General features: G+C 49.0%; 324 protein-coding genes across 324 annotated transcripts; 174 read left to right on the top strand and 150 right to left on the bottom strand.

The window, feature by feature from the left end:
- Positions 1 to 749: 749 nt before the first annotated feature.
- N7533_006416 (uncharacterized protein) lies at positions 750 to 2,069 on the bottom strand (the record flags this gene model as incomplete). Its single annotated transcript, XM_057103066.1, has 1 exon — positions 750 to 2,069. One exon carries the CDS (start codon positions 2,067 to 2,069, stop codon positions 750 to 752), a length of 1,320 nt encoding a protein of 439 aa, XP_056962696.1.
- A 22-nt stretch (positions 2,070 to 2,091) lies between these two features.
- N7533_006415 (uncharacterized protein) lies at positions 2,092 to 3,876 on the bottom strand (the record flags this gene model as incomplete). Its single annotated transcript, XM_057103065.1, has 1 exon — positions 2,092 to 3,876. The coding sequence occupies one exon, from the start codon at positions 3,874 to 3,876 to the stop codon at positions 2,092 to 2,094; it is 1,785 nt and encodes a 594-aa protein (XP_056962695.1).
- Positions 3,877 to 4,126: 250 nt separating this feature from the next.
- On the bottom strand, positions 4,127 to 5,135 carry N7533_006414 (uncharacterized protein; the record flags this gene model as incomplete). Its single annotated transcript, XM_057103064.1, has 2 exons — positions 4,127 to 4,576; positions 4,680 to 5,135. 2 exons carry the CDS (start codon positions 5,133 to 5,135, stop codon positions 4,127 to 4,129), a joined length of 906 nt encoding a protein of 301 aa, XP_056962694.1.
- A 3,175-nt stretch (positions 5,136 to 8,310) lies between these two features.
- Positions 8,311 to 13,097, top strand: N7533_006413 (ankyrin repeat domain-containing protein; the record flags this gene model as incomplete). Its single annotated transcript, XM_057103063.1, has 4 exons — positions 8,311 to 8,963; positions 9,205 to 9,260; positions 9,317 to 9,916; positions 12,730 to 13,097. The coding sequence occupies 4 exons, from the start codon at positions 8,311 to 8,313 to the stop codon at positions 13,095 to 13,097; spliced, it is 1,677 nt and encodes a 558-aa protein (XP_056962693.1).
- Positions 13,098 to 13,650: 553 nt separating this feature from the next.
- On the bottom strand, positions 13,651 to 14,322 carry N7533_006412 (ankyrin repeat domain-containing protein; the record flags this gene model as incomplete). The annotated part of the gene is made up of 1 exon (XM_057103062.1): positions 13,651 to 14,322. One exon carries the CDS (start codon positions 14,320 to 14,322, stop codon positions 13,651 to 13,653), a length of 672 nt encoding a protein of 223 aa, XP_056962692.1.
- Positions 14,323 to 20,118: 5,796 nt separating this feature from the next.
- On the top strand, positions 20,119 to 20,451 carry N7533_006411 (uncharacterized protein; the record flags this gene model as incomplete). Its single annotated transcript, XM_057103061.1, has 1 exon — positions 20,119 to 20,451. The coding sequence occupies one exon, from the start codon at positions 20,119 to 20,121 to the stop codon at positions 20,449 to 20,451; it is 333 nt and encodes a 110-aa protein (XP_056962691.1).
- Positions 20,452 to 40,526: 20,075 nt separating this feature from the next.
- N7533_006410 (uncharacterized protein) lies at positions 40,527 to 41,187 on the top strand (the record flags this gene model as incomplete). Its single annotated transcript, XM_057103060.1, has 2 exons — positions 40,527 to 40,675; positions 40,731 to 41,187. The coding sequence occupies 2 exons, from the start codon at positions 40,527 to 40,529 to the stop codon at positions 41,185 to 41,187; spliced, it is 606 nt and encodes a 201-aa protein (XP_056962690.1).
- Positions 41,188 to 42,537: 1,350 nt separating this feature from the next.
- On the bottom strand, positions 42,538 to 44,329 carry N7533_006409 (uncharacterized protein; the record flags this gene model as incomplete). The annotated part of the gene is given in 5 exon segments (XM_057103059.1): positions 42,538 to 42,723; positions 43,022 to 43,132; positions 43,439 to 43,714; positions 43,729 to 44,019; positions 44,093 to 44,329. The coding sequence occupies 5 exon segments, from the start codon at positions 44,327 to 44,329 to the stop codon at positions 42,538 to 42,540; spliced, it is 1,101 nt and encodes a 366-aa protein (XP_056962689.1).
- An 817-nt stretch (positions 44,330 to 45,146) lies between these two features.
- On the bottom strand, positions 45,147 to 45,424 carry N7533_006408 (uncharacterized protein; the record flags this gene model as incomplete). Its single annotated transcript, XM_057103058.1, has 2 exons — positions 45,147 to 45,181; positions 45,259 to 45,424. The coding sequence occupies 2 exons, from the start codon at positions 45,422 to 45,424 to the stop codon at positions 45,147 to 45,149; spliced, it is 201 nt and encodes a 66-aa protein (XP_056962688.1).
- Positions 45,425 to 46,046: 622 nt separating this feature from the next.
- On the top strand, positions 46,047 to 47,364 carry N7533_006407 (alpha-ketoacid dehydrogenase subunit beta; the record flags this gene model as incomplete). Its single annotated transcript, XM_057103057.1, has 3 exons — positions 46,047 to 46,600; positions 46,680 to 47,245; positions 47,327 to 47,364. The coding sequence occupies 3 exons, from the start codon at positions 46,047 to 46,049 to the stop codon at positions 47,362 to 47,364; spliced, it is 1,158 nt and encodes a 385-aa protein (XP_056962687.1).
- A 687-nt stretch (positions 47,365 to 48,051) lies between these two features.
- N7533_006406 (thiamine pyrophosphate-dependent dehydrogenase E1 component subunit alpha) lies at positions 48,052 to 49,416 on the bottom strand (the record flags this gene model as incomplete). The annotated part of the gene is made up of 5 exons (XM_057103056.1): positions 48,052 to 48,486; positions 48,557 to 48,823; positions 48,884 to 49,096; positions 49,153 to 49,214; positions 49,272 to 49,416. The coding sequence occupies 5 exons, from the start codon at positions 49,414 to 49,416 to the stop codon at positions 48,052 to 48,054; spliced, it is 1,122 nt and encodes a 373-aa protein (XP_056962686.1).
- A 1,225-nt stretch (positions 49,417 to 50,641) lies between these two features.
- On the top strand, positions 50,642 to 51,836 carry N7533_006405 (uncharacterized protein; the record flags this gene model as incomplete). Its single annotated transcript, XM_057103055.1, has 2 exons — positions 50,642 to 50,659; positions 50,715 to 51,836. 2 exons carry the CDS (start codon positions 50,642 to 50,644, stop codon positions 51,834 to 51,836), a joined length of 1,140 nt encoding a protein of 379 aa, XP_056962685.1.
- An 804-nt stretch (positions 51,837 to 52,640) lies between these two features.
- Positions 52,641 to 53,207, top strand: N7533_006404 (Glyoxalase/Bleomycin resistance protein/Dihydroxybiphenyl dioxygenase; the record flags this gene model as incomplete). The annotated part of the gene is made up of 1 exon (XM_057103054.1): positions 52,641 to 53,207. The coding sequence occupies one exon, from the start codon at positions 52,641 to 52,643 to the stop codon at positions 53,205 to 53,207; it is 567 nt and encodes a 188-aa protein (XP_056962684.1).
- A 723-nt stretch (positions 53,208 to 53,930) lies between these two features.
- On the top strand, positions 53,931 to 55,790 carry N7533_006403 (FAD binding domain-containing protein; the record flags this gene model as incomplete). Its single annotated transcript, XM_057103053.1, has 2 exons — positions 53,931 to 54,277; positions 54,335 to 55,790. 2 exons carry the CDS (start codon positions 53,931 to 53,933, stop codon positions 55,788 to 55,790), a joined length of 1,803 nt encoding a protein of 600 aa, XP_056962683.1.
- A 766-nt stretch (positions 55,791 to 56,556) lies between these two features.
- On the top strand, positions 56,557 to 56,877 carry N7533_006402 (uncharacterized protein; the record flags this gene model as incomplete). Its single annotated transcript, XM_057103052.1, has 1 exon — positions 56,557 to 56,877. One exon carries the CDS (start codon positions 56,557 to 56,559, stop codon positions 56,875 to 56,877), a length of 321 nt encoding a protein of 106 aa, XP_056962682.1.
- A 1,244-nt stretch (positions 56,878 to 58,121) lies between these two features.
- N7533_006401 (fumarylacetoacetate hydrolase family protein) lies at positions 58,122 to 59,167 on the bottom strand (the record flags this gene model as incomplete). The annotated part of the gene is made up of 4 exons (XM_057103051.1): positions 58,122 to 58,420; positions 58,494 to 58,788; positions 58,849 to 58,941; positions 58,979 to 59,167. 4 exons carry the CDS (start codon positions 59,165 to 59,167, stop codon positions 58,122 to 58,124), a joined length of 876 nt encoding a protein of 291 aa, XP_056962681.1.
- Positions 59,168 to 60,225: 1,058 nt separating this feature from the next.
- N7533_006400 (fungal specific transcription factor domain-containing protein) lies at positions 60,226 to 61,872 on the bottom strand (the record flags this gene model as incomplete). The annotated part of the gene is made up of 6 exons (XM_057103050.1): positions 60,226 to 60,729; positions 60,804 to 61,010; positions 61,060 to 61,358; positions 61,425 to 61,619; positions 61,674 to 61,692; positions 61,771 to 61,872. 6 exons carry the CDS (start codon positions 61,870 to 61,872, stop codon positions 60,226 to 60,228), a joined length of 1,326 nt encoding a protein of 441 aa, XP_056962680.1.
- A 1,663-nt stretch (positions 61,873 to 63,535) lies between these two features.
- On the top strand, positions 63,536 to 64,599 carry N7533_006399 (amidohydrolase family protein; the record flags this gene model as incomplete). The annotated part of the gene is made up of 2 exons (XM_057103049.1): positions 63,536 to 63,868; positions 63,928 to 64,599. The coding sequence occupies 2 exons, from the start codon at positions 63,536 to 63,538 to the stop codon at positions 64,597 to 64,599; spliced, it is 1,005 nt and encodes a 334-aa protein (XP_056962679.1).
- A 923-nt stretch (positions 64,600 to 65,522) lies between these two features.
- N7533_006398 (uncharacterized protein) lies at positions 65,523 to 65,967 on the bottom strand (the record flags this gene model as incomplete). Its single annotated transcript, XM_057103048.1, has 2 exons — positions 65,523 to 65,552; positions 65,593 to 65,967. The coding sequence occupies 2 exons, from the start codon at positions 65,965 to 65,967 to the stop codon at positions 65,523 to 65,525; spliced, it is 405 nt and encodes a 134-aa protein (XP_056962678.1).
- A 743-nt stretch (positions 65,968 to 66,710) lies between these two features.
- N7533_006397 (hexose carrier protein) lies at positions 66,711 to 68,413 on the bottom strand (the record flags this gene model as incomplete). Its single annotated transcript, XM_057103047.1, has 6 exons — positions 66,711 to 66,887; positions 66,935 to 67,034; positions 67,082 to 67,413; positions 67,465 to 67,795; positions 67,850 to 68,031; positions 68,063 to 68,413. Coding segments are annotated over 6 exons (1,473 nt in total), but the record flags the coding sequence as incomplete, so codon positions are not given.
- A 1,029-nt stretch (positions 68,414 to 69,442) lies between these two features.
- On the top strand, positions 69,443 to 70,960 carry N7533_006396 (M81 family metallopeptidase; the record flags this gene model as incomplete). Its single annotated transcript, XM_057103046.1, has 1 exon — positions 69,443 to 70,960. One exon carries the CDS (start codon positions 69,443 to 69,445, stop codon positions 70,958 to 70,960), a length of 1,518 nt encoding a protein of 505 aa, XP_056962676.1.
- Positions 70,961 to 77,150: 6,190 nt separating this feature from the next.
- On the top strand, positions 77,151 to 77,897 carry N7533_006395 (uncharacterized protein; the record flags this gene model as incomplete). The annotated part of the gene is made up of 2 exons (XM_057103045.1): positions 77,151 to 77,355; positions 77,695 to 77,897. 2 exons carry the CDS (start codon positions 77,151 to 77,153, stop codon positions 77,895 to 77,897), a joined length of 408 nt encoding a protein of 135 aa, XP_056962675.1.
- A 1,223-nt stretch (positions 77,898 to 79,120) lies between these two features.
- Positions 79,121 to 81,100, top strand: N7533_006394 (Zn(II)2Cys6 transcription factor; the record flags this gene model as incomplete). The annotated part of the gene is made up of 1 exon (XM_057103044.1): positions 79,121 to 81,100. One exon carries the CDS (start codon positions 79,121 to 79,123, stop codon positions 81,098 to 81,100), a length of 1,980 nt encoding a protein of 659 aa, XP_056962674.1.
- Positions 81,101 to 81,370: 270 nt separating this feature from the next.
- N7533_006393 (uncharacterized protein) lies at positions 81,371 to 81,928 on the top strand (the record flags this gene model as incomplete). Its single annotated transcript, XM_057103043.1, has 1 exon — positions 81,371 to 81,928. The coding sequence occupies one exon, from the start codon at positions 81,371 to 81,373 to the stop codon at positions 81,926 to 81,928; it is 558 nt and encodes a 185-aa protein (XP_056962673.1).
- Positions 81,929 to 82,354: 426 nt separating this feature from the next.
- Positions 82,355 to 82,849, bottom strand: N7533_006392 (uncharacterized protein; the record flags this gene model as incomplete). Its single annotated transcript, XM_057103042.1, has 1 exon — positions 82,355 to 82,849. One exon carries the CDS (start codon positions 82,847 to 82,849, stop codon positions 82,355 to 82,357), a length of 495 nt encoding a protein of 164 aa, XP_056962672.1.
- Positions 82,850 to 84,295: 1,446 nt separating this feature from the next.
- Positions 84,296 to 85,452, top strand: N7533_006391 (uncharacterized protein; the record flags this gene model as incomplete). The annotated part of the gene is made up of 3 exons (XM_057103041.1): positions 84,296 to 84,524; positions 84,593 to 85,402; positions 85,433 to 85,452. The coding sequence occupies 3 exons, from the start codon at positions 84,296 to 84,298 to the stop codon at positions 85,450 to 85,452; spliced, it is 1,059 nt and encodes a 352-aa protein (XP_056962671.1).
- Positions 85,453 to 85,817: 365 nt separating this feature from the next.
- Positions 85,818 to 86,670, bottom strand: N7533_006390 (uncharacterized protein; the record flags this gene model as incomplete). Its single annotated transcript, XM_057103040.1, has 2 exons — positions 85,818 to 86,321; positions 86,389 to 86,670. 2 exons carry the CDS (start codon positions 86,668 to 86,670, stop codon positions 85,818 to 85,820), a joined length of 786 nt encoding a protein of 261 aa, XP_056962670.1.
- Positions 86,671 to 87,598: 928 nt separating this feature from the next.
- Positions 87,599 to 88,790, top strand: N7533_006389 (glycoside hydrolase family 28 protein; the record flags this gene model as incomplete). The annotated part of the gene is made up of 2 exons (XM_057103039.1): positions 87,599 to 88,255; positions 88,332 to 88,790. The coding sequence occupies 2 exons, from the start codon at positions 87,599 to 87,601 to the stop codon at positions 88,788 to 88,790; spliced, it is 1,116 nt and encodes a 371-aa protein (XP_056962669.1).
- Positions 88,791 to 89,643: 853 nt separating this feature from the next.
- Positions 89,644 to 91,270, top strand: N7533_006388 (uncharacterized protein; the record flags this gene model as incomplete). The annotated part of the gene is made up of 6 exons (XM_057103038.1): positions 89,644 to 89,667; positions 89,855 to 89,911; positions 89,993 to 90,132; positions 90,197 to 90,300; positions 90,462 to 91,134; positions 91,198 to 91,270. 6 exons carry the CDS (start codon positions 89,644 to 89,646, stop codon positions 91,268 to 91,270), a joined length of 1,071 nt encoding a protein of 356 aa, XP_056962668.1.
- Positions 91,271 to 93,778: 2,508 nt separating this feature from the next.
- On the top strand, positions 93,779 to 95,461 carry N7533_006387 (putative flavin-containing amine oxidasedehydrogenase; the record flags this gene model as incomplete). Its single annotated transcript, XM_057103037.1, has 3 exons — positions 93,779 to 93,832; positions 93,888 to 95,246; positions 95,303 to 95,461. 3 exons carry the CDS (start codon positions 93,779 to 93,781, stop codon positions 95,459 to 95,461), a joined length of 1,572 nt encoding a protein of 523 aa, XP_056962667.1.
- Positions 95,462 to 95,521: 60 nt separating this feature from the next.
- On the bottom strand, positions 95,522 to 97,223 carry N7533_006386 (uncharacterized protein; the record flags this gene model as incomplete). Its single annotated transcript, XM_057103036.1, has 4 exons — positions 95,522 to 95,722; positions 95,776 to 96,837; positions 96,918 to 97,011; positions 97,063 to 97,223. 4 exons carry the CDS (start codon positions 97,221 to 97,223, stop codon positions 95,522 to 95,524), a joined length of 1,518 nt encoding a protein of 505 aa, XP_056962666.1.
- Positions 97,224 to 98,383: 1,160 nt separating this feature from the next.
- N7533_006385 (M20 family metallopeptidase) lies at positions 98,384 to 99,954 on the top strand (the record flags this gene model as incomplete). The annotated part of the gene is made up of 5 exons (XM_057103035.1): positions 98,384 to 98,479; positions 98,588 to 98,970; positions 99,036 to 99,428; positions 99,493 to 99,620; positions 99,698 to 99,954. 5 exons carry the CDS (start codon positions 98,384 to 98,386, stop codon positions 99,952 to 99,954), a joined length of 1,257 nt encoding a protein of 418 aa, XP_056962665.1.
- A 409-nt stretch (positions 99,955 to 100,363) lies between these two features.
- N7533_006384 (Zn(II)2Cys6 transcription factor) lies at positions 100,364 to 102,346 on the top strand (the record flags this gene model as incomplete). The annotated part of the gene is made up of 4 exons (XM_057103034.1): positions 100,364 to 100,397; positions 100,509 to 101,478; positions 101,531 to 101,837; positions 101,906 to 102,346. 4 exons carry the CDS (start codon positions 100,364 to 100,366, stop codon positions 102,344 to 102,346), a joined length of 1,752 nt encoding a protein of 583 aa, XP_056962664.1.
- A 111-nt stretch (positions 102,347 to 102,457) lies between these two features.
- Positions 102,458 to 103,085, bottom strand: N7533_006383 (DUF3237 domain-containing protein; the record flags this gene model as incomplete). The annotated part of the gene is made up of 3 exons (XM_057103033.1): positions 102,458 to 102,674; positions 102,753 to 102,833; positions 102,904 to 103,085. The coding sequence occupies 3 exons, from the start codon at positions 103,083 to 103,085 to the stop codon at positions 102,458 to 102,460; spliced, it is 480 nt and encodes a 159-aa protein (XP_056962663.1).
- A 785-nt stretch (positions 103,086 to 103,870) lies between these two features.
- Positions 103,871 to 104,728, bottom strand: N7533_006382 (formyltetrahydrofolate deformylase; the record flags this gene model as incomplete). Its single annotated transcript, XM_057103032.1, has 1 exon — positions 103,871 to 104,728. The coding sequence occupies one exon, from the start codon at positions 104,726 to 104,728 to the stop codon at positions 103,871 to 103,873; it is 858 nt and encodes a 285-aa protein (XP_056962662.1).
- A 540-nt stretch (positions 104,729 to 105,268) lies between these two features.
- N7533_006381 (uncharacterized protein) lies at positions 105,269 to 105,886 on the bottom strand (the record flags this gene model as incomplete). The annotated part of the gene is made up of 1 exon (XM_057103031.1): positions 105,269 to 105,886. One exon carries the CDS (start codon positions 105,884 to 105,886, stop codon positions 105,269 to 105,271), a length of 618 nt encoding a protein of 205 aa, XP_056962661.1.
- Positions 105,887 to 107,663: 1,777 nt separating this feature from the next.
- cbhB (putative 1,4-beta-D-glucan-cellobiohydrolyase) lies at positions 107,664 to 109,295 on the top strand (the record flags this gene model as incomplete). The annotated part of the gene is made up of 1 exon (XM_057103030.1): positions 107,664 to 109,295. The coding sequence occupies one exon, from the start codon at positions 107,664 to 107,666 to the stop codon at positions 109,293 to 109,295; it is 1,632 nt and encodes a 543-aa protein (XP_056962660.1).
- Positions 109,296 to 110,619: 1,324 nt separating this feature from the next.
- N7533_006379 (carboxymuconolactone decarboxylase family protein) lies at positions 110,620 to 111,234 on the bottom strand (the record flags this gene model as incomplete). The annotated part of the gene is made up of 1 exon (XM_057103029.1): positions 110,620 to 111,234. One exon carries the CDS (start codon positions 111,232 to 111,234, stop codon positions 110,620 to 110,622), a length of 615 nt encoding a protein of 204 aa, XP_056962659.1.
- A 1,060-nt stretch (positions 111,235 to 112,294) lies between these two features.
- Positions 112,295 to 113,245, bottom strand: N7533_006378 (putative catechol dioxygenase; the record flags this gene model as incomplete). The annotated part of the gene is made up of 1 exon (XM_057103028.1): positions 112,295 to 113,245. One exon carries the CDS (start codon positions 113,243 to 113,245, stop codon positions 112,295 to 112,297), a length of 951 nt encoding a protein of 316 aa, XP_056962658.1.
- Positions 113,246 to 113,832: 587 nt separating this feature from the next.
- On the top strand, positions 113,833 to 115,132 carry N7533_006377 (lactonase family protein; the record flags this gene model as incomplete). Its single annotated transcript, XM_057103027.1, has 3 exons — positions 113,833 to 114,072; positions 114,177 to 114,651; positions 114,777 to 115,132. 3 exons carry the CDS (start codon positions 113,833 to 113,835, stop codon positions 115,130 to 115,132), a joined length of 1,071 nt encoding a protein of 356 aa, XP_056962657.1.
- Positions 115,133 to 115,481: 349 nt separating this feature from the next.
- On the top strand, positions 115,482 to 117,143 carry N7533_006376 (putative alpha/beta hydrolase; the record flags this gene model as incomplete). The annotated part of the gene is made up of 1 exon (XM_057103026.1): positions 115,482 to 117,143. One exon carries the CDS (start codon positions 115,482 to 115,484, stop codon positions 117,141 to 117,143), a length of 1,662 nt encoding a protein of 553 aa, XP_056962656.1.
- Positions 117,144 to 118,016: 873 nt separating this feature from the next.
- sitA (TOR signaling pathway phosphatase SitA) lies at positions 118,017 to 119,406 on the top strand (the record flags this gene model as incomplete). Its single annotated transcript, XM_057103025.1, has 4 exons — positions 118,017 to 118,170; positions 118,255 to 118,642; positions 118,703 to 119,034; positions 119,117 to 119,406. 4 exons carry the CDS (start codon positions 118,017 to 118,019, stop codon positions 119,404 to 119,406), a joined length of 1,164 nt encoding a protein of 387 aa, XP_056962655.1.
- A 511-nt stretch (positions 119,407 to 119,917) lies between these two features.
- N7533_006374 (putative phenol 2-monooxygenase) lies at positions 119,918 to 121,936 on the top strand (the record flags this gene model as incomplete). Its single annotated transcript, XM_057103024.1, has 5 exons — positions 119,918 to 120,436; positions 120,503 to 121,387; positions 121,442 to 121,616; positions 121,682 to 121,798; positions 121,857 to 121,936. The coding sequence occupies 5 exons, from the start codon at positions 119,918 to 119,920 to the stop codon at positions 121,934 to 121,936; spliced, it is 1,776 nt and encodes a 591-aa protein (XP_056962654.1).
- Positions 121,937 to 122,809: 873 nt separating this feature from the next.
- N7533_006373 (aromatic alcohol reductase) lies at positions 122,810 to 123,759 on the top strand (the record flags this gene model as incomplete). The annotated part of the gene is made up of 2 exons (XM_057103023.1): positions 122,810 to 122,839; positions 122,899 to 123,759. The coding sequence occupies 2 exons, from the start codon at positions 122,810 to 122,812 to the stop codon at positions 123,757 to 123,759; spliced, it is 891 nt and encodes a 296-aa protein (XP_056962653.1).
- Positions 123,760 to 125,094: 1,335 nt separating this feature from the next.
- N7533_006372 (flavodoxin and radical SAM domain protein) lies at positions 125,095 to 127,560 on the bottom strand (the record flags this gene model as incomplete). Its single annotated transcript, XM_057103022.1, has 2 exons — positions 125,095 to 127,454; positions 127,551 to 127,560. 2 exons carry the CDS (start codon positions 127,558 to 127,560, stop codon positions 125,095 to 125,097), a joined length of 2,370 nt encoding a protein of 789 aa, XP_056962652.1.
- A 704-nt stretch (positions 127,561 to 128,264) lies between these two features.
- N7533_006371 (putative dipeptidase) lies at positions 128,265 to 129,731 on the top strand (the record flags this gene model as incomplete). Its single annotated transcript, XM_057103021.1, has 3 exons — positions 128,265 to 128,502; positions 128,554 to 128,766; positions 128,824 to 129,731. The coding sequence occupies 3 exons, from the start codon at positions 128,265 to 128,267 to the stop codon at positions 129,729 to 129,731; spliced, it is 1,359 nt and encodes a 452-aa protein (XP_056962651.1).
- Positions 129,732 to 129,849: 118 nt separating this feature from the next.
- On the bottom strand, positions 129,850 to 130,494 carry N7533_006370 (NUDIX hydrolase; the record flags this gene model as incomplete). Its single annotated transcript, XM_057103020.1, has 1 exon — positions 129,850 to 130,494. The coding sequence occupies one exon, from the start codon at positions 130,492 to 130,494 to the stop codon at positions 129,850 to 129,852; it is 645 nt and encodes a 214-aa protein (XP_056962650.1).
- A 664-nt stretch (positions 130,495 to 131,158) lies between these two features.
- Positions 131,159 to 132,996, top strand: N7533_006369 (putative nonsense-mediated mRNA decay protein Upf3; the record flags this gene model as incomplete). Its single annotated transcript, XM_057103019.1, has 2 exons — positions 131,159 to 131,397; positions 131,469 to 132,996. 2 exons carry the CDS (start codon positions 131,159 to 131,161, stop codon positions 132,994 to 132,996), a joined length of 1,767 nt encoding a protein of 588 aa, XP_056962649.1.
- A 1,534-nt stretch (positions 132,997 to 134,530) lies between these two features.
- Positions 134,531 to 139,123, bottom strand: N7533_006368 (uncharacterized protein; the record flags this gene model as incomplete). Its single annotated transcript, XM_057103018.1, has 3 exons — positions 134,531 to 136,138; positions 136,195 to 138,567; positions 138,632 to 139,123. The coding sequence occupies 3 exons, from the start codon at positions 139,121 to 139,123 to the stop codon at positions 134,531 to 134,533; spliced, it is 4,473 nt and encodes a 1,490-aa protein (XP_056962648.1).
- Positions 139,124 to 144,229: 5,106 nt separating this feature from the next.
- Positions 144,230 to 144,559, bottom strand: N7533_006367 (uncharacterized protein; the record flags this gene model as incomplete). Its single annotated transcript, XM_057103017.1, has 1 exon — positions 144,230 to 144,559. One exon carries the CDS (start codon positions 144,557 to 144,559, stop codon positions 144,230 to 144,232), a length of 330 nt encoding a protein of 109 aa, XP_056962647.1.
- A 1,549-nt stretch (positions 144,560 to 146,108) lies between these two features.
- On the top strand, positions 146,109 to 147,265 carry N7533_006366 (alternative oxidase; the record flags this gene model as incomplete). The annotated part of the gene is made up of 3 exons (XM_057103016.1): positions 146,109 to 146,332; positions 146,405 to 146,695; positions 146,755 to 147,265. The coding sequence occupies 3 exons, from the start codon at positions 146,109 to 146,111 to the stop codon at positions 147,263 to 147,265; spliced, it is 1,026 nt and encodes a 341-aa protein (XP_056962646.1).
- Positions 147,266 to 148,783: 1,518 nt separating this feature from the next.
- On the top strand, positions 148,784 to 149,334 carry N7533_006365 (putative bZIP transcription factor; the record flags this gene model as incomplete). The annotated part of the gene is made up of 2 exons (XM_057103015.1): positions 148,784 to 148,918; positions 148,972 to 149,334. The coding sequence occupies 2 exons, from the start codon at positions 148,784 to 148,786 to the stop codon at positions 149,332 to 149,334; spliced, it is 498 nt and encodes a 165-aa protein (XP_056962645.1).
- Positions 149,335 to 150,799: 1,465 nt separating this feature from the next.
- N7533_006364 (uncharacterized protein) lies at positions 150,800 to 151,819 on the top strand (the record flags this gene model as incomplete). The annotated part of the gene is made up of 1 exon (XM_057103014.1): positions 150,800 to 151,819. One exon carries the CDS (start codon positions 150,800 to 150,802, stop codon positions 151,817 to 151,819), a length of 1,020 nt encoding a protein of 339 aa, XP_056962644.1.
- Positions 151,820 to 152,516: 697 nt separating this feature from the next.
- On the bottom strand, positions 152,517 to 154,202 carry N7533_006363 (cytochrome P450; the record flags this gene model as incomplete). The annotated part of the gene is made up of 9 exons (XM_057103013.1): positions 152,517 to 152,629; positions 152,683 to 152,872; positions 152,928 to 153,086; positions 153,157 to 153,252; positions 153,303 to 153,390; positions 153,454 to 153,566; positions 153,634 to 153,790; positions 153,855 to 153,961; positions 154,014 to 154,202. 9 exons carry the CDS (start codon positions 154,200 to 154,202, stop codon positions 152,517 to 152,519), a joined length of 1,212 nt encoding a protein of 403 aa, XP_056962643.1.
- A 683-nt stretch (positions 154,203 to 154,885) lies between these two features.
- N7533_006362 (UbiX family flavin prenyltransferase) lies at positions 154,886 to 155,524 on the top strand (the record flags this gene model as incomplete). Its single annotated transcript, XM_057103012.1, has 1 exon — positions 154,886 to 155,524. The coding sequence occupies one exon, from the start codon at positions 154,886 to 154,888 to the stop codon at positions 155,522 to 155,524; it is 639 nt and encodes a 212-aa protein (XP_056962642.1).
- A 1,020-nt stretch (positions 155,525 to 156,544) lies between these two features.
- N7533_006361 (UbiD family decarboxylase) lies at positions 156,545 to 158,054 on the top strand (the record flags this gene model as incomplete). Its single annotated transcript, XM_057103011.1, is given in 2 exon segments — positions 156,545 to 156,706; positions 156,723 to 158,054. The coding sequence occupies 2 exon segments, from the start codon at positions 156,545 to 156,547 to the stop codon at positions 158,052 to 158,054; spliced, it is 1,494 nt and encodes a 497-aa protein (XP_056962641.1).
- Positions 158,055 to 159,811: 1,757 nt separating this feature from the next.
- N7533_006360 (ankyrin repeat domain-containing protein) lies at positions 159,812 to 160,792 on the bottom strand (the record flags this gene model as incomplete). Its single annotated transcript, XM_057103010.1, has 1 exon — positions 159,812 to 160,792. The coding sequence occupies one exon, from the start codon at positions 160,790 to 160,792 to the stop codon at positions 159,812 to 159,814; it is 981 nt and encodes a 326-aa protein (XP_056962640.1).
- Positions 160,793 to 165,814: 5,022 nt separating this feature from the next.
- N7533_006359 (uncharacterized protein) lies at positions 165,815 to 167,765 on the top strand (the record flags this gene model as incomplete). Its single annotated transcript, XM_057103009.1, has 3 exons — positions 165,815 to 165,910; positions 165,974 to 166,138; positions 166,206 to 167,765. The coding sequence occupies 3 exons, from the start codon at positions 165,815 to 165,817 to the stop codon at positions 167,763 to 167,765; spliced, it is 1,821 nt and encodes a 606-aa protein (XP_056962639.1).
- A 628-nt stretch (positions 167,766 to 168,393) lies between these two features.
- On the top strand, positions 168,394 to 171,784 carry N7533_006358 (Zn(II)2Cys6 transcription factor; the record flags this gene model as incomplete). The annotated part of the gene is made up of 8 exons (XM_057103008.1): positions 168,394 to 168,493; positions 168,546 to 168,622; positions 168,778 to 168,933; positions 169,412 to 169,868; positions 169,964 to 170,169; positions 170,236 to 170,621; positions 170,675 to 171,262; positions 171,313 to 171,784. The coding sequence occupies 8 exons, from the start codon at positions 168,394 to 168,396 to the stop codon at positions 171,782 to 171,784; spliced, it is 2,442 nt and encodes an 813-aa protein (XP_056962638.1).
- A 452-nt stretch (positions 171,785 to 172,236) lies between these two features.
- N7533_006357 (FAD-dependent oxidoreductase) lies at positions 172,237 to 173,757 on the top strand (the record flags this gene model as incomplete). The annotated part of the gene is made up of 4 exons (XM_057103007.1): positions 172,237 to 172,647; positions 172,702 to 173,425; positions 173,493 to 173,571; positions 173,628 to 173,757. 4 exons carry the CDS (start codon positions 172,237 to 172,239, stop codon positions 173,755 to 173,757), a joined length of 1,344 nt encoding a protein of 447 aa, XP_056962637.1.
- Positions 173,758 to 176,343: 2,586 nt separating this feature from the next.
- Positions 176,344 to 177,996, bottom strand: N7533_006356 (Aldehyde dehydrogenase; the record flags this gene model as incomplete). The annotated part of the gene is made up of 3 exons (XM_057103006.1): positions 176,344 to 176,503; positions 176,561 to 177,832; positions 177,938 to 177,996. The coding sequence occupies 3 exons, from the start codon at positions 177,994 to 177,996 to the stop codon at positions 176,344 to 176,346; spliced, it is 1,491 nt and encodes a 496-aa protein (XP_056962636.1).
- Positions 177,997 to 179,006: 1,010 nt separating this feature from the next.
- On the bottom strand, positions 179,007 to 181,008 carry N7533_006355 (acyclic terpene utilization AtuA family protein; the record flags this gene model as incomplete). The annotated part of the gene is made up of 3 exons (XM_057103005.1): positions 179,007 to 180,533; positions 180,600 to 180,925; positions 180,975 to 181,008. 3 exons carry the CDS (start codon positions 181,006 to 181,008, stop codon positions 179,007 to 179,009), a joined length of 1,887 nt encoding a protein of 628 aa, XP_056962635.1.
- A 621-nt stretch (positions 181,009 to 181,629) lies between these two features.
- On the bottom strand, positions 181,630 to 184,021 carry N7533_006354 (MRX complex nuclease subunit; the record flags this gene model as incomplete). The annotated part of the gene is made up of 2 exons (XM_057103004.1): positions 181,630 to 183,947; positions 184,006 to 184,021. 2 exons carry the CDS (start codon positions 184,019 to 184,021, stop codon positions 181,630 to 181,632), a joined length of 2,334 nt encoding a protein of 777 aa, XP_056962634.1.
- A 1,552-nt stretch (positions 184,022 to 185,573) lies between these two features.
- N7533_006353 (F-box and WD domain protein) lies at positions 185,574 to 188,045 on the top strand (the record flags this gene model as incomplete). Its single annotated transcript, XM_057103003.1, has 1 exon — positions 185,574 to 188,045. The coding sequence occupies one exon, from the start codon at positions 185,574 to 185,576 to the stop codon at positions 188,043 to 188,045; it is 2,472 nt and encodes an 823-aa protein (XP_056962633.1).
- Positions 188,046 to 188,508: 463 nt separating this feature from the next.
- On the bottom strand, positions 188,509 to 190,323 carry gel2 (1,3-beta-glucanosyltransferase gel2; the record flags this gene model as incomplete). The annotated part of the gene is made up of 5 exons (XM_057103002.1): positions 188,509 to 189,444; positions 189,522 to 189,806; positions 189,889 to 189,988; positions 190,064 to 190,194; positions 190,315 to 190,323. The coding sequence occupies 5 exons, from the start codon at positions 190,321 to 190,323 to the stop codon at positions 188,509 to 188,511; spliced, it is 1,461 nt and encodes a 486-aa protein (XP_056962632.1).
- Positions 190,324 to 191,166: 843 nt separating this feature from the next.
- On the bottom strand, positions 191,167 to 191,866 carry N7533_006351 (TOM complex receptor protein TOM20; the record flags this gene model as incomplete). Its single annotated transcript, XM_057103001.1, has 3 exons — positions 191,167 to 191,384; positions 191,486 to 191,731; positions 191,809 to 191,866. The coding sequence occupies 3 exons, from the start codon at positions 191,864 to 191,866 to the stop codon at positions 191,167 to 191,169; spliced, it is 522 nt and encodes a 173-aa protein (XP_056962631.1).
- A 650-nt stretch (positions 191,867 to 192,516) lies between these two features.
- N7533_006350 (exocyst subunit EXO84) lies at positions 192,517 to 194,705 on the top strand (the record flags this gene model as incomplete). The annotated part of the gene is made up of 3 exons (XM_057103000.1): positions 192,517 to 192,910; positions 192,989 to 194,267; positions 194,327 to 194,705. 3 exons carry the CDS (start codon positions 192,517 to 192,519, stop codon positions 194,703 to 194,705), a joined length of 2,052 nt encoding a protein of 683 aa, XP_056962630.1.
- A 242-nt stretch (positions 194,706 to 194,947) lies between these two features.
- On the top strand, positions 194,948 to 195,733 carry N7533_006349 (uncharacterized protein; the record flags this gene model as incomplete). Its single annotated transcript, XM_057102999.1, has 2 exons — positions 194,948 to 195,392; positions 195,450 to 195,733. The coding sequence occupies 2 exons, from the start codon at positions 194,948 to 194,950 to the stop codon at positions 195,731 to 195,733; spliced, it is 729 nt and encodes a 242-aa protein (XP_056962629.1).
- A 1,018-nt stretch (positions 195,734 to 196,751) lies between these two features.
- Positions 196,752 to 197,036, top strand: N7533_006348 (uncharacterized protein; the record flags this gene model as incomplete). Its single annotated transcript, XM_057102998.1, has 1 exon — positions 196,752 to 197,036. One exon carries the CDS (start codon positions 196,752 to 196,754, stop codon positions 197,034 to 197,036), a length of 285 nt encoding a protein of 94 aa, XP_056962628.1.
- A 759-nt stretch (positions 197,037 to 197,795) lies between these two features.
- On the top strand, positions 197,796 to 199,413 carry N7533_006347 (acyl-CoA synthetase; the record flags this gene model as incomplete). Its single annotated transcript, XM_057102997.1, has 2 exons — positions 197,796 to 199,196; positions 199,249 to 199,413. The coding sequence occupies 2 exons, from the start codon at positions 197,796 to 197,798 to the stop codon at positions 199,411 to 199,413; spliced, it is 1,566 nt and encodes a 521-aa protein (XP_056962627.1).
- A 134-nt stretch (positions 199,414 to 199,547) lies between these two features.
- N7533_006346 (uncharacterized protein) lies at positions 199,548 to 201,281 on the bottom strand (the record flags this gene model as incomplete). The annotated part of the gene is made up of 5 exons (XM_057102996.1): positions 199,548 to 200,144; positions 200,201 to 200,515; positions 200,579 to 200,916; positions 200,980 to 201,024; positions 201,089 to 201,281. 5 exons carry the CDS (start codon positions 201,279 to 201,281, stop codon positions 199,548 to 199,550), a joined length of 1,488 nt encoding a protein of 495 aa, XP_056962626.1.
- A 1,323-nt stretch (positions 201,282 to 202,604) lies between these two features.
- Positions 202,605 to 209,406, bottom strand: N7533_006345 (bifunctional carbamoylphosphate synthetase/aspartate transcarbamylase; the record flags this gene model as incomplete). The annotated part of the gene is given in 4 exon segments (XM_057102995.1): positions 202,605 to 202,661; positions 202,720 to 205,399; positions 205,416 to 208,704; positions 208,797 to 209,406. 4 exon segments carry the CDS (start codon positions 209,404 to 209,406, stop codon positions 202,605 to 202,607), a joined length of 6,636 nt encoding a protein of 2,211 aa, XP_056962625.1.
- A 1,480-nt stretch (positions 209,407 to 210,886) lies between these two features.
- On the top strand, positions 210,887 to 214,288 carry N7533_006344 (ion transporter; the record flags this gene model as incomplete). The annotated part of the gene is made up of 2 exons (XM_057102994.1): positions 210,887 to 211,172; positions 211,251 to 214,288. 2 exons carry the CDS (start codon positions 210,887 to 210,889, stop codon positions 214,286 to 214,288), a joined length of 3,324 nt encoding a protein of 1,107 aa, XP_056962624.1.
- Positions 214,289 to 214,607: 319 nt separating this feature from the next.
- N7533_006343 (uncharacterized protein) lies at positions 214,608 to 214,921 on the bottom strand (the record flags this gene model as incomplete). Its single annotated transcript, XM_057102993.1, has 2 exons — positions 214,608 to 214,812; positions 214,875 to 214,921. 2 exons carry the CDS (start codon positions 214,919 to 214,921, stop codon positions 214,608 to 214,610), a joined length of 252 nt encoding a protein of 83 aa, XP_056962623.1.
- Positions 214,922 to 215,666: 745 nt separating this feature from the next.
- Positions 215,667 to 218,453, top strand: N7533_006342 (uncharacterized protein; the record flags this gene model as incomplete). The annotated part of the gene is made up of 1 exon (XM_057102992.1): positions 215,667 to 218,453. The coding sequence occupies one exon, from the start codon at positions 215,667 to 215,669 to the stop codon at positions 218,451 to 218,453; it is 2,787 nt and encodes a 928-aa protein (XP_056962622.1).
- Positions 218,454 to 219,034: 581 nt separating this feature from the next.
- Positions 219,035 to 219,879, top strand: N7533_006341 (synaptobrevin-domain-containing protein; the record flags this gene model as incomplete). Its single annotated transcript, XM_057102991.1, has 2 exons — positions 219,035 to 219,072; positions 219,150 to 219,879. The coding sequence occupies 2 exons, from the start codon at positions 219,035 to 219,037 to the stop codon at positions 219,877 to 219,879; spliced, it is 768 nt and encodes a 255-aa protein (XP_056962621.1).
- A 1,378-nt stretch (positions 219,880 to 221,257) lies between these two features.
- Positions 221,258 to 223,964, top strand: N7533_006340 (putative C2H2 finger domain protein; the record flags this gene model as incomplete). Its single annotated transcript, XM_057102990.1, has 3 exons — positions 221,258 to 222,772; positions 223,139 to 223,505; positions 223,768 to 223,964. The coding sequence occupies 3 exons, from the start codon at positions 221,258 to 221,260 to the stop codon at positions 223,962 to 223,964; spliced, it is 2,079 nt and encodes a 692-aa protein (XP_056962620.1).
- Positions 223,965 to 224,501: 537 nt separating this feature from the next.
- N7533_006339 (dolichyl-diphosphooligosaccharide--protein glycosyltransferase subunit 4) lies at positions 224,502 to 224,711 on the bottom strand (the record flags this gene model as incomplete). The annotated part of the gene is made up of 1 exon (XM_057102989.1): positions 224,502 to 224,711. One exon carries the CDS (start codon positions 224,709 to 224,711, stop codon positions 224,502 to 224,504), a length of 210 nt encoding a protein of 69 aa, XP_056962619.1.
- A 340-nt stretch (positions 224,712 to 225,051) lies between these two features.
- Positions 225,052 to 226,771, top strand: N7533_006338 (fungal specific transcription factor domain-containing protein; the record flags this gene model as incomplete). The annotated part of the gene is made up of 2 exons (XM_057102988.1): positions 225,052 to 225,107; positions 225,163 to 226,771. The coding sequence occupies 2 exons, from the start codon at positions 225,052 to 225,054 to the stop codon at positions 226,769 to 226,771; spliced, it is 1,665 nt and encodes a 554-aa protein (XP_056962618.1).
- An 882-nt stretch (positions 226,772 to 227,653) lies between these two features.
- Positions 227,654 to 228,121, bottom strand: N7533_006337 (uncharacterized protein; the record flags this gene model as incomplete). Its single annotated transcript, XM_057102987.1, has 1 exon — positions 227,654 to 228,121. One exon carries the CDS (start codon positions 228,119 to 228,121, stop codon positions 227,654 to 227,656), a length of 468 nt encoding a protein of 155 aa, XP_056962617.1.
- A 1,593-nt stretch (positions 228,122 to 229,714) lies between these two features.
- N7533_006336 (fungal specific transcription factor domain-containing protein) lies at positions 229,715 to 230,337 on the bottom strand (the record flags this gene model as incomplete). The annotated part of the gene is made up of 2 exons (XM_057102986.1): positions 229,715 to 230,194; positions 230,311 to 230,337. The coding sequence occupies 2 exons, from the start codon at positions 230,335 to 230,337 to the stop codon at positions 229,715 to 229,717; spliced, it is 507 nt and encodes a 168-aa protein (XP_056962616.1).
- A 1,937-nt stretch (positions 230,338 to 232,274) lies between these two features.
- Positions 232,275 to 237,221, top strand: N7533_006335 (CDR ABC transporter; the record flags this gene model as incomplete). The annotated part of the gene is made up of 9 exons (XM_057102985.1): positions 232,275 to 232,822; positions 232,888 to 232,970; positions 233,019 to 233,470; positions 233,533 to 233,876; positions 233,932 to 234,175; positions 234,231 to 234,826; positions 234,882 to 235,233; positions 235,295 to 236,227; positions 236,289 to 237,221. The coding sequence occupies 9 exons, from the start codon at positions 232,275 to 232,277 to the stop codon at positions 237,219 to 237,221; spliced, it is 4,485 nt and encodes a 1,494-aa protein (XP_056962615.1).
- A 693-nt stretch (positions 237,222 to 237,914) lies between these two features.
- Positions 237,915 to 239,463, top strand: N7533_006334 (uncharacterized protein; the record flags this gene model as incomplete). Its single annotated transcript, XM_057102984.1, has 2 exons — positions 237,915 to 238,233; positions 238,301 to 239,463. 2 exons carry the CDS (start codon positions 237,915 to 237,917, stop codon positions 239,461 to 239,463), a joined length of 1,482 nt encoding a protein of 493 aa, XP_056962614.1.
- Positions 239,464 to 239,983: 520 nt separating this feature from the next.
- On the bottom strand, positions 239,984 to 243,181 carry N7533_006333 (TBC domain-containing protein; the record flags this gene model as incomplete). The annotated part of the gene is made up of 1 exon (XM_057102983.1): positions 239,984 to 243,181. The coding sequence occupies one exon, from the start codon at positions 243,179 to 243,181 to the stop codon at positions 239,984 to 239,986; it is 3,198 nt and encodes a 1,065-aa protein (XP_056962613.1).
- A 653-nt stretch (positions 243,182 to 243,834) lies between these two features.
- Positions 243,835 to 245,056, top strand: N7533_006332 (SDR family NAD(P)-dependent oxidoreductase; the record flags this gene model as incomplete). Its single annotated transcript, XM_057102982.1, has 3 exons — positions 243,835 to 244,141; positions 244,209 to 244,539; positions 244,600 to 245,056. 3 exons carry the CDS (start codon positions 243,835 to 243,837, stop codon positions 245,054 to 245,056), a joined length of 1,095 nt encoding a protein of 364 aa, XP_056962612.1.
- Positions 245,057 to 245,840: 784 nt separating this feature from the next.
- N7533_006331 (DENN (AEX-3) domain protein) lies at positions 245,841 to 248,675 on the bottom strand (the record flags this gene model as incomplete). The annotated part of the gene is made up of 2 exons (XM_057102981.1): positions 245,841 to 248,219; positions 248,295 to 248,675. The coding sequence occupies 2 exons, from the start codon at positions 248,673 to 248,675 to the stop codon at positions 245,841 to 245,843; spliced, it is 2,760 nt and encodes a 919-aa protein (XP_056962611.1).
- Positions 248,676 to 251,836: 3,161 nt separating this feature from the next.
- On the bottom strand, positions 251,837 to 256,786 carry N7533_006330 (ubiquitin-binding serine/threonine protein kinase VPS15; the record flags this gene model as incomplete). Its single annotated transcript, XM_057102980.1, has 3 exons — positions 251,837 to 256,337; positions 256,395 to 256,515; positions 256,573 to 256,786. The coding sequence occupies 3 exons, from the start codon at positions 256,784 to 256,786 to the stop codon at positions 251,837 to 251,839; spliced, it is 4,836 nt and encodes a 1,611-aa protein (XP_056962610.1).
- A 485-nt stretch (positions 256,787 to 257,271) lies between these two features.
- On the top strand, positions 257,272 to 260,504 carry N7533_006329 (uncharacterized protein; the record flags this gene model as incomplete). Its single annotated transcript, XM_057102979.1, has 16 exons — positions 257,272 to 257,363; positions 257,416 to 257,553; positions 257,615 to 258,154; positions 258,231 to 258,511; positions 258,590 to 258,677; positions 258,734 to 258,776; positions 258,843 to 258,863; positions 258,933 to 258,964; positions 259,018 to 259,122; positions 259,182 to 259,200; positions 259,261 to 259,275; positions 259,384 to 259,412; positions 259,615 to 259,690; positions 259,759 to 259,793; positions 259,873 to 259,936; positions 260,019 to 260,504. The coding sequence occupies 16 exons, from the start codon at positions 257,272 to 257,274 to the stop codon at positions 260,502 to 260,504; spliced, it is 2,064 nt and encodes a 687-aa protein (XP_056962609.1).
- Positions 260,505 to 262,047: 1,543 nt separating this feature from the next.
- N7533_006328 (uncharacterized protein) lies at positions 262,048 to 263,016 on the top strand (the record flags this gene model as incomplete). The annotated part of the gene is made up of 1 exon (XM_057102978.1): positions 262,048 to 263,016. One exon carries the CDS (start codon positions 262,048 to 262,050, stop codon positions 263,014 to 263,016), a length of 969 nt encoding a protein of 322 aa, XP_056962608.1.
- Positions 263,017 to 265,899: 2,883 nt separating this feature from the next.
- Positions 265,900 to 266,232, bottom strand: N7533_006327 (uncharacterized protein; the record flags this gene model as incomplete). The annotated part of the gene is made up of 1 exon (XM_057102977.1): positions 265,900 to 266,232. One exon carries the CDS (start codon positions 266,230 to 266,232, stop codon positions 265,900 to 265,902), a length of 333 nt encoding a protein of 110 aa, XP_056962607.1.
- A 7-nt stretch (positions 266,233 to 266,239) lies between these two features.
- On the bottom strand, positions 266,240 to 266,686 carry N7533_006326 (uncharacterized protein; the record flags this gene model as incomplete). Its single annotated transcript, XM_057102976.1, has 2 exons — positions 266,240 to 266,501; positions 266,526 to 266,686. 2 exons carry the CDS (start codon positions 266,684 to 266,686, stop codon positions 266,240 to 266,242), a joined length of 423 nt encoding a protein of 140 aa, XP_056962606.1.
- Positions 266,687 to 267,528: 842 nt separating this feature from the next.
- On the bottom strand, positions 267,529 to 269,605 carry N7533_006325 (putative MFS transporter Liz1/Seo1; the record flags this gene model as incomplete). The annotated part of the gene is made up of 11 exons (XM_057102975.1): positions 267,529 to 267,628; positions 267,682 to 267,912; positions 267,977 to 268,092; positions 268,144 to 268,199; positions 268,251 to 268,354; positions 268,405 to 268,574; positions 268,648 to 268,753; positions 268,804 to 268,990; positions 269,052 to 269,130; positions 269,183 to 269,379; positions 269,434 to 269,605. 11 exons carry the CDS (start codon positions 269,603 to 269,605, stop codon positions 267,529 to 267,531), a joined length of 1,518 nt encoding a protein of 505 aa, XP_056962605.1.
- An 807-nt stretch (positions 269,606 to 270,412) lies between these two features.
- On the bottom strand, positions 270,413 to 272,107 carry N7533_006324 (putative FAD dependent oxidoreductase; the record flags this gene model as incomplete). Its single annotated transcript, XM_057102974.1, has 5 exons — positions 270,413 to 271,210; positions 271,262 to 271,408; positions 271,462 to 271,735; positions 271,793 to 271,918; positions 271,974 to 272,107. 5 exons carry the CDS (start codon positions 272,105 to 272,107, stop codon positions 270,413 to 270,415), a joined length of 1,479 nt encoding a protein of 492 aa, XP_056962604.1.
- Positions 272,108 to 272,710: 603 nt separating this feature from the next.
- On the top strand, positions 272,711 to 274,050 carry N7533_006323 (TauD/TfdA dioxygenase family protein; the record flags this gene model as incomplete). Its single annotated transcript, XM_057102973.1, has 4 exons — positions 272,711 to 273,154; positions 273,237 to 273,407; positions 273,544 to 273,779; positions 273,864 to 274,050. 4 exons carry the CDS (start codon positions 272,711 to 272,713, stop codon positions 274,048 to 274,050), a joined length of 1,038 nt encoding a protein of 345 aa, XP_056962603.1.
- Positions 274,051 to 274,463: 413 nt separating this feature from the next.
- Positions 274,464 to 275,456, top strand: idi1 (isopentenyl-diphosphate delta-isomerase IDI1; the record flags this gene model as incomplete). Its single annotated transcript, XM_057102972.1, has 3 exons — positions 274,464 to 274,704; positions 274,820 to 275,158; positions 275,221 to 275,456. The coding sequence occupies 3 exons, from the start codon at positions 274,464 to 274,466 to the stop codon at positions 275,454 to 275,456; spliced, it is 816 nt and encodes a 271-aa protein (XP_056962602.1).
- Positions 275,457 to 275,906: 450 nt separating this feature from the next.
- On the bottom strand, positions 275,907 to 276,520 carry N7533_006321 (DUF202 domain-containing protein; the record flags this gene model as incomplete). The annotated part of the gene is made up of 2 exons (XM_057102971.1): positions 275,907 to 276,317; positions 276,431 to 276,520. 2 exons carry the CDS (start codon positions 276,518 to 276,520, stop codon positions 275,907 to 275,909), a joined length of 501 nt encoding a protein of 166 aa, XP_056962601.1.
- Positions 276,521 to 277,251: 731 nt separating this feature from the next.
- N7533_006320 (MATE family efflux transporter) lies at positions 277,252 to 279,311 on the top strand (the record flags this gene model as incomplete). Its single annotated transcript, XM_057102970.1, has 2 exons — positions 277,252 to 278,442; positions 278,505 to 279,311. The coding sequence occupies 2 exons, from the start codon at positions 277,252 to 277,254 to the stop codon at positions 279,309 to 279,311; spliced, it is 1,998 nt and encodes a 665-aa protein (XP_056962600.1).
- Positions 279,312 to 279,569: 258 nt separating this feature from the next.
- Positions 279,570 to 280,522, bottom strand: N7533_006319 (uncharacterized protein; the record flags this gene model as incomplete). The annotated part of the gene is made up of 3 exons (XM_057102969.1): positions 279,570 to 280,307; positions 280,370 to 280,449; positions 280,519 to 280,522. 3 exons carry the CDS (start codon positions 280,520 to 280,522, stop codon positions 279,570 to 279,572), a joined length of 822 nt encoding a protein of 273 aa, XP_056962599.1.
- A 443-nt stretch (positions 280,523 to 280,965) lies between these two features.
- Positions 280,966 to 283,722, top strand: N7533_006318 (ATP-dependent RNA helicase DBP10; the record flags this gene model as incomplete). The annotated part of the gene is made up of 1 exon (XM_057102968.1): positions 280,966 to 283,722. The coding sequence occupies one exon, from the start codon at positions 280,966 to 280,968 to the stop codon at positions 283,720 to 283,722; it is 2,757 nt and encodes a 918-aa protein (XP_056962598.1).
- Positions 283,723 to 288,043: 4,321 nt separating this feature from the next.
- sclB (uncharacterized protein) lies at positions 288,044 to 289,845 on the top strand (the record flags this gene model as incomplete). Its single annotated transcript, XM_057102967.1, has 2 exons — positions 288,044 to 288,710; positions 288,785 to 289,845. 2 exons carry the CDS (start codon positions 288,044 to 288,046, stop codon positions 289,843 to 289,845), a joined length of 1,728 nt encoding a protein of 575 aa, XP_056962597.1.
- A 976-nt stretch (positions 289,846 to 290,821) lies between these two features.
- On the bottom strand, positions 290,822 to 292,784 carry N7533_006316 (amino acid permease; the record flags this gene model as incomplete). Its single annotated transcript, XM_057102966.1, has 6 exons — positions 290,822 to 291,260; positions 291,330 to 291,794; positions 291,854 to 292,002; positions 292,066 to 292,107; positions 292,177 to 292,378; positions 292,462 to 292,784. 6 exons carry the CDS (start codon positions 292,782 to 292,784, stop codon positions 290,822 to 290,824), a joined length of 1,620 nt encoding a protein of 539 aa, XP_056962596.1.
- Positions 292,785 to 293,592: 808 nt separating this feature from the next.
- On the bottom strand, positions 293,593 to 296,038 carry dbp4 (RNA-dependent ATPase HCA4; the record flags this gene model as incomplete). The annotated part of the gene is made up of 2 exons (XM_057102965.1): positions 293,593 to 294,551; positions 294,592 to 296,038. The coding sequence occupies 2 exons, from the start codon at positions 296,036 to 296,038 to the stop codon at positions 293,593 to 293,595; spliced, it is 2,406 nt and encodes an 801-aa protein (XP_056962595.1).
- Positions 296,039 to 296,249: 211 nt separating this feature from the next.
- On the top strand, positions 296,250 to 297,026 carry N7533_006314 (uncharacterized protein; the record flags this gene model as incomplete). The annotated part of the gene is made up of 3 exons (XM_057102964.1): positions 296,250 to 296,315; positions 296,371 to 296,414; positions 296,495 to 297,026. The coding sequence occupies 3 exons, from the start codon at positions 296,250 to 296,252 to the stop codon at positions 297,024 to 297,026; spliced, it is 642 nt and encodes a 213-aa protein (XP_056962594.1).
- A 609-nt stretch (positions 297,027 to 297,635) lies between these two features.
- On the top strand, positions 297,636 to 298,616 carry N7533_006313 (FAD synthase; the record flags this gene model as incomplete). Its single annotated transcript, XM_057102963.1, has 1 exon — positions 297,636 to 298,616. One exon carries the CDS (start codon positions 297,636 to 297,638, stop codon positions 298,614 to 298,616), a length of 981 nt encoding a protein of 326 aa, XP_056962593.1.
- A 953-nt stretch (positions 298,617 to 299,569) lies between these two features.
- Positions 299,570 to 301,641, bottom strand: N7533_006312 (uncharacterized protein; the record flags this gene model as incomplete). The annotated part of the gene is made up of 5 exons (XM_057102962.1): positions 299,570 to 299,852; positions 299,928 to 300,242; positions 300,299 to 300,393; positions 300,449 to 300,629; positions 300,686 to 301,641. The coding sequence occupies 5 exons, from the start codon at positions 301,639 to 301,641 to the stop codon at positions 299,570 to 299,572; spliced, it is 1,830 nt and encodes a 609-aa protein (XP_056962592.1).
- Positions 301,642 to 302,712: 1,071 nt separating this feature from the next.
- On the bottom strand, positions 302,713 to 303,948 carry N7533_006311 (NAD(P)-dependent oxidoreductase; the record flags this gene model as incomplete). Its single annotated transcript, XM_057102961.1, has 4 exons — positions 302,713 to 302,931; positions 302,954 to 303,415; positions 303,526 to 303,716; positions 303,801 to 303,948. 4 exons carry the CDS (start codon positions 303,946 to 303,948, stop codon positions 302,713 to 302,715), a joined length of 1,020 nt encoding a protein of 339 aa, XP_056962591.1.
- Positions 303,949 to 308,088: 4,140 nt separating this feature from the next.
- Positions 308,089 to 315,969, bottom strand: N7533_006310 (putative cell morphogenesis protein (PAG1); the record flags this gene model as incomplete). Its single annotated transcript, XM_057102960.1, has 4 exons — positions 308,089 to 314,874; positions 314,925 to 315,158; positions 315,243 to 315,601; positions 315,627 to 315,969. Coding segments are annotated over 4 exons (7,722 nt in total), but the record flags the coding sequence as incomplete, so codon positions are not given.
- Positions 315,970 to 317,446: 1,477 nt separating this feature from the next.
- Positions 317,447 to 317,779, bottom strand: N7533_006309 (uncharacterized protein; the record flags this gene model as incomplete). Its single annotated transcript, XM_057102959.1, has 1 exon — positions 317,447 to 317,779. The coding sequence occupies one exon, from the start codon at positions 317,777 to 317,779 to the stop codon at positions 317,447 to 317,449; it is 333 nt and encodes a 110-aa protein (XP_056962589.1).
- A 572-nt stretch (positions 317,780 to 318,351) lies between these two features.
- cprA (NADPH--hemoprotein reductase cprA) lies at positions 318,352 to 320,561 on the top strand (the record flags this gene model as incomplete). Its single annotated transcript, XM_057102958.1, has 2 exons — positions 318,352 to 320,202; positions 320,265 to 320,561. Coding segments are annotated over 2 exons (2,148 nt in total), but the record flags the coding sequence as incomplete, so codon positions are not given.
- A 727-nt stretch (positions 320,562 to 321,288) lies between these two features.
- Positions 321,289 to 324,983, top strand: N7533_006307 (DDB1/RSE1 family protein; the record flags this gene model as incomplete). Its single annotated transcript, XM_057102957.1, has 5 exons — positions 321,289 to 321,383; positions 321,495 to 322,180; positions 322,234 to 324,047; positions 324,171 to 324,620; positions 324,681 to 324,983. The coding sequence occupies 5 exons, from the start codon at positions 321,289 to 321,291 to the stop codon at positions 324,981 to 324,983; spliced, it is 3,348 nt and encodes a 1,115-aa protein (XP_056962587.1).
- Positions 324,984 to 325,286: 303 nt separating this feature from the next.
- Positions 325,287 to 325,871, bottom strand: N7533_006306 (uncharacterized protein; the record flags this gene model as incomplete). The annotated part of the gene is made up of 1 exon (XM_057102956.1): positions 325,287 to 325,871. One exon carries the CDS (start codon positions 325,869 to 325,871, stop codon positions 325,287 to 325,289), a length of 585 nt encoding a protein of 194 aa, XP_056962586.1.
- Positions 325,872 to 326,316: 445 nt separating this feature from the next.
- Positions 326,317 to 326,855, top strand: N7533_006305 (CENP-S family protein; the record flags this gene model as incomplete). Its single annotated transcript, XM_057102955.1, has 4 exons — positions 326,317 to 326,349; positions 326,404 to 326,527; positions 326,637 to 326,670; positions 326,738 to 326,855. The coding sequence occupies 4 exons, from the start codon at positions 326,317 to 326,319 to the stop codon at positions 326,853 to 326,855; spliced, it is 309 nt and encodes a 102-aa protein (XP_056962585.1).
- A 1,059-nt stretch (positions 326,856 to 327,914) lies between these two features.
- Positions 327,915 to 329,277, top strand: N7533_006304 (uncharacterized protein; the record flags this gene model as incomplete). Its single annotated transcript, XM_057102954.1, has 4 exons — positions 327,915 to 328,149; positions 328,210 to 328,367; positions 328,527 to 329,094; positions 329,150 to 329,277. The coding sequence occupies 4 exons, from the start codon at positions 327,915 to 327,917 to the stop codon at positions 329,275 to 329,277; spliced, it is 1,089 nt and encodes a 362-aa protein (XP_056962584.1).
- Positions 329,278 to 329,956: 679 nt separating this feature from the next.
- Positions 329,957 to 330,583, bottom strand: N7533_006303 (ankyrin repeat domain-containing protein; the record flags this gene model as incomplete). Its single annotated transcript, XM_057102953.1, has 1 exon — positions 329,957 to 330,583. One exon carries the CDS (start codon positions 330,581 to 330,583, stop codon positions 329,957 to 329,959), a length of 627 nt encoding a protein of 208 aa, XP_056962583.1.
- Positions 330,584 to 333,239: 2,656 nt separating this feature from the next.
- N7533_006302 (uncharacterized protein) lies at positions 333,240 to 334,035 on the top strand (the record flags this gene model as incomplete). Its single annotated transcript, XM_057102952.1, has 2 exons — positions 333,240 to 333,682; positions 333,756 to 334,035. The coding sequence occupies 2 exons, from the start codon at positions 333,240 to 333,242 to the stop codon at positions 334,033 to 334,035; spliced, it is 723 nt and encodes a 240-aa protein (XP_056962582.1).
- Positions 334,036 to 334,627: 592 nt separating this feature from the next.
- Positions 334,628 to 335,917, bottom strand: N7533_006301 (putative extracellular protein; the record flags this gene model as incomplete). Its single annotated transcript, XM_057102951.1, has 1 exon — positions 334,628 to 335,917. One exon carries the CDS (start codon positions 335,915 to 335,917, stop codon positions 334,628 to 334,630), a length of 1,290 nt encoding a protein of 429 aa, XP_056962581.1.
- Positions 335,918 to 337,184: 1,267 nt separating this feature from the next.
- N7533_006300 (UV-endonuclease UVE-1) lies at positions 337,185 to 339,369 on the top strand (the record flags this gene model as incomplete). Its single annotated transcript, XM_057102950.1, has 4 exons — positions 337,185 to 337,194; positions 337,260 to 337,804; positions 337,866 to 338,912; positions 338,935 to 339,369. The coding sequence occupies 4 exons, from the start codon at positions 337,185 to 337,187 to the stop codon at positions 339,367 to 339,369; spliced, it is 2,037 nt and encodes a 678-aa protein (XP_056962580.1).
- Positions 339,370 to 339,946: 577 nt separating this feature from the next.
- Positions 339,947 to 342,951, top strand: N7533_006299 (phosphatidate phosphatase App1 family protein; the record flags this gene model as incomplete). Its single annotated transcript, XM_057102949.1, has 3 exons — positions 339,947 to 339,975; positions 340,052 to 341,778; positions 341,837 to 342,951. 3 exons carry the CDS (start codon positions 339,947 to 339,949, stop codon positions 342,949 to 342,951), a joined length of 2,871 nt encoding a protein of 956 aa, XP_056962579.1.
- A 762-nt stretch (positions 342,952 to 343,713) lies between these two features.
- Positions 343,714 to 345,310, top strand: N7533_006298 (acyl-CoA dehydrogenase family protein; the record flags this gene model as incomplete). Its single annotated transcript, XM_057102948.1, has 2 exons — positions 343,714 to 344,546; positions 344,605 to 345,310. The coding sequence occupies 2 exons, from the start codon at positions 343,714 to 343,716 to the stop codon at positions 345,308 to 345,310; spliced, it is 1,539 nt and encodes a 512-aa protein (XP_056962578.1).
- Positions 345,311 to 345,753: 443 nt separating this feature from the next.
- Positions 345,754 to 346,952, top strand: N7533_006297 (proteasome inhibitor PI31 family protein; the record flags this gene model as incomplete). Its single annotated transcript, XM_057102947.1, has 2 exons — positions 345,754 to 345,928; positions 345,982 to 346,952. Coding segments are annotated over 2 exons (1,146 nt in total), but the record flags the coding sequence as incomplete, so codon positions are not given.
- A 96-nt stretch (positions 346,953 to 347,048) lies between these two features.
- On the bottom strand, positions 347,049 to 348,015 carry N7533_006296 (uncharacterized protein; the record flags this gene model as incomplete). The annotated part of the gene is made up of 2 exons (XM_057102946.1): positions 347,049 to 347,702; positions 347,764 to 348,015. The coding sequence occupies 2 exons, from the start codon at positions 348,013 to 348,015 to the stop codon at positions 347,049 to 347,051; spliced, it is 906 nt and encodes a 301-aa protein (XP_056962576.1).
- Positions 348,016 to 348,584: 569 nt separating this feature from the next.
- On the bottom strand, positions 348,585 to 349,713 carry N7533_006295 (uncharacterized protein; the record flags this gene model as incomplete). The annotated part of the gene is made up of 4 exons (XM_057102945.1): positions 348,585 to 349,057; positions 349,120 to 349,227; positions 349,292 to 349,604; positions 349,663 to 349,713. The coding sequence occupies 4 exons, from the start codon at positions 349,711 to 349,713 to the stop codon at positions 348,585 to 348,587; spliced, it is 945 nt and encodes a 314-aa protein (XP_056962575.1).
- A 1,018-nt stretch (positions 349,714 to 350,731) lies between these two features.
- Positions 350,732 to 352,132, top strand: N7533_006294 (serine/threonine-protein phosphatase; the record flags this gene model as incomplete). Its single annotated transcript, XM_057102944.1, has 6 exons — positions 350,732 to 350,893; positions 350,956 to 350,997; positions 351,097 to 351,202; positions 351,292 to 351,825; positions 351,893 to 351,965; positions 352,060 to 352,132. 6 exons carry the CDS (start codon positions 350,732 to 350,734, stop codon positions 352,130 to 352,132), a joined length of 990 nt encoding a protein of 329 aa, XP_056962574.1.
- Positions 352,133 to 352,917: 785 nt separating this feature from the next.
- On the bottom strand, positions 352,918 to 353,889 carry N7533_006293 (uncharacterized protein; the record flags this gene model as incomplete). Its single annotated transcript, XM_057102943.1, has 1 exon — positions 352,918 to 353,889. One exon carries the CDS (start codon positions 353,887 to 353,889, stop codon positions 352,918 to 352,920), a length of 972 nt encoding a protein of 323 aa, XP_056962573.1.
- A 2,161-nt stretch (positions 353,890 to 356,050) lies between these two features.
- Positions 356,051 to 358,278, top strand: N7533_006292 (uncharacterized protein; the record flags this gene model as incomplete). The annotated part of the gene is made up of 3 exons (XM_057102942.1): positions 356,051 to 357,185; positions 357,268 to 357,363; positions 357,416 to 358,278. 3 exons carry the CDS (start codon positions 356,051 to 356,053, stop codon positions 358,276 to 358,278), a joined length of 2,094 nt encoding a protein of 697 aa, XP_056962572.1.
- Positions 358,279 to 358,372: 94 nt separating this feature from the next.
- Positions 358,373 to 360,206, bottom strand: N7533_006291 (putative homogentisate 1,2-dioxygenase; the record flags this gene model as incomplete). Its single annotated transcript, XM_057102941.1, has 7 exons — positions 358,373 to 358,632; positions 358,689 to 358,811; positions 358,873 to 359,035; positions 359,094 to 359,696; positions 359,762 to 359,936; positions 360,002 to 360,024; positions 360,087 to 360,206. The coding sequence occupies 7 exons, from the start codon at positions 360,204 to 360,206 to the stop codon at positions 358,373 to 358,375; spliced, it is 1,467 nt and encodes a 488-aa protein (XP_056962571.1).
- An 896-nt stretch (positions 360,207 to 361,102) lies between these two features.
- Positions 361,103 to 362,880, bottom strand: N7533_006290 (uncharacterized protein; the record flags this gene model as incomplete). Its single annotated transcript, XM_057102940.1, has 6 exons — positions 361,103 to 361,681; positions 361,739 to 362,080; positions 362,134 to 362,315; positions 362,371 to 362,403; positions 362,471 to 362,640; positions 362,696 to 362,880. The coding sequence occupies 6 exons, from the start codon at positions 362,878 to 362,880 to the stop codon at positions 361,103 to 361,105; spliced, it is 1,491 nt and encodes a 496-aa protein (XP_056962570.1).
- Positions 362,881 to 363,454: 574 nt separating this feature from the next.
- N7533_006289 (MFS transporter) lies at positions 363,455 to 365,212 on the bottom strand (the record flags this gene model as incomplete). Its single annotated transcript, XM_057102939.1, has 5 exons — positions 363,455 to 364,677; positions 364,726 to 364,785; positions 364,847 to 364,904; positions 364,996 to 365,016; positions 365,093 to 365,212. The coding sequence occupies 5 exons, from the start codon at positions 365,210 to 365,212 to the stop codon at positions 363,455 to 363,457; spliced, it is 1,482 nt and encodes a 493-aa protein (XP_056962569.1).
- Positions 365,213 to 365,798: 586 nt separating this feature from the next.
- N7533_006288 (acyl--CoA ligase) lies at positions 365,799 to 367,502 on the bottom strand (the record flags this gene model as incomplete). The annotated part of the gene is made up of 1 exon (XM_057102938.1): positions 365,799 to 367,502. The coding sequence occupies one exon, from the start codon at positions 367,500 to 367,502 to the stop codon at positions 365,799 to 365,801; it is 1,704 nt and encodes a 567-aa protein (XP_056962568.1).
- Positions 367,503 to 368,155: 653 nt separating this feature from the next.
- On the bottom strand, positions 368,156 to 369,517 carry N7533_006287 (glycoside hydrolase family 28 protein; the record flags this gene model as incomplete). Its single annotated transcript, XM_057102937.1, has 5 exons — positions 368,156 to 368,405; positions 368,462 to 368,546; positions 368,601 to 368,730; positions 368,782 to 369,204; positions 369,260 to 369,517. The coding sequence occupies 5 exons, from the start codon at positions 369,515 to 369,517 to the stop codon at positions 368,156 to 368,158; spliced, it is 1,146 nt and encodes a 381-aa protein (XP_056962567.1).
- Positions 369,518 to 370,147: 630 nt separating this feature from the next.
- Positions 370,148 to 371,993, bottom strand: N7533_006286 (uncharacterized protein; the record flags this gene model as incomplete). The annotated part of the gene is made up of 5 exons (XM_057102936.1): positions 370,148 to 370,768; positions 370,826 to 371,187; positions 371,251 to 371,426; positions 371,487 to 371,765; positions 371,827 to 371,993. 5 exons carry the CDS (start codon positions 371,991 to 371,993, stop codon positions 370,148 to 370,150), a joined length of 1,605 nt encoding a protein of 534 aa, XP_056962566.1.
- Positions 371,994 to 372,511: 518 nt separating this feature from the next.
- On the bottom strand, positions 372,512 to 373,499 carry N7533_006285 (uncharacterized protein; the record flags this gene model as incomplete). The annotated part of the gene is made up of 3 exons (XM_057102935.1): positions 372,512 to 372,613; positions 372,681 to 373,310; positions 373,374 to 373,499. The coding sequence occupies 3 exons, from the start codon at positions 373,497 to 373,499 to the stop codon at positions 372,512 to 372,514; spliced, it is 858 nt and encodes a 285-aa protein (XP_056962565.1).
- A 188-nt stretch (positions 373,500 to 373,687) lies between these two features.
- N7533_006284 (haloacid dehalogenase superfamily protein) lies at positions 373,688 to 374,681 on the top strand (the record flags this gene model as incomplete). The annotated part of the gene is made up of 3 exons (XM_057102934.1): positions 373,688 to 373,704; positions 373,761 to 373,920; positions 373,983 to 374,681. The coding sequence occupies 3 exons, from the start codon at positions 373,688 to 373,690 to the stop codon at positions 374,679 to 374,681; spliced, it is 876 nt and encodes a 291-aa protein (XP_056962564.1).
- A 384-nt stretch (positions 374,682 to 375,065) lies between these two features.
- Positions 375,066 to 375,308, bottom strand: N7533_006283 (uncharacterized protein; the record flags this gene model as incomplete). The annotated part of the gene is made up of 1 exon (XM_057102933.1): positions 375,066 to 375,308. One exon carries the CDS (start codon positions 375,306 to 375,308, stop codon positions 375,066 to 375,068), a length of 243 nt encoding a protein of 80 aa, XP_056962563.1.
- A 37-nt stretch (positions 375,309 to 375,345) lies between these two features.
- N7533_006282 (uncharacterized protein) lies at positions 375,346 to 376,920 on the bottom strand (the record flags this gene model as incomplete). Its single annotated transcript, XM_057102932.1, has 1 exon — positions 375,346 to 376,920. One exon carries the CDS (start codon positions 376,918 to 376,920, stop codon positions 375,346 to 375,348), a length of 1,575 nt encoding a protein of 524 aa, XP_056962562.1.
- A 907-nt stretch (positions 376,921 to 377,827) lies between these two features.
- Positions 377,828 to 379,074, bottom strand: N7533_006281 (uncharacterized protein; the record flags this gene model as incomplete). Its single annotated transcript, XM_057102931.1, has 3 exons — positions 377,828 to 378,033; positions 378,098 to 379,007; positions 379,072 to 379,074. The coding sequence occupies 3 exons, from the start codon at positions 379,072 to 379,074 to the stop codon at positions 377,828 to 377,830; spliced, it is 1,119 nt and encodes a 372-aa protein (XP_056962561.1).
- A 579-nt stretch (positions 379,075 to 379,653) lies between these two features.
- N7533_006280 (nucleoporin FG repeat-containing protein) lies at positions 379,654 to 381,514 on the top strand (the record flags this gene model as incomplete). The annotated part of the gene is made up of 3 exons (XM_057102930.1): positions 379,654 to 379,727; positions 379,978 to 380,506; positions 380,543 to 381,514. 3 exons carry the CDS (start codon positions 379,654 to 379,656, stop codon positions 381,512 to 381,514), a joined length of 1,575 nt encoding a protein of 524 aa, XP_056962560.1.
- Positions 381,515 to 382,525: 1,011 nt separating this feature from the next.
- Positions 382,526 to 383,844, top strand: N7533_006279 (TauD/TfdA dioxygenase family protein; the record flags this gene model as incomplete). The annotated part of the gene is made up of 3 exons (XM_057102929.1): positions 382,526 to 382,987; positions 383,044 to 383,604; positions 383,665 to 383,844. The coding sequence occupies 3 exons, from the start codon at positions 382,526 to 382,528 to the stop codon at positions 383,842 to 383,844; spliced, it is 1,203 nt and encodes a 400-aa protein (XP_056962559.1).
- A 487-nt stretch (positions 383,845 to 384,331) lies between these two features.
- On the top strand, positions 384,332 to 384,754 carry N7533_006278 (uncharacterized protein; the record flags this gene model as incomplete). Its single annotated transcript, XM_057102928.1, has 2 exons — positions 384,332 to 384,661; positions 384,734 to 384,754. The coding sequence occupies 2 exons, from the start codon at positions 384,332 to 384,334 to the stop codon at positions 384,752 to 384,754; spliced, it is 351 nt and encodes a 116-aa protein (XP_056962558.1).
- A 576-nt stretch (positions 384,755 to 385,330) lies between these two features.
- Positions 385,331 to 386,006, bottom strand: N7533_006277 (GroES family chaperonin; the record flags this gene model as incomplete). The annotated part of the gene is made up of 4 exons (XM_057102927.1): positions 385,331 to 385,355; positions 385,412 to 385,470; positions 385,594 to 385,818; positions 386,004 to 386,006. 4 exons carry the CDS (start codon positions 386,004 to 386,006, stop codon positions 385,331 to 385,333), a joined length of 312 nt encoding a protein of 103 aa, XP_056962557.1.
- A 493-nt stretch (positions 386,007 to 386,499) lies between these two features.
- On the bottom strand, positions 386,500 to 387,634 carry fip1 (cleavage polyadenylation factor subunit FIP1; the record flags this gene model as incomplete). The annotated part of the gene is made up of 4 exons (XM_057102926.1): positions 386,500 to 386,722; positions 386,766 to 387,332; positions 387,386 to 387,438; positions 387,488 to 387,634. 4 exons carry the CDS (start codon positions 387,632 to 387,634, stop codon positions 386,500 to 386,502), a joined length of 990 nt encoding a protein of 329 aa, XP_056962556.1.
- A 595-nt stretch (positions 387,635 to 388,229) lies between these two features.
- N7533_006275 (FAM50/XAP5 family protein) lies at positions 388,230 to 390,830 on the top strand (the record flags this gene model as incomplete). Its single annotated transcript, XM_057102925.1, has 8 exons — positions 388,230 to 388,468; positions 388,539 to 388,732; positions 388,786 to 389,090; positions 389,141 to 389,396; positions 389,790 to 390,009; positions 390,062 to 390,183; positions 390,234 to 390,659; positions 390,715 to 390,830. The coding sequence occupies 8 exons, from the start codon at positions 388,230 to 388,232 to the stop codon at positions 390,828 to 390,830; spliced, it is 1,878 nt and encodes a 625-aa protein (XP_056962555.1).
- Positions 390,831 to 392,378: 1,548 nt separating this feature from the next.
- On the bottom strand, positions 392,379 to 393,924 carry aclA (putative ATP citrate lyase subunit (Acl); the record flags this gene model as incomplete). Its single annotated transcript, XM_057102924.1, has 2 exons — positions 392,379 to 393,395; positions 393,484 to 393,924. The coding sequence occupies 2 exons, from the start codon at positions 393,922 to 393,924 to the stop codon at positions 392,379 to 392,381; spliced, it is 1,458 nt and encodes a 485-aa protein (XP_056962554.1).
- Positions 393,925 to 394,862: 938 nt separating this feature from the next.
- On the top strand, positions 394,863 to 396,903 carry N7533_006273 (uncharacterized protein; the record flags this gene model as incomplete). Its single annotated transcript, XM_057102923.1, has 3 exons — positions 394,863 to 394,993; positions 395,072 to 395,297; positions 395,338 to 396,903. The coding sequence occupies 3 exons, from the start codon at positions 394,863 to 394,865 to the stop codon at positions 396,901 to 396,903; spliced, it is 1,923 nt and encodes a 640-aa protein (XP_056962553.1).
- Positions 396,904 to 397,618: 715 nt separating this feature from the next.
- Positions 397,619 to 398,346, top strand: N7533_006272 (Rpp14/Pop5 family protein; the record flags this gene model as incomplete). Its single annotated transcript, XM_057102922.1, has 2 exons — positions 397,619 to 397,862; positions 397,967 to 398,346. The coding sequence occupies 2 exons, from the start codon at positions 397,619 to 397,621 to the stop codon at positions 398,344 to 398,346; spliced, it is 624 nt and encodes a 207-aa protein (XP_056962552.1).
- Positions 398,347 to 398,488: 142 nt separating this feature from the next.
- N7533_006271 (GTPase GPN2) lies at positions 398,489 to 399,687 on the bottom strand (the record flags this gene model as incomplete). Its single annotated transcript, XM_057102921.1, has 3 exons — positions 398,489 to 399,169; positions 399,234 to 399,334; positions 399,399 to 399,687. 3 exons carry the CDS (start codon positions 399,685 to 399,687, stop codon positions 398,489 to 398,491), a joined length of 1,071 nt encoding a protein of 356 aa, XP_056962551.1.
- Positions 399,688 to 400,212: 525 nt separating this feature from the next.
- Positions 400,213 to 400,686, top strand: N7533_006270 (uncharacterized protein; the record flags this gene model as incomplete). The annotated part of the gene is made up of 1 exon (XM_057102920.1): positions 400,213 to 400,686. The coding sequence occupies one exon, from the start codon at positions 400,213 to 400,215 to the stop codon at positions 400,684 to 400,686; it is 474 nt and encodes a 157-aa protein (XP_056962550.1).
- Positions 400,687 to 401,787: 1,101 nt separating this feature from the next.
- N7533_006269 (RTA1 domain-containing protein) lies at positions 401,788 to 404,418 on the bottom strand (the record flags this gene model as incomplete). Its single annotated transcript, XM_057102919.1, has 4 exons — positions 401,788 to 402,452; positions 402,561 to 402,695; positions 403,561 to 404,187; positions 404,262 to 404,418. The coding sequence occupies 4 exons, from the start codon at positions 404,416 to 404,418 to the stop codon at positions 401,788 to 401,790; spliced, it is 1,584 nt and encodes a 527-aa protein (XP_056962549.1).
- An 840-nt stretch (positions 404,419 to 405,258) lies between these two features.
- Positions 405,259 to 406,833, bottom strand: N7533_006268 (tannase and feruloyl esterase; the record flags this gene model as incomplete). The annotated part of the gene is made up of 1 exon (XM_057102918.1): positions 405,259 to 406,833. The coding sequence occupies one exon, from the start codon at positions 406,831 to 406,833 to the stop codon at positions 405,259 to 405,261; it is 1,575 nt and encodes a 524-aa protein (XP_056962548.1).
- A 1,050-nt stretch (positions 406,834 to 407,883) lies between these two features.
- Positions 407,884 to 408,768, bottom strand: N7533_006267 (uncharacterized protein; the record flags this gene model as incomplete). Its single annotated transcript, XM_057102917.1, has 1 exon — positions 407,884 to 408,768. One exon carries the CDS (start codon positions 408,766 to 408,768, stop codon positions 407,884 to 407,886), a length of 885 nt encoding a protein of 294 aa, XP_056962547.1.
- Positions 408,769 to 410,610: 1,842 nt separating this feature from the next.
- N7533_006266 (uncharacterized protein) lies at positions 410,611 to 411,545 on the top strand (the record flags this gene model as incomplete). Its single annotated transcript, XM_057102916.1, has 2 exons — positions 410,611 to 410,979; positions 411,420 to 411,545. 2 exons carry the CDS (start codon positions 410,611 to 410,613, stop codon positions 411,543 to 411,545), a joined length of 495 nt encoding a protein of 164 aa, XP_056962546.1.
- Positions 411,546 to 411,818: 273 nt separating this feature from the next.
- Positions 411,819 to 413,029, top strand: N7533_006265 (WD40 repeat domain-containing protein; the record flags this gene model as incomplete). The annotated part of the gene is made up of 3 exons (XM_057102915.1): positions 411,819 to 411,828; positions 411,893 to 412,148; positions 412,231 to 413,029. The coding sequence occupies 3 exons, from the start codon at positions 411,819 to 411,821 to the stop codon at positions 413,027 to 413,029; spliced, it is 1,065 nt and encodes a 354-aa protein (XP_056962545.1).
- Positions 413,030 to 413,248: 219 nt separating this feature from the next.
- On the bottom strand, positions 413,249 to 414,386 carry N7533_006264 (ribose-5-phosphate isomerase RKI1; the record flags this gene model as incomplete). The annotated part of the gene is made up of 2 exons (XM_057102914.1): positions 413,249 to 413,691; positions 413,789 to 414,386. 2 exons carry the CDS (start codon positions 414,384 to 414,386, stop codon positions 413,249 to 413,251), a joined length of 1,041 nt encoding a protein of 346 aa, XP_056962544.1.
- Positions 414,387 to 415,873: 1,487 nt separating this feature from the next.
- Positions 415,874 to 417,621, top strand: N7533_006263 (NEDD8-activating enzyme E1 regulatory subunit; the record flags this gene model as incomplete). The annotated part of the gene is made up of 2 exons (XM_057102913.1): positions 415,874 to 416,248; positions 416,299 to 417,621. The coding sequence occupies 2 exons, from the start codon at positions 415,874 to 415,876 to the stop codon at positions 417,619 to 417,621; spliced, it is 1,698 nt and encodes a 565-aa protein (XP_056962543.1).
- Positions 417,622 to 418,086: 465 nt separating this feature from the next.
- Positions 418,087 to 419,536, bottom strand: N7533_006262 (tRNA-splicing endonuclease subunit SEN54 family protein; the record flags this gene model as incomplete). Its single annotated transcript, XM_057102912.1, has 2 exons — positions 418,087 to 418,538; positions 418,597 to 419,536. 2 exons carry the CDS (start codon positions 419,534 to 419,536, stop codon positions 418,087 to 418,089), a joined length of 1,392 nt encoding a protein of 463 aa, XP_056962542.1.
- A 1,193-nt stretch (positions 419,537 to 420,729) lies between these two features.
- On the bottom strand, positions 420,730 to 422,124 carry N7533_006261 (arrestin C-terminal domain-containing protein; the record flags this gene model as incomplete). The annotated part of the gene is given in 4 exon segments (XM_057102911.1): positions 420,730 to 420,972; positions 421,038 to 421,853; positions 421,870 to 421,923; positions 422,047 to 422,124. The coding sequence occupies 4 exon segments, from the start codon at positions 422,122 to 422,124 to the stop codon at positions 420,730 to 420,732; spliced, it is 1,191 nt and encodes a 396-aa protein (XP_056962541.1).
- An 832-nt stretch (positions 422,125 to 422,956) lies between these two features.
- N7533_006260 (putative DNA polymerase delta subunit 4) lies at positions 422,957 to 423,658 on the top strand (the record flags this gene model as incomplete). The annotated part of the gene is made up of 3 exons (XM_057102910.1): positions 422,957 to 423,278; positions 423,337 to 423,404; positions 423,518 to 423,658. 3 exons carry the CDS (start codon positions 422,957 to 422,959, stop codon positions 423,656 to 423,658), a joined length of 531 nt encoding a protein of 176 aa, XP_056962540.1.
- Positions 423,659 to 424,634: 976 nt separating this feature from the next.
- N7533_006259 (uncharacterized protein) lies at positions 424,635 to 425,030 on the top strand (the record flags this gene model as incomplete). Its single annotated transcript, XM_057102909.1, has 1 exon — positions 424,635 to 425,030. The coding sequence occupies one exon, from the start codon at positions 424,635 to 424,637 to the stop codon at positions 425,028 to 425,030; it is 396 nt and encodes a 131-aa protein (XP_056962539.1).
- A 1,426-nt stretch (positions 425,031 to 426,456) lies between these two features.
- Positions 426,457 to 427,229, top strand: N7533_006258 (CFEM domain-containing protein; the record flags this gene model as incomplete). Its single annotated transcript, XM_057102908.1, has 3 exons — positions 426,457 to 426,537; positions 426,600 to 426,738; positions 426,808 to 427,229. 3 exons carry the CDS (start codon positions 426,457 to 426,459, stop codon positions 427,227 to 427,229), a joined length of 642 nt encoding a protein of 213 aa, XP_056962538.1.
- An 851-nt stretch (positions 427,230 to 428,080) lies between these two features.
- N7533_006257 (uncharacterized protein) lies at positions 428,081 to 429,247 on the top strand (the record flags this gene model as incomplete). The annotated part of the gene is made up of 1 exon (XM_057102907.1): positions 428,081 to 429,247. One exon carries the CDS (start codon positions 428,081 to 428,083, stop codon positions 429,245 to 429,247), a length of 1,167 nt encoding a protein of 388 aa, XP_056962537.1.
- Positions 429,248 to 429,406: 159 nt separating this feature from the next.
- N7533_006256 (serine hydrolase domain-containing protein) lies at positions 429,407 to 431,281 on the bottom strand (the record flags this gene model as incomplete). The annotated part of the gene is made up of 4 exons (XM_057102906.1): positions 429,407 to 430,232; positions 430,296 to 430,551; positions 430,605 to 430,739; positions 430,801 to 431,281. 4 exons carry the CDS (start codon positions 431,279 to 431,281, stop codon positions 429,407 to 429,409), a joined length of 1,698 nt encoding a protein of 565 aa, XP_056962536.1.
- Positions 431,282 to 432,280: 999 nt separating this feature from the next.
- N7533_006255 (uncharacterized protein) lies at positions 432,281 to 434,170 on the top strand (the record flags this gene model as incomplete). The annotated part of the gene is made up of 3 exons (XM_057102905.1): positions 432,281 to 432,741; positions 432,803 to 433,175; positions 433,259 to 434,170. 3 exons carry the CDS (start codon positions 432,281 to 432,283, stop codon positions 434,168 to 434,170), a joined length of 1,746 nt encoding a protein of 581 aa, XP_056962535.1.
- Positions 434,171 to 434,920: 750 nt separating this feature from the next.
- Positions 434,921 to 437,049, top strand: N7533_006254 (NAD-dependent malic enzyme; the record flags this gene model as incomplete). Its single annotated transcript, XM_057102904.1, has 8 exons — positions 434,921 to 434,980; positions 435,044 to 435,265; positions 435,331 to 435,534; positions 435,587 to 435,715; positions 435,778 to 435,911; positions 435,963 to 436,229; positions 436,297 to 436,664; positions 436,721 to 437,049. The coding sequence occupies 8 exons, from the start codon at positions 434,921 to 434,923 to the stop codon at positions 437,047 to 437,049; spliced, it is 1,713 nt and encodes a 570-aa protein (XP_056962534.1).
- A 389-nt stretch (positions 437,050 to 437,438) lies between these two features.
- On the bottom strand, positions 437,439 to 440,371 carry N7533_006253 (putative ubiquitin-protein ligase (Asi3); the record flags this gene model as incomplete). Its single annotated transcript, XM_057102903.1, has 2 exons — positions 437,439 to 439,886; positions 439,946 to 440,371. 2 exons carry the CDS (start codon positions 440,369 to 440,371, stop codon positions 437,439 to 437,441), a joined length of 2,874 nt encoding a protein of 957 aa, XP_056962533.1.
- Positions 440,372 to 441,392: 1,021 nt separating this feature from the next.
- N7533_006252 (elongin C) lies at positions 441,393 to 441,952 on the bottom strand (the record flags this gene model as incomplete). The annotated part of the gene is made up of 3 exons (XM_057102902.1): positions 441,393 to 441,531; positions 441,625 to 441,673; positions 441,748 to 441,952. The coding sequence occupies 3 exons, from the start codon at positions 441,950 to 441,952 to the stop codon at positions 441,393 to 441,395; spliced, it is 393 nt and encodes a 130-aa protein (XP_056962532.1).
- Positions 441,953 to 442,094: 142 nt separating this feature from the next.
- N7533_006251 (SDR family NAD(P)-dependent oxidoreductase) lies at positions 442,095 to 443,248 on the top strand (the record flags this gene model as incomplete). Its single annotated transcript, XM_057102901.1, has 4 exons — positions 442,095 to 442,568; positions 442,639 to 442,794; positions 442,844 to 443,033; positions 443,091 to 443,248. The coding sequence occupies 4 exons, from the start codon at positions 442,095 to 442,097 to the stop codon at positions 443,246 to 443,248; spliced, it is 978 nt and encodes a 325-aa protein (XP_056962531.1).
- A 181-nt stretch (positions 443,249 to 443,429) lies between these two features.
- N7533_006250 (E1 ubiquitin-activating protein ubaB) lies at positions 443,430 to 446,160 on the bottom strand (the record flags this gene model as incomplete). Its single annotated transcript, XM_057102900.1, has 10 exons — positions 443,430 to 443,712; positions 443,771 to 444,114; positions 444,179 to 444,291; positions 444,357 to 444,532; positions 444,590 to 444,869; positions 444,926 to 444,993; positions 445,045 to 445,169; positions 445,236 to 445,472; positions 445,535 to 445,771; positions 445,861 to 446,160. Coding segments are annotated over 10 exons (2,163 nt in total), but the record flags the coding sequence as incomplete, so codon positions are not given.
- A 1,198-nt stretch (positions 446,161 to 447,358) lies between these two features.
- Positions 447,359 to 448,717, top strand: N7533_006249 (uncharacterized protein; the record flags this gene model as incomplete). Its single annotated transcript, XM_057102899.1, has 1 exon — positions 447,359 to 448,717. The coding sequence occupies one exon, from the start codon at positions 447,359 to 447,361 to the stop codon at positions 448,715 to 448,717; it is 1,359 nt and encodes a 452-aa protein (XP_056962529.1).
- Positions 448,718 to 449,717: 1,000 nt separating this feature from the next.
- N7533_006248 (queuosine 5'-phosphate N-glycosylase/hydrolase) lies at positions 449,718 to 451,112 on the top strand (the record flags this gene model as incomplete). The annotated part of the gene is made up of 3 exons (XM_057102898.1): positions 449,718 to 450,344; positions 450,405 to 450,636; positions 450,703 to 451,112. The coding sequence occupies 3 exons, from the start codon at positions 449,718 to 449,720 to the stop codon at positions 451,110 to 451,112; spliced, it is 1,269 nt and encodes a 422-aa protein (XP_056962528.1).
- Positions 451,113 to 451,428: 316 nt separating this feature from the next.
- Positions 451,429 to 452,849, bottom strand: N7533_006247 (uncharacterized protein; the record flags this gene model as incomplete). The annotated part of the gene is made up of 2 exons (XM_057102897.1): positions 451,429 to 452,602; positions 452,665 to 452,849. 2 exons carry the CDS (start codon positions 452,847 to 452,849, stop codon positions 451,429 to 451,431), a joined length of 1,359 nt encoding a protein of 452 aa, XP_056962527.1.
- A 307-nt stretch (positions 452,850 to 453,156) lies between these two features.
- On the top strand, positions 453,157 to 453,880 carry cyp5 (uncharacterized protein; the record flags this gene model as incomplete). The annotated part of the gene is made up of 2 exons (XM_057102896.1): positions 453,157 to 453,168; positions 453,263 to 453,880. The coding sequence occupies 2 exons, from the start codon at positions 453,157 to 453,159 to the stop codon at positions 453,878 to 453,880; spliced, it is 630 nt and encodes a 209-aa protein (XP_056962526.1).
- A 615-nt stretch (positions 453,881 to 454,495) lies between these two features.
- zpr1 (zinc finger-containing protein ZPR1) lies at positions 454,496 to 456,056 on the bottom strand (the record flags this gene model as incomplete). Its single annotated transcript, XM_057102895.1, has 4 exons — positions 454,496 to 455,524; positions 455,574 to 455,638; positions 455,702 to 455,816; positions 455,895 to 456,056. The coding sequence occupies 4 exons, from the start codon at positions 456,054 to 456,056 to the stop codon at positions 454,496 to 454,498; spliced, it is 1,371 nt and encodes a 456-aa protein (XP_056962525.1).
- Positions 456,057 to 458,819: 2,763 nt separating this feature from the next.
- On the top strand, positions 458,820 to 462,385 carry N7533_006244 (RTP1/Tango6 family protein; the record flags this gene model as incomplete). Its single annotated transcript, XM_057102894.1, has 3 exons — positions 458,820 to 458,892; positions 458,949 to 459,540; positions 459,595 to 462,385. The coding sequence occupies 3 exons, from the start codon at positions 458,820 to 458,822 to the stop codon at positions 462,383 to 462,385; spliced, it is 3,456 nt and encodes a 1,151-aa protein (XP_056962524.1).
- Positions 462,386 to 462,997: 612 nt separating this feature from the next.
- Positions 462,998 to 465,262, bottom strand: N7533_006243 (RNA lariat debranching enzyme; the record flags this gene model as incomplete). The annotated part of the gene is made up of 3 exons (XM_057102893.1): positions 462,998 to 464,941; positions 465,004 to 465,105; positions 465,197 to 465,262. The coding sequence occupies 3 exons, from the start codon at positions 465,260 to 465,262 to the stop codon at positions 462,998 to 463,000; spliced, it is 2,112 nt and encodes a 703-aa protein (XP_056962523.1).
- Positions 465,263 to 465,758: 496 nt separating this feature from the next.
- N7533_006242 (uncharacterized protein) lies at positions 465,759 to 466,334 on the top strand (the record flags this gene model as incomplete). The annotated part of the gene is made up of 1 exon (XM_057102892.1): positions 465,759 to 466,334. One exon carries the CDS (start codon positions 465,759 to 465,761, stop codon positions 466,332 to 466,334), a length of 576 nt encoding a protein of 191 aa, XP_056962522.1.
- Positions 466,335 to 466,520: 186 nt separating this feature from the next.
- On the top strand, positions 466,521 to 469,689 carry canA (putative cullin binding protein CanA; the record flags this gene model as incomplete). Its single annotated transcript, XM_057102891.1, has 2 exons — positions 466,521 to 468,872; positions 468,934 to 469,689. The coding sequence occupies 2 exons, from the start codon at positions 466,521 to 466,523 to the stop codon at positions 469,687 to 469,689; spliced, it is 3,108 nt and encodes a 1,035-aa protein (XP_056962521.1).
- Positions 469,690 to 470,737: 1,048 nt separating this feature from the next.
- N7533_006240 (sulfatase domain protein) lies at positions 470,738 to 473,555 on the top strand (the record flags this gene model as incomplete). Its single annotated transcript, XM_057102890.1, is given in 5 exon segments — positions 470,738 to 471,048; positions 471,174 to 471,741; positions 471,758 to 472,574; positions 472,629 to 473,222; positions 473,281 to 473,555. The coding sequence occupies 5 exon segments, from the start codon at positions 470,738 to 470,740 to the stop codon at positions 473,553 to 473,555; spliced, it is 2,565 nt and encodes an 854-aa protein (XP_056962520.1).
- A 407-nt stretch (positions 473,556 to 473,962) lies between these two features.
- N7533_006239 (class I SAM-dependent methyltransferase) lies at positions 473,963 to 474,803 on the bottom strand (the record flags this gene model as incomplete). Its single annotated transcript, XM_057102889.1, has 2 exons — positions 473,963 to 474,250; positions 474,306 to 474,803. The coding sequence occupies 2 exons, from the start codon at positions 474,801 to 474,803 to the stop codon at positions 473,963 to 473,965; spliced, it is 786 nt and encodes a 261-aa protein (XP_056962519.1).
- Positions 474,804 to 475,657: 854 nt separating this feature from the next.
- N7533_006238 (alpha/beta hydrolase) lies at positions 475,658 to 476,443 on the top strand (the record flags this gene model as incomplete). The annotated part of the gene is made up of 1 exon (XM_057102888.1): positions 475,658 to 476,443. The coding sequence occupies one exon, from the start codon at positions 475,658 to 475,660 to the stop codon at positions 476,441 to 476,443; it is 786 nt and encodes a 261-aa protein (XP_056962518.1).
- Positions 476,444 to 483,864: 7,421 nt separating this feature from the next.
- On the top strand, positions 483,865 to 485,572 carry N7533_006237 (sugar porter family MFS transporter; the record flags this gene model as incomplete). The annotated part of the gene is made up of 4 exons (XM_057102887.1): positions 483,865 to 484,166; positions 484,232 to 484,337; positions 484,372 to 485,157; positions 485,183 to 485,572. 4 exons carry the CDS (start codon positions 483,865 to 483,867, stop codon positions 485,570 to 485,572), a joined length of 1,584 nt encoding a protein of 527 aa, XP_056962517.1.
- A 482-nt stretch (positions 485,573 to 486,054) lies between these two features.
- On the top strand, positions 486,055 to 488,118 carry N7533_006236 (uncharacterized protein; the record flags this gene model as incomplete). The annotated part of the gene is made up of 1 exon (XM_057102886.1): positions 486,055 to 488,118. The coding sequence occupies one exon, from the start codon at positions 486,055 to 486,057 to the stop codon at positions 488,116 to 488,118; it is 2,064 nt and encodes a 687-aa protein (XP_056962516.1).
- Positions 488,119 to 488,465: 347 nt separating this feature from the next.
- N7533_006235 (tethering complex subunit PEP5) lies at positions 488,466 to 491,803 on the top strand (the record flags this gene model as incomplete). Its single annotated transcript, XM_057102885.1, is given in 9 exon segments — positions 488,466 to 488,480; positions 488,533 to 488,601; positions 488,655 to 488,948; positions 489,004 to 489,641; positions 489,654 to 489,933; positions 489,987 to 490,322; positions 490,371 to 490,877; positions 490,938 to 491,336; positions 491,420 to 491,803. 9 exon segments carry the CDS (start codon positions 488,466 to 488,468, stop codon positions 491,801 to 491,803), a joined length of 2,922 nt encoding a protein of 973 aa, XP_056962515.1.
- Positions 491,804 to 492,458: 655 nt separating this feature from the next.
- On the bottom strand, positions 492,459 to 495,716 carry N7533_006234 (Na+/H+ antiporter Nha1; the record flags this gene model as incomplete). The annotated part of the gene is made up of 1 exon (XM_057102884.1): positions 492,459 to 495,716. The coding sequence occupies one exon, from the start codon at positions 495,714 to 495,716 to the stop codon at positions 492,459 to 492,461; it is 3,258 nt and encodes a 1,085-aa protein (XP_056962514.1).
- A 1,652-nt stretch (positions 495,717 to 497,368) lies between these two features.
- On the bottom strand, positions 497,369 to 499,858 carry mvp1 (sorting nexin Mvp1; the record flags this gene model as incomplete). Its single annotated transcript, XM_057102883.1, is given in 5 exon segments — positions 497,369 to 497,578; positions 497,649 to 498,242; positions 498,306 to 498,448; positions 498,501 to 498,584; positions 498,595 to 499,858. 5 exon segments carry the CDS (start codon positions 499,856 to 499,858, stop codon positions 497,369 to 497,371), a joined length of 2,295 nt encoding a protein of 764 aa, XP_056962513.1.
- Positions 499,859 to 500,796: 938 nt separating this feature from the next.
- N7533_006232 (L-glutamate gamma-semialdehyde dehydrogenase) lies at positions 500,797 to 502,631 on the top strand (the record flags this gene model as incomplete). The annotated part of the gene is made up of 3 exons (XM_057102882.1): positions 500,797 to 500,919; positions 500,970 to 501,077; positions 501,147 to 502,631. The coding sequence occupies 3 exons, from the start codon at positions 500,797 to 500,799 to the stop codon at positions 502,629 to 502,631; spliced, it is 1,716 nt and encodes a 571-aa protein (XP_056962512.1).
- An 808-nt stretch (positions 502,632 to 503,439) lies between these two features.
- On the top strand, positions 503,440 to 504,901 carry N7533_006231 (proline dehydrogenase family protein; the record flags this gene model as incomplete). Its single annotated transcript, XM_057102881.1, has 2 exons — positions 503,440 to 504,035; positions 504,091 to 504,901. The coding sequence occupies 2 exons, from the start codon at positions 503,440 to 503,442 to the stop codon at positions 504,899 to 504,901; spliced, it is 1,407 nt and encodes a 468-aa protein (XP_056962511.1).
- A 760-nt stretch (positions 504,902 to 505,661) lies between these two features.
- On the top strand, positions 505,662 to 508,274 carry N7533_006230 (Zn(II)2Cys6 transcription factor; the record flags this gene model as incomplete). Its single annotated transcript, XM_057102880.1, has 9 exons — positions 505,662 to 505,708; positions 505,762 to 505,884; positions 505,939 to 506,132; positions 506,195 to 506,356; positions 506,429 to 506,970; positions 507,035 to 507,308; positions 507,363 to 507,538; positions 507,589 to 507,779; positions 507,833 to 508,274. The coding sequence occupies 9 exons, from the start codon at positions 505,662 to 505,664 to the stop codon at positions 508,272 to 508,274; spliced, it is 2,151 nt and encodes a 716-aa protein (XP_056962510.1).
- A 274-nt stretch (positions 508,275 to 508,548) lies between these two features.
- N7533_006229 (uncharacterized protein) lies at positions 508,549 to 510,086 on the bottom strand (the record flags this gene model as incomplete). The annotated part of the gene is made up of 4 exons (XM_057102879.1): positions 508,549 to 508,665; positions 508,725 to 508,907; positions 508,958 to 509,341; positions 509,415 to 510,086. 4 exons carry the CDS (start codon positions 510,084 to 510,086, stop codon positions 508,549 to 508,551), a joined length of 1,356 nt encoding a protein of 451 aa, XP_056962509.1.
- A 943-nt stretch (positions 510,087 to 511,029) lies between these two features.
- On the top strand, positions 511,030 to 512,095 carry N7533_006228 (flavin reductase family protein; the record flags this gene model as incomplete). The annotated part of the gene is made up of 2 exons (XM_057102878.1): positions 511,030 to 511,070; positions 511,123 to 512,095. The coding sequence occupies 2 exons, from the start codon at positions 511,030 to 511,032 to the stop codon at positions 512,093 to 512,095; spliced, it is 1,014 nt and encodes a 337-aa protein (XP_056962508.1).
- Positions 512,096 to 512,746: 651 nt separating this feature from the next.
- N7533_006227 (YciI family protein) lies at positions 512,747 to 513,237 on the top strand (the record flags this gene model as incomplete). Its single annotated transcript, XM_057102877.1, has 4 exons — positions 512,747 to 512,793; positions 512,849 to 512,904; positions 512,986 to 513,149; positions 513,205 to 513,237. 4 exons carry the CDS (start codon positions 512,747 to 512,749, stop codon positions 513,235 to 513,237), a joined length of 300 nt encoding a protein of 99 aa, XP_056962507.1.
- Positions 513,238 to 513,803: 566 nt separating this feature from the next.
- On the bottom strand, positions 513,804 to 517,468 carry N7533_006226 (uncharacterized protein; the record flags this gene model as incomplete). The annotated part of the gene is made up of 3 exons (XM_057102876.1): positions 513,804 to 514,508; positions 514,558 to 517,334; positions 517,387 to 517,468. The coding sequence occupies 3 exons, from the start codon at positions 517,466 to 517,468 to the stop codon at positions 513,804 to 513,806; spliced, it is 3,564 nt and encodes a 1,187-aa protein (XP_056962506.1).
- A 621-nt stretch (positions 517,469 to 518,089) lies between these two features.
- On the top strand, positions 518,090 to 520,934 carry N7533_006225 (uncharacterized protein; the record flags this gene model as incomplete). Its single annotated transcript, XM_057102875.1, has 2 exons — positions 518,090 to 518,254; positions 518,316 to 520,934. 2 exons carry the CDS (start codon positions 518,090 to 518,092, stop codon positions 520,932 to 520,934), a joined length of 2,784 nt encoding a protein of 927 aa, XP_056962505.1.
- An 875-nt stretch (positions 520,935 to 521,809) lies between these two features.
- Positions 521,810 to 527,511, top strand: N7533_006224 (uncharacterized protein; the record flags this gene model as incomplete). The annotated part of the gene is made up of 2 exons (XM_057102874.1): positions 521,810 to 526,302; positions 526,353 to 527,511. 2 exons carry the CDS (start codon positions 521,810 to 521,812, stop codon positions 527,509 to 527,511), a joined length of 5,652 nt encoding a protein of 1,883 aa, XP_056962504.1.
- Positions 527,512 to 529,106: 1,595 nt separating this feature from the next.
- On the top strand, positions 529,107 to 529,407 carry N7533_006223 (uncharacterized protein; the record flags this gene model as incomplete). Its single annotated transcript, XM_057102873.1, has 2 exons — positions 529,107 to 529,196; positions 529,273 to 529,407. 2 exons carry the CDS (start codon positions 529,107 to 529,109, stop codon positions 529,405 to 529,407), a joined length of 225 nt encoding a protein of 74 aa, XP_056962503.1.
- A 376-nt stretch (positions 529,408 to 529,783) lies between these two features.
- N7533_006222 (uncharacterized protein) lies at positions 529,784 to 531,782 on the bottom strand (the record flags this gene model as incomplete). Its single annotated transcript, XM_057102872.1, has 4 exons — positions 529,784 to 530,472; positions 530,545 to 531,327; positions 531,408 to 531,722; positions 531,779 to 531,782. 4 exons carry the CDS (start codon positions 531,780 to 531,782, stop codon positions 529,784 to 529,786), a joined length of 1,791 nt encoding a protein of 596 aa, XP_056962502.1.
- A 448-nt stretch (positions 531,783 to 532,230) lies between these two features.
- N7533_006221 (uncharacterized protein) lies at positions 532,231 to 533,334 on the bottom strand (the record flags this gene model as incomplete). The annotated part of the gene is made up of 3 exons (XM_057102871.1): positions 532,231 to 532,989; positions 533,046 to 533,192; positions 533,260 to 533,334. 3 exons carry the CDS (start codon positions 533,332 to 533,334, stop codon positions 532,231 to 532,233), a joined length of 981 nt encoding a protein of 326 aa, XP_056962501.1.
- A 1,561-nt stretch (positions 533,335 to 534,895) lies between these two features.
- On the top strand, positions 534,896 to 536,326 carry N7533_006220 (uncharacterized protein; the record flags this gene model as incomplete). The annotated part of the gene is made up of 1 exon (XM_057102870.1): positions 534,896 to 536,326. The coding sequence occupies one exon, from the start codon at positions 534,896 to 534,898 to the stop codon at positions 536,324 to 536,326; it is 1,431 nt and encodes a 476-aa protein (XP_056962500.1).
- Positions 536,327 to 536,682: 356 nt separating this feature from the next.
- On the bottom strand, positions 536,683 to 538,219 carry N7533_006219 (flavin monoamine oxidase family protein; the record flags this gene model as incomplete). Its single annotated transcript, XM_057102869.1, has 3 exons — positions 536,683 to 537,259; positions 537,313 to 537,918; positions 537,969 to 538,219. 3 exons carry the CDS (start codon positions 538,217 to 538,219, stop codon positions 536,683 to 536,685), a joined length of 1,434 nt encoding a protein of 477 aa, XP_056962499.1.
- Positions 538,220 to 539,201: 982 nt separating this feature from the next.
- N7533_006218 (uncharacterized protein) lies at positions 539,202 to 540,493 on the bottom strand (the record flags this gene model as incomplete). The annotated part of the gene is made up of 2 exons (XM_057102868.1): positions 539,202 to 540,236; positions 540,302 to 540,493. 2 exons carry the CDS (start codon positions 540,491 to 540,493, stop codon positions 539,202 to 539,204), a joined length of 1,227 nt encoding a protein of 408 aa, XP_056962498.1.
- Positions 540,494 to 542,474: 1,981 nt separating this feature from the next.
- N7533_006217 (uncharacterized protein) lies at positions 542,475 to 543,983 on the bottom strand (the record flags this gene model as incomplete). Its single annotated transcript, XM_057102867.1, has 6 exons — positions 542,475 to 542,692; positions 542,738 to 542,858; positions 542,917 to 543,259; positions 543,311 to 543,504; positions 543,561 to 543,796; positions 543,860 to 543,983. The coding sequence occupies 6 exons, from the start codon at positions 543,981 to 543,983 to the stop codon at positions 542,475 to 542,477; spliced, it is 1,236 nt and encodes a 411-aa protein (XP_056962497.1).
- Positions 543,984 to 545,292: 1,309 nt separating this feature from the next.
- N7533_006216 (uncharacterized protein) lies at positions 545,293 to 547,147 on the top strand (the record flags this gene model as incomplete). The annotated part of the gene is made up of 8 exons (XM_057102866.1): positions 545,293 to 545,358; positions 545,399 to 545,693; positions 545,748 to 545,776; positions 545,854 to 545,982; positions 546,039 to 546,298; positions 546,375 to 546,456; positions 546,517 to 546,701; positions 546,757 to 547,147. The coding sequence occupies 8 exons, from the start codon at positions 545,293 to 545,295 to the stop codon at positions 547,145 to 547,147; spliced, it is 1,437 nt and encodes a 478-aa protein (XP_056962496.1).
- Positions 547,148 to 547,406: 259 nt separating this feature from the next.
- Positions 547,407 to 549,114, bottom strand: N7533_006215 (allantoate permease; the record flags this gene model as incomplete). The annotated part of the gene is made up of 4 exons (XM_057102865.1): positions 547,407 to 548,506; positions 548,557 to 548,780; positions 548,839 to 548,929; positions 548,991 to 549,114. 4 exons carry the CDS (start codon positions 549,112 to 549,114, stop codon positions 547,407 to 547,409), a joined length of 1,539 nt encoding a protein of 512 aa, XP_056962495.1.
- A 773-nt stretch (positions 549,115 to 549,887) lies between these two features.
- On the top strand, positions 549,888 to 551,410 carry N7533_006214 (NAD(P)/FAD-dependent oxidoreductase; the record flags this gene model as incomplete). Its single annotated transcript, XM_057102864.1, has 3 exons — positions 549,888 to 550,179; positions 550,233 to 551,192; positions 551,256 to 551,410. 3 exons carry the CDS (start codon positions 549,888 to 549,890, stop codon positions 551,408 to 551,410), a joined length of 1,407 nt encoding a protein of 468 aa, XP_056962494.1.
- A 625-nt stretch (positions 551,411 to 552,035) lies between these two features.
- Positions 552,036 to 553,742, bottom strand: N7533_006213 (M20 family metallopeptidase; the record flags this gene model as incomplete). The annotated part of the gene is made up of 1 exon (XM_057102863.1): positions 552,036 to 553,742. One exon carries the CDS (start codon positions 553,740 to 553,742, stop codon positions 552,036 to 552,038), a length of 1,707 nt encoding a protein of 568 aa, XP_056962493.1.
- A 2,717-nt stretch (positions 553,743 to 556,459) lies between these two features.
- On the top strand, positions 556,460 to 558,164 carry N7533_006212 (IMPDH/GMPR family protein; the record flags this gene model as incomplete). Its single annotated transcript, XM_057102862.1, has 3 exons — positions 556,460 to 556,607; positions 556,659 to 556,967; positions 557,047 to 558,164. The coding sequence occupies 3 exons, from the start codon at positions 556,460 to 556,462 to the stop codon at positions 558,162 to 558,164; spliced, it is 1,575 nt and encodes a 524-aa protein (XP_056962492.1).
- Positions 558,165 to 559,071: 907 nt separating this feature from the next.
- Positions 559,072 to 559,872, top strand: N7533_006211 (sulfotransferase family protein; the record flags this gene model as incomplete). The annotated part of the gene is made up of 1 exon (XM_057102861.1): positions 559,072 to 559,872. One exon carries the CDS (start codon positions 559,072 to 559,074, stop codon positions 559,870 to 559,872), a length of 801 nt encoding a protein of 266 aa, XP_056962491.1.
- A 1,324-nt stretch (positions 559,873 to 561,196) lies between these two features.
- On the top strand, positions 561,197 to 562,943 carry N7533_006210 (putative alpha-1,3-mannosyltransferase; the record flags this gene model as incomplete). The annotated part of the gene is made up of 2 exons (XM_057102860.1): positions 561,197 to 561,323; positions 561,397 to 562,943. 2 exons carry the CDS (start codon positions 561,197 to 561,199, stop codon positions 562,941 to 562,943), a joined length of 1,674 nt encoding a protein of 557 aa, XP_056962490.1.
- A 350-nt stretch (positions 562,944 to 563,293) lies between these two features.
- Positions 563,294 to 563,575, top strand: N7533_006209 (uncharacterized protein; the record flags this gene model as incomplete). Its single annotated transcript, XM_057102859.1, has 1 exon — positions 563,294 to 563,575. The coding sequence occupies one exon, from the start codon at positions 563,294 to 563,296 to the stop codon at positions 563,573 to 563,575; it is 282 nt and encodes a 93-aa protein (XP_056962489.1).
- A 1,899-nt stretch (positions 563,576 to 565,474) lies between these two features.
- On the bottom strand, positions 565,475 to 565,921 carry N7533_006208 (uncharacterized protein; the record flags this gene model as incomplete). The annotated part of the gene is made up of 1 exon (XM_057102858.1): positions 565,475 to 565,921. One exon carries the CDS (start codon positions 565,919 to 565,921, stop codon positions 565,475 to 565,477), a length of 447 nt encoding a protein of 148 aa, XP_056962488.1.
- Positions 565,922 to 567,405: 1,484 nt separating this feature from the next.
- On the bottom strand, positions 567,406 to 567,945 carry N7533_006207 (uncharacterized protein; the record flags this gene model as incomplete). The annotated part of the gene is made up of 2 exons (XM_057102857.1): positions 567,406 to 567,767; positions 567,831 to 567,945. 2 exons carry the CDS (start codon positions 567,943 to 567,945, stop codon positions 567,406 to 567,408), a joined length of 477 nt encoding a protein of 158 aa, XP_056962487.1.
- Positions 567,946 to 569,114: 1,169 nt separating this feature from the next.
- N7533_006206 (uncharacterized protein) lies at positions 569,115 to 571,385 on the bottom strand (the record flags this gene model as incomplete). Its single annotated transcript, XM_057102856.1, has 1 exon — positions 569,115 to 571,385. The coding sequence occupies one exon, from the start codon at positions 571,383 to 571,385 to the stop codon at positions 569,115 to 569,117; it is 2,271 nt and encodes a 756-aa protein (XP_056962486.1).
- Positions 571,386 to 572,230: 845 nt separating this feature from the next.
- Positions 572,231 to 573,471, bottom strand: N7533_006205 (Spg1/Tem1 GTP-binding protein; the record flags this gene model as incomplete). The annotated part of the gene is made up of 3 exons (XM_057102855.1): positions 572,231 to 572,329; positions 572,392 to 572,759; positions 572,820 to 573,471. The coding sequence occupies 3 exons, from the start codon at positions 573,469 to 573,471 to the stop codon at positions 572,231 to 572,233; spliced, it is 1,119 nt and encodes a 372-aa protein (XP_056962485.1).
- A 652-nt stretch (positions 573,472 to 574,123) lies between these two features.
- On the top strand, positions 574,124 to 575,640 carry N7533_006204 (ribosome biosynthesis protein RRB1; the record flags this gene model as incomplete). Its single annotated transcript, XM_057102854.1, has 4 exons — positions 574,124 to 574,322; positions 574,380 to 574,891; positions 574,956 to 575,122; positions 575,160 to 575,640. 4 exons carry the CDS (start codon positions 574,124 to 574,126, stop codon positions 575,638 to 575,640), a joined length of 1,359 nt encoding a protein of 452 aa, XP_056962484.1.
- Positions 575,641 to 578,790: 3,150 nt separating this feature from the next.
- Positions 578,791 to 578,976, bottom strand: N7533_006203 (uncharacterized protein; the record flags this gene model as incomplete). Its single annotated transcript, XM_057102853.1, has 1 exon — positions 578,791 to 578,976. The coding sequence occupies one exon, from the start codon at positions 578,974 to 578,976 to the stop codon at positions 578,791 to 578,793; it is 186 nt and encodes a 61-aa protein (XP_056962483.1).
- A 1,057-nt stretch (positions 578,977 to 580,033) lies between these two features.
- N7533_006202 (uncharacterized protein) lies at positions 580,034 to 580,398 on the top strand (the record flags this gene model as incomplete). The annotated part of the gene is made up of 2 exons (XM_057102852.1): positions 580,034 to 580,136; positions 580,166 to 580,398. 2 exons carry the CDS (start codon positions 580,034 to 580,036, stop codon positions 580,396 to 580,398), a joined length of 336 nt encoding a protein of 111 aa, XP_056962482.1.
- A 1,804-nt stretch (positions 580,399 to 582,202) lies between these two features.
- N7533_006201 (uncharacterized protein) lies at positions 582,203 to 582,535 on the bottom strand (the record flags this gene model as incomplete). Its single annotated transcript, XM_057102851.1, has 2 exons — positions 582,203 to 582,330; positions 582,433 to 582,535. 2 exons carry the CDS (start codon positions 582,533 to 582,535, stop codon positions 582,203 to 582,205), a joined length of 231 nt encoding a protein of 76 aa, XP_056962481.1.
- A 328-nt stretch (positions 582,536 to 582,863) lies between these two features.
- On the top strand, positions 582,864 to 584,109 carry N7533_006200 (C2H2-type zinc finger protein; the record flags this gene model as incomplete). The annotated part of the gene is made up of 2 exons (XM_057102850.1): positions 582,864 to 582,942; positions 583,001 to 584,109. The coding sequence occupies 2 exons, from the start codon at positions 582,864 to 582,866 to the stop codon at positions 584,107 to 584,109; spliced, it is 1,188 nt and encodes a 395-aa protein (XP_056962480.1).
- N7533_006199 (uncharacterized protein) lies at positions 584,087 to 586,497 on the top strand (the record flags this gene model as incomplete). The annotated part of the gene is made up of 2 exons (XM_057102849.1): positions 584,087 to 586,346; positions 586,412 to 586,497. 2 exons carry the CDS (start codon positions 584,087 to 584,089, stop codon positions 586,495 to 586,497), a joined length of 2,346 nt encoding a protein of 781 aa, XP_056962479.1.
- A 1,048-nt stretch (positions 586,498 to 587,545) lies between these two features.
- N7533_006198 (GrpB family protein) lies at positions 587,546 to 588,160 on the top strand (the record flags this gene model as incomplete). Its single annotated transcript, XM_057102848.1, has 1 exon — positions 587,546 to 588,160. One exon carries the CDS (start codon positions 587,546 to 587,548, stop codon positions 588,158 to 588,160), a length of 615 nt encoding a protein of 204 aa, XP_056962478.1.
- Positions 588,161 to 588,961: 801 nt separating this feature from the next.
- N7533_006197 (uncharacterized protein) lies at positions 588,962 to 590,224 on the top strand (the record flags this gene model as incomplete). The annotated part of the gene is made up of 1 exon (XM_057102847.1): positions 588,962 to 590,224. One exon carries the CDS (start codon positions 588,962 to 588,964, stop codon positions 590,222 to 590,224), a length of 1,263 nt encoding a protein of 420 aa, XP_056962477.1.
- Positions 590,225 to 592,694: 2,470 nt separating this feature from the next.
- akr1 (putative aldehyde reductase (AKR1)) lies at positions 592,695 to 594,351 on the bottom strand (the record flags this gene model as incomplete). The annotated part of the gene is made up of 11 exons (XM_057102846.1): positions 592,695 to 592,765; positions 592,821 to 592,984; positions 593,064 to 593,179; positions 593,229 to 593,357; positions 593,416 to 593,480; positions 593,531 to 593,660; positions 593,708 to 593,780; positions 593,839 to 593,858; positions 593,916 to 594,107; positions 594,166 to 594,253; positions 594,308 to 594,351. 11 exons carry the CDS (start codon positions 594,349 to 594,351, stop codon positions 592,695 to 592,697), a joined length of 1,092 nt encoding a protein of 363 aa, XP_056962476.1.
- Positions 594,352 to 594,750: 399 nt separating this feature from the next.
- On the top strand, positions 594,751 to 595,383 carry N7533_006195 (metallo-beta-lactamase superfamily protein; the record flags this gene model as incomplete). Its single annotated transcript, XM_057102845.1, has 1 exon — positions 594,751 to 595,383. The coding sequence occupies one exon, from the start codon at positions 594,751 to 594,753 to the stop codon at positions 595,381 to 595,383; it is 633 nt and encodes a 210-aa protein (XP_056962475.1).
- A 646-nt stretch (positions 595,384 to 596,029) lies between these two features.
- On the bottom strand, positions 596,030 to 596,932 carry N7533_006194 (aromatic alcohol reductase; the record flags this gene model as incomplete). The annotated part of the gene is made up of 1 exon (XM_057102844.1): positions 596,030 to 596,932. One exon carries the CDS (start codon positions 596,930 to 596,932, stop codon positions 596,030 to 596,032), a length of 903 nt encoding a protein of 300 aa, XP_056962474.1.
- A 761-nt stretch (positions 596,933 to 597,693) lies between these two features.
- On the bottom strand, positions 597,694 to 599,244 carry N7533_006193 (uncharacterized protein; the record flags this gene model as incomplete). Its single annotated transcript, XM_057102843.1, has 3 exons — positions 597,694 to 598,533; positions 598,604 to 598,816; positions 598,876 to 599,244. 3 exons carry the CDS (start codon positions 599,242 to 599,244, stop codon positions 597,694 to 597,696), a joined length of 1,422 nt encoding a protein of 473 aa, XP_056962473.1.
- A 1,190-nt stretch (positions 599,245 to 600,434) lies between these two features.
- Positions 600,435 to 600,872, top strand: N7533_006192 (uncharacterized protein; the record flags this gene model as incomplete). The annotated part of the gene is made up of 1 exon (XM_057102842.1): positions 600,435 to 600,872. The coding sequence occupies one exon, from the start codon at positions 600,435 to 600,437 to the stop codon at positions 600,870 to 600,872; it is 438 nt and encodes a 145-aa protein (XP_056962472.1).
- A 602-nt stretch (positions 600,873 to 601,474) lies between these two features.
- N7533_006191 (MBL fold metallo-hydrolase) lies at positions 601,475 to 602,329 on the top strand (the record flags this gene model as incomplete). The annotated part of the gene is made up of 1 exon (XM_057102841.1): positions 601,475 to 602,329. One exon carries the CDS (start codon positions 601,475 to 601,477, stop codon positions 602,327 to 602,329), a length of 855 nt encoding a protein of 284 aa, XP_056962471.1.
- A 457-nt stretch (positions 602,330 to 602,786) lies between these two features.
- Positions 602,787 to 603,850, bottom strand: N7533_006190 (bZIP transcription factor; the record flags this gene model as incomplete). Its single annotated transcript, XM_057102840.1, has 2 exons — positions 602,787 to 603,773; positions 603,833 to 603,850. The coding sequence occupies 2 exons, from the start codon at positions 603,848 to 603,850 to the stop codon at positions 602,787 to 602,789; spliced, it is 1,005 nt and encodes a 334-aa protein (XP_056962470.1).
- A 997-nt stretch (positions 603,851 to 604,847) lies between these two features.
- On the top strand, positions 604,848 to 605,718 carry N7533_006189 (enoyl-CoA hydratase/isomerase family protein; the record flags this gene model as incomplete). Its single annotated transcript, XM_057102839.1, has 2 exons — positions 604,848 to 605,038; positions 605,097 to 605,718. 2 exons carry the CDS (start codon positions 604,848 to 604,850, stop codon positions 605,716 to 605,718), a joined length of 813 nt encoding a protein of 270 aa, XP_056962469.1.
- An 895-nt stretch (positions 605,719 to 606,613) lies between these two features.
- N7533_006188 (uncharacterized protein) lies at positions 606,614 to 606,964 on the top strand (the record flags this gene model as incomplete). Its single annotated transcript, XM_057102838.1, has 1 exon — positions 606,614 to 606,964. The coding sequence occupies one exon, from the start codon at positions 606,614 to 606,616 to the stop codon at positions 606,962 to 606,964; it is 351 nt and encodes a 116-aa protein (XP_056962468.1).
- A 55-nt stretch (positions 606,965 to 607,019) lies between these two features.
- Positions 607,020 to 608,021, top strand: N7533_006187 (DUF2985 domain-containing protein; the record flags this gene model as incomplete). The annotated part of the gene is made up of 1 exon (XM_057102837.1): positions 607,020 to 608,021. The coding sequence occupies one exon, from the start codon at positions 607,020 to 607,022 to the stop codon at positions 608,019 to 608,021; it is 1,002 nt and encodes a 333-aa protein (XP_056962467.1).
- A 2,263-nt stretch (positions 608,022 to 610,284) lies between these two features.
- On the bottom strand, positions 610,285 to 613,053 carry N7533_006186 (glycosyltransferase; the record flags this gene model as incomplete). The annotated part of the gene is made up of 6 exons (XM_057102836.1): positions 610,285 to 610,508; positions 610,565 to 611,163; positions 611,225 to 611,578; positions 611,636 to 612,166; positions 612,226 to 612,907; positions 612,963 to 613,053. The coding sequence occupies 6 exons, from the start codon at positions 613,051 to 613,053 to the stop codon at positions 610,285 to 610,287; spliced, it is 2,481 nt and encodes an 826-aa protein (XP_056962466.1).
- Positions 613,054 to 616,281: 3,228 nt separating this feature from the next.
- Positions 616,282 to 616,852, bottom strand: N7533_006185 (RTA1 domain-containing protein; the record flags this gene model as incomplete). The annotated part of the gene is made up of 2 exons (XM_057102835.1): positions 616,282 to 616,713; positions 616,739 to 616,852. The coding sequence occupies 2 exons, from the start codon at positions 616,850 to 616,852 to the stop codon at positions 616,282 to 616,284; spliced, it is 546 nt and encodes a 181-aa protein (XP_056962465.1).
- A 1,119-nt stretch (positions 616,853 to 617,971) lies between these two features.
- Positions 617,972 to 620,373, top strand: N7533_006184 (uncharacterized protein; the record flags this gene model as incomplete). The annotated part of the gene is made up of 4 exons (XM_057102834.1): positions 617,972 to 618,358; positions 618,413 to 619,344; positions 619,401 to 619,719; positions 619,774 to 620,373. The coding sequence occupies 4 exons, from the start codon at positions 617,972 to 617,974 to the stop codon at positions 620,371 to 620,373; spliced, it is 2,238 nt and encodes a 745-aa protein (XP_056962464.1).
- A 207-nt stretch (positions 620,374 to 620,580) lies between these two features.
- Positions 620,581 to 620,931, bottom strand: N7533_006183 (uncharacterized protein; the record flags this gene model as incomplete). The annotated part of the gene is made up of 2 exons (XM_057102833.1): positions 620,581 to 620,724; positions 620,797 to 620,931. The coding sequence occupies 2 exons, from the start codon at positions 620,929 to 620,931 to the stop codon at positions 620,581 to 620,583; spliced, it is 279 nt and encodes a 92-aa protein (XP_056962463.1).
- A 1,540-nt stretch (positions 620,932 to 622,471) lies between these two features.
- On the top strand, positions 622,472 to 622,802 carry N7533_006182 (uncharacterized protein; the record flags this gene model as incomplete). Its single annotated transcript, XM_057102832.1, has 2 exons — positions 622,472 to 622,739; positions 622,789 to 622,802. The coding sequence occupies 2 exons, from the start codon at positions 622,472 to 622,474 to the stop codon at positions 622,800 to 622,802; spliced, it is 282 nt and encodes a 93-aa protein (XP_056962462.1).
- A 1,091-nt stretch (positions 622,803 to 623,893) lies between these two features.
- N7533_006181 (TLC domain-containing protein) lies at positions 623,894 to 625,417 on the top strand (the record flags this gene model as incomplete). The annotated part of the gene is made up of 3 exons (XM_057102831.1): positions 623,894 to 624,016; positions 624,130 to 624,876; positions 624,947 to 625,417. The coding sequence occupies 3 exons, from the start codon at positions 623,894 to 623,896 to the stop codon at positions 625,415 to 625,417; spliced, it is 1,341 nt and encodes a 446-aa protein (XP_056962461.1).
- A 943-nt stretch (positions 625,418 to 626,360) lies between these two features.
- On the bottom strand, positions 626,361 to 627,011 carry N7533_006180 (uncharacterized protein; the record flags this gene model as incomplete). The annotated part of the gene is made up of 2 exons (XM_057102830.1): positions 626,361 to 626,754; positions 626,857 to 627,011. 2 exons carry the CDS (start codon positions 627,009 to 627,011, stop codon positions 626,361 to 626,363), a joined length of 549 nt encoding a protein of 182 aa, XP_056962460.1.
- Positions 627,012 to 628,089: 1,078 nt separating this feature from the next.
- On the top strand, positions 628,090 to 629,065 carry N7533_006179 (uncharacterized protein; the record flags this gene model as incomplete). The annotated part of the gene is made up of 2 exons (XM_057102829.1): positions 628,090 to 628,319; positions 628,387 to 629,065. The coding sequence occupies 2 exons, from the start codon at positions 628,090 to 628,092 to the stop codon at positions 629,063 to 629,065; spliced, it is 909 nt and encodes a 302-aa protein (XP_056962459.1).
- A 362-nt stretch (positions 629,066 to 629,427) lies between these two features.
- Positions 629,428 to 630,496, top strand: N7533_006178 (chitin deacetylase; the record flags this gene model as incomplete). The annotated part of the gene is made up of 2 exons (XM_057102828.1): positions 629,428 to 629,583; positions 629,606 to 630,496. 2 exons carry the CDS (start codon positions 629,428 to 629,430, stop codon positions 630,494 to 630,496), a joined length of 1,047 nt encoding a protein of 348 aa, XP_056962458.1.
- Positions 630,497 to 631,206: 710 nt separating this feature from the next.
- Positions 631,207 to 634,387, top strand: N7533_006177 (uncharacterized protein; the record flags this gene model as incomplete). Its single annotated transcript, XM_057102827.1, has 4 exons — positions 631,207 to 632,191; positions 632,271 to 632,897; positions 632,948 to 633,399; positions 633,521 to 634,387. The coding sequence occupies 4 exons, from the start codon at positions 631,207 to 631,209 to the stop codon at positions 634,385 to 634,387; spliced, it is 2,931 nt and encodes a 976-aa protein (XP_056962457.1).
- Positions 634,388 to 635,680: 1,293 nt separating this feature from the next.
- N7533_006176 (SDR family NAD(P)-dependent oxidoreductase) lies at positions 635,681 to 636,651 on the bottom strand (the record flags this gene model as incomplete). The annotated part of the gene is made up of 3 exons (XM_057102826.1): positions 635,681 to 635,914; positions 635,967 to 636,086; positions 636,148 to 636,651. The coding sequence occupies 3 exons, from the start codon at positions 636,649 to 636,651 to the stop codon at positions 635,681 to 635,683; spliced, it is 858 nt and encodes a 285-aa protein (XP_056962456.1).
- A 359-nt stretch (positions 636,652 to 637,010) lies between these two features.
- Positions 637,011 to 638,289, top strand: N7533_006175 (uncharacterized protein; the record flags this gene model as incomplete). The annotated part of the gene is made up of 4 exons (XM_057102825.1): positions 637,011 to 637,164; positions 637,299 to 637,657; positions 637,756 to 638,066; positions 638,124 to 638,289. 4 exons carry the CDS (start codon positions 637,011 to 637,013, stop codon positions 638,287 to 638,289), a joined length of 990 nt encoding a protein of 329 aa, XP_056962455.1.
- Positions 638,290 to 638,549: 260 nt separating this feature from the next.
- Positions 638,550 to 639,937, bottom strand: N7533_006174 (uncharacterized protein; the record flags this gene model as incomplete). Its single annotated transcript, XM_057102824.1, has 7 exons — positions 638,550 to 638,734; positions 638,792 to 638,919; positions 638,973 to 639,079; positions 639,141 to 639,313; positions 639,381 to 639,538; positions 639,598 to 639,663; positions 639,816 to 639,937. 7 exons carry the CDS (start codon positions 639,935 to 639,937, stop codon positions 638,550 to 638,552), a joined length of 939 nt encoding a protein of 312 aa, XP_056962454.1.
- Positions 639,938 to 640,573: 636 nt separating this feature from the next.
- N7533_006173 (putative plasma membrane ammonium transporter (Ato3)) lies at positions 640,574 to 641,629 on the bottom strand (the record flags this gene model as incomplete). The annotated part of the gene is made up of 4 exons (XM_057102823.1): positions 640,574 to 640,735; positions 640,807 to 641,102; positions 641,190 to 641,290; positions 641,358 to 641,629. The coding sequence occupies 4 exons, from the start codon at positions 641,627 to 641,629 to the stop codon at positions 640,574 to 640,576; spliced, it is 831 nt and encodes a 276-aa protein (XP_056962453.1).
- Positions 641,630 to 643,251: 1,622 nt separating this feature from the next.
- Positions 643,252 to 643,776, bottom strand: N7533_006172 (uncharacterized protein; the record flags this gene model as incomplete). The annotated part of the gene is made up of 2 exons (XM_057102822.1): positions 643,252 to 643,660; positions 643,712 to 643,776. The coding sequence occupies 2 exons, from the start codon at positions 643,774 to 643,776 to the stop codon at positions 643,252 to 643,254; spliced, it is 474 nt and encodes a 157-aa protein (XP_056962452.1).
- A 1,822-nt stretch (positions 643,777 to 645,598) lies between these two features.
- N7533_006171 (uncharacterized protein) lies at positions 645,599 to 646,108 on the top strand (the record flags this gene model as incomplete). Its single annotated transcript, XM_057102821.1, has 1 exon — positions 645,599 to 646,108. One exon carries the CDS (start codon positions 645,599 to 645,601, stop codon positions 646,106 to 646,108), a length of 510 nt encoding a protein of 169 aa, XP_056962451.1.
- A 2,103-nt stretch (positions 646,109 to 648,211) lies between these two features.
- On the top strand, positions 648,212 to 649,808 carry N7533_006170 (adaptor protein STE50; the record flags this gene model as incomplete). The annotated part of the gene is made up of 3 exons (XM_057102820.1): positions 648,212 to 648,479; positions 648,536 to 648,697; positions 648,751 to 649,808. The coding sequence occupies 3 exons, from the start codon at positions 648,212 to 648,214 to the stop codon at positions 649,806 to 649,808; spliced, it is 1,488 nt and encodes a 495-aa protein (XP_056962450.1).
- Positions 649,809 to 650,304: 496 nt separating this feature from the next.
- Positions 650,305 to 652,169, bottom strand: N7533_006169 (GMC family oxidoreductase; the record flags this gene model as incomplete). The annotated part of the gene is made up of 2 exons (XM_057102819.1): positions 650,305 to 651,906; positions 651,957 to 652,169. The coding sequence occupies 2 exons, from the start codon at positions 652,167 to 652,169 to the stop codon at positions 650,305 to 650,307; spliced, it is 1,815 nt and encodes a 604-aa protein (XP_056962449.1).
- A 662-nt stretch (positions 652,170 to 652,831) lies between these two features.
- Positions 652,832 to 653,763, top strand: N7533_006168 (uncharacterized protein; the record flags this gene model as incomplete). The annotated part of the gene is made up of 2 exons (XM_057102818.1): positions 652,832 to 653,274; positions 653,334 to 653,763. 2 exons carry the CDS (start codon positions 652,832 to 652,834, stop codon positions 653,761 to 653,763), a joined length of 873 nt encoding a protein of 290 aa, XP_056962448.1.
- A 152-nt stretch (positions 653,764 to 653,915) lies between these two features.
- On the top strand, positions 653,916 to 655,835 carry N7533_006167 (uncharacterized protein; the record flags this gene model as incomplete). The annotated part of the gene is made up of 2 exons (XM_057102817.1): positions 653,916 to 654,324; positions 654,418 to 655,835. The coding sequence occupies 2 exons, from the start codon at positions 653,916 to 653,918 to the stop codon at positions 655,833 to 655,835; spliced, it is 1,827 nt and encodes a 608-aa protein (XP_056962447.1).
- A 399-nt stretch (positions 655,836 to 656,234) lies between these two features.
- On the bottom strand, positions 656,235 to 657,674 carry N7533_006166 (zinc-binding dehydrogenase; the record flags this gene model as incomplete). Its single annotated transcript, XM_057102816.1, has 7 exons — positions 656,235 to 656,509; positions 656,592 to 656,945; positions 656,998 to 657,172; positions 657,243 to 657,308; positions 657,365 to 657,432; positions 657,502 to 657,571; positions 657,636 to 657,674. The coding sequence occupies 7 exons, from the start codon at positions 657,672 to 657,674 to the stop codon at positions 656,235 to 656,237; spliced, it is 1,047 nt and encodes a 348-aa protein (XP_056962446.1).
- Positions 657,675 to 658,139: 465 nt separating this feature from the next.
- Positions 658,140 to 660,133, bottom strand: N7533_006165 (flavin-containing monooxygenase; the record flags this gene model as incomplete). Its single annotated transcript, XM_057102815.1, has 4 exons — positions 658,140 to 658,717; positions 658,768 to 659,023; positions 659,078 to 659,438; positions 659,502 to 660,133. 4 exons carry the CDS (start codon positions 660,131 to 660,133, stop codon positions 658,140 to 658,142), a joined length of 1,827 nt encoding a protein of 608 aa, XP_056962445.1.
- Positions 660,134 to 660,876: 743 nt separating this feature from the next.
- On the top strand, positions 660,877 to 663,046 carry N7533_006164 (uncharacterized protein; the record flags this gene model as incomplete). Its single annotated transcript, XM_057102814.1, is given in 4 exon segments — positions 660,877 to 660,966; positions 661,013 to 661,092; positions 661,167 to 661,776; positions 661,790 to 663,046. The coding sequence occupies 4 exon segments, from the start codon at positions 660,877 to 660,879 to the stop codon at positions 663,044 to 663,046; spliced, it is 2,037 nt and encodes a 678-aa protein (XP_056962444.1).
- Positions 663,047 to 663,320: 274 nt separating this feature from the next.
- Positions 663,321 to 664,958, bottom strand: N7533_006163 (flavin-containing monooxygenase; the record flags this gene model as incomplete). The annotated part of the gene is made up of 1 exon (XM_057102813.1): positions 663,321 to 664,958. The coding sequence occupies one exon, from the start codon at positions 664,956 to 664,958 to the stop codon at positions 663,321 to 663,323; it is 1,638 nt and encodes a 545-aa protein (XP_056962443.1).
- A 462-nt stretch (positions 664,959 to 665,420) lies between these two features.
- Positions 665,421 to 666,619, bottom strand: N7533_006162 (MBL fold metallo-hydrolase; the record flags this gene model as incomplete). Its single annotated transcript, XM_057102812.1, is given in 5 exon segments — positions 665,421 to 665,786; positions 665,824 to 666,013; positions 666,067 to 666,136; positions 666,147 to 666,207; positions 666,281 to 666,619. The coding sequence occupies 5 exon segments, from the start codon at positions 666,617 to 666,619 to the stop codon at positions 665,421 to 665,423; spliced, it is 1,026 nt and encodes a 341-aa protein (XP_056962442.1).
- Positions 666,620 to 667,187: 568 nt separating this feature from the next.
- On the top strand, positions 667,188 to 668,938 carry N7533_006161 (uncharacterized protein; the record flags this gene model as incomplete). Its single annotated transcript, XM_057102811.1, has 5 exons — positions 667,188 to 667,457; positions 667,515 to 667,793; positions 667,850 to 667,890; positions 667,946 to 668,664; positions 668,730 to 668,938. Coding segments are annotated over 5 exons (1,518 nt in total), but the record flags the coding sequence as incomplete, so codon positions are not given.
- A 527-nt stretch (positions 668,939 to 669,465) lies between these two features.
- Positions 669,466 to 671,550, bottom strand: N7533_006160 (putative PHD and RING finger domain protein; the record flags this gene model as incomplete). The annotated part of the gene is made up of 3 exons (XM_057102810.1): positions 669,466 to 670,448; positions 670,526 to 671,062; positions 671,130 to 671,550. 3 exons carry the CDS (start codon positions 671,548 to 671,550, stop codon positions 669,466 to 669,468), a joined length of 1,941 nt encoding a protein of 646 aa, XP_056962440.1.
- An 860-nt stretch (positions 671,551 to 672,410) lies between these two features.
- On the bottom strand, positions 672,411 to 673,120 carry N7533_006159 (60S ribosomal protein eL43; the record flags this gene model as incomplete). Its single annotated transcript, XM_057102809.1, has 4 exons — positions 672,411 to 672,545; positions 672,670 to 672,834; positions 672,960 to 672,990; positions 673,102 to 673,120. 4 exons carry the CDS (start codon positions 673,118 to 673,120, stop codon positions 672,482 to 672,484), a joined length of 279 nt encoding a protein of 92 aa, XP_056962439.1. The 3' UTR covers positions 672,411 to 672,481.
- A 683-nt stretch (positions 673,121 to 673,803) lies between these two features.
- N7533_006158 (saccharopine dehydrogenase family protein) lies at positions 673,804 to 675,286 on the top strand (the record flags this gene model as incomplete). The annotated part of the gene is made up of 4 exons (XM_057102808.1): positions 673,804 to 674,213; positions 674,266 to 674,338; positions 674,390 to 674,514; positions 674,578 to 675,286. 4 exons carry the CDS (start codon positions 673,804 to 673,806, stop codon positions 675,284 to 675,286), a joined length of 1,317 nt encoding a protein of 438 aa, XP_056962438.1.
- Positions 675,287 to 675,512: 226 nt separating this feature from the next.
- N7533_006157 (alpha/beta fold hydrolase) lies at positions 675,513 to 676,970 on the bottom strand (the record flags this gene model as incomplete). Its single annotated transcript, XM_057102807.1, has 7 exons — positions 675,513 to 675,790; positions 675,850 to 675,901; positions 675,962 to 676,292; positions 676,350 to 676,459; positions 676,524 to 676,631; positions 676,709 to 676,761; positions 676,889 to 676,970. The coding sequence occupies 7 exons, from the start codon at positions 676,968 to 676,970 to the stop codon at positions 675,513 to 675,515; spliced, it is 1,014 nt and encodes a 337-aa protein (XP_056962437.1).
- Positions 676,971 to 677,436: 466 nt separating this feature from the next.
- N7533_006156 (pinin family protein) lies at positions 677,437 to 678,652 on the bottom strand (the record flags this gene model as incomplete). The annotated part of the gene is made up of 5 exons (XM_057102806.1): positions 677,437 to 677,745; positions 677,822 to 677,908; positions 677,969 to 678,037; positions 678,110 to 678,557; positions 678,642 to 678,652. The coding sequence occupies 5 exons, from the start codon at positions 678,650 to 678,652 to the stop codon at positions 677,437 to 677,439; spliced, it is 924 nt and encodes a 307-aa protein (XP_056962436.1).
- A 305-nt stretch (positions 678,653 to 678,957) lies between these two features.
- Positions 678,958 to 679,284, top strand: N7533_006155 (PHF5 family protein; the record flags this gene model as incomplete). The annotated part of the gene is made up of 1 exon (XM_057102805.1): positions 678,958 to 679,284. One exon carries the CDS (start codon positions 678,958 to 678,960, stop codon positions 679,282 to 679,284), a length of 327 nt encoding a protein of 108 aa, XP_056962435.1.
- A 262-nt stretch (positions 679,285 to 679,546) lies between these two features.
- N7533_006154 (twinfilin) lies at positions 679,547 to 680,862 on the bottom strand (the record flags this gene model as incomplete). The annotated part of the gene is made up of 4 exons (XM_057102804.1): positions 679,547 to 679,663; positions 679,727 to 679,978; positions 680,143 to 680,780; positions 680,844 to 680,862. 4 exons carry the CDS (start codon positions 680,860 to 680,862, stop codon positions 679,547 to 679,549), a joined length of 1,026 nt encoding a protein of 341 aa, XP_056962434.1.
- A 521-nt stretch (positions 680,863 to 681,383) lies between these two features.
- Positions 681,384 to 682,453, bottom strand: N7533_006153 (putative succinate:fumarate antiporter (Acr1); the record flags this gene model as incomplete). Its single annotated transcript, XM_057102803.1, has 4 exons — positions 681,384 to 681,997; positions 682,063 to 682,258; positions 682,319 to 682,368; positions 682,423 to 682,453. 4 exons carry the CDS (start codon positions 682,451 to 682,453, stop codon positions 681,384 to 681,386), a joined length of 891 nt encoding a protein of 296 aa, XP_056962433.1.
- Positions 682,454 to 684,369: 1,916 nt separating this feature from the next.
- On the top strand, positions 684,370 to 685,684 carry N7533_006152 (uncharacterized protein; the record flags this gene model as incomplete). Its single annotated transcript, XM_057102802.1, has 2 exons — positions 684,370 to 685,124; positions 685,183 to 685,684. 2 exons carry the CDS (start codon positions 684,370 to 684,372, stop codon positions 685,682 to 685,684), a joined length of 1,257 nt encoding a protein of 418 aa, XP_056962432.1.
- Positions 685,685 to 686,513: 829 nt separating this feature from the next.
- N7533_006151 (arylsulfotransferase family protein) lies at positions 686,514 to 688,059 on the top strand (the record flags this gene model as incomplete). Its single annotated transcript, XM_057102801.1, has 2 exons — positions 686,514 to 687,326; positions 687,394 to 688,059. Coding segments are annotated over 2 exons (1,479 nt in total), but the record flags the coding sequence as incomplete, so codon positions are not given.
- A 588-nt stretch (positions 688,060 to 688,647) lies between these two features.
- pex26 lies at positions 688,648 to 690,014 on the bottom strand (the record flags this gene model as incomplete). Its single annotated transcript, XM_057102800.1, has 2 exons — positions 688,648 to 689,521; positions 689,581 to 690,014. The coding sequence occupies 2 exons, from the start codon at positions 690,012 to 690,014 to the stop codon at positions 688,648 to 688,650; spliced, it is 1,308 nt and encodes a 435-aa protein (XP_056962430.1).
- Positions 690,015 to 691,273: 1,259 nt separating this feature from the next.
- N7533_006149 (mitochondrial 54S ribosomal protein mL46) lies at positions 691,274 to 692,420 on the top strand (the record flags this gene model as incomplete). Its single annotated transcript, XM_057102799.1, has 3 exons — positions 691,274 to 691,319; positions 691,379 to 692,049; positions 692,121 to 692,420. 3 exons carry the CDS (start codon positions 691,274 to 691,276, stop codon positions 692,418 to 692,420), a joined length of 1,017 nt encoding a protein of 338 aa, XP_056962429.1.
- Positions 692,421 to 692,709: 289 nt separating this feature from the next.
- Positions 692,710 to 693,250, bottom strand: N7533_006148 (cysteine-rich PDZ-binding protein; the record flags this gene model as incomplete). Its single annotated transcript, XM_057102798.1, has 3 exons — positions 692,710 to 692,795; positions 692,877 to 693,000; positions 693,095 to 693,250. The coding sequence occupies 3 exons, from the start codon at positions 693,248 to 693,250 to the stop codon at positions 692,710 to 692,712; spliced, it is 366 nt and encodes a 121-aa protein (XP_056962428.1).
- Positions 693,251 to 693,718: 468 nt separating this feature from the next.
- On the bottom strand, positions 693,719 to 695,651 carry N7533_006147 (uncharacterized protein; the record flags this gene model as incomplete). The annotated part of the gene is made up of 4 exons (XM_057102797.1): positions 693,719 to 694,365; positions 694,414 to 694,694; positions 694,744 to 695,427; positions 695,479 to 695,651. 4 exons carry the CDS (start codon positions 695,649 to 695,651, stop codon positions 693,719 to 693,721), a joined length of 1,785 nt encoding a protein of 594 aa, XP_056962427.1.
- A 257-nt stretch (positions 695,652 to 695,908) lies between these two features.
- N7533_006146 (SDR family oxidoreductase) lies at positions 695,909 to 696,767 on the top strand (the record flags this gene model as incomplete). Its single annotated transcript, XM_057102796.1, has 2 exons — positions 695,909 to 696,518; positions 696,574 to 696,767. 2 exons carry the CDS (start codon positions 695,909 to 695,911, stop codon positions 696,765 to 696,767), a joined length of 804 nt encoding a protein of 267 aa, XP_056962426.1.
- Positions 696,768 to 697,095: 328 nt separating this feature from the next.
- N7533_006145 (uncharacterized protein) lies at positions 697,096 to 698,306 on the bottom strand (the record flags this gene model as incomplete). The annotated part of the gene is made up of 3 exons (XM_057102795.1): positions 697,096 to 697,497; positions 697,567 to 698,005; positions 698,065 to 698,306. The coding sequence occupies 3 exons, from the start codon at positions 698,304 to 698,306 to the stop codon at positions 697,096 to 697,098; spliced, it is 1,083 nt and encodes a 360-aa protein (XP_056962425.1).
- Positions 698,307 to 700,683: 2,377 nt separating this feature from the next.
- On the top strand, positions 700,684 to 701,448 carry N7533_006144 (uncharacterized protein; the record flags this gene model as incomplete). Its single annotated transcript, XM_057102794.1, has 1 exon — positions 700,684 to 701,448. The coding sequence occupies one exon, from the start codon at positions 700,684 to 700,686 to the stop codon at positions 701,446 to 701,448; it is 765 nt and encodes a 254-aa protein (XP_056962424.1).
- Positions 701,449 to 703,041: 1,593 nt separating this feature from the next.
- N7533_006143 (ATP synthase subunit C family protein) lies at positions 703,042 to 703,509 on the bottom strand (the record flags this gene model as incomplete). The annotated part of the gene is made up of 1 exon (XM_057102793.1): positions 703,042 to 703,509. One exon carries the CDS (start codon positions 703,507 to 703,509, stop codon positions 703,042 to 703,044), a length of 468 nt encoding a protein of 155 aa, XP_056962423.1.
- Positions 703,510 to 706,461: 2,952 nt separating this feature from the next.
- On the bottom strand, positions 706,462 to 708,756 carry N7533_006142 (transcription factor domain-containing protein; the record flags this gene model as incomplete). Its single annotated transcript, XM_057102792.1, has 4 exons — positions 706,462 to 707,213; positions 707,263 to 708,185; positions 708,239 to 708,523; positions 708,620 to 708,756. The coding sequence occupies 4 exons, from the start codon at positions 708,754 to 708,756 to the stop codon at positions 706,462 to 706,464; spliced, it is 2,097 nt and encodes a 698-aa protein (XP_056962422.1).
- A 441-nt stretch (positions 708,757 to 709,197) lies between these two features.
- N7533_006141 (putative MFS transporter) lies at positions 709,198 to 710,890 on the bottom strand (the record flags this gene model as incomplete). Its single annotated transcript, XM_057102791.1, has 6 exons — positions 709,198 to 709,376; positions 709,400 to 710,035; positions 710,083 to 710,351; positions 710,422 to 710,593; positions 710,645 to 710,705; positions 710,768 to 710,890. 6 exons carry the CDS (start codon positions 710,888 to 710,890, stop codon positions 709,198 to 709,200), a joined length of 1,440 nt encoding a protein of 479 aa, XP_056962421.1.
- A 552-nt stretch (positions 710,891 to 711,442) lies between these two features.
- On the top strand, positions 711,443 to 712,562 carry N7533_006140 (isocitrate lyase/PEP mutase family protein; the record flags this gene model as incomplete). Its single annotated transcript, XM_057102790.1, has 3 exons — positions 711,443 to 711,926; positions 711,985 to 712,466; positions 712,530 to 712,562. The coding sequence occupies 3 exons, from the start codon at positions 711,443 to 711,445 to the stop codon at positions 712,560 to 712,562; spliced, it is 999 nt and encodes a 332-aa protein (XP_056962420.1).
- Positions 712,563 to 712,870: 308 nt separating this feature from the next.
- On the top strand, positions 712,871 to 714,214 carry N7533_006139 (LLM class flavin-dependent oxidoreductase; the record flags this gene model as incomplete). The annotated part of the gene is made up of 1 exon (XM_057102789.1): positions 712,871 to 714,214. One exon carries the CDS (start codon positions 712,871 to 712,873, stop codon positions 714,212 to 714,214), a length of 1,344 nt encoding a protein of 447 aa, XP_056962419.1.
- Positions 714,215 to 714,759: 545 nt separating this feature from the next.
- On the top strand, positions 714,760 to 715,272 carry N7533_006138 (GNAT family N-acetyltransferase; the record flags this gene model as incomplete). The annotated part of the gene is made up of 1 exon (XM_057102788.1): positions 714,760 to 715,272. One exon carries the CDS (start codon positions 714,760 to 714,762, stop codon positions 715,270 to 715,272), a length of 513 nt encoding a protein of 170 aa, XP_056962418.1.
- A 2,710-nt stretch (positions 715,273 to 717,982) lies between these two features.
- Positions 717,983 to 722,406, top strand: N7533_006137 (PT repeat family protein; the record flags this gene model as incomplete). Its single annotated transcript, XM_057102787.1, has 2 exons — positions 717,983 to 718,007; positions 718,082 to 722,406. 2 exons carry the CDS (start codon positions 717,983 to 717,985, stop codon positions 722,404 to 722,406), a joined length of 4,350 nt encoding a protein of 1,449 aa, XP_056962417.1.
- Positions 722,407 to 723,804: 1,398 nt separating this feature from the next.
- Positions 723,805 to 725,346, top strand: N7533_006136 (uncharacterized protein; the record flags this gene model as incomplete). The annotated part of the gene is made up of 1 exon (XM_057102786.1): positions 723,805 to 725,346. One exon carries the CDS (start codon positions 723,805 to 723,807, stop codon positions 725,344 to 725,346), a length of 1,542 nt encoding a protein of 513 aa, XP_056962416.1.
- A 150-nt stretch (positions 725,347 to 725,496) lies between these two features.
- On the top strand, positions 725,497 to 726,225 carry N7533_006135 (uncharacterized protein; the record flags this gene model as incomplete). The annotated part of the gene is made up of 1 exon (XM_057102785.1): positions 725,497 to 726,225. The coding sequence occupies one exon, from the start codon at positions 725,497 to 725,499 to the stop codon at positions 726,223 to 726,225; it is 729 nt and encodes a 242-aa protein (XP_056962415.1).
- A 444-nt stretch (positions 726,226 to 726,669) lies between these two features.
- N7533_006134 (nuclear export protein Noc3) lies at positions 726,670 to 728,751 on the bottom strand (the record flags this gene model as incomplete). The annotated part of the gene is made up of 1 exon (XM_057102784.1): positions 726,670 to 728,751. The coding sequence occupies one exon, from the start codon at positions 728,749 to 728,751 to the stop codon at positions 726,670 to 726,672; it is 2,082 nt and encodes a 693-aa protein (XP_056962414.1).
- A 225-nt stretch (positions 728,752 to 728,976) lies between these two features.
- On the top strand, positions 728,977 to 729,770 carry N7533_006133 (ribosome biosynthesis protein NIP7; the record flags this gene model as incomplete). The annotated part of the gene is made up of 5 exons (XM_057102783.1): positions 728,977 to 729,305; positions 729,365 to 729,476; positions 729,539 to 729,568; positions 729,621 to 729,665; positions 729,720 to 729,770. The coding sequence occupies 5 exons, from the start codon at positions 728,977 to 728,979 to the stop codon at positions 729,768 to 729,770; spliced, it is 567 nt and encodes a 188-aa protein (XP_056962413.1).
- A 555-nt stretch (positions 729,771 to 730,325) lies between these two features.
- On the top strand, positions 730,326 to 731,592 carry N7533_006132 (defective in cullin neddylation 1 family protein; the record flags this gene model as incomplete). Its single annotated transcript, XM_057102782.1, has 5 exons — positions 730,326 to 730,409; positions 730,521 to 730,564; positions 730,737 to 730,834; positions 730,893 to 731,067; positions 731,160 to 731,592. The coding sequence occupies 5 exons, from the start codon at positions 730,326 to 730,328 to the stop codon at positions 731,590 to 731,592; spliced, it is 834 nt and encodes a 277-aa protein (XP_056962412.1).
- Positions 731,593 to 732,211: 619 nt separating this feature from the next.
- N7533_006131 (Mpv17/PMP22 family protein) lies at positions 732,212 to 733,163 on the bottom strand (the record flags this gene model as incomplete). The annotated part of the gene is made up of 4 exons (XM_057102781.1): positions 732,212 to 732,265; positions 732,329 to 732,595; positions 732,691 to 732,966; positions 733,041 to 733,163. The coding sequence occupies 4 exons, from the start codon at positions 733,161 to 733,163 to the stop codon at positions 732,212 to 732,214; spliced, it is 720 nt and encodes a 239-aa protein (XP_056962411.1).
- A 2,579-nt stretch (positions 733,164 to 735,742) lies between these two features.
- Positions 735,743 to 736,747, top strand: N7533_006130 (uncharacterized protein; the record flags this gene model as incomplete). Its single annotated transcript, XM_057102780.1, has 1 exon — positions 735,743 to 736,747. One exon carries the CDS (start codon positions 735,743 to 735,745, stop codon positions 736,745 to 736,747), a length of 1,005 nt encoding a protein of 334 aa, XP_056962410.1.
- A 71-nt stretch (positions 736,748 to 736,818) lies between these two features.
- N7533_006129 (uncharacterized protein) lies at positions 736,819 to 737,322 on the top strand (the record flags this gene model as incomplete). The annotated part of the gene is made up of 1 exon (XM_057102779.1): positions 736,819 to 737,322. One exon carries the CDS (start codon positions 736,819 to 736,821, stop codon positions 737,320 to 737,322), a length of 504 nt encoding a protein of 167 aa, XP_056962409.1.
- Positions 737,323 to 737,747: 425 nt separating this feature from the next.
- N7533_006128 (uncharacterized protein) lies at positions 737,748 to 738,830 on the top strand (the record flags this gene model as incomplete). Its single annotated transcript, XM_057102778.1, has 2 exons — positions 737,748 to 737,905; positions 738,038 to 738,830. The coding sequence occupies 2 exons, from the start codon at positions 737,748 to 737,750 to the stop codon at positions 738,828 to 738,830; spliced, it is 951 nt and encodes a 316-aa protein (XP_056962408.1).
- Positions 738,831 to 741,748: 2,918 nt separating this feature from the next.
- cdc48 (AAA family ATPase CDC48) lies at positions 741,749 to 744,519 on the top strand (the record flags this gene model as incomplete). Its single annotated transcript, XM_057102777.1, has 6 exons — positions 741,749 to 741,798; positions 741,860 to 741,887; positions 741,945 to 742,000; positions 742,070 to 742,319; positions 742,388 to 743,879; positions 743,933 to 744,519. The coding sequence occupies 6 exons, from the start codon at positions 741,749 to 741,751 to the stop codon at positions 744,517 to 744,519; spliced, it is 2,463 nt and encodes an 820-aa protein (XP_056962407.1).
- A 758-nt stretch (positions 744,520 to 745,277) lies between these two features.
- N7533_006126 (MFS transporter) lies at positions 745,278 to 746,963 on the bottom strand (the record flags this gene model as incomplete). Its single annotated transcript, XM_057102776.1, has 2 exons — positions 745,278 to 746,175; positions 746,236 to 746,963. 2 exons carry the CDS (start codon positions 746,961 to 746,963, stop codon positions 745,278 to 745,280), a joined length of 1,626 nt encoding a protein of 541 aa, XP_056962406.1.
- A 1,653-nt stretch (positions 746,964 to 748,616) lies between these two features.
- N7533_006125 (sister chromatid cohesion factor PDS5) lies at positions 748,617 to 753,155 on the top strand (the record flags this gene model as incomplete). The annotated part of the gene is made up of 2 exons (XM_057102775.1): positions 748,617 to 748,955; positions 749,037 to 753,155. 2 exons carry the CDS (start codon positions 748,617 to 748,619, stop codon positions 753,153 to 753,155), a joined length of 4,458 nt encoding a protein of 1,485 aa, XP_056962405.1.
- A 1,498-nt stretch (positions 753,156 to 754,653) lies between these two features.
- Positions 754,654 to 755,804, top strand: N7533_006124 (Gfo/Idh/MocA family protein; the record flags this gene model as incomplete). Its single annotated transcript, XM_057102774.1, has 2 exons — positions 754,654 to 754,690; positions 754,747 to 755,804. The coding sequence occupies 2 exons, from the start codon at positions 754,654 to 754,656 to the stop codon at positions 755,802 to 755,804; spliced, it is 1,095 nt and encodes a 364-aa protein (XP_056962404.1).
- Positions 755,805 to 757,612: 1,808 nt separating this feature from the next.
- Positions 757,613 to 759,550, top strand: N7533_006123 (putative amino acid transporter; the record flags this gene model as incomplete). The annotated part of the gene is made up of 4 exons (XM_057102773.1): positions 757,613 to 757,967; positions 758,025 to 758,102; positions 758,162 to 759,421; positions 759,477 to 759,550. The coding sequence occupies 4 exons, from the start codon at positions 757,613 to 757,615 to the stop codon at positions 759,548 to 759,550; spliced, it is 1,767 nt and encodes a 588-aa protein (XP_056962403.1).
- Positions 759,551 to 760,056: 506 nt separating this feature from the next.
- On the bottom strand, positions 760,057 to 762,555 carry N7533_006122 (SWI/SNF chromatin-remodeling complex subunit SNF5; the record flags this gene model as incomplete). The annotated part of the gene is made up of 3 exons (XM_057102772.1): positions 760,057 to 760,497; positions 760,556 to 761,877; positions 761,907 to 762,555. 3 exons carry the CDS (start codon positions 762,553 to 762,555, stop codon positions 760,057 to 760,059), a joined length of 2,412 nt encoding a protein of 803 aa, XP_056962402.1.
- Positions 762,556 to 763,679: 1,124 nt separating this feature from the next.
- N7533_006121 (endonuclease/exonuclease/phosphatase family protein) lies at positions 763,680 to 764,558 on the bottom strand (the record flags this gene model as incomplete). The annotated part of the gene is made up of 1 exon (XM_057102771.1): positions 763,680 to 764,558. The coding sequence occupies one exon, from the start codon at positions 764,556 to 764,558 to the stop codon at positions 763,680 to 763,682; it is 879 nt and encodes a 292-aa protein (XP_056962401.1).
- A 482-nt stretch (positions 764,559 to 765,040) lies between these two features.
- Positions 765,041 to 766,580, top strand: N7533_006120 (curved DNA-binding protein (42 kDa protein); the record flags this gene model as incomplete). Its single annotated transcript, XM_057102770.1, has 5 exons — positions 765,041 to 765,077; positions 765,197 to 765,280; positions 765,345 to 765,449; positions 765,524 to 766,336; positions 766,396 to 766,580. The coding sequence occupies 5 exons, from the start codon at positions 765,041 to 765,043 to the stop codon at positions 766,578 to 766,580; spliced, it is 1,224 nt and encodes a 407-aa protein (XP_056962400.1).
- Positions 766,581 to 767,789: 1,209 nt separating this feature from the next.
- On the top strand, positions 767,790 to 771,214 carry N7533_006119 (putative PHD finger domain protein; the record flags this gene model as incomplete). Its single annotated transcript, XM_057102769.1, has 3 exons — positions 767,790 to 769,666; positions 769,758 to 770,236; positions 770,334 to 771,214. The coding sequence occupies 3 exons, from the start codon at positions 767,790 to 767,792 to the stop codon at positions 771,212 to 771,214; spliced, it is 3,237 nt and encodes a 1,078-aa protein (XP_056962399.1).
- Positions 771,215 to 772,479: 1,265 nt separating this feature from the next.
- On the bottom strand, positions 772,480 to 774,416 carry N7533_006118 (uncharacterized protein; the record flags this gene model as incomplete). Its single annotated transcript, XM_057102768.1, has 8 exons — positions 772,480 to 772,607; positions 772,668 to 773,202; positions 773,255 to 773,449; positions 773,502 to 773,682; positions 773,739 to 773,809; positions 773,861 to 773,927; positions 773,986 to 774,126; positions 774,283 to 774,416. The coding sequence occupies 8 exons, from the start codon at positions 774,414 to 774,416 to the stop codon at positions 772,480 to 772,482; spliced, it is 1,452 nt and encodes a 483-aa protein (XP_056962398.1).
- A 333-nt stretch (positions 774,417 to 774,749) lies between these two features.
- N7533_006117 (uncharacterized protein) lies at positions 774,750 to 775,513 on the top strand (the record flags this gene model as incomplete). The annotated part of the gene is made up of 3 exons (XM_057102767.1): positions 774,750 to 774,789; positions 774,865 to 774,952; positions 775,078 to 775,513. 3 exons carry the CDS (start codon positions 774,750 to 774,752, stop codon positions 775,511 to 775,513), a joined length of 564 nt encoding a protein of 187 aa, XP_056962397.1.
- A 2,521-nt stretch (positions 775,514 to 778,034) lies between these two features.
- Positions 778,035 to 779,014, bottom strand: N7533_006116 (uncharacterized protein; the record flags this gene model as incomplete). Its single annotated transcript, XM_057102766.1, has 4 exons — positions 778,035 to 778,142; positions 778,202 to 778,212; positions 778,408 to 778,579; positions 778,622 to 779,014. 4 exons carry the CDS (start codon positions 779,012 to 779,014, stop codon positions 778,035 to 778,037), a joined length of 684 nt encoding a protein of 227 aa, XP_056962396.1.
- Positions 779,013 to 779,913, top strand: N7533_006115 (mitochondrial 54S ribosomal protein mL57; the record flags this gene model as incomplete). Its single annotated transcript, XM_057102765.1, has 3 exons — positions 779,013 to 779,382; positions 779,449 to 779,678; positions 779,755 to 779,913. 3 exons carry the CDS (start codon positions 779,013 to 779,015, stop codon positions 779,911 to 779,913), a joined length of 759 nt encoding a protein of 252 aa, XP_056962395.1.
- Positions 779,914 to 780,794: 881 nt separating this feature from the next.
- N7533_006114 (AP-1 complex subunit mu) lies at positions 780,795 to 782,571 on the top strand (the record flags this gene model as incomplete). The annotated part of the gene is made up of 6 exons (XM_057102764.1): positions 780,795 to 780,833; positions 780,932 to 781,060; positions 781,202 to 781,431; positions 781,505 to 781,994; positions 782,057 to 782,428; positions 782,491 to 782,571. 6 exons carry the CDS (start codon positions 780,795 to 780,797, stop codon positions 782,569 to 782,571), a joined length of 1,341 nt encoding a protein of 446 aa, XP_056962394.1.
- A 2,230-nt stretch (positions 782,572 to 784,801) lies between these two features.
- Positions 784,802 to 786,424, top strand: N7533_006113 (glycoside hydrolase family 71 protein; the record flags this gene model as incomplete). Its single annotated transcript, XM_057102763.1, has 1 exon — positions 784,802 to 786,424. The coding sequence occupies one exon, from the start codon at positions 784,802 to 784,804 to the stop codon at positions 786,422 to 786,424; it is 1,623 nt and encodes a 540-aa protein (XP_056962393.1).
- A 739-nt stretch (positions 786,425 to 787,163) lies between these two features.
- Positions 787,164 to 788,247, bottom strand: N7533_006112 (Rag GTPase GTR1; the record flags this gene model as incomplete). The annotated part of the gene is made up of 2 exons (XM_057102762.1): positions 787,164 to 787,977; positions 788,054 to 788,247. 2 exons carry the CDS (start codon positions 788,245 to 788,247, stop codon positions 787,164 to 787,166), a joined length of 1,008 nt encoding a protein of 335 aa, XP_056962392.1.
- A 900-nt stretch (positions 788,248 to 789,147) lies between these two features.
- On the bottom strand, positions 789,148 to 790,871 carry N7533_006111 (URC4/urg3 family protein; the record flags this gene model as incomplete). The annotated part of the gene is made up of 4 exons (XM_057102761.1): positions 789,148 to 789,231; positions 789,286 to 789,881; positions 789,955 to 790,444; positions 790,536 to 790,871. The coding sequence occupies 4 exons, from the start codon at positions 790,869 to 790,871 to the stop codon at positions 789,148 to 789,150; spliced, it is 1,506 nt and encodes a 501-aa protein (XP_056962391.1).
- A 2,929-nt stretch (positions 790,872 to 793,800) lies between these two features.
- N7533_006110 (single-stranded DNA-binding protein) lies at positions 793,801 to 794,453 on the top strand (the record flags this gene model as incomplete). Its single annotated transcript, XM_057102760.1, has 3 exons — positions 793,801 to 794,093; positions 794,215 to 794,303; positions 794,401 to 794,453. The coding sequence occupies 3 exons, from the start codon at positions 793,801 to 793,803 to the stop codon at positions 794,451 to 794,453; spliced, it is 435 nt and encodes a 144-aa protein (XP_056962390.1).
- Positions 794,454 to 794,896: 443 nt separating this feature from the next.
- On the bottom strand, positions 794,897 to 796,441 carry N7533_006109 (pheromone receptor; the record flags this gene model as incomplete). The annotated part of the gene is made up of 3 exons (XM_057102759.1): positions 794,897 to 795,251; positions 795,315 to 795,828; positions 795,883 to 796,441. The coding sequence occupies 3 exons, from the start codon at positions 796,439 to 796,441 to the stop codon at positions 794,897 to 794,899; spliced, it is 1,428 nt and encodes a 475-aa protein (XP_056962389.1).
- Positions 796,442 to 797,286: 845 nt separating this feature from the next.
- On the top strand, positions 797,287 to 798,904 carry N7533_006108 (uncharacterized protein; the record flags this gene model as incomplete). Its single annotated transcript, XM_057102758.1, has 2 exons — positions 797,287 to 797,663; positions 797,782 to 798,904. The coding sequence occupies 2 exons, from the start codon at positions 797,287 to 797,289 to the stop codon at positions 798,902 to 798,904; spliced, it is 1,500 nt and encodes a 499-aa protein (XP_056962388.1).
- Positions 798,905 to 799,475: 571 nt separating this feature from the next.
- On the top strand, positions 799,476 to 800,576 carry N7533_006107 (Dcp1 family protein; the record flags this gene model as incomplete). Its single annotated transcript, XM_057102757.1, has 1 exon — positions 799,476 to 800,576. One exon carries the CDS (start codon positions 799,476 to 799,478, stop codon positions 800,574 to 800,576), a length of 1,101 nt encoding a protein of 366 aa, XP_056962387.1.
- A 292-nt stretch (positions 800,577 to 800,868) lies between these two features.
- N7533_006106 (bifunctional triacylglycerol lipase/ester hydrolase) lies at positions 800,869 to 802,179 on the bottom strand (the record flags this gene model as incomplete). The annotated part of the gene is made up of 4 exons (XM_057102756.1): positions 800,869 to 800,930; positions 800,997 to 801,238; positions 801,301 to 801,485; positions 801,547 to 802,179. 4 exons carry the CDS (start codon positions 802,177 to 802,179, stop codon positions 800,869 to 800,871), a joined length of 1,122 nt encoding a protein of 373 aa, XP_056962386.1.
- Positions 802,180 to 803,203: 1,024 nt separating this feature from the next.
- N7533_006105 (SMEK family protein) lies at positions 803,204 to 806,555 on the bottom strand (the record flags this gene model as incomplete). The annotated part of the gene is made up of 8 exons (XM_057102755.1): positions 803,204 to 804,219; positions 804,280 to 804,447; positions 804,507 to 804,780; positions 804,809 to 805,308; positions 805,373 to 805,720; positions 805,766 to 805,815; positions 805,877 to 806,163; positions 806,442 to 806,555. 8 exons carry the CDS (start codon positions 806,553 to 806,555, stop codon positions 803,204 to 803,206), a joined length of 2,757 nt encoding a protein of 918 aa, XP_056962385.1.
- An 897-nt stretch (positions 806,556 to 807,452) lies between these two features.
- N7533_006104 (DUF914 domain membrane protein) lies at positions 807,453 to 808,913 on the top strand (the record flags this gene model as incomplete). The annotated part of the gene is made up of 3 exons (XM_057102754.1): positions 807,453 to 807,682; positions 807,806 to 807,996; positions 808,078 to 808,913. 3 exons carry the CDS (start codon positions 807,453 to 807,455, stop codon positions 808,911 to 808,913), a joined length of 1,257 nt encoding a protein of 418 aa, XP_056962384.1.
- A 2,206-nt stretch (positions 808,914 to 811,119) lies between these two features.
- On the bottom strand, positions 811,120 to 813,000 carry N7533_006103 (uncharacterized protein; the record flags this gene model as incomplete). Its single annotated transcript, XM_057102753.1, has 5 exons — positions 811,120 to 811,865; positions 812,107 to 812,334; positions 812,399 to 812,503; positions 812,740 to 812,796; positions 812,907 to 813,000. 5 exons carry the CDS (start codon positions 812,998 to 813,000, stop codon positions 811,120 to 811,122), a joined length of 1,230 nt encoding a protein of 409 aa, XP_056962383.1.
- A 1,137-nt stretch (positions 813,001 to 814,137) lies between these two features.
- N7533_006102 (uncharacterized protein) lies at positions 814,138 to 815,280 on the top strand (the record flags this gene model as incomplete). Its single annotated transcript, XM_057102752.1, has 1 exon — positions 814,138 to 815,280. The coding sequence occupies one exon, from the start codon at positions 814,138 to 814,140 to the stop codon at positions 815,278 to 815,280; it is 1,143 nt and encodes a 380-aa protein (XP_056962382.1).
- Positions 815,281 to 818,617: 3,337 nt separating this feature from the next.
- On the top strand, positions 818,618 to 822,099 carry N7533_006101 (uncharacterized protein; the record flags this gene model as incomplete). The annotated part of the gene is made up of 4 exons (XM_057102751.1): positions 818,618 to 819,224; positions 819,320 to 819,391; positions 819,466 to 820,263; positions 820,295 to 822,099. 4 exons carry the CDS (start codon positions 818,618 to 818,620, stop codon positions 822,097 to 822,099), a joined length of 3,282 nt encoding a protein of 1,093 aa, XP_056962381.1.
- Positions 822,100 to 824,062: 1,963 nt separating this feature from the next.
- Positions 824,063 to 825,548, bottom strand: erg1 (squalene monooxygenase erg1; the record flags this gene model as incomplete). The annotated part of the gene is made up of 2 exons (XM_057102750.1): positions 824,063 to 824,331; positions 824,387 to 825,548. The coding sequence occupies 2 exons, from the start codon at positions 825,546 to 825,548 to the stop codon at positions 824,063 to 824,065; spliced, it is 1,431 nt and encodes a 476-aa protein (XP_056962380.1).
- A 447-nt stretch (positions 825,549 to 825,995) lies between these two features.
- N7533_006099 (TolB family protein) lies at positions 825,996 to 827,852 on the bottom strand (the record flags this gene model as incomplete). The annotated part of the gene is made up of 1 exon (XM_057102749.1): positions 825,996 to 827,852. One exon carries the CDS (start codon positions 827,850 to 827,852, stop codon positions 825,996 to 825,998), a length of 1,857 nt encoding a protein of 618 aa, XP_056962379.1.
- Positions 827,853 to 829,812: 1,960 nt separating this feature from the next.
- On the bottom strand, positions 829,813 to 832,560 carry N7533_006098 (pentatricopeptide repeat protein; the record flags this gene model as incomplete). The annotated part of the gene is made up of 1 exon (XM_057102748.1): positions 829,813 to 832,560. One exon carries the CDS (start codon positions 832,558 to 832,560, stop codon positions 829,813 to 829,815), a length of 2,748 nt encoding a protein of 915 aa, XP_056962378.1.
- Positions 832,561 to 832,965: 405 nt separating this feature from the next.
- On the bottom strand, positions 832,966 to 834,838 carry N7533_006097 (putative tetracycline-efflux transporter; the record flags this gene model as incomplete). The annotated part of the gene is made up of 3 exons (XM_057102747.1): positions 832,966 to 833,057; positions 833,111 to 834,563; positions 834,629 to 834,838. 3 exons carry the CDS (start codon positions 834,836 to 834,838, stop codon positions 832,966 to 832,968), a joined length of 1,755 nt encoding a protein of 584 aa, XP_056962377.1.
- A 484-nt stretch (positions 834,839 to 835,322) lies between these two features.
- Positions 835,323 to 836,759, bottom strand: N7533_006096 (ferrochelatase HEM15; the record flags this gene model as incomplete). The annotated part of the gene is made up of 3 exons (XM_057102746.1): positions 835,323 to 835,780; positions 835,840 to 836,422; positions 836,517 to 836,759. The coding sequence occupies 3 exons, from the start codon at positions 836,757 to 836,759 to the stop codon at positions 835,323 to 835,325; spliced, it is 1,284 nt and encodes a 427-aa protein (XP_056962376.1).
- A 444-nt stretch (positions 836,760 to 837,203) lies between these two features.
- N7533_006095 (ATP-dependent DNA helicase II subunit 1) lies at positions 837,204 to 837,832 on the top strand (the record flags this gene model as incomplete). Its single annotated transcript, XM_057102745.1, has 2 exons — positions 837,204 to 837,266; positions 837,344 to 837,832. The coding sequence occupies 2 exons, from the start codon at positions 837,204 to 837,206 to the stop codon at positions 837,830 to 837,832; spliced, it is 552 nt and encodes a 183-aa protein (XP_056962375.1).
- A 497-nt stretch (positions 837,833 to 838,329) lies between these two features.
- On the top strand, positions 838,330 to 839,491 carry N7533_006094 (uncharacterized protein; the record flags this gene model as incomplete). Its single annotated transcript, XM_057102744.1, has 4 exons — positions 838,330 to 838,870; positions 838,932 to 839,035; positions 839,092 to 839,316; positions 839,381 to 839,491. 4 exons carry the CDS (start codon positions 838,330 to 838,332, stop codon positions 839,489 to 839,491), a joined length of 981 nt encoding a protein of 326 aa, XP_056962374.1.
- Positions 839,492 to 840,394: 903 nt separating this feature from the next.
- Positions 840,395 to 841,399, top strand: N7533_006093 (uncharacterized protein; the record flags this gene model as incomplete). The annotated part of the gene is made up of 1 exon (XM_057102743.1): positions 840,395 to 841,399. One exon carries the CDS (start codon positions 840,395 to 840,397, stop codon positions 841,397 to 841,399), a length of 1,005 nt encoding a protein of 334 aa, XP_056962373.1.
- Positions 841,400 to 843,532: the final 2,133 nt, after the last annotated feature.

Raw genomic sequence — 843,532 nt, 5'->3', positions numbered from 1 at the left:
CTAAAATACTCTCGGGTTTCCACTAACCTACCACTCGGACAACGGGTTTCAACCCTAAAACTCACCACCCGGGCCCGGGCCCGGGTTAATATCAATGCCAAAACCCTAAAACCACCCTCTGACCGGGTTCTACCCCGAAAACCCTCATCTCATGGGCCCTGGGTCCCTTGCTATCTATATCAAAACCTTGTAACTGATTTACTGACTTTTGTTACTCTGATCTCTTCCTATGCACTCTCGGACGGGTTGGAACCACTAATCTAATAACAAACAACTTTGGAACACCAACATATATAACCCTAAACACCTATCTACAAACCCTCACCACCTATCTACAAACCCTCACCACCCATCCATAAACCCTCACCACCTATCTACAAACCCTCACCACCCATCCATAAACCCTCACCACCTATCTACAAACCCTCACCACCCATCCATAAACCCTCACCACTGGCATCTCTCGGAACATTCCCAACTTCTAAACCTCGATCTCCGTATAACACACGATCCCTATCACTAATGACCTTATCACTTACTATACAATCGTCCTGTATATCACCTTCCTAATACCCATCATATATCTATCCTCCTGACCCTATAATTCCCATATATTTCTACCGTAATCATCCCTCTCACCTGGAAATACACTGAATCAACCATGGAACCCGGCAACATGACAACATATATTTGGCCATCGTCTTTATTACTTGAATACGGAAAACACGAACGCCGCTCTCGATTTCCACCTACCCACCACGCTCAACTCCTTGATATGCTCTCCGTAACCAAATAAACTCTTCCGTAATCTGCGCTCGCTTTCGTCCACAATTCCGCGCCATCTGTCCCAAATACCGAATCAACTCTGTATCGTTCGCCCGGATATTATCCACCCCATGCTCACTCAATCGCTGGAACCACCGTTCTCGGATTACTGCATTGGCATGGGGCCCATGCACCATCATCGCAATCGTCGGAATCAATGCCGTACGATATCCATCACATGCCTGGACCGTCTGCGGACTATGCTCCGTTCGCCGATCGCTCCGCGGACATATATACTGCGGCATCCCACACCAAAAATGCGCCGTGAACCCATCGTACGAAATCTGCCGTCGAATCTTGACCATCCAATCCTTACTGGCCTGCGCAATCTTGCCGCTGCCCCCTTCACCATACCAACACTTCCACATCTCATGTCCATCGTCACGGCCTCCTTGGCTGCATGTCCAACAACGATCAACCCACTTCTCAATCTCACGGATCAAAAACTCTTCATCCTCATATTGCTGACCGGCCCTCCCATCCGCCTGCTGGCATAATTCGGCCCGTTGGATATCCTGTTGCCGAAATGTATGCTGGATGGCGATTGGTACGGCCCGGGCCATGGTGCTGGGAATATCCTCCGTCGGGCCGGCCATCACCGGCTCAACCGCCCCAACATCAACCATCGGGTCATCGGCGATAACGGGGGACGCGGATCCAATCCGGGACTCCTGGTCTTCCCAATTGGGCATACATCCATCACATGCGGACTCGACCACCCGATCACCACATCGCTGTCGTTGGTATTCCTCGATGGGTCCATCCAAATACCCATCCAATATCACTCGCCGGCAACCCGTCACCGCCGCCTCCATATACTCAACAACATGGGCATGGTCGTCCGGGGGCGCATCGTGCATCCAAAACGGACGGCATTCCCGCCCCATCGTCTGACCCTCGGCCTGGATGATAATCGCCTCGCTGGGCTGTCCATCACGCCCGGCCCGCCCACTTTCCTGCGCGTAATCTAACATGGTCCGGGGCTGACCAACGTGGATCACACTGCGGATATCGGGGATATCAATCCCCATCCCTAACGCACTGGTGGCCGTGATCACCGCCCCGGCCTGGTGGCGGAATGATGCCAAAATCCCTTCCTTGTCCACCTGCTTGCTATGGTATGCGGCACAACCTAATAACTCGGCCAATGCGGTGACATGGGCCCGGACGGTGGCATATATGATCACCCGGCCGGGGTACGCTCGGCGAACACGGTCCTGGATGAACTGGATCACACTCCGCATCTGCACCCACTGGAACGGATGGTCATATCCATCGTCTACGGGGATCGTATGGACACGATATGCGATATTGGGCCGGCTGGTGTGGCCCCGATATAATACCACTTGATCCCGGACCCAATGCATCCGATGGAATAATAATTCCTCGCTGCGGGGGGGGCAATGTCGCGGTCAACATCACGATCTGGGTGGCTGCGGTTCGTAACTTGCCCAACTGCTGGAATAATGGCCGGAATCGCTCCTGTTGACTTAATACCATATGGCACTCGTCCACCACAATCCGATCTAATCGCTGTAACATCCGCTGCCGGGTCACAAAATCGGCAAATGCATCGCTGTCGGTGCTCTCGGGCGTGATCAATACGATGGATACCCCATCGGGTGGCCGTCGGGGGTCCCATACCGCACATGAAATCCCCAATCGCTGGCATCGTGCTTCCATGTCACCGCGTAATGCAATCAATGGAACAACCACGATGGTTAACCCGGCACGGCCACTCACCCACGCGGGCAACATAAACAACACACTCTTACCTCCCCCGGTGGGCATGACCGCCACAATGGGGCTTACCCCATGCTTGATGGCTTGTAATACGGGACCCTGTTGCCCCCGCAATGCTACGGTGTTGCTCCCCATCATGTGCTGGAATGCCTCGTCTATGTTGGTCTGGTGTAAATCATATCGACGCTGCGTACGGGCCTCGGCCGTTTCGACTTCCCATGGGTTGGGCTTACGCTTGGTGCCGGGGGCCCGGCGGTCATGTTCGATACGGGTGGACTCGAATCCTAAAAAATAATGCCAATCCTGGCTCACCTGGCGGAATAACTCGCGGTGCCGGGCCGTGGTGTTGGGATTCTCCATCATCATCCGGCCATATTGCGTCCCGGCAATGCTGGCGGAATGCGCGGCCTGGATATCCGCAATGAATGCTCGGATCCCATCATCATCCATGGATGTCTCGTCGTCAATGTCGGGGGCCTCCTCCTCGGTGTTGGCCTGGAACTGACTGCTGGGGCGTAAATACCGCCGGCTGATGGCGATGGCGATGTCACGGTATGCCTGTAATCCCAACTTCTGCCCATCCAATCCAATCGCGGTCTCGCGCTTCAATACCTCCCGTAACCGGACGCTACTCCACTCGGTCTGCCGATCGGGATCCGGGGACCATACATACTCGGCCCGTCGACCGATGGTGGCGGCTTCGCCCCGTATATGCCGCTGATATGACTGCATCTGCTCCACAAATGGCAATACTAACCATAAATACCATATGACCAACTCACCAATCTCCCGGGGTAAATATCGGAAAATCACCTTGGTATCATTGGCCACATGGAACCCCTTATGGTATCGACTGACAAATGTGACCATGCCATCCTCAATGAATATATTGCGGCGCTCTCGCTCACTGTTACGATGCCGGATGCTCATTAACTCGGGACCCCGGCTGGGTTGACCGGCACAAACATGGACGGCCACGCTTAACCGCTCACGGAACTGGCTCACCACTCGAAAAAACCGATCGATGGCGGGCATCCGGAACCCGGCCCCGTGGGACTGTACAAACTGACGCTGTAATCGGGGCTCGTGGCGGATACGCTCCATGAACCACGTCGGACCCTGGACCGGCCACGATGTACGTAAATCCTGTAAAAAACTCCATCCGGTGGCACTCTGCGTGGCATCATCGTACAAATGATCCCACGGGATGGCTGGGGGCGGGTGATCGGTGCAAAACATCAACTCGTGGACCAACTGCTGCCGTAACCGGCCAACCAACCCATGCACAAATCCGCGGAAATGGCCCATGGTAAAATGGATCTGTTTGTACAACAATTCATCTCCGGACTTCCACCCGATATGACCCTCGCTGGGGGTATTCATAAATATCGTCCGTCCGTACGTACGTAAATCTAACCACCACTGGACGGGGCCATTGGTCCCACGAACCATGAATAAATCCACCAAATATGTGACCCATTCGGGGAACGTTCGGTCGGGATGCTGGCGCTGCTCCTGTGTCAATGCTCCTAATATGTCATCGCTGGTGGGGGGGGAACTACGCATGGCCACCGGGGATGGGGGGGGCACTGCCATATCCTTCATCATCGTGGGCATATGCCTCATCGATGCCGATCATATCACCTTCAAACCATGGCGGGTTCTGCTGCCCGGCGAACCCACGACGGATCTCCGATGACCGGGGGTCTAACCGCAATGCTTTGTGCAAAATAAAAAACCGCGCGATCTTGATCAAACTGGATATCCGGGGGGGGAAATTCTCGGGCGTGGCCCAACCAAACTGCCCGCATCCAATCACGGCGGTGGCACAAATCATGGCACATCCATATTCATCGTTGCGGATCTTCTGGCGTAATAAATCGATGCAAAACGTTAATAATGCATGCTCGATGGGACGAATCTCGAATGGCTCGGGCTCATCATCCTCGGGGTCGGGACAACTGGCCTGGGCCTGGGCATGGCGCCACACGGCATCCCATAACTGCTGCTGTCGGGGGGGTAAATGAATACTTGGGTGATTCCCAATCATGTTCAATCTGGGATGGTGAATCAACCTGGGTGTCTGATATCGGGTACGGACGTGATCATACCTGGGTTCGTGCAAAAAACATCATAATCTGCTGCCACGGTGCCACATGCTTTTGAATGGCGGTGGCATCTAAATATGCCAATAATGGCTTATGTGGACTCTCGTCCTTCATCGTACGGACCACATCAATGCGTACTAAATGCCCGCACGCCTTGGCGATCTCCTGGCTCACCGATGCCAATCGCTCCATGGCCTCCCAAATGACCAATGCGATACGCTCTGGTCCCTCGGCATCCTCCTCGGGGCGCTGGGTACTCTCGAATAATGGCTGCCGGGGGGTCCCTTGTAAATACCGAACCCACCCCGTCCGATTCAACCATGGCGTGGCTTCATCTAACTCCCCGGCCTGGATGATGGTTTCATGGGCCTGTTGATCTTGCTGCTGATACTCCTCAACCATTTGCACTAACTGGTGAATCCGGTCGGGGTCTTCCACGGGGTCTATGGGGGGGCTCATTGGGATTGGGCTGCACAATATGAATATAATGTGAACCGGGGCCTTGGCTGAATATACGCTGACACGCAACGGCTCGGCTATTGGCGTTAATGGCGGCCTGGATGGCTTTTTCCTGTCTGGGTGTGGGACGACCACGGCTTTGCTGTACACGATACTGATGGGCCTCTATCCAATGTGCCTTCATCGTACGGATCTGGCGGCATGTATATACCTCACATTGCTGGCACAATAATCCATCCTGATAAACGGGTAACTCGGGGATGGGTTGATCAATCTGGCGGGGCCAACTATCCACCTCTGGGTGATCATCAATATGATCCCACTGCTGGATCACTCTGTCGATATACTGTACCCACGAAATGGGTATCCGATGTACGGTACTACTTAAATGGGCCTTGATCTGTCCCCGGCGTACGGCACATTGACATTTCTGGCAAATCAACACGCGAAATTCGGCATTGACACAAAATAATTCGTGGGCCTGGTATTCGGTGTCCATGTCGGATATGGAAATCTATATATCGGCTGGTATTGTATATCTGGGAAATGGGATCAACTCAATGTTGTTCAAATGGACCCAAAATAAAATGGGATGATGATGGGGGATCTGGGAAAACCCCCCTGAAATTTGAAACAAAAAAAAACAAATCCTATGACTAAACTACATATGGTGGTTGTTGATGTTGGTGGGTTTGACTGGTCGCGACCGGCGGCTGGTGGTTACCCCATCAAAAAATCTTGCTACTTTGTGGGGGACAAAATCGATACTGGATATGCTCTGATTGTGCTTAAATTTGGCTATGGAATAAAACTAATACTAAATTAAAATATATCGAAATCTGGAAACTCTACGACATTATTTTGCTAAATTCAATGGGGGTTTGAAATCTAAATTCAATGGGCCCTGGACCCACTTTTTTCCCCCATACTTAACAAAACCCTAAAAAATTCAATGGGCCTCATTGAATTTACCCCCCATGGGATAGAATTTGTGGAGGATGGCAGGGGCCTAGCACGACACGCTGTGCAGAGCTCCATGGCACCACCATTTTATAGATACTGAGAGATTGCTTCTACCCTGAAGATTGTTATTGTGAGAAGATGCTACTCGATGCCAACAACAGACTCGGGTACTTGTAGGGTTGTGAGCCGTTTAAAGTCGAATCTTAGCCCGATACTCATGGTTATCACATGGGGTATCGTGACTAATATGGAGGAGCTGTAAGGATCGGCGGATGCTACATCCTTTTTCCGGAATGAATTTCTTCTGCGTTAGTGAAAAACGTACTCTTATGATAACATACCCCGACGTATTCCCGAAAAAGAAAATATGGAAAATATGGAACCAAAACTGCAGCTCGAAAATGTGTAAATTATAAGTGGGAGTCAAGTGAGGAGAAATTGTTTCGTCAAGCCCCTCCTGGCGCTGTAAATCATATTGAATTAAACCTTCTAAATCTAATTAAGGCTTACCGTCGAAATATGACTGTAAAAGTATTGGCAAAGCCTCATGGAGCCAGCAATTGGATGAATAAATGCGGTATAGATTGCTGTAATGAATTTGGGCTCTCATTCGGTTTCGGGAAGAGAACAAAGCAATCGACTTTCACAAGCAATCAGTAGCAGATGAGTTGTGTCACAAATACATATTTCGAAATGTAAATACTTGGAGCAACCCGACTCCGTTTCCCAAACTACATAAAGCTTTATAGATCTGTTCATCCCAGTCCACATTAATTAGCTGCAAGATGCATTTTCCCGAGATCATCGTTACTACGCTGTCTTTTGCTGCCGTAGTCAACGGCTTGCCATCCCCTCAACAAGGTCGATAGGGCGATGCTGTCGAAGACATCGCGAAACGCCAGCAAGGCCGTTACAGCGATGCTGTCGAAGAATAAACGGCAGGACTTCCTGTGACTGGCTACGGAGCTGAGTCTTTCATTTCGTGGCTATTATTCTGGAACTATGTGCCCCGCACATTCTTTAGGGGAATGAGCAAACTGATGGGAAAGATACAACATTGCATTGTCTATCTACCAGGTGTCCGTATAGCTAGTCTGACCATTCGTTCAACACTCATGAATTATGGATCCAAATACAAGCAGAAGACATCAATTACGACTATAATGACAATAGACAACGATAAGTGGGCTTAATACCATTCCATGTAATCAGCTCCCAGGCATTAGCGGGGACTCTACACCCAACAGCAAGACTATCAAGGATGTGGATGCTTGTGTCGTCTGTCAATGTGATTGAACTAGAATCCATTAAATTTCGATGTAACTTAACGTGCTGCTTCACCGGCCGGTTCCTCTGATGTGGCGTGGCGATCATGGCCCGATATGAAATGTGTCAGCGGCCTGTGCTCTCTTGGCAAGCCAAACCTTGCGCTTGAAGAGGGACGGGCCGCGTTGGCAATCTTGTCGAAGATAGAGGCAAAATACCGCTAGCCCAAATATGCCAAAGGCATTAATCTGGTACTATTCGCGTATCTTCCTTATTCCGACACAATCTGTTAGAACGACGGATGGGTTGACAGTTGTGGGCAACACCCAACGGACTGTATGGGTGCGCGTGTAAATGTGGAGAGGTAGACGAGCATATTGATTCGAAGAAGCCAGGCAAACAGTATCAACTTCTGATCGGTAAATGAACACAAGCTATTGAAGAAGTGCGTAATTCCTACCTGCTGTCACTAACTGCAGAAGGCTGAGATAGTTACATACAGCCTGAGTTATACGGTGGGTGCTCATAATCTTATGACCACCCCCATTATTATATAATATTCTGCCCGCAAAAATCTGCCATTCCGCAATACTTAATACTATGGTAGGGCACGAGGTTTAGACGGTGAGGACGGTCAGCCCACAGTGCCTCGGGCTCTTTTAACACAAGATAACCTAGTGCTGAGAGGCCATGGTACGTGCTACCATATGGAGAAAGATGGGATGCAGGAGAGATTGTGGTCGGATGAAGCTATCTAGTGGTGCTATCTACTACATGTGGCGGTGGTGCGAGATGACTAAGGCATGGGAGCCCTAGCATTGCAGCGGTTCCCAATTATCTATTTAAATTGTGCCATCTTCCCCAATTCTCCTCCTGCTCCACCTCTCCTTGAAAAAGCCTGGTCTTCAATTTTTACAAACATACTGTTCGACTGGATTAGTTCTCCATGGAAGATTTGGTTGAAAGTTGTCCAGCAGATGGACCCCCTATCTTCAGGATCTCCATTACCCCGCTCTTTGATCATCAAGGCGCATCTTCTTTATCCATCCAACAAACCCTAGCTCGACCACGTTGTATTGCCCACGAGGCTCTTCTCTTATTTGAAACGCGTTATGGAAATGTTCCTGCCTATCAATTCGCCGAAGAAAATGTGTTAGCTTTCGATAACGACGGCCCCCTCCCCATTTACTTCACCAAGACCAGATTTGACTCACCTGACCAAGAATGGCGCGTGAAGCGCAGTACTTCTGGCAAAGTCACATTGTATTTCAAAGTCTTTCCTCGATGTGTTGATATCAAGACACCGATGGGCCCACGTGTCCACATGCGTCGCGACCAGGGAGGCCTCATCAGTGGTGGAAGATGGTTCCTCCCCCGTCCCGCAGCAGATCGAGTATGGCGTCATGTCGTCGAGTGGGATTTGTCGGAAGCACCATTGGACACACGTGCCATGTGGTCTTATGGTGAAGGCCCTGGGCCCATTTCCAGAGACGGGTACCCCATGACAGTTGCAAATTCGGTCTTCATGGTTGGACCAATCAAAAGTTACCCGAAGCCAGCATCTACTAAGCAACCACTTTCCGGCGCGAACATTAACTGGTTTGGGGAACTACCTGATAATATTCATTGTCTTAATCAATATAACGTCTCTTTTTTTCTCAAGTTATCCGCCTTTTTTCCGAGAGAAAAAGCCTCATACAGCATCTTTATTAGGCGGGTGATTAGGGGGGTATGGAGGAAGCGCGTCTCTGGAAAGCTATGTGTTTGAATATGATGATACGATCTGCAAATAAACAGAGGAAGAGCTTGTCTCTCTCTTTTCTCATGAGATGATCCACAGTTTCTCATTGATGGACCCCGAGGATGATGGATATGATAATGGGTGGTACGTTGAAGGTAAGTAAGCCTGTTGCCCATCTTCTGGCTTGTATCATACTCAAACTGCTCAATAGGCCTCGCAGAATTTTATTCCATATTTCTGCCTTATCGCTTCGGCCTTCGCGGTTTTGACTACCTCGTGGGCAGACTAAATGGGACATTACAAGCTTATGGTAGGAGCCCGCGAATCCATATGGACATAGTCGATTCCCAACGCAGTTTCTATGACGACTGGTACGCAGAGCTGATACCTTATATGCGCGGTTGCGTGTACCTTCTCCAGATCGATAGTTGCCTGAGAAAAGCCAGCGGTATATTTGGTTTCGACCAGATGAGTCCCTTGGACGACATTATTGTCGATATGGGTAAACGGTGGCAAAGAGGAGAAAAGCTTCAGTCTTGTGACTGGCTGGCGTACTTATGGCCGTACCTGGGAGACATGTCCCAAGGATTCCGAGAGATGCTTCGGGGCACAGCAATGGACTTGAAAGATGTCCTAGTAGCTCATGAAGACTGGATTTTGGCCACCTCAATGCAGGAAATTCTGGAGTTTGGGCTCGACAAGTCCAGTATCAATCAACGCATCGTATCTGGTCTCGTGCAAGGATCAAGAGCCGCCATTGCGGGGCTCAAAAATGGAGATAAGATCCTGTTGACGTCACGGGCAAGCTTTTGTGCGATATCATTGAGTGCGACTTTTCAAGTTTCTATCGAGAGAGCCTGTCAAAAAGTGCAAATCTCATATTGGCCGCGCTCATTCTCAAAGGCTCGGGTTTTTTACTTGACATGCTGACTGAGTGAGGAGCATCGCAAATGATGCAGGTCCCCTCAATTTTGAATTTGGCGTGCCAGCAAAACAAAAATCATATAGTATGAGCAATAAACGTAATCAAAAAATATCAGCTATCTTCATTCTATCTATTATCTTATCTTGCTCTACCTATTACCCGACCCAACCCCATAAATCAAAAAATACCTATTTGGACCTAACTTTATATAAAACATAAGTCTTAGGGTTCATGATACTAGGGACCCACTAAAATAAAATACTATTCTCGATTACTATTCTAGATTACTACAGCTATCTGTAATCTATATATTTTTATAGAAGAGTAGAAAATATTTTAGATATAGCTTTAATTCATAATTTTTATTTACTATTACTAATACTTCTTATACTTAACTTGATAATTTAATATCAGATCAAATTTTATTCTTACTACTACTCCACTGACTAACCTACTTTTCTCTAAACTCTAGTAGTTCTTTATCCCTAACTAGCAAACTATTATTATTACTATTCTCCTACTTAATATCTAGTGAAAGATGGGGATGCTCGCTGGCTGTCTGTCAAGCAGACGGGTCGATCACAAGAGGACAAAACTACCACACACAGAGTGCAGGAGAGAAGCAGACGAAGTGTGACACTATAGAGGGATAATGGAACAAAGAATAAAACCTTTCATGGGTAGTATATCGATACCGCAACCTCAGCAACCTTAGTAGAACATTTCATAAGGGGGAACATGTATTCTTGTTATTGATACTATCGAATAAACGCTACTTATCCTCTCGAAACAAAACAATAGCCTCGTTGCTAAGGCCTCAATCACATAACTCCGGGATGCCGATGTTGAGAGCGGAAATCCCCAATACAATAATTGATATTTAAAAAGTAGAAGTAATGGAAAATACTAGAATAAAATACTTAAAGTAATAATATATGCTTAGGGATTATATAATAAAACATACCTTTTTACAGAGATTCTAAAATAGGTCCAAAATTACTATATAACCTTCCTAATCATACCATAACAAAAGATTTCGAAGGTTTAAGATAATTTAGGGTTAATTTATATAATTCCAAGAGGAGAGAGGAGACTATAAACTTAAAGAATTATAATCATTAGAGATTTTATACTAACTTAGAACTTACCAAAATTTAGGAATAATCATATCAGGAAAATACTTTAGTCTACCCTGGAAAAACAGACTGCAGTCTACTCTGTGGGGCGAGTTCTGCTCATACTTAAGAACTTCTGACCGCCATACAGTCAGAGGGACTGACTGTACCAGGTCCCTTGGGTTAGGGACGCCCCTGAGGCGATATTTTACTGGATATGGTTGATCATAAGTCTAAAAAGAAAATATATAAGTTCTGAAAATGAGTACTTTGGCACTCCAGCCTTGATGGTTGTGTAACAGGAAATCATTTAATGGGAAGATATTTCCGCGTGGGATACTAATGCTCGTATATGGCTGCGTATTGCTGGAGACTGCAGAAAGTATGACCCTGGAACTGTAAGACACCGCTAGCGAATCAACCGTGACTAAGTGATTTGACGGTGATGTCGGAAACATAACGTCATTGTACCAACACGCATATGAGATCTGCAGATCTTCAGCCCTGTCGAGGTGGTGTATTTGGGATTCAGCCGAAGGTAAACGTCATTTACGTAACACGAAGAGAAGAATAATGCTTCTTCATATTGCTAGTGTTCTTATAAATCTCACAATATAGATGATCCACAACCTTACATAATATAATCCTAGATGGTTATGGTACAGCATACTTGCTGTTAGATCTGGCGACCCTAAAGCTTCAGAACGCGCAGCATGTGGAATGAAACTGTGTTATATCGTAGGGTAGGAATCAAGTCACAGAATGAAGAGGTTTTTTAGTTTTTCGGTATTATAAGGTGTGACAGCAATATAAATAATGATAAAAATTCTGCAATATTTACAGCGACTGTTACTAGCCGTTCTGCGTAGCTTAAAAATGTTCTGCATCTTTTATTCCCCATTGGGTATCGATGTCTTTTCTGGGACCCTAGAGAGTAGAGTCACCTCGTTCAGTGTTATTTACAATGATCAAACCCTTTTTTGGATCTCTCACCATCACACAGGGTAAATATCTAATTTGAAACACCCACCAAGTCTACCAAGGTTAGTAGCAAGCTTTCACTGCTTAGCTTCAGATCAGAATAATAAAACAATAGATCAACTTCACGCCATAAAATAAGTTACCTTCCAACGGAGATTATGCTACTATTATTATAAAGTTCCGACATTCAAACGCAGATATCGCTTCTACATACATTGCCGGGACTTATTGGGGTGTTCACACCTCGACACATGAGTATTCAAAATGAGGAATTTGATACAAGTCTACATATACTTACAGCAAGAACCGAGGAAGAGTTAACAGCCACTTTGCTTGCAAAGAAAGGAATATCTTCAGACCTGAAAATAAAGAAGGGTCGAACACCGCTCTCGCAAGCAGCTTGGTACGGAAACATATGTATGGCAAATTCTCTAGCAGAGCGAATTGATATCATAACAGATTCAACAGATCACCACAATCGAACTCCGTTGTCATAGGCAGCTGTATGTAGGCATGAAGAAATTGTGAGGCTGTTAGTAAAGCGTGATAATGTCAAAGTAAACTCAAGAGACGTTTACGGACAGACGCCCTTGGCATATTCAGCCTTCCAAGGACAAGCAAGAGTGGCTCTACTCGTGAAACGGAAAGAAGTTGACGCTAACTCGATGGATAAAAACGGGCGCACACATTTCTCACGGGCTACTGCGCGTGGGCACGAAGAAGTCGTTGAACTGTTTCTGGAGCGAAATAACGTCAAGGCGGACATAAAAGATGACTACGGTCGAACCGCACTAGCGTACGCAGCTTTTCAAGGGGAGGCGGGAGTCGTGGCTCTACTTGTGAAACGGAATGATATCGATGTCGACTCGACAGATAATAACGGCCGTAAATGTCTGTCATGGGCCGCCGCTAATCGGCACGGAAAAATCGTGAGATTAATATCAGAAGAAAAGCCATCGTTTCGCAGGTAAATGACTTCCAATATCGCTGTAATTGATTTAAATTCCATATAGGGCTAATGAAAGTCTACTTATCAAATTGAGACTAAATTACCAACTACACTGCGCTCATAACAAATGATTTATCGACGTCCCTTCACCATAAGGGCGATGCTCCAAGGCTCTTGGTGCTTGCATCGTCTGATTTGTTGGCAACATAGAATTTTCTAAGTCTTTGGATCACTAGTACCGTGACGAGAAAAATAAGATATTGTGAGTATGGTAAACTATGTTACTGAATATTAGAATGGAAGGTTGATATCCCGATGCTATTCCTAATGTAGATGATTGCACCAATTTCGGAACGCCTGTGTAGCATCTTGTAACGGAGTCAATTCTTGAACTCACGGAGCTAACAGCTATGATTGGAAATCAATCACAGGTTCCATAAGAGGTATTAACTGTCCAGTTCCTTATCTGAACCATAACAAGCAAACTTCCCTTAAAATATAACACGATTAATAGCTCCCGACTTCACCAAAACCTTCTGTGATCTGTCTAATTTTTGATTATTCCACTGGGCTATCTAGAAGAATTCTTGCAGGCTGTCCTCGCCTCTTAAGCTAACCTCGAGATGATTTGGCCCCAGTAGTAGTTCGAACACCCCATTATGACCACGTGAAGTTGCGCACGACAGGGGGGTTCGACCATAATGATCTCTTGAGTCCGCATTTACGTCGTCTCGCCCCAGTAGTAGCTTGACCACCGTCTCGTGTCCACGCCAAGCAGCACATGATAATGGCGTTCGGCCATAATGATCTCTCGAGTCCGCATTTACGTCGTCTCGTTCTAGCAGTAGCTTCACCACCGTATCATGTCCACGCCAACTAGCACAGGATAATGGAGTTCGGCCATAATGGTCTCTCGAGTCCGCATTTACGTCATCTCGATCCAGTAGTAGTTTCACCACCTTCTCATGTCCATACCAAGCTGCACATGACAGTGGTGTCTGTCCTTTCTTATTCTCCGAGTCTGCTTTGGTACCCTTTCTCACCAATAGTAGTTGTAATAGACCATCGTCTCCCTGTTCTGCGAGTAATTGTATGATTGTGTTTCCTTGTTCATCCTGAATAGCAAGGTGTCGGAATGTCAATAGATGGATAAGGTCAGGAAACGCACGAACAAGCGACAACTGGTCTAGAGGGTTAAGACTCTCGGCTATGAGTAGAATGACCTCTCTTGGAAGATAAATGCGCATTGGGACATTCCAATAGTGACAAGAAAAGAAAATGTACCAACTTGCTATGTTTTCGTCTCGTAAGATGGCAGTATATTTAACAGTGTTTCCATAGCACAGTACATGGATAAACACTCCGGTATGGCTCTTCACATATTGGCTCCAAATTGGCTTGTAGGGCATGGATATCTGTTAGCGGAACAACTGTTGTACAGATACGACACTGAGCTGCTGGGTATAGAATTTCAAGTAGCAGCCAATTAGGTTGATTTCGAGTATCTAAGCAAAATCTTTCTCATCATGAGGGTGATTCGAACTCCAATTTCTTAGGACAGAATAGGTTAAGGGCTTTCGCTGTCAAAACCTTTGGATATGATTTGGCAGGAAGAGTTTGAATAAAATAGGGGGAAAATCAACTGGGTTCATCAGAATCTCGATTCGTTTATGAGGGAAGTCAGTTTTCAACCATGGAAGTAAAAGACTACTTGAATCGTCACTCTCAAAGTTGCAGTGACCGTATTTCACCATGAAGAAATTCTACAATACCGACCGCAGTAAATCTCACACTTCGGATGTGGGAGATCTATCAAAGTCTATAGAATCTCCGTACGGCTCATAGGTCTTGTGATACACTATTTTCACTTTGTATGAACAAGCTCCGAGGAGGTCATCTTCTCCGAAGCGCGTGAAATTGTGAAACTATAGCCTAGTTTACCTATTGCTGTGGCACCTATCTCTCATACCATTTTTCTATATATACGCAATAATCTATCAACAACGATCTAACAATCCCGGAAAGTTAATCGAAGTAGAAGCACCAATATAGACTCAAGTGTTCTTACAGGGGCGAATTTATGAGCGTTTGAATGATCCATTGGAAAGAGAAAGGGAGCAGATGCGAAAAGAATAAATAATATTGAACCTGTTTCTTTCTTTTTAAACTTGTTTATTGGCAGATTATGACGCAAGATATTACAAATGAGACTGTATATCCGGGACGGATTCTCACTGCAGTAAATCCAGTATGAGTCCGACTGCTTCAACAGATGCAATCGAACTCACCTTTTATTGCCGACTGACATAGATCACAGATTTCATCCGTGGGCCTCCAAGTCTTAGACTTGGTAGCAGTAACCTTGGATCAGAATGTGCAGCTTATGCATGAAGCACCCTCCCTTATTCTGTCGGACGTTCAAACTCCCTATAAATGTGCGCTGCCACTTGAGCGACAACAGAGAAAAAGGAATTTCGCAATATCTGGAATAACTGGATAATACAATGACGATATTTTGCAGTCGGTGGACAGGGACTGAGGGAATACGGAGCTTTGTTTCCAGGGATATGTCATTGTACAAAAGATCGCAGGCGCGAACCCTGTAGCTGCTGAGATGTACGAAGATCCGGATCAGTCGAGCAACCGGCTCGGTCCTATTATTCCTAGAACCAACATCAGGGCTATTTTCTGCTACACTTTTCAGCAATTCTTCAGTGCATAGAGACTTTCCCAAAGAGCGCCTTGATGTAATACATCATATGAAACGCCGGAGATTTCTAAAATTTTTAAAACACAGGGTGTTAGGACTGGCCCTCAATTATCTGTTGTGCCCAGTCAGAGACAGATATGAAACTAGTTCAAGGTGGCAATTTGGCAAAGGTCACACTGGCTCAAAGTTTATGACTCTCTATCGCCAAGGATCTCTTTCCTTTTATACTGGCTCAAATCCCGCCAGGGTTGGAAATTTGCTTCTTGAATGTCCATCATTAGTTGCCTATCTCCATAAATTTATTGTGCCTTTCTGATAGACCGATTTCGATACCTGTGATATTATTACCCTAATGAAATTGTCTGATTGCAGAATGAGGCTCTGTTCTGTTTTCAAACACAACGACAGTTAATCTTTCAATACGCGATATAATCAATGGCCAGATTACAGCCGGCCATCGGGAGCTGTCGAATGTCAATCGCGAAACCAGCTTTCCGTACCCCGGTCTGATCCTAGATCTAACTCTCACTATGGGTCGTCCAGCTCCGGAGCAATCACCTCCTAAAGTGCTTTTGGTCTGGCGCTCAACGACATCGTGAATCTATAGCTTTATTTCCCTGAGAGTGTAAAAGAATTGTCTAACGGTCGCCTCATGGTACCATTCAAAAAATCAACGCTCAATCTGTATGCATTCCTGAACGCGCAAATAACCCAGCGCCTGCTTACAGGCTTTGAAATTGAAATTGAATTGATCGCAACCAATTCCGATGAAGCTACACAAGAAGACAAGGAGCTACAAGCAGTGGCAAAACGAAACAGCTGAAAAGGCTTCCGTGCGGATGCGCCAAGAGCCACAGCTGCTCAGCGACACCCATAACATCCGGTCATACTTCCCTGTACATCAAAAAGCATAGAGGTGGGTTGCAGGCGACTTTCCCAGTATGTAATAAGAATAGCATGACAGAACACAAATGGACACACTCTTGAGGCACTTCAGCTATATCCACGCCTAGAGATGGACATTATTGTCAATCGGGCTTTCACCACTCGACTACTATCAGGCTTACAATATGATAGCGAATCGGGCCGATAAAACTTGAGGATGCAGTGGTATGGTTTCTTAAATGAATGATAGTTGTGTGTCATCTTCAATATCATAAAAGAAAGATCGAGCAAAGTCCCCTCTTTCTGTATTGCAGCACTTTGATTTCTATTCAGACTGATACATATGGGAAAAGAATCACCAACAAAAATTCTACTCATTGAGAAAAGACCTTTTATCCATGCAAAATATACTGAAATATCAACTGCACAAACTCCCGAGAATAGAAGTATAGCCATGAATTCGAAGGCAAGACTTCTTAGCATTTAAGTTTAGAGACGATATATCGCATCACAGTATCACTGTGCCATATTAGTGATCCCGGGGCGGCAGGACTAGTGGGGTTCAATATGCAACTGCTTGGGACTACAACTTGATTCGTTCAGAGGTTATAGTATCAGCAAGCACATGTAGATGTCGATCTCGGCAGATTATGTTGTGACTCTGGACCCTCTTTCAAGCTAGTATGAAGGACTCACAGCAGTTAGTCTCCCTACAATTCAAAAAGTCGTCGGTCCCCTGTGTATCATTTTGACTAGAATTTAGCACCTCTGACCTTGTCATGGACAGTGAAATTTCTGTCGTATATACCAACACGACGATTGTCCGTAAATTTAGAACAGGCATTAGCTTCCGGCCACAGGCCCACTTTTCAGAAATATTCCTAGACTTTACAAAATCTCCGTAGTGCGAGCCGTGTAAAGATGACGTTTATGATGCCCAATCCTGAGTTTGATTGGGAATAAACCGGTGAGCCATTACATCTGTATCCCACAGGAGCTGTATGTGAAAGCCATAAACTGGTTGTTGTCTCTTTCGACCAAGGGAATCATACTCATTCATGTAGCCCAAATGTACCCTACTCTAAAGCTAGTAGCAGAAAGCAGGGCCGTTCAATAATGGAACTACATTCAACCACTTATTTCTGCCGGGGTTGTGTAAATTTGTAGCTTCGGCGTATTAAAGAGACATAAAAAGTCATTAATATCCTCTCAAATTAACCCAGCAGAGCAATTACGGAAACATCTATTGCACTTGGCACTGCATATCAATTTTCCACTGATTGACAAAATCACCATTTCCATGTGGTTCACACAGGCAGAACTCTTGTCAACAACGTAGAGGAAATCAGCAGACGGAGCACGTATGAAGAGAAATTCACTTAGTGGGTAGATCCCTGTGTTTCTTTGCGACAATGCGGCCTATTCCATTCAAATCACCTTTGAAGATTTGGGGTTCTAGTATGGCATCTAGATAGGCAAGACAACGGTCAATACTAATCTGCAATTATCACAGAATTGTAGAGCCAAATATAACCATGCCCAGCTGGAGGAACTCAGAACAACAAGCTCTATTAAAGATTTAAATAGGAAAACTTTGGCTCTGGTAATATTGCTTGCGGTCTAAGAAGGCAAATCGAATTAGAAAATGCTTTTGTATACTATCATCAGCACGCGGGGAGCTTGCCCGTTTATTTGAAACTTACATCATTCGATAGTTCTAGCTGGCATTAGACCCGAGATCCATAAAATATCAACTATTTGGAGGGTCCGTGACATAGATAGCACTCTAGTAACGGGCAGAATCAAGATACAAAGGGGGTTTTCAAGGCAGATATACTCTACATGACCATATCTCACCTCCTTTAGCTTCTGCTTAGATCCAAGAAGGGATAAATAGCAAAAGAGAAGATGTTTAAAGTCGATCCGAGATATTTTGCAATACTCAACATTTTAGATCGGACCTAATTCCATTATAAGTAGAATGATGTTTGGTTTCTGATGTCTTCACCCCAAACACTCCCGCTTTTCCAGGAAGGCCATCGTAAATATGAAAGTGTCCCAGTAGCCATATTGTTTGATTAATCATATTGCGCAATGTCTAGGTGCGGCAGCATAAGAAACATAGAGAAATCCTAGTGACCGCTCGATATATACTCTTCAAAAGGATAAATGAAGATGATGGCAAGGGGAGGAAGACCTCCTTGAACGGAGATTTATCTTTTGCTGATATTAATTATAAATTTCAAGATCAAGCTTTCCTGGTAGAATTACCTCCCATCTTCCTAATTTCTTGCAGACGCGAATCTTGTTACGGTAAGGAGGGTCTAACCGCCGAGGCGTAATATCGTGGAAAAACGCGAGTCCCGCAGCGAGACACGTGATGTAACATCCTACCGTCCTGGTCCTTCGTATATTTCTTAATTAAACACTGGGAGGTATAGTTGAAGATGCTAGAGCCTGCAAGCTTTTGGTGTTCAGAACTGGGCATAATGTGGAATCGTTGAGATATTATAGGTAATTACGTGACCTCGTTTTGCCGATATAAACACTAACATCGAGCTTGTGGTAGTACATGACCGACCATCAAATCCAGCAGCGCTACCCCACGATGCTTTTTTGAACAATCCTAATCATATGCTAGACGTATGTGTAAGTGCCTTTGTAACCGAAGGTCGCTAATTCCTCTCCCAGTGGTTTTGCGCTTTTTCTTGGGATCTGGTACGCCAGTAGTTGGAAATAGATGCGATGCTCTTTTTGGCTTTAGCCACAATGCTAATATGTATTTGGATTGTTCTGAAATATTTTCTTGCCAACAGGCGTCCTAATGGTTGAAGTTAACGCTCCCCGGCGGCGGTGAGAGCTTGCTCGAATAACACCGAAGCGGATTTACATAGAGCAGTTGTTAATCACCCCCGGGACTTCTCAAATACTAAAATATGCTTCCAAACCGGGATTATTATATTACCATACATGCTGTGGCCTTTAGAACGACGCCCATGGCAGGCGTCATGGAAAGTATGTTTGACATTACCCTCAGTCGGATCCGGCTGCGTTACGTCAGTATTGCGCTTTCAGCTTTGGATACACCTTCCATATTTACAAAGAAGCTAGCTTTATCATTAAATAATGTTTTAGTTCCTATTATTGCTCTTTGAGTAGAGGAAAAGGTACTTTTGCGACAATCGACGTCATGATGAAGTTCACTCAAGTAGACACACTCAAACACGATGTGGAGGCAGTTTTGCTGAATTTATACCCAGCTGTCACCGGAGCGCAAATTTTTGGCGTCTTCAAATTGTCTTTCCCGATACCCTACCAAATATCATAAATCACGCCAAGGCTGATCAAACCCTTTGAGCCTTCAAGTTCGTCAGACTTCCGGAGTACCACGAGGTCCTAGTAAAGACTTTCTAAGCTTCCAAAGCTTTGTGCTAGTAGGCCGAGCACCATGGAAATCGCTACTCAATCCAACATACAAGAGCTTGAGACTGAGGGAATAGTATACGAGGAGTCCGAAATGGCTCTATTTCTTGCAAAACTCTCATATTATTCCACAAGAGATGGATCTACGGCAGCCGTGAACGGGAACGTGAAATCGATTTCAGTACAGCAGGCAGAGATATTGAAGTCCTGGGAAAGAATTCAGCTATCTATCCAAATGATAATTGCGAGAGGACAGCGTCCTTCGCAGCTCCAGAAAGTCCAACTTGCCCAGTATCAGTGGAGGTTTCGCATCCTGGAAGGCCTTCTGAAAAACCAAGGAAAATCCCCAAATATTTGATCGACTAGTGCAGCTCACTGATATTACTCCTTTATCCGTCAATCTTAGTCCTTCCTAAATCTATCATTCAGCTCAATTTGAACTCTTTTCTAATCCTAGACACCAATGTCACAAATTTGAGAATCATATTGAGGCTACAAGGGCACAATTTATGCGTTCCCTGTCATTTCTATAAGTATATCTGCTTATGGGGCCTTTAACAATCAAATCCGACACTGATTATTGCTTTGAAGATTCCAAAAGTGGTGGATCTGAGTATATCTACTCGTCCGTCATTGTGGTCTAAGTTTAATACTTACTAGATTCATGGATATTTAACTACAAGTAACGCTTTTCTGATGATAAATTTGAAAATTGATGGTTATAAATGTGAATATCAAGATGAATCAAAGTGTGGGTTATATTACGGCAGTCAAAGAAGCTATCGAGTGCTCTCTAGACATAATCCTCTCTATCGCTTCACGTCCGACGTTGTGGTCGAATAGTAATGAAGCCCTATCATGGGAATAAATCAAGGGCTCGGCAATTGACTAAATAAATGCGTCAATTTGCAACAGTAGGAATTACCAAAATTCCAAATTCTAGGATTCTAGAATTCTGCTCGGAAATATCTCATGTTATGAATTCTAAAACATATATTGCTATAGATACCATATCTGCGCAGATACTGCCAAATTCAATCCATCAGGGATTTTTATCATCCTAGAGATGTTACCAACTGCTTTTTAAAAACTTACTAGGTTGGCATTGTTGGGATTGAAAACAGCCTTTGTCTATCGTCTGCCTCATCGATCCTGCCACAGAAAAGCTCATTGGCTATCTATGGTGCCTGGAATGTAACATAAACGCACGTAGAAAGGGGTTGAACAGCATTTCAGCGAGGATATACTGGCTCTGGCAATCGAAATATCACATTAAAGTGCGCGATTATGTTCGGATCCATTGCCGGTCCGCCGCTGTGAAACAGTGAAAATACCATGCGCATAGAATTAGTGTACCTCTCAAAACAAGAAATACGAAACGTTTTTCCGCAGGTGGCACACTCCTTCAACTGGATACTACATTAGATGTGTCTATGAATAAGGAGCTTGGTATGCTGATTAGGACGGTAATCATGCATATAAACACTAGATTTGGAATGGCCGGGTAAAGTCTCGTAGAGATTTGTCGAAATTATCGTGGCTGTTGTAAGTGTAACATGCTGGAGGTTGTGTCTATGACTTGGAACGACATATAGGCTTTCAGATTCTCGAGTTTCCTGGTTGAAGTATATATTCAACACCAATATGTAGCTTGTTGGTAGAATTCATCTTTCGTTCATCTTGCCATGGGTCTGTCGTGGTATGTGATACACCTGACTTTCTATTAACAGTGTTTTAGCTGGACATGTATTTCCTCTTGTTGATTTACTTCGCTACCTTGCAAAAGATGGTAGTAATTTTAAGATAATGTAGTACATGTATTTTCCATGCCCCTTGAAGAGTTTACTAAAGACACTGAAACTAAAATGCAAGAGCTTGCCTTGCATAACTTGCCATCTACCACAGTCTAGCAGGCTATATCTTTCGATAAATAATTCCAAATCGATTTGGGGGCTTTTAGAGACGGAAAGAAAAATCTCAATGATCTCTCAATCCCAGCCATCATCACGCGCCTATCCTACAGCAGCATCCATCGACTCTTAGAGCCATGTTATTGCAAGATTCAAACACGCAGCGACTGAAGCTGGTCAGGCCATCATTACAGAAACTGTGAGAATTTCTGTCAATATTGTGAGCATAAACCAATTCATATTCTTGGTTCAGTTCAAAGCTTCGTTATAATGATCGTTTTGCGTGATGAATCTGCGAATCCTCTTGTCGTCCAGATCGGTGGTCAAAGCTTCCATGGGTTTATGAGCTTTGTTTCACAACAGCTATTAAAACGAAAACCCTTCCAGACATCCTAACGGGTGACCAGGCGGAATTTCTGTTGAATAATGTTTGTAACCTCATCGCGGATGATCTTGACGTACTGCCTTTGGCTATTTCAACGGCTATTTTGTGAGTTTCGTCGCTTCTGGTGCGCTTTCCACAAGCTGCAAGCCCAGAAGAGGATATTAATCACTGAGCTTGAGCTAGAGGACAAGGACGTTAAAGCACTGATTGATAGTGGAAAAACACTCCAATCACCCGAATTAGCAACCGTGGCAAGTCTCCCGTAGCAGAGAAAATTTCTGCTAGTACTGCCATGGTCGGCTAATGGCTCCTGATATCTCCTATCGTTTGGCGCTGCAATGATCAAGCGGCGGCACTGGATACTTTCAAGGCTTTGTTCTGATCCAGGTGCAGCTAGGCTCCATGAAAGAATGACCTTGGAATTTTACTGTACAAGATAAATAGTTTTCGACAACTCTATGATGGTCATCAACTCACATCACGGCCCCCTTGCATGACTTGATGCAGCCTCTTGGTGCACACTATGTCACTTTGTGACTAGGAGATGAAAGAAAGATTATGTGAAAATTTAAATTCACACAAAGTCTTTGCTGATACTAGATTTCTTTCCATGCAAAGAATGAGCTCCATTATTGCCCTCACGACGTCAGGAAGGATTTTAGTCAGTTACGGTACTCTCTTGGGCTAAAGATCATATCTGTGATAATAAATATGCTTTTAGCGACCGGCGCTAACTACTTCCTCGTTTTTTTCTCTAGGGGCCACGGGGCAGAGATCAAGTGGGGCGGTAATCTTTGCTCTATAAAGAAGCAAAGGGAGACAATGGGCTACTCAGGGCCCCGCAGCATCTTCACAGCACGACGAGAGGCAATACTAGGCCATTCTAGTGTCTGTTCGAGAGCTCATATGGAGACAGCGATCATTGTGCGTTTATTTGCAGAAGAGGTCTCAATGGAGTCTACGCCCAATGGGAAAACTCGCTTAACGTTGACCGAGTCGGATCAGACCATTGAATTTCTGGTGCATGTCATCAATATTCTTTTCATTTGATGAAAAACAACAGTGAACAGAACTTGATTTATTTCACGAGGGAGGGACTAGTTTCCGTCAGGGAATGAGCCGTCGGGAGTGTGATTAGTACTCACTAGTAGCTGTCTCATTCCAACGAGCGGAATGTTTCACCAATTGCCACAAGATTCATTTGTTGTCAGAGGATTTTAAAATTGTGGAATAGTCGACCACGGGTATTTTTGGGGCGATTAAGCAAGTATTGGCATTGCCAAGTTGGCTGGTCCAAGCTAATAAAGGTAATGTAATTGCGACAAGGGCATGCTCTAGGTAGATTGAGTCAACTTCCAATTGACTCGTCATCGACTTCCCGACCATCCAGAGTGAGATCTCACGAATCTGCAGTCTATGAAGACAGCTAGTATTGTCCTTATTTAATACAATACACTTCATTGAGCCACATAGCTCAATGACCATTACGGAATAGCTAAAATGAGGTAGCTACTTTTATCTACCTAGGTAGGGGATGGGTCTCCAGTGAGAGATCATTACATAGCAGAGAGACAAGTAACTCTAAAATGACTTGTTGCAGAATACAACTAGGAAATTTAGTATCTCTGATCGAGGCTATTAGGCCATCCATCCGAAGTACCGGCAGAACTAGTTAATCAATAAGCCATGCACCTCATACGCGCAAATTGATGATCAGACAAAGGGTTCACGTTGCAGATAGTGTAGATCAAGAATTCTCTACATACCGATCAACACAAGCTCTGCTCGGAAATTTCCCTCAACGTCACAATGTTGGCGTGAAACTTGAAAATATCTCGACAGGGGGCCTCTTGTTTGCCAGGGATTTGATGAGCCGCCCTTAAACAAGTAATTCCTCTGGCATATTTTATCTCTCGTTGAGAGTAACAACTCTACCGTCTCAAGTCTCCTACAGGCTGTGACTGATGAACAGTGGATTTACATATTTAGCTTTTTGTTTCGTACTTCTTATCCCTGTTACTGTGGTGGTCGGGGGTGGTACGCAATTCACCTGACTTTGTTAGTGCCTCAAGCTCTGGTAATATGTAACGCCAATTTCTCCGGACTTCCGTATCAAGGAGATGGTCACACCGTACCCTAGTATGTGGTTGCATCTGTCAGTGAGAATCACACTCTCTCCCTGGAGGCTTTCACTGGGGTTTTGAGCGATTTAGTTTATCAACAGTAACACAAACCCGGAGGGTTTTCAAATCGTACTCAATAGCACACCTTACGAATATTTCGCTCAATTCATGCTTTCCTCGGAGTAACCTTTTACATGGTAACCTCCTGACATCTCATATCGAGATATGTTTGAGTTAAATTCAAACCTTCCATCATACCTTCCTCCTAATCCTTGTTTGCTTGGCAATCAGGGATCGAAGCTTCAAAGGTGTTTTCGTTTCCAAGTATGAGAAATAACTGCTATATTGCCCGGGGAATTGGAATCGAATCAAAATCGAGTGTGAAGTATTTATTAGAGGTCCCAGGTTTAAGCGATCTACTCATTTATATGCCATGATATTGTCATCGCAATTGCTAGCGAGGGTGAAGTTGAAATTTATGACAGATCGGACTGAAACTCCCAGTTCAACCACACACTGCGCAACCAGGCTTCTAAATAAGAATACCAGAGAGATGAGGGCTCCACATAATAGACCTCGTAAGTCCCTTCAATACAGGTACATGATGTAGACGTAGGAAACACTGTTTAATGTTTGCGATCACAAGCACTATCCTTCTCTACTCTTGCTACTGACCTAGATCAGTGGTCCATCCTCTCATAGAAATCAGTGAATCTGAGCGTGTTTACTCCGTCACATACAACTTGTCAATTAGATCAATATACACATCAGGGCTTTCATATACGGAGGAGCCGAGGAAAATACCTTAATTGAATTGATAATTATAATTCATACACTTGGGACCAATTTGCTTTCATTATGACATATTTTTTTCATAAAAGATCTAGCCATTCAGCCGCGTAATCATCTTAGAAGATTCCGGGGTTCTTTCTCTATCGCTCGAAATCTAGGCCGTTTTATGGGAACTCCAATATGCAGGAACATGCGGCCCTTGCAAGTAATTATCTACGATCGAAATCTTACATTTAAGACGACTCTCGGCTCCTACATTGAATTATACATGGATTTTGGTTCAAAGGTTGAAAACCCGGTTATAATGACACGATTATGATCCTAGTATGAGTATCGTTTGCTGTATCTACAAGATATTAACATAAAGGATCCACCATCTATTCTCCTTGCCCTCTCTATCAAGGCTGGATATAATAGAGCTACTCGGCTTGCAATTAGTAACAGCTAAGCCGAAACTATCACACATAAATACATCTCAAGCTCTAAATGGGGTGAAAAAACCCCAAATGCCTCCTCCCATTGCTTTTAACCTGACGACGGTAGCGGACTCATGAGTCGTAACAGTAATTGAAATTCAGTTCGTTGGTGCTCTTTTAGGTTTCAGGAGGATTGCTCGGGCACTTGGAAAGTTTCAGTCTATGCTTGTCCAAAACTCTTCCTCCCAGCCAGAACTTCCCATATGCCATTTTCCAAATTCTGGATTTCCCAGTAAGGTAGAGTGAACAAGACTGGCTGTTATACTGTTTCAAGGCAACAATCTAAGCAAATTACTCATTGGAAAGAGTGACATAGCTCTATATCTCTATGAGATTGAAAATATGGCTGGTGAGCGTTCATCTCTGGGAGTCTTCTGGGGGGGTTCGGCATCCCACGTAATCATCGGCTAGTCTAGAAGGATTTGGGGTATCATTCTTGAAAGTTGGACCAAGGAAAGTTGTCAGATATCAATTTTACTGGTCTCGATGGTTATTTTTATCCGAATCATCCAAATATAGTCGCTCTTACAATTGTTATTCATCTTTCGTGGAGATGTGAGCCAAAGTTAAATCCCTCCTCCCAGTTTAGTCATATCTACCGTATTTACTCACCGAAATATCCAAGCCAGGATCAGTTGGCCAGCTCGTCAGAAAAGCCTCAGAAAGCCACGTTAGCGAGTCTTTGTCTGTTTGACGGAAAGTTGTCTACAGGGTTGGCACACTTGCCGCCCACCAAGCCATTATGACCGGACTTGTTCCAATTGACAAGTGATCAGTGTGTGTAAATTATTTGAATAGTTCCAAGCCACACTTAAACACGAGACGATATGTTCGATATCTAGAGCTGCAAAGGCCATGAACAAGATGTGGCATCATCAAGCCTTGTCCAGGGCCCGCATAATCCAAAGAGGGCATAGAGAAGAAACTAAACTATCAGTATGTCAATTTGAAATCCTGGAAGAAATTTTCAATAATCTTTTGTATTCTAGGTCGATTTGTGTTCTAGGGCGGGCTTAGGACAGCTGATCAGGAAGCAGCTGAGCTAAAACACGATGACAAAGCAGACGAACATTTCACCACTCGACCCCATACACTTCGAATACTTGCGTAAACAGCCAGTCTGGCGCAACGCGAAAAATACATATGAATCTGAGATATAATTAAAAATTAAAACTGCCGAAAGGGCTATGGAAATCTGAACTGTCCTCGGGGAGATTTCAGCGTCGTGGCGAATTTCTAACGCTCTTAATATCCGCAATCGCACCCGTCCTTGGATACTGTAATAAATCTGCATTTTCCTATTATAAAGGCCCGACCTCTATACCATTGCCTATACTTGTATGCTAGGAGGACATGCTGTGTGAATCCTCACCCCTAGAAGTGGGTCTCTGCTGAACATCTCATCTCGGGTTCTCTTGAGCAATCAGGCCATTTCCCAAGTTGTGTTATCTCAACCTTGAAAGAGATAATGGCTCAAAATGACAGCAGATCATTCTTTCTGTCTCAGATATGAGTTTATATGCTTGATCTAGAAAATTTATCTCAGATAGAGGCTCATCTTACCTTAGAATTGAGGCTTAGTCTATTTATACGGCCAATATCCCAATTGAAACAGGATACCTCAAAGTATGAAGCTTTTTTGTCTGCCATGCCTGCTAATAATCCCACGACCTCTCAAAGGAGTTTGAATGTGCTTTAACATATAGAATTACCGTGAGGGAAAAAGCTGAAATGGTAGTTTGAGCGATATTGTCAGTCGCTCTTGTTGTTTGGCTCCTTGGCTCGTGATCAAATAGACAGAAAGACTCGTATATATAAGGATATCCGGCATGTGGCTTGAACAATTTATTCAACACATTTAGGACGAAGTTGCGATCATAATCCATTGATATTGATAACAAGCCACAAGAATAAGCATTCAATCCTTTGAAAAGTCCAGTTATAATGTTGTTCTCCGATACTGTTGTGTTGTTTGTAATTGCAATATTTCATCCCTGAGGCCGATGACCAGATCTCTAGACTCGTCGATTAAGGTCTGACTGAAATTTCCATAATTTCCGATGCGTCGTTGAGCCACAACTGCAGCATCCAGCTGTCGTGACTTGGATTCGATTTTCGAACAAATAGCGCATTTCTTTACATCATATTCGGTCCCATGGATAAGTTTGATACCACATCTCTTTCCTATACGATATTCGAAAGAGCATTGGTCAACAAAGCTTGTCCAAATCCAGTGCCCACATATGAAGATCCTTTGATTGAAGAAGCACATTGCGGGGAATTTATAAAGGTATCTGATATTAAGATGCCAGCTGAGTCGTATTTCCAATTGGTTTGTTAAGACAGGCTGCCTTTGGGAGCTAAGTCTTTACCCAACGGTCCTATGGTTGAGGCCTGGTCCGATAGACTAGACAGAGTCGTATTATGCGTTTCGAAATTTATGGAGGAACCTCCTTTTTAAATCTGCTTCTCGTTGACTGTAAACTACCCACTGCAGACAAAGTGCAGTACGCAAGCAATTTTAATTTGCCATCAAGCGATCGTGATGAAATTCCGAAAACCAGATTGCGATTCTCTAGATCGACTAGTTTTGATTGGTTCATCAGTCGCAAAGAAATAAACCTAGACCACGCCACCAAAAGGTTCGGGACCCAGAAAGCGTTCTATTCATTGAAAAGCATCGTATACCCATTGGGGCTTTATTAAGCTCCTATACCACGTACAGCCATCCTTTGGAGAACAGAGGCGAATAAAAAAAACATTCGTCGCTCTCCATTTATCTTACACTCATGATCTCCAAGTTGAAAGCTATGATGCTGCAAGCAGCCGAAGCTATTAGCTACCTGAGACAATATCTGTGCCACCAACATCGTGCCGCCCCTATTCCATTATGTGATAAAGAAGTAATATCTTCTCGGTGGAAACTAATCTATGGGTTGCCTAGAGTCGAATTACAGGATGCCAGCCTCCGGATACAGCTAGTTTGATTGTCTTTGAAATCGGATCTCAAATTTCCACCTTACGATGGATTATGTAAACGAAACAGCCATTGAACTATTGATTTCTATGCTCCTGCAGGCAAAATTTCAGAGCAATTGAGAACGAAAAAAATGGCTACTCAGCCACATTTCACTTGCGCACCAGGCGACGATGATGTCGTTTTGGAAGTACTCAATATGTATCTGGAGTGACATTTGGCTGCTTGCATGCGAAGTTAAATATTCCAAGAAATGCCCTCCGGAATGAAACCTCCGATTCATCAAAGAAAGAAATCGTCATGCGAAATCAATAGCAGATAATGAGACAGTTTAGATAGCACGTAGTCGTCTTGTCTCGGTGAGTCTTGAGAGTATCTATTAGTCTCAAGTGATATTCTCAACACATGGGGATTGAATAATGAGTGGATGACTTTAATTTCAGGGTTTGGATTGATTTTACTGGAAGCTTTGTCAATGAAACCAGGATTTCTTACATGCAGTCAATCTTTATGTATCCCCAATAGTAATCTAATCCAAACTCGTAAGACCTGCCTTATAATAGCGAGCTTTCCCTCTCGGGTATTTTTCCACGGCCTAGTACATATTATATATACTGTCAACTTTTCACAAATACTACTCAACCTTAATGACTTTTTATCAGACTCTTTGTAATACGGTCACCTGCTTCTCAATCAGTATCACATCGGAGGAAAATCTGTATCACAGAATTACAGACCCCAATTGGTGTAGAAGTGATTGAGAACAAGAGTCAATGTGCGCAAGGGTATATTATAAAAAGGCTTGACCGACAGTTGAATATCATAATCATCTATCTATTGTCCTCGGTTAACTTATGAATCCGTATTGCAAGATTCAAATACCGATGCGAAAAGCAACAAATAGCATAAGAGGACTTTCAATTATAGGATATTGACATCCAAGGCCTTCAGAGGCGGCGCCCGATTTGCGCAGTTTTGACCATTAGATGACCGCCTTGATTGAATATATGTTGCTGGTTCTGCTGTTTTCGTTTTTTCAGTCACATGTAGAATTCACCGCAGACTGAAGTTTCAAGGTCACGATCTGTGACACCGCGAGGGACGACGGGTCAATTTTTACCTTATAATTAGCCCACTTAATAGTACTTACTAAGGCTACAGGTGAATCACATCCTTCCTCTTTATTTTCAGAAGTACATATATCGGCAAGGGGCTTACTTTATTGAACCTAGAGACCATGTTAAAACTCTTGGTATCATAGTGGATACGAGACTCAAATACAAGGAACACATCGCGAGAGCAGGGTCCAAGGGCCTGGAGGCAGTGATGGAGCTTCGAAGACTTCGAGGTCAAACCCCAGCAACAGTACAGCAGTTATTCACCTCAACGGTGGCCCCGGTGGTGGAATATGCCTCCAATATCTGGATGCACACTTTCAAGAAGGAAAATATCGGGCCGATTAACGGATTATAAAGAATAGGAGTGCAAACGAATATCGGGTTATTCCTTGTAGTTGCGACCAGCGTAGCGGAAGTGGAGGCTTACATTTTTATGGTGTAACAACGGCTCTAGAGACGAGCTGTGAAGATGTGGACAGATATTCACACCCTAGCAATAACCAATCCTCTCCGCAGGAGTATAGCTTATATTAAGAAATTCACAAGATACTACTGTTCTCTATTCTATCAGATTGCAAACACGCAAAAAAATATTAAGATAGAAAAACTAGAAACTATTGATCTATTTATATTGGGACTATAGGAGGAACGGTTGCATAGTATAGTAAGAGTTATACTTTACTAGAGATAGGTACTAAAGCAGGAGGAGTCATACAGATCAAAGTCAGCAGTTTAGCGTCGAATAATATGGTAGGATTTAACGTAATGATTGAGAAGCAGCTACTTTGGTATTGAAGACCGGGGCTGGAAACTTTCTCTGTCACACTAGGTACAAAAACAAGCAGACTCTATACTCTAATAAACTAATATAAGTAGTATATATACTAAGCACACTACGGTAACTAAAATAGTATAGGGTCACACTACTCACAAAAAATAAAGCAGTAACGCTCACACTAAAGAATCCTCGATAGCAGTTAGGCTAGGAACATATTTACCAGATATATAGGTTGATTAAAAGGCTACGGAGACACAGAAACTAGATAGATATCTACTAAACTCTGAATAGCAAGAATAATTAACTGTTAGGCCTTACAAGAGAGCAGGCCCGTGTTACAACATAAGACACTACCCCGCGAGCATATATCCCTTGAATCAAGTTGACCACCCTAAACATCGCACGATCCTGAGTAGCCACTAGAAAATTCCTACTCAAAAGATTAGACACGCTAAAAGGGTAGATGTAGTATCACCAGGGAAATACGCCCAGAAGCTATATGATCGATTATTGTGGAATGAAGTAACTGTACTAGCTTAACTCCTGGCTAAAATGGCTATACATAATAGACATCTTTATCAAATTAATATAGCACCGACGAATCAATATAATTAAATACAATTACAAGAGACTAAAGAATACTTTATCTTTCAATATTAGAAGGGGACTATATACTAGACAGAAATATTACAGGATAACCCACACCTACCAAGAAAGTATTTTCTTCTTGCTAAATAGGAGATTACCTTACATTAATTAGAACTAGAAACTGAACCTAGAAGTAGTACAAGCCTTAATATAGTTTGTAGTAGCCTCGGGCTGACTTGACCCCACTTCAATATCTCAACTAACACAAATTAATCCTACCCCGACCCTAATACAACCCTTACCAACTACCTTGTACCAGGGACGGTAGACGTACTTTAATTACGAAGGATGGGATGTTGAACACTCGGAGAATAGTCTCCAAGCAAGTCTACTAACTTAACACTAACCCGCAAGGACTCGCTAAGATATTGACATCTGAGATGAAAGATACTGAAAGAAATCTTGTATGGCCTTAGGGGTGGCACAGACTTAACTAAAGCATGAATATTTAATCATTAATAGTCCTTTCGGTTCAGCCGCCGGGGGTTAATGGATTTGTGCGTGGGTACAGTACCTTATCCTGCAAAACCAATTCGGTACTTTGACCTTGTCCCACGATACACAAGACAACGCAAACATTCAGCTCAATGCAGTTCTGGCCCAAAATAACCCATTTCACTTGGAATTGCTATTTACAAATGAGAGAACTTCTATGCCGGTAACATTTAGTTTAAACAGTCGAATCGCGTACGATGCTTATCGATATAGTCTGCCTCCCAGCCAAAAATCAACGAAGATCAATCTTCATTAGTAGAGCCTTTCTAGATGATCCTACAAGCCCAATCAAAGCTCGAGCGGGACAATCCAAACTTTCCTTCTAGGCATCCCAGATTTGGGGACTCTACGGACGATTGTGGGAGTCCTGCATGTCGAATCATGATAGCAGTGGGAAGCTAGGTGAAACCAACGAGGAGCTGAAAAGAGATAACGCACGGTAGGAGAACGAAAAATAGTTGCTGCTGGCTCGTCATAACTAGCAGTTATCTCAGTTTGACAATCCGAACCATGCATTTGAGGCGTCTCGAGAGCGACTGATCAGCATTTTCAATGATTGGGAGCAGTGCTCAGATGGCCACGTAGTTATTCCGTTCTTTTCTTTTCTTTTAAGCACTGACTAGCCGCTGACTTGATACAGCTTTTACAGTATTTCGATATAGCGCTAATCAGTCTGATGTGTCCCTAGGATGTGCGGAATTATTTCGGGCTTTTTGCGATCTGGGGCATGTGGGTGCAAAAGGTGGAGTGAGCACCCTGTTCTCCTTGACTGCTCGGAGAGCACTTCGCGAATAGTGGGGGGTGGGGTTGGATATAACCAAAACAGTATTTTGTAAGTAGCTACAATGTACGAAATGATCTATTCGATCTATGCATGAACCGATCATGGGTGATGAGCTCAGTGCTCAATATGACCACTAACGAAGGCACGGAGCATTCACATCGTTTGCCGTATCGTGCAGGGAAGGGTGTGTATTGCTATTAGAGTTGTCTATGTGTTTCTGAAGCTGGGGGCTACGAGCAGTCCGCATGGCCTGTAGAAAAAGCTTCGTACTCGTGGAGTGCAGCATTAGTAATTTTCGGTCTTCCTGCCAAAATTCAACTCCAGAACCTTATGGTTATTCCCCTGAACTATGTAGCAGTGAGGCTTTCGCAGTATCTCGGTACTACTGCATTAATAAGCTTGTTTAATTATTGTGAATGCTGTCGATATGATAAAGTTACTCCTTCTTTCATCTAATGGACTTTGATTATAAAGCTGAGCTGTACTCTCCAGAAAACACGGCGCAAATCCTGCCTATTATTTGTGATTCAAAATTCAATATACAGGTACTGGTATGTATATCGCCATCCCGTACAACACGATTTTTCAATATAATTCTATACTTGAAACATGCATCAGCAAAATGTAGATTATCTTATCTAGAAGGAGGGATATAGAAAGAGTCTCTGTGTGTCAAGGTGGAGAGACAGCTTTTGATCCAACCCGTAACGTGTATTGAGATTCCGAATGATGTGTATTGTTTTTGGCTTGGTATCTAGTGAGCTAATTTCTAGTCACGAAAGCCGACCGGGCTAGCAAATTCAACTCTTTTCGTGCGTAACGTGAATCGAGGTTGAAGTTCTTGATGAATGTAACTCCTGAATCAGTAAAATATAGTCTATATGCACTTCATCATCAATGAATTGAGTCAACAAAAATTTTATTACTATTGATAAGAGTGAAAAAAGAAACTCCTGTAGGGGAAGTTAAAACCAAGTTGGATTGAAAAAATAATTACGTCTTGTGGAGCCTTCACCGTTTACTCAACCGTTGAAATGGTGATGATCCCGTATCTCTGAAGGAATATTTTACCACAAATATTGTGGCGAATTGGATCACAATTATATCTCTATTTCAGATAGTACTTGTTAAGCGTCCATTCTTTGAAAATGACCTGAGAACATTCTCAATAATTATTAAGCCATATATATTCATTCACTATTTTTTAAGAACCCATAACAATGAAATTTCAAGATTGCTTACCGTCAGAAGCTCATATAGCTATTCTTTCATCATGTTGAACATCGGGAGAAGCTGGACAGGGGTGTGCAAACACCAGACATAGATTGAGAAAGTCCTTCCGGCGAGCCTCAGAGTACAAGCGACAATAGAGAAGTTTCTAATACTATGAGCATTCGAATAAGAAATGTTATAATTTATAACAACAGCTCCATTATTTTTTTTCCCTATAGATCAATGTCTGACACAAGCGGATAAGCAGCATCAGAATCCAAGCCTCGCTATCACCTCCGTTTAGATATTATATAGCAAGATTCTGATTCAGGCATATCATTTAGAGGTCACCCAAGATTGGGCGCTGTAGCACAATGAATGTCCCTGAAAATCCACATTGATATAATCCAAGAATTTTAGGAACACCTAGTAGGCAAATGTAAGTATACAGTAGCCAGTGCGATAAAATGCATAAGTTCAACACAGATAACAGAGGGTGCCATATCTCTCTATCTCGGCCTTAGGTGGAGTCAAATACGAGGTAACCTATTGCACGGGCCAAAAAGGTTTATATGTCAGGTTTACAGGTATGCATGTATTTTGCCGTAAAAAGAAAGGGTAACGTTATAAAAAATGTGCGACTAATCATCATGACCAATCAGCAATATATAATAAACTGCAATTAATCTATCGTTCGAAATATTTTAACATAAGACAAGGCCAATTATTACTGTCTATCCTCTAATCCTGGAAGAGTATTTACATGTATGAATATACTACATATTGGAATAGAGATTCTGCTCTCGACGTCGGAGTCATATAATTAGAGCTTTAGTAACAAGTTATCTACTTACAGGGAGATATTTAGTTTGTCTTATAGTATTCTAGGAATACACATACCTATTAAGTATTATGATTTGGTCTTTTTCTTTCCTATAGTAGTAGCGATATCAGTGTACTCCTTATGATGACTTGGATATTTTAGGAGATTATATTTTAGTGGTTATTAGCTTATCTACTCGCCTGCATACTGTGTGTGGTGGTTTTGTCTCTGTACGATCGACCTGCCTCCTTGAAAGACTGCTAGCAAGCATTCCCATCTTTCAATATGCATTTCTATCGTATTATTAGATAACATTTGTATTTTAGTAGTAGCACTCTTCTTCTTTATTCTAAGATTACTTTCTCTTCTAAATTCTTCTCCTTATAAGTGCTTCCCCTTTTCTTCTTCCCCTTTTTAACTTTCCCCCCTTCTCTACTAATCTTAAATATCTTGTTGATGCGTGCTAATCTTCTCTGCAGTAATAACGCGTGATCTTTGTTGATTTTCTCAAGTTTGTAAGATTTTGTACTCTAATTTATTTTATAAATAGGCCTAGAATATAGTATCTTAGCAGAATATTGCATTCTTAAAGATACTATCAAAAATCGTACTAATTTATAATACTGTATCTACATAAAATTGTTGTAGAGTGGGTATATTTTGAGCGTAATTCTAGATTGGCGGGAACCGAGAAGGTATTTTAATAAAAGATTTCTAGAGTTTCAGATAATTCAAAATTAATATATATTATTATCATATATAATAGTAAATCCCAAGATTTAAATGAGAGATAGCATTACTATAAACTTAGAACTTATTAAAATTCCCAGAGTAATTACATAATAAAAGATACTTATAGTTGGAAGAGAAAGAATTACTTATATTAACGTGTTTCACCACCGAGCCGCCACCACCACCGAGCCGCCACCACCACCGAGCCGCCACCACCTCAAAAAAATCGCGTCGCGTGTAGCACCTCCATCTTTAAACCACCACTATGCCACCAATTCGTACCGGATGAACGCGCAAACTCATTGAGCAAGAAGGCAGGATCGAACTTGCTATACAGGCGCTAAGAAACAAGAAAATAGCTTCTATTACTGAAGCTGTGTGTGTTTATGAGGTACCTCGTACAACATTACGCGACTGCGTTAAGGGGATCGGTTATCGTAACACCACTTACGCAAATTGCTCAAAATTGGACAAAATCGAAGAGGATTCGCTTGAGTGATGGATATTGGATCTAGATATGCGTGGTAAGGCCTCTACCTTAGCTATGGTAAAAGAGATGGCCAATATTCTACTTACGTAGCGCTCTATTAATACCCCTCCCTTACCAATCAGCAAAAATTGGATATCTCAGTTTGTTGCACACCGTGAGAAGCTAAAAACCCGGTTTTCACGTCGTTACACCGCTCAGTATGCATTATGTGAAGATCTGGAGCTTATTCGTGAGTGGTTCGATTAATATCGCAACATTATTGCTAAATATGGTATCCTTGATAACGATATCTATAACTTTAATAAAACTGGCTTTGTAATAGGGATTACTAGTACTTCAAAAGTAATTACTAGTCGGGAGTAGCAGAGAAAAAGAAAAGTTGTATAGCCTAGTAACCGGGAGTGGGTTACTATAATTGAGTGTATCTATTTGGATGGTGTTCTACCTCCAACAATCATTTTTAAAGCTAAGGTTTTTATATCTACTTGGTGCAGTATTGTCCTAGATAACTGGTGCTTTAAGGTCAGTAATAATAGATAGACTACTAATCAAATTGGTATTTTATAGCTTGAAAATTCCTTTATCCTATACGTTAAGAAGCGTCAATATAGTGCCTGGTCTCTCCTAGTCATGGATAGCTATAGGAGTTATCTTACCCCTTAATTTAATGCTCTATGTATAGAAAGTAATATTGTGCCAATCTGTATACTATCTTATTTATTGTATCTATTACAATCTCTTGATATAGGTTGTTTTGGTGTATTAAAGTACTTCTATGGTCAGACTGTATAAGATCTTGCCCGTATGGGCTCTACAGATATTAAAAAGCTCGATTTTCTTTATCTGTACCCTGTAATACATACAGCAATATACACAACCTCTACAATTGCTAGCAGTTTTATGGTATTGGGTATTATTCTATATACGTCTGAGGTAGTACTTTCAAAACTTGAGGTTCATCCCCGTTACCTACACTACCACTATTACGTGGTAGTACTAGTAGTCATGAATTTATACCTCATACACCATCAAAAGCTATCAATTTTCGACGCTAGGCAGCATCAATCAAGTGATTACTAGAGTATCGAGATATTTCACCCAATAGCGATATATATCAGCAATTGGAGCAGACTACCAAAGGTGCACAATTACTTGCTAATCAGCTTGTAATACTGACGACTACATATGAGCGTGTAATGGCAGAGAATGGACGAAAGCAGCGAAAAAAGGCCTTACCTAATAAGCAATTGGTATACGAAGGTGGAATAACTGCCGAAGAGATGCAATTACGTCTACAAATTGAGCATGAGCACCAAATGGCAATACCCCCGGTGCCACGGCGTGCTCCGGCAGCTACAGAGACGACGACTAGGAGGCCTGTACAGCGCTGTACTAATTGCAGAGAGCCAGGGCACAAGCGGAATAGGTGCCCGGTTGTGAATAGTGCTTAGTTTTTGCAATATATTATATGGTGGTTGTGTAATATTCAATATATATCGTTGTAATGTAGGTGGGGTGGCGGCTCGGTGGTGGTGGCGGTTCGGTGGTGAAACACGTTAAGGGTAGTAGGATGAGTTTTACCGGTATATTAAACATTCTGACTACCCTACAGTTAAGCTTACTATACTAGGTCCCTTAGGATAGAGTAAGATACAATGAGATCATGTTTTTCCAAAAGGTTTTTAGATGGTGTAATATAGTAAAGTAGTAGTTTTGACATTTTGAGCTTAGAAAGTGACAGCAACCATCCAAATCTTTCTACGCTCAACAAGGCAGTTTGTTCTCTGAAAACATCTACTTCTGTAATAAGATAACAGGCTTCACATATCAGCAGCTGAGACGGTGGGAAAATGTCTTCAGCAACATCAAATGGAGATCATAGAGCTTTTTCGCCCTTTCAATAGGCGACAGAGACAATAAAGATGGGGAAAGAGAGCTTTTTCGTCTTTGGTCGGTTGATAGATTTTCTCCAAAAAGCTTTTGGGCAGTAACCTGGGCTTTAGGACGTCATCCCCTGCGTAGGTCGCTGGATATGAACGAGATTCGAAGCTGGAGTGGAAACAAAATGTCTTTAATGAAGATTCTCCTTGCACTTGCGCCTCTTATTCGAAGCTGAGACAAATACTGATCTTCTGCAAAGACATTGGGCCAAAGCTTCCTGCTCATCAATGTATCGAATAATGCTGCAGTTACTCAATAAGTCCAGTATTGTAGAAGGGAAGTTTCGGAAATCAAAATCAGGCAGAGAGGAAAGAGACACCTTTAATTCTCGTGGGTCGATCAACCGCAAGGGATAGCTCGTGCCGAGGGATACAATCTTGCTCTGACTGTAAATAGCCCACCAGATTCGTTTTCGTAGACCATCATTCTAAATGCTTCCAGCATCAGCAAGGTCTTCACAGTGGAGCCCATGTTTGAAGGCGAGAGAAAGACTAGACTCAATCCAACGCAATGATTTTTTGTGGCACTTGCTTTTTTGATGACAATTCGATATCATGGTCAAAGCCTGAATCACAATGAAGGGGTCTTGCTGGCAATCAAAGTCATAAAACAGCTGGATCAGAATGGTCAGGTGGAACAGGTATCTATCGAGCTCTAAAGGGGCACCCACTCGGGCTTTATCAAAAGTAATAATAATAATAATCATGTGCCTCGCCGCGGCTTGTGAAACCAGCTGCTTCTAAATCAAGAATATCGATAAATGCAACTCCAGAGAACAGAATGCATTGGAAGGGTAGCCGGCTTATAGCAGTCGGCGGGAGAAGCTCCCCAAAAGCTCATGGAGATTTACAATTGGCATATAACCATAAGCTAATTGTAGATATGCCGTAAGCAGCTGTCGTAGCAGATCGGGCGGGGGGACTTCAAAGGCACCCTTTCTGTTGAGATAAGACAGCTCGGTGTTTTGCAGGTTGCTTGGCACGGCCTTGAAACAGGGAAACAAAGGCTCGGATCTATCAAATATGTCACTTTTTTGGTCAAAAACTGTCGAGCTGGATTTTTGCCATGTTACGATGCAATTCGTATTCACATCGGAATTCGCTCGATAGGCTAATTTTCAAGAACAATCAGTTCTGCCAAGCCAATGTGCAGTGCGCAGGTGGATGCGACGCCCAAATCGGAAAAGTAAAAAATGGCCATTTTACTCACAAGACCTCGAGCTGTCCAAACTATTGCTTGGGTTTTCACCTCTCACCAGTGGCTCCGCAGTTTCACATTTTTTAACAAATCTATACCTAGAAATTTTCCTTTATGTCAATACATATGAATGTCCCGCTTGAATGGCCATTCTTACCGTCTTCTCCGATATTAGGGTACAGAGCATTTTGTCCCATCCATCCGACAATTTGTGCAAGGCGGATCGCGAAAAGAAACATCACATCGAACTTTTCTTTCCTGGCAGACCTTGCAGACATAGGATGCTCTCTGCTTTCTTCGCGTGTAAATGGACGTCCCCAAGAGCGAGGTCGTGTTGGTTTCGCCGATTTCACACAGCTTTCTTACAACTACCAGAATGGAGTAAGATACGGAAATATTGGGAGGACAGGGATTTGGGGTCCAACTCAAGGATAGGTGGTTTCCTGAGTAAATATGCTCCGGACCATGTTGGGGGGGGCTTCTAGTACCCAGGTGTGGGATGGGCGGATGGCGGTCCCAGGTGGAATTAGGGGCGGAGGTAGCTAGGTAGTACTAGTCTACCTAGTCTGAGGGGGAAATTGACCAGGTGCAAAGGTAGTACCCTAATAGAGTTCTCATTCTTTGTGTTTGACCAGTTCGACGTTTATCTTGAACAGAGCACCTGCTCGTGTTGGTCTGACAAATATTTTTCAAATCACTAGATCCGAGTCCAATTAAGTCTCCCAAGACAAAGCCAGGCGCCCCCTGGGTGTCAAGGTACAGATAATTATTGGCAACCAACTTGAACATTCGGTCCACTCGCCATATCAGAATAGTAATTTAGGACAGGGCAATGTGAACATTCCAGAGATGGGCAGCCACACTTGGCTGCGCCAAGCCTCACCTCCCTCGAGCTTCAGACCGAAAATACCTAGGTATGTTTATCAACCATGGTATCGCAATGCGGAAGCATTATTACTAATATCTCGCCTTGATTGCCGACTTCCGGGGACGGCGAGGTACAGCACGTGGACGGTAACTCCGGTGTCCCCGGCCTATGCCGGCCAGTGTTTTGGACAATAGAGGATCACTGGGAACGTATAGTTGGTCTCAATGACTCCCTGATGCCTTTTTTGCTTGAGGAGCCAGGTCTTAATTGGGAATTCGGTGGATCAATTTTGGAAATATCATCTGCTTTGAATCTGCCAGTGATTTTTCATGCCCAGGTGCTATATAAATTCGGGCGAAAATAGTGCATACCCGGGCCCGGGGTGATAATAGTACCAGTAGGGTGTTCCAACGTCGATTGTCCCCAGATGGAACGTAAAGGCGTAGTACTAGAGTTAGAATGTCGTTAACGTCATACTAGTAGTACTACTCGGATAGCGGCAGCTTTGATATATCCGGGCGTTAAATCCGCACTCCGAACCAATTGGGCCGGAAGGCTCTGCGCATAAGTGCTTTTAAGATATTCTCCTCCCTCCTGGGCTCACAAAATTCCAGCCTGAGTCGCCTCCAAGGCTTTTGTCAATTTTCACCGTTGCAAGATATATTTCTCGTTTTTAAGAATACGATGGCTTCTTCAACCGACCGGATCCTCACCGAGGCACGGATCAAATCCCTCCTTGTGCGTGAGCGCTATTACAGGGATACTTGTCAGTGGAAAAATCTACGGGATTCCTACCACCCCGATGCTTCGAAAACACGTATCGACATCACTTGGTAAGATTTTTTTCATAATCAACTATTTTTGCCATGATCCTGAGATGGCTTCCAGGTTCCAGGGAGACATCGATGGATTCGTCGCCGGATCCGAAGGCATGGTCAGTGGTGGTACAAATGCCATTCATACAATATGCCCCGTGGAGATCCATCTCAACGGCAAAAAGGCTCTCACCGAATCAACAGGCTCAATTTCAATCCGCCTTCAACATGGCGGGGAGCTTTTTGAGTGCATATCTTACAATCGATTTATCTCCCGGCTCGAATTTGTCGGGGAGGAATGGAAGCTACTGTCCTTGGAGGCAATCTATATCCGCGACTTCATTACCCCTGTAATCCCGGGAAGAACAGCCAGCTTCGACCTCCCCGAAAATACCAGGGAAAGCTACAAATGTATATCTTGGGTTCTGGCGCAAAAGGGATTTACTATCAAGCAGGATCTGCCCGGAGCCGATGACCCCACTTGCTGTGAACGATTCATGCAGGCCAATTTCATGTGGTTAAGTAAATAAAGCTTAGGTAGAACTTGAAAAGGGTGATTTCTATTTATGAGATACTCTATATACTTAAATGGATTTGACTTAAAACTGCCGGTACGGGCTGTTGGAGTTCCCGAATGCCGATATTTTCCCTCTAGTTCAGAGCTTAGCCCGGAGAATTGCTGCTTTTGGTCGGCCCGAGCGGAGCCGGCCAATCTTTTCAAGGTAATCTATACAAGCCCTGGTGCCCAGGTGCTTGGAACAAAAAGTGTGCGGCCCACATAGTACACCGCGGGTCCTCGAGTCTGACCCAGTCTAGACAATTGCCGACCTTTCATATAATGTCATAAATGCGAAAATGTTTCCGGGATAAGTCCGTACGGACTTGACAATGCCAAATCCCAGTTCCTCGTCACTGCAGGTCCTGGCGCTATGCCAACCCAGCCTACGTTCAAACACTCTCATACCTAGGTATTAACTACTTGTCCGCAACTACGACTACCTACCCGCACTCACTACAAGACCCCCGTGCACAGTGACCAATACACAGCTATCGGAGCCCGACAAACATTATGATACCGGGCCTCCAACGCCGCATGATGGGGATGGAAGCAGGAGCACCCACGGGCGGGGGCAGGGAGGCGTGGCGGCGGCGGCGTACACGCATGTAAGACAGCATGCGCAAGACAGACAACTGACAACTGGCGAGTTTACGAGGACATATTGGTGCAAACGAGTGCAATAGGATGACATGTACGGCATTTTCTGTATATAAATCACCTCTGTGGCGAGCTGTGGCGGCCGTCAGCGACACCGGAAGAGCCCTTCAGGAGCTGATGAACGGTGTATAATGCAACTCTCTCTCTCTCACACTTGTCCGCAACGCTGGTTTGGGGAATATAAACGTCTCGATAGGCTGGAGTGCTAAATACGTGAGTTTGAGGAAGCGGGAATGAATCGCTAGATACTACCTTATCGCCATTTGATTATCCGGCTTTCAGCTATAGAGAAATCGATTGAAAACATCCCAACCTGTAAGAATCTGGTAAAAATAGGTATAAGAATTGACACGATGGCCACATGAACAGTTCGTAACCCACCTGGACTCATGAAAGTTCCGTTTTGAAGGGACCATGTTTCAAAATTCTCAGAACTCAAAGTACAACATACAAAATATAAGGTGAACGGTTTATCATTAGTTCTTTTCAACGCAAGTTTATCAACGGTGCTTCACCAATTTAGGGCCATTTTGCTAGAGGAACAGCCGAGAGTGCAGTCCTAATTGGATCCGCACCCGCTGTGAAGGAGGCTCAAACTTGTTTAGAGTTGACATATTCCATACATCGATCCTTTTGAAAGGAAAAGTAAACCTTCCAAGGTTCTTCATTTCCCACCTGACGAAGTTTCATGATCGTAAAACAGAAACTCATCAAGTGCAAGACCTGCAGGGTCCATTGGAAGAGACAAGGCTTTCTGGGTGATCATCACCTCCAGAAGTGCCGGGCCAGGACTTTCCAGCAGCCACTTCAGCTTTTCATCCACCTCAGAGGCACTCAAACACCGTTCAGCCTGTACACCCATGGCTCGAGATGCTTCGACAAGGTCCGGATTGCGGTGATGGCTGTGACAAAAGCGATCCTTATAATATACTGACTGTAGATGTGTGACCATATGCGAGGACTCGAATATTGAAATACTGTAAGTATTTTGACGAAGAGTAACAAAACTGAGGAAAAAAGAAGAGAGAGAGAGCTCTCATTGCAACTATCGTACATGAACTGGTGCCTGCGCACGTGACCCGAAGGTCAATATGATCAGGTGACGTCCTGGTTCGTCACACCATACCCTGTTCCTCATTGTTGAGGACGATCGTCTTCACGCCGATATTGAATTGGTTTGCTGTAGATAACTCGCTTAGAACCATATTGAACGAGGCATCGCCATCAATATCGATCACAAGCGCATCTGGCCGCGCTAACTGGGCACCGATGGCTGCAGGAAGTCCGTACCCCATTGTCCCCAGGCCCCCTGAGGTGATCGTCGTTCGAGGGTGTTGCCATCGAAAATTACTGGAGGCACAGGATAGGGATACTCGCAGAGAGACTGAGGATGGTGGTGACATGAAGATGCTATGGAGAGAAGCTATCTACATGGCAGGCACGGTGGGCACTGGCTGACTCAGCAACCTGGGGCCTGAGCCCCTAGGCCTCAGTAAAAAAGAATGTTGTGCGGTCCACATCTGATGTTGACCAACGCCAGTGGTGATGGTCGTGCGATCTTTTACCGGATGGACAAGTTCGTTCAGCCGTTCGATAAAGGCCTGTGGCTGGACTAGCCCATCAGTATTATCTTTCGGATATAATGACCACGCATAACGGTTCTTCCACTGGGAAATCTGATCAAGCCATTCTGGACGCTCCGTATCTTTGATAAAAGGCATCAGTATTTCAACTTTAGCTGCACAGTCTCCCACCACAGCTTCTGTCGCCTCTACGATTTTGTTGATATTTTTAGGCGTGATTTCAAAGTGAAGAATTCCACCACGGCCTTGATCAGCGGCCTCTTTGGTCACACGATGATCAAATCGGCTTCCTGCACAGCCTTGTTCGCAGATTCCGATCCGTGCAGTCCTAAAATGTGTAATGCTTTAGGGTCTTCTTCATCGAATGGCCCTAGCCCCTGAAGACTTGTTGTTACTGGAATAGAAGCCTTTTCAGCTAGCTCTTTTAGAAGTTGTGGCCCTCTTCGACTGGCTAGTATTCCTTGATCAACGTATAAAACTGGCCTTTGTGCGATATTGATCAACTCAGCTGCGCGTTTAATGGTGGATATCAATTTTGTTGAGGACGTTAAGAGTATTCGAAACTGAAGGGAGCATATCGGATCTCTGAATATGTTTTCTCAGAATACCAGCAGTGATGTCTATGGGTAATTCAACCAGAATTGGCCCCGGACGACCACTTGTTGCGATATCAAATGCTTGTTTGATGCACCTAGGTAGCTGGGCGATTTCCCTCATGGCAACATTCCATTTTGTACATGGCATTGACATTCCAAGAATATCTGCCTCCTGAAAACCATCCAGGCCAATAGAGCTTGTGGCGACTTGTCCGGAAAAGACCACCAGAGGCGTTCCATCTGCCAAAGCGTCCGTTATAGGCGTAATCAAAGCCATTCAAGCTTTTCGAACATTACTCGTGAACTGAGAGAGAAGACGGGGCATTCTAGCCAAAAGTCTCCGAAGCGGAGTTCCTCCCATGACAAAGGAGACTTGAGTCAGTTATTTGAGTTACTTGCTGTTTCACTCGTCTGTGAAGAGTAGAGGCGCCACTAGCTTTCAAAGGCTAACAGGATACCCCGGAATCTTTAAAGAGAACACATATGGCCGCGAACCTATATCGGGTCGTGTAAAGCATCGATAGACTTTTCTGGTTCCATGAGCCGAATTGAATCGGTAACTTACTCATAGTACACACGCTGCGGGGCGGTTCTTTTGACAACGCCCTCGGCAAGCGTCGTCATCTTTTCATGTCTTACTCCAAGGCTGGCTTGCGTCGGGGTATTTCAATTGAAAACTCATACAAACTTGGAAAATACGGGATGTTATTGTGTTTTTGGATTCATCAAGCTACTATATAGAAGTCAAAAGATGTCTATCAAAACATCTGCATCTAGAGAGACAAATTGTCTTTTTGAGCCATGCGCGGAAACTGGGCTTCTCTTAAATATGATCCAAATATTTACAAGGGAAGTCGCAAAAAGAAGATTCCTCCGACTACTAGCACTCAGCTTTCATGAGTGGCCATGCGACTTGCGGAGTTGGACTAACAACCTGATATTTGCATATTCTGGGCCCCGACTGTTGTTCTATGATTTTCATCCGAGCCACAAACTCCGTGTTTATCTGTGCTCCATCCAGTGTCTCCACCTTCAAATCTCCGATTAAAAAGAGATCAGTACCATCCGCGTCATTTGTATATGTCTTCAATATACTATGCTGTCGACTCTTCACCGTCGTCCAGGCACCCTTTCTGGATTGTGATATTTCTGAACCCGGGCTTTAGTGAACGAGATTGAGAAAAAGCTCCGGAAATGTGATCTTACCGGCAGCCCCTTGGAACATGGCATTCGCCGTCACCATCAAGCCATCCTGGGTAAAGATCTCATCCGCTATGGTCTGCCCTACTTCTTCCGAGTTGGTGTCTACCAAAGCGAAGAAGCGGTGTACAAGTTGTTTCACCTCCGGTGAAGGCTGAAGAATTGGCCACATCGCTGAATTGATTGAATAGCCCGAAGATGTTGTTTGAATGACCAAACGGGACTGTAAGGCGAGGCAGTCCGAGGGAGCGAAAACTAATTCTTAAATACTAGACTCGGCTGATCGCTCAGTCAGCCTAACTCCTTCCCTCTACTCGGAATGAAACCGAACCGCAGGGATTAGATCCTTTGGTTTAAAAGGGCAAAGCCAATCGTAAGTGTTACGCGCAACCTTTTCACAGTCCCTGAGCCAAAAAGAAATTCAATCATCGTGTTATCCGCAAAAGACTATCCGTAAAATGAGGATATTGTCCGACTCCGATCTCGGCCTATTCATGCCACGCTTTGCCGTTTTCTTTCGGAAGTACTGGTCACTTCAATTGCATTCTACGGACTGTTGAAAACAATAGTTAAGCACTATGAAAATGGGAGTAACCGCTCGGAACGCGTTCTTCCCGGCCGGAGATTGCCAATCCTCAAGCTCTCTGAAATGAGGTTATCCGTTTCTAACCGAAAGGTAGATCATTTGTTAGGAGACTTGGAGTATGAAATGCAAATCGAACCATGGAATATTGATCGACTCATATACTCGATTCAATTGAGTCTTTCTCGTAGCTGAGCCAATATCGATAAAAATGACTGCTCGTCACGTATCCTCTGTTGGATTATCAGTTCTCAAGACGCGCTACTATGGAACAGCTGCCAAACCGCGTCGCCTCAACGTCCCGATCAACTTTAAAACTACACCGTTGCTGCATCATTCTCCAAGTACACTCCAGAACAATGGGATTCCAGGTGAAGGGCCGTTTAAGCGACTTAATCTTTGCCAGGCAGTGAATTCTTCCTTAGCGACCGCACTGCGTTCATCCAGAGATGTCCTTTGCTTCGGTGAGGATGTTGCTTTTGGAGGGGTCTTTCGCTGCACAAGTGGGCTTCAAAACGAGTTTGGACCCGAGCGAGTCTTCAATACCCCTTTGACGGAGCAAGGCATTGTCGGAGCCGCTATTGGTGCGGCGGCGGAAGGACGGAAGCCAGTTGTCGAGATCCAGTTCGCCGATTATGTCTTCCCTGCATTTGATCAGATCGTCAATGAAGCCAGCAAATTCCGCTACCGAGAGGGTGCGACCGGAAGCAACCTTGGAGGAATGGTCATCAGAATGCCCTGCGGAGGTGTCGGTCATGGTGCATTGTAAGTCTCTCATATATCTTTTAGCACGTAAATCTGGACTAGCTGAAGTCTAATATTAATTTCTCACGATGCGTACTAGGTATCACACTCAATCCCCAGAGAGCCTGTTTTGCCACATTCCAGGATTCAAAGTGGTGATGCCGCGGTCGCCCTCTCAGGCAAAGGGTCTTCTTCTATCTGCGATTCTCGAATCCAAAGACCCTGTGATATTTCTAGAGCCTAAGATCCTCTATCGCGCTGCCGTTGAGGAGGTACCGGAGAGCTCTTACAAACTACCCCTAAGCAAAGCTGAAGTCCTCAAACAAGGCACCGATCTCACAATTATTTCATATGGTCGACCTCTCTATACCTGCCAGGCTGCGATTGAAGCTGCCGAGAAGGATATGCCGGGTGTCTCAATAGAGTTGATCGACTTGCGAACGATATATCCCTGGGACAGAGATACCGTGATTGAAAGTGTCAAGAAAACCGGGCGAGCTATGATTGTTCATGAAAGTATGGTCAATTTTGGCGTTGGTGCAGAGGTTGCGTCGACAATACAGGAAAAGGCATTCTATCATCTGCACGCTCCCATCAAGCGGGTTGCTGGTTGGACGACTCACACTGGACTAATCTGGGAAAAGTATATTCTTCCTGATATTACCAGTAAGTTTCCAAGGTTCCCTGGAACTTGAACAATTTCCAAGTTGTTTCTGATCAGCCAATTAATACGTTGGATTTCTACAGGGGTTTACGATGCCATCGAGGAGACAGTGAAAGTTTGATTATTGATTGGAGAACTATTTCTCCCGAATTGGAAGGAAAAATATCGTGTACCTATGTTGTCGAGATTCTTTCTGAGATTTAGGGAATGGTTGATTTCTTCTTGGTTGATACCCCGTGAAAATTTGACTCGGAGCTTTCAGCATAAGACCGTGAATGAGATTCTCAGGTGGAACATGGCATAGTAGTATTGCATTGGCTCCCCAGGTCATCATGTTGCCCTTTATTATTATTCTCTAAGCGTGCATCTCATTCAAATTCAGATAGCAGACCTAGGTGGAGAATGCTTAGCCACCAGTATCCCCATAGTATACCTAGGTAGTGGGTTAATGCAGTCAATATTAAAACATTAGGTTACAACTTGAAAGATGATTTTGGAATTCAGTGTTCCAGGTGTTCAAGTATGTCAAAGGCTGCTTTGAGCTAGTAGTGATGCCCCCCCCCCCCCAGGCAGTGTCAAATTTAATTAGATTCATGACTGACCCCCCTAGTACAAAAGAATAGCCTAGTACACATTCGCATAAACTTTTCAAATAATCAAAATATGTTTAGAAAATAACACAAAAACAAATAAACTCACTTCTTTAACCCTCAATCTCTCTCTGTGGGACGTTTGATGCTCAAACTGCGATTTCTCTGGCTTTAGTACCTAGGTACCACTAGTATACCTAGGTATCAGTATTTCCGTACTAGGAAAGACCACGAATCCCTTCTTCGTGGTCATTTATATCGTACTCTTCAGGATATTTCATCATCAGCCTGTATAGATCCCCTCTCTGCTCCTTTGCCTCCTCTGTCAGCTCGGCATACACATCATCGAAAATGCCCCTAAGCGCTGGCTTTTTCTCGTTTTCGGCAGCTACCAACTCCCGAAGAACAGCAGCTCTGGTTGTCTTTCGGAATTGCGTTTCCTTCTCGGAATCCCAAAGATCCTTCTTCTCCATCCACACCTTCAGCCGGAAGAGTGGATCGTTGCGAGCCTTCCAAGCCTCAACATCATCTCGATCACGATACGCAAAGCTGTCGTCGCTAGTGCTGTGATGAGATACTCGGTAGCTCATCATTTCAAGGAGAATTGGCCGCCCCCCCACCTTCCAGAGCCTTTCGTCGAGCTTCTTTAGTTGCTTCGTAGACAGCAAATATATCCGTTCCGTCGACTCGAATAGACTCAATACCGTAGCTCATGCCACGCACAGCCACCCCATCTCCGATATATTGCTCACTAGTAGGTGTTGAAATAGCGAATCCGTTATTTCGGCAGATGAAAATGACAGGGCATTCTTTCACGGCAGCTACATTAAGTGCTGCATGAAAATCCCCCTCGCTTGCGGCTCCCTCACCGAAGTAGGTCACCGCAACGTTACCAGGCTTGTCGGGGTTTTCCAGGGCGTCCATTTTTAGCGCGTATGCAGCACCAGTCGCATGTGGGATCTGTGTAGCCAGGGTTGATGCAACGGCATGCTAGAATTCATCATATAGTCAGAGGTCCCGTATTTTATATTGCGGTGAAAGAAGACTTACGATGTTGACCTTGTTCTTACCACTGTAATGCACCGGCATGTTTCGTCCCTTACCAGGATCGTTGCAGTTGGCGGTCAATTGGCTCATGAAATCTTTCAATTCAAAGCCACGCTGGAGGAAAACTCCGGTCTCCCGATATTGGCAAGTGATCACATCTTTAGCGCCCAGTGCGGCTGCGGAGCCAATCATGACAGCCTCTTCTCCGGCGGAGACCTATGACTCGTCAGTGTCAGGAAATCTGAGACAAATTTAAAAATATGTATATTTACCATGTAAAAACTGAGGCGGCCGTGTCTTTGGGCTTCGAACATGATGTTGTCCATAATATTGACTGTTGTTTCAAATAGTTAGAACGAGGTGTCGCAATGAAAACGTTTTTTCCACCCACCAGTTACCATGTTCTTGTACCATTCAAGGACCTGCTCGTCTGTGACATCCGGTGGTGCTCGGCTAGGGTCTGCTACTGAACTATGGGTGTCCATCACATGGTATGTTGCGATCGGGGTGACTTCCGCAGGTTTGAGAAAGTCCATCTTGCTAGTGAGGCGGCTATTAACTGCGCCCGGGAATGGCCTATAATACCTCCAATTAGAGACGACAGATTGAAAGAGATTTAAGATAATCCCTTACGAAGTATGGGGGGGGGCTTGAAGATGTTGTTGATTTTGCGCGCTTGGAAAAGGCCCCAGGGATGCGACTACCTCTCCGCAGACCTTGAGGTCCCCGAAACAAAGGCAGCATGCGCCCACTTATCGCCTTCTTCATAATGCAAAGCTCCGTTGGTCTTTTTTTTCGAATTTGAGAAAGGTAATATGCGAAGGAGAAAGAGTTTCGTCTTCAAACTTGTTGATAGGATTCGGATACTCTAGAGTAATGTGCCTCATAGCTAGGCAACTTCCGGACAAACTAGAGACAAGCCGAGCGACCAAAAGATAGTCAAGCGGTTATCATCGGCTGTATATCTAAAAACAACCGAAGATGTGGTTTGGTTCGGATGGTTTACAGGCGCGTCTATTACGGGGTATGCAAACGGTAGAAAACCTGGGGACCGAATCCATCGGGTTAGCCTCCGAGTTCGGAAGGTACAGGATCGGCTTCTAGATTGTGGTCACAATTATGATCCTATTCTTTCCTCGCTTATTCAAGGAGCAAGTTTCGATATCCGATATATGTACTCCATAGATAGTCGAATTTTATGTTTGCTGCTCTCCTTCTCCGTATTTTTCTACGTATTTCTTGATTCCCCATGTATTGAAGATACATCTTCCAAGGCTCGCTCTTTCACTGATCCAATAATCTTTTTAACAAACCAACAAAGACCCGAGGAGATGCGACTCGTCGTTCTTCAACACTCGGTGCACCCGGTGAACTTACCAAGGTGGCATCTTGCAGTGCCTCGTAGTGTTTGTGCCCGGGTGCCGAGGAGTGACTTCCATACAACGCTTTCACGAAAACAAATTAAGCCATATCTCCTCGCCGATATTGGTGAAGGTCAGTTACGCAAGTGGCCAAATATAGAGGACAATTTTTGATCAAATTAGGAATTGCGGAGTGCCGAATTGTTCAATGGTTTGTCAAACCAGGAGACCGAGTCAGTCAGTTTGATGCCATTTGTGAGGTTCAGTCCGATAAGGCATCCGTTGAGGTATATAGAACACTCTTTGATCAGCCTTGTGTGCATTCGCTGACCGCAAGAACTTGAAGATTACATCTCGGTATGACGGAGTCATTGCCAGTCTCCATCACCAGGCAGATCAGATGGCCGAAGTGGGAAAGGTAATTGTTTTGAACATTCGGAAGTCAACGTTTTGAATTTACTGATTGCAATTAGCCTCTTCTCGATATTGATGTTGAAGAAGATCCATTTAATACAGGCCAGGCACCCATACAGTCAATGCCTGAGGATACTGCTTTTCAAGATACGAGCTCTGCGATTGCCAGAGAAGCGGGATCCCAAGCAAATATGAATAAGCTGCGCAATATGCAAGACAAAAATCATGATACCAAGGCAAAGAACTCTGGGCTTATTGTTCCGGCAGTCAGAGTTATGTTAAAGCAACACAATATTGATATCAAAGATGTCACAGGGAGTGGAAATGGTGGGAGAGTGAGAAAGGAGGATGTTCAAATGTATTTGGATTCAAGAAATGCAGCTCCGAATCCTGTATCTTCAAAGCCCGCAGCCCAGGTCGACGCATCAGTGGAAGACAAAGTTGTGCCTTTGACACCGATTGAGAATCATATGTTCAAGGTCATGACTGGTGCTCTCAGTATTCCACACTTTGGGTATAGCCATTCTGTCGACTTAACTTCTCTGACAAGTCTGCGCCGCGACTTCAACAAGGAACTGGATGTCTCCAATGGGATGCACAGATACGGTGTTTCAAAGTTAACCGCGCTTCCATTCATTTTGAAGGCTCTTTCACGGGCCTTTCTGCAACACCCTAGATTGAATGCACATCTTGAAACAGAAACGGCTCCGCAAAACCCCCAGTTGATTGTGAAAGCATCTCATAATTTCGGTGTCGCCATGGACACGCCCGGTGGTCTTCTGGTGCCAGTTGTCAAAGATGTTCAAAACAGATCTATTCTTTCCATCGCAGCTGAATTGAAGCGACTGAGTACACTGGCAAAAGAAGGTCGTCTGACTCCGTCAGACATCAGTGGAGCTACCTTCACTGTGAGTAATATTGGAAGCATTGGGGGCTATGTTGTGAATCCTGTCATTTTACCTCCGACTGTTGGCATTGTTGCATTGGGCAAGAGCGAAGAAGTTCCGGTCTTCACAAAAGACAATAAAAAAGGTGACACATCGATTACGAAGCGTGAGAGAGCTGTTATCAGCTGGAGTGCGGACCATCGAGTTCTTGACGGTGCTTCTGTCGCACGATGTGCCCAGATGGTGAGCAGTGTCTTGGAGAACATCGAACCTATCAGTATTGGATTGCGCTAGATGATTTTTATTTTGTCGGTTGTTGGGCCACAACCATTATCTGATACTATGTATACTATTATCTTGTGTACTCTTATCTTGTGATCGAGGCGAAAAATCAAAGCCTAATGATATAAACACCAACCTCCTCTTTGACCGTTCTTATCACATTTTCACGTAGAAATACGATTGTGCATATTTTCGAAGAAAAATAAATGCGTCATTGTACCAACAAAATGACTTGTGCTGAGGCTTGAGGGTTCAGGCTGCTTGAGGTTAGTCATGCCGTCCCCACTGTGTAACTGGTAGATAGCCTCAGGTTCATGCCTCTCATAAATTTCATCATTCATCCCTCCTAGTCAGCAACTTGAAATGGCCAGCATGGCCAGATGGGTGAGACTCAAATTTTTAAACTACATAGTCTACAGGATTATTGCCTCCGAGGTTTCCTGCGCGTACTGCAGATCTTGTCAAATTTTCCACCGCCTCAAGTACATAGTACTTCCATCGTGGATATATAACAAACACCCGAACAAAAACGGAGTAGCGCAAAACTTTGGAATTTTCACAGTTCCGATTGGCTCTCGGTGCAACGTTATGGCTTTCCATTGGTGCACATATGCGGGAATTTTGTGAAATTCTACATTTTATTCCGTGGGGGGCAATGTATTCTTCACTCATACAGAGCCGACATGTTTAATGTATGAATGCATAAACTCGATCATATAAGATTTCAGAAGTAACCCGCTCGGAACTTGGCCTGCACATAGATATCAGAGTGAACGAAAAAAACGTACAATACTCCAAACCAGCATCAGCATCATTATGTCGGACCTTTCAATACTTCACCCCAGCGGGTTAGCCCACGTCGTTTTCAGAACGGCCAACATTAAAGTCATGGTGGAATTCTGGGCTACCTTCCTGGGCGCGGAGCGAGTGTTCGAAAACGAATTCATTGCTTTCCTCCGTTATGACGAGGAACATCACCGCATCGCCATCATCAACGATGAGAGCACGGGCCCTCACTCGGCCACTGCTGCGGGAATGCACCATGTGTCCTTTACCTACGCGACACTCCGGGGTCTCCTCAAAGCCTGGGAGCTAAGAGGGAAACTTGATATCAAGCCAACCTGGTGTGTCAACCATGGCCCTACGACTAGCATCTATTATAAAGACCCCGATGGGAACTCGATTGAGACTCAGGTCGATAATTTCAACACGGTCGAGGAGGCGAATGAATTCATGACTTCCAAATTCTTCCGGGAAAATCCTATCGGGACAGATATTGATGCGGATGAACTCCTTTGCCAGCTAGAGGCCGGTCTGGATGAAAGGGTCTTGAAAAGACGGGTTGAGATTGGCGTGCGACACGATATTCCTGTGGCAGTTTGATTCAAATGTTGTGGGGAGAGAGAGAAAACACAAGGCTTGGGTATATTAGTTTTCGTCAGACCTCGATAGTGAAACATGAATCCATGTTATTTTCTATGATACGCATTGCATCTAGTTGACATACCCTACCTACTGTATTCTGCCCTGAAAATAATTGTGTTCTGGAGTACACATGTTTTCTTCCAAGGTTTTCAAACGTTTCTTTCTGCTTGTTGCCGATAGTGACCTTCAGGGAGTGGTTCCGTAGAACGATAAGCCCTTACTATCTCTTGTCTCCACTCAGCCGATTCCTTCGACATGGAAGCAGAAAATATTTCAACCTGCTTCCCATTTAGCTGAAGCAGTTCAACGTTCGAACACAAGATCGAACATCACCCCGACACTAGCTCGTCCCATGACAATGACCAGATATCCGAGGTTGCAGGATTCAGTATTCGCCGTAAACTGCGTTTCCCCTCACATGGATATACGTTCGGAGGAAGGGCCAACCCCGACACACTCCCCGGAGTCCCAGATTTCCCCGCATCGTGTATTTTCCCGCCCCAAAGAGGAAATAAAGGGGCTTTTCGCAGTGGACTTCGACGCGACGTCAAGTCAACTCTATAATCCCATATTCATGTCTCTCTCCGTCTTTCAAGGCAGTTCTGATTTTTAAAATATTTCCAGAAGTGAATTATCAGACGATTACGGTATTCAATTTTCAACCCTCTCATTTCTGCCACCATGCTCGAAGAAATCGAAATCCCAGTTGTCATCGTCGGTGGCGGGGGTTGTGGGTTGACTCTCTCATGCTTCCTATCGAACTATGGGGTTAAACACGTCCTTCTTGAGAAACATACAGGGACCTCGATCATTCCTAAGGCACACTATCTGAATCAGCGCACCATGGAAACGCTTCGCAATCATGATATGGTGGAAGAGATCCTGCAGAAGACTTGCCCTCCTCGACACATGAGTCAAGTTGCATGGCAGACCTCGCTAGGCGGTTCCGGTCCATTTGATCGCCAGGTTATCTCTAAATTTGAATGCTTCGGCGGACATGATGGAACCGAATTCGCGGAATCGTACAAGTAGGACCACTTCCACGGTGAATAGTAGAAGCTATTGAAGCTGACCATATTATATAGACGCGACGCCCCACTCCGCTCTGGAAATCTTCCGCTATTCCGGTTGGAGCCGATATTAAAGAAGATCGCGGAGCAGAGAAACCCTGGCAAAGTTTTATTCGGTCATCAATTGGTGGATTTCACCGATGAGGGCTCCTCCATCATTGCCACGGCATCTGACGAAGCCGCGATCGAAAGAACATACCGATGCAAATATATTATTGCTGCAGATGGAGGCCGGACTATTGGGCCCAAGCTCGGCGTCAAAATGGAAGGGTTGACCAACATCTCTGATATGGTTTCTGTGCACTTCAGTGCTGACCTCTCCGAGTATTGGGACGACCGCTACTTTGCTTGCCACTTCATCAATGGCGAGTGCAGCACCGTGTTCGAGAGCGGCGCAATTGTTCCTATGGGTCCAAACTGGGGCAAGCATTCTAAGGAATGGGTATTCCATTGCGGATTTGCGATGGATGACCAGAATCGACACAACGATTCGGCATTGATTCCGCGTATTCGCCAGCTGCTGAAGATCCCTGACCTTGAAATGGAAGTTCATAAAATCAGTCACTGGGCCATCGAGAAAGTCCTCGCGGACAAGTATAGGGTTGGTCGAGTCTTTCTTGCCGGGGACGCCGGCAACCGCCGTCCGCCTACGACTGGTTTAGGACTCAATACTGCGATCGAGGATTCTCTGAATATCGCCTGGAAGCTAGCGATGGTCCTCAAAGGACAAGCCAGCGAATCCATCCTAGACAGCTATGAGCCGGAAAGACGCGCCGTCGGTGAGATCAACTGCGATTGGGGACTATTCACGTTCAGCAACTCCGCTGTCATTAACACTGCCCTTGGACTCATCCCGGGAGAAAGAGAAGCAAACCAAGTCCGCTTCCACTCTCTCTTTGAAGATACCGATAAAGGCCGTAGCTTCCGGGCTCAAGTTTCACGCATCATCGATTCCCAAGCCATTGAATTTTGTGCACATGGAATCGAGCTGGGTTTTAGATACCCCATGGGGCTTCTTCTGCATGACGGAAGCCCCCCGACAGCTCGGGATCCTTTGGGTCTGAGATATGACCCCACCACACAGCCTGGTCATCGTCTCCCTCATGCCTGGATCGAGGTAGGAAAACTTGTTATCTCTACGCATGACTTGGTATCGAATAAGCCAGGCTTCGCCTTAATTACGGACAGTGAAGGCGGCGATTGGGAAATTGCAGCTCGTAATATCTCCAAGCACCATGGGATTGAAGTTGTTACGGCTCGGATTGGTGACAATGCCTTTTACCGGGACTATGATGACCGATGGAATGCCTTGAAAGGCATACAGGCAGGCGGAGCTATCCTTATTCGACCCGACAACATGATTGCCTGGAGATCGATCTACAAGAGCCGTCTTCAGGGTAAGGAGTTGGAAGTTGCGATGGACCAGTTGTTGCTAGGAGGTACTGGGGAGCAATCTAAAATGAAGCTCTGAGCCCAGGTATCGCTCGGGCGTATCAATTGAAATCATATACCACATATAGTTATTCGGATATTTTATTTCTCCGAAATGGAAAATGTCTTCTTTGATGTTAGTTTCGTTTTCGGAATTGGTACTATCACTATGTACTGCTTTTGAGTACCCTAAATCGATACGTGGATTCTTTTTCAGCTCCTCAGCGCTGCCTCCAGATCAAAGGAACATGACACTCTTTTCTGTGAAGTCTTGGTACCGCTGGCTTTTTGTGCACTTTGATTTGTTGGTGTGAATGCACTGAAACAGTTATCTACCCCTCCTTCGTGTTCTTTTTCTTCACTCTACCTAGCTTCACATGTGTCCATTCAAAGAATACTTGAAAAGATATCTGAGATCTGTGAGCCGTCAGGCTCAAAACATCACTTGAAAGCGAAGCAGACTACTACGCCCGGCCATCTTCAAGTTCTGATGTGAAACACCACGAACACGCCGTATCGCGCATGGTATGCACCGAATACGAGCTCTGGGGACAAGATTCGAAAGACACAATTATTATCCTCAGGGTTTTTTTGATCGCAATATCAAGGTTTGAACTAAACCTAACCCGTTCGGAAGCACTTTTGCGGGGATTGTGGGTGATATGGCCAGTTCGGGCACCTACTAGGTATTTTGCTCAAGCGGAAGTTCCTTCTGTACATTTCGGTATGTAGTATACATAATGAGTTCTTGACCATCGCCTGTAAATTGAGCAAGCCCTTCATTTGCAGAACTTGAATTCACCCAAATGAATTCCAGCCCCAAGGCTGAAGGCCGCGTTCCTCATTTAGATTTCTCTGAGATTCAGACCGACGATTTATATCACAGAGACATTCGAGATGATAAAGGCGTTTTTTTGGACCCCGATTTAGACAAAACGAAGGGATTGAAAGTCACAGCAGACCAACATGTCGTCCTGGTTCTCCAACCGTCAGATGATCCGCGGGATCCGTTGAGATGGAGTTTTGGCAAGAAACATACCGTCCTTGCAGTCGTGATTGTGTGTTCTTTTCTACCAGATTATGGTAGTGTCACTGGTGCTGCAACCCTGATTTTGCAAGCGAAGTAAGCTCACTACCCCCAATAGCTCTTCATGTCGAATTTGAACGAGGTAGTAATTGACACATGAATTACCAAGGGAATATGAGATCTCACCCGATGTGGTCAACCATTCGCAATCCGGGAACCAATTCATGGTCGGCGCGGGAGGGATCATTTCTGTTATGTTGTCTGCACATTTCGGTCGTCTACCGGTGCTTTTCTGATTTATGGTCACTGCTTTTGCTACAGCTGCTGGCCAAGCGGGCTCGCGTGGCTTCATAGGGTTTTTCATCCCGCGAGTCATCAACGGGTTCTTCACAGGAGTCGCTCAAGGAGTCAGTTCTATATATGCCATTTCCATCCCTCATCGATACCTAGTAGTTAGCTGGCTGACCTATTTTATACCCCTTCTCTAGGGGGGGCTTGATGTTCATCAAGGACTTGTTCTTCCTTCACGAGCAAGCGTAAGTTGATTCTTGAACTATAAACCATCGCATTCCACTAATCGATCAATTTTAGGCGCAAGATCAACCTTTAGCAGTCTTGTGTGATTCTCTCTCCTTTCCTGGGCCCTCTTCTCGCATCATTCATGACTATCAGTCTACTGTAGCGTTGGCCGTTTTGGATATACACGATCTTGACAGGCCTTGCGCTAGTGGGAGTGATCTTCTTCGGCGAGGAAACATTCTACAACCGCCAAATTCTACCATCGGAGCAGACAGTTCGTGGATCCCGATCGCTGCGGCTCATCGGCGTTGAACAATGGCGATCCCGCTCACAGAGGAACACATTTATCGAAGCTGTTTCACGGTCTTTTGCTGTTCTTAGGAAACCAGTTATCCTTCTTACAAACCTCTACTACGTCTGTATTTTTGCATGGCTCGTCGCTATCAACGCGACGCTTCCCATAGCAAGTGTGGATTGCGGAGCAGCGCCCTGCTAGTATATAACTACTAGTAGTATTGCACAGGTGTACTAGTAGATATCTCGAAGTCTAGAGGACAATAAGTGGTACGCCCGGGCGTTAACATCGAGAGAAAACTACCGTGACATTGACCGGCTTTCTACTCGCGAGGTGGTACCTAGTAGGAGTAGTATTCATAATGGCCCCTGTTAGTACCTAGGTATATTATTCTTAGGTACTACTAGTAGTATTTAGTACCTTAAGGCACTCCGGGGCTGGCATCATGATACATGTAATCTTTTTGGCAGTGCCTGTATCCTACTACATTCAGAGAAAAAGTTGACCTCGGAATTGTATTGGATTTAAGACTATTCGTAGTGAACCTTGTTAACCAGGGTCCCTATTTTCTCAATATAAACTCTAATGACATCTCCATCTCCAAGGACAATTCGAGGCGACCGGAAGTATCCAATTCCCGGCGGTGTCCCTGTTAAAATAATCGTTCCAGGTTCAAGGGTAGTCCCTTGCGACAAATAGGCCACGAGTTCGGACACTCCGAAAATTAGATCACTGGTATGACCATCTTGAACTGTTTTGTTATTGTAGATTGCATTGATTTTCAAGTCTTCAGGATTGGGAATGACGGAAGTGGAGACCAAGGCAGGGCCTGTTAAAGTCAATATGTTAGGATTTGTTCTGAAATTTTCCATTCTCGCAAGACGTTCCAAGGTTTGACTTACCCAACGGACAGCTGGAGTCCATACCTTTAGAGAAGCAAGGCATTGGAGTTTTCATCTGCTCATCACGCGCTGAGATATCGTTGGCAGCTGTGTATCCAAGAATATACGAAGAGGCCTGTTCGACGGTGACATCTCGGGCTGACTTTCCGATCACAATGACTAGCTCTGCCTCGTAATCACTTGAACCGTCTTGAGCAACCTTCGGGATATTAATTGCGGTCGGGTACGGATCAGTAATGGCGGTGCGGGGTTTGGAGAAAATGGCCGGCACGGTGGGTATTGCCATGTTGGCCTCCTGTTTTATTTTAGCATCATCAATATCCAGATTCCAGTAATTTATATTTGGAGCCCGTACCTTTGCATGAAGCCTGTAGTTAAGACCAATGCAACGAATATAGGGACACTCCTCTGGAACAATTGGTGAGAGTAGCTGTGTCGAAATCTCAGTCTATGCAAAGCCTTCTAGAACAGTGTGCCCGACAAACCCTGCGGACTTGCAAAGTATGACTTGTTACTTTGCCATTGTATATTGTTCCCTCTATTTCAAATGCATAGATGGGGACTCCGTCGGTAGAGTCTAGGCCGACATCACGCATTGGGTCGACTAGCTGACCCAAATGAATTTGGTCGTCCTCGACGGCTACGAAGCGCACCAAATGTGTCCAAGCTGACATTTTGAAATCAAAAGATGGGAAAGGTCTTTCCAAATGTCCGTGGATTAGATTCTCATAACTTAGCAGTGCTTTCACGAGCTAGCGGGGAGAAAGTGGTGTTTTGTTTGTTGGTTAGAGTGGATCTTTTCCCATCTGGGTCGGAGGTTCTCGGACCGACTACTTCTGTCTACAAATGTATAGTAGTATCTCGAGGGGCAATACAATATACAAGAGCCCTTATGAATAGTACTATCCCATAGTGCTGACCAAACACGCTTGTTCTCCCCGGATTGCGATTGATAACCACGGGTCCCCAAAGAAAAGAGAAAGAGTAAGTCGTTTTCACGTATGACAGTAAGGCCTTAGGATAAGTCGACTCCAGATTACAGATCAAGGTACTACTGGAGGCACAGGATGAGGATACTCGCATGAGAGACTGAAGATGGTGGTGACATGAAGATGCTATGGAGAGAAGCTATCTACATGGCAGGCACGGTGGGCACTGGCTGACTCAGCAACCTGCGGCCTGAGCCCTCAGGCCTCAGTAGGTACAAACTACCGTTTCAAAAGATGATCATGTCTCCCGCAGCTGAAAGGTTTTCGAAAAACCCAGGCGAAAGGGTATCCAAAGCTTCAAAGTTGGTATTTGCGGCAAATAGGGAGGCCTAGGAAGCAGAAAAGGCAATTAATATACCAAAATAACCACTGGGAATCGTAATGCTTACCGGTTCTCCAGGCATATTTACTGATAGAAGGCCGGGTGAATAATCGCTCGAGCGATTCGTGCTCCTAGGCCCTGTTAACGATGCCCTCCGTACAGCTTTGTTGGCCAGGCCGGCAACCTCCCTCGCGAAAATGAACGATACTTGAGACGATGTGAGAAAATGGACCTTTGCGAAGTGACCGGCCGCCAAGTCGAGGAGTGCAAGATCCGATTCGACAGTCTCAAGCAATGGCATTTTGAGGATATAGATAAATAAGTTGATGACCGCGAGCATCGGGAAATAAAAAACAACCCTGGCGGTTTAGCATTCGCTGATGGTCTCATTCATAGATGACGGGGTCACAATGGCAGAAACTTACGGTGACGAGAAAGACGTATCAAGCTCTGTGTCTTTCAGAGTCGACAAGATCTCTCGTGAGGCTTCAGCTGCTCGAGTTGAGCTTTTCACCAGTCGATCTTCGAAAAAGGACTCTGATCGAGCAAGCAGCGAACTTATCCATGGATAATGGAAATTTGCATTCAAAGCGATGACGCTACCCCAGTATAGGTAGTGTAGCCGTAGAATTTCTGTTCTGCGTTGATCATATTTCCTCAACAGCAAGGAATGCTTCTGCTTGGGTAGGGTTAGATGATCCGGGAGAGTTTTTCGCCACATTTGCAGCTTTTTTTCCAACGTTTCCATTACGTTGAAGAGAGCTTCTGGTGACTGATTGAATGCCCGCGCCGATAAAATCTGTTTGCTTATCTTGGCGCAGATTCGAGCGTGCTCTATAGCAGCGACTGCCATGCCAATGCCTGACCTACTTCCATCAGGAAACTCATTGGGTATCTCGGAGCTTATTTCATCATCATCGACCGCCTGGGCTTGGATTAGAAAAGCTCGAAGGCAAGGAAAGTGGAAGGAATAAAGGAGAAAAGAAGTGCGATACTTACTGACGGACGACCCGATCGCAAGGCAATATTCTTGTCGTAGAAATATGCCGCCCAAAACACCCAACTTCTGTGTAGTGTCTCTGACCTTGGAAGATTCCATGCCCTTGAGGGCTGTCGGTGAAGACCCTTCGATTGTGCGAGTCGAACTGCTGATGCGCAGAGCATGTACTCGACGGCCGGGCTTCCTAGAAGCTCGGCGAAAGAAGTCTGGGTATCTGGTCAGTCATTTCAATGTCAAGGATCCGAACACACATACCATCACGACCAGTGCCTGCACAGCCATTAGCCCACTGGGCCTAAATAGAAGCTCCGAAAAAACGGAGAAGGCATTGTGAAAGAATCGCAATGAGTCCGACTGGATCTCTGCGAAGTCTCCAGTTCCGTCCATTGATACCACGAGTCGGCGCCCTATTGCATACACTGTGTTCCGCAAAGCATACCAAGCAACGTCCTCATCGGGCCTATTGGAATTCTGGAAATGAACACGAAGTCGACTCTCGAAATTGGAGCGCTGAACAACACCGAAAACGCTATCTCGTGAGTTCTCAAAATAAGCTTGAAGATGCAAATGTCAAAATCTCTTGGGATGCATGATATGATAATTGGTGAGGATTTGCATACCTGTTACATATTTCCAAGCATCTTCAACCCCTGGCTCTGGGCACCTTTCACGAATCTTGTCTGAGGCCAGCGTCAACTTTTTTGTCCAACCCATGACCAGTCCCTGCGCAACTTCGTAGAAACGAGTGGTGCCGGTCTTGGAAGAAACCCATTCTACGCCTGGGGTTGAGCAAATAGAGAGCCATGAGCCAGGCCCTATTTTAGTCAGTCTTATTATGGTGCCTTCAGAGAAAATTGGCCATGACTCACCATGATGCTCCCAATTTATCTAGGATCCGGGTCAACAAGAAAAAGTTGCACAGGGAAGGAAGGGCGCGCGAGGGGGGGGGTGGAAATCTCAACATACAGCTTGGAGATCCATTGTAGCCTCTTCTCGATCAATTTCAGAGTCTCGAGGAGCCGGAGGCCGCCCATGATTATCCTTTGGATCAGTTCCATATGTCAGCATTCTGCTCAGGTTTAGAGAAGAAGGTATATCCCCAAATGAGACACCATCCGCCGATCCCGCCAGCTCCGTGATGTTTGTCGGGGAGATTTGACTGGGTCCACTTAGGCTTGGCTCGGGTGCTAGATGGTCTTGACTGATTTCAGTAATTGAAAAGCACGATCGGTCGGTCCTCGTCATGTTAGAGAACACATTGCATCCACCCCAGTCGTTTGGCTGCTCGATCGTCTCGGCGGGACTGGCACAGCCGTGTGCCATGCGCTCTTCATTACCCTTCCGCCCCCTTCGTTGTAACACTGGGTAATCACATTGTTTCCCACGGTCCTATGGCCGGCATTTGTAAGAATTTCCCCTCAAACAACGGGTTGCGATTTCGGCATACCAGGCAATTCCCACAGGGGACCGAGCCGTCGCCTGAGAGAGATTAGCACATTTCAGGTAAACTTGCTCTTATAACTAACATTTCACCTTTTTTTTCCTGCAGTGGCTACAAGCCTGTGATACCTTGACGCGTTCCCTGTTTGGAGCCATGGAAATATGAGATGATTGAGATGACAGTATCAAAGTGCCCCAAGTGGCTGTGGGGAGAGCTTAATACTCGTGCGGGGAAATGGGGATCCAGGCGCATAGACCTCGCCAAACGCGGGTTCGGGGCGAGTTTGGCGAGGCCTACAGGCGCCTCTGTTAGAAGATATAGGCGGAGTGTACGGAGTATGGCAGAATACTGAACAACCAATAGATACGGTTAGCTTAGCTTGGATTAGGTAACTTCCAATTCAAAATTGACAGATTTCTTCGCCACTTCCGCTTATGTTCTATCATAGGCTTTACACCGCTTCTGAGAATCCAGGGGTCACGCCTTCTCCATAGACAAAGGTCGGATATATGATGAGCTGACGCTGGCTTGCTTCAATCAAGCTAAACCACTGGCATGAACTGGTTACGAGAATCTTGAAAAGGGACTCGGAGAGGAAGGAAGCAGGAAGTCACAGTCATATGCCCAGTAGCTCTGGAGGAAGATCTTCAAGTTATAACCTTTGTATCCAATTAATTGCACTATATATAAACTCCATTTTTCGATAGGGATAGTTCAAGTTTGCACAGCCCTCAGAGTCTTCAGAAGCCCTGGAGGCTGATATAGGTCACGCAGGAATAACTTGAAGGAATTGATACATAGAAATCAGATAATTAATGGTGCTGAGATTGGCTAAGCGGATCTCCATATTGAAACTATGGCGTGTGATTACACTACGGTATAATTATGTACTATATAGGAGGAAATTGGTTGAACAACGAATAACTTGAAGCCAATCCTGAATGGTCCTTACCGACCATCCCATCCATTTCAAGGGGGTCGGAGGTCGGAGCCCCGACATCCGATGAAGGGTCCCGCCAGGTTCAAGTTTGACATCGTCCTTCGGTGGAGCCCATGTGTCATCGGTGGCCAATTTTGTTCGGCCCGAACATTTTCGGCACTTGCGATCATACCCCCGGTGCCGTTGATGCCGACTATTCTGGTGATATAGTACTATTCATACATGCCAAGGTTCCGATCCAGTACATTCCTAGATATATACAAGTAAGTATGTAGCCTGGATTCGCTTTTTTGGTAATTTTCGCAGTCTGCCCTCACAGACCCTCCATATCGTCACCATTTGCTCTCATGATGGCCCCTATCACTGCAATTACCAATGTCAGAGTATTTGATGGACAAAAGATCCGCGACTCTAGCACTGTCGTTATCGATGATGAATTGATTGCCGGACCGGATGCCATTCCAACCAAGACCATTGACGCTGGGGGTGCTATTCTGCTGCCAGGCTTCATAGATTGTCACATTCATTTGAGAGGACCAGATGATCTTGCGCGGATGGCTGAATTCGGTGTCACCACCGCACTCGATATGGGAACCTGGCCTATTGAGCTCCTCATCTCCCTCCGCGGCAGGAAGGGCGTGACTGACATCCGAGCTTGTGGTATTGCTGCGACGGCCCGGGAAGTGTGCATAGTCACATTCCTACTCTGCCTCGTGATGCCTTGGTGTCTAACGTTGCGGAGGCAAAACAGTTTGTCGCCGACCGTGTTGCGGAAGGGGCGGATTACATCAAAATAGTGGCGGACGTTCCGGGGCCAGATCAAGAGACCGTCAACGCTCTCGTCCAGAACGCCCATCTGAACGATAAACTTGTTGTTGCTCATGCTATAAGCTTAGTTGCGACGCACATGTCTCAAGATGCCGGCGTGGATTTCATCACGCATGCTCCCCTTGACGGTGTGATGAGCGAGGAGGATATCCAGCGGATGGTGGAGAACAAGCGCATCAGTATTCCAACATTGACCATGATGAAAGGAGTGTCGCAGGCGAAGAAATTGGACTTTGACAATGCCCGCAAAACGGTTGCCGCGCTTCACTTCGCCGGTGTGCCTGTTCTGGCCGGCACAGATGCTAATATGAGCCCCGGTGTACCAGCCAATGTTGCCCACGGGGTCAGTCTGCACGAGGAACTAGAATTACTATTCGGATGTGGGCTGTCAACGGCTGAAGTTCTCCGAGCTGCTACGTCTCTCCCAGCAAAATATTTTGGCTTGCACGATCGCGGAGTAATTCAGCCAGGCTATCGGGCAGATCTGATCTTGATTAAAGATGATCCTATAGAGGATATCAAGGCGACCAGATCCCTCCAGAGAGTTTGGATTGCGGGACAAGAACTCAAACTTCCACAAACTTAAAGTAATTATGATCAAGTTCTTAATTATATTACTCAATAACTTGATCCAACAACTCTCCTTGTTTCCATGGTATATCTGACGATGGAGCTCACATTCTCTCGATTTCGCCTCTAATCTATCGCATAGGGGGTGTTTTAGTTATGCTAATTAGAGCTGATTAGACTATTAGGCAAGTCTAAGGTCTTGTCCGAAATGATAGCAATAACTTTGTTACAATATTTTGCATAGTTAGAGATTTTAGGGTTTTAGAATCAGTACTAATAACAACATATCTTATTAAGTTTTGACTCACTGGGTGTGATATAATAGCCTTGGGGTTTTACAGATTTACTACCTAGGTACTAGTCTGTTAAGGCTTTAAGGAAGGAAGAAAAATAAAGCGTTCCATCATACTAGTACTCCTTAGGTATAGCCATGGATATTATTCTAGTGATGAAAACCATTCTCAATAACGGGCGGGTTGATTGGAAGTCGATCGAAAGAATTTCTCGAGAAGAATAGGTGCGTACTAAGCGACATGTTGTGAAGCCCGAGCCTATTCACCAACGCCAAATCAAGAGCAGTAGTCAAGCCACGGGTTTTTGCAGCCATCCCCACCGAGGCAACATCGGGATTCCACGTGAGAAACTCTTTAAGCGTGATATTGTCCCCTTAGGCCCTATCTTGACGGTATCAATGTCAGCGTCGGTGATTAAGTAACGGTAATCACGAATTATTGATAGGACAACTAGCCTTCCTCGTAGTACTTCCAGTAGTTGTTGCATTTAAGGGAAACGCCAATCTGAGTAGGGTTCGCTTCGTGTCGAGTTCTTTGGCGTGCTAGAAACTTCCTATTGGGCCTTCTTTCTTTCCTATACATTCCATGGCTAGAAATTCACACATTCTGTTTGTTTCTTCAATAGAGACGACAGTTGCACCGTCTACTAGGGCACTCGAGTGAAAGCTCTTTCCACCTGTCAGCTGCGACAAAGACTGTATATTCATTGATCTTACGCCGCCACCAATGATGATTTCAAGATCTTCGCTGGATTTAAGACCATGATTGCGACTATGAAGTCTTGAAAGTGCGCTTGTGTGATCGGTTGCCTGGTTTCCCAACGAACCGCCGCTGGTTAAAATCGAGCTGAATCCACAGGCTATCAGTTCCGCCAGGGTTGTATCCCAGTACGGCTCCGGTATCAAGTCAAATGCACGATGGAAAGTGCATGGCTTCCCATCAGCAAGCTGCACAAGTTCCTTGTTTCTTTCGATGTCAATCCATCCATATCGGGTGCGCGTTTCGGGACGTCGGAGGATTCCGAAAACAAATCCGTCAGCGCCAAGAGTCTTCAAAGTTTTCAAAGTATCCTTCATATCTTCAAATTCCATGTCGCTATAGTAAAAGTTCCTTGGATGAGGTCGGATCATCACGAAAATTGGAATGGATAATCGGGATTTCAGGGTCACCAATGTCGTGGCGTCCGCAGATAGTCCACCAGAAGCATAGTCCTGACAAAGTCTGGCGTGGAATCAGCAAAAGGATTCATGGAATTCACGTGGATGGCCCCCTCCCATCCAGCTGCAAGAAAGGTCTAACAAGTAACTATAACTTACTCGATCCTACTTGCCCCTCCGTTTGCTGCATTTACAGCGGAATCGTGATCAAAACAAGCGATCTCTAGGAGAGGCTCCCGATCCATTTCCTTTTTCTCCATTTCAAGGAGGTGAAGTCTGTGACTCGATAGTGGCGAATCAATCTGGTTATCGGACAGTGTATTCAAAGGGGTCTGTAGGTGTGGCAGAACATAAACAGGACCCGCCTGAAAAGAAAAAGAGGGGATATTTCTGCCAGTGTGGGATGGCGGGTATTAATCATCCGCTCTAGGTCATCAATTGTAATCAAAATCCCAAAGCGACGTTGAACTTGAATCGAGGTAATAAATATTTTAATCGAGGGAAATTCCCTTGAAATTAAATTGTGCATTATTTGTATTCTTCACTATCTTAAATTAGTTTTCAGACAAACAGAGGGTTAATCTCTGAGTCAACGCCCACATAAAATACGCACACGAATATCCAACCGCAGCAAACAAAGCTGGAGCGAGGAGGGATTTCTCAACGAGAGACGGATATCATTTAATATTCTGATGCAATTGTACTATGAGTTGCTCCTCGATAGTGTCTGTATTGATTTGTTCCTCTCCTTTGCGGATTAACTCAATATCAGGAACTGAAGAATGTTTCTGTCCCTCGAATAACGCGTCGATTTCTTCCAATGTCTTTCCCTTGGTTTCAACCCAATAGATAGCCTTGTCTGGTTAGTGAATTTCATAACTCGATAAAACAAGGAACATACAATTAGGACTAAGACAACTATATCCCAGGATGCATTAATCATGTACATCTTCCATCCAATGTCACCTAGCCCGATTGGCATGATGAATGTGAAGACGAGACTGACAAACGTTAGTATCCGTTGCAAGAGTTTGTTCCATGAACTTACGCAAATGCATTCAAAGAAAATGACGAGAGAGCAACACCATTGGCGCGGATGGTATAGTTCATCACCTCTGACGGGTATAGATATAACAGCGGCGTCCATGCTATTGAGTAAAAGCCTTGAAAGAGAAACATCACAGCCACATTCCCATATACCAAGCCATTAGATGCACCAGCAGGATCTGATGCATACATGTTTGAAAGCCCCCCTACCACGAAAAGGCAAAGAGACAAGAGCGTCTGGGAAAGAATTGCCGTCGATTTTCTCCCCCATTTAGCTGCTAGGTGCGTACCTATAAGGCTGCATAGAAGACACCAGGTATTTAAAACGACATTCTGACGTTTATTAGCCAGACAGTTTTAATTTTTGCTCCGGGGGAAACCCACCGCCTTGAGTTGATCGTTTGTATCTGTAATTCCGGCGGTATCGAGCTCAGAGCCTAAATAATAGGATGCAATTACGTTTCCTGCTATGCAGGAAAACGGGCCTGCTGATATTCCAATAAGGAGTCGTTTTCTGGTCGCCGACCTCTTGAATATCTCTATGGGTCTTAGACCATGACCTTCTTCTCGTTCCCATTTCAAGGTATCCACAATTTCTTTGAAGATTGCAACGACAACAGGATCCGAAATGTTGCTGTCGGCGTTCTTCTGGGCAACAGAAAGTCTTGCTTCTTCGTAATGCCCTTGTTGTACTAACCAGCGCGGTGATTCAGGGCTGCATTCATTCAGAAAATGCACTTTAAAAAGATTATTTCGGTCTCCAACTCACATAAATGGGAGAGTAAGGATGCAGAGTAATGAAAATATTGCCTGGAAAAGAGACGGAGCTCTCCATGCCCAAGTCGATTGCCACTGGCCGGTACCAAGAGTAACCCCTGCTGCAATCAAGGCCCCAATGCTATATCCCGACTCGGAGTTAGATGAAATTTCCGGTTCCGTGAATACAGAGTACTCACTAATAAAAATCATTAAGTAGTCCCACGCCCCACGCCCGCCAGCGACTGGGAAACGCTTCGGTCAAATATACTCCTCCGGCAACCCCGGTAATAGCACTTCCAATCCCTATCATGATCCTCGCTACGACGAACATGGCAATATTTTGCGCCGCAGTCTGGATTATTATTCCAAGAATCGTTAAAAGTGAGCCCCAGAAAATAGCTGGCCGTCGACCAAGTCGGTCAGCTGCAATACCTGATATCAATGGCCCTATGAATCCACCAATTGAGACCGAGGCAGTATTCAAACCCTTCGTTACGTTGTTCAATTGAAAGTAGTCAGTATATGAAGGAAGGATATTGAGACCATTGAGCATTGATCCATCGTAACCGCTCGTCTACTTGATGTTAGCTAAAATGAACCCAATATTATATCTCTGGTAGATATCAAAACCATTCACTGACTGCTGACTGTACTATAGAACATATTATGAGTAGTGCCGAAACAGTAATCGTAGATTGAGGAACCCATGCGGGCATCCATGTGCCAGTTTTTGTTCGTTTGAGCATATCGATGTGAATGGACTTCGCCAAAAATAACTGTTTAAACCTTGGAGACCCGGAGACAACCTTGAAATAATATTTTTATTACCTACTGCCTGGGTAGATGCCAGGTACTACCTACCTAAGTAGTGGGTAGTAGAGTCACGGCGACTCCTTTTTTCCTCGAAGTTTTGAAACCCTTCAAGTTGGAACTTGCCAAAGCAGCCTGAGGATGTTTGATCAGATAGATAAGCTTGATTTTAGCAGCGGAAATAATTGTAAAAAATTTTGAAACCATACGTCCGGACTAGTACCTAGGGAAGTATCTGGTATTTATCTCCCCGCTTTGTAATAACCGCCCCCTCAGGGTGGGAATGGGAATATCGCTCAAATTATTCCTGTTTTATGACTGGGTAAATCGTTTACTTAAGTGCGGGGTTCTCATTGAAATATTTTGTCCATGTATATCTTTCCTGATAGTTGATAGGGGTGGTAGTGAGAAAGCCCTTAAAAACGCAGGGATATGACAAGAATGTGACTGCCGACGACCTATTCTAAAGCCCGTTGATAATCTCTGTTTTCTTTTGCGTTTGCTTTTTCAGGGCAGGTCTCTGATTCCGTTGGTATTCAGAATAGCACAACTTCGCGCAGCAATGACAGCCGAAGAAAAGGAAATCGCAATGTTGACTATGACGAGTACGGCAAATAGAAAATGAGCGGGGTTGACAGGGCGGTTCGAAGCGACGTTGCATGGGGAACGCGGGGATAGGTGTCCTTGAAAACCAAAAACTCGCTTCGCTGCAACCCTAATTCATTTACTCCGATCCCTTCTTCAGGATAACTACTCCCGATATCGTCTTTTCCGATACGACACATAACACATAATGCCCCGCCGACCAGTCATCGCTGTTGCCGGGCTTGCCTGCGAGACGTCCAGTTTCTCTCCAGCCCGTACACTAGAACCGGCATTCCACCCACGCCGTGGGGATGAAATTATTGAAAAGTATTCTTTTATCCAGCCTGGAACACCTCTAGGTCATGCTGCTAGCTGGCAAGGCTCATTGATCGGTCATGCTCTCCCGGGCGGAGTAGTCACCCGGGATGCGTTCGAGGGACTTACCACCGAAATTCTCTCCCGACTTGCAGATATCATCTCAAACTCTGAGACGGGAATTGATGGCTTGTGGTTTGACATCCACGGAGCTATGTGTGTGGAGGGGATTCAAGATGCCGAAGCAGAGCTCCTGCGGCGCATACGAGTTATCATTGGAGCAGAAACAATAGTATCTGCCTCGATGGATCTACATGGAAATGTTTCCCAACAATTAGCCCATCAGACCGATCTCATAACTTGCTATCGTACGGCTCCTCACGAAGATACCATGGAAACAAAAGAACGGGCCTGCAGGCATCTTGTTGAAATTTTAACATCAGAACCAAGCGAGCAAAGACGCCCGTTGAAAGTCTGGGTACAGGTTCCTATCCTTCTTCCAGGAGAGCAAACTTCCACGCGCTTGGAACCAGCAAAAGGACTCTACCAACTTGTCCCACAAGTTGAAGCTACTACCGGTGTGTTGGATGCTGCTATTTGGGTTGGATATGCATGGGCAGATGAACCTCGGAATCACGCGGTAGTGGTTGTAACAGGTTGGGAGATCAACGCGGTTGCTACAAATGCAAAGCGACTTGCCGAATATTTTTGGAAAGTTCGTCACGAATTTCACTTTGCCGCACCCACTGGGTCGCTGGATGACTGTCTTGATCAAGCACTTATTTCTCGCGATCGGCCCTTCTTTATCTCGGACTCCGGGGATAATCCGACTGCTGGGGGCTCTGGAGATGTTACCTGGGGGCTATCTATTGTTCTTAGTTGTCCGGAATTTCGGCATAGCACTGGCCCGATAGTCATATATGCGAGCATTCCGGGCTCTGAGGCTGTTGACTGTATAGCGGCGGCCGGAATCGGTGAGACTGTTACTGTTACGGCAGGAGCTGAGGTTGACAACATCCACCACGGTCCGCTGAGGCTGACCGGAATCGTCCACGCCATCAAACTCGGCGATAGGGATGCTCTTGTAGAATGTGTACTTCGGATTGGGTCGGTTTACGTAATCATCACAAAGCAACGCAAACCTTACCACCACAAGAGTGATTTCACTGAACTGGATCTAGATCCTCTATCCGCAGATATAGTGGTGGTTAAGATTGGATACTTGGAGCCAGAACTATTTTGCATGGCGGCCAACTGGATGCTGGCTCTCACCCCAGGAGGTGTGGACCAGGATTTAGTTCGCTTGGGCCACCGGCAGATTTGTCGACCCATGTGGCCATTCGATCGAAGTTTTCCGCATGCCCCAAGTCTCACTCCTCAGTTAATCCCAATGTCAAATGATTCAGCTTGAAATACGAGATGTCTGAATGAGCGACGGTTAACACATTCTCTGTTGAGGTGTTAGGGGGTCAAGATAGCTTCGCTCTCTTCTTTCTCTCTTCATATCACAATTTTCTTGCTTTTCATTCATTGACCTCCTAGCAATATTATTTCAAAACCAGAAACCAGCAACCTTTGTATATGGAACAATGATCTGTCAAAACTATAGGTATTACTCGCGTCGCAGTTGTGAATTTGTTAGGAACTGTCGATAATCTATTGGCTAACAATCGTCCACCTTCTGCTGGACTTGGAATTTTATTTACAAGACTTCAGGACTTTTGAGAAATGACTTTCTGCCATGTGAGTATCTTTCAAATACAAAGCCGCAAACAACAATTCGGATTATTTCGCGTCCTCGAACAAAGTAATGGATCCTGTTTTTGGCAAATTACGCTGGGGGTAAACTATGCTCAAGTGGCTAAACTAAGGCAACCGTTTTATCTTCCCTTTGTAACGAACTGAGGTCGTTACTATTTCAATGATCCTCTATCTGTACTAGTATGGCATCCACTTATTGCGAAGCACCCATCGGGTGCGAACCATGCTTTATTTGCCGCTCCCCTCTTTATGGGGGGCGGGCAATCTGAGATCACGTGATGGGGATCTAGAGTTGTATGGGATACTGGTGTCGCGGAACAGCCAAATGGGCGGAAGTTGCAGTCACATGACCGATGTACACCAACTAAGGTGCTCTATTTGGTATCCACAGCTTCCAGCACGTGACTCCAAGAAGCACCAGCTTCCTGCCTCAGGCATATGGGCGGTCTCTTATGTCTAGATAGCTTTGTCTCTCTTCATCTGATCAATGGTTTCAAGTTTCGTACCTTAGTTTTCTCTCAGTAGCTCTCTCTGACAATATCCGACTAGCCTTCCTATAGCAGAGGCTCATTATAGGATATTCTGATTTTCTGACTGTGAAGTAATTAAGCTTCAAGTTACTACGTAGTAGTACGTATTACTGAGCACCCTATGGGGGTGCGCGCGTAAAGGCTAGGGGTCCGGGGAGAGCCTAGCTCCCTAGTACATCCACGACTTAGTTCCTTGCGTCTTTTCTTGTTGTAGTTCTTCTTCTTCTTCTTCTTCTTCTCGACGATCTGGTTATTTTCGTCGTATTCTACCACTTGTTTGACTGCGGGAGGCCTTTTGCAGTAGGATATTAGCTTTAAATCGTCTCAACGCACAAATCTAAAACTAGAAATTTCCGACAACTTAAAACTCATTAGCGGTCATTTTAGGCCATCTTTACACTAGCCCTCCTGTATTTTCTTTAGAATATCAGTTTTTCCTCTGATAAAGCCTTCATAATTAACATAGCACACTTGAGGCAGATCCGGACTTACACATTCAGTCGGACTTGAAAGCCTAGAATTTCCTAGCGCCAATCATCCGAGAGATCAACGCCGTTGAGCTGGATGTTTCCACCGGAAAATTCCGCATAAGGGTGGTATTTCGAACGTTTCCATATCTATACATTTTCCAAGATATCGGCACCTTTCTGGTTCCAAGGTTCTTGCTGGAGATACACGGCTGAGAAGGGCAAAACACGAAGGTGCTTTATAAAAGAAGGAGGGCAAAAAACTCATCTAAGGCATGCAATACTGGAAACCTGCGAAAGATTAGGCTCGGCATTTTCTGAAATTTGAAGATCAATAATCGCATGTTGCTTGTTTGTAAAAGTCAGTTACTTTTCATGTTCCCTCGATCCGCCGAAATTTTCTTTATCACTCTTGCCTAGGGGTCGGCGTTTCTCTTTGTGCTTCTACTTTCATCGTAAACCTTAATGATGCACATTTCAATTTCAAAGTTCTTGGTTCGCACTGATATATTCAAGTTATCCATGGATCTGAGTCTTTTGGAAATATCATCACGAGTATCCAACCCTTGAAAGGTCAAAGGGATTAGATATCGACACTTTCTTTTCAATTTCCTCGGCCGTCGTTCCCTTTTAGTCGTGATTCTGCGTTTTTCGTTTTTATCTTGCCAATCGTAGTAAAATCTAGAGGGTTTCCTTCAACAAAACACTGAATATAGCATCTCTGTGTTTTTCATCTTGGGTAGTTTCTTTTTTCAACACATATCACTACCAGAGTATCAAAAATCGATTGAGTCAAGAATTCGCTTCAAAAGAAGTCCTTCTAATAATAAAACACCTTTCCATCTATGTGGTTATTTCAAACCATTTCGGAATTAGTAATTTAGCTACCAAGGCTCTTCTATTTCTATAAATAAATGCCTCTTTGATTCTTGATTCTTTCATCCCTTTTGCTGCATCCTTGTGATTTTGCGCGGCTGGCGCGGCGGGCTTGGCCCGCCCTTGAACTCAATATATGACTGTCCGACTTTCAAAATTAGGCATCACGTCTGCAAGGCATTAGAATCCGAGTTTCTCATAACAGTATTCTGATAATATCAATATCAAGCGAGGCATAAAATGACACCAAGATTTCTGGAATTTAAGAAGCAGAGTTATCCTATTTCTTACCCGTATTACGCTTTCTTTGTGATCGCTCGAGGAAAAGGGTTTTGAAAGAGCCTCGTCGTTATTTCAACTCTTCCTTTCAGGTTTTCAATCAAGGCCTCCAGGGTATATAGTGTATGCGAATATCTCGATATTTTTTTCTTGGGTAACAGTAATTGATATATCGCTTTTAACTTCTGATATTTCACATCAAGTCCTATCCTTCATTATTATTTTCAGCTAGCGAAATGGCTGCCAAGAGGCGTGCTGAGTCTCCTCCCGGGGATGAATCACCTGCGAAGAAAGTCTATCAAAGTAAGAAATGGACTATCACAGAGTCGAAGAAAGATATTCCAGCATCGCTGCGAGAAAAGATTGTCTCGAAATTCTTTGTCGAATTTTTGGATCTAGATACAAAGATGGGCAAGAGTAAGACTCACCTGAACGAGGAGGGTCTGCGAAACAATCACTGCATTGCTAGGCTGGAATTCAAAAATATAGTAGATAAGGAAACCAGGGATGTACCCGGAAAAACAATTGGCGTTATACTTGATCTTGAATATGATCTTATCAGCGAGGCAACAACACAACCTGGAAAATTTCATGTCAAAACTATCAACTATGATAAGCCCCATCAGCTTGCAGTGAAATCCATACGGATTCCTATCCATGCATATTTCCGGAGACTTAAGGAATTCCTCAAAGTCATTGACGATACAAACCTTCTCCCGTGCGGCTTTAATGTAGAAAGACCATCAAGGGCAGTTGGGTGTAAAGACTTTATGTGAGTAAAATCTATTTGCTCCCGTTCCAAGGCTGATTTCGACTTGGAGGTCCTTGCCCAGTGACTGATAAGAATTTGATAGGTCGCAGTATATATACCGACTCGGCCTGACTCGGAGTCCGATGTTGACACTCAGCCCAGCAATCTATGCCAGCTTTAACAATAATTATGGCCCGAGACAGAACCAGCAGCACAATGGCGATGTAGGCTACGCGGCCTTTAACCAGACATACCATGCTAACTATGTACGCATACCTCAGATTCAATACGGGGGGAATCGTGAGTTTTCTAAAATTATCTCTCCCTTCTCTGCCCGGTTATATTAAGGCTGCTAAATGAATAATAAAACAGGGATTCCGTTAGTCTCAAACGGAAGTGGATAAATTCAATGGTTGGAATGATAGTGGCAGTTGACCTCTGGCTCATGGTCAGGTACCAGTAGGTGTCTAAAGTGCCCGGAAGGCAGATCACTAGCAGTCCAAAATACACACAAACGGGTCAAGAAGATTAAACATCCATGGATATTTTGGAATTAATAGACATGAATTACCATCCCTGTGGCGCTTTCCAAGGTTCGCTTGAGCACATACCACAAAAACCATTGGTGAGCGTTGATGTTTTATTAGACAGTCACCGGTACTCCTTCTGATTAATATGGTTTCAAGCTTTACAACTTGAAGCCCTGGGGATTTGAAAGGAGAATTTTCGTCTAGTTATATCAAGGGTTTAGTGTTGAAGCTTACGATATTAGTACTATGATTTCAAATAGATATTACATGTTCCAGATCTTTCGCATTTAATTCTGGTGAATATACCGCCAATAGTTGGTTGAGGACATGGCTTGTAAATAATATCCGTGATAGTTGACGAACAACCTTTCGGAATCCCTTCGGCTTTTTGCATTCCTTGTAAGCGATCGTTTTCTATTTTAAGATCTCAAAATGGTATAGGATTTAATTGAAAATCATTATCCTCGGCTTGGATTGAATAAGCTCTTTAATTGATCTGCGGAAATATTTCATGGAGAGAAATGATTGCTCTTGTGGACTAGACTTATTTTGGTTCTACAAAAGGTAAGAGTGCATATGGTAGTACGAGGCTTTTAATCATTCTGATCTCTTTTTTATGTCTTTCATTTTCTTATGTAACTTTCATACTTGTCTAGCTTTTCGTTTATGTTCTGAGCGCATTAATTACTTGCAGTGGAATAATACTTCGCGTTTTTCTTCTACGTTTCTTGGCATATGTGTAGTTGCTCCGAAGCTTAATCCTAATATCTCCATCTTTCTCTGTCCGGTAAAAAAGAGCTATGGTCTATACATACTGCAATTGTCTTGAAAGGATATCGCTGAGGCCTTCGTTCGTGGAAAATTTGGGTAATCCGTCAAAGAAAGAATGAGGCCCTGTATCTAAGGTAATTGTGGGATCTACCATTTCCAGCAATCAACCTTAGACGTCTTCATGCCCTCGAAATTCCTTCTCATGCATAATACCTGCGAGTTTGAAATTACATGGGAAATTGCATTTTCGGCTATTATCTAGTACCGGCATAATCGAGATGAGCAGAACTGGGCCGATCTCGTCGTCAAAGCCAGAATATTACCTAATTGAAATCTCCCCCGCGCCGCGGGGCTGGTGGGTACTGACGACGAACGGCAACCTGAATCGCGTCTATTACTCAAGGTGAATGCTGGGTCGAGGTCCACATGAGACATGAATGGACACCAAGAAGGTGTGGTTTGTTCCTGTGGAGAATGCGGCACAGGCCGCGGTCATTCTCCAAAAATCGGGATGTCGGTCGCCCCTCTTCTACCATATAAAGCGCTTCCACAGGTTTCCTGGAATATGAAAGGTAGACTTAAATTCTCTACGGTGCAGCTAATGCTCACGAACGATTATCTTAAGCCAGGTAATAATATAGTATAACGGGTCAAACTTTTGGTCACCATCCTTCACCCTGTGGCATCGGAGATTTCATGCGAAACTAGAGTCTATATCGAATTGCCCTTCCTTTCCTATATTCTGATTTCTTTTTCTTCTTTCCAGTCGAACCAGAGCGAAGGCAATGGGGTTGGCTTAAATTTGTCGCCTTTTGGATCGCCGATTCATTGAATGTGGTAAGTTATTTACTACACCCTTCTCTTGCCGATTACAGCTCGACCCCGCTCTGTAGCACGATTCCATAATACAGGAAGAGACCACTATATCTTATATTCACAAATAAAACGCTGATGATATCCTCGTCTATGATTGTTGATGGGCTCTCCTGGTGGCAATCTTGGTTATGCGTCTGGATTGGCTATACGATCGCGGCCCTGTCTGTCTGTCTGATGGGTCGTATTGCATCAACATATCGCATACCATTTGCTGTTACAAATCGATCCTCATTCGGTATTTGGGGCTCATTTTGGCCTATAATCAATTGAGCTGCAATGAGCGTTATTTGGTATGGTGTGCAAGTAGGTTAGTTACCCTTCCGATAAATTAAATATGACCTGGCTTTTCTGACAACTTCATCAGACCTACCTGGGAGGTATGTTTCTGAGCTTTGAGAATCCGCTTATTTTAGCTACAAGGTTTTGTACTCACTGATTATGCTTATAGGTGAATGTGTGACCTTGATGATACAATCAATTTGGTCGAGTTATGCGAACTTGCCAAACACAATCCCAGAAGGGGCAGGGGTTACCACATAACAGTTTGTAAGCTTCTTCCTCTTCTGGGATCGCTTCCTGCCTTGTGGTTTTCAATCTACAAGATAGGACATCTCTTTACGGTGAAGGCATATTTTCTCCAGCATGTGCAATCGCATTATTTGCTTGGGCAATCGCCCGGGCACATGGGCTACACCCTATCGTAACACAGTCCAGCACCGCTCAGGGTAGTACTTTGGCCTGGGCCTTTGTAATGATTATCATGAACTGCACCGCAAATTTCGCCGCGTTGGTCATCAACAACCCCAATTTTGCGAGATATGCTCGCAAGCCCCAGGACTCACTATGGCCTCAAGTTATAACTATTCCAGTGGGATTCGCTATTACTTCGTTCATCGGTATCATTGTTTCATCTTCCTCAAGTGTGATTTTTGGAAAAGCCGTGTGGAATCCATTGACCCTTTGGGGTATGTTCCTTGACAATGCAAGCTCTGCTGAGAGATTTGGAATTTTTGTTATCTCTAGTGGATTTGCTGTAGCACAGTTTGGAACCAATATAGCTGCAAATTCTGTCTCTGCGGGGACTAACCTCACGGCACTGCTTCCATGATTCTTCACTATCCGACGCGGTGGGTATCTATGTGCAGCAATTGGCCCCGCCATGTGTCCTGTCAGTATCTCATCTAACCTGCCTCACATATGGGGTTCTTGTTCTTACTTTCTTCAACAGTTGACCCTTGTTTTCTCCTCGATCAACTTGACTCTTTATCTTTCTGCATATTCCGTCTTTCTTTCCGCCGTTGCAGGTGTTATGGTGAGTGACTACTATCTAATGCGAAAGGGGTATCTTGATATCGAAGATCTTTATTCCGCCCGAAAAGACAGCCTCTACTATGGAGTGTATGGTGTTTCTTGGCACGGTTATACAGCCTACTTTTGCGGCATACTCATCAATATCGTTGGCTTCGCCGGTGCTGTCGGGGTTGATGTTCCAATCGGGATCCTCTAAATCTACAATGTGAATTATTTCTCAGGGTTCTTCGTGTCTGGAGCGATATATTGGCTTCTGGCTTGGCTAGTCCCAGTCCCGGGGATAAGTGTAACATGGAACGAGATTCCGTATGAGACAAGCTCCGTACCCGATTCGGATGAGAAGAACGTTGAAGAAGCGTAAGTGGGTCGGGAAAAAGAAAGCCTACGGGGTACGGAGTGTACGTGGGGTTGTCAACCTCGGGGAAGCTGTGAGGGGCCCCCATGATGCCGACATCGGTACGTACGGATCGGTAACAAAATAATATAGAACTATGCAATGCATCTTTCGCTTTCTCAGACGCAAGTGGCGTTTTTTCTCTTTTGCTAAATAGTTCCCAATGAACATTCGTAAACTCCAGTTCCAAGGTCGTGAGTCGTTCAATTTCGGATTCCCGGTGTATATTGCCGATAACCGCGAATCTCCTCGGCAGTCCATTCACACGGGCCTCGGGGTTTTAGCGCTTAACCAGAATTCGAGTCATTCATTGGTCATATTCTCCGATCAAGACACTTTTGGAGTCGATCTCCAGAGCTTCTCCCGCCTCTTACTTCATAGCCTGTCCAATTTTGCGCTAGCATCGTAAGCGGCATAAACTTTCCGCGGGAAGCATCCCTATTACTACCCTTCGGAAAAAAGTTCTCGGGCGATACATGATGATATATTTATGTTCCTATCGAGTAATCCAACTCTTTCCTGACTTCATGCTCTTATCGGTCTCATCGTAACATATTGAGATCGAGTAATGAGTACCTAGGTACATAGATAGTATCTCTTGAGCTGATTTGCCTAGCCCGCCGGCTAGGAACTTTCCAGTTTTGATCGAGTAATATCCACCCCCAGGATTGATCAACTTCGCCCAGTTGCACCAATCAACCAGCTAGCATGGTATTGGATTCAAGCTAGGTACTCCGTAGTAGGTACTAGTATATCACACCGGATAGTCTCCGAAAAAAGCTCTCCATGATGAAATTGCCTCCTGGTTTCATTTTGAAGAAGGTTTGACATTGCACAGATCACCGGCGCACTTGTGATTATTGTATTTCCGGGCAAAGTCAAAGTTGAACCAAGCGCCATTTGGGCTTCAGATTATATAGACTTCCTTTCCGCAGGGCCATCGCTCACAAGAGATCACAGCCTTGAGTTGTCACGCACTTGTCTAGGTGAATCCTTGGTTTGGCCTTTTGAGGTGATTCATTAGCATGGGTGCTACTACGCTGTTACTACCGGAGAGTAGTATTGGTAGTCGGCTTCCCGATGGCTATAATTTAAATAGTGCCACCCCCCCTTCGCCACAATCATCGCAACTACACGATGGACCCGCAGAAGACGACTTTGAAGATATTCCTGAGGCTCAGTTTATTAAGCGATCTGCCTTCACTCCGAGTTCATCTTTCCGGAATGTATCAGCCTGTCATCGATGTCGAATGCGAAAGCATAGGTGTGATCAACAATTACCAAAATGTCGATCCTGCGAAAAAGCCCAGGTTCGATGTGTCGGATATGATCCGATCACCAAACAAGAGATACCTCGCAGCTATGTGTATTTCTTAGAAAACAGGGTGGAATATCTGAATGAAATCTTGTTAAAGCACAAGATAAACTTTCATTCTGCAGTTTCTTTTAACGACGATGGAGCAAACTACAACACTGCCTCAAAATCCAATCCGACACCATCCGCAAAGGTTGAATCAGCGGCTTCAAGTGGAAAGATATCAGACGAAGTACCACTTGATACAGAACTACCTGAATATTCCAACTCCCTCGATTCGGCGATTCTAGATCTTCTTTCAGGAAGAGATACGAAACTAGAAATCACAAGAGTAAATGAGCTCAAAGGTCGTCCCAGCAACCTACAAACTTCGGCTCATCCGTCTTTGTTCCGCTTCGGATTCGAAAGTACTGCTAAAGGCACGATGGAGCTTCCAGATCGGGAAATGGCAGATAGGCTTGTGGATGAGTATTTCATTCACACCAATCTCCATGTACCTGTATTGAATCGACCAGACTTCGAAAAGATCCTGGATCGGATATACGATAGCGAAGGCTCCGACTATCCCAAAGATCAACTCTACTTTGCCTTCATTGTGTTTGCAATTGGCGCTGCCTCTGTCACAAGGTCTCATGAAGTTAACCCGGGCCCTGAGCTGCACTTTGGCGTCGGATCAAGAAAGCGGAAAAGATCATCAATTGAATTCCGAGCTGCAGAGGAATACCACGCTTCCGCAATAACCTGCCTAGAACACTGTCTTGACTCATGCGGAAATTTTAATCTATTCGGTGATTTTGAGGGGCTTCAAGCCCTTATCCTCCTCTGCAGTTTCGCTCTTTTCAAATCGACCTCCCCCGGGCTTGGAAATCTTCTCGATATTGCCATACGCTCAGCAATAGATCTTCGACTATACAGTGAGCAGGAAAGCCCTGTTAACATGACAAATCTCAGTTCAAATTGCTCATTTGATGAAGCACATCGGGATTGGATCAAAGATCTACGACGAAGACTCTGGTGGTGTGTTTACAGCCTGGATCGATTGGTCGCACCTTATCTTGAAAGGCCGTTTTTTATTCCAGACGATGTTATTACCACTCAATTTCCGTCCATACTAGATGATCGATTCATCACACGACGTGGGATATTAACCTCGGTCGATGACAAAGGCGGGTATAAGTATGCCGTTCGGCATCGCTTTCGGTTCAGAATTCTTCAATCTGAAATGCACACTGTTCTCCAATACCATCACGCACGTTTGAAAAGGGGAGAGCCATCTTCAAATCTCAATCGGAGAAAATCCTTGTCTCGCTCTGATTTCTCTTCTTTCAGCTCCTGGAGGCAAGACATCCATTCCAGATTGGAAAGATGGAGAGACTGTATACCCACCCTGGGATCTCCCTCAGACAGGTTTCTAATGGAACTTGACTTTTGGCAATCGATAATCGCTCTCTATCGTTGGAGTGTAAAAATACCGCCCAATTTAGTTCACGCCCCAGTGACAAACACTTCCACCATTCAGCCTCCCTCCAATGAATCGCCAGAGGAGGTAGACTGGATTTGTTTCAAAGTCGCTGAGGCAACTTCAAACGCGCTTCATATACATCACATGATGCAAAATATCGGTTGTAGCACTACGCCTTACATTATTACCCACGAAGTTTTCCTTGCAGGTGAGAATTTCAAATATTAACGTCTCAACAAAAGTCGCCTTGCTGAATTATCCACTCAGGTAGTTTACTTCTCTTTACACTGTGGAACTCGCAATTAGTCCAACAGAAAATGGTAATTTGTCATGAGTCACTGCCCAGGTGAATATTTATCATTTACTAATGATTCCTAGACATTGAGAAGTCTCGATTATTCAACGCTTGCTGCTGTCTCGGTTCTGGATAAACTGAAACATGAATGCCACTTCGCGAGAAAATCATTAGTTACTCTTAAGTCGATGGCCACTCTCACAATGCAAATGAAGCTATCGGCAGCCGAATTTGCGACGCCACCCAGATATTTCACACAATCTAATATTCCGAAGGAAAATTTGCGGAATTTACCCACAGACACCGGAATCCCAGATGTTAGACAGTTACAAGGTCAAATATCTCACGAAGCTGATCTCGCTGGAAAGACATATCTACGGGGCTCTTTTCAGTTTCCGCAGTCGGATTCTGTACTACCCATCCCCTGTGAGGGTTCAAAGCCAATATTGAAAGTTGCTAATGAGTCTTTTACCAACATCCCTGCAATTTCAAGGGACCCTGAAAACAGCATAGAGTATATGTCTACTACGGATTTCAAACCTCCTGAGGGGGCTAGCATTTTGGCAGGGGCAATACCGACCCCCGAGAGTCTTCAATCATGGAATAACTCTAACGTTGAAGCCTCGAAGAACCCTTCAGATACTTGGTTTCATACTAGTGAGCCTGTTACCACTTGCAACTTCGCTCATTCAACTACGGAAAACGCAGACATTGAGGATGGTGAGGATCTTTTGGATGCCTATATTGTTGGGTGGACTTGATACAAGTTTTCCGTGACTTGGATAAATACTAGCTTGAAGATGATGAACCATGATAGATTTGGCTAGGCTTCCAAGGTTATATCATCCGACGGGTGAATCACCTGGGCACAATTCAAAACTACTAATTTCCACATTCTCAAAGCGTAAATCGCAATAGTTTATCCTTGTAGCTCGTCATGCAGACGCTCCAGTTGCCTCGTCTACTTGGAGGGTTGCGTGAAAGCTCAGCATATTTCGATGGTATCCAGCCGCGAATGGGAGTCATGTAGGGTTTTACCTAGGTAAAAACAGAAGATACGACCTCGGGAATAGATTCCGCAGAGTTTTATATTTCACTAGAGGATACTAGGTAGTAGACTTGGCCGAAACCCTCATCAGGGCGGTATCATTTCCAAGGTTGTTCTCGGGATGGCCCCAGTCACCTTTTCAAGAATTCCCCGTTCTATTGACTTTCACATGGGCAAAATTTGATTTGAATTCTCCGCGTGTAGCTCCAGTTAAATCCGCAAGGTGAGACTCAGTCACTTCTGTCAGCGGCATCTCCCACACCGCATGCCATATTCCCAGAGCTTGGATGGAATATTCATGCCCCTCTTCACATTCAAATGAAGGAAGCTTCACAGTGCGGTCTATGGCCTGGCCCGCTGGTATTTCGACCAGATCTGCCGAGGTTGCCGGGAGCTTTCTGGATACTTTGATCGTGTCGATGGGAAGTGCTTTTCCATTTTCAATATCGCAGACCTCAAAAACACCCAGAACCCCGGCCTGGAAGTCCAGAGGTGAGTTCCATGTCAAAAGAGTCACTGAGGATGATGCGTTGTTGTGAATAGAGATGCTGATGGGTACAGGAAGAGATGATGACGCTTGGAGATTTGAGACCTCAGAGGCCAGAGTGACCTGCAGACTCAAAGCAGGGACCATCATTCCCGTTCCTGGTCTCTTGGTATCAGAGGGAGAAGTTGAGGATTATTGAGTGAATGAGACTTTCGGGTTTGAGGAGAGTGAGTAAAGTAAGGGAGCAATGAAGACTTCAATTTTCATTTCGAGGAGTTGAGGGGAAAGGAGGCCGTAGTTCAGCCCATGGATGTTAGTCGCCGGTTCTCAGAGCCGCCCAGGGAACTGCTGCATAGCACCAAAGGCATGAGATAAATTACGGAAGGAACAGTTTCTGGTCAATCGTCCGTTTCTGATTTCCTCAAGGGCCAATGGAACTCTCCACAACTCCTCTCATTACCGGGCCAAGCTGTGCCACAGGGTTTGGTGGCGCCGGGTACTCCTGGGTGGCGTGTAACCCTCCCATCCACCCCGACTTGGCGGTCATCTTGTCATCTTCAGGAATTTCTTCAAGATTTCTCCTATCGGGAGTCTATTGGCAGTGGCAGCAGAGTATAGCATTGTCAATGGTTGCCCCAAGACCACTTAACCCGCAGTTAACCCTTTATCTTGCGAATATAAGAGTTGGGCGTATCTTGGGTGGTATCTTGATTTGCTTGGCGCCGCGGACTCCGCAGCAATGCAAGACTCAGGCATCTTGGCAAGTGGAAGACAATCATTATCACCCTCTATCATACTTGACCTTTGAAGAGAGGTGAGGGGGAAACTCACCCTCCTGTGAGCCTCGAGTCTAATCTCTCGAGGGGTGGGGGAGGCTATCGTGCTTCCAAGGCCCTGGAATACCAAAAGTGTGCCCCCTGTGTATCATGTACACCATGTACAAAACACTTTAGTTCCCTCCAATAAGTTAATATCCGTTACATCGTCGAGTCTTGGGTTTAGGGTTTGCCTTCCCCGGCCCAATCGACACACAAAGAAGGCCATCATCTATGTTATCCCAGATTCTCACCAGTCCTCTTCCAGGACTCTCTCCGAGCACGATCTCCTTTGCAGACGTTACTCGGTGAATCGGGTCTCCGCCGGGCCAAGAAGCGGAAGCAATTCTCACTTCACATCAAGGTCGAGTTCCGACGAGATCCAGGCCTCTCGAGATGTCAACAACCAGTAGTGGATGGTCTCTGCCTTCTCGCCCTCGTAATGACCAGTCGAAACACCAGATGACCACCTAATTTACCCTCTGCCAGGACTGCAGGTGGGGAAATCAGACACTCTCTAGGGCTCTCCAACTCTCTCACATCACGAACTAGCCTTGTTAGTCTTCACTTCGGGGTAACTGAAGACGGAATCCAATGCTTGGATATCGACATGAATCTTCCTCCCAGAGAACTATAAATCGAGCCATCCGGCCGTGCAATTTCCAGGTGTTCTCATCTGAATCTGCTCAACCGTACATCGGCGCTCAAACTCACTGCACATTCATTTGATCAACTCCAACTTCTTAATCTTTCACCCCTCGCCGTATAACTTTCCACCATGCGTCTTACTGCCTTGTCCGCGGCCTTCCTGGCTATCGCACAGAACGTGTATGCGTTTCCTATCGAGGTCGATCAGGCATCTGCCCTGGATGTCACCTTGAGTCGAGTCAGCGATACTCGCATCAAGGCTGTCGTGAAAAACACCGGTGCCGAGAACGTCACCTTTGTGCACCTCAATTTCTTCCGTGACAGCGCTCCTGTCAAGAAGGTTGCGGTCTACCGCAATGGTAAGTCAGTGGAGCTCTGCCGATTTGAATGTACCCAGGTGATTTACATTTGCTAACCATCCGGGCAGATGACGAGGTCGTTTTCGACGGAATCAAGCGTCGCTTCCAGCTTCAGGGGCTTGAGTCGGATTCCCTCACAACTCTGGGGGCCGGAGAAGTTTTGGAAGATGAGTTTGACATTGCCGAGACGACTGATCTGTCCAACGGAGGTGCCATTACCCTACGTTCCAGTGGCCTAGTTCCGGTGGTCAGGGAAGGATCGGTGACCGGGTATCTGCCATACAGCTCCAACGACCTGAAAATCGACGTGGATGGAACAAAGGCTTCCCAGGTGACCAAGGCGCTGAAACCGCTCGATCGCCGCACCAAGGAGAGCTGCAGCAATGCCAGCCGTAAATCGGCCTTTGAGACAAGTCTGGCTAACACGGTCAAGTTGGCCAAGGCCGCCGCTACTGCGGCGAAGTCCGGATCGGCCTCCAAGTTCAGCGAGTACTTCAAAACCACCTCCAGCTCGACTCGCTCGGTCGTTGCAGCACGACTGACCGCCGTGGCCAATGAAGCGGCATCGACCAGCTCTGGATCGACTACTTACTACTGCAGTGATCCCTATGGATACTGCGAGACCAATGTGCTGGCATACACGCTGCCCTCTCGTAATGTGATCGCCAACTGCGACATCTTTTACTCTTATCTGCCGGCTCTGGCCAGTACCTGTCACCAACAAGACCAGGCCACCACCGCGTTGCATGAGTTCACCCACGCACCGGGGGTGTACAGCCCCGGTACTGACGACCTGGGATACGGTTACGCGGCCGCGACCTCTCTCAGTAGTGCCCAGGCTGTGCTGAATGCAGATTCGTACGCTCTGTATGCCAACGGTATGTTCCCCGGTCCCCTTTTTTTTCCAGTGAGAGACACAGTAGACTGATCAAGACACGACACAGCGATCAACCTTGGCTGCTGATCTATTTCGATATGTCGTACTGCGGTCTGAAATGGTCTGAGTCGGTGGAAGAATAGTTTGAGGTGCGAGGTCGAGAGAAAGTACCTAAATAGTAGATGTACATAGATCCGTGAAGGGGTCGAGGACACTATTAGTAGCTGGAATGGAGATTATGCTTGAATATATCGTATATTTGTTGACCTTGATGTTGTGATTACTACTCGCAGTCGGTATATCTGAAAGAGGCGTAGTAGTAAATTGATTGCTTGATTGTATTTGGAGCTTTTTGCGCTGCGTATGCCGGTATGGTGGCGAGATATATCAATGGTGAGAGAGCAACCACCAACCCATTATTTGCGATCCAAAATATAGACCCAATGAAACACATCAGGAGTATGTGCGGAAGACGAGACCGGGCCAGCGGGGGCCTTTAGAGCAGTGCGAGAACGCAAAGTCCAGTAATTTTTGAGGGCTGGAATGCGATCGAACCGTAGGGCAGAATACGATAGTGTAATCCAAGTAGTATCCTTTCGAGTCAATGGGACAAGGTTCAAGGCGAGCAGCTCGACTGGAGACAAGATCGTCGTATCATTGTCGTCGTCTTGGGCTACCTCTCGTACGGTCGGACATATTTCGGGCGCGTCCAAGGCCGAGACCTTGAAGTCACTGGAGGTTGCGATCGCATCACTGGTGCTTTTGTCAAGGATCACATCGAAGGGAGCGAAGGGCATCAAGGTCGCGACATGATCCCAGAGCAAGAGGTCGGCTCGGCGCCAGTGCATAGCGTGTCCTGGAGGGATTTCTCGTTCGGCATTTTGACCAATTCGCACGGCCTCGGAGGAAAAGTCGACGTTCTAGGTAGATCTCAATCAGCGACCAGGCCTAATTAGCTTCGTGCACCCAATGATTCTCGACACTCACCAAGATTCCATTAGCTGTCCAGCGTCGCTCGAGACAGGCATCACGTAATTTTTGGCCCAGATGTGAGACCCCGGGACCCAAATGCAACACGCGTGGGGGGTTGCCTGGGGACTTCAAATGGGCACGTTGGCCCAGGTCGGTTAAGACGGCGTCGATTAAGACATGGCCCGAATTCAGCCACTCGCCCACATCACATCCAGTGGCAAAGCGATGATCCCAGAATTCAGGGCTATCGTAGTCCGGGGCTCCGGTAATCTTGTAGTGTTTTCGGTGGAGGGCCATTCGCGAAGAGAAGGGGAAAAGTTGGAGAGACCAGGAGGAGAGTTGGAGATCTCAACAAGTCACGTGGTATTTCGGTATGAAGGAGGGAGTAGTTATTAACCAGTGATTATTACTAGTAGTGGTTCCTGGAGTACTTTTACAAGAAATACACAATTAAAAGCAGTAACTACCTAGGGTAGGAGCATTTTCAATCTTGAATCTAGGGACTGGAGATGCCAGTGGTATATCTATTGAGTTGTGGTGCTGCATTACTCTCTTTAGGTGTGAACTACTACTACTAATATCTACCATCAAGTAGGCTAGTAACTAGTATACTACTGTAGTATACTAGTACAGAGCTTACTCCTAGTCGGAGGTATCTCCTAGTATCTAGGTAAATTGCAGGTGTGCAAGTGGTAACCTTGGAATATAAAATTCCAAGCTACGGAGTAATGCGAAACTACCGAAGATTACCCGCTCTGACGCGTCTCCCACTTCAAGCTACAACTCATGTCTATCATTTCTTGTTTCGGTTCAAGTTTCAATCAGAGAGCGACGGTTGTTAGAGATTAATCCAGGCCCACCAGTTTCAACTTGTTCTCACGCCCCTATTGCCCACGTGGAAATTGACCGGCCACTCCCAACGTACCCAAGCTGGTCGAAAAGTCGGCTTCTCGGGTTTAACGCCCCCTGGCGTCGAGTGAAAGCTTCGCAATGCTCAATCAAGCTTAGTATATACATACTTACTAACTAATTAGCATACTAGTACGAGATCCGAGTATACGAGCATGTCCACCCACGCTATAAAAGGCGCGCGGAACGAGAACACTTGGCTGGGATCGTATTTCGAACCACTTCAGTCTCTCCTTTCACTCATTTTTTTTGCTTCCTATTCTGTTGATCAGAATAACCTCATTCTTTTGATCCATTTCTTCTGTTGAACAGAATAATGCCTTCCTTTCTTTCGCATCTGCTGCTGGCCACTGCTGCTGCCAGCCTGGCGGCCGCTGCTCCCGCCCCTTCGCGTGTTTCCGATTTCACCAAGAGGTCTTCCTCAACTTGCACATTCACCGAGGCAGCCAGCGCCTCGGCCAGCAAGTCTGACTGCTCCACCATCGTCTTGAGTGATATCGAGGTCCCAGCTGGGGAGACCCTTGATTTGTCGGATCTGAGCGATGGCACCAAGGTGATCTTTGACGGCACCACGACCTTTGGATATGAAGAATGGAAGGGCCCTCTTATTCGTATCTCGGGCTCTGGTATTACCGTGACTGCCAATGATGGAGCCGTCATTAACGGTGATGGTTCTCGCTGGTGGGACGGCGAGGGTACCAATGGCGGAAAAACCAAGCCCAAGTTCTTCTATGCTCACTCCCTCGATGACTCGACCATCTCCGGCTTGACCATCAAGAACACTCCCGTGCAAGCCATCAGCGTTCAGTCGGACAATCTCGTCATTGAGGATGTCACCATCGATAATTCGGACGGCGACGACAATGGTGGCCACAACACCGACGGCTTTGATATCAGCGAATCTACCTATATCACTATCACGAACCCGACCGTCAAGAACCAGGATGATTGCCTGGCTATTAACTCTGGAGAGGTGAGCCTTCTTCCCATTCAGCGCCCAAAACAGTTCAAATCCTGGAGGGAATGCGCTAACCATTGTATTACAATAGAACATCTACTGGAGTGGAGCCACTTGCTCTGGCGGCCACGGTCTCTCCATCGGCTCTGTGGGCGACCGCGACGATAACACTGTGAAAAACGTAACTATCACCGACTCCACCGTGAGTGACTCGGCGAATGGAATTCGCATCAAGACAATCTATGATGCTACTGGTTCGGTCAGCGATGTGACCTTTTCGGACATCACTCTCTCGGGTATCACCGATTACGGCGTCGTGATCGAGCAGGACTATGAGAATGGCTCGCCCACGGGCACCCCAACCGACGGGGTGCCAATCACCGGTCTCACCGTGGATGGCATCACCGGTTCGCTCGAGGATGATGCGGTGGAGGTGTATATCCTGTGCGCCGAAGATAGCTGTTCTGATTGGACTTGGAGCGATGTCAGTCTGACTGGCGGCTCTACCAGTGACGATTGCGAGAATGTTCCTTCGGGCGCATCTTGCTAGTCGCATTCAAGTTCAGGGTTGCTTTTTCCATGGGATACTAGTATCTGTGGGTTATACTAGTATGAATTCTATGTACATGTACTCCGAGTCCGTACTAGCCTACAGTATCTATCATTCCTGTAATACTAGTGGTATCCAATAAGCATTTGTTCTCGCGAGTTCGGACCTCGTCGCTTGCAAACTTTCTAAAATAAGGAGTGAATTCCTGCTTCTCATTCAAGTTTATGATATACCTAGTAGGTACTGCTCCCCTAAGCAAATAGTAACTAGAGAGTGGAACACACTCGTCCTTTTCCCGTCAAACTGACCAGGGTCAGCTCCCTCCGAACGGAGTGGAGCACGTCACGGAGTAGAATCAGATTCCACTAATAGGATCGATGTCCAAAGTGATCCTCCCGGGATCCACCGTCAACGGCAAGCTCGCATGAAAGGTCGTACTAAGGTCGGACATAAAATAGTTACATGTACCGCCTACGACCTGTCAAAATGGCAGGGGGCATCAACACTGCAGGCCTGCACCGCGCGCTGTAACATGAATTATCTCATCTGCTGGACTTTCTTTGCAATTTCAATATCGACTGTTCCTCCTCCGACCGTCAACCACTTTCACGGTCACGTCCTCCCTACTAGTAGAGACACATGCGTCTCTGACCCTGCTAGTGTCCTGCGACTGCAATCCTGCGACTACGCTAATCCCCAAGAGAGATACATCTCCACCGCTGCTAAACTGAATTCAGCACTTCCAACAGGCCACACTCTGGCGGGGAATATTCGCTTCGATGCTATCATTATCCCTCCTCTTTTTCCCTTCCTTTTCTCTACAACTTTGGGTTTTGGGAGATCAACAATCACTATGGCCGATCAACCCATTGCCGTCGTGAGTACCCCCCTGCATTTCAGTCATCACATCAACCAATTTCCTGAACAAGGTTGTAGGATCCGGACCTATATGAAAATGATGATAACTCCTACCCAGATGATTGGCAGTCGTGCGTCTCCGTGCACCCCGTGCATCCTCTCTCTCTCTCCGAGTAGATCTATCACAACTGGACTAACTCTTCTAGGGAAACGACATCCATCGGCTCTTCGATCTATCGTGGGTTGCTAGAAAATGGTCGTCGGTAAGTTGTGCAAATCGGCACTCTCAAGTTGGATGATCCAGGCTAATCCGAGCGATCAATCAGATATCAATCGCTTCGTAGCGAGGAATACATGTACGCATCTGCAAATTGAACTCCCACCCCCACTCTTCTCCCTCTTTCTTTGTTGGCTTTCGGCCCCTGTCTAAGAATGCATACAGCCTACCATCTGACGATCAGATGTTCGAGACCTATGAGGCTGGGTATGGTAATTCTCGATCCTAATCAATAGGTGATCGTCGAAAATCCTGCTAAAGTTGGATACAGACACTTGCTCACCCTCGTTCTCGACTCGGAGAGGGATAACCCTCTTTTCCGGTCGCCCATTGTCAAAAATCCAAAACACATTCTCGATCTTGGCACCGGCAAAGGTGTCTGGGCCATGTACGTCTTTCAGCAAAAATCAGAATCCTGCGTAATTGCGCTCTTTTGCTGATGATAATGATAGCGATGTAGCCGACATGTTTCCAGATGGTCAGTCCAATATACCAGTCTGTGGGTCTTCTGTATCTCTCTACTAAATATCCCCCAGCAACCGTTCGTGGCGTCGATCTATTCCCGCCCCCTGTTTCCTGGATGCCCCCTAACTGCGTTCTGGAAGTCGATGATGCTCTACAACCTTGGACTTGGCGTGAACCATTTGATCTGATCTACATGCGAATCATGATTGGCTCCTTTAGCGATCCAGAATGGGATCGGATCTATAAGCGGTGCTACGAGTGGGTATCTCTCTATCATGGACGCCATCTCGATGCTAATTCAAATCTGGACCATAGTAATCTGCGTCCCGGTGCTTGGATTGAGCAGGTAGAGGCCAGTCCCGTCATTTCGACTGACGATGGCAGCATCCCCGAAGACAGCATCCTTCATTCATGGGGTATCAACACCAGAGATGCTGCGAAGAAGAGTGGTCGCGATCTGGATGCCATCGACAAAATGACCGACTCAATTCGCAAGGCTGGATTCGTCGATATTCAGGAGAAAAATTACAAATGGCCTATCGGACCCTGGCCACGCGATAAGAAATACAAGGAGGCTGGCACTGTGAACGCTCAGCATTGGCTTTCCGGAATGGAGGGCTGGTGCATGTGGCTCCTCACCAAGTTTGGATCCCCTGTCCCATGGACCAAGGAGGAAGTTCAGGTCTATGTGGCCAATATGCGCAAAGAGCTCAGGACGCCCCGCTATCATGCCTACCAGCGCGCGTAAGTGATCACCCCTTCGGATGAAGCATGTAAAATCCTACGAGTTATGACTGATCTTATTAGACGACGAGTCTGGGCTCGCAAGCCCTTCCCAAACGAGACGGTGGGAAAGAGAGAAGAGAATAAGAAGGAATAGTCACCAATACTCATTTCCTCTCTCTTTAACCAAGTGATTTCATGGAATAATATTGGGGTTGAATTAAAATTGTCCCATGTACATACCAACTAACTAACGTATTTCATGGGTGAGCTGGCCACCCGGGCGAGCTGGCCACCCGCCCTACCACCACCACCTTTTTTTAGAAATAAATCAACCAACACCAATTAAATTGCAAAAATTTAAGTGCTATCATTAAGTGGGCACCTATTACGTTTATGCCCTATCTCACGGCAATTACCACAACGTTGTGGTGCCCTCTGATTGGCCGATCCCTCTGCTCGCGGAGGTGCCGATGATGTAGCCATATTGGTCTCATTCGCCAATTGTAGGCGTATTTGCATATCTTCCACACTAATACCACCTTCGTAGGCCACTTAGGTATTAGGTAATGCATGCTTGCGTTGTCTTCGTCTATTTTCGGCCATTGAACGGCTATAATTGGCAGTTATAATAGCCAGCTGATTTGCTAAGCTTTGGGCACCTTTATTGACCTGCTCTAATTGCTGTTCTAGGTCATCATCAGGTGTATTATCAGGCATATTTGATCGCTGCTCAATTAACCGTTTAATTGATGATATTTGCCGTTTGAAACTGACTGATTTGCATGGTGTATGTGGCACAAATTCACGACTACTAGCACTACCACGTGATAGTGGTGGTGTAGGTGTTGGAGGGCGTATATCAAGTTTTTGTAGCACTCTCTCTGGCGAATAAGGTATAATACCAGAGCCAGTAAAGCTTGCTGTAATAACAGAGACCTTAAAGGTTGCTGCACGCGCTGCAGGGTAGATATCAAGGAAATCAAGCTTATCAATATGAGTCGTTCCGACACGGGCCATATCTTGCACATATTGGCCATAAAAGTGCTTCAATATACCAAAACAACCAACATCCAGAGGTTGTAATAGGTGAGATGAGTGTGCAGGCATACAAATTGTAACAATATTATTTGCCATGTATATTGAATCAAATTCGGGGGTCAGATGACTCCCATGACCATCTATAACAAGCATTGACCAGACACCACATCGCCTCTTGACAACGTGAGGAATAAAGTTATCTTCGAGCCATGAGAGGCCAATTGGATCAGTTGTCCACCCATTATCACTGACCTCAAATCGCCAGTCTCTTAGCACAGTATTAAACCAGCCTGTCATTAAGTTTTTGGCCTTGAAGATAATGGTTGGAGGTAGAACCTCATTCCGATTGATACACTCAATCACTGTTATCCACTCCCGGTTACCAGGTTGTAGGAGTTTTCGCTTCCCATGAAAGTCCCTGCCAGTGATCACTTTTGAAGTGCTTGTAATCCCCATTGCGAAGCCAGTTTCATCAAAGTTGTAAATATCATCATCATGAATACCATATTCGGCAATTTTGGTAGCAAAAAGATGAAACCACTCCTTGATAACCTTTGGATCCTCACATAAAGCACGCTGTGCATTGTATCGACGTGAAAAACGAGGTTTAAGAGCATCCCGACGTTTGACATACTCATATACCCAGTTTTTGCCGACAGTAATGATATTACCATTATGTGGCCGCTCCGCAAGTAATATGTTGGCCATATCCTTCACCATCATATGTGTAGGGGCTTTGCCACGCGAATCAAGGTCTAGTATCCAATTTTCTAATGAATCCTCTTCAATTGCTGTCAATTTCATATTGTTTGCGCGTTTAATTGGCCGATGAACTGCGCCCTTGAGCCGTGTTTGCAATGTGGAACGCGGTACGTCGAAAACACGCGCAGCTTCGCGGATAGATGATATTTTTTGGTCTTTTAGGGCCTGGATGGCAAATACCATCCTGCCCTCTTGCTCGATCAATTTTTGTCGGTTTCCATTGCGAATTGGTGGCATGGCGATGGTTGAAGAAAGGAGGTTTCTACACGCGACGCGTAAGTGGGGCGGGTGGCCAGCTCACCCGGGTGGCCAGCTCACCCATGAAATACGTTAGTACTAATGCCTGAAAGGTTGGGCCTTAAACCTCATGCGACCGTATGACTGTACCTTCCAAGGTTTGATTTCGATTTTTAATTTTGAGAGATGAGTTGCAGCTCTGTCTCATCAGCAGTCCTCCAGGCTTACTGGACTTCTGAAGTTTATATTCTGATCAAGGCGAGCGTGTACTGTGGCATATCATGCATTCGATCGGCACAATCAAGATCATTCTCCTTGCCTACGAACTTCGTTATCGGTGGTTCTATTTTCAGGTTCAAGTTCGACAGTATTGATTACAGGTCTTATCCCACTATTTCCATTTGCCCCCAGCTTCTCTGTTTCCCCTTGATCATCTTTGTCTCAACCCAGCCCTAACTCGGTTCCGCTCGTTGATTGGCGCATCGCCAGGAATGCGCCGGCCTGACATCACCACCGCGTCGCCCTGCTTTTCTCTCCTTTTTGTTCGACACCGAAAATATTTCTCATAGAGGTTCAATTCACGTCTCATAATATCCTTCTATTCTCTGCATCGCTGACTGAATTAATGATGGCTGACAAGAAGAAAGTGTTGATCATTGGGGCTGGTGCTGCCGGGATGGTGACTATCCTCGACCCTATTGGATTTGCAGTCGATGCTAACAGCATACATCCAGTCCTGCGCGTCTACTTTGGCCAATCACCCAGATCTTTTTGATGTGACGATTATCGATACTGATTCTCATACGGGTGGTCAGGCGACTTCGATTGCCCTGGATGAGTCCCAACATGGCGCTAGCTGGCTGAACGACGGCGTTCAGGGTGGCTCGGCGATTTTTCGACATACATTTCGATTTTTTCGAAGGTACGGTTACGAACCACAGCCAGTGAAGTTGCAAGTATCCTTTGGTAAGGGACACGACAACTTTTGGACCAACGTATTCCCAAGCGCCTTAGTCGATAACCACTCGCGGGAGATCAAAAAGCTGGGCCGCGTCCTGAAATTCATCAAATACTTGATGCCTTTGCTTGGTATCATGCCAGTCAAGACAATTCTCAAGCTATTTTGCTTCAGTGATGATTTTAACAACAAAATGGTTCTGCCTTTGCTAGCATTATTTCTCGGCACGGGCAATCAGACACCCAATGTGTCAAGTGTGCTACTCGAGCGTCTCTTCGATGACCCGCAGATGAGACTATGGGACTACGACTCTGATACTCTCCTTCCCAATCTCCCACTGATGTATACATTTCCGAATCTAAGCAACTTTTATGGCGATTGGGCGGCAGATCTGCGCTCTAAAGGGGTTGATATCCGCTTGACCACCTCAGTCGCAATATTGGAAAGGAGCAAGAAAGGCGTTGTAATTCAAACGAAGTCGGAAAATAATTCTGCCTCCTCACAGCTTGAAGGAGATTACCCGACCGAAACATTCGATGAATTGGTATTCTGCTGCCCAGCCGACGAGGCAAAAAAGCTCTTGGATCGCCACGCGACCTGGCGTGAAAAGTACGTTCTAGGGGGTGTCAAATTTTTCAACGATATTACCATCACCCATTCCGATGCCGAATATTTCCAATCTATCTTTGAAGCCCAGTATGATCCGGCCCTGTGTGCACAGCCCTCGACCAAGAAGCGAGAAGATCAAATATCATTTGCCGAGCAACACCCTGTTTGTCAAAAAGACGGGTGGCTGGGGTTCCGACCGATGTATTTTACTCACTCATTTGTTTCGGATCCTGATAAGATTGAGATGGGCTTTGACTGTACGAATTACCAGCACCAATTCCGTGAAAAATTGGGGGCAGGTCTTCCGCCGTCACCATTGGACGAGCATATCTTTCAAACCATTTATCTCAACGATCAACAAAAGGATCTTTGGACTTGGAATGAGATTGAATCATCCAAGATTATTGCGCGAAAATGGTGGCATCAGTTTGGTCACCGTTGGCAGCATTATCTACGAGTTGTGCCAGGTATGATGTTTATCAATGGGCAGAATCGAACTTTGTATGCTGGTAGCTGGACCATGGTGGTGGGTACAGCAGAATATCAATTCGCTTCCTGTATCCTGCTAACAATTGATTATAGAATATGCATGAAATTGCCTGTATTTCAGGAATTGCGGCAGCCTACCAGCTAGGTGCCACATACGAGCCATTCGATGACTTCGCAGAAGACTTTTTTGCCAAGTACTTACTTGTCTGTCACGGTACACGATACAAGAAAAGAAAGGCAAAGCAGACATAGTTGGGTTCTCTTTATCATACTATATACACAGCAGAAGTATTTCAGTTTCCATCTGACTGATTAGAGTACATATCTGAAACTTTCTATCTCATGATCTGTCTTATTGGAGAATTCGTCCTGCAGTTCCTCTCTTTCGGTCAACTCTGTCGACGGGCCGTAGACTCTGTCTCGTCGATTGTTCTCGTATACATAGTATACATATAAACAAATGAGAAAGAATATTCCGAAGACGAGGCCGGACATGGCGGCTTTAATTCCGGTCTATTATTAATTAGCTGGGAGTGTGAGCAAAATTGGAAAAGGTGATAACTAACCCCGTAAACTGGTTTTTCCGAAGGAAGAAAGAATTGAGGGCCGACGATATTGCCAACGCAGTAGGCTGCAAACATCAAAGCGCTGACGGTGCTCTTTTTGGTAAATCCAGCCACATTCGAACTGATGAGACTCAAGGACAAAGGAATATTTGCGGCAAAAACGGCTCCTAAGCAAAGTCCTGTCATCTTGCCTGCCTGGTTGTCTGCGCCTAATTTCCAGATGAGAATCATGCCGATCATCGAAACAGCCGTGTTGAGAATCATCATGAAGATACGGGTCTGTCGAACCAATGTGGCAAACCCAGAGGTGAGAACGAGAAAGACTAGCTGTGCCGCACCGAGAGGCATCTGAATCAGAAGCGATTGAAGTTTTGAGAACCCGAATCCATTGATGATGATGGAAGAGAAGCTGGTAATTCCGCCATTGCAGAAGTTTACGCAGAGTGTATACAACACCAGGAACCATGTTTGGGGGTCCTTTATGGCCATCCACACTTGGCCCCATCTGAATTTTCCTGTGTCCAGGACACCAGTCTTGTTGCTGAGGGTTCGCTGTATCGCAACCGCTTTCTCGGTCTTGTTGAGGAATATGCTTTTGGCAGGTGAATCAGGTAGGAAGGCAATGAGGACGAAGCCATAGCCGGAAGTAATCGCACCGAGAATCAGGAATAGCAGCTGCCAGTTATTGACTGTGTTGTTATGAATCAACCCAATGCCATATGCCACGAGACCTCCGATTATCGAGGCGATTGAGTTGCCAATAAACCAAGCAGCCTGTCGGGCAGGCTGCTCCTCTCGCTTGTAGAACATGCCAGTAATCAAGGCAAATCCAGGCGCAATGGATGCCTCTCCAACCCCAAGGAAGAAACGCGCGGCCATCAGTCCGGCGGCATTGGTGCAGGCAGCGTGGCACATCAAGACACCACCCCATATAAATACAGCCATCCCCAAATATTTGCCTAAAGGCAGACGGACGATAAGGTAGCCACTCGGCCAACTCCAGGCAAAGTAGCCAAAGTAGAAAATAGCGGAGGACCAGTTATATTCAGTACCACGGAGATTCTATCATTCAGACAGGGAATATTAGTCTCATGTCAAAGTAAAAAGTATCAAAAAAAAACAAAGAAGGGGAGGATAAGCACCAAGTCTTCCGCCAAGTTAAATAATGTCGCTTGACTTAAAGCCAACTTATCCATGTATTGTAGCATGTAACAAAATCCCATCAGTGGAATCAAGCTGGAAGGACTCTATTAGAGAGATTATTTGCGGGTGACTCGATTGACTCACTATAGATCTAATTTCCACAAGACCTTTCTTTCAAGTTCTGGTGTGGAAGTAGTCTCTAGGACCTGACCAAAGTCGACATCGCGAGCGGCAGGGGTAGATCCCATCTTCACCATATCAAGACCCGGTGTATCTTGATTCGATGGCATATCATTTTTCTCCATTGTGAAAGTATGAAGCTGAATGGTGATTCAAGGTGTGTTCAGGGGATCGATGCAAATAACAGGAAGAATGGTATTGGGGATTGATATAATAACTTGAAAAGAAAATTATGGATATCTGAGCGATAGGGGGGGTGGACTCGGCAAATCACAGATCACCCCGCGAAACCTCCAGGGCTGACTCGGAGGTTAATTTGTGTATATATACGGAGTATATGGATTCAATTTCTTCCATCGTGGGATCAGACCGGATTATAAACTTACAGGAATACTAGCGATAGTAGAAGATTCACCAAACCCCTCATGGCTTGGTGGCGATGGGATCTGACGAATATCAGTCACCGCTTTTATTATTGTGGCTAGGCCGCCGCAGTCGCTTAGCGGATACAAGCAGCGTTCTGTATCGCCCAAGAGCAGTTTTCATATGATAATAAGAATGAGCGCCACCAAAGAGTTAATCGAAGCACTCAAGACGGACAACCAAATCGGCAGTCAGCAGCAAGTCTAAGCGCAAAAAAGTGCCGTCCACAACATCCTTTCTGTCTCGGTATGCTTATCATCACCTTCTTGCCCCAGAATCGATATCGGCTGGACCTGGGGGACCCGAGATTAGGACTCCTTCTCGGCTGTTCCTCCAATACGCGAACGGCGTCGGCAATCAGTCCCGGTCTCCTCTGGTCGGCAACCCACTTGTCTATCCCTACATCGCCATTCGTATGAATGACCTGTGATGTTTACTTGGCGTGATTAGCAACTCGGTCGTCACTATGGGTTCGCTGTATACATTTAGTGTTTACCCCACAGAATTTACTCCGCGGGGAAGATCCACCACTTCCACCACGTTGCCGACCGGCGTCTGCGCCTTTCATGGATGACTGTTCAGCTCGCCAAAGCCGGAAAATCGAGGAAATCTTTCCGCTCTTTGCTATCAAAACACTAATATTATCAATTACCAACGATAATAACCTAGTCATCGGCAAACAGTGCGGATATTATGTCTCACACTTGGACGAAGACTTGGATGTGACGCCACGGAGGGGTTTCTTCACTGCCCCTCTCCTGCATCACTTGCTTACTCTCTCTTTTTTTTTTCACTTTTCATATATTCATGCCTATGCTACATCTTCCCCAGTATCCCTGAGCATAGATCATAATATCCCAAAATGACTATCTCAGCTATAGGTATTGATGATGTTCGGGCGTCTGTAGACCTAGCCCTCGAGGAACTGCATGATTCTCTGCGCAAGGTCAATCACGAGGTACGTGGAAATTTTTCCAATTGCGAGTTTGCTCTTTCTTTCTAAGTAAACTGCACACAACCCCAAAATTTAAGGATACACATCGTCTGACAGGTGATCGGATCTTAGATCTGGTCGAACCCCGAACTAGCATTCAACGAACATCGCGCCCATGATACCATCTGTGATTTCCTCGAGAAGCAAGGATTTGCAGTTACCCGTCATGCATATGGCTTGGACACTTCTTTTGAAGCTCTGAGTGGCTCGGGTGGGCGATTGATCAACTTCAACGCAGAATACGATGCCCTTCCCGACATCGGTCACGCCTGTGGTCACAATCTCATCGCGACTAGCAGTATCGCTGCCTTCCTTGCCCTCTCCTTCGCGTTGAAAAAGTACGGCATCCCCGGTCGGACACAATTACTCGGAACTCCCGCTGAAGAAAATGGCGGAGGCAAGGCCGATCTGATCGAGGCAGGAGCTTATAAAGGCGTGGATATTTCCCTGATGGCGTAGGTGTCGCACTAATCTACCCCATTTCTCAGCCTGACTTTCTAACATCCAAGAAATGATACAGTCACTCCGGACCGAAAAAGGTGTTTTCGGATCAAGGAGATGCCGAGGGAATTGCTGGAACCCTGATGAATGCACGCAAAAAGATCACCTGCGGGTTTACGGGCAAGAGTGCTCACGCCGGAGGCAACCCATGGGATGGCATCAACGCCCTCGATGCTCTGGTATCTGCATACAACAATGTGTCTGTATTACGCCAGCAGATTCTCCCCGAACAACGGATTCACTGTGCCTTCACCGATGTTCCCAAGGTAGCCAATGTGATCCCCGAACATACCGAAGCGATCTGGCAAGTTCGAAGTCCGTCACTCAAGGGACTGAACAGTTTGGTGTCTAAAGTGCGCAACTGCATTCAAGCAGGAGCTTTAGCCACCGGATGCGAAGTTCAGATTAAGGAGTAGGTTCCACCGAAATGATCCTGGTGCAATACAGAGGCGATCACTAACGGGGGTGGCATGCAGGGAGGAACTCTATACCGATTTGCGATTGAACGATACTCTATGCGAAAGATACCAGGCTCACATGGGCCAGTACGGTCGCAAGGTGCTGAAACGACATGATAAGGTTCTGACTGCTTCTTCTGATATTGGTATGTTCTGTTATGCATCAATTGATACCTGGGTATTCTGGTTATTACCTAGTCCTAGTAGGTAACTATGCTAACAGAGCGATTTTGTGAAATTGTAATAGGCAACGTTAGCTATGTGACCCCCACATTGCATACCATGTTTGGAATTCCGACACCGGATAATACATTCCCTCATCATCCATCCTTTACAGCGTCTGCAGGAACTGATGAAGCGCATGCGGAGGCTATTGTGGTGGGCAAGTCATTGGCGTTGATCGGCTGGGAGATGCTCAACAATGATGAATTATTTGCGACGGCACACCAGCAATGGAGGGAGGAGATCGAGAGGGAGTAAAGGGATACTGATACTCAACCTAGGTAATTATATCTATAATGTACTATTCAAAGTATTCAAAGTATCTAAAGTATTAAAGTATTAAAGTATTTATACTTCGGCTATACTTCGGCATTTGACCTTCTCCGCACGTCAGTCGTAACTGCCGTTTTGCCTGAGGCACCTTCCTGATGATTCAACCACTTCCGCCGCTCCTTCCTTGGGTAACTCCGTACAGATTCAGAATACCCGTGACCAGACCGTGACTTGCCTTAGTAACTTCAAAACTTGAACTTCACTCCTCTTCTCCACTCATTCAACTCTACTATTCACTCACCTTCCCCCCCTCCCCCTCCTCTCCTCTCTCCCTCTCCCCACCATTCATGCGGCCGGCTTTTGCCTTCTCGACGTGGCGGGGGATTGCATATTCATGTCCGGTCGCAACGCGCCGCGCTCAAAGAATGGTACGTTCTCGCATCTGCATCCCCCATGCGGCTTTAGTCCCGATTTTGACTCGATCTCCCCTCCACCCCCTCCTCCGATCTGATCTATCAATTCTAACAATCTCTTCATAGGCTGCAGTACCTGTCGCCGACGGAAGGTAAAATGTGGCGAAGAGCAACCCATTTGCAAGCGCTGTCTCAACCTGCGACTCAGTTGCGAATGGGGGGTCCCTGTCAAACGCGGTCGCAGTGCGCAAATCCGCCATCTTCAACCCGCTCCGACCTCCGGCGAGATTTCACAGGAAGCTCCCTGGCCGACCTCGGATGCCGGTGATCTTACGGACCTCGATCTCGACCTCGATATTGATCTCCGGCCAAATACATTACTCAATGGTCTCTCGCCAGTCTCCTGGCCCGGGGATGCAGTGACGCTGGATGTCGCTCCCCATTTACCAGCCTTTTTCCCACCCGCCGCCGTCGCCCCGGCGAGAATTCCGACGCCCCTCTACCCACCGCTACACACCAACAAGATCGCCTGCGCCAATTCCTTAATCCTCACCGAACACGACCATAAATACTTCCAGTACTTCCCTTCCTCGTCCATCGTCTACTATTATATGAAAGGATGGAATTGGAGCAGCTTCTGCTATCTCTACGAGGGTCCCGCCGCCTCAAACAAAGTTATCATGCGCATGATCTTGGCCCTTTCTGCAAGTGACATGCATCGCGATGGCTTGGTGGTCAGATCTCCCGGTCGTCCCACCGCGGAAGATCACGGGCGTTACCATTACAGCCTCGCCGTCAAGGAGTTCCGTCAACTCCTTGAGACTCCGCGACGTAATGTTTCCGTGGAAGAGCTGGAAATTATCTTCGCAACCATGTTCCTCATGGTCACATACGAATGGCAGTTTGGCCACTCGGTGCGACATCTGCAGCTACATCTCCACGGGGTGCGTTCCCTGTTGGAATCACATCCGCAACTTTTTCGTCTCAAGGACATAAATGACGTCTTCTTTTCCCCCGAGCATGGATCTCCAACTCCAGATAACAAGGCAGTCTCCAAGCTGTCCTTCATCCCAGAACAATTTCTCTTGTGGATTCTGTAAGTAGCCTCCGTCCGCCTCTAATAGTATCCGTCACTAATTTTAGGTTAGATATATTGATACAAGCTCTCGCCCCATGGGCTTAACCGAGTCCCTCAATGATTATGTTCTGGAATCAAAAAATCCAGCCCTTCACCCGGATCACCTCCATCGCTGTGCTCGCCTCTGGGGGCGATGCTTCTGGGGCGAACAGTACCCTGACCAGGAAGTCCTCGATGATATCGAAAACTATCGTGCCTTGGAGCTACTCCATGCCGGCTTTAGTATGCGCCACCGGACGTGGAAGATGCTTGTGGATCCCGAGGCCGTCAAGGAAACCGCCGATACACTGTTGCAAGACATTATTGCCACGCGAGACGTGAGTATCATCCATTTCAATTATCGCATCTCACTGGCCAATGGAAACTGACGTATCCTATCCATTAGAAATTCTCCGACCTCTTTATCACTGCGAAATTCGCCGGTGCAGTCTCGGCCCGACGTACACTCAACACAATCTACATGGCCGTCTGTACATTTTACGCTCAGATTCTCTTCCACCGCCGGCTGCTTTCTGTCGAAAAGCTTCCAACGGCCATGCATCGCCAAGCCACGCACGGAATTATCGAAATTCTCCACAAGCAGTTTGCCCCCGATAGTCGACCCCTGCGGCGACTGCACTGGCCTCTGATGATGGCAATTATTGAAACCGAAGATGCGACCCAGCGGGTGTGGTTAAGGCAACGCCTCTTTGAATTGCGCGGGTTTCATTGCGAATGCATGTGGGCCAATGAGATTACAGATCAAATTCTAGCTCAGCAGGACGTGAGCCAAGGATGTTATGCCAATCTGGCAGAGCTGCTGTTGCAGCGCCTGCATGTGCAATGATGTGACGGTAGATTTTTGTATATCTAATAATGTCTATAGACCACTAATGTGTTGATGCCTCCTCCCTTACCATCGCCCTCGCCCTCGCCTTTGCCTTTGCCTTTGCCCGCTTCACGGACAGTTCTCCAAAAAGTATGCATCATATGCCACTTCACCCTTTGCTCGAGTGGCCCTCCCAACGATGACCCGATCATTCATCCACTTATATTTCTCATGACCCGTCTCGATCTTTACGTGGAGGTGAAACCAGTACTTGCTGGGATCAACGGGGCCGCCTTCCATGAGCGCCTGCAGGACTTCGGGCGGACCTGCACGGGTGCCCTCGGTCCTGTTCGATATTAGTATCTTCCATCTGGCTCGCCATGTCCCCCAAAACCCATTCCGATGGGAGTTAGAATATATTTACCGAATATAAAGCAATGCGCCGTCGTCGCTCTTGATCACGTAGTTGGTGTTGACGTGTGTTGTCTGATTATCCTCCACCAGCCTATATAGATATTGAATGAGTGATTAACTCACATTCCGGTGACAAGCCAGGGCTTTGAAATAACACATACATGAAATCAGCTCCACCAGGCACAACTTCGCCCTTGAAATGTGGCCCGCTCACTGAGCCTGACACAATAGGTACACATCGGCGTCGCCCATAGGGACCTTTGCCGATCTCCATGGGCGGGTCAACCGCACAATGGAGGGTGAACAAATGGCTTAGTTTGGGAGGGGGTGCAATGGTCTCCATGATAATTGGCACTGGCAGTAGATGGAAGTTTTTTTGAGTCCTCTATCATGCTTTGCTGGGGAGAACGAGGGGTTACGTAGGACAAGCCTGGGGTGACTCTCCACCTCCCACTCTCCACCCCGGCTTTCCCGGTGGATGACCTCGGCTATTTATCACCGGGGCTGTGGGGGAAGGCTTCCAAGGTTGATTATTCTTTCTTATTTAGAAGATAGTCCTGGATATCCTGGATTGGCTTACAATCTAGTTCTACCCATGTCAGAAGTATACTCAGGTCATCAGCCACCAACCTTGGAAGAGAACACTTGAAGATCTAGCATTGATCAAGGCAATCTCAGCTCGAGATGATATTTCTTTGCAGTGAGAACCTCAGGAGCTACTAGTATGCTATATTTTACCCAATCCAATCTAGGTCTTACAAATTGACTTGTCATCGTGAAACTTTGACATCATCGAAACAAGCTTCGCACGGATCTCCCGCTTGTCACCGTTTCCGGCAATTTTCCGAGTCAATCCACCGGTATCAATCAACAAGTTAAAATCAATCCTTGGCCAAGTAGGAATTACACAAAAAGTCAAAACTATCAAGCTTCAGTTCATGGTCGGGCCATTGGGTATTTATAATTCTAGTCTCAATTCTAGAGAATGGGGTTTTTGCTTTTTTCTTCTCTGCTGGCATCTCCAATGGTCTATCTTGGACCATCAAGGTATCATCACAAATTGCTGTACATTACTCTGCCAATACGCAAGAGATTCGAAAAGATGCCTTTATATAGATTGTTCGACATTTAGTCGAAAACAACAGTTTTGTGACCGTTCAGAAGCACACGGCGCTCGGCGAAGTACTTGACGGCGGTGGCGAGAACATTGCTCTCAACGTTGCTGCCAGCGTGAGTCAACTCCTTGGGGCTCATTCCGTGGCTGACACGCACAACGTTCTGCTCGATGATTGGCCCCTCGTCGAGGTCGCTGGTGACGAAGTGGGCAGTGGCGCCAATGATCTTCACACCGCGGTCGTAAGCCTGGTGGTAGGGCTTGGCACCCTTGAAGGAAGGCAAGAAACTGTGGTGGATGTTGATGATACGGCCGGACATGGCCTCACACAGGGTTGGGGAGAGAACCTGCATGTAGCGGGCCAGAACGATCAGATCGATTTTGTGCTGGCTGACAAGCTCCAGCACCTGTGACTCCTGCTGAGATTTGGTATCGGCCGTGACGGGGAGGTGGAAGAAGGGGATGTTGTAGGTGGCGGCGAGCGCGGCGAATTCCGGGTGGTTGGAGACGATCAAGGGGATCTCAATGCTCAGCTGGCCGGTCGACTGGCGGAAGAGAAGATCATTAAGGCAGTGACCGATCTTGGAGACCATGATCAGCACGCGGGGCTTCTGGGTGGTGGGGTGGATCTCGAAGTCCATGGAGAAGCTCTTCGCAGTATCCTGGAAGGCAGCGTTCAGACTATCGAGGGTAGGCTCCTCATCGCCGGCGGGCGCAAAGCGCACACGCATGAAGAAGCGCTGGGAGGTGGGGTCGCCAAACTGCGAGGAGTCCACAATGTTGAGGTTGTGCTGGACCAGGAATGCGGTCACGGCGTGGACAATGCCGGGGCGATCAGGGCCCGAAAGGGTGAGAATAAAGCTGGGGGACATCTTGACGGTGTTGAATCCGTTTGATACAGCTGGGGTAATACAAAGTGGGAGGAATGAAGATCGCAAGATCAAAATGAAGTCAAAATCTCCAAATTCCAAAATTGACCCCCCCCGCCGATCGCGGCGCTGACTCATTCGATCGGCCCCACTGCCTGAACTAGTCATTCAACCCTATTTCACTCTTCTAGAGTGGTGTTCCATCTTCTTTATACTTCTAGCGGCTTCGGTGATTTATGTGAAACACTTTGAAACACTTGAACGCTGTTTTTTACCTTCAACCTTCATTAATTGATAACATCGAAGGCTGCTGCATACAGGAAACCCCGAGTATTCAGGAAACCCCGAGTATACATCTGCATACATCCGCAGAGACATTAAGCGAACTATATTTCAACTCTTACAAGTTCTAAAGTAATAGAAAGTGGTCTTTCGTCGGTTATTTATGTATTAATTTCAATTTAATCAGTTCAAAAATCCATTCTATCCCATCTATTCCCTCTATCTCCCACCGCTCGAAACGCTCGGTTGTCAAGGCCACGGTCAAGGCGATGGTCCCCAAACTGGAGCCCCCCGCGAGCCTGAAAGTATCCAATGAATCGATGGAAGTATCACTTGGGACTGAGGCAATGGAAATGCTGATTCAATGATCATTTCCGGTGACAGCTTAGTCTGATCCTGCAATAGCAAGTCCCACGCCTCGTATTCTATCAGCCGTCGGCGCTGGTCCTCCTGCTGCGCCTTCTCCGTCCACTCTTCATGTGAGAATGAGAGCATCTCGGGAAAAGAATTTTCGCCTACTGTATAAGCCTCTCGGTCATTATGACTCGGCTCCGGCCGTGATAATGACTCATGGTGTTCGAATATCCCGTGAGAAATCATTTCATCAAACTCCGAGTCCTCTTGGTCTATCTGGTGATTCACAGGATCAGTCCCTTTCCAATCAGGCTGTGCTGGAAGCTCTGAGTCCTGTTTTCTGATTAGCCGCGCACGCTCTGATGACTCAAATTCCTCAGGCGATATCGCGTACATCTCTGAATAAGACTCTTGGCTGGCCCACTCTTCATACGAGATCTCACAAATCTCAGGATCAGTCTCCTGGCTCACATGGTATCTAGACGGACCAGTATACCCTTGATACGTGATATAGCTGGAGTCCATACTTGAAAAAAGCGGCTAGCAATCCTGATGATACTGCGATCAATGAAAAGAATATCACTGGGTGATGTTTTAGTGATTTACTAGTATGCCCTTGAGCTTAATCTTGTCAATGCCTGGTTAGCTCTTGAAATTAGGGGTCAACTTAACCTAAATATACTCGAGGGTCTGATAATCTGTTTTTTTTCCATTGTTCCTCGAGTTCCTATTTCATTCATACCTGCTCCATTGTTTACAGTCTTTGTCAGTTATTCGAAAACAATATCTCATTCTCACCATGTTAAACCCTTTAAAAGCTCACAAAGAATACCTTATGTAGCCCAATAAACAATGCGGTTATTTTTGTGTCGATTATCTCAGACCTTTGTGTTCGATGAGTTTTGTATTATCATCGAGGGGTAGTCTATGTTGTTCTCGTACTCGATGGCCTTGGAGGCCACTCTTCTATTCCTTTTATTCCTTTTATTCGGAGGATTCATATTTTGGTTGACTTTTTGCCTAGATCATACCCTAATTATCTTAGCGTGCAAATAATAACTAATGCTGCCCAGGTGTCTTCCACATTACCGTTTGGTTTTTGATAGTCCATACAGCTAGATCAAAGCGATTTTGTCTCATCGAGACTTTTCGTCACAATCCTTTCACCTTGTGAAACTTCCCTTTTCTTCTCATGACAAATCCATGGGTACTAGTATATCGACCCTGCAAGGATCTGAACTGCGGGATAATTACCTAACAAGAAGATTTGTGGTTGTTCCAACCATGACCTGCACGCTACTAATAGGACGCCAACAACTTGAAGTACAATTTATTTGCTAATCATTTATTTTAGGATCTAAGCCCTTGGAGCTGCTTTAAATAGCTACGGCTTCATGATAGAATGGTAGCATATACCTAGGTACCTAATCAAGGTCATGTATGCTGAAAAGTCTTACTAGTAGTGCTTCAAGTTCCCAAGTCTTCGCACCTGGAAATATCAACCTTGGAATATGGTAGTCATTCTTGCATACAATATCAACGGTCACATCGTCAAGCAACCCCAAAAATTCAGCATGATTAAACTACTAATTTTGTGACTGATTTTGGAAAATGCTGCAGCTAGCTGTGAGATGTCCCTTATTCGCAGTATGGCTAGGCTACTACATATCCGAACGACACTGAGTGGGCTGCCAGTGAGTCTGAGCGCCATCCACCAGAGTGGCGGCGGCTAAAGTAGGAAAGCCCCTCCCGGCAGATTAAATCCGCTGGGGTACAATTACCGACGAAACCCTGAAGAATCCGTGCAGAAACAGTCCCGTCACGAATCAAGCGAGCCCGTCTGATCCGGGGCCCCCAGGGCAGCTTCTATCCATTTTGGGCCCAGCTTTGACCAAAACAGCATGATCGCCATGACGCTAGAGCTCTATTAAATTGTCTCACTCTCATCTAGACACGGACGCTTCCTCGCCACGGCTCTTCAAAGCATGATGGGGAGATTAGCTCCTGCTACCAACATGATCCCATTGAACCTACAAGCAGCCTAGAAGGTATGGGAGCTGCCTCCGTGTCCGCGGAGTACTGGTTTGCCTTCTCCTTTTGGAAATCAAGGTCCTAAAATCATGCTTTGGAAACCACGGTGCAACGGACCGGGCTCCCGGAGTGAATGAGTGTATACCCGTCGTTTGACACGCTTCATTATTTCGAATGGATATAAAAGGGATCTGTTACCAACCCCAACGAACTCTTGCAACGACACAATTGACTTGGAGTTCAGTTCCAGTTTCCATCATATCTATCCGACATGGCTGCCGCTATATCTTACCGAATTTACAAGAATGCCTTGGCCTTGTCTGCCTTTCTAGTTGCTGCTCAGGCACAACAGGTTGGCACATATCAGACTGAAACCCATCCTTCTTTGACCTGGTCCAAGTGCACCAGCGGTGGCACTTGCACATCGACTACCGGCAGCGTTGTTATCGATGCCAACTGGCGCTGGGTTCATAGCACTACTTCATCTACCAATTGCTACACGGGCAATACTTGGGATGCAACTCTTTGTCCCGATGATGTGACTTGTGCAGCTGCCTGTGCTGTTGATGGTGCTTCATATTCGAGCACCTACGGTGTGACTACAAGCGGGGATGAGCTGCGTCTTAACTTTGTCACCACGGCATCGCAGAAGAATATCGGCTCTCGACTTTATCTCATGGAGGACGATAGTACTTACGAGATGTTTCAACTGCTGAACCAGGAGTTTACCTTCGACGTTGATGTCTCCAATCTCCCCTGTGGTCTCAATGGAGCACTCTACTTCGTGGCAATGGATGCCGATGGTGGCACTTCTCGATTCCCCACGAACAAGGCTGGTGCGAAATACGGCACTGGTTATTGTGATTCGCAGTGCCCGCGCGATCTCAAGTTTATCTCTGGTGAAGCCAATGTTGAAGGCTGGACACCATCCAGCAACGATGTGAATTCTGGCGTTGGAGACCACGGCTCCTGCTGTGCTGAGATGGATGTCTGGGAGGCCAATTCGATTTCCAACGCCGTCACTCCCCACCCTTGTGACACACCCACTCAGACTGAATGTACCACTGATGCCTGTGGAGGTACTTACAGCTCTGATCGATATGCAGGCACTTGTGATCCTGATGGCTGTGATTTCAACCCATACCGCATGGGCAACACGTCGTTCTATGGACCGGGCAAGACCGTGGACACCAGCTCTCCCTTCACTGTCGTGACTCAGTTTATCACCAACGACGGCACTTCCACAGGCACTCTGAGCGAGATTAAGCGCTTCTACGTGCAAGATGGGGTGGTTATTGGCCAGTCCGACTCCCAGGTCAGCGGTGTCACCGGCAACTCCATCACTACCGATTTCTGTACCGCTCAAAAGAAGGCCTTTGGAGATACTGATAGCTTTACCGAGCACGGTGGCCTTGCGGGTATGGGTGCTGCTATGGCCGAAGGAATGGTCCTCGTGATGAGTCTGTGGGATGACCATGCCGCCAACATGCTCTGGCTCGACAGCATTTATCCGACCACCGCCTCCTCCTCCACCCCTGGGGCTGCACGCGGTTCCTGTGATATCTCTTCGGGTGATCCCGCCGATGTGGAGACTGCAGATGCTAATTCATATGTTATCTACTCGAACATCAAGGTCGGCCCGATTGGCTCAACTTATAACTCTGGCAGCTCCTCCGGCGGATCAAGCTCGAGCACCACCACCAGCAAGACATCCACTACCAGCAAAACATCCACCACCAGCACCACCACCAAAACATCCTCGACCACCTCCTCTACTGGCTCGAGCACTACTGGAGCGGCTCACTATGCCCAATGCGGTGGAAGTGGCTGGACTGGTGCGACCACCTGCGCTAGTCCATACACCTGCACCAAGCAGAACGACTATTACTCCCAGTGCCTATAGGGGAAGTTGCAGCGGATATGGAAAGATGGAAAGATGGAAAGATGGAAATCAGAATGTTCCGGTGAATCTTCTTTAGTTGATAGTCAGGAGAATGCGATATAAAACCTTCTTTTGGATGAACTTTTTGTAATTTTTCATAACTTCTAGATTTTCCCGTAATATACTCTCGCTACCAACCGACTCGTTAGAGTACCTAGAATGCTCGAGTACGGTGATGAACGTATCCGAAAGGTAACATCAGATGACTTCATTAATTAATATTCTCAACCCTGTCATTAAAATGCCCGTGCGCAACCTTTTTGATCCTCAGTTACTTTAAAGCCCCCCGCAATGTTTGCCAATTGACTTCCACTACCCCTGCATGTCAGCGCTAGTGGTAGCGCCTGCAACGAGAAGTCAGCCGACGGTGAATAGTAGTTGCTGCAGGCAAGCAAGATTTATTCACAATGTACGGGGTAGCGTGTCGCTCATGCAGACTGCATGATTCTGCAGCAACGCCATGCGGAGGCCCCTCCGACTAGACAAGCCACTTCGTTTCCACCGGTCGAATGGATACTTGCTTCTTCCAAGGGTTTCCCCGCGTCTCCAATTTATTCCATTCCCCTGTGGCTTTGGAGACTCGGAAATTGGCACTTGCATGACCCTGACGAATTTTCTTTATGACAACGTAGATGGCTACCGCGGGTCAACTTGACGTCCTGCATGTGCAATCACACCTCCCATATATTCAAACCAAATAAGTTCTTTGTCTTATTTCCAAGGTTTCCAGGGTTGTTCCAATGAAATTTCAAGGTATCAAGAATGCACTTTAGCAGGGGTTATCCGATGCCACCACCCACTGTCTGCCAAATGTCCACGCTATGACCCTGGGATCCATTTATCGAGAACCGTTCAGGATCGCCCATGATCAACTCGGTTAGTCCCAGGGCTTGATAGGAACTCAGATTAGTTTCTGGTTTCCTAAAATTCCCGTCACTGGCCACCTAGGCAATCATCTTCTCTTTACAGTCTCAACGCTAGTCCTTTAAAGAACATCTCCAGACTACGAAATGCAATGAGTACTAGTAACCACATTGAGACCAATTTATACACTGGCAGTCCCATTTTACCGGTGCCATTCATGCGTATTTCGTAATTCATTCTATGGAAGCACTGAGGCTCCACTATATACAAAAAGAGGTTTGTGGGGATGATGTAGTCCCCCCCTTTGCTTTCTGCCCCAACTCCAGCCACTGGAGATTTCTCCACGCAAGTCCCACTCCTCGATGCAGGCATATAAAGAGAGGTTATCTGCCCCCTCCTTGGTTTATTTCTGGCTCAATCTCTACTGCAGAGCAGCGACCAGCTCATCGACACTCTTCATCTCGCGGGCGTTATTCTCACCCACATCGAGAGCAACCAGGAACCGACTGACACAGTTGTAGCCCGCAATTCCAGTGGTAAGTTCGACAATTTCACGTTCATTGAACCCGACCGTCTGCAGCTCCGCAAAGACCTCATCTTGGACCTTGACGGTTTTGGTCATCTGGTCAGTATAGCGCAAGACGGCGCGCTGCTTGGGAGACAGCACACTGCTCTCGAGCTCAGCCAGGTTTCCCTCCGCAGTGCAGGGCAAGGTGCGAGCCACTTGTAGCTCTTCGGGCTTGATGCCACCCTTTAAGGCGAGGGGCGCATGAGCATTCCACTCATACACAGCATCGTTCAGCACGGCAACACGGCAGACCGCGAGCTCGAGGATTCCCAGATCAACAATGGTGCGCGTGCGGATAGCACCCAAGAAGCTGTTCCAGCCATCTGCGACAGGCGGGCTGTGCAGTAAGGACAAATCCAGCGGGATGAGGGGACGAGGATTCCTCCGGGCCGCGATACGAGCATAGATGTCCGCCGTGTCGGCGGGGGCATCAGCGGGCGGAGTGTTGGGGGCGTAGGGGAGACGCATGGTGCGGGCGTGCTGCTTGGGAGGAAATCTCGGTTTCAAGAAAGGTAGAGCCGGGCGTCGCGGAGCATACATCAAGTGATTGGATTCTTGTATGCGACTCTCATCCCTCGCGTCCACCTCCCCCCACGATCAGCCGAAAGCAAAGCCACCGGCATCGTGGCGATCGCCACAACCGAAAACGGATCGCGTCGCTGCCGAAGCGCGGGGAATTCCCGGTTAATTTCTTTGCCGCCTGGTTGGGAAGCCTTTCTCCGGCAGTCGCCACAGCCGATAATTTGGTTTGCACAGAGGGGGGAGGGGGAGGGGTAAAAGCGAATTGCCATTGTATTGATTCACATTGCCATATCCCGTGGGGAAAGCTTTCCTTTTGGGACCCGGTGAGTGGGAGTAGATTTTGGAGTTGGAGTTGGAGTTGGGAGGTGAGGCCAAGATGGGGCTAGATAGCATGGGATTCTATACATAACATCCTATACTCTGTATCATCCGTAGAGACACATTTAGCATTCAATGCATTCATGACATTCATTCGAGTTGAATTGTTGTCAATCTAAGTATTTGAATAAATATTTCACTAGATTATGTCTATCAACTTCAGATGGACATACTGCCATTACCCCAGATAAGCATCTCCGTCTCCCCCATGATTGGACCAGGCGCAGGTACAGCTGCCCCTGCTACGGCAGCCTGGTTCCCAATGGCGGCTCGGATCGTCAATCACGACGATACGACTGGTTAGCGAGTGGAGACCAACCATCCAAGCCTAGAGAGTATCGAGTATAGCGAGGGGCAGCTGCATAGTTCGTGCGGATCTTCTATGTTTCCTTTTTACTTTGGCGGCCCCAGAGGATTAAGGTTATGTTTGTTACAGTTGAATATGTGTAAGGTAAAGTTTCATAAACATGGTAATGGTAATTCATTTAAATCTTGATATGGGAAGTATACCGGCAAGAAAATACAAAAAGTATATCAATCGCTAAGTCCAAAAATGCAATGCCAGCTTTTCATCCCCCACTTAGATCGTGCACGAGCTCACGAGCTTAAAGCTTAAAAGCTTATCGGCTTACAGCTTCTGCTGGGCACTGGAATCACCCTTGCTGAAACGCTCGAAGGAGGAGACGGGAGGGGCCGAGTTGGGGTTGGGGTGGTGCTTCTTCAGGGCCATGGTGATGGGGTAGTTCATGTCCAGAGAGGCCTTGGGGTCATCGGTCTTGGGCTTGAAGTCGACGACGAGGTCGTCCTTGACAGCGAAGACGGAGTCGATGTCCAGGTGAGGGTCGTCGCTGGGGTAGATCTGGTTGATGACGGTGGCGTAGTCGGGGTGGGTGACCATCAGGTGGATGTGGGCAGGACGCATGGGGGAGCGGTCCATGACGTTGAGGAGGACACCGGCGGGGCCATCGGTGGGCAGAGAGTAAGGAGTAGGGTGGTAGCAGTACCAGTAGAACTCGCCCTTCTCGTTGGAACGGAACTTGCCGCGAAGGTTGTTCTCGGTCTGGGTGGGGTCCTGGAAATCGTACTGGCCGTTGGCGGAAGCTTGCCAGATATCCAGAACAGCGCCGACAATGGGAGCACCGGTCTCCATATCGGTCAGGACACCGTGCATGTAGGTAACGCGGCCGTTAGGCTTGGGGTCCTGAATGATGGAGTCGCCGAGAGCGCGGAAGGGAGCGTTGGGGGACCAGAAGGGGCCCAGAATGACATTGGAGGTGGGGGACTCGCCCTTCTCGGTGACGATCTTGTTGGCGATCTCATCAACCAGGGACTCGAGACCGATGACATCGCAGATACGGTGGCACTCGTTACGAATGGGGGTGCTGATCTTGCCGATGGAGTTGATGAACTCAACACCCATCATCCACTCAGCAGGAGTCAGCTCAACCTCGCGGGCGAAGTCGTGGATGTGAGTGATGAGAGAACCCAGGATCACACGAGCACGCTCGGGAGTGTTGGGGCCCATGGCGTTAACCACATAGGGGGTGAAGTTGGGGTCGAAGCGGGCGTTGGTAGACATGGTGTGGAGTATACCGAGGTGGGTGGATATAAAATGGGATATAGAATGAGATCAGTGCAAGTAAATGCAAATGGAGGAGATGGATGGAAGGAGAATGGATGCTACGAGGTGGAGGAGACCTTTTATAAGGGTCCAGTGGCACTCAAGTGTCATAGACTCCATCACTTGAACCCAGCCCTAGTAAATGGTAAATCGGCAGAGAATCCGGAGTTGGAGAAATTTCCTCGGCAGCGGCGACTCCGCAACTCCCGGCGGGAATGCGTTTTCTCTTTTGGTTGAACCACTCGTAGCACTGCAATTATTCCCCATGATTTGCATAATTTGCCTCGATTCACCATAACTGGCTGACCATTCCATGGTCATCTGAGATCCTTCTGGATAATCGCTGCCGCCCTCGCTGCCGACCTCCCCGCCCCCCGCCAAAGTCTTATCCCCGCCGCCTATATTCTGTATCCTCATCTCGGCTGAGAGTTGATTTACTTTCGTATCGTATGATTCGACTTTGCTCGTCCTTGTTTCAAAGGAATATTCCGGGTTGTATCTCCAGCTCCAGCTCACGACCATTTTCACAATCTCCCATCGCCGCCATGAAGCACCACCTGATGGTCGGGACGTGGACCGCCCCCGGGCGCATCTACACTGTCCAATTCGATGATGAAGCTCTGACCCTGGATCTTGTCAAGAAAACCGATATTCCAGAGGCTGAGCCCATCTCATGGATGACCTTTTCTCATGACAAAAAGGCCATTTATGGTGCTGCCATGAAGAAGTGGAACAGTTTTGCCGTCAACAGCCCAACTGAAATTGTCCACCAAGCTTCCCACCCTGTCGCGGGTCACCGTAAGCTTCTCCTGTGCTGAATGAGATCAATTGGAGTAATCCAATTGGACTCTGCTTTTTCCCAATCCTTGCTCATATTCATATTTCCTAGCTCTCGCTGCCAACGCCGACACTAATACCCGCGCCATCTTCGTTCTGGCTGCCCACCAACCCCCCCTACAACGTCTACGGCAATCCATTCTACAATCACGCTGGTTACGGTAACGTCTTCTCGGTCACCAAGGACGGTCAGCTCGATCAGAATGTGCAAAACTACGAATATGACCCCAAGACGGGCATTCATGGCATGGTCTTTGACCCCACGGAGACCTACCTGTACTCGGCCGATCTTTCGGCCAACAAGATCTGGACGCACAAGAAGGATGCTGAGACGGGTCAATTGACTCTGATCGACTGCCAGGAGGCTCCTCACCCAGGGGACCACCCTCGCTGGGTGGAGATGCACCACACTGGCAAGTATCTGTATGCGCTGATGGAGGCGGGCAACCGTCTGGCTGTGTACGTGATTGACGAGCGCACTCACAAGCCCGTCTTTACTCACATTACCTATCCACTACTTCCCTCTGGTGAGTTTAACAGTCCCCCAAACAACTCCTCCCAGACACCTCGAAATCGCTTTTCCGGGATCCATCCAAGAAATAAGGTTACCCCAAGGTTATAGGGTTCACCAATGACTAACGACTCCCCCCAGGCCTGCCACCCCGGAATAAGTATCGTGGCGATGTGACTTTCACCACTCAGAGTGGCGAGTACCTGTTCGCGACCACTCGATCCAACCACTTCGATGTGACTGGCTACATCACCGCATTCAAGTTGGGACCCTCTGGTGAAATTGAGCGCCAACTCTTCATCAACCCCACTTCGACCAGCGGTGGCCACTCCAACGCGGTCAGCCCGTGTGATTTCAGTGATGAGTGGGTGGCCCTGTGCGATGATCAACTTGGATTTGTAGAGATGTACCGCTGGCGTGATGAGAAGCTGGCTCGAGTGGCGCGGGTCGACATTCCTGAGCAGGGCTTTGGTATGAATGCGATCTGGTATGATTAGATGAATGATGAAAATAGAAATAGAATTAAGAATGAACATGGATATGATACTAGTCACTCGGTAGTTAACCACATATACCATATAAGCCCACATATCTAGGTACCTAGGTATGCATAAGCGTATATATCAAATATCATAGATCGTATAGCGTAGTGACTCTCGGCAGTGGCTTCGGTTGCGATTTGCTTTCTTCCGGAGGGGCAGCGGGGGAACTACCTAGGGACTATTAGGACTTCTTTTATTCTTCTATTCTTTTATTCTTTCTCTTTCTATTCTTTAATCACTTCAAGTTATTCTGGGATCATCATTCACAAGCACCTAGTTAACATCTGTCCCTCCCCCTCTCACAATGCCCTCCTCTGGCCTCCTCTACGTCACGATGCAGCCCAAGGGCTCGCTTCCTGACGCCCAGTTTCACGACTGGTATAACTCGGAGCATGGTCCGCTACGTCTCCGACTTCCCTTCATCACCAATGGCTTTCGATTCCGAGCCACCGATGGCGAGAAGCCCGAGTATGTCGCCCTCTACGACATCACCGACATGGACGAGTTGACTCGCAAGACTTACCTCGATCTACGAACGGATCTGATCAAGACTGAACGTGAGAAGAAGACCATGGCCCAGATTGACGTTGGTCGGTTGTTGTACGACCTCGTGGATGAGCGCAGCATTCCTGATTACCGCCCACTGGAATCGCAAGCCGACACTGATGCCGAGACCCGCGGCAGCGTGATGATCGCCGTCACTACAACCACCCACTCAGACCCCGAGAAGCAGGCCGAACATGACCGTTGGTATCGTGAGGAACATCTGGAGATGCTCTCGCGTGTCCCCGGTTGGCGTCGCAGTCGTGTCTTTGTGACGGCTGCCATCGATACCCAAGCCCCGCGTGAGACTCTCGCCCTGCACGAATATGCGCCCGTCAACGGACTCGGTGGTGATGCCCACAAGGCCGCCATGAACACCCCCTGGCGCGAACGCCTCCAGCAGGATGTCGTGACCTCCAAGCGTCGTCGCGTCTACCAATGGTACTACACTTTTGGCCCTGCCCCGCGTGAACTCAGCTCCCTCGCCAGCCCCGACTGCGCTGGTCCCTGGTCTTCCAACGATGGCAAGACTCGCACTCTCCCCTCCACCACTCGCCCAGCCGTCGAATCCTACATTACCACCGCCGATGGTGTCGAAATCCCCTACCGTCTAGAGGGCAGTACCGACCCGGAGGCCCCCGTCGTGGTGCTGAGCAACTCCATCCTCGTTGACTGGCACATCTGGGATCGCTTCGTGGACGCCTTCCTCTCCCGCAAGGAGAACCAGAAATACCGCGTCGTCCGTTACCTCACTCGTGGCCGTCGTTCTGCCAGTGGCACCCAACCCGTCAACATCGACGTCCTCGCCTCCGACCTCAACACCCTCCTCGAACACCTCCGCGTCTCACCCAAGGGCGCCCGTCTCATCGGTGTCAGCCTGGGCGGTGTCACCGTCCTCAACACCTCCCTCCTGTTCCCCGAGCGTGTGGGCGCCTTCATCTCCTGCGACACCAACTCATCCGCCCCGGAATCGAACCGCAAAGCATGGGGCGACCGTGTCGCAATCTGCGAAGAGGAAGGTTCCGTCAACGCCGAACAGGAGCCCATTGTTGGCGAGAAGCTCGCCGAAGTGACTACGCGACGCTGGTTCGTCCCGGAGTCCTACGAGACACAACCCGAGGTCCTGGCGCCGGTGAAGGAGGCGGTTCGCAACAACAGTCTGAAGGGCTTCGCGCATAGTGTGCAGGCGCTTTGCGCGTACGATATTCGGGAGCGTATGGGTGCGGCGACAGTTCCTGGATTGTTTGTTGCTGGTGCCAATGATGGTGTGTTGCCGCAGACGATGCAGAAGATGGCGGCGGATCTGAAGGGAGATGCGGAGTTGAAGATTATTGACAAGGCAGGACACTTGCCGATGGTCGAGCAGCCCGAGGCATTTGCGGATGTTGTGAGTGAGTTTTTGGGAAAGATTGATGGAAACTGAAGTACCCCTACCTAGGTATACCTACTAGTACTAGATAGCATAGACTTGAAGTATATAGGTACAAGTACTATAGATATACTCTGCTCTACTACTACTACTCCCTCTCCTCACTTCAAGTTCTACAGTAGTAGTATACAACTTGAACTTGAATATCCTACTACTAGTATACCTACTACTAGTACTATTATTTACTTTACTTTCCCCTAAACCCCTAAAGTGGCTGTGGCTACCTACCTAGGTAGTACTACCTATATACCTACCTAGATAGATAGGTAGTTAGTTATATATACGTAAGTACTAGTAGTAGTGTTAGTAGGTTAGTAGTAGTACTGATTGTACTCTAGCCCCTCTCCTCACTTCTCCTAATTAACTACTTGGTTAGTAGTAGAGTCTAAAATACTCTGGTATATATACTACTACTTATATTACACTATATCTACTCTCCAAGTTTCTAAGTTATTCACTTTATACTTTCCCTTTGCCTATACCTAGGTGTGCTCAGGGTATATATCCCTAAAGGCGGTTAAAGTCTTCAACAATGGAATGGCGCAATGGTTAAGCTCACCGAATTCCTTCGGGTGCCCAGGTTCGAATCCTGGCTCCGACGTTGGTCGGAGTGGCGCAGTGGTTACCGCGTTCGGCTGCTATTTCCAAGTCTTCCATTGTTTTTTCTTTTTCTTTTTTTGTTGTTATTATATAATGTAGAATTTTTATTTTATTCTATTGTATATATTACCAGATTGATTTTATTTTGTTTTGTGCTAAAGTTGGTGTCAGTTGACAGTGGTGAGTGGACGGATCACCTGCTTTCAGTGTTCTAGTACGCCGTACTCCGTCTCCGACTTCACTTCCCCCCTCCACATCCCCGCCGCCATGACCGACAATAAGGTCCCCCAGCCGGGGCCAGCCAAATTAAAGCGCAATGCCGGTCCTGATGAGTGGCTTGAGGCTGCAAAGGACTGCAAGTATCTGTCCGAAGCCCACATGAAACAGCTTTGCGAAATGGTAAAGGAATATATGATGGAAGGTGAGTTGCCCTCCCCTCCACTGCCACTGTGAACCTGTCCCTCCCTCTCCTCCACCACCGCTCACATTGACCCTCCCACATTAGAATCCAATATTCAACCCGTCGCTACTCCCGTTACCATCTGCGGTGATATCCACGGCCAGTTCTACGACCTTCTCGAGCTGTTCCGCGTCTCGGGCGGAATGCCAGATGGCACCGAGCTCGATGCCCCTCAAACCTCCTCCTCCGTCATCACCTCCGCCGACATCGAACCCCCATCCTCCATCACCGATCCCAAGGTCCGAAAGAAGCTGCGCACTTCTCAGCACGATGACGAGGAAGGCGAAGACCCCGAACCCTCTCACACTCGCTCCGCCAGCGAGACCTCCTCCGCCCTGAAGCTCAACCGCAACTTTGTTTTCCTTGGTGATTACGTCGATCGCGGATATTTCAGTTTGGAGACTCTGACACTGCTGTTGTGTCTCAAGGCGAAGTGAGTGGTCCCGCCTCAGCTGCATGGCTTCGGTGACAGCAACTCTTACAATTCTCACAGATATCCCGATCGGGTGACATTGGTGCGCGGTAACCACGAATCCCGACAGATCACTCAGGTATACGGTTTCTACGAGGAATGTTTCCAAAAGTACGGGAGTGCATCCGTGTGGAAGGCCTGCTGCCAGGTTTTCGATTTCATGACGCTGGGCGCCATCATCGACGGCAAGGTTCTGTGTGTCCACGGTGGATTGAGTCCCGAGATCCGCACCCTCGATCAGGTGCGTGTGGTGGCTCGTGCCCAGGAGATCCCTCACGAAGGCGCTTTCTGCGATTTGGTTTGGTCAGACCCGGATGATGTTGAGACGTGGGCGGTTAGCCCCCGAGGCGCAGGTGAGTGAAGTGATCGATTTTAAGTTTTTTCCATTGGCGGTACTCCTTTATTTCGAGATACTAATGAGTGATGCTTTGATAGGATGGCTCTTTGGTGATCGTGTGGCCGACGAGTTCTGCCATGTCAACGATCTGTCGTTGATTGCACGAGCTCATCAGCTGGTGAACGAGGGATATAAATATCATTTTACCAACCAGAACGTGGTTACCGTCTGGAGTGCGCCTAACTATTGTTACCGGTGTGGTAACCTGGCATCGGTCTGTGAAATTGGAGACGACCTCAAGCCCAGCTTTAAGCTGTTTAGCGCCGTCAGCGATGACCAACGGCATGTGCCAACGTCGCGGCCGGGCCGCAGCGAGTACTTCTTGTAACATGTTTGCAATTCATTTGCAATTGCAATTGCATGGGCGCAGGCGTTGGGTTGACCTTTGGGAATGATGAGCATACATAATGATCTAGAGACGAAATCATGTCTATACTCTGTCTCTTTGGGGCTATAGGTGTAGGTGTATGCGTAGGCGTATGCGTAGGCGTATGCGTATATAGTAAGATTGCGAGTGTAGCTGTATAAGATGGGTTGTCTATAATGGGAAGTCCTGCCTTCACATCCACCCACCACCTGGGCATTCTCAACCTACATATGGTACCCGGTACTCCACGGTACCCTAATTCAATCCGGAGTATATCTCGGCATTCACAGGACAACCAGCGCAATGGAAAAGAATTCACTGGTTTTGTCTACCGAGTCTTCCCCGGAGTGGCAACCGCCCGGAACGAATCCCGCAATATCCGGAACGCATCCCGGAGCACCGCCATAAAAGTATTGACCCCCGCGGGGAAACTGGAAGAATCCGACGCACAGACAACTTGATATCGAAAACCATGCAGCCTCAAGAAAAGGTTGACGTGCTTATCTGTGGTAGTGGATCGGCTGGTCTTTGCGCGGCCACTTGGCTTGCCCGCTACGGTGTGCGCTGTAAGGTGCTGGAGCGTCGCGATGGCCCCATGGTGATGGGCCAGGCAGACGGAGTGCAGTGCCGCACAGTCGAGATCTTTGAGAGTTTTGGAATCGGCGAGGAGCTTCTTCGTGAGGCGTTTCATGTTCTTGAGGTCAACTTTTGGGCCGACGATGGCAATGGAACTATCAAGCGAACTGGACGTACCGCTGATACTCAACCGGGTCTATCGCACCAGCCCCATGTCATTCTCAACCAGGCTCGCATTAATGGACTCTTGATTGAGTTGATGGATAAGTATAATGGTCAGAAGATTGACTATGGATACAATGTCACCTCCGTCCAGGTCGATAGTGCCTCTGCAGCAGATCCCGAATCCTATCCGGTGACTGTCACTGCTGACAAAAATGGGGTGACCGAGACTTTCGTGGCGAAGTATGTATTGGTGAGTATGATATTTTCTGTTCTTTCCTTTCAAATATTGCACCGGAATCTCTAACTTAATACATAGGCCTGCGATGGTGCCCATAGTACTGTCCGCAAAGCTCTGGGTTACAAAATGATTGGAGATAGCAGCGATGCCATCTGGGGTGTGATGGATATGATTCCGCAAACCAACTTCCCAGACTTCCGGAAAAAGTCAACCATTCGATCCAAAGCCGGAAATATTATGATAATTCCCCGAGAGGGTGACAACAATAACCTCACTCGATTCTATATCGAACTAGCCCCCGGAACAAATCCGAAGGATGTCACACTGGAGAACCTACAACGCAAGGCCCAGAGTGTCTTCCAGCCTTACCAAGTGGAGTTCACAGAGACAGTTTGGTGGTCGGCCTATGCTATTGGCCAGCGCCATGCTGACCTTTTCCATAAAGACCACCGCGTCTTTCTGGCGGGTGATGCGTGCCACACCCACTCGCCCAAGGCCGGCCAGGGCATGAATGTCAGCCTGCAGGACGGGTACAACATTGGCTGGAAGCTCGGCGAGGTCTTGACAGGTCTTGCTGATCCATCGCTATTGGAGACATACGTCCTGGAGCGGCAGAAGGTCGCTCTTGATCTAATAAATTTCGATCGATACTTCTCCAAACTCTTTTCTTCCGGCGCCAAAACCACACCGGCCGAGTTCCAAAAAGGGTTTATTGAGTCTGGTAAATATACCGCTGGAATAACTACCAAATATGATGTTTCTTCCATCACATCCTCCCTCACATCGTCAGAGCTTGCCTCGAATGTTGTCGTCGGAATGCGGTTGCCCAGCGCACAAGTCGTGCGATTCTGCGACTCCAAGCCTCTACAACTGATGAAATCGCTCAAATCCGACGGCAGATGGCGTATCATGGCTTTTATCGGTGATATTTCTATCCCAGAGAACCGTACAAGATTGAACACGGTATGATTGTCGATACAAGAAGAGTTTTATTCCTTCAGCTAATGTGTTGCACAGCTCGGGGGATATCTTTCTTCTCCAGATGGCCCTATTCGCACTTTTACACCAAGCTCGCATGATACCGATAGCCTTATTGAGAACATCGTCATCGGCCACGGTAAACGATACGATGTCGAGCTCGAGCAAATCCCAGAGTGTTTCTACCCAATGACCGGCAAGAACCACACGCGGGGTAAGCTACTCTACTCCAACAGCACAAGCGAAAACTTTGAACATAAACTAAACCGAAAATTTTAGATTTGCACAAGATCTACTACGATGACGAGAGCCACAACCAAGGGCACGGCCATGCATATGACGTTCTCGGCATCGACCCGAAACGGGGGGCTCTAATAATTGTCCGCCCCGATCAATGTGAGTGGCATCTTCTGAAAAGCACAATGCAATGCAGAATAACTAAACGTGATTCCAGATGTGTCTGCCGTGATGGATTTGAGCGACTATACCGAAATTGGCAATTTCTTCAAGGGATTCCTCCGGTGTCAAACGTAGGTTGCTAGCCCCTGGCTACGACGAGAATGTATGAATAACATCGAAGTATAGAGAGAAAGAGAGTGCTTCACAGACATCCCAGGGGTCCCCTCTGGTTGAGAGCAGGCTATAAGAGGGAGGGAGGTGATTATGGAGTCTTGGAGATATGTGACCATGTGCATACTAGTAGAATCTACAGCTGTGGCGTGATGGCGGGGATCATTGTAACAATTCAACTGACAAGGATATATGCATTATTGCGATTTGTTTTAAAACTCTAAGACATTTTTCAATTATGGGTTTGAGGCCATATACTACTCTATACAGGTGATTACCTGTACTAACTAGTATATACCTAGGTAACTAGTAGCTCGGATTATCAATTAATGATGCCGTTCAGGTGAAAATCGCCACAGACATGCAACCAGTTGTGAACGAAGCCACGATTCTATTCCGTTTGATTCAGAAAAAAAAAATAAGAAAATAATAAAAATAATAATAATGATAATAATGCAATTTTATCTCCCCGTAAAGTCCGCTTAATCATCACTCTTCCATTGAATAATCACGCCAGTCCTGCGATTGGAAGCCGACGGATTTGCAAGCTGACAAACTTGGAGCGGGCCCATTCCGCGCATTAGAAACATTGCGCGATTCCAACCAAAATCATTGCAGATGAGGTGATACAAAAAAAGATTATGGTTGATGGTGTGCGCAATATTAGGAATCGGGCTGTGTTGGAAATCAGTGTACATAAGTCTTGATAAAGCCCAGCCATGAGGGGGTTTCACTGAATAGTTCACCACTCTCTCTCACCACCAAGTTTCAACACTAACTGCTCACCTTTTATCTACTATACAACTTCTCTGCTCACTTTCCAAATATTACACACTCATGGCTATCTCTAAAGTCGCAATTGCCGGGGTAAGTTAATTCTAGAGCATTCTTTTCCACTCAACTCTGGAAGTAGCTGACCGAAATAGGCCACTGGCAACGTCGGTCCAGCCATTCTCAACGCCCTATTGACTGCTGGCTTTGAAGTCACCGTTCTCAGCCGATCTTCGTCACACAAACTGGATCCTCGTGTCAAACTCCAGGAAGTTGACTACAGCTCCCAAGACTCCCTCACCACAGCCCTGGCAGGCCAAGATGCGGTAGTCAACGCCCTCTCTGTCGGGCTAGTCGCTCGTGATATCCACCTTCGTCTCGTGGAAGCTGCCCACGCCGCCAAGGTCAAGAGATACATCCCATCGGAGTTTGGCAGCGATACCGTACACCACTTGACTGCCCAAATACCCGTCTTCGGCGACAAGGTTGCCATCCTTGAAAGACTGAAGGAGATCTCGGCCCAGGATCAAGAATTCAGCTACACCGCGGTTATCAACGGCCCTTTCTTCGACTGGGGTCTCGAGAAGAAGTTTTTCCTCGACGTTTCTGGCCCAACGACAACCATCTACGATGGCGGCGACGTCCAAGTGAGCAGCACGACTCTCTCGGGAGTCGGCCGTGCTGTCGCCGGTGTTCTGCAAAATTTCGATGAAACCAAGAATCGCCCTGTATACGTCGCAGAAACAGTTTTCACACAGAATAAGCTGTTGGAGTGGTCAGGCAAGGCCGATCAGATCGAGAAGATCCATGTCGCTACCGACCAGTTGGAGCAGAAGGCCTTTGAAGCTATCAAGCAGCCCACGCCTGATGGGGCCACCTTCGCCCGCAACCTCATTCTTCGAGCTATCTTTGGAGGTAAATACGGAGCTCATTTCTCCAAGACTGATAATGAGCTTCTTGGGGTTAAAGAACTGTCGGAGGCGGAGGTTAAGAATTTGCTTAAGCAGTACGCTTAGTTTAAGAATAATAATGAATATTACCTAGGTACCTTAAGGTACCTTTTTTCATTTTCTATTAAAAGAGCCCTAGAGTGATTTAGGCAGATGTTCTCTACATGTACCTCTTTTGAGTCGTATCAGCTACGTCTACAAAGTATACCTAATGGGACAGGGAGTTACTAACAGTAGTGTGAAATCAAGGTCATGTTTATAAGAACTCGAATATAAGGACCTGTGAATTCAACGTCAAAAATGGCTGCTTTTGGCGCCAGAAACAGTCGCCTTTCCATCCATAATTTTGGACAGTAAGCAGCCGCTTGATTGCCCCCTCCCAGCAGCACCTATCTATTTTACACTCACCTAACACTCACCTAACACTCTTAGTCACCTTCTAGCAAAGAAGTTAGTACTTATTTCAACCTTACTTCTTCCCTATAATTCTACCTACTACCAAATAATACTATAAATAGCTCCTTTTTACAGCCCTATCTAAGTATGCGACAAAACATCGGAAAGCGGAGACGACAAGCACAAAGTAGAGATTATCATCCCTTTTTTCGGCATTAAATAGAAGTGATATTAGCAATCTACAAGTTGGATACCCTCAAGATATAGGAATGTTCACAGCCATACGAGGGCCCCAGCCTCCCGCATTAATGGCATCCTAAGGCAAGATTGCCGTTTGTCTTGTCGCACGGTATTTAAAAGGTGCTCTCTTGATGATGATGCAAGATCCCGGGGAGCACAGAGTGGGCGGCGGAAATTCAGATGAGCAGTCATGTCAAGCAGTTGGTAAAGGAAAAGAGAAGATAGAAACTTTCGCTGCTCTTTGGAATTCATACTGTCTAGGTCTATGGTTTGTTGATTTACTTAAAGACTACTCAGGACAGTGCGTGTGCAACTTGAAGTATGCATCTTGAAGTAACTACTGCCTAGTAGTATGTAAGTGCGATCCAGTGCTGTTAGTACCAACCTTGGAAAGAAGAGCATGTACTCTATAGCACCATGCAAATTTGCATGACAACGAAAATGATGTTGAAGCAGTTCATTGAAGAGTATCTAGGTAGTATGTCTGTGAGGCAGACTTAAGATGAACCGAATCTATGATATCCGGGCCTGCCAATGCATGACATAGTCTGCATCCAGTATAAACATTTTCAACACATGCTGCTATAAAGATTCTTGAAATCATGGCAGGTGAGAGGCGAAACCTAAAACCGGTAAGATCGCCCTGGGGACAGGAGGAGTGTGTGCTCGATGCATTTGGCATTCGAATGGATCTCTGGCCATTCATGCACCACTCGAAGAGCCGTCCGGAATTTCGGGATAGTGGAGGCGTGACAACTTGCCACTTCATGACTCCTGAGCCTGGAGGTGGGCATCGACTTGGGCCTGGGCTTCGGCGGGGATAAGATGGGTAGGCCTAGGGTTGGCGTTCTTGCGGAACCACCGTTCATCATCGGGGTTAAATCCACCCTTGCCGAAATACGCCCACTCCTCAGTCTCCATCATGTAGTCCTCTGGGGCGAAGGGGGTACCGTCGGCCTTCTCTCGCTCCAGCAGCTCGAAGAAGCGCTGATAGTCAATGCGGGTGTGCCATTTGCCGTTCACCTTGAATCTGTCCGATGCGATCAGGATACAGCAACTGTGGGCGTGCTCAGCAGCAATGCCATAGTTCAGACCCCGACGCTCCAGCTCTGCATTAAGCGCAACACAGAACGCGGCAACCTCTTCGTAGAAAGGCACGTTCTTCATTGTCAGACCGGCTCCGGCGCTGGTGCTGGTTCCGCAGAATGTGACACCCTTGATCTCGATCAACCCTGGCAAAGCCTTCTCAACCAGGTTCGCGTATCCCTGCACCTCGTCATCGACATTGAATCCATTGACAAGGGTGAGTCGGAAAACAGTGCGCTGGTAGCTTCGCTTTTCGCGGAGGATATCCATACAGCGTTGGAATCGCTCCCAGAAGTCGCGGTGCAAAGGGCGATCGATCTTGCGCAGACTCTCACGGTTGCTGGCGTCGATCGAGACGTAGAGCTGGGTGACACGGTACAGTGCCTCCAGCTGGTCGGGGTGCTGGGCATTGCAGACAAGGAAACTAGAGATGCGCTCATTGTGCAGCATTTCAAGGAAGCGGTTGATGTGAGGATAGAAGATGGGTTCACCGACAAGACTCAGGGCGCAGTGTCGGATGCGCATCGCCTCGGCAAATCGCTCCGCACGAACACCGGGAACACCGCGCAGCATCTTAATCTTCTTATAATGGCCCTCCTTCACGCCGTTGAAGATCAGTTCGGGTTCGTCCACCTTCCAGCGCCATGTGGTTCCGACAGGGTTTGTGCCGTGACGCCAGCAGAAAATGCATTTGTTACTGCAAGAGAGCGAGGGTGTGGCTTCCATGCACAGGTGAGACTTGATACCGTAGAACGAGTATTTGTAACATGAACCACGGCCACGCAGAGCAGACTTGGTCCAGCGACAGATCTTCACACCAGAGTGCGAGCCAACAATAGAGTATCCTTGTTTGGTCAGAGCAGTGTAAGTCGGAGAGGTCTTGGGGACCATCTCTTTAGCGGTGTCGGTGCTGGTGACGGCTTTTCCAACAGTGGTAAAGTCAACAGGGAGTGGCGCGGCAGATTCACCATCCATCTTGATATCTTCAAGATCGACCATGGTTGAAGACTTCTTCTTTCCGCCTTGAGACTCGTCCTCGTCCTCGACGTCTTCTTCGTCACTCTCCATCGCATCACCGCTGCCACGAACACCCTCGCCAAGTCCCCCGTACTCCAGAATGTCTCCAAAAATGTCCAGCAGACCTTCGGTCCAGTCCTTCAAGGCGTTTTCGGCATCGCTCTTAACATCGCCCATACCCAATGGATACACACGCTTGCGACCAGTCAGTTTGGCCATCCAACGATCGATCTCCTTGGCTTGCGAGCAGAATCCCTGTTCTTCGGTCGGCCATTCTTCCTTGTCACCGAAACCAAAGACCGAGTAGCCCGCCAAGTTCGCAAGGGGCGCCGTATCGATTCGGAAGTCATTGTGAGTTTCATCCAGGTGGCCCAAGAAGGTGTTGAGTACGGTGTCGATGTTATAGGTGGGGATCAGAATGCAGTACACGTAGCGGGTATTGGGCGAGGGCGACTCCGGAACCGTAGTGAAGAAATCGTCAAAGTCGATGTAGGAGATGTCATGGAGTTGCGGGGGAAGAATGCCTCGCTCGCGGTTCTCCTCGCCTGCCTGCTTTTCAGCGGCAGTGCGCAGATTTTCCAGAAGGAGATTGGCATATCGCTCGGTGGTGGTGGTCAAGGAGGCGAAGAAGACGATAGGCTGGATGAAAGACACCGGAGGGCCATTGTCGTTAGTTTCGTTGGATGGACGGCGGCCACCGATGGTCTTTGCTGGCTTCTTCTTCCCTTGCACACGCTTAGGTCCCGCAGCAGGTTTGGCAGACTTTGGAGCGGGCTTGACAATTTCCTTTGTGATTGGGGTGGGAGGGGCAATCGGGTTTTCTGCGGGCGCGGGCGCGGGCGCGGGCGCATCGAGTTTCTGAGATTTCTCGGGCGATTGGCCACGGGGCGACACGGGGACGGAGGATGAGGCAGCGGTCTTGGATCGCGACTGGGATTGACTGTAGACACGAAGGGTGACAAAGAAGACAAAGAGGGCGACAAGAATGGGCAGACGATAGGCATGCCAGACAGCCAAGAGGCCTGCAAAATGTTAGCGGGCGGTCGCATGTGGGGGGAGATGGGGGAGATGGGGGAGAATGGAGAATGGGGAATGGAGAATGGGCGAATTAAACTTACTGTCAGTCATTGGCGTGCCCGTCATGGTATATTTGTTCAAAGAAGTTGACTTGAACAAAAGTCGAGAGGGTCAAAAAGAGGGTGCGGAGGAGATGGAAAAAGAGTGTGAGGAACAAGTTGAAAGTGGGGGCTGGGCGGAGCGGAGCGGAGCAATGAGCATCTCGTGATTACTGACAGTATACTGTAGAGTATATATATACTATACAGTATATATAGTATAATATAGTAAAGTATAGTATTGTGTATACATAGTAGTATAGAGTTCCCAATTGGCTGGGTAACTAGTATGATATCTAGTGACTATTAACTAGTTCGTTACTACTTGTACTATCTATCCCTAGGTACTTACAATTAATACTATATATATAATACTAGTATGATCATATTTGAGTACTACAACAGTAGTATACTGGTACATACCTAGGTTTACTAGTTAATCAATGATGCTGGATGCTGGTAGTAGTAGTATATATCCACGTGACCTGTGTTTTGGTAGTTCTGACTCGTCACTTCGGAGAGTAGTATTCAGTCGGAGGGGTATGACTTCAAGTTTCCATTGCATATTCCACCTGCCAGTGGGCATCAACTTGAAAGTTGAAACTATCCCTCATCTTACAATTTTTGCTCCTAGGTATTTAGTTATCTCCGGCCATCCGCTGTTACCTTACTTGAAAAGTGGACCCGCCTCCACATCCCTCTTCTTCAACTCACGCCATGGCAATTGACGAGAAAGACGAGATGCAAGCAAAACCAACCCCAACCAACCCCGAGGAGTCCGGTCCCCGGCCTGTCATCCAACACAAATCTTCCAGTCGCACATGGCTGTTGTTTCTCTTCGCCCTAGTCGGAGCAGGATGGCTGCTTTGGCCCCGCTGTCCGCACTGGATGCTCCGCAAGCCCGCCACCCTGCAAGATCGCGTGTATAACATCCTAACAAACACCCCGCTGATTGGTGAGTCTCACCTCCTCGACAGCTTGGATTTCGACTAACCTCCCTTCGTAGATGGTCATGATGACTTCCCCATCTTGATCCGCCAAGAGTATCACAACCACATCTATGGCTCCAATTTCACCGAGTCTTTTATCCACGGGAATCTTTCCGGTCATGTCGATCTGCCTCGCCTAAAGCGCGGCTATGTTGGAGGCACTTTCTGGAGTGTCTTTGTTCCATGCCCCGCAGATGGCATGGACTTTTCGGATGAGAATTATGCACCGAGTACGGAAGCACAAGCACAAACAAACACAAAGCCATGCTAACTCTCATTCCACGCAGGTGTCCGGGAAACCGTCGAACAGGTTGATCTCATGTCGCGTGTGCAAAAGGCCTATCCCGAGATCTTCTCGAGGCCGCCCAACGGCACCACCGCTTTGCAGGCGTTCCGGGAGGGTAAGATCATCTCTCCGCTAGGCATTGAGGGTCTACAATCCATTGGCAACTCCCTTGCCCATCTCCGCATGTTCTATGATATGGGTGTCTCCTACGCAACATTGACCCACAACTGCCACAATAAGTATGCCGACGCGGCTCTCGTCGAGCTGCCGGGCGGCGGCATCAAAAAGGCGGACCCGATTTGGCATGGTGTGAGCCCGGCTGGGCAAGACCTCATCTATGAGATGAACCGTCTAGGAATGATCATTGACCTGGCTCATGTTAGCGTGCAGACCATGCGCGATGTTCTGGGTGCTGGCAAGAGCGAATGGCCTGGCAGTCGAGCTCCAGTCATCTTCAGCCACAGCTCGGCACACGCTCTGTGCCCGCATCCGCGTAATGTACCAGACGATGTGCTGGCGTTGGTTCAGAAGACCAAGTCTATCGTCATGGTTAATTTTGCTCCGGACTTTATCTCTTGCACCGCTTCAGACAACGAAAATGGTCTGCCCGATACGGATATGGAACACGCGACCTTGGAGCGGGTGGCAGATCACATCATGCACATTGGATCTGTCGTTGGATTTGACTACGTCGGGCTGGGAAGTGATTTCGATGGTATTCCTACTACGCCACGGGGCTTGGAGGACGTATCCAAGTTCCCGGACCTGATTGCCGAGCTGCTGCGCCGTGGTGTTAGCGATGAGGACGCAGGTAAGGTGGCTGGGGGCAACCTTTTGCGCGTATGGCGGCAGGTTGACCAAGTTGCCCTCGAGATGCAAGCCCGCGGAGATCACCCGGCTGAAGATTAACTTGATAGTATATTGAAAGCATTTACAATGTGAAATTATTTCAGCTCAGCACTGAGCTTATCATGAAAGTCGCTGAATTGCCCATCGAACCGTCCATTTAGTATATACATAAGAAAGATTACTTCGTGGACCCAGCTTGCTGCTTTCGAAACCAAGCAAAAGCCCGTACAAGATTCGGTCCATGATTCCAATTTTCAGCGAATGGCAGTTGAAATTTGCCCGTATTGGACTGCATCACTTCTCGTACCTCCTCTTCCAGTGCCCAGTCAAAGGCCTGGTGTTCGGTTGGTTCCAACCGAACAGGGATTTCCTCATACGGCCCTTTGGCCTCGTAGACATCGATGATGAAGGAGTACTTGGCGATACGCAGCGTGTCGCCATTCCGGCGCAGGTGTTGCCAGCTGTCGACGCCCACGAGATCGACAAAGCGTGACACATTGAGTCCTGTCTCTTCAAGGACCTCGCGGGCTACACCGTCCAGCAGAGTTTGGTCAATATCGGGCTCGACGGCACCACCAGGGCCTTCCCAACAGCCACTCATGGTGTCAGTCATGGCTCGCTGGATCAACAGAATGCGCGGGCTAGTATTGGCATTGGCATTGTCATTGTCATTGGCATTGACATTGGCATTGGTGGATGGTTGCTGGGAGAAGATGTACCCGCCGACGGCGAAACTCTCGAATTCGGGGCGGCTGGCGCTAAACTCGGCCAGGGGGATATTGAAGTATTCCAGATGGGGAGCAACAGTGTATGGAGGCGCCATTGTTGAGGGTGGTGTTTGTTATGTGTATGTGAAGTGGGCGTGGAGGATAGAAGTACCTGTACTAGTTAGTTAGTAGGTAAACAAGTTGCGCAGGTGAACCAAATGAGTCAGGTGGAATACGAGGCTGATGAGGCTCCAGCATTTAGTATTTCACCCACACTTACTAGGTTACACCTTGGCTGTGAATAGTAGGCTGAACTTTATTCAGCTGTTTTTGATTTAGGAAAAAAGCCAACAGCCTGATATCCTATAGTTCGTTAGTAGCTAGTCAGTACAAAGTCACTATACTAGTACGATAACTATGCCTGGGTATATGCATGACAGAGCATCAAAGTTCAAGTTCTCTAGGAGATGGCCTTACTGCAGATACTTCAATTTGAATAGGATTGTTCGATATTGTCACTGTTTCCGCGGTCAAATATTAACAAATTATCCATTTTCAATCATGTTCTACTATTTTTCTCCATACAAAACTGGTCTACTTCTCTACTCCCCGCTGGAACTGACTTGACGTGACTCACCGCCTTGGGACAAGCAAGAACCACGGCGACAGCGATACATCATTTCCCCTCCAACAGGTTGCCCTTGAAGTTGCGGTGCACATCCATCAGAGCACTCTTCTCGGATCTTATACCAACTGTACTTTTCTACCACTCTCTCAAGCATGACACAGTCCGGCAAGGCCACGGCCGGCGTGCTGCAGATCCCAGCAACAGCCACACAGAAATCCACATCCACGAAGAAGACTCCCAAACCCCCTGCCCCGCGGCTTAAGCTACTTATTCGTCGCCTGCCGCCAGGTCTGACACAGGTCGAGCTTGAAACATCTCTAGGCGATGAATGGAAGACGGGTGCGGGAAGGGTTGACTGGCTTCAATACAAGCCCGGCAAGGTTTCGAAGGAGTAAGTCACTATGACTATGACTATCACGATGCATACAACAAGAGCTAATCAATGCAACTCTCTACCTATAGCCCCGCCAAACCATCTCGTCCCTCCAGAGCATACATCCACCTCACCTCTAACGAACATGTCACCCCACTCTCGGATCGGGTACGACAAACCTCATTCCAAGATGCCCGCCACACATCCAACGACCCAGTCCTCTTAGGCCCGCCATCCCTCGAATTTGCACCGTACGCAAAAACACCCAGTAGCCGAGTCCGTAAGGACGCCCGACAGGGCACCATCGACCAAGACCCAGATTTCATCGCCTTCCTCGAAAGCCTCACCCAACCGATCGCCAAACCCGCCCCGGTGGACTCGATCGAGAACGAGGAGAAGAAAGAAGCAATCCTAACAACCCCTCTGGTCCAATATATCAAGGACAAGAAGGCTAGCAAGGCCAAGGAAAGTGCCAGCTCGAAGTCTAAGCACGGCCGCGGAGAGAAAGAGTCCAAGCAAGAAAAGGTTCAAGCAAAGAAGCTTCTTCAGCGACCCGACAAGGAAGCCGCCGCGACTACAACATCTGAGAAGAAGGGCAAGGGCGACAAAGCGAGCAAGGAATCCAGCAAAGCAGCGAAGCAGGCTACAACTACGACGAAATCTGGTAAAGCAAGTGCTGCCAGCACACCAAAGGAATCTACAAATACCACGGGACCCGAACGAAAGCGAGAACGAGGCAATGTCGCCGCCGCAGCCAAGATCTTACAACGTGACCTTGGACTCTCGTCTGCTTCTGCTTCTGCTTCTGCTTCTGCCTCTGGGGGCCGACGGCGCGGAAAGGGTGGATCGACCGAGGCTGGCACACTGAAGAACGAGAGCTCGCGCGACTCATCCGTGCCTGGACCTGGACCTGCTGCGGAGGGAAGCAAGAAGGAGACAAACAAATCAGGCAAAAACTCAGCCAAGGCCAAGGATGCTGCAAAGGATGTCGCAAAGAACAAGGACACGGAAACTTCGTCTCGAGTCTCAGAAGCCCAAACTCCTCCCCCAACCGCGAATACCAACACCAGTACCAACAATGCGCCTGCGAAACAAGCCAAAGGCGCCAAAGGAAAACCCACCGTCAATCCCGCACCGACCGCAACACAGGCCTTCCTCAAACACGCCAATCCTTCGCAGGGCGTGACGGAGCCACTGCTGGAGGAGGCATTCGGTGTATTTGGATCGGTGACGAGGGTAGAGATTGATAAGAAGAAGGGGTTCGGGTACGTGGATTTTGCAGAGCCCGAGGGACTACAGAAGGCAATGGCTGCTAGTCCGGTGACGGTGGGACAGAGTCAGGTGGTTGTTCTCGAGCGCAAAGCGAACCCGGGAGGAGGAGAGAAAACACGAAAGGGTCGAGGAGATGGTGCGAATAAGAAAGATACCAGTGGTGCAAAGGATGCCGGTGGGAAGGATGGAGGAGGAGCAAGTGGTGGTGGTGGTAGTGGTGGTAGTGGTGGAAATACAGGCTCGTCGCGAGGATCGCGCGGTGGACGGGGTAATCGCAACAAAGCAAAGGGAGAAGCCAAAGGAGAAGGGAAACCAGCAGAGAAGAGCGCGAAGCCGAGTGAATAGTACTACATGAGCTAGATGATTCATGACATGAAATGATACCCAAGCATATTAGTACCTACTAGTAGATATAACTTGAAGGCGCCCGCGCCCAGATAGGCATGAAAACCCTGGAGTATTCCGAGTCTGCACTACTACCACTCGCACCAAGTACTGGCAGAGTTTGATCGTCTACTACAATTACTACATTTGGGGAAGTGGATAAAAATTCTCAGGATAAACTTTGATATAAGTTGATTCGTGCTTGTACATTACTAGCACTACTAGGATATGATATCTCTCACAGCTCCGAAAGAAATCTCCCACATCAAAGAGAAATCGATCAAAACCTTTCAGACCTCCTCGACACCCACCAGGACCAGCCGACCGAAGTCAGACACCGAGACCAGGTCAAGATCATCACCACTCCCTGGACATTAACACAGAACCGTGAGGAACGCGTAGCAGTCGAGGCGGGAGTAAAAAGGTTTCACTTTAGGGCATCGAGGACATGTAGTCATCAGCAAGGGTGGAGATTCTGTGGCTCTTATAAAGAGCTTAGAAGAGGACGTCTACTCTAAAGTGATTCTTTGAACTGTTGAGGCTGTTAGTAGATGATCTTCCAAGTACTCCAGGGCTGCTGAGAGCAGTATAGGGAGGGGGTACTAACGTAGAGTCGCTTAAAAAACAGAAGAAGGTTCGGAGGGCGGCGGCTTCTTATACTCGGGAGCAGTGGGCGGTGAGTCTCTGTGGACCGTGTGGATGTAAGCGAGACCGGCAATTATTTGCATTATTTGCATCGCAGAGTTCCAAGGTTCGGAACTCGGCTTGCCGACCTCGGGATGTTCCCGAGGTCTGCCGTACCTGGATATATATCTGGTCTACTTGACAACAGTAGGACAGGACCACCACCCGGCTCTGGTCAAAATTAGTACCTACTAGTACTCATAGTAATAAACTCCAGGGCTTACTACACAATTGCCTTATAATCAGAATCTCCGATCATACTACTGACTCAACTATCTCTCCCAGGTGTAGAGCATGAATAAATTCCTGATATCTAATATTGATTGAGTCAGTATGGCCATCGACTTGAATCTTGTAGTTCAAATTGTTTCAAGTTGATTGGAACTATTATTAGTAGTTAGTATGTATTACTCTTATCAGCTGTTTCCAGTACATACGACCATAGGGTGTGGAGAACAGGGCTTCCCGTCCGCTCAGCCGTACTTAAGCCACACGCCGGCAGGTTAGTAGTATGGTGGGTGACCACATGCGAATCCCTGCTGTTGTATGTTTTTATTTTTATTTTTTATCTTATGTTTATTGTGGTTTGTTGCGAAATCGCGCTTGTATCACAAATCTTCGCCGTCATTATGTTACACCACCTCATACTTGAAGGGCTTTATCATGGCAGACGCATACGCATACATGTAGAGTATCAGTGCTCAAGTTCTAGCCACGGCTAGCAAAAACCTAATTACATTGTAGAAAGCTCTAAAAGATTGAGTACTCATACATGCCCTCTGATACTCAGTCTCCGTGTTTATCACGCGTTTCAGCACACGATCTTAACATAATCCCTCTGCATGCGCCGCATCCATTTCTCTTCCGAAACCAAATCATTACCAATCAACACGAATCCATCTTGCGAATGGTCAACTCGAGAAAAGTGCATGAATTCATGCGAGGCATCACAGAGCAAAAATGGGAAACCAGTCTCATCAATCTTCCCGTGGCACGTATTCTCGAATTTGATATCGATACAATCTTGGCACCAGATCATCTCATCTGCTAGGTGCAAAGATATTCCGCAGTCGCCTCCGCAAATGGATCTCATCTCTTCCTTGAAACGAGCTGCCATGAGCGATCGGATTGCCTTCACATTCTCTTCATCACCCAGAGCGATGAATAGCCACAGAAGCTCCTTGTAGGCAGGGAAGTCATTTTCTTCGATGTCGTCGGTCAGAATTTCGATGCCCTTCCGGACTAAATCGCGAGCAAAGAGTTTGGCCTGTGCCAGGTCACCCTTTCGCGCGTGATATCGCACAATGTATATCGCTGGTGGAAGCACAACGCTGGATTCGGGTACGTCTTCGGGCAGCAATGTCTGGATCTTCTCGAGATAGATAGCCGCAGCTTCATCATCGTTTGCGGCAGTTGCCTTGATGGCCCTTTGCAGGTAATACGGCATGATATTACTGATCAATGACGACAGAAGGTCCGCACTAGCACCCTCCTCAATGGCCTTGCGCCACTGGTCAATCGCCTTTGGCGATCCACTGTGGAGCGCCATGAGTGCGCGTCCATAGTAATATCGGAGATGGCAGAGTCTGGCGCGATCACCCCGAGCTTCGAGCCTTTCTACGCAGTCTCGGAAGGCATCCACGATGAACTGGAGTCGGTCTGCATGGAAAGCTGCTTCCAACATCATTGTAAGATAGTCTTCCCTTTTCATATCAAAGATGCACAGGATGATCATCTCGGATAAAGCTCGTTCTTCTAACCCACGTGAGCTCTCAACTATCACGTCTAAGATCTCCATAAACCGAGCCCATTGCTTTTCTTTGGCACAGCGACTCAAATTCATCAGGTTTCGAGGATAGTTAAATGGCTCAACTCGCATAGCTGACTTTGCAAATTCAACAGTAGCATCAAACTGCTTATGATCTTGTTGCCAAGTCTTCTCCGCGAGAATGAAGAGCATGTTTGAATATTCCGATCGGTTGAGATAGGACTTCTGCCACTCCACATCCGACCCAAGGCGATCAATGACAGGCTTGAGCACGTCGATTCCCTCGGCAGGTTTCATTCTGTTAGCCAGGTGAGTTGATGCTCGCCAGTTGTTCGGATCGAAATTCAGGGCTGTTTGAGCTCGCTGCATTCCTGGAACCCTAGCACCGCAGGCAAGCAACATGGCTGCCATCTGTGAATGCCAAAATGAGTCTCTCTCGTCGATGCCTAAGGTGTTTACACAGAACTCGTCGATACGCTTGATTTCATCGACACGCTTGGGTTCCTCGGCATGCCTGATTTCTTCGATCCGTTTGTTGCCCTCGGCACGGTCGACTCCCTCAGCACGGTTGATTTCCCTAACACGGTTGATTTCGTCAAAAAGTGCATTAAAAGGATCTGGCTGCTCTGGGTGTTCGTCACCGATTTCAAACTGTAATCAGCTATTAGCAAATCTAGGTGCCAGTGCCCATGGAATGGAGCTCTCACCTTCCGAATATAATACACAAGAAACAGGAAAGCACCCCTAGTAACGGGTAGGAGATGCGGCTCCCGTGCCAAGTGCCAGGCCATTCGTTTTGCAGCTGGTGCCAGTAGCTTACCAGGGCCGCCGTCTTTGATCACGTCTGAAATCCACTCCCTCGTTTCTTTATCGGAAACCTCGGAAGTGACAGCCGAGTCCTTGAGCCATTGAATGACAGTATCCGCAGTGTCATTTTTAAGAAGCAGCTTCTCACACATTTCAATTCGAACGGGACTAAAGCGACTTGATTCCTGGGTGCAGACTAACGTGTCGATCGACTCATCGTGGGTGAAAAGCTTGACGAGGAGCTGACCAATTTGAACCTTCAACTCGATGTCGACAAAGGCCAGATCCGCCGCGCCCAAGTGATGATCGAAGAACTTTCTTGCGTAAGGCAATAAGCCTTCTTCATACCCATCGGAATTTTCAATAAGTAGCTCCAGACAGGCAAGGGCCAGTTTAGCCTCTGCTGTGTATGAATCATCTTGGCAGATCCGGGCATTTCCCTTTCTATGCTGCTTCTGTGCCAGAATCGCGTCCAGATTCAGCTTGCTGTACGTGTTCGGTGGGCAGACGGTGCGAAGGAAGTGGTTGATTATCTCAGCCTCAGCCTGGGATACCACGTTCGGGCTAGATTCTTCGGGCTCCTTACGGCCCTTGTGGCGCGAGGGGATAGCTTTCTCAACCTCCGGAGCTCGGAAGGTTATATCTCCTCTGTGAGTAGTCGTAAAAAGAGTGTATTTTGACTTGAACTTGTCTGATAGGCGCAGGAGAGACTTCTTCCCATCCCGGGCACGCAAAGCAGCAGTCAGCCAGCTCTCCGTCATCGGGCCCTTGTGATGTTGAGTCCAGAGAATGATCTCATTGATTTCACGTATTTCTGCGTCGGTGAGACTTCGTTCCAGCTCCTCAATCTCTTCTTGGATCTGCTGCAGACGCTGTCTCCCTGCATTGTCCACGATGCCCATAATCTTTTCGGGGTACTCTTGTTTGCTAATATCGTGGAGGGCAAACTTGATTCGGACATAATCATGACCTGTGTTTTTTATGAGCCCGTCACATACCGACTTTCGGAGGTCCCGAACACTGGCATCGGTACAGTCACTCAAGGCCGGCATGCTGTTCATTCGTGATTCAACAAACGCTTGAACGTCAGATTCGTTTTTCGCATCAATCTGTATTGAGTCGATGGCGATCCCGTCAACCTGACCCAGGTGACTATAGCAGTCGGAATCGCAGGTTATCAGAACCCGGATGCGGCCGCCTGTCTTTGTGGCGGATACGTCTTTCAGGAAGCGAAGCATGCCTTCTCCCATCTTACCCGCTAGACCATCGATGATGATGTAGAACATGCCATTCGCTTCACGGAGATACGGACATTCGAAAAGGAGCTGGTGCGACATGGCGGCCACATCAGCAGTTGGATGTTCTCGACACATACCAGCAGCAGACCTCTTGTAGCGCGCGTCAGTCACGGTCAGTTGCCATACCAGGGACTTGGCCACAAAATCAATGTTGCTTGCGGTCTGTACATCTTTGGCCTCCTCTCCTTCAAGATAGTAATAGGCGGCGCAAGTTTGAGAGTCGGTCGTGTCGGCGGGATTTGCTCGCTGAATGAAGCGCTGTATGATAGAAGTCGCAAAGAAGCTTTTCCCGGTGCCATTATCACCCGTAACTGCGAGGATGTTGGCTCCCGACTGGCCTTTCTTCCATCGAGCAAACGTCGGATCTTCGTATACCCATTGACCCGTAGATGACAATCGCTCCTTCATATAGTCTCGGTACCGCTCGCTCCAGATAGGTGCGACGATATTGGCATAGCCCAATGCTTTTCTAATGACAGCCTCGGTCTGGTTCTGCTCGTGCGCCTCTTTGTCTTTCATTGCCGCGAGATGCATATCCTTGACCTGGTTTTCGATCCTTTCCGTCACCTTGAGAGTTGAGCGGGAAGCAGCCACGGCCTCCTGCGAGTTGAGGAAAGTGTGGGCCGATATCAAAATGTGCTCTTCGCCAACATTTTTGGCCATCTGGCTGATCAAGCCTTGGATACTGCTCTCGCCAAGGAATGCAATCTTTAAAGCGGTCTTAAGCTTCCCTTTGGCGGTGTGTCTCAGTGAGATAGCATGGTCGCAAACTGTAATGAACAATCTCAGCTGCTTGGCCGTAAGTTCGCTGAGACTCTTGTCCATTGATCCCTTGGAATAGATCTGGAGCCGTGTGAGATATTTCGTGGATTCGTCGAAAAGGTCCGTGAGGCCATCAAACGCATTCTCATAGTCCTGCCATGCAGTAATGACAAAGCCGATGGCATTATAACATTGCGAAGCGGCAGGAAAGACCTATTGATATCAGTAAGCCTGATTCCATGGCAATTCAATTTTGATGAGACTTTCACTATCTTACCTGGGATGCTCCATCAGCGACAAATCCACCAACGGTCTGGATCACTTTCAATGTATTCCCCAACACCTTCTTGGCCGCATCCTTCTTACTCGGCTCCATGTCCGGGTGCTCAGTAGATGCGAGGGTTCCCATGACATCATCAAATCCCATGCCTGTGTTGACGGGCCTGCCAGCTTTCTGGGCCAGGATGTTGATCTTCTGCCGGATTTCTTCCCAAATTGCCTGTATCGCCTCATTGTTCGCCAAGCCAGGCCCAAGGGCACCCGGCGAGATACTGCTCAATTTATGGTCTGGTACCGCAGGGGACGGCGATGGCTCAGGATCCGTTGATCTCTCTGGTTCTGCTACCGGCGGAGAAATTGGCGTCACGGTAGGTTCCAAATGGTTTGGCTTGTCCAAAGTCGACGGGGCGTTGGGGACAACATCTTCATGACTTTTTTCTTTGGGAGACGACTTGCCGGTCTTTCGGTGCCTCCAGGGCCGGAGATGCATGACTTCAGGCCGAGATTTGGTTGAAATTTTATTTGCAGATTGTGTGGACGACCGTACAAGAGGTCATATACGTGTTGCCTTCCAACCTCTTCGGCTCCTCATGGTCGATCGGCATTGTCGGCTGAATAGCCCACATTGTCGGCCACTTAAGAGGCTGACATCGCGTCACATCATCTCCAGTCTACTTCTTCGGGACTAGTTACGACGTCAGATCTTCCTCTGATTCGCGTCCTGGATGAATCGGAACCCGGGGCAATGGTTGTGAGGATTCAACAAGAGATAGCTTGGCCCCACTTGAACGATCTGAAGAACTTTTCGTTTCTGGCTCACCAGAAACAGACGATAAGCAGTGCAGAGCAATGAGGTAGTGAGCAGGGTACCGAGTCAAAATGTTCCAGTACAAAGTGGTACGCGTTCCTCGACACATCCCTTCAAGAAATCTAACTTGAACCACCGATTCAACGCAAGTAACACGTTCCAGGAGTTCGACACGCTAAGACTTACCCACCTTTCAGCTCAGCTCCACTCAGCCCCATCCCCCCCCCCCTTGAAAGCTTTTCCACACTTCCTTTCGCGAGCACAGCTGAATGTAATCAACTCTATTGCAGACCAATAGGAGACGACGGGAAAAAAGAGCTATATAGCTTGTGCAAGGTATACATCCAAACGAACCCGACTCTCAGCCTCTCAATAGCCAAGAAACCATAGTCAATTCTATAGGAGCAAAAGTAGAATGAAAGGAAAATGAGGAAGGAAGCAAAATAATCAAAAAATCAAAAAGTAAATAGGGGAAAGGGAAAATTTTTGTTGATCGCAATGTGCTCTTGTAGATCAACTATGATCAACTGGTAAACTATAGCTTTCCCCGGTTAAACCCAAGTTGACCCTAAAGCGGCCACAGCGGCCCTCACCCATTTCTCAACCAAGCGACATATAATCTCTCTCCAGAATGAGTAGGCAAAATAGACTGCCACCTTTATTATACCCACCGTCCTGTTTTTTCTTATGCTGTCCCATCCTTGTGTTCAGTGCACTGAGCCTAGCATTACATAGAGCAATGTGGCTGCACAAACTCGCGGCCTCAGGTGTGAAAGCGAACATGGCATTAATCATGGAGAACCTTCCGCGAGACCTGGCGGCCACATCACAAATGTGATTCCATCAGCGACAGATATACAGAGGTTAGTAAGAGCATAGCTAGATCAATATTAGCTACGCCGAAGTCGAACAAAGAAGCTAAAGCCCTGGGTATAATCCATGAAGACTTCAGACAAGAAAATGTACTTTGGTGTGAAAAGAGCTCGGTCGTGCTTTGATTATCGACTTTCATCGTTCGACCCTGAGATGCCGACTAGCTAAGCAGCCACTGGGGCCGGCAAAACGACGACTATATCAAGTGGACGCCGGAAATACAAAATGTCTTAGGATTCCGGGATAAGGAAATCAATTTCAACGTGTTATATTAGCGATCTACGTTGTGCTTGGTTTCATTCTCGAGTGTAAATACTAATAGTTGTTTGCGGATATTTCCTTAAATTCCCGGCCTATAACCAATTCTCACTAGTAGATCCCCTCTTTAACTTAGTAGAATAATATATCTACAATAATAAACGTTTGCGGCTAGGAAAGTGTGCCTCGATTTCGCTCTATAATAGTCTCTTCTCCTCCTTCAACTCCACCAACAGGTAGCTTTTGCCTGACTAGCACAGCATTTGGTCACCGGCTACTTTTGTCTGCTGCTCAGCACCACAATTTCAGGAGCACACTGTGTAAAGAGGCAAGGTAGCAAAGGAATATTGTCGGGTACTAGTGCAAAGAAAAATATAGGCCTTAGTTCTTCTGACTTAATTGTAAGAATAGTCAATTTAGATAGTTACCGTTCACTCCAAACAGAACACCTCGACCCACCGAAGCAGAACATCGGGTATACCTCACGCTTTCATCTTCTAGAGCAATCGTTCTTTGCACACCACATTATAAGCTCATTTAACATCAAAGCCGATCAAGCTCAGGACCCATCGGCCACACCATACCGCGTAGATTTGCTCTTGTTAGAGTAAGAGCGCTTGTTTCGCGGACCGTCACTTGCGTACCCCGAAGTAACTGGTCGGAAGCAGGCCGTGCGTTTCCACCATGAGTGAGATCCTTTCTGCGATGACTGATTCCAGTACTTTGCCCAGTGTCGCGAGGAGTGAAATCGGCCTCCAGGCCTTCGCAATGATATAGTTCTCTTTGTTCGGCTTTTTGAGTGGTATGATCTTTGCATGTATTGACTGCCTGGGTAACGCGCCTTCTTCCAGCGACATCCGGAATAGTTCAAGGACGCTGTGCTTGACCACGGGCCATGTCATCTTCCAAAGACAGACTCTTTCTTTCCCAGAGACCCACATAGGTGTCCAGTTTGGGTCGCCATGTTCTACATATGTAGATTCTCCTACGACCAATGAGACGGCGCTATGCCCCACGGATGCGGCTTCGTCTAGCCAATGTTAGCTTAGCGTAAAGCCTGTGTGTCTGGGGTAAGACTGTTTGTACGGAGTAGATGATTCGATGATTCGAGCGCGGAAGAAAATCCGTAGGTTTCTAAAAATATTTGCGGGTAACTGTATTTAGCCGAGTTCCTATCGCTGACATCACGTGTATACTAACAGATTCTGGCCCTCACCCAGAATACGGCAGTCAGCGGGGCAAACTCTCATCATCCTAGTCTCCCATTGCTCCTAGATTACTGTGGCGTGTCCCCATCGGAGAAACAGATGTCTCACTGGAAATAGTAGTAAAATGGACGCGACAAACGCCGTATATTGACAACCGTCGCCTGGTAGACAAAATGAACTTTTTTGGTTCGCCGAAATTCAATTTTAGTCGGACGACCTCACTCCTGGGACTGTAATTTCCCCAAGAGATACCTATCTCGTGGCAGTCACTATGCCTGTTCAAACTGGCCAGTCATCACCAGAGCGAAATTTTTTGTTTATCAATACCCAAGATGACATGTGTCAAGATTTTGGAGTCGGAAGAGAAAAGAAAATCTTCCTTTCCCGGCTTGCTCATCAACGAAGGAAGAAACAGTCTATAGAGAGGCTGAAATACGCAAAACCAACTAAGAAATATTATGGGACAGCCGATACAGTGCCCTTTATGCAGGCCATAGCAAGCGAAGGCCGATATTCATTGACAGAATACGTGGGCCAAGGGTATGTCGATCCGTTTCAAACTAGGTCTGTGCCCATGAACGACTCCATGGATATGTATTTTCATCACTGTACGTCGACCAAGATAGCCGTGCAAAGGGCCATGCTAACCACGAGGGTCAGTCTGGGTGCAACTAGCGCCAGCTACTATCCCTCTTGATGGGGCTCGAGAGGGTATTATCTGGGCCCAGAAGGCCACTGGTTTACCAGCTCTTCTTTATACCATGCTTTACCTAGCGGCGGAAAATAAAACAGTGCTTGAGTCTCAGCTATGACACCGATTCGCTGTCTGTGCTTAAGTCATCCCAAGATGCTATCTGGCTCCGTGGTGAGGCTATCAACTGCCTGAATAAACTTCTTCAGGAATCAGCTACCGCAGCGACAGAGTCGACGATACTTTGTGTGTCCATCATGAATCATTGTGAGGTATATTGTTCCTCGATGTTGGGGAACGGGCCTAGAACTAAGCTAATGATTAACACTGTTAGTCGCTTAACGCACACTTGGTGGCGTCACAAGCACATATGAGGGGACTCAGTACACTCATAAACTTAATGGGTGGCTTGGATTGTGCAAGTCATATAACACTCGCAACAATTTACCAGTACAGAATCCACCCATTTTTCATTTTACGTGTCACTGACAGCTTGTAGGGGTGATATAGCGTGTGCGGCATTGCATGATTCAAAGCCATGGTTTCCCATTATTGCCAGGTTTCGTGGAGAGGTTCTCAACCAAGCCGAGATGTTTTGTGGCGGTGCTAAAAATTACCGCAGCCACGAACATCCGATGCCTTCTTCCCTAACGCCTCTCGGTACTCGGTTTATCCGAGCTCCCTGGTTTGCGGAGCTCGACCTCATTATGAAGAACACCCTTACTCTCTGCTGTCGTCTGTTTGTGCGCTTTCATTTGGCGACAACGATGCCGTTCCTTGCCAAGCCGACGGACCGGGACCTCCACATTATTCTAAAACATCGCCTCCTCTCATTTTCTTTCCGAGACGACTATTTAAATGAACCACTGCGTCGGACGCTGTTCATATATATGTACCTACGGATGTGGAACTATGGCAATTTCCCCATAATGCGGTACATAGTGGACCATCTAAGGCAATGTTTAATACCTAGGCTTGCATTCCTCCACGCTACTGCACCAGATCTGTTGTTATGGATTCTGTTTATTGGATCTATCGCCTCTAAAGATTATGAGTCTCACCGCTGGTTTGTGGACCACCTTAGAGAGATCGCGGTCCATCTTGGGTTGATGGAATGGAAAACAGTTCGATCTGTACTGGTAGAGTTTTTCTACGTCGACCAGCCTGGATATACGAGAGGGGAGGACGTTTGGAATGAGGCTCTGGCCCCTTCCTACTCTCGTATTGCACCGATAGCGGGCAGGGAGGAGTTTTGAAAGAAGTTTTTTTCAACTGAATTGAATAGGAATGGGATATAGGATATTGGCCGGGTGTGACGATTGCACACTCCTGAAGGGACCCAACGTAATCCAGTCTTGTAATAGTCAAATCCAACTTGTATAAAAACTACGATGATAGAAAAAATCACAAAAATAGACATGGCATATGTACCAGCACTCACGCATAGCCAGAGAATCTTACACTGTCAAGTCCTGTTAGACGCATCAATTTTGTCCAGCACTCGCATGTAGGCGGACAACTCCTTCGCTCCGTAGGTGATACCTGCGAAGCCCCTTTTATGCATTACTTCCTAGGTCTAGTTAATGGTCTGGTCGCTTGGCATATTGAGGTTCTGGGCGTCTCCCAATGCGCACGCAGAAGCATGGGACTGAATGCCAGTCGCCCCAAGGCAGCCCCGGCTGAAGAGCCCGCGGTGATCACACCGTGGTTGCACAAGAACATGACTTTCTTATCCCCCATGTCCTCTGCTAAGCTCTTCTACTTATTGCGATCGACGACTACACCTTGAGAGCCATGATACGCGATCGGTCTAACTTGGTGATTTGTCTGGGGGAGCTCAAGGAAGCCCTGATTGAGAGACGAGACGACCACAGCCGAGGGGTAGTGGCAGTGCATGACGCTTTGAATGTCCGGTCGAGTGCGAAGGATCGCGCCGTGAATCACGAAGCCCGCGTCATTGATACCAAATAAGCCGTTCGTAACACTTTGATGCTTGACGGATCCATCCGGCGCCAACTTTGATAAGGCTGCTGGCAGTGTATTCCCCGTAGAGAAGACCGAATGGATTGATGAGGAAACTCGAGCCATCGCTTTTGTGGACCTTGGGGGTTACATGGCCGTAGATATCTCAATTTCAGCCCTTGAGTGCAAAGAGGCGATACATCGCGGCCAACCAAATTCGGACATTAGCTTCCTGCTCGGAGAACTCCGAGAGGACAGATGTTTTCAGGAGCTTGTAGACATGATCCGAGCTATATTGGCCTTTGGTGCGCATGTGTGTGGCGAGAAATCAGACGAGAAAGATCGCCGAATAATAGAAAAGGTAGATGCAAAATTCGTACGAGGAGCAGCTTCAGAAAGAATTCGGGCATCTCGTAAAGTCATATTCCAAAATAAGGTGTTCGTGGGAGATAGAAGGACGTGTGTAGGAAAATAAGAACTCATACACCCGGGAGATTTCTATGCTTTATACCAATCTTTCCAGGGGCCAAAAGTAATCTGTCGTTCAATGTGGCTATAATGTAACCCGTCCTCAAACCATAATGCCAGCATCGGCCATGGTACAGTTCAGTAACGATGGGTAGAACAATAATTAGCGATGTGAAATTTTGAAGCTGATAGCTAGATCCTAAGAAAGAATGTTACATCTAAACGGCTAAGGAAATTTGTGCCGCGAGCTTATCAATATCAAGCCACTGGCGTAAGTTGTAAATTAGCTTACTGTAAGCAAGCATAAGGCCAAGAATAATATGTCAGACAATTAGTAGCTTTTTAGCTCACTGGTAGGCTTGCTTCTTCCTACGACAGACTATCCAATCTAAAACGAGCTCCCTTTGATTGGTAGACCATGAATCTATTCCCGCTTCTCCACGGAGGTGAGTCCCCTACAGCCACAGATAAAGCATAGCGCGCCATTGCTTTTCCCATTAGTTACCTCCCTCGGTAAGTTCCTTAAGCGAACTATAGAAGAGTTTGATCTACATCTCTGGAGTCGTTTACCAGCTCTGGGTTCTAGTCCCAAACCCGCAGCTTGGGATTAGCCAGCTGAGGTAATGGCCTATGAGATCATCGCTCCAATTAGAAGAGCCTTCGACAACCGAGCCATTGGAGTGCTTAAACTTGAGTAGATCCTAAAGCCGAAGCAGGCAGTGGAAAATTCGTTCGTATTGGCTTAATTTCAGCCAAGAAACAAACTACGTCCCGCTTGTCTCAAAATAACTTGCTACTATTTCCCACCCTTTTCAGAGCGGATCCGATGCTTATGCGTCTCTGCTCAGCAGTCGTCAGCACCTATGAGGAGTGGCGGTTATCAGCTTCGGGGCTTAAGCTCGCCTTGATCGTAAATCCCCTAACTCCTGCGAGTCAGGGATCCTGTGGCGTCTATCAATCAAATACCTCTTGGCGTCGTATGATGTTTCGCTCCAGATGAGTATTTTCGCTCTATGAATGGCCGGCATTACGATTTCTCGCAAATCCCGGCAGCCTGGTACTTCACAAAGCGCTACGATCCGGCCACTATATAAAAACAACGGACTCAGTCTCGATTTGCTCATCAACATCGCTAATCATTATTTAGTCGCTGTTGTGACGTCCTTCTTGGAGTCAACCCCAAATCGCCTGGTATCATCCTGTCGCCATGCTTTCGCTTCTAGCTACACCCGCCAGGATCATCCTCGGGGCTCCGAAGCAATATAAAGTGCTCTATGCTCGCAAAGGGACTATTTACGGGATCACCCGCGGTCTCATGCACTCTACCAGCCGGTTCAATTCCTCAACGCCCCGTGACAACACCACAGATATCTTTTCCCCACCGTCTACACCTCATATTAAACAGGTAGAGACAGCATGGGTCCATCCGGTGTAAGTCTGCTAAATTATGGGCTATATGCAGTGGCGCTCATGATAGCACACAGACTAACGTGATGCAACCAGGTACACCACTGAACAGATGTGTGCAGTCGCTGTCGGCCATCGCAATGCAAAGAACTGGTCTGACCGCGTGGCCCTAGGTACTGTAAAGGTGCTGCGTTGGGGAATGGACCGCGTGTCTGGCTACCGGCACCCTGAGCTGGGTCAGCAGCATGAAGTCAAATTTCAAATGACTGAGAAGAAATGGCTGACGCGATTCATCTTCCTTGAAAGCGTCGCGGGCGTGCCCGGCATGGTGGGCGGTATGCTTCGGCATCTAAGGAGCCTGAGGGGGCTGAAGAGGGACAATGGCTGGTGAGCGCCGAATCAAACCCAGCCTAGCATAATACCGAGAAAACTAATTGCGGCGTTAGGATTGAAACCCTTCTAGAAGAAGCATACAATGAGCGCATGCACTTGCTTACGTTTTTGAAACTGGCCAAGCCAGGCTTCTTCATGCGACTTCTCGTTCTCGGTGCGCAGGGTGTCTTCTTCAACGGCTTTTTCCTGTCTTATCTCATCTCACCGAGGACCTGTCATCGGTTCGTTGGGTATCTGGAAGAAGAGGCCGTTCTCACCTACACCCGTGCGATCCACGACCTTGAGACAGGCAAGCTACCTGAGTGGGAGAAGTTGGATGCTCCTGAGATTGCCGTACAGTATTGGAAGATGCCAGAAGGGAAAAGAAAGATGAAAGATCTCTTGATGTACGTTCGAGCGGATGAGGCGAAACATGGAGAGGTCAATCATACTTTCGGAAACCTCATCCAGGCATCGGACCCGAACCCGTATGCGTCCCAATATAAAGATCCGACGAAGCCTCATCCGAAGAAGGATCTTACGCATATCAAGACGATAGGATGGGAAAGGGACGAGGTGATTTAAGCTTTGAAATATTATATGGATTATATCACCTGTTTCATAAATGCTTCATCATATTTTCTCAACATCAAGACCTGTATGTATTGAAGTCAGTAGCTGTAGCATATGTTTAGGAAGAGACTTTCTCTGTCTTTTGATACACGTGAACGTACTTTCTCGCCGAGGTAGTTGTCGAGTTTGTTACGGGTTGCACCCATTTCGTAGCCTTATCTGTCAGCGTTGTCCGTTGTAGTTCATTGCACTATTTTGCTCCGGCGGCCGGCCGGATGCCGGTAGGGTAGCATGAAGTCAGTTTCCTTGGTGTCTATTTCTCTATTAATAGCGGCATATGGACTAGAACTATTTCTAAGGTCGTATCTGCTTCCATTTCTAGCAATAATTGATCAAGTCGAAGCAATTTGTCATTTCGGCCGATCTTGAAAGGAGACGGAGCAACGCCGACCAGATCGGCTAATTTAACTGTGGCACCTAAGTGGGTCGGGTCAGACCGCACCTCGGCTGCTTGTACCATTTTCCCTTTCCGGGTTATACTACTGGGTAGTCGCAGTAAAATACGAAATCTTATTGGATTACTCGCAGGGCGATACCTTTAGATAGGATACCCGACGATGTAAAACATGGATTAGGTAGGGCCTTAGCGCCAGGCTAGTTGTATTCCTCAGCCACGACCCGAGGAATGGGGATTCGCTAGATCGGTGAGAAAAAAAAAGATATGCACCCTCGTATAGTTTCATCTGGCTGACCATCAATAGTATCCTTCATGTGATGAGGTAATAATGTACCCCCGGGCATAGTGTACGCCACCAAGGGCATAGCACCGAGATAATCTACTAAGCAGAAAAGCAAAACGAGCAAAAGGCGAATATCTAAAGATGTGTACGGAAAAGATACTTCTGTATGCGGCTATTAAGTCGCTTAACTCAAGGGGAAACCCATATGCACCTTGACAATTGGGATGTTCCTCAGGCGGAAACAGACTAGTATTGGGTCTCTGGTGACTTACAGACAAATTATCTATGTCTGTGGGGAAGGAGGATGCCGCTATGCCAAACCCAGGGCCGCCACAATTGCGTCTGATTGGCCGGTGACACCTTCTACAGATGCTTCGACGGTGCATCAGCTTGCAGCGTCTCATCCTTTGCCAGATATCACGCCATACCAAGTCTTCCTGGCCGTAAAAGCTTCATTGTGTCGGTTCGCGATGACCGTTGATCCGTATATTGGTCCGCCCAGTATATAAGCTGAGCGCGTATCCTCTGATATATGATTATTGAAGAGTTTTGTTATTGAGCAATCTTTGTTTTCACACGTTAAGCTCTGGAAAACAACAGGTGAATGCAAGAATGGAGTATCAACCTCGTTTCACTTCGCGCAGTCCCACTGCCACACATGAATCATCACCCTTTATGCCCGAATTAGAATATCCATCGTTACCACCGGACTTAATCAGTGGATTGGTAAGTCGTGCCAAGCCAACCAACATTAGCCGTTGTCGCTGACTCGGCGGCGAAGAATCACTACATGAATTTTCATGGACACGGCCAGGCCACAAGCATACCGGCTGACAGCTCAATACCCAGCCTTGAGAATACACCCACAGTATCACGAGCTCCTTCAGTTTCATCAACAACCCGCGACACGACTGAGCCTAAAGCTGTACGCAAAATAACTCCCATATCCCATTGAGGTGCTAACTTTATCCGGGAAAGGTGAGGCGCCGAGCTCAAAACCGAGAAGCTCAGCGCAGATTCCGGGAGCGCAAAGAACACCAGAGCAAGCTCCTGCAGAAAGACGCCGAAGAGCTCCATAAGGACCACCAGACACTGTTGAAGCAATACTCTGACACGGTTAGCGACCTCACGCAGCTCGTCAAGGAAAACGAAACGCTTCGGGTTGAAGTTAGGAAATTGCGCCAGCAGTGGCGCTTGTTGCTGGCTGTTCTTCGACTGTTCCAAGGGTCGCAATTACCCGGCGATTGGGCTGAGAGTGCGATCCCTTTCGACGACCTCCGAGTCTACGTTGAAGACTTAGTTGATGGGATTAATCCAAGTACGATGAGATGTCTTAGCTGAATTTCTTTTGATTTGTGTTCCACCAACGGTAGATTTTGCACATCCCCCCCCCCATTCAAAGACGATGAAATCATTGGTTTTAGAGCTTGGTTGATTTAAGATTTTCTTGAGAGAATTCCTTGGCTGACTTGCGCTGGTATGTAGAACAGATAGCTCATAGCGACCTTTTCGGTCTTAGGTCTCTCATTTTGATTTTCCATACAGTTCTTGAAATTCGACGTGTTATATAGCTAGGAATGAAATAGACCTATCATGCTTGGTAGCCTATGATTCCCACGATGTAAGATATGTGTTCCGTCCGCCATTCAACATAGCCCGAGAGGTATAACGTCTGCTGCCCTTTAGGAACTTCCCGTGTAAACGCAAAGTGCTCTATCTAAGTGGAAACCTTTTATGGGAGCCATAAATAGAATTCTGCTCTCGCATCTGTATCCAGGTCTGCACAACAAGCGGCTGTACCTGTAAAAGTGTAGCAAATCCATCTTTATCCGAATGCCAAAAACCCCTTGTAAATGGCTTTGTAGGACAAAAGACAACCTATTAAACTAAATAAGAGAGACATTTCGATTGAGACTTTTAGATAGCACGAAAGCTTCCGATTGTCGTGGGGATAAAAGTTATTTACTAAGAGAACTTGATGTTCGAAATAAACACGGTTTGGGGCAACATATGGTTAGAGAAAATCAAGTTTTAGGCCGAGATAATAAATAATGGGAAGTGAATTGAAGGTCCAGTTCAATAGCAGATTCGCGAGCCATCACTAACATGAATGGTACGGTCTCAAAGCAGCGAGACATACATTTCATTTAGGAAGGTAAATTTCCACTACCAGCATATCGAAGGTGGGCTGGAGTGTGCGGTGAGGTTACGTGAAATGGCAAAAAGCCAGCAGGGAAAATTAAACTAGTCACCTGGGTGATTGTCCTGCAGAGGTTTAAGTTCATAAGCCCGTGCGTAGGACTCAAGAAGAGCTAGACTCTAGGGTCTCCAATCACCAGCTCCGATCGTGGGATCGAACAACTATTTGTCTCCAGAAAACAAACATTAAGAGTGAAGTATAGGGACTTGATGAGATAAGAGAGCTAACGCGCAAAGTAATCGCCATGCTTCGTCATATTCACGTCCCTCCAGATTACGGCAGCCAAGCAAGAATGTCTCGGATGAACCCTAGGAAAGATAGCGCGCACTTCTGCTTCCATAATCTTATGCCACGGATGACTTGGCAGCATAATAATTCTACACCAACCATGAGTAAGCACGGGCCAGAAGTTTGTTGTTGGAACCGTCGAGATTCAATCGATTTACTCTGATGAGGTGCTTTTGATAAGCATTTGGGTCCGAAGTTTGTGTATAAAAGCCTTTCTTGTCCCCTGCAACTCAGCTCTTCCGTTTTGATGAGCAGACCCGTCCTCTTTCTTACCTGATCCTACTTTCTACTGCCAAATACCCGAAAATCAAATTAGAAATGCTTTCTAAAACATTTGCGTCGTTGCTCGCTTTATCTCTCACCGTGCTTGGCGCTGGCGAGCCCAATAATGCAATATCAACCCTCTACCAATTTCCTCGTGGCTCATGGCTAGAGAACCTCGAGACAGGTCCTTCTAACAGCATCCTCGCAACGAGACTTGACATCCCTGCTGTTTACCAAGTTAAAGCTCCCCAGGCTCAATGTGGTCCAGGTGCTGGAATAGCTTCTGCGGAACTTATTCAATCTTTTCCCAGTGCGACGGGCGCCCTGGGGATTGTTGAGTACAGGAAGAATCGCTTCGCAGTCATTACTGGAAATTACAGCCTCGAGACGCATGATTCTACCGTAGGAAGCTACGCTATCTGGGACGTGCAGTTCTCGGGCGCCGGTCTCGACCACGTCGCCGCCAAGAAGCTTGCCGATATCCCCGAGGCAGGCTTCCCGAACGGAATGACGGTGATGAACAAGAGGTCAGGCACCCTACTTATTGGAGATAGCTGGAATGGGACCGTCTACCGATTGGACCCGGATACCGGTGACTACGAAGTAGTCTTGGAAGACGAAACTATGAAGCCACCTACCGGGGAGAACTTGGGGTTAAACGGCATCCACACTGTGCTCGTCGGCCATGAAACATTCTTGTACTATACCAACAGCCTGAAGGAGACGCTTGGTCGAGTACGAATCGATTCAGTCAGCGGACGCGCAACTGGTCCCTACACCACACTCGCAACAGGTGTCTGGGGCGACGATTTCACTTATGACCGAGCGACTGGAGATATCTACGTGGCTGGAAACTTTGAGAACATTGTCACAAAGCTGAACCGCAAGGGCGACACGGAAGGTATAATTGGCGCGGAAAATCAGCTCACCGTGGCTGGCGCAACTAGCGTGTTGCTCGGAGGTGAAAGCGACAGAATTCTCTATGTTGCTACATCCGGTGCGCTGGCTGCCCCTGTAAACGGCACTATTACCGAGGGTGCAAAGATCGTTGCTATTAGAATCGAGCAGATATAGAGATGATTTTAGGTGGTTATCCGACTGAGCCGTTGATAGGATTGGCAAGAGCCCGTTCGACATGTTTGTACTTATCTTAGCTGAATCTTGAGCCCATGACGACCCAGCTTTTGGCAAGTGAGAGCAAATAAACTTAACTAAAATTGCTAGCCGCATCTTGTTTTCTTAAGACGACATTCTTTATGAGTTTAAAGTAGACTTTTGTAGAATACATACTAGTAGACTTTTCTTTATATCGGTCTGACGCAGGCATCGCGTCGCCATCTTACCGCACTTTGACTTTGTGGAGTCTGTGGTCTCTATTTGAAACCCGCACATGCGGAGCGAGCTACCAAAACACATGGAATACATTGAAAGATTAGTAGATTCGAAGATTGTCAAGCTTGGATCAATACCAGCGATATATTCCTTACGTTTCTTGATTTTCTGGTACCACTGCGACCTCTCGCGACTCTCTTCGACAATCTAGATCATCAGAGAGGGGCAAAAGTCACACGTTTGGCATTCACCAGGTTATAAATGGACTACGGTTATCATTAAGACCACGTTACCAACTCAAGACCCGGTTGCCCTTGCTTGTAATTGATTTAAATGAAGTGCTAAGCCCAGGAATACCACTCAACGAAGCAACATATGATATCAGCAACCTAGGTACTAACCTGGTTTTAATCAAGGATCAATGACTAAGGAAATGTAGTCACCAAATGACCGGCAACTCGACAATTCCAACATCTCGATACGGATCGGAGTATTTAATCTCATGGTGATTGATAGCGAGTCTGAGATTGGGTAGCTTCTGGAAAAGAGAATCTGCATGAAAGATCAGAATACGCCAGTCGCTCTCTAAATTTCTTATTACTCACCAAAAACAGTTTCCAATTCAGCCCGAGCAAGCGCCTCGGCGATGCAGCGATGGTCTCCAAAGCCGAATGCGAGGTTCTTTGCTGGGTCAACCTTTCGGTGCAGGTTAAATTTATCGGGGTCTGGAAAGACATCTTCATCGCGATTCGCAGACTGATTCGAGGCAATAATACCCTCGCCTGCTTTAATGGTCTGGAGGAATAATTGTCATGGTAATATTCTCAACAATACCGGATATGGGCCTCACCTGTCCCCTAAGGGTAATGTCAACCTTGGCCACACGCCGGGTCGCAAATGCCGAGGCAGTATGATACCGACAGAGCTCTTCAACGAATGCCGGCGCAAGTGATGGATTCTGTTTAAGATCTTCCAGCTGGGCGGGGTTTTCGAGGAGGGTCACGACGCCCTGCGATAATCCGCGTGTCAATGGCCACAGGAGCTGGAACGGTTAAAAATCGAGAGTCAATGATGCTTACCAGATTGATCATATTGGCCGTTGTTGCGTTTCCAGCGACGAGCAACAGGAAAGCAATCTGAATAACGTCTAGTTTCTCAATATGCCCGGGGTTCAGCTGCTAATTTTAGCAAATGTACGTCTCGCCGACGATTGATGGAGCCTGACTTGTTCAACGATAAGCGTACTGATGATATCGTCCTTAAGATCTTCGCTTCGCTTGTCTAGCAACTTTTCCAGATAGCCTAAGATATCTCTAGGTGTTATAATTCTTGTCAGCTGATATATGTTTTTATCGATAGAGAGATTAATGGCTAACCGATTTGCATCCTGTGCTGCAGCTGCTGTGGAGCTACCATTGGTGCGAACAGCGTTCATTTCAGTGAGGTATGCGATATCTTCGGCTGGAATCCCGAGGATATGGCAAATCACCTGATTGGGATTCAGTCGGATACTCGAAAGGTGGAGGTGCAGGGCCAAGATTTAACCAGTGACATACCAGCAAGGGGATTGGTGAAGAAAAGTGTTCAACCAAATTCACAGGCGTTTCACAGCCTATCTTCATCAAGTTATCAATAAAAGCATTCACTGTCTTTCTAATGAACGGCTTCAAGTGGCTGAGGTGGACTTTATCAAAGGCCTCGGAAACCATGTTCCTATTCTAAATTTAGTATGCATGATTAGAAGTGCAAAGAGCTTTTCAGGTTGGTGAATTGCGACCTTTGGCACATATGATCAGGGGGATCCATATCCACAAACGTAGGCCTATTTTTCGCAGCAGCCTTGCCGCCCGGTGTCATCTCGGGAAACCCCGGGCGCTGACGCTCCTGGGATGGAGTTAGATTTCGTAATCTGAAGACAAGATGTGGCAAAACTCACTTTTGAAAGCCTGGTGTCGGATAGAACATTGCATATATCCTCGTGTTTGACGACAAGCCACGGCTCGCTTTTGTCCCAAAGCTTCACGCGGCTGATAGGGCATGTAGATCGAAGCTCAAAAAACTCGGAAGGGGGTTCTACAGCTTTGACACGCGCGAAGGGAAAATTTGGGGCTGTTGCGCTATTCATGTTTCTTTTAAACTGGGGTTTGGGGTTGAACTAAAGGCGCATGGCAATGACTTGGGTGCGAGAGAAGATTGAACTCAACAGTTGACTGCAGACAAAAAAGAATGATGTGCAGTGACAGCACAGCGTATTTATATGCCTGCGAGTCGTAAAAGCCGTGTACGGCATGATACTCAATTTGAGATCAGACGCTCACCATCTACTTACCTATCCCCACAATGCACTGCTTACTGGGCAAGGACAAGTGAGAGTGAATGCGCAGATGACACATCTGGTGTTAAGAAAGAGCAAACACCAATAGCGGAAGTCTTCATGAGTCAATTATCTAACAGAGTTTTTAATTAAACAAAATAGCTGATATAATCCTGCAAGGCATGGGTTCATTTGCAAGAGATAACGCAGCTATAATTAGATGGCGTGTCTCAAACAGCTTATGAGAGACTGCATCGTCTGCTAATAAGCCGCTAATATACTAACGTCTCCGTCTTTTATCACAGTACGGTCCAGCCAGGTCCTTTCTGCTTTCTAATTCACTGCCACGTTGCTTTCCGGCTATAATGGGCTATTACTTCCATTTTATCGCAACTTGCGTATAAAACTCCGCAGAAGACCCTCGACTCACGTTAGTTAGCACCGTTAACCACTATATGTCAATTAATTCTCGAAAAGTTCCTCTCCCAGCTATCATGGCAATCTCCCCAGCGCGAAAGCGCATAATCGTCGCAGTAACAGGGGCGACCGGAGCACCACTGGCCGTTAGCCTGCTCAAGACCCTGCGACGATTGGACGTCGAATCCCATCTCATCATGTCCAAATGGGGAGCTGCAACCTTGAAATATGAATTAGACCCGCCCAACAACACACCCAGCTACTTGCAGTCGCTCGCTCACACGACCTATGCTCCGCGCGACGTCTCTGCCGCCATATCTTCAGGCTCCTTTCGGACCGACGGTATGATTGTCGTCCCTTGCAGCATGAAGACTCTGGCTGGGATTCGAATGGGTTATGATGATGATCTCATTACTCGAGCGGCGAGCGTGACGCTAAAGGAGCGAAGAAGACTTGTTCTTGTTGCCAGGGAGACGCCCTTGAGTTCCATCCATTTAGAGAATATGCTACAGTTGTCGCATGCGGGCGCTGTGTTGTTTCCACCTGTGATGGCATTCTACACCCAACCAAAAGGCATAAAAGATATGGTAGAACAGAGCGTGACTAGGATGATTGATGTACTGGACTTGGGAATTCAAAGCCACAGTGAGCAGGGTGAGCGATGGACTGGGTTTCAATGGGAGGCAAAACAAGGGCAAGGTCGAGGGGAAACCTAGCCCGCGGAAGGCCAAAATAAAATGGATATCTGTATCTAGTGAAAAGAAATAGGTCAGTGGGCCCCATCGCGCAGCAAAGTCTGTTTACTACGAACACAAGACAAAGATTCTCCAGAGTAAGTTCTACATAGCTCTATTTTAATAATACCGATATCTAACAGGCAAGTTAAGACCTAGTCTCGAGATCAAGATAGTAAATCGTTAGTACCTACCGATAATATTCTTTACTTAATGCTTGAAAATAATCCTTTGGTCACAGTAAAGCTAAATAATCTCAAAATTTTCATTAATTCTAATTGGCTAATAAGCCTCTTTCCTAGTTCTTCCGGTTAAATTCATCATTTATACTCCTAGTTAAGAGTCACGCTAATAAGTAAAGATTGCTCGTAGTATTACCACTTTATTATCATAACAATAGAATATAATTTATCAGATGATGTGAGCTGTACATACGAAGGCTCGGTAGGGGACGCAATGAAGTATTGACGAAAGGCCCTTGTGCCCCATACCAAGGGCTTACCGGATCTAGTGTCCTGCCTTCTGTCCTATCTCACCACCCGTGACTGAGTGTTCTCCACTAGGTAGCCTACGCCACTAGATCTAGACCTGGATTGATAATAGTGTGGGGACAAGCTTACCATAACAACTCCACCTGTATGCTTATCCACTCGAGCTTATGTTTCTGATTAGAATTTACGCCGAGGGCGAATCAAACACCCCACACACAGCGGTATATTCCTATCAACTACTGTGCCTATGAAAGCAGGAATCAAAGAGGCTTATGACAACAGAAGCGACACGTGCTTGTGATTCGCACCTCGTTTGTCATTTGATACACATCATGTAATCTTCGTGTCATCAAATCTAAATGATCTGGAGCGTATACTGCAGTTGCACCACACGGCTGCATACTAGTGCACAAAGAGATACAACCATTTAAATAACTGGTCACCACAACCGTTTACGCCCACCATTTTCCTCCCATCGGGTTCCTTCTAGGTATACACCACCCCAGTCAAGATGACCACGAGCACACCCCCACCACACCTTGACTTTCGCGCTTTCGTCGACGCTCTTCGATCTGACAATGATTTGGCCGATATCAATGCCGAAGTTGACCCTAATCTCGAAGTAGCTGCCGTGACAAGGCGGGCATACGAGCTCCAATCCAAAGCCCCCCCTGTTTAACAACATCAAGGGCGCCCACGATGGCCTATTCCGCATCCTCGGGGCTTCAGGTGGCCTCTCCAGCGACCCGCAGTTCCCCTACCGTCGGCTCGTGAGACATGTCGGCCTCTCTCCAAACGCCAGCCTCGGTGACTTCATTGACAAGATGCTCTCAGCAAAGGGGAAACCTGGAATTCCTCCAGTCCACGTTGAGACCGGGCCTTGCAAAGAGAACAAACTGTTTGGCAATGATATTGACCTGACGAAGCTGCCTGCCCCGCTCCTCAACAAGGCCGATGGCGGTAACTACATCCAAACGATGGGCATCAATATCGTCCAGCATCCTACTAAAGCCTGGGTCAACTGGTCGATTGCCCGCGCAATGGTTTTAGACAAAACGCGCATGGTCGGATTGATCATGAAGCCGCAACACATCGCACGCATTTACGCGCAATGGATAGAATCAGGGAAGGATATGCCCTTTGCAATTGCGCTGGGTGCTCCGCCCATCGCCGTAATGGCTAGTAGCATGCCTCTCCCGGAGGGTGTTACGGAATCCGAGTACGTCGGTGCCCTATGCGGCGAGCCACTAGAGCTGGTTAAATGCGAGACAAACGATCTGTATGTTCCGGCGCGGAGCGAGATCGTCATTGAAGGTACTGTGTCCATCACCGAACGGGCCAAGGAGGGTCCTTTTGGCGAGATGCACGGCTACAGCTTCCTGGACGAGGAGTTGATGGAGCCAATCTACAACGTAGCGGCTATAACTTATCGTAGCGGAAACGCGATTCTTCCCATCTCCGTTCCTGGCCGTGCGACAGGACCTGACGAAACCCATACTCTCATCGGCACACTCGCATCGGCCGAAATCAGGCAGCTTCTCCAAGAGAATGGTCTTCCGGTGCTCAATGTGTTTACTCCATATGAGACACAGGTTATCTGGGCAGCAGTCCAGGTGGATCGAAAGAAGCTTTGGGTACTGGAAACGAACGCTGAGGAGTTTTGTCGCAAGATAGGCCAGCTTGTCTTCCGTCGTAAGTGCGGCATGCAGATCCATCGACTTCTCATCGTGGGCGACGATATCGACCCCTTCAACTTCAAGGATGTTATCTGGTCCTATGCGAGCCGCTGCCGGCCGGGAATGGACGAGTACCATTTCGAAGATGTTGCGGCCTACCCTTTGGTGCCGTACATGTCCCATGGCCCAGGAACCAAGTTGACTGGAGGTAAGGTCGTTGCCAATTGTCTCTTGCCGCATGAATATAAGCAGGAGCAGATGTGGGTGACCTGCGATTTTGAAAACGGGTACCCAGAGGAGATCAAAGAGAAAGTCCTACGGCGATGGTCAGATTTTGGTCTTTAATCTAATGATAGATACCCGGTATGCTTAACGCTCATGATGTGGTATCTTCGTGAATAGGCCGCGCCAAAACCCGCCCACGAAAATGTCTAGTCAATATTCCAATCGTTACAATTTTGTACTTTCTAAAAGAGAGAAGTTTACTATATTATAGATAGAGCTAAGAAAATGTATATATATAATATATTAAATATTAGAGATATCTCCCTTACGAGTATTACTAACTATTACTAGTATAATATTAGTATACTAAATATTCTAGTAAACTAGATCAAGAGAGAAACTACTAACTATATGTAACGATTGAGGCATTCGAGTGCCTGGCACGTGACTACGCACGTGACCCAGGCAGCCGCTCATGTAGATAGTTGTGATGGGAGCTTCTCTCTTTCTTCTCTTCTCTTCTCTCTTAGCTTAATACCTTCGTTCAATACTACTAATATCTTTCAAAGCATCTGAGTCATTATACTATGGTTTCTTGGCTAATTTAATTATAGATTTATTTTTCTAATAGTATATCTAAGCTAGGAGACTTAGTCTTATCTACATCTAAAATATCCTATATTCTAGAATAACTAAGGCTAAGAAATACATTAAGTATAATAATCTCTCTAATGTTATTTTAATTCTTTGTAAACTTAGTAGTTAACTTAAAAACTCCTAGTAAGGAATTTTTGTAATACTTATATACTTTAGAAAATAAGTAATTATAGTAGAATATATCTGTAATGGTTACTAAATTGTCAGGCTAGAGACCTGTGACTAGGCAAGTGTGTCGGATGGTAGAGGTCAGATTGGACAGTTGATACACAGACTGATTCTTGAAGAGATCAAGAATTCTGAATGATTGTGGGATCTTAAGTACACTAGGGTTCGAGTGGATCTCGATATGCAGGTGGCTCGAAGGGGATTCGAGTGCGGATCGACGTCGAACGTCTGGGGTGCTGTATACTCGAATCCCATGACAATATCTAGGTCTTTATCCATCTTAGGAAACTTATCTTTATTATCTTTACTTAGTCAATAGTTGTACAACTATATTAGGATAAATAGTAGATTATGGAATTAGTAAGGGTATATTTTTAATTTCTAACTATTATTACCGTTTACAGTAAGTAATTTTAAGATAGTTATACTTACTGTAGGTAATGGTATTAGATATGTAGCATAAATAAATCTTAATTATAGAAAATATCTTATTATTCTAGAAATTTTACACTAGGTATTCCTGTAGCTTTTCGTGGTTGTTATCTAGGGTAATAAGGCTATATACCTAGATAGGAACTAGGTAGTCAGGTTCTGAGTCTGGCACAATATACTACTTAAGCACCATATGATGACCTAGATAGTTAGTGTAGGTATGTACTTGCTGTCAATCGCTCCCTTCCATGGCTAATTGGGCCTTTGGGGTATTTAGAAAATAAAAAGACTTTAGAGCAGGATTGAGGGAGTAAATGAGTGGATATTCAAATGATGTACTTTGCGGTGTTTATAAGGGGAATTCACGTAAGGAACAGGAGGATCGGCGGGAAATTAGGGCTAAATTCAGTGCCACTACTAGACAACCACTGCTACAAATATTAATTACTAAATAGTATTCACTACTAACTACTTTGTAAGTTATACCTGTAAGTTTTAAATCATGAGCTACGAGTAGGACAGAAGCCATATGCGTCTATTTAAGGGAGCTTTCGCAAAGTAAAAAAAGAAAAAAAGAAAAAAAGAAAAATTAAAATACATTCTGTTGCGTCGCACGGATGCTACAAAGAAACTGTAGGCTGATGCAAAACTAACTCGTGAGAATCATTCAGACAACGTGCACCCATCTCAAAGCACTCCAGACAAATATCGAAGTTGTTAGCATTACAGATATGGCAATGATGAGAGGCCCTTGAAGCGGACATTAATCGAGTGCATGCATCGCAACGCCCAGTAGTTTCACCTATCGACATCAAACTAGGCTCCACAGCTAAATCATCCTCGCATACTTCGATACCTCTTATTTCAGCAAATTGGATGAGGGCATCGGCAACTCCAGTTTCCCCACATCTTTTAGCCCACCAGAGTAAGGTGTGACCAAAGCCGTCTTTCAACTGGAGGGAAGCACCCTGAATATCAAGGAACCAATCAACGGCCAACTGATGCCCATTTATTACAGCTGTAAAGAGTGGGATTGACCTATACCGGTCCTTCGTATCGACCGCAGCGCTACAAGAGAAAAGTTTATGCAGGATTTCCACATGGCCTCTCACAGATGCAAGAAAAAGTGGCGTTCGTCCACAGGTGTCCTCCGCTTCGACGCTAGCTCCATGCTCGTACAGAAACTTGACGACTTCGAGATGCCCCAAATCAGATGCTGTAGCTAATGGAGTCCGGCCATACTTCGTTGGCTGATGAACATCGGTATCTGCGCCATGCTCATACAGAAACTCAACGACTTTAAGATTTCCATTGCTTGACGCAGTATATAGTGGTGTCCAGCCTTCATTATTAGGCGTATGAATGTCGGTATATGCTCCATGAGTGTACAGAAACTTGACGACATCGAGATTTTCATTGCTTGACGCCACATTGATAGGTGTCCAGCCTTCATTATTAGGAGTATGGATGTCAGAATCCGCTCCATGAGTGTACAGAAACTTGACGACCTCGAGATATCCATTGCTTGACGCAGCATAGAGTGGTGTCCATCCATCGCTTTTTGGCTTATGTATAGTATTTTCGTGATCGACGGTTGTCATTTTAGCGCCCTTATTTAAAAGTAACTAAATCCAATACCCCATCCTGTGCTGGAAGTTTCGCCCAAGATGAGGAGTCTTCTTTTTTTTGGTCTGTGAAGCCAACCTACAGACCAGCCATCTCAATGGACTACGACCATACCCAGGGGTAATCTGACACAGCAGTATCAACATCCACTGCTATATTATCGCGTTCAAAACATAAATGACGAGGAACTTTTGTTTAATTAATTAATTAACTCCAAGGGGTTGGAAAGCAAGGAACACCATTGTTGATTGATGATCAATGGTGTTCATGACCGGGTTACGTTAAATGAGAGCCTAGAAAACAGCAGAAGGGGAATTTTTTGGTCCTCATAGAGCAGAGGCATCCAATAAGGTAGCCTCAATTTTAATGAGCAAGACAGTTGAACTAATAGAGTAGTGTGACCACACCACGGTACCATAGGTGGACTCAGGAACTCGCGCATGTGGGTGTGGGTGGATGCCAGGTGTGAAGGTGTAGGCAGGCATGATATCGTTGGTTCTAAGGCCAATTATGCCCCGAGTTCAGTTACAGGCCGTGATATAGCAAACAAGAATCTCCGTGAATCACGTTTACAACTGATGTGTGATTTATCATCGACAGCCCTGCCACGTAACGGGTGCACATGCTGCCTGCGGGCTGTGATAAACCAGAAATATAACTAGTACACATGCTCACAAGATCACCTTGTATGTAGACTCAATGGTCATGCCAAGACTCAAGTCTTAACAGTTCGTCCTATGAGGCTGCACAGGTACCCGATGAATAAAGGGATATCACGCCTTATCTCACCTTTACCACAGACCGTGTTTAAACTGTATATACCTGAGAGCCAAATGCGGGGTCAAACATGTTTGCTTACTCCTTTTGGCTAAGTGACAGGGGTTACCACCGATGTGATGTTAGTAGAGGCCTCTACAGCAGCGTGGATTGATCAAATCCATCACAATACGTATGCGAGGGGCCGAAGAAGGCAAAATAAGTGAGGGGGGATAGGAGGGATTAATCTCTAGAGTGGGGAACAGAGAAGGCTAGCCAAGTGCTTGATGGACTCAGCCGAAGGGGTCTATTTTCGAGATACCGCAGAAGCCGCAACCGTCCATGATTGAATAGCGCAACATTCGATACACTTATCAATTTTCTTCGTAAAAGAGACATTGCTGCATTAGTAGAGACGGCTGACCGGTCATTTGCCTTCATTTGAGCCTCAATGTGAGCGGGGTAGATTTTGCCTAGAGTTTGGAGGCAAAGCAAACTGCAGCCTACCCTTGCCAGGCTGACGTGCCAGTGATAGACCAAAGGATCAAGGGAATTGTGGAAATAGGGATTTAGAAATTAGAACCTCAAGCGATGAAAAATGAGCTCTTATTCTTGGCTTTGTCCAGCCTCCTTTCTCGCTTCACTTTTGTCAGTCACCTCGTGCCAAGTGCGGAGTAGATACATATGATCTGTACATATTTGTTCCAGGAGGGGAGCATGGATATCGCCCGGGTTAATGGTTGCCTTTTATGAGCTGAACTTGCGACTTTTTCCAACTTTGGAAAGAGCAAACATAGGCAGAAAATACGAAGTTCTGTTGGCTAATTGATATTACGGGGGTTCCTTAAAACCCCCCTTTTTGCGGTACTCCGCACATGATATATTTTTGTAAAGTCCTGGAGCCTACACTTGGGTGGATCCATGGATGCAGAGCCGAAGACTACCAGTGGAGAGCAATTTTAATTTTTACTAGACTTGTTCAATACCTGAGGCCATCTCCATTGATCTACCAGTAGCGATGCATGATATACTAGTAGTGAATAGTAGTACTAGGACCATAAATATACAGCAAAATAATATAATGGATTCATTCAGCGTTTTTTATGGGACTTGATCTGTCAGTAAAGAAGACGGCTTGCTTTCCACACGGTGGTAAGAAATCGTTATTGGTCTTTGTGCTGGGAAGCTTTCACTAGTAGATCGTGAAGCTACACAGTGAGACTATGCCAGATCGAATAATCCTGATATTCTGGGCGGATAGAGCGGAAAATTACATCTACAATATGACATGCTTTCAGTTCCAGCAAATGATCAAATGCCACATATATGCATAGGTGCTTTGGGCACTTACAACCCGCTTCTGATATTTCTCGACCCTTGTCAATTTAACCAGGATGGAACCCTCGAGAGCAGTCTTATGATGACGCCACAATCTTACAATACATATTTACAAAGGAATTTTTTACCCAGTACTAGGCTACAATGCTCTGAGGCTCAATCATCTGCGGGCTCGTGTCTATAAATGGTCCCTAAATGACGGAGAGTTCAGAGTTTATCCAACCCTCGAGTACAATTTGACCCTTACTGGAGCTCAAGTGGCCCTTCTGGTACAATAAGTCGGCTCTATATTTGATATTTTCAGGTTTATTTGCCTTTTCTGACCTTTTCGAAGTACTGGAAAGACTTTTTGAGATTATTATCCTCTAAGCAAAACATACTCGACCTGCTTTACATAAGCGAGTAAAATTACAATAAGCTTGTTTGTATTTTCCACCTGGAAGTTTGCCACTCATTTTGACCAAAAGCAGAATACCATGCTTCAATCTCAGATCAGAACAGGCCGCGCAGGTGGAGATGGTGGACCTGGCGGACCTGGCGGACCTGGTGGAATTGGTGGACCTGGTGGACCTGGCGGACCTGGCGGACCTGGCAGATGTGGTGCAAGTAATTAAGGAGGGAGAAGCAAGAAAGGCAAGTAGGAGGAAACCCTTCGTGAAAACAGGGAAGCTGTGATGATTCAACATCTTATAAGGGAATTGATGAGAAGGTTTTTGATGGCAAACGCCGCGGGCACCTGATGTGGCGAACATCTACATGTTGAATAGCCTCTTCTTCTTCCACTTCCTCTTCCTCCTCTTCCTCTCCTAGATTCAATTACTTTCGTTGACAAGAACCTCTTTGATATCCTTTATTGTAGCCGGCACCGTTACAAAAGCCAAAACCCACCAGAATGTGACGATAGTTCTGGTTTGGGAAGAAGGTGGTTTCGTATGGATTCTGAGGTATTGCGGTATAGTCAATATTGACGCTTGCTGCAAGGAATAATGAGGGTGTGCATATTGTACTGATACATAGGTGCGTTTAATGATAGCGGAGCGTGGCTATTGGGGCTCTGAGGAAATTCCTAGGATCAAGTGACTCAACATTCGCAATGGAATTCCTCCCAGATGTGTAACTCATGTTCAAGCTCGGTTCTAAGCCCGCTGTAAACCCATCATATTAGCTCGTGGTTCCATATAGTGACAGCAGCGGAGTTTAACCCACTGTGTTTCTACCTTCGATTTTGATTTTTGATTGTCCAATGAACATATGAGTGTCTACATGTCCGAGTCAGCGACCATCATTTGTAGAATGTATGTGCGAGTGATTCTCTCGACGCAAAGTCATATGAAAATTCCAACAAGAGCCCTTTCTCCAAATAAAAATTTCATATATCTTTCAAGGTTAGTACAGTAGCTACCAGATTCTAATGAGCCCTCCGCGATGAAAATACAGAAACCATTTCTCCCTGAACCCATCCTGTGGGAAATTCCTTCAAAAGGCCCCGCTGCTTTCTCTTTTCCCTTACATACAATCTGAACCTTGGAATCGAATATTGCTAACCGCTGATGTCACAGTCGCCAGTTCCACAAGGCTTGCTGGGCGAGACCTGTGCTCTCTCTGGACCCTAACTCAAATCAAACAGTCTCATTTAGAAAAGAAATGAATATCTTCAAGTTCGTCTTCCAAGGTCACCCGTCGGCCAAATCGCTCTTGGGTGGTATGTACCACTGAAGTCTCGAGCAAGTATATACTGTTACTAGTACTAGTATTTCCAAGGTTAGATAATGCCTTGACGCTCCCTTGCATTTCACGTACTCCATCTCGAGGCATGCCATTGTAATATACGCAGATGTCGCGCAATCGTGCGAGTCCGCAAGAATTCTAGCCCAAGAGCTTTGACCTTTAAGAGGAACATTTTGATAACGAGATATGTCTCCTATATGCGGCTAAGCAACGCGGAGAGACTTCTGAGTCCCTGTGGAGTCCAGAACCGTAGGCTGAAGTTCTATCAGAATTTTCCATATTGTCTCCCAAATTTTCCTCCTAGAGTTCTCTTCCATGACAATCAACCGACTTCTGAATCCGTTGAAGTCAAATGTTTCACCTCGTAGTTTGTTTTCCAAGTTTGCCCGGGGAAAGTCGTCTGAGGCAGCGTACACGTGACCAATATCTGTGGGAGATCTGGGGCAATGTACACGTGACAAATAAAAACGATGAGCACTGGTCTAGAAAACACACTTTTTCTTTTCCTTTTCAAAAAGTGGTGATCGTAGCCGTCAAGGGTCCACCTTCGGACCTAAGGTTCGGGGTTTAGCTTCTCCTCACAATGCAACAAATCAGCTGCACCTATTCGCCTCGGTTCGGCTATCCGTAAACCACCAACTCCACAATTATTCGCCGCGAACTAGTAGCGGCGTTCCGACCTAGATCTTTGCTCTCTAAAGGGACAAATTAGCAAGCGACCTCTCGATAGCTATTTGCCCATTTCGTAACTGACCTGTGAGTTTATTTCTGATAGTGTAAAAATAGCGACGCGTACGTCAACAGACTGGGCCATTGCCTTGTTTTTACGAAAGGCAATCGAATGAACCCAGTCCCACAGGCTTAAAACCAGCCCATCCCGAGTCGGGTGTACGGAGTACTCCGTGTAAGCCATCAGCCTCAATCGACCAAATTATGCCGGAATCTCCGGGTCTTCGCCTTGTATGACCAGCAAATAATTCCTTAAAAGCCGAAGAGAACCTTGTTTGCCACTCTTTTGAGGCGTTCGTGCAGCTGTGTTTTTCTACGCTCACCTCATTACTCTCTTTAATAATTTTATTCATTCCTCTCTTTCAGTTCAATTATTTTTGACATCTTGTACACCAACCGACAGGAAACTCTTCCGCTAACACTCCTTTCTCGAAATTTGCAACAAGATGGCCTACTGGCTGTCACTTAGCCTCTTCATTTATGGTATTGTTGCACAGACAGCATTTCAATCGAATGATAACGATTACATTCAATACCGCACTGTCAGTCTAATTCTTTTCGTGATGTAAGCTTGACCAATTCGCATGTTCTGACAAGGTCTCAAGCTCCCGAAGCATCGTATCATAAAATGGAATATCACCTACCATGATCGATCCGCTGTTGCCCCGTTCTATTGGTTTACCGCACCCTATTGGTCACACGGTGGTGATAAGTCGACGAACCAGTGGGTCCCATACCAGATTGGACCTCATATATTTGATCAAGATGGAGTTTGTGACCCCGAATCCTTCAAGCTATCATAAATGTGGTCTATACTAAATGTTAGTGTCTGATCAGGTCCTCGTGTGGTCCGGTTCTGCCGAATTCGAAAACCTGAATGTATATGACTTTCGGCGAATCGATCTCCCTGATACAACCGGGAAACTTCAACCGCATCTATCTTGGATGCGATGGCACACACCAGATGACATGCTATCTCCCGGCCTGACCGCGATATATGATAACTGCTACCAATCCAAAAAGATTTTAACAATTCCTGCGAATGAGGTGGACACCCACGAGTTCAATGTGAAATACTCGCCCAACGTTTTGCAGATCCAAACCCGACTCGAGACAATCAAATTGAACGAGCTGGGCCGACCGGACGATGAATGGGGGGTGTGGAGTAGTGGCTTTACCGAGACAAACCTGATTACTGGGGAACAAATATTTGACTGGAGGAGCAACAATCGCGTCCAACTCGACGAAAGTTACGTCACCCTGGCAGAAGATGAACATCCCTCTGGGGATTATATGCACATGAATTCTGTTGACAAGAATGATAATGGTGACTATCTAATTTCCGCGCGACACACCAGCACGATTTATTTGGTCTCCGGCAAGGATGGACACATCATGTGGCGTCTTGGTGGAAAGAGAAACAATTTCAAGAAGAATTTTGACTTTTACGGCCAGCACAATGCTCGATTTGTTTCTGTCAACTCGACCCATATGACAATTTCTCTCTTCAATAACGGGGCAATTGATACGGACGTGCGCGAGGCTGTCTCGTCCGCTATGTATGTTCAACTTGACCTGCACAAGATAGAAGCGACGGTTTTGCAGCGTTTTGTGCGTCCAGACGGGGGTATTAGTGATCGTCGAGGAAACATGCAAACCCTTTCCAATGGAAATGCACTAATGGGATGGTCTTGGGATGGTTATATGACCGAATTTTCTCCTGATGGAAGACTTCTATTGGAGGCCCGATTTGCCTCCGATAGACACGATTCATATCGCTCATATAAATTTCCCTGGATTGGCCGCCCCGCCTATCCACCAACACTTCTGTCTGAAACTTACGGTGTCAATGGCTCTGAGCTTTCAACTGTCTTCCATGTGAGCTGGAATGGCGCTACCGATATTGAGCACTGGCGATTTTATGCTCGGAATAGCTCGACGAGTGCAAAATACGTGATTGGCAGTGTTCCAAAGAAGGGATTTGAGACAGCTTTCATTGCTCCAGGGTATATGGATTGGGTATCGGTCGAGGCACTAGATGCGAATCGAGTGGTTTTGGGAGCATCTCCCGACTCCCGAACTACCCCTCCGGAGTACTGGGCTGCAACAGCGCCATTACCTCAACCGGATAATCCCGAGGCACCCTCTGAAAAGAAGGCGACGGACCTACCACAGATTCCTAACCAGGCTGGGGAATCTGTTCTTTATTTCTTGGCGGGATTTTTCACCAGTGCTATATTCGGAACTGTGATGCTATATCGAAGATTCCTTGCGCGACTCATCGTCATGTCCTTTTCAAAAGTGATCCCGCCAGGCTATGTACAAGTATGGACAGAGGATCTTGAGGACCCTGAGAGCCGAGACGACGAGTCGAGACCTTGGAAAGGAAAAGAGTAGACGCTGTTGATTCTCTCTCTTTTTTCTTTTTCATCTGTATCTATAATTTAACTCTGCATAAACGATAATGGTGTTCTTTCTTTTCTAAACAGGGGGGGGGGATTTTTCAGTGACTCTTCAAAGCCACAAACCATTTTTCGGAGAAGATTTCATCTCTTTCATTTATTATAATTCATCATATTTGAGTCCAAAAATAGACGATATCTGATTATGACCTACCTTAGCAGCTCCCGTCTCTCGCTTTATCAGTCAACGTTCTCGAGATACGGAATGTATTCACCTAACGATGAATATTCAGCTCTTCAATGTCCGGATTTTTGGAGAGATTGAGTTTTGGGCAGGGGAAATCAATAATGTATTATGACAATACTTATCTTGACCTGTTTCCTTATTGCTGTTGGTGGAGGAACATATCATCATGCATCTGGATTTGGGTATTGGAACAGTCCAGGTGCATTCGCAGAATACCTTTTGACCGGCCCCAAAGGTCGTTTTCTGGGGTGATGGGCGTGTATGTGTCAAGCTTGTTTGGCATTCACTGGGACTGAAGTTGTCGGTATGACACTTGGAGAGATGCCCGACCCTCCCAAAAATTGTCCCTTGTGCTGTCAAGCAGACATTTTGGAGAATGCTTACATTCTACATCCTTGGTATCCTTGTCCTTGGAATGGCCATTCCTTACGACAGTAGCGATCTTCTCAGTGCAATCACGAGTTCAAATAACGCTGGTATGTTGGCCTCCATTATTGACCAAAAGCTGCTTTTGCTAATCTAGACCAGATACAAGCCCATTCGTCGTTGCTATCAAGGATGCTGTTATTAAGGTTTTGCCCGATTTTGCGAACGCGTCTCTTTTGGTTTTTACCTTGAGCGCAGCAAGTTAAGGTGTATGTACATTGGCTCTTCTAAGCCCATACTAGGATAATACTGAGACAAACCAAGACATTTGCTGTGCATCTCGATCACTTTACGGACTTGCTCGCGACCGCCAAGCCCCCACTATATTTTCCAGAACAGTTGGAAAGGGGATCCGATATTTGAGATCTCCATGTCAGCTGCCTTCATTGCACTTGGGTTCATGAACGCAAGCAAGTCATCCTCTTCAGTCTTCGATGACCTTGTTTCATTGGCCACAGTCTTCGCCGGCTTAAACTGGCTGGCAATCTTGGTATCTCATATCGGCTTTTATCGAGGACTTGCTCGACAGAACGTTGAAGTATCCGAGCTTCCATATGTTGGATTTATGCAGCTATATGCAAGCTACTATGCTCTTGCTGTTACGGCAACTGTCCTTTTTTTCAACGGTCATTTCTCCACCCCAGCAAATTAAGATTGTCTAGTAACGAAGACTCAGGGTTCAACGCATTCAATCCTCACTTTAAGATAGACGTTTTTATTCTGAGTTATCTCAGGTTACTTGTATTTATTGTTAACATTTTTGGGTGGAGGTTTTGGAAAAAGACAAAGCGCGTGCGAGGTTCCACAATGGACTTGGTTACGGGTCGTAGGGAAAATCAGCTGGACTCGGACTTTAAAAACAACTAGAAGAGGGAATAGTGCACACTTGATATCAAGCTCAATCTTTTCTACCTTATGATTTGGATGTATAGGTAGTAACACCGGAAGTGTAGTAACCAACCTTATAGTTACTAGTCATCCTCCGGTGTCGGCCCGCGCACCTGCCGATCCCCCGTCTTCCCCCGCTTCTTCCATTGCAATTCGGTCTGCTTCCCCAGACTCTTTCATGCATCATGGGCCGCCCCAAAGTGCTCCCTGCGAACCGCTTGCGCGCCAATACTGCATGCACTGCCTGTCGCGCTTCCAAGAAGCGATGCAGCGGCAGCTTTCCCTGCTCTAATTGCATCCATAAGGGTCGCGCCCGATCCTGTATTCCATTCAAGTCCATACCCGACTCACCTGTCCGCACACGACCGTCGGCTGGCTCAAATCTTGATAGAAATGTGAACCTGAACTGGGAAAATTTAACGGCAGAGCCCCAGTCTCCTCTCATATCGCCCCATAATGATTTTGCAGACCCGCAACAGGAACACGCCCTTGAGGTCGGGCCACGGTCGCCCGAGGCAACGCATCGGACGCACGCTCGTATGCTACTCAATTTGCAAGGGGAGAGAGGTATAGTTCTGACCTATAGAAAAAAGAACGAGAAAGTTCTTTCAGTATCTAATTTCATGTTGCAGTTTATGTTGGAAAAGCCGCTTCTATCTCTTTTCTCCAGCTTCTACGGGACACCGTCACACAACATATTGGGCCCTCACAGTTCTCGCACAATCTCAGAAGCGAGGATATGCTCGAGGTTAAGGCCCATCATGATCCCTCGAATTTTGATGAGGGAAGCTGTAGCTTGGATGACAAGCGCCGGTACATTCAAGTTTTCTATGCTGTGGTATGAGATTCGACCCGACAATGCAGACGGCTGATAGTCCCCTATACGAATTAACACATGAGACAGACCAACGGATTCATCTACCTAGGCTGTAACACTGAGGCTCTTTTGGCAGATACGTCAGACCCCCAGACGGATCGAGAGAAAACTCGAGCAGCGATTCGAGATTTGATGATCGCCATTGGGGCTCAGTCATGTCCTAATGAGCCCGAGACGGTCCAACTCGAGCGCTTCTTCTTTACCCGTGGGCAAAGTAGGACGTTCGCTAATCTACTCGAAGACCCCAGTATAGACCTGGTACGGGCTTTCCTGCTCATGTCATTCTATATGTTTGGGGCGTGTCGTCGGAATGCAGCCTTTATGTACTTGGGGGTAGCGGCGCGGTCGGCAGTGGCACTTGGACTCCACACAGACTCGTCAGGGGCTTTGAGTGTTAGCGAAAAGGACGAAAGGTAGGAATTTTAAGAGAATCTGATTGAAAATGAAAAGTATTGACTTCAGATAGATCAAGAATCTGGATGAGTCTCTGCGTGCTCGATCTCCTGGCGAGTTCGATTCTCGGCCGACCCGCAGCCACAGCGGCTCTCCTACCAGAGAATCGGAGCGAACTTTGTTGGGTACCACGAGCAACTGCCGAGACTGGATTGGTAGCTTCGTACCAGTTATCCCTCATCTTAGAGGAAATCATCAGCAGATTGTATAGCGAGAAAGCCGCCTCAACTGACACTGCTGATGTTCTCTTGGAAAAGCTGAATCGCTGGAGTGAACAGCTACCAAACTCGCTTCGCACGCCGTCCGAGACTGAGGATTCTGGTGTGGCACAGGAGCGCATAATTGGAAATATGCATGTGGCTTGCTTTTACCATTTTGCTGTAATCCTCGTTACTCGTCCATTTCTGATATCTACTTTGAACGCCCGGCTGGCCCGGATTCATAAAAGTCTCTCAACAAATAGAACAGGGACAGATACGCCAGAGGACCCAGCACATTCGCGCTTAGCGGTTGCATGTATTGACTCGGCTGTTTATATGCTACAGACCTGCCTAGAAGTATTTCAGTCGGGACTACTCCATCGGAACATGGGTATTCTCAAGTACGTGCGCGCTTATAATCTTGGAGGGAATATCGACTGACCAAGAATAGGGCATTTGTATTTGCGGCAGCACTAGTTCTTGGATTTTCTATGTTCTGTCACGGCGATGTCGACAGTGAAATTGATAATGCATTTGCAGGCGCTATATCTGTTCTCCGGATGCTTGCTCAGCAATCCGCCCAGGCGGCCCACTATCTCGAGATTCTGACACTGTTAGAGGTAGTTGTGACACAACAGCGGCAGAGGCAAGCCGCCCAAGCGCGGCAGCGGCGCAGTCGATACGTTAATCGGATTTTCAGTTTACATGAGAGCCCATCCACACCCCGGATGCAGAGCAATGATGATAGCCGAACCGACACGATTCCGCTGGACACAGGCGGCCCATTTTACCCATGGGTTCCGCAGGGGGATGGGCCAGTGACTCCACCCGTGATGGATGGAGCGTTCCTGGATTGGGAGGGAATGGAGCTGCCACTGTGGGATAGCTTCCCATTTACAGAGCCGGGGTCATCCGTTTTATAATATGAATACACATGCATTTACAACTTAACTATGCATCTTTTAAACACTACTCTTTTAAGTATACTTGTAATAAGTTAGAAAGTGCATAGTATCACTCATAGGCCCTCTCTTGCTTATCTCTCTATATTCGTCAGCATTCACATGGGATACCCGGGCCTCAAATCACCACTCATTCCGATCGGAAGTTATCAGTAGCAAAAATCCACCCAATAGCCATCCATGGATGATAACATTTGAATACCCCACACGAGACAGTAACATCGCCATCCGAGGCTCCAACCGGCGATAAGCGGTGCGCGGCCCGCCTACTCTGATCCACCAGGTGCTTCTTCCGATAAACCCATGGACCACCATGTGGCAAGATAAATGTCACACAGGCACCCCGAATCGAGAATATTGAAACCGTCTCATCCATGAATAGCTTCTCAGCTCGCAAAAAATACACAGCAATTATGAATCCAAGCTGGAAACATCTCAGTGTTGGAGTGGTGGGCGGAGGTATTGGCGGTATGTCAGTGGCGATCGCCCTCCGCCGCGCCGGTCATGAGGTAACCATCTATGAACGCTCTGATTTTGCCGGCGAAGTTGGCGCATCTGTTTCATGTGCTGCGAACGGTACTAGGTGGCTTCATGAGTGGGGTGTCGATATTGCCAAGGGTGACCCAGTTGTCTTGAAGAAGCTTATTAACCGAGACTGGAAGACTGGCGAGCCGGTTAGCGTGTATAGTCTTGATGACTATGAGGAGCGTTGGGGATATGTGTACAACATGTTTCACCGACAATATATGCACTCTATGTTGAAGGATTCCGCTCTCGGAGAGGAGGGAGAAGGCATACCAGCCAAATTATTGGTGAACCACAAGGTGAGATTGATTTAGATCGGACATCGGAAAGACATCTATACTGATATCATACAGTGTCACGGCATCGATCTCAAATCCAACAAAATCACCTTTGAAAACGGCAAAATAGTGCAACACGATCTGATAATCGGTGCCGATGGCATCGGCTCCGCTGTCCGTGGAATTTTGGGAATTCGTCCTGAGAAACGTCCATCGGACTCTAGCTGCCTCCACGCAAACGTCGACGCGGATGAGGCCGCGAAACTCGGATTGGTAAACTATTCTCAAGACAGTGCTCTAGAATACTGGGGTGGACAAGAAGGGAAATGGGACAAGATCGTCCTGTCGCCTTGCAACGGCGGAAAACTCCTCTCATACTACTGTTTCTTTCCCCGCGACCAGGGCGACTTTACAACACAAGCCTGGGGTAGCGAGTCCCTACCAGTTGAAGATCTTCTCAAGCCATATCCTCAGCTCGATCGCCAGGTTCTTGAGCATCTCAAGATTGGCAAGGAAATTCAGCCATGGAGATTGTGGGTGCATGATCCGTACCCATATATTCACCAGGGAAATGTCTGTCTCCTGGGTGATGCGGGACATCCCATGATGCCGCACCAGAGTCAAGGGGCGTGTATGGCCATCGAGGACGCAGCGGCGCTGGGAATTTTGTTCAACAAGAAATATTTCAACGGAGATGTTGCACAGGCCCTTGCCGCGTACGAAGAGGTTCGTTTGCCTCGCGTTACACGGGTACAGTCTGCAGCTGCCAAGGCGGCGTATAATATTAACGAGAGAATTGGTGAGTGGCCAGAAAGCCGATGATGTTGTGTAACCCTTGGCATATACGCTAACGTGTTTTTTGCTAGGATTCTCGGTGAACAAAGATACCCCCACTTATAAGGTTGAGGACCCGAAGAAGGTCCTCACTATTGAAGAAATGAATGCGTGAGTTACTGAATCTGTGCCTCTAAGCTCGGTTTTTCTCTGACAATTTGGATTAGATATGATATGTACCGGGATATCGAGGAGAAACTTGCTGCTAAGCGCGGGGGGCTGTATACAGGAAAGTTCATCTGTGGATTGCCTGTTGGGCTGGAATTACCCACTGGAATCACAATAGGGGCTCACTAAGTCTATCAGAGACTCGGAGGTGTTGAATTTATGATCAAAGTTATACTCAATGTAATCAACCATTATTAGTTAAGTATTCCAACAGAAGTATGGAAATCGCCTCCCTATATGTTCATTGTACGGACCACCTCGATTTTGCTGGACAATATTGCCAAATTCAATATTACTTATTTCATAAATCACAATTGAAACCCGGGACCTTATTTCTAGCATATCGCCCCCTGTACCCATTGAGTTAGAATAGACGACATGGTAGATAGAAGTAGACGACAAACACAACCCACACGAAGGAAGAAATGAATTTCATAACGTCCTTAGATTACCACCAGATTGCGGAAGTAAATGGCGGTGCTGTTTAGATCGATAGAGAGCTTCGCAAGTGCGTAGCAGGCTGGCCCTCCCACTGGGCTTCCGTGGACGCCACGGAGTGTGAAAATTGCAGAAAGAAGGAAGAAGAACTTCATGGTGAATTCCTAGAGCTAGATACTAGTACCTAGTACTAAAACTGATCGGACTCCAGGGCTTTTATTGTACAAGATTCGACTGCCCCGGTGTGCCAGTGATAACCTTGGAAATACTAGTAGCATCCCTCACAGCGTTTACGAATGAAGCTTGAAACGCTACCTAGGTTGATACTAGAAGGTATTATTCTTAAGCTGAAGCTCTGAAATAAAAGTACTGAGTTTTGACTGGCTCACTATACCCCGAGGTTCTCAGCCTGAGGTTTTATCCCAATAGCAACGCACCAATGTGTAAATTAATTATGGGTCAAAAAGCATTTACCGACACCCTTTTATCCCACCTCGATACTCTATAGCTATGTTCCGAGAGTTTGGATTACATTCCGATGTTATCATAATACAACCCAGAATTCTTGAGTTGCATACTGTTGAACCACCTGAAACTTTGGAGTATCATCCTTGCTGCTCGACTCCACTTGTAACTATTGCTCGCAAATATTGAAATTGACAAGGCGTGATCGCAAGCTAGAAATAAAGCGGGCCAACCACAGTGATACAATGTCTATTTTAGTATTATCTTTCTCTCTTTCTTTTAGCTTTCGTGCATTCGCCAGTAGTATCACATCTTTGTGCGCATTCGCCCCGAGCTAATACTACAGGGTACAAAAGAACTTAAAGAGCAAGGTTTAATTTTAAACACATCATGATAATCTTGGACTGTATTTCACGAGTAGGTATTTCGGGGTTAAAACTGACTCTACTGATTTTAGATGTTGTGAGTATCACTCTGATATAAATGCCAGACTCGTAATAGTAGCGATGTCCTTTTTCACTGGTAAACTATCGATTACCGGGTGGCGACACCAAGAATTTTAAGCTTGGCCTCATTGTCGGAAATCTTGCCGATAGTACCTAGGTAGGCAACGCCCATAATGCCCCCGCCTTACCAAGCTCATCATTGACAGAAAAAAGTTCAAACGGTCAATACATGATAGACTGTCAATGCATGATAGGTTGGCGTTGGAAAGTGCCATCTGGGCATGTTCCAATGAGTAAAAGGGGTGGTTTTTCTATCTTTCTAACAACACTCGATTAGACAAGGAGATACTGGGAAAATCATTTGTAGAATCCGGTAAATTTGTTCTTCAATGGAACTTGTTTTTCGAAAATTCATTCCCAGATAGCAGGGAAATTCAAATTGGTAAAACATGAAAGAAAAAAGAGATATTGCTTTGTGCGGGCTATTGGCCTCTGATCGAGACAAGTGCATCAAAATTCCGAATTGGCATGACAAAAATTTTGCACGCAGGCTACTGGTATCAATGATACAGAGTGTTGCATGCTGCTTGCCCAGCCTCAAGGCACAGACCTTGCTCGAAAATGCGATGCGGAAAGATGAGTACTATGTAGAAGTGCTGAGCCAACGCTGTAAGGTCGATTCTGTTGAAAGCTTCGAACTAATCGCAACTACTACAGCGTATCGCTTGACATTACCTTACAAGTATACCCTCTCATACTAGCATGAACCAAATGCCTCCGAGTCCTGGCCCGCAATTGACAAACAAATCCAATTATATCCCATGCAATCGGAATGGTAATGCAAGTCTTCAGGTTAGAAAGGAAGCGGATGCCGATCATGCCCATCGATTATTCTAGAATTCGAATTGAAACATGTATGAGCACCGTTCTAGTTCAATTCTACTAGACCTTTGGTGGGATGCGCATTCTGCCTCGGTGGTAAATAACCCGAGCGGCCCCAACTAACCCGATCGCATTTGGTGTTGCCCCGCATCGCACCGCAAGCCTGACCAAGCAACACCAAAATCCAAGATAGCTAGCTGTAGATTTATTTCGGCATTTCCGCCGAACGCATCTCGTATAATGCTATCCCGAAGAGCGCGACGCGTCTGCCCCGTTCCTCCACAACCCGACCATGGATGCTTGGCCGAAGGCTGTGTATAGTTACATTCTAGATACATTGATCAAAAGTACGCAGGTCAAGTCAATACAGTACAGTTACTGTCCAATTGTGGTATTCCAATTTTGGTTATGTACAAACAAACAAGTATTCATCCTTCGTCAGATATTTGGTTATTTTTTCCTTATATTTTTTTTTCACTGTCCCTTAAGCGAACAGAGCGTCGCCCAGGCGGTAGTGAACGGTCTTGACCTGGGTGTAGTTCTCCAGGGCGTAGGAGCCGAGCTCGCGGCCCAGACCGGACTCCTTGAAGCCACCGAAGGGAGCCTGGTAGGAGATCATGTTGTAGCTGTTGATCCAGACGGTACTATCGAGCTATTAGTATTTGGTTTAATGTTGACCAGGGAGAGAAAAGAAAGCTTACCCAGCCTTGAGGGCGTTGGAGACACGGATGGCGGTGTTGACGTTCTTGGTGTGAACGGCAGCGGCAAGACCGTAGCTGGTGTTGTTACCGATCTTGATGGCCTCAGCCTCGTCCTTGAACTTCTGGACGGCAATGACGGGACCGAAGATCTCCTCCTGGGCGATCTTCATGTCAGGAGTAACGTCAGTGAAGACGGTGGGCTGGATGAAGTAGCCCTCAGTGCCGTGGCGCTCGCCACCAACAGCGACAGTGGCACCCTCCTTCTTGCCGTGGTTAATGTACTCCATAATACGGTCGAACTGGAGCTGAGAGACCTGGGGACCCTGGAAGGTATCCTCAGCGAATGGGTTACCCAGCTGGTTCTTAGCCGCACGCTCCTTGAAGCGGGCGATGAACTTGTCGTAGATACCCTCCTGAACCAGCAGGCGGGAACCGGCACAGCAGCACTGGCCGTGGTTGAAGAAGATACCGAAGTTGGACCAAGAGATAGCGTTGTCGATATCGGCGTCATCGAAGACGATGTTAGGAGACTTGCCACCCAGCTCGAGGGTAACCTTCTTCAAGTTGGACTTGGCAGCGGCCTGGAGGATAGTACGGCCGACAAGGGTAGAACCAGTGAAGGCGACCTTGTCAATATCCATGTGGCTGGAGATGGCAGCACCGGCGGTGCGACCGAAACCAGAGATAACATTGATGACACCGGGAGGGAAGCCAGCCTCAACAATCAGCTTAGAGGCATACAGACCAGAGAGAGGGGTCTGCTCAGCGGTCTTGATAATAACAGTGTTACCAGCGGCGATAGCGGGACCAATCTTCCAGGCCCACATCAGGATGGGGAAGTTCCAGGGAATAATTTGACCGCAGACACCGACGGGCTCGTGGCGGGTGTAGGAGAGGGTCTCAGTGTTGGTATCGATAGTCTGACCGGTGATCTTGTCGGCCCAGCCACCGTAGTAGCGCAGGCAGCCAGCGGCGTTGGCAATGTCGACCTTGGCCATGGTGACGGCCTTACCGTTGTCGAGAGCCTCGATGGCGGCAAGAGTCTCCATGTCGCGCTCAAACAGATCGGCCAGCTTGGTCAGCATACGGCCACGGTCGGAGGGGGTCACGGTGTGCCAGGCGCCCTCGAAGGCGGCGCGAGCGGCCTTGACGGCGACGTCGACATCCTCCTCGGTAGCCTCGTGGACAGAGGTGATGACCTTCTCGTCGGTAGGGTTGGTAGTCTCGAAGGTCTGGCCCTTGGTACCCTTGATGAACTCGTTGTTGATGAACCTGGAGGGAGAAATAAAGGGTTAGTATGCGTGAGGCAAAATAAAGCATGAGGGGTAGATGTCAATGACGATGGAAGGGGAAAGTGAGAGTGGGAGTGTAGCATACAAGCCAAGAGGCTGCTCGTAGGTGAGGTTGGGAGTCTTGATGGTAGTAGAGAGCGCCATTATGAGATGGAAAGGTAGATGAGTAGGAGGAAAGGGAAAAAGTGAGATGGCGATAGAAGGGTCTCTCCTCTTAAATAAGTTAAGCTATAGGCATTGCGGGGTCATGCAGTGTATGGACGGTACATGTTGTACACACTTTATACCCCAAATGCGGTGGCTGTATTGTGTAATCTTGTAATACTATTGTCATAATATGGTATTGATATAAACCATACCGCAGAAGGTACTTCGGTGGTACCTGCCACGTCTACCGTTATAGGGGCACGTGTGGCACGTGTGGCACGTGAGTCCAAGTACTCTCGAAGTACTCCGCAGAAGTTCTTTTACCTTATTTCTTTACCTTCCAACCTTCTTGACTTCTTACCCCTCCCTTTCTTGATTGGCTCTAGACTTACGGAGTACCTTCAGATCAAGTCTATAAAGATTGCCCGAGATACCGAGGTGCCTACTTTTTGGTATTGTCATGACCCGCGTAACTTTTGCTATTTTCGGGCTAACTCGATCCCCCCCTCCTCCACCCTCCACCCTGAGAGGATAGCTTCCCCTCGTTTCTATTATCATCCACCGTGGTGGACCGTGGACCAATGTGATCATCGTGACTTCAGATCATTCGTCGGATGAAAATCTCCCCGGTTACCATACGGAGCCATGGAGTACTCTTGGTGGATCTTCATCTGGCGGTCTCGTTTCATCAAAGCCAAGAAGGTTGACTAACCGATTGCTGAGAAGTACCATTACCCAAGACGGTTACTGCTACTGAACTATATCGACCATATCGACTATTGATCCGCGCTGACTAAAATCAACTAAGAGATGTCTCCGAAATTCCAGAGAGCGTTAACCCCATTGCCCCTCTCCTCCATCCACCCGGTCCGCATGAATCTCCGCAACTGCGCTTCCGCAACTGGCTTCCGCACGCCGTGTCTAGCCAGTCCTAGCCACCTCCGGCTAGTCCCTTACTCTCAACTCACCAGGCTACTCCGTACAATCATTTCATTTCCATAATAACCTTATAACTTGCCCCGGTTGAGGAACCGCACCGGTAGATCGACGTGCCTCGCCCGCAGGAATTCCGCCACATTCTTCCCTAAAAAGTCCACCGTCGTCGTGACCCCAACCCCACGGTCCAATAAGTTACGGAACAAGAAATGGACCCCCTGCAAACCGGCCAGTTCGAACCGCTCAATCTCTAATGGGGGTTGGGTCCGGCCTGTCTCCCCCAAAAGTTGCTGTGCCGTCTCCACTGAGAGCAAGCTTCGCAGCCATAGGAACTCATCTCGGTGCCGCACCCAGAAACCACAGTTGGCATCCGACCCCTTGTCTCCGGACCGAGCGTGTACTATCCATCCTAATGGCCCGCGGACCGTGGGTCCAAAGTCGTGGACAAGATCCACAGGTTTAGCATGGCATGTACTAGCCTGGGATGGCTGTCGAGCTGGGTAGGTTTGACATAGCGGTGGGGGTGAAATGTCAAGGACCTGCGTGTCCACTGTGGGTTTCCACGGGAGATGCACCCGATGCTGCACCGCTGATTGAGGTAGCAGAGTCACATAATATTCAAAAATTTCTCGAGGAAATCCCTGTCGCAAGTCCAAGTGGATGGTGGCACCGGGGTATCCCTGCATGATGTTGTCCGTAATCGGTCTGAGGAACTTGGTGGGCGTCAGATCCTCAGCTCGACGAGCCTGCGCGACAATCCGGAGAGGTACCGTCGCGCGGTTCTGATTGTGTGGATCCGACAACGAGGTCCCCAGCAAGTCAAATTTCAGCGCCGTGAATCGATCCGCAAATGGGGCGAGCAACCGCCGAGTTTGCGCTTCGAGCATTCGCGCCTTCTCCTCAATATCCAGCCCAGTCAACCACCACCACGCTTCCGCCTGGAAACCTCCACGGGCCGTGATGCCAACCTTGGTGGTTGGAGGAGGTGGTCCTGAATGGACCCCTCGAACAGCAACCCGATTGATCCCTCGCTGTTCAAAATGGATTCCATCCAGAACTGCAGTGACGTCGGAGTTGAAGTACCAAGGTCCTTGAATCTCGTACAGCAGCTGCGAAGTGCATGTATCGACCGTGACAGCGCCTCCAGTGGCGTGTGCCTGCTTGGTGATTACCACATCTCCCTCGGCAGATATTTCAGCAATGGGATATCCAATATTGGCCCAGCCATCCCCGCCATGCTCCAAAGTCTTGAACCCGGTAAAGTTGCCCCCGCAGACGTAGTTGCTACACTCGATAAGATGGCCCGCGACAAACGCATTGGCCAATTTATCCAGCTCATCTCGTCGCCAGTCGTGATACCAATAGGAAGCCCCAATTACTGGTGAAGCATCAGACACCCGTCCGCACAAGACGATATCGGCGCCCTCGGCAAATGCAGCAGCGATGCCCAGCCCTCCTAGATAACACTGCGCGTAGATGGGCTCAAAGGACCAGTCAGCTAGTCGTTCGCCAGTGTAGATATTTCGAAATTCAGACTGGTCAGCTGCGAGGGACTTTTGAATCGCAGGGAGGACTTCATCCCCTGATACCCAAGCTACCTGTTCATGTGAATCAGTAAATGAGTTTAATCTATCATGCAAATACCAAATCCAATAATGAAATACCTTCAAATCCAACCCCTTTGCCCGAACCATTTTAGTCACCGCCTCATGAAGACCCTTCGTATCTGCCACGCCAGCATTAACTGCCAATTTGATCCCGTACTTCGCCAGATCACCCAACGCAGGATCCAACGCCTCAAGAAAGGACAGATCATATGCCGGCGCCGCAGACCCAGCTGCACCCTTCTGGTCCTCACGCTTCCCCGCAGCGGTGGCCATATTAAATTCGCTCATGAAGTCAGCGATAATTACATCGACGGGGTCGGTTGGGTAGTAGTGTGCGAATTCAGCGATCGCATGGCGTCGGTCTGAGGCAGAGCCCGAGGCGCCTGTGTGGTGTGAGTAAGAAAGGACGGGGTGGGTGAGACTTGAACTTACCTGCGATGCGAATGGATCGGCCTGTGAATGCCATTATAATATGATAAATACAATGTGGCTCTTGGTCAGTCTCACGACGTACTACAGATAGGAGGGTGTTTATGTCTGGTGAGATGTCGTTGTGATGAGTCGAAACAGACCGAGGCTCCTCGGCCGCCGATTGCGGGGAAGCTCCACCAGGATCTATGAAGGTTACACTTAGTTAGCATAAGTCGACGCCAAGTCTATATTCAATGTTCAGATGGAGATAGTATTTGATGGATACTCTAGTGTATTATTGTACTTGACCATGCTAGGCTATGGGTTGAATACCTCTCCACATATCGACACCTTTCAACTACCTAGTACTAGTAGTACACACTTGAACTGCAAAGGTTGCTCCCAGGGCTAATTCCTAGTACCTCCTCAACTTGAATATACTGGTCAAGCGGTACCTAGGTACGTGTTACTACTACTAGTAGTAGTATCCAATATTACCTTGCCTTGAAACTACCCGTGGACTTTGAATATTTCCCTCAAGGGCATAAATGTTGAACATGGAAGACAAATTTCATAAGGTCATATTGGGCTTGGAGTACTATCTTCTGGTTCTTTTGAGAAAATCGCCCCCATACAGACAGCCATGAATACAGATAGAATATATAATGCGTCTTAATCAACGTCGTCGCCGTGAGCTAGATGCCTCAACAGGCTCAAATGCGTCGTCGTCATCATCATCATCACTAACGACACTGATGCTACGCATCGCACGTTTGGGCCTTGTAGAGCGGGCGGCACTGGCTTGAGAACCAAAGTCAAGTGTTGATTGAGTGGGTTTGGCCGTTCTTGCAGCAGTTCGGCGTGTAGCAGTGGCACTGACGGTTACTGACGAGGGGGCTGGTGATGCCGCCGTTTGAGGCACACGAGTTCGGGTTGTGGTAGTCTTCGTTGTAGCTGAGGTTGTCTTCCGCCCCCTTGAACTGGTGGCTGCGCGCGGTTGTTTGACGAACAGCGCCTGGGAATCATCGTCGTCCGAAATGATATCGGCAGCAACATCCTCGTCGTCATCTTCAAGCATAATCACATCCTTATCGGCCTCCGACTCTTCATCAGATATCACCTGCTTCTTGCGTCCTTTAGGTGCAGCAGCTGCTTTGGCTGCCCCTCGTGCAGTGGTAGATGCACCACGGCCACGTCCACGTCCTCTGCCACGACCGCGAGTGGAGGCTGCAGCTGAGGCGCGGCTACCAGCTGGCGTTGCACCGCCCTCTCCATCTTCTTCTTCCGCGGGATCACCGCCTTCATTGTCAGAATGGATAAGGGCACCTGGTTGATCTTCCCATGTGCCGTCAAACTCGGAGTCCCAGCCATCTGGCTTGGGCTTGAAGCGCTTCTTGCCACGGGTACGTTTCTTGACTCCCTTGGAAAATAAATCTTCCATTTGTGTGCGATATTTCTCCATGGCTGTCACTAAAGAGCTCTGCTCAGGGTCTTCTTCATCCACATCATCTTCATCGCGAGTGAGAGTCATCAGATGCTTCACTTGGCTTTCTAGCGAGTCGTTGACGAACATTTCCATCGCATGCTTGTCATCCTTGTCGATGAACTGAGCCACGGCATCTCCAAAAGTATTCTGAGGGAGGATGCTAAGTGATTGAGATGCGAGAAATTCCTTGACTAATTGTTCCACCTTGACCGTGTCCAAAGCTGTTAGGTGTGAAGTTGACGCCTCGTCAAGCCCTGCAGCGTCTTTGCGGGAAGCAGTTGGATTCTTTTTCTTGCGGTGAAATTGTACGACGTCATTAACATTGGCAACTTTGCCGACAAACCGATTTGAAAATCGTTGTGGGTTCTCACACTCGTAGCTTCCGCCCTCCGGAGTGGATATCTCTACACGAAGCCGAACAAGAGGGAGAGGAATCTCTGGCTGGTCCTCCTCGTCATCGTGTTGAGGGTGGTTTTCAAGCCACTCTGCATTTGCTTCCTCAATTAATTCTTCAATGATTGCCATCAGGAAGCGGGTTACTTCGGTTCGGTTGTTTTCTTTGCGAGCGAGTTTCTGAGCGCCCTTTTCTTCGGATAGAACAATCTCTCGCATCACAAAGGGTCGAACTGATTTGAGTCGAATGGGTTCGCACGAGAACTCCCGACCCGTGACACTCATAATGGTGACTTGTTTTGTCACAGCCTCACCAGGTACAAGCGATGTTGCGACTGACGAACCTGGCTGAATAACGTGGAATTTTGTTTCGGGGTTTTGCTTAGGGTGGATCAAGCATTCATGCTCATGGCCCCAGATGATCATATCCATGAAATCCGGAAGGAAATTTTCCGGTAGGTACCCCGTCTCAGTGTATGCATGATGATTTTGATGGACTGACATCAAGTTGAACCAATCATCTTTTTGGACCGAAGGCTTAAAGAATTTGACTTTTCCGTCGCGGAAAGTTCGAAACAGGCGCTCATCCCGGACATTACTCATTCCATAGAGTGCAAGTTTGGTTCGGCCTTTTTGGAGGAGAACCGGTTTGATCTCAATATTATCAGATTCTGGGGTCCGACCATAGTAATTGAGCAGGCCGGACACCTGGAGGAGGTCCAGGGCGGCAAGGTGGCCTTCCCCGGACGGGTCATCGTGATTGCCATGAATAGAGAAGATGGGGATGGCAATATTCATATCTAAATCCTCGTAGTTGACATGGTTGAATGCGCCCTGGAAGTTCTCGCTAGCATCGCTGAGCATCTCCAATTCGCAGGGCTTGTCGCCAAAGCAATTCATGCGAATGGAGCGCATCACTTGGTACATGGATTTCCTGGAAGGTTTGTTCTCATGGAAAAGATCGCCGGCGAGCAGCACCATATCGACATCTTGTTCTTTAGCCATACACATGATTTCGTGGAAAGTCTTCCAGCTGTCATCTCCCCGAATGGGGTCTCGCTCATTGTAGCCAACATGATTGTCAGTCGATATGAGAATGCGGATTGTTTCCGCCTCTGGTGATCGTTAGGAAGTGCCTCAAGGTGTCCAAGATGGATGGTTTGATAACCTCACCGTTGACGCCCGGCATATTGCTGGGTGATTGTGCTCAGCCTACTCCGGATGGGGTATTGATGGCTATCTCAGCGCGGTAAAATTAAAGTGACAGTCACAGTCCGCGATGGATCGTCACTCCCAAGACTCAAGATTCAAGATTCAAAGACTCAGACGGTGAAGGCAGAAGCCTCCAACGCGGCTCCGAGGCACGTGTTCACGTGATCACGCGTGCATTGGTAGTGCAGTACTAGTAGTTCTACTACGGAATTATGAGATACTATGAAATACCAAAGAAAGAGGATAAATGGAGGAAATTAAATCTAATAGAATCAATGAGAGATGCCACATATAATACACCCATATCTAATATATTCCTGTGAATACAGTGACTACCCTAGTATAGCTAACTAGTGTAACTACTTAGTGACTAACGATTACTGCGGGATGGCCACTCCGCCTCGCCGCTTCGGGCTTTCCTTCATCTCCTCCTCCGCTTCACTTCTCTTCTCTTTTCTCCTCCACCACCTCCCACGCTTTCTCCCCTCGCACTCGCATTTCCTGCATCGACTGACCCAGGTTTTATCGCTGGCTCAGTCGCTATTGCCTATCGCTTTTCAACACCAGTCTTTTTATGCAACCAGAGTCTATAACAGTATCTCAACATACTCCCCCCCATTGACTCATCGCAATCCAACCCCAGCACTACCCAGCATGGAAATGACCTCGATGACGGTGCAGTCTCTGGCTCTCTCATTCATGGAGAGACCGGAGACTCTCCTGTCGTCGCTTCATCCCCGCCACTGAACCATCCACCCCTGAGCGACCATGGCTCTGCCCCGCCTTCTCCCGCCCAACGAGTGATTGAACATGAAAGCGCTGGCTCTTCACAGAGACGCGACCCTGTATTTCAAGTTATTCAATCCTCTAGACACTCCCGAGTTCCCTTAGAGTCGCTTCCCAACGGTTGGTCCTGTCCGAATACCTTCACTCCCGAGTCGCTCTAACATGCCCCGCTCTAGAGGTACTCACTCATATCTTGTCGCATCTGCCTCCCCATACCCTGTCAGCCATGACACTGGTCTCCCACCGGTTCCACAACTTGGTCACTACTCCGCATGCTTGGCGAGTCGCTTTTTCGCGTTTCTTTCCGGGCCCTCAGGCTATAGAGTCCGATCGGCATGCCGTATCAGATGAGACGGAGCCGGGTTCGGATAGACGATTGTTCGCACGATTGACGGCACTGGCATCCTGGCGCAGTGAATATATCCTTCGCACCCGCTTGATGCGGTCGTTAGGCCGAGGCAAGCCGGCGCAGTTTCAGCCGTCCAAGAAACATGGCGCAGTGCGATCCGCAGCTGCTCGAAACGGTAGCGCAGTGTGTACGTACACATCGAACTTGCTTTTTCCAGTGAGCAAGATCCACGGATTGTTCAACAGCGACAAGGAACCCACTTTCATCCACGGGGCGTCCGAACAGGGCATTGCTTCTGCTAGTGACCCATCATTGGTGAAAGTGAGCACCTGGGGTCTTAATGATCACCAGATATTTCGACATTTTGCTGATATGTTTCCGGGTGATGCTCCCTATGGTCTCAGGAGCAGGAGAGATGGTTGGAACGTCCAACTCCATGGACGTGAGTCAACCCTATGGTATGATCTATGGCGAAGGATGCCCTCAAGGGCGGAGCTATTTCATCTCTACAACCGAACAACGAGGCCGCTTCCTCGGTGCTTCGGAGCTGGGTTCTCACCCAAATCTCGGCATCCCTGCGGTCAATCAAATTACGCATGCTGTCTGCTCGGTGTGGATCGCCAAGTCATCCTCGATCCTCAAGACAACCGGGGGTCTCGTTGCTATGATGACCGGTTCCTCTTCGGGTGTACTGACAGCCTATGCGATGGGTCCCCATCCGAGCTACGAGGGTCGGTATGAGCGAGGACAAGTCACTGCAAAATGGGTCCTCAGCCCTGGTGTCCCTATCATCGGAATCGCCGTGGACGACAATTACTCACTCAAACGCCATTCCCAGAAACGAGTATGGGCCGTGGTTCTCAATGCGCTGGGAGAGATCTTCTACATTGTCGATCTTCCTCCAAAGCCCGACATTCCGTCTAATGCCAAGTTCAACGCAGAGCAATTTGATGAGCTTGCATGGAAGACAGGAAGAAATGTGCGCTGGGAGCTTCTTGAACTCAGTCGCCGGAAGGCTCGACCTGACCCTTTCAGTCGGGAATTGGTTGATGGCAGTTATAGCCCGCGATCGTCCTCAGCTTCGATGCAACTCGATGTAAATCAGATTGCTGCGGAGACCAGGGAGATCGAGAAGTTCCTTGCTTTTAGGCCCAAACATTTCCGCAAGCTTTGTGAAGGCTGGAATATGGAGCGTGACCTGCAGGTGGATTTTGCTGGAGATGATGGCACCGGAGCCGGAGAGGCAGTTATCGTCATCGCTCGTGGAGGAGGCGAGGCTGCAACCGCATCGGTTCGAAGATATGTTCGCACGGCGTCGAAACTCGGATCAACCTCCCGTCCGTCAACCCCGGGCTCCCGTCCCACTGAAAGGAAGGCCCACGTCTCTCTCTTCGGTGGCCCGACAGGTTCCCCAAGTCCTACACCTGGCGACAGCCTTCCGCCATCTCGTTCGTCAGTCCGAGTAAATGCTGTAGCTGATACCGAGTGGCGGATCTCAGACTTCACTTTTGGCGATAGGAAATCGGTCGAAATTACCACCAATGCCCTGGATAACTCTAACTGGGCTACCCCGACGGCAGCAGAAGACCCCCTCCTCGGCATGTCGGGAAGTTCGTTGTCCTCTGCGACCTCTTCGCCTATGTTACCTCATATGGAACAGCCACTGTCTAGTATCGAGATTCCTGGCCAACGGGCTCGCTATCTGGCAGTGGGTACTGGTACTGGCATGATCTTTGTTTGGAACATTCGCGCACTTGCGGCGCAGAATACGGACGTCATCAACTCGATTCCCCCGCTGCGGGTTATTCAAACAGAATCGCCTCAAGTCTCCTGCATTGCCTTGACGTCTTTGTACTTGGTACACGGTGGTAATGATGGCCTTGTCCAGGCGTGGGACCCGCTGGCATCGTCTACTCGCCCAATTCGAACTTTGAACTCTCGATTCTCGTCCCGGGCTCGTCGTCGACTGGTACAAGCCGAAGCTTCCATGTTCGGGGTTGGAAATAACTACTTTGCAACGGGAGCTATTTGTCTTGACCCAGATCCAACGAACCTGCGCGGAATGGTTTCGCTCGGCACACACCTTCGGTACTGGTCCTATAGCTCATCCGCTGCAGATCAGTACAATGTCAGCAAGCGACGTTTGCGCCATGGCTTGCGCGGTGGCAATGGTGGTGCGGCCGAAGGCCAGCGTTTCAACAACAGCGGCCGAGGCGCAATCCGGGATTTCATCGAAGACGAGCGCGTTGAATTGACGCGACAGCAAATCGCAGATGACAAGGAGCGAGAACACCTCAGCGCCCGCTTTGGCGTCGACCTCCTCGGTCCGGATATTGACGAGGAACAGCTTTTGGCATATGCTCAGCTTCTTAGCCAGGAAGCTCACCCTGACGAGGCTGCCAAGCAAAGTGATCAAACTGCGATCGCAAGTTCTGCTACCAGCACATCGTTCAGCGATGCTGTTGGTCCCAGCTCTTTCGGCTTAGGGGACGTCTCTTCCTCCTCATCCCCGTACCAAACTCCCATGGACGATGACGTGGACGATGACCTTGCAGAAGCCATACGGTTGAGTCTTCTTGGAGATGATTCTCCCGCCCCACAAATCGACCAGACCCCGTCTATCCCCATCAAGTATGCAAAGGGTGTGAAACCACCTCAGCCATCATCCCCTGGGGCTGCGGAAAGCAGTCGACAGCAAGAAATGGACGACCTGGAATTCGCGATTCAGCTCAGTCTGGCAGAGAATAAGAGTCGAGGTAATGTGGAGGAACAGGATGAATGGGAGGAATTTCCAGGCCTCGCTCCGCCGCCAGTATCGACTTCGCAAACCTCTGCCAAGGGCAAGGGCAAGGCGAGAGCCACGTGATGGAGGGCGTGCTGCATGTTGCGGTTGTGACATTTTAGTTAGACTGTTTTTTCTTGTTCGTTCTTGTTTTACCCCTGCATTTTTGCATGTTTCTTTTACTAGTGTTTCTTTGTTCTTCTTGACATTCAGAGGAGCAGCTCACCTGTCAGCGTAAGCTGCGAATGTTTAGCACTAGCATAATACTGATCTCTGATACTACAATCGCGAGTCCAACTATGATCCAGATTTGCTACAAGGAAAGCACAAATCGCAGAGTAAGCGATGAGATGAATAGAAGAAGAGAAGTACTTGTGAAAGGAAAATTGGATATTGGTAACGGATTGTTGGCCGACAGGGCAGACAATGTACAGAACCAAGTAAATTACATGAACGACAGACAGACCATGGCAAACCACAGCGTCCAAGGACTGGAACAAAATCACCCCAAATCGACTACAAGAAAAGATCTGCAAATGCAGCGAGTTTATAGAAGAGAAGCAAGCAGCATTAAGAAGCCGCTAACACCGCCAACGAGAACGGAGGAGGCACCGTTCATCGAGGCAGCGTTGGTGGAGGTGGAGGTTCCAGTGGAGGAAGACGAGGTGCTAGTGCCAGAGGACGAGGAGTCGCTGCTGCTGCTGGTAGAGCTGGTACCGGTGCTGGAAGGCTTGTTCACCTGGCCGTCAGCCAGAACCTTGTACTTGATATCGGAGATCTCGTTGCCGTTGGAGCCGTAGACCTTGACGGGGATGGAGGTGCTGGAGACGGAGACCAGGGAACCGGAGGGCTTGTTGGGAAGGCCGTTCTCGATGTAGTTGTTGATCTTGTCCAGACGGGTGGGCAGGTTCCAGGCGTTGAGGAACTTCTTGCTGGTGATCAGGTCGGCGCTGCACTCTTCGCGGGTGACGCTGGTCTGCGAGGAGTTGCTGGACTGAATGCGGTCCATGTCCAGCTTGCCGAATTGACCCTGCAGGTTCTCGTAGTCGACCAGCAGGGTGACGCTGCCGTTCTTGTTGACCTGGATCAGACCGTACTCGTTGTCCTCCTCGGTCCACTCGTAGACGAGACCACCGGAGAAAGCCTGGGTCATCTCCTCGCCGTAGATGGCCTGGACCTCAGTGAAGACACGGGGCTTGACCTCGTTGCAGCCGTACTCGGAGAAGAAGACGGGCATGGTGGAGTTGGAGAAATCCTCGGTCAAGACGTTGTAGCCTGCGGATTTGTAGGAAGCCTTGCCGCACCAGGAGTAAGAGTTCAGACCGAAGAAGTCGGCCTGCGAGCTGGTCGAGTTCTTCATGTGGCACTCGAAGTAGCGGTCGGTGTCGATCAGAATGTTGCGGACGTCAGCGGCGGAATAGCCGACGGGGATGGTGCGGTTGGAGTGCTTAGCGATATAATCCTTCATGTCACGGATGACGGCCTATTTGCAGGGTGGGTTTGATTAGTTTGATCGAGAGAACACTGGGTAATGGGTATAGAAAGATCAATTCAACTCACGCGAACGTAGGCGGGGACCAGGTACTGAGCATCCTCGTTGATGACCTCGTTACCGGCAAAGAAACCCAGGACGTTGGGGTAAGACTTGAAGGCCTCGATGATACCAAAGACTTGCTGGAAGTAGATGGGGTTGTACGAGGTCCAAGGCTCACCGCGGTTGAGAGAGCCATTGGGCAGAGGCGAGTTGACATCCAGAATGATATAGATACCGGCACCGTTGAAGTAAGAGACACACTTGTCGTGGTTGAGAGAGGGCTCCAGGTTGTAAACACGGATGGTGTTGATCTATATAGGATCATCAGCCATTGATCACATGGCGCATATGACATGGCATTGCCAAATATCGGCGTAAAGACCAAGAACTTACACCCAGGCGCTGCATGAGAGCAGCATCACGCAGACAAGTATCAGGGTCACTCAGGGGGTCCTTCTTGGTAGAGAAGCCGGACTGACCACCGGGTTGATAACTGGCCAGAAAAGTCAATATATTATATCATGACCTGGCGCAAAACTGATAACAAGAAAGATCAGGGTAGGCTTACTCGATACCAATGATCTGGAAACGGTCTCCAGTGTCGGTGTTGACGAAATCCTTTCCATCAACCTTGAGGGGGGTCACAGCGGCCGCGGTGCTAGCCAGAGCACAAAGGGCCGTGAAGATGCGACTATAAGACTAGAAACAATGTTGGAATTAGTTCAAAAGTTCACATCGCGGAGTACCTTGGTACTTTTTCTCATGACTATCACTTCCTGGAGCGATCGTTAAAGCCAAGCTCAGGGAACCAACACGTACGGCAATCATCTTGACGATCGGGGGGCCAAATGTGAAAGTTGAAAATGAAGGACTTTTAAGGCCCGTTCTCTTTTTTTCTCTCTCGTTTTGTTTAAAAGAATGACAGTGCGACGAGCGCAGGAAGGAACGATTGAAGAGAGAAGAAAGAAAAGAAGAAAGAGAAAGGGAGCCAAATTGAGGACGCAAGAAATAAAAAGGGATCGCGAGTGGGGGGAAAGATTGAAGAACCCCAAACTGCGCCAAGTGGGGAATTCAAAGAGGAACAGAACCAGTCAGGGTTCGGAAATCAAACTAGGACCCTCTCAGACCCTCTCAGACCCTCATGAAGTCATCAAATATGGAAGATACCCAAGCAGGGCGCACTCTAAATTCATTGGGGCCTTTCATTCGCTTTAAAATACACAGTCTCTCTCTCTGCCCTTTGCTCACACATCACTCTCCCGGGTCCAAATGCTATGAAGCAAACACAAAGAAGAAACAAAGGGGGAAAAGAAGTAATAAAAATCAGGGGGGGGGCGCAATCGAGGAAACCAGTCACGCCCAGAAATACCAAGGCTCCAAGGCCACTCCGCGGCGTTGGCCAAGACCCAATACATATACACAGTCCGGAAAAGAAGAGGAGGAGAAATTGGAAAAAGTCGAGAGTGGAGAGTGGCGGAGCAGGTCAGAAGGGATATGTCGAATGATGAAGATGGAGGAGGAGAAGGAGAGGAGGAAGGGGAAACAAATACAGACCACCGAGCTTCAATCTGGAACTGGACTGGACTGGACTCCGGTTGGGCTGAAGCTCTAGTGGTTTTTTTCTTTTCTTTTCGCATGTCACGAGGAACGCGGTCGTGGTAGTGGTCGCATTTACTCAACACCGTGGTTGTCGGTGCTGGCAGACAGGTCAGGGCCACCAGTGAAGGTACCACCCAGGTTCAAGCTGGCATCCATAGCGACCATCTCGGCGAGGATCTCAAGAACCTCCTTGGGGACAGTCTTGTCGTAGATGGAGATCAGATCCTTGGGCTGGGGGTAGACCTTGAGGGCCTTGTAGAAAGCAATGGCAGCCTCGATCTGGTTATCACCTGTGTTTGAAGGGAAAAAAAGTCAATGTTAGCCGTTTATCATATGCCGAGGACCTCCGCGGCCTCCGGGCGCGGCGCGGCGCGACTTCAAAAACACGTACCTTCAGAGCACAGTCCCTCGCCCTTGGCGACTTGGTTCATGAAGTAGGACTCCTTCTCCTCCAGGTCGGTGGGGAAACCCTCGGCCTTGACGCTCTGGATGGCGGCCTTGATGGCCTCGCGTTGGGCGGCGCCGTGGGCCTCTTCCTCCTCCTTGACAGCCTTGGCGATCTTGCGGTTGTTGCGCTTCAAGGATTTGCGGAACTCGGGGTCGGACTGGCGCTTGTAGTCAAAGTAGGCAGCATAGGCTAAAGAAATATCAAATGGTTAGCTTCCAAGGTTGATGGGACGAGTTGAGGACAGGTCGAATCCGATGGGATCTTACCGAGCAGACCGGTGATGATGGTGCCAGCCGACACAGCAACGAGAGCGGATGTGCGCATGATGAAGGGTATGAAGGGAATGTGGAGGGAAGGGATGAGGGGGGATGGGAGGAAGGGGAAGTTGAAAGAGCAAGGATCAAGTTGAGGGTTGAAGGTTGAGTCGAGTTGGACCGAGTTGGACCGAGTTGAAGCACAATTTTGATGGTCACGTGAGACAACGTCAGAGCACCTGCAGTTATACATACAGCGTACTATGTATAGTATAAGATATAGCATGGTAGTCGAGTATATGTTGTATACTATATACTATATTATACTGCAAATAGTAGTATATAGTCATATACAATATACTAGTTACCAGTTACTAGTTACTAGTTATTGGTACCCAACCTACTGTTACCATACTTAGTGAAGCCACGTTGGAATACAATAGCCGTAGGTAGTACATACCTAGGTAGTCAGCTCCATAGTACTGAATAATATATTTAAAATTGAGTCACTATGCTATTAATAACCAGTTAAGTAGTTCTCTTATATTAAACAATAGGAAGCTATTAAAGATTCAAGCGGTGGTGCTATAGACTCCATTCCCTTAGTATTACTTTACTATAGTATACCTATGAGAGGTGCCTCTCCACCTCATCTCCCCGTCTCCCCCCAACTTCCTCCTCCACCTCCTTCTCTCCCCCATCCCATCCCACCCCGCCATCATGGAAAGTCGCGGTTTGACACTGCGCAGCAAATCTCGCCGTCGCCGCCCGCAGATCAGTGCCCCCAAACCTATCTCTGGCCCCCTGCCCGCCAATACCAGAGCCCCCGAGGTCGGCCAGGCCGCTGTCCCCAACCACGATCGAGCTCCCCAGAGCGGCGCTACCTCCGACCTCGTCAAGCGACGCTACTCTACCAGATTCAATGCTGCTCCCGATTTCGATGCCAACGCTCCCCCGGTCCCTGCCCTGCCGCCTCCCGTCCCTGGTGGTGGTTACGGAGGCCTGGCCGCCCCGTCCACCATCTCGCGCCAACCATCCCCAGCAGACGGAGCGACCCCAATACCCAAGGTCGACCTCAACGCCTTGCGAGACCCAGGTCTCCCCGTGGAACGATGTATGCCCTCTCTTGTCTCCTTTCCTTTCAATCCCCTTCCGTAGTCCCTCCAATGCTGACCTGCGACCCCCCCTCCAGACGTAACCAATATCCTCGCCAACGCGTCGGAAGAAGAGATCCAGAAATACCAGGAAAGCCTCCGCAAAGTCAAGAATCGCACATCCACCGACCTACAGCAAAATGTCTACCAGAACCGCACCCAGTTCATCAAAATCAGTCGAGAGGCCGAGAAGCTCAAGGATGAAATGCGCACCCTACGCACTCTCATGTCCGAGCTCACCACCGCCCTTGGACAGACCAATGTCGGAAACAGCCCTAATCTCATGTCTCCGGTCGACGATCACTTCCCCAAGCGCCACTCGAATCGCAGCTCCGTCGCCAATCTAGAAAGCATGTGGAGCGTCCAACTGCAGACGCTGTGGAAAACGGTTGAGGGTTCTCAGAAGTTCCTGCCGGCGGTTCCCGGGCGACATATCGTGCTGGAGACGGGTCATTGGGCCGAGCTGGACTCGGCGACCTGGAAACCAAAACGGCCCGTCCATATCGTGCTGTTGAATGATCACCTTCTGGTCGCGGCGAAGAAACGCAAGCGCGTCGACCAGAATCACCCCAATCAACGTGGCCCCGTTCCAACCAAGTTGGTCGCCGAGGAGTGTTGGCCTCTACAAGATATTGATATGATTGACCTCGCAGCCAACCTAGGCACAGGCGCCGCCCGAGAAGAGGCGCTCGATCGGGGCATTGGAAATGCCATTAGTGTCCGGGTCGGCTCAAAGCCTTTTACCTATCGTCAAGACAAACGCGACACCTCAACCAAAAACGAATTGCTGGCGACTTTCCGCAAGACGGTTGAAGACCTGCGCCGAACCTTGCGCTCCGAGACTGAGGCTGCTAGCAAACCCTTGGAGGCATACGGCTACCTCTCAGGACGACACGTATCGTATTCCCAGAAGGCAGAGCCGCTTGACATCTCCGATATGCCTCGCGACAAGTCCGAGTTGCGAATCGACGTCGACGGCAAGCAGCAAAACCTTCGTTGGGTGGAGGGACAAGTGGATGAGTTGGACATCGATATTGCCCTGCAGCGGTTCGAGGAAGCAGTCTCGACCATTGAAAGATTGCGCAAACTAGCCAAGGGCCTAAAAGGCAATGCGATTGCACAAGATGTGATCAATGTCAAGGTGGATGGACGTGCCACGCGGTTGGCCGGCATGCTTTCACGCGCCCTAGTGGACAGTCAATCATTCCCAACTGCTACCAAGACTAACGTGGGCTGGCTAAGCCGTCTCGGATTTGAAGACCAGGCCCGCGAGACCTACTTGAAGGCACGGACTGATGTCATTGCGAAGCGTATTCGGTGAGTCTCATCCGTTCCCAATAACTACCCACCATGCATTTTCCTAACAATCACAACAGGGCATGTGTATTCGAGGGCGATCTCCCCCTTTACATCTTCCAGATATCTTACGTTTATTTCTCTCTCATCAAAAACACCATTGCTATCTACCAACAGTGCTTTCCTGGCGTGATGAGCAGTTCCTGCATTCGCTGGGCCAAGCACCATCTGGATGGGTTCAACAGCTTGCTAGGTCGCCAGCTGAGTAGTGTTCAGCGCGGCACCTCGGTATGGCAAAAATGCCTTGATATCGTCCATGAGCACGCCGCCCTACTAACGGCAGTGGGCGTTGATTTTACCGATCTCGTCGCGCGGGGTTTGGAAGATGGAGAGGATGGCTCACGAGTTGTTCAACCTGATAAGATGACAGCTACGCCTAACGCGCCGGCGATTATTTAAGACAGCATACATAGTACTGGAGCAATACAAATTGTGTTTAGTCTGATAGGTGTCAAGATGTTTCATCATACTTCCCAAGCCCCCATTTTATAGCCATTTCAAATATCCACCAAAAACCCGATCAATCACCGAACCAACTACCTCCGTCGCCACTCACTCGGTGTTTGGTCCGCGACTCACCAACCTTTTCAAGTATAAAAAGAATTGCCCCCGCTTTTACTTTCCCCAAATCGTCAAGCAACATGACTACTTTTACTTCATTGAAGACTCGGCTCCCATGGATACAGGCTCCTCTCATCGCCAATACCCCCATGAGTGGTGTGGCCACAGGTGAGCTAGCAACAGTCGTCACTCGCGCCGGTGGCCTGAGCCAAATCGGATATCTAGACGACATGCACACTCTGTCCAAAGAGCTAGACTCTACAACAAAAGAGCTTAAAGATATCATTTCCATTCTACCTGATCCAGATCAATTACCAATCGGACTCGGGGTAATTGTATTCGGATCTCCAATCGATGCATGGATGCGACTATTTGCAACATATAAGCCTGCCGTTGCAGGGCTTTCGTTCGCCGGAACAAGCGAAATGAGGACTTGGGCGGAGGGTATTCGGAAACTTTCACCCAAAACCGACATTTGGGTGCAGCTCGGAAGTGTGCAGGCTGCGGTGGATGTAGCTCAGGCTTGTCATCCCGATGCACTAGTCCTACAAGGAAGTGACGCCGGGGGCCACTGACATCAAGCCGGAGCAAGCATCGTGTCTCTCATCCCCGAGACTGCGGATGCACTTCAAAAGCTGGAAATCGAAATTTCCTTGATCGCTGCGGGGGAAATCATGGATGGAAGAGCAACCGCCGCGGCACTTACTCTAGGTGCTTCGGGGGCAGTGATGGGAACACGATTCCTTGGAGCCGTCGAGTCCCACATTCCTCAAATATGTCGCGATGCTGTATTCAGTGCCTCTGATGGCGGTCAGTCTACCGCGCGATCTCGTGTCTTCGACGAAATCTGGGGCCCTAATTTCTAGCCTACAACTTATGATGGTCGATGTCTGAGGAATAAGTTCTATGAACTGTATACTAAAGGCAAATATATCAGAAGTATTCGAGCTTGGCTGTCGGAAACTATGAATGGGCCTGGCGGAGGAGGTCTTGGTGTTCAGGATATGGGAAGTTTATGGGCTGGTACAGGCGTGGGCATGATTAATACATTGGGAAATGCTGCTGATATTGTTGATTCCATACGAGCGGATTCTAGAAAACGTTTGAAAGAGACCGCTTCGTTTTATTAAATAGTTTCAAAGTCCCAATCGATCGCCCGGGCGTTTAGCTGATTATTCAAGATCAGTATACGGTAGTACTATTCTTCTATGGATGACTGTGGATGAAGTACTAGTAGTACGTTCGACGATACCAAAAATATCCATGGATTCCACAGTTTCACGGTGCTAGTGATATATAGTATTTTTTACCAAACTTCAACACCGTGTCTTCAAGTTATTTTGCAACGCATTTCCCCGGATATTTGACTTAGTGGATTCGATTCAACTTGGTGCTGAATTTTGTCGTGGTAAAAATGATTAAGATTTTATGACGGTGGCTGATCTAGCAGGCCAGCAGGGTCAACCCGTTTTGAAGCCCTGCAGGTAAAATGTTCGGCCTTTGATAATAAGCCAACCGGATTTATTGGCATTTCAAATGCCGATGCCATCATTGAAATATTACATTTCCACTATAAGTAACTACTCCACACCTGAAACCACTCCATTCCTGTAAATCAGTATTTATTGAAATTTCAACTTAACTCGTCAATCCTATCAGTCAACCTCCAGTCTCACCATGTCACAGTCCAAGCATATTCCCATTGAAGTGAAGTTGGCCTTCTTCCAGGACCCTATCGATAACTCCGAGCCTTTCAACTAGGTTGAAGATCCATCAGAAGGAGAAGCTCGCCGAAATTACAGAGACGATTTTTAGACGGTCGTAATCTGTGATATTCGGGGACAGGAAGATCAATTTTTCCTAGATCGCGACGCATTCCAAATAATGCGCGAGGTCAAATCGTCCTCGACTGATGAGACATTCGACGACGAGGAAATCCAGTGGCTTTACTATCCAGAAGTCGAAAAATTGCTCCTGGACAATGTCCCTGGCGCTCGATTGATTTTCCTCTTCGACCAAACTATCCGGCGATCGAATGCCAATGCCGCACGCCAGCCAGTGAATCAAGTCCATACTGACCAGACAGCACGTTCTGCAGAGTTGAGAGTACGCCGACATGCAGCAAATGATTCACAGGCAGGGGAATATCTCCTCCGAGGTCGCTATTAAATCATCAATGTATGGCGGCCGATCAACAGCAAAGTTGAATCGTCACCTATGGCATTCGCTTCTACAACAACTACACCTGATTTGGATTACGTGAAGATTGAGCATCGCTATTCATCCTTCAATGGCGAGATTATGGGGGTGAAATACAATCCCAGGGCGGAATGGAAGTATTGTTCTGGAGTTGGAAACTGATGAGCGAGTTCTCCTCAAATGCTTTGACAATCAGGCGGGAGTGGTAAAGAGAGTGGTACATACGGCATTTTCATATCCATCGGAGAGAATTGATGTGAAGGGGAGGGAAAGCATTGAAGTTAGGGCGTTGGTTTTCGGATGAAAGTACGAGGCTTTGGTAGGGTGATAGTATGGTATCCGTGATAACTAGTTGGTAGTAGTTTTACTTCGCCGCGAAGTCTTAAAATAGAGGAAGCTACAGGCCAAATCGATACATAGCCCTCCGAGTCGTATTAGTATAAGAATGCCGGCTGAACATTCTTCAGCGCTGCATTAAATTTGCCCCACGTTGGGCGTCGGCATCCAGATTTACTCCGATTCGGCCTCGCATTTGGATGCCGATGCCCCTTGAATCGACGCAATTCATCCTCCCCAAGTCAAACCTGAGCTTTCACGTTACTTAATGATCATTCGTTACTGATCATCTCTTCTTCAAGAGTCGCATTATCCACTCTTCTCCTCTCTCATCGCTTTACTCCCCTTCCAATCCTCACCCTCCCCCGCTCCTCGGCCCGACTAGACACAATCATGCCGATCCCTGAGCTACCAATTTTTGTGGCCGCACAGCAGCATGCGAAGAGTGATCCTCAGAAGATTGCTGTCGTCGACTCAGTGAAGCAGCAGTCATTCACCTTTACTCAACTTTTGGAGGACGTCGCTGCCCTGAGGAAAGGCATTCTCGAACTACTCGGGGTATCAGACTTGGAGGAGCGCCGCATTGCCTTCCTCGCGACCGGCTATGACTACGTGGTGACTCAATGGGCTACTTGGGCTGCAGGAGGTATTGCGGTGCCCCTGTGTACATCTCACCCTGTTGCAGAGTTACTATATGTGATTGAAGACTCAGCCCCGTCACTGGTCATCATCCACCCCGCATTCGAGAAACTTGCGCCAGGACTGCGCGAGGGGTGCTCGACGGATATTCCTTTCATGGGTCTCGATCCATTGAGCCGAAACGAGAAGCCCTCACTACCTTCCTTTTCGCCTTCTTTCCCAGTCACCCGCCGAGCACTCATGATCTATACATCCGGAACGACCTCCAGGCCCAAGGGTTGCGTCACCACCCACGAAAACATCAACTTCCAGGCGAGCTCCTTGGTCAAAGCTTGGAAGTACTCACCTTCAGACTACCTCATTCACGTCTTGCCCCTTCACCATATTCACGGCATTGTAAATGGATTAGTTGCGAGTCTTCTCAGTGGTACTACTGTCGAGATGAGATCGAAATTTGACCCCGCCGAGATCTGGAATCGCTGGCAGGATCGCGACTCCTCGACCATGTTCTTCGCAGTCCCCACAATCTACTCCCGCTTGAACGACTATTTTGATTCAAATATCCGCGGTACAGATAAAGAGGACGCGGCCCGCGCCGGAGCACAAGCCTTGCGATTGATCGTGTCAGGCTCTGCTGCCCTCCCGACACCCATCAAAGCGAAGTTTGCAGAAATCTCGGGACAGACTCTGCTAGAGCGATACGGCATGACTGAAATTGGCATGGCTTTGAGTTGTGGACTTGAAGTGGAAAAACGAATCGATGGTAGCGTTGGTTGGCCTTTGCCTGGCGTGGAAGTTCGATTGACCAAGGATGGCAACATTGTCGATGCACATGACGAGGAGGGAATGATTGAAATCAAGGGCGGCAATGTCTTTATTGAATATTGGCGAAAGCCGGACGCTACGTCCTCCGAATTTACTTCGGATGGATGGTTCAAAACGGGTGATGTCGCCAAGCGTGATATCACCGGTGCATACTTCATCCAGGGACGAGCATCTGTCGATATTATCAAATCAGGAGGATACAAGATTTCCGCACTCGAGGTCGAACGCAAAATGTTGGCATTGGATTCGATTCAAGAAGTCGCAGTTGTTGGATTGGCTGATCAAGAATGGGGCCAGAGGGTCGCCGCTGTGGTCAAATTCCGCGATGGAGTAAGTTTGGCCTTGAGAACTTTTATTTGGACTCTATTAACACACTACATAGACAACGCCTGTCGAACTTCCAGCACTGCGATCGGAACTCAAACAGGATATGGCTGCTTACAAGGTACCCACCGTTCTGAAAGTGGTCAGTGGTATTGAACGCAATGCCATGGGCAAGATCAACAAGAAGGTCTTAGTACAGAAGCTCTGGCCGGAAATCCGTTAGATTATTTTTCATGTATGAGACTTCGATGTAAATAGATTACAGTGAATAGATGAACAAGATATGATAGATTCGTGCCCACAGAGCCTTCTCGTAAGATATAAGATTTCAATAAATACCAGATTCGTTCATATCGCTCAGGTTTGGAAAACCCATCGCGGATCCTTGTCACCCAAGAAATCACCATCTGCATCGCCAATGTCACCCATCAAAGGTCGAAGTCCCTGTGCTTCACGTACACGTTCCTTTTCAACATTTTCTCTCTGAAGAACTTTCCACAGAATTCCTACCACAAAGATATTGGCGACAAGGTAACCCAGGGCAAAGCCATGTCCAAGGAAATACCGGGGACTTGTTTCAGTCCGATACAGCTGTGTTCCAATGACCGCTCCCAGGTTCCCAATCGAGATCTGCATCGCATTGGCGATGCATCTCTTGGTTTGACCTGACACATTGTTTGCAGGCCACGAGAGGACAATGGCAACCGCAGGATAGATACCCGCCGCAGCAAAAATAGTACCGAGGTAGGACACCCCAGGTCGGTGTTGTGAGATCAAAAGAATATATCCAATGCAAGCCAGCGCCGAAGATCCCATGATAAAAGGAGCTCGAAGGCGTAATCGTTCCGATAAAATGGCAACGCCGATAGTCGTGCAGAACGCCACGGCGTAGGGAGGTACACTGAGCAACTGTGCTTGAGCCGCGGAATAGCCCAGTTCCTTAATGATAGTCGGCTATTCCAGTATGAGCACTTGATCAAGGAATCCAATAGAAGAATATTTTCGCTCACCAGGAAAAGAGAAAGCGTATACAGTGGGAGACTCATTGTATGGAAGCCGAGACCATAGAGCCAAGTCTTGGGGTCCTTGAACGCATCCAGCACTGCAGACCAGGTAAATGCTTCATCTCGAGTAGCATCACTGTCATTCTTGAGGCGAAATTGAATGAAATCGCGCTCCTCTTCAGTTAGGAACTCGGCGGTGTCTGGATAGTTGTAAACCCAAAAGTAGGCAACTATAGACACGATGATTGTGAGAAGGCCTTCTAATATAAAAATCCATCTCCATCCATTGTATCCGCCAACGCCTTTCATGTGTGCGATACCCTGTTTGCACAATCAGTCTTATCGTCTTATATTTCAACTTCAATGTTTTTTGAACAAGCTTACCCATGCCAATATACCGCCAAAAGCACCGGCAAGACTAGCCGCGCTGAAAAATAATGCAACGCGATAGTGCTGCTCGTTTCGTTTGTACCACATGGAAAGATAAAATACCACTCCAGGGAAGAGACCACTTTCTGCAACACCCAGGAAGAATCGGGAGGAGAGATAGCCCGAGTAATTCTGAACGATACCCAACAATGTCGCAACAATACCCCAGATAAGAGTTAATGTAGGTAGCCAGATTCTCGGAGTGGTCATTTTGAGGACAACGTTGGCTGGGATCTCGAAAAGAACGTAACCAATGAAGTACAAGGTCAACCCAGTGAGGTATTGGTCTCCCGCTATACGGAGAAGTTAGGTGGCTTCACTCAAGGATACTTTTATATAAAAGGAGAGCAGCGTACACATCTTGATATCATCGGTCATTCCTTCGAGTCGAGCATTGCCAACTGCATAAATTATAGGTCAGAACGGGTGCGCACACGGAATACTTTTCACTCAGGTATTACACACCATTACTTCGATCCAGAAAGGAAAGCAGATAGAGCAGAATCAACGGAGGAAGAAGACGATAGTCTAACTTCCGCAGCAACTTCTTCTCGTTAATACCGGTGCCCTCTGACAGGCTACTAGATGACGGCGATGTCGCAGCATCATTTATGCCACTAACGGCAGACTCATCTTTCTTCTCAACCGAGGTTGACATGGTCACGACAATAGCCTGGATGGAAGGGCTCAGTCTTGTGAGAAATTCCGACTTTGAGAGAAGTGACACAAATATGAGACGTGCAGAAAAGCCGAGTGTTATTGGGGTATCAAACCTTAAAATCAAGAGAGCACCTCATACTGTAGTTACTCCGCGGACCACGCGCCAACCTCGTGTTCCAGGGATTGCATCATATCTATGTCCCCTGACCCGGCCGAGAAAGGGTATCGATATTTGTGGAGGTAGCGAATGACGTTCTGTTTGGCATCTATTCTAGCACGGATTGGCCAGTGAAGGCGCGAGGCTAATGAACAATCGAGGTGGGAGATCACACCATCGGGCGGGGCCAGTTTCCCCCGAAACTATAATATAAATGATATATAGACATGTTGAATGATATGTGGAACGATAAATACCAATTGAAATATGCAGGAAGATAAATTAGAGATACTAGGTTATAAAGTCTCGAAAAAAATGGCAGGCAACTGCAACAATTGAACATCGAGATAGACCATGACTTCGGTGAAGAAAAGGGTGAATATCTGCGATGAAAATTCGTTATTGCCTTCAGAATATATCAAAATTATATACGATCATGCTCTTCTCATCAGCACCTTGAATATTTCTAGCATATCAAGTTGTAGAGAAGCCCACCTGAACTAATTGATTTGACCGAATCAAGTAACCCCATTCCCATGGTTCCCCAAACTGGCTGGCCAATCACAGCGCTATATTCCAGCTCAAAATGTCTCCACCACCTTTGAAAGCAGAACATTATTATACTGAAAACAGAGCATGAAGAGCAAAATCTATGGATTTTTGTTGCATGATTACATTTAGATTTACACAAGGAACACGTTTGATGATCAGAAATAGTATTTATTTCAAGTTGTTGACATAAAATGCCAAATGCCGTGAAAAATGAAATATCCACCGGAACCCCAACCCAACCCAAAAAAGAAAAACGCCAACCAAAAAACAGACCGAACGCAACGCACGCTGAAAACACACGACACACATAACACATAACACGTAACACGTAAAACACGTAGATGACACATAATATACAACATACACAGAACGAGGGGTGATCAGGTTCTTGAAAGGAAACGGAGATTGTCTAATCTATACACAGCTTGCGACGTTCTATCGAGGCAGCTGCACCTACGAAAGATATCCAGACAGAACGTTGGCAGAAATTTTCCAAAGAAAAAAGAGCACAGAACAGAACAGGTAAAATGAAAGACATGACATGCGTAAAAATCGACGGCGCGCTTTTTGAGGAATCCCGGTCTCAGGGTGGGAGTATATGGAAGAAGAAATTTAGTGAGCCAAGACCAGGGCCAGCAGCGCCATGCGGCAGTACAAGCCATATCTCATCTGTGAAATATGTTAGCAGTCGTTCTTTGACAAAGAGGGTATTCGGGTTGGAACGTACCTGGCGGAAGTAAGCGGCCCGCTGGTCGAAATCGACCTCCTCGGCGACCTCGGCGTTGCGGGGCAGAGGGTGCATGACAACCATGTGGCCCTTGGCGTGCTTGAGCAGAGCGTTATCGATGACAAGGCTGTTCTTCAGACGCTCGTACTCAGAGAGGTCGGTGAAGCGCTCCTTCTGCACACGGGTGGAGTACAGGACATCGGAGCGAGCGACAATCTCGGGAGTCAGCTCTTCGTACTCGCCGATGAGCTGGCCGGAGGCCTTGATCTGCTGGCGGACATCCTCGGGCAGAGCAAGCTCCTTGGGGGAGACAAGCTGAATGCGGACATCGTAGAACTGCAGGAGCTTGATCAAGGAGTGAACGGGACGGCCGTACTTGAGGTCACCAGTGAAAGTGATAGTCAGGCCGGTGACAGTACCCAACTCCTCACGGATGGTGAAGAGGTCCAGGAAGGCCTGGGTGGGGTGCTCGATAGAGCCGTTACCGCCGTTGATAATGGGAACCGGGGAGAACTTGGCCGCAATATCGGTGCTCTTGGGGTCAGGGTGGCGCAGGACCACGGCATCACCGTAGCAGCCCAGAGTGCGGATGGTGTCCTGCAGGGTCTCGCCCTTCTGGGTCGAGGAGTGCTCGACGGAGATGGGGATGGTACGTCCACCAAGGCGCTGCATAGCGGCATCGAAGGAAGCCGAGGTGCGGGTAGAGGGCTCGTAGAACATGGTAGCGAGGACACGGCCCTTGAGGATATCAAGGACACCCTGGCGCTGAACACCGAGACGCATCTCCTGGGCGACAGTGAAAAGCAGGTGGAGGTCCGCGCGAGTGAACTGGTTCACGGACAACACATGCTTGCCACGGAAGTTGGAGTTCGACAGCATCTCATAGAGCGAGGAAGAGACCGGGGCCGAGGGATACAGAGGAGGGCCAAGTTCGCCAATAGAGGGAACGTTAACCTCACCACGGAAACGACGGCCAGGAGTACCGGAGACGGAAACGTGACGGTCAAGGGAGCTCTCAGGGCGAACCATGGGGGTGGTAGGCTTCTGCACGGGCGAGGTAGGGACGATACGGTGAGAAGACATATCAGTACCCTTAATGGCATCAGAGGTGATCGCATGGTCCAGGCAAGACGTCTTGCCCTGGAAAGTAACACGCTGGACAGAGCCGCGCATCACCTTACCGCTGAAAGGCGACCAGGCATCGGCGCTCTGGTACAGGTAAGGGCGGTCAATCTCAATCTCGAGAGAGGTATCGGGTTGGTCGTGCAGCTCGAAGATCTTCTTGGGGTTGTCGTAAAGGCGAGCAGTGATGTCCTCAACAGTAAGGCGACCCTCAGCGACAGCAGTGAAGAGCAGGGGAAGGGACTCAGCAATGCCGACAGCGGGGGAGGCTTCCTTGCCAGCAAGCTGGTAGGGAATGCTGCCAATCGAGTAAACATCGATGGTGCTCATGTGGTCCCAGAGAGCCTTCTGGTCCTCGGCAGAGGGCAGAGAGGCACACTCGGGGAAGTCCTCGTGAGAAAGGAAGAGGCAGAAGATCGACACATCGCAGGTCACCTTGAGCCCCTTCTCCTTGCTGAGCGCAATGAGGCTGATGTCCTCCTTGGTGGTCACGCTCATGACATGGATGTTGCGGCTGTGCAGGCTAGCAAGCAGCAAGATGGAAGCCAGATCAGTTCCCTTAGCATCAGTGATCAGAGGCTTGTTGGAGGGCCAAGAACCGAAGTGGTTGGTCACAGTAGCCACCTTGTTGATGTTACCAGAGAGGTGGTTGAAGGGGATGAAAAGGGAGCCAACCTCGCCAGTCACCTGGGTGATCTGGTCAGAGTTGGAAGCGGTAGCGGCAACCGAGATGTTAAAGTCGCAGTAGGACTTGTCCTGAGCGTTCTGTTGAACAATCTTCAGATCGGTGGCCTGGGTAACCGAGCTGTCAACGCCGACGGGCATGACACGGACCATGGAGAAACCAGCAGCAATCGAAGCCTTGGTGACATCCTCAAAGTCCTTGGAGCCAGGGGTGACAAGACCAGGAACAAAGGCAGCGATGTTGATCAGACCAGGCAGGACCACGGTACGGTGGCTAGTCTGGAAATCAGAAGTCTGGATGTTCAGGGGGTAGTGGCGGGCGATGGCCTCAATCAGGATCTTGGCATTCTTGACGTTGGTGACCAGAGGAGTCTGGTAGTCAACGGCCATACGACGAGTGCGGTAACCCTTGGACATGTAGTTGGCGGGACGGCGGAAGCGGTTGTTGGAAGGCAAGTTGATATACAAATCGATGAGATTGTTCGACAAGTGCTGGGTCAGAGAGTACTCAGACTTGAAGTCATCCTCCTCACCGGCCAGAACCTCGAGGTACTTGACGGGAACACCGTTCTCCTTCAGGAAGTCCGCAGTACCAGAGGTGGCGAACAGGTTGTAATCCAGCTTGTGCAACTTCTTGATGGCAGGTAGCATCTCAAGCTTCTCCTTGTAGGAACCGATGGAGAAAAGGATGTTGCGCTTGGGCAGACGGAATCCAGTTGAAAGCAGGGCCTTGAGGTAGGCCTCATACTTATCACGACCGAAGGAAGCAACCTCACCGGTCGAGGCCATCTCGACACCAAGAACGGGATCAGCACCCGACAGACGAGAGAAGGAGAACTGCGGGACCTTGACACCGACGTAGTCCTTGGGCACGCTGATAGGGGGGGTACTCCTGGAAGGGAGCACCGATCATAGCCTTGGTGGCCATCTCGATAAGATCGACACCCATAACCTTTGAGACGAAGGGGAAGGAGCGCGAAGCACGAACGTTGCACTCAATGACCTTGATGTCATTGTCCTTGGCGATAAACTGGATGTTGTAAGGGCCAGTGACATTCAGAGCGTTACCGATCTTGCGAGTGGCCTCCACGATGCGAGCAACAGTCTCTTCGCTGAGATCCTGGGGAGGCAGAATGAGAGTGGCGTCACCAGAGTGCACACCGGCGTTCTCGACGTGCTCAGAGACGAAGTGGCCAACCATAACACCGTTCTTGGCGACAGCATCCATCTCAATCTCCTTGGCGTTCTCGATGTACTTAGTGATGACGACAGGGTGGTCACGGGACACGTCCGCAGCCTGGTTGAGGTAATTGGCCAGGTCGTGCTCGGAGTAGACTGTGTTCATAGCAGCACCAGAAAGCACATAAGAGGGACGAACCAACACTGGGTAGCCAACCTTGTCACAGAATCCGCGGGCCTCGTCAATGCTGGTAAGCTCCTTCCAGGCAGGCTGGTCGACGCCGATACGGTCAAGCATACGCGAGAACTTGTAACGGTTCTCAGCTCCATCAATCATCTCAGGGGAGGTACCCAGGATGTTAACATTGAGACGGTGCAGCGGCAGGGCAATGTTGTTAGGAGTCTGACCACCCATGGAGATGACAACACCGCTAGATGACTCAAGCTGGTAAATATCAAGGACAGTCTCCAGGTTGATGTTCTCGAAGTACAGGCGGTCGGCCTCATCGTAATCGGTACTGACAGTCTCAGGATTGTAGTTAACCATGATAGTCTTGTGGCCCTGCTCACGGAGGGTACGGATAGTACGGACGGAGCACCAATCGAACTCAACAGAGGAACCAATACGGTAGACACCAGATCCAAGAACCATGATACCGTGGTCATCGAACTTCAGGTCATGCTCGGAGGCGTTATATGTCAGGTAAAGGTAGTTGGTGACGGCAGGGAACTCAGCAGCAACAGTATCGATCTGCTTGACAATGGGGGTAATGCCAGCCTCAACACGCATACGGCGCACAGCCAGTTCGTTGGAGCTCAGGAACTTGGCAAGCTGACGATCAGAGAAACCAAGCTGCTTGGCCTGTGAGATCATAGAGATGGGCACGCTGGTGGCGTTGAAAGCACTGAGAGACTTGCCGAAGTCGCTGAGACCCTTAAGCCGGCTCAAGAACCACTTATCAATAGCTGTCAGCTTCCAGATATCATCAACAGTGTATCCAGCAGCCATAGCATTAGCGATGGCAAACAGACGCTGGTCGGAGGGAGTCTGAAGCTCGGCCTTGATCGACATAAGAGCATCAGTCTCGTTGAAACCGTAGTTGTGGAAATCAACGGAGCGGATGGCCTTTTGAATAGCCTCCTCGAAGGTACGACCAATGCTCATGACTTCACCAACAGACTTCATGGAGGAACCAAGCTGAGTCGACACACGAGTAAACTTCTTCAGATCCCAACGGGGAATCTTCACCACGCAGTAATCGAGGGAAGGCTCGAAGCAAGCACAGGTGGACTGGGTCACGGAGTTCTTGATCTCGTTGAGGGGGATACCCAGACCCAGCTTAGCAGCGATGAAAGCAAGAGGGTAACCGGTGGCCTTGGAGGCAAGGGCCGAAGAACGCGACAGACGAGCGTTAACCTCGATAATGCAATACTCCTTAGAGAACGGGTTCAGGGCATATTGAATGTTACATTCACCGACAACGCCAAGGTGACGAATGACATTAACAGCGGTGGTTCGCAGCATGTTGTAGTCCTCGTCCGAGAGGGTCTGTGAGGGAGCGACAACAATGGAGTCACCAGTGTGGATACCGAGAGGATCGAAGTTCTCCATGTTACAGACAGTGATACAGTTGTCCTGGGCATCGCGAACAACTTCGTACTCGATTTCCTTCCAGCCCTTCATACTGCGCTCGATGAGGACCTGGGGACTGACAGCGAGGGCCTTGGTGCAAAGGTCCTTGAGTTGGTCCATATCCTCAGCGAAACCAGAGCCGAGACCACCCAGGGCGTAAGCGGCACGAACAATAACAGGGAAGCCAATGTCCTCGACAACGCGCAAAGACTCCTCGATGGTGGATGCAGATGCAGACTTGGCGCACTTCTCGTTGATCGAATCCATGCTACGAGCAAACAGCTCACGGTCCTCGGTAGTGATGATAGTATCGATGGGGGTACCAAGAACCTGAACACCCAGGCCCTCGAACTCATCCTTGAGTTGAATACCGACTGAAAGAGCAGTCTGACCACCGAAGGTACAGTAGATAGCGTCGGGGCGCTCGTGTTTAATGACCTTGCGCACAAAGTCGGCGTTGACGGGCAAGAAGTAGACCTTGTCAGCCAGACCCTTGGAGGTCTGGATAGTAGCAATGTTGGGGTTGATCAAGATCGTGTAAATTCCCTCTTCCTTCAGCGCCTTGATGGCTTGACTACCGGAGTAATCGAACTCTCCGGCCTGACCAATGCTGAGACCACCGGATCCCAGGACCAGAACCTTCTTGACGTAAACACGGGGGGCAGCCTTGACATTCTCAGCCTTGATGCCACCGGGGAATTCGACAGGCTTGGTGAGCGCATCCGCAGAGGCAATAGTTTTCTGGATGGTGTTGATGAAGACATCAAACAGGTACTCGGTATCGCGAGGACCAGGGGTGCTCTCGGGGTGGAATTGCACACTGAAGAAGGGACGGGTGGTGTGACGGATACCCTCGTTGCTGCCATCGTTGGCGTTGACAAACAGCTCCTCCCAGCCATTCTGGAGACTGGAGGCGTCCACAGCATAACCGTGGTTTTGAGAAGTGATATGGCACTTGCCAGAGATCATACTGGTGCAAGGAATGTTGTGACCGCGGTTACCGAACTTCATCTTGCTGGTTGTAGCACCGACGGCGCGGGCAATCAGCTGGTGACCCAGACAGATACCGAAGACAGGAGTGCGGGCATCCTTAAATGTCTTGGCCAGGTTGTCAATGGTGGTTGTGAGAGTGGCGGGGTCACCGGGTCCGTTGGAGACGAACAGACCATCGTAGTCCTTGCCTGCCAGGGTGGGGAAGTCGTAGTCCCAGGGAACGACCATGACCTCAACACCACGGGTCAACAGGCAGCGGAGCTGGTTGTATTTCATACCAACATCCAGGCACAGGACGCGGATGTTCCGTCCCGAGGGGTGCTTCAGAGCAACATCTGCGGGGGGCGAGTAAAGCTTGGGCTCACGGATAGAGACTATGAATAAAGCGGGATCCGATTAGACAAGATTCCAATGCTGCCGAATTTTTGGCTTCGTGGTTTGGGTTGGAAATGGACAATTGACTTACCCTCAGCGACGAGGTTCTTGGTGTTGCAGTCCACCCACTCGATCTCCTCAAAGTGTGACTTCCAGGTAGCAGCGTCAGCGCCGGAGGCAACCTCCTTGGCAACTTCAGGCTTCTGGAGCAGCATGCGGCCCAGCATGCTACCGGTTTGACGGAGACGCTTGGTCAGCGCACGAGTGTCAACACCGTGCATGGCGGGGACACCCTCCTCCTTCAACCACTTGCCCAGGGAAGACGCGGCCAGGAAGTGAGAGAAGTCCTCTCCAGCATAGGTAGCGACCACCAAGGCAGCGACGTGGATCTGGCTGGACTCGAAGTAGGTGGGCAGCTTGAGGAGGTCGTCGATCTGCTCCCGCGAGGGGACACCATAGTTACCCACTAGAGGAAAAGTGATAACCAGGATCTGACCACGGTAGGAAGGGTCGGTGATGGACTCAGGGTAGCCGACCATGCCGGTTTGGAAGACCAATTCACCGGCAATGCTCTTCTCGGCACCAAAGTTGTAACCCTGGTAGACGGTGCCATCCTGCAACTCGAGGGCCACAAGGCGGTCGGTTCCACCGCGAACGGGGATAGAGGCAGGCTTGATGATAGCGCCGGTGTTGGCAGCCATGATGGGCAACAGGTCCTTTTTTTTTGGTGTGGGAGAAAAGGGGGGAGGGGACAAGTCCTCTCGGGGACGATCTGATCGAGTGCGAGGTCACTCTAGAACAGCATCCACGACTTCAAGGCTGGTGTGTTTTTCTTCTATTCAACAGATTTTCTGTGTGTTTTTGAGGGTATTTTTTGGAGAAGAGGGGGGGAGAGAGGAATTGGAGTAGAATTGCAGCTGCAAGAGCTGAGGTATGGAGGAAGAAGAAGAGTGAGAGGGCTGGCAGAATAAATTTTTCGTGCAAGCGCGGGCCCCACCGGTTGCGGTGCGTTTGCGGTGCGTGGGTGAAGGTCCACCGCCTTCAGAATTTTCCCAAAAAGTGGATCGATTGAGTCATTGGGGATCCTTTTTTGAGGATCGGCACGGCAGTTTGAGGGTTTGGGTGAATGGGCAATTATGTAGTAATTTTCACCTGGATCTCTCGGTGAAATTGGTTACTACATGTAACTATATAACACTGTATCCTAATCTACAAGGCAATTGCATCTGCATCACGGGACATGCCTTACAAGCACTGCATGCAGGCGGTGAGTATTGATAAGGTCGATATCCGATCGCGGCTGCAGCACTACGTAATTATAGTACTAGGGTATATCCAACGGTGCAAGCGAACTTGAACAGAGGTTCAATTTTCATTATATAGTCTACTATCTAGGTAGGTAGCATACTAGTATCCACTAGTATAGTAGTATAGTAGTCACTAAGTAATGCTAGTACTACTAGTAATAGTACTGTAGTATAGTTGCTTCCAACTTGAACTTGAAGGTTACCCTAGGTTAACCCTTCCCGAGGTCGGACAACCTTGGAGCCAGTCAGATGCCACTGGCAGTGTGTCGGGTATATCTACTGAGTAAATAGTAGTGATGATGGTGGTAGTACTAGTAGTAAAGCATCATGATCATGATTATGACCATGCCAGTGATTTGAAGTTCCTGAGAGAGAGGGGTATGCCTACTACTAGTACTCCAGGGCCACTAACTAGATATAAATATGTTGCCGAATCGGGATAAGTGATGCTGTTGACGGACTCGGAAAATTTAAACTGTGTAACACCTAGCACAACTTGAAAGTGAAATTCAAACTCAAAACCTAGTCAAACCTGAACACACCGTCAATTCCAATTCAAATTCCAATTCAAATTCAAGATCTTGGAATGAGAGTCAGGTGGTCTGCGCCATGACGTGTGGGGCTCCGATCGCTCCAGATGCGCGATAGCCCCGGCCTTGACTAGCTCTGGTCTGCATTAATCGCTCGCGACATTTTGAGCTTCCACCTCGCAAGTCCTTGCGCCTCTTTTCCCCGGTCGTGCTCAGTAGTATCTGCCGAGCCCCTCCTTCGATTTCCTTCGATCCTCAATTTCAAACTTTCCTCCCCCCCTCCCTCACCTACCTTTCTAAATATCTCTTATCATGCGGGTTCGCGTCTGAAAACTCCCTCCACGATGCTGGCTTCTCTGCTTCGTCCGAAACCACAACGCACCCAGATCGATGAGTCCCCATTTGCCTCGCCCTTTACACCAAGCGACCACAATACTTCTCCCTGGTTTCGAGCAGCTGCAAACCGTGGTGGTAGACGCGACTACGACGCGCCCGAGTTGCACGATGTAGATGAAGAAAGCCTGGACGAGGACGAGGATGGGGAATGGGTTCACGATGAGGATGAGGAAGAGGATGAGCGGCCCATGGAGTCGACACCACTTCTTCCAATCTTCTCTGCCTCACATCTAGGTATTTCCTTCTGTCCTTTTCCCAACTCTGTCTCAAAAATTCTACCAACTAGAGACTGACCACCAATTGTCACGATAGATTCCCTCCCGGTCTACGACATCACCCATGCCATTCGTCCCTTGATCGCCTCTCGCTGTGAGACGACATTGACATGGGATCAACTGCGATCACCGCAGGTCTCGCAGTTCCTGATCAAGCCCATTCAACAAAAACTCATGTCCGCTCACTTTTCGCGAGCCACCCTATATGCCCTCATGGCCAATTGTCTCCAGTTTGAGAAGGAAATACACCTCAACCCAGGAAACAGCGGTGCTAGTCAAACACGGGCGATGGTTAGCGAACTACTGGCAATCAAATTACTCCGCGAATACTCGACGAGAGAGCTGATCGATGCGCTCTCCTATGAATTCTACCCGCTCCAAGGCCAGGATCCATCGGCTGCATGGGCACATGGTCCACAAGGGAAACGGGTCGTGGGGTCTGGACGGGTTTCGTGCCTCGAAATCGCCATTCGAGCCCAAGCGAAGCGGTTCCTGGCCCACCCTGTAGTTGTTCAACAATTGGAAGCCATCTGGGCTGGAACTATCGTCTTCCATTCAGCGGCCGATCATTTACATCGTCGCGGAAATTCTGCTATTGGTCCAGACTACGGAACATCTGAAAACCCGAATGGCAATCCGATGGCTCGACTTGGGAATTCAGCAACGCGCCGCTCCGTGACATTATACAACCCCCGCGAGGCTTCCCTGTTCAAGTTATCTCGGCTACGAGTACCACGCTATCGGCAGTTTCTTTCTACTCTCTCCTTCGCTGTCCTACTAGGGCTGTTCCTGGCAGTGTTGGAAGACAGAAGCCGGTCGATCACTTCCCTAGAGGTCGTATTCTGGTTTTGGAGTACAGGGTTCATGCTTGATGAAGTGGTAGGATTTAACGAGCAGGGATTTAGCTTGTACCTGATGAGCTTTTGGAATCTCTTTGACTTGGGAATCTTGCTATTATTCTTCTGCTACTACTGCCTGCGGATCTATGGTGCCTTTTTGACCTACCCTCGCAACCAGCAAGTGGCTAACCAGGCATATGATGTGTTGGCGGCCAATGCGGTACTTTTATTTCCTCGCCTGTTTTCCATTCTCGATCATTACCGGTACTTCTCGCAACTGCTTATTGCATTTCGTATCATGGCATCCGATCTGATTGCGGTCTTTGTGTTGATCATTATCGCCTGTAGCGGATTTTTTGTTGCTTTTTTGTCATTTGGAAATGATAATTCTCCCAATACAGTGGCATACGGATTATTCCAAATGCTGATGGGCTTTACGCCTACAGCATGGGCGATGTGGGAAGATTACAATTTTCTCGGGCGGACCATCTTGACACTTTTCCTCTTTATTTGTCATTTCGTTGTTGTCACCATCTTGATTACAGTTCTCACCAACTCCTTCATGAGAATCGTTCAAAATGCTAACCAGGAGCACCAATTCTTATTTGCCGTCAACGCAATCTCCATGGTCAAGTCAGATGCGCTGTTCTCCTACGTCGCCCCGACGAATATCATTGCGTGGTTGGTGACGCCTTTTCGATATGTGATGCCATTTCGAGAATTTATTCGGCTGAATCGAACGATCATCAAAATCACTCATTTACCAATCTTGTTTACCATCTGCCTCTACGAGAAAACCATTCTTAGCTCTCAGGTGGTGGAACTAACTGATCTGGTTGATGCGAATCCCCAAATAAGAACAACAGATCCCATGCAGACTTGGCGACCAAGTCGATTCCGTGCATTTAGTAACAGGGGTCCCGGTTTGGTTCGAGAGCCCTCGGTTGCAACCTATCAGAAAGACCAGGCATTGGAGGAGGTTTTCCGACGGCCGATGAGTGATGATCGACTGCGCGAGCCCCGGCGCAAGCAGCAAACAAACAACGTGATCAAAGACTGGATGCAAGAGATTGGTTCCGGTCCAGTCCATACCCCTGATGAGCAGGATTCTGTGGCCGATCTTCTCGAAATGCCTACCCGTCGACTACGGTTCCCATTCCGCAAGACGCTCGCTGCGGGTGGACGCAACTTTACGGAGACTACTCGCTCGGTGGCCTCCAATCCAGAGGACAGAACCAGCCACGTAGCTGGTCCTACGTTGAGCCGTCAACGAGGAGATTCTGCATCCCCAACCCGAACAAGACAGCTCTCCCAGCACACGGATATGGAGGGAGATGACGAACTTACAAGTGACGGCGGAGACTCCGACAAAGAAAATAACAGTGATGTGGAGGAGGAAGTGAGGAGCAGTGAGAAGACCACGCCCAAATTCTACAGCTCTCGGCCATCAACCGCGAGACTATTGTCGCGCCGAGGCAGCCCTACCCGCCGACCTCAGCATACCCGAAACGTTTCCGGAGTCACCATGCTCTACAATCCCCTTGGATCACCGAACGAAGGCACCGAAGGCCGGGCCACTCCTACCCGGCCCAACCAAGATTCCTCTGACGATGAGGCCAGTCGGCTGCCTTACGTATCGACCTCAGTGGACCAAGGCACCATAAAGAGACACCCTGTCCCCGTGGGTATTAAAAATGCCTCCCTGGGGTTGAACCAGATGTCCGTACCAGAGCTCGAAAGCCTTTATGTCCCGGACCGCCCTGGCTCAGCCCGACCTCAGCGATCTCTGCTATTTGGCCTAGGTTCTGACCTGGGAGACAACAAGGCGGTGGTTGGTGCCTATACTGGCGCCGTACCATCTAGCTTCAACACCCAAATGGCTTTCGCAACAGGAGGTCTCCGACGCGAGGGGACGAGCCAAACCCAAGATATGCTCAGTAAACTGGTCCTGGCTCGGATGAACAATATCGAAGAGGGATTCCGTGAAGTGATCAGGGAAGTTAAGGACCTCCGAAAGACTGGATCGAGTCGAAGTGGAAGTCGCCCTCGGATGGATGACCTTCGCCAACGCGAGAAGAAGAAACGCGCAGAAAAGAAAGATAAAGAGGTAAAAAAGCGCCGACCAGGCTCAGAGGAGAGCCGGATTGGCCGTGATGGGCGCCTTTCATACTCGCCAAGGAAGGAGGAGTATGGCCACGACAGCGACAACGATCACGATGCACCACGATCAGCATGACGGGTCTCATTTTGTTCAAGTTCTCATTCTTGCGATTTTTCATTGTTTTGCATGTCCTGTTTTGTACATTCGCAAATACCCTGTACAGTTACCAAGGGAAAGAAAGGAGGGCGGACTTCTGATTGATGTGATTTTGCTCTCGGCTTCTGTTTCCACGAGCGCGCCGTGCTTTCATTTTGTATTTTATGCACATACACATACACGCACGCCACTAGGATTGATCGTACACGAAAGTCATTATGATTTCCTTCCTGGCTCTTTATCTCTGGTTTGAGTTCTCCTAGATCTTCCAATTTCCAAGTCCCCAACTCCCTCACAATTAGACGGAACCACCCCGCGGAGCTGGGTATGAACGTGGAGGTCGAGCAGTCTTGTTCCCCACATCGTTTTGAGCGCTGCCACCTCGGAATGTTTCCTTGTCTTCGCCTGTAGTCACCACAGTGCCTCTCTTCGCCATCAGTCGGAACATTGCCCAAGTTCCCCCGATGACACCGACGATGCTCATGAGAGCAATGGAGGTGGATCTGTTTGAAAGATATCTTGTGTCAGTAGTGAGTGGCGAAATGTGCAGGTCGAGGGGACGGACTTCATGGGCTTGCGTCCTGTGATTGGGTTTCTAGTGAGGGTGGTCATTCTGGAGGTTTTTTCCAAGGTTCAATTTCTTTTCCAGGCGGTATTGTTGGTAGTAATTATACTACTAGTAGATGTAAAGATGGAGGTTATGAGGCCGTTCAAGTGAAGGAAGTGATCCAAGAGGAGGTCTCATGCTGAGAAGTATACTACTCCTGTCGTCATGACATCCCGATGAGTACATCACCGGATGTTGCTAAAAGGGAACCTTAGGATGCTGGGACTCGGAATGGGGGTGATAGCTACCATGGTTCGCCCAAGTTTGAGTTCACGTTCAGATTCATTGATTCTTGTACCTGAAAGGCCCGAGTTCCACATACAATACCGTGATGGTTGTGGGTATGTTCAAGTTGTTGTTGTTGTGGGGGAGCTTGTAACTAAACTATGAAGTACACAAGCCCCGCAGTGGAGTCGAGGTTCCCCGTCAAGTTGACTGCACCGAGTCAATGTTGGATATAGAGAGATATAGGTCATGTGAGTGTACATGACTCGTACCTGCCAGTGTCACACGGTACATACTATGGTATTATGTACCTAGGAAAGTATTCAGGCAGCAGCTTCCCGCTTGAGGCTCAACTAGCCAACTCACTCAACTCCGCCCCCATCCACCTTTCTTCAAGCTCACCTTCGCTTCTTCTTTTCCTTTCTCCTCACCCTCTCACCCCCTCACCCCCTCACCCTACGACCTTTGGATCTCATCTTTGATTTGCTCATCCCATATCAATACCCATGCCCCTGCCTCCCCAGCATGGCTACCTCCCAGCCAGCTCCAAACACATCTCCTGTGCCTTCAACTTTTACTGTCCTCTCACCTTGGCATGATAGCCAGCCAACTGGATCTGAACAGCCAGCGACAGATGAGCCTGCTATTCCCATGTCCATTCCACCTTTTCGCCGACCCGAGGCCCATCTTACCGAGGCCCCAATCTTACCACTTCTGCTTTTTGATGACGGTGATACCCTTGTCTACATTGACCCACCACCGGAGAATGCCTACCACATATCATCAAGCTCATCCACAACCCCTCATCGCGTCCACAGCGAGAAACTGCTGTACACGGGCTCTCCTTATCTGACGAAATTTTTTCATCCTCGATGGCAGAAACGACTCGCCAAACAACGAGGCTTCTATCAAGGCTCGCTACCACGGGGAATCAAATATCTTTTAGACTTGACCCCTCCAATCCTAGAAGACGATGCCATCATCCTTTTGACAGAGGTCTCCTGCCCGTTGGGTATTCGAACGTGGGCTTCGCAGAGGTCCCTGTGGCAATTGCCTCCAGCGTGTGTTGGAGGCAAGGATATTTCCGAGCCCGTGGGGGAAGGCGAGGAGGCGGATCAGGAGGAGTCCGAGAACACTACTCAATTGTCGTCACCCGTCTCAGCCTACCCCACCGAGGAAGACCCCGAGACCCCTCTGGACAAACCTGGCTTTGCTGATCTGGATGAGGGGCTACCTGATGCCGCAGAAATTGAAAAGCCGACCAGTCTACCGGTGGAGTACTCACCTGTGCGTCACCGGGAAGGAATTGAGCACATTCTACATGTTTTGGAAGGTCTCAGTATCTCCTTGGATACCCCATCCAAGCTGTGGACATTCTTTGCGATAGCTAAAGTCTTCGATCTGACGACTGTGCCGGCCGTGAGCGGATACATTCTGTCATGGTTCTATCAAACCAGCAACACCAAGTTCATTGAAATTCATCCGGAGATCGCATACCGAGTGGCTTGTGGGATCAAAGCCCCTGAGCTTTGCCGCCACGCATTTCTTGCTCTCATCGGAGATGAAGCTTTGCTGTACACGATTCGAACCGCCAACATCACGCCCACGCATCATTACATTGAAAATTTTCGCCACAGTCGGATAAATGGCCTCGACGATACCGAGGTGCAGCGCATAGAATATGCCAGCAAGAGCTTTGCCGATGATCTGATTGACCAGTTCTTACGCCTTGCCGGGGCTGAGATGAACTGGTTTACTGAAAACCCCGAGTATCAAAAGCTCATTGAGCACCGACGGAAATTCCCGCAGGACTGGGCTGCGGTTGATTATCTGACAGGCCTTCTGAAGGAATTTGTGAGGTACAGAATCTACAGCATTTTGAAACGAACTCGAGACCCAATTCGATCCAGCGATGCAATACCTGCGACCACGCGCCCTCATATGAACTTCACATTCCCTAGACAACAAGTTCTACAGCGCCTTATCGGGAGGAGCTTTTGGTACGGTCTAGTAAGCTTTGACCTCCTTTCTGACTCCGATTTCCAGCCACAAAACTTTCCTCACAAGGATATCTCGGATATTGGCAAAGGGCTACTTGCCTTCAAAGGCCACGATAGCGCTAGAATCAGCTATTGCCACCGCACATTCGTCGAAAATGAGACCAGCACCGTAAATTGGAAAATCGATGCGCAGGAAAGGAAATTAGCCGCGCCCCAGCACCATCAAGTAAACTTGGCGATGCGACCACTACTACCGAGCTTTGCGGAACCCGTTGCTTCGTCCTCGTCCTCGTCATCGGTTTTTACACCGAGTCCGCACAGCAAACCGTTTGTCTTTCGCCCACGTGAGACTCAAAATTGGAATTTTCAGCAATCTAGCTCGGCGTCGCAGATAGCCTCGAGTTCGAGTCTGAACACCACACTAGATATGTTCGGTCCGCTTTCGTTTGGAGAAATCGACCTTCCGAACCAAGAAAACCAAAACAATCAAGCTTTCCCGGAGTATTCAAATGTCCCTGAAAACTTGACACCGATTCAGCCCCAGCAATCATTCGGCCAAAACAACCTTCTCGGGGCACCTGCAAGACATTTTGACTTGACTCTATTCCTTGTCTCGGCCAATACCTACATCCGCGAGACCGCTGAGGAATTACTTTTCCCTGCTGAAAAGCCCTCCATTCCATTTGAATCCATCGATACTCTTAGCTGCCTGTCAGGAAAGCAGTTAAATCTCTTGCCCCTATGGGCCGGAGGCAACGACGACGGTAGCGGCGGCGTTTTCCAAGATCAAGACATTCCGATCATGGAAACCGGCGGGTTCTCCACTCCGGGACCTGCAGTACACACTGGCAGCAATGCAACAACGGAGGATTCATTCAGTGATATTGGCCCATCAGATTCGCGAAGTACCATCAACGGTGCATCTAACTGCGCTACACAGTCGCACCGGACCGAAGTCAAGTCTCTGGACTCGTTCAACGAGGACTCCATTATGGAAGCCGATTTCACACAGCCTGAAGAAAATAAACGATACATGGAAGTTTCAGAAAGTGCATACCTTGTCAAATCTAGCCACGGAGAGGAATTTAACTTTGAGATGGACGGTGCGGACAGCGATAGCAACAGTACACTGATGGGCCATCAATCCGACATTAGTGATGATGATGAGGACATGGAACACCCTGAATACAACAGCAACAGTTACGGCGATGAAGATGACGATAAAAATAACGATAACCATGACCCTGATGATGACAAAATTATGAGTGATACGGCTTCTCATGGATTTGAGATGATTGATAGGCGCCTCTAGTGGGCTTGTCTAGTCCCGTCAAGTTCACGATGGGAGAAACAAGTGTAGCTTTTTGATTCATGAATAAACTGCAGCTGTTCTTAATAAAACTTGGTCTTACAGCTTATGGTTAAATTCCTAAATAATAAACCAAAGTAACTGGAATGATTCATAATTGGCTGGTATTTGGTCGATTGTAGACATCATGATATCTCAAGTTACTACAAGTAGTCATCGGGATCCGGGGATTCTCGGCACATCCGTTGACCCACCATCTAGAGTATGAAGGTGTATGTGACACGGTGGTGCAACCTTGAAATGAGATGTACAAAGTGACAAGATCCAAAGCCTGTTTGTTTTTCAATAAAAGTACCTATTCAATTTGAACATTCTCTCGGATTCTACCACTCAGGAACCAATCGACACCTTAAGTGATGCCTGAATATTGACACCTGATGACGTGACTAAGCCGACCCACAGCAGCTCCGCAACTCATCGACGAGGCAAGGATACTCGATACTATCCAAGAGTCTCTCCTCGCAGGTGCAATCTCACCGAACCTCTCACTTCGACCCAAGAATATCAACTTCTATCGACCCAAAATGGCCTCAGGCTCCTCCTCCAAACCACCGAGCTTCTTGCTCTAGTAAGTCAACCCTCGGCATCATCTACAACCAACCCCCGGGGCATCATCTAATCAGCCTCGATCAAATCTAGCTCATGCATCGCCAACCGCACTACCATCCTAGCGGAGCACTCTGCCCCAGGGGCCTCCTCCACAGCAGCCTCATCTCTGGCCTCCATCATCCTCCCAAAGATCACCCACGACAAGCCCCAGAAACTCACCTACACTCACGAACGCCTATTCGTACACTACATCGCCGACTCCCCGTCCGGCGGCTTAACAGATGATCAAAGCAGCCGCACAGAAACAAGCTCCTACGCCCCTTTAAGCTTTATAGTGGTCGCATCTGCCGAACAAGGCCGCCGAATCCCATTCGCCTACCTACTCGAAATGAAACGCAAATTCCTAACAGCCTACAACCCTTCCAGCACAGACTTCAGCGCCCTACCAGCCTACGGCTGCGCAGCCTTTAACACCGAACTGCGCTCCCTCCTCCAAACATACAACACCGCCCCACCGGGCGACTCGCTTGCATCCGCGAAGCGTGAGATCGACAGCGTGCGCGATATCATGACGGAGAATATTGAGCGGGTTCTGGAGCGCGGGGAGCGGATTGATTTGCTTGTTGATAAGACGGATCGGTTGGGGGGTAGTGCGCATGATTTCCGGATGCGGAGTCGTGGGCTGCGGAGACGGATGTGGTGGAAGAATATCAAGTTGATGGTTTTGCTTGGTGTTGTTGTTGTTTTCTTGCTTTACTTGTTTATTGGGATGGGGTGTGGATTGCCTGCTTGGTCGAAGTGTGTTAGCCATGGCTCATGAGTGAGTTCCTCTGGGAGGATTGGTGACTTTCGACCACGTTTGAGATTCAGCAAGCACTGCGGTTTGACTTGACTTTGGCTTTTCTTCTTTTCTGTCCTTTCGATTAACACAGCTCTTATGAAGTATGAAATGGTTTGATTTCGGTTTCTCGAGCTTTTTGGTTCTTTTTTTTTTTTTGGTTTGGTTCTTCAACATTGCATCTGGCAAAATTGCTGTACATTAATCTGATGTCGTACATACTATCATTTCAGTTATGGTCTTGTAACTTAGCAACCCTTATTGAATGACTGTTCATATCCCTCAGTTGTTGTACCGAGCAGAGGTTCTGTTACTAGTAATTTAGCTACCTACTATCCTCCCGAGGTCATCTATGCCCAGGTAGGCAGACCACGACAACCTCCAGGGCTTCGTCCATGCCCAGGTGGATGCCTACTACTACTACTACTACTACTACTACTACTACTACTAGTACGTGCCTAGGTGGCCGGCTCTGAAGCCGTAACGCTCCAAGGTTCTTATTAGTAGTACTATACTAAAATAGACACTGTATTAGAACAACCACCTAGGCACATTGGCAGTTACGGAGATGATCTGACAACAAAATGAATATCATTGACATATGCTACCTAGGTAGGTGGTTTATCGGAATGTACCTCACTTTCAAACCAACATCATCAGAGCTAAAGCATCAAGAGTCGGTCTGCAAGCGAGACAACATCACCAATCGATCAGAGACCGATTGGCTCTGCAATTCTTTATACGCCTAATGTTTATCTCTTCAACCATGTGAGCCACCGAAGCGGGGTTGACGAGGTGATAATATGGCAAGACTTCTACCGCGATGGGGAAGAAGAGGTCTCGAATGAAAGACGTTGTCAATCTGCTGTGGTTGATTAGTTGGTAAATAATAGACATCAATTGAAATTGGAGTTCAGGTCCGTGGTGGATTTGATTTTCATGACGGCAAAATTTTCACGAGTCGAGCATTATGACAAGCTGATAATTTGCATAATGTGGTAGGTTCACAGACCTGTGAGTTGGACCTCACGAGGACCAACTCAAGAGGTATCTGAGCATGCGTAACCACTCGGAGACAAGTGCTCCCTGCCAGAATTCTGAAAATTCTCTAGGCATTGCGGTTGGAGAAGGGAAGAGGTCTGCCGTCCCGATTTATACGGCCGACTGACCGCCCGAACTATTTCTGCCGATCAGCCGCGTGCGCGACGGCAATCAGTGACGAATTGGACATTTAGGAAAGAGTTAAGGTTGCTCGTTCACTGTGCTATGATCCCTAAGTGTCTGCTTTGAGATCTGTTACTTTCCTGTTTCGACTTCTGCCATGATATGCCACCATCGGTAGTGCATCTCTCCCTCCAATATGGTCAACAATGACCAGTACAATGGCTATCACCGCTGGCCAAAGGAATGGGAAGAGTCTCAACCTCTGGAAATGAACGAAGCCCAAGCAATCCAGCAAGAACTGCCCACGACATACTATCCGCACCCGGCATTCGAAGATGCAGAACATATGACCCAGTTTGCCTACGCCGCCTACGTCCGATCCCGGGATAATCAGCGCAGAGTGTCCCAGTCTCAACCTGACGCGGATGCCAGAGCGCCCACTCCGTTGGAGAGACCAACAGACTCTCGATACCCTCACCTACCCCCATCATACGAGGAAGGGTGGCTCGCATTGAAACAGCGCCGGCAAAATCTGCAGCAGCAGTACCAACCGCACTACCAACAGCCGCAGCAACAGCTACAGTACCAGTCACAATATCAGTCGCAAAATCAGACGTATTACAGTCGACAGCAGCAAGAGCAACAATCACGACTACCGGAGCGGCGCAGGCAACAAGAAGAACAGCGAGAGCAGGAACGGGAGAAATCGCGACAACAAGAACGGCAACGACTACAGGAAGAGCATCAGAAGCAGTACCAGCAACAGCAACAACTGGAGCAGGAGCGCCAGAAAGAACAAAAACAACGTGAATGGGAGATTCAGCAACAACAACAGCAGCAAGAAGAGCGACGCCGACTTAAAAAGGAACGGAAAAAACAAGAGCGACAGAAGGAAGAGCAGCAGCAACTTCAACAAGAACTAGACCGACGTCGACGAGAGGAGCAGCAGCGACAACAGATCACTCTTAATGCGCAGCGGCGGCAATATGAACGACACTTGGGTACCATTTCGAGCTCGCCAACATATCCTACCGGGGCTGCGCAATCTGGGCCGCGGTTCTCACAGGATCCGCCTTCCAAATCGCGTCGATTGAACAATGGGGCGAAAGTTAAAGTCAAACAAACACCGCCTGGCTCTGTGGCTCGAACATTCAAAGCCGGCGATTATGTTCGAAATTCCCCATCCCAATCACATGCTCCGCTGAAGAGGGATATGATTCAGCCCATGAACAATGCCGACGAGCTTAAGAAATTCAGCTATGATCCGACGACGATTGCGCACGATGTGTTGATCAATTGCGCCAAACATCCCACGGAAAGGCCCTTGAATGAGCACATGCAGGCTCTTCGTAAAAAGTTTCCAGAGGTTGACGCTTCTAAAGACTTGACTACTTTCCGCTGGGACCTTGTGGAAGAGGCCCAGGCGAGTTTGGCTTCCCAAATTCGGGAGACTGGGGCTGCACTACCTGTGTCTGCACTAGTCTATACACCAGCACCAGCACCCGCGCGTTCAGCGCAGCCTGTGGCACTCCCACCACCTACCCCTATCGGAGCTCCTGTTCCAGTCACCAGGCCCCCAGTAGCAGGGCCTCCAGCACCCGCGATGCTGCCAGCACCGGCACCAACAACTGCGACTTTGCGACCATCAACACTCCCAGCAAACGCGGCCGCTTTACCGTGGGTTGATTTGCGCGTCCCCCGTTCTCCCAATGTGACCAACCATCACAATTCACTTGGCGAGCTCCCTTTTTTTCAGGTGGACTATCATTCTCGAACACCTTTTACTGGGTCGTGGAAGCTCCCGGGGTCGACCCCAGCTCCAGCTCTAGCTCCGGCTCCAGCTCCAGCTCAAGCTCCGGCTCCAGCTCCAGCCCCAGCTCCAGCCCCAGCTCCAGCCCCAGCTCCGGCTCCGGCTCCGGCAGGCTTCTCACCGCCCAAGCCCCAAGGATCCATCTCTGTTTACCATCCGCCAAGTCCATCTCTCCCCAAATCATCTGCGCCTAAACCCAAACCTACTCCGAAGTCCACCCCCAAATCCACCCCGAAATCTAAATTCAAATCCGAATCCAAATACGAGCCACATTCTAACCTACGAGCCACCCCCACTGCGACTGAGACGTCCAAATCTCAACCTGCCCGGGCTGAAACTCCGCGCTCGCATCCCTCCAACTCCTACCCCGAGCCGCAGGTTATCGTCCCACCCTCCCCAGCTAAGATGTCTACTATTAAGAAGAGAGGCCGACCCAAGAGGGTTGTTGAGGTGGCGATCCCCGCTCCGGAGCCCACTATCCAATATCCCGTGTTTCGGTGCCGATGGGATGACTGCCGAGCTGAGATGCATAATCTGCAAGCTCTCGAAAGTCATGTCATGCAGATGCACATCCCATACAGCTTAACTTGCAACTGGGATGGCTGTCGTGACCAGAATCCCAGGGCAGCCGCGGGTATGTGGAAGCATGCTCAGGACGCGCACGTGCATCCCATGGCTTGGAAATTCGGAGATGGACCCAAAGTACCCGTTACTGGTGAGAAAAAAGACTCAACTTTTGCGTTCGATATTGTGGTACCAGAAGCTCGGCTTTGAAGGATGATTTACGAAGAGACATGGTCTAATTTCAGTGGCTTCTCTAGCTAATGATGAAAAAACTCCCTACTTCCCCGTTCCTCTCACACGGAATGCACGCCCAAGTACCATGACCTTACCAGCAGACAACAGCATGGTGGTCGCATACGCTCGATCGCATGGAAATCAAACAACGGAGCTAAGCGCCCGTGCAATGACCGATGGAGGTATTCGCTGGCTCGACGATGCTGGCGTGACTGCGGAGGCGAGCAGTCACCGAATTTCACCTGTCATGTGTCAGGAGACGGTCAACCAGGAAGAAATGGTGCTGGCTAACTGATTGATTGCTTTCATTTGTTCTATTCCCCCACCCATGATACCCTTGCCTTGTCATTTATCTTGTTGCATGTGTTGCAATCGGAGTTTAAAGCTCGATCTCGATTTCGGCTGGGGAAAGTGTTTGTCATTTGAACCATGTTGAATAAGGATGGGCATCCATATTGCTCTCTTGTCGTACACAAGTCTAAGTACCAGAGCAATCTCAATTCAATTAATTGAATCTCCCATACGAGGTAGAGATTCCTAAATGATCATCTCTATGAAATAGTATAAGCTCCTATTTAGACGGAAGGAGTCGAGCAGGTAACGTTGATCGATATTTATTGTGCCAGAAATAAAATAATTGAAAATCGAGAAAGAAGAGTAGATCGAGGAGACGTACGTGGCTATCACGCTGAACTGGACTGGACTGGTATTTATTGTACATGCACTGGCAGTCCTTTCATAGCGGCACTCAAAACGCCAAACCAAGCCTGGGGACGTGGATTCCTGCCCATCCCCGAGCTTCTGAAGATGATCGCATATGGGCCCCTGGAGCTTATTTCGCATTCCCTGACTCTGGCGACGTGGCTGTGGGTCTGGATGACGACGCGGTTGTAGACTCGATGGGCTTGGAGGACTTTGTGGTGGTATCGGTAGGCTCTTCGTCGGAGGCATTGACATCGAGAAAGTGGTATAGGACAATCATCATCATGGCGCAAGAGCCCAGGAAGATGGCGAGGCGATAGAGGTCACCGTCGGAGATCATGGTGGAGGTGGAGGTGGAGGCGGAGATGGATAGAGCGGGAGCGCGATAGCAAGAGAGTAACCAAGAGACGGGGAGATCGCGGAGTATAAAGGCGAGTTTAGGAGTGCGAGTATGATTATTGTAAAGGTGGAAGCGTGGTGAGTGTAGTTGTGGTAATGGTAGTTGTAGTGGTAGTGGTGTTGGTGAGGTAAAGAGGAACAAGTGGCATCGGCGGGAAGGTGACCAGGGTCCATCCTTGCAAACCTCAATGAGATTCCCCTCTCTTTCTCTCCTCCCACAACCCCCCCCCCCCCCTCCCCTTTCCCTTTCACTCTCTTTCACCCTCTGATGCATCTCAATCATGGCCGATCCTCAAATCTCTTCCGGCAAACCCCCCCGGTCCATCACTACTCGCTTGTCTACTGTGTCGTCAGAAACATCTGAAATGTGATGGCCGATCTCCAATCTGCAGCCGTTGTGCTTTGACCGGCTCCGAGTGCAACTACACCAAATCGCGCCGAGGTTACAAAGGTCCATCCAAGAAGCGTCGCGCTGATGAGGAATCGCCAGAGCATCAGCTGCCCATGGATCCTTTCGTCGGTAGGGCCGATGTTTCCGTCGACTGGAATCATCTACCAACTGGTGGTGGGGGAATTCCAGGCTATCATCAATATACACCTACAATGCCACTACTCTCCTCTGGATCTGCAAGCCCCGGATTGCACGAGTTTCCCATGACAACACCCCAAATGCGTCCGATGCCCGGCCCGTTGACCCCGGATTCTGCTTCTTCCGTCGGCAGCGACGGATATTTACTCGATATCTACTACACCTACTTCCACGCCGCGCATCCCATTCTCCCACCATTGCGATTCCTATACCGCTCCAATTTCCCTCCATTTTTGGAACAAGTGATGAAGTTCATTGGCGCTCACTTCACTCCGGCCACCTCGAGTGAGATCTATCGCCCAATGGTTGTCGCTGCAGTTCAGGAGCAAGTCCCCAGTATCGAGAAGATCCAGGCTCTCCTGCTACTGGCGATTGTGTTGCATTCGCGAAATGAGCGAATGGAGGCTGGCCAATGTCTAGCTAGTGCAGTTGATATAGCACTCGATATCGGTCTCAATCAAGCCAGCTATGCCGAGGTTGCGAGCAACGGCGATCCAATCCGCGCCGAATGTCTTCGTCGGACCTGGTGGGAGCTGTTTGTGATTGAGGGAATGCTGACGGCTCTCGGAGTGCAAAGCGTGTACCGCACTAACCTGGTGTTACCTGAAGTCCCACTTCCCTGTGAGGAGCGAATATACCAGGACGGCCTGACCCCGCCGCCTGCACCGACGATCGCCCAGTTCGATGAGCGTGTATTTGCCGATGAGGAGCGCGACTTTTCTTCCTATTCATACCGAATTGAAGCGGTACGCATTCTTGGTCGTGTGGTGGCCACGCAAGCAATGACCGAGGGCCAGCAGGATAACGTCGAGGCCATCGATGCCCGTATCGCTAGTTGGTTTCATCACCTGCCGGAATCCAAGGCAGAGCTCATGCGACCGGATGGTTCGGTAGACGAGATCATGTTCCAAGCGACCATGCTAGTAAATGGAGCCTCCATTTACCTGAACTTCCCTCGTTCCGACCTCTTGTCATCCCCAGCAGTCGCCTCGGAGGTAATCTGTGGTCACCACGGTCCGATCAGCGTCCCCGCTTTCTCCCACCACGCCCATGCCATGAAGGCCGTCAAAGCAGCTAGCGAGCTTAGCACACTAGCGGCGATGCGTCTGCCTGTGGAACGACACACACCTTTCTTTATCTGCGCGCTTACGCTCAGTTCCATCGTCCAGCTGGCCGCCTGCTCCGTCAAGGCAGGACAGATGCCTGACCCGAGTCGGGATCGCATTGGACTTACCATCGGTGTTTTCCGATCATTGGCTCGTACTTGGGCTATCTCCCAATCCATTATGCGACAGATAAAAGCCGTCGCGCGTGATGTGCTGGAGCTTGGTGTTCGGCCTAGCATTGACCCGCTAGATCTCACGTCATATCTCGATGCTGGCCGATTCTGGGTCCAGGACGGACCTAGCTGAATGGGAAAAGATGTGAATTCAGTCTTGAAAATAAGAATATGACAAGAACTGCCAGCAGCGGAGGGGCTCCTGGCCGGATATAAGAGGGCAATCCTGGCGCGGGAAATTGGGGGCCAGAAACGCTCCCTTTAACCCCCAGCTGATGCTCGGGGATCAAGCCCCCCCTCTTATATGACTCCACTGATCCCCGTCGTTGGATACGGGGACCATTCACCGCCAATATCCCCATTCTCCTGCATATGCAGGGCTTAGCTCGGCCTGCCATGGCCCCTTCGGGATTCACCTCCAGAGCGATCGTGTGGGTTCATCGCATGCTCTCGGTCGCCTCATTGGATGCCCTCCGAGACAATGGGATTCGGAGTTGTCGATCATTGGACAAGGACTATGACTGCATTCAGCTGGAGAGTAATATTACACGTTGACGAATAGGAGAATACCACTCTCGTCTACGGCAGACAGGGTCTATGCTTCGACCCACTTGGGTAGAGTTGACTTCAAATGGCTACAAGATACGGAGTACATGGCATCTACCCTCCATATTATGGCTGGCTTCTATGATAATATACTCGTTTTAAATTATCATTCCATAACTCACATACCATTACCATCTATCCAGTACCTAGTGACTACTAGTTCAAGTTTCCCATGCGAGCTTCTAGGAATTTGAATTTCAAATCTAATCCGAGAAGAAATTCTACAGTATCAGCTCGAGGGGTGCATATTCAAGCAACCAATAGGCCTCATTGCCTGGGTTCTAGTAAAAAGTCTCCTTGGATTCATGAGGAATGATCTTATGGTAGGGTTTCTCGTATTCAAGGCTATTTCAAGCAACTATTCGTAGATCACCATTTTTCATGTCGCGGTATGTGCATTGGGCTGGGCTCATTCTGCCTTGAACTCGGCCGAAACTTCCTTAAAATCAGCGACATCATCAATCGGGATGATAAAACCCCTGCTACTATCCGCAGTTTCGTTTGGAACCGTCTCAACTTTCATATGACCATTGTAGCGAGCACCTTCAAGATCCTGTGGGTGGTCATAGCCATGGCCGGCATAAATGTCAGGAACCACCCCAAAGACCATCATATCAAGAGCCATAATCTCATCGAGCGTCATCTCGGAGAGCATTAACCCAGGGGCGGTCGTCTCAGACACGGTCACCTCGGGCATGGTCATCTCGGGGAGCATTCCCTGTGCTTCTTCAGAAGGAAAACCGGATTGGTCGAGCGTATCGATTGCATAAAACTGCCCACTGCTGTAGCCATAGGGGCCCACTGTCAGGTACTGTGAATTGACAATTAGTACCGACGTAGAGAAGCCTACCAAGATAAGTTGAATCTTACCGAGCATAGATAATGGAGTTGGGTCTGCATTTCGGACAGTTGTTGCCTATGTTCGGCGTCACTTTCCTGCAGTCGTATTGTTTCGTTCGAGAGGCGGGCGACCTCATCTCGGAGCTGTTCAAGATGGCATATGGAATCTCCTCGTTCTTGGTGTGTCAGTAGTGTAAGCAAAGATTCCTCGAGGACTACTCACGACGGGTTGTATTTCCACAGTCAGAGCAAGATGGCTTTTGAATCCGGCGCTGAAGGGCGTGGTATGGTTAGATCTCCTCTGTCGTGGCTAATTGCTCGGGGGGGTACTAGTATAGAAGATACTCACAGAGCGACGACGACTTTTGCCCGCGCTGGGAGGAACACTGGAGGTGGTCATTTGGTCTCAACCTGGGAAGGGATAAGTATGGAAGCAGGAGCTTTCCAACGTTTGTTGTCGCGTACCTAGGTAGACAGGTGGATGGTGGAGGATGGGAGATGGATGGAGATGGAGAGATGAGAGACGGTGGAGAGAGATGGGAGGAGAAGCGGTGGTGGTGGTGGTCGAAGTAGCAACACAACGTTAGTATAGTCTCTAAACATCGCAGTTTAGCCTATTCTTGTTGTTTAATTCTATAATGAGGTATCAGCGGGAGCCTCGCAGTCAAAACAGCCGCACTGAAGGGCATATAATCGTTGGATTTTTCTCCTGTTCTACCGGAGGGTATAGATGATAGTTACTCGTTGGCAACAAATAGCAGCCTGAGTGTGTAAGGCAGACTCTGTCACTCCCAATAACTACTAGTATTCCCGCAGTCTCTTTGCTTCGCTGATTCTCCGTGTCATGATGATCCCCTCTAGGGCTGCCTGACATAAACATTGGCCTCTGTATAATTAATAATAGGAGCCCTGGAGCATGGACGAAATAAACTTATCATCGGGACAAACGTTCTGGCTGTGAGATAGTCTATATCACAGGAGACGTTATTACCATCTTGCACATGAATGATCGAACAAATCCTTCAAGTCAGTTCCTAATGACTCCAGACCCTCATTACGATAGCTTGGATCATCGATGAAAGGAATAAACAACGCATCGCTTTCAGTCAGAAAATTCGTAGAATTCCATGTTGGTGTCGTCCCAGAATTGAGTGGTAGATGCTCATGTAGACTGCCAGTACTAGTAGACAACGCTTCAGCTGACTGATTTGGTATTGGCATCATGACGCCACTGGGAGCCGCAGATAACTGTGAAGAAGATGGTAACATCTCTGCTGGCTCACCAGGAACTGGAACCTCAAATTGCGCAGGATTTGAAGAGTCAGGAATGCTTATGTTGATCAATCTCTGTTTAGACAGCCTCTTTTCAGAGATATACTGGCGTGCGAGGTGTGCGAACTGGGCGACTAATGAGCCGGGCAAAGTACCATTGCTGGCAAATTCTAGTCGACTGAAATGTCCACCGGCAATATCGAGGAGTGCAAGGCTGAGGCTAACCTCAGGGTGATCCGGGTTATGAACTACCAGGTCGAAGAGAATCATCAGACACGACAAGGGCAGCACCGCCAAAATCCTGAATAAGTGCAATCAGTAAATTTACTGTTTGTTTTGGATACTTTCTTTCATGGATTTACCAGATTGGAGTTGAAGGAGCAACCTCGATGAACTTGGTAAGCTCCAAAACAGAGCGTGCAGTTCGCATCATACTGCGTTTCAGATCAAGCTGCTCTTGTATGGGTCCCACCTTGTTTGCACTGGAATGCAACAGGCTCCAAGATAGAGTGAGTAGTGCGTGGAAGTACATGTAATGTGTCATGAGCGCGACTCGTTGAGCCAGTGGTTCGCGCAACAGCCGAGTTTTGAGCGACACTCCAGCACGAAAGCGCTCTGGGATAGATAGGCGCCAAGACTCCAACTCCTTTAGAAGGCCTTGTCCCTTGATAACATATTCAGAGGCTGATTGGTTTAGCGAGGTGATTTGTAAGAAGTCATTGCGAATCTTAGAAACTAGACGGGCGTATCGCAGAAAGCTGAAAAACCAATCATAGTCATCGAATGTGGATTCTTGTACATCTGGAATAGCGCAGCTGATGTTTGAGTCTTGCAGGACCTGAAATATTCGTCTTAGCAGTTTTTTGAGTCAATATTAATGTCCGAGGCATACCGAGGCCTTTCCTGTTGTAAAACAAGAGACTTTTTCCATGAAGTAAAGCACCCAAAACGTACGCCGTTGCGAAACTTCTTGAGCACCATTGGACCGATTATAGCCCAAATCTTGCGCCATAATTGCAGCCTGCGAAAGCATCAAAGAATCAAATTGAAAGGCACATGCAGTCGAGGAAAATATAGCCTGAGATAGCACTTCAGCAAAATTCTTCTGGTCGAAGGAAGGGGGCATTCATATTATACCATAGCCATGAGAGCCTATAACACTGATTAGTCTCTGGACAAGCACATCATGAGAAAGGGAGATAGACCTGAACGGCTGTGAGCGAACCACGAGCTAAAATAAGATCCTGAAGATAGGAGAGCGATCTTGCGAAGTATGACCACGCATCGCCAATGCCCGCTTCGTAGCTACCCCCTTCATTATATTGGCAGCCAATCGCAATAATTGCATAATACAGCGCCGCAAAAGCTTTGTCAGTGGCAAGAAAGTTTGATAAATTTGGAGAAGCCGCCTGTCGTTGAAATTCGGAAGCGCAAAGAAAAGGATATATAGGATGAACCGTTTCAAAATAAACTGTTAAATAGGTGGCTTAGTTACTATACTCATAACAGAACCCTCAGCAGGACGGGAAGTGGGTCGACGAGTCTAGACATACCGAGTATATGAGTGCCCAGAGACTCGGGATGAGGGAAGCTGGAAGGATTTTTTGAATTATAGTCTTTGAGATCTCCGGAGTGAGATATCGAATAACTCGTCTGTACCTTGGCCGCGACAATATCTCGAATATCTGCGAGCAGCTGTTCTAACCTGTCATGTCCGAGCCTTTCGCTGATAGAACGAACTCTTTTGGCCGGGAAGAAAGAGATATTGTGGTTCGGGCCAAATATAGCCGTCAACTAAATGGATTGAAATTAACATTATCAGTTCAAGAGCAACAGAATTGGGAGTGGGCCCAGGTGTGCTAACTTGATCTGGGCGTTTGGCGCTACCGGAAATGCGCGAAGCTGGACGATCGGCTAGTAACGAGTCGATATAAAGTGTGGTTGGAGTGGTGTTGCTGTGTCCTAGCAACTTGAAGTTTGCCCCAAGTCCATGTCCTTCAGGTCCGAGGTATATCGGTGGGCCTTCTGAATATTAAGTGAGTGAAATCTTGGATTTATTCTATCTCGATCACTTTACCTGACTGGCTCAGCTTGCGTTTTCGACGCTTTTTGATGAAGCTAAAACAGCAATCCTTATTGCGGGACTAAATATTTCGATCTTTCTTAACTTAATGCCTTGGTTCTGAAGTAAGAGAATGTGCATACCAAGCAAAATTCACACCTATCGGCAGTGCTCATTTCTGTTTCCGATTTCAGCAGCCCGGAAATTGCAAATGATAAGGCGGAACTTACTGCACCGGTGCTTGCGGATACGGCATGCATCACAGGCCTGATGCAGTGCTTCCGACATGGCCGCCAGCTGCGTAAAAGTGATAAGGCTGCTGAAAAGTGGTAGAAGGGGCGCCGAAATCGTTCTTTAAAGCTGTCCTTCCAGTCTCCGACGCCGAAGGAGATGTCCAATCAATTGATCTCCTGACTCAACGGGACCCACATGGGCCGAAAAGAAGGCGTATCTTCGGCGCCGCAAAGAAGAACCCCACCACAAGATCCGAAATATCACTCGCGGATGTCAATCGTTGACCCACATCGGCGCCGAAGTAAAGCTGAGGACAACACAGATTAGACATTCTCCTGGGTAGATTTCAAGTTTTTGCGTTAAATGACATATTGGTTTTATGCGCCGATGGAACTTGATATTATTAATAGCATAAATGACAGGTGCCAGAAAAAGATAGTGTTAGTAGTACAAGTAATAGTATACTACTAGTATAAAGAGCGCCGGGCCCGTGGTGAAATTTCAAGCTATTGAGCACCTGGACATGATATTCATCTTCTTTAGCTGAGTCTTCTTGCTAGAACCTTGAACTTCAAGTTCGTAAATAGGCCTTATTATTCTCATTTATCTTCACCCATGCTTTATGCCAATGTCGTCTCAATCCGAAAATGTCAGCGCCGAGGCCAGGACTACGACACCTGCGCAGGAAGAACTTGAACGAGCATGGTCAGGCGTCACAAAGAAACCCAATGACAGAGACTCTCCAAATATCTGTGAAAGGGACAGGGCACAGATCACGAACCTTGCTAGGCGCCTGACGGATGCCTCAATCAAATCAGGGGTTCAAGTAGCAGTGTCCAACCCCTTCAAGGGCTCTAACGACCCCGGACTTGACCCATTTTCCAAGGAATTTGATCCCAAGAAATGGGTGGAAACAGTCCTGTCTCTAAACTCTCAGAGTGCTGAGCGTTATTTGCCTCGCAAGGCCGGGTTTTCTTTCCGTGATCTTAGTGTTCACGGGTTTGGTAGCCCCATCAGCTATCAAAAGAACTTCCTCAACGTTTTTTTGCAAGTGACGGATCTCGTTTCTGGTCTCATCAATCGTAAAGACCAAAAAATGCAAATTTTGCAGAACCACAATGGACTCCTCCGAAGTGGTGAGATGCTCCTTGTCTTGGGGCGACCAGGCAGGTAAGACTTAAACCCCAATTAAAGGTTTGATATGAGAGGGCCGGCTGACTTTGAATTTGTTCCAGTGGAGTGTCAACATTTCTCAAGACCATTGCCGGTCAAACTAAGGGACTTCACTTGGACGAGGGCTCGAATTTCAACTACCAAGGTTTGTACGCTACCTCCTTGGCCACGCTCAATTCTTACATTTCTTAAGGCATTCCTCGCGAAAGGATCCGAGGAGAATTTCGTGGAGATGTTATTTACCAGGCTGAGACTGACACGCACTTCCCACATTTGACCGTTGGCCAAACACTTCTGTATGCGGCCTTGGCAAAGACTCCTCGGAATCGACTTCCCGGCGTGTCTCGTGATGAGTATGCCAGACACATGCGGGATGTTACCATGGCTGTTTTTGGTCTCACACACACAATGGACACGAAAGTTGGCAATGAGTTCGTCCGCGGTGTCAGTGGTGGTGAGCGCAAGAGAGTCAGCATCGCCGAGGTTTGCTTGGCACAAAGCCCAATCCAGTGCTGGGATAATAGCACGCGAGGCTTGGACAGTGCTACAGCACTTAAATTTGTCCAGACTCTGCGTTTGTCAGTGGATCTCACAGGCATAGCAACAGTCGTAGCCTTATACCAAGCTTCCCAGCAGGCCTACGAGGTATGGATTACCCCATCTTCCTCTATCACTCTAGCGAATATACGCTAACTTTACATCGATAGACTTTCGATAAGGTTGCCGTGCTATACCAGGGTCGACAAATATACTATGGGCCTATTGGGCTGGCCAAAGACTACTTTGTGAATCTTGGATACCACTGCCCAGACCGACAGACAACCCCTGACTTCCTGACTTCCCTCACAAACCCGGTTGAAAGAGTGGTGAGATCTGGATTTGAAGCCAAAGTGCCCCGGTCTCCGGAAGAATTCGCCAAGGCGTGGAAAGACAGTGCACTTCACAAAGAGCTCATGCAGGATATTACAGAATTTGAAAGGCAATACCCTATGGGATGCCCGGCTGTTGACAATTTCAAAGAGTCTCGGCAAGCCGAAAAGGCTTCTTGGATGTAAGTACTACTTCTCTTCATTATCTATCGAGCTTAAAGAAACTGACTACTTCAGGACACCCAATTCACCATATACCATTTCAGTTCCATTGCAAGTCCTTCTCTGCATTCACAGGGGAATCCGCCGAATTCAAGGCGACATGACTTTCTTCGTCATCACAGTGGGTGGAAATACAGCCGTATCTTTGCTATTGGGTAGTGTCTTCTACATGCTACAGGATACAAGTGCTAGTTTCAATAACCGTTGCATTGTTTTATTTTTTGCGCTTCTGTTCAATGCTCTGAACAGTTCTTTGGAGGTATGTCAGATTCGACGGAAGTAGAAATTGGGAAGCACAACTGACAGATTGGAAGATTTTGTCCCTGTATGCCCAACGCCCAATCGTCGAAAAGCATGCGACTTATGCCTTCTACCATCCATTGTCCGAAGCTATAGGATCTATGATCTGCGACCTTCCTTGCAAAATTTTATCAACAGTGGCATTCAATATCCCACTATATTACATGGCAAATTTGCGGAAGGAACCAGGTCATGTCGTTATATATCTGTTATTCGCCTTTTCCTCGACCCTGGTCATGTCAATGATATTTCGAACTATCGGTCAAACAACTCGAACAATCGCGGAAGCCTTGACTCCGGCGGCATTGATGGTAATCGCCATGGTTCTGTACACGGGCTTCATTTTACCGATCCGCAACATGCAAGGCTGGCTTCGGTGGATCAATTACCTTAATCCTCTCGCATATTCCTATGAGGCGCTGATTGCGAACGAATTCCATGGCCGTAACTTCGAATGTGCCAGCTTCGTACCGGCTGGGCCCGTGTATCAAAACACAACTAGTGCGGAGCGCACATGTTCAGTGGTTGGTGCTTCGGCTGGGTCATCTGTAGTCAGCGGAGACCGCTACATTGCCATGAGCTATGGGTATTATTACTCACACGTGTGGAGGTGCGTTATCTTCTATTATGGGTTACTCGGTTCTTTTCTTACGTGAACTATACAGGAATCTCGGTATCCTAATTGCCTTCATGATATTCTTCATGATTGTTTATCTACTGTCAGCAGAGTATATCAGCTCTGACATGGGTAAAGGGGAGGTTCTTATCTTTCAGCGCAGTCATCTTTCAGCCGTGAAAGAGAAGAGAATGACGGATGAGGAAACCGGATCTCCAACGACCAGCGAGAAATCCAGACTAGATGAAGTCAACGAACCAGCATCGAGTGGCATCACAGCCCAAAAGAGCGTTTTTCACTGGCGAGATATTTGCTACGATATCACGATCAAGGGTCGAACAAGAAGAATAACCGATCATGTCAACGGCTGGGTCAAGCCAGGTAAACTCACGGCTCTGATGGTAAGCATCGCCGTCTAATTTGAATGACAGCGCAATGGAATACAAGGCTAATGGAGTGCAGGGTGCTTCGGGGGCAGGCAAAACCACATTGCTAGATGTTCTAGCTAATCGAGTGACGATAGGGGTTGTGACGGGTGGAGTCTTCAACAATGGCCTTCAGCGTGATGCCTCTTTCCAACGACGAATTGGCTATGTTCAGCAGCAGGACCTTCATTTGGAAACTGCCACTATCAGGGAGGCATTGGAATTTAGTGCTTTTCTGAGACAGCCTGCTCATATTAGTAGGGCTGAAAAGTTACAAAGTGTCGAGGAAATTCTGGATCTTCTTGAAATGAGGAGTTATGCTCATGCTATTATTGGCAACCCCGGCGAAGGGTTGAATGTTGAGCAGAGGAAACGACTGACAATTGGCGTGGAGCTCGCAGCCAAGCCAGATCTTTTGTTTTTCCTTGACGAACCAACATCTGGACTAGACAGTCAAACAGCATGGTCAATCTTGCTTCTCTTGCGGAAGCTCACAGATCATGGTCAAGCCATTCTCTGCACTATCCACCAGCCCTCGGCTATGCTCTTTCAACAATTTGATCGCCTTCTCCTTCTTGCAGCTGGCGGCCGCACAGTCTACTTTGGTGATATTGGGGCGAACTCGAAGACCATGACCGAGTATTTCGAGCGGCACGGAGCAGATCATTGTGAAGAAAGTGATAATCCAGCAGAATGGATGCTCCGTGTGATTGGTGCCGCCCCGGGCAGTACGACCAAGATTGACTGGCCGGCCACTTGGATTGGTAGTCAGGAATATTCCAATGTCAAAGAGGAGCTGGCCTCCTTAGAGCAGAATCCAAGTTCGGAGAGTACTTCACGTGCCGATTCTTCCCTCCAATTTGCCAGCCCATTCCATGTTCAACTTTGGGTTTGTACAAAACGGATATTTGAGCAGTATTGGAGAACCCCTTCGTACCTTTTTTCGAAATTGATCATGTGTTTTGTCACTGTGAGTTCAAAGGATCAATCTTGACTAAATTGAGGATGCTAATCGTCTCACTTTACGCTAGGCTTTATTCATTGGATTTTCCTTTCTACAGACAAAAATCACCGTGCTCGGACTACAGCACCAAATGTTCGCTATTTTCATGCTTCTCGTCATATTTCCGTTCCTAGCATACCAGCAGATGCCGAACTATATCCTACAGCGCGACCTTTATGAAGTCCGAGAGCGTCCATCAAAGACCTACTCTTGGGTGACTTTCATACTGGCCCAGATCATTGTGGAGATACCGTGGAACTCCCTGGCTGCACTGATCACGTTTATCCCCTTCTATTACCTGATAGGCATGAATCACAATGCCGCGGCCACTCAGCAAACTACAGAAAGAGGCGGATTGATGTTCCTGCTGATCTGGGGCTTCCTGATGCACTGCGGTACATTTACGACAATGGTAGTCGCAAGTGCCGCCACAGCGGAGATCGGGGCAATTCTGGCACTGCTCCTGTTTGTGTTTTCTCTGATATTTTGCGGAGTTATGGCAACCCCAGCGAGTCTACCTGGTTTCTGGATCTTCATGTACCGCACGTCTCCCCTTACCTACATCATCAGCGCGATGATGTCCACTGGACTCGCCAATATCAATGTGCAATGCTCGGACATAGAAACCATTTTGGTTCAGCCACCCAGAGGGGAGACCTGTGGGAGCTATCTCGCGGCATACTCGCAGATGGTTGGAGGTGCGGTATATAATCCTGATGCCACTTCCAACTGTCAATTTTGCGCGATCACCAGGTCGAATGTGTTTTTGCAATCGGTTGCGTCTTCCTATGACGAGCGCTGGAGAAACTTTGGCCTGATTTGGGCGTATGTGGCTTTCAATGTCTTTGCTACATTGATTCTATACTGGTATGTGCGGGTCTGTGGTAGCCCTGGATTGTCGCATGTTGGATTTTGGACTCAGAAGATTTCGAAGTACCTTGCGCTGAAGAAAGCGCAATGAGAGGCAATGATCTACCGATGAAAATAGGTGCTTCTCATTGATTGGTGTCTGTTGATATTCTTGATGGATTGGATGGGGCGTGTGGAACGAGGTGGCTTCAGGGAAAGGGCATAATGGACAAGTCGGCGACCTACCTACTATGATAATATGAGGTCAGTGTAGGCCAGGGGCTATGATATAGAGCTTGATGTATTTTGTCTAAAATCCCAACTCAGACCAATCCTTCTGAAGGAAGTTCCCACTCCATTTTCAGTTTTCATAGATTCAATGAAAGGAGAGACAGTGCGGGTTGAAAACTCGCCAGTCTCACCTTCGATATCTCTTTATCAAAATCTCGCTCGTTCGCCGATTCCGACTTTGCCCTAGTCGGGAAGGATTTCGGAGATCGGCCATCTCTCCGAACTCTCCTCGTTACGAACTACACCATTGCACTCCCCAGACACCAATTGACTGATAAGGGCCGAGCTGGCTCATTGAATTGATTGATCAATTCTCTTCTTTACTTTTCCGAGGCCAATATCCCCCTCATCACATGGCGGACATCTTGCAATCCTGAGTGGGAGATTCTCCAGGTGGACCCGAACGACGCAACTCCTGCATCAATTGCCGATCACCAACGTTGAAAAGGGCCCAGAAAGGATTTTCATGAGAACTTGAATCGTCACAATTCCACTTTTTTTCATCTCCCCTACGATGGTTTCATCGGGCTTGCTTCCCGCAAAAGCGCATAAACGGGAGCAAGGCGTCCAGGTCAACCTTATCGCAGTGCCCGACGGCGCCTCCACGCCAGGAACGGCCTCTCCTCCGAACGAGCCAGTGTCAAAATTTGAACTAGTCACCTGGAATGGACCCCATGATCCCGAAAATCCGCAGAATTGGGCACGACGTGAAAAACTGCTGCGATCCTTTGCACCATTGGCCGTCATCTTCTCCATCTCATTCTGTTCGAGTATTTTCGGGTCCGCCACCAGCGTCACAGCCCACCAATATGGCGTGTCGGAAGAAGTCATGAGTCTCAGGCGTTGCGCTCTTCATGGCTGGATATGCAGTCGGTCCACTCATATTCGCACCCATGGCAGAAGTAGTAGGTAACCTGCCTGTCATGGTGGTTGCATTAGCCGGATGTGGAGTCTTTCAAATCCCACTTGCACTAGCCCGCAACGTCACCACAATCCTAGTTTCTCGATTTCTGGCAGGCATGCTAGGGAGTGGCGGTCTCGCCGTTGGATCGGGATTGTTGGCCGATATCTTCGGCCCGATCACGCGGGGAATTGCTGTCGGGACATCCGCTTCAATCATGAACCTAGGTTCGACTATTAGTCCAATTGTCGGAGCCTACATCGTCGACAGATACGACTGGCGCTGGACAGCATGGACATCTCTGATCCTCTGCGGGGTGGTCGGACTCCTCTGCATCGCACTCTTGCGAGAATCCTCGCACAATCGCCTGCTCATGCGTCGGGCAGCCTATCTGCGCCACGAAACAGGTAACCCGAACTATCGAGCACAAGCAGAAATGGCTTCCCTGAATCCGCAAGTCCTCCTTCGCAAATACTGCACAAAGCCCGTTCGCATGTTCTGCCAAGAACCCATTCTCATCGTGATGACAACCTACCTAACCCTGGTCTACGGCACGCTGTACCTCTCGTATCAGTTATTCCCGCGGGCATTTCGAATGCGTGGCTGGAGCGTGCCTACTGCCACTCTCCCATTTACGGCTGTTGGTCTGGGCGTATTGTCTGCCTTGGGAGTTTTCTCGTTTTTCACAATGACCTGGTACAAGCGGCGATGGGTACTTGCTCAAAAGGCAGCGGTAGATGGTGTCCCAGCCCGCGTGCCTCCTGAAGATAGACTGCCGCCGATGATATTGGGAGCCGTATTACTTCCACCGAGTCTGCTTTGGTTTGGCTGGAGTGGGGGTACGCATTGGGTTGCGCAGGTGATTGCCTGCTTCTTCATCGGACTGTCTCTACAGCTCATTTTTATCACGGGTATCGCGTATATTGTTGACGTTTATTTGTTGAACACGGTCTCGGCCATTAGTATTCACGTCATGGTGCGAAGCCTTGTGTCTGCGTCGTTTCCTTTATTTGAGGGCCCGATGTATGGCACATTGCACATAAATTGGTCGGCTACATTGCTGGCTTGTTTATCTGCATGCATTATGGCTTCGCCGATCATTTTTAGAATCCATGGCCCTCAGATCCGGAGCTGGAGTCGGTTTTCAGTGGGCGGAATATAGGGGGACGGTTAGAAATAGAGGTTATGTAAATAAGAATAGATTTATAGATAGACATTAGAAAGGGTGAGACGAAGGGCCCGGGGCGTAAAAGGTTAGAAGTAGATGGAACTCAACCACAAATGTTTATTGAATCTAACGTGAACCCATGTGTAAAGAGCTAGGGGTATCTCGGATGCTTCTGCAGGAATGTAGGAGAACAGTTGAATGCCAGGACCAAGATCTGTGTTGCTGGAATTTTAAGGGAAAAAAGAAAAAAGAAAAGCGCCAGAGAATGAAGCTAGTGGGATATCAATGAAGAGATAAAAAGATGAAAAAGGGCAAAGGATGGGAAAAAACCAAAACTCCGTGCCATGCTTCTGTCGTTGGCATCGTCAAGTCTAAATGTGAAACAGAAAAAGAACGACAATATTCGCCGGTAGCTCTAAAAGAGAGAGAGAGAGAGGGAGGGAGGGAGGGAGGGAGGGAGGGAGAGAGAGAAGGAAAAGGTGAAAAGGGAGATACGAAAGTGCTGAGGGGTACCCTAACCAAATTCGCGCATTTCTCGCAAAGCAAGAGCTCGGCGGGTAATGACGTCTTCACGGCGTACCATGTTGCGAAGAGCTTCGCTAGCTTGAATCAGGCCATCGATGCTGATGGCATGATTGGTCATTTGGTGGTTGATGTAGGTATAAAGCGCGGCTGGTGTGGAACATGTTGTCAACAATTGCGGCTCGTTAAGCTTCAACAATGCCAATGCAACCTGGAAAAGGAACGTGCTTCCACCTCCACCACCAGAGGCGAGGTCTTCCGAGACTGGTGTGGCTTTATCGGCCTCTTTGATGCTGGAGGCAGCGGATGCATTCGTCGTGGTACCATTCTGCACTGTGCTGGTAACGTTAAGACAGAGAACAACATCCCAAACACGGTAGAGAGCCTCTGCAGACAGGCAGTCGGTGAAGAGAGACAGGAACCACTGGAAAGTAAGGGCCTCCAACTCGATACCCAAGTCTTCCAAGTGCGAAGAAAGGTTAGGCAGTATCTCAGTGATGTATTGGCGGAGGACAGCCTGATCTGCGCGTGATGCCATGAGGCCGTGATCATAGTAATGCTGGGGAAGAATGATTTCAATCATAGAGGTCAAGATCCAGAAAGCATCTTCGGCAGTCGGCATGATGAGGAGAAGTGACGCGGTAATAAGATTCATGCCCTGGCAATAGCCCACTTCCGAGTTACGGCGAGAATATGCCAATAGAACCTCCTTCAGCTTGGCAACGCCCGGTCCCTTGCGGAAGAACACATTATCTGTCAAGGTACGGCGAATATCCATTTCGATCTGTGCAATGACTGAAGGATCTGGCTCGGTGCCGCCGACTCCTCGCACAAGGTCATCGTAGTATCCTGGAATCCGCATCCCAGAGGCACCACTGCATTCAGACCACACCTTGGCCCGAAGAGCAACTGGGATGCCGCCAAGGACAAGTGTTCGGAATTCTCGCCACTTGGCGCGGCCCACCTTTCCTTTGTTACCAAGTCCGGAAACCCCAATGACCTCGCCGTCAGCAAGAGTTGCTTCTGGTGTATCCACAGCAGGAACGGACTTGTCAGAAGACGCGGCAGCGGCGGCTGCAGCCTCTCCTTCTTTGCGGCGCTCCGCTCTTACTTTGCGAAGGAATTCATTCCACCTTACTGTGCGATCACGCTGCAACGTATCATGAAGATCGGTGAGCTGTTCAAGTAAAAGCTTGACCGGTTCGGTCTCAGAGGCATTGATTCGAACAGCAGGTTGCTCCTCCGACGATATTCCTGCGAACTCCGGGCGATCTGCCGTGATTGCCGACGTACTGGCGGATGGCTGGCCTGAATTGAGCGATAGAGTTCCATCTTTGTCGACCGATACGGACGAGCTATGAGAGCGAGTGGGCTCCGCCGTAGTCAAAGAGACTATAGGAGCAGTGGAGGGCGTGTGGGATAAAAGCTCCGTCGGGCGAGATGGCAGTTTGAGATAGTCTTGCCAGCGGCGAAGTCCAGCAGTCCCATTCTCGGGATCCACAGGAGAGTCTGGAGGAGAGTTGAGAGCTTCTGGGGTGGTTGAGGGAAGGGCTTGGTTTTCATCCTCGGCATCGGAGTCACTGCGCAGGTTGCCAAGGGTTTCTGTGATGCTCAATCGGTGTTTGCTAGTCTTGCTAGCATTTGCTTCCCTCTGGCGCTTTTTCCGACGTTGATCATAAATGAACCCAAATCGATCCGTCAGAAATTCCCCAGACTGGGAATTGTTGTAGATAGGAGAAAGGGTCGGTGGACGAGACTCCATAGGCAAGATAGCATCCATCTCGACAGGGCCTAAATTATTCGAGCTCCGGTCCGAATTTTCCGCTGCTGCTGCACCTTGCGAAATATTGGATACAGGCGTTCTTCGTGCAGCCGGATTGATTCTGACCGTGCCTGTATTGCTACCGGGACGTCCTCCAGAGGCGGGCATGTTGGTGTTGCTGTTGATTCGCTTCAATGCTGCCATTGCGCTCATCGAGTTTTTGGAGTCTGTGTTTTTGTCCTGATTGCTGGAGATCTTGCGACTGCTCTCCGAATCACTAGAATCCTTTGGTCCTTGGGCATTCCCTGCAAATAGCTTGACAGTCCAGGAGCCAAGGGAGCGGGATGACTTGCGCGAATGAACACTGACGTCGTCCCCATTGGTAGAACCACTTGCAATACGTCTTCCTAGTGTATCACTTGCGATAGAGCCAGGCTTTCCATTAGGAGGATGAAAGAGCTGCTCATCGAGAGCCTTACGCCGGACAGAAGGATTGCTCGGGACTCGAGTACGCTGAGTATCATCTTCTTCGACTTCTTGCATGTCACTCATGATACTGCTGGCACGGCTAGTCTTGCGACTGGGATTCGTTGATCCAAAGATATACTCCTGCCAGCCACGCATGGAGCCTTGGCGTTTGCGGTTGCCTTCAGCATCACGCAGTTCATCGGCTCGCTGAGGCCGAATAGTCGCCTGAAGATCAGAGTTGTGCTCAGAAGCATCACCATCGTTCGATCCAACAGCGTCCGTCATGGCCTGAGACATGAGACCGTCCAGACCGGAGCTCTGCGAAGCCTGACCAAGACTGTGGGTGCTGTCTCCATCCGAACCGCGGTCCTCTGGGTTGTTCTCCATTTGATACAACCGGCGTTCAATATCTTGATTCGACACCGACACTTCTCGAAGCATTTTCTTCAGTTCCCGCTCCCGCGCATCGGCCCGTTGCCGCAATGCGGAAATCTCAGCATCCCGCTGGGCCAAATCACGGGCAAACTGCCTAACTATCTTGACAGGACCGGTGGTAGATATCATACGTTCGATATGCGCATCGTCCGCGAGGTGCAGAGCGCCTGGAATATCACGAGCCGGAAGCGAATCATCGAAGAGAGCGGCGCGGCCGGAGGCATGGGATACCCCAGTCGTTAGGCGGGCCAGGGTAGCCTTGCGTCCGCGACCGGTCTCATTGGAACCATCTCCAATGTCTCCCGTCAGCAAGGTAGTTGTCAGGCCTCGTGTCAAGGTGGGGGTGTTGTCGGGCGGCGAACTCGGGGGCAGAGAAGGGAACGAAGTCAAATCGGTGCGTGTGTTTGAACCGGAATGGCGCTTCTGGGCCTTTGATCGTAATGTCCTAGCCTTTGCACTGCGGTTGGAAGCTGAAGATGCCTGGGATGAGGACCTCCGTTGTGAGTGAGGATCGGGCTCCGCCATGACTCAACGACTGGTGAAGGGCGTAGATGTCGAATGGGGTGGTTATGGACTTCATGAATGCTGGGCAGAGAGTTGGACGAAAAAACAAAAACAAAGAGAAGCTCTCCTGGAGAAAACGCGGTGCAAAAGTAGGAGAATGCTGTAAGGGTTGTCTGTCAGTTATCGGTCTCTCCAGCTTTGGTGTTCTGTGCCCTTCGGGGTTGTGTTGGTCGATCCTAGCCGATTCGGAGTGGATCTTTGTGGGAATGAAGGGAGATCGACGCACTTTGTGGTTCGTAAAGAAGGGGAAATCAAAAGGGTGAAATAGGTCCACTGGCTATCTTGCAGAAAAGCAGGAATGTCTAAATTTCGAAACTTGGCAGACTCATCGACATCCGCGACAGCTTCGAGAGACCCAAAACAAGCACTGGGCACATGACGTGGTTAATCACGTGATTTATATAGATATCAGGTGACTGTATGCTAGTCAGCAAATCACGTGACTTGTGCCTCGGCACTCCGCATAACCGGCGAAGTGGGGAAGGTGCGATGCGGGCAAGCTCCTGCCCATTGAGACTGGAGAGTATTTAGTGACTGCCGAAGACGACATTGCGGTCTGGACCATTTGGCATTGCTCTTCTTTACCTTCTCATCCAAAGCCCTTTATATTCACCATGTCTTCATCTTCCGCCGCCAAACAGCGCCTCCAAGCTCTCAGCAAGCAGCTTGTTGAAGGTATCTCCGACGAAGGAACATTTGAAGGTATCCCCAAAATCCGACACATTGCCCGGACTCTGCAGGCCCGTAAGTATCACCGACTCGAGCACTGTCTTATATACTCCGTACAATTTGCACAACCCTGGAAAGCAAAGAGCAAAAAGCAAAAAGCAAAAACAAAAGTCGCACCCTTCAGATCACTAGAATTGTCAGTGGTTAACACTCCCAGCAGTCGAACTAAAGATAAGGTCGTTATTGTCACCGGTATGTCAAACCCCATATCATGTCATACGATCCATCACACTAATGCATGCACTACCACCATCCACAGGCGCCAACTCTCCCAATGGAATTGGCCGAGCCAGCGCACACCAATTCGCCAACAATGGCGCCAAGGCGGTTTACATCTGCGATTTCAGCGACTCACATCTCGCAATTCACAAGCGGGAGATGGAGTCTCTCTACCCGGGTGTGGATGTGCATGTGCGTCAATTCGATGCCGGAGACGAGAAAGCCGTGTCCGGCGTCATCGACGAAGCTATCGCCAAGTACGGCCGTTTAGATATCTTCTTCGCCAATGCTGGAATCGTAGGACAACCGAAGATGTTCACCGAAATTGATGGGGATGGGTTTATGAACACTATGAAAACGAACGCTCTTGGGTAAGGATTTGTCCCGGAAAAGCTTCCCTCCTAGCTTGAAGTGGAACTAACATTGTACAGAGTCTTCCTGGCAGCTAAGCACGCCGCTCCTGCTATGAAGGTTACTTCCGAATCCAAGCCATATCCCAGCGGCTCCATCATCTGCACAGCCTCGGTAGCCGGACTTCGGTCCAACGCCGGCTCAACCGACTACTCCGCCTCCAAAGCGGCAGTCGTCTCTATTGCCCAGACCTGCTCGTACCAGCTAGCCGGAACCGGTATTCGTATCAATGCGATCTGTCCCGGTCTGATCGAGACAGGCATGACACAGTCTGTCTTTGATCACGCTAAGAAGCGCGGCACCACTCGCAAGATTGGCCAGTTGAACCCTCTGCAACGTGGTGCTATCGCGGACGAGGTCGCTCGGGTGGCATTGTTCCTCGGTAGTGATGAGAGCAGCTATGTCAATGGCCAGGCGTGGGCTGTGTGTGGTGGACTGAGTGCTGGACACCCCGTCGTCCCTGGCAAGCTGGCATGATTTCAAACTTGAAGTCTTCCATGTATATATTGATGAAGTACTAGTATCTAAGAAATGACATGCAGAGTCGAAGATTCGGGGCCCTACTACTCTCCCTACTTGACAACGGCATCAAAATTGAAGAAAATATGGTGATTAGAGATCCATTTTTAAATACAACAGGATGGAATGATCCACGGCAATCGAGAGTCCAGTTCAACGATTTCGGACAAAAGGAAATAAGGAGAATGCGTGGCAAACTGGGGACACAGTAGGAAACTGCAAGGAAATAATTGCAGATGGGTGCAAAGTGGGTGGCGCTCTTTCGAGCCAAGTCCAGGCCGGAGGAGCGCAAGATAAACGGATAGCAAAAAAGCCGTTCCATACCAGAAGGTACGACGAAGACAAAATAGTGACAGATTCCTTGGGGGCAGTAGCACAAGAAAAAAAAATAAAAAGGGAAAAGGTGGGAATTTGCAAGATCCCGTAGGAAACATAATAGCCCTGAAGAACAATTCACAAGAAGGATGGATGGGTTGCGGGCGGATGGATATAAGGGAGTATCAAAAGCGACACGACGAAATGAAGAGAGAGAAAAAGAATAACGGCACCAGGCTACGCCGGACAACCAAAACATGTGCATGCGTGAGGTATTCACAGCACTAGTCAGCAAGAAGGATAAAACCACGCCAAAAGTAGAATCAGAAAGGCAGGAAACAAACAAGGGTCGTCTCAGTCAAGCGTTGCACATCATCTATAGCTGATGGAGGCAAAAAAAATAGTATGTCAAAAAATTTCAAAGAACCTAGGAGATCACACGGGCAGTTTGGGGCCGCATGAGATCTTCACTAGCTTGCTTGGACAGAGTGCCGGTCTCGGTTTGCTGGTCGTCCATGCTCTCAGTCTCATGGGCGTGCTCATCATCATCCTCCACAATGCGAGTGGGGATCTCACCCGGTCCGTATTGCTGGCTGGATCGCTCAGGGAATGTCGAGCTGCTGACCATGGACATGGAGGTGCTGGAGCGGTTGTGAACCAGGTCGGGGGTGGGAGGGATGCTGGAGTGGCGGTTGTCCGGGTGAAGCGAGTTGTTGTCGAGGTCGCTCACTTCGCTGGTGGCGCGGGTGGTACGGCCATCCTCATACTCTGAGCCCAGACGGGGGGAACCGTTCTGGTGGAGCTTGGAGGAAGCCTCGGCAGACTCCTCATCTTCGGCATCCTGGGCGAGGTGGAGGCCCTCGACGGCGGCGGCGCACTGTTCACTAATGCTACGGATAATGTCCGCAATAGCGTCCGTCTTATCGCGTAGGTAACGGTCTGCAACGTCGGTGACGCTCAGACGAGCAAGGGTTTTGTGGTCCTTGCCGAGGTTCAGCAAGTGCTGCTCGAGATCGGGGTTCATTTGATTTACCGAAGCCTTATTTGAGACCTTGTTCTCCTTGCTTGACTCCTTCACAGACTCTGCACTAGCACGCTCATCGGTGCGCTCCTCAGGAGCGTCTTCGTAACCCTGCTCGACCATCTCAGTAATCTCAGAGCTGCTACCAATGGAGCGAACAATGTGCTCCATGTGGTGGCTCTTGCCGTTGATGAGGCTGCGCAGGTGCAGGACCACACGCTGGGCCTCTTCGCGCTCGCGGGAGAGGGTGGAGTTAGTGTGGGTGAGAGCAGAGATCTCCTTTTGGTTGCGCTTGCGCTCACGCTCGAGCTCCTCGGCAATCTCCTGCTGGAGAACGAGGGCCTCGAGGGCGTCATCGCGCTGCTTCTCAGTGCCAGACAGACGGAGAGTAAGACGAGCGACATCATCCTTCTGCTGATCAATGAGACCAGTAAGGCGGCGGTTCTCCCGCTTGTGGTTCTCGATCTTGACCTTAAGCTCAGAAGTCTCCTTGGTGAGCTGCTCGGCAAAGGCCTGGAACTTGAGGAACTGCTGCTTCCAGGTCTCGAGTTCCTCGACCAGGAAGTTGTTGCGCTTGGTAACCTTGCTGAGCTCCGTGTCCATTCTGCCCTTGAGGTTGATGAAGTCCTGCCAGGCCTCCATTGCGTCACGAGAGTACTGGTTGCGCTCACGGACAATCTCGTTGAGGTGGCGCATCGAGACCTTGGTCATGAGGGGCTTCTTGACGGATCCGCCGAAGATGGCCTTCATGCCAGTGTTGCGGCCGAGCTTCTCACAGACGTGGTCCATGACACTCATAACGGCATCCTGGTTCCACCAATTGGGCTCCTGGACACTTTCAACCTCACCGCGCATGACGATGATTTGACCGGCAGGGATCAGCTTGCCGCCAGCGTAAGCCGAACGCAGGTGAGTGGGGACACCCGAGGGTGAAACATCGCCGTTCAGAGCCTGGGTCAGGCGGTTGATGAACTTGGTGCGCTGGCCCTGGTTGAGGACATTGGGCGGGCTGGAAGTCAAAACGAAGTTACGGTCCAGGTCGACGACAAGAGCATCAGAGGGGGCGTTGAAGAGAGTGCGGCACTCGGCAGTGATACCCAGAATGTAAGGACCGGGTTCCTGGACGAGCTCCTTCACGTGGCGGGCGTGCACCACAGGGACATACAGACCGCTCCACTCGTAGACGCGAACGCAGTAGCGAATGGTCTCGGCGGCGGCAGTCAACATGGCTGCGTAGTGAGAAACAAAGATGACACGGCGAGTAGGCGACACGGCGGCCTCAATCACGCCGACAATGTTGGGAATTGACAGGCAGTTGAAAAGGGGCCACATGGCGAAATTCTGGAAGCCGGTCGGGGATGAGGGGAATTGATAGCAGAGAGCGTAATCCTTCATGTCGATGCGGACCAGATCGTTCAGGCGGGGAGCAGGGAAGCTCAGAATGCGGGAAACCTCCTCGGCGTGGAAGAGGTTGGTGGCCTTGTTCCAGTGAATCCACATACCACGGAGGTAGTCACCTAGCAGGTCGTAGAGGGGATAGCGAGAAAGGAAACTCAAGCAGTAGGGGATCCAGTAGGTCTCGTCGGGGTTATCGTAGAAGTCCGGCTCCGTCTTCTTGCGAAGTTCACGAATTGTCTCGGCGCGCTTCTCATCGGCACGGGACCAGACGCGCAGCGCGATACCGTACAGAGTGTGAGAAGAGTCCTGCTGGAGGACGAAGGCGTGGTGGGCACAGTGAGGCTGGCTCTTGCCGGTGCAAATCTCGACATCGTGGGGGAAGCATGCCTACATTCCAGTCAGTTAACCTTAATTCATATAATACCACCTCTCACCTCGGTGATTGTAAGTGGGGTTGCTCACCCTCATGGCCGAGTGCAGGGCTCGAGCAATCTCATTATCCTGCTCCAATCGGGGGCTGCTGCCCAGAATCTCTGGCAACCAGAATTGACCGACGGCGCCCTTCATGTGGCCAATCTTTCCCTGGTCTGGGGCGGGAGCCTTGACCCATTGCGAGGGTTCACGGCCAACACCGCATACCATGTAGGCATGAGTGAGAGTCTTGGGGGTCCGTTGGGCGGGTTTGATGTTGAGAGTTGAAGGAATGGGTTGGGTGATGCGAGAGTGCAAGGATGAGGTGCGACTGGGGACGACCAGCGAATTTTCCCCCTCGCCGCGAGTCGCCGGGCGATCCCTGGTGGCCGGGCGGGTAAAGGACGAGTGATCTCTCAGAGAGTGTCCCATATTTGCGGAATGTGTATAGTGTTGCGGTTATATATCTTGTTGATATTGGTCGAAGTAGTCGACAAAGCTAGAGCTAGAGCTAAAGCTGGAGCTGAAACCAGAGCTGAAGCTGAAACTGAAGCTGAAGCGTCGGAGGTAGGCGGGTAAAAGAATGAGGGATATACCGTATACAGATGGGATGTATAGGGAGAGACGCCGCGTAAGACTCCAATTGAACCAATTTAGTGTGTACCCGAGGCCATGGAAACCAAAGGTGAACCACGATTGGGGGGGGGTGGGTTAGAGGTTGAGAGGGTTGAAGGAGAGGAAGAGGAGGAGAGAGGAAGGAAACAGGAGTAAAGTTTGAAGACGGAGTAATTCAAGTCGAGCGAGTATCAGGGGGGGGGGAGAGAAGAATAGGAGAAAGTTGGCGGGTCTCCGATGTACCCAGCAGTCCCAGTCGGTGCTAAAGTACAGGGTGATGGTCCAAAGGGGGTTCGTCGGAGGGGAACACACCAATAGCATCTCGTATCAAGTATCCACTTCGGACCCGGTTTAATTTCATTGGGATTTATTGGGGGTTTTTTTATTATTATAATACAAATAATAGAATAATCATAATAATCAGAAGAAGGAGATTTGATTTAGCATCAGATGTGATTTCACTTTGGTTGTCTGTATGAGTATCGTCTACTATAGTTACTCTACTCTACTCTACTCAGTCACTGTATGCTGACCGCTCCCACCACCTCGACAGGTCAGATTACTCCCAACAGAGTTCTAGATACACCAGTTTCAACTTTGAAAACCGCTCGCCACTGGAGACCTCGTTCTCGGGCAAGGCGTGGTGTGACCCTGCGCTCTATGCTTATCCTTATGCCATACAACCTCTCCTCGTGTCTCGCCTGCGACCTGCGAGGAGCAACCAGCAAAATACCACACAATGCACAATGCTCATTGTGAAGCATCCCAGCCCTACCCATTCTCCCGTCACCCAGAATAGGGAAATCAAGAATCAGGAATCAATAGTCGAATCCCAATCTTGCGCCCATCTCTACCCTGCTTTGCTTGCTTTGCAATATTCAATACTCACGGTCGAGGCCGATCGGAGTGCAGAGCCGATCGAGACCCATTCCATTCCATTGATTGAGAAGCGAACCTGTCAGCGGCCCAAGGCCCCGTCCATCTCCCCCTGGCCACGGTTCCAAGCAGTTCCTTGGTTCCTGGGGCCGAAGCTTCTCCCATGGCTCTCTGTTCTTGTCTTCCCGTGTCGAGCCTCAGCTGCACTGTGACTGGTCTTTACCCCTGGGCCCAAAACCCATCCGGACCCACGTCCGAGATTTGAATTTGACATTTTACCTTCGACCGGTTTCGATCGTTGGTTCTGGTGGTCTGTGCCGTCCCCCTGGGATGCACCACATGCACTGGCACAAATATATGACTGACTGGGCGCGTTCTTTCATCCCTGCTCAATGCCTTCCCTTCTTCTCCATGTTTCATGTTTCATCTTCTCGCGTTGCGGCATTTCCGAATACTCCGAGAAGGGCCCCTCTGCGACAGTATCCTCCGTAACTTTCTTTCTGTTCTGCTTCCACTCTGCTGTCCGTCACCTCCCGCGGACTCCACCGGTGTCAAAATCTACCGAACCAACTCAGGAAGTTCATAACGGAGATCCCACTTCCATCCATCGGTCCAATCCCCTCATTCGTGTTGATAGCCAGCGTGCTAGCCAACCTTGGGAACCTGATCTCATTTTTGCCTTCTGTCCTTCCTTCGCGTGCGACGTGCGAGAAGAAGAAAAATCCCCGACATGCAAAATTCCCTCCCAGAAACCCTGTAATCCGAACCTATGCAGTGCAGCTTAGATTAACTATCCACCACCGAACCCATCCCGATACGTAGTACCGATCTTGGACCCAGACCCAGTAATCACAGATGCTCCAGCAGGGATCGAGGCTGGAACACGATGATCGCACCAGTTCGTTCCGCAGGGACCACCCCGGTAGCGTACCGCGCTTCTCAGCGATACTAGGCTAGGGCGATGCAGTTTCCCCCTCGTAGCTGCAGGACAGAGGCGACGCACTGATCCATCGGTAGAAATCCGGTCATCAATGTGTCGTGCCGGAGCACCTAGCGGATGGAGGTAGGATCCGTAACATCTCCCCCAGTCTTCCTTGCTCTGGAGCTATGCTCGTTCCGGCCATCAGAGCTGCCGATCAACATCCCCATTTCGGTCCAGTGTTTCGCCTCGGTGGACTGACCCACTGCCCAGCTTCCTCCGTACCTCGATTGTGCTCCACTTGTTCGGTACCTGTAGCTGTGTAGCCGGTACGTCGGATAATGCTGTCTCTCCGCGTTGGGTAATGTATCCGTGACTCGTGGGCATGTATTCTTATGTTAGCCCCCACTTCCTGCGTGAGATAGATCGAGGTACGGAGTAGCAGAGCTGGCTCTATGCGTGCATCATTTGCCACCTTAGCAGCTGGTACTACATATGTAGCTTAGAAAAATCTATCTTGGAGAATTTGATAACATCTATGGTTAAGGGCATGCCAGTGCCCAGGTATATTACTAGTACGTTCCAGGAGGGCTCGTCTTGCCCGCGAGCTCAGGCTGTCGGGCGTGTTCAAGTCCGATTCGAATTGCGCCCAGTCCCCAAAGTATCCATGGATATATTCAATTTCAAGTTGGAGCCACTAGACCCCTTGAACCTTCAACTTGAAGTTGCTAGTGGAAGCCCTGGAGGTCCTGCCCACTGCAGGTGATACTGAATACTACCAGTCACAGTAGCCCTAGAATAGTACTAGTACTACCTACTTAATAGGTAGGTAGTAGGTAGGTAGTAGGTAGGTACGCGAACAGTAGGAAAAACGTTCAAGTTGGAATCTTGGAAGTTGATCCATGATCCATGGGTACTAGGTACCTTCATAAAATCATGATATGAACCTTCAACTGCAGGTGACAGCCTACTAGCACTACTAGTAGGTTCCTGAGACAGCCCTGGAGCTCCAACTTCAACTTGAAGTTGGGTTGAAGCCTTCCAAGATAAGTACCTACCTAGCTACAAGTATATTTTGAGTACTCTGTACTAGCCAGACGTACAATGGACAATGACGGTGGGGTATTGTTCTCCTACTAATCAAATATTCATACAAAAACCTTGGACTCGCACCAGGTCCCGCTCATCTAAAGACATAAATCATTCCCGCCCGATCCACACTCACGATCATCCCATACGGCTGTCGCAACACAGCCACATCCTGTATAATATCAAGATGGCTCTTGAGAAGCATTTGCTGCTGCAGGCTAATCACCGTACTGCGCGGGGGTCGCGGTCCAGCCCCCTTCTTGCCAGCCGCACTCGCCCCGCTACCACTAGAAGTGGAAGGGATTTGCTCCGTCGTCACCACGAGGTTGGGGATAGGCTGAGACACCTCATATCGAGGCCGAGTACTTGTCCCATTCCCATCAGACACATTGTCCAGGCCGCTCACAATCATCGAGTGCTCAATACGTGCCAGGTCCCAAAAGCGGATCTTTCGATCACACCCCGCGGACACAATGAACCCGCACTTACTGGACCCCTTGTCATTCTCGGGGACGTTGAGACCAGAGGTAAAGATCCATGTGCCCTGTCGATCTCCAGGGGTGTTGTTTGATGGAAGTGTAGGGTCCTTGCTGCTCTCTGGGCCTACTGGGCCAGGTTGACTGGTCGCGAAGCGACTCAACATACCTTCCGGTCGGTCTTCGTCAACAGGCCATGGTTCCACGCCTCGGAGGTTGAACCGGCGTGGTCGAGCGTTGGCCCCCTTAGAGCTACGCTGTCCAGTCCCGTTCGAGGTGCTTTCGTTCGTGCTGAGAGGAGTCGACTGGAAGACTTCACGACAGCAGAACTTTTCGATATCCCAGGTAGTGATCTCGTTGCCCTGGCTGCCGCTACTGGATACACAGACCCAGCGTCCGCGAGCTTTCGTTGGGTGAAGTTGGATCCGTTGAATCGATCCCCAGCCTGGTAGCCCCCACGCCTTTAGGCGTACGCGGAATCGAAGGTCCCACAGGTCTAGAATCCCATGAGTTGTGCCCACCAGGAGCCAGGTGTGCCGCCTGTCGCAACAAAAAGTTGTAGGTGTTCCGTGATGGACGGGGTTTTCCAAAGTAAAGATTGGTAGCATGGTTTTCATGTCGATTGCCAAGACCCGACAAGTGTTCGTGGCGACAAGCAAAGTTGATTTTCCCTCATCCCGGAAATGTTCTATCCACACCGCATATTCAGGTGTCCCGTTGTCGGCCATGGGAAGTTGGTATTCGCGAACTAGCTGGAGTTTTCCATATCGAGCAGATTCATGGACCTTTTGGTAGTCCACCTTGACAGCGTGAATGCTACCATCGGTTGCAGCACTGATAAATGTGTAAGTATTCTCAACAAACGTCAGCGCTTTAACGCGGGATCCCGGAGCGTGACGATATGTTTGACGCGATCTTGGAGTCAGGTTCCTCTCCAGCCGAGTGGTGTCCCAGATTTTGACTGTGCTGTCATCGGACGCAGTGACAAAAAACGAGTGATCAGGGGGAATGGCAATGCGGTTGACCGGTCCACTATGTTCACCAAAGGTTGCTACAAGGTTTCCCTCAGGTCTCCAAATGCTTCCGGGATCTTGCGTACCGGGCTTGCGAATTGGTAGTCGAGAGTCCAACTCCTTAACATACGGGCCCAGATCGAACAAATCAGTTGGATAGTTCTCGGCAAAAACATTATCCAGTAGTTGCAAAACGACCGGGTCGTCTCCCGTATAAGAATGGCTGGTATGATATTGCCGTGACGGGGTTTGTGTTCTTTTTTGCTCGTAAGCTTGTGTGAGGGCCGATTGTTGTTGCGGGATACCTGCTCTCTGAATTGGAGCATCGACTTTTCCAAATGCGTTTGCTGAGCTTGTGCTGGTTTCGGCATACGCCTTGGAGGTCTCATGGCGACCAAGAAGATTGATGGCACTGGACTTTCTCTGAACTCGGTCCCCGACGCCCCGCAATGAAAGGGTGTCTGTATGAGTAGGAGTTGTCGAGGTGCTATCCTGGCCAGAACTGAGGCGGCGATCGACGCCATTTCGATCAAGGTCTGAGCTTGGCGGAGACAGTGGACGAGACCCGGGACCTGCGGCAGGAGAGGATGCGATGGGCGATGACGCTGACGACTCTGTACCGGCTTGATCTGAGCGTCTAGGATGCGGGCGCTGTACCTCCCTATGAAGATTGCTCCTGGCCCGAATGTGTCTGCGGTGAGCGCTAGGGGACTGCTCAATTGTCGTTGAAGCGTCAAGTAAAGCGTCGGCGATGGTTCGCGGTTTCGTGTCCTCTGGAGTAGGGGTCTCACTTCTGTCTACGGAGACATTTCTCGGCTTTTCATTGAGATGCTTGTCAAAAAATACCGTTTGAGGGGCGACCTCATTTTGTGACAAACTGATAATTTCACCCAATGAGGGAGGATCAGCCTCGGCTTCTCTGCTTTGTCGCAGGGATACTCTCCAAATATAATCCTTTAGTGCAATGAGCTTAAGCTCATCTTCCGAGCCCATCCCAAGGTTTCGCAGTCGAGACAGCCATTGCTCATCTTCGTCGTTCTTATTTTGTGAGCTCAAGCTAAATGTAGAACTTTGTCCTATGCGAGGGCTATGCCCATCCGACAGACCAAATGGGTTGGCTGACTTCCAGAAAACTCCTCTATCAGTCTTGGAAGCCCAATGAAAAGCAACCTCGTAGATATTTCTTGAGATCGGACGCTTGAGAGCACCAAGAAACTCTGCCTCGGAAAATTCGATGACCTTCACCTTGAGGAAAGGGCGGACGAGAGGCGTCAAAATGGAATGAATGTCCGCGATAGTGAAATATTTGGCAGACTTGACAATCAGTTGCACAGCAGCCTCACGGATCCAGACATTAGGATGGACTAGGAAACCGACAGTAACGTGGAGAAGCTCCCATGTCGTCGTTTTTTGGAACAATCCCAATTCAGCCATGGCTGCAAGCGACCGGAGTACCTTTTCCACGACAAATTCTTCTGGCTCAGTCATGGACTGTACCATAAGAGGTAAAATATATTGCTCTAAGCTGATAGTCCCCACGTACGCGGCGACACCAACAACCGCCTCAAAGAAAGCGCATTTCAAAATCCAGTCCCGATCGTTCAAGTAAGTATTGAGATGGCTCAGGATAACCTCATTCGATTTCAAGTTTCCGAAAAACACGCAGAGACTGGACACGGACCCTAGGAATGCCCGGCGAACCGATGGATCTGCGTCCGTCAGGAGAGCCTTGGTATGAAACTCAAAGTATTCTAGAAGATCATTGCGAGCCACATCGTAGAGGTTATGGAATGTCGCATCTTCGGTCCAACGAGGTTCGAAACCAACGGGAATGAGTGCGGTAAGACGAGTATCCGAGCGCAATGCTTGGATGATGTCCAAGAGTTTCAACGAAGAATGCGCCAGGGACGCGATGCAAGAGGCATACGCGGAGCGAACCACCGGACTAGGGTTGTGCTTGGAAGTTACAACAAGAGGTTGCAACCTTGGGAAAATATACTCGGAAAACAGGTAAGCATTCACGGGAGAGACTTCGTGGACCATTTCGAGAAGCTGTGCCAGCGTTCGAATCGCTGCCACCTTCACAGAATCGGTCTTATCAGTGAGAAGAAGCATGATGTAGGGAAGAACACGGTCGAGTTTGGCCTCATCCGATAACCTTTCTGCAAAGGCTAGAAGTATATCGCAAGCCTTGATCCGAGCAGAGGCCTTGGCCGTTGTCCGTAGATTGGAAACAACAAGAGTCAAAAATATCAAAACACCTTCATCTGATTGCGATTTCGTTTGCGGGTTGGACGTCGTGGTTTCACCATCTGGGAGATCGAGCTTGACGGGAAGTACATTTCCCGTCAACCGATAGACGCTCTTATTGGAAACATCCTGGGGAGTCCGGGCCGCAGGACCAAGAAAGTAGGATATTTTGTCAAAGTCAAGACAAACCCTTTCTATCCGGTCATCAGTTTCCCCCCGATTGGTCGATTCGGCATCCACCTTGTTCCTTCCTGATGATGGGTCGGTCATGAGAGACATGTATTGGTGAAGGAAGCTGTAAAAGTATTCGGGAAAAGCTTTATTTTTCCAGAAGTTTAGATATTCATCGGCAGAATATCGAGACTCTGGATCCAGTTGAATCATATGTAGAATGAGTTCTCGGATGTCCGGGTCCTCAATTTTCATCAACTGACTCAACTCTGGGCTGTATTCACCCTTGCGGTATTTGTACATTTGGCTGAGAGTGAAGATGGGCGACTCAAGAAAGAGCTCTGCAATGACGCAGCCGGCACTGAAAATGTCCATTGCCCAGTTAACATTGCGGCTACCTTCCTCTTCTCCAGCCTCAAGAAACCTTTCAGGGGCCAGATAGCATGTTCGTCGGCCTGATATATCAAAGAAAAAAGAAAAGTCGGCAGGGTTATCTTCGGGGAGGAAAGTTGGCTTGAACGAGGAAGAAAAATCAGAAAGGTAGAGCCAATTCCATGAAGTGACCAAGATGTTCTCGGTTTTAATATCACCGTGGAAGACATCCAAAGAATGACAATCACGCAAAGCGCACAACAGTTGAAATGCGATCCATTTCTTCTCGATGTCTTCGAGGAATGGCCGTGTACTGTAGACCTGTAAGCACGCGTATTTTCAAAGTTGCGGTATACGAAGGGAGCCGAACCTCATACGATCATATAGAGAGCTGTGGACATATTGGCGAACCAGATAACCACCATTACCGGTTTCCAGTATTCGCTCATAGCTCAACGCATTTGGCACATCAGTCAAGAGCTTGCGTTCCCCTGCGGATGATGCTAATTAGTTCCGATCGAAAGACTTTCAAAGACACTATGACGCACGAGCGATAGCTTTCACATAACTCTCCAACTCCATTGTCGGATATGGCTTCATGATCACCTTGACGAATACAAGGCCATTCTGCTGCCTGGCGCGGATGCTCTTCATAAACCGGCCACCGCCCATGGACCTCTCATACACCAGGTCCGAAAGTTCGGGAACATCTATCCCTGCCGACCCCGCGGACAGGGTTGTGATGGAGTAGCCTTGACCCATGATGTATGAACCGCATCTCCCTGGGCTGGAGATAATGGAAGTGGAAGTGGCAGACCGGTTGTTGATACGTCGGCGGTCTATCGGTGCCACGTGATGTCATATTGGGGTTGGGCGGTCAGGCGCGTCCGAACATGGCATACACGGATGATGCCATGACATCTAAACAACAAAGGTGTGAATATTGTTTGTGCCACTATTTTTTTCGACTGTTGTCCATATCGCAATATTCTATTACATACAATGCCTGCTCGCTCCTAACTTGAACCCCGCTACCTGGCGTGGGACGTGCACAAGAGACGTTAAAGGGGGATAAGCCACAGTCTCGAAGATATCGCACAATCCCACTAAGTGCTTGGCATAATCTGTATTCCCTTCAGAGACGAGATATCTGGTATATGACACTGAAACTGCCTGACTACAGATTTGTTGATAATGATTCTAATTTCCCTTCTTCGCCAGTGAGTTAACACTCCGCTGCCATGTCGATGATGGAGTATCCCGATACGATGGATCACATCGAGATCCCCATCATCGAGACGGAAGAATCCCTTTTTGAAGTGATGCCAAAGTTATCCAGGTATGAACTTCTTGCTCGAAGCTATCCGGCTTTTGTCTAATGCCTGTCGTAGCTTCATTTCTATGGCCGTTGGGGATATCGAATATTCCTTCGAGCAGATGAGATTCGGTGCCCGAGGCCATCGCCTGAGGCAGTTAATCCATGCACTCGCTCAAGATAGCCACAACCCATTCATCATAGTCGCTCTGATGTAAGACCTGATTTTCTTTCTCAACGCGGAAGATCGGATTGCTGAATAAAAACTATCCAAGGATTTTGAAATGGAACTTTAGTAACGCCACCGATGATGACTGGGGTTTAAATGAAAGTCGAGGGGCCGCCTGTGAGTTTGTTGCCTGGCAATTCCTGTGTCATCTCAACCAGCGTGAGACGATTGAATTCTTGCTCGAGGAATTACCTCTTCCCCGCCGCAATTCGACGAATCTTTTCGAAGTCGAACGTGGAAATCGAGGATTCGTCCCTGCAGGTGACCCGGAGACGACACCACTACTCTCGGGATCCTCAACCCCTATCAAGTCGACTACACCTGGGAAGCAGCCCCGAGAACGCGATAGGAATGGAGAGCCCCACGAAGGCCCACATGGCCGTCAACCAGAGCGCATTGATATTTTACCATACTCGCAATTCTTTGGATTGAATGCATTGGAGATTGCCACAGTTGCTCAAGCAAAGATGTTCCTCAGCCAGCGCGTGGTTCAACGCGTTGTCAATGACATCTGGAACGGGCGGATAGTCTTCTGGGATTCTCTCACAGTGCATTCGAAGAAGAAGCCCCAGCTCTTTAATAGGAAGTAAGTGACCGTGGAAAACAAGGGGAAAAAGAGAGAGAGAGAAGAGAGAGAGAGAAATTCTGATTGGTCCATGAAGAACCGCCGATCCGTACTCTCGTCTGAGAGTTCCCGTTTATCGAAAGATGTTTGAGGCTGCATTTTTCCTCTCATTTTTGCTTCTTTACTATTCGGTGCTTGTGGAACGAAATCAGACAAGGGTTGGATTTTTTGAAGCGCTGATGGATGTTTGGATTGCCGCCTTTGCTTACGATGAACTCAGCGGGCTCGTCGATGCAGGTGTGTTGTTCTACCAGATGGACTTCTGGAGCCTCTGGAATCTTGGCATCATCGGGGTAGGCTTTGCTTTCATCATAGCCCGTGAGTTGAGTCATTCAGTCTGCCTCGTGCCTTAATGAGGAATTTACAGGGTAAGAAGCTAAAAAAGAGACGATTCAGGAGCCATCGGGCTAGCCAGGGGTGACAACTACATTCTGAATTTCTCATTTGACATTCTTTCCCTCGAGGCACTTTTTCTTGTGCCAAGGTATGGCCTTCTGCATCACTGGTGCGCATGAAGAACTAGACCTGACGCAGGCACAGGATCTGCTCGCTCGTGAGCCTGAATTCATACTTCGGCAGCCTAGTGAGTGGAGACACGCCCTAACATACCTTGCCCCATTAATCGCTCCAGCTAACCGGTCTTGATTAGATTCCCGTACTTAAGGAAATGGTACTGCATACACTGAAATCCGCCAGAGAGCTCAAGGCTGACTTGACCGTAGACGAAGGCGTTTTTTAGATTTATGCCGGTGGTGATGGTCTTGTATATCGGTAAGAGCGGCGCAGACACAGCCCCTTCTGTAGACTGAGACATCCTCTAACAGATGTGGGCGGATGGCTACAGGGTTCTTGACGACATTTACCATGCTTGCGCGTGACCGTCTGTCACTGAAGGAAATGTCAGAGATGTTGGTGAAAGTTTTCTTTGGGTACGGCAGTGAATATTCTTTGTTTTCGACCGCTTCTAGCTGCTAACCGTGCGAGGCAGATCGGGTTCACTTGGACTAGTAGGTGTTCTAACGATTATCTGACCTGGACTAATGGTGGCTGAATCGATTCGCTCACAGGACAGCGCGTTTGAAGTAAGTCTCTGCACTATGCAGCGGTCCTGCAGGACGAAACCCCCAATCCATGTCTCTTGGCAAAATGGTTGGCTATCGGAACAAGTTGACTGACGCGCTAATGTCTAGATCTCCCCGATCTTCGGCTATGGCTTGATGTGAGTTCCCTATGATTTGGTTGCGCCACCCGCAAGGAAATAAGTCACAACAAACTGCAGCTGCGGTTCTTGCATTCCCGTTTGGTCACGTTATACGTGCGAAGAGAATGGGTTGCAGTAGCACCAAAATCCCCGCAATAACTGCCACATATCCTAAAGGGCACTTGCATTTGAACTAGACTGACCATGATCATGACTGCAGGTTGATTTTCGTTTCGATGACCAACATCTTGCTTCTCTCCTCACTGATTAGCTTGATGAGCATGAGTCTTGAAGGGGTAAGCTCCCCCAGAATTGGCCTTATTGTTGTTCATAGCGACCGATGTTAATAAATATACTCATCTAGGTGATGCTGCATGCCAGAGAGGAATACCTTTTCCAGTTAGTATCTCAGACACCCTGAATGAATCAAGGCTGTGCCACGCCCGTCCGAGGGGCGCATTGACTGATTCTTTTTCAGACTATCCATCTATGTGTTGGAAAGCAGTAATTCCCGACGTTTGACGTATTTCATGCCGCCCCTGGTAAGTTAGCGCCGCCTTCCGTCGATGCAAAGGACTTCTGTTTGGGTTCCAGAAAGATCATTATCCCGCTTACCGGTGACAGAATCTTATCCCGCTGCTCTGTATTCGCCCCATGAGGTTGCTTTTGTCTGCGGAGGTGGTTCGCCGGGTTCGCATCGTTCTCTCCCGAGCAACCCATCTGCCATTTGTGATGCTTATCTGGATGTACGAGTCAAGTCGTCGACATCTCTCATCGCCATCAACCGGTCGGTTGCCGCCGACATCGTCACAAGAACATGGTACTTCTGTTGTCGAGCCCAGTGTGTCTAAATGCCTGGACCCACTGCACCCTTCTGTAGTCGAAACATGTCGCCTGGGCCTGGGAAATGAGCAAATGCATGTGGATCGACACGACAGGCAGGAACCAAACCCCGCGCGGCCCGGACAGGCACAGGCACAGGCACAGGCACAGGCACAGGCACAGGCACAGACAGATCAGATCACGGAGATGATCGCATCCATAGAACGGCTTCGAGTTCAAGTGGAGCGCGCCACAGCAAAGTTAGAAGCGCAGCAGAGCAAGAATTAGACATTATAATCATGAGTTTAGGATTACAATTTTCGATTTTCAGACTAACTTTTATTTTTTCTTTTTCTCTCTGTTAATTCATTCCCCTTTGATTCCTCTAGGTCTGCATCTCCACAATGAAGGATGAAGAAAAAGGGGCAATGCAAATTCACGGAAGAGGGGCCACCTCTCCTGGCGCTTAGAGCCACGCACGTCCCCCCTGCACGTCTCGCTTTCGCTTTACGGAGTAGTAGGGTTAGTCTGCTGCAGATGTGGGTAAGTGGGGAGCCACTGTGACATCTTGTGTTCCAGCGTTAAAAAGGGTGTGATCAAGAGATCACACAGAATGGAGCTCGAGCTATGCAGGGAATTTGCTTCGGCAAAGCAGTGGTAGAAAAAAAAATAGCCACCGAAATAGCATCAATTTTCAAAAACAGCCTTGGAGATGCCAGCCGGAATATACCCTCTCAACGGCAACACTCTGCGACCTTGAAAGGAACCTGAGACTGTGGGGTTTTGGTGGAGTATCAGCCGATGGTATACATGAAATCGAACGGTTCGGAAGGGCAGACCCGTAACCAGTGAGAGTCGTGATGCCCAAAAAGGGTTGTTTATTCGGGCGTGAGATGATCGTTTCCTGAAAACGCCACGAGGTGAAGTCTATTGCAGGGGTTGTTTGCTTCAAGTTCTGGCACTTGCGGCTGTGTACACCATTGGCTTCCAGTCGCCAGTTACTATGCACCTCGCCAGTCAATTCCAAAATCATGGGCTCCCTCCAGACTTTCGTTTGGCTGTTCTTGTTGCATGGGACGCAACGCTGTTGGATGGACCAGCCCATCGGTGATTGCAGTGATTGTTAGCATCTTCTAGCACCACAGTTTACAGCCGCCGCTGTGCGGTTATTTCCAGGGGATCTGGTAATTTTAATACAAACCTTGCGGATGCCAACTTCCTGCCAACCATCTTTTGTTTTTCCTTCCCCCCCCTCGTTTTCAGATGTATAGGCCGGCGTTTTTCATTGCCTGGCCACAGAGCCAGGCGTGAAAACAAAATCATGACATCCATCCGCCCCAAAAGCCTTGATGATTTTGATTGACCTCCTTGGGCGCTAAATCTTTGGAGCAGGGATTACAGAGATTTGTACGGAGTAGACTCTGGACAGATCGAACTGGTTCCGAGCATCCCCCGGCCGTTAGTTTCCCTCCCCCCCCCCCCACTCATTTTCCCACCGCATTTGCATAGTACCCCCTCCCTTCCACTTGAAAATCTGCCTCGTCGCTCGAGGCGTGAAGCTGTTGACTCTTCACCGTGTCGACAGGCAGATTCTGCCCCAATCTTAAGCTATTCACTTCCCTCAGCCACCATTTATGCAATGTGGCTGCTTGTCACCAACAGCCCTAGATGGTGATCCTTCGTTATTTATACTCAGCACCGTCACTACCTCTAAACCCTTTGATCCCTCGATATGGACTTTCTTCAGTTGGGTTCAAGTTGATTTTGGATCTTTTCATTTGTGCATTTTGCTTTACCCGTTGGACTGTTATACTTCAGGATGCAAGCCACCATGGATCAGATAGCAGATAGCTCATCATCCATGGCACCTTCACTATCGATGGATGCATATTCTCGGGAGACATCATCTGCCTACTCATCTCCAGTTCATGCTACAGCACCTCAACCAGCACTTTCTCAACCTATCGGCTTGGGTATTATGAATTGCGGATTAGATCCTGCCTTCGACCATACCACTGGCTATCAACGTCCGATCCCTTACCCGATGTCTCCTCTTAACCAGTCGCCGAATTCGCTATCACAGACGACCGCTTTCCATAGCTCTCCCCTCCATCCTCAAGACGCCTCTAATAAAGTTTGTTTTCCCGCATACAGCGGCTTTCAGGACTGGGGTGGGTCTCAAGAAATGAGCGCATCGCCAAGCTATGGCTCGAGCTTGGAGATTCAGTCCGGGCAGGAGTTATTTCATCAAAATCCAGGATATTGGCCTGTCACGCCATGCTCAGAACCGACGAGCCCCCCGGAGGCTCTTTCTGTCAACGCGTCTGTTCCCACAAGACTGCAAATACCGGGGCAAATCCAGTTCTGTACTCTAGAATCTTCGCCTTCGGTATTGATTAGCGACGATTCCCACAACATGACTCCGATGGAGAACAACAGAAAATATCCTCTCGATTTCCAAGTCTCTTCCGTCCAGGCGGAGCCCTACCAGTTTGTTAATACCTCCAGCGAAAGTCGTGATGTAGCTCTCATTGCTTGCCCTACAGCGAAAAGAACCTCGACCAACAGATATCCTTGTCCTAAGTGCGGTAATACCTTCACGAGAAGATCAAATTGCAAACAACATGAGAAGCAACATGACCCCGAATCAAGGAAAATTTCCCGCGTCAGCTGTCCTGAATGCTCGAAGACCTTCGGAAGAAAGGGAGACTTACGGCGTCATTTTAACAACGTGAGAAGAACTGAACCGGCTGCTTTGACAAACGCTTACCCTAATTCAGAAACATCTTCATATTCGTGAACATCACTGTGAGCGATGTGGAAAAGGTTTTGCACGAGCAGAGGACCTCTTGAAGTGAGAGAGCCCCAGCCGGTTACTCTTTCAAATTACATGCACTAACTGACTCGTCTTGCCTAGCCATGTCAAAAGATGTTCAGGGATCTCAAACCACACGATTTCTTACTCTTTCGTGAAAAATCAAGATTATCGCGAATCCATGAAATTGCAGAATTAAAATTCGAAAAGCGAACAGGCAAATTCTCTGCGTTGAGCGTGTCCATCTCGGTCGCTTTGCCTATTGTGGATTTGCTGGGCAGAATTGTGCCGAGATCATCGTTCTCGTTCTTGCAATTCTAGCATGACAATGGACCTCATCACGAGAAGATTCCAGAGTCGAGTATAGCATTCGGGCAGGTCCCATTTTCTTTTGGCGTTATCTCTAGTCAACTGTACTTACCTCTGTTTTTGTCCTGTTTTTTTTTTTTGAATTTTATAGCTTCCGTTGGTATACTTCGATGCATTTTGGTGGACTACGCTGTATCTTATTGGGGGAATTTTCTATTGATGATTTATTCTATTTGCGATCTCAACATGTATCTAGATATTATTTACATGGCGATCACTCTTGTATTCTGGTGTGATAACATAGATGCAAGTTCACATGATAAGCTGGCGCGCGGTAAACCTGATCTTTTCATTTCCGAGCGGGGCGCCACATTCATCTTCCACTTCTATTTCCACCCAATCTGATCGGATCATGAAAATTTTCAATTGTTGGTTGAGATCGTCGAGGTTTTCAAAAGGCGATTCTCTTGGGCGTCGGGATTTTCATATGCATATTACTCCAGCGGATTCGTGCGAATGACCTTTCAATAGCCACCATGATGTCTGGCCAAGGAGTGGTAAGCGTTCAGCCTCAGCCCATCCGATCTATTTCCCTGGAGATTCTCGGTACAAAAAGAAGAGCCGGGTTTTTCTCCTTCTGATCGTCTGGCCAAAGTCGAGACTCTTGCCGCACTCCACTTAGCAAACGCCGAATCACATGCTAAGAGGGGCGAAGGATCGTCGAGCCAGTCCGGCTGGTGATCGTCACAATTAGGCACGACACTATTCGAAAAACAGGACTCTGCTCTGTACTACTCCGTACCCGCAGCGCTATTTGACGCCTTCTTCCACGGATGATGTTCCGAAGCATTGGCCCAAGCTCTCCGTATATGTGGTTTACTTTACGGAGTAAATTAGTTATCATGCTCAATCATGCAGTCACACATTACATTTGTGTATTGCTACGGTAACATGATTTTTCACCGGGCGAGGGAGTCAAGGGTCAAATAGTCATCCAATGAGCCTCTTGCATTGGCAACCTTGAGAATGATGTTCTTTGATTCGTTTCGAGGGGGAAAAGCCATAATCAAAAGCTTAGCTTGTTCAAGAGTGCGTTAACTAATAGCTGCTCAATTCGGTAAAGATTCCCGAATTTGTTGCTCGCATTTCGATGAAAATAAAAAGACATACATGGGTTCGGACTAGATGGATTCAATTTGGGACTTGAGATTGGATTATTACCCAACCCACAGCTTGACTTGAGTTATGATTTGTCACCTTCCAGCTCGCCGGTTGATTTTACCAGCGGAAACGCCGGACTCTGGAAATCCTGATGACTTCACCAAATGATAGGCTATTGGTATCCACAGCTAACGCTCATTTGAGTAACAAAAAAAAGGGGGGGGCTAGGGACTGGTAAGAGAGGGGTAGATGTGTGATCCGATTTCCCATCCCTGTTCTCCATCTCGCCATCTGGGCGAGTCGCAATGACTCGGAAACACCCCTTATGTACTCTTAGGTATGAATTAAATCTTCTTTGGTATATTAGTTGAAATGATGACAATTAGATTACAGTGATCGACCTAAAAGTTACCCAATCAAGGCTACCACCATAGATCTCGATTTGACCGCACCACTCACAAAAAGGGGGTTTCTAAGATCGGCAAGGCTATTAATTGCAACAGGGTGTTGGGAGAGTACGCTTGTCAATTTTCAATTCTGTTGGTGTGCAAGCTTCAAATCCTATTAGAGAACCTGGTCCAATATGGCCATGGTCTGGTAGGACCAGCCGGGAGAGAGTGAACAAGAAAATTATCCCTGTCTGGCGGGCGCCGTTATCACATTGTCTCATCTCAGGGGCCACTTAAAATTCGGCTTCTCTTTTCCATTACACTCTAGCTCGCACTAATCGAATCGGGGCAAAGGAAGCCTAAGCATAAGTTCTCCCCTGAGAGGTCCTTCCTCCGAAGAAATGATTTCAAAGAATGGGGATGGGATCGAGAACAACACAAATAACATGTTTTGAACTCAATACGGAGTAGTAGACAGAAAAATGGGTTGAATTTGTGACAATCGATGAAATTGCTCAATCCTGTCGATTAGGTCTTTCTAGATGCACTCGGATTCGAAATTGGCGTCTATGTTTTACATAAATAAAATACTTGCATAATCCCAGACGCAGGAGCTTGCTAAGCTTACAGCGTTAGGCTCTTTCAGGTTTTCATTACATCTACTGTAAAGTACATTTAGGCGAAAACGCAAGGCGGGTTTTTGACTCACCTGTTACCTCAACAAGTGGATGTCGCTTCGTTGGATTTTCGTGATCGTGTACGTGAACTAAGTCAAATTCCTGTCTTCCAAGGTTGCAAAGTAGCAAAAGTTACGTCGGTATTGAATCAAATTTTATCATTTATTGGAACGGCCAAGATCTAGAAGGCTATATAAGAATAAGCAGTCAATGAGTTCAACGCGATGTCACAAACTAGCTGCTGGGCATACTTATCCCCACCCATCCAAGAGACCAATTGAGATCACCAACTGGTCGCTCCGAACCTTATTGCCATCGTATATTGCCAGTATTCAGGTAGCCATCCAGCTGATCACAGTCGATATCCCGGATAGATGACCGTCCTCTCCGACGAGAGGGTTATGTGCCTTGAAGTCACTATGGGTGAACATAATCTGGTGTTTAAATGCGCGAATACTGTTCGCTTGAACCCGTGCCTCTATGTATTCTTCAGCGGTGTCAAATCCGTGGCCTGGGGCAGAACTCAGAAGAAAACCATGAAATTCAATTTCGTTGGCAGAAGGGCCCATTATATGATTTGGTACCCGTGCGCTGCGCAAAGAGTTGCCGTTGCCGGAACAGATTTTCCCAGCATGAGGCGACACCCATTCGCGCATGGAAGCCATGCAGATTTCAGTTCAAACAGCCACGGTTCTTCGGACTCGACATCGGGAGGTCGTACGAATTTTCGAGTGAAATTCCAGGCAGTCTTGTCATCAATATTGACCAGAAATGGTTGTAAGGCTCATTAGGATGCTCTCCACAGGAAATCACCTTGGGAACAGGCATACCAGCAGCTCGTGCCATTTGCATCGCGGCAGCTTCCTCCTTGCTGGTTCGATCGGACCACTTCAGTATGAGCCCGAAGGGCAGTTCAATTATCCGGCCATCAAAGCTGATGCCATACCATCAAGAGTACCATTTCGAAATATGACATAAGACCATGTGCATTAGGCCCCATGCCCTTCTTTGGAGTTTTCCGGGAGACGGTAGGATACTCGGAGTAGTCTTGCTAATTGTTGGTTTCATCTGCCGGGGCCAGGTAAAATCAGGTCGAAATATTGATATGATCGCACCCATTTTCTCGTTTCATCCATGTGACGACAGCCACTGTCGAAGCGAAAAGTACGACTATTTGCCCATATTGTGAAAGTGGCATCCCCAAATTCCAGGGGGGAAGAAATTATCCGAATTCGATGACAGAAACGCGCCCGGGCGCATGTGGAATAGTATGATGACCAGGAGGGATGAATGATGGAATGATAGATTGATGACTACGGGCTTATTGGCCTGAGGCATAGTGGAGGCGGTATGGCCTGATCTCTCAGGCCTCAGAGGAATATACAGGCCTGCCAGAAACTTGTGCTAAAACCCAAATAAAGCAGACCATTTAATAATACAATCCAACTTGAATATATTGGAGATCAGTTTTTTAAATTTTTGATCCAGAGGATAACGGGCCAAAGGAGCTAATATAAACTCTGAAACCTACTAGTATTTTGCAGATACACTCTCTGTTAGTACTAAGTTTGCTATACTGTCCCTTTGTTAATCAAGGCTAGTGAGATTGTATTACTCTTGCTAATTAGTACTATTATGTGATATCAAGAGCTAATAGTACATACTAGTAGGTACTAGTATATACTATCTACTGGCATCCTAGTAAATTTACTCTATCTATTCCAAGCCCTGGAGGTTGAGAGTTCAACGAGACATGCCCGCCAGGTGTATTCTAATCATATGCCTCCAGACTACTAGTAGGCATTGATCATGATTTTGGTATACTAGTACCTAGGTACTAATGAAGTTTTTGTACGGGCCTGTATACTTTCAGGCGTACTTCCCGGTGTAGACGGGCCCTGTCCCACCACTCGTTCAAGCATTGAAATGCTTAATTCAAGTTAGAGTCACGGTAGTTCCATTTATGTCAATTGAACTTTAGGAGGCTTTGTATCCACTGGTGTGGCAACCGATGATTCCGAAAGTCCGTCATCTGTCCCTCCAGCCAGTGCGTTTTGCTTTCTAAGATAAACCGTCAGATTCGAAGCGTTAAAGTGGCGTCGTTATCAACTTACTCCTTTTCACCTTTCTCTTTGAGATCAAGATGTCGAACGACAAAGGTGGTAACAATGAGAGCAAACGAAATGCATGACACAGTAATAAAGCCTTTCTGGTATTTGGGTCCATCAACTTGTTGCCAAACCAGAAGGGGCAGCCAGGCCTGGAACACATAGGCCATTTCATTCATGCTTCCAATAACCAGAGAGCGCTCCTCGTTGTCTTCGGAGCATATCTCATGAGCCCACCTATGATTGAATTGTTAGAATAAAAAAATTCAACGAGTTCTGCGTCCAAGATCGGGCGACTCACGCCATAAGAAGCCCACTCAACCCAAATCCAGCGCCTGAAATGATGTAACAAGTCCACTTCCATCCAGTTGGGATATCCCAAACTGACAATGACACATAACTTATGATATTTACGCACTGCAAGTATTGTTAGAATTTTTTGGCATTTCACAGCAGAGATATACCCACAGCACCAAACACAATGGGCGGCCAACGTTTTCCGTTAAGAAAAGTGTCCGAGGACCCTATCTGAAATTAGCATCGGTCCCATCCACTAGCTTTCAGGGGAAGCTTACAAGCATAAGCAAGTGTTGTCACAACTTGTACCGCATAAGTCGTCGTAGGATAAGAGTTGATCTGGCCCACGGAGTAAACGGGATCGGTCGAGTTTTTGAGATACCTGTTGGTGAACATTGATAGGCATTCAAATGAGTGGTGATAACAACTTACTGCTGAAAAACAGGCTGAGATCCTGCAGCGCCATTGTTGAAAAGAATGTACAACAATGTCATGAGATAAATGTGCCACGAAGAAAATATCTTCTTCAGTTTGGATTTTGTAAAAGGCCCTCGTTCCTTTCGACCCTCTAACTTCATTCGTGTCTGTGCTAATTCGACTTCCTGTTGAGTCAGTAAAATTAGTAAATTGTAACCAGTTCATTCAAAAATCGGGGTGGAAGAATTAGTGCCATACATCTTTGCTGAGATACCACGGATTTGAAATCTCAGGTACATCTGGAAGCACAAAAAAGCCGCTTATAGCCACCGGCAGAGATATGACTCCATCGATTAAGAATAGCCTATTTAAAAATTAGAGTCCGAAAATGAAGGGAGTTTTTCATGTCCATACCATTGCCAGCCCTTGAATCCCCCTCGACCCCCCAGCTTAAAGACGGCATCCATGAGGTAACCAGAGAACATACTGGCAATACCGCTGCTTGTGTGGAAAATGCATGATCGTTTTGCCAACTCATCCTTTCGATACCAAGATCCGATTATATACTGCATCCCCGGATAGAAGGTACTCTCTGCCAGGCCTGAAGTCACCGGCTTAGCGTTTTCCCAATTTTATAAAAGGTTGTGAGGAGAGCTGCATACCAATGAAGAATCGAAGCACGTAAAATTGAGTAGGTGTGTTGCATCTTGAGAGACTGAACGTTAAAACAGTCCATAGTAGCTGTATTGAGTCAGTAAACACAAAAATTACCTCGTGGCTTGGAAGGTTCTACCTCAGCTGCTGGGATCCAGTATCGTGGTCTGACTCGAGTTAAGAGAATGTTGCTCGGGATTTCTCCAAGCACATATCCGACAGTCCAGCATGTCTGCATGTAGTTGAGTTCATTTCCATACATTCCTAGATCTTCCTTCATCCCTGACACGAAAGCATTGTTGATGTTGATTTGATCCAAATATTTGATGAAGTATCCTAGCCGAGAAAGACCCCATCAGTATAAGCAGGCAAAGAGATGAACACACATACCCAATGACGCAAATGTCAAAATCGCGGAGTCCAATTTGAAAAGAAGTCGTCGCTCTTCTGGCGACTTATCGAATGTGTCCCAAAGATAGCTGACCCATCTCCGCTTGATATTCTTCTTAACAACTGGAGTTGTTGATTCGACAGCTGCCTCCTCGGTACGGGTTGTTGACATGGTTACGGCGGACTCATACGGTCGCAAATATTTCGCGACCGATTGAAATTGTAGGCGTCTTAAAGTTTAAATATAAATAAGCTGCATGATCGGAGCTCCTTCTTCCACCCCCAAACACTCAAGCTGTTTCTCATCGGCATTTGAACCGAGTGATGTACTCGGTGGACAATGCTTGGAATCGACATCAACAGGTTCAAATCACGTCACCGTGCTATCTTGACCCAAATGCAGATAAAAGTGGGGATGGGCTAAGCTATAAGCTCTTGAGACACTACAATGGACCCAATGGGAAGGCCAAGTTGTTGGTGACGGTCAAAAAGTCACTGGCTACGTTCACGCAATATCTGCAAGAATGACCAATATCACTTGCAACACGCTAATTCAAGTCCCCTCCTGAAGCTACGGAGATTCGCCGATTTATTTCGTCGACGGACCGGTTTTGTTGCCATACCACGCTAGAATATCACCATCACAAGCATTGGTCTCGTCATCCGCCAGAACAACTGTGTACCTCGGACCTTTTAAAATCCTAATACTGGCGGAAAACCTCCGTTAAACAGACCTTATGATCAGAAATAATCAATGCGGAGTAAATAAACCCAAAGTCATCACAACTTAATAAGCATAAGATTTTTCGGTCTGCCTCAAGGTGCTCAGCAAGCAATAGGACTGTCCATAACCTTGCGAGGGGCTCATCTACTGTATTGTGTGCTTTGAATATCAGATCTTCTTTGATTAATTCTTACCAATAAACCATTGTCTAACATTTGTTATAATTTTAATCTTGTTCAAAATGGCTCTTGAGCCTCATGCTGCGGCTATTACCTCTTGCGGTGCCTTCAAGTTGCCAGTAAACCCGTAGGGAATGGCACCTTGAAAAATAAGAGTCAAGCGCTCAACCTGAAGCTTCTTTTCTTCAAGCCAAGAATCAGTATGACCCTCAATAAGTGATAACCCCTTGGAAGCTCTTCCGGTATTCACCCATTCCATAATGGTCCTCACGTAGGCTTCTTCTTCTCCCCTGAGTGAGTGGAAGCTTCGCCCCAGGCCCTTGGCAGCGACACGGTCTTGGTAAATTGATCGCATGACCTTTTCAGATGGTAGTTGTGCGGCTTTAGTAAATAACGCTGCAACCGCAATAGCCTGAAACTCAAACAAGGTGAAGGTTGCCGTATAGAAGGGTATTCCCACGAATGCCAAGGTGGGATCTGGAATGTAAAAGATATCGTGGTGCAGGTTATGTACCTGGGTACCGTCCGTTACTATAGCTAAGTCATTTGCAGAGGGACTGCTATTGTCGTTATATTGTGGGAGAAAAGGAAGAACCATCTGGTATCCCGTGCAGAGTATGATCCTGTCGATGTCATGCAGGGTCGAACCGGACTTAAGATGCGCAACAAAGGGCAAATGGGTTCCATCCTCTTTATCCAGCAATTTAGGTTCAAACTTGACCACCTCTTCGACGCGCGAGGCATTTGCTGGGAGCGCAGTGGCTGGGATATCAAAAGCACCGTTGCGGGTACTCTGGAATACCTTTTTGGCGACTGGACTAATCTCTCGGGCAATATCAACTGAGGATACACCTCCGCCGATCAAAAGGATATTCTGGACTCATTAGCTTCACCATTCCACATTCATTTTGCTAGAGAGATTTACCTTTCCTTCGAAGCCTTCCGCATTGCGGAATGACTTCGAATGCGCGATTTCCACCGGCCATTGTGATTTCGCTTCCGCTAATCCTGGAATATCGGGGACCAAAGGGGTATGATAGTGTCCAGACGCCACGACAACGGCATCGAAAATCTGCCATGCATCAAAAATATGCTCGCCATCAATTTTTGGTGGGTATTGCTCACATCGGAGTTTTCTCTCTCGGCTAGCTGGCCGGTCTCTGCATCTCCATGCAGGGACTTCCAAAGGACATGCCATTTCTGCTCTTTCTTATAAACACTTGTTACAAGAGCACCGTACAAAGTCACGGCCTCCACTCCAGCCTTTTTGGCCGTATCTTGAATATACTCCTTCAGTACATGGTGATTAACATAGGGAAGTGTCCCCTCAGGCCACGAATTGAGCTTTGTACGTAGCAAAGGTGTTGACACATTGTTAGTCAAACTCTCATAACAGGGTCTGGTTCTCGTTAGTTATATTGTCGACTAATCCGAAGGCTTTCGGGTTATCACCTACCCCGGTGGTGCATGTATCAAACGTTGCTGTTCAACCTCGTCTCTGTCGTCTCTGCTGAACTTTCCCAGTTCCCATGGCTTGGTAGATGGATACTGAGCTTCGATCGGCACCCGTTTGTCGTAAAGCCTTAAACAAATATGTCAGTCTTGATTAATCTATACTAACATTTCCAAATACTCACCAAACTCCACCGGCTGCTTCACTTCGCTCAAATACAGTCACATCTAGCCCAGCCGCAAGGAGATGGCCAGCACTCACGACACCACTTATTCCAGCGCCAATGACTGCCACCCGCTTCAAAGTGTGTTCGGACATTTTTTTCAACTATAGCGGAGGCTTTCACTTTGATGGGATACTTGGGAGTTGTTCCTATTAAAAGTACCGGATGTCAGGATTTGATCTCAAATGTGGCTGGGCAGGCACTATTTGGACCCATTATTTCGTCATCCCAGCCACCATCTAAAGCAGACCAGACAGTCCATAATCAATGCCCGCAAATACTGGGTTATCGGATGGCACGGCAGTCATTATCATGCGAGTCGTCGGATTAGAAATCACCTCGATGCGATCGTCGTGATTTGCGTCGCAGATTATGAATTAATGGCTTCTCCGCATAGTCGGTAACAGAGCAATCAAAAGGCCCGTGTCTATATTTTGGGTGTTATGAGAGGTCAAGAAACCCACAGAAGGCGCCATGAAATGCGGCGATGATGTGCTCACTTGGCGATTTACCCCGAGACGCAACACTGGACACCTGGGCATGTGGTAGAAGCGTACAAAGTACTAAACTCAGTCAATGAGGACTCGCCATAACTACTAAGCAGAAAGGATTCATGTAGTAGTGGTATATAAGTACAAACAAGTTAGCGTAAAAAGCACAAACCATTGATTACTATTTTTCATCTTGTGGCCTCCCTAATGGCTCCTGCTCCCATTGATCCCCGCATCGTAGATGTTGCGCCCCCGCGAAAAGACAGTCTCGGTCTTCCAGGACCAACAAGAGAGCGCCTGGAGAAGGCTGGGATCGATCTCAGCTCTGGATATCCTTATCGACCATCACGCCCGCTTTATATCGACGATGTGTATAATATTCGGAATTTTGACCGCTCGCATGTAGACCCCGGCACTCGAGCAGATCCAGAGAAAAAAGCCCTGCTATCCGCTGCTAAAGAAGTTTTTGATTTAACACGGCATATTGGGACCGAGATCGTTGGCTTGCAGCTGAAAGACTTGACAGATCAGCAAAAGGATGAACTGGGTCTGTTGATTGCCGAACGCAGTGTGGTCTTTTTCCGAGATCAAGACATCTCCCCACAGCAGCAGAAGGAATTAGGGAAATGGTTCGGGGAAATCGAAATTCATGTGAGAAAATCAAGATCGAAGAATTCGATGTGTATTTTGCACATAGTCTACCTACTAACTAATTGCTTGATTCACTTTTTAGCCTCAAGTCCCGCAGGTTCCTGGAGTCGCCGGGGTTTCTGTGATTTGGCCCGAGCTCCAAGCCACAGAGAACCCGGCCAGCTTTCGTCGACCCGGGGGATCTTCTCGATGGCATACCGATCTTGTCCACGAAAGGCAGCCGGCTGGAGTGACCCACCTCCATAATGATACGGTACCCACAGTTGGAGGTGACACGCTCTGGGCGAGTGGATATTCAGCGTATGAGAAGCTCTCGCCTCTATTTCGCCAGTTCATCGATGGCAAAACGGCCATCTACCGATCTGCGCACCCGTATCTGAGACCGAAAGAACCCCGAAGCCGGTCCCAAGTATGTGGAGCGTGAGCATCCGATTGTTCGGGTTCATCCTGCCACAGGGTGGAAAGCACTCTGGGTCAACCGAGCCATGACCTCCCGAATTGTTGGGTTAGATAAGGCTGAGAGTGATGTGATTCTGGGGTATCTATTTGATGTGTATGAGAAGAACCCGGACATCCAAGTTCGATTCAAGTGGAGTCCACGGACTAGTGCGCTATGGGACAACCGGTTAGTTCTTACTCCGTACATCGGACAGAATCATCCTGCGTACTTGTCATTATGAATGTCACTACTAGTACTAATCGTCAAAAGAATTACGATCCATAATGCAAGCTGGGACTATGAGGGCTCGCAGCCAAGACATGGGACTCGGGTGACTTCACTCGCGGAGAAACCAGTATTTGACCCGAATGCATCGACAAGACGGGAAAAACTGGGTCTACTGGGGCAGGAAGAGATTCAGGAGCTTATCTCGGTGAAGGAGCTCGGATTGAAGTGAATCGTACTCCGTCCAAGCTGCACACCTGCAAGCTGAGCGTCAATATCAACTTCTTGAGTTACCTTTCATGCAAGGGGGTAGTGCAAATATACCAAATTCTTGAGTTTGTCCGAGTATTTGGAGATTTAGACAAAAAAGTCGAGTTCACACTGGCACAGCTATTGGCAGATCCGCCAAGAATAAAGTATTGACTCAAAAGGGTAAAGAAAGGAGAGTAAAGATACTAAAATAGAGTAGATCCTGAAGTGTGGTTATTGGGTAAGGTTGCCGTACCCCAAACTACTCCGTGGCCACGGGACCGACTGCCGATCTCTACCGCCTTCGGACTTCTAGTGAACACCCAACAACCCATTCTTTCTTTTCGACTTCCCCATAGCTTTCCTCTGTTTATTCCCCCAGAGCCATTGTCCAAGATGTCCGCTACCATGACAGTAACCGCCCCCCCAGAGATTACGGCCGATAACGTCGCCACCCTTTTCCCCGACGTCGATACTTCTCTCGCCCGCGATATTATCCCCACCGCCACGGACAACTCCGCGCGCGAGGGTACCGAGCTAGATGGCTACGACGACGAGCAAGTCCGCCTGATGGAGGAAGTCTGCATCGTTTTGGATAACGATGACAAGCCTATTGGTAGCGCTAGCAAGAAGACCTGTATGGTTCCATCCCAACTCTATAACCCAGACCCCGGATTCCATTGATGGGAGGGGTAGAGGGGCACCCTTCCAATTTTCCAGATCCAATGATTAACCGTCCCGCTCTACAATAGGCCACTTGATGACCAACATTGATAAGGGTCTCCTGCACCGCGCATTCTCCGTCTTCCTGTTCGATTCCAACAACCGCCTCCTGCTCCAACAGCGCGCCACCGAGAAGATCACTTTCCCCGACATGTGGACCAACACCTGCTGCTCGCACCCCCTGGGTATCCCCGGTGAGACCGGTGCTGAGCTGGATGCCGCAGTCCAGGGCGTGAAGCGCGCCGCTCAGCGGAAGCTGAATCACGAGCTGGGAATTAAGGCCGAGCAAGTGCCGTTGGACAAGTTCGAGTTCTTCACTCGTATTCACTATAAAGCCCCGAGCGACGGGAAATGGGGAGAGCACGAGGGTATGTGGTCTCCGTGGCTCGATTTTATGATTATATTGTGATTTGCTAACATCGATGGGTAGTGGACTACATTCTTTTCATCCAGGCCGATGTTGACCTGGAGCCCAGCGCCAATGAAGTGCGGGATACTTGCTACGTTTCTGCTGATGAGCTGAAGGCCATGTTTGAGAAGCCTGGTTTGAAATTCACTCCCTGGTTCAAGCTCATCTGCAACTCGATGTTGTTCGAGTGGTGGAGCCACTTGGGCACCTCCGCCCTCGACAAGTATAAGGGTGAAACTCAGATCCGTCGGATGTAAGATGCGACTGGACGCCACCCCTCCCCTTCTCTCTTGGCCATTGAACCCCATTTTCGTTTTATTCTCCTCGATGCATATCCCTGATACCTCACCTTGTTTTTGCATATAATCTGGAGCTTCTTTTGTCAATCTTTCAAAAGTATAAGAGCTTTGCCCCTTTGTCTGTTGATTTAGATCCATGCCACCTTGGTATTTAGCTAAGACACAACAAACTTTGAAATTTCGGGACACCAGTGTCACTTGAATATAGGAAGTTTTGTCATAGATGTCAATTTACTAGTACTATGAATGAAGATATTCCCAGAAGGTACCTACTACTAGTATAAGCTGAAATACTATAAATTATAGAATGTAAAATATGCCAACGCTATGCGATGCTCCCAACTTAAAACCCTTGAAAATAAAAGCGCCTCAGATGAAGTGAAATGGACAGTCTCCCTAAATCCAAGTCTACCCCGACTTGTCTGTTGATAAAAAGAGGATACAACTGCCCAGAATGACGGTCCCAACCACCGTGAAGACCACTTGAGTTTTCCAACCACTCTGCACTAGAGCGGCCTTACGACTATACTTCATGACAGTTCGAGAGTAATTCGCAAACCCATTAATAAGACAGGTCAGACTGAGCAACCAGAATATAATGCCGAGCGGAAGAGCCATCCGCCGCTCCAAACCTGATGGCTGTTCGCGGAAGTGGAAAGAGATGATGATGGCTAGCGAGACGATGGCCAGGTACATGGAGAGACGGAGCCATGAGAGAAAGGTGCGTTCGTTGGCGCAGTGATCACGCGCATCCGAGGTCGTATTCTCGAAAAGCAGGGCGCCGAAGAGAGGGCGAGAGAAGAGGATATGTTGTTGATCCTCGACGTGTCTATCTTCGAGTTAGATCGATGGAATGGATCGCTTGTTGGTGCCCGGCCCATAGAATGATTGACTGGGGTCTTTCACCAGGGTTCTTGTCTCTGTTGACTTACTCTTCGACGAGAGCTGGTTTGGAGTGGACCGGGTTCACTAGGGGGGTTATAGCGACCGAGAGAGGTGTCTGCTGAAGTGGTTCGAGACATGACGTGGGAGTGAGAGTGAGAGTGAGACTCGGAGTAGATGCAGAGTGCAGGGTGTAGAGTGCATCTCCTTGCTTCTCTCTAAGAGATCTCCAAGTTGAAGTGAAAATGCGACTGGGACAAGTTGAGAGTCCAAGCGCAACTCCGCGTGGGAGTGTCATGTGATGCAATGCATGGATGCAAGCTGATGTCATTATATTATACTTACTAAGGTATAGTATAGTGTGTAGTATATTATTTGCTTTTTTACATAGTTCTTGATATTAGGATTCTATCTCACTGTTCAATATAGGCAGACCTCTTGCAAAGATCTCAACCAAATCAGCAAGACCTGATAGGCCTCGCACGGTCGTGGGTCTAGTGGAGTCTACCAGTCACGCCTTGACTCACAGCTTCAGTGGGGGGGGGCTAGTATACTCCGTACTCTTGTATGTACCTCCTTGGTGGTTGAGCGGCCAAAGCGACGAGACTTCTAGCTTTTAAAGAATTTTCTTCTTTATGATTTCCCCCCTTTTTTTTCAAACATCGCGGGTCAACTCATTATCTCGTTTCCTTATTTCGTTTCGATACTATCGCCGTCACTAGTTCGGAACGGCGACTCCACGCTGCCATCCCCACTTCCGACCCTTTTGGCCCGTTTTTGTCTTTGCTGCTGCTTCCACTTCCCTCTTTCAACAAACCTCCGCTGCAGGTCGACAATGCTACTGGTGCTGTAGCACCCTCTATCTCCCTCCATGGCACCGCGCAATATTCTCCCCGTGGGATCCGCCGAGCATCATAGTCCATTCAGTCGATCTTTTCAAGCCAGTTCACCGCTTGCCGAGGCCGCCATTGCCCGCGATCTGGCCCGGTATGACGATGATGATCATGATGATTCCGCCGTCTCCAGCACCGACAACACCTCCGAGTCGTCGACGGTCCGCGCCCCCAGTCACCATGTCACCACCAATCCGCACTCGCTAGCCGGCTCCTACCGGCGCCCAAGCTTCTTCACCTCTGGCAAACACGCCACCGTTGTCCCCGCACCTGGTGATTACCAACCCTTGACACAAAGTGAGCGCGAACAGGCCATTGAGGATGAAAGACACTTGCTCAGTGACAACCGACTGATCGCCCCGGAGCATGCCCATGCCCATGCTCATGGAAAATCCCAAGGCCTGCAGCATAAACTGAGCAGTCTATTTTCGACTTCACCAGGTCAAGGAAGCTCGTGGAAACGACGTGACTCCTTCCACAGCTCTGACTGGAGGAGCTCAGAAGCCGCAGTCACTACTGAAACTTCAGAAACAACAGCTTTGCTGGGATCCCCGGGAGGTGGCCAACATGAGATGAACACGGAGGAGATTGATCGGAAATGGGAAGAGGCCGTAACAGCAGGATTGATCAATACGACATGGAGGCGGGAGGCCCAAGTGATCGGCCGGAACTCCCTACCGTTGATGATGACCTTCTTGCTTCAATACTCCTTGACCGTGGCTAGTGTCTTCACAATCGGCCATCTGGGCAAGGAGGAATTGGGCGCTGTCAGCTTAGCTAGTATGACAGTCAGTATCACCGGCAATGCCGTATTCGCGGGTCTTGCAACGAGTTTGGATACTCTCTGCGCCCAAGCTTACGGCTCCGGCAAAAGGAAGCTGGTCGGTTTGCAGATGTTGCGCATGATCTACTTCCTATGGGTAGTGACCATCCCAATTGCTGTCCTCTGGTATTATTCCGAGTATATACTGGCTAAGATCGTTCCGGAGAAAAGAGTGGCCGAGATGGCTGGTCTATACTTGAAGATTGCTCTTCTAGGAGCGCCGGGATACGCATGCTTCGAAAGTGGCAAGCGCTATCTACAAGCCCAGGGTGTCTTCTCTGCTTCGTTGTGGGTGCTGCTTGTGTGTGCCCCACTAAATGCATTCATGAATTGGTTCTTTGTTTGGGTAAGATTATTATATACAACTCTATCATTTTGCTCGATATGGTACTAATTTGACGCCCACAGAAACTCGGCTGGGGCTTTATTGGAGCTCCTATTGCCGTCGCCATCACCGAGAATCTTATGCCGGTCTGTTTATTTGCATATGTCTACTTCAAAGTAGGATCTGAATGCTGGTGCGGTTTCACAAGACGGGCCTTTGACAACTGGGGCCCGATGATACGCCTTGCCTTGCCGGGACTGATCATGGTCGAAGCGGAATGTCTGGCTTTTGAAGTACTCACCCTGGCTTCTAGCTATCTCGGAACGTCCGAGCTCGCTGCGCAGTCCATCCTATCCACCATTTCAAGCATTACTTGGCAGATTCCTTTCCCACTTTCAATCGCAGGATCTACTCGCGTTGCCAACTTGATCGGTGCCACCTTGCCTGGGGCCGCAAAGATCTCGGCGAAGGTCACCTTTTGCGGAGCTATCATTGTCGGACTGTTCAACATGGTCTTGCTCTCGTCTCTGCGGTCATATATCCCGATGCTATTCAGCTCCGATGCCGATGTCATTGAAATTGTTGCCGAGGTTCTTCCGCTTTGCGCAGCATTCCAGCTATTCGATGCTATCGCAGCTGTGACGAATGGAATTCTTCGTGGACTCGGCCGACAGGAAATCGGCGGTTATATTCAATTATTTTGTTACTATGCCATCGCCATGCCTATCAGCATGGGGACGACGTTCAGCTTGGGCTGGGGTGTGATGGGTCTCTGGACTGGCGTCGCTCTGGCTCTGCTACTGGTTTCCGCGATTGAGTGTATCTTTATTAGAAACATCAGTTGGGAACGATCAGTCGAAGAAGCGATGGCGCGAAATGAAACCCTCTAACCTCGCTTTCTCGGCCTGGTCACGGTGAGTTGCACAAAAGAACCGCCCTAGTGACTGAATTCCGCGGCATATACTCTCTCGATGTCTACAGCCCATGGATACTAGTTTATATATTACCTCAGTATCAAGGACCCTGGAAACGAAAAACCAGTAGATTAGATTGCAATTTGATTATGAATAGCCGCCGTGAGCCAAATATGCAATAAATCATGATATCATTCGAGCTTTTACACCCATAACTGCCAGTGAATAGCTAGTTTAATACTCAAGAATAGCCCATGTGTGTTCGTTCATGGTCGTGAAGATGATACCCGCGTTCAGAAGCTCCTCTCCAGCCCGCGCCACATCCATAGTCGGCAAAGAGAGTCGAGATGCGATGTGCTGCATCTCCATACCTGCATCATCCTGTGTCTCCGATTTGAGGAGGTTGTAGATCTTCTTCGCCAACGGCGAAACACCCATGAGAGCCTTATTGGGACCAGCACCGCTGTAATCATCAGCTCCACCCATAACAGCATCACCACCGGCGGCATTACCAGGACCGGCACCACCAGGGGGCCCGCGAGTGAAGAACAGGTGCACAGCAGTTGATTCGAGGAGGTGGGCATGCAGCTCGTTGAGGTTCGAGAGGGGCCGCACGCTATGAGCACCGACATAACGCTTATTGGAGAAGGTTTTGATAGCGCCGAAGACGCGAGCGTATCCATTCAGCACGACCTCGGACTTTCCATCGCCGGGTCCCTTCTCGTCGGTGTCCATGCTATCACGGGTCGCCGTGTCCACCCACTTCTTGACCTCGATCTCGCCGGTGCCATCATCGATCTTGTATGTGATATTTGTACTCTGCGAGCTGATGTTACGGACCTGTCCAACGAACAGAACGTGGTTCACCTCGGCGCCATCGATCTGGAAGGGTGCCTCGGGGTAGGGTTGCGTGGCATCGGCAATTTGCTTGACAGTCACAGGACGGAGGGTTTTATTGTCTCTGTTTTCAGACTATGATATCTTTAATATTAGCTTCCGATCCAAAATTGACAAATTGCACATCCGGATCATACCCTTCCGCCAGATGGAGAGTTCGTTTCTCCGGATACGAAGCCGCCGCCACCACCGCCGCCGTAGGAATTGTAACCGCCGTCTGAAGTATGGTGTTAGCATAAATATAGTAGAGTGTAAGGAATTGGAGTGGTGGGGCTGTGCCTCATACCCATAGTGTGAGGTTGTATGTGTGTGAGATGAGCAAAGGAATTATAAAGGAATCATTTTACTTAATTAGGCTGGGAGCGTGTCGGACGCGTCGCGGGGAGCGGATTTGCTCTGTTTGTCGTGTTTGCATAACTCAATCAACACGAACCAGCACGCTCACGTGATCACCTGCCAACCATCGCTCACCGCCTGCGGTGTTCCTAGATTTTTTTTTTTTGCGACGAAGATAACGTATCGAACGCAGAAGAACCATTTTGCTTGAAGTGGGGATTCAAGTTTCAAAGACGGTCAGGCTTGTATCTGACATTCTTACTTTGATCAGTTCCTACTCTTTTCCTTGGACTACCTGTTGTCCATAAATTGAGTGAGCTGCTGAACCGCTCTCATCACCGTTTCCGCCTTTGTTGGCGCTATCAACTAAGTGAGGTTTTCTCTTCCAACCGCAAATATGCCTCACCGCGCCTCTTCTCCCGCCATGTCGGAGACCGAATTCGACATTACCGGCGCACTCTTCAACCACGACAATGATTCCGATACCGGTGATGCCCCCCAAACCAAGGGCAAACCCAAACCCCCTCAGAACGAGGATCTCGATTTTCTCGGTATGGAAGTCGACGATGGCGATGCTGCCTTTATCGCAAAACGACAGGCCTCGGCAAACCGAAAAGGATCGAACTTGAAAGGCCGTACCGTGAAGAAGGGTGGTGGTTTCCAAGCCATGGGTCTCAGCGGCGGTCTTCTCAAGGCCATCGCCCGCAAAGGTTTTTCGGTCCCTACGCCTATTCAGAGAAAGACAATCCCGGTTATTATGGACGACAAGGATGTAGTCGGTATGGCTCGAACTGGTTCCGGAAAGACTGCTGCTTTCGTCATTCCCATGATTGAGAAATTGAAGAGCCACAGCACCCAGTTCGGCGCTCGCGGTCTGATCATGTCCCCGTCTCGTGAACTGGCGCTGCAGACATTGAAGGTTGTCAAGGAGATGGGACGTGGCACTGATTTGAGAGCTGTGCTGCTTGTTGGTGGTGACAGTATGGAGGACCAGTTCGGAATGGTGGCTGGTAACCCCGATATCGTGATTGCAACTCCCGGTCGATTCCTGCATCTGAAGGTCGAGATGGATCTGGACCTGTCCAGTATCAAATATGTCGTCTTCGACGAGGCTGATCGTCTGTTCGAAATGGGTTTCGCCGCTCAACTTGCAGAAATTCTTCACGGTCTGCCTTCGAACCGCCAAACGCTTCTTTTCTCCGCTACCTTGCCCAAGTCGTTAGTTGAATTTGCCCGGGCCGGTCTCCAAGACCCTACCCTGGTCCGACTTGACGCCGAAAGCAAAATTTCACCCGATCTCCAAAACATTTTCTTCTCTGTCAAGTCATCCGACAAAGAAGGCGCTCTACTCCACATTCTGCACAATGTGATCAAGATGCCCACCGGACCTACAGAGGTGACACAAATGCTCAATGACGAATCTCATTTCAAGAACAGAAAGCGCAAGAGAGATATCGAGAATGCTGGCAACCGAAAGGAATCGCCGACTAAGCATTCGACAATTGTTTTCGCTGCGACAAAGCATCATGTTGACTACCTCTATTCTATCCTGATCGAAGCTGGATTCGCCACTTCTTACGCCTACGGTGCCCTGGATCAAACTGCTCGTAAAATCCACGTTCAGAACTTCCGAACTGGTGTCTCAAACATCTTGGTCGTCACCGATGTCGCCGCCAGAGGTATCGATATCCCTGTCCTTGCCAACGTCATCAACTACGATTTCCCATCTCAACCTAAAATCTTTGTCCACCGTGTCGGTCGTACCGCGCGTGCTGGTCAAAAGGGTTGGAGTTACAATCTTGTTCGGGACTCGGATGCCCCTTACATGCTAGATCTTCAACTTTTCCTTGGCCGACGACTGGTTCTTGGTCGCCAGTATGGAGACAAGGTCAACTATGCCGAAGATGTAGTTGTGGGTTCTATTCCCAGAGATCCTCTTTCTCGGACTTGCGAATGGGTCAACAAGTTACTGGACGAGAACTCGGATATTGCCTCCCAACGTCAAGTGTCCGTGAGAGGTGAAAAGCTCTATCTGCGCACTCGTAATGCCGCCTCGGCGGAGAGCGCAAAGAGAGCGAAACAGGTCACCACCACCGACGAGTGGTCCGCCATCCATATCCTATTCAACGACGAGGCTAGCGAGAAGGAAAACGAGAGAGAGAAGATGCTTGCTCGTATTGGTGGTTACCGGCCCCAGGAGACCATCTTCGAAGTCCACAATCGACGTACTGGCAAGAGTGCCGTCAAGGGCGAAGGCGAGGAGGCCATGAATACCATCAAACGAATTCGAACTACAGTTGGGAGGAAGAAGGAGCGCGCAGAAGCCAAAAGGCAGGCGGAGTTGACCGAGCTTGGAATTGGCAAAGGTGGCGAGGATGGAGAAGAAGGCGAGGGTGAACAGATTGATGAAGATATCCCCGAGGTGGCCGGAGACAACATGTCTGAGGCATCCGAGGATGATCTGGAAGTCACTTTCTCCGCCTACTCACAGAACAAAAACAAATCCGACCGTGTGTCGGCGGCGGCTTCGTTCCAGAACCCAGATTACTTCATGGGATACAAACCCACCAACCACAACACCGCTGAAGACCGAGGATATGGTGTCCACTCCGGCACGAACTCCAACTTTGCGCAAGAGTCGCGCAATGTTGCTATGGATCTCAACGGCGACGAAGGCAAGAAGCTCCATACCGAAGGCCGCTCCGCCATGCGTTGGGACAAGCGACACAAGAAGTACGTGGCGCGACAGAACGACGAGGATGGTTCGAAGGGTGAGCACCTGGTTCGCGGTGAGAGTGGTGCCAAGATTGCAGCCAGTTTCCGAAGTGGACGCTTCCAGGACTGGAAGAAGGGCAAGCGTATGAAGAGCCTGCCCCGTGTCGGTGAGGCCGAGACACCTGGCGCCTCAACGGGTCCATCAGCTGGACCTCATGGCCGGTTCCGACACCACAAGACGCAAGCGCCCAAACGTGCCGACCCACTGCGTCGCGATTATGACAGGATGAAGAAGAAGAACGACGCCGCAAAGGAGCGCATGGGTCCTGGGGCCGGTCATGGAAAGAGCGAGATTCGTTCGACGACCGACATTCGCAAGGCGCGCAACTTGAAGCAAAAGCGCCAGGAGAAGAATGCTCGGCCGTCCAGGAAGAGATAAGCAAAAATTTGGGGAAGGTGTCCTGTATAGTTTTTTTTACCATAGATGTCTGTATGCCTGCATCGGAGATACCAATTGTTATTTTTTTTTTTCATGTTCCTCTTCAAGTTCTACCGTGTTTCGATTACACCAAGTTTACAACAACCTGACTTTGTTTTCTTCTTATTTTTCACACTTTTTTTCATTGTCATCTGACCTCATCCCTCGAGGGCTCATGTACCTGCGTATCTGCATGCTGAACGGCGTCTCCCATGGCATCGAGGTACAGCTAACTAATGGAGCTATCAGGTTCTAAACCCAACCAGCTCAATACAAGTTTCCAGGCGGATCACCGTTGAGATGGAGCCCATCACGCACATGCGAACGAGGCAAAACCCTCGGGTTCGACAAGGCCCCAGAAAATAAAATCCCCCCCAAAAAAAACCCTTGGCCACAAATGAAAAGGACCCTAAACCCACGAGGAAATAGCCCCGAATAATTTCCGTGGCTTCCGGCTAGAAACGAACCATCGGCGAATTTGAGGATCTGCACAGCTTTGACAAATCGTGCGAGCCACTAGGGGGATTTCCCCTCCATTCCCGCTATCGAGCTACCAGAGGCGCTATCCGTACTATCACGGCGCTATTATCCTATATGGTCATGGACTATTCCCCAGGGGCTTGATCCAGTTCGGCCGGCAACCAGCAATAAGCCAGGTACGAAGTACGGAGTACGGAGAAGGGAGTGTGCACCCAGCATTGACATTGAGGATCTATGTATCTTTTCTTTTACTCCGTACTTTGTACCGAGTACCGAGTGCATACATATGCCCTCTCTTGGGTGCGTGTTTGTGTGTATCTGGGCCCTATTATTGCCTCTGAGTGGCCGATCGTGCATGAACGGGGTGACAGACCCCTTACTGCTCCGCGTGCCGCATGTTCCACACTGCACTGTGCAATGCTATGCGCCAGCCCCCTTTCAGTCAGAATAAGGCGAGCCGCCTTTTGTTCTCCCCCCCCCCCTCGGCAGCTCCCGGACAGGTCCAGGTCCCATGAGGCCCTGTCAATCGCCCGATGACGTTGGGCTGGATTTTCCCTGCAGCCGAACGCCAGGGATGAGCAATGTGCACGCGCAAAGCTGATCTTCTAGAGTCTGCAGCCACATCTTGTTGCTTAGTGCCATGGTGCTATCGGAGTCCCCGGAAAATAAGCACCATCACACCCGACGGATATGGGATGGGATGGGATGGACTTGCTAGGCAAGAGAAACAAAACCCTCAGGGTAATATTCCTTTTACCCCCACCTGTACCCCCCTCCTCTCTTTTGCTCCCCTCCCCTCCTCCCCTGGTCAAGGGTGTATTGGCCCGGGGAAGGACTAAAGTCTCAGTGCAAGAAAAAAAAAAGAAAAAAAGGGATAATAGAAAGCTTCCAGATTGTGGAATGGAAGGGTGACGGTCAATGAGTACACGACAGCAAGCCTGACCCGTTCAGATCATTTCCCAGCGTCGTCATCGGTATCACTTCGTTGTCGCGAACTATTTCCATGGGATGTCGATCCAACCAGGAACCCCCCCAGAGTACTCCGTACTCCATACCCTGTACGGAATATCAGCATGGGAAGAATTATCGCGTCTTTTACGGAGTACCTTTGCCCCTCTTCGCAACCCCCTTATCCCTCCCCTCCCCTGTCTGCAGCCTTCCGACTCATGGGCCATGGCAGGCCACACCTGCTGTGAGACACTTGTGTTTTTTTTCTTGTTTCCCTCACCCCTTCTCCTTCTCACTTATTATGGTTTCTTCCCCTTGACTTATTCCAAACACCCTTGATCAACGATCCTGATGGACCGGAAGTCAGGTTCGACTGTAACAGTAACCCCCACTCGTCCTACGGAGCATAAACGGGAGGATCGACTCGGTCATTCAATGTGCTGGGGGGGATGAGTGGGTCCATTCTTGATCTCCACTGCGGAGAATAACGACCATGGGTGGGCGTTCGTTGGCGACAGGACTTGGACATCACAGACAGAGGGTCTTACGCGGTGTACAGTTGTACCCCCCCTAGTCCAGGTGTTCGTCCCCAGGGACTCAAGTGGCGAGAGAGGAAAAAAAAAGAAGAAAGAAAAGAATAGCTAAAAGCTAAAAAAAAAGTCATCAACAAAGAAATTAACAATGCAGGGACTCAACCAGACTGTCGGTGATGGAGGTGAGCACGACCCAAGACCGTTGGGTTCTCGCCCGGGCAGTTCATCCAGCTAGAGGGGAAACCAGTGAACGCGGCGTACGGAGTATTGGGGGTAAATTGTTCTCCTTTTCAGGCTCCAGGCCCCCCTCTCTCGGACCTCAGGTGATTTGCCCGATTGTGGAGCCAGCAAGAAATAAGGAATAAGGTGGAAAACTCAAAAAGTCGTCGAGAAACAACAGGGCACGATCTGATCGGGAAGACGAGTCGAGTTGATTTGAGTCGAGGAGGGGTGGGTTACATGGGGCAATTAAGCATTATTAAAAAAAAAAAAAATAATAATAAAATAAAGGAAAATAAAGGAAAGAAAAATCCATAAGTAAATTAATTACATGTACCAACGGTAGTTGACGAAAGTACAAACGGAATGCACATATTTTTACTGCCGAGGCCGACACTATTGGCAATGGCTGCGGGCACCGACGTCGATCCGTCAATCTTTTTCGCCTTGCTTCCCTGGTATTGGTACCGTTTATTCCAGTATTAACCCCCTCCAATTTAAGGGAATAAAAGGTAGATTCAATTTTGAATAAAATTTAACATTATTTCCTCTGCCTTATTTTGAACTTCCAGCCTAAATTTAACTTGGGATTGTCCGAGGATCAATTAGTATCAAGTTGGGGCACTGACAGCTCGTTCCCCATCTAATGCAAGCCACTTCAGCCGACGAACTACTAGAGCTGCTCACGGGCCTCATCATTCAGGTAAGACCCAGAAAGGAAAGAGGGAGCAAAAATAAATAATAATCAATAATCATAATAAATAAATAATACAACCAAAAAGGGAGTTCAGCAAAACCACCTATAGGTAGACTACGCAGTCTCTTCTCCACTTGATCCTTTGCCCCGGTACGGATGCTGAACTAGGGCTAGGGTGACTTCTCCCCCCCCTCCATTATTCAAATGATCGACCATGATGGAGATCAAGTCTATCAGCTACTAGTGCCGTCTGCACTGACCACTACTTTCCTATTCCTTTAGGATCCGCCCACTTGACCTCTCCATCTCTCTCTCCAGCTGTGAGTGAGAGTATATGCCTGGATCCCGCAGGTCGGGTGTGCTACTCGACTTTACTGGAAGACTCAAAAAAAAAATACCCATTCGGCTCTAGACTCTTCTCTTATCATTATTGTTTCCTTTTGATTTTTTGATTCTGATTTTTCTTTTCTCCTTCTGGTGGCTTTCACTTCCCCCTCCATCATCCTCCCCCCATTCTCCGACCATCCATCCAACCGTACGCCGTGTCCCCTCCTTCGTATAGAAAAAGGGTGGGAAGCAAGCAATTAGGGCAACCAGGGTCAACCTTCTTGCATTTGGAGAATATTTCTTACCCTCGCGCATTTCACAAGGAAAGAGCTGGTTAGATCAAGACATCAGATAACCAGCATACCAGACTGAGTTACAGTTTCACTTTCAAGGTATAGTTTACCGTTTCCTACTTCTAGTGCTTTTTTATTTTTATTTTTATTTTTTTATTTCCCCTTCCCAGAGCCACTCCGCACATCCCCCATGCACGGAACGTGGACCGTCAAGACACAGAGGCAAGGAAGAGGGGGGGGGGGGCTTTGACATTTACGTTGCTGCACCTGGACCCTAGCTCCATGATCGACCGCCATCCTGCAATAAGTTGCCCTGGGAGGGGAAAGACAGGCGCGGCTATGAGTAACCCTGCTGTCGTGATCTGGAAATCTCCCGCTGATCGATGCAGTCTATTTTCTGACTCCTCCAATAGCGGATCTCGGTGGCTACCGATTATAAGCTCAGGTGGTCCTCGAACAGGCCCGAGAGGAGCTTGATGACGACCGAATATTGAAGACCACGCCTTTTTCCCACCCCTACACCGCTGCTGACCCTTTTCGGTCTCTCTGTCTTGTCTCTCCTCTGGTAACTTTCTTTTCCCTTGCCCACATCTGTACGGAGTACCCTCCCCTTCTGCCCCCCCCCCCTCCCCTCCTCGTTGTGCCAGGCGTCAGGGATCCGTTCGCCAGATATGCTTCCCCCATCTGCCGAATTGATAGCCAGTGATCATCTTTTGTGAACAACAAGATCCGCCTGGTAATCCCGTTTGCTCTCTGGGCCATTTCCTTTACCCGCATAGCACCCGATGCAACCACTCGTGCTTCACCCCCCGAGCCTCACGACCGCCCAATTTGGACAACCCCGGTTCGACTCGGGCCCTGAGCGGCTGTTGAATCGACCCTGGACTATCAATGCTCGAGGGTGTAGCCCCCGGGCTCCTCTCCCCCGTCAATCGATGTCTGGCTCTCCTCATACCGACGAGCCATCGGTGACATCTGGAGAGCCCAATCCTGTGGTATATCCCGCAGTAACTTCACCACAAACAACGACCACAGATTCTCCCATCCCTGCCATTTCCGCGCCATCACTGCCGCCGGCGGTAGTGAATGACTCTTTATTATCATCTATCCCTCCCAGGTATGGTGATCAAGCTCCTCCAGCATTTACTGGGTCTCCGGTCCAACATCAACATCAACATCAACTTGAACATCATCATCAAATTGAACATCATCATCACCACCACCATCGACATCAACAACAACTTCAGCATCACCACTCTGGAGCACCATCCTACCCATTGTCAACATTAGAATCTCCAGTGACCGGATCCTCAAACCGTTCATTAGCACAGAAATCGACTCGACGCACCAAGGCCCATGTAGCTTCAGCATGTGTGAATTGTAAGAAAAAGCACCTTGGATGTGATCCGGCAAGGCCCTGTCGACGATGTGTTCTAGCTGGAAAAGCTGTAAGTTATTCCTTCTGGTATTATATTGATATGTTGATCTACCTATGACTATGATGCTCCTATATTCCCTAATAAGAGTTGCGAAACTGACGTCGAACAAGTCTTCCTGTGTGGACGTTACACACAAGAAGAGGGGGCGGCCACCATTGAAAGCTGAGGATTCTTCTCTTCGATCTTATACAACACACATGGAAAGTCCCAACGTTTCAATTGAAGCTCAATCATCCTCCATGGCCGCCCAACGAACCATCTTGCACCGAGCCACCTCGTCCCGAGAACTTCGACCGATGACTGACCTCCAGGCGATGGGCGAACCCTCTCCGACAGCAGCAACCATGCGGATGCCACGGAATCAGCCTCATAGATGGTCTGCATCTGTATTTCCCTTGACTCGTCCGATGGATCCGTCTCCGACAATGCCAGTCAATGCGGGTCGACGACCATTTTCATCCTCGGGGCCGGCCTCTTACGCACCAGTACAACCGCATCCGCCACCTGCATTTATCCCGATTACGAGTGGATTTAACCCAGTACTGAATACGCCAGTTGTTCCTCCTGGAATGGATAGAAGATACCCTCCATATGTGGGCCCGGCTTTGCCACCGCCAACATCGCCTCAGCAACACCAACCAGCGGGGACTCCATATCTACCATATACAGAGTCGCCAGCAAGCACCGTCCATCAACCGATGAGCGATCCTCGTATGCCCCCAGGTCCTCGTGAGCCCTACCTCGAATCCCCTGTTCGGCTACCTCCAATCCACCAAGCAACCGCCAGCCCGGTCTCCCACCACGCCCACCGGCTCAGTGATCCATATCCAGCAACTTGGATGAACTCAAGCTCCAGTCGTGAAGAAAATCGTGAACCGCGATCACCGATTACGCTGCAGAGACCGGCGGGGTCGCTCTTTTCGCACACGACACCACGCCAGCACCAGCGATCTATCTCCTCAACCGGTCCTCTCGACCCTATTCCTCGACACCTGGGACCTATCGACCTACCTTCCCCTGTTCATCTTGGTCACTCGCCTCCCATACCAGCACAACAGCACGCACCATCCGGCACCGAGGCCGAGGCTGGCGAATCAAGACCCATCAAACGGCGAAGAATGGCTCTAGACGATATGGTGAACGGCTAGAATAATCCGACCCGACCCTACCCGATCCCCATCATGCCTCTTCAAGTCATGACGATCTCAACACTGCTTTTGAAGAATATCCAACAGCTGCCCCGGAGGCTAATGTATTGTATAATTCACAAATTTCCTGTAGCAGGGTCTACAAGGAGCTATACCCAGTACGGCGCGTTTCGTTCGGTTTTCAAGATTTTCAATGGAAACCAATCTGCTTTGCTTTCTCGTCTCGATTTGCTTTGCTTTGCTTTTTTTCGCAGGATGACCAAACGAAATCAAGAAACGGGGTTCGGTTCGGCTCGGCTCCGGTTGTTTCGTTCATGTTACGGAAAGAAAAGACTCGACTTGACTTCTACGACACGCCCTGGCCCCACCCCGAGTCCAGTCTAGCATTTTGTACTTGTTCGACTTTGTTCTCCCTGTTTACGCTTGCATTTGGGGAATAAATATTTCGGTATTTCCCTGAAAAGAAAGGTGACGAGTATTATTTCGAAACTCGGCCTTTTCATGTTTCTCAATTTTTTGTTCCCTATGTACTCTTTTCTTTTGTCTGCTTGCTACCACTTCCCTACCCTGATGTTGACCATTTTCCTCCTTTCTCGCGAGTACCCCTTATAGTTTATGCTTTTGAAGACATGGCATGGCGTTTAGATGGAGGGGTGATCTTGCATTTCTTACTATTTTTTTCTCTGGTTCGACTAGATTGTGCTGTATGCTTGTATAACTTCAATGATCTGTGGGCATGCAGGTTGGCTGGACTCTACATCGGGATTCCAAGACTGCAGTATCGCTTAGACAAAAAGGCAAAACCTTTCTTCTGATCTGATCTGATGTGAGGATTAATAATCAACTTAATTATGAAAGATCCAGTCCCACAATTTGCTCTCGTTACGTAGTGTAAAATGAAATTCTTCAAGAATGTACAAACTTCATTCGTAAACTAAGCGCTAGTAGGAGATATTAATTAGCAAAGATCAGAAGCCTAGAGGAACAACCATTGTCCGAATCGCTGGACCTTGCCAACAATTCCTTTCCTCTTGGTTTCCTCTTCCTCCTCATGGACCCGATAACTATCATCCAGGCCTCCATCATACCGATCCGTGTGCAGGTCCATCTCAGAGTTGCTGACAAAGTGTGTCCGCTTGACAAGCTTCCACGCAAGGAACATGACGATCATGATCGGAATCTCGATATAATACGACACGAAATCGACGCGCTTGAAATACGGACTGAAACACTCCCAGCCCTGCACCAGCACCAGCACAATGTTAAGACCGATGGCGATAATAGGTCCGAAGGGATAGGTCCAATTCTTGAACGGAAGCAGGTGCTCTAGGCCCTGGGAGCGAATCGCGCTCCGAAAGCGCAGAGAGGCAATGCCAATGCAAATCCACGACAATTGGTTCGAAACACCGACAATGCTGCACAAAAAAAAAGAGGCCCCATTAGTATTTGTAGAGTGACAGTCGATTAATGAGCCGAGGACTTACTTCTGCAGCCAAGACCACAATTTTCCTGCTCCAATGTAACTGGCACCGAAGCACAATCCACTAATGACCGAGGTGGCAAGCACGGCGACCCATGGTACGTGGAAGCGGTTCAAGTGACCCAAGAAGCGTGGTGCATAGCCCTCCACTGCAAGGGTGTACAGCAGGCGTGATCCGGCGAACAGGGCGTGATTGGCGGCTGAGATCACAGATGTCATGATCACGGCATTGATGAAGCTGCCTGCTACGCTGCTGCCTGCCTGCTGGAAGACGATCGTGAAGGGGCTGGTACGGGTATTGCCATCGGCAAGGCCGGGGTAGTCGTACGGGACGTTCAGGCCGATGATCAGAATCGAGAGCAGATAGAAAAGGATAATGCGCCAGAAAACATTCCGCACCACCTTGGGCATAGTCTTGGCTGGATCCTTGGTTTCACCAGCCGTAATGGCAATAGATTCAGTGCCACCACTGTTTAAAGTTAGCATAAAGGTACTAGTGAAAGAAGAACTGAGATGGGTGATCCGTACTAGGCAAATGATGCTGTGACGAAGACTGAAGCGAATCCGCCAATTCCGCCCACGAAGGGCGCATCGCCAGTATGCCAGTATTTGCCCCCAATGTATTCATGGTCAGTGTTGCCACCGCAGTTGACAGCAATACCGAGAATAATAAAGATCTAGATTGGTAGTTAGTCAGGTGGTGCTCGTGCACAGAAATACACTCAGGGGCCAAGACATACCACAATTGTAATAACTTTGAGCAAACTCAGCCAATATTCAATCTGATCCGGAATTAGTATACGCTGCAAAGGAATGGATCAACCTCATAGGAGGAGAAGAGTAATACATACCTCGCCGTAAACGCGCACCGATAAAACATTCAGCGCAATGACGACAACCAAGAATATTAAACTGATGCCCCAACCAGGGAAATTATCCGTCCAAAATTCCAACAACAGCTGAAGAGCAATAATATCTGAAGCGGTTGAAACAGCATCATTAAACCAATAATTCCAGGTCAATGCAAAGCCCAATGCATCGTCAACAAATCGTCTAAATCACTCAGCAGCCCCAAAATTAGTATCGATCTGCAGGGCGCGGAAGGCGCAATTTCAATGTAACGCTGACGAACTCACCCCGCATAGGTACAGAAGGATCCCGCCACAGGGACAAAGGCAGCCATTTCACCCAGGCAAAGCATCGTGACGAAAACAATGCCACCGCAGATGGCGTAGGCGATGAGAGTTGAGGCCGGTCCGCCTTTGGAGAGAGAGGTACCGGTTCCGAGGAACAAACCCGTGCCGATAGTACCGCCGATGGCGATCATTTGCACCTGGCGAGCAGACAGCCGGCGGGCCAGCTTGTCCGCGTTCGTGAAAGGGCTGGACGAGCCATCGCCGACATACTCCTGCGGCGCAGGCTTGGAGGCGGAATGCTTCTCGGCGTCGAAAGAAGACATCTTGGAAATGTGGTCTAGTGTGAGGGGAATATAACAACCCCGTAGTTGAATAACCCGGTACTCTTGATCTGGCGTCGATATTCGATACCCTTTCAATCAAGTCCAGACGAAAACACTCTGCTCTCTGGGATGAGCAGCTGTAGCTGTCGCAACTTCAGCCTTGAAAAAAAGGCAGTCAGGCAGTCAACTGAGTAAATGTAGCCCTGATCTCGTGACCTGCATGTGGGTTACCCCGGATTTTGATATCGATCGGCCGAGAAAAGTAGTGACAGCTCGACGACGATAGTCGGTGAAATAGCTAAAGAGGAGTGAAACATCTTGCGATCATCGACAGGAGAAGTCTTCATTGCTGAAGTCGTGCGATGGCGTGCTTTCGAGTTGCGTTGACTGGACCGGCAAGTCCCGCCCGCGTTGACAAAAAAAAATTCATCGGATCCACTTGATGGGGCGAATGTGGAGGAGGTTCATATTCAACGGGAGTTGTGCATTGCCGGAGTACGGCAGAAGAGCTGTCACTTTGCTCATTTTGAGTATATTGAGATCGCGTGGGGTTTGGGTTTAAGCTTTTTTATATTGATGTGGAGAGAGACCAAGCTTGGGACTGTAAAGATACTAGACACTCGGAAGTGGCAAATCGCTTCATCTATTTACTTCATGCAGATTCACAATGCTTTTGGGGCTTCGCTGGGACATTTTAAACATGATAAGAACAGAAAGGGGAGGAAGTATAGAAGGAAAGAGAAGAAGAAGATAAAAGAGAGGGAAGAAAGAAAGAGTAGACGCCTGAGACACCTCATGGTACAATAGATCAACCCAGCAGACCACTGGCAAGGGCCTCCAGATCGCCCAAAGTCTCGATCTGAGGCCCGGTCTTCTTTTTGCTCTTCTTGGTCTTGTCTCTCTTGTAAGCACTCTCCTCCTCGCTGGACTCCGGTTCGGCAAACGACACCCGAACCTTCTTGCTGGGCCGTCGGGTATCCTGCTCGGGCTCCGATTCGGGCTCGGATGGGGGTGGGGTCCCGAGATCCATCGGCTCGATATAGGGCAGCTGGAATCCTTGTGCACCCCGCTCCTCGTCGGCCTCCTCGTCCGCAAGAGCTCGTTCGCGGGCCTTGCGCTTCTCCTTCTTTTCCCGACGCTTGTCTCGCGCGACCTCCTTGTCCTCGAGATCGGCTTGGCGCGTACGCTCTGTCTCTTCCTCCAGGAACTTCTCGCGCTGTGCCTTGGCATCGCCACGAGCCTTGAAATCTTCCTCGTCCTCCATCTCGTATATCTCGTGGGCGTTTCCATCGTCGTCGTAGATAAGTTTTGTACCCTTGCCCTTGAACTTGAGGAGCTTCTTTTTCGATTTGAGAAGCTTCTCGCGGCGCTTCGAGTCGATGACCAGCGGCGCCTGGCCATCGATCGCCACCCTTTTGGTTTCCTTTTTGGCAACTGACGCATCGGAGTCGGAATCGGAGCTGACCTGGTCCAGACCCGCATCACCAGCGACGAAGCGACGCTTGACCGTCAGGAAATCGGCATCTTCGTCGGCATCCTCACCAGCGCCATTGCCAGCACCAGTAGCCACAAGAGTACCATCGTCGTTGATAAGCTTGTGATAGTGCTCTGCAAGCACGTCCTGGTTTCGTCGCTCGAACATCCGGTCGTATCGAGTGCGCACCTGCTGCTCGTCCTTCTTATCCTTCTTATCCTCCGCATCCGAATCGTCGTCGCTAGACATGGAGGCCATTTTCCATGAAGCATTCTTGCGCTCCTTGGTGTCATCTCCCTTGATGAATTTAATGCGGGGGGGCACCAGGCAGACCCAGACTGCCGGCATACTCTTCCAGCGGGAGATCCTTCAGGTTGAAGACATCCTTATCTTTTTGCACGTAGATCGATTTGACGTAGGAGATGAAGGCCTTTTGGCCAAGGTACTTGAGTTCGGGGTCCTTGAAACACATGTTTTGCAGTTGGTTCTTAATGCTCTGCTGCTTGTTCGCCTTGATATTAATTCGCTCGATGGGGACCTTCTTCTGCTCCAGTCGCTGGAGCATGCCCTTCTCCTCGCTTGGGTCAAGGAACAAAACAGCGCGGCCAACTCGCTCATATCGGGCTGTACGGCCTACTCGGTGAATGTATGTGTCGGCATCTTCGGGGCAGTCCATTTGAATAACCCAGTCGACAGCGGGAAAGTCGAGACCACGCGCGACAACGTCAGTCGCAAAGAGAACGGCATGCTGGGATTGAGAGAATTTGGTAGTGATGTCAAGTCGTCCTCCTTGCTTTTGTCGGCCGTGAAGATGCATCAACGGAATACCAGGTTGGAGGTGTCGCAATGATTCGTAAACGAATCGAACTTGTTTGCCCGAAGACAGGAAAACAACCGTCTTGGACTTGAGATTGCTGCGGATAAAACTCCACAGGGTGTCGAGCTTCTGGGGCAATGGAGTGATAACGTAGTGCTGTTGGAGAGTAGCAGGGGTAGCCGAAGCAGCGGCTTCGTGGACGGCCACGTACTCGGGCTCCTGGAGACTGAGACGAGCCAAGTCGGAGACCTTCTTAGTTTGCGTGGCGCTGAACAGCATAGTCTGACGTTGCTTCGGAAGGTGGTCAATGATAGCGTCCACCGAGTGCTGGAAACCCATGTCGAGAATACGGTCTGCTTCGTCCATCACTAACAACTGTAGGTTGTTTGTCTCAAACATAGCCGTCTGATCCAGATGTTGCAGAATACGGCCCGGAGTGCAGACCAGAATATTCATGCGTCCTAATCGATCTTGTTCTTCGCGCAGACTTCTGCCGCCAATCACCAGGCCGGCGGAAAAGCCATGGTACCGTCCCACCTTGCGCAAAACTTCGAAGATCTGGATCGCCAACTCTCGGGTCGGAGACAGAATCAGGGCACCGAGACCGTCGTACTCGGTCCACTGCCTGCGGTATAGGTTCTCGAGAACGGGGACAATAAAGGCCAAGGTTTTGCCGCTACCGGTCTTAGCTGCGCCGAGAATATCACGTCCCTTGAGGCCGTGGCTGATGGCGCGAGACTGGATGTCGGTCATCGTTTTGTAGTGAGAAGCCGATAGACCGCGAGACGTAGGATCGGAGAGTGGTAGGTCGGCGAAGTTTTTGAGGGAGCCTTTCAGATCGAGATCCTCCACGCGCTGGATGAGAGAAGACAGTGTATCTTCGCCGCGCTTGCGTTTGAGGTTCTTCTCAGATTCATGATTTGGTTTGGGGGCTTTCCCGCCAGATTTCCGAGGCGGAGCCATGATTAGCGACAGTGATGGTTGTCAAGACAAGGTCTGATCAAGTGCGAGGCTTCGGAAATCGAGGTTGACTTGCGAATTTCTTATCGACGCAGCTTTTTTTTCGGGATGACTAATCCCGATAAGAAGCTTATCGGCTAAAGTGAGAAGTCGCGCGTTGGGGAAAGTCCCCCTACTATTAACATTGATATTTACCCACTTGATTCCTCTAGCCATGGCAGAAGACGACGATCAGGATATTTTTGACTCGCTGGAGCGTGAGGCATCGGAGTTTACCAAGGTGGGTGTTGTCAAATTCCCGTGCTTGTGTTCGGCCTAAATTAACCCGTTGTTAGGACGCGGAGATCGACCGTATTCGCAAGGCATTTTCCCTCGATTCGTACGTTAACCAAATTAGCCGGGGGATTATATTGTTTCCCCCAGTTTTTGACCCCATGCTGACCTTTCATTGCGCTATAGATATGCCGTGTTGGACCTCCAACCGGGTGTTCCTGACAAGGACATCAAGGTCCAGTACCGGAAAAAGTCCCTCCTGATCCACCCAGACAAGACCAAGAACCCCGCCGCGCCCGATGCTTTCGATCGATTGAAGAAGGCACAAACTGCTCTGCTTGATGAAAAACAGCGCACATATCTGGATGAGTGTATTGCCGATGCGCGGCGGCTACTGATCCGTGAACACAAGTACACCCTGGACTCACCGGAACTCAAGACGGAGGAATTTAAGAAGGAATGGCGTCAAAAGACCACCCATGTCTTACTAGAAGAGGAAGCTCGGCGACGACGACAGCTTAAGGCTCGTTTGCAAGAAGAGGGCCGAGAACAACGCAAGGAAGAGGAGGAGCTCGAGGCGCGTAAACGAAAGCGTGATAATGACAAGGCATGGGAGAACACTCGGGATGAGCGCATCGGGACCTGGCGAGATTTCCAAAAGGGTCGCAAAGGAGATGATAAGACGAAGAAGAAGAAAAAGATGAAGGTACTCGGCTAAGCATTGCTCAACCTAATGTTTATCTATTTATGATTATCCTTGCTTGCCTTCATCTTGGTCTCTGCACTCTTATAATATTGTTACTTCCCATATATCCAATTTACTATCATGGCCAATGGTGACCCCTTAGGCCCGATTCTACCACTATCTCTATTTTACCAAGACCGAGGTACCCTAGGGTAAGACCAAGACCAAGACCAAGACCAAGACCTTCTTATCTATCTACGTAAGGTTATCCTTATTAGCCCGGCTCTTCGGAGTTCCCAGACATTTGATTCGCGCATTTCCGGTGGTCCATGCATTAGGCCAACGACCAGAAGCTTCGATGCAGTCCCTCTCATAGACACTTTGAACACAAGTAATATTTTAGCAGATCCCTACATTTCACGTCAAGTGACAGATTCGTTCAATATACATACTCCGTACTAGTATATTCATTGATGTGGCTCCAAGAAAGTACTGCAGTGTTTCCCCGAAATGCCGAGAAACCCACTCCTTTCTTCCCCGCCTTCCTAGACGTGCGCAATCTTGACTCTTCCAATCAACTCTAACCTCGACTTAATCCTCAATTGCCTTTTCTCTCTTTCCTCCACTCTTCCCTTCCACACAATGGCTGAGCCCGTGGCTCCTCATCAACCTACGTGTGCGGCAGACCATCTGCGCCCCTTTGGACTCGCCGCAATTCCGACATCGCACCGCGGGGCAGCGGCGGCGGCGACAACCGAACAGCAGAATGGCTCCGCGAATGGATCTGCGAATGGCCACGCCATCAAACCCACTGAATCCAAGACCGGAGATAATGAGGTTCCTCCCTTGCCAACCGTGATCGCGCGCATTCATGCCCGCGTGCAAGCCTTCCTCGCCGAGACACACCCACCGGACTCCATCCTCGCCTCGGTCCAACAGCAAACCCGTATCTCCCTCGACGTCGTCACATCCGCGCTCTCCAAATACAAACTCTCGGAACTATCCCTCTCCTACAACGGCGGAAAGGACTGCCTCGTCCTTCTGATCCTGTTCCTTGCCGGCCTACACCCATACAACACCCATGTGCAAAATGACGAGCCCTCCTCCACCTCCGACAATCCATCTATCCCATCCATCTACGCTCTCCCACCCGACCCCTTCGCCTCAGTCGAAGACTTCGTCATAACATCCGCAGAAGCCTACCACCTCTCCATAACGAAATACACCACCGACCCACCCCACACAACCCTCCGCTCTACTTTCGAAGACTACCTATCCCGCCACTCCTCCATTCGCGCCATATTCGTCGGCACCCGCCGTACCGACCCGCACGGAGCCCAACTCACACACTTCGACCGGACCGATTCCGGCTGGCCTGACTTTATGCGCATACACCCCGTCATTGACTGGCATTATGCCGAGATCTGGGCCTTTATCCGCCATCTTGGACTAGAGTATTGCGCTCTGTATGATATGGGGTATACCAGTCTTGGCGGGACGTCGGATACGCATCCGAACCCGAAGTTGCAGGTTGATAAGGCCGAGGCTGGCGGTAGTGATGGCCGCTATCTTCCCGCGTATGAGTTGACGGAGGATAGGGAGGAGAGATTGGGTAGAGAGTAAGTAGGTGGGTGGGATGTGATTTATAAAGAGTGTTTGCAAGCGGGTTTGCAAGCGGGAAATATTTGATTGGATATAGTTGGATTCAAGTTGGATTGGATTGGATTTGGAAGAGTTTAGCGATGGCCCTCTCTGGCTTCTCATCTTGTATACACATAGCCCCCTTTCCCCCCCTACATTGGTCATGTCTATAGATTACACTCTACAATCTGTGCTCGCTCGCACACTGACTATTCTCTATATGGATTCTATACTGTGTATTATTTTTTTGGGCTGAACAGATCATATTTCAAATTTCTCATGCCCTAAAGGGGATATTGGATTTCCGCAGAAAACAATAGATGAAAAACATACCACAGAAGACATACTTCCCCCGTAACTAGAATGAAAAACAGAACATCATGAAGCGAGAACACAAATCACAGGTGTAGAAGATAAAGTCACAGATGTAGGAGATAAAGTCACAGGTGGAAAGAGTGGAAAGAATGTGAAAAGAATGCGGAAAGAATGGACGCCTCAAACTTGAACTGCCCCGAGGCGGTGTAGAACTGCGCCGAGGTAATTCCGAAGCCCTAACTCCCTCGCCTTGGGGTGGAAAATGTAAAAGAAAGACATCCTCCCCCTCCATGTCATGTACAGATATGAGTCGAAGACATGCAGTGTAAGACAGATAAATCGCGAGAAGAACGATCACTTAGCAGTCCACCGTGACAGAAAGGATAGGGAAAAGATACAAGAGGGTAGACATAGTATCCTTAAGAAAGACAAGAAAAAGCAGAATCGTGAAACGACCGTGAAATGACCCGCCCCCATACATCGTACATTCAAAGAATGAAAATGCATGTCACAGATCTAAGATGGATAGAAAATGCCTGCAGCAGGCATATCAAACACATAAGCTTTCGAACTTTCGACTTTCACCTTCATGCGGGATCGGAATGCGTTCAGACGAGTGTTTACACCACCGAGGCGGGTGTCATGGTCTCCAGACGGGACGGAAAGGGAGACATACTGCCAGCCTTGATGTTTTCCTTTTGAGGGCTAGACATGTATGATCGAGTCTCAAGAGTAGGAGACTCAGGAACGACGGTCTTGGAAGACCCAGCGGAGATATCGGTCATAGACCGACGGTTTGCGAAGTGTCGGCGACGATCCACAGGGGTACTTTCGAGAGCATTGAGGGAACGAGAGGAAATTGAATTGTTGCGAGCACTGTTCGAGTCTCCAATCATGGCAAAACTATGAATTTGTTAGTTTTCAACATTCAATGAGGTAGAGTGAATCAGGAAGTCTTTGGGTCATGCCAGTACTTACGTAGGGGAGACAGTCGTTGCAGGAGTCCAGCTCTCAGGACCAGTAGGTGAAACCATACTCTTCTGAGAGTTGGGCGTCAGGAGGGGACCAACTTGCTGAATGCGCTGCATAGAGGGCGAGGGGGTATTTTGCACAACCTCAACGGAGTAATTATACTCCCCGGCGCGGTATGCACGACGTTCATTGCTTTGTTGCTTCAGCATTTTCTGAGCCTTGGTATCCGCGAATCGCAGCAACAGCTTTACATTGTTCTCCGTCACTGTGTTGTTGTGGAACTCGCCCAGAACTCGCTCCGCAATTTCACGGCTCTCGAATCTGCATTGATGGCTTAGCTTGACAATTCAACTTGGGGGATATGGTTTTAATCTTACCGTGCGAAGCCAACTTCCTTGCTCACACCGGTCTTGTCATCGCGACTGATCTTCTCGGAGACCACGCGGTAGGGCTCGAAGTGGCGGCGAAGGTCCTAACATTGCGGTTGGCATTTATTCCTGAATTTTTAAGGAGTTTTTTGAACTTACTGCTTCAGTCCAGTCGATAGGAATGTTGGTGCAATAGATGTTAGTAGACGCTCTGTCTTCGAGGTCCTTCAGGCGCGAATTCCGGGACTTCTGAGCGAAACTGGCTTGGTAGCCCAGATAGAAGAAGCCCCGGATGCAGTTCTCACAGGATTCGAAACTGTAATACTGCACGAAGCCGAATCTATCGGTCGCTATGTTAGTGTGATTAACGTAAATTAACGAGAGAGCTATACGTACCCTTTGCAAAGACCAGTGTCCAGGTCGACGATGGCCTTGCAGCGCTCGATCTTACCGAACCGAACCGCGTACGCATAAAGCATGTCGTCGGTAGTCTCCGGGAGGAAGCCTCGGATGTAGACGTTGGTGATTCCTTCACGGTTCTCCAGGCACTTGGCAAGAGTCAACTCGGAGGGATTGGTCCACATAGCTGGGACAGCACGAGGAATGGCAGGGTCCTGTTGAGTGATGATGTCCAGGTCCTGGACAACGTATCCATTGGTGGTCTTCATCATTTGGAATGGCACTGAGAGGGGACCAACCTGTGGAAGCATGTTTGCATAGGAATAGCCGGAGAATGAGGCACCGTCCAGAGTAGACACATAGGGTGTCGGATAGTACTGGTTGAAGCCAGCGTTTTCATTCTGGGCTCCCTTCTGATCGATTTGGCTCCAGACACTTTGTTTGTTGTCCTGCGAGTCATAGTTCACCACGTATGGGAAGGAGTAGGGACCGGGGATCATCGAACCAAGACTCTGGTACAGGTTTGTCTGCACATAAGGAAACTGGCTCACTTGATCAGCCTGTCCAGTGATGGGACTGGTCACAAATGAGGGCATCTGTGAGTAGCCACCGAAATAGTTCGGAGGGTTCAAGGGGGGCACAATAACCAGCGGACCGTTGTAAGCGGCACGGTTTGCGGCCGACCAGTCTAGGTTAGAGTTCACTGCGAGGGGAGAGCTCACTGCAAGGGGAGCAGCAGACTTGGAAGCAAACTTGCTACGCTGGCTTTGCATGTTTGAGCCGTTGTAAATTGCCGGACCGGATGAGTTCCCATCACGAATGGGAGTCTTGGTGGCTTGGTTGTAGACGGGCGGGTAAGGAGAGCGCACATCCTGGTAGACCTGGCTCGCCTGTCCACTGATGGACGGGCCAGAACTCGAAGAGCTGGTATTCTGAGAGCTCTGATTATGCATCTTGAAGTGCGTAAGAGAGTTGAATGGATTTGATTGTGATCTGAAGCCTTTTGTTAATGTGGAAGATTATAATTTGGGGATGCATGTTTCGAAACGCCGAAGCCATTCCATCCAAACATGAAGCCAAAGCCCATTCCTTCTTGCAAGAGACATATAGAGAGTATCTCAAGAGCAAGAAGATGGAAAGAGATGGAGATAGAAGGAGATGTGCTTACTTAGAAGGAAAGGATGTTTCCACCTTGGCACCCTGAATGGGTATAAATGCCAGGTAGGCAGAAAGGCGGAAGTAATGACTGTGAAATAATTCTGTCAGTGATCTCTCCTTGTCATCCAGTTGTCAATGACGCTGGAGTTTTAAGAATGAAATGAAATATTGGAAAGATAACTCACAATTCAGATGGGATGTTCAGAATATGACTTCGGTCGGCTGGTGGGCAAACACCGACACCCGCGGAAACGATGTCAATTAGTTCTGGAAAAGCTGCAATATAACAACCATCAAAGGCCAAATGATTAGCATATACCACAAGGGCAATAGCAAAGGATAATAAATACCAAATGGAGGATGAAAAAGGATGAAAGCATGAAAAAAGACGGATGAAAAACGAGGAAGATCACAGCAAGCCCACGAAGCAAGAGAAGCAGTCCAAATTGAGAAGGTAAAATCACTCACATGACGAGAACGAAGGGGAAGGTACGAGCACCGAAGGATATCTGATATCTTCAATGAGATAGGGTGTGGAATGATGAAATGGGAGTGTGGAAAAGGATGAAAAGGATGATGTGTAAGACTTGGGTAAGGAAGAGATTGAGATTGAGGGATAACGTCGTGAGAGAAATGGCAATAAGCGTCAAGACCGAGAGCGTACTATAGCGAGAAGATGAGTCCACACTAGTACGAATCGACTGGCATGGCGTTGCTTGCCGAATGAGGAGAGGTCTGCGGGACCAAGAACCTTATAATGTCAAGTGACGGACACGCCGTACTGCGAGTGTATAAATGGAATACATGTATATTGCAGTAGTAAATGAATTCTCGTATCAGAGGGTCTTTGAATTGTATTGCTCATATCAGTGGGACTTATCATGTAGCCATTGATACACAACCGAAAAGTCCTTGCCTCGATGCACAGCTTCAACGGCGTTATAAACTTCCCGTGCTTGACCACCCAAAGCCAATGGAGTTCCCGATTCCTCGGCGGCCGAGAGTGCCAATCGTAAGTCCTTATTCATTAGGCTGACTCCGAATCCCCCCCGTGTAGCCCCGTGAGGCCGGTGCCGTATCCACGACTCCGGGTACGGGGTTATTCACCTCGGAGGGCCAGCAACGGCCAGTAGAAGAATTGATCATCTCTGCAAGTGCCTTAGGGTCCAGTCCCCATCGAATTCCCAGATTCATGGCTTCCGCTGTGGCAATGTTATTGATGGCTAACATATAGTTATTGGCGAGTTTGCCAGATACTCCAGACCCGGGTTCACCAAGGTGCCATGCCTTCTTTCCCATCAGAGCGAGAACGCCACGAACACGCTGAAGGAACTCTTCATTCTCCGCAGAGGCACCGAACATGAAGGACAATGTGCCTGCTTTGGCACCAACTACACCTCCAGAAACCGGGGCATCGACAAAGCGGCCAGTCTGGGTCGTGTGGATTGCTTTGGCGATTCCTTTCGAGGTGACAGGATCAATGGTTGATGTATCGATGAAAAGACGCTCCTGCTCAAGAGCCGGAAGATTTCCGGGTCTCATGATGGAATTGTACACTTCTGTGACATGCTGAGATTCGGGGGAGACTTGTGATCATCACAGTCTATCGAATACAACATTTGGTTAGCTCTATCCAGCCCACATTGACTCAGATTTAACAAAGACAGACAGATACTCACCGACTTCTCCGCAACTTCACGCGCATTTTCAGCAACCTCCACCTGCCCTACCTCCGCACCGGCTCCACTACTCCTCGCGATCTCCTGCGACTCCTCGACAAACCGAGTCATGGCATCCTTGTTCACATCGCGAATGATGAGTGTATCAGAAGCAGGAATCTTGGCACGCAGGTTTTTGGCCATGTTATAGCCTACAAGATGTCAATACCGGCATCATATCATGGAACACGGGCATGATCCCTTGCCCCCCCACCCCTATGTAGCCGCAAACATACCCATCTGGCCCAATCCCACGAATCCCCATGTTGCGTCACGGTGCAATGTCGTCGAGAATGCTCGGACCGAGCTTACCGAGCTTGAAGGCGGCCAGCGTCGGAGGTTGCGAGCCGTCCGAGGCACTGCGTACGCGGAGCGGATATTCATTGCTTGAATCGGTACGCTTGGAAGGGATACGTGCACGATGTTTTGAGAGAGGCGAAAGATATCTTGCTCGGCAGACAAGGGGAAGCGCAGGTTCAAATACTCGGCCCACTAATGGCCGTCGCTTTCCGAGGTCGAGTGGACCTATGTTCTCCATTGGGTACTGATGGGATGTCGTCCCCCTTGATGCGGGGAAGTGGGGAAATAAGTCACGTGTATACTTCGGAACGAATCAGATTATTATCACTTGTCACCGATTGGCTGGGTGTGGGTATGAAGTTGGCGCCTGAGCCGGATGGCGGACACTCCAGGATTATCTATATTGCCGCATACCCAGCTACCCGCCACCCGCACCCGCAGACCCGCAGGCTCCAAGGTTCCTTCCTTCTTCTTTTCTTCTTCTCCTCCAATCTAATCACTTTTGTTGTTTGCTACTACATCTTGATCTTTGTATCTTGATCTGCAAGTGCCGGAGCTCCTTACATTGTCATTGGATTCGTACTCTCAAAACCCTAAGTGTTCAACATGCCATGCCCTGATATGCACTGTCCTGGTGAGCCATGAGAGACCATGCAAGCCTGTATGTGCACAAGCACGGCTGTTTTCGTTCAAGTTGAGGGTTGTGATGGAGCATACCCAACTCTCACCGCCCACATCGCAAGCATATTCCTTACAATGCCTACAGCCAAGACTGGCCCAAAATTGTCAAACTTTGAAATACCTGCCTTCTGTAAAGGCGTCAATAACACTGGCAGTATTCACAATCGACTGTATCAACAATTGAACCTCCCTTGTACCTACACTGAATTTGGTCGCACAGTTCAACAGCTTACAAGCTACACTTGCACTAGCAATTACTCTAGCCATTACCATTTCACCAAGCCAGCCATGGCGGCACCGGTGATGGTAATACTCAAGGCAATAGCATAGATATTGGTGCTCTGGATGATGATGATTGAAGTGCCGGGAAGCTGCTTCTTTGTGGAGGGGGATGATTTGACAAACCAGATGGTTGTTGCTATTTTTGCGCGGGTGCCTTAGCCGGATGGTGTCCACTGCGGCTCCATCTGTACTTGGTTCCTCCTCCTTTTTTCTTCTTCGTCTTCTTTTTCATTATCTTAGACCACACGTTGCCTGATCTTCGTATCTTGATCTGCAATTGCCTCAGCTCCTCACCACAATGCTGGTAACACAATTGCGAGGCAGTTATCTCTGGCTTCCTCCCTCGCCTCCATCTTCTCCTCTCCATAGCACATTACCATACATTCATATGCTTCATTCCTTTCCTCCGACTCGGAGTAGATCATTAGTCCTTTCCAAAGCTCCTAAGTGTCGTAATCTCCACTTGGGCATTATCTACTTTTTTCTGCTCTCCCTCTTTTTTTTTTGTGATGGGAGGCGCATCGCCGCCACGCGTGAATCTCTCAATTCTGGCAACCACGCCCACTCTTATATTAGCCTCCAGGGCTTCTATCCACGCAAAACCTTCAAGTTGGAACGTCCTCAATCGCTATCTCGGCACTTTCAACCTCCAGGGCTCTTATTCTCTCTCCTGATCACCGTCACTGTCACTTAGTACCCCTGCCATCGCCGAATACCCCTACTGCCACTATCGCCATGTCCGGTTTCAACGAGCCTAAGCTCAGTGAGCTTCCAAGGTTGTTCCCACACTCACTGGCGCTCAAAACTAATATACCCGGACGAACTCGCTTCGCTGGGGTTTCGATTCATGTGATGAATAGCTTTTGAAGCTTCTTATCGGCACATATAAGTGTTATCTCAATCCTGCCAACGCTGCACAAAGGTGGTAAAAAATAGGAAGCTACTCGTACCGATACCATTAGCGGCTAGGATACCTAATATCTTCTACCTAGGTACTATATCTAAGCCTGGGCTTGATGCCATTTAGCCCTCGAGGCAGCTCATGACCGTATCGCGCGGTCCTTCATCTGCCTCTCTCTCTCAACGCTTGATCAGCGTCCTTCACCTGGGCATGGTATCTACATACCTCTTTCCGACACCCATGCAACAACGGTACCTGGGCGACATAGCCACAAATGAGGAATCAGTCCCGGATACTGAGTCTAATAGCAATAGCCTAAGTGGGAACTCAGTCTATGTCGCAGGTACTAAGCCAACTTGCCTAGTCAACCACACCATGTTTTTCAGGACTTAAGAGGCCCTCGCCCGGCAGAATCCCACCATCCCTCGTGTCTTCCCGGCCATGTAGACCAATCCATCCTGCGACTATCCCAAGCTACAGGAATCGTCCGAAATTGAGCTTCTCCTTGAACCTCCACAGTCTCCAAGGATACCTGCTATTGCCTCCAATGGGCGCGACACCTTGATAAAATGGTATCTACGAAATTCCGAAGGCCCAGATTACGGGTACTGGTCCTCTATTGGGACGGTCGTGGTGTAAGGCTCCAAAATATTCGAAATCAAATGGCCACAGCTGACAAAGTTGTCGAACACCGGGTTATCAAGTTTTGGTAACATGGTAGATCATCATGATTTGTTCATCTACCTAGGTATGCGGTGGCAAAAGAGAGGAGGCATAGCTAGTTTCCAGCCGAAGGTAGGCGCACCGACTCCAGACTTTTGTATCCAGACAGGAGGGTCGACCCATACTGATATTTGTTCGTGATAGCGGGCTGACGGCCCCGGGGGAAGTTGAAATTGAAATTAGGGCATGTAATAGTTAGTACCACGAACCAGAATTAGCACTAGATTCCAAGTTAGCACGGCCTCGGCCGATTCCTTCCCGCCCGTCGGCAAGTTCAAAACTTGAATTCTAGTACCATCGTCCCGACCATATTGCCGCTATGATGTTATATCCCGAGGTCTTTGATCTTTTGATCAACTTCTGCAGTTTTGAATCTAATTTTTTCAAAAATCTGTGGATCCATGAACTTGGATATCTAGGTATATTTGGGCTCTTTCTTCTATGATCCTGGAATTCTTTAACTTCAGACTTCTAAGATTATCTTTTATTACTAATTCAAGTTACTAACTTAGATCTCTAGATTTTGCTCTGATATAAGCGTTGTTTTGAACTTGGTAAGTGGACCGCGACGTGTTCTGAATACCCTCAATTTCTTTTGCTAATTTGGAGTAGTAGTAGTAGTAGTAGTAGTAGTAGTAGTAGTAGTAATAGTCACTAGAATATAGTATTTTCAAAAATACAGTCGTCCCGACCATATTTTTGCTGTATTCTAAACTATAAGACGGGCGGGAAGGTTCCGACTCGGGAAGAGCCCTTGAATCTGCCGCTGATATCGAGTATCATGCAACTCTCTCCCCCTCCCTCGGACGCTGACGGCGGACAAGGCAAACTGGTCACCGGCGGACCCGGTATGTCTACTTGGATGAATCGACAGAAAAGGCTCCCGGGACGCCCCGGATCTTAGCGACGTGCTACCAGATGGAACAACCTTACTGTCCGAAAGACGATGGAGAAGATGATGATGTCCTATTCTTCTCCTGGGTAATAAGATATCGTCCGACACGTGATTCGTGTCGGACGGCTAAGGCTAAACTAGGGACTAGGACTAGGGACATGACCGTGACAAATATCAACTATGGGCGTCCCTTCGCCTGTGAATAGTAGCCTTTCAAATCACTTTTTTTATTAATATTGGATTATAACTGTCTACCTGGGTGGGTAGGTAGCCATTGCCAAAATACCCGTTCTCCTAGTAGATACCTAGGTAGGATGTTCGCCTGGGCACTAGTCACACTAGGCTACTCCACGTACAATAATACTAGTAGGTATGATAGTATATCAATAGAACTTGAACCCTGGAGATCTCAAATCAATCGGTGTAGATCCTGTGCATTCATTCTATAATGACTAAAGTTCAACGCCCCAGGCGACGCTCACTCACGGCAATCAGGATAACCAACCACTTTGGCTACAGCTGCTTCTACCTAGCGCTATGATGTATACAAACCCCGAGATATGCACCCACAGAAAACACAGCGGAAATATCAAACAAAGGCAAGGGTATGAGATTCGAATCCGAACGAACGCCCGAGAAATGCCCCAGGCTCAAAATAGCAAAGAGGGAATGAACAAGATGAGAAGAGACGGCAAGATGGCATGCTCTATGGTATTTCGGATTCCAGTCCATGGCTGGATTTTTATCTCGGTGAGGTGGGGTGACTGGTGGGTCCGGCAAGGTACTCCTCGGGTACCTTCGGTACACGGGGGGAACTGGCTGTTTGCACCATAGCCCGGTGTTGGGCGCGGAGTATGTCTCGCTGTCGCTGCTTCTCTTGAGAGTTGGCCGTACCACCGGTCAAGCGACGCATACCACTGCGTATCATAGACTCCAAAGAGTGGGGGCCGTCAGTTGCGCTGCGGACCATGGGTGCGACAGCTGCTCGGGATTTTCCAACGGGGTGTTCATCGAAGTCCGAATGGGTTTCTTCGATATCGTCATCGGAGAAGAATGCAGAGTCGCCATGACTGACTAATGGTGATTCGTGGATTGCAGGTGGCTGTGTGTGAACGAACAGATTATTGGCGGGCGATGTGACGGACCGGACATGTGATACTGGCCTCAAGGTCTGATTGGACATTTGAGAATTCATCGCAACAGGAGACGGCATGCCCGGGCTATCGAATCGGAAATTGGCCGGTCGTGACTCTGCGAGACCATTGTGGAATGATGAAGTTGAGCCTGTTCGGGCGAGAGACTTCCGCAAGATGGGTGCCGTCTGCTGGTCATAGAGATGCGCATTGGTGTCCACATAGCTCCCGGTGAACCCTCGAAGCATCGGTGGGGCCACCAAATTGAAGGTTGGCATACTGCTCTCATCGAAGAAGTCGTCCAAGCTGTCCAGCTTCTGGACAATATTGCCCATGTTGTCATCTGTCTGGGTCTCAATAGACTTCATGGTGTCGGCTCTTGTGGGGAAGAATGATTCATTGAATTCATCTGCTCGGAACTCCACGTCGGGCGTCATGGCATCTTGTGGGTTCATTTCATCGGCTTCGGCACATGTGTAGAATACAGCATGAACGTTGTTCCGAGTCATTATGGACTGAGTGGCGGGCATAGGGACGGACCAACCCGAGGGCTCTGGAATGCCGTACAAACTTTGAATCCGCTCGTACTCCTTGCGAATAGCACGAGATGAAGTAGCAGATGCCATACTCATACGCAGATGATGACGTTCCATTGGGTTACCAGCAACTGTCATGATGTGATCAAGCACCTCCAAGGCCTGAGGACAGAGGGTAGTCTGCAGAAGTCGCAGCAACGGCGAGATGAGATCTGGTCCATGACAAGTAACTTCGTTGCGGCGCATGTCCACTTCGGGGATCAAGACACAGAGGATTTTCATAGTCTTGATTCTAAACCAGTCCGTGGTGTTGGTGAGAAGTCCCATCAAGAAGATGAGACACTGGAAATCAAGATGAGGGAAATAGTACGACTTGATCTCTGTAATAATGTGATCCAAGAAAACACCTTCAGTCTTATACTGCTGGTTTGCGAAGCCAAATAAAGATGCTGCGAGGCGTGGGCATCCCTCGTTTTCTGCCACACGTGCGAGCAAGCTAGCGTGTTGGATTGGCTTCTGGTCGGTGAAGCCTTCTTCAAAGCTTTGGAGGAAATGCGGCAGGTTGGCCAAAATGGTAAACAAGTGTCGAGTCCCATCTCCAATGAGGCCGTTATTGGGAAGACTGCTCAGACGATGAAGCAAATCCAGTGTGCGTTTCAACGATTCAGATGATTTCAGACCCTTGAACACGAGGTCCTGGAGTCCATCAAACCCACCCTCCCACTTCGGTGGCTGGCCTTCAATGAGCGCAGCCTCCACAGCCGGATCGCTAAGATCAACTCGATCGAGGAATTTTTCCAGCATGCCAAGGCTCTCCATGAACTCGCTCTCGTGAATTGTGTTCAAACAAGCGCATGTAGTCCAAAATAGTTGGGGGTAATGTAACAAGTCTGCCGGTGCCAACGAACTAATAATGATCTTTAATGTCGTGAGTATTTCCAATGAGAAGGTCTGGTAATCAGTTTCTTCGTCTGCGATGGTGTTCGACAGTCGAGCAAGCATGTCCGCCAGCATCCGTGAGTCCAAAGAGGTCGAAATGCAGCGGAAAATCTGGAAAGAACGGCATGCCAAATGTCTGACAGGGCATGAAGTTGCCCAATTCAATGCTTCCTTGGCCCAGAGATCACCAACTCCCTCGTAGGCAAAGCCGAAGAAATTGATCACGTCGCGAGTCACCGTAGCCATGGCCGAAGGCACTCTGCGATCTTCAGCTTCGTCCTCTTTGCCAGAGTTTTCTTCATATTCCCAAACAACAGCGGAATCGCTGTTGCGAATCGATTCAACAAAGTCCTCGAAGAGCTGCCGAGCACCAGGCGGGGAATCGTCTTCCAATTTGGCTGCGACCAGTTCGTGAATGAGATGAACTAGCATCTCTCTCGCTTGCTCTTGCACAGTAGTAGTATAGTGATCCCAGAGAATGAGAACGACATGGAGCAATTTGACCACATCATCCAAAGCAAGCGTGACCGGCGCTACCATGAGATCAACAAGGAAAATGAGGGCCACCTGTCCAAGAGAAAGACCAGCTTGCTTTTGGCTTCCTATAGGAATCACGGTGCTCAAGTCTGCAACGTAAGGGAGGTTCTTGATATCAGGAGGGGGTGAAGTTGAGTCTTTTCGCTCCTGTACCATATTCTTCGGCACCACCTGCAAAAGGAAGAACTCAACCACTTTTGAGCCTGCTGGAGTTCCAGCCAAAAAGACGACAATCTGCTTAGCGTATTCGACAAAGTTCTGTTCTTTGCGTTCGAGGCAGAGACTGATGATGAAGTCCAGAACCAGCTGGACATTGCCTCCATGCGGGCCTGTGGCCAACGCTTGCCACAATGCTTGAACCTGATTGGGGAGGATAGTGCTGCAGCGAATAGTGATTTCAAAAAGATTGGCAAGAAGCATGTAAGATCGGGCAGTTGGGCCGCCGTTTGGATCAAGCTGCAACTCCATGGTCTGGACCCACGGCAGGATCGCGGCAACCATATTGCGCTGACTATCTGGTCGAAGGGTGCGGAAGTGCAAAGCGAATTCCGAGAATAAAGTAAATGCGAGATCTCCATGCAGAGTGGCTAGCCGCTTAGAAGTCTCGAACTGGGCAAGTTTATACACGGCCGTTGTCTTGTCCGAGATGCTGATATCAAAGTCTTGGATACGGGAGCTCTTCTGCTGTCGCTCCTCAAGCCTACGAAGAAGCTTGGCCGACTTCATGCGAATTTCGCGCTTTTCGTTTCCAAGAGCGACCAAAACGGCACCAAGAATTCTCCAGAACCTTAGCGGATAGTCTGGGTGCTCAATGAGCACCTCAGTCACGACTTCGAAGTAACTCTCCAAAGCTTTAGGTCTCTCAGATACATAGCACATCTCAACCGATCGCTCCATGAGATACGAATGCTCCTTGTTGTGGATTATGAGATTCTTGAGGGCGCGACGACCAATTGAGTGCCACTTGTCGCTCAGGGTACCAAAAATTATATCGATCCAAGATAGCATTCGGGCAACATCGAATTGAAGAACGGATCCACTTTCCGTAGTGATGCTGATGGGGCCTGCACAAAGGGAAGCCATTGCACTCAGTGCTGCGGCCCTGAGATTTTTCTTTTCAATCTCCATGGCAGCGGCAACATTTCGCATTTCGCCACCCTCGTGTGGCTGGGCGACAGCAAACTTCCGCATATGCTCTTCCCGCTCATTGATGTGATTCTGGTTAGGTGAGTACCCACACCAATCTTCCATAAGCGAGAAGGCCGACTTGCGAGACTCAAACGGAATCCACCGTGAAGGGTCCTTCGTACGATTCACGCCTTCGAAAAGCTCCTCCATCAGGCCACAATAGTGGAAACGTAAGCGCTGGAACTCCCAGTCATTCTGGACCTCTGCGTCACTCAGGAAGATACGGATATCCTTAGCATAAGTGATCAGGTTATTAACAATCCAGTCCTCATTGTATACCTCTGGCTCTCGCAAAAAATGTGAGGTCAGCTTGTACACATGCGTGACTTCGGTGCGCAAGCGATCTGTCTTTCGGTCACGGCGAGGGCTACTCGGTGTGCGGTGGTGAATGCCAATTCGGAGCTTGGCCTCTTCGTTGCACGTAGTCACGGCATACTGCAGAGACTCTAACAAGGTCCGGTAAAGATTCTTGTGAATGGCACCGAGTGCTATAACTATAGCGTTGCGGATGGAATCCCGCTCTGCAGAGAGAAGAGGAATGACGAAGGCGAAAAGACTGCGGGCAGAACTTATCTTATCCGAAGATGATGCTCCCTTCGAGGCCTTCCGTGTGTGCTGAGCGTTTGCTAGCTGGCTTTGAGACTGGGCACCAACACTGGTCACAGTAGTACATGCCATGACCAGGTACAGTTTCCATTGCTCGACCAGGATCTCTGCTGTCATATTGCTTCGCCCCAGCGGCCGACTTTGGTAGACATCCACGGGCGAGTATTGGGGTGGCCTTGACCGTTCAGCCAGTGATGATATCATCTTGTGCATCTGAACAAGACGTGCGCAAACAATCTCTCTGCCCAATGTGACAGCGAATGGACACGTCTCGAAGCTGACCCGAATGATGTTCGGGAACACTTTAGCCCACAGTGTGGAGTCGTAGGACACTTCACTGCTACAAAGCTCGATAAGGGTGTTCTGTGATGCGCTTCTTCGTTTCCCTTTTTGAATGCGGCTTCTCTCTGCCACTGTCAACTGCTCGTCATTTACATCCAAGATTTGCTGGGAATCAGCCTCCAATATTCTGATGATTCTCGTGTTTTCTTTGCCCAGAGCACTATCGAATTCAGTGATGAGGCGTAAAACATTAATGGCAAATGCCCGAACTCTTCGAGATTGCGAGCACAAGAAGAAAAGACCATGTGACTCAATCTCTTCCACATGTGCAAGAACACTCGAAAGGTCGAGATGAAGCGCTCGGCTTCCAGATACGGACTTTTCAAGCTGGTCTGATGCGGCTTCTTTGGTCTTTTGCTTGATCTCATCAATCCAGATACTCAAAAGCTCAACATAAAGTCGGAGTGTTGACTCAATATGCCCAGGGCCAAGCATCCCCTCGTCGGACATGGTGGAATAACGTGCATCAAAATTAAAAATAAACCTCGCGAAGCCAATGGTAACTTGCTGCGCATGAGATTGCCGGGCAATCGATTTCAACGACTCCGCTGATGACTTTGCAATATTTGATTGAACATGTGCAGTCCCTGTGCATAACAGATTGATCAATGAGTTAAATGGAATATGGTCAGAAAGGCAACGAGGTAAAGCCTGGACTGCAACGTGCAGAAGGTCATAGAAGCCTTGCTTTTGATCGAGTGCGTTCACGTGGTCATCGCGACGTCCGAATCCGAATGCTTCGGTCAGTGGAGTTTTGGGTGTAGTGCCACCAAACTTCTCATCTAACACTGCCTGACCCCCAAAGGTATTGTCACAGAGAATGGTAATCCTGCCGAGCACTTCACAGAAACGCAGGTAGTACTCCTTTACGTTCGCGCTCAGCCTTGATATGTTGACAGGACTCCATGTTGAGTCAGGCTTTTGAGCTGATGGGCCCACCTTGGGCTCTACCAGCAATTGTGGGCGATGGAAGTAGATGGGGGTAGAAGAATCCAGGAATGGATTTGGGAGAGATCCAGTGGGGAAAGGAGGGCAGAGCTGATCGCTGGTTTCAAGATCTGACATGGTCGCCAGGAAAGAGCGGATACCGATGACCATCTTCTCTGGCTCCATCTGTTCAATCTTGACTTCTCTGGAAGACAAGAAAAGGTCACTGTTGATCAAAGGAAATATAATGGTTCTAAAGCAGACATCTGGATGCTTGAAACCGATCATTCGGATCAATTGAATCAAAGGATCCGCAAAGGCGGGTTCTGCGCTAAGATAGGTCCGGCGTCCAGTAGGCAAGGCAATCTTGGTCACTTCCTCTAGCTTGCGAAGGGTGACCGTTGGGGAATCGGAATAGCGGAAGAAGTAGGTCCAAACGAGACGGCAAATTGCCTGAAGGGCTGGAGCTCGAGTAGGGCGATCTTTCAACCGCGGGGGCAGACTCGTTACCATCGAAAGCCACTGTGCGGAAAAAGTCTCCTTGCTCGATATACATAGCAAGAGAACGTTCAAAGAGTATGAGGAAGCCCAGTGACGAGGCTTGGTAAGAAGTTGCGCCAGCCGCGGCTGGACCAAATCCAGAAACTCCTTCCACCGGGGAATGGAGAGGTCAACTGTCGGATTCGCAGCCACAGGAAGCAAGAGTTTCTCGATCACGTAGCAATAGGCTTGTTTGATCCTTTGTCCATGGGCGTTGACAAATAAACGTGCTAAGGATCGCATAAAGTCGCACGACTTGCTCCAGTTATCAGGATTCATCGGGAGGCGCAGATACCTCATACCCAGGATCAGCAGTTCCGCTTTCGCATCACCGTCTCGTGTTGGGCCACGGGCTGCTTCATCTTTTTGGAGCTTTTCGAGCTCGGTCAAAAAGCGGTTGGCCACACTAGTAAAGCTTGCTTCGCTCATTATTCCTAGCAATTGGCCATATATCCTCCAGTTGGCCATGCGGAGAGGGGAAGCTGAGATTTGCTCCGGGTCAACAGTCTTTATTTGGCCAAAAACAATATCTTCGAGACGGTCTGCCATGTCGAGTGTAATTGATGCCAGACTACTCTGGTTGAAAATTTCGATCAGGACTCTGCATACCAGATAGACTGAAACTGTTGCTCGACGTTCAACCAAAGCGACGTCGTCATGGCGAGGGATGAATGGCGTTTGCGGAGAACGGTCTGCCGGCGCACCTGGGTCTATGGCTGGTTGTGTGGGTTCCGTGTTGCGACGCATAAGCACTCCATTCTCTGTGACAATTGGCTTGGGCTGGGTCCGGTTAGCGAATACATTTCTGCTTGTCAGTAGATTTCACATACCGGCTCATTCGTCATCTGCCTCGCAGTGATTGCAGCGTCGCCCTTGGCCTTTCTCCAAAGCATGATAGTATCAATCAGTGGTTTTGGCTTCTGGCGCGCAATGTGGCCCAGTGCTGATATCAATTGATCGAAATCCGCGTCGGCACCTGGTCCGCAAACTTCCTCCACGGGGGCTTCCGATTCCCCTAATTTTAGGATTGCCTGGTTGATCTTACTGTCTGCCTGGCCAACAAACTATTGGACGAATTGCCGGTCAGTATGGGCTTTGTCTAATTTCAGCGGGTAGCGTCTATGGGACTCTCTCCCTCTCTATCTTACCGAATTAAATAGATGATGAAGCGCATATTCTCCCACAGTTTTCGAATCGGAATGATGCTTTGAATGTGAGCGGCTGTGGGACCGATCCCGTCTCGATACCCCTCCAGAATTCATTCTCTTGTGTACCACGCTCACGGGGCTACCATTCATCACGTCGTCTATATCGTTGTCCTGAATTGTGCTTAGGGGTACCGGATGGGCATGGCTTGTAGGGGCACCCGCTGGACTTGGGAAGTTGGGATGCGCATCGAGCTGGTCAAGCTTCGTTGGACCAGGTTCATCGAAAGAGGAGCCACGGCCGAGAGAGGCGATCAGCTCGGGGCTGAGGGGGACTAGCGGATGCAGTCGAGCCAGCCATGCTGGGGTTGCGCGAGTGTTGCATACCATGGACGATGGAGGTCTGTCGGTGATGGCCGTACGAGTTCGACGGTCGTCTTTCCAATCCCACGTCATATCCTGCAGGGCGACCGGTCGAGACATCGGGACTCTTGGAGCCAGAATGACCGCGACGAGCTTGGATTGTGGGCGCTAATGTGGAGGGATCGGCCGGTCTACCCCGAACGGCAGACGACTCACGGCTGTGCATCGGAGTCGATTGCGCTGTTCTGGTAGCTCGCCACTCCGCTGGGGAGGCGAGATTGTGTTGCGAGGCGGCTTTGAGGTCGTCGGGAATGAAGGGCAGCGTCGATTGCTGGCCGAGGCCAGAGCCTTTGGCCGGATGAGAAGTCACTGTGAGGATCGACGAGTCAGGCGAGATTCCCGAGGGATATAATGTGAATGTGATAGGAGGACCGCAAGGAGGCCCAACGAACTTACTGCTTGCGCTAAGTCAAGAACCTCTCATTGCTCGAATCTCAGACAGCCGGATAAAAGTCAGCAGAACGCAGTAAACATGACATATCGGCTTAATCCATTATATGATACTCGGCGGATTTAGGGGGGTGTGGAAGCCTGAGGTGGTTCTGGGGGAGAGAGAGGGAGCTTTGGGATGTTGATTCGGGCGCACGGGGACCGCTTTTTCTCCTTGCCGTGGACGCGAACTGGCGAATGGTCTAGAGTACTTCTACGTCGCTTCTGGGGCTTCTAGTGGATTTTATTCTTATTTCAAGTTTACTGCAGATGGTTCCTAGGTAATAAGTTCCGGTTTTCGTCCAATGATGGATTTAATATCTCTATTTTATGGCAGCGTGTTTCTGATCAGTGGATGACCAATATATTTTAGTACTAATAGTACTACTAGTAGTCAAAGAGACTATCCCAAAATTCTATGATTAATACCAGAACATACCTAGGTAGCCTCTCCTCATACCTATTCAATCTCATATACTCCGTAATTTATGGGACAATTGTGTCAGCTTGAAGCCCAGCTGTTTGGGTCTCTCCTCCATGTTTCGGATAGCGGGGGATATCATGGTACTACCAAGCACTAAGGTATCAAGTGATCAGGAACTCGAGGGGAAGGGAAAGGAAGGAAAAAGCAGGAGCAGCGATATTCCCTTAGATTCAAGTTGTTCACCAAACCTACCGACGACCTAGAGTTGATCGAGCACTAAAACTAGAACTACGATCGACCTGCAGGACCGTTATGCCCAGCCTTCCATTCTAGTTATCGCTGATCTGATCGCGAGGGGACCACGAGGTCACCAATCACCGGCAATCTACACAAGACGCTCTCCTACACTACGTAAGTTGTCTCCGCTATGTCCCACGTGAGATGAGATGTTAGGATCTGACTGCTTGTGTGTCATATATGGGTCAGCCATCATGAAACACGAGAGCCTCCTTCGCTTGCACATTTCTCAGCTCCGTCCATATCCGAAACTAGGAGTTCGGCTAGTTCCAGCCTCACCAAGACAAGACGGGGGAGATCATATGCAAATCGTGATGCAAGCCGTAGTGGAGGACAATCCCTCTCGCGTGGACATGGCAGAATCGAATATCGCTCCAGCCGACCAGACGGGGGATGTCGGTCAAGTCAGATCGAAGGCGCTAGAATCAGAAACCTGCACATGTGGATGCGGGGGAATGTCAAAGGTAAACCTCAGTGGACAGGAGTGATGTACCATTTGCCATTGCCATTGCCATTTCCATTGGCACATCCGTCACGGCCCGGATGTGTGCCGACAAATACCGTTTTGGAGGGGGAATCTCAAATTGGGCCCTTTTGTGTACAGCCCCGAGAGATGTATACCGTAGACCTATTCTTAAATAGAGATCCAGTGCACGAGGAAGTGAGGATAGCCGCGGAATGCCTCCGCAGTGGTCAATATAGCGGAGGTGAAAACACGGAACGCGGAAGAGGCGGACTGGGGGAAGCATTCGTGGGGATCCGTCCGAGCCGTTAAACCAGGATAAGCACCGGCACTGTCACTGGCACTGTGAACATCACTGGTACAGTACTGGCACTCGCACTGGCACACTGGCGGAGTACCAGGGTCGCCTCCAAGTGGAGAGTTGGCGCATCTCCCGGCGGTCGTGCCGAACAAGTTGAATACCCGAGGAAATGACCCAGCGGCACTCCTCGTCTGTTGGACCATTTAGGTATTCCCACGGAGAAATATTACCTTTGCGGAGTATGTTCACGGGGGATCAGTGTGACCGCCGTGTTTGCCTTCCGAGAGGTTGTGAAAGTAGTGGAAGGCCTAGTACAAATACTTGAGGCTAATCTCCCCGTCAGCCGAAAAGAGATCCGACTTTTTTATACTATACCTACCGGGGATATTTATATAGATACATTTCCCCAGAATTGGAATTTGGGTTGATCTGATTGAACCTTGTCTCTTTATCTTCTCTTTTTACTACTACGACTGGTATTTTACTACTGGTGTACCATTTCAGTGCCTGTTATCACAGCCGTATGCGCCTCGGTAGGTAACGGTCCACTTTTGTCCGACCGAAGCGTGGTCAGACCACTTTGCCTCTTTCCAACTCGAATAGGGGGATCACTTCTTGATTCTTACGACATTCACGACCTTCACGAGTTTCGACTTCGCTCGCGCATTGGGGTTGGTCTTTGGGATTTTCATTTTTCCTTTCCTCCTCTCCCCCTTTCCTCCAATTTCTCTCCGCCTTCTCCTCTCTTCGCCCCCTCCCGGTCTAACTGGGAGACTGGCATTCCGGCTCTTTTCAACCCCTCCCCTCCTCTGCGCTGCGGAGAATAATCGCAATCGTCATGGCTCAACTCGATACCCTCGATCTGGTCGTCCTGGTAGCTCTCTTGGTGGGTAGTGTCGCCTACTTTACCAAGGGAACCTACTGGGCTGTCCCCAAGGACCCTTATGCCTCCTCCGCCAACTTGAACGGTGCCGCCAAGAGCGGTAAGACCCGCGATATCGTTGAGAAGATGGATGAGACGGGAAAGAACTGTGTGATCTTCTATGGCTCCCAAACTGGTACCGCTGAGGACTATGCATCCCGTCTCGCCAAGGAAGGTTCCCAGCGTTTTGGTCTCAAGACTATGGTTGCCGACATCGAGGACTACGACTACGAGAACCTGGACAAGTTCTCTGAGGACAAGATCGCTTTCTTCGTGCTCGCCACCTACGGCGAGGGCGAGCCCACTGATAACGCCGTCGAGTTCTACCAGTTCCTCACTGGCGAGGATATCTCTTTCGAGAGCGGTGCCAGTGCCGACGATTCCCCGCTATCCTCTCTCAAATATGTCGCTTTCGGTCTCGGTAACAACACTTACGAACACTACAACTCCATGGTTCGCCATGTTGATGCCGCACTCACTAAGTTGGGTGCTCAGCGCATCGGCACGGCCGGTGAGGGTGATGATGGTGCCGGTACTATGGAGGAGGACTTCCTCGCCTGGAAGGAGCCCATGTGGGCTGCTCTCACCGACGCTATGGATCTTCAGGAACGCGAAGCTGTCTACGAACCTGTCTTCTCAGTCGATGAAGATGAGATGACTACCCTCGAGGATGACTCGGTCTTTTTGGGGGAACTGACTGCTGCCCACCGTGCCGGACAGCCCAAGGGTCCTTACTCTGCTCATAACCCTTACATTGCTCCTATTGCCGAATCCCACGAACTGTTTACTGTTAAGGACCGCAACTGCCTCCATATGGAAATTGATATTTCCGGTAGCAACCTCAGCTACCAGACTGGTGATCACATTGCTATCTGGCCCACCAACGCCGGTGCCGAGGTCGACCGGTTCCTGCAGGTGTTTGGTATTGAGGACAAGCGTAATGTGGTGATCAATGTCAAGGGAATTGATGTTACTGCCAAGGTTCCCATCCCGGCCCCGACCACCTACGATGTTGCTGTTCGCTACTACATGGAAGTTTGCGCCCCTGTCTCCCGTCAATTCGTCTCGTCTCTTGCTGCTTTCGCCCCCGATGAGGCGACCAAGAATGAGATCGTCCGCCTCGGTAACGACAAGGATTATTTCCACGAGAAGATCACCAACCAGTGTTACAACATCGCCCAGGCGCTCCAGAGCATCACCTCCAAGCCCTTCACCGCCGTCCCGTTCTCTCTGCTCATTGAGGGTCTCAACAAGCTTCAGCCCCGGTACTATTCCATTTCTTCTTCATCTCTGGTTCAGAAGGATAAGATCAGCATCACTGCTGTTGTCGAGTCCGTTCGTCTGCCCGGTGCTTCGCACATGGTCAAGGGTGTCACCACCAACTACCTGCTGGCCCTGAAGCAGAAGCAAAATGGCGACCCCTCCCCCGATCCCCACGGCCTGACCTACTCTATCACCGGTCCTCGCAACAAGTACGATGGTATCCATGTTCCGGTTCATGTGCGACACTCCAACTTCAAGCTCCCCTCTGATCCCACCAAGCCCATCATCATGGTCGGCCCCGGTACTGGTGTCGCCCCCTTCCGTGGTTTTATCCAGGAGCGTGCAGCTCTGGCCGCCAAGGGTGAGAAGGTTGGAACCACTCTGCTATTCTTCGGATGCCGTAAGAGCGACGAGGACTTCATCTACCAGGACGAATTCAAGGTATGTTACATTTCGTCACATCTCTCTTTTCTCTGAATATTTTATGCTGACTATTCCTCTAGAAATACCAAGAGCAAATGGGTGACTCGCTGAAGATCATCACTGCTTTCTCCCGCGAGGGCGCTGAGAAGGTCTACGTCCAGCACCGCCTGAAGGAGAATGCCCCACTTGTCAGTGAGCTGCTGAAGCAGAAGGCTAACTTCTACGTCTGCGGTGACGCCGCCAACATGGCTCGTGAGGTCAACTTGGTGCTGGGACACATCATCGCCGAGCAGCGCGGTATGCCCGCTGAGCGTGGTGAGGAGATGGTCAAGCACATGCGCAGTAGCGGCAGCTACCAGGAGGATGTTTGGTCATGATTGACGATCTGTTTCATGTAGTTTTTCCTTGTTGCTTTTTCTCATCATATCTTCACGTTTAGATGACCCAGCGCACATATTTGACGGCTTGGGGTTGCCAACTACCCCATTGTCCCTTTTTTCGGCAGCTTATGTACTATGCTCACTGTTTACGGCCTCAAGGGTGATTTGATTATCAGTCTGCGAGGACGAATGAGGGAAAGGATGATTGTTAGACTCGGAAAATAAAAGAATTTAATTGATCATATCCAAAGCAATCCAATAGAGTAGTTCAGTCGTAATGGTGTCATGGTAGTCTTCTACTTGAGTCGGTACCTGTCGGATAAGCGCTAACTGGTCGATTTCGAAGTCTGTCATGAGACATAGGTAACAAGTCGGCCCAAACCTCCCACAGTTGCTGCTACTAGTGTTTTGTTGACTGTTCAACTCTACAAAAAGCGGAAGTTGACAACGGGGATGAACGTCGTCATGGCACCGCTCGGCAACGGCAAACCTGACAACTCCCCGCAAACCAGAGATCCCTCGAATCCCTCCAGAAATGCGTCTTCTACAATCACTGATCTGACCATTAGCCACCAAATCTCTACCCATACTTATTCCAGTCCATTCCCCCACCCCGGGACCTCCCCTTCCGCCTATCGAAAACCCCCCGCCGTGATCCCGCGACACCTCGAAGCTCAGCTTCCCAGCACGATTTGTGAGGGCGGATTACCACCGCACCACCACCATGGCTTATGTGGTACCAATACACCGCGCAAGTGGCATTCGACATGCGGTGAAGCTGAATTTCCTGAATCCAGAAGAGGACTGTCTGGTAGTAGCGTGAGTGTTGCGTATTCCATCCGCGGCCTGGAACCGGCGGGCAAAATGCCGTGACGCGAGCTCGGCGTAAAGCTAGCAGGCTAACAATCTCCTTCTTTCTCTCTGCTACAGAAAAGCAAACCGGCTTGAATTCTATACATTGACTCCCGATGGCCTCACACTCGTCTCAACTCGCGCGCTCTATGCGCAGGTTACTATGCTCGCCCGCCTACCGGCACCGGCGAATTCACCGACGGACCACCTCTTCATCGGCACAGACCAGTGTAACTATCTCACCCTCGCGTGGGACACAGACGAGCAAAGGGTCAAGACGGCCCGAAACTACGTCGACATATCCGAGCCCTCATCCCGAGAGTCCCAATCACAACCACGATGTCTTCTCGACCCCAGCGGCCGCTTCATGACACTGGAGATATACGAAGGGGTTATTGTTGTGCTTCCAGTCGTGGAACCGACCAAAAAGCGAGGGAAGCCCTCCCACGCCGCATCACAGATGGAGTTGCCCCAAGTAGGCGAGCTCGGGGATCCGACCAACACACGTATCAATGAGCTGTTCGTTCGGTCGTCGGCGTTCCTGCACTCTGCCTCGGCCAGGCCCTACCTGGCCCTGCTTTACGAAGATAACCAGAAGAAAGTTTCGTTGCGGATTCTAGAGCTTCACTTCAGCATTGGTCCCTCAAATGGGTCTCCGGATGCGGAGTTCAAGGAACCCTCTGAGAAGAACCTGCAGGGTGGCATGTTGGGCCACGACCTTGATATGGGATCTTCCCACCTGATCCCGATTCCTGCCCCACTAGGTATCGTGCTTGTACTACTTGAATCTGTGTGCTCATGTGGCTAACTACTCTAGGTGGACTGATTGTATTGGGTGAGACATCGATCAAGTACATCGACGATGATGCGAATGATATGATTACACGCGATCTTGACGAGGCTACCGTCTTCGTGGCCTGGGAAAAGGTCGACAGCCAGCGATGGCTGCTAGCAGATGACTATGGCCGTTTGTTCTTCCTCATGCTAATTCTGAACAACGAGGGCCATGTCGAATCATGGAAGCTTGACTGGCTGGGAAATACATCTCGTGCGTCGGTCTTGGTTTATCTTGGCGGAGGAGTCCTTTTCGTTGGATCCCACCTGGGCGACTCTCAAGTCCTGCGTATTGGCGATGGTTCCTTCGAGGTCATCCAGACATTGTCCAATATTGCGCCCATTCTCGACTTCACAGTGATGGATTTGGGCAACCGTACCAGCGAGAGCCATACACACGAATTCTCATCCGGACAAGCTCGCATCGTGACGGGCTCTGGTGCGTTTGACGATGGAACCCTACGAAGTGTACGAAGTGGCGTCGGCATGGACGAGCTCGGAGTTTTGGGCGAAATGGATCATATCACAGATCTATGGGGCTTGCAAGTGCAGAGCACTGGTGACTTCCTGGATACATTGCTCGTGACATTCGTCGATGAAACACGAGTCTTCCGCTTTAGCGTCGATGGCGAGGTGGAAGAGCTGGAAGATTTCTTGGGTCTTGCTTTTGAAGAAAGTACCCTCCTCGCCGCCAATCTCCCCGGTGGCAGAATCCTACAAGTGACAGAGAAGAGAGCGTTGATTGCCGATGTCGAAAGCGGGATGGTGACCTTCGAATGGACTCCTCCAACGCAAAAGACGATCACCGCCGCTTCAGCAAACAATGATCATCTTGTACTGGTTATTGGTGGTCGCGTACTTGCATCCTTTGATATCCGAGGCGAAGCCAGCCTTATCGCCGAGAAAGACCTCGACGAGGATCATCAGGTATCCGGCGTTACAGTTCCGTTTGAACCGACAGGAGTTTGCATCGCCGGATTCCCGCAATCCGCCCAGGTCTCCGTCCTGAAAATCAATGACTTCTCCGAGATCCAAACAAAATCGCTGGGCCCGTCCGGCGAGGCGTTCCCCCGATCTGTTCTCGTAACCAACGTTCTTGCCAATAGCCCGCCCACCCTCTTCATCTCCATGGCTGACGGGAGCGTCATTACTTTCTCCATGGATACAAAAGATTACTCGCTCGGAGGGATGACGAAGCTCATCCTTGGATCTGAGCAGCCAACATTCAAGAAATTGCCTCGCGGAGATGGCCTATATAATGTATTCGCCACATGCGAGAACCCAAGCTTGATATACGGTTCGGAAGGACGCATCATCTACTCCGCCGTGAACTCGGAAGGTGCATCTCGAATCTGCCATCTCAATACCGAAGCCTTCCCCGGGTCTATTGCCGTTGCAACCACGCAGGAACTCAAGATTGCATCAGTGGACAAAGAACGCACAACTCAGATCCAGACGCTCCCGATGGGATCCACAGTCCGACGGGTCGCATACTCTGCAGCAGAGAAAGCCTTCGGTCTGGGAACGATTGACCGCAAGCTTGACGACGGCGTCGAGGTTGTCAAAAGCCACTTCGTGCTTGCTGACGAGATCATGTTTCGGCGATTAGACGCGATAGAACTCAACTCGGAGGAGCTGGTCGAAAGTGTTATCCGGGCGGGATTCCCCGGCGGAAAAGATAGGTTTATTGTCGGTACGGCCTACATGGATGAAGAAAGGGAAGATTCAATCCGCGGGCGGATATTGGTATTGGAGGTCGACCATGGGCGTAAACTGACGCAGGTCGCGGAGTTGCCGGTCAGGGGGGGCTTGTCGAGCACTAGCAATGATGGATGATCGGATTGTGGCAGCATTAGTCAAGACCGTAAGTTGGGATCGCAGAAGAAAGATGGGAAACATTTTTGACTAAAAATATTACAGGTTGTCGTCTTCAAAATCGTTCCTGACAACTCTGGGTCAAAGACGAAGCTTGAGCGGCTTGCCAGCTATCGCACCTCCACTGCGCCGGTGGATGTGACGGTCGTCGGAAACATGATCATGGTGGCGGACCTCATGAAGAGTGTCTGCATCGTCGAATATATCAAGGGCGCCAATGGCGTCGCAGACAAACTTCACGAGATTGGTCGCCATTATCAGACCGTGTGGAGTACGGCCGTTGCCTCTGTTGGTGACGATACATTGCTTGTTAGCGAGGCACAGGGCAACCTAATTGTTCTGTCGCGGAACACAAATGGCGTCACCGAGCAAGACAAGCACCGTCTCGTCCCAACAAGCGAGATCTGCCTAGGAGAGATGGTGAACCGCATTCGAACGATCCAAATCCCCCAGATAGCCAGTCTCGCGGTAACACCGCGGGCGTTTATGGGAACGGTATGCTCTACTTTGTTATATCCTTCGACCAAAAGAACACATGCTAACCTCTCATCCTAGGTCGAGGGATCAATCTATCTTTTTGCATTGATAAATCCCGATTATCAGGACTTCCTAATGACTCTCCAAACCGTGATCGCCAGCAAGGTCGAGTCCCTAGGTGATCTACCTTTCGATAAATTCCGCGCATTCCGAACATTAGTCCGCTCAGCCGAAGCACCATATCGGTTTGTGGATGGCGAGCTGATCGAGCAATTCTTGACTTGCGATCTGGAGCTGCAAGAGGAGATTGTGGACGAGGTTGGTTGGGGTGATGTGGAGAAAGTCAAGGGAACGATCGAAGCTTTGAGGAGACTGCATTAAACAGAGGCGCGCCCAAATATTCGAAGGTTGTTTTTTTTATTTGAATTGTCACGTTTAATGACCAACTACCCATGGTAGATTTTACGCAATGAAAGGATGAATATCGAGATGCGACGATTACTTCAAGGTTTTAATCGCCTATCAACGGGGGATAACCCCTGGTATATAGTAATCGTAATGGTGTGATATTATACAAATTAGATCTAAAGCCGTCTATTTTTCCAATACCCCAAAGTTTCCCAAGCGATCCGATAACACAACAAGCTGTTACATAGCAAGTAGCAAGTAGACCAGACCATCCATCTAAGCATCCTTCTTAGCAGCCTCTTCATCACTCCAATCCAAGAGCTCCATAATCTGCTCCTCAGAAAGCTTCTCTGCCTTCTGCCCTTGCTTCTGGAGGTTCTTGATGTACTTCTTTTGGCGCTTCCGCGCCATACCATGCCACTCCGGAACACCACTCGCAGCCGCAAGGATATCCTCCTCACCCTCCTCAGCAACAAGATCATCATCACTATCGTCGACTTCGCCAAGAACCTTGCCGCTCTCGCCGCCGCGCAGCGCATTGGCAGACATCTTAGGCTTCTTCTTGCCAAAGGCAGCGCGCTCGGCCTCCTTCTTCGCCTTCTCCTTCTTGCGATCACGGTCGTGCATCCACTTGAAGAGTTTCTCAATGTAGGGCCGCACGCAGAGGTAGAACACGACGCTGAGAATGACCTTTGTCCAGCGCTTGCCGCTCATCTCGGCGACAGAGGCCCAGGAGTTCTTGAAGAAGCGCTTGATGACGGTTTCGATCAGCGAGTAGATTTGGGCGAAGAAATCGGTCGCGGCCTCGACGGCCTTGTCGCTGATGTCGGCTTGCTCATTGCGGGCTTGAGCTTGAGCCATGGTGGGTGGTTGGAGGGGGAAGTTTTGTCGAGAAACTTTTGTGTGCTTGTTTCAGCGTAGGTGGATTGGAGGGTGATCGGGGGAGGTGGTAGGTGGGAGGTGGGATACCCTGGGATACCCTGAGCAAGAATTGAATTGGGTGGGAGAGAGAAGGGAGAGAAGAGTGAGAAGAAAAATATAAAAGGGAAGAGACTCGAAGGTTCGACCGCAAGGACCCGTTTTGATGTCCCAGTAATTCCCACTTGGGAAGGCGCGAAATACGGTTGTCCGGCAGGAGCGGCTCGCGCCGGATCAATAGTTTGGCCGATGCGCCAATCAGCGGTTGCGGGTTGCTGTATGCTGTATGGGACGCGACAACCCTTAACACCGTTGTCTATCACGATCACTACCACTATCAACATCAACTGCCTCTCCAATCTTCACTGCCTGTCCTAATCCCGAAACCATGGCTGATAACGAGGAAATTGGCCTTGAGGAGGTGAGTCCGTTCCATCAATCATATGATTCTCGCTCTGATCGCTATGACCGCTAGCGTTTGAAATCAGCTTTGTGGCTGTCAATTGGCAAGATCGTGGACGAGGAGACTATCAAGCTGGGCGTCAACGCAACCCCCCAATTTATTGGTGCGCTCACAGAGATGGTTTGGGCTCAGATTGGTACGTACCTTGATTTTGCAGTCAAGGTGGTCCTGCATTTGACTGCCATATATTGTCCAATGCCTGTCACTTTCACCACTCTAGATGACGCGTAACTAACAACCCGCAGAGACGGTCAGCCAGGATCTTGAATCGTTCGCCAAGTGAGTCAATCCAGTATTGATTGTACCTGAACTCCCGGGATCATACTGATCGGTATTACCATTTTAGGCATGCCGGGCGTTCAACCGTTAACGTCTCAGACGTGATGTTGCTGGCCCGCCGTAACGAAGGCCTGGAATCTATCCTCACGGCCTTTGTCGAACAGCAGCGGAAAGAGACATCCTGAATGGTGGACAATGAGCCCGCAGAGTCTCTGCCCTACTAATTCACAGCCAAATATCGCTGGGCACGGTCAACTACTGCCTTGCGAGGGTCTATTGACCACCCCGGACCCGCTGATTGGCGGGTTCTTGCCAGCCTCACCAGTGGCCCGCCCCCGCATCATAACCCAAGTCATTAGCTACCCATGATGTATTCAGACCTAATTTCAACAACCATGTCACGACGCACCTGACCATCGTGTCACCGTTATGCAAGATGTCTCTGCCAAGCTCGAATTGACTTATCCGATGGCGTTCGATGGCGCTTCGAACGTTCTACTACAAGGTTGTGTGCTTGGTCTCTACGCATCCTTGAATCCTGTTCGATCAATACGATTCAGGATTGCTAGCATTTTTAAATCCATCTCAATGACGCCATTATCAACGCTCGAATGTGGCGCCTACTCGAAGACTAGGCTACCCTTTGCCGCCCCGTTTCCTATGCTATGGGTGGCTTTCCACCTCTCGGTCAACCGAGACGCGTTGGAAAAAGGATTGCTATGCCAACCACTTGATCACCTCACCATCTCCAGAGAGAATGCCTGGAGCTCTACCTTTTCCGTGATCTTGACCAATCGGATCTCTTCCCAGGCCCTGTGATATTTGGTATCATTGACTCTTGTCATGATCCTACCTTGTTTTCATACTTGGATGTTCTTGTACATCTACATGCTAGGCTGTCTCCCCTATGTAAAGGCAGATGACGTTTTTCAAAAAAAAAATACATTCCAGCGTCTATAAAGCTCCAAATAAATACCCCGACCAGCTGCTACCAGTAACACTGACCCCGAGATATTGATCCTATTTGTCACTTTATAAACCCAGTATCCAATATACATCTCAACTCGCCGTACACAAGCCACTTGCAAACTCTCGAGTCATCTACACCAGACGCGTTAGCCATCTTCAAAATGAGATCGCAACCCACGCCCATACGATCTATGTCCACGACAATGTTGAGCACAACTGCACGAAAACCACCCTTTGAACACAAAATACAACCCTTGCTCATGAGATCTGCAACAATGACAAATACGTCTACGGAGACCGACGCGTTGCGAACCACGCTCAAAAGTGCACCGAAGATGCAATCAGTTCGCTTCCACGGGCCTGGTGATATCCGCGTTGAAGAACTTGATGAACCTACCTGTGGCAAAGGCCAAGTTAAAGTTTGTCTTTACAACATGCATTTCATACCGGAGACTGCGCTAACAAATGATATCAAGATGAGACCTGCTTACGTCGGCATATGCGGCAGTGGTAGGTGATCCAACTACATCTTGTAGATGCCAGTATGACATGACATTCTGACATCTCTAGATCTACACGAATTCACCAGTGGCCCAATATTGATCCCAGAAACTCCACATAATATCACAGGCTGTACGCATCCAGCAACATTGGGCCACGAATTTGGCGGAATTATCGAAGAAGTCGGCGAAGGCGTCACAAATGTTTCGCCCGGGCAACGTGCCGTCGTGCGTCCGACCATTTTCGATGGATCTTGCGCTGCGTGTAAACAGGGCAACTACCATTGCTGTGAGAATATTGGATTTATCGGGCTAAGCGGTCCGTTCTCCTCCTTCTAGTTGTCTAAAAAATGCCCGAGGAATGCAATGATATGCTAATTCTAACAGGCTATGGTGGGGGTATGGCTCATAAAATTGTCGCTCCGGCAGGTCACTTCTATACCCCTCCCTGATAAAGTATCCCTCGAGACTGCTTCTCTTATTGAACCCCTTGCCGTATCATGGCACGCTGTCCACTCGTCCCCTTTCAAAAAAGGAGACAGTGTCCTCATAGTCGGCGGGGGCCCGATAGGGCTCGGTATTGTTCAAGTCTTGAAGCTACAGGGCGCAGGCCAAATCATAGTAGCCGAACCAATGGACAACCGCAAGAAATTCTGCACGGATTACGGAGCGACAGCAATTCTCGATCCTGGCGAGGTGGATGTCACGAAACGAGTTCGAGAGCTGACTGGCGATGTTGGAGCAGATGTTGTGTTTGATACGGCTGGCGTGGAGAAAGCGCTGCCAGGGGCGATAGCCGCTGTCCGCGTTCAGGGGACGATTGTGAATCTTGCTGTTTGGGAGGGCAACCCTTCTCTTCCTGTAAATGATTTAATGTATAAGGAGGTGCGGTATATGGGGGCAGCTTTATATGACGAGCAATCTTTCTTGGATGTGATCCAGGCACTGAATGCAGGTGAGTGCTATCTTGATGCGATGATTGTGGAATTCTTCTGATTAATTATTGGTAGGCCATTTGCGACCTGAGAAGATGATTACTGGTAGGGTTCCACTGCGCGATGCGGTAGACAAAGGAATTCTGGCACTGTTGAATCATCGTGATGAGCATTGCAAGATTCTTGTCGATGTGCAAGAATAAGATGGAAGAACGAAATAGGGCCTACCTTTTGATAGAGAAGCATGTTAGTTGAGCGCCACTTTTATTTGCTATGCGTCATCCCCGTCCGCAAGTTGAAATACAAATCGTGGTATCTAGCGATGGCCTTGGCTTTCCTCTCACCTCAATGAGTGCTTGAACTTGTTGCAGTAGTATTAGTTGGAGTAGGAGCGTCGGGCTCGTTCTTCTCCAGCTGAAGAAAATTCGAAATTATTTGTGAAATTCCAGCTGGCCCATTGAAGCTTATTTGGTATTTCAAGCTTTGTATCGCCGGTGGACCCTGCCCGGCCATCATGCCATTCTTACCAATACGCCAGAGCGCCCTTGATTGACGAGCCTCCGCTTGCTGGGCGTGGATTTTCTGCCACGTAATCCGTCCAAATTTTTACCATTCCGTATCTTAACATCCTTAATGAGTTGTCCATGATCTTTTGTGGAACCAAATGAAATGTGCCCTCGAGATCCAATGATAATCTCACCATTTCTAGAGTCTTAGGGCCATTGCCACCCAGTTTGATCATATTGCCCAATACAGTATTGCCATTCTCCAAATAATGATTAGGATCTGCTCCATATTTCATGAGAAGTCTCACGATTCTCGGCTGTCCTGACTGTGCGGCAACGAGCAACGTCAGATTTTTCCGATCCTTGGCCCCGTTTTCTAGAAGTAGACTGACAACCTCTTCATGGCCCCCTCAGCAGCAGCATCTATGATTTGATAACTGCGCGTGATATTCAACAGGCAACTTTCAAAATTCAAAGAAGCACCACGTTTCAGTAAAGCAGAAACCATCGGCGTCTGTCCGCCTGAGGCAGCAGCAAGTAATGCGCTGTTTTTGTCATCCCGATACTGTAATAGCAGACTTACGGCATTTGTGTGTCCCTCCACTGCTGCTACACGCAAAGCAGTCTGATCAAATACTCGTCTGAGCCTAGAATTCCGATAGACCAACAGATTATCAAGGTTTTTTTGGTGGTGGCTCAGAATGTATTCAACCACTCCTGGATGTCCCATCTTGGCAGCCCACCATAGTGCTTCTCCCAGCTGTCTTTTAGAGGACCCAGGCATAAGTAAAGCAACAAGTTCTTGATGCCCGAAACTGGCATTAACGCTTATAATCGAGGAGCCATCGAAGTATAATTCATCCGAGTCGCTTGCACCTTTTGCTAGCAACTGCTTAACTTTGACACAGTTCCCCTCCCTTGCCGCGGAGAACAAGTCGGCGCCAGTATGAATGGACGCATATAGGATCCGAACCAAGCGATTAGGTTTCTTGATAGATGTCATTGGAGGGTTGATTCCTCGATCTTGAATGTTCGATTTTGGCTGTGATGTTTGTAATTCTGTAGCAGGCCGGGAGCAGTCTCAGATATGCGAGTTTGGTCTGCAAGAAGATTACCCTCAATATATTGGTGTTCCTGATGTTCTTGATCTAAGAAGTCCCGAATAGTCGATATGATAAATTCACGATGTTGGGTGAAAAGGTTTGGACTGGCTCCAATTTCTTATAATTCCTTTCGGATCTCTCTCCAAGCCTCTTTATCTGGTAAATCGAGCGATTCAATTGAGATGCACGAGCCAGCCGAGTCCCAACGATCCCTCATTTCGTCCATGAGTTTCTTCAATTTTCGCTCGATGCTCGCTTGTGATGCCGCAACAACGCTAGAATTCAATAACTTCAACGTCTGCATATAAGAGAAAAGCCTCCTTTCCAGATCCCTTAAGTCGTCATGCACTGAAGTCATCCTCTCCCAGCTAATCTGAGTCTGTCGATTTCCACTATCAAAGTGCTCCATCTGTGAAAACGTCACCAGCACCTCATAACGATTTTGTAGTACTCCATTAATCTCTTTTTGATCTCGATTTCCCGAAGGAATATTCTGGGTTGCTTTTAGTATGGATGATAACCGGCCAAGCTGATCTTGAATTTGGCCAAAAAGGTCAGAAGAGTTAAAGAGCGATTCGTAAAAAGAGTCTGCCAGCGGGTAGATCTCCGTGATATGTCCTGTTACTCGTTAGATAACCACCACAGGACGACTCGGTATTTGCGCTCATACTGATATTGATGTCACGGCCCGCTCTGACATTGCTGATTACTGCACCCGCCGTGCGTGTATGTCACACCTGAATGAAGTGTTTCGCGGAGGGCTATGACGGCCGACGTTTCAGTTTCCACCAAGTGACTGCTATATTACGAACCGCATGGACTACGATGATAGACTTCGGGAGTTGTACAGATGGAAAGAAAGTCATTTCCTGATCGCTCGCTCATTCTCTCAGCTCATCGCCCGGGCTAATGTATAACCTATCACATGACCTCGTATTGTCTATCCAATAATGGCGCTGAGATACTAGTATATAGGCGAAATATACAAAGTACTACTAGTAGTAGATTGGGAAACGAAATATCCAACATGTTTCTATTTCCTATATATGGGGTCACGTTGGGGGGATACACCTCCACTATCTATTAGTGGTTGATGAGCGGAGAAGTAATGGAAGCGATGGTGACGACATCAATGTTCAGGAGCATTAAGTATACCAGATATGGGATAAAGCTTACATGTGATCCATCGAAATACGAATGAGCTTAAATTAAACGTAGTTCTATGCATACCTTGTCCTGCTTCTCAAAAGGGCCCCGGCCTGCTTAGAAAGTATTTTCTAATTTTCTGTGACGGAGTCGGCCCATTTCTATTTACTATTGGAATTCAAATCATTTCCAGATTTATTGTATCCAAATGAAATTGAGTATTACCGTAAACTACGTCAAAGCAGAGGCGATTTCGTCAATATATGAGCATCCATGAAGGTTCTGAGTATTTTCACCCATAGTTGAACGGGAATAAAAATTGCTTTTACCTGTCTCTAAAAGAGAGAGGCGACCTATGAATTATAGCAAAAGTGGTCCACTCGATGGGGGATGTTCTAGAACGCTTACGAGCCGTGGCATGGCGGGGTGGCGGGGATAAGCTATGGGGTCCTTCATAGTTGTTTCAGTTAGGATGGATGGGTGGGTAGCAAGCTCAAAAAAAGACCACAGTTGATCGGTGACTGTAGACCGGCCATTTAATAAACAATGGCCATTGTGTACAAGGCTGCATTATTGATTTTACCATCGGAAGCTAATGCCCTGAAGAGCTAGTCTCAACTCCGGTATAACAAAAGATTGTTCTGCATATTGTCACTATCTGGATATCCCCCGCATTTTGAGATTCCAACCCCTCCCCCCTCGCATCTCAATATCACGATCTTCCAATGGTGAATGGGTCTTCTGGAGCTTTTCAACGGCCTCCCTTACATAGGTCCCGCCCTTGACACGGCGTGGCGTGGAACGAGCACATTCGATGGGGTACACTACAGTACTGCAGTTGCCTTCGTGTGAATAATTCGTCACCAAAGGCTCCCATTTTTAGAACCCGCTTCTAATTTGTTTAACCGAGGCCGAACCACTCCTAATTAATAATTGTATGGAATACTTAATTGCCTGATAATAGGCGTGGCGCAGCCACTGAAAAGTAGTGTGGCTGGAGGAGCTACCAATTCGATTATTGAACTTTCTTTTTTTCCGCATTTTGAAATTTCGACCTTCTTCACATGCGGTGGCGGGCTGAAGTGACCAACCAGAGAGTTCATCACAGCAAAGGTGGAGTTGAGGTGGAGTAGAACCCTTCCCAAAGGTTAGGAAGTAGAGATTTGTGGAACTTGATGATGTCAAAGTGGACGGGTGGAACCACAACCAAGCCAGTCACACCCCACGAAGCATCCAGGGATCACCACGCCAGCACCCACCGATTTCCACTGATCTTCGACTATTGCGTCGACATCAGGGTCATTCTTATAACCCGCCCTGAATCCTGTTGCCTTCCTCAGGTCTTTTAACCTTAACCGCTCCCGGGTCCAACCAACTCATCTACACATCACATACATACAAACCTCCATTATGGGTATCGGAGGCGTCATTCTACGCTTCTGCAGTCTCGCTATACGCGTACTGCAATTCCTCGCATCTGCCGTCATACTCGGCATCTTCTCCTACTACCTCGCCATTCTTTCTCGCCATGACCAGCACATCGCCACATGGCTGAAAGCTGTCGAGGGTCTCGCTGGCGCGAGTGCTCTATACGGTCTCCTCGGCATCATTTTCACTTGCTGCCTTGGTGGGAAAGCATTCTTTGCTTTCCTAGGTGTTGTTTTCGATGTCCTCTTCACCGGCGCGATGGTCGCTATCGCGGTCCTGACGCGCAATGGCGTCGATCAGTGCTCTGGAACTGTCGACACCCCAATTGGTGAAGGCAACGCCTCAGACGAGTCCAAAGCCAATCTTTCTTTTGGCATGGCCTGCAAACTGGAGAAGGTCTCTTTTGCAGTGGCCATCATTGGAATGTGAGTATCCTAACCCCTCCGCACCAAACACCGCTGTCAACTTGAAAACCACGTGCTAACCGCGACAATTTAGTTTCCTCTTCCTGATCTCCATCCTCTTCCAGGTCCTGCTTGCCCGTCACCATAAGCGCGAGAAGCGCTTCGGTCCCTCGCCCGCAAACGGCTACACATCTGGTAGCCGTCGCCGCTGGTGGCGCCGCAACAGATCTCCCGATGCGGTCGGGGGTGACAATGCCCTACCCGGCCACCCCACCCCCGGTGAAGTCGAGATGGGTGCCGAGCCCAAGAACGAGAAGAACTGGTTTGGCTCTTGGGGTCGCAAGAAGGAACCCCCCCACCGTCGCTCTTGCTAATGGCGGAGGTGCTCCCCAAGGCACCTATGGCTACGGCAACTCCGCCTACACTGGTAACATTTAAGTGAACGATTTGTGACCACTTAGCTATTTGGTGGGATCGGTCGTGTCGACTGGTCCATGATTGTATGACCATTTTGTCTCTTTGAACTGTGATACCATGTTATGTAATAGGATTGGCGTGTACACTAGACGTCGGGGGTCATTGCCTTAATTGAATGTAGGCGTCTGAATGCCTCATGGGGATATAATATAAGACAGAAATCTATCGCTGATTTGAGTTTGTTGAACAAGAAAACTATAATTTATTGAGCAGGATGGAGTGACTAGTAGAGCTGGGATTGATAAAGTTTTGTATTGTTTCCGAAACTAAAGGTACAGATGTAAGACTGCTGCCGCACGCCTCATAACATTACCATCGACTCCAAACGCCAGCCAATCATTAAGAATACAGATTACGATCATTAACATAACAAGACCACGAAGTGATCAAAAGGGTCCCCAAGCACGAAACACCGGGGTGATAGAAGGTTCAGGAAAGAACAACTGTTCGACCGACACAGTCGGGTGGAGTTAAACACTGGTGAAGAATTTACCAGCCCTGAGCGCGAACAATGGCGCCAAAGCGGCAGACAGTGCCAGCAGCGACAAGACCCATGTAGACAGGCTGGCTGTTGGAGCACATGGCCCAGCTATTTCCATCAGGAGCACAGAGGATCTCGCCGGAAGTACAGGTCCAGCGAGCAACGTAAGAAGAGAAAGCGTTTGTAGTGGAGGCCGCCTTCAACTCACTGGACTGTCCAGCCAGAACACGGGGATCAGCAGATGGGTTTCCGAAGGCAGAAGCGATCTTGGACATGGACTGAGAGGTGGTCTCAGTAGTGGTAGTGCTGCGGGTGGAGTTGGAGCTCTTGGAATCATTCTTGGAGTTGTTGCTCTTGGAGTTGTTGCTCTTGGTGTCGTTGCTCTTCGACTCGCTGTCCTTCGAGCTGCTATCCTTTGAGCTAGAGGAATCAGAGGAGCTGGAATCACTGCTGAGGAAAGGAGCCTTGCTGGAGCACTTGTAGCCCTTGCCGCTAGCCTTGCCCTCCACGTTGTCTCCGGGCATGGGGAAGTTCACAGCCTCGCCCTCAATGGTGACACACTTGCCGGCCTGGTCAACGTTGGCAACAAAAAGCTCGGGGAGGCTGCTGAAGCTGGTAGTCTTCATGGCTCCGTACACGTCACGCTGAGCGTGTTCGTGGACCATCTCCTTGTGCTTCTCCTCGTGGGGCATCTTGTCGGCCACGGGGGCATCCATCTCCTTCATGGGTGGGTGGTTGGGATGATTAGGGTGGTTAGGGTGGTCGGCTTGCTCAATGGTGTGCTTGTTTGCATGATGAGCAGGAACCTGCTTGCCCTTGGAGCCACCTCCAACGGTGACGAAGGCACAGTTCATGTACATCTCGCGATTGCCGACTTTGTTGAACCAGGTCCAGGCCAGAAGTGCCTCGCCGTCGGGGGCATCTGAGGGGATTGTGAAGTCATACTTCTTAGCAATAGGGCAATCTCCCAGGATCGACTCGATGACCTTGAAGGTCTCACCCTGGTCGTAGGTCAGAGCAAGCTGGCAAGAGCCACCGTCGTGAGTAGCACTGCCCTCGAGCTCCATGGTGTACTTCTGGCCCTGCTTGTAGGTGGCCTGGGAATCGAAGTCATCCTTCGCGTAGCCCTTGCAAGGGTAGTCACTGCCAGAGGTCTGCAGCGGGTTGGTGTAGGAGTAGTCCTTCTGGCCCTTGGAGTCCTTGTTGAGAGGACTACGAATGGGATAGGGCTTGGCCATCTGCATGTGGGCAGATGCTGAACCGGCCAACAAGCCAGCGATGAGAGCGAGACCCTTCATTTTGAATATACTATGACTTGTCAGTTCTGAGCCAACACAGCTAGAACATTGGGTACTCACAATTTGTTATAAGTAAAAATGGGGTATCTATCAGAAGGATAGGATCAACAGTCTGTCAGGCTCACAACCACCAGGGTTAAATCTTGTCCAGAACTAGAAGAGTGATGGACTCTTTGGTCCAAATGGCGAGCTCAAGCTATGATAAATACCTGGACGGTAAGTAGCATTCTCCAGTGTTGTTTAGAGGAATGGCGGATGCCATCAACTCGGGGCTCAAGCCCAAGCAACGAGCCGTCCAGCAACGAGGAATGTTGGCAACCATCGCGGCTGCCATCACAGAGATCCCGCGTGGACTACTCGGAGACTGGAGAGAAAATGGTCCAGACAAAGCTCAATTGTTTGAAGGACTCATGATCAATCAATCAATATTAAGGGCCATCGGTGCGTCAACTAGTGGCATAAACATCGAGTAGATGCAAATCTTGCTGCTGTCTGTTCAACCTCGCCCTTCCAATTCCCAGCCTGGCACCATCAACAACCGCAACGCCACGCCCAGGGGTAAGTTTGCATCGCACAGACGAGCATGAAAGCCACCACCAGGGGTAACTCTCATTCCGCATCGAAATTAATCTCCGCCAGTCGAGTTGAACGGGGAATTCGGTGATGTCAGTCGCAGAACACGCGTTGCTCTATCGGCAATGGTACATACTCTTCCATATCTCACGCAGACTCCCTCTCGTCCATTCTTGAAAGAATTCAAGCACTGCCATGATAACGTGGCCCCAATGGAAACCGGTTTTCGAATGGTCTCGGTGTGCCAATTTAACTCTCGAGGCTCCTAGGGATCCCCTTATACCCCTGGTTCGCCCTGCATGCCAGTAGAGGACGGCTCATTTTGGTGAGATCCGTGTCCATTCGCTCAATATCACTAACTACATACTATGTATACCATCTCGAAGAGTTAGCTAGAGCTAGCTGGATCGCTGTGGTATTGGGCAAGTATGGTGGTTGAAACCGCATGTGTGGATCTATCAGTCTCGACCATTCATATTGGTGTTACTTACTAGGGTAGTCCTGGCTCTCCTCCGCCATATTGATCTCCGATCTAGCAATAGAAATCCATCAACTGTAAACCAATAGCCATGACCAGTCAAAAACACTTTAATTCTTCTGTGTTGTTGTGAAAGGTCAACTTTCGGTCACGCCGACACGTGAAAGTCGCGATTCACGCGTCATCAACCGCAACCAAGTGGGATGTTTCCTGAACATGCCCCAGGGTACCCTCAACCTCCCAGTCACCCCGCTTAATCCCTCGACTCGATCCCTGATATATTCTTCCAAGAGGTTCGCTGGATGTGTCGGCCTTTTCGACTGTCGCGTGCCCTGTCTGTCCAGCATGCCGGTTTCAGGGCTGGCTCGAGGGGTTGCCACCTCTCGTCATTGAGCCTCCTCGATCGATCGAGATCGATTGTCGTGGCGAACGTCAGATCGCCTGCCCCGGCTCAAGACCACCTTCTCCATTCGTCGAAACCTGTTCCTCTCTCCCCTTTCCAACTTTCCAGTTTCCATCGCCAATCTACTCGCCCATTTCTCAACCTTGTCACATCGCGTCGCGCATACTCTCAGAGCACTGTTCGACATCTTGATAGCTCACTGATTGCCGAAGACGTGCCAATGGTGACTGATACGCTGGATATCGATGCGAAACCCGCTGATATTCTCAATGGCGACGTGACTTTGCCTGCTGGTCGGGCAGAAGGTTCATTAGACCCGGAGTCAGACCAAGAGGTCCCAGTCGATGCGGACGAGCTCAAAGATGCGCTGGGGCGCCCGCCACCAGTTCACAGCGACTATCTTCCTCTCCCCTGGAAAGGACGCCTTGGATATGTAAGTTCTCGCGCTCAACCATCTTCCGGTAGGCATCTCGTTTACGTACTAACATGGTTAGGCCTGTTTGAACACCTACCTGCGCTACTCCACCCCATCCGTCTTTTGCTCGCGAACATGCCGCATTGCGTCGATTCTCGAAAATAGGCACCCTCTCCAAGATCCCGATCAGCCCCCACACCCGACAAAGAATCGCCCAGATCGAGATCAGCCCGCGGATATCGCACGCGGCCAGGCCTTCGTCGAGTCACTGGGATTGGCAAATGCAGGCGACCTGGTGAAACTTATCCGCTGGAATGATAAGTACGGCATCAAGTTCATGCGACTAAGCAGTGAGATGTTTCCATTTGCTAGTCACAAGGAATATGGGTATAAATTGGCCCCTTTTGCCTCCGACGTACTAGCTGAGGCAGGGCGTGTTGTAGGTGAACTTGGCCACCGAGTGTCTGTTCACCCTGGCCAGTTTACGCAGCTAGGCTCCCCCAAACGGGAAGTGGTTGAAAGCTCTTATCGTGACTTGGAATACCACTCGGAAATGCTGCAACTGCTCAAGCTTCCTCCTCAGCAAGATCGCGATGCTATCATGATTCTGCACATGGGAGGAGTCTTCGGTGACAAGGCTGCTACTCTGGACCGGTTCCGAGAAAATTATGCGGTCTTGTCAGAGGATATCAAGAAACGACTCGTCCTCGAGAACGATGATGTCAGCTGGACTGTGCATGATCTATTGCCCATCTGCGAGGAGCTAAATATCCCCCTCGTCCTCGATTATCATCACCATAATATTCTTTTTGACCCCAATGAGGTTCGCGAGGGCACGCAGGATATCATCCCTCTATACGACCGCATAGCTGCGACATGGTCGCGCAAGAACATCACGCAGAAAATGCACTATTCAGAGCAAACCGCTCCCGCTATTACACCCCGCCAGCGCCGCAAACACAGTGATAGAGTGGCCACCCTGCCACCCTGCATTCCCACCATGGACCTCATGATTGAGGCCAAAGACAAGGAACAAGCCGTTTTCGAGCTGATGCGAACATTCAAACTCCCCGGTCACAATCTTTTCAACGACTTGATTCCCTACATACGGACAGACGAGAACAAGGTTTTCAAACCCCCCTCGCAAGTCCAAAAAGAATGGCGAGTTCGTTGATCTAGAAGGTTCCGTACCACCGCCCCGTACCATCCCCGACGAGGAAGTTGGGATGGGAGGTCCAGAAGGAAGAGTCTTTTGGCCTCGCGGGATGGAGGAATGGCTTCGACCGGCAAAGAAAGTCGTCAAGCCGAAGGCTGCATCCAGTCCAGCAAAGAAAATCAAGGCCGAGCCCGCTGATACAAATGGCTCCATGGGGACGCCAGCGAAGAAATCAGCTCGCGCCCCCAAGCGAACTCCAACCAAGCCCCGGACCAAGCGCAAAGCGGAAGAGATGGAATCCAGCCCGGAGTCCGAGCTAAGCAGTTTGTCTGTGGATCAGGAGACAGTGGCTACGAATACCACTACATCTACGTCTCGGAAAAGTAGTCGAGCGAAGAAAGTCAACTATGCCGAAGAATCTACCTAGTTGATCTTCCGGTCATTGTATAATCATGAATCATGTTCGATATATTGCTATAGATACCAATAAGCTTCAATTGCCAATGGTTAGAGTATAATGATGTAACTTCCAAGGTTGAACTTGAATTTGATCCAATAGATGAACTCATCCATAAAAGTAGTACTGTAGTCTGTACATACTAACTATTAGTAGGTACTAGGTACTAGTCGTAGTATGCGCAGGTGTAAACACCGTGACTTGCCAGTGGGCACCTGGGCAGCTTCGGCTTGAAGTTCAAGTTCAAGTTCGTTTCTACACCCTGGAGCCCGTGATCATGATGGATATATACAATAGCCATCGCTGCGAAACTCGATCGCTGGAGGGAATGATTTTGCCAATATTTACCAACTGCAAAGCTGATAGTATCATGAGCTTGGATGTTTCACATTAAAATGCCGAGAAAAACGAGTCATGTGTGTGTCCAAGACTTGGTCAGCCCTGTGAGATTGGCGTCATGGGAGGAACTTCTACCTCTTAGCAGGGACCGGGGCTGATCCACTCCCGCAAGGCACGACGTTTCAACCTTCACCCCTCCATATTCTTTATGACAACTCCTCTCCATCTTCGGGGTCAGTAAAATTTAGGGTGTATCCAAGAATATCGCGCTGACCCATACTTTCCTTGTCACAGACCATCCTTAATCAATCAGTCGTGAGACTGAACTCCTCCTACCAAACCATCAACCGTCCTCGGACGACTCGAGATCCTGGCTCCTAAACGTTTTCGCTGGCCAATATTCCCTCTCGAAACCTAACCTATTCAAACGTCTTCCCCAAACCGGCTTCCAACCTGCATTGCGATCGCTCTTCCGCCGCGACGCCAGACCCGACAAGTTATCAACATTCCTCCGCGTCCTAGTCGGTCCACTTAGGACTCGTCGAGCACAGAACCATCTGTGGAACTTTCGACACGAAGCCCTCCCCGCACTCCGACACCGAGCACAGTCCCGAATCTACCGTGCAATTGTCAAACGTCAAGCGCGACTCGCGGCACGCAACCGCAGATTCGGCGGCTTCATTGCCTACCTTCTAGGGCCTCGGCGACGGCTGCGGGGTGGGAGACTGGGTCTTGGTATCTGGGCGCGCCCTCTTGCAAGACGCTCGAGAACGATCAAGGGCCGAACAGAGGGGCCAGGCGAGGCTGTGAGAAGCCCGATGGCACAGTCTGGGCTGTCTTCGACATGGGGACAAGGAAATGGTGATGGAACTGCCCCCGGTAGTCGTCGCAAGAAGGCCTACGAGTGGTTGAAGGCTGCCAACGAATTAGGACAAGCATATACCTCCCGATGGACTAGCCAAAGAAGTGACTCCCAGGACGATTATTACCATACCCCTGGTGCTTTCCCCGACGTGGAGATTGCTCGGTCCGGCGATGAGGAAATGGTGCTATTCCCAAGCTATGGACGACGACTCCCAGAAAAGAAAATTGATGATACCAAGACGCGCCCACGACGGGACTCATGGTCCGAAACGATTGATGACTACCGGGGTGTCTCTGAAGATAGTAACGGCCGTCCTGGCGATGACTGGCCCAACCCCGATCTTGAAAATGCCATGGTGGACGTTGACGTACGTGGTTGGATCTACGCACCAAACCGAGGTCCCATGAACCGAAAACATCGCTTGATGGTCAAGCTGGCTCGAACTTTAAGCGGTATTCCGACTCCTACGGGCACGGCTAGTGAGGATAGCCCAGATCCGCTACCCGCGAAGGGCGAGGATGAATACGTGGACAAGCAGATGAAGACTCTGGTCGATACAGCAGAACGAGATGCCGATCAGGCATGGAAGAGTTCCAAAACCGAGCGGGCTAAAGACGGCCTCAAAGAAGCTGCGCAGCTGACCAAGGATGAGATTTCCATGGCAAATGCTCATTTAATGGAACGACTTCGCCCTTTCTTGACAAACCCCGTTGCTGGTATGCCGGTCACGATATTCTTCTTCGACAATGATCAGAGCGAATCTCGCAACCTCATGACTGACGAGTCCGGTCATTTCAATGTGCGGGTTCCCTTGCCATTTGTACCAACCCACGTCCGAGTGCTCGCGTCTGAGGATCTATCGGCTGCAAAGCCGATTGAGATTATTGAGCCATCTGGTATCAGCATGATCAGTGATATTGACGATACAGTGAAGCACTCTGCCATTGCAAGTGGTGCCAAGGAGATGTTCCGAAACACTTTCGTTCGCGAGTTGGCTGAACTTCAGGTTGCCGGAGTCAGCGAATGGTATACACAAGCTGCTAAACGCGGTGTGGAAATGCATTACGTATCCAACGCTCCATGGCAATTATATCCTCTGCTTGAGAGATACTTTAAAATGGCCGGGTTGCCACCGGGCTCCTTCCACCTTAAACAATACTCTGGCATGCTACAGGGTATTTTTGAGCCTACCGCCGAGAGAAAAACGGGGTTCACTTGAACAGATTTTACGAGATTTCCCCGATCGCAAGTTCATTCTCGTCGGCGACAGCGGAGAAGCCGATCTGGAGGTCTACACTGATATTGTTCTGGCAAACCGTGGCCGGATTCTTGGTATTTTCATCCGTGATGTGACCACCCCCCCTAAGGACAAGCCATTCTTTGATAAATCCACTGAGCACCTTGAAACGGGACCTGGTCGAAGTCGCAGCACTCCGCAACTTGTGGAACATTCGGATTCTGCTGCGAGGAGGCCTGTTTTGCCCCCACGGCGAAACTTTGAGAAACCTGACACCACCTCGGAAACAGCTTCAAAAAGTCTGGACAATGGGGACTTGATTGATCTACGAGACGAAGAAGAGCCCAAGCCACAGACCCCTGATGCTAATACATCTGGCAAACCGCGTGTCCCTCCCATGAAGCCTTCAAAGCCGTCTACGCTACGCACATCATCAGGGGCAGCTGACACCCTCGAGCCCCCGGCAGGCATCTCAAGAACACCATCTCAAGAAGCGATCCGCCGCAAGCCAGTTCCCCCTCTACCACCCCGGCGGACCTCGACAGCCAAGACGGATTCTTTGATCGACCTAGACCCGTCCCCGCCCCTTTCTCGCACACAGACCGAGCCGGTTACAGATGGGAGTAAGCAGACACCGTCGGCTTCATCTCGCAGTAGAGCACCACCACCAGTGCCACCTCCTCGACGAACAAACACTGCGTCATCATCAACAACCGCTAGCTCCACACCTACTAACACGGGCTCATCGCGACCTACACCAGCTGCCAAGCCATCGTACCCCATGGCGGCAGCGCAGGCCACTCTACAGTATGCCACCGAGCGCCTCAACTTATCATCCGCAGCGCCAAACCCTGGATTGCGATCGGCGGCATCGAACCAGTCTCTGGGAAGGACAAACACCAGCACTACCACCGACTCAGGAATGCCACCTGCGCCACTCCCCAATAAACGCGAAGAACTGTGGCGACGTCGCTGGGAGCGAGCGACTGAAATTCTCGAAGATCATGGTGTCGTACTAGGTAGCTGGCGTGTCGGAAGTGACGCTCAGTCTGTTTGTATGTGGCTGATAGAGGAGCAGCTGAAGAAGGTGCCAAAGAAACGCGATAACTGAAGACCACCGAGGGAAATCTTCGGAAATTTTGAGCGTTTCAAGTTGTCAATGGGCGCTGGACGCTGTGCTCAGGAGTAAAGACCTGACCTGACCTGGCCTGGCAGTGCTGGGACTAAGTTATTGTACATATGCATATATCAAAAACAGTATCTATATCTCCATACTTGAATTGTATGTTATTCTCAAATTTAGGATGGCAACCTCGGTCGACGATAGAGATTCGAGTGGAAATATCCGAGTCGATCGTAGTGGGTCGCTGGTGGCTGCGGGCTGCAAAGTGACGATGACAATTCTACGCGTTTCTATTCGTGCAGAGGCCAAGTCTCCGCAATAGCCTAGGGTATGGGCCCATCTTTTTCAGTCTGATTGTGGGGGCACGCTGCAACGTGAATTATGGACCTCGGCCGTTGAGCTTGGGCAACCTTGGAATTCTGGTAGGGCACAGTTGGGAAGGAATACACATCTCTGCGGTGGTTCGGATTATTTGTAGCAGGGCAATACCTGTATAGGGTCATCATGATGGCAGTGCAAAGAATCTTCAAGTTATCATCTGACTGCCAGTGTACTGCAGCCATGCTCTGCAGCTAGTACTGCTGGAAAGATCCTCGGTTCACGCGCAAGTTTTACACCTCGGCTGAACATCACGCCGACTGTCATTGGTCTATGAAATCTGGGGAACTCATTTGCTATTTACTTCCCCATTCCCGTCGGTTTCCGCCCCGAGTTCCTTCACCTTGTTCTTCTCCACCCACGTCCTTCACGATGCCTGAAGTCCTTACCCGCGCCGAGGTCGCAAAGCACAACACCGAGGACTCCCTCTGGTGCATTATCGATCACCGCGTCTATGATCTCACCGATTTTGTCGATGCCCATCCCGGCGGTAGCGTCGTACTCGCACAGGTTGCTGGCCAGGATGCCACCGTCGATTTCTACAACTTGCACCGACAGGAGGTTTTAGAAAAGTACCGGGACCAACTCTGTATTGGTACCCTGGAAGGCGAGAAGTCTGAGGTCATCGAGCCCAAGCCCGGTGCCCTGAGCCCCGTTCCCTATGCCGAGCCGCTGTGGCTGCGTCCCCAGTTCAAGAGTCCTTATTTCAAGGAAAGCCACCGCCGTTTGCAGAAGGCCATTCGCGAATTCACCGATCTACATGTCACCCCGGAAGCACAAGAGAAGGAGAGGGACGGCACCTATATCAGCCAGGAGCTGATTGACAAGATGGCTGCCAACGGCGTACTGGCTATGCGGCTGGGCCCGGGCAAGCACCTCCACGGACTGAACTTGCTGAATGGTGCCGTCGATGGCAAGGATTTTGACTACCTCCACGACATGATTGTCACCCAAGAGTTGGTTCGGGCCAATGCCCGCGGCTTCCAAGATGGCAATATGGCAGGTATGGCGATCAGTTTGTCTGCCGTGAAGGAGTGGCTCCGCAATCCCGCGTTGAAGGAAAAGGTTACCGCCGAAGTTTTGTCTGGGCAAAAGAAGATGTGCCTTGCCATCACCGAGGCGTTCGCTGGTAGCGATGTTGCCGGTCTCAAGACCACGGCCGTGAAGACCCCAGATGGCAAACACTATATTGTCAACGGTACCAAGTGAGTGTATCCTTCTGCGGAATCTATCTGGCATTTGAAACTAATACATTGACTCAAGGAAATGGATCACAAATGGTATGTTCGCCGATTACTTCGTAACAGGCTGCAAGACCGAGAAGGGATTTTCAGTACTACTGATCCCCCGCGGCGAGGGCATCGAAACAAAACAAATCAAGACGTCTTACTCCACCGCCGCCGCGACAGCCTACGTGACATACGAGAATGTCAAGGTCCCTGTCGAGAACCTGCTAGGCGAAGAACACAAGGGGTTCATCGTAATTATGAGCAACTTCAACCACGAGCGATTCATGATGGTGGCCGCCGTGGTCCGCATGTCCATGACGATCGTCGAGGAGTGTCTGAAATGGTGCAACCAACGCATCGTCTTCGGAAAGAAGCTCTCCGAACAAGCCGCCATCCGCCAAAAGCTCGCCCGCATGATTTCACTCACCGAATCCTGCCAAGCCTGGCTCGAGTCTGTCGCCTATCAGATGTGCAACATGTCCTACGCCGAGCAGTCCGCGCACCTGGGTGGACCGATCGGTCTACTTAAGTCGCACGCTACTCGATCCGCACAAGAGATTGCTGATCACTCCATAAACATCTTCGGTGGCCGTGGCTTAACCCAGACTGGTATGGGTAAGGTTATCGAGATGTTCCACCGCACGTATAAGTTTGACGCTATTCTTGGTGGCACTGAGGAAATCTTGGCCGATTTGGGAGTGCGACAGGCGATGAAGAAATTCCCCAAATCGATGTTGTAGAGGTCGATCCATATAAATTTGTTAGCAGTGTATACCATCCAATTAATGCAATCTACTATGATTATATCCATTGGGGCATTGGGCGAAAATGACTCGACCGAGGATGGTTGTTTTGTTGTGCCCGCGTATTGTAACAAGATATTAGTTCATTTTGGAAGAAAGATCTCCACTAAAATACATGATATTCTTGATTCAGAAAGTGTTATGATAATTACAAGCACAAGTCACTTCAAATAATTCGTGCTACTAGTAGTAATCCGTAATTACTAACTATACTTAGGTAGTCAATGAGCAGAGCCTCAATCTGCCTTGGGCATCGACCGTATTACGTCAGCGGATTTATTGCATCACCTTCTGCGCCTCAACGTCGTCTCCGATTACTTCTTCTTTTCTGCAACTTACATTCGTGTACTTCCAGAAACCGAAGAAGAAGCACAGTCAACATGGCAAGAACAGAAACACTGGACCCTCAACGCGTCCTCGACCTAGCCACCAAAGCTCTTGGCGAGGGGCAGCCGAGTCTCAAAACACCCTATGAAGCCGTCGCGCTGGTCGGACACACCTGTATGGTGGCCGTGGGCTTCAGATTGGTAGGACTCGGAGAAGACCACAATCTGGGTAAGTACCTTCTGCTTTCTCGCGACTTATAGCTTCGTCGCTAACTGTAACAGAATCATCTACAGACAGCCCCGCCCTCCCCGCAGAATGGAATACTAACGATACATTTGCCTTCCGATACGCGCACGAACAATCGTCCATGCAGTACCTGCTCAAAGTGAGCCGCCTCGGTAGCAATGTCGTTGTGAATGCGCTGGCTTTAGGCGATGATCGTACCAGCTCCTTCGACCTCCCCGTCAAAGACTATATCTCCGGATCGGCAGTTCCATTGCCCGCTACTGAGAATGTCGCCAGTGCCCTGCAGGATGTATTCATCTCCTCTGCGCGACTAAATGACTTGATCGGATTATTCAAAATCAACGTGATTCAAAAACTTGCGCCGGGACTATACAAGGAAGGATACGAGGATACCAACCGACATATTCGGCCAGAGGCAGAGCCACGACGTGATCCCCTCCGCGAGGACTTCCCACAGCCCGCACGTCCATACCCATTCAACGACCCCCTGGCCGCAGGACCGCGCATGCCAAACCCACCGGATTTCGCCCCGCCCGGATTCGAGGATGAATTTGAGATCCATCGGCCTCCTCGTGGATATCCCCCAGGTCTAGGCGGAGGAAGAAGCCCCTACAATATCGGAGACAGAGATCTATACCCCGCTGGAATGGCTCCTCATGATCCACTCCGTGGGACTATGGGTCCTGGGTTTGGGGGTGGCGGTGGTATGCATCCCACCTTTGATGATCCTCTCTTCGGTGGCCCAGGTGGTGGCAGTGGAGCGTATGATCCTCGTGCTCCGCCGGGTGCGAGATATGACCCTGTTGGTCCTGGTGATCCTCCCATGGGCCGCAACCAAGGACCCCGAGGGCCATTTGGCCGAGGGGGGTCCTGGCGGAGGCTTTGGGGGGAGGCTTCGGTGGATTTGGAGGAGGGTTTGGAGGAGGCGACATCATTTAAGCTTTCTTGGGCTACCGGCACGACTTGGAATGAAATGAACCATGATGATGATTGCTATGAAAATAAATGTATTTCGTGTATTAATGAATGAGCTTGTAAATTAAACAAATATTATTAATGATATCCCACGTCCTCTCAATGCTCTTCGGCCCCGGAAGATGATTTATTGCTTGGCGAAAGCACTCTCAGTCTCCAACCAAGTCCCAAAGTCCTTCAAGCCAGGATGAATCTTGCGGACCTCCTCCACATTGGCCCCGAATCCTTCGTCATGGAACCATCTGAACATGTAACCCATATCCTTGACCATAAACATGAAACCCGAGACCAGGAACTGGAACGTAGTGGGAACGGAGGACTTCCCAGTCTTTTCCTTGAATATCTTCTCGAATTGGGTGTATGTCAGCTCATCGCCAGCGAGCGATATCTCCTGTCCCTTGTACACGTCAGGATTCAAGAAAACCTCTGCAGCCACAGCGCCAATATCATTAACTCCGATCATTTGCAGGGGAGCACCCTTTAACGACATCCTGAAAGCAGTCGCAAAGACCTTTCCGAAGAAATTCGGTTCAAGGTTCTCATAAAATGCAACCGGTCGTAAGATCGTCCAGTCCATGTCTTCATGTTGGGTCTTCTCGATTAGATGTTTCTCGATGTTGTGCTTGCTGATGAAGTGCGGGACGTCGGTCGGGTTATTGATTGATTTAGAGCCACCGCGGTCGGCGGAGCTGTATACAAAGTGTTTTACGCCGTGATTGAGAGCCTCGTCGATGAGATTCTTGCCCTGGGATTCTTCAGAGGAAGTATTTCCGATTGCCAGCTGCAAGTATTCTTATGATTAGTATTATGATTCGCAGGAAGATCCGCCGGGGATTGTCTACCTGAACACTGAACACACTCGATATCGGGTTAGAGCTTAGACTCTGTGCCTTGTTGAAGAGCTCTGCTGGATGGTCCAGATCTCCTTGGACCAGAATAATATCGGGATACTTCTGAGTCAACTTTTGTGCAGATGGAGATTGAGTGTTGCGAGTTACGGCCAGGACCTGATAAGGGGCATTTTTCCGAAGAAGGTTCTGTATCAGGGAGCTTCCCTGCTTGCCAGTGGCGCCTGTGATCAATATACTGGACATTGTGCTGTGTGTGAAAGTGATGATGTTGTTGGAAAGTGATTCAATAGTAAGGAAGTGATTGCCTTGGAAACTGAAAACTGATTGAGGAAGTATACTCTTGTCAAGCCGTGCAACTCAGGCATTTAAATAATATTTCTATCAACTGGATAATGCTAGCTTCGGAGATTCGCAGCAAAGATGACAAAATTCCTTATTCGCAGGCCGAACCCCGATAACTTGCTGGTGGGCCGATGATGACGGAGCTCGGGGTCGAGGTCAACGCCGGCTGACATGCGGGTGAACAACCCTCAAATCATAGACTGCGGGGCATCTGGGCATAAGCACGATCATTCGAAATAATTACAAGGTAGCAAAGGCGATAGGAGATAATTATCCGAGGAACTTAAAATGCCTTATCTTTTTCGGACCTAAAGCTCACTATGTACGCTGATGTATCGGAAAAGGTGTCGGGTTGATGGATGTTAACTTTATCTAAAATCAGCCAAAAGTGCCAATGTGTATGTCATTTATTCCATCATCCTTCGTATTTTAGAATGGATAGCTGGTACACAATTCCCAGATCTTATTTCTTATGCGGAAAGCCCCTCGACCTTCTCAATCTCATCTCTGCTCAGGCACCACTTGTTCTGCAGAGCGGTATCCAAGCTCATTTGAATAACATCTTTAGACCACCACTCGCCCCAGCTAGTCAACATGACTTGTTCAGGGTCTTCAGGGAAGTCATTGATGGTCCAGGCACGGAGGAGGTTCTGAGCGCCTACAATGTAAAAAAGAATGTTAGTGGGTTCTATTGCATTGATCACAAGCCGGGAATGGCTACCTTCAGGGACGGTTTTGGCATCAGGCATGCTCATAGATAATCCCAAATCTTTGCCAGCGAGCTTCGTGTCGGGGATCAGACCAGGGGAGACTGCCACGACTCTACACTCGGGAAGCGTACGACGCCAATACTGCGCACCTAGTAGTTGGACGAACTTGGAGGCACTGTATACGACGCCGCGGTCTGCTCCGGAGTTTGCCTTGAGATCGACATCCAGGGTTTCTGAAACAATTTCGTAAGCAAAAGTTCCAAATCAATGGTCTTCCAGACGCAGAAATACTTACTCGGGTCTTGGTTTCGAACGTTACGGATTGCTCCAGATGATACCACGACAATGCGCGACTTGCAAGCAGCCAGGGTCTCACGAAGCTGATGAAGCAGATAATGCTGGGCTTTTGCATTGATGTCATGTCAGGCATACTTCTCTGGCACTTTTGATGCGCTGGGTTAACCTACATAGATGGTTCACGACATAGCTGGTGCACCACTGCGAACCGTGAGGTCCTGGCCCTTCGGCACTAGCAACCATGCCAGCACAGAGGAACAGCAGATCCAGCTTGTTAGGACCTAGCTTAGTGAGAGCATTCTGTGCGAATAGCTGGACACTGCGCAGATCGGTAAGATCAAGTGGCACAAGGGAGATGGTATGCTTGGAGGCGTCAAATTTGACCTCGTCAAACGCGGCCTGAGTTCTCTCAATGTCTCGAGCACCGAGGATAAAGTTATAAGGCTCGGATTTCTCGAGTAATTGTTTGATTACTTCGAATCCCTGTTTTGATGTTAGCCGAACTCCCAAGTTGTGATTTGGAAGCGGGATTGCGATATACCAGGCCTGAGGAAGTGCCCGTGGCAATCACGTTCTTTGCTGTGGCTGGCATGTTGAGCGATGACGATGATCTATCAATAATATTTTTTCCGACTCGAGTTAGATAGTGTTTACTATTTGTTTTGCGGTGAAAGATGAGCTGAACTGCCCCTCCTTCTGCTGACAAAGCTGATTTTACTCTTGTTGTGTTGACGTCATGTTTCCAGAATCAACCGTGAAGGAATATGTATACCTGATTGATAGCAGTATTCTGTTGAGAGTAATTGGTCAGTCCTGGAGTGTATGTGTTTTGAGCCAGAGATCTGTGATCTGCTCAATTGAAAGTGATAACCAGTATTAAGGAAGCAAGTCTCCACGAGTAGTAGTCGAGTACAACAGGAATGAACCATCTCTCCAAAAGAGCTTATATCCCAACTTCAAGTTGAAGCCATTCAGAGATAGGGTACTTTCAACCTTCAGGACTGCCAAAATTTCAACTCTTTGTGGTACATACCTAGTTACTCACTGGGGCACTTTCTAAATTATTTCTTTGTTGTACTTCGATAAGCTATAAATAGGAAGCCGCGGTATAAAGATCAGGTGACTATTACCTAGGTATCTGGCCAAGATCACTAGCAGGGAGGTAGTATCTTGAATGGGGGCTTCTAGAAAATATCAGACGAGCATTGAATTAAGAGATATCTAAACATCTAGATATTTACGAAAGTAGTGGGTATTAACTAGTTACTACTTCGTAGTTTCGTAGTAACTAGTGCTGGTGCGTCTGTGGCTGTGCGGAGCTTGTGTGGCTGACTGTGGCGGCATCTTCACCTCCAAAGCCAAACCTGAACCTGAACCTCCCGCGCTTTCTCCCTTTCTCCTTGTGTTCTCCCCTTCAGCCCCCTCATCGCCTGAGTCGCTCTTGGGATTCTGTTACATTTGTCGAATTGCTTCGAGCTGACTTTGATCCCATCTTCGTTACCCCTTCCGCCCCTCCTCGCTGCGCGAAAAATCCGTGTTCTTTTCTCACGAGACCGCCCCTCCCTCCCCAGCTGGCCCCTCCCCTCCTATTTCCGCCAGCTGTTGCCACCATGGACAACAACATGGAGATTGATACCGCGAGATCGCCTGAGCCACACCTCCTGTCCCCGACGAGCGATCCGGGTTCCATACCGACTCTGGATGGCTGGATCGAGAGCTTGATGACGTGCAAGCAATTAGCGGAGGAAGATGTGCGGCGCCTGTGCGATCGGGTTCGTTGCTTCACTGCAGGATTTGTTCAATTCTGAATTGTTAATTTACTCCTTTTATTCAGGCCAGAGAAGTATTGCAAGAAGAATCCAACGTTCAGCCAGTGGTATGTGTTGCTATCGTCGCCGTCGCCGCCGCTATGGCCCCCCCCCCTCCCCGCCGGTCGGTCGTGTTGGTCCTCAACAACTAACCCTTCTTCCAACAGAAATGCCCCGTGACAGTTTGCGGTGATATACACGGCCAGTTCCACGACCTAATGGAACTATTCCGCATCGGCGGCCCCAACCCTGACACAAACTACCTTTTCATGGGTGAGTGCTGATCCGTCCCTCGGTCGGAGGTGGGGGGCAAGAGCTGCCTGCTGGACAAATCTCTAACCACCGATTCTCTCGCCTCGCAGGTGATTATGTCGACCGAGGATACTACTCAGTCGAGACAGTAACCCTACTGGTCTGCCTGAAGATCCGTTACCCCCAGCGTATTACCATCCTTCGTGGAAACCACGAATCCCGCCAGATTACCCAGGTCTACGGCTTCTACGACGAGTGCCTCCGCAAATACGGCAATGCCAACGTGTGGAAATATTTCACCGACCTCTTCGACTACCTCCCCCTCACTGCTCTCATTGAAAACCAGATCTTCTGTCTGCACGGTGGGCTGAGCCCGTCCATTGATACCCTCGACAACATCCGATCCCTGGACCGCATTCAAGAAGTTCCCCACGAAGGACCTATGTGCGATTTGCTTTGGAGTGATCCCGATGATCGCTGTGGTTGGGGAATTTCTCCTCGCGGTGCGGGGTACACATTTGGACAGGATATTTCGGAAGCGTTCAACCACAACAACGGCTTGACTCTGGTTGCACGAGCACACCAACTGGTGATGGAGGGATATAACTGGTCTCAGGATCGAAACGTGGTCACCATTTTCTCAGGTATGATTGCCTTTCAGCGTGCGATTCTGTTTTTGTTGAGAAGAGCAAAATCTGACTTGGCCTCTAGCACCCAATTACTGTTACCGTTGCGGTAACCAGGCTGCTATTATGGAGATTGATGAGCATTTGAAGTACACATTGTGAGTTTTGCCCTACATTCACCTCCCCCGTCCACGTGTACCCCTCGCTGGACCTGGGCATGGACCTTGCTAATACAATCACCCCCATTCATAGTCTACAATTTGACCCCTGCCCCCGAGCGGGCGAACCGATGGTATCGAGACGCACACCCGACTACTTCCTGTGATAGATTTCATCTTTGTCCTTCAGAAGGTTACGGGGCTGGCGGAGGAAGGGGGCTGCATACGAACTGGGCTCTCCCCTACTTAATTCTGTATGGTTCGATGCCTTGCCGTCTGTTGATACCAATCATGAAAATAAAAGACCCTTTTGCGAGATTAAGAATTTTCTTGCACCACGACTTTGTAGGGGGGAATGGAGGGCCTCGGAAACACAACATAGCAGGGAATTCGATGCAGCTCAGCAGGGCTGGCTGGGTTTGGGCCAATATTTACACCAAGAATGTTATTAATTAGACGAGAAATTTGATAGTCGCATTTTATGGAATAGGAAGACTTGGTTCCTCTCGGTGATATGGGAGTTATAATCCTAGTACTGTGCGCCCTGAGTTCGGAAGGTTTTGAGCCGTACCAAGTAGCCTACCGAATCGTCGGAAGGGACGAAGTGACTGATGCAGATGCTAGTGCGCTGCCAATAATTTCTACAATGCTACAAAGCTCCGCAGACCTGATACTCAAACTAGCCATCGCCAGTCTAGTATCTGTGCCCTCATGAGGTGTGAGATACGTACTACTGAGGTCATTACCACCATCAATTAACTTCAGCAATTAACTTTTCTGACATTCCATTCCATGTACAGAGTAAAAACTCTGTATTCTAATATTAAAAATTATGCAATATCTATACATAGTCCATAGTACAACGCTCAATGTAAATGCTCGCAACGCCGAGAAGATCACAATGCATACAGGGCAGTCTCGCGCTTTAATTCAAATCATATATTCGCGGCCTTTATGCTTCGATTTTCACAGGGGCCGGGTAACCAGACAAGGCACCATCACTGCCCTCGAGGTCGTGGTTACCAGCACCCTGACCAAACTGTGCACCTTTAGGCTCATCTTCTGAGCCGCGGTAGTGGCGGACAGCCGAGCTACCATTCGGCACCCAGAACCGTCGATCAACGCGGGCAATCAAGAACAAGGCAACAACCGAGATGTCGATTCCGAAGTTAAAGACGTAGAAGCAAGCTTTGTGGTCGTACCAGGGTGGATTGGTCGCTAGATGAGGAGGCATCCAGGAAGTTCCAGCGCGGAACGAGGAGCCTAGACACAAGAGGACGGCAGCGGAGAGGACAATGACGGCTTTTGTGGACCATTTCCCAGAGCCAGGATGTTCAATGTCCTGGCCGTGGGAGAATAACAGAACTAGAAGTGTGATGGGGATCGGAAGGAAGGAGACGATCGCAAAATAGGTTACGCCGTACAGCTGAATGTCACGGTCGATGCGGAGAGTGTTTGCATTGAGAGTGTATTGGCTCTGAACCACACAGGTAATAACCATGATGATAGTCAAGACGACCAGAACGTAGAACACCTTGAAAGCGTATGAGACGGCTCGCGACCAGCCGAGGCGTGGGAGAGCTGCACGGAGCATCCGTTGCGAGTAGAGGAGGTTCAGAATGAAGAGGAGTAGGATTCCTGCGGCGACGAAGATCTGGGCGGCAATTGCGATTCGAACGTTATTTGGTCGACAGGCCCAAGCTATGCGCATGATATTGGCGACGACTCGCGACATGCAGAATCCGAATGTTACGGCGGATGGGATGAACTTGTGACCCCTGGCCAGATTGCGGCGGAATATGACCATGTGCGAGATTCCAAAACTGAGGAAGAGAGCGAGGAAGACTGCGCAGACCGGGACATCGACGTCGACTGTCGGTCGGCCACCGAGCAAGGCGACACGAGGGGCGTAGGGGCCTCCCATTGTTTTGTTTGGATTGGAGAGCTGGAGAGCTGGTTTCGAGTAAAGTCACTGCTCAGATGAACAATGAGTGATCAGTAGTACCCCGAGTTGAGTTCTTTTGTCGTTAGTCTGCAACATCAGCAGGTCTGTCGCTATCCCTATATACCATTACCAGCATCTGTTGGATCGGGGTTAGGTTCATCTTGGCGTGACCGAAAAACACTAAAGTCACCGGAGGACGCGCTTTAGATATCCCGATCTGAACGAAGCAGCGCTTGTTTGGGTGCTGTTAAGGGGTCCATGCTGTAGAAAAGCACCGCGATCAGGGGGAGTGTCGACCTGTTGGCGTGATGTTTAAAGGTCGGCGTCGGTGGACACAACCCCCGATGCCTCAACCCGGAAGGCCGAAGGCCCGACCCCGAGAAGACCAGTAGGAAATGATACATAATTCGAACCTTGCCCTCTATTATTTGATATAATATCAGGTATTCTGGAACCATCGATAGATCACAGGGTGAAGATCGTCATGATGATTTTTTTCAGTTGATAGATTGAGGTGGAGGTGGGGTTGATCCTGGTACGGGTCGGCGCCGCCGCTACCTTGTACTAACTACGATCTGGGCACCTTTTCCAGGTATAATGGGCCACCTCGACGCTGTTTTGGACGTTGGGAGTACCTTCTTTCACCCTACTCAGGCTTTCGCCATCACCATCACCATCATCATCACCACTTTCCAAATTTACTCGTTTTCATGATACTTTACGAGCATTGATATTCCGTTAGCACTCGATTAAATGGAGTGAAGCTGCCCTTGAAACAGTCGCATTGTTTCGAGCGCCTGTCATCACTTATTGTCAGAAATGCTAACCGATCATCAAGCCCCTAAATCGATTTCCATCGGTGATTTCCGCTTCAACATTGATCTCGCCGGGTTACGCTGGGACAATGGGTCCATGAGAAAGTAACAAACGGTCTTGAATGCCCGTCGGCCCTTTTTTCGGATGATGTTCGGGTTGGAGTCTAGCCCTAGGGACAGTGTCGATTTTGATGAAGATTGAGACCATGATATCTTCGGTCACGATGCTTATGAAGAAAACTAGAATGACTGCAGAAAAACTAAAGCTAGCCAAAAGCATTGGCAAAATCTTTTCTTGACCTCAAAGAATCAAACTCTGCGAGCGGTCCAGTGAGACGAGTTCCATTGCGCTCCAGGCTCGTTCTATGGAGAGCTTGTGGGAGAGAAATTCATCGAGAAAGGCCAAGGGCGCTTCGACAACTGCTCCTGCATGAGTTATAACCATTGCCGAAGATGTATCTTGCCATTCCTCATCAGGGCACTGGCTAGGTATAAATCACACATTCGGACAGCTTAATTTAGAAATGATACTAGAAATATTACATCACATCACTGATGCCAGGCAACTGTTAGGACTAGCGCTCGCTGATAATAGAAACGAACATTGTGAATGGTCGATTTTCTCCCTCAATCCATGGCATCCACAGAGTACTCCGTATAGCCTGAAGCAATACAGCATGAGCAGTATTCTCGTCTACGATTGCCAAAAGAGTGGTGGTGGCGGAGTGCTAACGAGATGGAGACATTGATTCCCTTGGCTCGTATAGGGAGTACTTCCGTACTTTGTGATTCATTCTGCAAGAAGTGTAGAATAATAGAAAGGTTAGATGTCAGTGGCCGATGGTCATGACTGGTAGCCAATGGGAAGTTAAGAATCGTTCGCTCGGTCCTCCGAGCCGCACGACGCCAACATTTCTCCGCCCCAACGATCGATCTGTATTTCCCCACGTGCGCTGCCAAAAGGTATGTAGAAGGTAAAACCATGTGGCTAGGGCAGTGCAAACTAGAAGCAGGGCCAGGGCGCTTTTGTTTCAGTCCGGGCGGTTACTGTTCCTTCATGATAAGACCGCAGTTTAACCCGGGCTGACGGTAGTAAAGGTCATGTGGTAAAGTGACTCGATTTCCCTGGTTCCTGACCGATGGACGTCAATCAGCGATCATCACATCTCCCAGGGTCCCAGGGTGGGCAACTCCCGTCATATACCGCCCATTGTACTCACGAATTGCGACTGTCGGAAGGGTCAGAAATGACATCCACTTCCCCACCCTTGTATTCTCCGAGCGCATCAAGCTATCGTGCATCCACTGCAAGCTCAGGAAGCCACATGCAATCAATTACTACAGCAAGCAGCGAAGTCTCTCGTCGTGCTCACTCAAATCCCGTCATCGAGGCATCCAAGGCCCGCGCTCAAGATGAGCAGGATACAAAGGCCCTCCTTCTTACCGCCCAGCGTTTCTGTCGGATCTACAATCCAGAAATCGAGCCAGAGCATGAAACGACCATGCTCTGCGAGTGCGCAGTTCACAAGTACTGGGAGCGCAAGTTAGACCGACTCGATGTTCAAGACACCTGGTCAAGAGCCGTCATGTACCCCGGAGAGAAGCCATACCATGATTGCACCCGCCTACGATTCAAGAACCAGAATCCATATTCCTTTAAGATCACCTCGCCCTTCAGCCTTGTCAACTTTTTGACCGGAATGGCGAAACCTGACCCAATTTACCATCTACAATTCCTCGAGGAAACTCGAGCCATGAATTCAACTCTGAATGCAGCCGCGGAAGAAGCCATCCAAACGCTGGAGCCAGGATTCAATATTTGGGACCTCGAGCAGCTGGAGTCCCTAGTATCCAATATGTCCATCCATCGTCGCACATCCCTTGGAATCGATGGCGAAGTCGACAAGACATCAAAGCGCTCCGGGTTCAGAAAAGCATTCTTGATGAAATCCTCTGATGAGCGCACCGCAATCAAAATGAAAAAGAAATTCGCCGGGCCATCAGAGTTACGTGATGAAATCCTCGCAGAAGAGCAAGGCAGATGGCAAGATGACAACGACAAATATATTGTGACCGCTTACCAAGAGAGCATCGGCATCATCCAAGAGGTCGCTGAGTTGCGAACGAAACGGCCTGTGCAATATCTACACCTTCTACGAGCGGGATATTTCGAACCGATCATCACATCCTGGGAAGGTCAGGTTCCGAGTTTACTCAGCTTCAGCATCGATTCCGCGGCCGGATGGAGAGGATTCACACCTACATGGAGAGGCTTTAAAACGATCGCCGAGGAGCGACTTTATTGGGTACTCAGTCATCGAAAAGGGCAAAAGGCATATTCAAAACCATCCTCGACTGCAGAAATTGATCAGGCTCGGGAGCGGATTGCTACCGCTATTCAGCCTGCACAAATATACGAGCGGCCCGATGAAGTCAGCTTGGTCTCCGGCGGCTCTCAACGTTATTCAAGTCAAGTTCCCATGCCGATTCACACAAGGGGGGGCCCCTATATCACCACGAGACGAGACGATGATTCTTCTAGACACCTCTAGCTCGATGGACACTTTTCCCATGTGTCCAGAATACACTCAGTATCTGATTACATCACACACGAAGGTCGATCAACCAAGGAGCAAAGGTAATATATACATCTTTTTACTGCAAGCATCCAAAAGCTAATATCTGTCTAGAAGTTGCCAAGTCTATAGTACGGGACTTCGTCAGCGCAATGTTGAACCATGACGGCGGCGGACGAGGTTATCCACTAGTAACATTTTCTCAATCATCGGCATACATCGGAACTGTCCACGGTTGGGATGTGAATGAAATCTGGAGAGAATTGAGGTTCATAGGACGCCCCCGACTCATGATGGGATGGCAGAAACTCAAGGAGCTGCATTTCCGGAAACATTCTGCAACAGCAACATACCACACGAATTATGGATGGCAAGCAGGCCCACGCACACCTATACTGAGGACTCTGTTGGTCTTGAGTGTCGAGCCAAGCGACATGGATGAATTCGAACTGGAGCTTCTCAGTCTACCCTGGGCCTATGTAACAATATTCCTGATCGGCGTGGAAGGATCCATCGACCATCATCGCTATGCAAACCGGCTCAGCCGAATGAGCGAGGTCAATAACAGGGTATCACTTGTCGCAGCCCAAGGAAATATCCCAGAACGCCTGGTCACCCATGAACTCCTCAAGCGGCATCTCTGCTCTGATCTTCCAATGTCTCGTTTCCGGGAGCTCGAGCGGCCATTACCCGTGGAGTTACCCTCACCATCGCCAGGCCAACGCGGGAGAACGTTTTCCAATTCAACAGACCTAGATGATCTTCCGGTGGAATTGCCGTCGCCCGAAGAAACATCAGTCTGGCAGTCTGAACAGCAATCATTGTCCATACGAGGCATAGCAGAGCTCTCAGGAGAACGAGAGTTTGCCGAATTGCCCGCTCCAGGACAATATGAACCAGAGCGGTATGTCAATCGTACGCTAACAGATCATATTTCACAACGAGGGCCCCCACCCCCGTATTTAGAGAGCATGTAATAAAAATAATTCACATTCTGATGACCATCAATATGCTTTGAACCGCCAAAATAGTATTGTAAAATATGGAATGTGACATGACACGCTTAGTAGCTTACATAGAAAGATTCTTAGCCTTGTTCGCTAAGATCTCCTCAACTTCTTTGGCGTGCTTGGAGAAGTTATCAACCAGATTATCCCACATCTTCGGTTCATGCTCGTGCCTTTTATCGCTGTTCCATGCGTAGTCCGTGATAGTAAAAGGCCTACTGGACTCGAACATGAAAGCAATCGATGCTTCAGAGATCTGCATAACGGGAGGCACATTGTCGCTAGCTGCCCTGAACTCTTCGTATGCAACGCCGTGGGGGACCACTGTTTATGAATTAGAGACAAATTGCCAAAAGGAGGTATAATACAATGTAACATACTGCCACATTCAAAGGAAACACTGCCAGGCTTGAAGGCATCCGATCGACCGGCATAATCGCCATAGATGAGACCCATCAATTCCGAGGCGGCATTGCGGTGATAGTAAGGAGGGCGATAAGTGTCTAAAGTACGCGTCAGTCAATGGAGCTCAGACAAAGCACGAAAAACAAGCTCTGTTCTTACGAGATGCAACATCCCACCGTGGTGAGAAAATAAGAAAGTCGGCCAGCGGCGCCGTCAAATCGCGCGACTTGGCCGTGAGAACACAGAAAATCGAAGGATCAATATGATCCACGGAAATAGAGCCAACATTAACAAACTTGGTCAGATCATATTTATAGGGGACCTGAGAAGTAAAATTATCAGCTGGGAAACACACAATGCACGGGATTCCGGGGACATACATAGTTTCCATGCCAAGCAACAACATCGAAGGGGTTGTGGTTTTGAGTACTCTTGAAAAACTTGCCACCCAGCTTGTAAATAATCTCCCACGGCTCCTGAGCAATCTCATAATGAGCATTTGGGCTCAAGAAGTCCCTTGCATTAGCCAAGCCGTTCGCGCCCAGGGGTCCGAGTTCAGGAAGTTCAAAGGAGGTTCCCCAGACCTCGAGAATATAGCCCCGAGAAGGACCATCTGGCACCTCCACGCGGAATCGGAGACCGCGTTGAATAACAACAATCTCTCCTGGTTGCACGTAAAGAGGTCCAAATTCAGTCTGGATGTCCAGAGCACCTTGTTGAGGAACAATCAAGAATTCTCCATCCGAGTTGACGAATGCCTTCTTCTTCATACTTGTGTTGGCGACGTAGACGTGTGTGGCTATACCCTCACGAAGAGTAGGCTCTCCCGAGCCGGCAATGGTCTTTAGACCAGAGACAAAGTCCACCTCGCCCGTAGCAGGGATGTCAAACGGATGCCACGCGAGCTGGGTGGGAGAAACGTGGATTCGAGGGTTTAAGGGAAGGAAGTTGCACTCGGTATCTTTATTATCGGGCATTTCAGTCTATACAATTGTCAGCGATTTCATTCAGCATACTCTGCACGCCTTCCAACTCGTCATAGCCATACAAATCCTTGATGAGCTACTGCAGGGCGTGCACGGTAGAGCCACGCCTTCTTGTTTGCATGCCTCGGCGCAATGAACGCAGTGGCAGTCAACTGCTCGGCGTAAAGTCCGAATCTAACATTTCGAGGGCTGTTCTGGCCGTGGGGAATGGTGCCAGGAACTGCTTCAGACTCGAAGCTGTTCAAAGAATTCTACATCAGCATGTTGAATCGCGAGATGTGAGAAAAAAAGCAAAAACATACGTGTTGCCGAAGCCAGATTGATACTGCATAAGATGTTAGTTCACGTGTGCCATAAATTCAGGTTTGCGGGACGGTGATCAAGTACTTTATAAGGGTCATTGCGTCGTGTGTTGAAAGAAGGAATCGTTCCATTCTTTTGAGTCTCTGCCCAGTGGAAGATCTTCTGATATTCCTCTGGGTCTGGCAGTGAACTTGTGGAGGCCATGGTGAATGATCGCTTAAGCAGCGTTTGTAGTATTGGTACTAAGAATATTCAACAACTTCAAGTTGTTAAGTCAGGGCCGGGGGGTCCACGCTCGTCTATATAATGAGAATGTAGGCCCCCCGAGGCTGAGGTCTGTGGGGTCCGAGTCAGATACCACAACTTATCAAGGAAGAGCGAGCACCGAAAGTTACGTACAATTGCGTATGACCCTGAACAGAGAGGGCAAATTACATCTGCCCAAAATGTGGGGTGAATCTTCATGGCGGAGCTCCATCAGCTGAGCTGGAAGAGGGACGTGGCCGCGAATGGCCTCATCAGCCCGGCCACAACTGTTCCAAAAGAGCAACATCGGCATGTCAGTAGAAGCTCGCTCTGCCGACCTCCCCGGGCAGTGGATCTCGATTCGTGCACTACAGTGGAGCAAGCGATTTGGGTCCTTACTGACCGCTGGCACTGGATTCGCGGGTGAACGCGACCCCACATGAGTCAGGTCTGAGTAACGGTGGCGCGTGGGGAAGGCCGACGACAAGGAGATCTCCTGAACCAATTCACCGTCCTTCTTCAATGCCCGAATTTCGTCCTGGACAAAAACAGTGGGTCGTATCGGTTTGCTCTCAGATTCTCAGATGGCCCGAGAAGTGCATTACGGGAACCGTCGAACTCCTCAACTGCCGACGATGTTGGAAATTGGGCGACGACGGCCTGGATCGACAGGGACAAATGCAATAAACGTTCAATTCATTCTAAATTGCAGCCAAAAAAAATTTAGCCGGCTCAAATTATGCACATACTAATCGGGAGACGGTGCCGATAGTCAACCGTGAGAAAGATGGAGAACAGGAAGCCTTCAAATTCAATAACCGAGGCTCAATGCATTTGATTGCCTACCGTGCTGTCTAATTGAGTAAATTGATGCGCCCAGCCGTCAGCGCAAACAGAATGGGCATGTACACACCGGCCCCAGCCTCCTGAAGCACTTTACAATGCTCGACCCGACGTCGGGCAGCGAATTGAGCTTCGTTGATCTCCTTGCACTCACCGACTGGCCCAAAAGCGAATCGGTTATTCACAGACCAAGGTGCCTGTCCAGAAACAAAGCTGGTCCAACGCTGTCGCATCTCTTGACCGACCGCGGCCGCGGCCATGTTAAAAGACAGATCCACACCATCGAACAGGAGCAGTAGATCTACTGCATGATGGGCGCGACTGGAAGCTTGAAATGGGTTGGCCTGATCAACCACGTACTTGAATACACGCTTATTGGCAGCTTCCAATTTCTTCGAGATGACCTCCACGGGGAGTGTGTAGCGTGCGTCATTGACAATATCCAGGGCGCCTAGTTTTGCGGCGGTTGGACGATCGCTTACCACATGGTATAACTTGCGAAGCTTTGTGCCCCATTCCTTGTCGTTCTCAAATGCTGCAGCGATGGTTTCTCCCTCTAGCTCCTCAATACCGTTGCGCCAGATGACCGACTGTCGAGAGAGATTAGAATCGCAAATTCACGCTGTAAGGAAGAGATGACAGCGTACCTCATATTCAGTATCTCCAATCATAAGCTCTTCCACCTGTTCCGGTTTCTTTTCCCAATCTGCCAGGTCGGGCTCTTCTTGAATCCACATAGTGTTGACGTTGCATTCTTTGAGCGCTTGGATGAGAACTGGGACGGAAGATGTCCGAAGTGAAGACTGGCCTAGTGCTTTCACTTTCGCCTCCAGTGTTTGAATAAGGCCGTTGCCGCGCTCTACCGGCAGTGGCGACGAGAGGTACAGAGTACCTGATGCTAACACAGCTCGCTTCACAGGCGGACCCGTGATGAGGTGTGCATGGGTATAGATAGCCCCAGCACTTTCACCGGACAAGGTGATATTGTTCTTGATGGGAATGAGTGGTCTGTAACGCAGGCGGAAGTGGAAGAAGTACTCACTGGGTCACCTCCGAACGATGCGATGTTCTTTCGCACCCATTCAATTCCGAGTCGCTGATCCTTCAGCGCAAGATTCTTCTCTTTGCCATCGCCGAAACTGAAGATATTCAAGCGATAGTTGATAGAGACAAATAACATTGGCTTTCCAGCCTTGACGGAATCCGCCACGAGTTTAATGGGGTCTTTTGCAATGCGTCAGTCCTAAAAGATGAGGAATAGAGTGTGTTTTGAACTTACCGCAGATTTTGGAAGCAGCCGAACAGAAAGTGACTATCTGAGAGCCCCCCTAGATTACTTTAGAGATGAATAGATCTAGTAGGAGTTGTTTGTTAAATACCGTGAATCCAAACGAGAACTGGAAGCGGCTCGGTAGCCAATGACGCCGGCGGACTTGTGATTTCAAGATTCAAACATTCGAATTCATCCTCCGCTTCTGGAGCAATTGGAAAGTCCTCGGGGATTCGAAGTAAGTGACGAACATCCACATCCACCTGAGGACACCTCGGACTTCATATCGAGTTAGCATCTGGAAGAATATCTCTATCAGAACAGCAGAACTTACCCATATTTAGTAGCATCAACAATAGCACCTTCGAAGCCACCGACCGGCTCCGCTTTCTCGAATCTCGCAGGCACATTTGCGTATTTTATTCCGAGAAATTGATGGATCTTTTTACCCTGTTCCTCTCGCAGAATGCCTTTGAAAGTGGCATTCAATGCGGCGTGGTGGACATCTGGGTTTGCCATATCGAGTGCGAAGTGTATGGAGATGGGTTGTGATGATACTCAGGTGGGTTGAGATGTATCGTCACCGATAAAGAGAGTGAGGGATGCCAGGTCAAAACACGGCTAAGTCGGTCTCCTTCAACTCCCGAGCATCCCCCACTCTGTAGCTCCATCGTGCATCCAGCCCAAGGATTCCCAGTCAGATCGGCGTGGGGCTCTTGCGGGGAGCCCACCTTGTGGGGTTTACGCTTCAGGCCGGGCGGGAAACACGGAGATAAAATGATTTGTTGGATGGCATCTTGAAAATGAGATTTTTGACAAATGAACCTTGGAATACGCCTATTGAAGAGCACTTAGGCTCGAATATCTGGTTCATTCTTCGGAAACAAAGCAGCAATGCCACCCATCCGAATTTTGGAACTTGTTGTCATGGAAGTTGTGAAAAGAACCCGTGGACGTTAAACACTATTATTTCTAGTATGCAATTATTTATTATACTATACATGAGTTGAGTATGTATCATTCAAGTTTGAACGTGAAATAAGAAACTCTGTAGATGTGCATTTTTGCATCACCATGACCTTGGAATAACCACTTATTGAAGGTCCGACGGATCTTCAGTATTCACAGGGGCGGGATTTTTCAAGATCCAACCACCGATTAAAAGCAGGCAAGGCAGGGCAGTCACTCCGGATATCAATCCCATGGCCCATCCCATCGTTCCCCAGCCGGCACTCTGACGGATGAATCCAGCAAAGAACGGACCGATGAGACTGCCCGTTGCAAAGCCCATATTCGACAGGCCGAAGGCCAGAGCCATTGCACCCCCACGTCCGAAGATATTGGGAGACCTGTCTTCTATCTCCTTGACGGCGTGGAATACTTCGGCGACAATCGGAGTCATCACGGTCACAAGACAAACCCCAATCAAAGCGAGTAGAGCACATAGTAAAATCTTGTGATGCATCGTGTTGTCTGTGACAAGCCGTAAAAGAACGGTAAAAGGAACTGCAGCAAGAAAGCCGGCAGTGATGAGATAACGGGGTGATTTGGGAAATCGATCGATGATGCACCCAATGACCGGGTCTAGGACGTGTGGTACCATCAGTGGAATGAAGATCAGTCCTTGTGCTGTCTGTTGCCATCCAAACGTCTCGTTGACAAAAAGAGGTAGGACGCTGTCGAAAGAGGTCATGACTAAGGACATGACAAAGTAGCCCCAGAACGCCACGACTAGACGATACGACTTGAGCAGCGTTGTGACCTGTCGTAAGAGACCTGGGGATGCCTTTTCGGCTGTTTCCTGAGACTGTGGCTTCGAGTCGACGGAGACGGCGGGGGATTCGATTGTATCAGGAGCCGGGGAAGAATTTTCTTTGCTGATCTGTGTCGAGCTCGCCGTTGGTGTTTCTTCTGATGCAAGCCACGGGAGAGCATGCCGCCTCTCAATCAATGCCAAGCGGAGAAGAATGTCGATAGCAATAAACCCAAAGGCTATCCCGAAGACAGAATAGTAGCCGCCGTTTTGATAAAGGACACCACCCAAAAGAGGGCCGCCTAACGTCCCTACGCTGATGGACATGGATACATATCCAATAGCCTGGCCAAGTCCCTCTTCACCAACCGTGTCAATTAACAATGCCAGACCGACGGTCCAGACCACAGCGGCGGCTGCGCCTTGGAAAATTCGACCAGCGATCCAAAGGCCGAGGTTGGTTCCAACACATAGCAGAGCAGTTGCAGCACCGAGTGCTATAAGACCCGAAAGTAGTGGCCATCGTCTAGATCCGGCTCGGTCTGCTATATGTCCGATAATTGCTGCTGACAGTTAGAAATTGTTTCACATCGCGCGCGTGTGGAACATACGAGAAAAGGCCAAAAGAGATGCAGAGTATAAGGCTAACAGAATGGAAGTCCATGATTGAACTTTGCGGGTGTTAGCCTGGCTACTAGTATGTTGGGATCTGGCACGACCACAAAAACTCACCATTACCTGACGGTAGTCCAACTTTATCTTCTAGCGCGGTTGGGGTAACGGGGACGATCTTTTTGGTGGTTAGAAACTTGAACTTGAAATAATATTGATCCATGGATGTTGGGCCGAAGGAAAAGAAAATCATATCAGGGACTGCATACCAGACCGTACATAAAAATATCCTATTAGGTAGTTAGTCAAGCTGTCGGGCGACCCGGGGGGAGATCGCATGTTCTCGTGTAGGAAAATAGTACTGACGGTGCCTATAGCAAAAGAAACCGCGGACAGAACAAATAACCGGGACGATCTGATTTCAACGAACTTCGGCCGTGTGGGCTCACGATGGCCGCGAAACAGCAACAAATTCCAAACTCCCATGATAGAGTGAATCTCCTGCTCTGTTTTGTCTTCTGCTCTGTTTTGATCGGATGTGACCTTTGATCAGCAATGCAGGGGAAGTGGGTCCAAACGTAATATCATCCGGCGAAGATACAGCAGAGCAAGTAGATTCAAATAGTATCAACGCAGGAGACAGTCATGTTTAAATAAAAGGGCGGATTATCTTCAACGGTGTTTGAGAGTCATGGAGAAGAAATAGAAGCAAGTTTGGAATTTGGAGTTGGCAGTGGCAGTTGGCCTATCGAAGGGCGATCGGGGCCCGCGGGTCCCGAGCGCCGAAAAATTGAAGAATGTTGGAATGCAAATGTACCATCACACTAGTAGGACTTATTAATTATTGATTATAGTTATTCTCAGTGCGTAACCACTCGGAACATTACCGAACATCTGTGTTGGCTCGTATTTATTTTAATCTCGATCTTTCGTGCAGGATACGGTTGACGTGCAGGACATTATGTTGCAGGTTACGTGGGATTGAGATCCTGATTGAGAAGTAGTTCGAAACTTGCAACTGGTATTCATCGTATAGGTCTTAGGATCATCCCGTCTATTAAACCCCACAAGATCACAGTTGAGCCTTGAGTTTCTTGCTTTTCAGAATTTCTTTCAGCTGTCTCCGCAGAATCTTACCACTAGGGCTCTTCGGGATCTGATCCAGCACATGTATCCCACCACGTAGCCGCTTGTGGTTGGCGATCTTCGGATTTAGCCAAGAATGAATCTCGCAGAGGACAGCACTGACCTCCCGGCCTCGGGCTTGACCACTCAGCACCACAAATCCAACTGGCAGCTCAGTGGCCATCTCATCCACCCACATACCGACCACTCCCGCATCTTCAACGTCCGGATGATCGATCAGCTTTCCTTCCAACTCACTCGGGACAACCTGCAGACCCTTGTATTTGATCATTTCCTTGATGCGATCCTGGATGGTGACATATCCCTCCTTATCGATGACTCCAATATCGCCTGTACGGAACCACTTTGTCCCATCAGGGTCAACGTGGAAGGCTCCTTTGGTAGCGTCTTCATTGTTATAGTAACCTTGAGTCACATTAGGTCCCCGACACCAGATCTCAGCGGGCTCTGTCGATCCATCCGACTTGGTGGCTGCATCTTCCATTGTTTCAGGATCCACGAATCGAAACTCCATATTATGAGTGATACACCCGACACCCGACTCTCTCTTGTCCATGCGATTATTAGGGATAGCAGTTGCCATTGGAGAAGTCTCAGTCAGCCCCCAGGATTGAGTACAGAATACCTCGGTGTCGCAAAGCTCCTTAAACTTGGCCTCCAAGGCCGAGGATAATTCATTTGTAAGAGGTGCAGCGGCTGACAGAATGTGTTTGACGCTGCTCAGGTCGTACTTCTTCACGCGGGGATCCTTCACCATCATCAAAGCGATTGGTGGCACTAATGCAAGCTCATCCGGGCGATACTTTTCGATGCAGCCGAGATACGTATCCAAGTCGAAGCGGGGCATAATGACCACTGTTGCTCCCCATATAAGGCATTGGCACATATACAGATTCAGACCGTAGATGTGACTGAATGGGAGAAATGCGATGGCGGCGTTACGTTTGACTTGCTGAGAAGGCTGGCCTGAATCCATCATGTGAGCCCGCCATTGCTGCAGGTTGGATGTGAGATTCTGATGCGTAGTAATAACGCCTTTTGATGGCCCTGAAGTGCCCGAAGAAAAGCAGATGAAGATTGTTTTCGTCGAGGCTTCCCTGGGTGAGATCTCCTTCAGGGGAGCAGGGGTGGATGTGGTAGCAAGGTATTCGCAAGTCGCTTGACCATCCACGGGCGAGGGGCCATCCAAGAGGATTATCTTCTCCACCGAAGTTCCCTTAACTGCCTTCCTCGCTGTTTCCAGAAGTGTTGAGTGCACGATGATCAGACGGGCACCACTCGTTTTCAGTTGTGCGTTCAACTCCAATGGGGTTAAAGCTGCACTGGTAGGCGCGAGAATAGAGCCCGAGCCGATAATCGAGTAGCATGCAAGCGGATATTCAATCGTGTTTGGACTGAAAAGTGCCACGATCTCGTTGGGCTTCAACTCGAAATTCTGCTGGAGGCCGTTGGCCAGCGACCGTGTACGCTGAATCACATCTCCAAATGTATATTGCCTTTCTGACTGAGCGTCGACAAAAATGGGCTTATTCAGAGGAGTATTGAAAGGGTTGGAGAACAAATATTTGACCAGATCGACCGACTCAATTTTGATATCTGGGTATGGCGACCGGTAGACCTTGGACGGCATATCGAGGAAAAGGTCGCAGAGTGATGATTAATAGTTCAAGATAATTCGAGGCATGTGGGGTACCTGGGAGGAAATGAATGATTTAAATCAATTCCAGATAGACAATCAGGGAATGAGTGATGTTCAAGTTGTTTCTCGGATGGGGGTATCGGTATGGTCCTTTACCGACGCTAATGCCGACAGTGCAGAGGCCCGCCTGGATCAGCGAAGTGAACCTATGAGAACCCCAGATTCTTGGGAAAGCGTCCTTTTCCCCCACAATTTAAAGCTAAAACATAAATCGCCTAAGGGCTATTCCCAAAGATCCTCGGTCTGATCACCCCAGTTTCCTCGGCTAGATTACTCATCTTCTCAGTCCTAGCCTAGGTATAACTTTGACCTATCCTCATTCGACAAAAGCTTCACAGGTCATCGTTTAGTACAACTCTGATGTGGAAGTTTTTTTTAGCATTCGAGTGCGGGCTACTAAAGTTATACCTAGACAAATGCCAGCGCATTTGAATCTACTACTATCCGCTCGCGGTGTGTTCTTCGATGGTGTTAAAAGTACCAAACTGGGATAATATTTGATCCTTAGCAATAAAATTGAAGCAAATTGTGCTGCGCATCATCTTTCAAGTATAGTAGCATTGCGCGATCCAACTGACACGCGATTAACAGCTAGCAACACTGGGAACATTCTCACAGCTGCCATATGTCTTGCCGCCGGTGACCGTGACACTGGACCAGGTCCAGTCGGAACAAGAACCAGAGCCACACACAATAGCAACGTTATAGCCGCTGGAGCTGACAGCGCCAGATCCGGAGATATTCTTGATCGTGAGATCAGTGATAGGGATACCGGTGGTCGGATCGCCCTTGAGGTCACCACCATCATAGTTTTGCTCGATGAGAATACCGTATCTAGGGATTATTAGCCATCTTCAACAGTCAAATTATTTATGGATGCTGAAACATACTTAGAGATGCTGGCCAGAGTGATTCCGGAATAAGTAACGCCTGTGATGGTACCGGTATCTCCACTGGATGCCTTGATGCGAATTCCTACGTAGTACACATTAGTTCATGCCATTCTCAGAAGTTGGGTCATAGATTTACCGTTGGTAGAGGCCTTGACCTCTGAGTTTGTGAAGGTCACTGTGTCAACTGTGTTGTCGGAGCGTCCACCAACGCTACCAATGGATAGTCCGTGACCGCCAGAACAGACACCATCGCTGAAAGTAATGTCCTAATAGAGAAGGTCAGTGCTATACATCTATAGGCGATATTTTGTACATACCGTTCCAGAATTAACCGCAACGCAATCGTCTTGATTGTAGACATTGGCGCCGGTAATAACCACATTGCTACTACTTCCAATATCAAAGCCGTCCGTGTTATGGCCTCCAGCATCGTCGCCATCCGAGTTGTCGATGGTCATGTCAGTAATGGTCAATCCATCACAGCCATTGACGCTGACAGCCTGAACGGGGGTGTTCTGAATGTAAAGATCCGTGATAGTGGACGAAATCAGGTCATGAGCATAGAAAAACTTGGGCTTGGTTTTTCCGCCATTAGATCCTTCTCCATCCCACCAAAGTGCACCCTGGCCATCGAGGTATGCGCCACTGGCACCCTTGACAGTGATTCCAGTACCGGAGATCTGCAGCAAGGGACCAGACCATTCCTTATAGCCCCAGGTAGTCTTACCCTCGAAAATAACCTGACCATGAATTGTCAGTATACCGAAATATAACCGGATTGTGATTCTTGCGTACCGTGGTATCATCTGCTAGATCACTGAGGTCCAGAGTGGTGCCGGAAGGAACCGCAACGCTAGAAAGAACGATCGTGGAGCAAGACTTCTGCGATTTACTGGCTGAAGCTGCACCAGACGATCCCGAGAACGTGCAGGAGGTAGCTCGCTTTGCCAGGTTAGGCGCCGCGGTGATAGCAGGCTGGGGAGGAGACGAGGCTAAGGCGCAAGCTGCCAAGCTGGCCAGAACGGTAGATCCAAAAAGCTTATGGATTTGCATGGTGATTCCGAGTTATCTGATTGATCCGACTAGGGTTCGTGTCTAGTTCCCATCCATCGTTGACCAAGAGGACTTGGCCTTTTATCTGCATTTGAAGATCTGCAATAAAACTGCTGGCTGATTTGTGCTACTTTGAAGCATGTTTCATAAAGCCATAAACATGTGGAATTATCCTCCAATGGGGCTAAGATGGTGTTCTTTTTCGGACATTGATTGGTGGTACAACACGATGCCGCTGCTAGTTAATGCCGCGGGGAAATTATGCAGGGCCATGGCGGAGAAGGTTCCCTGCATGCAGAAGCATCTTCAGAAGCAATCCAAGGCTATCGAATGAAACAAGCTAAAGCCAAGAGAATTTAAACGACTTGCGGAGAACCCCATAATGTCCCGCAGATGTCTTGAATAAATCATCAGCCATCGTAATCCAAGGGAACGATCGGCCATCCTTAGCAAACTAGGCTAGCATGGCGCGAGTGCAGTTGCTCATTGGTCATCGGTTCAAATTTCTACTTGAAAAACAGATAATTTGCGACGCGCACTCCGTATATGAAATGAACATCCAAGATAACCTCCTATTTAATGCCTTGGCTCCTTTTAAAATAACCAAGGTGACCTGGTGAATTATTCGAATCATCCGGATTTGAAAACAGCAACCACATTTGCCAGTCGATCTAGAGAAACCTTCGATGCACAGTCAAATACGACACTTCGGCGTCGGCTTTCTTCACCGAATGCTTTCGTTGCCACCCCCGTAATTTCTCCTTGGTGGCTGGGCCCGTAGACTCGTGCCGAAAAGCCGGCGCTAATGTCTCCAGGGGTAATTGCCGGCCATGCGGGGACTCCGTGACAAAACTTGAAAAAGTCTTCTGCAAAAGAAGTAGCAACCTTGTTTTGTTCCGAGCTAAGGCACTCCTGGAAGTTCTGGAAGAGATACGCAACGTCAAGGATATGGTTTGCACGGCCCTTCCACGGCCCATCCCAGGGGTTGCCCTCGTTGAAATGATATACGTATGCATTCCCGTTCCAGCCAAGGGCGAATGTTAGCGCCGGCGCATGGAAACTAATGTCCGTGATAAAATTGAGCACAGAATATATCGCCTCGTCATCAGGGGTCTCTTGGGTGATATTGTACTCGTCCAAGATGCGTTGCGCTTCATCGGGATATGATTCCAACACCTTCCTCACCGCGGATATGAACTTCTTTGCAGATTCAACTCTCATTTGAGGCGCAAGGAACTCAAGGATACTGGCCTATTTCCCAGCATTGCGTTAGCAAAGCTCTTTGAAGAATTATCAAAGAACACATACATCCATTTCCGCATCTCCAATAAGAAGGTTTGAGCACCAACTTTTCCCTGGGAGAAGAGTGGACTGAGTATTTCCAATCTCAGCATATGTCACGCCGGGAAGAACGATATCATTGTCCACAGCCGGTGATGGCGATATGGAAGGAGGCAGTTTGCCTATGAGCTCGCTGCCGGGCATGTCCAGGATCGCCTTGACACGCTCATCGGGGCTCGAAGTAGACAGTCCTAAGGCGGCAATTGCAGCGGTGTAGTTCTTCTCGTGCTCATCGTATGACAGTGCCTTGATGTTTAGACAAGTCCCACTCATCGAAATCGCACGTTTGAACAGAGGCTCCTTGGAGTGAAGATGGTAAGTGACCGAAGCTAGAAAGAACTTAGTTCAAAAATGAATTCCCCTGGAATCGAGTCGCTGGATTTTGTATTTACCTCCACCGGCACTCATGCCTGCTGCTGTTATATTGTCCGGATTTCCGCCAAAGTCACGAATATGCCTGTGTACCCATTGTAGGGCGACGCGTTGATCTCGCAGTCCGTTGTTCGCGTTGAATCCGGCATCGCGCAGCTCTTCCGATGTCAGAAACCCGGGGGCGCCAAGGCGATAGCTTCAGATGCCCAGTTGATCAGCACTTCACCAAAAGAAGTATCATTAAGGGAACTCTTACTTGATAGCAACCATCACAACAGGCACGTCTCTTTCGACGGATAAGCTCACCATGCGTTCGATATCGGACTGTGGCCAGGAATTGGCGCCAATAAAGAGCCCACCTCCATGGATGAAGAAAAGAACGGGAAGATTCGACGACGGGGTGGCATTGGAAGGAATCGCAATGTTGAGGTTGAGACAATCAATATCAGATTGGGACAGATATTTCGGGGGAAGGCTCTGCTGAACGTGTTTGAGCTCGAGCTGACAGCCAATTGGAGGTGATAAAGCAGTCGGCCTATCTCAAGTTCCATATTAGCGAACATCTTGTTGTTTGTCGAAGAGGGATACGCGCATACCCGTCTTTAGTTGCATCCAAAATATCACCATGTCGTCGTTCGACCAGCTCCGCGTCCGCGAGCCGATTTTTCAGAGTGGCGTATTGGATACCCAAGAATTGAGACACGACTCCATCGCTTTTGCCGCGAATATCCCCCAGAGCCGCAGTTTTCAAAATAGTAGTCATGATGAATGTAAAGCTCCGTGTTTATGGTATACGGACAGTGAAATTGAGAGGAATAGACGTAAGCGGTAAGGCAGCACCAAGCTCTCTCGAAAAATTAGGAACGAAGGAGTTCGCCATTTCGTAAACCCCGTGCGTCAGAAGTCCTGACTCAGAACTGTCTAACGAGTGGGGGGAAGTGGGGAGAATGGGGAAAAGTAGGGAGGAGAAGGAGTGGAGGCTGTCATCCGCGGGGGTTTTCCGTTCCGCGGTTGTTATTAGCGTATTCAACTAGTAGGCTCCCTAAGGAAGTATTGGTATGGAAGGTTGGAATCTATACTTACTTCAGTACTATCTTTGAAGAACAATGTTCTTTTTTTACAACAAATAAAGGGTGACGAGGAGATTGTGATTACGCAATACGGAATTTGACCATATGACTTCACCATTTAAAGCTATAGAAATTTAATCACTATATATCCTCCAGTAGCTACTTCAAATCCACTTCATGCAATGCAATTTCATATCATATCTCAGTCTTCTCAGGATTGGAAGTTCATACTATAACCCCCAGTCTTGGGATCCTGTACAAAGTTGAAGTTATCTGTCGACAACCCAAACGGTTTGAGAAGACCGTTTCCAAGCTGGAGGTATATCATGATTAGCGAATTCCCCGAGTAGACAACAAGAAGGGCGATCGCCCACACTCACATCTTTCATCTTAGACATCATCTCACCCATCTCCTTGTCCTTCGCTTGGTTGAGACGTTCGGGCAGCTCGCGAAGGGCCCGCTGAACAATCCGTTTCTCGTCCTGAGGCAGTGTGTCCATACCCGCAAGGACTTGGTAATCCTCCATTGCGCCCTGCAGGTTGGCCCAGCCACCCAATTGGGACTTCGCCTTCGCCCGTCGCATCAGAGCCTTGGCCCGAATTCGGCTGACGTTGGTCCGCTGCTCGTCTTGTTCTTTCAAGCGCTTCAATTGGATTTCCTCCGCCTCTTCGTCGTCACCCGATATCTCGACTACCTCGTCGGTTGATTGTGTCTTGGTGGGCGCGGTAGATTCACTTGAGGATTCCGCGGCCTTTTCTTGCGAGGACGGGGAAATTACCTTGTCCAGACGCTCAATCGATGCCGTTGCCGAATCCACTGCCGCTTTCCAGTCTTCCAGCTTCAGGTAACAAGCGGCGATGTTGCTCCGGAGCACAGCAACATCGTAGTCGAGATAGTTGGGGCATGATGACAGGGCACGGTCGTAGCAGGAGATGGCCTGGTCGTAGCATTTCGAGCCAAAGAGTTGATTGGCCTCGACTTTGATCTCGTGGGCTTCTTTCAGTAACCTCTGCGACAAGTTTGAATCGAGATTAGCTCTGCAATGGGAGTTCGGTCTCAGAGGTCAACTCACCTTTTCTTCTTCGGCTGGGAAGCGCGCATCATGGAAGATGTCCTCTCCATCGCTTTCGTCTCCATCTGCCACGACCTTCTCCGTTGGATGTGTTCGCGCAGGCAGGGAATCGCCGGAACTCGTCATTTTGAGCGGAATGCGAAGCGCAGCTAAGGTACTGGGTAACCTTTTGGGGGCGGTCGGGGCTATCACGGAAATCCGATAAGGCCGCCCCGCGTCTTATCAACAACCAACTCCGCCCGCAACAGCCTCGAGGTTCCCCAACAGCCTCGCTTTCTTCCACGTCAAATCAAGGCCAAACTACGTTGTACAGCATGGCGCAGAGCAAAGAGTGCGTTACACCCGTTCAGTTCCCCCAATCAGCACTTCAATTGACTCGCATGACAGTCTCCCCCGCATCCGGGCGTGTCTGTTTGACATGGACGGATTGCTCATCGATTCCGAAGACAAGTACACTATGATCACAAATGAGGTGCTGGAGATGTACGGCAAGCCCAAGCTTCCTTGGTCTATCAAGGCGCAGCTACAGGGACGCCCGCAACCAGAGGTACCGCCCCAATTCTACAGGCCAGAACAACCGAGCAGAGCAGTAATTGACAATTGGTCCAGGCAAGCAAGATCTTCCACGACTGGGCAAAGCTCCCAATTACCCCCGAGGAGACGGCCGTGAAGCAACTTTCTCTGCAGCAGAAGTACTTCCCGCAGTGCTCACCCCTGCCAGGAGTCCCGACTTTGCTGGACAACCTCGTATCAACACAATCCACCAACCAGCCCGTCCACATCGCTCTGGCAACCTCATCGCATAGCAAGAACTTCGAGCTCAAGTCGGGCCATCTGAAAGAGCTCTTCAAGGCGTTCTCTGAGCCCCACCGTGTTCTGGGTGATGATCCTCGCATTGGAAAGGGCAGAGGCAAGCCCTTGCCTGATATCTATCTTCTCGCCCTGGAGACCATCAACGAGGACCTCCGCAACAAGGGTGAGGCCGAGATCAAGCCCGAGGAGTGTCTTGTCTTCGAGGATGCCGTCCCCGGTGTCGAGGCGGGTCGCCGTGCTGGCATGCAAGTTGTCTGGGTTCCTCATCCCGGTCTTCTGGAGGCATACAAGGGCCGTGAAGGAGAGGTGCTGGCAGGCCGCACAGGAGCGCACAAAGAGGAGGAAAAGACAGCAGCGGAGAAGGAAGCCGAGGAGCTGCAATCTTCGCGGGTTCAGGGTGCCGGGCAGCCGGGTGAAATTGGTGATGGATTTGGTCAAATCTTGTCCACTTTGGAGGATTTCCCATATGCGCGATATGGTATTCAGCTGCCATGAAGCTGGTGATCCCCTACTAGTAAAATCTATAAATACACTGATTCCATTATTTTTCAATCGCTGATTATTTCAATCCCCTGTAATGATGGGTTACTTTGGTGCAAGGTTACTTGAATTCCGAGGAGCAGGTTAGTTTCGATATGAGGCTTTTACTTTTGAGGGCTTCAAGCTTGCTCGTTTTGAATGTTTTTCAATTTTCGCAGCCTCTCATAAATGTTTGATTAACATCCTCGTCACAAATTCATCTAACATCAACCTCTCCATCGCCCTTTCCGCCTCCTTTTCTCCCTCCATACATTAACCGTAAGGTCATCAATCATGTGTCATCATTTGTAAAAACTCATGAGTCGTGGGAAGTGCCATCTCCTGGGCAGCAACAAGTCATTATTCTGACTTCCCGGCGTTCTTGCGCGAACACTTAGAAGGGCTGTCAGCCTCTGAGTCAGGCGCCGGGCGCTTTGAGGGACTTTCGGTTGCAAGAGAGGCAATTGTCTTTCGGATCTCCTCTGGCGACTTATTCTTGGTCAAGGCCTTTTCCATCGCCAGGCGCTCTGCCTTCCGGTCGTTGACTCCCTTGTTTTGCTTGATGCTCTCGCGGACCGCAACCGCGTTACTCGCAACGGCCATGGGGCCACTCGGGCCCACGATGCGCTTTGCCATGTTCTTAGAAGTCTTGAGGTAGGCAAGGACCGACAGGAACCGCTCCCCGAAGGTGTCGTATCGTCTCTTCGGGTAGCCGGATCCGACGAAAGGGTCGGCGCTCTGTTGGGATAGGATCATGTCCTCCTAGAGGAAGAGATTGATGTGAGAACCAGGGGTGCCTAGTAATACGGAAATGAAAAGAAAAGTCACTTACCAGAGCCGCCCAGGCACTCTGCTCGATGTGCTCGTCGGTGTAAACCTTCCTCTTCCACGGGCTTGTAGCCTTCTTGCCATCGTTGGTAACTTCAAGGTCTTTCATGGCAACCATAAGGAAGCCGACCAGAACCTTCTTTTGAGCCACGGTGGTGGGAATTGTGCTGTCGTGCTCGTTCGCAAGAAGGTGGTCGAATTGCGCATGCTTGGCCTCGTCCAGAGAGTTGTAGATAGTCGGGTGAGGGGACCGGCCCTCGTCTTGCATCTTCCGGACATAACTGAACCCGAAGCCCATGACTTCCACTGCCTCGATCTCAATGAGTTTATCCTTGGCAGTCAGTGCTTTGGCGCCTCGTCCCTTGGGGGGCACATTGGTATTGCCATTTCGGCACGTTGTCGCATCAGGAGAGAACGCCTCGGACCCAGAGCTTTCCCCTCCATAGGAGTTGACAGACTCAGGAGTCTTAGCCAAAGAATGCTTCCCGGTCTTCGAACGGGTCTGTCTGCAAGGTGTTGCAGGAGTTGAGTTACGAGGCTTCACAGTTGAATTGCGAGCTTTAGTTGGCGTGATCAACTCATTGGAAACGAGAGAACTAGCGGCCCCGGAATGATGAATGGCACCATTCTTGGCGTGCGTCGACTTGCAGGAGTGTCCCGGGGTCATAATTCCATCAGAGAGGATAGCATCTGGAGTCATGAGTCGATGAATGCCACAACCCATCGTGGGGAGGTGATTTGGGCCCATTTGGCTCAGCTGAGCCCAGTTCGTGGGCTCGTAAGCGATGCTGTCAGGAAAAAGGAACGGCTCCGAAAACTGAGCTCCATGGCGTAGAATATCGGCGTTGCAAAGGGCATCCATTGTGTCTACGCCGGGTGAGGGGAAGAGACGGTGGTTAGGGGCAACAGAATAGCTCGATGCCGGTTCGTAGCCGGTAGTGAAAGTCAATGAAGGATCGACGAATTGCGGAACGTTTTCGGGAATTCCGTCGCAGCCATAGCCATGGCCATAGCCGTAACCGTGGCCATGGCTGTAACCCAACTCGTTGCTGTTTCTGGGGATCTCGGACGAAAGATAGGTGGCATCAAGATGGAAGCTCGAGGTTGGGGAGTTGGATTTGCCAATTCCGGAGATTGACTCAATCTCCTGCTGCATCTGAACTTCAAGCTCCTCGGGCTGTTGGCTCATCATACCCGACATTTGGCCGAGCACAACAGGATCAATTTCCAGTTTGAGGGCCTTGGGCCAGTTGGCCATCACGGCTTCCTCGACATTGCGACCAAAGGGTGCAAAAGCAGGACCGTTGTTCGAAGTGCTTTCACAGTTGCCCTCGCGGTTGCCCTCGCAGTTGCCAGCGAAGCCAGTGGCAGAGCTGGTCGACGCCATGGTTTTGGCGACGATATGTGACAGGGAAAGGATGGATGGGGAAGTTGCGATACAGGGAAACGTTCAGGATGAGACAAAAGGTTGATGGTGACAGTTTCTGGAGAAGAAAAGGTTGGAGGTGTTGAAGATGGTGGAATTGGAGAGATCAAGAAGGAAGGAACGATGAAGAAGGAAGGAAGTGGAAGAGGAGAACAAAGAGGCGAATTGACAGAAGGAGCAATTGGGGAATTGAAGTGAAATGAGAGCTGTAGATGTAGATGTAGTCCATAGTCCGTACTTGCGCGAATAGATTGAAGGTTGTTGCAAAGAAGACTTGACGAGAACAAATCGCTATGGAAAGCAATTGGAAATCCAATTTGGCCGATCAGTGAATAGACTCGAAGCCTTCAAGAATGATCGATCTTCTCTCTTCGTCCTCCTCCATTGAAGCGTCTCTTCAACATTTCAATTGAGATTGAAACTCGAGAGCATTTCACAGACTGCACCCTGGCAATTGTGAAGCCATTCAGTCGATATGGACCCAGGTATTCGGAACTATAAAGCGGGTCCCCTTCTCCATATCGGCCAATCAGGCGCCATAATTGACCAGGTCATTCACTGTGCACCTGGTGACCATCCTGGGGCACCCTCAAGAGGAGGCTGGGGATTGACTCACGCCAATTGAGATAAGCGTTGCCTAGAGCGGCCCTTGGTCCAAAGCGGGTCCGGGCTGTGGCTGGTGTTGCGGAGTGGTGGCAGGCACCTTCCATTCTGCAGTTTGCAGTTGCGTTGCGATGGCAGTAGTTTGCGATAGCAGCTTCCAATTGTATTCCTGCATTGTTGTATTGACTGTTCGTGATTGTTTGCCTAGACAGTATAGCACCTGCCAGTGGTTGGCGTACTTGAGGGAACCTCGACGAGAATAGCATCATGAGTCTTGCTCTTGTTTGGAAGTCTGCTCTGGGTCGTCTGCTAGAAATGGCATCGACCAAACCTTGAGGATGTTTTCCCCGGGGGTTTCATTCTTGGGTGGGTTGTCGTCGTCGGAATCATCAGGTGTTTGTCGACGACGCTGACCAGAGCAGCTGGCCACCACAGTCCCCATCGGGTGAAAGACAGCGCCTGTAACAGCATCTACGATGTGTTAGCCTCAATCCTATCGTGAGCAATGTAAGTAATTTTTCAAATCTGCGCTCACCATCATGTATCTGAAACTCCGCACCCGGGTCTTGACAGCCAACAGAATACGTCGGATCTCTCCAAACCCTCATAAAGCCATCAGTACCTCCCGCCCAGATCTCATGGGAGCCATCATTCCCTGATGGAACAAGATCAATCTTCATGCGCTGATTCGTGAACGCCTTCCGACCACGGAGATATCCCAGCATCTGACCCGTCACCCGGATGTCATACACAAGAACACCATCACTCTTGCGCTCCGCAATATAAAGATACCTTCCACACGGGCTCCATAATAACTGGGTGACTCCCTTGCCGCCGATATCACGGTTTGCCTCGGTCTTTGCAATGTTGAACGTACCAAGGCTTTCTCCGGCACCATTCGAACTATACAACCCCACGTGTCGCGTAAATGTCCCAGCGGCCAGGATCCCATCACCAAGCGGATTGCTGGCCATGGCCGACACGATACCTTTCATACCGACGCCTCCACCGACCATCTGCTTCCTTTTACTCGGAATGGTTGGCATCCAGGATACAGGCCCGCTACTACCGGCTCGCGAGACATCGAAGAGGCAGATGAGAGAATCCGAACCCGTGAGGAAGTGGGTTCCGCCAAGTGTTTTGGGGTAGATAATGGAGTGGGGGGTGATGAAGGCTTCTGTGGTTGGATTCACGAGTGAATAGCTTGCTACAAGCGATGGAGCGAGAGCAGACGACAATCGAATGGGGTGATCTCGAACAGAAGACAGCAGCAGGGTGGTTGATGGGTCCTGCAAGTTGAAGTACGGATAGATCGCCGTGGCATATGTTGGTTCCGCTGATGGAAGAGTCGAATATGGGTGAATCTCATGAGGCGAGGAAGACTCCAGCAAGTCCGGGGGCCTGGAAGGCAAGTCAATTTCATTTTTGAAGCGACGGGCATTGATCTGTACACTTACAGTATGAAAGTTCGAATATGATGATCAGCCGAATCCGTCAGAAGTGTCGTACCATCTGGAGACCTTGATGTGATTGAATATTGATCAGTGAACCGGTCATATAAAAAAAATTGGATTGGAACGTGCTATTGATAGCTTCAATGGGCGATGGGTCTTCAAACATATGACAAGCGCTGATGAAGGGGCATGTTCCGCCAGAAATGAATGATATCCAAGACATGATCTTACCATTCGACACTTTTGAAGTGATTCTCGCTTGGAGGAGTGGAAGCCACACAATGGGGCTCATTGCTAGCCATTGTATGTAGTAGTAGACTGGTCCCTAACTTCCTGGACGAAATGGACCGCTAAATAGCTGCCCAGGTCAACATTTAATCGTGTGCATATGTAAAGCTGAATATGACCAAGCTAATCTTAATTTCAAAAGCCAGCTCCGATGAACTATATCTATTGAAAATAGGCGACCGACAAGAAGTGTATTATCTTAGTGAAGTTCTTTGATGTCGATGCCAGTGGATATTTCGGGCCGCGGAAAAACCCCCACTCCGCAACGCCGCAAATCTTATCGCGCCTGCAGCTGAGGAGGTTGTTGTTTCTCTTAAGGGCGTGGTATTTGAACATTCCGATCGTCAAGATGTTTGCCCCAAAGACTTCCGCTCCATCAACTGGCGGTCTTTCAATCAACACGAACTCCGCCAATTCCCTTTTGTGAGTGAATCCCCTCGACCATCTGCTTGGTTCGCCCATGCTCTACTGCTCCCGGGTGTCGGAGCTCCATCGATGCCCAAAAATATCATTTGGTCATCGCAAGGGACCTGTGATTGAATTGGTGCAGATCAACATCCCTGTCTATGTCACCTGCAAGGTGGTTTTCAATTATGAGCCGCAGGAGCAGAGTAATCTTCATTGATATGGATTCCTTTGAAAGCTAACAACTATCTTTCTTTTCTCACGACAGTGGCAATAATACCCAAAACACATCTACACCTACACTTGGTGGGGCGAGCACTGGAGGTGGTCTGTTTGGAAATACGAATTCTGCGACTCAAGCTAAGCCCGCCGGGGGACTGTTCGGAGGAAACACAGCGCAACCACAAACCACCGGAGGCAGCATGTTTTCAGGCTTAGGTGGCCAGCAACAAAATAGCACCACCAGTACTGGTGGGGGTCTATTCGGAAAACCTGCGACCACAACTGCACAGCCTGCGGCAGGCGGTCTTTTTGGCACAGCTGGTGCCGGCGCCGGTGCTGGCACCGCGCAGACTGGAGCGACGGGAGGTGGCTTGTTCGGCGGTGCATCCAACACTAGTGCTACACCAACAGGAAACACAGGAGGTGGTTTGTTCGGCGGGGCGGCCAACGCCAGTACGACTCAGACAGGCACAACGGGAGGTGGTCTATTTGGCGGCGGTCTGGGTTCGACCACGCAGACCCAGGCCAAGCCAACCCTCGGGCTCGGCACATCAACCACCGGGGGGTGGTCTCTTGTAAGTCACAGAATACAATTGACTTCTTGCATACAGACTTCTAATCATATGCCCTGCAGTGGAGGTGGTGGTGCTGCTCAGAACACCCAACAGCAACAGCCAGCTCAGAAGCCAACACTCTCGCTCTTCGGCAACCCAGGCACAACACAAGGAGCCCCGCAACCACTACAGCAAAGTGTGGCTGGAGGGACGGTAGCTCCCGGCGTCACGCTCAACCTCGACGAGCTTCTGCCCACAACCAAGTTTGAGAGCTGTGCCGAGCCGGTGCGAAAGGGAATCGAAAACATTGACAACTACATTCTAGAGCAGATCAAGCTATGCAATGAGGTCTCCGACATGCTCCCGACAATTGAATCACAAGGTTCGACCATTCCCAACGATGTGGAGTTCGTGCAGAGCAAGTTAGAGACAATCCAGCATGCGCTAGAGAACGACGCGGGGGACATTGACCAACTACGCGGCCTCGTCACCCGGGACGCGGCCGAGGCGCAGGTTGCATTCCGTGCCATCGACACTCTGAAACTACCTTTGCAATACCAGTCCGCGGGTGGAAGCGGGTGGTGGTCCATGCAGGACCAAAAGGTCCCAGACCGACGCTCTACTCGCAAGAACACCCTTGCTCTTCCCGACGACGTGGAGGCGGACCCCTCCACCGCTACAGCCGTCCATGGCGTGCCTGTCAACCTGGTTGACTACTTCTCCCACCGCTCCGATGAAATGGGCGGTGTACTCGACCGCTACAAGGGCAACCTGAAGGAGATTGAAGATCATTTGCATGGAGTCGAGCTCACTCTGAGCCGCCAGATGAGCGAGTTTGCCAGCTCTCGCTCTCGCGATGGTGCCGGCCCTCGGAACCCCCAGTCTACTGTCAATGATCTGGCTGCTGTGCTGGGCGACGTTGAAGCTGGAATCCTGGGCGTCGCCAACCGATTGGGTAGTGTGTCCGAGCAGGTGCAGGAAGTAACTCTCGGACCATTGGTAAATGGGGAGAGCAGACTCGGATTTTGAGACTCAAGGGGTCTGATCAATTATGTACACTAATGCAATGAGCGGTTTTTAACACGAAACGATATTTTCCCTGCTTACTCCAGGCTGCTTACGTGCCCCAGACCCTAATTCTCGTGACGTACGTAGAACTTGAACCGAGGTTCTATAACTGACAAGTAGCTTAACGGCTTTACTGATTGATAATGCTCGGGAATTTAAGCACCCGTTATCAGACCATGATTGATCAACAAACCTAGATATTCTAGACCAGATTAGGAGAGTATTTCCCATGGTTCTCCCCAGTTCTACATTAATTCCCAGTGTTGTGGCGGTGGTAGGTGCAAAAGTCCGCAAGAACCCGCCACTCTTGCGTGATCGCCCCTTAGCGCGCGAGTCATGCGGCAACGGCTTAATATCAACCTCCACTTCCTCCACGATCGTCAGAACCCATACCACGACCTTTGAACAAATTCGTCTCACATACGTAAGCTTGGAAGAATGCATCTTAAGTATTTAAGAAAAGCAGCGGTGAGATTAATGTCTCTTAGGGTGAAAACCAACCAGTTGTCGATGACAAATGTTGCCATCGACGTCAGTAAGATTGCGTGATCTGAACCCTTACCCGGACTCCAGAATCTCTGGGGGAAACAGCAAGGCTTGGCCTGAAGGAATAATTCTCAGCAATCACTGGCGAATCCTGAGGAACCGGTGGAATTCATACTGGACAATTATTCATTCCGTTCCCCGCCGTTCCGTGTTTTAGGGTAATCCACCCTGTCGATGGCGCGATCTCCGTCAAGTCCGGCCTGATCACGCAAGATCTTCAAGACGCATTCTGGGGTTGACTCATCCACAATGGAATTCAGTCGAGCTGTTCTCACGCCATCGCTCCTATTTATGGGTCGTCCATCGATATAAAGAGCCCTGGCCCTCCACCCGAACTTTTGTACCATTCTTCCTACCATTCGTCATCTCAAAGTTCCTGGTTCGAGCTCTATCTGATCAACTGTGGATCGATCATAAACCTTCGCCATGGCTCCTTCTTTGGTAGACCCTATCTTCTCTTCGACAACTCCAAACCTGGGGAAGGTCGTTGTACCTTCCAAAGGCATCATTGCCGGAGATAACAAGTTTGGCTACGTCCCTGGACGCACCATTGTTGAGAACCACGACAACTATCCCCATGAGGACTTCCTGCCTTCTTTCCCCAACGTTCACTGGGATCCGATTGAGGAACACACATATGAAGACCGTGGTCTCAAGGGAGACCCCAAGTTCCGCAACCTGCTGAAGGATGCCACCGCTGTTTTCGACTACAACCCGAAGATTGGAACAGAAGTTCATGGCGTCGACTTGGCCACCCTCACAGATGCACAGAAGGACGACTTAGCTCGTCTGATCGCCTACCGGGGTGTTGTCTTTTTCCGATCTCAGAAGAACTTCGATATTCAAGCCCAACGGGGCCTCGGACAACACTTTGGCAAGCTCCACAAGGTACGCTGATTTCAAGAAATGCATAGATTTTATGATCATTGACTGACAATAACTAGCATGCAACTACATCTGTGCCTCGCGTAGGAGGGCTCGAAGACGTTCATGTTGTTTACACTGGCGATAACTCGGGTGACAACCGTGCCCTGTTCAGTCCCAGCTTCTTGTGGCATTCAGATGTTACATATGAGATTCAACCACCGTCTTACACTACACTGAAGCTTCTCGCGGGTCCACCCAGCGGTGGCGGTGGTGACACCCTCTGGTCATCTCAATACGCCGCCTATGACGTTCTCTCCCCATTTATGCAGACCTACCTAAAGAGTCTATCAGCCCTGCACTCCGCGAACATGCAAGCCAGTGACTCAAAGGCCCTCGGCCGACCAGTCCGCAGGGACCCTATCACCACAGTACACCCTCTCATCCGAACAAACCCAGTCACCGGCTGGAATGCCCTATTCTTCAACCCCGGTTTCGTGACCAAGATCATCGGTATCCCCAAGGCCGAGAGCGATGCCATCTTGAAATACCTCACCGATGTGGTCGCCACCACACAAGAAATGCACGCCCGTTTCCAGTGGAACAAAGATGACGTTGCTCTCTGGGACAACCGCACAACCGTAAGTTTCTCCTGCAACTTATTCAATTGAGATTTGTATCAATTACTAATTGAACCCCAGACTCACTCTGCCTCATACGGCTTCACTCCCCACCGACGACACGCAGTTCGCGTTGCAAGCCACGCCGAGCGCCCTGTCCTAGAAGCTTCCGGTAAATCTCAGGAAGATGAGCTGAACGCTTTGTATGGACTGCCGGCAGTCAACAAAGATGGATCACGACAGTCTAACTACAATGACTGAATAAAGCGTAGACCTCATCACATCCACTTAGCGTTCCTTTCAGCAAAATTAGCGAAAATTTATTCCCATCATCTTTCTTCATTTTATTTCTTTTGTGTAAAGTTTATCTGAGATAGAGACTATGGTAATCGCACCAGTGACAGCCCACTAGTAAGTTGAAGTTGTCCTACCTCATCATGGAGACTCCAGACTTCAAGGTCCAAGGCTGTGAATTCGTACTTCCACTGGCAGGTGTGGCCTGAAGGATTACTACCACTGTGATCTAACTCGAAGGTGGCAAAATGATCTCACTTCTATTTTTGCCTCAACGCTCGACCAAGCCACCTGGGCATACAATAATGGTTCTAAACCAGAGCACGTGGCTCCGCACTTAAATCGGCGCATTCAAGTTCAATCTACCACGAATCCAGCAGAGATACTATTATACACCTGTCTATCTGCGCATACTACAATTCGAAACTTGAAACCAATTCATCTCACTATAAAAATGTCCTCCTCAGAAACCCCCGAAATCTGCCAACTCCTCCACTACGCCCGTCTACACGGCCTCGCAAGCAAAACCGAATCATCCCTGGGACCCACAGTCGGCGATAACTACCGAGAAAACTACGCGACGTTTCTCAATGCTCTGAATGTGCAGAGACTTGACATCTCAATTGCGGCGAAGGATCTCCTGGCTTCTGTGTTGAAAGAAGAGATGGTCGATACTCGGGTGGAATGGGAGAATATACTTCCTCCGGCGCCTGTTATTGGAGGTCAAAGCGATATAGTACTGTTCGTTACGGAGAAGGAAGAAGGTGAACACACTGCAAATAAAGTATGTTTCTTGACACGGGATAGCAGCTTCGTCTACCTACCTAGGCAGGTACTGGCAACTAACTCATTCCAGCAGAAAGTGTCTCGGACCTAGTCAAAATGCCAGTACTGGTGCAACGCGTGGGAGTGGAGCAAGTCCGGGGAAACCAAATGTTGGAGCAATCTGTTCCAGAGCAGAATTTGTGTACCGGAGCAGTGAATACAATATCATGGGATCGAGACGAATTTGATCGGTTACTTGTAGAACTTGGAGCGTAGTGCCTGAGAGGAGATTCTTCTGAATTACTCAACCGCCACCCTGGCGTATAACACGGGGCGAATGCGAGTTGTGATTTGTTTTAATAGTACAGTGGACAAAGACATGCAAGACCCAGGGCCAACCCAGCGCTTCAAAAACTCATTATGCAAAGGAACCCGAGGACGAGGTGATGCGCATCACTCCGCCTAGGTGTATTGGTGATTTCAGAAAAGTTTTCTTGGTTTTTTTGTTCTTGTTATTGAGATCGTTGAGAATGGTCGAGCTCGTGACTTCGCTTCGATATTATACACGTCGAATGCCATTCAGTCATCTACCTGGCAATTTCACAGCCGTGTAGATGGGAAGGGCCAACAACAGGGTTTGGGGGGAAGGCGACATGAAACGAGAAACAATGCTGATTGTTCAATCCATTTATTCGTTGATCTTGGCCAGGATCCTGTGAAAGGCATTAGTGAGATTCCAAGATGATAGACTGGGATAGGTGCAACGTACTCGGAGTCCCGGAAAAGGGTGTACTCGTCCTCGCCAACCTTGATGGGGCTGCCACCGAACTGATGAGAAAGGCACGTTAGCATTGAGTCGATAAACTCATAGGAGGTAAGTGTCCTCGAGGCGATGTGTTGCATCACTGATGCGATGCGGAAGGACACGGAGATGAGAAGGGCGCAACGTACCTGAGGAATCAGAACCTTGTCACCGGAAGTGACACCCATGGGAAGGCGCTTGCCATCCTTGTCGAAGGCACCGGGGCCGACGGCGAGAACCTTGGCCTCGTTCTGCTCCTTGACACTGCTCTCAGGGAGGAAGATACCGGAGGCGGTCTTGGCCTCGGGCTTGATGCGCTGAACCAGGACGCGGTCCAGGAGGGGGGCGAGGGCCTTGATGTTACGGAGGACAGACTAATGGACATAATGTCAGTATCTTTGAGATGCGCAAAGGCGGGTGCCGCGTGTTGGATCGGAGGTAGGGAAAAAAATGCGGAGGGCCGTCAACCCCCAAATCAGAAGCAGGCGAGTGAGATTGGCAATGTGGTTGATGATGCGATAGACATGAGCAGACGAGCTGCCTCGGGTTGTAGACATACCATTGTGATGAGGGATGGAGTCTTAAGGCCAAGAAGTGATGTGCGTGGGATGGGGAGAGGGAAGAGAGAAGCCGTCCGGGGGAATCCAGACTTGAGAAATTTCCAGAATGCCAAGCCGCGCGAGCTCTCCCGAGGACCAACCCGATTACCCCGATTAACCGGCTTCACTCAACATGACTACAAGCTACAAGTACAGCTTTATCACGCTAATAACCTCTAGTTCTTCCACCGGTTCTACTACTTTCGAGGTCAATTGATTTAGATGTTCAAATAACACCACAGTTGGCACATTGATTTCCGCCATTCTACAGCTACAGCTACAACTCCGTTCTTCCGAGCCGAAAGCTCAAACACAAATACCCCGGCTATCACTGGCTCGAAACTAAGCTTCATAAATTTCCCGTGAAATAATGGTTTAAACGCCAGAGCACCAAATTTCCTCATCCGAAAGAAACCTACAAGACTATTATAGGAACTGCAAGCCCGACCTTAAAAACTACCATCTCCTCCCACGGCCGCGGCCTCCGCCTCCATAGTTCCCACGCTGCTCGTAGCCTCCGTATCCCATCTGTCCCTGCCCCTGTCCCTGTGCCTGTCCCTGTCCAAACCCGGGTCCTTGTCCCTGGCCGCCAAACCCGGATTGCGGTTGTTGACCACCGCCACCGGGTTGTCCTCCCATCATCGCTTGCGCATGTTGCATAAACGCCATGGGGTCCATACTCGAAGGGTCTATGCCCTGGGCCATCATGGCCTGTAGCATACCCTGCATCATGTCGGGGTTCATATCCGGCATACCGGGCATGCCAGGCATAGCCTGTGGGGGGGTTGGCCGCTGGAGCTGGTCCCGGAGGCGCCCCGGGCATCGGGGGCATGCCCATTCCTAGGAAGGATTGCATGTCGTCCATCTGCCTCTTCTGATCCTCAACCTCCTTCCGCGTCCCTTGTTGTTTCAGACAATAGCTGACCCAAGTGAATTCATCGAAACCGTAGTTGAAGAAGTCCGAAATATCGGAGCCAGGACGGCGCCAGGGCTTGTCGTCTGTTGGAAAGTCGACATCCATGTCGGTGGCCATGATTGGCTTCCCTGTTGTCGGGTGCACTGGGTTCCCGTTCACATCAATTGTAGAGGTGTGGATTCCTGGATACGCAGAGCCAGGCTTCTGAGGCGCGGTAGGTTTCGTGGCTGCCGCTGCGGCCGGCGCGGTTGCAGGAGTCGAGGCATCTAGACGGGGTGTCGCAGAAGGAGTGCCGGATTTCGAGACGACAGATGAGTCGGCTGAGGAAGGCCGTTGTGGCTCTTGTCGTAAGCTTGCATGACGCGGATGGGAGCTTGAAAAGGTTAGATAACAGGACGTGTCGCACCCGCAGGGAGGTCAGCTTACGCTTCTTGAGGAGGCGCGTCAGCAGGTGCCTCTGTGATAATATTGAAATCGTCCTGTGGAAAGTCAGCATATGCCGCAGAGATAGTAGAATTAATCACGAACGTCGTCCGATTCAAGCTCGACCTCTTCCTCTTCCATCTCGTCGCTCTCCTGCGGTTGGCCTGCGGCAGCATCGGGGCCGTCATTCGCGATCTGGGTGGTCGACACCGAGTCGACAGGGTCGTAAAAGTCGTCTTCTTCTTCGTCCATGGCTAATTGTGTCCAGTATCGAGAAATGACAGCCAAAAAGTGTAGCTAAAGGATCAAGAGGCTCCCGCAAGTGAGCGCATGCGCGAGAGAGTTTGGACTGTTTGCACCGCCTTTGGTCGGCGTTGGGAGGAGACAAGAGTGAGACTTGGAGAGTTACAATTCCACAAAGCAAGTTAGTCCATTATCTCACAAAGGAACTTGAATCCTAATCAAATCATTATGTTTCTTCTACCTTTTATCATGTACAACCTCCATAGTGCAAACATATTTGGTTCGAATTTTGCCTCTAATACGCAGCATCAAGATAACCTCTGACCCAGGATGGCATTCAAAGTATCAATTGCACTTCTACTGAAGCCAAATAAGAAATATTCTTTTTAATAGGCACAATTGACATTCAGAATACCAGAGATGATCATAATTCCGGTCTCACCTCTCAATATATGTAGGTCCGCTATGTTCATACATCCCAAAACGGTGAGATCACGTGCTCACCAGCAAAGACGTCAGAGGCGAGACTATAACATACCCTTTAAACCTGCGATAATTCTGTCACCTAAAGTACCATTCAGCCGAAGCTGATCCAGTGTTCGATATGGCATCCGAACAGGACAGCCAGGCTTCCACACCCCGGTCCTTCGCGGGCCAGAGCGCCTCCGCGGAGGAGATGCTCAAGTCGCAAACCGTTGGTCTCGTGCACCTGTCCGACTTTCGCAAGCGACGCGCAGAGGTCCTGGAGCAAAAGGAGCGCGAAGCGCATGATAAGTCGCTAGGGCGATTGGCATCCGGTAATTCAAGAAGTGCAACTCCTTCCACAGGCGACGTGACTGACGGGTAAGTTTTCCAAGGCGCCTTATTCTCGTCTCGTCTCCCCGCATAAACTGATCACAGCATCATGTCGCAGATCCTCGACACCAAAGAGTGACGCTCCGCCCAAGAAGAAGAAAAAGAAGGCTCTCGCTAAGAGCAAACTCTCATTTGGCGACGATCACGAGGATACAGGGGAGGAATCGGCCGTCGCCACGCCGCGCGACTCCAGTATCTCCCGATCCGGCTCGAAAACACCAAACGATGAAGGCACACCCTCCTCTTCGATCCGTATGAAAGCGAACCCCAATGCTCGAGCTCCCCCCCCAAGGCAATGACTAAAGCATCTATCGAGGCCGAGGCGGCGACACGCGATGCTCTGCGTAAGGAATTCCTGGTGATGCAAGAGGCAGTCAAGAACACCGAGATCCTGATTCCATTTGTGCTCTTTGACGGAACAAGCGTCCCGGCTGGATCGGTGAAAATCAAAAAAGGAGATCCGATCTGGCTGTTTTTGGACAGGTGTCGCAAAGTTGGTGCTGAACTGGGTGGCCGTACTGCCAGCGGTGCGGCCAAGGCTCGCCGAGAATGGGCGCGTGTCAGTGTTGATGACCTGATGTTGGTCAAAGGCGATGTCATTGTTCCTCATGTAAGTTCCACTGTCTTTATTTTGGGGGGGCATCGACTAACTATTCTCAGCACTACGAGTTCTACTACTTTATCGCAAACCGCGTACAGAGTTTCTCGAAATCTGGTGGTCTGTTGTTCGATTATTCGGATAAACCACCCCCAGCCCAATCAAATGATAAGCTTCCCGAGGGTCTGTATCATCCCAACGAAGAGAAGCTCGAAGGTTTCGACAAGGACGCTGCAGATACCAAGGTGGTTGACCGTCGGTGGTATGAAAAGAACAAGCACATCTACCCGGCCAGTCTCTGGAACGAGTATGAGCCTGGTAAGGAGTTTGAAGAGAAGATGACATCGACCCGAAGAGATGCACAAGGAAATACGTTCTTCTTCTAATGGACTTTTTTTTATACCTGGAGAATTTTCTGGTTTGCATAGGCGTTATGAGATAAATTAGATCTACTGAAATGATACCACTTGGCTCTGCACTCGAGGATCTTGACCTCGCGTGACCTCACCACCTCCCAGCACTTCAACTTCAACCTTTAACTTTACCTTCCCACACCACATTGGAACACGCACAATGGACTTTCATATGAGATGTAACTCTCTCAGGTGCCGGGCCCAGCTAAAGGAAAGAGCAGTGGTTACAACTTGCTCGTGAGTCGCTTGGCTGGTTCGTTTGGGCTTCACTGATGTCGCAGCCACATCTTCTGTCTAGGATGCGCTGGCGACCTTGGACTTGCACATCCAACAAATGGCGACCGACGTTGTCCCGCTTGCTCAACCGTCCTTTCCAACCCCGATGATGCAGTTTCGACCATTTTGAACCCCACAGAGGACTACAAGACAAGCGTTCTGAGTGGTCTTGATCCTAATACTATCATGGAGTGCGCCGGGCGTGCCTTGGGATTCTGGGCATATCAGAGCACGCAGGAAATGTATGTTACCCTTCAACAGTAGTTTGGAGATTGTAGCGACTAATTGCTTCAGATTCTACCAAGAATTTCTCGGCAAAAGCCTCACTGAGAAATACGCGGGCCTGAGCACGCAGATGGACAAAGTCATCCACAACGCCAATTCCGAGATCGCAACTCTACACGAAAAAGTCTCCGGTTTGTCTCGTTTACTTTTTCTATCCTGTTCCAGCTAACGCAATATGCAGACCTGCAAGACTCACGCGAACAGCTGGAGAAGAAGAATCAAGAACTGATCAACCTCAATCGGGAACGATCCAAGAAACTCACCCAGATAACAAACCTCTACAACATCCTGAAAGCGCGCGCAATGCGAACTCAGCTGCAAAACGCCGCCTCGGACACGGTCACTCAGACCATCAACACATTCACATCTCGAACCGAACCTGCTGAGCAAACAGCTCACGCCAATAACCATACCTATCCAAAGGTTCGAACCACCAGTGGGAGTGGGCCAAAGACGCCGGTCTTTCCAATGAGTCCTGAAGGAGTCGAACAACTTCATCGGTACCAACGAAGTGGTACAGGCAGCTCCAAACAAGCGGGTAATAAGAGATCTGGCGGGAAAGCTATGGCGGCCCCGACAGGTCGATTGAACTGGAAGTCGCCCGGGGGTGAGTATTCGCGATTTCCTAACTGGGGAGGGTTTGAGTTGACGTTTTTGTTTAGTCCCACCTTCCATGAACCCACAGCACCGTACTCGTCTGCCGCAGACAACTCGGCAGTCAACTATCATGTCCAACCTCCCATCTGGTGAAGCTATGCTTGCGCGATTCGGAAACTGATTGTTTGGTATTGTTTAATTTGACTCCGATAGTTTCGGATGGTAGTCTCTGCGCTCCAAGTAGTCCAGCATATTATTGATTATGGGGAGGGTATGGCTTGACGGCCAGACTGTGGCCGATGTATTGCGGGAGCTTCGATACTATTATACTAGTACAATCGTATATACCTATTCTTTCCTGTCGGTGCCAATGATTGATTATATACTAGTACCCACTCCAGGGTACTACTGATACTCACCTGAGGCTGTCGAGGTATCTCACTTGGAATTTTTGATTAGTTCCAAGTTTTGTCAATTTCTCAAGCGCTGCAGCTGCGGCGATATATAACAGCGTGAGCCAATTTTGAACAAATTCCAATTTGACTTGAACCAATACGAACAACACTACAGCATTCGCATACCTAGGTATACAAGGCCCAATTCAAGCTATTCCAGTGGACTTCGAGTCCCCAGATTGCAGTGCATCGATCGTGATTGTGAGCAAGTCCAAACAAGCCAGGTACCCAGGCGCGTAACCGCTGTAATTTATCCCGCCAGCCGCCAGCATACTTCATACCGGACCTGGAACCAGCCAGCGATTTATTACTACAAGTTTCTCTCTCAAACCTTGGAATCCATCTGTGCAAAGCAATCCAAACCAAAACACCGCTCACATATCCTACTCCATCAACAACAATTCACACCCCTGCTCTACTACCAACCCTATCCGGAAAAGCCTCCCCTCGTCCGGCCCGCCGCTCGGTTCAGCGGAAGTACACCCGCACCACAACCCGCAACCCTCGGTCCAAGACACCATCCAGTCCACAACCACGAACACACGACCCCCAGCCCCCTCCAGCACGGTCCCTACCTTATCTCTTGATCCGTTCCTGGCGATCGCATCGCGGGAGCTAAATCGATTTCCTGGGATCCGGGGTGCAGGATCCATTCTAGCTGGAGCTTGTGTGGAGTTGTTTCTGTATACTATACATACATCGGTATTTTTGGTATTGTATTTTATTTTTTGAGGCTCGCAATATGCGATGCACTTTTAGTCGCCAGTTGCTCAAGGGAAATTTGCTTTGGTTTAAGAGTAACACATAACAGTGGATGTCAAATTCTTATGTACGGAGTAGTAGGATATTGATTGTCTTTTATTTCGTCTTCTCTACTGTATGCAAATCCATCTACTGGTCGCTACTACGCTACTACGCTACATTTTATCTACACTCTACACTTGAAAAATCCTCGTATCATCTTGATAAATTATTCGGGACATCACGATCTAAATCTCCCGGGTGAAACATAAAAGGAAATCTAATCATGTACGTCGGCACCAAGCATCCGGTCTTTTCGTCCGGGCGAGAAGAAACGCCATACCCTCGATTAGAGGGGGAGAGAGGGCCAGGGACCCCTCAGCTTCTTGCGAGGGGACCCCGCCACAAAGTTCATATCATGCCATGCATTATACCACAAACCCATGCAACGATGGAGACGCTGCAGAAACAAGAAAACAAGGGACAAAACACCAGTGTGGGGGAGGAACAAGTCTTTTTTGTGCGTGTCACATTTAAGCACCGAACTCCTTGATGTCGGTCTTCTTGCCCTGCAGAGCCAGCGGCACGATACCGCTGACGTGCATCTCAGGGCCGTACACGTGCATGTCCAGACCCAGCTCGATACCGGCGGACTTGATGTTCTTCAGACCCTCCTGGTAGTTGGGGCCAGCGCGGCGGACCCAGATCTGGACCTTGTGCTCGACCAGGACAGGGGCGACATCGCGGATGGCGCGGATGACACCCTTGAAGGTGGAGGCAACGTTGGTGAAGTTGGCAATACCACCACCAATGAAGAGGACCTTGCCCTCGGGGTGCTGGGGAGCACGCAGCATCAGGTCCAGAACGGTCTTAGCGTAGGAGTAGGTCTGGCCCTCGGAGGGAGCACCGGAGTACTCGCCGTAGTTAGCCAGCTCGGAGACGAAACCAGCAGAGGCAATGGCATCGGCGTAGACGACGGAAGCACCACCACCGGCAACCAGGGTCCAGACACGGCCGCTGGAGTTCAGGACGGTCAGCTTCAGGGAAGCACCGGTCTTGGCGTCCATGTCGGAGATGAACTTCTCCTCCTTGCTCATCTCACGACCGAAAGGAGCAGGGAAGTCAATTGGCGGACCAGCGTCAATGTTGACCTTGCCATCGGCAGAGGGAATGGAGGGGAGGCCCAGGGCGGCGGGGCTGCGGGCAATAGCCCACTTGGTGCCGCACTCGAACTCGGCAGTCTGGTCAAGCTTGGCAGCCAGGTCCAGGAAGAAGACATCAGCGGAGGTGGCATCGGCGTTGGGGATGACAACCAGGGGGTTGATCTCGAGGTAGGTGAACTGGCAGTCGACGTAGACGGCGTACAGGCGGACAATGAAGTCGACCAGGACGTTGTGGAGACCCTGGGGAACCTTGCTCAGGAGGCCAGAGGCAATCTCCTCGTTGGAGGGGAACTTCTTCAGGTCGACGGGAATCAGGAGCTTCTCAGCCTTGGCGTCAACATCACCGACATCAACACCACCCTCGTGGTAGAAGAGGATCCAATCACCCTGTTTTTTTGTTCGAGTTAGTTTTTGGACTCAATTGGGGCAATTGGAGGGATGAGATATCCCCCCCATTGAAGCTATAATCACGTACCTCACGGACGGAGTTGATGCAGACGTAGGACTCAGTTTCTTGAGCGTGGGGAACCATGGGCTCAACGAGGAAGTTACGGAGAACACCAACGACGTGCTCAACCTGGACATCCTTGCCAGCGCGGGCCTCAACCCACTCACGAGCCTCAGCCCAGGTCTTGTTCAGGGCAAGCAGACCGCTCTTACCACGGCGCTTGATCAATTGATCGGGCTTCGCGACGAACTTGGCGCCGGGGGTAAGCAGCCATGGGTAGTTGACCTCAGCCTGGTCAAGGACATCCTTGGGGGCCTTATCCTCGGGGAAGTGAAGGGCGGCCAGACGAGGAGGAGGGTTGTGTGTGGAGGAGCGAGGGAGAGGAGAGGGCTTGATAACGGGGGCACGAGTGAGGTGGTAGTTGAGGATGGCCTTGCCGTCGGCCTCGAAGATTGACTTGGCGGACATGATGTGAGTGTGTGATGGGAGGTTGTTTTGGGAGAAAAGTGGAAGGGAGAGAAGGAGGAGGGGAGGTTATTTTTTGGGGATGGGAAGCGGGACTGAGAGTACGTCGGGGAAAAGTTGTGCTGGAGAGTACAGCGTACAATTGAGGGAAGTACGGTTGAGAACAAAAAAAGGTGGAAGGTGGGGTGGGGTGTTGGGGCAGCAGTCGGTGTACGGAGTATACTTTGTACAGTGTGTACAGTGTAGTGTACAGGGGACAGGGGACAGGGGACAGTGTATACTTAGTGTACTCCGTAGTTAGAGTACACAGGTTACTCGGTAGAGCTGATCATGCCCCCCACTTGTTTTGCCCCTCGTCCAGTTTGTTGGGTTCACCGCCGAATTGACTTTTGTACACTCCGAACTGGATACAGAGTACCTATAGATCTAGGATATAGACAATGAAAGAGATTTAATTATATACATACTATGTATAATAAACGATACTGACTATACTCAGTATAATATAGTTTAAACTATATTATACTATATTATATATATACATACCTAGGTACATAGTATATACAGTGTATACAATACCATATACTGTACTGTATGGTACAGTGGGGCGGTATAAACGCTACCCGTACTTTGGGGACCGCAACTGTTGAGCTGCTTAGCCCCAGGGAGGAGCTGTACACCGTACTTGCGAGTATTCATCCCGCGCTTTTTTCTTGTCTTCTCTCCTTTCCCCTTCCCCCTCCTCCTTTCTCCATCAATTCATCTTTCAGCGGGTGTTTAACACATAGGTATGTTCTCCATTCTCACACCTTTCAATCCAATTCAACTTTCTTGTCCTCGCCGCATTCTTCAACCCCTCCAACCCACACATCCCACCAACCGCTATTCTACCATCGTGTGAACATCAAATTTTGACTGGGAACAACCATACTAGATTCACAATGCCTGCCACTTCACTGTCCGCCGGCGGCGCTAACGCCAACGACAACATCACACGCTTCGAGCCTCCCAGCCGTGCCCTCTCTCCCCTCAACCACGCCCTCTTCCACAACAAGACACGATGCTTCGTATAGTGAGTGATTCCTCTCAAATGACCGGTCACACCCGGTCTACTCCATTCAACAGACTCCTAATCCTAACAATCACCCAGTGGCATGCAACCCCGAGCCGTGCAGGGCATGCTCGACTTTGACTTCATCTGCAAGCGCACCACCCCCTCCGTGGCCGGTATCATCTACACCTTCGGCGGTCAATTCGTCAGCAAGATGTACTGGGGTACCAGCGAGACCCTCCTCCCCGTCTACCAGGACGTTGAGAAGGCCATGGCCAAGCACCCCGACGTTGACACTGTTGTCAACTTCGCCTCTTCCCGTTCCGTCTACTCCTCCACCATGGAGTTGATGAACTGCCCCCCAGATCCGCTCCATTGCCATCATTGCCGAGGGTGTCCCCGAGCGTCGTGCTCGTGAGATCCTGGTTGCTGCCAAGGAGAAGGGTATCACCATCATTGGCCCTGCCACCGTTGGTGGTATCAAGCCTGGTTCCTACAAGATCGGTAACACTGGTGGTATGATGGACAACATTGTCGCCTCCAAGCTGTACCGCAAGGGTTCCGTCGGCTACGTCTCCAAGTCCGGTGGTATGTCCAACGAGCTGAACAACATCATCTCCCAGAACACCGACGGTGTCTACGAGGGTGTTGCCATCGGTGGTGACCGTTACCCCGGTACCACCTTCATCGACCACCTGATCCGTTACCAGGCCGAGCCTGAGTGTAAGATCCTCGTCCTCCTCGGTGAGGTCGGTGGTGTCGAGGAGTACCGTGTCATTGAGGCTGTCAAGAACGGCACCATCACCAAGCCCATTGTTGCTTGGGCTATCGGTACTTGCGCCAGCCTGTTCAAGACCGAGGTTCAGTTCGGCCACGCCGGTGCCTCTGCCAATTCCGAGCTTGAGACTGCCGTCCACAAGAACAAGGCCATGCGTGAGGCCGGCATCCACGTCCCCGAGACCTTCGAGGACCTCCCCCAGACCCTGAAGGCCGTCTACGACGCTGAGCTCCAGAAGGGCAACATCAACCCCGCCCCCGAGCCCGTTGTTCCCAAGATCCCCATTGACTACTCTTGGGCCCAGGAGCTGGGCCTTGTCCGCAAGCCCGCTGCCTTCATCTCTACCATTTCCGACGACCGTGGCCAGGAGCTGCTGTATGCCGGTATGCCCATCTCTGATGTCTTCCGTGAGGACATTGGTATCGGTGGTGTCATGTCCCTGCTGTGGTTCCGTCGCCGTCTCCCCAAGTACGCCAGCAAGTTCCTGGAGATGGTTCTCATGCTCACTGCCGACCACGGTCCCGCCGTGTCCGGTGCCATGAACACCATCATCACCACCCGTGCCGGCAAGGACCTGATCTCCGCTCTGGTCTCCGGTCTCCTGACCATTGGTTCCCGCTTCGGTGGTGCGCTGGACGGCGCCGCTGAGGAGTTCACCAAGGCCTTCGACAAGGGTCTCAGCCCCCGTGACTTCGTCGACACCATGCGTAAGGAGAACAAGCTCATCCCCGGTATTGGCCACAAGGTCAAGTCCCGCAACAACCCCGATCTGCGTGTCGAGCTCGTCAAGGAGTTCGCCAAGAAGCACTTCCCCAGCACCAAGCTGCTCGACTACGCCATTGCCGTCGAGACTGTCACCACCTCCAAGAAGGACAACCTGATTCTGAACGTCGACGGTTGCGTTGCTGTCTGCTTCATTGATATGATTAAGAACTGCGGTGCTTTCACCCCCGAGGAGTCTGAGGACTACCTGAAGATGGGTGTCCTGAACGGTCTCTTCGTTCTCGGCCGTTCCATCGGTCTGATTGCCCACTACCTCGACCAGAAGCGCCTGCGCACCGGTCTGTACCGCCACCCCTGGGACGACATCACCTACCTGCTCCCCACCCTGGAGAAGGGTGGTAACGAGGGCCGTGTTGAGGTCAGCATTTGATTTTCTTGCACATGACATGATTTGCAGCGCCGTCCGCCGGTGGCATTTAGTCCGTCTGAAAAGGACGGTGGAGTTTGGTTGATCCCTTGTGTTTTGTTTCTCAGCAGTTTTGTATCCATGTACTGCGCTACCCAGCATGACCGGGTTAACGGTGGGCGATGCCAGAGCGCTCGTCCATGGAAAAAACGGTGCAACGCCCGACTACGGATCTTGATTTAATTTGTTTAGATGACTAGACCTCTTTGGGGACCTAATGAACGTACCCATTGCATGATGACATTATATTCCCAGTTTATTGAGTATTTTCACTTTCAGATCGTAAAATTTCCTAGCTTAGTACCTACCTATGCTGGCTTCAAGGTCATATCATTGGTTACTGAGATCCATGGATAGCACTGGTACATACTCAGTGACCTACCTAGCGGTGAGAAAGTAAAATTATGGTTTCCTATTGTAGCTCGTGATAATATATACCTATACAGCATCTTTTCTAAAGAGGTAGGATAGGATGTTCAGATAGCGAAAGGGGGTGTCTACTTAGTAGCTCCCAAATATTGTCATTGCATGGGAAGGTCAGGTCGGTGCTGCATCCTAGTGGTAAGGACGAGGCCGGGGCGGATGATTCTTATCGGCTTATCAGCGCCCGCAACTTCACCTCCAATTTTGCTCCGCAGCCTTAACACACCCACCTTCAAACAAGACTACACAATACACAATGGTCCGCCTTAAAAACCGATATCTCCTCCTCGACATTCTCTACCCGGACCCAAAAACATGGCCGACTACAACCCAATCCACGAAGAACAACCCGCAATCCGCGCAACTGGCCATCCACTCCCCAACCTCCGACGCGTTGACGCCAGGCCTTCTCGCCAAAATGGTGCGCGAGGAAGTAGCTGAATTATATGGGGATTGGGGCGTTGGAAAGCTTGGCGGCGCATCTGCCACCGGACTTAACGGTGTGTTCTTAGTTCCTAGCTTTTGCAGCTCGGGGTGCTTGCATATGCACTCATCACTCGTCGAAAAAGCTTTCATATATTGACAAAGGCTGATTTGTCTACAGTGAAATATCTCTCCCCAGCAACCTCGACCGCAATTCTTCGCTGCCCACGATCATCATTCCGAATTGTTTGGTCTGCACTGACATACATGTCCCACGTGCCAGAACCTGGTTCCGCGGCACAAAAAAGGCCCAATGGAGGCCGTGAACGGCCGTGTGTATTCCGCGTGCTGAGGGTCTCGGGTACAATGAAGAAGGCAGAGGAAGAAGCCATTCGTCGCGCCAGAAGGGAGATTGTGCGCATTCGAGGCGTGGAAGAGAAGGGTGTTTTGGGAGATTTGATATCCGGCGCTGAGGATGTGAAGGGTAAAGTTGAACGCACTGTGCCTCTTACCAAGGATATTATGGATGAGAGCGAGGACGAGGATATGGATGATGATTGAGCAGGGTTGCTCTACTTTTGATTGTATATTAATGATACCCCACCTGAAATGCATATTGTACAATGAGTAGTATGTGGATGATCCAGACCCAGTTCCACTGGCAGGTCGCGGCCAAAAAAAACTACGATAACCATTTCGTATATCATGAGGGCGTCTTTCGTCGCACCTTGATCCCGCTATCCGGCAACGGACCCTTCCAATCCGCCATATCCTCATCGTCATCGTCATCCCCATTCAAGGCCTGGTCCTGGGCCATAGCCTCCTCATTGGCCGCTTCGTGCATACGAGCCACCTCTTCCAGCTCCTCCTTCTCCAACTCATCATATTCATCCTTATTATCCAACCACCGCTCCTGGACATCCCTGACATCCGTAACCCCCATACCCTCCCGCACAGCAACCTGCCATACGGTATCATTCGCGCCCTCGGCCGAACCAAACGCATACCCTGAGGCGCGATCAATAGACCTGAGCAAACTCATCATACTCTTCTTATCCTCGACGGCCAGCGTCTCGAACGCGACGAGTCCGAATTCCTCAACTAAATCCATGATGGCTGTATTGAGGGCGCCGAATTTGCTATGCGGAAGACGCGAGGATTCGGATTCCAGGTGCGGGAGGAGGAAATTGAGGTCTTGCACCTCGGTGTAGTAGTCTAGATTGAAAGGGAGGTCGGGGTAGTTCGATAGGTTGTCGATTTTTGTGAGGACGTTTAGGTGTGGAAGATCGAGTTGGAGCATTGCGCGGAGGGAGAGGAGGAGCGCGGATATATACATTGACGGTAAAGTGAGGGCGTAGCTGTCGACAAGATGAATGACGATCAACTGAGTAGGACTGTGTTAGTGGTATCGCATCTTTGACAGGGTGAATGAATCATGTCGAACGAACCCGATACCCTAGCTTCTGGATTTGGAAGAAGATATTCCGCAATGAGTCATGATGCGTAAAGAGCTCGACCTGGCCGGGACAGTCGAACAAAACATAATCCTCTATATACCGAGTGATCAGCCAAGACATCCCTCACAAAAGTTTCCCGGAATAGTGTGAACAAACCTCCAAGTTCCTTCAACCCCGCCTCCAACCAAGAATAATTCTCCTCCAACTCTTCAAGAGCATATAGCGTCGCCCCATTCGGTCCTAGCTTATCCTCCTCCATGATCTCTTCGAGCGTAACGAGATCGCGCACGTCCAGCGCACACGGATAAGAAGTTCTATCGTTGGCGGGGTCAAGATTCACGATGGAGCATTTGCGCCCGATCGCCCCGAGGAACTGGTGCATTCCATTGCAGTAGGTGGATTTTCCTGCGCCCGGTGGGCCGATGACCAATTGTGCGAAGGGCATTTTGGAGAATATGGGCGTCTCGCTGGTAGATTTGAGAGCTGGGAGAGCTGCGGCGCGGAGGTGAGGCGGGATGTATTTTCTGGATAAGCTTGGATGATAAAGCAGACCCACTTCCAGGTGCGAACCAATCACAACTGTAGATCTATACATTACCATCGTCACGTCAAGTTATCTCTTCTCTAACACATTTTATTCTTTATATGGTATTTTATATGCCAAAGAATCCACATAAGACACAATCATTGACTGATATGCCGGTGATTAGCGACTCGCGTCATGATTAGTAATGATGGAGGACTCGGAGTTGGCACAAGTCGCTCTTTCCAATTTTGGGCATCGGAGGTCTTGCCAACATTGGAACTTGAAGAGATAAACATGGTACCTGGGTGGAAAAGATAACTAAACAACAATTTCATGTCCCAACTTCAAGTTCAAGTTCCAATCACAAGTCTCAAGCATCTGCCATCATGCCTACTAGTAGGTATTGAATTTCAAACCACCCGAAAAGTCTCCCGCTAAACCAAAATGGCCGACCTTCGCTATACAGAAGGGGCAGATAACCCTGACCCGCCTCTCCGAAACAAATCAACAAGTGAACTTCAAGGTGGAATGAGCCTCATCTGGCACCTTGGGAAGCCCCTCATCGGAGAATTCATCAATTCAAACCTATCCGAGTGGGTGAAGAAAGCAGTACCAATCAGCTCAATCACAGCCTCACACAAATCAACAAGAAGCCAGATTATCTCCGCAAACTTCAGCATGACGATGTTGCCCCTTGAGCAACTCGATAGAGACACCACAGCAGAGCTTCTGAGAACTTTCGTTCAAGATAATAAAGCGTGGTGCAAGCAGCTTGCTGCGCAATCGATCAAGGCCAACACGGCAAAATTTATAATCAGCAAACAACTGGAAGAAGCGGAGTCCGAAAAGAAAGAAACCCCAGGAAGAGTTAGAGGGGGAAAATCAAACATCCGCAAGTCAAATTGCAAGCTTTTGTAAGGGAAGGACTAGATTTTTGCAAGAATTGGGACGGAAAGGGGAAGAGGAAGAGGAAAAATGGCAAATATTGGCCCGAGTATCGAAACTCATGCAAGTGGCACTTGGAAGTTCATTAGGCAATGTTGAAAGCAGGAATTGGAATACGGTACCAGGACTAAGTAACGTGAGCCTTTGTACATTTTTATTATCACAACCCACTTATTGGATCGGATATCTACTGCTTCCATAAGATCCTTTTGATCCCTCGGAGGTGCCATATCTGTCTCGGCAGGACAAAATCTGTTTAGCAATCGTATTGTCTCTAGTATGGCTGCCAGGGTCCCGGAGCTAGATCTATCTGTTATCCTCTAGGCTGGCGTAACTGAATTACAGCAGACGGTGAAACGATCTTTATGCAGGACGGAGTTGCGATAATGTTTTCGAGGCGCGGGTCATACAAGAGTGGATTGAAGATGTTACCGCTGGAAAAATCCCTGAGAGCCTGTGTGAAAGGATCGATAAGGCTCAGGAACTGCTAGACCATCCTCATGGCCCTATGTTATAGAATGGGCGGGCAAGCACCTCTGCCTTTTCCAGGTACCTAGGTATGCGCTTTTTACACGACTCACTTCTCATTCCCCAAAGCAGATCGGGGCAGGTTAAGTGTGCTGGAATTATCTCATCGCTTGGGACCATCTCACGAGATGCATGAGAGAAGTTACTAGCATTACGCAAATTGGTGCTTGAGAGAGCATACCTACGTACTACATACTAGTACACAATTTATGCTGCCGTCCTGTTGAATAGTATGTTCCCTCTTACGGTTGTTCACCTGGGCAGCACATTTGATGGGTGGCGAGGGAAAAGTAGTATATGATAAAAAAGGTCCACGAGCGAAAAATCACAAAATAATATAATTTGGTCAAAATATCTATTCCAGATATCAAATATAACGCCTTACCGTAATCCTTTCCATTCGCCTGTACCGTTGCCTTGTCGTCCTATTGACACAAGGCCATATCAAATCAAAATGATTTCCCAAACACGCAAATTGATGAGCCATAAATTCATTCCGAGGTCTCCAGCAAATTTGATTCTTGCATCGGTAGATTTCAAGGTAAATCAAACTTTCTGTTCGATTGTCTCGATAGGCAGTGTATTCCCCTTAGGCAAATAGGGCTCCAGTTCGCTTGGATACCAAACAGCGAAACATACCATTGCCAGAAACATAGGGAGTGCATCGAGGATGTATGTTGGCCATTCGTTTGACAGCAGGTACCCATCATTTCCAAGCCCATATTCGACAACACGGAAAATTGATCGAAGGAGAATCATGGAGCTTATAGCATACATGCTGTAAAGATGTTTCTTCCATGGCACATCACTATGCATAGTCGCAATCGTCGGATGACGATCCATACGTAGCTTGAAGACCGTCGCCGTGGTGAGAAACAAAACGAACGTGGCAATTTGCAAGATCAGACCCGCAAGAACAATATATTGTCCAGCGTTTGTCATACTACCCTGCGACATCAGGCCAGCACCCCCACCTTGGATAAAAAAGGTGAGGACATCACAGGTGACAAAAGCCTTGGTGACGAATCTGATAGGAATAGGGGAGAGGCTTTCAGCCCTGACACTCCGAATAATTCGCGCCAGAACCATATAGACAGCAGCAGCGAAGAGAGTAGGCGCGATGAGAATAAAGACGCTCTGGATGATATACGGCATCAGACGGCCAGTTTTCTCATAGGCGCTGGCCCGAGCAGCGTAGCCGATGAATTCAACTAAATCAACCCACACTTGTTCAGCATATTTTCATTTTCATGAAATAGAGATTATTACGGCAAGAACTTACACAAGCCTCCAATAGCGAATGGCAAGGTGAAGCGAACTTTTGTTCGGAATATCTTCCAGAAGTGGACAGCGGTAACAGCGAGGAAGAGGAGAATAAAAACGACAGATGCGCCTATTGATGGCACATAGTGCCACACATAGTATCCACTCTTCAACGGCTCGAGTTGGGGCATCTTCAAACAACTTGAAAGTAGTAGTATGACAACTTGGTATATAGAGACTCGGAATAGACTCTTCGACGAAACTCGGATCAATTGAGGATATAAAAGGGGGTTTTAATAAAGTTGCAATCGTGAATAAGTTTAAGTTGAAAATTACTTATACCTGAATGCAAGCTGAATGGCCCCTTTTGAAGGACGAGGATTCCAAGGGAGGCTGTACAAAATTTGCTACACCTCTATACGCGTATTCGAGATCGCATAGTAGCCACCAGTTGTGGTCCGTGCATACGCGTACAGAAGGCTTCCAAATATATATAGAGGCCACTAGCCGTACTCGGCTAGCGTTGCCGCCCGCCAAGTGGAACCGGAGCCCCTCATATGAAATCTCCATACATTACCGTGTTTTGTCGTATAATAGGTATTGCGTACCTTAACTATCGCAATTTCCGGATGTTAGCACCGATACCAGCTACCGGTCACCATGCTTGCGGTTGAATTTCTAGCATGCTCTAGAGTGGAAGAGATATCAGGCATCACTCCCCCAGTGAACTCTGAGGTGCTTTGATATAAGCTTCAAGTAGGCATATCTTCAAATCAACCCAAAGAATAAAACGAGATTGAGAATATGCGTTTTTAATTTGTAGGTTTGCTCATCTTCTTCAATTATAAGACTGATCTCACCTTGACATATAAATATCGTACTCTGGTGCCGACGTCATCTTTAAGCCTTTGAAAAACAAGGAGACAAAACTAGCAAACGTAGGATACAGGGAGAAAATCATATTGCCAAGACTAGTTTCAACCTTGGACGCCAACTTGAAAGAGATATTCCGAGGTTACCTATTCAAGTTCGAATAGCTGTGAGCAAGCGGAATACTTCCCTCAATATCTTTGTTTCGCTGCAACTCGCTGGGATACCAAACGAAGAAAACTGCCATGACAATGACCATGGGAACAGAATCAAAGATGTATAGTGTCCACTCATGCTCCAAAGGATAGCCACTATTCCCAAGGACATACTCAATGACGCGAAAGATGGAACGAATCATGATCAAGGCACTGACTGTATAAAGCATATACAATGACTTCTGCCATGGTGTTCCAGGTAGGAGACATTCGGGGGTCGGCGAGCGGCGAATTCTCTTCTCAAATATAATGGCTGTGAGCCAAAAAATAGAGAAAGATATAAGTTGTATCGCGAGTCCCCCAACAACTGCAACCTTAGCCCACGTCGTATATCCCAAGATCGAAAGCGAGGAGGAATTTCCTTGGATGACAAATGACAGAACGTCACCCCAGACAAAAGTTTTCGTCAAACGCGAGACTCTGATCACGGAAAGGTGTTCGCCCCCAACAGAACGAATTATACGACCCAAGGTCATATAAATAGAAGCAGCGAAAAGGGTGGGACTCAGGAGGATGAAGATGTTGGCGACTATGTATGGTCCCATAGTGGTCGTATTATTATGTGCCACGGCACGACCTATGTATCCAATGACCTGAACTGGTTTGTATTAGATTTCAAGAATTCTTCAGATCTTGCGACTCGCTCCCTCATTCATGTGCACTTACAAAGACCCCCTATAGTGAAAGCGATGCAAAACCATGTCCTCGTCTTGAACAACTTCCAAGAATGAAGCACAGTCAAAACAAGGAATAGGAGCATAAAGATGACTGCTGCAGGGATCGATGGAGCATAGTTCCAAAATTTGTAAGAGCGAGGAATCAACTGCATTATGAATGAAATATAGGTCCAAAGCGCCAGATATTGAAAATAGAATGGAAAAGAGAATGAATGGAAAAGAGAATGAATGGAAAAGAGAATGAATGGAAAAGAGAATGAATGGAAAATAGAATGAATGGAAAAGATAATCAATGGAAAAGATAATCAATGGAAAAGATAATCAATGGAAAAGAGAATGAATGGAAAAGAGAGTGAGAGAAAGATGAGAATTAAATCCGAAGCGACCTTCGACGTGGAAGCATATGGGGTCGGCTTTTATTTTGAAAATTCGTTATTTATCAAGCAGCACCTTCTTATACGGGCACCTAAGTAACAAAAATGTGGCGCATAACCTTAACTAGCTCCTTTGATAATTAGAACCTAGCTGAGTCCACTTAGTCCCCAAGGACCCACAAAGCAGATCTGCAATATTAATACGCGTATAGATTCCGATTTCGCAAATAACTTAAACTCGTGTTAAACCTCCAAAAGGTTGTGACAAACCCCTTCCGCACGAAATCTGATAGTGTAGAGAATTTTCGTGATAAATAACAAATGAGCGTGAATGATACGTTTGAACACATGCGAATGTAAATCTGTTGGACAAAGATTCGGCGAGAATCAACCTTATTCGAAGGAGTTCAGGTAGACTTGGGAGAAAGCTAGTATTATAGTACTATTTTGAATTGCTCTTAGAGATTCAGAAATAAATCTTTGTTGTGTTTTGTATCTGATTTAGATATACTAGTACTAATATACATAGAGAAGTAAAAGATATGAATGTGAAGGTGGAAAAGGTCGACAGAGATCTTTTCCCGGGAACTTTGCTACCGGAATCCCGGAGAAAAAGAATTATCCAATACAAGTAAAAGATGTTGCGTTTCTGGAGTCTCCTCCAATATACCCTTGGCGAAGAGGATATGGGCAAAGGTCTCTTGCTGTATTGTTGCTGCCTTTCGTAGCGTGCAAAACAGCAGGGGCATGGCCGTTCTCTACCCAGTCAACCAGCTGAGACATTGCTCCATTTGGGACTGGCCCGAGTCCACCAAAGCAGTGTCCAACACCAGGTGCTTCAAAGAAACGAGAAAAGCTGTGGGCATTGGGGTCGCCCTTCAGCAAGTTTTCGTAGTATTCAATGGTTCCGTTTGGAGGGATAACTTCATCCGCTAGTCCATGCCAAGTGATCATTTTCCCACCAGAACCCTTGAAATTAGAGAGATCTGGGTCATTGTTGCCAATCATAGATGTATAGTCGCTGATAGAAGTATGCAAGGCGTCAAAAAACTGCTTCTCAGTCATGCTGTTGGTAGCGAATGTGGGATCCTTAGCGACAAGATACTTAAAGTAGCTACCAAAGAGGTCACTTTCTGTCGCATGGCAAGTTCCGTTATTAGAACACGAAGTAGACACATAGTAACCGCTGATCTGCGCGTCCTTATTGAGTCCATGCCAGCCGTACTGCTTAGACACCAGCTTTGAACCAGACCATGCAGCTTGGATTACCTTTGCGCTGGAAGCAGTAAAGGTATGTCGGACCCCATGACAAGAATAGTTCTTCCCAACAAAATCAGAAGCCTTGATCTCACAGAGTCCCGGAGAACTGATGATGCCATCCTCCACACCATCTAGCCTGTCACAAGCCCTTGTCGCTGCCTCGGTGAAAGCGCTGATCTCACACGGTGCCGGATAAGTGCCAGTATCGTGCATGACTTGAGAAGCCCAATAGCCCGCAGGTATAAATCTCTGTAAATTTATAGCGGGGGCCACAGCAAGAATGCCATCGAATACGTCTGGGTATTTTTGCGCCATCATCAGTGCCTGCCGCCCACCACCAGAACATCCCGCAAAGTAGGAATATTTGGGGCGCTGTTTGTAGTAGGATTTCGTGATCTGTTGTCCAATAATAGCCATATCGTTTGTTGCTTTAGTCGCGTAATTATCGAGAAGGCCCCAGTTGACGTTACCCACACTACTCAGGGCCCACGAGAGATCCGTAGGAATGGTGGACGTGCCAAAACCTGTACCCAGCCCTCCATCCGTGGAGGCAGATGCAAATCCTTGAGCGACTGCGTATGTGAGGTAGATGGAGCCAAAACCTGTGCTGTATCCTCCACCACCCAGGCCTTGAAACCTGCCATTCCATCCTTTAAGTGGAAGCCAGATTTCAGTGTGGATCGTGTCATTCCAGTCAGGATGAGTGTGTGTAACTGTCACGTTGCAGAAGCTGATGTTGTATCGGCCGACGTCGTTTCTTCCAGGTCCAAGGCTAGTTGCAGAGTAGTTGTGGATTTCCTGGGCTTGTATTTGAAGGATAGAAGCCCCGACTAGTTTAGGCGTTTGAATGACGGATGGTGAGCAGCGAGATGCAGATGATAATTCAAAAAGCATCGCGCTCAGAGAGAGCAAGGTGCTGAAGAGGTTGATCATTGTACCTTGAAGAAGGAAGAGATAAATAATTCCAAAAATTTAAAGCTGGGTTCAAGCATAAAATATAAAGCAATACCACGTAACTGGAGTTCAACAAGTTTGCTCCTGCTCAAGTCACCGTGGAGACAGAATTGCCATACAATTCATTTGAAGAACAAGAGAAGCCCATTTATACGCGTATAGATAACTTCCGGAAGCCAGTATAGCCTAAAATTGTCCTAAAAAATGTTTTCTCAAATCAGTGGCTTATTATGGCTCTAGTAAGATCAGCTTATTCGAGTTCGTTGTTCGGTCATTTCTTAATTATGGACCATGTATTGTATTGTCACAACAAGAAAGTTTCCCGGGGGGTGGATCGAACTTCGGAGATCGTCCATTTCTTCCCTGAGAAATTCTTTGATTGAGTGGGGCAAAGTTAAACATTGCCTCTATACGCGTATTCCAACACTCTCCATACTGCGTAGGGTGGGACCCGGGGCTCAAAAAGTGAAATTCATGGATTCTGTGTACAGTTTCTTTCCCAAACCCATTCTTTCCTGAAAGATTTCTTCACGAAAATTGCTGCCTTGGAAGGCTACTTCATTTATGGTGCCACGGTCAATGTTAGAAAAGGAGGAATAGGTAAAATGAAACTCGAACGATCCAGAGGCGAGCCGAGGCCAATTGATGGCTAGCTTCCTTCATGAAACGCCGGCCCAGAACTCATGGGAGCTTCCGTGCAATGGCTTTGAAAGGAAGACACTCTTTTTGATTCCTCTCGGGATTGAGACCAAGGCCACAATCAGTTACTAGATGATGGCCGCACCTCCAATGATGCGTCTTCGATAATTCCAGTCCATCGAATCACCCATAGCTTCGCCTCAGGTAAATTCAAGTTTTGCATGAACATTAGTAGATTCCGACCAACCAATCCTTATGTATCCAGCGCGTATGTGATCCGCTTTGCTGCCGCGCTCACGAGTATAGCAAAACGAAGAAGTCTAACGTGCTCGGAAGACCCATGGATGGTAATGAGTTGTTCAATAATATGGGAGGCTGTCATGTTATAGTTCATTCAACAGATATGACTTCGATTGGCCAGCGTAGCCAGTGCGACCATTCATTTCCCAAGTGATCACAGATCAATCTTACCAGAAACTGGCCTCCATCACCACATATCCACAAGTCACGCCGTAAGTGTATCAGCGCGGCATAATGAGCCAAAACCACCAACCCATGTGGCTCTCTCATTCTCAGAAGATCAATGTAACCTTTGCATACCATGGCTGGCCAAGCCCGGATGGAAATGATGCTGGGTCTTTGGGAAACTTCCCGGTCAGACTCGTCGAGGACAGGCTGTAAGGCCAAAATGGCTTGCTTACAGCTATCCTTGTATTCTTGGACAAGGTTCGCCGTCGTAATGAGCCCCAGAAGCCGCGAGCAAGTTTCGCCGGAAACTGTTCCAGTAGGCGTCACAGCCTTCTCTCCTTGCTTAAACATCGTTCCCAGGATGCTTTCTTTCAATAAGTTCCATGAACTGCCCGTGACTGCCCGAACTCCCTGATTCAAACATAGAGAACGTATAAAGTTGTCTAAGAAGTGCTCAAATGTTGTTTCTCGGAAGAACAATGTCTCGCACATCTCATGCATTCCAAGAGCGGAAGAAAAAATAGCCAATGGCACGCATGTTTCCGCATTAACTTCGGGTGCTATCTGGTTAAATATTGATAAGGCGTGGGTCTGTAGCTCTTTCGCTTGGTGATGATAAATGTTCTGGTCGGAGGTCAAAGTGCTCAGATGCAAGGCAGCAAGCGCCAAGAGCTCATTCAAGACGTACGGTGAGGATAACACCTCTTTAAACACGTCTCGGAACGAAACGTCAGGAAGGTCGATTTCGTCGCGCAGTGAATCAAACGTTTCAGTGCATAGGTGGTAGAACAGTTTCACGTGCTCCATATCAACTGGAGAAGTTTGGGGTTTCTCTTGATGATTTTGCTGTCGCTCCCGAGGGCTTTGGCTTGATTCCCGTGAGCCATGCACATCGTCGGGCAAAAGTGACCCCCTTGAGATTCGGCTGGAAGAACGAGAGGTATTCCGTGGCCTGGCAGTGAGAATAGGGGATGCGAAATCACAGTTTCGTTCTGAGCTTATGCAGTTGGAACAGACTGGTTTATTCTCATCGCACTTTCAATTAATCAGTAACTTGAATCACCAAACGGGTCAAGTTCTTCCGGAGGGTGGCACCTTTATATGACGACGCTTGCATTCCACACATCCTCCGCGGGACTTTTTATGTGTTCGACGGACCATTTCATGCCGACGTATCTGTTGCTTTCGCGTTTAAACAAGGCGATATTTCCTGGCGTTGCCGGACGCGAATGGAAGCGCTGCAAGAATAACCTGAGAGCAGCGGTTACATCGGCTATGTAAGCAGATTCAAGTTTCAGCAGAAATAACCTTTGGAACTTACCCGTCGCCCACCGCCTACGGAACCGCACCGCGCCGATCTTTGAGGTGCTATTCGTCACTTTCCCAAGGGTTACTTTGACTCTGGTTTATAACTCCGCAGCAAGCAGAGCCTCGTGAAAGGACTCCTTTCAATACTTTCATTCTATTTTTCCTACCCCGTTTTGAAATGGACTTCAAAAATTCCCCATACAGCTTAAAATATCCTCATACTATTAATTTTCAATGCCTGGCTATTTTTAGAAATCAAAGCCTCGAATGACTGCAGGTGTACTTAGGCATGCAAGATGCGCGGGAATTGGGAAATGATCATCTCCCCAAGCTGAACGACCAAATATTCATCAAAATTATGCTAGATTTTGAGAACCTACAGGAACTGTGACCGAGTGTCTCGGCTAACTGGTCAGGTGATAAATACGAACAACGCTGCCTCAACGTTGAAAATGGTTTGATCTTCTCGAGGGGTTAGGGCCGGGGGGCTGCTCGAGAGAGATCGGTTGTAAAGCTGGACTTCCAGAACCATGATGGAGCTGCGGATGCGTATATTGCCCACAAGATATTATAGTTGAAAAGTGAATTCACTTTCAATTCTTACCTCGTAGCAAAGCACAGCCTTGGAATGTCATATACTTCTTCTCAGCTTCTCTGTCCTCAATATGATCCAATTCCATCCTAAAAATTCGTCATACACAAGTAGTCGATAGTCCGTGGTATCATTCAGTCAGACAAGTACCTTGCATGAACTGGGCCTCCGTCTCGGGAGCACCGGAGTTGCTTTGCACCCCGCTATTGACTCTTTTTCTCGTCATTCCGGGTCGTAAACGTTGGAAAGATCCCAAGGCATGGTACTCCTAGAACATCATGATAATTTTGATTTTATTTGGTTTGCATGAGTCGAATTCCTACTTAGTATGCTTGATCTATTCAACAAAAATTTTCAATTGTACTACGGAGTTTCTGTTGGGTAGTATGGGGTATCTTAGAGGCACAGGCCCTAATTACAGGGCTAGCATTCCTTCAGTCTATCACTTCGTCCTAGACATGTCGATGAATGTTCCCGAGGCAGACTCGGTGTTGATGAGTAATTTTGGAAGTAGACCGGAATATGTCTCCGCTGATGCAAAGCTGGAGAAAACATTACGTAGTACTCCTGAAAACAAAATGCCTCACCAGAATTCAATCGCGATGATTTCGAGGAAAGCAAAGTTATAAATAAGAGGTTTTCACTCATCGTCCACTGGTTCTTTTTATTACACTCATCTACTGAATCACAACAGCTATCCAAGTTCATACTTCCCATAAGTGATTTGCTAGCATATCACCATTGTCAACATGCACTATAACACTATCATCGGCTACATTCTTGCCACTTCTTGCCTGGCTATGGCTAAATTCGATTCCGACTCTGATTCCGATTCCGATTCCGATTCTAATCCCAATAGAAGATGGGGCTTAGAATTTTTCACCGACGGGGGATGCGGAAAAGGTCATTCCTCTTTCGGTGATAGCAAAACATGGGAGTGTATCAACATTGACCCCGGCTCGGATGCGAAAATCTCATCCTTTGGTTGGGATGCGGATGATTGTGACTTCGATCTCGATGTATTCTTTGAAGAAGATTGCAAGGGTTTTTCGGATAAGAGCTGGGGAAGGTGTAAGGACGCCAATTCTTTCAAGGGCCAGTCATACAAGTCTTTCGTGGTGAGTTTCAGCCTTCTGGATATGGAAGCATGAAGTGAAAACAGATAACTAATTTATCGGCAAAACTGACAGGTTGGAGAGTCTTTCTTGGGTCCAATCCGATGTGGAAAAAGATGGACGTAGGTCTCCAAAAGGATATATCAGGATACAAGACCCTCTGAGTCCAGGCCTAGCTTTTGAGAGTACCTACCTAGGTAGTATTGGCTTTCAAAATTGAACTCTCTCACCTTCGGAGCATATCTGATGCTTTCAAGTAAATTGTGTACCGCTATAAATATCCCTTCTTAGACTAAATTCTGTGGAAACTTTGGAATACACAGGGACTTGAAGATTTATAATATTCATCTCATACTAGACCAAACCCCTTGGTTACTGGAAGCGAGGTGTAGTACCCAGGGTATTGTGAAACAATGATATGCTCCTGACAAAGGCCCGTGCAGCAGCGAGAAGCTCAATTCTCTCGTGGCCTGGATGTGCAGTCCTTTCTCGCATCCCCCGACAGCGAAAGTCCTTTCATCCACGTCAACAAGTTTGATGGGACGGATGATTTGCCCGGCCTAGCCTAGGACAACCACGGCTCGAATCTGCACCCTGTTTTAGTACTAATGGTATTTTCTGCACGTTCACTGACAATTTATAGACTCACCCTTCAAAACAAACATAGTTGTTTTTCATTTTCTTTTGATTTTGCATTATCGGAATCCCATTGGGTACATTGGAACTTGAAGTATACAAATGGCCCTTCTTATCAGCGGAGTCGGTGGACGCCGGCAAAATTAGAGAGGCCAAAAGAAGCTCCGCTCACTGCGCTGCTTCAACTCCGCCTACAGCAGCCCACCATGTCATCAAGTGAGTCTCACATCCCGCCATGAGCTGTAATATACTGAATCGATGACTGACTCATCTCTGCCAGATCAATTCACAGTAGCATCACCGCCAGCGGACGCCATTTCCGCCTTGAAATTCTCCCCCGATCCCAACTCCACGAGAATCGTTGTTTCGTCATGGGACAAAAACGTTTACCTTTACGACTTGCGCGATGAGAACGGTGTGGTGGGAGAGGGCAAGCTACTTCAGAAGTTCGAGCACCGTGCACCAGTACTGGATGTGTGCTTCGGAGAGAATGAGAACGAGGTCTACACAGCTGGTCTAGATTGGGATGTTCGCAAGTAAGTGCTGCTAGGGACTGCGCGCAAGCCATATAGAGCTCCGCGAAGCTTCACCATTCAGCGAAGATGCTAATGACTCTAGGATTGATCTCAACACATCCGAACAAACCGTCCTAAGCAGCCACGAAGCCGGCGTACGCAACGTCGTTTACAGTCGCGAACACAACCTCGTCATTTCCGGCTCCTGGGACTCAACCCTCCACATCCACCGCCCCGACGCAATCCCCGTCACCGTTCCTCTCCCCTCGAAACCATTCTCGCTCTCTCTAACAGCTACCAAGCTAGTCGTGGCCATGGCGTCGCGATCATTGCACATCTACGACCTGAAGGCTTTAGCCCTCCTCACGGCACAGGCGGATAGCGCCAGCGAAAACGGGAATAAGGTCGAGATCGAGCCGTGGCAACGGCGTGAGAGCAGCCTGAAGTTCATGACCAGATGTGTCGCATGTATGCCCGATGACGCCGGGTACGCTTCATCTAGCATTGAAGGCCGTGTGGCTGTTGAATGGTTCGACCCGTCTCCCGAGTCGCAAGCGCGCAAGTATGCCTTCAAGTGTCATCGCCAGACTGGCGAGGACAATGTGGATGTTGTCTACCCGGTCAATGCGCTCGCGTTCCACCCCGTGCACGGCACATTTGCTTCCGGAGGTGGTGATGGTGTTGTGGCTCTGTGGGATGGCATTTCTAAGCGCCGTATTCGTCAGTACCAAAAGTACACCTCTAGTGTGGCGGCCGTCGCATTTAGTGGCAATGGTAAGTACCTTGCGATTGCAGTCAGCCCTGGTTTTGAAGATGGCAAGGACGAGATGCCGGAGGGTATCGTTAAGATCTATGTCCGCGAATTAGGCGAGACAGAAGCCAAGGGCAAGGGAGCCAAATAAGTTCCCGAGGTGTAAATGCTGAATGGAAAAGTGAGGTCCTCTTGATACCAAACACAATCTAATGACTCAAATGCGCAATTCCTACACGTAGACATCGATAGTGCACCATTTTTTCAGGCACTAGCTTGCATTCAAGTTCCTTTCTCGACCCGTTCGGGCATCACATCTTGGTATCATCTATATGTATCCTTCATAACATCAAACCTGGGAATCCCAAATCTATTGAATAGCATTGCGCACCGAGACAGAGCCGTCGGGCATACCGAAGTAAGCAGCAACAGGGCGCTGACCACCAACACCTCCAGCGGCGGTAGCCTGGGGTCCAGTCTGGCCGTAGAAGATGCCAACCTCAAGAACACCAGCAATCTGCTTGATCTCGCGCGCAAGACGACTAACCTCCCAGACACCGCCAGTACCAGTTCCGTTAAGGCCGCCGTCGAGATCAGCCTGAATAAGCAAGGGCGGGAAGGGCGCATCGATGAGGAAGAAGTCCTGATCGGTCTTCAAGTTGCCCTCCTTGAGGGTGGAGTTGGGGCGGATGGTGGGGTTGATGGAGCCCAGCTCGGTCAGTTTTCTAAGGACGCGGAAAGCGGCGATGGGGGCGACCTCGATAGGGATGTACTTCCAGTTGGTGAGGAGGCGGGATTGAAGCTTGCGGGAGTCTATTGAGTAGAAACGAAAGTTAGTGGATTTTGTATAGGACGTTTGGTTGTTCGCATAAATGCAACTGCTGCTGTTCTCTGGAGGGGCAATTCCTACCAGCGACGCAAATGAACTCCTTCGCTTGCATGGCAACCAGCTTCTCCTGGAAAAGGCAGGCACCGCCACCCTTGATGCAGTTTAGCTCATCATCAACCTCGTCCGCGCCGTCAAATGCGACATCCAGGACGACGCCGCGGGGGATAGCATCGAACTCGACGGCTGTCAACCCCGCGTTGACGATCAACTGGCGGGACTGGTATCCCGTGGGAACGTAGCGAGTGGCAGAGGTATCGACACCAAGGGCCTTGATTGCCTCGACGACGTAGACAATGGTTGTACCACTGCCGATACCAACCCACTGCGCGTTCTTGGGGTAGTGGTTGGCGACGGCGGTGGTCGCGGCAGCGCGCTTTGCCTCTTCGACGTTGGACATGGTGGATTGCAGGCGGGCGGAGAGTGAGAAGGGAGTGCGCTGGAGGGGAAGAGGGAGAGGGAGAGGGAGAGGGAGAGAACGGAGGCGAGGGTTAATGCGAAGAGGAGAGAGAATAGACGAGCAGAAAAGTCGGCCCATGGAGGATTCCGGGGTTGAGTCAAGCACGTCCAGACTGGTCGATTGCCGTCGCAGAACATCGTCATGTGGGGTTGACAACTTCATAACTAGTGAACTACAGTTGCCACCTACACATGACACTTTCAGGTTGATTTTTGCGATTTTACGAGTTTTTGATGTAGTTTACCTATATGCTAAATATGTTTTGAGATCGCAATTTTTTGGCTCTTCCAATCGCTGTGGCTCCTCTAGATCTTGCCATCCCGTCACTGTATAGCATCACTCTATAGAAACCACTCACTCCCCCGCCGATACTAGCACATGAAAGTCGTCCCTCCGCACTCACCGGCTCCATGCAAGCGCATGGACACTCAATTGACGTGGTTTAGTGCGCGCAGCTCCAAGAGCCAACCGGGTGGTTTGTAGTGGAGTCGGTGGGATTGCCATCCACGGAAGGACTAAGCGCCTCTGGTAACCCCTAGAATGACTAGACTGACTTTCCAAGCGTGCAATTTCCTCGATATTAATCTGTTCGATGAATCAGTCGACGATGGAGAATCTGGCGATGGTAGCGACCGTTCATCGCCTGTTTGAATGATTTCCATGTATTGGCGCGCGTAATTTTTTCACAATCTGATACCCAGATCCTTAGTCGTCACCTCGGATCAGTTGCAAGGCTAAGTAGACTCTGAATATACGAATCCCAAGGCAAACAAGAGAAGCAATGAAAATATTCCTGCTATCATGCAATCCGACGTCCTTGTCGAGATCATTCTTCCAACCAATGCCAAAGTAGACACCGAAAGCAGCAACTGTAGAATAGATTGACGTAGCTAGCAAAACTATGGGGATAGACATGAATCTCATTGGATAAAATATCAGGTTTAAAGCATTTGCTTATGAGGGAGTAGTCGAAAGATTCGCAGCTGATGCGGTCAAAAAACTAGAGAATATTATTGTCTTGGTCAGTGGCTTAGAGCTGCAGTCGGGATGGATACATTGATATGGTATTCAGATTGAAACTATTGACTACTAGTATCAGACTGGGTGTGGACTTGTACACAGAGCTTGACATTCGATGCTTTCGAATTTCAACTATTTTAGTTATTTGATTCATATACAAGGGATAGTCTCCACATCACCTCCTTCACAACTGTTTCCAAGCTGGATCTATTACACAGTGCTGTCCCCGCTGGCGCGGTTCGGTTAAGGATTTCAAGACTGAAAGAAATATAGAAAAGTAGCTTTATAGCTCCAGCTCAAGTATTTCCGGGGCTGTGATTTCCATATCCTAAGTTAGCATCTATTTATTTACTTTTGAAATCGCAAGCACCCACACACACATGGCAACCTTAGATGCAAATATTGACGCCTCGGTGATCAGGCATAAATAAAGCCCGCCGCTTAGTCAAAACAACGACGCATCAACAACGCCGCAACGTACCTCATCAACAATCAAACAACATACAGAATTTCTTAAGTTTGGTGAACACAAATTCCTGGAAATTCGCAAAGCCCGCCCATCTGGTTGAATTTTCCCCTCCGAAATCCCCCAGATTTCATTCCCAGCCCCGCCACATTCACATCATACCATGGCGGACGCCTTCCCCGCGACCCTGGCAGGACCAACCTCCAAGGAGCGCAGATACGATCGACAGCTTCGACTATGGGCCGCCAGTGGCCAGCAAGCACTTGAAGATGCCCGCGTTTTGTTGGTCAACTCGGACGGCCCCCTCGGTTCAAGCAGCACTGGAGTCTCCGGCGTAGCGGGCGTTGAGACGCTCAAGAACCTTGTTCTGCCTGGCATCGGTGGCTTCACCATCGTCGATCCAGCGATGGTCACCGAGGCTGACCTGGGTGTCAACTTCTTCCTCGAGCAGGACTCTCTTGGCAAGTCTCGCGCCGATGAAACATGCCGTCTGCTCCGAGAGCTGAATCCCGACGTGCAGGGTTATTCGTATTCAACGGTACGCTTTCGCTCTCACTTCGAGAACCACAATAACTAACGCCCTTTCAGCCAATTACTGAACTACTTCAAGATCCTGCATTTCTCCCCCAGCACAAGCTGATCATTATCTCTGGCCCAGCCAAGCGCTCTACCCTGGATCCGCTTTGCCTAGAGGCCCAGGAATTGGGCATCCCAGTGCTTTACACACACTCAGTGGGATTCTACGCGACCTTCTCCTCTCAACTAGCCGCAGAATTCCCCATCGTAGAAACTCACCCAGACCCAGAAACAACGCAAGACCTGCGTCTGCTAAATCCCTGGCCTGAACTCGCCGGCGCAGCAGCAGCCTTGCCTAACCTAGAGGCCATGGACGATCACCAACATGGCCACGTCCCATACATCCTCCTTCTCCTACACTTCGTCGAGGAATGGAAGCAATCTCACGAAGGCAACGCACCGGCAAACTACAAGGAGAAGACCGAGTTCCGCGAATTCGTCCGATCCAAGACCCGCACTGACAACCCCGAAGGCGGCGAGGAGAACTTCGACGAAGCGGTAGCTGCCGTATTGAAAACCATCTCACCATTCACCCTGCGCAGCACAATCCGGGAAATCTTCGAAATGGAGCAGTGCCAAACGCTCACGGCCGACTCGGCCGACTTCTGGATCATCGCATCTGCCATCAACACATTCTATACCAAGCACAACGTCCTCCCCTTGCCTGGATCCCTCCCAGATATGAAAGCCCAGTCAGCAGACTACGTCTCTCTCCAGAATATCTATAAGAGCAAAGCACGCGCAGACGTGGAAGAAGTCCTTGCCACAGTGCGCCAGCTCGAATCACAGCTAAACCGACCAATGGCACCGATTCCAGACCGAGATGTGGAAGTATTCTGCAAAAATGCCGCACACATCAAGGTCGTGCGTGGCCGGGCGATCCCACAAATAAACAGCAACAGTGATCCCGAAACGCTGAGTGCCATTCGCAACCAGCTCGGCCTGTCTCAATTGGGTCTGCCGGACTCGCTTGTCTCCGTTTTCATTGCGACGCAGATCCTCGATGCGGTCGTCGATGAGATTCAAAGTTCGGCGCAGAGTAGCTCGTTCTCTGTCGATGACGAGGCTCTCTGGAAAAGTCATACTGAGCGGATTCTGGCTCTTTTGCAGAGAGATGATCCCACGCCTTTGGACGAGGAGGCGAGAGAGTCGATTGAGAATGCTATCTTGGAATTGCGGAGGGCGGAGGGTGGTGAGTTGCACAATATTGCTTCTCTGGCTGGTGGTCTCGTTGCACAGGAGGCTCTCAAGGTGTTGACCAGACAATATGTTCCCATGGATAACACCTGTGTCTTTGATGGAGCCCGCAGTCGGAGCGAGATGTACAGGCTGTGAGGAATTGGCTATGATGCATATTCGACAGGGGTATTCCTACGAGGGAACTCTAGGTGTAGCCTGAAGACATACGCGTTACATTATGAATTATGAGTGATTTGAGTGGTATTCGCTGTTAGAATAAAAAATACCAAGTAAAATGGCCTAGGGTGGATTAAGACCCGATTCGATTCATTCCATCGTAGCGTTCTTTACATCGGGGTTCACGTAAGTCACGTAAGTGCCAGAGCTTCAGAGTCCTTTGCAAGTTGCATTGACTCGTTCTGTCAACGTCCATGTTTCTTACTGATGAACCGCGGGGGACATTACCACAGTCACTTAAACCTTCGTGGCCGACTTGATTGGGCGGGGAAAGGGAAATCAACCCCTAGAGTGTACCCCCATCTGCCGAGTAAAGCCGACCAACTTGATGCTGATGTTGGTGTTAGAAGAGGTGCAGGTAGCCTCACTAGAGGCACTCATGTATCACCTCTTCTTTCCACGGAAATTTCCATTCCGTTTATTACCCATCGAAGCACTCTGCGTCTCATGAAGTTTTTCTTTTCCAAACGCCGCATCGGAGATTCTCAGATAGCTGACAATACCTTGGTCCACCACGGCCATGACAACGTTCCGATATCCATGTCGCAAACGCATATAGACTAATCGCTTCATTTTCTCGCCGCTCGGTGGGTCCAGCGGTGTACTTTCCAGCAGTGCACCGAGTTGAGCGAGAGTAGGAATAGAGGCCGTCTCGCGTGTATTCACCACAGCAATGCGGAAATCCGGAGCTGGCCAGGCGGACTTCTTGATCGGGGTGGAAGGTCTGTATGCGTGGAACACCACTCGGAATGGAGGGCAAGTGTCAAGGGGATCTCTCTCAATTGCGAGACTGGGGTCGTACCATGGGATCATGGCTAGTTGGCGGTATATGTTATCTGCGCAGCTTGTTAGAAGAGGGCTGAAAGCAACACCGGGGAATTAGAAGAAACTCACTATAGCTGCGATGCATGCCGCACCCCACGACCGGACCAGCGGCCGTAGACCTAGTGGACAAAGGATCCTGAGCCCAGCTAAAAATCTGCTCCAGGATACCCGCCAGACCGGCCCCACGCTTCAGAGGACGCTGCGAGGCACATTCTTGACTTTGATCCTTCAATCCCTCCACCTGCGCCGAGTCATCCCACCCCGGCGCCCGGGCCAGGGCATACCCAGTCCTCTTCAGCCCAGTGTAGACAGTATACCGCTCCAGCGTCAGTCCAGCCCGCCCCATAAAACACGCATAAGCCGCCTGCAAGCTCATCGGGATAGACAATTCCTCAGGACTCTCATCGTCCGGCGCAGCGGTCATTTCAATCGGCCAGCGAATATCCAAGCTCCCGCGCTCGATCAAAAACAGTGCTTCTTCGGGCAATAACCAGACTCTATTCCAACGATCCGACTGGCCCGTAGTTTTAAAATATTGCCCCTTCGGGTTGGGCACGTAGACACAGCTATCCGGGTGCACATTTACACCAACGCCCTTGTAGCCAAATCTGGCTGGGTCTTCGATATCGATACCGGGCGGGGGCGCGGGACCGTCTGGCGCATAATACGCAATAACTCTACTGTTGAGATTATGCAGACGTGGGTGCGCGAGGGCATCGTGCATTGCCTGGCGGGATTTGGAGAGGACATCGGCTTGGTGTTCGGTTGGGTTTGGTTCGAAGTCTTTTTCGCCGCGCTTGGGGAGGCCCGGGGAGGATGTGTCAGTTAGACTAGATCGGATGTGAGTATTAGCATTGGCTTGGAGAGGGTGACCTTGGTCTGCATTGCGCGCATACAAATTGAGGTGACTCAGTAGGCGGAAGTCCTGAGTCTCGTCAGAGAGGTCGGTCTCGACTTGGGTTGGTTCGACTGAGGTGCCTCGGACGGCGTCCTCATCTTTGTCCTCCATATCAGCAGGTGATTACCAGGTCAGGTCAATTCTGGTGTGAGCTTTAACTGGAGTTGTGTAGTTATATCCTAGGATGCGGTGGAGGCGACGAGAAAATTGGAGATTCCCAATGATTGGGGTTTATCGATAAGCGGTGGCCCGAGCCCGCCTTCCACATTCCCATGGCACTTGGACATGAACTACACTCTTGAAATGCCAAGATCTAACATGATATCCACGGATTCAACTGTCAAGGACTATAATGAGACTCTACGAAAGGTAACATTGTCTTCGAGTGCCCCAAGGGCTCAAAATTCAACCCATTCGTGCCACGGCTCACAACATATATTCAGATATCAAGGAGTCTCGAAAATGCCCTCGAAACATTCGGGCCCTCTTCATTTCAATATCATGCCATACTCGAGCTCCTCCACGACTGCCTACACGATATCGAAGAAGCAAAGAAAACACCAGTTCAACCAACCGTCGACCCCGATGTGCTCACCTTAGCGATGGGATTCCTAAATATTGCAGAGTAGCCCAAGCGGGGTTGGTTATGTCTTGTGTTTGCTTTTTTGATACCCCCACGCGCACTGGCACTCGATTACTACTACAAAGTACAACTTGCATACGACCGAGGTTGCCCTGGTGTCCTGATGTAAGATTGTCAGTGGATAGTATATTGGATATATTGGACCATTATTGCATTTTAATTAGTCATCCATGGATTTATATTGAGCTTCCAAGGTTACTTGCTCAACTTGAAGCTCAAGCTCAAGCTCAGATACTAAAACGCGGAAGCAAGAAAAATACGCCTCCTGCCCCAACCGGAGCGAATCTGAGTAAATTGAGATCGCCGCAAGAGCGAGTGTCTTCAAGATGAGACTGGTCAAAATGCCTCCCGAGGCACGAAGTGGAAACCCGCAACACCCCCGAACGAGCAAGCTTTCATGATGCCATGCAACAAACTCCAAGCTCTATGCAATCATAAGACATGATATGATATGAGGCCTCTGGCCCCGGTACAGAGGGGCTCAACTCAGTAGTGGCGGCCGTCAGGCCGTCGGTGCTATGTAGATCCGATCGACGATGCGATCTCTCTGTTCATTGAGCCTTCTTGGCGTCGACACAAATCGGGTTCAATTAAATGTACTCTGTTCATTTCCAGAGCGGAATATTTTCGGTATAGATCGTTGTTCACATAAGCCGTTTCCTCAGTCGATCAGTGGTTTCTTTTGGTTGCCAACCAGAGCCACGCCCAGATAATTGAGGGCATTGAGGTCGTGCGGTCGTACAATTGCTGGCAGAGGAAGCATTGGATTGTCTGGGTTCACGTGGGCTGCATCGCGCGCAGCTTGTTCGATGGCTTCCATTTCTTCTTTGCAGCCTGCGTGGTCGAGTGGGCAGACGACGATCGGTTGTCGGATGGTGATATCTCTCGCGGATGTTAAATGAGCCTGCCATTTATCACGTTAGCTTTGAATCCGGAGTATACAAGACCGCATATCGTTGGAAGACCCACCCGCACTGTGAGGTAGTATTCGATTTTATACAGGCTGGCCGTAGTGGTGAATCCGCTGACGCCATACATCGGAAATGCTGCGCGACTTCGCGGCAAGATACCCTCCGAGTCCCGCATGTCCTTGGCGGGAAATACCAAGCCTAGATTCGTCAGGTATCCCGACTGGGGTAATCGGACCCCCACCGCCTCGGTTTTCTTGGTGAGAGTCTTAATCTTGCGTTGGGGCTCGTCGCCTTCGTGGTTGTATATGATTTCTTCGTCGATACCGATGGTGATTTTGTTGATGGTGACTTTTCGGGCCTTGCCCATCCAGTCTTGGTTCGGAGATAATTTGACGTATACGCTGACAGGATCGAGAGGTCCATAGGACCACCGGGGTAATGAGATGGCCAATGTGACCAGGTGATCTGATACCCGCTCTGCTGACTCGGGGCGGTTATACATGCCGAAGGTGGATAGTGTATCGTAGCGAGCGATGGGGACGGGGAATGTATATTTCCGTTGCTCTGACTGGCCTTGTTGTACCATCACCACCATTTCGTAGTATGTTTCGGCCGTGCGACTGGGTAGCTGTAGACTTGCGGGAGGTACTCGCCGAGAGGCATCGCGGCCCCCACGACCAAATGGGATGAAGAGGACGAATGGGAGATCCATAGCGATGACTTCTTCAAACTCCTTGCCGGCGGGGCATCGAAATAAGAGCATTTCTTTGCCGACGATATCTGCGACTTCCTTTCGAGGGGGGGGCAAGGCGTTTTTTGGTGACGGAGTCGGCCGAGGGATGGATGGTTTCGCGACGAAGAAGGGAGATGGTGACTAGGGAGACATTGACGGGAGCTGATATGCCGACGCTGGGCCGGATCTCGACTTTACCCTCGACTCGAGGCTGGGTGAAGGGCGGGATTGTTTAGCATTCAGTACTTGAGCTGAGTTGAGCTCGAGTCCAGGGGATCGCGCAACGCAACTGCCCCCGGTGGGGGATAAAGGATTCAAGACGAAAAGGGCTTACCATAGTAGCCGAGATGCCCGGGTAGCCGATTAGAAAATTGCCATTTGCCGGACCTGAAACGCGCACGAAGGCGGCCATCTCGAAAGCGCAGTTCCCACACTAGCATGGACATGCGGTGGAGGAGGCGCAGGGAAGTTGTGGGGAATCGGCAATCTGGACCCTGTCGCACAGATCATAGAGGCCTGACCAGAGGGCGCGATAAGGTGGAGATGGGTTTGAAGGGGGTAGGAGGAATTAGGAGTTGGGGGGGGGGGTCGTTTGAGATTGAAGGTGAAGTTGAAGGTGGAGGGGGAGAGGAAGGGTGAGGCTGATGATTGAGCTGAGCTTGGATGATGTGGATGTGGTCGATGTGGGGGGTGAGCCTTGTCCAGCCGAGTTGGCGCTTAGAGTATTACTATAGAGCTAGTTTCTTTACGGTTATTCAGTGCGGACATTTCTATTTCTATTGATTAGTATTGATCTACTGATCTATTATCTACGGAGTACTGATCTAGAAAATGTAATATAATGCCGGTCTCCAGTTGTCTCAGTCCAACCGACGTCATTGTCAGCACACAAGGTGTACTCTGTAGTACATAATTAGTTAGTACTCTGTCCACGTCAAAGTCAATCTCGTCTCTCCTTTTTGGGGGCCATTCTCTCCTCAAGCCAGATCCAGAGATCACAGAAATTCCCCATTGAACCAGCCCTAGAGATCAACAAAGAACTTGAAGTGGTCAACTTGAACTTGAACCACGGGACTTCCGCGTGCGGCCAAGCTTTCCTTTCCACTGGTTCTCGTTGCGGTTGCCAGTGCAACACGAACCATTGCCATCTTCCCTCCACTTCACCTTTGACCTTATCTTCCTGCATATCTTGATTGGATCTACCCTTGCCTCAACTCCTACTCCTACTAGTTACTACTCACACCATGCCTCCCCGTCGCCGCACGGCTGCCTCCACCGGCCAGTCTACTCTCTCCTTCGGTACAAAGTCCCGGGTGACCAAACCATCAACTGCTCCTCAACTGGGGAAGAATCTCGACAAGTCAGCAAGTGAAACTCCAGAGCCCCAGGATGTGACAGCCTCCCAGCCTCCAATCCCCCATGTCGCCGAGTTTGTCGTTCGCCAGCAGACCAAGCCATCAACCCAAGAACCTCTCTCCGAAGAGGATAAGCGGGCCTTGAAGATGAGCAAGCAGGACCTGAACCGTTACTGGAAGAAGGAAGAACAAGGCCGCTTGGCCCCCCAGGGTGGGTACTTCGCCAGCGTGGCATCGATCAGAAATCACTAACTTCCCTGATTCCATAGTCCACCAGAGGGATCTAGCCATGGAGGAGAAGATTCTCCGCCACTTTGATCTATCGAATCAATATGGGGTGTGATACCTTACCCCCTCCCCGATAATGATACTCCTTATCACACTGTGCCTCTTTCTACGAAGTCCTGTACCGCAGGAAATATATCGACGATTGTTGCTAACCACTTCCAGCCTTGTATCGGTATTGCTCGACTGAAGCGCTGGCGCCGTGCTAACAAGCTCAAGCTCAACCCACCTCTCGAAGTTCTCGCGGTTCTTTTGAAAAATGAGGATATCGAGGAACGGGCCCATATGGATGCGTTACTTTCATAACCTGAAGAGGGTTGAGTGGAGTATGGTTCTTTCTCAAGGAGCCATGGCCAACTACTCACCGATTGAACAGCAAGGCGTGGGCACTGTACATATATCAACGAGTCATGAATGAATGGGCGTTCAAAATCTCCCTCTCAACCCTCATCGGGAAACTGCATGACCCCTTCTCAATCTTTTAGCCCCTTATTTGTCCGGTTTGTTAACACATGAGATGAATGTCCGGGGTGAGAACATGCTCGACCGAGGCGTGGCGGAGTATTCTCTCTCATATGTCGCCAGTACTCCAAGGGAGTTTGAATCCTGTGAAGATGCAACAGTACGAGTAAGCCTTAAAATTAGCAGTCAGAAGAACGGAAATGAGAGCCAAGGCTGTACTAGGGTGGTGCTGGGATCTTTAATTGCAGATTAATCTCGTTGAACCTTGAGATAATATCCAGGCTGACCCTACCACTGCAGGTACTAAGTTAGTGGTAGTACTAGTCGGATTGTCGGATATTCCCAGATGGTCAAAACCTTCCCCTGTCTCATCTGGACGGGATGGAAGTTACAATAGAATCCGAATAGGCAATTCTCTTCGATCGGATCTGTCGATCGCTAGGTCCAGTTCTAGTCTGGCAGATCGCCTGCTGTACTCCGTAGATTCTCTTCTTTCCACTTCGTCTCCTTCCATTCCCCATTTCCCCATCTTCATCTCCACACTCCCCACCGTTTCCCCCACCAGACCTTCAAAAACTATAACTTGCTAAAATTTCAACTTTTGGAGACTAGCCAAGTCACAAGTCACTGGATGGTTTGTGCTTTCCTGCAATCTCGCGACGCCGCAGGGTCCACCTCCAGCCCCAGCCGCCACCAACCCATTGACTTCAAAATAGATTAAATCCCTCCATCTAAGCCAGTTGCAGCTCTTGACCCCGTCCAGGCACCTCATGTGGGACTTGCTGCACTGCGCTGTGGCGATAACATACGCCGAAACAGAATGGTCGTCCCATGTGATTCTCCTTCTCCGCTACCAGGCTTAGCGCTCCTTGGCCACCAACAAGAAACAACGGCCATGCCAGTCACAAGAAGGACGAGCAGGCGAGAAGGCGACCTTTGCTCCACCATCGCCGCCACCCCCAAGAAGAATGTCTCACTTAGTTGGATCAAGTGGATGTCTGGCCCTGTCAACCCCGGGCTCAGTGCTCTAGCCCCCGTCCAACATGAGTTCGTCCCTGAACATACCGCCAACAATCTCAGGGGAATGTACCCCGTACGGAGTACAGAGTTCTTCGTGGGTCAAGAGCCACAGCTGACATTGCTGCTTAGCCGATGGCCGATGGTAATCGCGACCATGCAGGTACGAGGCCCTCCGATCGAGCAGATTAGCTGGTAAGACGCCTAGACTGCGATCCCATCTCGCTAGACCGCGGGTTTTCACCTCCAAAATCCCCGGACAAAGACAATCAGTCGAAGACCCACGGACCCAATTGTCGCTCCCCGCGGACCCACCCCCGGTTGGCCCATGCCTGGCATCTAAACAGAACAGGCTCGGGGGACCCGGATCGTCCGAGTTATCTAGTAGATCAAAGAAATTGATCTTCTTGCTGCTAAATAAAACTTCCAATGGTGATCGCCGTGGCCCGAAATGGCTCAGAACGCGTAATCATTTCCAGTTGAATGCATCCGAGACCCTTGGTGTGACTTACCAGTACAATAACCATTATTAATGGATTGATGGCGCTGATGGGCTGACGGGTGTCGGCCAAGGGCCTACTTTGGGATAGTTGGATGCTACGCTACCAGAACCCTGTCGTTAGCCCTGCCACTGTTGGCGCTTTTGATTGGGCCTGAGTTCCCCGGATTTGCTTCGGACTGGTACTTCCGTGGCATGAATAACTAGGGTCCACTTTCTGAGCAGTTCTCGAACAAGGTCTTGCGGGGGTGCTCTTGTTGCTCTTGTTGGGTCAGATGCCCCCCCAAATCAGTGTGGTTCGCAATGACTGAAGGAACTATGGATTTTCACCGGTACACAAATCACGAGGATTGCGTACGCAGCACTTGGGCTTGTGGGAAGTACTTTGTCTTTGCTTGTTGCAGTCATCCCGTGCATGTACCATGATGCAGGTGTGCTGTTCTACCAAACCTGATACCTACAAGGGCACTCTGCAAGATCTGCAAAAACAATGCCGCATGTGCTACCTCCATATTGTCTGGTTACTGGTATTTGGATCACACCAAGGTCTAGCGACCAGTGGAAAGTGGAAATTAAAGCCTGCTGCCGTGTGACTAGCTCGAAAACCACCTGCATTGGCTAGTACGCTTACACTAATCCATGCCCTCTTCTCCATATTCGCCCAACCCCATTCAGATGGGGCCGACGTGCATCGCGCGGACCTGTGATACGCACATCGTACACTGCATACCGAATACGCAGTCTATAGACCAGCCCCCGAGCGATATTAATTTACCCCTCTACTCAATCGGGTGCATGAAGCCAGGATCCGGCGCCCGCCATGGTGGCTTGGCCTGCAATGAGATACCCCAGTTAGGACATGGGTGATCTGAGTCAACCGCGGCCATGGGCTCTTCTCGATTCCTGCTTCTTTGTACAAGCGGACATGTGATCTTTATAGTTAGTGCTACCCTGAGCGGAGCCCACGGCACCATATCAAAGCTTATAAAAGGGCAGATGCACCCCAGCCTTGGATGAAGCTCTTCTTGTTACTCGACTACCCAACTCACTCGTTATCCTTAACTGTCGTTTCCAGCACGCTATATTATAATCCCTTTCCAAAAGAGTTCTCATTATAATCGACAAGATGCAGTTCTCTCACGCTCTGATTGCCCTCGTTGCCGCCAGCCTGGCCAACGCTCAGCTCCCCGATGTCCCCTCGTGCTCGGTATGCCTCTCTCAAACCAATGAAGGTTCAAAAGGTGGCCGGGAGTACTAACGATACTCTAGCTCAACTGCTTCGTCACCGCTCTGACCACTGATGGTTGCAGCGCGTTGACCGACTTTGCCTGCCATTGCCAGAAGACCTCGTTGGTCAGCAGCATCACTCCTTGCGTCCAGAAGGCCTGTGAGGTCGCCGACCAGATCTGTATGTTCTTTGAGATATCGATCAATCCTCCCCCACTATGCCACGCCATTGTTTACTAACTGTCACTAGCCGTCTCCAACGCCGTCGTCGCCCAGTGCTCTTCCGCCGGCCACCCCATCTCCGTTCCTCCCATCGAGACCGCCACCTCGGAGAGCTCTACCACCTCCAAGAGCTCTGCCACCGAGACCAGCTCTGGCTCTGAGACCACTGCCACTAGCTCGGACTCTTCCAGCGCCTCGAGCTCTGCCTCTGGCTCCAGCTCTGCCACTGGTGGTGCCACCACCCCTGCTGCCACCCCCTCCGGCTCCGGAGCTGCTGGCTCTACCCCGGCTGGAACTTCCACCCCTCTGGCCACTGGCACCAAGACCAGCGGTGGATCCGGCGGCTCTGGCGCTGCCACCACCTCCCCCGCTTTCAACGGTGCCGCCGGCGTCAAGGGTAACATGGCTGGTGTTGCTGCCATTGCTGCTGCCGCTGCCTACATCCTGTAAATATACATACCTTAATTCGTGCTATTGTTGACCTCGCCGTCGGCTTTCTTTGGATAGGCATGGCAACAAGTTGTATCATTGGCCTGCGGTGGAGGTGATTGCAATAGTGACTCTGTATAGTGGACTCGGACTTAATATAACTGCCCCAGGAGGGGCTTTATGCGATATTCTTCTTCAATTCTATTTGATCCTATTTTATTGTGAATTAAACCTGATGATCAGTTTCTGAAGATCTGAAATCTAAATCTAAAGTTGATCGACAGTCTATCAAATGTTGGTCGCCTTAGAACGCCCCACTTTGATCGTCCCGCAATGGGATGGGCACACAATGGGGCGAAGCCAAGTCTCCGCCCCTAGACATCTCTCCGAGTCCACGACATACAACATACTATACTCGGCAGCAAGAAACAGCAACACGACTGATGCTCAACCCCGAGTGAGGAAGTAGTTTCTGATGGGGTTCAGAGGGAAACCATCACCAGGGTGCGCACCTTGCCGTCAACGACGCATAAAGGTAGGCCACAAGATTCGAACGAGGTTCTGACCTCAGCTCATTCCTTCGATCAGTGCGATGGAAAACTTCCCGCATGTACGCAGTGCCTCAGGGTGCAAGGGAAATGCCATGGATACCGTGATAGACTGGACTTGTTGTTCATGCACCAAACAGACACAACCGTCAAAAAGGCGAATCCACCACATTCATCGAAATTGAAACTGGGTTCCCCCCCCCTAGTTCTTCCAAATCTGATAAAAACGAAGAGGAAAATAATAGCAGCTCCGACCAAGTGATCGGCCCAGTACTGATGCAGGGTCTTGTAGAGCCAGTAAGCTCAAGAGCTGTCAACCTTTTCATGTTTGCTTTTTCCGGTGGCGTCTACCTGGACTATCTTCCTGCTATGTACGGATATCAGGAGAAGCCTGGCTGCTTGCACATCAGCCTCGAAGCCACAGCCTTGGCCTACATGGCAAAGGAGCATCATCGGAAAGATTTGCGACAGATGGCACTGCAGAGCTACGGTACTGCATTATCACAAACGAACCTCGCATTACAAAATCTCAAACCGGCCATGAAACTAGAGACGGCGACGTCTGTACTTCTCTTGGCTCTTTTCACAGTGATATCACCGCAGAATTCAAGTCAGCCGCAAAATATCTGGTCAGAGCATGTACGTGGAGCCTTGGCGATACTGGGTTCTTGTGGTCCGGACATGTTCAACAGTCTTCCTGCCCAAGGCATTCTCCACCATGTCATTTCAACTGTCCAAATTGATTGTCTGGACCGCCGTGTTCAGATGCCCTCTCAATTACAGGCTCTATATTATTTGTCATGGCTGAATCCTGGACCCCAAGTACAACTTTGGTCTTTGATAGATCGCCTTGCCGAGCTCGCTGCTTCAATTGGTAGAATGCCAATATGCCTATCAGAAATCGAGAAAATACGCGATCTCGACTCAAGCTTCGAAGAACTAATGAAATGCATGCCAGAAGCCTATAGCAATTGCTTCGAATTCGAAGAATGCACAGCCACCGCTACTCAACTATTGGAAGGAGAGGCCATTGAGCGAATCCCAGTCCTCAAGTTCAGTAGCTTCAGAATGGCTCAGAGATGGAATACCCTACGACTTTTACGTCTACGCAGCATAGATCTTCTCACATTTGCAACGTCCGCTTATCTCTCATTCAGCCCAGAGAGGACTAATCTGGATGGGGACCTCAAATCATGCCTCGACAATGCATCTGAAACAGCAAAGCAAATCACCATCGAGATTTGCGCCACAGTACCAGAATATCTCAGGCCTGACCAGTTCACTCGATTGCATAATATTGGTGTCGAGGAATCTGCCTGGGCGCGATCACTTGGATGGCCATTAAGCATGGCAAAGGCCAATGCACATAATTCGAAATCCCTACAAGACTATGTCGAGAGGCAATTTCAGGTTATTCGGGGAATTTCGCGCACACGGGATCTAGATTTTGCACCGGGTTGCCAGCCTGGCTCGCTTGTTATGGATGGGTAAGTCCCTTTGCCGGATGTCAGAACCTAGTGCTTTGATTTTCTAACCTTTATTCCTAGAGTACATGCAATATATCTCTCCTGAATTTTTACCTTTGCTGTAAATAGTGAAGTATGAGAAATCCAGAAAAGATTATTCCAAAAAAAAAGAAGATTCCCTCGTTCAGCTGCGGTGCAACGTTACGCGGAAAGCAGAAAGTGTCACCTCATCCACACCCGAGTTGGAACCATTAGCAGATCTCCAAAAGACAAGCTCATTCACGGGAACATTGGCGTAGGATATGGGATCGATATTGACAACGCAGTAGTCATTCCAGACAGTTGTAGCATTGATGGGATGGTCGTAATCATCAATAACATTGATGAATCGCCAAATATCACCAATACGACCATCGGAAGATCGTTTGGTGCGGAAAGTCGGCATCAATTGGAAGTAGAGATCGCCCGTCGTACCGGCCTTTTGCGAGACAAAACTACCCAGGGCGGCGAGAACCTCTGTCGAGTTGGAGACCCAGGATGTAATATGGAGGGCCCTGGCATCGGTATGAGAGAAGGTGATTGAGGAGTTCAACTTCTTATCCGTTGAGACGTAGACACCGCCATAGTTGTCCTTTAGCTGACGCTGGGCTTCCGATTCCGCTGCAATAACAAGTGGATTGAGGACCTTTGTGTAAAGGTTACTCAACCCAGCGAGCTCACCAGCAACGGACATGAAAATAACCAAGTCATATTGCGGGATGATGATGCTGTAGCTGTAATATCCTTCCAAGCCTCCGCCCTTTGTGTAGAAAGTCACCGGGCGCCGAGTATTGGGAAGAATCTCCGTGCTCCGAAAAATCTCCCAGGGATATCCAAGAAGCGAGTGCGAGCCGGAGTTCCAGGCACTGGGCTGGAACCAGTTTATCGTGGGCGTAATCTTGTCGTGGTTTTTGAGGGTCCATCGAAGGAATTTCATCATATCAGAGGAGCTACTATACATTCCGCCGGAACTTCGTAAAATGTCAGCACGCGATCATCAAGCGAGGCTGGATGTCAGGACTTCATAAACTTACGGGATACCGACAGCCAGATCGAAATCCCAGTAGGAGCCTGGCCCGGCATTTGCGGCCACAGAATTGTCGGGAACCTCGAATGTACTATCTTTCATACCGAGAGGGTTCAAGATGGATGTGCTTATGTAGTCCTCGTATTTGAGACCAGTGACATTGCTCAGAATCTCTCCGAGAATATTGAAGCCCACATTGCTGTATGATGTTTCTTTCTGTGGTGCAAATACAGGGTTCACTTGGTGGAGGTCGTGATTCAAATCTAGGTTGTAAGTCAGTTGGGTATCATGAAATCTGTATCTTTTTTCAACATACCAGCAGTGGTACATGAATTAGTCCAATTGCTATACAATCCACATTTGGGAAGATCGTGGAGCTGGGCCGCGGTAGCTGGAGGTAATCCAATAATAGATGGATCGGCCAGGGTGAGGAGTAGATCTTCATCACCAACTTTTTAAACAAAATTAGTTGATGTTTGAATGGGTACAAGCCCCACCGGGGAGATACTCACAGTTATCTGGCAATCCACCGGCATGTGCAAGCAGTGATCGAATTGTGATGCCTTTCCATGAGATCTTGCTAGATCCAGTGGACAGTGAAGAGACGTATCTTGTAACTTCATCGTCAAGATTTAGCTTCCCAAGAGCTTCCTGCTTGAGAATCCCCAAAGCAGTGAAGAGCTTCGTGCCGCTAGCGATCCGGTACACCGAGGAGCCATTGATTGGGCTACCACCTAGAGACTTATCGGTGTGGTACTTTGTATAAAGAGTTTTGCTCGAGGACGAAATCTCCAAGGAAAAAGACGTTTTGGCAAAGTCTCCGGCGTTGATGAGGCTGTCGAGATTCTTGGTAATATCACTCAGGGGCTCTCGCAAAGTATGCTTCCCATAATTTGGAACAGGGAATGATATCTCCGGCTCACAGGCTGCATGGACGGTTTCTAGTACCGCTAGGAATAGACTGGTTGAAAGAAGTAGCTTGATTAATGCCATGGTGATGGCGAAAAGAGGATGAAGTGCTTGCAAAAGCTAATATTCTCGGGATACCTTGAGCTTTATATGCCAACGAAAGGAAGGGATCCTATCCAAGACGTTCGAAGATCCTTCAAAGTCCCCTTAATATCTCCAAAAAGGCACCAGAATTATGCTATTATTGGGAATCTGCCATGACATCGCCGTGGCTTATGCTACAGTATTCTGATTGGCACCAGTACTCTAGAGAATGATCAATTTGCTATGGTATAACAAGGCTGCTAATTTCGACTTGGACATAGTCCGAGACTAATGAGATGCATGCCAGATTGAGCAAAGCTCCTCTCCACCTCCAGCCCCAAGTGTTATTTTAAAACTGTGGATCTAATGACGGCCCCCACTAGACTGACACGAGGTTCCCAAAAGCAGTTAGGCCTCTCCGTAGCTTCCATCCAATTTAGGTTAGGAATATTTCTAGCAGAGAAGCTCATTCGTCCGATCGTATTTTGCAAAATGTTCTCGATATTTTGAACAAGGTGCGCAGATGAGTGACTTTGTGAGCTTTTTAATAACCTACTAGGTCTAGGATGTAGGCCCAGCCACCGTGATGGCTGTCTCCCCTAAAAAAGTAGAAACCGCATGACTAGTAGAGTTGAATACCCGTATGTACATCAACTGATTGACCTTGAATCTATTGCAAAATAACTAGTTGGTGGGTGGTGCTCTTAGATTTTTTATGCGTTGTGTATTCAAGTCTTTACCTATCGACACTTGGAATATGGAGCCGCAATACGCCCCATATCTTCAACATGCGACTCAGCGTCGGTCAATGCAATGAATAATGTTCTCTCATCTCGTACTACTTGGCAAGTGATTTGAGATATAGACTTTAATTACCATGAATACCACGTGATTGAGGCTCGGCGTGCGGTGCACTGCCTCTGCCCCTCGCTTGGTGGCAGACTCGTCCCTCCACGCCCCAACTTTGTTTCTTGTCTTCTCCAGCTAACCTCAAGCACGATGTCTGGTTTAGAGATAATCGGAGTAGTCGCTAGTACTCTCCAGATTGCGGAAATTGGCATGAGACTTTCGGTCAAGCTTTGCTCTTTCTACCGTCAAATTAAAGATGCGGATCGGTCTGCGGAACGTCTTGCAAATGATGTTTCACTTACCTGCAGCATTCTGCATCAATTAGGCAGAATTCTAGAGCAAGATATTGAGACGAAAGTTTGCTCAGAGCAAGCATTTTTGACGGCACGGGAAGTCTTAAATGAGTGCAAGAAAATCTTCAAGCAAATAGAGGATGCGGTCGAAAAGAAAGACCCTGGATCAGGAAAGACTAAATGGGAACGTGGGACACGAAGACTGACGATTGTGGTTCTTGGGCCCGATCTTGACGTGCTAAAGTCCCACCTGGATAGATTGAAATCTACTATGCTGCTAATGCTCAATGTCATCATATATGCAAGAGATATTAAACGGTAATGCTGAACTCATTAAAAGCTAGGAAACCGTACATGTATTGATAACAATCTTCAATAGGTCATGTCATGATTCACACCTTGAATCCCAACGACAGCTAATAGAGACTCTTCTCCATGAGAAGACCAAAGCTGATGCTGGAACAAATCATCCAAATGAGCCGGGCAGTGGCAATTCACCCCAATTTACAATGATGGCAGAGCCTATCCAAGCAACCTCTCACGGATTCTCTCCTGACAGTGAAATCGACAAGTATCATAATCTTGTCCGAAGTCTTTTGAAGGAAATTGATGCCTGTCAAACCATCCTTCCTCAAGATCGGCATGTGAGGATCAGGGATGGAGTACTTGCTATTCATGAGGCTGAATTGGCAATATTTCTGGATTCTCATGGCGAGGCGGCGATGCGGACTTTTGATAGTCCTCTTTTCAAGGTACGTATAAAGAAATGTCTCAGGACTCTCAGTTCGAATCACACGCCAAGAAAGCAAGATTCACTGACGAAAGAATGTTTTAGAGGAGGGAGCCATTCAAGTTTAATAAAGGAGACCATAGCCATCCGGCCTCCAGACCACCTCGGAAGAAATCTTCAGGGAGGTCTCACAGCATCTTCACACCTGTTGATGATCAGCAATCAATGCTTAGTTTTCATTCTGCGAATCCACCGCGCTCTAAGTCCTCGCAAGATGACCCCAAAACAGACACCGTTCAAAAGCACCCTCCTGATCGGATACCCGCATCGCGAACAGACACTGGGGTTGCCCCGCCCCGACGACCTAAACTAATCATAGATATTCCAAGCGAGAGCTGTGTTCAAAGAAGTGCAACAAAAAAACCGTTCCTCGCCATATTGTTGCCCTCTTCATCACCACCGATGGAAGAAAACCCCAGCGCTGGCGTTCATGGCCCTTCCAATCCATCTTCGCCTAATATGCGTCCAGTCTCTACGGATAGCCTGGACCTTGGACCTAGAGATACGCGAATAATCAGCGGGTATAACTCTGGAGATTCGACAAACAGGTTAAAGCGCACGACCTCCCAAGACTTCTACGTACTTGATAAAATACCAGACAGCTTTGGTGATTTCTCCGGCTCATATGGAGTCAAGGCGGCGTTTCCACCAGCCCCTGTCCCAATGAATGACCTTTACGATTCGGATGATGCCATGAACCGGTCACCTCTACCGGTGGTGGTTTCCCCGAAATTTGAGCCCGGGCCTTCATTTGATCCTTTTCCAGGTGCTGATGCTACCCAAACGAGCGGCAGGGAAAGATCAGGTCGCTCCGATCAGCTACACCAGCCGGAAACTCAAATTCAAACTTGCTACGGCGAATCAGTACTGGCCAGCCGCTTTGTTCCGAGCTATCCCGAGATAAAAAATATACTGCTATCCTGGACAACCATTGCCCCGGAAGATATTCATCTATGAATACCCATTCGTGATGAAAGACATCTCTGACATTGAATTTTGCGAACAATTACTCTGATTTTGATCTAAGGCAGTATCTAAATTATTCGCCGAGTATCTGAAAAACTTACCTAAGCATCTGGGTTGGTTCTTGGCGGGTGAATAGGCTCATATTCAATGTTGTCCCAAGTCGAGCCTGAGGCAGTGATACTACTAGTTAGTATCTTCAGGTATTCAGGCCACCAACAGTAGTGTCTACATGTAAACACTCAACTATGCTCCTAATGGTTTGTAGGAAGGAGGAGGTCCCTATTTTCATATTTTATGTATAGAGTTTGGAATGCGTGAACCCTCCGCTACTTACGGAGTATACCTCTGCTTTGGCCTGCCAAAATTACTGTTCCCCATTAGAACGATCAGTGCAGATGGCCAGTGTTGGAGATACGAAAATTGGACTACTCCGTATTAGATATTCGATCTACTACTATGTATCTATGTATTGCCCTGAATCGCCCACATTAAATTACTAGTATCTAAGTGTTAACTGGTAGAAACGGAAGCGCGGTAATCGCGGGGAAATGACATCAGCGCTCTTGTTTGTTTCCTTTTGTTCCCCCCCAAACTTGAACGTGAACTTCCCACATCGCCAAGACAATTTGTATGTTCTGCGTACTAGTATTGTGAGGGTTCATATCTGTGTTTGCTGATCTCACCCCTACTGTCCATTCTAGAAACAACCCCTCATTTTACTTGCCAGCCACCTCTGTGACCATGGTCGGCTCCAACATCGCTCCACGTCAGGCAACAAGCTCTTTAATATGTCCCCACGAAGTACGTGATCGAAATCTTCACTGATTATTCCAAGGAACGAGATACTCATATTCCCACTCGCAGGGCGAAGGACTACTACTATCGTCCCGATTCAACAAGGGAACTGCATTTTCCGAGGAAGAACGGACTACGTTCAAGCTGCATGGACTACTCCCGCCAAACCACCAGTCTTTAGACGAACAGGTCAAACGTGCCTATCAGCAATACAGCAGTCGGCAAGACGATCTGGCCAAAAATACATTTCTGGCTAGTATGAAAGCGCAGAATGAAGTTCTGTACTACCGGGTATGTGATCATTCATTCCATCGCTGTAATTCAATCCGGCAACTTTCCGCTGACAAAGATTTCAGCTTCTACAAACCCACCTCAAGGAGATGTTTAATATTATCTATACACCGACTGAAGGCGATGCGATCCAGAATTATTCCCGGTTGTTCCGAAAACCAGAAGGATGTTTCCTCAACATCAAAGACCAAGGCATGATCGAACAGTCACTCGCCAATTTCGGGAATGAGGAGGATATCGACTATATTGTTGTCAGCGATGGAGAAGAGGTATGTTACAAAGCACCTAACTCTGCTCCTTCTCAGGCTAAAGGCTGGGTAGATTCTTGGCATCGGCGATCAGGGTGTAGGCGCCATACTCATCTCAGTTGCCAAGCTTGTGATCACGACTCTATGTGCCGGTATCAACCCTGCCCGACAACTCCCAGTGGTGCTGGATTGCGGAACAGATGTATGTACTGGTACTTTTGGGGCTTTTTGCCATAAGATTGACGCAGCTAACGTCGTATTTAGAATGAGGAGCTCTTGAATGACGAGCTGTATCTAGGGTTACGACAGCATCGGGCAAGAGGCGAGGAATATGACGATTTTGTGGAAAGATTTGTGAAAAGTGCTCGCAAGCGTTTCCCAAAGGCCTATATCCATTTGTGAGTCGCGAAATGCACCCCTTCAGATCCAAAGCTAATAGGTATATGTAGCGAGGACTTTGGTCTCCACAACGCCCGTCGCATCCTGGACAGGTATCAATCTCAGATTCCCTGCTTCAATGATGATATCCAGGGCACTGGATGCGTCACTCTCGCTGCCATGATGGCGGCTCTGCATGTCAGCCAAGTTAAGATGGAGGATGTCCGCGTGGTGATCTTTGGCTCCGGTACGGCTGGCACAGGCATCGCAGATCAAATCGCCGATACAATTGCGACGGAGACAGGGAAGCCGAAACCCGAGGCATCAAAGCAAATTTGGTATGTTTTCACCGCCACATGACCTAGTCAGTCCGGCCGGAGCTTGTCGTCTGATAATTGTGAATAGGTGCATCGATAAACCAGGTCTTCTCTTGAAGTCTCAAGGCAATGATCTAACCCCGGCCCAGGTTCCATTTGCGCGGGAAGATCCCACCTGGCAAAGCGGCCAGCAATATGATCTTCTTTCCGTGATTCAGCAAGTCAAGCCACATGTTCTTATCGGTACATCGACGAAACCCAAAGCCTTCACAGAAGAAATAATCCGAGAAATGGCAAGCCATGTGGACAGACCTATTGTGTTCCCACTCAGCAATCCAACACGTCTCCATGAAGCGCAACCTCAGGATCTCTACGAGTGGACTGACGGCAAGGCCCTTGTCGCAACAGGCAGTCCCTTCCCACCTGTTAAGTATGGAGGCGTTGAATATGACATCGGTGAGTTTGGGTCCAGTTCAAATCGAATCTTAAAGCTTTCACTAAGTCTATGGCAGCGGAATGCAATAATTCCACCTGCTTCCCAGGAATCGGTCTCGGGGCAATCCTCTCACGAAGCCGCCTTCTATCAAAGAAGATGCTCGTGGCAGCCGTGGAGGCCCTCAAGGCCCAATCACCCGCCTTACAAGATCCCGACAAGCCTCTACTACCTGATGTTGAGGATGTTCGAGAGATTAGCGTTGATATAGCAGCTGGTGTGATCAAGTGTGCCGTGGCAGAGGGACTTGCCCAGCAAGAGGACATTCCCTCTGAGGATTCCGAGCTCAAGGTATGGATTCGTGAGCGGATGTGGGAGGCTGTTTATCAGCCTCTAGTCAAAGCATAGGCCTGCACAAGTGTCAGAAAGTCTCCCTCTCCCTTTGAAGTTTGTGCTTGAGCGATGTGAACACGATATCCTTCTAGTTGATGATCTCGGAGTTTATTAAATTTGAATTCATTCAAGTTGTTATCCTAACAGTCAGTCTTAATTAATCCGAACCCCTAAAGATGAAATATAACTCTGTACAAGAAAAGAAACCGCGCGCTGACGATTGCCGGGAATCCAGTTCGCAGGGTGAAACTGGACTGAAGTATCAATGAACTTGGAGTGACGCAGATGCAATATGTTACACGCTTCCCAATGCGGATAACAGCTGAAGTGAGATGAAGCCTTGGGGACCTCGCAAGTCCTTGCATTTCTATAAAAATAAGGTGGCGGTGCAAGGGGGTGCGAGATCACGGAACCCATAGCCGCATGAATCCACCAACCTCTTGACGGCAAGTCACGCAGCTACCGAAGTTGTTCATGGCTAGACTAACGCGGCAGTCTTCGCAAATGCAGAGACAGCGGCAGGGCCAGGTGATGATCGATCGAGGGCTTGTTTGGCAGACAACACAAGGAGGGCCGTTTTCGCCTAAGCCCATCGCACCAGACTTCCAGGTATTGGGATCATCACTGGCAGCTGATTCAGACCGACGGGAAAGGATCAATTTTTCAAGTACTTCGGATTCTTCTTCTGCGGTTGGTTTTCGCTTTTCGGGTGAAGACTGAGAATCCACATGCAAGCGAGAGGAAAGCAAAACACGGGATCTTTCTCTTTCCACTTGTTGGCGATACTGGCTGCGAGTCATAATACCACTGGAAGCCTGGGCTGGGCGAAGATGCGCTGCGAGAATTCGAGCTTCCTCCCTACTTTCACCATCCTGGGGATCAAGGAGGCGAGCAAGATGACCCATGTCTAGAATGGGATCCTGAAGTGGGGTACCTTCCCTCGAAAACGAGGGGAAGGGCCGTTTCTGAGTTGGAGTACGACGTCCATCTTCATCCTCATCCTCCCAGTCATTCTCTGAAGCGTTGGTAGACATGGATATCACGCTGGTAGTGTCATCGTCATCAGCCACGGAAGGATCATAATCCGATGTGTGATCTTGGTTGCCCCATGAGCCACCACGTTTCCACCAGTCATATAATTTATCATCCATTCTCGTCTCATCGTTGCGTTCCCAATCCGAGTTGCTAGGGCGCACTCGCTTTCGCATTTCCAGCTCAACATCATACTCTCGGTTATCAGGAAGCTCAAGCTCCCCTTTTTCGGAGAGAATCCAAAAATCCAGACCCGGTGGGGTGTCACTGCGAGGGCCTTTTTTATCTTGCTGATTCCGAGAAAAGCGTTTAAGCCATTGGGGGCGAGCACGGATTCCCAGTCGGTCAAGGGCGCGATTAGCACCGTATGCGATCCACCGTACTATAAGCCAGAAGATGGAGCGGAAAAAGGACATGACGTGCCAAAGACGGAGTGATGCTTGCACAGCACCAACACCTCCTATCTCAGCATGAGGGCGCATCTGTCTCGTACCGTTCTTTGGTTTCTCCGGTTTCTTTTCATGCTTGTATCCGCTTTCCCATGACGTGGACTGCATAGGTAAGTCGAACCCTGAGTATCCTACCGCGTCGAAAGGAGAACCTCGAGATTGTCTGGACCAATTTCCGTCGTGGGAATTCCGTTGGCGAGAGGCTTCGATCTCGGCCAGTCGGTCTTTCTCGAGCCAGGTCATTTTCCTGGCAACAACAGCTGTGCCTTCATTCAAGAAAACAGCCTCGCTGGCGGCCGTTAAAGCAATGTAGCCAATCCGAAGCAAAGTTGTATAAAAGTCTTCGTGTCTATTTATACGAATGCTACGGATCTGGTTGGCGCCTTGCATATTCTCATGGGCTAGGGCGAATCGCTGTCGGATGGAGATAGATCGACCCTCTTCGACTGGTAAAGAGAAGGCTGTTATGGTCAAAGCAAGCCCGTATATGGCTAAGCAAACGGTGATACCTAGCAAGACAAGTAGGTGTGGGATGAAGCCGACAATGCAGACAGTAGGGAACCTGAGAACACCGGGCTCGATGCTCACCGGACCATTCTCCAGACCCCATGACATGGCGCCCATGAAACAGAGGCCCCAAAGGGCGGTGTTAAAGAGACGATATCGGCTTTGCTTGCCAAGTACGTCAAGAATATGGGAACTCAAGCTGTTGGAGCAAGATATCAGGGCAATCAGTAGTAACTCAGGAGTCACGTTCATTCGGTCAAGGACCTGCGCTCTCGTTAGGAGTCGTAGCGGAGAAACGGGACCATCGTCAGTGCCATCCGAGGTAAGAGGGCTTTGTTTTGGAAGACCAAATAGCCCAAGTCCGATCGACTTGCTGATCATCGACTCGGCCTCCGCAAAGGCAAGCGAGTGCTCAAATATCGACATTCCAGTTTCGGTCATCACAGGTTTGCCCTGCAATGCACATGAAAGAGTTTCCGTGAAGTGGCTAAAGCAGAGTAGTAAGAAAGTAGGCCACAGCAAATTAAATGATCCGAAGGGAATGTCCGGCGTGCCGGGTATCCGTGCCATATTCAGGGCACTGCAGGCCTGCTCGTCGGTTTCCCACGATAGCATATTCGAAGACAGCCAGTGGAGGGTGCCTCCACCAGATGCGTAGTCGAAACTCAATGGTGTTGTAGGTCGACCATATCGCATTGTAGGATAGGATGGAGCGGTCTGGCAACGGATTCCCCGCAACAGAGACAATATCTGTGACCCGAGGAAAAGTATGGGTATTAAGCGCAAAGCCAGGCGCCTTTCCCAGCCAAGTCGAAGATGGCGACGAGTCGAGGCGTAGATCGTGATCCGGTTGAGGACCAGGGCCTAAACAAGTACATGTATCAGCGATGCTTCCACAGAAAGTCGGACCGGACAGTATTTACCTCCACCAAACAAGCAAACGACCACACGCTGGTCAGGTACCCAAAAAAGCCTCCAATCCTCTTCGCAGCCATCAAGAACTCGCCCAAGTACCAGTTATCACCAAAAGCCGCAGCACCACCGCCACCTGCCAGATCCGCTGCCGCCTGCGCTGCGTCGCCCGCATCGCCCGCTGCCGCGGCAGCTCCGCCCCAGAAGTTCATTTCGATGTTCGAGATCCCCGCGATCCGAAGAAGGTGTCTCGGGACGGTGCTAAACGCGAAAGTTTCGGCCTGGTTGAGGACGCGCAGGGGGAAGGTAATCAGAGCGAGCGGGGATGTGGGGAGGAACGAGCTTCCGGATGTCGCGGAGGCGGTCGCGTTCAGAGCCTGGACGAGGGAGGCATCGGTGGTGCTTGGCACCACTGCTGGGCCAAGAACACTAGACATGATGTTTTGTTGTCGACGGTGTTCCTCTATCAGTCGCTATCAACGATCCGGGGAGTCGGGGACGGAATGGAATGGGGCAGCCCCCACGCCACGTTCGATTTCGGCAGACGAGGAGTTTGGGGGTGAACAAGTGAGGATTTATATTATGAAAAGGTCGACTGAGGGGTCATAGAGAGCCCTGCTCTTGCAAAGTTCATGCCGTGAAGGAGTCCAGAGTAGTACATTGTATAGGGATGGCCCTGGTTGATGGCTGGACCCGCCTTCCGGATGTGTATGTAAGCAATGCCGAGGTCCGGAATGCCTTTAATTGCCAATATATTGAAATCTAGTACTCTTGATAATGACAATGGAGAATTGTATTGCAAAGAGATCATTAAACTTCGCACTAAGTGATGAAAGACTGGGTAAAACATCTATCAATTGATCTGTTGCTCTGAAACGCCAAATCAGCATTGGATGCCGAGGTGGGCCGAAGATCTCGTGCGCATTTACTACGAGAGAATGTAATAACTATAGAAAAACCAACTACTCGTACTAGTTCATGTCTCCTCTACAAATCCCAAAAATTGCTCGAAGCCCAGGTACTTGGGCCCACAGCACCGGGGACACAAAATATGCGGAGCATTTCTTTAATTTGCCATCCATTTTAGACAATTCCGACCATTGAGATATTAGATCGAATGTTTTGATGCTTGAATGGCATTGCATCTACTTGATACCAATCAAGCGTTGCACGGGGAGAGTGAAAGAGAAAGAAAAAAAAGCAATGACCGATCTAATATTTTTCGGCAGCTGTATGGATCAATAAATGACGATGCGAAGCGGTAGAGTATTTCACACAAAAAAACGCCCTAGTCCAGTACCTTTCTGGAAATGGAAAAAACCGTAACTCCTCATAATCAACTGTCGTGGTAGGACATTTTTCGTGTGTCGTATAGACCTCTGTGGTCCGTTTTTGATTTAAGAGCAAAGGTGCCAGTCGTTGTAGCTCGGTTCCTTCAGACCCCATGCTTCAGATCAATCAAGTGTCCAGGTAATCAGCAGCCATCAAAAGCTCCAGACATAGCTCGGGAGGAATATCCATATCCGACACATTGGCCTGATCCTTGTGTTTTTCGTTGAAGAGAAGATATTCGCAGACCTTCTCCAAGACAATACCACTAAAAAGGGCCGAAGGTCAGAATTCGCGGTGGGCCGGATTAAAAGACGCAGCACAGCCACAACAACGAGGGGATATTTCGGGAGACACATACGTCAAGGTTTCGAGAGTACATCTTCCGGTTATGGCTTCGGAAAATTTGCCTGTAATTCAAGGTGAATTCATTAGCAATAGCTTTGAGAGCACGAGTTAGAAAACCGAAAATTGATCCACCTACTGGATGGGTCAAGCATGCGGCGGATAGTGCCCGATACGCATGCCGCACTGCGCGGAATTATGAACTCAAAGCCATCGCAGGACACAAGAGTCACATATTCGGAGATGGTGGATGCCATACTGGTACGAGTCGAGGCATGCAGGTCGCGAAGGCGGCGGTCCTCGACCGGTTTGTAGACATGGCGACTGGGTGGTCCGTGCCACATTGTTATCGATAAGGCGAGGCACGTCGAGGAAGAGAAGTTGGATGCCTCAGGTCGTGTCACTTGAATGTTTGTTCACCTATGAGATGAGTTGGTGAGACTTTTCTTTGATTAGAGGAAATTGAGAAGTGAAAGGTCCACAGCCATGACCCCTTCACTGGTTTCCCCAGCACGGGCGTGCGCACTTTCCCCCATCTTTGCCCACTCTATGAATGACATCAGAAGAGGATGTCTTTCAATCACCCGGACAAGAACAAAAGATTGCCGCTTTTTCTCGTCGTCTCGCCCTGTTCAAACATCAGCAGCAACACGATTTCAGCCTGCGAACCGGTTGACTGGTCGCACATGTATGGTCACCGGTGGATCATCCGGGATTGGCTACGCCATCGCAGAGCGGTTTCTACAAGAAGGCGCATCATCTATCATTCTCGTCGGCCGATCACAGAAACGTTTACAGGATGCGGCCGATAATCTCAATGCCTCTACGGGTATCTCCACTGGTGCTACCATCACTACAGGGGAGCTCAATGTTGGAAAGGATGCACCGAGTCGGATTCGTCTCCTTGTTGGTGATATCGGAGAAGCAGCCTCGTGGATGCGTGAGCTGGAGAAGGAAATGGTAATCACCACCCTTTGCGCGGTACCATTGCCTCAATTCTGTTAAGCATAGTTTACTGACTACGGTACAGGCCACAGTAGATATCCTCGTCAACGCCGCAGGGATCTCCATTTCAAGTATTCTCCCCAGATCCGAACTGGCAGACATCTCCCAGATTCTACGCACAAACCTCGAAGGCGCAGTGCTCACTTCCCGCGCTCTAATCCGTGCTGCGATTCGCAGCCGGGTCCGAACCCGCAAGAATGATGCCACGGGGGCAAACCCCCCTCTCAAAGTGTATAATCAACGTTTCCTCATTACTGGCATTGAAGGCTGGTACCGGTGCTGTGCCGTACGCTGCATCCAAGGCCGGCGTGCTAGGCTTGACTCGCTCTGTGGCCGTGGAGGCGGCAGCCTCGCTGAAGGATTTGGCCATTCGGTCAAACGCCATTGTGCCAGGATACATCGAGACGCCCATGATTGCAGGTGATAACTCTCTATCAATCCCTCAGAGAAACGAATCGTACTGACGAGAGGCTGCAGACTTTACACCTGGCGAAATTACCCGCTTAAAGGACACGATACCCCTACATCGATTCGGAGATCCACGAGAGGTGGCAGATGCGGCGGTCTTCCTTGCACAGAATGAGTATGCCAATAACTGCGTGCTCAACATCGATGGCGGTCTCAGTGCTGTCTAGGTGGGGACATTAGAAAAGAGCCGTAGATAACCACATCTTCGATCATGAGTTGGACGTCTTTGTAATTTGAAAAGGCTAATAATGCAATGCCATATGATACAAGTAAAGAATGATCTAGAAGATCGTGTATCAAGTCGTATGCTGCTGTCTTTTAGCTATCCCGTCAAGGTGCATGGCCGCTCTAGTCGATCAAGATGGCACCCCCATCCTTCCCATTCTCTTCATCTAAAACAATCACATCTTCACCATCACCATTTGCCTGGTCAGCAGCAACCTTCTTTGCAACGTGGCCATTGGTCATTTCTTCATCTTCTCCGTCTCTTTTGCGTTTTCCTGGCCCGCTCATGCCATTCGTTATTGAATTATCTTCAGACGATGTGATCGTGGATTTCTTGGCTTTCCGGGGAATTTCTAGCCCTTGCTGTAAGGTGACTGGCTTCGTTTCTTCAGACGAAGCCTCCGCTCTGTAAATGAAAGTTAGAAAACCGCTGATCTGTATTGCAATCCCGGGAGTCAAGTCACCTTTCAACAAAAAAGAGTTCTAAATTGACACGTGGAACTTGAGCCACATCATCTTCGTCCACAACCGTGATGTAATCAAGGTTGTTGGTGATATCCCGTAACCTCGCGGGGAGGTTATCTTCGAGATCAGGGTCGTAAACCAGGTTTCCTCCGTGGTTCAGGATCGAAAATTCTTCACCGTAATCAAGTTCGGAGCGCAGCACGTTGACCAGGTCATGAAGTGTAGCACGCTCAGCATCGACGGACACACTGCCATGCACAGCAGAACATACTGAGCAACTGGGCTTGGGAGGATCAAGAGAATCGGAATTAATTGCTCTTGCACCTGATCTTTCGAGGAAAACCTTTACATATCAAAGTTAGTTGCTGTAAGGAAGAAGGGCATCGGAAGTTGGTGCTTGAAATTACCATTTTGGCCTGGTCTAGCTCGTGCTGTAGAACTTTGAAAGCCTGTAGAACACAAAGGCCTGCTGTCATGGCATTTGTAGTCGCAATTGCAGGAATGATGTTGCCAGCCATTTCTGGAATTATATTAGTGTTACTGCCACCCGGCTGCTTTAGAGCATGTTTGCTTGTATGAGCTTACGTTTAATATCAAACTTAGTTTTTCTCTCGATGTGAAAAGCCGTGGATCGTAGATTTGCTGCGGCAGTGACGAAATCCAATGTGTCCTCATCATCCTTGTCAAATGACAAGATGGGCTTTTTGGAGCCAGTCCAGTCAGACTGGAGCTCATTCAGACGCTTGGTCAAGCGGTCCATGCTAGCTTCTGGTCAGTGAAAGATCTTCTCAGGGGAGGCGGGGGCCTATTGGCCTTACCTGTCCTTGAAAACGGCGAAATTTTCCTCAATCGACCATTCTTTCCGGCTCAATTCTGAGACTGTTGGTTCGATTTGTGCTGAGTCGCTCTCTAGTTTGTCATAGTCGAGAACATCTGGTGGCTGACGCTCTTTCCACATATCCTCCATCCCGCGCAACCGCTCGATGTCAATTTTGAATACCTTTTCAAAAACCTTGCGGCAGAAATTGTCGGATCCCATAGACTCAAGAATCTCCTTGAGCTCCAATGCTTCCTTCTTCAGCGTCGCTATTTCATCAGCTGCTTCGACATTAGCAATCAAACCACAAATTGTGGACATTTCCAGCCAAACTAACCGTTCCCCGCGTCTTCTGTGCTATCAATGACATCGGAGTCTTCCCCCTCGCTTTCGCCGAACAATTCACTAGAGTATTCTCAGCCAAGTATCGAGAGCAATAGGGACGTGGGATCTTACGGCATCAACCAACTCTTGGCCCAAGCGATGCAGTGTATTGGTTGAGACGGGTTGCTGCGGATTGTGCATAAGGGAAATGTTGTGGGAGTTGCCTTCTCGTTGCAGTCATAACATTCCGTTTTCCCCTTTGCAAGTCAGCGATTACCAACAAAAGCTCGGTTAGACTGAGATGTTCTGCAAATTCATCTTACCTTCTTAATCACTTGTACCTGACCGTTGAAACCCGTAGTTCCACTTTCAATCAGCGGAACACCCGCCGCAAGGCACATGTGATTCACATGTCGTCTCGCAGCAAGGTTATCCAGCGCATTGAAGACGATATTGAAACCCTTGAACCAGTCGATGTTGAATTGTCTATCCATGATATTCGCGTGGTATGCTTCGAGCTTCGCATTGGGCTGAAACTTTTGCGCAACTTCCTTCGCTACCTGCATTCCATAGTGTAAATATCAGCGTATGCTCGTCTCGGCAAGAAAAGGTTTGCGCGTACGGCGCGGGGGAAGGGGAGCGGTCTCGCAAGGGAGCGAAAGGGTGTCTGAGGGATAGGGTGACGGACCGAGGCCTTGGGTTTCTTGATGTGCTCATGGCGAAAGAGAAATTGGCGATTGAGGTTACTTAGGTCGATTGTATCAAGGTCGATGATGTGAATGTCTCCAAAGCCGGTGAGCACGAGGTTTTTTAGGAGCTCACAGCCGATGCCGCCAGCGCCGACGAGGAGAACGCGAGACTAGAATGAAAGAAAATATCAGTATCCGAGACTATCAAGATCGCTTGGGATCTCCGACAGGTGGTCCCTGATCGAATTGGGGTAGGTACCTCTTGAATCTGGTCGGCGAGCTCCACTCCGAGAGAGCGTTTAATTGAACTTGGCCGCATGATGGCGGATGCTGATGCGCCAGCGATATGCGCAGGGTAGTGCAATCGAGCGAGGTGGATGTGAAGAGATGAAAGGTGAGGGTTGGAGCAGTCGATAACAGGAGGAAAGGGTGGAGGAGAAAATGGAGTAAGAGAAAGAGAGAGAAGCGGAAGCGCAGGCCGGGCCCGGAGTGAAGGTTGTCGATGACGGCAAAGCTGGGCGGAGCGGAGCCTCGAGCTGCGATTTGCGATGGCAGGTGCGACTGCCAACAGAGTACTTACTCATTTAAATACTCACTACTCTCACTACTCAGTATTTGACTCTATTTCCAATACCTCTACTACTTTTAAGTCCATCCCATCTATAGTATACCTCCACTTCTTACTATCACTCTTACTATCACTCTCATTGTATGTTTGCTACTCTTTCCCTGTTCGCCCTGCGCGATTGCCTATGCATTCCATGCAGCCCGCTTCCGGCCGACATCGCCTTGCATCTCTCATACCACTTCAATCGCCAATGGCTCCAGGGGTAGAACTACCCCTTGGATCGCTCTCTTGAAGCTCTTCAAGTTTGCTTAACCCATTCTTTCCATTGGAACTTATATTCCATCGCTGGCGTTCTATCGAAGGTTTGACACCCCTGATCAAACAGCTAAACACGTTTAGGTCATTATGATTGTCACTTGTGCCAGTGGAGTACATTCAACTTGCTCAACATATTCCTGCATTTAACAATCGGATGGTCTACAACAAAACAAGATAACTTGAACATTGCTCCATTCCTTATGCCCCAGGTTTTCTCGTTCCCATCGCTGTTCAATGATCGATGAGTGTTTACAAGCGGACTATCGATAACCCAGACCCTACCAGGACTCTCATTCATCTCCAATCATGGGCATATATAGATTGATTGGTACTAGTATTAGCCTGTCATTATTTTAATGCTTTCGGACTGTCAAGCTCCAAGTACCAAATATCCCGTATAGATTCGCGGTCGGCCTCAAAGACAATCCCGAGCCAAGCTTCCCTGGGGGGTCGGTGCTGGGAGTTAAGGTAGAGTTCCCGGAGCCAGATCTCTTATCTCCCCCGAAAAAAGGCCTTGCGATTATAATGGCCCAATGATGGTCTTCTCGACCGCATGAGCTATCTGTTTCTAGTAAGTCATCTTCCCACCTGGAAGCAGCAAGTCCAAGCGTGATAGCCAAAGTCAACTCCGCTCAGGCGCGGAGAAGCCGATGCGGGGAAATCAGTTCAATCAGCTATCCCATTGCTTGTCTTTTGCCGATAGCGTCACAGGCGATAGAGATGTTCAATTCAAAGAGGGACTCCTGAGAGTCTAATCGCCGATCGCATGGGAAATAAATATGATCTTGTTTAAAAGGCCCCAGGCCCCGTTCATCATCCTATCTCGACATATTCCCTTATTCCATGTCTATTGCAATTTCCAACCATCACTATGGACCTGGAAACAAATCCTCCCCTGAAACCCTGCGATTCAATTGATCAAGCCGCTCTCGATGCGCACGATCTGGCTACTTTGGGACATGACCAGGTTTTGTCTCGGAAGTTCAGCTTAGGCAGTATGCTTGCGCTCGGATTTTGCGTTCTGGGCACTTGGGGCACTTTCGCTCAAGATCTTGCTACGGGCTTGGAGAGTGGAGGTCCTGTGGGCATTCTGTGGGGACTTGTTCTTGTCACTATTTGCAATCTATGTGTTGCATTATCACTCGGGGAACTGTGCAGTAGCATGCCAACTGCATTGGGACAGGCATACTGGGTTTATAGACTTTGGAACACCCCGACAGGTCGTTTTGCCTCATATATGTGTGCTTGGATCAATACCTTTGGGTGGTGGACGCTGACAGCTTCGGCGGTTGCATTCATGACGAATTTCCTGCTGGGGACGAAGGTCATGTTTGATAACTCCTGGGCTGGCGCATCTGAGGGTTGGGTTCAATTTATCCTCTACGTTGGCGTTACTGCCATGCTCATTGTGGCCAATTTGGTCTCTTGTCGGAGCGACAAGACGCTACCAATTTTCAACAACATTATTGGTATTTGGTTTGCTGGGCTGTTCATCGTAATGAGCATCGTGATGGTGGTCTGCGTGGCGACCCAAGCAGATCTATCCTTTCAGCCTGCTCGGTTCGTGTTTAGCGGATGGATTAATCAGACAGGCTGGAGCGACGGAGTCACATGGTTTATCGGTCTTGTCCAAGCTGCATACGGATTGACAGCTTTCGATTCCGTGATTCACCTTGCAGAGGAGATCCCCGCACCTCGAAAGAATGTTCCAAAAACGATATATCTATCGGTTATTTCGGGTGCCATCACGGGTTTTATCTTCATGGTCATCTGTCTCTACTGCATTCAAGATTTGGATCAGGTTTTGGATTCGCCTACTGGACTTCCATTCATGGAGCTAATCACAAGCACAGTCGGACTCAAAGGTGGTCTTGTGCTGATGGTCTTATTCATTGGTAATGGCCTTGGACAAGCAGTCAGCATTATGACCACCTCCTCTCGACTCACTTGGGGGTTTGCCCGGGATGGCGGGCTACCCTGGAGCCAATACTTTACCCATGTTGATACAACATGGAAGATGCCAGTTCGAGCCCTTTGGCTCCAGGGGCTTCTGATTGCACTGGTAGGAGTCCTATATTTCGGCGTAGACACGGTGCTCCAGGCCATTCTAAGTGTCAGCACGATCGCACTCACAATCTCATACTGCATTCCTATTCTATCTTTGCTGCTCGTGGGCCGTGACAAACTACCTCCCGGGGAATTTCGATTGGGGGGGGGTTGGGACCGATAATCAACTGGATCAGCGTAGTATACTGCGTGGTTACCACGGTGTTTTTCTTCTTCCCCGACAGCCCTACTCCTTCGGCAAGCGACATGAATTATGCAATCGCAGTTTTTGGGGTTATGATCATCATTGCGGTGGGATTTTGGATCTTCAAGGGTCATCGGACTTACTTGAAATCAGAAGATTCTTTGAACGCTGTCATCAACGCGCGCTGTGAGGAGGAGACTATTGAGCCGGTGTATGAACAGAAGAAGGGTTCAAGTTGATTCATTATCTGACTTGGTAATAAGGATCTAGGTAACTTGTGCAACCATTGATACTTGCCAACCATTTTCGTTTGTCCACCTACTAGTACGAGGGGCACATGAGCAATCAATCCTAACCTGCCAGTGTTCAATATTCATCAACACCCTAGTGTGCTGCTAGTACTACTAGTATTAGTAGTACCCGACTTCAAGTTGAACTTAGTTATATCATACTACCTACTAGTCAGTACTAGTACTACGCGTCGGATCCATGGATGAACCTTGGATGTGAAATCAGACCCTCACCGGCCCGGGAACTTGAATATACATTCAGGCTACTAGCTGGAGCCCTGGAGTGTATTATTTTTGTGCCCCACTGTCACCAAGCTCCCCAAAAGATCCTTCGCATACATGAAAACAAGTACGAAAGAGAGTTTGAACAATCGCCATCTATATATCCTTCATAAATAGTCTGTTGTGATTTAATATATTGCCCCCTGAATCAGTCTGGTCCTGCTTACATAAGACATGTTGGACCTGAATTTTCTCCGTGGCGACAAGAAAGGACAGAATCAACAAGCAATTGTACATAATCTGTTGGCCTGACGATTATTACCTCATCGGAGCCATTGTTCCTGTCAAAGACAACTTCGATTCAGTCTTCTAACCCGATCTTGAAGCTTATTGAACGGTCGGTTGTCCAACTCTCCTGTCCCACAGAGGTGGCCAAATATCCAGTCACCTACGATTATCAACACAAAATGCCATCCCTGGAGCCAATTCCCGCCAGGAACCCCAATCTACCGGATGGAGGCTCCGACGACGAGGCCGACCCAGAACTAGTGGAGCTCCTCCGGCAGCACCTCGGACTGGGCGGCAAACAGAATAATGATCTTCCTCCAGAGACTAGAGTCCTGGAGAGCGCTCAGTACATTTTTGACAATGCTATCGATGTGGCCCTGAGCCCGGCACAAACCAAAGAAGCCGCCGAAACCATATGGCGAATGATGCAGAAGAAGGCCTATTCGACAAAGACCTGGTCGGAGCATGAGCTGCACCCCAAAACTAAAGACGAAAGCACCGTTGATTTTATTTTCACCATGGACCTTTTAAACTTTAGCTTCTGGTCCGAGGAGAAGGACGAAGCCAAGCGTTTCTGCATTGAATATCGCGGCAAGAGGTGGACAGGCTACTGGAGTTTGGTTGCTGCCTTGCAACGAGCTCTTGATGAGAAAATCCCCATTACAACTCCGGACTTCTGGATTGACGAGGAGGAATGCACAGATGAGGTCCTGAGACATGTGTTTCGATCCGCCACTGATGAGGAGATCCCCCTGTTCCAAGAGCGAGTGCAATGCCTGCGAGAAGCAGGTGAAGTTCTCTGCAATGTGAGTTATATGACGGACCCCGATACTTGCCTACTCCGGTGCTAATGGAATCATGATTAGGAATTTGGCGGAAGCTTCGTCAATTGCATCGATGACGCAAATTTCTCCGCAGCAGGTCTTGTAAACTTGCTCACCGAGAACTTCGCCTGTTTCCGCGACGAGACAAGGTTCAATGGCAAACGAGTTCGGCTTTACAAGCGTGCTCAGATTCTCGTCGCAGATCTGTGGGCCTGCTTTGACGGCGAGGATTTTGGAGAATTCAACGATATCGATAAGATCACTATGTTTGCGGGTGCGTACTACCTTTATTCTTAACCAACTCAATTTCCAACACAGCTCTTCTGACCTTGTTTTGAAGATTATCGCATCCCGCAAATGCTCCACCAACTGGGTTGTCTTCGACTATCCCCGCCGCTGGAAAATACCATTCGAGACCGGAAACTGATCCCAGCGGGCTCAAACTGGGAAGTTGAACTCCGCGGCGCGAGCATCTGGTGCGTGGAGCTTATCAAACGGGAGATCGAGAAACGCCACCCAGAAGTGAAGAATGCCGGACACAAAGGCATCTTTACCCCGTCTGAGGAAAATACTCCCCAGGACTCGGAGACCGAGGCTGAAGTCGAGAAAGTCAAGGCTGAGAAGCCACCGAAGACATACGGAATCAACGCTATTCTGATTGATTTCTTTTTGTATGATACCATGAAGAACTTGGAAGAGGAACACAACGAGAGTATTCCTCACCATCGGACTCGCAGCATTTGGTACTAGTGTTTTTGGGATTGCTTGGTTTTTCAAGAGGTTCAATCTGCACTTTCATGTGGCCATTGGATGGCTCTGGAAGCCTACGGCCCGGTGGTGAAAAGGCATATAGATTCATTGATAGGGACGGAGGGATGTTAGACATTTATTCTTTCGCGATAGGGGAAAATTTACTACAATATGGTGTATGGCGCAAAGGCTGAGCTTATTTGATTGTTTTATTACTGGAGATAAAACCAAGCATTTCATGTTTCATGTAAAGGGTATCAATTCTTCCTAGCGCCAAGTATGCTAACCAAATAAAGTTCCCAGATCCCCGTAAAAATTAAGCAGCTGCTTGTCCAATGCGAGACATGATTTCCGCTTTCCATTCCACAAAGTCTTCCTGGCGATCCTCACTCAACCAATCCACCCGATCCTGCATCATAGTGCCCAGGCCAGGCAAAAGGCCACCTCGAGAAGCACTTCCTGACCCTGAACGAGGACCGGCAGCGTCTTCACGGCGCTTGGGCAATTTCACGCCTCGAAGAGCCGCGTCCTCCTCATCAAGATTCCGGTAAGAATTACCTTCCTCGTCTTCGCCATCCAACTCCCCAGCATGTGGGATATTGTCGAACCATTCTTGCCCGTTCGCCCACCCTTGTTCCATGATAAGCGCAATCCATTGGTCAACATCATCGCGATGCCGCCGGTCATTCGGAAGACCCAAGCTAGTCAAAGCGGTTTGGCGCATCTCAGTGAACGTCTTTTTATCCATCTTCTGCGCATCGGCATTCGCCTCGTCGGTTTCATCAGAGGGTGCCGAGCTACGCCGTCTTGCTAGCACGAGGAAGTAAACAGCAACAGCCATAGCGTAGACCAATTCCTTGAAGTCGTCGTCATTTCCGACGGGGTTGATAGAGACGATGGGCTCGAGGAAATCTAGAATCTCCTCGTCGAATCCCTCTTCGTCGATTGACATGCTTGATGTCAGGAAGAGGATGGATGAAACACCAGCAAAGATGTGCGGAGGCAGGGTTCTAGAAATCGGCGGGCGAGACCAAGTCGTTGTTCGTGGGGCCGGGGTCGCGAGTGTCTTGCACACATTTCGGATGGCGGTCATCGCCCAGGCTGGAGCATCGGGAATAATTGTAGAGGCGGTGATGCCCCGTGGATGGGCGGCGAACGATTTGCGCGCTGACTTAGATGGTGAGCCCAGTTTGTTAGCTACACTAACGCTCCTTTTCAGTGGGGTGGACTTGGAGGGTGTATTTTGGAGACCGCGTTGTGTTGGCGCTACTTTCGTAGGGGATTGTGCAAGGGTAGATGCCTTGGTTGGGGTAGTTTTAGAAGCTCCTGATCGGGATGGAGAGCCAGCGACAGATCCACTTGCTGAGCGCTTCATTCCTGTTGAACTGGCCGAGAGAGACTTATCCAGATATGCATAAAGCTTCTTGTATACGCGCGGTGGGCATGGCGCATGGCCGAGTAACGGTGGAAGTGAAAGTGCGCGAGTCAACCTAGAGGTTATTCATCGAGATTAGCATTGTCTCTGGGATTGGAAAGGTGAAGTTGGTCATACCTCCTGCAAGCAATTTCGGCGCAAGCATAGGGACGGGCGATTTCTTCCTCCGGCTTCAAGCTGCTTGAGAAGCTCCGTGATTGAGCGACAAGATTCAAGGCCAAACTAAGGAGTTCTTGAGGTAGATCTGCTGCATGGGTTGGCACCAAAATCCCCAACGCTTGTTCTACTGGTCGGTTGTTCATTCTGGCGATGTGCTTTAGACCTTGACGGCCTGGCGGAAAGTAGGGGACTGGCGATGGGTAATGAGCGAAATGATATTTTTCGTAGATGGCTGGACAAGAGGCAGTTCTTGGGTCGTTATTGCAGCCAGCCAAAGGGTTCGAGTGTCTCACCCTGGAATTGAAGCTTCAATTGTTGTAAACAATCGAGGGTCTTCGACGAAAGCGCCGCATGCCATGACTAAGCGTCATATCGATAGGCGGGTCCAACTGTGCTGAGATCGGAGCATCGGCGCTTTTGACCTTGAATACCAATACTCTCACCACAAACATGTCTGTCACGGTACGTGGACACTCCATGACCAGAGAGGGCGCTTCCTTTCAATTTATAGAAAGGCGCAATACCATGTCAAAAGCTAACGCTACCTCGTATCTAGCTCCACACGACTCAAGGCGACCTCAAGGTCGAGCTATTCTGCGAAGCAGTCCCTCAAACCACCGAAAATTTCATCGCGCTGTGCGCATGCGGTGCATACAATGATATCCCCTTCCACCGAATTATGCCGGGCTTCATGATCCAGACCGGAGACATCTCCTTGGGTCCCGCAGCGAAGCCCTCCGCCTCCAGCAAGCCCGTGCTCGACTTCGAAATTCCCAAGGGCGGCACTTCCATATACCACCCCTCCGCATTGAATCAAGAAATAAACCTCCCTGCTCTCCGACACAATGCGCGTGGTGTTCTCTCAATGGCTTCTCGTCCAGTCAAGGACAAGACTGCACCGGGTTCTCAAAATGCGACGGGTCCGACTATCAACGGCAGTCAGTTCTTTATTACATTTGCTCCCGCACCGCATTTGGACGGCGCAAGCACGGTCTTTGGCAAAGTGTTGAATCTGAGTGCTCAGGATGAGGGTGGTGATGTTCTGTCCAAGTTGGAGAAGGCCAACGCCAAGGTGGATAAAAAGGGCAAGGTTTCGCAGCCCAAGGAGGGTGATACATTCGAAGCACTTCGCATTAACAACGTTACCATACATGCCAACCCATTTGCCAAGTGAGACACCATTTGTTTGATTAAACCTACACGGCTAGGTGAGTTGGACATCTGGTCTAGGAACTATACTTGGGCGGGTTACTATGCAGCCCCTTGCCCTCATGCCAGCTATCTTTCCGGAATCAAAGATCACACATCGGTACAACGACCCAGTCCTACATCATGCCGATGTAAATTTGGAATGCTGGCCCGCGAAGAGTTCCAGCATACGAGCAATGCGCTACCGCAAATTCCCAGGCCAGACCTTGTTCGACCTTGAAGAAAAGGGCATCGCGGGGAAATGAAGAGGAATCCACACAACGACTGGCTCGGATATATGAACTATGAGAGGGGGGGCTACAATTGAAACGCGAGGAGGGAATGGCAATCTGGAGAGATGCAACACTAAAGTGATCGATGAAATAGTGGAATAATCTATACGATACCCAATAAAATTTTGATTCAGAAAACACCCAAACACTTTTCAGTCATTCCCGTCCCCTCATCGCCGGATATCTAAAAGCCTGTACAGAAAAAGTATCGTCAAGACGCCATCATGCAAATAAACATAAAACAGATCGCATCGTCATGAAAATGGATATAAAAGAAAGTCACTGAACGTCATCGAGCAGGGCATGAATCATGACTTCTGCTCCTCCTTCTGCTCCTCCTGGGCATCGTCCTCATAGCCCTCAGTCTTCATGTCCTTGAGACCAAGATCATCCTCCTCCTCGTCAGTGCGCTTGTACTCCTCGGTGGTGATCTGGGGATCCGCAGCAGGCGCACACAGATCCTGGACGTAGCTGTTGGCCAGCGGATCGCTGAGAGTAATACTGAACTGGCCGCCAAACTTCTCGAAGTCACCGTTGATAGCGCATTCAAGACGCTCGAAGAAGCGATCCCACTTTGCCTTCTCGTTAGACTCGAGACTGTCACCACCGCCACCACCAATATCGAACAGGTGACCCTTCAGACTGTCGCGCACCTCGGTGAGCAAGCCCTCAAGGGTAGTGAAACGGCCACCAAGGGTACCGGCCTGGATCGAGATCTCAAGCTCGTCACTGTGCACGGCACAAGTGTCAGACTTGAGGATATCGCGGGAAAGATCAACCTGCTCCTTGACGATCAAGGTGATGCGCTTGCCGAGCTCGGGGACTTCTCCACCGGTCTTGACATCAGATGAGCGCAGTCCGCAGTGCTCGCAGACGTTGCTCCACAAGTAGACTTCCTTGAAGTAAGGAATGTTGACCTTCTTGATGAGCAGCTCGCATTGCTTGGTGCAGCCAGGGCACTCAGCAGGCAAACAGTATTCCTTGCCATCCACGATCTCCGAATCGGGGTCCTCCTCCGTTTGCGTAGCCTCGGGGTCAGCGGAGATTCCGAGCTCCTCGTTCTGCTCGTGGGTGCGGTAGTAGAGCTTGGTGCGGTACTTGTTGCCACGGTCCAGGGTGTTAGGGGCGATCCAAGAGTTTCCAGTGGGGTCGTCGAGGGAGATGGTGAAGGGGAAACCGGTGCCATCCAAGAAGCTCTTGAGGCGGTCGACCAGGGGCTGGAGGGCTTCATAGAGCTCGGGGGCTTGCTCCTTGCGAGCGGGCTGGTCGTTGGAAAGACCCTCGTGGACACGCTGGATTGCGCCCTCAACGTTGGTCAAGGTACCCTCACGGGGGGGCTTCAATTCCAAGAGTATCGATAGTCAAAATTCCTTGATCCGACTTGACCAATTGTCTTTGCATATCGTCTAGGCTTTCGACTTCGAGCGTATACTTTGCGCCTTGGGTTTGGACTAGAGTGAAAACATTGTCAGCATCTGCTTTGTCCAGGAAGGCCAGGCAAGATTGTCACATACTTTGACCAGCTGCCTTGATAGAATTGTTGGTGAAGTGGCAGTGTTCGCACTCGAAAGACTCAAGGATGACATCGCGGAAGTAGGGAATGCGAATGAGAAGTAGACGGGTGACTCCCTGTCATGAAGAATTGATGTTAGTATCTGGAGCTATGCGACATGGCTCAAGATTGCTACACTTGCAATGACGACTTACATTATCGTGGCAGTTCATGCAGAGAGACTCGACCGACATGGGACCCAGCTCCTCATCGTCACCTTCTCCCTTCTCAACGATCTCTCCAATGTTCTTGAACTGCGACTGCGACACGACATTGTCGAATTCGGACTTGGCCGCTTGCTGCTCCTCGGCGGACATCTTGTAGGAAGATAGACAGGGGTATTATAAGAAAAAAAAGAATGAAAGTATTGAAGAGCACGAAGGATCTTCAGGTAACTCAAATGAAGAGAGGGGTGGTTGCGGAGGGGTGGAGATAAAGCGGCAGAATTTCTCTTATCGCAAAAAAAGTTCCTTTTTGTTCTTTTTTTTGCTTTGGAGGGGCAACACCGATGACTAATTCTTTAATGCCCGATCTCTACATGACGTCCCGCCAAGACACTGGAAGCTTCGTGACTCTTTTGAGAACAGAGTAAAATGATATCTAAAACGTGAAAATGACAGCCTGTGAATGCATATCAAGCCATCTGTGTTGATTGGCAAAAAGCGGCAAAAAGCCCTATTTGAACATCTTTCTAGTTGCCCCCGCGCAACAACCCCCCAAAAAGGTCGCAGTTTTGCCTAGCAAGTAGTTAGCTGCTGTCAGATCCAGTGTTCAACATGAAGGAATACGTATCAAAAAAAAGTATGCCGTTTCCTCCACCGAAGCAGAGAAAACAGCAAGCCATCAGCCGTCGCCTGGTTCCAATATTCTGCCCCATGTCGAGTCAAGTCAAACAGAGATTCGATCCCAGCGTCTGGCAGCGATTACTTGATAGCTAAAGTCAAAGGCAATTCTATCCCGTCGCTCTAGGACCCACTCCGTATCGACACCGACTAGAATACTTAGCCGAGGGCATGCAGCAACAGGAATAACGTAGACAAGCCAAAGCTTTGATCCTCACTCGAGAGAGGTCCCACATTACTCTATAGACCGCGTACATGCCGAAAGCGACGAAACACTGCAAGCCGGATCGATCGGATGATGAAGACACCGGAAAAAGGAATCGGGAGACATGAATGCCCTTGAACTTCGGCCGGAAAGACTGTGATGCGTGAGACAATATTGAGCGCTCTGCCGACCATGACAAGATGGAAAGGGTTGAGGATTATATGGTGATCAGGTGAAGCTATGATGGTCGTGAATGCAGCCACCTTCTTTCCGCGCCCCGTAGAGATAAATCGTGATTGGGCCGAGACCTGGTGATAAATCGAATAACGCTTGCAAGGTCTTCATCTCCGCGGAATTGCACAGACAGCCATGCATTCGCATCGGCATCTAATCGAATAAATGGAGCCAGTTTCTTGTGTGTGGTACAGTACCCTCTGGGACAAGTTTTTGTTTCCTCCCCTGGCCAACTGCAAGGTATCCCAGGGGGGCGTTAGATAAATGAAGCGAACAAAGAGCATCCAGAAAAAACCGCTTCCGTCTTCCCAAGGAAGGAGCAATGAACATATGAGCATATGCTATTGTTGATGTAGTCGGCGCCCATCAATCGATCTGCAAACTGATTCACAGAGAGATGGCTGACACGGGGGGTCTGGATCTTCCGAGGAAGTCGAATTGGTGGCTAGTGCCGTAAAACGAGGTTCCTAGCTGCTCGGAGCTGAAGAATAGCGGTACCGGAGGGGTGAAAGGAGGGTGCAAGATTTTCCAGGAATCTTCCTTGTGGGAACACGCACGGGGGGGACAACAGCTTTCGCATACAGAGACGAAGCCAACGCAAACAAACAGATTCGAAAAACACCAAGCCAAGATGGGGAAATGCATTGTCGGGCCGGAACGTGACAACAGCCCAGAAGCTTTGATAGTGAAATCAAAGAGTCATGGAGACAAACAAAATAGAAGAACCTCGCGACATTCATCACTATGAGAGTGCCTGGGACACAATCAGGGAGAAATGGAATGATTCCGACGAGTGGATTCTTTTGAATTGCAGCAACCATGCTGTGTGTAATGGGAGCGGGTGTGTTCTAGACGCCGCATTTCTGAACCATATTAGTTGATGCCCTAGGTATTCGATATCTGAACGCCGCAATTGACTCCGATGTGTCGCACTGTCGTTTGATCCCCCCAAAGAAATCCTCTCATGCCGAGGCTTCCGGCGCATTCCACCTTCCTTTTCCTTCTGGTAATACGCCATTCAAAGCACAGGGTGACCATCCGATTGTGACTAGCATGCAAATCCAGCATTGGCAGAACCGACGCATCGCCCGTAAGAACGCTTGCATAGTAAGGCCGTCTTTTGTGCTCCGAAGAGCTCTGGCATTGTCGAGCAACTTTCGCGTAAGTGACCCATCACAGATCAATTGCACTAGTCATGATACCCGGCACGCTTTTTCTCCGTGAAACTGAGTCTCGAGAGACAACCGACTGAATAAGTCTTAGGGTTAGATCCCAACATCGCCCGGACGACAAATTGAGTTCAACTGAACAGAAAGTGACGAGGTCGGGTGATAGCCGGATCAAAGAAGGATTCGCTGTACTTGGATGCCTCGAAGGCAAGAAACTTGGGGGCTCCACATCCTCGATAAGATGTGACCGGACAACGGCGTTCGTAAACAAAACTTTGGAAACAATGAAGATTTTGGCGATTCCAGCGAGATTGAAGTGATTGATCAATAGGGGCGTTGCCATCGCGTTTTAATATCTTTGGGGTCGTCGAAGAAAGTCAGGGAAAGCATTGAAGTAAACAAAAGGAGAGAGACTGGGCGTCACCCTCTTCAAGCTATGGGGAAGGCGCGTCGCCAGGCACGGTCACGCGACGGGTGTTCACGTGATCATTTCATCTGCCAATCGCCAAGTGTGCTTACATAAGCAATATTGAACCGCCAAGGCCTGCGCCCTCTTGGAGAAGCATTTATGCTGGAAGAATCACCATCAGCGATGGATTCCGTGATGCTTTATCCCTTCCACTGTTCATGATGGAAGAACTCAGTAGGGTGCGGAAGGCGTTTGATGCCGCCAATGACTTTTTGAACCCGGTGCTGAATCGAGGTATGCGGCCGGAGCTCGTAATTTGATTTTGAACTTCGAGCTAATTCGATTCCAAGATGAAATACAAAAGTCCCAAGGCAGGGCACTTCTAGATATCCTCAGCCAATCTCCAGAAAATTTAGACATTCAGGATGATCTCAAAAGGCGGACTGTCATCGGTCAGGCATTAGATATCCTGAACCGCATCCATATGTCCTTCGCAACGCCACTGGCAGCTGGGGATCAAGAGCCGCTGGAAAATGTAATCCCCATGAGTGAAGATCCGGCATTGGAAGATGCAAAGCGCCGTCGTCTTCTACATGCATTACTCGACTTGATATCCTTAGAGGGAATTTATCCATCTCTTTCATCAGGAGTTGGCATTCCATTGCAACAGAGAGTGATCTCAGTGCTGCCAGCTGGGGTGATTGCGAAGCAAACTGCTATCCCAGCTAGCAGCAGACCTCACGATGAAGTTCTTTTACGTCAGATTATAAGTGTTATTCTCAACATAATGCTAGACCCCACGCCAAGCATCCAGCCAGTCATTCAAGGGCGCATTTTGAGTGACATGATCAGCGCTACGGCGGACCTGGCGTTCAACCCAAATATTATTTCGTCCTCGGATCGAGCCGACTTCAAGAACGGATTTCTTAAGATCATCGAAGAGTATGATATGCCGCGATCAACTTGAATACCAATTCGGATGCTGACCCATTGAAGGACACCTAGCGCCGCCCTTTTGCCGACATTGTCCAGCTTTCTCCAATCTGATCCAACCAATTGGTTCAAAGCCACAATTTCGGGCCAGATTGCGAGGGTACCACTGCGCCAGGGCGGGGTTATACAAACAATCATGTTTATCGCATCTCAGTTTGCACCATCTCTGGGACAAGAAGCTCAGAGCGAGTCATCCAACGGGCCACATTTCACAGTTCAAGCCATTATGCAAATATCTCGATTGTTATCGTCTGTTCCCCAGGATATCGAGCCCACTTCATACTTCACCACAATCGCTCCCCAACTCCTGGCCTTACTAGATGGTCCTGACCCGGATTTGAAGAAAACGGCTTCTTATACTATTGGAAATGGAATACTGGGAAAACGTGCTTATGGCGCACCTGGAACAATCGGTCATTCAATTTTTGTCGAGCCGGTATTCGCGGCTTTGACTGCCGAGCTAAACGACGGATTAATACCATGGATGGCACATTACGCAGATATTGAGGGGTCCTCTTCAATGAAAATGGAAGAAATCAACTCAGAATACACCATAGTGGATGGAGACATGGTCAACCTCGCGATAGAGCGACTGAGAAGTCTGGCTCTCCAACATCCGAACCCCGGTCTTGTTAAGAGAATTGTTTATCCAATTCTTCTTCACCTTTGGGGCTTGATTTGTTATGCCCAAGAGAAACAACTCAAGGCATACCAGGATAAAATATTTGAACTTCTGCAGACATATTTCAGCATATCCGTGGGCGTGCAGCCCCTCAAGAAGCTTGTTGATCACCTTCTCTGGGATGGAGGTGCAACTTGGACCTATGCCACGAATCAACAAGGACAAATTATTTTGAGCAAGCGAATGGAACAACAAGATAACCATTCGAACATCATTCGAATGGTCGACTCTTTGCAAAGTCGCACGGAACTTTTCGTCAGTCTGCTTGGCTCTGACCCTAGTGTCGAGGAACACACTGGTGATATTTTCCTCTACGTGAGCGAGAAATGGCTGGTGAAATCAAACAACACTGGTGGCCCCGGCGAGCCCGAGAGAATTGGCGAGTCGGAAAATATCATCCAAAAGCTTGTTAGCGCCAAGGTGGCCGAGAAATTACTCGACAATTTTAAAGACACTTTGTCTCGTCGACCTTTGCGAGTGCTGGAGCTCATCAAACAAGTCGTTGACGGTGAATTGCACAGGCTTGGTGGTAAATCATCAACCAAAGAAGATCAGAAGGGCAAAGTTTCATTATCATCTCTTGCCAGCATCGTTCCAGAAGAGGGTGCACAGGAAGAAAGCACATCTGACAATGAAACATCTGAATCCCTTTCTACCGCGTTCAGCCTCCTGTCTACTATTATCGCATCTCCCGAATTCACCACCTCGCTCGAGACCCAGCCTCCGCTACAGGCCGTCAAGGACCGCCTGGATCAACTCATCCCTCTCCTCCCGCCCGCACTAGCGAAACCAGCAACCACATCATCCATGCTGATAGAGATCCAGCTCACCCACCCGGAACATGACGAAACAAAGCCACCACCGCCGCACCTCGCCGATCTAGATACACACCGACAAGCATTGACGAACCTCAATTCGGACCTCCCACCCGTGCAAGCAGAGGGATTCTCGCTGCTATCAAAGCTAGTCCTGAAGGGATCACCCGTCCTCGACATCCCATCTACATTGACCCTCCTCCTATCAATAATCACGGACACCAGCTCCCCAGCCGCAAATGAAGAATTCATCTACCTCAACGCGATAAAACTAATCGGAACCCTCGCCTCGCGCCATCCCCGCACAGTAGTCAAAACCCTCGTCGAAAGCTACGCCGACAAAACCGAGCAAAGAACCCTAGACCAGCGCCTCAAAATAGGCGAATCACTCCTCCGAACAGTCCAAGACCTCGGCGAAGCACTATCCGGCCCAACAGCCAAAATCCTCGGCGAAATCATGATAGCAGTCGCAGGACGACGAGGCCGCAAGCCCGAATCGCAAAAGGAGCGTAAATCACAACTGGAAAAGGAGCGGCGCCAAAGAGAGCGCGAGGAGCGCAAACAGAGAGAACCAGCCATGCCTGAAGGGTGGAAGTTCTCAACTGGGCCGACTGACTCTCGAAACGGTGCAGACGAGGATGAAGATTCTGACACTGAGACCCCGGAACAATCCGCCCACGCTGCTAATATAGTCGCCGCATGGGCGGCGGGTGCATCGTCGGACGATGAGCCGGATGATCTCCGTGTCCGTGCATCTGCACTCTCGATTCTTGCCTCTGCAGCCCAGGTAAATATCGTCGGCCTCGGACCAAGAATATTATCGTCTGCAGTGGATCTCGCCATGTCAACGCTGACACTGGAGCAATCGCCCGAGAGCGCCATTCTGCGTCGCGCGAGCGTGATTCTTATCCTCGATGTTCTCAAAGCGCTCGACTCGACCCGGGAAGCGAAACGAGGTAAGGAGATTGGCTTTGGATTCTCCTTGACGGATTCCATGGCTGGCTTTGGCTCGAAGGACACCGACACGCATGGTGTATCGTCCATTGGAAATATACCTCACATGCTGCGGACCCTTGGCTATGTCGAGACCAAAGAGACGGATCCGATTGTGCGTGGGCATTTGCGTGTTCTGATCGAGAGTTTGGAGGCTTGGTTGGAGAAGTCCTTGATGTGGGGGATTGGTGTTCAATCTGATGGCGATGAACCAAGGCTTGAACTGGGTGATCGGATTGCTGGGTTGAATGTTGATCCTTTGGCTGGAGGGGCCGGTAGGCCACGCATCGAAGAGATCGAGTAGATAAATGTTTTCGTACCCAAATGCATCTCGTTAGCTTTCACAGACCATACGATACTAGTAATGCTCCGGTAAGGGTAAAGTTGTAGATGGACCGAGCTTAGCAGTGCTTGTTACTCGGGAGTTGATTTGAAAAATAACGTTCATTTTGCAAAAATGTGGAAATATGAAAACTAGAGGGGGAATAAAACTTGACAGGCACGAAATCATTTCCACGAAAGAGACTCCAAACCTGGAGCCGATCCACGCAAAGAGAAGAAGACGAAAAGGGAGGATAATGGGTAGAAAACAATCCCAGAACACAGTAGTAACAATCCCCATTACCGGCTCCAAACCTGGAGCCTATCCACATCAAGACAACACGACGTAAAAGGCATATTACGGGTGCACAACCCCCGATGAAAAAGACAAGTAACCAATCCACATGAGAACAATAAGACGAAAAGGCTAGATTATGGGTAGAAAGAAAAAAACCGCAGAAAGGTAAAATAACAACACGGGAGAAAGAGAAGCATTGGCCATAAACATAATCACGGGAAAAGAATTCGCACCAAATTGCTAGACAAACCGGTAGCTTGGATACTCGAAGGGCAATGTGTCAGCTGGTTGGACTTTTCAGTTGGTTCCACGTCCGGATCCACGGTGGTGACCACGGTGGCCACGACCCCTGTGGCCGCGACCCCGGTGGCCACCACGGCGGCCTGTGCCTCGCTGGCGCTCATCGTCAGCGTTCGCCATCTGTTTGGTAGGCACGCTTTGATAATTGATGATGCGCTGCTCATCGTTCAAGAAAAACTTATTCTCGATTTGGAGCAACTCACAGAACTCGGCGGTCTGGAGGTTTGGAAACTCCATCGGCATGGCAGGGTGCTGGATGTCGCCGGCAGGAGTGGACCGGGGGGCGGAGCGGGTGAAATTGTAGGGGATGTTCATCAGTCCCTTTTTCACCAGGTTCTCTTCAACCCATTCTTCTTCCTTTTGGATAAGAGGAAGGTATTCGTCTTCACCGAGATCATCTGGCACCTTGGCATTCTTGTCACCAAGGACTAGGTCGCCGGCGAAGACACGAGTAATCGCAAGCCATTCCTTGTCGTACTGGAGACGATCAGGCTCGGAAACATTGACGTTTTCCCGGTTCGAGACGGGGATACTCAGCAGCTTGAAAAAGGGGTCGTGATTGTTGGGCTTGTCCAAAGCTAAGAACTTGGTGAGCTTGTTGTGGATCGCGGCGGGATGCGACATGGGCTGGCGGGTAGCCTTGGCGGGGGGCCGGGCAAAAGCGGCGGGCAGCTTGGTTCGCAAGCTGTCGGAAACCGCCTGGTCGACAAGTGACATTTTAGGGTCTTGACTGGAGGGCGCCCAATCATCAGCACCGTCGGCACCACTTTCGAGGCAAATATTGCGCGTGGCGGTGGTGGTAGCTTCAATCGCAGATTGTCCATCCGTTTCGAATGAGGTAGGCTTGCATGCCTTGTCCTCACGAGGAGAATCATCCTCGGAGTCGAGGTCGATTTCGTCGTCATTCTTAACTCGCTTGTTGGCATAAACAAGGGAATCTTGCTGACCTGCAGACTTTCCAGAAGCCATGTGCTTCCATGTCACGTCGACGTTGGAGCTACGACGCTCATCACTCATGTGTTGAGATGCTTCGACAAATTGCTGTTCGCGGACCTTGATGTCGTCCTCCTGGAATGTTCCCCAGGCGGCAAGGCGATCGGCTTCGTTGTTGAGAAAGGAAAGACTCTTGTTTTCGTACGCAGCCATCATGGTATTAGGCGCCGGACCGCCCGAAGGAACGGGGCGGGAATTCTCAGAGGAGACTCCAACAGCTGCGGAGGGCTTAGGAGCGGGTAGAGCCACGGGAGCAGCCACGGGAGCAGCGATGGGGGCAGCTACGGGGGAAGCCACTTCGACAGCCCAAACAGCGGGCATGCCTTTGCTTGGTTCGATTGCCTTCGTTTTGACGTTGTCGTGAGGGACAGTTGCGGCGAACTCGACATGAAGGTGCGCGGCAAACCAATAGAATGGTCGGAGACGGTCCATGACCTCGCGAGCGGCCGGGTTTCCGAGTTTACCGTGCTTCGAGTCTTCTTCGAAGTCCTTCTTTTTGCGGAAGAGCCGCTTAAAGTCGCCGAAGTTTTCGACCAGGCGAGGCCAATCGTGGGACAAACAGATGTCAATTTGGGTTCGGATTTGCAGGAGCTTGCGAATATCCAGTTCGCGGACGTGGAAGACAGAATGAAGGTCTTCGGGACGGTAGGGGATGCGTTCATAGTGAGTCTTACGGTAGTCGTATCCTTTCCAGATACCTGACATGCCGGAGATGCGCAGACCGCGGAAGCGAACGACATTCGCCGCACCGAGATAGTAGATGTTGTGAGCAATCCAACCACCGTAGTAAAGCTCGAACAAGTGATTGCTCGCTTCATGGTTGCCACCACAGAAGATGGTCAGGTAGGGAGCAAGACGCTGACCACTGTAGTACTCGTGGTAGTCTCCCATCTTACGAAACTTGTTCGGAACAGAGAGGCATGCCGCATCGTCGGCATTGCGAAGGGCCTGTTGGAATTAGCTGAAGTCTTTTCCCCCCCACGAAATGAAGGAATCGGCAAGGAGCATACCTGGAAATCGCCACCGATAATGACAATGTCAATATGGTACCAGCCACGCTGAGCAGCAGCTTCGGCGACAGCACCGTAGATTAGGTTCAGACCACCGTGGCCCTGCAGTATAATCAGTATTAGAACAAACAAAGACGAGATGAGAAGCATGCGGCCTTCTCGACAGGTTCTGGGGGTAAAAAGTTGAACCTACGCAGCCAACGGTCACCACGCGCACCTCGCCTACCTCGTACGCATTGTACACCTCAGGGGCGTCCATGGTACAGTCAGGAGAGAGGGATGAACAGAAGAGTTCAGGATGGGGTCAAAATGGGGACAAAATGGGGACAAAATGGGGCAAGATGAGAGATATCGTTTAAACGGATGCGTAAACGAAGAAGTTTGGGGGAGGGTGCGAGAAAGAGAAAGAAAAGAAGCAAGAGGTAAGCATTAGAGGGGGGTGGAGAGGGGGAGAGAGGGGGGAGAGAGAGAGAGAAAGTGAATGGAAAGGGCGACGGTGTAAGTGAGAGATAGCGACAGTCAAAGTCGCCAGTGAATGTTGTGAATGCAGTGAATTGCACTTACGGAAGGTCCGAATTTCGATCGATCCCGTCGGTCAAGTGGAACCCGAATGTCGGAGAGTCGGACATAAGAGTCCCTCTTCCGAATTTGTTATCAAATTTAGTATTCATGATACATCTACACACCCTTGCTCGCCACACTTGATATTCCAGTGTTCGGATATTCATTCTTACTTCATCACAATCTACAATATCATGCCTCCTATCGAGCCACCTCAATTGCGCTTCCTTAGTGACGCTGCCAATCTCCTGGGGTCAAGCAGCCCATCCACATCGGCCCATCTCTTAACGGCCCATACTCATATCCTGCATGAAGAATCCAAGTCACTGAATCCGCGTCAAATCAAGCATCATTGTGCTGGCTGTGGTAGGCTTAGGATATGTAAAGCTTCTAAGCCGACAGTGGTAAAGCCCAAACAGAAATCTCGCACCGCAATTCGCGGCATTGCTACAGTCCACAAATGCGTAGGCTGTAATCAACGTGCTGTGATTTCACGCAAGAGATCTGCCCCAAGGGCTCCTTCAAAGGCTTCAAGTTCTTCTCGTGTGTCTACACCTTTGGCCATGGATTCTACAGTGTCTACACCCTCAATCTCTTCACAGCAGGATCTTCCCGTCATCGTGTCCACCACCACCGCCACTGAAAAAGCCGTGGACAATGCCAGCAGTAAGAAAAGAGCCAAGGCTAGAAAGCAAGGAGGTCTCCAAGCTCTGCTAGCTTCAAAGAAAAGCACACAACCCTCACTCAACCTGCTCGACTTTTTGCAGTAGTCCTGGAGGCATCAAACTCGGTCAAACCTTATTCCGACCCTGGTTGTCGGCGCGGGGCCATGACCGCGGAGCTTCCTCTCTTGACCTCCGCCAGCTTTGGTGTTGATTCTAAACCTCCACCTTTTGTTCTTTTCCCGGAATAATCATTTTTAACTCCGTCTCTACGATTGTGTGGAATTAACAATCATGTCAGTCTACTCGCATGACGAGGAACATGACCCTCAAGCAGACGAGCTCCGCGAGACAGCGCTGGTCACGCTTGAGGCCTTGATTAGCTCGTGCAACCAGCAAATGCAGCCATACCTGGCCAACACGACCCAAGCTGCCCTCCGATTCCTCAAATACGACCCCAATGTCGCTGAAAACGAAGACGATGAAGAAATGGGTGGGACCCAGGACGACGGGAGCGACGACGATGCCACCGAGGAGCCTGATATGAGCGACGATGAATTTGAAGATTTTGAAGAGGAGGATGGATACAGCGACATTGATGATATGAGTTGGAAGGTCCGCCGTTGTGCTGCCAAGCTTCTTTACTCCCTGATCTCCACCTATGGCCACAGTCGTGCCCTGGATGACGCCGCCTTATACCAGAAGATTTCGCCCGCCTTGATCTCTCGGATCAGTAAAGAACGGGAGGAGAGTGTGAAGCTGGAGGTTGTGTCAACTCTCACTGCTCTCGTCCGCAAGACCAGTGAGGGCAGTGTGATCGTCACCTCGAACGGATTTCTAGAGGCTGTCGGAGGATCCAAAAACTCCCGCAAGCGCCGTCGTCAGGATAGCGATGCCAGTATGGTCGACTTCGAACCCAGCGTTGGCACATCCTCTGCAATCGACTCGCCTTTTGCTCCATCTTCGCCCAAATCTGGCCCCCAGGCTGACCTGGCTCGATCCGTGCCTTTGATTGTCCAGAGTCTGGTGAAGGTGTGGAAGCAAGCCTCCATGCCCCTCCGCCAGGCCGTCATTGTTCTTTTGAAAAGCCTCTCCCTGGTTCGATACGGCGGACTGGCCGACCACTTGCAACAAATCGAGGATCTCATCGCGGATGCGCTCAAGACATCTTCTCTGTCGGGGAGCTCGACTACCCATGCCGGCGCCGCTGTCAGTGCAGGCACCTTGCAGATTGAAACCCTGGGCCTTGTCTCGGCCATTGCCGAAACGCACATGTCCGACGCTCTCCTTCCTTTCCTCATAGCTCTGGTCCCCGGTGTGGTGGCAGCCGTCAATGAACGGAACTACAAGGTCAGCAGCGAGGCACTTGGTGCAGTCGAGCAAATAGTCAAAGCTCTTACACCTCCTCGCGTGTCTGCCAATGCTTCTGATGTGTCTATGCAGCTAGTGAAACTCTACGACGTCATCCTGGCTCGCATTACTGACACCAGTGCCGACTTGGAAGTTCGACAGCGCGCTATCCATGTCTTTGGTGTGCTTCTAGCGCGTACGTCTGGTGATAGAGGCGTTGACTACCTCTCTGGAGACCACCGTTCCAGAGGTCTTGCCGTGTTGGTAGACCGCGCGAAGAATGAAACTACTCGTCTGGCAGCTGTTCGAGCAATCGACGACGTGCTTGTCTTGGCTAGTCGCGACGAGGATATCGAGGCCAACTGGGTCAACGATGTGACCCATGAGCTTGGCTCTAACCTCAGAAAGTCCGATCGCGCACTGCGGGGCTCATGTCTCGAGGCTCTTCGAAGTTTGGCTATGAACCCCTACACCCGAACTCACCTCACTCCTCAAACAATGACATCTCTTGAGACCGCCCTCTTGCCTTTGCTCTCGGCACCTGATTTCCATCTCCTCACCCCGACATTAATTATCATCGCCAAACTTGTGCCTGCCGATTCCAAGTCTCTTGTGAACGAGGCTTTGATTGTCGCCATTTGCTCTATCGTGAAGCAGCCGCTCATCGGCACTGTTCTGAAAGCTCTTCTTCTCCTTGTTAAGGTCATTGGAGAGCAAGGTGCGGGCGCACAGCTGATGCAAAATCTCCTACAAAATGTCGGCATTACGGGTGATTCTTCCGTCGTAGGAAGGGCAATTGGTACACTGTTGGTGCACGGCGGGTCTAACCTGGGTGTTACAATGGATGATTTCTCCACCGAGCTTCGCACCGCGGAGGACGATAGTCGCAAATGTCTTGCTCTTGCTATTCTGGGCGAAATCGGTCTACGCATGGGTGCCGAATGCTCCCTTACCCCCGATCTTTTCATCGCTCATTTTGGGTCTTCTTCCGACCATGTCCGCTTGGCTGCCGCGACAGCGCTCGGAAATGCCGCGGCCGGCAGTGTCAAGGCATACATTCCAATAATCCTCAACGGGCTCGACAAATCCAACGGCCAAAGTTACCTCCTCCTGCATTCCGTGCGGGAGCTGCTGCAGCACCCCGAAGTTGTTCGTCCCGATCTTGCTCCATCCGCACTCAAGCTATGGCAAGCACTTCTCGTCGTCTCGGAAGAAGAAGATAACCGTGCCGTTGGCGCCGAGTGCGTTGGCCGACTTGCTCTGATTGACCCAGCGTCGTACATCTTCCATTTCCAGGTATGTTTCCTCAAGTTCTTCCCTCTCTATCTAAAGCTCCTTTCTAACCCCACTATCTCAGGAGTACATGAATAACACCAACCCTGTCATCCGGGGCGTCGTCATCTCCGCCTTCCGCTACACGCTTGCCGACTCTAGCACCGCCTACAATAATGTGCTGCGCCCGGTCATAGTACCCCTCCTCACCAGTATGCTCGGCGAGAAGGATCTGGGCAACCACCGCCTCGCGTTGACCACACTCAATTCTGCGATCCATAACAAGATGTCACTGTTGCTACCCCACCTGGGCGAGTTGCTTCCAGCGGTCTTTGGTGATACCCAGATCAAGCCGGAGCTCATTCGCGAGGTGCAGATGGGACCATTCAAGCACAAGGTCGACGATGGTCTCGATCTACGAAAGAGCGCCTATGAAACCCTCTACGCATCATTGGACACCTCTTTCGCGCGGACCCACATGGCAGAGCTGTTCGACCGGGTCATTGCCGGAGTGGAGGATGAGCAGGATATCCGGGCGATTAGCAACTTGATGACAGTTCGACTCATTAAGATTGCACCGGAGGAGACGCAACGCCGACTAGACGCATTATCGGAGCGATACACGACCGTGCTCTCCTTCAAGCCGAAGGACAACGCTGTCAAGCAGGAGCTGGAGAAGGCGCAAGAGGCGTCTTTGGGAATCCTCAAGATCACCAAGGAGCTTAGCAAGGCGTTCCCGGGTGCCGAGGCATCGAGCGAGCTTCACAAGTGGAGGGGATATCTGGAGTGGGTTCGTAAAACCTTTGGGTCGCAGTACCAGACGCTGGAGACGGAATTTTGAATTACAAAAGTTGTTGCCTAGTCACGTCAGGGGTTGGCGTAGAGCCTTGTAAGGACCAGTATGGTCGCAATGATGATGATGATGATGAATGAATACATATTTTTTTGTGATTTGAATTCAAGGTTTCTAGGTGTTCCTGTGGGATTTCAAGTTACAATTAGTGAAATGCTTGGCCAAGCGATTGTACGAGGGAAGGATAAGACGATCGCATAGCCTTGGACCCTCGAAGGTGGGGGCCAAACTTTCGGGCAGAGCGTGCGCAGTGATCCCTAGCAGTGATGTACAGAGTACGGAGTATACCGGGCTATTATGTACCTACAGGTATTTATTCTACTCGTAGTCAAGGCATATTGTGTCAAATGAGAATGCTGGCGAGAGAATACAAGTACTAGGTCCCAAGTACGGAGGCCCCGAGTATGGAGTACAGTATACAGCCCCACTATTTATAGAAACACGCAGCATAATGGATCAACATGCGTTCGATCGGGATAGTCAATACAGTATTAGTGTCATACTAGTACCCGCAACTTGAATGAAATGATGAAAGGACCTGGAATATTTCTATTTAGCAAAGTCAGCAATTGATGCTACTCCAGTCTACCTATAGCGTACCCTGGAGTAGTCTTTGGGACACTTTAATGACAAGACGGTGATTGGTGGACAAGTCGGGCGCAGCAGAGGTCTGAGAGTTTGACATGGGCGAGGCTCACAATGGAATACGGTCTTGTGGGGGCTAATACCGTACTTAATACACAATACACACCAGACGAGGCTGTCTATGGCCCCCAAAAGGGGCAATGAAGCACCCGTACCCTCAGTACCCTCAGTACCTTGCGGATGTACCCTATGGTAAGACCCTGAAGATCCCGCCATCCAAACCCATGCATCCTCCCTCGTACTCCGTACTCCGTCTCCGTACTCCACTGCTTACCCTCTCCTTTCCCTTTTCTTCAATCGTTTTTTTCAATCTCCTTTCGTTTCATCCCCTGATCCCCGAGGAATGGAGTCTTGCGCCTAGTCGACTTGATTCCGCATCGCGATGATCACCATGAAATACCAGTTACCGCACTTCCTGCGGGAATTTATCCGGCTCTTCGTGAACCCCATTACTTGGGTTGACGTATATTGGCCTGCATCACGAAAATATTTCTTCTCGCTCCTCTTCATCGGAGTCGTCTGCGCCAAAGCCCTCCATCTTTACTCTCATATCACCTCCCTCACCCTCGGTCGCTTCCTCCTCTGGGGTCCAACATTTGTTGTCCAGGATGTCGCTTGTATTCTCGTCTCCCAACTCCTCTGCCAAAAATTCCACAATCGGTGGTTCCGGGCGCTGGCCGCCCCTATTATGATTTTTGCGAGGTATGCTCATGTTCATCTTCTCCCTGATTGCCGGGGGATTGCCCGGGCGGAAGAAGAACCCGCCGATTCGCAACCTCCTCCAATGATGCCAAATGAAGCTAATTGTCGCGTGTCAAACTCTCCAGCTTGATGATCTCCGGATTGGCCGCGGCCAATATTTCCTTCTACTTCCAAACCGGTGCCGAAATTCACTGGCGACAAGCCCACTCCTTCCACCGCGACGCCGCCTCCGTGAAAACCCTCCTGACCGGCCTGACTGGCATTGTTATTGGCGAGGTCATCTTTACCGCGACCGCCTGGTTCGCCACTCCCTACTTGTATAATTGGGTTCGCGCAGGGGTCCGCATCCTAAGGGCCGCCGTCGAACCCGCCTTTGTCTGCTGCAAGCGCCGATCAAAGTCCACCCCGAAGACTTACGAACGGGTGGCCTATGATGATTGGGATGAAGAGAACGGCGAGTCCGGGGCCATGCTCGGTCTCGATGACCCAACGAAGCCCTTGCCTCCACTCCCGGAATCGTCGCAAAAAAGGAAGCCTGGTTTGCTTCTCCGAATTATCGTGGGTGTGGCCTTCCTGACCCTGATAGCGCTCCGCATCGCTCGCCCTTCGGAGAACGCCTATACTTTCCTGTCACAAACCGTCATTATCACGCCTTTCGAGAGGATCGAGCGGAACCAGACCTCCACTGTCGACGTACCCGAATTGCCAGGTGACTGGAGCTGGCTATTCAACCACACCGCGCTGGGTGAACCCCCCCAAATTCGACTGGCTGCCGGAGAAGAAACTCAAGGGGGGATTCCGGGATTGGTATACCGACAAACATGGCAAGAAACACCTCCACTACGACCCGGCCAAGGACCCGCTGAAGATCTCCAACCTCGACAATGAGATTCTCGAGCCGCTTCGTGAGGCGCTCAAGGGAGACGTGAAGATCAAGCACGTCTTTTTGCTCAAGCTGGAGAGTACCCGTGCGGATGTTTTCCCCCTTCGCAAGGAATCCTATCTGGGCGAGCTCATTCAAAAGTCATATGGTGGGGAGATCCCCGAAGAAGTCGAGGAGCGACTCGCCAACTTGACCCGCAACGCGCAGCGATACACCAACACCCCCTCCGGTTTCAATGGCCAGGACACGGTCAACCCGTACGGAGGTATGTACATGCGCAATGCGTATACCGGTGATACCTTCACCCTGAAGAGTATCACAGCCAGTGTTTGCGGCGTTGCACCCCTGGTGGCCGACTTCAACCGCGAATACTTGAACCACATCTACGAGCCTTGTCTGCCCCAGGTCCTAACCGCTTTGAACCACATCGACAATCACACCCATCACAACCAGACCACGGATGATTTTAGGACCTGGCCATGGCACTCGACCTTCATGCAGAGTATCACCGACGACTACGATAACCAGGATAAGCTCATCCCTGTTCTCGGCTTCAAGGATAAGATCACCGATGTGAAAATCACTGAGGACTATGAGCACTCCAATAAGACCACGCCTGAGAAATACAATTTTTGGGGTTACCGTATGTGTTCAGTCTGCAATCCTGCGTTCACCCGTCAAAGCTAACTATTCGCAGCGGAACACGAACTCCGGGACTACTTCCTCCATGCCCTCAAGCATGCCGAAAAGAAGCACGAACGTGTTTTCATCACCCACTTGACCGGTCAAACCCACCACCCCTGGGATATGCCCGTCGGTGACGAGTACGAAGAACTTATCCACTCTAGCCTGTTCAACCACAACGGCCGAGTCAACAAATACTTCAACACAATCGGAGTGAATGACAAATGGCTGGGTGAAATTGCCGAGGTCTTGGAAGAGGCCGGCGTGGCCGATGAAACTCTGGTCGTGATGGTGGGTGACCATGGCATCTCCCTAATCGAGGACGGTGGTGTCACGCCTTACGATAACCCCCACGTCTCCAACTTCCACGTCCCATTGGTATTCGCTCACCCGAAGCTCCCGCCCATCAACATCGATTCCCGCGTCACTTCTATGCAGATCGTGCCTACTATCATGGATCTGCTTAAGGAGTCTGGGTCCCTGGGCCAGGACCAGGCAAAGGCCATCCAGGACATTCTCCCTCTCTATGAAGGCCAATCGATGATTCGTGAAACGATAGCTTCCCAGGGAAATAAGCGTGATTGGCAGTTCACTGTGATGAACACAGGTTGGTCTTTCTTGCTGATATATAACCTCCAATACTTGGTATACTTACTTTCATATAGGTGCTACCTGGCTGGCGGTTCGATCAGCCGACAAGCCCTACCGGCTCGTCGTTCCCTTGGTTCCTGATGTCCCTTGGCGCTTTAGCAATCCCGATACGGATGCTCATGAACTGAATATTCAAAATTCATTCGAACTATTCCCTCTCCTCTTTCAAATTGCCCGTGACCACGACGAAGAGGCCGTCGAGTGGACGAAAGAGGCAGCCCAAGTCACCAAGTGGTGGGTCGGTGAGAACTGGCGCCGCTACGAGTATGAGCCTGAATCTGACTCATGATTGCTCGGAGACATTAACTCCAGCGATTACTCGAGCACCAAGGTGGAGAAGAAGAATATTTAGCTCTTCCTGATTAGCAATTGCTTTTCAAATCTTGCTTACTCTTGCTTGACACTGGAGCATGGCTTGGAGCCCTTGGCACGCGAGCTTTGAGCTCCGATGCCCGAGGACAATGGCTGTGCCCAGTCTGCATTACCTTTATCCGGCGTTCTGGGATGGTGTACATATCAGGTGATTAGGGGAACCATGTTTTGTACATTTAACGGCGACGATCTGCATCAGATAATGACGCCTACGGCACCAATGATAATAGACTTTGATTGATTCAATTGATTCCTTACCAGTAACCGCTTCCACCGCCACCGACCAATAACATCCTCTATTTCTTGAAGGACAAAATCTCAGCACTAGGGATCGACAACCAAGCATCCTGGTCCTCCCCCCCACTGCTTCCAAGCCTCCGAAACCCGTTCCAGATCCTCCATTTTTGCCAGGCCCCCCTCCAACGCGGTCGTCGCAAACGAAGAGTGCAACGCCCTATCCTTCCAAGAATCGGACCACCACCGCGTCTCTTCATCAGTCGAAAAGCACCAGTTTGACACGGAACACTGAATCTCTGAAAGACCAGCCTTCCTGGCCCAAACATGCAGGAATTTTCCTGCGTTGGGCTCTCCACCGTTATGCCGAGCAACCCGCTGCGAATAGTTAGCTTTGAGCGATGAACGCCGCCGTGCAGGCTTTTATACATACATCATACAACTCCTGCCACTCACTCAATCCCCTCGACTCAGGATACCAAGAGAAAACCGAATAATCAGCCTCCCTCGCTGCAATGATCCCGCCAGGCTTGACCACTCGTCTCATCTCCTCCAAAACAAGGATGGGATTTCCAACATGTTGTAATAATTGATGACAACAGCATACATCGAACGTCCCACTTTCGAAAGGAAGCTCATTCGCATCCCCGTCGATAAATTCTATATTCGTCACGCCGCGACTGGACGCTAATTCTCTTGCTTGATCGAGGATGACCGCTCGATCGAGGCCGACCACGTGTCCCTCAGGTACGTACTCGGCCAGGTCGGTGGTTATACTGCCAGGTCCGCATCCAAGGTCGAGGATCTTCATGGAGGGTTTGAGGTGCGGTAGCAGGAAGGCCATACTGTTCTTTGCAGTGCGTTGGCTGTGGTTTCGGATGACAGAGGCATGATGTCCGTGAGAATATACCGCAGATTCAACTTGGGGCATTGTTGCGGTGGTGTTCAACTTGAAGTTGGTTTTCGGGGTGTAGTACTAGGTAGAATGTTCGATAAGAAAAATATTGGGTTTTTGAATTTGCTTCCAGTTCCAAAGCTTGCTTTGGTTTGGGTATCGTATTACTGGTTGTGAAGTTGGGTTTCTGGGTTTATATACCTTGAGCTGGAGAGGGATGTAGTCCTTTGGCAGCCTCCGACATCGGCGCCGTGTCTGCCTGGATGTCCTTATTGGTTGAATGGGTGTGGATTATTCATAGATGATTCGGCGCTCCGGGGCGGACTTCTACACAAGCAGACTGGGACGTCGCATGCTTTCCAAGGGTTCTTTTTTGGATTTGGTGGTTGGTTCCAATTGGTTCCCATGGTGCCTGCTTGTATGTAGCAGGGATGGGTATACAGACACGCATGCGCATGATCCTGCACATTTTGGCTACTGGTTTAAAAGAATCATCGCTTTACTCTTGGAGATTGTGTTACTAATAATCCATACTATTATTTCCATGCTAGTAGAATCCACCTGGGCAGGTATTGCCAAGTCCTTTGCCTGAGGCTCCGTGGCCATGTTCTGTTTTATAGATACCCGGTACATCGATACTTTTTGACAGTGAGTGAGCTACTACCCACGATCTAATCATCCGGTAAGTTAAAACTCGAAATAGCCTCGGATGAATTCCCTTCCGTGGAGATCTGCGGGTGAAGAAGCTACGCTACTACTAGTAGTAAGCTACCCCGCTGTGACTACTAGTAGTGAAACAATACAGCATTGCCCCTCGAACATCACCCCTCAATCATCCTAGACCCAAGCAAATAAATACACAACAGCGTACAAACGAAGATCAAATCACAATGTCCACTCAAGAAAGTGTCTTCCTTCTCGTCCCGGGCTCCTTCGCCACTCCCAAGGCATACACCACACTGGTTGACGCTCTTCGTGCCCAAGGTCAAAATGTTGTCCAAATGGAGCTTCTCTCCGTGAACGATGGCTCCCGCCAACCACCCGCAACAATGGAAGACGATACAGCCCACATCCGACAAGCAGTCATCTCAATCTTAGACGATCCAATCGCACCCAAGAACGTCATCGTGGTCCCGCATTCTTACGGCGGCATACCAACAACGTGTGCCTTGGAATCGCTGTCCAAAGAGGCTCGAAAATCTGCAGGCAAAGTTACCGCGGTCACTGGCATCATCTACCTCGCTTCCTTCCTGCTCTCAGAGGGCGAGTCCCTACGCGGAATCATGGGCGAATTCGAGGCTCTCCAGGAACCCATGAAAACAGGAGTACCCGGTGGATATTTGCCGGGATTTACCCCTGAACTGGCCCAGCTTGTGTTCAATGATCTTCCTGAAGAGGCAGCACTGAATTTCATCGGGTCTCTGTCCCTCCATTCGTCGGATAGTTATAATGGGGAAGTGTCCTATGTTGCGTGGAGGGATATCCCGAGTCTTACTATCATCCCTAGTAATGACATTGTTGTGCCGACGCCGATGCAGGAGGTTATGTATGAGCGTTCTGTGAAGGCTGGTGGGAAAATTGAGAGAGTCTTGATTGATGGGGCTGGTCATGGTCTCCCTGTAAGTCGGTTGGATGACGTTGTTGAGGAGATGGTCAAATTCGCGCGGCGGGGGTAGAGGACCGTTCCCTATGCCACTTTGACGTCTCTTACCCATTACCATCGCTTCTGCTACTTGAACTGCCATAACCCATTGTTTCCGATTGATATTCACCACTATCCTCTTTTATCATTATCCAATGACCGATTTTAGCTCGTTCATCCGCTCGTACTGGCACTGCGTGTATCTCGCTGCGTCGATATCTCTTCTCGATATAACTGACATGCCAGTGCCAACCAAGTAACTACTTCCTCTCCTTGATACAGGTATTCTCAAGCTATTGACGGAAGATAATAGTATGTGTCCAAACTTGTACCAGTAATTTTGGGACGCTTCCACTGTGACATAAACACTGGGTCGATTACCAGTATGGAGCGCCATAGGCGAGTTATGGGTGACTGACAAACCTTTCAAAAGCAATTAGAAACTGCGACCTGAACATTTATCTATTAAACTGGCGGCACGGACACGTGAACCTCCCGTTTCCGATGTCATATCCATGACAGATACAACAATCACGCAGTTGCCATTCGCAAGTTGTGGCTCAACAGTAGCATCTTTGAACGTCTGTCCAGGTGCTGGCCAGACTCACGGGGCCCAGAAAAGCAAGAGCGGAGGAGATGCCATCATTCGCGTAGACAATGGAGCCATCATATGCGGAAGTCCATTCGATTGAACGACCAGTTGATTCACCCATCTTGCAGAAGTTGAGTGGCAGGATTCGGGAGCTGAATTCGATTAAATGACCATTTTCGGAGACCCACCAATAGCACCCGTCGTATCGTGGAACTTGACGTCACGCAGATGGTCCACACTCGAGGAGATTATGTGAGTGAGAGGACTCGAATCCATGGCTGCTCGGTAACATGAGGACTGTCTCTTGAAGCCAGTGTATCGCGGAGAGGAGAGAGAACCAGGGCATCGGAGCGAATGTATCAAGGTCACGGACGTGGATTGAAGAGCATGCCAATGAAAGCGTCCCCAATCCTGAACTTTTCGTAGGGAAAGAACCCGCCGGCCCTATCTGTCATGAATGCTGAAGTGCAAGCTGAAAAGTGAGAATTTGCCGAGTTGGGGTTGCTGTTATTGTCTGTCGCTGTCGTGCCCGGTTTTTCAAGGTTGCAATATTGGAAACATATGTCGTGCCCTAGAAGTTAGTACCATTTTTCATTCAAGTTGCCTCCTACCCACCACCCGGCAATTCACGGGCCAGGAGAAACCCGGCCTGTATTCTCTGTGATGTAGATATTAGAGATTCAGCGGTGCTGTTGGCTTTCGACTCGATGAGTTGCAGCAAGGCTGCACTGCATTCTCCTCTTCAAGCCCAGGAACCTCCTTCTGTTCCTGCATGGCTCGATTTTCTTTCTCTTCGTCGGATTGTGATTGTTTGCTGGGTTTTCTCCTCTTCATATCCGCAGCAGTTGGTAGCCTGCCATTGTGACTGAGGCAAAATCTATAGCAGGGATCACAGATAAAAACTCCGTCCAGATGTTGAGCTCGGAGAGTTTCAAAAGCTTCAATCCAAGCATCTCTTGGTCGATGCGAGCTAGCCATCAGTGTAAGACAGCCTGAAATCATACATGGCTTCCCTTTTTGCTCTTTCATGGTTGTCGGTATCCTTCTATGCTCAATAAATCCAGGACCAGGTACCTTGCCATCATGAGTTAAAGACTAGTTAAAGCAGGCGTCGCAGATGAAAACTCGATCAGGGTGTTGAGCTTCCAGGATATCAAAGCCCCCCCCCCACTGCTTCTGCGGCCATAATACTGCGAGCATACCAGCGCCACAGCTTGAATCATACATGGCTTTCCTTTTTGTTCCGCGGCCATCAGTCTGCCCTTTTCTTTCGCGATATTCCGCACTGGGCATCTTGCCATCATGTTTTGAAGACCATTGAAAACAGGGACGGCAGATGAAAACTCCGTCCGGATTTTCGAGCTCGGAGAGTTCCAAAGCTTCAATCCAAGTATCACTTGGTCTTGTTGCTTTGTCCATCAGGTTATTACAGCCTGGAACCATGTATGGCTTTCCTTGCTGCGTCTTGGGGGATGGTCTGTCCCTCACTTTGAAATATTCAGCACTGGGCACTCTGCCATCATGGTTTTGAGACCATTGATCTATTTCCGTCAGAATGCTTTCAAAGAGAAGATTATGAGACGATTACGATCTCCTATACGATTGCCACCCCGGTCGGCACAACATCTGAATGCGTGTCTGCAGCTCTTTTGAAGGGCAACCGCCACGGAAGATGATTGACAAGCTATGTCGATCGGAGTCTCGACACTATCCCGGGACTCTATCACAAACCTTGCCACGTACACCAACTCGGACATGTTATACAATAGCTCGCCCCGGAGTCTGCAAGATATCGTTCCACGGGGCTTCCAAACCAGGGCAATCGACTACATCCCTTGGAGCCATACCTTACAAGTCAATCTACCTATCCTTGCCAGCATTCTTCGACTCGATATCGTCAAACTGTTCTTTCCGAAGCCTAGGCTGCACTGTTCTGCATTGCGTCCGATCGCGACGGAAATCGCTATCATGATTTCATCAAAAAGTGGTGTTGGTTCTGCTCATTGGCCTTTCATGCCCAACGATTTGAATGTTTACTGGCACCTTCATCCCGTCTGCAGAATGTCCGAACCGTCAACTCTGTTGCATTCGAAGTACTGTACCAATCCAGGACCTTTGCCGCCGGATACTCAAAACGCAGGGTGTATCTTCTTGGAGCTTCGAATGACGCGATTGATGCGGAAATGATGGTGAATCACACCCCCAAGCTCTCCTCATCGCATTACTTTTGCTGTATGAGATCTGGGTGCGGTCAGCAAACAAGGCTCACTCTACGCAGCAGCTCAGAGTGGTAGCTTGGTCGAAAATTCGACCGATGATCCGGCGAGCGATTCGGAAGAACGCCAATAAAAGCAAATTTGATCAACATCAAATTTGAAACTCGAGGGGGGCACTGGGGTTCCACATAGTCCTCGGGTTTGTTTGGATGTAGGTCTCAGGTAGTACTGTAGTCCGAGCCTCATTTTCCTAGATATCCGAATGCATACACCACTTCCTGGTTTCCATCTTCCATAAAATGTGATATCGCCTGTGACCCTTGGTTGGTCGTGCTGCCATCTCTCATAGCTGCGGGCATCTTTGCGTTGTGTCACGACCAACAGAACTTAATTTATCGAGTTAGACGTGATCACAGCTGGTCTTTGTACGGTTGTAAATAGTATTTCATAGTAGGGAGATCGACTTTGAACACCATTTGTTCTAAAATCTTATAAATTGTCCATGTGTGCTCGGTGCTACCAACACGACGGTTTTGGGGGGTATTTCGAATCTGAAATTAGAAACTACATCGAAATTCTAATAACTCTTAAATGCCCGGAGCGCAAGCAGAATAGATGTAAAGCCGATGGCTAAGTACAGGTGCGAATTTTTCATATACCATATCCCAACAACACCACTTTTATACAGGCCATGAATAAAGGAGGATAGCACTATTTGATGGGTAACTCACCGAATCTCCTTTTTTGTTTCTGCCTTAATATCCCATTATTGACTCTATGGTCCGTAAGCTATGAGGAAGTTCATACGCGGCATGGCATCCGCAATCACGATTCAAGGTCGTGAATCATTCCACCAAACTGTAGAGTAAGAAGGAGCCTCTAGAAGAATATCTGTATACACTGAAAGAAATACTAGTATCTATCAGCTTCACGTTGAGGGCATATTACAGTTGTGAATTGGTACAATTCCTTCTGCTGACCAGTTCATTCTGCTCTACGATGAGATAGATGGATGCGGAGTGGTTAAAAGTAGAATTAATGGTGTCGTGGGGGTGGCAAGGCCCCAGGATATACCTGGTTCTGGAAATGTATACATGAAGAGAACAAGAACAAGGAGAAACCCCTTACGGCTTCATTGGAGCATCCGGGGCCGCGGCCTGTTGCTGGAAAAATGGGTGTTGTTGGACGAGCCGGCGTTGCCAGATGGACCAGGGCCACTGGATGACACTGGAGTGGTAGAGGAGTTTGGATGGGCTGGTGCATGAGCCAGAACTTGAAAGACCTTGCTCTCATCGGCCAAGGAGCCTCGTCTGCTACCCCGATCTATCATCTCAAAAGTTTTCGCGATGCCCTCAACAATCCAACAAGACACAGGGAGGTTAGACGCAGCAGCCAGACAGCAAAAATATAGTACTCCATGAAAAAAGAAATCCACTGCTCCATTGGAGCCTCCTCAACCTCGCCGGCGGCGGCTGGCGATTCAACAGTTAACCTAAAAGGTCAACGATCCTCTCCAACAACACCCTGATGGGGGGAGGTTGGCCGCAGCAACCAGACAATAAAAATATAGTACTGCATGAAAAAAAAGGATCGAGGAATGCATACCCATTTACGGACGCGCTTGGCGCCCGCGGCCTCGCCGGCCCGGGGGAGGAGGGAGGGGGGGGATTCCCCATTTTTTTCCTTCAGTATAAATTGTCAGTCTCTTCAACAAGACCGGCATCAGATTGGGTCAGATTGGGTAATACTTACAAGAGGGCTTGGAAGATACCAAGAGAAGACAGCGCCAGGGAGCAGCGAGGAGTTGAAGAAGTTGAAGAGAGAAAGAGGGTGAAAGTGTTAAAAAATCATCTGTTTACAGAAAAGACTCCAAATCAACAAAGCACTCAGATCGACAGGAACGCAGAAGACAGCCATGGAAAGAACAACAGACCAGCAGGAACGTGTAAAAGGAAGGAGCTCTGAAATCTAAACTTGGAAAGTGCACCCACAAGAGTCAACATCTTCAGTAAAATTATGATATTGGGATATGTGTAGATGGAAGAAGACAAAGAGCAAAAAGAACCTGAAGCTACTGGTATTTAAGTAACTGGAAGCAAAGCAAAGAGCAAAGTTAAAAGTATCACGGATAGCCTGAGGCATACCAGCCTCAACATACCCCTTCAATGCCTCTGGCACATATACTATGTCGTCGACACTCTCAGTCGGCATAGTATTAGCCGTACTAGTATTTTCGGACTTCAAGTTCGCTTCTTCGATTTTGGTATCTTCGCTTCGTTTGGTAGTAGCGTTGGTCGGATGATTATCGTGATATTGCGTTGCCACATATCAGATGCAGGAATCGTCAGTTTCGTAACATTTTCGGGCTCAATTATTCCGTCAAGTAGATTCGTGGCGAACTGTTGTCTATGCCGAGATCTTGATATAAGACTCGGGCCGAATGGATGGTCGCATGGGTACGGAGTATATTTGTTTGCATTCAAACCGGAAAATTCGAGTTCTAACCTGTGGACTGTACGCATAGGGCTCAACATCCATCTCCTACGAGAAGGTGGGAAGATAGAGAGCGGTGGCCGAAGGGAGGTATTTTTGAAAGAGAAACGCTGTGGCTACTAGTAGGAGAGAGTAGCCGGGATTCAAGATGTGAGACCGGACCTATAACTTAAGCCCGGGCTAGATTAGCAAGAACTGGCGACGGGAGATTCCGAGTCGGACAGCCCCCGAGTGGAGAGGAGTCGGTTTCTGCACCACGGGTTTACCGAGAACCATGTAGCACTGGAGATCAAAACCCTCCCGAAAGGATTTGTTGGAAAGAATCCAACAAATCTATAGCGTCGGACGCACCTATTCTTCCACCAGTGAGATACAGCTAACGGCCCCTGAATGTGAAACAACATAATCTACAGTGGAGCTTCGAAATGACGCTGCGGCGCCGCACTAGCAATTTGAGGGCGTGCGTGGGCAAGCTTGGTTCTGACTATCCACGGTACAAGGGTTACGCCCAGGAGAAAAGTCAAAAACGCCAACCGCAAGAGGCGTTATCTGAACAGCCCGAATTACATCATTTGGGTAGAGCTAAGCATCGGCTGTCGCTAGGATCGGCGGATTTGGTCTGGTCTGTGCTGTAGAGCTGAGGGCTTTGTTAAATTCCTTTCGAGTTGGGCTAAGGTGCTGCAATTCTAAAGGTGAGGTGTTGACGACTTCTCTACAGGTTAAGCGAGGCCTGAACACAGTGACCCGATATTTCCCCGCCTTGTTCTCCGCGTGGAGAGAAAAGTGGAAGAGATTCAAGGTCTGGGGAACTCCCGGTGTGCGAATGCGGTGATATGAGTGCATCTGGGGAGGGCGGAGAAAATGAGGAGAAGTAGTATCTCGGCCTCTGCTCGAGAACCGTGCCATATTCAGTTGCATTATTCTTAGCAAATACACGGCCCACATCGCGCAAGACAGGTTAGCTTAACACCTTGCGAGTTCTCGAATTGACGACTTGAGACCCTCTCGGCTCGATGAAACCCCGTGAACCAGCAGCAAGGGGGACAACAAGGAAGAGCCGAATGGACCCTCCCAGTCCACTTCGGCGGGCGCCGGCCAGTGAGAACGCATCAAAGCCGCGCGATGCCGTGCGATGCCGTACCCGCATCTCCTGTTCTGGGTAAATGGCCGTCAGTTGGGGCCCCGGACTGGACTCGGGGGCAGAAAATTCTGTTGCAAGTGGGCTGGCCGGCTAATTGTTATTATCGTGAGAGCGGACATGGTAATTCCGGTTTTCCATGGAATGATTACGGGACTTTGTACGGAGCAGAGTAGGATGTCCCGGGGTTGGGAGTTGGATTGTCGGCCTGCGCCGAGTCGGTTAGGGCAGATGTCGGAATGGCATGGGTTTCCTGTGTGTGGGTGCTGGTCCCTTTCTCCATTTCTTTATTCTCTCCACTTTCTTAATTTCCTTTATTTCGGATCAACTCTACACACCTCGTCGAGGTGTTTGTATCTTCCCTTGTTCATCTCGGGAGGATGAGGAATGCCGTGCCGTGCCGAACGCAGCCACGTCGGGTTCCCACTGACCAACCCCGAACACGGCATGCATCCTTCACGGCATAGTTGTGGCTTCGAATAATTCCTCTCGGGGAGGGGGCGCCATGCTGTTTTCGGTCTAGAACTGTCACCTCGTGGCCGATTCCCCGGATCCTTTCAGCGATCGACTTGGGTGAACCAATGATCGAGAAGGCTGAGGCCCTAGGTGGGGGGGTCTGTGGAGACAGTATGGACTGTCTTATCCAATGATATTTCCCAGTCCCTCCCCAGGTTGCGAACGGGACATTGGTCATGAGAAGTGTTGCACCCGGATTCTCCCCGTTTATTCGCTCTCCCCAGACTGACTTTACCCGATGAGAGTGGGAACTGGAAGTCAACAACTAATTTCCTGGTTTCGGCCCTAGTAACACGTATGGGAATCCACCCTCTAGAATAGGAAAGGGATAAATGAATTAAAAAAATTAGGAAAAAATTGAAAGTGCAATTCCCCTGTAGGCTGTTTGCCATGAGATACGTCTATTTAAGGACTGCCCCCCTGCTGCAGTCGCGAGAACGCCACAGAGTCCCGAGTGAAGCTTTTCTTTCTAATTTCGATCTTCCCATACCTCAGCCAACATGGTTGTCGGGAACATCTACGCCATTGCGGCGGTCTCCGTCATTGGAGGTGGTCTATTTGGATTTGACATTAGTTCTATGTCTGCAATCATCAGTACACCGGCATACAAATGTTACTTCAATCACGGCCCCGATGGCCCTCCCTTTAACGATAGTCTGACTTGCAGTGGTCTCAGCTCTCTGGCGCAGGGTGGTGTCACTGCTTCCATGCCCGCTGGTTCGTGGCTCGGTGCTCTGATTTCCGGTTTTATCTCGGATCGTCTTGGTCGCAAGTATGCTATCATGAGTGGATGTATTGTCTGGTATGTGACTATCTTCTCTCCCATTCTGTATAGAGCAACAGTTGACCGTTCTTGTTCCTGCTTAGGATTATTGGTTCCATTATCGTCTGTGCTTCCCAGAACATGGGTATGCTGATCGCTGGACGTATCATCAACGGTCTCTCTGTCGGTATTGAGTCCGCCCAAGTCCCCGTCTATATCTCCGAGATTGCGCCCCCCCTCGAAGCGTGGTCGTTTGGTCGGTTCCCAGCAGTGGGCTATCACCTGGGGTATCCTGATCATGTACTATATCTCCTTCGGCTGCTCCTACATCGGCGGCGGAGACTCCACCAACTATAGCGAGAAAGTCTTCCGTATCCCCTGGGGTCTGCAGATGCTTCCCGCCGTCCTACTTTTCGTCGGTATGATGTTTTTGCCCGAGTCACCCCGCTGGCTCGCTCGCAAAGACCGCTGGGAGGAGTGCCAATCCGTCCTCACTCTCATCCACGGAAAGGGTGACCCCAACAGCCCATTCGTCGTCGCTGAGATGCAGGAAATCGGTGATATGTGCGAGTTTGAACGCCAGAATGCCGATGTTTCGTACTTGGAGCTGTTCCAGCCAAAGATGATCAACCGTACTATCACCGGTATGTTCTGCCAGATCTGGTCTCAGCTTACCGGTATGAACGTCATGATGTACTACATCAACTACGTATTCGAAATGGCTGGATACGAGGGTAACGCTGCCCTGCTGGCTTCCTCGATTCAATATGTTATCAATGTTGTCATGACCGTCCCCGCCCTTATCTGGGTTGACACCTGGGGCCGTCGCCCAACTCTCCTGATCGGTGCCCTGTTTATGATGACCTGGATGTTCGCCAACGCCGGTCTCATGGCTTCTTACGGTGTGGTCGTTCCGGGAGGTATCAAAGGTGTCGCTGAAGAGTCTATGCGCCTCAGCGGCGCCCCTGCCAAGGGCTTGATTGCATGCACTTATCTCTTCGTTGCTTCTTACGCGCCAACCTGGGGACCGGTCTCTTGGGTCTACCCCCCCTGAGCTGTACCCTCTCCGTGTCCGTGGTAAGGCTGTTGCACTGGCTACATCTGCTAACTGGGCTTTCAACACTGCTCTCGGTCTTTTCGTGCCTGTCGCCTTTGCCACCATCCGCTGGCAGACTTACCTGATCTTCGGTGTTTTCCTGGTTGTCATGACTATTCATGTCTTCTTCATGTTCCCTGAGACTGCTGGAAAGACTCTGGAAGAGATCGAGGCCATCTTTGAGGACCCTCACGGTATTCCTTACATTGGTACTCCTGCCTGGAAGACTTTCCACGATACCAAGCGCACCGCTGCTGCTGAGCAGGGCGATGTCGAGGTTCTCGGTGATAAGCTTGCTGGCAACAAGGCTGCCGTCGTGCACAGCGAGACAAACGAGACCAAGGCCTAGACTGTCGTGCTTTTAATTAATACCTGCTGGTTTGCGAGGACGGGGCATCTTCCAATTGCTCTTCTGGCTTGATGAGTTGCATTGCCGTGGCATTTCAATGCATATACAAGGATGATATTATGTAAAAACGACGAGATAAACTTAGATATATCTCAATCTATGTTGATGTTTAATTGACTATTTCAATGTATAATTTATTATATACTACTAGTAGTAATTGATAATGATCATAGAGTAGAGTAAGCATTTTCGTAGATGGTCGTGATTTTATACTTCCCCAGACCGAGTTACGTAATGCGTTGCCTGGGCATTTCCACGCGTTAAGTGTTTGTCGCGTCAGGCGACCTTTCCCCACAACCAAATCTCCGCCCAACGGCGATGACGGATGCCTTCAAGGCCCTTATTGAACTGACTCCTTTGCCCGGAGATCATGATTACCAGATACAACTCTTTATACGATCTCAAAATCGAAACCGATCTCGATGCCACAACCGCGGGCCGTCTCCCCGCTCACCTTTGAGACATGCGCAACTCTCCCCTCAGATTCCAGTGATGACGACCTTTTAGCATCCGACGATGATCTCGACGAACCTGCTCGTGCGGCAAAGCGGCAAAAAATCGAAAGAATTGCGGAATCGTGCCAAAGGGGAGCTCCAGTCTTTATTCTCTCCGCTTCCCTACGAGGTCCGTTCGAACACAACTGGAAGAACCCGTGGAAGAAAGATAGGACTCGTGGAGCAAAGGCCACAATAGCAGGGAGAACCAAGGCTGGCGGTGATCAGGAGAATGCACCTGTGATACAAGAAACGGACCCGCAAGATGCAAAGCATCGAAAAGACTTGTCCATTGCTTCACGCAAAACAACCGATGTGCCTTCACCGTTCCACCGTTCAAGCGTGTCAGCATTGCAAAAAGGACCAGGCCGGTCTTCTTCAGTCAAAGCGAAGCTTAGCGATAAGCCTCGGCTTCCACCGAAATCTACAGGTGGGCAAAGTGCAGTGTCTCGGAGAGAAGCTTCTGTTTCCGTGGAGGACCAAACGTCCAATGCACCAGGGACAGCAGACTGGTTGAGAAAGGGTGGGAAGAGATTGAACTTTGGCAAATTTGAGCCACCGAGCTCACCAACACCGAAAGCCGAACTACGCAGAGAAAGGTATAAATCTCATTCGGTATCTCATGCAATTGGAAAGCAGGATACACGGTCACCCACCAGGACTCGATCGCCAACGACACCTAAAGTATCAGAAAAGCCACCCGTGGAATGTGCCCCGCCGACGTCACTCTCGTCTGCTTTATCGAAATCGCAAACCAAGTGTTCGGGCTCGGTAGCTGCGAGGGAAGATGTGCAGAAGAACTCACCCATCACGAAGAATCATGCCGCGCTATCAGTTCGTGTTGCGTCTTCTACATCCCAGCTACCACGCTTCCAATATCAGCGATGGAATGCACAAGACTCTAGTCCAAGTGACATGTCAAATCTGCCCGTCCCACATCCTGCCGATAGGGCCCCATCACTGCCCACAGCCGAAGACCCAGATGATGACATGGCTCCATCAAAAATGCTTCTTCCGCAGGAGAATGCCATGAGAACAGCTCCTGTACGAACAGATCAACTAATCGGGTCTTCAAATGATGTTCAAGTTGCCAACCTAGGGGCCGAGTCAACTGATACGGGTACCTTTGGCCAGACTTCTATAGAACAGAACACTTGCGAGCAGCTTCCATCTGCCCAGCAGGCACCAGTTGCCCCGGGGGTTTCGGATCGTGTGACATCGTTGCACTCAACAGCCGTGCCCAAAGAAGGCAACACTGCCTCAGGTGGAAGCTATGATACGCAGCTATCAACACAAGCAGCCCTTCGTCACGTTCAACAGTCTTTCCAAGCCGACCTCGAAAGCTCAGAGCCTGATTACGATATGCACTCCGAGAACGACGACGGGAATGCTGATGAATCACTCCTAGCGCATGAGACGCCATTTCTCAACCCTGCCGCTTCCGATCGAATCATGACTTCGAATTTCTCTCGCTGGGATAAAGAGAAGGCGCAGGCGATGAGTACACAGTGTATGATTGATGCCGCCACGCCATTTACATTTAGCACGGGAGAGAAGCCCAATCAATTTCGTGACCTGTCGCCAGACGCTACCGGAATTAGTCCGGGAGTCCCTGGGATGGGCGCAGCTTTCTCTTCAGCGAGATCCTCTCCATCCGCCGTGGACGACTACCACACCGCACCGACAACTGACGGCCAATACCCTCCCACTGGCCAACAGCAACCAGAGCTTGCGCTGGGTCAACAATCAACTACACAAAACTCCGCCCTGCCGTTTGCTTTAACCGGGTCAACCCCCACTACTGCACAAGACGGACAGGGCGGGTTTCAAAGGGGCGAGAGTTTCAACCTTAGTCAGGCAATTGCTGACGCCGGTAGCTGGCTGCAGCAGAGCTTTGATTTTATGAACGACGCCAACCATCCCCGCCCGAGTACAAAGACAACATCATCTACAGCGGAAAACCCCTCTGCTATGGATTTGGATATATCCTAACGCTCTTTGCTTTACGACCATCATTAGCGGCTTGCATATGCTTGTGATTCCCCATTTTGTGACATTTCCAGTGCGTGCTTTTAAGCACCAGATTGTTGGTGATGATGTCCCCTTGACGAATAAATGATATCCAATAGAATTATGTTTTTCCAAGAACATGCCTGCCCAATCGGTAGACCATAACCATCACCAAATACTCCTTTCTAGGTAATAATATTGTAAATAGTCGAACTGTTGATGTTGTACTACTCGGTTGGCCAGGAACCGCAGGTGGTCCGAGCGTCGGCGGGGAGAGCTCCAACTCCGCCTCATCGCCAGCTCCATCTCATCTTCCATGGCCCGCCGAAATGGCTTTGACATCAGTAAGAGCGCGATAAATCTCTCACCGGAGATTCCTACTAACACCGCATCTAGTGGAAAGCGTTCAACTTTGTCGACGTCTCCCCCGTCAAGGTTCCGGAGGACAGCTCTGCGCTGTTCGGGGTAAGGCACCCTTCAACTCCCCGCTAACATGCGCTGGCTGACATGACTTATAGAGCGATCTCTCTAGTCTCTGCACCGGATCCTCGAACCTATTCCTCGGCACCAACGATGGCTTCGTTCATATCGTCACCTCGACCTTCCGCGTCATTCGCTCGTTCAAGGCGCATGATGCCGGCTCGATTCGACATATGAAACAAATCAATGGCACTTCCTTGCTCGTTACGGTTGCGGAGGACCTCTCAAATGAGCCGGTGCTAAAAGTCTGGGCATTGGATACGGAGCTTAAGGACGGAACACCTCGCTGTCTATCGACAGTGTCAGTACAGAATGCTAGGCGGCAGTTTCCGGTACGAATTCCCCATCGCGTAGAGGAGTACAGTGAAGAGCTGATCAGGAATACAGATATCGGCCTTTGCAGTTGTAGAAGACCTTTCGCAGGTTGCGGTTGGATTCGCCAACGGCTCTGTGACGATCATCCGGGGTGATCTGATTCACGATCGCGGGGCGCGGCAGCGGATTGTTTTTGAGTCAGAGGAGCCGATCACCGGCCTGGAGACCCAGAGTGGTGCCGTAACGGCACTTTACATCTCGACAACAAATCGAATCTTGACACTGGTCATCGCAGGGAGGGGACAGGGTCAGCCGGCGCGGATTTTGGAGGACACGGGCTGTGGTTTGGGTTGTATGACTCTGGATGGTGAAACTGGGGATATTCTCATCGCGCGAGAGGATGCAATTTACACATACGGTCCCCGTGGTCGAGGTCCCAGCTACGCTTTCGAGAGTTCCAAGACTTCCATCAATTCCTTCCGAGATTATGTTGCACTGGTTTGTCCACCAAGGCCTGAGTCCGGCAAGGGTGAGACACTTCGGAAGTATGGTGTTAACCCCGGAGGTGACATCTTGGGTGCTACGACATTCACATTGTTGGATACCGATCTCAAGTTCATTGCGCATAGCGAGGCGTTGGTTGCGCCTATGAAGTACATTTTCATGGAATGGGGGGGATTTGTTTCTGCTCACAACAGAAGGAAAGGTTTGTGACTTCTCAGTCTTGCGTATTTATCCCGATTTGTGCATTTTTCTAACCTCGCCCAGATATTTCGCTATCGGGAAAAGAGCCTCCAACAGAGGCTTGAGATTCTGTATGAGCGCAACCTCTACATACTTGCCATCAACCTCGCGCAGAAGATCGGCATCAACACTCTGCAGCAGAACGCAATTTATCGCAAATATGGCGACTTCTTATACCAGCGCGGTGACTACGATACGGCAATGCAACAATATCTCCGGGCGATTGACAATACCGAACCATCACAGGTTATTCGCAAGGTAGACTTGCCATTAAATCCGAATTATCAATTAATTGCTAACCCGTGGCTCAGTACCTTGACACCCAACGCATCCACAACTTAATTGAATATCTGGAGGAATTACACGATCATGGCCGTGCGACAGTCGACCACACGACTCTTCTTCTCAACTGCTATGCGAAGCTCAAAGATACAAGCAAACTGGACTCGTTCATCAAAGCTCCTGGCGAGCTGAAGTTCGATCTGGAGACCGCTATTGCGATGTGCCGACAAGGTGGATACTATGAACAGGCTGCTTACCTGGCCACAAAGCACGGCGAAAATGATATGGTCGTGGACATCCTGATTGAAGATTCAAAGAAATATGCTGAGGCCGTTGAATATATTTGGAGATTAGAGCCTGAAGCGGTATGTGAACCCTGGCATCTGCTTGTCATCGCGAAACTAATGTAGTAGGCCTATCACAACTTGATGAAATATGCCCGAGTATTACTTGCTCACTGTCCTGAGCGGACGACCGAAATCTTCAAGATCTACTACACTGGTCAATACCGACCACGCACAGAGGTGGCTGAGGTCGAACCGCAAGAACAGCAAACGAGCACAGTACAGAGTCTTGCCAATCTTTTGCCATTGCGCTACGTGACTGGTGGTGGAGGAACTCAAACTCAACCACCGATACCCGAAACAGACCCTATCAACCGAGAAGCGGAGGCAGATTCAGCACAACAGTATCAGGTTCCCAGGCCACGTACAGCTTTCTCCGCTTTCGTGGACCATCCGAATGAGTTTATCGGTTTCCTGGAGACGCTCACAGAACAACCTGGTCTCAAGCAAGATGCCAAGGTGGACCTCTTTACCACGCTGTTTGAGATGTATCTAGACACCGCGAAAAGCAGGAAGGACGCGGCTGAAAAACAAGAATGGGAGAACAAAGCCAAGAAACTCATTGAAGGGAAAGATGTGAGTTTTCCCGAGGCAGCCATCTACATCCATTTTCCGAAAGAAAACTAACCACACCAGATCCCCATCTCGACTTCGAATGTCCTTCTGCTCTCCGACCTATCCAACTTCCGCGAGGGCTCCACACTTGTGCGCGAGCAAGAAGGCCTTCGCCTCGACATCTTCCGCTCCTTCACCTCGGCCAAGGATACACAGGGTGCCATCCAAGCATTGCGTCGCTATGGACCCGATGAGCCGCAGCTATACATCGACGCGCTAACATATTTCGCCTCCAGCCCACAGATCCTCGAGGAGGCAGGCGACGAGCTCGACGCCGTTCTCCAACGTATTGATCAAGACGGTCTTCTCTCCCCACTTCAAGTGATCCAAGCCCTGAGCAACAACGCAGTCGTTACAATGGGCCGTGTAAAGAAGTATCTCAGCACAAACATTGACCGTGAACACAAGGAGATCTCAACGGTACGTACAACACCCCCGCCAGCCTATTCCATCCCGCCCCGTCACACCTACTTGCCAATAGCTCCGATCTAACACTCACATAGAACCGCCGTCTAATCTCAAGCTACAAAGCCGAAACAGCCGCCAAGCAACAAGAGCTCTCAAACCTCTCTTCCCAACCCGTCGTCTTCCAATCTCGCCGCTGCCAATCCTGTGGCGGAACCCTCGACCTACCAACAGTCCATTTCCTCTGCCGCCACTCCTTCCACGAGCGCTGTCTCAACAATGTAGACGACGACGCCCAGTGTCCCGTCTGCGGTCCGCAGAATTCTACGCTCCGCGCCATTCGGCAGCGACAGGTTGACTCGGCGGATCAGCATGATCTGTTTAAGGCGGAGTTGTCGCGGTCGAGGGATCGGTTTGGCGTTGTTAGTGACTTTTTTGGGAGGGGAGTTATGAGGTCGCAGGCGACGATGGATGAGGTGTAGTTGTACTTTTGATTTCTGGTTTGGATTTGGATTTGGTCTTGGGTGAACGTTGTCGTTTTAGAGGCTTTTGTTCTGGGTTTATTGATACCTCTGGTTTGATCTAATGATATCGATATTCTGTATACCGTGGACGTGCTGTGCCGATGCGAGCTCAGCTTAATGTAGATTGACTTCGAATCAGTTAACTTTTGATTCTTCACTACATGTACTGGTAACATGAATACCACACTATGGAAGACGTGATGTATGCAAAGCAAATGCATTCAGAAATGACTACGCTATTCTAGCAATATTCCAATCATAACAGTAAGCAAACAACTAGTATCAAACACAAGGAGACCCGCTCCGCTCGTCGGGTCAATTATATCCCAGGAATAATGGCAGTATGCACAGATAGGAAGGGGAAGAAGATACAGGAAGAGTGGTCAACATAAAGCGAGGGGGGTGGCATGTCGACAGGAAGAAAATCATGTACTAAACCATCACGGCAAGGAACGATCTACCCAGTTGACGATAGAAATTCGTGAAAGTGAACAAAGCGGATAAATATCATATCGTTGATGGGCTCTTTGACTTTTTTTGCGCGCCGAATTCATAAATCTATCGGAAGGATAGGAGCGAGTAAGATGAGGCGACATGAGAGGTGACTGTGTTTTTACAGTTCACGGCCCTTCTCACCTCCCCATGAAACACGCGGGCGGTGTCCGGGCGTGAACTTGGAAGAACTGGAGCCGGAGCCTGAGCCGGAACCAGAGGGAGAAGACTGCTCACCACTTTGGGCAGCTTCTGAAGGCTTGATCGAGTCGGTAAACTGTACTTTGCCGGCTGTTTGGTTATCATCATCCTTTTCGTCACTCTCTGAATCATCCTCGATAGCTCCGTCATCATCGGAGTCGGAGTCGTCATCGTTGTCATCTTGGCCAAGAGCATCAAGACGACGACGACGTTCGGCAGGTGTCTCGCCAGTATCATCGTCAGCCTGGCGAGATGGGGCAGGGATACCGGCAGCTTGACGGAGACGCGAGGGAGGGATACGCTCTGTTCCATCGTCATCGGAATCACGACGGGCACGGAAACGAGGAGGTGCAGGACTGAGGTTGCTGCGGCGTTCTTGGGCAGAGCTGCCGCGGGTAAACTTGGCCAGGGAGCTGGCGACGTCGGGAGTCGGGACTCCGTTACCAGACTCATCATCGCTGATTTCGCTCTCGGTGACAGATTCGAGATCCTCGGCCGCTTCTTCGGGGATGGCACCGGTAGTGGCGACGGCAGAGGCAGCTGCAGCGGCGGAGATTCGGCTATCTTTGCGTTCCTCTTGCTTCACGTCGTCCTTGGCGGCTTGCTGGATCGCGGGTGGCGCGTCCGTCTGTTGTACGACGTCACGGCGCTCCTTGGCATCAAGGCCCTTGAGCTGCTGGAAGAACTCTAGCTTGTTCATGCGGCGGCCCTTGTGTCCGATACCGCCGCTAGCGTCAATCTCGGTATTTTGGGCCAGAGTGAAACGCAGACCGTCATCGGTGGTCCAGTCGTCAGTCTCGGTTCTCGGAGCAGGCTTAGTCTTCTTCGCGCCAGCCTGGGATGACTCCCCTTCCTCTTCCATTCCAAACCAGGTACCCATACGGGTGAGACCACGCCGGATCGGTGCGTGACCAGGGGGAGCAGCGGGTTCCTCTTCAGGCGGGGGCTTGGGCTTTGGTCCCTTGTCATTCGATGGAATGGTGTACTTCTTGATCACCTCTCCGTCCTCATCCTCGACGATAATAGTGTTACCAAACTGGTAGGCATGCGCGGATCGGTGCTTGGGCTTGGGGGTATCGGCCTTGGGTGGCTTTTCCTGTGCAGACGTCTCCTTGTCCTTTCCAAGTCCAATCCAGCTGGTCCATCCCTTGCGGGCCTTACCCGAAGAGAGCCCCGCCTTCTCGGCAATGGCTTGCTTAGCTTCCTCGCCGTCATTCTTGGGGTGAGGCTGGTTGAGAGACGGGGCAAATTCTCCAGTCTTGTCCTCCTCCAAACGCTTGCGCTGCTTCTCGATTTCTTGAATCTTTTGTTCGGGTGTCATGTTGGTAGTATCCGCGGTCTCGAGAACATTGCCTTCTTCATCCTCGATAATCATGTTGTGGCCCTCTTGGTAGGCTTCAATCTCTGGCTCGTGTCCGAAGCGATCGCGCTCCGCACTCGGAGGCGAGGCACCACGTTCAACAGCATCCCGTTCAGCAAGCTCTTCGTTGACCTTCTCGTCAATACCCTCGGCCTCAGCGGGTCGCGGGGCCGGCATGATTGCAGATTGACTAATGGGTCCACCGGCGGGGTGCTTGCGGCGCTTGCGACGGCGAACGGGCTTGGTCTGGGCCGCAGAAGTCTGGGATTCACTATCCTCCTCGCGCTGGCGACGTAAGAAGTTGTTGGGCAAACCGATAGGCGGCAAGGTTCCAGGTGGGTATTCAGGCAGCCTCTCGTCCGAAGAATCTACCTCATCCGCCTTGCGGAACGACATAGAGCCCTTGGCAATTGACTGGACACGGGGCAGACGGTTCATCCATGAAGGACCATCCTCGTTGGCCTGGGTATATGAAAGTGTGACTGTCAGGGTATTGATGCGTTTTCCGAGGGTAAACACGGCGATGGAAGATCCGTGGACAAGGATGGATGAAATAACCATAAACGTGGTTATGGGCCAAATCAGCTTAATAAGGTAGTAATCTTTGTCTCCTGGCGAGGGTAAGCTGTCTTCTGGAGAGGGCTGTGTGCTATCGTTTTCCAATTCGGCTCTGGCGAGAATTGCAGCAAAGATGGCACCGACACCAATAGGACCGAAGTGACCCGCAAACAAAGCTTCTCGCCATGTTTTAACGTCCGGTATGAGTGGTTTCAAGAGAAGCATGATGGGTATGCGACGGAAGAAAATGACCAACAACGCTATGACTACCAAGCGCCAGGGCACAAGGCCGAGCTCAACGTTGTTGAAGTCCTCCCAGGGAATGATGGCTCCAAAGTAGACAAAATAAGCCAAGTTGAGCAGTAAATCGATGACGTTGGAGACATGCGACTCTTCGGTCTTTTCTGTGAACCATCCGTCGTTACTGAAACCGACACCACAGGAGAATCCAATAAGCAAGTCGTCCATGCCCAACAGACTACCGGAGCCGGCACAGAAGACTGCAAGGACGAAGTAGAACACTAGGAAACTCTCACGATCAATGAGACCCTTGCGCTCGGCCAGCTTGATGGCATGGCGAGCAAAATAACCGATAGCGAAACCAAAGATCGCGCCAAAGATGCACTCGTACAGAATAGTCACACAGAACCAATTGAGGGAGACTTCCCCAGCATTAGGTCTGTAACGCAAAATGTAGAATGAGAGGTAGATGAATGGGAAGGCCATGCCATCGTTACAACCGGACTCGGCAGAGAGAAGATCTCGCAAATGCTTGGGCACACGCTTGGCGAACTTACCCTTACCGACGACGGACGAGGCCAGGACAGGATCGGTGGCAGTGACACAGGCGGCACAAACAAGACTGTCGAGCCAGTTCAATGGCGGCACCATCCACCAGATGAATAGACTAGTGATCAGCCAGCCCCAGGTCATGACAGGGACAAGCAAGAGGGTGACCGATTTCCAGTGACGCTCCATGTAGGCCTTTGGCAATTCGACACCGACGGCGAAACATTGTACGACCAGGACAATGCGTGAACACTCGAGGGTGATTTTGTCGACGTTCCCCCATTCATGGGGGTTGAATAGATTGGCGGCATGCGGGCCGAAGATGATACCGCAAAGGGTGGCGACGGTAGCTTCGCCGATGTAGAGCTTCTCTTTCACAAAGAGCGAGCACAGCATGAACAATCCAGTGAATCCACCTAGAATCATGTACGCCAGATGCGGCTTATCGATGTCCAAGTGATGCCACGCCATGTTGTGTTTGAGAATCGATCTCGGCGAGTTTCCTCACGCTCGTCGCTCCTTTGGTATCGATGTAGGTGTTGCAGGGTTGTTCCCTCTGCTCTGCAATACTCTGCAGAGTAACGCCCGTCCTGCGCCAATCAATTACCAGATCGATTTCCGCCTCAGATGTTGGTGGTCCGCGTAGCTCCTCATGCCTTGGGGGGGGTTCGAATCTCGAGAGTGGGGATTGGGCTCGGGGAGAGCGGTCGTCGAGCCCTGTAGGGCTGAAGGTAGGCACGTTGCCTTTCTCGGAGATTGGTTGTGTCGGAAGTCCACGGGACTGGAAACGATAGAGTCGGAGATAGGTAGTCCGAGCGCAACGGTGATACGGCCGAGCTTGAAGGGGATCGGAGATCGATAGAGAGGAGATGGAGAAGGAGATGCAGACGTCGGAGAAAGTCAAGCAAGGACAAGCAGTCTCGGCGGCTTGGGAGGAGAAGAAAGAGAAAAGAAAAAGGAAAGAACAGGGCAGAGGAAGAGTCCTGGATGGGGTAGGGGGACTCTTGGACTCTTGGCTGGGAAGAAAGCGAGGTATTGCGCGGGCGGGAGAGATTTGCCCAGCAAGAAAGGCAACTCTTGAGGCGGCGGGATTCGTCAGCCCAGACTTCGCGCCCCACGCTAACAAGCGGAGCGAGTCTTGGCTGGCGGAGGTAAATACGATTGTAGTATTAATGTATTTATGTAGTAGGAAGGGTAACACCCATTCAATGCCAATGTCAATGTCAATGTTAATTGAGTTGTCACTTCAAGAGTCATATCAAACAAACAAATAGACAGAGACTGAATGCAAACAGCAAGGGCGCCACCACCTATACTCCGAGAACCCAATTCGATGCCGATCGGCATGTGGTTAGAGCGTATGGTATTCCTGGTATTTGTGGTACTGCCTGGTAATCCAGCCAAGTCTGTGCCCAGCCCTGCCAACCGCCAAGTCTCCATTTATGATCTATCCCAACCCCATTGGACTGTCCGTGTCTGGATGTCCACAGTTATCCACTCGGAATCACGGCACTGGCCTTCTGGAAGACTGTGCTTCGTACGAAGTACGAAGTACATACTCATACATATATACTTGGTTCAAGTTGGTACGGTGCATTCATGTATAGTGAAGATTAGAATCCAGGTATGTACGTGCCAGGCTGAGACACTAAATTTAGAATCACATTTCAAAACACCCTGACGGTACAAACGATGGTGGGGAATTGGTAATTGAGAAGAAAAAAAAGGGAGATCACAATCCACATCGCAGCAAAGACCCGAACAACAAACGACAGCAAAGCAGACATTAGATGCAGCTCCCGGGCGTATGGCAGATACATAGGTGGAGCTCAAGAGGCATGCATGGTCCAGGCTTCCATATAGAACATGTCAAAGCATTTGCAGGTGAACAACAAGGTTCGCGGTAAACTTGGGCAAAAAGACAACGACACGAGAAATAAAGGTAAAAAGCGAAAAAAAAGAAGCAAATATCTATCAACCATCTTCAGTTTGCCGATTCCGATCGCGGCTGCCGCGCACACCGCGCGGAGGGCAAGTATCAATCGAATCGAATCGATGCGGGGAAGAAGAGATGGATTTGCTCTTCACGAGTTTATGTACGCCGCAGGCCTGGTCTGGCCTCTCTATTCACCTGTCGGCATGCTTTCGACCTCATCACTCAGACGACGCCAGTTCTCCGCCTGCAGCTCGGAATATTTCACCCGCTCCTGGCTCCAGTCTTGGTGCAGCCGACTGATGTGATACTGGCTTTGTTGGAAGTGAAGAAGCTCGTCGCGAATACACTCCTTGATAAATACTCCACGGGCATGCTGCTCCACGATCGACTCCTTGTCCTGCACAGCCACTGATGTTAGTCGATCCGAGCCGGCGGACAGAACTTGCGGGTGGGGTCAAGTCACATACCTTGAAGATCGCATCCTCCACCTTTTCAATCTCCCCTGGCTTTACAGTGCCAGCGGGCCGGCTTCGCAGTTCCTGGAGCTTACGCTCATTGGTCTCGATGCGTCGCTCCAGTTGAGGGATATTGTTCCGTGCATACCGATCACGTCGGTCAAACATCTCACGAACGCTGACGAGACAGTCCCGCTGTCTCTTGAGATCTTCAAGAACCCCCGCGGACCAGGCCCGTGCTTCGTCTTCCAGCAAACTCTGACTCACCGAGAGATGGCGAGCCGTTGCTGTGATTCCCATGTTTAGGGAAGGTATATCATTGGTCTCCACTGAGTAAGTATCCTTGGTGACCTCGGTCAGAGACTGCAGGGCAAGTGAGAACCGCAGATGATCAGCAGCCAAACCATCGTTGCGCTTGGCCAATCGCTCAAGTAGGGTACACAGGTTGATATAGACTTCGGCCGATCGCTTGACGCCGCTTCGGACAGTATCAAAGGTTTCGTCGAGAGTAGGCGGCAGGGAGTCCTCGAGATCTGGAGGCAGCGCCCGACCGACGAATTCATCTTGGACAGAAATGGTGGCTTGCTTTCGCCAAACAGAAAGTTCCTGGTTGTGCATTAGAAACATTCTCAACTATTCGCTTATCATATCCAAAACCAGCACACTTACGGTGGGAACTGTCAAGAACATCACAACGAGTTGCTCTTGGCCGAGGATAGGATGGCGAACGAGGGAATTGGTAAATCTGATGAGTCCACGGCGACGCTTCTCAAGGAAAGAGCTCGAATCCGCTGAAAGGTGAGTGCCATTAACTTAATTAAGGTGAGCAAGCAATTTGGCGCTTTGATCAGCAGAGGGACATACCTGAGACGCGCTTGGGGGGGGAGAAGAGGCAATTGACGAAAGGGAAATCGTTTCTGCAGGCAATCGAGTAGCCAAACAAAGTCACTGTATCGACGTACGACTGTGCTTCCTCGTCTAGCCGATTTGACCTCGTAGTTTCTGTGTTGGAACATAAACATCCCCTCCTTCTCTGGGAGGAGAGTGATGGTGACAGTCTCCTCGACATTGGGGTTTGTAGTTCGGGCAATTCCCAAAGACCGTCGTCGCGGTGCAGGCTCAATAGGATCGTCGGCTGGAGGACCAAAGCCACCCAGCGCCGGACGTGATGCGCTCGGAAAAGGAGCATCGTCACCAGATGGTCCTGGTGCACCAAAGTTGCCACCCCAGCCAGAGCCAGAGCTACTCGGCTCTACCGGTTCGGGCGGAACGCTAGTCGGTTCTTGCGATAGGCCCAATTGGGCAGGCTCCTCCACCGGCTTGCTGGTCCATGCATTTGTTGTAGATCGCATGCTACCATATCCATTAATTATACGCTGCTCGGAGGTCACTGCGGAAGTGACTGTGGCGTGAGCGTGATTCCGATGTAGCTCCGGGCTTGCCCAGGGATCCGATTCCAGCCCGCCGAGTGACTCTCGCCTTGACTGTCGAGATCGCGCGGAGTTGGGTTCTTGTAGAGGTGAAGGCTGGGGAGGGGGAGTGGTTGGTCGCTCGTTCGCGGGGCCATCGGATGTATCATGGCTCGGGGATCGCAATCGGTCAAGGAAGCCGCTGTGGGGTTGAGGTAGCTCTGTAGAAATATGCGTTAGAACGTGACGATCGCATGGGCAGGGAATAATAAGACAGAGCTCGACTAGAAAGCCACTGTTTCTGTGTGAGGCAAAGGACTTACTCTTGCGGTGGTCATCGACTGCATCGAAGGACAAGTCTTCACCCTCTTGCGCGAGGCCAATCAACGCTAGTAGTACATTGAACTCGGCACGTCCAAGACCACCCGAAGTCTCATTATCACCAGATACAACCAGATTAAGAATCTTGCCCTGGTCAGACGCGGTAAGGTTACTGCTAGACAGGATCTCCCGAATCGAGGACAGGCCGACGCCCGAGCCGACCCTATCGCCGCTATTCAGGATCAGGTCGTAAGCGTCCACATAGCTTTCTGGGACATCGGTAGCAGGAAGAAGCGTTCGGACAAGATCGCGGCGAGCGGTTCGTTTCGCAGTGTTGTTCTGGATGTTCCAGGAGGAGCTGTCATCACCGGTGTCATCGGCGAAGAGGGACGAGGAACCACCGGCTGGCTCGTCGGCAAACAGGGAAGCCTTGGACTTTTGGGTCGAGGACACAGCGGAGGGATCCTCCGGAGATGTTCCAAACAGCGACATTGGATCACCGGGGGTAGGAAGGGTGCGCGGGGGAGTGTGGATGGGAGGTGTCGGGGGAGTGGAGGTGATGGCCGCGATGACGAATGAGCTCGACGATCGGGCGGAGCTTGACCGGAGGTGGCTGGTACAATACCCTACACCTTCAACTTGGTCCAAGCTTTTTCTGATATCATGAATCAAGTTCACGGATGTATAGCGAGTATCACTGCACAATTGTACAGTAGAACAGATCTAATTTGGAATTTGCTGTAAATAGAGCAACTGAAGTTCTGCTATGTAGCTGGGCACGTCCTTCTACTAGTAGTAGTAGTAGTAGTAGTAGTAGTAGTAGTAGTAGTAGTAGCTGGTCACCCCGTGCCTGGGCAGGTATATACTAATCCAAGTACATTGTTAGTACTAGATAGGTACCAAAATTGAATATCTATTTTTAACACTCACCTGCCCATTGCCAGGTGAGAAATACCAGGTTGCTTTGGAAAAGAGCGGTCAACAGGAGACCACCGTGACTGTCCTATGTGCTTACCGTCCTTATACATAACAAGCAACAGAACCCAATTTACTGTGGCCAATCGCGGAAGACTACGTCAATACCCAATCGTAAAAGCCTGCCTATCTGAAGTAGTTGTGCCTATGGGTCCGGCTGAGCAACGTGGGGTTTCTTATCAACGTCGGGACGCTCCCCCGACCTTCCAAGACTCTGGCATGAATCGCCGATCTCCATCTTCCCCGCAATTGTGGGACTCACATCATAGATGCAGAAGGGAGACAAGTGTTATCGTATCTGTGGAATCGGTAGGGGCCTCCGACACGCTGCGTGCTTCACATGGTACACATGGAGCTGTCGTTATTTAAATAAGTACGGGAGGGGAGTCCCCTTGAACATTTCAAGTTGATAGTTGGCTATTTTCGTTTATTTTGACAGTACAGATTAATTCAAGATGCGGCCTACAACAATTACTCGAGCCGCTGGGCTCAACAGGCTAAAGACTTTCGCTCGCATTGGAGCTGGTCGTCGGTACCTGACCATGTTGAATCCGCCGAAATTTGAGAATGAAAAGATGGTGAGTCAATACCACAACTTAAAGTTGATAATTGCGCTAATAACCATAAGTTTGATTATGCAAAAGGATCACCGGAAAGAGCATTGCTCACTAAGACCATTCAGCAACTCAAGAGTGAATTCCCAGTCACCATTCCCCTCAAGATCAATGGCACCGAGGTATGAAAATTGTCTTATGGCATAGAACCTGTCTTTGTGAGCTCCCCATTGACACTATTGTGTAACCAGATCGAAACCAAAGAATCCCGAACACAATTAAACCCTTCAAAGCACAGTGAAATTATCGCAACCTACGCATCTGCCACACCCGAACAAGTCAATGCGTCCATTGATGCTGCGATGAAAGCTAAGCCCGCGTGGGAGGCTACACCATTTGAAGACCGGGCAGCAATCTTCCTCCGTGCTTCCGAGTTGGTGACTGGGAAATACCGCTCCGAGATAGTTGCGGCAACCATGCTTGGCCAAGGCAAGAATATTTGGCAAGCTGAGATTGATGCCGCTGCGGAGACGGCTGATTTCTTCCGGCATTATATCCACGAAGCCTGGGCTTTGTTTGCCCAACAGCCAAAGGTCCACCTTGATGGACACTGGAATAAGATGGAGTATCGGCCTCTAGAAGGCTTTACCTACGCAATTGCTCCTTTCAACTTCACCGCGCTCGGAGCCACATTGATCGGCCCCGCTGCCCTTCTTGGCAACGTTGTTATCTGGAAGCCTTCAGACTCGGCACTGCATGCTAGCTGGCTACTCCATAAGATCTTGATTGAAGCTGGCCTTCCAAAAGATGTAATCCAGTTCCTCCCGGGCGATGCTGAGGAGGTTACCAACACGGTTCTCAAGCGGCCAGAGTTCGGCGCATTGACCTTCATCGGTGCCACTGCCACATTCAAGGGCATCCAGAAGAAGATTGGCGACGGTATCGGTCAGGGCATCTATAATTCGTACCCACGAGTTGTCGGTGAAACCGGCGGCAAAAACTGGGGTGTTGTTCATCCTTCCGCCGATGTGCGAAGCGCAGCTTTGAACACAATCAGAGCCTCTTTCGAATATCAAGGCCAAAAGTGCTCTGCCAACTCGCGCGTGTACGTTGCAGAGTCTGTTTGGCCCGAGTTCCAAAAGGTCCTGGCTGAAGAAACTTCCGCCTTGAAGGTTGGAAACGTCGAAAACTATGGAAACTTTGTCAACCCCGTCATCCACGAGCGTTCGTTTGATAAATTGAACGGATTTATTGAGAATGCCAAGACAGATTCCGAATTGGAGCTGATTGTCGGCGGCAAAGCATCCAAGGAGGAGGGATACTACGTGCACCCTACTGTGTATCGTACCTCCAACCCTCGTCACGAGATCATGTCGCAAGAGCTATTTGGACCGATCTTGGGTGTTTATGTCTACCCAGATGCTGAATGGGAACAAACATTGAAGCTCATTGATACCACATCGCGATATGCCCTTACCGGAAGTATTTTTGCTAAGGATCCATACGTCAGCCGTCAAGCTCAGACGAGCCTCAAACATGCCGCTGGCATGCTTTATTTGAACACCAAGTGCACCGGATCCACGGTCGCTCAGCAGCCCTTTGGTGGTAGCCGAGATTCAGGCACTAATGATAAGACTGGAACGATGGCTCACTTGCAGAGATTTGTTAGCACTCGGACTATCAAGGAGGAGTTTGTCCCTCTGGAAAAAGTGACATACCCTTCAAACGAGGTATAGTTCTGTACATGAAAATTTAGCTTTTTGATTACGCCAGCCAATCCCATGTTGTGATAGAAATAGCCTATATTTATCTAAATGGATCTTTGAATGAAACTTATTCTAGCATACTAGTATGAGAGGCTGTTCGCAAGTAAGATGAGTTTCAGATGCTGATCCCCACATAAATCAGTGCTAGAGTTTGCATTGTCGACGGATACGTGGGCTCGTAGGTAGAGTTGAGCACGATCTTGACTAGCCTATAAAAGCTCGACACGTAGAATCACCATATTAGAGATTGAGAGTGCATGTCATCTGCATGGGCGTCAAATTCATGGTCATCCGACTATCGGGTTCTTGCTGCTGTGTCCCAAAATGCAACGGTGACAATACCGAATATACCCAATTGGCCGGTCTGGTATTGATAGATGTTGGAGATCGGTAGATAGAACGTCCGCAATTAGAAATCTATTGATAACAGAATACCCCTCCCCCGCCTGACCTTGTGGCTCCCACGAGAACGAACGCTTGGTCCGATACTTACCCCTCCTACTGTCGGAGGATCATCCCGACTATACTTGATTGCCCAAAAAGGCAATATCGGTAGGGTTTAGCGACTCGGAACCATGTAGATAGCGGTCAGCGAGGACAAGTTCCCGGTGGTATATAGCATGTCGAGTGACCTGATCATATAACTTTAATGAGAAGCCTTTCCCGCTCGCCACTATTTGCAGACAAACAACCTGGGCAAAAGGCAAACCCCATATTTCGAAGTTTAATTTTATTGTGAGATATCTGGCTCAGATTTGATCCCCCCCCAGGATCCATGATGCCAATGAGACCAACATCCATCCCACATATTGGGTTGAAGGCCCGCCATTTCCCACCTTGCAACCAGATCTTCAGGAGACACCACTCGACTAAGAAAGGATTCCACAATGCGGTCATCACAAACCCGCCGCCTTCTGTTCAACCACCTCTGAGGATGTCCTCGATGGCAAGGCTGCCAACAAAGCTGGTCCTAAGATCACTACTTCTGACATCCCTCATGTCGTCAAAGCTATTTCTTAAGCCCGCCCTGGCTATACTGAATGTTGTCACGAACTCGAAATCGGCCATCCTCAACCCCGATCGCAATAGAATGCTCAACAAGCTGCTTCGATGGACAGTATACAATCACTTCTGTGCTGGCACGAACCGACAGGAGGTCTCGAAGACCGTGGCAGAAATAAAGAAAATTGGATATCAGGGTGTTATCTTGGGCTATTCGAAGGAGATAGTGGTGGACCCAAACGAGAAGTTGGCGCACGATGAGTCTGGATCAGTAAACTACAGCTATAAGTGTTATGATATTGTGGAAGAATGGAAACAGGGAACCTTGGAGACTCTCCGTATGGTTGGTGCTGGTGACTATCTGGCAGTCAAGTGAGTGCTCAGATACCACAGCTTCAGTTAACTTCTTACTAACACTTTCCACAAGACTGACAGGAGCCGGTCCAATTTCAATCGATGCAATGGCTGATAAAAGACCCATGCCCGAAGTCTTGGCGAAGGCGATGGATGAAATATGTATCGCTACTCAAGAGCAAGGGTCACGGTTATGGCTGGACGCTGAGCAACAGGTTCTCCAACAAGGGCTTGACAAATGGGCTATTGATATTATGCGTAAACATAATACTTCCGCCACCCCATTAGTTTATAACACCATTCAGGGATACTTGAAGGGATCCAAGGCAAATCTCGATCATCACCTCACTCTGGCTGCACAGCAGGGATTTTCCGCAGGAATCAAGCTGGTCAGAGGAGCGTATATCGAGCATGAAACACGTTCCGTTATTCACGATACCAAAGAGGAAACAGACCATTCTTACGATCTTATCGCTGACACGATGCTCTGCCGACGCATGCCAGAGGGGGTTGATCTTCCCTTCCCAAATGCGGCACTTTTCCTGGCAACCCACAATGCTGCGAGTGCAGCCAAAGCAATTTCAAAGCACCAAGAGCTTCTGCTCTCAAAGCAACCAACTATACTACTTGAATGTGGACAGATCCAAGGCATGGCAGATGAGTTGAGCTGTGAGCTAGTAGAAAACTACGAGCGAGCTCTGAAAAACTCCACGGCGAGCAATGTCTCGGTGCCAAAAGCTTTCAAGTGCATGGCCTGGGGCTCGGTTGCGGAGTGTATGCAATATCTTCATCGACGGGCCATTGAAAATAAGGGCGCTGTTGAGAGAACCAAGCATATGGGGCTTGCACTAAGACAAGAGCTATGGCGTCGGATAGTTGGTTGATACTAGTAGTTATTATTGACGAAATAATGCACCTTCACGATGCATATGAATTATTAGACCTCATTATATCCATCTCTAAATATATAGTAGTTATATCTCTACCAGATACTGTGCTGCATCTTAATCGCTCTTCCTAGTCTTAGAACGTTCGTCTCTTTCCTCCTTGATCTTTGAGGACAGATCAAGTCCAACTTAGTCTGGGAAGAGTGACTTACAAAAGCCTCAGAAACTCCTCTATATTGTATGCACAAGTTATTGGTGAATCGAACCTTGGAATGAACTTGAAATTTTTCAAGGTGACTAATTTTTGCTCAAAAAAAAATATATATTTCATCATTGTATTTTGTGGTTGTAGACGAAATCAAACTAAACTTCAATCATGATGCCAATTCCAGTGAACCGCTTCGGTTTCAATATCTACAAGGCACAGCAAACCAGATTAGACCACCATATGAAGGCTAATCCTAAATAGTGAAATTACACCTTTTCTTCATATCTCATTTCCTTCATCGACATGACGATATTTGCCCGGCCGACCCTTCCCCGGCCCGGGACTGTGGGGCACTAGGACAGGGAAGCTCCACAATTTGGAGATAACACTGATAAGCAAATGTCGGATGGCCATCCCGACCTATTCTTCTCGACACTTACCCCGCGAAACCTCACATCTGGAATATTATGAAGATCGGGGAGAGTCACCGGACATTTTCACTTTCACAATACATATTCACATTTTTAAATCTCGGTAGTGCAAACCGAAATGCCTGCCACTTCAAACCGAGCAAAGTCGAAGAAATGTCAAAAAGCGTACGTCTCATTTTCTAAGGGTGGCGATGAATTTATGCTAACGTGCCGCGAAGTTGCATACGATGCCGGGGGATGAAAGTCAAGTGTTCGGGATCTGATCCTTGTACTAGATGTGCTCGCAAGAAACAACCTTGTCGTTTCCCAGCGGAGGATAATCGTGTCTCGGTTTCGGAGCGGTATGTTCTTCACTTCAATTGCATCATAGTACGCGAACTAATATTGCGTACAAGATACTTGCGACAATTGGAGGCGCAATTGATGACGAGTAGCAGAACATCTCGCCATTCTAATGCCCTGGATACTCACAATCTTGCTACGTCGCCCTTTGCTGCTGGTGATGATGATGCTATTTTATCACCCTCTCAAGGGCCGTCGTTTCTCTTGGACGATCGTACGGCAGACCAGTGGGGAGAACTGTCTGATGGTGAGTATCTACAGGTCATTTATTTGCCACATATTTATTGGCTGACTTCATTGCTTCCACAGGGCTTGAATCGACGTTCGTTGCCAATCAAACTAGACAGATCGAAAATGGACAGCCAAGGGAGGACGTCTATGTAGAGCATGATGGGCAAAGGTCACGGTTTTCACGGAATCCCTTGGTAGATAGGGATCCTTCTTTTGCAATGACGCCCGATGGTCGATTTTGTAAGTTCTCACTAAAGTGCCGTCCATAAAATGTTTCAAGGCCCCAAGATAGTTACTAATTGACTTGCTTAGGGTATATGGGACCGACTTCCTCATGGTCATTTTGTCGGCGTGTCTTGGCGCTTATAGGAAGACGTGTGCCGGAAGCCAATTGTCCTCCTGATCCTTGGCATCTAGATGGAATGGCATTCAAACTGCACTGGAGACCAGTGCCTTCGGATGAAGTGCCCGATGTCACGAATCTACCACCCTTGGATTATGCACTATTTTTATTCAACACAGTCAAGTTCTACTTTGGCTTTTTATCTTTCATGATCGACGAAGAATCATATCTACGAAATCTGTACGAGTTTTACGAAAATCCATCGAGCAAAGCCGCTTCTTCGAGGTATTGGTATGCGCAATATCTTCTTGTTCTTGCATTTGGGAAGGCATTCCTAACTGCTAGAAATCCATCTGGTACACCGCCTGGACATCAATATGCATCAAGAGCAATGTCCCTTCTCCCAGATCTCTCTGGAATGCATGAAGATCCTCTCACATGCATTCAGGCATTGAGCTTGGGTGCAGTCTATCTGCAATCCATTGATATGAGACGTGCAGCATTCCAACATGTCAGTATCCCCATTCCTAAAAGCAAATATGTTTGAAACATAGGCTCATTCTAATCTCAAACAGATCGGCCAAGCATTGCGTGGTTGTATAATCGAGGGAATTCACCGCCACGTGCCAGAGGAATTGTGTGGGCCCGAATTATCTAGCCGGTCCAGAACGATATTCTGGGTAGTTTATATGCTTGATCGCGAATTTTCAGCTCTAATAGGGGCCCCTAGCTCTATCAGAGATGAAGACATCTCTGTGAGGCTACCTGCAGAAATGGAAAGTTCTGTGGAGCACAGTAATTTGACGCTGCACGTGCGACTTTCTCGATTGATGGCTCAGACTTTGACTAGTAAGTTGACGAAGACTGCGTGTACATATTTTCGCTGAATCTCACACTCTATAGCTGTTTATGGAGTGGGTGATGAGTTCAATGGAACTCTAATAAGAAACACTCAATCTATTCTCCACAGTATGGCTGAGCTTTCGCACGACTTGACTGCTTTCTTGAATGAGAATTTCCACGGATTAATCAGCAGAGCTTCGAAAATGGCAATTCGTCTGATGCTCGCACACCACCATGTATGTATTGAGAAAATCTCAAATTCTCACATGGAAGCTAATTTTAAAAGTGTGTTGTACTTACAACAAGACCACTGGTCATGTGTGCTCTTCATATGCACATTGAAAAGACGGAGAGAAAGACCTCACAAACACTTTCGCTGTCCCCTCCCGTTGCGTCCCTTTTACAGTGCTGTGCCGATTCTGCCCAGACGATTCTACAAACCCTTCAGACCTTGGCAGACGATGACTTAATGGGCAAGTCCATCCCATAATTGATATTCTATCACTCAGAACACTTTACTAACTACCTAGTGCAGATGCATTTTTACCATTCCAAATCGAGGACGCGTCTTCATCTGCTTTTGTTTTATACTTGATTCGCGCGATTGCACCAACCCTCATTCATAGCAGCACCTGGTGTGACCATCTAGAATGTGTTTTGGATAAACTTATTTCAAAGGGGAACCCGGCTGCCCCACTCCGAAGAAAGGAGCTCCGACAACTTGAACAAATATTGGCACCACTAACACCCAAATCTAATCCACTCCCTTTGCCATCAGTCAATGTCAACTCGGACACACAAAATGATAACGAATTTCATGGATTGGATCATGTTGATGTGGAAGAGGCATTTGAATGGGACCTTCTGGGGCTAAATTCCTCGGTCAGTCTTCCACCACGGGAGCTATTGGATCTCGCCGATCAATTGGATGTCGAAAGTATAATGCAGTCTGTCGGTGGAGCTGTTGGATAGATCTTCCTGGGATGCCTTTATAACCTTCCATATAAATTCAATAATCATAGCTCGTTAAATGAAGATATAGCCATGGTTTTTTTCAAGAGACTTTCGAACAACGAACTCCGTTCCTCTTCTTATCAATTTCGCATACCAAACTTTTCAATTGTGCAATATATCATTTATGACGTTGAAAACTAAATTACACGGTAGCTGTGATATGGTAAAACAAATTAATGTACAAGCAGAAGACCCTCGAAATAAAACTGCTTCGGCATCGCGAAGTCTAGTTTTATTGAAGCAGCATCGTGTTCGGGTCCTCAAGATATCCTTTGACCAGAGTCAGAAATTTCACTGCTTCCCTACCATCAATAATCCGGTGATCATATGTTAGTGCAATGTACATCATCTGAGCATGCGTTCATTAGTTTTTGCTTTCACACCATTCAGAACTGCGTCTGGGCTTACCGGTCGAATTGCGACTTGGCCATTGATAGCCACTGGTCGATCCTGGATGCCATACACTCCAAGAACCGCCATCTGGGGCATGTTGATGATCGGTGTACCAAACAAAGAGCCCCATACTCCACTGTTGCTGATTGTAAAGCTGCCTCCTGTCAGATCATCCATTGTGAGTTTTCCATCTCGGGCCTACGCAAGGTTAGCAAACATAAATAACACGAAACTTTCGGTGTATTCACTTTTGCCACTAGGCTCGAGATATTCTTTTCGATCTCGACCAGGCCCATTGACTCGATATTTCGGAGAACGGGGGTAACAAGACCCTTCGGAATGGCGGCGGCAATGCTGAGATCTACATAGTCACGATAAACGATAGTATCGCCATTTTCAATGGCTGCATTAACAGCTGGGATCTCTTTCAGGGCCAAAGATGATGCCCGAGCCATTGCGCCCATATATCCTAGCTTGATGCCATGTTGTTCCATAATCGAATCTTTGTTCATTTTCCGGAAGTCCATCAGTTTAGACATATCCACTTCGTTGAATGTCGTCAAAAATGCTGCGGTATTCTGAGACTGTTTCAGGTGTTCGGCGGTCTTCTTTCGAATTCGAGTCATTTTGACCTGCAAAGAACTCAAATCAGCTTCTTATAAAAGTGTCACAGCGGATATGAATAATAGAATGGGTAATACATACTCTATTCTCCCCACGCACATGCTTAGATCCGGGCCTAGGCTCCGCCTGAACAGCATCCTGAATCGGATGACTTCCCTTCATCGGGGGTGATGCATTGTTTTGAAATCCCGTACTTGTTGCAGGCTTTGTTGGAGATGCTAAGGGTTCTGTTACCGTTTCCTTTTCTTTGTCAAGTGTTTCTGAACCCAATTCTTGCGTTTTGGTAGATGAACTCTGGATGCTTTCCGATGATGTGCTATCTGCTCGCTGGAGTTTCACGATAGTCTGGTCCACAGTCACTGTATCCCCCTCGCTCACGAGGAGCCGTTTTATGATCCCGGAGTGGGGTGCATTCACCACGACATCAATTTTGTCAGTTTCAATCGTGGCAAGCTCTTCATCCTGTTCCACATAGTCTCCGACTTGCTTGGTGAGTTGGACGAGAGTTCCCTCGGTGATAGACTCGGCCATGGCTGGCACTCGTACAACAGTGTTTGCGCTGCATTTTTGAACCGAAGAAGAGAAAAGGCGATAGGGCGGCGACTTTATGAGTATATTGTTGAACTTTTGTCCAAGGCTCGAGTCTTTTGATGGGAAAGATCGGCTTGAGGAAATCAATCGGCGCGGGATTTGCGGCACGCGCAACATGCGCACAGTGCGAGGGGCCGCGCCCAAAGGAAAGAGTACTGGCATTTTATTCCGATGGGTATGAGATTTGAGGTTGAAATGGAAATGATAGCGGAAAAATTGCAGGTCCAAATATGTGTTGCTATCTGTTTTGAATGGTGTCGGGCGTGATCCGATACCCAGATCCGACGCTCGGCATCCTGACAAGTCACCGAATATGGTGAACAGTCTTGAAAAACCGGCTACATGCCCTTTCAAATAGCCTTAATGCGATTTTGTGTGCAAAATGATCAGACTGCAGTTTATGAATGGAATCATTATCTCAGAATTCACAGTATCAGGGTGGCAGGCATTCACACTGATCGACACCATGCGATCTCCCATATTTGTGATATTCGGGAGCCCTCTAACAAACTTTAATTGCTATCTTTCGCCTAATAAAGACTAGCTTTTTCAAACATCTCTTTCATGTTGTTTCAACTACTCTCGGACTGCCATATGTTCTTATTACCCTAGCTCCTAGCTTTGTGGACGACTGTACTCAGCTTCCTCCAACAAAAGATCAGTTCCAGCTCCAACCAGGAGAAGAGTGAATCAGTGCATTTGTAGAGAGACTTGCAGATGCTACTTCTTTGTCGGCGAGATCTAAGTTCTCATAGTAGTCTGGCGAGGGCCACATGTTGCAAGTCGAAAAGTTGTTGCGATCTACGCTAATGGTAGCTTCGTCATCCTATTTTTGAGCAAATAAAATGCTTTGTAGAGCCTTCAAGTTTTCTGATAAGAGGTCTATCATCAGCTCCATGCTTGGAATGTGAATTTCTCCATCTGGAGTACGTTGAGCAGTCGTGGCAGAATGTCGGATGAGCTATCCGAGAGTCGGAGGCCACCCCCGACTTCTTTTTGGCCATGAGTAAATTTATGCCACTTGATTAGCAAGCATCTTCGCTCCAAGGCACTGTTACGATTGTATTTCTACAAGCTTGCAATATTTTCAGCGCGGTACTACGTTATGCTGTCCATTAAGAGTGTTGCGCGCCTTTCTTCAAGGCAGTACGAGAAGTCATTTTTTATCAGCAGCGAAAAAAAACTAACACCACCTCAGATTTGGCAATCCCTACCGAAACCTACAATGTTCCAACCAATCTTTCAGATCTATTCGAATGAATTCTTCTGCAGCCGCTGCCGCGGTTTCGCAGGATAACACCGACACTGCGGTAGCGCAAAAAAATTACAAAATCGTTCAAGATGTCGATAATTTTGCTGAGACTGAAGCAAACCGTCCTGATTTCGACCATGAAAAGCCAATTGAGGTCACCAAGTCGCCATACCCCAAGTGGAAATACGGACAAGGTGTACCAGACAATGGCGCGAGTCTGGCTCAAAAACACCACGAGATCGACCCATACGCGCCTGATCGCCCGATGATCAACAATTATCGTCTTCTGGTCTCAGGAATCGCACCTCGACCGGTAGGCTTTCTCAGCACAATAAGCTCCCAAGGGCAGAAGAACCTCTCGCCTTTCAGCTATTTCCAAGTAATTGATCATGACCCCCCAATGTTCATTGTGGGTTTCTCATCGCGCCCCGGTCGCGTCAAGGACACATATCGCAACTTGAAGGATACGAAAGAATGCGTGATTAACACCGTATCCGAAAATATGATTGAGGCTGTCAATGCTACTTCTATTGATGCGCCATACGGTGTCTCTGAGTGGAAAGTTTCAGGTCTTCACGAGGCGCCTTCCACGACGGTGAAACCCTCGCGTGTTGAGGAGTCGGTCTTTAATATTGAAGGCAAAGTGATCGACATCAAAGAATTCACCGATCATCAACAACCTGGAATGAGCATCGCCGCTACGGTGCTCATCAAGGCCACTCGATTCTGGGTCAAGGAGGGTACAGCTGATCCGGAATACAGCCATATCGACCTGGATAAATTGCGTCCAGTCGGACAACTTGGTGGAGTCTCTTATGGCCGAATTACATCGACTTTTGAGCGACCACGTGCCAGATGGGCCGATGAAGTTCCCAAGAGCCAGTTATTAGCAGATTTGGACGCTACCAAGCCTGAGTGATTCTCCTTTTCGGTGTACATTAGCGTCTTACTAGACATGAACCTGGGGTCTTGCTTGAGTCCTGGGGATATTAGAATTTTGTTACTTGGTCTCTACTCTCAAAGTATATTAAATTAAACACTTGAGTCCGAATAACCCTCTTGCAATTCACTGAATATAGTCGTATCCTTGAATTTCAAGGTTCATCAACCCACGGCAGACATTTAATGTGTTTAACAAAGTCGCTGGCCTTTTTGCTTCGGAGTTTTGATTATGAGTTTGGTCATGTTTATCTACATACTACTCATCGTCGTATTTACTTGCCGGTTTTCTCCTTTCGAATTGCCTAGATGTAAAGATCAAGTCGCTCCGAAGTTGTAATCGGTCTTCAAGTTTGACATGATGTGCGATCCACTTCTTCTCATCGGGACTGCCCTCCGACATCATCAATTTGCAGACGATTACAAGCAACGTCGGAAACTTGTCGTTATATCTATTAGCCCGAACATGAAATTTTCGTTGGAATAATTCACTACCGTCATGTTTCGGAGTCAAATAGTTCCAGCTGCAGTGCCTTTGGTTCGTGTTCAACGACCTGCTCAAAGGCCTTTCTTTTTCTCGAGAGCCATGACATCAGCAAGCAACTCGAAGAGAAAAGAATTCTTATGCATTATGCCGGACTGGCCTGATGTTCTAGCCAAACGAAAAAAGGCCAAAAGGTAAGCCTGCCGTGCCTTGTGCTTGAAAAATACCTGAGGCTAACCACCAGTCAAGCGGTCACTATCAAGGGATTCAACCGTTAATTGCCACTGGAAAACTTGTCGATGGAGGTAATATTGGCTTGCACTGATTCATTTTCATTAAATATTACCTATTTATAGTACCTTACTCATGCTAAGGACTTTGTATAGGTGCAATCTTTGCAGAACATCCCCAGGAGGGTAAGGACCCCCGGTTTCTCGGCAGTGTCGTAGTTTACACGGGCGAAAGTATCGAGGATGTCCGGCAAATTATCAAGAATGATATATACGCCACCAGTGGAGTTTGGGATATTGAAAAAGTTCAAATCTACCCAGTAAGCTGATATTTGGACTCATTGTTTGGCTTTCAGCTAACTATTCGTCGTGCAGTACATGCCAGCTGTGAGACAGCCACTCCCATGAACAAATAGTACTACCACCTAGGTAGTACTAGCTGCTCGCGGGTCTCTGGGAGTTGTTCTCCTTCAAGTTCAAGTTGTGAAGATCAATGAGATCTATGAGATGGACGATTCATTACTTCAAGTTTTATCGGCCGACCTTGACAAGTCGGGAGCGAAGGCATCGGAAGTGGCTTTTTCTTGATGTCTCTAGTATGCTGCTGCGGGGTGAACTCAAGCACTAGCAATAATTAATACTTGAGATATGCTCGGTTGCATATCCATCTTTTTATGCATATATTTTCCAAAGTTGGTACTTGTACTAGTTACTACCCGCGGAACGGTTTGCAAACTACTACATGCTCCTCTATCCTGGAACCTTGGAAAGGTTTACTGGTACTGGCCCTAGAGTAGTAGCACTTAGGTATTGAGTTGCGGTTACTGGTTATTACCTAGTACCTAAGTACTAGGTAGTAGGTAGATGATAGTGTTACGAAGTTATACTTGAGAGCTAAGCTTATTATATACATCAAAATTTGTTGGCATTTGTCGTAAATCGGGTCAACGGGTATATGGGGTTGTGAAGAGAGCCTAATGCTCCTCTGAGGCGTCGGAAACTTGCTCGCTACCGGTTTCGCTCTGTTGTATAACCGGCTGGACCTGGAAATGCCCCATCTGAAACAAGATGCTTTGCCATTCAGGCTTCCCAGTTCCTTGTACCAAAAAGTAGTTCGTATCATCGGGGAACCACCTCTCTTTTCGGACCGAAGCCTTGTTGCCCCCTTCCAGTGCTGCTCGGCTGGCCCGAGTACTTCTCTGCTTCTTCTCGCCATGAGGATTCTGCTGGTCCGATAGTGCGCTGAGGTAGTCGCGATAATGCTTCAAGCGCGCGTCAAACACCATGATGGAGCGAATATAAGGTGCGAGGTCCTCCGTGATAGGCGACAACGTGTTTTCAAAAGAGGGAGCGAGTCGGCCGGTCACCAATGTCATTGTATAGTTAAACCTGGTGAGAGGTTCAAAAACTTTTTGAAACTCGGTTAATTTTGAGGGAAAGACCTGTCGACGAGCGCCAGACTGCCGCCAGCCATTGAAAATTTGACTGGCGTACGCCGATTCCATGTCATCATGGCGCGCGCGGAAAACCCTGGAGATTGACGCTGAGAACCAGAGTCCAATATTCTCACTGAGCGCAGTGTATTCAGGCTCGAGACTGGCTTGGAGAAGTGGATAAGCCTCTATATAGTTCGATCGGTGGGAGTCGGGAATCGGAGGTGCGGATACGTCAAGAGAATCCTAATAATTGGTTAGTTAAAGCTCGGTCACCGAGTCGGAATGAGCTTGCCTTTGAAATGTCTATTTGACATCGAGAGGAAAGAATATCCAGAGAGCTTCTCATATCTAGATAATCCATCTCCCGGTCAAGGATATCGAGTTGCTCGATTTTCGACTTTGCGTGATAGTTATCCCGAGGCAGCTTTTCAGCCTCGCTGAATCCAGCTGCATCCTCGGAGTCCTGAATTCCGAGTCTCCACCAGTGCAAGGTATTCTTCAAAGCTTCCGTCTCTTTATCTTCGGAATCCTCGCCCAGCAAGAGGTCACGGTTAAACCAGCCCATGTAGGACTCGTATGTATTGAGACTTAGAACGCGCATCCGATCACCATTTTCGTCGATGTTTCGCTCCGGGGGCCATGAAGGAAGAATCCAGTCGAGACCTGCTTTGTCACTGCCAACACCGATTTGACACCAAAAATTGAGATCCATGAGCGATCTTCGAACATCCATGCCAGACGCGTCGAAAAGCTTGCTGACTGCATCTCTCTTCAAGACATGTCCTTCGTTTGCAGCAACAAGAAGCAGGTAGTCTATTGCAAGGTCGCGAGCCGGCTTTTGATATCGTAAGATGGCATGCAATGATAGATTTTGAAGAGGTAGGAGGCTCTCGTCATTGCATGTGATGACGATCGGTCGTCTTGATTGGCTGATTAATGTCAAGACACCCGTCCAGAATTGTTTATCATCTTCAAAAAGAACATCCACTTCCTCAAGAAGAATCAACGATTGTTTCTGTTCACGAAGGGGCTTTTCATCGGTCTGCCGTTTGGGACTCGTTTTGGCGGAAGTTGTATCGGGCCCAGTGTCCTTTGACGGTTTGCCTTTGAAGAAGCTCTTGAGCCTGTTCTGTTTGGTTTCATGAGCAGGTTCTGAGGGTCGTGGCTTGGTGGGCATGTCGTCGGATTCGTTCAGAAGGTGCACCAGGTGGTTTTGTGTCATGTCCCCGACCTTCTCCAACATATCTCGGGCACTTCGTCGAGTACCTGCGTTGATTTCAAATACTTCAAAATCAAGTTCTTTAGCCACGGCGTAAATCGAGGCTGTCTTTCCAGATCCCGGTGGGCCACTTAAGAGTATCGCATTGGTGAGTCGGCTCTTCTCCGCGGGCCTCGCAAGATCCCCTGATCGAATAACAGTTTTCTGAGCAGACACGGTTACAGGACCCGCCAATTCATCGTCCGAACCAGAGAGATTATCCATTTCGGACTCTTCTTCTTCACTGGAGATGATAAACCCGTCGAGTTTGTCCGCTTTCTTCTTCTTCTTTTTGCGTTTCTTTTCTGCGTTCGATTTCGCGGTATCTTTTGATGATTTCCCCGTGTCAACGGCAGTGATTTTGAGATGCCTTAACCAGTCACGGAGTACATGAGCCTCACGTCCCACTTGAAGGACATCTTCTGCTGCTTTAGGAGCATATTTATGTGCCCAGAGCTGTGCTTCGTACTTGCCACAATCAAAGGCTGAGAAGGATGAAAGTAAAGACGATCGAAGATTTGAGATGACCGGAAGAGACAAGTATTTCGCTGAACGTGGGTCGCTTGTCCAAGACATCTGATTGTCGATCGCTGTCTGGAGGACTCGACCACTTGAAATATAGCGCCCGGGGATACGAAGAGTCGAACGGGGGCTGTTATCTTCCCTTGAAGCGAGAGCTGCAGCCTTCCGTGCCCGGGAAGTACTAACAAGCAGGGCGTTCTCGTCGTCGTTAATCGAAACCACTCGTAATTTTGATTTCTTCTGATCATTCTGAGAATCCCTGAAGGTACATTCGCAGGTCTGAGCGGAATCAGCAGACCTAATGTGAACCAGATCCCGAGGCGGCCAGAGTGGTTCAACAAGCTCTGGAAATTTTGCTGTCCGGCTAGTAAACGAAGACTGGATAGAGCTCCAAGCCCGGGGCTCACGCTTCGCGACTGGGGTGTCATGTGGTGGTTGATTGGTGGTTGGTTTTTGGAGTGGCGTTTCCTTGTTAGTTTTGGACTCGAATATGAGGTCTGGTTGGGCGTCTTGCGTGGGTTTCTTGAGAAAGAAAGGATGTGTAGGTTTCGCAGGCTTCGTCACTTTGGGCGGCGGCGCCGTCAATGGACGAACAGGCGCAGGTTTATGTGTTGAACGACCGTGAATGATGTCCTCAACTAATCTTGCTAGCCTTTTGTCATCTTCAACGCCGTATTTGAGAATTGCTAGTCTGCTTTCAATCTTTCGGGGTCGTCCACGTTTCCCTGTTGTTCGTTTTTGCTCTGTAACCTCCACCTGCATCGGGGGAGAAGAGCTAAGTAGCCTCCCATTCAAATTAAGCTTCACTATTTTTCGCTTCCTATCTGGCGCAGGGTCTGGTATTGCGTTGTCGGAGACGGCTGACGATTTCTCGGGGGCAGTGTCAACAGAGGTCGGCTCCGTCAGTAATTGTGGAGGCAGGGCTGCTGTGGTATCGATCGCCGGGTCGATAGAAGCTTCAGCTGAAACTGCAGGTGTCGATATATCTTTACCCAACCATCCTGCTAGCCCAGTTTGAAGCGGCGCATCATCGCCGGATGGTTTGGGCTTCTCAGTCCTACGTCTCTTTCGGCGACTTGCATTCAGGTCTTCCTCCGGGCTGCGCGGGACCGGATGATTGGCAAGCAAACTCTCGTCAATTCCCTGTACCATGGGTTCAAGGTCGGCTTTATTTTCGGTATTTGAGTATTGGGTGCCTACGGAGGCAGATTCGGAAGTGAAGGCATTCGGGGGAGGAATCGCTGCTGTCTCGGGCTCCGAGGGAGTTGTCTGTGAGGTGATACCAAAATCTAAAAGATTTCATTAATTGATGGAATACTTGAATGGCTCAGCTCATCTCACCTTGACGGAAGAAAGGGTGAACTGCTGGCTGCTGGCTGTGCCCCATGGCCACTGACGGGTTGGAGACGATGTCCATGGGCATATTCTCACTTCCACCTCAAGAGAAGAACATTGGAGAGATGTGAGTCCAGGGATATATCACATTGACGAGTAGGAAGTATTCAAGGCTGAGACCGGCTGCAGCATATACGTAGAGAGTCCGGAGTAACGAGAGTAACCACTTCCACTCTACACGCAGATCACCCTCCAACACGTCCAGACGCGCCTGTCGCGTCGAAATTGATTATGTCAGTTGTATTATGTCAGCCAATACTGTAAAGCAACTTGAAAACTGAGAGGAGGAATTTTTACTAATAGAATTTATCAATCAGTGTGTTGATTAGGGATCGGAAATTATTTCAAGCTTGGCTTGATCTCCCTTTGATGTATCTATTAAGATATCCCCTAAGCTACAAAAGTTTTGTTTGAAAATCAGTAACTCTTATGTAGTACATAACTATGGAGTCGGTTGTCGCTATGGACCGCCGTAGTCCTTGGATACGCTAGTCTGTATTAGGCCTAGTCTCTAGTGGATCCGGGCCGTTGTTTGGCCGAAGATTTTTTTGCGGATTGAGACTTGCAGCTTCACTCGGATCAGAGAAGGGAGCAGATATCAAGGCTTTGTGAAGCTGAGATCTTGATCGTGATTGTGATCTCTGTCGCTATGGATCTACAGTCCCCGTCCATTCTGGCACAATTGCCTCGCCCCCTCCACGCCTCCACGGGTAAAACCCATATCGGTGATGTCTACAGTCTCGCCGATGCGAAAAAGCGCAAGCGTTATGAAGTCGCTGTCGCCGTTGATGGCGAGGCTGTGAACATTTACAATGTACGAATCACGCCGCTAAATCCTTTCTGTACATTTTACTAACATTTTTCCCTCGCTCTAGGTTCAAACTCCCAAACTCGTGACCTCGTACGCCGTGCCGCCGCAGTCTTCATTTTCTTGCCGACCATGCTCCGTCCGTCGCAAGCTATCCAAGAAGTCTATTGTCAAGAGACAAACCTACACCGTTGCAACGAAGCCTGACCATCAAATTAAATGCTTTGTGGAGGAGATTGGGAATGGTTTGAGCGCACCCGTGATCACCTCTTCAAATGCCACCATCACCGACTCCAGCAGCCCCGCAAAATTCGTTGGAATCGTCCCTTTCAGCACCGAAGATGAGGATAAGGTCGATCCCTTTGACATCCTCGCTGTGCACGAGGATGGTCGTGTCCGCCGATTGTCCTCCGATTTGAAGACTCAGCACTGGAGTATTCAACACAGTGAGATCGCGAAAGTGTGCACCACCCACCTGGTTCACTCGTCCTTTTTGATCGACCTGGAGGATGCGAAAAAGACTATGTTCAAGAGGCGACAAGATTTGGCTGCCCTTGCCCTCAGCGATTCCCCAGCTTCCAGCACCGATGAACCATCCATCCTGCTTGTCGTGTCCCACCCGCAAAATTCCGACCAAATTACCTTGGACGATGTCATTGTCCAAATGTTTTCTGTTCCTGCGAACTCAAAGTCAAGCGGTCATGAAGAGAGCCAGCGCCTTCGCCACCTTCAAACTATCCAAGTTCCCGCGCCTACCGGACTCGACAAAGTCAATACGAAAGCGCTTCAGTGGAGCTTCCACGCCGGTTCTGCCGGGCTCCAGTTCTCCTTTGAGAACGGATTCGTGAATATTGATCTTTCTCAATACTCCCCCTCTGTCACATCTCAATTCGTACTGGACGAGAAGTTCTCATCAGTCATGCGCGTCTCCCCTCAGTGTGTTATTGGCGCAAGCGAATCTCTGGTCGCGGTGTACGATACTCAGTACCAATCCATTCAGCGCAGTATCGCAGCCAGCGATGTCCTCTCTGCAGGGGGGGTGACCACTGAGCCTACAGTCTTTATCAGTTATTTTGCCAAACTTGGCATGGCCGTTGCGGCTAAAGGAAACACCCTTGTCGGATTCGATCTGACTTCTTTGCATAGCCACTCCGGTCCATCTCTGAAGCGATCGCGCGATGGCTTGCTCATTGATGCTATTGGACGAGGCATCGGTTCATCCGCTGCGCAGTGGGATACGGCATCCAAGAAGCACCGCTCTGAGAATATGGCATCCCTCCACTTGACTTCTCCTGAGCAGGTTGAGAAATGGGATCAATTTACCAAAGATATTAACCAGGCGACAAAGTCACGCGATGGCGCAAAGTTCGACAAGACCGTTCGCGATTACTTCGGTGCCTCCGAGTCTCAGCAACTCCCCGCACGAGGACAATACGTCAACCCCGAATCCACTCTATTCTTGCTGTCTAAGATCTTCGCAATTGAGGATTCTGCTGCTCAAGATAAAGCCTCGGCATCTTCTTCGTCTCAACTGCGCATTGTCCTATGGCCTTCCGTTACATGCGGATGGCTTGTGCGTTTAGGTCACCTGTCGCCGGACAATGTTGAAATCGCGCTCCGTCGTGCTCACAAGCCTCGCATCCTCCAGTCGCTCCCGACTGGTTCCTTCGTGCAAGCTTTGATCGACTCGGATCCTTCCTTGAAGCAGGTCAACCAGGTGCTCCGTGGTCCTGCTGTTATTTCGCCCAATGAACTTGCCTACGCCTTGAAATACTTCCTTGGTCAGGCCCGCCTGCACTCCGGTGCCTTGGAGGAGACGGCTCGTGCTATCACAAATGGAGACGTAGCTACCCCAACCCAAGAATTGACCCGCCATCTTGGTGCCGAGGAGGCCGCTTTGAAGTACATCTTCTTCGGCTTGAATCACACTCTCAGAAAGATTCACTCACAGCCCCAGGTCTCTATTGTTCAGTCCCTCCGATCAAACCTGTCGCGTGCAGACCTTCTTACTATGGTCCATCACCTTCGTCTTTCTCTCGCTACTGGTGGCTCTACCTCTCGTTTTACCGAAAACCCCCCAACCCCGATCACTCTTGATCAAATCACTCCCTCTCTTTCCCTTAATACCATCATCGATCTGATTACTGCATCCGTGGATGCCGTTGGCCCATCTGGCTGGGTCTCGGCTCTCCCAGCCGTGAACGACCTCGACGACGAATCGGACTCGGCTATTGCCTCCGCCAGCCGCGAAGCGGAGCTCATTGCCGATATGAAATCCGAGGTTTCAGCAGCCCTTGCCGGCGTTGAAGAAGCTACCTACCTCAAGGGTATCCTCCGTGAGTATCTCAGCTTCGCCAGCCAGGCTGCCACCTCGGCCAAGCCCACAGACGCTACCAACGGTACGGTCAGCGAAGCTACGGCTGCTCCTGAGTCACAACTGGTCCGCCATGAGAAACTTAACGGAGCCGATCTGATGGTCTTCACTCTCCCGGGCGAGGGCGAGGATGGGTATGACGGTGACGCTAGTGGCAAGATGCTGCCACTGTCTCTTAAGCCTACTTCGGGCGATGTTTCACTCTCCAAGAAGAAGTCTACTGGTGAGACCAAGGCCCGTAGCAGTCGTGAGATTGGATACCTTCGCCGCAAGGCTGTTGGGCAATACTCTTTCGAAAAGCTCGTTGTCTAAGGTTATGGTCTCTGGTAGACATGCTTTTCGTTTCGATCTCATATTGTAACATTCACGAACCAAGTATCATAGGAGTCGGGTGGGGAAAATAAATATTGGAATTTCTTACCAACTTGAATTGAACTACCTACTAGTAGTAGACACTGAGGCATTCATTTTGCTGGTAGTAAAGCCATGGAGGGCTATTAGTACAAGTACTTGTAGTACCTAGGTAATGATATATCCGAGTCCTTCGAGTCCTCAGGGCCTGGAGTCTTAACACCCGAGCCATCGAATGAGTACCTATCTAGGTAGGTACCCGTGATTACTAGTAATTCATGATGATAAACCGAAAGAATACTAGTAAAAGGTGATATCCCAACCCCCCCTCGCATAGATTCAAGGCGCGAGGGTCAATAATGGGCTGGGATGGGGCGGAAATAGCAATATCCCATCGGTCAGGAAGGGATTGTGGGGGAGGATGGGGCCAATGGGAGATGAGGGAACAACAAAACAATAACAATAAGACAATAAGAGAATAAGAGAATCAAGTCCAGGTTGAAGAAGTCCAGTAACTTACTGAGTACTAATACCTGGGTACTAGTATACACAATTGACTGATCTGTGCGGTACCTAGGTAAAGCACAAACAAACAAGGAGCTCCAGTGGAGCTGAACTAAGGACCCAGCGCATCTCAGCTCATCTTTCGTTTCATCTCCGCACATCCACAGTTCCCCAATCCAGTTCAAGTTTCACATCAATGCCTCCATGTTCGATTGACCTGCTGTTTGGTTTTACCCTTTTACGTACCATTGGAGCGCGACCCGGTCCTAACGCGCGCGGGTGCTGCATAGCAACAGCATCTACCCACAACATCACATCATAACAAAGGGAAGATGAGCCAACCATGGCTCGACAGCCTGTCTGACGACTGGCCATCGGTGCCTGCGACACCCACTACTCCAGCTCCAGCTCCAGCTTCGGCTTCAACAACTCCAGCCCCAGCTCCAGCTACGACCACCCCCTCCAAGTCGGAACTCTTCCCCTCCTCGCCAGGGCAAAGTGTGCAGAATTCAGTCCAGAATTCCCCGAGTCGCATTCCAGTGCCGGCCCGCCGCTCAATCGACCAACCTTCACCCGCTCGCTCAACGCCCGCACGAAGACAGCAGCGCGATTTTTCGAAAAAAGTAACCCGACCCTGTCACTTCATCAAACGAGAACCTCCGACCCCCAAGACCCCTCGCACTCCCAAGACACCGGCGAAAGTCCAGTCACCGACCCCCGCCAAATCCAAAACCACAACTCCCAAATCCCCCAAATCTCCCAGATCACCCAGATCCACCTCGAAACCCAGCGCGAAACCGAACAGCAAGCGCAGCCCTAGGCCGGCCCCCATCGCGGCGGGAAAACAGCCGCAGACGATGGAAACGCGTTCCCCGCTTCGATCCGTCTCAAATATCTCCAGCCAATCCAGTTTTCAGAGCACAGATACCGTTCAGATCAAACCCCCAAAGATCAAGGATGAAGGTGCAGCCACCCCCGAATGGCGGAGACGATTGGTACAGGGTGAGATTGCAGCGGGCGAACAGCGGGACCTGTTCGCGCCCATGGGCCTCGAGAGCGTGTTCAAACCGCCGACGCCTGGTTCTGCGACCGCCAAACAACCGGGCTCCATTCGATTCACCAAGCAGGAGGACGACCAGCTGTGGGATTTTACCGACACCCCATCGAGACGCGACAGCGCGGCCGGAGTGGAGGAGCTCACTGAGGAAGAGATCTATGCCTACCACGATGACGCGCAACGCGACGGCGAGGTCAAGGACGAGGATGAACCCTGGGGCACCGGGATCGAATCGCCCTTGGGCACGGTAAATCGGGCACCATGGGCAAAGAAGCGGGATCATGACGAAGATGGACTATCTCACACAGATCTCAACGATACGGGGATTCGAACCGCAAGTGGATTGGAGGACCTTCGTAATGAGGGCATCACACCCATCACCTTCACCCGACCCAACACACTCGAAGGCAATGCAACGTCGGAGGTGATCAAATCAGCATTGAAGCAAGTCACCAACAAATTGGAGAGTCTGTCGGTGGATAATAGTCGGCCAGACTCTCCGGCCAGCGATAGCTTGCTTTTCTATAATAACAGCCAGCCCCGACCCGACGGTTCACCTCACGATGATAGTTTGCTAGATGTAACAAGCCACTCTCTTCCGCAGGACTTGTCAATGGGGACTCTCGATTTTAGCCGCCGAGTGACCAGTCGTCCCAACAACAAAAACCACAACAATCGACGCTTCTCACCTTCGCCCTTTCCTTCCCACCGCTTGTCCCCCGCGACTCTTGCGAACGCCAAAATTCGCAGCTCGCCACTTTTCAACCCTTCACGTTCTCGTTCCCCGAATTTACCTCGCCCCTCCTCGTCTCATGTTCGCCCATCGACATCTGGGGATGCCGATGAAGCCTCGAAGGAAACAGCAATGCCTTCATCGGGTAGCCCGTTGAAGCTCTTTGGAGAGCATGATACATTTACGAACAATCGTCTTCTACGTCGCATGAGCCAGTTTGAGGAGACGTTTGAAGATGGATCGGATGGTGACGAACCCCCATCTCCCTCGGAAGAGGCTCGACGCAAGGGAGAGAGTCGCAGCTTCTTGAATGCCCGCCATGAGCCGTTGAGTGAGATTACACCAAGACGAAACGAACGACTGGCGTCGCGGAATGTCTCTCGCCCCCGGATCAGTAGATTCGGAGATGGGGAACTTGATCAATTCGACTTCTCCGATGCAAGCCCATATGAGCACCAGCTGGTCTACGATGAGTCTAATGGGTTTGGATCCCGCCCTACATCTCGAAGACAGGTTTCCATCCGCCAGCAATATCTCCGCCATCCCTCTTCCCAGCTAGGCTCCTTGCACTATGCCCACTCTGCGAGTTCAGGTTTCACACGAAAGCCCTCAGCTTGGACGCGACAAAGCTACTTTGAAAATAGGCGCGATGTGTCGTGGTCTTCACGTGCCAATCAAAAGGAGAACATCGGCCCCGAAACCAAACGGGTCCCCAAAACCGCTGCCGACCCAATCGCCAAGCGCCGCCGAACGATATTGCGAGATGAAAACGTCGAGCCTGACCATACCCACAAGAGTCCCGAGCATAATCAAAAATATGGCGACAGTATGTCTCTACTGCAACGCAGCTTGATGCAACACAAAGTTCAAATGGAGAACGGTGACTACCTGGCACCCCCCGGCCTCTCCAAATCCATGCAGCGACCCCGAACACCTACTCCAAGCCAAATCCGATCTGCACTAGAGTCAACAAATGGACCGACAAGAGACTTTTCGGAATCCAATTACAACGAGCTTGACTATTCGGACTCATTTTCAATTGAAGGTGATATTCCAATGCTTAAAATCACCGGCACCAGTGATTCATCCCGAAAAGGATCCATTACCACCCAGGATTATTTGAACGAAGCGACGAAAGTCATGGACCTCATCCGCGCTAAAGGCCGGCCAGCCGCTGTGATGACTAGCTTGCAAGAATCGGATGGAGACAGCGACGAGGAAAACTTCAGTTACGAAGACGAATCTACGCGCGAGGCATTCTCTCGGCCACCTAGCCGAGATGGCACCGATTTGCGCAAAATCCGAGAGCTGAAAGAAATGAGCCCGCAGATTCTGAACCATCTTAAAAAATATCAAGAAAACGAGGACCTAGAGATGGGCGCTCACGACGTGTTGTTGAATATAAATGCGGAGCTCAAAGCCGCGGGCGAACCAAGTATGGGCTGGTTGGGCAGAGAACAAAGAAAACGGAAAGTTAGTGGCCCGATTGATGATGTTGCAGCCAACATTGCAGAGGATCTCATGACAATCAATACCCAAATGTCCGGCTTTAGCATCAACTCGGTCCCGACCGGCTCTTCTCAGAACTCACAAGCGAAGGGGATCCTTTCATCTGATTTGGTATCGCATCTCATTCCCGAAGAGGTGAATGGGTTCACTTATGATCGATCTAAGCATCAATGGGTCAAAGGCGATGAAAGACAACCGGCGAGGAGGATTCCCAGAGAGGATGGAGACGAGGACCCCTTCCAAGACATTCCGGACCTTAGCGTGGATGAACTTCAGGAAATGATGAGAGTCCATGGATTGAACTCTCCGTTGAAAAGTGCTGACGGCCAAAATTCTCGAACTCCATCTGGGGCAGGAAGCTCGCCCAGGAAACTCGAAAAGAGGCCTCATACAAGAGATGGCGATCTATCGGACAACACAAATTCCGCGGAATCAGGAACTTCGCGACTCACAGCAAGTGTTCCTAATTCCGGTACTCGTCCAACTTCCCAGGAGACGAACGCAGTGCGCGGTAGCGGCGACACCGAAGACAATGCCATCGATCTGGAATCGGAGCCAACTACTCAACCGCGAACTAAGCAAAATCGGGTCCCCACCATTTCATTCTCGTCTCCTCTCGTCTCACATATTGCGTATCGAGACGACTCAGATGTCCCCGAATCTCCTGCCGACCCAGAGGACTCGAATCATGCAGCTCCAGCCGGTGCAAACCAGCAAAACGGTTCAACACATCATGTTCCTCGCCCTGCCGGTCGTCAATCCTCGGTTGCTGGCCAGCCATTCGTTCGACGTCCGATTTCCCGGATCGAGGAACGCAACGAAGACGGAATGGATGAACTAAGCCTTGTTCAGAGAAATGAAGCAATGGCTGTTCAGCAAACGCCTCATGGCGCAACAAAGTCTCTGGTCCCCGTCCAGAGCGAGGGGCAAGATACAACCTATAGCTTTCATATGAGCCCACTCCCTGATTTCTCAGTCAACGAGCCAGACAACTCATTGAACCGTGAGATGACCTATGTTGCGCAGCGTACGAATCCTGGTTCTTTGCGCCAGGTGCATGGCACTTTTGCCCTTGCAACGGAAGAATTGATCAAGCACATCACTGACGTTGAGCCCTACGAACCCTACTGGGAACATGTTCGCCGATTGGTGCTCCGTCAGAAAAACCTGATCACGCTGCACAAGCTGAGCGACTTCTGTCCACGTCTTGAAGAGCTGGATGTCTCCGATAATGACATTGGTCAGTTGAGTGGCGTTCCTTCGTCTCTCCGAACTTTAAAGATTCCTCGTAACTGCCTGTCCAATCTCACACCTTGGAGCCACCTTCACAACCTGCAGTATCTTGACATATCCGGAAATGACATCGAGACATTGGACGGCTTTTCCAGCTTGATACACTTGAGAGAGCTGAAGGCAAACGACAACCAAATCCGCAACATCGATGGAATTCTTGACATGAATGGACTGTTGAGTTTGAAGCTCAGTAATAACTCGGTGACAGCTGTGGATTTCGAAGGGGCCGAGCTGTAAGTTATTTGTCTGACAGATGGAAATGAAAATGCTAACATGAAAATAGAACGCGTCTTCGCGATCTCGACTTGAGCCATAACTGTCTGACCTCCGTTCACAACATCGAGTGGCTTCCCTCGCTTGTTACCCTTGATCTCAGTGCCAACCAGATCTCTCAACTTGAGTCGCCCAGCTCACTTATAAGTCTACGTGCCCTCAAGCTCTCCGAGAATAATTTGGACATTTTTGATGTCACGCCTTTTTCATCCGTGAGCCTGCTCTATCTCGATCAAAACTCCCTGGCGAGTATCGGTGGTCTGCAGCATTGTCATAACCTGGAGGTCCTTTCCGTCCGAGATCAGACGCGTCCGTCATTGGATTCTGCCTTCGAGATTGACCTGGGATTAGTGAAAGACACCCGGAAAGTCTTCTTGTCATCCAACAAGCTCTCACCCACTTGTTTATCGCCATCATCTCCTTTGCTTCGGCTGCAACTTCTTGACCTTGCGGGCTGTACTTTGAGCGCCCTGCCAAGCGCATTTTCTGCCAACTACCCGAACCTCAAAGTTCTCAACCTGAACTTCAATTCGATCACCGAGCTGGAGCCATTAGTTGGAATGAACTGTCTCGCTCGTCTCACGGTAGTGAACAATCGCCTCGAAAGAATGCGCCGGGTTTGCCAAATTCTGAGTCGTCTTGGTCGGACAGGTCGGGGAAGCGCATGTTCACTCCGCAAACTTGACCTACGTGGCAACCCTCTCACCATCGGCTTCTATCCCCCGGCTGTTACTGGGAATGGCTCAAACGTGGATCGTAAGAAGCTGAAAGACCAGGACAGGGCTGTCGTTCAGCAACAAGAAGATCGAAGAGATCTTTCAGACGCTCTCGCTGATATGGACCGCAATGACTCCGTCGGTCATCCGGTCAGTTGGGAAGACGGAGCCAAGTCTGACCCTGAAGTGGAAATCAATGATCCATTCACGTTACCACCCGCCGACCCTCAGGCGGATCAAAAATATCTGGCTCGTCTAGATAAAGCCACGAGACTACGCCGTAGTGTCCTCGAGCTACTCTTATACGCTGGAACCAGCGGCTCATTACACAACATGGACGGGCTCGATCTCCGGCCATCCCTGGGCGAAGACTCGCCGGACATGGAAAGAGCGTGGAAAAAATTGGAGCAATTGGGGGTGCTTCGTCGGAAAGCAATTACAAATAAGCCATGAAGTCAATAGCTGGCGACTTCTATTTTTGGTATAAAGAGCGGTGGATTTGATTTGTGCATGGGAGCGTTGTGTGTATGGAGTTTCTGTTCTTTACTTCGACATTGGTTGGACCGGGGCCTGGGTCTAGGCCTGGTGTTGGTTTGGTTGGGTTGGATTGGATTTGTACACAGCATGCATGATTGCATTGCATCACTGGAGTTTGATTTTTATATGCCGTCCAAAGTCTTGAGTCATAGCGACAGCATCTTAACATTTGGATGAATAATATCATTCTTCATAATCGTCTGCATATTTGAAGTAATCAGGTGTAATGGAATTTGTCACCGATTTCTTGGCTAATTGCCATATCTGCGGCAGTTTCAGGCAGCCCACATGACGACACATCGCTTCCGAGAAGGAGGCCAATAAAAAGAGCCGCAGATTGATCGTCATGAGCTGTACCTAATGTAGAAAGGGGGGAGGGGGAGCTCTACAGGTACTTTTGGAAAGTGAACTGAGGGGGGCAGAGGACCTTGACCAAAAGCAATGGGGCGCAGCTGGGACAGATCAGTTTCCGGGGTCAAGGAGCGAAGCGCTGGTTGAAGAACGGAGAACAGAATTCCATTTAATCACCGAATCTAAGAGAGAGTATTCGAAGAGTTTGGCCTTCATTCTAGTATCCCCCTCCCATGTAAATGGTAAGTTCCCAGCCATCTGGTCCTCGTAGACCCGGTGGGATGGTAAGTGTGAACGGCCCGGCGGTAGTTCGGCCTCGGGCCCGAGACGCTGGGACCACATCACTCTGTCGCGAACGGACACGCAGGACTGCGGATAAATTTCTCATAAAAGCATCCCTGATTGATCCGGGGAGACGCGGAAATGACCCGGCATGCACACTAAGTGTTTCGACTCGGAGGGAGCTGGGCTTTGCGCTCTTTTGCATGCGTGTGCATAGGCTATAGCCAACTTGGTAATAGTTAATGCAAATCGGAATATCAGGAGGGCTCCGCGGAGGATTTTATTGGCGTTAGTGTCGTTTTGATACGATGTATTGTTCTGCTTTTCTGTCCCAGAAAGGGATCTGTCTTTCTGATTTTAGTTGTTGTGTCCAACCGGATCAATGCACGCTTGTGCCCAGATGCAATGGCCCTGCAGAGCGGAGCGGGATAATGCGGTTCAACGGAACTGACGAATTTATCTTCCCGGTGTCCCAGTGCTCTGGTTTAGATTTCATGATCCGTTGTCCTGGGACTGAGCTTCGGGGATGCCAGTGGTTGAATGTGTGAGTAATTCTGTTTTATTTACCACACCGCTGGTCAGGAATTCGACCACGGTCTGAATGCAGAACTGGTATTTCCAGCTATTAATTAAGGAGAGGAATTTCGGAATTTGGAACTTTTGTGCCATGCAGTCTAAGATTGGAAAGGAATGATCTATCATTTTCTGTGTCAAGATCCTTGTCTGTTGGGTTCGCGGGCGTGGCCTTTGGCCAGGGAGCGCCAGTATAAGTTCGAAATGTCTGTATTTTATTGATTTACTCTCCCTGTGAGGCTGCCATTTTTTCTCAATACTTCTCAATATCCAATATGTTTTCCATTTCATGCGTTCTTTATGCCATGTCTGTGGTCGTTCTGGCGTTGATACTATCGGGGATTGTTGTGGCCCACTCGGCCCCGACGGAGACTCGTTCGGGAAAGAAAGAGTTGGTAAGTAATAGGCATGGCTTCAAAATACTCTTTATGTATGATAAATGTGCTAACCGTTTGATGGTGCCATGAGCAGATACCAATATCAATCGTTATGCCGGGAATGGAATTCCCCAGGGACTTCGACGGCGAACACCTTTTGCATGTTAGCGGCAGCAAATATTTCCTTCTATCACATGATGATCTGACACAAACAGATCAAGACGCATGATAGACAGGCCTGGATCGGTAGGACTTTAGGTAGCCGGGAAAAAGGACGTGCTATTTGTTAGGGGATACACCAAGAAATCGCTATTATTCGATCGGGAACAAATATAGATTTGCGCAATCTTGTTGCTCACCATGAAGGGTGGCAGAAATTAGTGAGACCCATGAAAATGTGCGTGGCGACTTTCTTGATGATGATAAGAGCGAGACAGTCTGTTTTGTGATAACTTGATGTTTCCATTGTGCTAAGTAATGCAATGAGCTATCGTTAGAAGGCTTGCGAATTTGAATAATTGAGATGTGTAACGTAGAAATTAAGATCATTAACCCAACCCCTAAGCGACATGATTTCGATAATCCGTCTATCTCAACCTCAAGAGCTAGACGAGCGTTCCTTCTTTAACCTTCTCCTCAGCCACACTGGCAGTAGCAGCAGCATAGATATCGTTGTCAATGTGATGGAAGCGATACCAGAAGATCATGGTTTGTGGAAAAAGTGTAATAGGAGGCGCAGCCCAGATCCAGATAAGCCAGGGGTCCTTCGTGACAGGAATCATGATTTCGCCAAGAGCACTGGAGAGAGCGCTCATGAACAGGTATACGGCAACCACTGTACCTCTCATGCTTTTCGGGGCTCGGGAATAGGCAACTTCATAGGCGGTCACATTGCAGAAGCATTCACTCAACGCACTGAGAATGGTGGTGGGGAGCTGCCACCAGATGGAGATGGGGGCAACTCGATCGCAGGTCGAAGCAGAATATCCACAAGGAGACTGCTTGTAGACCTGCCACTGTACCAGGGCGCCACAGACACCACTGAGAACTGCTAGAATGAACCCAAGGGTCATTCGACTGATAGGGCCAAACTTGATGTTGCGTCTGTTCATCATCGGATAGATAATGAAAGTCAAAGTGGGGACCGCGGTTATCAAAGTTAACGCGTTGAAGTTGTCCAGCACATCGTTGGGTACGCCGTTGGTGATCATAGCGGCACCTTGGTTCGCCTGCACCGAGCCTATGCCCCCGGACAGATAATAGATTGGGAAGAAGCAGAAGATGTCGCATGCAGCTGTGATAAGTCAGTATAATTCAATAGTTGAGGAAGAAACGAGGATTATAGGATGAGAACCAAGACGCTTACTCATTGCTCGGGAAACATCGCTGACAGCATCATCCGTCCATCGAGTTGAAAGACCTTTGCTCTCAAGATGGGGCGATCGCGCGAAGTCCCAAAAGTCTTTGTGCCAGATCCGGAATCGACTTTGAATGAGGGCTGTTTTAGTAATCGACAATGCCTGAATGAAATCTGCTGTCCCACTAGGCGGCTGCTTGTACGTTCGCGTGTACATGCCCAGGAGCAGCAACGGTAGCATGAGGTAAATGACCGCCGTGAGGAGGAAGGACAGCCAGTATCCAACATACTTCTCGGAATAGGTACAAGGAAGCATGTAGAAAGCGCCGACGTTGACAAAGCCATAGAAAATAAGCGTAGTTCTCGTCATCGTGATGGGCGGGTCCACGATCACCTTCTCGCCTGATTTCAGCTGCTTCGTATATGGCCGCTGGTGGCGATTCTGGTCGAGGACCGTTGGGATAATGTTCGGTTTGAAGATTCCAGCGCCGAAGGCGAGCAAGAGAAGACCGATGATAAAGGGTGGTGCTGCGTGTGATTGTCCCTTCTGCAGTACGGAGGGGATGGCGCCTACAAGCTGAATGATATGCGCCAAACCGCAGATGAGAACACCCACCATGATTGCTTTGTATCTTCCAATGTGAACATCAGCCCACCAGCCTCCAAACAATGGAATAACGTATGCGAGGAAACTGAAGAGCAGAGTTAGAGCACTGCTGGCTTGTAACCCCATGCCCAAGGCTCCGGCCGTCTGTTGGGTTCCACGTGGAGGCGCTCCAGCTCCATTTCCCCCTGCACTTAGAAGTTAGCTTTCAAAGTTATAAGATAGATTTGGGAAAGGGGTGTCAAGAGAAGGCTCAAATGCGACTGACCATTGGGTAGAGGAAATTCGATGAAGTTGGCGAAAACTGTCCTTGCGCCATAGTAGGAGGCACGCTCGGCAAATTCGACAAGACACAGAGAAAACGAGACGAGGGGAACATTCGCGGAGACTTTTCGAAGAGTTCGATTTTCCTCATCGGTGGGAGGTGGATACTGGTCCTCCAAAGGGTCGCTGTTGGCTTCATTCAGGGTAGAATTCACAGTCTTTTTCTCATCACTGGGAGGGACAAGAGGTCCAACATGGTTGTGAGTCGATTGAAGTGAGACTTGCTCGCATCCCTCATCATCATCAACCAGTGGAGACGCTATATCATGGAATTTCAGTAGTTAATGGGAACTGGAAGGATCAAACCAGACTCACCCATGATCAACCGAGAAAGAGCATCAAGTAGAGACGAACAGTAGATTGGATGGAGGCAAGGTAAGTGAGAAACTAAGTGAGAGGAAGAGTATCTCCAAAAAGGACGGAAAGGGCATTGGCAGTGTAAAGCCCGATGGCGCCATTGGCCCCGGGGTGAATGCAGGAACCGACCAGGAACTTCAATCCTCTTGTATACTGGTATCCCATATAAACACAATACTAATAATTCTCCCTGGTGCCACCCAATTAAATCTATGTATTAGGTATGTGAAGGAGTGTGATATTTGCGAACTGCGAATTTTATTGGTGCAAAAAATGTAACATCACGGCTCATGGCCTGTCAGACTACAAAGATATGCCCATAAAAGTAGCCCATGCAAACTTTGTCGAATTCTCGGGGAAAATGAAAGAAGCCTACTTCTTCACTTTCGCTTTCGCTTTTTTGTCTTTCTTCATTTGGCCGGTATCGCCTTTAATTCGTGTCTTCTCCGGCCTCGGATCATTTGCGCCTTATTCCATTCTTCAACCATGATAATCTTTCGGTGACTTGCACTGCTGAAACCAAGATGAGAAATCTTGAGTAGCACATCTTCACACCAAGCAATTCGTTCAACACTTTGCATTTTGATGTAAGTCTGCGAGATCTGACCAAGGAGCAGAATTGAGAGATGAGCAAGGCAGGCTCGGTTCTTGTCACGTAGACAAAACTCAATCGATCGAGCAATCTGATCGGCATAGAAGCCCTCGAGAAGAACATTGTCCTCATCGGGTAGATCGCCGTGCACATGTGATGAGACGAGAGTTTTTGCGTGGTGTATCAAAATATGAACAAGTCGCATCGCGTTGAAAAACATCATATGTATCCTGGCGCTATCGAGAGATACAAATTGAGACGCCGGGCCGAATAGATCATCGGTGGGACGGAGATCACTATATGAGGTCTCCTCACCCGTGTTGCAAGACAATAACTCGCCGATATCTGTTTGCCTCAGTCTATACCATGTTCTCATACTCTCCTGCTGTGCGATGCAGCTTTCCAAGAACGATGAGCACGAAACGCTATCAGAGAGATCGACAGAGTGGAGAAGATTAGATAGCATCGCGGAGGAAGCCGAAAACCGAAGAAGCTCATCGAGGAGTGACGTTTCGTTGGAACACATAATATCATTATGTTGTTCCGGGGATATCCCATCGGTCATGATCGCGAGAATCTGAAATAGATATCAATTAGCAGAGGCACAAATATTGGGGTCCAGAGGCCTCTCACAGTGATAATCTTCTGAAACGGATTAAATACGTATCTCATGACCGCATTTGTGGGAAGTGGCCGTTGGCGTTGGTACTCCTTGACCAGTGTTTTGAATGCCGTCCAATGAGCCACCCACGCATCCAGACTATCAGGAAAGTAGTGCGACTGATTGAAATGTTAGATGATAAATCATGCATATCGAAAGGGGCGATATCAAAGAATCCAGGCTTACCTCCAATTCCGTCCAAATCATGAGCGAATAGATTATGTCATCCTGATAGGGGTCTCTACGCATCATGCTCGACATGAGCAAAATGGCTTGATTGTAAAGCCGAATGCCATTCTGAAGAAGAGTCTGATCACATTTGCTTGTCCCAAGGGAAATGCAAGCCCATGCTGTGAGGCTCTTCTGGAAAAGATCGGTGCTTGCCGGTAGGGTTGGCCAGCTCGTAACCACAGAGTGCCATGCATCATTAACACTGGTCGGAAAATAGACATCTAGAAAGGATGAATATAATTGAATTCGGAACATTGGCCCAAAAGCAATTGCATCAGGTAGCGTTGGACATTCATGCTGAACAAGGGGGATGTCATTATCCGAGTCTCGTATGGAAGCGAGAGCTCTAGCCTTGTACGGTCTGTTCGGGGTAAAGACCACGAAGGTCTTAGGCTCATTATAGCCTGGGCATTCAAGCCCTCGTTTGATACAACGAGAACATTGAGGTTTTTGCAAATCACACTAGACTAAAGTATCAGCGAAGGTTATGCCATAATTCGATTTTCCCCGACCTTAATCCTGCGCTTTTTGCATGTTTTACAGGCTGGAGACTGAAAGGGCGTCGCAGCCATAATTCACGTGAAATTCTCCATTCATCCACCTAGCAGCGGGCAGTCGGAGATCGCTTGGAGATCGTGTCGCGTCCGTCGCGGAATATCATCATGCACGAGTTCAAGGATTGGCGAGTTGGTCGAATTTCGGTGGGGGCCATCTTCTCGCTTGATGACGTCAGCCACCAATAGCGACATTCGGGAATTCTTTAGTTATGGCGGGTAGAAATGGGGTTTTCAAAATAAATTTGACGCTGAAATTGAATATAAGTAGCAAGGAAAAATTCATGACATGGCGTTAGGCTGAAAAAGGGGGATAGCGTGGTACTACCTACCAAAGCATAGAGGCCAAATGAGGGGGTTCGAACCAAACTCCAATCATTTGACTAGTGGGCGTCTTTTACTAGTTTATTTATCGAGATAAAATCACAAATACTCCGTGGAAACCTCCGAGCTGTGACTTGCATTTCAATAGATCTTAGACCAGGCAGTAGGATATCATTTCTTCTCTGACCATGCCCTCGAAAATACGACTCGGCGTAGTTTGAGCCTTGCAAGAATACTGGCATCAAGAAATGCTTGGAAGATTGATGGTTTGACAAGGATGGATCACAATCTGGACTGCGAACCCGTGAAATTAAATGAATCAATTCCTACCAAAGAGAGATAATTGAAAATCAGCCTGTTCTAGTAATATAGCCAATCCAGGACGCTCTCATCATCCTCCTGCACCGGAGAGTAATTACAAGCTAGAATTGCGTCACAAAGGCTCCACCGGCCGAAATGCTTATCCTCCAATGAAGATATCAAGATTTGTACATAAAATAACATCTAGTGACAGCTATTATGGCGACAACGTGGGCAAATTTTACATCTTACATTAATATTCAACCTTGGCAATGCCTCTCAAAACACATAAAATGGTCCGCGCCGCCAGAAAGAACGATCTATTTCTCGAAAATTCAACTTCGGGTTGGACACTTCAATTGATTGAGTTCATACCTTCATCCAATTATTTGGAGCAAAAATAGAGGCGTGTCATGGCTTCTCGCTACCAGAGTGTTGCTGTGATTGGGGGCGGCCCGTCGGGAATCTCAGCTGTCAAGGCCCTCCAAGAAGAGAAAATATTCAAGACAGTGCGTCTTTTCGAGCGCCGAGACCGCGTCGGTGGAATTTGGCATTATGACCCGGTCCCCGATGTTTTCCCTCTCAAAACACAGGCAGATTCAAAGCCGACAAGCATTCCGTCAAAACTTCCACACCTATCGCCTCCAACTCCGGAGGATGTTACTGCTCGAACGGCGATCTACGATACTCTTGATAGCAATGTCGGTGCAAAGGCAATGTCCTTTTCTCATACCCCATTCCCGCCTGTGAACTCAGCTCACTCCACGAAATACCTTGGACATTCCAACCCTACGAGGCCCTTTCGTGTGGTTGCAAAATATCTTGAAGACCTGTTCAAAGATTATCTCCATCTAGCTTCCTTCAATACCACTGTCGTGAAGGCGGAGAAAAAGTCTGGAAAATGGAATTTGACCCTGCGACAGTCTGGACATTTAGTCAATGGCGAATTGAAGGACTATTGGTGGGAAGAACAATTCGATGCAGTGATTGTAGCATCTGGACATTACAGTGTTCCTTTCGTTCCCGAAATCCCCGGGCTGAAGAATGCCGTCGCTAAATATCCGAACCACTTCGAACATTCGAAAGAATTTCGCAATCCCGATGACTACGTTGATAAGAAGGTGCTGGTTGTTGGTGGGAACGTGTCTTCTGCGGACCTCGTGGCCGACCTTCATGCCATTGTCAAAGCGCCCCTAGAGCTCTCCCAGCGAGGCCACAACGAGGCCCTGGATTCGGCTTGGAATTTACCGCATGTCAAGGTGCGGCCAACCGTGAGCGAAATCAAAACATCGACTCGGGGAATCAATGTGCATTATTCAGATGGATCGGTGACCGAAAGCGTGGACAAAGTCCTCTTCGCTACTGGCTATAAGCTGTCGTATCCATTCATCACACCAGATCCGGTAACTCCCAACAACCGTGTGGCCGGATTCTATCAGCATATATTCAAAATCGGCGATCCATCGCTTGCATTGGTTGGACAAGTCCGTGCAGCTATAAGCTTTCGAGTTTACGAGTATCAAGCCGTTGCTGTTGCTCGATATTTTGCAGGCAGAAACAAGGCATCTTTACCTTCGCCTAGAGAGCAAGATCAGTGGGAAGTAGACCGATTGCAATACAAAGGGAATTCGCCGATATTTCACGAAATCAAACCCGACTTCAAGGATTACTTTGATTTCTTAACGGAATTGGCTGGTCCACCCGCACCGGAATCGAATAGTTATTTATTGGCACCGTGGGAAGACAAATGGGCAGAATATGCATTCGAAATTTTGCAATTGAAGGACAAGTACTGGAGATCGTTGCACAGGAAGAAAGAAGATTTTGTGTCGGCTAAGCTGTGAGACTCGGAGTTTAATGATACAATTTCCAATCTACTGTCCCAGGTGTTCATTGCGAAGGATCCATTAGCCACACTATCTCCTTCTTAGCTATCTCTCATCACTAGAACAGTACTATAATTATTAGAATTATGTAGTAACAGTGTAGCCTGGGAATGTACTATGTAGCGAAGCATAGTACATCTGGAAATGTAGAAGAATGAGAATTTGGACTGAGGCAGAAGCTAATTTATTATCGAGCATTCTTAGTATGAGTGTGCATGCATAAATTTTGGGCGCTCCCTGGTGTTGGCAACAGCTAAAGCTCTGTTTGCTATACCTTCACGTCCTGCTCATTGGCCTCTCGGATTATCAGTAAATCAAAGCTTTGACCGCTGTATCATAGCCTCCGATCGCAGAAGAGCGATGACATTTTGGGCAGCTTGCTGACCCTGCTCGATTGCTCCATCAACGAAACCTCTCCATCCATCTGCCCAATCAGCGCTTGCAAAAAGAATTCTCCCATCAGGCTTTTGGAGTTCCTGAAGAAAGGTCGACGCACACCCGGGCCCCCAACAAGCCCAGCCACCCTTTGAGTAAGGATCATTGACCCAGTCATGAGAGGCGTATGCTTCGACTCGAGCACCCGGGCGGACATCCTTCTGAAAGCGATTTATAATATCCTTGGAATTTTTCGGATCTTTCAAGCCCATGTTGTATCCAAATCCAATGCACCAAGTGCCCGATGTATCCGACCCCTGAGTGCCATTGTGGTCGGAGAAGGCAAATACATAAGCCGAATCCTGAGAGTCAGCGGTTGCAAACCAGCCTGATTCAATATCCCCGAGTTTGAAGTGCACTTTTGCCCCCTTGTTGATATGTCCCTTGGCGATTGCAGACTGCCGGATGGACTGGGAAGAGATTGAGTTCCTGAATGTCACGTCGGCCAAACAATTCCTGTTATAAATTAACTCTGGTTGCAACCGCCTCTTCAATAATAGTGCACTCACAATGGAATAGTCGATATGAGGTATATCGCTTTGATAGAGTGGCCAAGCTTCGTGATAACCTCGACCGCTGAGTTGCTTTGTCTGATCTCTTTCACAGTCGTCTCAAACACCATATGCCCTCTGTATTCGCCTAAAATTGCTCGCGCAAAAGAAGTCATACCCCCATTGCCAATTTTGTATGTGCCAGCTAATTCGAATACACCAGCCATGCTGTGTCCGCTTAGAGCATACCACCGAAGTGCTTCTGTGAACGCGATGTCTTTTCCGGGTGCACTGCCGAAAGTGCTCACATTCGACTCGAATAGCGCCTTCTCCCAGTCGGAAAATTCAGACAAATTGACCAGTCTATCTTTCACGGAAAGATGATCATACTTTGACCATGGGGCACCTCCCTTGAAGGGGTCATGAGGGTATGGCATGAGCTGGCGACTGTTGTTCCCTTCAATCGTGAAGAATGCTTCGGCAAGTCGTTCCAAAGTATCCAGTGAATCCTCAAGAGATATCTCCTGGGGAGGAGCCGACCCGTGTTTGAATATTTGCTTTGTGGGTGTAGCGGTTCCTGCTGAGGTCTTCAGATTGGTGTGGAGTCCATACCGGCGAAGTTCGCTATACAGATGGGGTTGTGCCCAGTGAACCCAAGTCCCTCCCATCTCCACCTCTTCCCCAAAGCTTTAGCCGTCCATGTGCGTCCGCCAATCCGATCTCTTGCTTCCAAAATGAGCACCTTGAGATTGTGTCTTTGACTCAATTCTCGTGCTGCGATTAGACCTGTGAAGCCTGCTCCTATGACGATAACATCGTAGCTTTCATGAATGTTTGCGGAGCTACTTTGTACTGCATTGGTTTCTAAGCCATCTTGACATCCTTCCGGTGTCCATAAAAATCCCTCCTTTGAAAATGATGTCATTTCGAAGTGAGATTCATGAAGATCTGGAGTAAGATATGAAGAAAAATAGAGAGGGGGGATATTATTAATTATATGTGTATTGTACTAGATAGCAAAGATCAAAATGGTAATTTAGTGCGTTGCTAGTGGGCACTGCTAATCGCGGTACGAACCAATCGCGTTTGTCCCTCGCACTAATTTCTCTGACTAGGACGTCCACCTAGCGGGTCTACTTGATTGCTTTCAGAGCGAAAGAGTCCTGTTGATTTTTGCCTATCACTGATTTACTGATACAACATAACATAATCTCTCAAAGCTTGCTCGACCTTCCCCCGCATTTCCAGGCAATCCCATGGGCATCAGACGAGAACGTTATAGTACTGCCACGTGGGAAAAAGAAGGTATCCCCAGCGCGAACTGTTGTTCTCTGACCAGTGGCATCTTTCAAATTGATTTCTCCTAGATTTAGTTAGACTTCCGTAAATCGCGTTTTGAGAGACTAAATCACCCTCTATGACAACTCCGATTTCATCATACTCGTACTTGGGAGGAGTAGCCTCGGGTCCCTTTTCAATTCGAAACCAGGAGCCAGTAATTGGGCTCGAGGCCTTGTCATTTTGCGTCCCAAGATAGTCAGCTTCAAGAACTAGTCTGTAAACTCGTGCAATGTGATCATGGGCCACTGGCAGTCTTACCAAAGAAAACGTTAGATATTCCCCCCAAAATTGGGGATGTTGAAAATATCTGTCTTGCTCCTAACTCGAAATGCCATGGTGTATAGAACTCGGGGGAATCCTTCTAAGATCGAGATTTTTGACAAAGTTCTTGAGATTATGAGCTGCTTTCTTCTCTCTAACTTCTCCTTTTATCTCATTTAATCATACCACCAAACATCGGAAGCCAATCGCTGCAAAGAATAAACTTGTCTCCACTCTCTGAACTTGACGATTCCCAAATGAGACAATTTTTGCGAACATTACTACTGTGAGATTCGAGCGACAATTTATCCAAATATAGTCTCCAGTCGCTCATCAACCATAACATTTGTCCAGTGAACAAATTGCTCCCTAATACCCTGTTGACCGGCCAGTCTTTGCAGATCTGAAACCAACCATGTCTTCTCTACCACCTCCAAACCACGCATGACCGAAGCGAGGCCAACAAATCGATGGATATTTTTCAGTCTTTCTCTCACAAACGGTCGCCAATGCTCATGTACCCCTTGTTCATTGTGAATATTGGCAAGCTCGCCACATAGATCGGTTTCTTGGGATGTGCAGATAGGAGCAGGCGGTTGTAAAGCACTCCCAGCCACGATAAGAGGAAGGGAGAGTATCACATTTGTGCCTGAGTCCAACGGCAAAGTTGATATAATTGTTAGAATGCCCGTCGCTAGAGACAGCATTTTGGAAGACTTTGAAGTTTCGAGACGATATGAACCATCGAATTCGGAGTGACTGGACCCTTTTTCACGTGGTCTCAACAGTTCTGGAAATGAAAGATAGAGTTCTAGCAGAGTTGTGAGTCGGAATATTTTCGCAGTCTTTTGAAGATGAATCTCTGGTGTTTTTGTATCATCGGTCTTCTCGATCTTATCCAATGGGGGAATACAGTACCCCAGCAGCAGTGTCTCAATTTCACAGGCTTTGTTAATCAGTTTCACTTGAATTTGTTCCTCAACATCCGAGACGAGACTTGATAGGTTCATTTTTCGCAGCGTATCTCGCTGTCTTCCTAAAGCTCCCACGCGAGCCAGGTATATAAATAGGGGTGTAGATATCCCTGTCCAGGGATTGGGCGGAATAGTGTCATAACTCTCGTCCACATATGAGGATAGATATGACGTGATATCAAGCGGTTGATCTCGCAGAAAGGAGACCAAAGCTTCCCAGTATGCCATAATACCGGCAACAAAGTGAACTGATTTTCGTTCTTCTGTCGATTGGACGGATTCAATGACTACTGGACGCCATCTTTGAAACAATACACGGGCACTGTGTAGATGTTTCAGACCAAGCATGGTCGGATGATGCCAGCTCTGTATTTTTGCATATTAAATTAGCCAAAATTCATTTTGAATCCGAGAAAGTTTATAAAACGTACATCGGTCATCCCAAGTAGTATGCAAGTAAACAGAGCCACCGAATTGAAGCCACTAGGGACGGGCTCCATCAACCGACTTGCCTCACATGTCCCAAGTATTTCGCGTTCGAGTCTGGAGACGGCCTCGGCTCTGTGATCAGATGCCACACGTTTAAGACCATTATCTTTTTCTGCAAGATGTGCGGCAGACATTGATAGTATACAGTGGTATACCAAAGGTGAATGGGATATACTGTCCGCAACCCAGGCCCGAAACGGGTTGGTCGAGGAGTCGACGACGCAATTAATGCGACATATAGTAGAGAAGTAGTGACTGGATAAATACGTGTCTTGGCTGGTCAGAGATTTTGATATTAATTGGATGTCATCGTGAAATGCTGGAAGCTCGTAATTATCATTCTGAGCATCCGTAATAAACTGGTCCCAGATAGTATGAATAGGAATCAGGGATGGTTCCATGAGGTAGTCCTGGTTATTGACGGGTATTTGTTCATCTGTCGAAGATCCGATGCCATGATAAACTTGTTCTAGGTCTAGATGTGTCGTGTCGGTCGAAGTATCATCCCCGCTCGGCGGCCCACGAAATTGAGGGTGGGTTACTTGGTCTATCGAATTCTCACGGTTTCTTGTTGCATCTGGCCGCTTAGTAGTTTCATATTTGGATGACCACTTTAGAGGACGAGTAAACCCGGGGCAGTCGTAGCCTCTTCTCGTGCATTGATTACATGCAGGGTTGGTCTCGTCACATTTAATTCTCTGCCAAGCCGTCAATTAAGCAAAATTTGCGTTCAACTCATTTTGTGGGGCAAGCTTACCCTTTGCTTGCAACGAAGACATCCGGCTGCTCACGTTGGACAATTAGTTAATGCACAGTCAATTTACCAGTCTAGCGACCCAGTTGAAATCAGCATACTCCTAGTTTTTCGCCGATTGCGGGGGGCCTTTCGGCAATCTGTAATAGAAGTTGGAGACTCCATAGTCAGGAGTTGGATAGCTTGCAAGCAATCAAAGTTAACAGAACAAAACGTCTTTCAGTGGAATCCAAGTCGTGATGGGCGTGAGGGGGGTTCAAACACGCCCGGATGACCCACATGACTGTCCAATCGCATTGCCGCGTACCTCTTATCCCAATGAAGTTAAGCGCAGGATGTCCCAAAGGGGAAACGTAAACGGAGATCGGTGTATCGGGGCCTGGTTTCAACGATGGTACAATTGTATAACCTGAAAGAAGCTCAATACTAATCCAAATCAAATCGTCTGAAGGGTTCCGCCGGCGGGTGTGTAAAAATATCAGTCAAGTCCTCCGAGTCGTTACCGGCATCACGCCGCCCAGTCGGGTTTTCAGTTACCTCCTGGAGTGCCTACTAGTTAGTAAAAATGCGATCTGATGACATTGGTTGCAAATATATTCAAGTTGTCAAGCCTAACTTAAACATGGTATTCAAGCTATCTAGTATTAGTACCAGGTACCTACATACTACCTAGGAGTCACTAGCACTAGGTTATCAACTTCAAGTTGAAGCCCACCTATGCATCATTCCAGCTTCGAAGAATATTCAGAGCCCTCAGGCTGGAGGCTGTAGTATTAAAGCCCTGGAGGGTACCAAATAGGTATCATTCCAAGCTTCCAAGACTGAATCCAAGTACTAACTACTTAGTAGTTACTAGTACAAGTGCGATAGTAGTGTATTGAATCTCGATGCTGAAAACAAATATAGAAATTTTCTCCTCTCTTGAAAACCAGACGTATAGGTTAGATCACTAGGTGCCTAGGGTAATTTCCCGAGGAAGTGGGAGTATCGAGTCCTACAGAACATTTGGCAGTGGGCATTCTTCGGAATCAACAGTCCTAGTCTCCGAGTGCTCCTGAAAATTATGAGGTTGGGGAATATGCTCATAAGATCCACAAGTATCCACAATCTAGTAGGAACACATGTTTTATTTACGTCAAGTTTGGCGCGGCGGGGGTTCCAATTCGATCATGATTGTTGGAAAATACTATCATCGGTTCATTTCAAGTGCCATTGTCACAGTGCCTAGACTATTATTTCAAAAATAAAAATTGTGTATATTAAGTAGGAAGTAGAAGAGAATGTACAACAAAATCTCCATAGGGAGATTGTCGGCTCGAATGACAGAATCCATTGTGGTCCAGTTACGAGACGGCCTCGGTCTATTTCTTGCCCTGAATGAGAAGTTGCTTCTCCTTCTTGATATTCTCCACAACTTCGATGTCAACCTTCAGAACGTTGGCAACAGTGTCGGATGGGGTCAGTGCAAGCCACTGGGCCAGCGAAATATCAGCAACCCGGTCGCTTTTGTAGAGCTCGATCCAGATAAGCTTCTCGGTTTCGGAGGTGTTTTCGATATAGTGACCTTTGAGAGAGGAGGCTATTAGGGCACTATTTTCAGAATATCGGAAATTCAAATACTTACCAGAGTTATCAGGGAAGACTGCGGTGTCACCAGCCGTGAAGTCGAAAGTTCGGGCATTGGAGCCACCGATGAAGATAGTGGCGCGGGCCTGTCCCTGGTGGAAGTACAGCCACTCCTCAGCCTGGACATGGATGTCAGTATTACAGAAATCACGTCTTAAGGGAAAGAAGGTAACCTACGTTAGGGTGCCAGTGAAGCTCACGAAGACCCTTGGGCTCAAGCTCGATGACAGCAGCAGCAATGGTCTTCGAGATGGGGAAGTTCCTCGAGTCAATCTTGCGCAAGGTTCCGCCGTGTCCTGGGACAGGCTCAGATGGGTGGTCATAGGTGTGATAGACGTATGAGCTGTTACCCTTGAGAGTTCCCTCGGGCGCCTTCTTCAGGTCGGCACTGACGGTGCCATTCAGGATGTAAGGGAACTTGGTTGGGACTTTGTCAAAGACATCAGGGCTAACGCCAAAGTTCTTCGCAAGCACATCCCGGGGGGTGTGGGTAATCCAGTCATCAACCATGAAAGTGGTTCTAGTCCATCAGCAAAAAGATTCTAAGAGAATGAGGAAATAGTGCACCTACCCGACTTTCTCGAAGTCACCGTCATCAAAGGCAAGAAGATACTCGTTCTCATCATCAAGACCCTGGACATTATGGGCAACACCCTTAGGGAAGTACCAAATGTCACCAGTCTTCAGGACCTCAGTTGTGAAACCGCCATCCTCGTCAACTCCGGTAAGGAGCAGGGAGCCATTGTAAACAAAACCCCACTCAGCCTATATGGAATAAATATTAGCGTGGAGGTAGGTAATAGATGCATAAATGTACTCACCACTCTGTGCCAGTGAAGCTCACGAATGGCACCTTTCTTGAGATGCTGCTGGGCACCAGCAATATCATGGCTCTGGGGCAGATCTTGAATCACTTGCTCTCTGGACCAACCACCAGGGAAAAGCTTAGTCTGAGACTGAGAGAAACTCCACTTGACATTGGGCACAAAGCCGTTGTCAGTGCTCGGGGTCCTGAGCTGATCCGGGTTCTGGAGGTCATTGGCCTTGTTGGTTCCGCCTTGACAAGGGGTCAAGTTAGCAAAAGAGAATTTTGAAAAGAAACCCCAGACCCTTTACTTACCCAGCAAAGGAGCGCCCTTGCCACTGTCGTTGATGGGTTGAGAAGGGTCGAGAGCTCGCTTGGCCTTAGGAACAGCCAAGGCAGAGGATGCAAATAGCAAGAAGGCGAGATTTTCGAAACGCATTATGAACTCGCGTTAAAAGAACGTGGTGAATAAAAGTCTTGGCTTGACATTGTTCATTGCAAGGATAAAAGTACTATAGTTATATACCCCACTGAAGGGCGCAAACGTTCAAATTCCAAAATCAATGCACGGAGCTTCTTGGATCACAACATGTTCAATAATTATCGCGATCGCGCAGATCGTGATGAAAAGCAGGCGGATAATTTCGTGGCGTTGGACTATATCGCGCCTCATAAGAGAAGAGAAGAGGGGAAATGGTGCAATAAAGCGATCAAAAGCAAATCTACTATCCCGTGGATAGACTTTGGGGAAAAGCTAAGCCCTGCATGACCATATGGCTATCCAGCGAAAGAGTGGCAAGTGCAAAGCAATTTTGGCTTTTATAACAACATCCTTGGCATGTTGGCGAAATCGATGAGGGCTCCCCCGTAGTCCCCATGGGGAAATGTCAGCGCTGATCCAGGGACCAAACAGGGTCCGAAGAACCCTAAGTTATCATTACCGAGATTTAGGAAAATGTGAATTGGGAATGAGGTTTTCAGCCGGCATGCAATCACCTCATCTGCCCCCCGACTGGAGGGTTCCTTGATATCTTGGCAGCTCTTGGCAGGCATGGATTGACATCACGGTCCACGCGATGGTTCACGAGGAACACAGGTAAGCTTCGCTTTGACCCATCAAAACGCCAGAAACTGGGAAGGCTGAAAAGTCGAAGATTATCTATCAATTCTTCAAAACTCACTGCTAGTCATTTAACTCCGTCCCTCGTGTGCAGATACCCCGTGCATGTAACCAAATGTATGGGCATAGAGGTTCCTTTTATTTTCCGACCTGCACAAGAAATGGTGCCAAGTATGAAGAGTTGTGGGAACCTGGAAGACGAAGCATCAATACTCGTAGCTAGAAAATTGCATGTAATTACTTCTCATGCCGTAAATCACCAATCGGCGCAAAATCAAGACCATCGCCAGCCAGTACTCCTCCACGAAAGGGCGTTCTCGTATCCTTAGCGTTGGAACTATTAGTTCTTAGACTCCCCGGTCCCTGCAGGAGTTCATGACTCTACACCCAGGCACCGGGGTTTGACCTCGATCACGACATCCTGTTGATCCTAGTGTGGCTTGGCTCTGCATGGCCGGGCACTGTATAGGAAATAAACCATCAGATCATCACTCAGAAGAGATGAGAGAGTCATCTAGTATCCTGTCTTGGGCCAAAAGTCGCCATCTAGTAGATCAAAATCGTCGTGAATAATTTGAAAGAAAGTTTTCAGCCACGGAATGAATTCATTGCGTGCGATATGTTCCAGATGATTCAGAGCGAAGGGTTCCTGAAAATCACAGAAATCCTGAGAGAGATATGGCGAGCAGGACCTGTATATAAGACATCTCAATTCCCTCAAATTTGCTCACCAGAAAACGCAAGGGCTTTCCTCTTCTTCTGATTTGTTCATTCGCTCGAGAGTTCTCAAGATGAAGTACTCTGTTGCATCCATTGCGTACCTGATCTCCATTGCGGAGTGTCTTTCGCTTCCTCCGCTTATTCCCAGCATTCCGGGTGTTACTGAGCCTCTGACTACCAATGCTCCTCCTCTGCCTATCCTGCAGGTCCCTACCCCGCCTCTGGAGAGCCCTCCCTTCACTCCCAGCGACATCAAGCCCAAGAAGATTGGTTACTTCTGGACTGGAGCTGGTGACAAGTTCCACAAGGGTAATTTATCAATAAATCATTGGTTCACTGCCTATGCTAATATTTAATTCTTAGATTTCCTTGCGACCTACAGTCTTGACGATGTACGAAAACTCTATCATGCTTCTCAATGCTTTTCTACTTTCTTTCTTTTCTTTGCAAGCTGACTGGTCAAATTTAGGACACCTTCGGTACACTTCTGTGGGTGACTGATGTTCCATCCAGTGGTAATGACCCTCACCATTTGGGACCCTCGCTTGATGGCAAGACCCTATTTGGTGGTGGCCTCCTTTCGCTCTTGAAGACTCAGGTCAGTAATTCCTTAGATCTTTGATGGCGAAATATAACTGACCCTATATTCTATAGGACACTGGTTTCTACTTTGATACCTCCAACCCCTACCGTCCCAAGTTCTTAAAGAGCAACCGAGCCGTTCTGGGATCCATTGCCGATGAAGTCCGTGCTAAACCTGATGGTGGATTCTTTATCACCTACATGGGATCTGCAGTTGGAACCAGCCCCGGTCGTCTCATTGAGACTGATGCTGATTTCAACATCATCCATGAGTACCCCGAGGATGTTGAGGGCACCCTCAACATCCTGGGCGAGCAATTCTCCCCCCCATGGTCTCAGCATCGACTGGGAGAAGAAGCTCATTCTCACTTCCGATTTTGTGGTTCCTATCACTATTCTGAAGCCTAGCTTGGGAATTCAACACGCCAACACTCTCCGTCTTTGGGACCTAGACACCAAAAAGATTCTGAGCACCTTGACTATCCCCAACGTGAGCTCTCACTCTATTCGAAACGCGATTTATTTACCGTCATGCTAACAAATTTAATAGGGAGGTGGTATTCAGGATGTCAAGTTCATCCCTGGTAACAAGGAGTCTGCTGCTCTCGCTACTGCCGTGCACCTTGGACAAGTCTGGATTATCTACCCTCTCCGCAAGGATGAGAATGGCAACCAGGGTGTTATTGAGCTACTGTACGATCTTGGTCCCAAGGCTCGTGACACCATTGCTATCTAGTAAGTAACTCGAGCACCCGAGGCCCTTAGGTGACATAAACTAACCTTTCTACAGCTCCGACATCACCCAAGACGGAAAGTTTATCTACCTCACTTTGACAACTGCCAACCACATCGCCGCTCTGGACATTAGCGACCTCAACAACGTCAAGCGTCTCGATGACCCCAATGAGGACCAACCGACTATTGGTCCCCACTACATCAAGGTTACTCCTGACCAGAAGCACTTGGTTGTCACGGACTACTTCGTCCAGACCGGAGATATCGGTATCATCAACACCCCGGCTGATTTCAAGGCTCTGTACATCGACCTTAATGAGGATGGTGGCCTTAGCTTCAACCGTAGCATCGATTTCCCCAGAGAGTTCGCCAGCCGTGGCGGCGCTAAGCCCCATTCTAGTGTCGTCTTTGACCTCACTGACCCCGAGGACCCCAAATACTACTAGATGCGACTATAGAGCACGAGCACGGGGACGGATTGACTGAAGGAGTTGTACTGTGAGGGCAGTTTGCATTCTCCAATTCTGGCAAAAGCGCTCTGCGCTGTTCTAACTTGAACTTTTATCTTCTAATTCTACTACACTCATTAATATACCTATTTTCTTTTGGATTGTCTATTCTAATGGTACCTCAGGCCCATAGCGCTACTAACTCAGCCCGCACCCGCCACTTGTTGTAGATATCGAGCTTGGTATTCAACTTAATTTAAACTTCATCTACTCTTGTTTTGTTTCTAGTCTTGTGATCCACACCTGATGATGACTCTCCTCGAGTATCTGGGCCATCGCATCGATCTGATACGCTATCCTTTCCACCCACCACCTCAGCCTCCAGCGTAGCATGAAATGCGACCCGTTTAGGCAGCAGATATCTCACATCGATAAAGCGTAACGCACACGTCATTATAATGACCAAAACGAGCAAGGCCAATGCAGTCTGCCAGCCGTACCTATAGTACGGTGCCTCTGATGCCGGCCAAACTAGAACCTGGGACCAGGCGGAAATCGCATAATAACCAGCGACCGAGACTCCGACCACAAGTGTGCGTGCCTCGGGGTCTTGTGGAATGAGATCCGACAGCCACGCGAAAATTAGAGGCGCAGTCCCAAGACAAATATATGAAATAAAATATGAGGCGTATGCGCCTGACAGAGGAACAGCGCTGGGATGGGAAGTCCAAACGCTCATGATGATGCACGGGATGATGCCAATGATTCCTTGGGCTACGACGAGGGTCCATCGCGTGCGAAGGAAATCGGATAATAGAGCCCAGATCCAAACAAAGACTACATTGATGGCTGAGCCCCCGATTGGAATCGCGTTGACTTGTGTGACAGACCACCTTGCACTTCCATCTGGGTTCTTGAGTGACTTCAAGAATAGTGAGAAATACACATAGCCGTAGGTACCAAGCACTGTCGCAATGTACAGAATGGCAATGAAGTAGACGACCCAACCGGAGAATGTGCGCCGAACACCGGCCCATGTCATCTTTTCCGGCTCGGCGCGACCGTTGCGAGCAAGGCGTTCCATAGAAAGCTCAGCGTGAGCCTTTTTGAACCAGAATGCGCGCGGGTTAGGGTTGTTCGGAGTATCTGGAATCATGAAGAAGCCCGCAAACCCCCAAACGACTGTCATGATAGCGTTGATGACAAAAAGCCACCGCCACCCGGCAAGGCCTCCATGTCCATTCAAAGTATCAGAAATTGCAGCCTGGAGGGCGCCCGACATCATTTGGCCGACAGCTTGACATGAATGATAGAAACCCATTCGTTTGGCAAGCTCGGTTGGGGTATACCAGTACACTGAGAAAGATTAGTGCTGAGTGCCACATTGAAAGGAAGATGTTTCTTACTGAACAAGGTCATCATTCCGGGCCATGCACTGCTCTCACAAAGCCCCAGAAAAACACGAAGAGCATAAACTTGCTTGGCGTTCGTTGTCATTGCGATCAGGCCCGTAAGAACTCCCCAAACAATCTCCAAAGTGGGCAACCAGAAGCTTGGCCGAATATACGTCAAAACGACCTGAGAGGGGATGACCATGATGCAGTAGGCGGCATTGAAATATGTCGTGAAACTATACAGGTTAGATTTCCCCTTGAAAATAATGGCTCCCTGGGTGCAACATGACTTACAGGTTCAATTCGTTGCCGTGGAGGTTAAGATCCTCTTGCATGCCGGAGACATAAGCATTGTTAATATTTTGCTGGTCGAGATATTTGATGACTGGGCTATGTTAGTCTTAAGTTCCCTTCGTAAAGCTTCAGTTTGGAGAAATCTGATTTACCTTGAGAGATACAACCAAAGGTCAGTAGAAAAATATCGAGACGTCGCACGAGGGCCTTCTCCTCCGAAGATCGCACATAGCTGGGTTCTGTCTCATCGCGACGGAGAAACGAGAGAAGTCCCATGGCAGGCCAGGTAGTGTGAAGAGCACACAGCAAAGTGAAAGGGAGAAGCAGCGTCCTACCCCTCGCTTCTAAATATTGGAGATTCTGCCCAGCTGCGTGACCGGTGTGATAAGCACCTTAATCGGGAGCGATTCTTGTCTGGGGGGTCAATGCAGATCGAAGGAGGGGGAAGTTGGCGCGTGATAAGCAGCCATCCAATGGTTGTATTCCATTGCGAGGTGGGCGCGCGATGCCGGAGTCATTCCGGTGGACAAGGGGGGGAGATATTGTCGAATCTCCAACTTCGACCCCACCAAGAAATGTTGCATCGGAGCCTCAGCCGACATTTGGTGCAGGTCGAGACGAAGTTTTGAGCGGGATCCAAGCTTGAGAAGGGCCGGGCGCCGAGATAGGAGACCAAGGAGAGACCTTCACGGGTACGCTAGACCCCACGGAGGGTTAGTCCGGGGGTAGTCTCCATAAATTTGGACCAAACTTGGACTGTTTTGAGGTTAGTGGCTTGTTAGAAGGGATTCCGTGGCGGGGGAGAAGAAAGTAACGTGAATGGGGGAGTGGTTGAATGGAAAAGTTGAAGGTGAAGGCGATGGCGATGGCAAAGCAAAGGTGTGACTTGAACTTCCCCGCACACAACACAACCTTCAACCTTTCCAACTACATTCATTGGCATCGCTGTGTATTAAACCCAGGGGAGATCCAGGTGAATATTCTATCCTGATCGTACAATACTATCGCTGACACAGCCTAGCTTAGGATTGACCCATCATATTGCAGTCATGTCCGAGCCTCGCACCAGCCCAGATGGGTCCAGCAGGAGCCTTCCTCGAGAAGCGCCTGGCTTGAGCTACTGGCAACGCACTACGCGCGCCTTTGATCATCTCTTCGCCAATCGAGACACCGCACTCCCATCAATCAGCAAATATGTGATCATTGGCTCTGGCATCTCGGGTGGCCTCACTGCGTTCGAGCTGATAGAGGCGGGCGTGAAGGGGGAGGATATTCTGATTCTCGAGGCCAGGGAAGCAGCTTCTGGGGCCAGCTCTAGGAACGCTGGCCACGTTCGACCAGGTATGTTCAGTCATACGAGCAAAGTAACGACATATTAATCTGCTACTATTTAGATGCATTCCGGGGTTTCAGTGCCTATTCCAAAGTCCATGGCGTCGAACAAGCGCTGAAAATCATCCAGAATGAAAGGCTAGTGCTCGAGAAGGTCGCCCAGTTCGTGAAAAAGCACAACGTTCAATGCGACTTCGATTTGACAACCACCTTCGACGTTTGCATGACCTCGCAGTTCGCGAAATACGAGGCCGAAAGCCTTGAAGCTTACAAACAGGCTGGTGGCGATGCTTCACATATCAAGTTCTATGAAGGGAAAGATGCACAAGAAAAGACCAAAATCCCCGGTGCTGTTGCTGCGTACGAATGGCCCGGTGGTTCAAGTCATCCGGCAAAGCTGGCACAGTTCCTTCTCAAATCCGTGATTGACCAGGGCGCTCGCCTTTTCACATTTTGCCCTGCGATCAAAGTCGAGAAATCTTCAGAGTCGTCAGATTTGTGGGATATTCACACCACCCGTGGAGTTTTGAAAGCCGAAAAGGTCATACATTGCACAAATGCACATGCAGCGTTACTTCTCCCACAACTCGAGCCTTATATTCGGCCCAATCGAGCCCAGGCCCACACTTTGATCCCTTCTCCTGCCCTTGCCGCCGCAGAATGTCTCCAGAGCACCTTTTCTCTACGTTATAGTCTCCATCATTTCTACTCGCTTATTCAACGTAAGGGTGATGGCACACTTGTTCTAGGTGTTTCCCGAACGAATCCCACGCTGAGCGAAGAGACTGTCGCAAGCCGTTTCAGTACCGATGACAGTCGATATAACGAGGAAATTGCTGAAGATGCGTTGCGGAGCTTCGAAAAAATCTTCCCACAATATGCTTCCGAGTCATTGGTGCATGGCGAAGGTCTTGATCATGCTTGGACAGGGGTCATTGCAATGACTACTGACAGCGTTCCATTCGTTGGTGCTATCGACTCGCTACCAGGGCAATATATTTGTGCCGGATTTAATGGACATGGTAGGTGGAACGATGAATCTCATATTCCATTGGATCTCTCTTTACTGACTAATCTCCCTGTAGGCATGGCTCGTATATTCACATGCGCCCCTGGTGTTGCAAAGCTGGTTTCAAGTCCCCAGGGAGACTGGAAGGATACGGGGCTCCCTGAATGCTTTCAGTTTAGCCCCGAGAGGCTTGCAAAACTGTCTGCAGGAAACATGCCTTCGATTTGGTAGATACTGAAGATCGAGGTGAATGATTGGGGTTTAAATATTGGATTTGGATTAGAAATTTAGAGATAGAATTTAGTTCCCATTCATCTTCTCGGTCTTTCACTTTAGCACTTCATCTCAAGTTGTTTGCCATTTATTGCCACTAGGCCGGATCTCAGCGAAATCAAACTAGGTTTGATGCGCCGCAGTTTGAAAGAGGCAGCGATTTCTATTGCGAATCAATCCTATGCCAACTCACTCTAGACTGAACCTGAGATTCTAAAGCGCTGCCCGTCTTGGTTAACAAAATTTACGATGCAATTGGAGGGGTCAGCCGATGTCGCTACGGAGTGAAGATAATATTAAATCAGCCTGGGACGAACAGCCATTTCCCTTCCTTTCTGATCTTGTCAGTCACCAACCTAGAATGAATAAGGCTACATTGAGTGTTTCCGGATTTTGATAATTTGAACTGATATGACTTCAAGTTCGAGGTTGTTCTTTGGTTTTGTTGTCGATATTACAAATATGCTACAATTCATATCTGCCAATTTTATGCCAACCTACTAGACTCTATCAAGTGATTTGGATGAAAATTGTATTCTTTGCCTTGCAGGACTCTTATCACGCCTAAACCGTCACAGGGTATTTATTTAGCAACGGTATCGTCGGCATTGAGAATCAGAGTTGCAAAGAAGAGTGGCTCTCTCACGAATTCCTCTGCCACAATGAATTCGTCGGTGGTATGCGCTCGGTTGAGATTGTGGACCAAATTAATCGGCGTAAATCGATATATGTTCTGCGTGAGTTTCCAGAAGAATTTCGTATCTGTATTCGCAGGCATCAGATACGGAGTCACGACGAGACTCTGACCTGTAATGAGAGGCTTCAAAGTATTCCGAATTGTTCCGGACAGAACTCGGAAAGCCTCTGCATTGACTGGTGAAACTGGGGCGGGCTCCAAGGCGTCGATGGCAGATAAACTGATTTTCCGTCGGTCATCAGGAGTTTCTGTGTAGAACCCTTGGAAGGACATGCCATGTTTGCGAGAAATGGGTCTGATTAGGTTCTCGTAGTGGTTCTGGACCTCTGCAACCGAGCTGTCCACAGCCAGGCGTAAATTAACCATGGTTGAGGCCAACTCAGGGATAGCATTGATTTTGACTCCGCCATTGATTTTCCCAACAGATTGACTTGTTCGGAAAAAATATCGCATGTTATCCAACGCCTGAGCCAGTTGAACTTGTGCGGTTACTTCGCCATTCTCGACTCTTTGCAGTTTATTCCGAATGTTCAATGGGAAGCTGCGCTCCGGAGCATGCACCGCAGCACATTCCAAGAAATTGAAGATTGGGTTCTTTGTTGTGACTTTTCCGGGGAACGGATGGTTTTCAATACTCATGATGATCTCCGAAAGGACCCCGATCGCATTATGATCAGGGGGATTCGCCGCATGTCCACCAGGAGATGTAACATTAATTTGCACATCCATATACCCCTTCTCCGCGACACTAACCATGGCGAATGACTGATCAAATTGAGTCTGAAGTCCGAAAGACCCTTCATCCATCATCATGTAGATTCCTTGGTCTCCATACCGATCGTGAAGCAGTTCAGAAATTGGCCGGGCGCAGTTTCGGCCGCTGATTTCTTCGTCGCAGCCAAATGCCAAAATTATCGTTCGCTTTGGCTTGAAACCGCTCTTCATTAGAAGATCCATACTTTCAATTATCGAGATCAGATAACCCTTGTCATCGGTGGAGCCTCTCCCCCAGATGGTCTTTCCATCAAAATGACCTTCGTAAGGCGGATGCGTCCAATCGGGCACATTCTCGGTCAGTACTGGGACAACATCCTGGTGAGCAAGCAACAGGATGGGCTTGCTTGATTCAGTGGACACGCTGCCCTCCCAGGTAAATATCAAACCATGCGTGTTAACATGGTCGAGTTTAGCATGTTTTAAAACCGTAGGGTATTTAGTTTTGATGTATTTCTCGACCTGATAGAAAATATCCCAACGAGCATCTTGCCCAATAGGACCGAGGTCATCATAGCTTTCGGAGGGAATTTGAATCAGCCCTGACAGCTTCTCGATGATCTCGGTCTGATATTTTGGATCTTCCACTTTATCGCGAATCAATTGTTCGACTTGCGTGTTTGTTGGTGACAGGATTGGCGCCTGCTTGCAGACTGACTCAGAACCGAAAAGATATTTTGGCGAAACAGATGATTCGAAGAACTTGAATTGATAAATTCCTTGAAGGCTGGCAGAATCTTGGAAGGCCAAAAATAAAGATGCGAGTGCGACTGTGAGTGATCCCAGAATCCACCAAGGTATGTTATTTTTTGTCGCCATATTCTGATCGGGATAAAAATCTGAATTCTGGCCAAGTATGTAGAAGAGCGTGTTCATTTAACCGAAACAAAATCATTAGTAGGGGCTCAACAACATTCTTTAGCTCACTCGCCCTTTCATCCCTTGTGGAGGGGCGGAGACCGTTCGGTCACCAACTATGTTCACGGCCAATGAATGCGACCAAGCGGAACTATGGGCTATACAAGCTCGTATACTCCTTTCATATTTTAGTTCAGTCATTAGGCGATTACTACAGACCGCAATACGGGAGACAATTCCATCATAAAGCTTTGTAGCTGAGCGTTATCTAGTCGTCTGAATAGGGTCCTCCTCTAACACAGGGCTTCCCTGCAAGGACAGGCACTCATTATCCCTGGCCAAGGTAGATACCGGATTTGCCGATCACCAATCAATTCTAGCCCTGGTACTCCGTACATAGTAAAACATTGCGAGTACTCCGCACTTTCAATCAGATTTCATAGTGCCTTCCTTTTGTTCAATCTCGTCAATTTACTAATAGTAGCGTCAGGTAGTACACAACCGTTCCTGCTAATCTGAGACTGTCCCTAATCGTTCTTGCCTTGGTATACAAGTAAACAGTACCTTAAAAGGTCTCCCATCCCACCAGAATTCATCTTTTTACACACCACAAATTGTCCCACAGCGCTGTAGGATGGCGCCGTTTTCAGGATCTCTTGTTCCTCGGTGTTCAACAAGCTTAGCCCGTTTGTCGTACTCTGTGTCCGAACTCACAGTTTCCAAGTCCAACTGGTCACCCTCCTTGGGAAAACGATGAAGGCCTAGTTCTTGACTCTTGATGAGCTTACAGAACCCGTTCAAGTTCTGAACTCGGGCTGAGGCTCAGCCTCTCTCCCTCTCTCTCTTATTACTGCATACAAGTAACAACTTTTTTTTGCAATTAGTAAGTCCGATCCAATCCGATCCTTGTCTGATGGTCTTGTTGGACTTGGACTGACAATTTCTGATGAAGAAAAGACTCGGAAATTGTCAAAATTGGTGTCGAAAAGGTCGCATTGGCCTTATTATACGAGCCTACACTCCGCGTCCCCGCCCCTCAGTTGTATGTTTCACACACATTTTCTCACCTGTACATCTTCTGATTTCATTGTATCAGTGTTCTCGTTGCGCTGCCCGGGCCATCGGGTGGGGTGGAAGATTGCGGGTCGCACTTTGCGGCGCGGCTCTGGGCCTTTATGGCCGAAAATAGTATGTAGAATACAATCCAAAATCTCTCTATCTCTTCCATTTCTAAGTGTCTTGATCAGAACCTGCTGCAAACCGAATGTATAGGCTCCAACGCGAAATAGATGTGCTCAAGAGGAACAGTTGGAGATGCTGCGAGGGCAGTCAAAGATGATCCAAGGGCAGTTAGAGGCCCTTCGGGATGATATGAATGAGGGTAACTGAGTTCTCAATCAAGAAGTTCTATTCATTCAAAACATTCTCAATATAATTACGAATTAGATGTAAGGAAATGTAGTATCTCTATTTACCATTATCCCCAGATCAAGTGTAGGCTAGATGCGACCTGCCAGCGGGTTAAACGTTAGGTATCGAGTGGCGATGGGCTCAATTACAGCGCACCTTAAGTACAAGTGGCACAATATGCCGAGAGCCTGTGGGGAGCCCACCCGTAAGAACAGTGTCCCAGAATTGCTGGCGTTCCCTAAACAAATTTGGACCTCTGCCTCATATGCCACTTTACTGCCTGCATTTACCTATAAGTCCAATTACCATTGCTTTAATACAGTTTCGGTAGTTCAATCTCAGACTCTATCACCGAAGCAAGTGTTCTGTGATCTTGAAAAACGAAGATCAGCGCCTACTGGTCGTCGATAGGAGGATCAACTCCAGGATCTGACCCAGCAATGTCTTAAATAACAGCAGGAAGAGCAAGACAAGAAGACAATGAAACAGCGGGCAAAACATACAGACCCGAGCCTACTGCTCAGGGTCGATACAGCCCTTGCTGATCGGGATAACGAGGCTGAAATAGACCATTAGTTAATACAACCATAACAGCAGTGAGACGCGGGAGATCCACAACGGCTCCACAGTGCCTTCGCGCGCACTTCCTGATTAGGTTAGAATGTTTTTGAATGCCTATGTACGCAGACAGCAAATCATTTTCATCGAGCTTTCATTGCCATTGGGTAAGAAAAAATAGATGATACGTATTTAGTCTCGTGAGGTCATGTTCGCCCCAGACGAAAATTTCACCGGTGTCCCGAAAACCCTGAGACCAGGTATTGACTTTTGAGGACGTGGCCCACCTAGTAGCTAAGGAGAGTTCCTTTGATTTTTGCATTCATTCCCTGTGGACAGATGAATACCTAGGTATGAATGTTCTATTCCATTTAATATTCCACTACAATATTTCAAGCTACCAGACAGTTGAAACGGAGCTAGATGGTTTATTAATGACAAAGTCAGCCTGGGGATTGACGCAGGAGTCTGCGAACGCATTTCCTAAGTACGTTTAGCGCAGATGATTCTGTGGATCAGAGTGATGAAGTGGAGCTTTATTGGAGACTAAAAATGTTTGTCTGCGATACCCAAGTGACAATGGATTTTCAATACAGCCCAGTTTCTATTTAAGTCCACATATGCCCCTCGGAGTGCCTTCGTGAATCACCCTTCTATCTTCTCTCTACTTTATAGCCATTCTGTTATCACGCATCCAAGTTCTTGGCAAGATGGCCGAAATACAAGACCACAAGAAGGCATTTGAAGTCCTTGCAGAATATCGTTCTAGGGACGGTCTGCATATAGACTCGTTGCTCGACTCAGAAAAACACGGCGCTCTGACGTACAACGACTTTCTCATTTTGCCAGGATCTATCAGTAAGAAATTGATGGCCCTTGATTCTTATGCGTTTCTAATTCTTTGATCAGCTTTCTCAGCACAGGATGTCACCTTGGATACCAAGGTTACTAGGCGATTCACCCTCAAAGCTCCCCTCCTCTCCTCTCCAATGGACACCGTGACGGAACACAACATGGCTATCCACATGGCTCTCCTGGGCGGTCTTGGTGTTATCCACAATAACTGCACCGCCGAAGAGCAGGCTGATATGGTGAAAAAGGTGAAGCGCTATGAGAATGGCTTCATCCAAGACCCTGTTGTTCTGTCTCCGAAGGCAACCGTTGGAGATGCAAAGCAATTGAAAGAAAAGTGGGGGTTTGGTGGTTTCCCTGTTACTGGTTAGTTTGAAAGCTGAACTTTTCTTGACGATAATCTCTCCCCCACGGCCGATTCTAATGAGATGACCTTCGTTCACAGAAAATGGGACACTCCACTCCAAGCTCCTCGGAATGATCACCAGCCGGGATATTCAATTTCACGATCAACCGAATGACCCAGTCACTGTAGTCATGTCTACAAATCTTGTCACTGCGCCGGCGGAGACAACACTTGCCCAGGCCAACGAAGTTCTTCGAAAATCAAAGAAGGGGAAGCTGCCAATCGTCAATGAACAAGGAGCTCTGATTTCATTGCTATCCCGGTCGGATTTGATGAAAAACATCCATTATCCACTGGCATCAAAGCTCGAATCCAAACAACTACTTTGCGCGGCAGCTATCAGCACTCACGAGGCAGACAAGGAACGACTACGAAAGCTAGTCAATGCCGGCCTAGATATTGTTGTCGTGGATAGCAGCCAAGGAAACAGCATGTACCAGATCGCCATGATCAAATACATCAAACAGAACTTCCCCCAAATCGACGTGATCGCGGGAAATATCGTCACTCGAGAGCAGGCTGCGTCACTCATCGCTGCTGGTGCAGATGGCCTCAGAATCGGCATGGGCAGTGGCAGCGCGTGCATTACGCAGGAAGTCATGGCTGTTGGCCGCCCTCAAGCCGCAGCAGTACGCAGTGTTTGCTCATTTGCTGCCCGGTTCGGTGTCCCTTGTATTGCGGATGGTGGAGTTCAAAACCTCGGCCATATTGTGAAGGGACTTGCGCTCGGAGCATCAACGGTGATGATGGGAGGCCTTCTTGCCGGCACCACTGAATCCCCCGGTGACTACTTCGTGAGCAATGAAGGACAGTTAGTCAAAGCTTACCGGGGAATGGGAAGCATTGCAGTCATGGAGGACAAGAGAGAAAGCGGCGGCAATGCTGGTGCCTCCCGTTACTTCTCTGAAAATGACAAGGTCAAGGTTGCGCAGGGGGTTGCGGGCTCGGTTGTTGATCGCGGCTCTATTACCAAATTTGTCCCTTATCTTTTGACCGGCATTCAGCACTCTCTTCAAGATATTGGAGTCCAAAATCTTGATGCCTTACGCGACGAGGTCAACAGTGGACTTGTTCGGTTCGAGATGAGAAGTGGAAGCGCACAGGCCGAGGGAAACGTGAACGGTTTGCATACCCATGAAAAGAAACTATACGTTTGAATTGCCGCAGGTCTTTCTAGATTCGTGGTTCTTTCTTTCTTGCTCCATTTTTGAAAAGTTCTGTTTTGGCTCAAGATCGATTACATACAAAAAAGTCTCGAAGACTCATATGACCTTCTACTATTTTTGCTCTTCTACCTGTGCGAATCCATGTAGTCAATCTAAATATGCGGAAGTTGGCCACTTGAATAGAAAGTTCTATTGCATTCGATTAGAGCTGAATTCAATTTGAAAGGAGTTTCAGGTAACAGAGGCCTTCGTTCAATAGAAAACAGATTCCAATCAAACTGATTTTCTCCATTTGAAGGTTGCATCGGACCTGTGTAATGGCTGATTATAGGTCGACTGGCACCTGAGCAGCTAGTTAATTACTTGGGCACCTACCGGGGCACTGCGCTTACCGATAGTACCAAGTTATCAGAACTGGTTACTCAACTCAGCTATCGCAAGCGGGTGGTGAGAGCCAAAGAAGGAAAAGAAAAACATGATTTGAAATGGAAGGATTTAAAGTTCATCCCGGGTTTACCAATTCCAAGTTAGTTTGAAAGCTTGACCGTGCGGCTGAGCCTCGCTTTAGTATAGTCACACAATACCCCTTTAGATCATCCGTAATCCGTAATATTATAAAGAGGCTCTCATCCCCACTACCTAGCCAGGAAGAATTTCCAACTATTTCATGCTGATCTTCCCCGAAATCTCATCAAGCGAAGAGGGGCCCCATATTGCTAGCGCCTACAAAGTTCATCTCAGCCTTCAGCTTCACTCTAGTGCTGACGCTGACAGCTAGCGCAAGAAAAACCTTAATCCCAGGAGTCCGCTTTCCCAACTTCGTATCCTGCTTATTTCTGCGACCATATCGCGAGAGTTTAATCTTTCTTCTTCTGTCTCCCTGGAGTATTCACAAGCAATGCGGTTCTTTGAAAATAATGTCGCCCCTGACCAGACGGTCCAAACCAGGTTGCAGGTGCTTGGTGCCGGTCTCCCTCGCTGCGCAACAAGCTCTCTTCAAACCGCTCTTGAATCGCAGCACATCGGGCTGTCTCCCTGCATGCACTTCGCCCATGTTGCACCCAATGCCGAACGTGGCGACATCGTTTTAGCTGCCCTTCGGGAGAAGGAGACCGCACGGCGTCACAAGCTTCTTTACAAATTATTCAACGGATTTCTAGCAACTAGCGACTTCCCTGCGTCCATTTTTATGGATGATCTTATGGACATGTATCCGGATGCCAAGATTGTGCTGAACAAGCGGCCTGGTGGCGCCTCTCAGTGGGTGGAGTCGATCAAGTTGCTCACCTTCGGAGCATCACCGGTGTACCGCACTCTCTGCTTTCTGTGGAAAACAGACCGCAACGTGGCCGCTATGTGGGACGGGATAATGGAGCTCTGTCAGAGCAAATTGGACCTAGCTCCGCACGAGCTTTTGACAGAGAAGCATTATGACGCGCATAATGCTTGGATTCATGCCGAGGCAGCTAAGCGCGGGCGGAAGGTCTTGGAATTTGAACCTCGTGATGGATGGGAGCCTTTGTGCGCATTTCTCGACAAAGAGGCCCCGAGAGACGAGCCGTTCCCTCACCGCAACGATGCATCTGAAGTTCGCATGGTCGTGAGGATTCTATATACCCGGGGTGCGATTTCCTGGCTTGCTCTAGGTGCGGCGTTGTATGGCACTACAAGATGGCTCTTAAACATGCAGTTCCTCTAACTCACCAGAGAGCAAATGAAAATTCTCGAAGTCTCGCGCGTGATAAGCAATTCGAGGAAACAACAGTGGTAATCGGTACCGCAAGAGGATGGCAAAATATGGAGTTACTAGTAAGAACTTGAAGAAAGCGCAGTATTTTGCTAACAAGATCAGATTCTTGATAAAGATGAGAGCTTTTATTGGTGGGGATTAAGTCTTATATGTAATTTATTCAATGTTAAACCCTGGTTTCGAGGGTTTCTAGCTTAGCCACTTCAACTTGTTAGTTTACTAAATAGTGACCCGTGCACGGACGAGTCCGTTAGATTTCAGCAACTCTAGTACGGGCAAGGTATTTATTTACCTGAATCTGGACGCCTTGAATTTTCAGGATCGCGACCGTAAAAATCCCACTTCATCTGAGACACTCACTCCAATACTGTCTCAAAAAGGCATTCATGACGCTTTCTCGAAAGGCTCTCACGACGCCTTCTCCACCTTTTCTCGGGGATGGAGCATGCCGAGCCAATGAAGAGTGATAAGACCACCAATCGAGACAAAGAATTGGCAATACTTAAGAAAAAGGCTAAAAATATACCTCGGGTGGCGGGATCAGCTGCTCCAAGGTTTGAAGAGTGGTCTTCTTTGAATCTGGCCAAGTAGCTGCCCAAGTCCACTGCTTTCTATTTTCTCGATATCCTGCCCGGCTCATATGAGAGTCCAGTGTGACAACCTTGGAACCCATCTAACAAGAATCCGACTAACAGAGAAATACACCTTTCAAAACTACGCGTGAGCAATAAATCCTGAAGGTAAGACACCTAATTAAGGTCAGCGATGACTTTGACGTTCATAGGGAAATTCTAACCGAGTGACAATCTGTCAGATTACCAGACCACCACAACAAGCCGACTTTCAGGTGATTCATCGAGAGTAAATAAAAGTCCTGTTTCGTTTCGCCAAGTCTCCGACATTGAAACCTTCAAGGGGTTTCCTATTCCAAACTCCCAAGGCGCACGCGGTGGCCGTTCCGGTTTGGGTGCGGGTCCGACGAAAGCGGCGTTTGCGGGGGAAATTCCAGGTCGCATCAGTCATTGATCATCACAGATGCCATTTCATTCATAATTTCGGGTCGCGACTACCCAGAACTCTTCTTCTATCTTCTTTTATTTCGGTTACCTGCATCTTGATCTCTTCACATCTTAATTCATGCGTGGGTGAACAAACCCCAACCCTACTCCGAATCCCCCGCCGATCATCGAAGGGCCAGACCCCCCTTGCATCCAATTGAACCGTTGGCATTCGCCACCTCGCCACTATATGCCAGTATAACAATACCGGCGATATGGGGAAAAAGGGCGGGTTGAAAGAGATCAAGCTACACCATAGGCGACCGAGGAGGGTATTTGTGCAGATCGCCCTCATCGCTTCTGTAGTATGGGTCTTCTACCATACATTGTCGAGCTTGGGGGGTGAGTAATATCTTGATCAACGACTCAGACCGATTATACCTTTAGCTTCAGAGAACATACTAAATCCTCACAGGTACATTATACCCTGATCTCCCAGCAGAGAAACTTCCACAGCCAAAGGAATCGGAGAACCACTCGGCTTTCACACAGAGCCTTTCCAATGTTTTGGCGCTACTTCCAGACGAGCAGCAGACACAGCGGCTGCTCACACCTATCGAGTCCACTGGAGAACAGAGAATGAAAGAATTCGGAATCCGGACTCGCCAGTACAAGCAGCTCTTTGATGTATGGGAAACATTACATACCAACAAAACAAAGTCCCAAAGGTTCGTCCAGGATGATGTGCTCCAACGCCTCTATCAAAATCCTTCAATCGCAACTTTGCTCGATCGCGACATGGCCCAGATCGTTCATAGCTATGAGTCTTATCGCTCGATAGTAACTCAGCTTTCGACTCTCCTCTTCCCATGGACAGCACCATATTTCGCGGACCATCTCCAACTGCGCCAACAACTACAGTCCGCCCCTCGCGGACTGGTATTTTCAGCCGGGAATGACCAAGTTCGCTTCTTACTCACTTCAATCCCGGCAATTCGTCGATTAGGGTGTCAACTCCCGATCGAGGTGATGTACCTCGGCGACGATGATCTCCGCCCAGCATCACGGACCGCGCTGGAGGAACTGCCGGGCGTCATTACGCGCGATCTTCGCAAAATGGTCAATGACAAAGGCTGGGCCTTGAAAGGATGGGCCGGCAAACCATTTGCAGTTTTGTTCTCCAGTTTCCGCGAGGTTATCTTCATCGACGCCGATTCTTTGTTCCTTCAAAACCCGGAGACACTATTCGATGACTTCGCATACCGCGAAACAGGCGCGCTGTTCTTCAAAGACCGATTGATGTTCCCAGAATCCAAGCGGGAGTGGATGCAGAAGGTCCTTCCAGAGCCTATTTCCAGCAAAGCGCAACAGACTCGCCTATGGGATGGGCAGAGCGGCCATATGCAGGAGTCTGGGGTATTGGTGCTCGATACCTATAGGCACTTTTTGTCACTTCTTTTGGTGACGAGGATGAATGGGCCGGATCGAGATGGTAATGAGAAGAATGGTATTCGGGGCGTATATGATATGCTATTTGGTGAGTCTCCGTTCTGCTTGGTGTTGGGAACAAGTTCTAACGAGGAAATAGGCGACAAGGAAACTTTTTGGCTGGGCTGGGAGTTAGCCGGAGACACAGATTATGCATTCCACAACGGCAGTGTTGGTACAATCGGAGTTGCTCATGCTGAAACTCCTCGACCAGCGCCCAGTGCGGCGGCTGGGCTAAGCACTCCATCCAAAGAATACACCATCTGTGCGCCTCAGTTACTGCATCTTGACCGGATGGGACGACCTCTCTGGTTCAATGGATGGTTGCTTGAGAATAAGTTTGCCAAAGCCGGGGAAAAGAGACCTGCCAAGTTCGAGGCCTATGTTCGCGAAGAAGGAAGAGTCCCAGATTGGCAATTGAAAGAGAGTAACATGGCATGCTTAACATCAAAGAAGATGTTTAGTCTTTCGCAAGAGGAGAGTGATGTTCTGGACATGACAATTGAAATGGGGAGACGATGTGAAGCATTCTGAACAGTCCCCTATAGTTCAAATACTACTAGCACCCAAATACATTGTGGATAATACCATATTTTTCGTCAACTCTGGTGGATTACAAACTCCCAGGTGTACGTGTCTTCACCTCTAGCCTTATTCACATCTTCTTTCTCACTGTTATGTACAATCTGTCCAGTTTCCTCTCGTGCAAAATAATGGGAGTTAGGTCTGCATGGCATTAAATACCATGTCTCAGATGGTTGATACAACGCCTTGCGTGCCCCGTTGTAAAAGATCTTCCGTGTTATTCTTCGAAATCAGTTTGGTAATAGCACAGTAGATCCAGAAACTGTCTCAACCGGTTCTTTCTCAGTCAGGGCCAGGCCATGGTATTCTTAAACGTTTCAACAACAACGGAAAACTTACAAGACAATGAATTCTGTATCAGTGTTTTAACAACAACAGCAGCAACACTCATCTTCACCACAACAATCACAACAATCCGAGTCATTCTCATCTTTTCTACCACGATACCTGTTGTGACTATTATGGCTCCTACTACCATGATAGGTGTTGTGATCACGATCATTATGATGTCTGTGACTATCATAGTCCCTGCGGCCGTGGCCATGATGATCCCTGTGACCTCCGTGACCACGTTGAAGTGATGGCGGGGGTGTCGGGAGATATTCCTCAACCCAGCTTTGAGCTCAGCAGATTAATTAAAATGAATATTCAAAGACCAATTTTGCGCCTGGTATTAGTTTTGCTTACCATTCCTCATGATAAATAATTTCAGGTTGATACAGGGTTCTATCCTGCGAGCGTTTTGCGGGGGCCGACGGTCTCGAATGATGATGCTTCGAAGGATGCTTCGAATGATGCCTCGGGTGACGCCTCGGGTGATGGTGATTACCTGTCATCTTGAAATGGGGGAGGATAGAAGATTGGGAAAATCGAGTTTAAGCCTTGGACTCGGAGCTAATGGTTTCAATCCACCCAGAAGGACCACGCTGAAGTAAAAGTATATCGATTTGGGAAGGATAAAGCAAAGAAGATTCGTGAGCGACTTGATGATTATTGCGGTTGCCCTGGATATATGGGCTTTTATAATAATCTTCTGCCCGGGTGATTGACGAAGAAGTGAGGCTGAATGATGGTTATCTGAAGCTTTCTCCTAGTTGCTGCATGGCAAGTTTCATCTTACGCGCCCAGTTTAAGTATATTTCGTTGACGTATACCTATTCCTTTTGAGATTGGAGTTGTTTGTTTTCCATTGGAGGGTAGTTTGAGAGACTATCATCTGCTGCAGTGAGCGCCTAGGTCATGCCCAGGTGCTGAAACATGGACCTCGATAGGCGTCACGAAAAACACTTCCATCTCCCCCAGTTCGTAGTTGAAAATAATTCAGGTATTCACAGCAGACAGAATTAGCGCCCATGCCGTGAGATTACATATCTCGTGGCAAGTAGAAGGCCAACCAGATTCTGAAACAGGGTAGAGTCCTGCGCCAAAGGTAACTGACCCCAGCCCCAGGGCGTCGCCCTGCACATTCACAACCTGGCCCGTACAATTGACGCGCCCCCTGCGCCCGGGCGTCGGCCTTTCGCAAGGCCTTCGTGACTTGCGTGACCCCCTCCCTCTCTTTATCGTCGAATCCTGGGACGCACCGAGCCCGCCCACCACACCTAGAACGGCCTAACAACTAGCGACCGAGTCGGGTGGTACGTGGAACAAATTTCCATGGCCCTCGCGCTGATGGTTGTACCCCCTGTTTTCTGAACAACACTTACAGCGACTTGCATGTGGCCAGTGGGTGCCGCCTGGGGAAGAACAACCTTTGCGCTTATGGATGTCATTGGGGATGACAAGGGATGAGGCTGAGATTCGCCCCTGGGAGCACGACTACGTATTTACCGGATAATGTCCGGCAACTTTTGACGGTCCCCTTCCGTTCTGAGACGGTCATGGAAATGCGGGGGTTCCATCATAGTCAAATGGATCTTCTAGGCTATGACCATAGGACAGGGCGTCTTCTACACTTTCCTTCACACACATTCTGAGTCAGTCAACCCGCCGCCCTGAGCTGCCCTCCGAGCGACCTTGGGCTGCTTACCGAGCGGTTCTGAGTTACTCAAACATCAACGCAGAGATGATTCCATCTATAATTCAAACTAAGTGGAATCAGTGGGAGACGCTATTGGGAGCATACAATGAAGAAAACGAACTGTGATTTAAAAGTTGAATGAATTTAACATGAGAGTATAGTGATATTTGATTCTAATAACAAAGAGCTGATCATGAAAACCAAAGCTGATCATGACTATTTTAATAACCGTGCGACTATTACGGAAAACGAGGACAGCCGAATCGATAACACCGGGTCTTTCTGTTGATGAGTTCAGAACTAGATAGCTAAAGATAGTGGCCCGGTCCATTAGTTGGCCTAAACTATATTACTGCAACCGTGACAACCGCTCTCCAGATTATGCAGTTCAGAATGCCCATGGTTTGTTCTCAGTGTCAGAACATTTCGCCCGTGAGCGTCCTTCTTTCTCCGTAGGATATTACTTCTCTGTAAACTTTTGGGAATCGGGCGTTTCGTTGACAATCGAGGGTAGTAGTGAGAGGCTGCTCACTGCAAGAAGGTCTTCGATGTTGGTGCTTCCACTCGGGGCAAGCCCACCACAGTCTTCGAAATCTTTTAGGACCTTGTCGATTATCTCCGCCTGGCCACTCAAATGTAAAAACTTTCCAATACAAGCGTGTATTTCGAGAAGTTTAGGGTCTGGAAGTTCCCAACTACCTTTGTGAATCCTGAACTTGACAAGCCGATTTTTAGGTAAATTTCGTATTGGCCCTGTGGCGGTATCTGGAAAGGTCTTGATTCGATATTGGTGGGTAACTCCGGTTGCTTCAAAAATGAGTCTGAATTGACCGAATTCCCTGTGAATTTGGGAGTCTAGCATTAGGATGTTCTTTTCTGAATTGATCTGCTCTGATGTAAAGGACATATTGCAAAGGACTGGAAAGTAGCGCCTTAGGTTGACCCAAATCTTTGTATGTCTGTCCACTGCCTCACTGTTATTAGCTTGAAAGGATCCAAGTGCAAATGGCATAATGTGGGCAGCTTCAAGATGGGTCGTTATTGCGTTCCGTGGATGGGCGTGGCTGTGACTGTATTGCCCCGTTGCAAGACATTTATTACTATCTCTTTCTAAACCGTGATGCCGGAGTTGTGACTGAGAGCTTCTACTGATAGGCTCGATATTTAGGCTTTTGGGATTCTCGATTGAATCTTCAACGCCAGAGCGCGGAGACGGAGTGATTTCAGTGAGTGTTTTTCCACCCTGTGCTTTCAGAGGAATCAATAACCCAGTTCTGATACTTTGGACCAGTTGCCGAAGCTTCTCATCGTTTGCACACCCTGAAACGTCCTCCGCCAAGTTTTTTTTTCAGTCAGGAGCAAGGATCTTAAAGAAGTCACAGAGGAAGTCCTTGGTTTTGTCCGTGGGTTCAAGTGGTGCGTAATTACTCAGCTTTCGATCCAGCTTCTAGCTTGATTATGAGTATCGAGAAGATTAGAAGACACAGAAGGACTCACCGTCTTTGAGGATGATGACATTCTGCCGATTACCCAGGCTTGGGTGCGCTTGGGGCCAGTCTGAAGGGTATGGTAGTTCCAGTAGAAGTAAGGTGGCCGAATCGCTGGGTGACAGTTGAGAAGGGGATTGATGATAGATGAGTACAATTAGTTGAAGCCTTGCAAGGAGATGATGAATGAGTGCGATTGGATGAAGGAAAGTTGAGTGGGGGCGGGGAGGCTTGAAGTCACTTTCTCACCGCTTTCCATATTCACTCTTGCTCAGTTAGATAGGCTGAAAGAAGAGGTATAGCTCGCCGACTGGACAATGAGAGCTGGTGACTGACCAGATCACTGAGCATGAGCGCCGTGCTGACATTTACTCGGTGAGCCTGAGCCTGATCGCCCTCATTAAAGCGGCGTCAACACTGGATTTGCAAGATTGACCGAATGAACGGCAAGGCAAGGCGAGGCTGACTTGAAACTAGTGTGCGCATACCAAATCTTCTATCTGTTCCGTATATTAATTGAGGTATTCCATGTTCTCAAAGAAGCAGCCCTGTAAGACAACGAACAATTTCTGAAGGATAGAACTTCGACGTACGTTGTGAGGATCCAAATACATAAAATGGGTGTCCATTTCACAGTTCTCGAAATACCCCACAAGGTTTAAAGTTATGACTTGAAGAAGAAAGGTTTATACATGATGAGAATAGATTGAGAGAGGTTCGAGAAGTATTTCAAGCAAAAAGAAAAAGATAAAATCAAAATTATCAAGAATTCACACGATATCCTAAAGCATTTGCTACAACTTGAATTGAGAATCACGCAAAAACAACGCTGGCATAGTAGCATCATCAAACCCCCCCTAGGATCGTTCCTCTAGCTCCACGCCACACCAGGGCAGACGATACTCTACCACCTATCTGGAAGATCTCCACCCCGTAGTTCCGTAATATGTCCATCCTGATGATGCCGCAGACTAACCCTGTCAAATTCGTGCTTTTTGCCATTCGACAAGATGATATAGCCGCTAAATTGTCTGATAGCGGGCCTATATACAGCTGGCACCACCTCCCCGGTCTTTCCCTTGCGCAAGGAAGGCAACCCATTCATGTGGAACAGCTTAGGGCCCCGGCGAGCCCGGACGTTGGTGAAGTGCGAGACTTCACCATAGACGTTGAAAATCTTGAGATGAGCATGGCCTCGGCTAGGAAACGGTAGTTCAGGGCTGCTTAGGTAGGATGCAAGCGGTTTAACGTTTTCTCGCTCTGAATCTGGTTCACAATTAGTTATATATCGCCCCGACGGAGAACTTGGAAGATTACTACCCGACTCACCTTGACTACCAGTAGAATGGGGGACAAAGTTGTTGTGGGTGTGGCTGATTTGACCGTAATTCCCGCCCACCTGCGATCCGCTGTTGTTTCTACCGAAACGTGTGGAGCGACTCATAGTTATTGAACCTGTTTCAAGGTTAAGAGTCTAATTGACTTCCAAGGTTTAGGACTTCCAAGGTTGGAGGGATAAGTCGGAGTTAGCTCTAGGTATATATAGTACGAGTACGATCGCGCTACCTAGGTACCTTAGTATCAGGGTTGGCTACGCCGTTCTTATTAATTACCTATTCAGGCCCTGGAGTTGCTGTTTCATCCATGGATGACTCGGACCTCTAATTTAAGTTTCTGCTATAGTTAAACAATATCCAATCATTTGAAGGAGGGTGAAGCAACCTGAATATCAAGCGAGACGCCAGCGCCAACTTGAAGTGCGAAGATGTTTTTCCTACTACATGCTTGCCCTGTGATAGGATGTGGAACTCAAGCGCTAAGAAAAAAGTGTGGCCGTTCAAAATGAGTCTTGAAATGACTTTTCGTTTCATCTTGGGATAGCGGCCTAATGCTTACCTAGGTAGTCTAAGATCAGCAGGTCAAGCGCTAAAAGCCTATAGCCGACTGATTTCGGGTGGAAATGTCACAAATTTTAGAAGCCAGTGTCATGCGCAATTGTGTCTTTCTCATCGCCACCTCTGAGTACTATCAGTCCACGCCCCGGGTTTCATGCCCCGGGGGTCGATGGTTTCATTTACCCTGACCCCTCGCAAAGATAGTGCCAACTTCAAGTTGATGTTTGGTTTACCCAAGTAGACCGGATATGAATCCGTTCTTTGACTAGGTAGCACTACTACTAGTAGTGGGTAATGTTCATAATTAACCTTGGAACTATGAAAGCGATATATACCTGGGCAGGCTAGTATACTACATAATATAGGCCGGGCTGGCCTTGGGGTAGAGATTTACATTCTTTGCTAGTTTCTCAAATTGAATATCCTCACGTAAAATCCACTTGTATGCGTACTACTAGTAGTAGTATGGAAGCCCCAGCTCAGGTATCCAGCTACCGATGCCCAGGCGATAAATCCCACACCAAACTCCGAATCTTAGGCTAGTGAGATTCCCAACAAAATACATTAAGCTTGATAGTTTGAGAAAAGCAAACTCATGTCCAAAAAGTAGAAGAAAACGATGCGGGAACGACTCCGCTCGATTCAATGCACAGATATAGGTATTGATATTGTGAATCCCAAGTTCAAAAGAGTGACTGAATGACTGAATGATCTTCAATTACCGCACCAGTTCCCACTCGCAAATATATTGCCACGACATGCCCACGCGGCCTTCCTTAGCAAGGTATTCATCCCTTGTAACCCCGCGACAATCCGTTCGATCTCCGAATGTCATCAAAACCAGAAGAATCACCTTCTGTCCAGGCGCACCCAGCATTCGCGCGTCAGGAACGTCCACATACCAGCACGCCCCACCACCGCCGGGTCCAGACCCGGGCACGTAATGGAAAGGAAGACGTTCCTCTTTGCGACCATCAATACCCTTTATGGCCAGCAAGAAGAGTGCGGGTTCCATCCGGCTATGATGCGCCAACGTCCAATGCTCACAGACCAATCCGAACTGGAAACGCACCGGGCTAGCCAAGTTGTAAACAGAAAGACGGCCATCAGCCGGGCGCATAGTCGACTGACCGATATCGTTCTTATCCGCGAAGCTGTAGAATTTAATCGGAGAGCCACCAAGAGGATTGTCCGGGTTGGTGCGCATGTATTCTTCCCAACCGATCTCGGGCCGGCCATCATCTCGGAAGAAATGCTCTTTGTTCGAAGGGAAGTGCTTGAGACCAAATTCATCGTTTGACATGGTGAACTGTCGCGGATGGAATTCCTGCTTGTACAATCCACCCGAAGGCTCGCAGATATGACCGCCACCCCAGCAGGGATCGACCAGTTTCCATTGACCCCCGTCGATTCTGACTGCATTCCAGGCGTGACCGGCATCGAAAGGTGGAATGGCGGCTCCCGGCGTGAGCTCTTTGTGACCGTAACCTTTACCATGGCCTCCTACCACAACGGCTTCTAGCCCCGCCTTTGTAGCTAGAGCAGCGAAGAGCCCGGCGAATCCCTCACAGACAGCCAGACCAGAAGCTAGTGTGCTGCTTGGAGTGGAAGGCTTTACACAATTATTGAAGAATGAATATGTATCATAAATGAGATTATGGTGCAGCCACTTGAAGATGACTCGTGCTTTGTCCGTGGCGGAGGGAAAGGGTGCAGTCAGCTCATTGGCCAGCCAACCGATATCGTGTGAAGGAAGTGTTTCTCGCGGATACCGCTCAGCGTGTGCGTCAGGGGCCGAAAAATCTCGACAGGCCAAGCAGCAAGTGTCTGATATTCCCACCGGAGCAACAGGCTGAGATGAAGCACCGAATCGTGGCTTTGTTGCCATGATCTTTGAGAGATCTGGTCGTGAGCCATGTGGAATAGGCGGGGGTGTTCCGTTATTAGTCGGCGTACTGCTGGGTCTTCCAGGCATCGCAGGTGCTTTATTGAGGTCTCCAAAGCCGGTCTTTCGAATATTATTGAGGTCTGAAGCAGATGCCTTAGGAGGTAGTCGGCGAACTGGAAGAGCCGGCCTTGATTCCTCTGTATCACTTCCTCCGTTTGATTGCGGCTCCAGGCCAGAAGGTCGTCGTGGTGGTAACTGTGGGAGAGGAGGAGCATTTCCATTGGCCTGCGGACGTGAAGGTAAGGTGGGAGTTGAAGATTCACTTGGCCGAGAGGGTAGACTGGGGCGAGATGGTAAATTAGGGCGAGAGGATGAAGAGGACGAGGAAGGGGCCGGGGCTTTCCCTCGCATGGAATTGAATTTGGCAGTAAGGCCGCCGGACAGGCCTCCGAGAGTTGAGGTCGACTTGGATTCGGAACGTGGAGGTGGTCTCAGGTCGATCTCCTCCTTTGGACGTTTCGGAGGCAGCGCAGGAAGCGCAGTCTCGCCCCAGGCAGGTGCTTTGATTCTGCCATTTGCTGTACCCGTTGAGTTCACAGAGGTTGTCGAGGCGCCTCGGACGCTTGTCGCCGTGGTGTTTGCGGTGGAGTGTGACGCGTCGGAGTTGACCGACTCCAGAGAAGGCCGTCGGTGTTGCTCGGTCGGCCTACGGGGTGGTAGACTAGGCCGAGACTCTGCATATGATGGTGGCGGATCTGCACGAGAGGGTGGAGGAGGGGGAGGCGCCCTCTCTCTCTTTGTTGGCAATGGTGGAGGGACTTTAGGCTTGGGTTTCAGTTCCGGCCTCGGGGATGGGATTGGAGGTGGAGGTGCTCGCGCCGGCCTGGACGTTCGATCGTCTGCAGGCTGGTTGCCGATGGTCGCAGTGTCTATCACGGAGCCGGTGACATGGTAGGAGGGTGGATTGTTGGCCGATCTGCTTCGTTCGGTGGGAGGTCGAGGATATGAAGGTGGTTCAGAGGCCGCCGGGGTGGCCTGTGATTGTCGCAGGGCGGCGATCCGCTCCTGAATCGAACCCAGCTGGGGTTCTTCGGTAGCCATGGCGTCTACTCGTCTCTCACAACTCCTCTGCAGGTTCGGTGGAAGACAAACAGGTTGACAGAGAGTGGAGATAAGATCAGGGAGTTATAGCGACAGTTGTGCAAATAATGGCTTGGCAGAGGGGTAGCCTTGTTGGGGCTAAAATTTGCAGGACACCAATGCTAGACGAGGAAACGACCGAGACGGAGCTAGCAGAATAGAGCAGACGTAGCCGATGCGAAAGAAATGGGAGGCTCAACAGGGCGGGGCTGCGTGTTTCTAAGATTGGGGGCGAGATGGGCGGGTGGAGAGGAAAGAAGTGGACCATGGGACACCACAACTCCCCAGGCACAGGCACAGGTACAGGTAATAAACTACTGAGGTTGCAGAGACACATGATGTGCTCTACAAAATCTGAATGGAATGAATATTTGAGTATGGATTTATTTCCGGCATGTCCCTCCATCATTCGGATTCCCAAACGCCTCGAGGCGGCGAGCGGAGCGCCGTCTAGGGAAAGACATAAAATCAAGAAAGAAGAAGAAAAAGGAAAGACCTAGGTGCGTCCAGATGCGAATGGGAATTACCCAATAAAAAAAAGAAGAGACATAATGCACAAAAGAAGGGGAAATCACCAGTTGAATCTGTCCTCGGAGATCACAGTCTTCATCGGACCATGCAAGATCAGCCAAAGAGCCAGAGACACTGCCATGGGCATAAGAAAAAGAAGACCGTGGAATACATCGTAGGAGAAAGGAAAAGGATTCACAGGGAAGAGAAAGACAAAGTAGGTTAGGAGTTAGGGTTGATCATCAAGAGCATCACTTCATCCCAATGTACAAAAACGGTCACCCGGCGGGTCATATTTAAACGTTTTTATACAGGAGTAGCGGCTCGCCAACATTTTCGATTTCGGGGATTGTGCATTTGAGATCGAATGCCTTGGCCAGGACAATCTTGAAAATCTTTTCAGAGTAAAATTGATTAGCAGGGCTCGACGCCAGAGTCGCAGATATCGGAGGTTTACCTTTTGAACATTGATGCTATGGCTGGTACTGCTGAAGATCAAGCTTGCCTTCATAGCCTTCGCAAAACGTTTTGCCTGGAGGGAGATTTCCTCCTGGTCTTCCCTGGGAAAGTTCACAAAGTGATCATATTTCGTGCCGACCAGGAAGGGGATGGCAGTCTTGTTAAAGCCCCGGCCTTGGCGATACCATTCCTTAATGGAGTTCAGCGTGCTCTTGCGGGTCAAGTCGAACATAAATAGAATAGCAACGGCGTCATTGCAGACCAGCGGCAACATATTGACGAATTCGCGTTGACCACCAAGATCCCAGATAGAGAAGGTGATCTCGGTATTCCGGATCGAAATCGTCTTTTCCATGAAATTGACACCTATTATGATTTCCCACGTTAGAACCGTAGTGGGATGAAATTGCTTTGAGCCACACTTACCAAGAGTTTGAATATAATCTTCGTCCCAGCTGCCCTCTACATACTTGACCATGAGACTGGTCTTGCCGATCTGGGCATCTCCTACCATACCCACCTTGATAACGACGCTGTTCTTCGAAGATTGGCTTGGCTGTCGCTGAGCAGCGTCCGAGGGCTGCATCTGCGAGAAACCGGGGCGTTCTGTGCCACTGGACACACCAGAGCCAGGTCTCGAGCCAGGGTGAAGTTGAGGCTGCTGGTTCAATGAGGGGGAGGAGTTGAGGCGAGAAGCATGTTCGGCATCTTGAGGGTGGTATTCAGGAGCAGCATTGTGGAAATCGGTCGATCGGGAATGATAGTGGGCTTTGGAATCGCTGTTATAGCCGTGGTCAATGGCCGGGCGGCTAGCGGGACGCTCTGTGACGGGCTCTTCCACATTGACGCTGACGGCAGCCGGCTGCTCGACGGGGAGTGGTTCAGGAGATTCCAGAGGTTGTTGTTGTTGTTCTTGTTCAATTTGTGCAATTTGTTCGGGGTGAGCCACAGGCTGATGTTGGAAGTCGGAGACAGGCGCTGGTGCTGGTGTCGGTGCTGGTGCTGACTCCTCAACAGGGAGCTGCTCTGGCTCATCGACTGCAGGCGCCTCCGGGACTGGCTGTTGTAGCGGCTCCATGACAATTATCGGGAATCGGATCGGGGAAAAGGATATCGCTTTTCTATTCCTTGCGAGTGGGACCTGTTCACGGAGGTTTCATTAGTATCTGCGGGGAAAGGAGACACTGTGATATATCACCCACCGATTCGGACCAATGAGATGGAAAATGAGGCCGGTTTCAAACAACTGGACAATTCGGACAAAATCAAGATTTTTTTTTAGGAAGCTGAACTCATCAGATGGGGTCTCTAACTGTGCGACTGCTGAGGGGGCAGATTGGGAGCACAGAATCGGGTAGTGCGTAAACACAAACCTGTGAAGCAGCGGTAGCGGTAGCGGTAGTGGCAACGGGTGGACGGAAAGGCGAGGGAAGGGAGAGTCGGCCCAAGTTGCAAAATGAAATGAGATCGGACGAGATGCAAACGAGGGCACGGCAAACGCAGGAACCAGCAAGGAGAAAGAAAGCTCGCGACTTTGCGACGACCTGCAACCTGCTCAGCTCACTTGGAAGCGGCCACGATCTGCGCTAGTCCCTAATCGGGCTTAGTGGTTCCCTTCGGGCAGTCACTCTTTCTCTGCGAAAAAAAGAGAAAAAAAAGTTCTTATCGTGCTTCCCCTCTTAATCCCCACCCCGCCCTTTTAGAAGAGGCTCCCATTTGTCTTTTCAAATATGTCGAAGAGATCCGCGGATGCCTCAGACGACCAGTCGGCTGCGCTGAAGGCCGGAGAGCGCCCTATTGTCGATGCCACCCCGGACGAAGTGGGGGAGTTTGAAGATGAGTACGAGGACGAATTCGAGAGTGAAGATGAGATCCTAGAGGCTGGTGTCGATGGTCGCCCCGATGCTGAGCGTGAGGAGGAAGAGAGAGGTATGTAGAATACTTTTGCTCATTGTACAATGGCTCTGTGAACTGACTGAAAACTAGCGGAGGCTATGGAAGTCGACAAGGAAACATTCATCCCCGGCCGCACGAAATTGGCCCCCGGCGAGACACTTTCGCCCGATCCTTCTACTTATGACATGCTTCACACCCTCAGTACACCCTGGCCATGCCTGTCCTTCGATATTGTGCGCGACTCGCTGGGCGACAACCGCAAGACCTTCCCCGCAACCGTCTACGCCGTCGCCGGAACCCAGGCTGAGGGAGGCCGTGCCAAGGACAATGAATTGATGGTTCTGAAGATGAGCAGTCTGAGCAAAATGGAGAGAGACAACCAAGACGAGGAGAGCGATTCGGATGATGACGACGACATGGGCGAGCCCATCCTCGAGCACAAGTCGATCCCCCTCGGCTCGACTACAAACCGCATTCGCGCCCACCAAACGCCCTCTCAGTCCGCCGATTATTCGAAGCCCCCTCAAACTCTCACAGCTACCATGTTGGAGAACTCGCAGATTCTGATCCACGACGTCACCCCCTACCTCTCCAGCTTCGACGTCCCCGGCACCATTCTACCCCCCCTCCGCCTCCAAACCTCTTTCCACTCTTCGCATGCACAAGTCGGAAGGTTATGCTCTGGACTGGTCTCCGCTCAACCCTCTCGGCAAGCTCCTGACTGGTGATAACGACGGTCTGATCTACGCGACTTCCCGCACTGAGGGCGGCGGCTGGGTGACCGACACCCGGCCATTCACCGGCCACACCTCCTCGGTGGAGGAGCTCCAGTGGTCCCCCCAATGAGAAGAACGTGTTTGCCTCTGCCAGCAGCGACGGCAGTGTCAAGGTGTGGGATGTGCGGTCCAAGTCTCGCAAGCCCGCAGTGGACATTCACATCTCCAAGACCGATGTCAACGTCATGAGCTGGTCGAACCAGACCTTCCACCTTCTCGCAACTGGCGCGGACGATGGCCAGTGGGCTGTTTGGGATCTGCGTCACTGGAAGCCGAATGCCGCGGCCCCCAATGCCCAGATCACCGCTGCACCCGTCGCTTCATTCGACTTCCACTCGGAGCCTGTGACTAGCATCGAGTGGCACCCAACTGACGACAGTGTCGTTGCCGTTGGATCGGCTGACAACACCGTCACCCTGTGGGATCTGGCTGTCGAGCTGGATGACGAGGAGAGCCGCCAGGCTGGCATGGCCGATATCCCCCCCGCAATTGCTGTTTGTGCACTACATGGAATCAGTCAAGGAGGTGCACTGGCAAGCCCAGATGCCCGGTACGCTGATGGCAACTGGTGGTAATGGATTTAGGTATGTTCTACGAGTTTGCCCTTCCTTTATCTTTACCGCGGATACTAATATGTCTCTTCTTCGCGCAGTGTCTTCAAGACCATCAGTGTCTAAACGAATTGAGAGTTACATTCGACCAAAAGTATTAACGTGTGATGTCCTGTTCATATACCAGTCGAGTACAGTTAGAGGTGCTCGGCACACTGGAATGGATTATGCAGTCGCCATCAGAGAAGAAGAGATGAGCGACATGACCAAAATAATCCTTTTTCTTATCTATATTTCTTCTATACATTTTTGGCGTCCCTCGATAGAAATTCATTCAAGTTCCCATTTTGTGATCAACGCTGAGTAGTAGCTGAGCTAGTAGACAGCCAATCCCATTGTAGCGGAAAGCAAGCATACCCAATTCCGCCCGCGAGGACCTCGGCCGAGGTGATATGATAGCACATCGAGGGGGAGGGGCAATCCAAGAATGCCTTGATGTAATCCGGGACCTTCAATGCAATGCACAACATTCCAGACCCCCACTAGCGTGGCAGAAAGCTTCCTGGCGGGAGGAGGGTCCTCCGGACGACGCACCTGCGCACCCTGTATCCGTACCTGTAACTGTACCTGTTGTACCCGTATCTCAGCCTACACTGGATGCAGCAAGAGTGATTTTCTCGTGCAGGAAAATGCTAGTGCGAGGCTACGCTAACCAGTAGAGGTAAAGCGTTAGTAGAAGAGTGAATTCAGAGTGGAAGAGGATGTCAAGGGCCGTGTCAGATCGTCGTGCGCCATTTCGCTCGGCGCCGTCGTGGGCCCGAGTCGGGTGCGACTTGGCGCCAGTCGGTTCTCTGATCCTGGTGTACCTTTAGTCGAGATGAGGTACTGTAAAAAGTCCTCCGTAAATTACTCATGTATTGATGGTCATGGTGAATGTACTCTAGGTACGGGGTACAGTCTGCAGAATACCTTCCGAGAGCGCTTTGCATGGCGATCGTGATCGACTCGCTCAACTACATAAACAGCGAAGGAGGCTTCAGGGTGTGGCGATTAGATGTGCTGGTCAAAGCTGATTCGAACAATATGATCCGCCGTTGGTGTCTGTGCGAGTTGACTAACGCTGGAATTTAGTTTGTATGTCTGTATTGGAGTATGTTGGAGCTTTGGTTTGGCCGACATTCGCCGTGGAACAAGTGGGTTCAGAGGCAGGTATGACATGCATGGATTTGATTGTGGATTTGGACTTGGGGAGAGCAACTAAGTACCACTCGGTACATATCTTTTTGCGCAGACCCGGATGTATGTCGCTTCCGACTCTCGGGCATGTTCATCTTGACCAGCTCCCAGTGCTGGTGGAGAGAGCACCTGTGTTGCCTTTGATGATTCATTCGTGCTATACTAGTAACTCTTCACGCAAGGTACCATCTGTCGTGTACCTATATGCAACAGCCAAGTATAGAAGAGAGATTACACCAAGTACTTGTACATCCTGTACTCCGTACATGCCGTACGAGTAGCACTCGGGCTGTATGGATTACATACCCAGTGTATTCTCTGTACTTACATACACGAGTAATTGGAATGTATCTACGGAGTACACACATACAGTATCCACGGAGAAAGCTACATCCGACCCAAATACCACTACTGCACGACGAGAAACCAGGCAATCACATCAGATATAGCCACTGCACGTTCTATGGAGATCATGCACTACGACCAAGTAGAGTTTGGTGGATATCCATCGGCATTTCTCCGGTGAATCATGGATAATCGAGCCTTCACGGAGTCTTAGTACTAATACGTCCTTCGTGCTCGACTCGGACGATGTCGCGATTGTCTTGATTAGCTTGATTAAGACACCGGGCCGGGCCACTGGCCATCCTCGACCCATCGAACTAGTAGAAGAGAGCAACCTGTGAAGCGCCAGCCTTGGGAGCATATAGTAGCCGGATCCACATAGCGTGTTTGGAATGTGCTCATGGCTTGTTCCTAATAATAAGTTCTTCACACGGAGAGAGATGAAGATAAAATGGAGCTGGGTATTGGACATCGCGTTGGATAGACTTTGGAGCTGCTGGGGCTACGTAGATCCACCCTCGACAATTTGCCCTGTAGATGCAGAGTCGATAGTATGTATACGCTTGCCACCAATGATTGGGATCCAGGATTTGCACTGTACTCTGGTTTCTGGTCCCATCACCTCTTTGGATTGATTGGTCCTGATCCGATGCTACATGAACCTACATACATACTGTACGTTGGAAGGTTGATCGTCGCGCAGGGACTCAGATGCGGGAGCTAGGACCAGCGCCTATACCTGGCGAGTAATGAGCGTGGACCATATGCACCTTCACATCATCGTGTTCCGTGGAGATATCGACTGTGGTATTACCAAATTGTCTGGTCTCATTATTCTTACTCAATACAGAGAAGGGTTGAGCAATGATCCGTCGAGGCCGACCGTGAATCTCACAGTCAAGTAGAGTATAGAAGTGCCTAATACATTTCTGTAGCCCGCAAAACAAACCCATTTATCTATTACTCCAACTCAAGCTTATCTATGGAGTAATCATTCCAGGAAGAGAAGTCCAGACGAAAGCTAATCGAACCAGTAGGGTGACATCGCCGGGTGAAATTCCTTTGTTTCCGTCGCTGGTATCCACCCTCAAAGAAGGCGGCCGTCTAGACTCCACGAATGGCGCGCGTTTCAAGTTAAGGCTAGCCAGTTGATTTCATCCACGCTCGGCATTAGTATCTTACAGAATGCCGGCCTTCGTCACTCTCAGCCACAGCAATAAGCGCACCGCGGCGTTGTCAGGGCGTTGTTCAAGTGCACAGTGTAACAGAATCCAAAGTACTAGTACGAAATGGGTGGATATGTACCAACAGGACGGTTGAAATAGAGTGCCTAGGTAATAGGTACGGAGACAATACGGAGCATACAACACCACCTGGGCACTAAACTATACCATGACCTAGGTACTTTCCAAGACTCCCTTATCGTCTCCTACGTGGGAATTGCGGATCATGGCCTGAGCCTGACAGGAGGGATCCTCTTGAATCCACAATCCACCCCTGCCGCAGTGGGACGGGTCATCCTCGTTATCGCCCGGGGGGGCATGACGCATAGGGCCGCAGGAGGCTCAGAAGGTCCACCGATTGATGGCGAAGTCAGCACCTGTAGCCGGTCGCAGGGCTCGACTCGAGATGAATTAAGAGCTCCCCAGCTGATCCAATGTCCAGGGGAGGTGCATGGCCAGACAGGGCCCATTTCTTCACCACGGAGACTTCCCTGTTCAAGATGGTCTGGGGTGACCAGTAGCCACTAGTTGGCGGCACGGGCTGAAGTCCGATCATCTTGGACTAATATCCGAGCCGCGCACTTGATGCCATCGTGCACAAGCGGCGAGCACAGGCCATGGGGTGATCCCGCGAGGACGGGGATGGGGAGATGACTACTGTATCTACTGTATCGGAGAATTTTAATCATATTCATGACATTCTATGGCGCGAATGTGTTTCATTACATGGCGTGGTAATTACCGCCCTGTTAGAGGGCAACCGGCTTAATTCCGAGTCGGTTGGCTATCACCCGGAAATGCGAACGTGGGTTACGCGAGAATCTTGACTCTGAGCTGCCTTACTACCTACATGCATGTATTACCTCTGATTCACTAGAGTCAATGTCTCTACTTCGGACGCGACGGACTTCGAAGCCGGAGACTAGAATGTGTCCATGGTGTTTGTGGCGTTGACTGGCTTTGGTTAGGGCGCCTCGTTTAAAAAGGCTAGTCTCTGCGCTCACAAAGGTTTGATTTCCATTGGGGACCTGCATCGCCGCATTGAAAGAAAAAAAAAGACGAGTCAAAAGAAAGGGCCAACAGTTTTGAATGTGTACAATGCATTCAATTGTTGCCTCGTGTTCGCACATTCATGCAGGTGCGTCTTCCACAATAAGTTGCACAAAACTGGCACAAAAGTAACCATCATAATAAATTCCTGTGTAGTTCGACCAGTTATAATTATAGTTTACCCTCTACTCTCTACTTATGGTAACAATTAAATTACTACTAGTATACTCAACGCAACGAGTGTTAATCGCTCAGGTCAGGCGGCCAACGCCAGCAGTCACTTTCCCCCCCAGGCCCATTCTAATCTGGAAGTATTATCAAGCAAGCATTATTCTGATCCCTTGGGCAGTGATCCAGTGGCTTGCCGAGCGACCGTTTCATTTGCCTAATCTGCGTCGTCTCGGGTCACCTGCAGCTCTCAGAGACTCATACTAGTGGCTAGTTCGACCTAGCGCGCATGGGCACGTCTGGGGATTCTGCAAACGAGCTGTCCGTGCGAGGACGGGTGTCCAGGAAAGCGGGATTAGCGCTAGGAAAATCATTGTCAAATGGAATCAATCAACATGGAGCTGGTGGCATTACTTCATGTCCTGGAGATTGAATTGAAAACGAAGGACCACCGTGTCAACTCCGTGGCAGAGCTAGGGACGGCTCGCAAGTCTCTCGGTACCATGTTATGACACTCCGAAGTTCAGGAGCAGGCGCTCGCATTTGCACACCACTCGCCCTCCGCAAGGATCCGGGAATTCCCAATGCTCGCGAGACGAATCACACGGGGGGGATCGTCACGCACCGGCACCCCCCAGATCCAGCCGCATACTCGATCCGTCGATGGGCCGCGCCAATGAGTGATCCCAATCAATCCTGGGGACGGCCTCGCTCCGTACGGCCAAACTCAAACCGGGCTGCAACGTGCGTCGAATGTTGAGCGGGTGAGATTCTAGAAAGTTTGGATCCGGGGTTTCTCCAGCTTCATTCAAAGAATGTCCGGATGCATCCTCTCCTTTCCTATCTTTGTGGATATCACCCCACGTTTGTTTCATTTTGCCACATTCGAACCATGAGTGAGACACACCATGTGCGCAGGAACCGGAGGAAGTGCACCAACGGTATTGCCAACCCACATCTCAATGGGTGGGAGTGACCAGCAGCATTTTGCAGTGCAGGACAAAAGTAATAGTCCAAAATCCAGAGTACAGTACTCCATCCTCTGTACCGTGTAAGAGCCAAGGCAGGAGACCTATCGTGAGCCGGACAATCCCCCACACGATCCCTTTTCAGGCAGAGCGTCTGTCCCCCACAAAAATGGCGCAAGGCCTCTTAATTGGGGAGACATTTTGCGGATCCATCCGCCAAAGCTCAGCGCCCCAGCCTCGCAAGTGGATCCAATAGGTACCTGGCCACATCATAGGCAACGTCCAGCGTTCCAGTTCCCAGTTCTAGCGTGCCAGTATTTCTAGTCTGCCAATGGTAGCCTTTGGATGGAGGCCTGGAGAGACTTTGCCTTTTTGCCCCTTACCCTAGTGCTGGGCGGTACGAGGGAGTTTGTAATCTGTTCTGTACTTAGCCTGAGATGTGCCCCAGGGTGTATGTACCTAGATCAGGATCAGGCGACTATACTCCGTACTGTAGTATGCTGTAAGCAAACACCGTGACAGTACGATACATACCGAGTACAGGGTCAGGGCCGTTTCTCGCCGATCGCGGTCACGAGGAATTGCATTCTCGTATGGTGGTGGCAGGGGCGAATGGCAAGGCAGCCCCACTGCAGGCTAATGCAGCTAGAATCCGTGGGTAAAGGATGGAGTATACAGATATGTCCGGAGATTGAGCCATTGATTCAGAACTCATTCAGGAATGAGTGGTGACTGTTGACTTTATTAGAAATTATTGACTCTATGTGTGTATATATGGGTAGACCTAGAGTATACACCATGTACTCCATACTCCGTACTCCGTACTACATCATTCCACAATGACAAAATCTACACTTACTGCCAGTGGGCAGGTGCAGGGTGCAGGTGTAGGTGCAGGTGCAGACCAGTGCAGGCCAGTGCGTGCGCCCAAGATTGGAGCTAGCCCATTTGGAGTATCACCCTGGGTAATCGTTGACTTCTGATTGGTGGCATCTGCCGCTGGTCCCACTATGGGGAACTGGTATTGAAACCGTTACAATACACTATTCTGTACCATGCTGCACTCTACACTCTAGTAAGGGAGTATGGACTACCTCGTGCGTGGCGCGTGGCAGATAACCCTGTTCATCCCATACCATACACTCAACGGCAGGCCCACCCCCAGGCCAACGTGTGTATTCTAATCTCCCGGCTGCACGTACCTCCACGAGGCCCCGTTACTTCCACCCCCCCCCTCGGCGTATCGTGCCCGGGGGTTGTCTGGGTATGTTAAGCCAGTACCTCGCTCCAAAGTCAAAAGGTTGAGAGGCAACTTTCGATCAACTTCAACCTCTCCTTTCATCCTTCCCCTGTGCTTGCTTCCCTCCCCCTTCAACTCCTTCCCTTACTCGTGGTTCCCGCTGCCTCCGACTGTGTCGCGCCATTCGCATCGTCCTCTTATCTGCAATTGTCCGCTATCTCGGTTATCTCCGGCTTATCCTTAAGGTACCGGCGGTCCATGCTTCCTGACAAGACGGCCACCGACTGCCTCGAAGCTTGACAACTTTTTGCTCTCGCAATTTGTTCTAGTCTCCGTGAGTCTTCTTCGTCTCCCGATTATACTCTATCCGAGTCGCATCCCCTGTGGCGAGGTATCGATGTGCCTTGTGCCTTGAGCTGAACGACGTCAACACTAGAATCCGCCCCCAGAACGAACCCGCCCACCGGCCGCAGGTCCCCATATCCTGTCTACATACCAATAACTCACACCTGGGCGACTCATTAAATTCGAGCCGATTTACTTTACCCTTGGTGGAATCGTAGGGAAAGAGAAGAATTCCTCTTACCACTACCAGCCTCCCTTTCCCAATCAACTTGTTGTACAAGCTGGGCTTGCGCTTCCTGGTGGGTCCTCCTGTTACGCTTTACGCTCTCCGGCACGCGGTCCATGATAAGCACCTCACTCGCTCCCCTGGGCCCGACCGACTTGAAAGACTGGCGCTTCCGCACCTTTTGCTCGCTGTCTCGAAGAAAAATAACTAATCTGATGTCATTCCGCCCCAAATAGTCGTTGATGCTCTGACGATAATATCTATCGTCCGTTGTACCGCCCCGTCATCCTCCACCCTGTGACGAAAGTGTACATTCGATTGCGTCTTCTCGCAACCTCGGACGACACTTCTCCATTTTTCCTCTTCCTCTCTTGTTAACGTGACCGGTGTTTTTTGACACCCTGGTCCAAAAGAGAACAAGTCTCCCCCTGATGCTGTTAGGTGCTATGGTCGCTCAACATCCCGATAACAGCTCCCAAGTCGCAGACCTCGCTAGCATTAACGAGATTCCTGGAAATATGCCTGGTAAGCCTTCGCCCCACCATCACTCGCAGTTCCTGGAATTCTGAACTCCTACCGGTAGCTCCATCAAAGGAGAACAAGAAGGCCGAGGTCAATGGCCAGCCCGCCGCCGCCAATGGCAACATCCCTCCTCCCAAAACTGATAAGCCGAGACCACACGTCTGTACCACTTGCGGTCGCTCATTCGCCCGATTGGAGCACCTGAAGCGCCATGAACGTTCCCATACCAAGGAGAAGCCCTTTGAATGCCCTGACTGTGCGCGTTGCTTTGCTCGCCGCGATCTGTTGCTGCGACACCAGCAGAAGCTACACATGACCTCCACTCCGTCCTCTCGACCCCGAAATGGCCGTCGTGAGAGTACTTCTGGGGCCCCAGCTGGCGCGGGGGCCAATAGGGTGCGCAAGAACTCCATCGCTAACAACTCATCATCTTCATCAATGCGCCCCCGGGCCAACACCATCAGTCACATTGGTGGATCCGCCTTAGGACTGGCCGAGGGAGCTAACCCATCGTCCGCCCCGAGCCAATCGGGTCATGCATACCACCCCAGCCTAGGATCTTCGGTCGGCTCCAGCATTGACTACAGGGGCTTCAGCTCAGGACACCCGCCTGTGAATGGATTGGCTAAGCTTGAAACATCCGGACTCCCGCTGGACATGTCTGGTAGTCTTCGGACGGCCCCCGTTTACGGGAGCTTCGACATGGGCATTGATGGTATGCTGATGGGTCATGGCAGCACAATAAACCCCGCACAACTTCATTTCGCAGGTTCCCCCCAGGGCTTTGGTGACTCCCCATCTTCCCCATTCGGCCACAATGTCCACGGTATGCACCCCGCAGCGGATCCCATGATGGACGAGGATATGAACTTCGACTGGATGAGTGGGTTCGACGCGGCTGTGGCGCTTGGAAATGGTAACGACTCGGTCATCGATGAGTCGTCACCCTCTGCGATGAGCACGGGTAGCCAGAGTGGGATCAGCGAAGCCATGCTCGATGGCCCTAACCGCATTCCCATCTCCAACGGTTGGCACAACCCGTTCCCCGCACACCACCCAGCCGCCAATCAATTTGCAATCGACTTCTCCCCGAACACCCTCAACGAATTGGGTATCCCCCCCAGAGACCGTGTCGCCGAAGTCGCTGATGGCCCAGAATCCTTTTGCTGAAACCTACGCCACTCCTCCCTCCATGACTTCGGTCGGCCAACCCATCGTGGGAGGACATTCGCAGAGTATGTTTCCATCCTCAACAAGCGGAGAATCTCCTAATCCTCTCAACGTTCCTTTCCCGAATAGTGCCCTACGAAATCAACATTCCTCAGTCTCAACGGATACATTTACAGACTCCACACGACAGGCTCTATTAGCGAGCATGTCGCAACCCACTGGCTTCAATCATCGCAAGTATTCCCAGCCCGCGAGTGGCCTCCTCAATAGCCGTGAGTTGTTCGCCCGCTCGAATGGTTTCAACAGCACCGGTCAATTACCAAGCACTTCGGATATGCAGCGGTACATTTCGGCCTACATCACCTATTTTCACCCTCATTCGCCCTTTCTCCACATTCCTACCCTCAATTTCCAGGCCCCAGAGTACACCAACAACCTGCGAACACCTAGTGGTCATCTCAATCTCTGTTCCACCGGCGTTGCAGGTGGCGGGGGCTGTCTGATCCTCTCGATGGCAGCCATCGGTGCACTCTACGAATACGAAACTGCCGCATCCAAAGATCTGTTCGAAGCTGCGAAGAAGATGATCCAATTATATCTCGAAGAACGACGCAAGGCCGACATGTCTGCCGCGCTAAGTCGTTCAAGTTCTCATCGAGATAGTTCAGTGCATAACACTCCACTCTGGTTGGTGCAAGCGATGCTACTCAATGTGATCTACGGTCACACCTGTGGTGATAAGACTTCCGCGGATATCGCCAGCACACATTGCGCTGCACTGGTTAGTTTGGCACGAGCAGCGGAGTTAACTCACCACCTGGATCCGAAGAACCTGCCGCAGGATCACCTCAATGCAAATTTCAACACAGCCGACTCAGACTCTGCCGATAACGATAACTGGACATCATCATCCTACAACCAACCGAAGGAGAGACGCGACTGGTTAAACTGGAAAGTGGTCGAAGAACGCAAACGCACCCTTTATGCCATCTTCGTTCTGTCCAGCTTCCTCGTCTCCGCATACAACCACGCACCTGCTCTGACAAACTCCGAGATAAGGCTTGAGCTCCCCTGTGAAGAGGATCTCTGGGCTGCCGAGTCCCCACAGGCATGGAAGAAAATGGGAGGACATACGTCCTCTATGCAGAGCGTGTCCTTCTCTTCCGCCCTCACATCTCTTCTAACCGCCAGTCAACGAGAGCAACAACAGCAATCATCGAATCTTTTCTTCAACGAGGACCCCTCAAACCCAGAAAATCGGCCTAGTACTTTTGGCTGTCTTGTTTTAATTTACTCTTTGCACAATTACATATGGGAAACCCGCCAACGACACATGGGTCGACAATGGACCGCACAAGAAACCGAAGCCATGCAATCGCACATCGAGCCCGCTTTACGAGCTTGGCAAGCGGCGTGGGCAGGTAACCCTGTTCACAGCCTGGAGCGACCCAATCCCTTCGGCGCGGGTCCATTGTCAGCAGATAGCATTCCCTTGTTGGATTTAGCCTATGTCCGATTGTTCGTTAATCTGGGTCGAACGAAGGAAGCCTTCTGGCAGCGTGATTGGAATGGCATGGCAGACGAGCTTGCGCGAGGTACGGAAGTATTCCACCAGGTTGACACGGCCATGAGCGACGCGGTTGATTCAGCATTGGGCTCACTCGGTAATCGTCGTGAGTCGATCAACGACCTTGGTGTTGGTGATCTAGCCATCTCACAAATCCCGACGCAAGACCAATCCATGCAATCCCTTTCCAACGTGTACAAGACCGGTCAATCCAAACGGGAAAAGCACCTTCGAAAAGCAGCTTTTTACGCCGCCGATTCCATCTCCATGTCCGACCGACTTGGTAATACATTTGCCGAATTCTCATCGCGAGAACTTCCCATCCAGTGCGCCATGTGCGTCTTTGACTGCTCACAAGTACTGGCGGAGTGGATCACAACCGTTCAAGAGCGCGTGGGGCCATACCTGGGTATCCTGGGCCGCGAGGATGTCGACCTCACCCAGGTGCCAGGAGTAATGCTGCTTGAGGATGAAGATTGCAAGCTGGTGGATAAAATAACGGAGATTCTCAATAGCATTGAAACGAAAATGCGGCGCCAGGTGCAGAATAGCAATTCCATGTCTGCGCTTAGTGTGATGCAACGATTGCCTAGTGTGGTGGAAGGTGGATACGGGTGTAAAATATTGATTGCGACAGCGAGCTTATTGGATCGAGCTGCTGTTTGGCCAGGTAAGAGCCCTCCCACAACATTTCCAGATTCTATCACTGTGCTAACCTTATTCTCCTGCTCCTAGTGACCAAATTAATGGCCCGCTCCCTAGAAGCTCAGGCCATGCGGATGAAAGAACGAGCCGAACACTCCGTTATGATGAACACTTAATGACCTCTCATGTCTTCCGAATCCGATCTTTGAACTCATCCATATATGCGTCATCCTGCTTTATATGCCCAGTCGATTCATTTATTAAATTCTCGGGGCATCCAATCACCAAAATTCCCCCCCTGGACCCTGCTGCTTATTCTGGTGACACTTCCAACACCCGACTTGATGACTTGACTCCTCCGATACCGATACCCCGATCGATTGAATCTGTGATAGACGAATGCCATGCCACGATTACCTTTGCCTTTTCCTTTACTGTGATACTGCTGTCCCAATTCCATGTTTCCCCACCTAGCGATGATTGACGTTTTCTTCTGTGTTGTCCTGTTGATTTCTGTTACACTTATCCGACTCTCGAAAGAGCTCGGTCCCGATACCGATGTGCCGTGGTTGATTGACTTTTGCTGGTGCTTTCATTCAAATGTCAGTTGTATTGTGATTTGAATTTCGTTGGAGTTGGCCTGGGACCTTTTTTAACCATCTCTCTTTTTCTTTTTTCTTCACTCTGGTCTCCATGTCTAATTATGCCGCTTTACTTCATGTGAATATGATTATCTTTATTTGAATGATTTTGTGCGTACTAGTAATTTTGTCATGTTATCCCTTGCCCCTGCTCAACATTCCAAGGTTGAATACAGTTCCAGTTGAGTTGTCACTGAGAACTTGAATTTTCAACTTTAGGCATCTGGCACACTTTCGGCTGCTGGTGTTGTGGCGAAAGTACTTGACCTCGGGAATAGATGGCAAGGACCGGACGGGCCAGCCATTTACACTCAAGTCCCTGCATTTCCATTCGATTAATCCCCAATCCAATTTTACCAAACTTAAAGCACTTGGACATGTCTTTAGAAATTTGACTATGCCGCGAGATTTATTGCTGGTCACATGACTGTCCCTAGATTCGACGCGAACAAACAAGGCGTTCCATCGAGAGTCGTCCAGAGACCTCCAAGTTACTATCTACCAACGCGATACGAATCGGTCAGATCTAGCTCTCTCTTCTCCATCTTCGCCGGCCATCTGAAGGCCCCGGTTTATTCCTCAGATGTCTCCAACAGTAGCGCAAATCATCGCGCCTTATGAATACAAACCCGAGCGCGTGGAGCGCATAGCATTCCGAACGGTGCAGCCTCCCATTACCATTCTCGAGCCAAACCCAGTCTGGCATCAACGCTTCGAAGAAACCAAAGAGCGAATTCAGAGCGCTCTCGGGGAAATAATCATTGACATCGCGCATTCCGGCTCTACCAGTGTTCCAGGCCTACCAGCCAAAGACATTATAGATATTGACCTCTCTCTAAAGGACGCAGCGGACGAACAATCATACGTGAAGCTGCTCGAGGCAGCAGGGTTTCTATTTCTTCTCCGTGAGCCTGGATGGCATCAACATCGATTCTTTGTGGAGGACTGGCCCGGCGCATATCATGTTAATCTCCACGTTTGGGGTCCCGACTCGCCAGAGGTTGTCCGGCATCGTATCTTTCGTGACTGGCTTTTTAAGAATCCGGAGGATCTTCAATTATATGCGAAAGTGAAACGTGAAGCGGCTGAGCAATCGGCTATTGCTGGGGATTCGATGATGGATTATACACAGCGGAAAGATAAAACCATTCAGGATATCCTTGGAAGAGCGTTCCGAGATCTGGGTTACATTCAGTGAAATCTTCGAGTGTTTTGAGTAAGCTCATTTTGACATTGTTCAGAATGAACGTAGCGAGGCATAGAAACAATGGATTGAGTGATATGGAAATGAGAGGTGTGGAAGGAAGGAGGCGAGGAAGCTAGCTGCCCAAAAGATGTTGGAGAATAGTCGGGCCATAAGTCGCTGACTGTTCAGCTTTGATTTCTTTACTTCAAGACCTTTCATTACCTATGAGATCCCATTTGGAGTCGCATGAGTTTCCACCCGACATTTTTGACTTATCGATCTCCGGATGCCCAGGCCTGTTGGCCTCAGGCATCCTACATGCCGCCCCTCTGTCATCGATGGTATCCCTTTCCATCCACACAAAACACGCACGTTCGTGCTATTCGCTTCCTCTGCAAAAACCCCAGCACTTTCATGCTTGCTCGTTGTACCTGAATCTGTTCAGAGCAGATAGGGGGTGCAACAATAAAACAACTCATGATGTGGTGGTGGCTGCTGCTTACCATAATATTGGCAGGCTACTACATATCAACATCATTCTCCGAATTGGCAGCCATCTTCTTCGGATCAAGCTCTTTCGTCATTAGAGCTGCAGATAATCCCGGTGTATTGGTGAAGATGAGCTGGCATCCGCCGATTTCCTCAAGAATCAACAGCCTCAGTTCAGCGATCAATGGCACAGGAACCTATGGCTTTGTATTCAATTCTTCTCTACTACCAGAAGGAACTCCATATGGTATCTAAATCTTCTTCCTGTTTTTTAAAAAGGAATTTATAGCTAACTTTGACCCAGGAACGTACAACTGGTGCAATATGCCGCATGTCCGACCCACTGAATATCCAAAAGTGAACTCTTCGTATGTTCTCGAATACGTCGAAGTAATTCACCGACACCATAAGCGCACTCCGTACGCCGCCAATACTTTCCCAGTCGAGGTCTACCAATGGCACTGTGATAACGAGGCCCTCTTCTATTACGGTGCCCCCTTGCCAACTCACGGTGCCAACCATTCTGCCAATACCTACTGGAGTGTATACACCTCCCCATCCAATCCCCTGGTACTGCGAGGATTTGAAGGAAACTGTCAGTTTCCACAGATTACCCGCGGGGGGCTTGATGATAGCTGGCAGCATGGCCATGATTTGTACAAAGTCTACCACCACCTGCTTGGGTTTCTACCGGAAAAATACGATTCAAATCTTGTCGGTTTCCGTGTCACAAACAATGTCATCACCTCTCAGGTCGCCAGCATGGTCACATCTGGAATGTTTGGCAGCGATCTGGCTCAGCAGAACCTGCCCTTGCTCGTCCAACCCGTCAGCATCGACAGTCTCGAGCCCTCATACCCCTGCCCAGCGGCAGCTAGAAATTTCTCCGCGTATGGTCCCGGGAGCAGCGACCCAGGCTGGACCTCGCATCTGAAGGCTGCATCTGACCTATTCGCAAACCTCGATAAAATCTCCGGTATTTCACCTACAGATTCAGGCTTCCACATGTCCTTCGACCATTATTTCGACAATCTTTCCTCACGACTCTGCCACGAAAAGCCGCTCCCCTGCAACGCCAGCAACACGTCCCTCTGTGTTACGCAGGAGATGGCTGATGAGGTATTTCGATTAGGGCAGTACGAATACAGCTACCTCTATCGAGACGCCGGGCCACGCACGCTGGAGTATAGCGTTGGCCGTTTTGGCATATGGATCGCAGAATTGGCGGAAAATTTACGACACGCAATGCATGCAACCGGCCCAGCGATTACCGGCGACAGAACGAATGGCGGCATGAGATATCGACACAATGTTGCCCATGATGGGAGTATTAGCTATATATTGAGCATTTTGCAGGTAGAAAAGATGGTATGGCCTGGGATGGGCAGTGAGCTGATATTCGAGCTATATAGAGGGAAAGTGGACCACAAGTACTATATTAGAGTACTGTGGGGTGGCCAAGTGCTGAAAAGTAGCAACCCAACACTTGGTGATTTTGCTATGCTCGAAGCTGAGATCCTTCTTGCCTATTTTGATGGGCTTGTAGGTCAAAGAGCAGCGAAGATACCTCACCTGTGTAGCTTGTGAATTCCGAACATGTTCCAGTTTATACCAAGTTGGTATTATCTAGCAAGCTTAATCCACCGGTCATCGTGATGAACAAACAGGGAATCCACATTAGTCTTGCCTGGCTCAAATCGAGCAAAAAGGGGCTTGCATGGACCCTCTTGTCCAGGAGGGTGCAAGAAATAATTTGACGGCATCACAATCACAGCTACAATTTAAACATAAATAATAGGCACCTCCATATCTCAAGGAATCCGAAGTATTATTCGCAACTGCATCCAAACCTAGGGACTAGTCTCTCAAGTTGTCCTCATCATGATTACCACAAACAGCAAATATTAGCAGTTACATTTAGCAAAGCTCTTCTCACGATAACAACAAATGTACTAGAAAGGCTGTCACATATTGTTGCCTACTAGTACCAATTCAAAGAAAAGCTACTAATGTGTTTCACCACCGAGTCGCCACCCCCATGAAATGCAGTAAATATCGAAATTATAACTTCAAATATCTCAACAACTAAACAATTTTTTTTATTATATCTTAGAACATAGGTTTGAATTATAGTAGAGAATAATATAACGAAAAATAAATTATTTTACATAATTATATTAGAACATTACACCACAACGTTAAGTGACGGTAAATCGAACGCCCAAGACGGCAACACTCGACGCCAGTTTAAGCGTTCATTTTACCAAAATCATAGTCATATCTCTATCACGTGATCTAAATCATCTTATCGCCTGGTCCGGGATTGCTCCCTGAGCCCTCCCGGAGCCCTCATAGCTGCTTAGGGATCAACTCTACTGTACTCAGGGCGCTCTGGGTAGACGATCAGGCATGTTATCAGTATCTCTCTTCTCTGTCTACCGATTGTAACCGCTCTTACAAATGTTAAAGGATCTCTTTGTCAAGTTAGTGTCTGAGCCTAGTCAAGATTTCGACGATACATAAATAGCCTATGCTTTAACTTCCTCGTAAGCTCTTTTTTTTTATGAAAATATTTATCTAGTGCTCTTTCTTCCAACTATTATATCTCTTTGTCTTTCTCTCGTTTGCTTGCTTGCTTCTTCTTCTTCTATTTGATTATGTAATATTAATCTTCCTCTTCGATTCTCTCTATCTACCTACTAATTATCTATAAAATTACTTACGTTTTTATCTTCTTCCTCTCTTATTGGCTTTCTAGTTTGATTGTTGCGTTTATTATCCCAGATATGTCTATCCTTGAATCTGCTGCCACTAGAATAGCTAAAAAGCCTAGTCCCGAGTACTACTGGTGATACTTGTAATGGCAAATACTAAGGGACAGGCTAGAGACCTGTGACTAGGCAAGACTTCGGATGGTAATTAAAGAGTAGAAGAATCAACCAATAATATGTATGAATAGTAACAGAGACTAATTCTTGAAGAAAACTTCAAGAGAAAAGGAAACACTGCGTCAAGTCAGTTATCCTGACTATCACGTGAATCAGGCACGAATCGACATCGAATCGGGCACGAACCCCTAGCGTGGCTGAGACAAGATCGGATTGCCAAAGGGAATATAAAGAGAGTTAGTTGCTTCTTACCGAAGCTCACCCTCTTTGACACGAGCCCCGTGACAAGCATACTCGAAAACATCTTCGTTAGGCCCAACAATATAAACACTTTTCTCTAGATAATTAGAAATAAGTCTACTAGTCTGATAAATATACTATTAAGCGAGGTAAAAGCCAAGGCAAAGAGTACTCATTTCTTCAATAAAAGGATTAGATAAAAACTCACAATTTAATATTAGTTCCTCCTAGAAAGCAGATATCTCAGATATTCTGGGCCTGTTTCTCTGGAGACTATTATCGTTCTGGATTAATCCCTCTTTTTAGAGATGACTGAGGGAATAGTAGCCAAAATGGCATTAATCGGTTTACAATTCATGATCTCTATCAGCGAATCCTACCAGCATTGATCCAATCTATTACTGGTGAACAGGGTATATTCATATATAATAATGCTCCTACTTACTGAGTATATATTATACGTGACTTATTGACTGAATCAGGCCTTCTTATCATAGAATGGCCTCCTTATTCATCAGATCTTAATCCAATTGAGAATATCTAGGCATTTTTGAAACGCAAAATATACAAAATTGAACCTCGACTTCGTGGCTATTTACCAAAGAATAAGGCTACCAGACAGCTATTGGAGGATACCGCATGTGAGGCATGGCAACAGCTGGATATAGATATGTTTGAGAGCCTTACTACCACTATACCTCACCGTATTAAGGCAGTTATTAAGGCGGAAGGCTGGTATACAGATTATAAGATAGTATTGGGTAGGAGGAATGCGAGGTTTTTGGCCGGCAGAATATTACGTAATAATAGGGGGTGGTCACAAACTTACAAGCACTCACTGTATTGTATTCCTACAATAATGTGCTGAGCGGACGAACAAAACTTTATCTGGGACTATGTGACCGTCCCTTAATCCACGAGAAACTTCTCTAGAAGGCACGAGAGGTGGCAATCTTCTCTACGGCCTCGTCAAAGATGTTGACGTCCCAGCGAGGTTTGTCTGCGCAGAATCAATATTCAGCTCCAGAGCACAAAAAAGCCGGTTGAAAACTTACAGTAACAAAAGGGAATATTGTATCGCTTTCTATCTTTCCCAATAGCATCGACTGCCTGAATTTCTTCCTCCGTCAAAACAATTTCTTTGAAATTGTCCAGAATGCGCGATGGTTTCACGGATTTCGGAATGACACTATGGCCACCAACTTGAGCCCAGGCAATGCTTGATAACAATAGTCAGTAACAGAAATCTGCAAGTTAAAGCCGTTTGCTGGTAACAAAAGGAATTGCAGGTAACGTACACAACATTCGCACCAGTGACTGTCTGACCTAGGCGTTTGGAAGCAGACTCGGCAACTTCCTTCACGACAGGGTGATTGATGACAAGAGGATCCCCGATAACGTTATTTCCAAGAGGCTATCATCAAATTAGCATAGTTCAATGTGCTTTTAATATGGGAACTGACAGAATACGCGGTGACGTGGATGCCATGCTCGGCACAGTAGTCGATCAGATCGTCGCTTCGTAAGTGAGGATGGCGCTCAATCTGATTGACTGACGGGGTAACGCCGGATCCCTTGATAATATTCTCCAGCTAAACCTACAGTCAGGAATGCATCATTTAGTATATTATAGGATGGAACCCGCCTGACCTGGTGAACATTGTGATTGGCAACGCCAACGGAGCGGACCTTTTGTTTCGGGAGCTCGGTCATAGCTGTATAGGTCAGTCTGTGATTTTCATGACTTGCAATTAATACTGCCTACCTTTCCAAGTGTCCACCATGGAAATACTATCATCAATCAGCACATCCCCCCGATCGGAGCTGCTAGAAGACGCGACAGGTAGTAACAAATCGCCTCGTTGGAAGGCAACGGGCCAATGGACCAGATAAAGCTGGCCAGTCAGCACAGTAGATCACTCAAAGGGTAGTGAAAACATACGTCCAAATATTCGGTGCCGATTTGCTCAAGACAAATGTCGAGTGCGGCTGCAACATCTTCAGGGTGGTGCTGGCTGTGTGAAATGTTAGTCAATTGTAGCGACGCTGAAATCAATAAGAATTTAGACTTACCTGTTCCAAAGTTTCGAGGTCTAGACAAAGCAATCATTAATATTACTGCTGAAAGGTACGGTCAAGTGAGTTCATACAATAAAAAGATCCTCTCGCTTGAGTCCGGGAATATCTTTATATGCCTTTTGGATCCCATTTGCGATCTCTTTCTGATTGCGGTAACTTATGATGGCATGAAGATTAGTGATCGACCCAGAAGGAGAAAACTTTGAGCTCGAGCCAGCAAGGCCAGGGGAAAGAAATCCAGGAACATACATCAACGCCAGATCCTAGAAGATATTAGTAAGAATTAGAAAATAATCGGGGGCTCAAAAAGTGTGCTATTACCAGGTGGCGATATCCTGCCTTGAGCGCTTCATAAACGGCCGTACCAACTTCACCAGGAGCTGATTGCCAGGTGCCAAATCCCAGCTGGCTGCAAAGTAGTCAGCATTGAATTGGAGTATGGGTTGAATTACTAAAGACCAACGGGATCGGGAAGCCCGAATTGAGGATTCGTTTGCCCGGAGACATAGCGAGTCTGAATGCCGTCTTAAATATGAATAGCGTTTCCAATAAAAGCAAAAGGATACCAGAAACTAGAATCTTTTCTTTGGATGATAGGATCTACTTAAAATTTAAGCATCGACAGCCTTTTAAGATTAGTGATATCCGACCACTCACCAAGTCATTAAAATTGGTACGTATCAGTAATCATTACGCCACAAACCCCGGTTAAATAATCAAGCACGAGGGTAATCCGTGATTACTGAACATATTCGCTGTTCGGTGTGCTGGTTTGTCTAGTCTTACGGTACCTTCGAAAACCCTTCCAAAATCCGACAATCTGCAAATGTCTGGGCAGACTTAAATACCCAGCGAACATCCCACGATCATCCAAGCTACCACTGGCTATCATCAAAAGCACACAGCATGGCGCTCCAAGTTGATGTTTTCGTTTCCCCTCCCATTCCCGCAGCAACAGGCTCCGACAATCCTGCCAAAAAGTGGTGGTCGCCCATTTCTTGCACTTTGATTCAAGGACCCACGTCCGCCGTCTTGATCGATACACCCATCTCCATACATCAATCCGAGCAACTCGCTGCCTGGATCAAGGAGACAGCCCCTGGGAAGGACCTGAAGTACATCTATACCACCCACGCCCATGGCGACCACTTTTTCGGAAATCCTTTGATACTGAAGCATTTCTCGAATGCGACTTGTATTTCCACTTCGCGTGTCACACAAGGTATCAAGAAAACACTGGCCACAGCTCTACCAAGGTGGGAGAACTGGTTTCCAAATGGCCAAATTCTCTCCAAAGAGCAAATTGTTCCAAATTCACTTCCCGAGCAGGGAAAATTCTTGATCGACGGACATAGTTTATTTGGCATCGACGTCGTCCACTCGGATACAGACGCTTCGTCATTTGTCCATGTGCCTGACCTCAAGCTCGTGGTAGCTGGTGATATCGTTACGGAGACTGTTTTCAGTTTCTGGCGGAGGCTCGCACAGCTCAGAAACGGAAGAATTGGCTTGAGGCGCTTGACCATATTGCCTCATTAAATCCCCATATCGTTATTCCGGGGCATAAGAGAGCTTCACAAGTGGACGGTTCGTATTTGATCGATGCTACCAGGGAGTACATCTTGGCATTTGAAGCAGAACTGGGAATATCTGACGAGGCCGAAAAGGTGGAAATGGCTATGAAGAAGCGTTATCCGCAAAGATGGAATGAGTACCTTCTGGAAAGGAGCTGTGCGAGCTCTGTTAGGACTGCATGAGAAGTTCAATCGAAAGAAAGCTTCAACGAAGGTTCCGATATCCTTCGGGGGATAATATGGAATCAACATAAGTTCATAAAACGTGGTTAAATTGCAGACTGCTATCGTCAATCGATGTATCTCAACTTCTGCTTAGCTACTAGTAAATATTGTAAATTCATAGATTCATCTCAGTCGAGTCGAAAACTCCAGACGCGCAATCATGCTGGTTTTGCTCTTTATTAGGCTCAGTTCTAAGCAAATGAGATGTATCTCAACATTCTTTCAGCATATCAAAAGAAGGCCTATAGCCATGAAACCTACTCGGATACTTTTTCTTTATATAAATGTGTCTCGGCCCTTGAAATAAAAGTAATGTGTCTTAACCATTTAAATAAAGATCGTATTGATTACATCTTGTAAATATTTGGTAGCCCCTTTGATATATTTCAATTCGAAAGGAACATTTGAATGGAAACATCCAAATCTTCTTGAGGCAAGCCGAGTTTCTCATTCCAAAGTCCGCGCGACTTGGAAAAGTTTGCCAGGTTGCCTTTTCCGTAAACGGCACCAGCAATCATTTTAAGCACACCTAGTACTTGTCCTTCCTTCACCTGGTTGGCTCCATCTTGCCACAACTCGTCGACCGTGCTATTTGTCACATTGAACTTTTCACCCTTAGCTCGCTCAAGAGCCTTCAGTACCTCATTCTGAGTGACCGTGAAGCTGTTCACGTATACATGGCGGTTCGCGGTTCGACCCGGATTCTTAAGACACTTCGCCAGGGCTTTGCCCACTTGGTCCAGGTTGGTGGCCTCAAAAGGGATATCGCCGCCATCGAAGATAGTCGCAGAGCGCTTTGAGATATCCCAACCGCCGAATCCCGGAATTCTCAAACCCCAGTCAAACATGCAGCCCGTAATCACTGCTATCCAGGAGATCTTGTTCTGGTGTTTCTTGAGATACGACACTGTATCGATTTTGTCGACTAGAAAGGGAATGTATGAAGATGCAGAGGAATCTGCGGTATCGATGCCAAACTCGGAGGGACAAAACACCTTGACCTGGGCCGCGATGGCGGCGTCCACGAGTAAATTCTGAGAAGCGAGTGCAGTACCCGGGGTGACACTGGAAATGGTGCTTATCACAGCATCCTGACCTTTGAATACGTCGGTAAGGGATCCCAAAGAGAAGTCAGATCTGACGTGATCAGCCTCTGCTGGCAGCGAAGCGGTAGATGACTCTCGAGTGAGTCCAGTAACCTTAAACCCCTCGTCGAGCAGAGCGCGGACAGTGGATCTGCCGACGTTTCCGCCAGCACCAACAACAAGGACGTTATGAATTGAAGACATGATGGATGGAGATAGAAGGATTCGAATAGAATCTTGTATCCGATAAGAGGCGCCGTTTTCTGTCCGGGAGGTTGTGCTTTTATAAGCTTTGCTCGCGAGGTGGTGAAGGATAATTGATTAATGAACATCGGAGCGACTACGTAAACCAAGATCCAGCTTCGGTGTTCGCGCCAAACGCCACCTCAAGTAACTCGCGTTGATGAAGTAATCTTGGACAGGAATTCTACGTCAGCATAGTTATCACGTCATGCAATTTATCCCATACCAGACCAAGTCCCCAGAGCTACTCTGCGAACCGCTCATCGGGGAATTGTAGTGATCGTGAGTCTTCCTTCGGTACAGTCATCATATCAAACGATCACTAATCAAAAGATGAAGCCCAGCCTTTTCAAGAGCATCCCTGACTTTTGCGTAGACTGCGGAACTCAAGACATATTCCATACAACTACATACAAACAGTTGTAAGAGAGCCAGAAGTGGTAATAACTACCACTTGTCTTGACGATGCTGTGTATAACTGTGGATCCACTTTCTTCCTATTTTAGGCTTGCTCCTTTAGTATATCTCACTTTGCCCGCCATCCTCTACTCTGCTTGCTCCCTCCTTCCGTACTGAGTCCATGCAGCATACATCGTTTGTCTACATTCGGCTGTTTATCACCTGAATGGAACACTTGAGGAATCGGCCAAACGGCATCATCATTCATTGACATCTTTATTGTGAGACTTTTTGCATGGCCTCTCGAAATGATAAATACTGAGCTATAGCTTATTCTTTGCTGGAGACTTTGTCGAATTTCCCGAGGAAGAAAGCCCCTTGAATGAGAGCATTACCTCATTCGACTTTAGCAGTTGAAGCCGGAGCTTTTCGCCCAATGCTTCCCCCACTCGTTCAATTTCCCGTCGACCCATCTGCTGTAAATGAACTTCATCTGGGCCATCCACAATCCGCATGGTTCTAGTTGACGCCCACAAACGTGGCAAAGGTGTATCTTGACAAACTCCAGCGGCTCCCCAGGCTTGAATCGCATAATCGATTACCTTTAAAGCAGCACGAGGAACGCAGACCTTCGCTATTCCAATTTCCCGGAGAGCAGCCTTCGACCCCATCTGATCTATTTTGATGGCTGCGTTCAATACAGTCATCCTGGCCGCATCAATTTCAATCCTCGAATTGGCGACCCACTCGCGGATCACTCCATGCGAAGACAGCGGCTGCCCGAATGTCTGTTTCTTTTGATCGCCCACTCGCACAATCATCCATTCCAAGGCACTTTCCGCGGCGCCAACAGTACGCATTGCGTGATGAAGTCGACCGGGGCCCAGACGTCCCTGGACGATTTCAAAGCCTCGTCCTTGTCCTAGGACGATATTTGATGCGGGCACACGGACATTCTTTAGCATGATATGGCCATGCCCATGCGGTGCGTCGTCATATCCAAAGACAGACAGCATACGGTGAACTGTAACTCCTGGAGCAGAAGCAGGTACCAAAAGAATCGAATGCTGGCCATGATTGTGTGCGGGAGACGCGGTGACGTCTTTACCCATAACAATGAAAAGCCTGCAATTTGGATGCCCAGCGCCTGATGACCACCATTTCTAATCAAAATTAGACTCTGCAACTCGGATATCCAAGAAATGGCAAGGGGAAAGAAAGATAGCTACACACAGTTCCGTTCAAAACATACTCGTTCCCCTCACGCTTGATTTCACACTGAATATTTTGCGCATCGCTTGACGCAACATCCGGCTCTGTCATCAAGAACGCAGAGCGGATAGTCCCTTCCATCAATGGATGCAGCCATTGTTGCTTTTGTGCTTTGGTCCCGTATTTGAGCAGAAGCTCCATATTACCAGTATCAGGAGCCGAATTATTTGTTGCCTATATGATCCAGGAGTTATCAGCAACTGCTCTAGATGATAAATTGCTCCATAGCATACCTCAGACGCGATAGGGCTCTTCCCGAGGTACTCTGCCATCAATGCATACTCAACGTTGCTGAAACCTGCATCATGACCCTGAGACAGGAACATATTCCACAGCCCTAGCTTACGAGCTTTCTGTTTGAGTTTCTCTAGAATGGCGGGCTTGGTAGCCCAGCGGGATTCGCCGTGCCCCAGTTGAGCTTCGAATAGAGTATAGGCGGGAATACATTCTTCGTCCACAAATTTTTCAACCTTGAGATCGGTCAGCAATTGGGAATCCAACAGAAAGTATGAGTTGAGTGGAATTACAAGATCCAACGCCACTTTCGCGCGATTGCTAACGAACGGAAGTACAATCGGCGGAATATTGGCGGACGCAGGCATTTTGGATGGGACGGCGAACAATTAGATGAGGAGCCACAATGTGGAATTTGAGAGATCCTGTCATCAAGATATAGAGTCCCAGGTAGCGGCATTGAAGCTATGAGGCGCGTTCTCTTAATCTTGCATTGCGGGGTTGTTCAGTAAACCAATTTGACCAGCCCTCGGCAAAGCTGTGAGCACGACGATCCCTTCCCTGAGACGGACTTGAATAGCTTTCGGTACTAGGATATCATAAGTTCGTATGATGTAGCTGGAGGGATAATAGCCGAGCTTTTCCTCTGTTTTTGTTCCAAATTTGGAGGTTTGCTCCTTCTGCCAAATCCCACTGTGCTGCGAGCTCGCCCTTTCAACATTGATAAAGATTCACATGAGCCATTGATGCGACGAGGCTGTTGAGAAGGCTGAGCAAGAAGAGTTTTATATATCAAGAAAGGAAAAAGAAAACATTCAAAGGACCCTGGAGAGGACGGCGGACAATGGCTGTGTGTTGGATCCCTGCCTTGATGGTATTATCCTGTCACCTTGATACGCACTACTCATGAACTAGGTTTAGACCTGTATCTACATAACCGGGTCCAAGGTCCACATACAACACAGGCTGCAAGAATGTGAGATATGCTGGAGGGGCTAATTTGAAATAGAAAATGAGTGGGTCCGCTGGATATGAACCCTCACGTTTCTATCACCTGGGCACCACAGTGCGGAAAAAATCTCGAATATGGTGAAGAATTCTTAGGTATTTCAAGAGAAACGGTATTCTATATCGGTAAAGCGATAGATTTTTACAAAATTTGTTTCCGGGTGAACTTTCCAAGCTAAGTTGCTTTGCAACCTGCCAGTGAGTTACAGCCTATTTCCACTCGGACACCGGCCTCTTTTCTTTCGTGGAAAATATGTGATATTTTGTAAAATGCTACAACTTGCACCGGATGAAAATACTGATTTCGGAAATCTTGCTCAATCAAATTACCTCAGTCACAAAGTGAACCTTAAGCGGTAAGGTAGAATAATCATAATCCTTTACCGAGGCGAAAAGAAATCCCCTCAAACTGAGAGCCGAGCAAGTTACATACGTCAACCTTAAATATTGAGTTCAAGAAATGATGAATTCCCCATGAGTGTAATGATACAATCCCCAAGAAGTCACTTAGTTCTCCTCATCAGTGCTGGACGCAAATTCACGAGACACAATGCCTTTTTACGAAGTTTACCATGCTATTTCCATGAGCGATCAGCAACGAGAAGATCTCGCTGAAGCCCTCACAGTACTTCACACCTCTAAATTCCGAACCCCTCGCTTATTCGTGAACGTTTCATTAACAGATATATCAAGGGCTCACACCTACATTGGTGGGAAGAGACGCAAGGCGAATCATATACGGGCAAGTGTGCGTCTGGGAAACCGGACCAATGAAGATTTCTTCGACCTTTGCCACTCTATCCAAAAGATCTGGAATGATATTGTTAGTGCACAGGTGGCGAAGCACCAGACTTCATTGAGTGATGCAAAACAGCATGATTTGCATTCGGTCATTATTCGGCCCTCAAACCCTGTGGGCCATGAGGCTGGGTTTGAGTTACCCTTGGCTGGCCAGGATCAAGAATGGCTTCGAAAAAAACTGGGCTGAGTTCAAAGGGAAGGCGGCGGATGGGGATGACGAGTTCTCTGATCTTGTTGCCGACGTTCTGGAGCGATCTCTTCTCTCTCAGTGAGATAATTCTCTAGAATACACTGTAAATTCTCAAATCAGCTGTCATTCAAAAGACATTGTTCAGTTCTGCTCCTGGAATACTAGTAGCCGCTACATATTCCAGATATTTGGGAGGTCAACTGGTCTATCTAACCTCAGTATCACCTAGTAAATCCGGTGTCTCCTAGCTGTCCCAAGATGCTTCTACTTCAGGTGAATAGGTTACCTTTGAGCTGTCGACCTACTGGCCCGAAAAACTTGGTTCAGGAGTCTAGATTTGAAGGATCAGAGAGTTATGCTCGTAATGACTCTTTTGCTCGTATTCTGGGGTTGTGAGATTGGATCCAGTAATTTCTCGGAGGCTCACTACCTAATGATTAGTGAACCGTTGCCACAACGATCAAATCATCTTCCCATTTCCAGACCCGATGCAATTTGTCATCCTCTAGCTCTCAGATAGCTATAAAGAGCTTCAAAATTATTCTTTTAACTCTTCGACTTACAAATTTGACCCTTTTGTTAATTCCCAAACTTTAATCATGCCATCCTCGCTTCAAGTTGACGTTTATGTTGCACCCGCTATTCAAACCGGGACAGGTCATGTCGACCCCTCGAAAAATTGGTTTTCGCCAATTTGTTGTACCCTCATTCAAGGACCCCAATCTGCTGTCCTTGTTGACACACCAGTAACAGGTGACCTTGCCGAAGAATTAGCCGAATGGGTGAAGCAAACGGCACCTGGAAAACAGCTCCGCTACATCTACACAACCCATGCCCATGGCGATCACTTTTTCGGGAATCCAGTTCTTCTCCGCCATTTCCCGGAGGCTGAGTGCGTGGCCACTCCTTCCGTTGCCCAGGCCATCGCCAAGCAACTGCCCGATGGCATTGATCTGTGGAAGCAAATGTTTCCTGGTGGACAAGTACCAGAGGGTCAATTTTCGCCGACCTCGTTGCCCCAAGGGGGCGGGTTTTTCATCGATGGAGTCCCTCTCTTCGGAATTGATGTACCCTACTCTGATACTGAAGCGTCTTCGTTTCTTCATGTCCCTGAGCTCAAATTGGTAGTTTGTGGCGATATTGTCTACGGTGATTGCTATCAATTCTTTGGCGAGGCTAGCACCTCAGAGAAAAGACATAAGTGGCTTCAATCGCTTGACCAGATCGCTAGTCTAGACCCTCACATTGTTGTTCCGGGACATAAGCGGCCTTCGCAGGTTAATGGGTCGTACTTGATTTCGGCCACGAGGGAATACATTTTGGCTTTCGAAGCCGAGTTGAAGCGATGTGATGATGCGGAGAACTTGGAAAAGAATATTGTCGCGCAATATCCCAATCGATTGAACAAGTTCCTTCTGGAGTGGAGTTGCAAGAGCTCTATCAGCGAAGTATGAGCTATACGAAAGATCGTTTTGAATATCTTTGATCGAAATTCCTGTTTCCATATACCTATCTTCTCATGGCTCTGCAATTACTCGTACCGGTCTGTGCTTACTCGGAAGGCTAGGCTTGAAATGGATCACAATTCGATTCGCATGACATGATGGGGCTTTATCACACGAATTAGAATTCATTTATTGGAGCTAATGCTCCTGCAAGCCCACAGATACTCGCTCGTTGGGAAATAAAAGATCGGATTTTGTCAAAGAAGCGCAGGGTGTAAATTAGTCATAAAATTCGATAAATTCCACCCATCAAGTAGGGTATTTTGCGAACGAACTTTTCATATATGATCGGATCATCACCAACATGACGATTTTAGCGCGCTCTCTACATCAACTGGTCTCCACCCGGGAGAGCGACCTAGACAAATGCATGATCGGACCAGTCCTGCGGAAACTTAGAATCTATTCAAAACGTCAAAGAACTTGAGAACTTGGGCTTACTGTTGAGAAGTTCCGACGCATTCACTACACGCAATCTTGTCGAGTTCAGTTCATTTACCGAAGCTGCTTCAATATATAACTGTATGCCGCGGATGTCAAGAAGTCTTTCTAGATCGGTTGAATCATACCACTCCCCATCCAAGAGATCCTGGCTACCAGAGGTATAATCAGACGAGCTAGTATCCCATATAGCGCGGAGGCTTTGATATGTCGGCGATGGCGATGAAACGAAATGTTTTCCCGCTCCACCAACACCGAAGAATGGAAGTTCGTCCCATTTGACCATACGCTCTGGATGTCGTTTGGCAGCCAAGCAATCCTCGAAATAGGAAAGAAGGTCTTCTCGATTCAAGAGGCTTAGGAGAAAACGGAATTTACGACGAAGATTTTCCAATGTCACACTAGGGTCGCGGAGTGAGACGACGGCATGGTAGACGCACGCTAAGCGAAGTTGCTGGATAAATTGCGAAAGGTCCAATCCGGAGTCACTGGTATCTTTTATTTGATCGAGGAAGTGTGAAAGATCATGGTCGATGGGTGAAGACGGGGCCTTGTCTCGGAAAATAGTGAAAGGAGACGGAAGAGGAGACAGAGGCCGAGGGTTGTCATCGGTCGACATGGCGGGAAGTGATGATGAATCTTGCGTTGTATCATGAAAGGCAGGCTCATAGTAGTCATTGGGCGGCGTAATAGATTGTTCATGAACGGGAAGACCAGCTTCGGAAACCAACGATCTGCAACTAGCCAAGCAATCACTCAACTGTTTCCCCAGTTCAGCATGTGAGATCAGCACGTCACTTTGCTTCAAGTTGGCACCGAGAGAGTTGATTGATAGAGACATTCTCTCGATGACCGTTTCCAAGTCCGTAATTCGGCTTTGCTGGTGAGATACGACACCCTTTTCTCGTTGTCGATAAGCTCGCTGTGCCAGTCGTATCTGTTTCCTACGTCTCTTTTGGAAGGTTAAGTCATCATCATGATCTTTCCCACAGGCTTGTCAAAAAGACACACCTCTTCTTGCGACTCCATTGGGTCACCACCATCTTTTTCTGGGTCTACCACGTTTTTTCCGAGGCGGACCCTTTGCCCTAGTGTTATCCCTCATATGCATAGCTCGATCGATTTGCGTAGCTGTCTGTGTTGCATCGGGCCTAATGGCTTCGGATATGGGATAGCAGATGCTGTCCGCGGATGTCGCGCGATAAACTCCATTGGATTGTAGAGGAATATTATCATCGCCGAGAACGCCTTCAGGACTGGACTCGGTGGGATCATATGACGGCAAGAGTGGGTTTGTGGAGACATTCATCGAGATAGAGCTGCTAGGAGGATCACTTTCGGACACTGTTGGATAATGATTCTTCGGTCGGAAGGAACTTCGCAGCTTCATCGTTTTTATCGGGTTATATTTGGCATTGTCTGCCAATTCGAACAATATTTGATATGTGCAAGTTCAACGACGAGAAGGGCATTGCTTGGGAGCAGGTGTTAGTCATCGTGACGTGGGGGGGATCGTCACGTGGATCTCTGATCATGCGCCACGCATCGCCGCAAGTCACGATTCCCCAGCAACAGAAACATGATCTATCCCGATTGTCTCGAAATTTCCAAGCCTGAGCGAATACTTGATCGACTAATCGAATTTATCGAATTATGTCAATTGACACGGTGCACTTTTTTGCGAAATTTTCGCTCAACAAACACTGCCGAACCTGATTAGTTCGGCACTTGGAAGGCGACCCACCTCGGTTCATGTCAATGTTCATTAATCAAAATCTTCTGTAAGCAGTAAAGCAAACGGTCCTACACCTTCAGAGTCTTCAAGATGCCGGTTTTTCACCACCCGTGGGAACTAAACCCCGCTTTCTCAGGATCTTCGGACGTTATAGAACTGTTCAGTAATCATTTCTCGGGATTTGCAACATGTACAATTGTTTTATAAGTTGGTTGACTGAGTGAGATAGATCTTGTAGTTTTTCACAAATCAAATCCTGGGCGGGCAATTTATTTGTCTTCATATGATAAAATGGAAAACACTCCAGTTGTGACGGCGGAGTTTTTAGGGAGAACCGCCATCATTACTCTGAACAATCCGAAGAAGCTGAATGCTCTCAGTCAAGATGACTATTATGAACTAGCTAAACTTCTACGCCAGATTGCCAAGCGAGATGAGGTATTGATCACGCTTCTTATCGGGAAGGGTCGTTTCTTTTCGGCGTAAGTTTCACATCACTTGCTCTTCACAAATACGCTTTCTGAGGCAATTGGACGATAGGGGCGCCGATGTGAATCGTCAGTCTTCCAATTCCGAAAAAGTCGAACTTCGCCGACAATGGATCCCGGCTCTTGCAATCAACAATCTGGAACTGGCCAATGCCTTCTATTCGCATCCGAAGATCCTGGTCACGGCTTTGAACGGGCCTGTCATCGGGCTCTCCGCAGCCATCGTCGCCCATTCGGATCTCATCTTTGCCACTCGCGATACGTACCTTTTAACGCCGTTTTCGTCTCTGGGATTAGTGACAGAGGGCGGTGCAAGTGTGGCCTTTGTGCGGCGGATGGGTCTCAGCAAATCAAAGGAGGCTCTACTGTTCAGTCACAGAATCAGTGTTGAGGAGTTGCAACAAACCGGATTCGTGAACTATATTCTTGACACCCCGGGTGATTGTGAAGGATTCCGTCAACTTGTGCTTCAGGAGTTGAATTCTCGTGTCGGTGATCATTTAGTCGGCTCTAGCATCTTGCAGATCAAGCAGCTTCTTCGCGGACCAAGTGACCGCGAGTTCAACGATCAGGCGATAAAAGAGTTTTTCGGGGGTCTGGGGAGGTTCGCAGAGGGGATTCCGCAAGCTGAATTCGAGAAGATTGCTTCTGGTAAAAAGAAGCACAAGCTTTGATCAAGGGAAGAGATAGTCTGTTCCATTGTCCTATGGAGAAAGTACTGGCAGACCCAATTTATTTCCAATTCCAGGCTAGTGCCTCTCCGTCTGTATCTCACTTTCCACCATCATTTTTCCTTGGCTCCTTTCTCCTCTCTCAGTTCAGTCAATACAGGCCTTTCTCGTTTGTCATTCCTATTACCCTGCTCATGGATATCATCTTTTCCTTTCTCTTTCTTTCTCATCACTTCTTTCATATCTTTCTCAAACCAAGGAATACGAGCTGTCTTCGTCGCGCATTCGCAAGTAGAAGATAACCTGCTGGGTGGCATGTTACAGTCACTATCTTTCTGGTATGCATGCGACCCAGATGGAATCGACAGAAGCAGTAGCGATTACACTAGCTTTAATTTGCAAAACATTGTCTCGAACCAAGCGGCAACAAATAAGGTGAGGAGCCTATAATGCCATACTTTCTTAGTGGTCCATGATGAGTCGGCAGTCTAATTTTGCCCAATACCCTGGTTGGGATTTCGTTCAAGATATGTAGAGTCTTTTCAGACTTCTAAGGCTGGTGGACGACCAATTCCTCGGCGGCATTTGTTCAGTAAATCACTTACCACCTGAAAAGGCATGTAGGTGTCCACTCAATTTTTTTTTTTAATTTTGAGCGGGAAAATGCGCCGACCCTGTGATTTCATGGCCATTGAGTAATCATATTGTCACCAAACGTTCTGGGCTTAAATCTGTTCAGTAATCTTTTTTCGAACACGGAAAGATGAGATTATGTCTCCACATATTGAGAGCTGCAGGCCTTGATTATTTCACGGGCTAGGATCCTCACTTTTCTTCCTACTATACTCGTCACATGCGGTGCTCAAGGGATCAAGCGGCACAGTTGGCTTCTCACACGATGTGCCATAACGACATTGATGGCATCAGCCCAGACCGAGGTCTGATTGGGATGGGATCATGTCGGCCATTCTCAAGGCAAACCGGTGAATCCTGCCAGGAAACCATCGCTCTGGAACGAATCAGTTCCTACCGTCTTCAACAGCGGGAAACAAGGGGATCATCTCGAGCATGTTCAGACCAGAAGCAATGGCTGCCTATGGGGGCGGGCAAGCCATACCCTCCTTCGCCAATAGACCCAGAAGTTTACGTGGTAGAGTTTGAAAATGCGGACGATCCTATGCATCCCCAAAACTGGCCGATGAAAGAAAAGTATACTTTGTCCTTAGCGAGTATCCTCTCTCCTCACTGAAGGGAAGCTTATCGAAGTTCTATTACACATCATTCACCCATATTGATGCGACGATATGGTTCCCATTCTTGATGAACAAACAACTCATACGGACAAGCAAGACTTGGACACTTCAACACTACCGCAACGGAGCGGGCGAACGATACGCTCCGCCTCGGTCTCAACTGCCATGAAGCTCCTTGAATACAATCCCGCTGGTGGGATGTGGCAAGCTACCGGCACTGCTATTGCGCATGCTCCGAACAGCAGTGATCTAAGATCGCCATACGAGGTGGATTTCAATGCGCACGGCCGCAGCGTGCGTCGCATCAGCACTCAAGATGAGTTCGGCAACATAAAAGACACTCAGGTCGAGCAAGTGCTAAATCTTCCATGGACCAAAGCATGCAAAAATGGATTCCTCGCAGAGTTCAAATTTCTGTGTACACCTACTAGCCTCTTCATCGCTATATACGGTCTCAATGTTGTCGCCTGGAGTGCTATGCTATTCTTTCTTTTGCTGAACGTCAGTACGATGAGCGCGGAGCGTAAAGAGATTTGGATCGAGATCGACTCGCAAATACTTAACGGGTTGTTCTGCTTAACCTCGTGGGGTCTAGCACCGTGGCGAGTCCGCGATACATATTGGCTGCTCGTATGGCGCTTGGGCTCAGAGAAAAGCTCGAACAGATCAATCAATCAGCTCGTCAGGCGAAACGTGAGCTGGTTTCGAATTATAAATTCTTGTGTTGATGAAGAGGCTCCCTGCGAAGAGCTGCCCCATAAAACCTCTACGGGAAATATTGCACCCCCTACCTCCAGCTGGAAAATGGACTTTGTCGTTATCAATATGTTGTTGAATAGTCTGTTTCAGATTGGCATGGCGACATTCATGTGGCAGTATAACCGCCACAATCGGCCGAGCTTTGGTGTTGGGCTGTTTATCGGGCTAGGCTGTCTCAGCTCCCTTTTTGCAGGTGTAATGTCGTGGTGGGAGGGACGAAAGGTCAAAAAGATTGAGGGCCCCATATTAGAGGAGCCCGAGAAAACCACACGTATGGAGGTCGAACAGATATGATTTGATGGCGACGAAATGGTTGGCTACTATCTATACCTCGCCTCTTAAATAATAGACATCAAATGAAGATGAAATAAAATCAGGCTGGCGAAATACGACATATGATAAAATTAAATAAACTTCACGTCCTACATCTGTGCTCATTCACTTAATGCAAACGTCGCTTTTCACCCCAGTTTTCTCCAATGATGGTTCTTGACAGTAGCCTTTGCCTTTTCCTCCCCATACTCTATCCGCGCCATGAGTTCCCAAGGGTTGTCTCGCTATCGTAAGTACGTAAGTACCGAGTACCGGTGCTAGAACCCCGAGTATCCAAAGCCTGTACTGTACGAGATGCGTGCGTGTGGGTCAAATTTACCCTGCCGATGTTGAATACGCGAGACCAAGAGCTGATCATCGGTTTACTCCTGGCAAAGTGGGGCATACGTGCCTAACAAGACCGTTTGAGTATACGAAGTAATACGAGGAAATCCCGAACCCCCACTGCGATTCGCTGGAGTGGGTATGTATCCGGGATATCTGGATTCGGAAGATCCGCTAATTCAATCCTCAAATGGCAAGCAGGTAGCTCAGCAATGCTGCAGCATTAGCCGTGCTATGTATCTTATGGCTGGCTTGAAACGAACGACATCGCAAAAGGATATTTATAAGCTAGATATACGAAGCAAAATTGCACAAGGGGTATTGTGGACTTCTTTGGTTTCAACTGTTGCCTAATTCTGAACGGAGATGGATTGACCTAATTACCCAGTCCCGCTATGGTCGTGGTATCGATTCTATCTCTGGAATTATAAATTATCATGTAGAATAGTAGTGTCTCATTGGCCTGTAGAAGAGTTTTAAACAAAAAGCCGCGAGTCAAGCAACTCTGCCTGCACATAACTTGTCCGTGTGATCGAACCAGCCCTCCCTCGGGATATATGGAAATGAATTTAGAGAAAGGTAAGTCTTGCCCGATGTTGGGTACTTAGAAAGGGATTGACTTGGCTCGTGTGTTCTTTGATAGATGGAGGCCTGCGCAACCTCGTCCCGAATGCTTGGTTTAAATCGATGGGTACAAAAGGTTATGGGAAAGAAATTCTACCGGGCACAAGGAAGATAGGAAATGTCACAGCAATCGTGGCTATCAATGTTTTTCTCGCCTTGTCAACTTGGGCGCTCAAGCAGCCTGGTTTGAATACACACCTTGTTCCAGTTCGCGTTTTTGTTGGCATGACGCTGGTCTCCTACTGGAAACAAAAGCAAATGGACACTTTACAGAAAGTAGCCCATGCATTGTGGTTAGTTGGAGATACCTTGGTGATTGCAAACACCCCTCATGCTCAATAATTTGGAGCGAACAATAAAGATTATCATTTTGGGAGTGAACCTTCTGGTTTGTCACTTTACCCAACTCAGCGTGCAAAGTGCTAACTTCTACCTGTGATGCTATTCTTATGTTGCCTAACACCATGCTGCTTGGCCATTTTCTCCGTACATGGGAAAACGCATGCAGTCTCGGTATTCGCAATCCATCTGATAGCCGAGGCTTCCGCTTTCATAGCAATACAAACATTCGTCGTGGACTATGATGGCAAATCTTTCACTGAAAGTCAGTGTGCTCAAGCGGTGGCTTATATCGCGCCTGCACTTACAGCTCTCATTGTTGACCGAGTATCACGCACTAGAGAGCAAAGTAAAGAGCCGTTCAGCTCTATGTAAGTCATTGACACTAGCTCCACGAGCACTGAGATGCTAACCCTTGAAGTGACGCACAACTTACCGGCTACCTTACATTGAGCTCCGTCCTACTGTCGGGTGCATCTTATGTGTTCCCAGAATCTGGTCCAACGAGCGGCATTATGGTATCTTCTGTTCTAAGTGGATTGATTGTCATGCTATCGGCGGTATACTTGCTTGCACATTCAGAAACGGGGGCTCAAATGCCATTTGGAAAATCTGACCGGCGGGCATCGAGCAAGTAAATTGAAATTGAAAACGCGATAAACTATGTGACCAAATTTATTGCAACGAATCAAAATGAAAAAAGTTGAGAAGTCTCATTATTTGAACTAGACAATGAATATCACTAGCGCCCTTTTTGGGTTTGATTTGCGAAAAATCTTGGGGTATCTAGTCCTTGAATCTCAATTTATTCCTTGACCAGCGCCATGAAGCTAAATTAAGCTTGTCAATATGAGAAACGAGAACAAAATTATAGGCTCTCTACAAAGGGGAGAGCTTTTTGATGAACATGAAGGCCAGGCTTCTTGTTTGGAAGGTGTTAGCCTGAAGATAAACTAGCTGCATCAACAGGCTTGCGATAGGCAGTCTCGAACTTTCGAATAGCAGACTGGCGATTCTCTTGACTCTTGACTGAATGTTCCACCAGGTACTTTCCTTCTTGAATTCGCGCCTGGATAACGAGTTTGCGAGTCTTAGAATGTGTGACGGTATACAAGCTCTTCATCATACCATGAGCAGGATATGCCACGAGCCCCAATGCCGCTGTCACTCGTTTAGTAAGAGTTCTTTTGGGAAAAAAATTTATGGTATCCACTGACCTGATGAAATCTTGGTCGTCATCCCGAGAGTCCCTTTGGCAATTCCTATCGCCACGCCCTTTGCTCCATCTTTTTGGCCTCCTTTGTATGGCTGTGTGACAACATCACTGAAACCATCTACCATACCGTGAACAAAGTTTTTCCCTGCAAACGTAGCGCCTGATTTCCAGCCGCGAACGTCCCCATGGTCTCGGACCTCGTCCCCATATAGCCGAGGAACGGCTCTCAGGCCCTCGGTCACAGCCAAAGGCATATCGATAAGCATTCCTTTATAACAGAACCCGACAGCCTTTCCGAGACTCTTCGCAGACCCTTCCATTGCCGCCCCTGTGGCTTTCAGCTTCGAAGAGCTTCTGCTTGAAGGGGCCAGAGAAACTGCGTCTGTGGTTGAGGTAATACTAGAGGACCGAGAACAGGAAGTCTCGGGTGGCACAAGCTGAGATTGACCTTTTGGAACACGACGAAACTCTTCGTATGGACGGTAAACAATATCACCTGTTGCTTTGAGGATGTCGGTACTGGTGCCTAAAAGCGATGAGGCAGTGCCAGTAACAGGGTCCCATCGTCGATTCTGGATGAAGACCGACCGAGTTTCATAGCTGCGGCATTTTAGCTTACTTTCTTTGTCACCTTGTGATTACGGATGGGGAGTGAACTTACGGTTGAAGGTCACTTATTTTGAAGCGGTGATGTTGTATCAAAATTTCTGCAGCGAGTTTTGATAAACGAATAGGACTCTTCGTTTTCTTCTTCAACCGCCAAACGGCAGGCTCTGAATGTAAAATATCACATTGCATGTCCTTCACTGGTAGGTTGCGGTGGAATGAGGCGACTGCTGTGGAAACACCACATTCACCACCCATTCGGTTTGCGACGTTGTAGGCTGCAGACTGAGCAGCTGGTTGAAGGCAGAACCGAATGGCTTCAGCTAAGTTCTCTGTGGTCAGGGACTGATATGGTATAGGCTTTGGGCCCAGCCCACATGACGCAACCATATTGCCCCAGAAGAGCTGACTATTGGAGTTGTTTAGTATGAACTAACAGTAAGATGTAGGGGAAGGGGCGACAAACTCTCCAAAAAATGGAATAATGGTAGTAGCTTTTCCAAAGCGCAGACCGCATGCTGTAGTTCCAGCACCACCGTGATGTACGACAGCGGCGACATGTTGGAATAACCACTCGTGTGGGCAGTCATCTAGATAGAGAATTTGATCATCGGATGATGCTTCTACATCTCCAAGTTTACTCCATCCACGAGAGATTATTGCACGAATGCCGAGTGCTCTCACGGCTTGAAGAACCATTTGAGTCATAGCCACTGGGTCGTCGATGACAATACTTCCGAACCCAATATATACCGGCCTGCTACCACTTCGGAGAAATAAATCAAGTTCGGGAACCGGTGTATAGTCCGGGAGAGACCGGAAGAAGAAGCCGCAGACATCGATATTTGATGGCCAGTCTAAGGGCTTTGGCATTAGACTTGGGGACCAACAATATGTGAAAGGCACTTTTAGTGTCTCAGTCAAGCAGGGTCCTTCAGTAGCCGGTATAGGTTCGAGATCAAGCGAAGCACGCCACTCATTAATAACATCCCCAAGTCTAAACAAGACAAATGTTAGTAATGAGATCATGGAAATAACCGAATAAGGAGAACCCACCCTTGCCATGTCATCCATTCAACGATGCCGTATGAAAGATAATTAGCCATTTTCGGTTCAGTGTCGGAGTACTTGAGATTTGCTAGTGGATGTGGGAAAGCCCTAGTGCTACTCCAAGGCATAGTAAACATCAGGTGTAAAGGAATCGACAAAGCCTGCGCACAGTGGATATGAGCAAAGCTTGGAGGGTTAGCAATAATCGCATCGGCCACAAAGGGTACTTGAGTAGATGGATCATCACTGATACATGAGTACCAACAGCCTTGAAGCATCTCGGCAACCATTGCACGCTTGCGTTGAATTTCACCGCTCCGTAAAGTTTTCATCCCCGGAATAAGACCGGGGTTCTTGACCATATATGCCATGAGCTCAGATGGATCACCTCCAATGGGATAAAACTCCAGGCCAGACTCAAGAACAAAGTTCTTGAATACCCCATGCGTTGCTAGCCTCACACGATGACCATGGAGTTGAAGCTCATTCCCCAATGCGATGAAGGGCTGGACATCCCCTCTACTGCCGACGACTTGTATGACGATATTTAGTTGTAGCTCGCAGGTATCTCCTAATGAGAGAATCGGTGGCGGTAGTGGAGCGCTCGGTTCCTCGTGTACTTTTGGGATCAGTTTGCTGACTGTCTTGCAGAGCTTCGAGTCGAGGTCAACTTCAATCCGGCCATCATCTGTGAAAATTCAATCAGCAAATGACTCAAAGCAACGTAGCTAGACATTTGGTACCTTTGACCTTGGCACCATCTTGAAACGAGCTATCTCGGGGCCAGCCAGCGGCTTCTAGCATGGAATATCTTGGGGGTTGCGGCCCCTCCATAACTGCCTTGGTGCGACTATGCTGTTGCGATAGCGATTTTGTTGAGCCGGACACCAGAGCAAAGCATGTGCTTGGGCTTAAGTAGACGCGACTCACGCGAGTGTGGATGCAGCATGAATTAGGTAAAAGTCATGAATTTCCGATAGTTGGGTTTGCTTTAGTTTTTAGGTTGGCGGCAGCGACGCTATTGATGTACACTAGTTCCAGTGCAGTAGTGGTGCGGCGTTCCAGGGCCAACCAATCAGAAGCGACAGATACTCTCACATTCGTTGAATATCACTGCACTAAGCCTTAGGAAGATGATATTGTAGGGAGGGGGGAAAAGGTTCGAATGGGAAAATTGAAAACCGAAACTAGACTGAGAACTTGGCAAAGCTATTTTGAGGGATTCCAGGCCCATGTTCTAATGGCTTGGCATCATCTGTTGTAAAATTTACCCTGAGGTGAGGTAGAGTTTTGCAGAGACCCATAATCATATGTACAAATGAATCGAGTTTGATTCATCGTACTCGTATGCACATTCCCACACGCTATAACGCGAGATGATTTTCTGCTCATAAACTTCCGCGTATTGCCGCTTGTCTGATTGGTTAATACAAGCAAAGAGACCCGCTGTGGATTTACTAAGATCTGCCGGGTAATACGGAGGAATGTACACCAGTACACTGTACATACATTACATACACCAATACAAACTACGATACATACAGTATCTCTGTCTTGACCCACGCCGCCTATGGGAAATCGCATTAGCACCCCTTCAGCTAAGAGCAAGAAAGTATTTCATTTATGTCGCTCATTCAGACCTCTCTTTTGTACTTATTTATTCACAACTTAGCGAATGGAATTTTTTTTTACCAGTACACCGCGTCGATTCATGCGGCTTATGATGGAAATGCTGTCTGTCGGTACCTTTTTGCAGTTTTTCATAGCTACCAATTTGGTAAATGGGCACTCATTCCACAGTAGGTACTGCGATCCATTGCCTCAATTTGCTGTTATATTCAAATAGATGTTGTGCACGCCCTTCTTCTGGAGATTTTACACCTCTTGGTCTCCATATTGGACTTGCACCCATTTGGCCAGTTGCTGGGTTCCGTGAATTCACCCTTGACAGCGCGTCTCCACTTGCTACCTTGACTATGGTGGTCATGTAGCTGGTCTGCCATCTTTTATAGTCACGGCTTTTTCTGGCCCTTGTGAGGTGGAATTCAAGTGTAGCGAACGGTCTTCTGGCCTCCATGAACCACTGAGCGATGGGCCAAGCACCTTCGTGTCAAGCCTGGCCAACTCCTATCGAGTCGAGAAATTCAATTTACGCAGCTGGGATGGGCGTACTCGGTACTGCTCCAGGGAGAACAACGCGGGCAAACCATCCGTTGGCTAACGAATGGGACCGTGACGTTCCGACGTGTTGCTTTCAAGCCGAGCGGTACGTGTAAGAACATCTCAGATCTCGCCGTAGCTCTCACATACTCAAATTCTCGATACAATCAAATTTGGAACCTTGGTGCTCACGCTGTATCTCTTGCGTGTTTTGATCAAGGGACCCAAAAATCCATTTGAAACGTGCCTCATGTCGGCGCTTTGGTCTCAAATAGCGTGCCTAGCTACACTGCGGCGGCATATAACTTTAGTGACTATACTCTTGAGTTTGACACTAAAATTGCCAGAGAGGGTCTTCACTGGTCCATGTGATACAACTTTTGTATCCCCTCCCAAGGATGAATCCAACTGAACCTTGCTGGGAACTATCCTGTCGAGACAACGTTCAAAAACGCCAACACAACCTTTTTTCCTCCTTCAACGGTCACTATGGGGCCATAGTTTTGCATTTGTCAATCAGAAGACACTAGAATCACATGTTCTCGACAGGTTTCCTGCTCCACTCGAGATTTAGGAAGATTTCTGGTATCGCATTTCGAGCACCACGAAGGCAAGACGTCTGGCCGTCGCCATCAATAGCCTGACGCGTTCAATCGAAGGACTATTTCCGATGCATTGCCCGTTGGCGTTACCAGTGGCCATGGACGCCTTTTCTGTGAGGTTCAGCCTGGCTATAAGATTGTTCGCTTTGGCTTTTGAGGAAGCTTATGTGACCGGGTCAATTGCATCTTCCGCTAAAATCTCAAGTTAGTCGAATATTCGTGAAAAATGTAGGGTTTTTGAAAGTGAAACACAGGATTCAATATACTGACACTCATCGAAGACTAACGTCTGTTGATTTACGTGCGGCACTCACAGCAGAAGCAGCAGGCGCTGCTCCCAAAGTCAAGTACATCTCTGTTCTTCTTCAATTGTTTTGCAAATTGGAAAGGTAAAAGAGTGGATGCCGGGTTTTCGAGTTACCATTCGCTTCCCTTGATGACTGACACCGGCCCAAGGTCTGCGATCAGGGAGCTTGCATGTCACTTGTATCATTCCAGCCCGTGCCGTAGACGTGCCGGGTGAAGTCCATCAATATTTCGCAGTTCCCGCTCTTGGCACGAATGGGTCTAGCAGCTTTGCCGTGACGTAGGTGTTAATCAAATAGTTCTTTTCATTTTACGACTTTCTCGTTTCTCGGACCCCCACCAAGTTACTGTTGCCTATTTGATTGACATGCAAATTCTTACAGTATCATTGGTAATCAGATGGGCCTTTTTATTTGAATTCTACAGTTTTGAACGTATTATCACCATACACTGAGTTCTATTTTAAAATACAAGATAGAAGATTTCAGATGCCAGAATTGGAGCTGTGTGAGCATCTACGGGGATTGTGTACAGCCTTGACCATAAATTTCAAGGTATCCAATCTTTTTGGCTTACGGAGGGAAATAATATTAAGTACAACAATCCTCATAGTATGATAGGAGACTAATTTCTACCTGCCCAGGTCTTCTTTCTTGGAACACAAAAAGGCAACAATGTATTGATCTATTCCGTACATCTGGATGTCGTAATCTCCATTACAATGACCAATGCAATCTTTTTATAAATTAACAGAAGGCGAAACTTTAGTGACTCGTCTATCATAAATGGCAATTAAATTTGCGTGATGAGAACCCCTGATGTGCGAACTCCATAAACCAAAGAAAGAACCAAAAAAGATGAAGGAAATGCAAGTCATTTGAAGAATGACGCATAAGAATTAAACACCTATAGAAACAAATACCCATACTCCAGGGCTCCCCTCCCGAAAAAGAAATCATTCCTTCGTTACAAAGTCTCGTTGCTGGTGTCTCCTTCATCGTTTAGGAATGGCTGTAGTTCGCTCGGGTAACAAATCCCAAAGATGACCATGGCAATAATCATTAATCATTGGCACAGAATCAAAAGTATAAAGTGTCCACTCGTTGCTCAGTGGATAACCTTCGTTTCCCATAGCGTACTCGACGACCCGGAATATGGATCGGAGCAGAATGAACCCGCTTATGACGTACAAACTGTTCACCTGCTTCCAGGGAACACATCCTTCAAACGCTTCGGGTGTTGGGTGGTCATGCACCCGTCTCTGAAACATCACTGCGGTCACGATGATCAACCCGAAGCTTAGGACTTGCAAGGCCAAACCGGCTATTATAACGGCCTGTCCAATGTTGGTGAGGCTGCTAGTGGCCATCATCCCAGATGCGCCGGCTTGAAGTAAGAAGGTGAGGACATCGGAGAAGACAAATGTCTGTCAGCCAGTCTATACGAATGACTGAGTGCTTCTCGGGCTTCGCGGAGCGGATAATGCGAGCGAGAACCATGTAGACCGACGCGGCAAAGAGGGCCGGGCCAAGGAGAATGAAGACAGCTTGAATGCAGTACGGCATGAGCTTGCCCGTGGTGCTGTGGGAATCGATACGTGTTGCATATCCAATAATTTCAACTAGATTGCCAACGGTCAGAAATGATATGGAATGATCACCGGGGGAGGAGCGTTGATCTTACAGATACCACCAATGGCGAACGAAAGTGTGAAAAGAACTTTCGTGCGAAATATTTTTCAAAAATGAAAGAATGCCGCGCCGAGAAAGAGGATTAATAAGATAATCGCTGCGAATATAGAGGATGCCAAACGTAGTATCCGCTCTTCAAAGATTCCAATTTCGCCATGTTTCGGGGATTTTCGAAGAATGAAGGATTGATATGCACTATCGAGGTATGCAGTTACCCCAGCGTCTTTCAAGGCAATCTTTATATCTCATTTAGGACCGGGCTAGCGCTATCGGAACTTAAAATAATGTTCCCATGTGGCGAGCACAAACAGTACAGCCGTGTAGCCTAAATCCAGGGGCCAATCATGTGGGTCCTTATCCGCGTATACGTATCTGAGCTTCGTTTGGTTCAACGAATCCCAGAAAGGGTAAAGTTACGAGTTAATTATGGCCCCGGTCAATATTCGCTTCAAAGCTTGACACGGGAGGCCCACCAAGATTCCGAAAACGATTCGAGCGACTCGGGGCCGCAAAGCCTGTACGCGTACTGGGGAGGCTATGATTGGCTATCAAGAGATGCGAAACAACCACGGATGTGCCAAGGTTGAGATGGCTGGCAATACGTATCCGTACGGAGTCCTCCGTAATTATCATCTGGGTACGATTGATACGAACACGGTACCGCGTGGATTACTCGTAATCTACTCCGTAAACCATTCCACATCTGTGTACGGAGTATCCGTGTTCGAATTCTGTCTTCTGTAAAAGGAAAGCCAAAGTTAGAAAGTCTGAACAAGTTCAAGGAACTAATTTTTCAATGCCCCATTTTGGCACAAATTATTCAATCCACTGAAACTACCATTTCTGGTTAAAAGGTTGGTTGGCATCCACACCCCTTTCCATTATCGTGCTTATTGTACCTCTTTCCATCATTCTGCCGTTTTTCCATGAGTTGCAGCTATCCATTGCATTCACTCTTCCGATCCGATAGCTCATAAACCTCCAGCCTCATTCATGTCGAATCGACCTCGTTTGCGTGTTGAGGGAAGATCTTTCCGAGACCCTCAAAACCGAGAAGTCTTTCTTAGGGGAATCAATGTGGCTGGTGATGCAAAGTATCCTCAGGAGCAAGGCCACCATTCCCAGGCCCCCGAGAAATTTTTCAAGGGTGAAGATGTATCGTTCGTGGGGCGACCATTTCCTCTAGAAGAGGCCGACATACACTTCAGTCGACTACGAAATTGGGGCTATAATACCATTCGTTATATCTTTACCTGGGAAGCCATTGAACATTCTGGACCTGGTGTCTATGACGAGGAATGGCTTGATTTCACCATCGATGTCCTTCGCATCGCAAAGAAGTATCAATTTTACATTTTTATGGACCCTCATCAAGATGTGGTAAGTAGATACTCTGTCTCTATCTTGAATCCCACCCTTACTAACTATTGCTAGTGGTCACGACTATCTGGAGGGTCCGGTGCACCCACGTGGACACTCTACGCAGCTGGTCTCAATCCAAGAAGCTTCAAAGCCACACAGGCTTCCCTCTTGCAGCACACCTGCGATAACCCTGCAGATTTCCCTAAGATGCTCTGGTGTACCAACTACACCAGGCTAGCTTGCCAAACAATGTTTACTCTGTTTTGGGCTGGGCGGGATTTCGCGCCAAACGCCATTATCGATGGTATGAATATTCAAGATTATTTGCAAAGCCATTTCATTGCGGCGTGTAAATATCTGGCACAGAAGATTCACAAAGCCGGTGACCTCGAGAACGACGTAGTAATCGGGTGGGAAAGTCTGAATGAGCCTCATAGAGGTCTGGTCGGTATTCAGGATATCTCTAAGATCCCAAAAGAGCAGCACCTACAACTTGGAACATCTCCGACGGCATTTCAGGGTATGTTGATTGGGTCCGGGCGGCCTTGCCGGGTCGCTACATGGTCCTTCAAATGCTTCGGTCCCCGTCAAATAGGCGACGAGCTTATAGATCCAAATAGTGAGTCTGTCTGGCTACCATCTGGATATGATGAAGGGCGTTATCCCTGGCGTCGCGATCCTCGCTGGCGGCTGGGTGAATGTCTTTGGGCACAGCATGGGGTTTGGGACCCTTGCAAGAACATTCTGTTGCGGAAAGATTACTTTTCAAAAGATCCTCTCAGCGGTGAAAAGCTCAACTATGAAAGGTTTACGAATTCATACTTCTTGAGTCACTACAGATCATACAAAGAAGCAATTCGCGGCGTTTCTAAAGATGCTATCATGTTTTGCCAGCCACCAGTCATGGAGATTCCACCGAAGCTTGAAGGCTCTGCTGATGATGAACCGAATATGGTCCATGCTGTACACTTTTACGATGGATTAACTCTCTTGACAAAGCGCTGGTGAGATTTCCCTTGTCTCACATTTTGATTTATGTTTATTGAAAAAAAAATTTCAGGAACCGCTTTTACAACCTCGATATCATTGGATTGCTCCGCGGCATACATCGTATGCCTATCTTTGCGCTGAAATTTGGAGAAACGTCCATTCGCAATAGCCTACGTGACCAGCTTCAGTTTCTTCGAGAGGAGAGTCTAAGGTTCATGGGCAACCACCCTGTCGTTTTTACTGAGATCGGGATCCCCTATGACCTTGATAAAAAGAGTGCATACAAGTCAGGTGACTACACTAGCCAGATCAAAGCAATGGATGCCAATCATTTTGCGTTGGAAGGAAGCGCCTCTAATGGGTTCACTTTGTGGGCTTATGTGGCTCAAGTATGTTCAATCAAATATTCATTATCATGGACGAGATTATGCTGACACAATTAGAATAACCATGAAAGGGGCGATCAGTGGAATGGGGAAGATCTTTCTATTTACTCGCGAGACGATCTGGAACTGCCAAGCAAGGCCATCAGCCCAACTGCTGCTGAAAAGCCCTTAGGCAATTTGGTTGAGGAGGAGAATATGAGAGTGGACTCACCGAGCTGCATAGGCACTTTCGCATCACAAGGAGTGCCATATCAGGGTCTTTCCTATAGAAATACGTCGTTTCAAAGACGTGGTCACCGCGCTGCTGAAGCTTATGTTCGCCCTAGTCCCATTCGTGTGCATGGAAAGCTAGAAAGCCACTCATTTGATCTGAAGAACTGTGTGTTCACAATGTCTTTGCAGGCAAAGAAAACGGATGCCCATTCCCCCAGTGAGATTTATCTCCCGGACTTCCACTTCCCGCCAACGGATACGATTGTCTCAGTAAGTGATGGGAGCTGGGAAATGACTGAGAGGGTATATGAAAAGGTCAAACTTCAGTGTTTACGGTGGTGGCACACTGAAGGATGGGTTGAGATCAAGGTCAAAGGGGTTAAGTTCAAAGCAAGGAAATCAGGGATCGATTGTTTTGAGAGTAGAAAACGTCAGAACTTATAGGATTCAATACAGCGCAATAATACTGTTTATTCTCATTGCATCTCCTCTTCTTTGTGTATGATGGCCGAATATTACAAACATGGTCAGGTGAGGATAGATATAGCTGCCAAAATAGACAAAATGTAGGGAAAATGCACTTAGCTCTAGTGACTTAAAATTTAGGTCACTAGCAGCAGCAGCAACCACAGCAACAACATTCAAAGCATGCTAGTCCGCAACATCTAAGAAGAAAACCGAGTAAGCTTTTTGGACATTCTCGGCTTTTTGCATTTCAAACAGTACTAACACTCCAAAGCATATGTCTAATGCTCCTCCTCCACGAAGCTTCATGCCCTCAGGATTATCTTGGGCCTATATAGATCAGCATGTTCCATTTGAGAGCTCGGTAAGACTCGAGGTCATGATTCTTGAAAGTATTCTGACCTGTTCTGCATCAACACGTTCTACAGCACTCATAGCTTCGGTACTTGTTGGTTGTTGTGCTATTGTCACAGTCTTTGCATCCCATTCTGGTTCCTGGACGGGCTGAGGCTTTTGCCGGCTTTTCAAACCAAACATTCCGGTTTTCTATAATGCAAGTGTGCGAGCAGAGGGCGATAGAAAAGTTCACACAGCTTAAAAGAGTCCGAGGTTGGTTCGGCAGTGGAGGACTTAAAACACTTCCAGAAAATTTGGAGGCCCACTCCTGATATAGTATTCGTATTCTCGCTCTTGAAATACTGTCTTGAGCGGGTCTAACGAGGTGCACCAACCTTGGAACCAATGGTAGGGTTGAGTGGGGACCCGGCAGCAAGATTTGGCAGCCTAGGCTTCGGATACCAAAGTACTTCCATCTCAAACACATGAACGAGGTATACAGCCTCATTGGCGGAGTCTTGAGGTTGAAGCTGGCAACATAGACATTCAATTATACATGTACAAGGACATCAGAAGTCTTTCTCTGGCACAAAGGCGATGTGGGGCGAGCACCCGTTTGGGCATGGCCGTAGCTAGGACTGGGTGCTCAATAGATGGCCTCGGGGGTTTCTGGGCAATCAGCGATCATCCAGTCAGAGTCAGTGAGCCTGAGTCTGAATGTCCTCGCGAAAGCGGCGGCAGATCGGATGGGAAAACCCAATCCGCCATAGGAAATCCCCTACGCAGAGCTACTTATGCTGGTATCAATTCTCCTTCAAGTTAGCACCCGCTTTGCTAGTACTATTCGGGCGTCTCTGCCATTGTCGTTCCATCTTAGTACCAAAACCGCATAGCCATCTGACTGATACTATTCCCATCCCAACCTTTCCCCGTCAAGTGGACTAATTCAGATTGAGACTTGAACTGTACAAGTTCGATCGCGGAATGACGTAGCCGGTAGAGAGGCCAATAGTTGACAAAAGCAGACTTATTCAATGAAAGCGGGCGTGCCGTTCCAAAGAATAGTGAGCGGTCATCCAGTTTAGATGCACGCAATGGATCTGGAGGCTGATCTTTAGAATCATCAGGCAGGTACTCCTTCAATAAATCCCGCCATTCATTATCTGTCACTGCGACGGATTTTCATAAGGTATTTTGCCCTTAGGATAATTCTCAAGTCGAAGATGCGTTGCGCTTAATTCATTCTCGACATTTTTTCTTTGTACCTCATACTGTTTAAGAAACAGCTACGTACTGTTGTCAAGGGGGAGACTATTCTGCCCGCGGAACTTCTGTTAGTCGGGTAGTTTCATGTATTTTGTCTCACTTTAGGTAAGCTCCTACAGTCTTGTACGAAGTACTAGTACCTAAGTGTCTTCAATAAGAGAAATATATCCCACTGCTTCAGGAGAAAGGTCGTGAGTATCCGAGTCTTTGGTAGATCCGTTGTAGTGCACTAGTGAGTCACAGTGGATATCGATATTATGCTCCTCTTGGGCCAAGAACATAGCCTCTTTGCGTATTTTACCAGTAAGCTCTGCTACTGATTAGGTAGTCCTCCAGGGGTACTAGTAATCAGTTACAACCCTACGAACGTGTCATATTTTATACAAGACTGCATATATTACGTGAGATGACACACAATATGAAGCTTCCAATATCGCAATTTTCCTTCATCAATTCCTGGCTCACCACTATCAATATGGCTTCAAGTTCACGACCTCAGCGTTCGAATACACAGCGAGACTATTTGGCTCTGGATCTTGGATACGAAGATGATGCCCCAGTCGAAGATCGATATCCAGATTTACTTACCGTTGAAACCTCCTTTTCTGACATTTGTGATACTATTCTGATATCCGATCCTGATCCTATCCTACCATCGGAATCCGCCTCCCAAACTCTCAATCCCGACCCTGAAATGTCCTTCCGGCAAGGCTACCCCTCATTTTTTTTGGCTATCTGGCTATGTAAGCCATTCATAGCAACTCAAATTGCCAATGGTACACATTGTTTCAGATACGCCTAAATAAATTAACACTGCACGTCCTGAGATTGAGGTACAGATTGGATGGGCAGCCATCCAGCATTTTAATGCAATTGGTCTTAACACGCTTATTGAATGGGCCGGCTTAGCATGGATGCCACTGTCAAACAATATATCTAGCCACTCTTCAAGCGCGTATGGATTCTCTGATAACTGCAGCTGAAGATATTGGCCGGCGAATGGCTCGGACGATGTTGAACGACAGCATCAATCATACTGCCCAACTAGATATTTCTGCGCCAGTGTTCAATATGACATTCATCGACACTGAGGACTTCACGGAATGAGTTCGTCGAGCCATGAATCGGCGCAGAGATCCCGAGAAGCATTATATGTCATTGCGAGGCCCATAATTAATGAGATTTTGGGATCTTCGGCAAGGATCACACGCAGTCAAGTATAAAGAGCCAGTTGTTCAGGCGAGGAGGTATGTTTGAGTAGATCCAACCTACTTGAAGGTTTTCAAGGTTCCGGCAGGTTGTTGGAGTGAGAGTGACTACTAGTAGTACCAGTAGTAATTAGAGACATTCAAGGTCAAGGAGTGTTTTGAGGGTTTCTCGCATAATTTTAAGTTCTTCAAGTTTTATTGTTCAAGTTCAAGTTCAAGTTTGTTAGGTTCTAGTACAATTCGCCGTACTGTTATTCAATGGATATTTGAATCAAAGAATGTTATACTCGTAGATGCGTCCCGTAGTATAGTATCCATTGCCAAGACCATCTCAGCTGTGGTTTGCTGAGACTCACGTGCGGGTGGAGCGGAGCGGAGGTGGACGGAAGCAAAAAGGGAAAAGCGAAGTCCCCAGTACCTTAGAATACCTTAGAGTGCCTGAGAGTAGCTGGAAGGAAAAAAGAAAAGGGGACCACAAAAAAAGTCACCCTCAAAAGGAACTCCTCTTCAACCTCGTACGAATACGAGTGAACCTGGAGGGTTGGTCTCGTTTATCTTCCGGTGCTTTTCCTTTTTCCCTTTTTCTTCTCCTCTCCTCTTCTCGTCTCTGCTCCTCCACATCGCCTATGCGATAACTGCGATAACTCTTCACGCATCACCCTCTCCGATCTCTAATCATCGCACACACCATGGTTCGGCCTCGTGGAAGCTCAAACCTCGGGGTGGACATTCGCGGCGACACCAGTGCCCCCGCGCTGTCCACCATGAACGAAGTCAGCCCGATTGAGCCCTCCTCGCCAGGCCTGGGAAAGGTACGTGTCCGCATTCGCATTTGCGCCCGCGCCCGCCACCGCCGTCGCAGCTGCAGCTGCAGCTGCAATGGCAGCAACAAAAGGATCCTAGGACTGACCCGATCGCGATGTAGCAATTGGACTCGCGATTACAGGCACAGGCCAACGACAAGTCCGGCAAGACACATTCGAAGCGCCGTCGGACACGCTCATACCTTCACCGTTTTGCCGATACCTGCCTCAAGTACACTTGGCTGCTTCCACTCTTGATCGTGATGTTCCTATTATCGCTATACGCCGTCAATCCGTCCCCGTCAAACCCCATGCACAGCGCCATCTTCCTCTCCTACCCGCAACCCTCGAAGACCCCCGGCGGTCCTACCATGTACGGAAAGGGAAAGAAGGATATCGCCTTCGTCGCCTTCTACACCATCGTGCTCTCCTTCACGCGCGAGTTCATGATGCAGCAGGTCATTCGTCCGTTGGCCAAACGGTGCGGCATCAAGGGCCGAGGCAAGACCGCCCGCTTCATGGAACAGGTCTACACAGCGATGTACTTTGGTATTTTCGGTCCGTTCGGTCTGTATGTCATGAAACGCTCAACTTTGTGGTACTTCAACACCACTGCCATGTTTGAGGGTTTCCCCCACCGTGAACACGAGTCGTATTTCAAGGCCTACTATCTGCTCGAGGCTAGTTACTGGGCACAGCAGGCGATTGTCCTGATGCTGCAGCTGGAGAAGCCTCGCAAGGATTTTAAGGAGCTCGTTGGACACCACATCATTACACTCGCTCTCATCGGATTGAGTTATCGTTTCCACTTCACTTATATCGGTCTGGCGGTATACATCACCCACGATATCTCGGACTTTTTCCTCGCGGTATGTATCCTATGCCCGCATAGCAAGCGAGCAATCCGAATCGCAGGACAATTACTAATCATTGAATTAGACTTCCAAAACGCTGAACTACCTCGATGCCTACATCACACCCCCTTACTTTGGTCTTTTCGTCGGAGTTTGGATCTACCTGCGCCACTTCCTCAATCTGAAGATTCTCTGGGCCATCCTGACCGAGTTCCGCACCGTTGGACCTTTCGAGTTGAACTGGGAGACACAGCAGTACAAGTGCTGGATCAGTCAATACATCACCTTCGGTCTGCTCGCCAGTCTGCAAGCTGTCAACCTGTTCTGGCTCTTCCTCATCCTACGCATTCTGGCAAACTATATCTTCACCAGCGAGACCAAGGACGAGCGAAGTGACGACGAGGAGGAAGATGAGGAGGAGTCCCAGGTCGAGACCGAGAGCAAGGCCACTCTGGCCACCGGCGCCCAGCAGGAGAACAAGGCACCCCAAGTGATGGTCAACGGCGAGCCCGTGACCGAGCAGCGCGGTCCCCGGACACGCAGCAGGAAGGCTTAAACAACCCGGTTTTCCCGCCCTTTGAATGACTGAACTCCCAGGGTCATACCGGCAATATTTCTCAAGGCCCGGTTTCTCTTGGAAAACTGCTCCGCGTCTCATTTCATATTTTTGTTCAACCCCCGGTTCCAATTTGGGTGGCCGCGCGTCAAAAGCGCCAGCCCTTGTTTATAATTACGCATGGTTCAAGGAAAGGTGTTTGTTCAGAGCGAGTCGTTTTCTTCTTCATATGGAGAAGGTGGCTTTGCTCATTTTTTCTGATTGTGATTGAATTGAATTGATGCATTGGGCTCGTGGGTGTGGGTGTAGTTGTATGTGTGGATTTTCCGGCTTTCCATGTTTCTTTTTTTGTTCGATTCGTGCACAGTCTGATTCGACTCTTGTTTTTATCACTACACTTTGACCCCCTGCTAGTTACTAATAATGATTAGGTATGGGTTGGCTATTCGGGCTTGATTGAGTCTCCGATTAATGCGGATGAAATGAATATATCGATGATTTTATATTTTACAACTTGAACTGGAACCTTAGGTAGTTCTAATACTAGTACCCCGACTCCGACCAGTAGTTAGTAGGTAATGCAACCAAGGAGTATCCAGCTAATGCACTAGATAGCGCTGGACCGTGTAAATTTGCGAAGGTTCCCACGCTGTAGCTTGAGAGGACGGCAAGTAGAGGTGCCACTGTTTGGAAGTATCAAAAATGGAATTGGTGCGATCCGGGAATGCTGTTTTACACTGAGGCCGTCCTAGTTTATGGCATTGGTACAGTTCAGGCGGGAGCTTAAGCAAGCGATTACTCCTGCGATTTAGCCTGGGCTGGCTCGGATTTATTCTCCTTCTCATTCTTGTCGGACTCATCAGTGGTCTTTGAGTCGTCTTCCTCCTTGGCGTTGGCCTAAAGCATGTCAATATGTACCAGAATTAACAAGAGTAATTGCAATTTATTTACTAACCTCATCATTTCCGGACTCCGAGCTCTCATTTGGCTTCTGGTTATCTTCTTTCTGCGACTCCTCGGAAGATTCTTGGGTCTGATTCTCTGATTCCGCCTTCTTGTTTTCCTCGGTGGAGGCAGGGGCAGCGTCAGACTCTTCAGGTTGTTTGGATTCGTCGGCGGGCTCGTCCTCAGACTCAGTAGGAGCAGACTGGGTCTCTGTTGATGTACCAGCCTCCTCCGATTCAGCATCCGGGGCAGGAGATTCCTTCTCCGCATCCTCCTTATGTTCATCGCCGTGATCATCGTGGCCATGGCCGTGGCCATGCGAGTCCTTCGCAGAGCCAGTAGGAAGCAGGAAGTAAATCATGGGAACAGTAACACCCAAAGAAGCGACCAACCTATCAAGAAAGAAAGAGGTTAGTTAGTTACTGGCAAGGGCGAAACCTGCAAATACAAAGATCCAACTTGAATCGATTGCAAATGATGAAGAACTGTCATACCAGGGCAGATCACTGGAGGCGTGCTCCTCATAGCCTTTCCCACTGGCGTAAAAGCGACGTCCGAGTACCTGTCCCGAACGACGGGTAACAGGAGAGGCACGGAAAGACCTGGCGGCCGTAGCGACACCACGAAGAGAACGACGTGCGAATACCATGGTGGACAAGGTGACACTGAAATGCGAGGAAATTTGAACCTTGGACGAAGAGGTACGAATGAGATGAAGGGATCAAGAATCGGATTGGCGTGATAGGGTGAGTGCAAGGAGAGGGTTCAAGTTGCCTCGCAGGAGCTACAGGCAGCTATAGCCGTGGAAACCGGTACCGGGCCATCGTGCTAGGCTAGCAGTCGCTTGTCATTCGTCACTCGTCGCTTTAGTGGTGGCTGGGCTGGTTGCTCCGACATCGTAAGACCAGTCCACTTCCGAGTCGGAGTATATCCCTGTTCCCTCCGTTGGTCTGTGCGCAGTGATGTAATAGTACTGGGGAATCGAGCCGGAATCTGAAGCCATTGTCATGGAATCTGAGATATCCGAGTCTTCCAAGGTTTGAAAATGCAGCCAATGGCAGCACTGGTCTTGGTACTAGTGCTATCAAACACAATCCAGTTCCAAGGTTGGGGCGTTTGGTGTGCCCTGCCCACTCCCAGGTGCCCAGGTGTGGAACGGGAGATGATCTGATTAGATTGACCCATTGCCATATCTTAGGATAACACTAGGATGGGATGGGACCGTCAGTGGCCTTGGAGGATGTCTGTAGTATTAGCAGTCGTACATTACAACTTCTATAAAGTCAGAATTAAGGTTGAGCTTAATCCAGGATTCAGGATTTTGGAGGTTGCACTGGCAGTTTGTTGCACTCATGCTGCCAGTATGCGGTGTGGACAATAATGCAAGCCATGTTAGTGGGGATATAGGAGAGCTTGAACATAGTTGGGGATAACTTGACATATTTTGCCTGGTGCAATGAGAAAGAGGAACAATTAAACCATCCCATGACTAGGGTTCTTTTAGCTATAGTGTAACTAGTGATAAAATAGTTTATGCCTCAGGCGTGAATCTCCGCCTGACTGCCGAGCTGCCTTAGTGCCTCAGGCCACTAAAACAACCCCACGTTTGCCTATCGACGCGGCTATCTTGATGCGTTCAAGTTCTCGGACAGCTCCAACTCCAACTCTCTTTACCTCTCTACACTCTCCACCCTCCTCCATTCAGCCACATTATACACATTCCCACCATGGCGGATCGACAAGTGACCCAGCAGACTATCTTCAGCTTGCTTTCCAAGCTGGATGATCCTGATGCCGACTTGAGATTCATGTCCTTGAACGACCTTTTCGGCATCCTGAGCAACCAGAGCTCGTCCTTCCTCACTAGCGACCGAACTTCCTCCACTAAAGTCGCCGAAGGACTGCTGAAAGCCTTGGACGATCAACATGGTGAAGTCCAGAATCAAGCCTTGAAATGGTATGGAGCAATCATGCATGCCCTGTCGCTTTCACTTTGAACCCGGCTAACCACCACGTCACAACAGTCTTGGTCCTCTCGCCACACGCGTGCCATTTGAAACACTCATGCCTCTTCTCGAGAAGCTGGCCAATCTGACCTCCTCTCAGACAATCGACACCTCCGTCCCCAATACCGCCCTGCGCGTCATCGTCGACACCCTCCCTCGCCCCCAAGCTGGACAGCCAGCTCCCCAGTCGGTCCTCTCTGCATACAACGCCGTATCTAAAGTACTGATTCCTCGACTGACGGGACCGACACCATCAGTCTCCGGCCGACGTGGCTCCGTCGTCAAGGGAATGCTCGAGAAGGACAGCTCTAAGGGATTCAGCAGCGATGCCATCGATGTGCTCATTAAAGTCGTCACTTGTTTCGGTCCGCTGCTCCAAGAAAGAGAGCTGGATGCTCTCCAAGAACCGGTCATGGCGATCATCCACAATGATACCGCCGGCACCGTGGTGACTAAGAGAGCCCTGGCTGCCATCTCTGCCTTGGTGCTCTACTTTTCCGACAGCCAGCTGAATGCTTTTGTGGGCCGCCTTTCCGATACTCTCTCCTCGCCCAATATCACAACTGTTCGCCGCCGCCATATCATAGCTGCTATTGGGGTGATTGCCCGGAGCGCGCCGGCCAAACTCGGCCCGCATCTCGATCGTCTGGCGCCGTTTGTCTTTGCTGCAGTGGGAGAGGACGGTGTTGGAAATTGAGTTAGCATTGCGTTGTGTTAATCTCCGCTAGAAATCAGCTCCTATTTATTGCAGGGGCCAGGGACAACACCGACTCTCTGGACCTAATGCAGTCTTTGTTAGTGTTGATGTTTTCACTCGTGCCTTCCTCCTTCCTCTTCCCTCTTCCCTTTTTCCCTTCTTCGCTCTTGCTATGTTGACCCTTCCCAATCTCCCCAATTTCCCCAATTTTTCCAATGCCCTCTTGGTCTTACAACTCTTCCTCTTCTCTCCTCCCCTCTCCTATTCTCTCCGCTACTCCTTCCTGTGTCCCCCCTTTTTAGCACGGATTATCATACATACATCCTCTTGCACCGTTATACATCGTTCCGCCAGGTTACAACATGCGACTATACCATCTCTTCCTACTCCTCGCCATTTTTTACGGCCTTGGAGCTTGCGTCTCATTTACATCGTCCCGGGAAGAGGAGCCCTTTCGAGATGCCCTGTGCGGTCCGCGGTGGGGAAGTGTTCCAGCGGCACCTGCTGCTCGAGTTCAGGTAGGTTCTAAAATCCCGCAAGCACTTGTATCCAGTACACGGGATAAAAGGCTCACCAGAAACTGCAGGCTTTTGCGGGACAAGCAAGGCGCACTGCCGCTCCCCAGATTGCATGATAGATTACGGTCACTGTGATGCTCATGAAAAGCCCAAGGGCCCTCCTACCAAAGACATCCCTCGGCCTCATCTCGGCCTTGTCCCATATGGCCCCACGGAGATCCGTTCGTGCACTGTGCCCGGAACGGTGGCCTTGACATTTGACGATGGTCCGACTCAATATACTGGCGACCTTCTCGATCTGCTTGACAAGTACGAAGCACCTGCCACTTTCTTCGTCACTGGAATCAACAACGGCAAAGGTCCGATTGATGATGAATCTCTGCCTTGGGCCTCTTTGATCGATCGCATGATATTGAGTGGTCATCAGATTGCCAGCCATACCTGGTCTCACCAGGACTTGAGCAAGGTCACACCCGAACAACGTACAGAACAACTGGAAAAAAACGAAGCGGCTCTTCGAAACATTATGGGTAGCTTCCCAACCTACATGCGTCCGCCTTATTCCAGCTGTCTTCCACGCTCTGGTTGTCGTGAAGATCTTGGTAAAATGGGCTACCACATCGTCCTCTATGATATCGATACGGAAGATTACAAAAACGACGACCCCAACTCGATTCAGCGATCGAAGGATATTTTTGATGGAGCGATATCGACCGGCAGCCCTCACACCAAATCGTGGCTCGTGATCGGCCACGATTCCCATGAGCAAACTGTATACAATCTCACCGAACACATGTTGCAAACAATCACGCGACTAGGGTATCGTCCTGTTACGCTGGGCGATTGCCTGAGTGATCCACGTAACAATTGGTATCGGCAGGATTTCAGTTGGTCCGGTCGTACGTTTCCGTAACTACTAGGGTACCTTACGAAATGAATACTCATATCCTATCCATACACATTACTTCATTAAAGACTCAGGTTACTTAGTAGATGACTGAGTAGATAATTGGGTATATAACTTAGTACATGACTGAGTACATGAGGTGGCTGGGTAGATAACTGACTAGTATATGACCGAGTATCTATAACTGCCTCATGGTGAGTAAATCACCGAGAAGATCACCAAGTACAGTGATATTCGAAATCAGATTTACCTCGATACTCTCTCTTCTTTTCTCACGGGGCCCCACTTTTCCATATTAGGCTAAGATCCCATCGTGCTATGTAGCTTTTATGAGTCATGATAAATTACCGTAAGTCAAATGTACACGCCTCCTCTCTGTCTGCAAGTACAGTCAATAGCGAAATCTTCTTCCACCCTGACGGCTGCTTTTCTTTTGTCGGGCCCCACTGGCAGACCCCTGGCGTCGATGATTTATTGAGCGGCCCATGCTATTACAGCACGTTGCCCTGTAAGAAAACACGATGTGTACCAAGAAAATTCCATAGAATTCTATAGAACATTGTGCAAAACATGGTGGAGTTTCAACCACCCCGCTTTCTTGTCAGGGTGATCATTCCAATGACATAAGTTTAAGTGCTTTACTCTACCTTCCCCCTTACGTACTAAACTACAAACCACATAGTTCATGGCTTATTGCCCATCATCAATTCTGCATTATGGAGTCCAGGATACGGCTATCCTATCACGATTACTCTGTCGGATGGATATGCGCCTTGCCGTTGGAGATGGCAGCTGCGAAACTGATGTTGGACGAAGAACATCCCCCTTTACCTCGTCAACCAACGGATCAGAATACCTATATTCTTGGGCGCATCGGGGGCCATAATATCGTCATTGCTAGCTTACCGAGTGGTGTATATGGCAATACGTCGGCTGCAACAGTTGGGATGCAGTTGTTGTCTAGTTTTCGCTCCATTCGCATTGGTCTACTGGTCGGTATCGGAGGAGGAGTACCAAGTGGCTTTGCAGATATTCGATTAGGGGATATAGTAGTGAGCCAACCAACAGACACTTGTGGAGGCGTAATTCAATACGATCTCGGTAAAACGTTGAACGAAGGTCAATTCCGGCGGATCGGAATGCTCAATCGGCCCCCTAAACTTTTGTTGACTGCCCTCACATCCCTCCGAGCAAATCACTACACGGGAGGTAGTAGAATACTTGAGTTCATCTCCGATGTTCAAGCCAAATTGATGCCCAACAACGCGGAAATATTCACACGACCAATCCAAAAGGACTGTTTATACGAAGCAGACTATGATCATGCCCAATCTGATTTGTGTTTCAATTGCGATCGATCTAAATTGCTTGTACGGCCCCCACGAGGCCACAAAGAACCAGTTATCCACTACGGACTTATTGGATCTGCTAATCAGGTGGTGAAGGATGGGAAGCGGCGGGATCAGCTGGCCCGGGAATTGGGCATATACTGTGTGGACATGGAAGCCGCGGGACTCATAAATGATTTTCCTTGTCTGGTCATTCGGGGAATCTGTGATTACGCCGACTCGCACAAAAATAAAGAATGGCAAGGATACGCAGCAGCCATAGCGGCAGCTTATGCGAAAGAGCTTCTGTTGATAGTCCCAATCGATCAAATCACCAGTGTTCCAACCGCACAAGAAGCACGTGCAGACTGTGGTAAGAGACCAAGCTTATGGTTTAAAGGGCTTCAAGAACTACTTCGAATTTACCGCTGAATGTTCTTTTTTATATTTAGTCACTTGTTTCAACGTCTCGTTCAACATAGCCGCTGTTCCAGTGATTGAGAATTTCTTAGGGCGACAGGACGAGCTAGACCAACTCTGGCGGTATTTGCGACCCACGGACTTGCAATCACGAAAAGTTGCTATTCTTTATGGCCTTGGGGGAATTGGGAAGACACAGCTAGCGATTCGTTTTGCGCGGGATCATAAACATGATTTCACTGCTATCTTTTGGCTAAATGGTAAAGACCGAGGCGTGCTTTTACAATCACTAAGCTCAATCTTGCCCCAGTTACCCGGACAGTCTTTGAATAACGAGAAGTCTAATAATGAGGAGATAGAGCAACGTGCTATGAGAGTGTTACGGTGGCTAGAAATAGAGGGAAACTCACACTGGCTAATTATTTTTGACAACATTGACCATTACTCTCCCTTCAGCGCTGTTGGCGATACATATGATATCGGAGAATTTTTCCCCGCCGCCGATCAGGGCTCTATTCTCATTACTACTCGACTTCAAAGCTTAAGTGATTTAGGGAAACCTTTCCCTATCAACAAACTTGAATCTAACGATGCAATCCAACTGCTCCTGCAAAGCAGTCGCCTCTCAGATGCCACTACGGGCCTTGAAAGCGATCCAGGTACATATTAAGTAATCTACATATCTCATTGATGATACTAATATGTATAGATATCCTTGATCTTACTGGTCGTCTAGATGGACTGCCATTAGCGATTGTCATCGCTGGGGCTTTTATGCGTGAAACAGGAATCAATGCCACTGAGTATTTGGAGTATTATCAAGAATCATGGTCCAACCTACAGTTACAGTCGAGTCCTTTGCGCCAGTATCAACAAGGCAACATGCTGCAAACATGGATGATCTCGTATCATGAGATCCAGAAGCGGGATTTGGACGCAGCGAAGCTGCTATTAGTGCTTGCCCACTTTGATAATCGAGATCTCTGGTATGAATTGATACAAGGCTGCTGTTATAGTTCAGATGTCCCTCTGTGGCTTAAGAGGATTACGGCAAGTAGCCTCGCATTTAAGATCAGTGTGAGAACTCTTCTCGAGTTCTCACTTCTTGAGATTAAGCCACATAGGGGGGGCTTATATGATGCATTCGGTGGTACAAAGTTGGTGTCTTCATGTTGCCAGCTTGGAAGAGAATATTCATCCACTCCAGCTGAGTAAGATGGCACTTATAGCTGTCGGATACGCTACCCATGAAGTAAGTGATGGCAATTACTATGTCCTTCAGCAACGGCTGATTCCACATGCACGTCACGTCTGTCGGGGGGATTGGTTAATTTGTGATGTTGAGATTTGGGGGGCACTCCATAGTTTAGGAGATCTATACTTCGAGCTGGGGAGTCTAAAAGAGGCAGAAGAGATGTACCAGCGAGCACTATTGGGCAGGGAAAATGCCCTTAGTCCGGAACATACATCCACTCTTAGCACAGTCAACTGCCTTGGTAATCTCTACAAAGAGCAGGGGAAGCTCAAAGAGGCAGAAGAGATGTACCAGCGAGCACTTTTGGGTCGGGAGAAGGTCCTTGGTCCGGAACATACGTCTACTCTTGGCACAGTCAACAATATTGGTAATCTCTACAAAGAGCAGGGGAAGCTCAAAGAGGCAGAAGAGATGTACCAGCGAGCACTGTCGGGTAGAGAGAAGACATTCGGCCCAGAATATCCGGCCACTCTTAGCATAGTCAACAACATTGGGAATCTCTTTAGAGCTCAGGGGAAGCTAGAGCTGGCCGAGCAGATGTACCAGCGAGCACTGTTGGGCAGGGAGAGGGCCCTCGGTCTTGAACACGCATTCACTCTTGCTACTGTCACCAACCTTGGGAACCTTTACAAGGATCAGGGAAAGCTAGAGCAGGCAGAAGAGCTGTACCAGCGAGCATTGACAGGCAGGGAGAAGGTTCTCGGTTTAGAACACATGTTTACCCTCAATACTGTCGGCAACCTTGGGCTTCTCTACCAAGATCAAGGGAAGCCGAAAAATGCAGAGGAGATGTACCAACGAGCGTTGGCAGGCTTTGAGAAAACCCTAGGCTCAGACCATGAAAGATCCCGGTGGGTTAGAGGCAAATTGAATGAGCTAAACATGCGGATGTAACAGTAGATAGCCCCTTTATAAAACGTTTCGACCTTGTTCTGAGAAAATCATAATGATGGGTTCATTATAGTGCGTTTAACCAAGGCTGGGTTTCTTGATTCAGAAAATAGATATTGAAAAATGGGAATGCTCGGTGGCTATCTGCGTTAATGGGTCGATCACAACAAAATCACCGCACTCGCAAAGTGCAGGAGCGTGTAATAGTAGACAAAGCAATGCCCTACTGAGATACAATATACTAAGGCATCCGAGCCTTCATGAACGATATACTGATACCGTTGCCGCCGCAGGAAAAGACAGAATCGCGAAACTCGAAAGGTGTGTCTTTTCTTAGAATGCTATCGAGCAAACTACTTACCTTCCAGAAAAATGGCCACCTTGTTGCCAGGGCTCCGATCACATGATTCCAACGTTGTGAACGGATATACCCATTACAATATGGAGCAAATATACATTGGCCAAGACGAGTTTATGAATAAATAATGCCCTGTATGCTGAGAGTAAGTTGAGGCCACTCAACTGATAGGCGTAAGTTTTACAACTTAAACACCAGGCGGCGCGTCTTCGCTTGGTCTGATTTGCGGTGATCACCTCTAGGGTTCCAAATATGTGTATATATACCTAGATATATACCTATAGTTACCACGTCAGTGATATGCTAACATACGAGGTGCATTTTACTATGTCACTCAAGTCAATGCGGCCATCTCAACAAATGATCGGCACTAATATCTTGGCGGCGGGGCTGGAAAAGAGTTTCTGAGAGTCAAGAAGATTTCAAGAATCACTGTAGCAATATGAGGTTATTTACAGTGGCACCGCAAAAGTCTGTGACCACCCTTATTGATTGCCTTCTTAAGATAGACTAGGCCTCGCTAGTACTAGAAGTGATAGACTACACCATACTACTTCAGGTAGATACTAGTCAAGCATAGGAAGGCGGAGACCAAAGCGGTCAATAAGGGGTCACAGACTTTTGCGGTGCCACTGTAATCTAATGCTCACGACGTTTTGGTGCGGCGGAAAAAGCCGCAGAAAACAAAAAGGGGTTTCAACCTTTTGCAACGCCACTGTAATAGTATGGAATAGATACATTACCGTACATGGGCATGGCACCTGGCCCATATGGAAAAGTGGGGCCCCGTGAGAAAAGAAGAGATAGTATCGAGGTAAATCTGATTTCGAATATCACTGTAGATGACAGGCAGGATCTTAAGTCCTATAATCTTTACACCTCCAACACCGGCCAGGTAGTATTCAGTCCCAAAAATCAAGAGCCCAATATCTGCATAATTATGCATTAACACTGGCACTCTTGGTCATCCCTATCCCCACTGCAGCTGTGGTTCCTGCGTCGACTGGTAAAATCACACCCGTCATCCATCGAGCATGTGGTCCTGCTAGAAAAACCACAGCACCGGCACAGTCCCATCCATTCCCCTCTGTTCCTAGCAGACTGCGCTTTCTGCGGGCTTCTCTGGCTTCTTCACTCATTCCATTTCCATACATCATTGGTGTGTACAACATCTGGCGATCAAGTCAACGACGGTGAACCTCTGGGAGGGAAGGGCCAACTTACCCCCGGACAAACACAATTTACTCTAATCCCATCTGCCGCATGATGCGCTGCCATTGCACGTGTGAGATTGACAATGGCGCCTTTGGATGTCGGGTAAAGCAAATGGGGTGTTCCACCCTTCTGACAATCAGCATTGAGGGCGATAGCTAATAGGTGAGATGAATTGACAGGATAGCCATACCTTGAGACCCGCTACGCTCCCCATATTGACAACATTTCCTTTATTTTCCCCTTCATTTCGAATCATTGCTGGAATGGCATACTTGCTCATTTGTACCATACTGCCCACATTAATATCCATGCTTTTTGCCCACTCCGCCATATCAACATCGACCGCCGTGCCTGGAGCGCCGCCAATTCCAACGTTATTGATGAGAATATCAAGACGACCGAATTTCTCGACAGCGAGCTTCACTGCTGCTTCACAGTCGTTGGCTGATGTGACATCGCCCTGAAATGGAAGAGCCCATCCTCGACCTGACTTCGATGATATCATCTCCACGGTCTTGGTTGCCCATTCTCCATTGAGATCAACGCATAGTACGTTGCAGCCATCATTTGCTAGAAGAATAGATATGGCGCGCCCGTTGCCAATTCCATCTCCTAAGCACCCAGCTCCAGTCACAATGGCTACTTTGCCACTCAGAGAGCGAGATGGTGGTTCGGAGGATATGCCGGGATCCATGGTTATGATCTAGATCTCGACCAAAAAAGATGTATACGTGTATAAGTGACTATAAAACCTTGAATAGAATCAATTCAAATCCAACCGAGATAAAGCTTCATTTCTTCGCAAATATCACCGGTATACCTATTTGGATCAACCTTGCGGGGGGGGTTGACCCCCCGCATAGCCGAACCGAGGCGTTTCGCGACTGCGGGGCCTATGATGTGATGTGATGTGAGAGATACTTGTTCACTACGACCTGAATAATCCAAGTCCTTCTTACCCACTTTTATCCCCTCACCCCTCTCGATCATACCTCACTTTAACCTACACCTTTCCACTGATTCTGAAAACCTTACTTCATCTAGCTTAACGTAATGGCTGACTTTTCGCAATATACCGGCCCCAGTGCGGACTGGGTAGCTCTTGAGCCTACATTACCGGCTATGCCCAATGTCGGTCTCGAGGAGTTAAAGCAGATCGTCAATAAAGGCCGAGAGGATATTGCCGCTCAGGGCATCGCCGATCAAGGTTGGTACCTGCATATCACCCTGCTATATGAGGAGATCACCAAAGTAATAAAGCGGATTCCGACATATCTAATGTTGAGTGGAGGTGTCGTGCATAAATACACCAACGATCTAACTAACATCTCCTCACAATAGGCCTAGCTTCCAAGGTGCATACCAAGGACTTCAAAATCCCTGCCCGCGACGGATATGTTCTCGAAGCGCGATCTTACCGTCCAGCGAACGTCTCCCATTCCCATGCCCTTCCCGTCTACATCCATCTCCACGGTGGTGGATATCTCTTCGGAACCCTCGGTTCAGAAGATGCAATTTGCTCTCGAATCGTCGCGGACCAACTCGAGAAGAATTTTCCCCTCGTTGTCTTCAATATCAACTACCGACACACTCCCGAATATAAATACCCCACCGCGTGGAACGATGTTGAGGACGCCTTCGTCTGGTTCCACGAAAACATCGCCGAGGTCGGCGGACGCGGGGAGAGGTCGTGGTCGGGGGTATCTCAGCCGGAGCCCAGCTGACAGCTTCTCTGACACTTGCTCAATATCGCGGTGATAATGAGAATTTGGCTGCCTGTCCACGAATCCGAGGACAGGTCCTGATGATCCCTTGCCTCGTCCAGCTGGATTATTATGCCCCGCGACAAGATAAATTGCGCAGTCCGGAACTATCGAGTCTAGTAGGCTGTGCCAATGCGCCGATCCTACCAATTGACAGAATCAAGCTTTTCGGGTCTCTGCTGGATGTCAATAAAGATGAAAACACCGGCGATGACCGCAGACTTAATCCCGGAAATGCCACCGCGGAAGAAGTGAAAGAACTTCCTCCGACGGTTTTTGGTATTGCTGGAAACGATCCTCTTCGCGATGAGGGTCTTTTCTACGCGCAGCTTCTGAATGAGAATGGGTAAGTGCTCTTCAGCCAGTTTTGCGATACTGAAGATCTTGTTTTAACCAGAATTAGGGTGCCTACTGATGTCCATGTCTTCCCTGGCGTTCCTCATGGATTCCGTCGGTACGGCGACAAGTTGGCTGCTTCGAGTAAGAGGTGGGATGAGGTTATGACTAATGGTATTTCTTGGGCGTTGTCTAGCCCCGAGGTTGGCTCTTTTGAGATCAAGGCAGAATGAGTGAGTCGTCAGCTAGGATAGAGTTGAAAGCGGACCATAGAAATATTGCTTTGAAGCAACTCCAAGCTCTTCATGTAGCCATTTAAGAGTGTGAAATCACAAGTGAAATCACATATGAGTTTGATTCAATTGTATTTTGGCTCTGATATCTCATACCCTATCGACTCATTACCATGGACCAATTTCTGCAGTATGGATTTGAGCCCGGGCAGCTAGGTACAACGTAAAATCCAGGTAATTGTTTGATTCTTAATGAATATTCACTCCTTCTTAGCGCCCTCCTGAGTCCGACCTTTACTCCATCCTACTTCCCATTTGTCCTCGATAATGGCCAATTGGATTTCCTGTGTTCTTTTGAAATATCCCTCCTCAATATGGTCGTCCATACCCACGTCCTTGTAGCCTTCCTTTGCAACTGATTTCGGAGTGATCATAAGAGAGTGCCCTGGAAAGTTAGCATTAAAAAAGCAAACACAGCTAGTCCAATATTTAAATTACTTACCATTAATCGTGCGGTCAGTTGCAAGTTTCATCATACATGTTGCCACATCTTCCTGCGGCGCAAACTCGACGCCCTTGGAAATAAGCTGAGCTTCGTAGGCAGCTGAGCGAATAGCACTTTTGATATAACTATTTTGGGATTCTTTAGTAGCCGATTGTTCATGGAAGTCCGTGATACCTACCAGGGCGCGACGTAGTTAATTCGGATTCCCTGCTCGTGCGAGTTTCTTCGGGCTGTTCGCATTAGCCCCCTCAGTCCGTACTTGCTGCTTGTATACTGCCAGTTCGCCTGTCCGTGAATGAAATCAATATGTGTGTAGCTTGTAGCGCAAAGAGATAGAAGTTCTTACTGGAGAATCAATCCAAGATACCATACTTCCAGTAATTATGAAGCAGCGATCTCGGTCTTCCGTGTCCGGCTGCTTTCGAAAATAATGGACAGCAAGTTTCCAGGTATACATTGTGCCGATGAGATTGACATTTACGATGCTAAGTTCCGGTTTCACCGGGGGGGAACTTGGATCTATAAAATCTAGTAAGTAACTCTAGAAGTTCAATGTGTGCTCAATCTTGCGACTAGGAACACTCACCATCCAAAGGCCATAGATCATCTCCAGAAGCACGGCTAATTCCAGCATTCGCGATGACGATGTCGCAACTTTTATGAGGAGAATTTTTGATCGCAGCCTCGAACATTTCAACTTGATCATCCCAAGATGTGATATTGCACTTCACAAACTGGGCATTTCTAGGATTTGTTAGCGATCACCGAAGATTCGGACATGGAAATTCACAGAACAAACGGACGGGCTCAGCTCCTCCGCAACTTGCTTCCCTCTTTCTTCGTTCAGATCAGCTATCGTTACATATGCTCTATAATTGTCATTCTTGTGAGTATTATCGTATTTATTCTTTCCCCTTCTTTCATTGAGGGGAAATTTACCCTTTGGCAGCAAAGGCGCGTGCCGTCTCTTCACCCATACCATTTGCTCCTAGCGAACTATCAGTCGGTCCTTGAAAATGACACGATTAATCTCGGGATATTACCTCCAGTCACAATGACACTCTTGTCCTTTAAAACCGCACAATCTGGCGGAATGGTACAATCAACCGGGCCAGTATATTCGTAGGGAGGGAGTTTCGGCATCTTGGGCAAGGTTATTCCGATATTCAATCTTTTGTGCTTTATCCTGAGCTCAGACTATCCTGGGTCACGGTGGGTTTGTTTGCGGACAATTATAAGTATTTCCTTACATTTTTCCCCCACTGATTCATGCATTCCCATTAGTATCCTCGGCCACTTCCCCGCGATTCCAGTCCGGATGATCGGCTACCCCAAATAAGTTAACCGGCGGGGTTGATGTGAAGAGGCATGCGACTACTCCGCCTCATCAGAAATGCCGTCAATTGTAATCGAGTACTTTTTTAAAAAAATCCAGGTAGATTTCCTCTTAGTAACCGCTTTCAAAAACCTCTCATCCTTAGTCAATGGATGGATGCTCGGGAACTTGATACATAAAAACTGCCAACTACTAGTAATAATTTTGCGACAGTCGGCACATATTTCAGGTGATTGAAAACTTCAAGTTGAATGACCTTGGTCTTTTGATTGTATTAACTACATATTCTACTAGGTATATCCAGTACTCTCAAGTTAAAGAGCTCTGGAGTAGCGGAAAAAGAGGATATCCAAACACACAGTACCGGAGCAGGAATCGAACTATTTCGCATCACTCGTTAAGGGTGCCAAGGGTCCCGCAGACTCATGAAGATTGTTTTCATCTTACTCTTCCTGGCGTTTTCTTTCTTTCTGGCTTCTTCCGGGTACGATTGTACTCAGATCGCCAACGGGTAGTGTTATAGGAAAGTCGACTGCGTCAAGAATTTGCGCAATGAAGATGTGCCAGATTGGTATGCAAAGAGCAAAATTAAAAGCGCCGGCAGCCTGTTACGTCCCAAAGTTAGCACCAGCATACTCATAAAATTTCGATGCTATTATATCAGTAATAAAAATACCTTTTGCAGCTTCGCCGCATTTTCAGCATTCTCCAGCGCCACCTGAAAGAATGTGGCCGCTGTTAGGGCGAAAGTGATAACAAGAAGAAACAATGCCAAGAAAAGGCAAATGTTTGTCCTAATAGAGCATATGAGGTAGACGAATGTGAGAACGCAGAGAATCACGTAATAAAGCCCCACGGTTGCATTGTATTCGGGAGTTTGTATACCCTCCAACGTATTCCCAGTTGGTGAGTAGTTGGTTCCTACTGCATAGGATGGCATATTTGAAGTACCCTGAACGATCCAAAAGGTTCCTATCAGTTTGAAAAGTCAGTGAAGCTCAGATTTTCTTGTGTACCTGTTTATTCTAGGTCTCCTTTCACTGGAATATTAGTACGTACCATAGGTAAAGAAGAGTGCACACGAGAAGGTGTTTCCAATAATCCATTCACCCACAGCACCAAAAATCTGGACCATACCTCCAAAGAAGATAAACACGGGTCTATCTCACAGCAAAGGTCAGTGTCTCGTAGGGCTCGGAAGCAAAATATGCAAGGCATAAATCTTACAAAATAGCACCACCATTTCCACCAGCGCCACGCCAGCCCATATTGATCATCGCGGCAGGAGTTGCAGCCAGCAAGAAGCCGAGTAGAGAAATTGGGGTCGGGTTGCCGAAAGTACGACGTAGATTTCCCGCCGTAGGTGTTTTAGGACTCAAATAAAGCTTCTCGAATACATCACGAGGGATAGGAAGAAGAACACTCTCTGCCGTCTGATAGCGGCGCAGCATCTCAGCAGTAGAAGCTTCCTGCTTTTCGCTAATATTTTCGTCTGACATGATGGAAAAATTTGAAGATAATTGGAACTTGAATGATATGTTGGGAAGCTGTCAATTGATCATCAACGAGAAATTTCGAAACTGACAACCTTATGTGCGAGTTATATTGAATATTCGAGGGGTTGATCCTTGTGTCTTCGCTTCCCCTTTTATCCACAGCGTAACCCCAACGAGCTGTCTCCACATTTTTTCCAATGTAAGTCATTCTAGACTCCAGAACTCCCGGACCCCATGTCTTCCTCATCGGTGTTTAGGCTGCAGTATCCCCGGGTCAGCTCCGATCGAGCTTTGAGCCCAGAGTACCTTGCATTTGATGCAATTGGAACTCCTGATTCGCAGGGCCGAATTACCATATCTCCCTCCAAGCCATCTTCGGGGACCAGTGGATCCGGGGGCCGAATTTTGTGGGGGAGATCGCGGGGGAGTGGCCATTTCATGACCCAAACTGGTTTCTTCCCCGCGAATGCGTCTGGGGGACCGAGGACTTCTTTCTGATCCACTCGGCTACATGTCGTCAATTCGCCTTTATCTGCATGAATCAGACTTGGAGTGGTCCGGGATATAAAGAAAGGTTACGCGCCCAGACTTTGCCAACACCTCGAGAGAGAAGGTGGCGCCGGTACAAAGTCTAATTCGAAGCTTCGCCTCACAGTCAAGCCTTGGACTCTTGACTCATGCCATGCTTGTTCTTATCAGTGCGATAATTGAGACTTAATCGAGTTTACCTGGCTTTTCATCCTAGGAATAATGCTGAGTATCGAAATTCAAAGGCAGTTTCTACAGGTTCTTCAAATCCAACAAAGTTGAAATTTCGAGCTTGGAAACGCCCCTCGACAAGTCGACGCTACGGAGCAACTCCGTGAGTCTGTGAGCGCATCAGCCCGATGTCCAAATCTAGAATTATGCACAAGCACTTCCGTGTACAAAGTCTCACTAAACGGCCTGATTTTGTTCCGACGGGATTGTACGCTGCCGGACAAACCCCTCGAGAACAACCGCGGTACTTTGGGCTCTCAGATAACCGGTTGTGGAGTTAAATTGCGAGAAACAACCCCACCATGAGAAGCGGGAAGAAAGATCTGCGTCATATTCGAGATCTTCGCCTTATTGTTTCAAGTCTATCCTTGTTGGGAAGGTGCTTAATATCGCTCGTAAGTTGCGCTCTCCAGAAAACCGAGGTTGTGGGGTCTGGCGGGTTTCGCCGTTTTTCAGTCAAACCACTGCCATAAAAAACCTAAAAACATACAAGGAGAACTTGAACGACTCCGATCTGGTTGAAATATGTTGGAATCCTGGGGCTCCAGGTCCCCACTCGACCGAGTCAACCTACACCACCTGGGCACTGAGCCATGGATAGCGACATGTGCTATAGACAGGAAGTCTAAACTGGAAGTTTTCTAACTAAATTCTGGCATCGACAATAGTCCATCAACGTGCAGCAGCGAAGAAGGCTACCTAGGTCTGAAATCTCAAGCCCCTGAATCCAATATGGTTGCCTTAGTAGGTGAATTAGATAGATGCACAAGTATTTCCAGATTTTCATTGACTGCATGGAAGTTGCGTGACGTCTCCAGGGCTTACTTGTAAACAAAAAGATCCCGACAATCGAGGATCTCAGATTATCATATGCCCGATTTGAAGGTCATCAAGCGACATATTCTCAGTCGCGGTAGTATACTGCTCTTGATTAAGCCGTCCTTTACCTCGGCCTTAGCAGTCTCCGCTCCTGCTTTGATTGCGTTCTTGGAGTCCTCGCTGATGACAATTCCTCTCTGTTGAACGGTATCCTTAAGAAGTTGGGTGGTCTCCAGCGCCTTATCTGCGCGGGCCCGAAGCCCTTTCAGAATCTCCTTTTGCTTCTGATCCACCATCTGGGCGACCTTCTTGGATCTGTTATCGGTGTATGTCTGGAGTTCCGCCTGAAGATCCGCCATGTTCTCATTGCCAGCAGCACCCTTGGACAGACGACTGTACAGATCCACACCGTAGGCGATGTACTCGCGATCCACCGGTGTACATGCCAGAGATGTCCTTTAAAGAGAGAAGTGGGCCTTGACCTGCAGGGTCGATGTGTAGATAAACTGCTTAGCGATATCATCGACCTTGACCAGACCTCGCTCGTTGGCCCGCGTGCCAGCCTCAGTCATCTCCTTGACAAAGCTCTGCGCGCGAGGCAGGACCACATTGTCGATGATGGTGGTCAGTATTGTGAAGAAACGCTGAAGCTTGCCAACTTAGACTCTCGGGTCAACCAGCACGTTAATGCAGTCACGCAGCACTGCCTTGATTTCATCCAGGGTAGCTGCGCTCTCCTTCAGGCGGTGAAGTCGCTTTTGATAACGCAGGATGCGAACAGGGGATAGTACTAGTATGTGAGTCCATTTCTTTTAGTGGATATGTGTATCATGGTGTTGTTCCTGTCGGCTGATATATGCTCAGGTTAAAAAATACAGGAACATTCACTTATGCCGACCTGGATAGCGGGAACTCCAATGATGGGCAAGTTGACCAGCAAAGTCCTCTGAGACATGCGTTCTAATCAGCGTACAGTTCGAGACTTTAAGGGTATCAGAAGAGCCCTGATTTACGGCCTAACCAGATGTGGAACATCCAATTTGTCTAAGACAGGCAGGCTCAGGGAACTAAGAGCGGGAAGGAGGTTCAAGTTCAGTATAATTTGGATATCTGAACTTGAATTTATAATTTCTATCTCGATATAGCTACTAGTAGCCCTAGAGAATCGAGATACTCGGCTCTCGATCCCTTTTGTCGGTGAATTCAAATATAGGTGACTGGTACCAGTAGCCCAAAGCCTAACCCCAGGAAAGGACGTAAGATTATTTGAAGGGAGAATCGCATTGCGGCGTGCATGTCGCTCGGATTCGCTTCCATATAATTTGGTCCAGGTTCGTTGAGAACGCAACTACAAAACCGATGGCAGTGGTTAGCTGCTGATCAGAAACGCTGAACGCCTCCAGGGCTCTTGGTAGAGATTATATTCAGTATTCGGCGTCGGCTGATCACCGAGGTAATGATAAAAGACGCAATGATCAATGAGAACAAATCCTATTCCCAGAGGAATGGAAAATCTAGCAACAATTCAATCATGCTTTTTTCGAAGATCTAAACAACGAGGGTAGTTCCATGCCAGAACTGTATAATGCCACAGTTTGATGACGCTGGTGCCACGCTTTGAAGGCTCACCGCCCGCTGCTTGAGGCTATCCACGCTCAGGACCGGTTCAAAGTTGACGGTCAAGTTCTGTTTCTTCCACATCCTCGTCAATTGACCTGCTCTCAATCCCTGGTTCTTTCTTTTCTTTTGTGTGCAATGGGTCTACTGATACCCTAACCCCCATTCCCCACTCTCTTGGTAACCCTTCTGCTGGGTTTCCCCTCTCCTAGTCCAACCCAATCCGATCCGATCCCGAGGAGCCTCCTCCACTCGGCCGCATCTCCGCAATCCGGGTCCCGTTTGCGCGACTACACCTTGTCGCAACCCATTTAAAAGTACCAGGTCAGTTTTCCTTACCAGTTGGGTGTGAATCTGCACCTCCGACGTATATACACCCCCTCGTTTGGACTTTTTACCTACAGCGCTAATTCGGTTGCCGCATTGACAGGCCGGACCGCGGAACCATCGTCATCTTCCATATCCACTTTTTTCCTCGCGCGCGCTGGTCTCGACCCCTCTTCCACCTCTCTTTAATTCTAATAGTTATCTCTTCAACTGAATCGCGCTTTCACCAGGGGCAGGTCCCCCTCCATCTCTCTATTACCGCCGCAAACCCCGCGCCCAGCAGTCGCCAGCGCATGAGCCTCGCCCCATTTTTCGACTCCGAGATCGCTACGACGGACTGCCCGACACCGATTGTCACCCCACGCTCTACGAAAAAGAGGACTCGCAGCTTATATACGAATTCAAATCAACTCTCTTTCAAAGCTCCGCTATTGCGTTATACCTGACACCATGCCATCCTCAACACCCGCCGGCACCTCCGCCACCCCCGATGCCCTCGAATCAGACCTCCTTACAAAGCTCTCTGCGACATCAGCACTGGAAGATCTGCAGGAAACTTTGCTGGGCTCGCTACACCGTGCCGGCTGGACTGAGCGGGTTACCAGCCTTGCTACCGAGCTCCTTCGCGCCGGCCGCTGCGAGACATTCGACGACGTGATGGATGCGGTGGTCGCCTCCGCGGAGGGCAGATCGCATCCGGCATTGGGATCCAAACACACATCAGACCATAACGGAACTGCGACTCCAAACGGGACGAAAGAAGGGAAAGCCAATGGCACCAAAAAGGGTAGCAACAAAGGCGCAGAAAGTCAACCCTACGACCCGGTGAAATACATTGAAGATGTGGACGTGCGTATCCCGGACACAGTTGTTGACGAGGGTGTCCGAGGATTAAAAGATATATTGCGGGAAATGGTGGACCTGGAAGATGAGAATACCCCGAACGGAGACAAAAAGTGATTCACCTGATTTCGGTGGAATTTTGGAATATGGATCTGCATGAAAGCGATTCCTTGGTGTGACTTCTTTTTTTGTTTGTCTGGAGTATTTAATTCGGGCTTCTGGAATAGCTTTGACATTGGAGCTGGCATGGGCCCATTCACGTTTCCTGGGTTCAAGTTTGCATGTATGAGACAGATCGAGTTCAATAGACAATTGCATTGCGCCGGGGTATATCGCCCGAGAATGAATCAATGTGTTGCGCGTTCTTCACATATCAAGTTTCTATTTCAATGATCCAGGGACCTGGGCGGTTGATTAATTTCCTTTTGTCTGGCACGGGAGTAATATTCAAGTTGTCAACTGATATCGGCCTCGTAATTCCAAGATTTTTCTTGCCGCCACCTAGGCAGCTCCTCCCAGTTTGAATGTGCCACTGGCAATTAGATCCCTGGGCCATTGTGTAAAATTTGCACTCATTTAAGTTCCCATCATCCATGGATGGTTGGCCCTGTTGGTATTAGTAGTATACAGCACGGCACTTCGAGTCATTCTCACCAAGTGCGTTCAATTTGTGGGCGTTGTCTCCAGTGTCCGTATACTGCTCTAGCCAACTTGAAGGGAAAGACTCGGACTAACTGGTTAGCTAGGTACTAGTTAGTACTACTAGTATAACAGTAAATTTCCGAAGTCTCAACATTTAGGGCTACGCAAAAAACCACCTACTCTTCCAAGGTTTCTACTACTTCGGTCAGAGCTCGGGAGAACAAGGGCAAAGATCCACTTCCAATTAAATTCCATCCACTTTGGATCTAGTAGTAATCCTCGAACTAAGATCGCAAAGCCATACGATGCCATGATGTAGTCTCTGTGGTTACTCGATGCTTTGGTCTACGTCAGAGTGGGCTATATACTTGGACCCCTAAGGTTGTGTTCCCCTTGAAACAACTATGGGACCAAAGTCCTGCAATCTCCGGACTGGACCCCATCGGATCTTTCTGGAGCCGTCGATCTAGATTCTAGAAGCTCGGGCAAGATGAGATCCCTGGTTCTGAAACCGCTAGTGGGAGATTCATTTTTGATCATCCTTCAAAGGTCCTTTCGGGCATCGTTGTGTCATATATTGCGATATAATAGTCTCAGTGATGTCTGTAGGGGTTAGTCACTAAGCTGGTAGGGTATCGGATCTTACGCCGATAAATTCCACCTCATTATTTAGATGAGAAAGGCGTCACTATCAATAGGAAACTATGAACATGATTAGGATCCTCTCGTTTAAGGTCCTAGTTAGTTCCGGGTGAGATCTAAGACATTCACTGGGTCCTGGGGTCCCAGTGCGGGCCAAGTACCGAAGGATGCAGAGACCTACTGCAGGTCCCCCTCCCGTGGCCCTACTGTCGATGTCGAGCGGATCGTCAAAGACAGGTTGTATCCAATCGAAGTTGCTGGATGAATGGAGATGAAGGAAAGAGAAGAGATTCAAGGCAAGAACAAAACAAGAGATCTCCATATGGCCGAGTCCAGACCTATATTCACGTGACCCCTCCTCGGCCGCGCAGGCTTAGACCACTTTCGATTCCACCTCCACCTTCATCTTGGTCTTCTTCCATTTGCGCCCTTTCAGCTGACGTCGCTCGTTCCAACTCGATTCGCAAGGCTATCTGACACGGACATCTCTGCGCAAATTCCCATCCCAACTTCAACCCGCAACTTGTTCACCCCTCGAAGCTTCCCCGCTTTTACCTCTGGCGCGTACCATCGGGCCAACCTCCACCTCTTTCGCCCAATATCATCACAGGGGGCCAAGCTACGGATCTAGCTTCTCGTCGCAGCGTCGCAACACTTTCCGATTCAAATTTCGCCTTCCCATAGAAACCGAAATCTTCAAAAGTACCCCTTTGTCAGTTGATGTCTGCCCGACGCGCTCGAACTTAGCCCGCGCCGCTCCAGCCGCCCGCCTAAGAACTTGAATCTGAGCCTGCCTACCCATCGAGCGCCTGAATCGCACACTTCCTTTGTCCAAAACGACTCCCTTCAATTCGCCCGCCCTGGCGGTGCTATCGGTGCACATTCATCTCGTCTCGCCTCGTCGCTTATCTCTCCCCAAATTTCACCCCCGCCGCCATGTCCCTCCATACCTCATACCATGCCGATTCAGATGCGGATGACGAGTATGAGCGGAGCGTGATCACCTCCCCGCATCTGCAAACAGATTCTGAGGCTTCCCCTATTGATTCCGATATTCCTTCATCCGAACACACTCCTACCAAGTTTGGTTATTCCAGCGAGGGGCCGCGTACCCCACGATCAATCATCTCGGACTGGACAGCAGATGAATGTGTGGAATTCTTAACCTCTCTCGGTCTACTGCAATACTGTGGATCTTTTCGAGGTGAGAATATTTCGTTCACAACCCTACCAGCTTTTACTGACACAGGTCTTCTACAGAGAACGGTATCGTGGGTGAGGCCCTTGTTGCGTTGAAGCACGACGAGCTGAAGGAGATGGGCATCAACAGTGTCGGCCACCGTCTAACAATCCTGAAGAGCGTCTATGAAATCAAAACCAGGCAACAGGTCCCGTTAGATGTGGATCACTACATCCCACTGTGTATGGTCCTCCCTTATTTTAATTGCTTGCAACTGGCTAACCTAGCGACACAGCGGCGGACCAGAGCATGAGTGAAAATGCGTCGCAGGAAGACATAGCTGCGCTTATAATGTCCATTCAACGCCGAGATGAGAAGCTTATGACTGTCGAAGCGGAAATGCGCCGCCTCGCAGAAGATTATAGACGGCTTCGCGAGGAAATTTTGCCCGTCATAAAAATGGCCAAAGATCGGTCCCAACCACTCCCCCCACCGTCAATGGCTGGGATGCCCGAGTCCTACCGTGACAGTACCACTCTCACATCTCCCTCTCAGCTTACTCTCGTGGACAACCCCTCCTCCTCTTCCTCTACTTCGAAGATCGCCCGAGCTTTCTCCAAGCGCACCTACACGGGCGGAAACACACCCAAGAATAATTCTCCAACTCATATTCCTCCTTCTATTTATGAAACACGCCCCTACGACGGGGGAAATCTGGATCCCTCTGCTGCGGCCATGGCTGCATCCTCGCATTTGACAGCATCTATGAATGGAAGCCAACAACACTCGCCCGGCGTTCCATCACCAACCTCCCCGAGCCATACCCAGCATCAAACTCTAAATCCAAGATCATATTCGCAGCCTAGCACCTCTCGTGGGCACGAGCACCCTGAAGATATACCAAGGACGTCCTCTCGAGCGGATCGCCTAACACCCAACCAACCGCCCACTCGTGCCGAGACACCCTCTTCTGCTTCTCGCATCGAGTCAAGAAGTAGCGGAGAACCCAGCAGTGTGGAAATATTCAAATCTTTCAGAGTATCATGGGAAGATCCATGCTATAAGGTTCTGCCTGCCGCTCTGAAGAAGTACAATATCCACTCCGACCCCAAACTCTACGCCCTTTACATTGTTTATGGTGACCAAGAAAGGTGCTTGGCACTGGATGAGAAACCGTTGCTTCTATTCAAACAACTTGAAAAGGAAGGACGAAAACCAATGTTCATGCTTCGCAAAATCCATCCAGACAATCCCTCCTATCCTATCCCTGGCTCAGCTCCCAATAGCGCTGGGTTTGACAGCGGAAGGCCGAGTGGCGTGGGCCAAATCCATCTACCCGGCGGTGTTCTTTGATCAGCTTTATTTGATGCATTTTGTGATGTGGCTTGTGATACCCGGTGTCTTCTGACGAGGCCTTGTCTGCATCTTTGATCGCATTTGATTGGATCCACGCAACTTTTAACTTTTTTTCTTCTTTCTTGAGCAGCGCCCGTTGATACTAGCATTTCACCTTCACTCGTAGCGTGGATGCATCAGGCGTTTCTCTTCTCTTGGCAGCGATGATATCCTGTCTACATTTCTTTTACCCACATCTTGCATAAGCATTCTTCATTTCTCTCTAGATACTTGTCCTATGGACTCCGTGAATGTCAATAACCTACTAGTAGTATCTGATATGCCTTGTCACTACAGGCTCTCTTTTCTAAACAATGACTATGTAACTTTGTTTTTTTTTTTTGGTTTTTTGCTTCGCCGTGGAAGGTGAACATGGAAGCATGCGCTCAGCTTGTTTTCTACCACATTCGTTCACTGTGTTGAAATTTCCATTCCCCGCAGAGAAGAGGTCCATCTAAACTCGGCCTTTAATAATATCAGCTGCCTTCTCGGCAACTGCATACACCGTTGCCTGAATATTGCCAGTCGGTTCGAGTGGGAAAATACTAGCATCCACCACTCTTAAGTTCTTGGTCCCGTAGACCTTAAGCTCGGAATCAACCACCCCGCCCATTTCCTTTGGCAGCATGGCACAAGATCCAGCCGGGTGGAAGCAGGTGTACAGTCTCTCCTTCACTACTTCCTTGGCGTGGTCGAGATTACTCAAATCCTTCGTATTTTCCGGCATGCGCTTGCCCGGCTTGAGAAGTGTCGATAATGGCCCTGTCTCCACAATACGCTCAACGTATTGCATTTGTCTCGCCATGATCTCGATGTCAAGTGGATGCGAGAGGAGGTTCGGGTCGTATGTTGGCTTGTCTTCGCTCCTGTTAGAACGGATGTGAACTGATCCCCGAGAAAATGGATGATTGTGGAGCATCATGATCGAGATGTAGTTCTCTGGAAGAGTTTTGGCCAGGACATCAGTAAGAGTGGTCTTTCCTGGATTCATATGCAGCTGTGCTGGGAGGAATAGATAGTGAGAGGAGCCATTCTCGGTGGAAGCGAGCATCTTGCGAATATGAGAATACTGAGCTCGCAGGTTTTCTGGAATCTTTTCATCTTCAAGGTGTTTTGAGAGCAGTGATTCGATATCCTTCTGTGGAATAATGCCGTTTCCATCGACGAATGGAAGATACGCCATGCTGATAGGCATGCCTGCCAGCGGGCCTCCTCGGGTTTCTTCATAAAGCTTGATCAGTGCCTGGACGACGTTTGGATCACGTAGGATATCTCCCGAAACCTGACCATCAGCAACTTCAAAATTAATGGTGGTGATGGCGTGGTCTTGGAGATTCTCGCCAACAGATGGATTGTCGATTACTACCGGGATGTCATGTCTCTTAAGCAAATCTGCACCACCGATACCCGAGAGCTCGAGGAGTTGAGGCGAGTTCAGACTCCCTCCACAGATAATAACTTCCTTCTTCGCCTTGATTTGTTGAGTTTCGTGGCCAGTCTTGACTTGCACCCCAGTCGCGGTAACCTCTCCATCTTGATGCGAAAGCAAAACACGCTCAACGATCGTTTCCGTCAGCAGACGCAGATTTGGTCGCGCTGCAATCTCGGCAGAGTAATATGCTGCTGCATATCCCCGAGTTCCCATCTTGGAATCGACACTCAATGGCGAAGCGAAGGCCCCCAGCTTGCGGCCCTGGATGGGGTCGGCGTCTGTTTCCCAACCCAACTGCGCGAATGTCTCATCCCACGCCTTGTTGAAGGGCCCAAAAACATCTGGCAGAGACACAGGTACAGGCCCGTTGGATCCTTGATTTGCGTCTTTCATATAGCGGGCTGTGCCCAGAAGCTCTGCCGTGGCCTCGCTAGGTGGGGTGTAGGAGTGGAATTTCTGGAGATAGGGCACCATATCCTCCGATCCCCAACCTGTGTTGCCCAATCCCTTCCAAGCCTCAAAGTTCGAGGCATTGGGGTACACGATGCATGAGAAGTTCATAGCGGAGGACCCACCGACGACACGCCCGCGGGGCTGTCCAATTTGTCGGTTGTTTGCATTGACCTACGCATCTGTTAGCATGTGAGGGCTGGAACAGGTATGAATTCGCCTACCTGCGGAACGCTCATATAATCCCAGTCGAAATCTGGGCTGCCATACAAAGTTCCCAGAAAGCCGGGCGTGTCAATCCGAGGATCTCCCATGCGATTGGCACCAGCCTCGATGAGTAGGACGTTGACAGAGGCATCTTCACTCAGTCGATTCGCGAGAACCAACCCGCCGATGCCTGCCCCGACAATAATATAATCATACTCCTGCTTTTCCATGTTGATTTGTGCTTCAATTTCTCTATCTCCTTCCCAGGCTCGAATTTTGCCTGGACGTCCGGTGGAAGAGGGGGGGGGTGGAAAACAGGTGTGCTGGTTTCGAAGAGACTAGCCTAAGCCAGCTTTGGCAGGAGGGTCCTCTGCAACATTTGTTCAACAAGTAAAAAATAACTCACGGCAGTGAATGATTGTCTCAGTTCAACAATTTCCAATCATATTCATTTATTTCAGCCCTCGTGGGCCGACTAAATCTTTCGGGCCGCCCTAACGGTCCGCCAAGGCCCACTACACTGTTGATCAATGGATATCATTTGCCCCTGTACTCCGTAAATTGTCACAAATTTGACAGCCGGCTGACAGCCAGCTCTCCTTTATAAGCTTTTTGGCTTTCTGAAGAAAATCCTTCTTCACCTGCGCAGCTACATCAATTTTCCGACCCGGTAGCCGGGGAAATGGCACGATGCAGCTTTATGGCATCTTCACCTACCCTATCGTCCGCGACCAGCTCATCGCTAACACAATCCTTGTCCTCATCGCCACCCTTCTAGTTATACTCCGATTTGTCTCCCGGCGCGTTCGGAAAAGTCGGATATGGTGGGATGATGGATTTTGTGTGGCTGGGATGCTACATACCTATGGGATGTTAGCCATGCAGTTCCATTATGCTCGGGTTGGAATGCGACATAAGGTTACCGATCTTCCCCCCCGAGAATACCGTGATCATTGTGAAGATGCTCATTGTCTACCAAATTGTGTACTACAATGCTATGGTACTGGCCAAGTTTACCTATCTTTTCTTCTATTTGCGAATCTTCGTCTCAAAGGAATTTCGGATCCTTACGTGGATCTGCATGGGTTGTGCCGCGGCATATTGGACTGGAAGTATACTCCAGATCTTCTTGATCTGCAGGCCCTTTGCCAAAAACTGGAATCCTCTCCTACCCGGCCACTGTGCAAGTCAGAACGTGGCATTCTCGACAATCGGGGCGTTCAATCTTGTCACCGATATCATGATTATGTTACTGCCGATCCGTTTCATTTGGAAATTGCAAATGTCCTTCGGGACCAAGATGGCACTGTACGGAATATTTGGACTCGGAATATTGTATGCATATTCTACCCCTCCATTATTTTCTTTCTAATATTGGTCTGATTGAACCCTAGCATTTCTTCAATCACGATCATCCGCATTCACGTCCTCACAACCGTCGACTTTCAAGATCTATCTTATTCAATGATTTGGGCCGCTTTTTGGAGTGTGACCGAGCCCGCATTGGCAATTTCTAATTCTTGTGCGCCTATGCTACGACCTATTCTCAAGGTTGTCTTTCCGAACCTGTTCGCCAGCGCTAAAGCCGAATATACTACTCAGCCCATATCTGGGCCTAAGTCAAGTAAGAATCGGACGGCCGAGCGGATGGATGAAATGGACAGTGAGTTTCCCCTGACACGTATTCAAGGGCAACTGGGATCTGGATACGAGGGCTCCTTAAACGATCAATCTCAAGATGGTCGTTCGCAGGATAGACCATGCCAGACACCACTGAGTGTTGGGGGAGACCTCAAGAGACACTCACAGCATAGCACCCTATGAGATCAAAGGTCAAAATCATAGATTTTTTTATATCTCCGGGATTAGGACTACTTTCTGTATTTCTTTGTAAATTTTGTCAATCGTATTTTCACCTTTTTAAGTTCACTATACTGATGTTCCCTCTTAAACCTTGTTATACTTCCAGTCGTCCAATGGGCGGCCAGCGATTATCAGCACGTGACAGCGTGTTCTCAGACGCGTTGATAACTGCCTTTCTTCCTTTCGGTCGAACCGCCCACCGCGACTTCAAGATGAGCTGGGATCGAGTCATCCAGGATTCTGATGAGGATGAGCCTTTCGTCGAAGATGAGGTCTCAATTTCAATTGCCCCGATTCAGGGCCAAGAGCATCCACCACACCAAGAGCCCCGCGACCACCCCGCGGACCAACACACAACAAACCATATTTCCGAGCAGATGGACGCCCCAGAGCACCAGCTGAGTGTCGATTTCGACCAATTCTTGCAGTCGCAGGATATGCCTCAGATATCAGTCACTGCTTCCCAGCAAAAAAGGGAGGAAATGTGGATTCCTCCTACGGCCGACGGCGGGGAATCAATCGGTACGTTGATGCGCAGCTATGAACCCATAGTGACAAGGCCCGAGCCATCCTTCTTGGCGATTGAGTAATTCATACTTACGCTTATATATACAGGGGCAATGATGACGGAAATTGGACTAGCGCAGCAAAGACTATTCGACGATGACGCTTCCAATACTGGAAATCATCACTCCATGTCAACAACCTACCCGAGCGGCATCTCCGAGCCTGGTTCCTTTCCAATGCATTACGATCACCAGCACCAAAATGGAAGTCTCGCACCGACCGGTCCTCCCCCTAATGTTCAACACGAGGCGACGCAACTCGTTGCGCCGCATACAACGAATGGCTATCAATATAGCACGCCGGCGGAGTCAGCGCATGTTGACTTGCCGATCACAAACGTCAATGAGATGGGCATAAACAGTATCCCAGGGCATCCCAACGAAACCAATTTCCAGAAACCCGCCCAGAGGTCTAAATCTATGCACGCGGAATGGGACTCCCCGCATGACACAGAACCCAATTCGTCCGTTCGTTCACCGCAATTAAATCGTTCAAAGAGCGACCAAGGCCAGGTAGCATTGATGTCACCAAACTCCCCGGTTAGTACACTTGATGAACTGGCTGCGCCGGCATTTGCGGTTCAAATCGCCCCTCCTGATATTGCCTCTTCCGTGAAAAGGCGCGGTCGGCCTAAGAAGCAGCCAGTGCCACAATATGACGATGACGATGATGAGCTTGCTATGATCGGGGATTCGAGTGTACAAACCAAACCCGAGAAGCGACGGCCGGGTCGTCCTTCTAGATCTGAAAAAGCCACTCGGCAAGCCGGTGAAATTGGCACCCAGGGGCCCATAAATGGATCTGAAGCTACCGAGGCGCCAGAGCAGCCCGCGCAGCAAGCAAAGGCAGATCCAAAAAAGAAGAAAATTAAGCGGAGTAAGACTGCTCCTGAGACCATGCACAAGGCTGGTAAATTGGATGATGATGATGATAATGATGATTTGATATGGGTGGAATCAAGGCCGTTGGAAATGGAAAACACCAATGCCAAGACGAATCATATTAACGAAAATGACGACGCATCAAATTTCTCTGAGCAAGCTCAATCTAAAATCCCTATCGCCTCAAATGAAACTGTTGAGGCGCCAGCGCCAGCGCCTAAGAAGCGCGGGCGCAAGAGGAAGATAGCAGTCGAGCAGACAGAGGCCCCGGTACCTTTAAAAGACCCCCAGCTGGAGTCTCAAAAAGAGGATCCCACCGTTCCCGAGGCCACGAAACAACACACGCCCATCCCTAATCCTCCGAAGGCAGACGAAAAGGCAAACACTACGCTCGGCAAACAATCAGAGTCAGAATCGACACCTCAGCCCAACCAAGTCACCAAGGAATCCCTACCACAAACACCCCAAATTGCAAAGCCACGCAAGGTGCATAGCCCGATTTCTTCTACCAGTAAGGTTCCCTACCGTATTGGACTGAGCAAAAGGGCGCGGATTGCCCCGTTGTTGAAGGTTGTTCGGAAATGAATGCAAACTCTCGATTTTCTTTTGTGATGGCGATTCCAAATGCTCTAACTTGTTTATCATTATACCCCTCTTTGTAACACGGTGTTTCCTTTTCTTCGGGCTTCTATCTTCAAGCCTTTTACCCCAGGGCCTCTTCATCTTATTACATTCTTAATAAAATTTATCTCTATGGACGTGGTGTTCGTCGACCATCACGAATAGCTTATTCATTAGGTTATCTTTCCTTTACTCGCAAGATTCGGATCGCAATTTTTCTCTTGGGGGCTCATATCTTTCAAATGGACTGTTTCAAAAGGCCAGTGAGTAAAAGCCCCCGTCAGTTCTATGGTACTAGTTAAACTAGAATGGTGAGTCCAGCATTGTGCATAGAGAGTAAGAGGTTGCATGAGTGTTCCATCATTAAGCATCAACCAAGTCGGATACTAGAGCCATCCTGTCCTTGATTTTGCCAGATCCTAGGTCCTTCAAAACCTTCGGAAAATCAGACAATCTGCCCAGTTCAACTTGTGGTTGTATAACTTTTTGACTGATTAGATCAAGCACCTCAACTAGGTCACGCTGCTGTCCACCATATGTGAAAATAATGCTCAACCTTTTCCGAATACCAATTTTCATGTCTATCTCGTTTTTACGATCCAATGTGCCCACGCATAAAATCTTCCCTCCGATGCGGACTACATGACCGCATATATCAGTTATCAATCTTGTTTCCAGAAGAGTGTGCTGCCCAGGTGGTTTTCAAATTTCCAAACCTACCAATTTGCTGTGCGTCTTCAAACGTCTGGTGCTTGCCGACGATATCAAGCACTGTATCGATTGTTCCCTGCAATCCCTTCTCCTGGACAAAAGATTGGACTGATTTTCCGATCGGCACAATATCCCCTGCTGGAACACCCAGATGTAATGCTGCGTCCAGTTTTTCTTGACGCACATCCGAAACGATAACACGAGCTCCAATATGTCGTACAATCTGGAGCGCGTTGAAACCAAGACCCCCGAGCCCAAACAAGAATACAGTTTCGTTTTTCTTTACCTCGGCACGACGTGTGATGCCGTGATAAACGGTGGTCACGGCATCTGTAGCAACGGCAGCTACGGCAGGGGGTATACCTATGATTGTTACAACCCGAATAACTCCAACCGTTTTTAGTGGAAAAAATACCTTCTGGCAGTGGAATTGCAGCACGAGCATTGACTACTGTGTACTCTGCATAGAAACCATCTTGGCCAATCCCGTGGTGCATTCCTACCGAGCAAAGCTGAGATAAATCACGCGAGCACTCCGTGCAACTTTCGAGTCCGCATCCAGGAACTGCCAATAAGGCCACTTTATCTCCCTGGAATTGAGCAAATCAGTTAAACTATACAAGTCGATCGAAGGTCGAGTTGGTAAATTGGTAGACTAACCAGTTTGAATCGAGAATCTTTGACTCCTTCTCCAATCTCGATGATCTCTCCACATCCTTCATGACCCTAGGGGAAATGAATGGTAAGCTTAGTGACAGTAGATCCTGCCCGTTTGGATTCACCAGAATGTATTTCTCATTGAAATTTGGCCTATCCTCTATTTCAAGCAAAGGCTGGTCACTGTGGCATACTATCGGGGTTTATAGCTAGGTAAGCAATTTTTTTTCTTTTCTTTTCCAGGTTATTCCAGGTCTCAAACCTCCAGATGCCAGTAGTTTGACTAGAAATCCATCATGTGGAGTAGGCGGGACTGGTAACTCTTCCCAGACCTAAAAGATCGTTAGAAGATTCATGACTAGGTAGCGGTGCTCACTCTTCAAGCTACAGACTTACAGGTTCGCTTTTTCCCTTATGCTTTCTCCAGGCATACATTGTAGAAGGACGGAGATAGCCACTCATCTTGACGGCAAGGCTGTGTAAAATATTTCTCTTCCGAGCAGGGTTGTCTGTAGAGGAAGTTGTTTTTCTTTTGATACTATTCAAATGCTTTACAGGACTACTATAACGGATATAGTTTCTTTCAAACCTTACTCGTTTCCTAGAAAGGACTGCCGATTTCTCCGGCTTCCCCGCACTTATGTCGGCTATCCTTTCCTATACAACCAAAACCAGGAACCGCGGCATGGGGTTACTTGCCTTGGTGCTGACTTGTAGTCTCATAACTGCTTCGATCAATTGAGTTTATCGAGTTTCTTGGCATGTTATTGGGAATGAATTTTGTAGGCTGGAAACGGCAAAATTACGACTTCTCATATAAGACCATTATCACTATCTCGGGGTGGGGAGAAGAAACATTAGATAAATCGCAAAACAATGGCATGCATTCAAAATAATCTATCAATCTGAGGAGACTTTATCTGCAACCTCTACATAGAATGATAGGTCATTTCCCTCCGTCATCTCGTACTCAGTGAATCCGTTGCCCATGAACTTGAACGGGTTGATACTGTTGTACTCAATGTTAAAATCCTCCGGTCGAATATCGCTAATCATCTGGTTGAATAAAATGGCGCTTCCTCCGAACAAGGCGGTCACCCGGCCATCAACTCGATTGCGTTTGTACCAACTCTTGCAGCCGCCTGTCCAGACCAGAGTCTTGTGGATCTCATCGGCGTATTTCCCAAATGCATCTTCGACCGACTTCTTAGGTACCACGTACTTGATATCTTCCGTTGCCATTTTCTTGATCCACTTGACGAAATAGTCACCTGTCCAATTAAGTGATTCCACTAGGGAGCCATGGCCTCCAAGACAATTTGGCCCCATCATGATAAAATAGTTCGGGAAATTCGAAGTTGCGACAGATAAGTATGATTCCGGCTCTTCGGCCCATTTCTCTGCTAAATTGATACCATTCTGGCCAACAATTGGATAATGAGGACGATGAGAGACATCAAAGCCCGTTGCGCAGATAACTAATATAGTCAGCGGTTTTCAAGATAAGAAGTGTGACTCTACTACATACCAACATCACACTCAAAGATTTTTCCATCTGCGGTGTGCACTGCATTCTCGGTGATCTTTGTGATTGTGCTATTGCTCAGATTGCAGTTCGGCTTTGCGAAAGCTTCCAGATATCCAGGTCCTGGAGTAACACGGCGACAGCCAACCTCCCATTTAGGGATAAGCTTCTCGCATAGATCAGGATCATGGTTGAGCTTTTCGGCCATCTGTTGGGCACCAAACTTGACGGCTGCCTCATTATTCTCGCCCTTGATAAACTATGAATTATATTATCAGAAATGTTCTTTCCATAGAGTTAGAGCCCAACATACCAAGCGGAAAGCTTTATTAGTTCTTGAAATGATGGCTTTTCGATATTCCTTGTGCGATTCTGGATCATTGAACTTCATAATTTCTTCTTCAGAATAGGCCGGGTTGGCGTCTTCGACATCCCTTCCTAGATGCTTTGATGGAGGCACCCGGTAATATACCCAAGCAGGGCTGCGCATGAAGTTGACCACTTCAGTTCCTGGTAGCTTGGCCATCTGAGGTGTGATTTGGATGCCAGATGAGCCATTCCCGATAACTGCGATACGCTTATGGGAATAGTCATAATTATGGTCCCAGTGTGCAGAATGTGTAATGTGACCTTTAAAGTCATGGAGCCCTGGGATATCAGGCCATGAATGGTGGCTATCAAATTCGTGTTAGCATTATATCCCTCAAGCGTATAGATTGTTAAGACGGTCGGCCTACACAAGAACACCCTGTGCTGATATCAGAACATCACAGTAATCCTCCCGCTGCTCTCCATTGTGCTCAACTGTCAGGTGCCATCTTCCTGTATCTTCTTCCCATGTGGCGCCAATTACTTTCGTATTCAGCTGGATATCACGGCCGAGATTCCACTTTTCCACTGTACTCTTGATATACTCTTCGATCTCCTCCCCGCTGGAGTAGAACCGACTCCAGTTGGGATTAGGATCAAACGGAAATGCGTAGATATGTGATGGGACATCACATTGAACACCGGGATAATTGTTGATCAACCAGGTGCCCCCGACATCACTTCGAGCCTCATAGATAGTGTGGTCGACAAATTCTTGAAGCTCTGGAAACCGATGCTGAATTTTGTGTGCCATCAACAACCCCGAGAAGCCGGCTCCGATGGTTACTACACGTAGCTTGCGAGCTTTGTAAGCGTATTCTGTGTTGAGCGGAATAGAAAATCCTTTTTGCGAATCCGGGATGCTGTGACCATTCGTATGCGTGCCTTTAACTCCATTCGTTTCTTTCCTCTCGCGAACACTATTTGTTCCGTTGGCTTTCTTCAGGACTGGCTCACCTGGCACCTCGCCATCTGTTGGTGTGGCAATTGGAGGTGTCATTTTGGTGGAGAGTTGAGAGTAGTATAGAATGCTCTGTCGTAGGCAAGTTCAAGATGAGAATTCCTTTCCTGTCGTTCAAATTACTAGAATCATTTATAGATATCTTTGGACCACCTCGGAACTTGAGCTTTGCAAGATTGTAAGATGCTAAATTTCCCGGCTTGAATATTTGCGATTATTTTTCTCGGCGAATGAGCCCGAAGGCACCATTCCTTGTCAACGAATGATAGCCGAGCCATACTAGTACCATGTTAACTCAACGGTACAATATTCTGGTAGTAAATATCGGTAGATACCAAGAGGTGAGACTCGGTTATCATACCGGCTTCATACAACCGGTAAAATACCACGCCTGGCAACAGCGATCGGACATTTAATCGGGTTAATTTACTGCAGCATAGCAATCTCAACATAGCTCTGTAGGTGATTGACGATTTTTTCTGGAAAGCATCAAGATTAGCACAGATTATGATCAAATGAAAGATTTCATCGAAGCCTATTGGGCGAATTTTCTTCTCGCGCCGACTTCGGTCAGAATGCCGCGTTGGGGCTAGCCAAGAACGATTCTGGGGATGAGAGATTGCGGAGAAGCTGGGGTTCCCCGCATCGCAACATCACAATCACAGCAATTTTCTATCATAGCTTCGGCTTTTCTCTAATTTTTGCACCTAGTCTGCAGTCGGCTCATTTTCAATATTCCGTCTCCTGCATTCTCCCATCTTAGTGTGGAGCCCACAAGGATAATGTCGGCTTCGCTATGGCTGCCATTCACTGGTCAACAACCGAAACGAAAACGCGCAGAACTAGCTTGCATTGCGTGCCACAGCAAGAAGGTAGGCTTCTAGCGAATTACAAGTGAGCTTCTGGTGACCGTGGTAGATTCGTTGTGATCTCCAAACACGCGGTGGACAAGGATTTAGCGACTGCAGCAAGTGTGCGGCTACCGGGAAGGACTGCCGGTGAGCGCGCCATATCCCTAGTCCATGCAGATGAGCCCTTTCTCATCCTATCCCTGCTGATACATTGGTTTTAGGACTAGGCCGTCTCGACGAGGCAGACCATCCAGCACCACTATCACCCGCCCTTTGACCCCACCGGATAGCAATGCCAGCGATCGGGTCAATCTATCTCGTCCAAGGCAAGGCAAAACATCGAATGCAGCAGAGCAAACTGACTCAGAAGGTTTCTCGAATGAATTCAGTCTGCAGCAGCATGGTAGCCCAGGCGTTTTCCCTGCAGATAATCTACATCGACAGTCTATATCGAGTGCATTATCCAGGAGTACTGATTTCGAAAATTGGTCGCCATCTATGAGTTACCTACCTGCCAGTCAACCGGCTCTGAACGCAAAAACCATATCAATCCCGAGCGTGGCAAGTGATTCACCAGCAACACAACGAACTGAGGATCACTCCGAACATAATGACAGTTACCCAGTCGGGCATGTCTTTCTGCCGGAGCTCCAGACAAATGCACGAGATCAGGAACGATTGCTCGCTGAGAAGCTCCCAGTAATTCCTAGTCTCCCAGACCCAGATCTACAACAGACATTTGCAGAGACCTATTTCGATTACTGCTATACCTGGTGTCCAGTTCTTGATCGAGATACCCTCTCTGATGATCTCGCAATGTCACCCCTCCTTGTAAATTCACTAGCCGTGGTCGGTAGCCACATCAAACCCCCCCATGATTCCTCATGATGGGCCAGCCACTTACTATGATCGAGCTCGCAGTCGATTTTACGATGATGAAGAGCCAGATGTGATGACCTCGCTGAAAGCAATCTCTCTGTTCTATTGGTGGAGCCCCCGTCCGCCTACAATTCTCCACCGACATTCTTCATGGTGGTGGACCTCTGTGGTTATCCGGCACTGTCAACAGCTTGGTGTGCACCGTGAGCCCAAGCTTGATAATTCAATTCGACAGCAAATTGATTTAAGTCTTCGGCGACGGATATGGTGGACCGCATTTGCACGCGAACGTCTTACTGCTCTATGTCAGAACAAGCCGTGTGTTATCGACCCAGAAGACTGCACCCTGACAGAACCTACGTTGAGCGACTTCTCAAGTACTCTGGACCACCCCAAAGCAGAAGTATTCATATATTGGGTGCGACTATGTGCTATCATTGGGAAAATTGCCAAATATCTTTCCAGAAATTGCGATTCGGAATCCTTCGCATTCCCTGCACATCTAGCTCGTGAGCTTGTTAGCTGGGTACAGTCCTTGCCACCACATATGCAACTTCCTATCGGTTCGGACCGTACTTCTACCTTCAACCGAGATGTTCATCAACTTCATCTTCCGTATCTTGCCGTGATAATCATCATCCATCTCAAGCGCTCGTCTTCCTCGCAGCCTCTTCCACAAGCATACCCGCCTGCGATATTAGCAGCAACATGCATGGCTCGCATAATGCGAGACATCCTCTCCCGAGGCGGTACAAGATTTCTGATGGCTATCACAGGATGGTACTGCGGCACAGCTTTTATCGCCTTGCTCCAAGCTCTGCGTATTGATGGTCTAGCGAAAAGTGCAAATGAGGACCTAGACATCTTAACGCTGGCAGTAGGTCAGCTAGGAGTGATGTGGCCCACCGCTGCAGTGTTTCATTCCGGCTTTGGTCGTATACGACCGAGTGCACCAGCAACAGATTCGGATTCGCAACGCGCGCCTGGCCCGGAGCTCGGTATGAGTGATGGGACTGCATACATGGAAATGGCAGGTGGTATTGACTGGACTACATATTTCCCATTTGCCACGCCTCATACCAGTGGAGTCGCTAGCAGGCTTTTGGTTCCACATACTGAGGAGCTTTTCTTCGATGATGATATTTTTGCCGACGCAATGCTTCAATTTCAAGATCTATTCGAGCCTTGCGACACTCTAACGGAAACGACACTGTTCATGTGAGCAACGAATTATTGTAATTATATATGGTGCAGGAAGTCTCAGTGGATTTTTCAGTAGAAAAAAGTGAGCGGCTACTTGGTTGTGTGTCCAGGTGCATGAACACCGCTACTAGCTGGGTTTCGATAAATACCATAAACGAAGTTCACACTGACATACCTTCCTACTATTTGGTTTGATCTACTAGTACTATTACTGCTACGAGAGATCAAATGTACTAGTAGAACTCTTTGCAATATTCACATTCAAAATAGATAATCAGACTATTCTCCGTGCATCACTTCATTATCAAATCCTCGTAGTTCCGCGTCGCCACATCTTCAGCACGCTTCCTATACCCGGGAGCTGGGCCTTGATATCTTGCAATAATCCGCTTCTGCTTATGTGCCAGATTTTTATTGACTCCCGTCATCCAAGAATCAACATCGTTAGCCAACAACCCAACCGCACAGTTGTGGACATGCTCAGTCCATTCCAATACACCTTGGTGGGTTGTCTCAGCGAATGTAATGCGATGGTCGCGGCAATACTCGATGAAACGCGACACCCAGCTGACAGCATACTCAACACTGCGTGGAATGTTTCCGAACATTTGATGTGGGCCCATCACCATAGTCATATTTGGGAAACCTTCAACGAATAAGCCCAGGAATGTTCGAGGCCCCTCGACCCAGCGATCCTTCAACTTGATTCCACCCACACCCTGGAAATCGATTGCCGTAAAAGAACCAGTCACAGCATCAAATCCGGTTGCGTAGATGATAATGTCAAATTCGAAATCTTCATCTCGAGTGCGAATGCCCTTCTCTGAAATACATTCAATGGGATTGGACTTTACATCAACCAACTTAACATTCGGTTGATTGTAAGCCTCAAAGTATCCAGATTCAAGGGGAACGCGCTTAGTTCCGAAACCATGACACTTGGGAATTAGTGTCTCCGCTGTCCAAGGGTCCTTGACACGTTGCCTAATCTTGTTCGCGACAAAATCACTGAATAGATCATTGGCCTCCTTGTTTGTATTAATGTTCCCAAAATTGCCCAACCACTTTTCAAAGCCTCTCTTCTCATATAAATCGTCCCAGAATATTTTCCTCTCTTCGGGGCTCACTTCTAGGGCGTTGCGGGTATCTGAGACATGCATAAAGCAGGAGTATGATTCCGCACATTTTCGAAATATTTCGGGATATTGAGACCGTATATCATCCATCTCCTCTGGGCTGATTGGCGCGTTGCGTAGAGGTAGACTCCAATTTGGTGTCCTTTGGAACACGGTGAGATGGCCAGCGGTCTTGACAATTTCTTGAGTCGCTTGGATACCGGTAGCTCCGGTTCCAATAATAGCAACTCGTTTATTCTCGAAGCTGACAGGTACACTCGGCCAACGGGCTGTGTGATACGCCTCCCCCTTGTAGTCATGAACGCCGGGGATATTAGGCATCGTATAGTTATTCAATATCCCGATACACGTCACTAGAAATCGAGATGTATATTGGCGACCTTCTTCATCTGTGAGAAGCCATGAATTTGTCTTGTCTTGGAAATATGCCGCAGTGATCCGTGTATTAAATTGCATGTCTCGTCGCAAGTCGAGCTTTTTGCATACAAACTCGCAGTATCGTAGAGTTTCTGGCTGAGATGCAAAGTGCTCTGACCAGTTCCACTCATCAAGAATCTCTTGAGAAAATGAGAAGTTGTATGAGTAGCTCTCAGAGTCGAATCGTGCGCCTGGATAGCGATTCCAATACCAAGTTCCGCCGACATCGCCGCCTGCCTCGAGAACTTTTGTTCGAAGCCCAAGTTGGTGCATGCGGTGCAAAGAGTACATGCCGGAGAGACCGGCTCCAATGATGAGAACATCATAATCAAGGTCCTTGTTCAACTCGCTAAAGCTGGGTTCCTCGATACTGCCCATATTGGCGAGTGGACAGTTAAGGTTGTCTTTGGGAGGTTATAAACTTGAAAAAGGAAGTCGTTGCTATAAAAGTCTTTGCTGATCGGACTCAGTATAACTTTGAAGTTCGTTTTATCAATATCTGGTCTCCCAAAACTGGTCGCTGGAAATTGTACCGCCGGGCCGAGTGGAAGTACATAGATCTGCGGGGTTGAAAGCTCCAGTTCCACATCCGGTATGCGCTTGTATGAAGCCGAGATTAAACCCACAGTCGGCTCTCGTATTTTTTCTCGGATGCTGGTTGAAATCTATCATTTATCAATCTAATCGGAATTTTTTGCCAGTATACTATAACCTTTTTGCCGGCCTGAATGTCGGCAAGACACATCACAGATAGTGACTGTTAATGCTATTATTCCATACGGGGCATAAAATTTTATTCTGAATATGTTGTTTCATTATGGATTCTCGGGTAATTATTTATCAAATTACACCTTTCGACTTCCAATAGACCTCGGCATCGCGTAAGAATGCCCATTTGAGGTCCTTGGCCCAGCCTTGTTCTTTCCATCGATTCAAACTCAATGGGAACTGATCAACACAATCCCGAACGGTGGCATCGTGAGCAATAATGACAAATACATTATCCAAACAGTCCGCCTCTTGCAGTTTTCCAATCGTCTCAATTATTTGAGGAATGTCATGACCAAAAGTCGGAGTGAAGAGTGGATCATTCACACCTCGACCCCGCGATTGCTGCAGCTCCTCCCATGCCCCGCCAGGACAAAACGTGGCATCTCCATGTGGATGGCATGGATGTGGTTGAATGCACTCAGGAACAGGCAAATACTTCGAGGGTCGGAAGATGCCCCCCATAGTGACAAACATCGCCGCCCAGGAGTACAAATGTATCGGGGTTGGTGGTTGTTCTGGCCAGTCCGCACAAATGGCCGATAGCATGACCGGGGCTATCAAGAAGATAGAAAGAGCCGTCGCCAAAATAGTCCCATGCATTGAAACGGCCAATCTTTAAACACTCTTCACCCTCAAATGCTATTTCTCGCAGGTTTCGCCCTCTATGATATGTTAGACTGAAACTTGAATGGAACCTGAACTCGACTGTTCTTACTCGAAAGCAGACTCGCTCAGTGGTGAATCTGGATTTTGAGGCGCTGCAGGCAGCATCGCATCCTTAAACCCTGGTCCAACAATTAAGTCGGTTGAATATGGAAACGAAGAAGGATCTCCAATATGGTCCCAGTGCCAATGACTATTTGAACGGTCAGTATACCATTATTCGCCTCCCACGCGAGTAGTAGCACTAGTAGTACTTGCCTCCATACGACAGCTTCTATATCTTCCCCTTGGATACCCTCTTCCTCCAAAATATCAATCACATTTTTAGTCACCTCAATTTTGTAATTAGTCGTCGGGATGTACTCTGCAATTTTAGGAGCATAGTTTTGATAGTCCTTGCGGATTCCCAGGTCAAAAACCAGTTTTCGACCCGACGAATGTTCCAAAAGGAACGAAAAAGATGGGTTGCTGGGATGTGTTTCCATACCAGGAACCGGTGGTGCCATAAATCTGTGTAGCTGTGCAGGTCCGAAGTTTACCGTGTTGATGAGTTTCACTGTGATGGCTTGTCCAGCAGGCACCGTGAACGTAGAAGTTTCGGCCATTTTGCAGGCCATCTTGACCCTCGAGCAAATCAATCCAGATATCAGTATAAAAATGCAGTATCTAAAAAGGTACAGAAATCTGGCTCAGTCTCCCTATCAATTTCCTTGTCGCATAATCTCCGATTCCCCGCCAACAGCCCCTCGCGGGGCCAACGCCATCAATACCGGCTGTCCGTTTAGTCTCTTGCCGGCATCGGCTTCACACGCCAATTTCCGGCTACTGTTTCGAGGCTGCATTCACTTCGCAAATTCATTCGCACTCACAATAGCTACAGTCAGCTCCTGAAACTGTAATGGTCATTTTCTCAATCCCCCCCCCGGATTGACGCCATGAAATCCCGGGGTAAAAGTTTCCGGGGTAAGACTGAATCAACTCGGCACTCGTTGCTACGGCTGCAGGTTTCAAAGAATCTTCCCAAAGCCGCAAGTCAATCTTCATTCTATAAAACCGCCTTAGCCGTCTCATTCCGGATGCCGATCCTCCTTTGGGCCCCTATTTCCGACTTGAGCTTCCCCAACCTTAACTCGTCAATATTACAAGCGAGGCCTACGGGGCCATTTTAATAACATGTCTTGTTCCGAAAAGCCGCGCGAGGATTTTATTGAGGAAGAAACAAAGAGCTCGAGCTCTGATCTCCCTGAAATCGGAAAATCAGCAACCCTTGATACAGTACACAATGACGAGGCTATCAAAGTCCTCGCAAATTATACCGGCGATGAAGTCTGGACGGATGAAGAAGAGAAGAAAGTTCTCCGCCGAATCGATTGGAAATTAATGCCAATTCTGTGCGTGACTTATGGCTTACAGTACTACGACAAGGCCATGTTCTCGCAAGCAGTAGGTCTTTCACACTACCTATAACTTCTCCTACACCGTGTTCTAACTTCACCCCAGGCACTTTTTGGTCTCCGAGAAGACCTGCACTTGGAGATTGGAAATCGCTACTCCTTTTCCGCTGCCATTTTGTACTTGGGCTTCATGGTTGGGGCATATCCTGCCATGACCCTTGCTCAAAGGTTTCCTATCGAACGAGTTGCTTCATGCATTATCACATTATGGGGGATCTGTTTGATCTTGACGCCTGTTTGCTTCAATTACCAGACGCTATACGTTCAGCGATTTTTTCTCGGCATGTTGGAAGCCGGAGTCAGCCCGATGTTCATGTTAATCGTGGTAAGTATGGCTCCAGATCCTCCATTGACGCCAGCTCGCGAACTCACACAGCATAGGGTGGTTGGTATAAAAAGGACGAACAGGCATTCCGCATGGGGTAAAAAATACCCTTGATTTCCTCAGTTACAATATCATCATCTAACTCGTCACAGAATCTGGTACAGCTGCACCGGCTATGTCTCCGTCTTCTCCCCTCTGATCAACTACGGCTTGGGCCACATAACCGGATCCCTTTCGCCATGGAAATACATGTATCTCGTCGCCGGAGCAGTAACCATCATTTGGGGAATCATCCTCGTTTTCCTCCTCCCATCCGATCCAATCCGAGCACGGGGGTTCAACGAGCGACAACGCTACATCGCCGTCGCCAGACTCCGCGTCAACAATTCCGGCGTCCGTAACACACATTACAAAAAGGGCCAAGTCTTAGAACTCCTCACAGACCTGAAATTCTGGCTCGTATTCTTTATCGCTTTCCTCGGCATGATTGCCAACGGTCCCATCTCTACTTTCACGCCCATCATCATCAATTCCTTCGGGTTTAACACACTCAATTCTCTCCTCCTGGTCATCCCTGCAGGGTTCATTGGCGGAACGTACCAACTGCTCGGACCGTATTTAGCATATAAATATTCTAATAGTGGCGTGCGTGCGTGGATCGTTTTTGTTGCGCAAATGATTACCACCCTGGCGGCGATTCTACTCGTCGCCTTGCCGCTTGATGCCACGGGCGGCCTACTTTTTGCTTGTTATATTCTTCCTGCTATTGGGGGTGGTTATGCTGTTTTGATGGGATTGCAGATTGCTAATATTGCCGGATATACGAAGCGATCGATTGCTTCGTCAGGACTCTATATTGGCTACTGCCTTGGTATGCTTTTGGTTCTGCATTGCCGCTTAGAAGCTCATTTTTATTGGGTGCTAACTATAATACAGGTAATTTTACTGGACCACTTGTGTATCAGACGAAAGATGCGCCAAGATATGTGCCTGGTTTTATCACAGTTGTGGTAACTTCTTTCGCGGCTGGGATCCTCGTTCTAGTTTATCGGTTTGTGTGCGTCTGGGAAAACCGGAAGCGAGATCAGTCGGGGACGGCTGAGGGGTACGAAAATGCATATCAAGATGATTTGACTGATAAAACGGTGAGTACTTACCAAATTCATGTTCTTCTCATTCTCTTTTTACACTATCCCCGGACTATTTTGTGGTGTTTCTTGTGTGCTCGGCTAATTTCTCCGCCAGAACCCCCAATTCCGGTACATTTTGTAGATGTATGCATGCGCTCGTGAATCTTATTTAGATGTCAGTAGCTTCCAAATCTACCTTCCAAGATTACATTAGAGTCTTTCATGCATAGAATTATAAGCCAATCCAATAGGGTCGGCTGCTCAGTAAAATTCCGAATATTTAGACAAGTATGTCACGTTGAACTCAAACGGCCATACCAAAAAGTTATAGAATCCGCAGACCCAAAAAGGTCACGGGCAAGGGTATGTGAAAATATCAAATCTCCAAGTTAATATCGCTAATGGTAGAAAACAAAAGACTTTACTCCATCTCAAATGTGTGTAGAGCAAGTACTCCAATGGGACACAACACCAATAACACAATCCAGTTGCTTCGAAGGAAAACGCCAATCAAATGCGAAGGGTGATGAAGGTCATTACAATCATAGTACATCGCCGTCTGAGTCGCTGGTTACCACCATAGGATGTTTATCCTTCTTGTGAGTGCGCAGTGAATCAATCGTTTTTTGCACTTCGTGTTTGGCCGCCGCTGCAATGTCAGCTCGGGAGTCCCCGTCAAGGGACTCGGCGGTTCCGGCACGCTCGTAGAGCATGCGGGATATGGTTCGATTTATTTCGGTGTATTGGTCTTTAGAGATAGTCTTCGCCCGGTAGTGAGGCTTGAGAGAGGTGCCAACCATCTTTTGAATGTCGGACTTGACGACCAGAGAAGGTCCAGCACGGGTGGGAGATGTGTCCAGGGAGCGGGATTTGGCAAGCTCCAAGGCCCGGCGAGGAATGCGTGAACGTGGGCGGCCAGGCTCGCGCTCTGATTGTGGACTGCGGCTCTTGGCAGGAGAGGAGTGAGCGCTGCCGGAGAATGAAACCTCGGGGGAGAAGGGAGGAGACGAAGGTTCGGCAGGAGATGATAGTTGGAGAGGAGAAATTGGACGGCTTCGAGAAAACGGCGGAGGCGTTGTTGAGGCAAGGCGAGGAGAAGAGAACCTCGATGAAGAAGGGGAAATGGATGGAGAAGATGGCCCAGGCGACCCATGATCAGGGGCAATGGAGGCAGCAGCTGATGGTCCATGGGAATTGGTGCGCTCGGGAGTTGATGCATCTTCCACCTCCTTCAAGAGGGAGGAGAGGAAGCTGGGTTCACTGGTCATCTCTCCATTTGGGCGCGCACTTGAACTCGCCGCCCGCGAGGACTCGCCATTCTGTTGGGCCATCGCAGCCAGTTCTTGAGGTCGTCGAGTGCGAGGTCGCTTCAGTTTCCGCTGTGGTTCGGTTGGTTCGGGGGATGGCGACATGGTTGGCTCCTTGCGCTTCCGAGCGGCATTCGGGTTATTCTCGATCTCTCGAGCTCGCTCAAATGCATTCCATGCTCGCATCTCCTCCAAAGACTCTGGCTCGGGAGTCGGTTCTCTGGGGACACGAGGTCGCGATGGGCGAGGTTGGATGTCGAGCAGAGGGGCAGCATCCTGAAAACGTCTCCCCCACCTTGCTGTTCGGCAACCTCGAATCGACGCTGCCATGCACGAAACTCGCGCTGGTTGGCTTCGTTTCGGCGACGTTGCTGCATGACTCGCTGGACCGATCGGTCGTCGTCGAAAGGGAAATCCAAATCGATATTTAAATGGTCCCAAACAGATTGCCAAACGCGAGCCCAGTGAAGGGAGTTTATCTGACTGGTATTTTGCACTTGGCGCTGCTGTCCACGGGTGCGACGAGTTCCACGACGAGTTGAGCGAACTGAGCGCGCGGTGGTTTCGGGGACTGGCCCTAGCGCACGTTGAGAGTCGCACTGGGTACAATACCAGGATCCCGAGGGGATCTCTGTCAAATCGACACAATATAGGTGTGAAGGCGCATCGCAGCCATCACATAATAGGAGTACATCCTCGTTATCAGATTCATTACAGATCGTACAGGGTTGGGCATCGGAAAGGTCGTCTTCAATATACTCGATAAGCATCGATGGGTCAACATCGGCCTGTTGTGTCCGATCTTGGACAGCGTACGACGATGTCACAGGACCTATACAAGTCACAAAGAAGAAGATTAGTATATGAATCTATCATCATGGATAGTTATTAGTACATACCGCCAACCCGGTCACTCAGCTCAACCATGTTGAAGTTCCGACGACATATCGGGCAACTGTTGGCCCGCTCGACCCAGGGTTTCAGACAATTATTGTGTAATATATGACCGCAAGGCAATAACTGGGCGATCTCGCCAGGATCCTCATCGACGAGCCCATCCTTGACTTGAACAACGACATCGGCACTGCCGACATCCTTCAAGGCGGTAGTGGAACTATCGGGGGTTGACACGGGCTCGAGGGGATCACTGGCGCTTTCGCCAAGGTCGCCTAAACAGACAATACAAGTGTCGGACATGGACAGGTATATAGCCAGGAGTAAGGCTGAGAGGCGGCATGAAGAGCGACGGAGGGCAGTGTACAGAGGGAGAGAGTAAGAAGGTGGAGAAGTGCAGCCGGGCCTTTTGAAGGCGGGCCGCATTTCCAGTCTAACGCAAAACAGGCCAGCCAACGTGACAAGAGGCGAATCACCCGCCTCGAATCAAACTCCCCTTCAAACCAATCCGAACCCACTGATGATTTTCCCCTACATTAGTGCCTTCGTGCCTTGGTCTCGAGTGCGACACTTTACTCCCTCCTCGTGAAAAGGCCGGGTACTCCAAAATCAAATCCTGGAAATCCGGAAATCCTGAAATCCCTGGCCGATCGCCGGTGCCTACACCCTTACTTAAAACTGTAAAGCGGGGCCCAGGTACTACGCAAGATCAGATGATATTGGGTGGAGGCTACGATGGCTAGTGACTTAATGATATCCACCTCGCAATGATGAGGACCCGGGCAGCGTGATCTGAGTCAGGCGAGGTTTCCAAGCCCTAGGCATACATTATGTAGATAAAGAGTAAATCCAGGCCAAAGGTCACTTCACTGAATGGTGAGGTGAGCAGGAGAATGCCAGTCCAGGCGCCCTGCAGCCAGGTGGACCCATTTGAACCCTAGAGAATGGGCCGAAGCGTCAAAGTACGTAGGCGAAGATCACTCAATAACAGCTGAAAAAGACCCGGGGCCGAGAATCTTCATTTTGGGTTGGTATACGGAGCATAAATCCTCGATAAGCCAGGAGGGCTGCTAGTCCATCATTTCAAAGTACCTGGCATCTACACTGTCTGTTCCATGCGATCACAAACCTGTGGATTCTGGTTTTGAAGAGAAATGCACGAGGGATTGCGTTCACTGGAACAGACACAAAGGAAAATTGGTGGACTCGGGGGCATCGGGATGAGGATTGACCGCATCGAGGACAGGTTCAATCGAGTTACGTAGTAGTTCAAGGCAAAGGCAAAATCCTCAGATTCCGAAGTTTTTCATTTTTGGTATCGTATCCGTAGAAGAGAAAGGAAACCACATAATTCCATTTAAACCTCAGCAATCTCACGGAGACGACGGATGGTGGAGCGGGTAGCGGCGGCAGCGGGGGTGCTATAACAGCATTGGTTAGTCTAACTCTTTCTCCAAGTAGCAGACACTGCGAAAGGACGCTTCGGTTCCCCTCTTTCTGTGTGCTGCGTGGTGCGTGATGCCTCGAGGTGTGGTGTCGACTTACGAGACGGTGTAGGCGCCACCGGCAACGGTCTTGTTGCAGCCCTTGCAGTCCCAGATGCCAACAGCCTTGCGCTTAACGGTGTTCTTTCCGCAGAAGGTGCAGACGTAGCGGGCGTGCTGGGTGACTTCCATCTTCTTCACCTGCTTACGCAGGGAAGCACCATATCTATTTGGGAAAGGTGGTCAATATTCGAATCTTCGTGGCAGTCGTTCGTCGAGTCGCTTCTCATTTCGAGTGATCATGTTCGTTCGAAGGCGAGTGCAAGGTCGAGGGAAGAGCGTTGGGCATACCTGACTCCGTATTTACCGGTGATACCGACCTCTGTAGAAAAAAGTTAGCGACGAGGGATTCAAGGGTTGTTGCTTTTTAATTTCGAAAGGGAAACGATCGCGGGATGGCCTGAAGGATTGATTTCGAGGGTAATCGACGTACTCTTGGTGCGCTTGGTCATCTTGGCTGTGTGCGGCTGATGGTTGAAGGGACTAAGTCGGTTCGTTCTGAGGCCGGTTGAAGAGTGGTTTTCGGTGGGCTCGCTTAGGGCTCTGGCTGGGTCTGTGGGTCACATGATTTGGTTATGTCACTGCGGAGCACGTGCTGTGGGCCTGTATTTTCAGGCTATATATTGCTTAGTCATTAGGCAGTATAATCATATTCGTCATAGGTAGCGCCCTCCGCCTTGTGCTCCCAGTTCCTTGGACTTCGATAGAGTGCTGACGGCATAATAAGTATCTCTAATCCTACTAGTAAATACTTAGTACATGAAAGTTCTTTAATTCGTTCTAGATTGACCCTTTCTACCCTTCACATGCTATGAACTTCTTCGGTTGATCGGTATCTCGCAAGCTTAGAATTGACCTCTGACCATCGTAATCCCGCCGGCGACACCTATCTCTCCGGTCACGTGGCGCTATCCTGCAGGCTCAGGGTGAATCAACATATCAATCTGGTTGTCTCCGACTCTTGTGTCACGCAGTATCTCCACAGAGCCTTTAAATCCATCTTCGATTTGATTCCTTCATTTTTTCACACTTGCAACCTTCGGCCCTGCCCAAGGATAACGAGCCAACTCCTGTTTACAACTGAAGTGGGCCGTACACCAGAGCTTCACCTATCCAGCTCCAAATCTTCCAGAAAATGACCAGCCTGCAGTATGACCTGGTCCTTTTGGGCCCCACTGGCTATACTGGCCGTTTTTGTGCAGACCATATCGTACAAAACCACCCCACCAATCTGAAATGGGCGATTGCCGGCCGTTCAGCGGCGAAGATGGACCCCATTGCTCAAGAGCTCAGAGCGCTGGTTCCAGACCGGGTACAGCCAGGTATGAAAAGCTTCGTGATGATCCCTATATTCATTGCTTTTTTCATTGCGGCCTTTGGCCTGACACAGTGTACAGATGTCCTCGAGGTCCAGCTGAACTCGGCCGAGCTAGATGAGCTGGCGAAGAAGACAAAGATTATCATCAATTGTATTGGCCCTTACCACAAATACTCCTCTCCCGTAGTGGAAGCTTGTGCCAACAACGGTACTCATTACCTGGATGTGTAAGTACTATCATTTCCCACCTAAACCCATAGTACCATCTAACCTATCTAGCACCGGCGAGACACCATGGATCAAGATCATGATTGACAAATACCATGATACTGCGAAGAACAACGGTGCAATTGTGAGCAGCCGTTATCCAAATTTGACTATTCTTTGTTCTAACGCAAACTAGATCATTCACTCTGTTGGTGTCGAAAGTGCCCCCGCCGATATGCTCGCCTGGGCTCTGGTCAAGAAAGTCCGTGAGGACCTCTCTTGTAACACCCGTGAGATCACCAGCTGTATCAAGGAAATGAAGTACGCATTTTACCCAGTCCAATCGATCTTCTCTCTCTCTGGCTTCTTCTAACTCTAACCCAGGTCCTCCGGTGCCAGCGGTGGTACCCTCAACACTATCATCAGCATCTTCGACTGGCTCCCAACCTCCAAGCTCCTCAAATTCACCGGTCCCTTCTCACTAGCTGCCGGTCCATCGCCCAAGGACATTCCCCGCGAAACAATTCTCCAAAAGCTGCTCGGCGCACGCTCAGTGCGCGACCTGGGCATATTAACCACCTCACCAAACGGCATGGCTGACATGGCGATCGTGTACCGCAGCAGCACACTCATGCCAGAATTCTACGGGAAGCGCTTCGCCTTCCACCAATTCCTCAACGTTCGGAACGTCTTCATCGGCGCACTTGTGCACGTTGGAATGATGGTCGGTCTATCACTGCTACTCCTTCCACCTGTGCGCTGGCTTCTGCGAAAGTTCATCTTCGCCCCGGGTAATGGGCCAAGTATGCAGGATTCGCTGAATGATCATCTCGAATACCATGCTGTCGCGACGGCGGATCAGCAGGGTCCTTCCCCTAAGCGTGTCTTTGGCAAGCTTACCTACCAGGGGAGTATGTATGTGTACACTGGATTACTTGTTGCCGAGGCCGCGATGGTGATCCTTGAGAATGAGGAGAAGATTAAGAAGGTTTCGCGTGGCGGTATCGTTACGACTGCGGCGCTGGGTCAGGAGTTTGTTGACCGGCTCGATCAGGTGGGATGTCGTATCGAGACTAAGGTATTGGAGTATTAGTTGCTTTTTTTTTCTTTGCTTATTAAATCTATCCTCCTGGCGGAATGGTTTGTTTCTCTCTACGTTCGGCGTCTCTTTCAGTGTCCATGCTGTGTATTTAATGAACTACAATCACTATGAACTACCATTTCTATTCATGTGGAACAAAAGTAGCCAGCCAATTCATTGACCCAGTGTCGCTACCAAATTGCTCGCAGAAATCGATAAATCCGACCAGGCCCGGATCTCAAAGCTTCCCAGCCCGCCCCTCAGCAAATACAACTTTCTTCAACCACTCCTCGAGGATAGCATTAACCTCCGCAGGCTTCTCCCACAGAGCCCAATGGGCAGTATCCACCTGTTTCAAAGTCAAGTTTGGAATATGCTTTTTCATAGACTTTCCAAGATGTGCCGGGAGCGCTGGGTCTCGCAGTGCTTGGATGAAAAGCAAGGGGACTTCAATACGGCGGTCAAGAATACTCAGTTCATCTTGGTGGTTAACCTTACGGGTGCGGTACCAGTTAACTAATTGATCAGTTAGTCCATACCCCAAACGGTATCAATCGCAAAGGAGAGAGACATACGCGGTCCATGGACACCATTCCGAGCAAACTCGCCGGCATAGAAATCCAGTTCCTGAACGGTCAGCTAGCTCACTTTAAGAGAAGTCTAGAAGAAGCAAGACGAAATACTCACCTCTTCGCTCATTAACCGGGAAGGCCGCAACTGCATAACTTTATCCAGCAAGATTCCCTTCTCAGCCTCGAAACCGAACTCGCCTTTCTCAGTGCGTCCGCCATAAAGCGCACTGAGAAATTGCTTAGTCTCCGCCTTAGACTGGAAGACCTTCTCCAGGTCATCATTGGCAAACTGCAGCTGGTATGCGAAATGCGGTGCCACGGTACGGACCATGTCTTCGAGCGAAACTTCCTTCTCCATAGGTCTGGCGTAGGGAACGCAGACGGTGAAGACATGACTGATTAGATCTGGATGCCACAGTGCGATGCGGTAGACAAGAGCCGCGCCCCTGTGTATGGTTAGTGGACTAGCTATTTGATTCAAAAGAGTTTTTGGTAGATCTCACCAATCATGACCACCCAGGATGATCTTGGATTCACCGAGATGAGAGGCCAGCGCTTTGATATCGTCTGCGCAGCGCTTGTGAGAGTATTGCGCGGGGTCATTCGGTGCGTCCTGGTATAGATTGTTAATTATACAACAACTTGAACGTCCCTTGAGCTACGGGAGTCCAACGTACCGTACGACCATAGCCCAGACAGTCCGGGGCTACGACCCTCAAGCCCAAATTCACGAGCATTGGAATCTGGTACCGCCATCCCATCGAGATATCGGGGAAGCCATGGATCTGGAAACCGTGAGCTAGAGACCCTTTGGATCTTCTTTTCCCGTCCAATCTGGAAGATCTCGCGAAGTTTGGCTCACCAGAAAGATTGTTCTTCGGTATTTCCCGGATGGAGGTTGGCTAAGGAGGTAGCCTATAGTTATGCAGTGTTAGTCCCTGGTGGGTAATGACCAACTTGACAGCTCCGCTCTCTGGAGAAAAAAGGATCTGAAGGATTTGAAGGACTTTAAATTGTCCATAAGGCTTTCCACGAGACTCACTGTACTTATGCCCTCCGTTGACCGTGGCAGTCTTGTACTCGATACGCGGGTCACCCGCAACATGGATTTTGTCAACCGGCATTATACTGGCCCTCTCTTCCAGGTTTGCTTCGTGTTTCAACAATGTCTTGAGTTCTTTCAAGTTAAATTGTCTCAAATATTCAACTTGAAGTTTCCAGGAGATGCTTCAAGTTCAAGAGAAGTTCGATATATATCTGAATCCTTCGGATCTCACGGTGGGCGCCGGTATCACGTGCAATCGGAGCTTTCACCAAAGCCAGTCAACGGCCCTGTCTGAAGATGAGAAAACAAGAAAACCTAGAAATCTTGAATAACAAGATGGTGTGTCAACGTTGAGATTGGTTACAAATATGAACACTAACGGGCAAAGAATGGCCGACGGCAGACCGAGGAGCCCCTCAGGCGGTTCGGCCTGCCTCGGCTGAAACTGCGGAGATCCCCAACTACAGCCAAATATTACCTGGGTAGTAATGCTAGTATTCCTCGTATAACAAATGCATGCTCATGAATATGTACTCGTAGTAGCTCTAGTAAATCACAGTGTCCTCATTATCTTCAACCACTTCGCCCCCATCATCATCGGCTGCACGGTTGGCTTCAGCCACCTGTGCAGCCGTCTCCTCATTCGGTGCATCAGATCTACTTGGATCGGAGTTTGACTGGGTGATTTGTGCATCTACCGTATTATCCGGGATTTCTTTCGTTAAGTCTTCGTGTTCTACAGGTGTCGGATCTTTCACAATCGATTCAGCCTTCTCCTGTTGCTCACCATTCGATGGTTGTTGCATTTGTTGCTGTTGTTGCTGTTGCTGTTGCTGTTCGTGTTGCTCCGCGGGCTGTTCATTTTTCAATTCCGGTTCCGGCTGGTAGACAAAGGCTTCAGGGGGGGTATTTTGCTTCAAAATCGGCGACCTCGCGAGAAACAGTTGTCTCGGCTTCTTTGATCTGGTCTGCGATCGTCGTTTCATCGCGTGCACGTAGTTGCCACGGCTTGTAGAACTATATCATTCACGAGTTAGCCATGGCGTGCCATTCTAATCGTAAACGTTGATTCCGTACCAAAACCGGCTCTGTTCGAGTCTTCAAGAATTGTGCCGCAGCAATCATATTCGAATGTCGAGTTTGCATCTGCAGTCTAGTCAGCCACTACCATTCAAGCCGACCACCATCACCAACCACCAACAACAACATAAAACATACAGCTTCGCGCTCGTAGAATGGCATCTCTTTCTTCCGAATTGCGTCTCGGCGTTCTTTTCTCCGAATCTGACGACCGTCAAACTCATCGGCCTGGTTCTTCAGTTTATCCTGCTGCCTCTTCTCAATATCCGCCCGCCGCTTCTGCGCCGCTGAGGTCGAGCTCTGAGAAAGCGTGCCCGATAGCCCACCAAAAAGCCGCTGTCCCCGTTTGCGCTCATCTTCCTTTCTCACGCGCGGCGCAGGTTTACGTTCATCTGGGCGTTCGCTCTCTACTGGAGACGATTGCGAGGGCCGGCGCTGCGGATGCGGCGAGACATTGCCGTCGGAACTCAGTCGGCGACGCTTGGAATCATGGTCTGTGATGGAGGAATTTCTTCGTTTCGTGGTTGTATCTTGAAATTGCTGGATCGTTTCTTGCTCAGGAACAGCGACTGCCGAGGCGAGAGTCCTATAGAATGGCACAGAAGTAATTGTCAGCGTACATTTCCGGCGCAGTCAGAGCCGCAGCGCGAGTGGAAGTGGCGATGCGTACCCGTCGGACATATTGGTAAGCCGATGGTGCTAGATAATAGACACAGAGATACTAAGAGTAGCGAGGGGGAAGTCAATTAGCTGCAATAGACCGAGTATTCCGGCTGATGCTTATTTGCAATGCCAACGTGAACTTCAACTTGAACGGGGCTGGTCAGGGTACCAAAGCACGGACCACCAAGCTTCTTTTCGCCCGGTTGCTCTCTCGTTTTCTTCCTCCACCTCCACCTCCACCTACCTTGACTTGACCTCTTGACCTTGACCATTACCTTCCTCCATCATAATACAAAACTCTTCCCTAACTCTCTCCGCCTACCATGTCTCGCCACCACCCCGATCTCGTCATGTGCCGCAAGCAGCCCGGTATCTCGATCGGACGCCTTTGCGACAAGTGCGACGGTAAATGCCCCGTGTGTGACTCCTACGTGCGCCCAACCACTCTAGTCCGGATCTGTGACGAATGCGCCTTTGGAAACTACCAGAATAAGTGCGTCGTCTGCGGTGGTGAGGGAATTAGTGATGCCTTCTACTGCTTCGAGTGTACGCGTCTGGAAAAGGATCGTGACGGCTGCCCCAAGATTATAAATCTGGGAAGTTCCAGGACGGATTTATTCTACCAGAAAAAGAGTTTTCGGAATCATTGATCTCCGTCGGATCTCCCCTCCTCCGTCTTCTCTTCCTCTTCCTCGCTGGACTTGGCTTTCGTTCATCTTCACTTGTTACATTTCTCGATTGGAGGGGAGCGGGTGCAGCTACGTGCGGACTTGCGGCCGTGCGGACGCCAGGAAGAACGAACAGGATATGATCAAAATCAGAAGAAGCGAGAACACATGTATTCGCCATGCCAGCGGTCGCTATATAATCGTTTCATAATGTACTGGAGGCACCTCTCATCACTGTGATGATCTACCGGCCCGGGCGACGAGGACGAGCAAATCCCCGCCCAGCACCAACGTTTTGAGGCGGGTTGACTTCCTCCTGCAATCGATCAGCAGTGATCTCATCCGGACCTCCAGCCTCGATCTATTTCGTTCAGTCAGCATTATCATCAATTCGACGTCTCCAACCACCAGTCATCCTTCTTACCTTCTTCTCGATCTTGAGACCCTCTCCCTCAGCGACCGCGATGGCATTTCTCCGCGAGCTAGCGTGCAACATCCGTTCCTTGATCGACGATCCGCTAGGGCAAGTGTACACGAAGACCACAACGTCCGAACCGGGATAGTGGTAGAAGGAGTACCGGGGCGAGGTGGAGGAGATGTGGGTGGCGACAGCACCCGCCTCGACGCCAGACTGGCTGTCAGCAAGAACGATCTTCTCGGTGGGAATATCGATAGTCTACCGAATAGAAAGTCAGCCATGTCCGAATCATACCAAGCAATAATACCCCATTTTCGCATCCACGATCACTATCACTCCTACCGGGACCAACGTCCCATGTAAAGATGTTTAAACCCCCCCCCCCAAACAAAACAATGAACGCAGTAGTAGACCAGACATACCAGTTGCACAAGACCACCATCCTGCAACCCCTTCAAAGCCGCCGTAGCAGCTTCATCAACAGGCATAGAAACCCTCATGCCAGACCCCGAGCCCGGTCCACCAAAGGTACCACCAATACCAATATCCCGCTGGGGTGTACCGTTGCGAGCCTCGGCCTCAGCTCTGCGAACAGCCTCCAGCTCCCGCTCCTTCTCGCCCATAAGTTCCTCACGGCGGGCGGGGGTATTCTCATTCTCGCGTTCACGCCAAGCCTCTGCCGTGACGATCTCCTCTTCCTCTGTCGCGAAGACGGTAGAAGCGAATTTCTCCGAGCCCAGCTCACGGGTTAGGGTGGAGCGGGTCGAGGCGAAGAGCATCTTAGGGCGGACGGGGGCATTGTAGGGGATATAGGTGAGTGCGATGAGGGTTGTTGTGGCTTGTGTTGGGCGGCGCAGGAGGAGGTAGATTGGGGTTTTGGGCTGGAGGACCGAGGAGATTGCCGGAAGCGAGGAGAAGAAGCTGTCCGGGCTGGATGCGGTGCCATTAAATGGGATTGGGCTGAGTGGTGTCAGACTCTCGCCTGTGATGGTTACCGGGAGGCAGAAGCTCGAGGTGTCGGCGTTGAAGGTTGTGAAGGCATTTTGGAGCTCCGGGGAGACTGGTTGGTGTTAGTGGGGGTGTGATTGAAAGTGAGATAGATCTAGGTAAGGTGCTGTTGTACCTGAGATTCCCGACTGCATGATGTCGGCTGGACCTCGCAGGGTGTTGGTTTGGGTGGTTGTTGATGGAGGGAGGGGAAGCGGTGAAATGCGGCGGGGGTGGAGTGCGGGACTTGTTGTGCCCAGCGTGACGAGGGGGTGTCCTCGTCAACACTCAGCCCACCCACGTCTACAATGTCCACATTCACTTCACAGCATGCCTCCGTAATGATCGAGGTTCTGGCAGACCAGAGATTTACTGAAGATGACTCACAATAACTGACAAACTTGACTACTCTGCACTGAACAACAGATCAATTTATACAACTTTTTTTTCTCTCTGATTTTGGCTATACCAGGGCAAGTCCAACAATGTGGTATACAACAAAAACAATATGTACAAAAGCCGCCCCAATCGGCCAGCATCTAAACGACCAAGTCCTCGCAGCTAAATTCAAAGCTGTAAAAGACAACAGGAAACGAAACGCCCATGCAGGAGGAATGGTATCACAATGCTTTCCCACACACTCTCAACAGCAACAAAGCACGCAAGCCGTCCCCGCTTACTCGTCGAATTTTCCACCCACAAACGCCCAGTTGGATGCCTCCAACTTACCCCGGAGGAACTCATACACAGTGAAAGTGACGGCCTGGCCAGGAGCAACACGCATCACACGAGGGGTAATACCCTTGTAGAAGGCACGGGCACCCTCCTGCTTGAACATATCCTTGGCGATCACCATAATGCGACTGACGGCCGACTGGCCGGGCTCGGCGCGGGTTTTTTGAAGACGAGTCTTGATGGTATCGATAGGGGCGTTGGAGAAGGGGCCGACGGCACCGGAGATCAGACCGATCAGGGTGGTCTGGTAGGAAGGCAGCTGGGTGTTGCTGTATTCGGGCTGCAGGCGTTGCAGGGTGGCCTTGAGCTCGGAGTATGCGGTGAAGTTGGCGGCTTGGTTGGTTCCTTGTCGGAGCGCGGTCAGGGAGACACCACGGTACAGTGTGCTGAAGCCCTCCTCCTTGACGACGGTGAAAAGGGCGTGCGGGGCGCTGCGGTACTTGGGGGCATCGAGCGGGTCGGCCAAACTGTGATGTTGCGCTTGCAGACGAATCTTGATGACTTCCATGGGATTGACAACGGCGACGGCTTCAGTCACACCAGCACCGAGACCAGCTAGATATTGTTAGCATGGTTGTCCACTAATTCAATGCGGTTATCCTGCTCTCCACTTTACTTACCGAGGAAAGTGGCCTTGCTGGTGACATTGCCATTCTCATCGGCCAACATGCCCTTGTACGACTCGTATGAGGTGAATCGGATGGCCATCTTGGGGATAATACCTCCCAGCACAGCACCCAGACCCTTGTACAGACCCATCGCGGTCTCCTTGCGCACGATCTCGGCACCGGTGGTGACGAAGCCACGGGGCTTAGCCTATCGAGACAGTCATGGTTAGCAACAATTGCTATGACATGGTCACTCGATGGGACTTACACCGGGGGCAGTCGCTCTCCGGGAGAGCTGCATGCGGACCTTGATGGTATCTTCATAGTGTTAGAGAAATATTCCGGAGCTAGCTATCGATCTGCAATACATACCGAGCGGGTGGCAGACGAGGGCCTCCATCATACCGGCACCACCACCAGCTATATTCCACAAGTCAGCATTCAAGATCCCCCAAATCAAATCAAATCATAAAGGCGCAATTTACCGATGAGGTTAACCGCAGGCGAAGCCCGCTTTCTGGGGGCGCCTTGTTGTTGGTTCTTGGCAGACATGATTTCGGTTGATATGAAGGAGTAGAGAAGGGGGAAAAATGCGCGGAAAGTGATTTATTGGCGCGGGCAGATCGGAGGAGAGTCTAATGGATCTGGCCCGAGTTCAATTGACGGGGTCGGGTGGGAGAAAGCTGTAGCCGAAATTCGATGGGGAAACCGAAATTGCGGAGAGGGTCGGAAGTATACAATCCCGGGGTGAACAGCCGACGGTATATGAGTTGAGGTCTCCGAATTGAACAGGGAGAGAAAGAAGGGGAAAAAAGAAATAGGGCCCAGTGGCTAGTGGGGAAGTAATTGAAGAATGCAGAAGAGCGAAGTCCCGAGGATAAAACCGTTCGGGTCGAGTGGCGGCTTGTAAACCTTGTGGGGGGAAGTTGAAAGCAGCGATGACGGGGAAGCGGAGGCTGCTGGACGAGCGGAAGCTACTTTAAGGAGGTGATAGCGACGGCCGAACTAGGGGGGAGGAAAGGAGAGGAGAGAAGAGTGTCAAGAATAGACTCGGCAGAGCCTTTGGTTATATACTATAGTAAATAGCCATGCCATTGGCATTGCCATCACCATCCTCTCCAAAAGAATGACCGACATCCCGAGGCGTTCGGGAAGGCGGATGACTCGCCGCCCTCCCCCAGATCTACTTTGCTTCACATGCTCTGCGTCATAGCTTGTGATCTTACCTGTAATAGACTACTAGTATATACTTTTCGACTTTAGTAGTATTTCAGTATACTTTACTGCATCATACTCTAATTGTTTCAGTTCAAGTTGTTACTGCAATTATCTGCAACAAGGTCATATACCTAGGTATCTACTACTAATTGCCTACTGCCGAAGTATCGGACTAGACGGGTTGAACGAACGGGGAGCACTGGATTACTCCGGCTATTGAGGAGCCCTTAGGCCGCAGTTCGCAATAAAAATATCCGCAGCGATTTCCGCTGGAGCCCAGCTAGTTGACTGGTTGACTGGTTGCTCCGGGAGAAGTCGGGCCAGCGCGTTTCCTCTCAGCCGAGGTTCACTTGTAAAGGTCATTTGACCTTTGTTATACAGGTACCAGTGACCAATCTGGGGTAATAAAAATAGTAGGATAGGAGAGCAGAAACGGTAAAATATAGCGATAGTGATTTGAGTAGTCATAATATTACTCTCCTGTATCTGGTAGTTGTATAGAAGTGACGGCGGTAGTACTCCGTACTGTATAGTTAGTTAGTGACGCGGTTGAATGTTTTACCCAGATTAGCCCGATCCACCACAACCCCCCCATTCAGTGACGCGATTGATATTCTCCGGGGTACGGAGCACATCTTGATAGATTCCATCTATCTACTCCGTACACCAGATCGCGCATGTGCCCAGCTGTCAGACTGGACTTCACATGCCATCCCCGACAGTCGCAATCGGCTACCCGATTTCGGAGCTTTTGCGAACGGATCAGATAACCTTTGAAGCGCAATGCCGAGTAAAACTAGAAAATAGAGTTACCCCAGCGTCAAACCCATATTCTCGGGTCTAATCCGATCCGTCTGCTCTGATCCGGGGAAGATGGAATGGGATGGGATATAATGCAATTCAAATCGATGCGATGCGGTTGAAGGAATCGCCGCTAACAACTCCGTCGGAGGAAAGCCGATCGCGCGATCGACAACACCGCCAATTCCCAAAATTTACGGCAGGGCTGCTGGAATTTTGATACTCCGTACAGACATACATTTCACACAGCCCTGAACCTCTGTGTTATTTGTATACTCTTCATGAATCTACGATAGGACCATGGACGAATCCATGGCAGCCACAGCCACTCGCACTCCGCGGTGGCAGGCCGTCGGAAAACGAGTGGTGATGCTGCTTCTTCACCAGTGGTTGCTAATCGGAATGGGCGTGGCCTGTGTATTGGCCTACTTCTTTCCCAATGTTGCCAAGCATGGAGGCATCATCAAGTCCGAGTACTCGGTCATGTACGGTGTGATCGCTATCATCTTTCTCGTCAGTGGCCTGAGTATTCCCCGCCAGAAACTGTTCATGCAGCTCTTGAATTGGCGACTTCATCTTATCGTCCAAATCATCTCTTTCCTATTTATCCCTGCTCTGGTTCTGGCTGTCGTTCACCTCATTCTAGCCAGTGACCCGGGTGGTCGGATCGATCGCGCTGTGCTAGCGGGGTACATTTTCACCGCATGTATTCCTACAACAATTGCCTCAAATGTCGTGATGACAAGAGCAGCTGGTGGTGACGATGCTGCTGCTCTGGTCGAGGTACTCCTGGCTAATATCTTGGGTCCATTTGTTACGGCTGCTTGGACAGTGTCTCTTATTCCGAAAACCGCGGAGTTTGATGTTTGGAGGTTCGGAGGAGGAAGTTTGGGGAGCATGTACAAGGACGTCTTCCAGCAGCTGGGCCTGAGTGTTCTACTGCCTCTCTTTGTTGGACAACTGGTACGCTGGACCTGGCCGGATCAAACGAACGCAATGATACAGAAAACCAAATTACCCAAGCTGGCCAGCGCTTGTATGTTATTGTTGATCTGGTATGTAATGGAACAGAGAAATGCGTGAAGTCATCTATATCCTAACTCTGCACTCTAGGACTACATTCTCTTCATGTTTCGCTACAGGCGCTCTTCAAAGCCTCTCAGTACAAAGCATACTGTTCGTGGTCTTCTTCAATATTGGGCTATACATTGCCCTCACTGCAGTATGCTTCTTTACCTCAAGGCCGCCGAAGTTACTCTCCTCGCTAGGCTGGTCTACTCCCATGCTTAACCCGATGACCCCAGAGGAAACGATCGCTGTGTGCTTCTGCGGTCCTGCAAAGAGCACTGCACTTGGAATCCCACTCCTGTACGCTATGTGGGCACCTGTTGATCTATACACCAAAGCGAAGACATCCGTTCCAGTATTGCTGTATACCGCTGAGCAGATCTGTGTGGCCCACTTTTTTGTTCAACTCTTTCGACGGTGGCATGCTCGTATTTCAGAGAAAGAGGATATTGAGCAAGGTCATCACAACGAGGTCGAACCACATATGTCCGAAATACCAGTAGAAAGTCATGGTATCCTAGCTGGGAATGGGCGAGAAATCAACTAATACACCATTTCTAACCGCAATGATAAATGATAAACGTTTGAAGATTTCGAATTGAAAAAGAATGAATTTGATGTCATGCAAGACTTGTGTATCATATCTTGCCTCTTGGGTACATAATGAACATCCCATGAGGTCCCCGTAAAAGGCAGCAACAGCAAAGAAAACATCTTCATCTTACCTGTAGCGACGGAGCCCACCCTGGGGCACCTCTTGTGGTTGAAAACCCCCCCCTGTGATTATTTCAAGCGTCCCGTGAACCGAGCTCTCGCCAGAATTCTGGGATGGGTGTAGATTGAATCTGTCTTTGGGGAGTTCATGCAAAGTTACAAAGGTATCTGAGAATCAGATCCGCTCTCGCCTCCACAGCGGAGTGTGGCGCGAAAAAAAAATAGGGGATGCTGCTCCATCCTCCTTGTTACTAGTGTGGGTCTATTTACGAATACGGAGTATGCACACGGGGGGAAAAACGAGTCAATATATTTTGCTTGCCAAGAGCCTGGTGGAGACTCGGCTTTCCACCGCCAACCCCTATCATTCATTTTCCGGTGGCCGATGTGATAAATAATGTGATATTTGCAGAAGAGGGTTCCAGGATTTGAAACTCGCGATCCCACTGGTTGACTACATGGGAATAGATTGGATATTCTGAAAATATCCATCCTGAGCATTGAATTCTTACTTCTGCCCTCGTTCCGATTCTCAACTTGAAGGCTTGAACCCGGATTTTATGGTAGACAACAGATATGGTCGTTGGCCGGAAGTTGCTCTCCTGGATGTGTGACGAGGCTGTGGGTATCTGGTTTAAGCTTTAATATTCTTGAAATCGAACATGTGGAGCGCTCGCTACCCTGCGGGGGTCTTTTTGTTACTTCTTGGCTGTCTCGGTGCAACCACCGAGGCTTACTGGCCATATACTTCTTTCAAGACCGGTCCCTGGCAACCTCCTCAGCTGCAGTTGAACAAAACAGCAGGCTTCGACCCAAGTCTAATCTTTATCCCCATCCGAAACGAGAACACACTCGGCACTGCCGTGACTATCTATGATAACGATGGCGAAATGGTCTATCAGGGCCCCGAAGCTGCCAGCATGGACTTTCGGGTACAGAGACTCTTCGGCGAGGATGTACTCACCTACTGGTCCGGTGAGCTTGAAATCGGCGGCGGCTATGGTTATGGCAAGGTTCATATCTTGGACAAGACATATCAGGAGATCCACACTATCACGTTGACCGACAAGTTCGTTACTGCCAACAATGAGACACGCGACTCATACATCGATGTACACGAGCACTATATCACCGACAGAAATACCATTCTAGTCTCCGCCATCAACATCACCCAGCATGACCTGAGCTCTCTCGGTCGTCCTTCTGACTCGTGGATTACCACCAATCTGTTCTATGAGATTGACATTGCCACTAACGAAGTCGTCTTCAAATGGAATGCTCTCGACCACCAGGATAAAATTCCGCTCTCCGAGTCTCGCCAATGGATATACACGTATCCCGTTCAATCTATGTCCTGGGATCCGTACCACATGAACTCAATCACTCCCACTAAAGATGGATACATTGTCTCCATGCGCTTCTACTGGTCTGGGTATTACCTGAACAAGGACGGTACTGTCCGCTGGCAGCTTTCGGTGAGTAATAGTCTCGAATAAATCTCACAGTCTCTCATCAATGGCTGGCGAATTTAACAAATGAAAGGGCGATATTGGAGACGGCAATATCACCGGCAAAGACCTTCGCTTCTCATGGCAACACGATATTCGCATATACAACGAAACAGACGAGCACCTCGTCCTCAGCCTCTTCAACAACGCCAACAAAGTAAACAAATCAAGCGAGACAACAGCAATGCTCTTCGACATCGACCTAACCACCATGACCGGCTCACTCCTCCGAAATCTATCAGATCCCACAGACCCAATTTACGCCAACACCCAAGGAAATCTACAGATCCTCGGCGAAGAAACACATACCTCGAACATGTTCGTCGGCTACGGATCCAGTCCAAATGTCAAAGAGTATAACGGTAAGGGCGAAGTTGTCCTATCGGGAGAATTCGGCGCCCTAGAACACGCCATGTCATACCGCGCTTTCAAAAATAAATGGGAGGCCACTCCATTCTGGAACCCCGCTGCTGTGATCGAAGATGGGGTCGTTTATATGAGTTGGAATGGCGCGACTGAGTATGATAACTGGGCCATCTACTCCCTTCCGTCTCTGGACTCGAATGCAACACAACCCATAAGCACCCTTCCACGTACTGGCTTCGAGACCAATATGAGCATTACTGATATTGATGCGAAGTTTATCAAGGTTGCTGCTCGCAAGGGTGAGACAATCTTGCGATTCAGTGATCTGGTCGAGGTATGATATTGTATGGCTGGTCCTGATATGACGGAGTTTTCTCGCTTTTTCTGGGCGACTTTTGGTGTGTTCTCTGCTTGAGTATACTTATTTCCTGTGTGTGCCTTCGATGGCATAGTTGGACTATAGAATCTTAATTTACCTCGCCTTTGGAATGTGTCAATCAACTGTCAGTGGTTTGTGGGGAAGTGGGTCCAAGAAGCATACCTTAAGTGTGTGCGTGGCGGAGTACCCATATGTACATTCTGGCTTCTGTCCTTGTAAAATTACTACCTACCTAGGTAGTAGAGGAGATCTAGTAGAAGAGATCTAGTAGCCTGATTACCAGCGCAATCGGCCAAGTTAAAAACTTGAGAATAACTGGAAGTCAAAATCCTCATGCTCCTTTTTTGAAATCAACCTGGCTGGCAAGCCATTGAAAGTATATGGTATTTTGCTAATACAAGCCACAAGAGAATCACAATCGAACGAAATGTATATGCGAAGTTTCTTCCAAGAACAAAATGGGGAGTATCCAGGCCAACATGAGGAAATATACAGGATCAATCACGAACTGTTCAAGACAACCATTCATTGCTCGGCAATATCTCAGATATAGCTCACCTTAACGCCCATGCCGACCGTGCTCCTAATCTTCTGCCACGCGCCGCCCGTAATCCTGCGGACTCGGTCGCGTACATCCTGTCGGCTCATCGCCATCAAGATACCCAGCACGAAAAGCAAAGTCCGGACTATTGACATCGGGTTCCCGGACACGCTCTGGATAATATGCTTGAACAGGTTTCGAATAGCATTGGCCACTGCCCGCGACTGGCTGCGGGGTTCGGGCTTGAGCTGTTTCTTGGAATTCTTCGAGCTGGAAGATGAAAGCGCCGTTCGGGTCGAGGACTTGCCATTCGGCGACTTGTCTGATGGTTTGGAAGACCCCTTCCCCTTGGAGGAGCTGCGTGGGCTACCCTTCTCAATCCCGTAATCAACCTCGCTGGTATTCCGCTTGTGACCGTTCGCTTTCGGCTGTGCTGCGGCAGCGGCCTCTTCTGCTTGTCTGCGCTCATCCTCTCGTTGTCTGTCCAGCTCGGCATCTTTCTGGCGTTGTAATTCAGCTGCGCGCAGCTCTCCTCGTTCTTTTTCTTCCTTAAGTCCCTCTAATGTTTGGAGGAAGAGCTCTTTACGCTCTTCGTCTAGGACTTCGCTCATGTTGATGAACTCGGTCGCATATTCCCACTCCTCATTTCGAGGGAGAACATGCAGGGTGAACAACTCAATGATCCTTACTCGAGCGGCAAGGTCCTTTGGTGTATCGGCTCCGCTTGATGCAGCCATGCGCTGCTGCTGGAACCCGTTGGAGACATCTTGGAGACGATCGGCGAGGTCGCTGGGCTGTCCATACGAGGAGAGGTAGGTCTCGAGCCGTTGCTGGTTCAAGGTTTGAGAAGATGAGTGGTTGAGGAGTAGTGTAGCACTAGTTGTGGTGGGTTAGCCGCGGTTCATTGTAAGCGGAGAGAAGAGGGGGCTGCTCACAGGTTGTAGACGACCTCCGCATCCACGGAACCTTCGCGGCCCTGATAGCCAATTTGTACGACGGTATCCCAGATACCACCTTCACGCACTTGCGTGGCCATATTCTTCCATTCTTTCTGACCGAATTGGTTCTTGCCCTCCTCTGCGCCAAGATCGACTATTGCGCTGAGCAGGGTGATGTAGAGGTTCCACACCTTGATTCTCCACGTGCTGGGGGCAATTGCGATCGGGGCGACACCGGCCGCATAATCGCCATTGGTATATTGTTCATCTTGTGGTAATTCACCGGTGATAATTGGCTGGAGTGAGGAGAGGGACTCTGGCAGGCGGCGCGTCAAGTACAACTGGGAGGCTTTCTTGTAGGTCTTGGAGCATAGCTTCGTGGGGGATGTGGGGGAGGAAGAGGAAGGAGAAGATAATTTGGTGGAAGACATTCCGTCAGCTATACGGAAATGGCATGGAAAATGGGGAGGTAATGGGTGAGAGCGAGGCGGAGTTGAGCGAGAGAGAACGTGGAGGTCGGAAGTTGGGGCTGCGATCGGCTGTCGTTTTCCCTCGGCTCCCAAGTCCGGGGGTGCTCGTCGTCACGGGATCCTCGGCGCGGGCAACTAGGCGGTGACTACAAAGTATAGTTACTACGTGTATACTACTTTGTATACTACTTATACTCGGGATGAAGATGCTGAGAACTAACGAGAGTAAGTGGTAGGTCACACTGATCATGACTGGGGTACAGGATGTCCGATTCTTTTTGCACACGTGAAACACCTGGGCATGAGACAAGATGTTTAATACACCAGAGGATGCCAGAAAGCATGCTACATATACTCGCGACGCAAAAGCAATTCTGTTCTCATAGCCAAAATATAGTAGCAAGAGAAGAGACAATGTACTAGCAGAATTCAACTTGATTGCCACCTGAATTGACCAGTCTCAAGCTGGCATCAAAATTGCAGCACCCTGGCCAGCTGATCGGGAAACCCTAGCCTTGTGGTAAAAATTGCTCGTAGATAACATCGGATTCAGATTTATTCGAGAATTGAGGACCCCGGAGATTGAACATCTCAAACCAGTACAATAACTGCTACCTAGGTAGAGACCTGTTCTGAAGGCGATTTGGCAATGGACTGACAGTATGTACTCTGGAGAAAGTGGTATATCTTCAAGGGGCCCAGAGCGGCAATTGAAGACATCAATTGCAACCTGAAGTACTGGTAGTAGATAGATAATTAATCTTTCATGTTTCTAGATTATTGATGTTATGAAACGCGGTTCTTCAAAAGTTCTGAAATTCTATATTGATATTTTTTTTTCTTCAATTTGCATGGATAGATAAATAAAATAGTACGATGAGTGCCGAAGTGTCTGCGACAGCTATCTAACAGTACGCCTTAGATTGAAGAAGGTACCGCTAGCGAAAAATAGCCGCTATTCATTCTGAGCACCACTGAATGGTCGACTGGCCGTGGGGAGAACAAGACGCAGTGACGATAAGGTATGGGTGCCTGGGAAGAAGAAGAAATGAAGTGGACGAAAATTCTCAATTTAAACAACCATCGGGCGGTCTGGGGCTTGTGGGCAGTTTCAGAGCCTACTTGGGTCTAGCGCCATCGCCAACGTGACTTTGGGAACTTTTCTCGGCTTGACAACACTCGCATATCTCCAGCTATATCATTGAGCCTGCAATCACATCATGTCGTCCGGTTCCAATGGCGCCAGGCGCATAACCTCGCTTTTGCGTACGTATCTGTCATCTGTTTAAACCCAATTTGGACCCCCAACTGACTCCCCCTAACAGGACCCTCAAAACTCGACTTCGGCGTTTGCAGAAGCTGTCAAGAAACCCTTGGCCGTCGCAGCTATGCCTCTACTGCCACTGCGACCGTGACTGAGACTCCTACCGACACACCGGCTACCTCTACCGCTACCCCTCCCTTCCCTTACACCATCAATGCCGGCGTTGTCCTCTCGCGCCCACCCCAAGTCACCCGTGACCTCGAGCCCTTCGAGAAAGCTTTCCATTTCTACCAGAAGCGTTTGAACGAGCGCTTGGCTCTACCTTTCACCAAATATTTCTACTTCAAGCGCGGAACCCCGGCGGACGAGGACTGGAAGAAGAAGATCCAGGAGCGCCGGACTCCTGCACGCGACATCGGCAAGTACAACGCGTACGACAGCGACTCGTGGAACGATGAACTCCTTCTCGGCGCCAAGGAGGCCGAGCCCGAGCACCAGGTCGAGATGCTCGTTCAGGATGCTGAATCCACAGCCAATGCCACCTCCCAAGATACCAGCAAGAAGGAAGAGATCCCGCGGCCGCATTCCCGAGTGACCGAGGCGGATAAGAAGGGTGATCACAAGAGCTTGAACCGTCTGCTTTCGCGGACTCTTTATCTGCTTGTTCAGTCGAAGGAGGGACACTGGAAGTTCCCCAGTATGCCCGTGGAGGCAGAAGAGACCCTTCGTCAGGTGAGACTAATTCCATTCAAGATCCGTATTTCGGTGAAATTCCATGGTGCTAATACTTTCCCCCCTTCCAGGCCGCGGACCGCACCCTTTATCAAACCGCCGGCGCCAACATGAACACCTGGATGGTCGGCTTCCACCCCGCCGGCCACCACGTCTACAAGAACCGCAAGCCCCACGTTGACAAGGTCACCGGTGCCGAGAACCACGGCGAGAAGACCTTCTTCCTGAAGTCTCGCATCATGGCCGGCCAGGCCGATCTGTCCGCCAACAAGGATCTGAAGGATTTCAAGTGGCTGTCTAAGGAGGAGATTGCCAGCTACGTGCTGCCCCAATACTACAGCTACGTCAAGAACATGCTGGCCGACCGATAAACAATCCGAGATGATGAGTCCTCCAACGTTGAAGGCCTGATAGGGCAGTGGGAGGATGTATTAGAAACCGAAAGAGGGAGAAACTGACCAGGCAGGACTGGCGGTTATTTCCTGGGGCGCTATTGGCAGCGTTCTGCATATACTTTTACCACGTATGCCATGTATAACTAGATTTTTCCGTGTACTGTCAATTGAACTATTCCATTGAGTTGTCTTGAGTCCTAAAACGCCATGCCATGCCATCAAGCCCACCGCCATGAAGAAACAGATATTAGATACAAAACAGGAATCACCGAAGGTTAAACTTCTGCCCTTGCACGACCGGTTGTTCCTTCGCTGTTTTGCCTGCAAGATTCTTCCCGCACATCGGACACGCTACATCCGTCAGCATGTATCTTTGATGATAGTAGGACAAGAGTGAACGGCGGCGAAAATTAGTGCCAACTTGGAACATACCATTTCTCCTGTAGGCGCACTTCTGACAGAACTTCTTCCCTTGCTCTGTCTTTGTCTTGCAAGACTCACAAGATGAAGCATAGGCAGCGTATGGATTCTTTGCCTTGGCGCTGAGGAGTTTATTCTGCATTGATCAGCCAAATCCAACGAAGAAACCCTGAATAAACTCGGAAAATTATGCAATCCAAGACACACTTCTGGAAGAGATGTTAACATACCTTCCCCACACCCGTCGCACCTAATGTCGACTTTCCCTTTGAGCCACTACCCAAAGTACTCGATGGCGAGCCGTGATACATATCATTCTTGTTCTTGACGCCGGGCGTGGCGAGCTCGGTACTTTTGAGCTTCTTCTGGCATTTCGAACAGACCATTTTCGTTGAGTGTTGAGGGGAGGTATTTGCGGGGAATGGTTGTAATGATAGGATTGATAGCGGGTGGAGATGAAGTTTATCTTCGGATGCGCCACCGCCTGGCTGGCTGAAGCTGGGTGCAAGTTCGAAGTGCAGGAATGCTCAATTTTCTCGAGAAAATACATTTTTTGAAAGAGAAGGATTCAAAAATGAGATCAAAATGGATGCTAGAAAGACTGTTGAGAATGAGTGCCTAGGCACCCACACCTCAGGCATCCCAGGCCGCCCTCTCCTAAATAGATTCACTTTGGCTCTACATCTTGATTCAACTCTTACCCGCTCTTAACCCCAAGGGGCATCTACACATATATCCTGCTGTCATCCGTCGCCCCCACGGAATATGCAGTCAGCTGCTGGAGTTTCATATTTTAGAAGGATGGTTAGATTGGGGTTTGTAACATCGTTGGCAAAAATAACTGATCAGCTATGTTAACTAAACCCTGTGAAACTGCTCAAAAGCGAATCCCACTGTACGTCGTCAATGGAGAACATGTCGTCCAGATCGCCGTATATAGACGGCCAGACTTTGGATGTGACAACCCCATCCGCATCAACCGCCGTGATGGGCGCATGCTGAGCTTGGGAGGGCACATTTCCAACTATTTCCCGGACTTGATATGGATAGCAACGTGCTAAAAGACGCATTTTAGAGCAAAGACTCCCCACAACATCAGTCTCTTTATCTGCGGCAGACATTCCCCGAAATTTTGTTTCCAGAACGATGGCAAGCTCCGTGACAATATTAGAATAATCTGCTGCTTCAACAACAACCTGAACCTGTGTTTCCCTGTCAGAGTCGGCAGAGCTGGCAATGAGCTTCAGTAGAGTTAATGCTGCTGTAGACAAGCAGCCCACAGCGGCACATATATGAGCGCTGGTATTTATCACCATTTGACCAATCTCAAATATCGGTATAGTTGATATCGCGTGGATAAGCTCCTTGCTTTGCTGTATCATATCCATCAACATTGTCGTTCTGACTGTGCTGGCAGGCTCTACAGTCCACATTTCCTCCCGAAGACATAATTCATGTAGCCGCATTTCCGCATACATGATTTCAGTGCGAATTGCATTGACTACAATAGCTGGTCAGTCTCCATAAAGCACATAGATCCAATTCATACCTGTTGATAATGGGAAGTCAGGGAAATCATTCTCTACGCGTATTCTCATGCTATCAAATTGCCGCTGTAGAGAATTGCGCGTTACTTGGACCAGTGCCTTGCCACCGCTTTTCTGCATCGAGGTGTGAACTTCATCCATCATTGTCAAGAAAGACTGTATGTGGATAAATGGCGCGATCCATAAATCCGATTCATGCTCGGTAAATGTCAAAGTTTTCATGCACTCATCAATTCGACTGTCGTGCTTTATGACAACCGGCCGACCAAGTACGCCATAGGAGCTGATATAGAATTAGCCGAAGTCGTACCTACCAGCGTAGGGATTCTTACCCGGCCGATAGCCAATATGTACCGAGCAGTACCCGCTGCTCATTCAAATTTAAATTAGGCTTTTTGTGCAATCCCAAATCATACAACATAGACACACAAATTTGCATCAGAAGTAAAAACCGCGGATGGTATTTCTCTGCAGGGTATGAGTACCATGCGACATGAACCAACAGACCGCGGAGCAACTCGAGGTTTCTCTCTGACCGTGTCACTATTCTCAACGTAACGTGTTTCATAATCTCGTCTGCTACAATTTTGCGCAGACGGTGGGAGCTGCCCATGGTCGCCGACACGACGCATAGGAAGAGAAAAGGCTCTCGGTTCTTGAGCTGAGCTACGTTTTCGCTATTTTCAATCAAAATGAAAGGAAACTTGGGCAGAAAATCAAGTCGGAAGGTTGCAAGTAATTGCTCAGCCTCAGCTTCACTCAAAAGCCCTCGATCCACGATGGAAGGCTGGCCCTCCATAGCAGAGCCGGTTGGCGGCTCAGAGCCGTGGGACGGTTCCGTAGCAGCATCTATAAGCGCGGCGATTTCTCTTGAGTCCAGCTTGGGATCATAAGATGAGCCTGAGTCGTTGGAGAGCGGAGTAGAAGTATTGAATGGTGTCTGCACATTTGGTTTGGTCAAGGCAACGAGCTGCGATGTCAGCTGGTCGACCTTGTTTTCTAGCACCTCAACCCGGCTTTATCCATCATTAATACTATAAATTGCAATGTTCATTAGGTAGGATTACCTTGGTGTGGCCTTGCGCTTGCGCTTAGTTTGCGGAAGGTCAAGGTATGTACATGGCTTGCCCAAACGAGCGCACCGCTGGCACAGGCCTACGGCTTTCGGCGTGCATTTCGCCTTGACATTTGTGCAAGCCACGCATGCTCTCCTCTTAATTGCAGATATTGAGTCGGTCATTATATTTCTAAGGGACTCTCAGTGGCCGGGGAGGAAACGGACCGGTCGATGCGGAGGAGCCGGTTGGAAGGAAGGTTGCTGAGCAATGCAGTTGGACCGGGGCGAACGGATCGTCCGGTCGGACCCCAATTTGTAATCCCCGATCATCATGTTGTATATAAAAAAGCAAGTAAATGTCGAACAAATATCCCAGTCACATTAATAACAGATCATTTATTTCTTCATTCGACAGTAACTTTCTTTCAATAAACTCGAGAATGTCTTCTTATCTCATCACTGGAGCCTCTAAGGGCATCGGCTTCGAATTCGTACGCCAACTTGCCGCCGATACAACCAACACGGTCCTGGCAATTGTGCGAAATCCCGATTCATCCAACATATCCAAGCTTGCTTCAAGTCACCATAATGTGCATCTTATCAAAGGCGATGCTACGGATCCAAAGTCTCTTCTCGAGGCCGCCTCAGCCGCTGCCGCCATCACAGGCGGGAAACTTGACGTGCTCATCCACAACTCCAACGCAGTCGATATGGCGACCATGACCTACAGTCCGAGTCAGGTTCCCTTTGATGCTCAAGCTACTCGAGATATGTTTGAACCATCTCTTGCTACTGCAATTTATGGGGGTCTGTGGACAACAAATGCTTTCTTGCCTTTGATTGAGAAGGGCGTGCAGAAGAAAATCGTGCATATCTCTAGCGGCATGGCAGATTTGGATCTCATAAAAGCAAGTGGTCTTAGCTATGCCGTCGCATACTCCGTCTCAAAGGCTGGAATGAACGTCCAAGTCGCCAAATATGCAACAGAACTTGCACCCAAGGGCATCAAGGTGTTGGCCTTGAGCCCTGGATGGGTTGATACGTGGGAGGGTAAGTGACCTTCCTTGCCTTGTTTCAATAATGACAGGCACTAATATCATAGCAGGAGAGATGCCCGCAGAGGTATTACAGGCGAACCAGTCGATGCTGGAGCAGTTCCGGGCACAAGATCCTTCACTCCAGGGCCAAATTCAGCCTGAGGAAAGTGTTAGAAAGAGCCTGAAAGTTATTGAAGACCTGGATTCTGAGAAAAGTGGTTCTTTTGTGAGCCAGAATGGAGATCGCGTGAACTGGTTCTAAGCGCTCTACATATTCAACGGGCCTTTCATGAGCAGCTGAGCGTTAAGTGTCGGTACCAGATAGTGATTTGATCAAATACATTAATATTTTTTGTATATTGTCATATTTAGCGTATTAACATAAAATGGGTATTTCTTGCGCGACATTTGAGAACGAAAAAAGGGCAATCATGGTCTTGACGCCAAATTAGTGGCAGCAGAAAGGTAAAGCACCAGTGTCGTCCACGGCGTAGTAGTATTGGTTTAGAGATACGAGAGATGCAGTCGCATTGCTTGAATGCTGCACTTCAGCAGCTCTAATCATTTCGAAGCTTCAGCCACTAGGACATTCACTTTTGTAGCGGTGATGGTTGCTGTTGATACGGCTGCACAGGCACGGGTTGCCCGTGTTGCTGGTATTGCTGCGGGTATTGAGGCTGCGGCTGTCCGGGATATGGCTGGAATTGCTGCTGGTAAGGGTATTGGTATTGACCATTGCCGTATGTGTAGTGCACCGTAGCAGCTTGTGGCTTGCCGATTGAGTCATCAATATGGCGCCACTTCTGGCAGCATAGCAGGATTCCGACAAGGGTACCGACGCCAAAGAGAAACTGCAAAATCGCCAGCGCGGTCTGCAAGTAGTCAGGGACGACAAAGACAAACTCAATATAGTAGCGGATGTAAACGACGGCATTTGTCAGAGTTAACGCGAACCAGCAGATGCTTCCGCCGAGCAGGGCATAGATAGGAATCTTCGATGGTGTGAGTTGCTTTCAATTTCATACACCAGGCAGGGGGTGGGGGTCCATTCTATAACTTACTCGTGAAGTGAATCTATGGGAGCCAGCCTTGATTGCAGCGAAGAGTACCCAGGCAAAGATCTCCAAGGATACCACGAAGAAAAGAATGGCTCTTGCGCCATCCACCTTGTTCAAGTCCAACGAAAACATTTCCAAACCGGTGTACGGTCCTTGAACATATCTGACCCTTACTACCACATACATGGCCCACGCCGCAAGTGAGACTGCTGTTAAAATGCCGAGAATTATCCAGTGAACTATTGCGACAGCCGCGTAGGGTTTCCCGGAGTCTGTGAGGCGGTTGAGCAGACGGTGGGTCAGGTTGTAGAAGACAAAGACAACCATCAAGATAGCCAAATCGGAGAAAAACACTTGAAGCATCAGGTCAATGTTATAGTATTGAGTAATGACGGCCTCGGCAAGGAAAAAAATCTCGTAAACTATTGTGGTAATTTGAGCGCTAGATTTAACTGTCAGTTGTGATTGGGTCTCCCGATGTATACAATATCATTTTCATACCATAACCATGCGACAAGAGCCACTACGACGCCCTTCGTCTGTCCATTGTGGCCTCGTATCAAGCACGACCAGATCAGAAATCCAATGATTGCGAGAGCGAAAAGGATATCGAAAGCAAAGCCTGCGATGAAGAGACTCTTTGAAGTGTATTCGTCCAGTGAAAATGAAGTCTCCGTGGCCCAGACACTTGAGGAGCCTGCGAAGTAAGAGCTAGAGCTTCCTCCGCTACGTCGCGGTGCCATTTTGTGTTGGTGTTAAAGCGAAATCACGGTGGGTCTCAGTTTGTTGTAGAAGTACAAGGCTTGGCTGCGCTCAAACTGAACCTGTTTCGCAGTGTGCAGGCACTACAAAGGGCTTCAAGATGCGCCTAAGTGGTATAAATTCGCGTGCAGAAAAGAGAGAGAATTTCCTCATCACTTTGTTTGAGTCCTCGCTCCTTTTAAACGGGCCAACGCAGGGCTCAATCGAGCGGCTCTTAGACCTTGAATACGAGGCTGAGCCGAGACCCTTGGGCTTCTATTGGACAGGAAAGTTTAGGGCAGAGCAGAGGCGCTAACAATACGAAGAGAGTGCCTTGGCTTTTAGCTTTCACCGTGCAACTCACTATTCTCGATTGCCCGATTCCTTTGGTCATGTCCTTGGCATGTTGTGATGATCCTGTTGAACTCTTAGACCGGCCCCTTTTCAGGCATTTGGCCCCCATATTTCCCGGATTTCCCATATTTTTTTGTTTTATTTTAGGCTCCTGCACTTTCGACGAGTTTAAGAGTCTGTGGTCGAGGGTCTTCACGTGTGTGATAGAGTGATTGAAATGACAGAAACGCATAATAGGGGAGATCAACACGAGTCGATTCATTTAAGCCGGTTGAGTCGTCCCCTGAGGAATTTGTGGCTTGACGCCAACTCATCATAAACGAGATAAAGGGTCTACGAAGCAGGTCAGCAGTTAAATAGAAAAGAAGCCGAGTAGGTCTTGTCTATAAGCTTAGCAAAGATTTGGTCTCAAGGCTGGTTGGTTCCTATCGAGGGGAGATCGGGGGTTTTATGGCCATCAGCTTGTCTCACCCTCATCTGACCACCCCCAGCAGTTCCCACTGTCAAACACGTCACCCACAGCTTATCCAGTTCACTCCAGCTCACTGATGCTTCTTTCTGCCACTCCACCACTTCTCCACCTCGGCCTCCCCGAGAACACCTCAGCAAGTCTCGTGCTTGCAACAGATTACCTTCTTCAGCCGAGTGCAGCCCTTAAGTGGAGAGCAGGGTTGTGGCTGAGTCGCACCACCGCCACGCAACTTGAAACTCCTCCGCTTCTTCATAACTTGATCTCAGGGAATATCCTAGAGCACAATCTCAGCTGTGCCTGCACGGGCGGCTTTAGAGCCACGCCGCCATGCATCGATCCGACCGATCGTCCTGGAACAGATCCAAAAAGCCCGTCGTCGTCGTGGCGACAATTCACAACTGTCGCACGGTCATTCAGCACAAGGGTAATCCACCGAGTTAAAGCCATCTTCAGCTGCGCTTGCGCGTGGATCTCGATGTCCCGTTCTCTATGGATCGTTGGCCTTTTTTTTTTTGCTCCGTACTCCTCTACATGCTCCGTCTTTGCTCACTCCACTTACTCTCAAGGGTAGTTTTTGACGCAGTTCGGGGCCCGCATGGTCCCCCAAGCTGTCACAACGTGATTGATTCCCCGGGGATGCATGGGGACCCGCCACTTGCGAACTGGTCCGCCGAAGCGAATCAAGGACGCGCTGGAGGCGAGACCTCAGGGTTTCGACCCGACATTCTTTGCGATTGTAGACTCCGGCAATGTGGTTCTTCCCAAGTGAGTGGTACGGCTGTCGGGTTTATGGAGTCACCTAGCAGACTTGAATGGTTCGCCCCAAGTCACGATCCCCTGAAAGATAGTTCCAGGGGTGGGGGAACATCACAAAATCCATTTGATCATATAAATAGAGTACTAGTCACGATGCAATGAACGATCCCCTTTTTTTCCTTTTTCCTGGAGATCCTTTAACACCATCTGCATAACGCGCAAGTCGGCGTTTCGTTCGGGGCATTTCGAGATTCCTTCATTGTTTCTTTTCTTTTTGGGCTCGTCTGGTTTTCTTTTGGTGTCGTGTTCCCTCGAGGATACTTCAAAAAGACCGCATTCGGCACGCACTCCGCAACATCCGCTCTCTCCTCCACTGCACCACGACCCCAACAAATTCTTCATCATAGCTTTCTTTCGGTTTTAAATATCTTCTGTCTAATTGCCAACTCACTCTGCAATACTCGGACACCTACTTAAACTTTCCCGCCTTATGCGCTGACGCCTCCCGCCCCCTTGTGGTTCGACCGGCCTGCCCGACGATCTGATGATCTGCAGGGAATCGGAGCTCAAGTTCGGAGTACGATACATACATCATCCAGATCAGATCTCATTTTCCAACCAAGCACCTCGTGGCCGATCCACCGCTCTTCTGAAACAAACTTGGACGTTATCTATTCCATTCCATCCCATCCCGTCCTATCCCATCCCAAAGAGAGCAAAAAAGAAATAAGAGAGAAATCAAGAAAATCATACTGTGTCTCAGGCGAGCACAGTAACAAGCTAGAGCTAGCACCAATATGCCCCCAAGCGGCTCTTCATTCACGGCACTAAACCTACCCCCGACATTCGACCTCCCGCAATGCATGGAATACTTCAGTCTAACGGCCGGCCCAAACACGGATTTATGGCGGAAACCACCCAACGGCGATACTTCGACTGCGCCCATCGTCTTCACCTCACTCCGCCACCCATTCATCATCGCCGAAGTGACCGTGAGCGCGGACTGGGAAATGGAATGGGATCAGGGCGGCCTGGTGATTTTCGCCGGCGCAGCTCCGCAGTCCTTCTCGTCCGATACAGCCGCTCTCTCCCGCCGAACAGGTAGACCCAACCCGCCCTGTAAATGGGTGAAAGCGGGCATGGAATTCTCTTCCGGCACCGTAAATGCATCCAGCGTGAGTGCCACGGCCGACGGCGCAGACTGGTGTTTATCTCCGCTCGTGCAGACAGTGCCCGGTCCCGCGGTCCAATCTATACGCATCAAGCTCGAGCGCATCGGCCACGCGTTGTGGATTTGGTACCAGGTTCCGTCGGCATCACCGTATGACCTCACCCCCGGGGCCGTGGGGAGTACGTGGAAGAAGTTACGCGAAGTCACCTGGTTCTTCTACGGGGTGGAGGATAAATTCGTGCATGTGGGTGTGTATGCGAGTCGGCCGACGAGTCTTGGTCGTGGACAGACCATGTGGGATGCTATGCATGGGGTTCCATTGGAAGGGGCATCGGCGGCCGGTTCGTCTGATGGGTTGGTGGTGGAATTTGAAGATCTGGAAATCATCTAGGCGTGTCTTTTTTCGCGGTTTCTATTTTTCTTTTTCTTTTGTTCTGCAATTATCTGGTTTTGCTTGTTCTTCTTTCTTTATGATCGTGGTCCTTACCAGCGTTTAGCAAGCGAGCTTGTGGCATGATCGGAGTCAATTTTGATCTTTCATGTTGATATTTTTTTGTTATCCCACTTAATGTTAATTCTGCAATCAAGCAATTGGTATCTTACATACTATTAGTACTAATTCTTTTTTTTTTGGAGTTCTGAGGTTTACTATTTACTAGTGCTCCGTCATCTACGCTGGTAGCTGATTGTTTAACGAGGTTGCTAAAGTATACCTAGGTACCTAGGTATTTAGACAAGAATTTCTGCTCATATATCCAAAGGGTTATGTGTATTTGTGTTCGAATTACTCGGAGTCACCGGGCGTAACGTTCGTGGTGTGGTGGTTTCCCAAATGGCGGAAGTATATATCAGAGGCACATACCACCATATCCTGGTCAGTCTTAGTGCAACTGGAAGTTCAAGTTTTTACCAGCAACCTCAATAAGAAACGCCAGAGGATGCAAGAGCTAGTTATTTAAACCGCGTATTATACGAATCAATATTCTATTGTAAATAAAAGGAACCCCTTGGCTACTAGTACTCCACGTGAATGGAGTTCAGATCTTCCACAATTTCCCAAGCGACAGAAACGACGGAATCACACCACCGAAGTCGTATCTTACCTCGGCAGAACTAAAACATTTCCATCAAGTCTTACAGGTACTATCAGACCCTTGAATATACTAATACCCAGATCAGCCACCTGGGCGTAGGTAAGATTAGTCTCATGGATGTCAGCTGAGTCATCGCCGACGGGTAGCCGGAGCGCGCTACCCGAAAATCGGAGCTAGCGAGTTTTCGCTGAGCTGGGGTTCGAGGTCGCACCAGAAGCTACACAAAGCTGCTGGGCGGTATCTAACAAGCTCAATCGGGACAATAGGCTCACATGAGATTGTAGCTTAAGCATTGACCGTCAATGAATGGGCGTGGCGGAGTGGTCGTTGGGAGAAGATTACACCTAGCTTCCGTCCACCCGGCCCCATATCAAGGGGATTGTCGGGTTGCGATGGAGATACCAGGTTCACCCGGATAGCTGAACAGCTGTCAGGTTAAGCTCAAGCCGAGAGCTTTGTTGATTTGCATACGTAGACTGATACGGACCATTGGATGCTCTGCTTCCCCGTGGGGTTGGAAAATGCAGAGTCCATGGGGAGAGGAAAAGCAGGATCTAGGGAAGACAGATACGACACTCAACACACAGAGTTTTTGGCTCTTTCGAAGTTGGGATGGGTGAGGCCATATAGACTCTATATGTACAGAAAGAAATAGGTGTTGTAGATGACGCTGAAAAGTAGTACATGGTAATACATCACGACCAAATACCCTCCCCGGCGGAAACAAAGGAAAAGAGTAAGAAAAAAAGGGGGTTCGAACAAACAGGAGAGAAACTGTCTATAATTTTCTTTCTTTTCTTCGTTCCTTCAAAGGCCGATTGCTCGAGGACCCCGGGATAGATGCGTAGATACTATAACACCGGGGTCTTGACGAATATATGGTGACACGTTTAGACGTACTTGCACATCATGGCAACCATCAGGTCGAACAGACCCATGGCCTCAACGAAAGCGAAACCCAGAATGGCGTAGGAGAAGAGCTGGCCACGGAGAGCAGGGTTGCGGGAGACGGACATCAGCAGAGCGGCGAAGACGAGACCGATACCGATACCGGCACCACCGAGACCGATGGCAGCGGAACCCATACCCAGGTTCTTGGAGACCTCAACCATGGCGGTGGCGACCTCAGAGGAGTACTGGCGGCGGGCAGCAGTCTGGAAGGCGGTGCGGGCGTTGGCCTGGAGGAGAGTGGGAGAGGCGCGCTTGGGGGCGGCGAAGGTAGCGACGGGGGCCTTCTGGGAGGTGAAGGTGCGCTTGGTGGCAGCGTTCAGCTGGAAGCGGGCGGCAGGGCGAGCGACCTTGGTGGTCTGGGCCATGGTGGCAGCCAGACGGCTGGTGAAGACACGGGTAGCGGCCATTGTGATGGTTTTTGGGAGGGTTGGTGGTGGTTGGGAAAGAGAGGAGTGGTATAGAGAGGAACTTTTCAGGGAGGAAAAAGCTGGGAAAAGGACGGAAGAAGGCCTGCCTGGGACATAAATACTCCGCGGCACAATTTTCGCCCGTCCGCTTCCTAGTCAAGGCTAGTGCGCGCGTAAAATACTAAAGCCCTACTCTGTGCGGACGCCGGAGTATTTCAGTTGCAAATCAATGGTACGAGGAATGCTGGGGGTGTGTATTGCATTGTTTTACAATTTCATACAGTATGGTATGAACCACAGTGAACATGCCAAAGATTACGGGTTCGTCCGGTTGAGTGGATCTGTAGCTGTATCCAATTGCCCAGTATCCAGTTATCCAGTATCCAATTGCTCCGTAGTGGAGCTGGGGATGTCCTAGGGATGGATCAGCCGTACCGTAGGAAACAGAGGAGTCAATTCTTCTAACAGTGAGATGTCTAACCTTCCCCCCTACACAGGAGGATATGTATGACTGCACAGCTTCAAAACATTGTTTCTCATCTATCAATTCCAGAGTAGGGAGGTAAAGGGATAAGCTGGCCGAAAAAAAAAAAAGGAAGGAAAAAAAAAGCCACCCCTGCAGTGGATCATAAGCATGTTCCAAATGAGTGGGTCCGATCCACCGATCCATTGAACAGTAACCAATCACTAACCGTTCCGTCAACTGAATGCAGCGCAGGTTTCCAGATTGCTTCCCGGCGTCGCCCAAACCGGGCCGACTCGGATTCCAGGTCCACCAACTAAAGATTCACTGGGCAACCACTGCTGATGGCATCCCCTTTCCTCGGAAACAGCCTCACCGAGTGGCCTAATGGTAATTTAATGGATCCAATGGTCCGCTATTTCCCGTAATTTTGCTCCTTTTGTGATTTTCTTTGCTTTTCTTTTTCTTACCGGCTTTTCCAGCAAACACCTGCATGTGGTCCATGGCTGCAGGGGGGGAATCGGGTACCTTTTATAATGCCGGCAACCCGGAGAGTAATGACGCAGAGGAATTGTTGGCCGGTAAAAAGAATAAACAGCAGTAAAATAAATTAATCCCATAAATACGGATACAGTGGGAAAAAGGGTGAAAAAAGAAAAGAAATAAGAGAAATCCTACGGATCCATTCTCGCTTCCCTCGGCCTCCACCCACTGGATTCCCGACCCGCCAGAACCCGACTATCAAGTCCACAATTGGGACCCCCTTCCGGCTCACCCCAACAAGCAATCCGGCTCGACACCAACTGGCCCGCTGAAAAGCTCTCCCCCAGTATATTCACACAGCTTGATTTGAACGGGCCCGGACGCCCTTATATAGTGCCCCGACGCGCTCGCGTTTAAGACAGGGGAACTGGCGGCTCTGCTCCGTGGGAAAAAAGCGCCGGCTGCAGCTCGGCTGATCGCAGGAGCTTGGCGGACCCACACAAGCTCAATTCAGGGTTGCGACGTTGGCGAACGAGCTTGCTATCCAGATGTTTCTTTGATATTTCAGTTGACTAGAGTCAAAAGAATTGATTTCAGACCGTTAGAACTCTTGTTCGTGCTATATCTCCTGGGAATTGGACAGTATAAGGCCAGCTAGAATACGAGGTCGTGAGAATACACAAGTCGGTGGCGCCCGGAATAGGAGGGTCGGGTGTTTTAGGGTACATCTTAAATTACCAACGATACGCATAAAATACGATAGATTACGCAGGTCCTCGACTCATCGCGGCATCATCGACCCGCCGTGAGGTCATGCGTGTCGGATTCTTGGCAAGGCCAGCTGGCGAAGGGTCCTTGGTATGGTGAATGGCTGAAGAAGCCACACCCTTGCTTCCCTCCCATGGATATACAGCATGAAATAAAAACAATGCAGTTACCACAAGTTATCAATGACCGATGGATATGCATCCGCTTTTTTCCAATATCTGCCTCATATCATCCGACGCCGGAGTCAGGGGCGAACGGTGTGTTGGCCACAACACTCCACCTGATGGGGCGTATGGGTCGACCTGTGAAACGAAATGCCCCATCACCACCTCTACCACACCGTACATGATGGGAACTCGTATTGACCTTGTTTCATTTCTTACAGCACTCTTGAATTTCAAGGGACGCGTTGCGGCAGAAACACCCTCTATACCATCAAGAAACAAGGAGACTCCGGCCCAGCTGGGTAAATTTCGAGACCTCGGAGCTGGCGGCTGTTCCTTTGGAAACCGATACCCATAATTCGTAGCTATGCTTCTTAACTGGGGTGGCCATGGGAGCTGTGAGCTTGGGCTTGGACGTTGAAGAATGACCAGCTCAAACTTTTCCAGACTGGTTGCCATCCAGAGCGATATCAAGCGAGTAGATCTGCAGAATTCCTGTGGCATACTGAACGAGTTGGTATGCCAGGATTTCCCAAGGGCGTGCTCCGTACTCCGTACATGCCGAGAGACTGGACCTGACCAGTGAATCACGATCCCGCCCCATATCCATCGGGTTCTTGCCCTATCCCAAAGCCACAATGGGGGTTGTCTCTCCATTCCACCTCCAATTCGATTAGCACGGCTTGCAGTAGTGGCCGGGAGCTCAGCTTTCCCCAGATCTTGTTGCTTCGATGATCCACTCTCTTTCCTAGTCTCAATGGGCATAGCGTGCTCCCCGCGAAGCTTTGCTAATGTTAATATTATTTTGGGCCACTGTTGTGTGCTCAGCCAATCCGGTGTGTCATAGGCCCCATGGCTTCTTTCCGGAGAATGCGGCCAAATGTAAATATTAGTGTGGCCAAATTGTTAGACTGGCTTGTGGTTTTGTGGTGTAGTTCGTTTGTTTTCACAGCTCATTGTAATCCTTGCTTTTACTCTGCTTTCCATCACGATTTTTTATTTGCGTACCCAAAACCTAGCACTTCATTCTAGTCAGCAATTGTGCTGGCATGCACGCGATCAAGGAAAACAGACCTAAGGTGGCAACTGCCAAATGAAATCCAAGTCCAAGTCAACACCATCCAACCGAACGCCAAGCTCACCTTCGCATGGAGCAAAAGGTGCCATTGATGGATCAAATGGCAGGGAAAGCCAGTCATTCATGTCGAAGCTAGAAAGACCTTCCAAATCAAGACCAGCCACAATATCCCCTTCATCGGCCGACGGCACAGCGGGTGCATGTAAACCATCGTGAAAAGGAGGCCTCGACTGTATGACTGGTGGATTCGAAGACATGAGACTTCTTCTTAATCTCGCTGCCTGTGTCTGGAGAAGGGCTGCATATTGTGACTGCAAATGCGCGTCGTCTTGATTGTTGTTGTTCTGTAAGGCCGCAATCGCCCGATCGAGTATCTGCAAAGCTTCTTGCAATTTTGCATTACGCACGCCAAGCGCAAGAGCCTTCATCAGGAAGATGGAGGAACTGATCGTACGGAAGAGAATCCTCATCGGCGAAAAATGCAGTGCACCAGTGCTGCCGAGAAGGGCAACTTTCTCTAGTGTCTGGCAGCTACCATCGATTACCTCTTCGATGAAACCGTATTCTCGCCCTGTCATATCAAGTCGTCTTGTCCTCTCTATGAAGGAGTGGTCAATGGTGGTTTCGCTGTGTGGATTATCGTGTGTCAGAACTCGCTGTACCACGAGTTGCATTCCAATAGAGTTGACAAGAACCCGCAGGTATTGATACTCGATGAAGAGTATATCCGTAAATGTTGTCCCGGGGGCTATGATGTTTAGTCACATCATCGTCGAAGTCTGCGGTGTGCTACTTACTTGCAGTACTGAGATTTTCCTGTCGCCAATTCGCTATCAAAATCTGCTTCTCCTCCACCATGGCCATGAACTGATCGGTCGTATTGAGGATCATCGGTGCATTCACCAGGGGATATAATGCTTCCATCGTCGAACTTGACATCTTGGTAATTCCGATCCATGAATTCATGAAAGAAGTCCACTCTCTCCCCTCTCTCTGTTGCAACAACAGTCTTGATATGGGAACGGGGATACTGGCACCGGAAGGCATTGGAGAAGTACACCCAATTCTCGAAGATAGAACATTAATGTATACAAACAGTAAGCTTGGAAGTCGTTGTCGCCGTAGCTCAAGATGATCAAGATACATCTCAGCGTCGATTTCGACCAGATCATCAGATCTGAGAACTCTGGTGCTGGAATCAAAAGCGCCAAGCTCGTGAGCCAGGGCCAATGCCGAGCTGAGAACCATCCACGACATGCGCTCAAATCGCTTGGTCGGCTCAACCACATCTTCCCTCCATCTAGCAGAGACTGGAACTTCCTCATCTGTCAATGGTGGGTCCCGTGCATCTAGATGGGTCATGATAAAGTCTGAATCCCAGCCATCCGTTTCCGGAGGGAACAGCAATGACCGCGGATGCCACTCAGACATGAGAAGAAGTGCCTCGATACTCCCGATATTACGGGTTCGAGCTTTCGATTTCTTTTCTTGGCCCAGAGTGAGCCGGAGCAGAAGATGCTGGCAATGTTGCCATAGTCGGTGATGGACGAAGAATGCCCGAGAACAGCCACCAACACCCCGAAGGGTATGATATCGCGAGGATATCATGAGAATTGTGCAGCAGAGCATGGGCTCTTGAGTCACAAGGTAGAAGTGATTCTTATGGGAGGCGAAGAAGTCCGTGAGGATAGGCGATAGAGGGTTCATATTTGCGAAGAAACTATCATGTCGGTTAGTACAGGGATACTATCTTTATGCACAGAAAATACCGACAGATCAACCAGGGTCACTGCCTCATGAGCGGAAAACCATCCCATTTTCACAAATCGGCAGGCATTCCACATCTGCAGCGCGTCGGTTGTGGTGAGGCGATGGGGATCCGGAATTGGGGTAGGGGCAGTGGTGGTTTTCTCGGTATTTTGTTGCGATTCTTCGCGGAGAGCAGCCTCAAAAAGAATATCCATTGCATCTTGGTTGTTCGACACAACCTTCTGCAACATGGATGTCGGAAGATGACCATCCTTGGTTCCGGATTGGTCGTGCCTGGTCGACTGTGATCTGTTTGGTTTAGAATGGATACAAGCTGAAGGATGAATATAACAAACTCTTGGGAATGGAAATTCTCTTCACGCCGAGAATCCCTTTCTTTTCTACCTGGTCCGTCCTTCGAGGCTCGGGACCACGGTTTCTTTGAGGTGAAGGTGCATTCGATCCGCTTCTTGGTACATCGGAGGCATTTCTCGCCCTCGCTCGGTTCGCATCTCACCTTTCGTCTTGCGCATGGAACACATGCTTTATATGCCCGTTGAAATTCATAGTCATGAAGAGCCCTGCTCCGTGATGGCTTCTTCCTGTCCATGGATGGTGCGTGAAGGAGGGAGATTCTGAAGTGCGGAGAAGTGGGGAAGGCGGCTTTTTCAAATATCCGCGATTGAGACGCGTCTTTTTGTCACAGTAGACCTCGTTGGTCTGGAGACTTTCGGGTTTAAATTAATCATCTGACTAGTAAAGAAATATAGATTCGAAAATTGAATATCATGACTCGCCCTTTGAATGCGAGTTCAAGTTGTCTACCAACTGGAACTACTATACTGGTAATTTCAATCGAATCAAAATAACCGCAGTGTAATACCCGCAAGCGAATATCTGCATCAAGAATAAATTATGTCAAATCAGATCGGGTGTAGACGTAATCTAAGTTATAATACCCATCCAATTAGATTCCTGACCCATCAAGTCAAATATCTGAAGTTCTTGTTATTGTCGCCACCATCGGTCACATCAACCCGGTCGTGCTCGTTGACCTCCCCGTACTCGCGATCGCGCCTCTTATTCTCCATTGTCAAATCTATGTGCAACCCAACCGCGAGTATCGCAATCAAGCCAGTGAAAGCACAGCCCAAAGCACACCCTTGGTAAAGAGAGGTGCGTCACTATCCGGGAAGACAGAGGAACTGATCAGACTGGAGCACTGGCCAAAGACAGCCAGAAGAGCCATGCCGGCACCCTTTTTGCTTTCTCCCCCTTGGTTATTGAGCATCCAGGTAATATTAATAGCGAGTGCTGGAAATATTCCGCAAGTTGCAAGCCAAATTCCCGCATATCTTGCCCCAGTGTGGGTCTCGTCTTGCACGCAGGTCAAGATGAGATAGCCAACTGTGCCCATGGATGCGAAAAATGTAATCACCCAGCCACGATTCCCCCATCGATCTGATACGAGTGCGGCAGTAACACAACATATGAATGATCCGAGGTAAGGCGGAGCTGCCAGACCCTGTGCATTGATTGAGTTGTACCCCATTGTCTCGAGGATAGTCGGTAGGAAGTTGGAAAGACCAGCGAAGGAATAGTTGCAGCAGAAGTGAATAGTCATATGGACATAGTTTTTGTAGTCTTTCAATCCGCTAAGCACTTGCTGCCAGTGCACTTCATTTTTGGCAGTTCGATCCATTGTTTGAAGCCGTTCAACAGCCTCTGTTTGCTCGGACTCGGTGAGAAATTTGGCGGAGCCAGGGGAATCGGCAAGGAAGAAGAATACCACAACCGAGAACAAGACAGTTGGTGCACCCTCTTATTCTAGTCAGTTTTGCAACGGCTTGCAAGGATCGTGGACATACCAATAATGAAAAGGTAGCGCCATGGCTCTAGGCTGCCTTTAATCTGCGTTATGCCGTACGCAAGAGCCGAAGCGAAGCAGTTGGCGACCGGAGACATACCCAATAGCATTGATAGCCGGAATCCCAATTCTTTTCTCTGATAAAATAGAGATAGGAAGTAGGGTGCACCACAACCAAAAACGGATTCAAAAACACCTAGCAACCCTCGACAGACGAGTAGTTCAGCGAAATTGGTGACCGCCCCGCTGCACATAGCTGCAGCACCCCAACTAGATAACCCACAATGGTTAGAGAATGCCTTACCTATAATCCTTGGGACCAAGAGTGACCGAGACGTACCAGATACAAAGTACAGCGATATATGAGTGAGCGGGGAGGATTTTCCACAAGACAGTAGTCCATTCGAAAACAATGTAGCAAATGTAGAATGTATACAGTACCCATGACCATTGATAGTCATCCAGCCCAAGATCCTTGTCGATTCCAGCTGATTTTGCATTGCCAATGTTGCCTGTCCAAAGCCATGAGAGATGAAGCGGAGACAAGAGGCAAGATGACTTACCTCGATCTAAGTAAGAAAGAACATAGAGTATGCAGACTATCGGAAGTACTCGGCGGTCAAACTACTAAATCTGTGAGATTTTCTCATTTAGCTGTCTTGGGAGTATGCGTGACCTTGGTTCACCTTCTTTCGAATCAATGACTGTCTTGTCTCCGGAACGATACATTGTTGTAGATTCTTCTCCGTATCAACACTTTCAAAATGCTGACAGCCTGGAAGCTGCTCCAGATCCTTTGACTCCGTCATGGTTTCTTGCTCAACACTGTCGTATGTATGCAGTGTTCAAGCATAAAATATCAACAAAGCTGGCGTCCACAAATTAGGGCGAGAATATCGAAAGTTTGAGGGGGAAATTCTTGGAAGGATAAATACTTAAACAACAAGGAGAAGGTTTCGGACAAAGGGAGGAGTCGAATGGAACTCGACAAAACTCCGTAGAAATCAAAGTCCGGGGACCCCATGGGGTTCTGGATCCTATGTGCTCAAGGAAATGCCGAGCCCCGCTCTAGAAAACGCCGTTTAATTCCATTACGACACTTTTAATTGGATAGGACACTAGAATATAGTTATGGCTATACCTATAGCGTCTATAGTGGCGAGGAGAAGGCAGAGGGGCAACCATCCGCCGCGGATATTCACAACTATCCGCGCCTGAAACATCCGCGATATTTGATCATCATGTAGCCATAGCTACCTTGTCGGCCGATATCGCTCTCGCATGGGCATTTTAAAAGGCCGTAAAGCTGCTGCAATAGCTCCTTTCGCCATCACCCAAGCTTCTCATCTCAGTCTCCAACAATGTCTGCCAGCAACGTTCCGTACCCCTTCCAGTTCGAAAGTGCATCGACCGCCGGGCCCCAAGATGGCACGACTACCGACGTCACTATCAGTGTTAAGAACACCCGTGGAAGGATTCCATCCATTCAGGCCTCGCGACTCCGCACAATGATGATTGAGGCCCGCAACGATCCCACCAAGATCCTCGCCCACGCTTGCACATACGACGGCCTCTCTTCTCGCCTGGTCGAGGAAGCAGGCTTCCCGATGGTTTTTCTCGCAGGATATGCAGTCGCCAGCTCATATGGTCTGCCGGATACCGGGTATATTGCCATGGCCGAAATGTGCGACAAGATCCAAGAGTCTTTCCGCCAGGTCTCGGTGCCGATCATGGCGGACGGCGATACCGGGTATGGAAGCCCGATGAATGTCAAGCGAACTGTTGAGAGCTTCGCGGCTGCTGGAGCCGCGGGAGTTATGATTGAAGATCAACAGTGGCCAAAGCGTATGTGTTTCTGCCTCCCTACCCTAGGCATAAGTGCTAACTGCCTGGTATCTGCTAGGTTGCGGTCACACCAAGGGCAAGAATGTCGTCTCTCGCGAAGAGGCTTATGCTCGGATCCAAGCTGCCTGTGACGCTCGCAATGAAGGGCGAGATGTTTTTATTCTCGCCCGTACAGATGCTTTGATGCACGGCTGGGACGAAGCTATGACTCGGGCAAAAGAATTCATGCGAATCGGGGTTGATGCGATCTTCATTGAGGCCTTGCCGGATCGCGATGCGATGAAGCGTTGTGCAGATGAACTGGATATTCCTGTATTTGCCAATATCATTGAGGGAGGAAAGACGGAGAATCTTTCGGCGAAAGAGCTTGCTGAGCTGGGATATAGTGCTGTTGCGTACCCTTGGACCTTGGTTGCCGCTCATCTTAAGAGCGTACGGGAAGCCCTGGATGGATTGAAGAAGTCTATGATAACTGGGGCTCCTCCCATGATATTGTCATACGATCAGGTCTGTGAGGGTGTGGGATTCAACAAATACTGGGTGAGTTTCCACCTTTTCTGAAGAATTGCTGATGTATACTGACCCGTGAACGTTGGAATATAGGCCCAGGAGGAGAAGTATAAGTACAACACATAACTAGAGATGCGCTACTACTAGTATTAGACATTTAGGTTGGAGATAACCAAAGAATTAAATTGATAACAATTATTATATCTCATTGTCTTCAATATCCTCGGTAATGTAGTGAGGTGTTGTTCATGTTCCCCTCTTGCGCAAGCGTGGTGCTACGAGCACGCCATAACCTCATCATCCGAGAATCCGACGATTATAAATCCGATTAGATATCGACTGGCATTTATTGAAGGTATTTAAGTTTTGATGAGTCGACTCGGAAACTATACTTTCTAAATAATCACCATCAAGACTTTCAACCTCTCCCAGTTATGGCAGACCCTCAGCCCGACCGACAGCTCCATCTAACGGCCTTTATGCGGCCGGTGTCCTTGCACACTGGTGCCTGGCGCTACCCTGGCTCGTACCCCGATGCCAATTTCAACTTTAAACATATCGCCGCCTTCGCACAGAAGCTAGAAGCCGCCAAGTTCGACGCCTTTTTCATGGCGGATCATCTGGCCGTTTTGAACATGCCCGTTGAGGCCCTCAAGCGTAGCCATACAGTTACATCCTTTGAGCCATTCACTTTGCTCTCTGCTCTTTCGTCAGTGACAGAGAAGATAGGTCTTGCTGCCACCGCGAGTACGACCTATGATGAGCCGTACCATGTTGCCAGGCGATTTGCTAGCCTCGACCATTTAAGCGAAGGCCGAGCAGCCTGGAACATCGTGACAACCGGCAACCCCGAGTCGAGCCATAATTTTGGATTCGATGAGCATATGGCTCATAGCGATCGGTATAAGCGGGCGCGAGAGTTCTACGATGTGGTGACGGGGTTGTGGGATAGTTTCGCCGACGACGCTTTTATTCGGAATGTGGAGACTGGTGAATATTTCGACCCGGAGAAATTGCACATACTCAATCATGCTGGCGATGAGTTCAAAGTGCGTGGTCCGCTTAATATTGCACGCCCTCCGCAGGGATGGCCTGTGATTGTCCAAGCTGGACAGAGTGAGCCAGGTCGACAGTTGGCAGCAGAGACGGCCGAGGTCGTCTTCTGTAGTCCCAAGGACATTGAGGCTGCAAAGGCACTTTACGCAGATATAAAAGGACGAGTGGAGAAGGCTGGTCGCAAGAGAGATAGCTTGAAGCTTCTCCCGGCCGCTTTGATCATTGTTGGGGAGAATAAGCAGGATGCACAGGAGAAGAGGCTGAAGTTGGACAGCCTGGTGCATTATGACAGTGCAATCGCATCTCTATCTATTTTCCTGGGGGTGGATGTCAGCAAGCTCGATCCTGACGGACCCTTACCAGCAGATCTACCGGAGACAAATGCGAGTAAGACGGCACGAGAGTCAGTCGAAAAACTGGCCAAGACGGAGGGTTTAACCATCCGCCAACTTGCTCAACGTCAAGGAGGATACTCTGGCCTGGCCTTCCTTGGGTCTCCAAGTGAAATTGCAGATGAACTCGAAATTTGGCTGCGTGAAGAGGCCTCAGATGGATTCACCTGCGTGTTTCCTTTCTTGCCGCAAGGTCTGGACGAGGTAACAGAGAAATTGATTCCAGAGCTGCAACGCCGAGGCCTGTTCCGCAAGGACTATACTGGCTCAACACTGCGTGATCACTTTGGTCTAGCAAGGCCCGAGAATAAGTTTTTTAGCCAAGCATAATCTCTTCTTTCAGTTGATTGTGTCCGAAAGTTGAATATGACGTCCATATTATCTATATTACCGTATCTGTTCTCCCAAATATTGAAAATTTGGCATAATCTATATGACAGATGATAAAACCGAAGTATCCACAGTCCTACAGACAGACCACCAACAATCGTCGCCAAAGTAAACGGTCGACCAAAACATTCCCGATGGGATCGGTCTATTTTCAGATCGCCGGTCATCGGACCAATCACAGGCCAGCTCGACCGGCCGCATTGGCCGCCCTGGGAATGACATGGAAAGGTCTAGATAGAATTCTACTAGTATATCTTTCTTCTTGACGCGACGCATTTTTACTCTGTTCGTATACAGACAGCCATTGAGTCACCTAATCTACTATTTTCCTATGGATTTCATCTACACTACCTGAAATCCACTCGCACGCCCCTGCATCTGACCATCTCCTACGTCTTACTAGGGACATACCTACTCACGTTCCGCGCATTTCAATTCCCCCGACAGCCCAAGGTAAACCATTCATCCTCATCACAGCCGCAAGAATGGGAAGCACTGCCAGTGCCGATTCACCCTTCACCATCCGCACCCACCGCCCCGGCGACATCGGATGGATAATCCACCGACACGGACTTCTCTACCACGAAGAATACAACTGGGACGAACGATTCGAGTCACTAGTCGCCAAGATTGCTACCGAATTCATTGACAATTATGACAATGTCCGCGAGCGTTGCTGGATCGCCGAAAAAGAAGGCAAAACGCTTGGCTGCATTATGCTAGTGAAAGATCGATCATCAGACAGAAATGCGGCGAAGCTTCGCCTGTTGCTTGTTGAACCGAGTGCTCGGGGCTTGGGGGTTGGGAAAGCACTCGTGCGGCAATGTACGGATTTTGCGAGAGAGGCTGGGTATGCTCGGATTGTGTTGTGGACTCAGAGTATCTTAACCGGGGCGAGGAAGATATATGCGAATGAGGGGTATAAGCTCATAAAATCGGAGGAGAATGAAACTTGTGGGCCGAAGTTGAGGGGGGAACTTTGGGAGATGGAGCTGTAATGAGGAGGGCGGGTGGTTATGAGATGGCATATGAATAGAATTAGAGAATACCCCTGACAACACGATGCGGGTTAGCCACCAGTGAATCTCAATGCATACAGAATTTCTCAGAGGACGCGACGATCATGGTGACTTGCAATTTCCTGGGTGGAGAAATATGAGAAATCTGAACGGCAACTAATGCGGCCAGGAGCTTCGGCTCCCCGCATTCAACCCCACAGTTTGTCTCAGAATCAAGCTTGCTTGGTATCAATGATGATGTATCCTTGCTGCAGATCATAAGCTTTGGAACCCGTCAGTGCTATTGGTTGATAAACTCGAGCAGGATGTACTCTACTAGCTTTCTTCGACCTATTTTAACTTTCACTGCTAGGAGAAATAGTTAAAATGTGGCATGCAATGCTGAGGGGACAGTCTTACAAGACTCTCTAGTGATTATCCGTTCAAGCCAAGCCTCCAGACAGAATCGCGATGTTTTGAATCCAACTCAGAGTTCATTCGAGTTTAATTTGTTCTTCAACTTGGGGCGGTACTGAGAACTTGAATGATGAGCATGGGCGTGTATTCATCTACCTCAATTTTGAGATAGTTATATCAGCAGATCGCTACTTTGGACTTCCATATAAAAACACGGATTTATCAATTTAATCAAGAATTAGAAAATTTAGAGTGAGACTTCTACCATCGATAGTATGGAATACAATTGTTTGTAGAGCACCGTTTTGGGAAGCATCTTGATGTGGGGTGGGTCTTTGATCCACGATACTTTTTAAGAGATCGACATCGTGATGTACACGCGGAGAATGTTAGTGACATACTTATGTGAGCTTCTTTTCGAGAGGCCATCTGGGGTAACTATATTAAAAGTGCCTTATAGAGGAGGTCATGGTTTCTATTGTAGAATTCTGTAGTGTCGGATCCGTTGATTGAACGGAATATGCATACCCTAGGGTACTCTCATTGCGTTAAGCCAAACTGGTCGCCAAGTAACGCTAGCTCTCAGCACACAAGCTTAGGGTGAGTATATGTGCATATTGATGCGCTGATTGTAAGATCTCATCACACCACGTAATAATCCGTACTCCGTACGGAGTATGCAAGCCCCAAAATGACAAAAACCGACCTTCGTTCTTTGAGGCAATCGAAGGATCAAGCTACTGCGGGAGGTCGGCTTAGCGTCAAAACGGAGTCGTTGATCGGCGTCTCGGCGAGGTGTGATGTTCTCTGAGTCCTTCCCGTTGCAGTATATCAAAATTATCGGCCAAGAAAGGGCACCCAAGATGGGTAAATATATGGTCTGTGCTACGAATGGGAATTGCGACTATCTGGGGGAATGACGAGCAGAATTTGGGCGTCCAAGTACAGCACGCAATGGAATCGAGGGAGAGGACCCGGTGTCCACCGGGGGGCATGAATGACCGACAGCGAACTGCAAATCTTGACAAAGTAGGGAGAAGCTACTCTGTATACGGAATACTCCGTAGTAAACAAAGACTCTTTTGGCTTGGATCATATCTCGGGGTACCTTAGGGTTCCCCTGTTTGGCATAGTTGAACCTTGGGAGGGAGCTTGGGCCTGTCGTCAAAGTTTTTCATGTTGACCGCTCTCTTGAGGTTTACGAAGTATGGAGTGCGGAATACTCGGGAGTCTCCTCGTAGATCGCATTGAGTCATCGTATTCGACTGGATTCTGCAAATTTCTGCACTTCATTTCGGAAAGCGCAGGAAGGCCCCAGTGTCATGCCATGCCCTGCTATACCCTGCCATGCCGACGGTTCCATGGGTGGACCGTGGATAATGGGGCAAGCCCTAACTGCATCACATCATGGTTCGATTGATATCTATACTCCCAAAACTATTGTATAATTACCCTTACTTCGTAGAACTCCATACATCTCTGTATATCTCCAGACATGCCGAGATAATGAGATTGTGGTGGTATGCAGTTCGCTGCGCGGCCGATCATGAGTCAAATGACAGGTGGAGCGGTGCACTTTTGCGCTAGATCTCCCTATTGGCCACCATCTCTGATAGTGGTGTAGTCGATCCACTTTTTTTTTTTTGTTTTCCTGTGAGTACCTTGTCTCCAAAGATAGGATTGGAAGGGTTGGATGGGGGGGGCATACGGAGTACGGAATAGATAAAATCTATCAATATCAACCGGGACGGACGACGTGTATGGAGTACCTGTACAACATTATCTCGTCACACTTCCCCTCCCAATTCCCACTTCCATTCTCCATGATTAATGCGAGGGACCAACCTCGGCAGCTCACCGCATGTTGGCAGTGGAGATCGGCCCAAGCTAACGGCCCATGACCAGACTAGCGACTCCAACAGCACTTGGGCTCACGGCCATTGGGCGTCAATGGACCCCCTCCACGACCATTGGAGCATAGCACGAGCTGGTCACTGTGACAACCTGGTGGAGAGCTGCAATCATATGCGCCTGGTGTTGTACAGTCGAGTTGGGCATCTGAGTTTTTTTTTTAATTTTTTTTTTATGCGTGCGCTGCCTCTTTGTCCCAGCTCTCTCCTCTTGATTTCCCTCAACTCATCTTTAATCACAAATCTTCCTACCATAATACCCTCTCCCACCGCTCTGTGAGCCCTGTACAGTTGGTCCTGCGTTAGTGTATTTTGCTGGTCAAATTGCAAATCTTGCTCTTTTCCCTCCCCGCTTTCACGAACGTTACGAACTTGAGAACAATATGGCGACCGCTGCCATTCAGAACGGTAAGAACCATCTCTGGCATTCATATGCCTCAAATATTGCCTAGGATTTTACTGACTCACTTACTCTTTCTCAGTCTCCGACGAGACCCTCCCCAAAGACCCCGTCGTGGTCGAGCCAATCCAGTCTACACCCACGCCAATCGTCGTCGACAAAAAGGCCGCCACAAATGGCGACGATGAAGCTCTGGAGGACGGCAAGGACTCCGAGGAGGCCACTATGACTGCCACTCAAAGAAAAAAGGCCAAGAAGAATGCCAAAAAGAAGGAGAAGAAGAAGCAACAAAGCGTCTCCGGCATTCCCAATGAAGAGAAGCCCGAGCAACCCACCGAGTCAGACGCTACTCCTGCTGAGTCCCCGGTGGCCACAGAAACACCCGCTTCAGATATCGTTGAAGGATCTCATCCTGAGCAGACTACCACAGAGTCAGAATCGGTGAAGGAGGAATCCACACCGGCCGAAGCTCCCCAAGAGGCTGCCGAAGCTCCCTCAGAAGAGATCGTGAAAACAGAGTCCGCAGAGCCAACTGTGCAAGAACCCGAGACTGCCGAATCCACCACAGAAGAATCGAAGCCGGTTGAGCCGGCTTCGGAGCCTGTGAAGGAGGAAGCCGCCGCGCCTGCCGTTGAGACCGAATCTGCCGCCGAAGCCGCTGTCGAGCCCACTCAAACATCCCAGCCCAAATCGACCCCGGAAGTTGCCCAAGAGGCTGTCGCCGTCGAAGAGCCTGTGAAGGAGGAGACTCCTGAAACCGTGGAGGCCCCCAAGGATGTTGTTGAGGAGAAGACCGAGGCTGAGGTGAAGGATACTCCCGTCGAAGCTACCTCTGCACCTGTGGAGGAATCGACCCCCGCCCCTGCTGATGAGAAGGCCAAGGAGGTTGAGGTCGAAGAGCCTGCTCAGGTCGAGGCTGAGAAGGAGACACCTGTTGAAGCCGCCACTGAGGTTGTCACCGAGGAGACTCCTGCTCAAGAGGTTGTTGAGGAGGCCGCTGAGCCTGTCGCTACCGAAGAGCCTGTCGTCGAACAACCAATCGAAGAGTCCAAGGTTGAAGAGCCCGTTCTAGTTGAGACTGAGAAGGAGACTCCCGCCGAAACCGCCGATAAGCCCGCCGAGACTACTGCCGCCGCTACCGCTACCGAAGAAGCTCCTGTTGAACAGTCTGTTGAGGAATCTAAGACCGAGGAGCCTACTGAGACCTCTGCTACTGAAACCGCCATCGAACAACCAGTCGAGGAACCTAAGACCGAAGAGCCTGCCCGGACTGAGGCCGAGAAGGAAATCCCTGCCGAAGCCACCCCTGAGGTGATTACCGAGGAGCCTACGACCGAAGCTGCGACTGAAACTACCACTGAGCCTATTACCGACGGTAAGACTCCCGTTGAAGAAGCTAAGGTCGAAGAGCCCGTCGTCGAAGAGCCCGCCAAGGAGGCTTCGGTTGAAGAGCCTGTCCTCGAAGAGCCCAAGGTTGAGGAGCCTGTTCAGGAGACCACCACTGCCCCCAAGATTGAATCGACCAATGCCGATGTCGAGACCGCAGAGGCTACTAAGGAGGTGACTCCCGAGCATCCTGCTGAGACCAAGGCCGAGGAGACCCCGGTTGAAGAGATCAAGACTCAGGATGCTCCTGCTGCCATCGAAGAGCCTATTGTCGAGAAGGCCGTTGAGGAGCCCGTCACCGAGGCCCCAGTGGAAGAAGCACCGGTTGAGGAAGCCAAGGAGGTTGCTTCTGAGGCTCCTGTTGAACCCATTAACGAGACTCCTGCTGAGACCCAGCAAGAGGCCGTTGAGGAGCAAGAGATTGCCGAGCCTGTTGCCGCTGCGGAGCCTGTCGTTGAAGCTCCCACTGTAAAGGCCACCACGACTGAAGAAGAGCCAGTTTCTGAGAAGGCCATTGAGGAGCCAACCGCCGAGGCTCCAGTAGAGGAAACCCTTGCTGAAGAAACCAAGGAGGTTACCGCTGAGGCCCCTGTTGAGGCCAAGGAAGAGACTATCGAGGAGCCTGTGGCCGAGAAGGAGGAAGCCCCTATCTCTGTTGAGGCTGTCACTGCCGATGCCCCGGCTACCGAGCAGCAAAAGGTTGCTGAGCCCGTCGTCGAAGCTCCTGTTACTGAGGAAGCTCCCATCACCGAGGCTACATCCGCTGTTGAGGAGACCCCCGTTGCCGTCGATACTTCTGTTGTCGAAGCCCCTATCGCCGAGGAAGCTCCCATCACCGAAGCTACACCCGCTGTTGAGGAGACACCCGTTGCTATCGAGGCTCCGGTTGTCGAGGCTCCTGTTGCTGAGGAAGCTCCCGTTGTCGAAGCTCCCGTTGCTGAGGAAGCTCCTGTCGCCAAGGAAGCTCCTATCGCTGAGGAGACTCCTGTTGTCGAGGCTCCCGTTGCTGAGGAAGCTCCCGTTGTCGAGGCTCCTGTTGTCGAGGCTCCTGTTGTCGAGGCTCCTGTTGTCGAGGCTCCCGTTGTCGAGGCTCCTGTTGTCGAGGCTCCGGTTGTCGAAGCTCCCGTTGCTGAGGAAGCTCCTGTCGCCAAGGAAGCTCCTATCGCTGAGGAGACTCCTGTTGTCGAGGCTCCCGTTGCTGAGGAAGCTCCCGTTGTCGAAGCTCCCGTTGCTGAGGAGGTTCCCGCTGTCGAGGCTCCCGTTGCTGAGGAAGCTCCCGTTGTCGAGGCTCCGGTTGTCGAGACTCCTGTTGTCGAGGCTCCCGTTGCTGAGGAGGTTCCCGCTGTCGAGGCTCCCGTTGCTGAGGAAGCTCCCGTTGCTGAGGAAGCTCCCGTTGTCGAGGCTCCGGTTGTCGAGACTCCTGTTGTCGAGGCTCCCGTTGTCGAGGCTCCCGTTGTCGAGGCTCCCGTTGTCGAGGCTCCTGTTGTCGAGGCTCCTGTTGCTGAGGAAGCTCCCGTTGTCGAAGCTCCCGTTGCTGAGGAGGCTCCCGCTGTCGAGGCTCCCGTTGCCGAGGAAGCTCCTGTCGCCAAGGAAGCTCCTATCGCTGAGGAGACTCCTGTTGTCGACGAGGCTGCTGCTACAGAGGAGCATATTGTGGAACCTGTTGTCGAGGCAGCTCCTATCACTGAAGCTGCACCCGCCGTGGAGGAAACCCCAATTGTTGAAGAGCCTACTATCGAAGAGCCTGTTGCTGAGACTATTCCTGCCGTCGAAGAGACCGTTGCCGCGGAGGAGCTGGTTGCCGAAGCCGCCAAGGAAGAACCTATTGTTGCGGCTGCGGCTGCCGAGGAGACTTCTGATATCGACGATCCTTTTACCTCTGAAAAGGATATCGCTGAGCCTGCTTCTGAGCCTGCTGTTGAAAAGCCAGTCCAGGAGGAAGAGCCTGTTATCGAGGCTTCTAAGGAGGTTGTTGAGGAATCCCCCGCAGCCGAGGTTTCCACCCCTGCTGAGAAAAAGATCGAGGAGCCTGCCAAGGCTCTTGACGAGACCTCTCTCGCCAAGGAGGAGCCCCAGGTCGAGACTAAGGCTGAAGAGACTCCCGCTGAGGCCCACGTGGAGGAGACTCCTGCTGTCGAAGAGACTCCTGTTGTCGAAGAGACTCCCGTTGTCGAAGAGACTCCCGTTGTCGAAGAGACTCCCGTTGTTGAAGAGACTCCCGTTGTTGAAGAGACTCCCGTTGTTGAAGAGACTCCCGTTGTTGAAGAGACCCCTGCTGTTGAAGAGACTCCTGCTGTCGAAGAGACTCCTGCTGTTGAAGAGACTCCTGCTGTTGAAGAGACTCCCGTTGTCGAAGAGACTCCCGTTGTTGAAGAGACCCCTGCTGTCGAAGAGACTCCTGTTGTCGAAGAGACTGTAGAGACCCCCGACGAGACCAAGGACAGCACGGTCACCCCCGAGATTTTGGCAGCCGGAGCTGCGGCGGCGGCGGCCGGTGTTGCTGCCGTTGGTGTCGCCTCGACTCTGCATAAATCCGACGCTACTCCCACCGAGGCTGAGCACCAGGATTCGGCCGATAAGAATGAGCCCGTCGACAACAAGACCGATACCAGTAAGCTGTCGCCGTTCAATTTTGCGCAAAATGCGTCCGTACCATCCTTCGATGCTGATCCGGCTCTCGCAGCCCTTGCTGGTGACCGTGAAGCCCTTCTCCACAAGCTTCAACAGCCATCCACCGACCAGCTGACCGCCACCATCGCCGAGCAATCGTCCAACGACAAGAAGGCCACCGTCGAGACCGAAGCGGAGCCCACTGAGCCGAGCAAGCTGACCCCCGAGTCTGCAGCCAACAATGCGAATGAGGAAGAGGCTCGTCCAGTGAGCCAGAACCGGTCAGTGACAGCTGTTTCTCTGAATGGAGGAGGTGACAACTGGCTCAAGGCGTTCCTGCGCACGGTGTTTGTTGGCTTCTTCGGCACAATCTTTTCGCCTTTCCGCCGTCGTGGAAAGGACCACAAGTAAAGATTTGTGTCGAAGTTCTCATCCCATTCATCTTTCCTTTGATGCTGCAAATAAGTCACAGATTGATCGGGTCTACTAGAGATCAGAGATGGAATATGTCTACCGTCTGAATTGCAGATACTGACATTGATTGATCTCAGGACCCCAAATGCCTTGTTTTGGTTTACTATTGCTGTGACTCCCATTGTGGCGATACTTTGGCGCTATATGCCCTAAGTGTCTTTGGATTCAATTCTCCTGTTCGAGGGAGATGAATTGGGCGAGTGAAAAGTTGTCAAGGTTGTTTTTCTCTCCGCTTTCGATTCCCCTGTATTGATTACGATTTTCCTTTTATCTGTTCTCGTTGTTTTCTGCTGTTTTTGTCTTGTTTTTCTGCTGCTTTTGTGTGATGAATTTCTTTTGTCTCTCCTCCTTAACATGCTTGGCCTATCTCAAGGACGATGAAAGTCGAGATGGGAGCTGGTATTTGCTTGGGTGGATCTAATGAGGCCTTTTTATGAACTTAATGAATGGATATGAATCAGTTTAAAGTATACTTGACATGTTTACGTATTTATGTAGTTTGCTCAGCTCAGGCACTCTTCACTCGTGTTTGCTGCTGCTACTTGTTCTATACTGCCTTTAGCACTTCCCACCATTCACTGCGTGGCTTCCTTCCACCTCCACCTCCACACCTCCTCGCCCTCTGCTCATCTTCTTCGCTTCATTTCCGCTTTTCTCATCTCATACTCTCGAGCTTTTCCATTTCTTCCATACTGTGCCCCTTTGACCATTGAACCAGACCCCAAATGTGTGCTTTAATCGTCGTGGTGCCTGACAGCAGGCCTTCCATGCAAGGTCCACGCCAGGACCATAGCCCTTTATCCAGCTTTTCCTCCACTGAACCCACCTCTCCAGCTCTTAACCCCCCCTGCAAATTATCTGTCTGCTCCGAATATCGACCCCAGCAAAGGAAGGGCGGATGCCCCCATGAAAGGAAATGCGTTCGCACTCATGAAGGCGGCGCGAGACCTCCAGAAAAGCGAGCTTCCTTGCAGAAGCACTGGTAAGATCGCAGCCCAGTTTCTATTGAGCCCAAGTTACTGATTTGAGTTCTCGAAAAAGGTTCCACGAGTATGTCAGCAACCCCCGGCGATGATGGTCGTCCAAGTATGACCTGGAAGGTATCTGGCCTCGATTACGAAGAGGATCTCGCCCTGCCAATGCCAAAGCCACATCGTTCTCGGGGGGAATTCGCCCAAGGCAGAGGTCGTTCTCGCGGATTACCAGACGCCTCTGGAAAATCCGCCGTCTCTGAATGATTTCCCATCGCGTGACGTTTCTCCTTCGTACGAGTCATTCACGTCTACCACCCCCGAGAGCAAGAAAAGATCCAAATTCCAAATCCTCAAGTCTAAGATGAGCTTCAAGGATCTGAAAAAGGAACTTCCAAACGATGAGATATCCGATCCGATTCTTGTCCCGCCATTAAACGAGAACACCCAGCCTTGCCTTTGTCGCCCTCTCAACAGTGCTACCACCATGCCGCCAATCGCGTCTACTGCATCCTCAACGAAGGCCAGACCGACACTTAACCAGATAGCCCCCACTCGGAAAGTGAGTGTTTCTACCAAATCTACTTCTTCCGCCAATCCAAGCGCCAATCCAGGCCGGATCCCTCTGCCACCTTCATACACATATTCTTATGCACAGGGAGGCGTCCTGGCAAAGGCAAACTGTAGCCAGCGCCGAATTTCAGGCCAGAGACCTCTGAGCTACTCCTCAACTACAAGCAAGGAAGAAAATACAATCATGAATGCTAGCCTTCGAGCTGCAAGCCTGGATACCCATAAGAGTCACAAAGCTGATCCTTCTGTCGCACATCCAAGCCCTGAAGGCCCCATGGACTCCTCGAGCATACTCCCACATCTTGACCGGCCAAAATACCCAGTCACCGGAGAATCACACCCTCATCCCGATGATCTCCTGGAGGGAAACGGCAAAGTAAAATACATTCCGAAGACATGGTTGAATGGGCCTTGCCCGCTAACTCCTTCGCCACTCAATGGAAAAGACTCGGTCGACCCTACCAGCACAGTGAAACACTACCGAAGCAGTTCTATTCCTTCTCGCGTCCCGACACTCAAAGAGCGGTTCGAGAAAGGAGGGCTCTCAGAGGGGACCACCAATGGCCTAAGTCGTTCTATGGGACTGCAGGTTGATGAAATTGTCGAGATGGTCCGGTTAATCCAACGCCACGCAGATACTGGGATTGAGAGTATGACCAAAAAGCTGGAGGCACTTTCTACCTGGATCACTAATCAGCTCAACCATCATATCCAGACTATCACAGATCTGTCTCTGGCTAACTCAGATCTTTTCAATAAGCAGAGCCAACTCTCACGAGAGATGATGGGTTTACAGCTAGCCCTACGTCTTGAAATTGGCGGCATGGAGCGACACCTCAACGGCTTCGAGATGCAGCTAGTGGACGAGTTACAAGCTGAGTTCCGGGCGCTAGCGAAGTCGTACGAGGAACTGGACATCAAAACGGATGCTTTGCTTCAGGACTCTTCGAAAGATGACGCGAAACACTTCATAGAAGTCCAGCGCTTGAAAAATACTGAGATCGAAGCTGAGATTGCGTATCTCAAAGGTCATGCTCCGCATGATCCTGCATTGCTTCCCCCTCCCACTCTCCCTGTCATGCCAGTTATGACCATCTCGAGCACGCGCAGTATCGAGCCTCTGATCAGAAGGATTGAATCCACAGTCAAAATTGCCGAAAAGGATGCCAGGCTTAAGGACATCGCCACGAATGTAGGTGTTCTTGCAATCGCGGCCACGCATCCCCCTATGCTTCCACCCCCCTCGAGCTCCAATGAAAGCATCAACTTCTGGTGTCAAGAGACTGTCTCCGACAAATGTAGATGCGGGGGAGGCGAGGAACAGAAAACTTAGTGTGAGTGAAGACAAGCCTGCGGGTGACTTGCTACGCAGCACCTCCTTAACGAAGAAAGGATTTTTGAAGAATATCATCACCAGCTCTCCTGATCAGAAAGAAAGTGCACGTCAGAAGACGGGACATGGCATTGGTGAAGAACCCAAGAAATGGAGCATCTTCGGGTTCCGTCGCCGCCATGCTACTCCCAGCGGAAATACCCTCAACATTGTGATCAAAACACGCTCTCTGCCCCCCCCTCAATTCCCAGTGAAGAGCAAGCAAGATTGAACGACCAAAAGGAGAAAAGTAGCACTGGGTCGTCAACACCACCCCTCCCTTCTGTCCCAGTCCAATTTGCCCACGAAACTCCGAAGAAAGACAATATTTCCTGGAAACCTCTCCATCCAGCCTTGCGATCCGCTGAGCCTAGAAGATCAAGTTCACTCAAGAGGCCCAAAGCTGCACGACCACGACCACCGCCCGTCGATCTTTCATCACCTCTCCATCGTGGGCGAGGCCTACCGACTTCGTCTCCTCCAGCTAAACTGTACCCGACGGCCTCTTCTTCAGCTGGCGTCAGTACTCTTTCAACTACACACCATCAATCGCCGGAATATCCCTACTCTACTTTCAATGGTGGGCAAAGCTCATCAAGCTTGCCTCCCTTGGCTCAAGTGTGCCCACTCACGCCTACCACCTCTTCATCCGCGGACGGTGACCCTCTTCCAAGCTCGGACGCGGAACCAGCTTTGGTTTCTGTGTCTCAGACGGAGACTAAGACGAGAGAGAGCGATGATGATGTAGAGGAGCAGCCATTGCTTGCTGGTGATGACACTGGGACTGAATGGAGCTATGTTTCTAAGACGGAGACTCGAGGTCATGAAACGATGATTTGATTCTACACATACGCCCAGCCCGGCTCTTCTCTCACTGGACTGGGTTTCATGGGTAACAAAGAGTTACCAGGAGAGTGATGTTCGAAAATGGTTTGATATGATGCGGTTTGATAGGTGTTGATACATGTCATCTTCTGCAATAGTTATGGGTTTAGCTTGAAATATTGAAATGCCTCCAGGGCTTGCCTCTGGATCTACGAATGCCAAGAAAAGGATACACGTACCCTACCTTAAGGTAGAGCACAAGAGGTGGGAAGATAACGACAATGATCTAAATGACCAACAAATTTTTATGAGCTGTGCACTAGGCGTGAATATTCAATATTCTTAGTATTCTCATGTCAAAGCATCCAACGCTTTTCCAGTAAAAAAAAATAGTAACCACAAAATGCAATATGCCCCAGGATATTATTCACAAAGACGAAGATACAAGAAATGAACATTTTACTTCGACGCGCCGAGCATCTTCTCGATATCGATAGCCGCCTCTCGGACTTGCGGGCAGTAATGTTGGCGCAGCAATTCGCCCTCCCATACAGAACCGGCATATACATTCGTAGCCTCGACATCAGTTGCGTAGGGATTAAAAACACCATCGCCCTTGCGCTCATCGGAATGCCACAGCGAGGAAATCCGACGGGCGTTGTGCTTCGCGACCTGGTTCATCAGGGCCAAGGTGGCGATGGCGGATTTCTCGGGGAGTTGAAGCGCAGTAGTCATGAGACGTTTGGAGAAGGTGGCAAGTCTGACTGGAGGGGGCATGCCGTGGGCACGGGAGATCAAGGTGAAATGAAGGCAGCGGAGGAGTAGGACCATTGGAGTCTGGAAGTTAACCTTATTCCTTGAGCGGGCTTGAGTGAGTTGATTCTCATCGTCGGCATTATTGGGGTCGGCCAGGCGCAGCGAGGTGTTGGGATTGAACTCGACTTCGGAGTTTGTGGAGAGGGAGTAGAGGGAACGGTAGAGGTGTTGGACGAAGAAGCCAAGGTCCAGGTGAAGGGTTGAAGCGGCCTTGCTGGCGTCTTGGCCTTCCAGTAGGGCAAATGCGGTGATTGTGCATAGCAAGGCTTCACGGCGGGTATCGCGGGGTCGGGCGCCCTGGGCTTCGGTTTCGGTGTCTTCTTCGGCCTCCTCATTTTCATCTCCTTCTTCGGCCTTTTCGTCGCGCTCGGCATGGGCGATGAGGTCCTTCATTGCCTCCAACAGGTCTCCGAAGAAGTCCTGGTTAATAAGGTGGGCGTACTTGGCCAGACCCTCAAGGACAGGGCCCATGAGCTTGGGAATTCGTTGCTTCAGAATACGGAAGTAGACGCCAAAGACGAGCTTGAGGGTCTCTGCCTGGTTCTTGTCTCTGTCTTCGTGGGAGACAAGTGCGTCGGCTTGCTTCATATCCTTCTCCACAATCTTTTGCTCCTTCATCGTCTTGCGCAGCTTCTTAGTACGGAACTCCCGCACTTGCTTTTTCTTGCCAATGGGCTTTTCTTCCTCTCGTCTGTCTACACGATCACGCGAGGCCTTTTGTGAAAATTCTCCTAGCAAACGTAGGCTGAGGAAGGCATCCAAAACGGTCTCGTTGATCTCGAAGTCTCTAGCCTTCATCATCTTTGACAGTAACTTGACAGCTTCCAATGAGACTAGGCCGTCCTCGTCTTTTCTGAAAATACTCTCCAAGCTTTCGCGGCACTTGACAAAGTCTGCATCGATCTGTTTCCTAGCAAGTTTGTTCACAAGAATCTTGAGCAAGTCGGTACGGAAGTTGAAGTGGGGTACCGATTCGAGCATGGTGCAGGTGCAGTTGATGGCGAGGCTCTTCAGACTCGGATCGACGCGAACATTCTTGCCCGGCTTGGTCAGGGCACCGAGGGTTTGCACGTAATTCCGGTATCCATTTACCAGAGCCTGCTCGAAATCTCGGAGCTTGCGCACTTCCTTGGAAACCTTGCCGCCCATTTCCTCCTCACTGATGGGACGAATTCGATAACCGGGAATCACATCCTTGTAGATAGCAGCCTGCGATGCGAGGGCCAACTTCTTGACCGTGATTGGCGCATCGGGTCTCGCAGCCATGTCGGCCATGGTCTTGAACAGAGCTGTGTGTTCTTCAGGATCCTCGTTGATCAGGGTGGCCATGCGGGCGAGTTCTTCCTTGGCCTGCATGATTTGGACCTTGATCGGGATCTTGGGCTTCTTTTCTTCGACCTCCTCCTCACTCTCAGAAATATCATCGCCCTCATCGTCGGTTCCTAAGAAGCTGTCGGTTTCTTCGGCGGCATCGGCGTCGGCTTCGGCGTCGGAATCGGCAGTCTTGTTTTCTAACTCGCGAACAAAACCCTCGGAGGTCTTAATGGGCAATCGAGTGTTCTCATTCTTTTTCTTCTCCGACTTGCGCGGGCGACGTTCGTAGTCCTGCTCGACATCCCATTCGTCCTCGGAATCGCCGTGGGTGTTGGCCTTGGATTTTGAAGACTTGCCTCCGTCAACAGGAGGGCTCAACCGCCTCCTTTTCACAGTCGGACCGCGCGCCATTATGTCGTTTGAATGCAATTGCGAACGTTGTGACAACGAAGGGTCTGGGAGATTGTTTGGTGGGCGGTGGCTATTTTTTCGACTTTTCTGCCCACCCCATGCCCTCACCGCCCACCTATCGGGGTAGGTTCCTGATATTTTTTTATCGGCATCAACGTTGGTCCTGGAGACCATTTCGCACTCATCAATCTTCCACCGGTGCTGTCGACAGCCCTACCCGTCAAAATGCGTGCCCTCGATGAGACCGAAACCCGCACAATGTTCACGAAGCTTGCTTCCTACACCGGAGCATCTTTGTCCAACCTGATTGCGCCGCCTGCTGAAGGTACCGCTGTCACCGAGAGAATGGTCTTCCGACTTGTCAAGGACCGAGTGTTCTATCTGCCCGAGCGCATTGCCAACTTCGCCACTTCTATTCCCCGTGATTCCCTCCTCACTGCCGGCACAATGATCGGAAAGTTCACAAAGACTGGAAAGTTCCGTCTGAACATGAGCAGCTTGAGCATCATTGCGCCTCACGCTCGTGTAAAGTGCTGGGTTAAGTCTAACGGAGAGTGAGCAAACCCATCGTTCAATGCGATTGAAGTGAAATGAGACTTATCATTGTGAATAGAATGCCTATCCTCTACGGATCAAATGTCTTGAAGGCCCATGTCGCCAGATGGTCAGAGGATGCCCCCGAGCACTCTGGATGCGTTATCTTCAACCAGAATGATACCCCTCTTGTGAGTTGTCTATTATATGGATGATACCAGAAGCATGAACTAATCTTTCTCTTCCTCATTAGGGCTTCGGTGTGACCGCGAGATCGACTGCTGTACGAACCAACCAATTTTACGATTGTCGTGACATTGCTAACTAGTTCTTAGGAGATGCGCAAGCTGGAACCTACCGCTGTCGTCGTTTTCGCTCAGGTAAGCCCCGTATCCTTTGCTGTTTCAACTAGCTCCATCGCTAACCCGACCTAGGCCGACGTCGGAATGTACCTGCGCGACGAAGATACCATGTTCACCACCTAAGCAGGATCTTAACAGGCTTGAATCTTGCATGTTCGCATACTTGATCAGGATAGGAGTTTTGGAGTCAATTACTATCATGTAAAAAGTGCTATTGTCTCTTCGGGGATCTACTATACATCACGATATTTTTCAACGAACAATTTTCAAATCAATTCTGCCTAATATAGAAAGTTTAAACATCGATCTGGATAGGGAATATCTGAGCATTGCCACTCAAATTCCGAGCTCTCCCTTCAACAAATTCTTTTGTAACTACCGGCAAACTAGAAGTTACCAGTAGTAGTAACTAGCCGTAGCTGGTCCCACCAAAAGATGGTGATGTGAGTTTATGCCTGAGGCACCAGCTGAGTCATTCTGCCCGCATCGCGATGCACCAAGACCAATGCTCGCATCAGAGAATTGGAGAATAAATTCCGACCTAGGACTCCGGCTGTGAACGATTTTGTTCCTGTGACGTCCGCATTTATACCCGGCCTCACAGCTTCTCATCTCGACACGTTCTCTCCACAGTAACCACTCATCGTCGACTGCGGGTGCAAATATCAGAACCCCGCCATGCCGCCCTACTCTACATCCCAGAAGCAGGCCATCGCCCAGTTTGTCAATCTTACAAATAGCAAGGACTCTGTTGCCTCGAAGGTCAGTATTGACTAGTCTGAAGCCCCGTTTTGCTCCCGGACATGCGTTGTCTGATCGTTTGACCCGGCCGATGTCGATACCTCTTGAACCCACCACTGACTATCATTCTAGTCGTTGAGGGCAACAGGATGGAACGTCGAGCGCGCCGTTGATGCGTAAGTCTCACTCTGACCTATCGAACCCGAATTCGAGCCAATCCCTTACATCTATACATGGTGTCCACGGCTACCTGCCTGCTTGCCTACATCGCCTTGAGCGAGCTATGCTCCAGCAGGCCATCAATCCAGCCGAAAACCTACATAAAAACCATCAATCGGACAAAAGTAGACTAAAATTTCCATTCCTAACGAACAGATTCTTTGCCGGCACCGCCGGCCCCTCGAAAAGCACAAAGTTCCTCAACGAAGTCTTCGATTCATACCGAGGTAAGTCTACCTCCAACCAATAATCAAACTTCACCCTGTTAATTCTCGTTCCGTCCAGATGACGCAGAAGAAACACCCGACGGCATCGGAATCGACGGCGCTATGAAATTCCTCGGAGACATCGAAGTCCAACTAGACGAAGTTGCCTGTCTAGCCATCTTCGAAATGTGCAAGTGCCCATCGATGGGCGAATTCACGCGCGAAGGCTTCGTGGATGGGTGGAAAATGACACAGTAAGTTCATTTCAGCTCAGCTCAGTTCAGTTCATCTCCGCACCTCTTCATTGCGCCCCCTTTTACCATTACGACTCCTAACTCATTCCCAGCTGCGACACCAAACCCAAAATGACCCAACATGTCCAATATCTCCGCAGCAATATCCCCAAGGACCCCGAGCTTTTCCGACGGGTATATCGCTTCACGTTCCCGCTGTCCCGGATGCAAGGGCAGCGCAATTTGCAATTTGAAATCGCGGCCGAACAGTGGAAACTTCTCTTCACCGCGGATCGGGGCGGTGTGCCCTGGAACACGGCCACGACGGCGTGGCTGGATTTGTGGATCGAGTTCCTTGAGGGACGGGGGAAGAGGCCCGTTAACAAGGATCTGTGGGAGCAGGCGGAGGTGTTTATGCGGAAGAGTCTTGAAGATGAAGATTTTGGGTGGTGGAGTGCGGATGGGGCGTGGCCCGGGGCGTTGGATGACTTTGTTGGGTATGTTAAGGGGAAGAGGGGGCAGGGGAGTGAGATGGAGGTTGAATAAGGTGGATTGGGTTCGATTGGTGGACTTCTGGCAAAGGTTGTTCAGGCCTATAAAAGGGCTGAGTCCTAGATGTCTGTCATTTAGATGGTCTAGGTCTTTGAACTACTAGTAACTAGTAGTTGATTGGCCCCATGTTATGTAGTATGTTCCATTGGTCGCGAGGACGATGAATGGATAATTGAAGCTTGCTCTCAATGCCTAAAGGAAACAAGAAGCTGTATTTTCTTCCGGGCCTATCTAAAAGACGAGAGAATGCCACGACCACAGTATTGGACCGATGAAGGTTGAATTAAAATCCAGCATATGTACCTAAGCCTAAATCTCCGAATGGAGAGTAAGGTGCAAGGAAGTGTTTGGGGAACGGAAAATGGGCATTCGTCGTAAAATTGAGAGGGAAAAAATAACATCAGGAAGAAAGGTATCTGACGCATACCAAGATGCAGGGGATGTGTACATGAGTCAAAACACCGTGAACAAACATGAAATACAAAAGAAAGGGTAATAGATGGCTGCAGATCGGGAGAAGCGTGGAGGCGTTGAGGTTGAGGTATGCATAGAACGTTTCAACCATATACTAGGATATCTGCGGCTCCTTCTCTGCAGTTGCGACGGGCTCTCTTCAAGGGTAGTTGTCACGCTTCTCGTATCCATCATCGCGGCGGTCGTTGTAGCGCTGCATATCGTGTTAGCGGTGTTTGATACTCGATTCTGATTTTATGTTCGGGAATGAACGTACCTTGCGGAGAGCTTCGAGACGCTTCTTCTTGGTGTGGGTGTTGACATAGGTTCCAATGAAGAAACCGATGATGTTGAAGAAGGGCACCCAGGTGTGCTCGGGGAGGAACTTCTGGGCAAAGGCCAGGGCCAGAGGGGAGGTGACCCAGCTGACCTTCATGACGGGCAGGAAGCCAGCGCGGACGGTAGCGCGAACCTGGTGGAAGGTGCGCGCGCCAGCAATGATCGCCATCGAGGTCAAGTAGACGGAGTTCTGGATGGGGGAGATCTAGAGGAGCGCATAAGTTAGCATGGATGGCGTGCGATTGCGCGAACGCGGGAATCCTTGGGAATCAGATTGGGTTGGGCGCGATATAAACATACGATCAAGTTGCTAACGAGGATCTGGAGGATCTTGGCCTTCAGGCTGGTGCGGCCGGCGAAGATCTTCTGGAGAATGCCGATGAGGACGTGGCCCAGCGGGGCGGCAATGAACATGCCGTAGAGGGACATCTTGGGGATGCGCGAGCTGAAGTAGTGGCCATGCTTGCCAACATCATGAGCGAGCCACGAGGCGAGCAGCTCTTGCACACCAGAAAGCACACCGGAGGTGAGCATCTTGGTGCGCAGCGGGTTGTGCTGCAACTGCTTGAGGTAGGCCTAACGATCCACATTCTTCGGATCAGCTGGGGTATTCCATCGGTCGGAGATTATTGTAGAGGAATCAAACATACCTGGAGATAGCCAGTCTGGGTCTTTCCACCAGTCAATCGCTCACCGACGCGGTGAGCGAGGTCCTCGGGCTTGCCGGCATTCGCGACCGCGCGAATGGTCTCCTCCTTGAATTTGACAGACATGGTGGGCTAAACGGTGGGGATAAGATGATGTGAGAGAATCCAAACGCGCCTAGAAATGACAAAATGTCTCCTGGTCAACAATTGCAACAAAAGAAAACAACGTGGATCGATCGCGGAATTATCGGGAGTGGATGGAGGTGGAGGGAGTTAGGGGGGGGCCGGTGCGTTGTTTGTTTATGAGAAGGTTGGGGCCCGAGGGGGGGGGGAACTAGGCTGACTGGGGAGGCTGGGAAGGGAAAGCTGGAACAATTCGATGGGGACAATAGCCGAGGCTGAGGGAAACAGGACAGGGGGATAATACCTTTGGACAATCCGGGGATACAAGAAAGGTTAAGGAAGTTGGGGTAGAGCCGAGTATAAGAGGGAGCGGTGGACGAGTCGGCAGATGAGTTGGGCTTGAGTGGTACTAGTACTGTAGTAGTGGTACTGGAGGAGAAGGCAAGCATCCCCGGCGAGGTCCAACTGCGGTCGGAGAATTCCGACGTACCCAAAGCTAAAGGATCTCGCCGTTGGCCATCCCGTATTTATTTTAATTTGGTGCAGGCTTAGCCGAGTGCATAAAATTATATAGTACGGAGTACGAAGAACAAAGCATAGGATACTTTGATATACTTAAATAAAGTTACCTAGATCGTCTAGATCTAGTACTTCAATTTTAGTACAGCGATGGCCATCTCCGTGCCCTGCCCAATCCAAGTGGAACCTCGGTATACCGATGAAAAATCCGCTTTCATTTGGGAGTGCCCCATAGGTGGATCCGTGGTATCAACCCCGTACTATGGAGTGGTCCCCATACTCTGCTTTGCACTACGGAAGAACAGTATACTGATGATTTTATCCTTTCAGTATTAACATGCTCGCAGAGTACCTATTCACCTGCTTGTGCTTCTGTATCTGCAGCTGTTTCACTCTTATGCAGACACAATACTCCCTGCACTAACTACAGCACAAGCAAGCTAACTTTTAGTCTTTAAGCTGACCTGGACTCCTTAAGTTTTTCACCTACCTCAAAAATCTCTGTGCAAACAGCACTTACAGAGCACAGCCTAGCCCGTTAATGTGATCGGCATCCCGAATACCTTGCAACGGGCCGTTCCTATATACCCGAATCAACCCTAATCAAAGCAATCATCTATGGCTCCTATTTAACCTATACCCTCTCCACAGCCAGACACTCTTGGTTGAGTGAACACCAAAGATCTCTTGGGCAAGTCATGCAGCATGATTGTGCCCGCTCAGTGAGACTGATCAGAATCATGATACACGAACAAACACATACAAAATACGTCCTTGTTCCCAATGTTACGATGGGCCCTGCGCGTGATTGGCCGCTCAGCGCCGGCGAGGTAATCGGGGTGGTGAGGTCTTTTCAGGATGCTGTACTTCTCAGCCCTGCCGAATCATTCCCATAGCTCGCTCTACTCTCCTTTGGTCTGAATATCCGCTTGGTGTTCTATCTGAAGCTTCATATCACTCCTGCATTTAATTGCCTCTTTCACAATCTTCATGGTCAGATTCTTCAAGCGCGTGCTGTCCAGGTGCTGCCAGTGGTGGCCCTGGGGCCAGAAAACAACACCGAGCTCTTCCAGCACAGTGATACACACTCTTCAACATACCGTGGGAGTCTACTCGTCAGCGATCCCGCGCTCGACTTCCACTATTCCTGACCCCCCCACCGCCTCCACGTTTCTTCAGACGGGCCATCACTCGTGCCAGAGAGGTATGTGGTTGATTTCCGACAAGGCAACAAGTGAATCACTAACATACCGCTTCGAAGGCTATCCAGCACGTTTTCAGAACATGCCATGACTCGGATGACAGCTCCTTTTCTTGGACGTCTGACGACGAGACCACCTCCGACATCGTGACGCTGACCATCAATGGATGGCTGTACAGGACATATTCCCGCGACCGGGTGCATGAATGGCGCATGAGAATTGAGTCACTTCCCGTTCAAGTTGGTGTAATCCACGAGGAAGACGAGCCTGGGGAAGACGGTCCTGTAGCAATGTAACAGTGTGGTGAAAGGATGGGACCAAATACATGATCCCACAGTGGAAAGTGTATCGAGCGCCAGGCGATGGAAGTCGTGAAGTTGAGTAAGGATTTAACGAGCGGATTCTGTGTGCTACTAGTAGATGTTGTCCTTAGCTTTTGATTGTATTCATCTTACAACGATGAAATAATTGGAGATAATATGTTGAATAAAAGGACATACCATATGGTGCTCGAGCCACTGTAGACTAACGAAGTATGTGAAATTCACCAACCGCACCTCCCTCCATTCACTTCACCTTCGACCTATCACTCTCTCATCTTCAATCAATCTCCTTCCTGTGGAAATCAGTCGAATTTCTCCGCCCAGGGATTTTTATTGCTCTAGCAATCTCGCATCAACTTTGGATCAGGTATGATATACCCATTGACCTGAATCTGCTCGTCCTGCTCACTCACATCTCATCTGTACAGTCGAGATCAAACGAACAGCATTAGCCAACTTCCGTCCGTGGGCACATTCGTCTGGTTTGTCCAGATTATCCTGCGTACCAAGAACCAGCTATCCGAATTCGGTGTGAAAAATGCTGCATATCAACTCCGAGTCGGAAGTCGAGCTCCAACGCGAGCTCGACCGTGATCTTCAAGAGGAGCTCGAAGAGCTCGAACGTCGTCAATCTTCACCCCTTCCTGCTACTTACTACCCTTCTGCTACTACTCTCTCTTATTCAAAAGAACCGGCATCTACTCCGGAGCGTCTTCCTTCCGATGAACCCTGCGAACTGTCTGAGAAAGAGATATCGACAACTCCCGTGCGATCCCACGTCACCCCGTCTCAAAGTGACATCCCAACCGGCAACAATCCTTCACCAGAGGACATCAGAAATGCAAGCTATCGAGCTCGAGCAGGTCCATACTGTCTTCACGAAACGGTTCAGCGCTACTGGAGCATCGATTCATTTACGCCTTTGCAATGCGAGAATAAAGATTGCGGTCGACCTGCGCGGTTTCTTTATGAATGCACGGCGGATACAGCAGAATACTCGGCCTTTGAAACGTCGGTCCCCGAGCGAAACATCGATATCTTGCCGAAATGGATTCAAAAGGCTATCGGCGAGGGCAACTACCTTCCAGCCCAAGTGGAAAAGCTCTTGGACCAGAAAATGGAAGTGCTTGAAACTGCAGCCAACTTGCGAGAGCAGGCCCGGCCCTCACATAGGGCTTTGCCTGGAGGGCGAGGGTTATTCAATGACCAAGAGGCAATTGACCAGCGGAACTATCGAGAATTGATGCAACTTTTGTCGGCCCGAACGCGGAGTTTCTCAAATCTGGAGCCCTGTCGAGCAATGTTTTGCACAATGTGTCGGTCTCATACGTCTGATAATTCCTGGGGTAGCATTGCCAAAGTCGTCAATGAGGCCTATAAAGAGCCTCTTCGTACCCGGCAAACATATACCGTCCGATCACTAAAGGGTGGACGCTGCGCGGTCTGCCTGAGGATCCTACACATTGGCAACACACTGCATGGTTTCAAAAGTGGTGGGAAAAGTACCAATATCCAGCCGACAATGGTATTGCACTGGTCCTGAAGCTCGTCGTGGCGCTGAAACTTCCATTCGTCGTTCTCCAAAGCATCCAAGGCTATATCTGTTGGCTTCATATGCCCCCGCTTGAATATCAGGACTATCTCACATGGTTAGAAACTTTAACAGAACAAAGGCTTCGAGAACATGCCGACCGCATCGGGGATCCCTGGGAGCTACAGTTCCAGGCAGAGGCTATCGGATATTCTTACCTTTCACCTGGTACTCCGCCAACCCCACTCAGTATCCACCCGATTTGGGAAGAAGTAGAGATTCAAGATGAAACCTCGAATGAAACATGTGTAATGGCCGTTCCTCACTACGAGTATGCGGCATGTGACCGTTTCATTGGCAGATCTTCGTATCATCTACGAGAAGCTATGTGGAGTTATAACTTCGCTCGATCCCAACTCCTCGGGCTGACACAGAACGAAGATACCGTTCCAAGCGCAGCAGCCGACGATAGCAATCTGACCCCCGAGGCAGAGCCAGAGCCAGAGCCAGAGCCAGAGCCAGAGCCAGAGCCAGAGCCAGACCCTGATTTATCTGGTGTTGAAACAACAGCGATCGATGATTGGTAATTACCTTGTGTCTACCATCGACGATTGCCTCGAGGTGATTTCCGATAGCAAAGGCCGACATGACCAACGAGTCGCCGCTATTGGACCAACAGCATTCAACAATTTCAACTTGCTTCCAGCGCAAGCATCCGAGTATACAGGGATTTTAGGATTTCCGACTCAGATATTCCGACTCATATATTCCGAACGCCCAAAGGAGCAGGACGACGAGTGGAGGGTCTAATCGGGCTGGCAATACCCGCGGGTGGGTCGTCCGCGTGAAGGAAGGCCGAGTCAGGCAGTCCCAACCTTGTTCCGAGCCTCGGTTCCTTCCGCGGCCAGCGCGCGATTCCGCAGTGCCATTATCTTGTGAGCCTTTTGGACTCCAGGCGACCTTAGCTTCGTTTTTTTCTTTCTTATCTCCTTCATCTACTCCCATTCACACCATGGCAGACCCAGAGCTCCCCCCCTCTCCGCCAGCAGAAAAGACCGTGGACGCTCAGCATGTGGGGAATGCTCCGATAGCCGCGGGGAAACCGGCGACAAGACGACAGTTGACGGCGGCTTTGACAGCAGCCGATGTGACCATCAGGAGATTAGATCTGTGAGTATCCCCCCTGTGATACTGCCAGCTATATACCCAGTCGGTGTTTAAATTACTGGGCAACCCCTATCTGCACCATCCCACTCGCACAAACCCGCACAACCACCCGCAAGGACACCGCTGATTTCTCAGTCTCCTCTCCACGGCCGACGGTCAGGAAAGAGTACTAGCAACAGTCAATTATGTCGCATCGATACTACAACACCTATGTGCATCGGCACCCTTCATCGCTTTCCAGACACGCCTCAGCCTTCTCGCACGATTGAAAGGTCGCAGCATACCCAAATCCCTATCTTCCGCGACCACTGGCACCCCATCACCATCGAAATGGGCTGCCCTCTCCTCTCTTGCCTCGGAGACCCGATACACTATCCGTCTCTTCGGCCTTCTCCCTCTGTGGATCTGGGGCTCTGAAACCCTCAAATCACCACCCGCAGACCCCATAATCCGCACTCTCACATACCTCCAAATCATCTCCAACGTGATATACCAGCTCCTCGAGAATGTCGGCTACCTAGCATCAAAGGGCATCATTTCCAAACGCTTCGTCGAAAAATACGGCAGCCTGGTACAATGGGAAATCTGGAGCACCCGCGGCTGGTTTGGACACATTTTCTTTGAATTCTTCGTCCTCTGGCGACGACACATTCTACGGAAACGTCGCGTTGCGGCAAAACGCGCGGCCGCGGGCAACGTCGAAACCAAGGAGATGGTAGAGGAGGAGGACGCCGAAACCCGCGCCGAGATTCGCTCTTGGCGCAAGAGCCTCGTCAACAATATCTGCTGGGCCCCCTTGTGTCTGCACTGGTGCTTTGAGCAAGGAATCGGTGTTCCGGATAACCTTGTCGGTGTGGTTAGCTTCATGGCTGGTGCATGGAGCCTTCACGATATGTGGGGTGCGACGGGCAAGGCAATTCAGGCATAAACTGCATTGATTGATTGTATTCTTCTTTTCTTTTTCTATTTCTTTCTTCAAATATCCCTTCTGTTTTGGCGATCTGGACATACTTTTCATCCTTAGATTCTCATTGCATTGTATGTATTAGGTCAACATAAGAATTTCAACATTTTGGTGAATTTGTTGGTGTTTCATTTTGCGGGGAACCGTCGCCCCCAACCGGACCGAACTTGGCCATGGCGAATAGAGTGGAAGCTATCACTTTCCCGGGAGGTATTTCACTTGAGATATTTGCGGGAAACTTGAACCGCCTGTCACTCTCTGTCTTTAACTTCCCCCACTCCTCTCCGCTACGGGCGCCCAAGGCAAGCTAGACCCCAAATGACTAGCTTGACACCATTCCCGGTTCTAAAAAGGTAAACCGCGACGATCGCGGCAAATGCCATCTGAAAGAATTCGAAAGACAGTGCTATGCATCCTGCAGCCCACCTTCAACACACACGTTTCTGGGCAAAGGATTGAGCTGCCCTGGGGTTCGGTCCCGCTTTATTGATGTGGGGAGTGGGTTCGTGTTCGAGAATGTGGAGTTGGTGGCGGTTCAGAAAGGCATCTTGACGCGAGTTGGGCGGGGATATGAAATTGCTGGACATTCTGCTTTCGGGTAATGACTTGTAAGGCTTATTTTGATGTTGAGCGTTCTAATATCGATGCCGTAATTGGATGTATTTGTCTTCCGGTATTTCGCGATCGTCTCTGTCTTTGTCTCTCATACCCTGCAAGATCATCATCTATTGTCGTCTGTGCTTGTGTCACATCTTTTCTTTTACGCTCTTCGCCCGGCTCTCGCGGCAGATTAATGTCTTTTTTTTTTCACTAAACTTGATCTGCCTGAAAGATCTCTGTCGATTTCTCAATTTCGTTCTTAATATCAGGTGGTATCAATCACTCCGGCGCAGCGTAAGCGTGGCCCTCCCCCCCCCCAGGTTTTCCTCTCCCTACATTCAAAGTCTTTATTTGTCTTCTCCCTCAATTGCGCTTGGGATCTAAATCTCCAGGGTCTAAACGATATAATTTAGGCCAAACCAAACGCTCAATCAGTGGTTAAAACAGATCCAAACGAAATCGATCTCGACGAGAATTACAATCCAACGTACTCGCATGTACAAAACTCATTGCCTTTGAACATACTAATCTTCCGATAATCTGAAGCCACCGGCGTGAGAAAGAAACCTTGCAATCAACCTCGGGGAATTTTGGAGCTCAAACCTTCAACTGGCACTGAATTTGTGGATTGAGAAAAGTTTCCTTGTTAGGAAGAGTATTACATGGGGCTGGAACGATTCTTCGAATAGCAAAATCCCCCTTTGCCTGTGGTAGGATCACTTACAAACTGACCATAGTTGGCTTAAAAGGGCATTGACCCAGACCATGCAATTAGCCATTGATCGGACTTACCCTTGAGCGTCTGTGTTGTTTTAACCTGTCCCTGCCTCGGAGTATCGGTATTGTTGACTCTGATAGCACACGTTCCATTCAATAAGCAATTGGCCAAGTCGGCACTTGCTGACTTTAATCACGCCGCGACTCGTTTTACAGAACTATTAGCTCTATACTAGTGATAGAAAATATTGGCAAGATAAGCAGCGCTTTCAGTAGAGCATTAGTCTTGAAGATGGAGAATAATTCCAGATCATGATAGCACTCCTTGTCAGTATTGCCACCCACAGCAATTTTGATTTCAAATTCAAGCCTTCAATTTGGCACTTGTTGCAATCGACTTAGTTGCGATAGAAGCTTCAGCGTTCGCTTCATGTCAACTTGAAGTACTTTGGGCGTTCTCTGGCACGGCAACAACATGGCGAAAAGCCAGTTCAGTGTTATAACTCTACGAGTGCAACCGATTGCCTGGGTAAGAATTTCGTTTTCCGCAGCTGATCATTGAAAAATAGGTTCCATGGGACAACTTGACTACTGGTATGGCATGCACGGCTGGTTTATCGGGTTCCGATATTAGTACTAATTATCATATGCATCTCCACAGCCATGAATTTTAGGGTCATCATGAGATGGGGCACTAAAACCTAACAACCCCCGCGCCATGATTTGATTGAATTGATTGCAGGTGGCTGGGCCCTGGAGTTTGACTGGTACTAGTACTAATAGTATAGAAAAAGGTACGGGCAGCCAGTTGATTTGGGTGTTTAAATGTTGGGGCTTAGAGATTTCCAGTTATCTAATCCGATCCCGGATTTGGCTGCTGCTACATTATTCCCCTCATAAGAGAATACGAGGGTTCTCTTCTCATCAGACGGAGTATTCTCAAGGGAGCCATAATTGTAGTCGGTGCCCATTTGATCATACCAGACCTAAAGAGGAAGACTACTATAAATCGAAGCGTTTTGGGTGAATAGCTCCAAATTTGAAAGGAGTAGCGCCGTTACTATTTCTTTCATAAACACCATGGTTCAAGAGGAAACTTCCAGGCATCTCCGCTCCGACCCTTGGATTCCAGACACTCTGATGAGTTCACAAAGAGAAGTTCCCCAATCACTTCTAACCTTTACCCCACAATGTACAGAGGAACTAACGCTAGTTGGTTGAAGACAACAGGGTTTAAGCCTCAGGCAGCGAGATCGACCAACTTCCATCAGATTCGCTGGTGGCGGAGAGTGGGTGACATAATACGGCTTAGGTCATCCTCTATCGTCACTCACTCGCGGCGGGTACCTGGGAAGCTCAACACCTATCCTCATCTTCATCTCCTCGCCGTCGGATCCTTTCTCTGGTCTGCTGGTTTCTTTCCCATCTCCATCCTCTTTTTTATCATTCGCCTTTATTTCCTTCACTTGCTCGAGCTACGCCCGCCCGCTCGATTGTGATATCCCCAACCTTTGCTTTCCCCAAGCTCCGCTCTCGTCAACGTCACATATCTCAGATCCTTCACGATGTCCGCCGAGCCGGATCACACCCACGAGAAGAAGAGAGTCAACCTCAAGTACGTCCACGGCTGACTTTCTTTCAGTCTTTGCAATCCAAATGGCTAACGGTGATACTAGGGATGGCTCTGGCGCCGAGCACAAGGAGGTGGGTTGAACAGCACGGCAATATACCTTGGCCTAAACGGACACTAACAAGCCATAGGAGCTCGACACCGCTACCGCTATCCTCAAGAAGAAGAAGAAGCCTAACTCTTTGATGTAAAAACCCTTCCCCATCGGATTGATGATAGGTCTCTGAGGAGGAGGATACTGACAGCTCATCAACAGCGTGACCGATGCCGTGAACGATGACAACTCAGTTATCGCTCTTTCCAACAACACTATGGAAACCCTCCAACTTTTCCGCGGTGATACAGTTCTGGTGAAGGGAAAGAAGCGCAAGGACACTGTTCTGATCGTCCTGGCTGATGATGACCTGGATGATGGAAGTGCCCGCATTAACCGTGTTGTGCGACACAACCTCCGTGTCAAGCACGGTGATGTTATTACCGTCCACGCTTGCCCCGATATTAAATACGTACGTCTATATTTTGCCACTGCTTTTACCTAGTGTCTTTGACTAACCGCATCTCTTAACTACTCCAGGCTAAGCGCATTGCCGTCCTACCTATCGCCGACACCATCGAGGGTCTCACCGGCTCCCTCTTCGACGTCTACCTCGCTCCTTACTTCCGCGAAGCCTACCGACCAGTGCGTCAGGGCGACCTGTTCACAGTACGAGGTGGTATGAGACAAGTAGAATTTAAGGTTGTGGAGGTTGATCCCCCAGAGTACGGCATCGTCGCGCAAGATACCATTATTCACTGCGAGGGCGAGCCCATCCAGCGTGAGGATGAGGAGGGTAACCTCAACGAGGTTGGCTACGATGATATTGGTGGTTGCCGGAAACAAATGGCTCAGATCCGCGAGTTGGTCGAGCTGCCTCTCCGCCACCCTCAGCTGTTCAAGTCCATTGGTATCAAGCCTCCTCGTGGTATCCTCATGTACGGTCCCCCTGGTACTGGTAAGACCCTGATGGCCCGTGCCGTTGCCAACGAGACCGGTGCTTTCTTCTTCCTTATCAACGGTCCCGAGATCATGTCCAAGATGGCCGGTGAGTCGGAGTCCAACCTCCGCAAGGCCTTCGAGGAGGCCGAGAAGAACTCCCCCGCCATTATCTTCATCGATGAGATCGATTCCATCGCCCCCAAGCGTGAGAAGACCAACGGTGAGGTCGAGCGCCGTGTCGTATCTCAGCTCCTTACCCTTATGGACGGTATGAAGGCTCGCTCCAACGTCGTTGTTATGGCCGCCACCAACCGTCCCAACTCCATCGACCCCGCTCTACGTCGTTTCGGTCGCTTCGACCGCGAAGTCGACATTGGTATTCCCGACCCCACCGGCCGTCTCGAGATTATGTCCATTCACACCAAGAACATGAAGCTCGGCGACGATGTTGACCTGGAGACTATTGCCGCCGAGACCCACGGTTACGTCGGTTCCGATCTGGCCTCGCTGTGCTCTGAGGCTGCCATGCAGCAAATTCGTGAGAAGATGGATCTCATCGATCTTGATGAGGATACCATCGAAGCCGAGGTCCTGGACTCCCTTGGCGTTACCATGGAGAACTTCCGCTACGCCCTGGGTGTTTCCAACCCCTCCGCACTGCGCGAGGTTGCCGTGGTCGAGGTTCCCAACGTCCGCTGGGACGACATTGGTGGTCTGGAGGAGGTCAAGCGCGAGCTTATCGAGAGTGTCCAGTACCCCGTGGACCACCCCGAGATGTTCCAGAAGTTCGGTCTCTCTCCCTCTCGCGGTGTGCTGTTCTACGGTCCCCCTGGTACCGGTAAGACCATGCTGGCCAAGGCTGTCGCCAACGAGTGCGCTGCCAACTTCATTTCCGTCAAGGGCCCTGAGCTGTTGAGCATGTGGTTCGGTGAGTCGGAGAGCAACATCCGTGACATCTTCGACAAGGCTCGTGCCGCCGCTCCCTGCGTTGTCTTCCTTGACGAGCTCGACTCTATTGCCAAGTCTCGTGGTGGCTCCGTTGGTGATGCCGGCGGTGCTTCTGACCGTGTTGTCAACCAGCTCCTGACCGGTAAGCATAACATCTACTAACTTCAATCCGAACATTGCTAATATTCCAAACAGAGATGGATGGTATGACCTCTAAGAAGAACGTCTTCGTCATCGGCGCTACCAACCGTCCCGAGCAGCTCGATGCTGCCCTGGTCCGTCCCGGCCGTCTTGACACCCTGGTCTACGTTCCCCTGCCCGACCAGGCTTCCCGTGAAGGTATCCTCAAGGCCCAGCTCCGCAAGACCCCCGTCGCCGGCGACGTCGATATTCCCTTCATCGCCAGCAAGACCCACGGTTTCTCCGGTGCCGATCTTGGTTTCGTGACTCAGCGTGCCGTCAAGCTCGCTATCAAGGAGGCCATCTCCCTGGATATCGAGAAGACCAAGGCCCGCGAGGCCGCCGGTGAGGACGTCACAATGGACGATGAGGATGTAGAGGAGGAGGACCCCGTGCCCGAGCTCACTCGTGCCCACTTTGAGGAGGCCATGAAGACAGCCCGCCGCTCTGTCAGCGACGTCGAGATCCGCCGCTATGAGGCCTTCGCTCAGAGTCTGAAGAACTCTGGAGGCAGCAGCTTCTTCCGCTTCCCCTCTGCCGGCGAAGTCCAGAACAACGACACATTCGGCGAAGCCGGCAACGATGACAGCCTCTACGACTAAACGGGTTCCTTTTTTCTTTTCGTTTTCCTTGTTTCCCCTCCCTCTTATTCTCCGCTCCGGTTGACGACTTGTCCTTTCTGCTTTCTGGGCCGTTTAGTTCTTCGGTCGGGGTTTCGCGCTAAAGATCATATGGGTAGATCGTTTCTGAGGTTGGGGAACTTGCTTTGAGGATGGGGCTTCGGCTCTGTTCTTGTCGATTTGGTTTTTTCCTGTTCTTTCCCTCATACAATGTGCCATAATAGCAATACAACTGGAGAAATTTTATGTTTATATCGCTTTATACATCGAGTTGTAACATTTTACTAGTAGCGAGTATTAAACCCGAATGTCGTCTTAATGTTAGCGTTCCAAGGTTGTCTTGAGATCCATTCGAGTCTTAAGATGCCTACCTCTAGCGTGGTATAATCCTACCAACTAGTACCTAGGTCGGTAGGTAGCCCTGGAGACAATGATGAATCCTATGAACTTCCAAGGGTTTCTAAGTAGCCATCCCCAAGTTGAACTTGAAATTACGGTATGTTTAGTCTAGACATTTACTTTGCAAAACTTAAGGACTATTACAGTTATCCATTATCGTATATGCACGTAAGCTCTAATGTGAGTAGGGAATTGAAGCGCTTCGCAGAAAGAAACGAAAAAGACCACCGCGGAAATCAAAAAGCCAGCCCAAACGCCTCTTGTGCAGAATTATGCTCGCTTCTATGCGATATCAAGACTTCTACTAGTATCTCGGATCGTTCATCCGCACATATTCCCATTTAAAACTTGGGAGTAAAGCGACTCATGGCACGGATCTTCGCGCCGTAAAAGAAGAACAGAATGGGGATGGGAATCATTGCAATGGTAATGAAGCCCAGCACACTCGAGGCCCAGTTGACGCCCAGCTTGTGATACATCTGCGTCGCGAAGAGGGGGAATGCACCGCCGAGCGTGGATCGAATCAGGGTGTTCGCGGCGATAGCACTATTGGCGTACATCATGTAGACATCAATGATGTAGTTGAGGCCCTGCATGAAGATAACCAGGATACCCATGCCGATTGGGATGCCGGCGATGACTTGGGGAGCCCAGTGTACGTTTGGCGACGAGGTCCACCCGAACCAGAAGAGGCCGATGGGCAAGAGAACGGAGGCAATCATCATGGGGACAAGGCGTTCTTCTGGGACGACACGGCCGTGCTTCTTCAGCTTGCGGGCGAAACGGGTCTTGGTGGTGTAGATGATCAAAGTCACACCGCAGAGCACACCGATCATGATACCGATGAAGGGGAGGGCGGCGATGCCTTCGGATTCCCAGCCACGCACTTCGGAGAAAGAGACGGGGTAGGCCTCGAAGAAGAGATAGAGGATACCGTAGATAAGAGCGAGGTAGATGGTAATGCAGATCAGAATGGGCTCCATGGCCAGCATCTGGAAGGGTCGCAGGAGGTACTTGTAGACGATGTCGCTCATGCTAGGTTCATGCTCGTTGAGGAAGGAGTGTAGGGCCCAGTTGCGGGTTTCGCGACGCAGACGAGCAGCGCGCATCTGCAGAAGCTTCGGGCCGTAGGTCTCGGGGACGATGATCAGAGCAAGGAGGCCGAAGAATGAGGAGGCGATCAGGGTGAGCCATGCGGTCCAGCGCCAGCCCAGGTAGGAATCGGTGACGAAACCTCCACTATAGGTTGAGTTAGATATGATTTTGTTCCGATTTGAGGGTAATGTTTTTCCAACTTACATGATAGGACCAAGAGTAGGGCCCAGGAAAGTGGCCGCGCTGAACATGGCAATAGCGACGGCGCGATCAACGGGGTCCCAGATATCAGCCATAGCACCACCCACCACGGCAAGAGGAGAGCAGCCAAAGACACCTTGCAAGAAACGACAGATCATGATGGTCTCGACATTCTGTGCCACGGCAACGGGGATCTGAAAAATGGCGAAGATAGCATAGCCGGAGAAGAGAGGTAGACGACGGCCGTATAGTTCGCTGAGTGGAGCCCAGAAGAGAGGACCTAAAGCAAAGCCGAAGACAGTCAAACTGGTACCAAGAATCATCACTTCAGACGAGACGTTGAATTCCTTCGCGGTGACGAGGGTTGCAGTTGAGAAGACACTGCTGGCGAATGTGATCCACATGGTCATGGAGGACATGACCACAGTGATTACCCATTTTCGCACGCGCGAAAAGTTCTGAGGGTTTTCAGGATCATTGGGTCCATCCCATTCGACGAGATTAGGGTCCTTGTCCTTTTCGGTGGGCTTCTCTGGTTCAGACTGGCTTTGCGCATTCTCGAGGTCGTTGTCGTTGTCGTTGTCGTTGTGGTTATCATGAGATGATGGAGGCGATGAAGTCAGTTCCTTCTCGGCATTAGGGCCGATTGGCTCGGTGAGGTTGTTGCGAGCGTCCATGCTTAATCGTGGGGTTGTTGTAGTTGAATCGAAATCCACGGGATGGTTGGCCATTGCTGGAGGGGGTGACGATGCAATGATGCCTACCTAGGAAGAAGGTGCCAATGAGTACTCTGTAGAATAACTCGTACTCAGTAGTATCCAAACTGTAAGTTGATATTGAAATACTAGGTTGAAAGACCCTGGAAGTGTGGGCATCCAGAAATATTTAAGGACCAGGGGATAGCTTTGTTCGTGGGTCTTCTATCAAACAATCTAGAAGGAGACCCTCCGGAGCTAAGCAGCATTCGGGGTATAGGAGTATGGCCAACCGAAAACCTCGTGGGCAGCCCCATATTTTTCTCGGGATCGCTCCACATAGTGGGTTTAAATCCGAAAGAGAAAAAAAAACTTGAACGCGAGACACCGAGCTTGAACTTGAACTTGAACTTGAATCAGTGCCGCTCTTCCGCATGTGGCCCCCAGTGTTAGTACAAAATATACAGATTATGGTTAGTCTAATGCCAAGAGACAAGGCTTTGGCCCCGAGAACAACAGTGAGTCAGGATGATATGTCAACATGGAGGTGAAGGCGCATGAAAAAGCACGTTGCGATTGCGTAAGTCAGGATGGGTGGGGATTGAAGAAGTTGAATGTTGCAAGATGATTCGGTAGGTTCAAATTCGGGCTCGGCCTTCGCGTGGGCCCGAACGGCCGGCTCTGCAACTTTCGGCAGATGCCGCCTGTTGATACGCCGAGTCCGTGATTGCACCTCGAATTTCCCGAGATCTAGATCATCTATATGATAGGTTCGATTTGGTGTGGACGTCCTATTCTAGTATAACAGGGTAGGTGCATGTGATAAGATGGTATGATATCCATGGATACTAGTGTTGTATTCAGGTTTCTCGGCGTGGATATTCAACGACTTCAACTTGGTAACCTTGGATTCGGAATACTAAGGTGCTAATACTCCAGAGTAGCATGGATAGCATAGTTAACCTAATGCTAGTAGTGGAGACCAAGGTATTTTACAAGCTTGACTTGAATGGCCTCGGACCTCAGCAGTCGGAGATAACCATAGAATCAAAGTTAGTCCCGATGTCTTACTTCTGATATTGTAAGCTGTTCAAGTTTCAAACAATGGGTCTAGCAGTGGCTCATTGGACTTATGAATGGCGAATTGAGGATGACGTCGAGGATTGAGGACTACACATTGGTGTTATTACTAAGGTGCTCTACCATGCAATTGAAGTACCTCAGGCAACTACTAGTAGTACTAGTAGTACGAGTAGTACGAGTAATACATTCAGATATTTATGGCCGGGTTTGAGTACTTAGGGTAGCAGACTCGTGACTATATTATCTGCTATCCTACCTACTACTACTAATATCAAGGTACTAGTATACTTCCCGAGGCTCAAGGTTGACCCATCTGCTAGTTTTACATGCTAACCCCTTTGTTTATCAACACAGAAGTTGATATCTAGGTAGAGAACAGAAGAGATGTATATATAATATATCAACTAAATGTTATATTAATACATGATCAATTATCTGATCCAATGTGCCAATATTTGTTGAATGTAAGGGTAGGTGTATACTAACTCTACTCCCAGACGCGATCCCGTGCGACGCGTCTCGGGCGGTCACACGCCAACCTTCCTCGAAACCCTTTCTGCACCCATTCACCCACCACCCCATCTCTTATGCGAGCCCCTCTTCACCATGCCTTCGCGCACTCGCCAAGCTCCCGTTGAGGAGCCGGAGGAGTATTCAGGCCTTCGAGGTCTGGCCTTCAACCAGCCGCTCTCCTGGCGCGTGGGGCGTGCCGCCATCCCCATTGCCGATCTACTCGACCGTCTCCAGGCCCTGGCCCAAGAGCTCCGCAAGCTTGAACAGGAGGAAATTGATAAGGAATCCTTGCGCAAGGTCTCCCAGGAGCTTTCTAGCGCCAACTTACTCGCCCACAAGGATAAGGGAGTCCGTGCCTGGGCTACTTGCTGTATCGTTGATGTCTTGCGACTGTGTGCGCCGGATGCGCCCTTTACCAGAAACCAGCTCAAGGTGCGCTCTTTGTTGATCGCGACACGATTTCCGGTTGCCCTCAATTGATAGTATCACGCTGACAATCTCACCCCGAAACAGGATATCTTCACATGCATCGTCACCTCAGTCATCCCCGCACTGGCCGATCCATCCAATGCCTACAATGCACAGCAAACTTATGTCTTAGGCTCACTCGCCGAGGTCAAGAGTGTCGTCCTTATGACTGATCTTGATCACCCCGACTCGCTCATCGTTCCCCTTTTCTCTAGCTGCTTCGACATCGTCTCGGGGTCCTCAAAAACATCGACTGGAGAGGAGATTGCGAAGGGTGTGGAATTTGACATGACGAGGCTGCTGGTGACAGTCATTGACGAAACACCAGTCTTGGCTGCTGAAGTGGTCGATACCATTGTCGCGCAGTTCCTTCGTGTTGACCCTCGGGTGCTGGATAATCCCAAGAAGGGCAAACGTGCCGACGCACCGATTGATACCAGGCAAGATACCCTCCTATTAAAGGACTACCCGCCTGCCTACAACATGGCCAAGGCGATCTGCCAGGCTTGCCCCGAGCGCATGACTAGCCACATCAGTCAATATTTCAACAATGTCATCATCGACGCATCCGCCCCTGGACAATCGCACGGCTCGAAGGGTGGCCCCCGCAAGCCGAATCTCGACGACTCGGACGAGGAGGGCGAGGATATTAAAGAATTGAGCAAAGCCCATCGCCTAATCAGGGAGCTTTGGCGGGCCTGTCCTGAGGTCTTGCAGAATGTGATCCCGCAGGTCGAAGCTGAACTGTCTGCCGAGTCAGTGGCTCTCCGTTTGCTAGCTACACAGACCATTGGAGATCTTGCGGCAGGAATTGGTGTTGCCGGCCCCCCTCCGTCTCCTCCAATGGACCCAGCGGCTTACCCGCCAGTGACCCTAGAGGGATATGCGCAGACGGTCGCTCAACCGAGCATTCTTTTGACGCCAATCTCTCTGAAGCCCTTTTCCCAAGTACACAACTCGGCCTATGAGGCATTCCTCAGTCGCCGGCAAGATAAGACACCTTCAGTCCGTGCCGCTTGGGTCACCGTTGTCGGGCGCATCCTCTTAACATCAGCGGGTGGTTCTGGCTTGAGTCAAAGTGAAGAGCAGGGCCTTGTCAACTGCCTGGTCACATTGCTGCAGGACGCTGATGAGAAGGTTCGTGTCGCTGCAGTTGATACGATTGGACAATTTGGCTTCGACCACGTTGTTCATAAACTCGGCATCAAGGGCGGTTGCTCCACCCCGGACTCAGTATTTGCTGTCCTCGCAGACCGAGTGAAGGACCGTAAGCCACAAGTCCGTGAGCATGCGATGAAGATTCTTGCCCGCATCTGGGCGGTAGCTGCTGGAGATATTGAACAAAACGCCGAACCCGTGGTGTCCCTTTTGAAAGACGTCCCAACTAAAATATTTGATGCTTTCTACACTAACGACCCGGAGATTCACATTCTTATCGACCGAGTGCTTTTTGAGACACTGCTTCCGCTTAACTATCCTCCCCTCAAGTCGAAGCTCTCGCGTGGAGGCTCCAATCTATCTCAAAAAGGGAAAGGGGAAGAAGGTCAAGGCCAGGATACTGATCAAGAAACCGATGTCGAAAAAATCCGCGTTCGCCGGATCCTGACCTTGCTTCGTGGCCTTGGTGAGAAGGCCAGACGCGTGTTCTTCGTCATGCTTCCTCGTCAACTGGCCATGAGATCGGCTATGACACTTTATCTCGAAGCATGTGAGAAATATAACGGCGGGGTAACCGACAAGAATGCAGACTCAGCCAAGGCACAATTGTCGAGGGTCATTGACTCATTATCGAAAACCTTCCCAGATTCCTCCCGCGCCTCGGCGGACTTGTGGAAGTTTGCCAAGGCCCATGACCGGCGCGGCTACCATCTCGTCCGTTGTTCCATGGATGCTACCAGTGATTATCGTACGGTGATCAAGGCGATGAAAGAACTTCAGAGAAGAGCCCAGAGTGCAAACAACTCCCCTTTGCTGGAAACCATCACACCTCTTCTCTACCGATCCGGATCGTTGATCTTCAACCGCAGTCACATCCCAGCGATCATGAGTCTTTCCCGAACTGATGAAAATGGACTGGCCAGTGCTGCACAAGAAATGTTGAAGCAGATTTCTTCTCAGAATCCTGAGGTTTTAGAAGCCCAAGTTCAGCAGATGTGTAAAGATCTTGAGGCACAAGCTCCAAAGGCCAATTCTGCTGGCGATGCTAGCGCCGAAGAAATTCTCAAGGCCTGTGCTGGCTTTGCGAAAAAGCTTCCAGCAAAACTGCCCAAGGAGCGCAAGTTCTTCCAGGCCCTCACAAACTATGCTCTTTACAGCACCTCGCCGCGTTCCGCTAAGCATGCCGTTTCAATCCTCATGGCCACTGCTGACAAGAAAGAGATGTACGCCAAAGAACTTGTTCAAAAGTGTATCAAGAAGTGGGAATATGGATCGGATCACTCCCTGACTCGCCTTGGCGCATTGTCACAGCTAAACCTTCTTGTCCCCCGTGAAGCAGATGAGGAAAGCGATGCCATCATCTCAATAGCTGTGAACCAGATTCTTCTCACGAATCGTTCTCCAGACACAAAATCCGGATACACATGGTCCGAGACAGTTGATGAAGAGACCCAGAACAAAGAATGGGCGCTGAAGATTATTGTAAATCGCCTGCGAGCCAAGGATGGTTCTGATGACGATGCGGACTTCCGGGAGCATGCCAAACCAGTGTATGAAACTTTGAATAAGCTAATCGCAGGCGAGGGCGAATTATCAAAGAAGAAAGATACCCCTTCATCTCAGAAATCCCGATTGCGTCTTCTTGCTGCCAGGTCTGTTGTCAAGCTATGTGCCTCCAACAGTCTTTGCGATCAATTATTGGCCCCCGTGGACTTCAATTCGATTGCCTTGATGGCCCAAGACCCGCTTCTTCAAGTCCGAAGTGGCTTCGTTAATCACCTGAAGAAGAAGCTGGTTCAAAAGTCTTATTTGTCTCACCGTTGGTATATCATCCCATGTTTGCTGGCATTTGAACCCACCACTGGCTTGAAGGAAAGCACACTCACGTGGCTACGATCACGCGCCGCATACTTCTCCCAACAGGCTCAGGCGAGCGGAAAGCGGACCGAGCAGACCATGGTCATGGAATTGATATTCTCGCGTCTCTTGTCCCTACTTGCCTACCATCCAGACTATCCGTCTGATGACCTAGATGAGTCGACAAGGCTTGGTGATCTCAGCGACTTTGCACGATACATTGTTTTCTACCTCCTGGCCGTCGCTAATGAGCACAACCTTTCATTGATTTTCCACGTCGCCCAGCGTGTCAAGCAATTCCGCGACGGTATCACCAAAACCGACGAGATATCTACCCGCTTGCACACCTTGTCAGACCTTGCCCAGGCAACCATTCGACGATTCGCCGACATTTACTCACAACAACATAAGTTCGGCGGCGCTAGTGGCGGAGCGACCAACCTCTTACAAACATACCCCGGCAAGATGGGCGTTCCTAGCTCTCTTTTCTCTTCCATGAACAGTCACCGAGAAGCTCAAGATGTCGCCGACAAGAACTTCCTTCCCGATGAGCTAGACGACATGCTGGACCGTGTTGTACGAACTGCCATGAAGCCGAAGAACTCGTCTCACAGGGACCAGGCCAGCTCTGCGAGGAAGCGGAAGCCTGAGTCTCTTGATGCCAACGGAAACTCTACGAAGAAGGCGCGCAAGGCAGGACCCGGTCGGCCACGCAAATCTGGATCCAATGTGGGCTTGCCGAGTAAGAGCCCTCGCCGCAAGAGTAAGGATGATGATGGATGGTCGTCTGATGGAGGTGGCGCTGTGGAGGTTAGCAAATCTGCCCGCCGTCGTAGCAGCCGAGGCACTGCGGGTGTCAGTTATGCAGACAAGGACACTGATGAAGATGACGTGGAGATGGAAAAATGGGAAGGAGCCAAGCAGGCCGAGCAAGATATCGAAGAAGAGAGCGAAGACGAGGAGATGGAAGAAGACAAGGAAGAAGTCGACGACTCCGATACCGAGGAAGCTGCACAAACGAGCGAGAAGGAAAATTCACCACCAACCCGCGCCAAGCGAGGTGCCAAAGCGTCTGAGGTTACAGCCAGCCAGGCAAAGAAGCCGGTAACAACCACTCTACCGACACGCCGTTCATCTCGACGGGGCTAAGAGAATCTTACGCTTGAGCACGAATACTTCGAGAGGAATACCCCTGGCTTATTGTTTGGACCGTTGCTGTTGTTGCATGTCACCATTTCATTTCTTCCGTGTGACAATGGAGTGTCTATGTGTTTCTTCGTGTTTCTCATTCATATCCCTTCGTTTGTCTATCTGCTGTTGATGACATTTCGAGATGTATACCCACTTACTTTTGATGTCCCCATTAGCTTACCAAGCATCTTGTTTTCATGCTGCCTGTTCTTTCTACTGATTTCTCGTCAAATATCATCTTTTATGTAACTAGCTCGCCTCCATAGCAGGCCCCTTCTGGCTAACTTAAACCAAATGACTTTTACGAAACCCCTACCTAGGTATGCTTCCAACAAGTTCCACCTTTAGTTCTCAAAAATTAATCCAAGGAGGAGAACCTACTAGTAGCTTAAGTTTGTTTGGTCTCTACGGCAAATCAGCATGTGTTTGGAAACGATCCCTGGAATCTTAATCAGAAAAACGATTCTCACGTTGAGAATGCTTCGTTTAGGAGCTAACGACGAAAGTGGAGGGGGGGTGAGACTCGGACACTGATCGGAATAAGAGAGCCGACGGTAGCCCTACTTGGTTGATGGGTAAATTAACCATCCAACATAAGCCGAACAATACTAGTATTTTCCAATAATATTGTAGCCGTCTTGGTCAAACACCAAATATAGAAATGAATAGCGAGATGAAGCCACAACCCCTTTACTGGTTATATCCGGTCTGATGAGGCAATTGCGGGGTAAAAAGGGGATCGGTACATCAAATCCGATCAAGGGATGTGGGTCAAAGGTCTACTAATTTGACAACTGGTGCGGGAAGTATTTCCTTTCAAAGCCGGAGAACTTCGTTTGGGCACTACTAGGGGGACACCCCATTTGGCTATCTGAACACCCTATCCTGTACATTTAGAAAAGGTGCTGTATGTGTATTACCACGAACTACAGTAGGAGGCCAGAATTCCACTTTCTCACCTTCGGGTAGGTAACTGAGTAGGTACCTAGGTATCTACCAGTGCTAACTATCTCAGTAACTAATATTATACCTAGGAATCTGATCGGGTAGATCCACTAGCAGAAGCTAACTATACCCTATCCTAGCCATATCTACCGCACCACACCTTATTGCTAAAAACCTTTTGAAGTGTGTATAAAATACTAGTTTATTTAATTGGGTTTATCCCTGTGGTAATACACATACAGCACATTTTCTAAATGAGCAGATATGGTGTTCAGATAGCCAAATGGGGTGTCCACTTAGTAGTGTCCCTTCGTTTATTAAAAATATAACCAGGTCTGGTAACCGACGGCGATTGATAACCAGCATCTGACTCGCCGCTGGGCCAACCCATACAGCTCCATGTTTCCGAAGACATCAATAAAGGTGCTCGCACCCGGGGCTGCACTTCTGCAAGTTTTCTTCTTCACACTGACCAGTTGTTTGGTCCCACTAATTTCGCCTCTTGAGCACTATGTCACAACTTCCATCTATCCGTTGGGGTATCTTGAGTATGTGCCCCTGCACCAAAGGAAATGAAGATAATCCGCGAACTGACTCGTAAAAGCCACGGGAAAAATTGCTTCCTGGTATGTGTCCGATCTGATCCTGTCTCGCCCAGATGCAAAGGTTCGCCATATAGTGCAAGCTATCGGAACGTCGGACGTGAACAGGGGGAAATCCTTCGCCCAAAAGTACTGCCCAGAAGAGGATCCCAGCATCTATGGTAGCTACGAGGAAGTCTACCAGGACCCGAATGTCGACGTCGTCTATATCGGAACGCCACACGCCTTCCACAAGAAAAATTGCCTGGACGCCATCGCAGCAGGAAAAAACGTACTCTGCGAGAAGCCTTTCACTCTCAATGCCCGTGAGGCGAAGGAAGTTTTCGACGCAGCCAAGAAGAAGGGAGTCTTCATCGCCGAAGCAATGTGGCTCCGTCATCGACCGCTAGTCCTAGAGCTCCAGCGTCTCCTCCACCAAGAGAAAGTAATTGGCGAGATTTTCCGAGCAACATCCGACTTTGGATCCGAACTCGACATTCCGAATTTACCCTTGGACAAGTATTATCGCCAGAACGCGCTGGGGGCAGGCTCTTTACTCGACATGGGTATTTACTCATTGACATGGGTGATGCTAGGTCTTGATGACCCCGGGCTCGCAGCAAATCGGGAGAAGCCGAAGATTCTTGCCTCGCAAGATCACTGGGAAGATGTCGAGACGGCTACCAGTGCGATTCTTCAATACCCAGGGAGACAAGGGATTTTCACTTCCACGACCAAGGCGAGCGGAAATCCTGACTTACTCGCTCGTATATACGGTACTGCTGGGTCTATTGAGGTCCATGGTGGTTGTCCCTCGTTACCAGAGGGCTTCACCGTCTACCCAATCTTTGGAGGAGAGCCTGGGAAAGAGGCTGATAGTAAACTCACTCGTGGCCAAGGAAAGATGTATGACTTCAAAGCTCCAGGGCGCGGCTTTCAGTACCAAGCCGATAACATCGCTTTGGATGTGTTGGATGACAAGTTGGAGAGCTCCATAATTCCTCAAGCTGAGACTATTCGAGTGATGGAGATCATGGATGAGATTCGACGACAGGGCGGTACGCGGTATCCAGTGGATTAGATTATTTGGGATACTATTTATACTAGTCGGTGACAATTTTGGAAATCAATATACTTGATCTAGAAATATTAATTACCTGTTGTGCGAAATAAGTGACTAGTAGACTGTTATTCGAATCACTAGTATCTATCTATAAGTTTGTTCGAAGGACATGCATGTAATGATGCAAAAAGAATCGTGGCATTGTAGCTCTTGCAGGCAACAGCTAATCTGAAGTCTCAAAATTTCTTCACACGTTTGGCCTCCTGATTTGCTTCTACAATTGGGGTAAAGCCGAAAGGTGAATGCCGGCTTGCGCGCCAATCCTGCTGCTGCGCACCCGCACCTCAATAATTGTAAAACAACTCGAAATCCATGTTGTGCCCATGGCAGCTAGTAATAAATGAACTGGCCTCGTCACAAATTATTAGATATAATGTCAGCTACTACACATCCAAGCAGAAACATGTGGAAGAACTTGAAGATAGTTTGTTATACTATACCGGTATATAAACCTTCAAGTTTGTACATGCCAGTGCCCAGGTATTTACCGAGGCACATTCAAGTTCGCGAAAGATGTGTCCACCTTCGAGTTGAAGCGGACTAGGGTATAGAGTTATATAAAGCAAAAAAGATAAAAAGTCACCTGAAGATGACAGGAACTAAAATTTCAAATTTCCAAGATTATTAACTCGAACCTAGGAAGTTTTCACCTGGGCACAGCATATAGGTAGTAATTTTTTTATCATGGATGATACCATCTCATTCAGGGCATGCTAGAGAATGGGTTTATATAGAAACATTCAAGTTGAACCTTCCAAAGAATCAGCTGGCTTTTTTTTGTCTCTTCCAAGAAGACCCATTTGAGAGTTGAAAACTGGAAACCACTAGGAGGAAGTCACATCTTGAGGCAGGCACAATACACTCTGGCAGAATACCTACTAGCAGGTAGTATGTGATCGGGTTATACCTGAATGCCAAACATGAAGGGAAAGAACGGAGGATGCAGAGAGGAAAGAAAAGCACTAGAAAGAGAGGGTTGTGAATATTGAAAAAAAATCAAATTCAACTTTGCCTCGGTCCAGTTACCACTAGTACACTGTTCAAGATTGAACCCCAGATTCCAGAAGCTTGTTATTAATGATGACACTTGAATCAATAGAATGCTACCGGTATCCATGGATGCCAACGTACCCAACCCGATTTTTGGCAACCGAGTTCCGAGCCGAAATCCGCCACGAGCATACGGTGCTGACTAGCGGCCTCTGATAGCATGTAACGTTAGTCTCATCAGTAGCATAGGGGTAGACGAATTCCGCTCAGGCCTTCTACTCCACCTTCCAGCCGTCTCTCACCAGTCCCCCGTTGGTGGCCCGAGATATCCGGGTCAAGCCGGCAGCAAGTCCCCCAGCTCGTAACTATCGTATCGCAACCAGACGATTGGACCTTAAAGATAAGTTGGATATCACGGAATGAAGAAGTCCTCTTATATGATCTCGCAATATTACTAGTATTCTTGTAGCTTACCACTGGTCCCAAGGGTCGCCTCTTGTTGTCCGATTCAACAGTACATCGAACACAATACCATGGTCGTATTAATTCTATCCGACCCAAGCATTAGTGGAGAACGCCCCCAAGTGCTTGTACTCGTTAGTACCGCCATGTTAAGCGCACGGGCCTTACGATCAGGACATGCTTAGCATTCCCCAGTATTTCAAGTTGTATTTGTGACACAGTTCCCCCGTTTTTCTCGGATACCTTTGTGTGAACAATCCCCCTCTCTCAGATCCTAGCTACATATCTAGGTACGCTTTGAATGAAATCTCAGCATGGAGAAACAAGGGATCGACGAGAATATTCACCCTCCATTGTATTCAAATGAAATCCCTCCTTCTAGCAGCTTGATCAAACCCCAAGCTCGTGAGCCTTACGATGCTAGCGTCAGCTTCGAGGAATACACCTACTTTGCGGAAAAGACTAGGGCTGAACAAGAGCTACTGGAACCTCCTGTTTTGAATGTGCGACAGTTTTTTAGGAAGTCGAGTGACAACGATGCGCTGAACCAATCTGTTACGACACATTTGACTGAAGAAGATTTTACCGATCGCACGAAGAGACTTGCCATCTCGGATGAAGAGTGGACGAATGCGAGTCGGGCGTTTAGGTCTGCCTCGTGGGGTGCTTGTGAGTCTTATTTGTGTTGCTGTGACAGGGGTCCTATGGGCTAACATCTCTGGCTAGGTTTCTACCTGATCACGACCGATATTCTTGGACCATATGGATCTGGTTTTGCGATGGGGACTTTGGGTTGGGGACCTGGTAGGAAGCTACAATCTCAAAATCATTATTCTATTTATCCAGTACTCATCAATCGCCAGGTGTCGCTTTCTACACAGTATTCGGACTGATGGTAGGATATTCCGGATATCTCATCTGGCGCGTCTACATGGGTGTCGACAGCTACGAGTTCCCAGTAAAGAACTACGGCGATCTCGGATTTCGGACACTTGGTCATGGAGGCCGCCATGTCACGAATGTGATGCAGGGTATTGGACTGTTACTTATAACAGGCCAAGTGACGATCCAATACGGCGAAAATATCTCGCAAGTCTCGAAATTCAAACTATGTTACGCCGTATGCCCAGTTCTGTTCGCCGTTGCCGGTTTCTTCATTACTCAAATCCGGACACTGAAGGCCTATGGGTGGATAGCAAATTTGGCCGTTTGGCTGAATATCTTCGTCATTTTCATGACGATGGGCGTGATGGCGAATACGCCGCCAAATTTCCAGATCTCGACTCTGGGATCTGCTGGGAGTGCTACTGACCCAACAACTATCACGCCCGTGAATGGTGTTTACCCACCCATCATCCATTACAACAATATTCCTCCGGGGAATGGTCTGGTTGGATCCGTGAATGGTATGCTCTCTGGTGTGTTGGCCTATGCCGGTGCTCAACTCTTCGTCGAATTCATGGCCGAAATGCGACGCCCTCAAGACTTCATCAAGGCAATGTGGAGTGCCCAGTTCTTCATTTACAGTGTCTATCTCACGTACGGCTGTGTCGTTTATCATCTCCAAGGACAATACAGTTTCAACCCTAGCTACCAGGGCGTTAGTATGTACGCCTGGCAAACCTTGGGCAATATGGTTACTCTGATCGCTGCTTTGATTGCTGGTGGACTTTACGGAAATATCGGCATCAAGGTGGTATACAACAATATCCTTGTCGATATTTTCAAAGTTCCCCCGATGGATACCCGACGAGGCAAAATCATTTATGCGCTCCTGGTTCCCTTGTGGTGGATTATTGCTTTCATTATTGGTGCAGCTATCCCCGATTACTTCGGTTTCGTCAGTGTGATGGCCGCTTCGATGCTTCTCAATCTCAGTTACACGTTGCCCCCGCTCTTTGCTTTGGGCTTCGACATACAGAAGAATTCGATTCGAGCAGGGGAGGGAGAAGGGTTCAACCCAATCACCGGACAAGTTATCAAAAATGGCTCGGCTACCCAGCGCTGGGCTCGTGGGTTCATCTCTGGAGGCTGGTTCCAGGTTGCGATTAATATCTGGCATGTTATTTACTTCTTGGCTTCTTTATCCATGTGTGGACTTGGGATGTGGGCGGCAGTCGTTGGTAAGTTGATTGTGGAGCTCACCATTTGCTGTTTTCTGGCTAATTTGAATCGCAGGGATGATCGAGGCATTCAAAATTCCTCAGTTGAACTCGTTTTCTTGCACTTCTCCTCTCAATCTGAACGCGTGATTCAACTGGCTTCTTCGGGAGACAAATGTTTTTCAGTGGGCCATCAACTATACTGTTCAAGCTCACTTCGGTCTGCAAATGTGCTTTTGTAAACTAGTAATTGAACAATTGAAATGACGTTAAAATCTTTCAGAAAACTTAAAGGGCCAACAACTTGAAGACTACTTTTCCAACTGAGAGCCTGGTCAGCTTGATATTACACATGAGCCGAGTAGAAAAAGAATTAGAAGAAACAATCAAAAAAAAGCATTTGGATGCAAATGGCATCGAACGCCACTCCTGGTACAAGAAACACAATTCAATTCGCTCTACCGCCGCAGTTTCAAGTCCTATACAATTCCAACAAACATGAAAAAGGCTTTAATGTGTGCTTTGGACTAGGAGAGTTTGGGTTCAAAAGATGTAACATGGAGGAAAGTACATGTGATAAAAGGAAGATGTGTGAGTCGGGGAGATCAAACTCGCACTGGACGCCGTTGTCATGACTTCATCAGGGAATATTATGACTAAAGCTGAGATCCAGATCCAGGAGCTGGGGATGGAACTGCGCCTAGGGCAGGGCTTGCGCTGGCCGAGGTTACGCCGCCGGGAGCCGGGCTTGCGCTAGCGCTGTGGGCACTGTCAGTTCTGATGGGGACACCGCCGCCAGATCGCACACGCTCCTCCACGCGCTCTTTGTGTTGTCGATTGCGAAGGTGAACCTCGAAGTTGTCGACGGTCGTCATGGGTCCGGGGGTATACAACTTTCCAGGGCAATCCAAGCAGCGGATTCGGGGAAGATACTGATATTTGACTTTTTGGCCGGCTGGAAGGTTGTTAGGGTTGGCCACGGGGGCTAGAGTTTCCACGTCTACGGCGGAGTAGCGCATAACTCCCTCAAACGAGTCGTTGGGGTGAGCTTGCTTAAGCTTTTGTAGGCCTTCTTGGAGCCAACCGGGTGGTGGAGGCTGAACATATCCGGGGTCAGCCAGGAAACAATATCTTAGAGATCTGATATCTACTCACAGCGGGAACCCCAGGTTGGGGTGGATTCGGGGCGTCGACAGCTCCACTTTGCGGTTGACGTTGTTGTGGTGATGGTGCGTTCTGGTTGTGGAGTCGTTGCTTTTCGGATGGAGGTGCCATCCTTCCAGGTGTGTGGACCGTGGGGATTTGGGGGGTGTTGACAATGCTCTTGCCGTTTCGAAGGTCGATAAGCTTGTTACGGGGAATCTTCAGTCTCACAATCAATTTCTCGGGCTCTTCCACGCTCTCTTCGCGGTACTGCTGTCGCCGAGAAGACATCCGGGTAGGCTCCTGCAAAACAGGTTCTGGTGTTGCTGATTGTCCTAGGCTGGCACGAAGGGCCGCATGAGCTGCTGTTGCGGCACCTCTCATGCCTCGTGTGCGGGCGGTTCCTTGAGCGAGGTTGGGACCAATTGCTGGAGACCCGACAGATGAGTCGTCACTATCGAAGTCATCTGATTCATCCTCTCCGCGCTGACTGGCTATTCCACGACGACGGCTAGAAACAGAACGTTTGATGACATTGCTTTCTTCAAACGTCTGTGCCGAATTGGGGATGACCGACGACACGATCAGCGTACGAATCGTTCGTTGACGATCCTTCAGATCAGGGAGAGCAGGGCCACCACGACGATTGATGGATCGCTTCTGGCGGCGTTGTTCACGGGATATAGAGATCTCGGTACGTTCGAGATCGGTCTCGTTTAATTCGTAGAGATAGGGGGTGTGCTCCTTGGCAGCTTGGAAAGGTCGGAAGGCGGATGAAACAGGAGTCGGGAGGAAAGAGGTACTAAGATCGGGATCTTCGATGGGGCGACCATCGAACGGGTGGGCGACAATATAGAGGGACTTGGTGAACAGCTGAGATTGCTCGCGAATAGAGTGGGCGATGGCGGTCGTGAATTCTCCTGACAGAGAAAGGTCATTCGTCATGCGCATGGCAAATTCTTCCGGTGAGTTTTGAGGATCATTGATATCCCATTCAAACTGGTCGATTAGAGTATGTTGCCCGATAGTGATGTTCAGCTTGATCAATATGCGCATCTCATCGTTCCGGTACGCTGAATATGGGAGACTGGGGTCGAGCGGTTCGTCGTGCATGAACATTTGCGGATAGTAATCCATCAGCTGCTCCTGGATGGTCTGCGAAATCATACGCGTGAGAGGTGTAGAGCTCTCCAATGCAAGTCCCAGGTCCTCCACCAACTTTTCAGCAAAAAGATTGGGTGAAACGACGCGGTCGTGTAGGTTCCACGTGAAAGTATCTCGAATCTTAATTTTCTCCCAGTCGATATCGAGTCGAATGGGAACAAGATCTCTGTCTGTTCATTTTGAATCTTCATATCCCGACGCGAGACCCGCAGTTCTGGTGTCTTTCGGTTCCCAGGGCGCCGTCGGCTGGCTGGATAGAGTAGTTGTGGATGTTGATTGCGCAAATCGGTGCGTAGGTTGCCAAATCCTTCATAGCCTAGCCCATATAGTGCGGCCGGGTTTCCCTGTGTCTCCCGGCGGATTTGCAGATAGAAATCCCGCTCTTCTCGCTTCTGTTGTTGCAATTCTTGGCTCGGGTTTTGCCACGCAGTAGCTGCCGAATATTCAAACTCGCGATTGACATACTGCTCCAGCAAGATCTTCTCCACAGGCGTCTCGCGTGTTCGGACAGCCAACGTCCCTGATGTGTCGGTTGATTGAATCACGGAACCATCGCGCGACCGTTTCCTACTTTGCGCGGAACCGTTTGTTCCATTGGATTGTGGGGTGCCATTGGTATCATTATTGGCGTCTCCAGATGCACCGAGCTTGGATTTCGCAGTCTGTTTTCCCTCGCTAATGACATCTGGGGTTTGACCATTGGCAGGCAGGCTGGTCACAGTGTCGAAGGAGTCTAAGCCTCCGGCCCCCGTATCGGATGTGCCAGAGCCAATCTGAGCGCCAGTCAGAGAGTCGGAGGGGGACTTCTCCTGTGGCGGCGAGCCATTTTGGAAGTCGGGGGAGGGCATGATCGATAAAGAGTTGGGAAGGAGTGATCCGGGGTCGCTTGGAAGGATGGTTGATGTGAGTCGCACACGACGCGATTAAGGTAGCAACGGGGCACTTATGGCAGCATCATTGAGCGAGCCTGTATTAATGTTTGATTCAGTTAGCCAGTGGCCATATCGAAAGCGATTGGTACTGGGTGGTATTGATATCGCGATCGCGATCGCGCGATCAAAGCTGTCGGGATGCGGAGTCGATCCACGACCGTGTCGCAACCCACGCAATGTCGCGGGCATACCACAGCATGAGAGTGCCCAGACCAAGTGTTTCCACGGGCATTGCGAGGGAAGCTTCTTGGGTAAGGTGATCATGATGAAGGTCTGGGGGCAAAGTAACATACCGGAGCCGAAGGGGGGTGGAGGCCAATTGCGCTTTAAGGGACCCAGGGCTGGATGCTATAGGTCTCGCGCGAGAATATCAAGTGATTCACGGGGTTCTCTTCCAAATGAAAGAGATCAGATAAATGCTTTGTCCTAGCTGTCTGGAGCTGGAGCTTTGGTGGCGGGTGGTGAAGGCGCGCCGCCGGTGGATGCGTGGGAGAAGTTCAAAGGAGAGAATGGATTACGAGATGTCCGCTCCCGGTCAGAAACAAGACTGTACAGAGCATCAACGCGCTCTCCACGCACACAGAACTACCAGTGGCTATGAGACAGATAACCTAGATCTACAGGGGAAGATTAATTGTAGCTCTGGATTTTCTTCACCGTTTCTGCTGCCCACTGCGCCGGCAACAGGACCGGTCGAATCGGTATGCTGGTATCATGTGACACGAGGCTGGTGTTGCCGCCTTAAATATAAGGTGTTGACTTTCATTTTCGGGTGACTCAAGTACCCATGAGGTGGTAGTGCTAGTAGTATTTCAGTACTGGCAATGTATGCATCTACAGATATCAACTACTTAGCTTCTTAGAATAACTACTTCAGGTATCTAGGTATACCTACAGTTGGGCTACAGCTTGAAACATTATTGGTGCTCTTGGTATGTATAAAAAGCTACAATCACTATACTAGTAGTGTCATAAACAACTAGTAGCAATGATACTCGTATCATCATATTGACTCCACCTGGGTGCTCGCCTCCATTGATTCATCCCAATAGCGTCACATCAGCAACCACAGCACGATGATCCGAGTTGAATACCCCGTCATCGAACCGGTTGGTCAATACAGAATACCCATCTACCCGCCATTCCTGGTTCCCACCAGAGGCCAGGAGCACATAGTCGATTCGCTTCGCTGGCTCTGCATCATATCCAAATCCAGTAAAAGTATTGATATTTCCATAGTGTTGCAAAGGTTCGACCGATTTGAAGGTATCGAGCAGGTCCCCTGACCCCGTCAAATCCTGATACGCTTCTTGATCCTCCTCGCTATTTAGATCCCCAGACAAGAAACTACCGGAGATCAATCCCCTATAATCTCCAGTCCTATACTCATGGATCTTGGAACGAATGATACGCGCTGCTTCAAGCCGGGAGCGAGAGCCCTGGTCATCCAGGTGCGTGTTCATCGCGAGGACTGTATTCCCGCTTTTTCGATGAGTAAAGACACCAATGGTGACAATGCGAGTGGAGGCCGCGTCCCAGCTTTTAGATGGTTTGTTAGGAGTCTCGGAGAGCCAAACCGTCTCCCACGACTGAAGATTCCAGACGGATGGTTGGTAGAAGATGGGTGCGTATTCTCCGGCCTGTTGGCCATCATCCCGGCCAACTCCGATAAAGGCCCATTCTAGAGATTTTGATTTCGATTTCGAATTCAAGCCCGTGTGAATATACACAAGTTGATTGTGGAGAACTTCCTGAAGACAGATGAAGGCATCGCTGCCGAAGCGAGTGTTGTAGTGGAGCTCGTTCAAAAGGAGTTGCTTCCGCTCGTTCCACGGCCGCTCGCCCTTGAAAGGGGATGGGGTAGCATATCGGATATTATGGGTTAGTATACGGAAAGAGAAGGATGGAGTTGACCTCATTATGTTTGGTTGGAAAGGGAAAGGAAAAGGAAAGGCAAAAGCCAAAGACGAGAGGGGAAGTCCGAGTCCGAGAGCGAGGGCAAGAGGGGGGGAAGCTGGAGCTGGGAACTGCAGCTCACGCGACCTTGGATTCCGAGATTTGGCAAAGACAATACACTGCCCCAGAATGCAAGTCACTTAAAGCGGGGTCTTTGGATGCTGGAGTAACGAGTGACAATCGTCAGTAATGACGTCTGTTCCACCTACCCACCCTTGTAACTAAGTAACTAGTTACATAGTTAACCCTACGGAACCTGAATTCTCAGGCCACCAAAATGGGACGAACCCCACCAACGAGAGCGTTTTGCCCGCACAGGACTTGCTCTTGCTCTTGACTTCCTTTCAAGCTCTTGTGGATTTCACTATCTACTTATTAACAACCCCCCCTTCTTACCTTAACTCATTCCCCCCCCTTTTGCATCCTCGTGATACCCACTCACACAATGGCGGAAGACAAAGCGCCCGAGGTTCAACCTGTTGGTATGTCTTGTTACTGTTCCCGCGAAAGCTCTGACGTTGTGTGGGTTGTCATTGTCGCCCAAACCTCAAGAGCTTCATTGTTTCTTTTGGGTATGCTAATTGTTCTCATTTGAATTCAGACTACACCCTCAACAACCCTGATACTCTGACCAAGTACAAGACTGCTGCTCAGATTTCTCACAAGGTTCTCGAGGCCGTCGCCCGTATGTTGCGCTTCGCTACCCTATGATGGCCCTCCGAGGCTCCCGGCTAACCTTGATTCTTTAGCCCTCTGCATTGAGGGTGAGAAGATTGTCGAGATCTGCCAGAAGGGTGACAAGCTCCTTGATGAGGAGATCAACAAGGTCTACAAGGGCAAGAAGATCGCCAAGGGTAGGTTCCCCATTTCCCCTCCCCCGCCAGCTCCGATCATCTTGAATTCTAAATCTCATGGAAACACGAAAAAGGTATCGCTAGCCCTACCACCATCTCTCCCAGCTCATATGTGACTCCCTACACCCCTCTGGTCTCCGATGTCGCCGAGGCCGAGACCGTCCTGAAGGCCGGTGAGGTCGTCAAGATCCAGCTTGGTGCTCAGATTGATGGTTTCGGTACCATTGTCTGCGACATGGTCGTTGTTCCCAAGAAGGACGCCGCCAAGGAGCCCATCACTGGCCCCGAGGCCGACCTGGTCGTTGCTACCCACTACGCCAATGAGCTTCTGCTCCGCCTCATGGTTCCCCCCGGCCTGCTTGCCCAGGGTACCGAAGAGGAGAAGAAGAAGGCCGCTGCCCAGCGCGCTCCCACCCAGGCCCAGATGTCCTCTCTCCTGGAGAAGGTCGCCAAGGCCTACGGCTGCAACGTCATTGAGAACACTACCTCCTGGGTGTTCGACCGCAACGAGATCGAGGGCGCCAAGAAGATTATCCTGTCCCCCGGCGACGGTGTCCGTGGTGACGGTACCCCCGAGGTCGGTGAGGTTTGGGGTGTTGAGGTTGGCCTCACTCTGGGCAACGGTAAGGTCAAGAACCTGGACCACCGTGCTACCCTGCACCGCCGTACCACTACCACCTACGGCCTGAAGCGTCCCAGCTCTCGCCAGGTCCTCTCTGAGATCGTCAAGAAGTTCGGTACCTTCCCCTTCAGCTTGCGCCAGCTTGAGGATGAGAAGACCGCCAAGGTCGGTGTTGTTGAGTGTGTTCGTAGTGGTGTCGTCCGCCAGTACGAGCCCGCCGGTTCTGCTGACAACACCCCCGTGTCTCGCCTGCTGACCACCGTTGGTAAGAAAGAACCATATCTAAATCGATTGGAAGACAATCCGCTAATCATTTCTCTGTAGCCATCACCAAGAACGGTCTCACCAAGCTTGCCACCCCCAACGCCGTCGACCTGGAGCTGTACAAGAGCGACAAGAAGATCGAGGATGAGGAGATCCTCAAGATCCTCGAGCAGCCCCTTGCCCGTTCTACCGGTAACAAGAAGAACAAGAGCAAGAAGAAGAAGACCACCGGTGGTGAAGAGTAAATGCATTGACCTGAGCGTCTCTTGTATGCCATATGCAATATGCAATATACATTGATATGGTGTTGGAAAACTCCGAATCCAAAACTGTCTAAAAAAAAGATATCCAATGACGAAAATTCCCACTGGGTTATACGAATCTCCCGGCAATTCCAATCAAGAAAATACTATTTAACCGATGACTGATCATGTATGAGGTTGGCGGCGACGTCCTCTTTCCCTTTATTGTGGATTTCGGTATATGTCCCACCGAGCTCCGAGTACGAGTGGATGTATCGGTCGGAATATTTGAGGATCTACGTGCTATGGCACTTTTGGGTCATCATGTAATTATCTGCAGGAAAAGCCTTAGAGATAAGCCTACGGAAATAAAGACGCTGCCAGTGCAGATTCTGATTACTTCCTAGATTGTAGTCGGGAATCTACATCTCATAGACTAGTAGTACTAGGCGGAGGGTTGTTGCCAGAAACCTTGGAACGTATTTCAAGTCCTTCCAAGGTTTATCTGTACTATTTCTGGGACTTAAGGACCTACAAGTAGTAATCTAGAGAACACTACTATGTCATGTTGGAACTATAGGTGGCCCGGAACCCTCGACCATCATTATCCATCTACATCCACCAAGCGGGCCAACAATCTTCGGTATTGTCTTCGAAGTATTGCCTTCCCATGATTTGAATTCATCAAAATCGATTATGCTGATATTTTAACTGCAGTCTCCAATGGTTTAAACCTAACCAGACGTTCTGCGTGATCGTGCAATATTAGATGTTTGCTTCCACCTCGCCTGGCTGCCTGCTTCTTGCCAAATTCGACTTATTTCCTGGCTTTGATCATTCGTATTCGCGTTCATCTGATAATATTCGAGACAATCCCAAAATCCGTGAGAGCCTCGGATTACATTGAACATTCTTCGTTGATTGAGAGCTTATTCTTTCAGCTGTACCCCATTTTTCGTCGAAGGTATATCCAGACAGTACACTGGCACCATTTCCAGAAGCGAGTGAATACAGCCGGCAGCTCAGTCGACTACAGGATTCGAAAACACCAAATCGAAATCAAATTATATGAATATGAATATCAACATCGACTACTTGGAACCATTTCTCTGAATTCTCTGAAACAGCTCTAACACAGGGAGTATAGTTACGAAGTACGGGGGAGTGCCAGGTGGGCGCTAACCCTAGCAGGGCGGTGTTCCGCCTACCGCGATGGGCAGCTTGACTCGGTCCGCTCGCCGGGCTAATAATTCCTATCCCATTGAACCCGCGATCCCTCGCACGCTCCAGAGAAATCCGCGTCAGAAACGCGTCGAATCGACTTCGCTAGGCAATGCGACCGTGATCCTGCCAGCGCACAAGGTCTCTGCATGGGAAGAGCCTGCCTGTGCCCTCGCGCGCCCATCTTGGGCGAATGCCGACGACGACTTTGATCGCACCCCGAACGAACACCTCAGAACCATGAAGCCGATCGGACAGTACCCGTCCCTTGCGGAATATAAGAGCGTTGGTCTGAAGCCTCGCCCAAAGACCCCGAAGTCTGGTTTGAAACGCGTGTCGAAATTATATTCACGAACCGACGACGATGAGGATCTCACGACCGATACGCCGATCACGCCCGTCGCAGAAGAGGAAGCTATCGCGGCTGAAATATTGCGCGCCGACGACGACGACGATGATGATACTATGAATGGGGCCGAAACTACGGCCGGGGTCAAGACCGCGGTTGAGGGTGTGGTCATGGAGGTGGAAGACACGGACGCCGAGCCAGAGGACATGAATGAAACCAATTTCGCGACACCAGTGTCGGAAGCAGTCGACCTCTCTTCTGTCTTTCCTTCCATTCACCAGTCGATTAATCCCTCTACTCAACCTTCCGTTCACTCTTCCATTCATTCAACTCTCAACTCGCCTCTTGACACACCCCTAGAGGAAATCAATTCTCCCGTCCTCACATTGACCGCTCCCACCACTCACCTCACCGTTCCTAGTTCTCAGATCCCACCTTCTCATCGCAACTTACCGCAGACTCAGTCACCTCCTGCTACTGCTATTGCTACCATGGCCGACACTATGGTGTCCAAGGATCAGTCAGTCGTCAAACCTGACTACCTCACCGTCCTGAACTCTCTTCCAGTCCCCAGATCTGAGAAGTACGATGTGAGCCAACTCAAGCACGTTCTGGAAGTTGCCGTCACTCGTGCTGTGAACATAAGTGAAGATGATGTTGCTTTAAGCTTAGTGCACTACTGGTCTGAGATCTCAGGTGACGACTTCAAATTGTCACTGGTTCACAACATCGGTAACGATGAAAGAGATCACAATCTGGAACTCGCCCTTCAAACTATGCTACGCCATTCTACGGATGAAGCAAGCAAGTGGTATCAAACGTATGCCGCTGAAAATCCTCGCCTCCTGGCTGGTCCTGGTTCCCCCACCGATTCCAGTTTGTCATCTGCCAAGTCCCTTGAGCCAGAGTCTGCCAACTTCAGTCGGGCGGATATCTACCGGGACACAAGTGGCCCAAAGCTTGAGGAGGCATTCCTGAGCGGCAAAACAAATACCGCGCCGCTAAAGCGGGCGAAAAAGCCTTGCCGGGTGAATGAGAATTCCTTCAAGCGCAGGCGAGAGTGGGAAGCAGATTCTACCCTTGAAGGGAGCCTAAGGGATAAGCGCGCCCGCCTAGCCCAAGGAGCCAAATCCGACCAGACTCTAGCCGACAGCAGCTCCGTTCGTCCCCAGCGCGGACAGCCGGACGATATTCAGCATCCTTACTCCTCTGGTGGTGAACAGCAGGACGAAAGCATGATGTCTACTGCAACGGCTGCTACGCCTGAAACTACTATCACTTCGGGCGTAGGCCAGCCACGACGGCAGCGCATTGTCAAAGAGCGTTCGAAGGTGAAAGGAAAGGAGGCGGAGAAAGAAAGAGAGAAGGAGAGCGAAAAGCAACTACCCCATGGGGCTCGTTCGCTGTCCCTCGATACTACCGTTTCTGGTGCCGAGTCTGATGTCTCAAATTCTTGCTACTCGGACAATGAGAATTCGTGGGTTAGCGATTTCAAGTGCCGACAAATGCCGAATGCCATGTATGTGCTACATTTTTTCTCTTTCATTCGCCCGGATGATGGGGAAAGCAGAAGGAAAAGAAACTACTTTTTACTGACATGAATCATATAGTAACGTACCGGAGAACACGGATTATTGCACTATCTGCGACGATGAGGGTGATTTGCTTTGCTGCGATACATGCGAGAATGCCTTCCATTTTGGTTGCCTACGACCCCGGGTGGACAAGAAGAATCCACCGAAGGGCGACTGGTTCTGTGAGACTTGCGTCGTGCGCAACAGCCTCACCACCACCATTGCCTGGGGCAAGCACAAGCGAAGGAAAACTTCATACTCCCCACCTCAGGGTATCAAGGACTATTTTGAGGGCGTCGGCGAAGAGATCCGCAGCAATACGCACTATCCACCGGAGGAGAAAAGGACGTATTCCTTCTACAGATCCGTCCCCACCATGCCGAGGCTGACTAAGCCTCCCAAGACCGACAAGGACCACAGCAACAGGACGCCTCTTTACGATGACCCCAACCTAACCAAGTTGATGGAGAACGGGCATGTCATTCTCTGTAACAAGTGCTGCCTTTCTTCTGAGGGTTCGCGTCCGATTATCCGTTGTGACTACTGTGAATCCCGCTTCCACCTAGACTGCCTCGACCCGCCCATGGCCAAGCCCCCCTAACCCTTACGAAGGCTGGCTTTGTCCCAACCATGTTACTTCCGATGATCTGGTGATCAGAAAAACTGTTAATGGCCAGGTGCAAGAGCGGCGTCCTCGTCGACCAAAGAAGGCGACAACCCTCTCCCACAGATGGGATCCCGAACAAACATGGGATGAGGATTTTAACGCTCAGGACGATGACGTCGGCTCTCGCGAGATTGTCCTCGACTTCATTTCCACTGCCAAGTTCAACAAGAAACGTGAAGATGAACAGAAACAGAAGCAACTCGAGAGCACCATGCTGGATCTAACCAGGCAATTGACGATGGAGCATTTTACCAAGAACGGAGTCTCCCTTGCTGACATCTCCAACCCAAACCCCCAACTTCGGGCTGGTATCAAGAGTCTCCTTCATAACTATGACTCCGGAAGATACAACCTTGCCACCTACGATGCAGCATCTTCTCTGCTCGGCCTTTCCAATGGCGAGTCAGTTACAATAGATGATGAACCCGTCACTGCCAACACATCGGCTGAAAATGTTGCCCCCGTCTCCCCCCAACAGGAAGAACCGGTCGACTTGGAAACACCCCAGAAAGCCGCCTCCCCCATCCCCAATGAAAAGGACAATTCAGCCCCATCGCCTGCACCTACACCAGGAACTGCATCCCGCCCGATGGCACGGTCTGCTCCAGCTTCGCGTCGTCAATCTCGGTCTCGTCGCACCACCAACTCCCCCAGAGTATCCACTCGGGCAACGCGGAAGTCTACCGGTCCCAATCTCGATCTGGGCGCCATCACGGAGACCCCTTCTAGAGAAACTCGGAATAAAAAGCGATCATACGCTGAATCCGAGCCCTCTCTCAGCACAGACGAGCCAGCACTCAAGCGCCAGCACGCGGACTCCGATTAAACCTCCTTGCATGAAAACGGAGGCTTTCTCGTATCTTTGCCGTGGTACGCTATGGCAAGCCAGGTTACTCGCTCTGCTATGAAAACCTAATCTCTGGCGGCGGGGTGTGCAAATTCTGCCCCCAGCCGCATGCACAACACATTCGACACATCATCTCATCCTTTTTTTCTCTCTTCCTTCCTTTCCTGTTTCTATGGCGAACATCTTTGCCTATTTGACAAAATCCCCATCCCTCGATTTCCCATTCAGCACACACATTCGGAACTGGCGCATTTTTCAAAGAATATATTTGCACGTGGCTACGGATAAGGGCGTTTTCTGTGAAAGCATTTGTTGAGGTTCCGTCCATCGCCGCGCTTGACCGGTGATGAACTTTGCATTGAGTTTTTCTTATCATTTGCCGCCTTCTCCGGGGTTTTCCGTTTTTTTTCTTCTTCTCCGGGTTGTTGGTATGAAACGTTTCCATTCATCATTTCGGACACCGGTTCGTTTGCATTTATGTAGTATGTTTTCTTCTCAGCTCTTTTATCTTTTTTTCTTTCCAACTGTTCGAGTTGGGGGAATAACGAGCATGGATATGGCGCATTGTTTGAAGAATCCACATGTATTATTAGCATTGGCCCAGGGGAATCAATAATTGTGTTTCGTTCATTCGCAAAACTACTACTTTTTGTCTCCTACCTAGGTAGGTTCTCGGTGATAATCTACGGCGCTCCATATCCGCAATCGACTCGGTTAGTCACTGTGTTTCTGCCAGGACAGCAGTCCCAGAAGTGCTCTCGTGATCATGTTCCCTATAAGGCTCTGCGAAGACCGGCTGAACCCCGCGAGCGAGTCTGCCCTCAGTGGAGCTATTCTGCCTATACAAATTGCTTGATCCTAATAATCAAAGTCATTACTCAATATACTACTACCTAGGTAGGGCTGGGTAGGATACCAAGTAGTAGGATAATTACACCTGGGCAGGCTATGCACCTCGGGCTTACTGCTGTTATACTAACTAGGTATGTAGTGCCGGATGGTAATGGAAACAGAGATGACACTTATGAATTCGTTACTCTACATAAAAGATCCGGAATAGCATACATAACGAAGCGCCTTGAACATACATGAAGCTAATAAAAGACACGCAAGAACAAAATCACCCACTTCCCAGGTACGAAGATGGGTGAGCAAGGCAAGGTCAGGACTAAAACCTATCCCGACGATGGTTGGACAATGCCCACCAAAAAAAATGTAGGTGCGATTATCCACGTCTCCAATATCTAGAGGAACTTCTTGGGCATGTTTGCGCGGCGGCGCTTATAAACGACGTAGGAAACGGCGAGAACAATCTGGAAGGCGATAACCATGAAGATGAAGAAGCCCATGCGAGGAGTGGACGCGGTGATGGCTATTGATGAGATGTCAGTAAAATACTTGGTTGATTCGCACGGGTCGTATTTTGACATACCGCTCAGCAGGCTTCCCTGAAGAGTCTCGCTAAGGCTGAGATGGGAGGTCCGGAGAGTGTCATGAAGCTGGTTAAAGCGACCGCTGTAGTCCTTCCCTTCAAGATCACGCTGGACGCTCTGAAGAAGCTGCTCGATGCGCTGGAGTCGGGAATCCAGGGCAGCAACTTGTTCCTTAGAGGCAAGCTTTTGCAATAGCTCCGCTTGCCGGGCATCGTTGTTGGATGCTTGGCTTCTCAAGTCTTGGAGGATGTTGGTAGTCGCTTTATTGGTAAGCTGGAGACGACCACCGAGGTCGACGAATTGGGCGGCAATTCCGTTATCAAGGACAGTGTTGCCAGTGGATGGGTTGGGGATTGTGTTTTGCTGCTGTTCCTGGCTCCTGATGGCCTGCTGTTGGGGAGTGCCCACCTTGGGGGGAACGGCCTGGCCCTGACCGGCGGCAGACTCCAGAACGAATTTGAAGACTTCAAAGGAATCGGGGTTCTCGGGGGTGGCAGCTGTGATGCCAAATGTGTTTCCAGCGGGGAGAGCGACCTAATGTACTTTAGCATGAGGCGACTTTATTCGACAATTATTAGAAACTTACCTTGCTTGTGGAGAAGCAGACTTTGTCGTCCACAGTAACCTCGAAAATCGAGTTTGTGTGCTTCAGTTTTACGACCGATGGGCGACCGAGGTTTCGATAAGCGTAGTCGCAGTGTCCGAAGGCGAGGCTGTCGACACTACGGTGGCTCTTGTAATCAGTCGTTCCATCGTTCAAGAATCCGCGAATACTTCCACCCTAGAGGTGAATTAGCCCAGTCCTTGTTTCATAGCCAGCACACCAAGCTTACCCTGCCGCCATGAGTATCAATGACCAGCGCAAAGCCATCAAATTGCCCCACGGTATAGATACTCGAGGTGCCAACTCGGGCTTGTCCGTCCTTTGTGTACCACAGTTGGAGGTTGCCTCCTGACCGTTCCTGGCCACTACCGCGGAATTGGAACTCGGCGCTCCATTCCGATTGTGTGATACTATTTTGCTTGTTCAGAATATGCCCATCAATTTGAACCGAGGTATTTCAACGTACGGGTTCTGTGCCCAGGCCGATCCGCGGACGTTTCCAGGGTAGGGAGGAGTCAGGATGAGTTTGTTCGACAGCTGTTATGAATTAGCGCCGGATTATGGTAATGAAACAAGCAATTCACTTACAATTTGAGGATCACTGCCTTCTCCACCAATGGTCCATCCTGGAATAGAGTCTCGCGTGGGCGATATCCTAACAATGAATGTTAGCGGCTGAATGATCCAATCATGCAGTGGGACAAATTGCGCACGTCTTATCGTATCCAAAGCTAGCACTTTGAATGACCTGGGCCGTAGCACCAGCAGCAAATAGAGCAAAAGAAGCGAATGTCTTCATTATGGCGGGGCGATCAAAGCGCGAAGAGGTAGCGAGCAGACAGGTCCAAAGGAAGCTTCGTCAGGGCAGTATAAACAGACTTGTAGGGTCTCGAGTTATTCAATTCAATTCCAATTATCTCTCCGGGTCTTTTTTCGAACGAGACGAGTCGCAATCGCAGGATTTCCGGGGAAGTTCACAAAGGCTCGAGACGACGCGAGTGGTGATCCACCCAACCACGATAGCAATCACGCAAAGCCGAGCTTCCTTAGCGATGGCAGCGGCCGAAGGTGAGATGTCGATGAAGTGATGAAGCTGGACACTGTTGAGAATGGTGTGTCGCACGCCGACGTCCGAGAAGTCCATGCGGAGGGATTAGCTAGTGTTGATACCTGGCCTTCTCTCCTGATTTGTTCTCCGCATGGGTCCACCTGCGGAAGAACTGCAAGGGTGTTTGTATTTGTTTGCATACCCCAGAGGTCACATGAAACAGTCACGTGAGGGTTCCAAAATGCTTTGCCGGGATAACGAATCACGGGACCTAGCACCAATCAGAGGCGAGCCAAATTGAATTAGCCCGATAGTCACGTGTCTGGGGCATGATTCCGGCCGGCATCGCGAACGCTCGGGAAGTGCCAGCCTACCCGAGGTTTCTCTTCTTTCCTAGCGAGAAGCAACCTTGAACCTCCATCACACACCATGTTCTCTCAAAAGGTTGCCCAGCAGTCGCTGCGACGCCGTATGTCATGTCTAGTCCTTTTCACTCGATTCTAAAGCCAATCACACTAACAATGCCCCCCCCCTCGATTCACAGTCGCCGTCCAGCAGCCACTCTCCATGCAGTGGTCGATGATGCGCGCCTCCCCGGCCGCCATGGCCCTCGGAAAGGCTGTCCAGTCGAGGTCAGTCACTCTTTGCGACAGATAAACCTGTTGAACTTCTCCATATTCTCTCCTGGAATTGTCACTCCCCGCGGTCGACAGCCGACGTCATCCGCAATCACCATAAAAACTAACATCGCCTTTAGACCCGTCACCACCTCCCCTAACAACGAGGACCCGGCCTCCCTTCTCGCCAAGCAGCGTCTCAACCGCCCTGTCTCCCCCCATCTGACTATCTACAAGCCCCAGATCGGCTGGATCGGCTCCTCCCTGCACCGTATCTCCGGCGTCGTCATGTCCGGTCCTCTCTACCTGTGGGCTACCGCATACCTGCTCTCGCCCGCCGTCGGCTGGCACCTGGAGTCTGCCTCTATGGTCGCTGCCATGGGTGCTCTCCCCGTTGCCGCCAAGGTTGCCCTCAAGGCTACCCTGGCCCTGCCTTTCACCTACCACGGCATGAACGGTCTCCGCCATCTGACCTGGGATCTGGGCCGTGGTCTCACCAACAACGCCATCATCAAGTCCGGCTGGACTGTTGTCGGTCTGAGCGTCTCCGCCGCTCTTGCCCTTGCCATTATCTGATTTCCACATACCTCCCGAGTTTCCTTGTGTTATTAAAGGGATTGACTATTTATTCCTTCCCTCTTTTTTTGTCAAGCAAATCATATGAACGTCAAAGTCCGGTTGCGCTGCGCGAACTCAAAAGGCGTAGATTTTCTTTCTATGTATTTTTTATGGTCTGATCTGGGGCAAACATGTTTGATAATGGGTTGAATTTATTTGGCCTTGGATTATCACTACGTTTAGGGGCAAAAATCCATCACATCAGCATTACAAGCTCCTTACGGACTAGCTATCTTTCATAAAATATTTTATTGATTTTTGTCATGAATCCATTGCATTTATTGGTATTCCTCCATAGGCCAGATGCTTCGGTTGCCCTTAGCCGGGTATACCCATTGAAACTTGTAGATCAAAAGAAGTAGAGCTATCTATCTCGTTTTACCCAGCTTCGTATGCCAATTTGGTCTCAGTCGCGTTGTATTTTCGATAATTCTCCCAAACCTCTGTGGAACTTGAAGTGGCATAGTTCATGGAGAAAGTTCGCGTCGGTCGTCACTCATGATAAAATGCTCTGGTTCTAGGCCTAGGGGTGCATTCAAAGTTGGATCATTATGGTCTACCTAAGTATTCAGATATTGAGTCGTCAGCTGGTGTTGTCTCGCCACAGATCGGTACTGAGCCGTGACATACCTATAACCTACGTCCCCCCGAAACGCCATATCAAATGATTTCTCGACAATTTCCATTTAGGCGGGACTGGGTGGTGGGTTGGGAGGGAATGGACGGGGTGAAGGTGGATCCTGCACTGAATGGTTGCTTGTCGGCAATCCTTCCGTCATGATATTGGCGTTTTGGGCACAAGATGAAGATATGAGAGTAGTATGCATGCTTGTTTGTTATAGAGATATTCCGCGTTATCTTGCGAGGCAATATTGGAGAACAGTAGTATAGGTATTTGAGCCAAACTTGAAGTTCGTTCAAAGGGTGAACCTGAAGTATAAAATCGATGAGAGCGCGGGAGAGAACTTCGAAGCCAAAAACCAACTTCAAGTTGGAAAGAAAGTTTAAGTTTGATGAAGAAAAAGAATGAAAACTAAAATCTTCCGGCAGGTAGATCTCTCCATTTAATAACCCGACGAACTTGAAAGTCGAGCAATCGAGAAGCCAGCACCCATGTAGGTGGTACACCGCCATCCCATCGGCCATCCCAATCAAGGAACTTGAATCAAACAAGGAAAAAAAACCAACCCTGAGAAAACAAAGCAAGAGCTAAGCTGTTTGGACAAGAATTGTACTATGGAGGTAGCTATCCAGGTGCTCAGATCCCACAATGTTCTGGATTTCAGCCTGCAAGGGCCCGACGGAAAGAACTTGATGTATAAACCATTGGCGGCGCGCCGTCACACCCGCGATCTCTGACCACTTTTATAAGAGGCTGGCCAAACCCGGATACAAGCTTAAACTTCCTAAATGAAAGGTCAAAGCTCCGTCAGGTGTAGAGAGGGTGAACCTGTCCGGTCTTCTAGGTTCGCAGGCTACGAGTTATACGAGCAGAATGATTTTACTCGTCAGACGGTGGCTGCCTTTTTGCGACGTAGATGGCTTTCCCCAGACCTGGCAGAGAGTAGAAGATTTCTGTGGAGTAACACCAGCGGTCTGGGCTGTGAGTTTGCGGCTTCTTGCAGCGATCATCTTCGTGATGGTGGGCAAATCGTTGGGGAATTGCCTTTTTCCCCGATACGATCCTAGTGGACCGTGGCGGCTGCTAACCGCTGATCAGCTTGATCGGCGGAACTGAAGGGAAGGAAATCTACCTGAGCATGCTAATGTGGCGAGTAGTATACCTAGGTATATGTACTCTATTATACTTAGGTTGCTTATCTTTTAAGTTGGCTGTTGAGAGTGGCAACTCGGGAGAACCCTAAGAGAACACAGAGTGCTTCTGTTGCCACTATCTCCTCTACGCGGTTTTTTTTACAATGGAATTATAACTGATGCAGGGGAGCTGTTTCGTCCGGCTGTTAGCTGTCAGTCCTGCAGGATATCTCGAGCTTTCCCGTGTCTCCAAGCACCGAAACATCCATATAGAATTCCGGAAACGCAAACACAGCCGGAGATCAGCACACGTGGATCACCTTGCGCTTCCCGTTGTGCCAAACCCCTTCTTAAACGATACTTCTAGATGGAGCTTTCCCCTCAGGGGGGAAGAGGTGGTTGCCAGGTGTAGCCTCGCACCGCAGGCCGTTTCTGCAGCCCGTCCAACGGCGGGAAACAAGGGCCTTGGAACCAACCACCGTCGCCTCGACCAGCTCCCCAGCTGTCAATATCCGCTGGCGACATCAAGCAGTCGTAGAATCGGCCGTGCATTCGCGGGAGCAAATCTTGTTCAACCTTCCAGCTCGGCCGAAGGGCCGGGGGACTTCTCCTCTGCAGATAATCCCTATGAGTACCGGGTGCTGTCCCGCAAAAGTCCACTGAATATTCTCCTAGACTTGCACCCGCCCGATCAACTATAATTTTGCTTTCTTGGGGTCTTGTGTCATTTCTCGGCGGCGGCTGGACACCTGGGTGCTGAGTCGTTGGGCCGCGCCTTAAGGCTTGGGTGTGCTGCCTGCTCGAAGTATTGCTTGAGTATCCAGTCATGGAGCTACAGCAGGTTACATAGCAGTTATTCCCAAGCCATTAACATGAGAAGTAGGAGTGTACAGAGCTGCTGGCTAGAACCGGTCAATGCTCAGGTAGCAATGCTATCCAGAGAAGGATATTGCCGGACACATGACTACTCGGAGCTGTTGGTAGTAAGCCACATGCTCCATAGGCTTGTGGAGGAGGGCATTGGACCATTAATTCCGGCCTGGTGCACGCGCACAGCGTCGGGTCCAAGAGCGGTGCCATACCTCCGAGAAACTCACACAAGACCACCGCAGCAGTACGCCTGTGAGGAAGACTTTGCGGGTGCAACGCCATCTTCAGTTGCTCAGTATCTAGGCCCGGGTTCGGGCCCTTCAAGGAGCGGTATGAATCGAATCGAATCGAATCGATGAAGTAGAAATCCCCCACTTGACCGCCACAGCTGCCTGCAAACTACATCCGATGATGTGAGTCATTATGCTAGCTCATTCATACGTGCATCGAGGCATGGCGGAGCCGGATTTCGAGTATAAGATCCCCGTGGCCAATGGTGACTTTCGGGGATGCGAATCCTGGTAGGTTGTCAGTACCCAAGAGCTGCATGAGTTGGCCGTTTCGGTTCGATGTGATCCAGCAGATTGAGAAGTGGTATAACAGCGGTGTGAAGGAGCCCCATATGCACTGCCAGCCGCTGTCTGTGTGGCAAACAGAGCAATCAAAATGTATAGGGATCTTTGCATTGGGATTGAAGCAAATGTTCCGAGGATGTAAACCGTAAACAATGGGGGGTGGCAGTATCACACCGCCGAAAACTTTCCACCCGCCTGGAAGGCGGCCATCCACACTCTCATCGTTCAAGCAGATAACCAAACAACCCTGCCACGCCATGGCTTCGAATCTGTCTATTCGAGCGGTCAGGACCGCCAATGTTGCGCGGTCTGCATCTCGCCCCCTCGCAACCCTCATCCCCCGCCGCACTTATGCCACCAGCCCGGAGGTTCCAACTGCCGAGTCAAAGGAGCCCCGATGGTCGTACACTCCGCCGCGCACCAAGGCGCCTTTCAGTCTTCACAATCACTCGAAGCCAGTCAAGTTCCATGTGAACTCTGACCCGGCTCTCCTGGATGCGTTCTATACCCGTATGTTGGGACAGGATGGCGAGAAAGTCCTCTCCGATGAGGTGAAGTGGTTGGCCGTCACACACAAGAGTTTCGATCAAGGACGCCGAGGATTCAACGACCGATTGGCTTTCCTAGGTACGTAACAGATTCAATCGCAGAGTAATGGCATGGATTGCGCATCAAGCTTACACGGACGCGTAGGAAAACAAGTGGTGCAGGTTCAGGCATCTCTCGCCCTAGTCCAGAGCCCCATTGCGACGGCGTCCTCTTCACCTGACCCTCATGGTCGCGAGCCCTTCTCCCACCAGGCTCTGGAGGGTCTACAGAACCTCTCCTCCCGCACTAAGAACGCCCTGACCGACCGGACGAAGCTGGCCGAGCTGGCAAGAACCTATGGGACCGAGAAGATTATCCGTTGGAACCCCCGGATGGTATGAAAACCCGCCCGAATAGCTCCGACCCAACCTTACAGCTACTGGAACTTGAACTAACACATTTTGGTTATAGCCGGAGAACTTGATTGAGTCTGGGATTGAATTGGTCCTGGCACAGACTCTGTACTCTATTATTGGCGCCATTGCGCTGGAGAAGGGAGGTCACATTGCGAACAAGGTGGCTCAAGAGCGGATACTCGAGCCTCTGGGGTTCAAGACAGTCTCGTCATGAAGAGGAGACTGATTAGCTGGAAAAGCCCTTCTGCAGCATTTCCATGGCGTTCTTGATTTGATTTTGGGACTATTTTACCCGCCGGACAGGGTAGGATGGACCAGACCAGGCTGTCCTTGGGATGGGCACAGTCACAGTCACAATTACTTGTACATGTACTATTAGAAAGAGAGAGGATGTATTATTGACTTCTTACTGGTGATTTTATATTTTTGCGAAATACCAATGCCAAATGCCAGATATACCAAATGCATTGTCAGATTTACTAATCCAAGTTCAAGTGCAAGTTCAGAAAAATATAATCATATTCATGTTGAAATAAAATTAAAAAAAAAAACTTCAATTTTATAGCAAGGAATGTATGGCTCCTCTGACACCGCCCGCGCAACAGTAAAAAATGCGCGGCCAGCTCTTATGGATCCTATCGAATAAACGATGCTAGTCTCCGCTACCTCGGTATCGCAAGTCAAGTAACTGAATAACTGACGGCCAGACTAGCAGAATGCTAGAGGCTGCAGAATACTGACTTGTACTGTCTAAAAAAGGGCGTTGGAGAAGAAAGAAAGGAAGAAGATTTCGCGGCGAAAAAAATTGGCATTTGTAGTAGACACGCTAACCCGATTGGGACTTTGGGCCAGAATGCTCCACTGCGGGCGACTCTCTGCTTGTTTCTCGTACACACCCACTCCAGACCTCCTCTCCTCCCTCGACATGCTGCTATAGGGTCTCGGTGTCTCGTTCATTTCTCTCTCTCTAGCGCTGTCACCCCATTACACTGCTCCGCATTCACTATTCACCATTTACCGTCACCGCCACCGCCTACAATCCCACCTTCCGCGCATATTTGACACCTTTCACCAATATACCTTCACAGACACGTCATGGCGTCGGCTCTCTTCTTCCTTGACCTGAAGGGCAAGGTAAGCTGCTCTACTGGATACCGGGGAATAATTATGATCACCTAATTGATCTTGGAATCAATCCCCGCCAATGTGGCCTGTATGGCTAACTCACATAGACTCTTTTGGCCCGCAATTACCGCGGTGACATTCCCATGTCTGCTGTTGAGAAATTCCCTCAACTCCTCAGCGATGCCGAAGAAGAAAGCTCCGCGGTACCTCCCTGCTTCTCACATGAAGGAATTAACGTGCGTTCCCCCCTAAATACTCGCCCCTCGCCCCTCCACACTCCACATAACCCCTTCCCGCACACGACACTTCTCCGACCTCCTATTCTCCATAATGCGGCGCGCACGACTCCACTAACCTATCTGCAATTCGCTTCTTAGTATCTATACATCCGCCACAGTAACCTTTACATCCTCGCTCTAACAAAGAGAAACACAAATGCCACCGAGATTCTCCTGTTTCTCCACAAGCTTGTGGAGGTGTTCACCGAATATTTCAAGGTGCTGGAAGAGGAGAGTATCCGCGACAATTTTGTCGTCATCTACGAATTGCTGGACGAAATGATGGATTTCGGATACCCTCAGACCACAGAAAGCAAGATCTTACAAGAGTAAGACGCGACCAATCCAACCATGCCCTGACTGTTGATCCGGGATCACGGTGCTGACCATTCCGCTCTACAGATACATTACCCAAGAATCACACAAACTCGAGGTGCAAGCGCGGCCACCCATTGCCGTCACTAATGCCGTTTCTTGGCGAAGCGAAGGTATCCGTTATCGCAAGAACGAGGTCTTCTTGGATGTGGTCGAGTCTCTCAACCTGCTGGTGTCGGCAAATGGAAATGTGCTGCGATCCGAGATTCTAGGCGCGGTCAAGATGAAGTGTTATCTAAGTGGTATGCCCGAACTGCGATTGGGACTGAACGACAAAGCGATGTTCGAGACGACAGGTCGTGCGACACGCGGCAAGGCTGTCGAAATGGAGGATGTTAAATTCCACCAGTGTGTGCGACTCTCACGATTCGAGAATGACCGGACAATCAGCTTTATTCCGCCAGATGGTGAATTCGAGCTTATGAGCTACCGATTGAACACTCAAGTAAAGCCGCTGATCTGGGTCGAGTGCTTGGTGGAATCGCATTCCGGGTCACGAATTGAGTATATGCTCAAGGTGGGTTTCTTTCCCCAATGAATGTCAAATTATAGCCATGCTAACCTGTTTCCGCGGCACAGGCCAAAGCACAGTTCAAACGTCGCAGCACTGCCAATAACGTCGAGATCCTTGTTCCCGTACCCGAAGACGCAGATTCTCCCAGGTTCCGCACCAACATCGGTACTGTGCATTATGCCCCCGAAAAGTCGGCGATCATCTGGAAGATCAAGCAGTTTGGCGGTGGCAAGGAGTTCCTCATGCGGGCGGAGCTGGGTCTTCCGTCCGTGAAGGGCGACGATGAACACGGTGGTGGTATGACTGGTGGATTTGGAGGTAGCATGGGTGGAGCTGGTGCAGGAAAATCGAAGCGACCCATAAACGTTAAGTTTGAAATTCCCTACTTCACCACCAGTGGTATTCAAGTGCGGTACCTGAAGATCACCGAACCCAAGGTATGTTACTTTTTGCCATATTTACAGCCTTTCAGCAGGCCATATACTAACTAATGAACCAGCTGCAATACCCCTCCCTCCCCTGGGTCCGCTATATCACACAGTCAGGCGACATTGCCGTCCGAATGCCAGACGTGCAATAAGGAGTTTCCGATATACCTGAGTGATTTGTACAGCCGTTTTTCGTTCGACATCTTCCCAGCCCTCTATTTCCTCCTTCCCCAGACATTATGTGCACCCTTTTGTGGACGGCCGGTCCGATAGATAATACAATTCCGATGTGCTTGTCCGTCCTGTTCATCTTTGTATCTGTTACTTGAATTGGATGTGACTTAAAATAGATAATGTGGTTTGCTTTACATTCAAGTTGATGAATCTTCTGCACTATATGGTGGATAAACTGGGGTATGCAAAAGGATTATCATTATAATTCAGTTTCTTCCAATTGCAGTGGAACTAGTCGCCAAGCTAATCCCCATTGTTTTTCCTTATGTTCCATCGTCTCCACCATACTCCACTGGCTTGGGAAATGAGACATGATTTTGTTTGCACTCAACTGGGCACGCCCCAGTGCAGTAATTCGCGGTATCGAGGGTTTTCATGTGTAGAAGAACTAATAGAATCCCTGCCACCGCACGCCGATACGGTAGAGGAAGTCCAATGGAAGCAAAAGCACGATCAAAATCCGATCTATCTCAAGTTGGCCTTGGAGCAACCGAGGGGGAATTATTTATGACCTTCGGTTTACCGCCGAGCTATAATTACATCAGTGTTGTTGTAACATCTCTCCTCAGTAATAAAGCCCGAAGCAACCTATCAACTTGAATAGGTGAATTTGATTTATCCATATCGAAACTGGAGCTGTTGGTTCATCAGTTAATCTCCGAAGACCGAGAACAATTCACGGAGAAGCTTCAGGCTTGGGCATGTGCCTCACCTCTAGTCATCATTAGGACTGGCTTCGCACATATTCTGCCCAATCAATTCACTCCTGGCCTTCGACTACTTTAAGCCTTGGTATCACTTTGGGGTGTTCAGTAGGTAACACAGATAGCCTTCCCTCCGCTATTTCTAGGAATGCGTTTAGGTAGGTGATACGTTGCACAAGAACGATAATTTGTAGGGTTCTCCCTCTATCATTTGGACTGAGAATGCTTGGGAGCCCGGATTTGATTTTCACTGTTCATTGGGTATTGCAGATTTACGTGCAAGGTTTAGGAGAATATTGAATAGAGGTCATCCTGTTCGTAGGAATCTAGATCTCATTCCATTTATTCAAGAGTATACATAGTTCTACAATCTACAAAATGTTACCATCCGTAGGTATTGGAACCTTGGCATCGAGAAAGAAGAATACAATCCTGAAATGAACAGAAAACCACTAGAAGTAAAAGGCAAGGTAGGGCAGCATTGCGAACCGGTCAGTACAACTCGACGGCATAGAACGGTACGAACTGATATCTACGCAAACATTCGGTTAAAGCTCTTCAAAGATACCCTATCTCCCTGAATATGGTATTTTGAAACTGTCTCATCCAGCCAAAGCAAATTATAGAACGTCTCCTCCCCGTCTCCATCCCCATATTCCTCCAATCTCCGCTCTGTCCAGTATCCGAGTTTATGCTGCTTCCACGCAAGCACCGGAGGTACACAGGAACTGGATGCAATGATCCGCTCCCATCGGAACAGAAGAAGCACAGACACAGAAAGAATGGATACAGGTATAAATAAACTCGGACTGTTCGCGGCGGCAGATGAGACATGCATGTGATTGGGTAAAATCCGTTCGTTCCCTCCTCTTGAAGCCTATCTTCGCAACATGAACCTCTCCACGCATCCTGATCCCTGCTTTTTTTCTTTCTTGCGTCGGATCTCTCCGGAGAAATACTGCGCCTCTGTAACTCATATGACTTTCCGAGGAACTATATTGAGCTGATCTTATCATTTGTAATAACTATTTTGCTAAATTATCTTACCGATATCGTTCAATCAAGTTGACTCTACGTTTGCTTAAATCATTGAGTTGGTTCTTAGCAGCCTCCCTTTCTGTCTGACACAAGAAATATCTCCAAAGCAAACGGAAGATCATCTATGCTGAGTTAAGAATGGATCTGACAGGATTCCACCTGTCAAGGCCTTTGGTCATTTTATACCACCTATTATGGCTAGCATGCCATGTGTCAGCAAAAGCAGCTTTTGCCCATTTTATGGTAATGATTCTTTCTACTCCTGTTATTCACCATACAAATCCAAATCCATCTGACAGATATTTGCCTCCAACAGACAGCAAATACAGGACTCTATGAATTATCCGACTGGAAACACGAAATATCTCTCGCCCAAGATGCCCACATCGATGCCTTCGCCCTCAACATGGCCAACGGCGTTGAATCCAACGAAAGATCAGTAAAGAATGCCTTTGAAGCAGCAGAGAGTCTAAACTTCCACCTATTTTTCTCATTTGATTACGCTGGTAACGGATCCTGGCCCCAGGCTCAAGTAACCGCCCTCCTGCAAAATTTCTCTTCCAGCAAGGCATACTACCGTTACAACGGCCAACCATTAGCGTCGACATTCGAAGGCTCCGAGAGCGCAAAGGACTGGATCGAAATCAAGAGTCAAACGCATTGCTTCTTCGTCCCGGACTGGTCGTCCGTCGGGGCTAAGGCAGCCCTAGAACTCGGTGACGGTGTTGCGGATGGGTTATTTTCATGGGAGGCTTGGCCGTCAGACGGCCGGATGGATACCTTTGGCGATGCTTCTTATCTTAATCCTCTACAAGCGGCCAAGAAACCTTATATGATGCCCGTCTCGCCGTGGTTCTATACGAACATGCCTCACTATGATAAGAACTGGGCCTTCCATGGGGACGATCTGTGGTATGATCGGTGGGTGGAGGTTACATTTCTCGAGCCGGAGTGGGTGGAGATTATCTCGTGGAATGACTATGGAGAGTCGCATTATATTGGTCCGCTCAATGAGAAGGGATATGGGGTGTTCACTGCTGGCAATGCACCGTATAATTATGCGCGCAATATACCACACGATGGGTGGAGACTGCAGCTGCCATTCGTGATTGACTTATACAAAAATGGTACGGCGTCAATTACAGAGGAGAGTCTGGTCGTGTGGTATCGTGTTCAACCTAGAGATGCTTGTTCAGGAGGCAACACAACAGGCTCTGCGATCAAAGAGCGAGCAAACCAGGAGAAAGAAAAAGAAAAAGAAAAAGAAAAAGAAACAGATACTGATATCTACCTGGAAGACAAGATATTCTTCTCCGCCTTACTTGCCTCCAACGCCTCGATTAAAGTGACCATGGACGATTTGGAAAAGAACGCCCACTGGGAAGACGAACCCGATGGCGGGGTGGGCATCTACCACGGAAGTTTTGCCTACGACCCCAAACATCTCGGAGAACCCACCATCACCGTCTCGCGCGATAAGAAAGAAGTAGTCCAGGTGAAAGGCCGAGCCCTGACTACAAGTTGCCCCAGCGGGTTTGCCAATTACAATGCATGGGTTGGCAGCGAGACATCGGGCAAGACTATACCCGCCGTGTCACCAGAGCTCCCTCTCTCCAAGCAAGTCTGCATCAAAGGGTCAGGCAGGTCAAACTTTACAGAACTATGCGAATTTACCTGCAAATATGGCTACTGCCCAGTCGATAATTGCTACTGCACGGCCATGGGAAGCGCCCAGGACAAACCAAAAGCAACTAAGGATAAAGGGTCCCCAAGAAACGGCGATGACAGTTATGAAGGACTGTGCTCTTTCAGTTGCTACTATGGGTTCTGCCCTGAGAAATTCTGCAAATTTCCGGGGATGACACATACTACTACTAAGTCTAGCTCCCCTTCGCCCACTGGTACTTGTAACCCACGGAGTTCCGGCTGTGCACACACGAATGAGGGAAGTAGGACGGATCTATATTTTGGGTTTTTGAGCGTTCAAGTTCTTTTTGGGGCTTTTCTCGGGATTCATATGTGGGTCTGATAAGGTGGTCTTCTAATATAGAAAAAGCCATGACCATGACCATCTGCAGTCACTCTATGTCGATTCAAGTTTCTTTTTGGTACCATAGCGAGGTTGTTGGCGTCGGCATTTTTAGGGCACTCGTGGACGATATGAATAGTTCCGGCAGGTCCGTGTGTAGCCTATGAAGCTGTGACTACTCATAGACTTGCGGTACCACCTGGGCAGTCACTAATTAAGAAGGATTTCCAAGGAACAGATCGTTGACAATATTGTAATTTGGTCTGCTGACTGAAGGATTTCACCACTGGCAGTTTGGAGTAGAGAGACCTGCTGTGTATCCGTTAACCATCCGTTCGACAGCAGGAAATGTGACACAAATAATAACCTTCATTTGATATTGTAGTCAACGGGATTCATATACGAACGTATAAAAGAACGAGATTAGAAAAATGCCAGAAGGGTATCTCGATTCTCACTAAGCACAGGATCCAAAGACAAACAACTTGAAAGAAAACAAAGTAGCAAAAGTGAAATTGAGATAGAGAAAAGAATGCACAAATCTTAAATTCATACCGCAACGCCCTGCACAGCGCCCGTGGAACTTTTCTTGCCAGAACGGTTTTAGTTGGACCAAGCCTCTGCAGAATGCCGGCTATACACGATAAAACGCTAAAAACGAGACATCACAAAAATAGAACCCTTCCCATAATCCAGTATATACCCATGAGAAAGGAAATTGACTGGAGGGTACATCGGGTTATGCGGACCCATTGGTCGCATGGTCGTCCGGTGTTTCAGGTGGCGGCAACGGGAATCCATCTGTTCGTCCGGCGGCGGCGGCCTTGGAGAAGCCCTCACGGGCAAGCATGGTGTTTAGGACGGCGCAGTTGTAAGCTGCTTCACCGGGTGGCACCACAAGGAATATATATGTGTTGTCTGTGAATCTACCAAGGAAGATGTTGAATTGGGGGGTTTTGGTGTGCATAACGACGAAACCGGCTGAGGCGGGAGTGGTGCTGGTATTGCGGGCGGCGCAATGCTTGAAGGCCTTCATGATATTGGATAGACGTTCGTGGCGGTCGAATATCGGGTTCAAGTCGCCAATCTCAGATGACACGGAGGTCACTGTAAGGAAGGTGGATCGCTCGAAGAGAATGACTTCCTCGGCGTCGATTTTCTTTGCAAATGCCGAGAGGAACCGTTCAATCACAGTTAGATTTGGAATGAGCTTGTGTACGATGCCAGCCCATGCCTTGTACAAAGATTGATCCCAGATGCTACTGCCAAAGGTATCGACGCGGAAGCCCTCCGAGCGGGAGCGGATCAGGGCTGAGCGTTCTTCATAAATGCGTTGGCGGTGCTCGCCTTGGATAAGATCCATCTTATGTACCAGGCAGAAGACGTAGGCATTCGGGCTGAATTCACGTAGTGCATCGATTATTGCATTGTAAGTGTCCATGTCCCGATCGACTTCACGGGATTCAATGTCGAAGACATAGATAAGGACGGCGACGTCGGAGAAGATGTTGCCGCGCTGAGAGGCAAGATAGGTTTCCATAAATGCATCTTGTCTATAGTTGCGAGAGACAACTGGTTAATTTTCATAGTCTCCAAGCTAAAATCCCGCAGCTCAGACGAAAAACTTACCCTCCGCAATCCCAAAGATTGAGAGTGAGGTTCCCCATGAACTTCACATGGCTATGCTCCACATCAATGGTGGCGCCGAGACGTCGGACATCCTTGGCGACATAGTTGCTGAAAATGATGGAGCGCATAGAAGACTTTCCCGAGCCGCTCTTGCCCATCAATAGGACCTTTCTCTTCTTCTTGCGGGCGTCCATTGTGTCGATCCTCTAACGGTTGCTGCTGAGCTCGGATGCCCCGCAAGAAGCGGGGGCCACTCGGGTAGTTCTGGGAAGCGGCTGAAGAAGCTTGCTGGTTTATATGGAATGCAGGAAGACCCCAGATGTCGATTTGGAGAAGTGAGCTTGTAGGAAGGGGATTTCCTTGAGGAATTGAAGACACCAAGAGCGGGGGAGGAGAAGAGGGTAGCTCCAGCCTTCGGCGCGGAGTGCGGAGTGAGTTCTGGGACGGATCAACCTTACCCCGGCCACATGCGGTCATGTGATCTGTGATTGTGGAGGTTGGAATGGGGAGATGATTGTGATGATTGTACCTACCAGGGTTTCTAGGCAACCTATATACTCTAATGATTTGGAATATTCACAATTAAGCTTAAACCATACACAGGTTTTCTTGAATAAATAATGACGTGAATTCGTGGACATCCATGGTTGAACCCGCAAACCGAACACGCCTTGAACCGAGGCAACGAGTGTTACGACATCGAGTGCAATGCATTGGGATATTGATGTTTAGTAAACATAGCCATGAAAAAATTCACAGGAGAAGTGAAGTAAAAAAAAGATGGAGAAAACAGAGTGAGGTAAAAATCTGGCTGTCACCTATATGGGTAGAAAGTGGTATCCGGAAAGAAACGCAGACGTGTGCAGTGTAGCACACCATGCAAAAGGCCTCAGTCGGAAGAAGTGAACCGAGAGTTAGAGCGTAAGGAAGAAGAAGAGAAACAAGCAAAGAAACGAAGAGGCCAATGATGAGAAGTGAGAAGTTCAGGGTCGTCAACAATTCATAAGGACCGGCACCAATCGAAAGAAAAAAACAGGTGCGATCGGTGCCGGCTAGGTATCCAATCATCCATTAAACTCATGCATATTAGGGCATTAGAAGACAGTGCCGTCAGAAAGGATCATAATAGGAGGCTCTTTTGTGTTCGGCCTGGAGACTTCGGCGATTTCACGACCGCCCTGGGAGATGTTAAAAAATGAATACCCAAAGAAAGGAGAAGATGTTTGACAAACCTTCCAAGAACCAGCCTCAAGCATCTGAGCCAGTGAGAGCTGCTCCTCCGACCCAGTAAGTCCGAGCTGTTTATTTACTTCTTCAAGCAGCTCGTCCAAGAAGCCCACCGTGGCAGCCCGCCACTCCACGATGACATCGTCATCAGTCGAGAACAGGGGTACGACCTCCATGTTCGGCTGACCCTTGATCTGGGCATTTTGCTTAAAAGCCTGGATGCCGCGTTCCATATCTGCTTGCTTTAAACTCAACAGTCCCATGTCGATGAGCAAGCCGCCATTGCGGTACTCCGGCAGGCCGGTCAAGAGCTCACTGCCATGGAAGTAGATGTGCATCAATTTGGACATGGGGACCATGATGGAGTAGCAGAGCCATTGAGTCAACTTGTGGAACGGGACAATGCTTTCCCACGTCTGTGCAGGTGGGGATTTCGGTAAGTCGGAGCATTCCCAGGCGTCACCAATCGATACACCATCGATCTGAGTGCGGGATGCAGGCCAAATAGAAGATAGTCCGTCCATGAGGACCGTCCATAGAGTGGTGATCGGGACAATAGGGACGGAAGAAGCGAGAGTCGAGGTGTGGCCGAGCAGGTAGTCTATTTAATGGATGGATGTTAATTGACTGGTCAAATCGCTTCCCTTGCTATATTGATATGTGTGAGCACTCACCGAGCATGTTTCCAGGTCGAGCATCTACGCCGAAGAAATCCTGGTTGTTGAGCGCATCTGCTAGACGCACCAAGAGACCTGCACGACCTTCAATTCCGGCCAGCGAGTTCTGATCCGAGTGCTGCATCCCCTTGGCCAACTTCTCAACAGTGACTTTCTTTAATCCGGCGCCATCAACCTGACACGGCTCGGTCGGGTCACTGCTGAAGAGACCAGATTTGAACATCTCCAGACTGGCCACAGCCAATCCTTCACTCCGGGAGTAGATTTTGCCGGACTCCTTGGACTTGTAAGACCACTTGGTACCTGCGCCCGCGTCAAGCAGCACGGAGACCACAAATAGATCAATCAATCGACGAGTTCGTTCTTGAGCATCAATCGAGCTCGGCCAGGATTGAAGTAACTGGTTAATACGAGGACGACCCCCGACATCAAAATGCTGCCATCGGCCATGTGGAGGAATGTTTTCATATTCTGGAGCATAGTCGCGCTGTCTGGGGGTTAGCATGTGGCCTAATCCGAAGTGATCACATGGGGGAGTGGTCCCCAGAGGTTAAGGGGTGTTTATTTTGTTTGTTTACCTTGATGATGGAGACGATGTAAGAAGCGGTCGCTTGGAACTTGGAGATGTCGACATCAAAATGGTTGAGCTGATTGTTCTTTGCTTTTTCCAGGACAATGGTGGCACGATCACGTACGGCGTGAATGCTGCGCAGATAGGCGGCGGGGTCCAGGGCAGGGTCCGGGGGTCTAGCGATGGGCATTTCGGGAATTGAAGCGGGCAGGCCACTGCCTTTGTACCCGGGGGATCTGAGGGAAGTGTTGGAGTTGCGGGCAGAATTGACGGAGACAAAGGAATCCTGCTCGTCCTTGTCACTTTGGACAGAGGCCTTCGAATTGCGCTTAAAGAGGCCCATTGCGCAGGTTGATCCCGGGAGGTCAAGTGGAGAAACGGTGATAGGTGGAAGAGGGGGATGCAGTTGCTCCCATCCAAGTTGACCAAGACCTTTTCCCACTCAAATATTTGTTTGGCGTATGTATGTCTTTGTTATTATTTTTTGGTGTTATTTTTGGGGGGGAATTGTTCTGGTGCCAGTGGTTTGGCGATTTTTTATCCCCTAGCAGTCATGGGCGGGGCGGTCGGGCTGTTGGAATCTAGGTCGGTGTTCAAGTGGGGTGGGGAAGAATTAATAATTTGATCGAGGTTGCAGAGGCGTCTGAGAGGCGTATGAGAGGGGGAGGTAGAGGTAAAGGAGAGGAAGGAGAGGAGAGAGAGAGAGAAAGGTTGGAAGTAGGAGAGAGAATGAGAATCCCCTGAAAGGAAAAAGGTAGAGCGGGAGGTGGGGGAGAAGGTTGGAAAAGAACTCTCAGAACTCTCAAAACTCTCGATCTGCAAAGAATTGAGGGAACCAGGGCCAGGGCCAGAACTTAGACTAAAAGACTAGTGTTGGCCAGAACTATGGAACGCTGGATCTGTACTCCGTAAAGATATCTTGGGTACTCTGGATACTAGAGCACTAGTATAGATCGTACCAGTCAAGACGAAGACATACAAGGATCGTCGCGGTACAGAGTATGGTACCCTAATTATTGACTAGTACTAGTGGTGAGTACATACTCGTCACAGTGTTCAACTATGGCTATAGCTATAGCTATAGCTGTAGCTATAACTACTAGTATAGCTAGCTATTACTATCACTGTCACTTGTGGAATTCACATGTTCCTGTCTCCCCCGATCCTCCACGGCCGTATTCCCCAGTCAGCACTAGCATCGGGATGCAAGGGGCGGGGATCGCTTAATATAATTATGATTCTTATAGGTAGTAATTAATATGAATATTTGTACTCCGTATTTGTATTTGTATTTGCATTAGTACTAATATTCCCCATGCTACACCTGATCCCATCTCAATATAATTCCATGCAACCAGGATTTCCCCTGGATTATCGGAACCAACATTCCGACTTGTTATACCCTCTCCCTATACAGCGTAATCAACTACCTAGGTACCTTGTACAGTGTACTCCGTAGTAGTAGAGTAGTAGAGTACTTCTTAGTACCCCTCTACTCCGTACTCCGTACACTCCCACCACTCGGTATACTCCGGGCTAATGCGTGAAGCACGGACCGGCCAACCTGTCGGGTCGTTTCAGATGGTCGAACGGTCATTTCGGAGATTTCTGTTCCTGGCCTGTGCTGGCGAATCCTGTGGTGGCGACAGTACTAGTATTAGTGCCTGGGTACTTTTGTTTCGGTGGTGACTGTTCCGGAGACTTCTAGATTCGAAGTTGCGAAGAAAGCTGCTAGCTCGAAAGGGATGACAGCTGCGAGCACGAGCATCCCCGTTCGTGTCAGGGGTCCACCGAATATCTCCCTCCAATTCGTTACCGCGCGGCTCCTCTACCCGAGGGGATCCGTCTAGCGGAGTTCAAACTTTTCCGTTTCCCGTCTGGCCCCAGTGAGATCGGGGCTATTACGGTATTTATCATGGGCAATGAGGAGGGGGAGAGGGAGAGGAAGAGGGAGCTGGATACTAGTATAAATACAGTATCACGTTACCATGGATCTATCTATTCAAGTCACTTGAGTACTTATGACCTACATTGATATCTACTACTCGTTCATGCCTAGGTATCATACACACTGGCAGTCTTGTAGCCCCCGTATTAACCGTCTCGCTAAAATCGACCCATCTAGGCCGCCGTTAAGGCTCGGGACGGGAAATGAAAATCCAATTTCCCAATCCCTTGTCGGTGGGAATGCACGGTTCGGTGGGAGGCCCTCATCTCTTGAGGGAACCGCATGCAGAGCTCCACCTGGATTACCCTGCCTGTCATTTGCTATTAAATCCTACTAGTACTAGTATAACCAGAAGAATCTGAATCAATCTAAAATAAAGAATAAAAATTCTTCTCTTTTTTTGGGTCTTGTTTATGTTTATGTTATTCCCCCCCTAGGCTATCGGTATTGTCGTCGACGTCAATGGCTTACAGTTCCCACTACCCGCGCGCTCTCGGACAGTGGGGATCTCGTCTTTCAGACTACTAGTACCCTATGGTAGGTACTCCGTACAGAACTTGAACTTGAACACGGACTCGGACTCGGACGCTTAGATTCCATCCCAACTTTAATGGTCCAGCCGTCGGAACTTGCGCGAGTACGACCTTGTTACGGAGTACCGGAAATGGCGGGCTTGAGGATCCTGCTACTCCGTACTTGGCTGAACAAAAGGACGGTGTGTCCTGGACAGAGTACCCGAGTACACAATGCCATTGTTGACAATCTGTGAAGCTGTGACGGATTAGGAAGGTCGACTCTATATGAGGGTTTTGACTAGTCTAGACCGAGGCGGATTCCTACCCATGCACGGATGTACAGAACTCGATTCATGATGTCAGAACTACCAGCTGAACTGTTCCCTTTGAATTTCTTTAATTTATTATTTCCAACTGCCAATTGGAGGTGGATCGTATGTAGTAGTCTAGTACTAGTACCCCTCGTATCTCGGGCTTAGGCTAACCCTGTCCAAATCATAATCATGCATACGCTTGATGCTTGGTGTGAGCAACGACCAGTCAGAGTGGTCATACCTAGAGAACTAGTCAATCGATCCAAATAACCTTCTGCAGTCATAATGTCAATTTCAATTCCAAGGTCAATGCCAATGTCTATTTCCATGTCAATGCTAACGTCAACGAACCTGTCACCATCCAGCTCCGCAGTCACATGACCAAACGCGCCCGCGCGACTGTCAACGCCTCCTGACTACGACAGGACAATCCCAGAAGCACCAACATCAAAGACGACCACTCCTTCACCTTTCCACTTAATTCAAACCTCCAAAATGAACACTTTCGCTTCCATCCGTCCTTCCTTCCGCCTGGCGGCCTCCGCCCCAACTATGGCCGGCCGCACCTTCAGCTCCTCCGCCGCCCGCTCCGTGGCCCGCATGATCATCACCGGTCGTCTGGGCTCTGAGCCCGAGCTGTCCGCCACCTCCACCGGCCAAGATATCATCCGATACTCCGTCGGTACATCAACCGGAAGCCGTGACAAGCCGCACACCAGCTGGTTCCGCGTCGCGTCTTTCCTGCCCGAGGGCGCGCAGCGGGATTTCATTCTTGGCCTGCCAAAGGGGTATGATTGATGCCCGTCCACTCCCAGCTTGACATCCCAAGAAGGAGGGGAAACAATGCAATGCTATGATAATACAATGGCGTCAAGAACTACGCTAATCATTCATTCTCATCTACTATAGAACCCTCGTTTACGTCGAGGGTGATGCCAGCATGCGCAGCTACGAAGATGCCGAGGGCCGCAAGCAGACCAGCTTCAACATTGTCCAGCGTACGTCTTTATACTATTACCACCCGCTACGATCCTAGCTATATGCGCCCAACAACTGTGCGAAGAGAAATAGTCACTGACTGACCTGATTCCATAGGCCACCTAGATGTCCTGAAGCGCGGCGCCAACAGCGAGGAGGAGTCTCACTAAACGTTCCAATGGATAATTACTTACAACAACACACTTGGTGGGCTCTGATCTGATTGTTTTCTTTTGTTTTGGTGGAGTTCGCTGGGTGGTTGGACTTGAAGATCTATCTGCTTTATTTACTTTGTCATGTATGAGTATACCCTAAATACACCCCTTTCTATCATGATTGTTACGTATGACCAAGACGGGTTGGAATAATTCTGCTTCCAAGGAGGTGGTGGTCATGTAAATCTTTCGTTGTGGAGATATTTGGATTCTTCGAGCTGGTGGGTATGGATATTGACATGATAGTTGATAGCCGGTATGATAATTGCCGAATTTCTCCAGAGGCTCGATTCATATGATTAAACAGATAAAACGCCACGGCGCTCCTCACGCAGATACAGAAAGACAGATAATGTAAAACCTAGCATAAAGCTTCGCCGTGTTGATACAAGACATATCTAAACATGGAGTTCGCTCTGCTGGCTGATTACTTGCTTGACATGAATGAAGTCCTTCTTTTGCGGAGATGGGCTGGGCGTGATATCATCGCTAGCACGACTTTGACTGACGCTCGCCCAAGCATTAGTGTAGACCGTATTTCCCGCTGCGGGCAGATCATTCAGGAGGGTTTCGTCGTTGTGGCGATTGAAGACCATGCGGCGATTGAACGGTAGCCAGCGACGGAACCACGAGCGGGGTGGGCTCTCGTTGCGGGCACGAGGGGGTGAGTATTGAGATTTGTCGATGCTGCCGAGTGTGCTGTCCAGTGTGCTTGCCTGCGACTGCTGGGAGTTGCTTACATCCGATCCATTACTACCAAACCATTAGCCATTGGTGGAATCAGGATATTTGGGGGAAAGGGAGATATTGGCATACCGAACAACAGGGTTTGCCTTCCAGAACAATAGCTTAGATCGCTCACGAATAGTGCCAATGAGAGTGGTCGAGTTTGAGACGCCTGCAGGAGTATCGCTGTTCTGGGTGTCGAGAGGGCGAGCCACGCCAGGGAAACAGCGCCCAAAACCAAGACACCAAAGCATCGTGCGGTAGATCTTGGTGGCATCGCGGCCAAAGCCGAAAAAACCAAAGATCACAAATCCCGCGGCGATCGGAGACCACCGATCAACATACACTTGACCTTGAGTTGGGACTTTGACGATAGTGAACCACGAGGGGCCATGGATTCGACTCCACGAATATGGGTGCCAAGGCAGTGAGTATTCCAGGCTGTAGTAGAAAGTATAGAGCTCTACCGGAAGGATACAGATGAGCAGAGTGAGTCCTAGGAACAAGAGGCGCAGGAATCTGGACTTGTTCAGGTTGCTTTGTGACGAGCGTAGAATCATCCCAAACTCACTTCGGTATCGATGAAGGCGGATAAGAACGAGAACTGTGATCTAGTTAGTTGAATTTCGAATATGCTCAGGGTCGAGATGTGACGAACAGCAGTAGAAAGCTGCAACGAAGCAGATCACCGGCGGCCAGACAAAGCACAAGGCAAAGCTGACCCAGCTCTCATCCAGATCAACAACGCAGCCCGAGATGGCGTAGAGCAGATAGCGGTCCTTCTGCCATATGATATGAAGAGCCATCGATATCGCGGGAAGCAGACAGCAGAAAAGGATGTCCATGATCCGGTTCCGCCAGCGCTGCTTCCTGCTTGGGACCATGGTAGCGCGGCTGGTGTCTAACACAATGGCTAATCCGCGGAAGATGCCAACTAGAGCTCCTGGAACGGCGAAGTAACCTCCTACCATCATCTTGACCTCGATATCACACAGACCGGTACCATCCCATGCCGACTCAAGGTCATCGTTCGGCCAAACCAAGGAGTTGATGATGTTGAAAATGTTCAACAGGATATACCAGGAGACCAGGCTCGTCATTGAAATATTGCGATTCTTCGCATGGAGAATCAGTGGCGTGATTGTCACTGCAATCGAGAGGAAAGATAGAACTGGCAAGAGCACCGCAAGAGGGTATCGAGGGAATTCGGTGGTCATGATGGGGGAATCCATGATCCCAGACCGGTTGGTAGTAGAGTCTTAGTAGAAAAAGAACAGCAAGCCGTCAAGATCGAGCAAGAGCTTGGAGGAGAGAATTGATCTGGGAAGGAGGAGGGGAGCATACCAGCATCCGGCCCTATATCAGGCCGCTGGTCAATGGGACGAGCTCGTTTTGGATCATCAGAGACAGGAGCAAGATGATTCACAGATTTCATGTTGGAGAATCCTAGATCCAAACATCATAGGCAAGACATCACAGCACTGATGGGACGGGATTCCATTGACCGTCTATAGGAAGGCGTAGTGTGTCTCGCCGGGAGAGCATGGTGAAGCAGACCCATGGTACATGGAGGAAGAACCTAGCCATTGAAGTAGACGCAATAGAGGAATTGATCAAAGAGCAATCGAATCCTCAAAGAAAGTCAGGGTTATTGATGTCTGGAAGGGGTCGTTGAGGCCATGCCTAGTTTGGGGCTCAATAAGGTTATTGAGCCCTCAAAGCGGCAATTAACGGGATGATGGTGGAGTTGACTTGGATTGGAGGGCGATGATCGGGAGAAGTGCATTTCCAGGAGATGGATATGGAGATGGCAATGCGAGATACGAGCTGTTTCAAATTGTTTGAGGGGTGGTACTCCAGATGAACAGAGGCAGAGAAGTGATGAAGTGATGAAGTGACGAGATGGCAGCCATTCAGGCAGCACCGCAGCTGCAGATCGACCTCGGCTGCGCAACGAACCCCTCCACTCCTCGCCGTGAACTCTTTTCCACTCCGGCGCCTTCGGCTTTCGCTTATACCATCTCTATGATACAGGTACTTCGTACTTCGTACATGCTTAATCATGGCCGATCCCCCTTCGCCTTCTGCTTCCCGTCCGGCTTTGATGCGCCGCCGTGTCCAAGCGCGTGCAGCCACATTCGTCGAGGGAATGCCCATCCCCGACTGGCCCCAACGTCGTAACTCAACTCTATCCGATTCCATCTCAGAGGCTCGTAATTCTATCCGATCTTCAACTGATGATCTGTTTTTACCCCGTGTCGTCAAAGGCAAAGACCCCGTCGCTACGGAGGAGTCGCATTGGCACTCCACACCACTCGGTCTGGCCCTGCTCCCAGCCATCGCTGGCATTTTCTTTCAAGAAGGAAGTGCATTCGTGACCGATGTGACACTATTGGTCTTGGCTGCCATATTCCTGAACTGGTCCGTTCGGCTACCTTGGTACGTTCTCTCCCTGCTTATCAGCATTGAACTATAGTATGGCTATAGATAGGCTATTCCCATCCATACCAGTACTATACCCCACTGGTAGTTATCCAGACGCTAACGTCAGTACTAGGGACTGGTATCGCTCAGCCCAAACTCTCCATAGAGAGCAGGTTGCATTGAATACAGTACCAGGGTCTCTCGACGCACAATTGAAAGAAGAAAACGGAGACGAAGAAGAAGAAGATGATGATGATGATGATGATGATGATGACGCAGTGGAATCCCCGGGCGATACGCAGCGTCCAAAAGACCACCCTCACCATCACCGCGCATCGGCTCAGGCAGAGGCCACAAAGGAACTCCAGATACATGAACTAGCCGCCCTAGCTGCATGCTTCATATTTCCAGTTGTCGGCACCTGGCTCCTTCACGCCATCCGATCCAGTCTTTCGAGACCTTCAGAGGGCCTAGTCTCGAACTATAACCTCACCATATTTCTACTGGCCTCAGAAGTGCGCCCGTTCTCTCATCTTCTTAAACTTGTGCAAGCCCGTACCCTCCACCTCCAGCGCATCGTAGCATCCACCTCGGCTGAGGACGCAATCGACCACGAAAAGTTCCAAGATCTCACGAAACGTCTTGAAGAGCTCGAAGCGCACATCGCCGAAGCCGCGGCCGCACGGCTCTCCTCATCCCATACCCACACCCAATCCAAATCAGAGTATGGGGAGTCAAGCGACGCGCCGTCTCTTCTTACACAAGCGATAGTCGAAACCCGCCGGGCAATTCAACCCGACATAGAAGCATTAAACCGCGCTGTCCGCCGCTATGAGAAACGCACTGCCTTATCCACCTTAAACACAGACACCCGCTTCCAGCAACTCGAAGCAAGCACCCGAGATGCCATCGCTTTAGCAGCGGCAGCCCAGCGATCTAGCGCAGCGCGTAAACCAAGCTATGCATTCATCCTGGCCGACTGGGTCTGCGCCTGCATCGTCGTCCCTGCTCAACTAGCCATGTCTATCCTCAATCTCCCCGGTCGCGCTGCCTCCTGTTGTGTCACGGCTGTTCGCCGTATACTTGGCCGCCCTGTGCCTATTTCCAGGTCCAGACCCCGGGGCGGAAAGGGCAATAAAAGTTTGAAAGCTGGCAACGGGTCTAGGTTTCGGTCGAAGTCACCTCCTCCACCTCGTACGCCGATTGTGTCCCCACTAGCACAATACATCGCGGGGGCTAAGGAGGCAATTCACTAGGCAGGCCCTGTGAGAGACAAGCAGGTCTTCGCTCGTTTACCAGGTATTTTTCGGGCTATCATTAATTGGGGGCATCGTTGGTGTTGAATATGCGATTCAAATTCTTCATTTCCTTGCACACTCCGCACTGAACCAAATGCGCACTATATGGCAGGTGCATATGTATACATAACTTCATTCTTTCGGTTAAATCAAATGTGAATTTCCTATTCTATGCCCTCGCGTTCACTATTGGGGAAATGAAAATATGAGCATTTGCTATCGCAAGGTGAAAGGTTTAGCCACAACTGACCTAGTGCAGGTTAGTATTAGTGCAGATTACCGATATTGGGGATATTCAGAAACATTACACCACTCGGTATCCTACTAGGTACCCGAAGTTGTTAGGATCAATTTATTCTAGCTAGGTTTGGCTATGGAGTGTAGAAAGGGTAAAGTTGAAGGCGGAGAGAAGAGCTCCCAATGCGATGACGATATGCGGCACTCCGCTCGCCTGACTTTAACAACCTCCAGGCCCACCAACTCCCACCTCCACCACCTCATTTCATCCCATCTTCTACTCTCTGTCAAGATGAGCACCCGCAAAGGTCGAAGGAATAATAACAATCCCCACGGCCATCCCCAACACAATAATCAAATTCAACACCCCAACCCACAACTGACCGACTATGAATCCGACGCCTACTTCTCCGACATGCAACACCAACAAGCCCAAGCCGCTGCTGTTGCTGCAGCCGCAGCAGTAACAGCCGCAGCAGCACCCTCCCGCTCCAACGAGGAAATCAATCTCGCCGTAATCCGCCGCCATAACCCCTCCGTTACCGCTATCCTCTCCCTCGCACCCTACGCCGTCGTCTACATCTTCAGCCCAACGACAAAACAATGGGAGAAGAACGGCGTGGAAGGAACACTCTTCGTCTGCCAACAAACACAAGGGAAACTCGGCGAAGAGCGCTACACAGCTTTCGTCCTGAACCGCCGCGGCCTTACCAACTTCGACCTGCCCTTAACAGACAGCGACAACGTCGAGATAACCGAGGAATACGTGATTCTCAAAGCAGACGAAGGCCTCGAAGGCGAAGCAGGTGCCAACGGGATCGCAGACCCTCTGAACCCTCAACCTCAACCCAACCAAGCAAACGGGTCCAGCCCAGCCGACGTCCGCATCTACGGCCTGTGGATCTACTCCGAGCCCCCGCCAAACTCGACCGCCGAAACACGCACCATCAATGCCCAATTGATCCGCGAATGCGCCGCACACGCCGGAAATAGCCTGAAGATCGCGCAGGATCGGCTCGACGCGATGCGCCAGAACGGCCTCCAAGTTGCCGCGGCTGCAGCTGAAAACCAGACTCCCCCGCTGGAAGAAATCCAGGCTAGTGTGCCGATGGGTCGACAAATATCGCTGAAGGATCTGTTTGGGCAGCAGCGGGCGCATGATGATGGGTGGAGTGTACGCGCGCATCATATGAGCCCGGCGGAGATGCAGATGCAGATGCAAATGCAAATGCAACAGCAACAACAACCCCAGCTAGGTATGATGCCGCCGCCGCCGCTACATTATCCGCAGCAGCATTATCAGCAGCAACAACCATCTCAACCACCACCGCAGCCTCAGGGCGATGTCCTTGGAGACCTGTTCCGCCGAGCGGGTCTAGCGTACCAGGGGTAATGGGAAGGGATGGTCACTACTAGAAGGTTCAAGGTGTTGGTGTTTGGGCTTCCTTTGCATTCGATTCGTAATTTGGATTGGCGCTATTGCACAGCATATCGACACGAAGGCGCGGGAATTGATCTGGATTATTCTTTACAACGCATCGATTACCACTTGCCAATCATTCACGTCGCGCCAACGTACGTTTGAGATACCCCACCGTTGTCGTGGTTAGTCAAGTAGCTAGCTTAAAAAAAACGGCATTCATCCCTGTCGAAATTTCGGGGCTTGACGAGTCCTGGTCTAACGTCTAACTTGATACAATCTCTCCAATCATCCCAGTAACTTTCCGAGTCATGATCTCGTTATGCTCTGTGTGGAATTAGTATCCGAACTCCACCGAGTGTTAGATGGGAATACCATCAAGGCGAAACTTACTCAAACAAAAGGCATGCGGCAGCCCCTCTTCACAAACGAACATCTTCGGCCCAAGTCCATCCTTACTAGTACACCCCTTTAAAGCGATGATCTCATCCCGGGTCTTCTCCGCAACCCAATGGTCATTCCGCCCAAAGTAGAAGAATAACCTAGCAACAGGGTCGCGAGTGGAAGAAACTCCCCAAATATCATCCGACCATTTATCGGTCGTAATAGTGTACATCTCGTCGGCAGCCATGTGTCTAATAGGATCAGTAGGATGAATTTTGCAGGAAGGCAATAAATTGATGATTAAGGGACTTACAAAGCCTGTCGTACACCACCAGGACTCTTTAAGAAAGTAAATGTCGTCTCAAGAGCGTGCGGTGGTGGGTTTTTCATCACGGTCCGAATGGCGCTTTTCAAGATCGATTCCGGGAGAACGAAGGTGAGGAGTCTAGCGAAGAAACTCACAACCAGTGCAAACTGCGGGATTATCGAAAGAAGGGCCTGCGAATCAGATCATATTAGCCATTGTTCAGTAATGGGTTGGTCGTGGTAGAAGCCATACCGTCAACTTTTGTCCCGAGGGAGAAGCAGAGATATCCATCACCGTCGGGAATAACATGATACCGCCAATAATGTCGAAGTCAGGGGAGTTGTCTGCTCCGTCAGACTGAGGCTCCGTCGTGTTTTCACGGTGCCGTCTCAGAATTTCCATGGCCATGTACGTCCCGACAGAATGTCCGATCAAGATTACCTTCTGCTTTTTTCCGGAGGAAATAGTTCGCATCAATTTATTTAACTTCCCCTGAACAAAACAGATCTGTTCTTCTAGGTCGTAGAGCCTCGGACCTGACTCGTCACTCTCATTCTTCCCCTGGGGGCCATTTGCATTGGAAGATGAGGAAGAGAATGATTGCTCGGATGGAGGATCGTTTTGACTCTGTTCAGCCACTTCGAACCCACCAAGACTGCACCCGTAGATACGAAACGAGGTTTCTGATCCGGATTCTGGGAGGGTGCTCTCGTTCTTCGCTTCTTCGCCCTGGTCTGCTGCTAGGTGCTTCGCCAGCAAAGACAGGAAGGGGTGGTAGTAGCTGATCAAGCCGGGGTTGCCCGAGATGAAGAAAATAGTCGTATCAGCTTCGCTTTCATCCCCTGTATATGTGCAGAAGACATTTTTGGTAATCCGGGATTCCATCGCAGTGGGATATTCTGCTATAAATTGGCTATCACAAGATTGGCAGCCTCGTCTTTGTCGTCTATGATCAAGTGGAACACGGCGAGGGGGTATGTATGTTCTGTAGTTGAATTTTAGCAAGTCCCATAATGTCTCTAGCTTCAGTTGCCGGTACCCAGTCAATTGGATGCCCACCTATTCTATTATGCTAAAAGCGAGCTGCGCCGAGGTGTAGTTGGAGAAGGTGAGGTTGCGGAGCCGAGTGGATCCTAGCCCATGTGAGCCGAGTTTGATTTGATGGTCCTACCGGACGCAAGGTCCAACCACGATCTACAACGGCGAACATGCCGACGGATCTTAACTTTGAGATTCCCCTGAACCAGTGGGGCAGCTTCCAATGTTCATGCTCGGATATAAGCCGGTTGGTCTTTTTCCGGGTCTCGGTCTGGGATACTCTGTACACATACGATATAGGACTGAACTGTGACCTATGGCCTATACCCTATAGCCCAACTACAAGACGAATTGTGAGATGCAAGATAGATTGCAATTGGTCCCAACTCCATTCCCATACCCAAAGCTCACTCCCCTGGAACCACCAGGTTTCTAACCCCAGAGAAATAATAAAAAAAGATAAAACAGAGAGAAGAAAAGGCACGAAGCCAATTCCAATGCATTGCCCGGACGCCAGCAGAGCGCAATGTACATCATTCGTCCCACAATTCTCACCATCAGAGACCGCAGGTTTGAGAGAGAAAAAAGCAATGAAAACTTCGCGCTCAAAAGATGAGAAGTAGATGGGGCGCAAAAAAAGCCCGTTATGGGTCGAAGGTGAGTTGGAAACGGAAATGGTGACCGCCAGAGAATGGCAGCAAAATGGCAATGGCAACGGCAGTGGGGTTGAAGGGGGGTTCAAAAGCACAAGCTGGAAATCCCCGCGCTATGTCTGGTATCGAGCTCGAATCAAAACAAGATAGGAAGAAACGCTGCTGAACGTGCGAAAATCAACTCAATGCGCCACTGCGCAGAATTGGAATGAAAAGAATTAACCGTCCTCATCGCCTTGACTGTCGTCTCTGTTCTCTTTCTCGTTGCCGTCGGTCGACACATCTGTGCACAATTTGTCGGCTTCGGAGGCGGTCGTCTTGGCCGGTCCTAAATTGATGGCAATCCTCTTGGGGCCGGCACTGGCAATACCACTCAAGCTACCAACGCCTTTCTCCGAGCCTATTGACCCGATTGACAGGTTCTTCTTGCGGTTGAGAGCCCCGGCACTAGAATTGCTGCTGGTAGAGCTGCGACGCTTTGGTCCCGCCGCGAGTTTGACTAGTTCATCTTCGTCTTCATCATCACGTCGACGTTTCTCTGCAAGTCGTTCTGGAGCCGGGGGTGTCTGGGCTGGCGATGGAGGATTTGAACCTGCTTCCTCGTCGACATCAGCAACCTCGCTCTGGGAAGCGTTTGCAACGTCATCAGGTTTTGTGGTATCCATGGTATCCTCATCGTCATCTTCATCATCATCAGGATAATCCACCAATGGCTTGACCATAAGGGGGGTTGATCCGTTTGGTATTCCAACAGCCAGAGAGCCCCGATCATCTTGAGTTGTCCATTCATCTTCATCATCGTCGTCGCCCGTCTCAAAGTATCGCTCCTCGTCAGCATCCAATCCCTTGACGCCTTGCCAGCGTTGGCCATTCAAGGGAATCCTGCGCGCTGCACCTCCTTCTTCCTGACTGAACAAGGTGGAATCGGCCTCGGCCTCGGCACTGTAGCCTTGGAGCTGCTCAAAGCGGATGCACAAGCTTTGGAATGTGTCCACGTAGGTAATTTGCTCGAGCTTCTCACGGTACTTCTCCACCACGTGCAGTATGAACGGTTTGATGTTTTCCCGCTTGATGAATTCAAATAGCTCAAGACAAGCGGAGTTGAGCAAATTGTCACGCGGCATGGTCTCCAGAACAATGTCCAGAATCAAGCCAAAGGTGTTATTGCGTGTCATTAAAGCCTGGTAGAAGGTATCTTGGAGGCTGATCAAGGTACGAAAGAATTTAAGAGCAACTGCCATGCAAGGTTAGCCTGAATTCCCTGGGGTCATATTTATTATTAACCATGTCTTACCTAGCTTCAGGTGTTTTTGAGGAGCTGTGAGAAGCTGAGCGACTCGAGGAGCAAGTGATTCACTTTGGATGGAATTCCGCGTCCGAAAAAGATGTTGACGAACAAAGAAAGTGAGAATATCGACAAGATGCGCGTATAGCGTAACTTCTTGGAACGTCAAATCATCAACTGGAGATAGGTTAGTGTCAAGGTTCACCGGGCAGGAAAATGGATGCAGGAGATCTCACGGGAGTCACGGCCAGCAAGCTGTTTAAGAGGCTGGAAAATTCGTTTGGAAGACTCGTCGAAGTGTTGTTGAACAAATGCGTCGGAGAGGATATTGGAAGAACGGAGTTTGAAGTAATCGGGACCAGCCCGACCAAGAGGGTCCTGCAGGGGTATCTGGGGGTCAAGCAGGATTTTAATGGCATCGGCTAGTTGGTTTTTGACGCCGAGATCGGTCTCAGCATGCAGCAGGTCTATGAGGGTATCGGTAAGGGGGGGTCTTCTTCTCGTTGACAGCTTTCAACATGTATCCGCGCATCATCACCGGATCATGATCTAGTAGCGCCACCAAGATATCGATTCCGGTTGTGCGCATAGCTGGGTTTGGGTGCTTCACGGCGAATGCGATAACGGCGAAAAGGCCGTGACTGATAAAGTTGGCGAACAGCTGAGCGCGCGAGGGAGCTTGCAGATTCTTCGCAATCGCAGCGCATTGGTGAAGGAATTGCACAGCATCATCCTTCCGCTTGGCGTCGGCATTTCTGGGATCAAAGACGGAAAAGAGTTCTCGGAGGAAAGGAGCGTTCGCTTGAATGTGATTGACGATTTCCATTTGGTTGAAGAAGATCAAGGAATTCAGGACTGAGAATGTCGGATCGTCTAGAATCCGGGCAAGAACCACATCCTTGAGGTATTGTAATCGCCAAGTGCTTCGAATCTTTCTGCGGATCAACGCGTCTCTGATGGGAACGACTTCTTTGTAACGCGACTGGTCCGCTAGATACTGTCGATGATTTGCTTTCAGCGCCGGGAATTCGGGATCATCTGTGTGTATAAGTTTAGCTTTCGCGGTTTCTTCACAGCGATTTGACGAGGGCGAGTCACATACATTCCAGAGCCCCGACAACTCCCAAGATAATTTGGTCTGCAACCACGGTCTCAATAATGGTGTTATCATTCAAGAGGATGAGGGATTTCATAATGTTGCATAGTCGGTGTAAGTCCATCAAGCTTTCAAGATCTTCAGCCATTGTGACCAATGGAACTAGCTTGCCAATGTACTCGTCGCGGATGATGAACTTGGATAGCGCGTCGCGACCGGGTTGCGTCATACTGGCGGCCCGTACAATCTGCTCGATTTCGGCGAGGTTGCCCAATTCTGGGGCTGGTAATATGATCGTTTGGTAGCTTTCGAGGTCATCGGAGAGTGCATCATCTATCGCAGGTGGATCCCCTTCTAGTTAGACACGTCGCGTGATTCAACTTCGGACGATTCTCTTACCGGCAGTTGCTAAACTAAGAAGCTGTTGCTGAACGGTATGCACGAAATCCCTGCGATTCCAATGATGGTCAGTCGGTGTCTCGATGTGGGCGCGCGCGCGCACACACGCACACGGCGGAGAAGTGTTGGAAGTGCCTTACCAGATCACCGCGCATCCTTCGGCCTCTTGGAAACTCAGCGCCATATCCGTGCCATTCTGCTCCGTCCAGACAATCAAGGTCTCTGATCGCGTGATACAAGTCAGTCAAAAGATACTTTATCGTCGGTGATACGAGTTGGGCGGATGCAGTGGGACAGAAACCTTGCTGTTTTTGATAGCCATCCTCCTTAAGGATCTTGGTTTCCAACAAGACACGATTGGGTTCATCTTCGGATTCGACGAATATTCGGGGGATTTCCTAGAATGGGAGCGCGCACGGGGTCAGTTTGAGTCGGGAAGCGAGTGAGTGTGCAGAGGGTAGGGGGGGAGGGGAAGAGGATGGGTGGTGCGATGATGCGATGATCTCATGCGCCCGAGGGGGAGAGGAGTCGCGCGAGGGCGGGCGCGAAGGCGCCAGGCCGCGGAGAGGAGTCGGAGAGGAAGGGAAAGTGGCGGAGAAAAGGCAGAGAGGAATTGACGGGCGAGAGAGAGTCGAGAGAGAGTCGAGAGAGGCGTGAAATGGAGATGGGGTCTTACATCGAGGACCTGGCCGGTGCAGAAACCAGTGCCGCGGTCAAACCAGTCATTATCCCTCAGTTCGTAGACCTTGACACGTTTGCGACCGTCGGGCGGCTGAAGCTCCATGGCCATGATCCGGGGAGTATTGACCGTGGCCTCTCCAGAATGGGCACGCGATGGGGAGGTTGAAGATGTGATGGAAGAGTCTGCGGAGGGGATGACGGAAGGAAAGGTCAAATCAATCTGGAGGATCCGAAGGCTCCACCGGATAGGAGTATCACATACTACTAGTATGGGCAGTCTAGTACCTTAAGATAGGTATAGATATCTAGGTAAATACGAGGTATAATTAATTACTGTTAATTATAATGTATAATTATAATTTATATAATTATATAATAAATATGATCTATACTCATTACCCTACGAGGTAAATATTGTAACTACCTAGGTACTAATAACTCTGGCAGTGGCAGTACCGAGGTGGAGGTACCCTTAACTATATACCTAGGTCACGGTACTTAGGTACTTACCTAAGTACCTTAAGTACCACTACGGAATGCCCAAATAACCTTCCGCCGAACCTTCCATCTACCTTCTGGAGTACATGAAATATGGACACCTGAGGATACTCCTGATTATATACCTGATATTTCAGGTGTTAATTTACTACTGTACCTAGGTACATAGTTAACTATGGTTAACTGTAGTATACCTCCACTCACACCACACTAAACTAGCATGGCAGATTCTGCTACCCGATCGGGAAAGGTTCCAGACCGCGCGCCTTGTTCGTTTTTCTTCCTTCTTTTTTTTTCATTTTTCTCTCTCCTCCCCTCTATTCACCCCTCACCCGATAACGAGCGACTTCTGGGAGTTTTGCGCTCGTCCATTCGGTTAGAAAGCTCCCTCTTCAACCCTTCAACTTCATCCCCCGCAAGCGGCCTGATCTGATCTGCGCTGCGCCGCATATACATCGGATTTATCTCCTCCAACTTGGGACCCCGCTTTTGCTTCCACCCCAGCATCATGTCCAACTCCGACTTCAAAGATCAGGTCACCGTGCAGGCCGCGACTGCCGAGGCCACAGAGGTCATCTCGCAGTCTTCGCTGCCCAAAGATCCTTCCGTGGCGATCGTGAAGAACCCAACTGCCGAAGATGCCTCCTCTGTGGACCCGGCAGACCAGATCGAGAATGAGAAGCAGGGTTTCTGGGCCTTCTTCAAGACCAAGGAGTTTTACATCATCTTGGCTCTAGGGTAAATTCCCCCACTTACTACTTGACCTTGCTGCATTGGTGCCCGCTGAGGCGCCAATCCATGCAACTTCCCACCTCCCCCCCAAAAAACGAGAGAAGATGTATCTGACCATTTGCGATATAGACAACTTCTCGCAATTGCCAACACTTCGACTAGCACTTTCACCACGCTTCTCGGCGAAGAGGGTTGGGCCATCCCCACTTTCCAAACCCTTCTGAACTACTTGCTGCTCAATGCTATCTTCACTCCTTACACGATGTACCGTTACGGCCTCAAGGGCTGGTTCCAACTGTGTTGGCGTGACGGCTGGAAATGTATGTCTACCTTACTCCGCACCCCACTATATTGTAACAAATCATCGGACAGACTAGCTAACTTGAACCTTCTCCTATCAGACATCATTCTTGCTTTCTGTGACGTAGAAGGAAACTACTTTATCGTGCTGGCATACCAATACACCACCATGCTGAGCGCGCAACTAATCAACTTCTGGGCAATTGTCGTTGTCGTCTTCATTTCATTCCTCTTCCTGCGCGTGCGCTACCACATCTCCCAAATCGCCGGTATCGTCATCTGTATCGGTGGAATGGGCGTACTGATCGCCTCCGACCACATCACCGGCACAAACGGCGGAGACGTTTCCAGCGGCCACCAGCTCAAGGGCGACCTATTTGCTCTCCTCGGCGCATCCTTCTACGGTCTCACCAACACCGCCGAGGAATACTTCGTCAGCAAGCGTCCTGTGTACGAGGTCCTGGGCCAACTGTCGTTCTACGCCTGTATTATCGACGGCGTCCAGTCCGCCATCTTCGACCGCGGCAATTACCACACTTCTACCTGGGACGGCAAGGTCGGGGGCTACCTCGTCGGTTTCACCCTGTGCCTGACGCTGTTCTACTGCTTGGCGCCGCTACTCTTCCGCCTGTCCTCCGCGGCCTTTTTCAACGTCTCCATGCTCACCATGAACTTCTGGGGCGTCTGCATTGGCGTCAAGGTCTTCCACTACAGCATACACTGGATGTACCCCATCGCCTTTGTCCTGATTATCGTCGGCCAACTGATCTACTACCTCGGTCAACGGGCCATGGCCGAGGCGCGGAAGCCGTGGCTGGGTAAAAACCAGGAACGTGGCGTGGCAGGTCTTTTTACTGCGAAGCAGCGTATCGAGCATGTCGCGCCCACCGGCTCGGATCCCGAGCGTCGGCGTTCTGCAAATGATAGCACTGTCTAAGAGATCAATATCTTAACGAGTGCTATTATAACTCTGGCCCGGTGTTTGTATTCCGTTTTTCGGCTTTCTAGTTCTCGATTTGGGCATCAAGGAAGAGTAGGATACATCATAAAACGCAAGTATACTGAACTAGTCAACCGGTTTATACATAGACGGTGATTGGTTAGAGATATTCGGGATACACGATGACTTGATTTTCCTCGAGGGTCAGAGGTTGTTTTGCTCATGATGGTGTTAATATCTAATTCTTTAATGATTTCAACCTACTTATTTTCTTGCTTGGCTCCAGGTTTCTGCTCTCTCATGATAGATCTGACGGTAGAATGAATCTAGATTTATGGCATACTTTGAATAGCAAAGTGATCTACTACTAGTAAATTTTGTCTTTGATGTTCTAGAACTCACCTGATAGTTCCACGCAAGGTATGAAGTGAGCTCGAACTCACTAGTACTGTAAATGCCCCATCCCATCTAGTCGGGGTGGATCTACTTGTCACATTGCGGCCCGGTCTCTTGCAGCAAGGTCTCGGACTCTGTACAATGGCTCCAGGGCTTTCAATTAGCTACCGCCGTGACTAGATATCATCCGTGCCGCAGGGTGACAGATGCGATGCAAAGATCCGGTCAAGTCATACAACATACGGAGTAGTTGTTACCATATCCCGGAGTTGCAGCAAATGGAAGTAAGATCTATTGCTGGCCAAGGTCTCCTACTACCTAGACTAGTGGATAGGGTGGAAATTATTGTCACTAATAGAGTACTTTAAGTATAAGGATGAACGCTGGACGACTGGAGGCTTTGCATAGGAAAGTATTATTGTGTTTATCGTTGGGCGACCTCGCAAGGATTGCTATTCCAAGATCAAGATTTTTTCTCCTGTACCACCCACAGCAGTATCTGGTTTGGAAAAATTACGAAGACCCTTAACCTGATATGCACTATGAGGAATGCGATGTGAAGAGAGAATATTAAGCTCCAAGCCAACGCAAAGCGACAGTGAGGCAGAATCATAGCCAAGGGTAACCAACGAGCGTGAAGGGAACTTTCGAGACGGAGAAAGAAGAAATGAAAGAGTTGGAGATAGTGTAGACTGAAAGGAGTGGACAGTAATAATGAACACCATATCCCAAGAAAAGAAGAGGATCCCCAGTCGGAAATTACTCCAGTGAACTCTTTTACGTCCGCGTAGCCCCAGACTCGGCATATAGATAGTAAGGTCACCCATCGCCAACCGAATCCGCAAAGAAATGAATAAGAGAGGTAGCTAGAACACCAAAAGTATGAGGAAACTCCACTCCCAATTTGAGCCTCGATTTGCGCCCCGCATTCCCCGTTTCCCAACCCCATCCCCTTTCTCTCCGTTTCCCCGGAATTGTAGATAGTAAGACAGAACCGTGGCCGATTTTTAAGTGTGCAGAAAAGAGTTTTCCAAACCCCTTTCCCCCAACCAACCCTTTCCTTGCCTGCCAGTAGGTAGATAGACACCAAAAGAAGAGACATTTGCAAAGACAAAGAACAAGACAAGACCGTTGGACATGAGAACACCGAGAAATGAGAAACTCGTGAGCTTCAGAATATAAGCGCCAGAATATCCCATCCGACCATCCGAGATAGCATAGGCACCAGATGAAGGCAAAAAACGAAATCAAAAAAACGAAATCAAAAACCGGAAGTCAAAGGCCAAAAAGGAAAAACAAGACTCGCTCGTTTGCGAGTTCAGATATGTGTGAGTGTGGATGTTTTGTCCCAAATCAAAATTGACACCAATAACAAGAAGACTCCCAGAACCATAACCGGTGGCGACACAACACCTCTTCCATCCGTCCAAGCCAAGCCAGCTTGGTATTTAATCCCAAACCGAAGTAATCCAAAATGACAAGAAACAAAATGACAAAAATAGGGCTGAGAATAACAGAGCTGAAGAACAAACCAAGACCGAGCGTTAAGAAGGGATGTATGCAGAACAGAACCTTGAGCATAAAGCATCCCTCTGCCATCATTATATAAACCGAGCATGCTCCAAGATCCGATTTCACTCCCCACAAAAAGAAAGAAAAAAAAGTGAAAAGCCTCGGTTTCGTCGAGGAAACGCCTGCAGAAAAGGGTGAACGGCGTGAACTCCCCATGTCCAGAATGCCCAAATGCATGCCAACAACGCGATATTTCAAGCCAATCAATGGGGTGCATGAAATACTTCATTCCAGATTAACCCCATACGGACGCCTGGACACCAAGACCACCCTTGGAGCCCCAGACACCGCTGCCGTTGCTCCAGCCCAGGCCAACACCACCCGCAGACGGGTCCTTGGGACCAGCAGCAGCAGGGGCGGCGACGGTGGGGTTAGAGCTTGCCGAGGTGCCTGCTGCATGAGCAGCAGCCTCACTCGGGGTGTAGCCAAATCCCAGGGGAGACGGGAGAGGGGTGGTTGAACGTTTGTTCAGAGCCGGGTTAGATGGGGGAGCAGCGGGTTGACCAGCGACTGGGCGAGAGCCGATGGGACCGACGCCGACGGATCCAATGGGGCCTGCGCCGGGCTTGGAGGGAGCCTGGCGGGAGGAAGGCGAGTCGGCACCGCCTGGAGACGAGGTCGTAGTACCGGGCTGATCGGGGAAACCAGCATTGATGGCGGAGCTCGGCGACGAGGTGCTATTGGCACGGGATGGGGATTGCAGGCTCGAGGTCGACTCGGCGACGGGAGTCTGAGTTAGACCGAAGGCATCGACTGCGCGCGGGGAGGATCCGCGGACACCGGCTGAGGAAGGAGTGGCCGCTTGGCTGTCAGACCGAGGGTTATCATCAGAAAGAGGACCGGTATTGAGGAAGGCTGGGCTTTCGTTGCCATACAGGGCGCGGTGCTGACGGTGCAAGAGGCCGCGGTGATTTTCTTCACTCATGGCAGCCGGGCTGAGGGAGCGATCGGATTTGCTTGCAGACATTTCGGCGAGGAGGCCTTTGGAAAGAGAAGACGAATTAAAATCCCGCGTTTTCAAGACAAAATGCCAAACAGAAAGAATGTAATATTATACACAAAAAAAATGTGGCCCGACGGATACATATAGATGCAGCGAGAAGAAGCATGACAGAAAAGTTTGGGACAAATGACGGGGGAATATAGCGTCAAGAGAGATGGAGAGAGACAAGGGAAGAATGAGGGCATGAAAATAAGAAAAAGAACACACGCTACCACGTACTTCGGTTGTACTGCTGCTCCTGGTGATAGTTGCGGAGCTCCCGCTCTCGCTGTGCTGCCATCCGACGTTTCGCCTGCATCATTTGATCCACCTCATTCGTCCGACCCTGGTACCGCTGGGAAGCGTAGAAGCCCTGGGCGTTACCGGAAGGGTGCGCTCGGTTGTTGGTATTGTTGTTCTCAAACTCGCTGACGGAATGGTGGCGCTGGGGGCCGCCCATGCGCGGGTCTGTCACGGAATTTCGAATCAGAAGGTCGAACACCTCGTCGGATCGGATCCAATTGCCACATACCGTACTCAGGGTAGGGCCGGCCCATCATCATGGGCATCGAGTCCCGGCGAGGAGCATTCCACAGCTTGCCGCTCTTGACGAGGTTATCGATCGCGCGGTCGACCTCTTCATAGAAATAATTATATTAGTATTTGTTCATTGTCCAATTGATGTTTTCTCTCCTTCTCTCGAGATTTCCCAATTGGTCCCGAGTCCGTTCGATTGAAGATGATGGTGGATTATCGTTATGCGAAAGTTTGTGTGTGCCACGGGTAATTTCCCATGGATCATCTTGGTCGTGCGACAAACGAACGGGACTCGGGGAGATGAGAAAAGAGGAAATGCGAAAGGATGGTGCATACCGTCGAATTGAGAGGAGAATGCCGGACTATCCTCACGCTGGGAGACCGAGCTGGAGCCTGGAAAGAAGACCATGTGTCAATTTTTCTCCAATTCTTCTTCTGATATATATTTTTTCCGTCCACGTTTTTTTGATCGGCAGAAAATCGGGGGTTGGCGAAGAGCATACCTGACCGGGAGGGAGGCACGGGTTGCTCCCACGACGCCTGGCGTGGTGTAGCAGAGGGAGCCTGCCAGCCCTGGGGTTCGTAGTACGAAGACATGGTCGTTGGGAGGAATCTTCGCGGAACGACGGCGGTTCAGGGGGAGAGCGGAAGGCGGAGGAGAGGATCCGAGTAATCAGAGGCGATCTGTGGAGACGAGAAATGTGAGTGACCGCCGTAGAGAAATTCAGGCCAAAAATAGAGGGATAAGATTAGAGAAGAAAAGACGGATCAAGTTCCAATCATCTCAAATGCAAATGCAAATCGTGAGATTGCCTGAGAAAACTGGCCGTGGGTCCTCCGTGCCGCACTCCGGCGGAATCGGGGGCATTTGGGTTGGGGAGATTTTTTTTGTTGGCACGAGGGGGGACGATCGGGGAAGATCCGAGGAAACAAAAATACGTACAAGGAGAAGCCTCTGAAGATGGAGTCCCAACAAGTCAAGGTCGAAGGAAAGAGAGGGAGAGGGAGTAATAAAGAGGGGGTAAGAGGGAAAAGAAAAAGGAGGGTGGCTATTTTGGGGGGGGTCGTGTTGGTGTGGGTGGATTCAAAGGAGGGGCGCACCCGAGATTACAAGCAGTTAGTTACAGTAGGACGAGTTAATAATCTTTGCATACCGAGTACACTTGGCTAAGTAGTGAGGTATATTCATATTGGTCATGCTATGACTGTTGCTATGACTGTCGCTATTACTGCCATGACTTGTGTAGTAGACCTTACTTTACCTATACCGAAGTATACTTTGGAACTGTATACAATCTAGTAGTACTAGTCATTGTAATGATTGTAGTATTCAGTAGTTACCCAACTACAGAGTACAGTCTACAGAGTACAGTCTACAGAGTACAGTCTACTGAGTGCCAGTAATAACATTATAATCTCCACGCGGCAATTCCCGGCCTTGAGAACGGGCCATGCGCCTAGTCGCCCCCATTCTCGTATACCTTACTAGTATTAGTATGTATGTACTCCGTACACTAACTAGTTAGTTACCTAGTCACTGACTAGGAGTACTTCATCTCTCGCCAGGTCACTACTTACAGTGGCGTTCCAAAGGTTTGAAACACCCTGAGCGACCGCCTTCCCCTACCGCCCACTATATTAGTACACCGCCCCCTATTCTACTACGCGACGTGCGTTGTATATAGCATATTATACACATTCCACGCGTTATATTGAGCTATTTGGGCCTTTAGAATGCCACCAATTCGTCATACTGCTCTGCAATTGGTGCAAAACCAATATGATACACCGTCACAGCATCCAAATGTAACACAACGCTCACGCCGGTGTCAATTAGCACCACATGAACGTGTTCGACTTGTTGAATTGAAAGCTATTGGATGGTCATATACTGAGATCCATGAACGCTATCCTTATATTCCAATTGGAACAATCAAAACTACAGTTGCTCGGGCGGAAAAACGAGGCCCAACTCAGGCTGCATTACCTCGTTCTGGTACACCAAAAAAGTTGGATGAAACAGATCGATTGAGGATACTTGAAGCAATATCAGAGAACCCACGAATTAAGTATGATGCTCTACTAGCTTTAGTCAACTTCAAATGCGGTCGAGCGACTATTTGGCGACTTCTCCAAGGTGAAAATAAACGGAAATGGCTTCAACTTCAACGACCTGAGTTAACCGACCAACAGGCTCGCCAGAGACTGGCTTGGGCACATCGAGTCCAAGATTATGACTCTGAAAAATGGAAAAAGATCTTCTGGTCAGATGAAACAACTATCGAAAGAGGAAAAGGAGGACGGCGAGAGTGGACTTTTACACCACGAAACCGCCAAATTGCGGAACGAGATGTTCAACAGGTCCCATGTCACAAAAGTGTTAAGCAAATGTTTTGGGCTGCCTTTTCAGGGACCGGTCGTCGATCCGGACTTATTCCACTCTTTGGAGATCCAGATTCTCCTAATGGAGGGGTGAACCGATTTGTTATCTTGGAATTATATCAGCGTGTGCTTCCAACTTTGCTAAGCGGAGTTGAAGGTGCTGTGTTTCAACAAGACAATGCTTCAGTTCATACTGCACATATTGTTCGTGATTGGATTGCTGATCAGGACTATGAGATTATGAAATGGCCTCCATATTCGCCTGATCTAAGTCCAATTGAGAATTTATGGTCGTTACTCAAGGCAAAGATATATGAATTGCACCCTGAGATTAGGGGCATGCCAAATAACGACGATACTCTACAGTTTATTATTGGGGTAGCACAGATAGCGTGGTCTATGATTGATATAGCGATACTAGAAAATTTGGCTATTACTATGCCACACCGTGTACAGCAAGTTATTGAAAATGATGGCTGGTATACTAGTTATTAGCAATTGTCAATACATGAGGTTTTTATTTTGTGCCGGTCGCGAGGTTTTAGTGCGGCAGAAAAAGCGGCAGAAAAATAGGGGGTGTTTCAAACTTTTGGAACGCCACTGTAGTAACTACTAGTATTTATACATATGTGTCCTCCATCTATCAAGGTTCCTCCAATGTACACTAACCGTCAAGTACTTCAACCCTACTCCGGAGGACTGCCGCCAGATCCGCTTTCCATCATTTCCCTCTTCATCTCTCCCCCCTCCCCGCGCCTTACTCGGCCCGGCTTTGTCGCAGAGCTGTATGATGATGGCAATCCTGCAATACTGCAATGCGCCCTGCACTCGCATGCAGTCTGCCAAGGCTCGTTTCGCCGCCTTGTGACTGCTGAGCTGATCTGTGAACGAGAGGGCCTATCAATGCCAAACTCTCGTCTGGGGTGGGGAAAGGAAGAGGACTTTTTTTGGTTTCCATCCTGCATTATATTGATGATTATATATCCACTGTTCAAGGTTCCTTCAGAGAACAAGGCACAAGAGTTCAAGTTCGTTTCGGAATGCACCCCGAGGACGTTAGCTGCTTAGGATTATTTCCGCCGCCCCGTTCATCTTGGTCCGTGCTATGACCAACGCATCGGTCAATTCAGGAGTCTCATGTGGGGCAATCCTCGACAGTATGAAGTACGGAGTACCCAAGGTACCTACTAGTATTTACTAACTAGTCTCGCACACACATGTACAGAGTACGGAGCACAATGCATTGTAGTATACTCTCCAAGGTCGCCCCCTCATTCAGACCGGAGTTCATCTTCAGCCCAGTCAGCGCGAGTCCGGCCTCATGCCCCCGCAGCAGGTCTGCAACGCCTGTAACGCCTAGGCGGGGCTGTGTCTTTCGGAGTGAATTGCTGAATTGCCCGGTTAAAGCCACTGGCACTCATACTAGTATACTCCCATGCCTGGAGTGCAACACTGATTCGGATCTGGCCTGATCTTGAGGCACTCTCGACCCAACTTTCCCCAGAAACTCTAGTATTCCTCGCGATCATCCGCCGAGAGTAACTCTCTTCCAGTTCTAATTCTTCTCGCGTGCTCTCCGTGTATTAGTGTATTGGGGTATCACCAGAAAAGTTATTCCCGGGGGATGTGTCTGCGTCACCCGGGAGGCCTCGAACCAAGCCAAAAAAAAAAAAGAAAACCAAAATAACCAACAAAATATTGCAAAAGAAAAAAAGAAACAAACAAAAAAAAAGAATGGTGGCGAAAGGGTCGAATCCATAATAGCTTCAAGTTTCGCATACAAACCTGGGCAGTAGAGCTTAATGAAAACCCCACTCGACTATAATACCGGAGATGAATGGAACTTGAAGGTCTTACAGGGCACCGTGGACCTAGGTATCTAACTTGGAATCCGAGTCCAGCTTTAGATTGAAGAGTTCGACAAAAGTTGGTCCGTTGCGTGACATAAACCAGCCTATAAAAAAAGAAAAGAAAAAGGAAAAGACTACCTGGGCCACTTTCATATCTAGATGTGCCCTCCGAGTGAGCGTTGGGAATTTTGGAATCTGGCTCTTCGCCTTTTTGCTTCTGCTTCTGCTTTCCTTTTGTTTTCTTTTTTCTTTTCACCCCCCATGGAGACCTCGGGATCGGCTCGTCCCACGGATGAGCTATTACACAAAAGGGCTTTGTCCGCATGTCACCGGAGGGAGTCGAGACCACGGAGATAGAAAGCGATTTGCGGAATACCCCCATTGTACTCTGTACTCCGTGCCTCGAAGGATGGCCTTGAGCAATCATTGGATGTAGCCCGATCGGAGAGATAAAGGGGGTTTCGTCACCAGCCACGGTCTCGCGCAGTTAGGAGAAATGATCCAGCCACCATGTTCTTTCATCGGGGCAGCAGGGGAATGGGAATGTCGGCGGGTCCAATGATCAGTGATCATTGATCACAGAGCGGGCCCCCTCAGGGTTGCGTCAAAGAAAGGGTGAGAAGTGCCAGAGAAAATGGGAAGTTCAAGGCTTACTCATCTCTTCCAGCTCGAAAAGGCTCACTGCATTGCTATACTATAATTAACGGCAGCTGATGGGGGCCTGGATATCTCTAATTAGGACAAATACCTAGGTGGTATATAGTCAAGTCAAGGCCCGGCACGTGCGAGGATGCGCAGAATCGCGGGGAGGAAGAGTGTCGATCAGAAAGGGGGCCCTTTCGATACCATTTGATACACACTATCGGATCTCTTGGTACCTGCAGCATAAAGGTTTGGGTTGGGTTTGCATGGGTAGAAAGGGAAGTGAGTTGATATTGAAAAGGGGGGAAAAGATTGGAATAAAACAAAGAAATTAAAGTGCCCAGGGCATGACCTGGTATCTTTATTTATGTAAAGTAGCCTTCCAAGCGATCGTAACTGAATATACTGAGTAACTGAGTAACTATGTACATACGTAGTTCACCAAGTCCATGGGAAATCATGCATGTCGCAGGTAGAGAAACACTTAGGCGCCCTTCGTATTCTAGCTGAGTCGACAGGTTTCAGCAGGCCTCTCCGTATTTAGTATTTAGTATTATAGATCATGGCACCGATTTCAATTTCAATTACAATGAGAGGTGGACCCAGGCTAAAAATGTGACGATGTTGTCTTGTCTTGACTTGACTTTTACTCCGTACACCTTTGGGGACTTACCTTTACCGCCAGGGGGCTTTACTCGCATCGACAACCACTTCTTCTTTCTCCCCTCCTCCCATCCTCCTCTTCAATCGGAACCCCGGCTGGTTCCTCCCGATCTCATACGTGCTCGCTTTACTCGTCCTCCCTCCCCTCCCCTCCTCCTCCCTGTTGTTCCCCGAGCGCCACGTTCCCCTTTAACCGTTGAAGTGCTTCCCCGATCGGTCCTCGACATTTGCTTTCTTTCTTTCGTCTTTCTTCTCCTCTTCTACGCCCTCCTCCTCCCTGACTCCTGGTCGAGACTATTCCTTTCTTCTTTCGGTAGTGGTTTCTCTCCAATTTCGAGAACCGTGTGTGAGGGCGATTGATTCACCTCTCCACCTCCCGTTTCGCAACCAAATTCCACCATCTCCCCTCCTCCACTCTTGGAGAAAAAAAAAACCTCCTTCCCCAAAAAAAACATTCCCTTTCTTTTCCGACGAAAGAAATCGCGAGCCTTGCTACTTGTTCGAATACCCTACTTTCTTGACCAGCAGGAGACAATCTCTTTTGCTGGACTTTCGTTGGCCGCTTGTACCATTGAGTGGACCCGGAGGGGCTGTCTTGAGTGAGTGTGGTGGGTGTGGATTCACAACCGAGTCGCCGAGTCCGACACAAAGACTGGGACACTGTTGGAAACTGCTATATGGTCCCCTTCATCGATGGGAATGAAAACTGTTCCCTGCACAGTGGTGACATCCCACCGATAGCGTCGGAGCAGCCTCCCACCATGGCTTGGATGCCGCAGCCCGACGCGACCGACCTCCCACATCGGCCTCCATTAACATCGCAGCAATCAAATTCCCTTCCCTCCACCCCATACCAACATGCGCGCAACCTCTCCTTCCACTCTCGATCGCCCTCGCCCGCTCGCGGAAGCACCTCTCCTCGATCGACACATTCCGAATCAATACATTTGCCCCCTTCCGCTCGAAAACCGCTCGGGGGTTGTAAATATGAAACCGCCATGGCATATTTCCGAAGACGAATACCATATAGCCTTGGTGCGGATCCCTTACCGGAGGAGAAGGAGGAGCTGAAGGAAAAGCTGGACCCGGAGGAAGAGAAGAAAATGACAGCGGACATCATGGACCTATACGATCGGTTATTACCTTCTGCGGAGAGCGACGATCGACGACATCAGCTCGTTCGCAAATTGGAGAAGTTGTTCAATGATCAGTGGCCCGGTCATGAAATCAAGGCCAACGTCTTTGGCTCGTCCGGGAACAAACTCTGCTCTAGTGATTCGGATGGTACGTTGTTCTCAGTCCAGAAAAGGATCGCCAGGCAGAATTCGGAAGGATTTCTGCAGACAAATCAGGGAACTTGGAAGGCTGACCTCAACCAGTGGATATTTGTATCACGACAAACTTCAAGGATTTGGAACATGTGTGTCTTCTGGCGAAGGTTTTGGCAGAACGTAAGAATTTCGCTTTTCTGAGATATTGGAGATCTTCATCTTTCTCTTTGGCCGTCGACTGACTCTTTGACTAGACGGGATGGAACGAGTTGTCTGTGTTTCACATGCAAAGGTTCCCATCGTGAAGATCTGGGATCCCGAGTTGAAGCTGGCTTGCGACATGAACGTGAACAATACTCTAGCGTTGGAAAATACTCGGATGATCCGCACCTATGTCGATGTCGATGAACGGGTACGACCGTTAGCGATGAGTGTAAAGCACTGGACGAAACGACGCATCCTGAACGACGCGGCCCTTGGAGGGACACTCAGCTCGTACACCTGGATTTGCCTCATCGTCAACTTCTTGCAGACGAGAAATCCCCCAATTCTCCCTAGCCTCCAGGCTAGGCCGCACCAGAAAAAGGCAACCCCCGAGGGCGTGGTATATTCGTTTGACGACAATCTTAAGGCATTATTGGATTTTGGTCAGAGGAACAAGCAATCTGTCGGTGAGCTTTTCTTTGAGTTCTTTCGATACTACGGCCACGAACTTGACTACGAGGAGACCGTCATCTCTGTACGCGAGGGCAAATTGGTATCCAAGGAGGGCAAGGGATGGCACTTGATGGTGAATAACCGACTTTGTGTAGAGGAACCATTCAACACCTCAAGGAACCTGGGAAACACTGCCGACGATACTTCGTTTCGAGGATTGCATATGGAGTTGCGTCGAGCATTCAAGTGTGCTTCTGCGGCAGACTTAGCTGATTGCTGTGCGCAATTCGAGTATCCACCGGAGGAGGAACGGACCTGGGAGCGACCACCGCCACAACCGCGTCCTATCATCACTCCATCATTGCCCAATCGTGGAGGTCGGGGTGGTGGTCGTGGTGGGCGGTATAACAACCAAACCCCCCCGAGGTGGGTTTGCAGGTGGTCGTCGGGCGTCCAACACTGGAGGAAAGGCCAACAACAATACATTCCGACAACCGAGTGCCACAAACGCATCCGACCTGTCCATGCAAGCGCAGCAGCAGGCTCAGTATCTTCTTCATGATCAACTCTACCAGCAGATCCAACTTCTTCAAGCTCAAGAACAAGAGTTACGGATGCAGTTGCAAAACCAAGCCCTCATCACCGGTCGCCCCCCGCCATACTTCCTTCGCCAGCCTTTCATCCAATTCCCAATGCCCCAACAACAGGAGTTTTCTGGCGAGGAAAACTCTCGCTCAAGGTCAGGCACTGTAAACCAGCCGCCACTCACCCCGTCACAGCGGCAAGCACCCCTCCTTAACCCTACCTATGCCTCTGTCAGTGCCTCTGGCACGCAAGCTAGCGTGACAAACCCGCCGTCTCCATCTGCCACCAACACACTCCCCGACCTCCGTCGAAATTCCCGGCGGTCATCAGTTGTAAATGGTTCACCCAAAGCATCGCTAAGGGCCCAGTCACAGCCCGCACGACCCCAAAATTCACCCTCGTTTCCGACCTTCACGCCCCTGTATACGATTCCACAGCCTCTTGATACGTCTTATGCCTCGAAGCAACTCCCAATCCCTGAGTCCTTGGAAGGTGGAGATGAGATCAATATGCCCTCAAACAGCCTCCCCAGCAATGGCTCTCGCTCCGATTCTGTCGACGAGAATCGCTCACAAGACCTGCTAGGTTATTATATTACCCCTCAGCAGCTGCAATTATACCAGCAGAACAATATGCTACCAACGTTGGCTTCCCATGTGGGTATGCTGCAGAATGGTTATTCATCCTTCCTCCCCGTGCAACAAGAATACCGATCCTCTGGAGGAGTCTTTTCGTCCGAGGGCTCAAGTTCACGGTCCGACCAGACCCCGACACCAGCACCAAAGGCTTCAACGTCACAACTGCCGCAGCGCTCAGCATCCACGCGCCCCGCTGACCGTGGAGGACCACTGATCGTGGATGGCTCTGTTCGGCCGAATGAACCTCGTCCGGCATATGGATCTGACTTTGTCGATTCGTACACCGTGGGTACCGCTTATACGTCGACGTCCGAGGATCACAACATCAACACCCCTGCCAGCTATTCCGATTCCCTGTCTCAGGATCTTCAAGAACCCGTCCCCTTTGAGATGGAACAAGCGCCTGTGTTCACAAGGTCACCATTCGAAGGACAAAAACAGAGCAACGGGAATACGGAAACTCAGCAGGAAAAGACAAATGGCCAACCCGAGCTGCTTGCCAGTCGACTGCAGAACTACCATTTATCAAACGCTGAGAAGCTCGCCCAGTCCCATTCGGCGAACAAGTCGAACAAAAATGGTTCCTCGCATCATGGTACTGGCAAGGACACCAGCCAAGCAAAGAGTCACAATTCTGGGAATGATAAATTAACCTCCTCTGCAAGTGCCAACGAGGGTCGACAGACACACTCAACTTCGAAGCGCCGGACAAATGGGGTGGATGCCTCGGAGAAGACGAATGGGGTGAGCCACAGCCACAGCCATAAGTCGAAATCCAGGGGCCGACAGGATAATTCCCATCCTTCATCTGCGAGCGGAGACGGAAAGGAGAACCCATCGAAAAAGTCTGGCGTGGCGACAAACGGGACTACCGATCATGGTCATGGTTGGCAAACGACCAAGAAAAAGCACCGCCGCAACGCGAAGTCCTCTGCCGAGCCACGCAATGGAATTAACGGTGGCCCTGAGCCCCTCCCCGCAGATGAGTCGATGCGCAAAGGCGGATGAAAGTGTGCGATTTCCAGCATGGCACCATTCGAATCTTTTCACAGCAAGAGAAAAAGGCGCCAACGCCGCGCCCCAAAAAACAAAACAAAACATACTCGGCATATGGGATGACATCAATCTCCCCAACAACAATCATCCAGCCTTGCTTTCACGGAGTATCATCGTTAGCTTTTCCCCGCCAGGAATCTCGCTTTATTGTCTTGATATTTCCATTTTCATCTCGGTGTCTGGAGAGAGACGAGGCATATGCGTCAATGCCCATCACATTCAACAGAGTCCCACGAAAGCGAAATCAAGAGACGACAAGAACATGAAAGGAAAAAACGCCGACAGCAAGCAATGACAATAACAATAACAAATAACAACCTAAGAATGAAGAATGAAAACTTGGGGACCGGTTTCATCATGTTTATGTTCATCATCAGCATCATCATCATCATCTTTCAGGAATTCCACGCACCAACGCACGGCGAACGAAATCTGTTTCCGCACCTGCTTCCTTTTTGTGCATCCTTTCTTCCTCGCAAGCTGTCTGGAGTTTTCTTGTGTTAAATGGGCTAGATCCCCTTCACACTGGGTGTTTTTCTTTTCTCTTTCTTCCTCTCGTGCTGTGCCCTTTTTTCTTCTTCTGCTTCTCTCCCTCTGTTCTTCTTTCTTCCGAGTGTCTTGATTCTTATGGTGCCATTTTTTCCTTTTCGGTTCTGTATAAAAAGAGAATTAACAATCCTGCTGTCAATGAGAAACTAAAAAAAAATCGAAAAAAGGCTTATTGCAATTCTTCTTGTGTGATGATGTAGTGGGAATGTAGTGGGGTTTTTTCTTGTCTTTGTCCTTGTCCTTGTCCTTGGCTATGCTGCTGTTGCTGAACTGGCGATTTGTCGATTTCTGGGCATTATTTGGTTGTATTTTGTTGAATAGATTCGGGACCATGGTTGTACATAACACAGGTAGCATTGCATCAGATAGAATTCACACTTCTCAACAACTTGAAGCAAGTATCCAGCTCACTTCCGCAGTGAGTGAGACTAGACCGTAGGTTGTTAAAGAAAATCCAACAAAGGCAAGCTAAGCCGGCCAGGCACGACAGTCACTCGTTAGAGGATCATTGGAGTTTGAAGGTGTCTCTCCTTAGCCTGGGAAGCAAAAGAAGTGAAAAAGCGTCAGTCACTCTTCGAATTTTACTGGAGGTGAATGAGAAAAGAAAAAAGTTGAGAGCGAGAGTAATGCACCTAGGCACTCTACCAGTACATATGGACGCATGCTATACGAACCCTTGCTGGGATGTCATTGCGCCATCCATATCACGCCTGCCGTCATGGGCTGGTGTAGCTCTGGAGGTAGGACAAGAATGTTGAGAAGTACTAATTAACTGCTAGTTCAACCTGCATGACCAAATCAAATTGCTGGGGGTTTATCACGCAATTGTTCCAATGATTTACCTGGAACTATCTTCATTCATCGGAGCGGATGAGCGATCTTTGCTGATTGCGAGTGCTACTACCAGTATTACTGTGCATGGTGCTAACGACTCGGAACTATATACGAGTAGATCTTGGCATTTGTGAGACATGTACGCATTATTTCTATGCTTGATTTTGTCATGATGGAAGTTGCATTTCGATTGTCATATTTTAATAATCAAGTTGAGTGCATAGTCCGCCCAGATAAGTTGTATGTTAGTAGGTGATATATTGAATAATGAACAGTTTTCAAGAGCACCAGCGAAAGAACGAATAAAGAAGAAAAACGGAGCTCGAAAATTCGAAGAAGTGTTGGTACAGTCGATCGCTTTTGTTTCTCTTGGAACAGCAATGGGGGGATAAATTAAATCACATAAAAGAGCTGAAGTGTGGCCGATCGAAGGCCGAAGAAGTGGGAGATTATGGTAATGGGGCCCCGTCGCTGAAACACGTTAGGTTCATCAGAAGGCATATAATATAAAAGTCGTCACCGGATGGTCTGATCAGGACCGGAGCTCGGCGAAGATGTATGGGAAAATCACAACGCAGGCGGTCCAGAAGACCATGATGGACCGGTAGGGGAATAGGATGAGGTGCGTCAGAGGAGTGTCGCGGAAGAGGACCCAGATGGAGAGGAAAGCGACAGTGAAGAAGTGGGAGAAAAGGACGAGGGGTTGTTTGATGAGGCCGGCGAGTAGACCGACGGGTCCATCCACGGCGCCGATCTGGAAGTAGCGGAAGCAGCCTCGCTGAAGGGCACGGAGGTTGACATCTGCGGAGAGTTAGAGAGGGGACTTGTGTAATAACCGAAAGAGGGAGGATCATACCGTCAGCGGCGAACAGGGAATAGAGGGCCTGCGCGAGGATGTTGATGACAGAGGACGAGTTCTTTCTAGCCCAGTGGAAACGGGCGAGTTGCTTCAAGACCAAGGTGGTGTCGCCCAAGTCAGGCACAGCCTCGGGGCTAAGCAGCTCACGAATAACGCATACATCGTTCAGTGCGACTGTCATTCCGCCACCGGTGAGAGGGTGACGCATATTCAGGGCATCGCCCAAGATCATCATGCCTGGCGTCTTATTGGTTGAGGGCGGGAGGAAGGAGTTTGGCATCGACCGCAAGTTGCCTTTTTCGAGGGCAGCCGCGAAAGCGGGCTGAGCACCCTGAGGAAGAGAAGGGAGCACAGTGTTTTTCATATAGCCTTTAACGCCGCCATTCTTTACGGAAGCAGCGGGCAAGTTATCGGGGATATCGATCAGGATGCGAGTCTCGTGGGTGCCAATCTGGTACATGAGGACAGGTGGGCAGTCGCTGAGAAGGACGTGGCCGTAGCAGGGGGAAGGGAGTTGCGCGTCGATCATTTCGAGGCCCCAGAACTTTGAACGGCGCTTAGGGGTGTATCGGTGATGCGCTTTGCGGAATTTGGAGGCGTAGCCGTCGGCGACCACGGTGAGTTGGGCAAAGTAGCAGTCCTTGAGATCATTGGTGATGCACTCTACACCAAGAACTTGCGAGGGGTTTGTAGAAGAGGTCACGAGAGCAGTTGCTGTGGTCTCAACGACCGTGACGTTGGGGCAGTCGAGCGCCGCCTCCCTCAATTTCATCACGAAGCGGCCATGGTGGAACGCTTTCCCAAGGGGAGCGGGCGACGAGGGAGTGGCCTTTGGATATTCGAGTTGGACAGGATCTCCATGATAACTAACATAATAACCCTTAACTTCAATCGCGTCGATCTCGTCGAGGCAATCGCGCAGGCCAAGTTGTTCCAAGGCTTGCACGCCACCGGGTTGTAGCAGTTCACCAACAATGCGATCGGGCTCCTTCATGGAACTCTCCAAGAGTAGAACACTTCTTCCTTGTCTTCCAAGGGCAACGGCCAGAGCGCAACCCAGAATACCAGCGCCGACGATCACAATGTCGGCCTCATGGTATTCGATGCGGCGTTGTGTCGCCTGCTGAGATTTTGAGACATGGCCGTTTGAGGTAGTCATGGTGGAGGGAATCGTGTGGAAGGGATGAGGGGAGACGAGATCAACAGGGCGGCCGGGAGCCGCAGGGGCATTCTCTCAAATTTAAGCGGAGGAGAGTATGGGCTGATGCGCAAAAAAGTCGCGGAGGTGTAAATCGTTGGGGAGAAAGAGGAAAGGGGTCCGTGGCGTGACATGTGAAGGCGGTCTTGGCATCAACTCTATTCCTCCTCCATTTGCCATCTTCCACAACTACCTGGTTTAATACTGAAAAAATGGATGAAAAATATACTTCACTCTAGTCAATTGACCTAGGTGGTATCATAGATTTGAACTTTCTTGTTTTTCATTATTAGGGGACCCAGAAAAATACTATAATATCCTTCCAATTCTCCAATATCAGGGCAAAATGATACCAAGAACCTTGGAATTCATTGAATTCAAAATGGACTCCAGTGAGAAATCAATTCTCTATGCTCCATTTAGTGGCTGCTTATATACAACTCCATTCACAATAGTAGTCAATGTCCCATTAGCCTCGAAGATATTTTCTAGGGCATTTATTGTGAGATGGAAGCCATCGGGGCTAGTCTTCTTCGAAGCGTTAGTAGCACCAGTTTGCAAAATGTCAGAATACCAATCAATATGGTTTAACCAGGGATCAGAAGCCGAAAGCTCCAAGGTCACAGCTTCGTGACCGTGGAGATAGTGCTTTCCATCATCTGAAAAGTTGCTATACTCGACCGAGACCATTTTGATCATGTCAAGCAAAAGATCCTTGACTATCCTCGTTTTTGCAATTCCACTATGTTTCCCAAGGAGAGTGTAGCTCCCAGGGGGCAAAGAGTAAACGCTGGGAAGTCTGGCTCCCGGCAGGAATTGTGTAGCCCATGGAATCGTATCTGGAGCGTCGAAAACGGGGACCGGGGCGATGGGCTTGCGAGTCGCTAAATGAGCTAGCATGACTCGATAAGTCCGACCCCCTTGGGCAGTAGAGACTGGACACCGCAATGGGTTGCTTCCTCCACATGCAGGTGGAATAACCAAGCTCTGCCAGTAGACAATATGGGTGCCATCTGGAGAAAATGCTGGATCGGCCTTTCCATTCCAGTTGGGATCGTTGGCACTACCGCCTGTTCCATTGCCCGCATAGTTGACATGTTGACCAAAATAGTCACCGCGATCACCATATCTGTCGATGAGGATCGGTTGAAAGAATCGACGTGCCCCGTTATTGCGAGTAGACGCAGCAGCTGTGACTGTGACAAGATCCACAAGAGGAGGAATATGTCGCATTCCCGACATCCACATTTGACGATTTGATCCTCGAGTATCCATTGTCACAAACCACTGATTGTCGCGAGAAAAGGCGATTGGATCAGCATATTCGGGGTGGCTGGTGAGACGGCGGACTACACCAGTAATGATATGAACAGCAAAAAGGTCGATGTTGTTTGCTTCACGGGTTGGCCCGATGTAAAGAATCTCATCTCCAGCGCCACTGAATCCTCGTAGCTCACCAACATGTACAGCCTGCTCGTATATCTTCAGCTCCGATCCCTGAGCCATGATGGGTGCTGTGCCATTGGGTTTAGCGAGAAGATTTACGCCAACTAAGTCGTATCGTGGAACCCGAAGTGTGCCATTTTCTGGGCTTTGATTGAATTTTAGTTGGCCATAGTATGCATTTTGGCCCCCACTCGTAAATGCACTCCATCCCATATGTTTATCGTCAGGGTGCATGCGCATCTCTCGTGGAATCCCGGAGCTGTTGGCGCCAGTTGGCCAATATATGGGGTATATGTGCACTTTATCCGGTGTACATCGCTCACTGACGAGTGGTATATCTCCACAATCCAAGATATTGTGTCCCCAAAGAGCCTGTTGGCCATTTCTGGCAATGTGTGGATAATCCCTGGCGTTGTCGAGGGAGCGTGCATTTCTCGATGGTACACCGCAGCTCAAGCATTTCCAGGGGTCGCCCGTGCTAAACCTATCCCCGTTTGTTTTGATCAAAATGAGTTGTTTCCCAGTAAATATGCTAGCCGGGTGTGGTGCGACGGGAGCACCGATGAATTCCACAGTGGCAGCAATATGATTTCCATCAGGTGCGAAATCACCTGCTTGAAAGAAGTCTGATGTTCTCCCAATACATCCAGTATGTCGAGGATTTATGGAAGTATCGCATGCACCTGTATCATTTGTTGGTACCACGGGAGGCAAAGGTAGTTCGATTACCTCAATTGATTCTGGCTTGGGTGGTGCCGGTACCCCCGCTGCTAAATGGAGGGTTGATGCGCTTACAACGGCTTGAAATAGCCAGTGCATAGTGTTTTGTTGGTGGTGGAGAAGGCTGATTGCAAAAAGTCAATGTGAGAAAGTGATCTCACTTTATACATAATTTCTGCCTAGCCTTGAAATTCAATCCAAATGATCATGGGAAGATCGAAGAGAATGAACAATGTCGAGTTTCTGGTAAAGTATACGAGTACGAGCTATACGAGTACGGGGATGTGAGATCTGCAATTTCTCCAAACCCTAGTTCCTGTCAGTGCGACATTCTAGTGGGTCATGAAAACTCATGAAATATGAAAATGAGTCCTAGCCTACATTTAGTAAGAGCAGCGGGGTTTCATGATGACTGAGATGGACTCACAGTCATATACCGAGGTATCCTCTTCTGACGCCTTCGACCTTGCAGAGTCACTGGAGACACGGGTTGGAGTTTATCACTTGAGAACTTGCTTTCTTTTGATTTGGGGGCTTATACCGATGTCAGGATCAGATTAGAATGCACAAACTAGTGGGAGAAATCCCTCGAGGTTGGAATATTTGGAAGTGAAGCGGAAGTGTGATTCTTCTAAAATGAAGACTTTGTCATGTGCATCAAGATATTCGTCTTCCACCTCCCTACTGTGGTCTGTATGAAGTTATCGAGTCATTATTTCGCTATTCGTTTTCAAGATGTTCAGCCATCGACATCGATGGGTCATTTCAGGGTGCGAGCCGCTACTTGATCCGCGAGCGTATTACCCAGTACACCGCTATGCCCAGGAACCCAGTGTAGTTCAGGATCCACCCCGATTCTCCTTAGAGATTCCCCATAAGCCATCACTGATCGAATAAGATCACTCTGTCCGAATTTTTTATGATTTCGTGGTGACCCATGCGGTTTGAATTTCTTGATTGCCTGGAGCGCGCCTTGAGAATCCGAGAATATCAGCACCTTCCGGGTCCTCTGGCGTTGTGCCTTCAAGTCCAAGCTCCCGATTTCGAATATTTCTTTTGTTGCCATTTCCAGTGCGTAATCTATGGCATACAGCTCCATGAAGGTGCTGCAAAAGATTGGATGGTCGAAAAGCTTTCCTTTCTCTCCCCAGTTCGATGGTCCAGGCTCTCTCCACACGATCCCAACAGCCCTTCTGCCACGCCGAACGGACCCGTCAGTGAAATAAACATGATTCCTTGTCTTGATAGTTTTTTAGAATCAGGTTGATCATCAGAGAGTCATATTCGTTGGCTCTGAGTCTATCACCAGTGAGGAGGAAAATCCTTCCTTGGAAATTACCCTCGGGCATTTGACTGTCAGCAGATATTGTATTTCGCAGCTCTTTCTTCAAGCTCTTCGGTATGAACGCATTCCGCAGCTTTCTTTTCTTGAGAATATCATCTAACAGGGTTATCATATTCTTCCTCCTGATCTATTGCCTTTTTGCAGTGTCGTGCACTGGGGCTTTTTCGCAGCTTTTCAGCCACCAACCTACGCGACATCGAGAAGTTCCACTTGACCGGACGGCTGTTTTTTTCTCTCCCTAGTGAGGCACGAATCTGAAGGAAAACTTTTCCTCGCTGTCGGTATCATCCGACATAGTGTTGACTACTCGTATGTTCATGTTGCATGGAGTGGGAGAGGACGGATGTAGGTGAGGTGAAGAAGATCGCAGCGGAAGTACCTAGATAGTCAACACGAAGTTAGGCTCCAAATCCAAATCAGGCCATGTTCCAGTTTAGGTTTTACCAATAGAACCTTGGAATCAAGTGAAATTTGCTTTGTTCGTCATTATGAACTGTTTAGGACGATTGTGTACTAGTACCTGTTTCCAGTTCCAAATTGTCGGGAAGCCCATCCATGGACCTCCGTGACCTGTGGATGAGACTTGGAACGAACAAATAAACCCTCAATCGGGCGACATAGTATACGAAACTCGGAATGACACAAAAAATGGCTTTCAAGTGAATATATACATATTGTACACTGTAGTATTGTAGATACATGGATGTGCGATGGCTACACCCGCAAATTCTTTGTCCCTAGAGCTTTCTTCCGAGGGTATTTAGGGTCCTCAGGAAGCCAGAACTCTTGGTTCACAAGGCGACTCTCCTTCCATATCCGCATCACTTCATCCTCGGTGGGTATATTGTTATTCATCAGGAGATCTAGTTCCATCTCTTCATCAAAATAGTAGACCATATCTTCGGTAGAGCCTCGTGGCAGAACCTTTTGCTCTTCGGCTGAGCGAGAAACCACCTCCATACGCCCGTTAGTCTTGCTTCCGGGGTGAGGAGACTTGTTCACCCAGCCGGCTTCTCCTTGCATGCTGCACAGCAGTGATTCTGCGAGGCGATGCAAAACGGTAATGTTGTGGGTGACCTTGGAGTCATCATTTCTTCCTTGGCGAGTACAAATTTGCTCCAGGGTAGGCATCAGCCGTCGCACTTCGACATAGAAATCCTGAATAGCGGGTTCTGTTCGGGAAAGAACCGCCACCAAGCACCACCAAACACCCCTCAGGTTCTCTGTCGAAGCAAAGGCACGAAGCAACATCTTGAATAGCACCTGGTCAAAGCCATGTGATTTTCGCCATGTGGACTTGTATACCGCCGTGAGAACATCGATGGCTTTGGGTCCCTGTTTCGAAGAAATCAATTTTTTGCTGAGCGAGGCAAGTGCGTGGTGCTTGACGATGAGGTGTGGCGTATCCTGGCAAAGATTGTAGTATTCGAAAATTGCCATTTTGAGAAGAGCTGTATCACTGACACCCTTGTCCAGCTGCAATAATTGTTGGAAGAAGATGGGGGGTACGAGAGGGAACGCCGGGTTGGCTCCTGCAGTTCGCCCTTTGAGCCAGTTTGGGTATTCGCTCTTGATAATGATCTGGGCATCCGCTAAGCCCAGCCAGCCATGGCCAAGGATCGTTGCTATGACAGCAAGATGGATGTGGGTAGGCCGAAGCACAAAGCCTGAAGAGCTCGCAGTTCGGAAGACACCCAGGGCTTCCTGAAATCTACCCGCGTTTATGTGATCCTCCATTTGCTTGCGGAGAGGTATGTGGTTGTCAATAAGCTTGGTATGCACCAGATCGTCCAAACTTCTCGAGAATGTCTCGTTTGCTGGCTTATGGATTGGGTACAGAACACCTCGGTCCAAAGAATAAGATGCGGATCCAGTGCCTAGAAGGCGTCGAGTGGTGGCAACCTGACCATACTGCTTCTTAGCAGCTTGGATCATTCGCCAGAATCCAACAGGGGAATCTTGCATTGAGACTCGACGCGCGATCAAAATACTCAAAAATTCGTCTTGGTTGAGCCCCGTACTCCATTGACGCTCCTCGGCTAAACGACTGATCTGCCCAATGAGGTTTGAGTCGCCTTTTTCGACCAAAGCCTCCAGAATGTGTCGATGAAGAATCTTGTCCGGAACAAGCCCAAATTGATGGATGCAGCTAGTAAGGAAGTCGAAAATCTCGCGACCGGAGTGAGTAGGATAATATTCCAAGAAGACACGATCAAATGCATATGCAAAATCTCGCTTATTGCGAGTAAAATCAAGTCGATGCATTTCATGCATCCCAGCAAAGACGCCTTCCCAGTCACAAGTCAAAGCCTTGGCATATATAAGTAGACCAAGGGTTCGAGATCCAGGTTGCACATTGTATTTGGTTGGCATGTCTGCGACCAAGTCTTCGGCATCTTCGTGCTGGCCGCTTTCAATGAAGGCCTTGACGAGTGGGTTGAAAAGCTTCTCGTTTGGAGAGCGATCAAGGTTGGCCAGGGTTGCCAAAATATTTCGGAATTCCGCGATTATCAAATCGAGACTCCTTGTCTTCCTCCAAAGACCATCCAGAAATGCACCACACAGGCCACCGTTCTTGTCATTTTTGATGCGCGAGTAGAAGAGATTCTTGGCTGGGTTCACTCTCCTCGATTCAAGTAAAGATCGAAGTACAACCTCGAGCAGATAAGAGGGTACGCGTAGCTTCTTGTGGTGCCTTTCATAGATAGAACCAACAGAATCGATATGACCTCCCTTTGCAAGCAGATGCATCATTGTGGCCCACATCTGGGTATCTATCACACTCACTTTCTCCATCCGCTCAAAGAGAGTCCGAGCGAGGAATGTGTTTCCTTTCATGCAATTCACGGTAAAAAGCTTACGCGCGACTTCCCGTGTCTCGAAGGATATTGTCACATCGGCGGCTTCATAAAAGTTTTCCAGAAAGACATTAGTGGCCTCGATTTCCCGATCCTCCGAGATCAATTGAGTTATCCGCTTTTCAGCCGATACATCACTGTCCTCATAAGCGTCCTCCGCCGGTTCAGCATGTCGAGCAAGGGCCACCCGAGCCTCTGCCGACTCTTTCATCTTTATGCTCCGCGATTGGCTAAACGGACCGTATTGGTCCAGATCAGACGACCGGACCGCCGCAGGTTGCTGCTGAGAAGAGTCCTCATGGGTATCTAGCAGACCTTGCGTCTGATCATCGCCCTTGGCCCGTCGCAATGACGGTTTGTCCTTCAAGGAATCCAGTCCCATGAATTCGCCTGCTTCAGCAGCGTCCATCATCATGGCGAGGCGCTTGGCGGAAGCTGTCGCATCATAGTTCGGTGCAGAGGTTCGGAGGGTTCGCTTGTTCTCGATGATCTGCTCGGCAATGCGGACTCGGCGATGGACATCGTAAGTGAGGACTCCGACGGTGCAAAACCCCCCCCACGGTAGAGCCTGCAAAGGCCAATTGGCGAAGTACTCGTAGAGCATTTCGTGAGGGAACGGCAGGGGTCGAGTTTGCGGTATTGGCGAACATTGTCAGGGCGATCCCGCTGGACGCGCGCTTGGCTCACCAGTCGTGCATCAGCGGACTCGTAGGCTGGGTTCAGTGTAATTCAATCTTATGCATATGCTTCCCTGATTGTCTGGCCTAGACAGGCTAAAATAATGGAGTTGACGACCGGTCAATTGAGATCAGGAGAGGTGGATAAACTCGGGCTGGCAACATTTGCGGAATTGACGAAAACGCGGATGGTCTGTGCGCATATCGGCCCATCTACAAATCACCTGATCCGCTTCCATTCGAGTATACTATTTGATGCTGGCAACTCTACTGACTGGTTGAATTGACACTTGGCAGATATTATCTATTATTGAAGAATCATACTGAAGCTCTTACTGCCTTGCCAGTAGCCCATCCCGCTCGCTCTCTCCCTCCTCGTTAGCCTCGACCGTCACGTCCGCTTCAGGCTCGGCTTCCAATGTGACTGGTATGCAGTTAGTGGACGTAATTTAATCAGTTCTGGAGATATGAACATACCATGTGGCCTGATCAATAGGCTCATGAGGAATGCCACACCGAACACAGCGGCAAGAGAAACGAAGACTGTTTGGGGGTACGTTGCAACAGTCAGGCTGTAAATTAGGTTAAAGATGGTGGGAGCAACAACTCGAGCCAGTGCATGAAGTAGACCAGTTGCACCGAGAAGCTGCCCGACGCGCTCATGAGGTACATGCTTGGTGAGAGACGATTGCAATGTCGGCGATCCCATTCCCCCCAGTGAGGCAACAGCACCAGAGAGAACCATCATTGCTGGATGCTTGGACATCGCATATCCAACGTATCCCAGGATATCGAATACCACCGACAACCTGATAAGAACGATGTCAAGCATGTCAGATCCGAGGATGGACCCATCATTAGGAGATGGGGTTCGGAAGAAATATGCAACAACTGGGAGAACGATGAACAGATTGATCACTCGAACAACGTTGATGATTGACACAAAGAGACTGGATTCCACGTTGCCCCAGTTGAACATGTACCCGGCATAGATGATGATTACTTGCATGGTACCCATGGCTACTCCAAAAACGGCCGTGTCCATCGCTGCCAGCAGAATGATATTCCGACGGAGTGCTGGACTGGCACCCCGGCGATTGGGGAATAAAACACTTGGGCGACCAACGGCAGGGAATAGTATCGACAGTGGCGTGACCAGGTTCACCGGGTTGAGCGATCTCCAAGGGAACCCACTGGAGGTTTCCGAGCTCGCTTTCTTGGCACGGTGCTTCTCTCGGGCAGCCAACTGACGCTTCTTGGAGAGAGACTCGGGAACGATAAGAAGAATTGAAAGAACAAAGGTGATGTGGAACGAGAGTCCGATGAGGAAAACAATCAAAGTGTCACCGGTTTGCTTGATTAAGAATGCAGCGCCGGTAGGTCCAACTGCAATGCCCAAGAATAAGGCGCCGTGAAATAAACCAAAGGCTACGCTGCGCCGATCGGGGGGCGTACAGTCTGAAGCATATGAATGAATCAGAGCTTGAGCGCCTGTGAATGAGCCTCCCAGGCCATCAAATACAGCGCCGATGAAGAGTAACTTGACCGACATGTACTCGGGCCATTTGGCTAGAATAACGGTGATAGCTTCGTTTAGTACAGCGCCTGTCGCACCCAGCGCGATCAGTTTGGTGCGGCCATAGCGATCAGACAAGTGCCCAAGACGAGGACTGGCCAGTGCTGAGATTATTCCAGTGATGAGGTTCAGATACAACTGGAATCGAGCCACTAAGGACTGTACCTCTGGGATTCGACATTGGGAGTTGTCTTCTCCAAATAGGACAGGGAGATAGGTGAATCTGGAATCCTTCGAGGATTTCTCTGAGAAGTAGTCGCGGCAAATCAAGGTCATAATCAAGTTGATTCTAGGGACTGCAAGACCTCCGAAGCCGAGTGTAAAAAGCAGGCCAAATGGCAAAAGCCACCAGATCTACAATCGCGATCAGAAAAAGGATCTTGACCTTGGTGCTCGTGGCAGCGGTAATCATCACTCACATGTGCTCTTCTCCATCGAGGCCTCGTATCTATGTCGCTAGACTGGTCGTCGTCTCGAGGACATTCTCCATCCTGGGCATCATCATCACCGGCCAGAAGAGGCTCGGTGTGTACATGCAAGGGAGCGTTTTTGGTCAGAGTGCGCGTGCGCCGAGCTTGTTGCTGTGCGTCAACGGCCGGCTCGCCCGCAAATAGTTCTTCGTTCTCCATAACAGGGGTGAGAAATATTGCAGAATCCCGATCACCTACTAGAGCATGATATGAGTTAAGAGTAGGGAGCACGCAATGGTTTGGTCAGGATGACCGATCCATATATGAGCAAGTTTGTAGACCTCGGGAGGTGGGGAGAGGAGAAATGCGCCGAAATGCCATCCAACCAGTCCTCGAGGTCTCCTCTTATCAAGCAGGTTTGGGTTCCACTTAGTACTTGATCCCGCCATTTTAACCCCGAAATCTCCGAGGCCTCAACGTTTCAGGCCTGCAACCTTTAGGAAGTCTAGATTGTCGGCAATCATAATCACTTGTCAAAAGGTGCGATCGTATATTGCTTCCAAGGTTGATACTAGTTACAGAAGTCTGTATAATATGTAGCTTAAAATGCGAAGTGTAGCCCAGCGCCCGAAACCTGTTCCCAATTTTATAATTACATGTTCGAGTCCACCCGAAAATTATAGCTCAATGATGGAGATCCCCTTTACATTACTAGGGATCCATGCTTCTCACCAGCAAAGAACTTCTTCTGCTCTAGGCAACGCTCGCTGCGGCATCCTTGACAGCGCAGGGTCATCTGAGCCGAGCAGGGCTCTCCCTTCTGCAGATGTTCGTGGGCAAGATCCGCGAGACCCTGGATGAAAATAGGGTTACCGTTCAGACTCTCTGCCCGCTTGACACCTGGGCTGTTGGCCTCCTCCATGACTTCCAAGTCCAGCTCGTACAATGTCTCAATATGGTCGCTAGTGAAAGCGATTGGCACAAGGACAAGATCTGTCTGACCACGCTTCACATACTCCATCACAGTATCCTGAGTCTGAGCACCCAGCCAGGCCTTGGGGCCGACCTGGGATTGCCAGCACAAGCGGTACGGGTTGCTGAACTTCAGGCGTTGCATAACGGCGTGAACGGTAGCAGCTACTTCGGCAGGGTAGGGGTCGCCTGGAAGAAAGCTGTCAGCATCATAATTTCTCTGACTCTGGGGAGACGGAACAACTTACCTCGATTGACGACATCCATAGGCAGACTGTGGGCAGAGAATAACAATACAACCTGGTCCCGCTTCTCCTCGGGGTAGGTCTTCAACTGAGCCTCGATATTCTGGGCGAAGGCCTCAACCAGGCCGGGGTGCGTCGGCCAGCGGTCGATGACGCTCCACTGAATCGCGCCAGCCGGGTCCACCTCGCCATTCGCCCGCTTTCCCTCCAGGCGGTTGCGCCATTTCCAAAGTTCGTTCAGAGAGCTACCGGTTGTGGAACAAGAATATTGCGGATATTGTGTGAAAGCAACGGCACGACCACCCTTACCATTGCCGAACCCATCAGCGAGTAGTTGGTTGTACATGGTCTCAGTCAAGGGCGCGGCGTATCGAAATGCAACGTAAGGCTTGTGCGGCGCGGTCTCCGGGGAAATCTTATCCAAGATCTTACACATCTCAGTGCATTGGTATTCGGACCACTTTCGGATAGGAGATCCTCCACCGATATCTGCGTACTGCTTTTGGATCTTTGGGGTTCGTCGACGAGCGATTATTGGTCCGATATATGATTGGAACCGCCCGAGGGGAATCAGATCACCATCGGCCTATAATGGGCAAAAGAAGGGAAGAGATTAGCCAATGCCAGTAGAATATTTTGGCAGCTATCAAGAAGCAGCAATTAATTCCAAATGAACATACAAAAAGACGACTCAAGAAGTCTTCCACCTCGTTTGTCGTCGATGGACCTCCCATGTTCATAAAAACCATAGCGGTCGGACCCTTTGAACCTGTGGCATCTTGAGTAACAGGTGGTACTACGGTTGCAAGGGTAGATCGCTGAGTTTTGTTATAAGCGGCGCAGCTCCATGCCAGTGGCCGAGCACTGGGGGTGGCGCCGCTCAACAACCGCCGAGAGATCGCGAAGGGACTGCGAAAGGCCATCGCGAAGGAAGGTGTGTCGGGGACAGGATGGGACGGGATAGAATTAATCTGGATATAGCCAAAAAGAGATGATCGGGTATGTTAGACAATGGAATGAGTGTGAGAAGTCGACAGGCGGGAGGAATCCAAGAGTGATTGATTGCCGGTTTGACTGTGTCGCAGCTTTCTAGCTTCCGCGGTCCGGCGAGTCCATTTCCCGATGACCAATCAGCGTGTATTTGGTGTCAGCAGCCCAAAGGCGGTGTATCACATGACCTTCGCGTCACCCCCGCGGTTGAGCGCGTCGATTTGCCAGCGAAGGCTAACCTTAGGCGGCAGCCGCTTATCGCGCAGCTGCCTAGGGTATTGTTTGGCGGGCCACTTTCTAAAGGAAGTTACCTTAGTTAGACCTGGAAAGTTGCTCTTTCACTTCTCTTCAACCACTTCAACACGCACTGCGACACCATGGCAGACGACAATTACGCACGGGACGAGGAGGATTTTGATGAGGAGGAAGTTGATGAGACCGTGAGTAACAATGAACGGATTGGTGATTCCGCGGTATACATGCGAAACCTCCCAACTGACCCTCGATTCGACAATAGAGCTACCGATCAGTCAAAGATGCCATTCTATTTGCAATCGATATTAGCAGCTCAATGCTGACCCCCCGCCCGTCCAATGATGCTAAGAAACCCACCGAGGTATCGCCGGCCTCCGCTGCTATCAGATGCGCATACCATTTGATGCAACAGCGCATCATTTCGAACCCTCATGACATGATCGGTGTCTTGCTCTACGGGACCGAGTCATCTAAGTTCTACGATGAGGATGGAAAAAGCCGTGACGACTTATCTTACCCACATTGCCACCTGTTTACCGATCTCGATGTTCCATCCGCCGATGAGGTAAAGGCGCTCCGAGCGCTTGCAGATGATGAGGAGGAGGCCCGAAAAATACTCAAGCCATCTGAAGAGCGGGTGTCTATGGCCAATGTGCTGTTCTGCGCAAACCAAATATTCACCTCCAAAGCTCCGAACTTCCTCTCACGAAGACTGTTCATCGTCACAGACGAAGATAACCCCCCACGCTGAGAGCAAGTCCCTACGCTCAGCTTCGTGTGTTCGAGCGAAAGATCTCTATGATCTTGGTGTGACAATAAACTTGTTTCCCATTTCACGCCCGGATCACGAGTTCGACACCTCTAGGTTCTACGACGTAAGTACAGGCTTGGAGTATCTACAGAGGTGAGTTCAGTGGTACTAGGTCCTGACTTTCTCATAGGATATCATCTACAAAACAGCGCCCAGTGACGGTGAAGCGCCTGCCTATCTCCAACCAGATACAAACACCGCGACTGCCAAAGGTGACGGCATTTCATTGCTGAATTCCCTCTTGTCAAGTATCAATTCACGATCTGTACCTCGACGTTCGCTCTTCACAAACGTGCCATTGGAGCTTGGTCCTGACTTCAGGATTTCCGTGAACGGTTATCTTCTGCTCAAGAAACAAGAGCCGGCGCGCAGTTGCTATGTTTGGCTCGGTGGAGAGACCCCACAAATTGCGAAGGGTATCACGACCCAAAGCGCAGATGATACAGGACATGTTGTGGAGAAGTCGGACATCCGCAAAGCATACAAATTCGGAGGCGAACAAGTCACATTCACGACTGAGGAGCAACAAGCGCTCAGGAACTTTGGTGATCCCATCATCCGAATCATCGGATTCAAGCCCCTCTCTGCTCTGCCTATCTGGGCCAATGTCAAGCACCCTTCTTTTATCTACCCTTTCGGAAGAAGACTACATCGGCTCGGCTCGCGTTTTCTCAGCACTCCATCAAAAGCTTCTTAAGGATCAAAAGCTGGCTCTTGTCTGGTTTATCCCTCGCAAGAATGCTACCCCATGCTTGGCTGCCATGGTTGCTGGCGAAGAAAGAGTGGATGAAAATGGTGTACAAAAAGTGCCACCAGGCATGTGGGTGATACCTCTCCCGTTTGCCGATGACTTGCGACAGAATCCAGAATATGCCCGACATGCTCCCGCGGATGAGCTAGTTGACGCGATGCGCAACGTCATTGGACAGCTTGAGCTTCCAAAGAAAGTCTACGATGCTCAAAAATATCCAAATCCTTGTATGGTACCTCGTTTTCGGAAAATTCTGGCCAAAATATACTAACAATAATAACTCGACAGCTCTTCAATGGCATTATCGCATCTTACAGGCTCTGGCTTTGGACGAAGATGTTCCCGAAACTCCAGAAGACAAAACTATCCCCAAGTTCCGACAAATCGACAAGGTAAGCTACTCGTACTCGAACAATGAATTTAAGTAGTACTGATGCTGGCTTTGAAGCGTGCCGGCGACTATGTTATGACGTGGTCCGAACTGGTCGATGAGAATGCGAAAAGGATGTTTGGTGGAACTGCGGCGACAAAGTCAACCCTGGTCAAGCGAGGACCAAAGGATCAAGCAGGAGATTCTGGGGATCCTCCAAGCAAGCGAGTGAAGCTCGAGAGTGGGACCGCCAACCTCGATGACGATGTCAAAAGGAGTTTTGAAAGGGGTGCGGTCGCTAAGGTAAGCTATCACTTTCTAATAAAGAAGGATCGCAATTTCAAGATACTAACGATGATCAAATTAGCTCACTATGCCCATTCTGAAGGAGTTCCTGACCGCTCATGGCCGTGCCACAGCTGGTAAGAAGGCCGATCTCGTTGACCGGGTGGAACAATTTTTCGAGGAGAAGATCTGAGGCCGCACTTAAGTAATATGCGAGTCTAGCCTCCAGCAAACAAGTGAATCAACGAATTATGACAGACATCATTCCATAATTTCTGCCACGTCGCGGATGAGCCCAATCCTTCGGATTTACTATCCTTTCAACCTTGTAGAAGGTACCGAGTCGTATGACATCCTCGTGATTTGTATCTCCTAGGTACGCTCCTTCATAGATGTATATTCCCTATGTCAATAAATACTAGTAGTGCTCTCAAGTTTAAACTTATGAAAACACTCCCCGCACAAGCCCAGGTGGTCGCTTAGGCGGCTTAGGATTTCTTGACTCTGGCTAGGCGAATTTTGGCTCCTACTTTTGTGCCAGTGACTAAAGAAGCGGCTTGGCATGTGGGGGATGTGGGGGACCCACCGGCAGAAAAGGCGGTTTCTTTTTTTCGCCATCACTTCATTCAATGGGAAGGGCAATTTCTTGGATCTGTAGTTTCAACTCTGTATTCATCTCTCTATGACATTGAATATTCCTCGCCTCTGGACTGATGGTCCCCGCGCTCACAGACTTTCTGTTCTGTGTTCTTGAAGCTTCACGACAACCGAGATACCCGCCGGTTATAGCACTGTCTAGATCATTCCGGAATGAATCGAGTTCGTGCACGGGAGGACCGCAAATGTTACACTTGTAACAAGGTGTTTTCTAAAAAGGAACATCTTACGAGGCACATCAGAGCACATAGTAAAGAGAAGCCTTTCGCTTGCTCCATATGTGGCAAGTTATACTCTCGCAGGTAGGTACTAGTAAACCCGGATGAAGACATCCATCTAGATCCGATTCTGATTACAAGACAGTGACGTACTCCGACGACATGAGCGGAGCCACAATGATCGGAATAATCAATCACCTAATGGTTCATCCCCGGGATTCATGAGTGTTCCTACGGTGCTGGCGCCTGTTTCTGGGACAGACTCGTCGAAGAATCTATCTGGAATCCGGCCCGAGCCTGAACCCAGGATTGCTCCCTCAACTGTCGGCTCTGAAACTCCGGTTTCAACTCAAACTAACATGATCGAACTCGCACATTCAATGCCATTTCCTACCAATAATGCTGCTGGTATAGATACATGTTCTATCCCGGAATCTGGAACTTGGTTCCTTGAAGAGGACTTCGACGTCGGAGCCCTAGATTTCTCACTTACATCTACAATTTCAGAGTGGGCACATATTCCAAATGTCTTCCCTACAAATGAGCTGTCGGTTGGGGAACAAGACATGTATACACCCTTGCAAACTTCAGCTCCCAGTGTGGACTCGGCGAATCCGAGTCCCGACGAGGAAATAGTGCGAAGAAAATGGTTCACTCGCATGTCTCCCCCAAGAGAACATCATTCAAGTCGAGACTTCCCTGTATCAGGCCCAACGTGTACAGGCCATACAAATAGTACAACTGAGTCGTATAGAGCCGGCCTATCCCAGAAGCTTCGACCACGGATGGAAGATGAAGCGTTGCCAACGTCAGAGCAGCTTAATCTCTTCGCTAAGCTCTATTTTCATCGCTTCCATCCTCTGTTGCCAGTTATTCATACTCCGTCGTTTAGACCAACCACTGAAAACGCACTATTATTCTTGTCGATATGCTCCATTGGCAGCTTGTTTGTTGGGTCATCGCGTGCCTTGGCTCAAGGTGCTAAAATATTTGAACGACTCAACAAGGCCATATTGGCTTCTTGGGAATCTTTCATATCGCGAAGTCACCCAGATGCGTTCTCCATGGTTCAAGCCGCGATTTTAGGCCAGACTTACGCCATCTTAGCAGGAGAGCCGAAGTATCTTGTTTTAGCAGATGTGCTCCACGGAACGGTAGTTTCGTGGGCACGTGAAGCAAATAGATTGGGGGGCTCTTCGCTATCGCACGGGCAATCTTCTGGATGAGAATGATATGTATAGCAGTTGGCATCGATGGATTGAGAGTGAACAACGAGCTCGAGTGCAAGTAGCACTGCACATTCATGACGCTGAGCTTGCAACTTTATTGCACCACCAACCGATCCGCAACCACCGATTCCGTCAATTTCCTCAACTAGCATCAGATGCTTTATTCTCAGCCCCTACGGCTTCAAAATGGGCGACACTCTATCGTCAATCTCTACAGTCCCAGCTAAATGACCCCGTATACCCCCGGTAGAGCAGTCTCTGGACTCCTTTCCTATTACTGGTCGACATTCTCGCTTTGCAGCATACGGTATTCTTGAAAGTATCAACGCACGTCTCGTCGATGCCAAACAATCTGACGAATTTGATCATTTAGTCTGCCAAGAAATCTCGGGCCTGCTGATCAATTGGTGGAAGACTTACTACGTACCGACCCAAGATCCCTTTTGCCTACCAGTTCTCTGGCACTCAATCTTCATATCCCTATATGCCGATCTAGATCTTCTAGAGCAGTCAATCGGCCGAGATGGCCATCATCCAGTCCTCGAAGCCATAGCACCGGTACGAGAATGGGCCAGCTCCTTGAATGCAAGTCGCTGCCTGGTTCACGCATCCCTGATTACCCACTATCTCGAGCGCATGAGCATCTCCTCCGAGCCTGCAATTCATGTTCCGCGAGCGTTATTTTCCGCGGCGCTCACCTATCTGTGTGTTTCCCAACACGCACCCAAGCACATTATTTGTGTCCAGGCATTTGCCTCGCCAGAGATTGAGCTCTTAGGTGACCTGAATGTTTCTCGGGCATATTGCTTTCCTGGATATACGTATAACTCAGAGGGATCTGTTGTTGCAGACTTGGACCATTTATATAGGTTAATAGATTTGCTTCAGCGGGGTGGACGTTGGGGGATCTCACAGGCTTTTGCTGGTGTGCTTTCTGCGGCATTGGAGGAGAAGGGGAGAAATTTGGGATGATGTGATATTTTGAATTTCTTTTCGAGTGGAATCGTGATCTCACGTTGGTAATCTGAGTAAAAATCAGAAGTTTCTCATCAGGCCAAGTACTATCGACAACTACTTCAAGCTGAGTTTTGGCGATTATACGTCACCAGTGCCTAACAACTCCCTTGCAAATTAGTGGTCTATTCCACAGTCTATGGATATCACTATTGATAATCCCCAGCGGAACAATTTTGCCCCAGTGGTTCCTAGAAGGGAAATTAACATAATTCTACCTACACATTATACTGATGGAAGGGGCAAATTCAGGGGAATCATCTCGACTAAAAAAGACCACAAAAGGAAGAATAATAAGAAAGATTTCTGAAGAATTTCTTTGCAGACTTCGACTCATCACCGAGAAAATCGCTGAATTAGGATTCGGAGGTCTTGACTTCATTATTTTCGGCGTGATATGGCCTTCAAGAACACTTAATTATTTTTTTGACCAAATATATTATCATATACTAAATGAGTGGGTTTTCACAACTTCCACTGCGGACATGACTGCTGGTAAGCCATGTACTACATACATAGTCACCCCGCAGTTTCATGGGGGATGTTGCGGGGTGAAGCTCCACTCATGTGGGACTCGACAATTCGAAGAAAATCATTGATGGTCGTTTGAATGTATCTTCTATTTGACATTCGCACCCACTCATTATTTTAAAATTGGCTTGCTTGTAATAGTTCATCAGAACTGTTAGAGCTTACATCGACATTGATTTCGAAACCTACCAGTATGGTAAAAGCTTTAGCCTTGGTATTGTCTTCATAAATCTTTCTCTTCTCGTTGTATCATTCAAAGAAACGCTAGTAATATTCCACATTTCAAATAATGCAGCTATAGGCTCTAGAGACTTCTCATTGAATCCATCTTTCGCTACCTGCATAACAAATGTGGCGTCACCTGATTAGCTCCCCGCAAACGAAGCATCCTCCCCCCGCGGTGAGAGGTTTGTGGGGGATGAACCACCTCTGAGTTAGGCTATCAGACCAGCAGAAGCGGAATTTAAGATAGGTAGCTGAAGTGGTATAAATAAGATACGCATAACTTTCTTTTGAAAATTATTGTCAATATCCCGTTCATCGCCCAAGCTAAACCCTACGACCTGAATACGGAATGCCTGTCTT

This window comes from Penicillium manginii (genome assembly GCF_028828005.1).
Source record: "Penicillium manginii strain IBT 31320 chromosome Unknown utg000004l:1.0-7231830.0:1.0-7236170.0, whole genome shotgun sequence".
Lineage (NCBI taxonomy): Eukaryota > Fungi > Ascomycota > Eurotiomycetes > Eurotiales > Aspergillaceae > Penicillium > Penicillium manginii.
This window is presented reverse-complemented; position numbering and strand designations above follow the sequence as displayed.